General features: G+C 43.0%; 1 protein-coding gene, 2 long non-coding RNA genes and 1 other non-coding gene across 7 annotated transcripts; 2 read left to right on the plus strand and 2 right to left on the minus strand.

The window, feature by feature from the left end:
- Positions 1-20,028: 20,028 nt before the first annotated feature.
- Positions 20,029-962,980, plus strand: FHOD3 (formin homology 2 domain containing 3). Of its 4 annotated transcripts, XM_030204545.1 has the most exons (27): positions 20,029-20,527; positions 134,251-134,357; positions 187,378-187,442; positions 513,874-513,941; positions 536,817-536,922; positions 574,154-574,248; positions 646,754-646,865; positions 721,936-722,030; positions 735,728-735,871; positions 741,905-742,143; positions 751,057-751,146; positions 761,270-761,629; positions 795,580-795,714; positions 803,026-803,076; positions 806,325-806,527; positions 835,590-835,895; positions 837,693-838,582; positions 858,100-858,258; positions 881,310-881,492; positions 882,468-882,587; positions 888,575-888,736; positions 918,586-918,776; positions 925,616-925,808; positions 943,232-943,255; positions 950,409-950,604; positions 959,697-959,858; positions 962,346-962,980. In XM_030204545.1, the coding sequence occupies exons 1-27, from the start codon at positions 20,363-20,365 to the stop codon at positions 962,426-962,428; spliced, it is 4,704 nt and encodes a 1,567-aa protein (XP_030060405.1). In that variant the 5' UTR covers positions 20,029-20,362; the 3' UTR covers positions 962,429-962,980. The 4 variants fall into 4 exon arrangements, with proteins under 4 accessions (XP_030060405.1, XP_030060413.1, XP_030060423.1 ...); XM_030204553.1 differs by lacking the exon at positions 943,232-943,255; XM_030204563.1 differs by lacking the exon at positions 803,026-803,076.
- On the plus strand, positions 895,012-895,093 carry TRNAS-GCU. Its single transcript has one exon. It is a non-coding gene; the product is annotated as a tRNA-Ser (tRNA).
- Positions 920,156-932,126, minus strand: LOC115470941. Its single transcript, XR_003942261.1, has 3 exons — positions 932,017-932,126; positions 927,929-927,931; positions 920,156-920,167 (listed from the first exon to the last, which is right to left on the minus strand). It is a non-coding gene; the product is annotated as an uncharacterized LOC115470941 (long non-coding RNA).
- Positions 947,081-958,498, minus strand: LOC115470946. The gene is made up of 3 exons (XR_003942262.1): positions 958,417-958,498; positions 955,450-955,453; positions 947,081-947,091 (listed from the first exon to the last, which is right to left on the minus strand). It is a non-coding gene; the product is annotated as an uncharacterized LOC115470946 (long non-coding RNA).
- Positions 962,981-1,123,824: the final 160,844 nt, after the last annotated feature.

The following is a 1,123,824-nucleotide window of genomic DNA, read 5'->3' on the forward strand; positions in this document are numbered from 1 at the left end:
GATAGACTATGCCCTCCCCTCTCAGAATCAAAGGGAATTTAGTACCAAGCTTCTACCTTTGGTATGTAGTGACTGAATATATGGGCCCCAAATGTCCAAAAATAACTTCCTCCTTCTAGAGGAGCTTCTTACCCCCCCGGCGCTCAAAAAGCATCAGCTCATGAAATCTGTTTCTCCAGTGCCAGAAATCCGGGAGAGAACTACCCACCCATTGACTGAGAAGCAACCTTTTACCAATCAGACAGGCCTTACGAACCAGTTGCCTCCCTGATGCAGTTTGTAAGACGAAACTCTCATACTTATCAAGCAATATTCCCAGCGGGGAACGGACAACTTTAGAACCTAGCAAAAAGGATAAGTACTGCGTAACCGCAGTCCAAAACTGCTGTACCTTAGAACACTCCCTTAAACAGTGGAATAGAGATCCCGGCAACCTCCCACATTTTTCACACAAAGGGTTTTCCAGTCCTCCCATCTGAAAAAGCTGAGTCTTCGTGATATATGCTCTGTGAAGAACTCGGTATTGACACTCACGAAGGCCCACATTACCCATCACTCCCGGGATCCGAGAAGTCAATATATCAAGGTCCAAGGATAATCCTGGTCTAGCTAAGTCTCGAGCCCAACGCATTCTGATTAACTCTCTGTCCTTCATCATGGGTAACTTCCCCAACAATTTATACAATTTCGATACTGACAGCCGATCCGTTCCCCCTCCTTCCAGAAACTGTCTCATCCGGTGACAATGCCGAGACCTCATAGCCTCCGAGTCTAATGATCTGACATAATGCGCTATTTGATGATAGGCAAAAATGTTATTCATGTCATAGCCGATACCTAACGTTCCCAAACTTAACAGCTTCCCTTGCCCATTTAAAAGATGCTCTAGACGACTAAGGCCCAAGTGCCCCCAAACTCGAAATATCTTACTGTTCATCCCCGGTTTGAAACATAAATTGCCACAAATGGGTAACATATCCGACGTGTGGATCTGCAAGCCCCAAGTGCCCATCAGATCTCTCCAAAGGGTCCTCAAGGATGTCAACAGCAAGCTATTCCATAAATATTCCGGAATGTGGATTCTAGGTGCCTGCACTAGGAAGTAAAAATGACAAGGGGCAAAGAACTGGCCCTCTATTTTTCAGGGTGTATAATCTTCTCGATCAAAAAACCAGTCTCCAAAATGTCTCAAGAGACATGCTCTATTATAACGTTGCAAGTTTGGCAGTCCCAGTCCCCCTTCCTTCCAGTGGCCCATCAACAGAGGTAATGGTAATTTAGCCTTCTTCCCTCCCCAGCAGTAACGTCGAAGCTGACGATATAACACTTTAAAATCTTTTTGATATATTAAAATGGGCAACATCCTCAAACAATATAGCCATCTGGGGAATTCCACCATCCGAAACAATTGAATGCGCTCATAAAGTGTAAGGGGCAAATTCATCCAATTATTCAGCCTCGTTTCTGTAGCACTTAACAATCTGTCCACATTCAGGCGATATATATCTACCGGGTTCATGGACAACCAAACCCCCAGATAACAAAACGAACCATTCACCCACCTCAGCGGAAAGGTCTGTCCCCATACCTCTTTCTGCACCTCTGGAGAGGCCAGTGCCAAAGATTTCGTATAGTTAAGCTTGAACCCTGCATAATCGCCAAATTCTTGGAAGAGTTCTAACAGCGCCGAGAGTGACTGGAAAGGTTGCGTCAAGTATGACCAGCAAGTCATCCGCAAAGGCCGACATCAAAAATTGTGAGGCTCCGATCGGTACCCCTGTAATCTTCGGATGGGTTTGTATTGCTCTAACCAGGGGATCCAAGGCCAACACAAACAATAGAGGAGAGAGAGGACAACACTGTCTAAAGATGGTAAATGGGCATGAGCATACCCCATTGACCCAAACATATGCCAAAGGTTCTAAATATAATACTTGGATGGCATCTAAGAAAAACCCCTGTATACCATATTGTTGCAAAGTCTCAAACAAATAGGGCCACCTCACCATGTCAAAAGCTTTCTCTGCATCAAAACTAATTAACAGAGAAGCCAAACGCTTATAGTTCACCGTCTTCAGAGAGGCCAGTATAGCGCAGACGTTCCAAACCGCTGTCCTCCCCCTCACAAAACCCACCTGGGCCTCTTCTACCAGATCCGGGAGCACCCGAGCCAACCTGTTTGCCAGTATTTTAGCATATAATTTGGCGTCCACATTTAGAATGGAAATGGGTCTGTACGAGCTGGGATCTGCCATGTTCTTACCCTCCTTCGGGATGACTACAATCTGTGCCATCTTCATCGTATCCAGAATAGTCCGCTCCGTTATCATAAAATTAAACAAAGCTAATAGCAGTCTCTTAAGGTTTTCATAAAACTGCTTATAAAACTCCATACGATATCCATCTGGACCCGGCGTTTTATGAGAAGCACTTTGTTGCAATGCGAGCATTAGATCTCCCTCTACAATTGGGCTATTTAAGCTCTGTAACTGTCGATGGGACAACTTAGGTAACTCCACAGAGTCTAAAAACATATCTGCGCTCAACCCCTCATCTTCCGGCATAGCGTATAAGGTCTCATAGAGCTGGCCAAAACAGTCTGCTATCTGTTGATCCGTTCTCAGCAGCTGCCCGTTTGAATCTTTCAGCTGTAACACTCTAGAGGCTCCACCCTTACGTCGTACCATATTTGCCAATAATTTCCCTGCCTTGCTCCCATACCGGAAGAGTTTATATTTATAATAGAACTGGGACTTTACGGCTCTCTGATGCAACAGTTCGTTAAGTTCTTTCTGCATAGCCAACAACAGAGCCTTATTCTCGGCAGTCGCAGCTCGGCTGTACAACCTCCTATATTTGCAGACCTGTAACTCTAATCGCAATATCTCCTTGTCGCGAAGCTTCCTAGAGCGAGCGCAATAAGAGATAATATCCCCCCACAATACCGCTTTCTCTGTTTCCCAAAAAAGGATCGGCTGTTGTCTGTGAATATCATTATGAAATTCATAGTCCGCCATCCTCTCCATTAGAAATACCTGAAATTTCTGATCCCCCATTAAATCTAATGGATATCTCCAAAGGCGCGGGCTCCCCCCTTTTTGGGTCTCACCCATTTCAGCCATATCAAGGCATGGTCCGAAACTGCAAAAGGACCAATCTCTGCCTGAACCATCTGTGAAAAGAGGGGGCTCGAAACAAACAAGTAGTCTATGCGAGATTGAGACCCGTGGGCCCTGGAAAGATGAGTAAAATATCTATCTGATGGGTGTAAAACACGCCACACATCTACCAGGTCCAACGCGTCACAAAGCAGAGACAAGGCCCGAGCACCTCCTCCCGAACCTCCAGCACTAGAACCAGATCTGTCAAGTAGGGGGTCCACCACTAAATTGAAATCCCCGCCCATAATATTCCTCCCTTTAAACTTAGTCAAGTTAGAAATTAACCCCTGAAAGAATTTTGTATCAAACACATTTGGGGCATATACATTGCAGAGCACCAAATTCTGGCCCTCGATCTCCATCTGGGCCAAAATGGACCGACCCTCTGAGCTTATAATTGTGGAGGTAATCGTAACTTGCAGACCTTTTCTAAAGAGAATTAATACCCCAGCCTTCTTCCCCACTGCTGGGGCTTCTAACAAAGATCCTACCCAACCTGTCTTAAACTTCAGGTATTCCCTTGATGACAGATGCGTCTCCTGTAATAAGGCTATATCCACTTTTTGTCATTTTAGCGCCTGATTCACTTTTGTCCGCTTTATGGGGGACGAAAGTCCCCCAACATTCCAAGAGACAATTTTAAGTGATCCCATCGCACCAAAAATCTGATAATAACATGATAAAGGTTACACATTGAAACAAAATGAGAGGATCCCCCCCCAGCCCATGGGGCTCCCCTCCCCAATTCTCAATGACTCAGTCTCCGAAGACCGAACTCTTTCAGATACCTCCTCCCCTCTCCCATCCCCCCTCCCCCCTTCCCTACCCTAGAACCTCTCCACAGAGTTACCCCTCCCCCATCACCCCCTCTACTTATCTCTCGATTGATTATTACCTTGGAAAAACCCCACTACATCATATCACCAACCTCCCTTCTTAGTCCATTACACATTAGAAACAACTCCCCATGTATATTACCGAATCTTCTAAAATGAAATAGCATAGGGGATTCCCCTCCCTCAAATTCCAGAACTGACCCTCTCCTTCAGCAAATCAAATCAAAATTAAAACAGTGCCCCCCCCCCCCACTTAATTGAAGTCTCATACCCCAACCAAACAATCAACATCTTGAACAAGGCTTCCTCAAACTCTTTCTGGCCCCCTCCCGGTACGGACCATGCACGCCCACTCTCAACAAGTAAATTACCCAACTTAGTCCCAACATCATGGTGTGCGTGCTCCATTGTGGTTTCCAGGGGTTCTCATCCTCAATGTTTCTGTATGACCTCCTCAGGACTCCCTTTCACACTGGACCTTCAGCAGCCAAATCCCGCTTTACAAACTGCATTGCCTCTGCTGCTGAGGAAAACATAGTCGGCTTCTCATTATGCCAAATCTTCAAACAGGCCAGGTATAGCAAAGCAAATTGGATTTTTTTAGCAAATAGCTGCTGACACACTTCCCGAAACGCTCGCCGTTGTTGAGACACTCCAGCCGAAAAATCCTGGAAGCAGCGCACTGTATTGTTTTCATACTGTACAGTCCCAGCTTTCCAAAAAGCTCGAAAAATCTCCTGCTTGTGGGCAAAGTTGAGCACTTTGAAGATAACAATGCAAGGGCGTGGATCTTTCACGTTACCCGGGCCCAGCCGGTGCGCTCGCTCAACTCTTAAGGGACCCGCAAGCGATTTTAAATGTAGAATTTTTGGCAGCCAGTCTTCTAAAAACTCTCTCAACTCAGAGTCCTTGATCTTTTCGGACAAATCTATCATCCGGATGTTACTCCTGCGGGCCCTGTTCTCCAGGTCTTCCAACTTACTCTCCAGCTTTTCCACCTTGCCAGCCAGGTCTTTTTGTATAGTTCCCTGTTGCTGAACCTAGTCCTACACGTCTGAGAGCCGTTGCTTGTATTCGGAGAACTTGGAGTGAAGATTCTGCAGTTTAGCATCAATTCCTCCTAATTGTTCTGCGATTTGCTATAATTTTGCCTCCACCGACGTGCCCAGCATGGCAGAGAGCTCCGCTGCCACCTCCGCCGCCCACGCGGAGCTCACGGACTTCAGGCCTTCTCCTCTGTCCGCCATCTTAACCTCGGCTGTACGGGTCTTTGCGCTATCTTTCTTCGCCGTTTTAGCGGCCATCACGCTCCCTGTCAACTCCGCGATGCTTCCAGCAATGCCCTGAGTTGTCCGACTGCCGTTAGTTTTTATCCCGCTCTTCAAAGCAGCCAAGATAATGTTTAAATGAATGAGAATGGCGTGGGGGAGGCGGGAGCTCGGCACGACGACACCCGATCTCTAGCCGTGCATCACGTGACCCCCCCAAATGTCATAATCTTAAATTTTACATGCCACACAATTTGCAGCCAGATATACAACATTTCCTTTTCTTTTTCTTAAAATCTGTTTGCTGAAGTTTCCATTCAAACAAAGATTATAAAGCAACAAGTGTATAACAATGTAAAATAACAGAAACAATTATAAACCTGAGGATTTAGGAAATTGATCCAGAGACCAAAATATTCTGAGAATGAAGAAATTTAGACTTATATATGCATGTGTTTTTTCAGCAGCATCTATATAGACAAAATGAGTTCCACCAAAATATGCTATTCAATAAATACGTATTTTTCCAGCATTTGAAAATTTGTTATATAGCTATTGCAATAAGAGAATTAATTAATTTAGGTTTGCAAGCAATACCATTGAAACTAGAATGAAGGGAACATAGCAAGCTAACGTCTATGAACAAATCAATAGAGCATTGTGAATTTTATTGAATTATAGTCCATATTTCAGACCAGATGGAGTGGACATGTAAGTTCCAGGGGATTTGGAGCAGTGCCAGCAAGTAGATGTATCATGCAATTTAGCACGCCATATCTTCTGAAGCATCTATATTGCTCTGTATAGGAAGAAAAATAACGTTTGAGACAAGCTAGCAGCCAATTTGGTTGCAAAGAAATATTCTGCATTTCTGTGGTTATAATTAAGGTGGTTTACATATTATATACAAGTACTTTTTCTGTCCCTAATAGGCTCACAATCTAAATTTCTTTTGTATCTGGGACAATGGAGGGTTAAGTGACTTGCTCAGTGTCACAAGGATTCCTGGTTCTCAGCCCACTGCACTAACCATTAGGTTACTCCTTCCTCTGCTCCTTTTTTCTCCTAGGAGAAATATGATCAGTTGGCCTGCAAACTGACATGATTTTAGGAGCAGAATTCTGCACCTTCCATAAAGGTTTCAAAGAAGAGGCTGCAAGAGCTAAGTATATTGCATTGCAATAGTCTAAAAGTGCGAGTATCAATTATTGACTAATTGTCCTAAAATAATTTTGCAAATAAAATGTATCAGGCCACAGATGGAACAACAAGGTGGAGTCAGAATTCAGAGGAAGCAATGCTTATTCAAAGACCCAACTCGGCCTATGTTTCGCCAGATTCCTGCATCAGGGGTCTGTCAACGTAAAAAATACCCTGCATACAAAATTTAAAACATAAATAATATATACCCAAATTTAAACAAACACTACATTTTGACCTAAGAATGGTTTAAATATCCTCATAAGCTATAGCATATAGAAAGAATTGCATACTGTTTTAGCAAGTCAAATCTCCAAGTAAGTTACCTCACACTTCATTTGCAGCCAATGATTACTTCTTCCTATCCCAAGAGGAGAATCTAAATCCTATTTGTGTTAAAACCATCACTTTTGTTTTGTTTCTATTCAACCTTAAACGATTATCTTGCAAACAATTCTCAATGCACTCTATACACTTGACCATATAATCTAAAGTGGGATTGAGATCAGAGACCTGCACGGGAATGGGGTTTGCAGGAATCCCACGTGGTTCCTGCAGGGATGGAAGCAGTCTGTGGGGTTCCTGTTGGGATGTAAGCAGTTCCTGTGGGGACAGAAGCAGCTCATACGACGGTCTCATGGGGATGGAAGCAGTTCCTGCAGGGTTCCTGTGGAAGTATAAGCTGTACCTGTGTCAGCCCCTCACCTACCAAGTACCAAATTCTTGGAGTGCTGTCTCTTCCTCCTCCTCGCTTTAACAGCGCAGATGTGGAAAGTCTTCCATTAAGGAGGTGGTAGAGACACAAATGGTGATAGAATTCAGAAAGGTGTGAGATGAACATAGAGGATCTCTAATTAGAAAATGGAAGGTATAAAAAACCTAAACTTAAATGGCTGCATGTGTGTGAATGTGTCTAGTGAGAGTCTGTGTCTTGTATATGGCAGTCTGATTTAGGATGGGCTGGAAAGGGCTTAGACAGCAACTTCAGCGGCTGGAACATGAGGACAGTGCCGGACAGACTTTTACATTCTGTGTCCCACAAATGAGAAGACAAATTGGCTGGAGTGGGCTTTGACGACAACACCAGCAGTTGGAACATAAGGACAGGGCTCGGCGGACTTCTATGGTCTATGACTCAAAAACACCAAAGAAATACCATAAAAAAATATATAATATCACGGTCATTGTTGATATAATCATAAATTGATAATGAGTGTGACTATTGGGTAGACCGTTCAGGTCTTTATCTGCTATCACTTACTATGTTATTACTAATCTTCTCTGTTCCAGGGCTAATACCCAGATCTCAACTCTGACACAGGCACGAGCATCAGAGGTCACCTGACCTACTGATGTTTGCATCTTGCGACCTCTCAGCACACAGTGCCAGTGAATCAGAGACAAGTCTTACATGTGCGCACCAAAGTGTTCCAAGTTCCATCCTTCCTTCCCTACAGTGCTGCGGCTCGAACCCTGAGAGAGACCGAGAGAGCCAACCGGAATTTTTTTTAATGTACCATTAAATTCTTGTGGGAACGGGTGGGGATGGTTTAAATTGTTGCGGGGACAGGTTACATTCTTGCAAGAATGGGTGAGAATGGGTAAGATTCCAGTGGGGACGGTTAAGATTCCAGCAGGGACCGACGGGATGGGTTGGATTTCTATCCCCATTCAACTCTCTTATTGAGATCAGTATCCATCAGTCAGCATAGAATCAAAAATATACATGCAGCTCATGCAGTACAGTGCAAAGAGAATGAAGGTAGATGTTAAAACGAATGAGAGAGAGTGCAGAACTCTTCAGGATCCCTCTGATGAGAGAAAAACAGCCAGAAATGTCATCCCTTTTGCTACGTCCTGTTTAAATCACTTTGAATATTAACCAGTATTTGTTTTCCGGGTTATTATAATATACTAGTAAAAAAGGCCCGTTTCTGACACAAATGAAACGGGCGCTAGCAAGGTTTTCCTCGGAGTGTGTATGTTTGAGAGAGTGTATGTGAGAGTGACTGTGTGTGAGAGAGAGAGTGAATGTGTGTGAGTGTGTGTGTGTGTGTGAGAGAGAGAGTGAGTCTGGGTGCGAGTGTGTCTGTGAGAGAGAGTGTGTGTGTGTGACAATGAGAGTGTGTGCAAGTGCATATGTGAGACAGTGTGAGAGAGAGAGTGTGTTTCACACAGATACAGTGTGTGCAAGAGAAAGAGAGAGCGCGTGTGAGACACAGACTCTCTGTGAGACTGAGTGTATGAGACCAAGAGAGTGTGTGAGTGACCGTGTGACACATAGAGAGTGAATGTGATACAGTGTGAGACATAGAGTGTCTGAGAGACAGTGTGTGAGAGTGAGAGAAAGACATTGACTGTGAGAGAGAGAGAGTGTGTGTGTGACAGAGATACCTCCCACCCTCTCTGGTGTCAGGCCCCCCCCCCTTCCTCCCTCTCTCTGGTGTCTGAGCGTTACTGTGCAGGACGCTGAGCTCTGGCTGTGCTTCAAGGAACTGACCAATCCTATTTAATAGAATGCACCTCCAACATTCTGAAGCCGAGAAACCTTGTGTGGTTGGTCACTGCTGCTTGTGACGAACCCAGAAGTACGTGATGTCAATTCAGGAGATGGATACAGAGAGCAGGAATGCCTCAGCCATGCAGTCAGCTTCAGAATGTTGGAGGTGCATTTTATTATATAGGATGGGGACCAGAAAACAGCAGTTGTTTTTGTTTAGCCAGCAGGAGACTCTCTGGGTGCTGAACCCATGACTTATAGGAGTGGAGACGAGACCAGCAACAGATGACAAGGAAGCAGCACAGGAAAGATGGAAGCCAGTGAATAGTTATCCTGTAGTTAGGGGTGCACTTTTAACATGTTAATAATGTTATTAATATATTAACATTTTAATGTGCGTTAAAAATGTTAATTCGATTAACTGCATCATCTCTCTGTCTCTCTCCCCCACCCACAACCATCCAGCATTACTCCATCTCCCCTGTATAGAGCTTTGCCCCATATATCTCCCTTTTCTTTCCCTCTCCTACTGGCTCACTCACTTATGTGGGTTCCTGGTCCTGCACTGGGACCCCTGCTTGTCTGGGTCTTCAGTCGGTCATGATATCACCGGGAGCAAAAGGTAGGCACAGGGACATTCTGCTGTGTGTACTGCCACTGGCTCTGCCAGACCCAGAAACAGGAAGTTACTTGAAGCAGCAGGCCCAGCGTAGGAGCAGGAAACCATGTGAGTGAGACAACGAGAAGGGGAGAGGAAAGGGAGGCAGAAGGGGCAAAACTGGATACATGGGAAACAGGGCAATGCAGAATATGAGGGAGGGAAAGAGATGGGGCAATGCAGAATATGGGAGGTAGGGAGAGATACAGCAATGCAGAATATGGGGGGGAGAAGATATGGGTTAATGCAGGACATGGGAGGTGGAGAGAGAGAGGCAGTGCAGACTAAGTTGGGGGGGGGAGGGGAAATAGATAAGGCCATGCAGGATATGGGGGGACAAGGCAATACGATAGTTGGGGGTAGAGGAAAGAGAAAGAGAGATGGGGAAACGTGGGATGATGGTTTTGTTTCCGTGGTGGTGGTGGTGTTGGGGAGAGGGGGAGATATAGTGTAATGCTGGATGGTTAGGGGATGGGACAGATGGATGAGGCAATGCTGGGTAGAGGTGAGAGGGAAGAGATGGGGAGATACTGGACAGTTGGAGGAGAGAGACACACAGGGATAATGCTGGATAGTGAGAAGGAAGAGAGAGATATGGATGATGGAGAAAGAGGAGCAATGCAGGATGGTTGGGGAAGAGAAAGAGAGAAAGGGGCGATGCTAGATGGCAGGGGACGAGAGGGACAGATGTTAGAAATGGAGAATGGAAGAAAGAAAGAAGGGAGATGCTGGACATAAACAGAGAGGAAGAGAGAGGGGAAATGTACATGGATGGTGGAGAACAGAAGGGAAGAGATCCCACCCATGGATGAAGGGGAAGGGAAGAGACAAGGGAGGAGAAGGTGCCCATGGATTGAGGGGAAGGGAAGAGAGATGGGAAGAAATGCTGCCCATGGATGGAGAGGAAGGGAAGTGAGAAAGTTCTCTATGGAGAAACTTGCATAGTAGCATTTTCTTCATGCAATTTCTTCATGCACCCCTTAAACAATTTCATTGCCAGACACAACTCTTACTCTGTTGCTTGTCCTTTACCCGAGTCCAGAGGATTTGGGATCTTCATACTAATGTTGGTGCCACTTGACCCGTCTCCCAGTGCCTTGGGGTCTTCCTGATGCTGGGGATCTTCATTCCAATGTTGTTGCTGCTGTGACCCTCTCCTGTTGTTTTAGGGTCTTCATTCAACTGTGTGTGATGTTTTGCCCTTTTCAGAATGACTTAGTGCTTCTTTTGGTTTCATGAGGTATTCATGCCACTGTTGATGTCTTGTAGTGTTGTTAAGTTTTAAGCAAGTTTCATTGAATATCAGTGAAAAACCCTACTATTAATGAACCCTCCCCCACACTTGAATAAGGTGCAAGCTCTTTTACCCAGTAGTTGTGGCCAGTTATCTCAAACTTGCTCAAATTTGGTGAGGTGGTTCCGAGTCATTAACCTTGTACACTTAACCAGTGCAGGAAATAAACTAAATTACAGGATTTTTTCAAAAAGAGTCAGACACCAATGTTGTTTCTGAAAGAATGTATTTCTTTGAAGTGAAAACGTTTGAGTTGTAAAACATAACAGAATGTCAGTGGTGGATCTATATTTTCAATTAGTAAATTATTTTTCAAGTTGACTTTAGAAAAAACAACTTCTCAACGATATAAGCATTTAACCTGAAACACTTCGCCCTCTAACGGGCTTCTTCTTATTCCCCATTAAGAGTCTTATCTGCTGCCTTCCTGCAGAGCCAATCTGTCCAGGATTCTCTCCATGTCCCGGCCACATGGCTCAACCGCTGAGACTCCTCCTGATAACATTTAGCCATAATATAGCGTTCCTCTGCAGAAAGGGCCATCGATTTTTGTTTCTGCCCTGGTCTCATAAACAGTCTCAATGTTACCATATCTGCAGGAGCCCGTGTTCACTACCATCGTCATATTATGGATCCTTACTGCTCTTTAAACATCTCTCTCTCTGCTATAACAAAGATGGTGTGTCGCCAGAGGTGGCCCCTATTCCTGTGGCAGCTTTCCCAGGAATGTCTTTAACTCTTCCACTTTGGTCAGAGTAAATGTGCGATTTTCATGCGTGATCCGCACCCGCACCAGGTATTGAAAGGCAAATGTAATACCTTTTGCAAACAGCTGTGAACAGTATGGTGCTAGAAGTTTCCTCTGTTCTGTTACTCTAACTGAAAAGTCCTGAAAGAGCAGCAGTCGGGTGCCATTGTAGTCGATCACCTGTTGTCTTTTGAACAGTTCTAAGATCTTGGCCTTAACTGCATAGTTGAGGTATCTAGCTATGACCGGTCTCGCTTTTCTGGAATCCTCCCGTCTCACACTGATTCTGTGTACTCGCTCCACAATGACACGGCCCACCTCCGAAGGCAGCCCCAGATTTTTCAGTATCCAGTTCTCAGCCAGCTCTCGGAGTTCACTCTCCGGCACTGTTTCAGGGACCCCAATTATGCGTAGGTTATTTCACCGCCCCCTGTTGTCCTGATCTTCCACTTCCTCAGTCAAAGTTTGGACCTGGGCTTCCAGAGCTCCTATACGAGATTCTGCTGCAGTTAACAAGTCCTTGCGCCGAAATGCGCTCTCCTGCTTGCTGGATCCTCACCGCATGGCCTACCACAATTCTTTAATTTCCGCCACTCCTTCGTGGAGCTTTGCCAGCTTATCATCTAGAAGCTGGGACAGGTTCCTCATGGTGACATGTACTGTATCTTCCCGCATACCTAATGCCGCCGGGGAAGCTTGCGGCGAGGAGGCCGGCGACGCCATCTTTTTTGTAACCGTGTTCAGTTTGTCTCTTCCCTGGCGCGTCGATTTCACCGGCATTCCCCTTTTTCCTCCGCCCCGGCAGCCTTTTCCAGCCTCCAACAGAGTTCAGCTGTTTATCAGAATGTTAAGAGAAGGCCGGGGAGAGGAACCGAGCCAACAGACGTCCGCTCAGGCTATTACCATCACGTGACCCCTCCCCCCCTCGCCCTTTTTTTAAGAAAATGATTCTTAGTGATATTTTTATTTTGCAGGTCACCTCAGTATTCTCCTCTGGAAAACTGGACTTTAACACTTCAGGTAAGTAAAACTTAATTAAGCTTTCCAGACATCCCAAAGTCCCACTTTTCGCACATGCAGGTATTTACTTAGCTTTAATCTGTCTTGCCTTAGGCTTTGGTCTTTCTTGAAATGGTGGCGCCCTTTGCTTCTCATGAGTTCCAGCATTTTCTCTGCAACGTTGACCTACTACTCTTAAGTAAACATAACTCAAAAAAGAAAGTCTAACTTCCTGTCTTATCCAGTTACACTTTCTGTTTGGAACAGGGAATCACTTGGGCCTCTTGCTATGTAAAAAAAAAAAAAAAAAACTTTAAACAAAAGTTCTTAATTTAGGAACCTATCTTATCACTTGCTTCCCTAAGCTAGGAAGGGCACAGGTTTTCTTTTTGAATTCATACTCACCCATATGCCACTCCTTCTTTTACACCTTTCAATCAAACCCCAGAGTGAAAGGTGTTTTACACCCGTATGCTAATCCTTGTATTACACCTTTCATTCAAACCCCAGAGTCAAGATTACTGACTTTTCAAAATAGCTGTCAGGTTTTTTTTTTATAAAGCTTAAACCTTCTCTGTCACAAAGAGCTCATACACATGCATCTAACCTGTCAGAAGGGCTGACGATCTCTGAGAGGTTAGATGCATGTGTTTGATCTCTGTGTGATTATTAACCTCTATTTCCAGCTTAACAGCTCCCAAAAACACAAATTATAAAACAAAACCTTGGGCTACCTGACCCCTTACCTTGATCCCTGAGATCCCTCAACCTGGTGCCCACCGTTGATTCGAGTCCCAATAGACCCCCAGCAAATTCAGAGCCCCAAACAAAAAAAAAGAAAACATAAAACTATCTAGAACTCTAGCTGGGCAGCTCAAAAATCGAGCCCCCAGCTTGAGTTTGGGTCTAGTCGTGTTCCCAGGTGCCATCGTACATGAGTGAAAAAAACACGCATGCTCTGGGGATGCACCTAGGCCGAAGCCAGCCATTTTCCTGCACTGTTCCAGATCGAGAGGCTCATTCCTCAGCTGGGAAGCACATCAGATGGTCGTGCTTGACATGTCTTCCACTCCATAGACCCTGAAACATCTCTGGAGTGCACTGGCATTCGTCCACTGACCACCAATGCAGCTACTAGCTACCAGAGACTCCCAAACAGCCCGGAATGGATTGTGGGAGCCAAAACAGCCCGAAGACTCCAGAACATCCAGAAACACCCCCCAGGTAAATAAAAAAATAAATATATATATATATATTTTAACCTCTTAAGGAGGATTACAGTTATCCTAGCAAAAAGAACACATGTTGCCCTCATCATTACTGTTCCAACTAATTTTCTTAACCAAATCACTCATAAACTTGATTATACAATATTTAATCTACTCGGGTACAATGTGTGAACACCTCATACAGCATTGCATTTGAGGCAATGTCTTTTCTGAGTGCCCACTGTGAGTTACAGTCCTTCATCCAGCACATCCTGGAAAAATGGGAGCCAGTATCCTAACAAAAATCTCATGCCCCCAAGGTGTGCTGGACCAACAAACTGAGCATGTTTTTATTTTTACTTTTCTCTGGAGTGCTTCCCAGGCATGCAAGGAAAGGGACCTTCAAATCCATTCCAACAAACCTTCAAAACCTTTGGCCACATTATAATATGGGCAGCCCTAATTCAATTCTATGACATTTTCAATGGCATCCAAAACTCAGGTTCATAACAAGCACATTAACAACGGAATCAAGAAAGCTGTATTAAGCATCTCCTTAATTTGAAATGTGTGTGGACTCAGTGACAAACTCCAACCATAATTTGTTGAGAATTTGCAACAATCTCCAACAAAGCCCACCAGCTTAGCTCCTCTTATAAAAGACTACAAAGTACTCAACTTCTAATTTAAATTATGCAGCATTCACTTCAACACAAAATTTTCTAGCAAAAATGGAGAACAAATCCCCTTATTTTCACAAGATGTTCTTCGTACCCTTTCCTCCCTATTCACACACAGTCTCCTGGCACTTCTTTCCCATAAACATTCTAACCTCTAGCTATGTAAAAAAAAAATTGAAACAATTCCCTAAGCTAGGAAGGACACAGGTTTTCTTTTTGGATGTTTGCACACTTTATATTCATACTCACCCATATGCCGTTTTAGTAGGTTAACCCTTGTATTACACCTTTCACTCAGGCTATATGAACCCAATTTCAGTATAATAATATACATGTGAAACTCAATGTAAAAAAAACTGGATAGCACCCGTCTCACTGCTGGACTGCTGTCTCCATCTTAGTATTTTTGAATTTTTCAATAATTTAAAACTTGCAAAGGTATAAAGGATAGTAAAAAAAAGTTTTTGGTTTATATGATATATTGTGTGATTTATTTAGTGTTTTCTTCTTAGAAGGTAATGAAATTTAATTAAAACTCTATAAGAACACTCCTCCCTTGTTATCCTAATTAGAAAAAACAACTATAAATGAAGACTAAATTAGGTCTTGCTGTGCCTTCTAGAGGCTATATGTTATTGGTGTAGGCGATTTACAAACTCCCAAAGAATCGAAACACTCTGATGTCCCAACGTTCAAGCACACTAGTGCAGTGGAGAAAAACCAACATTTGCAACCATGTTTGGCTACTGTTAAGTCCCCAACTCAGACAGCCTAAAAATACTCGGCGTCATACTCGACCGCAACCTTACTCTCAAGAGCCAAGTAAACTCTGTAATAAAGAAAATGTTCTACTCAATGTGGAAACTCAAATGAGTAAAACCTTTCTTCCAAAGGGAAACGTTTCGAAACCTAATACAATAAATGGTCCTATGTCATGCAGATTATTGCAACGGAATCTATGCGGGATGCAAAGAACAACTCGCAAAAAAAAACTCCAGACCACCCAAAACACAGCAGCCAGGCTGATATATAGTAAAACCCGATTTGGAAGTGCCAAACCCCTCCGAGAAAAGCTGCATTGGCTTCCAATCAAAGAACGGATCATCTTCAAAATCTGCACTCTGGTCCACAAAATTATACATGGTGTAGTCAGGATACATGATAGACCTTATAGATGTACCAATAAGAAACAGAATCAGATTATCACGATCATACCTAAGCCTACATTACCCAAACTGTAAAGGACTTAAATACAAAACAACTTACTACTACTACTACTATTTAGCATTATTTGTAGCCTTACAAGGCGTACGCAGCGCTGCACAAACATAGAAGAAAGAGAGTCCCTGCTCAAAGAGCTTACAATCTAATAGTCAAAAATAAAGTAAGCAAATCAAATCTATTATGCATCCAGCTTCTCCAACATAAGTGCACAACTATGGAATGGACTCCTAAAAGCTGTGAAAACAATCCATGACCACCTGAACTTCAGAAAATCACTAAAAACCAGCCTCTTCAAAAAGGCCTACCCCAACGATCCAACATAAATCCCTCCACCTAGCAGCACAGCATGACCAATGATCGTGCTGGACAACATACAGTCTTCAGTCCTTTTCGACCCTTCACAACTACCTCACTCGATCACTATATAACCTCGTATTTGTATTGTATTTGTTATGAACCGACTTGGTGAACGCCTTTGACGGTACTATGTAAGCCACATTGAGTCTGCATATAGGTGGGAAAATGTGGGGTACAAATGTAACAAATAAATAAATATTTAAAGGATACTACACACTTTTTACAAGTGTTACAAGAAATGACAGAGATTTTTTTTCTCTGCAATGGACTTTGGTTAGTTGCATGTTCTCCATATACCAGTATACCCCAGAATGAGTAGTTGAATGTTATTCTGGAGGTGACTGAACAATGTCCTCATCCGCATATGGTTCCTTCGAAATTTCTAGTGGAACTCAGTAAAGTGGCTATGTGCTCCAATTTTTTTCATTTTTGATAGCAGATATTACCAGCAAGTATCAGGTATTGCCATGGGGGCAACGTTTGCCCCCACTGTGGCAAATTTGTTTATGTCTGCTTTTGAAGAAAGATGGGTATATACCTCAACATTTTTCTAATATATACAATGTTGGAAATGCTTCATAGATGATATTTTTTTTATTTGAACTGGTACTGAGGAAGCATTGCAACAGTTTGTAGAATATGTAGAATATCTAAATACTCGCCATTCCACCATACAGTTTGAAGCTATTGTCAACAAATATAAGATTGCTTTTTTGGATGTGATGGTTGAAAAGACAAACAAGGGTTTTGTCACTACAGTATATTCCAAATCTACTGATAGAAACTCTGTCTTGTGTTATTCCAGTATGCATCCTCCCCACATGAAAAACAACATTCCTTTTATTCAATTTTTGCGATACCGAAGGATTTGTTCCTCTGATACCGAATTTAAACAACGGAACATAGGATTAACTCATAAATTTATGCAATGGCGATATCCTAAACAGATTGTGAAAAAAGCAGCCCAAAGTGCATTTTTTTCAATCCGAGGGAATCATTATTGGAATATAAAGCAGTGCATCAACAAGATGACATTTTGTCATTTGTAATTAAATTTAATACCAATGAAATGAAAATTAGTCATGCTGTTAGAAGACACTATTGAAAGTACATCCGGCTTTTGGATAAGCGAACATCTTGTTCTCTTACCAAAGGGGGTGTAACCTTGGGGATTTGTTAAGCCCCAATGATGTTTGGACATCGAAGAAATTTGCTATGGGGAATGGACAACATACTAAATGTGGCCACTGCTCTGTATGTCATATTATGATTGTGGAGAAGTATTACATTTATGCTAAAACCAGTAAGAACTGCATATTGAAATCTTATACTACTTGTGAATCTATTGGGGTTGTATAACTTATTCAATGTCCATGTGCCTTGGTCTATATTGGACAGACTACTAGAGCCCTGAAAATTAGGCTGATGGAACATCATTCATGTTTAAAGACTCATAAGAGTGAAGCTCCAATGGTGACGAATTGTAATCAATTAATGCATCGTTTTGATGATTTGCGATGCATAGTTTTGTTAAAATTGGATCGATCACAGTGGCAGGGAGATTTTAAACTCTCTAAGACAGTTGGAACAGAAATGGATAATTTTTTTTCAACCCGATGGCTTGAATGTCTGGGTTGAAAGATGGGCCTTTTTTTGAGGCCGATCTTTTTGACGTCATTGCTGATTTATATAGTGGGGATTGGTTGTCCTTTGCCATCAGAGGCTGTGCCTTGAGCCTTTTAAATGCATTGCTTGGCGTCTTTTTGTCAGTTACCCACTGGTGGTTGTGACTCCAGTGGCTATGACATAGGATTACTTTTCCTAGCGCTACCTCTGACGTAGCTCTGGAGAAACAGGGATTCCCTGTTGGGTATATATGACTGCTGGTGGGCTTTCAATTTAAGATCACAAAGACTGAGTAATGAGAGATGAGTATCATTTCAATACTATGTTACGCCTAAACCAGAATATTGTTTTGATGTCTGACAAGTGTTTTTCCTGTGATTGGATCCCAGCCTCATAGACTCTCTTTTTTCACTTTATTTAAAGTTCCTGCACCATAGTCAGTGGAGGTTTTTTTCCTATGATGGTGAGCCGGGCCCACACCTTAGAACTGCAGTCAGCTGGGTGGTTCAACTGAGGTTTTTTTCCACTGCATTAGTGTGCTTGAACGTTGGGGTGCCAGAGTGTCTCGATTCTTTGGGAGTTTGTAAATTGTTTTTGATAGATTTTTTGAAGATATTTTTTAGCTTGAGTGTTTCTTTGTCATTGGTGAAGGCTGTGACAGAAAGTACAAGCTAACTCATTAGTCTGATTGCCCTTAATAACCTTTGCAAATATTCTACTTCCTCACACCTTAACACCTAATTTAGGTCAGTAGCAGTGCTACCTCTCCAGGAGCCAAAGAACAGAAAATAACTGTCTTTTAGAACAAAATTTGAACCTTGCTACAATCTTTTTTAATTTTCTTTGGCTGTTAAATTTCTACCTCTAGAAAAAGTTTTAGTTGAAAACTATGGGGAAAGGGTTGTACGCTATGGAAACTAGTTAATAATGCTTCCTTGTCTCTTTTTTTCCTCCTTAAGACTGAACTAGGCCCTGCTGTGCCTGCTAGAGGTTGTTAATGCTGTGGTACAAAGTTCAAGTTTTAAAAATAGGGGGGAAAGGATATGGATTTGTTTGTTTGTTTTATTCTACCTATCAATAACCTACAATTCCTCCTTTAAACTCCAATCTTTAAGTTTCTAAACCACAGAGCAAAATAATGTTCACTTACCAGAGAAATGTCCTCTTCTCTCAGAACTTCCCAGAAAGAAAGTTAAGTGGGAACTTTCCTCTCTATATAGTTTTGAATCTAAGGGGACTGCTTCAAACATTTATGCGTACTTTAAAAAATATGTCTAAATTTCCACAAAGTATATAGACTATGCATGAGCACTTATGCCAAGTAAAACTAGGTGTAAATGCTGACACCCAAATTAGGTGTAGACCGGGTGTATTCTACAACAATGCGCATAGATTTTAGAAATGCCCTTGACCCGCCCATTCCACACCCATGGGCATGCCCCCCTTAAATGCATCACATTACAGAATACGTTTAGACAGTTGTGTGCGTAAATTCTAATTAATGCCAATTAGTGTCAATAATTGCTTGTTAATTGGCAATTATCTGTGCTGATTAACTAGTTAGCTAAGTTGCGCACACAAATCCAGAATACGACCGAATTTGTATGCGCAACTTAAATTGCGCTATATAGAATCCGGGGGATAGTGCCTGGGCAGAGTTAGGGCACTGCATGAACAGTAATTTCTAATTATATATATAGCAGTGGAACATTGTTGCTATACCTATAGTGGGAATCCCAAGCTGGAATCACATGTGCAACATGCCCCCTAATGGTGCCATCTCGATGCCCGCTGTGCTGTGGCTACTGCAGAGGAGACAATAGACAGGGAACCATTTTGCATCACTGTCTCACTGTGACTGTGCTGTCCTGGTCATCATGTTCCATCTATGTTCAGCACTGCCACCTATTCATGTAGATTCACTAAATATATGCATTGAACAAAGTTGTCCAGTTAAGTTTGAAGCTCCACTCAAACACTGTCCTCTGTATGCATTGCCTTGATAACACATTTAAAATTGTCCTGCCATTTTATAAATGTCTAAAATGGGACATGTTATACCTTTCACTGGACTACTAGGTAATCCCGGCAGGTTTCATTAAGCCAGTTCCCTGCTAAAACAGAACTGACAAAAATCCTTAAAGAAAACAGAGAAGCAAAGCAAGATGTGGCCACTTGAGGGCACCCAGGAGACGTCAGTGCTGTGGTTGCTGTTTAGCTGCAGTGAGTGTGCTTTGTGCTTCTGTCTCTTTTCTGCCCCGTGAGAGCGGGTCCTCTCTCTCCTTCCTTCTGTCTGGTCTGAGTCTCCCTGGCACCTTGCATTCAAACAAGCTCTCGGATCACCCTGGGATATCGCACTTTTCCCTTTTGTTTCCCTTGTTTCGGATTTGGAAAATTTTGCTTGGAAAAGGAACAGAATCAGCTTTCACTAAACCAGAGGAGGAAACAGGCAGAAAGTTTGCAACCTGCTGCCCTATGGGGACGAATCATTCTGCCATCCTACGGATCTACTTAAGATACTTGGGCTTAGGTTTTTGATTTTTTTACTTCCTTTTTTTCAATTAAATTATTACTAATTATTATTTTTGCTGCATGGATACATCATGGCTACGCTGGTTTGCAGGGTCCAGTTTCTAGATGACACCGATCCTTTCAACAGTACTAACTTTCCAGAGCCTACCCGACCTCCGCTGTATACTTTCAGGGAGGACATCCCCCTCATCAATCAGATTGCGGGGGTGCACCGGTTGCTCAGAGCCCCTCACAAGGTAAGATGAAAGGGGGTGTGTATGGGGGGGGGGGGGGGGGAGGGGGATGGAATAAGATCCTTAATTTTAAAACTGCATGGTTATATATTTCTACTTTCCAGATTACCCAATCATACATAGATCTTTTGGAAAGTGCCCTTCTTCAGTGTCTTAACTGTTTGCTCTACACTCCACCCCCCTTTGTTATAATGCCCCAAAGTCAGAAGATGCATTGCTCCTCTCTTAAAATACTATAGTCTCACCAGCAGTGCATTCTTCTTTCCTGGTGCTCTTGAATTGTGACAGCACTCAAAGAGTAGGATTTGTCCTGCTGATAAAACTGCAGATTGCCTTTCCGGTTCTGAAACCCCTCCTCCCCCCCCCCCCCCCAAAATAAAAAAAACTTCTGAAAGTAAATAATGCATTGATTGAGACTGGAACATGAAGACAGGGCTTGCAAAAATTACAGTGCACGTGGCTTTTCTAGGAAACCAGCAATCTGTGGTGGAGTTTGCTGAAAGTTAAGTGGAGAGAGCTGCAGCGGCAGGAGAACCGCAATCTGTCTGCAGGGAGAGAGGCTCACAGGAGCTCTTCAACTCCTTCTTCTGCTGTCTGCTCGGCTCCTCTGGCTCCCTCAGCACTCAATGACACAGACAAAAAAAAGTAAAAGGGGATCTTTGGGTTACTGAGACAGAGATCTGCAAGCAACTTGCAGTATTTCTTTTCTGCTTTACAAGATTAGTTTCCCATAGTGTTGCCTGGCTGCAGGGCAGAATGACTAGAGCTAGTCTGGAAGGATTTCACTTGAAGGCTTTTTTTTTTTTTTTTTTGCTTAATTTGCAAAGAAAATAAAGGAATCAGAAAGCTTTCCATGGTGCAGCTTACAGTGCGAGGATTTTGTAGTTTAAAAGAATGTGACATGAGATGCAAGGATATCCCCACAGGATTGTGCTTTTGCATTCATTTAGAAACCGGCCTTTGGTGCCAGAAAATTAACATCGCAACTCTCCCCTACCCCTTCAAAACATTTAAGAAAGCAAGCTAAAAAAAAAACCCAAAAAAACAACCCAGAAAAAGACCCTCTGCTGCTTCTTGAGCCGCTTCTCAGACGGCTGAAAAGTTATCTTTTCATTGGCAAGTTCCTCAAAGTGCTGTCGGCTTGCCGGTTGACTAGTTTTGAATCTGTGAAATACAAAGTATCTCTTCTGTACCCAGCTTGCAGTTAACAGCGTGTCGTCAGCATGGTAAAGAGTCTAAAGAGCTTTGCGTCCTGTATTTCTGCAGCCACACTGCAAGCTGGAATCTCAGTGTGAGCCCTTAATAAGTAATCCATGGGTAGTTTAAAGCAGTGGAGTTTGTGTAGGCTGTGATACCTTTAATTGAAGCAGCCGAGGATCCTGTAGGACATGACCTTTCAAAGCCTCTTAAGATCCTTCCCACGGTCAGCTAGCTTCCCCCCTCCCAAATTGTTGGGTGGATACATCTGTCCTACAGTAAAGAAATGCTCGGGACCAGAGAAACTTATAGACTGCATTTTGAGAAACGATTCCAAAAAAACAGACTTCCTAAAATGCATTCAGTTCAGAGTTGAAAGCCAGGTTTTCTAAATTTTGATGGAAACTTGGGAAACACATTTGTTAGCTGGTCAGCTGGCTAGATAGGGAAGAAGCAGGCTGCAGTGCAGAGGGATTGAGGCTTAGGACTGAGCTGCCCTTGTGGATGTTTCTGAGTTAAACCACTGCAGTGGAGAGCTGTGGTAAAAATAGCATCAAGCCTGCTTTTCTTGGAATGAGGAATTGATGCTTTGCTTATCCATGTGAAGAGCTGCAGCAGCACCCCCCCCCCCCCCCCCCAAGCTCATCTGCCTTGCAAAGTTATATACATTTCCTTGCTCATAATATGCGGAATGAGTTCTCGATTATGTAGAAACTGATTTTCAGTTGATGCGTCTAGAAACAACACTAGGTGCAGTGTATTAAAGGTGGGCACTTGCTTGTTCTTGTCCCCTGGTTTGTTTGCAGTAGGACACAATATTTCATGCTCACTTCTTCTGGGGTAGGAAGGTCATTCCATTGTTAGAATAGGGAAATATTTCTCTATGTCGACCTTTATTTGCATCTGACATAATTGGGGCTCTGAGGCCAAACTGTACAAATATGTTCTACACCGCCCTTTAAGGAAAATCGAGTTACAAATTCAGCCCCTGCTGATTTGCCCTGGAGTGACACACTCATCTTCTGCCTTCACTTGCCTTATGCTTTCAAGTTGGCTGAATGTGAACCTTTGCAAGGCTGCATACTCTTAAAAAAAAACTCTAATGATGCCTCTGGGCCAATGAAAAAGTCCAAAGAAAACAGCTTCAGCTAAATTTGTACATTTGAAGTACATTTTCCAGCATAAAAAGATGCCAAAACCTAACTAGAATAGCGAGAGGCTTGTGCCCACAAGACAGCTTGGCAGCAGAATCCTGCTCACTGGCACACTGAGAAATCTCCCATTGGCCAGTTTCTCCTCAGCACTGGCATGTTTCAGCCTGACTGGTGGCTTTGGCTCAGCCTTCCTAACTAATAGGGCATTTATGATATAAGTTTCCATAATCTGTTTAGGAGTGTTTTCTAGACAGTGGTTTCATGCTGATAGTGTTATGCATTCATGGCTGTATAGGTCACATCCAGTGTACCTGTACAGTTCATCACTTTGAAGTTTCAGCAGTTATCCTACTCATCGGGATAGGTTTAGAGTGGTGCTTCAGGTTGCTAGGTTTTTTATTTTTTAAGGAATAGTGCTAGGAAATCAGTTTGCAGTATGTGCAGACAAGTTTAACTGAACAAGAGACTCAAGCATAGTAGGAGACAACTTTTCAAAATGATTGGTGGTGCTAAACCCAAAGGAAATTACCCCTCCATAGACACATTCAAAACGTTTCCTCAATATCGGGGGGGGGGGGGGAGGGGTGTTCAAGCACCCACAGTACTTACACAGCTGGCTACCAAGCACCGTTCTCATTAAAAAATAATAATAATTCCAAATATGACAGAATGTCAATGTGAATTCAGTTAAAAGGCATGCAAGAAAAAAGTTCTATCACCGCTAGTGTCTTCTTCCTGTATCTCATAAATCCTACACTCATTCAAATCAAATCAGTTCTTGTATACTGCTAATATCCCATTTCCAGGTTTCAGTGCAGTTTACATTCTACGTGAGACAAAAGCCGATAATGTTAGTGTGAGGTATGAGAACAATTAGAGACCACTGGTGTAATGCATGAGACCAACAACATTACAGAAAAAGATAATGGATGATACTAGGAGGTAGAAGTCAATGGATTGTTATGAAGCAGTCTTTGGGAAGAGAGAGGTTTTTAGCCTCTTCTTGAAGCTTATGTATACTTATGTTTGTCAGTAATCCATTTCTCCTTCCCACAAAGGTTACCACAAGGGTTCTGTTACTTCAGGTGCAGGGCAGAACTGTTTTGAAGGCTTGGCAGTGTGGTTGGTATGAAAGTGTTAGAGCACTTGTGGAGGTGGTGGTGGTAGAGGTGGAGGTGGAGGTGGGGGGAGTGGATAGCTGATGTCAAACAGTGATGAAACAGGAATGTGGAGTGATGGGTGAAATGTTTGAAAGATGTGCTTTGTCCCCGTTGATGCGGCTTGTACGTGCTTCACTGAGGGAGGAGGGAATTCTCAGTTTCATTCAAGCGGGCTGTTAAGTAAAATCCACGTCATCAAGTGGTGAACATTTCAACAACAGAAGTAATTCTGTTGTTGAAATGTTCACCACTTGATGACGTGGATGTTAGGAATTATCATCCAGTTGTGAATGTGCCCTTCTTCAGTAAAATCTGTGAGAAAATTGTGTTAAGACTGCTGGAAGATTTTTGAAGCATGCTGCGGTTATGCATCCTTGACAATCTGATCTCAACCTTTTCATAGTACCGAAATAGAGTTGGTTGAATAATAAAATTCTCTTTGGGTACAGGGGGAACAGGGGAAGGATTGTTGCTAGTGTTGCTTGATTTAACATCAGCATTTGACACTGTTGATCCTATTCTGCTGCTGGCCTGATTACAGGGCTTTGGAGGTGTAGTTTTGCAGTGGTTCAGGTCATTCTTGGCTGAAAGATGTTTTGCAGTACAGACAGAGAGGATGGAGTATCTGAAGAAAAACGTATTTTTTTTATTTTTGCAGGAGTGCCACAGATCAATTTTGCCCCCCCCCCCCCCACCCTCATCTGTTTAGTGTATATTCCTTCCTTCTTCTCTCTTCCCTTCCTAATCGCTACACATCACTAACTGTATCTTATATCCTGAAATGACAATGTTAACAAACCTATGTAAGCCACATTGAGCCTGCAAATAGGTGGGAATATGTGGGATACAAATGCAATAAATAATAATAATAATTTGCCCCATTGGCAACCGTTAAAGGGGTTTGGATTCATATAAACAGAGAAACAGAGAAAATGATGGCAGACAAAAGTTATCCCCCGGATTCTATATATTGTAGCTAGTGTTCCGTGCCGAAATCTAAGCCTATTCTTATAACAATGTGTGTAACTTAATTGGCTTAACAATCTAATCAGCATTGATAACAGCACTTAACAAGCAATAATGAGCACTAATTGGCAATAATTAGAATTTACACATATAACTCGGTAAGTAGATTCTGTAATGAACAGTGTCTAACTTCTAATGTATGCAGTTCAAAAGGGGCTTGGTCATGGGCGGGGAAATGGTCATTTTGTGGGTGTTCCCAAATTTACAAGCATAGTTATAGAATATGGCCCAGTGCGTGTAAATCTAGGTGCAGGGATTTACGCCAAGTTTTTGTTGGTGTAAATGGAGACACGTGGTTTTAGGTGCTGGGATATCAATGAAGTGTATTCTATATACTGCACCTAAATCTTATAGAATGCACGTAGACGAAAATGTTTTCCGCGCAGATTTTTCAAGCGCCATATATAGAATCTGGCCCTATATGGCTTATCCAGTCTGCCCATCTATATCATCCACTATCTCTTCCTCTCCCTTACAGATCCTATGTACTTGTCCCAAGCTTTCTTGAATTCAGATACAGTCTTCATCTCCCTCTCTACCGGGAGGCTGTTCCATACTTCCACCACCCTTTTCGTAAAGAAATGTTTCCTTAGATTACTCCTGAGTCTTTCCCCTTTCACCTTCATCCCACTCATTCTAGAGTTTCTTTTCAATTGAAAGAGACCTGCCTTCTAATAGTTGGGATCATGTTTCTCCATTCTTGACTGCATTGTTTGCCAGTGTCTAAGCAGACACAGTTTAAGTTCGTACGTTTATCTTTAATTAGTATCCCCCTCAATTATGCTACAGAGGTATTTAAATATTTCTATCATATCTCCCCTCTTCCACCTTTCTTCCAAAATATACATATTGAGATTTTTTAGTCTGTCCCCACTGGCTACTGCTCATTTTAGTAGCTGCCCTCTGAACTGACCACAGTATCCAAAATGAACAGAGGCACTATCAACTCCATTTTCTTGCTAGATATTCCACTCCCTAAAATCTGATTAGAGTGACTTTTCCCACTTGTTTAAATGCCATATCCAGTAATGTTTATGTTCAAAAGATGAAACTGGATGAGGTGAAAAGTGAATTGTTATAGGTTTTTTGGAAGAAGCATGATCTATTTATTGTACCCAGTAACAGCAGCAGGGGTTCCTTTATAGCTATTTTTTAAGACTTACATTTTTACTGATGTCAGATCTTTTTATAGTCTGCATTTGATCCGGTGCCTGTGTCCCTATTTGTCTCTGCAGGATCTTCAATCCATAACACATGCATTAGTATGGTGAAGTTGGATTACTGTAATGCCACATTATACTGCGCTTCACCACAGGTTCAGATACGCAGGTTGAAGATTATATAGAGTGTGGCAGCTCATATTTTCACAAATTCTAATAGTTGGGATCATATTTCTCCATTCTTGTCTATATTGCATTGTTTGCCAGTGTCTAAGCAGACACAGTTTAAGATCATATGTTTATCTTTAATCAGTATCCCCCTCATTCTGTAAAGGTTGCCAAAAATTGTGTGAGCAAATGTAGGGGCGTTCCTGATTTGCATGCGCAATTTAGTTGAGCAACAAGCCAATTAGTGCCAATAACTGATTTTTTAACAAGCAATTATTGGCACTCACTAGATTTAATTGGGACCAATGTGCTTAAAGTTCCTGCGCCTCAAATTTCCGCATGTTCCAAAAAAGAGGGTTTGGAAATGGAAGGTTTATGGGCATTTTGGGGTGGAACAAGGGTGTGTCTTCGAGTTACGCATGTAATTACAGAATAACGGTGCTCAGCATGTAAATTTAGGCGTGGGTATTTGCACCATGTTTTTGTTGGTACAAATGGCCACACCTAAATTTACGTGCGACTTTCCATTTAAGCGTTTATTCTATAAATGACGCTGAACTTTAGGCATGGCTTATAGAATACAGCTTAAGCGGGGGAGGGGTTCAGCGCTGATTTTTTAGGTGCCATTTATAGAATTTACCTCTATGCCTATGGTGTGTTTTATCTAGACTTTCTTTGTCCTCCTCCCTGCTCTTCTGACTTAGACCTTGCCCTCCATTTCTTTCCTCTTTCCTTCCTCCCCCTGTCTCCTTTTTCCCTATTCCCTATATTATTCTACTTTCTCTTTTTCCTTTATTTCATTTATGTCTCTGAACTCTGTAAGCACTATCGTGTGGTAGGTGGAGGTGGTATATCAAGCGTTAGTAATAAATAAAAAAATATATCACTATTAACATTTTTATATACTGCTTTACAAACAATAAAGCCTGTATAAAACAGTTTACATTAAATCCATAAATTTAAAAACGATACCTGTAGACAAAATTTAAAACAACGTTAAACACAATGGAAACCGAGTGCGTTCCCCCCCCCCCCCCCCAGGAAGTCTACCATCACTTTACCACTATATTAAACTGTAAATAGCCAAATTTTCAGCTGTTTCTTAAAGGGTCATTTTAGTAAGGCATGTAAGCATCTACGAGTTACCGCCCGACTACCGCATGGCTCTTGTGGTAATTTCATTTTTGGCGCACGTCCGATACACGCATCTAAAAAATATTTTTTATTTTCAGGTGCATGTAATAGACACGTGCCAAGTGGCATTTGGCATGTGAAGGTCATTACTGCCCGGTTACCACGTGAGTCTTTACCGCTAGGTCAATGGCTGGCGGTAAGGTCTCAGACCCAAAATGGACGTGCGGCAATTTTCATTTTGCCGCACGTCCATTTTCGGCAAAAATTTTAAAAAAGGCCTTTTTTTTAGGCGCACTAAAAAATGGATCGTTGCACGCCCAAAACCTGCGCCTACACTACCGCAAGCCATTTTTCAGCGCACCTTTGTAAAAGGACCCCTAAATTTCTTGACATTATTCTCCTATCTAATTTCCTTAGGTAGACCATTCCACCATACAGGCACTGTAACTTAAAGCATTCTTGAATTAAATCCCTTCATGGAATGTGACCTCTGTTGTTGGAGGATTATACTCTAGGGTACTTCTTACACTGCTCTCAGCTGTATTGTTTGAGATTACCTTATTTACAAGAACTAAGGTTGGAAGATACACAGAGAATGGCTTTTATATATCGGAGGTTATATTGTGAAATTATTTGCCAGTTGTTCTTTGGGAGGAATCCTTCTATACAGTGTTTAGAAGAGGTTTGAAGGCTTGGTTATTTTGTAATTGAAGGGAGGGTTGTTGGGTTAGGTTTGTTTTTTGTTTTGTTTTTAATTGTAGTGTATATGTTGTATACTGTCTTATTGTATTCTGTTTCGAGACTCCATTGTTAAAATGTAAGCAGATTATCAAGTTGAACAATAAACTATATAAAACTATAGCACTTAGTTAAAGAGAGAGGATTAGAAAATGCATAATTATTTTATATGATTCGTTCGTGATAGGAACTGTACTCTTTCTTTCCTTACTGTGCAATTCACCTTGTCTGCTTTTCTTGAATCTCTCATTCACATGTAACCAACCCAGTGGCGTACCTAGGGTAGTTGACAACCTGGGACTGGTCATTTTTTAACACCCCCCTCCAAAATCCAGTCCCCTTCTCCCATCTGAGCCTCCTCCCTCCCTGACCCAGTCCCCACCTGCCTACCAGCTCCGTCGACAGGCAACCCTCTTCTCCTGCCACCCGGCCGACACCCAGCCATTAAAAAAAATCTGTGAAGCGCCTCGCGTCTGTGCTGCTGTAAATGAAGCAAATCACCTCGTCGAGTTGGCCCTTCCCTCACTGTGTCCCGCCCTCGCAGAAATAGGAAGTTACATCAGAGGGTGGGACAGAGTAAGGGAGGGGCTGACGCAACGAGGCGATTTGCTTCATTAACAGCAGCGCAGACGTGAGGCGCTTCACAGATTTTTTTAAAAAGCTGGGTGCAGGCCGGGTGGCAGGAGAAGAGTCTGTCGTCGGAGCTGGTGGAAGGTAGGTGGAGACTGCGACGCCAGCGGATCACCCCCCCCCCCCACCTGCTGACACCCGGGGTGGACCGCCCCCACCGCCCCGCCCTTGGTGCGCCACTGAACCCACCCATTCTGATTCTCTATCAGAAGAAGTATCCAAAGTTTTAGTCTCACTCACACACACACACACACAAGGAGTGACTCGGGCTGCACATACTGCAGCAAGACATGTTTATCCAATCCTACCCTAGCTGAGATAATATTTAACCATCTCCCTGACCTCATGTGCAACTTTCTCTAAATCGGTCACCTACTTTTTAACTCTTCTTACTCTCTTACCTATCTATATATTCCATCTTTGCTTTACCCTTCACTATCAATTATAATGTTCTATTACATATTGTGTTGACATTGTAAGTAGTATACTGTCACGCCATACTTTGTACTGTTATTTGAATATTTTGACTGCTGTACTTGCCTATTGCTCTTGCTTGATCTATTCTTACTGTACTCCGCCTTGAGTGAATTCCTTCAAAAAGGCACTAAATAGATCCTAATAAATAAATAAATCATGAGCAACTAGCTGCAGCGCTTTCTCCTTTTCCATTTCATGTAGAACTATGCCCAGTTTGCTCAACTCAAACTAACAACCTAATCTGCCTCCTCCTACTATCTCAAGTGTCAAAAATTACCAAAGTTCCTCTTCTGTTTCTCTGTTCCTTCTTAGCTTATGGTACAGCCCATTCCCTCAGCCATCTTGATAGAAATATCCAGCTTCACTAGGCTCATAAATCTAGTCAAATAAATTGGAGGCCTGAATTTATAAAAGCAACTCTTAGGGTCCCTTTTGCAGAAGCGCGATGAGCCTATCACGGGCTTGTCATGCAGAAATTCGGTTCTACCGCCAGGTTCCCAGCTCCTGCCCTCACCACGCGCAATTTCCAGTATGACAAAATGGGAAGGGGGATTTGCACCTGGCTGTAATCACTGTCTGATTACCGCCGGAGCCCCTACCGGCAGTAAAGGCTCCTTCAGGAAATGGCCGCTCGCCAATGCTTTGGATTAGCACATGGCCATTTCCCTCCTTTTCAGGAAAAAAAACCCCTTGTACTGGTGACGGTAAAAGGCAGTGCCCCCTTTTACCGCCACTTGGTAAAAGGAGCCCTTAAGCTTTTAAATTATGATGAACTTTCAGCTGAAAACTGTTACTAAGGTGCGTCAAAAAATGGCCTGCACTGTTGTGGGCACGTGTATTGGACGCACACAGGTCCATTTTTCAGCACACCTGCAAAAAAGGCCTTTTTTTTTGGTCGAAAAATAAAAATTGGTGCGCATCCATTTTGGGCCTGAGACCTTACTGCCACATATTGTCTTAGCGGTAAGGACTCACGCGTTAACTGGGCAGTAATCATCAGCGCGCGTACACTGCTGATTACCTCCAGGTTAGCGCCACGTGGTAGAAAATAAAAAACATTTTTCTGCCATGCATATTGGATGCGCATAAAAATGGAATTATCACTCAGGGCACGCGGTAGCCACGTGGTAGTTCCAAACTGACACGTTGGACGCACGTAGTAAAAGGGCCCTAAGTTTGAATGAAAGTAGTGCACAAATTTTAGGAGCATAAATTTAGGAGCTCAGCTTTTATTGAATATCAGGCTGAATGCTGTTATTTGTATACCAAGAAATGTTATTCCCTCTACTTCCAACCCAAACAAAGTTATTAATGCATCTGGGCAGACACATTAGACCAGATGTTAGCAAGTCTCCGCCCGATATTCAAAGCAATTTAAGCAGACACTAAGCGGCCATTTTGGATTCAGAATTAGAAAAGTTACAGAGAAGGACGACAAAAATGATAAAGAGGATGGGACAACTTCCGTATAAGAAAAGGCTAAAGCAGCTAGGGCTTCTTCAGCTTGGAGAAAAGACGGCTGAGGGGAGTTATGATAGAAGTCTATAAAATAATGAGTGGAGTGGAACGGCTAGACATGATTCGCTTGTTTACTCTTTCCAAAAATACTGGGACTCGGGGGCACACAATGAATCTACAAAGTAGTAAATTTAAAACGAATCAGAGAAAATATTTCTTCACTCAACGTGTAATTAAACTCTGGAGTTCGTTGCCAGAGAATGTGGTAAAAACAGTTAGCTTAGCAAGGTTTAAAAAAAGGTTTGGATATCTTCCTAAAAGAAAAGTCCGTAAGCCATTATTAAAATGGACTTGAGAAACTCCACTGCTTATTTCTGGGATAAGCAGCATAAAATATATTGTACTGTTTTGGAATCTTGCCAGGTACTTGTGACCTGGATTGGCCACTGTTGGAAACATGATGCTGAGCTTGATGGATCTTCAGTCTGTCCCAGTATGGCAATACTTGTGTTTTTATGCCCCACAGGAGCGTTATGGAGAAGAAAAAAGCTGGGAGTTATTTGGGTGCTGGCAATATTCAATGTTGGCACCCACATAGATTACCAAGCATGGGAATTGCTAGTGTGGCTTTGTAAAAGAAGCCCTTAATATTTTTTTAATATTCCCTTCAATATTCAGCAGGCAATGGGCAGTGCTTTGACTGCCCGCTGCCTGCATTCAACCGGCATATTCAATGTCCAGTCATTTCAGGTGACCGGCATTGAATATCCTGGTTTTTCAATGCCAGCTAGCACATGACTGGTTAAGTCAGTATTCAGACTTAAACAGCCATGGCTTAGCAGGCAAAGATAACCTGCCAGGCTTAGCAGCCAAGCAAGGCAGCATAAAAAGCAGGTCTAAGTTCTGAATATCAAGATTTAACAGGGGCGAATTAATGTCGGCTGCTATTCCTGACCAGTTAACTTGCTTTCAATATCGGCCACGTTGTTTTTTCTACTTGTGTCTCCAATGTTCTTTGTAGTAAATTATTACTGTAATTAATTTCCTGGTACTGTCATCTTATCTCATCTGCTCTTTTTTATATTTTTATTATTTTTCTCTTTGCTATTTTTGTAAACTGAAACGGGGGGAAGGCCAACAGTCGCTTAAAAGCGCATGGTTTGGGATAAGGTATCTTTCAAAGATATCAGCAAAACAGGGAAGATAGGGCATCCCGATAGTGAGGTTGCATTATCTGGTGCGAGAGGTAATGGTGATGGGGCCGCTTGATAACAGTGATCATAATATGATCGGATTTGATATTAGCTTTGAAGTAAGTATACATAGGAAATCAAATACGTTAGCGTTTAACTTTAAAAAAGGAGACTATGATAAAACTAGTAAAAAAGGCCCGTTTCTTAACGCAATGAAACGGGCGCTAGCAATGTAATGAGTTCCTGCCATTAATGTTTCCACGGTTGTATTCTGAATATAATTGTTGTTTACATGTGTAAGATTTCTTTATATACAATATTTTTTGTGTAAACTGTGTTACAATGTGGTAAAAGTTTTCCTTGTTCAGGCCCTTCAATCAGTTTAACAACCACATCAGAAGAGCTCCTTACTTGTGAGAATTGTTTGTTAGAGATTCAATCCACTCCACTTCCCTCCTCCAAGTTCCGTTCTGTCTGATTGGTTCTTCGTTCCTGTGACATAACGTTTGTTTGCTTGGCAACTATGCAGCATTCCGTTTCCTCGACGTGAGGGCGGGGACAGTGAGAGCCAATGAAACGCTGAACTACAGACTTACGAACGCCACAGTGCCACAGAGTCAGTTTCAGAATGTTGGAGGTGCTTTTTATTATATAGGATGAGAAGAATGGTGGAAAAAACCTTAGAGGAACGGCCGCAAGGGTCAAACATTTACATCAGGCGTGGATGCTGTTCAAAAACACCATCCTGGAAGCCCTTGAAGATTCTTGAAGATCAGAGTTTTAAATTGAGCCCTGTATTGCACTGGCAGCCAGTGAATTTTTTTGCAGAACTGGTGTGATATAAACAGATCACCTACAACCTTCTGTCATTCTTGCTGCAGCATTCTGAATCAGTCAGAGCTGGTGCAAACCCTTTGTAGACAGATCAGTGTAGAGTGCATTACAGTAATTCAGCCTTGATGTTATGGCATGAACCACTGTGACATGAGAGACAGTGTAGTTGTCGCAGATGATAGAGACTGTTCCTAAAAGTTGCTTTGATTTCTCATAGCATACTAATCAGATATCACTTCATCCCTTTAGAGACGCAGGGGCACTTTTACAAAGGCGCACTGAAAAATGGCCTGTGGTAGCATAGATGTGTGTTTTGGGCACATGCAGAATCATTTTTCAGTGCACCTGTAAAAAATGCCTTTTTAAAATTTTTGCTAAAAATGGATGTGCGGCAAAATGAAAATTGCCGCGCGTCCATTTTGGGCCTGAGACCACCAGACATTGACCTAGCAGTAAGGTCTCACGTGGTAACCGGGCAGTAATGGTCAACGTATGTAAATTGCCAATTACTATCCGATTACCGCCCGTGCACCAGAAAATAAAAATATTTTCCGTGGCGCGTAGAGGACTCATTTCAAAAATGAAATTACCGCAAGGGCCACACGGTAGCTGGGCGGTAACTCAAAATAGACACGCATTTGGGCATGCGTAGGCACCTACGTGACTTAGTAAAAGGGTCCCGCAGGTTGCCATCCATATTACAGGAACCTTAACTAATATACTACAAGGAAAACTAGTGGGATGAGCGATGGCAATCCCCTGACATCACAAAGAGCTTTGTTTTCTTCATTTTGTTTTGTTTTTCACATGTATGATTCATAGATCCTTACAGTAGTAGGGCTGTGGGAACTCCCACAGCCTTAATGGTTTGTTTATTTTAATCCTTGAAACTGTGGGAACAGCTGATTTAGATCTTTGCTACATATGAATGTGATTGGTAACCATGCACAAAACAGCTCTATTAAAACAATCAGTGGGACCCCATTGCTCATCATCTGTTTGCTCTATCTCCTTACTTAATGAGAGGTTAGTAGCAGTGATCAGAACAAGGTCAAACGCCCTTGTGGTTGTACTGGAGAAACCATGTGACATTACCAAACCCATACTGTATTTATATACTTTCAATCAATGCAGCTGGCACTGCCTGATTGTAAGATGAACTACTGCCCAAAATATTCTGTAGTTGCATAGCACACAATAAGAAAGTAGGTAGTATATCATGGCAATCAAGTCAAAAAATCATAAATAGTAATCATATTTTTTAAAAATTCAGGGGTCCTTTTACTAAGGTGCACTGAAAAATGGCTTGCGGTAGTGTAGTTGTGGGTTTTGGGCGCGTGCCGATCCATTTTTTAGCGCGCCTATAAAAAAGACCTTTTTTGATGACAATGGACGTGCGGCAAAATCAAAATGGTCACGTGTCTATTTTAGGGTCTGAGACCTTACCGCCAGCCATTGACCTAGCGGTAAGGAATCTGGGCGGTGATAACCTACACGTGTCAAATGCCACTTGGCGTGCATCCGTTATGCATGACCGAAAATTAAAAAATATTTTTCAGACGCGCATATTGGACGCTCACCAAAAATGAAATTACTGCAAGAGCCACGCGGTAGTCGGGCAGTAACTCCAGTCTGGCGTGCATTTGGCGCGCGTAGACGCTTATGTGGCATAGTAAAAGGACCCCTCAATAAAAGAGCTTAGTAAAGAAATTGAATGATGCAGTCAAAATCAGTAAATGGAGATCCCTGGCATACATCAGTAGATTGCATAGACATATTACGTTGAAATAGCCTATATCCCATAAATTGTAAATATAATGCTATGATTAGGATCCATAAAATATCATCGTGTTAAGGAGCCCTTTTACAAAGGCACGTAAGGGCCTATGCAGGTGCAGCATGCATCAAATTGGTATTACCGCCCGGCTAGCACTTGTGCCTGGAGGTAATTCCGAGTTTGGCGAGCACCGAAAACCCGCAGTAGAAAATAATTTTCTATTTTCTACCGCGGGGGTATTCCCAGAATTAATCAGCAGTTGGCGCAAGCTGGACGGTTACCACGCGGGTAACGCTGGAGCCCTTAGTGCTAGGTCAATGGGTGGTGTTAAAGGTTCAGGCCGTAAATAGTCGCACGCTGGTTTTAATTTTACCGCACATCCATTTCCTAGCCAAAGCCCCCCTTTTTCTGCCAGACGCAGTGGAGAAATGGTCCAGCACGCATCCAATACACATGCCCACAGTACCGCAGGCCACTTTTTGGTGTGCCTTTGTAAAAGGGCCCCATAGGGTCGTATTATAGGGGGGGGGGGGGTCAATAGAACATGAACACAATTGAACCAAAAATTGATGTGTTGCAAAAGGAGGTGTGTGTAAAAATAAAGGAGCCAAGACATGATTGTGTTATACGTGGATTTGTTTTATTGCAGGTTGCGTTATATCGGGGTTCAACTGTAATGCGATAGATAACATATCAATTTTAAAATACAAAACATATAATTCCAAGGCAAATTACAATGTATAATTTGTGTTAATAAATAGAATTACTTAATCCTAAATTAAGCAGAGTTATGGTTATGGAGCATAATCTGAACTCACAGCACTACACAGCTTTGCTAGAGAATGTTTCTGGAAACAGCCACATTTTAATAAAACGCCTAAATATCTTGAGATCATTGAAAGGCAAGCCTCTCCATGCAGCTGATTATAATAAAATTTATTTATTTATTTCAATCTCTTCTATACCACTCAGTCCAACAGTTCTTGGCGGTTTACACTTTCACATACACAAAGTACAATTTACCAACATAAAAACATACTAAAAATTTTAAAACATTTTAACTAACTGCCATCATGATCTTTAGCCTTTCTCAACTCCGTAAGCTTGCACAAAAAAGTCAGTTTTTAGCTCTTGCGTAAACTGTTAAATTTCTTGTATTTGTTTCAGCTTTAATGGTAGGCTATTCCATAAAATGTATTGCTATTTGAATATTTTTACTGTTGTAATTGTCTGTTGCTCATGTTTGATTTATTCTTACTGTACACCAGCTTGAGTGAATTCCTTCAAGCTGGCGGTAAATAAATCCTAATAAATAAATGAATAAAATGGGGCCTGCAACATAGAATATGGTAGTTCTATACTCAGTCGTGAAAGTACATCCAAGTATACTTGCTGTGCAGATCTCAATGACCTTGAAGGCTGATAAACACTCATCTTTGTCGATAGTGCTTCTGACACTTGGCCTGTTAAAATCTTGAATATCAAAAAAAGTATTTTAAATTTAATATGTGAAGCAATGTGTAGATGGTGCCGGTGAGTTAAGATGCTGCAGCTGTGAGCTCCTCGCAGTGTGATAATATTTTACTTGTAGACTAGTTCCCTCAGATTTGTGATGGGGAAGAGAAAGGGGGGGGGGGAGACCAAGGGTGACCAGTTAGTGATACCGCAGCTTGTTGGACTCTCATGGTAGGCAGCTGAGCCGGGTGCATCCCTTGCTGCCAAAGTTGCCCAAGGAGAGACAACTCTGCTGGAGGTAACTTTAAGTCCGAAGCTGTGTGTCCCCTCCTCAACTGACTCTGTCAGTTGTGAAGTCCATGGAGCTGCCACTGGGAGAAAGTTCAGCTGTTCAGCCAGGCCCCAGCTCAGTGATACCAAGCTTGGTATTAATGCCTTCTGACCCTGGAAGCACTGGACTAGTTCAGCATGAGATAGGGGCTGGATTGCTGAGGAGTGATGCTGGAGAAGTAGCTGGGCCTAGACATCTTCTGGAGACCAGTCCGTTTTGGAACTGGCTAGGCACTCAGTAATAACCATGGATACAATTTGGATGGCCCTGGTTGCTTTTGAAAAAACTGTAAGTGGTAAAGTCATGAATATGGAGAGTACAGACTGGAAGATGAGATTAATACCCTAGAGGGAAATGCTCTGGAAAGATCTAATTAAAGGAATTAAACTCCAAAGTAACATCAATGCAAAAACTGAAACAATGATTAAATACTTCCCCCCGATATTCAGTGCAATTTAACCAGCCAGGAACGGCTCCTGGCTGGTTAAATAGCGTTTAGCCGGCTAACTGCTAATATTCAGCGGGAGATAGCTGGTTATCTCTGCAGAATATTCACAGTTAGTGCATAGCCAACTATCTGCAAATATTCAAGCGCTGGCCGGCTAAGTTTAGTGGGCAAATTGGACTGTATAAATAGCAGTCCTATCTTTGCCAATTATTAACTTAACTGGCCAGTGCTGAATATTCACAAAACTGGTTAAGTTACAGCCGGCCAGAAAACCCCCTAGATATTCAATGCCGGTCACCAGAAGTAAACTGGCTTTGAATATCCAGGGTCAACACCGACTGTGGGACTTATTTGGGCTGAATATCGGGCCCTTTATGTGTAATAATTAGAGATCTTGGAGAATAAAGTGAGAATTTGAATATGAGAGCTTGGAATTTCCGTAGGGAATTTTTCAAGAAGCTTCTTCATGAAATTTTGGAATGCCAGAAACGACTATTCATCTACCTACAATATAGGCAGAAGGGAGAAGAACCAGGAAGGTGCATGTGAAGGAATTTCACCTGATAGCCTAAATTTAATAACTTTCCTGGAGACATCTATAAAGGAGATTCAAGATTTAGCAACCTTGTTGGTAACTTTTGTGTTTCAGACTGATAGAGACTCAGTAATGAGGCTATGTTTCCGTTCTCAACAAATATATTTATGGGACATCGAGTATGGCTTTTTCCTGATGTCTCAGAACAGACTTGGGATAAGTGTAAGAAATTTCTTTCCTTTAGGCAAGAAGTTCAGTCTTTGGGTGGACAGTTCTTTTTGCATTTTCCTGAAAGTGTACATGGTTAAACTTAGAGGTATTAGATATTACTTCTGGGACCCTAAACAATTGAAACTGTTACTTGATTCAAAGAAAAATGATCAAGTACATTCAGCAAGTTAGTTAATTGCACTGATAGGGGTAACGCAGCATTGAGTGAATGTAACTCATCGGTTCCTTTTTCTTCTTTGAGGCTCACTTTCAAAAGAGAAAAACATCCAAAAAGTGGCATAAATCTGCATTTGGATGTTTTTCACACAAAAATGTCCAAATTGGTATTTTCAAAACCAATTTTTAGACCTTTTTCTATGAAGTCCATCAGAAGTGCGTTTAAATCACAAGCGGGCATGCCATGGGCATGTTAAAGACGGGATCTGGGCATTCCTAACACTTTTTTCTGCTATAATGGAACAAAACAAAATCATCCAGGACTAAAACTAAGACGTTTTGAGCTACACGTGTTTTTATAACGAATAAGGCACACAAAATTGACCTAAATGACCAGACGACCACTGGACAGAATCAGGGATGACCTCCTCTTGGTCCCCCAGTGGTCACTAACTCCCTCTCACCCCCCCCCAAAATGAGATTAAAAACATTGCTTACCAGCCTCTATGCCAACCTCAGATGTTATACTGAGGTCCATTAGAGCCTCATGCGGGTCCCTGGAGTAGTCTAGTGGTGGGTGCAGTTCAGTGTAAGTGGACCCAGGCCCGTATCTCCTCCTACCTGTTACACTTGTGGTGAAAACTGTGAGCCCTCCAAAACTCAGCAGAAACCCACTGTACCCACATATAGGTGCCCCCTTCACTCATAAAGGCTTTTGTAGTCATGTACAGTTGGGGGTAGTGGGTTTTGGGGGGCTCAGTAGACAAGATAAGGGAGCAACAGTAAATGGTAGCATTTATTTGAAGTCCATTGCAGTGTCCCTAGAGTGCCTCATTGCTCTCCTGGGATGTCTGTGTGGCCAGTCTACTAAGAGTGCTGGCTCCTCCTACATCCGAATGGCTTGATTTTGTGCATTTTTCACTTGAACATTTTTTTCCAAAAATGGAGAAAAAGATAAACACACAGAGCACAAAAACATCTAGCAAATAGCCATTTTAAAAAAAAGACATTTTTCTGTTTTGAAAATGACTGTATTCCCCTTTTGAATTTTGGACGTTTTAAGCAAAACGTCCAAAGTTAAACTTAGACGTTATATCCAAAACGCCCCTCTTTGTTACTCAGTAATGTTGGTTTAGGATCATCTCCTAGATACATCCTTGTGGGCTCTGTACCCGTCCCCACCCCCACCCCCAGGGCCGGTCTTAGCAAGTGCGGGGCCCTATGCAGACCAATTTGATGGGGCCCCACCCTAGCCCCGCCCCCTAGCTCCGCCCCCTCCCTAGCTCCAGGGCCGGCCACCCCTCCCTCCAAGCTCCCAGACCGCTCCCTCCGAGCTCCAAGGCCTCCAGCTCCAGGGCCTCCCTCCCTCCCAGCTCCAAGGCCCCCCTCCCTCCCTCCCAGTCATTTTTTAACATCCCCCTCCAAAATCCAGTACTAGGTATGCCGAGAATACAAAACAATCAGGACCTATAGAGCAATTCTACCATACCAGCCATTTCTACTAAATCACACAAAGAAAAGGAAAACATCTTAAAACACTACAGTGAGCACTAGAGCATCAATTCACCTATTGTAAAATGAAACCAGTCAGAATAGTACAGATCGTCGTCGATCCTGCACAGTCAATGCCAAGTGAAAGCCATGTCTTTTTCATAAACACAGATACACCCTAATCCACTATATAGTAAGTAGTAATATTAAAACTTTCTATTTAGACAAAAATTAAACTGAACCCCCAAGATGCCAGACTGCATACAATGCAACACCACAGAAACAGAAAATGTCCCCTAGTACTGTGCAAAATATAAAGACAGCAGATGTAAATTTGAAAAAAAAACAAACCTAACAAATACCAATCACCACTTTTTCAAATTAACAAATAGAAATAAAACAAATATAGAAAATAAAATAATACCATTTTATTGGACTAATAGATTTAGCTTTCAGAGGCCAAAACATCCTTCCTCAGGTCAATATAGTATAGTACTGTTACAGTATCCTATCCTGACCTGAGGAAGGGGGTTTTGTTCTCCGAAAGTTAGACAAAATGTATTAAAAATGTATTAAAATTAGTCCAATCAAAAGATTACCTTGTTTACATGTTCTATATTATAAACATTTATTAACACATCTACAATACTACTTTATCCTAAAGCAAAAAAATAAAAATATATATTTTATTTACAGTTTGTTGTCTCAGGTTTTTCCTTTCCTCATCTTCTTTTCACTGTCTTCCTTCCATCCAGCATCTGTCTTCGGTCTCTCTCTGCCATCCAGTGTCTGCCCTCTCTGCTGTCCCCTCCATCCAATGTCTGCCCTCTCTCCCTGCTCCTTCCATCCACACCTGCCCTCTATCTCTGCCCCTTCCATGATCCATCCACCATCTGCCCCTGTCTGCCCTCTCTCTCCCCCCCATCCATTCACTGTCTGCCCTTTCTATCCCTTCCATCCACTGTCAGCCCTCTCTCTCTCTGCCCCTTCAATCCACCATTTGCCCTCCCTCTGTCATCCATCCAGGGTTTGCCCTCCCTCTCGCTCCCCCATCCAGGATCTGCCCCTCTCTCCGCCCCTTTTTTTCAGCCCCCAGTTGCAGCCCCACTATCCCACCAGTCCCGAGCTTCAGCCCCCCAGCCACTTCTCCCTGTCCCCTTTTCAGCCCCCAGTCCCCAGTTTCAGCCTCCAGTCCCAGTACTAGCCCCCTTATCCCACCTACCCTCCTTTTCAGCCCCCAGTTCCAGCCCCCTTCATCCACATGCCTTGTATTAGGGCCCCCTTTTCAGAACCATTCTCCCACCTGACCCACGCATGCCCCATTTTCCCACCAGCCCCAGGCCCCATATGGCTCCTTCTCAGACCCCAGTGACAGTCCCCTTCTCCCATCCAAGAACCCCAGTCCCCTCCCCACCCGTCCCCTTCAACCATCCAAGAACCCCCTTCCCGCCCCTTCTCCCATCCGTGATCCCCTCCCCAACCCCAGTCCCCTTCAACCATCCAATAACCCCCTCCCCACCCCCTTCTCCCATCCGTGAATACCCCTCCCAAGTCAGTCCCCTTATCCCATTCAAGAACCCCAGTCCCCTCCCCACCTGTCCTCTTCTCCCATCCGAGAATCCCCTCCCCAACCCCAGTCCCCTTCAACCATCCCCCTCCCCACCCCCTCTCCACCTTCCCATTTGAGAACCCCCACCCTCCCACCCTTTTCCCATCTGAGAACCCCCACCCCCCACCCTTTCTCCCATCTGAGTCCCGCCCCCCTCCCCGACCCACCTACCAGCTGAGCTCCATTCTGCCGCCCACCACCCTCACTGCCTTTAAAAAAACAATTTGGAAGCGCCGGAGAGACAGTGACAGGCAGCGCCTCGCGTCTGCCCTGCTACTAAAATCTCTTCGATGTCGTTCGGGCCTTCCCCACATTGAGTCCCGCCCGCCCTCGCGGTAATTGGAAGTTACCTCAGAGGAGAGCGGGACTCAATGTGGGAAGGCCCAATGACGTCGAACAGATTTTAGTAGCAGGGCGGGCAGACGCGAGGCGCTGCCTGTCACTTTCGGCGCTTCCAAATTGCGTTTTTAAAGGCAGGAGAAAGGAGAGCAGCAACTCGGAGCACCCCCCCCCACCCGCTGGCATCGGGGGGGGGCGGACCGCCCCCTCCACGCCGCCGCCGTCGTCGTCGTGCATTGGATTCGTTGGGAGGGAGGACGGAAGGACGGACTGGAGCTCGGGCGGGCGGGGCGACCTGAGGCGCGCGCGGGGCCCCTCTGAGCGCGGGGCCCTATGCGGCCGCCTCGGTCGCCTCGCCTTAAGACCGGCCCTGCCCACCCCATCCTAGCAGGCTCTGTCTCTGTTCCCACCCTGTCCGTTGGTTCTGTCCTTATCTGCAGAAGCCTTGAACACTTATGATTTTATATTTCTATCTATATGTTCCATCTTTGCTTACACCCCATGCTGTCCATTAAAATGTTTTATTGTGTTTTGTGTTGACATTGTATTGTAGTATACTATGCCATACTTTGTATTGTTGTTTTGAATATTTTTACTGCTGTAATTGTCTGTTGCTTATGTTTTACTTATTCTTGCTGTACACCGCCTTGAGTGAATTCCTTCAAAAAGACGGTATATAAACCATAATAATAATAATATTTAAATCGTAAGTATAAAAAGGAACAACAACTGTATAAAAGGTATAAAAGTATAAAAGGAACAACAACTGTTGTTTCTAAATCTTTGGGTTTATCCCATGCATTTTTTAAATGATGTTACTGTTTTCATCTCCATCACCTCCCGCAGGAGGGCATTTCAGGTATCTACCACCCTCTTCTTGAAAAAGAACTTCCTGATATTATTCCTGATTTGGCCCCCTGCAACCTCAATTTGTTTCCTCTAGTTCTACTACCTTCCCATCTGTGGAAAAGGTTTCTTTGTAAAATAATACTTTTCAAATATCTGAACATCTGTATCATAGCACCCCTGTCTCTTCTGTCCTCCAGGGTATACATGTTCAGGTCCTCAAGTCTCTCCTCATACAACTTATGATGCAAACCCCATACCATTTTATTTGGACGGTGCTGTCGTTTCTACCTAAAGTGGATTCAGCTTTCCATGTCAATCAGACGGTTTATCTTCCGTCTTTTTGAAGAGAGGATTATGCGGGGGAGTTTGCGTTGCTACGTTTCCTGGATGTGCGGAGAGCCTTGTTTCGGTACCTGCAGATCTCGAATGAGTTTCGGTGCTCGAATCATCTCTTTGTGCTCTTGTCGAGATCCAAAAGAGGTGAGGCCGCTTCTAAGGCTTCCATTGCTCGCTGGATTAGGGAAACCATTGGAGCGGTGTATCTGCTACAAGGGCGGGTGTCTCCAGTGGCCTTGAAGGCGCATTCTACTTGGGCTCAGGTGGCTTCTTGGGCAGAGGCGTTGGCCTTATCTCTGGAAGAGATTTGTCGATTTGTCGAGCAGCTACTTGGGCGTCCCGTCATACTTTTGCGAAGCATTACAGGCTACATGTGTCTGCTCGGGAGGATGCGAGTTTTGGGGCGGGAGTGTTGGTGCGGGGAGTGTCAGCTTCCCACCCTACATAAGGAATGCTTTGGTACATCTCACCAGTTCCTGGATTCATCCACTGCAAGTGACAAGGAAGGTAAAATTATGTCTTACCTGATAATTTTCTTTCCTTTAACGCAGCAGATGAATTCAGGATCCCTCCCTAGTTCAGCCGACGGGTTTTTCATTTTCCACGCAGTGTGGCTATTTTTTTCCTTCCGGGTTCTATTTTGCAGAGTTCAGACAGATATGGGAACATGGAAGGGATTGCAATTTCTGGATCAAGTTGCAGTTATTTCAAAGTTTTGAGTTGGTTCTCTGTTTTTGATAGTGAGGATGGTTTCTTGTTGTTATTGGTTTCATATTTTTGGCTTTGGTAAATGCTTATGAATGACATACTAACTGAGGAAGGGGCTGGCCGTCTGGCATCACTGCCTTTAGTTTGTTTATCTCTATCTCCACCTGCTGGTAGGCGGACTTAACCCACCTGTTCCTGGATTCATCTGCTGTGTTAAAGGAAAGAAAATTATCAGGTAAGACATAATTTTACTACATCCAAGCTCTGGAGTATATTTCCCTCTGGCAAGAAGGTGCTCACCATTAGTCCAATGGATTCTGCCAGTCCTGCCACCTGCAGAGGCATGACTTGAGTTCACATATTTTAGCTGACTATTCTGCAAGTTTTAGTTATTTATTTAAAAAATGTTAAACCACTCTATCGTACAATTCTAGGCAGTTTACAGTAAAACATATATAATAAAACTCAGCATAAATGTCCAAAAAACAGACCCCCCCCCCCCCCCCCCCACACACATGTACATTTTATATATTTCTTATGATAATATAAGAAAACAAGCAATGCAGAGTTGTTCACATTGTGGCTACTACGCTGAAAAGTCACAGGCTTTGCTGGGGCCCATGGTGATAGATTTTTCCAGCTCTGCTTCTGATTAGGCTCAAAGCCCAAAAGAGCATAGGAAAGTACCAAGCTCCTGAAAAATCTTAATATTTTAGGTAAAGAATATGAGGGCTGATACTCAAAACCATTTAACTGGGTAGGAGATGCGCCTAACCTGTTAAATGGCGCTCAGCTGCCTAACTAAGGATATTCAGCGGTATCTTACCCAGATAGTGCCACTGGCTGTCCCCTCTTACTGTGAAAATGGAAAGCGGCTATTTTGTGATTGGGCTGGGGGCAGAGTTGGCACTTTTACGGTTGAGTGCATATATTCAGCCCTTAACTGGATAAGTAAACCAGACAAATCAGACTGCATAAAAAGCAGTCCTATCTTTGTCCGGTTTAACATAGCCAGTTAAGAGCTGAATATTGACACTTACCTGAAGAAGTGTCAGCCAGCATTGAATATCCAGGCATAAAGCCAGAGGTAGCAAAAAAAAATTGCTGACTGCCACCGGCTGAGTATTTACCCCAGTTATAAAATGACTACTCAATGTGCAGGTAAAACTATGTGAGTAGCACCATTTGTACATATTTTACCTGCTATAAGGAGGACATGCTCCTAGGAGTAAAGTTTGGTACTATGTGTATTGTTTTGCATTTGGAAAAAGAATACATAGATTTTTCCTCCAAAAACATGTCCGCTCAAGTTAGTAGATGTAAATGTGTGTGAGTATCCTTCCTGGGGCAATATTCCAAGTCAGTGTATACACATGTTATCAGGGTAATTCTATTTTATTGATTCATTTATTTATTTATTAGGATTTGTTTACCTTCTTTTTGAAAAATGTCACTCAAGGCGGTGTACAGCAAGAATAAATCAAACATGAGCAATAGACAGTTACAGCAGTAAAAATATTCAAATAACAATACAAAGTATGGCATAGTATACTACTTACAATGTCAACACAATACACAATAAAACATTTTAATAGCATAGGGTGCAAGCAAAGATGGAACACAGAGATAAGAGAGTAACATGAATTAGAAAATAAGGCATTAATTTAAAGAAAGTTGAACATGAGGTCAGAAAGGTGCTTGAGTATTATCTTAGCAAGGGTGGGTGTGGATAAACATGACCTGTTACAGAAGTGTTTCTCAATCCCGTCCTCGGGGTACCTAGCCAGTCAGGCTTTCAGGATATCCACAATGAGTATGTATGAGAAAGATTTGCATACTAAGGAGATAGTGCATGCAAATCTCTCTCATGCATATTCCTTGTGGATATCCTGAAAGCCTGACTGGCTGGGTGTGCGATGAGGACTGGGTTGAGAAACACTGTGCTACAGTAGGTGCAGCCGGTGTCACACCATGTGTGGGTTTGACTAGCAAGTTAGTTACTTCTTCCATTCTATAATGTGGGTGTCTGCATTTAGGCGTGTGCATAAATCATTAGAATACTGGCACACACACTTGTATGTTTATGCATATACCTGTGTAAATGCCAATATATATTCAGTTGCATGTAGTTTGTAGGTGGGCATACATATAGGGAGAGCTTTGTTGGAGCCTGAGCAGGGTGCAAATCTATGCATATAAGGTACACATGTGTTTCCTGAAACTAAGCATGAGTATTTACATGTGCTCTCTGGCTGGCATAGGTGCTTGCAGCATACATGTGGAAACCAGTTACATTAGTGTTCTATAAGGAAATGTAGGTATCTACTGTTCCTTTATAGAACTAGCACCTAAACATAGTTACACTGCTATACAATTTCTCCCATAGGGGCTGTTTTACTAATCTGCATAAGCGTCTAAGCACGCCCCACATGTGTCAAAATGGAGTTACCGCCCAACAACCACGTGGCTCTTGCAGTAATTTCATTTTTGACGCACGTCCGATACACGTGTCTGAAAAATATTTTTTTATTTTTGGGCGTGTGTAACAGACATGCGCAGGTCATTACCGCCTGGATTCTTTACTGCTAGGTCAATGGCTGGCGGTAAGGTCTCAGACCCAAAATGAACGCGCGGCAATTTTGATTTTGCCACACGTCCATTTTTGTCAAAAAAAAAAAGGCCTTATTTATGGGCACACTAAAAAAATGGGTCGGCGCATGCCCAAAACCCGTGCCTACACCACCACAAGCCATTTTTCAGTGCACCTTTGTAAAAGGACCCCTTACTGTCACTCTAAAAACTGGAAAGGTCCATGAAGTGAAAAGTGCACACCTGCTTTTCCCCAGCACGGGCAGTTATGAAAGGAGTATTAGTGGCAGAAACAGGTTTTGAATCCTGAATTCCCTTGTTCTCCACTTGTTGATCTAATCACCTCCCTCAAAATTCAGTGTCAGGATCATGAAGTGATGGAAGGGTGTTGGATCTCCTTCTCATAGCTTAGTTTAACTGGTTTGTTCCAGCCATTTTTATATTTAGTTCTGAATCCGGTATAATCAATAACTAGCAAATTCAGCGCATCACTCTACAAGGACAGAGTGCCCTGCTTTTCCTCCGCTGCTCACATTTTCAAAGTTTGGCATTTGCTTTTTCTAGGAAAACAACACCTGACCCTGGCCTATGAATGCATCTGCACAGTATAGTACTCATAGCTTTACCCGCACAGGGGGGTAGTTTTCAACCAGGTAGTTTAACCAGGTAAATTAACTGTTTGAAAATGACTTTCTCTGGAAAATGGATCTTCTTGTGGACTGCACAGTGGAGACAACAAACAGTCAATGGTACAGTAATGTACTTTAATAAATATCTTCAAGGAAACACATCAACTCAACATGCTTTTGTACCGGCACTTTAGAAGAGGTTTTTTAGCATCAGTAATCTATGTTGTGTTTTAAGCTGTGACACATGGGCAGATGCATTCCAACTAAAACTTAACGCAGAAAAAACACAATGTCTCGTACTCACCTCACAACATAACACAAAAAACTACAACAAAATAATCACACCATACTGCTCCCTTCCAGTCTCACAAAACCTGAAAATTCTGGGAGTCACCATTGATTGAAACCTCACTCTTGACACCCACGTGAAAAACACAACGAAAAAGATGTTCTACACCATGTGGAAACTTAAAAGAATAAAACCTTTCTTCCCGAGATACATCTTCCGTACCCTGGTACAGTCAATGGTAATAAGTCATCTGGACTACTGCAATGCATTGAATGCTGGGTGCAAAGAACAGACAATCAAAAAACTCCAAACTGCCCAGAACACGGCCGCCAGACTCATATTTGGCAAAACTAAATACGAAAGTGCAAAACCACTAAGAGAGAAACTTCACTGGCTCCCACTTAAGGAACGCATTGCGTTCAAGATCTGCACAATTGTACACAAAATCATTCATGCAGACGCCCCAGTCTACATGCTAAACCTCGTGGACCTACCTCCCCGAAACGCCACAAGATCATCCCGCAAATTTCTCAACCTACACTACCCCAGCTGCAAAGGGATTTGCGTTCCAAGACATGAGCAGAGACTTGCTGACCTGAACATGTATACCCTGGAGGAAAGGAGGAACAGGGGTGATATGATACAGACGTTCAAATACTTGAAAGGTATTAATCCGCAAAAAAATCTTTTCCGGAGATGGGAAGGCGGTAGAACGAGAGGACATGAAATGAGATTGAAGGGGGGCAGACTCAAAAAAGATGTCAGGAAGTATTTTTTCATGGAGAGGGTGGTGGATGCTTGGAATGCCCTCCCGCGGGAGGTGGTGGAGATGAAAACGCTAACGGAATTCAAACATGCGTGGGATGTGCATAAAGGAATCCTGTGCAGTAGGAATGGATCCTCAGAAACTTAGCCAAAATTGGGTGGCGGAGCAGGTGGGGGAAGAGAGGTTGGTAGTTGGGAGGCGAGGATAGTGGAGGGCAGACTTATACGGTCTGTGCCAGAGCCGGAGATGGGAGGCGGGACTGGTGGTTGGGAGGCGGGAAATACTGCTGGGCAGACTTGTACGGTCTGTGCCCTGAAAAAGGCAGGTACAAATCAAGGTAAGGTATACACATATGAGTTTATCTTGTTGGGCAGACTGGATGGACCGTGCAGGTCTTTTTCTGCCGTCATCTACTATGTTACTATGTTACAAGCAGATGCACGCCACTACCTTCTCTTACATAAGCACGCAGCTATGGAATGCATTGCCTACAGACTTGAAAGCAATCAACGAAATAACCATCTTTCGAAAATCTCTAAAAATATTCTTCTTCAACAAGGCCTACAATGAGAACATATAACCTCACTAAGTCACTGCACCAGTCCAATCAATTATGAAAACCCACCTTCTATAACTAACCAATCACTCTCTTCCTTCTTCCCCCTTCCCTTCCTTTACACACTACCAAATATATCTGTCTCCCTGATATGACAATGTTTACAAATCTATGTAAGCCACATTGAGCCTGCAAATAGGTGGGGGAATGTGGGATACAAATGTAATATAATAATAATAATAATCAAAATCAACTCAACATGCTTTTGTACCGGCACTTTAGAAGAGGTTTTTTAGCATCAGTAATCTTTGTTGTGTTTTAAGCTGTGACACATTTTGTTTGGATGCTTGCTTTATGCTCCTGGTGAACATACAGTTTACCAAAAACATTGTGTAAACCTATTGGAAAATACTTCCAGACTCTTGAGGAAGGCCTATGAGCCGAAACACAGCCCATGTCGAGTCGATGTGTTTCCTTTAAAGTACATTAGTGCACCATTGACTGTTTGTCGTCTCCACTGTGTTGTGTCTGCATTGCAAAGTGTGGAGTTCTGTTCTGTTTGTTTGTTTGTTTGTTTTTGGTCTCTTGTGTACTTACAATTGATACTACTTACATTCATCTCAGTTGACAATTTACTCTTTCTCTTCCAAACAATTTGACCAGGCTGGTACCTAGCCCTTCATACCATTTGATAAGGATAGGAAACATTGATATCCTAACTCTGCTGATGTGCTGTTGATACATTAAATACAGCATGTCAAAAATAATGCACTCATGCTAATCTTTGATGTAGTCCACTATGTAAGATAGATATAAGCCTCCCCCCATCTGGGGAAGTTGCAGATAAAGGATAGAAGCCCATCTCTATCCTGCCCCTTCCTCAGTCCCATGTCTAATGTGAGCTTCGCTGCCTCACACTTCATACCCAAAGCCAGTGCAAGAGAATTAGATGTCCTAGGCCAACGAATATGCATGAACTTGATTTGCATACAGTGCCTCTATTATATGCTAATTTCATTCATGCATATTCATTGTGGATATCCTGAAAACCTGACTGGCAAGGGGTACTTCAGGACCGTACTTGGGAAACATTGTCCTAGGCAAAACGTCATCTTTACCCCCCCCCCCTCCAAAAAAAATTTAATTTTCATGGCCCTAGCCTGTAAGTTGGCCTTTCCAAGATTTTCATAATTAAACTCTAGAATCAGGATCATCCTACAATTCTATAAAATCTTATTATTAGACATCATTTGAGTTTGTTTGACTGCCAGAACTTGTTTTGCTTTAATTGCAGCTGTTTTTGTTACTCCCCCCTCCCCAAAACTGTCATCGTAGGCAGTGCAGCTACCTAGTCTTTGTAGTTACCTAGAATGGCAGGCTGGCCCTGTTTGTACTGCCCATGTGACATCATCATTTTTAATAAATCCCATGGTAACATTCTTTAGGATAGAGACCTCTTCTAAGTGTATTAGGGATTTTGTTCACACCTGTATAGTAGCTCAAAGTGAGTTACAGGTACACTAGGTATTTCCCTGTCCATGAAGGGCCCACAGTCTAATTTTGTACTTGAGGTCATGGAGGTTTAAGTGACTTGCCCAAGGTTAGAAGGAGCAGCACTGCGATTTGAACTGGGCACTCCTGTATATCAAGCTGAGTGCTCCAACTAGTAAGCTACTCCATCATTCCTTATGGTCATTTACTGAAGCTGAGCCTCCACACGCCCTTACCGTCTGTTCTAGTGGTGTGGTTTACAGTAGGGGCGTAGCCATACCTCGCGGCGGGAGGGGGCCAGATCCCGGGGTGGGGGGGGGGGACATTTTGGTCTGCCATCCGTCTGCCGCCCTTTGCTGCTCCCCGTCACCTTGCTGCCACAATTTAATACCTTGGCTGGTGAGGGTCCCCAACCCCCACCAGCTGAAGCCTTCATCCAGCGCCGGTCTCAGCACCGCCACGTTGCCTGCCCTGCTCACTCTTCCCCCTCACGTCCTGCATGCTCCTTTTAGTGAAATTCAGCATGCTGAGTTTCGCTAAAAGGAGTGTGCTGGATGTGAGAGGAAGAGCATTAGGGCAGGCAACATGGCTGCGCCGAGACCGGCGCTGGATGAAGGCTTCAGCTGGCGGGGGTTGTGGACCCCTGCCAGCAAAACCAGGGGCCCAGAAGAAATTTGGGGAGGCCCAGGCCCCCATGGCCCCATGTAGCTACGCCACAGTGCCTAACCTGTTTCCAGCAGTCTCATAGCTGTGAGTGCAGGGGGTTCAGGAGCTCTGTAAACAGAATCAGAGCCAGTCCCTTCTCCTTTTAGGAGGCAAATCCAATGGGACATTGTCACTTAGGCTAAGTGGGGCTGGGACACATGAAAAAATATTTCTTTGAACCTGGTGCATGTTTGGTGGGAGAACAACCTCCCCTCCCCCTGTGGACTGCTTCTGCATTAGTGGAAGGGATTCACCCCTAGCCCCTCACATTCTTGCACCTCTTCCTAGCTGTGCATGTGAAGAAAATCCAGCCCTGCATTTGTGAGTCTGGTTACTCAGTCTCATGCTTTCACAAGTGCTCTCTTACAGGAAGTTGTCAGCCGTTCAGGTCAATGAAATTATATCATTTTCTTCCAATCGATGTAACGAAAAACAGCAACAAAACCTGCTGGGATTACTATAATAGAGGAAGGCATTTCCCAGACATTTGAATAATGCAGCAGTAAAACAAGCAATAAAGAGAAAATCGATCCAGGTGCAACAAAGAAAGTCTATCCTTTTAAGACAGCAGGATATGCGTGTTCTAACCAGGAAGGTGCAAAACTGAAATATAGCTGAATGACTGCACAGAAATTCCTTATCTTCTTTTTCCCAGTAGAGCCTGGCTACATACTGAGAGCCGGCCCTGCCACTAGGCAGACTAGGCATCTGTCTAGGGCAGTATAATAGGGGGAGGGGGTAGTAGCATAACTTCAGCATGGGAGTGAGCAGCATTTTAAATCTGCTCTTAGCACGGTGGCAGATCTTTCAGGACAGGCTCAAATGCTGCTGTGACCTGTCACCTCTGACAGGAAATCTTGTCAGTGAGGGTGCAATTTGGAAGCATTTGAGAGTATAGGCCTGCTACTACACTGAACATTTTTTTGCAAGGTTTTATTGTTAAACATATTATAGAAATACAACATCTCAGAATATATGTGCTACATCAGCATGTACCTTTTGCCATTCAGTCTCGTATGCACAGTTAAAATTTCTTATGAATATTTTATCTAATACACTCCCAATTAAACCCAAGTCCCCCCACCCATCCCCCTTTATGGTGGTGCTGGTCCCTGAGATTGCATCTGTTCATATGGCTGCCATATTCTGTTAAAGGATTCCATTCTACCTTTCTTCAGTTCTGTTAATTTAGACATTTGATGCAGATAGTCCACTTTCTGCAGGATCACCTGCATTCCTAGAAGAGTCTTTTGCTTCCATGCTCTGGCCAGGGCCAGTTTTGCTGCTGTGAAAAATTGTGTTGCCAGTCTGTGGTGTGCAGCCTTTATTACTGATGGTTTGCAGTGAAGCAAGCATTGTTCTATAGTGCATGGATAGTCCCTCTGCAATACATGGTTTATCTGCATAATGACTGCTTTCCAATATTCTTGCACTTTAGGACATTCCCACCATATATGCATGAATGTTCCTCTTGCTCCACATGCCCTCCAACAGCCCGCTGACACCCCTGCGAACATGCGTTGAAGCCTATCCGGTGTATAGTACCACCAGTAAAATATTTTGTACCCATTCTCTATCATTGCTTGCGCCAGGGAGGGTTTAAACAGGTACCTAAATCCTCTTGTCCAGGTCTCCCTTGTGTGTGTGCTGTGTAGTACTGTCTCCCATCTATTAATATAATATGCTTGTGGATCCGCTCTTTGCAACAGTGCCAAATATAGACGCCTCCCCATTTTTCAATGCTTCCTCTAATGCTGTTTCTGTCATGTTCAGCTCTTCCCACGCTCTTGTTCTGACATAGTGCTGCACACAACTATAGAACACCTGATCTCTGGCTGGTAACCCAAACTCTTCCTGCAGGCTCTCAAAACTAACCATCCCATCCTTGTCCTTCAACTGCCCCAATGTATATAAACCCACTCGTGCCCAATCCTGATAGACCTTCTCTGATGCCCCCAACCTAAACTCCGGAGCTCTACTTATAGCAGTCTGCAAAAAATATTCCCGTTCTGGGAACCATTTCCTCCTTATTTTATACCAGGTGGTCAGCGGGTGTTTCATGCCCCATGGGAGTCTACGTATTTCTGCTAATAATTCCTTCCCGGGAAGCCATAACACATCTCCCAAAGATCGTGTTGCCATCCAGGCTCTTTCCCAGTGCAACCATTTCTTAGTAGCGAGAGGGTTCCAATCTGCCAACACCCGCAACTGGGCTGCCTGATAGTAGAGGAAGAAATTTGGGACTCCCATACCACCCTTTCCATGTGGTTGATACATGGTTTCCCGCCTCACCCGTGGTGGTTTCTTCCTCCATATGTATGCAAATATCTTTCTGTGCAAGTGTGTGAAGAAGCTATGGGGTATTGATTGGTAATGCCATAAATAGGTACAGTAGTTTTGGGAGCAGCATCATTTTTACTGCACATATCTGTCCCATCCATGAGATATTCAACCCCTCCCATCGGTCCAATTCTGCCATTAATTCCAATATCTTTGGTGGAAAGTTACTCCTATATAGCTCCTCCAAGTTCCGCATTACTTCCTGACAATGCCCCATATCTATCCAGTACCTCCACTAGCTTCCTTATTGATTGCTCTGGTTGGGTTATAGTTAGTAAAGCATCATCAGCAAATAACATTAGCTTGTGCTCTCGCATCCCTCTCACTACCCCCCTTATTTCCAAGTTCGCCCTCACTGCATGTGCCAATGGTTCAATGGACAAGACAAACAATAAGGGCGAGACTGCGCAGCCCTGCCTGGTTCCCCTAAGGAGCTCTATTGTTTTAGTATAGGTCCAATTAATTTTCAGGGTTGCTAGGGGCGCTTGATATAATAATTGCAACCAATACAAATACTTTCCCCCCACCCCCACTTTATGTAGTGTGGCAAAGAGAAATTGCCACTCTACACGATCAAAGGCTTTCTCGGCGTCGATTGCTACTAATACTGCCTGCTTTTGCTCATCTTTCACTTGTTGTATCACATGAAGTAGGCATCTGATGTTATCAAATGCTTGTCTCCCCGTTATGAATCCTGCCTGATCTTCATGGATTAGTTTGGGCATAACCTTTTGCAACCGTCTCGCTAAGATTTTTGTAAATATTTTATAATCAACATTAAATAGTGAGATTGGCCTATATGACCCACACTGTTGTGAGTCCTTTCCTGGTTTTAATATTAAGGTTATTGCTGCGAGCCGCCAGGAACGCGGGAGCTCCTGGTCCTGCTCAAATGAGTTGAAAAGTCTTAACAGCAAAGGTGCCAATATTGAAGCGAACAGATTGTAAAATCTCGTGGGGTACCCATCTGGTCCCGGTGCATTGGCATGTCAGAGAGCCGAGATGGCCCACTTGATGTCATCTAGCGTTATGGGCTCTGACAACATCTCTCTTTCTCCCTGCGTTAAGGTCGGCATATCTGTCTCCTCAACATATGCCTCTATCTCCGATTGTGGGGTTGCCTGTTCTGACTCATATAGTTGGGAGTAGTATGCACAAATACCTCTTGTATTTGCTCTATTTCCCTTACAATATGCCCCGACTGGTTACTTATGCTACTGATATTTTTACAGTGAGCTTGTTTTTTGAGCTTATTGGCCAACAACCTACTTGCTTTATCCCCAAATTCAAAATATTCTTGCTTAGCCTGCTGCATCTGGCTTGCGATATCAGCTAGCTGTAAGTCATTAAGCTGTAGTCTACTTTTATGGAGTTGCTCTGAAGCTTGTTTATCCTTCGGGTTCGATTTATGTGCCTTTTCTATCTTTTTAATAGCATCTCTTAATTTTGCCTCTTGCTCTTCCCTTTCTTTACCCAGATGGACCCGCAGCGCTATTAAGTGGCCCCTCATTACCACCTTTAGTCCCTCCCATAAGCTTGCAGAGTGAATCCCCCCCCCCCCCCCCACATCATTAAACTCCAGGTACTCTCTTAGATGTTTCTCTATCATAGGGATATTTTTGGGCTCTTTCAGTAATGCCTCATCCAATCGCCAATATCGTGTGCCTCCTAGCTTCCTTTCTATCCCCACCTCCAATACCACTGGAGCATGATCTGACCAAGTTCGTGGCTCTATACAAACTCCTTGCAGGGAAGCCTCTAATGTCCCATCCCCCAGCCATAGGTCTATTCTTGAGTATGAGTCGTGCGTAGATGAGTAGTAAGTATAGTCTTTCTCTTGCGGATGAGTGACCCTCCAGAGATCTATCAACCCCCATCTTGCCATAAATTTTCCCATCTCTAATCTGTTCTTATTGGCATAAGCCACCTGTCCACTCGAATTATCCAGTGCTGGATTAACTGTGAGATTAAAGTCTCCTCCCAGTACCAGATTACCCTGCATATGTCTCTGGAGTAGGTGTTCTATTTCCCCAAAAAAGCCTCCTTGTCCCTCATTAGGAGCATATATCGTTATGAAAGTATACGTCTTGCCATATAAATTGGCTATTACCAAAAGATATCGCCCTCCCTTGTCAGCTACGCTTTTAATTATTTGCCATGGGTGAGCGTCTGAAAAGCCATTCAGCACCCCTCTCTTTTTTTGAGGGAGTGCATTCGTGGAATGTATAATTATTGGGTATCTCCTATGCATTATCAACTTTTCATAACATTTTTTCAGGTGGGTCTCCTGTACCATAATAACATCAGCTTTTAACCGTTCCATATCTTTAAACATTCGCTTGCGCTTCATTGGGGAGTTAAGGCCTTTAACATTCAATGTAATGCATCTAAACTTACTAAATCAAACATTAGTTCCCACTTCATCCCAGTCAGCCACCACTCGTTTACTACCCCCTTATCCCCATCCCTCTCCCCCCCTCCCTCTCCCTCCCACAAAAATTTAAGACATGTCCAATTACCAATTTGTAACATGTCTTTTGAAGGAGCGGAAGCAACTGCTCCTTTACTCTACCAGCCTTTCAATATGTCCAAGTCCACTATTCTTGTCCTTTCTGCCCAGCTTCCGCCTTGAATGCCATTAGAGTCAGATCGCTAGTAATCCTTGGCTCCTCATTTTCCTTGTTGGGGCTGCGCTGGCTTTCCTGATATTTGTCTCTTCAGACGTCCCCTGTCTTGCGAGACTGTTTGCCATTTTGGTTTGTTGCTATGTTCTTTGCCCGCCCGCTCCCGCGGTTGGCTCATCTCGTCCTCCGGCGTGTGATGCAAATATTCCTGGGCCTCTTCCACCGATGTTACTTGCCTTTGCTGGCCCTCTTGGTGAAATACAAGCGCAAAGGGGTATTGCCACTTATACATTATCCCTTCTTCCCGTAATTGGGTTGTCAGGGGGCTCAGTTCACTTCTCCTTTTTAGCGTGGCTACGGATAAATCTTGATATAACTCAATGGGGTAGTTTTTCCACGTGATTGGATTTGCCGCCCTGGCCTTTTTCATCACCATCTCTTTCAGTTTATAATCAGCGAAACAGGCCACAATATCCTTCGGTTGATTGGCCCTCCTCTGGCCCAGTGCCCGGTGTGCTCGCTCTATTCGTACGGTCGCCGGCTCATAGGGTTCTGCTGCTATTGAAAGTAACTCTGCCGCTATTCCCTGCACCACCGCTTCACAATCCAGGAATTCTGGTGTTTCTGGCACCCCGCGAATGTGAATGTTAGAGTGCCTGCTCCTATTCTCTAGGTCCTCAACTTTGTCCATCAAGTTCCTCATTTCTGTTTTGTGGTCTTGCGCTTGCTGCTCTATAGCTGTTAAAGCATCCACGTGTTCCTCCATGCTCATTTCAACCTCGGCCACGCTGTTGCCTAGTTCCGAAACTTCTCTCTTAAGCTCCACGCTCAGTTGCGCAAAATCATGGCGCATTTCCTCGATATCTGCCTTAATCTCTTGGAACCAGGTCATTAATTTAGCCCACATCTCCTGATTGTGCTCTGGGCCCTCACTCGCGAGTTCTGTGCTGCATTGCTCTGCTGTTTTCGAGCCCGAGCTGGCCCTACGGGTGCCATTTCCTCTTCTTGCATTACCACGGAGGCTCCCCGCTGCTGGTAGGAATACGCCGCTAGGCTGGGCACCTTCTTCTTTTCAGTGGGCATACCCCGCTCACGCGATCCCTCTATTCTTCTAGGTGGGGTTTTTAAGTCCCAAAATATCGTGGTTAGCTGTAGTTTATTGCTATATTACGGCTGGTATGCTGGAGCTCAGGTTTTACACCGCCATTCTCTAGCGTGACGTCACTTCCTCCCCACTGAACATTTTTTAGTTGCTACTGTACTGGAGATGGGGTAGAGGCGGTGGCAGGCCAGAATGGAAAAGGGAAGAATGCGGAGATACAGGAAACTTAGTGGTGGGGGGGGGGGGGTTGGGGGAAGAAGAGAGAGAGATAAGATGCTTGACAGATGTGGGGGAGGAGGAAGGAAGAGAAAGAGGGAAAGAGTGATGTGGGAGGGGGAATACTGGACTAAGAGGTGGGAGGTAATTTTACTCTGGTCTGAACCATGTATCACAAGATTTCAAAGGGCCAGTACTGACTCCCAGAATTTGTATATATACGTAGGGCTTGCCTGCCTGTTAGCTTTAATCCTAGTCACCTGCTCCCATGTAGCATTGCCCTGACGCAGGAATGATGGGGTAAGAATAGCCTGTGCTTGGGGCGCAGCACTTTCTAATTTATGTGCTGTGCAAGCCATCCTTTACTTACAGCTTTGACCAGTCAGTGGCATTGTATTATGCTACTGAGTGTGAATGAGTCAGCAAGTTAAAAGGAATAATCTTGTGGTTTAGGGAGATTTTTTAACCAGACCCTAACTGGGGGGGGGGGGGGGGGGGGATGATTTTATAACTGTCTGCACTGGTGAAAAGCATGTGTCAGTGGCTGCATTTCATTTCATGGATTTTTCTGTGTACCTTGTTCCAGGAAAGATAATCATACACATTTATACCCATTAGCTTTTGAAGGAAAGATTTATTGCATAGTTGCATCCTTCCTCCAAGGAGGATGTCCGTCTGCAGCATGTAAAAATATGTGCAACATCCAGCTATCATTGCTGCCATTAATGCACAGTTTTACTCATGGAAATGATTTCTAAATTACTCTCTTCATCTATTATATTTGGATTTTTCGGGAGCCTGGCAGCCTTCCCTTTCTCTTTTAGGTTTCAGATCTAATCAGAAGCAGGGCTGGAATCTGTCACCATGGACCTTCATTCACAGCTACCCAGGGAATGTATTCTACCTGTTTTATATCCTCTTTCTGCCCACCTAGCCCTACTATCCAAGTGCCGAGCCTTGGCCACATGCCATGAACAAGTGTTTCTTCAAGGACCCTGCAGACATGGGACTTTAATCCATCCACTAGGTGTCACTGTTATCTGATGGCTAGGACTCTGAGGGGTCCTTTACTAAACAGCAGTAAAAGTGGCCTGCAGTAGTGTGGATGCATGAAATTGGTGCATTCTGGGTCATTTTTTTTACCGCGGCTGGAAAAAGGGTTGTTTAAAATGGGGGGGGGGGGCAGTAAATGGTCGTGTGCTAAAATTGAAAGTCGCTTGTGGCTATTTACTGCCTGAGCCCTTACCGCCACCCATTGACCTAGCGGTAAGGGCTCACGAGCTACTCATGCGGTAATCAGGCAGCGCATGCCAATGTGGCCGTGCTGCCAATTACCGCCAGAAACACCCTCCGCGATAGAAGATAGAAAAATATTTTCTACCGCAAGAAACAGTGCACGGCAACTTCGAAACTACTGCAGGGTGCCCATACTACCCCTGTGGTAATGCCAATTTGGCACGCTACCTGCATGTTAGCCATACCACTGCTTAGTAAAAGGACCCTTGAATGCTTCCTTGGCCAGTCTATGGATTGAAATACCTAAAGCAGGAATTAAACCCAGGTTCTCTGCTTCGTAGTGAACAGAACTGCCACTGGGTCAACCTGGGTCTGAATTTTATCGACGAATTTGATGTGATATCAAGAGAATAAGCTATAATGTGGCTGAGAATGGAACCAAAGATGATCCTATAGGTTAGAAACCAGATGGATGGTGGGTAGATATTGAGCACCCCGAATATTGTGTCCAGGGAGGAGTAATTTGCATTGTGTTTGGTATTCCAATCGCTTTGAAATGTTGGCGCCTGCCAGACTTGTGCATTTTAGTATTATCTGCATGGAAAAGTAAAAGATAAGGAAATGCATTCATTAATGTAACAAAACAAATATTGCATACTAAATCAATTTCATGAAAACATTCCCTGTATGGTGCATGTGAATCTGTCACTAGCATTCCTATCGTTGATGATGTTGCATCAGTATCATGGTTTCAGTCATGAGGGACAGCTAGGATCTCTGGGACTCCCATAGAACTTGCCTGCCCTCACAACTGTAATAGCAATATGGCTGCACAACCCCCACTGATAGGAATGCAGGTGGCAGACTCCCACATATCCTAGAAGGAGCATTTAGTAACACACTAAAAAATCATATTGAAATGAATATGTGAAAAAAACATAAAAATGTCCAAGAATTAAGAAAAAAAGTCATAAAAGCACTCAAACACGAACCAAAAATATTTTATGTGTGCAACACTAACAAAAGGCATTTGCATAGCTGATAACAGAATTAGTTATACTGTTAATTCTCATTTAGCAATGCAAAATGCTTACAGAAGCTTGGAATTTTTGAGAAAAAGTGAATTCAGGATGACATAAGTGACATGGGACCCTGTTTACTAAGGTGTGCTAGCATTTTTAGCGTGTGCTAAAAATTAGCATGTTCTAAATGCTAAAGACATCCATATATTCCTATGGATGTCTGTAGCATGTAGCACATGCTAATCATTAGCACGTGCTAAAAATGCTAGAACACCTCTAGCACTGTTTAGTAAACAGGGCCCTTGGTATAGAGGAGTATAAGGACCATACACTTTGGGGGAACCAACAAAGCCCAATAGTTTTCAAATCAGGAGAGAGAGGTTGAGAAACATGGGTGTTAAATATAGGTGTAGACATCTGGTGAGGCAGTAGATTAAAATTGACATTGTAGAATCAGGTATCAGCTGACAAGAAATTTACAGTTGTTTGAACTCCTGAAAAGGATGATTAGTGGTAGGGAAAAGGTGGAAAGAATACTTGCACATAAAGGATTTAAGAGATTATCTGGAAGGTGGTGTACACTTTTCGTTGCCTTAGGAGCAGAAGTTTGTTGATAAAATTGAGAGAATTTCCAAGATGAAGATATACTAAACTAACTCACCAGATGTCCTGTAGTTACTGTGTATTTGTTAATATGGAAGCCATTTAACATTTGGTTGCATTTTCAAGCCTGCAGCAAAAGTCCAAAACACAGTATCTCTTGGTAAATGGGAGATATATTAAGCTAGAGCACAGTTTTGTATTAGTTTTGGTCAAGAATTACATCATGGGGATCTATTCAAAGAAATCTTTTTTTTTTCTCATATTTACATTATCAGCAGTTACTGTGTTTTGGCTTTTTAAGGCAGTGTAGGCTGTTGGCAGATCAGAAGAGGTTAACAAAGAACTTGCTTCTCTGGTCTGGGCCTGTATGATTTAATTAGCAGCATCTTTTTTTCCCCCCTATCTGATAAGGTGGACAAGAAACAGTTCTAGGAGGGTGTTTGATTTGTGTAAAGAGAAGTACATCCTCTTGTTTGAGGCTTGTTTTTCTTTAAGATTCTCCTGGGAGGTAAAGGACAAAAAGCCTTCAAAGATTTATTGGCTTAGAAAAGTAGAAACTTAGTCATGAGCAAGATTGCTAGCTATGTTCAGCACCATTGGAGCCTGTACTTTCTCAATCTTGTGTTCCTGGGTGAGCGTTAGTTGTAATTCATATAGAGCTGTTCAGGAGATAGGGAGCTTATCTGAAAGGTCATAGAGGCATTAAAGCTCATTACATTTGAGAAGACCTTGGCTAAACCTTGGTTTGATCTATCTTGGGGTAATGACATATACTAACCGGTATAAATAACTGGCTTTGACCAGTGGTTCATGACCCTGTCTTAGAGGCCCACCTAACCAGTTTTGTTTTTAGGCTATGTATGATGAGTATACATGAGACAAATGTTGATACACTGGAGACACACGAAAGGGGTAATTTTATTAACAAGTCATTTGATGGGCCTGTCCTATGCCTGATTTGTATCCAGTTCTCTCAGGCTTCAAAAACCTGTGGTGCTGGGATCCTGAGGTTGCTGTGCTGAATCCCATGGGGAATCAAGGTGCAGCAAAAAGCAATCTTTTACTGAACCTTGAATTCCTCCCTAGACTTTCCCTTGTAAAATGACTTTCCACATATAAATCTTATACATATTCATTGTTGACATCCTGAAAGCTGTTCATGTTGCTGTAAGGGAGTGGGTGGTATGTGGCATGGGCCGATGCTCAGAACCTAATGCTGGTGCTAGAGCCAATTAGTGGTGGATTAGCATCAGCATTAATCTGTGTAGGATGTTCAGAGGGATCTAGCACAGGAAACAACGTGTGCACCAAAGATTAGCACAAATAGTATGTAAATGTAGTCAAACGGACGTTGATGAGGTAATTTCCTATTCCATCCCCATGCTCAGAGAACAGCGCAGAAAACAAAGCTGCCCTTACTCCTGGAAACGTGTCACCAGCTCAGAGCTGGCTTTGGGGTGTTTGAAAAGAGGATTTCCCATGATTTTCTCCTTAAAATTTGCTGGATTTGATTGAATTTGGACGCAAAAGGAAGACCCCGCAAGCCTGTAAGTGTTTTGAGTGAGAAACACATGTATGTGAGTCCAAGCAAAGCCAAAAATGAAAGCGCATATTGGTGCCTGTTTTCTGTGTTTAAATATAAGCCTTCCAGTGCTAAAACATTTTGAAAAGCTTGCATTTAAAGGCACAGAGGAACGGTGCTAATGTATGCTTCACTTCTGGATTTGCTTGGGTATGTGCACAAGGGCCACGCTTACCGCAAAACTCTTGTGCACATGCACCAGGCATATTCCTTCCCCTTACTTTTGGTCTCACAGCTCACATATTATTTGCAATTAGTGTTGAGCATTGGGGATCTATTTTTCTGCTCTGTTCTTGCGCTATTCCTGGGCGCTGTTCGCTATAGCACTGGAGTTCTGAGCATCAGCTCATAAGACTGAGCCACCTTAGGCTAGGTGGAGTTACACAAGCTGAGTCAGAGGGGTTGGGTCAGGGCTGGTGTTAAGACATTCAGGGGCCCAGGGCAGAAACTGGGGAGAGGGCCCCAAAGCTGGTGTTCAGGCTATGCCTTCTTCAGCTTGAAGGAGGTTTGGGTGCCCCTTGTAGTATGGGGACTCAGAATAATTGCCCTGCTTATCACCCCCTAATGCTGGCCTTGGGCGAGGTTCATGCAGGGAGGGGGCTAAGTGCCCTAAAGCAGAACAGTTCAGGGAGACCCCGAGTGAAGAGGTTTCCAGGAAAGAGGCCCTAAGTCAAGGTCTCTGAAGGAGTGGCAACCAAAGTTACAGTACCTGTACCTGAGGCGAGGGCCAGGGAAGAAAAGTAGCCAGAGCTAAGTGTTTTCCTGGGGTGGGAAACAGTAAGCAGTCAAGTCAGCCTCCTGGAGTTAATGATATATGACATGAGACTGCTAAAATAGGAGAGAACCTTGCAGGATATTCCTAAAGTATATGAATTTGATGTGTGTCTAGAAGGGACCTGATGTGGCATTAGTTGCCAGAGTATTTGGGCCTGGCTAGGAGCCAGCCCCATGAAGAGTATTGACTGGATTCTATGTAAAAGGACTAGACCTGTGAAGTAACAGAGCTGACTACAGCCTTTTTGGTGTACATAAAATTTTACTTACAACCTGTACGTGAGTCTGCCACATTTATGTGAGGTCCTGCAGCCAACCGTGAGCCACTTTACCACAGTTGCCTTCAGAGGAGGGTTATGAACCTGTGTTGCTTTAGATCAGTGTTTTTCTGTTTTATAACCTTTCAAGCACAAAAAAAGACCTACATTGTCAAATATTTTGCATAGTACACCAACTTTTGTTAGCAGAACAGGCAGTGTGCAGATGGGAGACAACTCATATGGCCAAAAGAAAAGCTAAGGAAGTACTAAAGAGGCAGGAACGACTCACGGGAGGAGGGGAAGATACTGTGTGCAATGTGTGTACTGAGTGTTGTTCAAAGTACTAGGTCAAAGTATTTAAGTAAAATAAATGTATATTTTACTACTTAAGTAAAGGCAAAAGTACAATGAAGAGCACATTAAAAAATTTACTTAAGAGGTTACTGCCTAGTATAATACTTTTTGAGTAAAAAGTAAAAGCACTGTAACTAGAGTGAATGAAACTATTGTTAACATTTTTATCCCAACAGTTTTATTACCCTATGGTTCAATCTACTTTACTTGTAGTAAAACTATCACCCATGTGAGCACACTTGTAGGTCTTTATAGCCTAGTGGTTAGAGTACCAGTCGTGATATCCTGAGGTGGCTGGTTCAAATCTCACTGCTGCTCCTTGTGATGTTGGGCAAATCACTTAACTCTCTATTGCCTCAGGTACACATTTAGATGGTGAGCCTGCCAGGGACAGAGAGATGCTCAGCACACCTGAATGTAACTCGTCTTGAGCTGCTACCGAAAAAGGTGTGAGCAAAATTTACGTAAAGGTATTCAACAACTACACTATCAGGCAGTGAATTGTTCAGTCTGATAAAAAGTTCCTTCAAATCAGACCAGGCTGCAATATTACTGATACCTTTTAACTGGGTCTACAGGTATTGATCAAAGGAATCTCTGTCTGAAACACTTGACTTCCTTATAGCAAATAATGTTTTATGACCATTGTTGTCATTATCATCTGCATTAGTAGTAGTGCTATTTCATCACCAGCATCTTCATCTTTGTTATCATTGTTATGCTGTCCAATTACAGAGAAGGCTTTTACAAAGTTGAAATCATTGCCTGTTGTTGTCCTATTTTTCTTCTGATGGCACACTCTAAATATCCTTAAGAACTGATGCAAGAATGTCAAATGTATGCAAACTCTTCAGTCTTAAGGCCAGACAAGCAGACTATCAATCCAGTGGACTGTCATGCCAATGTAAAATTTTCCATGGGATGTCCGGCAGTCTGTTGTGATAGAGACATGTGTCTGTTCACCAAGAACTGCAACCAGCTTCATCTTAATCTCCGCTTTAAAGTGACCAAACTCATCACTGTTCTATTTGGCGGGAGACTAGTAACCAATTCAACAAGCGCAGGCAACTCTACTGTCCTCATAGGCTGTATTCCTGAACACCAAAACGTAAGATGAGATGATCCACTGTTTGTGTGATGAGGTTTGCAATTGGCAAAATCCTGTTCCAGGTTTTGCTGTTTCATTTGGTTTACTGAGGAAACATCATTTAGATTTCTCTGCCACTTTTACTTTTTACTTTTAACTGCAAGCATCAGAATTAACTAGGTAAAAGTAGTAAAAATTGGTAAAATTATTACTTTGATAAAAAGTACCAAATTTTTCATGTAATTCTTTACAAGTAAAAGTAATAAAACTTTTACTTAAGTACAATAACTAGTTGCTATACAACACTGCCACTGAATAAAGGGGGGCTATGCTATCCAGGCCCTGCTTGCTACCCATTAATTCCTACACTCTGGAGCTAGAAAGGAGAATGGTGTGTAAGACTACACATGTACCACTGATACTAATACTACTTATCATTTCTATGGTGCTACTAGACATATGCAGCACTGTACACAAAACACATAAAAGATAGTCCCTGCTTGACAGAGCTTACAATGTATTAAAGACAGACAAGCAGGACAAATAAGGGATTAGGGAGTGATTTATTGTGGAAATGATTAAGATAGACTTGGGTCCTGAAGAGGTCTGAAAGGAACTCCTGCACTGCCCCCCCAACCACTACTGCTGTCGCCACCCCCTGATAGCTGCTGCCTCCACTCCACCCTCCCCGATTGCTGCTGCCACCCGGCCTCGGCCTTCCCTCACTGTGTCCCACCCTCCACTGATATCATTCCTATTTCCACGAGGTGAGGTCCGAGGCGATCTGCTTCTTTCACCCAGACGCGAGGCGCTGCATGCTGATGCTGCCTGAGAGATTTTCTTTTTTAAATGCAGGGGCGGACCGCCCCCACCACCCCACCATTTCTCTGAGCAGGAGAGGGAGAGAGACCCTGGTGCCGGGCCCCTTTGGAGGCCCTGGCCTGGGGAATTTTGCCCCCCTGCCCCCCCCCTCTCGGGGGCCCTGATTTTTGGACATGCCTATTTTTTAGATGCCATTTACAGAATCTGGCCCATAAAATATGCATATGCCTGCCTACTCTATACACTAACATTTTTATAAGAACATAAGAATAGCCATACTGAGTCAGACCAATGGTCCATCCAGTCCAGTATCCTGTTGAAGCAGTGGCCAATCCAGTTCACAAGTACCTGACAGAAACCCAAATAGTAGCAGCATTCCATGAAACCAATCCCAGGGCAAGCAGTGGCTTCCCCCATGTCCAGCTCAATAGGAAACTATGGACTTTTCTTCCAGAAACTTGTCCAAACCTTTTTTAAACCCAGATATGCTAACCAGTATTTCCATGTAATCTCATTGAGTGTCCCCTGGTCTTTGTACTTTTTGAAAGAGTGAAATATCGATTCACTTTTACTCGTTCTATACCACTCAGGATTTTTTAGACCTCAATCATATCCCTCTTCATCCATCTCTTTTCAGAGCTGAAGAGCCCTAACCTCTTAAACCTTTCCTCATATGGAACAGTTCCATCTCCATTATCATTTTGGTTGCTCTTCTTTGAATCTTTCCTAATTCCGCTATACCTTTTTTGAGATATGGTGACCAGAATTGAATGCAATACTCAAGGTGAGTATGTACCATGGAGAGATTCAGAGGCATTATAATAGTTTTGGTCTTATTTTGCATCCCTTTCCTAATAATTCCTAGCATCCTATTTGCTTTTTTAGCTGCTGCCACACACTGGGCAGAAGATTTCAGCGTACTGTTTACAACACCCAGTGGCGATCCTAGCCGGCATGACATCCGGGGCGGATCGCCGATGCGCCCCCCCCCCCCCCGGTGAAATGACCCCCCGGGTGCACGCCGCTGGGGGGGGGGGGGTGCCGCGGCGCGTGCCTGTCAGCTGAGTTCGCTGAGTTTGCTAACTTTGCTGCAGCTCCCTCTGCCCCGGCCGGAACAGGAAGTAACCTGTTCCGGGGCAGAGGGAGCTGCAACGAAGTCAGCGAACTCAGCTGACAGGCGCGCGCCGCGGCACCCCCCCAGCAGCGTGCACCCGGGGCGGACCACCCCACCGCCCCCCCCCTTGGTACGCCACTGACAACACCACCTAGATCCTTTTCTTGAGTGCTACATAAATTTCAGCAGTTTCATTCTAGCTGTGTTTTCTACCTATGTGTCTCTGTGTTCTCTTATAAAATTACTCTCTATGTTTTATATATTGATATTGTATAACTGTAATATAATTCTATATCTTGCCAGCAGTCAGTACTGGATGAGCGATAGAAATTGAAGGTAATCAATAAATAGGACGCATAACAAGCAGGCAACCATTTTAAGTGCAAATATTTTTCTCCTTTGAACTCAGGTATAAATGTTGCAGAAGTCTTTGGTATGTAGCCCACAAGCTAATGACAACCTCTAGTGCCACCGTTAACTCCTGGTGGCCAATCTGTTCATTTTCCTTCTCTGTTGGGTAGAATCAGTGGTCCGCATGGTGGAAAAAGAAGAGACCTTCCATGTAGGTCAGTGATGGAGATGAGGCAGGAAGGTGGTGTGCCTGCTAGTGCAGGCAGGAGGCATATCAGCTGATGTAGGTCAATGATGGAAAAGTGGTGGAGTCGGTGGGATGGCACCAGCTGAAGAGAAGGAACTACAGGTCAGGGAAGGAAAGGGTGGGAGCAAGCAGAAAATATTGTATCCTGCAATTTCAGTGATGCCGTTGCCAAAGAAACATCATCAGTGTGCTCATGGGTCAGGGGAAGCTAACAGAGTAGGAGAGCTGCTGCCTAGCAGGGATCTAGCTCTGAGCAGGGGCGTAGCCAGACCTTACGGTGGGAGAGGTCCAGAGCCCGAGGTTGAGGGCACATTTTGAGTGCTGCCCCGCTGCCCCCCCCCCCACCGCCATGCCTCGCTTTGCCTCACCTCCCCCTGCCACCGCCTCGTGCCTCCTCACACCCCCTCGCCTTCTGGCACCCTCTCACCTCCTCGCACCCCTCACCTCGCAAATACCTTTGCTGGCGGGGGTCCCCAACCCCCGCCAGCCGAAGCCTTCTTCAGCGCCATCTCCGGCGCAGCCACGTTCCTGCCCTGCTCTCCTTGCTCCTCCATTCCTGTGCATGTGGTTGGGGACCCCTGCCAGCCAAACCAGGGGCCCGGACATAATTTGCGGGAGCCCAGGTCCCCATGGCCCCCCCGTAGCTGTGCCTCTGACTCTGAGTAGGAGAGGTTGCCCCTGTGGGTGGAGTTGAGAAGCTGCTGCTATAAGATGGGGCAGATATGAGAAGCTAGTGATGTAGGGAAGGTGGACAGAGGGAGTTTAGAGGAGGTTATTATGGCAGTGGGGTTTGAGAGGGAGTCAGGATAGGAATGGGAAGGGACATTAAGGGGTCCTTTTACTAAGGTGCACTGAAAAATGGCCTGCGCTAGTGTAGGCGTGCGTAGATCCATTTTTCAGCGCACCTGTAAAAAATGCCTTTTTTAAAAATGTTGCTGAAAATGGACATATAGCAAAATAAAAATTGGCATGCATCCATTTTGGGTCTGTGATCTTACCACCAGCCATTGACTTAGCAGTAAGGTCTCTCACGTTAACCATGCGCTAATCACCTACGTGCATCAAGTTGGAGTTACTGCCTGATTTTTGCTGCATGCCAGAAAATAAAAATTATTTTCAAGCGCGTGTAGTGGGCAAGCGTCATAAATGAAATTAATGCATGAGCCATGTGGTAGCTGGGCGGTAACTCCAAATTGATGCATCTTGGGCGCATGTAGGCGCCTATGCAGCTTAGTTAAAGGGCCCCTAAGAGAGAAGGAGATGGGGTGGTTTCGGAAGAGCTATTAGAGAGGGAGATAGGTTAGAGTATTGTGACAGCACAAACTAGGGGAGTAGAGAATAAGTGAAGAAGAAAGAGAAGTGAAGAGAGAGAGAGAGAAAGGTGGCATGAGGTTGGGGGTTGAGAGAGATTCTTGGGACCATGATATCATCGACATATGCCAGTCACATTCATTGCCCTGTATGGGAAGAATTTTATTGGCTCTCCTCTTGGCCGTGTGTATCCAAAGCAGTCCCTACTTACGTTAGCGAAGACCTCTGTAAAGTGGTACCAGAACCTTTACCTTTTCATCTTGGGAGACAGAAAAAGAAAAGAAAGAAATATGATATTCTTTAGTACTGAAACAGACATATCATGAATTAAGATAGACAGTAATTAGTGGGATTTAGTATTCTCAGTAAAATAATGTTGACTTCAGTGTCACAGTCACAGCTGCAGAACTCATTCAGCACATGCTGATTCTGGAATCCACTGTCACCGTACTGAGTGGTCAGGCACTCAGTTGTGTCATGCCTGCTGCCGAGATGAGCTATTGTGCTAAACCTAAGCTGAAATTGATGAATACATGCTATGAGGTGAAATTGGCCTAGCCCTGTTACTAGGGTTTGCTTTTCTGAGTGGAAACCACAGTAATTACTATTGGTAATAGCTGAGTTAAAAAAAATCCCATGAGTACCTTGCTTTGCGAATCAAGTAAATTCCTGTTTGCGCAAGGAATTCTATATTAAGCCTGGAAATGACGTTCCATTTTTATTAGGCTAAACACTGGTACTTTGTAATTTTCTTGAAGGTTTCATTGTATGCTTTATATTCATTAACAAAGTCCTTTGTTGGAACTGCAATAAACAAATTAGGACTTATTCTTCATCAAAAATAACTGATGCTTATTGGTAGCCACAAGGATTAGATATGGTCTGAATTAAAGGCATTGAAAAAGGATGTATTTGCCAGGGATGAAATGTGAGCACCTTCTACCCTGCCCCTCCCTCCTCCCAGTGATTTCTTCCTCTTACTTTCCTCCTCATTCTCATCCCAGTGCAGCTGTCTTATCCTCCTCTTCCACATTTCCTACTCCAGCCCAGTGTAGTCCTCAAGCTGCTCCTCTGTTTCTCTTACTTATTCTCTTCAGTCTACATCTGTGCAGTCCTTTCCTTTCTCTCCCATTCCCCACTCACTTCCACTCCTTCCCAACCCACCCTGGTGCAGCCCTATCATTTCTTCTTGACACAAATTTCTATACCACTTTCACTCTTCAATTCTACCCTCTCATACTCCTCCTCCCCCTTCTTCTTCTCCTCCCTCACTCCACTCCACACCTCACCCAAGCCCATACCTTCCCCCTCTGCCTAACCTCATCATTCTCATTGTCTTCTTCTCTCCTTCCTCCCTCGTCTCTTTCTTCTCCTCCCCCTATGAACAGGGACACATATGACTTTTGTGGGCCCTAGATGCTTTTGTCTTCATGGGCCCCTCCCTCAGTGGCATTTAATATATGACCAAGCTTTTGATTTGAATTGTATGTAGATTTTATTTGTACTTGATTTGTATTGTATTTATTGTGAATATTTTCAAGGCAAAAAGGAAAGGCATGAAAATAAATAACTTCATTTTTATTCTTTCTGATTGAAACAAAATATTCATAGGCCCTAGGCAATGTGTCTGCTGTGCCTAATGGATAAGTCTACCCTTCCTATAGGGTATGAGCAGCATGAAAGATAATGCTGCCGCCATTTCCTGGGCTTCTTAAAGGACCAAATGTAACAGGTCTGCCTGGTATCCTGTAGATACCACTCATCCTGATCCCATGGCTGTCTTACCACCTGTGAAAATTCATTCGTCCCAAGCGAATAGTTGAATGGATATTTATGCCTTGTCAACACTTGTGAGCAGTAAGACACACTATTGTTACCTTTTGGAAGGGAACCTCATCTGTTGCTCATTGATGTTTGCAGGTTGTGGAGATTACCTCAACTGAAAACTGTCATATGCCCTGATATTTATGATAGTTGAGTCTAAATACTGTGGAAGAACCATGAATGTAATGGCTGCTGAAGCAATATTTTTAGTTATTGCTTCTGTGTGGGGTGGAGGGTCACTTGGGTGAGTTTAGTGTATGTTTTGGTTCTTTTGGGTGTTATTGTTTGCTGTATGGGTTGCTTGGTCTTTGCCGTAATGCTTGTCTATCAAGTTAAATAAAAAGTTGAAAAAATAATAATTATGAGGCAATTGCTGAAGATCTGGGTTTTTAGTCAGGTGTTTTCTTTGGTTTATTTCTGGTTTTAGTGTCTCTTCCTTGAGAACTGTAGTTGTTCTACTGGGTGATTTTTTTTTTTTTGTGAAGATTTGGTACCTATTATGGTGATTGTGTTTTATGGATATGATTTTGTTTTGCTTTGTTTAATTTTATTTTAGAAATTACATATTTTCTCCTGATGCTGAGAATTTACAATCCACCCTGAGCTTGTAAGGGTTGTAACAGAATATAGATATGATTTTAAATTAAATTAAATTAAAAAAAAAACCCATGGTTTCAGGATCTTGCATATTTTACATCAGCAGCAGTGAGCTGCAAGTGTAATGTTCCAAACCTGAACAGTCTCATTAACCTTTTGATTTGAGGCCTGAAGTACTCATTTTGAAGTAAAAATAAGTTGATTCAGTAGCAATTAAACTAAAAAGAGTCATGAAGATTGCCTAGTTTCATCTTGATTTATGTTCCCTTCTCGAGCATATATTAAATACTTGGAAGGATATTGCCAAGATTAGTAATATGGGAAGGTTGATGCTATTCTGACTTCTAGTATAGGATTAAAGATATGCAAATTGAAGCACATAAAATAACACTAGAATGGCAAGATACTTCCTTTTGAAAACTCTTTGGCAGTATAACAACCTTGACAGCATCCCATTGAAGTCTTTAAAAGCAGGCTGTGATGTTGAGGAATAGCCTAATGGTTAGGGCAGTAACCCTGAGAAACTGGGTTCAATTCCCACTGCAGCTCCTTGTGACTCTGGGCAAATCATTTATCCCTCCATTGCCCCAGGTACAAATAAGTATCTGTATATACTATGTGCTTTGAATGTAGTTGCAAAAACCACAGAAAGGTGGTATATCAAGTCCCATTCCCTTTCCCCCTTTATTAGAGCCCCACACAAACATCATACTCATACATGTAAGGTATGAATATAGCATAATCATGGCCAGCCCAAGGGTATTGGACATACTAAGCAGACCTTCATCTGTATGCCACCTTCTCCAGGGCAGCTTAAAGCTATACCGCCCTCTTCTCTGTAGTTCAGCATCACCCCTTCCTCTCCCTGTTCCCTTTATGATGCCAGCAGCTGTTCCTTCCCCATCTATGACTAGCATTATTCCCCGCTCTACCTCCCCCCCCCCCCCCCCCCCCCCCGTGGCTAGCATGTTCCCTTCCCCTCTATATTCCCCACCCCCCCATGGCCAGCATCTGTTCTCTAGCTTCCTTTACTTGGGTCAACAACATTTCCCCTTCCCATTTAATTACTCCCCAGTTGGCCAACATGTCATCTCCTCTACCCTCACCCTGTATCCAGCATCCTTCCACTTTCCTCTGCACTTCCTGGCTGCCCTCCCTCCCCCCACCTTTGCCTGCACTGGCTCTGAGCTTAAAGAAGTGAGCACTGCATGGGCTCTGTAAGTATAGGCCTGCACTGGAGTGCCTCCATAGCCTCTCTCTCTCATAGGAAGTCAGCCTCGGAGGGGGGTGGTACAAAGTAGCACAACATTAATTCTTTTTTACGCTTGGGGCTGGCTTGGGAGTAGGTGAGGGAAGGGGTGTAGTGGCAGGCCTAATAGAGGGAAAGGGAACAGGAGTTGCTGGACATAGGGAGGGTGGGGTGGGTAGGGTAGGGAAGAGAAGGGAAATGCTAGACCTATGGATCGCCTTGTGTATACGTCAGCTCCATGACATGAATTTTCAAATTAGTCATAAATTTTCTTTCTTTTCTTTATAAAATCTTACACCCTGTACTATCTCCAAATCTAGGTGGCTTACAAAAAAACCCCCATACATAATCAAAACACAATAAAAGTACAAATTATAAAACATAACAAATATCATGTTACCAATTAAGATGACAACCAGTACAAATGAAGCAACATAACAATATCCATAGATGATCTTCAACCAGTTGGAAAGGATTTGAACAGTTCTGCAAAGAAAAAATGGGCAAAATTTGCACCATCCTTCTGTCCAGTTATACAACCTATGCACGAGTATCTACAGTATTCCCATTAGGTGTGTTAATACCCAATTAGACTAATATTCTGTAAAAGAAAGTATAAAAGCACCTATCCTCCTTTATAGAACTCTTATAGAAGGTGCTTTGTTATAGAATTGCACCTTAAGAATCTGATCATGTGTCACAACAACATGACACACAAAGGAACAAAAATGCACATTTGCCTGAGTTACTTGAGCAAAGGGATAAAACAAATTTTGGAGGAAAGGGAGCCCTGGGATTAATCAGTTAATTGTATTGATCACTCTCTAGAACTCCGGTTTTCTGTTTGAAATCCCTCATCCTCATAATGTTAAGCACAGCCATTGCTGCAACAGTTTCTACTCTTAAAAGCAACCAGTGGAGTTGTGAATCTGAATCAGTCCTCCCATGCAGCATTGCACACTGATTGAATTTACCAGAGAATGTGGTATTGGTGGTTAATTAATCTGGGTTTAAAAAAGGTTTGGACAAGTTCCTGGAGGAAAAGTCCATAGTCTGCTATTGAGATAGACATGTGGAAGCCACTGCTTATCATTGGGATCAGTAGCATTAATGTTGCTACTATTTGGGAATCTGTCAAGTACTTGTGATCTGAATTGGCCTCTGTTGGAAGCAGGATACTGAGGTAGATGGACCATTGGTCTGACTCAATATGGCTATTCTTATGATTAGGTAAAGCCACAACCAATTTTTTAAAACTTTGCAACTGAAGTTGAGCTACAGATCAAAACAAGATTGAAATAGAGTTTCTGCATGTCTATTTCAGATTGATCTTTATGAAAATGATCTGACTGGCAATAAGGGGCGTAGCCAGACTTCAGCGGGAGAGGGCTCCAGAACATGAGGTGAGGGGGCACATTTTAGCCCCCCCCCCCCCCGCCATTGCCAACCCCCCCCCAACGACGACCCCCCTCCCGCCGCCGCCTACCTTTGCTGGCGGGGGACCCCAACCCCCGCCAGCCGAGCCAAGATCCTCTTCTTCCCAATCCCATGCAAGGCTTCATTCTAGTCTGACGTCCTGCACGTTGTACGTGCAGCACGTCAGACTCACAGAAACAGAACAAAGTCTTTGTTCTGTTTCTGTGAGTCTGACATCCTGCATGTACAACGTGCAGGACGTCAGACTAGAACGAAGCCTTGCGTGGGATTGGGAAGAAGAGGACCTCGGCTCAGCTGGCAGGGGTTGGGGTCCCCCGCCAGCAAAGGTAGGTGGCGGCGGGAGGGGGGGTCGTCGGCAGGGGGGGTCCAGGGGCAAATCTACGGGGGCCCTGGCCCCCGTGGCCCCATACTGGCTATGCCCCTGCTGGCAATGGCTGTGCACCCGTGTTAAAATAATGGGATAAGATGCCATTTGTATTATTGTTTGAGAACTGCTCTCAATATTGTATGCGAGTGTGATTACAAAATAAAGATTCTTTCCTTGAAGGAAATACCCTAATGTCCTAGCTATTATCCTGAACTCAGCTCTGGAGAACAAATTATCCTTCAAAAACTAGTAATTTTTGATATTAAAGAAACTGACTGATGAACTGCAGTGATTTATATGTTTATTTTGTCTTTGCTGCATTTCTGAATGTGAACATGGGCTCTGGATACACAGGGATAGACATTTTTTGTACTAATGGTCAGTTAGTAGAAGGCCATAATTTTGGTTCTGGCGTGGAGCAATGCAAGCAGTAACCACTAATGTTATTGAATGAATGTGGGGATTTCATGATATATTCTATTTTTTTTTTTAATGAGGGAGCAGGAGGGGTTGGTGATTTTTCAATTTCTAATCTTCCTCATTTGTTATCTTTGGAAATATATTTGGCCCAACATTCAAAACTACACAGTGTATGGAAAAAAGTGAGCCCCCTAAACATTTTACAGTAACAACCAGGGGCGTAGCCAGACACCCAATTTTGGGTGGGCCTGGGCCCAAGATGGGTGGGCAGAAGAACGCCACCCCATCCCATCCCATATGTGATTTGGTCTCTCCTCTCGCCTGCATGCCATATGGTCTCTCAAATATCCCCCCTCTCCTGCACACCTTTTAAATTTCAGATTTTCACCAGCAGTGAGGCGCAACTAATACACACTACTCATGTAGGCCCCACATCCTTCCCACTGATGCAGCTTCCTGTTTCCACATAGGCGTGAATACGTCAGAGGGAAGGCTGTGGGGCCGGTGTAAGCAGTATGTATCAGTTGCTGCTTCCTGCAAGCAAAGATCTACTATTTATAAGGTATGCAGGAGGGACAGTTGTTGGGAGTTTTTAACTTGGGAATATTAGCTGGCCACATCATAGGTGTGCTGCTGCTGGTGGGCCTGAGCTCAAAGTGGGTGGGCCTGGGCCCATCCAAGTCCACCCTTGGCTATGCCACTGGTAACAACCACAAACATGCACTGAATTAATTAAAATTTTACGTGCACAAAGTGACATCTATTTCAAGCAATGTTGTACGGTTTCATAGAAATCCACATAATCATTACTGAGATGTCAAATTTTAAATAACACTACCCAAAAGTTAGAGTTTCTAACACAGTTACCCCCCAAAATCTATATAGTGTGATTTGAGTTTCACACGCAAATCTGAGCGTATTCGGAATTTGCAGGCTTGACTCAATTGTAACGAGCCAGTTGGATGTTAACAGGCAATAATTAGATTTACATGCACTACTCACTAGCATCTAATATAATAAAACGCACCCTCAACGTTCTGAGGACAACGTTCTGAAGTCACTCAGACTCCCAGAACGGTTCGTAAGTTCGTGGTGGTGAAGCCACTGAACGACTTGCTGCCCCGCCCTCGCGTCAAATGTCATGACGTTGAGGGCGGAAAACCAACAGAAAAATGAAAGAAGGGACCGCATCAAGGAAGGGGGAGGCGTGTTTCCCTACTCCTCCCCCTGCCAAGGAAACGCTGGCTACCAACCTAGAAAACCACCCAAAAGCTACATAGATAAAATGGAGCCCCGCCAACAGAATGACCGAGGTCCAACACCCCCTGCCCCCCTCGCGCAACGCCCCCCCCCCCCCAAAACAACCAACAAACCTCAACAGAAGAAAAGAAATCCCACAAAAAACAGGAGGTGCAACACCCCCCCCACCCAAGCCACCCACCGTCGCGTACCTTTGCTGGCGGGGGACACGAAACCCCGCCAGCATAAGTCCTGTCTTCAGACTCCGGCGTGATCTTCAGCATTACTAGCCTCTGCAGGCAGGGCTTCTGTGCGTCTGACGTCATGCACGTACAGGACGTCAGACGCACATAACCCCGCCCAGCAGAGGCTAGCAATGCTGAAGAACATGCTGAGTCAGCAGACAACACAGGACTTCTGCTGGCGGGATTTTGGGTCCCCTGCCAGCAAAACTACGCAACGGTGGGTGGGATGGCGGCGGCAGCGGGACTATCGTGGTGGGTGGGATGGCGGCGGCGGCGGCGGCGGCGGCGGCGGCGGCGGGGGGGGGGGGACCATCACGCGGAGGAGGCAGTGACGGCAAAAAACAAACCCCTGCAATCTAGCAGCGCTTCCTTCACTCATCTTCAAAGCACCGCTTCCAGAAACCCCTGCCCCCACACACACACTCACTCACTCATCTGGCAGCACTACCAGACCCCCCCCCCCCCACACCCCTCTTCATCCAAGTTGAACACCACAACACACCCCCCACAACCCTCCAACACACACACTCTCTCTCTAAAAATCTCATCTGCCAGCGCATCCTGAACCCCCCCCCCCCACACACACACACACATACACTCTGTCTCATATGGCAGCGCTTCCAGAAACCACGTACACACACACACATATACACACACACACACACTCACTCTCATCTGGCAGTGCTTCCTAAAACCCCTGCCACACCCACACACAGTCACTCACTAATCTGGCAGCTGTTGCTAAACCCCCCCCCCCCCCCCCCCCCACACACACACACACACACACTCACTCACTCTCATTTAGCCACACTTCCTGAACCACCCCACCACCACCACACACACACACTCACTCTCATCTGGCAGCGCTTCCTAAAACCCCTGCCACACCCACACACAGTCACTCACTAATCTGGCAGCTGTTCCTGAACCCCCCCCCCCCACACACACACACACACACTCACTCACTCACTCTCATTTAGCCACACTTCCTGAACCACCCCAGCACCACCACACACACACACTCTCTCTCTCATCTGGCAGCGCTACCTGAACCCCCTCCCCCCCCCCACACACACACAAACTCACTCTCATCTGCAAACGCTTGATAAACCACCCCCCCCCCACACTCATCTGGCAGCGCTTCCAGACCCCCCACACACCCCTCTTCTTCCAAACTGAACCACCCAACACACCCCCCACACCCCTCCAACATACACACTCTCACAAAATCTCATCTGCCAACGCTTCCTGAACCCCCCCTCCACGCACCCCACCCCCACACAATCACTCTGTCTCATCTGGCAGTGCTTCCTGAAACCCCTGCCACCCCCCCCCCCCCACACACACACACACAGTCACTCACTAATCTGGCAGCCGTACCTGAAACACCCCCCCCAACACACACACACACTTACTCACTCACTCTCATTTAGCCCTGCTTCCTGAACCCCCCCCCCCCCCTACACACACACTCAGGTACTCTCTCATCTGCCAGTGCTTCCTGAACACACGCCACAAACACTCACTATCATCTGGCAAAACTTGAAAAACCGGCCCCCCCCCACACACACACACACACTCACTCACTCATCTGGCAGCGCTTCCTGAACCACCCACACCCCTCTTTTTCCAAGCTGAACCCCCCCAACACCCCCCCAACACCCCCCCCCACACCCCCAAAACACACACACCCACACTCTCATCTGGCAGCGCTTCCAGAAACCCCATACACACACGCACTCACTCTATCTCTCATCTGGCAGCGCTACCTGAACCCCCCCCCCCCCACACACACACACTCACTCTCTCTCAACTGGCAGCGCTTCATGAAACCCCATACACACACACACACTCACTCTCTCTCTCATCTGGCAGCGCTTCCTGTACCCCCTGCCCCCCCCCCCCCACACACTCCCTCACTCTGTCATCTGCCATTGCTTCCTGCACCCCCCCCCCACACACACACACTCACTCTCTCACTTTCATCTGGCAGCACATCCTGAATCCCCCACACCCCTCTTCTTCCAAGCTGAACCCCTCCAACACATCCCCCCCACCCCACACACACACTCTCTCTCTCTCTTCCTCTCCTCCAGCACACCAATTGCTTAGGTGCAGTGCCAGCAATCTCAGACACCAGAGAAAGAGGGAGGCCTGACACCAAAGAGAGAGAGGGAGGGAGGTATCTCTGTCACACACACACACTCTCTCTCTCTCTCTCACACACTCTCTCTCTCTCTCTCACAGACAATGTGTTTCTGTCTCTCACTCTCATACACTCTATGTCTCACAGTGTATGACATTCACTCTCTATGTGTCACACAGTCACTTACATACTCGCTTGGTCTCATACACTCAGTCTCACAGACAATCTGTGCCTCACACACACTCTCATTCTCGCACACATTGTATCTGTGTGAAACACACTCTCTCTCTCTCTATCACACTGTGTCTCCCATACGTAATTGCACACACTCTCATTCTCACACACACACTCTCTCACAGACACACTCACACCCAGACTCACTCTCTCTCTCACACACACACACACACTCGCACTTTCACTCTCTCTATCACACACAGTCACTCTCACATACACTCTCCAAAACATACACACTATGAGGAAAACCTTGCTAGCGCCCGTTTCATATGTGTCAGAAACGGGCCTTTTTTACTAGTATTCTATAAAGTAGTCTGTGTAGATTGTACTGCGTGCGCATGGATCTTAGAAGGGGGTATCCTGTGTAGATTGTACTGCGTGCGCATGGATCTTAGAAGGGGGTATGGCCATGGGTGGGTCATAGACATTCCTAAAATTTGCACGCAGTGTTATAAAATATGTCTGTTCTGCGAGTAATTTAGGTGTTGGCATTTACACCAGGTTTTCATTGGTGTAAATGGCCGAGCCTAAATATAGTTGCAGAAAACAGGTGTTGGGTGTATTCTATAAACTATGTCTAGATTTATCTATTCCTCATAAATCAGGCTGTGATGTTGAACGTTATTAGAGTCCCACGCAAATATCTTATTCATGTAAAGTAGGAATATAGCAAAATCAGGGACAGCCCAATGGTATTGGATATACTAAGCAGACCTTCAGCTGTTTACCACCTCCTCCAGGGCAGCATAAGGCCATACCCCCCTCTTTGTAGTTCATCATGTCCCCTTCCTCTCCCAGTATCCTCCATGGTGCCAGCATCAGTTCCTTCCCCATCTATGGCTAGCATTATTCCCTTCCCCTATCTCCCTCCCTGCCCCCCCCCCCCCCCCCCAAGGCTAGCATGTTCCCTTCCTCTCTATACTCCCTACCCCCCATGGCCAGCATTCCCTTTCTAGCCTCCATATTCTAATTTATAGAATATGCTTAGGCATTTTTCTGCGCCAATTTTTTAGGTGCAATATATAGAATCTAGCCTTTAATGTTAACCTGAACAGTCCGAATGTTTAAATCTGATGTTCAAAGTGTCCCCCTTTCTCACGAATACATTTATGCAGTCAATCCCTCCACTGGTTCACTGCTCTGTCAATGATACTCTGATCAAAGAGGTGGCACTCTTTAATTAATTGTTCTTTCAGATGGTCGACATCACGGATCTGGCAATGGTAGACTCGCTTCTGCAAAATCCCCCAAATCTGGTAGTCCACTGGATTGAGATCCAGACTCTGAGCATTTTAATTAAAATTCGATCTTCTTTTCACAATGTTTTGTTTGTTTATTAATGCACAATGAAATCACGGATAGCATCGGCAAGTAAGTAAGTAATTAAGGGGGTCTTTTATAAAGGTGCGCTAGCGTTTTTAGCGTGTGCTAAAAATTAGCGCATGCTAACCGTGTAGACACCCATAATATTCCTATGGGCATCTACATGGTTAGCGCTGTAAAAATGCTAGCACACCTTTGTAAAAGGGGCCGTAAGTCATGTCAGAAACAGATTTGTGACAGCAGTTTGTAAAAATTAATCTTACGGGATGAGGGATTCCTATGTAATGTGGCGTCGGTGACACAAATAGATGTCACTTTGTGCATGTAACATTTTAATTAATTTGATACAGGTTCGAGGTTGTTATTGCAAAATGTTTAGGGGGCTCACTTTTTTCCAGACACTGTGTAGTTATCTGTATAGCACCCTCTGTTACCCAGATAACTAGCACTCACTAGGCCCAATCACCGATTCCAGCAGCAGTATTTGGATAATGCTACTAAAAATCCAAGCTTCCAAGTTTATTTAGCATTTTCTATCCCAGGAGAATAGTTCCGCAAATAAGGGATCTTTTTACTAAGGTGCGCTGAAAAACGGCCTGCGGTAGTGTAGGCGCATGTTTTGGACGTGTGCTTATCCATTTTTCAGCGCACCTGTAAAAATGTCTTTTTAAACATTTTGACCAAAAATGGACGTGCAGCAAAATGAAAATTGATGTGCGTCCATTTTGGGTATGAGACCTTACCATCACCCATTGACTTAGCGGTAAGGTCTCATGCATTAACCAGGTGGTAATGGTCTACATGCGTCAAATGCCTTTGACAGCCCGGTAGCGCCATGCACCAGAAAATATAAATTATTTTCTGGCATGCGTAGGGGATGCGCGTCAAAAATGAAATTACTGCCCGATCCACGCGGTAGCTGGGTGGGTAACTTGGAATTGGCGCATGTTGGGCGCACGTAGGCGCTTATGTGGCTTAGTAAAAGGGCCCCTTAGGGGAAAAGAGGGAAGGGAGAGGGAGGAAAAATTCTGAATAGGAAAGAAGGGCGGGAGACACATAAGAAAGGGAACTGTGTAACTAAGACTCACATCCAGTGCATCCAAAAACTAGGGTGAGCAGCATGGTTAGTGAAAAGCTTCAGCAAAAAGATATTAAATCTGTCTTAAAGTGCTCAAAAGAGCAGTGTAATCGTAGATGCTATGGTACTATCTGGGGATATGCTAACTGCTGTTACTACATCCTCTGGCAAAGAGTTCCAGAGCTTAACTATTCACTGAGTGAAAAAGTCGGCAGACTTTCCTGTCTGTTGTGCTCTTTCTGGCCTAACCTCTAATCTCCTTATAGTATCCTATAGTTCTTAGATTAACTAAGTATATACTTGGTTATACTTAATTCTGTTATATTAATTAGTTAGTTAATTATCCTATGCTACTATCAGCTATTTTTATTTTTATCAGCACGTAATTGCAAGGGGCATTAATAGGGGAGGGGCATCAGCATGTCTTAGGAGGGGCCAGCATTTACATGGGCTGCTTATGGAATGCTGTAATTTACATGTATAAATACCACGGTGCCGGTTTTCTCTCTCTTGCTCCTGTCAGGATACGATCACCCAGGTCCCATCAGGAACAGAGAGAGAGAGAGCGAGAGCCCCCGGCGCCGAGCCCCCCTTGTAGGCCTGGGCCTGGGGAATTTTGACCCCCTTGCTGGGGTGAGGGGTGGTTTCAGCCAAAAATGCACTAGCATTTTTGACCAAAACTGAAGCATAGCTGAATCCAGATTTCGATTCAGTTTTGGGGATAGTACTGAAACCAACATTCAGTTGGCCTCCACGTCTCCCTGAAGAATGTGTCAAACCAGACCGGAATCTATTTCCCACACAAGACCTTTTTTTTTTTTTTTCATTTTTCATCAAATAATTTCCTTAAGCATGTAGGGTACCACATATTTTTAAAAAATACCTTACAATGCTGATTTAACTTTCCCAGTGTGGAGCCCTTGGAATTTAACTGGTTCTGGAGAAAAACAAACTCTTTGCAGGCTGTAAAACTTGTTACCGGGCCAAGCTGTGACTTAACCAAAGATGTGCTTCCTATTAATGTCTTTATACCATTCTGTGACATCCAAGAAAAGGATTCATAGCCTACTAAAGATTACATAAGTACATAAGTACATAAGTAGTGCCATACTGGGAAAGACCAAAGGTCCATCTAGCCCAGCATCCTGTCACCGACAGTGGCCAATCCAGGTCAAGGGCACCTGGCACGCTCCCCAAACGTAAAAACATTCCAGACAAGTTATACCTAAAAATGCGGAATTTTTCCAAGTCCATTTAATAGCGGTCTATGGACTTGTCCTTTAGGAATCTATCTAACCCCTTTTTAAACTCCGTCAAGCTAACCGCCCGTACCACGTTCTCCGGCAACGAATTCCAGAGTCTAATTACACGTTGGGTGAAGAAAAATTTTCTCCGATTCGTTTTAAATTTACCACACTGTAGCTTCAACTCATGCCCTCTAGTCCTATTATTTTTGGATAGCGTGAACAGTCGCTTCACATCCACCCGATCCATTCCACTCATTATTTTATACACTTCTATCATATCTCCCCTCAGCCGTCTCTTCTCCAAGCTGAAAAGCCCTAGCCTTCTCAGCCTCTCTTCATAGGAAAGTCGTCCCATCCCCACTATCATTTTCGTCGCCCTTCGCTGTACCTTTTCCAATTCTACTATATCTTTTTTGAGATACGGAGACCAGTACTGAACACAATACTCCAGGTGCGGTCGCACCGCACACCTGGACTCCATACCCTTCCTAATAACACCCAACATTCTATTCGCTTTCCTAGCCGCAGCAGCACACTGAGCAGAAGGTTTCAGCGTATCATCGACGACGACACCCAGATCCCTTTCTTGATCCGTAACTCCTAACGCGGAACCTTGCAAGACGTAGCTATAATTCGGGTTCCTCTTACCCACATGCATCACTTTGCACTTGTCAACATTGAACTTCATCTGCCACTTGCACGCCCATTCTCCCAGTCTCGCAAGGTCCTCCTGAAATCGTTCACATTCCTCCTGCGACTTGACGACCCTGAATAATTTTGTGTCATCGGTGAATTTAATTACCTCACTAGTTATTCCCATCTCTAGGTCATTTATAAATACATTAAAAAGCAACGGACCCAGCACAGACCCCTGCGGGACCCCACTAACTACCCTCCTCCACTGAGAATACTGGCCACGCAATCCTACTCTCTGCTTCCTATCTTTCAACCAGTTCTTAATCCATAATAATACCCTACCTCCGATTCCATGACTCTGCAATTTCTTCAGGAGTCTTTCGTGCGGCACTTTGTCAAACGCCTTCTGAAAATCCAGATATACAATATCAACCGGCTCCCCATTGTCCACATGTTTGCTTACCCCCCTCAAAAAAATGCATTAGATTGGTGAGGCAAGACTTCCCTTCACTAAATCCGTGCTGACTTTGTCTCATCAGTCCATGTTTTTGTATATGCTCTGCAATTTTATTCTTAATAATAGCCTCCACCATCTTGCCCGGCACCGACGTCAGACTCACCGGTCTATAATTTCCCGGATCTCCTCTGGAACCCTTCTTAAAAATCGGAGTAACATTGGCTACCCTCCAGTCTTCCGGTACTACACTCGATTTTAGGGACAGATTGCATATTTCTAACAGTAGCTCCGCAAGTTCATTTTTTAGTTCTATTAATACTCTGGGATGAATACCATCAGGTCCCGGTGATTTACTACTCTTCAGCTTGCTGAACTGACCCATTACATCCTCCAAGGTTACAGAGAATTTGTTTAGTTTCTCCGACTCCCCCGCTTCAAATATTCTTTCCGGCACCGGTGTCCCCCCCAAATCCTCCTCGGTGAAGACCGAAGCAAAGAATTCATTTAATTTCTCCGCTACGGCTTTGTCCTCCTTGATCGCCCCTTTAACACCATTTTCGTCCAGCGACCCAACCGACTCTTTGGCCGGTTTCCTGCTTTTAATGTATCTAAAAAAAATTTTACTATGTATTTTTGCTTCCAACGCTAATTTCTTCTCAAAGTCCTTTTTTGCCCTCCTTATCTCCGCTTTGCATTTGGCTTGGCATTCCTTATGATCTATCCTGTTACTTTCAGTTGGTTCTCTTCTCCACTTTCTGAAGGATTGTTTTTTGGCTCTAATGATTTCCTTTATCTTACTGTTTAGCCACGCCGGCTGACGTTTAGTCTTTTTTCCCTTTTTTCTAATACGTGGAATATATTTGTCCTGAACCTCCAGGATGGTGTTTTTAAACAGCATCCATGCCTGATGCAAGTTTTTTACTCTGCGAGCTGCTCCTTTCAGTCTTTTTTTCACCATTTTTCTCATTTTGTCGTAATCACCTTTTCTATAGTTAAACGCTAGCGTACTTGATTTCCTAGTTTCACTTCCTTCAATGCCAATATCAAAACCGATCATATTATGATCACTGTTATCAAGCGGCCCTCGTATCGTTACCCCCTGCACTAGATCATGAGCACCACTAAGGACTAAGTCTAGTATTTTTCCTTCTCTTGTCGGCTCCTGAACTAGCTGTTCCATGAAGCTGTCCTTGATTTCATCAAGAAATCTTATGTCCCTTGCGTGTACAGATGTTACATTAACCCAGTCTATATGCGGGTAATTGAAATCCCCCATTATTATTGTGTTGCCCAGTTTGTTTGCGTCCCTGATTTCCTTTAACATTTCCGCATCTGTCTGTTCGTCCTGGCCAGGCGGACGGTAGTACACTCCTATCACTATCCTTTTCCCCTTTGCACATGGAATTTCAATCCACAGTGATTCCAAGGAGTGTTTTGTTTCCTGCAGAATTTTCAATCTATTTGATTCAAGGCTCTCGTTAATATACAATGCTACCCCTCCACCAATCCGATTCACCCTATCACTACGATATAATTTGTACCCCGGTATGACAGTGTCCCACTGGTTATCCTCCTTCCACCAGGTCTCAGAGATGCCTATTATATCTAATTTTTCATTTAGTGCAATATATTCCAACTCCCCCATCTTATTTCTTAGGCTCCTGGCATTCGCATATAGACATTTCAAACTATGTTTGTTGTTCCTAAGTACATCATGCTTAGTACTTGACAGTATTAATTGGCAATCTTTTGTCTGATTTTTATTGTTATTTAAAGATACCCGATCTACTACAATCTCTTTTGCAACCTCACTATCAGGATACTCTATCTTCCCTGTTATGGTGATATCTTTGAAAGATACCTTATCCCGAACCATGCTCTTTTGAGCGACTGTCGGCCTTCCCCCCATTTCTAGTTTAAAAGCTGCTCTATCTCCTTCTTAAACGCCGATGCCAGCAGTTAACTTCCTAACAAAAGTGTCTGAATTGTTTTCCATTCCAGTTGTGAACATGTTTACTAAAATGTAGTCGAACTTGAAATGGAATACATTTTGAGCTCATCCACGGGAAAGTGAAATGGGAATTGTATTGAGGAACAATGGAAACAAAATGAGTGATGCTATCCAGATGAACATCCTAATCTGGGATCCTTCATGTACATAGTTCAGTTGTGCTAATGAAATTTCTTTAATGACTGAACCGTATTGTTTTTGCAAATTGATACTTACCTTAACAAAGGGAACAAAGAATCATATTGTTCCCTGACATTCTCATGCTTTGATGTGATTCCAGTTAAGCCTGTATTGTGCCAACTAACTCGTAGACCTTAAAAGGAAAGGATACCCTTTCAGCAAAGTGAAGCTGTGTTGTACAGGTACTAACCTGCTGAGCTGATTCTTGTACGTACAGGAATATGGGTGAGCCTGGGGGTCTGCTAGGGTATTATTGATCACTTCTAATTGGAGATCTATAACAGAGTAAGGGGCGTAGATGTCAACATGAGCTACCATTAAGATGTGTTATTTTACTGTTAAGCTCTGTTATTAGTAACTAGGTCCCATTTTACACAATGGGACCTGTGCCGAAATAGCATGTTAGTGATAAAATAACACATCTTAATGGTAACCCACACTGATAACTCCCCCCCCTAAAAAAACTGCAGATAAACACAAGGGTGATCCGTTTAGTCTGCCCCATTGAGATTGAGCCATTTTAGGTAGATATGTGTACCAGTTCCCATTTGCACCTGGCACCAACTCCTCTTCCCCATGTCTTCTACTGGACATCTCAGTAACCCCCTCTCTCACAAGTGCCCTCCACTTCCATCCCATGCGTACCCAGAATCTACTACAGTGATGGCTTCTATCACACAGGACCTGTCATCACTAGCTCTGCCTCTGATAAGAACAGTACACAAACCTATTTCAAATCCCATTAAATTTTGCAATAAGAAAAACTCAAGACAAATGTGCTTCATGGTCACCGCTTCATCTCAGTTGGTGGGGACGGATCGAAACAATTAAAATGATTGTAACTCCACGGGTTATCTATTTTCTTGGGGCTCTGTTTACTATGCTGCACTAGAGGCATGTTAACATTTTTAGTGCACGCTAACCATTAGCGTGTGCTGTGTAGGCACCCACAATATTCCTATGGGTGACTACACAGTTAGCGTGCTTTAATTTTGTGCACACGTTAAAAATGCTAGCACACCTTAGTAAACAAGGCCCTTGGAATGTTACCTTTTCAAATTCCAAAAGTATTTTTTCAAACTCTTGATAAAATTATAACATCCTTTCGTTGGAGGAATAAACCCCCTAGAATTTCACTGGTGAAACTACAGTTACCGAAATGTTTGGGTGGTCTTAAATAATTATAAACATGCTTTTCTTTTAAAGAGTGCCGTAATTTGCTGTAACTCTGAAACTAGTTTATCTCCCATTTGGCCACACATAGTACATAGTATGAGTCACCCCTTCCCTCTAAATAAGCTAATTACTATATTTTCGATGGTTTTAGCTACTAAATGGCCTATTATTCTTGATACCATTCAGGCCCTTCTTTTCTTTGATTCTTTGACAGATATTTTCTGCTTTAAAGATATCTGTGACCATTGTACTATCCTTTCCTTTGAGAAAGTAGTCTTTGTATGGCCTCCGGTACTCAACACTTTAGCTATCTTCAATTAAAAGGTGCTATTACTAAATGTTTCCATAATAATATCTATATATATAAAAGGCAAGACCAACATTCTATGAAGCCTCCAGCCGGAAGTGTGAAGCGCCAGAGATATCCGGTTTCCCCATGAGTGAAGGAAAACAGCACAGCACGAAATCTCTCTCTCTGTAACAGTGAAGGACTCAGAGGGGGAGGGGAGAGAGATGCCCTCACTCTCTCTGTAACACAAACACAGAACAGCAGGAAACTTAACACTGAAGGACTGGACTCCAAGGGGGGAGGGGGAGGGAGAGAGGGCAGAGGGCAGGGACACACACTCCCACATGCACACTCTGAAGAAAACCTTGCTAGCCCCCGTTTCATTTGCATCAGAAACGGGGCTTTTTTACTAGTGTCTCATAATAACCCAGATATGTTAAACATAATTCACTCAATTTCGAAACCCAAAAGTATAGCCTCTTTAATCTGTAATGCATTATTTATTTATTATTATGTATTTATTATTAGGATTTATTTACCGTCTTTTTGAAGGAATTCACTCAAAGCGGTGTACAGTTATTGCCCTCTAAGGACGCTAGAGCCATGGCTTTACAGAACATGTAATCCATGGACACCAATTATACCTTATCTGAGAAATGTTGGAATTGGTTTTGGGTAAAAACTTGAAAACCGATTGCTTCTGCCCCTATTTTGCAATCCCTATAACTTCCGGCCCATAAGGCTCTATGGACTTCTGTTAAGCAGCATAAGGCCAATACAGACCTATCAAACAAATGTTGGTCATGCAGTAGTGATGTAGGAACATTAGAACATATATGTGTTATACCTGCCCAGATTTACAGCTATTTTGGACAGAAGTTTGGGATAGGATTTTTGAAATCATTCAAATTAAAATCCCTCTTGCATATGCAATTATAATTTTCCAGTCTGCATACTTATTTGACATGTTATCTGGCCATAACAGAAATTATTTGATATGATAGTTGCTATTTCTCTCACTACTATAATCCATTTTTCCACGTTTACTCACAGTTAACTGCAGATCAGAGGTTGTGCCCCACTGGCAAAGAGTCCCCTAGTACTAAGATTAGCAGTAGGTCAGAGCTGGCACAATGGTGTACAATGCCCTCTTTCAGCACCATTCAAGGTAAGAACTACGTTCTCTAACGTGGGTAACACAGGAAAGGGAACTAAAACTGGCTTACAAAAATGGCCACTACCGCATGGACTGCAACAGGAAACAAAACAGGGCACACTCTGACCCAGTTAGCAGGGGGGAAAAGCACCATGGGAGTAGAGCCCAGTACCCTACACCCACCACAATGCATTGCTAATGTGACTCTGCAGGGCACCTAACAGAAAAGGTGTCACACTCACCCGAGAGCCACATCGCAACCACGGAAAGGCTGTCAGAGGATACAACACATTCTGCTGTCATGGAGGTGGGTACGGCATTTGAGGCTGGCATACAGGCTGGCAAAAAAGGTTTTTTGTTTTATTTTTTTAGTATGGAAGGGGGTTGGTGACCACTGGGGGAGTATGGGGAGGTCATCCCCCATTCCCTCCAGTGGTCATCTGGTCAGTTGGGGCACCTTTTTGAGGCTTGGTCGTGAAAATAAAAGGACCAAGTAAAGCCGGCGAAATACTGCTTAACGCCGCTTTTTCTTTCATTATCGGCGAAAGCCGGCCATCTGGTAGCCACGTCCATGCCCGTCCATGTCCCGCCTTCGCTAATCTACCGACACACCCCCTTGAACTTTTGCCGGCGAAGCAACGGGAAAGCGGCGATGCTGTAAAAAATGCCGCTTTCGATTATACCGATTTTGCCGCTTTTAAGAAATTCCCAACCATCTCCCGATTTGTGTCGGAAGATGGCCGGCGATCACTTTCGATTATAAGCTGGATAGTAACATAGTAGATGACGGCAGAAAAAGACCTGCACGGTCTATCCAGTCTGCCCAACAAGATAAACTCATATGTGCTACTTTTTGTGTATACCTTACCTTGATTTGTATCTGTCATTTTCAGGGCACAGACCGTATAAGTCTGCCCAGCACTATCCCCACCTCCCAACCACCAGCCCGCCTCCCACCACTGGCTCTTGGTATCCATGGTTTGTTTATATATGACCATTTTCTGGAACATTTACATATCAGATGTTATAACCCCTGAGGCAGGCATCTTGTGCTGAAACGTGGATGTGTCGGGGTCATTCGGCTGGGACAATTGATTCAGTTTTTACATCTTTTGGTAGACATTGTGATTGCTGTTATCAAGAACCTGGGTGATCATCTGTTTCAATAAAGAGTGATTTATGCTTTACCTCTAGGCTAGTGGCGTAGCCAGACAGCCAATTTTGGATGGGCCTGAGCCCAAAGTGGGTGGGCACAATATTTTCTCTGCCCTGCTCTACCGCAAAATATAAATACATTAGCTAATAAGGATCCTCAAACTCTGTCAGCTGAAGACTTTCTCTGAAGGTGGCCAGAACTCCCTTTTACCAAACTTGACAGGCAGTAGCAACATCCGTAAGCCACTGATGCCAGCACCCTATGCGTGCTTAGCTGTCGGTGACTCAAGCATGCTGTCACTGACTGCAGAGCTTGGTAGAAGGAAGTTATGGCCGTCTTTGGAGGAAGTCCTCAGCTGGGGAGGCTTAGGATCCCTACCAGCTATACAGCAAGGGTCAGAACTGGTGTTAGACATGCTAGGGCCCCCTCCCTGATCCCCTCTCCTCCCTGCCTTCCCTCCAATTTCCCAACCTGCCATTACTGTCATACCAACAGACCCTCACCAAATACAGAACATGGGATCGCGTATCAGAAATAAAAATATTTAGACAAAAATTGAACTCGGAAACCCCCAAAAAGTTCAACTTAGCATGTACTTCAACACTGGAGAAATAAAAATAGAAATGCATTTCCTTTCTCCTGAACACGATACAAACACATTTGCTAACATTTCTCCCTCTCTCTTCCCTCACTCCCACTGTCCGGCATCTCTCCATCACCCTTCTGCTCCTGAATCCAACATCTCCTTTCTTCCCTCTCCACCTCCTGTGTTTTTCTCTCCCTCTCATTCACCCCCAGGTCCAATATATCTCCCTCTCTCCCACGTTCTACCATTTCTCCCTCTCTTGTGCCATGGGTCCAACACTTCTCTTCCCCCCTCCCCCCATGCAGCATTTTCTCTCTTCCTCCCTTCCACTGCCGTGCCATGTCCAACATTTCTGCCTCTCCCCCTCCCTTGTGCCCCATCCAACATCTCTTGCTTCCCCCTACAAAATCTCTTCCTGCCCTCCACCATCATGTCCAATTTTTCACCATCTATCTTCTCCTCACTACCCGCTGTCCAACATTTACCATCTCTCCCTCCCCACTACCCCCCTATGTCCAAGATTTCTCCCTCTCTTGTCCCTCTCCCCTCCCCATGCAAGATTTTTAACTTTCTTACCCCTCTCTACCCTATGTCCCACAATTCTCTCTCTCTCTTGCCCCTCTCCACCTCAAGCCCCCCCCCCCATGCAGCATCTATCTTAAGGAGACCTCCCCCAACTCTCCCTCTCTTCAATGGGGCACCACCCTTAAAAGGCTGAGCTCCGATCCTGCATCTACCTCCCTCTGTCCCACTGCAGCGCTTCCCAAACGCTGCCTACCTACCACCACCACGATCCTGCATGTACCTCCCGTTTCAGCAGCAGCGGTAGCGATTCATGCTGCTTCCTGCTTCGTTCTAACCCGGAAGCGTCTCCTCTGCTGAGCGCCCGCGTCCTGCCCCAGCAGAAACAGGAAGTTGTAATAATGGGGGTGGGACGCTGCAGAGGAGACGCTTCCGGGTTAGAACGAAGCAGCAGCAGCATGAATCGCTACCGCTGGTCCGCGCTGCTGCTGAAATGGGAGGATCGTTGCGGCACGTCTGGGAAGCGCTGCAGTGGGACAGAGGGAGGCAGATGCAGGATTGGGGGAGCTCAGCCTGCTCCCTCTGCTGCCGTTCAAACGAAGGTGCTCTGCTGGGTGGGCCTGAACCCAAACTGCAGGCCCACCCGTGGCTCGCCCCTGCTCTAGGCCCTTTTTTCTGTGGAAATCCACTAGTCCATCCCTTCTGAAGAATTAACTGTAGTAGAAATTCATACCATTGTCCTTACAATCCCTGCAGACCCTTATGGGGGCTAATTTTGTAACAGACGTTTAACTTGTGGGCAGATAACGTTTAACTTGTGGCCCACTGGAAAGCTCCTGCACAATCTGTTCTGTTTGCAATGTCTGCATGTTTTTTTAAACCATATATGTGCATAAGTCTTAACGTCATCCAAACTCCACCCTAGGGAATGCCTGCGCTTACACTGTTGCAAGCATACATCCTTGGCAGTTTCAGAAATAGCCAGTTTTTACATGTAAAACTGTTTTACCCACAGAAAATTACTTCTCAACGTGTCTTTGCAATGGTTTATAGAATAGTCAGGTTTCCCATTGCTCCCCATGTGATAATCATGTGCATGTTAGTTTTGATCAACATTAGCCAGACATAAGAATATTTTTCTCAGCCAAACAAGAGTGCTCTCTTAATCAGCAAATGGTTTCATAGGAGAGGAAAGCAGAGAGATCCGGCTTTTGCCAGTGAATGATTTAGAAGCCTAAGGTATGAGCATGGAAAAAAAGCACATGACAATTTGTCCTATAGCATTACAAAGAAACTTTGAACCCTACTAACACAACACATACATAATTGGGAGGGGGGGGGGAAGGTTTGCAACCATTAACCAACTCTATTTTCATTTGCATTGTTAAAATACAACAAACTCAGCGCTTGAATAACCATGGGTTATTTTCATGGACAGAAAGCCAGTTAACATCTAGTTTCACATATTTTGTATCAGTACTATACATGTTTCGTTTGTCAGGTGTCATGTACAATGTTGCCAAATTGCCCAGTTCTGGGAAGGAGATTTTAAGCCAGTCCTGGATTTCTGACAGCCCTGTCCTGAAGCATTATGGGGCTTGCAGTGCTGATTTCAAAGGGTAGGACCAGGACTATAGATTCCACACTGCTTTGGAATTTAAGTTCAAAGCCAGGACCTGGCCAAAAAGTGTCCCTCTTGGGGGTGGGTATCTTGGCAGCAATGAATGCAGAAAAAAAAAAAAGACCTGATGAACTAGACACTGGGATCATCTTGCACCATGAGAGGCATTCCCCAGCAACCCTCTCCAAGGCTACCAGAATGCTTTATACACTAATAATTACTATGGTTGTACCTCGTAAAACTAGAACAGTGAGAGAACCAAAAAGAAATTGACTCGCCTGCCCTCATTATTTTTTCTTTAGAATAGAAGGTTAATAGCTTTCCAGTTCATTTTTTGGCCTTTGTAGTGAGTGCACTTCAGCATCGCTAATCAAGGGGCATTTTGATTAAACCATTCTAAAACTGCACACTGACACAAATTATAATCACTATATGTTAACATGGGGTTCCTTAAACTGTGGTAGCTGGATAGAGCAGTTAGGTAAGCTCTCAGTAAAGTACTCATGTTAAAATGAAAAAGCTAAGGCACATTGAGGAAAACATTTTAAGTGCATCTCTTGAGGTGCAATTAAAATTCCTGGCATTTCTAGCAGCAAGACATTCAGCAACCATATTATAGCATGTGTAGCTGTGCTGTAATTTTACTCAGTTGATATTGAGTAAATCCAGTGCTATTACATTTTATATAGCACAGTCTCACATATTTTGAAATAGATTGACCTCATATAAGCATCTATTCACTCATAGCTTTCCTGCCTCCTCATAGGTCCTAAACTTTAATTCATCTTTTAATTCATTAAGGGGCCCTTTTATGAAGGGTCGCCCTGTGGCAACCCGGAACTACCAATGGCCCAACGACGCTGCCGGCGGTAGTTCCAGCTTGAGCGAATGCAATTTTCGGCTCACCAGAGACTATTGTTGGAATTTTTACCACAGCACTATCCCAGCAATAATCTGGCAGCGGTGCACACTACCCAGTTACCACCGGGTTACTATGGGAGCCCTTACCTCCATCTCAATGGGGCATGGTATGTGCTTCTGTCACATCCCTCGCTAACTCCGTCTGTGCTTACCCCGAGGCCGGTCCGCGGCCATGGCTGGCCTTGATCCCACCGCCGAGCGATGCGCCGGCTCCTCGCCCTGATGGCCAGCCATTCCGGTCTCGAGGCGATGCCGGCCAAGAGCGGGGGCCGGCCGCTGCCGAGATTGCAGCCGAAGACCGGCCTCCTATGACTTCTAGTTCTCCATCGCCGGCTATGGAAGTTGCGCTCGCTCCGGCAGGGAAGATGGCGCCGGGAACTTGGGGCCAGCGTCTCTTCCGCCTAGTGAACGCGGGAATCAAGATCCCGCCCTGGAGGACCCTGATTGGGTGGTTGGGACCAAGGCTCCACTGGAAGACCGGCCTTGAACCACTCCGGAGGGTTCCTCGAGGGAGCTCCCCCGAAGTCTCCGCCCCTGTCAGCTGAGGCTCGCTTACTGATTGCTAGTAGTATTTAAAGCGTCATCTCCGGCAGGCATATTGCTTCGGCTTCTGTTCAGTGAGGCTCCAGCTTAGTGGTGATTTCTGGACTACTTTGCGTGTCGCCTGTTTTGACCTTCTGCTTGTCCCTGGACTACTCTGCTCGCCGCCTGCCTTGACCTGTTGCCTGTCCCTGGACTACTCTGCTCGCTGCCTGCCTTGACCTGTTGCCTGTCCCTGGACTACTCTGCTCGCCGCCTGCCTTGACCTTTTGCCTGTCCCTGGACTACTCTGCTCCTTGCCTGCTCCTCTCCCCTGCTGGGGTTGGGAGGCTTGTCCCCTTGTGTCCAGTCAGTCCGGCCACCCCCGCGGTTCCTGCAGCTGGGGGCTCAACCTCTGGTGAACGGTGGTCGCCGCGGGTGAAGTCGGGGTGCTCGGCTGTCCTTTGGGGGAACATTGAGGCATACCTTACGCTCTCCTGTGGGACCCAAGGGCTCACATCTCATCAGTCAGGACAGCTTCCTTGCAAATCCAAGAAGACAGGAGGATCCTCCACGGAGAGTCAAAGCAAAACAGCAAAAGTAGAGGCTGACAAATGCGCAAACCAATAGGGAGATAATATAAAAAACAGTTTATTCAGAATATTCATATCAAGGACCCGACACGGTCTGTGTTTCGGCGCCAAAGCACCTGCCTCAGGGGTCACAAACAACTTTCTACAAAAAACACAGGACAAATTGAAAAAATGTTTAAAAACATAATATTAAGAGATATCATATAAAATATATCTGCCTTAATAAATATATAGCCAAACATGTATAGACATTCATAAATAGTATTACACATTTGTAAATATATAATGATAAATTATGTAAAAAAAATTTAATATATTATAATTATGTGAGCAGTTATTATGGACAGAGAAACACCAAACATTGAAAAGTGATAACTAAAATAATGACTAATAAATGAAAGACATGGGTCAGGCTGATGAAACATTGACATATCTACATATATATTTATCCTGATCTGATGGTAAAAAATACATTTATACAACTTGAACAAGTAAAATACTTCAAAACATCATGATCTGACACCATTTAAAACTACATTATATTTACATATTAATTATAAATATAATTCAATGAAATAATGTCAAACCTCTAAGAAGAAGCTGATTGGCTTGAATAATTCCTTTATGTATGCACGTGGTTATAAAAAGTTAATCCACTGTAAAAGGATAAAAACATTTTTAAGATACTACAAGGGGATAAAATTCCTGTTATTTCATAAAAATGTGAATCAGTTAAAATGGGCCATGATATATATATATATATATATAGAGAGAGAGAGAGAGAGAGAGAGAGAGAGAGAGAGAGAGAGATCATCATCTTTATACAAAACATAAGTGTAAAACATGTATTTATGTCTAATCAGGCAAATGCATAAGTAAACTAATGGAATGTGTCATGCACTACTACTGAAAAAGGTGTGAGCAAAATTTAAATAAATAAAATGTAGCAGTATTTTCCAGGCAGCAGGCACTGCTAGTGTTTCTGTTTCACTTCATATTTGGATTAAAGTCACACCTTTTTCAGTCGTAGTTCAAGGTGAGTTACATACAGGTACACTAAGAATTTTCCTGGCCCTGGAAGACTCACAATTTGTATCTGAGGCAATAGAGAGTTAAGTGACTTACCTAAGGTCACAAGGAGTAGTAGTGAAATTTGAACCAGACAGGTTCTCAGCCTACTGCTGTAATCATTAGGCTACTCCTCCACTCCAGTGGTTTCTTAACCATTAAAATTCAGGGCATGCAGCTGCATTAATACAGATTTACTTATTCAAACAGTCCACATTATTTTGAAATGAGCAAATTTGCCTGTTTAGTGCCTACTAATGAATTCATTAAAATAATAACATAGAAATCCACACGCTTTGTACATGTTTTCTGCATTGCCAGTAGCAAAAATTAGTTTACTCAAATAAATTGTTTTATGCACAGTAACAAGTTATTAAACATTACCACAGTTTAGCAAATGGGGGGGGGGGGGCTTTTATAAAGGCATGCTGAAAAACGGCCTGTGGTAGTGTAGACGCTTGTTTTGGGTGTGCGCAGAATCATTTTTCAGCAAACCTGAAAAAATTCCTTTTTAAAACTTTTTGCCGAAAATGGACATGCGGCAAAATGAAAATTGCTGTGCGTCCATTTTGGATCTGAGACCTTACCGCCAGCCATTGACTTAGCAGTAAAGTCTCACACGGTAACCAGGCAGTAATGGCCTACGCTCATCAAATGCCACTTGGCGCGTGCCCAATATGCGCATCTAAAAATAAAAATTATTTTTCAGCCATGAGTATCGGATGCACGCCAATAATGAAATTACCACAAGAGCCACGTGGTAGCTGGGCGGTAATTTCATTTTGGCGTGCTTTGGGCACGCATAGACGCTTACACGACTTAGTAAAAGGGCTCCAGGGCTTCCTATTTTCCTTTTACCATTCGACTGTGTTTTCCCATTCTTGAAAGAACTTCTGAAATGCTTCACAGCCTTTTGTGGCCTGTGTAGATCCCAGAAACAAAGCCAGCTGTGCTTGGGGTGATTTGATTTGTGGCTGTATTTTTCCTATGTCCGCAGCTGTATGCTCCCTCTTACCTCCAAGCATTGTCAATTGATCTGTGGGTATTCACATCTTAGAATTTTTTCACTACCCACTACATAGGCTGTGAGATCAAGATGAATTTAGCAGTATTTACTTTGGAGGAATGAGACCAGATGTTGACTCAAATGCAGTCCAGGAAGACCTGAAGTTAAAAAAAAAAAAATTGGCACAGTGAATTCATTCTAAATGTTGTCGAATGACAATAGGAAAAAAACAAAATAAAAGAAAGGAATTTTTAGCTGGTAAAGGGTGAATTCTGTATTTGGCACTGAAAAAAATCAGTGCTGAAAAAAAGCGCTTACGCCTGGGAATCACACCTAGCTTTAGGTGCGGCCATTTGCACCAACTGAAACATGGTGCAACCCCCCCCCCCCCTATTCTATAATAACACTCTCCCATTTCCGCAACCCTTTATTTACTCACATCTAAAATTTAGGCATGTAAATTCCAATTGAATCTAATTAGTGCCAGTAATTGCTTGTTAAAAAGCAATTGAGATAAGTGCGTTCCCAAATTTGCACACACAGTTTTTGGTGACATTTATAGACTTAGGGGGTAAATGAGCAGAGTGATTTACAGGAGGTGATGTCCAAATTACTTCATGCTTGTGTTTTGAAGGTACCTAAAAGATGACTGAGGCAGGCAGTGGCAAATCAACCCTGCTAATAGTCCGCCGAGAAACCATCATGCAAGTGGCGGCCCTCATAAGTCATTTGCAACTTGGCACTTGCATACAGGGGACACCTTTACCTCTTTAAAATACTGTACCCCAAGGTTTTGAAATGAATTCTGGATACTGAAGGACATGAATGTAAGAATAGGATGGCAGTGAGAACTAGTGACCAGTGTATCATTCCAATATTTAATGTCCATGTGCTATATGTAGTCCCAGATTCTGGATTGGATTTAAGATTTATTACATGTATTTTCCACATCCGAGCTCAAGGAGTGTTACATTTGAGCACTGTTATTTTCTTGCCCATGATGGTTTACAATCAAGGCAATAGAGGGTGAAATGACATGCCCAAATGCAGAAGGGGTATCAGTAGAACAGGCAAGATTTGAATCCTGACTTCAGCTAGATTCACAGGCTACTTGTTCAGTCACTAAGGGGTCCTTTTACAAAGGCGCGCTGAAAAATGGCTTGCGGTAGTGTAGGTGTGGGTTTTGGAAACGCGCAAATCCATTTTGTAACGCACCTTTAAAAAATGTCTTTTTAAAATTTTTGCAGAAAATGGACATGCGGCAAAATGAAAATTGCCGTGCGTCCATTTTGGGCCTGAGACCTTACCACTAGTCATTGACCTAGCGGTAAAGACTCATGTGGTAACCAGGTGGTAATGACCTTCATGCGTCAAATGCCACTTGGTGCACATCCGTTAAGTGAGCCCAAAAATAAAAAAATATGTTTCAGATGTGCATATCGGACACGGGCCAAAATTGAAATTACCGCAAGAGCCATGTGGTAGTCAGGCGGTAACTCCATTTTGGCTCACGTTGGGTGCACGTAGACGCTTCCATGTATTAGTAAAAGGGCCACTTTTCTCCTCTGTTCTGCCCATTGAGATGTGTGCTGTCAGTTCAGTAATGCACCCGAATAAGCTTGTCAGAAATTCTGGAACAGTTTAAAATCTCCCTCCTGGAAGTGGTTAAATTTGCAGCTCTGAAACTAAAATCTCAGGGGATATTTCAACATATTTTGGAAATAGTGTACATGCTGAGGCTGCTAAGGTAGCAGGGCATAACCAAAGGGCCCGTCTTGTTTCCACATTTATTTAGCATAGATGTATGAAGGAACAAGAAGAATTCAGCCCAGGGCAAGCCCAGATGTCGAATTAGGCAAAGCAGGCATACGAATAAGGACACCAAGCACTGGTTGTGGGCTGGGAACTGGTTGAAAGTCAGAAAACAAGGAATAGAGTTAAATGGCCAATTCTCTTAATGATGGAGTGCCACAAGGATCTGTACAGGGGTTGGTGATTTTTAGATTAATTTATAAGTGATCTGAAAATGGGAACGATGAGTATGGTGATCAAATTTGCAGATGACACAAACCTAATCAAAGCTGTGAAATTGTATGTGGACTGCGTGAAATTGGAAGAGGACCTTGGGAAGTTGGAAGATTGGGCATCCAAATGGCAGATGAAATTTAGGGGCATAATTATCAAGGTAGGCTGCCATTAAGATGTGTTATTTTACTAGTAAGTCATTCTGTATTAGCAGAGGTCCCATTTATGCAATGGGACCTGGTTAATAATAACTGGGGTTAACAGTAAAATAACATATCTTAATGGTAGCCCATGTTGATAAATTTCCCCTTAATGTGGATAACTACAAAGTGATACACATTGGAAAGAATATCCCAAATTATAGCTACATGATGCTAGGTTCCACATTAGGAGTCACAACTGAGGAAAAGAATCATCATGAATCCGTTGAAATCTTCTACTCAGTGTGTGATGGTGGCCAAAAAAAGCAAACAGAATGTTAGGAATTATTAGGAAAGGAATAGAGAATAAAACAAAGAATATCATAGTGCCTCTATATCGCTCCATGATGAGTCTGCACCTTTAGTATTGTGTGTACTTCTGGTCACCACATCTCAAACAAGATATAGTGGAACTGGAAAAGTTCAATCAAAATGATTAAGGTGATGGAACAATTCTCATATAAGGAAAGGCTAAAGAGGTTAGGGCTCTTCAGCTTCAGGAAGAGATAGCTGAGGGAAAATATGATAGAGATCTATAAAATCTTGAATGGAGAAGGACAGGTAAATGTTAATCTATTATTTAATTTTTCTAAAATTGCAAAGATTAGGGGATACTCCATGAAGTTACATAGTAGTGTGTTTAAAACAAATAGGGAAAAAACATGTTTTTCACTCAATGTTTAGTTAAGTTCTGGAACTTATTGCCAGAGTAAGTGGTAAAAGCTGCTAATACTGCTGGTTTTAAAAAAAGGTTTGGACACATTCCCGTTATTAAGGTAGAGGTGGGAAAGTCACTGCTTTTCCCTGAGATTAAGTAACACAGAATCTTTTTGGGAGTCTACCAGGTACTTGTGACTTGAACTGGCCACTGTTGGAAACAGATGGACCCTTAGTCTGACCAAGTAGGATAATTCTTACAGAATATATTATCTCCATCATAGGAGCCACCTTTTCAAAATTATTGGGGGTGCTAAGCCCAATGGAAATGACCCCTCCCTGGACACACATAAGGAATTTTCTCAATATTGGGGGTGCTCAAGCACCCACAGCACCCACAGTCGGCTCCAATGATTCTCCATTGACCATAATTGAGAATCTCACTAAAGGAGAGCTTTAATTTTTGTTGGTTGGACACATCTTGGTATGTTGAAAGTTTCGACTCCCTTGGAAGTTTGGGTGGGTCCCTCCCCCATGTCTAGGAGTACTACTACATTACATTATAAATATAATTCTTCTAGTATATAGAAATTAAACACAATTTAATTCTGCCTTGGCCTTGTTTAATCAAAGACCTGAATGCTACAGGTGTGACTTTGCTACCATAGGTTTTGCTGTGGAGTACAACCATGATACTGCCTCTGGGCCTTTGAGCTCATTTTCAAGGGAACTCCCGTTAGGATTTTCCTTGGAAAATTTAGGTGGTGCACTTAGTCCAGGTACTTGTGAATCTATGTACCTTGCCTCTGCACTGGAGCAGGTACAAACTATCCCTGGGATTTTATATACTGTGACTTAAATTGTGTGTGCAAATCCAGTCGTATTCTGGATTTGCTTGTACAACTTAATTAGTTAACAAGCCAATCAGTGCTGATAATTTCCAATTAACAAGCAATTATTGACATTAATTTGCATTAATTAGAATTTACATGCAGAACTAAGTGTATTTATAATGTAATTCATGTAAATTCTAAGTCGCGTAGTTGAAAGGGGGCGCAGCCATGAGCATTCAATGGGCAGGTCATGGATGTTTCTAAAATCTGTGCACATTGTTATAGAATACACGCAGTCTGCACCTAATTTAGGCATTGACATTTACACCAAGTTTAAATGCCCACGACTTAAATTAGTTGTATGGATGGGCGCTCGGTGTATTTTATAAACCGTGCAGAAATTTAGGCTTTTTCTATAAAATATAAGTAAGCATACTTTATTGAATATGCCTAGGTGTATTTCGTTTTGGTTCCGTTTTTTTTTAGGTGTCATATATAGAATCTAGTTCTATACGCTTAGAGGTACATGCATTGATTTGAAAATGCAACCAACTATGCATTCTTTCTTTTCTTTGACCTAAATCGCCTCCCCCCACTTTTTTTTTATGCAGATACACAGCATGCATACTTTTATCTGCATGGGGGAGGAGCATTTTTCCAACCACATTTTTATATTGATAAACATGTAGAGCCAGTGCAAGGTAGTGGGGGCCCTAGCCGAACCTTCAACTTCCCCTCCCCAATTAATTTTTGGGGCCCTAGCGCATTAAGGAGTCCTTTTACTAAGCCATGGTAAAAAGTGGCCTGTGGTAGTGTAGGCATGTGTATTGGGCGTTCCGGGCCAGTTTTTACCGCATCTGCAAAAAAGGGCTTTTTTTTTAATGGGACAGGAAAAAAGCTTGCGGTAAAACTGAACCCGGCGCATGTCCAAAATCGGCCTGTGCCCTTAACGCCACCCATTGGTAAGGGCTCATGCACTACACGCGTAGTGACCAGTTGGCGTGTGCCAACTTCCGATTACTGCCAGAAATTACACACGTGGGAGGAAATAAATAAATCACCCCGGCGTAATGAGCGCACGCCAAATCTAAAATTACCACCAGGAGGGTATGGTAGCCTCGCGGTACTCTCGTTTAGGTGCATGCTGCATGCATGTAGCGCCTAACATGCCTTTCTATAAGGGCCTCTAAATTGGGCACGTACATACATCACTATGCATTATATAGAATCTGGGGGACATTGTGGGGATAATATCAAACATTTTTTTACATGGGTATTAACATGTTTGTAAGCCAGCCCAATTTGCATGCACCTCTTTTAGCCATATTCTAAAAAGAGGTGCACATAAATTTGAACGCGTGTACCTAAAAGGGGCATGGCCATGGGAGGATTGTGGGCATGTCAAGGGCATTCCTCAAATCTATGTGTGTGGTTATAGAATTTGGGGGAACCCGCCTACATTTAGGTGCAGATATTTACACCAGGGTTTCAGTAGCTTAAGTGGCCGTGCTTAAATGTAGGTGTATTCCCTGGCCTATGCTCTATTCTGTAAGCCGCATCTAACGTTAGGCGTGGTTTATAGAATAGTGCTAATTGCTTTTTGGATGTGTCTATATTGTAGACGCCATTTACAGAATCTGGCCCTGAATGTGTACCGCTGCAGTACGTTCTCGAAGCTCATTGCCTTCTAGAAGCTAGTATGACAAGAAATTTCCATACAGGCAACCTTATTAGCTTCTTTTTTTCTGAGATGACGAAACAGAAAATCATGAAATCTTATTTTAGGAAATGAGACTCATTGTATTGTGGTCAGAAAATTCAAATATTTCCAGATGTAGCAAGGGTGACTCAGCCGAGGAGGAAATCTATTTGCTGTTTGAGGGCAAAGGTTTTGGCAATGGGAGCAATGTTTTACCCAAGATTTCCTCGTGACTATTTAATTACTTCTCAAAATATGGTCTGTACTTTTATGAAGCCGGCTCATCTTGTGGCGGAAAGTGCTTGCTTTTGTTACTTCTAGTATTGGTTGGGAAGGATGGGGTGATAAGAGACCCAAAGCTGTTCAGCAGGTACACGAGCTAGGAAGTTTACTTTGCTCTTTTCCTTTTTTTACGCATTAATGGTTTTCTTCCTTTCCATGTTGGGGCTTTATTTGGACTAGGCTAAGTTGTTGATTTTGACATTATTACTGGTAATGTTTCTTGTACCCTATGTTGGAATGTTTATATTTGTTAGGATTTAAGTTTGTTTTGAGTAATAAAATAATAGTAGTAAAGAAGAAAACAGTTTGAGTAGATACAAGTATATGAAAGAGGGACAGGGTGAGTTATGGCTCCTTCCTAGATTAGCTAGTAACAAGGAGAGATGGGTCTAATACTGGCACTACATTTTGTGTAATCATGTCCGCCTAGGAAGGGGAACAGAAAAAAGCAACACTGGGCCTTCAGGATAGAGATAAATGTTGTCCTTTAATATGAAAATGACCCGACACGGGCCATGTTTCGGCGCACAAACGCCTGCCTCAGGTGTCAGAATGGTTCTTTTAGGTATAAATATGTACAATTGGAGATAATCAAGCAATCAAGGTATATTACCCAGAGCCTGCTAAATGTCCGTGTAATCAAACCAGATTGCTTGATTATCTCCAATTGTACATATTTATACCTAAAAGAACCATTCTGACCCCTGAGACAGGCGTTTGTGCGCCGAAACACAGCCCGTGTCGGGTCATTTTCATATTAAAGGACGACATTTATCTCTATCCTGAAGGCCCAGTGTTGCTTTTTTCTGTTTATGCTTGTATGCTGTTTTACCCTCTCTCTTGTGACCGCCTAGGAAGGGGGAAAGGTCCTTGCCACTGTGCTGCACTGGGTTGTCCTTCTTCAGTATGCAGTCATTTACATGGTTGCTGTCTCCCAGTCAAACATTAGTTTGAGCTCTCTGCCTATAAACTCCTTAACACAGGCTAGCTAGGTATGGCTGTCTCCTCCCCCACCATGGTGGAGGTAGCCAGTAATCCTGATGTGATGTCCTGAGGCAGACCTTCTTCCTGTGGTCCAACAGTGCACATGAGGGTTTAATTCCCCCTCCCATGCAAAATCTGAACAGGCTGTCATGCAGAAGTTTTCCTAGGCAATTTCCTTGGCTACAGTTAGTGTGTAAGACTAATCCCCTCTCCAACACTGCAGCACACAAAAATAAAAGAACTCATGTTACTGTGACATACCGAGGCGTATCTTCAAAGCACTTAGATTTGCAAAGTTACATAGAGGCTCATTTTTAAAAGAGAAAATCTAAAAAGTAGCAGAGAGCAGCATTTGGATGCTTTTTCTCACAAAAAGTTCCAAATCGGTATTTTTGAAACGTATTTTTCAGATGTTTTCTATGCTTTGTCCACAGTGTGCCCAAATATCAAGGGGGCATGTTGGAGGCATGTTAAGGGGGGGGAGGGGATCTGGGCATTCCAATGCCCAATGGATGTTTTTGAGAGGGCATAGTGATGAAGCATCTCACTAACTACCTAAATAAATACTCAATTCTTCACAAATCTCAATCAGGATTCCGGACGAACCACAGTACTGAAACAGTACTAGTGACTTTAATGAATAAATTCAAACAAACAATAGCAATCGGCAACAATATACTTCTCTTACAATTTGACATGTCCAGTGCCTTCGACATGGTCGACCATGGAATATTACTACATATCCTAGAGTACTTTGGAGTTGGAGGGAATGTTCTTAACTGGTTCAGAGGATTCCTAACCACAAGATCTTACCGAGTAACAACCAACGCAGCCATATCAGACCCATGGACACCTGAATGTGGAGTTCCTCAAGGATCCCCCCTCTCACCGACCCTGTTCAATCTAATGATGACACCCTTGGCCAAACTACTAGCTAATCAAAACCTCAACCCTTACATTTATGCAGATGATGTCACGATCTACATTCCATTCAAACATGATCTAAAAGAGATCACCAATGATATCAACCAAAGCTTCCAAATCATGCACACCTGGGCAGATGCTTTTCAGCTAAAACTCAATGCAGAAAAAACACAATGCCTCATACTCACCTCACAACATAATACAAAGAGGTTTGCCACTATAACCACACCAAACCATTCCCTTCCCGTCTCAGACACTCTGAAAATTCTTGGAGTCACCATTGATCGAAATCTCACACTCGAAAACCATGTGAAGAACATAAGAAGATGTTCTACTCCATGTGGAAACTCAAAAGAGTAAACCTTTCTCCCCGAGATCCATTTTTCGCAACCTGATATAGTCAATGGTATTAAGTCACTTAGATTATTGCAACGTACTCTACGCTGGCTGCAAAGAACAACTTGTCAAGAAACTTCAAACAGCCCAGAATACCGCAGCCAGACTCATATTTGGAAAAACAAAATATGAAAGTGCAAAACCCCTAAGAAAGAAACTACACTGGCTCCCACTTAAAGAATGGATCGCATTCAAGATCTGCACGACTGTGCACAAAATCATATACGGAGATACCCCGACCTATACGCTAGACCTCGTTGACCTACCTTCCAGAAATGCTAAAAGATCTGCCCGCACTTTCTTAATCTGCACTACCCCAGCTGTAAAGGATTAAAATACAAACTAACGCATGCATCTAGCTTTTCTTACATGAGCACACAGCTGTGGGACGCTCTACCAACAGACTTGAAAATAATCAATGAAATAACTGACTTTCATAAATCCCTGAAAACCTATCTCTTCAACAAGGCCTATCACATAGTAACATAGTAGATGACGGCAGAAAAAGACCTGCATGGTCCATCCAGTCTGCCCAACAAGATAACTCATATTTGCTACTTTTTGTGTATACCCTACTTTGATTTGTACCTGTGCTCTTCAGGGCACAGACTGTATAAGTCTGCCCAGCACTATCCCCGCCTCCCAACCACCAGTCCCGCTTCTCACCACCGGCTCTGGCACAGACCGTATAAGTCTGCCCAGCACTATCCCCGCCTCCCAACCACCAGCCCCGCGAGAATCAATAGCCTAATTATAACATGCAAACACTTCACCCATACTCGGAAAGGCTTCTCTCTATATCTTCTGCTTAGTTCTTCTCTGTCAGCCTTAATCTTCTTGTAACACCAATTGTACCTTTTAACCTGGAATGGCAATGCCATAACAGGTCTCTGTAAGCCACATTGAGCCTGCAAATAGGTGGAAAAATGTGGGATACAAGCACAATAAAATAAATAAAATAATGGAACAAAGCAAACCATCTAGGGCTAAAACTAAGATTTTTGGAAATAGACCTGTTTTAAAAACGAATAAGGCACAAAAAGGTGCCCTAAATGAGCAGACCGCTGGAGGGAATCAGGGATGACCTCCCCTTACTCCACCAGTGGTCACTGACCCCCTCCCACCCCCCAAATGTATGATTAAAAGCATTAGTTATCAGCCTCTGAGTCAGACGCATGGAGTTGATTGCATGCACCCATGGCATGCCTGAGTTAGACGTTTTGCTTGACACGTCCTTTCTATGCACCCTCCGAATTCCCTCATCAATCCCATGAGGCCATAGGTTGCCCACGTCATTCCTGCACGCCTTCTGGTACGGCTCGCACCTGTGGGCGTGGCCCTCCTTGACATCAGACACCTTCAAGGTTTCTCTGTCTCAGCTACTACTCTGTTGATTAGTACTGATGTGTTCTTGTCTTTTGACTGCTGCCGGCCAAGACCTCTTCTGGAACCTGACCTTGCTTTCTGACTGCCGCCTTCCAAGACCTCTGTTTGTTCTGGATCTTGCCCTAGATTGCTGCCTGCCAGAACCTGACTCCACCTACGGCTAGAGTGGGCCTGCTTCCCCCACACCTCTGCTAACTAGACTGGCACATTCCTAGTGGTTTTTGCCTAGCTTTCCTTGAAGTCCTGCCGGCCGCTCGAACCCAGGGGCTCAACCCCTGGGGAACGGCAGACATCGTAGGCGAAGCACTGGGCTTTCTGACTGTCCATCCTAGAACTGGTCCCTTGTCTCTGGGCCTGGTACCTCTACTCTAGGATCCACACAGGGGCTCACCACTTGATACTGCCCATAGGACACCACTGTTAGATCGGGGCAGACCATGACACACTGGATTAGTGCGTGAGCCTTTACTGCCTACAAAATAGGTGGCAGTAAGAGCTCACACGTTAATTTTTAGTAATGACTGTATGCTAATGCCAATATTAGCACATGACCATTAATTTGGAAAATAGGAAATCAGCCATTTTCCAGCTGCGGTGAAATTAGCTTTAGCGCATAAGAAAAACCCACATAAGGTCACACTGTGGCCTTGTTCTACTGTAGCTTTGTAAAAACCTATGTGTTAAATTGTCTTCTTAAAGAGAATGTGTGAAATGAACTGATAAAAATATCTAAAAAGAGGGAAAAACACACAACCTGAAAAGGAACTAAATGTTTTTGTCCTCTGCGCATCTCTAGCTCTGAAGAATTTGCAATAACATGCGATGTTAGTTTTCATTCACTCATAAATGCACAGAATTTAATTTAGGTTCTTCTAGGAGGGTGCAGTGATCTATGATACAGGTTAAGAAATGATTCTAGGTTAACAAAAGCAGGCTGAGATAATGCAGGTTTTATGTCTTTGCATGTAGAAAAGAGTAGTCATGCATTTCTTAGAAAATCAAAACTATAGATTCATCCAAACACTGGAGTAAAAGTTGAACTGTCCCTCATGACCCGGAGGTTGTTAAATCTCTTTTTTTATGATTTGCAAACTGTGCAATAGGCATGCCAACAACTGTAAACAATAATATTTGACAGTAGTCACAGGGATTGTAGTTATAGTTTATTATGATTTGCTAGACTGCTCTAGCTGCCAAGGCAGAGCAGAGCAATGTAGAGGCTAAAAATACATAAAAAAAAGGAAAAAAGGAAAAGAACTCCATTAAAAAATAGGAAAGATATCAATTCACACAGATGAAAATGGAGAATCAGCACACAGAGATTGACAGAGACTAACAATGCTAAAAAAAGAAACTTCTCAAAATTCCTTACATGAGAGGAGAGACAGTGGTCATTTAAAGAGTGAAAGACCCTTGCAGGTGAGTAGGGGATAGTGTGATGAGAGAGGTAATCAGGGGCACCCAACCTGAGAGCTTTTAATGTTAACAAGGCAACTTTATAGGTGATCTGATACTCCATGAACAATGTGTAAATCCCTGCACGTAGATTTACGCTTACTAGGTCATATTCTATAACTACGTGCTAAAATTTTGGAACGCCAATGAAACACCCATTTCCATGCCTCTGGCCGCTCGTCTTTTGAACTGTGCGCGTTAGAATTTAGGCGCAGTTCATTACACAATATGCTTGGCGAGTTGTGCATATAAATTCTAATTATTACCAATTAGTGCTTATTATTGCTTGTTGTCAATTACGTTACGCATATTGTTATAGAATACGCCTGAATTTTGGCATGGAACACTGGGCACTATATAGAATCCGGGGAATAGTAACATAATAATGACGCAGATAAAGGCCAGCATGGTCCATCCAGTCTGCTCAACAAGGCAGCCAGGGTTGTGCTTGCTGCTTCTTTGCAACTTACCCACACTCTCCATTTGTCGCTAGGGTTGTAACTGTTGCTCTCTGCAGATTACACCCCTCCATGCCCTTTCTTTCTTTCTTTTTAAAATGTGAGTCATTTATATTTTGCTTTGAGTAATGTATTCTCTTCTTTTACCATATGGGGATTCTCTGCTTAAGACTCATAACTAAAGAGTTGTAAATCTCTTGGAGATGTTTGCCACCAGAATTGGTGAACCTGTAAAAGATTTGTTGAATTAGTGTTAAGGTCCTCTTTCAAAGCAAAAGCTGCTTTTAGGCAAACTCCACTGAAGATCCATCAATAATTTCCTTAGCAGCAAGTATGCTTTGGATTTCCTGTAACACACTGAATTTTCCTGAGGAAATCAGTGTTTTCCATTGAACTAGAACCAGGGTAATGTCTCGGAATTCAGCAGCATGCTTGCACATCTCTGGAGATAATTCCAGACTCGCAGGCCTTATCACGTGTTTCATGGTGCACTTTCATTGTGGTGAAATGCTTTATTACATTTCTAGAGTACTTCGCTTGAACAAAGTTCAACCCAAAGTGGTTTAGAGCAAAACTCTCACAAGGATGCAGTGGGTACATAATGCAATAGTACAATAAACACATCAAAGTATATATGTTAATTTGAATTATTTTGTGTTTCTACATTTAGTGCACTATTAATTTGATTATTATTTTTTTTAATTTAATGAATTAATTATTTTAGGGCCTCTTTTTTCAAGCTGTGCAGGCGATTCCTGCACAGCAATGCTGATGGAGCCCATTCAAAGTGAATGGGCTTTATTGGCATTTACCACACTGGGAGCTACTAGCACGGCTTGATAAAAAAAGGCCCTTAATCCTGATCAAAATTTTTAATCCTAAGAGAAAAATTACACTGGCTTCCATTGAAAGAACGTATTACGTTCAAAATCTGCACTTTGGTTCATAAAATCATCCACGGTGAGGCTCCAGTCTACATGTCAGATCTCATAGACTTACCAACCAGGAACACCAAAAGATCAGCACGTACATTCCTGAATCTCCATTACCCCAGCTGCAAAGGTCTAAAATATAAATCAACATATGTATCCAGCTTCTCCTACATAGGCACGCAACTGTGGAATGCACTACCAAATGCCACAAAAACAATACACAACATAACTAAATTACGAAAAATACTAAAAACCAACCTGTTCAAAAAGGCATACCACAATGATCCATCCTAAATACCACACAACAAAACCCATACCAGAATTGGAGAAAACCGAACTCTCTATACCTGACTGCTTAAATTACTCTGTCACTAATGAACTTTAATGCAATTACCACTTTATCTCTCACTACGAAAATGAATTCTCTATTCTTGATTGCTTAATCTACTCTGTCAGTTAGGAACTTTAATGCAATACCACTTTGTATTTCTCATTCCAGAATTGGCGATCGCCATTATGGAACAATGTAAGCCATATTGAGCCTGCAAATAGGTGGGAAAATGTGGGATACAAATGCAACAAAATAAACAAAAAAATCATAATGAATTCACATTAAAAAAAGAAACACATTTAAATGAAAGCATACAGTGATAATTAAAATTTGCTCTGGGGTTTTTCAGAATCGATGATTGAATGGCCGCCTCAGAGTCTCAAGAGCTGATATCTATTGTTTGACCCATAACACTTCTTGGAAAATGGCCTTATTTTTAGTGACAGATTGATTATATGATCTTAACTATCTAGACGGTTTGAAACAGTTATTCCTAGGTATCGAAAGTTGGAGGTCCATTTCAGGCCCACTTAGGCAATTTAAGTGATACTTCCTTAACCTCAACAATGGTCCTTTAATAGGCAACTTCTTCAAGACCCAGTGTTTATATAAAAGTTAATCTTGGGTTGGGAGAAATATGTTCATTTTAATTATACTGATGACATGCATTTGTTTACTTTTTGGGATGCTTGGAAGGCAGTCCTTCAAGACCACATATAACGTGGAGGGGCATAATCGAACATCGCCGGCCAAATAGATCGCCGGCGATCTATGTTGGCGGCGGCGCTACAGCTGGTCGGAACCGTATTATCGAAAAAGATGGCCGGCCATCTTTTTTTCCGATAATACAGTTTAGCCTGGCCAAATGCCGTGGAGTTCGCTGGGTTTGAGATGGCCGGGTTTGTTTTTCAGCGATAATGGAAAGTTATGTCAGCCATCTCAAACCCCGGCCAAATTCAAGGCATTTGGCCGTGGGAGGAGCCAGCATTTTTAGTGCACTGGCCCCCCTGACGTGCCAGGACACCAACCAGCCACCCTAGGGGTCACTGCGCTGGACTTCAGAAAAGCTCCCACGTGCATAGCTCCCTTACTTTGGGAGCTGAGCCCCCCAACCCCCCCCCCCCAAACCCACTACCCACAAATGTACTGCACCCACTAAAATTGTTCCAGGGACCTGCATACAGCCTCTAGGACTTATTGCTGCTGTATAACTTTGGCATACCAGTTCACACCTGAAGACTAATCTCTCTGAAAAAGTCCTTTCTTGAAATAGGCACGTTTACTCACAGTTAACTGCAGATCAGAGGTTGTGCCCCACTGGCAAAGAGTCCCCTGGTACTAAGATTAGCAGTAGTTCAGAGCTGGCACAATAGTGTACAATGCCCTCTTTCAGCACCATGCAAGGTAAGAACTACGTTCTCTAACGTGGGTAACACAGGAAAGGGAACTAAAACTGGCTTACAAAAATGGCCACTACCACATGGACTACAACAGGAAACAAAACAGGGCACACTCTGACCCAGTTAGCGGGGGGGGGGGGGGGGGGGGGGAAGCACCAGGGGAGTAGAGCCCAGTACCCTACACCCACCACAATGCATTGCTAATGTGACTCTGCAGGGCACCTAACAGAAAAGGTGTCACACTCACCCGAGAGCCACATCGCAACCAGGGAAAGGCTGTCGGAGGATACAACACGTTCTGCTGTCATGGAGGTGGGTATGGCATTTGAGGCTGGCATATAGGCTGGCAAAAAAGGTTTTTAGTTTTATTTTTTTAATATGGAAGGGGGTTGGTGACCACTGGGGGAGGTCATCCCTCATTCCCTCATCTGGTCAGTTGGGGCACCTTTTGAGGCTTGGTCATGAAAATAAAAGGACCAAGTAAAGCCGGAGAAATACTGCTTAACGCCGCTTTTTTTTTCCATTATCGGCGAAAGCCGGCCATCTGGTAGCCACGCCCATGCCCGCACATGTCCCGCCTTCGCTTATCTACCGATATGCCCCCTTGAACTTTCGCCGGCGAAGTGACGGAAAAGCGGCGATGCAGTCAAAAATGCCACTTTCAATTATACCGATTTTGCCGCTTTTAAAAAATCGCCGGCCATCTCCCGATTTGTGTCAGAAGATGGCCGGCGATCACTTTCGATTATAAGCTGGATAGTAACATAGTAGATGACGGCAGAAAAAGACCTGCACAGTTTATCCAGTCTGCCCAACAAGATAAACTCATATGTGCTACTTTTTGTGTATACCCTACTTTGATTTGTACCTGTCCTCTTCAGGGCACAGACCGTATAAGTCTGCCCAGCACTATCCCCGCCTCCCAACCACCATCCCCGCCTCACACCACCGGCTCTGGCACAGATCGTATAAGTCTGCCCAGCACTGTACCCACCTCCCAACCACCAGTCCCGCCTCCCACCACCGGCTCTGGCACAGACCGTATAAGTCTGCCCAGCATTATCCCCGCCTTCCACCACTGGCTCTGGCACAGACCGTATAAGTCTACCCAGCACTATCCCCGCCTCCCAACCACCAGTCTCGCCTCCCACCACCGGCTCTGGCACAGACTGTATAAGTCTGCTCAGCACTATCCCCGCCTCCCAACCACCAGCCCCGCCTCCCACCACCGGCTCTGCCACCCAATATCCAGACATTAAAAGAAAAACGAAGACACAAATGACCTTCATGCCTCACTAGCTAGCCTTGATTCTGACTATAAACGCACTAAAAATAAGGCCACTTTCCAAGAAGTGTTGTGGGTCAAACAATAGATATCAGCTCTTGAGACTCTCAGGTGGCCATTCAATCATCGATTCTGAAAAACCCCAGAGCAAATTTTAATTATCGCTGTGTGCTTTCATTTAAATATAACTTCTTTTTTAATGTGAATTCATTGTTATTTTTTTTGTTTATAAAATTGTAACACAATCTACTTAAGATAGGAGGATGAACTCTGTTCACTTACAGTATCTATTGGCAGAGATCCTAACAGGCACCCGTTTCGCAGAACCTGCATCCTCAGAGGAAAATGTCGCGCTGGCACTGGAGATTTTCAGAACCGATGATTGAATGGTTGCCTAAGAGTGATTAAACAAGCCACAGAATATGTCAGATATATCACTTGCAAGGTCTTTTATTTGTTTACTAATAAAAAAGGCCCGTTTCTGGAACGAATGAAACGGGCGCTAGCAAGGTTTTCCTGGGAGTGTGTATGTTTGAGAGAGAGAGCCAGAGTGAATGTGTGAGTGTGTGACAGAGTGAGACTGTCTGTGTGACAGTGTGTGTGTGAGAATGAGAGTGTGTGACAGGGCCCCCTCCCCTGTTCTTAATGCCCCTCACCCTGTTCCCTCCCCTCCTTTTCCTTCTCCTTCCTACACTTTGGGTTCCTTAAGGCTTTCAAAAGTCTATGTACCCCCGTGGCCCTAACGCCCAGTATCCGGATACCCCACTGCTTTCCTCCTCACCCCTCCCCCAAGATGTAATACTTTCACGTCCTTCATTGTTTTAAAAAAGTGTCCTATCTACCCTGTGTACAAATGCCCTGCATTCAGATTGTGTTCCTCTCGTAAATTTTCATTTCTTTCATTCATTCAGAACTAGCCCCCCCCCTCCCCCCCGAACACTTTTGGTTCCTTCAGTCTTTTAAAACTGTCCTATGTACCCTGTACACTCACACATTATTAAAATGAACTTGGGGAAACTCCACTGCTTATTTCTGAGATAAGCAGCATAAAATGTATTGTACTTTTTTGGGATCTTGCCAGATATTTGTGACCTGGATTGGCCACTGTTGGAAACAGGATGCTGGGCTTGATGGACCTTTGTTCTGTCCCAGTATGGCAATACTTATGTACTTATATGGGCTGCACATACTGCAGCAGGATATGTTTATCCACTCCTACCCTAGCTGGGATAATACTTAACTATCTCTCTGACCTCATGTGCACCTTTCTTTAAATTAGTCACGTTATTTTCTAACTCCTCTTACTCTCTTACCTATCTATATGTTCCATCTTTGCTTATATCCTACACTGTCAATTAAAATGTTCTATTACGTATTGTGTTGATTTTGTGAGTAGTATACTATGCCATACTTTGTATTGTTATTTGAATATTTTTACTGCTGTAATTGTCTATGGCTCATGTTTGATTTATTCTTACTGTACACTGCCGAGTGAATTCCTTTAAAAAGGTGGTAAATAAATCCTAATAAATAAATAATCAGCCACGCTGAACATTTTTTCAAAAGGTTGGTTGGGTCAATGTTAAAAAATTGAAAAGCATGTGCCCCAATATATATATATATATATATATATATATATATATATATATATATATATATATATATAATTTTTTCCTTTTTTCTCATCTGGATCATTTTTTGTTTTGTTTCGGCACCCACTACACTAACATAAAATAGTGAGCACTGACCTGAAATAGCATGCACTGGTTTGTGTTAGTGTGCGCTATTTAATGCAAGCTAAAGAAAATAGTGAGCATTAACATGAAACAAAAATAACCACAAATTAGATCTACGTTCCTGAATTCCAGCACTGTGACGGCAGGAAAATCTGGTTTCCAAGCGTTGCAAACCGACCAGGTTTCATGGTAATCAACTGGGGTTCATCAACCAATTCTGTAAGACATATTCACTAAATATTAGCTGGGAATGTCTTTAAAACTAGAACTTCATGTAGCTTCTCTAGGAATGACGTTTCCCAGCCTTGTGGAAAGATATTGCTAAAATCATATTTTTAGGAGCTTTTTCTGTTCTTATGGTTTGGTCTGTGTGTTGTCTATTGCATATATTATCTCACTAGTATAAGGCAGGGGTTCTCAAACCCAGTCCTCGGGACATAGTTAGCCAGTCAAGTTTTCAGGGTACCCACAATGAATTTGAGTGTGCTACCTCATTCTATGCAAATCTATCTCATGCATATTTATTGTGGAAATTCTGAAAACCTGACTTGCTAGGTATGTCCTGAGGACTGGATTAAAAATCTCTGGTTTTAAGGTTAGAGAAATACAAATTTGGGGAGAAAAAGAGAAAAAGAACAGTGTAAAACTTTGTCTCTTGTTTTAGTGGAGAGTACTGTACTTTGGCAGAGCACGGGGGTCTGGCTTTGTGCCGTTGTTAAACATTGAGGTAAACCTTACATGTTGTGACAGCCTCCCAGCTTAGTAAGCATGCTGTTATGCTACATAATTCATTTCACAGTCTGAGTGAGGTCTGATGGTAATGATTATTTTATTAAGCTATTTGTAAATAGAACATTCCAAGAGAGTTGGTTACTTTGGAAGGTAACAGATTGAGATTATTCTCAAGGCTTTACTGGCTAGGCCAGTGGTTCCCAAAACTGGTCTTGGAGGCACCCTAGCCAGTCAGGTTTTCAGGATATCCACAATAAAATATTCATGAGAGAAATTTGCATGCAGTGGAGGCGGTGCATGCAAATCTCTCTCATAGTAACATAGTAACATAGTAGATGATGGCAAAAAAAGACCTGCGCGGTCCATCCAGTCTGCCCAACAAGATAAACTCACATGTGCTACTTTTTGTGTATACCTTACCTTGATTTGTACCTGTCCTTTTCTGGGCACAGACCGTATAAGTCTGCCCAGCACTATCCCCGCCTCCCAACCACCAGCCCTGCCTCCCACCACCGGTTCTGGCACAGACCGTATAAGTCTGCCCAGCACTATCCCCGCCTCCAAACCATCAGCCCTGCCTCCCACCACCGGTTCTGGCACAGACCGTATAAGTTTGCCCAGCACCATCTCCGTCTCCCGCCACCGGCTTTGCCACCCAATCTCATCTAAGCTCCTTAGGATCATGAATATTCATTGTGGATATCCTAAAATCCTGACTAGCTGAGGTGCCTCCAGGACCAGGTTTGGGAACCACTGGGCTAGGCTAATAAGTGGCCAGATGAGGTAAACATGACCCAAAGGCTTTCATATTTCTGAAAATGGAAACCATTTTCCTTTTATCCTGTGAGTTCGGTAGCTCCCATTTAGCAGTGTATTTTCTTCCCTAGGTCCTCTTGTAACAGCATCATTTAAGCACGTAGCAGGAATTACAATTCAAATTCCCTATTAATACTGCACAAGAGCAGTATGAACAGTAACCTGTAATGCAGTGGTGTACCTAGCTTGCTTGCCACCCGGCCAGTCCCCTGCTCCGGAACAGGAAGTAATATCAGAGGAGCAGAGGACTGGCGGAGCTGAAAGTCGTGCGACTGCTCCATGCACCCCCTTACTGCCAGCACTGCCCTGCCTTGGTACGCTACTGCTGTAATGACCTGCTATTTGTGATTGGTTGAAACAGGTACAGTAGCATTGGAGAGATCACACTATATAAAACATATCTTTGGAAGATAAGGAATTGTAAAGTTTTAGGGGTCGATATTCAAAGTGATTTAACCAGCCAGAAACGGCTCCTGGCCGGTTAAATCACTTGTTTGAGGCTAAGTGCTCATTTTCAGCAGCATTTAACTGGCTGTTTTGGGGTTTTTTCAGGGGCAGTCAATACTTGACAGTTAAGTGTCGATTTCCAGCCCTTAACGAGCCAAAGTAGCTGCATAAATAGGATCACATAAAAGTCAGTCGTATTTTTATGTGGTTTGCCATAGCCGGTTAAGCATTGAATATCACAGTTAGGGGGTCTTTTACAAAGACGCGCTAGCAGTTTGGAGCATGCTAATGATTAGTGTGTGCTAAATGGTAGAGATGCCCATAGGAATATATGAGCGTCTCTAGCATTTAGTGCATGCTAAAAACACTAATGTGCCTTTGTAAAAGGACCCCTTAACTGGCTATGGTTTTGATGGCTCCGTAAACCTGGAAATTCAATGCCAGAGCCCAGACATGGCCTGGAATTGAATTTCTGGGCATAACGCCAGTGGCAGTCAGCAAAACGTTGAGTGCTGCTGGCTGAATATCGACCTGTGTTTTTTTTTCCTTTATAAAATCAGGGTCAATCTCTGAACCCACATACGGTCCAAGATGGGTACTGATCACATACGTGGTTTTCTTTAAAAATTCCCAAGACTTATATGGATAAATTGTGACCATATAAGTTGCTATGTGGCTAAAATATAACCATACAAAGAAGGCCAGGATTTGGAGTGGGTTCAAAACTTAAAAGGGTAGTAGTGATATTCAGCATTTATTTGTATAACTCTGAATGCAAAAATAACAGGAATAATTTTATATTTATATATGGTCATGCATGCATTTGCAGTGTGTACAGTTGAATAAATAGCCTGGCTGAAACTGTGCATAAAGTTGTACAGATAATTTATCTGTATAACTTTATGCATTCAGGGCCTTATTCTACAAAGGTTTTGCTCCTAAATTTACAGTCCTAAATTTATGAGCATAATTTTATGCTCCTAAATGTATGTACGAACATAGATTACGCTTGTAATTTAGGAGCATAAATTTAGGAGTGTAAATTTAGGAGCATAACCTTTGTAGAATAAGCCCTCAGTGACTGGCTGAATATTAACCTAATTGCTTATGTAATGGCTGTGTCTGTCTATATAAACATATTCACCTGAACTCTTCAAAGTACAGCAACAAAAGATTCAGGACTATACATTAATTTTGGCCTTTACAGCGACTTCAAAATTTTGATGCAGCCTAATAAAAGGGGCCCAAATTTTACAGAGTGCATCAGGCACACAGAGGACAGCAGTGGTACTGTAACCCTAAGGGGTTAAAATAATCTTAACTGGGCTCCTCCAGAGGAAAAAATAAGGGTTCTATAGTGACATCACTATGGGACAACAGCTGAGCAAGCTGAGACATGGTTGCCTTGGCAACGGCTTGCTGGTCAGTTAAGATTTGGGCAGAAGGAGCTGAAGCAGACGAGGGACAAGCTGTGTGCTGCAGTGTGTCTGTGACTGTCCAGCAACTGTGGTAGAGTTTGGGTCATTAGTGGACAGTGTGAAGAATTTGGAGAGAGGGAGAGGTGTTATGGTGAGAATGTGAATCCAGAACCCCAAGTGCCTGAGGTTATTCCCTCCTTGGGATTGAGAATTAGGAATTTTAGGTTCTGTGTGTCTGAGGGGTAGCAGGGAAATAAATGATAGGAGGGGTTGGAGGTGAATTAGTGGAGTATTAACTGTATAGGATCAAAATCCTGATTCAGGTGTAATTAAAGGACAAACCAGAGCTAAAGTGTCTGTGTATGAGAGAAGGATTGGGGAAAAGAATGTTTTGTGAGCAAGAGTGAAGGAGAGTGCTGCAACAGAAATAGTGTGAGTGCGCTTCAGGGCCGCTCCTGTTAGATCAGGGTAATTAAGTGAGGTTAGGATTGAAAGGAGAGAGTACTTTTATTTGAATTTCATTTTGATTAGCAAGAGGCCACAGTTTTGATTGAATAAATTTAATATCACACACAGAGAAGTACCACCAAGGAATAGGGAGAGAGGGTTTTGCCTCCTGATCATTTTATTAAGGAAAGGTGTAGGAAGAAGAAAAGAGTCCTGAAAAGCTGGTGTTTGAAGAAATTCTGGGCCCCCACGCAAGAAAGGCTTCTACATCATTGAAGAGACTGAGTTAAGAGTGTTCCACAGCTAAGTAACATTTGCACTACTATTAAAAAGAGAGAAAAAGAAAAATACATACCTGGTTGTTTAGCTAGGAAATACATTTTGGATGCCTGGAGAGGAGAGTCCTGCAAAACAAAATTGGTTGCCAAAGAATCAAATTCTTTATGCATTTACAATAAAAAAAACAATTACAGAATTCACAGAAAGTAAAGGTTCACAAGTTTGAAAGGTTGTTAAAGAAAAAAAAATATGTATTTGGTGCATAGTTCAGCTGGTAAAGTTACCCTGTGGAAAAAAAGAAACAAATGAAAATGGTCACATTTGTTAATCTCATATAGTTACAAACTGTCAATAGAAACCAACTGAATAGGGGGTAAGGAAACATACTTATTCACTGACAACTTAACAGCACTTGAATAACTGTTACAGTCGTGGGCATAGAAAACAAGCACTAACTGAAAAATGTGTATTACCATTAAATGTGCATTTCTATGAACTTTTAAATTGTTGGGCTTTTTTAATTGCTTTAAATAAAATAACAAAAGAAAACTTGAAAATAGTTCTCTCTCTAGTTTTTTTTTTTGTATCTTCTCTCCCCTACTGGGTAATGTGTTCGTGGTACTTGGTCTAGACTACTTCCATCCACTGAACCAGAGCACACTGATATATCAGCTCAACTCAGGTGTGGGGGGAGGGGCTTACAGTATGACCAGGCATAATATTTGGGAGGACCAGCAATTAACTTGGGGGAGAGGAGCAAACATATAATTTCCACTCCCACCACATTAAAATTACAATTACCCACCTGCTGAAGAAATCCTGAATTGCCCACTCCTGCTGCAAGAAAGAAGCTGGCAAACTATAGGAGTCAGCTGTTTGGGTGTCAGTGGGTGCTGAGCACCCCCAGAATTGAGCAAGCTCCTTAATTTTGTCCATGGAGGGGTAATTTGTATTGTGTTTGCTACCCCCAATCATCTTGAAATGTTGGCGCCTATGAGGCAATCAACGGCAGCTAGTTAAGCTGCTGTCAGCAACACCGCCAGGTGTGAGAGCGTTGCTTAATGCTGATCTCATGGGATTGGCACCAAGAAGTGCTCCACCAATACTGAGCATGTTTACAGCGCCAGCGATAGCAGTTTCAAATGCTGTCGCTACCTGTCAGCTTTTTCCTTGTAGTAGGCGTGGGCAGCTCCAGATTCCTTCAGCTGGTGGGGCTTGGGAATCCCTGGTAGCTCCACCAATGATGTGACCGGCTGCTGGTCGGGCCTGAGGAAAAAGTGAAGGGGCCCAGGCCCACCCTGGCCCACCCAAAAGAGGTGGGGATAAAATTATATTTTCAAACTTATGGATCTAGTTTCAAATTAAAAGACAAAGGAAAATGCATGCAGAAATAAAACAGAAACTCTTCAACCCCTACATCATTTGGGTTTTCTGTGTACTTTCACCTGAAAATGTCTAACTCAGAAAGTGTTTTATGTAAGCTATATCATATTAATTTTAGAATAGGTCTGTGACTGAATGGAAGGAGGAGGAGGAAAAGATAGAGCCGATGGGGATAATAGGGAGAGTAGCAAAGGGACAGAGCGGGATGGAGGGCTCAGGCAAATTCAGTCTCATCAGACTTTTAGGAACTGAGGGGCCTTTTTACTAAGCTGCTTTAGACGCTAATGCATGCCTAAAGCAGCTTAAAATGGCATACCACAAGACGTACTCGGGCATCCTGCAATAACTGCCAAATGTGTGTGTGCTAACCACATATTTTTTTTTCTTGAGAGAGCATGTCAGGGGGCGGAGAGTGGGTGTTCCTGCACTATTCAGTTAGGTGAGCGGCACTAAACCCAACGCAGGCTTACCACTTGGCAATCTGGAACTACTGCCAGCCCTCTGCGGGAACTGGCGGTAGTTCCACCCCCAGTGTGCGGCATTTCCGGCGCTAGCAAAAATATTTGAAAAATATTTTCACAGGGGGTTACCTGGCGGTAATCAGGCAGTGCCACGTGCTACCCGGTTACTGCTGGGTTAGCACAGGAGCCTTTACCGCCACCTCAGTGTGTGGTGGTAAGAACAATCTTTTGTGACTTTTTGCCTGCTGCGGTAAAAAGAGCCTCAGTACATGGCAAAAACGGCCCCTGTGCTAGTGCAGGGCCCTTTTTACCGCATCTTAGTAAAAGGGTCCCTTAGTGCATCTACATTAGCATGCACAGAGGGGCCCTTTTACAGAGTGGCGGTAAGCCCAATACTGGCTTACCACTCGCTCTTTTGGGACTACTGCGGGCCCAATACGACTGCAAGTGGTATTCCCACCCTGAGCATGCTCCATTTCTGGGGGAAAAAGAAAACCCGTAGAAATGGCTTGCGTGGTGGTAACCCGGTGGTAATTGGGCATCGCTGCATGCTGCCTGGTTACCGCTGGGTTAACGTGGGAGCCCTTATCGCTACTTCAATGGGTGGTGGTAAGGGTTCCCCATCAAATGGCCATGCGGTAAGAGTTCTCTTACTTCATGGCCACGTGTGCTGGGGGATTTTTTTCCCACTGCAGTAAAAAGGGCCCTGGCGCGCGGTAAAAATGGCCCTCATCACTAGCGCAGGGCCCTTTTCTCCACAGCTTGGTAAAAGGGCCCCTGATTAGTGCAGGAATACCGCCTGAACCCTTACTATAAAATGAGTAACGGTACGTGCTCACGCAGTAATATTTTTTAATGGCCACACACTAAGAGCAACATTAGTGTATGGCCACTAATTAAAAAAAATAGAAAATTGGCATTTTGGGGTAAATATTCTGCTGACCATCACCAGCGTTATTCCTTTATATTCAGTACCAGGCTATATCTGGGCTTCAGCATTGAATATCCGGTTTATGTAATGCTGGCTAACATGTGGAGGGGCATAATCGAACGGGGATGACCATCTCTAAGGGCACCCATCTCTAAGGACGTCCCGGGAAAGGGCATCCATCTTTCGTATCGATAATACGGTCGGGGACGCCCAAATCTCAACATTTAGGTCGACCTTAGAGATGGTGGACCTAAATGTTGAGATGGTTGTCCCCGGTTTTCGGTGATAATGGAAACCGAGGACACCCATCTCAAATCCAAGCCATTTGGTCGTGGGAGGAGGAGCCAGCATTCGTAGTGCGCTGGTCCCCCTCACCAACTGGGCACCCTAGGGGGCACTGCAGTGGACTTCACAAATTGCTCCCAGGTGCACAGCTCCCTTACCTTGTGTGCTGAGCCCCCCCCCAAACCCACTCCCCACAACTGTACACCACTACCATAGCCCTAAGGGGGTGAAGGGGGGCACCTACATGTGGGTACATTGGGTTTTGGGCGGGTTTTGAAGGGCTCACATTTACCAGCACAAGTGTAACAGGTAGGGCGGGGATGGGCCTGGGTCCGCCTGCCTGAAGTGCACTGCACCCACTAAAACTGCTCCAGGGACCTGCATACTGTTGTCATGGAGCTGGGTATGACATTTGAGGCTGGCAAAAAAAAATTTAAGTTTTTTTTTAAGGTTGGAGGGGTTGGTGACCACTGGGGGAGTAAGGGGAGGTCATCCCTGATTCCCTCCGGTGATCATCTGGTCATTTTGGGCACCTTTTGAGGCTTGGTCGTGAAAAAAAAATGGACCAAGTAAAGTCGACCAAATGCTTGTCAGGGATGCCCTTCTTTTTTCCATTATCGGCCGAGGACACCCATCTCTTAAGCACGCTCCAGTCCTGCCTTTGCTACGCCTCCGACACACCCCCGTGAACTTTGGTCATCCCCGCGACAGACTGCAGTTGAGGACGGCCAAAATCGGCTTTCGATTATGCCGATTTGGGCGACCCTGAGAGAAGGACTCCCATCTCCCGATTTGTGTCAGAAGATGGGCGCCCTTCTCTTTTGAAAATGCCCCTGATAGTTAAGTTGATATTCAGAACTTAACCAACTGTGTCTTATGCAGTCCCATTTATGTGATTACCCTGGCCGGTTAAGTGCCACTGAAAATTAATGGATAGCTTTGAACAAGTGATTTTACCAATCAGCGGCTGTTTCTGGCTGGTTAAATAATTTCGAATATCGACCAGACTACAACTGTGGTAAGGCCACTTTTTACCGCAGCTTAGTAAAAGGACCCCAAATACCCTTTTACTAAGGTGCGCTGAAAAATGGCCTGCAGTAATGTAGGTGCGTGTTTTGGCCATGCACAGAATCATTTTTCAGCGCACCTGTAAAAAATGCCTTTTTTGGGAGGGCTGAAAATGGACATGCAGCAAAATGAAAATTGGCATGTGTCAATTTTGTGTCTGAGACCTTACCGCCAGCCATTGACTTAGTGGTAAGGTCTCACACGTTAACCAGGCAGTAATAGTCAAGGCGCGTTCAAATGCCAATTACCGCCTGCGTGCCAGAAAATAAAATGTTTTCTGATGCACGTATTAGACGAGCGTCAAAAATGAAACTACTGCCCGGGCCACGCGGTAGCTGGGCGGTAACTCGGAACTGATGTGCGTTAGGCACACGTAAGCGCTTATGTGGCTTAGTAAAAGAGTCCCTTAGAGATGTTTTAAAATTATTAAAATATAATTTAGCTTAATATATTATATCTCTTCTGTATATTTGCTAAACCTTTTTTAGAATATATATAAAGAATATGTTTGTGAAACTAAGATTGTTTTTGTCTCTTTTCATGCCTTGTTCTCCCTTCTGAGATGTTAATTTTAACTCCAGAGCTGTACACCATAAACTTCCAAACATGGCAGGTCCTGAATGTGTTCAAAGTATTTCCTCTCATATTATTTTAATGGTTTCTGACTGTTTGATGTGGGAATGGGAGTGGCAGGATGAAATCTGGAGCTGACGATAATTTGAATGATTTGAGTGTGAACTAAATAGTGAGATAAGGTTGGGTTTATTAATTAACCAGTGACTTAAATTGCAGATATGCCTTCCTTTCAGCAAGATTTGGCCTCCTTAAAGATCAACATGTTTACCTTCCCATGCTGATACGGGGTGGGGAGGGGATAGACAGCTAGAAGCATTTAGGCCCTGGCTAATATTACTCTCATTTTATTTAGCTTTTGTTCCCACAGAGAGCACAGCCCATGAAAGGAAAGAAGGTTGATTAAAAAAATAAAAACAAAAAAACCAACAACATATTTTAGCTTCAGTAAGACCTGCTACTTCTTATCTCTAATCACTAGGAAGGATTCTAAAAAGGACACAGGCCTTTGAATTCTCTTCAGGTAACCTGTTGACAGCCAGTTCTTTTGCCCTATTGTTTTCTTTGTCCTGTGGCTCATTGTTCTTTTCTTTTCTGTGAGGCATTGGGCAGAATCTCAAAATTTTGATAAAACCACAAGGTTAATGTTGCTTGGCAACACTAGCTGTGTTTGTGAGGACTAATGGGGCATGGCATTTGGAGAACTGACCAACTGAGAGTTTTCACTGCCTTTGTACTTCTGTTAAAGAAATGAGAAGGGAAGGAGGCCTTTGGAGCTAAACAGTCCTGCAATGTGAGAATAGTTTCATTAAAATATCTAATGTGTAAGAGATCAAAGGTCCAAAATGGCTGATTTCCCAAAGTTAAGTGCCTATATTTTCCCCCATTTTCAGTTAACCATAGGATCTTAAGTTTTCTGTTGAAATTTCACCTATATTTATGAGCTTAAAAATGATTCCCATAAATTTAGGCCTGCCTTTCATTTGTCTAGATCAGTGAATCCCAAACCTTTCTTGAGGGAACCCCAGCCTGTCAGGTTTTCAGGATATCTGTAATAAGTATTCTTGAGCTAGATTTCCATGCACTGTTTATGTTTCATTCCAGAACAAAAGAAGGCTACACAAGGGTGGAGGTGCGCTAGTTCCCTACATACAAACAGTCAAAGCAAAAAAGGGGGGGAGTAGGGAGAGTAGGCTCTTCTCAAATACCGAAGGAGACTTGTAGATGGATAGGAGACTTTATTGCAAATCATCAAAAAGTGACTCGATACAGCTGCTGTGTTTCGGCGCCTATTAGTAGCATATAAACGTGAAAAGAATTTAAAGGATTTATTAGTTCCATCAGCATTACATATTGAATCAACAACACTAAGGAATTTACCAGTAGGACATTACCCGTGTGGTTCCTGCTCTGTCTGCAATGTGAATATTAAAACTACTGTTCTTCATATTCCGTCATCGAATAAAAAGATTAATCTTAAAGAATTCTCTAATTGTAAAGCTAGAAACGTTATCTATGCGGTAATTTGCTCGTGTGGTTTAGCCTATATAGGCAAAACTAAGAGACAATTCAATACCAGAATAATTGAGCATAAAAGTGCCATAAAAAGGAATGCACTTGAGAAACCACTGGTGGAACACTCAAAGACTTTAGGACATCGTTTTGAAGATTTACGGTTTTGCGTTGTATTTGTTTACAAGAAGAATTGGAGAGGTGGAGCAGTTGACACTTTCCTCCTAAGAAAGGAGCAACAATTTATTTTTGAGTTACAAACACTACTACATCCTAAAGGTCTGAACATGGAGACAGATCTATCAGTCTTTCTTTGAATAAATTATTCTTTTTATTTATATTCAATTTTTATTTTTGTCATCCCTTATTTTCAATTTTTATCAATCATGGGTACATATATATATGTTTTTTTATATTTTTAATTTTGTTCATGCATTCTATATATTGCCTTAACTAGGAGCACTTTTTCACTTAGGGTGATTATTTTTGCATTTTATTTCTTTGTTTTTGGTCGTTTGCATTTCATTAACAATCATTTCGTTTTTTTTTTTGCAAGTCTAGTGCTTTTTAATTATCCTAATACATATATATATAATCTTCCAATGTCAATACTACATAGTATCATTCAATATCCTCATTTACATTTTTTTTCTAATTCAGCATTGGTGTTTTTAAGATTTGTTTTTTGTCACATGAATATTTTTTGATATTTGTAGTCATTCTTTGCCAATAGCATACAGTCCTTTGGCTTTCATTCATTTTTTAATTAATTTTCCTTTTTTTTGCACTTTGACCCTGAAATCAAGGATAAAAAACATCACATGACACGCCTCAAAGTTTTTCCAGGTTTGACAGCAGTGCATCTGCTTGCGTTGTGTTAAGAGTCACAGTGAGTATAGCCTCTGTTTCAAGGTACTTTATTAGATATTTATATTTATAAGGTCCTTCGGATAGTGTCTTCATTATACTAGTGCTATTTCCCTCTCTGACAACAATTGCATGCAGCATTTAGTGGTGGTTTTTTCCCCCCTCCCCTTTCACTTTTGGCGCGTTTTTATAACTATTATTGAGATACATCAGCATTTTCCTGTGCTTTGGAGACCTGGATTTTCAGGCACTGCTCATCTCGGTTTCATTTTATGTTTATTTATAAAAAATATATATATACATATATATCACATATAAATGAATTGTATATAAAAAAAATTATATATAAAAAAAGTGATGGAAAACATTTCATATAAAATGTAAATATATCCAGTAAATAGCATAAACATGAGAACAGTAAAACATTTAAAATCAGACATGATATATTGCCTTTCTGTAAATACAGTCAAAGAAGTTTGCATATACTATTTTTACAGGTACCTTTTAGTCCCTAATAGGCTCACAATCTGAGGTTATTTGTACCTAGGACAATGGAGGGTTAAGGGGGTCTTTTACAAAAGTGTGCTAGCGTTTTTAGCGCACACTAGAGATTTCCATAGGAATATATGAGCATCTTTAGCATTTAGCACGGGCTAAAAACACAGCCCACTGTACTATCCATTAGGCCACTCCTCCACGCCAGTGCCTCCACTGAATGCAAATCTAATTCATGAATATTTATTACGAGTATCCTGAAAACCTGACTGGCAGGGGTTCCCTCAGGATAGGGTTGGGGACCACTGGCCTGGATTTAGGATCCTAATTTAGGTGTTTATAGGGTAATTCTCTAAAGAAGTGCCTATTTGGAGTCTATTCTATAAAGAAGTCAAATATAATTCCAAAACAGTTGAGAGAGCTTCAGATTTTGACTGAATTTAAGAAAGAAATTAAAACTTTACTATTTATTGAGGCCTATGATGTACCCTAGCTTGTTCAATATTGGAAGCACAATATGTCGATATATTTTGTTACTGGAGCATTGAGAATAATGTATATTAAAGATTGAATTATATCTGTTTTGCATTTATTTGTAATGTTGTAAAATGTGTATGTGTTGTATTATTGTGTCTGCAATTTTTTAATCCACCTAGAACTTTGGCGATAGTGCGGAGTATAAATTTGTTAATAAATTAAAATATTATACCAGCCATAGAGCTGGTGTAAATGCTAACTCAGACTGTGAGTGTACACGCATAGATTATAGTGGGGTTCATTTTCAAAGCAGAAAAATGCCCAAAAAGTGGCACAAAGCAGCAGATGGACTTTTTTCCCCCTAAAACATCAAAATCGCTACTTTTGAAACCAGTTTTTAGGATGTTTTTCTATGTAGCTTGTCTGCAGTACATCCAAATTACAAGGGGGATATGTTTGGGGCAGGATTTGGGTTGTTCCCAGGACTTGGACGTTTTCCTGCCATAATGGGCTAAAAGTTAGATGTTTTGGTCTAGACCTGTTTCAATCACGACTAAGTCACAAAAAGGTCCTCAATGACCAGATGACCACTGGAGGAAATAAGGCATGACCCCCCCTTACTCCCCCAGTGGTCACTGACTCCCTCCCTAAAGATGTGAAGGAAACAGTGCATACCAGCCTCTATGACAACTTCAGAGAGTGAGTTGAGAGGAAGTGACTTGATGTTTATCCTGTGGAATCTGTTAGGGACAGTAATCCAGGGATTTATAGTAAATCTCCAAGCTTCAGAGAAGGAAGACAGTAACACCTCCTGCAAGGCAGGAAAATTAAAATTTATCTTGAGCCAGATGATAGATTCTGCCAAAGCTTGGAGCGCTGTGATTGTCTTGCCAGTCCACTTAAATCTGTGACATCAGAGCTGGATAATAAGCTGCAGATGTTAGCATTTTTTTCAATGCAACTGGATTTCAAGATTCATACTTCCTTTATCAAATCGGGGTAAAATGATTTAGCTCATCTGGCACTGACTAGTAAAAAGTGGAATATTTCCAGAATGTCTGTGAAAAATGCATGAGGTTAATCTACTATAGAAGGGAAGAACTGCTGGGGTGACTTTAGGAAACATTCAGATCATAGCCAATTAATTTGTGATAAAGAAAATGGGTTCTGGGGGCTCAGTCTTCTTTTTCCTTGCCCTCCTAGCAGTTAATGAGATCTGATCTAGCCTCTCATGACGTGGGATATACTTTATGCTTATTGTACAATCTGGTTTAGAAGTGAGGGAATGAAGCTAGTTTAACACTGATTTTTAGCACTGGGCATCTAATGTAGGTATTTTAACTTAGGGACGCTCAAAGCAATCCTAACTTTAAGAACCTCAGTTTAAGGTGCTTCAACTTAGATGCCTGTAGTTAGAAAAATATTTTAACTGGGGCTCAGTTGTCTTTCAATACAGACTTCTTACAGTTTCAGGAGGTAAACATAGTAAAGGAAGACAGATAAAAATCTGTATGGTCCATCCAATCTGCCCAACATACCCCCAGGATCATACACCTCTCTACATCTACACCGCGACACCCCAGGGAAGGCACACTCCCTCCCACACCCGTCCCCAAATACAGAGTTGTAACTTCCATTCTGTGCAAATCACACTCCACACTGGCATCACAAACAGGGCAGCTGGCAATTCGCCACCATGCCAATTCCATGTTGTCATTTTGTTTACATAATACCACAACACCATGCCAGTAGTCCAAAAGGTGGTTTTATTATTATGATCGCAGTATAGTCATATATATTACCATGCATGTCATCCCCTCCCCCCATTGAGATGCACAGCACCTACAATCTTAGTATATGGTATGATATGTAATACCACAGAAATGTACAATCCCCAATAAATTATCTCTATATAAGGCAGTTCTTCAGAGGGTGAACTCAGTAAAGCCAGAGTATCACCCAGTTCTTCATTGATCCATTTTCTTTTTATAAATTTTTCAAAATCCTGTTACACTGTCATCCATTCTAACCCTTCATTCAGTCCCTTGGGTGTAACAAAATCCAAAGTATATATCCATCGCTGTTCTTTGTAGTTCAAATATCGATCTCAATTACTACTCTCCCACCCTCTTTTGTACCACATTCAAATACACCAGAAAATAAGCAAGAGCCTTCTCATCAAGCAGTGCTGATTCTATCCCCTTACAAAATCCTAGACTTATGTTCATTCATATGCAATTTCACAGGATGAGACGTCCTACCTAGATAATAGACGAGTGTGTGTGTGCATATATATATATATATATATATATATATATATATATATATATATATATTACAATAATACAATACAATATACATATTTCTATACCATAACATCACAATAATAAAATTATTTCAGTTCTATGCAGTTTACAAAAGAAGTCTGCCAGCCATTTCTGGGAATTAGCAACATAAGATATATACATATATATGAGATCACAAGGACATTGAATTAGATAAACCACATAAGTCTGTATCACAAGAGGTAACAAATTTTGAGGTATAACTAACTCTTGTTCTTGGATGGACCCAACTGTGTCCATTTAAAGAAAATGAGTACCACTGACAATGACCACAACTGGTATGTTGTCCCATAACTTTGTTAGCCTCACATACAGGGCAGGCGGCACCTTGGCACTCACCTTTCATCCCACACCACACACTCTAAGAATCAACATATACTACCTTATCCAAAGAGCGGAATTTATTATAGCCACAGCATTCTGCTACTTACATATTTAAAGACATTTACAGTATCGTGTATTTTCATTCGTACACATCCTTGAGTGAATTCTTTCAAAAAGGAAGTAAATAAATCCTAATAAATAAATACATGCAGTTTACAATATCAAATAAGTAAATACATGAATCGATTTAGCTAGAGTATTTTGGGGCAGGGTGCTTAGCCTCTTGAGTCACACAGCACCAACTTCTTCGCCTCAGCCCGCAGAGCACATTTCCTGCTCTGCCTGTGGCATATATTGTAGAAATGCCAATGTGCTACCATCACTTCCTTGATGAGGAGTTACTGTACGAGCACTTCCCCTTACTTAACCATTGACTCTTTCTTGATGCCTTTAGCCTTCCCATTCTGTCCAAGTCTGAAGTAGGCACCGCAAGCCTTTTGTGGTACTCTTGCACTGTCCCCGCCTTCTTACAAAAGGGGGACTGCCCCTGATTTTGTTATCATCCATGCCACTGTTAGCATGTGACAAAACACTTCACATTTGCTCCTTAATTTGGTCTACAACATACTGCTGCCCGCCTTCTTACAAAAGGGGGACTGCCCCTTTTGATATCATCCATGCCACTGTTAGCATGTGACAAAACACTTCACATTTGCTCCTTAATTTGGTCCACCGCCATAGACCACAAGAGCGACACCTTGCATGTCGCTGCAGCCATTACTCAACACATGCAACCATGCAGCCTGCCTATGGGCAGCCTTGTCTACTAATTTAAATAACTATGATTCGCTCCTGCATTACCCAGCATCACAAAAGAGCCATCCTTAACAGTGCTGGCTCACTCCCATAGTACTCAACCTCATCAAAGAGCCAACCTGCAGACTCCCTCCTGCAATATCTAACATCACCAAACAGCCATCATTAGGAACGTTTGAACATCCCCTACTAAGACTACGACCTGGGATATCCTAGGCTGAAAAATCCTAGGTGAAGTCAATATGTTGCAGAAAGAATGTTCAATGCCCATGCAATGTTCCAAGGTGAAGACAACCTGTGTAAAATTTCGTCACAAGAAAGAAAATGTATATCCTATATTTGTAATCCTGGCCCTGGATGGGAACAGCTATAAGTCATCCCATAGTTGTTTCACCTTTTTTTGACCCCTTAGTAATTTCTTTACTTGTTTGCCCCGGCATGGGCCATCACTCACAGTCTAGTGGGCGTGCAAGTGGAGTGGCTGAACATGGTTTGTAAAAGTAAAAGTGGGAAATGCTAATTCCATTAGGAAATTCCAGTGGGAGCTGCCAAGTTATGATATCAAAATTAAATGGTTGACATCCTTATTATCATCGATGAGTACACGCAGCTATCATCGCCGAGTCCTTTCTGTACACTTTGAAACCCTCCCCCCTCCAGAAAGTAAGATACCATGGCCAAACAATTAAACAGGAATGGCAGAAATGATCACCCTTGCAATGGACTATTTATGTGCATGTCGCCGCAGTATGTCTCACTTACGGTGCGTGCTGCCCCTACTGGGCTGTCTTAGGATGTGGATCACTGTCCATGGGAACAAATGAAGAGTAACAGATATCAACAAAGAGTAACCTAGTGTCGCGTTCTCGAGGCCCTTGGAATGCTGTCAGGTCTTCGAGGCAGCACTGGGGATCGTGAGCCCATGGGCCCCTGCCGAGGAGCGGCAGAGGCAGGCAAGACCATCTTGGAAATGGACGTCCGGAAGGACCGGACTGGAACTCGGGACTGGAAGTAGGCCACTGGAACCGGCAGAACAGGAACCGCTTCACCTGTGCTTAGCCACCTTTCCGCTGGAGTTGAGCTCCAGTGTGCGGGCGGCCGACAGGACTTGCTGGCCAAGGCCGGACTGGAGATCCAGAGGACCCACCGAGGATCAAGGAAACACGAGGAAACTGGACTAGGAACTAAACTCAGATGGAGTGCTGCTGCACAGCCACTAGCAAGAACCAGACGGCAGACCAAGGAGACAAGACATAGGAACAAAGACTAGGGCAACATGCCAGCAAGGCAGACTGGGGATCAGGGAATACCCAGCGGGTAAACCCACTAGCTAGGAAGCAGCAGGAAACAGGGACCACGCCCTGGCAATAAACACTAGCTACCAAACAAACAGAAAAAGTAAACACTGGGCCTTCAGGAATGAGAAAAATGCAATCCTTTATTAATGATGAATACCCGACACGGGCCGTGTTTCGGCGTACAAACGCCTGCATCAGGGGTCTAACATAAAAAATACATAAACATATATCATTAAAAAATTATATATAATATATAATACAATAATGCAGAACCAACATTAAAATCCAAAATGCAAATGCATGCCTACATAAACATACATATATATATTATAAAGAAATTTAAAACCAAAACATAATAATCATGGTTAAAAGCATATACATATAAAAAATGATAGAACATGATAACATATGATATAAAACATCATCATCATGACCTGAGAAATATTAACCAAATATCCATACATATATCTTCGTATATCTATCTCCCCATTTACATATACTTATTCACAAGCTTCAAAAAACATGCCCATACATACATATACATACACACCATAATGTTATATCTCAAACTCATGTGTACCGGTCTGTGAAGACCTTACCATCTGGGATACATATTGCAAAAATGAGTGCAAAAGGGGCTCATAAACTTATAGAGCACGCTTTCAAACACTCATATCATTTAAACAACTTTATTAATTACAGACTATGCATAAAAAAATATAATAAAACTTAAAAGTAATAATAATAAATGAATAAACATCAAACCTTACCAAAAAACTCTTCTAGGTCAGCTAGTTAGCTAGTAGATAAAGATGATTAACAGACAGGTTATGTTCCCTAATATGAAAAGAACAAAATTTTCAAAATTGATAAATAACATTAAAAACGTCCGTCCAAGAGCAATGTATTCCCATGCATCCACATACAATTAATAAGCAATCGGATAAAATAAACATCTGTTTTAAAGCACTTAAGTAATGCAGGAATCAATATCTTATGATGAACTAAAACCAAAACATAATAATCAAGGTCTGATGTCATACAGACAGCAATGAAAAGTCAACTCAATGTGGGACCTAGAGTGCTGAACAGAGGTAAGCCTTTCAACATGAAAGGCTTTGAATGTATACACTAAATTATACTGTCGTGTTATGTTCCTGGCCACTGCTATGCTGATGCAACCAAATGCATCTAAGTGCCCAATGAATACTCAACTGCCCCTGTGGGAAACACTATTGCATATCTCCTTATCCCAGTAGCAAACTTGAAAATAGGTATTTTCAATGGAACCAGCTGTCTTCTAAAATGGAACCAGTTTTCTTGAGGGGAATTCCAAAACCCATGGAGACAGGTAATATAACCCCTAAATCTGTGTGCATTTCTCAAAGTGTTGCACCGCTAATGAACTTGCTGTCCCAAAAGGAATGCTATATGCCATAAACTGGAGGTGTAATCCTTCCAAGTGTTCTGCAAGCCATCTGTTAAGACAATAGCTGTGCCGATATAACTCATGTTGTATCCCACAGCTTTAAAGGATGATCAAATGTAGTGCCAAGCTATATTTGAATCACATAGTAATATCATAGCAGGGAAAAGTTAACTGTGATACAACAGAAAAGAGGGGCACTAGACCATGTAATGCCTTGCATATAATAGTGCAGATTTTAAAATATATCCTAGATGTAAGAAGTGCTTACTGCGAACAAACTGCATTGTGTATGTCCTGTGTCTGTAGGCCCCTGTGTTCTTTGTGTATATAGACTGATCTACCACTGCTGTCAGCTGAGGTGAATGAGAACATACCTAAAGGTATTGGTTGAGTGCCTGTAGGACAGTCCTTCCCCATGTTTAAACTTGTACAGCGCTGCGTAACCCTGGCAGCGCTATAGAAATGCTAAGTAGTAGTAGTAGGACCTCTTAATTGTCCTGTATATAAGCAGATCGACAGCCTCATGTGGCCGATGTAAGAGAAAAAAAAGAAAGGGGATAGACATCTTTTCTGAGATAAATTTCTTAAACGCACATCGTGGAATTCTATTTCTAATAACCTTCTTTGTCCATAAATTGGGAGGCAGTGTCACCTATTAATTAGTAATATAAGAACAACCCCAGATTTCCTACTATGTCCCAGGGAAGACTCGAGACCGCAACCTATAGCTTTTAACTTCGCAACACAACAGCATGGTAATTGGGAGTATCATCAGGAGCCTATGATACTAAGATCTGTAACAGAGTGGACACCCCGGAGGGAGTGGAAAACATGAAAAAGGATCTGAAGAAGCTAGAAGAATGGTCTAAGGTTTGGCAATTAATATTCAATAGTCTTCACTACTGGGGTATAATTATCCCTTCAGGGTTTTTATTTATTACCCAAATATAAACTAACAAAACCCTTATACTATATTTCTACTGTGTGTCACATATAGTGCAACTTTCTAAATAGCACTACCTCTCCAAACACTACTCTTTTTATGTCTTTTTCTCTTGCATTCAAATAGTGCTCAGTGACTGGAAAAAACATTTCTAGACTGACTGCCAGTCTTACATTGTGTTTTCCTTTTAGTACATCATTGCACTCCACCTCCTGCCTATCCTGTGTGGTGTATTACTTCTAATGAGATGGTAATACTTTCTTTTATATGTTATTCACATATTCCCAGGTTCATAAAACCACTTATCTTAATACTTGACAGGTTGTTCCAACTCTCTAGAAATGATCCCAGTCACTTTAAATTGTGCAGTGAAATAAATCAAAAAATGGAGTTCGCTAAACCAGTTCCCAGTTGTCATCCACTGTTGGTGCCCTACATGCGAGCATGTTTCGCCATAGCGTCTTCAGGGGAACACCATTCTTCAGGCAGGAACAGCTTACACTCCTCTCCCTCAGACGGCCTGAACGCCGGTTCCTGTGTACTCTGTAACCTCAAATTTCATGTCATGTCCAGTAGTTTTCACAGGGAAGGAAGCACAGCTGAGTGCTCCAGTAGGGATATGCTAATGGGAAAATATAATGGCATGGTGCTTACCTGAGAGTAGGTAGGGTAAATGTGAATTGTAACAAGGAAGAACCCTATCAAGGAAGTGGAGGCTGAAGTACAATGGTTACAAATGGCTTTATCAGTTACTCATGGAGGAATTCTGGGCACAACATTTTAAAATTCTGCATACTATAATTATCAAAATAATACAGTATAACCACGGTCTCGGAGTAGTAATTAAACTCCCTCAAACTGAAACGTTCTTATTCTAAGATGCAAAATGTTAAAACAATTTTGGTACAGATTTCTCCAAGGAATACAGCACTAATGCACCATGGTTAGAACTTCTGGCTTTCAGCAAATTTTATTTTAGCAGTCCATTGAGTCCAAGAGGAACTGTGAGCTGCAGGCAGTGCTGATTTCTGATCACAACACAGTTGTGTTCACAGTTGTTGCTACAAATGTCAGCCATAGAAAACAACATCAGTACTACTTGCAATTCTTGTTGGGTTCTGCAGATTGCTGAATGAAAATGCCTGAAGTCCAGAAGCCCTCACAGTAAGGCTGTGGATCACCTCCCTCGACCCCTCCCATATACATACACACGTTGTATGGTCACTGTTGGCTTGATGGACCTTCGGTCTGTCCCCGTATGTCAACACATATGTTCTTAAGTCTCCTTTCTTCAACAGTGTCTCTCCCTTCAGATCATCTCCCAATCAACACCCTCTCCTATCTCTCTTCATATCCCTTCTACATTCTCTTAACTCCCCCACCCCCCATACATATTGTGTTATCTCCCTCTGTTCTTCATCACCCCACACCATATGCCCTCTTACCTGGTTTCCCCCAGATCCTCTCCTTTTCCACTTATCCTCTTACCCTCTGTTGTCCTCAGTTTTTTCCCTGTCCTCTCCCCCCACACACATACAGCTATTACCCCTTGTCTCCTCCAATTTATCTCCCCTTCCATACATGCGCTGCTTATCCACTGCTTCCTCTTCCATTTTTCATTAGCTCCCAGACCCCTCAGTGAGTACTTTCCCCAGCATCTATTCCTAAACTCCATCTCTGCTGGTACTATAATTGGATGATGTGGTGTCCTTGGTTCAAACTCAGCTGCTAATGCAGCCTTCTGCTAGAGGCCAACCAAATTTTGGTTGTGGCTCCGGTGCAGAAATTGGCCTGAAATCCGTATTCAGTCTTTTTTTTTTGGCTGATAATGCCTGTACATTTTTGGCAGAAACCAAAAGTTACACTCTACTCATTGCATGTGCTCCCCTTCCCCCCAAAACAGTAGCAGGCTCAGATCCCTCTGCCCCCCTGAAAAAAGGTAGTGCTATCACTTCCTCCCTCTCCCCCGGACAAAGTTACTGCTGAAACTGAAACTTGTCCCATCCCCAAACCATAGCAGCCTCCTCCATCTCCCTCCTCCTCCCTCCCCAAATAAAGGTAACTCTGCCACCTCCTCCCTTCTCCTCCACACAAAGGTAGCGCCACCCCTACCCCCTGAAGCTCCACTGCCGCCTCCCTCTCCTCTGAACAAAGGTAGCACCCCCCGGGCCTACTTTTGAGTCCCTGGTAGTCTAATGGCTAGTCAGGGCAGAAGCGATCCCTAGTTGCTCCTGCATCTGCCGTTTTCACTGTCAAAATGACTGTCACAAACCTCAGCAACAGTCTTGTGGCAGCCATTTTGAGATTGGAGCTGGCATGGGCAGGAGCAATCATTCCTGCCCTGACCAGCCACTAGACCTCCAGGGACTCACAGGTAGGCCCGGTGTAACAGGCCACATTAACCCCCTGCCCAGACTATACCCGGGGTTAAAGTGGCCTAGGCCAGAGTATACCGCGGGGTTAAACTGGTCTAGGCTAGAATATACCCAGGGTATACTCTGGCCTAGGCCACTTTAACCCCGGGTATAGTCTGGGCAGGGGGTATACTCTGGCCTGTTACACCGGGTGGGGGCTACCTTAGTTCTGGGGAGAGGGAAGAAGTGACAGTGGCAGCATATTACTGTTGTTCAGTGAGGAGGGAGGGGGTGAGGCGGTAGCTGTGACTGTGTTACCTTTGTTTGGAGTGGGAGGGAGGAGGCAGTGGTGCTACCTTTGTTTGGGAAGTGAGAAGGAAGAGGTTGCTGTGGTTTGGGGGTGTGATTGAAATCAATCTGCGGCCCAAATTTGCAACTCAGTTTCTGATGAAACTAAAACCAGTCGAACTCTACTTCCTGCACCACACGGCTTTTGCCATCAGTGTGATCCTTGAAATACTGCGCTGTTCTCAAAATCTGACAAGAACAGCACAGGACTTCCTTCACTGCTCTGATCACACACTGGAAGACCCATGCAGTACAGGAAGAGCACAGCACTAGCTGCGCATCCACATTAGGGTTTCACCTCTCTGCCTCGAGGTTAATTCTGCATGGGACAAGATAAATTCTGTGCCCCAGGGGAGCTGTGCACAAATTCTGCAATGTGCAGTTGTTCAGATTTCCCTCAGGAGTGATCAGTGGAATGGCATGGATAGGCTCAGTATGCAAAGTTACTGACATTCTTGGCTTTTGTCCTGTGGAAGAGTGCAGGTATAAGGGAAATGCCTACCGTACTTGAGTGTATCTTGCCTTGAGCTGCTATTGAAAAGGCATACATTTAAAAAAAAAATCAAAATTCAACATTCTGATAATGATCCATCATGTAGAACTGGGGCGTTTCTAGGAAGAGGTTCTTAGTGCTGGTCAGAACATATGGGATCCAAAATGTAGAGGGACATGATGATTAAGAAGGTCTTTTGTCCGTCTGTGTTAATTACCCAATATTTGTTCCGCAGCTTGATGACTGTACACTGCAGCTTTCCCACAATGGTACCTACCTGGATTTAGAGTCTACCTTACTGGAGCAGAAGGATGAGCTGGAAGGATTCCAGGAGGATTCCGGGTAAGAAATAAGAGAAGGATAGCAAAACTATATTAGTGTTTTACTGACTAAGACTAAGAAAGCATTTCTATAACTTGGCGCCTCAATGGATCATGCTTAGTGCCAATTCTATAGTGGTACTTAGGGAAGCCGCTTTGGTATGCTGAAATTTAGATGTACCCACTTACAGTTCAGTAGTTGCTTTGGTTAGAACACCTGAGTGTGCCATGCAACTCATTGTACCATAGTATTCTATAAGTTGTGTGCTTTGCTTGGTGACAAACCCTTGGCAATTGTACGCTAGAATTACCTTGTAGAATAGCACCTAATGCACACATGCACAGAACTGTAAACTATTGGTGCCTCTGATGTGTGAAAGTGGCGTGAAAGTCTAGGCACCATCAAAAAAGAGCGAGGAAACAAAAGATGAGGAAGCCAAAGCTTGAGTGATGGTGAAAATCCTACTTACTTCCAACGTGCTGTAGACGGAATCCTGTGCAGAAGGAAGGGATCCTCAGGAGCTTAGCCTAGAATGGGTGGCAGAGCTGGTGGTTGGGAAGCGGGGCTACTGCTGGGCAGACTTATACGGTCTGTGCCGGGGCTGGTGGTTGGGAGGCGGGACTAGTGCTGGGCAGACTTATACGGTCTGTGCTGGGGCTGGTGGTTGGGCGGCGGGGATAGTGCTGGGCAGACTTATACAGTCTGTGCCAGAGCCGGTGGTGGGAGGCGGGGATAGGGCTGGCCAGACTTATACGCTCTGTGCCCTGAAGAGGACAGTACAAATAAAAAAAGTAGCACATATGAATTTATCTTCTTGGGCAGACTGGATGGACCATGCAGGTCTTTTTCTGCCGTCATCTACTATGTGACTATGTGACTATGTGACGTACAATCCAAAGGAGTCGACATGGCTTTTGGAATTTTTTCTGTTTGCTGTGCTATACTGGATCGAGATCGTTGTATATGTGCTTTCTTGATGTTCTGAATACATATTGCGAGAATCAGCCGTTTGTTGGCATTAGGGCTCTTGACGAAGACATGCCTGCCGAAACACGGCCGTGTTGTGTCCTTTGATTGTACGCCTACAGCACGTTGGAAATAAATAGGATTTTCACCATCACTCAGCATTGGCTTCCTCATCTTTTGTTTCCTTGCTCTTTTTTGCTGGTGTTTACGTATTCGTGAGGATGGAGTTTCTCCTTCTTTTGCTTTTTTGTTTAAGTCTAGGCACCAGTTTATGGAACTGCCCTGTCAATTCCCACTCTTTGCTGGCTGCTTGCTTCTAGATACCAATTTCGACACTGGCCTTTCAAGTCTTAAATTACATTAGTCAGCAGAATGCTTAACTGTGGTGTGTCACTGTTTTATCACAGGACTAGATTTAGATATAGGCATGTGCCTGGGGCACCAAATTCTGAAAGAGCCCAAAATCTAGAACCCTGGATTTCCCACTCTCTGATATATGGGAGAATCCTTCCATACCAGTCTTCTACCTGTGAATGTCATTATCTTAAATCTTGTCTGTTTTTATTACTTTTATGTTCACCATGCCATTTTCACAGTCCAATGAAAAAGTACTTTACCATCACTCAGTGCAAACATAGATTTTAATACTATATAATATATACAAAAGAAGAAAGCACTCCAGATATAAACAATGGGACGATATTCAGCAGGATTTGCCTGTGTAGGAGTGGCACCTGTCTGGATAAGTCCTGCATACCAGGTCATGCTCAGATTTTCAGTAGCACTTACCCGGATAATATCGCTAAAAATCTGGTCGATCCGACTCAGTGCTGGGGGTGGTTTGAGGGGAGCTGAGAGTTACCACTTAGCAGCAATATTCACTCTGTTAATTGGGTAACTATCTGCATAAGGTTAGAATCAGTGTTTCCTCTAAGGCCGACCTGGTGTGTGCAAATTTTTTTCGTGTGAGAAACAAGTTTTAAAAACGAACAGTTTTTTGAGTGCCAGTATTAGCAATGTATTTCTGTATATAGCACACAAAAACCCCCAACATTTTTATGAGCAACCATGTAAAATCTGTGAGCAGCGCTCCTAAAATGTATGAGCAATCGCTCATGCGCTCCACTTAGAAGGAACATTGGTTAGGATAGCAAAAAGACTGTCCTAACTTTATCTGGGTAGTTATCTAGGTACCGGTCTGAATTTTACCGGTACCTGGATAAGTGCTGACTGCTGCTATATATCCATACATTCAGTGTCAGTATCCAGGAATGGCTCAGGTATATCTGGGTATAAAAAGTCCATGGTCCCCAGGATATAAAAAATCACTGACTGCTGTGGGATGAATACTAACCCAGATTGTTGCAAATAAGTGGACTAGCATAGCTTAGTCTCATACTAGATGATGGGAAAAGACAGCAAGACAGGATTCAGTGCTATATAATCATATTCAAAACTCACATGCTGACTTAGGATCTTTCACATTTACAAGTGCTCAGAGCTGCTTTTATCTAACAAACAGCAAGTCACCATATGGCTAGTCTATAACAAATGTAATAGATATGTCCGATTAATAATCATCTCGCCTCTAGAGCGCATGTGCACTTTCACCAACTCCCATATCTACCTCACTCCACCCCAAAAATAAAACAGGAAAGAAAATAGGCACTGTTTTTGGAGTGCTGGGTGAAAGCTGCAAATCAGGCTATTCAATATGGACCACGCTTCACTGGCGCTGTTTCAGGGGGACAAATTTACAATGCAGAAGCTTCTTCAACACAAATTCTTGATGTTGACTATGAGAGGCTCTGAGCATTAGCTTCACCTTGTAAATGTGACCCCCCCCCCCCTGCAATCAGCTTATGTTCATTTTTATTTACAAATTCATTACACCGTGTTTCAAGTCAGTTAATGAAAGTAGTGGTCAGTATCACTAGTATAAAAAGCAAAAATAAACAGTATAAGTAATCAAGAGAGAGAGAGAAACTAATTAGTAGCAGCTGTAGTTGTGGCCATCAATGCAGCTTACCACCGAGGGAATGATCGAAGGCTAGAGAAAAAAATATATGGACCCTATAATTCCTATAAATTTGTGTGCTAATGCTAGAGACACCCATAGGAATATGTGGGTGCCTGTAGCAGTGTGCCTACAGCGTGGCTTAGTAAACAGGGCCATAGATGTTCTGATTGACTCCAAATTATCTTTTTCTAATCAGATTTCTGCAGTTACTAAACAGGGTTTTTTTTGCTCTTCGAAGTATTTTACTGCACTTCATACACTATTTCATGCTTTTGTCTGTTCCCAGCTGGACTATTGCAATGTGGTCTATGCTGGCCTTCCACTCTCTGCTTTAAAACGTCTTCAAACTTTACAAAATACAGCTGCTCGGTTACCGTGTCATGTTGTTACTAAAATTACATTGGTTACCCATTCACTTAAGAATCCAATTTAAGGTCCTTATTCCTACTGATTTACCGGATTATCAAGTGCAAAGTGATGCATGTGAGAAAGAGGAACACATACTATAGCTATGTGATGTAAGGTTCCACATTAGGAGTCAGTGACCAGAAAAGGGATCTAGGTGTCATCGTTGATGATATGTTGAAACACTGCTCAGTGTGCGGCGGCAGCTAAGAAAGTAAATAGAATGTTAGGAAAGGAATGGAAAACAAAAATAGGACATTATAATGCCTTTGTATCCCTCCATGGTGCGACTGCACCTCAAATATTGTGCGCAGTTCTGGTCACCGCATCTCAAAAAAGATATAGTGGAATTAGAAAAGGTACAGAGAAGGGCAACAAAAATGATAAAGGAGATGGGACAACTTCCCTATGAGGAAAGGCTAAAGCATCTTTGGCTCTTCAGCTTAGAGAAAAATGGCAGAGGGGAGATATGATAGAGGTCTATAAAATAATGAGTGGAGTGGAATGGGTAGATGTGACCCGCTTGTTTACTCTTTCCAAAAATACTAGAACTAGGGGGTACGCAATAAAACTTTGGCAGGGGAGGGGTCAATCGGGAATGATTCTTCACTTTCTTCCCCAGATGATTCCTTCCTGGAAAATTCCTTCCATTCTCTTTTACAGTATTAGCAGTTGAGAAAATTAAGCAATGTAGCAAGGATTCTTAGTGTTAGGTGCTACAATCTATGGGGGTTTGAAAAAGGACCACATGGAGGGTCATAATCGAAAAGGGCGCCCAAGGGGCGCCCAAGTTTTCCTGAGGACATCCTCGCAGGATGTTCCGAAGAAGGGGCGGGGAAACCCGTATTATCGAAAGAAGATGGGCGTCCATCTTTTGTTTCGATAATACAGTCGGGGACATCCAAATTGCAAAATTTAGGTTGATCTTAGAGATGGTCGTCCCCGATTTTAAGAAACAACCAAATGCAAGCACTTTGGTCGTGGGAGGAGCCAGCATTCGTAGTGCACTGGTCCGCTTGACATGCCAAGACACCAACCGGGCACCCTAGGGGGTACTGCAGTGGACTTCAGAAATTGCTCCCAGGTGCATAGCTCTCTTACCTTGTGTGCTGAGCCCCCCCCCCAAAAACCCACTCCTCACAACTGTGCACCACTACCATAGCCCTTATGGGTGAAGCGGGGCACCTACATGTGGGTACAGTGGGTTTCTGGTGGGTTTTGAAGGGCTCACATTTACCACCACAAGTGTAACAGGTGGGGGGGATGGACCTGGATCCGCCTGCCTGAAGTGCACTGCACCCACTAAAACTGCTCCAGGGACCTGCATACTGCTGTCATGGAGCTGGGTATGATATTTGAGGCTGTCATAGAGGCTGTGAAAAAAATTATTTTAATTTTTTTGAGGGTGGGAGCAGATTAGTGACCACTGGGGGAGTAAGGGGAGGTCATCCCCGATTCCTTCCAGTAGTCATCTGGTCATTTAGGGCACATTTTTGTGGCTTGGTTGTAAGAAAAAAGGACCAGGTAAAGTCGTCCAAGTGTTCGTCAGGGACGCTCTTCTTTTTTCCATTATCGGTCGAGGACGCCCATGTGTTAGGCACGCCCCAGTCCCGCCTTCACTTCGCCTCCAACACGCCCCCATGAACTTTGGTCGCCCCTGCGACAGAAAGCAGTTGAGGACGCCCCAAATTGGCTTTCGATTATGCCGATTTTGCCCATCTTGTGATTTGTTTCGAAAGTTGGGTGCCCTTCTCTTTCGAAAATAAGCCTGCTAGTGCACTTGAGTTAGAGTGGGAAGTCTCTGAGAGTTCACTTTTGGGGGAATCACTATTTCCCTTGAGGGATCTGTTTCTTTAGTCTTCTTCCTCCAGAAGAAATTGGCGTGAAGACAAACTGACAGCTCTCACAGAGGGCAAAGACTGGCTTTAGGACACAAGCCAAAGAAATGTCTTTATTATTCTCCTAGATTGGGTACTCTCCTCTGGGGAGTTGAGCATGCTAAACCTTTATTTAGAACCTAAGTTTAACTCCTAGAGCTCAGCTCTGCCTTCCTCTCAAGCCTCATAGGGTAGCATCTCTTTACGTCTTGGGCCAGAGGTTGGTGTCCTTGGGTAATTTTAAAGAAAAGGGTATCCCTGTGCCTAATACTCTCCCTCTTTTGAGGGTAGTCTTTCATTTCTAATGGAATCAGACTTTCTGGCTTCTTATGGTAATGAAGTTGAATGATCTAAGCCAGGGCGGCGTGGTCAAGTCCTTTCTCAGTCATCTTGAGATATTTGAAGGTGCCTTCTCAATTTTGGATAGGTCTTTATAGATGTGTCCTAATAAGGTACAGTGGTCTTTATGAAAGTAATTTCAAGAGAAATCAAGCATATGATCAACTTGGACCACCCCAGCAAGAGTTGGCAAGTCCCAGAAGGCTCAATTAGAGCACAGGAGTTTTTGTAGGCGTGTTAGAATCCATCTTTCCAGATGATAATGCAAGGCAGTGCCTATACATACTTTGCACCCCTTACCTCACCATGGGTATGTAGGTCTGGAGTCCTGAGAGCTATCATTGCACCCTCCTGCCCAGTCTGGATAGAGCTTGGGCACGTCTCACTAGTCCGGACTGGTCTGGCATGGACAATAAGGAAAGTGAATTTTAAACTTACCTGTTTCCTTCCCTTGTGTTTTGCCAGACCAGTTCAGAGCCCACCCATGAAAGCCATGGCAATCAAGAATTCGCAGTCTGACAAATTCAGAAAGCTAACAATGAATATGTTGTAGTCTGAATGTAGCTGGCCTACTCATACCCCTGGTTATGGTATTATCTCATTCCTAGGTTAGTGATTATGGAGGAAAATTTTTGACTGCAGCAGACGTGACTTTGGTGGTGAGTTGGAAACTCAAAACATAAACAATGGCCATTGGTTGTCTTAGCTTTGATATGAGATACTGAAGAGCCGATGACAGCACCAGACCCTGTCAGCTCTGAGCATTTTTTTCCTCCGGCTCCATCTGCTGGCAGGGAGACATAACCTGCTTGTCTGGACTAGTCTGGCCAAGCTGAGGGAAATGACTTTGTAACAGGTAAACTTAAATTCCACTGTACTGTTGAAAATGCCCCTGAATGAGCATTAATAAATTAATCATGAATAAGTGAATGCAAATACATTTTATGTATGTTTATTGTGGATATTCTGAATACTAGATCAGTTTGCCGTCTCTAAGGACCAGAGCTTTGCACTCTGGTTTTAAGGTTTCCACTGAGGTAGAACCTGTTCCCCCATGTGTAGGCAACCATCAGCTTCTTCCATCAAGTTATTTCCCTCTTCACCATGTTTATTGACTTGGAGGTGGGGGGGGGGGGGGATTTTATATGATGCCTTTCTGTGGTTACAATCAAATCAGTTTACATATTATATACAGGTACTTATTCTTCATTGTACGAGAAAATAGAGGTACATAACTAAAGTGCATTGTGTACTACAGCAGATACTGAGTTAAATAGTAGATTATATACATGTATCCTGTAACAACAACAACAAAAGACAATAGATCTTCTTATATAAAAGATCCATTTGGAGGTATTATTTTTCAAATTATTTTTACTAGGTTAGGCTACAGTTCTATTGATTCAGCCTGCATGTTTATGATTAAAGCCTTCTGCATAAGTATTTGTAACATTTCTAACTTGCACTGAGCCTGAAGTAGAAGCAGGCATGGAAAACATTTTTGGTTCATTTGGAGATCATTTTCAGATGTTTTGGCTGATTTTTGGATATTTTTTGGTTCATTTCAGAAATTACTATGTATAAGATTGAATTAAGACACAGTTTTTAAAAAAGCACCCATCAATCAGCTTTATATAATTATAACATGTCCTAAATACAGATCTCTAGCATGAAGTGAGAGCCCTGGAAATAAGTAGATGCTCCTAGAAATAATTTGTACTTCTCTATCTCACCTTACCTGGATTCCAGACAAAAGGATGAATTTAACATGGCTTGACAGATGAGAAGAAAAGAAGGAAGGAAGGAAGGAAGGAAGGAAGGAAGGAAGGGGTTGTTCACAGGCTCTGACCACTAATAAACAGCCAGTATTCATTGGATAACTGGACACAAGACAGAGAGGTACATAGAGGAGACCTACAGGGATGTTGTAGAGAAGTCCCACCTCCAGTCTGGTAGCCCTTGTGCTACCTTGGAGGAGGGAGGTCTCCTAGAAGGAGAGCATCACCCTGGTGAAGTAGGAAGTACTCCTGTAGCCAGGACCTGCCCACCAGGGGATGTACTATCCTCTCACACCGAGGATATGTCTCCAAGTGCTGCCCGGGAGGGAAAGGTTAGGACAGCTGTTGTAGTTGGTGATTCGATCATTAGGCATATAGATAGCTGGGTGGCTGGTGGACGTGAGGATCGCCTGGTGACTTGCCTGCCTGGTGCGAAGGTGGCGTACCTCACGTGTCACCTAGATAGGATTCTAGATAGTGCTGGGGAGGAGTCCACTGTCTTGGTACATGTGGGTACTAATGACATAGGAAAATGTGGGAGAGAAGTTCTGGAAGCCAAATTTAGGCTCTTAGGTAGAAAGCTCAAATCCAGATCCTCTAGGGTAGCATTTTCTGAAATGCTACCTGTTCCACACGCAGGGCCCAAGAGACAGGCACAGCTCCGGAGTCTCAATGCGTGGATGAGACGATGATGCAGGGAGGAGGGTTTTAGATTTGTTAGGAACTGGGCAACATTCTGGGGGAAGGGGGAGCCTATTCCGAAAGGATGGGCTTCACCTTAACCAGGGTGGGACCAGGCTGCTGGCATCGGCATTTAAAAAGGAGATAGAGCAGCTTTTAAACTAAAAGCACATGGTTCGAGATAAGGTATAAGTACATAAGTACATAAGTACATAAGTAGTGCCATACTGGGAAAGACCAAAGGTCCATCTAGCCCAGCATCCTGTCACCGACAGTGGCCAATCCAGGTCAAGGGCACCTGGCACGCTCCCCAAACGTAAAAACATTCCAGACAAGTTATACCTAAAAATGCGGAATTTTTCCAAGTCCATTTAATAGCGGTCTATGGACTTGTCCTTTAGGAATCTATCTAACCCCTTTTTAAACTCCGTCAAGCTAACCGCCCGTACCACGTTCTCCGGCAACGAATTCCAGAGTCTAATTACACGTTGGGTGAAGAAAAATTTTCTCCGATTCGTTTTAAATTTACCACACTGTAGCTTCAACTCATGCCCTCTAGTCCTAGTATTTTTGGATAGCGTGAACAGTCGCTTCACATCCACCCGATCCATTCCACTCATTATTTTATACACTTCTATCATATCTCCCCTCAGCCGTCTCTTCTCCAAGCTGAAAAGCCCTAGCCTTCTCAGCCTCTCTTCATAGGAAAGTCGTCCCATCCCCACTATCATTTTCGTCGCCCTTCGCTGTACCTTTTCCAATTCTACTATATCTTTTTTGAGATACGGAGACCAGTACTGAACACAATATTCCAGGTGCGGTCGCACCATGGAGCGATACAATGGCATTATAACATCCGCGCACCTGGACTCCATACCCTTCCTAATAACACCCAACATTCTATTCGCTTTCCTAGCCGCAGCAGCACACTGAGCAGAAGGTTTCAGCGTATCATCGACGACGACACCCAGATCCCTTTCTTGATCCGTAACTCCTAACACGGAACCTTGCAAGACGTAGCTATAATTCGGGTTCCTCTTACCCACATGCATCACTTTGCACTTGTCAACATTGAACTTCATCTGCCACTTGCACGCCCATTCTCCCAGTCTCGCAAGGTCCTCCTGTAATCGTTCACATTCCTCCTGCGACTTGACGACCCTGAATAATTTGTGTCATCGGCGAATTTAATTACCTCACTAGTTATTCCCATCTCTAGGTCATTTATAAATACATTAAAAAGCAACGGACCCAGCACAGACCCCTGCGGGACCCCACTAACTACCCTCCTCCACTGAGAATACTGGCCACGCAATCCTACTCTCTGCTTCCTATCTTTCAACCAGTTCTTAATCCATAATAATACCCTACCTCCGATTCCATGACTCTGCAATTTCTTCAGGAGTCTTTCGTGCAAAGATACCTCACAAACAGGGAAGATAGGGTTTCTGGATAGTGAGGTTGCACAACAGACCGTGGTAGGCCAGGTGCCCTTAAATACAACTAAAGATCAGACAAAAGATGGCAAATCATTAGTGTCCAGTACTAAGCATCATGCAAATAGGAACAACAAACATACTTGAAATGTCTATATGTAAATGCTAGGAGTCTAAGAAATAAGATGGGAGAGTTGGAATACATTGCACTAAATGAAAAATTGGATATAATAGGCATTACTGAGACCTGGTGAAAGGAGGATAACCAGTGGGACACTGTCATACCGGGGTACAAAGTATATCATAGTGATAGGGTGGACCGGACTGGTGGAGGAGTAGCATTGTATATTAACGAGAGCCTTGACTCAAATAGATTACAAATTCAGTAGGACACAAATCACACCTTTGAATAATTGTAGGTTGAAATTCCATGTATAAAAGGGAAAAGGATGGTGATAGGAGTGTACTACCGTCCGCCTCGCCAAGATGAGCAGGTAGACGCAGAAATGATAAAAGAAATCAGAGACGCAAACAAAATAGGCAATGTGATAATAATGGGTGACTTCAATTATCCAAATATAGACTGGGTAAATGTAACATCGGGACACGCTAGAGAGGTACAATTCCTTGATGAAATCAAGGACAGCTTTATGGAGCAGCTGGAGCCGACGACAGAAGGAAAAATTCTAGACTTGGTCCTTAGTGGAGTGCATGATCTGGTGAGGGACGTTATGGTACTGGGGCCGCTTGATAACAGTGATCATAATATGATCAGTTTTGATATCGACCTTGAAATAACTATACTCAGGAAGTCAAATACGTTAGCGTTTAACTTTAAAAAAGGAGACTATGATAAAATGAGAAGAACGGTGGAAAAAAAAACTTAGGGGGACAATTGAGAGGGTAAAAACTGTACAACAGGCATGGACGCTGTTCAAAAATACCATCCTGGAGGCCCAGGCCAAACATATTCCACAAATTAGAAAAGAAAGACGGAACTCCAAAAGACAGCCGGCGTGGTTGAAAAGTGAGGTGAAGGAAGCTATTAGGGCTAAAAGAAATGCCTTCAGAAAATGGAAGAAGGAACAGTCTAAAAATAACAAGAAGCAGCATAAGGAGTGTCAAAGCAAATGCAAGGCGCAGATAAAGAAGGCCAAGAGGGATTACAAAAAAAAGATAGCATTAGAGGCAAAAAAGCATAGTAAAAATTTTTTCGGTATATCAAAAGCAGGAAGCCAGCAAAAGAATCGGTTGGGCTGCTGGATGACTGAGGGGTAAAAGGGGCGATCAAGGAAGACAAAGACGTAGCGGAGAGATTGAATGAATTCTTTGCTTCGGTCTTCACCGAGGAAGATTTGGGTGGGATACCGGTGTCAGAAATGATACTTCAAGCGGACGAGTCGGAGAAACTTACTGACTTCACGGTAAACCTGGAGGACGTAATGGGGCAGTTCAACAAATTGAAGAGTAGCAAATCTCCTGGACTGGATGGTATTCATCCTAGAGTACTGATAGAACTGAAAAATGAGCTTGCGGAGCTACTGCTAGTGATATGCAATTTATCCTTAAAATCGAGCATGGTACCGGAAGATTAGAGGGTGGCCAATGTAACGCCCATTTTTAAAAAAGGTTCCAGGGGAGATCCGGGAAATTATAGACCGGTGAGCCTGACGTCGGTGTCGGGGAAAATGGTAGAGGCTATTATTAAAAACAAAATTACAGAGCACATCCGAGGACATGGATTACTGAGACCGAGTCAGCACGGCTTTTGTGTGGGGAAATCTTGCCTGACCAATTTACTTCAATTCTTTGAAGGAGTAAACAAACATGTGGACAAAGGGGAGCCAGTTGATATTGTGTATCTGGATTTTCAAAAGGCGTTTGACAAGGTACCTCATAAAAGGCTACAGAGGAAATTGGAGGGTCATAGGATAGGAGGAAAAGTCTCATTGTGGATTAAAAACTGGTTGAAGGATAGGAAACAGAGAGTGGGGTTAAATGTGCAGTATTCACAATGGAGAAGGGTAGTTAGTGGGGTTCCTCAGGGGTCTGTGCTAGGACCGCTGCTTTTTAATATATTTATAAATGATTTAGAGATGGGAGTAACTAGCGAGGTAATCAGTGCTTTTTTTGTAGAAAAAAAGGTGCCGGTACTCATTGTGGGTGGAGTCACCACATATGACTCCACCCCTATTATAGCCACACCCACATTTGCCACACCCCTTATACCAGCCATAGCGCATATAAACAGACATCATTGAAAATATTATACTAGTATAGGAGAAAAAATAATGTGATTTTTTTTCATTATAAATAATTTCTGTAAGCTGTTACAGCTCCAGTATACCCAGTACAAAATAAGACAGCAGATGTAAATTCTCAAATTGGACATATTCCAGACACTAAAATGAAAATAAAATGATTTTTCCTACCTTTGTTGTCTGGTGACTTTGTTTTTCTGATCATGCTGGCTCAGTATCTGATTCTGTTGCTATCTGTCCTCTTAACTCAGTTTCCAGGGCTTCCTTTCCGTTTATTTCTTTACTTTCCTCCTTTCTTCTTCATTTCTTGCTCTACATCCGTAAGTAAAAGCTGGGTCCTCCGCAGACTTGACTGTCCAGTGGATCCAGCTTCTGCCTATTTTCTACATCCAAGTGCAGTTTTTCTCCTCTCTTCCTTTTCCCTCATCTCATCTCCTTCCTCACTCTTTCCTTGCCTCCATCCATGTCCAGCATTTCTTCTCTCTCCCTTCCCTCTCCTCCATCCACCCATGTCTAGCAGCCCTCCTCTCCCCTGCCCTCCATCTACCCATGTCCAACGACCCTCCTGTCCCCCCTGCCATCCACCCATGTCCAGCGACCCCCCCCGTCCCCCTGCCATCCACCCATGTCCAGCGACCCCCCGTCCCCCCTGCCATCCACCCATGTCCAGCGACCCCCCTGTCCCCCCTGCCATCCACCTATGTCCAGCAACCCTATCCCCCCTGCCATCCACCCATGTCCAGCGACCCCCTGCCATCCACCCATGTCCAGCAACCCTCCTGTCCCCCTGCCCTCCCCTGCCATCCACCCATGTCCAGCGACCCCCCACTGCCATCCACCCATGTCCAGCGACCCTCCTGTCCCCACTGCCCTCCCCTGCCATCCACCCATGTCCAGTGACCCCTCCTGCCATCCACCCATGTCCAGCAACCCTCCTGTCCCCCCTGCCCTCCCCTGCCATCCACCCATGTCCAGCAACCTCCCCTGCCCCCCTGCCATCCACCCATGTCCAGTGACCCTCCTGTCCCCCCTGCCCTCCCCTGCCATCCACCCATGTCCAGCAACCTCCCCTGTCCCCCCTGCCATCCACCCATGTCCAGTGACCCTCCTGTCCCCTCTGCCCTCCCCTGCCATCCACCCATGTCCAGCAACCTCCCCTGTCCCCCCTGCCATCCACCCATGTCCAGTGACCCTCCTGTTCCCCCTGCCCGCCACCCATGTCCAGCAACCCCCCTGCCCTCCACCCATATCCAGCGACTATCCTCGTTTCCCTGTTCCCCCTCCCTACAGCCACCCATACCCACCTGAGCCCCCCCTCCCCGACCCAGTCTGTCCCGCATCCACAATTTTCCCGGACCCCACTGCCCCTCCAGTTATCCCATCTCTTTCTGCCCCTTTCATCCACCCACCTTGCAGCATAATATCCCTCCCGTTCCACTTTGCTTGCTATGCGCTAATAAACAAGCATGGCAGAAGTGCAGGACCGTGGCTCTCTGCCTGCCACTACTGCTTCTTGTGTGAGGTTAACTTCCGGGTCAGCACAGGAAGCAGTAGTGGCAGGCAGAGAGCCATGGTCCTGCACTTCTGCCATGCTTGTTTATTAGCGCACAGCAAGCAAAGTGGAATGGGAGGGATATTATGCTACAAGGTGGGTGGATGAAAGGGGCAGAAAGAGATGGGATAACTGGAGGGGCAGTGGGGTCTGGGAAAGATTGCAGATGCGGGACAGAGGAAGTGCAGGACTCGCCGGGAGGGAGGGGTCGCCAGGAGGGGGGGGGGGGGCAAAAAAAGGTGCCGGTACGCCGTACCATCGCGTACCGGCACAAAAAAAGCACTGCAGGTAATTAAATTTGCTGATGACACAAAGTTATTCAAAGTCGTTAACTCGCGACAGGATTGTGAAAAATTACGGAAGGACCTTACGAGACTGGGAGACTGGGCGGCAAAATGGCAGATGACGTTTAATGTGAGCAAGTGCAAGGTGATGCATGTGGGAAAGAAGAACCCAAATTATAGCTACGTCATGCAGGGTTTCATGTTAGGAATTACGGACAAAGAAAGGGATCTGGGTGTCGTCGTTGCGGCTCGGAAAGCGAATAGAATGTTGGGTATTATTAGGAAAGGTATGGAAAACAGGTGTGAGGATGTTATAATGCCGTTATATCGCTCCATGGTGCGACCACACCTTGAGTATTGTGTTCAATTCTGGTCGCCGCATCTCAAGAAAGATATAATGGAATTGGAAAAGGTGCAACGAAGGGCGATTAAAATGATAGCGGGGATGGGACGACTTCCCTATGAAGAAAGACTAAGGAGGCTAGGGCTTTTCAGCTTGCAGAAGAGACGGCTAAGGGGAGACATGATAGAGGTATATAAAATAATGAGTGGAGTGGAACAGGTGGACGTGAAGCGTCTGTTCACGCTTTCCAAAAATACTAGGACTAGGGGGCATGCGATGAAACTACAGTGTAGTAAATTTAAAACAAATTGGAGAAAAGTTTTCTTCACCCAACGCGTAATTAAACTCTGGAATTCGTTGCCGGAGAACGTGGTGAAAGCGGTTAGCTTGGCAGAGTTTAAAAGGGGTTAGACGGTTTCCTAAAGGACAAGTCCATAAACCGCTACTAAATGGACTTGGGAAAAATTCACAATTCCGGGAATAACATGTATAGAATGTTTGTACGTTTGGGAAGCTTGCCAGTTGCCCTTGGCCTGGATTGGCCGCTGTCGTGGACAGGATGCTGGGCTTCATGGACCCTTGGTCTTTTCCCAGTGTGGCATTACTTATGTACTTATGTACTTAGATGGAAAGGGAAAGGCATAGATAGGCCAATAGGAGATTAAGGGATCTTTTTGTAAATAGTGGCTTTTCAGAGGCATGTTTCCATGAGCTAAGGTACTGCCCTCCAGAAAGATGGTTAGGGAACATATTAAAGAGCACAGCTAGAAGACCTGCAGGAGGGGCCTTTAACAATACTGGTGGAAGGGTATCAACTGAGGAGGCCACACATTCATGTAAATAACCTATTGTAAAATTCTGAACGGTGGAAAAGTACGTGGGTTGGCACGATGGTGCATACATTGCCAGTAGGTGTATACAGAGGCAAGTTTGCGAGGTGGAGTTTGCGAGGGCACATGTAGTTTATAAAATACACTAATTTAATACATGTACTTAAATATTCTAAGCACACTGTCTGAGAACACTTTCAGTGGAAAACCTCCAATAAAGTGATGTACAAAGGTTTTGGACACAATGGCATGTGGCATATGTTGCTGTTATGGCTCTGGAAGTGCCCTATATGCATTATCCAAGGAGCAGGTCTCTTCACATCTAGGGAAGATGATACAAGACAGTCTTTACATTTCTTACCCCTTCTACACACAGTTGTCATCTGTTGGTGGTTAAAACAATTATGACCTTGTAAAAATGTGTCAGGGCGATCTTTGAAATTGTTAAGCCATCTGAGAATATCTGAGGGTATAGACATATCTAAATGCACGATCCTTATCAGACTCCTTTAATAACTATTTATATAAAGGCCAAACCCTTTCAAACCCATGTGCTGTACATTTTTCAGGGTATCTCCTCTCTCAAATTCTACTTTTACATGTGAATGGATTGTCAAACTGAACATGTTGAAACAGTCTTCTAAGGAACTAATCGGTGGGAAGGTTGTTCTTTAACATACGTGAATGATGACTCTGATAATACAACAGTTTCTTCCTATACCGCATAGTAATAAGGAAAATATTAAGTTAAAATATCTCTAGAGTGCTCCTGTTCATCTGAAATTGTAAATTCACATCTTTAGTGTTTAACCAGTTAAAAAAAACAATCCTTACAAACTTCCAGTATTGCGTTGCCAAAGGATAAAAACATAATTTCTGTACCTCTTCCACTGTACTAGCTCTTTCTGGACAGGCGTTCCCCTGTCGGGCGTACAACTCAGCCATTTAGCACTCAGCTACATTTAGATAGTAATCTCAGTTACACAAATTACAGGCCTAAATTCTGGCTTATGACCTTAGTTTATATTATATATATTGTTACAGAACATGGCTTATGCCCTGTCTTGAAGACTTATCAGAGCACTGAGAAACAACACAGTGCATGCAGTAAAAAAACAAAATGTTTTGTTCTCTCATATAGGCTGTGCTTCCATGGTACTTCCTTGACACAGTAGTGTTTGAGATAAATTCCACATGACAATCTAAAATACTTATTTTTCAGTGTTAACCTACTACTGTCTAAGCCAGGTTTTCCATCTTTTTTCTATCGGGGGCCACATTTTATGCTTTGTAACATTTGGAGAGCCAAAACACATGTGCATTCTCTCTCTCTCTCATGTGTGCCCCACCTGCCTTCACCCATTCTCTCTCATATGTGCCCCCCCCCCCCCCGCCTTCACTCATTCTCTCTCTCTCTCATATGTGTCCCCTGCCATTACCAATTCTCTCTCTTTTAGAAAATGACACAGGGACAAAATTTGTCCCCGTCCCCGCCCCGTATCCTTGGGTTCTGTCTCTATCCCCACCCTGTCCCCACAGGCCCTGTTTCTGTCCCTGCCCTGTCCCCCCGCAGGTTCTGTCCCCATCCCTGCCCCATCCCCGTGGGCTCTGTTCTCATCTGCAGAAGCCTCGAATACTTACGATTTTATATTTAAATCTTTTTATTAAAGTATAAAAAGGAACAATATGCTGTGCAACTGTTGCATATAAATTACAAATAGAAAACAATAATAACAATGAGTAGCTATAATAACCCTCCTACCACCTCCTCTACCCTTCCAGCCCCGAGAATAGCTGACTTCTACTTCCCCAAGGAAACCTAATCCACCCTGTTAAAATGTCCAGGAGTACAAAATACAAACCGTTCTATATGCCCTAGAGGGAAAAACATGCCCTATGAATCACTGTTATGATTTTTTAATCTGTGGATGAATAAGAAGTCATCAACAATCTCAGGATTCAGTCTAGCTCTCCTGTCTTCCACAGTTCCTCCTGCAATATAAGATGTCTTCTTAGAAGATGTGCTGGTAGCAGGATGTCCAGGATCCCCCATGCAGATTTTCCTAGCTGTGGCCAGCATGTTTGCTTGTTTTTCAAAAAAATAACAATTTTGTCGCCTGCATCAATCAAACATGAATAACAGTCCAGTTCATTAACAGGCTTCAAAGTAGAAAGAGACATGGGGACAAAGTTTGTCCCTGTCCTCATGGGCTCTGTCCCCATCCCCGCCCTGTTCCTGTGGGATGTGTCTCCGACCGCACCCCATCCCTGTGGGATCTGTCCCTGCCTTGTCCCCGTGGGCTCTGTCCCTGTCCCCGCGGTTACCACAGGTCCCCATCCCCGTGTCATTCTCTACTCTCTTTCATATGTGTCCTCCTGCCTTCATTCATTATCTCTCTTTCAGATGTGCCCCCCTTGCCTTCACCCATTCTCTCTCTCTTATATGCTACCCCACACACACACACACCTACCACCTTCACCCATTTTTGGTTCATTTTTATATCAGTTCAGCATAAAGTAGCAGAGGAAGAAAAAGTAGAAAAACATAAAGAGTTCTCTTTTGTTTTAGTTGGACTTATCGAGTCTCACCTGGCTTCAACTGCAAAGTCCTCCTGCGAGGTCCATGCTTCCCTGCTGAGACTCCTCTATGAACTTGAGCCATGTGGTGACGGAAGTTTGGGTTGGGCGTGCGGTATTAAGTTTCACGAGACTTGAACACACAGGACCAACCTGAATGTCTGGCGCAGCGTGGCTCAAGCTCGCAGTTAGAATATTTGTGGCAGGGAAGCAAGAATCGCATTGGAGGAATCTGTGGTTCTACTGAGCTTCTGCAGGCCAGAAAAATTAAGTTGTCAGGCTGGGTTTTGGCCCGCGGTCTATGGGTTGGACAAGACTGGTCTAAGCCATGCCTCAAGCCTTTGAGGGCATTTCTATAACTGGGTGCCTTGAGGTAGGAGCACTGATGCCAAGTGCTGAGGGCCAATTCTATAATGGTATCCATGCACCAAGATGCCGTTACAGAATGCTAGTATAAGTTGGCATTGACATACCTAAAGCTAGGTGTGAACAATTACACCAGGTCAATAGCAAGTCTAAATGTTTGTGCCTAAGAGGGGCATAATCGAAAGGGACGCCCAAGTTTTGCTGAGCACAGCCTCGCAAAACATTCCAGTGGAGGGGCAGGGAAACCACGTATTATCGAAACAAGATGGACGTCCATTTTTCATTTCAATAATACGGTCGGGGATGCCAAAATCTTGACATTTAGGTCGTCCTTAGAGATGGTTGTCCCTAGACTTGGTCATTTCTGATTTTCAGCAATAATGGAAACCAAGGACGCCCATCTCAGAAATGACCAAATGCAAACCCTTTGGTCATGGGAGGAGCCAGCATTTGTAGCGCACTGGTCCCCCTCACATGCCAGGACACCAACCGGGCACCCTTGGGGGCACTGCAGTGGACTTCATAAATTGCTCCCAGGTACATAGCTCCCTTACCTTGTGTGCTGAGCCCCCCCCCCCAAATCCCCCTCCCAACCCACTACCAACAACTGTACACCACTACCATAGCCCTTACGGGTGAAGGGGGCACCTAGATGTGGGTACAGTGAGTTTCTGGTGGGTTTTGGAGGGCTCGCTGTTTCCTCCACTAACACAGCAGGTAGGAGGGGTATGGGCCTGGGTCCGCCTGGCTGAAGTGCACTGCACCCACTAAAACTGCTCAAGGGACCTGCATACTCCTGTGATGGACCTGAGTTTGACATTTGAGGCTGGCACAAAATATTTTTAAAGATGTTTATTGAGGGTGGGAGGGGGTTAGTGACCACTGGGGGAGTAAGGGGAGGTGCTCCCTGATTTGTCTCATTGCTCCATTACATCTTCCATGTTTACAGACATTTGTCTCAATTTCTCTGATTTGTCAGCATTGATACCATTTCTGGCACTGGTATCTCTCCCACATCTTCCTTGGTGAAGACTGAAGCAAAGAATTCATTTAAACTCTCCGCCTTTGGCCTTGTCTTACCTCATTGCCCCTTTTATCCCTCAGTCATCCAGCTGTCCAACTGATTCTTTTGCCGGCTTCTTGCTTCTAATATACCTAAAAAAGTTATTTTTCTGTGTATTTGCTTCCAATGCAATCTTCTTTGCAAAGTCTTTCTTTGCCTTTCTTATCAGCGCTTTGCATTTGACTTGCCATTCCTTATGCTGTTTCCTATTACTTTCAGTTGGATCCTTGTTCCATTTTGTGAAGGATTTTCTTTTGGCTCTAATAGCTTCCTTCACCTAATTTTTTAACCATGCTGGCTGACGTTTGCCTTTCCTTCCTCCTTTTCTAATACATGAAATATGTCTGGTCTGGGTTTCCAGGATGGCATTTTTGAATTGCATCCATGCCTGATGTGAATTTTTGACCTTTGCAGCTGCTCCTCGAAGTTATTATTTTTTTTAATGTTCTTCTCATTTTATTATAGTCTACTTTCTGAAAATTAAATGCTAAGTATTGGATTTCCTGTATGTACTTGCTCCAGATCTAATATCAAATCTGATTATATTATGCAACCCTAGCACCATTATCTCCTGCACCAGATGATGCGCTCCACTAAGGACTAGTGGACCCCCGCCAGCTGAAGCCTTCTTCAGTGCAGTCTCTGGTGCAGCCGCGTTGGCTGCCTGACCCCTGTTCATCGTGCACAAGAGGAGCAAGAAGAAAGAAGAGCAGGGGGCAGGCAGCCAACGTGGCTGCACTGGAGACCGCGCTGAAGAAGGCTTCGGCTGGCAGGGGTTGGGGACCCCCACCAGCAAAGGTATTTGTTTGTAAGGGAGTGGGGCGAGGCGGTGGGGGGAGCGAGGCAAGGCGAGGTGAGGCGGTGGGGGGGGGGCGAGGAGGCGAGGCGTGGCGGTGGGGGGGGGGGGTGGCACCCAAAATGTGCCCCCAACCTCGGGCTCTGGCCCCCTTCCACCGTGAGGTCTGGCTATGCCCCTGCACAATATCATCGGCCTCCAGTCCAAATCAAGGAAACTGCCAGACCCTGGCAAAGCTAGTGAATCTTGACAGGGATTGTAGAAGGATTAGTCATGCTGAAAGGCAATTGATTTTGCACTAGGCATAGAACACTGCTTGAGTTTTGCAGTAAGCATTCTAACCCTCTTTGTTTCTTTACAAAGCAGGAATGTATGGAATGAGAAAGAGACAGTAGGCCTGGGATATGGTAAACTGTTAAAAGCTTAAAGAGAATGGGACTTTGTAAAGTCTTCACAAAACCTTTGCAGAGCAAAGTAACTCCTGTGCTTCTTTTCCATTATTTTGTAAGAGGCCTGGCTTTTGTGAAATTATTTAAAAAAAAATCAGTTTTTTATTACATCTGTTAGATCTGGGATTAAATGAACAAATACAATATCAAGAAACTCCAGTCTAACCATTGCTTTATTAGCTTTACAATTAAAAATAAAATAGGATTAATCACTTGAATTATCTGTTTTTTTCCTTATGTTTTAGGTAAGCCTCCCTTCCCCTGCCTTTCTTTCATACAGAAGAATATTATCTCTCAGCAATTTTACTTTCCCAAAGATTTCTATCTTTAAAACTTAACGTTGGAAGTTGTTACACAACTTTCTTCCTAAATACAATAGGATTGATAGGGTTACCATAATTTAGGAGTACTCCCTAACAGGGTCAAAACAGCTAGCTACTTGTTTATTTGGGGAGGGGGAGGGAAGGGGGAAGAAGAAGTGGTTGGCCCTTTTAATTTCCTTATTGGCTTCATTCTCAGCTCTTACCTCATTGTTGCTAAAGGGTGCATATTTTCTATTTTTGACCTCTTTATGAAATAGCAGGTGTGTTCTTCGTAATTGCAGACAGGGCTGTGGAGTCGGTACACCAATTCTTTGACTCCGACTTCTCTATTTTTCTACTGTCCAACTCAACTCCTACTATCAGGCTTATTTTGGAAAGAGAAGGGCGCCCATCTTTCGACACAAATCGGAAGACGGGCGTCCTTCTCACAGGGTCGCCCAATTCAGCATAATCGAAAGCCGATTTTGGGCGTCCTCAACTGCTTTCCGTCGCGGGGACGACCAAAGTTCATGGGGGCGTGTCGGAGGCATAGTGAAGGCGGGACTGGGGCGTGCCTAACACATGGGCGTCCTCGACCGATAATGGAAAAAAGAAGAACGTCCCTGACAAACACTTGGACGACTTTACCTGGTCCTTTTTTTCTTATGACGAAGCCACAAAAATGTGCCCTAATTGACCAGATGACTACCGGAGGGAATAGGGGATGACCTCCCCTTACTCCCCCACTGGTCACTAACCCCCTCCCACCCTCAAAAGAATCTTTAAAAATATTTTTTCCAGCCTCTATGCCAGCCTCAAATGTTATACCCAGCTCCATGACAGCAGTATGCAGGTCCCTGGAGCAGTTTTAGTGGGTACTGCAGTGCACTTCAGGCAGGCGGACCCAGGCCCATCCCCTCTACCTGTTACATGGTGGTGGTAAATGTGAGCCCTCCAAAACCCACTACAAACCCACTGTACTCACATGTAGGTGCCCCCCTTCACCCATAAGGTCTATGGTAGTGGTGTACAGTTGTGGGGAGTGGGTTTTGGGAGGGCTCAGCACACAAGGTAAGGGAGCTATGCACCTGGGAGCAATTTCTGAAGTCCACTGCATTACCCTCTATGGTGCCCGGTTGGTGTCCTGGCATGTGAGGGGGACCAGTGCACTACGAATGCTGGCTGCTCCCATGACCAAAGGGCTTGAAGTTGGTCGTTTCTGAGATGGGCGTCCTCGGTTTCCATTATCGGTGAAAATCGGGGACGACCATCTCTAAGGATGACCATCTCTAAGGTTGACCTAAATTTCATGATTTGGGCGTCCCCAACTGTATTATCGAAATGAAAGATGGATGCGCATCTTGTTTCGATAATATGGGTTTCCCCGCCCCTTCGCTGGGACATCCTGCGAGGACGTCCTCAGGAAAACTTGGGCGCCCCTTTCGATTATGCCCCTCCACGTATAGTAAATCAGAGAGAAATTTGATTCATTACAGAAACATTGATTATTTCCTTATGTACAAAATTAGGACTAATAGGCCACAAAATATATTTATTTGAAATTTGAACAAAGAACCAGAATCTAAGAAATAAGTAAGTATAAAATGATAAATTTACCATACATATATTATTTATTTATTTATTTATTGCATTTGTATCCCACATTATCCCACCTCTTTGCAGGCTCAATGTGGCTTACAATTTATCATGGATACTGGAAATAGAAGTAAATATACAATTAGTTTACAGAGGGTTTTGTGTTACATGGTGGCGAGATACATGATAGTGTTAAAGCTAAAAGACATTATAAGACAGTTCTAGAAGTTTTCAAGATTATACAGTTACACATGTTGATCTTTGTGATATATCTTGTCGAAGAGATAAGTTTTCAATAGTTTGCGGAAGCTGGTCAATTCATAGACCGTTCTCAGGTTACGTGGCAGCGCATTCCAGAGCTGCGTGCTCGTATAGGAAAAGGTAGATGCATGCATTGATTTGTATTTCAGACCCTTACACTTGGGAGGATGAAGATTAAGGGGTGTGCGAGAAGATTTATTTGCGTTCCTGGGCAGTAGTTCTATCAGGTCTGACATGTAGGCAGGGGCGTTACCATGGATGATTTTATGGACTAGGGTGCAAAGTTTGAAAGTGATGTGTTCTTTCAGTGGGAGCCAGTGCAGTTTTTCTCGTAGGGGTTTCACGCTTTCGTATTTTGGTGTGCTGAATATTAGTCTGGCTGCCATATTCTGGGCTATCTGGAGTTTTTTAAGTATTTGCTCTTTGCAGCCAGCGTAGAGTGAATTACAATAGTCCAGATGACTGAGTACCAGTGATTGTACCAGATTGTGGAAGACCATTCTTGGGAAAAATGGTCTGACTCTTTTTAGTTTCCACATTGAATGAAACATCTTTTTAGTTATGTTGTTTGCATGGTTCTCAAGTGTTAGGTGTCGATCAATGGTGACTCCGAGAATTTTTAGGGTGTCCGAGACTGGTAGATTTAGTTTAGGTGTGTTGATGGTGGTAAATTTATTTTTGTTGTATTGCGAGGTGAGTACCAGGCATTGGGTTTTCTTAGCATTGAGTTTCAGCTGAAATGCATCTGCCCAGGAATTCATAATATGTAGGCTTTACTTGATTTCGATGAAGATTTCCATTAGATCTTATGTTATTGTAAGTTTTTTGTTTTTGTTTTTGTGAAGCTGGAGTTTGAGTTGGTATATTTTTACCAATGCCAACTCTACCCAAAATTGCTTCAGACTCTGACTCCACAGCCCTGATTACAGGTATAGCGTGCATACAACCCCAGCTGTAAAACCTCTCCCCTCCACCCCCCCAGGTCAATAATGATTGTATGTTGGGTGTCTGTGTAGAGAAGAAAGAGGATGGAGGTGCCTCCCTGGAGTCTGCTGCAGCAATATAGTGGCATGTATGTTTGGGGAAGGTATATCTTTACAGTGTCTTTTCCCTTTTCTCCACAGGCAGCTGTAACATCTTTCAGGGAATGAAAAGTAAACAAAAACAGTTATTAAAGATTTATTTCAACTATATTTTATTATTTACATTGCCATCACAAGTCCTGTTATTGACATAGGTAGTTACAAAGCTTTATCTGCAGGTAAAGGGCCTTATTCTATAAAGATTATGCTCCTAAAATTTATGCTCCTAATTTATGGGCATAGTTTGTGCTCCTAAATTAGGAGCATACTCTATGCTTCAAAATAGATTATGCTCACAATTTAAGAGCATAACTTTAGGAGCATAGATTTTAGGAGCGTAAATTTAGGAGCATAATCTTTATAGCATAAGGCCCAAAGTGTGTTCCACACTTTGAATAGCTGTTATAAAACTGGATGAACATACCGACAAGACCCTGCATTGTTCTATGTGGACTGTGCATAGGCATTGACTTAGGTGTAATTTAGGTAGAGCATAGCATGGCAGTGCTCTGAGGTATGCACCCACTTTGTAAAATATACCTGGGAGCCTATTTTCTGAAGGCCCATTTATGCTGCTTCCCCTAGTACTGCTTCACTCAGGATCTTGTAGGGTTATGATCCTCTTCCTTGCTTGTTTATATGTGGCTCTGGTCCCTCAGAGTAAGACAAATTAAAGCACTTTGTATAGATGAATCTCTATCAGGAATTCTTTCAGAATAAGCTGTGGAATAAATGCTACTGATCTTGCCAGCACTGTCCTAGCAGCTCTTCACAACACAACATCACTGTCTTTCAAACTCTGTTCCAGCAGCTCTGAAAGCAATCACTCCAAACCGAAATGCATCCGAAGCATTGATGCATGCTGCTCCTTCTGTCACCGCTCTCTGTAGCTTCATAGATCTACTATCCGTCAGAAACCTCTCACAGTAAAAGTGTTATTATTAGATAAAAGATCCGGGAGCTTTTTGGATGATTTAATAAAATACAAACAACAAGTGTTTAACTTTAAGTACCCTTCTTCTTTCTCAGTTGAAGCTTCAACCTCTTCTATCTCTGTTTGCTCATGCTGGGTCATGACCTCCACTTGCTGCAATTCTGTCTCCATCTCTTCTTTCTCCCCCAGCAGGGATTTCTCACTGCATGTTCTGTCAGATCACCAGCTCTTAGGGCCCCTTTTACCAAGCTGCGGCAAAAGGAGGCCGGTGCTGGCATCGGCGCGTGTTTTACATGTGCGCCAAGGCCCCCTTTTACCGCAGCTGGTAAAAGGGAAGTCTCATCTTCCTACAGGAAATGGCCAGGCGGCAAGTAAAGCACTTGCTGCGTGGTCATATCGGGGGGGGGGGGGGGAGCCCTTACCACCACCCATTGAGGTGGTGGTAAGGGCTCCCACCTTAACCTGGCGGTAACCAGGCACCACACGGCACTGCCTGATTACCGCCGGAAATGATGGTGCGCTAGGGGTGGGAAGTACTAGTAGGCTGCTGTGGTAGCCCGGTGGTACTTCCTGTACAGCGAGTGGTAAGCCCACATTGGGCTTACCGCCGCTTGGTAAAAGGAGCCCTTAATACCATCTAACTTACAAAGTAACAGACAGACTGCAGATAAAGACCAGCATGGTCCATATAGTTTGCCCAGCAAGATGGCTAGTTGTATTTGCAGCTCTGTGCGGAACAAATAGGTTACCTCCTCTATGTCTTTATTTAGAAATGTACCTGCTGCTCAGTGCACATTACACTCTTTTATGTCATTAGTTTTCCTTTGATCCTATTCTCTTGCTAGATAGGGATACTCTGTATTTATCCAACTTCTTTTTGAATTCTGTCACTGTTTTTGTTCCAACTACCTCCACCAGGAGGATGTTCCAGGCATCCAGCACCCTTTCTGTGAAAAAGTCTTTCCTGGTGTTGATTTTAAACATACCTCCTTGCAGCTTCATTTCATGTCCACTAGCTCTGTAACTTCCCCATCTCTGAAAAAGATTTGTTTCCTCATTAATATCTTTCAAGTATTTAAACATCGCTTTCAGTATCGTCACCCCTATCTCTTCTTTCCTCTGGATATTGTACTTATTCAGGTTTTCAAGTCTTTTCTCATATATCTTCTGGTGCAGACCTCATACCATTTGGGTCTTCTGATCCACTTCAAATCTTTTTATATCCTTTACAAACTACAGCCTCCAAAACTGAATGCAGTACTCAGAAGTGAGGTCTCACCGATAACTTGTATAGAGGCATTATCCTCTCCTCCCTTCTGCTGGTTATGCTTCTCTCTACGCAGTCTAGCATCCTTATGCCTTTGGCTATAGCCTTGTCATGAAAATATTCCTCTGATACATCAGCAGGGCCTTGAAGCATGTCTCCTCCCTCAAGAATCCTGAAAATTTCAGCCTATGAAAGAAAGGAGCTGTATTATCTATACTTGTGTAGCTGACAGTGGGCATCTGCTTCCCCATCCCACTGTCTATTCTGTGCTAGATGTATTCGTGTTGCGATGTGTGTAGATGTCAAAGCATCCTGTCAGAGCAGGAGTGGAGAAAGAATTTTTATGGTCGACAAGTGATGTGGTGTTTGTGAAAGAAAAGGTCATGAATGATATGTTGGTCCTACACAGAAGCAAGTCAAGGCTAGCCAAAGTGTACTACGAAAATAAGACAGTGTTTAGCATAGTTTTGGTTTTTTTGATATATGTCAGCAGTTTCAAAGCTCTCTGGTGCATGCTTTTCACGTTCACTGGTGAAAATGAATGATACGTACAACCATGATAACTAGAAGTATATTTCAATGTATAATTTCTTTTTTGATCATTGATTCCTGTGGAGTTAGGCAACATGAATGGTTCAAAAGTGGTTTTTGAAAAGGATGTATTATGAATTTGGGGTGTGTGCATGCATTCCTTTATTCATGCCTTTTCTTCAAGCTGCTCTGAGCATGTTGGCATGCTTATTGTGTTCCCTCTGCTCCTATTTCAGGTGTTGAGGTGACTAGCTTGCAGTGAAATGAGATAGATAATGTGTTATGATATACAGAATGCCGGCCACAAAAAGAGTTTTGCAAGATATGCGGGGCATGAAGTGACATTTGGCACACAAAGGGAGTGATTCTATAAACCATTTTCACTTGTAAAGCATGCCTTACACATAGACGAGAGTGCTTATAAAATAGCAGTGCCAAATATGCATGTGTACGTACACCAAGGAGCTTATGCATATTTACATGAGCACCTCCTGTAGGCCTTCTGAGGCAAAGCAGAGGTGGAGTTGTGATGTGTGTGCATCTTTTATAAAGTATCCACGTACATGCAGAGAGGTACACCTTCTTTGGAACAGATGTACGTTTGTACAAGAGCATTTGTGTGCCCCTGGGGGTAATTTTTGGAGTATAATTTAATTGGTTGATTGATATCTTGTATTTTATACCAGTATCACACCTTGTATTAATGTGGTTTACAATTATAAAAACATTCCCTACCTATACTCAGCTGGTGGCAGGCAACAGAGTTAGCTGCCGCCAGCAACACTGACCCCAGATATTCAATTCCGGGCCGTATCCGGTGACAGGCTTTGAATATCTGGTTTCATTTTTGTCCATGGTAACTTTGCCGATTAAGCCACTATTCAGCACTAACCTGTTAAGGAGTCCTTTTAAAAAGGCGTGTTAGCATTTTTAGCACGCATTAAAATAAGCATGCGCTAAACGCTAGAGACTCCCATATATTCGTATGGGCCTCTCTAGCATTTTGCATGCACTAAAAACGCTAATGCACCTTTGTAAAAGACCCCCTAAGTGCTTAACAGTTAAAGACTGGCCCCATACATAGCAGGCCTACCTTAACCACTAAACGTAGCTGGTTAGGGCCTTATTCTATAAAGGTTATGCTCCTAAATTTGCGTTCCTAAAACTTATGCTCCTAGGAGCACAATCTATGAATTATTCTCTTAAATTACGAGCATAATCTACTTTGGAGCATAAATTTTAGGAGTGTAAATTTATAGAATAAGGCCCTTAGTGCTGAATATTCGTGCTTTTACCATCTAAGTCGCGTGACATGTTCGGTTAGCAGCTAGCTGCTAATATTCAGTGGAGACAACCGGCTATCTTGTTCTGAATTAGATATCTTGGAGTATGGTTGGATACCACATTGTTTATGAAGAGTCACATTGGATATATGATCAAAATGGTTTGTTTGTTTTTTAAATTAAGAATACTGCATAAGTTACGGGATTTACTCTCTATTGAGAATTTTCAGGCAATTTTGCAAACTATTATCTTTCCTTACTTTGATTATTGCAATGTTTTATTGTTTGGGTTTCTGGGCTATATGCAATGAGCACTCCAGAGGCTCTGATTTATTTTATTTATTTATTAGTTACATTTGTATCCCACCTTTTCCCACTTATTAGTAGGCTCAAAGTGGCTTACATAGTTCCAGAGAGGTGGTTACAGACTCCGGTGTGAACAAATACAGTATAGGGGTACTATTATAGTGACAAGTACAGTAAAGAAGTATCGGTAAATAGGTTGGGGTGATTCAGACAAAATGTTAGGGTGTGATCATGCGTCGGGGTTGAAAACTGTCCGTTTCCTGATTAAAATGCCATATTTCATTATTCGATGTTTATGTCAGATACTGTGGGGTACGCCTTCTTGAACAGGTGAGTTTTGTAGGTTTTTTTTGAATTCTAGATGATTATTCATAGATTTCAGGCGTTTTGGTAGAGAATTCCAGAGCTGTGTGCATATGTAAGAGAAACTTGACGCGTATATTGATTTATACTTCAGGCTTTTACAACTTGGGAAGTGAAGAGTTAAGTACGTTCTGGCTGATTCAGTTGTGTTTCTAATTGGTAAGTCAATTAGTTCAGACATATAGCTCAGAGCTAGACCATGTATTATTCTGCGAACAAAGGTACAAATTTTGAAAGCGATACGTTCCTTGATTGGTAGTTTTTCCCGGAGGGTTTTTGCGCTTTCAACTTTAGATTTTCCATAGATAAACCTGGCTGCCGTATTCTGAGCAGTCTGTAGTTTCCTTAGGATTTGTTCCCTGCAACCCGCATATACTCCATTGTAGTAATCCATATGTGTTAATACCATTGTTTGAATCATGTTGCGAAAAGTGTCCCTCGGGAAGAATTGTTTTACCCGTTTGAGTTTCCACATTGTGTGGCTTGGTTCTTTAGCATTAGGTTGCAGTGGCGTTCCTTGGTTGGCTGACACCTGGAGAGGATCACTGCTGTGCACCCCCCCCCCCCGGGTGCAGGGCAACACGGCACCCCCCCTGGCGTTGGCGCCCCCCCACTGCACCCCCCCTGACACAGTCCCCACCTGCTTACCAGCTCCGTCCACCCGGCACTGTGCAGCGTGGCGCCTCGCATCTGCAGCGCTGCTGTAAGAAGAAAATCGCCTCGTCGTCGGCCCTTCCCGCACTGTGTCCTGCCCTCAAGGAAATAGGAAGTTACATCAGAGGATTGGACACAGTGAGGGAAGGGCCGACGACAAGGCGATTTTCTTCTTTTACAGCAGCGCTGTAGTTGCGAGGCGCCACGCTGCACAGTGCCGGGTGGACTGAGCTGGTAGGCAGGTGGGAACTGTGTCGGGGGGGGGGGTTGGACGGAGCTGGCAGGGACTCACCAGCGGAGGACCCCCCCACCCGTTGACACCCGGGGTGGACCGCCCCCACCACCCCGCCCGCCCTTGCTACGCCACTGTTAGGTTGCTGTCAATAATAATGCTGAGAATTTTCAGGTTATCTGAGATTGGAAAAGTGTGTTCCAGGGTATGTATGGCTGTGGGGTAGTTTGTAAAATGTTGAGATGAAAGAATAAGGCATTGTGTTTTTTCTTTATTGATTTTTAATTTGAATGTCATAGCCCAGGTATCCATTAGGCTTAGGCTGTTTTTTATTATATTAGTGATTTCTGAAAGGTTCGATTTGAAAGGTAAGTATATTGTGACATCATCCACATATAGAAAAGGGTTTAGGCCTTGATTGAAAAGAGACTTGGCTAAGGGGGTCATCATTAGGTTGAAAAGGATGGGTGAGAGAGGTGATCCCTGAGGTACTCCGCAGTCGGTTTCCCAGAGTGGAGAAATGTTGGAGTTTGACTTTACTTGATATGACCGTGTGGTTAGGAACTCCTTGATCCAATTGAGTATTTTCCCTCCGATTTCTATCCTGTCGAGTATACTTAGTAGTATATTGTGGTCTACCATATCGAATGCACTAGACATGTCGATATGAAGTAGGAGAATGTTTTTACCTAGTGCAATTTCTTGCTTGAATTTGGCAAGAAGAGATACCAGTACAGTTTCTGTACTATGAAGGGATCTGAAACCAGATTGTGATTCATGAAGTATTGAGAATTTGAGTTGTCAGTGGGATGGATGCCACAGGTCGATAGTTGGTGATATTATTTGATTTCTTCTTGGTGTCTTTTTGTAATGGTGTAAGTAAAATGTTGCTTTTGTCCTTGGGGAATAAGCCTTGTTGGAACATGTAGTTTAGATGGGATGTAAGATCTGCAATGAATCGGTCAGGTGGTGATTTCATTAAATACTTGGGACATGTGTCGAGTTGACAATGAGCAGATGAGAGTTTTCTGGTTAGCTGTGCCACTATTTCATCTGTAGTCTGGATGAAGTTTGTCCAAGACTGATCTGCTGTTTATTCTCCAGAATGTGGGTCTAGTTCATCATGGAAGGTATCAAGGTTGATGTTTTCATGAGACATTGTTTTGCGTATGTTGGAAATTTTTTCTTTAAAGTATTTGGCAAGTTCTTCTGCTGGTGGAATGTCGGTATTTGATATGGTAACTGGTTTGGTGTCTAGTAGTTTGTCCAGTAGTTTGTATAATTTCGTCATGTCCTTGAAGTCAGTTCTAACTTGTGCTTTATAGTAATTCCATTTGGATTTTTTAAATCTCATTTTTGTATTTTCTTTGTGATTCTTTCCATGTGTTTAGTGTTTGGGCGTTTCAATTTTTTCTCCACGCTCTTTCAAGTCATCTAAATATTGTTTTTAGTATTTTCAAATCATCGTTGAACCAAAGTGTTTTATTGGGCTTATATGAGATTTTTGTTCTTATAGGTGCAATTTCATTTAAAATGGAAATGCATCTCTTTTCCCATTCCCCGAGGAAGTATTCAGAATCAGCTAAAACTGACCAGTTGTTTCCATATATCGATTGCCAAAATGTTTTTGCATCTACGCTATATTGCAAGTTGTTTTTTCTTCTACTTGGTGATGTCCCTTCTTCAGCCAGTGTAAGGTTTGGTTTAGTTTGAAGGGATCAGACCATCGAATGTCCGACCATTTATGTTCTGTTATTATGAAGTTTCAGTCTGTTGTAAATTTATTTACAAGTATGTGGGTAGCGTTCGAGTGTGGCCATTTGAAGTCCCACAACTGGAAGAATTCCATGCATTCTTGTACACCGTTTGCGTTTGGGTCTTCTAGGTGGAGGTTAATATCTCCTAAGACTTGTACATTTGAATTAGATGTACAAGTAGTTGATATGAAGTCCATGAAGTTTGTCTGGGCATCGTTCCATTTACCTGGTGGTCTGTAGAATGTGACACAAGTCAGGTGGTCAGATAAGGTTTTATGTTGAATCCTGATTGAGTCAATTTCGAGTTGAGATGTCATTGACTTTCCAGTGGTCTCAGTGATGAAATGAGATCTGTAAATTAGGGTGATACCTCCTGCTCTTTTTCCCTCTGTGGTCCAATGTAGGATTTTGTATCCTGTTGGGCATATGGCCAAGATTATGGGATCATTTTGGTCATGAACCCATGTTTCGTTGATGAACAGTAAATCAATGGCTTCCTTTGTGATCCAGTCTGTTAGTGTTTCTGTTTTGTTTACTGCGGATCTGGCATTAATGTAACCTATTTTAATTATATGGTATGACTCTACTATATTTGGTATTGCGGTGATTTTTATTAGTTGTCATTTGTTTATTGGTTTAGATTTTTGAAATCCTTTTCCCCAGTTTGTACAGTTTGATCATAATCAGATAATTTTCTGTTGTAGGTTCTATTGTCGGTTTGATGGAAGTTGGTTGTTCTGGTTATTCGTGGTTCGTTGTGTAGTATGGGTATTATGTTATATTCGTTAAGAGGTGCGGCCATTATTGTTTGGATCAGAGTTATGGAGAAAATTCCTAAGAGTAATTTTACTGTGTTCATATTGGCTCCTGTAGTGGTGTATTGATTCAGCAGTTCTCTAAGGTCTGTGAGAGTGGTAGATTGCGGTCCAGTGGTGTCGCTACTCGGAGCTCCCAGTTTGATATAAGTTGAGGGGTGTGGTCCAGCAGATCCAAGACCGTGATCTGGTGGTTCCCAGTGTCTGGTTTATATAGGCTGCTTTCTCCTGTCTTGAGTGCTGGAAGATGCTCTCCCAATGTACAAAGGAGCAGACAGAGGACTTGGAGCAGGTGAAGAGCTCAGGAGGCAGCACACATTCAGATAATAATAAAGTTAGTGATGTCACCCACCAGTATCTGGTTTATAGAGGCCGCTTTCTTCCTGTTCTGAGTGTTGGAAACTGCTCTCCCAATGTACAAAGGAGCAGACAGAGGACTTGAAGCAGGTGAAGAGCTCAGAAGGCAGCACACATTCAAATAACAATACAGTTAGTGATTGCAAGGAGAGGGAATCTTTATTAGCTATGTCTGAACCTGAAGTTCCACAACAGAGAAATGTTCAGCAAGGAAACGCACTTTTAAGTCTAAATCCTGGAACTTAGGCACCGGCTGCTCAGTGAAAATACATAATTGGGTCACTGTCCTCCACAGTAGCTGCTCTGTTCTGGTCATCATTCTCTAAATATCCACCAAAGATATTTCTTCTGTAAGGGGGCTTCATGACTGCAACTTTCCATCTCAGATATTTAACAGCTTGAGGCATAGAGGGTGCGTTGTGACCTGAGGGCAGCACAGGAAATGTCCCAGTTACTTGTTCCAAGGCCCAGTTGCACAGGTTCTCAGGGAAGATAAAATTTGATAACCCAAAGGAAGAAGTAGGTGGTAGATGTGGGGGGGTTAGACCTGGAACTAAGAGATAATCCCTCAGGAGAGGAGAACATACCCCACAACTGTACTGCAGATTATCTGCTTAATTGAAGAAGGTGTTTATCCATTGGTCCTTGAGTGACCGGAGTGGAACAGCTTAGATACTTAATTCTATTTTTCATCTTAACCGTAGAAATTCACAGAAAAGAGCCATGGCTTTTACCCAGTAACAGCATCTCCCTCTGAAGGGGCATTCCCCTTAGGCACACCCCTTTGGGCGTATATCTGCAGCCACATTCTTGTGGCCACATGTCACAGAATGCTCTTCTTGTCAGGGAGGGTAGTCACTGCTCCAGCCCCAGCCCCTCACTAATACCAGGATGGCATAGCTCTCAGTCAGTTCTCACTGCTCCTCATACCGGAATTCACCAAGCAATTATTTCTCCTGTCCCCCATGCTGGTTAGCCTGAACAAAGATTATCAGGTAGATGCCATTGACAAAGATATGAAATTCAAGATTGTTACCCTCAAAAAGCTTTGTCATTGGAACCAAATAGAAGTTGAACAGCATGGGTAATAACAAAGATCTTTGCTGACCGTTTGGGTGCCATTTATTGAATCTGGCCCTTTACCATCGCTGTCTGCAGCAGATGCTGCTTGTTGAGCAATTTCTGAGGACTGCAATGGTCCCTCATCTAGACTAAAAAGTGGGGACTCAGGCCTCGGTGCTCAAAGGTTGCCATTAAATACGGCAGCCACAGTTGAACTTGCCAATTCGTAAACAGTGACCGATGTATAAAGGGAATCGCATGCAAATTAGATGCACAGAAATTTTGCGAGGGAAAGGGCCTAGTACACGTGCAAAACAGTTTCTCAGTATGTGTCCATGTTCTGTGCATGCCCAGAAATCGCCGCTGCATGCTCTGCCAGTAGTCTTAGATCCTGTCTTTGCCAAATCTGGGGGTTCACTTTCTGTCTGTCCGTAGACTGGGGGTGATTGGGAGGCAGAGGCTGAAAGAGAGAAAGGAACTGGCAGGGGGTCAGCTCTAGAGTTGCTTGGCTCTAATGGACCTTGATCTAGCAGTGCCTGTTCCCCCACCACCATATGTTCTTACGAGTACAAAAAGTCTTTTCCCTGCTGTTTTGAGCTGAAGTGCTCAATGCTAGGAGAGGATAGAAACCAATCATTGCTGCCTCCTGATCTGTGGGGCGCTCTCTCTGTTCACAGTCTTGGGCCTGGGATCAAAAGAAACCCCCTGGGGAAAGGGTAGGTAGAGAGATTGGTCACACAAGGACAGCTCTGACCTACTGGAAAAATTTGCACGTTGAAGGTAGGTGCTCCTTTCTGTGCATCACACGGAATGCTCATTTTAATACTGATGAGCTTGTTATAATATATTTGCATTGGATTATTGGTAGTTGCTACTGTGAACGGTTAAAGCCACGCAGAATCCCTTTGTGCATTAGATGCTAAATAATGTTTGCTTTAGACTAGCTACAGTCGGTCTAAAGCAGTCGTTACAAGCACAGTAAGCTTTGTGCATCTCCCCCTCAGACTCAGTAAACCTATTTTTAGGTGAAACAAAAATGCAGCTCACATTGTCATTATTAATTGCTCAGTTCTCATTATTGGCACAACATTCAGTCTGAGGCAGAAAATTACTATTGTTGGAATACTACAACACTGTTATAACCTTGCATGTCAACCTAGCAATCTTCTCCTCAAAAAAGTTTACAAATTGCTTACTAGTCAAAGAATAACTATGTAGATGAGCAAGTCTGACCAGTAAGCTTGTTTAGCAGTTGAAACAATTTTTGACAATTGTTGTCAGCAGCCGCTAGCCTATTGGTTAGATATTTTGCCTGTCAGTTTGCTGTTCATAATAAACTGCATGAGATCCTCACCACTGTTTATCATAATGGGTGAGGTTTTTTTTTTGCTATTTATGCTCTAAAGACTTGATTCTGTATATGGTGCCAGAAACAGCGTGGAAAAAACGTGCTTAGCGCTATTCTATAAACTGTGCCTAACATTTGGCTTGGTTTATAGAATATGCGTGGAGGGGCATTTTCGAAAGAGACGTCCATGTTTTGATTTGGACGTCCTTGCAAAACGTCCTGATCCAGGGGCAGGGAAACCCGTATTTTCGAAACAAATACCATCAGGAACATCCAAATCCTTAAATGTGGTTGTCCTTAGAGATGGACATCCTTAGACATGGTCGTTTCTGATTTTCAGTGATTTTCGAAACCAAGGACGTCCATCTCAGAAACGAACAAATGCAAGCCATTTGGTCGAAGGAGGAGCCAGCATTTGTAGTGCACCTAAATGTGGGTACAGTGGGTTTCTGGTGGGTTTTGGAGGGCTCGCTGTTTCCTCCACTATCATAGCAGGTAGGGGGGGTATGGGCCTGGGTCCGCCTGTCTGAAGTGCACTCACCCACTAAAAGTGCTCCAGGGACCTGCATACTGCTGTCAAGCACCTGAGTTGGACATCTGAGGCTGGCATAGAGGCTGGCACAAAATATTTTGAAATATGTTTTTTGAGGGTGGGAGGGGGTTAGTGACCACTGGGGGAGTAACGGTTCGGGCACCTTTTTGTGCCTTAGTCGTAAGAAAAACAGGTCCAGGTGAAAACGTCCAAGTGTTCGTCAGGGACGTCCTTGTTTTTTTCGATTATGGGTCAAGGACGTCCAAGTATTAGGCACACCCAAGTCCCACCTTCACTACGCCTCCGATACGCCTCCTTGAACTTTGGCCGTCCCTGCGACGGAGTACAGTTGGGGATGTCCAAAATCTGCTTTCAATTATGCCGATTTGGACATCCCTGGGAGAAGGACGTCCATCTTCCGGTTTATGTCGAAAGATGGGCATCCTTCTCTTTCGAAAATGAGCCCAATAGCATCCCAACTTGCAACTAAATTTAGGCGTGACCATTTACACCAATTAAAACCTGGTGTAAATGCATGTGCCTAACTTAGGTGTGGATCGGGAATATTCTAGTTTCTAGAAATGCCCACGACCCACCCATTCCCCTCCCATGGCTACGCCCCCTTTTGTGATCTGCACATTTGAATTTACATGCTTCACTTTACAGAGTACGCTTAGAAAGTTGCATGTGTAAATTCTAATTAGTGTCAGTTAGTGGCGATAATTGCTTGTGATTAGCAATTATCGACACCAATTGGCTTGTTAAACAAGTTGCACACGTAATTTGTCCGCATTTCCAAATTTGCACACACAACTTTAGTTGCCATATATAGAACCTGGGGCTAATTGTCTAAGTTGGCATCTATGTTGTCAATATGGACAACCAAAAAAAGTAATAACTAACTGGTCAATATTCAAAGTGTTTAAACTTGGCACAGAGATTCCTGTCAGGTTAAATTGCCCTGACTGTCCCAAACATAAATATCCACTAGCACTTAACATCAACTCCAGCAGTTAGGAAATAGGACTGGTGCCAAGACTGGTAGAGAGAGACAGAGATTAAGTATATCAGCATTTAATCATCAAGATAAGGATCCTGTGCAGAGTGCCAGATTCAACTCTGGCCACCTTTCTGGGGCAGTCTGGATGGACCATGCAGGTATTTATCTACCAACATTTACTACGTTAACCAGAGATTGCTGTTGAATATTAGCTCTGACCATTCTGACACTCTCCATTTGGTGCTGGGACAGACCTGGAAATTGCCTGGGCACTGCCATTATTCAACACCAGGGACTGCATAAAATGCAACCTTAACTATGTCCAGCTAGTTATCTGCGTACAGCACTAAATATCAGCTGGACCTGGATAACATCTGGCTACCCTCAGAGACCCAGATATCAATGTCAGCACCTGGATAAGGTCTACCACTGAGTATTTGAACCTATCAAATTCATGACCCAGTTCTTTGCTGACTGCTGGGGGCTGACCATTCACTTCTAAGTAAACTAAGGGGCTGACATTCAGCCTGTGACAGTTAGCATTTTTTGAAATGCTGACTACTGCAATGAAAATAAAACTGAATATTTACTGCTGGTATCAAGACACTGGCTGGTATTGAATATCTGGAAACGGCACTGACTGATGGTGCTGTCTGGTCAGTGGTGATATTCAGAGAGCTAATCAGATAAAGTCAGGGCAGCCTTTTAGCTGGTTAGGTTGCAGTGGAACCTTTATGTGATCCTGGTTTTATTTAGGGGGTCTTTTAGTAAGCTGCAGTAGCGTTTTTAGCTTGCGGTAGAATTCAGCTGGCGATAAACGCTGAGACGCCCATGGGCGTTTACCATTAGCTGATTTCTACTGTAGCTTACTAAAAGACCCCCTTAGGGCTAGATTCTATATATGGCACTTAAAAAATCTGCACGGAACTAAGTGTACACTATAAGATTTAGGCACAGTTTATAGAATATGCTTAGTTGATACCATAGCACCTAAATCTATGTGTGCCCATATATGGCAATGAAAACCTGGTGTACTTCCTTGTGTGTTGATTTAGGTACTACTACTACTACTACTTATCATTTCTATAGCGCTACTAGATGTATGCAGCGCTATACACTTGAACATGAAGAGACAGTCCCTGCTCAACAGAGCTTACAATCTAATTAGGACAGTCAAACAGGACAAATAAGAGATAAGGGAATTACTAAGGTGGGGATGATAAAATAAGGGTACTGAACAAGTGAGTAAGGGTTAAAAGCAGCATCAAAAGGTGGGCTTTTAGCCTAGATTTGAAGACGGCCAGAGATGGAGCTTGACGGACCGGCTCAGGAAGTTTATTCCAGGCATATGGTGCAGCAAGATAAAAGGAACAGAGTCTTGGGTTAGCGATGGAGGAGGAGGGTGCAGATAAGAGAGATTTATCCAGTGAAAGGAGTTCCCGGGGAGGAGTGTAGGGAGAGATGAGAGTGGAGAGGTACTGAGGAGCTGCAGAGTGAATGCACTTATAAGTCAATAAGAGGAGTTTGAACTGTATGCGGAAATGGATAGGGAGCCATTGAATTGACTTGAGGAGAGGGCTAATATGAGCATAGTGACACTGGCGGAATATAAATCGTGCGGCAGAATTTTGAACAGATTGAAGAGGAGAGAGATGGCTAAGTGGGAGACCTGTGAGAAGCAAGTTGCAATAGTCTAAGCGAGAGGTGATAAGAATGTAGATAAGGGTTCTGGCAGTGTGCTCAGAAAGGAAAGAGCAAATTTTGCTGATGTTGTAGAGAAAGAAACGACAGGTTTTAGCAGTCTGCTGAATATGTTCAGAGAAGGAGAGAATCGAAGATGACCCCAAGGTTACGACCTGATGAGACAGGGAGGATGAGAGTGTTATCCACAGAAATAGAGAATGAGGGAAGAGGAAAGGTTGGTTTAGGGGGAAAGATAAGAAGCTCAGTCTTCGTCATGTTTAGTTTCAGATGGTGGTGAGACATCCAGGCGGCAATGTCAGACAGGCAGGCTGACACTTTGGCCTGAATTCCTGCTGAGATTTCTGGTGTGGAGAGGTAGATCTGGGAGTCATCAGCGTAAAGGTGGGATGAGATTAGAGAACCAAGGGAAGAAGTGTAGATGGAGAAAAGAAGAGGTCCCAGGACAGATCCCTGAGGTACACCACTGACAGTGGGACAGAAGTGGAGGAGGATCCACCAGAGTATACACTAAAGGTACGATGGAAGAGATAAGAAGAAAATCAGGAAAGAACAGAGCCCAGAAATCCAAGTAAGGACAGAGGTTCAAGGAATAGGCTGTGATCAACAGTGTCAAAAGCAGCAGATAGATCGAGAAGGATGAGGATAGAATAGAGGCCTGTTTGGCAAGTAAAAGAGCAGACTGGAAGGAGGTCAGTAAGAATTTGAAATGTATGAAGTCAGCATGGGCACGGGATTTCAGCCAAAGGCATTCAGCAGAGCGGGCACAGGAACGTAGGTAGCGAATTCTAGAGGTCAGCCAAGGCTGGGGTTTGGTACACTTTACAAGATGGGGAATGGGAGGAGCAAGAGTATCCAGAGTAGAGGAGAGAATAGTATTATAGGAAGAGACAGCCTCATTGACAGATTTGGATAACGTGGAGGGGCATAATAGAAAGGGATGCCCAAGTTTTGTTGAGGACATCCTCGCAAAACGTCCCGATGGAGGGGCGGGGAAACCCGTATTATCAAAACAAGATGGACTTCCATCTTTCATTTCGATAATACGGTCAGGGATGCCCAAATCTTGAAATTAGAGATGGTCATCCCTAGACGTGGTCGTTTCTGATTTTCGGTGATAATGGAAACCAAGGATGTCCATCTCAGAAACGACCAAATGCAAGCCCTTTGGTCGTGGGAGGAGCCAGCACTTCTAGTGCACTGTTCCCCCTGACATGCCAGGACACCAACCGGGCACCCTAGGGGGCACTGCAGTGGACTTTATAAAATGCTCCCAGGAACATAGCTCCCTTACCTTGTGTGCTGAATCCCCCTAAAACCCACTTCCCCAACTGTACACCACTACCATAGCCCTTATGGGTGAAGGGGGGCACCTAGATGTGAATACAGTGAGTTTGTGGTGGGTTTTGGAGGGTTCGCTGTTTCCTCCACAAACGTAACAGGTAGGGGGATGGGCCTGGGTCTGCCTGCCTGAAGTGCACTACACCCACTAAAACTGCTCCATGGACCTACATACTGCTGTGATGGACCTGAGTATGACATCTGAGGCTGGCAAAATATATTTTTAAAGATATTTTTTGAAGATGGGAGGGGGTTAGTGACCATGGGGGAGTAAGAGGAGGTCATCCCCGATTCTCCCCGGTGGTCATCTGGTCATTTCAGCCACCTTTTTGTGCCTTGGTCGTAAGAAAAACATGACCAGGTAAAATTGTCCAAGTGCTTGTCGGGGACGCCCTTTTTTTCCATTATGGGTCGAGGACATCCATGTGTTAGGCACGCCCAAGTCCCGCCTTCGCTACGCCTCCAATATGCCCTCTTGAACTTTGGCCATCCCTGCGACGGAAAGCAGTTGGGGACGTCCAAAATCTGCTTTCGATTATACCGATTTGGATGACCCTGTGAGAAGGACGCCCATCTTCCGATTTGTGTTGAAAGATGGGCGTCCTTCTTTTTCGACAATGAGCCCAATAGTGGTAGAGAAGAGATTCTCGTCTGCCCTCCCCTCCCATCTATGTCCAGCAATTTCTCCTCTCTCCCCTGCCCTCCCCTCCTCTCCCCTCCATGTCCAGCGATTCTCCTTTGCCCCCTATCCTCCCCTCCATGTCCAGTAACTCGGCCCAGGCCTCCACCTGCCCCCCCTTTTAAGCCCCCATCGAGTTCCAGCACCCCAGCCCCACCTGCCCGCCCTTAGCTTCCCGACAGCCCACCCACGACGCGTTTAAATCTTTTATTTTTTTTTTTACGTGAGAGGACCAGTGCCGGCGTTAGTGAGAGGACCAGGCTCGTCTCTTCCTGCCTTCCCTTCATTCCCTCTCAGTGTCCCGCCTTCCTGTGACGTAGTTTCCTGTTTCCGCGAGTGCAGGACACTGAGAGGGAACGAAGGGAAGGCAGGAGGAGGCGAGCCCGGTCCTCTCACTAATGCCGGTTCTGCGACTTCATGTAAAAAATAAAAATAAAAGATTTTAACGCGTCGCGGGGGGGGGGGGGGGGAGGTGTCAGGAAGCTAAGGGTCGGCAGGTGGTGATGGGGCACTGGAACTCGACGGGGGCTTAAAAGGGGTGTTGCGGGTGGCAGGAACGGAAAGCAGGGCTGGGGAACTAAGGGCGGGTAGGTGAGCCTAGGAAAAAAAGGTGCTGGTACGCCGTACCGGTGCATACCAGCACAAAAAAAGCACTGGGGCTGTCTCCCATGAAGAGGAGACATGAAAAGAAGAGTTGGAGGAACATGCCAGTTTTAATTTTTTTTTTTTTTGTCTTTTGCTTATTTTCTGTCTCTTTTCTGTGGAGTTTAACAGATGAACTGTTTCCATTGTTAATTTTCACCCAGTAAATTAAATTTTAGTAGTGGCATGGACAGTGCTTTTTTTTTTTTTTTTTTTGGAGGTAAGTGTCTCCATTGGAAGTAAGGCCTTGTAGAGAGTTCTCTCCTCCACCCCAAAGGGTGCCACAGCACTACACACCTTTCTAGTTTTCTGCCCCTGGATCTGTCACCCCCACAATCTGCACCAGGGACCAGCTATGTGCAATAACTTGCATTGATTTTGCTGCCAGATTTGGAGCAGTGATCAGCAGGAGAGTCAGTAAGGTGCATTCCAAAAGCAAAGGTGAAATGCCATCACCCCAATACAGACACCAGGTTGACTTGTTTCAAGCCACAAGTCTCTTCCTGTTTGCAATGGAACAAACAAACTTAAAGGAGGGCTGCAGGACTTGTTCCCTTCCCTCAAGCACCCCACTGCATTGTCATTCACATTTTTCTCCTTTTAATTTTAAGTTAGCTACAATAGAAACAGTGAACACCAGTGGGAGAAGAAGCAGTATTATGTTAGAAACTTGAGATCCCTGGAGAGCTCAGGTCACAGTAGAGTGCATGGCACATGCAGTGGCTGGGCATTTCACCCTGTTTCAGGTAGGGTTTCCATAGCACTGAGATCTGCACATCAGATACCATTGAATGAAAACTTGTTTAGACACAGTGGTTTCATGAAAGTGGCTCCAGGCACAGCCTTCTCTGCAGATGCATCACACTTTCAGTGACTCAGGGTTTAAAATGAAAAGACTCAAACATTACGAAACATACATATGCAAATTCTTTGTCTTCAGTTTGATATCTTTACAGTATTTTGATCTTACCTGATTGAAGAAATAAAATTTGAATTTAAAATATAATAGAGACAGGATGGAGACCGTCTTAGAGGGGCATAATCAAAAGGGACGCTCAAGTTTTGCTGAGGACCTTCCTCGCAAAATGGCCCGATGGAGGGGCAGGGATACCCCGTATTATCGAAACAAGATGGACGTCCATCTTTCATTTCGATAATACGGTCGGGGATGCACAAATCCTGAAATTTAGGTCGTCCTTAGAAATGGTCATCCCTAGACTTGGTTGTTTATGATTTTCGGTGATTATAGAAACCAAGGACGCCCATCTCAGAAATGACCAAATGCAAGCCCTTTGGTCGTGGGAGGAGCCAGCATTCATAGTGCACTGGTCCCCCTCACATGCCAGGACACCAACCAGGCACCCTAGGGGGCACTGCAGTGGACTTCATAAATTGCTTCCAGGTACATAGTTCCCATACCTTGTGTGCTGAGCCCCCCCCCCCAAACCCACAACTGTTTACCACTACTATAGCCCTTACGGGTGAAGGGGGCACCTAGATGTGGGACAGTGGGTTTGTGGTGGGTTTTGGAGACCTCACATTTACCACCACAAGTGTAACAGGTAGGGGGCATGGGCCTGGGTTCGCCTGCCTGAAGTGCACTGCACCCACTAAAACTGCTCCAGGGACCTGCATACTGCTGTGATGGACCTGAGTATGACATTTTAGGCTGGCACAAAATATTTTTAAAGATTTTTTTTGAGGGTGGGAGGAGGTTAGTGACCACTGGGGGAGTAAGGGGAGGTCACCCCTGATTCTCTCCGGTGGTCATCTGGTCAGTTCGGGCACCTTTTTGTGCCCGAAAAACAGGACCAGGTAAAGTCGTCCAAGTGCTTGTCAGGGATGCCATTTTTTTTTCCATTATGTTTCGAGGACATCCATGTGTTAGGCATGCCCAAGTCCCGCCTTCGCTATGCTTCCAACACGCCCCCGTGAACTTTGGTCATCCCCGCGATGGAAAGCAGTTGGGGATGCCCAAAATCGGTTTTCGATTATACTGATTTGGGCGACCCTGTGAGAAGGACGCCCATCTTCCGATTTGTGTCGAAAGAAGAGTGTCCTCTTTTGAAAATGAGCCTGTTAGTCATCAAAAGACTCAAGTCCCCATTGTTGCATTTCAGGTATCACTATTTCATATTTAGGAGTAGTTTTATAAACTTTTGTGTAAAAGAGTCTGCCCAAGTAGATAGTAAGTTTCAAACCCAAGGAAATCTGCCACAGTTTTATTTAAAATGTATTGGACCCCACAGCTGCAATGAAGAGGATAACAATTCATGATCTCAGCTTATTCCCTCTTTCCCAGCAGGAACCAGATTCGGATGATATCACTAGAGTCCCTGCTGCTAACATCAAGCTGCTGCCTGCAGCACAGGCATCCTCATGGTCAAGGAAATTTTTGGAAGAGCTCAACTGTTTGGGCGTAAAACTGACAACCCAACCAAAAAAGAACTCCCACCTCAATGGGCAGTATATCTTGTCCTTATTCAGCTTTGATAGCTGCTCTTACAAAAATATGTTACTGTTCATATATGTTAATAGGTTGCATGATCTGAACTTGGAATTCTATTTCTAGTATCAAATATATCCTATATAATAATTCTCACCTCCAACGTTCTATTGGTCTTGCAGCCTGTGTTCGTGACTTCTTCGGAGTTGTTCTGCTAGGCTCCGTAACACAGGCTGACATCACTGTGAAAAAAGGCGCCCATTGGTCACGGTGACGATGGATGAGCTGATGTCACCATGAAAAAGGCGCCCATTGGTCACGGTGACGATGGACAAGCAAAGGAAGAAGATGAGCGCCGTCACAGTGCGATGGACGAGCAAGGGAAGAAGATGAGCGCCGTCAGCAGCAGCAAGTAGGGAGCAGTAGACGCGGATCACGGCGCCGCCGGGAATGGCAATGGGAAACAGCAGGGTGGGCGGCAGCAGCCAGGCCGTGGTGATCAGGAGCCGCACCCGCCGCCGGCTCATCAGGCACCCGTAGCACAGCAGGAAGAACACTCGGAGGGAGGGAGGGACCCTGAAACTTGGAGGGAGGGAGGGAGTGGGAGGGGTGACGACCCTGGAACTGGGAGGGAGGGGGGGAGGGAGGGATGGGATGACCCTGGGACTGGGAGGGGGGGCCCTGGCACACACTCTCATTCTCATACACACTCTCTCACAGATGCACTCGCACCCAGTCTCACTCTCTGTCACACACACACACTCGCACATTCACTCTCTCTCTCTCTCTCTCTCACACAGTCACTCTCACACACACTCTTTCAAACATACACACTCCGAGGAAACCTTGCTAGCACCCGTTTCATTTGTGTCAGAAACGGGCCTTTTTTACTAGTATGTTAATAATTGAATAAGATGTCCATTTTCATTTAACCAGACAAGCTTAATTTTTTCCACATCCATGAAAAGCAGTAGATTTTGCCTAGTGCTGCTAGAATATTGGTTGATTTTCTGTGTGTGTGCCTGTATATAAGTGTGTGTTTGTTTGTTTTTTAGCAAAATCAAAATGTAAAGCAGAGCTGATAGATTCTTCCTATATTGCATGAACATGATTAATCCCATGATAGTGATTTGAGGACATTGCATTTGCTTATAATGAGGTTAGCAGAAGAGTTTTGATCCAGCTTGAAGATTTTTGGAATTATAATGGCAAAAAATGGGCTTCTACAAAAATAACCATACTGGGTCAGACCAATGGCCAATCAAACCCAGTATCCTGCTTCCAGCAGTGGCCAATCCAGGTCACAAGTACCTGTCAGAAACCAAAATAGTAGCATCATTCCATGTTACCAAACCCATGGCAAGCAGTGACTCCCCCATGTCCATCTCAATAACAGACTAGGGCTCATTTTTGAAAGAGAAAAACATCTAAAATTGGCATAAAGCAGAATTGGATGTTTTTCTCACAAAAATGTCCAAATCAGTATTTTTGAAACCTATTTTTCAAATGTTTTTCTATGCTGTTGTTCTGCAGTGCATCCAAATCTTAACGGGGCATATTGGGGTGTGTTAAGGCCGGGATTTGGGCATTTTTCAGCTATAATGGTACAAAACAAAACCATCCAGGACTAAAAATAAGACATTTTGAGCTAGACCTGTTTTTATAACGAATAAGGCACAAAAAGGCCCTAAATGACAAGATGACCAATGGAGAGAATCAGGGGTGACCCCTCAATACACCCCCCAGTGGTCACTGACCCCCTCCCACCCACCAAAGATGTGAATAAAAATATGACTTACCAGCCTCTATGACAGTCTCAGATGTTAAACTCAGGTATATTAAAGCAGCATGCAGGTCCCTGGAGTAGTATACTGGTCAGTGCAGTACACTATGGAGTGGGGGACCCAGGTCCCTATCTCCGTCTACCTGTCACACTTGTGGTGGAAACTGTGACCTCTCCCAAAGTCACCAAAACCCTACTGTACCCATATATAGGTTCCCCCTTCACCCACAAGGGCTAATGTGTGTAGTTGAGGATAGTGGGTTTTGGAGGGCTCAGGGGACAAGATAAGGGAGCAAAGGTAAGATGCGTACCTAGGAGCATTTTTATGAAGTGCACAGAAATGCCCTCTAGGGTGCCCCAGTGCTCTCCTGGGATGTCTGGAGGACCAGTCTACTAAAAATGTTGGCTCCACCTACATCCCAATGGCATGAACTCTACGTTTTGCACTTTTTATTTTCAAAAATGGACCAAAATAAAATAAAAAGTCTAAAGCACAAAACTTTGTTCGAAACAATATTTTAAAAAAAGATGTTTTTCTTTTTTGAAAATGACCTTTTTTCCTATTCAGATTTTGGATGTTTTGTGCAAAATGTCCAAAGTCAGACTTGTACATCATATCGAAAATGCCCCTTAATGGACTTTTCCTCCAGGATCTTGTCCAAATCTTTTTAAAACCTAGATATGCTAACTACTGTTATCACATCCTCCAGCATCGTTCCGGAGCTTAACTATTCTTTGAGTGAAAAAATATTTCCTCCAATTTGTTTCAAAAGTATTTCCATATAATTTCATTGAGTGTCCCCTAGTCTTTGTGAATGAAAAACCAATTCACTTCTACTCATTCTACACTACTCAGGATTTTGTATACCTCAATCATATCTCCCCTCATCCGTCTCTTTTCCAAGCTAAAGTGCCCTAACCTCTTTAGCCTTTCCTCATAGAGGAGTTCCATCCCCTTTATCATTATGGTCGCACTTCTTTGAACCTTATCTAATTCTGCTATATCTTTTTTGAGATATGGCGACCAGAACTGAACGCAGTACTCCAGGTGAGGTCAAACCATGGAGTGATACAGAGGTATTATAGTATTATCGGTCTTATTCATCATCACTTTCCTAATAATTCCTAGCTTCCTGTTTGCTGTTGTTTTTTTTTACTGCCGCTACACACTGCTCTAGGGATGAAATATAAAATTAGCTTTTCATGCCTAGAGCAAACATAGTTTGACTTATTTATTCTGTAGAACTGGGGTGGGGTGGTTGAGAAAAGCTGCAATTTGTACATTTGCCTCGCAGTTTGTCCTCCAAATGCATCAATCTTACAAGGCATTAGTAATTGCTACCCAATTTAAACTAATCCTCTTCTAATTTAAACTAATCCTCTTCTTTGTCTGCTTTTAGTCTAATGGTTTCCTCCTTTTCCTTTTTTCTTCCAGTGTAATCAGAACCAGTATACTGATTCTTCATTCACATGTCCTCTGGGTATTTCACCCTTATTTAATATCCCAGTCGTTCCTCGTCTATCTTCATGCATCCAAATTTCCTTCTGGACTCACAATCGTCCCACAAGAGACTGTGCAACTCAGGCTTTAGAACTCAAAATTGGAAATTGTGTATGTAATTTTTAGGTGGGTGCCCACTAAAGCACTAGTGATCATCAAGCATTATGGTTTGGAATAAAAAATAAAGTGCAGTCCAGATATACCAAGCTCAAAGTCCTGAATTTCAAACGTGTCGACTTTGGTAAAATGGGGAAGTACCTGAAGGAGAATCTGGCAGACTGAGAGGAGATACGGGAACTAACAAAGTGTAGGCTAAACTTATGTTAGGAAAGTAAATAAAAGTAAGAGAGGTAAACAGGGTCCTGCAAGGAAGTGGCTAAAAGAGAAAGGCAAAAAGGCAGTGTCCACAAAGCTCAGAGGATCACAAAATATGTGGTAAAGTTGAAAGAGACTAAGAAAGAAATCAGGACAGCATGAGGCTCAAGACATAAAGAGAAGTGACAAGAAGGGTTTTTTTTCAGGTTTGTCAGGGAAAGGGGGACGGCCAGAGGTGGAATTTATAAGACCAAACGGTGCCAAGGAGAAACATATGGAGGGCAATATGAAAAAAGCAACAATGCTAAACAAATATTTCTCTCCAGTGTTCATGGAACAAGACTGGACAAGGGCTGCAGATGGCTAGTTGAAGTACATATGAGAATGGAGTAAAAAGACTGTTTATGAACAGTTTACTAATGTGGACAAAGCCATGGGACCAGATGAGAAACATCCAGGACAACAAAGGAGCACAGAGTCCTTTGAAGGATGTATTAGATTTTTAGAGACCAGAGAGGATTCATGAGATTGGAGAAGGGTAACTGTGGTCCTTTTATCACAAAAGCAGAAACAGAGAAGAGGTAAGAAACTACAGGCCAATCTGACTGCAGTGATGAAAAAAGTATTGGAGATGCTAATGAAGGAGAGAATAGAGAATTATCTTCAGTTCAATGGGTTTTAAAATCCTGGTCAACATGGTTGTACTAGGAGCAGATCGTGTTAAATTAATCCAATTGATTTCTCCATTAGGGTGATTAGAGATCTAGATTGAGGGCACATGTTGGATGTGGTCTACTTGGATATCATCAAAATGTTTGATACTGTTCTTTATAGGACACTTATGAATAACCTGAGCAGTCTGGGAGTAGTCCCCATGTGATAAACTGGATTATAAATTGTCCGGCCGATAATCAATAATGGTCAGTGATTTTTTAAGCACTGACCGTCATCCGCTAATTTAGTTCCAGATATTCCGTGCTAGACAGTGTGCTGGTACTGACACTGAATATCCAGGGCTAAAATGTCTCACAGTATCCACTGGAGCTTATGTGGTTTCCAGCCAATATTCAGCCAGGGCCCACATAAGACAGTTATGCGGGCCCTGCCTGAATACTGTCCAGCACCTGCAAAACTTTTTTTTGTACCCACAGTCCCCCTCTTGGCCCCCTGGAAAGCCCCCTCCTTCCCTCCATCTCCCCCAGCCCATGCCATGTAGAAGCCCCCTGCTCCCCCCCCCCAGAACGTCACCTTCTACCAATTACCGCTCCCCGGGCCTACCTTTGATCCCAGGTGGTCCAGTTAAGTGTTGGGAGCAGTAGAGTGTCCTGGCCTTTAAGTTGTGTGTCCGAAGTTAACTAGTAATTTTCAGTAGCACTTTACCAGATAGTGCCACTGAAAATGTCCGGTTAGCGTCCAAACTGAAATTGGCTATTTTGGGCGTGTTCTGGGGTGGAATCAGCACTTTGCCGGTTAAGTGCCAATATTCAGCACGTAACCATCCAGGGTAACTGCATAAACAGGACTGCATAAAAGTCAGTCCTATCTTTATGTGGTCCACCATAACTGGTTAAATGCTGAATATCATACTTAACTAGCTATGGTGTAGCCAGCTCCAGAAACCTGGAAATGTATTGCCAAAGCCCAGACATGGTCCAGCATTGAATTTCTGTGGATAATGCTGGCAGCGGTCAGCAAAATGCTGATCACTGCTGGCTGAATATCGACCCTTAGGAGTCAGCATTTACTTCTGCTCTGAGGCCTGTGTGTCAGCTAAAGACTTGTCTCAAGGAGTGTTGGGGAGCAATTGTTTTAAACCTCTCTGGCATTGAAAAGTACCTCAAAAATCCTAAAATTTGCATTGGAGCTTGGCTTCTTAATTGCCCCCCTTGGACATCCAACTTTGTAAAATCAGGTATTTATGCATATAACTAGCAGCACATTTAGAGCCCTGAATTAAGCTGCTCTGTTTTGACTTTTTTTCTTTGTAAAACAGCTGTTTGCATCATATATGCCAACAAATACTTATGTTTCCCACAGCCTTATAGATATTTTATAGAAGGGAAATGGGACTTGATATACCACCTTTCTGTGGTATTTTGCAACTACATTCAAAGCAGTTTACATATTTACAGGTACTTATTTTGTACCTGGGGCAATGGAGGGTTAAGTGACTTCCCCACAGTCACAAGGAGCTGTAGTGGGAATTGAACCCAGTTCCCCAGGATCAGAGTCTGCTGCACTAACCACTAGGCTACTCCTACACTAATCACTGTTCTAATTTTTTATAACTTTGTTTAGTTTAATATTTATTATTTATCATTTAACAGCAACCTAATACATACCATAATATACAAGGGTAGATTCATGAAAGTGCGCCAAAAGTTAGGTGGAAAAAAAATTGAGCTCTAAGCAGTAGTCTATAATGGCAAAGTTGTATTTGAGCGCTAAACTTTAAGCGTGAGCATTTATGCCATGTCAAAGGCTGGTGTAACTACTACTACTACCACTTATGATTTATGTAGTGGCACTAGACATACGCAACGCTGTACACTAAAACCCTTCCTCCCTATTCCCTAATGTGTCTATGACACATGAACCTTTTACAATATCACTCTGTATCTGTTATACTGGAACTGGCGATCGCCACCACGGTACTATGTAAGCCACATTGAGCCTGCAAATAGGTGGGAAAATGTGGGATACAAATGCAATAAATAAATAAATAAATAAATAAAATGGTGTAAATGCTCACGCCATCTCCAGTCCTGCGCTGCCCACATTCTCCACAATTTGCTAGAAGATCTGTTTATATCTTATTAGGCATTACCTGAATACCCTCTTAACGCTATGCGTTATATAAATGAGATGTGCTCACAGTAAATACGACTTTGGTAGCATGGAATATTGCTACTAATTGGGTTTCTGAAACTGAACCCCCTCCCCCCCCCCCAAAGGAGTAGCAAAACTGAGCAGAAGTGGTGAGAAACATACGGCTATATACACAAAAAAGCCCATCAAACCTTAATAAAGGGAAAACCAGATTGGATGAATCAGAGAGCAAATCAGATAAGCTAAATGATCTCCTATAGCACAAAGCTATTTCAGATCTGCAGCACTTCATACATATTAATCACTTGTCTCCTACACAGGATAAAACCTTTTGATTGTAATTTTATTTAATTTCATATTATCTAATTTTGAAGTATTTTAATGACAACACAATAAATCAGCGCTGAGGAAAAGATGAAGCAACCTGACACCCACTAGAAGGAGAGCATGGCGTTTGTTAGGTAAATGATGGATTAGCTCAGCAGTTCCCAAACTGGGTCCTAGAGGCACCCCAGCCAATCAGGTTTTCAGGATATTCACAACAAAATATTCATGAGAGAGATTTGTATGCAATGGAGGAAGTGCATGTAAATATCTCTTATGAATATTCATGGAGATCCTGAAAACTTGCTTGGCTGGGGTGCCTCCAGGATCAGGTTTGGGAATCAGTAGATTAGTTGATGAGCTCTTGAGTGTTGTTTTTGTCTTGGTTTGTTGATCTGTTGAATTTTTGATATTGGTCTTGGGAATTTGGTTTATCAATAAATAAATGAAAAAGAGCTGAAATGTGCTAAAAATCATGCCCTATGCAGTAAGGTTTTAACATAGCACCTTTATGAAAGTACCTGTAAGTGAAGGATTATCACATGCAAAAGAGCCTTTCTGAGTTCAGGGTAAATGGTATTGTATGCTGATCTCCACACACTCTTTACTGTGGGTCTGATAGAGTCAGAAAGTTTCAAAACCAGTTTTACATCATTGTTTTTCAATTTGTGCCTGTGCCTGGCCTGGCCAGATAAAAGCTGACCAGAGGAGCCTGTCAGAGGAGAGGAACAGAAATAGGTAGTATCATGAGCTATGTATTTTTCTGAAGGATGTTGTAGGTAGGGGACCAATTGAATGTGTGTATTACTGGGCATGGGAGAGGGAGCTGAATGGGGCCTTTCAGGAGGGATGTTTGATAACATTCATGAGGATTTTGCATGCCAACTTCACTAATGAACTTTGACTTTAACTTTAGAATGGCCTTCTTAAGATGGCTCCGTTCTGCATATCATTAGTTATGTCGATAGCATGTTAATAAGAACATAAGAATAGCCATACTGGGTCAGACCAATGGTCTATCTAGCCCAGCATCCTGCTTCCAACAGTGGCCAATCCAGGTCACAAGTACCTGGCCAAAACCCAAATAGTAGCAACAGTCCATGCTACCAATCCCGGGGGCATGCATTAAAAATCAGATTATCATATTTTAACCCAGATTAGTACATAAACCCCTCAGAGTCTCATCTGAAGGCTACGCTGACTAAGTAGGAGCTTCTAGTTCACTGAGGTCATCTGGGACAACTCAACTGTTACAACAAAACTTTCTCAGTCATAGATCCCACCTTAACGAATGCTCTCCCTCTGGAGAGTCGTTCCAAATCTGATTACATTTTCGAAGAAAGGTTAAAGCCCTAATCTCCACAGAAGCTTTAGAAAGCCTGATTCAGTTTCATTTTCACATTCTTTTCTATAACGCAGGATTCAAAGTGATTCAAGGAGTAGAAAAACTCGATTTGATACCGTTTTTTTCAACTGTATGTCATTCATGTCAGTATCAAATACTTTCATCCAGTAGTTTCTGCTGATGTATATTTTAAAGTACTTGTAACTCATTAAGTACTTTAATTGGTTCTAAATTTACTAAATAGACCAATTAAATAAGAACTTTATTTTTCTTTTCTTTAAATATCTTGGCTGTCATTACAAAGAGTGCAATTCATACCTTGCTGAGGCAGAATTAAAAAGCTTTCTGCACCTGGTTGACTGAAGTTTCTCTGATACGTGAAGCGAGAAACCCTTCATTCTCTGAGCATCAGTTTTTGGCAACAAACTTGTTTTAATAAACTGGATGGTTTAAGACTATGAGGGAATGGGGATTAATTAAATATTAGGAGGATAGGGGCATCCAGGTCTGGAAACATCTCTCACACAGGAACAGTGGAATCATTGTAGGATTGGCTAGTCTGACGACCATCCATCATATATGAGTAGTCACTGTGCTAGATCTCCTTTATGAGTTAATTTTTAAAATATGTTTTAAAGTACTATGATCCTCTCAGAATGTCCCATGTACTGTAGGTTCTATAACAGTTTCAGTGGCGTACCTAGGTTGGCTGCCACCCAGGGCGGGTTGCTGCTACGCCCCCTCGGCACATCACCCCCCTAGCGCACCCCCTCCTTGGCGCATCACTCATCTCCCCCGAAGTGCATCATCCTCACCACATGGGGGTGCATGAAGCAGTTGCACAGCAGTCAGCTCTGCTGCTCCCCTGCCACAGAACAGGAAGTAACATCAAAGGAGGCAGGGAACTCGCAGGGCCGACATCCGCCCGACTGCTCTGTGTACCCCCTTGCTGCATGAACCCGGGGTGGACTACCCCCACCGCCCCACTCTTGGTGCGGTACTGGACAGGTTTTTTTTAGATTGATGTGACTAGCAGTCTAGATTATTGTAACTCATTATATCTAGGTCTTACAAAAACTGGTCTTAAGAGACTTCAGTTGATTCAGAACACAGCTGTTTGTTTCGTAACAGATGGCAAGAAGTTTGATCATATAGCACCTGTTTTGAAAGGATTGCAGTGGCTACCAACTTCAGCCAGGATTACATTTAAGATGCTGTATTTGGTGTTTAAGGCATTTTATCTGGAAGCACCAGTGTATTTATGGGACAAATTATTCAAGCAACAGTATTTTTGACTGCTGTGTTCATCTCAGCGTTGTTTATTATAGCTTCCATCACTCCAAGTTGTGAAATTAACTTCCACAAGAAACATAACTTTTTGTTACATTGGTCCTCTCTTATGGAGCTACCTTGGGTTTCTTAGGATCCTCAAAATATGAATGTTCGAGAATGTCTTTGTCTTTGATGTATCATAGACATATTAAGTCAATTTCTGACTGTGATGATTGGAAACGCCCACACCTAAATTTAAGTGCAGAGCACCCATATTCTGTAATTACATGTGTAACTCAAAACCGTATCCCCGATCTGCCCCCGAAATAACAATGACCCACCCATTTCCATGCCCTTTTTTTCAGGCCGTGCGTAAATTTTAGACGTGGATCCCACACCTAAATGTACACGGGAAGACCCAATTGAATCTAGCTAGTGCCAATAATTGCTTGTTAAAATGACAATTATTGGCACTAAGTAGCTCATTATTCAATATTTCATACGCACATTGGACACGCATCTAAAGTTTTACACAGAAGTTTTGGCGGCTTTTATAGAATCAGGGGGATAACTTACTCAGGTAGCAGCTGAATATCGGCACAATATAGATAATCATTTGGCCTGCTCATGCTCCTCCTATTACTTGGCCTATAAATATACAGATAGTATCTGTATGTTTTAATAGGATGATTATACATTAGTCGGCTGCCAGCCTATTCATAATTGGCTTTGAATATCAGACCCTATAGGTTATAAAAGGGTGGTGAAATGGTTGAAACTTTGAGGTAAAAGACATCAAAATGAGATATAAGCGCAGTCCACAGGCTGGAAAATTATGTACTGCATCATAAGTTTATAGTCATGTGATCTCATCCTGTGGGTTTGCAAATTTCAATCGAGGAAGTAGAATGAAAGATTTGCATATATGAAGAGTGCACTGAAGTTCATTTTACATTATAGTTACATCATGAGAGACAGTAACTCATTCTGTATTAGGTTTATGCCTTTCACTCCTGGGGTGCTCTGTTATTCTTTCAAACTTTTTTTAATGAAAGCTGATGGAAAGGAAATGAGGCAGTGGGGGTTGGTTATGCACAGCCATTTTTCAAAGTGTAGGATTATGCATGAAAATCTCATATCTCTCTCTCTCTCTTTCAGAAGGGGCAAGAAGCATAGCATCGTCCTGAGGACTCAGCTCTCTGTGAGAGTCCATGCATGTATCGGTGAGTCTGTTTTTCATTATTTGAACTAGAGAAGAGTTCAATGAATGCAAAATACGCGTGAACCATTTTTTTCTTTGAGTATTTTGTTCAAATGTCCATTTTTAAATCTAAAAGAAAGAGTCTTGTGTAGCTTTTCACTTTTTCAGCAGCATGTATTTTTAAATTGTATTTTATGCAAAGGTATTGCATGTACTGTATAGTGGAATCAGCTCAATGCTTCTCTAATGTCTGAATTTTATTGTGTGTGTCAAGTTGGGGGCTGTGAAACTTCTTGCTGAAGATTTAATTGTGTTATTTTATGACATGTGATATTCAAACATCTGAGTCTTGTGGATCTAACCCACTCACATGACCAGCATGCCGTGTCAAAATTTTTGAAGTACTGTGGTGAGGTTATTGGTGTCATGAAAGGCAGCTGTAATCACTACTAAAATCTGGTAGCACTGTTCTGATGTAGTATATCTTCAGGCATTACAGAGGAGATGGGAATTGGGATGCTCATTTGGGATTCCATGGTTCCATAAATTTCATTCAATAATACTCAGGATTTCCTCTTTCTCTTTCCTAGCTATTGCAGTGCCAATTCTACAATGGCTTCTGAGTATGCCTATTCCATTATAGAATACTGGCACACTGAAATTTAGGTGTACCAACCAAGGAGGTTTGATGGACAGGAGATGACGTGACATCACAAGGCTGAAGCCTGTCCACCAAAGGAGGTTTTAATTTTCCCCAATGCAGGCTCCGCCATCTTCGTACACTCAAAGCAATGTAATTGATAGGGTGACAAGGTCCACCTATTTGTTTCAGGCCAGATAATGGGCCAAGAATGCTCCTGCCATCTCCTGTTAATCAAACCTCCTTGGTGCCAACTTATACAATGTTGATTGCTGGTGTAAGTTGGTATGCTTAAGAATAACATACAATGATATTATTCCATAACTTGTGTGTATCACATGGCGATACTCCTATGACATATTCGTTCTCCACCTATGTTTCTGCCGTCTTGCAGTTGCAAGGTAAGCAACTTATGTGTGCCAGTTACAGAACAGGTACCAAATGATAGGCGCTACTGCCATGCCAATTTTCAGCACAAAAAAAGCACTTTAACGAATGCAAGGCACCAAAATGGAGCAATAGTGGCAGATCCATATGAAAACACACTTATGCAGTCATTTATAGAATAGCGCCTAAGTGTTTCCGTGCAGATCTGCAAAGGGGGCATGGCCATAGGAGGGGCATGGGTGGGCCAGAGGCACTGTTCCCTCTAAGCTGTTCAGGAGTCCACCAGCTGCATTGTTGCCAGTAGGAGGTTGTGCTTCAATATTGTGTTTTCAGTCACTAGAGACAAGCAGGTTACCTGGAATCCAGCAGAGCTTGCCTGCCCCTCACTCAGAGTCCCTTTTACTAAGCCACAGTAGGCTCTACGCATGTGCAGTGCTCACCCAAATGAGACTACTGCTAGGCCAGCATGCCCTCCTGGCGGTAATTTTAGATTTGGTGTGCGCCCATAATGCGTGAACAAATTATTTAGTTATTTCTTCCTAGATGCGCCAGTTCCGGTGGTAATTGGCACTTGGCCTATGCTGACCAGTCACTGTGCATGTAGCACGTGACCCTTTACCACTAGATCAATGGGCGTGATTAAGGGCTCAGGCCGGTTTTGGGCGTGCGCTGGTTTCATTTTTACCACAGGCCCTTTTCCCGTCCCATTAAAAAAAGCCATTTTTTATAGATGCGGTAAAAACTGGCCCAGCACGTGCCCAATTCACGTGCCTACATTACTGCAGGCCACTTTTTACTGCAGCTTAGTAAAAGGACCCCTGAAGAAAATGTGCGTAGTGTTATAGAATTCGGGGGATTTACAACCATTTCAGTTGGTGTAACTCCACATGTCCAAAGCTGAGTGTGAATCCTGGTGCTACACAGTATTTTATAAAAGTTGCCAATCCTGGAATGCCTGTTAGAGAATACCATTTATGGAATTTCACCCTGAATTGATTGTTGAGTAATGATTAGTACTCCTCCCCTGGAGTTGTGAGCACTACCTTCACAACATCCTCAGGCTTGTAAGGAGCAGAAGCTGTACTTGAACATTAAAGGAAGCTTTCCAATGTGTCACTATACAATGCTGCAGCTATGAGTCAGGGTGGCCCTGTGCTTTGCTTTTAGCATGTGTATAGTTTCCTCGGGTCCATTCATCCTTTTCATAAGTTGGCAGTCCCTTTAAGTAATTTTGATATGCACTGCACATATTCTAAAATAATAATACTGTGAATATCTCAAAATGAAAAGGATGAGGCTTGTGTTGCATCGTGGGCATATCTCTCTAGACAAATATTCTGTTTCCTTGTTTGTGACGAATCATGCTATCTTCTTGCTTTCAGATAATATACGTCATTTAATAGCAGGAATTCCCAGTTTTCTGTTTTTTAGGAGTGGATTCCATTTTATTTGACCAACTTTGTCACTCCTATTTATAATACTCATTGCTGTATGATAAATGCCTTATGATATACAAAAAAGTCTGGGAACATTACACCAAATATATCCTTAGGTGCTTTTTAGATTAGTAAGTGAGATTCTAACGGATTTCTGTTTCCATAAGAATGCAGATAATATTTTGTCAATCTGTTTATCTAAAATGAATTGTGAAGCAATAAAGGGATCATGCTTAGTATCTAATTAATTTTGGGGTAAATCATCATTTTAATTGTTTCCATTCTTCCCCACCATGATAAATGAAGGGGATGTCATGTAGAACTCAAGGATTTTAAGGAGATTATAGGCTCCTTTTACTAAGCGGGCTTACTTCTCACAATACAGGAAGTAACGCCGGGCTACCACAGCAGCCTGACGGTACTTCCCACCCCTAGTGCGCTGTCATTTGCTGCTCTAAAATATTAATTTTTGTAGCGCCAAAGTATACCCGGCGGTAATCAGGCAGTACTGCGTTAACGCGGGAGCCCTTACCACCACCTCAATGGGTGGTGGTAATGGCTCCTCCGAAATGGCCGTGCGGCAAGTGCTGCATGGCCATTTCCTGCAGGAAGGCAAGACTTCCCTTTTACCAGCTGCGGTAAAAGGGGGCCTCAGTGCACGTGTATAACATGCGCCGATGCCAGAGCCAGCCCCCTTTTGCCGCAGTTGGTAAACAGGGCCCTATATGTTTTCCATTGTGTTTAAGTGTAGCTGATATATCAGGATATAAATCTATACCCAAATATTGCATTTTAATGGGGGACTAAACCATATTGACGTATTAAGTCTGGATGAGCATAGATATTTAAGGGCAGGACCTCAGATTTTGATTGATTTATTTTGTATCCAGAGAATTGTGAAAAACTGTGGGTAAGAGAGAAGAGTGTAGATAAAAAGACAGTCGGGGTTAGACATGTATATTAGAATATCGTCTGCAAATGCAGATATTTTATAATCAATATGTTTGTATTTTATCTCTGTAATCTGTGTATGGCATTATATTGCTAAGATAAGTGGTTCAAGGGCTATATTAGAAATGTAAGGAGAAAGAGGACAGCCTTGACGAGTACCTCTTTCCAGAGAGAAAGAATTAGATAGGTGATTATTTGCCAAAATCCAGGCCATGGGATTAGTGTAAGAGTTTGACTTTATCAATATATAAAGGGCAAAAACCAAACCAATGCATAACATGAAAGAGGTAGGCCAATTCCACCCTGTCAAAGACTTTCTTGGCATCTAGATAAATCACAATGACAGGATCAGAGTATCATTTCGCTATGTCAGTCAGATGAAAAAGAGTCTTACCTGGCTTAAAGTCAACCTGACTGGGGGATTGTTATTTTACTGATTACTTTTTTCATTCTATTTACCAAGATTTTAGTGAACATTTTATAATCCATATTTCATAGCAAAATGGGCTGATAATTTTGCACTAACTGAGGATCTTTATTGGGTTTGGGAACAACCGTAATTACTGCATCTGAGAATTGTGTTTGTACATATTTTGAAAAATTGGGCTGTTTTACCAAGCTATGGCAAAAGGGGACCAGCGCTGGCATCGGTGTGTGTTTTACATGAGTGCCGAGGCCCCCTTTTACCGCAGCTGGTAAAAGGGAAGTCTTGCTTTCCTACAGGAAATGGCCAGGCAGCAAGTAAAGCACTAGCCGTGCAGCCGTTTTGGGGTGGAACACTTATCGCCACCCATTGAGTCGGCGGTAAGGGCTCCTGCATTAACCCAGCGGTAACCGGCACTGCCCGATTACTGCCGGGTACAGTCCGGCGTTACAAATATAAAAACAATTTTGTAGTGCTGGAAATGATGGCACGCTAGGGGTGGGAACTACCGCCGGGGTGCTTAGGTTGCCCGGTGGTACTTCTTGTATAGCGAGCGGTAAGCCCACATTGGGCTTACCGCCGCTTAGTAAAAGGAGCCCTTAGTGAATTATAAAAAGTTTTTAAATAGGGAATCAAAGTTTGTTTGAATATCTTAAAGAATTCTGCTGTTAAACAATCTGGGCCGGGCACTTTGCCTGAATGGAGCTCTTTGAGTGCTGTAAAGATATCTTCATCAGTAATCATATTGGTTAAGATCTTGTTATCTAATTCTGTTAATTGGGATCTTTGAAGAGAAGATAAAAACTGATTAGTTAGGTCTTGAGACTCATTAACCTCTTATTGATATAATTTACTGTAAAATTGGTGAAATATCTGTGAAATTCCTTTCAGGGAAATGGTGGAATATTGGTACAATCTTTCATTGCAGGAATATGTATTTTTGACTTTTTCTGTTTAAGGTAATTTGCAAGCATTTTACAGCTTTTGATTTTTTCTAAAAAATAAAAAAAGTTCTTGCTGAGCTTGCTCACTAGCAAGTTTATTATAAGAGTATTGAAACTGATATAGAGTTTGTAGATGAGATTTTTTGTTTGTTTGGATGTATAATTGTTCAGCATCTTTAATCAGAGTTTCCAAAATTGCTAAAGATGCCTTTATTTATAGTGAAAAGCTGAGATTGATATCAATTTGCCTCGTAGTGAGGCTTTAAAGGCTTCTCATATGACTGTTGGGTCACTTTCAGGCAGGGAATTAAATTGAAATAATTCAGACATTAAGTTATTGATTCTAGATTTGATTTCTTCATTTAGAATTTGTAAATTAACTCTCCACAAGGAAGATTTATGAGGAGTTTCAAAAGGGCTACTAATTTTTAGCGTAATAAGAGCGTGATTTGAGATAATTGGATTTATATGAGTTTCTAAAACTTTGGATAAGACAGAGGAGGAAACCAAGAAAAAACTATTATGGAAAAATTTGAGTGTGGGGAAGAGTAATAAGTGCATTCTGTTGCATCAGGATGTAATTGTCTCCATGGATCCTTTAAGTGGAATTGTGGCATTAGGAATTTTAATGTAATATGTGCTCTAGTTCTAGAATATTTAGAAGTTGAGGGGCTCTTTTACAAAGGTGCACCCAAAAGTGGCATGCGGTAGTGTGGGCGCATGTATTGGACACACGGTGGACCTTTTCTTCACTGCGTCTGGAAAAAAAGGTGTTTTGGGGGGGGGGGGGCAGGAAATGGACGTGTGGCAAAATGAAAACCAGTGAGTGTCTATTTATTGCCTGAGCCCTTAATGCCACCCATTGTCTTAGCGTGGATTGTGGATTGTGGACTGCACCGCGTAGCTTATTGCTCCTCATTTTGAGAGGTTCAGATGCTTAATCTATACACGTCAATTTGTTAACCCCTGAGAAAGGCTTTGTAGCCGAAACATGGACCATGTAGGGTCCCAATAAACTCTGATTTTGGTGCTCTTACCACCATGGTTTCAGTACTTTGGACTTGGTTCTCTTCCACCCTTGTGTACTTTGCTTCTTTTGGCTTGTTTGTGGAAGACGTGGACCTCCTTTTCTTTGTGCTCCACTATTTTTTCTACAACTGTAGCATTCAGATCTTTATGAAGTAGTATTGAAACACCATTTTTCCTACCGGAAGAGGGTATATCTACAGAGAAAGAAATCCAATGAAGTCCTGACAAATACTGTGATAAATATGGCATGTGAATTTCCTGTAAGTAAATTATGGAGGGTTTTTAATCTTTTAAGATAGGTAAAGACTTTCTTTCTTTTTACTGGATGACACAGTCCATTAACATTCCAGGAGATTACGTTTAGAACTGTGTTATTATTAATTTGTTGTGCCATGAGTTGTTAGCATAAGCAATAATTATTGGAGATGAAAAAGGACATATCAATAAGTAAAATTTGTGTACAATATCTATTCCAGGAGATATATCAAGCTGTCTCAGAAGGAAAAAATGGAAGGAAAAAAACAACGGCAAAAATAGAGTGAACTAACCTTGGATATTCAGTGCTGGGGTACTTTCGGCTCGCAACACTGAATGTCTGGGTATGTCCACCAACCTGGAAGTTAACCTATAATTTTATTCTCGTTATCTTTCATGGCAAAATCATGGGAGTTGGCTTGTATGATTGTTTTTCCTTTTATTGTATTCAATACCTTTGGAACATTATAGGAAAGAAGTGGGGAAAGCATGCAGAACATGGCTCATGGAATTCTTTCCAACTTCTCTGCATGTATGTCCTGAGTCTGTATTTTTATTTTTTATTGGTAGCATTTGTATCCCACATTTTCCCACCAATTTGCAGGCTCAATGTGGCTTACATTTGCCATAATGGCGGTTGCGTGCTTGTATACATCTCTGTTTTTATCTGTTTTTAGGTCGGTCATTGAAGAAGAGGTCTATAGTATTGTTCGCTCACTGACTCTGACGAAGTCTTTGGTAGTTCCTTGTTGTACAGTTGTTATGAGGGGTTTGGCTTCACAGTAGCTCCAGTGTTAACTTTGATTGTTAACAAGTCATTGAATTTGGGTAGTGTACCAGAAAAATGCAAGGTTTCAATGGTGAACCCACTTAAAAAAAAACAGTTCTTTGGAAGGTACAGGCCGATTTCAGTTGTGCCTTTTGTATTGAAAGTAGTGGAGAAGGTGGTTTTACATCAATTGGTTGAGTTTGTTGATGAAGTTGGGTGTTTGGATAACTATCAATATGAATTTAGAACAGGACATGGTGTTGAAACTCTGCTGCTGTCATCAGTAGATGTGATGAGACAGGGGATGGATAAAGGCTTGACTTTCTGTCTTGTTTCACTAGACGTTTCATCAGCATTTAATACTGTGGACATTTTCTTGTTAGAAAAATTGAAAGGAGTTGGGATAGGTGGGGTGGTGTTGAGTTGGTTTGCATTATTTTTAAAAGGGCATTGTATGCAGGTTCTGAACGGTGGGAAGTCTTCTCAAGTAATTACAATATTAAGACCTGTACCGCAGGGGTCAGCTCTTTCCACTTTGCTATTTAATATTTACATGGCATCTCTAGGTAAGGTGTTTGGTGACTTGCAGGTAGAGCATAGGATTTATGCAGATGATGCAAGGGGGGTTGAATTGGTTAAGTGAAAAATTGAAGATGCGTATGACAGCTGTAGGAGAATGGATGTGAACCAATAGGTTAGCCTTAAATTAAATAAGTCTGAACTGATGCTTTTTGGAAAGGATGAAGATTTCCTCCAGTGTCAAACTATGAAGGTGGGAGAGATTGAATTACCTGTGAGAGATAAACTGCGTGTGTTGGTTGTGATTCTGGATCCTCAGCTGTCTATGCAGGATCAAATTTTGAATATGGTAAAATCTGCATTTTTTCAGCTTTGGTTGTTGACAAGGTTGAAACCTGTGTTATCTAGATGTGATTTCAGGTCAGTGGTCCAGAGTCTGGTGATTTCTCGGATAGATTACTGCAATGCACTGTATTTGGGAATTGCTAAATCTAGGATTCAGTCATTGCAGACTATCCGGAATGCAGCAGCCAGGTACTGGCTGGGGTGCCATGGTTTGAACATGTCACCAGTACTTTGTTTGCTGCACTGATTACCAATTGCATCTCACGTGCAATATAAGATTGTATGGTTAAATCCCCATGTGTTGTACTTACCATCAATCCTGTGGTATTTTAAACAAGGTGATTACTGTGTATCGCCCGAAAAGGGTTTTGTGCTCAGAAAATTCTGTGTTACTTGCAAACAATAAAATGAGTACTGTGAAATATGCTGCAAATTGGGCAGCAGCATTTTCAATCGCTGGACCACAGTTCTGGAACGATTTGCCTGAATTCTTAAGGCTTTGGAGAAGTATGGAACAGTTCGGCAATGGTCTGAAAACATATTTGTATGTGAAAGCTTGGGGATTGGCACCTCTGTTATGAACTAAGTGTGAGTAGTTTTCTGTCTGTTTGTGGATTTTATTATGAACATTTTTATGTACTCTGCTTAGCTATAGGTGGAATAGAAATTATTAAATAAATAAAAACATGTTTTCTGAGTTGTGTGTGTATGTGAGTTTCTTTGTGGGCTGCGTTGTGTGTGTATGAATTTTCTTTGTGGGCTGTATGTCTGTATATGTTCGTACAGTGGTGGAAATAAGTATTTGATCCCTTGCTGATTTTGTAAGTTTGCCCACTGACAAAGACATGAGCAGCCCATAATTGAAGGGTAGGTTATTGGTAACAGTGAGAGATAGCACATCACAAATTAAATCCGGAAAATCACATTGTGGAAAGTATATGAATTTATTTGCATTCTGCAGAGGGAAATAAGTATTTGATCCCCCACCAACCAGTAAGAGATCTGGCCCCTACAGACCAGGTAGATGCTCCAAATCAACTCGTTACCTGCATGACAGACAGCTGTCGGCAATGGTCACCTGTATGAAAGACACCTGTCCACAGACTCAGTGAATCAGTCAGACTCTAACCTCTACAACTGGCCAAGAGCAAGGAGCTGTCTAAGGATGTCAGGGACAAGATCATACACCTGCACAAGGCTGGAATGGGCTACAAAACCATCAGTAAGACGCTGGGCGAGAAGGAGACAACTGTTGGTGCCATAGTAAGAAAATGGAAGAAGTACAAAATGACTGTCAATCGACAAAGATCTGGGGCTCCATGCAAAATCTCACCTCGTGGGGTATCCTTGATCATGAGGAAGGTTAGAAATCAGCCTACAACTACAAGGGGGGAACTTGTCAATGATCTCAAGGCAGCTGGGACCACTGTCACCACGAAAACCATTGGTAACACATTACGACATAACGGATTGCAATCCTGCAGTGCCCGCAAGGTCCCCCTGCTCCGGAAGGCACATGTGACGGCCCGTCTGAAGTTTGCCAGTGAACACCTGGATGATGCCGAGAGTGATTGGGAGAAGGTGCTGTGGTCAGATGAGACAAAAATTGAGCTCTTTGGCATGAACTCAACTCGCCGTGTTTGGAGGAAGAGAAATGCTGCCTATGACCCAAAGAACACCGTCCCCACTGTCAAGCATGGAGGTGGAAATGTTATGTTTTGGGGGTGTTTCTCTGCTAAGGGCACAGGACTACTTCACCGCATCAATGGGAGAATGGATGGGGCCATGTACCGTACAATTCTGAGTGACAACCTCCTTCCCTCCGCCAGGGCCTTAAAAATGGGTCGTGGCTGGGTCTTCCAGCACGACAATGACCCAAAACATACAGCCAAGGCAACAAAGGAGTGGCTCAGGAAGAAGCACATTAGGGTCATGGAGTGGCCTAGCCAGTCACCAGACCTTAATCCCATTGAAAACTTATGGAGGGAGCTGAAGATGCGAGTTGCCAAGCGACAGCCCAGAACTCTTAATGATTTAGAGATGATCTGCAAAGAGGAGTGGACCAAAATTCCTCCTGACATGTGTGCAAACCTCATCATCAACTACAGAAGACGTCTGACCGCTGTGCTTGCCAACAAGGGTTTTGCCACCAAGTATTAGGTCTTGTTTGCCAGAGGGATTAAATACTTATTTCCCTCTGCAGAATGCAAATAAATTCATATACTTTCCACAATGTGATTTTCCGGATTTAATTTGTGATGTGCTATCTCTCACTGTTACCAATAACCTACCCTTCAATTATGGGCTGCTCATGTCTTTGTCAGTGGGCAAACTTACAAAATCAGCAAGGGATCAAATACTTATTTCCCCCACTGTATGTGTGTTTGTGTCAGTCCATGTATGTGTGTATATACATGCTTGCATGTGTACATCTGTGTGTGAATGGACATGTTAGTATGTATGGGTGCATTTTTAGATCTGCGTTGGTTCTTTATGTGTCAGGGATCAGGAGAGATGAGATGGGAGGAGATGTGTTCCTGTGAATTAGTGCTTGTATGGTGCAGCTGTTAGAGCTGCTTTTCTCATTTGGGGAATAGTTTCATTTCCCTTCCATCTCCTACCACATGCAGAAACTTAATTTCTACAGTGCTGGACTTACCACCTCCCCTTCTGTGACTAGAGCTGGCTTCCAGTGCTCCGGCCTCACAATATTCCCAGTTTCTTAAAAAAAAAAAAAAATTAAACAGTGTTTAGTCAGGTGGGTTATTGCTTAAGAAACAGGAAATATCTGACCAGCTAGTCCTTATTACTGCTTGAAAGTTTGCAAATTGTTAAATTTATGATACAGACAGTTGTATATAATATTTTTTATGAGTTAATGAGCCTTCCCTGACTTTTTATTCAACACTGTAACTAATCAGCATTTGCAATTCCCATCCCAGCATTCTATTAGATTTATCATAGCCTTAATGGAGGATTAAATTGTTCAGACAATGTGATTTATAGGCCCAGAAGGAGGGGCTCACAAAAGAACTGTACTTTGAGGAGTATTTTCCAGATTTCTGCTCAGAGTAAGAAATACCTAATAGAAAACACTCAAAAACTTGAAAGAAAGAACATGTGGAGAACATTAGCAGTTCAGCAAAACATGCAACCAGTTTGGATTTAATTTAGGGGGAAAAAATAGTGCCTTGAGAATTTGTCAGGAGTGCTGCGATTTGAAATTCATGGGTCGATTATAGAAGGACAGAACAGTGGACGAAGCAAGTCGAAAATATTTCAGGAAAGTGCCATTTTAGCATATTTTAAAAGAGAATGCTTTTTATTGACCTCCAGGCCACGGCCTCTCTGGACCCTTCTGCATTGTTGGAATCATGGCCTACTGTGCTTTCCCCTTGATACGTGTTGGCATAAAAACACAGGAAACGATGGCAGTAAGAACCATCAGATTTACCCTGTTTCACTGCTTCAACGATACCCATGGGTCTTGTGAGTTCTCCAGCTTAAGCCCTTGCTTTCATGCCAAGATCTCTGATTCTTTGTTTCATTTTTCACTATTGAACTTGGTTATTCTGTTGGCCTTTGAGGTACATTTTGATCTTATTGGTTGTTTTTTTCTTCATAGGTATATTGCTGTATATGTTGAAGACAGTTTTTTTAACAGCGAGAATAGAAAGAATTGCTAATGCACCTCATTTTTCACTACGTGTAATAGTATCTTAAGATAAAGGTATCAAGTGATGACGGACAGGCTATTACACTCCCATGTCGAACAAAGATAATATTTATAATAGTTCTTAAATGTAAACTGAGGTGTCAAACAAGGGCACATTAAAAAGCATGAATTCCTTATTGTCATTTTATTTTAAATGGTGTAATCTGAGTATCAGTTAGATAATACATCTCACACACATCTTGGGCACTTGAGGGGAACCTTTTCCAGATGGGGCTGGAGATATATGTTCACTTCTCTCAGTCCCCAGACAAGCATGACACAGTGTCTGCAGAAATGCTACTGGAATAAAAATTAAATAGCATTCTAAACGTTGCATAAACATACTGTGAACCAGAGGTGCTCTTACAGAAATACATGGTTTCCGTCTTTACTCAGACAAGATCAATCAACATCACTAACTTCTATGAGTCTTTCTTGAAGAATTGGTGCGCTTTAATAGTGCTGATAGGTCTTCCTGTTTGAATGAGGGATTGCCTCTTTTGTAAATCTAACCTGCTTCTGTCTCAGATTACTCACAGCAGTTCCTTGCAGTCTGTCACTTGGCTACTTTCTGGCATTCATCACAATCACAGTGCATTGCTATTTATATTAGACTGCCTAAAACGTAGATGATTTAGAGAAATCTCTGGCAATTATCTGAGAGGACCAATTAAGTTTATCATCCTTGCGGTGTTCCTAGATTTCCACTGCAGCTGCTAAGTAATGGGAAAGTTACGAAGCAAAGTAGCGGGGGTCCCATTTATGAACAGCTGCTTGTTCCATTTGGAAGGGTTTATTGCATTGTGATTGTTATTGTTTGAAAGATGGAGGCCTTTCTTGCATGCCTAGTTCTAGCACGGCAATAAGCCACCTAAGCAGAGAAAACTTAAAATATGGAGAGGGATGGGGGAGACTCCAAGGTTCAAGATTGTGTCCAAGAAGTGAAATGCTATGCGAAACTTGAAATGACCCTTCTGTGCTTATCTTTGCTGTTTATTTGGGGAAAAGAAAAGAGGAGTTTTCAAGTTTGAACCATTTTGTGATGTAGACAGCTGACACTAGAGCTACAACTATTTATTTCTATAGAAATATAGAAAATGACAGCAGATAAAGACCAGATGGCCCTTCTCCATCCATACCAACGACTAATATCTATTATCCCTTCCTCTTAGATATCCACTGTTCTTGTCCCATGCTTTCTTGAATTCAGATGCACTCCTCATCTCCACCATTTCCACTGGGAGGTCATTCCACAAATCCACCACCCTTTCCCTAAAAATGTATTTTTTAGATCACTCCTGAGTCTAATCCCCTTTCAACTTCATCTTATGCCCTCATTCCAGAGCTTCTTTTCAATTGAAAGGTACTTTCCTCTTGTGCATCTACGTCACAGAAGTATTCAAATGTCTGTATCTCATCTTCCTTCTTCTGCCTTTCCTCCAAAATATACATATTGAGATCTTTAAGTCTGTCCACATATACTTTATGAGGAAAATCAATGACCACTTTAGTTGCCACTCTCTGGACCAACCGTATTATACAGAATATTCTAAATAAGGTCTCACCAGAGACTTATACAAAGGTACTAACATCTAACTAGATGTATGCATTGCTGTGTACAAACACATACGAGACAGTCCCTGTTTGACAGAGCTTACAATCTATTCAAGACATAAATAGGGCCAATCAGAGATTAGGGAGTTTCACATAGTCTAGGAATGATTAATATAATATGGGTACTAAATAGGTGAATAAGAGGTTAAGACTTAAAAGTAGCCTTTAAAAGGGTGGGCTTTTAGCCTGGATTTGAATAGAGCCAGAGATGGCGCATGACGTACTGACTCAAAAAGTCTATTCCAGATGTAGGACATAGCAAAGTGGAAGGAACGGTGTCTGGAGTTATAAGTGGAGGGGATGGGTACAGATAAGAGAGACCTACCTGATGAATGCAGTTCCTGGGGAGGGGTGTAGGGGGAGAAAAGAGGAGAGATATTGAGGAGCTGAAGAATAAATGCACTTGTAAACTAGTAAGAGGAGTTTGAACTGTTATGTGGAAACAGGGAGCCAATGAAGTAACTTGAGAAGAGGGTTATGTGAGTGTAGCAACAGGGAAACATAAGATACATTGTGATGCAGAATTTTGAATAGATTTAAAGGGGAGAGAGATAGATCAGTGGGAGACCTGAGAGGTGAAGGCTGCAGTAATCTAAGCGGGAGGTGATGAAAGTGTGGATAAGGGTTTTGGTAGTATACTGCTACAAATAGTACTGCCGCAAGTTATTTTACAAAATTTCAGCGGCGTTCCTAGGGTGGCTGACACCCAGGGTGGATCACCGATGCGCCCCCCCCTGGGTGCAGTGACCCCCCACCCCCAGGCAAAAGGATACCCCCCGGGTGCATTTTTACCTGCTGGGGGGGGGGGGGGGGGGGTGCCGCGCGCCTGTCAGCTTCGCTCGTTCCCTGTTCTCTCTGCCCCGGAACAGGAAATAACCTGTTCCGGGGCAGAGGGAGCAGAGAACGAGCGGAGCCAACAGGCATGCGGCACCCCCCCCCAGAGGTGTGCACCCGGGGCGGACCGCCCCCACCGCCCCCCCCCCCTTGGTTCGCTACTTCAAAATTTGATTTTTGCCATTTTTTTGTCTTCCATTGTACTATTTGGATTTCTATTTTAAATGTCATATTGATGTAAACACATGGGGTAAATTCTATAAATAGCGCCTAAAAATTAGCACCAAAAATTGTTATTTGAATTTCAACGCTGTTAAGTATGTATATTTTTGATCCTGTTTCACGGTAGTCCTGTTAGGTTTTGATTTGATGTTTTCAAATTTACCTCATTCATTGTATTTATGTTTATACTCGGTCATTTTACTATTGTTACAATGTTAACAAAATTGTAAATTTTATGTTAAACTTTACCTGCTGTACAGCGCCTTGAGTAAATCTCTTCATAAAGGCAGTTAATAAATCCCAATAGAATTCTATAAGAAGTACGTGTCCTGTATAGAATCATGCTTGGGGCTAAACTCTGTCTAACTGTAGGTGCCTGCAATTAGGCCTCCTAAGCAGCTTAAATGCCAGCACCTAACTTAGGTGCACTTTGGCCTGATTCTATATCAATACGCATAAATTTTGGAAACGCCCCTATCCATGCCTCCAAATAGTTACACGTGTTAGGGTTTAGGCGAACTCTGTTTATGCGTGTAGAATCTAATTATTGCCAATTAGTGCTGATCATTGGTTATCACCCAATGATCAGCGCTGATGGGCTCATTATTCAATTAACTTTTTTTTTGTTACATTTGTACCCCGTGCTTTCCCACTCATAGCAGGTTCAATGCGGCTTACATGTTATATACAGGTACTTATTTGTACCTGTGCATAAATTGTGCGTGTGCCCAATTTAATGCATGTAACTCATAGCGCTATATATAGAATCTGGGTCTTAGCCTGTAGGGACCTTTGGGAGTGAAGGAGTAGGCTAATGGTTAGATCAGTAGGTGAAGAACCAGAGGAGTATAGTTCAAATCCCACTGTGGCTCCTCATGACCTTGGAAAAGTCACTTAACTCTCCATTGCCTCAGGTACAAACTTAGGAGCCCTTTTACTAAGCTGTGTAAGCGTCTACCCGCGCCCAATGTGTGCCAAAATGGAGTTACCGCCCGGCTACCGTGTGGATCTTGCGGTAATTTCATTTTTGGCGCACGTCCAATACTTGCATCTGAAAAATAATTTTTATTTTTGACCACGAGTATTGGACGTGCACCAAATAGGTCATTATCGCTCGGTTACCACGTGAGACTTTACCTCTAGGTCAATGGCTGACGGTAAGGTGTCAGATCCAAAATGGACACTCGGCAATTTTGGTTTGCCACACGTCCATTTTCAGCAAAACTTTTTAAAAAGCGCAGGGTACAAATGTAAAAAAAAAAAGGCCTTTTTTACAGACACGCTGAAAAATGGATCGATGCACACCCAAAACCCACACTTACACTACCACAAGCCATTTCTCAGCGCGCCTTTGTAAAAGGACCCCTTAGGGAACTAAAGGGGTCACGGCTAATATAAGGGTGTGGTTTATAAACATTCCTGGTTGCACAAATGTTCAGTGGACCATGCGATGTGAAGTTTATCACAACGCAACAGAAACACAAAAATCATATGCAAATTTTATGGGCAGTTAAATTGTGCAATAAAACCTAAACTGGGGGGAGGAACGTACCTGGCACATGCACAGAAAGGTTTTGCAGTAAGTGTGGCTCCTGTTTGCATGCCCAGATAAAAACGGAAGTGTCAGCACACACTGGCACCTGGCGCACACGTTGTTTACTATGGGCCTCTTTTACATAGCCGCACGGCCAATTCCTGCACGGCAAATGAGAGGAAGCCCATAGGAATTGAATGGGCTTCCTCTCATTTGCCGCACCGAGAATCGCCGTATCCGCGTTTAAAATTTACAATTTGCGGCCATCTTTACTGTACATGTTAACACTTGTGCTTGAGCATTCAGTGCACAATAACGTGTGCGCACACCTGAGGGGCAGCTAACACATAGAGGGGCATAATCGAACGGGGCACCCAAGTTTTCCTGAGGGCGTCCTCGCAGGACGTCCCCACGAAGGGGCAGGGAAACCCATATTATCGAAACAAGATGGCCGTCCATCTTTCGTTTCGATAATACAGTCGGGGACGCCCAAATCTCAACATTTAGGTCAACCTTAGAGATGGTCGACCTTAGAGATGGTCGCCCCTGGTTTTTGGCGATAATGAAAACCGAGGACGCCCATCTCAAAAATGACCAAATCCAACTCATTTGGTCATGGGAGGAGCCAGCATTCATAGTGCACTGGTCCCCCTGACATGCCAGGACACCAACCGGGCACCCTAGGGGGCACTGCAGTGGACTAACTGATGCACTTACTGAACGGAAAAAGCCCTTCCCTTACCAATCCCTTAGCAATTCGGAAAGGAACGGGCATACATGAAGCTCATTTGCACACAATTTCCTACCTAAGGAGGGGAAGCCAGTGCAGAGCAGCCAACCATTATGCTGGCTGCTCTGTGCATACCAAAGACGGCTTCATACACGCAGACAAGCTGAATGTATAATAGCCGTCTACAACCTTAAATAAATTGCCATCTACATACAACCTTAGAAAAATACAAGTCCAGGTGAAAACGTCCAGTCCAAGTGCTCGTCAGGGATGCCTTTTTTTTTTTTTTAGAGTATGGGTGAAGGACGCCCTTTGCTATGCCGCCATTATGGATGGATGTCCAAAATGTGGATGTTTCTGTGAGAAGGATGTCCATGCCTTTGCTATGCCTCCGGGACCCTTTGTTTATTTGTACTTTGGATCACAAGTAGCAGCAAGTGGGATTTGAACCAGCCATCTCTGGATTGTAAAACCAGTGGTCTAACCACTAGGCCACTCCTCCACTCTGGTTTAGGATGTCCAAATTGTTTGAAAGAAGGATGTCCACGCTTTCGCTATGCCTCTGCTGACTCACACATACCTCCCCCCTCCCCCCAGGGACCTGCATACTGCTGCGATGGACCTGAGTATGACATTTCAGGCTAGCAAAAAAAGTTTTTAAAGTTGTTTTTTTGGGGGAGTGGGAGGTGGTTAGTGACCACTGGGGGAATCAGGGGAGGTCATCTCTGAGTCCCTCCGGTGGTCATCTGGTCAGTTCGGGCACCTTTTTGAGGCTTGGTCGTAAGAAAAAATGGACCAAGTAAAGTCACCCAAGTGCTCGTCAAGGACACCCTTTTTTCCATTATCGCTCGAGGATGCCCATCTATTAGGCACGCCCCAGTCCCGCCTTCGCTACGCCTCCGACATGCCCCCGGGAACTTTGGTCATCCCCGCGATGGAAAGCAGTTGGGGATGCCCAAAATTGGCTTTCGATTATGCCGATTTGGGCGACTCTGAGAGAAGGACGCCCACCTCCTGATTTGTGTCGAAAGATGGGCATCCTTCTCTTTCGAAAATAAGCCTGAGAGGGGCAACTTATGCAGAGGCGCATCTACAGAAAGGCAGAAAATCCACAGCGTATACTAGAACGTGACTTACTGTGTGCAGCTTATATGTGTGAAAATACGGTATGTACATATAATCTACTTTCTGATGAGGACTAGTAACAGCTGGAACTCACCAGTGGTAGACAGAAGAATCAACATACCCCACAAAGGCTCCCTCCATACAGTACAGAAACAGTACATCAGCATTAGGGTAGGAATTATCTAACAATTAGCATTGTGGGAACTTAAAGGAAAAACTATCAATTAATAATTTGACACCAGTACTCAATACTGTAGTGCTTTCAAAATTAGTACTGGTTTATTTTGTGCTTTTCGTTATGTGGAAGAGTGTAGGCTTTCCCTATAATTTACAGCTTATTTTATACAGCTGCAATTTTTTTTTCAATGGTGACTTTTGTTCTTTGGTGCATATCGGGTTTCCAGGGACTAACTCATGTAGCCAATGCAAATGATTTTCCAAAATACAGCCTGCATTCTCGTTTTGACTAGCCTAAAGTGGTATGGAAACTAAAACTGATATTACAGGACATTAGGAGGTCATTTTAAAAGCTATTTCTGCTCATAATGCAGCGTTTTATGTCTGGCAATTTTCTAAGATTATCTGCCATTATTTCTGAATTACATGCATATAGGGCCAGATTCTATATATGGTGCTTAAAAAATCCACGCGGAAAACATTTCCGACTAAGTGTATTCTACATGTGGTTAGGCAAGTTGATATCACAGCGCCTATAACTACACATCTCTTTTTACACAACAAAAATGTGGCATAAATCCCGGTGCATAGATTTAGGCGCAGAGGGCCATAATCTATAACTACGTGCATAAATTTTGTAATGCTCACGAAACGCCCATTACCACCCCCCTTTTTGCCTGCACGCGTTAGAAGTTAGGTGCACCGCATTAGAGAATACGCATAGCGTGTTGTGCGCATAAATTCTAATTGCTGCCGATTAGTGCTCATTATTGCTTGTTAAATGCTGTTAAATATGCTGATTAGCTTGCTAAACCAATTAAGTTACGTGCGCTGTTATACAATACTCTTGGATTTCAGCACGGATCTCTAGGCACGCTATATAGAATCCGGCAGGTAACCTGTATGTGCATGATTTTATATGCCTAGCATAGAGGCTTTCGAGGTGCAGAATCTAGGCAGAGTTTGGATTTACACATTTCCATTTTTGATTTTATAAAGCATGAACATATTATTTCAGTGGGGTAATTTTCAAAGGCAAATTATGCACATATTTTCTCTTTCAAAACTGGCACAATTTGAGGGTAATTCTGTAGCAGGGCACCTACAAAAGGCATAGGTTATGGTGCTGATTTCAGGTCTGTAAAGTAAAATAGTGTTTGTATGCGCGTAAATTTTGGCACGGGATCCGTTCCTAAATTTTACACTTGGCCCAAAAAAGGTCATGGACGTTTTGGGGCAGAGGGTAGGCGTGGTTTTCAGTTATGCACATAATTGGGGTACCACGTGTAAATTTAGGCACAGTCATTTACATCATGTTTTCATTGGTGCAAATGTTGGTGCTTAAATTTATGAGTGACCCCAGTGCCTAAGTGCTATTCTATAAACCACGCTTAACTATAAGCGTGGCTTATAGAATAGCATTTTTTTTCGGCGCCAATTTTTTTGGCGACAAATGTAGAATTCCCCCTTTAGGTACAAGCACTGAAGGGGCTTTTACTAAGCCATGGTAGAGTTCTTAGCTTGAGGTAGAAATAAGCGGGGGGTAAACGCCGAGATGCCCATAGGAATACAATGGGCATCTCGGCGTTTACCACCAGGAAAACACCAGAAATACAATGGGTGTCTCTAGCATTAGCGTACGCTAAAAGTTTGTGTGCCTACAGCGCGTGGCTTAGTAAACAGGGCCCTTAGTGAGATATATTATGTATATATATATTTTTTTATTTATAATTTCATATTTTACAAAGATACTTATAATCTTTGAGGAAAACACCAAATACCTAGTAAATATTTTTAACATACAATATGAATGAAAAAGCTTAAAGGGAAAAAAAAAAACTTCTAAACTAGGTATACCAGGATATTAGTCCACATAATAGAGGATCCTAGCTCTTATACATATCCAAAGGAAGTTGGTTAGGTAATTAGTTCATAAGAAATGTAATAGTAGGTCTGCCCCTTTATTCTAATGTCCTTCTAAAACGTTTGGCTTTTCCCCTTTATCACCCTGAAGATCCAAAAAACCCCGCAATTGAAGAGAATCGTAGAATACATATTTCTTATCTTTAAACAATAATATACATTTACAAGGAAATCGTAACTGAAAACGGGCATTAATATGTATTGCTTCTTGTTTCATCTCTAGAAATTTCTTTCTCCTTTGCTGGGTCCATTTTGAAATATCAGGAAAAATCAAAATTTTTCACCCAAAAATTCCATTTGAGTCTGTTGAAAATGTAACCTCAGTACAGCTTCCTTATCTTGTAGAAAAACAAACAAAACAAGTAATGTTGCTCTTGTTATTTCTTCATTAGATTGCTCTAAAAAAGATGAAATATTTATAGCTTCTACCGAAGTTTCTAGTTGAATTTGATCTTCTCGCTTCTTTTGTTTATCCTGAGCAATAGGTAAATAATATAATTTTTGAAGAGGTGGGAGAGATTGTTCAGTATATTTAAGATTTTCTTTTAAAAATCTATGAAACATTTCTCTCTGTGATATAAATTTTGTATAAGAAAAATGTAAGTCTGAGATTCAAATTCCTCATTTTATTCTCAATATTTTCAATTTTACGATGTATAAGTAGTCTATCTCCTGAGAATTGAGCTTGATTTTCTTGAATTTTATTTAAATCTATTTTCAGTTTAGTTTGTTTAGTCAATATAGACTCCATAGATTCCTTAACGTCTCTTACTTGCTTGGAATTATTTAGAGAAACAGATACAAAAGAAGAGCAGACCTTATGCAAGGTTTCCAGGGCTGTCCAAATCGCTTCCAGTGATATTTCTGCCGGTCTTACCAATGGCTTAATTGTCGAGACACATAATGTAACTTCTTCTTGCATATAATCCGCTGAGGAAGCCGCCATCTTTGCCTCGTCGTTCGCTGTACTAGAAGACCGCTGGCTTCCTTCCACTAAAATCCCCACAGTCGCTCCCTCAATCGAGGCTTGCCTCACCTTCGAGGTTTCACCAGCTAACTTCCTCGGTACCAATGCCTCGTCTGGCTGCGAAAGTGGAGGAGTAGAAGGTCCTGTCGGGCTAAGCAACAAGGCTCTCTAGTTCGGAGCTCTTCCTCGCTCCAGAAGCAGAAGCGCCCGATACTGGGGTTGAAACCAAGAATGCTGATATCGGTGTCTGCCGAGATACTGGGGCATCTAGCTTAGGGAGGGGAGGTCCCCTAGGCTTCCCCTTCCTCTTCGGCATGCTCTTCCCAATAAGCAGCAAATAATTCTGAAGAAAATTATACCTAAAAACAAGAGCGTCCTCACAGCCTTCCTATTACACCACCATCTTGGATCCCATTCATATTATGTATATTTTTATTGTAAGCCTCTTAGGACCCTGTTTACTATGCTATGCTAGCGTTTTTAGCATGCACTAATTTTAGCGCACACTAGAGTTGCCCATATGTTCCTATCGGTGACGTGTTTAGTGTGTGCTAATCATTAGTGTGCGCTAAAAAATGCTAATGCACACTTAGCACTGCTTAATAAACAGTGTGTTATTTTACTGTAAACATGGGTTATTAGTAAATAGGTCTCATTGCATAAAATGAGACTCTGTGCTAAAATAGCACAACTTGTGGCAAAACTCTGAACCGTAGTCCTCAATGATAATTAAGTCCATCAATGGCATTATAACTATGGAGAAAACTACAAATAGGTAAAATTCTGTAATTTTCTATATTGTGAATCCTAGAAATATCTCCTTTTATCATCTTCCTTGTTTTTCAGTTAGTATGTACTATTTCCCAGTGTGCTGAAAAGCTGTCACTACCACTCAAGTTCTGCTTTCACATTTCAAGGAAGCTACTCTGAAGTTTGTTAAGCATAAATACAATCAATGAGGTAAACCTGGAGAAAGGCACATTGACTCCTAATAAGATTAACATGATACAGTAACAAACATTTATTTACAGGCATTTGATATTCTGCCATTCATACTGTAATATAGGTAAACATTTAACCACACTCTAAAACAACTTTAGAACAGAAATATGACAAATGTCATTAGCCTACAAATGATACCATCATAGTCACCATGGAAGAACATTCATATAACATAGATATGATGCGTTGTCAGCACAATATAAATTCTCACTCTCAGATATAAAATTCTTTATTCAGGCATCCGAATGCTATGATGAACGATTTTCATCTAGTTCTTCCCTATCCTGTACAAGACATTCAGGGGCCCTTTTACTAAGCCGCGTAGGCGCCTATGCATGGCCAACACACACCAAATTGGAGTTACCGCCTGGTTACCGTGTGGCCCTTGCAGTAATTTCAATTTTGGCGCGCGTCCGCTACGTGCATCTGAAAAATATTTTTTATTTTCTGGCGTGCTTAGACCATTACCGCCTGGTTACTGCATGAGACCTTACCGCTAGGTCAATGGCTTGTGGTAAGGTCTCAAACCCAAAATGGACGTATGGCAATTTTCATTTTGCCATACCTCCATATTCGGCAAGAAAAGGCATTTTTTTCTAGGTGCACTAAAAAATAATTTTAAGCGCGCCCAAAATACGCAGCTACACTACCGCAGGCAATTTTTCAGTGCACCTTAGTAAAAGGACACCTCAGCCTTTTTCCCTTGCATCATTCTTAAGGAATACCCTTCCTCAACAACTTCGAGGAGAGCTTTCCTACACAAAATGTGAGGCTTTCTCAGAGTCTTAAGACTGCTGGGAGACTAGTGTGGCAGTTCTCTAACTTCGCTGTACTTTAACTGGATCTTGACTTTTGAACTTTTATCTTATTCTCCCCTATATGAGGAATTGGAGTTCTTTTCCTTTTCTATATAAATATTTAATTTTATTGTAAACAGCTTTGATGCTTGGCATTACAGTATATCAAATTAAAAAAAAAAACCACAAATGGATCAACCTTAATAAGCTACTCCTGCCAGAATTCTGTGTGACTGTGCAGTGCAGAATTTGCCAGTCGTGCAGAATTTGCTTTTTTCATACAGAATCTTTACTGCGGTCCCCATTGCCACAGTGCAGTGTGGTACAGTACCGCAGGAATGGGGACCGCGGTCAAGGTCGGCTGGCTGCCCCTTCCCATGAGCCTGGTGGTCTAGTGGCCTCTTTGGGGGCAGGAAGGAGCCCCATTGCTGCCGCTCTTGCCGATATCCTGCTTCTTCAAAATGGCAGCCAAGACGTCTAGCGGCAATCTCGTGAGACTGCCGCAGGAAATCTGGGAGATCATTTTGAAGAAGTGCGGTGGTCCTGGCAAGAACAGAGGCAGCGGGCGGGAAAGAGTGGGACTCTTTCCTGCCCTAAGAGGTACTCCCTTTGCGTGCCTCTGCAGCTCCTCCTGCACTGGACTTGTGAGTACCAGGGTGGGGGGCTAGAGAAAGCTGATCAGTATCTGTGTACAGGGAGGGAGGTGGGGAGAGAGGACTGGAAAAAATAAATACGGCTGGTATTTGTACAGGGAGGGGGGCTGGAAAAAATAAATACTGATGGTATCTGTATAGTGGGGTGAGGGCTGGACAAAATAAATATGGATGCTATCTGTATAGGTAGGGGGAGCTGTAAGATATATGAAGTGTGGGTGCAGGGAGAAGGGAGCCGGGAGCAAAGGTGGATGGCTGTGGGTGCAAAAATATTGTTTTAAGAAGCTTGCAGAATTTCACATTTTTTGGCACAGAATTTCAAACTTTGTTGTGCAGAATTTCAAATCTTTTGGCACACAATTCTGGCAGGACTAATAAGCATGCCATAGAACATTCAAATAACATGATGCTAACGCTGTTTGTACAGTACAATGAAACATCTTTAATAGTTAGCTGAGGGGGCAAATGCTTTTAAGATATGCTAGTATCCCAGGCTAAGCCTGTCCTAACTTGCACACAGCATTAATCAAGGCCCATATGTTTCTTATTCTAAGTCAAACGATAAAATATCTCTGCCCACTTGCTCTGCCCATTGATATTTTTACATCCATAATAAATAGACTTCCATTGAGTTAATATTACAGTCTACCATCATTGTAATGCAACTCCAATCCAGCTCAAAGGATGTGGCTTATGTGAAACTTAAGAAGCCTTTTTTTTTCTAACACAGCTGATTGGAAGCTTACCCAACAGGTTTTTGTTTTCTTTTTTTATTTTTCATTTCATTTAATTACTGTCACCGTATAATCAGCAATGATTAGTACGTTTCCTTAAATGTGTGCCAGATGTTAAACTCGTTGTACATCTGAAAAAGCAGACATGCATTTGTCTCTCACCCTTTTCTGAATTCTAGCCAGGGTAATAATAGGTTATATAATAATTTTGTGGGGATGATGGTGTAACTGAATAATTATAATATAAACCTAGCAGACCCCCTTATTTGTTTTATTTCCTTTGCATTGTGTGTCTTTGAGGAAATGATTTGTCTTTGTGACACCTTCCGCCTTTGTGCTTGAATCACTTTTCCTTCAGTTATGAAGGACCTAGAATTTTTCATCTGCTTTTAGTCCCCCTTTACACCATGCTGATTGCACACCTTGTGGGCTCTTGAGTAAAGCTTTCCCTTTTCCCATTGTCTCTGCTTGAGAGATATTCCAGTTGTGCTGGATTTTTCGTTCTTTCCTATTTCTTTTATGTTGTGGTTTGTAACTAGCTATAAATGAAGTTGACTTTTGACGGGTACTGCAGGATGGAAGTAATTATGACAACATAGATACTTAATATGATCACTACAGTCAAAATGAGCTCCAGACAAAACCCTAATTAAAGCTAACATTGGCAATCAGCAAAATGCTGCTCCAGGGACCAGGTCCAAAGCAGTTCAAAACTTCAGATACAAAGTAGTAGGCACAAGCAGGATGCTGACATTTGTTTTTTTATTTAGCTCATGCCAATATACTACATATTCCCCTCTTTCTGAAGGGCTTTAGTGTAATTTATACCTGAGATAATGGAAGGATAATTGACTTCCCCAAAGTCACAAGGAGCAGCTGTAGGATTTTTAAAGTAGTGATGAATCTTATGCCTTCTGTAATTTCAGCAACTTTTCATTTGCATAAATCAACTAGATTTTTAAGTTCAGCTTCATTGAATGTATTAGATGCACCCTCTTTTCAGGTTATCTGTTTAGAGGAATACAGCTGTTCAATTTTTTTATGTCACCGGGCCTAGCTTGTGGAAGTTTGCCTTTACCACTGAGGTCAATTACAAACCTAAAAGCAATTTTAAAAGGCTATAAAACTGATTTGTATCAAAGTGTGTTTCAGCAAAGGTTAATTGAAATGCCTATGATATTGAGGAATTCAAGAGGTACAGTATTGTTCGCAGTTATTGTATTTTATTTGGGGGTGACGTGTGTGGTTGTATAGTGTTATGTGTATGATTTTGTATGTATAATTGTAAACCGCTTAGAAAGTAGATTATGGGGCTAATTTTCAAAGCACTTTGACTTACAAAGTTCCATAGGCTGTTATGGAACTTTGTGAGTCTAAGTGCTTTAAAAATACGCCTCCAGGTGGTCTATAATTTTAATAAATACATAAATAGGATTTGAACCTTGGCTTCCCTGGTTTGTAGCCTCCTTCTCTAACCATTAGGCTACTCCTCCATGCAGGTTTTCTTGACAAGATTGAATTAAAAGACCAGGCTGGCAGAAAGATTGGAACAGTGTGCATTGGACTCATGTTTTCTCAGAGGGGTGTGCTAACAAGTGGATCCCACATGCTTGTATACATTTAGAACCCGATGGAAACAAATTTGTATTGCCATGCTTCAGTACTCCAGTTACAGTAGCTTTGTGGCTTATAAAAGTGTGAGTGCCTAAGTTCATTATAGAATAGGCTCCTACCACACACATGTTGTCGTTTGTATAGTTCAGGAAGTTTGTTATGTGGGTGTACTTCTGCATACTGAATTATCTATGAAGTCTCATGTTAAGAATATTATTCAGTTTTCTTCACATTGAAATTGGTATGATGCTTGAAAGATTATTTGAGTTCTTATGACCTTAGAACAGTTGTACATAGCCTTGTTACCAAGGGCATGGCTAAAACTTGATTTTTAGTGGGTTCTAGTTGTGAACTAGAGGGGCCAAGAATTTCCTCTCAGTCCCCTCCCCCCCAAATCATACCTTTGCTGGTTGGATTGCTCAAGCCCTACCAGCCAAAGACATTCTCTGTTGGAGCCTGGGGATGTGCTGTCTGAGGAGCGAGGAATAAAGCAGGTTGCTCCAGCCTGACGCTAGCACTTCCGCACATGCTCAGTTCAATTGCATGAACTGAGCATGTGCGGAAGTGCCAGCATCAGTGGCAGTGTTGCCAGGTGGGCGGTTTTCTGTGACCCGCCGCAGGAAATTTTTGCCCGTGGCGGGTTGCGTTTTTTTGGGCTTGTTTTGTGTCTTTTGGGTGGTTTTTTGAGCGTTTTTCGGCCGCGGGGGCGGGGTTAGTGACGTTTTGGGCGGGGCCAATGATGGGGAGGCGGGGCCAGTGACAGGGGAGGCGGGGCCGAGGATGGCGGGGGCAGGGTTGATGACAGCGGGGGTGGGGTGATGACGCGGGGTGGGGGTGTCAGGGGCGGGGTTTGAGTTTGGGCGGGTTTTGGGCTGGATTTGGGCTCGTTTGGGTGAGAAAAAAATTTTCCACCTGGCAACCCTGATCAGTGGCTGGACTGTGTCAGAGCAGCCTCAGTCTTCCTGCTGCTCAGACAGCATCCCACCAGCCACTTATTCATTGCCTCAATTTTGGAGGCCACATGAGCCCAAAGTGGGGGGCCTAGGGCCCTGATGCCCCCCTGGGGCTAAGCCACTACTTTCTACCCTGCATTTTGATTACTTTAATGTGATTTTGTTGGGGTCACCTAAGTGAATTTTGAAATCATTGCAAGTGGCACAAAATACTGCTGCAAGAGTTAATGAGGGCCTTTTTCCAATTCAAACATATTTCTCCTGTTTTGATAAACTCCACCAGCTTCCTATTGAAATTAGGATTCTCTATAACATTTTGCTGTTAATTTTTAAAACAATGAACGGCAATGCTCCAGTAGCTCTGGCAGTAATTCTACCTATGTACCAGCATTCCCATCTTTTGAGATCTGCCGCAAAAGGCTTTCGCACAGTGAGATTAGAAGAGCACAGATCTTCAATTTTTTTTATATTGCAGGCCCTAAATTGTGGAACTCTGCCACTATATATAAGAAGTATCAAGAGTCTTTTGGTTTTCAAAAAACGTTTACATATATATTTGTTTTAGTATGCCTTTGGCCCTCTATTGGATTCTTGAGTCTAGCAGTCAATATGTATTTTTTATGAAGATATTATATTGTCGGGTTTCTGTTTTGTATGCATTTATTTTGTTTCTTGTATTTTCTTGTTTTATATTTTATCATGTTTACTTTGTAACATGCCTAGAACTGTAGATAGCACAGGATATAAAGTTTTTATATAAATAACCGGAGACACCCAGATATATAATTGCTCTCTTTGTATCTTTGGGAAAAAATACACAGTGAACTCTAGTGTGATATGCACATTGTGCAGCTGCATCCCTTAAGGAAGGCCATTTTAAAAAATGTATTTATTTGTTTATATGCACAGACTTGCGTCTAGCCCATTGGTGTTCAGGTCTTTTCTTCTCATTGACTTGAAAGTTTCTATTCACAGGGAAGCTCTCTGTGGAACTTCCCTTGGAAGATCCGATGCTGAGATTGTGGATACAGAGGTACATTCAGTAGAATATGTACATGGGAATTGCAAAGTGAAGTTGCACCCCATAGATCTCCCGCTACTGCTGGTCTCATCTCTTCCACCCACAGCAAAAAAATGCAAGTGTTATCCTTAGCACACATACTTTTGGCTGCTTGGGACAATATTCAACCTGGGACATTTATTTAGTTACCTGGGCAAATTCCTTGCAAAATGGCTCTAAATGCTTCTAATAAATCCTTCTGGGCAAGTTAGTCAAAAATTCCATGTTAGGGTAAGGGTGAGTGTCATTCCCAATGGAGCAATTTAAGAAAAGCCTCAGGCATTTCCTGCTTATAAAGTGCTATAGTCAGAGATGGTGGATGAGTAATTGCTGCTGAAAGAAATGACATGATATTAGTTTTCTGAGCCTTTGAAGTGTTTGCCGTTGAACTATTGACTGGTTTATCTGTCCATTTGTAGTACAGACTAGTGGTTTTCAAACCTATCCTATTGCTCCTACAGTATGGATTTTCCAAAGTCCACACTAACAATGCACGAGATAAATTTACATACAGTACAATGGAGTCTAATGTATGTAAATTTATTTCATGCATAGTTAATTTACAAATTTTTTTCTTGAGCTTGATATACTGCTCAAGAGAAGCCTGTCTGAACTGTTTACAATATAAATTCAATAATTATTAACAGAACCAGAAGATACTCCATAACAATAAGGTATGGGAGAAGAAGAAATCTTAGAGGGATAGGTCATGTAGAGGAGAGAAAAGAAGAGGGAGAATGGACACTAGTAAGGGGCTACTGTCAGACCAGCAGGCAATGAGGTGCTGTAAGAATCAAAGGCCTTGGTAAACAGATAAGCTTTAAGTTGGGCCTTAAAGGCAGGCAAAGAAGTTTCTAGTCGAAAAGCTAGAAGGGCATCATTCCAAAGCAGTGGGCCCGTCGCACTAAATATGTGCTTGTGTATGGAGGAACGGTGGAGTTGTCGAAGTGAAGGGACCTGAAACAAGTGTTTCTGAGAAGAACAAAGTGCCAGAGAGGGATGATAGGGAATTAGATATTGAGACAGATAAGGAAGGTGGCCTGAATGATAGATCTTGTGTACTAGAAGAAGCAGTTTGTATGGAATTTGGAAAGTGGCAGGTAACCAGTATTCCTCATGGAGGAGAGTGATGACATGGTCATAGCGCATTGCTGGATACCTTTCTTTGGAATTCCCTGGAGGAGAGCATTACAATAACCAAGCTCAGAAAGCACAAAGGACTGAAGGAGAACATGGAATGCTGAAATAGTGAATAGGTAACGAACAGAATAAAGCATCCTTAATTTGAAGAAGCAGTGATGGATAATTTTGGAGATATGAGGCCAAAAAGTCAGGCCCTCATCTAACATGACTCCCAGGACCCTGACTGAAGGTACCATTGAAAGAGGATTGCCTTCTATAGTGATGGGCTGATCAGAAGGTGAGAATCAGTTTGCGAGAGTACAAGACCTGTGCATTTCTAGTTAAGCATTAGTTTGTGGGTAGAGAGCCAGAAAGCTATCTGATCCAGTATAGTATTAAGGGACTGAATAGAGGGGGTATCCATTGGATTAACATGAGTAAGAAGCTGGATATCATTGGCATAGGTGAAGACATCCAAGTCCAGGAAGTCTATAAAAATCAATAACGGAGAAAGAAAAACATTGAATGTTTTGAAAATGTAGCATATAGCATACGGTATGCAGGAGAGCATAATACACTATTTAGAAAAGTTAGGGTATCAAGATTAAATAAATAAACAGTGAATTGTATATATTTGGTCAAACCCTCAGTATAGATATATAATTATAGAGATCTATATACATGCAAAGTATAAGTGTAATTCTATATTTATAATCTGCTTTTTCATTTTTATATTAATGATAACATAATGCTCAACTTTATTTCTTGATTTCTAACTTAATTGTGGATGTGCATTTTGCCATAGTATACTGTGCAAACAATAAAACCCTTATTCATTCATGAACAGAACAATGACAATGCATTCATAGATTGTTTAAATATAATATTTCTGCTATTGTACCCTGGAGAAATTTTGACCGAACGTTCGATTTAATTTGTCTGTTGAAGAATTTCTGTAGTGAAGTAAACAATGTGTTCAGCATTAATTAGATGGGCATCATGCATAAGTTTTCTGAAAGACCATCAAAGTGATCGGACACCAACGAGAAACCGGCTTCTTCCGGTGAAAAATAGAAGACAGCTGGAAGCGATTGTGGAGGAAATCCTAATGCTTTTCAGATCCATTGAAGAACAGCTTGGGCACTGATTTGCAACAGAGAGACTGCAGTGAATTCTTGCAAAGAGTAGGGGTGATTTTATGAAGCCATTTTCATGCATATGTTGTGACACAAGTGCGTAAAAGGCTGTTTATAAAATATCAACTGATGTAAATGTACATGTCTTGTCTTTATGATGTGTACTTTGCCAGTCTGTGCGAAGTGTAGGCAGATTTCCCAAGTACTCACGCTGATTATAAAATACTGTAATCAATACACAGAACTTTACACATGAACATTTACACCTGCTTTTGAGCAGATGCAAATATCCATGTTGGCATTGAACGAGTGATTTCTGCCTGTTATAAAGGTGCCTAAGGGGCTCATTTTCGAAAGAGAAAAACATCCAAAAAGTGTCATAAAGCACCATTTGGACAGATGTGTTATCAAAATGTCCAAATTGGCATTTTCAAAACCTGTTTTGCAGACATCTACCTATGCATTTTGTCTGCAGTGCGTCCAGATCACAAGGGTGTGTGTTGAGGGTATTTCAAAGGCTGGATAAGGGTATGCCTAACACTTGGATGTTTTACAGCCATAATGGAACAAAACCAAAATGTCTAGGGTGAAAACATCAACGCTTTGGTCTAGACCTGTTTTTCTAATGAATAAGATATAACAAGGTGCCCTAAATGACCACTGGAGGGATTCAAGGATGACCCCCACTTATTGCCCCAGTGGTCGATTACACCTCCCACCCCCCCCCCAAAAAAAATGTGAGTAAAAATAGTATTCACCAGCCTCAGACAACTAGGTCCATTAGGGGGGAAAGGGAAATGTGACTTGATATACTGCCTTTCTGAGGTTTTTGCAACTACATTCAAAGCGGTTTACATATATTCAGGTACTTATTTTTTGTACCAGGGGCAATGGAGGGTTAAGTGATTTGCTCAGAGTCACAAGGAGGTGAGGTGGAAATTGAGCGCAGTTCCTCAGGATCAAAGTCCACTGCACTAACCACTAGGCTACTCCTCCACTCCACATTAGAGTAGCATGCAGGTCCCTGGAGTAGTGAAGTGGTGGATATATTTCACTGTAAATAGGTGGACCCCGGTCCATACCTGTTACACTTGTGGTGGAAACTGAGAGCCCTCCAAAACTCACCAGTAACCCACTGTACCTACATATAGGTGCCCCCTTCACCCATTAGGGCTATTGTACTGGTGTACAGTTGGAGGTAGTGGGATTTGGGGGGGGGGGGGGGGTTGGACAGCTCAGCAGACAAGACAATGGAGCAATGGTGATATGTGTACCTGGGAGCATTTATATGAAGTCCACAGCAGTGTCCCCTGGGGTGCCCCATTGCTCTCCTAGGATGTCTGAGGGACCAGTCTGCTAAAAATGCTGGCCCTTCCTACATCCCAATGGCTTGATTTTGCACGTTTTTAACTTGTGCATTTTTTTTTTCGAAAATGGCCCCTAAAAATATAAACGCATAAAGCACAAACCTTGTTCGAAATGGTATTTTTGAAAAAAAAATACACTTTTATTCTTTTTTTTCAAAAATGGGTACACTACCTAGTCGGATCTGGTGTTTAGCACAAAACATCCAAAGTCCAACTTAGACGTAGTATTGAAAATGCCCATCTGTGTATCTTTATAAAATAGTACTTAAGGAGGCCTCTTAACTTTCCTCTCCCTCCCATGCCAGCACGCTGTACAGAGGGATACTTAATGTAGAATCAGAAATACTCTAGAATAACGTGAAATTGAACGGTATTGCAGAACTGACCTTCTGACTCTTCTAGCCGTGAAAGATGTCACAAAGAACATTGGGGTGGGGGGAGGGAGGATTCTATAAATGGTGCTAAAAGTTAGGTAGTATCTACTGTGAAACACATTCATGTGGCCAGATCTCTATCAAGGACGTTGTTTAAAAATGGGTGGAAAAAGCCTCAATGAGCTAATTCACCACTACTCAGTGCTCTCTCTAGTTTTATCATAGGCATAAAAAACCTCCTATACAACATAGTCCAAGTATTTAATAGAGGACTTTGTGTTTACTGTATCTTCCAAATAACTATCAGTTGGTTATAAATTTGTCTGTTAGCCTTGATAGAGATCTGTGTCACATGAATGTGTTTCACACTAGATACTTCATAGTAGTTTGTGAGTGGAGATGTTGTTTGCTGATTTGGTAAGTGTGATTGGTACTCCACGGGTCTTTTCTTTTTATTGTAGATAAAAGTTAGGCTCCAAGAAACTGGGCGCTAAGCTAGCACTCTGTAATGGCCAATTACTACTACTACTACTACTCATCATTTCTATAGCGCTACTAGACGTACGCAATGCTGTACACCTAAACATGAAGAGACAGTCCCTGCTCGACAGAGCTTACAATCTTTCAGTTGTAGAATGCTAGCGTAAGTCTGCAGTTATGCGTCAGATTTAGGCGCAATTGCTGATGCCATGTCTATGGCCTGGTGCTTAAAAGCAGTACTTGAGCATGTAAATGCAACTATTCTGTAAAGTGTGCACTGAAATAACTGTAACGCCCATGCCCCTCTCATATTAGTGCCCCCTTTGCAGTTGTGTGCTATAGAACGTAGGCGCTCACTATACAGAATAGGGGCGTAAGTTAGTTACCCACGAAACTGCTAATTAATGTCAATTAGTGCTTATCATCAATTATTGGGATTTTTCTCCAATTAAGTGCCAATTTAGCGCCAATTAGCTAATTATATTATGTGCATAACTGACCTATTCTATAATGGGTTGAACAATTGAGCGCCTAACTTTAGGCTCCATTTATAGAATCTGGGGGTGTATGTCTTACTACTGTAGGGCTTTAGTTTGCAGCTTAATAATTCTGCTCTCCATTTTCCAGAGTTTTCCAGTTGTGTGTAATATTGCAAGTTGATTTAGTTCAATTGTATAATATTTTGGAGAAATAAAAGGCATAATTTGGTCAGTTGCCAGGGGGCTTAGGCTGGGGTGATATTGCGTTTGGTAGCATTGCATTAATCGAGTGTCCAGTCTGACGTGTGCTTCCTATTCTGTAATCCATGAGGAACCTGAGGATATAAATACACTTCAAAAGTATGTAGGCCTGAGTACAAATGGATGATTTGGTTCATAGTTCTGAATTCATGGATTCTGTTTTTCATAGCCCTTTTAATTGACATAAAATTAAATTTTCTGCTGCTCCGGTTTGCGGCAAAATGGGTTTCATAGATGCTCTTTGCTAACCAAAAAGGTTTGCTGTATGTTTATAGAAACTGTGGAAAGAATGTGTTTTAGATAAAACATACATTTAGGAAACTGATATTGTTCTATGGAAGTGTTCCACATTAAAGCCTTCATAATCATTACATCCTGGCTCGTAAAAAAGTAATTGTCTTCCATTAAGTCTTCACTTGATATGTCACTAAAATGTAAAACTGTTGTGGTTAGGACTTTTTAGGGAATAAATCATGTTGTGTTAAGCTGAATAAATGATTGTTTGTTGCATGCATTACTCAGTATTGAAAATATGTTTAAATGTAGCTGTCTGGTTTCTTGTAATGTATTTGTGAGGTTCTGTGTATGTGCTTTTAATGTGCCGCTGAATTTAGAGTCCCAGTGATGTTGCAAAAGAGAGGAAGTTTGATGGTTTCAAGAGGTGCTACTAGGCAAACTGCTAAAACTCTCAGGACATATAGATCTTAAGGCCCATAAAATCTGACTAGCTTCCTCCCTGTTGCAGTATGCACTTGGTTTTTGGCTTTCCCTTCATTGCTGTACAGCAAGAGCCCTCTCTGTTAATCCCATGCTTTCATAAGTTTTATTGGTTTATTTTTTGCCTCTGTCATCTCCACTAACAGGCCACAGGGCCACTGAGAGACAGAGCTGGACCCAGGGCAAGGCCACCACAGCCTCTGCTCCTGCTCCCCCCCCCCCTCACTTGGGCTGCCCCTGCCCCTCCTTCCACGTGGGATGCTGCTCCCCTTACCTTCCTGCATCTGATTCTTCCTTGGTCTGTCACTTTCCTGCTCCTTTGTGCGGGGACTTGGTTTATTGCATTAACGCAATCACCCAGGTCCCGACACACAGAAGCAGATTTGAGACAGACTGAGGGAGTAGAACCTTGCCTGCCTCTAGAAACCATCTAGAAGATGCGGCAGCAAGAGGGTCAGCACTGGCAGTGGGCAGAAAAGACTGGTGATCTTTCCTGCCCCGAAGACTCCACTAGACCACCAGGGTGGCTTCAGGTATATGCCGGACTCGGGAGGGCACCCTGTGGTTCAGGGGAGCGGGGAGGAGGTCTGGAATAGGTGGGTGGGTGGGTGGGTGGGTGGGAGGGAGGGGAGGGAAGGATACTGTAAAAAAAAAAATCAAGGTAATATCTGTGTCATTTGGAGGGGATGGTTAAAGAGACGGGGAGGAGAGGGTACTGTAAAAAAAAATCAAGTTTCTAAGAATGCTGCTGTACAGAGGTCCATGTCCCCCCATTCAAATTTTGACATTTCAGTTTTGAAAAGTCTGAATTTGTAGTTAATTTTAAGATAATGATTCTTATCTTGAGCTTTCCAACACATAAAGATGCTTTTCTGACAGGTTCTTTCGATTTTGATCATTTTTTTGTTTATGAAAAAGTTGATAAACCAACAGGGGAAACCTGTTACTTTATTTAAGCAGCAGTTCATGAAAGGTAACGAATTTACAGGTAGTTAATGGCAGGAAATATCTGGAGGGGCTGAAGGTCCAGGGTCAAGCCAAGTGCCTTTAACCAGACAGAACATTAAAGGGGTACTTTATCATGCTTTTTCTGCAAGCATGGCACATTTTAACCACAGAAAAGAACAATTATATAATTTTATTTTTTTATTTAGGGAACTGGGTAGTGTCTTTGTGATGTCTATTCTATAAAGGACAGTAGGGGAAGATTATATCAGTGATGCCGAAAATTAAGCCCTGATGAAATTCAGCGCTCAATGCTGATCTATAAAGGGTGGTCCGGGATGAGCACTGTTTATATAATAGCATTGAGAGCCAAATTCCACGCTCAACTTTGGGCACAATGACTTATGCCAGCTGAAACCTGGTATAAATCCTGGTGCACAAGGTGGGTGTGGATCTGCGCTATTCTGTAACACTGTGCGCATCTTTTGTGAATGACTCAAACCCACCCGTGCCCCTCCCATGGCCACACCCCTTTTGAGTTGCAAGCGATCCAATTTAGTCTCCCATTTTTACAGCCCAAATCATAACTAGTGCCAATTAAGTACTTGTTGTTTCCATTAATTAAATAATTGGAACCCATTCACTAATTATTTTGGGTGCCGATCTGGGATCCGCCCAATTTTGGACGCCCATATTTGGGTGACTTTTATAGAATCTGGGGGCAGGTGTCTACTTTCCTTTGTACAATATTAGTATAATGGATGAAACGTGTCTATTATTTAGGCCTGAACATTTACTCCAGCCATAATACCTAAATGCAAGTGTATTCTATAAAGAACTGCACCTAAATTGCAAAGTGTGTAGTTCAAAATAAATGCATGTAGCTTATACCCTAGAACGCATATTGGGGGCCTATGCTTACATTTTTGCTATTATCTGCAAAATTACTTTAGTTAGAATTTTGAAACTCAAGGTATTACTCAAGTATGTCATTGTTGATAATATCCAGTTGTTCATATAATTTTTTTTCATAGGCATTATGGTGTAACAATGCTTGTTTGGTGAAAACTACATCTGTACGAATTGGGGGCCTTTTAGGCCCCCGCTGTTTTTATCATGTTCTCAGAAGTGTTTGTGTCTCAAGTTACTTTATTTGTACTCAGTAATGCTGGTGGAGGGGCCAGGGTGTGGATAATAACATGTGAGGATGTCATGTGATTTTTGGAGGGAGTGATAAGGCCATGACATCACCTCAGGTCCTCTGAACACTGAGGACAGTATACACTGTGAGCTAATTGCTGAAGGACCTGTGATAAGATAAGCTGTTGAGAGGAAATCTGTTTCATTTTCTAACATCTAGTCAGCAATGGCACATTCTTCCTCCAAGTGTCTGACTGACCAAGAGATTGAAGCGATTATGTTTCAAAGCGATGATGAAAGTGAACTATCTTTGTCTGATGAAGAATATCTGCCACCAGCTAATCAAACATCCTCATCCAGTGATTCTTCTGATGATGAAGAAGTGAATCTAGTGGATCCTCAAGAAGTGATAAGTAGAACATCCAAAACGAATGTTTTTTGGGACAGTAATCCTACATTAGTCGGACGTACTCCAATATACAATATTGTGAGACAGGCTCAAGGAGCTGTGGGAAGTCCCAGTTACTTTACCCCTAAAGATGTATTCTGTACTTATTTTTCTGACAATATTGCAGAAGAGGTCCTATTATGTTCAAACCTAGAAGGAAGACGTATCGCTTCAGCAAAAAATAAGTCCTGGAAAAATATCTCAAAAGAGGAACTTTATGCATATATTGGACTTTTCCTGCTGGCAGGGAGTCAAAAATCGTATGATGTCCCAATACGAGAATTATTTCTGGACCCACTTTCTGATCCACACTATAAGGTGACAATGTCAGTGGGCAGATATGAGGAAATTAGAAGGATCATTCGCTTTGATGATAAGCGAATTCGTGCAGCGAGGTTTGAAACAGACAAATTAGCCCCTATCAGTTATATCTGGAACATATTTATCAAAAATTGCACAAAACTTTACAATCCTAGTACTAATGTTACTGTAGATGAGCAACTTGTACCATTCAGAGGACGCTGCAAATTCATACAATACATGCCCAGCAAGCCAGCCAAGTACGGTATAAAAATCTTCTGGATGTGTGATTCTGCAAATTATTATGGCATAAATGGCGTAATCTACTGTGGCAAAGAGGTTGGTGCACCAGTACAGAAGGATCTGGGGTCTGAAATAGTCAAAACTCTTGCTGTTCCAATATTCAATTCAGGTAGAAACATCACCATGGACAATTATTTCACCAATGTTGAACTAGGCAATTTTCTGCTTGCAAAAGCTATTACACTTGTTGGTACTATAAAGCAAAACAGACGAGACATTCCAGCAGCACTCAAACACAATCGTCAGCGAGCACTTTATGAGAGTGTCTTTGGATTCAATAACAAAGCGACTTTGGTATCTTACAAGGCAAAGAAGGAGAAATCTGTAATTTTACTCAGTACCATGCATCACGATTGCAGTGTTGACAGCAATAACCAAAAATTGAAACCAGAAATCATCCTGCATTACAATGCAACAAAAGGAGGTGTAGATAAAATGGATGAGATGGTGGGAGAATATTCGTGTAAGAGGCAAACAAAATGATGGCCTGTAGTACTATTTTCAAATATGCTTGATGTAGCAGCCCTAAATTCATTCATTATTTATACAGAAACTCATCCTGAATTTCATGCACAGAGGAAGGACAGGAGACGCTTATTCTTGAAGGACCTTTGTCATGAACTTGTAATACCTCACATGATAGAGCGAAGCGACTTGAAATGCTTGCCAAAGAAAACTAAAGAAGCAATGAAACGGTGTGGCGTACAGTTTCAGATTACTCCAGAGCCAGGAGAAAGAAAACGAAAGCGTTGTTTCATGTGTCCAAGAAACATAGAGAGGAAAACTGAGCGATATTGTTCCACTTGTAAGGAAACTGTTTGCAAAGAACACTCTTCTGAAAAAATAACATGTCAGAATTGTTTGGAAGACTAATATAATAGAAAAGAAAGTTAGAATAAAAAAGTAGCTGCAGCTAGTTTGCTATAGATTTCTATGCATTTTTGTGTGTTTTCATGTCTTTGCGTGAAATTTGGGAAAAAAAGATTTTTTGGTGTTTTCTGTGAAAAATTATAATTAAAATGTTGTCCACTATTCATATTTTATTGAGCAATTTTGAAATAAACTTGTGAAAGTTATTTAAGTGTGTTTTTCTACATTATGTGCATGGGGGCCTAAAAGGCCCCCATGACGTTAATATGTATATTTTTAACGTCATGCGTTCTAGGGTTAAAAGGGGCGTGTTTATGGGCATTTCGTGGACATTCCAAAATTTCTGCATGTAATTACAGAATACGGGTCAGGGCGCCTAAATCTACGTGCATGGATTTACACCAGATTTTTATTGGCATAAATGCACGTAGATTTAGGTGCTATGTTACCAACTAGCATATTCTATATACTGTGCCTAAATCTAACTATATAAATGAGAAGTGACCGACTCACCCACAAATGTGCAGTAGAGAGCAGCTGTTCTGCGCATGCGTGGCACGTCACAGGTTTCTCTCGACGTCAGCTGATCCTATGCTCCTCCAAAGTTCTGTGGCTGCCTAGGTTCGTAACAGGCCCCGCCCTCGCATCAAAACGTCCCGTTAGCATGACGTACGCGGAGTTGAGCTGGGAGATGCAGGGAGAGCGCTGCGAAGTTGAAGCTCAAACCTCTCTCTTACACACACACACACACACACACACACACTCTCTCACACAAACTCACTCTCTCTCTCTGACACACACACTCTCTCTCTCAGACAACCCCCCCCCCCCACACACACACACACACAGCATATTAGCAGCAAAGCTGAGAGTCGGAGCATCGCTCAGCCCCATACAGAGGAAACCGACAAACCTCTCATTCACACACACACACTCTCTCTCAACCAAACACTCCCCCCCCCCACACACACACAGCATATTAGCAGCAAAGCAGAGGTGTCGGAACATTGCTCAGCCCCATACAGAGGACACCCGCAAACCACTCTTTCACACACACACACACACACACACACACACACTTTCTCTGTCTCTCACATACACAATCTCTCTCTGTGACACACACACATACAATCTCTCTCTCAGCCAAAGCCCCTGCCCCACCCCCAAAGCATATTAGCAGCAAAGAGGATATGGATAGAAGGAGGGGAGGGGAGGTCAGGGGATAGAAGAGGGTTGCTGGACATGGATGGATGGAGGGGAGAGCAGGGAGAGAGGAGAATTGTTGAATATGGATGGAGGGGAGGGAAGGGAAGACAGGAAGGAGATGCACATGGATGGAGGGGAGACAGAAGAAATTCTGGACATGGATGAAGGGGAGGGAACACAGAGGAAGGAGATGCACATGGATGGATGGGAAGGGAGAGAGAAGAAATGCTGGACATCCAACTCTCATTTTTCTTCGGCTGTTCCACTACATTGTTAAAATCAAAAATCTCGCCCGTTTTAACAGGCTTAACGGCTAGTTTTATAGAATACACTTAGTTCCATGTGGATTTTTTAGGCACCATATATAGAATTTGGCCTTATGTGCCTAACTGTGCATTCCACCCATGCTCCACTCATATGAACACCCACCTGCAAGATACACGTCATCGCATCACAGACATGTTTTTACAGAATAGCACTGAGTTGGAAAATAGCCATTTACACGTGTCATTGTCCACATGTGCATGTAAATGACTAGAATGCCAGCATTTACATGCATTTTTCCAGTCTAAGTTTAGGCAGTTTGTTATAGAATTGCCCTCCTTGTGAGATAATTCTCAAAAGGTCGCCTCAAGTTGGGTGCTGGGAAGTTGTGCACTAAGTGCAGATTCTATAACAGCAAATTACATGCACAATTGCTGCAGTGGAATACTAGCATAGGTCCACATTTATGCCTCTAACACACCAGCCAAATGATTAGTGTAAATTCTTGCTCCTAACTGTAGACAGTTAGGCGCATAAATGCAAAACTCTGTAACCCCCACACATAACTGCTAGGCACACCCCTGATGGACAGAAAGCCAGTTCTCTCAGAGGAGGAGGGTGAATAGTGGAGTGCCACAGAGATCTGTACTGGGACCGGAACTATTTATCATATTTATTAATGATCTGAAAATGGATCGAGTGTGGTGATTAAATTTGCAGATGATAAAAAAACAACTATTCAAAGTTGTTAAAATGCATGCAGATTATGAAAAATTGTAGGAAGACCTTAGGAAGTTGGAAGATTTGACATCCAAATGGCAGATGAAATTTAATGTGGACAAATGCAAAGTGATGCACATTGAGAAGAATAATCCAAATTACATATTTGATGCTAGGTTCCACCCAAGATCTAGGTGTCATTGTGGACAGTATGTTGAAATCTTCTGCCCAGTGTGTGGCGGTAGCTGAACATGCAAACAGAATGCTAGGAATTATTAGGAAAGGGATAGAAAATAAGACAAAGAATATTAAAATGCCTCTGTATCGCTCCATGGTGTGACCTTACCTTGAGTATTGTGTGCAATTCTGGTTGGTGTATCTTAAAAAGGATATAGCAGAATTAGAAAAGGTTCAATCAAAGGACAACCAAAATGATTAAGGGAATGGAACTCCTCTCATAAGAGGAAAGACTAAAGAGCTTAGGACCCTTCAGTTTCAAAAAGAGATGGCTGAGGGGGGATATGATAGAGGTCTACAAAATACTTAGTGGTGTAGAACAGGTAAACGTAAATTGAATTTTTATTCTTTCAAAAAAGTACAAAGACTAGGGGACACTGAAGGAAGTTACAAGGTACAATTTTTAAAATGAACAGGAGGAAATACTTTTTCACTTAATGAATAGTTAGGCTCTGGAACTTATTGTAAGAGGATTTGGTATCAGTGGTTAGTGTATTTAGGTTTCAAAAGGTTTGGACACGTTCCTGGAGGAAATGTCCATAGTCTGTTATTGAGGTAGACATGGGGAAGCCATTGCTTGCCCTGGGATTGGTAGCATAGAATGTTGCTGCTATTTGGGTTTCTGTCAGGTACTTGTGGCTTGGATTGGCCACTGCTGGAAACAGGATACTGGGCTAGATGGACCATTGGTCTGACCCAGTATGGCTATTCTTATATTTTTACGACTCACCCATGCCTCTCCCAGTTCTATGCCCCCTTGCAGTTGTCTGCTCTGGATTTTGTATGTGCAGGTTATAGAACACTGACTGGGCTAGCTATGCACATAAATGCTAATTAATGCAAATTAGCATCAATGAACATCAATTGTTGCAAAGAATTGGTTGTTAGTGCCAGTTAGCATCTCGTAGCTAATTAATTTTTGCTTGTAACTGACCCTATTCTATAAATTGCATGTGCAACTTTGTGCACCAGTTACAAAATAGATTGGGCACGCAACTTTATAGAATTAGGGGACATGTACGCAGTTGAGATTTTTGCTTTCTAAGAGGCTGTTACTTGTAGGGCTTTTTAGGTTCTTTCAATCATTTCTTTTGGAGCAAGTGGTTGATCTTTGCATTCTGGATAAAGCAATCAAAGAACTTGTTTCTTGCTAGTTCAAAATATGCAGATCACCCACTATGTTCCAGCCAACAAGGTAAAGCAGCATGAATATTCTTGTAAGCATATTTGTGATAAATTAAACTCAGTTTGAAATCTGATGCTCTGCTCAGAGAAGCGTTAATCGATTTGTGCTCCTTGCAGGGCTTACGGTTTTTGTTTTAGTGGATCTCGACAGCGCTGCAGCTTGTGGTTCCAAGAACATCTCCACCAGGGAACTGAATGATTGGAAGGATTTCCTCAAGCATTCTAGGCAGTAATTTTCCTATTTTATTTGATTGAGCATTGTCTCAGAGCACATCTAAAATATTGCATTTCCCAGGCTCAGAAGAGTTCAGTTACAGCTCTGGTCCTGCCCATGTGGTTCATTTGTCTTCTTAGTTTCCAAACGCTAATGAAATATATCCTCACTTGGGAGGAGTAGAAAGAGTGAAGTAATTTGGACAAACCTTGCTCTCTGGTGCTCTCTTATTTTTTTTATTCACTGTTTTATCAAACTTTTATATTTGTAGAAAGTTGGTTTAACGTATTTTCTTTGTGTCAGATTCCAAGTTTGTCTGAAGCCTTTGCCTGTTTGCATATGTTTGTGATGCAAAATACAATAAAAAAATGTATTATTTCCTCTCTTGTCTTTGTTTTTCTTTTCTTATTTCTGTTGTTATCACAGAATTAAAATTTATGCACACTACTTGCTAAATGTATTCTATATGAGACTGGGAGACTGGGCATCTAAATGGCAGATGACGTTTAATGCGAGCAAGTGCAAAGTGATGAATGTGGAAAAGAGGAACCCGAATTATAGCTATGTCATGCAAGGTTCCACGTTAGGAGTCACCGATCAAGAAAGGGATCTCGGCGTTGTTGTTGATGATACGTTGAAACTCTCTGCTCAGTGTTCTGCAGCAACTAAGAAAGCAAATAGAATGTTAGAAAATTATTTTATACCGTGGTATTTGACACACTCCAAACTCAGAATTACTTCCGGGCGCATGCACTAGGCTGGTGATAGTGCCGATTTGGTGCACACTACCTGTGCATTAGACCTCCTGCACCTTAGTGAAAGGGCCTGTAAATCAGCTATGGGTAACTGCATAAAGATAGGACTAACTTTTATGTGATCCTATTTATGTGGTGACCTTGGCCGGTTAAGTGATGAGTACTGACACTTAAGCAGGCCAAGTGTCAACTGTGCCCCTGGAATGCCCATTAATTAACCAGTTTTGCTTTAGTTGCTAACTTGTCATTTTCAGTGGCAGTAACTGAAAATGACTGATTATCCCTGAACAACTGATAATACTGGCCAGGAGCCATTCTGGCCAATTAAATTGCTTTGAATATTGACCCAGAAGTGACTTCAATATAATAACATCAGTTCTATTTATTATAGTCAGGCAACTTGTAATATTGAACAAGGACTTGCATTATTAAACCATTTCTAATTCATCTTGCAGTGTATTCTGTTCAAGCTTGTCCTTTAAAAAAAAAAAATCTTTATTTATATACCCCCCCCCCCCCATATTTAGCTGGAGTTGGGCTGCATGGCGATTGCCTGATGCCAGTTTCCTTTTTGACCACAGCAACTTAACCCGTTAAGCCGATATTGAGTGCTAACCGGCTATGTGCATAGCAGTTAAAGTTAGACCTGCTATTTATGCACTTAATCACAATAGGTAAATAACCTCACAGCCAAAAGTGAATTTGAAATACATTTTTGAAAACTACACACAAAATGTTCCTTATTTTAAGTTTTTTAAGTGTATTTTTTTTATCAATATAAAATACAAAAATGTGAGGAAAAGACCTCATCAAACTGAAACTGTAGGCGTTGAGAAATCAATGTTCTTTACAGCTATCTGTTGAAAAAGTAATTATTGGTCAGAAAAACCTCCCAAAAATAAATGTTCAAGAAAATGTCATTATGTTTATTGCAAATATCTTTTAGAATGGCACTCAAAAGAGCACTTATCTTAATGTAGATTCAAGATGTCATTATGCAGCTCTGCTATCCTTTCCCATAGAGCTGCGTGATCACAGGCACAGGAGCAAGACAGTGTCGGTCCCAACAGGGACCTGTTTCGCCAAGTGCTTTATCAAGAGACCTCACTGTGCTGGTACACTCATAATTCCTGCTAATCTTGGTGTAAGTTTATTTTCCTATTGTGATTAAGTGAATTAGATCCTTTCATTCAAACAGTCATTGCTGACATTATTTATGGATCATTAAACATGTTTGATCTTGGAAGACAGGATCCTGCTATTTATTCAGCCTATTTTAACCGCTAAACATAGCTGGTGTGGCACTGAATATCTGTGCCTAACTGGAGAGAAAAACGCCTATATTGCGACCCAAATCGGGAGACGGGCGTTTTTCTCCTGTGGGCGCCCAAATCGGTATAATCAAAAGCCGATTTTGGGCGTTTCCAACTGCAATCCGTCACGGAAACGGGTAAAGTTGACGGGGGCATGTCAGAGGCATGGTGAAGGCGGAACTGGGGCGTGGTTATCGGCCGAGGAGAGATGGGCGTCTTTAGCTGATAATCGGGAAAAAAAAGGCGTTTTTACCGCGATTTTGGGTCACTGTTTTTGGACCCTTTTTTTTCACTAACAAGTCCCAAAAAAGTGCCCCAACTGCCCAGATGACCACTGGAGGGAATCGGGGATGACCTCCCCGGACTCCCCCAGTGGTCACTAACCCGCTCCCACCAAAAAAAGAAACACTTTAAAAACTTTTTTTCCAGCCTCTATGCCAGCCTCAAATGCCGTACCCACCTCCATGACAGCAGAATGTGTTCTATCCTCTGACAGCCTTTCCCTGGTTCTGATGTGGCTCTCGGGTGAGTGTGACACCTTTTCTGTTAAGGGCACTGCAGAGTCACATCAGCAATGCATTGTGGTGGGTGTAGGGTATTGGGCTCCGTGATTCCAGTAGCTTGTGGCAAATGCTCACGATGTTGGTAGTTGGTAGGCTCTACTCCCATGGTGCTTTTCCCCCTGCTTACTGGGTCAGAGTGTGCCCTGTTTTGTTTCCGGTAGTCCATGAGGTAGTGGCCATTTTTGTAAGCCAGTTTTAGATCCCTTTCACTTGTTAGCCATGTTACAGAACTTAGTTCTTACCTTGAATATGGCTGAAAGAGGGCATTGTACAGCATTCTGCCAGCTCTGACCTACTGCTCATCTCAGTACCAGGGAGACTCGTTGCCAGTGGGGCACAACCTCTGATCTGCAGTTAACTGTGAGTAAGCGTGCTTATTCTAATAAAGGACGTTTTCGGAGAGATTAGTCTTCAGGTGTCAACTGGTGTGCCAATGTTATATAGCAGCAACAAGTCCTAGAGGGCTGCGTGTATGCAGGTCCCTGGAGCACTTTTAGTGGGTACCGCAGTGCACTTCAGCCAGGTGGATCCAGGCCCACCCCCCCCCCACCTGTAATATTTGTGCTGGTAAATGGGAGGTCTCCAAAACCCACTGTACCCACATGTAGGTGCTCCCTTCACCCCTAAGAGCTATGGTAGTGTTGTACATTTGTGGGTAGTGGGTTTGGGGGGAGGGGGTTGGGTGCTCAGCACCCGTGGTAAGGGAGCTATGCATGTGGGCGCTTTTTCTGAAATTCACCGCACTGACCTCTAGGGTGCACAGTTGGTGTCCTGGCATATCAGGGGGGCCAGTGTACTACGAATCCTGGCCCCCCCCCCCCCCAATGACCAAATGGCTCGGATTAGGACGTTTTTGAGCTGGGCGTTTTTAGTTTCCATTATCGCTAAAAAAACAAATGCCCAGCTGAAAAATGTCCATTTTTTCGAAAATACGGTCTGTCCCGCCTCTTCATGTACCCGTTTTCAGACATAGACGCCCATGGAGATAGGCATTCGCGTTCAATTATGCCCCTCTAGTAGCACAATATAACTGGTTAGCGGCTAGCTGCTAACTGAAGGGGCCCTTTTACTAGGTGCACCGAACAATGGGCTGCACTAGTGTAGGCACGTGTTTTGGGCATGCGCAGAATCATTTTTCAGCATAGCTGTAAAAAATACCTTTTTGAAAAATGTTTGCTGAAAATGAACTTGCAGCAAAATGAAAATTGTTGATGACACAAAGTTATTCAAAGTCGTTAAATCGCGGGAGGATTGTGAAAAATTACAAGCGGACCTTACGAGACTGGGAGACTGGGCGTCTAACTGGCAGATGACGTTTAATGTGAGCAAGTGTAAAGTGATGCATGTGGGAAAGAGGAACCCGAATTATAGCTATGTCATGCAAGGTTCCACGTTAGGAGTCGCGGACCAAGAAAGGGATCTAGGTGTCGTCGTTGATGATACGTTGAAACCTTCTGCTCAGTGTGCTGCTGCAGCTAAGAAAACAAATAGAATGTTAGGTATTATTAGGAAAGGAATGGAAAACAAAAATGAGGATGTTATAATGCCTTTGTGTCGCTCCATGGTGCGACCGCACCTCGAATATTGTGTTCAATTCTGGTCGCCGCATCTCAAAAAAGATATAGTGGAATTAGAAAAGGTGCAGAGAAGGGCAACACAAATGATAAAGGGGATGGGACGACTTCCCTATGAGGAAAAGCTAAAGCTGCTAGGGCTCTTTAGCTTGGAGAAAAGGCGGCTGAGGGGAGATATGATAGAGGTCTATAAAATAATGAGTGGAGTTGAACAGGTAGATGTGAAGCATCTGTTCACCAAAAATACTAGGACTAGAGGACATTTGATGAAGCTACAATGTAGTAAATTTAAAACGAATCGGAGAAAAGTTTTCTTCATTCAACATGTAATTAATCTCTGGAATTCGTTGCCAGAGAATGTGGTAAAGGCGGCTAGCTTAGCGGAGTTTTAAAAAGGTTTGGACAGCTTTCTAAACGAAAAGTCCATAGACCGTTATTAAATGGATTTGGGGAAAATCCACTATTTCTGGGATAAGCAGTATAAAATGTTTTGTACATTTTTGGGATCGTGCCAGGTATTTGTGACCTGGATTGGCCACTGTTGGAAACAGGATGCTGGGCTTGGTGGACCCTTGGTCTTTCCCAGTATGGCAATACTTATGTCCATTTTGGGTCTGAGACCTTACCGCTAGCCATTGACCTAGCAGTAAGGTCTCATGTGGTATCCAGGCAGTAATGGTCTACACACGTAAAATGCCGATTACTGCCCGCGTGCCAGAAAATAAAAATATTTTCCGGAGCGCATAAAATATGAAATTACCGCACGGGCCACACGGTTGGTGGGTGGTAACTCGGAATTGCTACACGCTGGGCGTGCATAGGCGCTTATGTGGCTTAGTAAAAGGACCCAATATTCAGCAGAGATAACCAGTTACCACCCACTGAATATCCAGGAAAACCAGATTTGAGTAGCTACCACAGATTCAATAAACTTAGGCATCCAAGGTTTACTTCCTACAGGGTGAAAGTTGGAAGGAACTGTCAAGTTGGCCCCTTCTGACTTTGGGATAGGTGTTAAGCTTATTTCTCCTAGATCAGAAAAGAACCTTCCTTCCCTAAAAAGAAGGTTAACAAATATAGACAACCAACCAACAATCTCCTTAGGAATACTTTTAACAAATAAGAAGGGAATTGATCAAGCAACAAGATGTATTACTGTGGGAATTCAGTTTAGCTAAATACCTCATTCTCCTGAAGGGTTTGAAATGTAGACCAGATTTGATCTACCGGTATCTCACTAAGAGAATCTTCTCCGGTTATATCTATAGTATCAAACCAAACTGGATCTTAACCTGTCAAAGATAATCTGATTTTCTCCAAATTATCCAGAAAATACTTTGCTAAAATCTTAGCTAATAGATGTTGTGATTCAGGAATGGCAGTAATTGCTGTTGTATTAGTGAGGTTATTAAATATTTTTAAAAGCATCTTCAAGCTGAGTTTTTTTTTCTCCGATCAGCTTTTTATAATGTTAACCTCTTAGTCTCAATTACTGCTGACTGATAAGCCATAATCTTTTCTTCTGCAAATCTTGAGACTTTTTTCAAGCCCATTCCAATTTCTGACAAGTTCATCTCAACTCTGTTAAATGATCTGAATACCAAGCTGGCTTGATTTCTCTTAAGTTTGATTTTACCCTTTCTTCTGGAAATGGATGCATGGATTACATTACTGGTTCTCCAGAGTAATCTTTGCATAGTAGAGCAGCAGCGGCTGATTCTAATACGAGTAATGTGATTTGTTCAGCAAAGGACTTTGTAATCTTTGGATTGAAGTTTCCTTTTTAATCAGCATTGGCTTTATAGGTTGCTGAACCCTGAGGCAGGCTTACATGCCACATGGCCATGTCGGGTCCTCCAATGTGTTGTTCACAACAAAGGTCCCTGAACATTGAATATCCTGCTTGTATTCACCTAATTCTTTTGTTTGGTGTCTACTCATTCGTGAGGATTCTGTCTTCTTCCTCCTCCTTCTTTTTCTAATGGATGAGACTTTCCTATTCCACTCCTGAAGCATTGCTCCCAATGTCATAGCCCTATAATCTAGATTATCCTGAACGTATCTCCAAAGTTGGTCCTCCTCAATCTTCCTTCGGGGACATCGATTCTGAACTTTCTGAGGTCTTACCATTCAAATAGATGGAAAATAAAGTTTAAAGTTAGTAATATAATGGCCTGATCAGGGAACCTGTGATCAAACAATATCTGATCTCATACAAAATTCTCTATGCTTTGATAATGCAGCAGCTTTATCTAAAGTATGGCCCTTTTTATGTGTAGGACTGTTAATCTCAAACTGATATTGTAAAGACTCTAAAAGTTCTAAAAAAAAAAACCCCAAGATGTATCTCAACGTGAAATTAAACTCTGGAATTCGTTGCTAGAGAATGTGGTAAAGGCGGTTAGCTTAGCAGAGTTTTAAAAAGGTTTGGACGGCTTCCTAAAGGAAAAGTCCATAGACTGTTATTAAATGGACTTGGGGGAAATCCACTATTTCTGGGATAAGCAGTATAAAATATTTTGTATATTTTTGGGATCGTGCCGGGTATTTGTGACCTGGATTGGCCACTGTTGGAAACAGGATGCTGGGCTCGATGGGCCTTTGGTCTTTCCCAGTATGGCAATACTTTTGTACTTATGTACTTATGTATCATGATCCAGTTATTCCTCAAGATGTAAATTCATATGCCCAGCAACAGTATATGTGAAAATAGTGTAGAATATTGTGTAATCAAATCAGAAATCTGATATGGCAAGCTACAAAACTAATTCTACATAGTCTTTAATGGTGTCATACAATTGATTCTATCTCCTTCAAGAGAAGTTTGTTAAGTAAACATTTCCTTGCTGTGCTGTTTGCCCAGCAGAAGGAGCCTCATCCCAAGCAGCAGGTTTCCCAGTGTGAGATACAAACAAGCATTACTGGATTAAACATAATTTAAATCATTCAGCACCCTTTAATTCACTCTCTTAATTACTGTATCAAATAACCGATTAAAAAAAGGTTGCCAAAATTTGACATCCAGGTCGTGATACTTCTAAGCAGTTTGATTCAACTGTCTTTAGATTTGGTAGTGAGTAATTCCAGTGGATTTACAGTAATATGATTTCAACAATAATTAAATATTTTATAGGGTAATTTTCAGTAGGATGTCTAGTTGCAAAATAGCCACACACTTTTCATGTGCACCCTGTGTACCTAATTTGCAAAACAAATCTTCACTGATAACTTCTCTTTGAAAATTTGTTGGGAGGAAATAAGTGCACACAATGGAGATGCCTCCAAAATGCCCAACTTTTGACTATTTAGGAGGTAATTCTAAAAAGTGGGTGCTAACATTTAAGTGCTGAATACATGTATAAATGTTTAGAATAATGGCATATTCATGTGAATAAGTGCATGCATGTAAATGTCAGAAATTCACCTATGCATTATTCTGTGAAAAAATGAAATATATTACATACCCCCAAATTCTATATATGGCGCCTTTTTGTGTGCCAAATTGCATGCACAACTTAATTGATTAACAAGCCAATCAGCACCGATAATTGGTACTTAACAACCAATTAGCGGCACTAACTGGTTTTAATTAGAATTTATGCACCCAACTTTCTAAATGTATTCTATAGCATGGTGCATGTAAATTTTAATGCGGAGTTGAAAAGGGGGTGTGATTATGGGCATGGAATGGTTGGGTTGTGGGCATTTCAACACACTATCCAGCTTATTTTCGAAAGAGATCGCTGGCCATCTTCTGACACAAATCGGGAGATGGCTGGCCATCTCCTGAAGCCGGCGAAATCGGTATAATGGAAAGCCGATTTTGGCCGGCTGCAACTGCTTTCCATCGCAGAGCCGGCCAAAGTTCCCGGGGGCATGTTGGAAGGGTAGCGAAGGCGGGGCAGGGGCACGCCAGGGCGTGCTTAAGAGATGGGCGCCCTCGGCCGATAGTGGAAAAAAGAAGGGCGTCCCTGGCGAGAATTTGGTCCACTTTATTTGGTCCCTTTTTTTTTAGGTCCAAGTCCCAAAAAAGTGCCCGAACTAACCATATGACCAACGGAGGGATCGGGGATCACCTCCCCTGACTCCCCCAGTGATCACTATCCCCCTCCCACCCTCAAAAAAACAACTTTAAAAACTTTTTTGCCAGCCTCTATGTCAGCCTCAAATGTCATATTCAGGTCCATCGCAGCAGTATACAGGTCCCTGGAGCAGTTTTAGTGGGTGCAGTGGACTTCAGGCAGGCAGACCCAGGCCTATCCCCCCCTGCCTGTTACACTTGTGGTGGAAAATGGGAGCCCTTCAAAACCCACCTGAAACCCACTGTACCCACATGTAGGTGCCCCCCTTCACCCCTTAGGGCTATGGTAGTGGTGTATAGTTGTGGGGAGGAGGTTTTGGGGGGCTCAGCACCCAAGGTAAGGGAGCTATGCACCTGGGACCAATTTGTGAAGTCCACTGTAGTGCCCCCTAGGGTGCCCGGTTGGTGTCCTGGCATGTGAGGGGGACCAGTGCACTACAAATGCTGGCCTCTCCCACGACCAAATGCCTTGGATTTGGCCGGGTTTGAGATCGCCGGGCTCGGTTTCCATTATGGGCGAAAACCGAGGCCGGCCATCTCTGACATTTGGGCGGCCTCAACCGTATTATCGAAATGAAAGGTGGCCGGCCATCTCGTTTCGAAAATACTGTCAGCCCCGCCTCTTCGTGGCGCCATCCTCGGAGATGGGCACCCTTAGAGATGGGCATCCCAGATCGAAAATGCCCCTCTGTGGGGCCCTTTTACTAAGCCACGTGTCTACGCATGCCCAACACGCACCAAAATGGAGTTACCACCTGGCTACCATGTGGCTCTTGCAGTAATTTCAATTTTGGCACTCATCCGATATGCATGTCCGAAAAATAATTTTTATTTTCGGACGTGCATATCGGTCGCGCGCCAACTGTCATTTGAAGCTCGTAGGTGATTACCACACGGTTACTGAGTTTGATTTTACCACTCGGTCAATGGCTGGCGGTAAGGTCTCAGAGGCAAAATGGACGCATGCCAATTTTGAGTTTGCTGCACGTCCATTTTCAGCAAAAATTAAAAAAGGCCTTTTTTTTTACAGGTGTGCTGAAAAATGGACCTGTTCACCCAAAACCTGCGCCTACACTACTGCAGGCTGTTTTTCAGTGCACCTTAGTAAAAGGACCCCTGTGTGCACTATTATAGAATACACCCGATCTGTGCCTAACTTAGGCACAGGTATTTAGGCCTGGTTTTAGTTGGCCTAAATAGGTGCACCTACATTTTAGGCACAAGAATGGCACTTTAGTCATACTTTACAGAATCACGCTAACCACGTGGTTTTACGGCACCATTTTTAAGACGCCATATATAGAATTTTCCGCATAGTGCATATTTTACAAGTAGGTATATACATGGGTGCAGCAGGGGTGAACAGAATTCACACTTATGCACATAACCCCAGATTCTATATAAGGTGCCAAAAGTTAAGCACTCAGTTGCATGCCTTGCAATAAAATAGCATCAGATACATGCGCAACATAATTAGTTTCATTGGCGATAAATACCAATAATTGGTGTTAAGCACTAATTGGCACTAAATAGTTGCACATGTAACTGGCTTATGCCCCTATTCTATACACAGCTCACCTAACTTGTCTTGCATAAATGCAAAGGGGGTGTTAACATGGGAGGAGTATTGGTGTGTCGGGGCATTCTGACTGTTCTTGCATGCACGTTATAGAATGGTTGCATTTACGTACCCAACTGCTGATTTCAGGTGCCACCATACACCAACCATAGACGTGGTGTAAGTAGTTGCATATCAAGATGTCCTTTTACTAAGGTGTGCTAACAGATTTAGCATGTGCTAAATGATAACACACCCATTATATTCCTATGGGCGTCTTATCATTTAGCGTGCGCTGATCATTAGCGTGCCTTACTAAAAGGACCTCAAAGTTTGGTGCGTAACTATAGACTTACACTAGTATTCTATAGGTGATTTGGCGCCCGACTCTAACATTATAAAATATTAGCTTAGCACCCAGTTTTTTGGCATCATTTATAGAATTCTCCCCATTACTTAACATAGTAACATAGTAGATGACGGCAGAAAAAGACCTGCACGGTCCATCCAGTCTGCCCACAAGATAACTCATATTTGCTGCTTTTTGTGTATACCCTACTTTGATTTGTACCTGTGCTCTTCAGGGCACAGACCGTATACGTCTGCTCAGCACTATCCCCGCCTCCCAACCACCAGCCCCTCCTCCCAACCACCGGCTCTGGCACAGACCGTATAAGTCTGTCCAGCACTATCCCCGCCTCCCAACCACCAGTCCCGCTTCCCACCATCGGCTCTGGCACAGACCATATAAGTCTGCCCAGCACTATCCCTGCCTCCCAACCACCCAACAGTTTCCCCTGCCTGAGCATTTAAATCAGCTCATGCATTCCAACCTACAATAAGGATAACTAACAGAGGAGGAAAAGACTTCAGATGCTCAGTTTTTCAAAAATTATTTGCAAAGTGTATGCAACATGGTTTATAAAAATAAAAAACATTCCTTCCTTTTGTTGACTTGTAAATGTGTGGTAGTGAAGTACTGCTGCATAATTTCAGTGAGTAACAATTAATGTTTTAACAAAAAGGATACATGGATATAAAAAGAACCTTTTTCAAAAGTTTGAGATTATATTGCAATTCAACAAAAGGTAGGAGGTTTTTTTTATTGGGGGGGGGGGGGGGGTTCTGACTAATGATGTTGCATAAACTGAGCATCTGAAGTCTTTTCCTCCTCTGTTAGTTATCCTTATTGTGGGTTGGAATGTCTTCCAACATCTATATATATAAAAGGCAACCCCAACGTTCTGAAGCCTCCACGGAAGTTGAGGCGCCCGAGATATCCGGTGTGCCCTGGAGTGTCTGCACCGCCCTCGCGTCAAAACGTCATGACGTCGAGGGCGGAGCTATTGACACTCGAGGGCCGAAACGGCCCACAGCGAACAAGGCAAGTAGCTTCGAGGGACGGAGGGAGGGGGCCCCTTGCTAGCGCCCGTTTCATTCCGCTCAGAAACGGGCATTTTTTTCCTAGTGAAATAATAAAGTAGACTAAGAGGCTTGTTGTCAAAGTGCTTAGACTCACGAAGTTACATAAGTTTGTAAGTCTAAGGGGGTCTTTTACTAAAGCTTAGCTTGAGTTATCTACAGCAGGGTCCATTTTATTCCTATGGGACCTGCTGCGGATAACACAAACTAAGCTTTAGTAAAAGACCCCCTAAGTGCTTTGAAAATAAGCCCCTATCTGTTAGATAGAGTGGTATTTTCCAAAGATTTAATCTTCATAGCCATTTGATTGATATAGTCGTATCTAAGTTTTACATGTGTATCTGTTAGACACCCAGTTTCTTTATTGAATAGACTCCTTATCAGGTGCCCTGTTATAGAATTGCCCTCTTATGCGCTGATTACACACATTCATGATTATAACAGTGGTACATAAAGGTGTGTGTTCATATGCGCGGAAATGTCAAATATGCACATAGGGGTCCTTTTACCAAGCTGCAGTAAAAAGGGCCCTGCGGTAATGGTAGGGGATGTTTTTGCCGCATGCCAGGACTCATTTTACCGCAGCAGGTAAAAGACCATAAAAAAGACATGGCCACGTGGTAAGATTATTCTTACCACGTGGCCATGTGGGGAGGGGAAGTCAGCCCTTACTGCCACCCATTGAAGTGGCGGTAAGGGCTTCCGCAGTAACCCATTGCTGCCGTGTTAGTACTGCTCTAGAAAATATGGAATTCTTTTTCATAGCACCGGAAATGGTGCATGCTCAAAGCGGAAGTACTGCCTCTGGCCACAGTAGTTTGTAGCAACCCTTAGTAAAAGGGCCCCATAATTATGTATCTTTAATAGTCTGTAGTTTGCAGTGGCCCCCTCCAAACCTGTAGCACCCTGTTAAATGGCTGGCAGGGATGCTGAAGCCCCAAAGAAATTCAGTGCCCAAGCCACTCCTCGCCTCCTTGTGCTGCTGCTGTAATTGGATTTTGGATTTTGTTCACACCTTTTTCAGTAGTGTGGAAGTTTGCATTGTGCCTCCAGCTGCTGATGCCAGGACTTCTCGTGCATGCTCGGTATGCACAAGAACTGAGCATGCTCGGGGAGTCCTTGGCCGCTGGAGGTATGTTGCTTACTTCCACATTACAGCAGCAGCAGCACAAGGAGGAGGGGGGCGGCTCAGGCACTGAATTTCTTTGACTGGCAGGGCTTCAGCATTCCCACTAGCAAAGGTATTTTTAATACATGGGGGAGAGGAAAGAGGGAATGCATTGCCCCCGCAGTCTACCCTGGGCCCCTCCCCCCCCCCCAAAAAAAATTGGAGGGCTGGCCATGCCCCTGGGGCATACACATGGGTGAGTTGCACAATTGTGTGTAGTTTATAGAACACTATTAATTGCATGCATACCTCCCACAACTAGGCATGAGCAGTACTTGTGCCTAAGCATATACTCGTCTATATACCTAGTTTTGCCAATATTATATAAAGGAAAGTAGACACCTTTATATAGGTGAGAACAGAATAAGCTCCTACCATACACCTCCTCACTGACTTAAACAGACACAATTTACCACGCCTTCCACTGCAGTTCAACAATATGAGCTGCTTAGCCCTCGCTGCCAACCACCACTTGTGCCACAGAAGTGGCTTTGAATGTAAAGGGCTGAGTTACAAGGTAATTCCAGGTCACCAGAGACAGGTGGGACCAGTTCAGTCTTTTTCAGCTTTTGTCTCATTGAATTTTAGGATTAGTCTCACTGAGAACAATATGATAGGAGCTAAAAAAAAAAAAAAAAGGCAATTTCCAAATAGCTGAACATTCTGGTAAAATGAACACAGGGTGCTATTCACTCGTCAGCAGACTCAAGTTTTTTCCCCTGCTATAAGTGTCCCTCGCTCGGAGGGTTTTACATGCCAAAAATCTTTTGAGTAATCCAATTGAGTCAGTCCGTTTTAGGTTTCCTGTTATGGAGAGCGTCCAACATAACTGTAATGAAGGCTGGATATTTAGTCTGAATTATGTCTCTGGTGCAGAGTGACCACATAGGGAAAATAATATCCTGATAAAATTGATTTTGCTTCACTGAATTTGTAGAAAGGAGAAAGTCAAGTAGAGTGTTTTGTTTTTACTAAGATAAAGGAATTTTTATTTTAGAGATGGTGGATACAGTCAGTACCTTAAGGTATGCATAATGCACCATAGTCATACGATTTTAAATGGCAAGGGAGTATTGGGGCACATTATCAGTGGGTTAAAACCAGTCACAGAAAGGCTTTCTTCTGGTTCAGAATGTTCCCTTGGTCTTGGCCCATGGAGCCTTCTCCAGCCCCCGTCATTCCTCTGCAAATCCCTTCTGCAAGCCCCATAATCAGTTGTTCCTGCAAACCTCTGAGCTAGTTTTTTTTTAAGTGACTGTGAACTCTTAAGTCATGCTGCTGCCAAAAATGTAAGATCAACTGATAGGAACAGATGTTTGTGGGGCCAGGAGGAAGATGCACAGTAAAAATGGACATTTTACCTCACCTTAGTGTATCACAGAAGTCATTAACCTGCAGTATCTCAATGACTTCCATGGTACATGAATAATGCAACTTGCAATCAACCTCACAAGGTGTATTATTCTTTCTCCACAAGGCATCAGGCCACTAATACACTGCCCAGTTCTGCAGAGTGCATTTTTAAAGGGGCCAGTGGTATACACTAGAAGTGTGTACCAGTCCCATATGTGCAGATCTATTTCTGATTCTCATGCTTTACTGGCTGTATGTTTGAGAACTTTAAACTCATGGTTATCTGCTAATAGGTTTCTTCTAAACCTCTCCAAGACTCGATTATTATTCCTTTCATGTTCAGTAGACCTCGATGTTCCTAATTCATTCTCATTTGATGGAACTGATATACCTATCCTGAGAGAGTTGCGCTATTTGGGTGTAATTTTAGATTCCACTTTGTCCATGAAGCCACATTTGAAAATGTCTGTTCGAAGAGTATTTTATATAAAGTTAAGCTGCTCATTACCGTGGATACCTGAGTCCTTGTAATTTCAGAACTCTTGTTCAAGCTTTTATTATGATTTGATTAATGTAACAAAATTTTCTTGGTGTGCTTCCAAAATCGCTGTGTGCTCTCCAGGTTGCACAAAATGCTACAGCATGGTTGATAAGTAATATATCGCATTTTATGCACGTTTCTCCTGTTCTGTTTCAGCTTCACTGGTTGCCTATTCAGTGTAGAATTCATTTTAAGTTTGTTACATGGGCCATGTCTAGGCTCTGACATTGAATTTCCAGGTTTGTGGAGCTAGTGAAAACATAACTGGTTAAGTGCGATATTTATTTTATTTGTATTTGTTACATTTATATCCCACATTTTCCCACCTATTTGTAGGCTCAATGTGGCTTACATAGTACCGGAGAGGCGTTTGCAGACTCCGGTATGAACAAATACATTGTAATGTTGTGGTAAGATAAAAGTTAATGTGGCATAACCACATTAGGGCATCATCTAACGGAAGATTTGTGTTATGTCCATTACGTTCTTTAGTTTTGTTGTGTTGCAGAGATCAGGCATTTATGTTGGATCGGTAGGGTACGCCTTTTTAAACAGGTTAGTTTTTAATATTTTCCGGAAGTTTAGGTGGTTGTTCGTAGCTTTCAAGGCTTTTGGTAATGCGTTCCACAGTTGTGTGCTTATGTAGGAAAAACTGGACGCGTAAGTTGATTTGTATTTGAGTCCTTTGCAGCTTGGGTAGTGCAGATTTAGGTATTCAACATTTAACTGGCTATGGCGAACTGTATAATGCTAGGAATAATTTTATGCAGTCCTATGTATACAATTACCTTGGCCGGTTAAGTGCTGAATACCGGCATTTAACCGACCAAGTACTGACTGTACCCCTGGAATGCCCCCAAAACAGCCGGTTTCGAGTTGGGCGCTAACCGGACATTTTCAGCGGCACTAACTGGTTAAGTGCGGCCGAATATGACCAGTTAGCTTCAAAGAAGTGAATTAACTAGCCAAGAGCCCTTTATGGCTTGTTAAATCGCATTGAATTTGGATATCCACCTCTTTGTCTTCCCCTCTCTATTGAACCAATTGCTAATGTATTCAAAGTCTTTGTTTACCCTTTTGGGTCAACATGCGCCAGCCACCACCCCAGTGGACACAGGCTTTCATTGCATTCTGCTGTTTTTAGTTGCTGTCTCTGTTTTGATGTTTTAGTGTTATCTCTTTTCTTATTTTGCTTAAAAATGTAATCTGCATAAACTGTGCACAAGCAGAGAAACAGAGGATTGTTAAATACGTAACTCTTGAAAGCCAGTGACAAATGTATTAAATTAGCCCAACAAACCAGAAAGATATCACCTACAACTTGTTTGTTGTCTATTTTATCAATTTTTAAATCAAATTTATAATAATGCGGACTCGACAAGCTATTTCTGTGCTGCTGTTAGAATGTTTTGGCTTTTAATTTGATGTAAGCTTCTGTAGTGCTGAGTAAGCAGTTGGCATACAGGTCTCATGGCCCCTACTGCTTGTCCACACATGAGCAACAGGTTTAGACAAAAGAGCTTGATAGCTTAATGCCTCTACAAAGAAGGGAGCACTCCTGAGTTGTCTGTTTGCTTTCACACTTTAGCTTTTGTTAATTCTAACCACTGGCCTAATGGCAACATCACCAGATGGTTTAAAACATATGTCCTGCAAAGGATAAATTGGAATTTGAAAAGTTTGTAAGACTAATCTTGGCAGAAGTCAAACCAGACATAGCATGATAATTGTCAGGCATAAATCTCGAACATCTGCTTGGAATAACTGAGAGTGAGGTTTGCTGAGCACTTGTCAAGAAACTTTCATTCAAATAAATGTATACAGTATTTGCCTACCCTATACCCAAAGGGTTGCAACAGCTGCAACCGTGTACAGATGCAGTCTTGATGGTCACTTTGTGTGATGGTAGGTTAGGCTTTGCTTTGTGCTAATAATATGCTGGTCGATATTCAAAATGATTTAACTAGCCAGAAACGACGGCTGACCATGTTAAATCACCTGTTCGGGGTTATCCGCTAATTTTCAGTGGCACTTAACTGGTTATTGCTGCTGAAAATTAGTAATGATGCCTATCTCAAAACTGGGTGCATTCCAGGGGCGGAGTCGGCACTTGGTCGATTAAGTGCTAACATTCAGCACTTAACCGGCCAGGGTAATCATATAAATAGGGCTGCATAAAATACAGTCCTATCTTTATACAACAGCACATGGCCAATCAAGTTCTGAATATTGATTAAACCAGCTATGTGTTAGCCGGCGCTGCATAAACCAGATATTCAGTGCCGAAGCCTGCACATGGCCTGGCATTAAATATCTGGGAATAACACTGACGACGATCAGCAAAATGCTCACCACCGCAGACTGAATATTCACCCTGTAGTACTTACAGCATAGGGGCATAGTTATCAATGTAAGCTAACGTTAAGACATGTTATTTTTCTGTTAACCTCAGTTATTAGTAACTAGATCTCATTGCGTAAAACAGGACCTGTACAAAAATAACATGTTGATAACTTAGCCCCTTAGTGTGAAGAGTTCCAGTCTCTGTTAACCAGAGCTGATATTGTGATGTCATAATGTCTCATTCCACCAACGCCTAAGAGCCAACTTCATAGGTGATGTCACAATGGCTCGATTGTCCTATACTTGTTCACTTTTATTACATACATAACAGAATTTCCATTTCTAGATACATTTTTCTCTTTAATTTAGGGGAGGGGAGTTATCAACGAGGATTACTGTTAAAATGTGTTATTTTACTGTTAACCCCAGTTATTAATAACTAGGTCTTATTGCATAAAATGGGACCCATGCTAAAATAGCATGAGCTAGTGGTAAAATAACTGGTCTTAATGGCAGCCCGCATTGATATCTTTTTCCAATACTGTTTTTCTGAAAAGTGTTTTACAGCTGGGAAGAGAAGTTTTGAAAAATGACCATAGTAAATGTTGCTTTACTTGGATAAAGTTGCTATTTCAAGATTTCCCACCCTCAGTGCAGGTGAAACTAGATTGTTCTTACCAGTATACTTAAGCAGCAATTCTCTAAGTGGGTGTCTCATTGTATGTACCCTGATACTGCATGCCTATTCTATAACGAATGGTGATTCTTCCATTTAGGCATCTGCAGTTATACCAGCTATAGACCTGGAGAGGCATAATCGAAAGGGATGCCCAAGTTTTGCTGAGGACGCCCTTGCAAAACGTCCTGATCGAGGGGCGGGGAAACCCATATTATCGAAACAAGATGGACGTCCATCTTTCGTTTCAATAATACGGTCGGGGACGCCCAAATCTTGACATTTAGGTCGTCCCTAGAGATTGTCGTCCTTAGACTTGGCCGTTTCTGATTTTCAGCGATAATGGAAACTAAGGACCTCCATCTCAGAAATGACCAAATGCAAGCCCTTTGGTCATGGGAGGAGCCAGCATTCGTAGTGCACTGGTCCCCCTCACATGCCAGAACACCAACCGGGCACCCTAGGGGGCACTGCAGTGGACTTCATAAATTGCTCCCAGGTACATAGCTCCCTTACCTTGTGTGCTGAGCCCCCCAAACCCACTACCCACTACTGTACACCACTACCATAGCCCTTACGGGTGAAGGGGGCACATAGATGTGGGTACACTGGGTTTGTGGTGGGTTTTGGAGGCTGACATTTACCACCACAAGTGTAACAGGTAGGGGGGGATGGGCCTGGATCCACCTGCCTGAAGTGCACTGCACCCACTAAAACTGCTCCAGGGACCTGCATACTGCTGTGATGGACCTGAGTATGACATTTCAGACTGGCATAGAGGCTGGCACAAAATATTTTAAAGATTTTTTTTGAGGGTGGGAGGGGTTTAGGGTCCACTGGGGGAATAAGGGGAGGTCATCCCCGATTCTCTCCGGTGGTCATCTGGTCAGTTTGGGCACCTTTTTGTGCCTTGGTCGTAAGAAAAACAGGACCAGGTAAAGTTGTCCAAGTGCTTGTCAGGGACATCCTTTTTTTTTACATTATGGGTTGAGGACGTCCATGTGTTAGGCACGCCCAAGTCCCGCCTTCGCTACGCCTCCGACACGCCCCCGTGAACTTTGGCTGTCCCTGCGACAGAAAGCAGTTGGGAACGTCCAAAATCGATTTGGGTGACCCTTTGAGAAGGACTCCCATCTTCCGATTTGTGTCGAAAGATGGGCGTCCTTCTCTTTCGAAAATGAGCCTGCTGGGTTAACTGCAGATGCCTAAATGCGCAAAAACACATGTAACAGTGTTCTGTAAGTTATGTTATTATTATTATTTATTGAATTTGTATCCCACATTCCCCCACCTATTTGCAGGCTCAATGTGGCTTACATAGATTTGTTGACCTTGTCATAACAAGATATCAGATACAATTAGTAATGTGTAGCGATCAGGTAGGGAGGAGGGAAGAAGTAAGGGATTGATTAGGATAGTTGTATAAGGTGAGCTTTCGTGATTGAGTGGGTTGGTGAGGCGACTTAGTGAGATTATAGGTGTTAATTATAGGCCTTGTTGAAGAAGAATGTTTTCAGAGATTTTCGAAAGATAGTTGTTTCGTTGATTGCTTTCAAGTCTGCGGGTAATGCATTCCATAACTGCATGCTCATGTACAAGAAGGTAGTGGCATGTATCAGTTTGTACTTCAGTCCTTTGCAGCTGGGGTAGTGCAGGTTGAGAAATTTGCGAGATGATCTTGTGGCGTTTCTGGGAGGTAGGTCCACAAAGTTTAGCATGTAGATTGGGGCGTCTGCATGAATGATTTTATGTACAATCGTGCAGATCTTGAACGCAATGCGTTCCTTAATTGGGAGCCAGTGAAGTTTCTTTCTTAGTGGTTTTGCACTTTCATATTTAGTTTTTCCAAATATGAGTCTGGTGGCCGTATTCTGGGCAGTTTGGAGTTTTTTGATTGTCTGTTCTTTGCACCCGGCGTACAGTGCATTGCAGTAGTCCAGATGACTTATTACCATTGACTGTACCAGGGTACGGAAGATGTATCTCGGGAAGAAAGGTTTTACTCTTTTAAGTTTCCACATGGTGTAGAACATCTTTTTGGTCGTGTTTTTCACGTGGTTGTCGAGAGTGAGGTTTCGATCAATGGTGACTCCAAGAATTTTCAAGTTTTGTGAGATCGGAAGGGAACAGTATGGTGTGCTTATGGTGTTGAAGTTTTTTGTGTTATGTTGTGAGGTGAGTACCAGGCATTGTGTTTTTTCTGCGTTAAGTGTTTGTTATCTGGAAGTCTTGCACATGTTCCTCCTATGCTTTACCCACGTGTATATCCTCCCTTGTATTTGCATGCTCTAGCACTTACGTGCCCTTATTGAATTGTAGCTAGGCAGGGCCAGTGAGAAAGGGGGCGGGGGGGGGGGGCAAGCTTCCATGAACCTGGCCTCCAAGAAGGGCCCAGCGCTAGTCCTGGAGATTTATTTTTGCAAAAATCAAGGACCGCCACGTAACTTTTACAACAGCAGTTCTTCGGCAGTGAGCACGAGCAGGCAGCAACTGATGCACACTGCTTATGCCAGCCACGCAGCCTCCCCTGTGATGCAATTTCCTGCTTCCGCATAAGCAGGAACATGCCAGAGGGAAGGCTGTGGGGCCGGCGGGAGCAGTGTGTATCAGTTGCTGGCTGCTCATGCTCGCTGTCGGTGAAGAACTATTTTATAAGGTATTGGGGGGGGGGGGGGTCTTGATTTTTACAAAAATATGGAGGTGGGGGAGTAGCAGCGGGCCTCTTGTTTGCCCCAGGCCCCGCTTTGTGTCTCGGCGGCCCTGCACATAGAGTGCTAATGTGCATAAGTGCTATTTGTTTACTCATAGGCCTGCACAAAGGGGTGTGTAATACAGGCACCTACATAGGCGCCTGGTATAAGAGGCTTGGGGGGGCTAAGCCTTCCCAGCCACGTGCAGGAGGAGGGGAAAGAGAAGGCCGGGTTGCAGGTCTCTAGCGAACCTGGCCCGTGACATCATCGGATCCCCCAGCGTGTCCCGGGAAGGGGGCAGGGCCGGCCCGCAGTGCCACTCCTAGGCACGGGAGATCTCGCACGAGCCCCTCCCCTTTCCTCCGCCAGTTAGTCGCTCTCTCCCAAGCACGCGGAGCAGCCCCAGGGAGCTCCCAGGAAAGGAAAGGATCGGCTACATGCAGTGGGACTGGAAGACGCTCGTTCTGCCTCAAATACCCTCCCACCACATCCTTAATTCAGCCCGAAGGGAAAGAGCCTGAACACCAGCAAAAGACAGAGGGCCGACTCACAGGAGGAAGCCTGAACCGCTGGGGAAGGATTGAAGATTGGTAAGTGTTCTCAGCTGTAAATAAGAACTGTGCTCCAGGTTTTATAACTCAAAATAAAAAAGAAATATTTTGTTTCATGCAGATCTCTTTAGTTTTAACATAACTAAATGAGTTATAACCCCCCTAATACAGTGCCAAAATTGAAATTTTAAAACTCATCTCTATCTGGTCATTAATAAAAGGAGCTCATTGTGAATACCATCCACCCTAAAAGGATGTTTTGTGGCTGTACATGAGAATTGTGATATGATCCCTTGTTTCATATTGTTGACGGTCTGTGATGTTGTCCGTATGGGTGGTATATTGGTGTATTAGGGTCTACCCAGTGTAGCATTTATGGTACAGTAAGGTTCTGAGTGTGTTTTTGCACAAGTTTGTGCATAGTGTTTTGCGGTTCAGGGATTGTTGACCTTATTGAGGTGACAAACATCAACATTTTAATTCAATTTTAGTTTGTCATAACATCAGACATGGTTTGGTTTTAGAATATTTTGGATGATCTGGTGTTCAATTGTTCCATAGATGTGTATGTGTATGTGGTTTAGTGTTGGTAACTGCTTGCAATAATTGAGTTTAAGATATGATATTTATTTTTATTTTTGTTACATTTGTACCCCGCGCTTTCAGTATACATTGGTTAGTATATGCTTTGAGCAACCACTTTATTTTTGACATATGATACATATCTAATATCTACATTTAATAAAAGTATTAATTGTGACTATTTTATTTGTACTTATTTTTTTCTGGGCAATGGAGGGTTTAAGTGATTTGCCCAGAGTCACAAGGTGCTGTAGTGGGAATTGAACCCTGTTCCCCAGGATCAAAGTCCTTTGCACTAACCACTAGGCTACTCCTCCAGAGGAAACAGGGGGTATTTCTGGAAAGAAGTCAAGAAAGTAGCTGCAGTAGTGTCCCCAGCTTGGTTGCCACCTGGAGTGCAGCACCCCTTCCTCCAGGCGTGTCACCCCCCTCCCTCCAAGCAGTACTGTCCACTCTGATGGTCCCCTGCCCCTCTGAAGTCAACTTCATGTTCCAGGGCAGGGGACCATTAGAGTGGACAGCAATTGCGACTGCTCAGTTCACATCCTTACTGCCTAAACCCAGGGCCAACCACACCCACTGCCCTGCCCTTGGTACCCCACAGGGTAGTTGCAGCTGCCTTGGAGAAGGGGTAAATCTCTGTGAGAATATTTGTGCGCCACTAAGGATAGTTCTGAGACCCTGTTTTATTGAAGGCTTAAAATAGGTACTTTTTAGACATTTTTAAAGGCCCCCTCTGTTCTTAAAGCACCCCATAGGGCGGAATTCAGTAAATGGCGCCCAAAGTTAGGCACCGGGATGATCCATGCTAAATTATCATTCAATAAAGGGTGCTCTGCGCAGAGACCCTTTATAGAATACTAGCTTAGCACAGATTTTGTGCCTAACTTTGGACGCCGCCATTCACATTTGCCAATTTGCTGGTGCTCACTTTATGGACACCGTGCCTAACATCTAGTAATACCAATAGATCCGCCCATGCTCTTCCCATGGCCACGCCCCTTTAGAGTTGCCCTCATTTTATAGACTAGTGCCTAATGTGCATGCAACTCCAAATTGTTGCAAATTAACAGCAGCTATTGTTAACATCTCCTTAGCTTATTAGTTTGCACACAAATCTGCGATCAACATCCAAATTTCCACAACCATCTTTGGGTGACCTATGTAGAATCTGGAGGCTAATGTACAACGGCTGCTCCACAGTCACAGATGGTTCTTTCTGTGAATATTAGAAGGCACAAAGGCTGAGTCATTCCTGCTGGGATTTTGCAGTGTTACCTTTGGGTTTACCAGGGTGTCCTAAACAAATGTGCTAGACAGCTGTATCATCCTCTCCTCTTACACAGTTAAATTCCTTTCAAGTGTCAGGAATCACAAGTGGCCCTTTGGGTCTCCAGTGTTCCTCTTTTACAACCCACAGAACGTTTTTCTGTGAAGTACACAGTGAAACAGAATTATTGCTTTAAATATTATGATTAAAAAGGATGCACCATTAGTAAGTTCCCTGCTAGTGTACTTAATGGAATGACAGAGGGGGAAGGCCACTGCCTTTCTAGTTTTACAGCCTACAAAGGAGGGGGAATGTCCTTCCGGAAGTTAGTTGCAAAATGTTCTTAGCTGGCATTCCCTTTCTGGACTTCATAGTTGTTGTTTTTTTTTCTCCGTGCAATGCTGCTGCAGTTAATAGAAAAGGTAGATTTTACACCAAAAGAGTCTTTTGTTAGTTTTTTCTTTTCATGTTTCAGACTGCAATCAACAAACAGACATTGTTGGAATGCGTATGGGGGAAGGAAGGAAGACATGATTGATAGGGTCACTAATGTCGATGTGCAGATGCACAATTAACTTCTATGTATAATTTATGTTGGTTGGATGCAGTGAAAGATATCACAGCTACAACGTATTTTATTCTTCCCGGGACTAACATTTGTGTCAATAAACAATTTTAAAACGTTATAATGTGTAGAAATCAATTTTATGCATGCTATTTTTGTAGGTTAATATGCATTAAATTGAATTTGCATGCACTAACCTTTTAAAGGTGCATTAACTAATTGCATCCATGCTAATGAATGCACTTCCCTATATGGAGCATTTTTTATCTGTTAACTGGTTTTCTAAATGTTACTTGTTAGGGGGTTTTTGAGGTCTGTGTGTTGGGCATCTGTTCTTCCTCTTCCAACCACTGTTTCTCTAAGCAGAGCGGGGTCCTCCAATTGCATTGTTATCAGTAGGGAGTTGTGCTTCAATATTGTGTTTTCAGTCTCTAGGGATAGGTAGGGTCCCTGGAGTCCTGCAGAACTTGCCTGTCCCTAGGGCTGCCGAGAGGGGGGGGGGGGTGAGGGGAAAATTCCCCCGGGCCTAGCCTGCAAGGGGGGCCTGGTGTCGAAGGGAGCTCTCTCTCTTTCCTGCTCCTGACAGGACCCGGGTGATTGCATCCCAACAGGAGCAGGAGAGAGAAAACTCCGGCTCCAGGCCCCCTTTGGAGGCTGGGAAGGAGCAGACACAGGACTTCGGGCCAGGACCGAACATGTGCGACGTGAGAAACAAAGAAGCCAAAGGGGCAGGGCAGGCAATGCGGCAGAGTAAAGAACAGTGCTGGAGGAAGACTTCTTCTGCTGGTGGGGCCTGGGGATCCCCTCCACCCAAGGTATTTGAAGTTGCAGAGGGGTAGGGGGTGGTGGCAGCAATCCTTGAGGGTGGCAACTGCGGTGATCCTGGGGGGGGGGGGGGGGGGGAGTGGCAACCCTGCCCCAGACCCGGCAGTGCTGCCTGGCCCTCACTATTGAAAATGTGATAGTGAAATAGCACCCCCCACTGGCAGGACTGTAGGTGGAGGACTCCCACTCAGTTTAGAGGGAACAGTGCTTCCAACTCAGGGATGCCAGTGCCTGAGACATACACTAAGGATAAAATTTGGGAAGGTGACAATAAAACATGCATTGTTTCTGGAGAAGGTGAGATGGAGGGTATGTTTTCTCCATAAAAGGATGAAGCCGTTGTCTTTTTCATGAAAAAAAATGATGCTTATTCACTAACAGGGAAAGTTGTGCCAGTGCCTCGTGCTCATAAAATAGAAAATGAAGCCAGACATGCAAGGAGCAACATGTCCTGTGCTATTTATACCAAATTTAATCAACGGTCCCTGTCTTTTGAGATATACACTAGTAAGGTAGCTTAGACTCTCAGAACATTCTTTCAATTGTTTTATTGTTCTTTGCAGAAAAATGGCAAAGGTGATTATGATCATTATATGTTTTATCATTGCAGTCATAAAAAAGTTTGGGATCGATATTCAGCTGGAAGTGTTCAGTGGTTTGCTGGCTTCCACCAGCGTTATGCTCAAAAATTCAATGTCAGGTCATGTCCAGGCAGAGCATCTTTTCTAGCAAAAAAGGTGCTGGTACTCAAATGCTAGGCCACCCTTCAAGGGTGGGGTGATCACTGAGGGATCCACCCCACAATAGCCAGGCCCCCTGCAACCAGTCACAGAATCCATGACAAGGCAGAATTGGTGTGCAGAGCCTGGGCTCTTTCATTAAAACTTGGGGTCCTTGGGTCAATTTTAGCAGACAATGGAAAAGGTGCCGGTACTCAGTACCCCCAAGTACCCCCACAAAAAAAGCCCTGTGTCCAGGCTTCGGCATTGAATTTCTGGGTTTGCGGAGCCGGCTAAAGCATAGTTGGTTAAGTGTGATATTCAGCTCTTAACTGACTATGGGGCACCACATAAAGATAGGACTGACTTTTAAGCGGTCCTATTTATGTAGTTACATTGGCCAGTCAAGTGCTGACTCCTCCTTCAGAACGCCCCCAAAATAGCTGGTTTGAAATAGGCACTAACTGGATATTTTCAGCAGCACTAACCAGTTAAGTGCAGCTCAAAATGACTGGTTAGCCCCGAACAAGCAATTTAACTGGTTAGGAGCCATTTGAGGCCAGTTAAATTGCTTTATATATCGACCTTTTTATATTCCACAGGATCTACTAAAGGTATTCAAGTGTACAGCGCCGCGTACGTCTAGTAGCGCTTTAGAAATGATAAGTAGTAGTAGTAGTATTAGCAGCTTCCTGCACTATAAAGGTAGCTTGTTGTTCTTGCCCCTCATGGTACTGAAGGAGAGGTACTGTACAAATTATAGGTGACACAGAGCCTGTCTTACTACATAAGTATTGCCACACTGGGACAGACAAAAGGTCCATCAAGCCCAGCATCCTATTTCCAACAGTGGCCAATCCAGGTCACAAATGCCTGGCAAGATCCCGAAAAAGTTCAATACATTTTATGTTGCTTATCCCAGAAATAAGCAGTGGATTTTCCCCAAGTCAATTTAATAATGGTCTATGGACTTTTCCTTTAGGAAGTCGTCCAAACCATTTTAAACCCCGCTAAGCTAACTGCCTTTACCACATTCTCTGGCAAAGAATTCCAGAGTTTAATTACTCGTTGAGTGAAGAAACATTTTCTCCGATTCTTCTTAATAGCCCAATAATGTGTAAAGAATAGCAGATAAATTGGGATACCGTTCCCTGTAATCTGCCTAGACAATTCATATACTTTAGGTAGATGCATGAAAATCCCTTATCCAACCCAAAACTAACTTCCTCATCCTCCAGTTCTTTTACCTGTCCTCTACATCAAATCTGAGTTATGCCCACATTCTGTCAGAGTGATGGCTTACACCTCATCTACTAGTAGGCCGTTCCAGGTCCTCCTAAGAACATAAGAGCATAAGCATTGGCATACTGGGACAGTCCAAAGGTTCATCAAGCCCAGTATCCTGTTTCAAACAGTGGCCAATCCAGGTTACAAGTACCTAGCAAGTTTCCAAAACAGCACAGTACAATTTTTTTAATTTGGATTTTGCTCACACCTTTTTCAGTAGTACATTACATTACATTACTGTACATTTGTCCTTTAGATTGTAAGCTCCTTTGAGCAGGGACTGTCCTTCTATGTTAAATTGTACAGCGCTGCGTAACCCTAGTAGCGCTTTAGAAATGTCAAGTAGTAGTAGTAGTAGTAGTTACATTCAGGTACACTGGCTATTTCATGCTGCTTATCCTAGCAGAAGGAGTAGTGAATGTGGCAGGGCTGTTCCACAAAATACCAGAGGCCGAGAGTTGTAATGAACACAATCTTTATTCTTCAAAACCTCACACAGTACTGTGTTTCGGCATAAAGCCTACATCAGGGGTCTAAAAATAAGACATGTATAAAAAACCAAATATGCATATAAAACATAAACGGATTAAAATTATAAAATACATGAGTACATGTAAAAAATAAAATATAGTCATTGAATAATGTAATAAAATAAAATAAATCAGATGGACAAAATTAAGCCTGTAATTATATTTATTTATTTGGATTTATTTACCGTCTTTTTGAAGGAATTCACTCAAGGCGGTGAATATGTTTCATGTGAGAATACATAAAAGGTAATGGATAAAGATAACATAAACAGCTTGATCTTAAAAGGAGAGAGTTAATACAATGTAATAAAAATACTTATTAATCAAGTGTTAAGAGTACCAATAACAATAAAGATAAAAAATCTAAAACATAGATATATGTGTGGAACGGAACATTCTTAAACATTAATATAAAAAAAAGGAGAATGATTAAGAACAATATGAAGAAAGTACAATTGAAAAATAAAAATAAAAGTAAAATGGAAATGCAATATAGAGCACAATTATTGGTGACTTTTATATTACGTGATGGGCCCCTTGGGCCAAAGCCTGTTCCACCTAATCTCCCCCAGTACAAGTATGAAGAAGTCACTTGTCTCAGTGCTCAACATAAATTTGATTGCAGTGTCCCATAACAAAATACATTCTTCTCATGAACTGCTAAGTTAGCTCTGCAGTATCCTACCCGAGGCTTCCAACAATTTGCCCCGAAGAGGTCACTAGACCACCAGGGAAGTAGATAGTAAATAAGGGAAGGGGAGGCTAGGATAGGCCCGCCGCCTGCTCGCCCGTTTGTCCAGAAATCCGGACAAACGGGTGGACTGGCAAAACCCATCCGGACCCCCGAACATGTCCTTAAAAAGAGGACATGTCCGGGTAAATCCGAACATATGGTAACCCTACATTTGGATTACTGTTTCTGGGCTGTCCTGAGCCCTCTGTACCTCCCTGTCCTCTGCAAGAAGCCTCCCTCTCTGGGAAAGGGGAGGGCAAGGTAAGGACTTCTTTTTCTATATTTACACTAATATAAATACAGAGCTTGGTTAGTCACAGAATCCCTAAAAAGGTTCAATGTGAGTTACAGAAAAAGAAACCCATGCAATAATGAAGGATAATATAATTACAATAAAACGTAAGATCTTTGAGACATGCCATACTACAAAACATGTATATCACTGGTACACAAGAAAATGTTAATTTCTTCCCATGAAAAATAAATATTATAATCCACCACCAGCACTTGCTGCATGTGGCACTGAGGACACTCCTTGTGGCCTAAGATCTCACAATCATCAACTATGACTCTCCCAATTGTAAAGGTGGTGCGATACCAATCAACACCAGCACTATAACAAAAAGGTTAAATCTCAATTCTTGGGCTTCATTTGGGCTGTGGACTCAGCTTGTTTGATCACTAAGGAGGTCTTTTACTAAGCCGTGGTAGCGTTTTTAGCTCGCAATGGAAAGCAGCTGGTGTCAAACACCAAGATGCCCTTTAAATTCCTATGGGTGTCTCGGCGTTTACCACCAGCTGATTTCTACTGTGAGCTAAAAATGCTACATCACCTTAGTAAAATATCCCTAAGACCTCCTTATGCTTCTCTGCAAGCAACTTCCAGGGCATTCTGGGAATCATGCACAGGAACATTTCTCTCAAGCTCACAGGCAATACAGCACTTGCCTCACAACACATATAGAAGCTCCACAGTTTTACTCTACAATGGCACCAACATTTTACAGGCTTCTCTTTAGCAGGTAAATTTTGTTGCAACCATCTTGAGTTTCCAGAACTTCTCAGATGTCCTACAGTTTTCTTAAAAATGCCCCATTCTCTTTTGTGCTACACTGAATAGGTATAAAAAAAACCTCCCATGTCATGCAATAACACTTCCTCGGGTCCCTGTCTTGCCCCTCCCACTTTTCCTATAACAGAACCATGGGGGGTGGGGGGGGGGGGGGGAAACCATGGATAGAATGTGCATCTCCAAGTGTTCACAGAAGGATGGAGGAGGAGACCTCCCCTCATCCACACTTTCATGTTTATAACCTGAGTCATGTAGTACTATTCACTGCACAGGTAACTTAGGAAGAGAGCTATGTTCCACATCGTCCATAGACTTTGGTATAATATCTGCTATTACAAAGCAAGTTTGTTCCAACATACTGAAGAACAAGATATGCAGGTACTTATCTGAAACAGGGCTTTATGTAGTATAGAGAGCTTCTCACCTTGTAGCAGCATAAAACAGAGAATAAGTTGTATGTATTCCCCTCCCTCCCTCCCCTCCCAGTTCCAGTCCCCATCCTTCCCAGTTCCAGGCGTCCCCCCCCTTCATTGAAAATTGGGAGGGGGGAGGGGGGACCCTGGAACTTGAAGGGAGTCCCTTCAAGTTCCAGGGTCCCCCCTCCCCCCTCCGAATTTTAAAGGTCATCGTCGACGATCTAGTTATCTTACCTCACTACCTCAGGTTATGGCAGCGGCTAAGGGCAGCAAGGCAAGGCAGGGGCACACAGACAGACCAGTCACCAGACCGTCCAGAGTTCCAGACGCTGCAGCCTCGTCGTTGACTCGGTTATTATGGCGGCGGCTGCAGTCGGAGAAGGCGGGAGGCTGCAGTAGCAGCGTGCAGGATCATCAGATCAGCTGATGCTGATCAGTAGGCAGGCGTTGGCTGTAGCCTGCCTGCGTGGGCCCAGGTGGCACCGCTGCGCTTGCATGATGAGAGGAGTCAAGTCGGAGTCGGACTCGGAGGACAGGTCATAATGTGATGACCTGACCGATGGCGACGGCCCGGAAACCCGGACAAATCAAGGAATTGCTGAAATCCGCAAGGACTCCCGACGGCGCCCTCAAAAAGAGGACATGTCCGGGGAAATCTAGACGAATGGTAACCCTACCTTTGCCACACCCATGGCCTGCTCAGACCATGCCCCCACCATGCTCCGTTCAAATCTTTCCGTGGTGTGTATCTCCATGTGTAAACAGCAGCTTTCTAATGTCAGTATTTACACATTTGTGTAATCTACTCATGTAAATGATGTTATTTACACATGGAGGCTCTTCCAAAACAGAAGACATAGTTCCATAGGAGTGGGTTTTTATGAGGTCTAACTGGCTAAGGTTGAGAGTTAGTCAGTTAAACTTCTTGTGTTAAAAATGCTCTCTCAATTACATTTTCACAAAGAGCCGAGCAAGTGCGTTTTTTCTAATGAGGTACTCAAATGCCAGGCCACCCTTCAGGGGTGGGGTGATCACTGAGGGACACACTCCACAATAGCCAGGCCTCTTGTAACCATTCACAGAATCTATGACAAGGCAGAATTGGTGGGTAGAGCCTGAGCTCTTTCATTAAAACTTGGGGACCATGGGTCAATTTTAGCAGACAATGGAAAAGGTGTCGGTACTCAGTACCCCCAAGCACCCCCTCAAAAAAAGCTCTGATGTCAGCTTTTCTGGTGACTATTTAAAAAAGTAGATCAGAGATGAGCCTGGTGGACCAGCACTGCCCAGCAGAGAGCCTGCAAATAAGTGGGAAAATGTGGGATACAAATGTAACAAACAAACAAACAAATAAATAAATAAATAAATAAACCAACCAGAACCTAGCCCTGTGCGACACCCCTTTGTGCCCCTACCCTGTCCACTGTGCTGTGGCTGAGAAGAAAATAAATGGGGAGCAGTTTTGGTGCCCTCACCTTTCTTGCACAGTGCTCTATACAGTTCCTGATGCATTTCTGGTTCCTCTGCTACGTCAGAAGGAGGCGGGGCCTGGGCCAGGGAAGAAGAGACGTCATGGAGACTCTACAACCAACACAATAGATCTTCCTGCCCGTGCAGCGCTTCAGAAAGAGGTGAGAGGCGCTGCTCGGGTCGTTAATAGGGAGGGGGGTCTCGGTGGAGGGGGGGAGCGGCGTAGTCGACCTCAGGGGGGGGCAGCGGGGGCGGGGCACGGGGGCGAAAGAATGACGGGAGGCGGAGTTAGCTCTGCAGAACACAGGAACAGGAAGGGAAGGGAGGGGGACCGGGGCAGCTAGCATTTTGCTTTTTCGGGGGGGGGGGGGGGGGGGGAGCGGCGGAAAGTGGGGAGCAGCGGGGGGGGGGGGGGGGGACAAGGCCATCCATACAGGACGCTCCTGATGAGCGCCCTTGCCCCCTCCCGATCCTTTGTTTTTTGGATTTTGCTGACCGGGTAGCCACGTGTATGTGTTGTGGCTTTTTTGTTTGTTTGTTTTTACGTTTTGCAGCATGCGCAGAGCAGCCAGCAAACGCTTGGCTGCTCTGCGCATGATTTAGGGGCCGATTACCGATGTGTATTGTGATTCTTTGATACATTGTACGTTTGAATACCGATCTGAGCATGTGTGACTTTTTTTTTTGGTGCATTCTTCGTTTTTTAAAAATCGTTAGGGACTTTAACGATTTTGATTTTTTTACGTTTGGTTGCTGCATCTGCCTCTAACTTAGGAGAGCATGTCCCAATTCCCCAGGCAAGTACATTTCATTTTTGTCACTCAGAGGGTTGTTGCTACAGTGGTTTGGCTGCAGAAGACTGAGGGAGAATGTAAGAAAGCAGCAAGGGTGTTGTCGGCTGCGAATGAAAGCTCCTTGCATTACAGGATGAGGAGTGGCAGGGTGCAATGATATATATTGTAATTTAAAGAAAGAAAAGAAAACATATTTATTTCATTGACTGCTAACAGCAGATTAACATTTCACAGTCAGTAGGCCATGGCTCTGTTCTGACTTGTCAATGAGTTGAGTATTTTGCAGGCTGTTGAGAAAAAATAATTGGCCTTGAAACCGGAAAGACTGACTCCTGAACAAAGTAATGATGAACTTAAAGATTTTTGGAAGAATGTCTAAATGTGATCCTTGTGTGATAACTTCCCTAAAATTTGATGTTTCTCCTCACTCGCCCCCCCTCCCCATCGACATTTGTCTCACCTACCAAAAATAAAGCTCCTGTAAATCCCATATTATATGACTGATCTCCCCCAGAAACAAAATATGCAAGACAATTGTTACCCTTATTTGTGCCCACCATCGCATTTTCTCTCTCCCTTACTTGGAAGATCTGTTAAGTGATCTTCCCAAACCTTTAAGGACAGTTGAACATTTCAGCTCTGAAAGAGGATTAGAGAGACATTTTCTTTGAGCAGAATTCCCTTGGTGGATCAGTGAGGCAGGGGCTTTTCTTTTTCACCCTTGAGGTGTTGATTGAAGGATCTTTGAGGCCATTGACATGCAAAACAAGGGCTCAAGGTCTCAAAACCTTAGTGTGAAAGGTCTTGCTACTAGTGTCCCTGGAGGTTGTGGGAAAACAGCATTCACTTCAATAGATGGGTGCCACTCTTTTGGTTGAGGTGGGAATGAATGCTTCTCCAGTGTAATAAACATGAACTATTCCATGAAAGTGTGATAATGTGTGAGTTGGGTAAGAGGCCTTTATAAAAGTACAGTTAGACCAAGGGGAAATGAAACAAAACTCTTTTATTAAACCACTAGTAAAAAAGGCCCGTTTCTGACACAAATGAAACGGGCGCTAGCAAGGTTTTCCTTGGAGTGTGTATGTTTGGGAGAGTGTATGTGAGAGTGAGTGTTTGAGAGTCAGAGTGAAAGTGTGAGTGTGTGAGAGAGAGAGTGAGTCTGGGTGTGAGTGTGTTTGTGAGAGAGTGTGTGTGACAATGAGAGTGTGTGCAAGTGTGTATGTGAGACACAGTGTGAGAGAGAGTGTGTGTGTGTGGGCAAGAGACAGAGTGTGTGTGAGACACAGATTCTCTGTGAGAGTGAGTGTATGACACCAAGCGAGTGTGTGAGTGACTGTGTGGCACATAGAGAGTGAATGTGATACTGTGTGAGACAGAGTGTGTGAGAGTGAGAGTCAGAAAGACATTGTATATGAGAGAGACAGTGTGAGCCGTGCCCTCCCAATCCATGGCCATCTGTCCCCTGCCCCCTCCATTCATCCCTATCCAGTATTTCCCCTCTCTGCCTGAGGCCTGCCCTGCAATCCATATCCATCCATGCCCATCTGTCCCCGCCATTCATCCCTATGCAGGCAGCAATTCCCCTCTCCCTGAGTCCTGCCCTTCCAATCCATGCCCATCCATGCTCCTCTGTCACCTGGCCCCTCCATTTTTCCCTATCCAGCATTTCCCCTCTCTGCCTGAGGCCTGCTCTGCAATCCATATCCATCCATGCCCATCTGTCCCCTCCATTCATCCCTATCCAGCAATTCCCCTCTCCCTGAGTCCTGCCCTTCCAATCCATGCCCATCCATGCTCCTCTGTCACCTGGCCCCTCCATTTTTCCCTATCCAGCATTTTCCCTCTCTGCCTGAGGCCTCCTCTGCAATCCATATCCATCCATGCCCATCTGTCCCCTCCATTCATCCCTATCCAGCAATTCCCCTCTCCCTGAGTCCTGCCCTTCCAATCCATGCCCATCCATGCTGCTCTGTCACCTGGCCCCTCCATTTTTCCCTATCCAGCATTTCCCCTCTCTGCCTGAGGCCTGCTCTGCAATCCATATCCATCCATGCCCATCTGTCCCCTCCATTCATCCCTATCCAGCAATTCCCCTCTCCCTGAGTCCTGCCCTTCCAATCCATGCCCATCTATGCTCATCTGTCACCTGGCCCCTCCATTTTTCCCTATCCAGCAATTTCCCTCTCTCCCTGAGTCCTGCCCTCCCAATCCATGCCCATCCATGCTCCTCTGTCCCCTGCCCCCTCCATTCATCCATTTCCAGTTATTCCCCTCTCTCCCTGTGCCCTGCCCTCCTAATCCATACCCATCCATGCTCCTCTGTCCCCTGCCGCCTCCATTCATCCTTTTCCAGCAAGTCCTCTCTCGCCCTTCCATGACCCCCCCCCTCGCATCCATGCTACTCTCTCTCCCATGTCCCAGCCTGGCCCGCCCTCTTCTCCCCCCCCCTTCGCATCCATGCCCCCCCACCCCTTCGCATCCATGCATCCCTTTTTTTTTTTTTTTTATTCTTTTTAACTTTACCTCCGTGGCGGTTCGTGCAGCGAAGCGTCAGGGAAGGAGGCGGCGCTCCCGACGTCTAGCTTTCCCTTCGCTGTGTTCCGCCTTGTTTTGAAGGCGGAACACAGCGAAGGGAAGGCTAGACGTCGGGAGCGCCGCCTCCTTCCCTGACGCTTCGCTTCCGGATTTGTTTGTTTAGAGCCGAGGGCGGGGCAGAGACGGCTGGATGGCTTCACACCACGAACACCACGAACGCCACGAACTCCACGAACTCCACGAACCCTACAGCCAGGGACTCAGGGAGTGACGTCAGATGGCTTCAGAACGTTGTCCTCATTAGAACGTTCACGGTGCGTTTTATTATATTAGATTACTACAGCCTGTTATTCCACAGGTACAGTGAACAATAAGTATAGGCTGTTTTACTCCACAGTCAACTGTGCAGGCTTTGCTGGCTTTACCCCACGGTCTATACACATACACACCTTTCCATGCCAGGTTTTCCCACTCAGGTCTGCCTCCCACCACACCTCAACAGTATCCTTATATAGCGTAAAAGTCAGCTTAGTCTACCTTACAAGCCGTGGGTGGCTTCTCTCCTCCCAGGGCCTCCATGGTGGAAACCTCTGTATTGGGGCCTCCCTGAACTGTTCTGGCTCAGGGAATTTAACGCCCTCCTGGCCTAAGTCCCGCCCCTTTGACTCAGACAGCCTCAGCCTCCAGCGCCACCAATTGGAAGGTGGCTGAACCATATCAACAGTGAGGGAGTACTCTTCCCTATACTATCTACTCCCTCACAGAAAGCTAGTGCTCAAGAATGAGAAGTATACAGATCACTCTCTGAATATACGATATAGCTATAGATATATTTTCAGCAGAAAATGTGAGAGTTGTAATTGTTAGTAGTGTAATAAATCAGACTAAATTTTATCCACTTGCAGTGTCTCTGTCATTTGAATCTGCTACCATCTGTGTATTCCTAAATTGCACACCAATCAAAAGTCTTACTGTAGTAATGCTTTTAAGAAATATTTGTACTATGTTAAAAAGCATCCTTTCATGCACCTAAAAAAAAAACCTCAGAGGCAGTTATTTGGAAAAGTTTGTGAATCAAAACAGAATCCTGAAATTGAAGGTTTCAGTAAACAGCCATAGCAAACAATCTGGAGAGCAGTGCTAAATGTTCTGTGCCCCACTTTCCCCTATCTGGATTGGCTCTCTGTCTTAGGCTGCAGCACAGTGCACTAAAGTGCAGGATGTTTGAATTCCAGTATCCTGTCCGACTGATACAGCTAAAACTGAGGTACACGGGGGCAGTTCTATATGTGGGTGTCTACTTTTAGGTGTCTTGATGCTTAGTCTATAACAACATTTGGGCACCCAGATTCCGTTTGCACCTAAAAATTAAGTGCTCACAGTTACACCAACCATAGAACTGGTGTAATTCTGGGTGCTTAAAAATGGCAAGGGCATGCATAACTTTAAATATTCTGTAAGTTACCAGTGTAAATGGGAGGCATGCCTATGTCCTGCCTCTGTGAACCCCCCTTGCAGTTGCAAACTATGCCATGTATGTGCACCCTTATAGAATGCAGGCAATCAGTTATAGAATTTCCCTTTTTATCTTGGCTAAGGAGGGCTGTAGCTAAGATTGAATGGGCCCCGGGCAGAAAAATTGAGATGGGCTTTCCCTATCACTCCCAAGATAGTGGAGACTGGTGGGGGAAGGAAGGATGCATATTTCCCAAAGTTGACATATTACAATTAATAAAGACAGAAAAAAAACCCCTTTTTTTTCTACCTTTGTTGTTTGAGCATTTCTTTGGTCCTAGTGTCTCTCATCTGCTTTTCAATTTTTTTCTTCTGTCCTTTTGACATTTCTTCTCTATGTCCACCAACCATCTTTCTTATGTGTCTCTGTCCTGTCCAGTGTCTCCACTCTGTGTCCCTATCTCTATGCTCCCTCCAAAGCCAGCATTTTTTTTGTGTGTGTCTCTGTCCCTCTTCATGGCCAACTTCTCTCTTCCTTTCCTCTTGCGCCTCCACGACTCCTCCACCTTGACTTCTCTGTCCCTCCCTCTGTTGGGGCAGCATCTCACCCCCCAGTCCAGTCTGTTTCTGTCTCTCTCTTCCCTTCACTCCCTCCAGTCCAGCATTTGTACCTCTCTGTTCCCCCTCCCATTATGCTCCAGGTCTCTCTCTCTCCTTCCCTCAGCTCTCCAAATCCCAGGTCTAGCATCTCTCTCTTCCCCTTCTTCTTTGCTCCAGGTCTGTCTTGCTCGTTATTCTCTCTGTTCTGCCCCACAGAGCTGGGATCATCATCCCCCGTCCCTTACCCATGGCCTGGGACAAGCATCTGTCTACCCGCCCCCTGCCGTTCCTCCAAACACTGCAGCAAGTCATGGCAAGGCAGTGTTGAAAGCTGCTCTCTGTCCAGCAGAGCCTTTCCTCTGCTGAATACTGCCATCTGGAAGTTGCTCCAGAGAGGTGGGTCGTGGCAAAGACCCCACCAGACAGAGAACAGTTTTCAGTGATGTTTGGAACACCTGGGTGCAGTGGGAAAGAAATTCTGCAGATTGATACAATCATTGATACTGAGACAATTAGATTACTGCAACACTATCTGTGCCGGTTGTAAGGAGCAAATACTTAAAAAACTTCAAACTGCACAAAACATGGCTGCCAGACTCATATTTGGCAAAATGAAATATGAAAATGCCAGAACCTTAAGAGAAAAACGACATTGGCTTCCATTAAGAGAATGCATTGAATTCAAGATATGCACCCTGGTTCATAAGATCATACACGGTGAAGCCCCGGGGTATATGTCAGACCTCATAGACCTACCAACCAGGAACTCCACTAATTCATCACGTACGTTCCTGAATCTTCACTATCCCAACTGTAAAGGACTAAAATATAAATTAACATATGCATCTAGTTTCTCCTATATAAGTACGCAAATCTGGAATGAATTACCAAAATTCATCAAAACTACTTACGACATAATAAATTTCCGTAAACTATTGAAAACCAATTTATTCAAGAAAGCATACCACAATAATTCATCCTAAATGTTAATTAACAAAATGTACACTGGATATGCACAAAACGTAATTCTTTATTTCCTAATTGTTTATATCAATTTTGTCATGTTTTGAAGTTTAATATTCCTGATTGTTCAAGCTAATTTTTACTATGAATGAAGTTTAGTTCAATACCTTTCATATCTCATTATAAAATGAACTGTTCTTACCTGAATACCTAGTCCATTCTGCCTCCTCTACCTTAATTATGTATTTCTCTCTTCCGGAACTGGTAATCACCATTACGGAACTATGTAAGCCACATTGAGCCTGCAAATAGGTGGGAAAATGTGGGATACAAATGCTACAAACAAACAAATAAATAAATAAATAAATAAAGGGGGGAAAAGGAGAGGAAGGGGGTGCATCATATCTATATTATTTGAATTTTCTAATGTGTGCTTATTAGGTGTTTCATTGGTAGTATGCTGACATTGTTTTGGAGAGGAAAACGGTAACGGAATTCAAACATGTGTGGGATAAACATAAAGGAATCCTGTTCAGAAGAAATGGATCCTCAGGAGCAGTGGCGTTCCTAGCCTCGATGACACCCGGGGCGGATCGACGATGCGCCCCCCCCCCCCCGGGTGCACACCGCTGTATGGGGGGGGGAGGGGTGCCGCGGCGTGCACCTGTCGGCTCCGAGTTCCCTACGCTAACTTCGCTGGTTCGCTGCAGCTCCCTCTGCCCCTTCTGTCTCAGCTCTGCCTCTGGTCCCGCCCTCATTTCTTGTTTCTGGAAGGGCGGGACCAGAGGCAGAGCTGAGACAGAAGGGAAGGCAGGCTGAAGCGCCGTGCTTGCTCGCCTTTTACTGCTGCCGGTGGACCCCGAAGTAAAAATTGTTAAATTTAGGCTGGCAAGCAGGAAGGCGAGGGGCAGGCGGAGTACTGGGAGAAGAGGCCGGGAATGCAGATCGGGCTGCCACTTGGAGGGGAGAGAGAGAGAGGGAGGGAGGCGTGGGGGTCTGGAACTCGGAGAATAGAGAGGGGGGCATGGAACTTGGAGGAGAGGGAGGGAGGGAGGGAGGCCTGTAACTTGGAGGAGAGGGGAACCTGGAACTCAGAGGAGAGGGAGGGAGGCCTGGGATGAGAGGGGGGAGGGAGGGGGCCAAGCTGGAACTCGGAGGATAGCCTTGCTAGCGCCCGTTTCATTTGTGTGAGAAACGGGCCTGTTTTACTAGTTGTGTAATGTTTCTGTTTCTCTGTAAATGCCTTCTAATGTGAAGCTGTTCTTTTATGTAATCCGCCTTGCATCCTAATGGTTAAAGGTAGAATATAAGCACTACAGAACAATACAATGCTGACATTTATCATATTTCTGTTATGTGGTTGTTCTGCAGTGCTGTTAAATGTGTACATTTTTGATAATGTTTCATGTTAGTCTTATTATTAGGTTTCAATTTGCCGTTTCCAAATTTACCTCATTTATTGTATTTATTTTTATATTTGGTTGATATACTATCGTTATGCTGTTAACAAAATTGTACGTTTTATGTTAAACTGTACTTGCTGTACACTGCCTTGTGAATCTCTTCATAAAGGCGGTTAATAAATCTCAGTTAAAAAAAACCCCAAAAACATTCCAGTTGGCTGCTACCATTGGGTGGCCCTAGACGTTTTGCCGGGCCCGCTCAGGTAGCTCCACCCCTGCTTCTGGTAATGTGACCATATCTGTCGCCCAAAGAAGCCGAGCTAAAGGTGAATCCCTAAGAATTCCTTCCTGTCCAGCAGAAACAAGGGTCACTGGGATATACAGAACAGGGAAAATGGGGACAAAAAGGCCTATGCTTGATCAGCCCTAACATTTATGATAAATTCTCCTTTGGGCATACTATATTTACATCTAACTTCACATTTTAAAGTACAGAATAACTGTATATGTGGAGGAGTAGCCTAGTAGAGTTTGATCCTGGGGAACTGGGTTCAATTCCCACTGCAGCTCCTTGTGACTCTGGGCAAGTCACTTAATTTTCCATTGCCTCAGTTACAAATAAGTACCTGTATATCAATATATATAAATGGCGAGTGTCGTACTCACTCGCAAATGCGCAGTAGAGACCCTCTCTGCCCCGCCCCCGCGTCAATACGTGATGACAAGGCGCGAACAGAGAGGGTCTCTACTGCGCAATTGCGAGGGACACCGTCGTCGCTAATGCTCCCCCCACCCGGAGTCGCCGCCGCCACCCACCTTCCACCCGGTCGGGCCCTCGCTCCGCTATTGAAACAGCGAGGGCACGCAGCACACAGCTCTGCTGAGCTGCCATCGGCCTTCCTTCTTCTTCTCTGCCTGTGTCCCGCCCTCGACGACGTTACGTCACACGAGGGCGGGACACAGGCAGAGAAGAAGGAAGGCCACGGCAGTTCAGCAGTAGAGCTGTGTGCTGCGTGCCCTCGCTGTTTCAATAGCGGAGCGAGGGCCCGACCGGGTGGAAGGTGGGTGGCGACGGCTCCGGGGGGGGGGACGAACTCGGAGGGGGAGCGGCAGCGGCGAACTCGGCGGCGGGGTGGGGGGCCTTTCAACCCCCCCCCTCATATACTAGCCTGTTTTTACGGGCTGAACGGCTAGTACTGTATAAACCACTCTGAATGTAATTGCAAAAACCACAGAAAGGCATTATATCAAGTCCCAATCCCTTTCCCTTCCACTTGTAGACAGCAGGAAAAATCTCTAGATTGCCAGTAATTCACTGCTCAAACATTGAAGGAAGTAAATTAATCCTGAGTTTCACATGTCAATCACCCATTCTGCAGGTGTTTAGTAGTGTGTCCTGTACATTTTTTTGGTCTCCATCAAACTTATGTTAAATCCATATAAAAGAACAGTTCATACATAAAGCCAGTTCTGTCGATTGTAAACTGCATTTTTCACAGAGGCATGAAGTAAAATTTCAGCCCTGGATTAACTAAAATTGTATCGCAAAATATGCAATTTAGGGGTTTACTGGAGTTCAATAGGCCAATTATGCGTCGTTTGATATTATGTCACTTTAGTGACACCAGGGTTTGGAATCTCTGTTTTTGGCTATCCTTACATTAGATCGTAAATGCATTCTTTGATTGCTTAATAAAAATAAATACATAAATAAAAAAAAGTGTTGTTTTACTCCTAACTCATGCTGGTCCCATTTTATGCAGTGAGACCTAGTTGCTAGTAACTGGGGTTAAGAGTAAAATAACCTGTCTCAATGCCAGCTCAAAATAATAATACCCCCCCCCCCAACCCTATTTTTAATTACCCTGTGAGGGTGAGCTGTATAACCAATGCACTTGTAATCTTTAGCAAAAATGACATCCATAAGTGCTTGTAATTTCTCCCATTAAGCCATAATTTCTATAGCAGAGGCTTTTTCCCAGTGACTCGAGTCCATCAAAGGAAATGTTTCCAGCCTTGCTTGTGTCCTTCCTGGCTTGTGTTTAGGCTGAGAGAGCTTTGGCCTTTGCACATATTATAGCAGGAGTTTCCCCCCCCCCCCCCCCCCCCCCCCCCCCACAACAGAAGTACCCGCCATGCTTCCCCAGTCTAAACTTCCTATAGTGTATCTTTAATGCAGGCTTTTTGAAGTCACTCCACCCTTGTGTCTCTGGTTTGGACTTTTGAAGTTCAGCAGTTGGTGAGCTGTTCTACCATAAATACAAACTCTGCTTCAAGATTTTAGTTCTAGCTCATCTGTGCAAAGTGCTTTGCAGATATCAGAATGTCTTACTGCAGGCTACTTGGAGCTTTAAAATCACATGTTAATACTTATTGCAGAGTTCTGCTCAGAAGAGAAGATGTTTGGTTCTTTGTATCTCACTCCCCCCTGTCCTCCTCACAAGTCAGTAATGTGTAAATTTTGTGGGGTGTGTTTTCTCAGCCTTCTCTACTTCCAACAGCAGTAAAAGAGGGTAAATGGATGGTTTCCCACTGAGACTTTCACAGGGCTGATTCTGAGATTACTCTCCCCTTGTCCTTCTCTGCAATCCATTGCTGTTAAGCTATAAAAAGTTGGTAACGCTGAATAAGCCTAGTCTATGGTGGTTATTTTAGAAGCCCCTATTCATGATTTGAATGTGCAAATATCGGGATATCCACTTCTGTGCTGAATAAAAGCAGAAAAGCCGATTTCAGAAAGATGGGATTTGGATGTGTAAATCTGAAATAGGTGCCTATGGTCTGGGTGTGTTTTAGGTGGGGCCAAAAAGTACAAAAGAGAAATGCATGTCCATGGTCTCCAAGATCAATGTCAGGATTTACACCAGCTCCCGAGAATGCCTAGAATTTATAAAGGTGTTTGTTTTAGGCATCTTGCACAGGAGGGATTAGGAGAGGCCTAGCCCTTTAATCACCCAGTTCCCCCTCCCCCACTCCAAAAATTGATAATGCCGAATGATTGTGGGGTCTGTAACTCATGGGGTAACTCCTTTTGTATGAGGAAAGGCTAAAGAGGTTAGGGGCCTTCAGCTTGGAAAAGCGACGGATGAGGGGAGATATGATTGAGGTCTACAAAATCCTGAGTGGTGTAGAATGAGTAGAAGGAAATTGATGTTTTACTTGTTCCAAAAGTACAAAGACTGGGGGACACTCAAGGAAATTACATGGAAATACTTTAAAAAAAAAAAAAGAAGGAAATACTTTTTCACTCAACGAATAGTTAAGCTCTGGAACTCTTTGCCGGAGGATGTGGTAACAGCAGTTAGCGTATCTGGGTTTAAAAAAGGTTTCAAAGCACATAAACTTACAAAGTTACATAGGTTACTATGGAATTTTGTAAGTCAAAGTGCTTTGAAAATGTGCCTCCATGTAACTTTGAAAATCTATATGCTTTGAAAATGAGCTCCTGTGTAACTTAAGTCTATGTGCTTTGAAAAGGAGCATACTACTCTCTCTTTTTTTTTAAGTAAACACACCATAATCTACATTAGCTGTCAAGGAGTTGCAGATTTCACACATGCCAAATGGATCTTGGTAGGGGAAATCAGTATACTAACATTTAATACCAAATCCTCAGCAAGTGCTAAATTTGCCAGGGCCCAAGAAGCATGGTAACACCTGTTGTGGAGTGGGACAGAGTTTTTTCACAAACTTTCTCAGCGATCCCACAGCTTATCAGTCTGTCATAAATCTGCGTGTCTTCATATTCAGTGTAAATTTTGAGGAAGTACTATTTTAGTGGTATGATTCCGCTTGTACAGGTGATAAAGGCAGTTTTTAACTATGGGACCCCACCCCACAGCAACACTGACTTGAACATAATAGTAACATTTGAAAATAGGGCCCAATATTCAAGTAGCACTCCCTCCTCCTTCCAGCACTGCCTCCAAAATTACAGTACCCTGCCCTGCCCAGTGCATACTGGGATGCGCTGGGTGGGACTTCCCCAACATATAAGCTGTCAAATAAATTTTTAAAAAATCATTTATTCTCCACCTTTTAAGGCATGGCCTATCCAACTGGAACAACTTTAGGCTTTTTACAGATGTACCACACATAGGCAGTCATAAGCATTTTCTGTTGTTTTTAATGTAGAAATATCTTTATTGTCATCGTAAGCAAAAATAAAGGCATATAGCACAGCACTGAAATCCACAATACAGCATTGTAAATAGCAAAGTAAGCTCTGGAGCACTGATGAAAACATTTTGAATATAACCAGTGCTTTTTTTGTGCCGGTACGCGACGGTACGGCGTACCGGCACCTTTTTCTCCTCCTCCCCTCCCCTCCCATTACTTCCAGCGATTCTCCGCCTCTCTCCTGCCCTCCCATCGACGTGCAGCGATTTTTCCGTCCCTCACCTCTCTCATATCCAGCGATTCTTCGTCCCCCAGCGTCCTCCTTCACTGCCTGCCAGCCAGTCGGACTCAGAAGCGAACGGTGCAGGCAGCGATTGGCTGGCAGCCTCGTAGCTTCCCTCTGCAAGTCCCGCCTACAACTTCCTGTTTACGCATAGGCGGGACTTGCAGAGGGAAGCTTCAACGCTGCCAGCCAATCGCTGCCTGCACTGTTCGCTTCTGAGTCCGACGCTGGCTGGCAGGCAGTGAAGGAGGACGGCTGGGGGATGAAGAATCGCTGGATATGAGAGAGGTGAGGGCAGGGGAGGGACAGAAAAATCGCTGCACGTCGATGGGAGGGCAGGGGAGAGGCGGAGAATCGCTGGAAATAATGGGAGGGAAGGGCAGGGGAGAGAGAATTGCTGGAAATCAATGGGAGGGAAGGGCAGGGGAGAGAGAATTGCTGGACATGGGATGGGAGGGAAGGGCAGGGGAGAGAGAATTGCTGGAAATCAATGGGATGGGAGGGAAGGGCAGGGGAGAGAGAATTGCTGGACATGGGAAGGGAGGGAAGGGCAGGGGAGAGAGAATTGCTGGACATGGGATGGGAAGGAAGGGCTGGGGAGAGAGAATTGCTGGATATGGGAAGGGCAGGGGAGAGAGAATTGCTGGACATGGGATGGGCTGGGAGGGAAGGGCAAAGGAGAGAGAATTGCTGGACATGGGAAGGGCAGGGGAGAGAGAATTGCTGGACATGGGAGGGAAGGGCAAGAGAGAGAGAATTGCTGGACGAGGGAAGGGCAGGGGAGAGAGAATTGCTGGAAATCAATGGGATGGGAGGGAAGGGCAGGGGAGAGAGAATTGCTGGACATGGGAAGGGAGGGAAGGGCAGGGGAGAGAGAATTGCTGGACATGGGATGGGAAGGAAGGGCTGGGGAGAGAGAATTGCTGGATATGGGAAGGGCAGGGGAGAGAGAATTGCTGGACATGGGATGGGCTGGGAGGGAAGGGCAAAGGAGAGAGAATTGCTGGACATGGGAAGGGCAGGGGAGAGAGAATTGCTGGACATGGGAGGGAAGGGCAAGAGAGAGAGAATTGCTGGACATGGGAGGGAAGGGCAAGGGAGAGAGAATTGCTGGACATTGATGGGAGGGCAGGGATGAGATAATTGCTGGACATGGAGGGGAGGGCAGGGAAGATAGAATTGTTGGACATGGAGGGGAGAGAGGAGAATCGCTGGACGGGGAGGGGAGGACAGGAAAGAGAATTGCTGGACATGGAGGGGAGAGAGGAGAATCACTGGACAGGGAGGGGAGGACAGGGAAGAGAGAATTGCTGGACATGGATGAGAGGGGAGAGAGGAGAAATGCTAGAAATGGATGGAGAGGAGAGCAGGAGATAGAGGAGAATTGCTGGACATGGATGGATGGAGGAGTTGGCTAGGAGAGAGGAGAAATGCTGACTTGGATGGAGGAGAGGGGAGAGAGAATTATTGCTTTATATGGATACAGAGGAGGGAAGAGAGATGAGAAATGCTGGACATGGATGGAGGGGAAGAGAGAGGAGAAGTGCTGGACATGAATGGAGGGGAGGAAAGAAAAAAGAAGATGCGCATGGATGGAGATGAGGGAAAGGGAAGAGGAGAAAAACTGCACATGGATGGAGAAAATAGGCAAAAGCTGGATCCATGTTATACCTCCTCCAGTCAATTCCATGGAGGAGGACCCAGCTTTTACTTATGGATGCAGGGCAACAAAAGAAGAAGAAAGGAGGAAAGTAAAGAAATAAATGGAAAGGAAGCCCTGGAAACGGAGTTAAGAGAACAGATAGAGAGCAGCAGAATCAGAGACTGGGACCAATATGGATAGAAAAACAAAGTCACCAGACAACAAAGGTAGAAAAAAATCATTTTATTTTCATTTTAGTGTTTGGAATTTGTCTTATTTTGCACTGGGTATACTGGAGCTGTAACAGCTTACAGAAATTATTTATAATGAAAAAAAATCACATTATTTTTTTCTCCTATACTAGTATAATATTTTCAATGATGTCTGTTTATATGCGCCATGGCTGGTATAAGGGGTGTGGCTAATGTGGGTGTGGCTATAATAGGGGCGGTGTCATGTGTGGTGACCCCGCCCACAATGAGTACCGGCACCTTTTTTTCTACAAAAAAAGCACTGAATATAGCCCTCACCCCCTTCACAGACCCCTCGAAAACTCCCCAAACCCCCAACTCCCTTTACATTCCCTCCCATTCCCCTCCTAACAGAAAGAATACAAAACAATATAAACCTCAAAAGTTTGCTATTCTTTTCAATAGCTTTAGCTGTTGTTTTGGACAAACCAATATGGCGGCAAGCTCTGCCCACTGGCTTCAGCTCAGATAATGGGCCAGATAGGCTCATTTCATGTTCTATCATTAAACCTCCTTGAGTCCCTGCTCACTGCCAGTGAAGAACAAAAAAAAGTACTGGAGGGGACAGTGCAGTTACGAGACCCCTCTCTCCCATCGCTGGGGTGGGAGAGGATGCCAGGTGCCATCTTCCTTCTGCCCTGGGCACCATCATCCCTTACTATGCTACTGGTAGCAAGTCAGCACTCTGAAACTCGAAAATTGAGATCTGCACATGGAAGTAGAAAATGAAAACTCACAAACAACATGAAAGCTCAGTTTTGTAAAAAAAAAAAATAGGTACACAAAAAGAAAGCACACAAAAATAGGTTGCTTATCCACTTCCTTCAAATGCAATACAGTCCACGCACCAAACGCATCAGCTTGTACATTTAAACAGCCAGGAACACATCGACATCACGAAGATCAAATTCAGAAAGGCTTTTACAGCTTTCCATAAAATAAGAAACTAAAGTGAAGGAAGTAGGAATAGCCAATGAAAACAACATTTTATGTAAAAGAATATTAAAATGCCACAGAGTGCATGTTCTCTGTCTTGTCCTACATTGAAAAGAGCTGTAGCTGGAAGCATTACAGCAGTAATTGCTTTCAGCATAGCACAGTTTAATTAACAGGAAAACAACAAAAATACACTCAGAGGAGTCTCCTGTCTGCTTAAACCCTGATCCGCAAGCCAAGAAGGGATATTCAGGGACATTTAACCAGGCCCTGCTGCTGAATATCCCCTCTGACTGTGGCAACACTGTCATAGCAGTTCATGGATGGAGTCAGGGCGAACCTAGAAGATATGCAGGCGCCAGTGATATTGGCAAACCTAACCAGACAGGACTGCACAAAAAGCCGTCCTGTCTTTGCCCGTTAGGTATGCGGGCACCATCACCGAATATTGGCCAGTGGCCGTATATCTTCTGGGTAGGGTTACCAAATGGCTCCAGAAAAAGGACACATTGATCCATTGAAAGCATTGGAAGTAAAACCCAGACTGGCTCAATCTGTCCTCCTTTTTCTGGAGCCATATAATAGTCCTATATTCTGGGTCCGCTCAGGATTGAATATTAAGGGCCAGTGCCTAGACATGGCCCAGCATTTTATATCTGGTTCTAATTCAGTCAGAGGCTGGTTGTCAGTGGTTTAACACCACTGACCACTGCAGGCTGAATATTGCCTTGTTAAACTCAGCATAGCTTGGGCTTTCCCATCTCTTCTATATGCCCAGGCCTTGTAATTCCTTCATATGGTGAACATGGTTCCATGTTTAGGAGTTCTCTTATTTTTAGAGGGAAATAACACGATGACTGGTTTAATCTGAAAGGTTAAGGCAAGTGCTGAAACTGGTAGAAAGGCTTTTGCTGGGAATCTGTGGAATACAAGACGCTCGACTTTTACAAAGAAAAACAGCCAGCTTTCCTCACGTCATCTCAGGCTCGGTGACTCCACTGAAACGTTGCATCCTCTTGATGAATGTGAGGAGATAGACCAATTCCAGCCTTTCTTAAACAGAATTTGAACGTGTGATTCGGGCCCTGATATGCCCAAGAGGCCTTATTTAATGAACCTGAAGAGTGACTGTTGAGGTTAGAAGCATGACCGTTCTCACAGGACAGAGCAGAAATCCTTTCCATTAACATAAGTAGAGGAATAAAGTGCAACTCGATCCAGCTTTTGGCAAGAAAGGTGTTTTCCAATTCCTCCCGGTATTATATTTCCAACAATGGCTTCCTTTTTTGGCAGCACGCTGTCTTCAGATTTTTGAAAAGGCAGACATGTCAGATTCTTTGTCAGAAATAAAATAGGAGAAAGATTTTTTTTTTATTTTCTTGCATGTACACTGCAAACTCCCTGTAGCATAATGATACTCCCTAGTAGCCTAAAACTGAAGTAAATGATTTAACGAAAAGAGTTTAAGTGTAATGGATCCTATAGATGTAAGGATTTAAAGAGTACTTGCTCAGTAAAATTGCCAAAGTGGAAAGGTTCATGCACACATGAGAGTGCCCAGGACAAAAAAAAAATTCAAATAAAAGTAACCCATATAAATTAAATTTGAAAATTAGGTTGTCATACATTATGGGCCACATCCTATATACAGCACCCAAAATATTGGTGCCAAAAAAACATTTTTAGCAGTATTTTATAAATCTTGCCTAAAGTTAGGCACAGTTTTAGAATATGTTTAGTGGCCGTCTTGTGACAGAAATTTAGATGCAGCCATTTATGCCAACTAAAACCTGGTGTAAATGCCCACGTCTTATGTAGGCGCAGATTGGGTATACTCTGTAACAGTGTGCATAATTTTCAGGAGCACCCATGACTAGGATTACTATATGTCCGGTTTTACCCAGACATGTCCTCTTTCTGATGACACTGTGGGATGTTCAGTAGGGTTTTTCCAGTCTGCCCATTTGTCCGGGTTTGCGGACAAAAGGGCAGGATGGAATCTCCCACCCAGACGTCCCACAGTGTCATCAAAAGAGGACAAGTAAGTCTCCCACTTGCTACCGGTGCCACTTCAAAATGGCTGCCAAGACTTTAAGCAGTGGCCTTGCAAGACTTCCAGAAGTCTTGCAAAGTCATTGCTTGAAGTGTTGGCAGCCATTTTGAAGCAACGCCGGCAGCAAGTGGGCAGTGGCATCACTGGACAGGATAATGTAGGGTCCTTTCCTGCCCCGAAGAGGCCACTTGACCACCAGGGCATGATAAGATAGGGGAGAGGAGGGGATGTATGTGGGTAGAGGGTAGGGGGTGAGGGAGCTGTAAAAAAAAGGTGGGTAGAGGGAGGCTGGAAAAAGATTTGGAAGGAGGAAAATATATAGAAGGGGATGGCTTTCTTTTGGAGGAGTCAAATCAAGGTGATTGTGTGGCATAGGGATGGGGAGGAGGTGTGACAGAGGGTGTGGGCTGAGGGAGGAGCAGTGGCGTACCAAGGGGGGGGCGGTGGGGACGGTCCGCCCCGGATGCACGCCGCTGGGGGGGGGGGGGTGCCGCAGCGCGCGCCTGTCAGCTGAGTTTGTTGACTTCGCTAACTTCGCTGCAGCTCCCTCTGCCCCGGAACAGGTTACTTCCTGTTCTGGCCGGGGCAGAGGGAGCTGCAGCGAAGTCAGCGAACTGAGCTGACAGGCGCGCGCCGCAGCACCCCCTCCCCCAGCGGCGTGCACCCGGGGGGGGGGGCGCGCTGCACCTGGGGGGGGGGCGCATCGGCGATCCGCCCCTGGTGTCCTGCCGGCTAGGATCGTCACTGGGGAGAAGTGGGGAGAGGCATGGTGGGGAGGGGGCATGACTATTGGTGTCCTCTTTTTTTTATCAGGGCAAATATGGTAATCCTAACCCATGACCCGCCTATATCCCTCCCATGGCTGCGACCCCTTTTGTGATCCACACATTAGAATTTACATGCACCACTTTACAGAATATGCTTAGAAAGTTGTGTGGGTAAATTCTAATTAGTGCTGATAATTACATGTTATTGGCCAATTATTGGTGCTGATTAGCAATTAAGTTGCACATGTAAATCGGCTACACGTGCAGATTTGCATATGCAACTTTAGTCGCTGTTTATAGAATCTGGGAGTACATGTGCATGTATGCCTTTAGGAAAAAAGCAAACCAGGGATGGCAGTTTAGATTTGTAAGTGGCATGCTGTCTATACACTTGGCTTTTGATTAGGAAAATTATGTGGTTATAGCAGTGGGTGAAAGCCTCGGAAGCCATCATTCAAACCCTGATTCTACCTCTGATGTTCCTGGTGACATTGAGCAGGTCATGTCACGCTCCATTGCCTCAGGTATAAAATTTAGTTATAAGCCATCTGGAAGCATGGACTGTCCTACTATACCCAAGGAAATATGAATAACTAAGGGACTCTTTTACTAAGGGGCACATACTAAATATGTATCCTGTTCTATACTTATGGGCCATATGGCATTTAGTGCATACTTATCTCTTCAACCAGACCTTTAATGGAAGAAGTAATTAACTTGCTAGTCACACACAGAGAAGGAGTGACACCGGCTGCACATACTGTAACAGAACATGTTTATCCACTCCTACCCGAGCTAATATTCAAGCACCTTTCTGACCTCATGTGCAACTTTCTTTAAATGAGTGCTTTATTTTCTATCTCCTCTTACTCTATCTTACTTATCTCAATGTTCCATCTTTGCTTAGACCCTATGCTGTCTATTAAAATGTTTTACTGCATGTTGTATTGGCATTGTAAGAAGTATACTATGCCATACCATTTTTCAAATATTCTAACTGCTGTAATTGTCTATTGCTTATGTTTGACTTATTCTTGCTGTACACTGCCTTGAATGAACTACTTCAAAAAGTTACCAAATAAATCATAATAAATAAATAAATAAATATCCATTGGCAAGCTTTAGTAAAAGAGCCCTAAATCCAGTACACACCCTAGAATACATTATGAAAATACATGCCTAGTGTTAACTCCCGGATTCTATATATGGTGCCCAGATTTGCGTGCTCAAGATGCTCATGCAAATTAATTGAGTAACAAGCCTTTTACTGTCAATAATTGAGTTTTAACAACCAATTGCTGATGTTAATTGGCACTCATTAAAATTTGCACGCACATCTGGCTGTGTGCTATTCTATAAGGCATGGCGCCTAACCCTACTAGCGTTTAACTCAAAAGGGGGAGTGGACCATGGGCGTGTAAGGGGTGTTCCGAAAAGTTGCATGCATAATTATAGAATATGGCCCCAGTGCACAACTTGGGTGCCCGCATTTACACAAAGTTTCAGCAGGCCTAAGTCTTGTGCCTAAAGTTAGGCTAGGGAATCAGCGCTAAGTGCAGTTCTATAAAGAGTGCACAACCATTATAGAATCGTGCTTAGCTCCAGTTTTTAATGGCACCAAATTTTGAGCCAAAGCAGAACAGGAGGACGTGGCCTGTTTCGTCCACAACACTGGAAGCTCAGCAGTGTTGCTACAGGAGTGGCCTAGTGGTTAGAGCACTGGTCTTGCAATCCTGAGGTGGCTGGTTCAAATCCCATTGCTGCTTCTTGTGAAATTGGGTAAGTCACTTAACCCTCCATTGCCTCAGGTACACACTTAGAGTTTGAGCCCTTCTGGGACGGAGAAATATCCTGTGTACCTGAATGGAACTCACCTTGAGCTACTACTGAAAAAGGTGTGAGCAAAATCCAAATAAATAATACAGATACAAGCATTCCTTGTATCTTCAACTATTATTGTTGACTGAAGACTTTCAGGAGAAGATATATTGTACTTCAACTCCCTTCGATAGATCCCTGATGCAGGCGTTTGCCAAAATACAAGCCGTGACAGGTCCTTCAATAAAGTTTACTTCCTCCCATGATTGACTTTGCTTTGTTGTTCCATCTGCAGCCCTCTTCATTGTTCTGTTGCCAAATTTTAAGTGCCATTTACTGAATGCCGCCCTAAGTGACTGAAAATCTGCTGACCTGTGTACAGCTGACTAGTGCAAGATGACCAGAGGACTAATTTGCACAACATTTTCATCAGAAACACAGAATGAAAGGAAGCCTTTCGTAAACCAGGCCAAATGTCTATGAAACTGTCCCCTTAGATTACAAAACCTTAAGCAAATCATGGTAATATGGGCAAACTAGGCCTCAACTTCTGGGAAGTTGAAAATAACAGCTGCAGTGAAAGTCAAACAATAGATTCTGACAGCCAGACCATCTCAAGAAACCATCACCATGTACTGTTTTCCTGCAGAGAGGGTAGATAACTCAAATAGTTTACAGTTAATTTTTGATGTACCTCTATTTGGAATACTGTCACAGTGGTTTACAATAAAATTTAAGTAGAGAGGTGTGGTAGCCGTGTTAGTCCACTCTTAAAGGTTACCAATAGAAATCAAACAAAATAAAACATGGAAAAGAAAATAAGATGATACCTTTTTTATTGGACATAACAATACATTTCTTGATTATTTTGATTATTTTCGATCTGACGAAGAAGGGCAACCTTCGAAAGCTAATCAAGAAATGTATTAAGTTATGTCCAATAAAAAAGGTATCATCTTATTTTCTTTTCCATGTTTTATTTTGTTTGATTTCTATTGATAACCAATAAAATTTAAGAAGGAAGGAAGAGAAATGCAATGTTGTCTAAAGTTCAGGGAAAGAGAAGATTGGGTCCTGTGTCCATTGATCTGGATAAATAGCTATGAACCCAGAAAATATCTTTTAGAAATTGTCCTCATATAAGGCCATTATAGAAGTGACAAGCACAAGCAGCGTTTTAGGCCCTTATAAAATTCACCAGTGTACATGCAGAAAAGTAAATGCTCAGAAAACCCATCACCTCCTTTACTTCAGTACTTGCACAGGTGTGCCCAGGGGCATGGAATGGGTGGAGCGGGGTTGGGATCAGCACATATCTATGCATTTTATATAATAAATGCATTTGTGCCACCTCATACAAACACATAGATTCACAAAGGATCTCTCTCCTGTTTTTTTTTTTAATCTCACCCAAGCCCAACCTATCATCTGATTATGGTAGTAGCAGCTCTCTGCTGAGGGCTGTGCATCAGGGCTTCTTCCAGAATTTAGCAATCATAGGTCTCAGATCCAGCCACTAGGGGTCACCCTTAAGCAATGTCCAAGAGGGCCCCTCTAACCTCTTACCACATACTGTGAATACTGACTCTGTAGCCCCACACAGAGCTGGGGACTTACCACATTGCAGTGCCCAGCACTTGCTGACTGAGCCACTGGGCTGTCCATTTGCTTTCTAAGCAGTACACAGAAGCACAGTAATACAGAAGACCAAAGCCAAAAGCAGAGGTATTATCACACATTAATGATGGAGTAGGTTGAGGTTATATTAAAAGGTACTTAAAAAATAATAATTTGCGTTTTATAAATTTTCCCTTGCAACCTTTGATTTCTCCGAGGGAAATGTTAAGAAATTACTTTAAAGACGTTTTGGAAATTGGAGAAGATCAGTTCCCTCCTATCTCCCAGGTTTTTTATATCCTGGGTAAAAGAGATGAACAGCATTTAAATAATCAGGCAATAGATGTCTCTGCACTGATAGAAAGTTCAGACAGTGAACAATTAACTGCTTCAACTTTACTTGCCACGGTAGCATTGACCTCAGACAAGTCATGGATATTAAAGAAATTTTTCCAAAAAAAAGAGAAAACCTTTAGAGGTTTACAAACTCGGATATTTCCTGACTTGTCGAGGGACACGCAGAAGCGTAGACAAAAGTTCTTGCAGTTGAAACAGGAGACGCTCCAGTTAGGAGCAACGTTTTATTTAAAATACCCATGTAAATGTTTGGTAACTTATCAGAATGTTAAATATGTGTATTTTGACCCTTCCCAACTGGGTTCCTTCTTAACATCAAAGAGAGCTGTATAAGTGTATATATACCAAGCCTGTAATGCTGAAGTCTTGTTTTTGGTTAAAGTATATTTGAAACATTTGATTTCTTTTCCTTATATCTCCAGTTATTGAAAAATTGGACTCTGTATTGTGGACTTTAAAGCATCTAAAAAAGAGAATATTATTCTTTTATTTTTGAGGAACTTCTGGGTAAATTAGTTTCTTTAGTTGCTTTTTTCCTGTCAAGTAAATTTACTTGTGATTTTGATTGAAATATTAATAAAGAAATAAAATTAAAAAAAAAGGTACCTGATGGGGCCATATTTCAGGATAAAATGCATCAGAATCTAAAACAAACATAAAGCATACAAATAACTCATATATAAGGAACACAAATATAACATAACATTTAAAATAAACTTTCAAAATTAATAACAAAACATATTGATAAAACCATGGATACTTGTTAAATTACTGATTTTGTTTTGTTATGTGTGATGTATTATATATGGTAATGAAATTTGGGCACCCAGATGCCATTATAGAATAGGCTCTCGTCGAATGGCATCAGTGCCCACTTACAGAATTCTTTCCTTACTGTTTTATTACTGGTTTCCAGTTTTCTCCTTTGATTCCCCTCTCCAGCTGTCAATTTTCCTACTAAGACAAGGAGTTGTTGCAAAGTCCTTTATGAGAATTTGAGTCTTCAAAAGGACTTCCTTTGCCAAGCAGTAACATACATAGCCCATTGGCTTTTCACAATAATGTTCTGCTCAATGTTTTTAGCTGTGGAAGATAACATATTTGCCCGTAGAGTGTGCACTTCACTGGTTACACTCTGTGAAGCTAGCCAAGCTTCAGAGTGCTTATCTATGTAACAATTAACTCAGGGAACAGGCCGTTATTTTTTTAAGGCTAACTTCAGCCGCTGACAGTTGGGCCTGGAATATAACTCCATGGCCCATGTGTTTTTGTCATGTCATCACTTTCTAAAGATAATACCAGCCCTTTAGAGCCATGCCTAGCATACCTGAGCCTGCCAGCAGACTGCTAAAATTAAACACAGAATGGAGCTGAGCGCTTTGGGACTCACATCAAAAGTCAGGCCAGTAAACAGCACACATTTTAGTGTTTCAGTACAACGGAGAAACTGCAAGTGGAACATAACACTGCTATGGACCATTCTTGAGAAGAGCAATGAGAATCGATACATTATGCAGAACAGTGGCGGTGGGAGGGGAGGAGGTACCTTCCAGTGGTGGTGGTGGTAGTGGGGGGGGGGGGGGAGCGGCGTTGGCGGGCAGGCAGGGGGGAAAGAAGTGGCGGCAGAAGGGTGACAGCGGGGAGGTGGGCCTCCCCCACCTTGGGCTCCTGCCCCCCCCCCCCCCCTCCTGTTGAGGTGTGGCTATGCCCCTGATGCAGAACTGCAGGGAAAAGGATTCCATAATACCTGTACTTATTTTTCACATTATCCACCAAATTGTAGATATGGCACTCAAAATTGCGCACACAAATTTGGGTGTGTGCCCAATTTGCACACATAATTTAATTGAATATCAAGCCACTTAGCACCAATAATTGGGTGCTAACAATTGATTATTGGCGCAATTTGACAACAATTTGAATTTATTCATGCATCTTTCTAGTCTGTATTCTATAAGATGCACATGTACATTTTTAAGTGTGGATCCACAAAGGGGGTGTGGCCATGGGAGGGGCATGGGCGGGTCAGAGACATTCCTAGGTTTTGCGTACAGTGTTATAGAACACAGCAGATTTGCACCTAACTTAAGCACCAGGATTTTATAGCAGGTTTCAGTGGTGTAAATCCTCATGCTCAAAGTTGGGTGCAGATCCCAGCACTAAGCATTATTATATAAACAGCGCCCAACTCGGAGCGCTGTTTATAGAATAGCACTCATTTTTTCAGCACCCAAATTTGGGTGCCATTTACTAAATTTAGCCCTATCTGTATGTCACATCTGTATAATGTCATGCTGCTTCGTCCTCCCTAAACAAAAAGAGATAAAATTGCTCATCTGTGCTTTAGTGCAGTGTTTCCTAAGGCCGCTCCTGGAGTACCCCTTGCCAGTCAGGTTTTCAGGGTATCCACAATGAATATGCATGAACTTGATTTGCATACACTGTCTTCATTATAAGCAGATCTCTTTCATGCATATTCATTGTGGATATCCTGATAACCTGACTGGCAAGGGGTACTCCAGGACCGGACTAGGGAAACACTGCTTTAACACATGTTGTTACCATTAACATGCGTTATCTTACCTCTACTCCCATTTTATGCAAGGAGACCTAGATGCTGATAACACATGGTAACAGCGTGAGCGTACGGTAAAGCAGTAGTGCACCCCAGTAACTAGCTGTTCATCTTTCTTCTGAAAAGATCATTTTGCCTGAAGGGAAAAAATCCTAAATATTTGAACAGATAGCAGGAGGGCTGGTGTGCTCCCATGTAGTAAGTCAAGGTTCAGTTCCTACTCTGACATCTGTCTTTCAGCTGGCCAGAAATAACAAGTCTGTGTATAAAGCTCATAAATCCTGAGGGGTCTGAGAGATGGTGGTGGGGGGAGGGGGATTCTTGGCTTCCTTGTTTAGTGCCAAACAAGAGGCATAAAACTGGCAACAGAAAAGGAAAGGGAAAGATGTGAAAAACGCATGTCTCTAGCCCCAATTGGTCAGATAATCCGATCACCTCAGAAATTGGTCAGAGAGGAGAAAACTAGTGGGTTGATATTTAAACTCCTCCATCTGTGGGTGAAGTTATACCTGAGTATTCAATGCAGGCCTCTATATTGGCGCTGAATATCTGGGTATAATGGGCAGAACCACAATTATCAGAAACACTGTGATATTCAGTGCTATGTGGGAGTCCCAGTAAACACACTCCCCCTGATATACAGCGCTGGCAGGCAGCGCTGTTAATGTCCACCGCCGGCGTTAAATCTGGATATTCAATGAAGGGCCACTGGCATTGAATATTCAGGGTTTTTTTAAAGCCAGCTAGTGCATACCTGGTTAACTCAATATTTGGAGCTAATCGGCTGTTAGTGCATAATGATAGGACAGCTATTTATGTGGTCTTATTTATGTGCTAACACTGGCCAGTTAGTTCTTAATAATAATAATAATAATAGTAATAAAACTTTATTTCTAATGTGCTGTATCTGGGACAGTATAAGTGGGGTACAAAAATACAAACATAGTGGTTAGACAACCAGAGGTGGCTGGTTCAAATCTCGCTGCTGCTCCTTGTGATCTTGGGCAAGTCACTTAACCCACCATTGCCTCAGATATAAAATTAGATTGTGAGCCTTCCAGGGACAGAGAAATGCCCAGTGTATCTGAATGTAACTCACCTTGAGCTACTACTGAAAAAGGTGTGATCAAAATCAAAAAATCCGAATAAATAAATAATAAAATAATCTGATAGAATGATAAATAACAAAAGCAATATTACAAAATCATTCATTATGACACATAATACAAATTAAGATAAAAGCTACAATGACAGCAGGGCTCTACATCTTATATAACTGAAAAAAATCAATCACTGCTATTCATCTAAAGACCCATATGCTTGAATAAACATATGGGTTTTTAATTCACTCTTAAACTGGGCAATATTTTGCACAGAACAAAGTTCTAAGTGCAAAGCATGCCATAATTTGGGGTCCTTAACATAAAATATGGAAGACCTGCAGTCTTCTAAATAAACCTACTGAAAAGATGAAACTCCATTCCCAAAATGCCCCAGAACGCCCCTGACATAGCTGCCTTGCACTTCAGCGCTAACTGGTCAATTTCAGTAAAGAGACCTGGTTAAGTGCTGCTGAAAATGACTGGATAGCCGCTGATAAGCGAGTTAGCCAGTTGGTGGCTATTTCTGGCCAGTTAACTTGCTTTGAATATCAGCTGGACTGACCTCTTCACTGAAGAGCAGCACTATTACCTGGAAAGCTGGATAGCACAGCTTTTTCATCGTCTTTCACTTTCTGGATGGATATCTGTATAATGGCACCGAATATGTCTGGTCTTCACCCCCAGCTCACGCTAGTGCTATCTGGATAACACTGGAGCAGGCTGCAGACACTTTCAGTGTCTCTGAAAATCCGAGTATGGTCCCAGTCAGTGGTCCTTGTCTGGATAGCGGCACCTGCTACTTGGATAAGTGCTGGTGAATATTAGCCAATAGGTTTTTTTTTCCTTTTTACAGAGCAAATGGCCTCTGGGCTACCTCAATACTCAAAAATAGGCTAACAACTAGTGGGAAAAAATCAATAGTCATAACATCCGTCTTGTCCCACTCAAAATTTAACTGAGCCCCGAAAACCTCAGCGGTCATCGGTTCTCAAGAGGTTCAAATGCTAATTTATAGTAAATTTATGTATTAGTTTCTAAACCTCTAAAATTTCCCCATAGATAATATCTTCTTCAAATAAATCTTGTATTGGAACAGACTTTAATTATAAACATTATGACGAGGTGGGTGCAGTAAATCCTTACATTGAAAACTATCTATATGTAAGGTGCACCGCTGAGGTTTTTGGGGCTCGGTGAAATTTTGAGTGGGAGAAGATGGATGTTAAGACTCTGGGCTACCTCAACATGAAACTGGGTGTTAATTTAACAATACAGTAAGGGGGGTCTTTTACTAAGGCATGCTGTCGTTTTTAGTTTGTGCTAATATTTAGGATGTCTCTAACATTTAGCATGCCCTAAATATTAGTGCGCCTTAGTAAAAGAGGCCCTAGGTTTTGTGAAAGACCTGAATTATGAGTAGTTCTACCACAAGTAATTACTGATGCCAATTTCTTCAGGCTTGTAGAACAACAGGAAAAAAATGTGACCTTCTCTGGGAAGAGGTGGCTAAAGTAGCGGATCCAAAATATTGAGAATGGCTGATTTTTCATGTCATGGGTCCATAAACTGTCTGAAAATGTTTGAACGTCTGTAACTTAAATTTTTCAATAAAAGGATGGGGTTTGCGCTGTTGTATTACAAAGTGTTTGCTCTAACAAAATTCATTAAAACCTCATTTTTTGTTTCCGGTGACTTTAGTCACCTTTTCCCGGAATGGTCACAAATAATGGCACAGGCAACAGGACACAGGTCAAGAAAGAAAAGAAAGCCTAGAAGGCCCATATCATTGACGGCTCTCTCTCTTTTTCCTATTTGTCACAGTATCACAGATCCTAATTGATTTCCAGCTTTACCCTCCCTTGGCCCACCATCAAAGTCCAATGTGCCTGTTCCAAATTCTCTGGAACGTTATTATTGTTTTTGCTTCCACGACTTTCATTGGCAGACTCTACTTGCCTTTTGCTTGTACGGTGCTTTAGGGCAGTAGCATGTGTGTGCTGGGAAACTGTGCTCTAAGAATTTTGAATTATTACAGATGCTCCATGGCACATCTGTACCTTCCACCTCCACAGATATACAGGGGTCTATTTATAAACCAGGTGTTAGATTTCATGTGTGTAGTGAATACACAGATTGTCGCATGTCCAATTCACTAAATAGGTTAACATTCAGAATTTGCAATGTACATTAATGTTACTGAGAGGTAATGCTAATGAACATTCAGATGATCCCAAAGAGTCTGACCTGTATTAATAGACTCATTTGCTATTAGCACCAGATTTGCTATCTATTCTTAATACAAAAATGGCTTGATCTGGGCTACATAAGGCTAGAAAATTAATTTCACCACAGGAGTTGTAGCTGTTTATTTGTATGAGGTTCACATTATCACACACTACCTAATCAATCCAGCAGACCACAAACCCCTGGCAGACAACTTCGCTAAGGCATCCAAACCAACCTCTCACCCCAGAAAAAAATGTCTTATCTCCAGGGAGACAAAGTGATGAAGAGTCCAGAAATACTACAAAGATATATGGTACTATTTTTAACATGAGGAAAATACATCAAAGCACCCAAACACTTACTATGATTCTGGCAAAAAGACGCCAAAATCATAGTAAGCGTTTGGGTGTTTTGAGGTATTTTCCTCATGTGAAAAATAGTACTATATATCTTGGTTTTATTACTGGACTCTTCATTACCTTGTTTGCTTGATTTTTAGAGCCTCAGTTTGTTTTTCTCTATTTTCTGTTATCTCCAGGCAGGCCACAATACCTCTCCCCCCCCCCCCCCACCCCCCCACCCCCCATCAGGTCAGAGCAAACTCCCTTTCAGAGCAAGAACCTCCTGGCATAAAACCAGTGCCCACTGAGGTAGAAGACTTCTACTGTTACCCCTCAGATTCCCCTCCAGAAGCACCCCATCTCCTATTAGAGTCCTTCAAGAAGCCTTTGGGTTGTGCAATCACCCTATATCAGTCCAGGTATCATTTCCAATGGGGCCTTTATATTTTTGGTTGCAGGAAGGAGCCAGTCTCCTTTATGCTAATTAAGGAATCAACTTCGAAATGGTGCCTGTAGTAGTTTGACCTGAACGTCAAAGCGCAGGGTTCCATGTTCTTTCAGGTTTCATTTAGAGTGTCAGAATTGAAATTGATGCCGGGACTGGCAGGAGGGTGACTAGCTCCCTCAGGCCACTGAAGATCTGAAGGACTTCCAGAAATGGTATCTGGGAGTTTAATGGATCTCACGGACCTCCTGGAGACCTTTTGTGGAGGACTTCTAAAGAGGGGGTAGGGCCATGGAGTCTCTCTCTGTCAGATAGGAACTTGGTCCTCTGGGATGTTCTCTGCTGAGGGATGTGTTGTGGTATGCCGGGCTGGGGGGTGGGGTCTTCTCTGCCTGGGGTGAGTGTTGGTTTGTTTTTTCAGAATGGATGGATGGAAATTTCCCTGCTCTAACTGAACCTTCTACTTTGGGACAGTTAATGCAGAGAAACTCAAGCTGCCAAAAAACATCTTTATCATAGAATGAGATGCAGAATGCAGCACCGTTGCCATGGCCGCATTAAAGGTAACACAGCTGTCAGTGAAACCAGGCATTACAACCTGTTCCAGTGCATGTGTCAAACAATAAAGTGTGCCTTAATAATTGGACCTCGCAGCGTATGTGCTGTCTACATCTCACGGATACAAACTCTGGTGACCAAAAGCAACAATTAGACACTTTCTGATATTTGTGGATTGAAAATGCTTCAAGAAAAACATTCAATAATGGCTTGGACTAAAATAGATATGTTTTTATCTGCTAGGCAAGTGTTATTAAAACAAATTGCATATCACTCTGGCATGGAAAACTGAATACCTCCATAAACATTGCAGTTAAAATTAATTACACTTTCATAACAATGGGTCACGATCCAATAAATGAAAGAAAAAGAAAAACAAAACACGATGGTTAAAAAAAAAAAGGTAGAAAAATATTAACATTTAAGGAAAGCAGGTTCCACAGGAAGAATGAGAAGCAGAATGTCATTGCAGTGAACAAACATGAAGCCAGGGAACACAGTGATGGCTTTAAAAGGTCATAAAAAAGGTGTTTTGCAAAACATTCAGGATAAGTCTAATGTAATCTAATCTGGAAGTTTATAGACTGCACATCCCCAGTGGGTTCTGAGTGGTTCACAAAAGATTAACTAGACAAAAACTGGTAATTTAAAATTGTTAAAAAATAATTTAAAAAAAATCATCATTAAACAAACCACGTGAAAAATGCACAAAATCAAGCCATTGGAAAGTAGGAGGAGCCAGCATTCTTAGTAGACTGGCCACACAAACATCCTAGCAGAGCAATGGGACACCCTAGGGGGCGCTGCAGTGGACATCACATAAAAGCTTGCAGGTACACATCTCACCATTACCCCCCAAAACCCACCAAAAACCTACTGTACCCAACTATACACCACTACAATAGCTCTTATGGCTGCAAGTGTCAGCTATGTGTGGGTATAGTAGGTTTTTGGTGGATTTTAGATAGCTCTCATTTTCCACCACAAGTGTAACAGTTAGAGTGGATTATGGGCCTAGGTCCCCTTCTCCACAGTGCACTGCACCAACCACTAGGCTACTACAGAGACCTGCTTTCTACTCTAATAGGACTAGCTATAACATCTGAAGCTGTCATAGAGGCTGGTATATGCTGTTTCTTTCACATCTCTAGGGGGAGGGAGGTGGTCAATGACCACTGGGAGAGTAAGGGGGTGTCATTCCTTTATTCCTCGTGTGCTCATCTGGTCATTTAAGGTACTTTTTTGTGGCTTAGTCATTATTAAAACAGGTCTAGCTCAAAATGTCTTAGTTTTAGTCTTGGGCATTTTGGTTTTGTTCCATTAGGGCAGAAAAACACCCTAATCCCGCCTGGACGAAATGCATAGATAAACATCTGCAAAATAGGTTTTGAACGTTTTGGCAAGCAAAATGTCTAAATGCTGCTTTATGCCACTTTTTTTTTTAGATATTTTTCTCTTTTGAAAATGAACCCCTAAATAAGACAGGAGAAAGAGGAATGCTCTGAGAAACACCACTAGGCAGCTGCCAGGTGTGGGAACGTTCACCATTTTTCAACACATATTATTTCCTAACAATGAAACAGTTAGTAAACTACTCTAGCACTACGCCTGCTACCCAAGCTCATGCAATTTAACTCTTAGAAGAAAATGGTCCACTATATCAAAGGCAGCTGAGATGTCAAATTGCAGTAATACCATTTGCCCACCAAGACTCAATACCTTTTTTTTAACCTCCTTAATCAGAATAATTAAAAGAGACTCAGTGCTATGCAATCTTCTAAATTGTGTGGGATGGTAACTTTCGAATCGATCTAAATAAAAAGATAGTTGTTTGTAAACAACAGATTTATCAAATTTCATAAGAAAATAAATACTTGCTACTAGTCTAAAATTAGCTGTTGTGAAATCCAAACCTTCAGACTTAGAAATGGGTGTCAACGTGATCTCTGCCATGGAAGGAGAAAACCTGCCATGTCTCAAAATACTGTTTATAAATCAGGTGATCCAAACAGCAATCTCAGAAGGAAGATTACTCATCAAAAAAGCAAGACAGCTATCCAGTACACCAGCGGCATAGCCATGGGGGGGGGGGGGGGGGGGGGGGGGGGGCTTGGGGGGACTGGGCCTCCTCAAAATTGAGGCACTGTCTGCCGGTTTTTATATACGTTGAAAATTTTGATACATAATGGTCTGAAAGCTTGGGACAAGTACATAGGTCTCTAAGGGAGAGGAAAGATTAGTAGATGGCATGGACAGGCTGACTGGATAGGCCATATGATCTGTATCTGCTTTCACTTTTATATGTTTTTGTATCCTATTACATCTAAAGAATGTCTTTTTCATGTGCAAGAAAAGTACATATTGGAATAGGCTGTAATGAATCCAGAAGAGATGTTAAACTATTTACATTTGGGTCAGAGGTATTCTCCAAAAGTAAATTTATATTGCCTACAATAAGCAGGTGAGAAAATTGGGTGGATGCTTGCAAAATAACTTCAAATATATTAAATTGTACCTTCTTCCATTCTCCTGGAGGTCTATATAGAAGTAATAGAGGGAAGGGGAATGATATACTGCCTTTCTGTTCAAAGTGGTTTACATATTATATACAGGTACTTATTAGTACTTGGAACAGTGGAGGGTTAGGTGACTTGCCCAGAGTCACAAGGAGCTGTAGTGGGAATTGAACCCACTTCTGCAAGACCAGTGTCTGCTGCACTAACCACTAGGCTACTCCTCCACTCCACCTATGAGACCTTGATGAGAGCTATCGTATAGATGCCCTTTTACTAAAGGTTAGTATGCACCAATTGCTAAGAAGCCCCTAAGTATAAAATGGAGTTTTTAGCATTTAGCGTGTGCTAAGCTTTAGTAAAAGGGCCCCATAATTGGTAAGTCATAATTTCTAAGCCTGGGATAATTATTTCAGTTGTACAAAGGGGTAAAAAAAAACTCTTCTAAGCTATAGGAAATCCACCACCTTTTTTGCCCAGGCTTGGGCTGTGCAAAATATTGTAACCAGGAGGATAAAGTTCTGACAGGTAAGGACTACCCCAATCGTATAACCAGGTTTAAACAATAAACACAAAACCCACCACTGCATCCCCTATCAATTCTTTCAGCAAAAAGCCTATGTATCATACTGATCTTGCATTAAAGTAAAAACATGGAACAGAAGTAGGCAAGAGAGAGCAGCAGAGGTTACAAAGGAACAGACTTTAGGAAAGAAACATGTAGGAGTTCACCTCTGCAGGAGTTCAGGCCTTCAGATAGGCCCTTTGTTTTCCCTGTCCTCTTTTTACCCATTTTGTAGTGTTGAGGGTTGTGTAATCTTCACTCAACCCTGTTGCTTGAAACATTGTATTGTTTTGTATTTACAGACTTCTATTTTGCTTTTAACTGACGCTGCAAGGCGTCACATTAGAAGGAAATTATAATTACATATTACAAAGCTTATACAAAAAAATCTCTAAAGTAAAAATACAAAAATTCCAGTTAAATTTTAAAAAATCACAATCTCTGTCTAGAAAACCGATAAGTTTTTTCTAAATAAAATATACGGAGTAATTGAGGAATTTGAACTGGAATGCTATTCCAGAACTTAATAATGTAAAAAACCAAAGGTCTGCTCCGTGATGAATTCACAGATATTCTTCTTCATAGATGGGAGTTATCAATGTGGGCTTCTGTTAAGATGGGTTATTTTACCACAAATTGTGCTGTTTTAGTAACGGTCTCGTTGCATAAAAACAGGTCCCTGTACTAAAATAGCACAACTTATGATAAAAGTAGCCCACTTTAATAACTTCCCCTCTTAAAATTGTTAATGCCCTCTATTACTGTATACTTTCTAAGTAAATCTGCATATTTATTCCCACGAGCAACACTTTGAGGTCGTTATTGAAATGATCCCTCCCGGAGGCAGATTGCTTTCAGCAGTTAAGGACCCCTCACGTACTGGAGATGACAGGACTATAGCAAACTATAGTTGCTCTCTGTGCAACCCACTCACTGGTGCTCTCTTGTCCTACCTGCTTCACTACCATCAATGAGAGGATGCAGTGGGCTGGGAGCAATATTTCTTGCCTTCCATGTCTGTGTCCTATTTAGCGGCACTGCTCACACAGCCTTTGGTACAGCATTGGGAGACCATCTTGCTTACAGGCAGGAATGACAAGTCCCTAGTATGTAAGCTCTACAGAGAGAGACCTGAAAGGAGATCCTCAGGGCCCCTTTTACCAAGCTGTGGCAAGAAGGGACCTGCGCTGATGTTGGTGTGTGTACATGTGCTGAAGCCTCTTTTACCGCAGTGGGTAAAAGGGAAGTCTCTCTTTTCTGCAGGAAATGGCCATACAGCAAGTAAAGCACTTGCTGCGCAGCCATTTCGTGGGGGAAGCCCTTACCACCACCCATTGAGGTGGTGGTAGGGGCTTCTGCGCTAACCCGGAGACAATTGGACAGCACATGGCACTGCTTGATTACAAGGGCGGCCTCCAAGACTTCAAAAGAAGTCTCGCGAGACCGCCATTGGAAGTCTTGTCGGTCATTTTCAACAGCGATCCGGCTTCGGGGGAGCGTCAGCAGCGCCAGCGCCAGCAGCGGGTAGGCAGGAACGTGGATCTTTCCTGCCTGCCCGAAGATTTCGTTAAACACAACCTGGGTGGCTGGAGGGGGGGCAGGGGGAGAGCAGGGTCGCTGGGCATGGGTGGCTGCAGGGGGGGGGCAGGGGGGTCGGTGGACATGGGTGGCTGCAGGGGGGCAGGGGAAGATCAGGGACGCTGGGCATTGGTGGCTGCGGGGGGCAGGGGGAGAGGAGGGTCACTGCTGGACATATGTGGCTGCAAGGGGGCAGGGGGAGAGGAGGGTCGCAGGACATGGGTGGCTGGAGGAGGCAGGGGAGAGGAGGGTCGTTGGACATGGGTGGCTGCAGGGGAGGCATGGGAGGGTCGCTGTACATGGGTGGCTGCAGGGGGGTGTGGGGGGTCCTAAGACCAGAAAGGTGGGGGTGGAAGGGGGGCCTCAGACCATAAAGAGAGGGGGAGGGGGTGCACACTCACTGTCACTCACTCTCTGTCTATCACATACACTGTCTCTGACACACTCTCTATCGCACTCTACATCTCTCTCACACACTCTCTCTCAAACATACACTCCGAGGAAAACCTTGCTAGTGCCCGTTTCATTTCTGACAGAAACGGGCCTTTTTTACTAGTAACATATAATACATATAACCGTTAACGTTAATCCTTGCATATATGCAAGGATTAACGTTAACGGTTATATGTAAGCCACATTGAGACTGGGAAAATGTGGGATACAAATGTAACAAATAATAATAATAATAATGCTTTACAAAAATGTTTAAAGCTAAATCACCTTTGAAAAAAATTATTTCAGCTGTATAGTAAATGTCATGGTACCTGCAATACACTCAAATGATAAAGAAAAAGTTATGGCATAGTATTCTATAAAATAAAGGATATTCAAAATGATTTCACTGGGCAGGAGAAACTCCTACCTGCTTAAATGGCCTTGCTTGGCTCTACCACCGATATGCTGTGACACTTAACTGAATATCAGCTGTGACTGCTGAGGCACTCCAGTTACTGCAGAGGAAGTCAGAGCCATGGCAAGGCAAAGACTTACCTGGTTAGTGGCACTTTTTGGTCTACTAACTGGGTAAGTGCCCCGATAAAGGGTCTCCTTTTACCAAGCTGCGGTAAAAGGACCCCTGCGGTAGCATCAGCTTGCAGGTTTGCCATGTGCGGAGGCCCCCTTTTACTGCAGCAGGTAAAAAGAGTTTTAAAAAACCCAAAATGGCCATGCAGTAAGTTAAGCACTTGCGTGGCCATTTTCTGGGGGAGCCCTTACCGCCCCCTATTTATTACTGCCAGGTAAGCCCACAGTGCTATATATATATATATCTATATATATATCTATCTATCTATCTATATATATCTATATAGATAGATAGATATATAGATAGATAGATATAAATATAGATATATAGATATATATAGATATATATATATATATATTTTTTTTTTTTAATTAGGATTTATTTACCACCTTTTTGAAGGAATTCACACAAGGCGGTGTACAGAAAGAATAGATCAAACATGAGCAATAGGCAATTACAGCAGTAAAAATATTCAAATAACAAAACAAAGTATGGCATGGTATACTACTTGCAATGTCAACACAATACGTAATAGAACATTATAATTGATAGTGAAGGGTATATACATTTTCCAAGCCCCCAGAAATGGAGCACAGCACACCAGAACTACCGCTGAACTCCTGTGGTAGCCCGGTGGTAGGGCCAATTTGCTGCATGCCATCACTGCGGTAGCCCGTCCATGGCTTTGTAAAAGGGCCCCAAAGTTAGAACAGCAAAAGACTCTGCTAATTTTATCTACTTAGTTAAATGGGCACTAGTCTTATTTGTTTTTTTCATTTTTATTATGCAATTGTAAATACTAACAAAGCAAACCGATGAATTTGCTCGTACAAAAAGTGGAATGTGCAAATATAAATTTAAAAAAAAAATGGGAGAAACATCTGAATACATTAGTGGCATGGTGATAATTATTGTTTATCCTTAAGTCCACAATGCTGGAAGTGTGGTCAAATACAATGAAGAAAAGAAAAAGAATAAACATTCTAATCCTGAAGAAAAAGAAAAGCAGTTTGAGTACAGATAATCTCCAAGAATTTTACAGTACACACATTATATTGAGCTGACAGATGGAGCTACTTGTTCAGCCCCAATTTTTCTATTACCAACCAGGAACAATGTCAATTGTCTAGGATGGGGAAAAAAACATATTTAACAGAAACCTTATTTTATCATCCTCACTTTAATATTCCCTTATCTCTTGTTTGTCCTGTTTGTCTGGCCTAATGTTCAAGTGTACAGCGCTGCGTACGTCTAGTAGCGCTATAGAAATGATAAGTAGTAGTAGTAGTTGTGAATGGTATTTAATAATAATACACTTACACAGAAACTTTAAGAAAAACAAAGCACCTAATTGAGTAACACCAGGTCTTAATAAAAGAAATTCCTTCTTACGTCTCTGTGTATCCCTAGAAACATCTGGGTATAACCTAATTTTATTATTCAAAAACAACACATCTCTATATTGAAAGAAAATGCTGAGGACCAAATCCTTATCCATTTCCAAAGCAAAAGTCACAATAAGTGTTGTAGTTCACTGGTCTTAATATCGTGGCACTTGGATAACTGTCAGTGGCCACTTTGACTTGGATATTCAATATATGTGCATTCCATTCAGTGTCTCCCCTCTTTCTCTCTCCCTTCCATCGTGTCTCCCCCTTTCTCCCTTCTATCCATCATCTCCCCTCTCTACTTCCTCCCCCTTCTATCCATTGTCATTTTCCTCCCCTCCCCTCTATCTCTGTTGCTGCTTCTCCAGACCAGCAGCAGCGGCAACAACAAAACAACGTAAAGTAGTCACAGGGCCCCAGTCTTCATGTGTGCACTGTTGGCTCTGCCGGACCTCTGCTCTGGAGCAGGAAGTTGACTGAAGGGGTAGGATCAACAGAGCAACAGCGTGCACATGGAGACTGTGGCCCCATGGAGCGGTCAAGCCTTAATCCCTCCAATGGTCACTCAGAACATCTTTTGTAACTTAGACCTGATTGAAACAGGTCTAGATAAAAACATACTTCTTTTGTGCCCTGGACGTTCCTTCCTGTTCCATAATCACTGAAAGGCATCCCTAATTCAGAGCACAAGACACAGTAGGGTAGCCAACTAGACCCAGATTTGCTCGACAGGGTTGATCCAGTCCTGGGCTTACTCCGTTGCAATAAGGGACTTGTGGTTCTGATTTCCCCATTGGACTCAAGACTACAAGTCACTGCATGCATTGGGATAAGCCCAGGACTGGACCAACCCTGTTGTACAAATCTGGATCTAGTTGGCAACCCTAGGACACAATAGAGGGCAATTCTATAAAGGGCAGTAAAAGGAGCCCAAAATCTGGGCGCTAAAATAGTATTCTATAAGGGCACCCTGGGTGGCCAGATTCTGTTGTAGATCAGAGTCTAATTTGGCATTTAGGTGCCTAACTTTAGGCTCCAACATATAGGCACCAAAATTTAGGCATCAACACTTACATGATCTAACAGGTAGGTGTAAATGTTGGCACCTAGGTGTGCAACTTACAGTATTTTGTAAGCTTTGCACCTAAGTGTGTGACCCATCCATGCCCCGCCCCCTTTGCATTTGTGAGTTTATAGGTTAGCACTTAAGTGCCTAACTGCCATTTACCCCTATTTGGGCACCTAACTTTTGTTTGTGTGCCTAAGGTTAGGTGCCTGATTCGCTCTTAACTTGTGGTGCACTATACAAAATTAGGGGGAGTATGTGTTAAGGCAAACTGATTCCTATTGATGTTGAGCTTCCGGTTCTCTTTTGTGTTGTGATTCCCATGTGGTCTGTAAATAGATGAACAATGCCCTGTAAAGGCCCTGGTAAGTGGATATTGATGACTAGCAGTGGATATGTTGCTAATTGCAGAAAGTTACAAATGTGTAATTAACAAATATGGGGATTCTGTGAAATTTTTTTTAAGTTCTGCATGAAGATTGTGAAAATCCTGCACGCAATATTTCTAAAATTTTCAGCCTTTGCGTAGGATTTCCCCATCACAATGGCTAGTTCTACTTCACCCGGGCCGGATACCTCCCAGCTTTCTCTCTCCTCTTGCTTGAAACTCCTCAGCACTCCCTTTATCTTAGCTTGCACCCCTTCGCATGCTTGATTCTCCCTACTCCCATTTCAGGTTCAGCCCCCCCCCCCCCAGCTTTCTCTGTCCTATCTCCAGAGTGGACAGGCTCCATCTTGCTTTCTCCCTCTGCCTTTTCAGCTTTCTTTCCCTTTCTTTGCAGTTCCGTGCATTGCAGCAAGACCCACAGCTTTCTTTCCCTCCCTCAGCTTTTTTTCCCTCTCGATTCCCCAGTAGTTCTCTCTCTCTAATCCTCAACAAACCCCTCGCTCTTTCTGCCCACACCCCTATAAAGATTCTCAGTTCACAACTTCACTCTTCTTCCTGCAGCGCTAATTTTATTCCTTGTCTTCCCGCCAAGCAAGCACACACAGAGGGAAAACTGTGGGTATGTGCTGCGGTGTGTGTGTGTGGCAAGAACAGAATTTTGCATATGGAGAGAATATTACATAAATGCTTCATTGCACGGTTGCGTAAAATTCTCCCAGGAGCAGTAATTGCATGAGAACCTTAGTAGGAATCTCTATCGCTCTTTGCATACTTTTCTTATACATATTAATTTAGCAATACAGTTCTACTATAATGGTCAATACATCTGGTTTTTTCAAGACCATGCATATCTTAGGATTTTTATTTGCTTATTGCTTCTATTGATAGAGGCCTCATTTATTTTCAGTCCTATTGCCAAATCCAGCCATTACTAGTTATGCATCCTTTATCAACCATCTTGAACAAATTGCACTATGATGACAGATTAACAATATTTATGTGCATTCCTGCATGTCGAATGGCACAACCTAACACAGGATCTCCAAGGGTCTCCAGCAGTAAAGATTGATGCTAATTTTCCCTAGAATCTAAGTGCAACACAAGTTATTTATTTTTATTTATTTATTTTTCTTAAACCTTTATTCTGCACATTCCAAAAGTTCTAGGTGGATCACAGATTATACATACATAGTATATATTTCACAAAATACCATATATAAAATACAAGACACCTCATAACATATATAAAAATATCTCATAAGAGATTAATGGATAAAATTACTATCAGTGCAATACAAAACAAATACACCTGCTTCTTACTTAGTGTAAATGAGGAAAAAATAAAATAAATACATACATAAATACATAAATAAATACCGCTAGGCAGAGTGACTTCTGTGGTTTGGAGAAAGGACTAGGAAATTGTGTCTTTAAGAGGAGATAGAGTTTATTTGTGCAATGTTTGAAGTTGTGGCATGTGCAGTGTTTAGAACTTTCAAGTGCATGAGCCTGGTAGAATGAGTGATATCATCAGAAAAGTTCAGTTGTATGAGTCAGTTAAAAACCTGAAAAGAGACAGAGGCAAGTGTTGCTGCAATCTGAGTTTTAGGTTAAATTAAGAGAAAAAAGGGTTCTAGGTCTCTAATTTCAGGATTTTTAGTAGTCTGGGAGACACGGGTATTGTTCTAGTGAGGAAGTGGAAAGGAAACTTCTGCTTGTACGGAGTGAGAAAAACTTTGTGAACTAGAAATTTATTTCAGTTCTAGTCAGAGCTCTGAAAAGAGTTTGAAGAGTTTGGGATTTCAGAGAAACAATATTCTCCTGAAGGATATGACAGGGGATTATTAAAGAAAGTCATTAATTTCGTGATTTCATTTTTAAAAGAAGCTGGTGTTTTGAGAGGCTGGTTTTAGAGAAAAGAGAGCCTTTTAAAGACCTGATTCAGGGAAGAGTCACTTTAGGGAAAACTGTGTTTTCTTTTTTAAAAAGTGATTTCTGATAACTTTCCTGAGTTTCTTGAGAGAAAGGGAAAAGTAGAGCTGAAAAACAGTTTAGAATGCCCAGTGCTGCATTGAAGCTGAAATGACCTAAAGCTTGAGGCAGAAGTGCCCATATGTGGAAATTGATCCTCCCATATGCTCCTCCCATTTGTGAAGAGTGGGGAGGATTGAAGATCCAGATACACTTCTGGTCACATAGGTGCCTTTCAATGGCAGGATTATCCTGTCTGTTTGATGTAATGTCCAGCTCTGTACAAGCACCCATAATGTTGGTTCCACAATCAGAACAAATCTGCTTAACTGGACCCCAGATGGATAAGAATCTTCATAAAGCTTTACTGAAACTGGAAGTGTCCATTGACTTGATGACTTCAATGTGGACTGCTCGGATGCTCATACATGTGAAAATTACAGCCCAACATTTACTGTTGGACACTCCACTTCTTGTGCGTTGTGTCACAATTGATAAGGGTCCAAAGACATCTAGACCCACTGAATGGTGGTTCGGTACTCAGCCGGTCTGCTGGTAAATCTGCCATTGTTTGATCTTGATGTTTTTCCCCTAGTTTATGACATTTGACACACTGGTGTAATACAGAGGTAATGCTACGTTTTGCTCCCACAATCCATAATCCTGCAGCTCTGATCTAACATGAGAAATAACATTTTTATTACCTGTAATTTACTTTGGGGTCTTTATAATAAAAGAGTGTTAAGCTCTTAGGGCTGGATTCTGTATAAGATGCGGTGAGTAGGACGCATTAAATTGTGTACGCAGCCAATTTACATGTACTACTCAGTTGAGTAACGAGCCAATTAGTCATAATGATTGGCCAATAACAACCAATTATCATCACTAATTGGCAATAATTGGAATTGATGTGCACTTCTTTTTAGGAGTATTCTTAAGAGGCGTGCATAAATTCCAACGGTTGTAGCTGAAGAGGGGGCAAGGCCATGGGAGGAATGTAGGTGTGTTGGGGGCATCAACCAAATTTACGTGCGTTGTTATACAATTCAGAGAGCACGTGTACATTTAGACACCCGTATTTACATTAGGTTTTCGGTGGCTTAAATGTCAGTGCCTAAATGTATGCTTTTTCCACCGACCTATGCGCTATTTTATAAACTGTGTCTTACTATAGACATGGTTTACAGAATAGCGCTATGAGCATTATTCCAATGCACCTATATTTTAGATGCCATTATCAATTTCTTAGACATATTTTTGGAGAGGGTTGCCATGGGTGTAGAGTGGGCGTTATGATTAGTGCATACTGTCTAAATAATGCAGAATTAATGCAGGAGCTCTTAGCGCTCATATTAATTCTTTGCACGTACTGTACACTAATTGGAACATTAGTGCATGACCTGCAATTAAAATAGAAAAAGCCCTAAAAATGCCACATTCAATCTGGGCTTAACACATGGGAAAGTCCTTCATTAACCTGTGATATTTATTTATGTATTTAATCTAAAAACAATTAGGGTCTCTTTTACTGAATCATACTAGCGATTCCTGTGCGGCAATGCCGATGAAGCCCATTGCCGCACTGTCAATCACTAGCATGGTTTGGTAAAAGAGACCCTTATACCCCATACCACTGTGAACTACAGAATTTACTGCAGCTTAGTAAAATTGCCACTTTGTGTTTAAATTGCAGCAGGGTGGACCCTTTAAAATTTGAACCCATGGCATATTATCCTTTACTGCAAACATATGAGTTCTTGGCTAGGTAGAGAGAGAAATTGACAACTACTACTACTAATCATTTCTATAGCGCTACTACTAGATGTATGCAGCACTGTATGCATTGTATGCAGGCACTTTCTCTGTCCCTAGAGGACTCACAATCTAAGTTTTTGTACCTGGGGCAATGGAGGGTTAAATGACTTGCCTAGGGTTACTAGGAGCTGCTGTGGGAATCAAGCCCAGGATGCCAGGATTAAAGCCTGCTACACTAACCATTAGGCCACTCCTCCCCTCTGCTCCACAGGACAGGTAGGCCCACAAATGATTTGTTAATTGTATTTTTGGTCTAGTAATTTTCTTCTCTTCTTTTGAGCTTCCAGTTCATCCGAAATCCACCTCTGTTCAGCAATGGTGCTGTGAGCCTTCATTCAACTACCCCGGGTATCTCCTCTGGCCCCAATATTCAGAAGCAATTTTCCAGATGATGACAATTGTCATCTGTATAATTGCCCTAGCCTGCAGTATCCATTGATTTTCAGTGGCACTGTAAAAATAATACCACTGAAAATCATTACAGATGGCCCTGGCAGCATCCAGATAGTGCCGGGCAGAACATGAATGGAGTGTGCATGTGTCATTCAGTTCTCTGGAGAGTGGCAATATTCAGTCCCAAAAAAGCTGTCCAAAAATTATGTGGATACTTACCTGAATAATGGACTGAATATCACAGATATCTGTAAACCTCTAGATTCTATACAGCGGTGTCTAGAGATCGGTGCCAAAATCGGCGCAGATTCTGTAACAATGTGTATAATTTAACAAGCTAATGAGTGTTTATATCAGCACTTAACAAGCAAGTATGAGCACTAATTAGCACTGATTAGAATTTAGGTATACAACTCACTAAGGGGCATGTTTACTAAGGTGCGTTAGTGTTTTTAACACACCTGTAAATTTAAGGCATATTAAACGCTAACGTACCTATACATTTCTGGGGGCACATTAGCATTTAACGCGTGTACACTATTTACGTGTCTTAAAAATGCTAACGCGCCCATTGCACCGCTTAGTAAACCTAGCCCTAAGTGTATTCTGTAGCGATGTGCACCAAACCTCTAACATGCGCAGGCAAAAAGGGGCATGGTTATGAGTGGGGAAATAGACATTTTGTTGGCGTTCTGAAATTTACGCACCTAGTTATAGAATATGGCCCAGTGTTCCTAAATTTACACGCTGGGATTTATGCCACATTTTCGTTGGTGTGAATGGGTGCACGTAGATTTAGGTGCTGAAATATCAACTAAGCATATTCTATAATCGGCACCTAAATCTAGGAACCGATTATAGAATATGATTAGTCAGCACTGATTTCAGTGCCTATTTCTTAGGTGCCATAAATAGAATCTCCCCCATAGTTGTGGCTCTCACCGCTCAGCTTGCATATTATGTGCTGCCCATTATCCTCGGAGTGACGCTGAATATACAAGCATAACTTAAGCGCTGCTGCTGGTGTTTTAAACAAACACCTACTGCGATGTTTAAATATCGGCTGCCTGAGTTTATCTCATTTCCTAGCCCAGCTGATTCTTGGCTAGGAGCCCAGATGTGTGTAGCATGTATCCAGTTTGCATGAAGTAAAGGCTGGGGGGCCTCCTCTCATCAGGGGCCAAAATCTTGTTAAGCCCAGTCAACTGCGTTCTTCTGCCTGTCCTACAATGGAAAAGAAAAGTCTGTAACTTTTAGAGCACAGCAGTAGAAACTAAATAGAGTTGCAGATAAGCACAATCACCTTTTCGGTACACTGAACCAATAATATGGAGTCTGAAATATGTTACAAACCTTCAGATCAAGCAATAAATACCCTGTAGAGCGGTGTCTGTTAGCCTGAAAGAACTCGGTTATTGATTATTGACGTGCCAAGATCCTGTGTTATATGGAAGCAAACAAAGCTGGCTGAAATTTGCATTCTGTTGAGATCACTTCTTAAAAGAAGTTTTTTGGGAAACAAGTGAGTCAGCTGGCTAAATCCTCCAGTCTAGAAACTGTACTTCACAAAGCTCCTAACCCCTTGTAAAAAAGACACCCCCAGGGGACATGCTTAGGGTAAAGTATGCATTTTTAAAATATGCATACACAAGTTTGCCCATTCCTCTGCCTGCATGAAAAGCAGGACATTTTACACTTATGAGTGTTAAGAAAATTTTGAAAGAGAAACTAAAATCACTGCTGATTACGTGGGTACAAAAATACCTGCATACCTCACATCTAGCTGGCTTACCAGGTATTGCTCCATTAGTCTTAATTTCTTGCACTACAGTTGGTATCCTTTCTTATTAACATCCCCTGGGAAATTTATTCTACTTATCCTAGTTTAATTCCCGTTCTCATTATTCCATTGTGTGTTATGCATGGCTCCGAGGTTTCCATCCCCATCAACATGCTTCAACAAATAAGCCAAATTATGCTTTATTAGTCCAGCAGCTGTGTATACATGAGTCAGATTGACAGGTTGGTGAGTTTCAGTCTTTCATCACTCTAGCATTTGTTGTTGTTGCTTTTTTTTTCTTGAATGTTAACATCAAAACACAGATGTCATTATGGTATTCAGAAATCAAAGTGTCCCTGAATTTAATTAAGCTATTTTAAGACATAACATAGGTTATATTACCTAGAGTTATAAATATGCATCAGTGCCACATGTACCAAAGATCATGGGCTGTGCTTTCTAGATTATTTCTTGAACATTCTAGACTCTGTGAGATACGAATTAGACTGTCTATAATCACTTCTAGGGAAGAGGACATTCCATAAATATGTGGACATCGCATAGTGGTGGATTTATGAATGCTTTCAGTGCACACTGTACAAAAATTACTTACTACACATAAAGAAATCCTGTGGCTCAAAGGATTTGACATTTACTTCTGTAGTTGCCTTTTCTTAGCATTTGCATATTCAGTTAATATTTAAATCTAAAAAAGGTAATATTTTTTTTCAGTTAGTAAGAGTTGTTTTCACTTTAACAGGCCATGCATGTGAATGTACTTGCCTTGCATTTCTTCCCAGATACAATCTTAAACATTCAGTTTCCAGAAAGTAAATCTTTATATAACTGAACAATATGAGGCCTATATTCAGCCAGTTTTGCTGACTGCCACTGGTGTTATACCTGGCGAACCGCATACATATAGGACTGACTTTTATGTGATCCTATTTTTGTGGTTAACCTGGCTGGTTAAGTTCTGAATATCGGCACTTAACCAGTCAAGGGCTGACTCCGCCCCCGGAGTGCCCCCAAAATAGCCGGATTTGAGTTGGCCGCTAACCAGACATTTACAGCAGCACTAACTTGTGATTTAACTGGCCAGAAGCTGTTTCTGCCTGGTTAAATTGCTTTGAATATCGACCCCTACATTTTTTTATTTCTGTACTTTTTATTAACTTTTCCAAAGAGCAATAACATTTCCAATCAATAAGGCATATAATTTTGTCAGGTGCATTCCAGTGCATGTACCTGAAACATATAATAGTACTTATAGAAGCTGCAGTCAAGTTAAAAAAAAACAGACAACCCTTACACAAATAAAATAATCCATGCACCCCTTCCCCCAGTACCCAGAACTGACCTTGTCCACCCTATTCTAGAGCTGCCAAGCTACCCATTCCAGGAGGGAGACTTTTTGTCCGGTCCTGGTTTTAAACTTATATCCCAAAACAGTGTGGGACTTGAAGTCCAGGATTCTATCCATTGAAATCAGTGCTGCAGGTCCCATAATGCACCAGGATGCGGTTGGCAGAAATCCAGGACTGGCCAAAATGTTTTCCTCCTACAATGGGTAACTTGACAGCTCTGCTATTCCCCCTCCTTCATACCATACAATATTTTTTTAATGGAAATTTTTATAGTAGACCAGGGTTCTTAAACTCCAGTTCTCAAGTACAGCAAATTAGTCAGGTTTTCAGGATATCCTTAATGAATACTGTGATTCATGGAGTAATGTATGTCACTTGTTATAAAGCAATCTGGCCCCAGAGGGAGCTTAAAAAAAGTATAGGACAGCTCAGAAAGGAAGTGAGTTCATGGTAATTCTGGGAGCAGTAGTCCTTGGGATTCCTGAACTGACAAGAAGTGGGTGTCGTTAATTAAAGCTTAGCTCGAGTTATCTGCAGCAGGGCCCATAGCAGTGGCGTAGCCAGACTGCCAATTTTGGATGGGCCTGAACCCAAAGTGGGTGGGCACAAAATTTTCTCTCTACCCCCCTCCCCCAGCAAAATTTAGTCACGCTAATCAGATGCATTTGTCACACAGGGTAAAGTGCTGCTTTTCAGTGCATCAGATTTCAGAAAATTTATTTAATAGCCTAACACCCTTTTCAATGAGCTTTCAGAGGCCAAAACCTCCTGCCTCAGGTCAGCATAATGCTGTTACGGTATCCTCGCCTGACCTAAGGAAGGAAGTATTGGTCTCTGAAACTTCATTAACACAGGTACCATATTACTTTATCCTAAATTAAAAATAAAATTATTTTCTTTACCTTTCTTGTATGGCCATTTACTTTTTCTCATTGTGTCGCTCCCAGTCTCTAGATTCTGCTTTCCTTCGTTTTCGCTTAACTCTTCTGCCACGGTTTCCTGGCCATTTCTCATTTTTCTCTCCTTTTTCTTTGCTTTCTTCAATATTTTTCTGCCTCTCTCTCTCTGTCCTGATTTAATTCATTCTTACTATCCATTCTTTAATTTCCTTCATCTACTTATGGCTTTTCATCTTTTTCTCACCCTTGTTCTCCCCATGCCCCTTCCTCTTATTCTCCAGTCTTTCACTACTCTCCTTTTCCATCCAGCAGCTCTCTTCTTTCTCTCCCCATCCTTCCAGTCTCCCCTCTCTCTCCCCATCCTTCCAGTAGTCTCCCCTCTTTCTTTCTGCATCCTTCCGTCCAGTGTCACCTCTTTCTCCCTACCCTTTCATCCAGCGTCTTCCCTCTTTCTCTCCCCATCCTTCCATCCATCTATCCTCTCTCCTGATCCTTCCATCTAATGTCTCTCTCCCTCTTTCTAACCAGTGTCTCTGTATCACTCTACCCTTTTCTGTTCAGTGTCCCTTCTCTCTCCACATCCTTCCAGTCTCTCTCCTTTCTCTCTGCATCCTTCCAGTCTCTCCCCTTTCTCTCCCCATCCTTCCATCCAGAGTCTCTCTCCCCATCCATCTGTTTTCCCTCTTTCTCTCCCCATCCTTCCATCTGTTTTCTATCTTTTCTCCCCATCCTTCCATGTTTTCCCTCTTTCTCCCCATCCTTCCATGTTTTCCCTCATTCTCTGCCATCCTTCCATCTGTTTTCCCTCTTTTCTCCCCATCCTTCCATGTTTTCCCTCTTTCTCCCCATCCTTCCATGTTTTCCCTCATTCTCTGCCATCCTTCCATCTGTTTTCCCTCTTTCTCCCCATCCTTCCATGTTTTCCCTCATTCTCCCCATCCTTCCATGTTTCCCTCTTTCTCCCCATCCTTCCATGTTTTCCCTCATTCTCTGCCATCCTTTCATCTGTTTTCCCTCTTTTCTCCCCATCATTCCATGTTTTCCCTCTGTCTCCCCATCCTTCCATCTGTTTTCCCTCTTTTTCTCCCCATCCTTCCATGTTTTCCCTCTTTTCTTCGACGAGGCTCGCCCTGCATGCCAGCGCCAGCTCCCATTGCCGGCCACTGCTGCTTTTCCTGTTGAGCAGCAGGGCCGGCGCTACAAAAAGAAGAAGCGCTAACGGCGCTAAGGACCGTAGGACGAGAAATGTTTAAAAAAAAAAAAAAAGCGCGGCACCGGCAAGCACTGTCTCGGCAGCCTTGAGGCATTGGCTGCTGAGGCATTGGCTGCTGGCTCGCAGGCTCCTCCCGCAGATGTCAAGTTCAGAACCTGGGGGGGGGGGGAAACATGCCTCACAGCTGAACCATGTCCAGAGGAGGGTTGCTGGACATGGGTGGCTGGAGGGGGGGCAGGGGAGAGAGGAGGGTCGCTGGACATGGGTGGGGGCAGGGGAGAGAAGAGGGTCACTGGACATGGGTGGCAGGAGGGAGGGAGGGGAGAGAGGAAGTTCGCTGGACATGGGTGGCTGCAGTGGGCGCAGGGGGAGAGGAGGGTCGCTGGACATGGGTGGCTGCAGGGGGAGAGGAGGGTCGCTGGACATGGGTGGCTGCAGGGGAGCCGAAGAAAACCTTGTTAGCGCCGGTTCATTTGTGTCAGAAACGGGCCTTTTTTACTAGTATAATAATAATAATGAGATATTTAAGTACATAAGTTCATAAGTATTGCCATACTGGGAAAGACCAAAGGTCCATCGAGCCCAGCATCCTGTTTCCAACAGTGGCTAATCCAGGTCACAAATACCCGGCAAGATCCCAAAAATGTACAAAACATTCTATACTGCTTATCCCAGAAATAGTGGATTTTCCCCAAGTCCATTTAATAACGGTCTATGGACTTTTCCTTTAGGAAGCCGTCCAATCCTTTTTTAAACTCTGCTAAGCTAACCGCCATTACCACATTCTCTGGCAACGAATTCCAGAGTTTAATTACACGTTGAGTGAAAAAATATTTTCTCCGATTCGTTTTAAATTTACTACATAGTAGCTTCATCGCAAGCCCCCTAGTCCTAGTATTTTTGGAAAGCGTGAACAGACACTTCACATCTATCCGTTCAACTCCACTAACAAGGAAGGTGGTAGGTGGGGGTCAGGCTGGTGGAATTTTTATGTAATCAAAACAAAGTATGGAGTGGTTGTGGCCAGAGAAATTGGATCTGGTTGATTTAAAAATCGATTATAAATGCAAGGGGGAGTTTCATTGCATAAAATGGAGCCCTGTGCTAAAATAACCCATTTTCTCCCTAAGGGAATAATTCTATAAAGTGGGCCCCAACATTTAGGCACCAAGTACTTATAAAAATGACCAGAATATTGGTGTATATGTGCGTAATGTAAGTATCCACATGTGTGTGTAAATGCCAAAATTCCAGCTTCTCATTATTCTATTAAATGCCACCTAAATTCAATGGCATGTAATTTTAGGATAGACATATACATGGCAGAGTCTTGGTAGGGTGTAGATGGGGCACCCCAGTTACACATGGAAATTATTGAATAACATACATGTGTGTGTCATCAATTTAGGTGCAGTAGCTCTATGGCTGACATAAGTGCTTGTGCCTAAATGATATATGCATATGTAACCTATTATGTGAGTATTCTATAAAGGAAAGTGGGCACCTCTTTTTCTTTATGGAATGAATGCCACATAAATGCCCCCTTGAGGCTAGATTCTATATATGGCACCAAAAAAATTGGCGCCGAAAAAAACGCTAGTCTATAAGCCGCTCTTAAAGTTAGATGTGGTTTATAGAATAGCATTTATGTCCGGGGATTGTGCCGAACTTTAGGCACAGCCATTTGCACCAACTGAAATGTGGTGCAAATGTATGAGCCAACATTAGGCGTGTATCCCTATTATTCTATAACAATGCCCCGTTATGCTCATGATCCTCCCATTTCCATGCTCCCTTTTTCAGATAGAGGGCAAATTTTAGGCGTGGATTCTGCGCCTAAAATTACATGCATAAATGCCAATTAAATTTAATTAGTGTCAATAATTGCTTGTTAAAAAGCCAATTATTAGCACTAATTAACATGTTATTCAATTAAATTGTGCGCATAATTTTTGGCAACTTTTATAAAATTAGGGAGTAAGGGGCTGGTATGCAGACTGCAGGAAGGAGACTGGCTAACTCCCACGGTGGGCAGTCAGCCTGGATATTCAATGATGGCCGTTTCTGGTGACCAGTATTGAATATCCAGTTTATTTTTGGCCAGTTTATACTTAACCAGCCATGTTTAAACTGGCCAAAGATTTTCCAGCTATTTACACAGCCCGGTTTGGCCGCTTACAATAGCCGGCTATGCCCAGAATATTCCAGGATAGCTGGCTATATCGTATGGTGTAGCCTGATCTCCTAGCCGCTAACTGGGAATATTCAGTGGGGGATAGCTTACTATCCTCATTTTAGTTCAGAAGCAGTCTTGACAGCTCTTTTAAGTGAAATCTACTCCCACTTAGATAACATTATATCGTTCTTGCAGTTTCTTTAGATCTATCAGCTGCTTTTGATTTAATTAACCACTCTCTATTATTAGCTCAACTCTCTTTGCTCTGCATATCCGGTTCAGTTGACGCTCGGTTTTCTTTATTTCTCATGAGCCACTCATATAGAGTTCTCACTGCTTTTTCTATGTCAGTTCCTTGTCCATTATCTTGTGGTGCTCCTCAGGGATCAATTCTATCCCCTCTTCTTTTCAACCTATTTCTGAGCCATCTTGCTGCCCTTATTCAGACCTTTGGCATTTCCTGTCATTTCTATGCAGATGATATTTTGTTGATCTTTCCCACAAATCCTTATTCACCAGATATTCATCTTCTACAAGATTGTCTATCATCAGTTTCTCGCTGGCTTGTCTCACATCAGCTGGTGCTGAATACTCAAAAAACGGTAGCTTGCTGGGGCTGCCCAGTACCAGACCTTCCACTAAATGTATTTGAGACTATGATCCTGCCTTCTGAATCTTTCTGTTACTTGGGTGTTATCTTAGATTCTCAACTTTCCTATTCACAACAAATCTCAGCTGTATGTAAATCTGGCTTTACTATTTTAAGACAATTATGCTCCATTAGATGGTATTTTGACCACGATTCTCTTCACTCACTTATTGTTTCCCTACTTACTTCTAGAATGGATTACTGCAATATCATTTATCTAGGCTGCCCTTGTTCATGTTTAAGAAAGTTACAAACTTTTCAGAGCACTGCCATACATTTCCTATGTCATGCCTGCTAATATGATCACATCTCTCTATTACTTCATAAACACCACTGGCTCCCAGTAGAGCAGCGACTTACAAGACACTGTTACTCGCCTTTAAGGCCGTTCGGTTTGGCTTTCCTGACTACTTGTCATCACTCACCATTCCCTGTTCTTCATCCTGCCCACTTCGGTCTCTTAATGATCACCTTTTGGTTGTCCCAGGCCTGAAACAAGCCAGCTTAGAATACACTAGGCCTGAGCCTTCTTTTTCGCTGTGCCTTCCCTTTGGAATTCAATGCCTCTGTTACTTCGTGCTGAACAGTCCTTGAAACAACTTAAGATCTTAAAATCATGGCTTTTTCACTCAGGCTTTCAAAGACAGCTGAAGTATGTTTGGCTGCTGGATTGAACTTTTGCACCCTTTTCCCCGTGCATTTACCATTTTATCCTTCCCTAAGCCCCCTCCCTTCCTCCCTTATAAAGTCTGCTGTTTGTGTGCCTGGATTTTCTTTTCTTTCAACCATTGTAGTTCTTTTCAGTACTCTTGAATCATTGTAATTTGTTTTTACATTATACACCACCTTGGTCTGCCAGTTAACAAAGGCAGTATAGCAAATGTAATAAATAAAATGCTAAATATCACCAGATAGCCGGATATGTGCCATTTAACTGGCCAGGTGCCGTTCCTGGCCAGTTAAATGTTTTTGAGTCTCAGGGGCTAAGTGTCTAAATACAGGGCACACTGTTATAGAATTGATGTCCACCTGGTTAAGTTTAGCTGGAGGACCCAACCACATGAATTTTAGCTAATCCCTTTTTGACAGGCTATATTTAGGCAAATATATATCTGAAAACCTAGCTGGTTAGGTGCAGCTGAATATTTTGCTAAAGATAACGTGCTAAAATTGGCCAGTTACCTTACCCGCTCAACAGATTTCTAAATATGGACCTCTGCTACAAAGTCAGTTTGGCCAACTCAAGAAAATATCTTTTAATGAGAGTGTTCCAAGTTTTCAGAGAAGCTGAAACGTTGTATTCAAATGGATATAAGCCACGACTGCTTGTTTATGCTTCGCTATGAAGTCCAAATCAATAGCTCATTACAGTACAACTAAGCTATTTTTTTCTTGTACTCTATTTATTTCCTCTTGGCAGTCTTTGCTACCCAGACAATGTGCCTGAATGGCTCAGGGGTGGAAGGGCACCTCCTTTAAAGCTCATCCTAAGTTATTCTTATACCAAGGGGGCCTCCACAGCACCGGGAGCCATATTTTCTCTCATTTTAGGCCTGAGCACACCAACTGCTCTGTGTTCACAGGCCCAGCTAGCCTTCAGAGACAGGAGATCCAAACATGGATCTCACACACTTCACACACAGAGATACAGCCTGAACCCTGGAGCCAGCTCAAATGTATTATTAACTACAAAAAGCTAGTCTCCAAGGTAATTTGTTTCATGTTTCCTGAAGATGTTTTGGATTCCACTTGATCTTAAATAGATTGACCTCCTGAGTTCTCACTATATTGATGACATTAAATTGCAGCTCTCATGAATTTATCCTCAACCATCTGATATTGATCATTCTACACAGCCTTAATATTTGTATGACAATCTTTCTTTAAAAATAAAACAAAGAAGCACATTTTACTAGATTGTAAACTCTTTGTGGACAGAATGGCTACTGTACCTGAGTAACTCTCTTTGAGCTAAAATGGAAAAAAAAGTAAATGGCGGAGGAATCTTTTTTACAGACTGCAACTCATGCAGAGGTCTAGTACTTCATACAGATGTCACTAGGATGTGTACACTGGCCATTGCCAGTTTGCAACCTATGTAGAGGCATTTTTGATAGGTCGTCCAAATGGTGACTAAAACATTTACCGCAAAATGTTTAAAAACATAAGTCTATAATGGAAGAAATAAATAAATGTGTTCCGATATTCAAAAATATACAAAAAAAAAGTTTATAAAGAAGACACACTACAAACGTCATAGATGTTTTGAGATAAATGTCTCCGCCAATTGGAAATACACTATGCAAAACGTGCAATGATGTTCTGGTCCCTACATTGAGCAAACATCCGTAACAATGGCAGCATGCTCCCTTCATATGTAAAAAGTATATACCTCCTGCACATGGTGAAATGATCCTCAGCATGGCCAGTCATGTCTCTTCGCATGGAGCCTAATTTTACTGTGCTAGATATAGAGCTTGTAGTTTCCTGTGCCTGAGGCACAGGAGAGAAATTTTCAATCATCATATCCACTAGAATATGTTGCAGCAAAACACAAATCTGTGAAATGACATGGAAAGGAAGGGGGGGGGGGAAGGGATGTTGAATAGCACCCTCCTGTACTACAGGTTCTCAGAGAGGTGGGGGAAGGGGAGAAGAAGGCACACCAGACTACAGGCAGAAAGGCTGGTTATCAGAGAACATGTCCTAACAATTCAGTATGGAGTAGTGGTTAGCCCCTTCGTCTGAAAGCACTCAGGTCAGCAGTGCAAGTCCTGCTGTGTCTGTTACCTTTTGGGGGCTTCCCTCCACCCCTGTCTTTCTCTTTCATCCGTCACCAGCTACTGACTATTCCTGTTTTCAAGGCATCTGTGGCCCTCTCACTGTGCCCTCCAGACCACTCCTACGATCCTTTCTGCTCAGTGGCATTCCTAGGGGGGGGGGGGGGGGGGGGTGGTCCCACGCCGCTGGGGGGTGCCGCATGCGCCTGTCCTTTGTTCGTTCCATGCTCCCTCTGCCCCGGAACAGGTTACTTCCTGTTCCGGGGCAGAGGGAGCATGGAACGAATGAAGGACAGGCGCCCGCGGCAGCCCCCCCCAGCGGCGTGCACACGGGGGGGTTCTTTCATGGGGGGGGTGTCGTTTCACCGGCGGGGTCGCACTGCATCCGGGGGCGGGGGCGCTGCACCCGGGGGGCGGGGTGCATCGGCGATCCGCCCCGGGTGTCAGCCACCCTAGGAACGCCACTGTTTCTGCTTTACCCACCTGGTTTTGTGACTGCCTGGCATCCGGTTTCTGAAGTCCATATTGCAACATACCCCTTGTCTCTTGCACTGTGGGATGTGGAGGCATACATCGTGTAGTGGCATGACAATGGCAGTCATCACCTGTGGAATACAAGTGCACATGGAGTGATGACTCTGTAGAGGCTGAGGAGCAAGCGGAGGAGCCACAGCTGGCCACCAAACTCCTGGCACAAAATGTGCAGCTGACTGACTACTGGCACCAGAAGCTAAAGCTGCTGCATGAGGGGGTGCAGGTTCAACAGCAGAGGCTCCAAGCTAAAGAGTACTACCTGCAGGTGCTGTATACCATGCAGCAGGAGAGTAGGGATGCTAGACACAATATGTGGCTGCAGCTTTTGAGAATCCATCAAGATTGCCATGATTACACTCAGTCTTTTTCCAGTACACAGCTCACTGATCAGGTGCCTGACCCTCCCAGTTGAACCAGGGAGGCCACCATTTCTGCAGCACTCCCCCCCCCCCCCCCACACACCACCCAACCGAGCTTCACAGCATCGCCTCAGCTGTAGAGAAGCAACTGCCATCCAAGAGGCCAGGTCCCTCAGGGTCATCACACACTGCTTTATTAGGTGCTGGGCTCAGCAGCGTCTCAGTCTCAAATCCAGCCGGATGGCCAGATTATCAAGAGGCAGCTGCAGCAACTGCATCTACTAGCAGCTCTGAGGGCAGTGGCCGCCCCATAGGGGAGGACTGACACTGTGTTTGCTCCTGTAAGGCCTGAACCATCCCCAGCAGCTGGAGGGAAGGATGGGAGAGGGACAGGGAGGGGAGGATGAGATAGGGCTGTAAGTCAAATAATTGCCATGTTGTGGTGGAATACCCTGGGGGAGGGTGTGTGTGTGTGTGTATTTGTGGGTGTTGGGGGGACAGGGTGGGAGTGTGTGCTGGGGGAGGGATGGTGTGTATGCTGGGGGAGGTGTGAGGAGGGTGTGTGTGTTGGAGAGAAGGGTGTGTGTTAGGGAGAGGGAGTGGGTGTGTGTGTGCTGGGGGAGAAGGGAGGAGTAGAGGAGGAGAGGGGAGGGTGGTGGTGGACAGAAAAAGCTATGGTGAGCACAAATAAATATTGCACTTGCCTTTACTGAAAATTAGTTTGTATGAGTCTTTGTCTGGCATGAAATCCCCAGCTGGAGTGGTCCCTGGTCAGTCCTGTGGGCAGAGAAGTAGGGGGTCATGCTCTTCTTGTTCGGGCTGCTGCTGCTGCTGCTGTTGCTGTGTGTCCTCTGGAAGAGGCTGTCTTCATTGCAGTGTGAAGTTGTACAGCATACAGCAGGCCATGAATATCTTGGTGACCTTGAATCTGTTTTTGAACTGGCCAAAGATGTGCTCAATGATGGTGTGGGTGTTCTTATTGCTCTTATAAGGATGTTATCAGTGGGGTACCGCAGGGATCAGCCCTAGGGCTGGCTCTTTTTAACATCTTTATGAGTGATATTGCAGAAAGACTGTCTGGTAAAGTTTGTCTCTTTGCAGATGATGCCAAACTCTGTGTGGATGACATGAGGAAAGATATAGCGAAGCTTGAGGAATGGTCCAATATTTGGGAACTAAGATTTAATACTAAAAAATACAGGGTCATGCACTTGGGTCACAAGAATCCGAGGGAATGGTACAAAATAGGGGGTGAAGTGCTTCTGTGTACAAAGGAAGAAAGGGACTTGGGGGTGATTGTGTCTGATGACCTTAAAGTGGCCAAACGAGTAGAAAAAGCGACGGTCAAAGCCAGAAGGATGCTTGGGTGTATAAGGAGAGAGATGACCAGCAGGAAGAAGGAGGTGATGGTGCCCTTGTTTAAGTCTCTGGTGAGGCCCCATTTAAAATACTGTGTGCAGTCCTAGAGACTGCACCTATGGAAAGATGTAAACAGGATGGAGTCAGTCCAGAGGGCAGCTACAAAATTGGTAAGCGGTCTCTGTCGTAAAATATATAGGGACAGGCTTAGGAACCTCAACATGTATTATTTGGAAGAGAGGAGGAAAAGAGGAGCTATGATAGAAACATTTAAATATCTCAGGGCATTAATGTACGGGAATAGATCCTTTTTCAAATGAAGGAAAACTCTGGAATGAGGGGCCGTACAATGAAGTTAAGAGGAAATAGGCTTAGGAAGAATCTAAGAAAGTATTCATTTACAGAAAGGGTGGTGGAAGCATGCAATGGCCTCCCAGTGGAGGTTGTGGAGACAAGGACTGTGTCAGAGTTTAAGAAAGCATGGGACAAGCATGTGGGATCCCTTAGGAAAAGGAGGAGTTAAGGGTTACGGAGGATGGGCAGACTAGGTGTTTCTTTTTATATTCCTCCTCTGCCTCATTTTGGGGGTGGACGATGGGAGTCATTAGCCATGTTAATTGGGGGTAGCCTATCACCTGTGGGGGGAGCAGGAATCACAGACATGGGTGTATATTTGTATGTGGGCCTTGTGGAGTGCAGGTCATGGGTGTGAATTCTGGGGGCATCTTGAGGAAGGGAGGGTGTTGATATAAATTGGGGACGTGGGTATGGGGGTTAGGAATCCCAGTAAGGCTTACCTAGGAGTCAGCCACTGCTGATCTCCTCTCAGTCAAACCTGTGGTCGATTCCAGAATGCTGCAGGATATATGTATCATGGGTGGACCCCGGGTACCGAGCACACACGTCTACAATCTCCCCTCAGGCATCACACACTATGTTCATGGAGTGATATGATTTTCTATTCCTATAGGTGTCCTCGTGTACCTGGGGGGGGGGGGGGGGTCCTGAGTACGATATGTGCGCAGTTGGTGATGCCTATGATTTAGGAGAAGCAGTCTATGGTATAGAACTGAGCCGTGTTGTTCTGGAGGCGCCTTGGTGGTAGTGAAGAAGGTGATACACTTAGAGGTGTATGTGAGTAAGGCATTGAGGAACTGGGCAAGACAGTTGGAGATGTCAGGCTATGTGAGGCTTGCATTGATTGCTAGCACTGACTGAAATGTGATGGTGACAAGAAAGGTGAGGGAGGCAGTGACCTTAAGGTGGACTGGCACTGGATTATTCCTGCATGTTGTGGCTTGAAGGAAGCTTTATAGCTGCTGACAGAGTGCTGTATGGCAGCCCTATCAAAGCAGTACCTAGTAAGGCATTGCTGATCAGTGCTGACCCATGAAGTGGGTCTTGGGCCTAAATACTCTGAGATAGGGGTATCTTCTTTGGGCCTCCCCTCCAAACTCTCATTCACTTCCAGCAAAGTTTCAGCCACAATAGCATTCAACGCATCCATGATTTTTTTTTTAGGTCAAATATATTTATTATTTTTGAAAAACAGTGTACATGTCAGCAATGATATGATTGATATGCAGGTGTCCCACCACCACAGGTGGAACCTACTAAACCCATTAACACCACTAGACCCAGCACCCAGGACTCGGCACACACTGTCCCAGCACCAGCACACAGTCCTCACACAAACAGCAGTAACACAAGACACAGTGACAAACTGGGAGTGAACAAACAGAGGAACAATGAGAGACAGAAGACAAGCAGGTAGGGAGTTTGAATGAGAGGTGTGGGGGTTTGGGGACAGTGAAGGTTTGGTGAGGAAAGGGAGCAGGATATAGGGCAAGTGATGGGTGTAGCTAGAGGGCTAGCAGGTGTGGGCAAAGACTTGAGGAGGTGAGATACAGAGGAGGCAAGGCAGGAATGTGAGGGTCAAAAGGTTCAGACTGAGGCAAACAACAAAGGTAAGAGACCACTCAGCAACTCTCCACTCTTTTTCCCAAACCAAAAATTCCACATCTCTACTCTCCAACTCAGCAAATTAAAAAATGGGTTCAGTTTGGTCTTGAGATAGTTGTTTTTAAAGCAAGTCTAAATCATGACATTTTTTTTCCAGCACAAGGAAATTGTCTTGTTATCCGTTATCGCAAAAAAAGTACATCATCTAACAGCGCCCATCTCATGTCCACAATGGCCTCCTTAAATGCCCACTCTTAAAACATTTTTGTTTCGGTGAATATTGGGCTTAAACCTTTTTTTAAATTATTATATGGTTTAAACCTTTTCGTATGAGAATCATATCCATCTGCCCCTTTTATTTATTTATGCTTTCCTGTTTCCCATTATTATCGAAAAGCAAGCTTCAGTTCAAAGTAGCTTATAATTTACAGTTAGGCAAAATTACAGTCATGTATTAATGTTACACTATGGTATGGAACATTGGTAGCTCGTATAGGGGGTCTTTTACTAAAGCTTAGCTCAAGTTATCTACATCAGGGCCCATTGGAATAAAATGGGCCCTGCTGCAGATAACTCAAGCTAAGCTTTAGTAAATGACCCCCATAGTTAACTATAGAATTTATTGAAAAAGTAGGTCTTCAATTCTTTTCTGAACTGAAGATAATTAGTTAATGATTCTTGTGCCCTTGGGTATTGAGTTCCACCATTTGGAGCCCAGATAACTAAATCCATCTGTATAGATGGTTTTGTAAGTTAAGTTTCTGCAGTTGGGTAGGTGAAGAAGTAGGTAGCCTCTGGTTTCTGGGCTTGCATTTCCTGGGGATAGTTTAATCAGATCTAGCATATATTCAGGAGACATTCCAAACAGTATTTTGAAAATGAGGATGTTAGTTTTGAAGAATAGTCTTGCTATTTTTTAGCACATTTTTTTCTTTTCATTATGAGCCCTTTAATGTTCTTATTCTCTCCTTTTCCAGCTTCTTTCTGTGTTTTGTTGTTATTTTTCTCTTCTTTTTTTCTCATTCACTGATTCATATGCTGACCATTACAAAGGGACTGGTGGCACCTTGTGAGCTCATGCCTCAATAAACTGGTTGCTCTATAAAGTGCCACCGACCCCTTTGTTGTTTTCTCAGCTGTCCCTCTAGGAGTTTTCATTGTCATACAATTGTCCAGTAATTGCCATACTATTGACTGCTAAGGTCACAGCTGTGCTAATGTGAGGTCACTGATACCACTACTTATTTCTATAGGGCTGCTAGATCTACACAGGGCTATACACAAAGGAGGTTACTGCTCAACTCAAGCCTTAGATAACACGTTAAGAAAAGGAATTCTTTAAATGCTCTACTTCTTTTCTGTAGTCGTTTTGATTACTTTTACATCAAAAAAGTGCAAATACCTTCTTTATTCCTGCAGAGACCCAAGAGAGCAGTGGTTCCATAAAGGTAGTGATGATTAATGAAGCTTCCGATCAGACATCATTGCTGTTCCCGTTGTCTTGGCAAACAGTTTGCTCCCAAGAGAAGGAAAGTTGCTTCTAGGAGGACTTGGTAACATCATTAAATTTTCATCAGAGCTACTGCATTGGATGAAATGGATAGCAGGCATCCTTAGCAATGAAAAGAATAGACTGCAGGCAAAGCATCAGGTAGAACACAATGACGAACCCTTTGGAAGGAGGCAGGCAGGCTGTAGTAAGAGGGAAGAAAGAGAGAAAGAGAGAGAGAGAGAGAGAGAGAGAGAGAGAGAGAGAGAAAGGTACACCAGAGAGGGAGCATGAACTGACATGAAGAATGGAAAGCAAATGAAATAGCAAAAACTCTTCCCATGTGCTCAAAGATTAGAAAACGGTTTTATTTATAAGAAAGTAACTGAATTGGCTTCCTATCGAAGCTTGAGTTTCATTTATATATTAGGCTATTTGATTTATAAAATAATGCATGGTTTGGCCCCTTTGTACATAAGTTCATTGATTTTAATTACTTCAATTGCCTGCTCTACTTGGGCAAAGGAGTGACTGATTTTGTACTTTTCTGTTAAAGAACTTCAATATAAATCTTTTCGTACTCTATCTTTTTCTTTTCGACCTGCACAGTTCTGAAATGAATTGCCATCATACTGAGAACCCTATCTGATTACACTCTTCAAATAAATAACATAACATAACATACAAAGACTTACATACTTCCATTACCCAATAAATTAGTTCATTGAGGTTTACAAGAACTAAAAAAAACTAGTACAGCACTAGTAATAATAAAAATCAAAATTTCAGTATATGAAGTGTTTAACAAAAAATACTTATGAAAAAGAAAAGGTTTGAATTTACCATGAAACTTCATATAATTCATTTCTCGCCATACATCTAACAGAAGAGAATTTCATTCCAATGCTGCTTGATAGGGAATAGTCAGAGAATGCGGTTTTGATTTTAGCCCAGGAAATGGTGGGAAAGATCAGCATTTATTATTTGCAGTCAGGTCCACAGAGAGACAAAGCCAGGGTGCGGCAAACAGTCTTAAGGGGCCCGTCACCCCCCATTGCCACTGGACCCATCAGTCAAAAGTAAAGTCATTGGCTGGCAGGCAGTAGCGATTGAGAGAGACTGCTCTGCCAGCCACTGGTCCTTCTTCCTACTGCGTCTCATTTCCAGGCAGAAGAAGAACTCATGGCCGGCAGAGCAGTCTCTCTCAATCACTACTGCCTGCTAGCCAATGACTTTGAGGCAAATAAATGATCGGGGGAGGGGGTTGGAAAGGAGGGAAACGCGCTTGATCTGACTGAGCAAGGCAATCAGGCTGCCTGCAGCATCACTGAAAAAAGCAGCTTTTCCATGGCTGGCACTAGGACCTCCATGGAGGCCGGGCCTGGGGAATCATGCCCCTTGTCCTCCACCCCCTCTCAGAGGCCCTGTTTGCAGCCCCAAAGATGAAGTAGTTGGAGCATATAACCAACTGCTAGGCCATGAGCAATTCTAAAAATAAATATTAATAGTTTAAATTGTAAACTAGTTCTTATAGGAACCCAGTGTAATTTACTCAAAGAGGAGTGACACCATTTTATATATATACTAGTAAAAAAGGCCCGTTTCTGGAACGAATGAAACGGGCGCTAGCAAGGTTTTCCTGGGAGTGTGTATGTTTGAGAGAGAGAGCCAGAGCGAATGTGCGGGTGTGTGACAGAGTGAGACTGTCTGTGTGACAGTGTGTGTGTGTGAGAATGAGAGTGTGTGACAGGGCCCCCTCCCCTGTTCCTAATGCCCCGCACCCCGTTCCCTCCCCTCCTTTTCCTCCTCCTTCCCACACTTTGGGTTCCTTAAGGCTTTCAAAAGTCTATGTATCCCTGTGGCTCTAACGCCCAGTATCCGGATACCCCACCGCTTTCCTCCTCACCCCTCCCCCAAGATGTAATACTTTCACGTACTTCATTTTTTAAAAAAAAGTGTCCTATCTACCCTGTGTACAAATGCCCGGCATTCAGATTGTGTTCCTCTCATAAATTTTCATTTCTTTCATTCATTCAGAACTTGCTCCCCCCCCCCCCCAAACACTTTTGGTTCCTTCAGTCTTTTAAAACTCTCCTAAGTACCCTGTGTGCTAATGGCCAGCATTCAGATTGTTCCCAAATGTTCATGTCTTTCAGTGGTTCAGAACTTCCCCCCTCCCCCCATTTAACACTTTCGGTTCCTTCAGTCTTTTAAAATTCTCCTATCAACCCTGTGTCCTAATGGCCAGCACTCAGATTGTTTTGCTTTGCCAAATTGCCTGTCACTGATGTCACTGAGGTCAGAGCATGCCTGCCTGGCAGACCACTTCCGGCAGGCACGGTCCCAAGCACATCCTGTTGGAGGTGAGAATTATTATATAGGATATATATATATATATATATATACTATCAACAATACTTTTCTTCCCATCCCTGTCGGATATGTAAATACCTGGTCAGTTGTTAACAAACGAGACAATCAAACATTGGTTTATACAAGATAACCTGGGCTTAGTTTTCATTATGGAAACATGGCTAAAATCCAAGGATGATCCAATCCATAGGTGGTCGGTGGCCCAACTGTTTGGGGAGGCTAAAGGGGATGGGGTTAGGGGTGGGGCCAGGGTACAGCTTAAATCCATAATTGTCTGATAACACACAGAAAAATAAAAATAAAAGTCACAATTAATACCTTTTATTAAATTTAGATATTAGATATGTATCATATGTCAAAGAATAAAGTGGTTGCTCAAAGCATATACTAACCACAATCGCTCAACTGCAAAACACTATGCACAACTTTGTGCAAAAACACACTCAGAACCTTACTGTACCATAAATATTACACTGGGCAGAACCTAATACACCAATATACCACCCATACGGAAAATGCAGACCGTCAACAATATGAAACAAGGGATCATAATATCATAATTCTCATGTAGAGCCACAAAACACCCTAATTTATGTTTAATGTGGGATAAAATGCCATAAATAATTAAATAAATATAAACTTTTAATGTTGAGCACCTGATTCTCAAAGTGGACATATTCCAAACACTATAATGAAAATAAAATGATCTTTTCTACCTTTGTTGTCTGGTGACTTTGTTTTTCTGATCATGCTGGCCCAGTATCCGATTCTGCTGCTATCGGTCCTCTTAACTCCGTTTCCAGGGCTTCCTTTCTATTTATTTCTTTACTTTCCGCCTTCCTTCTTCATTTCTTGCCTTACATCTGTAAGTAAAAGCTGGGTCCTCTGCAGACTTGACTGTCCAGTGGATCCAGCTTCTGCCTATTTTCTCCATCGATATGCAGGTTTTCTCCCTTTTCCCTCATCTCATCTCCTTCCTCTCTCTTCTCTCCCCTCCATCCATGTCCAGCATTTGTTCTCTCTCCCTTCCTCTCCATCCATGTGCATCTTCTTCCTCTGTCTTCCCTCCCCTCTATGCATGTCCAGAATTTCTCCCCTTCATCCATGTGCATCTCCTTCCTGTCTTCCCTTCCCTCCCCTTCCTTCCATCTATGTCCAACAATTCTCCTCTCTCCCTGCCCTCCCCTCCCCTCCATCCATGTCCAGCAACCCTCCTCTCTCCCCTGCCCTCCATCCATCCATGTCCAGCAACCCTCTTCTCTCCCCTGCCCTCCATCTACCCATGTCCAGCAAACCTCCTCTCTCCCCTGCCCTCCCCTCCATCCACCCATGTCCAGCAACCCTCCTGTTCCCTCCAGCCACCCACCCATGTCCAGCAACTCTACTCTCCCCTCCATCCACCTATGTCCAGCAAATCTCCTCTCCCCTGCCCTCTATCCTCCCCTGTTCAGCAACCCTCCTCTCCCCTGCCCTCCATTCTGTCCCCTTTCCCCCTCCATCCATACCCAGCACGATTCTCCTCTCCCCTGCCTCCATCCATCTGGGCGAGCGGCGTCCTGGGTCTCCCCTTCCCTCCCCTTACTTCCTATCTGCCCCACGCCGCCCTTTAAATCTTTAATTTACCTCGTCCCAGCGACGGCCGCGTCATTTCAGCCCGCCCTGCCCGTCTCTAGTCTTCTCTCCCTTCATGACGTGGTTCATTCCGCAGAGTCCCGCCTTCTGACATCATTTCCTCGAGGGCGGGACTCTGAGGGAACAAACTCACTCCCTTATAATCCATAATCCCAATAACTTCCCAACTCACTCTAGCTTCACCATCAGCCAAGTAATCTACCCACTGAAAACATCTCTGAAAATTCTCAGAATCGTTATAGATCAATAATTAACAGGAGAAGACCAAGTTAACACTGTGATATCTTAGATCTTCAGATCATTAAGTTAAAAAGAATTAGATCCTTTTTCCCATTCAATTCCTTCTGAACAATTGTGCAAGCATTGATTTTATCACAACTGGATTACTGCAATGCATATTACCTAGGGAATAAAGAATCTTTAGTAAAAAAAAATGCAAATTACATTAAAAATAGCCACGTGACGTGTTCAGAGCTAAAACATTTGACAGAGCTTCTCTTTTACTTTCCAAACTACACTGGCTTCCAATCAAAGCTAGAATAATCTACAAAATCTGCACATACATTTACAAAATAATACATGGTTTGGCACTTGTTGGATTTAGTTGATTTACCAGCTTATATTACACAAAGATTTCTCTCACATAGGCACTAAATGGTAGAATGATTTTTCAGTTGAAATTAAAACAAATTTTAACTATTTAATATTCTGAAAATTTCTGTAAACTTTCCTGAAATAAGCATGTTTTCCATCAAATTCTAGTATTTCAGTAAAAGCCTATGAACTCTAGCTAAGTTGCTTTAACAGATGGATTTTTACATCAGTATTTGCATCTGTTTTTACTTAACTGTTGTAAACTACATAGAGTTGAATAATTGGTATTTGGATTGTGGGACATAAGAACCAAAATAAATAAAATAAATTCTATAGCTGAACTTTGTCATAGATTTTTCTAGGTATTTCCTAGTTGTGTCTTTTGTAATTTACCTACAAATGTTGAGGCTTAGTTGGAATATAAGCAGTTGTATTTGTAAATATTTAAATTAAGAATTTAAATATAACAGGTTTTAGAGGTAGTTTTGTAAATGATTTTGCATATAGATGCCAGTTTACATGTGTAAAAGGCCTTCTATAAAATTAGATTGCACACAAAGTACATGCACTGCAATTAGGTGTGTTCTGGGGGAGGCGTTTGGGTAGAGAACAGGTAGAGTCCAGATTTACGGGAATATTCTGTAAAATATAGGCATATGTGCCTACCTTATGTGCAAACATTTACTCCTGCTTCCAAGCAGGCCTAAATGTCCTTGCTTCAATCTAGGTGGAGATTTCTGCGGGATCTGTGCTAGTATTGTAGTATCCACATGTTTTATTTACACATTCAAAGATGAGGAAGACTTCCCCTGGCTGAAATCATGCTGACTCTGTCCCATTAAACTATGTTTGTCTATGTATTTGGAACAACAAAGTGTATGCCTTTATAGAATCCCGGGGATAGTCATGGATTTGACATACTGCCTTTCTGTGGCACAACCAATATTATATGCAGGTATGTTCTCTGTCCCTAGTGGGTCACAATCTAAGTATTGTACATGGGGCAATGAAAGATTAAATGACCTGCCCAGGGTTACAAGGAACTGCAGTGGGAATAGAACCCAATTCTCCAGGTTCTCAGATCACTGCTCTAACTGGGGCCAGAATAGTCCAGTAGACTGTAGGGTGTTTAAGCCGCACTTGTACTTATTTTCTTTGATAGTCTTAAAGCAAATGGATGTCACTCGCACTCCAAAGAAACTCTCCATGCCAGAGATTATTTTTTTTTAGTAACAAAATGCAATTACTTTAGTGGAACACTGCAACAGGCAGATATCCAAATTTCATTCTTTTCTTGTAAGAAAACAGTTCTCTTGATATTAAACAATTCACTTTGCTGAAAGAGGTTCTTTTGGCAATCCAGTTCCAACTCCTAATTTAGTAGTCTGTATAAATCCTAGGGTATTTACATCCCTCTAATACCCATCCTTTCTGGTAGAACAATCCAAGGCTGTGGCTTCCTGGGGCAAGCTGTCCTGCTGGGCTTTTATCCAGCCACCGGACCCATTCATGATCAGATTTTCCTGTCCCTACTCCTCCAGAGGTGTTCTAACATGATCTACCCACCCAGAGCTCTCCTCACAGTTACTGCTTTTATTAACAGCAGCTATCTCTTTGATCAGCCTTAGGTTATTGGGTCCGATCAGGATAGCCCCTCTCCTCACAGGTCCTGGCAGGGGTGAAGGCAACCAAGGACCATGTGGTGTTCACTAATTACTTTATAACCTATCAACCCCCCTCCCAACTATGACACCTGTCACTTACTGTCTGTTAATCTTCCTTCTGGGCTTGGCTCTTCACCCTCACACTCATCTTGTTCTCCCTCCTCCCAGTGAATCTGGAAATTTCTACACTAGTCTGGTTATCCACTGGGGCAATGTCCAAACTCAATTTACCAGGGGATTACAAATGAATAATAAGGAAAGCTCTGTCCAACAGGCAGCAATGTGGACGAGAGCAGGTGCTCTTGAAAGGAGGAAAGAGTCAGATCAGAAGGTCCTCATCATTGTTCTTGCATGCAAAACCTTCCAGTATAGGCAGTGCTCATCATTTCAGTTTTTTGTCACAGCTGAGAAAAAATCTCTTTCCCTTCTTTTGAGCAGAGGTTCAGGGAAACATAGGACCCAACTTTTTATAATGACTGGGGGTGCTAAACCCAGTGAAAATGATCCCTCCCTGGACACAGTCAATGACTTTACTCAATACTGGGGGTACTCAAGCACCCAGAGAGCTGGTTCCTGTGCAGTGGAACATCCTCGCACCTGCGTTTCATGCTTCAGCACACTTGTGCCATCTGGCCTCATCATTACCTCACTACTTGAGTGAATTTTTGTTCCTTTGATACTTTTCCAGGCCTTTCACTTAGTCTTTGTATTGTTTTTTTCCTACGTAGCTCCAGTTACTGTGGTTTGAATGTGTAAAGGCAAGTGGGAAAAAATCCGTCCTCATCAAATATTATATTTTCAATCATACAAAGCTGTGTTACTTTCTACTTCCGAACTGGATTGTCTCGGATTCTCTAGATGGTTTATGGTCTCTGCCTCCTGCTGAGAGCAAGAAATATAACAGAAATGCCTTGTTAATACAATTTTCCAGCAGTTAAGTTGGAATACTGATGCAGGGTTGGTGTGATGCCTGAGTACTTAACAACCTGAGGAGGCTGTCAGATGTAAAACATATATGAACTCCTCCACAAATTGTGTTTATTTTAGCAGCATAAGGCAAGTCATTATACCAACCTGAAATCTCCTCTACTGGAAACATTATACTGACTAACGTTTTGGTGGGGATGGGTAGCGGGTGGGGGAATCAGTGGATAAAATGCCTAGTCCTTGAAAAGCAAACAGTGGAGTGAACTGGAGAATAATACAAGATCAGGTTAAACAAATAAAACTCTCCTCAGGCAAGGCAGAGTGCCAAGAATAACTAATTTCTCCTTAGGGTTATCTAAAGGAGATAGACAGAAGTATAACCCACCTGCTAGCTTCAAGGTGAAACCCCACACTATGAGCAGCCTGCGTGCATGAGATTCATCAAACAATCACAAGCTCAATACAAAATACAGTAATACTGGAATATGAGGGTTTTGCTCTCTTATAACACAATTCACCTAGTGCTTAACTCTCAGATAAAGGGAATTTACAAACCAGAAATAGCTTACTTGATCAGTCTAAGTCATTAATCCACTCTTATCTGAGGTTTCAATCCCCCATATGTTAAGGATAGGAGACCTTTTATTCATGTATTGATTTCTAAACTGCATTTCAAGGCCAAACCCCCCCTACAAAGCAATGTACAGAAATATAATAAAATCAATCAATAGCATATAGTAAGTAATAGTTACTATAGTACTTGTCCTGTGGGGGCAGGGCATGATGGTGTGAGCTCATGTGGGCTATACAGCATAGAGTAACAGCTAATTCAAACAGCAAAGTTAAAAAAAAAAAAACAAGTAATGTGAGATCCCTTAGGACAAGGAAGAGTTAGTGGTTATGGAGGATGGGCAGACGGGATGGGCCATTTGGCCTTTATCTGCCATCATGTTTGTATGTTAAGTAAGCTCTCAGATATCCCTTGATCTGAGATTCGGAGATCCCAAAGCAAACCACAATCATATAATCAAGAATAAATCACCTAAACACAAACTACATAAAACAGATGAAAATACAGTGAACAGCAGCAGCCAGCTATTGAAGAGCTCCATCATGCTAAGCCCCATGCCACCTAGATGCAGACATGTTTATTTATTCTCTGGAGCCAGGAGTTCAGTGCCTCATACTCATACACCTCTCTTGAAGCTTACAGTATTGAAAATGGGATCCACAACGGACAAGATAACTTCCTACCCAATATACTGGTAACTGTCGATGGGGTGGCTACGGGGGGGGGGGGGGGCTCCAAATTGGATCTGGGACCCCTGGTTTGGCTGGTGGGGGTTCACGCATGCTCAGTTTCACTAAAACTGAGCATGCACGCAACATGAGAGGAAGCATGGCAGGCAATGCGCAGAAAACAGCTCTGGAGAAAGGTTTCAGCTGGAGGGGGTTGTCAGGCAAAGTATGTAAGGTTGCAGTGGGGCGGGAGTTGCAGCAGGGAGACGGGCCATACTGTGCCCCTCCCACTTTGGGCTCTGGACCCTCCCAAACATTGAGGTATGGCTATGCACCTGGTAACTGTATGTGCCTATAGGGACCCGTTTACTAAGCTGAATTATGCAGCTAATGCAGGGTTTAGTACAGACCAGTGCTACTGTCTCCTGCACTATAAAGGCAGCCAGTGCAGTAAAAATCCCATGTTAGCTGTGTGACATGAGAGTAGGCATGACCTGGGCATGACATGGGCTGGAGGAGGTGTGGCTGGCTGTGACGGTTAGCACTTGGGTTTAAATTGCTGATAGCACAGCTGAACTTACTGCCAGTTCAAAAGGAGCCAGCTAAGAACTTATGTGGTCCTGTTGTGTACTCCTTGGCTTCCTGATTGCACTCCCAACAAGCCAGAACACCCCCATACCCAAACCCTGACACGAGACCCAGTTTCCCCCAGTCAAGCTCTCTGACCCCCTAACTCAAAAGTCTTTGCCCCAGTCCATATATGGAAAGATGAACCCTAGCAGTGGTGCTGCAAGCAGTGGCCTACCTAACTTTCTTGCCACCTGGGGCAGGTTGCTGCTGTGCCCCCGACGAGGCCCCCCAAGGCACGTCACACCTGCCACCCTTACTCCTAGCAAGAGGGTGCACTGCAGAGGCAAAAGGGTGCACTGCAGAGCAGTCGTGCAGCTGGCTAGTCTCCTGCCCCGGAACAGGAAGTAACATTAGAGGGAGCAGTGGAGCCAACAGCTGCACAACTTCTCCATGCACCCCCTTTTTGCCTACACCTGGGGCAAACCACCCCCATCGCCCTGCCCTTCGTATGCTACTGGCTTCAAGACTAGGAGGTAGGCGCCATTTTGGAGGAAGTACTGATCTGGGCAGTAGTGCAGAGGGACCGCAGCTACACTAATGGATCTGCAGATCCCCAGTCATGTCCTGGGAGTCAGGGGATGGAGGAAAGGTCAGGCACAGGTGCAAGGTGTTTGTGGCAGGGGGCAGGGCTTATGTGATGGTGGACAGGGTTTTCCCTGAGGGTAGGGACTTTTGAAATGTAGGATTGGAGGTTGAATGGTTTGGGGGCAGTGATCTTTCTTGTCTGAGGGGTTCCAAAATAGGAGGGGGGAATCAGTAGGTGGGCAATATGTTAGGGGTGGGGTGCGTCACTTCAGCTTTTTATTTATTTATGGTCTGGGCCTACACCACATTACATGAGGTGCCATATAATGTGGATGCTCCTGTACTGTCTGGCTCTGCATTTAACGTGATGCTTCTGTAGTAACCTTCTGCCCTTTGTGCATAGCAAATGATGGCCACGTGCATTTACTACACAGCCTTTACACTTATTGCATGTTCATTTTTACATTAAACATGTAGTAAGTGCAAAATTTACTGCACTCTAGTAAGAGGGCCCCATAGCCTGTAAACATGTAAACATGTAATTTATGCTTCCTCGTACGTTTTCCTTGAGAATATGGAAGTTATTGCTGTTATTGCAAATAACAGCAGTGTTTTCTGAACAGTGCTGACGTTGATAGGAAATGGACAAGAGTTCTGAATGGGGATTGGCTCCTCATTACTTCTTTTTTTGGCTGTTTGAAGAGGTGCTCTCAAGCGTGGGATTTAGGGGAGGTGGGGAGGGAGTAGTACTTATATGTATACGTGTGAACATTAAAATGTATGAACACATTTTAACCCAAAATGCTCCAAACAGCACTTGTAAGTGCAAGCATATATGTTTCTCTGTGGTAATTTTCAGAGCAGAAGTAGACACGTGCTTTCCCTTTGAAAATCTGGCCAAGTCCACGGGGGGGGGGGGGGGGGGGGGGGGGGGAGGCATGTATACATTTCTAAACCTACACCCCAAATTGATTAAAATAAAATAAAAAGCATGTACAAAAGCTCATAAAATGAGTAAGATAAAATTACAGCTCTCTCCCTCGATTCAGCTATATATTATATATATATATATATATATATATATAATCATCCTATATAATATATAATAATTCTCACCTCCAGTGTTCTGAGGCTGCCTGGAACCGTGGCTTCTGGCCAGAGGTGCTCTACTTAATGGAGTGGAGTAGATAAAAGTGACATGAAAGAAGTGCCACTGATTGGCTGCACCTCCGAGTCCAGCCCGACGCCCAGCAACAAACCGCCACCCAGCTAGCAGAAAACAGCGACCCAGGGAAACCGCGACCCAGGCAGCAGCAAACAGCGACCCAGGCAGGGGGAGGAGTAGGGAAACATGCTCCGCATGTTTCCCTACTCCTTCCCCTGCCTAGGAATCGCTGCACACTGCCTGCGAACCTCCTGAACCACCCGCGCACACTAACCGCCCTCAATCGGAGAGGACGAAGAGGGAGGGCAGCGACATGGCGAGCGAGCGTCGAATCTGCAGGAGGTGGATGAGGGCTCAGGATGGGGGTCGGGGTCCACTGGCGACTCGCAAGACGGAGGAGGGAAAGAGGAGCGGCTCCTACTACAGCGCAGCCATCATCCCCATTCACTCAAAACAAAGGTTGCAAACCTATGAGATGCTGCTGCAAGTTCAATAGACAGGAGTGGAAGTCAGCAAAGCAAGTCTACGGTAAGCAACGAAGCCCATTGGTTAATCTCTGTTTCCACTCCCCTACGCAGCCGTCATTGCTATACACTGAAAAACAAGCAAAAACTTGCAGCTGCTTGACATTGTCGTTTTTAAAATGTTGTTCCATCTGAAACAAGTTTAAAGCTCTTTCAACTGGATAGACAGTGCCTTAAAACTTGGAGGACAAAAGGAGGGGGGAGACAAACATACCCTGCAACTCGGAGGGAGGGAGGAAGGAGGGAGGGGGACCCTGCAACTGAGGGGGGGAGGGGGGACCCTGCAACTGCGGAGGGGAGAAAGGGGAAGGGGGGGAACCCCCTGCAACTGCGAGACAGACCCGGGGGGGGACGACGACCCTGCAACTGGAAGGGAGGGGGGACCCTGGCACATACTCTCATTCTCACACACACACACGCACACAGTCTCACTCTCTCTGCGTCATACACAGACACACTCGCACATTCACTCGCTCTCACACAGTCACTCTCACACACACTCTCTCTCAAACATACACACTCCGAGGAAAACCTTGCTAGCGCCCATTTCCTTTAGAACAGAAACTGACCTTTTTTACTAGTATAATAATATTGAGTTGCCCATCAAATGTGATACTTAAAATGTTAAGAATGACCAGCAGAGATCAGGATGTCTCCATTTTGCTAGATGTGTACAGTATACAGTATTAACCAAAATAATATAGTCTGAACAGTGAGAGTTATATTAGGGCAAGAGGTGTTTAAGGTTTTTTATTTTTCTCTTTTGCTAGGATTGTTGGGGGGGGGGGGGGTGGCTATCAGAGTCCAAGCCTCTCACAGTGCATGTTTTCATAAAATAGGATTTTTTTTAGGGAGGGGGTGATGGGATGATGTTAGTAAAAAAAATGGGGAGGGGGGAGCTTAGGCCTATAGAGGGGCTAGCATTTCATTATTGAGGGAGGGGATCCAGGAGATGGGTTTGAGAAGGGGAAAGGGATAAAGGAGTGGTGTAGTTTTATTGGGGAGAAAATATTGAACTGCTGATGTTGTTGCTACTTGTATTGTACAGCTTTTGATGTTCAATAAAATTGTTTAAACACCAACCAAAATAGAGCTGAAGCTCTCTCAAGATTTCTTAGCTCTTCAGTGCCTTGCAGTTATTTGCAAAGTTATTTGCTGCCAGAATCTGTTAATGTCAAGAGGTATTTCAAAACGGATGGTAGTTTGAAGGGGAAAAGGTCAGCCTTTCAGAGGAGTGCTACCATCGTGGACAATGATTAGCTATTTCAAGAAACTGGATCTATGCCCTGAGCCAAAACAAGAGATACATTTCCCTGAAAAAAAAAAAGAAAAGCTTTTTTCCTTCTGCACAGAAGTCTGATCTAGATGTTATTCTCAGTTTAGTTATGGCTATAGTTTATCTTTAATTCATATGCTCATCACTGGATATCTAAAAAAACAAACAAATGGGGGAAATATGCCAAAATCATATGAGCAGACCTAAGTTACAATGCAGGTTGTAAATTTGAAACGTATACCCCCAGATTCTATACAGTGCGAGTAGAGTTGTGCATGGAAATGTACACATATTCTGATTTGTGCATGCAACTCAATTGGTTAACAAGCCAATGGGTCCGTTGGGTGGGGAACCCCATTTCCAAAGCTGCAGCGAGCTAAGTGATGCTTTTACTGTTCTCTAAGTTGTGTGACTCAAAGTGGATATAGCATAGATCTTTAAAAATTCATAAAAAGATATATGTCCACATGAAGGGAGGAGGTGGGGCTAAGATCAATGATTAATTTACGGTGATATTCTAATATGAGCATTGTCAGCAATTGTGCTGGAATTCCACCTGTCTGAGGTCTCTTCCCTCCTTCCACATATTGTTCCACATCCCACACTCTGTGAGATTAGACCCCGCTACCCATCACTACACAACTCCCAAATTCTAAATATGTTGCATGGCCAAATTAAGTGCACAACTTAATTGATAAGCCAATCATCACTGATAATTGGTACGTAACAACCAATTAGCAGCACCAATTGGCTTTAATTAGAATTAATATGCACAACTTTCTAGGCTTATTCTATAACACAGTGCATGTAAATTCTAATGTGCACAGTCATGAAGAGGGCATGGCCATGGGCAGGTTGTTGGTGTTTTAAAAAACTATGCGCACTAATATAGAATACACCCGATCTGTGCCTAACTTAGGTGCAGGTATTTAAGCCTGGTTTTAGGTGGGTTAAATGGGTGTGCCTAAATTTTAGTTTCAAGAACAGCACATGAGCATAGTCTATAAACTATGCCTAACTTTAGGCATAGTTTATTCATGCTAACCGTGTGGGTTACAGCACCATATATAGAATTCCCCCCTAAGTGTATTCTATAACGTAGTCAGTGTAAATTCTACTGTGTGGATCCCAAAAAGGGGCATGGCTATGGGAGGAGCATGTGTGGGTTGTGGGCATTCCTAAAATTTACACACAGTGTTATAGAATAACCTGTTCTGCGTCTAAAGTTAGGCGTGGACATTTACACTAGCTTTTCATTGGTGCAGTTTACTGCGCCTAAATTCTAATTGTGTGGGCGGGCTTAGACATATTCTGTAAACCAGACCTAACTTTAGGCACAGCTTATAAAATACACCTAAGCGTGTATTTGTTTAGTGCCAATTTTTAGGGCTCATAAAAAGAATTAGGCCCATAAGGGGTAATTCAGTACAGATCACCTAAATTTAGATGCTGGGATGCACGCTAAGTGCAAATTCTGTATCAGCAATTACACTCATAATTGCCATCACAGAATGAGGGGGGCCTTTTAGTAAGGTGCGCTAACAGATTTAGTATGCACTAGCGATTAGCACGTGCTAAATGATAAGATACCCACAGGAATATAATAGGCATCTTATCATTTAGCACACGCTAAATCCATTAGCACACCTTAGTAAAAGGACTCCTGTCAGCATTTACATGCCGACGTTTAGGTGCTGCTGCTTACACCATGCCAATAGCTGTTGTAAATGTCCACGCCTAAATATTACAGTTGTGTACATAACTGTTGCACATATGTGTTGGACATACCCCTGAACCATCCATGTCCCTCTCATGTCTACACCCACTTGCTATAGAATTTGTGTGCTAAGATTATAGATTACTGAATAAGTGCAGTTAGGCAAATAACTGCAAATTGGTGCCAATTTGCATCAACTAACTCTAATTATCAGCAATAATTGTTAGTGCCAATTTGAAATCCTGACAGTGTTTTGTGCAGATCTCTTATTCATGTCTCGGAGTCGAGGGTGATTCTCAGCACGGTCCCATCATTGTTATCTGTAGTGGTATTCATATTTTCATTTCCATTAATCAAAAGTTGTTTCCTCTATTCTTCAGGAGGAAAATCATCCTGGGAATTTTCATCTGCTTCTTTATATCGCAGTCACTGTGGGCCTTTCTGGTACCTTCAGGCTACCAACGGATGTCTAGGCATGGTTTCCCTTCTTGATACTGGTGGGCCACAATCAGGGGATTTCAGCCTCATATGCAGCCATAACTCACTGGAGTTGGGCTCCTATTGCTTGGGCATATGTCTTCCAGGTGCATCTCCTCTTCATTTTCTTTTATGAAGATCCCCCACCTGGTCCTTGTGACACACGTTTACTAGACCTTATCCAGTTGATGGTTTCAGCTAGGTCTTAAGGCATCCTTCGGGGCACCAGTTCTTTCTGTGGCTGTGTCTGATTCTCATCCTACTTACGGACTGCTTTGCTACATCCCACAAGTGTCTGGATTTGTCTGCTGATGATGACAAGAAAGGAAAAATGATGTCTTATCTGATAATTTTCTTTCCTTTAGTCACAGCAGACGAACTCAGAGTCCAACCCTTTCACGAGGTTGTCACTATCACTTTAGTCTGTTTCTCTGCTTTCTTGCAGTGGGTTCCTGTGTATAGCTAGCTGACAGGTTTATGCCTTTTTTTCTGTGAGGAGGGAGAAATGTTTGTCTTATTGTTCCTTCTGCTTTCTTAAGAGAAATACTGACTGACCAAGGAGCATACTGTCCTATGTGGCAGAGTTCAATTTGGTACTCTGTATCTCCACCTGCTGGTAGATGGTCATAATCCACAAGTCTCTGGATTTGACTAAAGGAAAGAAAATGATCAGTTATGACATAATTTTTCCTTAGCCTTGGTAAATGCCTTTTGGAAATTGTCCTTACTGTGCATATTATCATATATGTATACAAATAATGGTTTAATAGTTTAAAATATAATGTCTAGTTCTGGGCCCTCTTACTAAAATGTGGTAAGTTCTTACACTTATCATGTGTTACTTGCATAAACCAGTACACAGTGTGTGTAAAGCCTGTGTGGTAAATGCAGGGGCATGTCCAGCATCTGTTCTGCATTCATCACAGAGGACAGAAACTTATTGCATGGACACTGCATCACATATAGGGTCAGACAGGACAGGTGCACCTACACTATCAGGCACTACATGTATCCTGGGTGCTGGACCACTCTTAAATAAAATTAAATAAATAACTGCCACGATGGCTCCCCCTCCCTCCATGAACACATCTTCCCCCCCCCCCCCAGAGATATCTCTTCTCCTTCCAATCTCCTCTGACTCATCTCTCCCTTTCTGATCCTCCCCTAAAAGTGCCATAATAACCTACCCCATCTGCTCAGTCTCCCTATCCACAAAATCTTCTCCCTAAAACAAGCCCTCACTATTCAAAACCTGCCCCTTCCCCCCAACCCATCCCCGGGACCTACCTGGAGGTCTTCAGTGGTGTTCAGTGTAATCCACGTGAAAGCAGTACCCCTCTGCTCTCACATAGGACTGCTCTAGGATCCAAAATGGCCACCATGACTCTTGGTGAAAAGTAGGTAGAGACAATCTGAATTTTGCTTCTTATCAATGTAGCTTGCTAGAATGAGGTTATAGCATGGGTTACTAGGCCCTGAGGTAGTCCTAGTTTAAGCCCACTTCATGTGAATTTCTCTCGTTTTTCTTAATGAAATGAGAACTAATTGTTGTTGCAGGTTGTTGCTAAGTCTATAATGTTGCAATATATGTAAGCAAGATTTTACTAAATATGTTTTGGTTTCGTGATCATATCTGTTTTCTGCTATATAGCTTTGTGTGCGTCCCTTCAAGTCTATAGGTTAGGCAAATGCAAATAAATAATGAATTCCCCTTGTGCACTGGGACAGAACTCACACAGGCTCAGACCAGCCACCCAGAGCCATCTGGTAACTGGAGCATATGCTGTAGTAATCTATTCATAGTGTCTGCTAATCTTGTAAATGGAGTTTTACTAGGTGGCATCTGTGGTACTGTACTCAATGACAAGCAGAGTCGCTTATGGTCTTAATCCTTTTCCAACTGCCGGTGAATACAGAACTTGGCACAGAGAAGCATTCCTAATTTTAGGGTTCACCTTTTAGAAATCTTACAGTGTAATATATAAAGCTTCAGCTGCTGCTAAGCCATATTTTGAAACTAATTAAAATGATAATGCTCAGGCCATATGGTGAATGTTTGCAAGTGCGCTGACATTTTTTTCTAATGTTACTGTATCTATTTTTCATTTGTCTCATACTTGTTTTAGCAGTAGCTTAAAGCCAGTTACAGTCACATGCTTCTTGGTCCCTAGAGGGTTTACAACCTAAGGGGCTCTTTTACTAAACCGCATTAGCACTAATGTGTTCTTAATATGGGGAAAAGACTTACTGTAAAATGCATTAAAGAATTTTGCAGTAGGTTGCCTGTCAGCATGCGCTAACTCATATGTTAGCTATTTTTAAAAAGCATTTTTTGCTGAGGGCGTGTCATGGGTGGAGAATGGTCGTGGAAGTGTTAATCAGCTAGTGCCCTTGCATTAGCGCATGCTATCTAGTTAATGCAAGTTAACACTGGAGCACTTAGAGCTTCCTACATAGGAGACAGTACATAAGAATAGTCATACTGGGTCAGACCAATGGTCCATCTAGCTCAGTATGCTTCTTCCAACAGTGGCCAAAAGAAACCCAATTAGTAGCAACATTCCATGCTACTAATCCCAGGGCAATCAGTGGCTTCCCCCATGTCTGTCTCAATAGCAGACTGTGCACTTTTCCTCCAGGAACTTGTCCAGACCTTTTTTAAACCCAGATACACTAACTGCTGTTACCACATCCTCCGGCAATGAGTTCCAGAGCTTAACTATTCATTGAGTGAAAAAAATATTTCCTCCTATTTGTTTTAAAAGTATTTTCATGTAACTTTATTGAGTGTCCCCTAGTCTTTGTACTTTTTGAAAGAGTAAAAAATCAATTCACTTTTACCCATTCTACACCACTCAGGATTTTATAGACCTCAATCAAATCTCCCCTCAGCTGTCTCTTTTCCAAGCTGAGGAGCCCTAACCTCTTGAGCCTGTCTTCATATGAGAGGAGTTCCATCCCCTATATCATTTTGGTTGCTCATCTTTGAACCTTTTTTGATTCTGCTGTATTTTTTTTGAGATACGGTGACCAGAATTGAACGCAATCCTCAAGGTGAGGTTGTACCATGAAGGTCTTTTATTAACTTTTTTCAGGTAATGCTCACTAATGTGAACATTAATGCACGACCTGGAAAAAAAAAAGAAGAAAAATGCCTACAATATTGCAACATTAGAAATGGGCTTAATGCACAAGAACATCCCACACTAAAGGATGCTACTACTACTACTATTTAGCATTTCTATAGCGCTACAAGGCGTATGCAGCGCTGCACAAACATAGAAGAAAGACAGTCCCTGCTCAAAGAGCTTACAATCTAATAGACAAAAAATAAATAAAGTAAGCAAATCAAATCAATTAATGTGAACGGGAAGGAAGAGAGGAGGGTAGGTGGAGGCGAGTGGTTACAAGTGGTTATGAGTCAAAAGCAATGTTAAAGAGGTGGGCTTTCAGTCTAGATTTAAATGTGGCCAAGGATGGGGCAAGACGTAGGGGCTCAGGAAGTTTATTCCAGGCATAGGGTGCAGCGAGACAGAAGGCGCGAAGTCTGGAGTTGGCAGTAGTGGAGAAGGGAACAGATAAGAAGGATTTATCCATGGAGCGGAGTGCACGGGAAGGGGTGTAGGGAAGGACGAGTGTGGAGAGATACTGGGGAGCAGCAGAGTGAGTACATTTATAGGTTAGTAGAAGAAGTTTGAACAGGATGCGAAAACGGATAGGGAGCCAGTGAAGGGTCTTGAGGAGAGGGGTAGTATGAGTAAAGCGACCCTGGCGGAAGACGAGAAGGGCAGCAGAGTTTTGAACCGACTGGAGAGGGGAGAGGTGACTAAGTGGGAGGCCAGGAAGAAGCAGATTGCAGTAGTCTAAACGAGAGGTGACAAGGGTGTGGATGAGGGTTTTGGTAGAGTGCTCGGAAAGAAAGGGGCGGATTTTACGGATGTTGTAAAGAAAGAAACGACATATTCTAACTCAGCTTAGTATTCTAACTCAGCCCATATTCTAACTCAGCTTAGTAAAACGGCTCCTAGGTTTGTAACTGAGATAATGGAGGGCTAAGGGGGTCTTTTACTAAAGCTTAGCTCAAGTTATCTGCAGCAGGACTCATGTTAATCCTATGGGTCCTGCTGCAGATAACTAGAGCTAAGCTTTAGTGAAAAAAAAAGCAGGTACTTTCTCTGTCCCTAGAGGGTGCACAATTTTGATTTTTGTACCGGAGGCAATGGAAACATAGAAACAGAGAAACTTCAGCAACAGGCTGGCTAAAGTACTAAAGATGGCTTTAAACTAAAATTGATGGGGAAGGGTATAAAAGGCCACGAAGCCATAATTAACCCCAAGGAAGGTAGGACATCTAATGCCTCTATAGAAGAGAATAAAAAGAGTAAATCTGGAGAGCCTTGTATACCAATGCCCGTAGTATAGGAAACAAACTTCTAGATCTTGAGGCTACAATGATGGAAGCGGACTTGGATTTAGTGGCGGTCACGGAGACGTGGTTCACGTAGAACCATGACGGGATGTTGCTATACCTGCCTATAAACTATTCAGGAAGGACAGAGTAGGAAAAAAGGGTGGAAGTGTGGCATTATATGCTAAGATTGATATCCAAGTGACAGAACTGCAGGACATGTGGGGTATGGAAGAAGCGCTGTGGGTTAAACTGGAAAGAGGGAAAGGAAAATGTATCTATATCGGAGTGATATACAGACCACCATCACAGTCGGAGGAAATGGACAGGGACTTAATTGAAGACATCCTCAAGATAGCTAGGAAAGGGGAAGTACTACTGATAGGTGACTTCAATATGCCGGATGTTGATTGGGGTGCCCCAGTTGCAGCGTTGTCTAGAAGCAAAGAGATCTTAGATTCCCTATAGGAAGAATTGTTCCAGCAGTGGGTAACGGAACCGACGCGGGATGGAGCTGTTCTGGACCTGATGCTTACGAATGGAGAGTACGTTTCTGACGTTAAGGTGGCAGACCATTTGGCATCTAGTTATCATCGTATGATATGGTTCAATATTAAAACAGAAGAGAGGGCTCATTCGAGATTGAAGGTCCTGGATTTCAAAGGAATTAACTTTGCCGAGATGGGGGAATTTCTCAAGGAACAGTTAGCGGGATGGGAACAGCTAAAGGATGTAGAACAGCAATGGACAAGACTGAAAGGAGCTATATTAAAGGCAACTAACCTTTATGTTAGAAAATTACATAAAAGTAAGAGGAAAAGGCCTCTCTGGTACTCAAATGTAGTAGCTGAAAAGATAAGGGTAAGGAGGCTAGCCTTTGCACGTTATAAGATGACTCTGAAAGATGAAGACAGGAGAGAATACCTAAATAAATGAAGAGAAGCTGGAAAAGCTATCAGGAAAGCGAAGCAGCAAATGGAGGAAAAGATAGCTAATATGGTAAAATTGGGGGATAAGACCTTTTTCAGATATGTAAGTGACAAGAGGAAGTGCCATAATAGCATTGTGAGGCTCAAAGCCGAGGAAGAGAAATATGTGGAAGATGATAAGGATAAAGCTGGACTGTTTAATAATTATTTTAGCTCTTTGTTCACGAGTGAAAGACCGGGGGTAGGGCTGCAGAAAACAAAGGCTAAAGGGGATGGATGTATGGTAGACCAAGACCCATTTACGGAGGACTGTGTTCATGAGGAGCTTGCCAAACTAAAAGTAGACAGAGCGATGGGGCCTGATGGGATACACTCGAGGGTGCTTAAGGAACTCGGAGAAGTTCTGCCGGCTTCACTGACGGACCTCTTCAATGCTTCCTTCGAAACTGGAGTGGTCCCGGTGGACTGGAGAAGGGCGGATGTGGTTCCTTTGCACAAGAGTGGAAGTAAGGAGTAGGTTGGGAATTACAGACCTGTCAGCCTGACCTCGGTGGTGAGTAAGCTAATGGAAACGCTTCTAAAAAGGAGGATTGTGACATTTCTTGAACTAGATGGAATGCGGGACCCGAGGCAGCATGGCTTCACTAGTGGCAGGTCGTGTCAGACGCATCTGACTGTCTTCTTCGACTGGGTGACCAAACAGTTGGATGTGGGAGGGGCGCTTGATGTGGTATACTTGGATTTCAGCAAAGCCTTTGACACGGTTCCGCACAGGCGACTGATAAATAAATTGAGTGCCCTCGGTGCGGGACCTAGAGTAACTGATTGGGTAAAAAATTGGTTGAATGGTAGGAGACAGAGGGTGGTGGTAAAATGGAGCTTGCTCTGAGGAAAAGGAGGTAGTCAGTGGAGTACCGCAGGGATCGGTCCTAGGGCCGGCTCTTTTTAACATCTTTGTGAGCGATATTGCGGAAGGTTTGTCTCTTTGTGGATGATACTAAACTCTGCAACAGGGTGGACACCCTGGAGGTGTGAATGACATGAGGAAGGACCTAGCAAAGCTAGAGGAATGGTCCGATATTTGGCAACTAAGGTTTAATCCCAAAAAATGCAAGGTCATCCACTTGGGTCGCAAAAATCCGAGGGAACGGTACAGTATAGGGGGTGAAGTGCTTCAGTGTACGAAGGAAGAGCGGGACTTGGGGGTGATTGTGTATGATGACCTTAAAGCTTCCAAACAGATAGAAAAAGTGACGGTCAAAGCCAGAAGGATGCTTGGGTGCATAAAGAGAGGCATGACCAGCAGGAAAAAGGAGGTGATAGTGTCGTTGTATAAGTCTCTAGTGAGGCCCCATTTGGAGTACTGCGTGCAGTTCTGGAGACCGCACCCACGGAAAGATATAAACAGGATGGAGTTGGTCCAGAGGGCGGCTATGAAATTAGTAAGCGGTCTTGAATGCAAAAATTATAGGGACAGGCTTATGAACCTCAACATGTATACGCTGGAAGAGAGGAGCGAGAGAGGAGACATGATAGAAACGTTTAAATATCTCAAGGGCATTTATGTATAGGAAGAGAGCCTTTTTCAAATGAAGGAGAGCTCTGGAATGAGGGGGCATATGACAAAGTTAAGAGGGAATAGGCTTAGGAGTAACCTAAGGAAGTATTATTTCACAGAAAGGGAGGTGGAGAAGTGGAATGGCCTCCCGGTGGAGGTGGTGGAGTCGAGGACTATTCCAGAATTTAAAAAGGCATGGGATAAGCATGTGGGATCGCTTAGGAACAGGAAGAATTAGGGATTACAGAGGATGGGCAGACTGGATGGGTCATATGGTCTTTATCTGCCGTCATGTTTCTATGTTTCAATAATTGGTTGTTAGCACACAATTATTGGTAGTTAAGGTATCATTACTCAATTAACTTGAGCACGTTTCTTGGGTCTTGCAAATCTGGGCACCATATATAGAATCTGGGGAACTGTAATGTGGAGAAGTAGCTTAGTGGCTGGAGAAGCAGGTTGTGAACCAGTGAAGCCAGGATTCAAACCTTGCTTCTTGCACTGACACTCTTTGTGAGCTTGGGCAAGTCACTCTCTGTTGCCTTGTGTACAGCTAGGACTGAGAGCAGGGAAATAACTCATGTACCTGAATGTAGCTCACTTTGTTCTCAGATTTGGAAAAAAGGTGAGTAATAAGTCTAAACTATTTTCTTACATAATTGGCATGTCACATATTACAAAAAAGGCATGACATATCATCAGTATTAGTTCTCAAGATACCGAAGCTACTGCTTATCTTCTTCAGATAAATTGAATATGCAATATTTAGCAGCAGAACGTGTTGGCCACACTTAAAAGTTCAGACGGTTACAATGTTCCTGATCTAAAAGCCACCAGGTCACCTAGAAACAGCAAGAGTTCAAATTCCGGGCCTCCATGCAAACATGCCTTATGATGCTGGGGAAACCAAAATCCCCTGCTGACCAAGAGCTGGAAGGAAGCCCGCCTTTGAAGCCAAAACCATCCAAGAGTGTATGTGATTTGGGGTCACTTCTCCAGTGTGCAGCCATCTTCCTGTGACTCAAGAATGTCACCTCTGTATTTTGCCAAAACTCTGCTGTCCCTGAGGGACAGAAGGTCTAAATAAGAACGTCCTGCCTCTACAAAGCCGTGAAATCCTCTATTTTGTAGTACAATTGCAGATATTTTCTATGGTAGTACTTTCTTGTTCTAATGGAAGCTGCAGTGACAAATGCAATGAGCTAACCACCGGGTTCTGTATAGTTCGCTTAGAGTTAGGTGTGCAGTTTTGGGCATGAATCACAGATCTGCACATGAACTAATCAACTTATTAGGTGATAATAAATGATTGGCATTAACAAACACTTAATCGGCAGTAATTAGGAGTTAGGGGTGACTCTGGCCTATGCTGTATTCTATGACATGCATGCCCAGATGTCATAGCATGCAACCCCAAAGGGAGCATGGCCATGGGTCAGGGGCATTCTCAGAAATTACGCACAATGTTATAGAAATACCTGCATTTGTGTGCCTAACTGCTATCCTTTGGGCACAAGCGTTTACACCAACCTATGACAGACATAAGTGCTTGCACTCAAAGTTAGGCATGAAATGTGTGCTAAGCTAGCATTCTGTATCGGTTGTTCCCTGCAGAGCATCCTTTACGGAATACTAGCTTAGGAAGCATCATCCCAGCGGTTAACTTTGGGCACCATTTATTGAATTTCCTTCTAAATGTTTATTGCACTAACATTTCACATTTGTATTTAATTATTTAAAAGCCAGTTGTAGCCTGCTTATCCAAAGTTCTCAGTGGGTACCAATACAATGTCCATCATATTCAAGTACACAAACAAGAACACTACATGTGGACGGCAATTGTATAACTAGGAGCCTACCGATAGGTACCTTTTCTATAAAAGAAAGTGGGCACCTACTTTCCTTTATAGAAAGCATAACGGGCAATATGCACATGCATTATTTAGGTTTGACCACTTCTGCCATCCACAGAGCTGGTGTAATTGTGGGCACCTAAATTTTATTTATTTTATTTATTTCTCACACTTGATATACCGCAAATAGATCCGAAACAGGTGACTAACAGGCTCATTTTCGAAAGAGAAGGACGCCCATCTTTCAACACAAATCAGAAGATGGGCGTCCTTCTCACAGGGTCGGCCAAATCGGTATAATCGAAAGTCGATTTTGGGCATTCCCAACTGCTTTCTGTCGCAGGGACGACCAAAGTTCACGGGGGCATGTCAGAGGCATAGTGAAGGTGGGACTTGGGCGTGCCTAACACATGGATGTCTTCGACCCATAATGGAAAAAAAGGGCTTCCCTGATGAGCACTTGGACGACTTTACCTGTTCCTGTTCCTATGTCAGGAATTGTGACTCTAAGATGTGTCACAATGAAAAATGGCTGATGAGAAAACTGTGAGTAGGTTTCTCCTCCTGATGCAGCTCTGCAAAGCAAGGGGGCCTTTGTTGAAGTTATGGACTTTGAGCAAGCTGCCTGGGTGTCAATGCTATGAAGCTAGAATGACCCTTTGCGTATGGATCTGTATAAAAATTGAAGCAGCTTCTGGCAATGTTTTTTTCAGATAAGTGATACTTTATTTGGCAGAGCTCCAACCCTAGAAACGTTTTCTTCTTCAGTTTGAGAAAAATTGAGTAAATTTGGTATTACTCCTTGAGTTAATAAATGGTAGCAGTTTTTTCTGTAGTGGGGGCCAAGATAACTAAAGGCGATATCACAAGAGATGGTGAGATGTAAAGCTCCAAGAGGGGATGCACAACAAATTGTCAGAGGAGGACCGTAGGAGATGGGAAGGAGCGTAGGGAATCAATAGCTTATTTAAATAGGCAGGAACAGAGGGAAGGCGACCTTGGAAGACCAGCATAAGCAGTTTATAATGACTTCGGGAGGAAATAGGAAGCCAGTGTTCGAGATGGAAGAATGAGGTAACATAATCAAAATGGTGGGCTTGATGAATTAGGTTGACAGATCAGACTTCCTATTCTCTCTTTAAGAAGCTACTTAAGACCCACCTATACGAAGACTAACCCCATCTCACTTAGATCTTTCAGCCTCTGTAATTCTGCTTTCAAATAGAGAGTACATCTTTTGTAAACCACTGTGAATCCAACCATGGAACATGGTCAGTATATAAGAACTGGATAGAATAGATGTGGATTGGATTAATTGGAGATGTTTCAATGAATAGAGGGGAAGGCCAGCATAAAGAGATTTACCATAGGCAATGCATGAAATAACCAGGGAAAGGATCAGGGAACGGAGAGACTGAGGGGACAGAAAGGAACAAATGAATCGAGCGGATACGATGAAGGGCAAAGAAGGTGAAATGGACAACAGATATGCCAAAGATATACAAATATTTATAGTATTCTATATGGTACATGGTATCAGTCTTGTTTATGCTTACCCATACTCTGTCCATATGTATGCCCACTTGTAAATTATGCACTATGCAAGATACATGCATTTTTACAGAACTGAGCTTTAATCAGGAATTTGGATTGCATGCCTATGTGTGAATACATATGCACACGTTAATGTTAACAACCATTCTATAGAATTGCTCATAGGACTAGATTCTATAAATGGTGCCTAAAAAATTGGTGCTAAAAATAACGCTTAGGGTTATTCTATAAACTTCACAAAGTTAGCACGGTGTATAAAATAGCGCTTAGCGCCGTGAGCATCAACTACATTTAGGCATGGTCACTTATAACCAATAAATCCCCACAGGTAAATTAGGCACGGATCCCCTCAATTTTGTAACAACACATATATTTTAGAAACACCCCAAACTTGCCCATACTCCTCTCATGACCATGCTCCCTTTTCGTATCCACGCACTAGAATTTACATGCCCCTCTTTTTAGAATATGCCTACAAAGATGTGTGTGTAAATTCTAATTATTGCCAATTAGTGCTGATAATTGCTTTTTATTGGCCAATTATTGGTGCTGATTGGCTCACTATTCAATTAAGTTGCATGTGCAAATTGGACACACATCAAAACTTGTGCATGCAACTCAAAGCACCATATATAGAATCCAGGGGATAATGCATCAATCCAAATTCTTACATTTTCATAAAAATAACATTAAGAATTATTTTAACATTGTCAGTTCTGTTGAGGAAAATACAAACATACATATCAGCCAAATCATTGTCACATTTAATTTCATACTTCAAACATGTTCCAAGCATGTTACACATGCTACACACTTCTAACGTGTGGAGACAAAAAGGGGCGTGGTTATGGGCAGGGAAATGGGCATTTCATGGGTGTTCTAAAATTTAGGTACCTATTTATAGAATATGGCCCAGTGCGCCTAAATCTATGCGCTGAGATTTACACCAGGTTTTCATTGGCATAAATGGATGCGTGCAGATATCAACGCTGAAATATCAACTAAGTATATTCTATAATCGGTGTCTAAATCTAGGTGCCAATTATAGAATATGCTTAGTTGGCACTGATTTCAGCGCCAATTTTTTAGGTGCCATATATAGAATCTCCTCCTTAGTGTGTAGCGCGAACATTTTGGCATGTTGCTAAGATGTGCGTGCAAATTAATTGGTTAACGAGCTCGTAACCATCAATTTTTTTGATTGTTGATGTTAATTGGTACTCATTAAAATGTGTGCACACATCTGTCTCTGTGCTTTTCTAGAAGACAGGGCATCTAACCCCCATAAAACGTACCCCAAAAGGGGGTGTGATCATGGGAGGGGCATGGGTGGTTCAGGGACATTCCAAAAAGTTACATGCAAAGTTATACAATACTACCTTAGCGCACCTAACTCAATCACTAACATTTACACCAGGTTTCAGCAGGCGTAAGTCTGGTGCCTAAAGTTAGATGTGAAAATTGTTGCTATGCACTATTCTATAAAGTGTGCGCACTGTTTTTTTTTTTCGGCACCCGTTTTTCAGTGTTGGATTTAGAATGCCCCCTAGAAGTGACTTGTGTGTTTAAGTTATAGAAAAGTACATTCTACATGTATCAATGCTTGTCTTCTATAATTAACATGTGCAATCGCTGCCTAACTTTAAGCACCAAATTATAAAATGAGGGGGTAGGTGACTGTGGAGCACTGGAAGAGGTAGTAAAGGGTTGTAGCTCTCTCAGTAAGAAAAGCAGATTATGTTAACTATTCATGTTGAGAGTAGGGTTGCTATCTCAGCTGATTGGAAAGAGTTTCAGAAGTGACTCTTTCTCCACAGTGTTCAGGAAGACATTTATCTCTAGTCCTGGGATATAGAAATCTGTCCGGAGGCTAAAGACACCAACCAGATATTTGCTGAATTTGTCAGGAGAAGGGAGAGGATTCCATAGGTTCTGGCCATGCTTTTAAGGCAGGAATAGACTTAGTGGAAGCCAAGGGATGTCCACATCTTTTTTTACAGCTTACTCAGGTGGCATGAGATGTTGTATTTTATGACTTGTCTCTTTTTTGTGCTTTTACACTGTTTAAACTTTACCAAGGTTTTCTTATACTACTGAGACCTAAACTTTTCAAGAGAAATCCTTGGTTGGTAGCACTAGAGTGCAGCCCCTTACTGACTAAAGGAAGTAGTGTCCTTAGAAAGGAGGTCTTCTGTAAACAGTGTGCCCTGTAAATATATTAGCCATGCTACTGGAAAGCAGGAGGAACAAATGATACAAATGGCAAAACCAAGCTATATAAATGATACAAAACCAATTGAAATGACATATGAACATGAATTGTTTTCCTCAGGCATACCCTAGTGAGTATTTGCCACAAGTATCAGGTCTCAAGCTTAGGTCATTAACTAAGCTTGAAGCCGTCACCATTAGTTCTACTATTTATAGTCAAATGTGAGCTCATTGAGCCCCTTGTGTGTATGCTAGGCTTATTTACAATCTTGCCATTCTGTTCTGAGAGAAGGGGAACCTGGTGCCCGTCATGGATGTGAATTTGTGTGCCTAAAGCAGCAACAATGGCCTAAAGCAGGATACACTAACGTTAGCATGTAGCCATGAAACAAATAGAAAAGGTCATTTTTGACGGCGATGCTAAAAATGGGCTTAGTGTGTGGAAAGGGCCCGCGTCATGACACAGTAAACCCATTTCTCAGAAAGAGACCCTCAGTTTGCTAACCAGCTCATTTTCGAAAGAGAAGGCTGGCCATCTTCCGACACAAATCGGGAGATGGCCGGCCATCTCTCAAGTCCGGTGAAATCAGCATAATCGAAAGCCGATTTTGGCCGGCCTCAACTGCAGTCCATCGCGGAGCTGGCCAAACTTCAAGGGGGCGTGTCGGAGGTGGGACGGGGGCATTGTTTAACACATGGTCGCCCTCAGCCAATAATGGAAAAAAGAAAGCCGGCCCTAACGAGCATTTGGCTGACTTTACTTGGTCCATGTATTTTCAGGACCAAGCTTCAAAAAAGTGTCCAAACTGACCAGATGACCACCGGAGGGAATTGGGGATGACCTCCCCGTACTCCCCCAGTGGTCACCAACCCCCTCCCACCCTAAAAAAAAATTAAATTTTTTTTGCCAGCCTCTATGCCAGCCTCAAATGTCATACCCAGCTCTATGACAGCAGTATGCAGGTCCCTGGAGCAGTTTTAGTGGGTGCAGTGCACTTCAGCCAGGCGGACCCAGGTCCATCCCCCCCTACCTGTTACACTTGTGGTGGTAAGTGTTGAGCCCTCCAAACCCCCCCAAAACCCACTGTACCCACATGTAGGTGCCCCCCTTCACCCCTAAAGTCTATAGTAGTGGTGTAGAGCTGTGGGGAGTGGGTTTTGGGGGAGATTTGGGGGGCTCAGCACCCCAGGTAAGGGAGTTATATACCTGGGAGCAATTTTTGAAGTCCACTGCAGTGCCCCCTAGGGTGCCCGGTTGGTGTCCTGGCATGTCAGGGGAACAAGTGCACTACAAATGCTGGCCCCTCCCATGACCAAATGCCTTGGATTTCACCAGGTTTGAGATGGCCGGCCTCGGTTTCCATTATTGGTGAAAACCAATGTCGGCCATCTCAAACCCGGCCATCTCTGACATTTGGCCGGCCCCAACCGTATTATTGAAATGAAAGATGGCCAGCCTTCTTTTTCAATAATACGGTTCAGGACCACTGTTTGCGGCGCCTGCCATATAGATGGCTGCCTATGTAGATGGCTGGCGCCGTTCGATTATGCCCCTCTAAGGTACCTTAAAAGAAAAAGTGCATGCAACATCAGTTTAGTATGTTTTCACCTACGAACTAATGTGCATACAGCCAGTCTCCATGCATTAAAAAGTTTTAATGCTGAGTAAAATAAAGATGTTATTAACACAAATGTGTGAAATGATCCAAAAAAAAAATCAACAAAAATTGTGGAGAAAAAGTCAAATTGTCTGAAACCAAACCACAAAAGTTTTCCTTGTGCACATCCCTAGTGCCCTTAGCTCATCATATTTCTTCCAATTTTTTTCTTTTTTTTTGTATCATGAAGCAAATTTATCATCCTTGAGGTTTGGAAAATCATTCCTACTCAGCTCAAGTGTAAATGCTGCAATTGATCTTTTCCATCCATCCAGAATGTGAATTGTAGTGCTTGAACACATATGGTGCTGAGATGCCTATTCAGCAGATGCACTCGTTTATTTAGCTTTAGTGTGAGGGTTTGTAATGTAATGTAATCTACCCTGTGATAGATTTCCTTTTTTTATTTTAATGAAGGTCTTTTTTCTATTTCTACCACCTGACTGTTCTTCAGCTTGTTGCTGAAGTTCTTTTGAATGATTTCCCAAGTCTTGGAGCAATTCAAGTGAGACAGATGGGTTTTTGGTAGAATTTTTGTAGAACTATTCGTGCATAGTTAGGGCAGCAAAACAGCAGGCCTACCTTATATATAGGAATGATGACACAGTTACTGCTTGACTTTATATTCAGTAGCACTAAATATATTTATTTATTGGGATTTATTAACCGCCTTTATGAAGAGATTCACCCAAGGCGGTGTACAGCAGGTACAGTTTAACATTAAACTTACAATTTTGTTAACAGCATAACAATAGTAAAATAACCATGAATAAACTAAATACAATAAATGAGGTAAACTTGAAAACAGTAAAATGCAACCTAATAATAGAACTACCATGAAACAGTATCAAAAATATACACATTTAACAGCTTTGGAATTCAAACTTCAGACCGCCCAAAACATAGCAGCCAGGCTTATATTTGGAAAAACGCGTTTTGACAGTGCCAAATCACTCCGAGAAAAATTGCATTGGCTATCAAAGAAAGTATCACTTTCAAAACCTGCACGACTGTTCATAAAATTATTTATGGTGAGGCACCGGGATACATGACAGACCTTATCGACCTGCCAACCAGAAACACCACAAAATCTGCACGATCATACCTAAACCTCCACTACCCAAGCAGCCAAGGACTCAAATACAAATCCACCTATGCATCCAGCTTTTCCTACCTAAGCGTACAACTATGGAATGCACTGCCAAAAGCAGTAAAAACTACGCTCGACCACTTAAATTTCCGGAAAGCACTAAAGACAGACCTGTTCAGAAGAGCATACCCCACCGACCCAACATAAAAATACCTGGACACTTGCGACACAATATAACCAAAGACCGTAGCAGACATTACCTGACTCTTCTTCCCCCTTTGCCTCTCTAAGTTCCCCCAAATTGTACCTACCATACATGTATCTCATTCTACCACAATATCACTTTGTATTCATTCATACCATGTATTTTATTCAGACCGGAATCGGCTAACGCTGTTAACAGTAATATGTAAGCCACATTGAGCCTGCAAAAAGGTAGGAAAATGTGGGATGATAAATGTAACAAATAATAAATAATTATAAAATACCAGAGATATAATATACAATATACATTTTTAGGGTGATTTTATAAAAGATTTTCAGTGTTTTACCCATGGACAAGGCCTTTAATAAAACTGTGTGGTTGTGTACATGCATATAAATACCCTTAGCAACAAGATGGCGTGTATTTACTCATGTTGTATGTAGGTATTTCTGGGGACACAGTTGTGAGGTGCATGCATATGTTATTAAATACGTAAGTATACAATCTTAAAATACATACACATTTACACCAACTTTGGAGCAGGTATAAACGTGTGAATCGGCATTTGCACATAAGACTAGATTCTATATAATCACGTCTAAAAATTCAGCACTGAAATGAATTTTGCCTAAGTGCATTCTAAAAAGTATGTCTTAATTTAGGCATACTTTATAGAATAAGCCTAAATTTGTGCGCGGTTTATAGAATATGTTGAGCACTGGTCTGTGTGACTAAATTTTGTCATGGACAGTTACACCAAGTAAAATCTGATGTAAATGCCAATACTTAAATTACATGCAGACTGGAAGTATTCTATAACCATGTGCATAGATATTAGACATGACCATGACCCACTCGTTCTATGCCTATGGCCATACCCCTTTTCAACTATGTGACTTAGAATTTACTTGCAGCACATTATAGAATATGCTTAGTTCTGTGCATAAATTCTAATTAATGCCAATTAGTGTCAATAATTGCTTGTTAACCAATTAGGTTATGTGCATTGTTATGAAATATGCTTTAATTTCTGCATAGAAATCTCAGCGCAATATATAGAATCTGGGGGCTACTGGGCTAGATTCTATATATCACACCTAAATAATTGGTGCCAAAAGAAAATATGCCTAGGTGTATTGTATAAACTGTGCCTAAATTTCAGGCAGGGTTTATAGAATATTCCTAAATCTAGGCACAGTTTACAGAATATGCCCAACACCTGCTTTCTGTGACTATATTTATTCACAGTCATTTATGCCAATGAAAACCTGATGTAAAAGCCGACGCCTAAATTACGCATGGAATGGGCATATTCTATAGCACTGCACATAGAGGCCCTTTTACTAAGCCATGGCAAAAAGTGGCCTGTGGCAGTGCAAACTCATCTTTTGGACATGCGCTGGGCCAGTTTTTACCGTGTCCTGGGAAAGGGGCCTTTTTTATGGGGCTGGAAAATGGACATGTGGCAAAATAAAAACCAGCACGCATCCATTTTCGGCCTGAGACCTTACCGCCACCCAATGACTTAGCAGTAAGATCTCATGTGCTACCCGGCTGGTAGACATGCAGCGCATGGCCACTGCTGTTTACCTCCGGGTAAGCACCACATGGTAGAAAATAGAAAATATTTTCTACCGCATGTTTTCAGCGTGCGCCAAGTTCAGAAATACTGCCTGGGGCATGTGGTAGCTGGGCGGTAATGCCAATTTGTTGCATACTGGGCAGGCATAGGCCCTTATGCACCTTTGTAAAAAGGCCCCATAATTTCTAGAAATGCCCCAACCTGTCCATGCCTGTCCCTTGGCCATGCCCCCTTTCTAGATCTGTGTCTTAGAATTTATGCGCATCACTTTCTAGAATACGCTTAGACGTTTGTGTGCTGAAATTCTAATTAGTGCCAATTAGTGTCAATAATTGATTGTTAAGTTCAATTGTAATTATAATTGATTGTTAAGCTAATTGAGTTGCGCTCACAATTCCAAAATAAGACCCAATTTTCACATGCAACTCAAGTCACATTCTATAGAATCTGGGGGAATGGGGCTGGTTCTGGGTGCCTGTGTTATAAAGGCACACAGACTCCAATGTGTATTCTATAAATTGCTTGGAAATTTAGTCTTATTTAGGTGTTAAACATTCAGATCGAAAATGCCCCTCTCTGTACGCTGAGCTGTGTTTCTTCTGTTAACTTGTTTTAATGCACATTAAAATACATATAATGTGATTTAAGTGTGTGAAATATTATAAGCCTCTTTATTCTCAATAGGGCCAATTTACTAACTATGGGGGGCAATTCTATAACATACGTGCCTATTACATAAATGTTTAGAATAATGGTATATACACACACATTTATTCATTTATTCTAAAAACTGCATGGAAATTTTGGCCTATTCTATAAAGTACATCTAAATTTAGGTGTACTTTAAGGAATACTCCTAGGCATATTCTGTTCCGTGTGGATTTTTCAGGCGCTATGTATAGAATCTAACCCATAATATGTACAGTGCTGACTACATCTAGTAGTGCTATAGAAATGATTAGTAGTAGCAATATTCAGTTCCAAACCTGCATAGTTAGGACTGCTTCTTTTGTGGTTCAACAAGCCTGGGTAGTTGTGTGGGACTGACACTGAATACTGCCGCTGTCTGCATTAACTCCTAGCTCCGCTTTTACCCTACTCCCTACCACCCTGGCACTAACCAGGGAGTGCTGCAGCAATCAGAGTGGATATTTAGTGGCACTGTCTGGATAAGTGCGATTCTTAAATCACTTTGAATATTGAGCCCTAAGCATACTACACAGGTTTATCAGGTGCTGCTATGTTTTATTCTGAGATATTCAAATCTAAATCTTGTAAGTGAACCAGCCACTGAACAGATGGGTACAGAAATCAGCAAGTACACATTCAGAGTTTGCTGAGGGGAGATATTATTGAAGTCTACAAAATCCTGAGTGGTGTAGAACAAGTAGAAGTAAATTGATTTTTTACTCGTTCCAAAAGTACAAAGACTAGGGGACACTCGAGGAAGTTATATGGACATACTTTTAAAACAAGTAGGAGGAAATATTTTTTCACTCAGTGAATAGTTAAGCTCTGGAACTTGTTGCCGGAGGATGTGGTAACAGCAGTTAGCATATCTGGGTTTATAAAAGGTTTGGACAAGTTCCTGTAGGAAATATCTGTAGTCTGTTATTGAGACAGATATGGGGAAGCTACTGCTTGCCCTGGGATCGGTAGCATGGAATGTTGCTACTAATTGGGTTTCTGCCAGGTACTTGTGACCTGGATTGGCCATTGTTTGATACTGGGCTAGATGGATCATTGATCTGACCCAGTATGGTTATTCTTATGTTTTTATGACTGCTAAGTGCATAACTGCACAGAGATTCCACTGCATGCTATCTTAGTTTACCTTTGTAACGGGGTACAAAGGGATTCACATTTAGTTAAATAGCTTGGTGGGCAACTCCTGCGGGCCATCACAGGAAATTTCAGATGGCCATGCTGTCTGACTAGCTCTAACCCATTAAAATTGTGGTTTGGATGAGAAGCTCCTCCATGAAACATACCTTTAATTGAACTGGTCATTTTCCATGCTAAATGGACTTCCCACTAGTCCCTGTAAAAGAATTGCATTACAGTGGCTCCTCTTTTTAATACATGAATAAACAGCCTTAGAGGCTTATTTTCAAAGCACTTAGCCTCCCAAAGTTCCATAGAAACATATGGAACTTAGCCTCCCAAAGTGCTTTGAAAATATGCCTCTTAGGGAATTTGTTGTGATGGAACTTGACTGCTTTAACAAATGTGACCCGCTGAGCGAAAAGGTACCAAAAGTGGGGTTACAAATAACAGAGATAAAGGTTATAAAAGTATGGAGGGGCAAATTTCATTTCGGAAAGTTTTGTGCACCATAGGGTCATAGAATGGGACTATGCAATTTGTTTCATAACTTTGATGTTTTTCATGTTTTACAGCTTAAAAACTGCAGGTACCTAAATTGAAGTGTGTGAGGTTAATTACTATTTTATTGATAAACGTTTCTCATGTTTTAAAGATGTAGCTAGTCCATACCTCAGGCTGGAATTTTGCAAGATTATGTAGTTGATATCCTTCTATTATTATAAATAAAGTCCCATACCCCACTTTTGATACCTTTTCGCTCAGCAGGTCTCAAATATATTTCAGGGGGCCATGTAAACAGGCGTGGCAAAAGAACGCCCTTCAAAAGAATTAGATTTGGGTATCCGCATGAGCAGCAATGTTCCCTCTAAGCTGAGTGGGCGTCCTCCACTTACAGTCCTGCCAGCGGGTGTTGTTGTTTCACTATTACATTTTTAATAGTGAGGGCAGAGGCGCAGCTAAGTTTTAAGGTCAGGGGGAGCAGACTTTTGTAAAATAGGCGCCAGCAACGATCACACAACTGAACTAGCAGAAGTCAAATTGGAAGCCACAGGAAACAGTATGAGCATGTGTCTACTCCCTGGTAGTGGAGAAAGGCATTGCACAATAGAAAAATTGATATTATTTTTGTTATGGTTAATTAGCTGATAGTCATCTAAGAATGCTGCTCGGTAACACATTATGAATTGCCCAAACATTTTTCACTGAATTATTCCTGAACTATGAAGCAAAGTATTTGCAGTCGATTACCATTCACACTCTAACTTAGAGCATCCTCATCCCACGTTGGCTCTTTAGCACTTAGCTGCAATTCATATTCTGTCAACCAGGCTTTTCTTAACTTTCTTCACATGATCTCCAGTTCATCTGCCACTTCTTCTCTCCCTTCCTGCCTTCTTCACTTTCTCTCCTATATCCACCTCTGAATTGATCTTTTCCTTTCAACTTTCTTTCATTTAGTTTTCTGCCTCTTAGACTTCATTCATTTTTACTACTCAGTCTTCAATCTTCCTTTTTATTTTTAACCACATCTGCCTACAGTTTTCATCTCCCTTACTCCAGCCCTCCCATTCTTCATCCTATTATTTCATAGTTTTTTTTTTTTTGCTAACTATCCCCTCTCTTCCATCACCGTCTCTTTCCTCCCTTCTGTACAGTACCCTTTTTCTATTTTCACTCCTCTGACCAGTATATTCTCTTTCGTTTTCTCTTACCCCCTCCATCCAGGATGTCCTCTTCCCCTCACCTCCATCCAGCATCTCTTCCTGACACCCTACTCCCCCCTTGTATGCAGCATTCCTCCTTGCCCTTCTCTCCTTTCCATGTCAGCATCTCCCCTATATCCCTACTCCTCCCATGTGCAGCATACCCCTTCTTGGTCCTCATCCCTGTGCAATGTCCAGTACCCCCCTCTGTTTTTTATTCCCCCTTGTCCAGTATCTCCCCATCTTTCTACTTACCTCATGTCTAGCATCCTCCAATATTCCCTCCCTCTTCCAAGCCAGCAATTGCCCTCACTCAACCCCTTTAGAAGCCTATCCCCTTCCATCCAGCTGGATGGAGTGTTAGGGTGAGATGCTGGAGGGGGGGGTGGTGGTGAGAGAAAACGAGAGAATATACTGGGCAGAGGAGTGAAAATAGAAAGAGGGTGCTGTACAGTAGGAAGGAAAGAGAAGGTGCTGGAATAGGGGGGAGAGTTAGCAAAAAAAAAAAAACCCTATGAAATAATAGGATGTCCCTCTCTCCCCCTTCCATCCAGTGTCTGCCCCTAACCCTCTTCCACCTAGTGTGTGCCTCCTCTACTTTTTCCATCCAGCGTGCACTCTTTCCCCTTCCATCCAATGTCTGCCCTCTTTCTCCCTTCTCTCTCCCTATTTTCCAGAGTCTGTCCCTTCTCTCCCACCTTCCTTTCACCATCTGTCCCCTTTCTAACCCATCTCACTGACTCTTCCTTCCAGCACCTGCACCTTCTCTCTAACCATTCCTTCTAGTATTTGTCCCCTCTATCCCTCCTTCTATCCAGCACCTGTCCCTTCCTACTCTCCATTCTTCCATTCAGTAACTGTCTCTTCCAGATCTCCCTCCTCCCCCTTCTTTCTGACCCTTTCTTTCAGGATCCCATCCAGCCCCTCTCTTCCTCCTTCCAACCAGCACGTGTCCCTTCCCTCTCTCACTTTGACCCTCCCATCCAGCTCCTGTCCCTTCTGCCGTCTTTCCCTTTCCTTCCAGCATCTGACCTCTTTCCCTTCCCCTCCCTTCGACACCCCACTGCTGCTAATACTCCATCTTTGACTACTCCAGCCCAGAGCAGCAGCGGCAAAACAAAGTAGAGCAATCACGGAGCCACACTGTGCATATTCGTGGCTGCTAGTCCCTGCCCCTCTGACATAATTTCCTGTTCCGGGGAAAGGAGTGGAACTGGCAGCTGCGAGTCTATGTAGCATGGATCCGCGACAATAGCTGTATTTTGTTTTGCTGCCGTTACCACTGCACTGAAGCAGCAGTGGTGGAAGGGAAGAGAGGCGGGTTCGTGGCCATGTAGTGTATAGGGGTCGTTTCCCCTAAAATCCATTTGGGGAAGCGACCACTCCCCTTGCACCCTACCTAGTTACGCCACTGAGTGAGGGACAGGCAAGCTCTGCAGGACTCCAAGGAACCTCCCTGTCCCTAGAGACTGAAAACACAATATTGAAGCAGCACCCTCTACTGACAGAAATGCAGTTGGAGGACACCCACTTAGCTTAGAGGAAACAGTGATGTGCTTGTAATGTTTGAGCCCAAATGACTTGATGTTGTCAATTTAGAGAAACAGTCCAAAGTGAAAATGATCCAACATAGAAATTTATTTATTGGATTTTATTAACCGCCTTTATAAAAGAGATTCAACCAAGGCTGTGTACAGCAGGTAGAATTTATCATAAAACATACAATTTGTTAACAGCATAACAATAGCAAAATGAGCAAATACAAGCATAAATACAACCAATAAGGTAAATTTGGAGACAGGTAAGTTGCCTAGAAATAGGAGTAACATGATACAGCATCAGAATTACTTGTATAAACATTTAACAGCATTTTAGGAAAGGCCTGAAACAATTCTTCATATTCCCCTCAGTTTAACCAGGCCACACCATGTCACACACACAGTAACACAGTAAGTGATGGCAGATAAAGACCTGAATGATCCATCCAGTCTGCCCAACAGTCATATTCAATATTAATTCAAGATTTAAATCAATATATGTGTTATTTGTGAGCGACACTGCCAAAGGTTTAGAAGATAAAGTCTGTCTTTTTACAGATGATACCAAGGTTTGTAAGAGTAGACACTCCAGAGGGAATGGAAAACATGAACAAGGATCTGCATTAGTTAGAAGAATGGTCTAATGTTTGGCAATTTAAATTCAATGCAAAGAAGTGAAGTATGAAACTCAGTTCTAATTTTTACAACTCTTTGTATCGTCGCTATTCTGTAATTTTATCTTTGGGCTTATGATCTTCTTTTGATATTGTAACTTTTAATTGTATGACTTTTAATCTTGTAAAGCATCTTGAATGCATTTACCTAAGAAGAGGGTATATACAATTTATTTATAAAAAGAAGAAATATAAAAGAAATATGATGTCAACAAAATACAAATGATATCATAATATGCAGCATGGATGAACATTAACATAACATAGATATGATACTCACAATGTCAGCACAATACAAATGGGACACCAAAAAATGAACTTTCTTGGGTTGCAAGTAGACACAGGAAACAAGGACAGGAACATTCTGCTTATCGAAACATTATTGAGTAGCCTCAAGGGTGCCTGTGGTATGGGAAATACTAATTATTCATGTTTTATGACTACAAGATGTGATTCTTTCTGTTATCCATTCCATAATTTTTCTAAATCTTTCATCAGACACTATCTAGCTTCTCAAAGCATGTTTAAATTGTAAATGCCAAAGGATGACTCAGTAAACTGATAATGTCAAACAGTTGTTCCCAAGAACTAAGACTCCATTTCCGACGCATCCCTGTTTTGAGGCAATGAACTTTTCCTGATTTAGAGAAAGAGGTTGTGAGATTTTGACTCTTTGATCTAGGAAAAGAGATATGATCAAAAGCTGCTTGTGTTAACAGGCTGCAGAAACCGAGAAAATGGACCCTTGTCTTCAAAAGCTCATAACTCAATAAATCAGTTTGTCTGTAAGGTGCCATTGTCCTCTTTGTTCTTTTACATTCTACTGGAACTCCCATTGACTAGCGCTGGCCCATCAGCTGCCACAACTAAAATTGGGAAATATCAGAATAGGATGACAAAAATGCCATAGAAGAACCTTTACAATCTAGGTATCCGTATGGACAGGGACAATGGAACACTTTCACTTGGGGGTGGGGTGGGGAGGAGGAAAAAACCATTCTCTGCCCCTGCCCTTCATGCTCTCTAGTAGCTATGTTTTATGGGCTAAAACTTTTGACTAGGCCATGGCTCCACTGATCCACCCCATTCTGACGCCTATAGAGATATCAATATTTCTATCCGTGTCTGTATCTAGCTATGTCTATCTATATTTTCACCCAAGTTGGAGCTGAGATCCAGCACTATAAACTCTTATTCATATCTACCTGTGGGTTTTACCCCTTGATCACATAACTGAGTTCCCTTGGCGTCACAGTGACAGTCCATGGCCAGAGACCATATACAAGGTGTACTTCTCCTAACTGCACATGGTAAGCACCGCTCTGCCACTGAACTACCCTAGAACTTAAGAGTAGCCATACTGGGTCAGACCATTGGTCCATCTCATCCAGTGTGCTGTTTACAACAGTGGCCAATCCAGGTTGCAAGTACCTGGTAGAAACCCAAATTGTAGCAACATTCCATACTACTGAACCCAAGGCATTCAGTGGCTTCCCCCATGCCTATCTTAACAGCAGACTATAGACTTTTCCTCCAAACCTTTTTTAAACCCAGATATGATTACCATTGTAACCACATCCTCTGGTAACAAGTTCCAGAGTTTAACTGTTCGTTGAGTGAAAAATATTTCCTCCTATTCATTTTAAAAGTATTACCAGGTAACTTCATTGAGTGTCCTCTAGTCTTTGTAATTTTTGAAAGAGTAAGAAATCGATTCACTTTTACTTGTTCTACACTACTCAGGACTCTGTAGACCCCCTCAGTTGTCTCTTTTCCAAGCTGAAGGGTCCTAACCTCTTTAGCTTTTCCTCATAAGAGAGGAGCTCCATCCCATTCATCATTTCGGTTGCTCTTTTAAAATATTTTCTAATTCTGCTATATTATTTTTTGAGATGCAATGAACAGGATTGCACACAATACTCAAGGTAAGGTTGCACCATGGAGCGATACAGAGGCATTATAATATTCTTCATCTTATTTTCCATCCCTTTTCTAATAATTCCTAGCATCTTGTTTGCTTTTTTGGCCACTGCCATACACTGGGCAGGAGATTTCAGTGTATTATCTATGATGACATCTAGATCTTGTTCTTCAGTGCTGACTCCTAAGGTGGACCCTTGCATCAAGTAACTGTGGTTTGGATCATTCTTCCCAGTGTGCATCACTTTGCATTTGTCCACATTAAATTTCATCTGATATTTGGATACCCAGTCTTCCAATTTCCTAAGGTCTTCCTGAAATTTTTCACAGTCCACATGTGTGTTAACAACTTTGAATAGTTTTGTGTTATCTGCAAATATAATCACCTCACTACAGATCATTTATAAATATGCTAAATAGCACCAGTCCCAGTACAGATCCCTGCGGCAGTACACTATTCACCCTCCTCCACTGAGAAAAATGGCCGTTTAACCCTACCCTCTGTTTTCTATTCATTAACCAGTTCCTAATATACAAGAGAACATTTCCTCCTATTTCATGAGTTTTTAATGTTCTCAGGAGTTTTCCATGAAGGACTTTGTCAAAAGCTTTCTTAAAATCTAGATACAGTACAGCAACTGGCTCTCCTTTATCCACATGTTAACTGTTGAATTATCAGATCAAAAAACACATCACATCACATTAGTCAAGGTTCTAGAGGTAGAAGTAGACCAATAAGAATGCATTTTTGGAAGTAATTTACTTTCTATATCTGATAATTGTTTATGCTTGTTAGTTAATAATAATAAAAGAAAACATTTACAACTGTAGGAAGTGAGATTGTACAGTCAACCTTAATGAAGTCATAATTCTACAGAAAGATCCAGTGAAGGTGGCCTGTTTTGTTGTTTTATTCTTTGAGAATTTTAGGGTGTGTATACTACAATGAAAAGCTTCACAGTTTGTATAGCAAAAAAAAAAAGTAGGATTATATAGGCATTTTTGTGGAAAACCATAATAATCATATACACAGTACCTTATTGTTCTAGTCTTATTGTGAAGGTAAAGTCCTTATATAAAGACAGTTATCCTTCCCCATCCATATCAATCCATTTAATTCAGTAGAATTCAGTGGCAGCACCCTCTAACATCCCTTGTCCCCACCTTCAGTTTTAGCTATCATTATAGCTATAAAAAGATCATAAAACCTGTGCTACATTACTAGCTTAAGTTGTTTTCATACCTAACTTTAGGCACAAGCATTTTCACCTGTCAAAGGCTGATGTAAATCCTTTTGCCTAGCTAATGTCAGTTACACATGGAGCTGGAAGTATCACTCTGTACCTAACTCCTGGGAACACCCATGCTCCTCCCCTAGCCACACCCTCTTTGGAGTTGAGCATAAGTTGAAATAGACACACAGTTTATAGAACAGGAGCACTGAGCAGCTCTGTGTGTCATCAGTAATTATTACCAGTTAGCTCTTGTTAAGAATAATTATTGTTCCTTAGCGTCCCTACGGACGAATAATTATTGATTGTTATCACCGATTCTGTCAATTACTTTACACGTGTATCTGCGATCTGAGATTATGGGGCACATTATCAAAACAGAAGAACACCCAAAAGTGGCACATGGAATTTTTTTTTGCCAAAATGTCCAAATTGCTATTTTCAAAACCCATTTGTGAGAATATTTCTATGCAGTTCGTCTGCAGTACATCCAAATCACAAGGGAGTGTGCCAGGAGTGTGCTAGGGGCAGGATGTGGGCATTCCCAAAACATGGACGTATTTCTGCCATAATGGAACAATCTAATACCTCTATAGCAAACTATATGTATCTACACAGTCTCTTAGTTAAGAGGTAAAAAGACTTCAGATCCCGGGTGCCATTCCTTTCTTTTGAACAACACCGCTCCGCTTCACAGCCGGTTCTTACAAATACCAGTGCGGTAACAGGCGGGAATCCTCATTAGTCAAACCTTCCTCTATTAGTTGCTGCTATGCAGTCAATATATATTCTAATATGCAATTTTTAGCACTTATCTTTTCCACAGGCGTTTTTCTGGTAGGTTCGCTCTACAGCGAGCTCCTGTTTTGCTTCCGCTTCGTTAGGAGCCAAACCTCTATCGATGTTGCCCTGAAAACAAACAATTTTTCTTTATTGTTTAGCTGTGTATCTCAGTCTCATATATGCACTTCTTTTATGATTTTAGCTGTACCTCTTATGGCGTTATGCCTAATGTATCTTCTTGCTTCTCTAATGGTTTAAAAATGGCGCCTGTCAGCTGATTTTAACACGTTAGACGTTCAACTTGAGCAACAAGTTGAGCGTCTGACGTTTGTTTCCAGGGCAACATCGATAGAGGTTCGGCTCCTAATGAAGCGGAAGCGAAACAGGAGCTCGCAGTAGAGCGAACCTACCAGAAAAATGCCCGTGGAAAAGATAAGTGCTAAAAATTGCATATTAAAATATATATTGACTGCATAGCAGCAACTAATAGAGGAAGTTTTGACTAATGAGGATTCCCGTCTGTTACCGCACTGGTATTTGTAAGAACCAGCTGTGAAGCGGAGCGGTGTTGTTCAAAAGAGAGGGAATGGCACCGGGGATCTGAAGTCTTTTAACCTCTTAACTAAGAGACTGTGTAGATACATATAGTTTGCTATAGAGGTATTAGATTGTTGAACTTACAGAGCAAAAAGTAGAGGGTTTAAATTAATAACTTTACATAATGGAACAAAGCAAAAGCATCCAGGGCTAAAAGTTAGACGTTTGGTGTAAACCTGTTTCAATTATGATTAAGCCACAAAAAGGTGCCCTAAATGACCAAATGACCACTGGAGGGATTAAGGCATGACTCCCCCCCCCTTACTCCCCCAGTGGTCAGTGACCCCCTCCCACCCCCACTCCCAAAAGTTGTGAAAGAAACAGTACATACCAGCCTCTATGACAGCTTCAGATGTTATGACTATTCTTATTAGAGTAGCAAGCTTGTCCCTGGAGTAGCCTAGTGGTCGATGCAGTGCACTATAGAGAAGGGGACCCACACCCATATCCTACTCTCTTACCAGGGGCATAGCCAGACCTGACAATTTGAGGGGGGCCCTTAGTTAACATAGGGGGCACTAGGCATATAGGCATGAGTAATTCTTGGTATACTCCCGAATAATGCCTTAGAGTGCACTTGATAACGGATTTCTAAGTAAACACTCTGTCCTGCATCAACATAAACCACATACACACTCAGGAAAGCCTTAGAAATACTGACATTTTAAAATGAAGTTGCATTATCCCATAAGGCCCGCCAGTAGCTACATCACTGACTGTTACACTTGTGATGAAAAGTATGAGCCCTCCAAAAGTCACCAAAAACCTACTGTACCCACAGATAGGTGACCCCTGCAGCCATAAGGGCCAGTGATGATCCTAGGTCGGCTGCCACCCGTGGGGGATCGCCGCTGCGCACACCCCCCCACCAGGTACAGAGGCGTCTGTCCCCGCAGGGTGAAGCACGACACCTCCCCCTGCGCACCAACCTCCCCCCCCCGGGTGCATTCTTCGCTGCTGGGAGCAGCTGTGCGGCTTTCGGCTCCGCTGGCTCGCTGCTCCCTTTGCCCCGGAACAGGAAGTAACCTGTTCTGGGGCAGAGGGAACAGGGATCCAGCAGATCCGACAGACACCACCCCGCCCTCGGTACACCACTGATAAGGGCTATTGAAGTGGTGTACAGTTTGGTACAGTAGGTTTTTGATGGGTTTTGGAGGGCTTACCATACAAGGGGATAACAGTGAGATGTGTACCTGGGACCCTTTATGTGAAGTCTACTGCAGTGTCCTCTAGGGTTCCCCTCTACTCTGCTGGGATGTCTCTGTGGCTAGTCTACAAAGACAACTGTTTCCTCATACGTTCCAATGGCTTCTTTTTGCGTGTTTTTCCCTTGCATGTTTTTTTTTAAAGTGGTCCAAAAAGATAGACGCACTGAGCACAACAGCGTCTAGCAAATAGCCATTTTTGAAACAAAAAGATAGCCATTTTTGAACCGGAAAAATGTCCAAAATTGGATTTAGGCTTCATATCAAAAATACCCCTCCATGTATATCCCAATGCAAAACTCAACAATGGGCAAAAACAGTTCAACCTCCATAGAAAGTCCAGTTTTCTTAACTTTCAACTGTTTATTTCAAATAAGCCAACAAAGAACTTAATGTATTTAATTGAAGCGAAGAGTGTTGCAGTGATTCTGGTTCAATACAAACATGAAGAGTCTTTTGTGTCTTGATGTTGATAACTGACTGACTGACAGATTGGTGAACAGATGATGCAAAGGGGAGATGAAAGGCTTTGAGGGAGAGGAGCAACCGATTAACCCAAAGGATTATCGTCTCTGGAGATGACCAACGGAGTCAAGGTTTGTACTAGAGAATAACATGGGGATAAAATTTGGCCCCATCCCCGCCCCGTCCCTGTGGGTTCTGTCTCTGTCCCCACTCCATCCCTGCAGGTTCTGTTTCCATTCCCACCCCGTCCCCGCAGGCCCTGTCTCTGTCCCTGCCCCATCCCCACAGGTTCTGCCCCATCTCCATGGTCTCTGTCCTCATCCACAGAAGCCTCGAACAATTATGATTTTATATTTAAATCTTTGTATTAAAGTATAAAAAGGAACAATATGCTGTGCAACTATTATGTATAAATTACAAAAAGAAAACAATAATAACAGCAAGCAGCTACAATAGTCCTCCTCACCACCACCCTCTACCCTTCCAACCCCAACAATAGCTGATTTCTACTACCCCAAGGAATTCTAATCCACCCTGTTAAAATGTCCATAGGTACAAAATACAACCTGTTCTGTATGCCCTAGAAGGGAGAAATATGCCCTATGAAGCATTGTTATGATTTTTTAAATCTGTGGATGAAGAAGAAGAAGTCATCAACAATCTCAGGATTCAGTCTAGCTCTCCTGTCTTCCACAGTCCTTCCTGTGGCCAGCATGTTTGCTTGTTTTTCCAAAAAATCAAAATATTGCTGTCTGCATCACTCAAACGTAAATAACAGTCCAGTTAATTAACAGACAGACTTCAAAGTAGAAAATGACACAAGGACAAGGTTTGTCCCCATCCTCGTGGGCTCTGTCCCCATCCCTGCCCCGTCCCCGTGGGATCTGTCCCTGCAAGCTCTGTCCCCGTCCCCATCCCCGCAGTTACTGCTGATCCCCATCCCCTTGTCATTCTCTAGTTTGTACCTTGAGTTGAGGCATGAAAGGTAATAGATCACATGTAACATTGAATCTATAGAACAAATATTACATGCATCTAGTAGAAAGTGCTGTTTTCTTTAACTTACAGGATATCAGCACATTGCAAACAGAATGTAAGCATGCTCATACAAGCAGCTTACGAGAGAAGCTACACTGGGTTACACTCAAGGAACGCATTACTTTTAAATTATGCACATTAATCCACAAAATCATTCATGGCGAAGCTCCAGCCTACATGTCTGAGTTAATAGACCTACCACCCAGAAACGCCAAAAGATCATCCCGAACCTTCCTCAACCTCCACTTCCCTAATTGCAAGGGCGTAAAATACAAGACGCTACACGCGTCAACCTTTTCTCACGTGGGCACGCAGTTCTGGAATGCACTGCCGCGCAACCTGAGAACGATCCACAAGCAAACCTCCTTCCGCAAACAATTGAAGACCCATCTTTTTGAAAAAATCTACGGAAAGAAGCAAAACACATAAAGCTCACACTCACTGTTCACTAATGCATCAATACATCCACTTCTGAACTCTCATCCCCCGTAGTCTCACCTCACTCATACCCTTACTCACAGAAATATGTATACCATACATAATGCCCTTTTAACCTCCCGCTGTCTCCTTCCAATGTTTCAAGGTTTGGTTCCAGTGTTTATATTCCTTAACAACACTTTGATTGTCTTGTATAACTCTTCACAATGTAATCCATAACCAAGTTGTAACAAATTGTATTTCCATCATTCATATCATATTGTAAGCCACACTGAGCCCGCAAAGAGGTGGGAAAATGTGGGATACAAATGCAATAAATAAATAAATAAATACCACACCCCGCCTGGTAGATATCACTATTATTAAGGCTTATAAATAAATCAAATACAGTATGGGCAAGATTCTATATATGACACTTAAAAATCAGTGCTGAAAAAAATACGCCTAGGCACGGTTTATAGAATACACCTAGCGGCCATGCCTGCGCCTAACTCTACGTGTAAGCTTGGTATAAATACTGGTGCCTAAGGGCCCTGTTTACTAAGCCATGCTAGAGGCGTGTTCGTGCTTTTAGCGCACGCTAACCATTAGTGCGCACACACTGTGTAGGCGCCTACACAGTTAGCGCACCCTAATTTTGTGCACACGCTAAAAACGCTAGCGCACCTTAGTAAACAGGGTCCTAAGTTAGGTGCGGAGCAGGTGTATTCTATAACCGTGCACATAGATTTTTGGAGTGCCCATAGTCTGCCCATCCCATGCCCTCTTTTTGGCAGCGGGCATTAGAACTTGTGTGCACCACTTTACAAAATATGCTTAGTATCCATAATTGCTTGTTAAGTGGCAATTATTGGCACTGATTGGCTTGTTAAGTAATTAAATTTTGCATGCAAATCCAGACTAGGACCAGATTTGCATGTGCAATTTTGGTTGCGTTATATAGAATTTGGGGGTAAATACAGCAAAGTCTATTCTGAAGAATCAGTCTTTTAGTTGTCCATAGGATGTGAAGTAAAACATAAACAATAGGCAACATTGGACAATTTAAAAGATAAAATGTCTCTTAAGGGGTCTTTTACTAAAGATTAGCTCGAGTTATCTGCAGCAGGGCCCATTTTATTCCTATGGGCCCTGCTGCAGATAACTCGAGCTAATCTTTAGTAAAAGACCCCCTTAGTTCTTAGTCTTCTGGTATGGACAACAAGTCTCTACTGTTAATGCATCTTTCTGTAGTATGAGAATGGGTCTGATGAAGGAATTTATTGTCTCTTGTGGAAGTCCTGTGGTCCAGTACAAACATGAAGAGCCTTTTTTGGCTGGAATTGATCAGTTGATGAATTGACTGACTGAGTGTTAAAAGAATAATGCAAATTCCAGATGTAGAGTGTCAGCGAAGGGCTGTGAAATGGCCTGCTATCTGAGCCAAGATAGATATTGTTTTTCTTTCCTTAGAGAGAGGAGCAACAGATTACCCATAAGGACCTTGGTCTCTGGAGATGTCCAATACAAACAAGATGTAAACATTCCCCCTCAAGCTTGAGGGCAAGACAAGTATATCCAGGGTCCAGATACAAGCAGGCTAGCCAGACTACCACCAAAGAATGGAGAATAGAGGGATGAACTGCATACTGCCCTACCCCCCCCCCCCCCCCCACCACACACACATACCCACATGCTCCCCAAGCAATGTAGCATGCACCAATGCCATGGGGCATTTCAATGGGAAGAGGGATGTTGCTTACATCAGCTATTGCCCAAGGAACCTTGTTTCTTTATGTTTGATAGAGGTCATCTTTTCTAATTTAGATTATAGGTTGATCAGCCAGATAGGCATTTTCATTTTCCTAAAGAAGAAAAGAGCCTAAAGACATATAAAGGGTTAATGATATCAACATAGTAAAATAATAAATTACATCAGGTAAAGACTAGCATGGTCCATCCAACCTGCTCAGAAAGGTGGCCAAGGTTGAACTTGCCGCTCCAAGAAGATTAGCTTCCCCTCTTTGTTGTTAGGATTGTACTTGCCCCTGCATGAGGATTACCCTCTCTATGCTCTGTTTTGTGTTGTGGTGTGTGTGAGTTATATTTTCCTTATATGGAAATCTATGTGGATCCTCTGTGTATATCCTATGCCTTTATGAGTTCTGTCGCTATTTTCATTCCCACCAGTTCCTGCAGAAGACCATTTCAGGCATCCACCACCATCTCCATGAAAACATATTTCCTGATGTTTCTTTTCAGTTTTCCCCCTTTGCAGCTTCATTTCATGTCCTCTAGTTCTATAGGGCCTGGTATTCAGCTATTGACGATTAGCATTTTGCTGACTGCTGCCGGCATTAAACACAGAAATTCAATGCTGGGCCATGTCTGGGCTCTAGAATTCAAAATCCAGGTATAGGGAGCTGGATAAAAGATAGTTAAGTGTGTTATTCATCATTTAACTGGCTCTAAAGAACCACCCAAATATAGGATTGCATATTAGGCAGTCCTATTTATGCAGTTATCATAACTGATTAAGTGTCAACTCTGTCTCCAGAGCTTGAGCACTAGCCCCACCGCCCCCCCCCCCTTGGTACGCCACTGGTTGCCATGGATCTTGCATCCTACTGGATTGTAGAAAGTTCACAGTCCATTCCTTTAGCTCTGTCTCCATTATCTTTCTGCCACTGAGGTTAGACTTACCAGCCTGTTGTTTCCAACCTCTTCTCTGTTCCCTCTTTTGTGAAGAGGGACCACTAAACCTGTAGAATATCTCCTGTTTCTAAGGATCAATTGAACACATGATTTAGAGGATCTGCCAATAACTTTCTCAGCTCTCTCAGTATACTGGGATGTATCTCATTGGGTCCCATGGCTTTATCCACTCGGTTTTGCTGTTCATAAACATCTTCATTGAACAGTTTGGTATCTACAGAATCCCTGTATGTGACAATTATCTGTGCATATTCTTGTATTAGCATGAGCGAGGGCGAGCCTGGAGCCTTGAAGGCACAGAGAGGTTTAAAAGTGAAATTAACCAATTTGAGAACAGAAAAATGGGTGACCTGATCTTCTCACAGGTCAGGAGGAAATAAACACACCAAAAAGTAGTTCTTTTGTTCAAAAACTTCTCTGCCATGGCCAGCTCCTGCAGGGCCACAGCGTGCACTGATCTATCTTTCACAAGGCAGCACAAATGGCCAGGCTTGGCCCTCAGTTTAAAAGTAAAAATTTTAGCAAGGTTCCAAGCTAAACTTGGCCTACCTGAGTAGAGCATCTACAGCTTACACTTATTTAATCCTTATTGTACTTTGCTTTAAAGTTTGATATAAGCCACATTGAACCTGAACTTGTTTGGGTTAATATTGGGGTATAAATGCTATAAATAAATAAGTAAATGATACTACTTATCATTTCTATAGCGCTACTAGACATACACAGCGCTGTACACTAAACACGTATGAGACAGTCCCTGGCATGGTTGTATTCTCCTCAACCCTTTTTGAAAAAAGGGACCACAAAAATCTAGCATAAGCACTAATATTAGAAGTGGGCCTGCAAGGAGACAGAGGACAATGGGGAGAAAGAACATGAGCAGACATCACAAACATCAATCTTTTACTTAGCATACAAAATATTACAGCTTCTTTAAATCAAACAATGTTCTGTGTCTAACATTTAACTGAAAATCTCATTACTGCCCTATATATAGTGTGCACAGGCACATTATATATTGCATTAAATACCTGAAGTGTAGAAAATTAGATTTATTGAAAGTCTCTGAAGAAATGACTAGTGTATTCCAAGCCTCACTTCCTCTAGATCTGTAGAAATAGGCTGAATACATCAAACAGGACAAAGTGGACTGAGAGGAAATGAACTGTGCAGTTGTAAATCCCTTTCAGAGTTACAAAGGGACAGGATTCTTGGACTCTAGTAAATGGTATTTGAAGAACTATTTTATTACATTTCACAGGTAGAAGCCAATACAGGTCCAGCTGACTTTCTAACAGTGCTCTTAATGAAACATGAAAGCAAACTATTGTCAGAGTAGGATCAGTAAAACTGCATGAACAATATAAAATGAATCTATCAAAATGCATGAGACTGGTGCTAGGAGCTGACCCTGAAGAATTTACGTGCTGGAAGAGCCTAAATTAGCTGATAAAATTAGTTTTGGGCTTTTTTGCAAAACAAGCTGCATAAAAGTTTTGAACTAGTGGTTTAAATGTTGAAAAAATAAATTATAACAGAAGGCAATTGAGGACAAATCTGAGAATATCATAATGCCTCTGTATAATGTGATCACATACTGAATATTGTGCATTCTTCTGGTCCTTCCTTCCTTTCCCCCATCTCAAGGAAGCTAGTGGAAAGGTACAGAGAAAGGCAACAGATATGGTAAGTAGATGAATGGCTCCCCTAAGAAGAAAGGCTGAAGAGATTAGAGCGCTTTAGCATGGAAAAGAGACAACTGAGAGGGGATATGATAGAGGTCTATAAAATCCAGTGGCATAGCCACGGGGACCTTGGGGGCCTGGACCTGCCCAGTTTTGGGTTCGTGTCCCTAAGGTCTGCTGATTTGGCTGCCTGTCCTGCTTTCCCCCTCCCCCGTGCACATGCTGAGTTTCAGAGAATCTGGCCCTATGTGTATAAATATTTAGAACAGAAGCACTCATACACATATGTGTACCCATGGCTGTGTAAGTGTTAGCAGGGTGCCTAAGCATTATTCCGCAAATACTCACTGAACTTATATACAGTAGCACATATTTGCAAGGGGGGGGGGGGCATACATCCCATTTTCATGTGTAAGTTACAGAATAAGTATAATTGTTGTACACCGCCGTGAGTGAATTCCTTCAAAAAGGCGGTAAATAAATCCAAATAATAAATATACTACTTAGACTCAGTGGCGTAGCCAAGGGTGGGCCCAGGCCCACCCAGTAGCAGCTCACTTATGAAGTGTCTGGCAGAGATCCCCAAGCCCCACCAGCTGAAAATTCCCAACAACTGTCCTTCCTGCATACCAGCCTTCCCTCTAATGTATTCCTGCCTATGTAGAAACAGGAAGTTGCATCAGAGGGAAGGCTGTGGGGCCAACATAAGCAGTGTATATTAGTTGCTGCTCGCTGCCAGTGAAAATCTGCTATTTAAAAGGTATGGAAGGAGGGAGATGTTTGAGAGACCATATGGCATGCAGGCGAGAGAGGGAAAGACCAAATCACTTGTGGGACAGGGCGGAGTTCTGCCCACCCATCTTGGGCCCAGGCCCACCCAAAATTGGGTGTCTGGCTACGCCCCTGCTTAGACTGTGTTCGAAAGAGGTGCTACCAGCTGAATATCTTGCCCATATTATATAACTGCATGTAAATTGTGACTACGCTTTCATTCCCCCAGACTCCGTCTCTGAACATGCCCATACGCGGGTCATGTAAATATACACACCTTCTTGGCATTGCACATACTTTTCCACATGTAACACCTGGTATAATTTTATAAGAGGCTTTTTATGTGAAAGGTTATTGTCCTCTTGTAACTGGAATGTCTTTTATGGCTCAAAAACCTGCAATAGAACTGTGCTGTAAAAAATAATACAATTTGCATATGCCTTAAGTTTAGATTTTATTTTTCCTGCATTCTAAATAATGAGAGAAAGGACTGAATGGATCTCCATTAATGTTTCCATTTAGTGTTGCTCTGAATAAGGAACTGGAATCAGTGTGCCTGCAGGAACATGATGGGGTATTCCAGATGTTTCTGGCAGGCCTTTTGGAATAACACAGTGGATAAAATAATATTCTACTGTAACTAAAACACTGGTGACTCACTCATTTGACATGTAAGGGTAGGTTGTTTGATATTACAGCATGTTACTATAGCAAAAAGTAAGGTGTCTTTGAATGGAAGAATATTTTTGTATCTGATATTTGTTGAATGTAGTGAAAGTATATTGTGTGGTATCGTGAATGCTGTCCTGAGAGAAACTAAAAGGGATAGAATGGAAGAGAGACTGGAAAACAGGTCTCCTGATATTCAGCACTATTTAATTGGTTGGAAACAGCTGCTGGTTGGCTACATATTTATTTTATTTATATTTTCCTCACACATTTTGCAGTAGTAGCTCAAGTGAGTTACATTCAGGTACTCTGTCCCAGGAGGGCTCACAATCTAAGTTTGTACCTGAGGCAATGGAGGGTTAAGTGACTTGCCCAAGATCACAAGGAGCAGCACTGAGATTTGATCCAGCCACCTCTGGATTGTAAGACTGGTGCTCTACCCACTAGGCTATTCCTCCACATAGCACTTAACTGGCTATCCATGAATATCCAGCAGGAGATAGCTGGTTATCTCCAGCTGAATATTCCCAGTCAGCACTTAGGGCTTGATTGTATAGATGGCGCCTGAAAAATCAGCGCTGAATAAATTTTCACCTAAGTGTATTCTATAAGCTGCGTTTAAATTTAGGCACAGTACATAGAATATGCTTAGTTGCCATCCCAGCACCTAGAAGTACGTGCATCCATTTATACCAAGGAAAACATGGCATAAATGCTGGCAAGTAGATTTAAGCACAGAGGGGCATATTGTATAACTGCGCATAAATTTTGGAACACCCATGAAACATCCATACCCCATGCCTTTTTTTTGCTCCGTGCATTAGAATTTAAGTGCTGTGGTTACAGAATACACTTAAGGCCCTGCTTACTAAGCTGCTTTATAGGTGTGTTAGCGTTTTTAACATGAGTTAACCATGTACGTGCGTTAATCGTGGACGAGCCTACAATATCCCTGTAGGAACCTACACGGTTAGTGTGCACGCTAATTGTAGATGTATTAAAAACGCTAACACGCCTTAGTAAACAGAGCCCTTAGGGCCCTGTTTACTAAGCCATGTTATAGGTACATTAGCATTTTTAACGCACATTAACCATGTTCGCACCTTCAATATTCCTATAGGTGTGTACATGATTAGTGTGCATGCTAGTTGTGGGCGCGTTAGAAATGCTAACGTGTCTTAGTAAACAGGGCCCTTAGGGGTCCTTGTACTAAGGTGTGATGAAAAATGGGCTGTGCTAGTGTAGGCACATGTTTTGGGTGCACGCAGATCCATTTTTTAGAGTGCCTGTAAAAAAGGCCTTTTAAAAAGTTTTGCCAAAAATGGACGTGCGGCAAAATAAAAATTGGCGCACGTCCATTTTGGGTCTGAGACCTTGCCACCAGCTATTCACTTAACAGTAAGGTCTCACGTGTTAACTGTGCGGTAATCGTCTATGCGCGTAAAATGATGATTACAGCCCGGTTTCTGCTGAGCGCCAGAAAAGAAAAATTATTTTCCAGCGCACGTAGCAGACACATGTCAAAAATGAAATTGCTGCAAGGGCCACATGGTAGCTGGGCGGTAACTCCAAATTGATGCGTGTTGAGCGTGCGTAGGCACCTACGCGGCTTAGTAAAAGGGCCCCTTTAGTGAGATATGCGCTTAAATTCTAATTATTCAAAATTAGTGCTCATAATTGCTTGTTAAGTGTTGTTATCAACACTGATTTGCACGTTAAGCCAATTAAGTTAAGTGCATTTTTATAGAATATGATTGAATTTTGGCTCTGAACGCTAGGTGTGCTATATAGAATCTGGAGGTTAGCGGCTAACCGGTTATATCACATGATATAACCAGCTATCTGCTAATATTCAGCACGTTGTCGGCTAAGGAGGTCTTTTACTAAGGTGCACTAGCATTTTGAGCTCATGCTAAAAAATCAGCTGGCGCTAAACGCTGAGATGCCAATGGGCTAGAACACCTTAGTAAAACATCCTCTAAGTGTGGCGGCCAAATCGGGCTGCCAAAATAGCAGGCCTATCTTTGGTGGTTTAAACCTAACTGGCCAGCGCTGAATACTAACTTGGTCGGTTAAGTTTAAACTGGTTATATAAGGCGTCACTAAATTTTAGGCGGGTAGAATACATGTAAATTGCAGTATTCTAATCATTTACATGCACAACTGATCTCTTATAGTGGAAAAGTACGTGTCATGTTTTTGATGGTGTATACTGTGATGGTGGACATGGCCATGGGCGAAGTTTGGGTGAAGAATGGGTGGTATGTGCAAATCCTTAGATAAATTCTAGGATACTATAGTTTACATGCTCTATTATTAGCATCTAGGTAATGTGCATTTACATCTGCTATAAGTGCCTACTTTTCTTTGTTGAATAGACTTGAAATAGGCATCTGTTTATCCTTTTATCCTAATCTAATCTCAGGCTTTTATTAACCACTTTTGCCCTTAACCCATCCAAAGCGGTTTACCAATACGATCATTTGGAATTTATAAGAAACCAAGGAATTAGCAAAGGAACAATAGTCACTTTAACAATCCTCTTGATTCAGATAATTTTGAAAAAGAGGTTTTAAAAAAAAATGTTTCTGAAATAATTAACAAGAAAGTTGTTTAACAAACAATGGCGGACTATTCCAAACCAGTCTACCCCTAGAGTCTTGATATTAAAAAATTGGCCATCAGAACCTCTAGTGGTAGTTTTTGGTACTACCACTAGAGCTTGAAGCAGCTATTTTTTATCCAGAGTCGCCAAAGATAGAAACAAGTGGGGTTCGCTCCTGACTGATGACTACTAGACCACCAGGGATATCAAGGTAGGCCCAGGGAGTTGCTGTGATATGGGAAAGGGGCTTGGAGGGCATCCTTTCCAGGTTGGGGATTGGAGGGTCGACTCATAGTGGTGCTGGGGGGAGATCATTTTAGGAATGGAATTAAGAGGGGATCAGGACATATTGGGGGGGGGGGGGATCAGGTCATGTTGGAAATGGAGTCAGAAGGGGGATCAGGATTTGTTGGGAGGGGGATAAAATAGCTTCTTATATAGCTCCTGGCTGAAATTCAGCTGGGACCTATGTTAAAAAAATGCCCTGGTGGTTGAGTGGCCCCCTGGTCCCTCCCTGCCCCAAGTCTCCCTTATATGGTAGATAGGTGGGGCAGGGTGTTACTATTTAAATACAATGGTGCCCAGAGGCAGGAGTAAGTGGGCATCATTCCTGCCTTGTATAAGATATGGAGGTGTGGGTGGTTTCCACTAGACCATCAGGGTATTTGCGACTGGGGTAGGGGTAGGGGACCAGGGGGAGGGGGACTCAACCACCAGGGCATTTTTTTTTAATGTTTGGGGATAAAAGTGGGTATCACTGGACACCAGGGATATGTTTGGGGGTGGAAGAGGTGTCTGGTTGGGGGGTAAGGAGCTAATGCATGCTGTGTGTTTTTTCTTTTAATATCAACTTTCCTGTCATTGCTTGAGCCAATCATCGCTCAGGTACTGACAGGAAAGTTATCAGTTAACACAGAGCAGCATATTATTGCCACAATTTTAATGCAACATTAATTTGCAAGCTCATTATTTTGAACAAGCTGCAGCAGGCAGTAGAGTGAGGACTCTCTGTGTACTTATGTCAGAGGAGAATCCATTTGTTCTCAGCAGTTTACTGGGGGGTTGTACCTTCTTAAGATTAGATTACAGTGCTCTCTAGCTATGTAAACCAGTTTGTCTTCAGCAGCAATTAACAATAAAGTGATAATTATGCAAACAGTACTTTCTGAGCTAGTTCCTCTGAAGTGACTTGCTTCCAGGGAGCCCGGTGGTTAACCAGTCTAGCAGAATTGCTTATTCTTTCTTAGCAGAGGAATATTTGTATTATCTTGTGCTTTAAGAACTGTTTTGAAATATACTCCTCATTGTTTTCCTGAACGCTCTTTGTAAATTGGCTAGGATTCTGATACTGTTCCCTCTAAACTGAGGGGGAGTCCTCTAACTGGATTGCTGTCAGTGGGGAGTGCCAGTGGGAGACACTTCAATATTGTGAGGCAGATGGTCAAAACTCCAGCACTGTACTGAACAGCACCAGAGAAACAGTGCAGGAACAGCGTGCCAGCACAACTCCCTAATGCTCAATGCTAATGAGATGCAAATATACGCGTGCTCATAGCATTGAGCATTAGGGAGCTCGGCAGGAGGATAGTGTCTAGTGCATGTTTGTCGTTAAGCACAGATCTTAAGCGCAATGCCAGCATGCCAGAGAGGTAGGAGGGAAGGACTGGAGGAGGAAGAAATGTCAGCACAAGAGTTTTGAATTCAAATGGAATTCAAACATGCATAGGATAAACACAAAGGAATCCTGTTTAGAAGGAATGGATCCACGGAATCTTAGCAGAGATTGAGTGGCAATGCCAGTAATTGGGAAGCGAAACCAGTGCTGGGCAGACTTCTGTGATCTGTGCTCTGATCATGACTGAATAGATATGGATGGAGTGGAGTGTAAATTTTAAGGGGCTTTGACGTTAACTTCCAAAATTTTAGGACAAGAACAGTGCTGGGCAGACTTCTATGGTCTGTACCCTGAGAATGGCAAGGACAAATCAAACTCGGGAATACATATAAAGTATCGCATACCATGCAAAATGAATTTATCTTGTTGGGCAGACTGGATGGACTGTACAGGTCTTTATCTGTCGTCATTTACTATGTTACTATGAGCTGTTTTACCTCTACTGTGCTCTCCGGATTGGCCTCTAAAGCCCCTCGCTCTCAATAGCAACGGGCTTGAAATCTTTTGAGTCACCTCTTCTATGGCTGCTCTGTGACATCCAGCTCTTAATCCAGAACTATGAACAACAGTGGAGGAGTGGCCTAGTGGTTAGAGCACCAGTCTTGCAATCCAGAAGTGGCCGGTTCAAATTCCACTGCTGCTCCTTGTGATCTTGGGCAAGTCACTTAACTCTCCATTGCCTCAGGTACAAACTTAGATTGTGAGGCCTCCTTGAATGTAACTTACCTTAAGCTACTACTGAAGAAGGTGTGAGCAAAATCTAAATAAATAAACAGGAGTCCTTCTGAATCCTGGAGCACAAAAAGGCAGTAGACATATATCATTGCAATATAAAAGAGAAGCAAGGGCAGGAGGAGGAAAAGAGCCTGGTAGGAGAAGGACCAGCAGCAGCAAGGAATGGGTTAATATTTGATTGCACCACCAAGCTTTTAGGCAGTGGGTCTGCATTTGAAAGGGTTTGGGCACAGGCTGCGGCTCGGCAGAAGCACCCTAATGCCTGCTCCGAGCTGGCATTATTTTTGCTGTGGTAAGCAGCTTGGGTTTGTGTGCTGTTCTTCTGAGTATTAGGAGTGAATGGAAAATTAATTGATTTGACTAGATTGGCATGCCTTTTGTGCTGTCCTTTGGTGCACTCGTTGTTCCCTGTGCTACAGTCTTCTGACCATTCAGTGCTAACAAATGCAGATGTTAGTCCGGCGCTAATGGCCTCTAGTGCCTTCATTTGCTCCTGAGCATCAGGGCCTTCATTTTCAATCGCTAGGGACAAGCATGTTCCCTAAAGTCTTGCAGAGCTTGCCCGTCCCTCACTATTGAAAATATGATAGTGAAACAGCCCCACCCCCACTGGCAGGACTGTAGGTGGAGGGCTCCCGCTCAGCTTAGAGGGAACAGTGATTCTGATCCCTTCAGTTCTACAGTCCGTTCTCCCTGGGGAGCTTTTATCCAAATATAGGAAACCCTCACTCTATCTCATATCTATGATCATAGGGCTCCAGTCCTTAGCAATGAAGGTAAAAAACCCATGGGTCAACATTCAGCTGGTGGTGGTCAGCGGTTTTTTTTTAAACGCAGACCATTGACGGCTAAATTAGATCTGGATATTTGCTACTGGTGCATGTCTGGGCACTGACATAGAATATCCAGGTCTCACCCGGAAGTTATGGAGGAACAGTTGATATTCTGCCTGGGCAAAGTTAGGACTGCCTTTTCTGTGGTCCAAGTTGTGGCACTGGAACTGAATTTCACTGGTGCCATCATAACTTCCGGGACCACCCCATCTCTGCCTCTGGACTGCCCTGGCACTAGTCACAAAGGTTAATGGCACCCATTCCCATTTCTATTCCCGTTCAGGAAAGCTACAAACTAGTAGAAACACATCTTTTTGCTATTCATTGTTTTTTTCAGTTTAGGTTGAGTTCAAAGGGATTGCATTTCACCAGCTCATCATAAAAGCTATAAATCATTAAATGTAAACCACCTGTGCTCAGAGGAACCATGTCTAAGGAAAACACCTTCTTTTCTCTCAGCATCTAAAAAATTCTTGTACACATTTATTTATTTATTAAAGCCTGTTTACAATTAAAAAAAAGTTGGAAGAACAAAAAACCAGGAAACACAAGAACTACAATCTTAAAATGAAAACAAGACACGGAAAGGGAGTTCCAGGAACAGCATTAGCTCAGTCAATCATTAAACCAATAAGTAGTTCCATTTTCAGGGCTTTCTTTTGCAAATTTTGTCAAAAAAGCTTCTTGTCATTGAATAATGAGTTCCAAAGCTTTGTGTCTTCCAACCTGATCCTCCTTGACAAAGGTGGAAATAATAGCTTCTCCAGTGAAGATCTAAGAGGCCTTGCTGGACAGTAAGGTACAATTACAGATGCCAAGTAGTATGGTATCCCATTGCAATCCTCGGTGTTTCATCTGAATCCTACTTGCACTAAGGAGCCAGTGCTCTGTACCAATAATAGTGTTACAGCATGTTCAAGCTTTCTCACATAATCTAACAGTTTAACTGAGGTGTTTTGCAATAACTCCAACTGTCTTAACTGAAAAGATCAACCTATGAAAACAGAATTAGTGAAATCCAGCTGATTCAACAAAATGTCATGGATTAATGCATGAATTGCAGCTGGGAGCCAGATAAGTCCGCACTAATCTTATATGTCCCAGATTGCACATTCTTTTCTGTATAGCGTCTGAAACATAAAGCCCAAACATAAGTTGAGAATCAAGTTCTGATGGTGGTAAGGAAGTTCTCCTAGTCTCGCTTGATCTCAGTGCTGCATGCGACTTGGTTGATCAAACCATTCTACTGCATTGCTTAGAATGTCTGGGTATCTGCAGAACAGTGCTGAAATGGTTTCAATCCTATCTTGATAGGAGATCCATCTATGTTTGTTAGTGTTCTACATTCTCTGAAACCTATAGAGGGGCATTTTCGAAAGAAACGTCCAAGTTGCGATTTGGACGTCTTTGCAAAACGTCGAAATCCAGGGGCAGGGAAACCCGTATTTTTGAAAAAAGATGGACGTCCATCTTTCGTTTCGAAAATACCATCAGAGACGTCCAAATCCTTAAATTTGGTCGTCCTTGGATCTGAACATTTCTGACTTTTGGCGATTTTCGAAACCAAAGACGTCCATGTCAAAAACGTCCAAATGCAAGCCATTTGGACGTGAGAGGAGCCAGCATTTGTAGTGCACTGGTCCCCCTGACATGCCAGGACACCAACTGGGCACCCTAGAGGGCACTGCAGTGGACTTCATAAATTGCTCCCAGGAACATAGCTCCCTTACCTTGTGTGCTGAGCCCCCCAAACCCCACTACCCACAACTGTACACCACTACCATAGCCCTTACGTGTGAAAGGGGCACCCAGATGTGGGTACACTGGGTTTGTGGTGGGTTTTGGAGGGCTTGCTGTTTCCTTTACAAGTGTAAGAGGTATGGGGGGTATGGGCCTGGGTCTGCCTGTCTGAAGTGCACTGCAGTACCCACTAAAACTGCTCCTGGGACCTTCATGCGCTGTCATGGACCCGAGTATGACATCTGAGTCTGGCACGAAATATTTTTAAAGATGTTTTTTGAGTGTGAGAGGGGGTTAGTGACCACTGGGGGAGTAATGGGAGGTCATCCCCGATTCTCTCCGGTGGTCATCTGGTCATTTTGGGCACCTTTTTGTGCCTTATTCGTAATAAAAACATGTCCGGGTGAAAACGTCCAAGTGTTCATCAGGGACGTCCTTTTTTTTTCGATTATGGGTCAAAACCATCCAAGTGTTAGGCACGCCCAAGTCCTGCCTTCACTACGCCTCTGACACGCCCCCATGAACTTTGGATGTCCTTGCGACGGACTGCAGTTGGAGAGGTCTAAAATAGGGTTTCGATTTGTGTGTTAGTGCATGTTAAAGCAATAGCACTTTTTAAGAAAAAGTAGCCTTTGGAACCATAAAGAAAATTTTTCACTGAGCTATATTGGCATGCAAAATGCCAAAGGATTGTGTCTGTAAATCCATCAATATTGAGTACAATAAATAAGCAGCATATACAAATCCTACTAGCAGGCTCCTGCTTCTAGAACATCTCCGGAATTTCTGCCACAATTCAGAATGCACCCTGTTCCCATTCTCAATTGTTTGAGTTTTTTTCACTTGCGTTTTTTCTCATAGAGCAGCAATCTATCTGGTTAGAGCAGACGCTCTCACTCCCACTCTGCTTTCATTCCTCCCGCTCCCCTTTATTAAAATGGACAGGTCTGCTCCTGCCTTCTGCTCTCTCGCAGGATGCTCTGTTTTCTATCAAATGCATATGCATTTTGGTCAGAGACTCTGGGACTGCACTTTGTATCTGCACTAGTTTTCATAGTACAAGCATCAGACTTTTCAACAGCTGGCACGTGCGACCTCCCAGCATAGCGAGTTTTAAAGTATTCCACTTATTTGATTCTTGATTCTTTTGCATTGAGTTTTTAAGCAGTTAATAACATGGGGGACATCATAAATGATGGCAGATAAAAGAACAAATTGGTCCATCCCGTCTATTGACCTGAGATCCTTTTGCTTTTAGATGAACATCCACAATACACCAACTTCCCCCCCCCCCCATCCATATCAGTCCCAGAATCTAAGCAATATGGAGTAAATATTCAGCTGGCGGCGGTGAGAGATTTGCCGACCGCCACCGGCCTTATTCCTGGATATTCAATGGCAAACCATGTCTGGATTTTGGCACTGAATATGCGTAGCCAGTTAAATCAATATTCAGCACTTAGGGGTCCTTTAACTAAGCCGTGGTAAAAAGTGGTCTGTGATAGTGTAGGCGCATGTATTGGGCGTGCACCAGGCCAGGTTTTACCGTATCTATAAAAAATGTTTGTTTTTTGTTGGGACGGGAAAAGGGCCTTTGGTAAAAATGAAACCAGTGTGCACCCAAAACCGGCCTGAGCCCTTAACGCCACCAGTTGAGCTAGCTGTAAAGGCTCATGCGCTACATGCATGGTGACCGGTCAGCATGCTGATTACCGCCAGAAAGGATGCATGTAGGAGGAAATAAATAATTCATCCAGGTGTTATGGGCATGCGCCAAATCTGAAATTACCACAAGGAAGGCGTGCTGGCCTGGTGGTAGTCTCATTTTGGCATGCACTGCACGCGCGTCGAGCCTACCATGGCTTAGTAAAATGGCCTCTTAAGCAGGTATGGATTACCACATAAAGAAAGGACTGATTTTTATGTGATCCTATTTATACGGTTACCCTGGCCAGTTACATGCTGAATATTACTTATTTTTTGTTTGTTCCTTTGTTTGTTAGCTTTGAATAATGAGGGTAATTATGTTTTTAAATATACAATTGTTTTAAAATTATATTCTGCATTATTAGGCATGATGACCTTACCAAGGACCCCTTTTACAAAGGCGCACTAGTGTTTTTAGCATGTGCTAAAACTATGCATGCACTAAATGCTAGAGACGCCCATATATTCCTATAGGTGTCTCTAGCATTTAATGCGTGCTAAAAACATTAGCACACCTTTGTAAAAGGAGCCTTTGGTAAGGTCATCATCCTCCTTATTTTTGAAGGAGAAGGGCGGCCATCTTCTGACACAAATCGGGAGATGGCCGGCCTTCTCCTAAAGCCGGCCAAATCGGTATAACCGAAAGCCGATTTTGGCCGGCTTTAACTGCTTTCCGTTGCAGGGCCAGCCAAAGTTCAAGAGTACGTGTCGGCAGTGTACCGAAGGTGGGACGGGGGCGTGGTTAAGAGAAGGCCGGCCTCGGCCGATAATGGAAAAAAGAAGGCCAGCCCTGACGAGCATTTGGCCGGCTTTACTTGGTCTCTTTTTGTTCACGACCAAGCCTTGAAAAGGTGCCCAAACTGACCAGCTGACCACCGGAGGGAATCAGGAATCATCTCCCCTTACTCCCCCAGTGGTCACCAACCCCCTCCCACCCCCCCCCCAAAAAAAAATTAAAAAACATTTTTTTGCCAGCCTCAAATGTCATACCTAGCTCCATCACAGCACTATGCAGGTCCCTGGAGCAGTATTTAGTGGGTGCAGTGCACTTCAGGCAGGCGGACCCAGGCTCATCCCCCCCCTACCTGTTACACTTCTGGTGGTAAATGGAAGCCCTCCAAGGCCCACCTGAAACCCAATGTACCCACATCTAGGTGCCCCCCTTCACCCCTTAGGGCTATGGTAGTGTTGTACAGTTGTGGGGGGGGGGGGTTGGGGGGCTTAGCACCCAAAGTAGGGGAGCTATGCACCTGGGATCATTTTGTGAAGTCCACTGCAGTGCCCCCTAGGGTGCCCGGTTGGTGTCCTGGCATGTGAGGGGGACCAGTGCACTACAAATGCTGGCTCCTCCCACATCCAAATGGCTTGCATTTGGACGTTTTTGACATGGACGTCTTTGGTTTTGAAAATCGCCAAAAGTCAGAAACGTCCTTACCTAGGGACGTCCAAATTTAAGGATTTGGACGTCTCTGATGGTATTTTTTCGAAATGAAAGATGGACGTCCATCTTTTTTTGAAAATACAGGTTTCCCCGCCCCTTGATTTCGCCGTTTTGCAAGGACGTCCAAATCTCAACTTGGATGTTTCTTTCGAAAATGCCCCTCCAAATGTCCCATTTTATGCTGTGGGACCTATTTACTAATAATGCACATTAATGGTGGTAGCACACTTTAGTAAATCTAAGTCTTAGGTTGCACTAATAGGAAGTCTTCTCTGACAGACCTGCTTCAAAATGCCTTCTCATGTCTTTTGATCAGCGAACTGTATAGCAGTTCGAGCCCTAATCTGTAAAACCTGACTTCCCTAATGTTCTGAGATAACTAATATGCAGTGGTGTGTACATCACAAACATACTGAAAGATCTGACAGTACAGGTCTAGGCTCTATCTCAGGCCTTTCCTTATTAAGCAGGGGCACACTTAGTACCAGGGTAAGTTTTTTATCTTCTTCATTATTAAGATGGACTTGGGAAAATCTAGTAATTATTCATGGGATAAGCAGCAGCAGCAGCATAAAATCTGTTTTACTCTTTGGGATCTTGCCAGGTCCTTGTGATCTGGATGGGCCACTGTTGGAAACAGGATGATGGACCTTCGGTCTGTCCCAGTATGTCAGTGCTTATGTTCTTACTTGACTATTTCTTTAGCCCCAATATGAGTTCTTCAGTAGGGGAAGGGGAGGATTAACTAGCAGGGCCTAGATGTACAGTTTTGAACTCCTATCTTTTATTAAATAAAGTCTGAGTCCCAAGTGATGTTCCAGCTCTTCATAATGATATCTTCTGGAGCAGAACTTATAAGGTGAACTGTATCTTGTGTAACGATCTGTGAACTGTTTAAAATGATCCGCAAACCCAGTGTAATTCCATGGGAAATTAGTGCACAAACCTTTTTTTTGAGAAATTAGGTTGTTGGCAAATGGCACAGCAGATTCACAAAAGTCCAACGATTCTTTCTTTCTTTCCCTTCCCCTCTAAATTCTCTAGTGTTTTGCTTGAGGTCAGTCATAAACAGTCTAATAGCTTTTCCTGAAAACTTCCTGAAAATCTGGGGTGTATTTACTGTATTGTAAGATTGCCAACCATTTGAAGCAGCTGTAGATGACTAGATAATTAAATTTAACAAAATTTAGTTCCTCTCTTAAAGAATGAAAATACAATGCTTCTAGTTTAGACAGAATGCCATAGCTATAATGTACAAAGGCTTTACACACACACACACACACACACACACACACACACACACACACACACACACACACACACACACACATGAATGCAGACTTAGCCATAAACATACACATACACAAATACATACACACAGATAAACAGAAGCACACTTATGCACAGATACACATACAAATACATATTCACATACTAGAGAGGCTAGAATTATTCCTTGATTCATGCTGAGCATACTTTCTTCACCATAAACCCTCTGCTGCCACACTACCCTTTACTAGGCTGGTTTTTAAATTAATTAATTAATTAAGTAAAAATAAATAAGTAAATATGAATTTCATCTTCTTTGATAGAATTCTACTGTGAAACCTAGTGACTAAACCATGTGGAGGGGCATTTTTGAAAGGGACGTCCTCGTTTTCATTTGGACGTCCTCGCAAAATGTCCCGATCTAGAGGCGGGGAAACCCGTATTTTTTATCTTTCGTTTTGATAATACTGTCAGGGACATCCAAATCCTGAAATTTGGTCGTCCTTAGAGATGGTCATCCCTAGACATGGTCGTTTCTGATTTTCAGCAATTTTCGAAACCAAGGACGTCCATCTCAGAAACGACCTTTATGCAAGCCATTTGGTCGTGAGAGGAGCCAGCATTTGTAGTGCACTGGTTCCCCTGAAATGCCATGACACCAGTTGGGCACCCTAGGGGGCACTGCAGTGGACTTCACAAATTGCTCCCAGGTACATAGCTCCCTTATGTTGTGTGCTGAGCCCCCCAAACCCCACCTAAATCCCACTACCCACAACTGTACACCACTACCATAGCCCTTACTGGTGAAGGGGGGCACCTAGATGTGGGTACACTGAATTTCTGGTGGGTTTTGGAGGGCTCGCTGTTTCCTCCACAAATGTAACAGGTAGGGGAGTATGGGCCTGGATCCGCCTGCCTAAAGTGCACTGCACCCACTAAACCTGCTCCAGGGACCTGCAAACTGCTGTGATAGATCTGAGTATAACATCTGAGGCTGGCATAGAGGCTGGCAATCAATATTTTGAAATATATTTTTTGAGGGTGGGAGGGAGTTAGTGACCACTGGGGGAGTAAGGGGAGGTCATCCCCGATTCTCTCCGGTGATCATCTGGTCATTTCAGGCACCTTGTTGTGCCTTAGTCGTAAGAAAAACACAACCAGGTAAAGTCATCCAAGTGTTCGTCAGGGACGTCCTTGTTTCTTTCGATTAAGGGTCAAGGACGTCCAAGTGTTAGGCACGCCCAAGTCCCACCTTTACTACGCCTCTGATATGCCCTCTTGAACCTTTGCCGTCCCTGCGACGGAAAGCAGTTGGGGACGTCCACAATTGGCTTTCGATTGTACCGATTTGGACGACCCTGTGAGAAAGACACCCATCTTCTGATTTATGTCGAAAGATGGGCATTCTTCTCTTTCTAAAATGAGCCCAATAGCTTTCTTTTCTTTAACTTTTTATTTATAGATATTTTGAAAGTATTATGGTCAATAGAACACCAAAGGAACAATATAGGCAGGAGAGAGAAACAATCCTTAAGTACCAAGAATTGCAGGCAGAGAGCAAGAAAATATGGCAGAAAGAAATAGAAATACTTCCTGTCATTTTCATGTACACCATGATAGATGCCTATACATGTTACATTGTATGAACTCCAGACGGGAGCTCTCTGGCACAGAGCAAGAACCATGGTGAGCATTAGCAGTGAATTTGAAAGACTACATACCAAGGCTTAGCACTGAGATTCCATACTGTCATAATATGCACAAAACTAAACCATTTTGGAGACACTGCCCCCCCCCCTCCAAGTTGCAACCATCAATATGATCAAACAGAAGATTTTAAAGTCACAATATAGAGAAAAATAAATTACAGGCTGCAAAATCTACCTGAAATATTAATCCACAAAGAAGGGGGGAGAGTACCTAGAAAATAACAGATAATAACAGAAAAAGCCAAATAACAGAAAAGCCTGATGCCTAATCTAGCATGTAGGTTTCTTAACAGTTACTGTATATAGAGACAACCTATTGCTTGAACCATATAGTTTGCTACTGGTTGCTATGTACGGTGTCTCTAAGGGCCAAACTCCATGAAAAGGCACCTTAAAAACTGACACAGAAAAATCACGTGGTTAGCATGGTTCTATAAACTACGCCTAAAGTTAGGCATAGTTTATAGAATATGTGCATGCGTCATTTTTGTGACTAAAATTTAGGCACATCCATTTAAGCCACCTGAAACTAAGCACAAATTCCTGCACCTAAGTTAGGCGCAGATTGGGTATATTCCGTAATAGTGCGTATAGTTTTTTGAAATGCCCACAACTCACCCATTTCAGACCCATGACCACGCCCCCTTTTCAGCTGTGTGAATTAGAATTTATGTGCATTGTGTTATAGAATATGCCTAGAAAGTTGTGTGTATAGTTGCTAATTAAAGCCAATTAGTGCCACCAATTGGTTGTGAAGAACCAATTATTGGTGCTGAGTGGTGAAGAATGAGAATCAATTTTTTACTCGTTCCAAAAGTACAAAGACTAGGAAACACTCAAGGAAGTTACATGGAAATACTTTTAAAACAAATAGGAGGAAATATGTTTTCGCTCAATGAATAGTTAAGCTCTGGAACTCTTTGCCGGAGGATGTGGTAACAGCGGTTAGCGTAACTGGGTTTGAAAAAGGTTTGGACAAATTCTTGGAGGAAAAGTCCATAGTCTGCTATTGAGACAGACATGGGAAGCAACTGCTTGCCCTGGGATTTGTAGATTGGAGTGTTGCCACAATTTGGGTTTCTGTCAGGTACTTTTGAAAAACAGGCTACTGGGCTAGATGGACCATTGGTCTGACCCAGTATGGCTACTCATCTGTTCTTATGTAATCAATTAAGTTGTGCTTGCAATTTGGCTATACAGCCAAATTAGCTTGCACAATTTAAGGCACCATATACAGAATTTGGGGGTAAGAGCGTAATTCTATAAAGGGGTGCCTGCGTCTATGTGGTGTCTATTCTATAAAGGATAGTAGGTGTCTACTTTCTTTATAGAATACTTTCGAGTCAAGGCAAATACACACAAATAGGTGTGACCACTTACAGTAGCTGTTGCAAATGCTCATGCCTATATAGTTTTAAAAAAATGTGCTTAAATGATAGTGTTCTATCATTTATTGTGTCCATGCTTTGCTCAGATTCTATCCATGTTTACATCTACCTTCCAGCTATACACCATTACATTTGTATGCCAAGTCATAGGATAGCACGTTGCTGAAATATTGATATTTACCCACATATATGCCATATTCTAATATTTATGTATTTCTGCACCTAAATGTTAGCAATCTCCTTACAGAATTACCCCCTTGCAGGGCAGTTACATAACAGGATGTCTGGTAGGAGCCTATCCTGTGAAGGAACTTGGGCATCATAGCTTACCCTGGGGTTAAGCAGCATGGAATCTTGCTACTTTTTGGGACTTTGCCAGATACTTGTGACCTGAACTGACGGAAACAGGATTCTGGGCTAGATGAACCCTTGGTCTGACCCAATAGGGCAACTCTTATGTACTTATGTCACATTTTCCTTTCTAGAATACTAAAACAACCATTTAGATATATATGTAAAAGTTAGACACAGGCACTTAAGCCAGCCATAGACCTAGTGTAAGTGTTCAGGTCTAAACGCCAGAGATATGTACATAAATTACAGCATTAAATGCGTAAGTGGGAGCGTCCTTCTCTGCCCATGTGTACGCCCACCTAAAATTGTTATGTGCTGTTAAAAATGCTAATTACCTTGTCCTGCCAGTTAAGATGCGCATGTATCTCCGCGCAGAATCTAGGCACCATATATAGAATCCGGGAGTTAGCGAGTTGTGCGCGTAAATCGTAATTATTGCCAATTAGTGCTCATTATTGTTTAAGTGCTATCAATGCTAATTAGCTTGTTAAACTAATTGTTATGTGCATTGTTATAGAATCTCTAGGCGTGCTATATAGAATCCAGGGGAAAGTGATTATTCTAAACATAAATATGCAATAGGGCATAACTTTTAGTGCCTGTTTTATAGACTTGGTCCCTTAGTGATTGAACCATGTAGTTTGCTGATGGTTGCTGAGTTTATAGCCCATGAGGGGTGGAGAAGCCTGGTAAAATACTGTTCAGCTGCTCTTCCCAGAGTGACTGAATGCAAGGGGTGTGTGTAAGCAGTCTGGCAGTGAACACATCAAAGAGCAAGACCCACCAGCTTGAGAAACTCTGCTCTTGGAGAGTTGATGGCTTTGTGATGTTCACCAGTCGATGTTACTGTTTGGATTTCTTTACTTGCTTTGCACAAATGGAAAAAAGATCTGACAGGGAGCCTGACAGCTTAACAAGGTCAAGCAGTGATATAAGGCAGGAAGGTAGGAATTCAAATTCCCAGTTGGTTAAGCTGCATCTGTCTGGAGACTCTAGAATCATGGAAGACACAGAAACGGAAGCCCTTGTTCATGTGAGTGAAATTCCCCAGAAATGGTTCTGTTCCTGTAGCTCTGAGCTGGTGCAGCTGTCTTCAATTTTTAACGCTCCAAGTCCAATTTATTAAAAAAATGTAGCAGTTCCTGTACTACACCATGACTAAACCCATGTCCTGCACTCTGTTTTTTTTTAATATACATGCTTAGCTCCCTCCTCTAATGTTATAGGTAGAGATTACTAAATGAAGTATCTTTGCGTTCTGCAATACTATCCGAGTCATCTTGTCTTTTCCAGTTCAGCACTGAGAAATCTGTGATTGCCCAGAAATCAAGAAGGGTTTTACTACTGATTTTCCAAGGCTTATGGTTGTGCCATATAATGGCCAGTTCAGGGTGGTAGTGGGGGGGGGGGGGGGGGGGGGGGGGGGGGAGGGGGAGTATGCTATACATTCCATCATATTTAGCTGCTCTAGTCTCTGCCATCCTATTATGTGGCTGAGGTGGTTGGAAAACAAAGAGACAATAATAATAATAATAATAATAATAATAATGACAGGAAATACCCAGTGTATCTAAATGTAACTCACCTTGAGCTACTACTGAAAAAGGTGTGAGCAAAATCTAAATAAATAAATAATAATAATATGTATTCTTGTATTCTGCATATTCCAAAAGAATTAGTTCAATGCGGATAACACAAGTAAGATAACCGGTACAATGATTTGAGGATTTTATTTTGTGTAACATGTTCTGGGAATTTATTTTAAACTTTTAATTTCATTGAATTTTAGTTAAATATCACAGCACATGGACACTAAGGGCCAGATTCAATAAATGACTCCTAAATATCATTGCTGAAAAAAAAATCAGTGCCCAGCGCTATTCTATAAAGGGAGCTCTGGGATGAGCATTGTTTATAGAATAGCATTGGTCACTGAATTCCACACCCAACTTTGCTCAGGAGGACTTACACCAACTGAAACTAGGTGTAAATCCTGGGGTGCAAGTTGGGCGTGCATTCATGGTATACTATAGTATTGTGCACAATTTTCCAGAACATTCCTGTCCTGCCCATGAGAATGCCCCCTTTGCAGCTGTGCACAGATACATATAGGCGCTATCCTATTACTGGGTGTGTATGTGTATTTCTGCATCAATCTGATGTTTCAGCCCTATTTCAACGCCTTGCATCCGTTAGAATGTGTTTCCATGCCAAACGTTGGGTGCTGAATCCTCAGCAACTGCCCAACAAACTAACATGAACTTACTACATCCCATCCCTCATCCCTCCCACCTCTCTCTAGCTTCTTTTTATGCAGTCAGAGATAAAAACATAGAAAATGATGGCAGATAAAGACCATATGGCCCATCACAGAGTTCCAAGGAAAATATTGCATTATACCGTCTTTACCTAGACCTTGCAATAGAGGAGTCCATTTACTTACTAGAGCAAAAATCAGCTCCATTTCCATAACAAAAACCACTTCCACCTACCCCTTCTCCAAAGCAAGAGGCTCAGGGCTCCTCCAGTAGATGAGTAAAACTCTCCTAGCTATAAGCAAAAGCTCTTTAACTAGCTGCCTTCCTTCATCCCTCTCCATATCTGGGGGCAGTAGTGAGAATAATCAGCTCTTAAATTTCAAGGGTGTATGACACTGTGTTATTCTACCAGTCTCTCGTTCCACCTGTACTTCCTTGTATTACTGGGCATGGCCTTAGGGAAAGGGAGTGGAGGAGTGGCCTAGTGGTTAGTGTGGTGGACTTTGGTCCTGGAGAACTGGGTTTAATTCCCACTGCAGGCACAGGCAGCTCCTTGTGACTCTGGGCAAGTCACTTGATCCTCCATTGCCCCAGGTACAAATAAGTACCTGTATATAATATGTAAGTCACATTAAACCTGCTATGAGTGGGAAAGCACAGGGTACAAATGTAACAAAAAAAATAAAGGGAAATGGGACTTGATATACTGCCTTTCTGAGGTTTTTGCAACTACATTCAAAGCGGTTTACATATATTCAGGTACTTATTTTGTACCGAGGCAATGGAGGGTTAAGTAACTTGCCCAGAGTAACAAGGGATATATGACCCCTTCTGTTCACATTCTCTTCAATATAGGTCACTCTCAATTTGCCCCATCACACTTAATCAAGTGGATATTAATTTTTTTCCTCATGATAATTTTATATTGCTGTCCAACCATATTGGTTGATAGTGAGTTCCTTTATAGCCCCCTGAGCAACCACTTTCATGTTTCATCCACTAACTCCTCCTCCAACTCCGTGAACCAAGCTTCTCCTCATCACTGGCACACTATTAAAACGCTGTTGCATAGCTTTATAAATCCAGCCACTTACTTTTCCCAGCCTCCTTGCGGAAAAGAATAGCCATATCCTTTAAGAACCATGCTTTGCCCATTCTCATTGTGCAATATATGCCTGTTATCTGAAAAAAGGCTTAACATGAGCAAAATGGGCCCTCCAAAAATAACTGCCAAAAGTATCAAAGGGACAAATCCTGCACTACTCCAAGACCCTAGCAAATCATAACTGCAACAGCTATGGCCAACCTAAATTAGATTACTGATGAACAATACAGTGCTCAGTTGTGCATATTAACCATCACGCCGCATGGTTAGGTTTAATATGGTAATCACTCAAACATCACTGCACTGTGTCCCTACCTACCTCTAAGATTAAATAGACTTATTTATATATAGCACATATGTACCAATCAGTACTGATTGGTACATATATGCTATATATAAATAAGTCTATTTAATCTTGGAGGTAGGTAGGGACACAGTGCAGTGATGTTTGAGTGATTACCATATTAAACCTAATCATGCGGCGTGATGGTTAATATGCACAACTGAGCACTGTATTGTTCACCAGTATACTGATTATGTATGTGAGTTTGTAGCAATTGAAGAGCATTTGAAAATTTTTTTTTTTTTAATGAAACAAGGGTTTCTATATGAAAGCAAATTGACTGATTGATTTCTGAAACCAGGACAGAACTAGTTACCCTAGATAACGTATATTGACAACCTAAATTAGAGACAACATGAGTTGCACTCCTTCCCATTATCCTTACCAAATGCTCATAAGCTATCTGCATCCATACCCCTCCCTTAGGTCTCCCTTTGGGCCAAGAAATCTCCCCTTTTGCCTACCTAATTCCTTCCATTCCAGTTTCAGACACTGCTATTTTCCAAATGGAACTGTCATTGGCCAAAATTGCTAAAAAGAGCACCAGGTAGAAGTGATAGAAATTAGGGAGACTGAGTCCACCCCTTCCCTCTCTTCTTTGCAACATCCTCAGGTTGATGCTTGGTTTCTGAAACACAGAAACTAAGAAAAATGTAGGCAGATAAAGACCATCAGACTTATTTTCAAAAGAGAAGGGCGCCCATCTTTCGACACAAATCGCACGATGGGCGTCCTTCTCCCAGGGTCGCCCAAATTGGCATAATCGAAAGCCGATTTTGGGCGTCCTTAATTGATTTCCATCGCAGAGACGACCAAAGTTCACGGGGGTGTGTCAGAGGCCTAGCGAAGGCGGGACTGGGGCGTGCCTAACACATGGGCGTCCTTGACCGATAATGGAAAAAAGAAGGGCGTCCCTCACGAACACTTGGACGACTTTACCTGGTCCTTTTTTTCTTACACCCAAGCCACAAAAATGTGACCTAAATGACCAGATGACCACCGGAGAGAATCGGGGATGATCTCCTCTTACTTCCCTAGTGGTCACTAACCCCCTCCCACCCTCAAATAAAATTAAAATATATTTTTTCCAGCCTCTATGCCAGCCTCAAATATCATACCCAGCTCCATGACAGCAGTATGCAGGTCCCTGGAGCAGTTTTAGTGGGTGCAGTGCACTTCAGGCAGGTGGACCCAGGCCCACCCCCCCTACCTGTTACACTTGTGGTGGTAAATGTGAGCCCTTCAAAACCCAGCACAAACCCACTGTACCCACATGTAGGTACCCCCCTTCACCCATAAAGGCTATGGTAGTGGTGTATAGTTGTGGGGGGTGGGTTTTGGTGGGCACGGCACCCAAGGTAAGGGAGCTATGCACCTGGGAGCAATTTCTGAAGTCCACTGCAGTGCCCCCTGGGGTGCCCGGTTGGTGTCTTGGCATGTCAGGGGGACCAGTGCAATATGAATGCTGGCTCCTCCCATGACCAAAGGGCTTGGATTTGGTCGTTTCTGAGATGGGAGTCCTCGGTTTCCATTATCGCCGAAAATCGGGGACGACCATCTCTAAGGTTGACCTAAATTTTGCGATTTGGGCCTCCCCGACCGTATTATCAAAACGAAAGATGGACGCCCATCTTGTTTCGATAATATGGGATTCCCCGCCCCTTTGCCGGGACATCCTGCGAGGACGTTCTCAGGAAAACTTGGGTGCCCCTTTTGATTATACCCCACCATATGGCCTATCCAGTCTACCCATCCATGCCACCTACTCTTCCCTATCACTCCCTTAGAGATCCTATGTACTTGTCCCAAGCTCTCTTGAATTCAGACACTATTTTTTGTCTCCACCACGTCTTCTGGAAGACTGTTCCATGAATTCACCACCCTTTCCATGAAGAAGTATTTCCACAGGTTACTTCTGAGTCTATCCCCTTTCACCTTCATCTTATACCCCCTCATTCCAGAACTTCCTTTCACTTGAATGAGACTCTCCTCCTATTTTTTGCCAGCCTCTATGACAACCTCAAATGTCCCTATTCAAGGCAAAGAAATCAAACTGCTTTGCGTCTCTTAAAAGCTAACCCCCCCCCCCCCCCCCCCCCCACCCAGGTATAGATGGGTTCATTGTGGAATTTCTTAAAATCTTTGCAGAATCAACTTATTCCCTGGCTCATGGAGACTTTTTAGTACTTTTTAGAACAGGGTAAAATGAAAGGCACTATGACTGAATCTCTCACCATAGTGCTTCCCAAACCTGGTAGAGATCCTCTTGAGGTCTCAAATTATCGGCCTATATCACTTATCATTATTGACTCTAAAATTTATGCCTGTGTACTTGCAGCCAGAGTATCTGAAATAATTGGCTCTATAGTGTCTCCTTATCAATCTGGGTTCATCCCTACACACCATAATATGAGACTCTACCTGAAACTACTGCATCTGAGCAAATCCATTTCCCACCCCGTCTTCTCCATCGCGTTAGATGCTGAGAAGACATTCGATCAAGTAGAATGGGCATATATGTTCTCAGTTTTGCATTGGTTTGGGTTTTGGCCTAATTTTATTTCTATGGTAAAATTGTTATACTCTACCCTGTTGGCTAGACTTTATATTAATAATTTGATATCAACCCCCAGAAACTCTTCCATGGTACTAGACAGGGGTTTCCCCTCTCCCCTCTCCTCTTTGACCTCGCCCTAGACCCTCTGCTGTGTGCCATTAGACAATCCCCCCAATATATCAGGTGTTTCCTTTAGTGGTATAGAATATAATGTCTCTGAATACGTGGATGATATTCTTTTGTAGCTCACCAAATCGTCCTCTTCCATCCCTGCATTGCTTTCCCTCATTGATATATATGGTACTTTTCGGGGTATGAGGCCAATTGGACCAAATCTGAAATAATGCCTATGAACATTCATGCTACCAAGAATTTATTTAATCATGTCCTCTTTGTTTGGAAATCTACCGGTTTTAAGTATCTAGGTATTGTACAGGGCATGCTTCAGGCTAATGAGAAGAGCACACTCCAGAAAGTGTCAGACCTGTGTGCCCAGTGGTCCTCACTGCATTTAAGCTGCTGGGGATGGTGGGATATGATCAAAATGTCCATTGCACTGATTGTTATGTATGGTATGTTATGTTCATGATTCCAATGTATTTTCCAATGCCTTTTCCATTTCTTTGAATAAAACGTTTTCTTCTTTCTTATGGAGAAGTAAACTTCCTCACATAGCTTTATGTACCCTGCAGTTATGTAAGAAGAATAGAGGGGTTAACTTTCCCCACATTTACAATTACCATATTGTTTCATCCACCGGCAAAGTTCTTCTTGGATACTCTGTGATTCCATGCTTCAGTTGCCTGCGTGGCTACACTTGGAAAGAGACTTAATAACCTCTATATGACTACCGCTTATGCTGGGAGTGAAACTGTCTCTTCCCTTTACAACCAACTTATAACGTTGACTTCTGTGTCTGCTCTGCTGTTGCTGGTCATTTCTGAAGCAGATTTCAGAGACCAGTCCATTATGGTGGAATCCTTTCTTCAAGGTAGGAGCACATTCTATTGTCTGGCAGGAATGGATGGATAGAGGTATATGGATTGCTGGCCAGGTTATGGACAAGGGCAAGTTACTATCCTTTGTTGAACTAAGATGGAAATTTAATTTACCCTCTTCTCAAAGCTTTAAGTGGATACAATTATCATCCATTATCAAAGACAGCAAAATTATTCTCGGTTCACTTTTACCCTCATCGGACACAGTTGACTTTTGCTTGCAGCTTGAACATCAGGCTTCTTCAGCATCTTCCTTTACAAACAAATCCAGCATGTGGCTTCTACCAGAGGCACCTCTATTTGAAGATCCCTATGGGAATGTGAGCTGGGCATTTCTATTTCACCAAATGCTTGGACATCCACCTGGTCTTCTGTCATCAGATGCTCCGCTTCAGCTTTCATCACACAGTCTTTGTTTTTTTTGTGCTCCATAGGGTGATCTGGACCCCTGTTCGTATGTTCAAGATGAACCTTGTATCTTCGGCTCTGTATTGGTCTTGTCATGCATCATATGGCACCTTAGACTAACTTCTTTTTTTACTGTCCCTTTTAGTTACCAATTTTGGCTTTTTCATTGGGCTAAGATTCAACAAGTACTGCATATATCTGAACCACTCAATTAAGCACATACCTTTCTTTGGTCTGATGCTTCTAGTCAATTGCAAGCCCTAGAGGATAAACACCTCTATTGTATTATGATAGCTATGGATATACAGGATATATTACGCAACTGGAAATCCTTGCATGGCTTCAATGTTGTGGTGGTCCTTTTTGTGACTAATTTGTAAGTATGAGATCACCGTAGTGGAGAAATCTGGTTCTCTGCAGAAATTTAAGAATACTTGGGTTCCAATTTTGGATTTTCTTAACACCTGAGTTAGCCATACTGGTACACTTGATCACTGTACTGTACTGCATTATGAATGTTCTTTAACATCTTGTATATGCATCTCTGTCTCAACATGTATGATGTTGCTGCTCATGTTAATTCTATTGGAAGCTCTTCCCCCGGACAACTTCATCCTGCTATTTTGTATGTTCATACTGCCTATTTTATATTTCTTTACATTTATATTTTATAACTTTCTAATAAAAAGTTTTGAAATAAAAAAAAAAGGAAATATTAGCATTTTTACTAAATTTTAGATCCTAATCCATAAAAACATTTAGGGGGACTTTTACTAAAGATTAGCTTGAGTTATCTGCAGCAGTTCCCATAGGAATAAAATGGGAACTGCTACAAATAACTCAAGCTAACCTTTAGTAAAAGACCCCCTTAAAAACCAAACAAGCTATCTTAAAGCAAATCCATGATTCTATTACAAGCCAATGTAGTGCATTCACTAACATTTACCTTATAGCCTGACGGTCTGCCATACTCCTCTAGAACCTCCAGAAATGCCGGTAAAGACTCCTCCTACTCCACCAAATATATACATTGACCACATGGGGCTAGATTCAGTAAATGGTACCTAAAAAACATCGGTGCCGAAAAAAACCCCTGCTTAAGCGGTATTCTATAAGCTGCACCTAAAGTTTGGTGTGGCTTATATAATAACGCTTAAGCATTATGGTCACGCATATATGGTCAGCACTGGTCCCAATCTAGAGGTGGCTGGTTCAAATCCCACTGCTGCTCCTTGTGAGCTTGGGCAAGTCACTTAACCCTCCATTGCCTCAGGTACAAACTTAGATTGTGAGCCCTCCTGGGACACAGAAATATCCAGTGTACCTGAATGTAACTCACCTTGAGCTACTACTGAAAAAGGTGTGAGCAAAATCTAAATAAATAAATACATTTAGACACCACCATTTGCACCATCAAAAATGTGGTGCTAATGCTCGCACCTAAATTTGTGCATGGAGCACCTCTATTCTGTAATTATGAATGTAACTGAAAACCCCACCCCTGTTCTGCCCCCAAACGCCCATGACCATCATTTTTGGTGACCTTTATAGAATCTGGGGGGGGGGGGGGGGGGGGGGGGTAGAGTGCAATTTTATACTCAATGTCCCCCTTTCCCTATATAGAAGTTTGTCCTGTGTGTGTATGTGAATCCAGTTCGTGTATACTTAGATACTAACTGAAACCTAATTACTACTAGACAGGAAAATAGCACCGGTAAACTGTCATAGTATGTATATTGGAAGTTCAAAAAACAGAAGAAAGTCAGAGAGCAGAGTTTGTTTTCCTTGCTGCACCTTGAACGCCAGGAAATGGAAACATTTTCAGGTACAATTATAAATTCCCTGTCTCTACATGTATATATATGAGTGTATGTGTGTGTGATTCATGGGGCAAGTGCTGACTCAAGTCTAGATAGAGTCAAAAATGTATGCTTTTTTCTTTTAAATGAGGAATTTTGTTTGCTGATACGTTAAGCATAGCTTAAAATGTGAAGTGCCCTAGGAATTAAGACTTCCAATTTGTGTAAAGGGGCGGTATATGGAAAGTGAACAGATTGATACCGAAGTAATCTTTTTTCAAATATGTGGTGCTGGGTTTCAGCTGCTTTGATCAGAAGGACACTTTGTTGGATCACAAATGTGTTGGTGATGCCAGAGTTCTCCTGTAGTTTGTTACATGGAATGTGTCTGCTCATATGACTCATGAGGCAGGACATTGCCATATGTGAGCTGGCTCCTACGTGAAAAGACAGTCATCTCAAATCTAGTCAGAGGTATTTTGGGTTTCCAGTAAAGGATCAAGATGACTGTCTAATAACTCATGTCTAACTTTCATGTCATTAGCAAAGTTTTGCACTGCAAAATTAAGATAGGAGAGAGGCAATTTATAACCTCACTCCCATCTACCACGGCAAGTGCCCAGGTGATAGGGGTCTGCTTGGTAGCTGAGGGTTGGAAGAGAATTCTCTGAAACATAACCCTCTGGGCCATCTCTTTTATTGCTTTTCCTTTTTTACTTCTTAAACCACAGGTGATTTTTATTCTTTTTCTAGATTAGTAATCTGGCAAATTGGGTTGCTCTGGTGACTCTATGCAGTTCTGTAAATTGCTATGCGGAGGGCAGGGTTTGATTCCTGGGTCAGGCCATTCATTCCCCAGGCCTGTAAGGAGGCTAGGGATGCTGCTTTGCTTATATCCCTTGGGGGTTCCAAGTCCCCATTATTGCTTAATAGCAGAACCTAACAATTGAACATAAGGTATGTGATTGCTGAGGATTGCTACTGTTGTGACTGGGTGTATGGAGGTGTGTGTGTGTGCGTGTGTGTGTGTGTGTGTGGGGGGGGGGGGGGTGATATAAAATCCCAAAGGAGTAGGGGAATTGGTATGAGAAAAAGTAATTACTTTACAAGTACCAGAGAGTAAATTTAAGCTTATGTTTTGAGTCTAAAAATGGCTCTCAGTACACTTCTTGAGTTTAAACAATATATTCCTCTTCCCCCACCACCACACAATGAAAGTAAGAGGAAGAAAGGCTACTATGGTTATGTTATGTTATCACTCGCCAATTCCCTTGATTGAGATTTGAGGCAAGATACAATGAAAGAAAAAGTACTGATACAATCATCAGGAATTACAACAAATATAAATTAACAATAACATCAGATCCTACAGAAGTTAATAAACAGATACGTTTTCAAACCTTTACAAAATGAATGATAGCTTTTCACTGAAAGTAATTCCACAGGAAGATTATTCCATAGAATGAGAGAATAAAGCTTTCAGTCTCTCAATTTTAGTTGACTGAAAAGCTAAAAGCAAATAATTACAGCTCCTAGATGTTATATTAAAATTTAGCATTTTCACCAATTGATGACAAGCTTCTGGGCAAGTACCTTTTAAAATCTTCAAAACCAGACATAGCACCTTAAAATAAATGTGAGGCTGAAGCGGCAACGGATGCAATTCGTTTATCAAAGGAGTAACATTATCCATTCTGCCTGCTGAGTGTTGAATCAATTGAAGGTTAGAAATCAACTTAGACGTTATGCCTAACTACAAAGAATTACCATAATATAACAAAGGTAAAATCGCTAGTTGCACAATCATTCTAAAATGATCCCATAAAACATACGAGTGCAACAAGCTCTCTTATAACATACTCCGTAGTTTCTGCTTGAACTTTGTAGGGGTTTTCCTTTCCTGTTGTGTCTTATAAAATTAACCCTGCCCCCTCCCACAGAACACAAGTGCAGTGACAAGAAAATGTACTTTTACGTGACTCATTTAGGCATGTGTAAGGGCAGATTTTGGGCAGAGCACAAGTGAAGTTGCAATTTATGCATGTACGTTATTGCACTTTGGGGATCGCCTAAAGGTAGGTGCTAGCATGATGCGTGCTAAGCACAAATTCTATATTGCCAATTGCACACACAATTGCCATAATGGAATAAGTCCAGAATTATGCATCAGTTTTATGCACAAGCACCTACACTTGTTCAATGGCTGGTATAAATGCTTGTGCATAACTGCTAGCATTCTATAACCTGTGTGGACAAGTGCTGAGCCAGGTCCTTGCCCCCTTTGCACTTGCCCTCTTTGGATTTTGCACATACAGATTATATAATACTGACTTAGGGCAGTTATACAACTGCAAGTTAATGCCAATTATAGCCAATAATTGGCTGTTAATGCCAATTAGCTCATTAAACAGTCAAGTTATGTGCGTAACTGACAGGTGCATACTAAGTGTGAAGTTGTGCGCACATGTTTATAGACTTAGGAGATTTAGATACAAACACGCGCACCTGCTTCCAAGCAAACATAAATGTTCATGGCTTCATTGTAGTTGCAGTTTTGGCTGCTGCATTTGGACATTTTATGACGATACATAGGTGCCTATTCGTTTTTATAAAATAAGGCCAAAATAGTCTTGTACTTGCCCTTTCAACCAAGGCGAGCTGTTTATTTGAGACCCTTATACAGACTCAGTTTTATTGCATTCCTGATGCTACTATTCAGGTTTTCTGAAAATTGAGTACATGAAACCACAGCTGTGATGATCCTTATCAGAATACCAGAGGCACGTCTCTCACTGGTAAAGAGTGAAGTAGGAACACAGCATGGTCAGCCAACCAGTGAAGTCTAAAAAGGAGCATTAGGGCACATTAGAATGCACTCACCTTTTATCCTAATAGGTAGACTTAGAGTACTTTCAGGCCTGATTGAAAAATACTAAGCTATCAAGTCAAGAAAAGAAAGGAAACCAAGAAATAAGACCAAAAGGGGATGCAAGTAACCTAACCAGGAAGGTGGTATTTTGAGAAGCTGGCCGGCAGTGCTTTTTCAAAACTGGTAAATTGTTCTTCTGTCATGGTACACTAAGGGGCTCATTTTCAAAGCACATAGACTTATAAAGTTATATAGGTTACTATAACTTTCTAAGTCTGTGTGGTTTGAAAATGAGCACTTAAATGTTTTTCTTGCACCCACAATTGAGCACAAAGCGAATGTTTGAATTTGTCTATGACAAATGGCATCCACCCATGTAGCTACTGTTGCTAGCCTGGACTGGAAATGCTGCATCTTGCTCTCTGCCGAGTGGGCATCATCACCTCCATGTGGAACACCTGGCCCAGAAATATGATATCCAGGTATCCTCCCTCCCTGTGGTTGCAGTCTCTGCCACCACTTGCCTCAGAGCACAAGGCAACCTCTGTTCTTCTCCTCATGTTGACTGATCATCAGGTGGAGAGGGTGCATTTTAAAATGGGTACTGGCAGGGGAGGGGGTTGAAAGGAAGAAAAGAGAGAGGATGTAAGCCTGTAGGGTTGTAAGCTAGGTGGGAGGTAAGAGAGATGAGCTGAGCCTGGGATGTTATGAGAGACTGAGTGTGGGAGGTATAAGAGAGATTGGATAATGACCTCATGCAGTGGCATCACTATGTGGACAGGTGGGAGTTCAAGTTCCTCCCTCAGAAATAGCTTGTAAGATAGATAGGGATATGAGAGTAGGGAAAGAACAGCATCTTACTGATGAGACTAGGTCTTGGCAATTGGGAGAGGTGTGGATTTAGTGGGGACTCAGAAATTGGGGGACAATAGGGATTCTGTGGTTACCCGGGGATGTGTATGGTTGTTATAGATGAGCCGGGGTTTGTGTCAGTTTGGAGAATGGTTGGATGAGGTGGGCAGATAGGGCTAGGCGTATTCTCTAAAGCACTCCTATATTTTATAGAATAGGCTTAGATGTCTGCACAGTATATAGAATATGCCAAGTGCCTCTCCACACGACCAAATTTAGTTACAGCCATTTATGCTATGTTTTACTTGGCATAAATCCCAACACCTAAATTAGGCTGATAGCAGGTGCATTCTATAACAAAGCACACAGAGTTTAGAAATGCCCACTCCCCACCCATGGTCATGCCACCTTTTCAATTATGTGACGTGGAGGGGCATTTTCGATATGACGTCTAAGTCCCGAATAGGAAAGAAGGCCATTTTCAAAAAACAAAAACGTCTATCTTTTGTTTTCGAAAATACTGTTTAGAAGAACCTTTTGTGATTTGGACGTTTTGTTTTTTGGTCCATTTTCGAAAAAAAAAAAAAAAAAAAAAAGTCCAAGTGCAAAACGCACAAAATCAAGCCATTGGGATGTAGGATGAGCCAGGATTTTTAGTACCCTGGTCCCCCTGACATCCCAGGAAAGCAATAGGGCACTCTAGGGGGCACTGCAGTGGATTTCATAAAATGCTCCCAGGTATACATCTACCCATTGCTCCCTCACCTTGTCTGCTGAGACCCCAAAACCCACTCAAAACCCACTACCCCCAACTGTGCACCACTACCATATCCCTTACGAGTGCAGGGGGCATCTATATGTGGGTACAGTGGGTTTCTAGTGAGTTTTGGAGGGCTCACAGTTTCCTTCACAAGTGTAACAGATAGGGGGAGGTAGAAGCCTGGGTTTACCTGTCTGCAGTGCACTGCACCCACCACTAGACTACTCCAGAGACCTGCATGCTGTTCTAATAGATCTGAGTATAACATCTGAGGCTGGCACAGAGGCTGGCAAGTAATGTTTTTCATCACATTTTTGGGGGGTGGGAGGGGGTTAGTGACCACCGGGGGAATAAGGGAGGTCATTCCTGATTCCCTCCAGTGGTCATCTAGTTATTTAGGGCACCTTTTTGTGCCTTATAAAAACAGGTCTCAAGTAATCTCAAGTAATCATCTATACATCTTAGTTGCTTAGGTAGAGAATTCCAAAATTTGGTACTCTGATATGTGAAAGCTGCAATGAGAATTGATTTGTAAGGTAAGCGTTTGCAATTTGGATAATGGAGCATGAGGTATTCTCTAGAGTTTATTGCTGCTTTACGTGGAGGCAAATCAAATAGATGTAAGAAGGAAATAAATCATTGAGAATTTGGTATAAAGTCACACATATTTTACAGGTGATTCTGGTGCTAATGGGAAGCCAATGAAGTTTTAATAAAAGAAAGAAAGCCTTCACAAAGCAATGAACATTACATACAAGTCGAGCTGCAGTGTTTTGTGCCGTTTGTAATTTTTTAAGGAGAGAAATCTTAATTTATGCATATATGGCATTATATTAATCCAGTTTGGAGAATACCAAAGATTGGGTAATGCTATGAATTATGGAGTTTTGGAAGAAAGGATGCAACCTTTTTAATTTCCACAATGTATGGAAGATGCCCAAGACCACCTTAGAAACCTGAGACTTGAATGATAAGTGTTGATCAATGGTGATACCCAGGATTTTCATTAAATGATTCAATGAGTATGTTGTGTTGTCAATAGTGAAGTTTTTTTTAAAGAAATGGGTTAAAGGGATTGGTAAGTATGAGGAATTTAGTCTTTTCCCTATTAAGTTTGAGCTTGAATTTGGATGCCCAAGATTCCATGAAATCTAAACTGATTTTAATCTCATGTTTAATTTCTAATAGTTCCTTATTGAAAGGAATATAAATTGTGACATCATCATCATAGATGAAAGAATTAATCCATGAGCCTCCAGTAAGTAACCCAATGGTACCATCATGATATTGAATAATATGGAACATCACATCTTGAGTCCCAGGGTGAGGAGTTATGACCAGATTGTTTTACTTGGTGGGATCTTGATATTAAGAAGCCGTGGAACCATTTTAAGACTGTTCCACTAATCCCAAAGTGGTCTAATAGATATATTAATATATTATGGTCGACCATATTGAACAGACTGTGTAAAATTAAAATTTTTCTTCCCATGCTCAGTTCTTTTCTGAAATTTGCAATAAGGATAGTGAATACTGTCTCAGTGCTGAAGGATGGTTAGAATCTCAATTGTGAGCTGAGAAGGATGGACAAGGCCTTTAGGTAAACCATGAGCTGATAACTACTAAACCTTCCATTACTTTTACTAATAAAGGAATGGAGGCTACAAGTCTGTAATTAGATACTTCACTTCTACTAATCATAGGATTCTTTGGGATAGGAGTTAGACTTATTTTTCCATCGTCTATCATGAATGTTCCATTCGATAACATAGGTGGGGATCTAACTTAAGAAGATAACTGGGACATGTGTCTAAAACACATTGTGATATTGCGAACTTGGATAGATAATATTTTACCTGATCTAGGGTAGGAGGGGAAAAATTAGACCATAATCTATCTGCTGGGTGGTATTCAACTACATTGACAGGTGGAAAAATATATTTGTTAATATTGGCAGTGGAGCATTTCATTTCTAGTCTAATTTTATTTATTTTGTCCTCAAAGTAAATTTCTAGTTGTTCCACGGAGGGAGTAGATTCATTGGTTAAGGTTAGGGACCACGTATTAAGTAGGTTACTGACCAAATCATATAGCTTTCTGGTATTTAGGGTGATGGATATTCTGTCTTTTCTGTGCTGCTTTTTCATAGGTAGGGTTGTTTCTGGTTGAGTCCAGGCAATTATTACCATTCTGGTATGGCATGGTTGTTACATATGTTATGAGTGTCTTTTTATTGTATTTTTTGGAGGGTTTTGTGTTACTGAGCAGTTAACCTAAATTGAATATGTGTTTTAAGTGGAAACATCCTAATTTAGTTCTTAGTGGACTCCAAAAGAAGTCAAAACATCTTGACATTGACAGTAATATGGGCATGATTTTGCCTACTATTCAATACCATATCATACAACTGTGTGCAGCAGATCCTCAGTGATGAAGCAAATGAAGATTAAAACCTTATTTGAAAAAATTAAGGGGCCCTTTCACTGTGCAGTGCTAAAAAGTGACCAGTGCTATCCCCTGCATGAGTCTTTGCCACGCGCTGAAGCCACATTTAGCTTGGCAGTAAAATTACCCCATTTTCCATTATTCCCATTAATGGGCACGTGCTAATTTTCTCATTTAATTTCAATAAGAGCTTGGTAAAAAAATACATTTTATTGAGAATATTTCATCTTTGTTGTCTTTTTTAATAACAATATTATCTATATCTGTATAGATACATATCTATCTATCTATCTATCTATCTATCTATCTATCTATCTATCTATCTATCTATCTACTTACATATAGTTTAGTTCGGTTGTGGATGGAATGTGAAGATGCAACCCACGTTAAGATCAATGTCATGGATGGAAGAAAAGTTTGAGAATCAGTGCCGTAAAGAGGAAATATCTTGAGGTGCAGAACAATATTCAGTAAATTCTTTAGGAACTGCAAATGCTTCCATGGCAGAAGCTAAGGAACAATGTTTTGTTATTTAAACAAAAAGAGAACAGTGAAAAGGAGACAACAAATAGACACTCCTGTTCTTTCTGTCACTTGCTTTGAAAAGTGATGTTGATTCAGTGATTTTGCCCTGGTTCCTGTAGTAGTATGGCAGTAATGATGAAAATCGAAGATGTTTTCTGGAAGGTGTAATCCCTGTTTCTTAGCATAAATTTCCACTTACCATCTTGTAACATACTTTGTGCAGGCAGCAGAGTGAACCGTAGCCTAAAAGGTTTCAGAAAGATTTTTCAGTCTGGAAGACCGAGCCCGCCCTTTCTCTCCTGTCCTGCAACGGCTTTGAAACGGAATTTGGCACACTATTGACTGTATATAGCTGGGGCGGAGGGTTTTGCTCAAAAAATACAAATTTCTGTGCACAATGTTTTAATATTCTGCAAATTTCAATACTCTGTCAAATTAACATAATTTAATTAGTGTCCCTCAGCAAGAATTAAAATGAAATAGACACAATATATATATTATTCAAAGATGGAGAATTTGTAAATATTTTGTGGAGAATTCCTTCATGAGTAGTGTAAATAATATTGCACAGGGCTTGGACCCTCCCAGGCCTGACTCCTAACCCCGTCCCCAGCTCACTTCCAAATTCCTCCAACTTGCTTCTCACAGCCCCATAGTTCACTCTATTTTTCAGCTTCCCCCTCCCCAGCTTCACTCTCCACAGCATACTCTCTTTGCTGAGCTTTCTTCTCTACACTTAGCATCCCTACCCCAAGCTACTGCTACTACTACTATTAAACATTTCTATAGCCCTACTAGACTTATGCAGCGCTGTACAAATCAACATGAAAAGACAGTCCCTGCTCAACAGAGCTTACAATCTAAATTGGACAGACGAACAGACAGCTAGGGGTGGGGAAATTGCAGTGGTAGGGGTGATAAGTGAGGGTGTTGAGTAGGAGAGTCATGGTTAGGAGTCGAAAGCAGTAGCAAAGAGGTGGGCTTTAAGCCTAGACTTGAAGACAGCCAGAGACTGAGCCTGACGTACTGGCTCAGGGAGTCTATTCCAGGCATAGGGAGTTGCGAGATAGAAGGAACGGAGCCGGGAGTTAGCAGTGGGGGAGAAGCCCAGGCTGAATCACCAAACTCAGTCTGTTCCCTTCCCCTCTCCAGCCTGCTCTCCCCTGCCTGCTTCCCAGGCTTAAACCCCTCCTCACCCAGAGCTTTTTTTGAGGGGGTACTTAGGGGTACTGAGTACCGGCACCTTTTCCATTGTCTGCTAAAATTGACCCATGGACCCCAAGTTTTAAAGAAAGAGCTCAGGCTCTACACACCAATTCTGCCCTGTCATAGATTCTGTGACTGGTTACAAGAGGCCTGGCTATTGTGGGGTGGGTCCCTCAGTGATCACCCCACCCCTGAAGGGTGGCCTGGAATTTGAGTACTGGCACCTCTTTTGCTAGAAAAAAATGTCCTCACCTCACCCTCCTTCCTCCTTGGCAAACTCTAATCCTTTCCCCAACCTTTTGCTTACTCCACTAGCTTTCCAACTTTTGCCCCTTCCTCCAACTCATTTTCCTCTTTGCCCCCAGGCTTGTCACCCAAGTTTCAAGTTTGATTTTATTTGATATACTGCCTTCCAGATGAACCAGAAAGTTGGTTTACATTACAAGTAATAAATAATAACAGAAAAAGATGAAGGAGCAGAATGAAAGTTACATGTCACAAAGTATGAAGAAGGAGATAGAAAGTTGCACTCCTGTTGTGCCGGCAAACCCAACACATCAGCAACTGCTCCCCTGCAATACCTGCCAGCTGAACAGGGCAGGGCTATGTCTCAAACGTTTTGTGAACAACATAGGTCTTAAGGGTTGTTTTTAACTGCTGATGGGAAGATGCTGTAGGTAGGTAGGATGGGAGGGAGTTCCACAACTTAGGGCTAGCAACACTAAACACCCCATTTTATTCCTATGGGCCCTGCTGTAGATAACTTGAGCTAAGCTTTAGTAAAAGACCCCCTGAATCCTTGATGGTGTCTCGGAAAATTTGACGGAAAGAGGGGACCACTAGAATATTCTGTTGTAAGAAGAAAAGTGCTTGTGATTTGGAATATGTACTCAGATAACGAGAAAGGAAATGCGATAAATTTTGTCGACCAGTGTCAGAATTTTATAAATGATGAGCTCTATGGGAAGCAAGAGCAAAAAACAGTGGAGAGATGGAGCCACTTGTCGAACCGAAGAGACTTTATTGCATCCAGCATCTGCAGCACCTACTTTCTGGCTTAGTGACTGAGATTTCTGAACCAGTGTTCTCTAATCAGTAACACATCCATCGTGAGATTGTTTACCTCAAGCTCTATGGGAATCCAGTGCTTCACTTTTAAAAGCAGAGTAACTTGGTCGAATTTTTGGCTACCAGTGATTATCTTTACCCCATTTTCACTCCAATCAACTCTTTCTCTTAGATTCTGAAATTCCCATGCTGAGTGCCAAGTCTCAGTGCCTTGCGGTATCCCCTCAGCCTGGAGTATATGGATGCTGTGTCATCAGAATTCAGCTGTAACCACAGTGCATTGTTTACTTCCCCTTCCCACTTATGGGTCTAGCACCCATAAAACACTTCTTGTAAAAGCTGCCTTTTGCTTGTAGGCATCATTTGCATGTTTGTTTATGTCTTGCTCCCTTGTGTTGTTGATATTTTAACCCATAATGCATGCTGGAGTGGAGATAATGGCCTCAGGGGAGGCCGAGGTTTACCACAAACTCTGAAAGACCCTTCAGCACTTGTGAGGTCACTTTTGAAGAGGTCTGCCATGGTTTATTTTTGGGGGGGGGATCATCGTACAAGCTGTGGAGTTTGTTGACCATAAAGACAGTCGCAGCTCAGAAGTAAATTATGCAGCAACGTTTCTGAAACTCAGCTGCAACTATGTGTCTGATTCACAGAGATTTACATACCAAATTATGTACATTTGCTTTTCACTTTATACTGAGTGTAGTCATTTTCTGATATCTCTTGTGTGCCTCAATATTATTTTTTCTTTATATTGTTGAAAAGGAATCTTACTAATCTGCACTGGGTTTAGGCACAGTGCTGGCTCAAGGGGCTGTTGTACCCCGAGGCAACTGTTGCTCTGGTGCCTCCTCCTCCCTGTCTGGGGGGCCTCCCTGCCCTGGCACACCTGTTTGTATTGTTGCTGCCTCTGCCCTCTGACCCTCCTCCCCCCCCCCCCACACTGGCTTTGGCTCTACCTATACTTTTACAGCAGCAGCATGTCACTTTGCTCTCACTGCTGTGCTGTCCTCCACGCTCAGTGGCCTGCACTGCCTCAAATGTCTATAGGAAAACAGGAAGCAGTGGCGTACCTAGGGTAGTTGACACCCGTGGCCGGTCATTTTTTAACACCCCCCCCCCCCAAATCCAGTACTAGGCATGCCGAGAATACAAAACACTCAGGACCTATAGAGCAATTCTACCATACCATAAGCAGTCATTTCTACGAGTCACACAAGGAAAAGGAAAGCATCTTAAACACTACAGTGAGCACTAGAACATCAATTCACCTATTGTAAAATGAAACCAGACAGAATAGTACAGATCGTAGATCCTGCACAGTCAATGCCAACTGAAAGCCATGTCTTTTTCACAAACACAAATACACCCTAATCCACTATAGAATAAGTAATCATAAACTTTCTATTTAGACAAAAATTAAACTGAACCCCCAATGCCAGACTCTGCTTACAATGCAACACCACAGAAACAGAAATTGTCCCCTAGTATTGTGCAAAATATAAAGACAGCAGATGTAAATTTGAAAAAAACTAACAAGTACCAATCACCACTTTACAAATTAACAAATAGAAATAAAACAAATATAGAAAGTAAAATAATACCATTTTATTGGACTAATACATTTAGCTTTCAGAGGCCAAAACCTCCGTCCTCGGGTCAGTACAGTATAGTGCTGTTACAGTATCCTATCCTGACCTGAGGAAGGGGGTTTTGTTCTCCGAAAGTTAGTCAAAATGTATTAAAATTAGTCCAATAAAAAGATTACCTTATTTACATGTTCTATTATAAACATTAACACATCTACAATACTTTATCCTAAAGCAAAAAAAATAAAAAAATATATTTTATTTACAGTTTGTTGTCTCTGGTTTCTGCATTCCTCATCTTCTTTTCACCGTCTTCCTTCCATCCAGCATCTGTCTTCACTCTCTCTCTCTGCCATCCAGTGTCAGCCCTCTCTGCCGTCCCTTCCATCCACTGCCTGCCCTTTCTCTCTGCCCCTTCAATCCACCATTTGCCCTCCCTCTTCCATCCATCCAGGGTCTGCCCTCCCTCTCGCTCCCCCTTCCATCTAGGATCTGTCCCCTCTCTCTCTCTGCCCCTTTTTCAGCCCCCAGTTCCAGCCCCCTTCTCCCCTCTGAACACCCCCACCCCAGTCCCCTTCTCCCCTCCCCTTCTCCTGTCTGAGACCCCCACCACAGTCCCCTTCTCCCCTCCCCTGTCTGAGACCCCCACCCCAGTCCCCTTCTCTCCTCTGAACTCCCCCACCCCAGTCCCCTTCTCCCCTCTGAGATCCCCACCCCAGTCCCCTTCTCCCCTCCCCTTTTCCCCTCTGAACACCCCCACCCCAGTCCCCTTCTCCCCTGTCTGAGATCCACACCCCAGTCCCCTTCTCCTCTCCCCCTCCCCTGTCTGAGATCCCCACCCCAGTCCCCTTCTCCCCTCTGAACACCCCCACCCCAGTCCCCTTCTCCCCTCTGAGATCCCCACCCCAGTCCCCTTCTCCCCTCCCCTTTTCCCCTCTGAACACCCCCACCCCAGTCCCCTTCTCCCCTGTCTGAGATCCCCACCCCAGTCCCCTTCTCCCCTCCCCTTTTCCCCTCTGAACACCCCCACCCCAGTCCCCTCCTCCCCTCCCCTTCTCCCCTCCCCTGTCTGAGACCCCCACCCCAGTCCCCTTCTCCCCTCTGAACACCCCCACCCGAGTCCCTTTCGCTCCTCTCCTTCCCCACCGGCGAAGCAGCGTCGCAGTCAGCGCCTCGTGCCCTGCTTGTAAAAAAAAAAAATCAAATCTCCTTCCTTCTCCTCGTCTTGACGTCGACTCAGGCCTTCCAATCAAATTGAATGGAAGGCCCGAGTCGACGTCAAGACGAGGAGGAGAAGGAAGGAGATTTGATTTTTTTTTTTTTTTTTTACAAGCAGGGCACGAGGCGCTGCCTGCGACGCTGCTTCGCCGGTTTTTTTTAATGTGCGGCGCCGCGGGAATGGCCACGGGAGGCGGCGGGAGCGGAGCACCCCCCACCCACTGGCACCCGGGGCGGACCGCCCCCACCGCCCCCCCCTTGGTACGCCACTGACAGGAAGTACCTATTCTTACTTTTAAACTTAAGGTGGTGCCAGTGACCATGCAGAGAAGAGGGTACAGCAATGGGAGCAAAACATGCTCTCGCTGCTGTGAAGGCTGCGCTGGTAAAGTAGGCTTTTTGGTGCCTTTGAGCTTTGGCACTCTAAGTCAGTGCCTCACCTAACTCATGCCTTGAGCCAGCCCTGTTTAGGGAGGGGAGGGATAAAGAATAGGTCTAAGGTGGGGTATCTGGAGGAAGGAGGAAAGAGAAAGAAAAGGGACATCTGAGGATGAAGAAAACACATCATAGTTTGGCACTTTGAGGAGGTTAGTTCCAGCTGCATTCTCCTTCTCTGCTCCCTGCATCTGGACTATCACAGCCTGAACTGTGTGGGACAACATAGTGCCCTGCGCAGCGAGGAGGAGGAGGGAGGAGGAGAAAGCCTCAGCTACAGCGGCTCTTCTTCTCCTAATCTGTCTAGGGACCACAGTATTTACAATTAGTAATTCAGGTAATGCTATTTAACACATTTACATTATTGTAACATCCTATTGTTTGGTCTTCCAGACAAAGCAATCAAATAGGATCAATCTATACAAAAAGTGACAGCAAAATTAATTTTAGGTGGTACAGCAGAGGAAAATGCTACCCCATAATCAAACTATACTGGCTTCTGATAAAAGCTGCAAAATCTTAGGTGTCCTTTTACGAAGCTGCGGTAAGCACTAAAGTATGCTTACCACAGGTTAAAATGGACTACTGCAGGGTGCGCTCAGGTATCCCACAGTAATTTTGGGATCAACACATGCTACCGATACCGACAGTGTTCACAATGGTGGTTCTACTTGATGCGCTAGTAACATTCATGTTGGACTTGCCATCATTGCAGGAAACAGTTATGTTATAGATGAACTTTTCAACTAGTTACCGTTCGATCAAGCGCATACAGTAATTATTAAAACAAGTTTTCATTATTTTTTATTTTTTTTTATTTTTGTAGTTCATTAATATATCCCATTCTTTCATTCTGAACATAGAAGGTTTTTGGACCTTTATAAAAGTGTGCACATTATATGTGGTTTGGTCCAGTTGGGATTCTGCCTGTCGATCCTCATTTTGTTAGAATGATTAATACTTTTAGCGATCATTTAAGGACTTACACACACTTACGTATGTTTGCTCTATTTCAGGAAAAGTTTATTTGAAGTACAACAACGTAACCTTCTAAATGATAATGATTTAAAAATTAAGTCGGGGTAAACACTTTCCATAGCGTCTTTTCTACCAAACCTGTCCACACAATTTTGTCCCTTAAGATTTAGACATTTCAGTACATCAGCATACAGATGTTTCAAGTTACATTGTTAATCCAGTCAGTAGTTTGAATATCATTACTCTGTTGTTTATGTTTGCAAGACACCTACGTACAAGCATGCGCAGAAGTGATTCTGGCATTTTGGCCATTTAAATAACCGACTTACCAGGGACGCCTCTTGATACTTCACTCAGACCGCTCTGGCTGTCCACAAAGATTTCTTTTTTGACCTTGGCAAGTCCTACCTCCCCTTTTTTTAGAATCTGTTTTAGAATCTTTTTAAAAATGATGTGACACGTATTCTCTGACTCATATTCCATAGGTTTATATGCATTTCCTACCGTCAGGAAAGAATCCTTAGACAATGAGAATTATAATATCCCAGATAGGCTGGGCATTACTTTTGATCATTTGTCCAATTTTCCATAGTATTTTGTATGTTCTTAATCTTTTCTCTCATGAGGTTCCAGCATTAGCCTTTTTAAAGTTTTGACACACACACATATATAATATCATTAGCGGTTAAATTATCTGGACCTTGTGAAATAACCATATATTTGTTTAACATAATGGTAAGCAATATTTTTTAACCAAGTATGTGTTTCGAAAACAGACTAAGCAATGCTCCAAAGGTTCATTGTCAGCCTCTTGTCATTTGAGAGAACCATTTGAGTGAAGAAGGGTTTTGGCAATCCGTTCGCACATACAGTTGTTGCTTTCTTTAACATTTCCCTTGTCTTTCTTTGTTACATTAGACAATTTGTGCATATGTTTTATGCATTTTTCTTTTTTAAGCTTCTTCCTTTTCATCATTTGTTAATCATCCAGTTGAGTTTGCTTGAATTGCTTAAGAGAGTGTTTTCTGTTGCTTTTGTCTTCATTTTCGAGAGCGACTGTATCTTTGCACCCCTAAAGCGGGTGTTGGTACGCCGAAACATGGCCCATGTTGGGTCTTTATGAATAAAGGACTCTTGAAGGCCCTGTTGTGCTTTTTTCTTTTGCTGTTTGTGTACTGTTGAACCCTCTCTTTTGTTACCTGAAATTAGCTCATGGCCATTATTACAAAAATAGACAAATCTGCCTTTTACTGGCAGGGCTAAAAGTGGCCTCAGCATGCTGAAAAACCCATGTTGGGGCTATCACAGGCCACTTTTTAGCACTGCTTGGTAAAAGGACTCCAGTGGAGGGGCATAATCGAACGCGAACGCCCATCTCCATGGGTGTCTATGTCCGAAAACGGGTACGTGAAGGGGCGGGACAGACCATATTTTCAAAAAAAATGGGCGCCCATCTTTTTTTTCGATAATACGGTTTGTGCTGGGGAAATGCATCAGATGTGTGTGGATTTGAGCTGGGCGGTTTCGTTTTTCAGCGATAATGGAAACTAACAACTGCTCCAGGGACCTGCATACTGCTGTGATGGAGCTGGGTATGGCATTTGAGGCTGGCATACAGGCTGGAAAAAAAAGTTGTTAAAGTTTTTTTTTTTTTTTGGTGGGAGGGGGTTAGTGACCACTGGGGGCGTCTGGGGTGGTGATCCCTGATTCCCTTCGATGGTCATCTGATCATTTAGGGCACTTTTTTGGGACTTGTTCGTAAAAAAAAAAGGTCCAAAAAAGTGACCCAAATTCACGGTAAAAACGCCTTTCTTTTTTCGATTATCAGCTGAGGGCACCCATCTCTCCTCGGCCGATAAACACGCCCCAGTCCCGCCTTCACCACACCTCCGACATGCCCCCGTCAACTTTGTTCGTTCCCGCGACAGAATGCAGTTGAAGACGCCCAAAATCGGTTTTCAATTATACCGATTTGGGCACCTTTGCGAGATGGGCGCCCATCTCCCGATTTGGGTCGAAATACGGGCGCCCATCACTTTCGAAAATAAGGTCGATAGTGTCCTAATCAGGACTATGTGGTATCCACATCACATAACAGGTGGTTGCATCTTCAGTGCCAAAACTCAATCCATAACTCGACATGGATGCTGCACCAGCATTTAATGACAGCATTAAATGCTTGTGGAGCCCCATACTCATGTTGGAGAATTTTAGTTGCAGGTCCCCTGAAGAAGCATCAGTGAAACATTGACCCATGTCGGGTTATGGATTGAGTTTTGGCACTGAAGATGCAACCACTTGTTATGCGATAGGGATGCCATATGGTTCTGATTTAGACACTATCACCTCGATATTCATCCAGCGGCAGGCAGTGCAGTTAGCTGCCACTGGGAGCGCTAACCCTCAGGTATTCAATGCCGGGCCACATCTGGCAACCGGCATTGAATATCTGCTTCAGTTTTGTCTATGTCAACTTATTTGGTTGAGCTGATATTCAGCATTAACTGGTTAAAGATAGGCCTGCTATTTATGCAGCCTATCCTAACTGCTTAAACCTAGCCAGTGAGTGCTGAATATTTGCATTTAACCCGCTAAATTGCATGACATAGCCAATTAGCAGCTAGCCACTAAGTGGTAATATTCAGCAGAGATAACAAGCTTTCTTGCACTGAATATTACCAGTTAGCTGGTTAAGTGCTATTTAACTGGACAGGAGCCATTCCTGGCTGGTTAAATAGCGCTGAATATTGGGCCCAAAGATTTTGCAGTGGCAACATACTCCTGTTTAAGATAAGTGCAACTTCAAATGCGATATTGCAATATTCCTCAGTGATTTCTTATTACAGTGTGCAGAAAGGCGGCTACCCTTCTGTATTGTTACACTGTGGGCACAATTCTTTTCTGAGCACATCTATCACGTTATTTATATATAATCTGAATAGAATTTATGTATATTTACTTTGAACCATTTTGCTTTTGTGTTTTTTTTTGTGACATTGTGCTAATGATATCCTTTATTGCATATTGTTATCTGCCTTGAGGTTTTGGTTAAGTGGAATATAAATGCCCATATTAAAATGAATTAATGTCAGTAAAGTTGAGGGGGAACTAAGATGGCTGCCTGACCGGTTTGGTGGGAAGACGCTCTGATCGATTTGAGCTACAAAACTTGATTCCTTAAAATGCCACACTCAAAAAGAAAGAGAACGCTGAGATCGGTTCCTCTACCTACCTCAGCGTCTTCACCGCTCCAGCCGACCTTGGAGCGATTCTACCCCGGCGTCTCCAGGAATTTGCAGGGAGAGGATCCCATAGCGGGGATTCCGGGAGAAGCGGCGTCCCCGCTGGGAGAAGAGACCTCCCTGTCTCCACCATCTTTCTCAATTGCACCTCCGTGCCCAGCGACAAGAGCGGCCCTGGAGGGAAACCCCACTGACTCCGGAAGTGTGTCGGTAGGGGTGGCCAGAGAGGACCCAGGCACGCAACGGGCGGCGCTGAGAGCTGAGGGAGCTGGAACTCCTTCAGCAAAGAAAACGGAGGTGACTCTGGAAACGGTATGGGGGATGTTAATCCGGATTGATTCTACACTTCAGAAGACCTCAGGTGATGTAGGAAATCTTGATATAAAATTGGAAGGTTTAAAACTAACTGTAGAATCTGTGAAAGCAGATTTCTTACATCAAGTAGCAACTCTTCAAAAAGAAATGGACTCAATTAAAGATTTTAAAGATGTAGTCGTCAAAGATAACACAGATATAAGAAGGAGAGTGGAGCAGATTGAAAACTATAATAGACGCCTTAATCTCCGCTTTCTAAGTTTTCCTATTTTAACTGGGGTAACTCCGATGGACACACTGCGAAGATATTTGAATGAAATATTAAAAATTCCTCTTGAGGCCGTCCCCCCGGTTAACAAGCTTTACTTTATTCCTAGTTCCAGAGGAGAATTAAAAGGTGCAGGAAAAAAAGACATTCCTGATTTACAGAATATATCTGATGTATTGGAACAATCTACCGACACAATAATAGACAGAGCTACACTGATTGTATCACTGGTTTTTGAGCAAGACTATAATACCATCTTAAGATTATACTTTCGAAATACTAAAGCCCAATTTTGTGGCTCTAAGGTCTGGATATATCCAGACGTAACTAAACAAACTCAGCAAAGGAGGAAAGCATTTCTTGCTCTGAAACAAAAGACAATTGATATTGGGGGTTCTTTCTTTTTGGCGTACCCATGTAAGTGTATAGTTAAGCTGGGTCAAACAAAATATACCTATTTTTTGCCGGAACATCTAAAATCGTTTCTGGAAATGAAACAACTGAGATAATGTATAAATAGACTTGGAGTATAGGCAGCCTTGTTTGTTTGTTTTCTTTATTCCTTATAACTTCTCTTTATATTCTTTTCCCCCTCTCAAGACAACGGGGTCTAAGAAAGGCTAAATTATTATATCTGTATATTGAATTTCTTTTTTTTTTTTCTTCTCTTAACAAATGCTTCAAATAATTGATTGCACTGTAATAATTATGCAGATATGGTTATGTTCATGTAAAAATTTCTTGCCTGTATTTCTGACACAAGGGTATCCTTGTTAATTTCATTTAAAATAATAAAGATATAATAAATAAAATGAATTAATGTCAAACCTAGATCAAGGTTGGGTGGGGAGGGATAGATATATGTGGGCTGGTATCAATTTTGCTTTGATCTGCCCCCCCCCCCAATGGTTCCCCATATTCCATAGTTGTACAAGGAATGAGGATTTCAGTGTTAGTCAAACTTTGAAGCCTTGCCACAACCATGGAATCATAGGAGACCAGGAGACTGGGAGATCTGGAAATTAGAGGTTTGTGTTTCTGTGCTGCCTGGTGTTTATTACTGCTAATCCTTATGCCAGGGAGGAAGATAATAAAGCACACAATGTGATCTATTGTTCTCCTGGCATTTGTAAAGTATATTGAACTATTTAGGCAGTTAGCGCTCTGTTTGTGTGGCTAATTTCACATGTTTTCTTTGTTTTGCTGTTCACAGCAAGCATTTAAAATGTTACTTAAAGACCTGATGGTAGCTACACTCTAGTAAATATCAGCGTGCCTGTCTCTATTCATGTTTTATTTGGTCTTATTTCTAGGTCTTCTTAATTTTTGTCTTACTATATCCTTGTGTTGTGTGCATTGCATGGTGCACCTCAGCACTCCAGCTTATGCCAGCCATTAACCTACCTTAAGTGCTTCACTTTTGGCACACCGATGTGGCTTTGTCCTAATATTCTGTAACAGCTTAGGTGTGCCCTTAAGCCATTAAGGAATTGGCATTAAGTGTGCCCCACTATGGTACCTAAAATGAGATGCCAATTTTCACTTTAATGTACATATTTAACAAAATTGTATTCCAATGGCTTGTTAAGCAACCAGCTTATAAAGTTAAGAACACTATTTAAAAGAAATTAAACAAGATACAAATATTAGATGGCTCATATAGTTCTTATAATTGTTTTCAATATCTAATAAACATTTGCTGCTGCTGAAAGATTAACGCATGAATATAGTTTTCACTGTAGGTATGCCACTGATCTGCTTCAGAATTTATGGTTTTGATAAGATTCTGTAAGTGGCCTCAGAAAATCTACATGAAATTTAAGTGTTGCCTTACCCTTCCCTTTCACTACCCCATTACTTACTTTAACATTTTGTTCATTCTTTGTCATCAGCAGCAAACAAATCCAGAAACTTGTGGGTTATGACCATCTACCAGCAGATGGAGATAGAGAGCACCAAACTGAACTCTCATAAAAGACTGTATACTCCTTAGTCAGTCAATATTCTCCATCTCCAGCAGGCAGTTACTCCTGCTTCTGTGGCTCCTGTTCCAGATTCTGTGGTTCAGTTGAGCTTGGGGGTGTCTAGGCTGGTAGAGGTGCCTGACTCTGGGTACACCTGGTGGTGCCAGATCCCTCCCCTCCCCCTTTTTGCTGCTTCCTTCCTCCTCTTCTTCACAGAACTTTCAAAAAATAAATAATAATAATGCTGTAAGAGAACTGAATTTTGCTTATGTGGCATTCTGGTGGAGAGGGGGGTGTCTCTGCATTTCTGCAGTTGTCTAGATTTGGCCACTTGATTGGAGTCAGAAGGCTCTGTGGGTACCAGTAGGACTGGTAAAATTGTGAGTATGAACTTTCTTTCTTCCTTTCTGTCAGGTGTGTGCTGTTCATATTAGTGCAGCTATGGAGGTACCCTATTTCTTTTTTGAACAGCCTGTGTGGGGGTTTGCCTGTGACAGTACCATTGGGCCAGCATGGGGGCAATTTTGGTATGCTTTTTCACAGTACCTTTCTTCAGTCAGCGGCAGCCATTTTAGTCATGGGCTGTAATAATGGTTGTTATGCTTAATTTTGCTGTCTTTGCAGCTTTTGGGGAGTCATGGTATGGACAGCGCTGGTTCCCATGATTGGCGGTGGCTGCCTTAGTGGTTTTGGGTCTCAGCTCCTTCTCGCATGACAAAATTCCTGCAAAGGAAAAGCTTTGGCCTTGCTGCTTCCAGGTAACTCTCTACTTTGCGGCTGCCCTAACAGCCTTCTCGTTGGCAGCATTGACCAGGCTAGTCCTCCCGGCTGCGTTTTCCGGCTGCAGCTCACTTCTCTTTCAGAGGCATTGACTATGCTGGTATGGGCTGTCATTTTTTCCTGGGGGAGTGTATTTCTTTTGTGCGTTAAGCTACAGGACGACGTCTCCTCACGGTTGCCTGGCCTGCTCTTTCACTACTGCATAGGCAGCCTTTGACTTGTGCCTTCGCTTGCAGGGGCATTTGCTGCCCTCTGCTGTGTTTACTCCAGGTACCGGGTTGCTGTGTTCCTTGTTTTTGGCAGCTTCAGCTCTCTGCCACTTGGACATTTTTTCTCCTTTCTGAGCCATGGACAGCTGGCAGCCCATGTCTGCATGAGCATCTAATGGTGCACTACTGCAGTGGCTGCCTTCAGGGCATGTTGGTCATCCCTGCATTGCATCTCTGAGATAGCAATACCATGCAGTATCAGGAGCCTTAGACCCCTGGTTGTGAGGGGTGCTGTTTCACTATCACATTTTCAATGTGTGAGGGACAGGCAAGCTCTGCAGGACTTAAGGGAACCTGTCTGTCCCTACAAATTGAAAGCCCAATATTGAAGCACCACCCTCCACTGGCATCAATGCAGTTGGAGGACTCCTATTCAACTGCTCAGCTTAGAGGGAACAGTGGTCTGAGGTATCCTTCAGGGTGTCAGTTCTTTCCATGGCTGTGTCTAGTTCCCACCCTACTTATTGACTGCTTTGCTACATCCCACAAGTCTCTGGATTTGTCTGCTGCTGATGACAGGGAAGGGAAAATTATGTTTCACCTAATAATTTTCTTTCTGTCACAGCAGATGAATCCAGAGTCCCACCCTTTCACAAGGTTGACACTATCAGTTCAGTCTGTTTCTCTGCTTCGGTTTCTTGCTATGCTTGCCTGTGCATAGTTCTACAAGTTAGCAGGTTTATGCCTCATTTCTGTGAGGAGGGAGAAATGTTTGCCTAATTATTCCTTCTGCAAGGAGCATACTGTCCTATGTGGTGGAGTTCAGTTTGGTACTCTCTATCTCCACCTGCTGGTAGGTGGTCATAACCCACAAGCCTCTGGATTTGCCTGCTGTGGCTAAAGGAAAGAAAATTATCAAGTGGAACAGAATTTTCCTTTTTGTCTTTTCGATGTAGGAGCAGTATAGATTTTACAAAAACTTCAATTCTTTGTAGGCTGTGATGTCATCTGGGCTGTGACATAAACAGCTTTCTGCCCACAAACACATGATGCTGAGCAATGTTAACTTGATAATCAAACATATAAATGGCAAGTGACCGACTCACCTGCAAATGCACAGTCGAGACTTCCCTCTCTGTCCCACCCTCGTGTCAAGACTTGATGACGTCAGAGGGCAGAACAGAGAGGGAAACGGAGTTGGAGTCACTGTCGGATGCTGCTGCCTGGAAACGAACATCGCACGCACCAACCTCCACCCTCCCCCCATCCCCGTATCGGCAAGGAGGGGGGAGGGAGCGGCGGCAAGGAGGGTAGCTGGAAATCTCGCTTGTTTTAACGGGCTTAACGGCTAGTGCATAGTATAAAATAAAGCTGTCTTTGCGGTTCTGTCATGTTAAGATTTGGTTGTAGGTGAATTTGTAGTAATTCAATCTGTGCATCAATTTTAGGTTTCTGATTAGAGGTTTTAACCAATAAATGCCCAACACTCTCAGTGCAAAATAAAATAAAATAATGAAAATAAGTTGTTTACTGGATAAACACTGGAAAAACACCTTACTTATCTTTTAAGCCTTAACTCAGTTTGGTGTCTTTTCTGCATTGACAGCTCCAAAGTGATACAAATGAACACAGTTTATTTCAGTGGCGTAGCCAGATCCAGTATTTTGGATGGGCCCACAGCTAACTTAGATGGGCTCTTCCATGACACAGCACTCCACAGCTCTCTCCTCCCTGGAGATATAAATAAAAAAAAATTATATTTTTCACCTACCTCACATCAACATCTCTCCTCCTCTACTGCGTCCCGGCATCTGACTACCCGTCGCTGAACCCCGTCCCTCCCTGGTGTACCTTATTGGCGTCCCCAGCGCCTGCAGTGATTCAATTATTGTAGCCTGTGCTGACTCTGTAGACTTCCATCGGCCGGGTCCCACCAGACAGGAAATGATGAAAGCGAGGGTGGAAGCCTGCAGGGCCAGCGCAGGCAGCAATAATTGAATCACTGCAGGTGCTGGGGATACCTTTAAGGTACACCAGGGAGGGATGGATTTCAGCAACGGGTGGTCAGATGCTGGGATACCACGGAGGAGGAGAGATGTTGATGTGGGGTGCTGCCGCTGGGTGGGCCTGAGCCCACCCAGGCCCACCCGTAGCTATGCCACTGTTTTATTTCACTGGATAAGGTTCCTATCTGTAGGACCTATGGTGCAAAAACATTGATAAACACGTTTTTTTTTTTTACCCTCAAAGAACACCTAATTAGCTGGAAAATAAATACCTGAATGTATAATTTATAAACACCTAATCATAGAAGCCTTAATTATATTATTTATGTAGTGATTCTTCCCTGAAGAGAAATTTGTCCAATGAGGAATCAGTTCTTTCCGTGGCTGTGTCTGGTTCCCACCTTACTTACGGTCTGACAAAAAAAAAGAGCCTTGTTATGTCATAGAAAATCAACCATTTTTCCCTTTTTGTCTTACAGTATTAAGATGTGGAAAAAAACATGAAAGCAGTAACACGACTTCTTGTGACACAGTGAGAATTAAAGGGCTAGTAATGGTATAATACACTATATAAGGATTTATAATCTGCTTTTAAACCAAAAGGTGCAAAGTGGAGTACAGACTGAAATGCTTCCCAACAGGAAGGAATTAACATAAGATTGTCACTATCAACAATGAAGTTGTTAAATCATTACAGTCATCTATTAAAAAGATATTCCAAATTCTACTTGCTTGAAATCCAAACGATCATTCCCAGCATACCTTGGAAACCATTCCCTTTACTGAGGGAAAATCAAGTAGTAAATTTGTTTTACTTCTTAGATGATTTCTATGACTCAAAAACTGAAGGGCTCCTCCCAACACTTCTGTGCTCTGACCATGAAAGCATTTAAACACTAACCCCCCCTTTTACAAAACCATGCGCCAATGGCTGTGTTGGCATTACTACACTGGCAGCTGCTAGAGTGGCTTTGTAAAAGGGGGGGGGGGGGTTTAAACATGCAATTTTAAAATAAATCCTGGAATCAATCCTAAGCCAATGTAACACATTCAACAAGATTGTGGCGTCATACAATTTGCACTTACTAAAAATTAACCTTGCTGAAGTGTTAAGCAATAATTGAAGCTGCTTCCTTTATTGTATACTAATAGAACAATATAAAGAATTACAATAATCCAATAAAGGTAATAATATTGCTTGAGCCACTATCCTAAAACTAGAGGGGCTTAAGGATGACTGTACTGCTCTCAATCTTCTGAGATTAAGAAAAAACTTTTAAACCAATATATTCAGATGATCTTCAAAGGATAGTCTTGAGTCTAATATAATTCCTAGTACCTTAGGGGTCCTTTTACTAAGGTGCGCTGAAAATTGCTTGCGGTAGTGTAGTTGCGGGTTTTGGGCGTGCGCCAATCCATTTTTCAGCGCTCCTGTAAAAAAGCCCCTTTTAAATTTTTGCCGAAAATGGATGTGCGGCAAAATCAAAATTGCTGTGTGTCCATTTTGGATCTGAGACCTTACCGCCAGCCATTGACCTAGTGGTAAAGCCTCACATGGTAACTGGACGGTAATGACCTACATGCGCAAAATGCCACTTGGCGTGTGTAGCTGACTTGTGCCAGAAAATAAAAAATATTTTTTGGGCATGTGTAGCGGACGCACACCAAAAATGAAATTACCACAAGGGCCACATGGTAGCCGTGTGAAAGCTCCATTTTGGCGCATGTAGATGCTTACGCGGCTTAGTAAAAGGGCTCCTTAGATTTAGCTTCAAATTTCAAGGAAATTCCAGAGTTTAGAATAATAGATTTTTCAGAAACCCGTTGCTGGTTGCCAAACCATAATAGTGTAGTTTTTTTTTTTAACATTCGGCTTAAGTAAGTTAAATCTAGCCCAGTTTTCAACTATTGAAATATAACTCTTAACAGCAGAGATTTTTTCGTCTATAGAATCACATTCTGGACACACTACCAATATGTCATCCGCATATGAAAGGGAGTAAATATTTTTATTTTTCAAACAGTCACCTAAAGGGCTCATATATACCTTAAAAAGCTGGGGAGACACTGGAGAACCCTGAGATACTCCGCAGCTGACCACAAGCTCGCTGATTTAACTTAATTTGCACTCTCAACTTTATACCCTGTATTGTACAGGCTAACAACAAAATAAACTGAGAAAAACATTGTTTCAGGAGCAGACGTGTAGTGAGAACACTGTCTCTGCTTTTCCATTGGGTTGGTGTTTTTGACTGTTGGTGGTGCTGTTGGATAAACTGAAAGGGAAAGCTCATATTTACCCTTCAGGTACCGGTCAAACCCCTTGTCTAATTCATATGATTCTGTCAACAGTCAGCGCTCTTCCACAGTCACCAATTCAGAGGGGTCTGTGGGAAAGTCCACAGACCAAAATGTCAATTAGGCGTTGAGCCCAGAGTAGAAGAAGATGCCCTTGTGATCTGGAAACAGTGCAAACCTACCAGTGGATTGGGCATTAGTTGCGAAGGTGAAATTGGAGTTACTTCACAATGTGGAGGGCCACCAAAGTGCTGTCAACCTTTAGCTAGAGGAAATGCCCGAGGTGGTGAAGAGTGTTTCTGGACTGCAGCTTCAGGAGAAAATGCTTACTTTTTGCAAGTGAGTTCTGTTTTAAGGGTAATGGGGAGACCAGCAACTGTCAATATGGATACCTTGTGGGACCTCTCTTAAAGCTGTTTTTCAAGGTTTGAATGAGAATTTTGGCAAGCTCATTGCTAGGGTGGACTCACTTAGAGAACAGCTAGTTCAACTGAAGAGCAATTGGGAGATGTTAAGAATTTGGAAGTGACTTTAATAAAGGATAGAGATGAGTTGGTCTGTAAGATGGAGCATGTAGAAAATCAAGTGGTGTAACAAATTGAGATTTGTAAATTTCCCTAAGTTCCCCTCTCCCCTTATATCGTTAATGGAAATGGTTTGGAAATATTTTCAGTAGATATTAATAGTATTATCAGAAGCTGTGCCACTTTGTGAACAGTATCTGGCTGTGGGGAGTAAACCAGGTAGGTGTACACCAGTTCATCAAGAGAAAGTTATTTCAGATCCTTTGGATATCACTGATTTTCTCGAGAACTCTTTGAATGTTATTGCAGAAAGGACTATTCTCCTTGTGATGTTTGCTTTGGAATCTGACTGCAATTTAATTTCTCGCCTATATGTTTGACAGCTTCGTGAGCAGTTTTTGGGCAGTGTTGTATGTATATTTCCTGATTTTCGCAAGTGACACAAAGCTGACAGAAGGACTTTCTAGTGCTTTGACTGAGAGTCCTGACACTTGGCATCATATATATTCCTCTGAGCTTAAACAACTATTGGAATTTTTGGTGGCCCAAGAGGTTGCCCTTTACCCATTTGGGACACGCAAAAACATTATTGAGGTTTTGGTGGTGTACTTTGTCATTCTTTCGTTTTTTTTTTCCTTCTAGATAGTAGTTATTATTGTGGTCTATCTAGCTTGGAATTTTCCTGTTCAATGTATTTTTCTTTTCTTTGAGATTTCTGATTTCCTGTATTCAAATAATGTTTATTTGATGTAATATTTGAGTAATTATAAATATAAAGTTAAAACAAAAAAAGAAATAAATCTTCCAGAAAGGCTTATACTAGCTATGCGTAGGATATGTGTCAGTAGGGCTTGGAGGAAGTGACTGATAATGACGCCTTGGTTAGAGGGTTTTCAGAACAGCTTTCACACTGTGAGTATCCCTTCTGTCATGACTACATCTACTGACTTCTGGCTTAAAAATGCAAGTGTGTTTCCATTTGCTATAAGCACTGTTACTTAGCTCTTTTGGGGGGCCCTTTTATGAAGCAGCAGTAAGCCCAATGAGGGCTTATTGCTTGCTAAAAGGGAAGTAGTGCCGGGCTACCACAGCAGCCTGGCAGTAGTTCTCTCCTCCAGCACACGCTATTTCCGGCGCTACAAAATTATTTCAATTTTGTATCGCTGGTGTGTATCTGGCAGTAATCGGGCAGTGCCGCACGCTACCTGGTTACTGCCAGGTTAGCATGGGAGCCCTTACCGTCACCTCAATGGGTGGCGGTAAGTGCTGCTCCCCCCAAAATGGCCACTCAGCAAGTGCTTCACTTGCTGCACAGCCAATTCTTGAAAAAAAACAAAGACCTGCCTTTTACCTGCTGCAGTAAAAGGAGGCCTTGGCGCACATCAAAAACATGTGCCGCTACAAACATAGGCCCCCATTTGCTGCTGCTTTGTAAAAGGACCCCTTGGTTAACAACAAGACGGTATTCATACTAGATAAGTAATAGTCATGGAAATAATCCTGGTGTGTGCAAAGTGCAGTTTAAAAGGGCTAAGGGCCCCTTTTACAAAGCTGTGGCAAAAGGGGGCTGGCGCTGGCATCAGCGTGTGTTTTACATATGCAAGAGACCCCCTTTTACTGCAGCCGGTAAAGGAAATGGCTGTGCAACAAGTAAAGCACTTGCCGCGTGGCCATTTCAGGGTGGAGTTCTTACCTCCACCCACTGAGCTGGCAGTAAGGGCTCCCGCGTTAATCCAGTGGTAACCGGGCGCACGCGGCACTGCCCGATTACTGCTAGGTACACTCCGGTGCTACAAAAATACATTTTTGTAGCGCCGAAAATGATGGGGTGTGAGATGTGGGAAGTACCACCAGGCTGCTGCAGTAGCCCGGTGGTACTTCCTGTATAGCGAGCGGTAAGCCCGCCTTGGGGTTACCGCCACTTAATAAAAAGAGCCCTTACTGAGGGACACGCTGAGGTGTCCTTTGGTAAGTTCAAAATTTGCATGTGGAAGCTATATGCTAAAAATAATTTTCTGGGAGGGGGCGTGTCTGGGAAAGAGAGTGGGCATTTCTGTGTTTATTCAGTTAGTGTATCTACATTTGTCTGGTAACTGATTAGCGCAGAATTGGCACGTGAGTCCTACTGCCAACAAAATAGGTGGCGGTAAGGGTTCACATGCTGGTAATGGTAACATTAGCGCATGACCATTAGTTCGGAAAATGGAAAATTGGCCATTTTCTGGCTGCAGTAAAAACAGCCATAGCATGCAGGGAAAACCCACGCAAGGACATGCTAAGGCCACTTTCTACTGCAGCTTTGTAAAAGGAGCCCTAACTATGATCTTACAGGGGAAGTGGGCTCTATCCCCTCGATATTCAAAAGCATTTAATCGGCCAGGATCAGCACACGACCGGTTAAATACCCCATAACCGGCTATCCAGCAATATTCAGTGGGGAACAGTTGGCTATCTCCCACTGAATATCACCGGTTAGCAGATCGATTGACATTACTGGCTATCTGCCGATTTTCAGCCCCACTTTAGTGGCAATATTTAGCCACATGAATATATGGTGTATCTTTGACCGGTTACAAGATAACCGGCTAAAGGTGAATATCAACATAGCAGGTTATATTCTAACGGGCCAAAAATAAACCAGATATTCAATGTTGGTCACTGGAAATGGCCTGGCATTGAATATCCGGGTTTAGTGGTGACAATGGGAGTTTGTTGGGCTAACTCCTGCAGTCTGAATATCGGCCCCTATATTTCTTGATATTTTGTTTATTCAGCCCTACCTATAAACTGCTTTTCTATAGCATGCCCAAAGTGGAAACATATGATTTGAAACATAATTCAGCATTCATTCATCAGGATCCACAGAAGCTTAGTGGAGATTGGGTGGTAGAGTTGGTGGTGGGTGGCGGGGCTAGTGGTTGGGAGGCGGGGTTAGTGCTGGGCAGACTTCTACGGTCTGTACCCTGAAAATGGCAGATAATGGCAGATACAAATCAAAGTCAGGTATACACATAAAGCAGAACATATGAGTTTATCTTGTTGGGCAGACTGGAAGGACCGTATAGGTCTTTCTCTGCCATCATCTACTATGTTACTATGTATGTAACACAAAATAATGCACAATCTATTGAGACATGCAGGGCACTTTTGCTGTTCACACTTGAGTGTATTTAATAGTGCCACTGTTTGCTTTTTCCTGTGTATCACCTCCTGGAAAATGACAGGAGGAGAGGTGGTAGGTTAGGGAACAGGTCTTCTCCTCTCTATTCTTGCAGTTTCATTCCTCTCCTGATCTCTGCAGTCAGCTGCCTGGGAGGGGAGGGGCTTGATGAAGCAGGAAGCAAAAGGCTATTCTCTGCAGGGTACCAGCTAATGGAGTTGGGGCATCAGCCCTTTAGGCTGTGACCAGGGACAGCAACAAAACCTGCTAATTGTCCATACTATTTACTCTTCTGTAACTTATAATTGTGATTAGTGTTATTAGCCCTATTTTATATGTACAGTACAGTGTCAATTATCTGACACAGTTATTTATTTAAAAGATTTGTATCCCACACATCTACAATCCTGAGTGGGGAACAATCCACATTCATAACAGTAATACACATTTCACAAAACACACAACATAACCATATTATCTTCTTTAACAGCAAAATCTCACAGTAAACAGGTCAATCTAAAACTTGCTTTTAAGGAGTAATGTCAAAAGCTCATTGAAACAAGACAGTGTTTAAAGCCTTTTTAAATTCATCCATATCTCTTAAACCTTGAAACTTGGTAGGTAAAGAATTCCACAGTCTTGGTCCTTTGATATAGAAAATCAAGTTCCTATACTTATCCAACAAGACAGTCTTAAAAGAAGGAACATGAAACATGTTAGAGGATGCTGTCCTCAAAGATCGAGAAGGCTGATGTAAATGCAAACTTGCTGAAATCACTGTAGAGACCTGTTGTCAGATAAGTGAAAACTTGGATAATATGGAAAACAATGGTAACCCCTTAAAAATGCATGGAAAATATGCTTTATGCATAATGAATAGGCATAAGGTATCTATATTTAAAACACAGTATTGTTTATTAACACTAACCAGCAGCGTGTAAAGCCGGAAAACAGGAAAAGATCCTGTGCACTTCTTAATGGCAATGCGATGACATCACCGGGGGAGGGGGGTCTGTCAGATATTCTGGATTGTCAGATTAGCGAAGGTCGGATAATTGAGATTATACTGTACTGTATATGTATTAAATAGGACAGAATGAGACTAGAACTGACTTAAGCCTCAATTTCCTGCTCAAAGATAGATAATCATCCATTAGTTGCAGATTTTTTTGGCAGTATATTCTGTATTCAGGGGCCTACATGAACAAAAGCCCTAGCTGACTGTAAATTGATGACTATAGCTGAGGGAAGGTTGAGCAGCTTTGCATCAGAAGACCTCAGGCTTCTGTGGTGCTTAGACGAAATGTACTTCTCTGTGAGCAGTACTGAACTCAGTTGTGCAGAGCCCTGAAGATAATAAACTGCCCTTTAAACTGAAACTGTTCTCAATATGGAGGTTGCATATGTAATACAATGCAGGTGAAATAGGGTCAAAGGTTATTGTCCTTGGGGCTATTTGTTAGTCTATAAGGTGTCACCCAGCCTTTGCACCTTTCTTGTGAGGCTAAAATATCTTTAAAAGGTTGAGATCTAGTTATAGCAGTATATGTGCTACAGAATAGTTGTACATTAACACTGGAGGCATCCATGAAACATCTCCCCTCCAACCCACACCAATCATACACACCCTTCTCGCAATAATAACATCTAACATGTAAATATATTTGAAGCTATATGTGTAGGCGGCAGAGATGTGCAAACATCTTTAAAACAAGAACATTGAAGAATGTTGGAAAGATTATCAGATTGGCTTGTCAAACTCTTGTGGAGCAGATGTTAAAAAAAACACAAAAAAATTGGCCTGTACTTCTACCTTTCATTTCTAGCTCAGTCTGATCCAGTACTGGGATTAGGACACCATGAACTTCAGTTTATAACTATCTATAGAAGTGTCTCCTATTTTAATAGACCTTTCCCCCATTTTTCCTAGTCTGATCACTGTATTTACAGCCCTGCTGTTTAGAGCAATGTACTGGAGCTCCTTTTGGAACCCTGTATCATGTGCTCGAAATATGGCCGTTAAGGCAATCAAACATAAAAACGGCGAGTGACCGTACTCACTCGCAAATGCGCAGTAGAGACTTCCCTCTCTGTCCCGCCCCCGCCTCAATACGTGATGGGGGGGGGGTGGGGGGGGTGGGACAGAGAGGGAAACTGCGCCGCCGAGGTTGCTACCGCTCCCCCCCCCACTCGGAATCGCCGCCGCCACCCCTCCACCCGGCCCGGGCCCTCTCTTCCCTTCTGAACTTACAGATCCATTCGCCGAACGCAGCAACGCACATCAGCTGAGCTGCAGTGAGCCCTTCCTTCTTTGCCTGTGGCCCCGCCCTCCTGTGACGTAACGTCAGCGAGGGCGGGACACACACAGGCAGAGAAGGAAGGGGCAGCTCAGCTGATGTGCGTTGCTGCGTTCGGCGAATGGATCTGTAAGTTCAGAAGTGAAGAGAGGGCCCGGACCAGGTGGAGGGGTGGCGGCGGCGGCGATAACTTCGAGGGGGGGGAGCGGTGGCGACTTTGCGGGGGGGAGGGGAGCGGTGGTGACTGCGGGGGGAGGAAAACCTCTATACCAGCCCGTTTTTACGGGCTCAATGGCTAGTAATTCTATAAGGAGCCACCTAGTTGTAGGTGACAAGAATGTTCATAAATTGCAGTATTCTTGTCATTTAGGCACATAAGTCGGTACTTATATGTGACACTGGCCTTTTAAAAGAATAGCAACTAGTAGAAAAGTACACACCATTCTTTTAGGGGTCCTTTTAAAAAGGTGCACTAGCATTTTTAGTCGGTGCGTTAAATACGCATGCACTAAATGCTAGAGACACTCATATTCCTATGTGTGTCTCTAGTATTTAGCGCATGCTAAAAACGCTAGTGCTCCTTTGTAAAAGACCCCCTGAATGCGTGTACTTTTGACACCGAGCATGCGCATTGCCAGAGTTTTGAATTGAGCGTAGATGGAGCACACAGATGTGCAGGTAAATTATAGAATACTATAATTTACATGTATTTTCGCATACATGTAAGAGTGGGCATTAATACCAGCTATAAAACTGATGTAGATGGTTGTGCCTAGATGTACGCATATTCTCTACCACTTGCGCCAGAATTCTGCCACTTGGGCCAATTCCCATGCCTCAATTTTAAGCGCCAGACTTAGTCTTCTGAAATCAAGTATAAATGTTGGCACCCAAGTTGGGCATGCTGAGCCAGTATTCTATAATTATGTGTAACTTTTTGGAATGCCCCTGACATGCTCATAGCCACACCCCTTTATGAGATAAGTGCTATGGGAGTGAAGCGCACAGCCTTATAGAATAGAACACAGCCAGATGTGCGTGCAAATTCTAATGGGTGCTAATTAACCTCAATAATTGTTTTTTTAGCGTCCATTTATTGAAGATTAACAGCTCATTAGCCAATTAATTTATGTTTGCATCTCGGGAGTGCGCCAGATTTGGGTGTGCAAACCTGGGCATCATATACGGAATCCGGAGGAATGAGTATAGAAATCCAAGGGATAAGTACACAATAACTGGTGAGAGATTAATATCCACGAAGCGGGGAAGAGCTGTCAAGATAGGGAAACAATGAGATGAGGCTGTGTCCAAAGTCAAAAGAGATGCTAGATTGCATAAAGAAGGGATATGTCTGGTAGAAAATCAGGTGTGACTATGCTGTTTTACAGATCATATGGAAAACTCATCTGGAGTATTATTTCCAGTTCTGAGCATAGTAACTCCTGAAAGATATAGATAGAATTGAGGTGGTACAGAGAAGGACTATCAAAATGTGTGGGATATGCATTAGATGGTATGAAAGATTTGCTTCTTCTGAATCAAAACCTGTCTTGAGAGAGAAAGAATGTTCTAGAACAGGGGTTTTCAACTTCGATCCTCAAAGGCCACATCCCAATCGGATTTTCAGATTTCCCCAATGAATATGCATGTTGAGATCTGTTAGCATGCACTGCCTCTATTTTATGCAAATAGATCTCATGCATATTCATTGGGGAAATCCTAAACACCCCACTGGGCGAGGTCTGAGGTTGGACATCCCCGTTATAGAACAAGGATGTATGCTTTGAAGTACTGAGGTAGGCAAACTGAGGAGAAATATCAGGAAATATGTGACCATCTTTAGAGGAAAACATGACTAAAGTTGCAACACTTTAGCCATGTTTTCCCAGAGACAGTCACATATATTTTCACAGAACAGGTGGTGGAGGTGTAGAATGAACTGCCAGGATGAGTGGTGGTGGCTAAAACATGAGTAGAATGTAAGAGCATCTTTAATTGCAAAAAGTGGAGAAAGTAGTGCACAAGATGACAAAACATGTTTGAATGTTCACAGCTCTGTTCTTGGCTGGTTCAGTGGTGGGGTTTGGAGTTGCCAGAACGTATGACGTTACTATGAAATGTTAGATTTACACAGGCATCCACATGGTTGGGTTATCTCACAGGCAGGGATGCAGCAGGGCTTGTTTGGCAGGCTGTACAGCTCTAGAGGACATGCAGGTGCTCATAGCCAAGACTATCTGCAAGGCTACACAAGGCACCCTGGAGGCTTACTAGTAATGATAGCTATTTGCTTCATACCATGGTGATAGAACCAAATAGCAGCTGGATCTGTCTAGCATGCTACAAGTTTGTTAATTAACCAAAAGTTCTAGCAGAAAGACATGCACTCATATTTGGTGTATTTGGTAGGCTATTCAGGGAACCTAGGAAACTAGCTGATTGTGCAGCAGTCGTCATACGAGTATTGTTGGTTGTTTGGATTATTATAAATTTTTGTGGTTAAGTATGGGAAAGGTGGAAATTGGAGGAATCTAAGTGAGGATCTTGAATACTCTTCAGTCCAAGATGGTGGAATACAAAAGAGGAAGACAAAAAAACATGGTTCTATATAGGGAGAAATGTAGATGTCAAATTCCGTGGCTGGCAGCTGGACTGCAGTGTGGACTGAAGAAAAGGGCAGACTGGATGGGCCAGAGTTTTTTTCTGCCAGTATTTACTATATGTCACTGAGTTACTACAGCAAACTGCAGGTTCAAATCCAGACATTCCTAGTGGGAACACAGTGAATGTGGAAGATTCAGTTACTATTACATTATAAGAAGAGACATAGGCAAAATGGCATTTAGCCAGACACCACTCACTGATTTACCGTACTATGCAAAATATCTCCAGAAAAGAACAGTATGTCTTCAGAGATCTACAAAATAACTTAGCCATAGATGAAAACAAAAATAGTTCAGTTGGGCCGAAAAAAAAATCTTCCCTTTCATTGTAGCAGGAAAAAAATGGGCAAGTATATCCTGGAAGCTTTGGTGACCCACAAAGACCACATGGCCACCAAACTGGCCCATCTCTGGGTAATGTGAGTAACATGTCGCCTGATATTCAGCACTATTTAACTGGTCAGAGATGGCTGCTGACCAGTTAAATAGCATTTTTGCATTTAACTGTGAATATTCAGCAGGAGATAACCAGTTATCTCCCATTGACTATTCGCGGTTAGCAGCTACCACTAAACAGGCTATATCATGCGATTTATCTGATTAGGCTTGGATATTCAGTGCCAGACCGGATAAGATTAATGGGTAAACTGGAACGCATAAATAGCAGTTCTATCTTTAACCGCTATCACTTAACCAGGCAGCAGCTGAATATTGGCTTAACCAGTTATGTGTTTGCTGGCCAAAAAAACCCCTGGATATTCAGTGCCAGTTGCTGGAAATGGCCTGGCATTGAGTATCCAGGTTTAACACCAGCAGTGGGCAAAGTGTTGTCCACCGCCGGCTGTTACCACTACCCAGAGACCGGCCAGTTTTTAGACTGTACTCATTACGACCCAGGAGGCAGAACACCATCTAGGTATATTCTGCCTTTTGGACTGAAATCACTGAACATTCTGTTATCCCAAAATAGATATTAAAAAGCTTCCATATGTATTTGGGCATGTGCGGTATTTTGTGAATCCAAAAATAAAAGCAAATACAGCCCAAGAAGAGGTGTAAATATTAAAAAAAAAAAAAAAAAATATATATATATATATATATATCTGTATGTAGTATCTTTTTATATGTTCCTATTGTAACTGAAAGCAAAGATTAAAAAAAAAAAAAAAGTTAGTGCAGATGTTCACGGTCCCCCCTATTCTTCCCCACCACTCTAACTCCCTTCTCTCAGCTCAAAGTCTGTCACCAGGGGACAATTAACTCAAAGTACTGGATTTTTTTTTCATTCCAGCCCATCACCTTACCTTGCCTTGTCCCACAAATTGGCCATAAGAATCCCCATGGGTGCTGCAGGCCCAGCCTGCATAAAAATAAATAAATAAATAAATAAATAAATAAATAAATAGTGTGGGACCTCGGAGTCTCTTCAGGGCTCAAGGGCCTGCCATGCAAAGGAGGGAGTTAGAATGTGGCAAGGACTTGAGTACTGCAGCGGCTCAGAGGCTCCGCACATTATATTTGTATTTCTTCTAGTGGCAGTGTGGCAGGTGCATCCTGAGAGGCCTTTTTTCTTCTCTCTTCTTTGGCTTGCAGACCCCATGTAATGCTCTCATGGACCCTGGGTTAGGAACCACTCAATTAGTGGTATAGGCATGTGGTAATTTGATGTGCTATCACCACACTACCTAAGTAGTGTGTGTGCCCAAAGAATATTTAAACTCAGGAAAGAGAATGAGGAAGGAGAGAAATGCATGGTTAAGACAAGGAACCTGATGTAGCCTTTGTATGTCTCTACCCACTATATCACCCTTATGTGTGTGAGAGGGCGTCATGTCTGTGGTCGTGACCCCTCTGACTCACCTTATTTCCGGCGGTCAGCTTCTGAGCTGGCTTCTGTCTGTTCTTTCTGAGTTAGTTCTGTCTCTGTGTGCTGGCTGCATTGGATTGTCTGTGTGCTGTTTCCCGTTCCAGACTTCAGCCCAGTCCAGTCTGGATCTTGCGGCCTGCCAGACTTGCTTGGCTTGTTTGAGCCTCCACAGCACCCATAGCTGCCTGGTGATTGCTGCAGCTGAATCTCAGCTGCTGCTGCTGGGCTTATTAGCCATTTGGAAACTTTCTGCCTTGCCTTTTCATCGCCTAAGGCCCTGGTATGTTGGGGTGCTGGTGCACTTCTGCCTAGTCCAGTTTATAGTCTGTAATTCTTGCCTGATTCTAGTTTAGTCTTTGTGTAGCTTCTTGTTCTGTATTGCTTGTTTCCCAGTCTTGTTTCTTGTTTGTATGTCTTTGTCTAGTTCTTGGTTGCCTGTGTTTCTTATTCAGTGGCTGCCTGGCAGCTTTCAGTTCTGTCTCTTGCCTATCTGTGTTTGTTCTCTGTTTCAGCGGCTGATTGCAGCTTTCAGTTCTGTCCCTTGTCTGTCTGAGAATCCTAGTCTAGTATTCTGCCTAGCCTCCCTGTGTGTTCTAGTCCCTGTGTGTATCCTGCTGGGGTCCAGTTCCGGTCCTGCTGGCCACCTGCACCCAGGGGCTCAACTCCTGGGGAAGGGCGGCTAAGTGCAGGTGAAGTCTAGCCATCCCTGTCAGAGTTCTGTCTTAGTCCTGTGTGGGGTGGTTTTGCCTGCCACTGCCGCTCCTCGGCAGTGGTCCAAGGGCTCACAATCCTAGTTCCTGCTTTTGGAAAAACCTTACAGAATACAAAGGCCATGAGCTCGGCAAGATCACCCTACCTGCTGGGCCTCCAGCCTAGAACTTCTGCTCTTGTTTCCCTGGTGAAGTTCAGTTATGGCTTTATTATTGTTCCTGATCTTCTCATGACACTGGAGGAATATTGTAGAAAACTTTTGTCTGATCCGCTCTTGAAGAAGCGGCCTGAAGCTTCAGCGGAGAGGAAGTGTATCTGGCAGCTTGGGCTCGTGGAGAACCCATTTTCTGCCATTGATCCTAGGACCCCGCTCTGGGAATATCGCCATCTACTTGCCTCCGACCCTTCTCTGAGGGATACTCTGGAAGCTGCCATCAAAAGAAAGCGTAACGCGAATCCCGAGGTCCAGGCGTACCATCAGTCCATCCTGAGGGACGCTCTCAGCCGAATTGCTCCGGAGTCCAAGACGAGTTCCAGCTCTGGCCAAGCTGCTGAGTCCATGCTGAGTTCCAGTTCCAGTCAGGCCCTGAGTCCTGTTCAAGTGGCGCTCCCACTCAAGCCTCAGAGTCCAGTCCATGGGACGCTTCTAGCCAAGCCTCCAATCCCAGTTCAAGTGGCGCTTCCACTCAAGCCTCGGAGTCCAGTCCGAGGGACGCTTCTAACTGAGCCTCCGATTCCAGTCTGGGTGGCGCTTCGAACCAAGCCTCCAATCCCAGTTCAAGTGGCGCTTCCACTCAAGCCTCGGAGTCCAGTCTGAGTGACGCTTCTAACCGAGCCTCCGATTCCAGTTCGGGTGGCGCTTCGAGCTGAGCCTCCAATCCCAGGTCAAGTGGTACTCCCACTCAAGCCTTGGAGTGCAGTCCAAATCACACTTCGAACCGAGCCTCCGACTCCAGTCCGAGTGACGCTTCCAGTCAAACCTCTGAGTTCGAGTGGCGCTTCTAACTGAGCCTTTGATTCCTGTTCAAGTGGCGCTTCTAGCCAAGCCTTTGCCGAGTTCCAGTGCCAGCCAAGATGATGCTGAATCCACTCTGAGTTTGAAGTCCAGCCAAGATGATGCCGAGTCCAAGTCAAGTTTCAGTTCCAGCCAAGTTGCTCAGTCCCAGTCGAGTTCAAGTTCCAGTCCAGCTAACCATGGTCCAGTTTTGAAGCTCCTCCGTAGGTTTCACCATTGTTACCCATGGAAACCTGAAAGCTCCCGTGGGGACACGGGATCCTTGAGGGGGAGGTACTGTCACATCTGTGGTCGTGACCCCTCTCAGACTCACCTTATTTCCGGCGGTCAGCTTCTGAGCTGGCTTCTGTCTGTTCTTTCTGAGTTAGTTCTGTCTCTATCTCTGTGTGCTGGCTGCATTGGATTGTCTGTGTGCTGTTTCCTGTTCCAGACTTCAGCCCAGTCCAGTCCAGATCTTGCGGCCTGCCAGACTTGCTTGGCTTGTTTGAGCCTCCACAGCACCCATAGCTGCCTGGTGATTGCTGCAGTGAATCTCAGCTGCTGCTGGGTTTATTAGCCATTTGGAAACTCTCTGCCTTGCCTTTGCATCGCCTAAGGCCCTGGTATGCTGGGGTGCTGGTGCACTTCTGCCTAGTCCAGTTTATAGTCTGTAATTCTTGCCTGATTCTAGTTTAGTCTTTGTGTAGCTTCTTGTTCTGTATTGCTTGTTTCCCAGTCTTGTTTCTTGTTTGTATGTCTTTGTCTAGTTCTTGGTTGCCTGTGTTTCTTATTCAGTGGCTGCCTGGCAGCTTTCAGTTCTGTCTCTTGTCTATTTGTGTTTGTTCTCTGTTTCAGCGGCTGCTTGCAGCTTTCAGTTCTGTCCCTTGTCTGTCTGAGAATCCTAGTCTAGTATTATGCCTAGCCTCCCTGTGTGTTCTAGTCCCTGTGTGTATCCTGCTGGGGTCCAGTTCCGGCCATGTCCGGCAAGTCCTGCCGGCCACCTGCACCCAGGGGCTCAACTCCTGGGGAAGGGCGGCTAAGTACAGGTGAAGTCTAGCCGTCCCTGTCAGAGTTCTGTCTTAGTCCTGTGTGGGGTGGTCCAAGGGCTCACGATCCTAGTTCTTGCTTTTGGAAAACCTGACAGAAGGAGGGGAAAGCAGAAAGTACAGGGAGAAAGAAAAAGGTGAAAAGTCTGAACAGACCAATCCAGTTTTCCCCAGGTTCTGTGTTAGTTGTCCAAATTTGTACATAGATCCCAGATCTGTGCATAAACTAATTAGTCAATTAAGCACTAAGAATCACTTATTGGAGTTAACAAGCACTTAAGTGGCAGTAATTAGGAGTTGTGTGGATTTGTCCTATGCCATATTCTGTAACATGTGTTCTTAATTTCATAGTGCAGAACTCAAAAGGGGGCGTGGCCACAGGAGGAGCATGGGCGGGTCAGGGATGCTCCCAGAAATAGTATGTTATGGAATACCTGCATTTGTGCGCCTAACTGTCATTTGACACCAGCTTTTGGTGGGCGTGAGTGCTCGTGCGCAAATTTAGGCACAAGAAGCATGCTAAGCTAGTGTTTTATAAAGGGTGATCTGTGTAGAGCAACCTTTATAGAATGCTAGCTTAGCTTGGATCGTAGTGGCGCCTAACTTTGGGTGTCATTTACTGAATCTGGCTCTTTATGTTTTCCAGATTCAGACCAGTGAAGAAATAGAGCAGACCAGCATGGTGGAGTTTAACAGAATTTATTCACCACAATGGATAGAACTCATAAAACACTCTCTACGTATCCGACTTGCCCATGTTTCACCCTCATACGGGCTGCATCTGGAGCTGAGTGCAAACCAGCAGGTAGGGTTCAGGATTTTCACCTGTCTGGTAGAAACGTCGTTAACAGTTACAGAAGAACAGGCTACTTTCCTTGACTCAGCCTATTACAAAGGCTGCCTAATGCAGCCTTGTATGTGGGTAAAACACAGCCTTGTTGGCCATGTAGAGAGTGTGTTATGTGTTCTATTCATTGTGGTGAATAAATTCTGTTAAATTCCACTACAGTTGGCAGGCGTGGAGTGGAGTGGAGGAGTAGCCTACTGGTTAGTGGAGTGGACTTTGATCCTGGGGAACTGGGTTCAATTCCCACTGCAGCTCCCTCTGACCTTGGCCAAGTCTCAGGTACCAAAACTTAGATTGTGAACCCCTCTAGGGACAGAGCCAGTACCTACGTATAATGTGTACAGCTCTGCATACATCTAGTAGCACTGTAGAAATGATTAGTAGAAGGGTCTTGCAGATTGCTTGCCTGCTTGTTTTTGTGATGTTTTCCAGATTCATACAGGCCTTCTGCAATATATGGGTGGGCAGTGGGTGCCACATACACACTCTAATGTTTAGACCTGCCTCAGTTTGCAGGGCAGTGAACTGCATACCTGTGTTTCATGATTGCAAAGAATTAACAATATCAAACAGAACCATTAAAATGACAGGCAAAAGATAAAAGGCTTAGTCTTTCACCAGTGAGCTCTCATGTACTCACAGTTCAGCTCCATAAAATGTATCTCATCAACACAAAGAACCAGGACGTTAACATAATACAGATGTTATTTATGAGGGTTTTTAAAAAAATTAATCAAATTTTCACAGTATAAAACAAAATGGAAAAAGTACAGGAGGGAGGAATGTGACGTGTACATATGGTAAACAGACTACAAGGTAAAGGCTGTCCAGAAGCTATATGAGATCAAAGAAACCTACAGCGAGACAGAATGGAACAGCATCTAGAATCATTGTATAGAACCAAATGATGGCATTTTCTGGCTTCAACCATTAGTCCATTTACGGGACATGTTTTGTGGTGTTTGTCGAGTATATATCACGCCTACTCTTGATTGGAACTATGCAGTCCTTTATACTATAAAAGCAACTTGGTTTGCACAAGAGTCCTGAAAATGTTTCATCAAACTGGATCTCGTAAATTACAGGAGTTCAAGCCCCAAGGCAGCAAGCCAGTTGCTAATCCCACTAGATGGATACATTTTTAATCGTGGAATGTTGTTCTCAGATGTTGGTTTATTGGTTGAAAGGAATGCTTTTGAGAAATTCTACGTGCTCGCCTATCTCTACAGTATGCACATTAACATATAGAGTGGACGATGGCATTAAACATAGCTTTTTTTTTTCCTAAAAGCTGAACATTGCTTGCCAGTTTCTGCACATTTTAAATAGAATAGTAAATAGAGGACTGCACACTGCTTCACCTAGCTATTTAACCGATCTCTTAATCTTCTGTACTGTTCACTTCCTTTGTTCTTCGCAATCAGTTTTGCTTACTCTTCCTTCACATTCCTACATAGCTTGAAACACTACCAAAGATTCAACCCTTAACAAAGGGTAATTTTTATGGAATTCCCAACCTACAGGCTTATGCTTGGACCCCTCTTATCAAAAGTTTAAAGAAGCAGTGCAAACCTGGCTTTTTAATCAAGTTTTTAACTGATTTTCTTTTATTTGCTTCAGATACTTCTGTTTTTCTCTCCATTGTATTTTGTTCTTTAGCTTGTTTGACTTTCTCTCCCTTGTTTTCCTTGCCCCCCTTTTACCTTGTGTTTTCCTTTCCACACCCCCCACCCACCTTTTTCACTTCTTTTTCCGTTATGATTTTATTGTATTGTAAACCATCTCAATGTGCTTGTAAGATGGGCGGTGTATCAAAATTTTGTAAATAAATAGGAATAAATAAAAGAGGCCCTTTTACTCAGGTGTGGTAAAGGCTTGTAGTTACTGTGTGTTAAATGCAAAAATTAATGTCTGGTAAGTACAAAGCCTGTGCACTTTTTGGAGCATTGCCAGCATATTCCCATATAGTTACCACACAGAAAAATACTTATCCACATGGTAAATGGAGCTGCAGATAGTGTGATGCACTTACTGCCTCCCTTCTCATTCCAAATATTCCCGTTCATTTCATGTGTTCCTCTTATGTCTCTAATCTCCAGTGGTCCTGTTGTGTCCTTCTACAGCTCACTTCATAGCTCAAAACACTTGAGTGGCCACAAATCCAAACTGACCTGCCTCATCCTGCTCAAGCTTACCTTCCTGCTTTTAGGTAATACTCCTTTCATCATTAACCTAATTGCTCTTTGGGAAGTACTAGTTACCAACAAAAAATATTATATACCAGTTGCATTGGAAGAAGCGGGGTTTTTTGTCGGTCAATACCTTTTATTGATGTAATGTAACAAACATCTAAAGATGGTGTGGAACACAAGTTCATGGGATTCTCTATTGTAGAAGTACTTTCATCTTGCTCATGAATTCTAGGTTAGTTCTACAGTATTAGGTTTTATGGAAAAATGGAAGAATTTCATGTACAATGTTTTTAGATTTATATTTTATGATGGTGCAATGTAAGAAACTATAATCTACAAGGAATGAACTTTTCTTCAGAGCCAATATCTATGTTGTTTGGATATTTCTAATGCATGCCTATTAAAGTGTGTCATTTGTTTCGTGTTAACATTGAGGGGCATTTTCAAAAAGCCCATCCTGCTTATAATGTCAAAAAAAGAAGAAGTCCATCTCATAGCCATAATCAAACAAGAAAAACATCTAGATTTCCTGTTTGATTATGGCTGTGAGACGGACATTTTTGCACTGAAAATATCCAAATACTTATTTTCCAAAGTGTCTAACTTTTAAATGACAAAAACCAGGGAAAGGATAGTCTGTCATCATTTTTCTAAATACAGCCACACAGATATCCCTGCAGAACAGAGGAGTAGCTTAGTCTGGTTAGTGTAGTAGAATATGAACCAAAAGACACAGGTTCAAACCCCAATAGAACTCTTTTTTTTATATGTAAATGTGATCCCTCCAGGACCTGAAAAATACCTTCTATACCTGAATCTATACCACTTCAAAAGCCTCAAGGCTTGCCGGTGTCTTATTTATTTTAGTACAGTAGGTATTTTTATGTTTCTGGAAAGCTCAAAATTATAATACATAAATGTTCAGGTCCTTTCATTCACAATCCACTGTGCTAACCTCAAGGCTACTCCTCTTAACCTGTTAACTGTTTTGTTCAGAATGGCCATAACACCTGCAGCTGTCATAGAGCCTGGTCTTCCTTTCCAATTTCACTTTCAGGGAGAGGGAGGGGACAGCAACCACTGGGGGATTAAGGAGGGGTCATGACTTAATCCTTCCAGTGGTCAGCTTCTCAAATAAGAGCAACATTTTGTATCTTGGACGTGACAGAAACAGGCCTAGATGGAAATGTCTTTCTTTTTAGACATGAACGTTTCTTCCAATTCAAAAATCCCTTTTGGAAGTCCTACTTTTGGGCTCTCCCTAGTCCCGCCCACACCCACAACATGCCTATTTGCTATTTGAATGAAATCCAGTGTGAAACATCCAAATTCTGACCTTCCAAAATTAGGATTCGGACGGTTTTAGTAGATGGATGTTGTTTAGGCATTTTAAGAAGTCCATCTGCATTGACAATGAGCACCATTGTGTTTATCATATCTATGTTGTATAAATATTTTAATATGTTCCTATTAAGAGGTTTAATTTGTATTGTGCTGACATCATATCATATCTGTGTTATATGATTGTTCTTCTATGCTGATGACATTTAACACATTTCTGTTATATGATTATTCTACTTTGCAGTTTTGATGTGTATGTGTCTGACTCTTTACCATTTTATGCTTATTTCTAAGATTAAATTTGCCTGCCTCCAAGTTCATCTTATTGATAAGCTTGTATGTAGTCATTTTACTATTGTTTTGCTGTTAACAAAATTGTATAAGTTTTAAGTCACGCTTTACTGTAAATTGGGTGAATTTTTTTTATAAAGACAGTTAATAAATTCCAATAAATAAAGAACTATTTATTACATTATTTATCTGTTTATTTGTACTTGCTGGTCAGTTTGTTTAGTTGTATTATACATTTTATTTGTATAGCTTGATATCATACAGTATATTTAATTTTGTATAAACTAATATCAGTCACTATAAACTAATCAAATTAGACTTTTACGCATCCTGTCAAGAGAGAATTTACAGTGGTGGGGGATGGTCCACTAAAAAGGGGGGAGAGATCTCCAAGGAAAAGCTGAGAAGCTCAAAGGGTTGGTACTTAAAAGTATTTTTGCATGGTTTTGGATTACAGCAAAACATACTTTGACAAAATGCAAAAAATGTATGGAATGAAAACAGATTAATGGTTTTTCACATCTGACACATGCTTTATATTGTTGAAAAGAGCATGTTTCTCCTTTATCTGTAGTGAAAAAACCATATCCTGTAGAGGTAATAATTTTTTTTTCATTTACTTGAAGTTGGGTACACAGGGTAATGACATGCTTATACAATGGGTACCATCTATTAAAAGAAATAAAATAGATTTCCCCATGAGGGTGGAATATGTAAATAAATAAATAGTGACTTTATAAGAATAAATAGAAAATTGGAAAGCAAAATATCAACACTGTACTTAATATTTAAATAATGTTACTTAAATTGTATATGAGAGGTGATCTTGCTGGACTAAAGATAATTTCTTTAAACACAATAGAAATCAAACAAAATAAAACATGGAAAAGAAAATAAGATGATATCTTTTTTATTGGACATAACTTAATACATTTCTTGATTAGCTTTCGTGGACTAACACGGCTACCACACTCCTCTACTGTAAACACAATGAAAGCGGAGATCACGTGATGCAGTGAGAGGAGGCAGACGTGAGTTTTGCCTCTGCTCGAGGATCCCATCCTTTATCCTTTGAAATCGCTGCAGAAAGACCCTAATTAGCCCGCCCTTTTGCTTGGAAAGAGCACTGGTGGAGCATATGGACAGATATCTAACGCCAAAAAGCTGAAAGGCTGCTAAAACAACGAAAAAAGGGTCGGATCGCAACAAGTCTGCTGATGACAAAATGGTGGACCTGGTGCAGGCCCCGCAGCTCTCCTGTACCGAGGCGGCGATATCAGAACTCACTAACGCGGTGGTACTCGCTTTAGAGCCGCGACTGGAACGCTTGTCGGAGCAGCTGACTGGGATTTCGCAAATTACAACTGACCTGGCCCGTAGGACGGGTGAGCTCGAGTGCCGTGTGTCCGATCTTGAAGACGGTGTTCAGGAGAGCAGCGTGGAGTTCACGAGACTCCGGGAGCTGGTGGCGGCGCAGCAAAACAAGTTAGAAGATCTAGAAAACCGGGCTCGTAGGGACAATCTTCGCTTTTTAGGCATCCCGGAATCTGTGCCGGAGAAGTCTTTGCGTAGAGTCCTGGAGCGGTGGCTGACCCCGATGATAGTGACCGCGGAAGAGACGGACCCGGTGAGACTAGAGCGCGTGCATCGCCTGGGGAATACTCGTGCTGCTGATCGTCGGCCCAGAACAGTTATTGCGAAGTTCCTTAACTCGGCCCAGAAAGATGCTTTATTACAATACTTTCGTCAACACAAAGAGGAAGGTTGCTACGAGGGAGCGGCAGTTCGGGTATACCAGGACTACTCGGAGGCCCTGGCGGCGAAACGCCGCCAGGGTTCAGAGGTCTGTGCCCGCTTGATAGAGAGGCGCTATAAATTCCAGGTTCGCTATCCAGTAGTGCTGAGAATTTGTGACAACGGTCAGTGACGCTCCTATGAGACACCGGGGAGCGCGATGGCTTGGCTTAACGGATGCCCCTGAGCAGCAAGAGGCAGGAGAGTGAGCAGGACAGTGATTGGCATCTGAAGTCGGTGGAAACCGGCCCCTGGTAACTGTTGGTAATGGGACCAAACAAGTATCTGGACAATATTGAGAGTGAGCCTGTCAGAGAGCCCCTAGTAACATAGGCTTCGCTGGGTATGAATGGGTTGGGGATTGGGAAAGAAGGACGAATGTGTGAGAGACTGGGAAGTGTAAGGACAAGAGTAGAAGTACGGTTTGTGAATGAAATGGGGTTTTTAGACTGCGAGGGGAGTGGAAGGAGCCACAGTTAAGGAGTTTTTGCCACGTGTGTGTGTATGATAGCAGGGAAATGATGGGGGTTGGGTGGTACACATGAGGTGTGTGTGTGGTATGGAGAACAGAGGATGGGGCTTCTGATTTAAGGGTATGGCAATTGGGGAGAATTCATCATGAGTGAGGATGGGATTCCTCTTGGTATCATTGCGTGATCACGGACAGGCTTCTCTGTGGAAGCATGGAGAAGAATGGTTGTGAGAGTTGGAGAGAAGGGGGAGGGAGGTGGGAGGGGGATTGGGAGGGGGGGTGGGACCTGGGGGTTTCCATGGTGTCTGACATGGGTTGGAGTGTGGTATTACGTGCTGCTGAAAGGAAGGGAAACACTTTAACAGAATGCTGTGGGGTTGGGGGCTCTGGGGTGAAGGCTGGGCGCCCAGGGGTCCTTAGTCCTTTGAGTGTGTGGATTTTTGTTCGGGCAAGGTTGAGAGATCCTGGCTAAGTTACCAGTACCTAGATTGATATCCTGGAACGTGTGTGGCATAACTTCGCCTATTAAACGTACAAAAATCTTAGCCACTCTTCAGCGTCACAATGTCTCCTTAGCCTGCTTACAAGAAACTAAGCTATCAGATATAGAACATTTAAAGTTAAAACAACGTTGGGTGGGGGGACTGCTATTTTGCGTCTGCAAGGGGCAAGAAGGGGGGAGTGGCGGTGTTGGTGCACAAGAATTTGCACTGTTGCACCCAGGTGGTAGCACGTGATGTAAATGGACGTTATATTCTATTGCGGATGAATGTTATGGGTCAGGAATTTTACCTTTTGAATGTTTATAGACCTAATGTATATGACCATGCGTTCTTCCAACACCTGGTACAATTAGGGATCCAGCACGCATCGGCTCCCTGGGTTGTGGCGGGAGATTTCAACCAGGTGCTGGACACACACCAGGATCGTTCAAATCCGACCCAGGGTAAGGCATTGGGAGGAGGAAAGGGCTTACCATACCTATGTCAGGCTCTAGATTTGGTAGACCCCTGGCGGTTGTGCAACCCTAGTGCGCATGACTACACGCATCTGTCTCGCGCACATGGCACGTGGTCCAGATTGGACTATATTCTAGTGTCAGCCCCCCTGTTTTCGCAGGTGGTGCGTTCGGAGATTGGCACTTTAGAGGTTTCGGATCACACACTAATTTGGGTGGACGTGGATCTGGGTGAAGCGAGACCGCGACAGAGGTTATGGAAGTTCCCGTCCTACTTAGTGGAAGATGAAAATTTCAAGGAATATTTGCAGAAGCGGTGGTCCTTATTTGCGGAGGCGAATGCAGATCATACTTCGGACGCACGACTTTATTGGGAAACCGCCAAGGCTGTCCTGCGTGGGGACATCATATCCTACATGTGTGCGCGTTCCCGGCGGCTCTCGCAGGGACTCATTCGCTTGGAGCGGATATATCAGGAGGCCAAGAAAGTGCACTTGGCAGCCCCATCGGCGCACAATCGGGAACGGATGTTATCAACTCTAGCTGCCTTAAATGCACTGATTCACGAATGAACTAAAAAACACCTTTTCTACCGCTCTTTCAGATTCCATCGGTTTGGGAACAAGCCGGGAAGGTTAATGGCGAGGCTCGTTAAAACCTGGGGGGGTAACCGTTTTATCTCATCTTTAGTAGCGCCAGACGGTCAGCGAGTAACCCAAGCCTCGAAGATAGCGCACTTATTCTATGATTACTATGCGGCTTTGTATGCGACGCCAGGAGAGCAGGAGGGTCCTTCAATTAGGGAATATTTAGAGAACTCAGGTCTTCCTCGTCTTTCCACCTCTGTCATTGCTCAGCTAAATGCCCCTTTGAGGGGGACAGAGGTCCAGCGGGTGGTCAAGACACTGAAAAAGGGTACGGCACCGGGACCGGACGGTTATGCGTCTGAGTTTTATCAAAGCATGCTTCCACAGATTGCGGCCCCACTGTTGGAGTTCTTCGAAGCTTCCCTGTTTCAGGGGTCCTTCCCCAGCTATTCGAATGACGCGGTGATTACTTTGATACCCAAGCCGGGTAAGCCTTTAGACCTTCCGGGCTCCTATAGGCCGATTTCTTTAATAAACGTAGATCTGAAGATATTGGCCAGAGTGCTAGCGGATCGTCTAGCACCACATATACCATCGCTGATAGGAGAGGGGCAGGTGGGTTTTGTCCGGGGCCGCCACTCTACCCTAAATGTGAGGAAGATATGTGTTGCCATTGCCTGGAGTCAGGTGATTGACGAGTCGTTGCTTTTGGTGAGCCTGGACGTGGAGAAGGCATTCGACAGGGTGCGTTGGGAGTATCTGTTCTCGGTATTAGATTTTGTCAGGATACAGGGTTGGTTCCGACAGGCTGTTGAGACGCTTTATGAACAGCCTCACGCGTCTTTAGTGGTGAATGGAGTGCGTACACCCTCCTTTACTGTGTCTTGTGGTACACGGCAGGGATGTCCCCTATCCCCTTTATTGTTCTTGTTATATTTGGAGCCATTATTGCGCTCTATCCAAGGAAATACGGATATCTCTGGCGTTGCGTTTTCGTCATCCTCAATGAAAACCTTAGCTTTTGCTGATGATATCTTAGTGACCCTGATGAGACCACAGCAGTCGATACCTGCTCTTTTGGGAGAAATAGACGAGTTTAGCTACTATTCAGGTTTTACCCTTAATTTACAAAAATCGGTAGCGTTTCCAATTCAGGAACATATAAGAGAGCAGTGGGAGGGGGAGTTTCCCTTGTCCTGGACCTCGGGCCCATTGAAATACCTGGGGTTGTGGATCTCGGCGGATCTGACTAAGCTCTACGAACTGAATGTGGAACCCCTGCGGGAGTGCACGAGGGCTGCTTTGCAGGTGTGGCAGTCCTTGCCATTGTCCGGTTTGGGTAGAGTGGCATTATTTAATATGATATTGGTGCCCAAGTGGACCTATACTCTGCAAATGTTGCCGATACTGCTTAGTCGGAAGGATGAGAGGTTGGTGACTCGTTGGGTCACACGTTGCATTTGGCAAGGGAAACGGTCGCGGATGGCGGCGGCGCAGCTCTATAGACCGAAGAATCAGGGGGGCTGGGGATTATTGAACGTTAAGTTGTTATCGGTAGCAGGGAACATGAGGCACATCTCCGATTGGTTTAGAGGAACGAGCTACTTTACTTGCGCAGAGGAAGAACAGTTATTGTTGGCACCGATACATTTTAGCACTTGGTTACATATAAAGTCATGTGGGCGTCGGGTACCTAGTGCCTATGCAGTGTTATTCTTGCCATTCAGACGAGTGTGGAAATGGGTGTGCCGTCTCTTTGGGCTTCAGTCGAGATATTCTCCTTTGTTACCGTTGCAGGGTAACCCGGATTTTTCCCCGGGTTCGACCTCGGCCCAATTTGTGGCCTGGGCAGCTCGAGGGGCTCATTATTTACATCAGCTTTACGTGGAGGAGGGACAGGAGAAGACATTGGGAGATTGGCGGGTGGAATTCGGGACCGTGACGGGGGATTTTTTCGCTTGGCATCAATTACAACACTATATCCGGTCAATTCCGCAGGCTTCCTTGACCTTTGAGACGTGGGAGAAGTTGCTCGCTCTGTTTGCCCTGGATGCGCAATCGGCAGTCCCCCTAAAGTACTTTCACTCATGTCTGAGGGAGCAGCTGGGGGAGGTAGACTATGAGAAACTGGCAACCCAGTGGAATAATGAGCTATCTTTGAATCTGAAGGGCGAACACTTAAAAACTTATGTGTTAAATATTTCTAAAGTGACGGAGAACGTGACGCTGAGAGAAACTCTTTATAAGTTTGTAATGAGAATGTATTTTTCTCCACATAGGGCGATGAGGGCAGCCATGAGAGCCGATGATACCTGTGCCAAGTGTGCTCGCTCCCCGGCGGGTCTTGGACACATGTTCTGGCAGTGCCCGAGGGTTCTAGAGTTTTGGAAACGGGTGGCTGGGCATGTGTCGGCCCTCTGGGGGGTGACCTGGAGCCCCTATGCATCTCTTTTATTTGACCAGTTCAAACTATCAGCTCCAGGGGTAGTGGGACTTAGGCCCTTTTTGAAACGGGCGGTTCTTATGGGTAAGAAAGTAATCCTTCACCAATGGATAACGGCAGAAGCCCCCACTTACCAGCAATGGAGGTCTAGAATGATTTCCTTATGTGCATTAGAACGTAGGGGGGTGGGAGACCTGGCCTCACTCAAAGGGGATGCTTATTGTCGGAGATGGTCGCCTTTCTGGGATTCACTAACCCCGGTAGCGCATAGTAGAATTCTTAATTGTTGACAGTACACCATGGAAACTCAGGGGGGGAAGTGAGGGGGGGTTGGGAGGTAGGGTGGGGAAGAGGCTTTAGACCATTTGAGGACAATGTCTGTTGATGTCCTGATGGGAATTTTTGGTTAGTTGGGGAATGACTTGTGTTGATTTGAGACATGGAGTGCCGTTGGGGAACTAATAGAGTTTTAGATGCATTGGGAACTTTAGAGTTAGGTTTATTCACTATAGTTATATGGATGTGCTTAATGGTGTGGGGGGAGGGGGAGGGGGAAAATGTTATGATGGTTTAAACGTGTTGAATTTGATACCTGTTAATGGCCAAAGACGCTGGTGTCTTGTATGGTACTTGGTTATTATTTGCATATATCAGTAACAAACATGACTGACATAGACAGCACGTAGAAGAAGCTAAAACTGTAAATGTTTGCATGATAGATCTATTAGTATGAGTTTTTTACATAAAATAATAATACTGTTTTGAGATGGAGTCTCATCACATAATTTCTCCATTAAAACGTTGAAACCATAGAATAGAAGTGAAGGAGGGAGGAAGATGGGAAGCGGGGAGAAAATGTAAAATACATTGTGACTTCAGTTGTATGATGATACTCTGTATGTATTTTTACTGCGAGTAATGTACATGTTATTTTATGCCATAGCAAATAATAAAAAAGATTTAAATATAAACACAATGAAAGCTCAACTGCCCGAGAGAGGCATACACCTGCCACACCCCCTATAATGACTACTATCAATGGTTTCCAAAAGAAGCCAGAAAAAAAGTGCAATAGAAAACAATAGAAAACAACTCCCTATCAGAGAAAAGACTATTGCTCCCCCCCAAAAAGGATAACTCTTGCTGTGTTTGTCCTTCCTTGGATCACTGTTTGGTTGTCTGTTCTGCTTCTGCTTCACTCCTTTCAGGACCAGAATCGCATTATCCAGTGGTGTAGTGCTGTGGCTTCATCTGGAGCAACTTCAACTATAAACTCATGCTGCCGAAGGGGCATGTTTAGGGGGCTTGTTCTGACCCTTTGTGGGCTTTATATTTTATGTTTCTTGATTTTTATATGAGCTTTTTTTTAACTTAGCTGATCCTGTCTTATTCTTTAGTGTTATGTTATTTCGATAGTAGTAGAATTTGATGGTATCTTTCTTTTTTTATTTTCTTATTTGATGGTCTTAATTATTTTATATTATGTAGTAGATTTTAGCTTTTTTGTTTTGTATGTTAACCACAGGAGTGGGTAATGGTAATATCTGGACTTATTCTCCTCAGTCAATTTCAATTATCTCGTTCACCAAATGTAAGTTTAAAGTTAAACTTTTTACCAGTGCCATTAACTGATGTTTATTAGATTGTTTGTTCGCAAATAGTTAATCAAACAGAGGTGATGTATGGCAACAGACCATCTCGTAGACATTCTAGGTTCTACAATGTTGATATAAGAAAGGGTATCTCTGTTTTGAGATCTGTTCTCCTAGAGTGTTGTTTTTCCTTCCAATAGCACTACTCCCATTCCATATTTTTATTTTAATGCACGAACAGTGTGTAATAAGGCACTCTTGCAGAAATATTTAATTAGTGATGCTGATGTTGATTTTACTTTCGTAAGTGAAACTTTGTTTCTGATATTAACAGTCCTTTCTTAGCAGATGATTATCCTCTTGGTTGCAAGGTTTTGCATAGTCCCAGACATCATTAAAAAAGGGGTTGTGTTTTGCCATAATTTACGAGTTTCTTCTATATGACATTGGTGAATACACTGATTATTCAAGGTTTAGAATTAATGCATTGTCAGCTACAAGATTTTTCTTTGCTGTGGCCCTCTGGGGCTAATTTTCAAAGCTCTTAGACACACAAAATACCATAGTAGCATTTGCAGAAGATACGGCTAACACAGGAGTTTTTCTACCTACATTGCGGCTGTCTTTTCTGACAGGCACGCTTGGTTACAAAGATTTTTTCTATCAAATTTCGGAGGCATTGGATATATACACCATTTACAAAATTCACAATCAAACTCTGACCCCTGAGGCAGGCGTTTTTTAACGCCGAAACATGGCCCGTGTCGGGTCATTCATCAATAAAATACTCCTGTTGTCTCATTCTTGAAGGCCCAGTGTTGCTTTTTTTTGTTTGTATACTTTCTATGTATGCTGTTCACCCTCTCTGTTTGATGGGCACCTTTTTGTACCTTATTCATTGTAAAAATAGGTCTAGACCAAAATGTTGGTTTTAGCCCTAGACACTTTGGTTTTGTTCCATTATGGCTGAAAAACGTCCAAAACTTAGGAACACCCACATCCTGCTCTTAACATGCCCCTGACACTCTCCTTTTGAGATCTGGATGCACTGTAGAAGAACAGCATAGAAAAACATCTGAAAAATAGGTTTTGAAAATACTGATTTGGACATGTTTGTGAGAAAAATGTCCAACTTCTGCTTTATGCCACTTTTTAGATGGTTTTCTCTTTCAAAATTGAGCCCCATTGTGTGTTTCCTTAAGGGAATGGCATGTGTTCATTCACTCGTACATCCTGTAGTTCCATCTTGGAATCTAATTTGGTTTTGCAAGCATTGATAACTCCACCATTTGGTCTTTTCAAGAAGATATCTTTAAAGGATCTAACATTGAAGTCAGTATTTTGGTAGCAATTTCCTTGGCCAAAACCAGTTTCAGATCTACATTGGACAAAAAATGTCAAAATTACAAGCTTTATCCTTGCTGGGATCCCGTCTTGCATTTTACAGAAGTGGGCATTTCAATTCGTAGGTTCCCTCTTTTCTTTCTAAGGTAGTTTAGGTTTTTCATGTAAATCAGGTAGTCATATTGCCTTTTTTCAAAGGGAAGATTTTTGGGGGGGGAGGGGTTGTACAAGCTCCAATGAAATGATTGCTTTGGCCTGTATTCTTTAGGATTGAGAAGGTCCCCAGGTTCTAAAGGCTCATTCAACCATTGGAATAGTGACTTCTTGGGCCGAATCATAGTCAATCTTCCCAGATGAAATTTGTAGGACTGCTACCTGATCTTCCTTGTATTCCAGATTAGATATCCAAGCGAGAGAACCCAGCTGATTTTGGAGCTAGGGTTTTAGTGGCAGGAGTGTCTTCTTCCTACCTAGTGTAAGCATTGCTTTGCTACATACCATACATTTTAGACTGATCTGGTTAGAACAAAAAGGAAGGAAAATGTGATCTTACCTATTAATTTTCTTTCCTCGAGTCCAACCAGAACAGTCCTGTGGCCAGAGAAAGATCCTTTGTTTTGGTGTTTCTATTTATTATTGCTAACAAATTCAAACATTGAGAAGGAGATTGAGGCTCTTTGAGGTTTGCCAAAGAATCCAATTGATTATCTGAAACAATGAATTGTCTTCTCCAAATTTTAGTCTGAGGATATTTATTGGGATGGTCCACTTCTGTTTTGTTACAGGAATACTGGTTGTTATAGGAATACTGGCAATTTGTGCCTCTTATAGGGAAGAGCTCACAGCTTATAGGTCTCTCCATCTGCTGGCTGACGAGCATAACTCATACATTCTGCACTGGTCTGGTTGAACTCAAGGAAGGAGATTAGCAGATGAGACTAAACTTTTCATTTTCCTTCATATTCCCCTCTATGAACATTAGACCTGTATTTATTTACATTTTGTTATACTGTCATATATATAAAAAGAGCTCAAGAAGGTTTACATTAAGAAATAAACATAATACAGTGGGTAATGTTGTCTGTATCTGTTTTAGTCCCATCCTAAATGAAGGAATCCCTCAAGTTATGTAATACAGCATATTGCTTCCCTTGATAAAGCAAAAATTAGTTACAGTACACTGACTCTCTGTAATCAAGAGATCAGCTTTCAGCTCTCAGAGATACTGCTCCTCTGTTCACAATAGGGGCCCTGTTTACTAAGCCGCATTAGTGTTTTACCTGCCTACACTTAGCACACGTTCTAACCATGTAGGCACCTATAGGGATATTGTAGTCACGTACATGGTAATTTGCGTACATGGTTAACGCACGTTAAAAACATTAATGCGTCTATAATGCTGCTTAGTAAGCAGGGCTCTAAGTAACGAGTACTTAACATCCCACTATCACCCGGGGGCTCTGACTGCAGGAGTATTCCAATAGCATTCTTGGCCTTGTGTACCAGAATCTTGAGACAGGAGCTGATCCCAGGTCTCTGATATATGATGGCAGCATTCAGTGCATCCACAAATATATCCCGCAAAGAACAGCTTAAGTCATCATCATGTGTTTATTAACTTACACCTAAAAAATGATTAGTAATAAATACCATATCTATAAGCAAATATTTCCCCCTTAAAGCAGTATTCAAGTAAAAGGAACGAGGGCCTTGTCAAAATATAGCAAACAGCACTATCTTTTTTTCCTTTTACCAGTTTCTTTCAATAGCCTTTGGCTACCAGAAGGATTAAATGCCATCTCTTTCTGAGAAGTGTGTGTGTGGCTTTTATTGTGATGCTGAAAGCCCTAAGGTTAGCAGGGTGAGCCTAAAGTTCAGGTCAGAGTTCTCATTAAACGTCTGCGCCTTAGAAATTTTTGATTTTACATTGACCCAGTGTAGCAGCCCATCACCAAATGTGCACTAATGAAAGTGTTTACTTAGCCCAGCAGGAAGGGAAATGTAGTTTACAGATGCAGTCCAGGGCCAGTGAATGCTCTCAAAGTTTAAAGATGACACTTCAAAGAGGAAATGCATTTCTCTCAAGCTCTCTAAGTGCTAAACACTTGTTTTTTTTGGAAGTGGGGGGAAAGGGACCTGGCATTTTCTTCCTGCTTCGGTGGCCTTCCAGCAGCACTGGAACTAATCATGGACTACTGTACCATCAGTTTTAATGTATAACTGCCAGGGGATTTTCACCATTTTCAATCTAGCACTCTCCTAGCCAAGCTAGTTTGGCTGCTGTTCTTGCCCTAGTTTTTAACCTTATGCTCTTCCAACCATCCCTGTCATCTAGCCCGGGCTCTCTTCAGAGGCCACTGTATGGACACGCTAAGACTGGCCCCAAGGTTTCACTGTTGAGTGATGTTTGTTTCCCCCCCCCCCTCCCAATCCCTAGCTTCTGTAAATGCTGCCTGCACAGCTTCCCCTGTTCCCTTCTGAAGTTGAACTCACGTCTGCTGTAAGGCAGTACAGAGCAGTGGCATAGCCATGGGTGGGGAGTGGGAACTGGGCACTCCCCTTTTGGCTCAGGCCTCCTCCTCAATTGGAGTACCCTTTGACTGGGTGGTAGGGATGCCCTATCCCTGCCAGGTGATGAGATCCTTTGCCGGAACTGCCCCAGTGCTGCCTCAGTAGGGAAGAAGTCAGCTGTCTCCCTTCCTGCTGCTGATATCAACACTCCTCGCACATGCTCAGTTTGTTCATGAACTGAGCATGTGTGAGGAGTGCTGATGTCGGCAGCAGGCATTTAAAAAAAAAAAAAAAAAGACTGACCACCACTTGCTGAATATTGACCAGTTGGAGTTTAGGTTCAGTCGTGGAGGATTGGCTTTCAGCAGGGCCGTCAAAAGACTGAGCCAGGTCTGGGGCAGGGCCACCGCTGCCGGGCCCCCCAGGACCGCTGCTGCCCCCCTGGACCATTGCGTAGCCAGACCACAAAAATTGGAGGGGGCGGAGCACATTTTGCCCCCTCCCTGCCCCTCACCGCAACTCCATATACCTTGGCTGGCAGGGGTCCCCAAGCCCTGTCAGAAGAAGCCTTCCTCCAGTGCTGTTCTCCACCGCATTGTCTGCCCTGTGGCTGCTTTTCCCCTCATGCCGCACATGCACGACTTGAGGGGAAAAGCAGCCACAGGGCAGGCAATGCAGTGGAGAATAGATCTAGAGGAAGGCTTCTGCTGGCAGGGCTTGGGGACCCCCGCAGGCCAAGACAGAGGCCCCAAAGCCCTGTGTCTGCTCCTCCGCAGCCTCTAAGGGGGGCCCAGTGCTGGAGTTTTCTCTCCTGCTCCTTTCGGGATGCAATCACCCGGGTCCTTTCAGGAGCAGGAGAGAGACAGACCCTGGCGGTACTGGCTTACGGAAGAGTTTCATGTGTTTCTGTCTTACACTTTCACACTGTCTCTCTCGCTCTCTCTCTCTCCTCCTTCCTGTCAGTGTGCAAACATTTTAGTAAAGTATTTCCAACTGTCAGTGTGTTCATCTCTTCTGTCATCATTTACTTTCATCTAGCCTGAATGTATGAATTTTAATCTCGCCTTCTCCAGAGCAGAAGACTAGAGTATATTTTTTAAGCTTCTAAGGTTTAGTCAAAGTGCTTAAATGTAGGAGTAGCCTAGTGGTTAGTGAAGTGGACTTTGATCCTGGGGAACTGAGTTCAATTCCCACTACAGCTCCTTGTGATACTGGGCAAGCCACTTAACCCTCCATTGCCCCTGTTACAAAATAAGTACCTGAATATATGTAAACTGCTTTGAATGTAGTTGCAAAAACCTCAAAAAAGCGGTATATCAAGTTCCCTTTCACTTTCCCTTTAGGTGACCTGTTATAGAATGAGGAGGATTGTGATTGGTGCAGTAGTGTGATGCTCATTGTTACCTTACCTAGCACATGAGTTCTGTCATAGACGGTTGTTTGTAGGGCCTGCTTAACAGATAGTATCTGAGGACCTGAAGGCGACGAAACAGTGCGACAAGGCGGTGGCTGTAGCTAGAAGATTGCTAGGCTGTATAGAGAGAGGAGTGACCAGCAGAAGAAAGGAGGTTTTAATGCCCCTGTATAAGACGTTGGTGAGGCCCCACCTGGAGTATTGTGTTCAGTTTTGGAGGCCGTATCTTGCGAAGGATGTTAAAAAAATGGAAGCGGTGCAAAGAAAAGCTACGAGGATGGTATGGGATTTACGTTCCAAGACGTATGAAGAGAGGCTTGCTGACCTGAACATGTACACCCTGGAGGAAAGGAGGAACAGGGGTGATATGATACAGACGTTCAAATATTTGAAAGGTATTAATCCGCAAACGAATCTTTTCCGGAGATGGGAAGGCGGTAGAACGAGAGGACATGAAATGAGATTGAAGGGGGGCAGACTCAGGAAAGATGTCAGGAAGTATTTTTTCACAGAGAGGGTGGTAGACGCTTGGAATGCCCTCCCGCGGGAGGTGGTGGAGATGAAAACGGTAACGGAGTTCAAACATGCGTGGGATATGCATAGAGGAATCCTGTGCAGAAGGAATGGATCCTGAGAAGCTTAGCTGAAATTGGGTGGTGGAGCAGGTGGGGGGAAGAGGGGGTGGTGGTTGGGAGGCGAGGATAGGGGAGGGCAGACTTATACGGTCTGTACCAGAGCCGGTGATGGGAGGCGGGACTGGTGGTTGGGAGGCGGGAAATACTGCTGGGCAGACTTATATGGTCTGTGCCCTGAAAAGGACAGGTACAAATTCAAGGTAAGGTATACACATATGAGTTTGTCTTGGGCACACTGGATGGACCATGCAGGTCTTTTTCTGCCGTCATCTACTATGTTACTATTCAAGACAGACATGTTGGAAAAATAAGGGATTCAGGAGTTGCATTTATTATAGGAATGATTAAATCAACCTGGGTACTGAACAATTGACTAAGGGTTTAAGAGTTAAAAGCAGCCTCAAAAAAATGTAGGTTTTAACCTGAATTTGAATAGGGCCAGAAACACAGAGCCAACTCAGGGAACCAACTCAAGGAAGTCTATTCCAGGCAGTGGCATAGCCAGGGATGGGTGGGCACAGGCTCACTCACTTTGAAAGGCCCACCCAGCAGCAACACAGCTGTGATGTGGCAGGCGCTGGCATCCCTAAGCCTCACCAGCTGAAGATTCCCAACATCTCTCCCTCCCCTCCTCCCCACTTGATTGGGGGGGGGGGTCTCTCAAATCTACTTCTTCAACCCCTTTGTGCCTTTTAAATCCTTCAGTTCTTTGCTGGGAGTGAGCAGGGGCTCATACCAGCAGATCGCGAAGGCACTAAGCCTTCCTTCTGATACAAATTCCTTGTGCTTTCTCTGTCACCAGTTCCCGAAATTTATGTTTCTGGGGGCTTTGCTTAGCGATTTTTCAACAGAAACTTTTGAAACAAAAGGAGGAGGAGTATTACAAATATGAAAATGGTCCACACTGCATGAAACAGGTAGCTTAAGCTGCAACAGCTCTCATCATTTTTCTTTAAAACTGTGTCAGGTAAAGTGCATTCAGCATTCCTTGCTATCCAGTTTTGATAACAGGTCCCAGTTTCAGAAAGGGAAGAGGTTTGGTCTTCATAAGAAATCAGGCAAACAGTTCAGGTACGCTGGCTTAGTCTGTGAACTTGGAGCCATTTCTTGTTTGTGTGGCTGGGATTAGGATGGGAACTTTCTGAAGCCACATGGAAGAAAAAGATAGGGCATGTCAGAGGTGGTTTAACCTTTGCTAATCTCATTCTTCTTAAGGCAACTGCTCCACTAGTAACAGATTTCCATGCAATTACACTCCGCTTTTAAATTCCAGAGTCACATCACTATAACTAGTTCTGTGAGAGCATTCTTCGACAGTGAGGTTTCTTGGGCTATGTAGGCCAAAATGCTCAAAACATACCATGTTTATTTATACTGCTGTGATGATGAAAATTCTTTTGACAGAAATTTAACAAGGTGTCCATCCAGAGCTAGTTTATGGAGTAGGAACAAGACATGCAGAGTACTTTGTTGGGTTCTGTTGTGTTGTACATGGCACACTTTTTAATGTACGCTGTACAAAGCCCAGTTTTGCATGGGTCATCTAATTAGAGAGACGTTCAAGTTGGGACATTCAAAGTTTGCAGGGGATTTTAGAAAAACTCACTGAACACAGAGCTTTTTGTAAAATATCTATAAAGCCTTAGGAAAAACACATGTGGTTGCTGGTATGTATAGTGGGAACACATCAGGCAATATTGTAAAGGTTGGAATCTTTGCCTTTGGAAGTCTTAAAGTAAATGTATTGTAATATGATAAGGACTTTAACTTTCTGCTCCATTTGTTGTTACATATGACTTTTAACTGTTTTATTGCTTACATTTTTTTTTAAACAGGAAGATTTAGCCTTCAGCTTTGGTCAAGCTTTTGAAGTAATCATTCACAATCCAACTCCAAATCTCCCCAGTTTATCTGGGTGGCAGGGTGTTAACTCTTGTACAGTAGAGTTAGGTGCCATGCCTTATAGACTAGCACACAGTCAGATAGGCATACAAATGTTAATGAGTGCCAATTAACTTCAATAACTGGTTGTTAGCACCCAATTATTGATAGTTGATGGCATGTTACTCAATTAATGGTTTACCATTATATTTTTCACCCTCTCTTATCCCTTATTCCCCTCTCAGAACTTTACATTCCTCTCAATCTCATTTCCTACATGTCCCTTCTGTCAGACAGATTCAACAAGCTCAAAAATCTGTAGTGTGGTAGGCCCGAAACTTTGGAATGCTCTCGCATTATTGACAGATCACTCTGATTTTCGCTTGGCGTTAAAAACATTTTTATTTAGAGATGTTTTTCCATCCTGATCTGCATTATTATTTCCTCTCACCATTCCCCTCCTTAATACAGTTGCAGTGAACCCTGTATAGACCTCATAATTCAAACTCTTCTTTCATTTAACTATTATTTCTTCTTGTCTTTTTTTAAATGAAATGGAGTTCCTACTGTCTATTCTACTACCTTCTCTTTTCTGAATGTTGACTCATGTGTTATTGTTTTATAATATTGTAACTTGCAATTATTGTACTTCTTGTATTTTATCTTTATATTATATTATAAACCGCCCTGAAGGTCCCCCACCCTGGAGCGGTATATCAAATTTTTAATAAACTTGGAAACTTAGGGCCCCATTTACTAAGGCGTGCTAGAATTTATAGCATGTGCTAAAAATTAGTGCACACTAATGCTAGAGTCACCCATATATTCCTATGGGTGACTCTAGTTTTAGCGTGTGTTAAAAACGTTAGCGTGCCTACAGCACGGCTTAGTAAACAGGGCCCTTAATTTGCACATGCATCTTGGGCACGCATGTCTGGGCACCATATATAGAATCCAGGAGATAGTTTGTATTCCTCTTGAATAGTCACACTCTTTCACAAGAGTGCTCACTGTGATTGACATATGAAAAAAGAACATTTATTTTTTCCTGTCATTTTTGATTGACATTGATGTGCAATAGCATGGGGATTGTCATTGACATTCCCCATGTCATTTTAAATGAATGTATATCCCTACTGTTCTGAGCTCATAGTTTGGATTGTATACTGACACTTTATTCCAAACAGCTGAGTGACCATCCAAAACCAAGCTGAATCCATCTCTCAATGTATGAAGCATGCCAGGATCATGAAACCCAAATGCATCAGCTTGTTTTCTCAGTGGTTTTCAGCTTGTGGTTGCTTTTCTGAGTCCGGTATCTGTTCTCACAAAGACTGGAGAGGCTTGCTCATGCATTCTGTTCTAAGTAGGGTGAGTTACAGTATTTCTAATTGTAGCAAAGTCACAGACCCACCTGCTGTTGCCTTTTATTAAAGTTGTTCATGTTGTGGTGTCCTGTGACAGTCCAGGAGACTGGGATAGCAAACTGGAAATATGAAAATGGCCACTGACAGAAAGTGGGATTTTCCATCTTTGATATTATTGTTCCAAACAGCTGATAGAACAAAAATAACATGATCTCAGGACAGACTAGGTGGAAATGCAATGGGTGAACATCATCTTGAAATCTATCATCTATCTTTCTATCTATATTCAGAGATAATATAGTATAATATAATTTAACATAGTACGCATAATATAATGATGTTATATATATTTCCTTTTCTTTTTATTAAGAGAGATTAATTTAGTTTAACATACCGTGCAATACTATGACACAACCTTTGTTTACATAGCTGTAGTTTTTAGTAAACAAAATGCTGGTCGTTAAGTGGATGTAGCTGGTGTACATGTGAATAGCAGCCTTTTTAGAAATACAAATATACTTTTTCCCTGAAGTGCTGATTAGTAAGGTTTGCCTCTTTGTGGATGATACCAAAATCTGCAATAGGGTACACTCCCCTGATGGTGTGGATAACCTCAGGAAGGACTTATTGAAGCTAGAGGAATGGTCTGGAATTTAGCAGCTTAGATTTAATGCTAATAAATGCAGGGTCATGCATTTTGGGCTGCAAAACCCCGAGGGTAACGGTACAATTTAGGGGTTGAAAAACTTTTGTGCATGAAAGAGGAGCAGGACTTGGGTGTGATCGTATGTGATGATCTTAAGGTGGCCAAACAGGTAGAAAAGGCGATGGCAAAAGCTAGAAGGATGCTTGGATGCATAGAGAGAGGAATGGCCAGTAGAAAAAAGGAGGTGATGATGCCTCTGTATAAAAGACTCTGGTGAGACGTCATTTAGAATATTGTGTACAATTATGGAGACTGTACCTTGAAATATATGTAAACAGGATGGAATTGGTCCAGAGGGTGGCTACTAAAATGCAATGTTGTATAGTAGCTATTAAGTATAACTAGTTACTGTACTGTAAAGGTTTTGTTACAGTACTTTTACTTGTAAAGAAGTACAGGATAGCATTTGTTACTTTTACTGAAGTAATAATTTTGCCAATTTTTACTACTTTTACTCTGTTACATCTGATGTTTACAGTTAAAAGTAAAAACTGAAAGTGGAAGTGAGATGTAAATGATAATTACTCAGTAAACCAAATGGAACAGCAAATCTGGGAACAGGATTTTGTTATTGCAAACCTTGGCATATGAACAGTGGATCATTTCATCTTAAATTTTGCTGTTCAGTGAATATAGCCTATAAAAATAGTGGAGTTGCCTGTGATTGTTGAACTGGTTACTAGTCTCCAGCCAAACAGAACGGTGAGGATTTGTGATACTTTGAAGCGGAGATGAAGCAGAAGCTGGTTGCAATTCTTAGTGAAGAGACACATGTCTCTATCACAACAGACTGCTGGTCACCCCACCGAAAATTTTACATTGGGGGGACTGGATCCATTAGATTGATAGTCTTTAGAGAGAAAGTCCGCTTGTTTGGTCTTAAGACTGAAGGGTTCCCATACATTTGATATTCTTGCATCAGTTCTCGAAGATATTCAAACAGAGTTTGCCATCAGATGAAAAATTCTCAGAACATCAACGGGCAATGATTCCAACATTGTGAAAGCCTTTTTTGTAATTGGACAGCATGACAATGATAACAGAGATAAAGGTGAAGATGCAAGTGATGTATTATTAGCACTGCTTCTAATGCAGAAGATAAAGTATTCTATATGGAATTATAAAGTATTCTATATGGAAGTCAAGTGTTTCAGAGATTCCCTTGGTCAGAATCTGGAGACTCAGTCAGAAGCCATCAGTAATATTGCAGCCTGGCCTGATATGGAGGAACTTTTTATCAGGCTGAACAATCCATGTCCTGGCAGTGCAGTTGTCGAACACCTTTTTAGCTGTGCTGGATTAATGACTCACAGGCACATTCGCATGATTGACAGTCATTTTCAAAAATGTAGTTTTACTAAAAGTAAAGTGTATTGAATTCTAGAACAATAAAGTTGTTGGGATAAAACATTAACAATAATTGTAGTTGCAGTACTTTTACTTTGTATTTAAAAAGTATTATATTAGTCAATAACTTTTTTACTGTCACAAGTACATTTTTTAATGTGTTCTTCACTGTAGTTTTACTTTTACTTACGTATTAAAATATACATGTATTTTTTACTTTTATTTAAGTGTTTTGACTGAGTACTTTGAACAGCACTGCTAAAATGGCCAATGGTCTTTGTCATAAAGTGTATAGGGACAGACTTAAAGATATCAATATGTATACTTTGGAAGAAAGACGGGAGAGGGGAGATTATTATTATTATTAATTACATTTGTACCCCGCGCTTTCCCACACATAGCAGGTTCAATGTGGCTTACATAGTAAAAAGAATTGCAAAGTCTTGAAGGAGAATGTTATAGAGATATGTAAATACCTATGCAATATAAATGCACAGGAAGCAAGTCACTTTCAATTGAAAGGAAGCTCTGGAATGAGGGGGCATGGAATGAAGGTGAAAGGAGACAGACTCAGAAGTAACCTAAGGGAAGGGAACTGGGACTTGATGTATTGCCTTTCTGTGGTTTTTGAAACTACATTCAAAGCAGTTTACATGGTATATACAGGTACTCATTTCTATCTGGGGCAATAGAGAATTAAGTGACTTATCCAGACCCAGGATCAAAGTCTGATGCACTAACCACTAGACTACTCCTCCACTAAGGTAATACTTCATGGAAAGGGTGGTGAATTCATGGAACAGTCTTCCAGTGGAGGTGGTGGAGACAAAAACAGTATCTGAATTCAAGAAAGCTTGGGACAAGTACATGGGATCTCTAAGAGAGAGAAAGGGATAGTAGATGACATGGATGGGCAGACTGGTTGAGCCGTGTGGGCTTTTCGGCCTTGAGTTTTCTCTGTTTCTGTGTTTCCAAAGTTGCTGCTTGATTGTGTATGAAGGGGCAGCAGGTACATGTGCATATTTAAACCTGCTCTTCAGCTTGCCTAACACATGTGCATCTGCTGGGCTTTCCACATGGACTGGTACTTTGCATCCTGTGCATTATTTTAGAAATGACTCTATCACACTTAACCACATAAGAGGGAACCAGCCGTACATTCATTGCCTTTGCCCAGACATGGTCGAGCATTGACTATCAGGAAATAGCGCCAACACTGGCAATGAAATCTTTCACCACTGCCGCCACCTCTGCAGTTTTTATGGGGCTCACAATTGATTCAGAAAACAAGGCAGTCGGTCCACCAAATCCAATACGGAAGATAAAACGATGAGGCAGACCTTGTAAAAAAAGAATGTCTTTATTAGTAGATTAAAATCTCCCAGATATTCAACATAAAATGCCCAACATGGCCATGTTTCACCAGTATAAAAATGGCTGCGTCAGAGGCAGTGAGTCACCAGATGCTATAAAACCTTTTTTAAAACCCAGGCTTTTGTGGCTGTTAAAACATAGAAAGCTAGATTCTGGGAACAGTCTCTCAAAAACGCTTTTTGCTTTCACTGTAACCACAGTGTTTTTTTGATAGTTTACGCCAAGCCCCCTCCCTGCCCATCTTCAAATCTCTGCTTAAAGCCCACCTCTTCAATGTCGCCTTCGGCACCTAACCTCTATACCTCTGCCCAGGAAACCTAGACTGCCCAACTTGACATTTCGTTCCTTAGATTGTAAGCTCCTTTGAGCAGGGACCGTCCTTCTTTGTTTATTTTGTACAGCGCTGCGTAACCCTAGTAGCGCTCTAGAAATGTTAAGTAGTAGTAGTAGTAGTTTTATTTCAGCTGGTGATCCACTGCCCCTGACGCAGCCATTTTCATACTGGTGAAACATGGTCATGTCGAGAATTTTATGTTGAAGAATAAAAAAGGTGGGAATACAAGCCAGGCTATCCAAAGAATGGAACCAAATTTGGTTAAAATAATCAGTGTTTAATAATTTTCAAACAAATGATAATAAAACAATCACACATTAAAAGTTGAACATCTGGGAGCTTATAATCTACTAATAAAGACATTCTTTTTTACAAGGTCTGCCTCATTGTTTTATCACAATTGATTCAGACACATTTTAGCAGCCACAGCTACACAGCAGTGCTACAGCATTGTTTTGTGATAGAAAGAAACAAGCATGAAGTATGAGTGACTGGCAGTGAGATCATAGTGACATGTATAATTGTTTTTCCTTCTAAAACTGTAAGTGTGAGGCACCGCTTTGTTGCTAATAGTCTGAGAATGAGGTTATTTCTGGAGTGAGAAGGTTCCAGATGCATACATGCCATCCTTTCTTCTCTACTGATTAAAATAGAAAATGGCATATTGTGTATACCATCTAGGGACTATTTTTAAGGGCCATGGGTTTAGCCAAAACATTCAAGTGTTGGTGCATGTTCGTATGCAGAATATCTAAAGTTTACAGTTGAATATTATAACATAGTGTCTGAGTGCTAATCCATTTTGTTTGGGAAAACTGGTTACTTCTTTGAAAGTATTCAGGATAGAATAGGAAACACTGAGTCCAAGTCCAATCATCATGTGCAGATGAATGCAAAAAACCCCCAAACTTTCCATGCAGCTACTTACAAGAAATCACTCAATGACAGTGCAGATTATGCACATGTTATACAAGACTTTTTTTTAATGAATGGAACATTCTAGACTGCTTAACTTTCAGACCCTTTTCACTGTTGCCTTTGTCGTTGCCAACCCATTGGCATTTATAAAACTTCTCTTTGTAGCGGATTATTTCCACTTGTGATTTAAACATCTTCCCTTTCATACTGTACCTTTTATGAAATTTTCAAATGTTCTCAAATATTCTACTCTGTTGTACCAGCTTATTTTTCACAGAGAGGGACCCAAAGTAGAATGACAATGTTAAAACATTTTAAACATTTGTATTTTATTTATTTATTTTTGGATATTGTTCTGTTTGATGTGAGGAGATAGCTGAGGAATTACAGTTAAAACTACACTGACTTTGTAGTTCCTTCACTGAAAACGTACTGATTTCCCTGCTTATTCCATAGACAGCATAGCTGGTGTCACATATTTTTAAAAACTGATTGACGGCAGGCGTTGTTTGGCACTTTATACCCTCATGGGGAAATAAGAGCCTGAGGCAAATCTACTAGGGTCTTATGAACAGGATTTCTGGTAGTCTAAGTCATTGTTGCTGTTATAGACCTTCCACTGGAAATTCTAAAATGAATTAAACCTTAACATAGGATTAGTTTAGTTTAAAACTGTCATGATGAACACTGTGTTTGATTATTCAGATATTTCCCATTTAGACAAAGAGCTACTGAAATAAATAGAATGTTCTTGATTCCAAAGCTAGCAAGCATTCTGTTCTGTTTCTACAAGGTTTACAGTAATGTATATAATAGAAATGAATCAGAAAACATTGCAAAAATGTACACATTTCAAGGTCTTCTTTTATGATACCCAAAGCATTGTCATATACTGTGGGATTCTATTCAGCACAACTTAAGTTTTTATTTTTATTTATTTATTTTATTTGTAGCATTTGTATCCCACATTTTCCCACTATTTGCAGGCTCAATGTGGTTTACATTATGCCGTGATGGCGATCACCATTTCCGGAATTTCAAATGGTAATACATTTAGTTGTATACATACATGGTACAGAGGAATTCATTATGGCATTGCATAGAGGTTTCTAAGTGATAAAATGAGTTGTAGCATAAGTTAGGTCGTCGACTATAGAGATGTCATCTTCAATTTAGGAAATAGATTGGTAGTGCGTATTGTGTAGCTTTCTTTAATAGCAGTGAGGTTAAACAGTCAAGTGACAAGAGTTTGGTTTTGTCTAGTTCGTGTAAAGTCTATTTTTTTTGTATATAAGATGGAACATTATGGTAAGCCTTCTTGAACAGGTTCGTTTTCAGTAGTCTACGGAAGATTGTTAGGTCATGTACTGATTTTATGCACAAATCCAGTTGAAATCTGGATTTGCGTGTGCAACTCAATTAGTTTAACAAGCCAATCAGCAAAGATAGTTGCCACTTAACGAGCAGTTATTGACACTAATTGGCATTAATTAGAATTTACAAGCAGAACTATCTAAGTATATTCTATAATGTGATGCGCATAAATTCTAAGTTGCATAGGTGAAAAGGGGGCGTGGAATAGGCAGGTCAGGGGCGTTTCTAAAATCTATGTGCGTGGTTATAGAATACAACCAGTCTGTACATAATTTAGGAGTTGGCATTTATACCAAGTTTGACTAAATTTAGTCACGCAGATGGGTGCTTGGTGTATTCTATAAACCGCATGGAAATTTAGGCTTATTCTATCAAGGATGCCTAAATGTAGTCATAGGCGTATTTCGTTTTGGTGCCAATTTTTTAGACATCATATATAGAATCTAGCCCACAGAGGCTTTTGCAATAATATGTTTTGAACTCAGATTTGTATGAGGTGACCAGATTTGAAAATTGACGTTTAGCTCCATGCGTGCAAGACAATGATAGTTTTGTATAAACGGCTCACTGAATGTGAAACCATTTATGAAACGCATATACTACTGCAAAAATATATGCAAGTTTGATGACATGTGCATGAGAAGAAGCTATTTTGCAAAAATGCACGTTCTTAAAAAGAGTAGCATCTCTTGAGGGCTTTGCGTATGTAAATAGTGGCCCTTAGGCATATAAGCAGTGATTTTGCAATTTGTAATGTATGAGTGCTAATTGAGGAAAGCACACACAGGGAAGGAGACAAGGAAGATGATGGCAAAAAACGTCTAATGGACTCAAAGAGTTCACATCAAAAGTTTATTGCGCAATAAATACTGGACTCGACACAAATTGTGTTTCGGCCACAAAAGCCTTCTTCAGGAGTCCCTGCAATTTGTGTCTATAGTGATCTCTGAAAACACTACAGCTTCTGTGTACTGTATATCAATGTGGAGGAAGATATCTCTGTCTAACTCATCTAAATACGTCACCAAACTCTGGCAAACTTAGGTAAAAGACGTCAAATTAATTGAGGGAGCCAGGCTCTAGAACTCAAGGTTTTTGTTTCTGTTTGGGTTCAAGGTTTTTTGTTGTTGTTGTTGGTGGGTTTTTTTTGTGGGGTTTTTTTTTTCATTTTGAGAGGGTTTTGAATGTCAGAGATATAAGCCCATTTCCCCTGACCCATCACCCTTCGAAACCCAAAATCCAAACTAGTATTTACCCAAGGGTTATATGCACAACAGGTGTAAATGCCAACAGATAATTTAAGTGTATATGGCCGTTGCAAAGCATAGAATTCACATATACTTTCCATTGAAACCACACCCAGAACATGCACCTTTAAATAAGCAGGTGTCATAGCATACACATGTAAGTAGCTTTTGTTCTAATATTGCCGCTTGACATTATGATTAAAAATTTAGGTCTATCCAGTCAAATTGTATGTCTCAATGAATCCCTAAGTCAGTAATTCCCATACCTGTCCTGGGAGATCCCCAGCCAGTCAGGTACTCAAGATATCCACAATGAATTTGCATGAGATAGATTTGCACATGAAGGAGACAGTACATGCAAATCAATCCCATGAATATCCATTGTGGATATCCTGAAAATCTATCTGGCTGGGGATCCCCCAGGACAGGTTTGGGAATCAGTGCCCTAAGTGAATAGAAGCTGAGACACCTCTTCATGATACAAAGCTAAACTTGACAACTTTCTGCAAACTTGAATGAATTCTGATCAATATCCTGTATAATAAAACGCACCTCCAATGTTCTGAAGCTAACTGCGTGGACATAAGCCTTGAGGCATTCGTGCTTCTGTATCCATCTCCTGAAATGATGTCTCCCACTTCCGGGTGCGTCAGCAGCGACAATGCCCAATCACAACATAGCAGCGCGAGCCAACTCTGTCGCATACCTGTGCTGACGGGGGACCCCAACCCCCGACAGCCGAAGTCCTCTTCTCGGCTGCCGCGGTGTTGCTTGCTGAATGATCTGATCAAGTTTCTGTGTGTGCGTCTGTCATCAGACGTACGCAGAGAAACTTGATCAGACCATTCAGCAAGAAATGCTGGCGCAGATGAGAAGAGGACTTCGGCTGTCGGGGGTTGGAGTCCCCCGTCAGCACAGGTATGCTACGGCGGCGGGGGAGGGTTTTCGGCGGAAAGGGGGGGTCGAGGGTCGTGGCAGGGGGGTCCAGGGGTCAGAAACACGGAGGTGGGGGGTGTTGAAATCAGAGGGGGGAGTCTGTAACTTTGTGGGAGGGGCATGAGGGGGCCTTGAACTGGAAGGGAGGGGGCGTGGGTCTCGGAGGGGACAGAGCGATAAAGCGAGGGAGGGTGGGGGATTATCTTGCTAGCGCTCGTTTCATTGCCTACCGAAACGGGCCTTTTTTACTAGTAAAATAAGAAAACAGTGAATGTGGTAGGTGAAAAAGTGTGGACAACTTTTCAGTCAGCATTTTGTAGCACCTCATTTGGCAGAAGTAATAGATTTCAAATATTTCCAGTAGTCAGCTGAGTCTTTCTATTCTTGCTTTTGGAATTTGGGTATCCTTGAATGCACTGCATGTTGAAGATCTTCCCTTAGATGCTATATAATAATTCTGACCTTCAACGTTCTGTGCCTGGGACCGTAGCTCCCTAGGCTGGAGGTGGTCTGCTAGGCAGACAGGCACTGACGTCACTGACATCATGACAGCTGATTCCAAGGCAAGGGGAGGAGTAGGGTCTGACGTCAGACGCACGCAGAGGAACTTCCAGAGAAGATGAGGAAGGAACGCAAAGGGCACAACAACACTTCGGCTGACGGGGGTTTGGGTCCCCTGTCAGCACAGGTAGTACACAACGGCGGCGGGGGCGGTTTTCGGCGGTCCGGGGGGGCGACAGGTTCGCCGAAGGTGGGGCGAGGGGGCTGTAGCGCGGGGGGGGGGGGGGGAGGAATTGCCTGCCTAGGGCCCGTTTCCTTGCCTTCAGAAACGGGCCTTTTTTAACTAGTTTTCTATAATTTTCAAGTCCGAGGACTGTGAAGGTCATTCGGAAACCTTTCTTTCCTGTTAAGTACTTCATGGTTGATTTTGAAGTATGTTTCAGATTGTTGCCTTGCTGAAACATCCTTCAGTGACAGGGAGGGAAGTAGGTTCTGGTGTATGTTGATATTTAGTTGAATCCATTCTTCCTTCCATCTGCCCTATATTTTCGGGGCCACTGGCTGCCACACAACCCCAGAGGATATTAGATCCACCCTATTGCTAAATAGTTGACAGGGTGGTCCTTTCTTTAAATGTTTCACCCTTTTCTCCAAATGTGTTTTGTGTGGTTATACCCAACCTTTGCCCAGGTGAATGCCCCCCTTCCCCTACAAAGTATGTGCTGTTGAATGCTAGTGTATACTTACAGAATACCAGAAATGGTTGTACGTGTGTAAATGACTATGAATAATGGCATTTGTAGGTTTTCTTGCTGCCTAAATCTATATTTCTCTTTATAAAATAACACCCTTATTGCTGGCTGCATTAGGTTTTTTTTGTTTTTGAAATTTCCTACTGGCAAATACATAACGGTGGCTATTTTATAAGCTCTGTTCTTGTTTTGGAAGTCTGAAAACTAACATTTAGACATCCATATTGCTTGGACATCCAAATTCTGATTTTATAAAGCCAGGATATGGACATCTAAAACTGCAGTATGTCCTTAAGGCAAGGCGGTGTTGTCTGGGCGTGTTTTGGGTAGGACTAGGGAAAGCCCATAATATGGATGTCCAACTCCGATCACAGAAAGGAAAGGGATGTCCATGATGGACATACTTATTTAGACCTGGTACTTGTCACATCCAGGATATAGAAAGGTGCTCTGATTGAGCAGTTCTCCACTGAATTAAGATAAAGTCATGGTAGGTATTTTTCTGTCCCTGAAGTGCTCACAATTTAAAAAAAAATTACAAACAGCTGTAGTGGAACCAGCAGCAACCTGTGGCTTTCTGCTGTGGTTTTCAGCTAGCTGCTTCAAGGTCCTCTGCTACCACAAAGACATCCAGTCCATGTCCCTTGTTTTGCCCCATTCATAATTTGGATATTTCAGTTTGTAACATGGATGTTCATGCTGGATGCCCATCTCATGTATTATAGAACAGGCTATAGTATCCAGTGACCTGTTGACTGGGGTGTCCACACTCTGAGTTGCACGTCCTTTCTAAAATACCCCTCAAATTCTGTTCATGTAAGTCAGCATATGGCCTAAATGTATCCATTTTAAGACAAGAGGATCCAGGGACATTCCAGAGCCAGGTGTAGATATTATGCTGATAGCAGCAACAGTCAACCATATCCTGAATAATTTTGGGATAGATTTTGCCAAGTGTGCTAGTGTATTAGTGTGTACAATCTCACATTAACATGTACTGGTTATACAATGGCATCTATGTATTTATTAATAATGCACATTAACAGTATTGGTGCACATTAACGCCGTAATGCTTACACCTTAAATCTAGAGCGTTATCCATTTAAACGCACCACATAAATAGCAGTCCTAATTTTCAACAGATTTATTCATCTCAAGTTAGGATGCAGAGTTACGGTTAGACTCTAACTGGCTAGCTGAAAATCTGCTTAACAATATCAGGATAACTTTATCTGGATATCTTTAAGGAGTAGGCTTACCCGCTTTGGAGGGCATGCCGATTGAATACAGAATTAAATTCAAGATTCTTACTTTGACATACAAAGTTCTACCTACTAATACTTCATATTATCTTGCATCTCTGACCATTCCTTATTTGCTCTCTCGCACTGTTCAATTTCTAAATGATAATAGGCTGGTCCTACCGCATCCATCTAAAGCGAGATGGCAATCAATGAGATCCAGTGCCTTTTATTTTCTTTCACCCGCAGTTTGGAATTCCCTTCTTCAATATCTTCACCTACAAGTTTGTATTCTTTATTTTGCACTTCATTGAAGACTTATTTCTTTCACTTGGCATTTGGCATGTGTTTTTAAATGGGTTTCTTCTGCAGCAGGAGAGTGGGCCTTGTGGGATAATTTGAGGTTCTGATGACTGTTTTTACTTCTCTTTCGGGCATGTGGTTGGTTGGCTGACCTTTCCTATCATTATATGGAGTTCTTTTCACTACACTTTTTACATACTTTTTATATTTGAAAAGCACTACGATTTGTTTGCAAGGGAAGCGCGGTGTAGTAAACTAATAAACGATAAATGATAAGTAAGTGCTAAGAAAAGGAAGAGAGGGAATCTGAAGCGAAGTGTCCAATGCACAGCAGAAAAAAAGAATGATGTTTCTCAAAAATTGGTGTATATATGTTGGATTTATCATTTTTGACCTGGTTGAGTAAAACCATTGAATTGTGCTATCCCATTGACCTGATAGGTGCTTATACGTAGGCACATAGTTATAGAATTACCCCCTTTGATCCTATAGCAAAACTCTTCTGAAAACAAGGCTGGAAAAGTCATCTCCTGAAAGTGGAATTAGGGAAGTAGGGGAACTCCTTTTGTTTAATCACATAGCATGGGGCCGGGAGATTAAAGTTAAAGTAGACAGAACACAGAACAAAATATAAGAAAGCACTGTAAATCCTGGAAAAAGAAGAAGAAAACAACCCCATTTCCACCTTCCATGCCTCATTTAATTTAACTGCATTTACTTAGAAAATGTGTTTCCTTTATCCTTTATTCCCTAAACATTAATTCTTGTTTCCTTTTGGTGCTTGCCAGCATCTATCTTTAAACAGATGTGCCAAAAATAAGGAAAAGACCTGAGCTCTCTATGAAGTCCTGTTCCCTTTTACTGTTTGTTTTGCCTTGTTAATATTCTGTGGTATGTTCTCCCTCCTGCTCTATTTCTGCACTCTTTTCCAATTACCTTAGCCTTCTGACCTTGATTCCACATCTGCATCCCCACACTCTAGCTAGAATGAGGTTTTTGAGACTACTCCACTTTGTGAGACTTTGCAAGAGTTGGCAATCGCATACTCTTGGAAAGCACAGTGTACTCTATTAAGGGAGACCCTTTTGTTTTATGATGAAAGAATTACAGAGCTAAAAAGAAGATTCTGTTCCACCATTAGTAGCAAATAGGACAAAAATTTTCCTTGAGCACCTTAACTATATTCATAACTAGAGATGGGCAGCTAGAAATTTTGCGTTTCATGTTGTTTCCCATGGTCTTTTGTGGGAATGTTCATTTTATTCATTTTTGTTCGGACGTTGTTTTGTCGCAGGAGCAAAATTGTTGAGTGTGAGCTCTTTTGAAAGAGTGCATACTATCCCTCTAATTCTATAAAAGTTGCCAAAAACTGTGTGTGCAAATTTGGGTGGATGCCCAATTTGTGGGGGCAATTTAATTGAAGAATGAGCTAATTAGCTCCAATAATTGACTTTTTAACAAGCAATTATTGGTACTAATTAGATTTAATTGGCATTTACATGTGTAAATTTAGGTACGGGATCCATGCCAAAATTTTATGCACGTCCTGAAAAAGGAGACATGGAAATGGGAGGTGTTAGGCGTTTCGGGGTAGATCATGGGTGTGGTTTTTGGTTACATGGTTAAATTTAGGCAAGGGTATTTGCACATTTTTGTTGGTGTTAGTGGACGCACCTAAATTTAAACGCAAACGTACTTAAGCACTGTTCTATAAACCACGCCAAACTTTAGGCGCGGCTTATAGAATAGCACTCAGCATTTTGTTTTGGTGCCAGTTTTTTGGGTGCCATTTATAGAATCTACTCCTATGTACTCATGCTCGGAGGTTCGCACATGCATGATAGTTCCCAAGAATCTACACTATTATCCACAAATGATAAAATATGAATTTTCATGTTTTTTTCTGCTTGTTTCTGTTGGATAATGACATGCAATGACATGGAATATAGTATGTCGTTGACATTTCCTATATCACTGCAAATGAATGCCCATCCCTAATAAAACCTGATTTATCAGGGGTTACGCATAGAATTGGAGGAAAGCCTTTTTGCTTTAAACCCATGGAGGTTTTACTACTGCATTGAGCTTTTGTACAAGATAAAATGCTAACACAGAGTATTTATATGATTAGCTATTGCCATTGATTTGTCTACAATGTGAACAATTTGCTTTAATTAACGGAAAACTTTGATTTTCCACTAACAGTTCAGCAGTTTTTGTAATAAGGGGTTGTAGTTGCTCAACACGTTTCCTTTTATTGGCTTACATTTGTATGAAAAAAAGTTGCTTTCTTTTTCCTTGATATCTCTGTAATGGGTGTCCAGTTTTTTCAACACTGAGCCACACATGATTAGAAATTGATGTGTGTAAGCCACATGAATATTATAGACTGGTATAGCATAATGCATACTCATCAAAACATGAAAATCTCTCTGAAATTATAAATGCATAGCTCCCCCCCAATTAGTGCTTGCTTATTAGTTAAAAAAAAAAATTCCTGATTTACTAGGTACAACATTTGACTTGCCAAAAATTTCAAGTGGCTCATATCCCAAGGTCAGGCAGCCCCACACATTAGATACCTCCGCTCTATGGTGACGATATTCAGCTGGCGGGAGACAGCCCGCATAAGTGACGCACTCGGCGCTGATCCAGATATTCAATGCCGGGCTGTTTCCGGTGACCGGCTTTGATTATTCGGTTTACTTTTAGTTGGTTTAAAGTTAATTGACTACGTTGATATTTGAAGATAGTCGATATTTAAACTGATTAAAGATATACCAGCTATTTAAGAGGCCTGATATGGCCACTTACAATAGCTGGATGTGGATTGAATATTCGAGGATTGCCAGCTATGTTGCCTGATATAGCCAGTTATCTCGAAATATTCAGTGGAGATAACCAGATTGCTGGTTAAGTGCCATTTAACTGGCCAGGTGCCATTCCTGTCCAGTTAAATGGTTTTGAATATGAGGGGGGGGGGGGGTCCCCTAGGGTTTGTGGGCAATAGATATTTCCCAGCCCCAGTGAATTTGCAATCTAGTTTTGTATCTGAGGCATTGAACAGTTAAGAGACTTGCCCAATGTTCATCAGTGAGATTTGAACTCTTGCATCTTAAGGGCTTAGATTTATTTCCAATGGCTCATTTCTGAGAACAAGAGGAATGCAGTCATTTCTGCCCTGACACTTATGCAACCACACAACCCCAGGCCAGTAAGACTGGCATAGACAACTTTTTGTTCCTTCTAATCCTGTCCCCCAAAATATATTTTTGAGATATGAGCTCAAAGATAGTGAGGGTTACTTTTAGCCTGGTTTTCTTAGCAAGCTGGAGCTGTAGTACTGTGTGATGCTGTGAATGATATGGCTTCTACTTTTGCACTGAGAATTTTGGGAGCAGGAATTTCAACCTTCTCACCTCTTTCCACTGCCAATGTTCTTTGCTGGGCCAAGGTCTGTGGATTATATTTTTGGTATAAGAGAGACTTTGTCTTCTTTTGGACAGCTGCGATATGAAACCCACCCACAGTCTGTACTCCTTCTTTGACTGCAGGGGTACAGAAAGAAATTATTACCTAAGTGTCTTTCATTTGGGAGCTGCCTATTAGGAGACCTTGTGAACATAAAAGTCGCAGGCTGTCTTTCATCTTCTGGGACTGCACTGCTCACTGTTTCCAGGGCTTCTGCCTCAGGTCATGAACAGCTATAGCAGTTTGTATCCAATTGCCAGGAACCCTTGATACAGATAGAAAGAGCAAATAAGATAAAAATGTTATTGTGCATAGTTCTCTTTCTGATTGTCTCTGATCCATTTGCAGCCATCTTTTCTTAGTATGATTGAAAGGCAAAGCAGCTGCTGAATTAAAGCACACACAACAACCCAAAACATGTGGAAATTCCAGTATTGAGGATTTTACACTTTTTTATGCCTAATAATGACAGCTTTATAAATGAGAGGCCACATTTGCATGCCCCTTGCACCAATACAATTACAAAATACTAGCACTTATACTGAAGTGTACACTTATCTGCAAAAGTGCCAGCAGAGCACCTAACTACTATTACCTCGGATTCTATAAAGGGAGCCCAAATTTGTGTGCGATCGGGAGTTGTGCGTGCAATTAAATTAGTTACTGAGCCATTAACAACCAGTAATTGAGTGCTAAAATCAATTATTGGCGTTAATTGACACTAATTTGAAGTTGTGTGTGCAACTGCCTATGCACGATTCTATAAAGAACCGTGCCTACATCTTCTCGCATGCAGCTGAAAAAGGGGTGTGACCACGGGAGAGGCATGGGTGGGTCAGGGGCGTTCTCAACAGTTCAACCATTTCCACACCTACGTTGGTTGCCAGAATTACACCAAGTTCCAGCTGGCATAAATCTGGTGTCCAAAGGTAGGCACAGGAATTGGCGCTAAGTGGTATTCAATGTAGGGTATGCACACTTTATTGAAAAGCGTGTAGCACCGATTTTTTTTCCTGTGTTTAACTGTGGTCGCTATTTACTGAAGCTGGCTCATAGAGGGTAAATGCAAGGGGATACCCATGGGCGGAGCAAGGGGCAGGGCCTGGACAGAGCTCCTACTTATATACATGACATACAGAATACTGTCAGTTCTGTACGCTCTTGCCATATTTACAGTGATGGTGCATTGCACAAGTAATTCTAGAATGGAATCTGGGCTTCCAGATGCCATTCTAGAATAGGGCGTTCTCGAGGTGTGAAGTGCCTAAGTGAAAGTGCCCTGTTGTGGAATTGCCCCCTTGGAGGGTAGCTCTATAACAGTGTGCTTGTATACAGGTTGAGGCAAAAAAAAGAAACCACCTAGAATTTTTTGCCATTTTCTCAGCAACCGCTTTGAATTTCAATGTGAAGTTTTAAATACTTATTTAGTCATCATACTTAGGTATGACTATTAAACATATCTTAAGCTATGTTGATATTACTGACATTTTTGCATTACTACCTAACGGTTTTTGTGCTTTAAAATGTTCACGCTAAAACACAGCAAAATAACGTATTTCAAATGATACAATTAACAATGTGAAGAAACCACCAGGAGGGTGGAGGTGCACTGGTTCCTACGTAAAAAGATGCAGAAGCAAGAAGTAGGAAGGGTAGGCTCTTCTGAAAAACTGGAGGAGACGTCTGTTGAGAATCAATTATTTTATTGCAAGAAAAAGGGAACGACTCGACTCAACACAGCTGTGTTTCGGCGCTACAACCCGCCTTCCTCAGGAGTCTTATGGTGTATATAGTTGATGGTTTGTTTACAAAAAAGCTTTCACAAAAGGTATAAATGTAATCTGCTGTTAGAGCAGGGAAGTGCACTGCAGGTCCTTCTTCATTGCAGCGATTTCTACACTGCGGTGCACTTTTTTCTGTGGCATGGCTGATGAGGGTAGACGGTTGAGAAACACAGTCCTGCAGTACAGTCTATATACAGGTAAATATCCGAAAGATGGTTGGATCAGGAAACTGGGCAGCCTAAGTGAGCCTTGTTTTTTTTTTTTTTTTAACCTGTTGTCATATCTTTTCTTTCATTTTGTATATTTGAAATGAGAATATTCAGAAGCAGTAACAAGGTACGTCATTGTTGTATGGACATACTCCCACTTTCCATCTTCCTCACACATGCAAGACTGTCTTTGGCATAACCATTTCTGAAAAGTAATACTGAGTGAATTTGAATAAATTAATAGCTCAGCCCTGGAGCAGATGCTGATTCAGTACCATACCGTGGAGGGGGAGGGAGAGGGCCGGGTGAAGAATCTGGAGAAGAAAACAGCTGCAACATAAAGGTTTTCTGTCAGGTGTCCAAGACGTGTCCCTAGGCTGAGTGAGGGCTTGCACTTCAAGCACATCTGTAATGAGAAGTCTCTCCACCAATCAGATGGAACTGTGCATCTCAATTAGGCCCAAGAAATTAAAACTGTGGAATGCCACTGACAGGCTCAAAAGGCAAACCTTCTTAATGCTGCATTTAATTAAAATGCAGTTCTTTTCTTTTACATTTATAGACTGCTTTCATTCATGTGTTGGAGCACATGAGTTTAACCTCATGTACTCCAACATCTAGATCTTCCCACGCCCACATTTTTTCGATGTACCATTAACTTGTTCTAGTTATATGACCTACAGTGTGGTGGAATGTCCAAGGGGAAACTGCCTTACATTCCTGTACGTATTCCAAGTTATTAAAACAGAAAGCGGTCATGGTATCTTGGTCACTGAAAAAAAAATTCACCTGACACATAGGAGGAGGGAACAGAGAATGGTTCTGCCAAAACTCCCTCCATGTAACCTGCATGGGCACGCTGAATTTCGATTGGATTGGTGGTTGCAGACTTTCTGCTTTTATCGTATCTCTTTGGTTATCTCTTGGTACCTGGGTACTGTTACTCTGATAGCTGCTAATAGAACCACACTTTTACTAATGTTACCGCAAATTAAATTCAATAAAGGTGAATTTTATTATAATTCTAATAATTCTACTGCACAGTCATTAGAGGGGCAGCTGACCATACTATACCCTAATAACTTTCCCAGAAGTACAATAAAGATGTGGTTTTAGGGATCATTTCGCTGTGTTGAATAATCTACAGTTCAGGGCACTTCTGATCTTTAAACAATTGCTTTAAGTGGCAGAAATAAAAGCCTTTTAAAGATCAGTTTAGACTTGTGTTCTGCTTTTGTGGACTGCCTTGCACGTCTTGCACACTACTGTTTGCTCTTCTGGACTTCCTTGAATAATCTACAGTACACTTTAGGTCACCCCTACTCACTGATGACATAATTCAGTGCTCATATAGCAGCAAAAAGAGGGTCCAAAGTACAGAACAAAGTCCAAGATATAGCAAAAAGCACCAGGAGCCTTCAGAAACCGGACACAATTCCTTTAATAACAAAAATGATTTTCCAATGTGGACCCAACACGGGCCGTGTTTCAGCACACAACGCCTGCTTCAGGGGGTCAAACATGATCTAATCTAAAATGAATACGGAATGCAGCAACCAAACTTCTTCCCATTCACTCTGTGAAGTACTAGTTTTATGCATAGAAAGCAAAAAAGTCCCTTCGTTTTACAAGGGAACGCCCCTGACCCACACATGACCACACCCCCTTTTCCCTTGCAGGCTAAAAAAATTTACATGTGCATCTCTATAGAATAGTGACATGCACAAATTTAGGGTCTCTTTTATCAAGCCACGTGGCAATGCTGATGGAGCCCATTCAAAGTGAATGGGCTTTGTGGGCATTATTGCATCAGGAGCTGCTAGCATGGCTTGATAAGAGGCCCTTAGATTGTTCCAATTAATGCCAAAAGTTGATTGTTAGTGCCCAATTATTGTCACTTGTTGGCTTGTTATCCAGTTAAATTGCACGTGCAAATTTGAGCGCCATTTATAGCAGAGGCGTAGCCAGACCTAAGATTCTGGGTGGGCCACTGGGGAAACTGGATGGGCATATGTAATTGCCACATCCCATCTCCCCCAACTCAAACCTTTTAAATATCTGAGCTGGCGGGGATCCCCAAGTCCCCACCAGCTGGAAACCTCCTTGAATGTGACCAAGACTTTCTTCAACACAGTTTCACAGTTGGCAGCAGCTCTTCATAGGCGCCCAACACTGGCACCCAGGTCATTCTCAGTTTTCCTTCGCATGCGTGAAAACCAAGCATGCACTGAGTGCCAGTGTTGAGCAACAAAAGAGAACTGTCACCAGCTATGAAGCACACCAGCATTAAATATAAAACCTTTTGTTTTTTAATGTCCTGGGCACTACAGAGCCGACCCCCACCCTCGAAACCTGCCTACATTAAATATAAAGTGGTTTTTCTTTTAATGTTAACCTGGGCACCTGAGACCATCCCCACCCAATAACCCACCAACATTTAAAAAATATATACAACCTTTTTAAAATATTAACCTGGGCACTAAGCCCACCCCTACCCGGAAACCCACCAACATTAAAATTTATTGTTGGTGAGTTTATGGAAGGGGGTGGGCTGTGTGGTGCCTAAGGGGGGAAAAGGTATATTTAATGATTAAATATACCTTTTTTCTCCCCTAGGCAGTGAAGAGCCCACTCCCACCCAGAAGCCCACCACCAGCATTACATTCACTGTACATGTAAAATCATTTATTTTACCTGGGCAGCTGGGCGTGAGTTTCTCTAATTTGTGTGCAGGTGGTGGCAGATGCAGACTCAGAGAGCACTGCAGCCTGTGCTCCGTGTGCTGGCTTCTGTGCTTGCCTTGATGGGGCTGTGGGCCTTGGGATACTGCTGAGGCCTGGCTGGTTGGGGGGCTTAACTGAAGGCTGATCCAGCAAGGGCCCAGTAACGTCTTCTCTAGCCCTGCTTACAGTGCACAGTGAAGGAAACCCGGCAGCCGAGCCACAGCAGTGGATGCAGATTTTTCTTGCGTGCCACAGGAGCACGGGGGGAGGGGAGTAAGGCAAGGCAGGAGCCCTGAAATAGTGAGACTGACGGGACTCAGCAGTGAGAGCAGCAATGCACAGCACTGTTGCAGAAGCTGCGCAGTTCTAGAGCACTCAACTTCCCGAAATTGGCTAAAAACAATGAAGCAGGTTACTGCATTACCGCAGGTAAGAGGATGAGACTGTCTGGAGAGCTGCTGATTTTCTTGATGGCTACCTAACTGCACGTGGTTGAGCCTGAGGCTGCTGCAGCAAAACTGAAAGGCTGTGCATTCCCACTGCAACCTAACCGGCACCTAGAAGACTGGCACCAATTGGAAGAGCATGGCAAAGTGGGTGGGCCTGAGACGAGATTGGGTGGGCCTGGCTACGCCATAGAATTTTGCAGATAAGTGTATACTTAAATTACAAAAGTTTGAGCAGGGCATCCAAGAAGTTTCAAGTTTATTATTTTCTTGTGATATCTCCCATCGAGTAGCTTCTGAGTGGTTTACGTGGAGGGGTATAATTGAATGAGGTGCCCAAGTTTTCCTGAGGGCGTCTTCACAGGACGTCCCCGCGAAGGGGCGGGGAAACCCGTATTATCGAAACAAGATGGGCGTCCATCTTTTGTTTCGATAATACGGTCGGGGACGCCCAAATCTCCACATTTAGATCGACCTTGGAGATGGTCGTCCTTAGACTTGGTTGTTTCTGATTTTCGGCGATAATGGAACCCGAGGACGCCCATCTCAGAAACGACCAAATGCAAGCCCTTTGGTTGTGGGAGGAGCCAGCATTCGTAGTGCACTGGTTCCTCTGACATGCCAGGACACCAACCGGGCACCCTAGGGGGCACTGCAGTGGACTTCAGAAAAAGCTCCCAGGTGCATAGCTCCCTTACCTTGTGTGCTGAGGCCCCCAAAACCCACTCCCCACAACTGTACACCAGTACCTTAGCTCTTGGGGATGAAGGGGGGCACCTACATGTGGGTACAGTGAGTTTCTGCTGTGTTTTGGAGGGCTCACATTTACCATCACAAGTTTAACAGGTAGGGGGGATGGGCCTGGGTCCGCCTGCCTGAAGTGCACTGCAGTACCCACTAAAACTGCTCCAGGGACCTGCATACTGCTGTCATGGAGCTGGGTATGATATTTGAGGCTGGCATAGAGGCTGGAAAAATATTTTAACATTTTTTTTAGGGTGGGAGGGGGTTAGTGACCACTGGGGGAGTAGGGGGAGGTCATCCCCTATTCCCTCCGGTGGTCATCTGGTCATTTAGGGCACAATTTTGTGGCTTGGTCGTAAAAAAAAAAAAGGAGTAAAGTCAGCCAAGTGTTCGTCAGGGACGCCCTTCTTTTTTCCATTATCGGCCGAGGACACCCACTTTAGGCACAGGCAGCTCCTTGTGACTCTGGGCAAGTCACTTAACCCTCCATTGCCCCAGGTACAAATAAGTACCTGTATACAATATGTAAGCCGCATTGAGCCTGCCAGGAGTGGGAAAGCGCGGGGTACAAATGTAACAAAAATAAAAAAAAATAAATGTGTTAGGCATGCCCCAGTCCCGCCTTCGACGCGCCCCCAGGAACTTTGGTCATCCCCGCGATGGAAAGCAGTTGAGGGCGCCCAAAATCGGCTTCCGATTATGCCGATTTGGGAGACCCTGGGAGAATGACGCCCATCTCCCAATTTGTGTTGAAAGATGGGCGCCCTTCTCTTTTGAAAAGGAGCCCAAAAGTCTCTCGATATATGATAAAATAAAACGATAAGTATTCGTGAGTGTAACATAACAAGAAATATGAACGCCATTATTCATAGGAAAGTAAAAGCAAAAAGAAAATTCAAAGAAGTTAAAAAATGAATGAATTAAGGGTCTTGTTTACTAAAGGGCAGTAGGGTTACCATCGCACTGCTGTGCAGCAAATCGGGTCTATCTCCGAGCTACTGCGGGAGCCTGGCGGTAGTCCTGGCCTCTGCTGCGCACCAACTCCAGCACTAGAAAATGCATTTTTTTCCAGCCCTGAGGCTTACCAGACAGTAATCGGGCAGTTCTGCACAATGCCTGGCTACTGCCGGATGAACTCAAGAGCCCTTACCGCCTCCTCAATGGGTGGCGGTAAGGGCTGACCTGGGAAATGGCCACGCGGCAAGTGGTTCACTTACCGCAGGGCCATTTCCCTTTAAAACAAAAAAAGCCTTTTATCCGCTGTAGTAAAAGGAGGGCCTTGGCACGTGGTGAATCCACACACCGACGCTACTGCAGGTCCCCTTTTACTGCAGCTTGGTAAAAGGGGCCCTGAGTGCTAAACTGCTGGGGTTTCCTAGGCCAACCCTAGGTCTAAGGCCCACAAAATAACTATCAAATATTCTACAATCAAATTTGGAATGCACCCTTAACTAGGAATGCTTCTAGTGCAGACTGAAATTTTTTTTAAGCTTGATTCAGATCTTAATTGAATAGGAAGAGCATTCCAAAATGTAGGGGCAACCACGCTGAAAGTCTTATTGCATATGTGGTTATATTTTATCTGTCTACACATGGGTATCACAAGCAGCTGTTGTTGACTAGATCTTAACATTCTGCTTGGGGAGTAAGGTATCAAATATTGCAGTAGAAAGAGCAGGAAACTAGTGTACTGTACTTTAAATACTAGTAATAAAAATTTCATTTTGTAAGGGCGCTTGTGACAGTGTGTAAATGCAAGGAGAGAAGGAGTAGCCTAGTGGTTAGTGCAATGACCTGAGAGTCAAGGGAATTGAGTTCAATTCCCACTGCAGCTTCTTGTAACTTATAGAATGCTGTAGGTTATGTGCATATCTATGGCAATTATCTGTGCCACTGGCACCAGCTCTATGGTTGGCATAAGTACTTGTGCTGTATATGCCAATAGCGTAGTCACGAGGGGGCCTGAACCCCCTCACCTTTGGCTCAAGCCCGCTCTGTTGTAATGGCTGGCAGGGATATCATATCACGCCAGTTGAAGCAGTCTCCTTGCCAAGTCTCACCTGTGCTGTCTGAGCAGCACTTAAGTCAGCAGGCACGTTTCAGTCATCGATACTGGTACTCTTGCGCATGCTTAGTTCAACGACTGCACCTGAAGCACGTCACCGATTTGAGTGCTTCTATGGCAGCACATGCAGAGATTCGCACAGGAGACCTCTTTGGTTGGCAGCACTTGGCATCCCTCCCAGCAAAGGTATGCTTTAATGCAGCAGCGATGGTGAGGTGGCGGGAGGGAGAGAATACCTAGCCCCTTCAGTCCACCTTTGGACCCCTCTCCCAAAATGGTTTTCTGGCTATGTCCCTGGAATATGCCCTGTAAACTGGTCAAACCAAAAAGAGTTTGTATCAGTGGCATAGCCACAGGTGGGCCTGGGTGGGCCAGAGCCCACCCACTTAGGGCTCAGGCCCACCCAACAGTAGCATATGTTTAGCGGTAGCTGCTGGGGATCCCAAGCTCTGCCAGCTGAAGACTTCCCCCTAATGGTAGCGAAAACGCTACTCTCCACGATACTGGCACCTGTTAATGCTCAGTTTTCAGCACATGCCTGCTGTAGACTGCCAAGGTGGAAAGAAGGTTTTCCTGCTAGATGGAATATTTTTTTGGTGGTAGTTTGAGGGAAGGGAGAACACTTGGTGCCCACCCACTTCTTGCCTAGGCCCATCCAAAATCTGTTGTCTGGCTACGCCCCTGGTTTGTATCAGGTCTAATTAATTCAGAATGCTCTAGCATGACTGATAGAAGGCTGCAATTGGCGTGACCACATCACATCCTTCCTGCAAAAGCTACACTGGCTACCAGTACCTTACAGGACTAAATTTAAAACTCTTGTGTTTGATTTTCATGGCCCTTAGATAGAATAGGCCAGAGTACTCTCAAAGATCATCACTATCTGTACCCTTCATCAAAGGAAAATGTACAATCTGATACTCACCAGTGAGCCTTCTCGGGAGTAGCCCCCTTGCTCTGGAATTTACTCCCAGAGGGGCTACGTAGAACTCAAGACTACCTCTACTTCAAGAAGCAGGTAAAAGCCTGGCTCTTCTTCCAAGCCTTTAATACATCATCTAAGTGCGTAATCCTGCTCTCTATAAGATAAACTGAATTATATATCCCAAGAGTTCTTGTAAGCACCCACAGTTACAATTGTACTTGTCCACTCCAACTATCGGCATAAAACGCCCTCTTGCGAAACTTACCATTCAGTCTACCACAGGGGCGTATCTGAGGTTCGGCGGTAGGGGGGGCAGGGGCTAGAGTGAGGGGGCACATTATAGCCCCCCCTACCGCCGTCAGCCCCCCCCCACCGCCATCAACCCCCCCCCACCGCCGTTAACACTCCCTCCCTCCCCCGCCTACCGCCGTCACCTACCCCAAGGTCCGCTTCCTCCGGCTTTTTAAAATATTGCTTCAGCTGGCGGGGGACCCCAACCCCCCGCCAGCCCAGCCGCGATCTTTAACTTTTTCATCCTCGTCGTGCAGCGCGCTGTGAAAGCTGCATGCATCTTTAGATCCAGTTGGATGGAGTCTGACGTCGCAGCACGTTGTAACATCAACGTGCTGCGACGTCAGACAGACTCTATCCAACTGGATCTAAAGATGCATGCAGCTTTCACAGCGCGCTGCACGACGAGGATGAAAAAGTTAAAGATCGCGGCTGGGCTGGCGGGGGGTTGGGGTCCCCCGCCAGCTAAAGCAATATTTTAAAAAGCCGGAGGAAGCAGACCTCGGGGTAGGTGACGGCGGTAGGCGAGGGAGGGAGGGTTAACGGCGGTAGGGGGGTCCGGGGCAAAATCTGCGGGGGCCCAGGCCCCCGTGGCCCCACGCAGATACGCCCCTGGTCTACCATGTTCCAGTTCTCTTGTGCTCACTTCCACATTCAGTTTTTTCAAATTTTTAAGCTTCATGAATATTATACAAAAATTATCAAGCTAAATTTGCTAATCCTTAAGTTGTGGTCTGCTCTTTGTATTGTCTTCAAGCCAGGTCCTCCTGACGTTGACCAGCATTTTGTAGGAGTGGAGGAGTGGCCTAGTGGTTAGGGTGGTGGACTTTGGCCGTGCGGGACTGAGTTCAATTCCCACTTCAGGCACAGGCAGCTCCTTCTGACTGAGCAATAGTCACTTAACCCTCCATTGCCCCATGTAAACCACATTGAGCCTGCCATCAGTGGGAAAGCTCAGGGTACAAATGTAACCAAAAAAAACACTGCCTTAGGGACTTAGACCCACATCCCTTGAGGCAGAGGGACTTAGACCCACATCCTTTGAGGCAGCTCTGTGACATCAACTTTAACATGGAAGATTTTTATGCACTTAGATGATGGAGTGAAACATATGCATTTTGTTTTTGATATTTTGGGACCCCCATTCCTCATGTTTCGTTTGGTGAAATAAAACATAGTCCAGCACTACCAGAGCCCCATCTCAAAGTACATTTCCAGCTCCAGAGTTGGTTCTATAATCTTTATTTCACTGCAAAGGCACCAAGGCCTTCACATATTATTAGGTATGTAGAACTAGCTGTCTTAGCATGGAAGGAAAGCAGTAGCCTATCTGACTAGCATATTCCACCTATTACAGCTGCGGTCAGATTACAGAATTACGACCTCTTACCAAAGCACATGCAAATGTTTAGCATTACGGAAAGGATTTTACTGACTGGCATTAAAGTGGAAACCATTTGTAGTGAATGCAGTTATTCCACCTTTCCTAGCTAGAATATGTGTTAAGAGAAGCAAAATGGTCTGTGAGAGGCCCAGGAGACAAGCAATCAATTTTGAAGCTGCCACACACAAAAAAGGGGGATTTAGAATGCTGGTTTGTGGGTCACAGTGCAGCCTGGTTTCTATCAGAATCTTTGCACAGTTGGTGGATTTTCTGTTACGTGTCCTCTGTGATTTCAAATAGAAATGCAGTTCTCTTTTCTTATTGCAAGAGGTTTGCAGTATTCTGGCTGTATACACAGACTAATTACCATCCATAACTGTGGCTATATACAGGATAATTCTGTAAAGTAGGAACTAACATTTTAGTTAGTAAGGGCTCTGTTTACTAAGGTGCGTTAGTGTTTTTTAGCGTGCCTACACTTAGTGCACGTGCTAACCATGTAGGCACCTATAGAGATATTGTAGGCACATACATGGTTAACATGCGTACATGGTTTATGCGCGTTAAAAACATTGACACGCTTATAACTCTTCTTAGTAAACAGGGCCCTTAGCTATTAGGATTTATTTACCGCCTTTTGAAGGAATTCACTCAAGGCGGTGTACAGTAAGAATAAATCAAACATAAGCAACAGACAATTATAGCAGTAAAAATATTCAAATAACAATACAAAGTATGGCGTGATAGAATACTACTTACAATGTCAACACCAGTTATACATGTCAGCATTTAGAATACTACATATAAGTGGCGGATATGCATCTGTGCATTATTGTATAAAAACAAACATGTCTGCAATTGTGTGTATTTCACAGGTGACTGTGCACACAGGTAGACTCTGGGTGGAGAGCAGGCAGAACACAGTATAAGCTAGCACCCTTATTTTCAAGATACTATTTGGAATGGCACCTGAATATGTGCTAAACATGACTAAGCTTTCCCCAAGAAATGCAAGCCCAGAACCCAGAGGCTGCTTACTTCTTCATCTACCCAACTGCAGAAACATAAACTACAAGACCATCTACACAGCAGAATTCAGTTACGTGAAAGGAACGCCAAAGTTTTCCTGGGGACATCCTCGCAGGATGCGGGGAAACCCCTATTATTGAAACAAGATGGGCATCCATTTTTGTTTCGATAATATGGTTGGGGATGCCCAAATCCTGAAATTTAGGTCGACCTTAGATATGGTTGTCCTTAGACTTGGTCGTTTCTGATTTTCAGCAATAATGGAAACCGAGGACGCCCATCTCAGAAACGACCAAATCCAAGCCATTTGGTCATGGGAGGAGTCAGCATTCGTAGTGCACTGGTCCCCCTAACATGCCAGGACATCAGCCGGGCACCCTAGGGAGCACTGCAGTGGACTTCACAAATTGCTCCCAAGTGCATAGCTCCCTTACGTTGTGTGCTGAGCCCCACAAACTCCCCTAAAACCCACTACCCAGAACTGTACATCAGTACCATAGCCTTATGGGTGAAGGGGGGCACTTAGATGTGGGTACAGTGGGTTTTGGGGGTGGTTTGGAGGGCTCCCATTTACCACCACAAGTGTAACAGGTAGGGGGGGATGGGCCTGGGTCCGCCTGCCTGAAGTGCACTGCACCCACTAAAACTGCTCCAGGGACCTGCATACTGCTGCGAGGGACCTGAGTATGACATTTTAGGCTGGCATAGAGGCTGGCACAAAATATTTTTAAAGTTGTTTTTTGAGGGTGGGAGGGAGTTAGTGACCATTGGGGGAGTAAGGGGAGGTTGGTCATCCCCGATTCCCTCCGGTGGTCATCTGGTCAGTTCGGGCACCTTTTTGAGGCTTGGTCGTAAGAAAAAAGGGACCAAGTAAAAGCCAAGTGCTCGTCAGGTACGCCCTTCTTTTTTCCATTATGGGTCGAGGACGCCCATGTGTTAGGCACGCTCAAGTCCCGCCTCCGACACACACCAGGAACTTTGGTTGTCCCCGCGACGGAAAGCAGTTGGGGATGCCGATTATGTCAATTTGGGCGACCCTGAGAGAAGGATACCTATCTCCCGATTTGTGTCGAACGATGGGCCTGCTAGGCTCCAAGTGGTGGAACTCATTACTGAAAACCACAAGAAACATCACAAACTATCTTCACTTCAAAAGAGAACTGAAAATCTACCTTTTCCAAAAATGTTATAAATAACTATGAAAGACAACGAAACCCTCTCCTTGTCTTAACTGTAAAACACCATTGTAATGTCACCAAATTATAAATTGTAAACCACTTTGAACCAAAACTTGTTTTTGGGTAACAGTGGGATACAAGAATGCACAAACAAATAAATAAATAAATAAATAAATACGTAAGTAAGTTATGCTCATATCACTGGAACTTTGATGCACACACTTATGCTGATGTTAAGTGCTGGTATCTAAATGCATATGTGTGTATATACCCTTTGAACCCCTAATATAGGCACACTATTACCAAATTACTCCTTTCCGTGGAAAGCATTCATAAGTGTCCTGGCCTGTCGTGAGCCCAAGCTAGCATTTGCCTTTCAGAAGGGTGATAGAGGAAATTCATTGTTTCTATAAAGTACTCTCATTTCTGCCACTTTGAGCCTGCAATCAGTGGGAAAATGTGGGACATAAATGTAATAATAAATAAATAAAGGTATGGCTCCTCTTTTTGCCTCTGACCTTGGATATGCCAGGTTTAGAAATGATTTACTGTGCTACCCAGAGAGCAGGAAGGTAAATATTTATGCTATCAATTTCATGGTTTTCCTGTCTTAGTGGCTGACCCTGCAGATGTGTTTTCAGGGAAAGAGGTCATTAATGAGAGTGGTTAGATCACAGGACTATCAAACCACAGATTTTCTCAGTGTTACTTAGGGGCACGGGTACCCATCCATTTTCTGTTGAGGGGCTATGAATGGCACAGGAGAGAATCATTCCAGAAAGGATGTGCGGAGAACTAGAAGTGGCCTGTGAGCCAAGCAAAACAGCTCTATGGATTTGTTTAGTGTCTGTTTCCATGTGAGAGTAACTGTGTTGATAACTTGACATTACCAGCCTTGTCTGTCAACTACTGAGTTTCCTGCACTGAAAAAGTGGACAGTTGTCCTCAACAGCCCATGCCTCAGTCAACTGCTTGGACTCTAAGGAGGTAATTCTCTTTAGAGTCGCCTAGTTTTAAGATAGCAGAAAAGCAGGTAAATAACGGTATTTGAGTCATTTACATGCATAAGTGGCCTCATATTTGTAAATGACCTCTTTTAGAAAACTAACTAGTGGAAAAGTGTGCACTGTGTTTTGATGGTGAATACTGGGCATGCGGGCTTGTGCACAGGCAATGTTTGGGTAGAATGTAGACGGAGAACACAATCGCATGCATACATAGAGGAAGCTATCATATATGCGCATACATGCTAACATCTAGATCAGTGGTTCCCAAACCTGTCCTGGGGGACCTCAGCCAGTCAGGTTTTCAGGATATCCACATTGAATATTCATGAGTCAGATTGCCATACACTGCCTCTATTGCATGCAAATGTAACTCGGGAATATTCATTGTGAAAATCCTGAAAACCTGACTAGCAGGGGTTCCTCCAGGACAGGTTTGGGAACCACTGATCTGGAAGTATTTACACCAGTCATAATGCTGGTATGAGTGATCGTGCCTTAATGTAATTGCATTGTCAGCCATTTGCATCTGATAAAGAGTAGGCCCCTATTTTTTTAAATAGAATAGGCTTATAATAGGCACCCTGTTGTAGAATTATCGTCTAAGATGCCATCCGTGTCTTTTTTGAATATAAATGCTCTAATGTTTTGTAATTAACCTTTTACTCAGGTGTGGTACTGTAGAATTAACAGCCCACTTTTTGAGTCACACGTTCAAGTATGTCCACAATCATCACATTCATGTGGATCACATAACAATGCCCTGGTCAGAATCCACTTGTTGCCCCTGCATATCCTCAAGTTTCCCTGCAAATGTGTGGTTAGGTTTCCTGATTCAAGTTATTTATTTATTTATTGCACTTGTATCCCACATTTTCCCACCTATTTGCAGGCTCAATGTGGCTTACAGAGTTTTGTTATGACGTGGTCATTCCAGGATATCAGATACAATTAGTAATATACAGAGATTAAGAAAGGGAAGAGAGAAGGAAGGTGTTGGGCAGGATAGTATAGATGGTGGATTTTAATAACTGGGTGGGTTGGTGAGGTAGTTTTGTAAGGCTATGAGGCATATTTTCAAAGCACTTAGCCTTCCAAAGTTCCATAGAAACCTATATATTTTCTTTGATCCAATTCAGTTAGAGCAATTACTTTTGGCAAAAAGAAGTCAAGCGATTCTTAGGGCTCCTTTTACAAAGCCACGGTAGTGATTAGCGGGTGCACCAAATGTGACAAAAGCCCATTGAATTCCTATGGTGGTTGTTGCATTCGGCATGTGGTAATCACTACCATGGCTTTGTAAACGAAGCCCTTTGAGGAGGTTAATGGTCAAGAATTATTAGGTACTGTAATATTGGATTTATTTCTGATGTTCTTGTGTTATATTTCCTTTTTTGTTCCTCTTTTTTTCTCCCCATTGATGTGGACTTGTATTTTTCCTGTATATAATAAATGATGTGACAATAATAATAATAAAGAACACGACAACAAAAACAAAAATTATGAGGGGAAACATACAAACAAACCCAGAAAAAGAAAGAGGAGAACAAGATCTAATCTAGTCTAATCTAAAGTATTTATATACCACAGAATCCAAACAGGTCCTTACCGGTTTACAATATTAGAAACAACAGCTATAATAAAATAAACATATAACAAAAAGATCTAATACAATTCAATAACAATTGCATTAAGAAAAATATTTTTCAAAAAAATAAGTCCAATCTTTTTCTAAAGGAAATATATGAAGACTCTGGAACCTTCCTTTGGTGATTAGGTTAAAGCAGCAGTTCCCAAACTGTGTGCCGTGGCACCCTGGTGTGCCATAACAAACTCTTAGGGGTGCCATGGCAAATCCTGACCTCCCTCCCACCACCCACAATCCAGCATCGCTCCCTACTTTCCCCTCCCACAGGTCCGGAATCTGCCGCTTCCTCTTTTTTCCCCCACCGCCACTGCAGTGCTTGCAGCGTACATTTTCGGGCCATCCACGATTCACACAGGCACTGCGGGGACTTCCCTCTGCCGTGTCCGGCCCTCGAAATAGGAAGTTGCATCAGAGAGGGCTGGACGCAGCGGAGAGAACTCCCCGCAGTGCCGGTGTGAATCGTGAACAGCCTGAAAATGTATGTAAGCTGCAAGCACTGCAGCAGTGGCGGGGGAAAAAGGAAGTGGCAGCGATCCTAGACCTGTGGGAAGGAAGGTAGTGAGCGATGCTGGAATTGGAGAATGGAGATGTGTGCTGGACTTACGGGAAGAGGGGATCTACATGGAAGAGAGATGTGTGCTGGACTTATGGGAGGAGGGGGTCTGCAGGGAAGGGAGATGTGTGCTGGTCTTATGGGAGGAAGGGGTCTGCAGGGAATGGAGAGGTGTGCTGAACGTTTAGGGAGGAGAGGTGTGCTGGAGTGAGAGGAGGGGGCTGCAGAGAAAGGGAGACATATGTGGTGGGGGGGGGGGTGCACTGAAAAATTGCTTGGACACTAAGGGTGCCATGAATCGAAAAACTTTGGGAACCACTGGGTTAAAGTAAAACTGAAGAAATAGGAACTGATGGGGATAAAGTGAGGTCAAAAAAGGAGACCAGGACTCCTGGCGCAGGCATTTATACCAAAATACAGCTGTGTCGAGTCTGGTTTCCCCAGTTGTGAGTTATGCTGGATAGCTGTACCTTCTTTATGGTTGACATTTTTACATTTGTTGGACTTTCTAGTCTCCTTTTTTTGACCTCACTACATCCCAATTGGAATGTACAAATAAAAACATACATATACACACAAGTGCACCCACAGACATTATTAGAGGGAACATACAAACGTGCACGCGTACGCACACAAACACACATAGCATTTTTCCCTTGGCAAAGTAGCCTAAGAAATATGAGCGAGTTGGATGAAGAGAGACAAAGCCTATAGCAAAGCATGAGTTTGATTCTATGCCTATCTCTCTAAATTCTTAAGAGTGAGTCTGTTAGGTTTGTTTTTGTTTATTTCAACTTTCTGTACCGCCCTACCTAACTTGTTATCTTTTCAAATTGCATAAGCAATAAACTTCACTGTAGATTCTTAATCGCAAACATCATGAGCAAACACAAGTGCATTTTGGTAGTGCCAATGAACATCCCCTGTCTACAACCTTTAGGATGAATGCCTAAAAAACCCAGAGTGCTTTTAAAGCATGTGCTATGCTTCAGGCTGACCCCGACTTTCTGCACAGAAACAGATACATAGCCTGGACGACAGATGGTGCCCCTCAGTCATTTAGGATGGGAAAATCCAACCTGGAGGGGAAAATGGGCCATAGATCAGGAGCAATTTTGAACTTTACAAGCTCTTGTTATTGCGTGTCTGTTGTTCAGCACTGAGCACTGCTGCATCATTTTATTGAGTAAAACAAGTATGGGAATTTTATTTGTTTTTCACATTACTAAACCATGTTTATATTGTGAGGTCTGGGGTCTTCAATTACAGGATGATTCTGAACTTTCCCATAAGGACACACTGACTAAAAAGCAGAACCAGCAGCCCAGGGCTTCTGTCTTATAACATTTGTAATATCTCCACCTAAATATTTTACTGTGTTTCTTTCTTATTTTATGATCAGCTAATTTGCAGACCCTTTCTATGAAATTCTATCTTGCTTTATGCTTCATTTTCAATTTCCCTTCTTAATAAAACGAAATGTGCTAGAGAAAAGATGTTAGGAGTAGCCAGTTCTCCAAAAGCGTTTTTTTCAGGAGTTTCTCAGGGGTACTGAGTACCGGCATCTTTTCTATTGCCCACTAACACTGACCTATGGTCCCTAAGCTTTAATGAAAGAGCCCTGGCCTTGCACATCAATTCTGCCTTTCCATAGATTCTTCTGTAAATACCAGTTTAACTCACATTCCTAGGAGGTTGCTTTGTATTCGGACCTCCTTCTACCTTCCACTGATTTGCTTTGGACATAACTGGTTCTCAGAAAAGAGGAACAGGTGAGATATGATACTTGAAAGGTATTAATATGCAAACAAACCTTTTCCACAGAAAGATAATTGGTAGAACTAGAGGACATGAATTGAGGTTGCAGGGTGGTAGATTTAGGAGTAACTTCAGAAATAGTTTTGTACAGAGAAGGTAGTAGATACCTGGAATGCTCTCCTAATGGAGATGATGGAATCCAAAACAGTGACAGAATCTAAAAATGCAGGGGATAAACACAGATGATCCCTATATAGAAGGAGGAGGGAATCAAAGCAACACTTAAATTACCTTCAGACTTTAAACAAGGCATAGAGGGGTGTAACCTGCACAGAGAAATAGGTAGAACTCTGGCTGCCTTGTTAGGCAGACTGGATGGACCATACAGGTCTTTATCTGCCATCATTTACTATGTTGCTAGGGAGCTCATTTTCAAAGCAGTTAGATTTCTCAAAATAGCCAAAAACATTTAAATCACGATTTTGGAAAAGGCAGAATTTGGACTTTCCATTGAGTTCATCCAGACAGCAAGGAGACATGTTGTGGGTGTGTTATGGATGGGGCTGGGGTGCGCCCAAAATTAGGATGTCTTTCAGTCATAAAGGAACAGGAAGACATGTCCAAGTACAAAAAGAAGTATGATTTTATCTAGACCTGTTTCAATTACGTCCAAGTTTTAAAAAGATGCTCTCAATGACCAGCTGACCACTAGATGGATTAAGGCTTCACCGTTCCTTAATCCCCCAGTGGATGCTGTCCCTCTCCCACCTTCCTAAGAACTGAAACTGAAAGGGGATACCAAGCTCTATGGCAGCTTCAAGTATTATAGGCATAAACTACAGAGCAGCAAGCAGGAGTAGCCTAGTGAAATATGCAGTGGACTGTGAACAAGGGGATCCAGGTGGAAATTGTGAGCCCTCCAAAACCACCAAATTACCTACTGTACCTAAATATAGGAGACACCTGCAGGGTAGAAGGTGATTGTAATGATGTAGGTTTTATTCTGTTCCTGGAGAGCTCACAATATAAAATAAAGGAGTTATGGTGGAAATTGTACCTAGGTGCTACTGTTTAAAGTCCAATGCACTAACCACTAGGCTGCCCCTCTGATCTGCAGGGACCTCTGTGTGGCTATTTCTCTCAAAATGATGCCAGACAGACATTCTTGTGCCTGTTTTTTTTTTTTTTTGCGTTTAGAAGTTGGGCGTACAAGTTTGGAAAATGGCTCTTCCTTTTAGATGTCTTCTGTGCAAATACGTCTATCTTAGAGCCATTTTCAAAAGGGTAACCCAGATGTTTTTCTTGTTCAAAAATGGCTCTAAGATGGCCTTTTTTTTTTTAATGTTATGAGCTAATTATACATCCCAATTCTGACCTGTACTTTTTTTTCAAAAATGCCCCTCCACATTACTATATTGGACTGATTTTATACAGTAATATATGTGGAATATGTTTATAGTGGAGTCCACTATAAACAAACATTATCACATAGTCTTCTTGGTAGTCTTTGTGCTTTAGTAGGTGTGAAAACATATCAGGACCCTTTTACGTATTCTTTAAAAATGAAGAAGTTTCTCTTAGGACGTCTGTGTGTGATTACCTACATGAGATTCCTGCATTTTCCATTACAAATTATCTCTATGTGTTGCCCTTTTGCTAGCTGATAAAATTATAAACTGTTCCTTGCAGAAATGTTGTAATGAAGTAGCTCCAGGTTCACTTCATATATCAAAATATTATGATGTACAGGATGGTCTGGTAATCCACCCTCAGTCTAGAGTACTAGATGGATTCTCTTTATCTTAGGGGGATTAAGGGAGCAGTCACTTCTCCCCTTCATACCTCAGGAACACCATGTCCTATTGCTATTCACACATTCATTTTCAATTAGCCTGACAAAAAAAGAGCACTGTTTTAGGAAGTAAGTCAAAATTCCAAAATTAAGCCACAGTTTTTCAGTCCTTGCCTAATATAACCACCCACAGGGTAAACCTGAAAGGCATTTGTGCACATGAGAGTTTCATGTGCTGAAATGATCTTTTCTAAAATTGCCTGGCATCTATATGCTCAAACTTAAGGTGCAATTCTATAACGCTCATTTCATGCAGATATGCTTAAAGAAGGGAATTCAATAAATGAGGCCAAAAAAATCAGCACTAATTGCTATTCTGCAAAGGGTACACGCCTTATATAGAATAGTGTTAGCGCAGATCCCACGCCTAACTTTTGGGTGCTGGTTTAAGCCTGCTGAAACTTGGTGTAAATGTCGACACCTGAGTTAGGCGTGGTTAAGCAGTATTCTGTAATTCCACGCACAACTTTACAAAGTGCCCCTGATACGCCCATGGCCCCACCCCCTTTTGAGATACATGCCATGTCATGGGAGTTAGGTGTCATGCCTTTTAGCGCACATCTAAATGCATGTGCCAATTTGAAATGAGTGCCAATTGACATCAATAATTGGTTGTTAGCACCCAATTGTTGAGGGTTCAGAGGTTATTGTCCAATGTATGTGCACACCATATATAGAATCCAGGGGGAAAAGTACAACTTATGCACACTTGTGTCCTAAGGGCTAGGTTATATATATAGCGCCTGGAAAAAATGTGCGGAAAACATTTCCACCTAAGCGTATTCTAAAAAATCTCCACCCGGTTTATAGAATACTCTGATGGCCATCCACACGACTATATTTAGTCACAAGGAATTATGCCAAGTAAAACCTGATGTAAACACTGGTGCCTAAACGAAGCGCGAGCAGGTATATTCTATAATTGTGCGTGAAACTTTTTGGAACACCCACGACCTGTCCATTCCACACTTATTTATGCACCAGCAGTTTCGTCAGCTCTCCGGTTGGTGGAACTGCATGTAAATGTTAGGCAAGCCAATGGTGGCTTTTGCCTGTATTGTATAATAGCATCTTGGCGCACAGACACCATTATAGAATAGGCGCTTGCACATGACATTAGAGGGCCTAAAAGGAGGCACCCAGTTAGAGAATACCAACATTAATGCGCATAAGGCCTATATCCCCCCAGATTCTATAAATGGTGACAAAGTTGAGCATGCATATTTGGCCACACAGCCAAACAGCACTGATAATTGGCCACTAACAAGCAATTGTCAGCACTAATTGGCACAAATTAGAATTTGCATACACAACTTTCTAAGCGTAATCTGTAAAGAGGTGCGCGTAAATTCTAATGCACAGATCACAAAAGGGGGTGTGGCTATGCGAGGACCTGACTTGGCCACTGTTTGGAAAACAGGAGCTGGTCTGACCCAGTATGGCTACTCTTATGTTCTTATGTAAATTTAGGAGCATAAAATTAGGAGCTGAGCTCTTTTTAATATCGGGCCTGTAATCTGACAAATGTCCTCACAAGAATGAAATTGCTAGCAGAGCTCTTTTTGTCACCCTCTAATGGATTGAGGAGGAAACCCCTGCAAGCTGGGATGATGTATGGTCTCCAAACCAGAAATCATACACAAGAAAATTTTCATTTACTTTGGACTCAAGACTACTGATGTAACCCAAAAACTTCTCAGTTAGAATCATGAACACAGCCTTAAATTATAGAAATCCTGCATCTGCACTCCTTTTTGCTGAAGTAATAAACACCAATTTTTTTAAAAAAATGACAAAGATGAGAAGAATAATTTTGTTCATATGCCGAGTCTCATAAGCCAACCCTTTATGCTGACTAAGCACATTTATAATAGCTTCACTTTCCTTTTGGTATATTATTTAATTGCAGCATCAGTTATCAATGACAAACCATTTCTGTCTTGATGGCATAATGCCCAAAACCTAATGATTAGTTGGCAAAAGATTTCTGGGCATCTTGCCACGGGGTGCTTTTCTGCAAATAGGCTGCTGGAAAAATTTAAAAAAAAAACGTGTTTGTTCCAGCATGGCATCACCTTAATTTCAGTGAGGCAGAAGTGATATAGCATGCCTCTTTTCTTCAGAGAATATTTGGGAATGAAATAATTGTTCTCACATTTTTGGCAGTCTGATAAGAGATTGTAATTACTTAGTTCTTTTAGGGGCCTTTTTCCTAAGCAGCAGTAAAAAGGGGCCCTGCACTAGTGGTGGTGGCTGTTTTTGCCACGCGCTGAGGCCTTTTTTACTGCAGCAGGTAAAAAGGCCAAAAAAAGACATGGCTTTGCAGTGATTGCTCTTACCACATGGCCATGCGGGGGGGGGGGGGGGGGGGGGGGGGGAGGGGGGGGAAGCACTTACCGCCACTCATTCAGGTGGCGATAAGGGCTTCCATGCTAACCCAATGGTAACTGGGTAGCACGTGGCGCTGCCTGATTACCACAGAGTAACCCTCTGTGGAAATATTTTTTGAGTATTTCTGCTAGCACCTGAAATGCCGCATGCTAGGGGTTGAACTACTGCTGGCCCCCACATTGGGCAGGCGGTAGATCCAGATTGGCGCACCGCAAGCCCACAGTGGGCTTACCGTCACTTAGTAAAAGGGCCCCTTACTAAGCTGCGTTAAAGGGCGGCCTTAGCGTTCAGCGTGCCCTTGTGTGGGGTGGGGATTTTCCTGCACATTAAGGCCATTTTTACTGCAGCTGTAAAATTCCAATTTTCTATTTATTTATTTAGATTTTGCTCACACCTTTTTCAGTAGTAGCTCAAGGTGAGTTATATTCAGGTACACTGGATATTTCTCTGTTCCAAGAGGGCTCACAATCTAAGTTTGTACCTGAGGCGGTGGAGGGTTAAGTGACTTGTGAAGATCACAAGGAGCAGCAGTGGGATTTGAAGCGGTCACCTCTGGATTGCAAGACCGGTGCTCTAACCACTAGGCCACTCCTGGTACAATTGTTGCCATTAGTGTGCAATTACTACATGAGCACTTACTGCCACCCATTTTGTAGATGATAAGAACTCACACGGTAATCATATGCTAACCAGTTAGTGGTAATGTAATTGCACTAACTGATTAGCACAGGAACACCCACATGATAATTGTTAAAAATGGCTGCAAGTTAATGACATTAGTGCATGACCATAAATATAGAAAATTGTCCATTTTACAGCTGTGGTAAAAATGGCCTTGATGTAAGTTGATAGACCCACATAAAGGCACATTATCCCTCTAATAGCTTTTGAAGGGTGTTTTTGATATGATGTCTAAATCGGATTTTGGATGTTTGGGAAAATGTCCGGAAATTCAGTAGCGAACATGGCCATTTTCAAACCAGATTAATGTCCAACTTTTTTTGTTTTGAAAATGGCCAGTTGCTAGATGTTTTTGTGAGTAGCTTAGTGGTTTGTGCAGCAGACTTTGATCCTGGGGAACTGGGTTTGATTCCCACTGCAGCTCCTTATGACTCTGGACCATAGGAGCCAACGTTTTAAAATTATTGGGGGTGCTAAGCCCAATGAAAATAACCCCTCCCTGGACACATACAAGGAATTTGCTCAATAATGGGGGTGCTCAAGCACCCACAGCGTCGGCTCCAATCTCTGGACAAATCACTTAACCCTCCATTGCCCCAGGTACAAATAAGTAGCTATATATACTATGTAAATTGCTTTGAATGTAGTTGCAAAAATCACAGAAAGGCAGTATATCAAGTCCATTTCCCCTTCCCTTCCCCTCAATGCGTCTATCTTTTAAGACCATTTTCTACAAAAAAAAAAAAAGTCCAAGGGGAAAAACACACAAAAGCAAGCCATTGGGATATACGAGGGGTCAGCATTCTTAGTAAACCGGCCACATATAGATATCCTAGCAGAGTAGTGGGGCACCTTAGAGGGTACTGCAATGAAATTCACATAAAAGGTCCCAGATACACATCTCACCATTACCACCCTCATATTGTATGAGGAACCCTCCCAAACTCACCAAAAACCTACTGTACCCAACTGTACACCACTACAATAGCCCTCATGCCTGCAGGTGTCACCTGTATATGTTTTGAAGGGCTCACACGTTCCACCACAATTGTACCAGTTAGAGTGGGATATAGGCCTGGTTCCCCTTCTCTATAGTCCACTGCACTGACAATTAGGTTACTCCTGGGACCTGCTTGCTGCTCTAATAGGAATGGCCATTATATCTGAAGCTGTCATAGAGCCTGGTATGTACTGTCACTGTCACATCTTATGGGGCTAAGAGGAGGTCAGTAACCACTGGGGGAGTAAGGGGGGGGGTTATGCCTTAATCCCTCCAGTGGCCATTTGGTTATTTAGGGTACATTTTGGTCACTTAGTCGTAATTGAAATAGGTCTACCTAAAAATGTCTGAATTTTGACATTTTCATTTTTTTCCGTTATTGGAGAAAAACCTCTATCTTTTGGTGCCACCTATGTCCTGCTCATGTCCCACCCAAAATGTGCCTCCAACATGCCCTTTGAAATTTGGACAAACTATGGATCAAAATGTCTAAAATCAGGGTGTTGAAATTTGCAACTTTGACATTTTTGAGAGCAAAACGTCCTTCTACCACCTTATTATGTTTTTTGGATGCTTTTTTGTTTTGAAAATGAGCCCCTTTTTGTTTCATGTACTATTCATGCCACATTTTCAGGACATGTTAGGATGGACATAAGGATTCTAACAGAATAGTTTTTTTCAGATCCACTTATATGTACAGACTGGGGATTCATTGATGTAGGTCTTGGACATTAGGTCAGTGATCTCTAGACATACGTTCCTTTTGCTACTGGATGTAATGACAGCTCTTACAGAGATATTATATTAGCTTAGGTTTCTTGATTTTGAGACTCTTGAATGAGGGAACGTGAGAGTTAGATGTGAATGCCGGACACTGTAAATGGCCTAGCATTGAATATCTGGGTTGAATGTCAGCAGTAGCCAAGTTTTGCCTGCCTCCAACTGAATATTGGGCAGAATGAATATTCATGAGAGAGATTTGCATGCAGTGGAGGCAGTGGATGCAAATTTCTCTCATGAATATTCATTGTGACGATTCTGAAAACCTGACTGGTTAGGGAGCACCAAGCTATTTGAGCATGTAAATACAAAATGGTTATTGGGCACACTACTGTCACTTATGCACCTGAATGGCAGTATTTCTTCTGGCCTTTACAAGGCATTAACTTTGGCCTGTATATCCAGAGGCTTAAACCTGGGGTTGCTTGTAACCAAGAATTGACTCTCTCCTCAATTCCATTCTTTATTTAATACAATTGATGACAATATAAACAACTAAATCACTTATAGTTACGTAGAGATGGATTTGGATTCTGTACATACAGACATAGTCCTGTGATCAGCCTCTCTTCAGAAGGGAGAACTGTTAGTGACTTGTGCTTGAAATAATGAAACACAACACTAAAAGTACCACAGCACAGTACAGGTAAACCGAACAGCAGCCACACGGGTAAAATTTCACTATGAATTGATACCCTGAGAGGAGAAAACAAGCAGTAGTTTATTGCCTCAGCATGGAGAGATTCAGGTCTCTCAACAGGCTGGATCTGTAACTTAGGCACAGCTTCCATCCCTCATTCTTCTCAAGACAACAATTAGAGGAAAGGGGAATTCTGCTCCTCCCAGCATGCCCTGAGGCAAGCAGCAACTACAATGCTCCAAAAGACATTGAGAGCAAAACACAGGTGTTCATAAGGGTTAATCACAGTGGACCATAGAAATACAGTGATCTGATTCATATACATAACTTAATAGATATGCAAACATATAATCTGTCAATGTAGTAACAGCAGTTAGCGTATCTGGGTTTAAAAAAATGTTTGAACAAGTTCCTGGAGGAAAAGTCCATAGTCTGCTATTGAGACAGACATAGGAAAGTAGGGTTTCTGTCAGGTACTTTTGACCTGGCTTGGCTACTGTTGGAAACAGGATACTGGAATAGATGGACCATTGATCTGACCCAGTATGGCTACTCTTATGTTCTTATGTACACCCTCAAAGATACAGAAGAGCAAAAAACTTCACAAATAAAAATACCACAAAGAGAACAGCGAAGGTGACTCAATAAAACGATGATGCTGTATGTAGTCTAGAAGATTTATTAGTCAACAACAACGATTCTATGGTCAACACAACGACTCGACACTGCCGTGTTTCGACCCATCGGCCTGCCTCAGAAGTCTTCCTGTGTTGTATAGATGACTGTGTGGATGACGCTTGTTATATATATTCCTCACTTATTCTCTAAAGCAATACTCAACCCTGATGCTACTTTTTGTACTTTGCATCATCCACACATTCATCTGTCCAACACAGGAAGATTCCTGAGGCAGGCCGATGGGCCGAAACACGGCTGTGTCACATCGTTGTGTTGACCATAGAATTGTTGTTGTTGACCAATAAATCTTCTAGATTACATACAGCATCATCATTTTATTGAGTCACCATCACTGTTTTCCTTATGTACACACAGGCAGCACAAGCTGCCCCATGCAATGAGGGCAGAACAGGTGCTTAATTGTAGGCAATCTGTTAATGAGGGGACTATGGCATTAACATTGTTATGCATTAGTACATGTTATTTACTACTAGTAAAAAAGGCCCGTTTCTGACACAAATGAAACGGGTGCTAGCAAGGTTTTCCTCGGAGTGTGTATGTTTGAAAGAGAGTGTATGTGAGAGTGACTGTGTGTGAGAGAGAGAGTGAATGTGCAAGTGTGTGTGTGTGTGTGTGTGAGAGAGAGTGAGTCTGGGTGCGAGTGTGTCTGTGTGACAGAGAGAGTGTGTGTGAGAATGAAAGTGTGTACAAGTGCGTATGTGAGACACAGTGTGAGAGAGAGAGAGTGTGTTTCACACAGATACAGTGTGTGTGAGACACAGACTCTCTGTGAGACTGAGTGTATGAGACCAAGAGAGTGTGTGAGTGACTGTGTGACACATAGAGAGTGGATGTGATACAGTGTGAGACAGTGTGTGAGAGACAGTGTGAGAGAGTGAGAGAGAGAAAGACATTGACTGTGTGTGAGAGAAAGATACCTCCCCCCCTCTCTGGTGTCAGCCCCCCCCCCCCCCCCTCTCTCTCTCTGGTGTCTGAGCGTTACTGTGCAGGACTCTGAGCTCTGGTTTGCCCATGGCTTATTTGTGTTCTGTGTATTCTAGAAATCTAATGAATGAGTTTAAAAATTGGGAGTGGTTTCAGTGATATCTTATAGGAACAGAAGTTAGCTACAATGTAGGTTATTTAGTTATGGGACAGATGGCTTTAAGAACTGGGATTACGTTAGCAATGTTTAAAATATTTAGCTGTTTGTCTTGACCTGAGAAATAAACCTTGACCTGTGGCATGCTTTCCTTTCCTAGGAAAAAGTATGTATAGCAAAGCCAGCTTTCTTTCCAAGACATAGTTAAAACATATTCTGTTTTCCTGTTACTTTTTAGGACACGGGGAGAGAGATTTAACTATCTGCAAAGCTGTTTATATTAAAAATTGTTATAAATAGTGCACGTTCTTTGGATGTTTTACTCGCCTGTGGATTAATTTTTCTGATATGTCAAGAATCATGAGGACTGACTGTAGGGCCCAATTATGAATTGCTTGACATTTTGTAGCAACGTGAACTTCTCAAGAAATGACATTTACAGTAAACCTATCACTGTGTTTCTTTTGTGTGTGTTACCATTTCTCTCTTATCTTTGTGGACCTGCATTGTCTTGTATAAACAGAGCATTGCTTGGTGCATTTTTATGGGGTGTACTTTTTATTGGCTTCCCAGGTGGCGCTGACGCAGCCTCTCTGTTCTGACTCATGAAAATAAAGCCTCATTTCTCCCAAGCAAATCTCATAGCCTTGAACCTCAACAATAGAAAAACTCCAGCCCCATCAGTGCAATGAGACAGTGATTTCAGAGCCTGGCTTTACGTTATTGGAACCTGAGAGCGATTGGAAGAAAAGATCTCTAGAGTGTTTCTGCTTTAATCTAAAATATACCTGCTAACTCTCTGGCCTTAAAACGTGATCACTGTGTTTAATGTTTAATAAATATTTGATATACTGCCTAATCTAAAAGTGTAGGTGGTTTACACTAAAAAAAGCAATCTCAAAATAATAGGTACTAGTAGGACATAAGAAGTCATACAAAAACACACACACAATAGAAAGCCTGCAAGGAAAACTAAACACAGCTATGCAGGCTATCGATTTAAACTAATCATCTGAGTCACTGCACCCCAATGCTTGGATAAAAAAAGTGTGTTTCAAGTTGTGGTTTGAATTTCTTATAGGACACCTTCCCCCAGATAGAGGGAGGGAGGTCATTCCATAATTTTGGAGCTAGAAAATAAAAAGCACAATGGCTTGTGGACTGTTAATTGGCTATTTTGGGGGAAGATAAGACCAAATGGTGGGAATTAACAGAGCGAAGAGCTCTAACAGGGATGTAGGAAATAGTTTGGATGGCAACAATAATGGGGAACCAGTTGTTCGTCAAACAGAGGACTTTAAATTGGGCATAGAATGGAAGAGAAAGCCAATGAAGGCGTTTAAATAGTGGTGAAATGTGGTCAGATCTCTTGGCATGAGATCAATAAACTAAAATTTTTTAATAAAGTGATATATATTTATTGGATTAACCATATATTTCCTGACTGTCTTTCAGAAGCTAACACTCCCTTCCACACATGAATGAGATGTTTGTGTGCCTCATGCAGTTAGTTTGGATATGTCGTTCTAATATATAATTGAAATCTGAAATGTGGTCACTTGTACTTAAATATTCAATATTCAACTAAAGAAACATATATTCAAGACATCACTATAGAAAATTTATATATATATAACCATCAGAAGGTAGGCTTAGATTGTCCTTGTATATTTATGTATCATAACATAAATAGGCTGCCATAACTATTTTCCTCATTGGTCCAATTTTACTATCTTTGTTTTCTTTTGTGAATTTTTCAATGTCCTACAATCAAAATTACTTCAGTGTCTAACTTCAAAAATGTCTTCAATATATCCAACAATTTGACATATATTCATGTAGCCACTCTTGGGTTCCATGATGCTACAGTCAGTTGATACATTTCATATGCTTTGGGATTTGTGTTGGATAAGTGAAAACAAGTGATTTCACTGCTGTCTAATAACAGGTTTGGTTACCATTAATGTCAATGCACGGACCATAGAAACATGATGGCAGGTAAAAGCCATATGGCTTATTCAGTCAGTCTATCCATACCATCTACTATCTCTTCCTCTCCCTAAACCACTTTTTTCTCCCATGGTTTCTTGAGTTCCGATGCGGTCTTCATCTCCACAACCTTACTGATGAAGCCTCTGTAAGAAACATATAATGTATCTACTTTTAGAGTCATTTTTCTTTTCCTACTATTTACCTTGCTTATGCTTGTAATAGCAATTGGATTAGATGTTACATGTGAGCCTTGCAGAAATGATAAGGTCATAACAGCAGGCATGTGTGGGATGTATAATGGGACAAGGTACAGAATCAAGGACCTTCTCACATCCAATGGACAGAGCCACTTGTTGGCTTGAGTTGGCCTTTAGGCTCATGCAGTTTTCTTTATCAATTGTACAATCTTTCTGGACAATTTGGATTGAAGGATACAGAGAATTTCAGGTTGGAAGCACCTCCCTTTTGATTTTATTGTGGTAGTCTTTTAATATACCCATCAAAAAGAAGAAAGAAATTAAATTGCAAACTCAAAGGAGAAAACAGTGCCAAAAAAATCATTTTATATTAAGTTTCTGCTTTGGTTAATTAGCTGCTATTGTACAATTACTTTTTTGCCCTCTTTTTACCAATGTGTTTAAGATACACAGTATTGATCTCTTGGGGCTTTATTTCAGAGGCATTTATTCCGATAATGACAGCTGTTATCTGGTTAATTTTAATTATTATTATTATTCAAATTGTCATTTTGGCATATAAAGCAATTCATATGGGTCTTCCTGATTATTTGGCAGTACTGACTATTCTCTATACTGGCGCGTTGTCTGCGCTTGCTCAACGACCATAAACGTATTTTACATAATCCAAGAGAAGCCTTTTATGAATCAACAAGAGAAAGTTTTTTTTTATATGTTGGCTCCATTTTTGTGGAACAATCTTCCCCTGTGCTTAAGAACAGAGTATTCTATAAAAATGTTAAAGTAGCATTGAAAACGCATTTTTTTTCATTTGTCTAATGTGGGCCTGCTTTGGTTGACAGAGGAAGCCTGAAGGAAATGTAGCAGTTTTATAGTTTTTATTATAACTTCTCTATGGTATGATTGCTTGCTTTACCATATATTTATTGGCATTCATTTCAATTACTTACAAGTTTTCATAATAATATTATTTGTAAATTGCTTTGATTTGTTTGTTAAAAATGGTGATTCATCAAATTTAAATAAACATAACCACATTTTCCATTCAAGTAGTCGGTTCAATGTGGCTTACCAGTTACTTCAGTTAGACATCATATAGCAGTTTATAGTTAGATCTGTCCTTGATTCATGTTCTGCTAGCACTCAGGTATCATAGTGTAGTGGTTGGTGTTCTGTTTGATTCATCGGAGAAGAATTTTCTGAAGAAATGGGCGTTCAGGATTTTTCAGAATGTTAAGTAGTTGTGCATACATTTGAGAGCTTTCAGTAATGCGTTCCATGTCTTGGGGCTAATGTATGCGAAGTTGATTGAGTATGAAGATTTGTATATCAGGTCTTGACATTTGGAAAAGTGAAGGATGGGATAGATTCTTGTTCCTCTGATTGCATTGTGTGCAGCAAGTTCTATTAAGTTTGTCATGTATACCGGTGCAAGTCCAAAGATTATTCTATAAAGGAGCATATCTTGAAGGATAGCTGTGCTTTGATTGGTAACCAGTGTAGATTTTGGAGTAGTGGTCTGGTGCTTTCAAATTGATTTTTTCCGTAGATAAATCTTGCTGCTGTGTTTTGTGCTGCTTGTGGTCTTTTTAGTGATTGTTCCTTGCATCCGGCGTAGATTCCATTGCAGTAGTCAGCATGGGTGAGGACCATGGATTGAACTAATGTACAGAATACATCTCTTGGGAAGTAGTTTTTAATGCATTTTTGTTTCATAAGTACATATGTATTGCCATACTGGGACAGAGCGAAGGTCCATCAAGCCCAGTATCCTGTTTCCAACAGTGGACAATCCAAGTTACAAGTGCCTGGCAGGATCCCAAAACGGTACATTTTATTCTGCTTATCCTAGAAATAAGCAGTGGATTTACCCCAAGTTCATCTTAATAATGGCTTATAGACTTTTCTTTTAGGAAGCCATCCAAACCTTTTTTAAACCCCACTTAACTAACTGTTTGTACTACATTCTTTGACAACGAATTTCAGAGTTTAATTACATATTGAGTGAAGAAATATTTTATCTGATTCATTTTAAATTTACTACTTTGTAGCTTCATTGCGTGCCCCCTAGTCCTAGTATTTTTGGAAAGAGTAAACAAGCGATTCATGTCTACCTGTTCCATTCCACTCACTGTTTTATAGACATCTATCATATCTCCCCTCAGCCTTCTTTTCTCCAAGCTGAAGAGCCCTAGCCACTTTAGTCTTTCCTCATAGGAAAGTTGTCCCATCCCCTTTATCATTTTCGTCGCCCTTCTCTGTTCCTTTTCTAATTCCACTATATCTTTTTGAGATGCAGTGACCAGAATTGCACACAATATTCGAGGTGCGGTCGCACCATGCAGCAATACAAAGGCATTATAACGTCCTCATTTTTGTTTTCCATTCCTTTCCTAATAATACCTAACATTCTACTTGCTTTCTTAGCCACAGCCACACACTGAGCAGAGGCTCGCAACATATCATCAACAATGACACCTAGATCCCTTTCCTGGTCGGTGACTCTTAGTATGGAACATTGCATTATGTAGCCTTAGTTCAGGTTCCTCTTTCTCACATGCATCACTTAGTTACATTAAACGTCATCTGCCATTTGGATGCCCAGTCTCATAAGGTCCTCTTGCAATTTTTCCACAGTTCTCTTGCAATTTAACAACTTTGAATAACTTTGTGTCGTGAGCAAATTTAATTACCTCACTAGTTACTGCCATCTATAGATCATTTATAAATAAGTTAAAAAGCAGTGGTTCCCACACAGATCCCTGGGGAACCCCACTATCTACCCTTCTCCATTGAGAATACTGACCATTTAACCCTACTCTCTGTTTTCTATCTTTTAACCAGCTTTTAATCCACAATAGAACACAACTTCCTAGCCTATGACTCTCCAATTTCCTCTGGAGTCCTTTGAAAATCCAGATACACAATATCGACCTGCTCACATTTATCCTCATGTTTGTTCACCCCTTCAAAAAAATTAATAGATTAGTGAGGCAAGATTTCCTTTCACTAAATCCATGTGGACTTTGTCTCATTAATCCATGCTTTTGAATATGCTCTGTTATTTTATTCTTTAAAATAATCTCTACCAAGATGTGGGTACAGTGGGTTTGTGGTGGGTTTTGGAGGGCTCTCTGTTTCCTCCACAAACATAACAGGTAGGGGGGTATGGGCCTGGGTCCGCCTGTCTGAAGTGCACTGCACCCACTATAACTGCTCCAGAGACTTGCATGCGCTGTCATGGACCTGAGTATGACATCTGAGGCTGGCAGAAAATATTTTTAAAGATGTTTTTTGAGAGTGGGAGGGGGGGGAGGGGTTAGTGACCACTGGGGGAGTAACGGGAGGTCATCCCTGATTCCCTCTGGTGGTCATCTGGTCATTTCAGGCACCTTTTTGTGCCTTATTCATTAAAAAAACACGTCCGGGTGAAAACGTCCAAGTTTTACTTTAAGACGTCCCTGCTTTTTTCAATTATGGCTCAAAGACGTCTAAGTGTTAGGTACGCCCATGTCCCGCCTTCACCACACCTCTGGCACACCCCCTTGAAATTTGGACATCTTTTCGATGGACTGCAGTTGGAGACGTCCAAAATCAGGTTTCGATTATACCGATTTGGACGTCTCTGGGAGATGGATGTTCATGTTCCGATTTATGTCGAAAGATGGACATCCATCTCTTTTGAAAATGAGCCTGTAAGTATCACATGGCTCATGGATATAAAAATAGGATATGCAACATTTAGCACATCCGTTAGTGCAAGCTAAGCTCTAGTAAAATGGCCCCTTAGTTTGTACCTGAGGGCTGTGGAGGTTTAAATGACTTGCCCAAGATCACAGGGAGCAACTGCAGAATTTGAACTGGGATTCTCTTGTCAGCCCAGTACTCTAACCGCTAGGCTACTCCATAAATTTCTTATTTCTTACTACTTCAAGTAGATGTGCTTCCATACAAGGGAGTTGTTGTACTTGCTGTATTGTTTTCTTCCTCTCAGATCCCCTGATTTTTATTTCTTTTCTTTAATAGAAGGAAGTAATTCCAGTACTAGTGCTTGATTAGTTTAACAGGCAAAGCACAATGAGGTACAGTGATGTCTGAATCATTTATGTCTCCTGGAATACATGCATGATTAACATCTTTATTCATCCTGAGTAAACTATTTAGTCTGGAAAGATAATTTTGAATAAACACAAATACCAGAAACACTCAGAAATAGCCAGATCTCAGACTTGCAGGTTCTTCTTTTTTTGTTCCTGTCATTTAAGAGTTAGTAACATGAACATCAATGGGATTTTTAGTGACTCAATTGATAAGTATTATTCTGTTAAACGGTAGCCCCTGTGGGCTCTCAGAATATCTAAAAGATGTCTGACTCATACTGAGAAAAAATTTACAGAGGCTCAAGTCAAGCTGACATGACAAATAAATGCTAAATGAGCCCCTGGGGTTCAAGGTAGCGACCTCTTAATCCTCTGCTCTCTTTATAACCCTTTTCAGACTTTTTTTGAATGTTAAATAAAACACGCCAATCCCATTTTAAGTAAATGAACAGCAGGCCCAAAGTGCTTGCCATGTGATGGATGGACCCTGCAGTGCATTCCTGTATCAACAGATGGGGGGTGGGGATTTGCCCCAACTGAATAAATGCTTCCCATTCTTGCCAATAGGCTAGGCTTGGGGGTCAAAGATTTTAAATCTGAGGAAAAGATTGACTTTTTATTACTTTTCCTATCCTGGGTGTTTGGTGTGCGAGAGCTGTTTTTTTTTCCCAGTGGAAGAGGCAAAAGTGTTGAAAATTTGGGAACAGGTGACCTACGTTCCTTGTTTTTGCTTGCAAGTTACAAACCTATCATGTAATCCCTCCTCATCTTTTCTAAAGTTGGAAGACTGGACATCCAAATGGCAGATAAAATTTAACTTGGACAAGTACAAAGTGATGTTACTATTATTGGGAAGAATAATCCAAATCATAGTTATTTGATGTTAGGTTCTACCCTAGGAGTCAGCACCCAAGAAAAAGATTGAGGTGTCATCGTGGACAATACGCTGACATTTTCTGCACAGTGTGTGGCAGCATCCAAGAAAGCAAGCAGAATGCTAGTAATTATTAGGAAAGGGGTAGAAAATAAGACAAAGAATATTATAATGCCTCTGTATCGCTCCATGGTATGACCACACCTTGAGTATTGTATGCAATTCTAGTCATCGTATCTGTAAAAAAAGATATAGCAGAATTAGAAAAGGTTAAAAGAAGGGTCCAAAATGATAAAAGGGATGGAACTTCTCCCATATGAGGAATGACTAAAGAGGTTATGGCTCTTCAGTTTGGAAAACAGATGGCTGATGGAGGATATGATTGAAGTCTACAAAATACTGAGTGGTGTAGAACAGGTAAAAGTGAATTGATTTTTTACTTTTTCAAAAAGTACAAAGACTAGGGGACACTCAATGAAGTTACATAGAAATATTTTTAAAACAAATAGGAGGAAATATTTATTTTTCACTGAATGAATAGTTAAGCTCTGGAACTCATTGCCAGAGGATGTGGTAATGGCAGTTAGCATATCTGGGTTTAAAAAAAGGTTTGGACAAGTTCCTGGAGGAAAAGTCCATAGTCTGCTATTAAGATAGATATGGGGAAGCCACTGCAAAATGGGTCTATATTGGATTTTTCACTTTTCATTTTGCAAATTAAAGGAACTGTGTCCCGTTTCTGAAGGCTCTTGGTGCTTTTTGTTGCATTTCAGACTTTGTTTTGTACTTTGAACCCTCTCTGTACTGTTTCACTGAATTATACCACAATATTCAGTGCTGGGCTATGTATGGGCATGACCAGCGAAGTGTGTGCCACCTTGACTTATGTTGACCCAACTGATATTCTGCCAGGACCTGTATAATGGCTAGTGCCAGTCTGATCCCTCCTGATCCCCTTCTCAGCCATCTCCCACAATCTCCAAACCCACCCTGTAGATCTGACCCCCCCCCCATTGGATCTGACCCACCAATCTTGCTAGGGATGCTGCCATTTTGACAGCCAGAACCAACAGGTTAGGAGTGGAAAGGGAACCACTCCAGCCCTGTTCCACTAGGGACCAGGGATCTTCCCCAGGTAAGTTCTGGGGCTGAGGGAGAGGTCCGGCAGGGGTGTGTGTGTGTGTGTGTGTTGGGACGGGTGGTTTTTGCATTGTGGGTGAGCCTTACTGTATTTCAGCATGGATCAGGGGGTCAGATCTTCGGGGAGAGGGCCAGGGGCGTAGCCAGACCTCAACGGGAGGGGGGCCAGAGTCCAAAGTGGAGGGGGCACATTTTGGCTTTCATGCCGCCACCCCTGCCACCTCTTCTGCTCTCCGCTGCCACTGCATGAAGATACCTTGGTGCCTCCCCGCCGCTGCTCCCCGCTACCGCTGCTCCCCCGCTACCTCCCTGTTGCCACTGAACAAAGGTACCTTGGCTGGAGGTGGTCCCTAACCTCTGCCAGCTGAAGCGTTTGTCCCACACTGGTCTTGAATTGCCTGTCCTGTTCTCAGTCATGCCATGTACGCTCGTTTTAATGAAACTGAGCATGCATGAAGTGTCACACATGTTCAGTTTCACTAAAATGAGTGTGCATGGCGTGACTGAGACAAGCAGGGTAGGCAATGCAGACTGAGAAGAGTAGGGTAGGCAATGCACGGGGGCCTGGGCCCCAGAGCCAATTTGGGGGGGCAGGTACCCCATGGCCCCCCCATAGCTATGCTACTGAGGGAGACATTTGGGGGTCAAAAGGGGGTAGCTGACAAAGGGATTGGTAGGATGGAATGTTACTACTATTTTGTTTTCTGCCAGGTACTTGTGACCTGGCTAGGCCACTGTTGGAAACAGGATACTGGTCTGACCCAGTTTGGCTATGCTTATATTCTTACGGATTGGAAGGGGTCATTCAGACACAGGAAGAGGGACCATAGGGCAATCATAATGGGGCAAATGCTGATGTCTGTGGAGGGATCAGGAGAAGGGGCCAGGAGACACTGGATTGGCTGTTGGCAGTTATGCAGATGCCAGCCAATATTCAATTTCAGCACCTGCATAGCTAAGCAGGCATAATTAGGACTGCTTCTTGTGAGGTCTTATATGCTCACCTAGCTATGCGGAACTGGCACTGAATATTGCTGGCACCTACATAACTTCCAGCTCCTCCCCAACTGCCCCCGTAATGCCCCTGTGTTTCCTAGTTTTAAAATGTACGATTAGTGGCAGTATTCAGCAGTACTGGCCAGTGAAGTGCTGCTGCCAGCCCTGAGTGATTTAACTGGGCAGGAGCTGCCCACTGCCTTTCTAAAATGATAGTCAAATTCTAGGCATGGTCACTTCAATATATACTTATGGGAATAGACATACTTTGTAAAATGTGACTGTTAATCTTGTTTCAGTTGCCTGCTAGAATGGCAAATAATTAGAGGATTACACAGTAACACAGTAAATGATGGCAGTTAAAGATCTGCTCAAAGTGGCCAGAGCTGCACCTGCCACTCTGTGCAGGTTATAGCCATTCATTCTTAAACACTGGTTGGCAATTTACCATCATGCCAACCACATATAGCCAGTTAAATATGATGATACTTGGGACAATATATGTTATAATCAAAGTATTGCTAATAGTATTTAACTTGCTATTTAAGATGTTTTCCACTCCCCCTTGAGTTGTACAGCACCTAACTCGCAGGATATAATAAAGAGATATACAATAAAGAAGTTGCCTAATTTTCATCTGTCTTTTGCTGTTTGTGGGACCCAGACTGTAGAGGTCTGTCCTTCATTGCCCTTTGTTCCCTAGTTCTCCAGTTCTGACTCATAGGACCAATCTGAGATGGAGGCAAGGGTGGACCTCCTCTCACTGCTGTTTTCATATTGACATTGCTGCTCCATTGTTGATCTCTCATAGGTATAGGTATCCTCACTGGGGATCTACTTTCAGATTTTTACTGCAGGGTCTGGACTCCTTGATCTTCACCATGGGTTACCGCTGCTGTTCCACAGGCCTTCTCCATCTGTGACAGTTAAGAACGTGAGAGATTTAGAGCCAGATTGTTCTTTATGCTGCCACAGATGGACAGAGCATGCATAGGCCTTTTTTTTGGCATTCGGGGACCATTGGCATTGAAACAATCTTGGTCAATCTCCAAAAATTTAGGACCTCTGGTAACCTTAGTACATGATACATTCCTTCCACCCATGTATGCGCACACACTCTTGCCATTCAAGCTATAGGACAATAAGGATATAATTCAGTAAGGAGCCACTTAAGTTTTAGGTGTTAGGAAGGCACGTAAATGATGGTATTGTAGTCATTTATGCATATAAGTGGCCCTATGTGCATAACTGCCACTTATGCATGTAGACTAGGCTTATAATAGGCACTGTAATTAGTATCTATATTGGACACCCAGTTATAGATCTATCCTTGTTAGCAACTACATGGAGATGTACCCAAAATACTGGTGCACACTCAAAAGATGCAGCAAAGAGCACCAAAAACGATATGGTGAAAGGGCGTTCACATTGTGAAGGCACCAAGCTACAGTGAGAATGAAGACAACAAGAGGGTAATTTTATAAAGCATTTTCCACATGTAACATATGTTTTACACATAGGTACCTATCATGCTTATTTTCGAATGAGAAGGGCGTCCATCTTTCGACACAAATCTGGAGATGGGCGCCCTTCTCGCAAGGCCGCCCAAATCGGCATAATCGAAAGCCGATTTTTTTGACACCCTCGACGGCTTTCCATCGCGGGGACGACCAAAGTTCACGTGGGCATGTCGGCAGGGTAGCGAAGGTGATACTGGGACGTGATTAGGAGATGGGCGTCCTCAGCCAATAATGGAAAAAAGAAGGGCATCCCTGACGAGCATTTGGCCAACTTTACTTGGTCCCTTTTTTTTCAAGACCAAGCTGCGAAAAGGTGTCCGAACTGACTAGATGACCACCGGAGGGAATCAGGGATGACCTCCCCTTACTCCCCCAGTGGTCACCAACCCCCTCCCACCCAAAAAAAAACAACACATTTTTTTACAGCCTCTATGCCAGCCTCAAATGTCATACCCAGCTCTATCACAGCAGTATGCAGGTCCCTGGAGCAGTTTTTAGTGGATGCAGTGCACTTCACAGGCAGTCCCAATCCCATCCACCCCTACCTGTTACACTTAGGGTGGTAATTGTTGAGCTCTCCAAACCCCCACCCCAAAACCCACTGTACCCACATGTAGGTGCCCCCCTTCATCCCTAAGGGCTATGGTAGTGGTGTAGAGTTGTGGGAGTGGGTTTTGGGGGGATTTGGGGGGCTCAGCACCCAAGGTAAGGGAGCTATGCACCTGGGAGCAATTTTTGAAGTCCACTGCAGTGCCCCCTAGAGTGCCCGGTTGGTGTCCTGGCATGTGAGGGGGACCAGTGCACTACAAATGCTGTCTCCTCCTATGACCAAATGGCTTGGATTTGGTCATTTTTGAGATGGGCGTCCTCGGTTTCCATTATTGGCGAAAACTGAGGTTGCCCATCTCTAAGGTCGGCGATCTCAACATTTAGGTCGACCTAAATGTTGAGATTAGGGCGTCCCCGACCGTATTATCGAAACGAAAGATGGACGCCCATCTTGTTTTGATAATATGGGATGCCCCGCCCCTTCGCCGGGACATCCTTAGAGATGGGCGCCCTTAAAGATGGGCGGCCAGTTCGATTATGCTCCTCTTTGTCTAAATATTCAGTTAACATTATATATTTAGCATCATTTGATTTCATGTCTTCCCAGAATAACTTCAGGTGAGAACTTTGACCAGATATGTCCCACTGAGTATCAGCCCCATGTATTTTTACATGGGTCTTCCTCAGCTTTTGTGAACCAGTCACCTAATGCATGTGTTGCTTTTCTGTTAGGTTTTCACTGCCCTACATGTAGTAATGTTTAGTGTCCTTTACAATTTCAAATGTGAACAAATCCAAGACGAGAAAATGTTCTGTTAGGGACTGAATATCCTGTCCCGTCTGTTGTTGTTGGATGATAGGAGAATGGAACCCTATTTCAGAACTCTTTTATCTGTTGCACCAGATGACCTTCCTTGTGAAGTAGGGCAGACATCATTTGCAGTCACTCAGCACTCAGAGTGGAGGAAGTTAGAGTTACCACCATACTATTGTTTTTAAATCATATTTTCTCTAATTGCTTTTCATCACATTATTATTCTGTTTCAAATGCCATTCACTTAAGAATACAAGAAAAGCCATGCTGAGCCAGACCGAGGCCTACTGAGCCCAACATCCTGTCTCCAAGAGAGGCCAGTCCAGGTCGCAAATACCTGGCAGATTCTGAAAAGTAACTTGTGCTTGGAATGTGCAGAGTGAACTAATTTGCTGGAGCCGGTGTTTAACTGGAGATGGTGGCCATCCTGACTGACCTGTGTCTCCTTACTGACTTAGACTTAGGTCCACATGTGCAATTGGACATGTTGGACAGCTAGCGTTCTCCAGCGTAGTCAATCAGCTGCAACAGTTTCCATCTGTTCCCAGGTTACTGAGGATCTTTGAGTATTAAACACCAGCCGCCCGATATTCTGTGCTCCTGGCCAATTAAATAGAACATAACTGGCTATCCGCGAGTATTCAGTAGAAGATAGCAAGTTATCTTCCGCTGAATATTCCCAGTCAGCATTTACCCAGGCGTATTCTATAAAAATGCACATAATGTAAAATTGGCTTAACAAGCTAATCAGTGTTGATAACAGCAATTAACAAGTAATAATGATCACTAATTGGCAATAATTAGAATTTACATGCACATCTTGCTAAGCATATTCTGTAATGCAGTGCGCCCAACTTCTAATGCGCCCAAGCAAAAAGGAGCATGGTTATGGTCAGGGAAATAGGTGTTTTGTGGACGTTCTGAAATGTACACATGCAGTTATTAATTATGGCCCTCTGCGCCTAAATCTACATGCTGAATTTATGCCACGTTTTCATTGGTGTAAATGGAGTCATATATAGTTTTAGACGCTGGGATATCAACTAAGCATATTTTATATACCGTGCCTAAATCTAGTCACTACATATAGAATACGCTTAGTCGGAAATGTTTTCCCCGCAGATTTTTTAGGTGCCATATAACCAGCTAGAGGCTAAGGGGGAGATTCTATATATCACGCAATATAACCTGGCTATTCACTAATCAGTGCATCGCCAGCTAAGTTTGGCAGCCAAATCAGGTGACAGAAATAGCAGGCCTATCTTTGCCGGTTTAAACTTAACCAGCCAGCGCTGAACACTGGCCTGGCCGGTTAAGTTTAAACTAGCCATAAATAGACTGGATATTCAATGCCAGTTACCAGAAATATCCCAGCATTGACTTCGGGAGTTAGCCGGGTGGCCTCCCATGGTCTGAATATCAGCCCTCAGGTCTTTTGTGGGTTTCTTCTCTTGTTCTTCTCATAATTAAGGTGTGGGCATTTGCACCACATTTTCGTTGGTGCAAATGGCTGTGCCTAAATTTAACCGTGACTCTCCGCTTTTACGTGTATTTTATAAACCGTGCTGAACTTTAGGAGCAGCTTATAGAATACCATTTATATGGATATTTTTGGTGCCGATTTTTTAGGCGCCATATATAGAATCTAGCTTTATTAAGTGTCAGCTAATTCACATGTATTTTGTCAGCATCTTTCTATGTTTTTTACAAAGGGATCAGTTACGCCTTCTGTAAAATAATGGAGGAATTGTGAATATTCAGATCTGTGTAAAATGGGTCTTCGGAGCACATGATTTTAGATTACAGTATTGGGCTAATCCTTCATGCACAGTGCTTAATATATTTAATGGCAATTGCATCTGTTAGCAATATTTGTTGTCCTGTACTATACAATATGACTTCACTGTGCTAAAGATTTGTTGTTTTCATGTCACAAAAGTGCCAACACGTGGCTTTTGTTAAAATGTTGATATTTTCACTAAAAATTGCCAGGGTTGTAAGAGACAGTGCCTTTCTCAGCTAGAACAAAGCTGCACTTCCCAGTTTTTTTAGAATTGTTTATATTGGCACTGGTAGTATGTGTAATGTTTTTTTGAAAAAATAATGCAATATAACAGATGGCAGATGCAGATATTTAAGTCATCCTTTAGAGTTTTGTACTGCACCATGAGATTAGTAACAATCTTTATTTTTAATATTACTCTTACATTTTTTCCAGCCAAGCATTTTTATTTATTATGGAAAAGCACTGGAATATACAGGCTGAAGTGGTTGTTTAAAGGAGATTGAGTTTGTAATGCGAATAAGATCTTTCCCACTGGAGCTTTGCTGTGAATTCCATTCATTATAAATTCATCATCGTTTATCGCTACAACGTGTAATTCATATAAGACATTTTAAGCATGGTACAAACATGAGCAATTAAAGCATCCAGCTGTATAGCCCAAAATTATGTATACCATTGAAAAGATTTAGAAGTACTTTTAAGTCTTAGTTGGCCACTGCAATGTCAACGACACCGTTAGCACATTAGAGTAGGTACTGCATGTTATTCAAGTCTTCTGCTTGGCAGCACAATGGGCTGGATTCTATATATGGCACCTGGAAAATCCATGTGAAAAACATTTCTGCTTGTGCATTCTATAACATTTCCATGTTTATAAAACACGCTTATCGGCCGCCCACGTGACTATATTTAGTTGCAAGCAATTATGCCAAGTAAAACCTGGTGTAAATACTAGCAGCTGAATTAGGCACAGAGCAAGTATATTCTATAAGCGTGCATGTAAACATTCAGAATGCCCATGATCCGTCCATGGCCAAGCCACTTTTTTGACAACGTGCATTAGAATTTACAAGGGCCTCGTTATAGAATGCATTTAGTGAGTTGTGCATGTAAGTTCTAATTAATGCCAATTAGTGCTGATAATTGCTTAACATCCAATTAACAGCACTGATTGGCTTGTTAACCAATTAGGTTCTGCGCATTGTCATGGAATAAGCTTAGATTTCCACACAGAAATCTAGGCGCAATATATAGAATCTGGGGAAATGTGCTTACTACTAGACCACCAAACTAACTTAATATAGTCACTCATTTGGTAGACCCAACTCATTTGCTGGTAACACTCTTATCACCTCTTGCTTAGACTACTGCAACTTGCTTCTCACAGGTCTCCCACTAAGTCATCTCTCTCCCCTTCAATCTGTTCAAAATTCTGCTGCATGACTTATATTCCACCAGTGTTGCTATGCTCATATTAGCCCTCTCCTCAAGTCACTTCATTGGCTCCCTATACGTTTTTGCATACAGTTCAAACTCCTCTTATTGACTTACAAGTGCCCTCACTCTGAAGCTCCTTGCTACTTCTCTCCCTACACTCCTCCCCGGGAACTCCATTCATTGGGTAAATCTCTCTTATCTGTACCCTTCTCCACCACTTCTAACTCCAGAGTCCGTTCCTTTTATCTTGCTACACCAAACACCTGGAATAGACTTCCTGAGTCAGTACGTCAAGCTCCATCTCTGGCCTTCTTCAAATCTAGGCTAAAAGCCCACCTTTTTGAGGCTTCTTTTAACTCCTAACTCCTATTCACTTGTTCTGTGCTCATGTCTGTTTTAATCATTCCCACCTTAAGTAATTCTCTTATCCCTTATTTGTCCCATTTGTCTATCCTGATTAGATTGTAAACTCTGCCGAGCAGGGACTGTCTCTTACATGTTCAAATATAGAGTGCTACATACGTCTAGTAGCGCAATAGAAATGATAAGTAGAAGTACTAGTAACCTCAAGATTCTATATGTCACCCAAATTTGGGTGTGGATCCCAGATCTGCGTGCAAACTAATACGTTAATTAGCCATTAACAATCAATAATTGGTGGTAATTGGCAATCATTTGGGTTTTTGCACAGATCTACAACCAGGGGCATAACCAGTGGTGTGCTGGAGCAGGCTCTCACAGGCTCGCAAGAGCCGGTTGTTAAGTTTTTAAGAATTTTGGGAGCCAGTTGTTAAAGTAGGGCCCTCCATGGCTACTTTAACAACTGGCTCCGAAAATGTGGGCTTGGGCCCCCTGCTGAATTATCTTTTACTTTGCTGGTGGGGATGCTGAGCCCTGCCAGCCAAGTAAATAGACTGCTTCTGTTCCCCGCTCCTTGTTTCCAGCTCTGGGCAGCAGGCTGGGACTTCTCGAGCATGTGAGAGAAGTTCCAGCATGCTGCTCAGAGCAAGACGTTGGGAATGGTGGCAGCCCATTTATTGGCTGCCAGCAAAGGTATGCCTAGCGTGCCCGCACGAAGGGAGGGAGGAGAGAGAGGCAAGTGTTGCTCCCCCCCCCCCTCGGCCACCCCTGGCGCTTTCAACTGCAGAGCTGGCTACGTCCGGAGAAAGAGCCTGTTGTTAAAAATTACCAGCACACCCCTGGGCATAACCAGACCTTGTGGTGGGAGGGGGCCACAGCCCGAGGTGGGGGGCACATTTTAGTCTGCCTCTTTGCTGTCCCTGCCGCCTCACCCCCCCCCACACCGCCTTGCCGTTCCCCCTCACTTCCTTGTCGCTCCTCCTCACCTCCTAGCAGCTTCCCCTCACCGCCTCGTCGCTCCCCCCCCCCGCAAAAGCAAATATCTTTGTTGGTGAGGGTCCTGAACTCCCGCCAGCCGAAGCCTTCTTCAGCGCTGGTTTCATGTAAAGGAGTGTGCACAGGAGGACGTCAGCAAGAAGAAAGAGCAGGGCAGCGAACGCAGCTGCGTCGAGACCAGTGCTGAAGAAGGCTTCGGCTGGTGGGGGTTGGGGATCCCCACCAGCAAAACCGGGGACCCAGATGAAATTTTTAGGGGCCCAGGCTCCCGTGGCCCCACCTAGCTACACCCCTGTCTACAACTCAAAAGGCGGTGTGGCCATGGGTATGGGCGGGTCATGGAAGTTCCCAGAAATTAGGCGTGATATCATTGAATAGGGTCATTTAAATACCCAACTTCCATTAGTTGTACACCAGAATTTATATAAGGTTTTGGCAGACATAAGGGTCGCACCCAAAGTTAGGTGTGAGATCCGCGCTAGGTGCTTAGTGCTCAGCGCAGATGGCCCTTCTTCCCTTCCCGATGCCTAACTTTGGGTGCCATTTATTGAGTTCCCCACTTACTTCACAAGTAGGTATACCCATAAAAAAAGAATAATCTCTTCATTACAGAACTGGACCATCTAATAAAGTATTGTGAGTTTATAGAAACTCACATGTCCTTTGCCCGCACCTTGCTTGTATCCCTCACTTAGAAGGTAATTTTATAACTTGTGAAAGCCAAGTAAGCACCCATGTAGAGTCTGTTTTATAAATGTGCAGAGGTGGCTATGGGGTCATTTTCAACAGAGAAAAACATCCAAAAAGTGGCATAAATCTGCATTTGGACGTTTTTCTCACAATAACGTCCAAATTGGTATTTTCAAAACCAATTTTTAGATGTTTTTCTATGAAGTCCATCAGATGTGCATTCAAGTCAGAAGGGGGCATGTCAGGGGTGTGTTAAGGGTGGGATCTGGGCGTTCCTAACCCTTGGATGTTTTTCAGCCATAATGGAACAAAACAAAACCGTCCAGGATTAAAACTAAAATGTTTTAAGCTAGACCTGTTTTTATAACGAATAAGGCACAAAAAGGTGCCCTAAATGACCAGATGACCACTGGAGGGAATAAGGGATGACCTCTCTTTACTCCCCCAGTGGTCACTAACCTCCTCCCACCCCCCCACCCAACCCCCAAAATGTGATTTAAAACATTACTTATCAGTCTCTGTGCCAGCCTCAGATGCTATACTCAGGTCCCTGGAGTAGTCTAGTGGTGGGTGCAGTGCACTGCAGACAGATGGACCCAAGCTCATATCTCCCCCTACCTGTTATGTTTGTGGAGGAAACTGTGATCCCTCCAAAACTCACCAGAAACCTATTGTACCCACATATAGGTGCCCCCTTCACCCGTAAGGGCTATGGTAGTGGTATACAGTTGGGGGTAGTAGGTTTTTGGGGGCTTTGCAGACAAGATAAGGGAGCAATGGTGAGAAGTGTACCTGGGAACATGTTATAAAGTCCACTGCAGTGCCCCCTAGGGAGCCCTATTGCTTTCCTGGGATGTCTGGGGGGATCAGTCTACTAAAGATGCTGGCTCTTCCTAAATCCCAATGGCTTGATTTTGTGCATTTTGCATTTGGACATTTTTTTTTTTTTTAAATGGACCAAAAAACAAAACGTCTAAATCACAAAACCTTGTTCAAAACAGTATTTTTGAAAATAAAAGACAGACATTTTTCTTTTTTTGAAAATGACCTTCTTTCCTATTCAGATTTTGGACATTTTTTGCAAAATGTTCAATGTTGGACTTAGACGCTATATCGAAAATGCCCCTCCATGTAACTTTGTCCAAGTGCTTTGAATATACGCCTCATATATGTGTCTTTACAAAGATTCACAAACCATATATGGGCACTCATTTTATAAACAATACATGCAAATTGTGAGTTTACCCAAACAGCGCCCCTGAACATGCCTACATGACAGTCATGTAAGGTTATGTGCTTTTTTTGCACTTCAGATACCTATACATGCATAACCTCTGGGGAAATTCTATAAAAACCCTTTTACACATTAAAAATCCTTTATGAAATTACCTCATTAGTGTTTGATTTCAGGTTTTACATTTATTTGATATACTGCCTCTTTACAATTAATATGATATTTGCAGAGTCCAAAGCATGAATAAGGTTACAGGAGCAACATTAATAAAAGACCTAGATATGGATTTACAGCAAAAACTTAAGAGAGTGACAGGGGATATACTTATATAAATAACATCTAAGACAGGACAACATAGTCAAAGTGGTTTATGTGTTATTTTATGCAAGAACTTTGTCTCTAGTGGGTTCATAATCTATGTCTATGTATCTAGGACAACAGAAGGTTAAGTGACTTGCCCAGGGTCAAAGGGGGCTGCCCTGGGAATTAAACCCAATTCCCCAGGTTCTCAGCCCGCTATTAGGCTAATGTTCCCCTCTTTCCAGATGGGGAGTACAAAATTCAATTATGTAGGAGCAATCAGATTGCTGCTCCTGAGGCAGCTAATCAGTCTGGTGTCTACTGACTAACACACATTTTAGGCACTCTTACTGAACACCTTGTGTCGTACTATGCACACTAACCAATTAGCACGTGAGCCCTTCCCGTCTACATAATGGGTGTATGGGTGTATTTATGCTCATGTAGTAAATATTAATGGCAATATTAATGAATGGCTATTAATACAAAAAAATACAGAAAGGCCATTTTTACGGCTACAGTAACAATGGCCTTAGCATGGAGGAAGAGTGTCTAAAATTAATGCAAAACCCTAGTGGTTCATAAAGTTATTTAGAAGCCACTAATTGATGCTGAATTATATACTGTATGATTCTTTCTGCAGGTAAACTTGAAATGTGGAGATTTATCTTAACACTTGTATTTATCAAATGTCCAGCCACAGGCAGCCATTTTTATTTTGGGTTGCTTGTCTTTCAGAGGAAGGGGGAAGCACTTTATCCACTATGGAAGGGAATATTGATTTATGTTGAGTTGCATGGATTCAGATACTGTATGTAAGAAACTGTGTTGGTGTAAGGGTTGATAAAATTTTAGTGTTGATGTTCTTGTGTAACAGTTTTTTTTTTCTGATTTCAGAAAAACTGTACAACTCCAATGGTCGGGAGCTGAGGCGGGCCCTCTTCTCCCTGAAACAAATATTTCAGGTACGTTGGTCAATCAGGTAATGAGTTGATATTATAAAGTCAGGAAATAAATGTGTGCTGTTTCCAGACATTCATCCCATATTCAAGCTAATGGGGGGGAGGGGAGTTTGCCACTAACCATCTTCTTTCTGCACATATCCAAAGGAAACCTGAAGTGCCAGCACAAATTGGCACCTATTGAAGCCACACACACATACTGAAGCCCCACACCTTCGATTCTCTTTCCTGTTTTATCTACACAGGTCTCCAAGGTGCTACCTTGCTTCCTCCCCTCACTCCGTTGTCATCCTATGTGCTATATAGTTGCCTACCAGTGATGAATTGTCAGGGTTTTGACCTTTCATTGCCTTTGTGCACAAGGTTTTTACCCAAATTCATTGTGCATTATATGTGATATGTTCTATTTTAAATGTAAATATCTTTGCTCAATTTGCTGTTCAAGTTTTCCGCATATATAGTTTGAGTACATTTAGTTTGACGAAGTGTTGGGTGATGAAAACACTGTTTTTCTGCACCTAAATATAAGCCTTAGTGAGGCTTATATTTAGGCGCAAAAGAACAGGTGTAGATGTGTACTGGCCTGATCCCACCATTTGTTGCAAGTTTTCCGTGCATATAATTTGAATACATTTAGCTTGAATATGTGATGAAGTGTTATATGATGATGATTAATTTGCTCCTGAGGAGTGCCAAAGGTCACCTCTAGGACAGGGCACTAAGCTTATGGAAGTTGGAGTCTCACTCTATGCTACCATCATAGGTTCTTTCTGTCCCCTTCTTTCTCTTCCTCCATACACTAAAGCATTACTAATATTATTCCAACCCTGCCCATACACTTTGATAAAAATGGCTTTGCTTGCAAGCTGTTTGAGGAGATAGCTGTCTCTAACCTGTTACTCACAGTTTTGTCTTTCACTCATTACATTATTTGTATAATCAGTTACTAACAATTTTTAAAAAGGGTGGGCAGCATACCAGAATTAGTAAATCTGATGTTTTGGGTGCTATCAGCCTCTTTCTAAAACCTAAGGCAAGTAAAATCCAGATGAGGAAATGCATACCATAGTCACCGGGATATGGAGCATGACCCGATTTCTTCTAAACGGTCCGTGGAAGTTTCATCAACAAAACAAAAAAGAAAAACCTCCGCAGATCCCACCAAGGCCAGCACAAAGCAAAACTGGCAAAAAACAAAGGAGAAAGAACAGGTCTAAATAGCAGGAAGCTTCATGTCATCTCTGATATGGCGCCATGTTTCACCATGAAATACAGTCCAATGTAAGAATGTATGCTACAGCGTTATCATAATGCACATTATATATTGCAGGCTCCCCTTGTGTAAAAAAGGGCCTGTCATTGGCATGCGATAACACCGTAGCTCATGTCACTGGTCACAGACCACTTTGTTAAATATTTATAAAGCTGGCTTGCCAATGTTCTGAAGAAGAGGTCACCACAGACCCCCCCCCCCTCAAGAGTGGAGGAACAGCCCAATGGATAGTGCAGTTGCCTAAGTACCTCGATAACTGATTTTGATTCCCACTGCAGCTCCTTGTGACTCTGGATAAGCCACTTAACCCTCCATTATCAAAGGTACTAAATAAATGCTTGTATGTAATATATAAACCACTTTGATAGAAAGGCAGTATATCAAATCCTGTCTCTTTTCCCTAACATTTTTGAGAAAGCCAGACTTGATTTTCAGAACTAGTTATGTGTTTTTTTCCAGCATGTGGTGAATGCCTAACTCACTTAACAATGTGTCTTTGAAAGCTATGTAGATAATATTGGGTCAGTTAACTTGCTAAATGGCCAGGTATTATCCATATAATAATGGGATGGCTATTGGGAGAAGAACTGGCAATTATTTGTTTAGCAGCACGATTCAGCCATATGGAGGATAATTTTATAACCAGATGCCTAGTTTAAGGTGGCCAAAAGGTGTCTATTTCAAGCCTGTTTCATAAAGAAAAATAGGCACCTACATTTTCTTCAGTTTTAGGCCTGTATATCTCAGGTTTGTACAATCAGAACTTAGACATTTCTGCAAGATAAATGTTTACATGCCAGTTTCTGCATGTCTAAATGTGAACGCTGCTTTGGAAATAAGCACTGTAACCAATAATGAATGTGGAAAAGCAATAAGAAACACCTGTGATTTTTAGTGGAGGTCTTCTCATGACCATGGGTGCCTGCCTCTGCTGAGTAAAAGATACTGTTACTTACCTTCAGTAGTAACCCTAGATCAGGGGTCTCAAACTCCAATCCTTCAGGGCCACCAACCAGTCAGGTTTTCAGGTATCCCTATTGAATATGCAAAAGAGAGGTTTGAGACCCTCACTCTAGATCAGGAGTTCTCAACCCAGTCCTTGAAACACACATAACCAGTCAGGTTTCCAAGATATCCATAATGAATATGCATGATCTATCTCGTGCATATTCACTGAGGGTATTCTGAAAACTTGACTGGCTAGGTGTGTCCCCAGGACTGGGTTGAGAACCCCTGATCTAGATTATTAGATGGTTACATGATTAGAAGACATTAAAGTGGGAGGCAAAATATCAGAGATAGCCAAAAAATATTTCTAAATAGATAAGAAAGCCTCATCAGACCTTTACAATGTAATAAGCCAAGAATCCTAGTCAAAATCGACCATAGACCCTATAGTAAATACATATCACTCATAGGCGTAGTTTGACTGTTTCATTTGGGGGGGCAAAGGATGGGGCGGAGCATATTAGCATATTCATTTGCATATATACATATGCAAATGAATATGCTAATATGGAGGAAGGAAGGAAGGGAAAAAAAGCTGGCTTTTTTTGGGAATAACCATAATGAATATGTATGAGATATCAAGCCAGCTCTTTCTCCCTTCCTTCCTTCTTTCCTTCTTCCACTCCAGTAGTATTTCCCCACCCCTTTTCCCATACCATGCCAGTGTTGACCTTAGAAATGCATAAGCTCTATATGTAGATCCTTCAAGAGGTAGTGTGTCATGATTTAGGCTCTACACCCTTTCTGATGTTTTGGTGCCACCTCAGTAAAGCCAACACACAATCTCTCCACTGCAACACACTATACACAAACTTGTGCAAAAACACACTCATAACCTTACTAAACCATAACAGCACTAATTCCAAGGACAGGACGAGCTGCAACCTTATGCGTGAAAAGGCAGAACTGTAATTACACCAGGCTCTAAAACACCAGTACACTACCTCGTGAAAAACACATGACACAACAGACATGATACAAGGAACTAGAAAGCAAAAAATATGAAGGCAAAATACTGAACTGGAAAGTTAACTTGATGTCAGACTCAGCATGCAGCAATACCAGAAAAATTGAAACTTACATGCAAAATTTCACAGAAAGCTGACATATTCCAATTAATAAATTCTGAATAAAATACTTTTTTCTACCTTTGTTGTCTGATCATTTAGTTTTTCTATTCACTTTGGTCCCAGTGTCTTCTGTTTTATGCAGTGTCTTCTTTCCATTTGATATTCCATTTAATAGATTCAAAATAAAATACTTTTTGTACCTTTGTTGTCTGGACATTTTACTGTTCAATCATGCTGGTTCCAGTTTCCTCTTTTCCTGTCTTTCTGCTAATTCTCCTTCAACTGCTTGCTGTCCATTTGTCTTTTCTCTTCTCTCCTGTCTTATTCCATTCCTTCACTACACCTACCTTTGACACATTATTTCTTTTTTAGCTGTTTCCTCTGTTTTTTTTTTCTTTGCTGCCTCTCTGTTCACTTAAATTTCACCCTCGTCCTCATCCTTCTCCTTTTTAGTTTTCAGCTATCAAATTCCATTTCCTTCTCTCACCCACTAGCTGCCCCATTCCTCTTCTCAGTCCTTCCTCCAACCTTCCATTTCCTTTCATCTTTAATCAACTCTCCATTACCACATTTCTGCCCCCCCCCCCATCACTATCATCCTCTCATTTGTTTCCTTCCCACCTCCCCTTTGGCCTCTCCCAAATAGTTCCACCATTTGCAGCATCTTCCTCCCTCCAACCTTCTAGCCCAGCACGCCTGCTCCCTTTCTCCCCTTGTAGCCTAATATCTCCCTGTCCCTTCCACACACACATCCACACCCCAGTATCTTCCAGCCCCCCCCCCCCTGTGGTCCAGCATTTCTTCCTCTCTCTCTCCCCTCCCTCCAATTGTCCAGCATTTCTCCCTCACTCCCTTCTGTCCCTGGATCCACAATCTCCCTCTTTTTCTCTTTCCCCTCTAATGTATATCTATCCCTCCCTCTCATCCATCCCCATGTACAACCTCTCTTCCCTCCTTCTTCTCTCCCACTGCCCACATCACTCTCAGTATCTCCCTTCCTTGCACCCTGGGCCCAACATCTATCTCTTTCGTTCTCTTCCTTCCCCTTTTAGCATCTCTCCCATCCCCATACAGCATCTCTCTCTGTCTCCCTCCCTCCCACTTCCATGTTCCAACATTTCCCCTTTTCTCTTGCTGTCCCTTCCTCCTCCTCCACATCCAGTATTATTTCTCCCTCTCTCTCCCCCATGCATCTCCCCCCACCAACATTCCCCACCTCTCTCGCTCACCTCTACCTAGCATTACCCCATCACCTCAACAGTGCTCCTGTGACTGTCTCTCCCTGCCACCAGCCAGCATGCTGCCTCGCTCTTCCTCGCCGCGCTGCCTCAGTCCCTGACTCCCTGCAGCATTTTTGTCCATCGCCGTCAGCGCTGCCATTCATTCTCACAGGCAGCCTCGTTCCCGCTCCCCTTTGCCGCTTCCACTCCTCCGACCGGCTCTCTCTGATGCACTTCCTGTTTAACAGGAAGTGCATCAGAGAGAGCCGGAGGACGCGGCAAAGGGGAGCGGGAACGAGGCTGCCTGTGAGAATGAATGGCAGTGCTGACGGCGACGGACAAAAATGCTGCAGGGAGTCAGAGACCGAGGCAGCGCCGGCGGGGAAGACACAATTAAGCCCCGCCAGTTCACCGGTGCGACTCGTTTGGGGGGGCAATGCCCCCCCTCGCCCCCCCACAATCTACGCCCATGGTATCACTGCAACTTGTCGAGTAAACTTTTTATTGTTGAATCCATTTCTTTGACTAGTTAATGAGCTACTACCTCTGAAATCAGTGGAGAGTTTGGATATAAATTGTATATAAATCTGAAATCATATCAGCTGCAGTTTATTTAGAGAAAGAGTCATAAACGGGAAGGCTAAGGACAAATATGAGAACATTTTTTTCTCAGAGTGAGACTTTACTAAACTAAGGAATTTCAATTATTACTCGTGCTGCATACATCTCAGTGAGTTTTTCCATGCAGGTGTTAGAAATGCATTCCAAAAATGTTAAGGCCAGAGGGTGATAGAAGCTAGACAATGCAGAGTTCAGGAACATTACGAAACATATAATTACCCTTCCACGTTGGTGAAAGACTTTTAAAATCATATTCGGGTCAATGTTCAGTTGCTGCGGTTAGTGGTTTTCTTCAATTATCCATATTCTCAGCACTGTTATACAGATAACCAGCAGATTAACAGCTGGCTGTTGGTGGTTAAATGGATAGCGATGTTCAGTCCTTTGTATCGCTCCATGGTGCAACAGCACCTCAAATATTGTGTTCAATTCTGGTCTCCGCATCTCAGAAAAGATATAGTGGAATTAGAAAAGGTGCAGAAAAGGGCGACAACAATGATAAAGGGGATGGGACGACTTCCCTATGAGGAAAAGCTAAAGTGGCTAGGGCTCTTCAGCTTGGAGAAAAGGCGACTGAGGAGAGATATGATAGAGGTCTATAAAATAATGAGTGGAGTTGAACAGATAGACGTGAAGCATCTGTTTACGCTTTTCAAAAATATTAGGACTAGGGGGCATGTGATGAAGCTATAGTAAATTTAAAACGAATCGGAGAAAATTTTTCTTTACTCAACGTGTAATTAAACTCTGGAATTCGTTGCCAGAGAATGTGATAAAGGAGGTTAGCAGAGTTTTAAAAAGGTTTGGACGGCTTCCTAAAGGAAAAGTTCATAGACCATTATTAAATTGGACTTGGGGAAAATCCACTATTTCTGGGATTATACAAATTACTGGACAAACTACTAGACACCAAACCAGTTACCATATCAAATACCGACATTCCATCATCAGAAGAACTTGCCAAATACTTTAAAGAAACAAATTTCCAACATACGCAAAACCATGTCTCATGAAAACATCTACCTTGTGTGAGGAGCAAAGAAACTACAAAGCCCAGAATGCAGTGCAGCAGCAGAGGAATCAAGAAATAAGAAACTACAAACCCCAGAAAGCAGTGCAGAGTCAGAGAAATCAGGAGCTAAGAAACTACAAAGCCCAGAAGGCAGTGCAGCAGCAGAGGAATCAGGAGAAGGGAGAGGCTGGCATGCAAGAAAGGGAGGAAAGGGGGGGGGGTGATTGGGAAATGGAATCAGATGTGGAAGAGGAGGAGCCCCAGGATCAAGAGGAAGGGGAGGAGAGAATGGAGCTGGAGGAGGTAGAAGAAGAGGAGAGAGAGGAGGAAATGGAGGTGATGGCGGAGGGCTCCTAAAATAACCTATTGATTGATAAAAAGTGAGTGAACGAGGACTTGAGGAGATGACCGTGGGTGGATGTTAGGAAGTTTTGTGCTGACAAATGAGGGAGGTGGGTCATTAGGTCTAAGGCTGAGAACGTGACTTGGACCTTGGTTGCTAATTGAACTGAACTGTGTGAGGACCTTTGCTAAAGTAAACTGCAGTGAAAATCCTAATTGAATTGAACTGAACTGTGTTGAAAGCGGGATTTCTTAAAGCAGAGTGAGAAGCCTGGGTGAACTTGATAGAGAATAAAATGAATTAAGAAGACAATGGAGTATTGTGATGAATTTCCTGTTTTCTGAGATACGGTTTGCAGAACTGGAAACCTCAGAGGGACTGAGGTGTGTTGTTGGGAAAGAAAGAAGCATGAAGGTGGGAGAGCTGTGCAATTACAGAGACCAGTCCTGACAATTGATACCTTCCTTGAAGAACTAGACCCACACTCTGTAGAATATCCAGCAGAATGGTCTTGGTCAAACCAGGGGCGTAGCCAGACCTGTCATTTTGGATGGGCCCAGAATTTGGATGGGTGGGCCTTCCAAAATTCCTCCACCCGTCTTTGCTCTGCATCTATCTCCCTCTCCTCCGCCCAAAGAACCAGCATTTGCTGCCCCTCCCCCCTTCCTGGCGCAGCAACTCTCCCCTCTCTGAAACAACCCCCATACCTCAGTACAGCAGCAGCAGCAATATACATTCACTGCCTGTGCCAGACCCGCTGACTTTTGTTCCCAGCGACTTCTGCTCACACCAGCTCCATCGACGGACATCTCCTGCCACCTAGTCTTAAAAAACAAAACGAAACAGTGAAGCGTCTCTGCCTCGCGTCTCCTCCGCTCTGCAAAGCAAGCAAATCGCCTCGTCGGCCCTTCCCTCACTGTGTCCAGCCCTCTGATGTAACTTCCTATTTCCACGAGGGCGGGACAGTGAGGGAAGGGCCGACGAGGTGATTTGCTTGCTTTGCAGAGCAGAGGAGACGCGAGGCGGAGGTGCTTCATTGTTTAGTTTTGTTTTTTTAAGACTGGGTGGAAGTAGATGTCCGTCGATAGAGCTGGTGAGCAGAAGAGCAGAAGTCGCTGGGAACAAAGGCAGACTGAACATTGGAGCAGAGGCGGGTATGCACACCCCATGGATGTTGGCTGGGCGGGCCTGGAGGGAAAGTGGCTGGGCCTGGGCTCATCCAGGCCCGCCCGTGGCTATGCCCCTGGGTCAAACTTCATCCAGACTACAGACGAAATAGTTGCACAGGTAACCAGAAAACGCTCATCTGCTCATTGTCAACTCGACGCATGTCCCAACTATTTAATGAAATCACCACCTGACCGATTCATTGCCGATCTTATATCCCATCTAAACTACATGTTCCAACAAGGCTTATTCCCCAAGGACAAAAGCAACATTTTACTTACACCATTACCAAAAGACACCAAGAAGAAATCAAATTATATCACCAACTATTGTCCTGTGGCATCCATCCCACTGACAACCAAATTGATGGAAAGTATGTATCGTAGCCAAACAACTCACGGTGTATATCGACAAATTCTCAATACTTCATGAATCACAATCCGGCTTCAGGCCCCTCCATAGCACAGAAACTGTACTGGTATCTCTCCCTGCCAAATTCAAGCAAGAAATTGCATTAGGTAAAAACATTCTCCTACTTCAGTTCGACATGTCTAGCACATTCGATATGGTAGACCACAATATACTACTAAGTATACTCAACAGGATAGGAATCGGAAGGAATATACTCAAATGGATCAAGGGGTTCCTAACCACAGGGTCATATCAAGTAAAGTCAAATTCCAACATCTCTCCAGCCTGGGAAACCGATTGCGGAGTACCTCAGGGATCACCTCTCTCACCCATCCTTTTCAACCTAATGATGACCCCCTTAGCCAAGTCTCTTTTCAATCAAGGCCTTAACCCTTTTCTCTATGTGGACGATGTCACAATATACATACCTTTCAAATCGAACCTTTCAGAAATCACCAATATAATAAAAAACAGCCTAAGCCTAATGGATACCTGGGCTATGACATTCAAACTAAAACTCAATAAAGAAAAAGCACACTGCCTTATTCTTTCATCTCAACATTTTACAAACTACCCCACAGCTATACATACCCCGGAACACACTCTTCCAATCTCAGATAATCTGAAAATCCTCGGCATTATTATTGACAGCAACCTAACGCTAAAGAACCAAGCCACCACCATTACAAAGAAAATGTTCCACACAAAGTGGAAACTCAAACGGGTAAAATAATTCTTCCCGAGGAAAACGTTTCGCAACATGATTCAAACAATGGTATTAACACATGTCGATTACTGCAATGGAATACATGCGGGTTGCAGGGAACAAATCCTAAGGAAATTACAGACTGCTCAGAATACGGCAGCCAGGCTGATCAATGGAAAATCTAAATTTGAAAGCTCAAAACCCCTCTTGGAAAAACTACACTGGCTACCAATCAAGGAACATATCGCTTTCAAGATTTGTACCTTTGTTCACAGAATAATACATGGTCTAGCTCCCAGCTATATGTCTGAACTAATCAACTTACCAGTTAGAAACACAATTGATATCAGTCAGAACATACTTAACTCTTCACTTCCCAAGTTGTAAAAGCCTGAAGTATAAATCAACATATGCATCGTTTCTCTTACATATGCACACAACTCTGGAATTTTCTACCAAAACGCCTGAAATCTACGAATAATCATCTAGAATTCCGAAAAAAAACCTAAAAGCTCACCTGTTCAAGAAGGCATACCCCACAGTATCTGACATAAACACCGAATAATGAAATATGGCATTTTAATCATGAAACGGACAGTTTTCTACCCCGACGCATGATCACACCCTAACATTTTGTCTGAATCACCCCAACCTATTTACCGATACTTCTTTACTGTACTTGTCACTGTAATAGTACCCCTATACTGTATTTGTTCACACCAGAGTCTATAACCACCTCTCTGGTCCTATGTAAGCCACTTTGAGCCTACTAATAAGTGGGGAAAGGTGGGATACAAATGTAACAAATAAAATAAATAAATAAATAAGTAGCATAAAATGTTTTGTACTTTTTTGGGATCTTGCCAGGTATTTGTGACCTGGATTGGCCACTTTTGGAAACAGGATGCTGGGCTTCATGGACCTTTGGTCTATCCCAGTATGGTAATACTTATGTACTTACGTCCTTTCAGCTGTCCTAAAATCAAGCATATAGCCATATGGATTAATGGCTGAATATTACTGCTATCTGTATAGCTAGGCATTACCACCCATGACCTGACCAAACTCTGTCCCGGCACTATTCAAAGCAGTTAGAGTTCAGGGGTTGGAGATTGTAGAGAAGGGAGCTATGAGGAAGGTCTGTTTGGTGGGGGAAAGAGCTATTGCAATGGACAAGCAATAGGGTAGGGGGCAATGTTTTGCATAGTTTGATGCAGGTGGAAAAGATGGCAGGGATGGGGAATCTGGGGCAGCAACAGGTTGTCATTCATCTCATCATGTCTGCTTCTGCACCTTCCATTCTACTGGGACTAGCGGACCGCTTGCCCATTTATTTTCTTGGGCTGCCTATATTTTGAGGTTGTCCCCAAGGGCTGTTAGTGATGATCTGAAATTTCCACAGGGCTTGTGGAGGAGAAGGAGGAAGCTGAATGGGGGTGGGGGGGGGGAAGATAACATGATGGGGATATGGGGGAATGGTGGAAAGGGTTCTTGGCAAGGTGGCTGTGCAGAGGTGCTATTCATGCCCCTGTCTTTTTTCCTATGATAATTGTCAAGGTGGGTAGAAGTCTTTGGGGGAGGGGAGGAGGAGGAGGAGTGGGAAGGGAGGGGGAATTAGGACTGAGGGTGAGAATATAAAAATGTGGGTGTTGCAAGGTTGAAATACTCACTGTGGGGATGAAGCGAAAATTTGAAACCTAGAAGTTTCTTCTGTTTTTATTGTTAAATGTTTCTTTCAGTGCAGGAAAATAATTCCCATAAAAAGGTATCCACTCAAGAAAGCAGATGCATGGCTTGGCACATCAATTTCCTTTAGCTATAGCAGTGATACTTACCTAGTGTGTCCCCAAGAAATGGAAAGTGTCACAAAAAATTTGGTATAGACAGCAAGCTTGTGCTTTCCTTAATAACCATCTGTGTCTGCAACCTGGGGAGAGCAGAGATCCTGAGAGTCAGGTTCTTGAATTCCTCATAACTGGGCCTTTATTTCTGCTTCCTGACTATCCTCAATAATAATGGCTGCCACCAGCACCACTGGAAATGTTGCAGGTCTGCTGTTCATAGATTCTGTTTGCTTCATAATTTCTGAGTCATATATTGGCAGGGCTTTGTGTTGCTTCACAGTATTTAACTGATTTTGTGATACTGTCACTGGGTTGACACCAGAATTTGATTATATATTTGTTTTGTGTGAAAAGCAAGAAATCTGGGACTGATGTGTTGTATACAGTTGTTTGATATGGGATTGAATGGTAGGCAAATTCACAGTAAACTTACTGTCAACAATTAAATATTTAGGACTCAGGGGCGTAGCCAGACACCCAATTTTGGGTGGGCCTGGGCCCAAGATGGGTGGGCAGAAGAACTCTGCCCTATCCCACAAGTGCTTTGGTCTCTCCCTCTCTCGCCTTTATACCATATGGTCTCTCAGACTTCCCCCTAACCTTTTAAATAACAGACTTTCACCGGTAGCGAGCAGCAATTAATACACACTGCTCATGCTGGCCCCACAGCCTTCCCTCTGATGCAACTTCCTGTTTCCGCATAGGTGGGAATACAACAGAGGGAAGGCTGTGGGGCCGGTGTGAGCAGTATGTATCAGTTGCTGCTTGCTGCAGGCGAAGATCTGCTATTTACAAGGTATGCAGGAGGGACAGTTGGGAGTTTTCGGCTGGTGGGGCTTAGGGATCCCTGCCAGCCACATCATAGGTGTGCTGCTACTGGGTGGGCCTAAGCCCAAAGTGGGTGGGCCTGGGCCCACCCGGGCCCACCCTTGGCTACGCCACTGATTTAGGTGGGTTTTTTTGTTGTTAAACTATGAATATTAGTGTTCAGTTTGTCACCCACATGAATATTGTCTATCAAGTGTGTCACAAAAGAAAAAGGTTGAGGACCAGTGAACTATATTGAAGGAGTATACTTATACTTTTCCTTTAATTATCACAGTAAATATCATGGATAACTTAACCCCTACATTCAGTGCCACTATCCATACAGGCAGGGGCACTGAAAATCTGGATGGTGCAGTCACTGGTACTGTCACATGGAGGGCAATTCTATAAATGGACACCTGTATTTAGGTGCCAAGGAGGCGTCTATTTGAAACCTATTCTATGAAGGAAAGAGGGGCCTACTTCCCTTTAAAGAAAACTAATGTAGTAGCGCTAATAAACGTGTATAATTTAGGAATGAACACTCACAGCAGCCACAGAACTGATATAAATGCTTGCTCCTAGTTAGCTCAAAAAACACATATGCAAATTATAGCAGTCTATAATGTATGCATGCAGCTGTGTGCCCCGCCCAGGTGTACGCTGACCATCACACTGTGCCGTCACATTTAAGTGCCATGTGACAGAAGAGTGCATATCCAGAATATTGGCATCTGCATTCATATATGCCAGTATTCTGGTCATTTATACGTGTTCTTGGCACCTGAATGTTGGCCCCTCTGTATAGAGCAGGGGGGTCTCAACCAAGTCCTTGCACACACCCAGCCAGTCAGGTTTTCCGGATATCCACAATGAATATGCATGAGATTGATTTGCATACATTGGAGGAAATGGATGAAGATCTCTCTCATACATGTTCATCGTAGATGTCCTGAAAACCTGACTAGCTGGGTGTGTCCCATGGACTGGGTTGAGATGTTTATTGAGATTTTAATTATTTATTTATTTTAGTGCATTTCTATCCCACATTTTCCCACAAGTTGCAACACAAATGAAGGCGATAAACAATACAAACGATAACAAATAAAAGCAGAAGGGAACTCCATCAAAATATAAGACAGAAATCAACATTCATTCAACACTACCATCCAAAAGGTTCTTATGTTCTCATGTTATAGCAAGCAATAATTGGACGCTAACAACCAATTATTGACATTAATTGGCACCAACTAGGAGTTGTGCACGCTACTTGATCACTATTCTATAACATTGGGTGCCCAAATCCCGTCATACACAACCCAAAAGTGGGTGTGGCCATGGGAGGGACATGGGCAAATCAGGGGCACTCTGAAAATTTGGGCACAGTGTTATAGAATACTGGGGATGTGCAACCAAATTGCACCTAGGATTTACTACTGGTTTCAGCAGGCATACGTCCTGAGGCCCAAAGTTGGACCCAAGAATCGGTGTTGCATGATATTTGGGCAGTCTTTTATAGGAAGGCACTGAGTGACAATGTTTGAGTGCCATTTTACTGAATCTGGCCCTTCATGCAAGACAAGCAGAGAATGTTTTTGTTATAGAATTTTTTTCTACTTTCCACAAGCAGCTTCAAAGAGATTGCATACCCCTCCCATCAGGTATCATGGAGATGTTCCTTCATGCTAGATTTCCCATCATCCCTGACAAAATGATAAAGTCATAGCCATTTCCCACTTTTCTGTAATGTTCACAGTTTTAATGTCTCACTAGCTAATGTGATAAATCAGAAAAGAAACCCAAAAGTCTCTGTTTAGAAAAGGCTAATCTATCCCAAACGATGAACTTGCTTCCATATGGGAATAGTTGAAGGGACAGAGACAGCTGGAAAACATGATTTGTTCAAGAGAAGAAATCTCAGCTAATCCTTCTGGTGACCAAAATGGTTTATTTATTAACAATGACTTCCCCTCCGACGGCAGATTTAGAGAAAGGAAGTAGAAATTAAAGAGCAAAGTCAATCCGTGTTGAAAGAAGTGAGCAAACTCCTACAGTGGCTACAAGCATTTTCAAGGACCACACAGACATCTGCGTAGTAGATGTGCGTTGAATCTACAGAAGACATTTATCCTCTTCTTTCACTACTTAAAAAAGCATTTCTGTTCCGTGTTTAAAAATAGGGTACCATATGTTAGATCTGGGATCATTTTGGGCCAACCAGAAGGTATTACCATGCATCAGGGGCGTAGCCACGGGTGGGCCTGGGTGGGCCCAGGCCCACCCACTTTCTCTCCAGGCCCGCCCATCCATGATCCTACATCTTCTCCACCTTCGTGCCAAGTCTCCCGCATCCCGCTTTGGCGGGTCATCTCCCGGTCTCCCGCTGAACTCCACTGCTGCAACTGCTGCCGCCGCTTCTCTCCTGAGCAGCAGCAGGAACAAAAACAGGCGCTTCGCCGACCCACCACTTCAATTCAGCCGGCATAAGAAGAAAAACAAGCGCGGGGCCGCCCACAGCAGCCTTCAGTCATGCGCTGTCGGCTCTGCCTGTCCTCTGCTCCCGGAACGGGAAATTGACGTCAGCGGGGGCAGAGGATGGGAGAGCCGAAAGCGCATGAGTGAAGGCTGCTGCGGCGGCCCCGCGCTTGATTTTCTTCTTGTGTTGACGATGCTGCTCCTGCTTCAGAGGGCCAGAGTGAGAGAGGAAACGTGGCTGGTAGGGGAAGGGTGTCTGAGAGAGCAGAGGGGAGAGAAAAAAAGAAGAGGACGCTGGAGAGTACAGAGAGAGATAGTGAGAGATTGGGAGAGAGGGGACATGGAAAACAGCAGGGGAGAGCCAGAGAGAGAGAAATGGGGAGAGAACATGGAAAAGAGCAGGGGAGAGAAAGAGGGCAGAGCCATGTGGGAGATGGGGAGAGAAGGGACATGGAAAAGAGCAGGGGAGAGCCAGAGAAAAAGGGGACATGGAAAAGAGCAGGGGAGAGCCAGAGAGAGATGGGGAGAGAAAGAGGGGACATGGAAAAGAGCAGGGGAGAGACAGGCTGCTGGGGAGAAGGAAGGGGAACAAGGGGGATACCCTGACTGGTCAGATGGAGAGACAAAGAGGAGAAATGCTGGATGAAAGGAGGGTGAAAGAGGAAAAATGCTAGAAGGAGGGGCAGAAAGAGTGAATATGCTAGATGGAAGAGGGGTACACAGAGAGAGAGATGAGTAGAAAGATGGGGAAGAGAAGGAGGGGACATGGAAAATGGCAGGAGAAAGAGAGAGAAGCTGCTGGAGAGAAACTGGGGGAGACCTTAGCTGGTCAAATGGAGAAATGCTGGATGAAAGGAGGGAGAAAGAGGGAAAATGCTGGAAGAAGGGAGCAGAAAGAGGGAAGACGCTGGATGGAAGGGTAGGAAGAGAAAGAGGAAAGCCACTGGTAGGATGGGGGGGAGAGAGAGGACATGCTGAATGGAAAAGGGTAGAGAGATAACTGTCTAGAAGGAAGGGGAGATAGAGGGAGACGATGGATGGATGGATTGGTAATAGGTGGAAGGATGGAGAGAAAGAGGGATGACACTGGATGGAAGGGTAGGAGAGAAAGAGGGAAGGTGCTGGATGGAAGGTTAGGGAGAGAAAGAGGAGACGCTGGATTCAGAGAGAGGGAGAGACACTGAAAGGCTAGGGAGAGAAAGGGGGGAGAGGATAGAGTTAATGAAAGACTGGAGAATAAGAGGAAGGGGCATGGGGAGAACAAAAGTGAGGAAAAGATGAAAAGGGATAGGTAGATGAAATAAAAAGAGGGAAATTAAAGAATGGATAGTAAGAATTCATTAAATCTGGACAGAGAGTGAGACAGAAAAATAAATTGAAGAAAACAAAGAAAAAGGAGAGAAAAATTACAAATGAACAGGAAACCCTGGCAAGAGAGTTAAGAGAAAACAAAGGAATGCAGAATCTTGACTGGGACCAACACAATTAGAAAAAGTAAATGGCTAGACAACAAAGGTACAGAAAATAATTTTATTTTTAATTTAGGATAAAGTAATATGGTGTTAATAAAGTTTCAGAGACCAATACTTCCTTCCTTAGGTCAGGAGAGGATACCGTAACAGCATTATACTGACCTGAGGCAGGAGGTTTTGGCCTCTGAAAACTCACTGAAAAGGATTAGGCTATTAAATAAATTGTCTGAAATCTGATGCACTGAAAAGCAGCACTTTATCCTGTGTGACAAATGCATCTGAGTGTGACTAAATTTTGCTGGGGGGGGGGGGGGGGGGGGTAGAGAGAAAATTTTGTGCCCACCCACTTTGGGTTCAGGCCCACCCAAAATTGGCAGTCTGGCTACGCCACTGCCATGCATCTGCCAAATTAATGATCTACTTGACACACAAACTTGTGTTCTGGTACAGAACGGAAGATCTTTATCAAAGTTTGAAGGAATGAGTCTACGTCAAAAGGTTCAAGCTCCATAGCTCCCTCATTTGCTTTATGCATCACTGTATCAATCTTGGTAATGAATAAACCAAATGTAATTAGATGTATTATCAGATTTCCATATCTTCCCTTAAGATATGAAGCATGGAAATTGTATTGCCATGCAGCTTTTACCTTTATTTTGAATGTGTTCAGACCTTAAGGCTTCATAAATTTTAATTTTCTATTTATTTTTCTGTTTAGCTCAGGGAGGAGGTAATTTTCAGTTGCCTGGCTAAGCCTAAAGTCCATGGTTACTTTTGTGCTTGTGCACCCTCAAGCTAATTTTCAAAGGGAAAATGGAAGTGTAATTTTCTTGGGAAAATTGGTGCTGTGATATCTGCAGATACAAATGTTCTTGTGGAGGTGGGAGGCAGAAAGAGAATGATATTTTTTTAGCTAGAAAAAGAGAGAATGGATGTTAACTGGTCAGTACAGGAAAGGGGAAGATAATATTGAAACAGTCTCTGAGCTTATGGATGATTGAGGAAGGAAGACAAATAGATGTTATATCCTCAATCATGAGGCTCAACCTGAAGTTTATGAGACAGTTTTTGTTACTTTTTGAAAAACTTGTAAACCACACATTATTCATAAAAAAACTCACTAAAACCAACCTCATAATTTGCATGTCTATTTGGGTCTCCCAGTTACACTAGGAATGAAGGTGAGCAGGCCCATTTTGATCTTCATTCCTGGTGTAAACTGTCAGACCCGAATAGGCATGCAAAGCCAGTTTACAACTAGTCAAGTCCCTCTTTGCACTATTTTTGTATGGTAGAACCCAGTGAACCCTCTGTTGGCTACAATAGACTCTAGGGTTACAGAACACATTGTATTTTTTGGGTCCCAAGGGTGTTGGAGGTGGGGGGAGTCTCCTTTCGAAGGCCGTACACCACTATTCACTTAGTGTGCAATTTTCTCAAGCTGTCCATTCCTTGGTGAGGGGGGTGGTTAAGAAATGAGTCCACAACATGCAGTGATGTATAACTACAACTTAATTGATTAACTTAGTACAGTACCTTTTTGGAAGACACTAGCAGGCTTATTTTCGAAAGAGAAGGGCGCCCATCTTTCGACACAAATCGCAAGATGGGCATCCTTCTCACAGGGTCGCCCAAATCGGCATAATCAAAAGCTGATTTTGGGTGTCCTCAACTGCTTTCCGTCGTAGGGATGACCAAAGTTCACGGGGGCGTGTCAGAAGTGTAGCGAAGGCGGGACTGGGGCGTGCCTAACACATGGGCATCCTCGACCGATAATGGAAAAAAGAAGGGTGTCCCTAACGAGCACTTGGGCGACTTTACTTGGTCCATTTTTTGTTACGACCAAGCCTCAAAAAGGTGCCTGAACTGACCAGATGACCACTGGAAGGAATCGGGGATGATCTTCCCTTACTCCTCCAGTGGTCACCAACCCTCTCCCACCCTAAAAAGAAACTTTTTAAATATTTTTTGCTAGCCACTATGCCAGCCTCAAATATCATACCCAGCTCCATGACAGCAGTATGCAGGTCCCTGGAGCAGTTTTAGTGGGTGCAGTGCACTTCAGGCAGGCGGACCCAGGCCCATTCCCCCCACCTGTTACACTTGTGGTGGTAAAAGTGAGCCCTTCAAAACCTACCACAAACCCACTGTACCCACATGTAGGTGCCTCCCTTCATCCATTAGGGCTATGGTAGTGTTGTGCAGTTATAGGTAGTGGGTTTGGTTTTTTTGGGGGGGGGGGGGCTCAGCACCAAAGGTAAGGGAGCTGTGCACCTGGGAGCAATTTGTGAAGTCCACTGCAGTGCCCCCTAGAGTGCCCAGTTGGTGTCCTGGCATCTCAGGGGGACCAGTGCACTATAAATGCTGGCTCCTCCCACGACCATATGGCTTGGATTTGGTCGTTTCTGAGATGGGCGTCCTCGGTTTCCATTATGGCCGAAAATCGGGGACGAACATCTCTAAGGACGACCATCTCTAAGGTCGACCTAAATTTCACGATTTGGGCATCCCCGACCGTATTATCGAAAGGAAAGATGGACGCCCATTTTGTTTCGATAATACGGGTTTCCCCGCCCCTTCGCCGGGACGTCCTGCGAGGACGTCCTCAGGAAAACATGGACGCCCCTTTCGATTATGCCCCTCCATGAGACCTATTTGTAGTTTCTTCAGTGGTAGTGTAAATACACATCCCCATTTCACCACTGTAGCCCCATTTCCCATTCACTCTGAACACACCTTCTCTTTAGTTTCTTCATAGGACACTCCTATTCAGTAACTTGGAGAACACCCCTCTTCCCAGCCCACAGCTTCATTAGCTCTATATTGGTTCCACCCTTTAAACTGGCTCCAGTCCCATGCTGGGATTCTTTCTTCCTAGGAAAAGCCTCCAGTTTCTCCAGTTCCCCTGGCTCCTTGGTCCAAGCTAACTCCAATGATTCCCCCTTCATGTAGGAGTTCTTCCACTCTGGTCATTGTTCGGGGTAGTCCTTGCTTTCTTTATCCCTTTACCTCTCTGATTCTAAAGGGTACCACCCTACCAGGATCTGTAGCTCTCTTGCCTGTTTAGAACTCACTCTGCTTTTTGGAAGGCAGAATATCTCCTTTCCTGGAGAAGCCCTGCTTTTACTGTTGCCATGACATCTGGTTGATTGGGACTACGTACTGGAGGTCTGGACATTCCACTGCCTCTAAATCAGGAAATATATCAGTAGGACACCTTTATCTGTAAGGGCTGCAAGTGACACCCAAGTCATACTGATACATTTCCTGATTTAGAGGCAGTGGAATGTTGGAGGGGGCCAAACAAGTTAATCTCTAGCCCTGCACCCAAGCTCTCCAGCTGCTGATACTGGATTGGGCAAATTATTGGTGAGACCATGGCCCTTTTGGCCACCCTATTCTGCTGCCACTGTCCTGATTTACAGTTTCACAACACCAACCACATCATACATTAAGGGTTTTGACTTATGCAGGGGTGGGAGTGCCATTGCAGCCATCCCGGGAGGCGGAAGCTGTAACTAGATGGTATTCAACTCCTCTCTACTCTGACTTGGAATGTTCCTGAGGGCAGGGACTCCCTTTAGGAGAAAGGAAGGCAGTGACTTGATGGAGACAAGATCAGCTGAAAATGACAAGTAAGAATCAATGCAGGAAAGAGCCAGCAATTTGGATACCCTCCAGGTCAAACAGATGCCTACTAAAAAGACCGTTTTCAATGTAAATCCTCCAGCAAAGTAATGCTTCAAAGGTTGAAAAGGCAGTTTGGAAAGTGACTGCAGAACCAAATTGAGATCCCAAGGGGGCACAAGCCCTTTGCAAGAGTGTGTGTGTATGTGCTGCTAAAAATCAGTTCTTACGCATGCATTTTGTAACATTCATGCTTAAGTGTCAGCCCCACCCCCTCTATGTTCATTCTCTAGCCCTGGGAATGCCTACATGAATATCACATAAAACTAGGCATAATTTGTTTCCTAATGCCTACTTTTATTAGTGAAATGTCTGTGTCCGTACCATCAGCAATCAGTAGATCATGTAAACTTGGTTTAGTGGTATGGAACAATCTTGTTGGAAAGAAAAATTTCTGAATTTTAACAAAAGTTGCTTGTGAATTATAAAATACAATTTTTGAAATCTTTTAACCACAACATTGGCACTCTCATAAAATTATCCCCAGAATGGAAACGAAAGATACAGAAAAATCGAAGCCTTACATTTTACTTATTTTAAGAAAGCCTAATTGTAGATTTTTTTTTTCCAAAGGCTTGTAAGTAATCACTACAGCATATGCAATCAAGCCCACTTGGGCAATACCACCACCATTGCAAGAAAGATTTTTTCAGTTCCTTTGGAAGACTGAACTTTTTCTTCAGCCAATACTCTGTGTCCCAAATCAGCAACACATTTGACATATACAAGTATCAGCAGTCCGTCGGAGGAAGCAGTGCGTTTTCGTCGTAGCCATTTTTGGAAGAGAAACCAGCTCAGCTGCGGTCTGTTTTATTAACAAGAGGGAAATTTATGAGGCAGGAAATTTTGAGCCATTTGGATAAACTGGAAAATAATTGCTAATAGAGTCCCGCTGAAGCAGATGAAAGTCTTAGCCTGCTTAAAACATTTTTAACACCAGATGCATATACGAGGTATATTCCCTTCTGAAAGCTTTGGAAATTAGATGTGAAACCAGGCAGGGAAAGTATACCTTCCATCCAGTTTTTGCAGTAGAGTTACTAAGTAGCACTTGCAAACAGAAGGGAATGTGAAGGTTTAGCAGAATTTGCCTCTACCACTAGAGTTGTGCTATTTTTGTACCATTTACAAATCCTTGAATTGGAAAAAAAAACTCTGATGGTAGCATCTGAATATTGACCGCAGGTTTTTTTTTTTTTAGTGCCTGTCACAGCATTTAAATATGGTTCATATATTCAGCACCATTATTTGAATAGTGAGTGGCGCTGTATGTACATGGACAGCAATGACCATCACTCACTCTATGGGTAGCGATGATATTCAGCCTTCTTGCTATCCTAAATTTATTGGCATACTTATATTGATAGCAGCTGAGTATTGTGCACTATCGATTTTTTACTCATTCCAAAAGTACAAAGACTAGGGGACACTCAACAAATAGTTAAGCTCTGGTACTCTTTGCCAGAGGATGTGGTAACAGTGGTTAGTGTATCTGGATTTAAAAAAGGTTTGGATAAATTCCTTGAGGAAAAGTCCATAATCTGCTATTGAGACAGACATGGGAAAGCTACCACTTGCCCTGGGATTGATAGCATGAAATGTTGTTACTATTTGGGTTTCTGCCAGGTACTTGTGACCTGGTTTGGCCACTGCTGGAAACAGGATACTGGGCTAGAGGACCATTGGTCTGACCCAGTATGGCTATTCTTATGTTCTTATGTTCTAACACAAGGGAAGGCACATCAAAGTAGGCAACCTTGTTGTGAAGGCCCTGATGGAATTTAGGAACTGTCCTAAATACCCCCAAGGTCGGAAGTGGGGCTTAGCGGGTGTCCCGGAACTTCAGTGCGCTGCCCCTATAAGGGCAGATCTTCGCTGTGCCCTAGAAACCAGCCACCCAGGCGCTGCATCACGTCTGACGAATGCCACTGGACTCTGGAGGCAGATGCACAGGTGGACCGACAAGCCTGACCACCAGTTACGGCCCCCGAACACTGCGGGACCCTCCAGGAGGGAAAAAGGTGCATCAGGTAGGAGTTACGGCAGCGCTATGACAGTTACTTATATACTGTTAGTCATGAGCATTTATGCCAGCCATTGAGCCGGCAAGTGGTTGTGCATAAAGTTAGGTGCATAACTGAGGATTTATACTAGACTTCTACAACAAAAAAGTATATTGTTTCTCAGCTTTTCTAAAGCAGAGTGTGAATCGTGAGACAATTTTTCTCGTACTTTTTGTTGATGTTTCAATCACCTGAGATTTGGCATTCTCCTTTGAAGGGTTGCTATAATTGAACTTGTTCACATTTAGAAGACCCCTGAAGCAGGTGGGTTGGCCGAAACACAGACCATGTCAGGTCTTAGCAATAAACTTCTGATTTGACACCCTTATCTTGGCGGCCCTTTGTACTTTTGTGTTTGGTGAGAATTCTACAACAGTGATTAGAGGATTTATCAGCTTTAAGAGCCTTGAGACCCTCTAATACCTGCCTTTTTGGAAGTTCCTTCTTTTAAGGTGGTCAGGCTTGAGTATCCTGCCTCTATTTTTAAAGTGATAGGTCCCAAGTTGTGGAATGAGCTGCCACTGAACTTACCTACATTGCAGAATGTCAATCAGTTCAAGAAAGAATTAAAAACATTTTTATTTTGACAGATCTTTCATAATTAAGCTGGTTCATTATTATGTTTAACTGGTTTGTCTTGTATGTTATGATGTTGTATTATGATTGTTCTATTGTACACCGCTGAGTAATTTTGGATCATGCAGTTTATTTAATGTTTTAAATAAATAAACATGTGCAATTGCCAATATAGAACTCGCACTTAGGGCCCCTTTTACAAGGCATGCTAGCGTTTCAGCATATGCTAAAAATAAGCGTGTACTAAACACTAGAGACTCCCATATATTCCTATGGGCGTCTCTAGCATTTAGCGCCTCCTTAGTGTGGATCATCCCAGCACCTAACCTTGGGCCCCAAACATTGCATGGTATATTTAGGCAAGCCCTTCCCCCCCCCCCCCCCCCCCCCCCGGATTCTATATTTATTTATTTATTCATAGTAGCATTGTTTGGTTCAATGTGGCTTACAATGTTAGATCGTGGAGGTAGAGAAATACAAATTAAGAGACTAGCTGGGGGAGTAGAGGAAGAAGAGACAGATTGTAGATGGGGGAGTAGTGGATGAAGAGAGAGATTGGTAAGGGAGAGGGGGTGGGTATTTGTTGTGAGGTGAGGTAGAGGGTGATTTGTTCTCATGTCAGGGAAGATTAATTCATCAGGTTCAGGTGCTTGGTTTCCTGTGTTTTATAGTTTATTTATAGAAAAATATATGTTTGTTCAGGCTTGATAAACATCTTTTTACATGACAAATAACAGCAATGTATAAATTGTGTGCACATTTTAATTATCTTAACAAGCTAATTGGCACTCAGTGCATGGCATTAAGTTATGGAACTGTTAAAGTGACTTGCCCAAGATCTACAAAGGGTGTTAGTCAGATTTCAACCTGTTTTCTCTGGTTCTCAGCCCACTGCTCTAACCATTAGGCTACTCCTCTGCGCCATTGTAGGTTGACATGTCAAATATCGGGCAGGAGATAGAAATTCATGAGGGCAATATCACTTTCCAGGTCATTCTTTTTGGTGGTGTTGATTTGTACTGCTACTGTAGCTTTTGATTTATGTTGTAATATATCTGGTTTCCTTGCCTTTGAGAATGATTATTCTCTCTCTTTTTTTGAACTCCCTATCTCTGTTTGGCAGGATGACAAGGATTTGGTCCACGAGTTTGTTGTTGCTGAGGGCTTGACTTGCCTGATTAAAGTGGGAGCTGAGGCCGACCAAAACTACCAGAACTACATTCTGAGAGGTAGGTCATCTCAAGGGTTTTTCCTACTGTGCCAGGAATGAACTGTCATCCCATTTTTCTGAGCGCTCTATTTGACTTTTTTTTACTTCAAGTTTTAAAATCAGCATACAGGATTATAACAGTGAAACATGTTTATATCTCTCATGTCACAACAGAATATTCACTTTTAAGAAATAGCAGTAAATCATTTTTTTCTGAAAGATGTCAATACATCAGAAGAGATAGTAAATTTGTATTATATATATAAGGTTCAAAGAAGGGTGACCAAAGAATTAAGGGGATAGAACTGCTTTCATGTGAGGAAAGACTTAAGAGGGTAGGACTCTTCGGCTTGGAAAAGAGGCGGCTAAGAAAGGATATGATAGAGGTCTAGAAAATCCTGAGTGGAGCGGAACAGGTAAACATAAATTACTCTTTCAAAAAATACAAAGACTAGGGGACACACCATGAAGTTACATGGTAATATTTTAAAAATGAATAGAAGAAAATATTTTTTCACTCAACGAATAGTTAAGCTCTGGAACTCATCACCAGCTAGTGTATCTGGGTTTAAAAATGTTTTGGACAAGTTCCTGGAGGAAAAGTCCATAGTCTGTTATTGAGATAGATATAAAGGAAGCCACTACTTATCCCTGAGATTAGCAGCATGGAATGTTGCTACTATTTGGGATTCTTCCAGGTACTTGTAAGTGATCTGTATTGACCACTGTTGGAAGCAGGATACTGGGCTAGATGGACCATCAGTCTCATCCAGTATGACTATTCTTATATTCTGAACATTCTACCCCATCTGCAAACTGCAATAGTAATATTTACTGTACACTCTTCTGCATGTTGTATCTTTTGTCTCCTGTTTTTCCTCTTCATTTCTCCCTTTATTAGATATTCAGTTCATTTGGGTGCTTTAAAAATGTTAGCACATATACATAAAATGCACAGGGATGAGGGGATTTTGGAAGTAGGAAATACCTTCCCCAGTAGTTCAAGGTGAGTTACATTCAGATACATGTTCCCAGAAGGCTTTTAATCTAAGGTATTGAAATTCCGTGAGTGTTAACCGGGCAAGAGTGTCTCCTATCTGGTTAACTCCTGCTGATCAGTCCCAGCATAATATTCAGCAGCATTTAATCTGATATTACGTCTGATTGCCACAGCCAATATTCAACACCGGTATCCAGATCTGAGCAAGTATTACCACAGAGTATCTGCGGTACACAAATAACTTCTAGCAGTCATCCAGAACCTGTATAAACCTGTATGGCCAGTGCCAGTAGCCGGATGTGACCTGGCACTGAATATTCAGGTCTAAAGCAGCCCACAGTGAGCAGCTGTCATGGTCTTGTTAATGCGTAAGGTGGTGGGCCCCTATGCCATCCTACTACGGGAACAGAGGTGGTCCAGCTTTCAGGAAGCTTCACTTATACCAGTCACAGTTCCCCAAGGGTTGAGCTCCTGGGTTCGGATAAAATGAGAAGGACAACCAGGAGACGGTCAGGCTCAGAGGGGTGAGCAGCCAAAGGAAAAAGGGGCAACTGACCTGGAAGAACAGGCGGCAGAAAGCAGATGGTCAAAGTTCGGTCCAGGACTTGGCAGGCAGCAGGAGAGAACGTTCAGAGCTCCTGTCCGAGTCTTGGTAGGCAACAGGCAGAGAATATTCAGGATCCAATCCAGGTCAATGTCAGGTAAACAGGCCAGGGAGAAAGCAAGACCGTCGCAGCTCTCACGAGGAAGGAGAAATGTAGCTGAAGCCCTGAGAAACCAGAAAGCCTCACAGAAAAAGGAGCACTGGCATCTGATGTCAGTGCTCCACCCAGCTGACATTCCTGGATTCCTAAGCATTCTTCTGCCGGTTCCGGCTCCGCCTTTGCTGCCCACTACCCCCAGCTGTCTCGGAGCCCAGAAGTAAAATTTGTAGGATGCGGAAAGATGCGCCACAGTCCCCTGAGGTTTGGAAGCCCACGCCCCAGCGTGAGGCATGGAAACCTGTGTCCTGATGTGAGGCATGGAGGCTTGTGGTCTGGTGTGAGGTGAGGAGGCCTGCACTCTGGTGAGTGACCATGACAGCAGCATTTTAAAAGCCATTGACCACTGCAACTGAATATTGACCCCTAAGTTCGTACTTGAAGTAGTGGAGCATTAACCCCCAGATTGTATAAATGGCGCACGTACAGAAACCGAAGCATGTTCTATAACAATGCGCATAACTTAGTTAACTAGCTAATCAGCATTGTTATTTGGATGTTAACAAGCAATTATCAGCACTAATTGGCATTGATTGAGATTTACACGCACAACTCGATAAATGTATTATATAACGTGGTGCGCCTAAATTTAAAGTCACATGTCCATTGGCGGGGCTTGGGTATTTTAAAAATCTATGCACATTATTATAGAATACAACCGATTTGCACGTAATTTAGGCCTCAGGATTTACTCCAAGTAAAACATGGCCTAAATGGACGCTACCAAATTTAGTCGCATGGCGAGCCACTCCACATATTGTATACACCATGCGGAAAGTTAAGTCTAGTCTAAAGACATACTTTAGAAAATACATCTAGGCGTAATTCTTTTCCACGCAGATTTTTTTCAGGTGCCATATATAGAATCTAGCCCTAAGTGACTTGTCCAAGATCACAAGTCATCAGAGCTCCCTGGTTCTCAGTCTTATTTTACTTGGAAAAAAGGCCTTCTATAAATTTATGTAACTTCATATTGCATAAATTATACATGTTAAAATATCACATGTACTTTTACATAAAATGCATGTAGGCATTCCTGGGTGGTGTGGAGATGGAGTTACAGTTACAGTGTATGCACATATTTTATTAAATACGCAGATACATATGCACAAATTTACACCTTTTTCAGAGTGGGTGTCAAATTCTGTATGTGGATTTGCACAATATTGGGGCTGGGGCTGGATACCAATTTTATAAAGACACATGGCATGACATTTTAGATAGGGCATCCAAACTGGAATTTAGACATCCAAATTGGGACATCTGAAAGTCTGCTTGTATCTTAGAACAGGATCTGCCAATTCTGTTCTAGAATACATGGTGAAGTAGCATTCATGTGCCAGTGACGTGCAGAGTGAACATCCCTTAAAAAATAGGGGGGGGGGGGGGGTCTGAAATATCCTGTGAGTATAAACATCTCTGTGTCAGTACATGAACATCTATGGTATGAAATGGCAACATAAATGTTCGTGCTGGAAACATATTCATCTATTTCTCCCAACGCTGTCACAGAGCCCAGAATTTACAAGTACCATGAATATTTGTTTACTTATAGTTATTACTTGAAGTGATTATAGCTGTTAATTATTTATCTTGATCTTTATTATAGTCAGAAGATGCATTATTTGGAGGGGTCAGTGATTGATTTACTGGTTCCGAAGAAAAAAAAAATAAAGAGATGGAAAATCACTACTTTAATGAGGATCTTGGCCAGAGATTTTTCTTCCCTAAAATTTCTAAGGACCTTCAAGCAGCTCTTTCAAGTTATTCTTGTTAAAAAAAATTTGCCTTGAGACATACAATAGCACATTAAAGGTGTTGCTCTTAGAAATCCTGTTTACTCTTTGTTCCTACTTGCTTGTATGCCAAGATATTCTGCAGCATGAAAAGGAGCAGGTTGGTCTTACTGGTTCTAGATTTGACCTCTGTTATTGTTTCCATCAGTTGCAACCATGCTACCATTGAAAGGGAACTCACTTCTTCTATGGATTTACTCTTTGCATGACAGAGTTGTTCTTTCTCTTCTGATCCTACTACTACTACTTATCATTTCTGTAGCACTACTAGACATACGCAGCGCTGATCCATTTTAGTCAACTTTGCTTGCCAGCATTCATTTTCAGTTCAAGTTTTTGAGCTATCTCAATCAATCTTTCTTCTCTTGAATGTCCTTTTGATCTCTTTCAAGCTAATGGCACCAGTGCAGTTCAGCTATTTCAATAGTAGGTAGGGTCTATTGACTTCCTCTTCTCTTGTCAAGCTGTGATTTCTTCTTAAACCATTCCACAGGTTAAACACCCGCTTGCGGATTGAGTTACAAATAAAATCTCTCCCTCTCTCTCTCCCTCTCTCTCTCTCTCTCTCTCTCTCTCACACACACACACACACACATATTTATTTTAATTTTTAAACACCTATGTTAATCTATTAATCTTTATGACTAGAGTAAATATGCATAAACTAGCTGGTTTTCTGTCTTAACCTAAAACTCTGTGCTGATATGATGCATATTTCATGTTCACTTAAAATAGCCCCTTTTTTTTATCTGTCCGCAAAGCAGCTGTAGATGTTCTTGGAACTGGAGAACAGCTGACCAAGGCTTGAAACAATAGCTGTACAATTCAAAACATCCTGGGAATAAATGCAAACTCAAACTCCTCTGTAACTTGAAAGGGCAGGGCAGGCACAGAGGAATTTTAGAAACTGATTACAACCAGATCTGCATAATGGACTTTGTTCAACTTAGATCGAGACTCAGAACAATTTATGGCCAAAAGATATCTAGCAAGTTTGACAAAGAAAAATGAATTGCAGGAAAATCCAGTAGAAACTCTTTTTGACCACTTGTGAAACCTGTTGATCAAAAGCAAGCCTAGAGGAAAAGATAACACCCAAGTACCGGAAGGAAGACATTGGAGAAATATTAATATTGAACAGATTGAGTGGGATGGACAGGGGAGATAGTAAATCAGAAATCCAAAAGGCTGTTGTTTTGGAAGGATTTAAAACCCTTTTATGCTGCAGTAACCAATCTGTGAGAGCATGAAGACAACCTTGAAGAGGGTGAGATCTGGAGCCAAAGGAGATACTGGGGAAATTAAGAGAATGTCATCTGCATATATGAAGAATTTGATATTATGTTTTTATGTTTTTGGATGAGAAGTGCCAGGTGACTCAATAAAATGTTAAATAATAAGAGAGAGAGGATATACCCTTGGGTAACACCATAAGATAGTGGATGAAGTAGAAGGGGTAGATATAGTGAAGGTTCTTTCCGAAAGAAATGAAGAAAACCATTGAAGAAGTTTACCCAAAATTCCCAAAGACTGGAGACGTGCCAGGAATAATAAGTGGTCCACTAGGACAAAGGCAGTAGAAAGAACAATGTGACTGACATCATGAGAGGAATGGAGCTTGCTGTTTAGTGCTGTAAGCATGGTTTCGGTACTATGAATTGCTCAAAACCAGGTTTGGTGTGGATGCAAAACATAGTGATAATCTGAGAATTCAAGCAACTGTTCAAAAAATACTTTCTCAATGATCTTGGATAGAATGGGAACGTTAAAAATGGGGCGGTAATGATTTGGAACCGAGGGATCAGCTGTAGAATTTTTCAAGATGGGTTTATCCACTGCTCTCTTCCAAGGAGAGGGCACAGATCCAGTAGATAGACTTAGGTTGACAAGCTATAATATTAAAGGGAGAAGACCGTGTCTGGAAATTTTAATCCAAGAAGATGGGAAAAGATCTGAAAGAGAAGTAGTCTTGTGCATAGAAGAGATGATGATAGAAAATTGAGTCATTGAGGGGATAGTAAAGATGACCATAAGGTACATAAAACTGGATTAACATCAGTCAATGAGTTCACAGTAGAAACTGGGGTCCCTACTGAAAGATGAGAAAGAGAAAAAGAGGCCTGAAGTGATGCAACCTTATCAGAGAAAAAAAGAGGCTAGTAAGTTAGCGACAGAAAGAGAAGAGGTAACTTGGGATCCATTATTAATGAGACTAGAAAAAAAACTGAAAATAGAGAGTTCTAGGGGTTTATTGAATTCATAAGTAATTTGGAAACATAAGAGTTTTTAGCCAGCTTAACCTGGGCCAAATAAAAGTGGGAAGCTGCTCTATAAATTCTCAAATAATCAGGAAAATGCAGTTTGTGCCAGTTACATTCAGTCCTACAGGTTTGACATTATAAAAGAGACAATTGGTTGCGATAACAGAGATTATGTGGGCGTTGTCAAATATGTGATATAGACTGAGAGGAAATCATAAAAAGTGTAGAGAGCACTGAGTTCCAGCGGCCATACCATATCAGGTAAAAACATAAAAGAGATGAAAAAGTAGACTGATCTCGAAAACAAAAATGGGGGGAGGGGGGGTGCTGGGATTCAGCATTAGGAGCAGAGATTTTAGAGACCTGAGATACCTTACATGTTAACTGTGCACTGAGAAGAACATGGTCGGTTCAAGAAAAAGCTGTAGTGGACAAATGAGAAATAGCAAGAAAAGAGAGTTCTTGTATGAGAATCAGACCTAAAATATGTTCCGCTTGATGCGTAGGGAAATCCACCAGTAGGACAAGATTAGCATCTCCCAAAAAAGAAAGAAAGCCCATTGACTATGGGTGAGCCAGGGAGTCAACATGGGTGTTGAAATCACCTACGATTACGAGATCATTATAACGTGCAGAAGCATCTGCCAAAGTTCGAAGCAAAGCATTCCAAGCTTGTTGAGAATGTGAAGGGGGAAAGTAACAGCTTAGGATAGTAAGTAGGATAGTAAAAGGGTGCTGTAACACAGAGACCCAGAATTTCTGGGTATGTAAACTCATCAGAGGAAATTTCAGTGACCGAATCAAGAGCAGGGAGGCAGATGGCCAAGACACCACCCCATTTTGATCAGCAGGCAAAGTAAAAAGCTGTAAAACTAGGAGGAATACATTGAAATAGGTAAGTCTCCTCACCGTCCTTAAGCTAGGTTTCTGTGAGACAGAAGATATCAATTAGGTTTACGGAACAAAGATCAGAAATTTGATAGCTCGATAATTTAATAAACTAGCTGAAGAACCAAGGAAGTGGAAAAAGGAGTAGAAGTGCATCCAGGTAGTGAAGCCCAAGGAGGTTGAAGAAAGCAGGAGATGTGATGACATCAAAAAGTTGAAGCCAATTTGGTTAGTCACTGTTTCTCATTCCCCTTGTGCAGTCATCACCTAGTACACACAAAAGAAAGCAAGCACACCTTTTAACAGATGCATTCTCATTGTCATTCTTTATTGTTGGTAGCATTTTTATTTAATCTCAATTATATTTTCAAACATGCTGCCTTGTGCAGCATATGGATGTACACAGAGGAAGTATTGGTTTCAATGGTTTTTTTTTTTTGTTACATTTGTACCCCGCGCTTTCCCACTCATGGCAGGCTCAATGCAGCTTACATGGGGCAATGGAGGGTTAAGTGACTTGCCCAGAATCACAAGGAGCTGCCTGTGCCTGAAGTGGGAATCGAATTCAGTTCCCCAGGACCAAAGTCCACCACCCTAACCACTCCTCTACTAATTTGTTCTACATTTTAAATCATTGTGTCATTTGGATGGACTGGTTATAGGGACTCTCTGTATTCATGCAGAGATGCTTTCACCTAGTAAAGGGACACAAAAACAGACATCATGTTATGAGAATCAGGCACTTAACAATCATGCTTACTATTTATAAGTACAATTTAAAAAAACATCAATTAGGTTGAAACTGGGAGTATTTAATATCTTTTTTTTCCTGTGCCTATATCAAAAGAAAAAGATGGAATGTGGGAACTTGCTCCTTTTTGTTTTATGGAATGCAATGGTATATTATAAAAATGTACTTGACTTTTTTTTTAATTACCACTATTTCACAGTTATGCATTGAATAATGAGGTAGGGGCTTCCTTCATGCAGAAGTTCTGTCCAGAGGCAGTCTAAATGTGCCAACATTGTCCATTTCAGCACAGTATTAGCAGCCAAATTCATACAAAGTTAATTATGTTCAATGGAAAATAAATCTGTTGGCTCATGCTGCTTGCTATGTGAATATTCCATCACTGTTTCATTATTGCTACCAAGTATTACTTATTAAGTAAGGGCATTTGCTGTAAACTTTGTTTTAATTCGTTTATCCAGTTCTTGCATGCACATAGTTTTGCTTTTTAAACCCAAAGGTGAATCCTAAGGGTGGTTGAACAATTAGGTATAAACCATGTTTGTTTATTTGTTTGTTTTTACTTTACATGTTTTGGAATGCTTTGGGTTCTGCTGATCTGTACATCTGCTGTCTGGAACTTTGGAAGATGGAAATCAGAAAATAAAAATTAATTTTGGATGTACTCTGTAGAAGTTGTTGTTTACTTTTGCAATATGTGCATGGATGCCTGTTCTGGTGTATACATTTGATAATATTTGAATAACAGTGTATACTTATGGCTATGATTTCTGAACATGTGGCATCATTAAAGGACAGACTTTTAAATGCCCAGCTGGGTATATATGGTAATCTTATCTTTGTTAAATGTTTCAGACATATCCATGTACTTGCTCCCATGATATAACTGAATTCTATTATTCTGTCTCTCTGTATTTTCAAATGTAAGCCACATTGAACCCAAATTTGCTTGGGATAATGTGAGGCAAAATGTAAAAAATCCTTTATCCTCCACCTTTTAAGACACTGCCTATCCAGCTGGATGGTGATGGCACAATGAAAGAAGTTTGGTCCAATGAAGACTAACTCAAAATAACCTGTTCCTTAGCTGGACCCTAGTATTACCGTATTGAAAATGCGACCATACCATGCCTCTGTGGTTATGTTCCACTAATAAGTTAAATGATTAACTGGCTATCTTGAAAGGATTATATAACCTTTGGATGCATGACTAGGGACACAAACATACACTTATTTATTCAATATCACAATTCCTCATGTACAGCCAGAAAACAGCCTTTTAGGGTGGATAGTGTTCACAATAGGCTCCATTTATTATTGAACAGATAGAAGAGATAAGAGTTTTCAGTTTTGGCACAGTATAAGTCATCACAATAACAAAATATAAGAAAACCAATGGATTGCATTAGGGGCTTATACCTTGTCAAAGGCTTTGCTGAAATCCAAGTATACCACATCAAGCGCCACTCCCACATCCAACTGTTTGATCACCCAGTCGAAGAAGACAGTCAGATTCGTCTGACACGACCTGCTACTAGTGAAGCCATGCTGTCTGGGGTCCCGCATTTCATGTAGTTCAAGAAATATCACAATCCACCTGTTTAGAAGCGTTTTCATTAGCTTACTCACCACCGAGGTCAGACTGACAGGTCTGTAATTCCCTACCTTCTCCTTACTTCCACTCTTGTGCAAAGGAACCACATCCGCCCTTCTCCAGTCCACCGGGACCACTCCACACCGGGATAGATCCCCTTCTATATAATACATGCCTGCATGGATGTCCCAGCAGACCCTTTTCTAAAATACTTGCTTAAGAGTAGACATCCTGGCTTGGACATCTATAAGCATGCTTGTACGTCCCTTCTAAAATGCCGCTCCTTGTATGCCAAGACTGTATGTTCCTTGAGCCAAAGGAGAAATGCGCCTCATAGAGATATGCACATAAAACTACTATCACATGCCTCCAGGTCTACTTAATAGCTTCAGTAGATCCAAATATACAAAGAGCACTGAAGTATAAAAGTAAGTGTCCAGAATCTATCTCCATCATTAAACTTACACAAGCATTCCAACATGTAGATGGAATAAGTGAGAATCCAATAGTATACGCAGGAAAGGAAACTGCTGATTATGTGCAACAAAGGAAGAATTTTTAAAAAAGAATTAGTTTAGCAGTGGGAAATACAAAGCATTATTTCAGGAACCTATATCAATCAAACCCAGACCCATGAAAGTTTGCTGATAGATGAACTGAGGATGAGAGATAGTTACTGTTGGGCTATTTTACCAGCTATAATGTGGATTATGAACACCAGAAGCTCGGTATAGTATCTACATCGTAATGAGCTGCTTTACATTTATTTGAATGTTTTTCATTCCATTACTGTGTAACGAGGGTGACTTAATTATTGGTGCATTAGGGTACAACAGCCAGTGTTAGAGCCCTTTAACACATGTTAACAGGCAAATAAGGTGGGTTAGTGCCCTAAGGGGCCCTTTTACAAAGACGTGCTAGCCCCTTCCCTGATCTTTTATATTCTACTCTTCCCCCAAGGCTTCTTCCTTCTGCGGCCCCCCCTATGGGTTAATTGCAGATGCCTTCCGTCTTGCCCTGCTCCCTCTCCTGGCGCTTTCTGCACTCCCTACCTTCTGCATTTCCCTGTGGCTCTTTCCTGACTGGTGACCCCCATAGTCCTGTTTTGAATGCCATCTCCTCTGCTCTGCTTCCCCTCACCCATGCAGTCAGGAAGATGTCATGTCCTTTTCTTGCAGTGGATCCTTACTCAACTCTACATCCATCCTCACCTCATAGTCCCTTCCCAAGTTCCTTCTTCCCTGTCCGTATCCCCCTGAAGGGCTCGTACCAAGTGTATTCCATCCTGCCCTACTTTTCTCTATATACATTGCTGCACCTCCTGCCTTTCTCCCCTCCATCACTACAGCTGTAGTACTCAGTGCAACTTTGACTTCCAAGTCTGAAGAGCAGCTAGAGCACATACAGTAGTCCCAGAAATGCTTATTGGGGTAAACACCACATTTGCCCCTTCCAGTCATATCATGCAACAGCACAGTTCTCCTCCTCTTCTTTATGTGACTTCGTGCTCTTGGTGACCATAGTCAGCCATGCTTTTCCCAGTTTTTCTTCATCCTATTCAGGCTCATAGTAATAGTGATCATCCCAACCTCCCCTCCATGACGATTTGAACTCCTCGTGGCACCCATCAACTGTACTGTTCCTTGTCTCCTGTCAAAGGCCTCAAATTCCCTGTGACAGTAATAAGCTACTTTCTCCTCTTTATTTCACATATTTGAGCTCTTTGAACTGCAGTCTTCCTTGTCTGGTGTGGGTAGCATGGGATTATGTAGAAGAGCTCATCAGAAGTAAGGTCAGCTTATTCTTTTTCTTAGTAGCTGCATTTCAGCTGTCTCCCTTAGAGGATTCTCTGTGTAGTTTCAGGGACCCTTAAGGGGCTGATAAATCCCAAGTTGGGAGCCATTGATATAGATAATAATGGTTTGATAATATCTTTTATTTTGATTTATTGATGCTGTAGCCTGCTTTGGGCAAGGCGTTCGTCTAGGAAGACAATATATTAAAATCCTATAACTATATAAATAATAACTACTACATACAAAAACTCATCATTTGTTTCTTTCTCTGTGGCCTGGGAATCGAATGTTTTCACTCATATCGCCTTCTTTTCTCTTCCTGATTCACTCCTTGCCATGGTTAGTGCAGTGAGTTGAGATCATGGAGAACTGGGTTTGATTCTCACTGCAGCTCCTTGTGATCCTGGACAAATCACTTAACCCTCCATTGCCCCAGGTACAAATAACCTTAGATAGTGGGCCTCTTAGGGACAGACAAATACCTGCAAAAAACAGTACATGCAAATTGCTTTGACTATATCAATAGAAAGGTAGTATATCAATTGTGGAATAAAACATCAATATAAAACAATACAATGCCTTACAATAAAAGTTCTTATATTCCACTACTTTCCAAAAGTAAGAAGACTAGCCATTTCTAAGAGTTATTCAAATAAAAATTGATAACCATAAAAATAATTCACTTTCTATAGTTTCTAATACCAAAATCATCAGTTAACTGTGAAGCTAGTTAAGAAATTTTTGAAATAAAAATGTCTTCAGTTTCCTTCAAAACTGTAATGGGCTTCTGATCTTACCTCAAAAGGAAGAGAATTCCAACAGATTGTAGCTCAATATGAAAACATGGAAGTGAATAATTTTTTTAATGTTACTCCTTTTGCAGATGGGAAATATAAAATAAAAAATATGATTACGTGGAGACCTACCAGATAAAGAAATAACTATCTTCTCCAAGAGCTACCACATAGCTTTATCTCAATTGAATGAGGGAACTCTGCCAAGGAGTATGTACTAATTCCCTTGAAATCCTAAAGATCCAACACTTGTCAAAAATAACTGTTTTATTAAAAGACTGCTTTCTTCAAGAGATACAAGAGGCTATATTTCTGTGCAGTTGCTTTGGGAAAGGAGGGAACAAGTACTTCAGGCTAGCTAATTCTTATGCCATCCAAGCTGAAATCCCTTTCTTAAAGTGTTCGTAGGCTTATTCAACAGCAGCAGCAGCATTCATTTTCTTTGGGTCAAAGCTTTCTCTTTGCAAAATAGCTTGGAATTGTTTTTAACAATTAACACTGAGGCCTGCTCATTAGTTTCAAAAGAACTTTCCTCATTCTGTGCTAAAGCTGTTCAAAACAGTGGATGGGTCTATAGATCAAGGGCACCAAATGAATGTTGACTACGTAGAACCAAATGATTCAATTACACTTCCTGTAGCTAAGAAACAAATCTAACAATTGTGTATAGAAGGACATACAAAGGAGAGAGAAAGAGGATGTGATATGGCTGAGTTGGCAGCCCAGCCCATACAGTTCTCATTGCCTGTAATGCACCCTTGGCATTCCACACTGACCCAATTTAATAACGTATTTCCAAGCTGTCTTCACATATTTGTAATTCTTTTTGTAACATGAGGCCGGAAGGAAAGGCATATTCCTTCATTTTAGGGGAAATTTTTCATCTGTTCTTGATTGCAGTGTCCTCCTAGCAACATGCTTGAGCAACCAAGCAAGTGTAGCCATGGGAATGCCAAGGGAATGCATCCGGTGGCATCTTAGTCGCCCAGTATGCTCCTCAGTCAGGAGGTCCCCAGTTCTTTTTCTTTTCATTCTCTGCAAAGCATAACCAGGGAAAATATCTAGTTACTTCAGAGACCTTCAGATTTCTTTGCTCTGTTTTCTTTCTTTTATTGAACCAAGGATGTCTTTTCAGCTTTGTCAACTGTATTTACAAAGCGCCTCTATTTTCATATATGAGCAACACATATTCACGCAAGTGGCAGAGTTGCATGGATCTCTGTCATGTGTGCACTAAGGGGTCCTTTTACTAAGGCGCACCGAAAAATGACCTGCAGTAGTGTAAGCACGTGTTTTGGGCGTGCGCAGCATTATTTTTTAGTGCACCTACAAGAAATGCCTATTTTTTGCCGAAAATGGATGTGCGGTAAAATGAAAATTGCCGGACATCCATTTTGGGTCTGAGACCTTACCGCAAGCCATTGACCTTGCGGTAAGGTCTCATGCGTTAACCAGGCGGTAATGATCTATAGATGTCAAATTCCACTTGACGCATGTAGCAGCCATGCGTCAGAACTGAAATTACCACAAGGGCCACGTGGTAACTGGGTGGTAACTCCAATTTGGCACGCGTTGGGATTGTTGAACTGTATTTGTGACTGTATGGATTTATATTATGGATCTAACTCATAGGAACTGAACTGTTTATTGTCAATTGAGAATTATGCACCATGTTATCTTGGTTACATCTTTTAAGTTTGGAATAACAAGCTGAGGTGGATGGTGGATTGGTGTGGTAGCTCTATTTTGACCCTGTGGGCCTAGCCAGTACCCTACATTACCCATGTGTTCCTCTACACAGTAGCCTGAGAGCACAGAGGGTTACAAGTAAATTTGAATGCTTTCAAATATTGATAGAGAAAATGTTTACTCTGCCTAAAGTCTTTCTGTGGGAAGCTGGATGGCTTCCAGATTCATTCTTTGTCTCGAGAGAGAAAAATCTTGCTTTATCACATCAAGTGAAGGATTTGAATAATGTTTCAGCCATGCCAGCCGTGTTAATAGCTAGATAGAAAGCAGTATGACTTTCATTTAATGTTGGCACGAGTGTGACTGTTTTAAAGAACATAAATTAGAGGCCTTTCCTGTATCATGATAAACAGCTATATTTGAAATTAGGCTGTCCATGAAAAAAATAAAGTTAAGCGTTATCTTGGAGTAGAAAAGATTTAGGTTAGATCGGCTTTATTACTGTGCCAAGAGTCTGAAAAGGAGAAAACATGTTTTCCACCCATGTGGATTTAGCCAAATGGTTAAACTTCTGAGTTTGTAAGAAATGCTGGACTCTGTTGTTATTGTTTAACATGGCCACATCTTAAACATGGTTTCCAAATACGATACCAAAACAATCAGGGCTAAACTTGAGAGGTCAATGAACTGTAAACCATTAGGGATGCTTTCCAAGCCTGGTTTTATTGGTGTGACCATTAAATATTCTGATATTTGTAATAATACATGCATTTTTTGTTAATAGAAAGCTTTAAGACCAGAATGAGAGATGAGAGCTAAAAGGTAGGCACTGTCAGGGTTGTTAAAACAGAAATTAAACAATATCTTAACGAAAAGGACACATTTCATTTATTTCTTATGTACTGCATTATCAATAAACAAAACTGTCCAATGCAGGGAACAAAATCGGCCAGTACAATAAAACCAGTGTATGAAAATAAAACCCTCATACAATTAGGTCTCATACTTAACCCCCTATCCCACCCACACACAAAGGCCAAACCTAAATCCCCAAACTCTCAGCTACATCTCTCAAACCCCGACCCCATAGCCCTCTGTCATTCTGAAACCATACTGTCACCTTCTAACTATTGTTAAGTCTTGTCCTAAGAAACTTGATGTCCAACTTTTCTGCTTTGGGGTTTAAACATGATTTAAATTTAGCTTTCTTGCTGTTGCTGCTTTGATTGGAGGATGGAGGACTAGCCACAGCACCCACAAAGGTGGCTCCTATGCCTGAAATCAGCACTGAAAGGTGCTGTTTTTGCAAATGACATCGCATGGCACTGTTTGAAAGATGGTTTACTATCTTCCCTGTACCAATAGCCTTCTATCAATGAAGATATTCTTTAAAATTCTGATCCTCCATAACACATGGAATCTCCACAGCTCTGCCTTTTTTGTTTTTCTATTGTGGATCCCTTCTCTGTGTGCTTTGGTGCTTCAGCAGCAGCTGCTAGGCTGGGATTGAAGAAGAGCAGAAAGGCCAGTAGCATCTCTCGCACTCCCAACTACATGCTTTCACGGACAAAAATTTACCTCCCTGTTTACTACACCGCGCTAGCGGCTACTGTGAGCTAATGTCAACACAGCCCATTCTCTTTGGGGCTCTTTAATGGACTTCACTTAAAAGGTCCCAGGTACGCATCTCACCATTACCCCCTTATATTGTATGGTGAGCCCTCCAAAACCTGCCAAAAACCTACTGTACTCAACTGTACACCACTTCAATAGCCCTTATGCCTACACGTGTCACTTATATGTGTGTACAGTAGGTTTTTGGTGGGTTTTGGAGGGGTCACACTTTCAACCACAAGTGTAACAGTTAAAGCGGGTTATGGGCTTGGGTCCCCTTCTCTATAGTACACTGCACCAATCACTAGTCTATTAATAGGACTGACCATAACATCTGAAGCTGTCACAGAGCCTGGTATGCAATGTTTCTTTTACATCCTTGGGGGGGTGGGCAGGGGGCGTTCCGACCCTAGCTGACACCCGGGGCGGATCGCCGATGCACCCCCCCCCGGGTGCAGCGCAACCCCTCCCCCCCCCGGCGAAATGACACCTCTTCCCCCCCTCGGCGAAATGACACCCCCCGGGGTGCATGCCGCTGGGGGGGGTGCCGCGGTGCGCGCCTGTTGCCCTGTCTCCGAGTTCGCAATTCGCATGTGTTCACTGCTCCCTCTGAGTCTGCCCCGGAACAGGAAGTAACCTGTTCTGGGGCAGACTCAGAGGGAGCAGTGAACACATGCGAATTGCGAACTCGGACTGAGACAGGGCAACAGGCACTCGCCGAGGCACCCCCCCAGCAGCGTGCACCCGGGGCGGACCACCGCCCCCCCTTGGTACGCCACTGAGGGTGGGATAGAGCCAGTGACCACTGGGAGAGTAAGGGGGGGTCATGCCCTAATCCCTCCAGTGGTCATTTGAGGCACCTTTTTGTGACTTAGGGCCCGATACACAAAGCTTACTGTGCTGTTAACGTTTGCTTTAGACTTGTTGTCTGAATATTCAAATATGATACCCCTAAATCATTTGGTTCTTGAAAGACCTGATGTAGACACTGGTTCAAACAAAAGAGGGAGCACTGTGATCTTCAGCTGCTACCTTGATGTTCAGCCCCTAAGTCTGGACATGCTCCTGTGAGTGTGCCTGTTCCTGGCCATAACAACAGTGAAGAGGTAGGCAGGTGGATGCTTTTTCTAGCTTTTCAGGCAACTATTCAATCTTGAAAGAGGCATCCTGTCTTGAACTTCCCTTCATTTCAAATGTCTCAGAATGGGTAGGGTTGGATCTGATTTCGAACTTTCTGTAAAAAAACAAACTCCTTGTGCCCCCAAAATTCAGTTTTCTTAAGGGCCACAGTATTGAGACATCTTGAGTGATACGAATCAGATTTGTGTAATGATGGATGAAGGAAAACATGCTCCTCTTGTTTTGTTATACGTCAGTTTGGCTCTTGATCACATCGATCATTTACTTTTACTCTGTAGACGTGGGGATATTAGCATCATTAATATTGCTCTAAACTGATTTCACTCATATCTCATATCATTTCCCAATGTGTAAGATATCTACCTATCTACTCCCATACTGTACAGTAGGGGTGTCAAACTGGAATCCTGGGGATTTCATGCATATTCATTAGGGGTGTCATCAAAACCAGACTGGCTTGCATCTTGTCAGAACTGCAGTTTGATACCCCCAATGTATAGTATGCAGCTACCAGGGCCACTGGTACCCCTGCAGCATAAAACACGATATCATCAGGGGTAAAGTCAAAAGTGAGTTACACTAGAGCATTTAGTGACCTGAGGCACATTTGTATATGTAATTCATTTACATTCTATTATTTAATCACATTTTTAAGTTTTTGAAGAGAGGAAGCCTTCTCTCCCTCTCCCCCTTCCCTCATCACTTTTTCACCTGTTCCACAGTCTCCATTTCTTTCCCATTTCCCCAAAGTCTTTTTCTTTCTTCTCTTGCACACTACCTCCTTTAGGGCCTTTCTTATCAAACCACACTGGTGGTCCCCGGTGCGTTAATGCCGACAAAGACAGTTCACTTCGAATGGGCTTCGTCAGTATTGACATGCAGGACCTGCTAGCGCAGCTTGATAGAAGAGGCCCCTATTTAGCCCTGCTGCCCATCTCTCTCTCCATGCCTCCAAACCACTGTCTGTCCTCCTACTTCCTCATTCCTCTTTCTCCTTTGCTCCATTCCCTCTCTCTGGGGTCCTTTTACTAAAGTGTGCAGAAAAAAGGCCTGCGGTAGTGTAGCGCACCTGTAAAAAATGCCTTTTTAATTTTTTTTGTCGAAAATGGACGTGCAGCAAAATAAAAATTACCGCGCGCGGCCATTTTGGGTCTGAGACCTTACCGCCAGCCATTGACCTAGCAGTAATGTCTCACACGGTAAATGGGCTGTAATGAACTATGCACATCAAATGCCACTTGACACACGTAGCTGATGCGCACCAGAAAATAAAAAAATATTTTTCAGATGCGCGTAGTGGACGACGCCAAAAATGATATTACTGCAAGGGCCATGCGGTATAGCTGGGCAGTAACTCAGAATTGGCATGCGTTGGGCACGTGTAGGCGCTTATGCGGCTTAGTAAAAGGGCCCCTCTGTTCCTTTTATCCTACCCTCACTTCTACCTCTGTCTCTCTCTTCTGTCACCCATTGCCAAATAACCAATACATTTTTAGAATATCAACATTTCACCTTGGAATATTGTCACATAACACAGAAAATGGTGGCAGGCAAAAACTAGTATGGTTCATCCAGTTTGCCCAGTAAGGTGGCTGGAGTTGTACAGGATAGTTTAAGTGGTCTGAGCTGCTATTTTGTAGTTCTAAGAACTATTTCTCATCAGCATCATCTTATGGAGAGTTTCTAAGTTAAATTGGTCTGTTGATAATACAGGGGGTTAACAAGATATGAATAAATTAAATATTTGTGCCAAATTAATTCGGAAAGGGACTCATTTTTTTGTTCTAGCTGCTTCGTAAATCAGTTTTGATTATTTCTTTGCCTTAAATCTGTTTTATATTTCTTTGTGCACAAGCCTTGGATATGTTAAGCAGAGGCAGAGCCGCATACCCGCTCTGAAGCATATTAATGGCCTAAAGAAATGTTTGGGAAATGTTTTCTCGAGATACATTATCTACACTTTCAAAACATATATTGTTACCACTGCACTGTGTGTTTATTGCCGTCCAAGTATTTATGAGTTTGATGGATCAGTTTCTTTTAGATGTTTTAGAGAATAACCCTCTAGGCCACAAGCGATAATTTACATAACCCAATTTAATGGCAATTTTCCAGTCTTGAGGGGAAAATTCACTTCTGATGAGGAGATTAATGGTGTGAGTTAAGGGGTTACCTGTTAAGTCAGTTGTAGTTTGAGACATTTTATGTCTTACTAATCCACGCCAAATTGCTGAGCAGGACTAAGTATCTTTAGATTTGGAACAAACTGTACAGAAATGGTGTATTTTCTGTCTGCTCTCAGAGCAGTTGGAAAGAACTCTGTAGACAACAGTTCCCAGTCATCCCATTAGGAGAGATGGAAGTTTGGCACAGGTTGATTGAAAAAGACTATCAGAACATTGCCAAGCACTTGGAATTGTTTTTGAATGGAGATTTTAGCTCAGCCATGGCCCCTTTTCTCTTCCCTTTCAATTGTCTAGATAATGAATGCTTTGAATGAAAAACAGTAGATGATTGAACTTTCAACATCTTTATTCCTGAGGTTTTATTCTGACACTGTACATTAGCCAAGGACTTTTAAAGGGAATCAACATCCATTTTATTCCACATGATTCTTTTCTCTCTCTCTCTCTCTCTCTCTATATATATATATATATTTATCAATCGATAGATAGATCACACCTTTTTCAGTAACATGGTAAGTAACAGCTCAAGGTGAGTTGCATTCAGGTATACTGGGTATTTGGATTGTGATGGCACAACTGGCTTATTTAGCTATTTGAACATTTTAAGCGGCATTTTAGAAAGGATGTAGATATTGAAACTGAGATGTCCAGGCCGGGATTAGAAACAGGATCTGCCAACATGGAACTTGTTTTAAAATACATGATTCTTGATTCTGGAGACGCAGTCTCCAATTTTGGTGTATCTTTTTCTCTTTTCTCGCTCCGCTTTACTTTATGATTTTGTAGTTCCTTTCTCGTTTACATTTTTGTAATTGTTCACCGCTCTGATGTGTTTGGAAGGGTGGTATATAAAATCTCATTAAACTACAAATCTCATTAAACTAAACTGAAATGGACATTTTTGCATCGGTTAAGTCTAAATTAGCAACAGGACCAAAATAGGCACATAAACATTTCTGTTATGAAATACCAACTTAAATGTTTATGTGCCAGAACATATATATTGATGGCAGCCATTTTAGAAACATAATTGTTCAATATTCTGCTGGTGAGGGTGAGCATTTTTAAAAATGTTTACTGTGCTTGGCTAAGTTTGACTCGCATATTCAGTAGCAGGCACAGGCATTGAATATTTGGGCCTGACCAGACAGGAAGCAGCTGCCAGGACATACGAGAGATTGATATTTAGCTGGGAGTGGAGGAGTGGCCTAGTGGTTAGGGTGGTGGACTTTGGTCCTGAGGAACGGAGTTCAATTCCCGGCACAGGCAGCTCCTTGTGACCCTGGGCAAGTCACTTAACCCTCCATCGCCTGCCGCATTGAGGCTGCCATGAGTGGGAAAGCATGGGGTAAAAAAAAAAAAATAAAGTGTCTTATGCAAGTGCCTGGCTGAATATTGGACAGGACCCACATATGGATATCTAACCAGGTCCTGACCCCAGATTCTGATTCCTCTCCCTTCTACCTCCCCTGGAACAGAATTTGACCCCTTCCTTCCACCCCCCTGCTCCCACCCCACTGAAACAGCAACTGACCCCCTTCCCTGCTATCTTTTGGAACAGCATCTGGCTCCCCAAGGTTCCCCTACCCCATGTATTTTTGTTTTTTGTTACATTTGTACCCCGCGCTTTCCCACTCATGGCAGGCTCAATGCGGCTTACATATTGTATATAGGTACTTATTTGTACCTGGGGCAATGGAGGGTTAAGTGACTTGCCCAGAGTCACAAGGATGTACCCATGTAGACCCTGCTTCCTCAGGCTTATCTTTCACGTTGTGTACTTGCACCTGCTGATCATTGCCCTCCTTAAAAATGGTTGCCATGTCTTCTAGCAGCACTTTAGTGGTATGACAGCCATTTTGAAGGGAGACTGTTATGGGCAGGAGCAATGGGCACCACTCCTGCCCTTTCTCCACTAGATCCAGTGACTTTCCTAGCTTCTTCACCAACTTTGGTGGGTCACCACTGAGCCCCCCTGGCATGTCACCCCCCCCCCCCCCCGAAGCACATCACCTGACCTTCCTTCCCAGCAAGGGGGTGTGTGGAGCAGACACACAGCTGTTACCTCTGCTGGTCCCCTGCTCCAGAACAGGAAATAACTATATAGAGGGCAGAGGACTGGCAGAGCTGACAGCCACACGCCTGCTCTGTTCACTCCCTTGCTGCCTGAATCCGGGGTGGACTGCCCCCAACGCTCCGCCATTGGTATGCTACTGGCTAGACCACCAAGGATTGGAAAGGTAGGCACAGAGAGTTGCCTACAGGGGATAATGGAACCTTGGGGGTGTCAGGTGCTGTTATGAGGGGATGTAGGAAAGCTCAGAACCTCTTCCATGGTGGTGGGAAGGGATGGCAGTGCTCTGATTGGCTGGAAGGGATAATCACAGCACTTCAGGCCAATACCCAGAAGTTATGTGGATGGGGCCAATATTCAGTGCCAGCACCTACATAACTGACTGGGCTAAGTCAGGACTGCTATTTATTTGGTTAGGTATGCAAATACCAGCACTGACTATTAGCGGCATCCGCATAACCCCCTGCTCCTCCCTGACTCTGCATCTGGAACAGTCCTTTCTTGTTCAGACTTGATGTGGCTGGTTAGTGATGATATTCAGCTTGAGTGCAGTTTATGTGGTCAGGAGCTTCTCTTGAACACTTAAATCGCTTTGTATAATCTGGCCTATAAATGTTTATTTTTCCTGAAGTTGTCACAGAGCCTGGTATGGACAGTTTGTTTTTTTTTGAAGGTTGGGTGGGAGGGAATAATTAAGAGGACAATGTCTCCTAATACCTCCAGTGGAGCACTGCTCAATAGGAGCACTATTTTGAAACCTAGATGTTCTGGATGGCAGGTTTAAATCCCAACGGTGATCTTTATAGATATAGATGTGCATTCCCCTTCTGAAATGGGGAATACTTATTTCCATTTTAGGCTAGCCTTTCTCATCCAAGACATGCCCAGACCACGCCACCTTGTCATATGTATGTTTATCCTGGCAATATATAATCAGGATTTAGATATTTATGCAGTATAATTGTCTAGGGGAATATCAACATGGGCTTCCGTTAAGGATATTTTACTGTTAAACTAGATTATTAGTAACTAGGTCTCATTATATAAAATGGAACCTCTGCTAAAATAGCAGAAGTTAGAGGTAAAATAACCCATATTAATGGTAGTCCACATTGATAATTCCCATCCCCAAAAGCTGGTTCATATATCTGAAACCCAATTAGGGCTTCTGAAATAAACACCTTTATATAACATGTATATCACCATATCTCAAAATGGTTATCATAGGGATCTGTCCCTACGATAACCATTCTTTTCCCTGCATTGCTAGAGATGTGGTATTATTTTCTTTGCATAAAGTTATTTTGGAATATTCAATGCTTTGTTTAAAGGTACACGCTTGAAAACACTGGCAGACAAAGATTCTACAGGGTTTTGTGAAAGGTGTTCTGTCATAGGGTCTAGTCTGATAACCATGCAGCAAAGCATAATATCCTGTTCAATTCCTGTTCCTTCGACTAAAGCTGTTGCAGAGCAAGCATTCCCAGTCACTGTTGAAGGAGGGAGATCCAGTGAGCACAGCCATGAAACCTACTGGTTGACGTAGGAACATAATTGTTCTGGGCTGCAGAAAGATCTATGGTCTGAGCCAGAGGATTTCTTCCACAGTGGCTGGTCTGGAATGGAAAGTATCCCAGAGAGCTATGAATGGCTTGGAATTCCTTCAACATTATGGCAAGGAAGAGTGGGAAGGATTCAAATGGTCTGAAATCCAACATACCAGGAAGAGGCTTGTAGGCTATAGCAATCAAATAAGTAAAACAAAATAGCCATCATATCTTTAGTACAGAGAACTATAGATGGGTGGGGGGATATTTTGAAAACAGAGTGTGGGCATGTGTAATGTTTCGAAGTTGAAGGAGGAGCCTTATCATTGTGGCAGCCTGATGAAGCCAAGGGACCAGATTACTGACTGAATTATCAGTGCAGAAGGGCAGGTTATGTTTAAAAGAATGTCTCTACATGCACACATCTTCACATGCACCCACATATCCATCCACCACATCCACATATACATTTTCACTCACACAACCCTGCACATGTAACACCCCTTTCACATACATATGCACTTGCATGCATCTAAGACAAAATCCCCTCACATAAACCAGGAGAACAGCTTTGCTAAGCAGCAGCCTTCAGTGACTAGACAATTGCCAGCCCAATATTCAGCCTCTGGCGGTCTGCTGTTCTATAAACGCTGACCGCCTCAGTCTGAATTCTGCCTGGATAATCAGTGCAGGCCGCTTGAACTGAAAATCCTTGGTGAATAAGAGGCCTGTGGATATGCTGGGCCGTTTGAGGAGACTTGCATTGGGAGACATTATAGAAAACGAAATTCACCATCAAAATCTGTTCCGTATTGTAATAAATACCAATCAAGTCCCTAATGATGAAAACGTAAAACTTAGTACAGAAAAAGAAATTCCACAGTATGGTTTTACCATAAAATGATTATATTTCATCCAGTTTATATATTCTTTGCAGTACAATGAAACAGTTCCGATTCTGTGAACTGCACAACTCTAATTCTGTGTGGCCTACAAGTCAGCCAATAAGTATTAAGAGGCACAAAAAGGTATATATTTCTATTTTTTAATATATACTCTTTATAAAATAAACACAGGTATAATTTTCAGAAAACATATTTTTGATAAGAATACTAACAGAAATGGATTGACAATTATTATTATTATAACATTTCTATCCCATTGGGCTCTCGGGCAATAAGGGTCATGGGCCACTAACCACCTATCAACATTGATTAAACTAGATGGAAACTAGGGGAGAGTGAGCCCCCTACTGTTATGGGCCCTTGGGCACTGCCCTGTTGTCCTAATGATTAGTCCACCCCTGAATATTAGCCATAAAATCATCCAGAAGGGAAACACTGCCCATGCTCTTGATCCTCCGTTTTATTTGCATGCTCCTCAGCACCTAATGGGAACAAATGTAATATTAGTGGTGCATCTGACTGTATACAACAGACCAAAATGTAGACTGTACTACACAGTCAGGAAACTTAACTGTCAGCTGAGCTTTAAGTGCAAGGCAAAGTGACCAGTCAGTCAGCAGCTGGTAGTATGAAGTTTACACGTAATTTTATAAATGCTGACCACCACGCACTGATCTATGCCCAGATATTCAGTGCCAGTCCCTCTCCAGGAACAGGCACTGAGTATGTGGGAATCACTGCCTGCTGAATATTATCTGGGTACCAATGATATTCAGTGTCAATACCCGGATAGTTATCTAGGCAACTTAAGACCAGTGGCATATTTTAGGGTAGGTGAGTTTTGGCATACGCATCCCATATCAGACCAGACCCCCCCTCCCCTTCACTTGAGCAGCAGGAGCAGTGGCATTCATAGGCTGCCTGTGGCCTTCTCTGGGACTTCCTCTCTGAATCATCCCGGAGTAGACCGCAGGCAGCCTATGAGCGCTGCTGCCCAGGCGAAGACTAAGCTGAGAGGATTTTAAGGTGAAGTTGAAGGTGAGGGTGGGGATGGTGCAGAGGTAGCACTGGGGAGGCACAGGTGGGCGGGGGGGGGGGGGAGATGGACCCCTTGTAAAAGGTTTCTGACTGTACTACTGCTTAGGACTGCTATTTATGGGGTTCCACTTACCTGGATGGTTATCTGCACACCAGTACCCATATAATTGCAGGGACCATCCCAACTCTGCCCCCGGACTGCCCTGACACTATCCAGATTGTGCTGTAGAGGTCTGCCCAGAAAAATTGCAGTATTATCCGGGTAAGTGTTGCTGAATATCTGGATTTGGGCCAGGCAGCATAATTTAACCAGTCAGGAGCCTTTCCTGCCTGGTTAAATCATTTTCAATATCAGGCCCCATGTTTTTAATGGGAGTTGCAAAAGGAAACATGAGGAGAAAAAAAATTCAAGATAATATACTGGTTGGTTATCCTCAGTTCTACTATCTCAATGATTGATCTGAGATTCAGGAAAGAAACTGTAATTGATATACTCGAATTTGCTGTTCAGTGCACAGAAATTTAATTATAGCTATTTTCCCCTTGGATTATGACTTCCTTCTTTCTTGTAATTACGGTCTGGCAAAAGAACTTGAGTTAAACCTGAGATAAAAGATAAACATATAAAAAGGCTTTTTATTACCATACAGTTTGGAGTGCCCCACTCCACATTCCAAATCAAAGGGTTTATATTTTTCTGCTGCAACTTCAGGCAGCGTGCTTGTTGGGACAAATTTATAAAAGAATTTGTTCTTAACTGATATAAGGGCAAAATTAAGACAGGCATCAAATTGAGCAAATACTTTTATCTTAATTAGTATTATCTTGTATTCTCTAGTTTTGAGAAAGTCCAGTTTCAGTGTTAAATAAGTTCGTACTAGGGATGTGCATTCATTTTTGTATGTGCTGTTCTCATAACACATTTCCATTTATCATTAAACAACCAGTTAAACCAAGCCAACATTTCAAAAGAAGACTTTTTTTCTTAATTTCCAACTGTTTATTGCAAACAAATGAAACAGATAACTACCTGCAGATGTTTGAAAATAAGAGTTCTGCCCAGGCAGAATGAGTCTTTGAAGGTGGATCTTTTATCGTTTATAGTTTGTTGCATATTGTGATACTGTGAGAAAGGGTTGAGGGTGGGCCTTCAAAAGACACAGCTGGACAAGGTTGCAAAATTTAAGGTAAGCACTTTATTAATCCAAAACTGAGGTCTGTTACTTCATAGGGTCAGGAAAAAAAAGGTGAAAGTCTCTTAGGTTCAAATGAAAAAGTCAACCCTGGTCTGGCTCCAGCCAGACCTCAACAGCAAGATTTCAGAAATTATCCAAATGAAAGTCTGGCTTACCTCAGCCAGGTCCTATCAGCTATACATAAGAAGTGAAAGCATATGTTGGGGATCCACTTCTTCCTTCCCTGGGCCTCCTTAACCCCACTCTGGTCCTGCCTTTTATAGTTCCTGATGTTAACTCCACCCCTCCCATCTCACTTCCTCCATAGGTGGGGCTAAAGGTTTTAAGGTGGCTCACAATACCCGAGGAATCCTTCTTAACGGTGAGGGGTAGTGTTTTGTATACCTTATCACACTTATACTGCTACATATTGCAAGCAAATCAAAGCGGGTTATAAAGTCTAATTAAAACATTAAAAGGGAAAGAACTCCTAATCTTGATAGGAATGAGTGAACCATACACATGACAAAAAGTAAAAAGCGCTTTACGCCCAATTTCAGGAACCAGTCAGATATATTACTCATCAAAAGCTAGTTGAAAAAGATGAGTCTTGAGTGATCAACTGGCTGACAGACTGAAGGAGTGGATGTGAAGTGACAGGAGAGATGGATTCTGCATTATTGCAAAGGTGGAAGTTAAACTGTAAAGGAAAAGGGATGTCTGACTGCTGACTGGATAGATGCAGGGCTAAATGCTGGAAGGATGTTGGGTATCTGTGAAGAGGATATTGGCCTCTTTGTGTTGAAAAAAGGAGGAGGAGAGGGACAGAGAGCTGAGAACAACTTGCTCTTGAGCCCAAAATTGAGAATTCTGCCTCTGTAGAGAGAGAGGTGCATAGAATACCCATAAGACTAGGGAGCTGAATAAATTTCCCATAGGGACAGAGCATGTGGTTGGGGGGATGAAGCAAGACTAACAGGTTTCTCAGTGACTGGTGGAAATGAGTCACATGTTAGGGGTAACCTTTGAAAAACAGAGATTACCAGAAAGTTGATGCTAGCTTGAATTATGTGATACAACTACAATAGGACCCTCATTTTAGAAACTTATATATGTATAAATTCTAGCACTTAAAACTGCATGAAGTATACATGTATAAAAGCCAATTTTGGAAAGCCAGATATTCACACTTGTATGTCCTATCTATCTTTATCTTGAAAAGGGGTATGGATTGGCAGTCTATGGATGGGGTGAGGGAGGGACTGAAATTTAGATGTGCATTCTCTATAGCAGAAGGGGAATGCGGGTGTATGGCCTGATACCTCAACATTGTGATTTACACCTACTCTCTCTCTCTCATGAATATGTTGTAGGAAGGTGATCCTTTGGACAGGAGATAGTTGCATTTACTTCTTGCCCAAGTGAGCACCTTGGGACATGTTTGTGGCCCAGCTGCCCCCATCAGAAGCCCCCAGCATCAACCCCTCCCCATCAGAACCCACTGGCATCATCTCCCCACCACTACCACCCTCCCATGATCAATTTCGCCCTCCTCCAGCATCAGCTTATCTCCATGATCAGAACCCCCAATCCAATCCAAAACCAAGTCCACACCATTGAACAGCCCCCCAGGACCACCTCCCCATCCAGTCCATCTTTTCTCTTGAATTTTCTCTCTGATGGCAGGTCTCCTCCAGCTGTGCTGAACCTTCCTCTCACCCCTGAGCATTCCCAGACCACCCCCTACTCACCCCAGAGTACACAAGCCCAAGTCAGAACAAGCCCTGGACATTGGATTCTGATCCTGAAATAGACACCTAGACCACTTTTTTCTGGGGATGGGTTAGAGGGAGGATCGGAATGGGCCAATATTCAAATGGAATCCTGGTTAACCTCATCATTTAAAGTTAGGACAGCCTTTTTTTGCTGTAAAACTAGTCAGTTAGCAGACTGAATATCACTACTAACCGACTGGGTCACCGCTCCACCTTAGCTCCGCCCTTGAGTGTTTATAACCTCTCCAGTTATGGAAAGGCTGTTGAGAGGGGATATTCCATGGCACTGTCCGGTTAAGCATTTCTTCTACCAGCGAAAGGGCAGATGTCCTGTTGCTCTTTATGATTTGAACAAGATAATTGTAAAAACCATTTTTGTTCTTGGAGCATGTATTCTCCTAGGCCAAAGGCAATGTGGTTTGATGTACAATGAGTTTGACTTTGACGTAGAAAATAATATAAAATGCTAACTGAAAGCACAACACCATAGTTTAACCTTTGCTGATTAATTGTAGCTTCCATTCACTGTCTAGAATTGGCAGCTTAGTAGCTTTCATTTTCAGGCAATATAATTAGCAGAAAAAGACCACATCTTTGATAGTAGTCCTTGGGGAATTCTTGAAATGGAGGTTATTGTTAAGACATGATTAAGCAGAATAGAATAATGAACATGAACCTGAAATCCCAGTCTATCTTGTGCCAGGAATATCAGGCATATAAATTTCCTTTCAGAATTTCGTGTGTGTGTGTGTGTGTGTGTGTGGTGTGTGTGTGTGTGTGTGTGTGTGTGTGTGTGTGTGTGTGTGTGTGTGTGTGTTTTTAATAGATGACAGAATCTATGGCTGATCTATGTCCTTGTATAACACAGTATATAGAATGCAGCTTTCATGGGCTTTATTTAAAGAGGCCTAAAACTAGAAATATAACATTTCTTCAGAGATAAAATGTCAAAACTGTTTCAAGACAGCCAGGCACATTTGTTCCTTTATTGTAATGATGTTTATAAGCTTATGGCCTTGCCTGGTACATAGTTTTTCTTTTTTCTTTTAATGGCAGATTATAGTATATTGACAAGATATTCACTACATTGTATGGAAGCATGAGTATGCAACATTTAGTTCATGGACATTTTATTTAACACAATGAGAAATCAGTGTGCCAGAGAATATAAAATGGTTAGCCTTCTGTTTAGTTTGCTAGATTTGTCCTTGTGAAAACAATGTCATTAAATAGCAACAACAAAAAAATAAACCTCACAAGCCGACGATCAGAAGGAAACACGGGTGCCATACTAGTGCTCGCATTTGCTAGCACCCCATGATCAGAGCCCCCAATCATGTGAAACAATGATCTAGTGGGTTCTGACCACAAGTAACATGCAAATGCATGTTAAACAGGTATTTTATTATTCCTCCACAATGATCAGCAGACAGCGCGCCAAATATTGGCATGCTGCCAACAGCAAACCCTATGGCAGCTCAGAGGTGGTATTAAAGTTTGCAGAATATTGGGGAGGAATGATGAGCCCTATCCAGCATTCATTTGCATACTAGCAGGCCCACCATCCCCCCAGTGGACCCCCCCCCCACAGGAGCCCCAAGACCCCTCAACAGGAACCCCACCCCTACTCCAAGCCAGCAACATGGGGAGGTTGGGGGGGGGGGTCGGAGGGACTGGAGGTCCACTGGACCTCCAACCCCATATCATTGGCTTGGGGTTGGGGTGCGGGGGGCACTAGGCCACCAGGACCTTGAATTGCAGGGGGGGGGGGTGTCCCATAGACCTCCAAACTATCTGCCATTAAATGTCTGCAACAGATACAAAATGTTGACATTAGAATCCTTCATAACACCCACAAGCTATGACCATGTCTCTTTCTCTTTTATAGTCCAACAATGGCTTCCCATTCTTTTACAAGCTTAGATTTCAACTTTTGGTCTTAACTCAAGGTGCTCTTAATGATTCCTCTTTATTTACTGGTTCTTTATTGACCCAGTAGGAATCCTTGCTCCCAGTCAGACTGTGTTTTGGTCTTGTCCTCTATCTACACCATCCATCATGAAGAGGCATGTCACTTTGCTTTCTCCTATCTAGCTTTTCCTCGTGAAATCCTCTTCCATGTTATCTTAGACGAAAACCGTTTCCTGGGAATTGAAAATTGGACTCAACTAACTTTTTTTTTTGAGCAAGCTTTCTCCTTGCTGGGTTAGCTCTGGATTGGTTCTAACTGTTACCTCTTCCCTCTTGTTTGTCCCTTACCTCTGCACTGTGGAAGTAATTCAATAACTATGTGCTAATAAGTAGGTGCCCAGAGGGTGCCTGATAGGACCCTGTTCTATAAAGGAACCTAGGCACCTATGTTTCTTTATAGAATAGTAGCTAAATAGCAAAAATACGCAACTGCGATATGGGTATAACTGTTTATGCCAGCCATAGAGCTGGTAGAAGTGCTCATGTCTAAATTTATTTATTTATTTATTTATTGTTCGCTTATATCCCACATTTTCCCACTCATGCAGGCACCCCATTTCAGACATATGGCATGTGCTATAGTATTTTATAAGTTACATGTATAAATGTAAGTTCCACCCAGACTCTGCCTATATTTATGCCTACCTGTAAAATATGTACTATATAAGATATCCATTTATTTAAAGAATAGCACACAGGCAGAAGTTTGGTATTGATGTGCATACATGCACATAGGTGTGTGTATATGCATTATTCTAACGATTTATGAGAGCAATGAACGTATAAATGTTTGTGGATATTTTATAGAATTACCTCTCACATGACTTCCTTATTTTGTCTATTTTCTAGTTCTTCCCCCTTCCTATCTATTTTGTAACATAGGCTTTGGCCTTTAGAGTGGAGGAGTAGCTTAGTGGTTAGTGCAGTGGCCTGAGATCCTGGGGAACTGGGTTGAATTTGCACTGCAGCTCCTGATGACTCTGGATAAGTCACTTAACCTTCCATTGCCCCAGGTACAAAATAAGTACCTGAATATAATATGTAAACTGCTTTGATTGTAATCACAAAAAGGTGGTATATTAAATCCCATCCCCTTTCCCCCTTATATTGTTCATCACCTTGTTGCTGTTTGAAAGGTGATACAGAAAGTACTGATAAACTAAACCCTTACTTATGAAGAGTGAAGAAGAGTCAAATCGCCCCCATGTTATTAGATTTCCATCTTTAGTATTTACAGACCAAGCAGATCCTTGCAACCTGAAAATGCTATGTATTTGACAATTTCAGCAATTAGAAAAGATTACTTTGAAGAGATGAGCCAATGTACTTTTTGTGTTGCAGGTCAGAGACTGAAATCAGCTCCTGGTTCAGCTCTGGATTGTGGTTCCCAAACCTGGTCCTGGAAGCACTCCAGACAGTCAGGTTTTCAGGATACCCACGATGAATATTCATGAGAGAGATTTGCATACACTGCCTCCACTGCATACAAATCTCTCATGAATATTCATTGTGGGTATCCTGAAATCCTGACTGGTTGGGGTGTCTCCAGGACAAGGTTTGAAACCACTGGACTAAACCCTAGCAGTCCACACGTCAGCTGGGTGTTATCCTTTGCATATCTGGCTATGGCTATGGAGGACATTTTAGAACATAGGTTCTCAACCAAGTCCTTGGGATACTCAAGCCAGTCAGGTTTTCAGGATACTTGCAATGAATATTCATAAGATAAATTTGCATGCACTGCCTCCTTGGTATGCAAATCAACCTCTTGCATATTCATTGTGGGTATCCTGAAAACCTGACTGGCTAGGAGTGTCCCAAGAACTGACTTGAGAACGCCTGTTTTAGAAGCATTAGTTGTGGAAAAAAGTGGCATTTACAAGTGTAGATCCCTGGTACACAAACGTGGCAATTCTATAAATAGGTGCGTAGATGTAGGCTCCCCCAATGAAATGTGGGAAGCACTTATTCAATAATGCCTTCAGGGCACTCAGATTCTTTTATAGAATACTAGCATCAACCTGCGTTGTTGTTGTACCTACATGTAGGCGAATCCATTTACACCAGGTCTATGGCAGGCATGCAGCAAGCAACGTGCACAACTTATATTATTCTGTCAGTGGTGTGCATAAGTTACAGGCATGCTCATGCCCACCCATGCTCCGCCCACATGTATGCTCCTTGCAGTTATGTGGTAAGCCTGTTCCGCACAGTCTTATAGAATAACGCTTAGGGGGCTTTGCATGCATAAATAGCACTTTCCCCTGCATTTATTGTGCAAATGGAATGTAAATGCAGGCACATATTTATGGAATTGCCCTTCAAGATTTCAAGCAAGTGGTATGGGCATGGTTTGGACGGGCCAATAATGTATTTATTTATTTATTTGTGACATCCCACATTATCCCAAACAAGTCTGAGTTCAATGTGGCTTACAATAAACAGTATAGGATACATAAAAAGGAATAATAAAGTAATTTGTTGTAAGAATCCAATTTTACAATACAGTATCTTATACTGGGATAGCTATGGATGTTTAACATTTAGAGAATCTATTATGAACGAGAAATTGTACGTGAAGCAAAGAGAAAGTTAATGGTAAATAGAGTAATAACCAATTCAAGCAATAATTAGTTGTTTGAGATATTGTTCTTCTTTGTAAGGATTTGTTTGAATAGGTTTGAGGATTTTGCGGAATCTAGTATATTCCTGTATATTTCTTATTTTGGGTGGTAAGGAGTTCCACCATTTGGTTCCTAGGTAAGTGAAGTCTGCAGCGTGGACAGTTTTGTAGATCACTTTTTGCAATTTGGGAGATATGGTCTGAGATAGTTTCTTGCCTAATATTTAATGTTTCTTTGAGGTAAGTTTATTAATGGTACCATATAGTCTGTATACATGTATTCCTCCATTTTACAATGGGATTATACATCTATTAAAACAAGGTTTACCGCTGGGGTTTGCACCAGGTTAGTGGCACCCACAGATTTTTAAAAATTGTTTATTTCAGCCAGGGCTTTATAGGAGGAACTAAGGGAGTGATTCTTTGCAATACTCCAATTTTTATTTTTTCCTCCAAAGCTGAGCAATGTATCAAATTTTAATAAATGTGTCTTAAATGGACAGTACTTATATTTAAAGTTTTGTATAATTGTCCCTGTACATTTTAGAATTGCCGGTATTTAGACATAGAAATTGCAAAATTGCCATTTTTTACATATATGTGTGGATGCCTTCTGCCTTTAAATACCCTCTCACTATGTTGCTGAGTCCTTGTGATTCTTACCTCATCCCAGCTCTGTCCTCCCTTTTTCTTAAAATAAGGTAATGCAGCAGTGAATTGCCTTGTAACTTTCCCCTCTTGTTTTCCTTTGTTGTTGTTGTTTTGTTTTTGTATTACTTCCTTACTTTATGATTTTGTAAACCACTTAGATATTTTTTAACTTTGCAATATATCAAATAAAGTTGATGATGGTGATGTTAGTTCTATGCGGAAGCTGCCAAGTTGATGACACTTTTTGTGCATGTGTAGACTTGCAAAATGGCTGTTCCCCTGGCACATGCTGGCACATCCACAGGTAGCCCTGCATGTCCTTATAAGTACTTTAGAAAAGGCTCTAATTTGACAGAGCTTTTTGTTAAATAGAGGGGGAACTGAGCACATCTTGACCTACAGGTCTCATTTGCGATCTCGATGCGTTATGTAAAATGGACCTTTGCACAGTGTAGTTCTGTATTTCAGCAATCAACAGTACATCTGCTTGTTTACAGTGGAACAAAACCATGTCTAAATTATCCAGTTTTGGGTGACACGGCGCTGCCAAATCACATTTTAATATGGAACAGTCATTTTCCCTTTTACCTTACACATTCAACATGGAATATAAGTATACTTGTACAGGCAGTGTAGTCATATGAATAGCTCATAGTACCAAAATTGGCACGAGATAAACGATGATAATAATAAATAAAATAGTGGAACTCTTTCCTCTTTTCTGTGTTAATTGGAAGCATACTTGGCTCTTGGGGAGAATGAAAATAAATTCTTTTCTCACTTGGCCATTGTCTCTGAGAGATGCAGAGGCAGGAAAGCTTGAATCGTGCCTAAGAAAACCATTGAGTTCTGACCCAGTGACCTGCAGCCACTGATAATCTGACAATTGACAGATACCATCATTGTGAACTGGAGACCTATGTGAACAGGGTGGCTCCACTTTCTTTTTAAATAAGCTCCCAGCCCTTCACCCCCCCCCCCCCCCCAGTGTACATTTTTTGTTATAAAACCTTTTGTTGTGTGTTGTGTAGAAGCCACTTGACTGATGAGTGTGCTTTTGGGCACTACCCTTCTGTGTCTCTATGACATTCCACAAGAGAGGAGTAGTTAGTGCAGTGGGCTGAGAACTAGTGGTTTCCTGTGACCCTGGCCAAGTCACCTAACTCTCTATTGCCCCAATTACAAAACTTAGATTGTAGCCCACTAGGGACAGAGGAGGCATCTCTATATAATATGCAATCCACTTTGTTTGTACCACAGAAATACTGTATGTCAAATGCATGACCTTACACACTGACATTCCACAAGGACATCATGCAACATTTATGCTTATGAGAACAGAAACGTGGGAAGAGAAAACATCGTGCAAGGAAAGCCAGGATAGGCATTTTCTGTGCATCTCCTTAGACTTGTAGTTTATTTTGTCTGGCCTGTTAATGTGCTGTAATCTGCCCTTATCTACAGTGCTATATTGAAAGTAGTGGAGCTGTATTATTGCCAAATTATCACCCAGTCATTGAGTTCTAAATAAGTCTGGCTTTCTAGATAACTAGTGTGTATATCTACATTAAGAAAGTTTATATTAAATCCAGTTGTGCAAATTGTGTTCCTTACTTGTAAGTTAGTTAGTGGGTAGGGGGGAAGGCATAAAGCAGTTGTTGAAAATAATTTGTTGTTTCCCTTTTTTTCTGTCTTTTCCTGTTTCACTTCACATTGCCTTTTTTTCTTTTCTTTAATTTGTACTTCCTTCTCTTTTACAAATCTAGGAGGCCCTTAGGAGCAAGTTTACTAACATGCAGTAAGATTTTGCACTTATCTTATCTCTGATCCTTCTGGCCACTCCCCCCCCCCCAATCAGCACCTAGGCAGCAACTGCCATCACAATCTAGTCCCTTTCCCAATATCACCACACCCTAGGATTAGCCTGCACCAAGGCAAGCCTCCCCCCCCCCATGAGCAAAGGCCCCCCACTACCATACTTCGACCCTCTTTCTACCTCCCCCCTCGGCCTCCTCTGGGCCTCACCCAGGGATTTGCTTGGTAATCTAGTATTGAAGAGCGAGATTGGTACCCCTCTGCTCCTGCTTTGCTAGCTTCTGGGGTTCAAACTGATTCTTAGAGGGAGTAATGCAGTATAGGTGTCTAAAGTGAGATGCTGCGATTCTGCACACTAAATGCAAAATCTATATCAGCAATTATGCGTTAAAGAATAGAAGCATAAGTCAGTATTTACATGCCAACATGTAGACGCTGCCACTTACACTGTCAGGCTCATTTTCAAAAGAGATGGACGTCCATCTTTAAACATAAATCGAAACATGGACGTCCAACTCCCAGAGACGTCCAAATCGGTATAATTGAAACCCGATTTTGAACGTCTCTAACTGATGTCCGTCGCAAGGACGTCCAAATTTCAAGGGGGCGTGTCGGAGGCATAGTGAAGACGGGCGTGCCTAACACTTGGACATCGTTGACCCATAATCGAAAAAAGCAGGGACATCCATGACGAACACTTGGATGAAGTCTGGCGATCTCAACATTTAGGTCGACCATCTCTAAGGTTGACCTAAATGTTGAGATTTGGCCGGCCCCGACCGTATTATCGAAATGAAAGATGGCTGCCCATCTTGTTCGATAATACGGTTGGCTCTGCCCCTTCCTGGGGCCGTCCCCGGAGATTGCCGCCCTTAGAGATGTGCACCCCCGTTCGATTATGCCCCTCCACGTGCGCCCAACACACATCAATTTGGAGTTACTGCTTGGCTACCGCGTAGCCCATGTGGTAATTTCATTTTTGATGTGCGTCCACTACACGTGCCAGTAAATATATTTTATGTAACTCAACTTGACACGTGTAGGCGATTACCGCATGGTTAATGTGAGAGACCTTACCGCTCAGTCAATGGCTGGCAGTAAGGTCTCAGACCCAAAATGGACGCGTGCCCATTTAAATTTTGCCGCATATCCATTTTAGGCAAAATTTTTAAAAAGGACTTTTTTACAGGTGCACTGAAAAATGGATATGCGTTCATCCCCAACACGTGCCTACACTACCGCACACCATTTGTGCACCTTAGTAAAAGGACCCTTGAGTGAGGTGATTGAGTTTGCAGACGACACAAAACTATTCAAAGTTGTTAAAACGCATGTGGGTTATGAAATATTGCAGAAAGACCTTAGGAAGTTAGAAGATTGGGCATCCAAATGGCAGATGAGATTTAATATGGACAAGAGCAAAGTGATGTACATTGGGCAGAATGATCCAAATCATAGTTATTTGATGCTAGATTTCACCCTAGGAGTCAGCACCCAAGAAAAAGATGTAGGTGTCATGGACTATATGCTGAAATCTTCTGCTCAGTGTGTGGCAGTGGCCAAAAAAGCAAACAATGCCAGGAATTATTAGGAAAGGGATAGAAAATAAGACAAAGAATATTACAATGCCTCTGTATTGCTCCATGGTGTGACCATACCTTGAGTATTGTGTGCAATTCTGGTCATCATATCTTTAAAAGATATAGCAGGGGTTGGGAGGGGGGGGGGGGACAACAGTGCTTCCATGTGGGTCTGTGTGTACAGGATCCATGCAGTGTTGATACTTCTTTGATCTTCTGACTGGCCTGTGAGGAGGTAGGGGGTGGCTATGACAGGCCCAGCAGCGAAAAGGGAAAGGGGGAAATATTTGATGCTTGGTGTGGTGTAGGGAACAGGAGATAAGAAGCTGGCCAACTGTGTGTGTGGGGGGGGGGGGGGGGGTATTAATTAGAGATGGAACAGAGAGATGCTGACCACTTGCAGGGTGGGAGGAGGGTAGGTACCCTTCTTGGGCTGGCCCTGGTTACTGTTAGGTGTACTGGTTCTATGATTTTCCTGTGTGTATTGTCGTAGGTCTTCCCTGGTTGTTTTCAACTAATGTGTTTCTTTGTAAGTGATCTTAGGGTCACAGATTTTTTTTTTTTAGCGTATCACACATTTTTAATTACTTGTAATCCTTCTTAGTATGTGATAGTATTTTGTAAACTGTTCATTTCAGTTCCAACTTATAATCTATTGAGAGCAGAGCACAGCAGAGAATGGATTTGAGGTTGGCAACCAGCAAATGTGTGCAATGGGAAGTCTGCCTTTGAATGCTGGCCCTGTTAGATATAGTTAGTATTCATTGGAAACAGGTCAGGAAATTGCAGTCTACAGTCACAATCTTAAATCTTAAATATGGGTGTTTATTAACAGAAGGAATTTATTGTATTGCAATTGTTGATTGATGTAATAATATATCAAAAAATGGACCTGGGTGGAGGAGAGAGGAAAATGACAATGGGGCTCATTTTCATGAAAAGTTTCCTCTATGTAACTTTGTAAGTCTAAGTGCTTTGAAAATACACCTCCACGTTACACCAAATTATATCAGGCGATTCAGTGCTTTTCCCTTGATTTTCTCAGAACTTAATATGATTTACAGTGCAAGCCATTTTAAATCCTAGGTGACAGTAAATAACAAGGTTATGGCTAGATTTGTAGCTAACCTATGATACTAATTAAGTACCACAGTTCATAGTAAAGCAGATTTCTTATAAGTAGTCAATGTAGCAATATGTAAACACTGCTAAACTTGTACCAGTGTGAATAAACTGGCCACACTGCCAATTTTAAATTTCACACAAAAGTTGAAGGAAAAGAAAACATGTACAGGGTCAATGTATAACCATGGCATGTAGTGGAAATAGATGACCCCATCTAAGTTGATTGCAATCTCTTACCACTGGGTTTGTACTCCTCTCTTCTCTTTGTTCCCCTTCTTTTCCTTTACTTTTCTCTTTCTCATTGCTATACCTCCCATCTCTTGCTTTACCACTTTATGAGGCTTGAATGGGTTCCTCGTTCCTGTCCAGTTTTGTAGTTCCTTTCCTTTTTATGTCTTTGTGTAAATTTTTAGTTTGTAAATCGCTCTGATCTGCAAGTTAGCAAAGGCGGTATATCAACTGTGAATAAACATAAACTTATGTAAATACTCAGAAGAAATAAAAATCAAACCAAATACATTTATTATATTAAACATGGGACATAGACTGGGGTTCAATTAACAGTAATCTGCATACAAATAGTCTAAGGAATTGTAGTTTGCTTTTATAACCTATTGGGAATATTTTATTGAAGACATCTTGAATTTACGATGTTGCCTATTTCCATCTGATTGTTAAGATTTGCTTTATGTCTTCCCTAGCTTTGGGACAGATAATGCTGTATGTGGATGGGATGAATGGCGTCATCAATCATAATGAAACCATACAATGGCTGTACACACTCATTGGGTCTAAGGTAAGTCTAGACTCTCTGCTTTTCCTCATATGGTTTGCATTATTCTTGGCTCCATTTGTTTTTCCTTCATCTTCCAGTACTGTATAAGATGGTCTACTGTTGATTTGAATGATTTCATATTGTTCTTTTACTGTTAATCTTTTTATTGTCTTTTATATTGTTTGAACTGTGCTGAACGATATTTTATCAAGAAAATGGTATATAAAAGTTAATAAATAAATAAATAGATGTTATACGCAGTGGAGGATGATTTTTCAATCCCCTTACGGAGCTTGCAGTCCTTCTGCTACCTTAGAACGCAAGGATTTATTTTCAGAAATAAGTTCCCTGTGGAGTTTTCCTTTGAAACTTTCTTACGCAGTGAAGATCATGGATTCATAAATACACAGAGAATTTGCTGCTGCAAACTTTCCACCGGGAAGAAGATGGTGGGGGGGGGGGGGGGGAGGCTTAAATTCCCTGTGAGTACTTCACTGAGATCGGAATAGCTCCAGCCTGCCACCCCCCCCCCCCCCCCGCCACAAGAATATTTGAATATAGCTTTCTTAGATTTGATTTGCTGGAACTTGAGTGTCATAGGAACAGGATCTCATACTGAGGAGTACTAGAAAAAAACAGTGCTATATTTTAACCATCATGGAAAGCTCATGAAAGGCTCAGGTTAATAAATTATTAGGCAGAGGTGAGCATGAAGGGATTTAGGTTATTCCTGTTGTAAAGGTAGGAGGAGCTATATGGGAGTCATTTGAAATGCCATTGGCTAGGATGATCCTTTGGATGTTCAAGTTTCTGTTTCATGTTCATCCAGTCTACCCATCAAGGTGGCCAGAGTTGAATCTGGCACTCTGCACAGGTTCCAGTTCTTCATGTTTAAATACTGGCATACTTTATCTCCATCTCTATCTGCCAATTTTGGGGCACCGACTGTATAAGTCTGATCGGCATTTGTCCTGCGTCCCGACTACTGGAGTTACTATCAAAGCTTACTCCTGCCTCAATCCTGATCTGTTTTTTCTGTTTACAGGACCCAGACCATAGAAGTCTGTCTGTCCTATTAATTTTCATCCCACACCTTGATTTTCCTCATTAGTGTTGTTCCACTCCATCAAGGGAGGCAAAGCACCACAGATCTCCTCTGATGGGTTTCTAAATCTGAGATCTACGCTATAACTCTTGAGTCCCTTCTCTTGTTCCCCTTCTCAAACTTTGGTTTGTTATGTAATTGATACAATCCAGAATGTTAAGCAAGGCCCAGCTGCAAATGCAAGATGTTATAATATGGCTGAGGTATTCCAAACATGACAATCAATACCAGGCCAAATGTGCAGCTGTATTTGCATGAGATATACGTGCATATCCGTTTTAGGAAATACAGTCCTCTACTGATTACCATGCCCTCCCAGAGGGGCAATATTTTCCCACTAATAGCCTTATTGTGTTCCCAATTTTTCTATAGGCAGACAGTAATAAATAAGTCCTACTACCTACCTAATAAAAAGGTCCTTCTACAAGACTAAACTAGGACCGGATAATAAAGATCTTAAGAAACTATTTCAACTCGTAAATAAGTTACTAGACACCACCCCTGTCATTACATCCAACACAGACATCCCATCCGCAGACAAACTGGCTACCTACTTCAAGGACAAAATAACAAAATTATGCAGCACTCTTCCTCATCACAACACCGACATCGAAAAGTTCTTTGACGACCTAGACCTTATCCCGGGCGGATACCCAGCTGACCGTATCTGGTCTACATTCAATCTACTCACCACTGAATCAGTTACACAAGCGACTCATAGATTCGCCAATACCCACTGCAAACTGGACTTATGTCCCAGTCATCTACTTAAATCCGCCTCCAGCTGATTCATAGAAGACCTCACATCCCACCTAAATTTCACGCTACAACAAGGTTTCTTCCCCGAGGAATATGGTAACATCCTACTTACCCCAATACCAAAAGACATTAAGAAAAAAACAAACGACCTCACCAACTACCGCCCAGTTGCGTCCATCCCTCTAGTAGTAAAATTGATGGAGAGCTTGGTGACCAAACTGCTTACGGAATACCTGGACAAGTACTCAATACTACACGACTCACAATCAGGATTCCGCTCCCACCATAGTACCGAAACTGTCCTAGTCACTCTCCTGGCCAAATTCAAACAGGAAATAGCCATAGGTAAAAGCATACTTCTCCTTCAATTCGGCATGTCGAGCGCATTCAACATGGTAAACCATAATATACTACTAAGACTCCTTGGCCACTTCGGGATTGTTGGTAACATACTCAATTGGATCAAGGACTTTCTCACCACCTGAACATACCAAATAAAATCAAATTCAAACATATCACCACTGTGGAAAGAAGCCTGTGGAGTACCTCAAGGATCACCATTATCACCAATGCTCTTCAACATCATGATGATCCCACTGGCAAAATCCTTATCCAGTTGAGGCCTTAACCCATTCATCTATGTAGATGATGTTACAATCTACATTCCCTTCAGACATGCCTTGACTGAAATAACCAATGAAATCAATGATGGCATGAACATCATGGACTCTTGGGCAAGCTCATTCCAACTGAAACTGAACACTGAAAAAACACGCTGCCTTATCCTCTCAACATAACAACTACAAACCCGCAACCATAAACACACCAGGACACACACTCCCTATTTCAAACAGCGTAAAAATACTCGGAGTCACAATCGATCGCAACCTCACTCTCGAGAGCCAAGTAAAAACTGTAATAAAGAAAATGTTCTACTCAATGTGGAAACTCAAACGAATAAAACCTTTCTTACCAAGGGATACCTTTCATAAACTAATACAATCAATGGTCCTAAGCCATACAGATTACTGCAACGGAATCTATGCAGGATGTAAAGAACAACTCACAAAAAAACTCCAGACCGCCCAAAACACAGCAGCCAGACTGATATATGTTAAAACATGATTCGAAAGTGCTAAAACCCCTTCAAGAAAAGCTGCACTGGCTCCCAGTCAAAGAACGGATCATCTTCAAAATCTGCACTTTGGTCCACAAAATCATCTACGGCGTAGTACCAGGATACATGACAGACCTCATAGATCTACCAACTAGAAGCAGACTTGGATCAGCACGATCATACCTAAACCTACATTACCCAAACTGTAAAGGGCTAAAATACAAAACAACTTATGCATCTAGCTTCTCCTACATAAGTGCACAACTATGGAATGGACTCCCATTGTCCATCATGTGTGTCCCGACAAAAGGTTGAGAACCATTGCTCTAGACAGCACCACTAAAAATCACTACTGAATAATCTAGAACTATCCAGAAAACACCACTGAAAATCACTATTGAACATCCTAGTGCTATCTGGCTTGCACTACTGAGAATAACTACAATGTCTTGATTAGCATCACTGAAAATCATTACTGAGCATCCTAACACTATCTTGATAGTGCAGGGGTAGTGCAGGGGTGGTCCTGACAGTTATTCAATTAGTGGCAATATTCAGGGGCCCTTTTACTGAGCCACATAGGTGCCTACGCATGCCAGTTTGGAACCACTGCCCGGCTACCGCGTGACCTGGGTGGTAATTTCATTTCATACGCGCATCCAGTACACGCGCCAGAGATTTTTCGGTGCACAACACTAACCAGATGGCAATCGGCAGTGTACGCACTGACAATTACCACCCGGTTAACGTGTCAGACCTTACTGCTAAGTCAATTGGTGGCGGTAACGTCTCAGGCCCCAAATGGACGTGCGGCAATTTTTCTTTTGCCACACGTCCATTTTCGGCCAAAAAAATAGGCCTTTTTTGCAGGTGTATTGAAAAATGGACCTGTGCGCAGACAATACATGTGTACACCAGCACAGGCCATTTTCAACGCACTTTAGTAAAAGGACCCCTTATATTTTAGTAAAAATTTCCCTTAAGTGTATCCGGATAGTAGTTTGTATATCACTGCTACCTGGATGACAGCAGCTCAGAATGCTGTATCCATGTAACAGCGCTGCCCACAACCTACCGAGTGCTAATGAATGTCCATAATTTTATTTAAATACCAGCCAACATGCTGACCATGGTGTTTAAATTTTGACCTGATTGTTTCTTCTTCTTCAGTGCTTCTCCAGGCCTTTTAACCCAGTGCTTTAGTAGACGAACCTGGTAGTTTGTGAAATTAATGAGGCTGTTGTCTGTGGTGGCAGATAATGAAGGTAATATTTATAGGATGAGGTCTTTGGGCAAGTTGTAAAGCCCTGACCTTGGGGCAGAAAGATAGTTCTTTAAGACCGAGATGAGCCTTTTCTCCATTGCTGGTCAGATATTTATGGAGCTCACATCGGAAAGAGCTAGTTTATTTAGAATGTTCACAGCTATATAAACTATTATAATTACCTCCCCCTATTTCCAACCTATATTAAGATAACACTATCTATTTCTTGCTGCCCTAAACTGCAAATGATGATAGCTGATATGAAAACCTATGGACTGATACTATCAGGACAAACATATAGGGTTTTTTTTTGTTTGTTTTTTTTACTAAAGCTTAGGTTGAGTTATCTGCAACAGGGCCCATAGGAATGAAATGGACCCTGCTGAAGATAACTTGTGCTAAGCTTTAGTAAAAGACCCCCATAGAGAAGTCAGCTGCTCTCACAGGATCATTTTTACAGTGAGGGAAACCACTACAGGTATCTGCACCCTGCAAGTGTGCTGATAAAACCTTAAGCCAGACTAATAAGCCAGATCATGAAATGGAATGTATTTGCTTTTAGATAACCAGTCTATAGAGCTTTTGTGATAAGGAACAATAAAAGGAGAAACAATTAGTAACAGAAGCAAAATAAACATCTGAGGAGAATAAAACTGGCTGCCAGATTGTAAGCGTGTTACTACACTGCTACCCTGCAGGGCCAGTCCCTTCTGAAGCTACAGAAAGTAACAGAAAGAGGAGCCGATGCAGAAAAACGGGCACTGGAGATCGGTGCAGGGTTTCCTAACACGTACATTTTATTCCCGACACAGTAAACAAATAACATGTAAATAAGCTGTGTCAAAAAATATGCACTGTTGGGAGAACATGTGGACCTGGGTCTGTGTTAGAAGTAGCTGTATCCCCTGATATTCAAAACCATTTAACCAGCCAGGAACAGCACCTGGCTAGAACTGGTTTAAAAACCACGTTGCTGGCTTGTTAAGTTTAGTGCATCTGGCCCTTAGAATTTAGGTGCACCACGCTATAGAATATGCTTAGCAAGCTGTGCATGTAAGTCTCAAGTAATGCCAATTAATGGTGATAATTGTTTGTTAACATTCAATTAATGGCGCTGATCAGCTAGTTAAATTATGCGCATTGTTATAGATTTCATGTCATTACTCAATGGCATTTAAGTAGGCAGAGCTGTTCAATATTGCTACTAACTGGCCCATCTAAAATCTGAGAAGGAGAAAGGTATTATGGGGGCAGGGTCAGTGTGGAGCCAGCACTTATCTGGACACCGGCAATATGCAGTTCCAGTGTCCAGATAGCTAAATGGGCAGACAGAAGCACATAAAAAGAAGTCCAATCTTTTCATTACATTAGTCTTGTATTCCGCAGCATCCGTAAAGAAACAAAACCCAGCATATTTAGCTGGAAGTATACATCAATATATATAACACATTAAACTGCAAGTTAACCCACAATTTTTTTTAAAATAACACCGCTTTAACACTCCAGTTTACTAAGCAGTGCTAGTGACTGTCCATGCAGTGCTAGTCACTGTCGACACGGCCCATTGGACAGACACTAGCGCTGCTTCATAAACAGACCCCTAAGTTGCTTGTGAAACAACAAATAGATATTGTGTGAACAGTTACCGAGAGAGAATTCCATAATGAAGCAGCCTGGTAAGGAATCGAGGCAGAAAGCTGTCTAAAATACTAGACCAGCATAATTGATGGAAACTGTAAAGAAACTTGCCCTTTCAACAGCTGTCTACCCAATAAAGGGAAAAATCCTACCAAATAATAAGGTTCATTCCCTTGCAAAGGCCGAAAGGCTAATGTACGTAATTTAAAATGTGATTGTGCAATAACTTTTAACCAATGCAACTTATGAAAATAAGGTGTAACAGGTTCATCCCTTCTCAAGGAAAATAAGACCTAATTGCCAAATTTTGTACTGTTTGTAACCTTTTCATTATTGATTTTGTACAGCCTACGTACACGATGTTGCAATAATCCATCTTTGAAAGCAACACTATTAATCGAAAAACAGGCGGTTCAAAAAACTGTCATACAGATTTTAACTTTTTCAGCAACAAAAAAGAATGCTTCAACACCTTAGTCACCTGATTAATCATAGTCAATTGACTATCCACCTCTACTCCTAAAACTCGAGTTGAGAAGTCAAATTTAAACTGCATGTTTCCAACAGTAAAATTTTCCTTTCCCCAAACATATTTAGGAGAACCCAGCCATATAAATTTAGGGCCTTGTTTACTAAGCTGCACTGTAGGCGTGCTAGTGTTTTTAGCACACGCTAAAAATTAGCACTTGTTAACACTAGAGACACCCATAGGAATATATGGCTGTCTCTAGCTTTAGCGCACGCTAAAAATGCTAGTGTGCCTTAGTAAACAGAGCCCTTAGTTTTTTCCTGGTTATGTTTTAATCGAAAAGCTGTTGCCCAGCGTTCGATGGCACCAAAACATTCCTGAATTCTATTTAAAATATCCTTATATTCTATAGGAGCTGGCAATAAAATAGTAATATAAATATAAAAAATACTTTTAATTGTTCAAGCACTGCCCCTAAGAGCCATAATAAAACATGAAATAACTAGTAAAAAAAGGCCTGTTTCGGTATGAAATGAAACGGGTGCTAGCAAGGTTATCCTTCTCTCCCTCCCTCGCTCCCTCGCTCTCTCCCTCTGTTCCCTCCAAGTCCCACGGCCCCCTTTCTTCCCTTCCGATTTCCAGGCCCTCCCTCCTTCTCTCTCTCTCCCTTTCTCTCCTTCCCTCTCCCTCCCTCTCTCTCCTTCCCTCTGTCCCTCCCCCGAGTTTCAGTCCCCCCTCCTCTCTGTCTCACAGACACGTCCTTGCGATGCCTCCCCCCTCCCCTCCCCTCCCCCGACACTGGGCCCGCCCATCCCCCTACATGCACATTGCCCCCCCTCCAAAATTGGCAACCCCCCTCTGCTACCCCCTCCCCCCTCTTACCGGGGTCCGGGCGGCAGCAGTGAAGAGCCTCGCGAGTCTGCTGCCTTCCCTTCTCTTTGCTCTCAGCTCTGACTCTGGTCCCACCCTCATTTCCTGTTTCCGCAAGGGTGAGGGGAGGGGAGGGTAGCAGAGGGGAGGGGGGTGATTTTGGAGGGGGGGGGCGACGTGCACGTAGTTTCAGTACTATAGGTTTTATGAAACTCTGATTGTAAATGATAGATAGCCACTTATCCTTAGATAACCACACTAAGATCATCACGAAAAAAATGTTCAATATGATGTGGATTCTGAAGCGAGTGAAATCTTATCTTCCCTTGAACACCTTCCAGAACCTGGTTCAATCCACAGTCATTACCCATGTCGATTACTGCAACAGTGTTTTCCTAGGTTGTAAAACCCAAGTCCTGAAAAGTCTTCAGACTGCCCAGAACACAGCAGCCAGACTTATCTTTGGCAAGCCAAGATTTGAAAGCGCATCACCTCTTCGAGAGAAACTTCACTGGCTCCCCATCAAAGAGAGAATATACTTCAAGGTCCATACAATGATCCATAAGATCATATCAGGAGAATCCCCTAACTATATGAACAACATGATAGACCTTCCTAACAGAAACAGATCAATGTCATCATGAACATATCTCAATTTACACCTTCCCAACTGCAAAGGTATCAAATACAAAACCTACTATGCATCAAGTTTCTCCTTTTTGGGTAGTGAACTTTGGAATGCTCTACCAAGACCCATCCGAGCAATTAACAACTATTTACCATTCAGGAAAATGTTAAAGTCCCATTTTTTCAAGCAAGCTTACCCTAATGGACCAACTTAATTCCAACAGCCCACCTACAATACTCCTGCTCTGACGATGACACTGACTCTGACACTAATTATACCTCTCACCTCATTTCAAATCCCCTTGTTCTAAATCTCCATCCTTTTTTACCATATCCCTCCCAATCTCCTTCCATTTTACCTTTTCTATCCTATCCTTGTCTACCTTCCCTATTCATATATTCTTGGGCATTGTTGCCACTGTGCTTTTCACAGTTTATAATATTCTTATTTCATGACCTTTGTAATGCTTTTTACTATGTAAGCCGCATTGAGCCTGCTGTATGTGGGAAAGCGCGGGGTACAAATGTAATAATAATAATAATAAATACTGTAATAGGTTGAATTTAATCAAATAATCCTCTAACTGCACCTTAACCCATCCTTCCATAACCTTAGTAAACAACGGAATTGACGCTAGTGACCTAAAATTCATTATTTCCTGTAAACTTCCCTTCTGGTCTTTTGATATAGGGGTGAACACAATTGAATATCACCCCCTGCTTCTGGAAACTGCCATTTGGCTAAACAATAGTTTATCCAGTCTGATAGCAAAACAAAACCTCTAGGGGAAGCAATTTTCATCAGGCTGGACGTGCAAGTACCCAGACAAGTAGACTTAGCATAACATTTCAACATATGTTTAGCTATTTTGACATCTATACAACTGAAGGTACTCCAGATTCTATCCCCTGCATTCTCTGTATCTTGATTCAGATCAGGGATGTCTGAGAAAATGAGTTGTGATCTTAATAATAACACTTATCCCTAATCACCTGAGCTAGTATTGGAGGAGGGTAAAAAAAGAATTCTCTAATCTAATCACTGGATCTACATCCAATATATCATGTACAATCCTAAAGATTTGTTTAGGATCTACTCTATCCTTACCAATACATTTTAAATAGTACTCCTTCCTTTTGGAAGAGATAGCAAACTTATATTTCTGAATAGCCTGTCTCCAAATCTTCTTATTCTCATCTGTTTAAATTTTCCTCTAACTTCGCTCCAGTTTTCTAGCAGCCCATTTTAGCAACCTCAGATCGTCATCAAACCACTTAGTTGATTACCCTTTTCTAAATGTTCTCGTTTTCAAGGGTGCAGTCTTATCTAGCAAGACTTTGCTCAAAGTACTCCATCCATGAATTAAATTATCCTTCTCTAATTCTCCTGAAAGGATCAGTCCATCCATTCTAACCAAACCTTTTACTGATCTTTCTTTCCCCTGGTATAACATATACAGTTAGAAAGATTACCTCTTGTTTTCCCAACTTTCCTCCATCTAACGGTGAACTACACGAATTAAACTGAAAATTACAATCCTGAGAATTAAAAAAAAGCTAAAACAAAATCAAACAAATGCCCCTCCTCATGAGATTTAGTCATTTCTGATAATTCAAAACCATACCAATCTAAAATATTTTAAAAATCTTCAGTTTTTGAATCATTAATTACATTCAAATGTAAATTTGTATCTCCTAACATTAAAACTAAATCACAATTCACCACATTTGTAGCTATCCGGGCATGGTTTAGGCAGAACTAAAATCTACATGTGTATTCTCCATTTTACAAAGAGAATATATGATGTATATGGGTGAAAATATCCATGCCGGAAATTACTCCAGCTCAAAGAGAAACCATACATTTGGAAAATGCGCTCGCTATGGCTAGGGCTTTACGCAAGGGACTGAGAGGGTCATTCTCCTTAATCACACACAGTTTATTCCTCTTCCTAATGGAAGAAGTAACTAACTTGTTAGTCTCACTCTCACACACACACAAAGAGTGACTCGGGCTGCACATACTGCAGCAGGACATGTTTATCCACTCCTAACCTAGCTGAAATTATATCTAACTATCTCTTTGACCTCAAGTGCAGCTTCCTTTATTCTAACTTTTCTTACTCTCTTACCTATCTATATGTTACATCTTTGCTTTACCCTTCACTATCAATTAAAATGTTCTATTACATATTGTGTTGACATTGTACGTAGTACACCATGCCATACTTTGTATTGTTTTTGAATATTTTTACTGTTGTAATTGCCTATTGCTCCTGTTTGATCTATTCTTACTGTGCACTGCCTTGAGTGAATTCCTTCAAATAGGTGGTAAATAAATCCTAATAATAATAATAAATAAAATGAAACTAAGTTAAAATTGTGACCTCACTACTTGGGGGCAATTATCAATGTGGGCTACTGTTAAGACAGGTTATTTTACTGTTAACTGGATTATTAATAGCTAAAATAAGACCTGCGATGAAATAACACGTTAATGGTAAAATAATGTCTTAATGGTAGCCCATGTTGATAACTCTGCCCCTTAATTGTGGTATTTTACACATATAGGTTTATAAAATGTGGCAGCTATACATGGACCTTTGTGGAAGTCATGAAATCACCACTTCCAGTAGTAAATTCTGACACCTTCATTTGGAAGCTGCCAGGACCATGCCTGGAAGCCTGTTGGAAGCCTGTTGGTGAGTGGAAGAGAGAGAAGGTCATTTCTGATCTGCAGACCAGTGTGCAGAAGTTGTATGGATGCCAGCCAATGTTCAGTACTAGCACCCGCAGAGTTAATCAGGCAAAGTTAGGACTGCTATTTACATGGTCCTATGTGCCTGGTTAGCTATGCAGGCAACGGTAGTGAATAGAGCTGGCACCTGCATAATTCCTGACTCCTCTCCAACTTCGCCCTCTGAAATGTCCCTCTCCTATCTACTTTCATAATGACTGGTTACTGATGATCTTCAATGCTACTGCCCAGTTAATGCCACTGAATTTGGTAACTGGCCTGCTGAGCTTAATTTAAACAGGCAGGAACCTCTCCTGTCTGCTTAAATTACTTTGAATATCAAGCCAATAACTTTTAAGTTCCAAAATTAAGATTAATTTTCAGCTGAAAACTTGGGCTCCTAAGTTTGACTGAAAATAGGGCACAAATTTAGGAGCTCGGATTTTTTTGAATATTTGGCCCAAAGTGTTTTTAAATAATAATGCTCCACTTTAACCCGTTTTTGCTCAGTGTTTCAAATTGGTTTAGAAATCTAGGATAAAAATGAAAATTTGAGCAAAAGCATATTGAAGAGGATGTGGGATAGGGTTACCAGTACTGGCATAGCTAGGACTGAATAGACCCCAGTCTTAAAAAAAACAACCCCGTTCCAGACCTATATAGAAAACCTGTTATAAAATAGAAATTGAAATGTAAGCTATCAGAGATGTATATTTCCCAAAGTTGACATACTGCAATTAATAAATTCACAAAAAATTCATTTTTCTATCTTTGCTGTCATTGCTTTGGTTTCAGGGTCTTTTCTGATTTTTTGTTTTTTCTTAACTCTCTTTTCAGGGTCTCTGTCCTTTTGACATTTCTTTGTTATATCCACCATCCATCTTTCCTCTGCATCCTTTATCCATCCTACCCAGCATCACCCCACTGTGCCCCCATCTATATGCTCCCTCCATGCCCAGCATATCTTCTCTGTGTGTCTTTCTCTCTCCCACTCCTCTCCTATGTCTCTTTTCTCTTCCTTTCCTCCTTCACCCCCTACCCAGGGACCAGCATTTCTTCAACTGTGAGGCCATCTCTTCCTCTTGCACCCTTTAATCCCCCTCCTTGTTGTCTGACATCTCTGTCTGTATCTATCTATCTATCTATCTATCTATCTATCTATCTATCTATCTATCTATACACACACATTGGTCCAGTGTCAATCTCCCCTCTTTCCCAACAACGCTTTGGTTTGAGTATCTCTCCTGTCTCTCTCCTCTCCACCCCCATATAGGTCCAGTTTCTCTCTCTGCTCCTCCCCCTGCATAGGTCCAGCATCTCTGTCTCCCCCCTCCCCACCCAAAACCACAGCGCAGGTTTGGCATCTCTGTCTGCCCCCTCCTGGCACAGGTTTGACATCTTCTCTAGTCTGACATCTGTTACCTTACTGTTCCCTGCAGTCGGCAGAGGCAGTGCTATAGACAGGCCACCTGCAGCCGGCCATCCCGCCTCCTGTGATGTCACTTCTTCTGGGCAGATGCGGCAGAGGAAAGGCCCTGACAGGGCTGCAGCACTGCCTCTGCAGGCTGCAGGGAAAATCAGGAAAGCAGAAGAAGATATCAGACCTGTGTGGGGGAGGAAGAGAGTGATACCGGGCCCCAGGAGGGGGAGTCAGGTTGAGGAAGGCAGGGGTGAGGTCAGAGAACAGAGAAAGGCAGGCAGCCCCTACCATTGAGCGGCCCTGGGCATTTTTCCATGATCATTCAATGATAGCTACCAGATAGCTCCTGCCCATGATGGTTCCAATTGCAAAGTGGGTTCTGGGACTTCCTGTGGCAGTCTCAGCAGTCATTGTGACAGAGCTCATTCCTGCCCCTGAAGAGGCCACTGGACCACCAGGGCTTCCTAAAATAGGCCTGGGGAGGGCCTACGAGTGGTCAGGTGGGATGGGGGCAAAGTGATCGTGGTGGTGGTGAGGGGGGGGGGGGTAATAGAATTTCAGTTTCAGCCGAAATGCACAAGAATTTCAGCTGAAACCCAAGCTCAGATTTTGGTCCACTTTCAGTGCCGATTCTGAAACCAAACCCCAAATTTAGTCAGTCTCTACCCAGGCTTGTCTTCAGGTTTAAATGATGCTCCCTATAACAATCTCAGCTCTTATAGGTAGGCAAACCAATTTGATTATGAGTTTTGGGTATTATGAAGAGGAGCTTGAGCTTTGGGATCTAGATTATTTTAGTTATCTTCAGTATTAAACACTGTGTCCAGCTCCTCTGAGGCTAGACAGAAATGCTGTGTTTGGATCTACATGGTTTGGATCCTTACACGTGGACAAGGTTCACTTTTACCTGTACCTTGCTGTGTGCTGTGGGAGCCGATCCGCATGGAGTAAAGCTAGCAGCTAGATGGCAGCATGAGATAGCAGAATGAGTCTCAGATTTCCAACTCAGGACTTCTAAAATGATTCCCATCCGTTTATTCTACAACTTACACTTTTACGAAGGCTATATTACACGAAAGGAAGTACACAGTACAGTTGTGTCAGATGTGCTTAGCAGGCTAATCATGTTTACTACAGCAAGACATTCAGTCAGAGTTCACTGGTTAGATTTAATGTGCTCTCTAGAATGTCCTATGACCTCTCCTTGCTTTTCCTTCTCATATCTCTGTCTTCCATGCTATCCTTATTTGCTCGATTCTATATAGGTTGACAAAAGTTGGGTAGATGTGCACACAAATTAATTAGTTAAAAAGGTGTTAACAATCAGTAATTGGAGTTAATTGACAACAATTTGCATTGTGTGCACATCTGCCCTAGTTGATATATATGTTTCTTAAATTTTCTTCTTTTAAGTGCTATACAGTGGGGGAAATAAGTATTTGATCCCTTGCTGATTTTGTAAGTTTGCCCACTGACAAAGACATGAGCAGCCCATAATTGAAGGGTAGGTTATTGGTAACAGTGAGAGATAGCACATCACAAATTAAATCCGGAAAATCACATTGTGGAAAGTATATGAATTTATTTGCATTCTGCAGAGGGAAATAAGTATTTGATCCCTCTGGCAAACAAGACCTAATACTTGGTGGCAAAACCCTTGTTGGCAAGCACAGCGGTCAGACGTCTTCTGTAGTTGATGATGAGGTTTGCACACATGTCAGGAGGAATTTTGGTCCACTCCTCTTTGCAGATCATCTCTAAATCATTAAGAGTTCTGGGCTGTCGCTTGGCAACTCGCAGCTTCAGCTCCCTCCATAAGTTTTCAATGGGATTAAGGTCTGGTGACTGGCTAGGCCACTCCATGACCCTAATGTGCTTCTTCCTGAGCCACTCCTTTGTTGCCTTGGCTTATGTTTTGGGTCATTGTCGTGCTGGAAGACCCAGCCACGACCCATTTTTAAGGCCCTGGCGGAGGGAAGGAGGTTGTCACTCAGAATTGTACGGTACATGGCCCCATCCATTCTCCCATTGATGCGGTGAAGTAGTCCTGTGCCCTTAGCAGAGAAACACCCCCAAAACATAACATTTCCGCCTCCATGCTTGACAGTGGGGACGGTGTTCTTTGGGTCATAGGCAGCATTTCTCTTCCTCCAAACACGGCGAGTTGAGTTCATGCCAAAGAGCTCAATTTTTGTCTCATCTGACCACAGCACCTTCTCCCAATCACTCTCGGCATCATCCAGGTGTTCACTGGCAAACTTCAGACGGGCCGTCACATGTGCCTTCTGGAGCAGGGGGACCTTGCGGGCACTGCAGGATTGCAATCCGTTATGTCGTAATGTGTTACCAATGGTTTTCGTGGTGACAGTGGTCCCAGCTGCCTTGAGATCATTGACAAGTTCCCCCCTTGTAGTTGTAGGCTGATTTCTAACCTTCCTCATGATCAAGGATACCCCACGAGGTGAGATTTTGCGTGGAGCCCCAGATCTTTGTCGATTGACAGTCATTTGTACTTCTTCCATTTTCTTACTATGGCACCAACAGTTGTCTCCTTCTCGCCCAGCGTCTTACTGATGGTTTTGTAGCCCATTCCAGCCTTGTGCAGGTGTATGGTCTTGTCCCTGACATCCTTAGACAGCTCCTTGCTCTTGGCCATTTTGTAGAGGTTAGAGTCTGACTGATTCACTGAGTCTGTGGACAGGTGTCTTTCATACAGGTGACCATTGCCGACAGCTGTCTGTCATGCAGGTAACGAGTTGATTTGGAGCATCTACCTGGTCTGTAGGGGCCAGATCTCTTACTGGTTGGTGGGGGATCAAATACTTATTTCCCTCTGCAGAATGCAAATAAATTCATATACTTTCCACAATGTGATTTTCCGGATTTAATTTGTGATGTGCTATCTCTCACTGTTACCAATAACCTACCCTTCAATTATGGGCTGCTCATGTCTTTGTCAGTGGGCAAACTTACAAAATCAGCAAGGGATCAAATACTTATTTCCCCCACTGTACATCCATAAAGGACTAGATTCTATATATGGTGCCTGGAAAATGTGTACAGAAAAAAATTACGCCTAGGCGTATTCTCCAAAGTACTCCTAAATTTTATAGAATAGACTTAAATTTCCGTGTGGTATATAAAATACGCTGAGCAACTTTCCATGCGAACAAATTTGGTTGCATCCATTTAGGCCACGTTTTACTTGGTGTAAATCTCGACGCCTAAATTAGGTGCAGATCAGGTGTATTCTATAACAATGTGCATAGAAATGCCCGTGCCCCACCCATGGCCACGCCCCTTTTCAACTACGAGACTTAGAATTTAGGCGCACCGTGTTATAGAATACACGTAACGAGTTGTGTGTGCAAATCTCAATTAATGCCAAATAGTACTAATTTCTTGTTAACATCCAATTAGGGCTGATTAGCTAGTTAACCAATTAAGTTATATGCTTTGTTATACAATACGCTTCGATTTCTGCGCAGATTTTCAGGTGCCATATATAGAATCCAAGGGGAAAGCACCAATAAATGGAATTACAAAGAAAATGCTAAGAAAGTTATACAATTTGAAATCCAGCTAGCCCACATCACAGGAAACTGATGTTACATATAATCAAGAAATGGGTAAGGAAATATAATTAGGATAAACCTAATCATAGGCAGTCGGTGGCCCAACTGTTTGGGGAGGCTAAAGGGGGCGGGATTAGGGGTGGAGCCAGGGGTGGAGCTTACATCCATAATTGTCTGACAACACAGAAAAAAAATAAGTAAAAATAAAATAGTTACAGTTAATACCTTTTATTAAATTTAGATATTAGATATGTATCATATGTCAAAGAATAAAGTGGTTGTTCAAAGCATATACTAACCACAATCGCAACCTTTTTTTTTTTTACATCCACTACTCTAGGCTATTACGATAGTGTACAGCGTGAATTGGATGATATTTTAGATAAAATGAAGAAAATGTAGTGTAATGTAGGCATTAATTAGTAAAAAGAAACCAAAAAAGGCAACAGTCTACTTGCTATATAAAAATCTATTATAAGAAGTAGACCGATACACATACATAAAAACAAAGAAATTATTTATTCAAACGTTGGGTACTGTTTTTATCTTGGTTTGAATAAATAATTTCTTTGTTTTTATATATATGTATTGGCATTGATTAGTAATACCGCACTCTTGCTACTCATTATAATTCTAAATGACATAAGAGGAGAACTTGTTTATCTAAAACTCTATAAACTTATACAAAAGGTAATTTGTTTTGTAACAGGTTCTTGTTGTGTCTTGCAAGGCGCAACTGTTAAAGACGCTTGCTCACTTTGCATATATAAATATTTAAATTTAATACTTAAAGCCATAAATCAAAACATTGTATACTGCCAGTATCTGAAAATTTGTTACTATAATATTTCAAAAGCTACCACTGAACAAAGATTAATTTATTTTCTACACAGTAAAACTTGTAGGCGAACCCTTTCACATGCAGCGTGATTCACTAAAACTGGTTTGTGAAGTACTGGGAGCAGAGAATGGAAATTCACCTCATCAGCTTTCCAGAAAGCATTTTCTTCTTGTTTGAATCTTTTTAACTGATTCCTAAATTGTGGAACAATAAAATCCTGCCAGAAAACATTTTCTTTTAAATACACATTTAAATAAAATTTAAAAAATGTTTTCTGGCAGGATTTTATTGTTCCACAATTTAGGAATCAGTTAAAAAGATTCAAACAAGAAGAAAATGCTTTCTGGAAAGCTGATGAGGTGAATTTCCATTCTCTGCTCCCAGTACTTCACAAACCAGTTTTAGTGAATCGCGCTGCATGTGAAAGGGTTCGCCTACAAGTTTTACTTTGTAGAAAATAAATTAACAAAATAAAGGAAAGGAACGCCATAACAAAATAGGTTTCCTTACCCTTTGCCCCCTCTCCTCCTTCCACACACCAAGCAGGCAATTTGAGTCTCTCCCCTGTCTCTCTCTCTGCTTGTATTTCCTCTTCCCCTTCACTCTACCGGAACTTCAGTGGCTGCTGCAGGCAGGTCAGACACGTCTTCTGACTCTGCTGCTCTCAGTCGCTGGGAGAGGAAATGACGTTCGGGAGAGGCTGGCCTGGCAAAGTCAGCAGATGCGTGAATGCAGGATGCGAGTTTGATCCCGCGGCTCTCTTTTACTAGTACTTGTCGACGTCGTACTTCTAATCCGGCAGCAGTGGCAGTCAGAGAGTTAGCAATGGGAGGAAGGTAGAAGTCGTCATGGTTCGGGCTGGGGAGGCTTAGCCTCCCCAAGCCTCTTATACCAGGCGCCTATGAACCTAATAATATATAAACAGTGTTAATTCTCTCTACTGCAAAAACTTCAAAAAGTTATTTCTCATGACTCATTACAAATAACTCTAACTGAGATGGGTCCCAGGAATATAGTCCTTATTCTCATAAGTAAGCAAACACTTACATGAAAATTTAAGAAAAAATGTACCACCCAAGGTCAAAACTTACTAAAAAAACTTTCCATCTAAGTTGAGTGACCTTGGCAACATCTGGAAATATCATAATTTTAGCCTCACAAAAACTCTCATTTTTCTTTTTAAAACAAAGTTTCATTATTAAAGATTTATCTCCTCATTTGTAAAGGTAATTAAAAGGGCTGATTATGTTTGTATTACAACCTGACTAACCTCAAGAAAAGGCAGCTAGATCAAATTCAGATGCCACTAATTGACCTACCCCTAGTTGCTATTCTATCACATCCACGCTTAAGTTTTCTAGTGTGCAACTCAAAAGGGGCGTGGACATAGGAGGGGTATGGGCAGATCAGGGGGTGTTCCTAGAAGTTAGGTGCAATGTTATAGAATACTGTGATTTGCACGCCCAGTTGCCAAAAATTAGGTGCCAGCTTTTACAAACCTTTTCCAGAAACAGTAAGAAGGTGGTAGAACTAGAAGACATGAATTGAGGTTGTGGGGGGCTGACTCAGGAATAATGTCGGGAAGTACTTTTTCACGGAGAGGGTGGTAGATACCTGGAATGCCCTCCTGCAGGAGGTAAAAACAGTAACAGAATTCAAAAATGCATGGGATAAACACAAATGAATCCTGTATGGAAGGACTGGAATCAGTAGCGCACCGAGGGTGTGTCGGTGGGGGCGGTTCGCCCGGGGTGCATTCTTCTTACCTGCTGGGTGCTAGGAGCAGCCGCGTGACTGTCAGCTCCGCTGGTTCCCTGCTCCCTCTGCTGTTACTTCCTGTTCCTGGGCAGAGGGAGCAGGGAACCAGCAAAGTCAACAGCCATGCAGCTGCTCCCAACACCCCAGCAGGTAAGAAGAATGCACCCGGGGGGGCTGGAGGTGATGTGCCGGGGGGATGGTGATGCACCCAGGGGGGTCGTGCTGCACCCGTGGAGGGGGATGCTGTACCCAGGGGGGGTGCGCAGCAGCAATCTGTCCCGGGTGACAGCCAACCAAGAAATGCCACTGCGTGGAACCAAAAAAGCTTAGCGGTGATTAGATGGCAGCACCATTAATTGGGAACCAAAGCCAGTGCTGGGCAGGCCCTGATCATGGCTGGACAGATTCAACTTCAGTAAATGGAGAACAAGGCAAGGCCAGTGTCAGACAGAATTTTACAGTCTGTCCCCTGATCGTGGCTAGACAGATTTGGATGGACTGGAGTGGGGCTTCAATGACAACTTCAGAAGTCGGAGAACAAGACCAGTGTCGGGCACACTTCTATGGTGTATGCTCTGAAAATGGCAAGGACAAATCAAGATCAGGTATACATACGTAATATCATATCATCCAAAATCAGAGCGCACAAACTTCCACAAGAAGTCCAAGAGTACAAAGAGGGTAGAAGAAGAATGTTCCAGGATAAATCAGGCAGGAAAGAAGTCCTAGCTTAAAAAAAAACTTTATCCTTCAACAGTACATCAACCTTATGCTATGAGTTTATCTCGGGCAGACTGAATTACTGTACAGATCTTTATCTGCCGTCATCTACTATGTTACTATCAGGCTCATTTTCAAAAGAGATGGATGTCCATCTTTCGACATAAATTGGCACTTGGACGTCCATCTCCCAGAGACGTCCAAATCGTATAATTGAAACCCGATTTTGGACGTCTCTAGCGGAAGTCCATCGCAAGGACATCCAAATCTGAGGGGGGCGTATCAGAGGCGTGGTGAAAGTGGGACTTCGGTGTTCCTAAGACTTGGACGTCTCTGCTTTTCTCCATTATGGCTTAAAGACGTCCAAGACTAAAACTTGGACGTTTTCACCTGGACCTGTTTTTATTACAAATAACGCAAAAAAAAAAAAAAAGGAGTGAGAACAATCCAAGGAGGATAATAAAGAAGTCTTTTTATTGAAAATACTAAAAAATGACCCGACACGGCTGTGGTTCGGCCCTGAGGCCTGCCTCAGGGGTCTTGATCAATCTCTGGTGTTGCAGTATAATATTCTACACCGGAGAAAATAAACACACAAGTCTTGTAAATCAAATGCTTTGTGTGTCTCCTCTCTTGTTAAATTGCCGAGTAAAAAATGATGTGCTGTGAGCTGATAAGGATGATGCACGTCATTTGTTACTCGGCAATTTAACAAGAAAGGAGACAAACGAAGCATTTGATTTACAAGACTTGTGTGTTTATTTTCTCCGGTGTAGAATATTACACTGCAACACTAGAGATTGATCAAGACCCCTGAGGCAGGCCTTAGGGCCGAAACATGGCTGTGTCAGGTCATTTTTTAGTATTTTCAATAAAAAGACTTCTTTGTTAACCTCCTTGGATTGTCCTTACTCCTGTTTCTTTGTGACTCAAGGTTCCGTGAGGTCCTTTTTTCCTCCTTTTCGGTTGTTTTATTTTATTACGAATAAGGCACAAAAAAGTGCCCGAAATGACCAGATGACCACTGGAGGGAATCAGAGATGACCTCCCATTACTCCCCCAGTGGTCACTAACCCTCGCCCACCCTCAAAAAACGTCATTAAAAATATTACGTGCCAACCTCTATGCCAGCCTCAGATATCATACTCAGGTTCATGACAGTGCATGCAGGTCCCTGGAGCAGTTTTAGTGGGTGCAGTGCACTTCAGACAGGTGGACCCAGGCCCATATCCCCCCTACCTGTTACATGCTTTGCCTAGACAAATGTTTTATGGGCCTCAGGTTACGTGACATAGGCTTATTTTCGAAAAAGAAGGGTGCCCATCTTTCGACACAAATCGGGAGATGGCCATCCTTCTCCCAGGGTCACCCAAATCGGCATAATCGAAAGCCAATTTGGGCCTCCCCAACTGCTTTCCGTCGCAGGGATGACCAAAGTTCACGGGGCGTGTCGGAAGCATAGCGAAGGCGGGACTGGGGCGTGCTTAACACATGGGCATCCTCGGCCAATAATGGAAAAAAGAAGGGTGTCCCTGACGAGCACTTGGCTGACTTTACTTGGTCTATTTTTTCTTGTGACCAAGCCTCAAAAAGGTGTCCAAACTGACCAGATGACCACCGGATGGAATCGGGAATGACCTCCCCTTACTTCCCCAGTGGTCACTAACCTCCTCCCACCCTCCAAAAAAAAAACTTTAAAAATATTTTTGCCAGCCTCTATGCCAGCCTCAAATGCCATACCCAGCTCCCTGACAGCAGTATGCAGGTCCCTGGAGCAGTTTTAGTGGGTGCAGTGCACTTCAGGCAGGCGGACCCAGGCCCATCCCCACTACCTGTTACACTTGTGGTGGTAAATATGAGCCCTTCAAAACCCACCACAAACCCACTGTACCCACATGTAGGTGCCCTCCTTCACCTGTAAGGGCTATGGTAGTGTTGTGGGGGCTCAGCATCCAAGGTAAGGGAGCTATGCACCTGGGAGCAATTTGTGAAGTCCACTGCAGTGCCCTCTAGAGTGCCCGGTTGGTGTCTTGGCATGTCAGGTGGACCAGTGCACTACGAAGGGCTTGCATTTGGTCATTTCTGAGATGGGCGTCCTCGGTTTCCATTATCGCCGAAAACCGGGGACGACCATCTCTAAGGACGACCATAACTAAGGTCTACCTAAATGTTGAGATTTGGGCGTCCCCGACTGTATTATCGAAACGAAAGATGGACACCCATCTTGTTTCGATAATACGGGTTTCCCCGTCCCTTCGCCGCGAAGTCCTGCGAGGACGTCCTCAGGAAAACTTGGGCACCCCGTTCAATTATGCCCCTCCACATTTCCCTAATATTAGATAAGCTTCATGCGCTCCCAGTTACGGCCAGAATATCCATTAAATTGCTGTCCTTGATTTTAAGGCTTTTTCTGAATAAGGTCATAACTATTTAGGAAAGAGGTTAAAACCATATGTTCTCACTCCTTTCTTAAGATCTGTGCAGCATCTACTGTTGTCTCTTCTATTGGTACAAGAGATAAGGCTGGTTGATACTAAGGAATGTGCTTTTCATTAGCTGGCCATATCCTCTGGAATTCTGTTCCTAGGGAAACCAGGCTTACAAAAGATTATTTTCATTGTAGGAAATGTTCTAAGACATAATATCTTCTTCATCTGCATTCAGTTAGTTCCATTGATTTTATTATATTGTCTTGGAATTTTTCAGTGAGTTTCTGTTCTGCTTGTATTACTTATTAATTTTTATTCTTTTTTAAAATTGTTTATGGCAAAACAGTAAAACATGTATGACAAAACATTGAATGTTGTCATCATATACATTATAAGGCTACATTTTCTGGTTTGCATTTTTATTCTATAGTTTTGACTATTGTATGCATTTTTTTGTATTATTATATCTATATATTTTGCAGTTCAATAGAAGGGCAGGGCAATTCTATAATTTAGGTGCTCACACTTATATACACTTTCCCCCTAATTCTGTAAAAGGCAGCAAAAAGTGCGCTCACAAATTTGGGTATGTGCCCAATTTGCACATGCAATTCAAATAACAAGCTAATTAGTGCCAATAATTGGTATAACAAGCAATTATTGGCACTAATTAAAGTTGCCCGATTACTGCCGGGTTACCACCATGCAAACCATTTTTTTTAGTTTTCTTTTTCCCCTGGAAATGAGACGCGCTTGAAGCGGGACTACTGCTGGCGGCCACATTAGGCCAGCAACAGTCCTGGAAGAGTGAGCGGTAAGCGCGCATTGGGTTTACCGCCGATCTAAAAAAGGCCCCCCTAATATTTACATGTGTAATAAATTCTAATATGGCACCTAAGTGCTATTCTGCAGATACTCGCTTGACTTACAGAGTGGGTATTTACAAGGGGGTGTACACAAAGGTGCAGCATGGTGAAACATAGGCAGGACTACCACTCAGGTGCATAACTTACAGAATACTTACACCATCTCTATGGCTGGGGTTAAGTGCAGGTACCTAAATTTTAGGTGCATTGATAGTTGGTTACAATAGCATTTTATAATGAATTCTAGGTGCCTGAGTTCCTTTATATAATAGGCTCCTACCACAAGCCCTCTGGGCTCACGGGAGCCAGCTCTGTGGGTACTTTGAGTGCTTGAGCACCTCCAATATCGAACAAACCTTTGTCTTTAGTACCCCCCTCCAATAATTTTGAAAAGTTGGCTTCTATGCCTCCAGGCATCTAATTAGAGGCACCCAGATATAGAATCACTAGTCCTTAAACTTTTTGTTGTTTTCGATAACAGACAAGGTTAAATTTATAACCAGTGATGGTACAGCATACAAAACAGTAGATGTTAATAATGTTACTCTATGTTTGCGTTTATGTTTATTTGGAACTTGATATACCGCTTTGCACAACCAATCAAAGCGGTGCACAATAAAAATGGAGGAAAGGAATGCCAATTTCAATAGGACAGAGGAAATAAAAACAAAATAAAGCAGCAGCAAAGGGGAATATATGAAGAACGGGCAGGAAATACGGAGACAACTGATTGCCAGCAAAGACTTGTCACCTAAAAATCCTAGCAAAAATTAGGCACTTAAGAAAATGCCTGGGCAAAGAGATGGTATTTTAGAGTATAAATAAGCTTGAACCGGTTTCCAAATTTGGTCAATAGTAAAGAGCTGATTAGTCTTTGCTGCTGCTTTCAACAAAGTCAGGCATACAGTATGTCACAAAACATTCTATTAAGGCTATCAGTATTCCACTTTGCAAGAATCATTTGCCACGCCAAAGCCATTATTACATTAAATAACTTAACATTACCCTCATGTAAAATTCTTTATAAAATAAGAGAGCAGAGAAATTCAAATTGAATAGTTAGATCTAATGAGAGGTTACAAAGTACCTTAATATCTGACCACACCTCTTCCCCAAAGGTATTAACTCAAGGACCTGCAAAGAGCATATGGGTCAGATCCCCTATCTGATTACATCCTTGCCAACACAAATGAGTATCCCACAATCCTGCTGTATGGGGCCCTATTACAAAGTGGCCTGCGGTAGTATGGGTGCGTGCACTGGATGCACACTGGACCATTTCTCCACCGCGTCCAGAAAAAAGGGTTTTTTTGGGTGGGGGGCCGGGAAATGGATGTGCGGCACAATTAAAACCAGCGCTCATTTATTTATGGCCTGAACCCTTATTACCACCCATCGACTTAGCGGTAAAGGCTGACACGTTACTCGCGTGGTAACCGTCCAGCACGCACCAACTGCCGATTACCGCCAGGAACGCCCCCGCGGTAGAAAATAATTTTCTACCACGTGTTTTGAGCACACGCCAAACTCAGAATTACCAACAGACACACATGCTAGCCAGGTGGTAATGCCGATTGGACACGCGCTGGACGTGCGTAGGCCCTTTACACGCCTTTGTAAAAGGGCCCCTATATAAGCAAACTGGAGTTCACATCCCAGTTATATAGAATTGCCCTCTGCCTGTGGACCAGTCCTTACATCTGTCTCTAAATCTTAATGCATTCCTCCATTTCCTAGATTCGTAGTTGTTTCTGCTGAAGATTCATTTCAGAACTGTAAGCAATCCTAAATCTAGTTTACAACATTTAAGAATTCTGTTTTCCAGAGCTGTATATAAGGAAGAATGTAAAATTAAATTGCCTGTTGGTTTTAGGTGGCAACAGACCTAGAACTGATAATTTATTATCTTCTGTCTATCTGTGTGTGTGTGTGTGTTTGACTCCTTGCGTTTGCCAAGGAGTGCTCAATGTGGGTGTTGTTGCTGTGACAACCACTAGGTGGTGCTGTGACTGCTGCTAGGGAAAATAGACTATTCAATCTCAGCTATTATGAGGCCAACAGAGACACAAACAGGACTGCAACTTTTCAAAAAATATGGGTGTTCAGCAGGAGCTGCCTGCTTCTGGGCCCAAAGGCAAACGTTCTCATATCACCATCAGCCCATGCTGAAGATAAGGCTTCCACCTACACAGAATGACGAAACACCCATATTTTCTGAAAAGTTGCAGTCTTATTTCTGTTGGTATGGGGATGCATGAAGGTTCTGGGCAGCACTGTTTCAGAGAAATACTGAATTACATTTCCCGTATATTGTGGAAGATTTATAAAATATATGATGCTATAAACATGGACAATTTTCATTTTCTGTTTAAAAAAATGTGGCATGCACATGAAAATTGGGCAAGTGATTGCATCTGTACTGTGTGGTTCGGACTAGATGATGAGCCTTTTCCCACAGAATGTCCGATAGCCTTCTATTATAAATTTACAACTTCTGATGCTCTTTATTGCACAACTTTGTTTTGGTCTGATATAACCAGTAATAGGCTTACCGTGACAGAACTAGTCCCTGTTTGGGGATTTATAGAGTAATAGAAACAAAATAACCCAGTTATTTCTAAGAATCCTTCATGTATATTTTATAATTATATATATATAATCAAACAAAACATTGATTTTTTTTTGGAGGGGGTATGTCAAGGGGAGAGAGTGGGCAATCCTGTGCTAATCAGCACAGCACAGTCCACAAAAGCAGAACACGAGTCAAAGGGAGTGGGACGGTGGAAAAGAAAAGCTCCGGAGGCCGGTCACAGATTACCTTAAAGACGTTTGAAGACTGAGCTGGGGGTTTTTTTTTGCTGCTTTTGGTTTGGACTAATCTACTATTAAGTGTTTGTGCTCTTTGGGACTCTAATAGTTGTTAACCCCTGACACATCCTCTAGAGAGGCAAAATGTGGCCCTGTCTGGTTGTATTTTAAAGTGGCAAAAATAAAAGCCTTTTAACTTTTGAAGACGTGTGCTCTGCCTTTGTGGACTGCTTTGCTCTTTCTATGGAACTATGGTTTCCTCTTCTGGATTTCCTACTTAGCACAGCTCCATTACCACACGCTAAATGGTTAGCACAAATATAGCATATGAGCTTTTTCCGCCTACAAAATGGGTGGCAGTAAGGGAGTCTTTTACTAAGGCACGCTGGTGTTTTTAGCATGCGCTAACAACAGGCACGCGCTAAACGCTAAAGATGCCAATGTATTCCTATGGGTGTCTTTAGCGTTTAGCATGTACCTATTTTTAACGCATGCTAAAAACACCAGCGCGCCTTAGTAAAAGACCCCCTTAGTGTACACAGGGTAATTTTTCAAATTGGCTGTGCGCTAATGGCAACATAGCCATTAATGCAACAAATAAAAAAAAAACATTTTTAAGGCTGCGGTAAAAATGACCTAAGTGTGTGGGAAAGACCCTTTTTACTGCAGCCTATAAAAGGGCCCTTATGTGTCTTTATAAAATAACAACACAAATCTTGCAAACACTGTGCTTAGATTGAAGGTGTGGACATTAACTCCTGGATTCTATAAATAGCACACAAATTTACATGTGCAAAATTGCACATTATCCTGAGATGAGTGCACAACTAAATTTGCTAATGAGCCAATAAGTGCCAATAATTGGGTGCTCAGAATCAATTATTGGCATTAATTGGCAATAATTTGGATTTGCGTATGCATCTTGCTAAGCTCTATTCTATAAAGATCTATGTGCAAATTTTATAGCACGTAACTCAAAGGGGGTGTGGCTATAGGAAGGTCATTAGCAGGTCAAAGGTGTTCATGCAGTATTAGTGAATACTGGAGATCCGGGCCTAAATTATATCCCAGGATTTATACCAGGTTTCAGCTGGTGTACATTCTTGTGCTGGAAATTGCCTCTAAGCACTATTCTATAAGTGACGCCCGAATAGAGCTCTGTGTGAAATTCTTTTGGGGCCATTTTTTTTAGTACTATTTACTGCATGCGTCTGGTAGCGCTATACAAATGCTAATAATAATAATAATAGTCCTAAGCCTTCTTGAGAGCGGATGCAAATGTCCGCACATGCAATCCCAAGTATTTTATGAAATACATACATAAATCATGAGTCAACCCACATTACCCCCATACTCTGCGTCTGAGTAGGACTACTGTACTGACCTGCACCACACTACTTTTAGGCTTGATCTAATTTTATGAGCCTATTTGCATATTTAAATCAGCATTTTACACAAGAAAATGATTTATAAAATTACCTCCACAAGGGGTCATTTTAAAGGTGTACGCATGTGTTCATATTTTTCCCTGTGTGGGCTCTGGAGAATTTCCATTCACATTCACTTTGGAAATTACCCCCTGGAGCTTATGTGTGCACAACTACACCTGTTTTTTTGTTTGCACAAATATTTTGCATGCGACTGAATTTCCAGAAGTCAGTGTATGAATGCAAACCCCTTTGCAACCCTGCCCGCAGGAAGGCCTCCACTCATTTGGGTAAAATTACACGTATGCAGGCTGTGCACACAAACCTTTATATGCATCTCGGGAATGAGACTGCATACTGCATAAAAACCTATTTTGGGGAGGAAGAGAGGAGTGGAGCAGAACATCTGACTTAATTGTGCCCCATAAGTTCCTGAGGTCAGTTCCCGGTCCTATTGACATCATCAGTGCGAGATCGGCATCAGAGTGAAAAGCCTGCAGCACTCCCGGCCCTTTGTGAACCCCAGTGGAGCCGTGGAGGATCCAGATGCTCTGTGGGAGGATACTCCTGTTCTTCCTTCTAACTGAGGTTTGTGAAGGTTTATTTCTTTGACATCAGGAAGTCCAAGGCTAAGCCCAAGAACTTAGGAGTGGGTGTGACTTCTACTCCAGGTCCAATAGAGAGACATTTACTACCACTAAGTAAAAACAATGCCTCTTCTCCTATTGTTGGTTATGAGTTGGGTGTTTCATTGAGTTCTGCAGACAGAGTATCGCCTCAGTCACCCATTCCTTTTCATCTACATCCTATTCAGGTTTTATCCCAAGAACATTTTTCTCCTGAAGGAAGGGACGACTTTGCAGCAGTCGATGCCACAGTCCTCATGTTTTTCCTTGAAAGCAGTTACTTTCCTGTTGAAGCTCCAGTTGAACAAGTTCAGGCTTCACAGATCTCTTTGTTTGATGTGTGGAAAGTGATTAAAAAGACCGAAGCAATGTTAAGAGGTCCAGTTCAACAATTCTGTGAATTTTCTCTACAAGTGATCTCAAAAGTGGATGATTTGGACTTTAAAGTTCAGCAAATTGATATTGCTTGTAAGACATTTGAATCTCAAATTGGAGTAATGCATCAAGTAGGAACATCTGGAATTTAAGATAGCCTCTATTTGAATAGACAGAGAGAATGGAAAATTTGTATTTATACCTTGTGCTTTCCCACTCATGGCAGGCTCAATGTGGCTTACATGGGGCAATGGAGGGTTAAGTGACTTGCCCAGAGTCACAAGGAGCTGCCTGTGCCTGAAGTGTGAATTGAACTCAGTTCCTCAGGACCAAAGTCCACCACCCTAACCACTAGGCCACTCCCTATCAGTTTGGAGACTGATACATTTTCTATTATGTTCTTTTTTGTCTGCAGCGATATTGTTGAAGTATTTCAAGGAAGTATTGGTTTTGTCTAATGCAGATACAATGGTTGTTACTAAGTATTATTATTTACTAAGAAAATTCTGAAGGAAGGTGAAGATGAGTTGGCTTCAGATGTTTTAGCAGTTAGAGCTAATGAGATGGAAAATTTGACTGCCTTTTTAGAAACTTCTCAGGACAATATATCAAATAGATCCACTTTCCTGCTTTCCTTCTCTTGGGTTAGATAAAGTTAGTGTTTTTAAGAGACACTTTGGGAAGAACTTTTTTTGTGGGGGGAAAATACAAATTTTTCTGGATGTTTCTCGGATTACTCTGTTTAGTCATAAGCAATTTCTTCAGTTGAAGCCAGGTGCTACTTTTGTTTCTTAAAATTCCCCTCTAAATGTTTAATTACTTTATTAGATGTTAAATATGTCTTCTTTGAACCCAATTAGTTGGAAAGATTTGATATTAGATAGGGATGTTAAGGGGCCATTTTACTAAGCTGCGTAAATGTCGTGCCCAACGTACGCCAAAATGGAGTTACCGTCCATCTACCGAATGGCTCTTGCAGTAGTTTCATTTTTGGCACGCATCTGATACACGCGTCTGAAAAATAATATTTGACACGCGTAGGTCATTACCGCCCGGTTACCACGTAAGACTTTACTGCTAGGTCAATAGCTGGTGGTAAGGTCTCGGTCCCAAAATGGACACGCGCCAATTTTGATTTTGCCTTATGTCCATTTTTGGCAAAAATTTTAAATAGGCCTTTTTTACAGGAGCACTGAAAATTGGATCAGCGTATGCCCAAAACCCGTGCCTACACTACCGCAAGCCATTTTTCAGCGCACCTAATAAAAGGACACCTAAGTAAGTTATCATGTGTGATATATTTAATATCAGCTCACTTGTTGTCCATGTTGCTATGAGGCGTATCTGCGTGGGGCCACAGGGGCCTGGGCCCCCGCAGATTTCGCCCTGGCCCCCCTCCCCGCCGTCAACCCTCCCCCGCTGCTTACTTTTGCTGGCGCCGAGGTCCGACCCGCAATCTCCGTTTTTCGTCTTCCTCCGTGGCCATGCTTCCAGGAAGTAATGCTGCAGTGCTGATTCGTTGAATCCAGTTCGGCATCTGACGTCAGACGTCGAACTGGATTCAACGAATCAGCACTGCAGCGTTACTTCCTGGAAGCATGGCCACGGAGGAAGACGAAAAACGGAGATTGCGGGTCGGACCTCGGCGCCAGCAAAAGTAAGCAGCGGGGGAGGGTTGACGGCGGGGAGGGGGTGGAGAGAGGCGGCGGCGGGGGGGGAGGGAGGCAAAAATGTGCCCCCCCTCTCTGGCTGTGGCCCCCCCTACCGCCGGATTCCAGATACGCCCCTGGCTATGACTAGTAGTTAGTCTTGAATGTTGTTTTTGATGTTTTTCTTTTTTTGTACTATTCTCTCAGATCCCGTGATGTGGACTAGATTGTTTTATTTTGATGTGCTTGATTGTATAAATAAAAAAAATTATAAAAAGAAAACCTACTTCTGCACATAAAACCCTGGATTCTATATAATGCCCAGATTTGTGCATGCATCTGAGATGCGCATACAAATTAATTGAATATTGAGCTGTGAACCATCAATAATTGGGTACTAACAACCAATTATTGAGGTTAATTGGCACCCATTAGAAATAGTGCAAGGTCATCTGGCTGAGTGCTATTCTATAAGGCAGGGCACCTAACTCTCATAGCCCATATCTCAAAAGAGGGCGTGGCCATGGGAGGCGCATGGCTGTGTCGGGACATTCCGTAAATTTGCATGCACAGTTATAGAATACTGAGTCAGTGCTCCCAACTTGGATGCCAGCATTTACACCATGTTTCAGGAGGCATAAATCTGATGCCTAAGGTTTGGGCACAGGAATCAGCACTAAGTGTGGCTCTGTAAAGGCATGCACCCTGTATAAAATTACACATAGTGCGATTTATGGAATCTGGCTCAAAGCACTGTGCTATGTGCCACAGCACCTTTTGAAAATTACCGTGCATGGTTTCTTTTTGTTTATTAATACCTTACAGAAATTCTGTAACGAAACTTTCTTCTCTCGCATTTGCCCCAGAACTTGGAATTTGTGCTTCAAGGTGGCAGTCAGTGTCCTAAGATCTGTAGCACAATATCCTTTTTTCTTTTTCTCCTAGTGCTGAATTCTACTCATGACTGTGTATTTTCCCCATTTGATGATTCTAGCTGTTGTAATTTCTCCCAGGAGACCTGAAATCTGTTTCTGGCACCGCTTCACTGGAAAGTACTGCATTTTCAAAGAGAGATTGGGTAACCAACAAGTGGAATTCTGGGCCTAGGTTGATTAATAAAGATCTATATCTTACATATTGTTCTAATTTGCATGGTTGTTATTTTTTTTCCCCTTTCCTTCCGCATCTCTGCACTGTATGGATAATTCCAATTTCAGGTACTACAGTACTAGTGCGGGTATACAGTGCTGTGTATGATAATTCACTTGTTTTTAATGTTCCCGGCCCCCAAAAGTTTATTTTAAAGATTCAGAAATGGGGGAATTAGTACTGAGAAGGGGATTGATTGGGATCTTCTGGTTAAAGTTTAGTTTCTGACCACCACAACACATTTCCCTGTAAACCCCAAATCAGAGTGCCATCTAATCCAGGCATAATTGCGATTACTTCATGCAGTGTGTGTCATCTCAGCAGGACACCAATGCGGCACAAGTTTAAAACATTGACATGTAGCCAATAGTTACCTGGAATTTTCTCAAAGGAGCTAGAAAGCAATAGTATTCACTACAGAATTACTATTTTTAAAAAATTTATAAACATTTAACCTATACATGCAAGAAAGGCTCGTGTAACAAAAATGATAGCAAAGATCATAATTCGAATGTAACAAAGAAAATATCTTACAAATTTGTATTAAGTTATTTTCCATATCCTTTAGTGTCCAATGTTCCCATCAATTCCCCATATGGCTTATTACGAGAACATTGAACACAAAAGGGTTAATCCACTATGAAAAAGATGTAAGGCACAATTCAAAGGAAAGATAATATACAGTACAATGTGGTGCTCATTTTCAAAGCACATAGACTAATAAAGTTACATGGAAGGGTTTAAATCCAACTTGGACGTTTTGCTCAAAATGTCCAAACTCAAGTGGTGATTTTCGAAACAGAAAATTGTACATCTTTCCAAAAATACTAGGACTAGGGGGCATGTGATGAAACTACAGTGTAGTAAATTTAAAACAAATCGGAGAAAATATTTCTTCACCCAACGCATAATTAAACTCTGGAATTCGTTGCCAGAGAATGTGGTGAAGGCGTTTAGCTTAGCAGAGTTTAAAAAGGGGTTAGACGATTTCCTAAAGGACAAGTCCATAAACCACTACTAAATGGACTTGGGAAAAATCCACAATTCCAGGAATAACATGTATAGAATGTTTGTACGTTTGGGAAGCTTGCCAGGTGCCCTTGGCCTAGATTGGCCGCTGTCGTGGACAGGATGCAGGGCTCGATGGACCTTTGGTCTTCCCAGTGTGGCATTACTTATGTACTTATGAACTTATGGCCATTTGCTAGATGTTGCTGTTCTCAGTGCATCTATCATTTTGGACCATTTTGGGGAAAAAAAAAGTCCAAGTGAAAAATGCACAAAATCAATCCATTGGGATGTAGGAGGAGCCAATGTTCCTAGTAGACTGGCCATAAAAACATCCCAGCAGGGCAATGGGACACCCTAGGAGGCACTGCAGTGGACTTTACATAAAAGGTCCCAGGTTCACATCGCACCGTTACCCCCTTATATTATATGGTGAGCCCTAAAAAAACTCACCAAAAACCTACTGTACCCAACTGTACACCACTACAATAGCCTTTATGGCTACAGGTGTCACCTATTTGTGGATACAATAGGTTTTTGATGAGTTTTGAAGGGATCACATTTTCCAGTACAACAGAGTGGAATATGGGCCTGGGTCTCCTTCTCTTTAGTGCTCTGCACCGACCAATAGGCTACTCCAGGGACCTGCTTGCTGCTTTAATATCTGAAGGTGTCATAGAGGCTGGTATGTACTGTTTCTTTCATATCTTTGGGGGATGGGAGGGGACCGATGGGGGAATAAGAGGGGGGGTCATGCCTTAATTCTTCCAGTGGTCATTTAGGACATTTAGGTCATTTAGGACATCTTTTTGTTACTTAGTTGTGATAAAATCAGGTCTAGACCAAAATGTCTAAACTGTAGCCCTATACATTTTTTTTTGTTCCATCATGGCAGAAAAACATCCAGGTTTTAGGAACACCCGAACCCCGCCCCCAACATGCCTCCTTGTGATTTGAACGCACTGCAGACAAACTGAAAAATGGATTTCGAAAATAGCAATTTGGACATTTTGGCAAGCAAAACGTCCACGCTTTGGCTGCTTTTGAACATTTTTCTGTTTCAGAAATAGCTTGTAAGTCTATGCTCCCTGAAAATTAGCCTCATATATATCATTCTAAGGTAACTGAGAGGTACTACCTAGGCATAGCTATCATGGTTTGTAAGTAAGGGGTGCTAGCGGTGTGGATAGTGGTAATCCAACAGGCCTAGAATTCCAAAAAAGCGAGTAATAAACATACTTAACTGAGTTTGACTTTAGAACATATTTTCATGGTAAAATCAGTCCAAGTTAACACCCTCCCCCCCCCCCCCCCCCCAATTGAACCACTCATGGTTGTTGCTGTGTTTTTTTAGTGACTCTCGTAACATCTGGGTAAATTCTAATCTTACAATTATGAAATGACACAATAATAAGAGTAGCAGGTATCACCTCTATGTCCTCCTCCTCTATAATTTGTATAAGGTTTAAAGAGTCCAGAGTTACTAGTTTTAAAAATTCTTTCCTGTGTTTTCTACTCATTGATGACTCTCTTACTCATACAGTCCTGACCTGAGGAAGGAGGTTCTGGCCTAGTCAAAAAATGTACTAAGTCCAATAATAACATAGTAGATGACAGCAGATAAAACCCGAACAGTCCATCCAGTCTACCCAACAAGATGAATTCATAGCATATGTTATGATGTGATTCTACGTATGCATACCTGATCTTGATTTGTCTTAGTCTATTTTAAGGTTGTAAAAATAACAAAAAACGGAAAATAAGGTGATACCTTTTTATTGTGCCCTGAAAATGGCAAACACAGCCACCACAGTATTTTATGGAAAATCTCAAGCATCATGAGTACGTACAATGAAGGCCTAGGGTAGAGCAGTTTGTCTGCAGCAATTTTAGCTGTTTCTACGCAAATTGACCCAGAAATCAGTTTAGAGGGGCAGTACTGACAATGAGTGATACATTACTCAACTGCTTAACTTGTATTCAGCTGAACTCTTTTGGACTGTTGGATCTCTAGCCACAATGTGAGGATTTGCTATTGTGACTATATTTAACTGCCACAGTCAGCATTTTTTTTACACTGGCTGTAGTGGTTCAATAAAACAAAATTCAGCACCATTGTCTGAATAGTGTGGGGCACTGAATATAAATGTACAGTATTCACCTGTAAGATTTCTAGCTAGGTATAACACTGAAAGCAAATCAGCGGGTGCCCCTTTTGAAAGTAACTATTGAGATGGATTCAGCTGGTCTGTAGTTGTCCCGCAACAACAAAGTATGCCTTGTTTGCTTCTAGGACATCAAGCCTGCTTCATGATACATTTTTCCTAAAATTGGCCCTGAGTTCCAGCAGCTTGTGTTTTTGGAAAGGAGTAAGAATCAGATATCGTGTACCCAGTTTTACAAAACTATTGATCCTTGTGGGGAGGGGGGAGGGGAGAATATGCTTGCTTGCTCCCTGTATCGGGAACTGAAAATCTGAAACCGGATTCTGTTCTCCTTCCAACTGATTCCTGAGTAATTGCTCTCTCGTTGCACTTTCTGAACTCCAGTCTTATTGGTCAAAGGAAGAGGAGCCAAAGAACCTCATATGCACCTCTATAGCATGAGCTTACCTGTAGTGCTGCAGCTCTGCCTCAACAAAGAGAATGCAGAGATGGGTGGTTTCATTGGCTGGAGGACCATCTGACTAGTCTGTAATGAAGTTACTGCCCCCTCCCCCCGATTTGTCCTGAATTTACATGCTTATCCCCAGCTGGTCACTACCTAAATTGAACTGACCCCATTTGGGTCCTTGGCTACTACAAACATTTGTGGCAGCACAGGGAGGCACTGTTGGTGTCTAGTAGTTTCTTGTGTGCACTGTCATAGCAGTGCATAGCTAGGAGTGATTTATTGTTGGGACACAAGGTGCACCCTAGGCAGTGGAAGTGTTGACATCGCTTACAGTTTTCCTCTCGTTGGCCTGTCTCTCTACTGCTGAATAGGTGGGCCTGTCTCCAAGGTAGGGTGACCATAGTCCTCTCAGATCCACCTCTAGCTAGGCCCCTGTGACACCATTGGATGAGGAAGAGAAGCAGCAGCAGGATAAGGATAATGTCACCCTGAAAGAATCAGAAAGGGACCTGGACAGGCCCTACCCTCAGCATTTAATGATGGGGGAAACAAGGTATGACGGCAGCAAGAATATATCAGCAGTGTCAGAAGTGGTAAGTAGGAAAACCCAATTCTGCTGGCAGCAGGAGTAGAGGTAATCCCTTCCCGGCAGAGCAGGAGTAGCATGAAGAGCTAAGCCCCCTACCTTCAGGGCTGAAGCAGCAAGATTTGGCCAGTCAGCAGCAGCAGAAAGCTTCCTCTTTCCCTCAAGGTGGATCGATGCTGCAAGAATGGTAGACTGGCATGAGGGAAGGAGCAGCAATACCTGGTCCCTAGTGGTGGGAGCAGGACGGCTGGAAAGAACAAGATTTTGGCTGCAGGAAGACTCAGTTCTCCCACCCACATGGCAAAAGCAGGAACAGGGCCCCAAATCCTGTCATTAACAGAGGAATACTGGCCTGGAGATCATTGGGAACCAGACAAGCCAGGGTTCAAATTTTGCTAACACTATTTGTGACCTTGGGCAAGTCACTTAATCTTCCATTGTCTCAGGTAAAAAATTTAGCTTGTACACCTTCAGGGGACAGAGAAATATCTAGTATACCTGAATGTAACTCACCTTAAACTACTGAGAAAGGCGTGAGCTAAATCCACAGCACTTGCCTCTTAGTAACTAAGCTGGCCAGAGTTCTTATTTTAATTGTATGTTTCTCTTTCTTAGTACAATTATACAGCTAACCTCACTCAAACAAATATAGCCACTCTCCCTTTTCTCCTTTCCCATCCCCACTTAGGACTGACATAAAACCTGTAGGAAATAGATTTAACAATGCCAACAAATTATTTTCTATGAGCTGCAGTTTTAAGTCCTGTGGTTTGAAAATCCTTTTATTCTACGACTGCAAAATTCCATAGTGAGCAGAGAGCACAATCTCTTTGATAAACATTAAACAGTCCTCCTCTCTTTCTACCTCCCTTTCCCCACTGCCCCTTCCATCATATACACCCTTCCCTTTTATGATTTTGTATCATGTGCTGAGGAACTTAACAGCTTCTAAAATCAAATGGACAAGAGGGCATGGGGAGGAAAGTCAGAGGGAAGCAGCATATGTAGCTGTTAGTAGTGGCTAGTAGACATATGATTTATGAAGGAAGTGCAAGTTTTAATTGACCAGTTAAAGAAGTGCAAGAACCAAAACAAGTTAAGAACCCATGCTCTAAATCAAGCTAGTCAGACAGAGGTCCAGGGAGTCCCTGACAGAGTGTTCTGTTTACCTGACAGCCTCCTGTAATGTTTCCATCAGGAAAACCTCAGGTGTTTTATCCCAACTCCAGTAGCCAGCAACCCTAGCACAGGATTTAAAGCCCTCTCAGCTCAACTCACTGGGACCAGGGTTCTGCATCTGCCACATAGTGCATTGTGTCATTTCTCTAATGTCCCACCTGTCTTTTCTTCAAGGCCAGAGAAATCACTTCTATTTCTTCCAGCACCATGACCACTCGCAACCTCTGTTCTTTCCTGTTGCTCTGGCTCCATCGTCAATCACAGCCTGAGGGGCAATATCACTAGGCTTGCATTACTGCTGGCATACTTGGTAGGGTATCGCTCCTCTGACAAAAGATTAAATCCTTCAGGGGAGAGAATAGGACTCTCCTTACCCATCTGATCTCCTAGCAAGGAGATGTAAGAGGCCCGCACAGCCTATATCCACATGAGAAAGATATCTATCTGGCTATAAGCCTGTTAGGATGCCACCACCTACCTAAGGGTGTAGGATGAGTATCAAACAACTGTTCATTACTTACCTTAGAGTGTGAGCCAAGTATCCAGTAACTATTTGCTACCTACCTGAGAATATAGACTGAGTATCCTCCACAGTGTGTTTACTATCAATAATCTAACCAAAAGATTAGTCAATGGCAAGTCTTATCAAATAGTCTAGCCATACCCGATAACAACCTCCTAGAAGAAAAAGATCACTCTAAAATCTCTAGGCCTCCCCTGCTGTCAGCTCCAAATCAGAGCCCCACTCTTTACTCAGGGTGAGTCCAAGACCCTCAACGTTCCACCCACCTCTGGGTTCAGTGTTGTCTGGTGTGCACCAATACTCCCACCCTGGTCCTTATAGGGCTACCAGGGACCTGTTCCACTCCTCTTGGGTCTTGTGGACAAGCAAAAACTGTGAATGCAAATTATATGCAAATTAGAATGTAATTCAGTTTCTGAATGATTTATCACTCTCAACACTCAGAGAATTATACAAACAACTTCTGAACAGGTTAGTCCTCCCCTGCCACCTCCCATGTAGACTTCCCTCTTTAGCTACAGTCATTCAAGCAGGGTTCCAGATGTTTACCTTAACTGTGTTAGTGGGGACTAAACTCAAGTTATCCTTCTGTATGGCCTAATACTGCTATCCTCTTGGGGTTGGGGTTTTTTTTTTTTTTTTTTGGGGGGGGGGGGGGTCTTATCTTGTGGCAGGATGCACATCACATCACATCACATCTGTGATCCAGCTCTCTCTGCCCCAGGTCTAGAAAAGGATATCCAATAACATAGAACCAAACAGCTATTTATGCATCATGACCCATCAGATGACCTATTGGGTCTGTCTACAGTTCCTGGGTAGTTTTCTTGAGCTTTAAATGTGTGTATAATAAATAACCTGGTATGCCATTTCCCATATGCTATTTAACAAATGTAAAGAAACAGTGTGTTTTAAGCCTGTAAAATATATTGGATATTTTCCTTCATTAATTATATCCTGAACTGTATTTCTCCTATTTGGCCAGCACGTGATGTTTCTTTGCTGTAAAGCTGCTACAGAGAAATTATTGTGCTTTTCTTTAGTTTTAGCACACAAACAGGAAACAAGAAACACTATATTTTTGAAATTTTCTTGTTCTGGGCTCTGATTGGCCCAGGAGCTCATTTTCATTTGGAGAATACTGGCTTTGCTTCAGTCTTAGACAGGAAGAAGAGAGAGAAAGTTACATTTGACAACTTGTGAGCAGATATATGTCCTGGTCTTCCCAAGGACTTTTCAGAAAGTAAACACATGTTTAGTTAGTGTTATAATTGATCTATATTACAGTTACCAGTTATTGTTTGCTGATTGCACTTTTTTATGTTACTCTGTTCAATTTTGGAGACAATAAACAATTTAGTTTATTGCCTCTTTGTCTGGACTTATAAAGAATCCTTGTAGTTTATGTGTTGGGTCTGTGAGTGCTTTCTGGGAACTGTGGGACCACTGGGAGTGTGGCCTCAGTAACCTAGAAATCACTGGGGATAATTTGAGAGCGGGAGACTCACCCAGAGGCAGTTGGAACCCAGTCGGTGAGAGGAGGGTGCTAGTGTAGAACACAAGCAGCAGGTGCAGGTGGACCTGAGCTGTTCTGTGGATAGACTCTCTAAGTGGCCACGGGGTAACCCCAGACAGGTGGCTAAGCATTTTGTGACAGCAAGTACTTAATAAGGCCAAGATGGTGACTTTTTTCTCATGCCTGCTAGGATCTGATAGAGAAGATGGTGTAATCTGAAGTAGTCATGCATAACCACCATTTTACTTTGTCAAAAATGTTTGCTGGCTACTTGTGAGCAGGAAAACTGAAATTCCTCAGGTTCTGCTCTAAGTTGCGAAGGCAGGAACCAGCTGAAAGCAAACTCCCCAATGACCCTGGTGATGAAATGTATTTGGATTCAGTAGTTAAAGTTCAGCTTTCTCGAGTATATGGAATATATTAGTGTATGTGAGTCATTTCTATTTTTTTTTTCATCCATGTGGTAGACATTATCTCTGCAGAAAGGTAGAGTTTTCTGATCTCATTTATAGAGCCAACATGAACACGGTGTATTTTTAAATTTTATAAATAATCTCTTGCTTGCTGTGGCAAGGAGGCATGTATTTGTATGTGGTCAGTGTGTTGGTGTGTATGGGGAAGGAGTATGGGAGAAGAATCACAAAGTGTGTGAATAGTCATAAAATATGCACCTATGTGTGGCCTTCAGCTTTTTTCATTTACACCAGTTGTTGAGCTGCTGTAAATTTTCATGTCCAGATTTTAGCTAGTATTTTATGGATAAGTAGGCCTTTATGAGTCTTTATTAAACAGGCTTCAAATAGGTGCCTGCTTGGCCTCCCAACTAGGCAACCTGTTATAAACTTCTACTCCTCAACAGTAAATCTCTGGAATGTCTACTATAAAGACACAATATAATTTCATAAGCTCTGCAAAAGGGCTGGATCTAATATGGCTTTCCTAAGTCAGTCAGTTGCAGCAATATGACCAGTGAGCTCTCACCTTTACAAAAATATTAAGTTTAATCAACAGTGTCCAGACCAGCACACTTAAATCACTTGGAGTTGAATGACCGACACTATTCAGTGGCACTTAATCAGGAAGTGCTACTGAATATTGGCACAAAATGGTCTTTTTTGAACCGGGATGCACAGGGACTTATGCAGGTGCTGGCACTGAACATTGGCCATCACCTGCATAGCTTCTGGGTACCAGCCTGAAATGTGCCGATCCCATTTTCCCCTTCCTCCCCCCATGAGAACAGTTGGCAACCCTCTTCCAATCCCTCCCCTCTCTCCCCCCTCCCCCCTCCCTCAGTAGTACCACATGTATTCTGCTAGAGGTTGTAGCAGTCATTTTGCAGAGGCAGCTGCGACGGGCAGGAGCAAGTGGGCATCACTCTTGCAAAGCCACCTCTAGACCATCAGAGATCAGGTACAGATAGGCCCAAAAGGATCCTGCAGAGGGGGGGGGGGGGGTTGTGGTTATTCATGGGGAGTGAGATCGGAAGAGGTTTGACAGTTGTTCTGGGGAGGGGGCATTGGGAAGGAGGGAGGGGTTTTGGAATCTTGGCACTGGCTAGATACTGTTATGCATGTCCTAGCCCAGGGGTAGGCAACTCCGGTCTTCGAGAGCCGCAGGCAGGTCAGGTTTTCAGGATATCCACAATGAATATGCAGGAGATAGATTTGCATACCATGGAGGCAGTGCTTGCAAATCTATCTCCTGCATATTCATTGTGGATATCCTGAAAACCTGACCTGCCTGCGGCTCTCGAGGACCGGAGTTGCCTACTCCTGTCCTAGCCGATATTCAGCTGAGGCCCGTTTAAGTTTCTTATGTGTGCCCCTGCCCTTATATTGGCTAGGCTCTGCATAAGACCTGGAGGCTAGCAAAGGCTGAATTATCCCCGGATATAAAATGCTGGGGCCTGGACATGTCCCGGCATTGAATATCCAGGGATAATTCTCTCTGCGATGGTCAGCGTTTAAAAAACCACTGACCGCCACAGGCTGATTATCGGACGGTAAACCTTCAGACTACACAGGATATTTTTCAGCACTGGGGCACTCCTCAAACCAACTGCTTGCTAGCATCGAGAATGCAGGGTTGCTCCTCTATTGTTCAGTGCACTGATCTCTAGACCACTCTTAGTGAGGGGGGCACTGACCATAAATTGGATGTGGCCCTTCCCCTGTGCTTATCCATCCATCCCTCTATTAACATAAACCTTGCACAATTTTCAAAGGCGCAGCATAATGATTCTCGTGACACTGTACTGGTCTTTTCAGAACTGGTTTCCTATTCTCAAAAGATTCTCAGTTATTCATCTATGCACGCCCAAAAACTTTCCAGCCTTGATAATGATGAACAGGAGGCTCCGTTCTGCGTCCCAATCTCCAGTCACCAGCTTTGATGGCATGAAAACTGAGCAGCACTTAGTTGCCTCCTTGTGACTTCCTACTTCAATTCAGGACATTTTGGTGGCAGCCAGAAAACCTTCCATGAGGAATTTAGTGTCTTTCAAATACCACATTGCAATATCTATATTATCTTTATCACCTAGGACTACAAATGTTCTCTATGAGAGTACATCGCAATGCACTCTCCCAGTCATGCCTCACAGACAGAACTTCGGCTTCTCACTGTCCCATTGTGTCCAGATGCATGGAGGGCCTTTTCCTGTCAAACTACTGATACAGAAACCTCTTGTTCCATTTGTTAAAAATATTAATAGGTGGAAACAGTACAATGAGGCTCATTTTTGAAAGAGAAAAACATCTAAAAAGTGGCATAAAGCAGCATTTGGATGTTTTTCTCACAAAAACATCCAAAATTAGTATTTTTGAAACCTATTTTTAGATGTTTTTCTAAGAAGTCCATCAGAAGTGCGTTCAAATCACAAGGAGGCATGTCAAGGGCATTTCAAAGGTGGGATTAGGACATGCCTAACACTTGGAGGTTTTACAGCCATAATGGAACAAAACAAAAACGTCCATGACCTAAAACTAAGATGTTTTGAGCTAAAGGACCAGATGACCACTGGAGCGAATCAGGGGGTGACACCCCACCCCCAAAGATGTGAATACAAATATGACTTACCAGCCTCTATGACAGCCTCAGATATTAAAGTCAGGTCTATTAGAGCAGCATGCAGGTCCCTGGAGTAGTGTAGTAGTCAATGCAGTGCACTATGGAGTGGGGGACTCAGGTCCCTATATCCCTCTACTTTATCACACTTGTGGTGGAAACTGTGACCCCTCCCAAAGTCACCAAAACTCTACTTTACCACATATAGGTGTCCCTTTCACCCATAAGTGCTACTGTAGTGGTGTACAGTGGGGGGGGGGGGGGGCAGGGAGTAGTGTGTTTGAATGGATTTTGGAGGGTTCAGGGAACAAGATAAGATAGCAAAGGTGAGATGTATACCTGGGTGCATTTTTATGAAGAGCACTGAAGTGCCCTCTAGGTGCCCCATTGCTCTCCTGGGATTTGTTCAAAACAGTACTTCCAAAAAAAAAAAAAGATATTTTTCTTTTTCAAAAATTGCCTTCCTTCTTATTTGGATTTTGGACATTTTGTGCAAAACGTCCAAAGTCGGACTTAGATATATCGAAAATGTCCCTCTACATCTCATATAAACAGAACATCAAACCCATGACATCATAGTATATTCCAAAGGCATGCAGATCCCTGTCTGTATAGTTCAAACACTAAGATTAGTTACAGAAACAACTCAAACCCTTAGAGCACAGATCCTTGATCTTGAGAAAAAGATGTCTCCATCATCCCATATTGTTTAGTATTTTGATAATCCTCTAACTCTCACAGGCACTCTTTCATCCAGCACCTTCATCAGACTAACAAACACTACACTCATACTCTCCTGCAGACACAACCAAAACATCCATACCATAATAGCACAATGCCCTTCTCCCCCCTACCCCCCAACCCCCACCCGCCACCCAACTGAGGCCAGTGTATCATTGTGGAATAGAGGGATCAGGCAATCCATATTTGCTCAGGAAGGAATGCCAGAGCACAACATTAATTTATTTTCAACATGGTGGGACTAACGGTATGTAAGGATTTCAAAGTGGGCAAAATTCCAGTGGTACTAAGCCATGTAGACTACTGCAATGGAATTTATGCGGGATGCAAAGAACAAACCTTAAAGAAACTTCAGACCGCTCAAAACATGGCAGCAAGGCTCATTTTCAGAAAAACGCGATTTGAAAGTTCAAAACCCCTCTGCGAAAAAGACTGGCTCCCAATCAAAGAACGCATTGCTTTCAAAATCTGCACAGTGGTTCACAAAATTATCTACGATGAAGCACCAGGATACATGACAGACTTGATCGACCTATCAACCAGAAACACATCCGAATCAACACGAATGTACCTAAATCTGCACTACCCAAGCTGCAAAGGACTCAAATACAAATCAACTTACGCATCCAGTTTTTCCTACATCAGCACACAACTATGGAACGCACTACCAAAAGCCTTGAAAACTACGTATGACCACTTACACTTCAGGAAATCACTAAAAACTCACCTGTTTAAAAAGGCATACCCTACCGATCCAACATAAATGCCTGAGCTCTGCTACACAACAGTACTAAAGTTCATAATGGATATTACACAACTCTTCCATTGTAAGCTTCCTTTATGTGGTCCTACTACATAACCTTATCCTACCACAACATCACTTTGTATTTGTTTACCCCGGAGTCTGCAAACACCTCTCCGGTACCATGTAAGCCACATTGAGCCTACAAATAGGTGCGAAAATGTGGGATACAAATGTAACAAATAAATAAATAAAATAAATAACATCTTGGCTAACTGTTGTTGCCTAGGTTGCGATTCCTCAGAGATCCAGTATATTAAAATCAACTTCTTGACTAAGAGTAAATCATTATAAATAAATCTACAATGTGATGGCACCAAACCCTGTGCACTCAAAGTCTCCTGAACCCCCAGCAATAAGGTCCCATAATTCCAATCAGGCTTACAATGTATAATGTCCTGTATTAGGGGGATGGTCTCACGCCAGATAGTGAGTCTTGAACATTCCAAAAAGGAATGAACATACAAACTCGGTAGTTGTTTGCATTTAAGGCAAATATCATGGCCCCATGGGTCCTATATATCATTCTTTTAGCTCTCATGAAGCCAGCATACGATCCCATAGAATCTTCACCTCTCAAGGATCTGCCTTACATTTGGTTCACCATAAGCATAGTCATTGTGGGGTGGGTCCGTCAGTGATCACCCCCACCCTGAAGGGTGGCCTAGCATTTGAGTACCGGCACCTTTTTTGCTAGAAAAAACACACTGAAAAAAACACAAGTAACCTTCATAGTCTTTCCGTAAAGCTTTTGTGAAGCTGGGGATATTAAATAATGAAAAAAATCAGTGTTTGGATTTCCTAGATCTAGATGAGGATTATACTTTTCATGGGGGTTCCCCCCATATTTAAATAATATAGTACGGTAGTCTTATAAGTCAGATTTAATGTGCTTTTTTTCTTTGCCAGATTCAGTGACAGATGTGGCTTTTTCCTCCCTGATCTTCCCGTTTTGCCGCCTTCTCACCTTTCTTCCATATTCTCTCCTCTCCTTAGCACTTAATTCCTTTCTTTCTTTTCTTTTTTTATTTCTTTCCTCTACTTTCCTTCTTCATATCTCCTTTGTCCTGCTGTCTTCCTTTTCCTTGGTAGTAATTTCTAACATTTGTGTAGGATTAGAAGGCAGCCTGAGGGGAAACATAAAATATTTCTTTCATGTGTATACATATGGGTAAAATTTGTAAGTTAATAAGTTAAGATTCATTAGTATGATGAGTAGCAGCTCTCTTACCTGAAAAAAAGAAAATAACAGGCAATTCATCTAGAATGAGCTAAGACTTGAAAATGTGGTAGATTTAAGAAATGTGGGCACCCTATGCAACAGAAAAAATTGGATACAATGGGCCTGATATTCAGCATGAGTTAACCGGTTGGGAATGGCCACTGACCGATTAACTCGCTTCTCAACAGATAACCAGTCATTTTCAATGGCATTTAACCAGTTATTACCACTGAAAATGCCCAGTTAGCGCTGAAAATAAAGCTGGCGATGTTGTGTACGTGACTAGTTAAGTCTTGACATTTGGAAATTAACTGGTCAGGTTTAGCGGCCAAATAAGGCTGCATAAAAATCAGGCCTATACTTGTGTGCTAAAAGCCATGGCCAGTTAAGTCTGAATATTGACTTATTGAGTCATATGCTAGCTGGTGTTGAAAAACCCCAATATTCAATGCCAGTTGCCAGAAACAGCCCAGCACTGAATATCTGGGTTGAGCGCCAGCAGCAGTCAGCCAAAGCGCTGCCCACCACCGGCTGAATATCGAGGAGGAATGTGTTTGATTGTCTAGTTCAAGTTCAAGCAGTACTGCAGTTAAGACAGTGAGCAGAAGGCCCCTTTCCTGTCACTTGGCCTGGGAATGTGATCTTCACCTTTCCTCAAAGGTCAAATTTCAGGCTGCTAAAGATCTCCAGTACATCTTTGCTTAACCAAATTTCAGTGAAACATGACCATCTGGATGTGTTCAAAACTTTTGAAATCCTTTGATGCCTGGAGAATGGGGATTTCCTTGCACTCATCAGATGACATCCCGCGGAATTCTGTGCAGCCAAGGCACACCAAGAATTTTATTGGTACTCAGACCATAAGAGAATGGTTTAATGAAAACTTAGAAACATCCTTCCTTGGGCTCATCTGAAACCCACAGAGTGCAGTAACAAGGATTTGTTGATGTTTAGTGGCTTCCATCTGAACAAGATCTCCATGCACTTCATAGTCTTGTCACTTCTGGCATGTACATGTGGTTGTCTTGGCATACTACATGATAACTTAGAAGAGGAGAGAAGGTAAAAAAAAGATCAGTGAAGGCTGTATTTAATGTTGTGATGCACTTAAGCAAGATTAGAGAGCGTGGGTGGTGTGGGAGGGTCCCCAGATATTGGAAAGTAGGGGTGCTAGAATGCCATGACAGTAGCCCTTTGAAGTGGTGCTGGTGTACAATCCTAAAGCAAGTGGGAGCAAGCTCATCTTTGCTTTGGGCATGGAACACTTTAAAAATATGCACCCTATAGAGTTGTCCATGTTGGCTGTTCCTAAATCTGGTCCAGTCAACGCTATACAAATATATTGCATGATGCACCAAGGCAATCCCCCCGATATTCGGCCCTATTTAACCAGCCAGAATGGGTGCTGACCGGTTAAATAGCATTTAGCCAGCTATTCGCCAATATTCAGTGGGGGATAACTGGCTATACCCCACTGAATATCCACGGTTAGTGTCTAAGAAATAACCGGTTATATTGCCCAATATAACTGGCTATCCATATATTTGGCCGCAGGAAAACGTGGGATATCTTTGTCCAGTTTAAAGGTAACTGGGTAAGTCTGAATATCAGCCTAGCCGGTTATCTTTAAGCCGGCTAAAAATAAACTGAATATTCAATGCCAGTCACTGGAAACGGCCAAGCATTGAATATCCGGGCTCAGTGCCAACTGCAAGAGTTAGCCAGTCTAACTCCTGCAGTCTGAATATCGGCCCCATTGTGTCTATAGCAGAATATCCACTTCTACGCTTTCTAAAGGGGTAATTCTCTATAGGATGCCGAAAATTAGGTGCCAGAATGATGTGCGCTATTGGCAATTGTAGGTGTGCTACTGCTGTTACAGAATACTAGTGTAAGTCCGCAGTTATGAGCTTAACTTTAGGCATGACCACTTGCACTTGCTCAATGGCTGGTGTAAATGCTCATGCCTAACCATAGGCAGTTAGACGAGTAAATCCTAGAATTCTATTATATGTGTGTGTGTCAGAAGCATAGCCAGGTTTTGCTGTCAGGGCGAGCAGACCTTTTCTGTGATAGACGTTGGTGCAAGGCTGAAGCTGCAATCTACTTAGGTGCCATTTCATTCAAAATGCATTTGGGAGAGTGACTGGTTCACCCCCTAGCTATGCCTCTGGTGTGCATAAGTGCTACAAAACAACTCAGGGAACAGATTTCCAGTATGGGAAAATCCAATAAATATACGCTTGGAAACAGATCATTCAATAAGCATATACTGACATGTAACAGGAGGAAAAACCTCAAGAAGCACCTTCTCCCACAAAACACACGGGTAGAAGGGCTAAGGCTTCTTCATCATTGGAAAAAACCTCCTGAAAATTTCCTTCATGTGTCCATCGGCATTCTGAACGGAAAAATACTGGGCCGGAAGTTCTGAAGCAGTAGTGGCGAAACGGAGGCTACCATTAACCACGGTCTCAGTCACGGAGGAGCCTCAGAGAGGTTTTGCAGTTGAGCTAAGTCAAGCTAAGTACCTTCTCTGTATTTTTCAACGTCTAAAGAGTTTAGCAGTGTAGTAAATTTCAAGTGTTTTTGATGTTTGAAGCTAACATTTTCAGGAGGTTTTTTCCAGTGATGAAGAAGCCCTAGCCCTTCTACCCGTGTGTTTTGTGGAAGAAGGTGCTTCTTGAGGTTTTTCCTCCTGTTACATCTCAGTATATGCTTATTGAATGATCTGTTTCCAAGTGCATAAGTGCTAGGCATGCTCCTTACCCGCCCATGTCCCTCCCAGATCTTTGCCCCCTTGCAGTTGCATGCTATGGATTTTGTGCACACACTTTGTAGAATCCTGACTAAGGGCTAATGTAACTGCTAATTAGTACCAATTAATCCCAATTATAGGCAATAGCAGCTAGTTAATTAATCTAGTTATATGCATAACTTCCAATGTTCTATAACTTGCGTGCATAACTTTATGCCCTAGTCACAAAGTTGTGTGTGCAGATTTATAGAATCAGTGCCCTGCCCCGCGCAGTGCATCCTGGGATAAATGGGGAGGGGGGCAGTATGCTATATAAGGGGAATTCTCTCTCAAATGGTAGACTGGTTCTGCTCGGTACATTGTGCCATCATTTTGTAGATGACAGTGCTGGAGACAGGAGAAAATGGACATCACTCCTGCCAAATTCAAGTCTACGAGGTCTGAGGAACTTGGAAAAAGAGGTCAGGGGCTAATTTCTTTTTCAGTTGGGTTAGGTGGGAGGTCCCCAAGACCACCAGAGACTTTTGTGTGTTGATGTTGGGGGGTTGGTGGGCCCACTAGACCATCAGGTACTTTTATGTTTTAATTTTGCGGTATGGGAAGGTTAGGAACCGATTGGATTGGCTTAGGTTAAGGAGAGGGAGGGAGGCTGCTATACTGCCAAGTATAGGAGCCAGTGTAGAAAGCTGTGTAGGGGCACTAGCAGACTTTTTTTTTTTTCATGTCACCCTTCCTGTCAGGGTGTGGGATATTGCAATGAGCTGTGGATTACTGACACATTTTTAATGCGGCAGTAATTTGCATTCTGATTATATATAGCATGCCTGCTGAATGTTTTCACTTTAATTTTGTGGTAGACCTGGCATGCTGAGCCAGCTCTACCACAAGCCTTTCCGTATCAGCCACAGTATGCACTAATGCCATTAACCTGTGTTATTTGCCGCATACATGTTAAGTGAACAGTTACTGGGTGCTGTTATTAATGACTCTCTATGAGAGATGCCCATTAGTTTTGTTCTTTTTGGTCACAGGATGAATCTCTCTAGTTTTGATTGATTTTATACTTTGGGCTTAATAATTCAATTTTAACTTGTTTAGCTTTCCAGTTTCTGAAGATTGGCTTTTTAAACTCCTTGTTGCATAGGTACCTTTCTTTTGAGTTTTGTGACAATGAAGTAGTTGTATTGTTATTCCCCAGTTACAGTTTAGGAAAACAAAAATATTCTGTTATTATCAAGATCAAGGCCAGACATAATCTCTAGACTACGATCCTTGGTGGTTTCAGAAGATGAAGCATAGCACATATATTATCAACATTTTGCTTGTGTGTATGACAAGTTAGTGGCCTGCTTGTTCCATTTTGTTTCTGTGGGACAAATTGTTAGCAAATAGGGCCTTTAGCAAGGTGCCTAGTGGTTAGAAGTAGAGGAGTAGCCCTGTGGTTAGTACAGCAGGCTAATAGTCGGGGAAGCTGGAGTTTAAATCCTGCTTCTCTTAATATTCCTCCTGACTTTGGGCAACCTAGTTCACCTGCTGTTGCCTCAGGTACAAACATAGGCTTCTATTTAACAAGCTGAATTATTCATTGAAACTTAATACCACCTCAACAATTGTAGGGCTGTAAACCTTCTCCCAGGAGCATCAGTTTGCTAATACATGACCTGAGGCTCCTGGGGAACAGGCAGGGTTAAAGCATTTCTCTCCATCTCCTGATTCTTTTCAAAAAAATGTGCAGGTCCCCATCCCCACACATTATCATCAATCTTTGGTGAATGCCTGTAGATTGGTGGTGCTTGACTTTGGAAAGTTGGGATTTGAGGTCACATGGTGAAGAGATTTTTCAAGTAGTTGGACCCTATGAATGGAATCTTTTACTGCTGGCATTATGACAGCCACAAACTATTACTTTTTTAAGAAGATGCTAAATCGTTACCAATTGCAACAAGTTTGCGCAATGTCTTGAGCTCTTTCTAGTTGGCTTTGATGCACTCTTGTGGTCTTTAGTTTTTGATCTGATTTGTTTCTTTTTATGGTTTAATTTGTATGTATGGAATATTTGTTTTTTTGTTTTAGTATTTAAGTGATTTGTACCCATAAAGTGGGGCTATAAATAATAAACCTAAACTAACTGCTAATTTTCAGTGGCACTTTACCAGTTAGTCTCACTGAAAATAACTGGTTAGTGCTGAACTGAAAACCGACTATTTTGTGGCATTCTGGGAGTGGAGTTGACACTTGGCTGGTTAAATGCAAATATTCAGCATTTAACTGGCCAGGTTAACCACATAAATAGGACCACATAAAAGTCAGTCCTATCTTCATGTGGTAACCCATAGCCAATTAAGTGCTGAATATTGTACTTAACTGGCTGTGTGCTAGCCGGATCAGTGCTGGTGCAAGTTGCATAGGCAGAAATTTTTAACAGGGGGTATGTCCCCCGGTACCTTAAAATCACCTCGCTACATTCCAGTCTTTGCCTGGTCAGCAGCACCGGGGCTTTTTCTGTGAACTGTCCCACCCTTCACAAAACAGGAAGTTGCATCAGAAGGGGTGGGACGATTCACAAAGGAAGTCCTGGTGCAGGCTGCAGGCAGCCATGAGTGTCGCTGCCACTGCCCGGGTGAAGACTGTAAGGAGTTGATTTTAAGGCAAGGGTGGGCAGTATGACAGAAGGTACATACACATCTGGAGTAAATACACCTCTGTCTGGTGCCCAGACATGGCCCAGTATTGAATTTCCAGATTTAATGCCAGAGGCGGTCAGCAAAATGCTAATCGCCACCAGCTGAATATTGGGCTCTTCATGTGCCTAATTTACGAGACAAAGTTGAAAATCAGGGCTAAGCATCTAACTACTTTTCCCCAATCTAAATCCGTCCCTGTTGCCACCCACTTTTTATGCTCCTTAATTTAAGGGTTTAGTGAAAATTTCTTCCAATAATATTTGGTTGTCTTGGTGTTAAGCCTGCATTAGAGTGTAATAATAAGGAATCAAAAGAATCCAGTAGTCAGCAGATGAGTAGTTTGTTCTTAAGTTTGGAAGCCACAGTTCTCTTTGACTTCACATTTCTGTTGTGACTGGTCAAATGACCTCATTTGTATGAAGATAAATTACTGTAATTTAATTTTGTTTGTTATATGTATAATGTACAGATTTATGCTTGTTTATTATATTGATATTTGGCAGATTCAACTATTCTTTAGTCAGTGATTGATTCTTGGTTTAAATTATTTTCAGTTCCAAGACCATAATCAAGAATTGGAATCATTCGTACTAACATAGAATACTTCTATCCTTGAAAAAGAACAGAGCTATGTAGGGAAGTAGTTTTTAAGGTGAAGTAAAAGCCAAGCTTTTACAGCACTTTAATTTACTAGGGGAGTTAGTAACCCGCAGCTTAGTCACTCTCACAGTATATAAATAATGCTGTTTGTGATCAACCTTGCAAACAGCGCTATTTACAATGGCCAACCCTTTTATGAAATGCCTGGATGAATTAGGCCATGTTTTTGCAGCCCAATGTTCCTGGGCAAAGTGAACATGGAATCCCCACCAACTCCCCTCCCAATCACCATCCCCTCTCCATACACAGTCCCCCTTCCGAAGGCCTTCTGATATCAGATCCCTTATCTCAAAGAACTTCCCCTAATTCAAGACTCTGTTCACGAAGAGCTCCCCCAATCAAGCCTCCCTGCCCAGAATGCGCCCCCCACCCTATAGCAGCCTGAACCCTATTAGTTGTACTGCAAGACTACTACTAGGTGTTGTTAACACCATTTTGAATGAAGTGGCCTAGTGGTTAGGGTGGTGGACTCTGGTCCTGGGGAAATGAGGAACTGAGTTTGATTCCCACTTCAGGCACAGGCAGCTCCTTGTGACTCTGGGCAAGTCACGTAACCCTCCATTGCCCCATGTAAGCCGCATTGAGCCTTCCATGAGTGGGAAAGCGCGGGGTACAAATGTAACAAAAAAAAAAAAAAATGAGTGGGGATAGATCCTGCCTGACCTCACTTGGCACAAGAGATTACAGCAGGTACGCCAGGGAGGGTATATGAGAAAGTTGCTGTTTAGTGAAGGTGGCCTTTTGGGCAAGAGGAAATTGAATTGGAGGGATCTCTGGGAGCAGGTTTCTTATGGGGGGTCTTTGGGAGGGGAAATCATATACAAGGGGCCTTTGGGAGGAGAGTGATTGAGGGCTTCTAATTTTTGCTTTGGACTCTCCCCTTTAAGAAGCAGTCCAAGAGTATCAGGCTGTGACTTTGCGGTCTGATGCTCCTAAGAGAACTGGTATTTTTCCAAGAATAATGTGGCTTGTGGTGTTCACTGCAAGCTGCATTATTCAATTGACACAGTAATGAAATGTTTTGCATGCATTTGCATGTTTTGCATTTCATTACTGTGTATACCACAGTTATGTAACATCGATGTACATTATGTTAATATAACATATGTTATTGCTCTTTAACACACATTAAGGGACATCTAACATGCACTACTACTACTACTACTACTATTAAACATTTCTATAGTGCTACTAGACTTACGCAGTGCTGTACAAAGGGCCATAATACCTGTTAATAACTACCCCCACTCCCCTCCGTTAGTGGCTATAAAATAAATTGTTGTCTGCTGAGTACTAGGCTTTAACACATAACTGCCATGGAGGTGTGTTTGCAGATGTAGGGCAGGCTACCATTCTGTCTTCTCAACATCATGATTAAACTGGCCTATGAAAAATGCTAGTGATCCTCAGGAAGAACCCCTACTAATAAATATACAAAGTTTTATTTTCTGCTCTCCCTTAATTTATGTACACCCTGTCAAGTATTGTTCCAAACCTTTATTCCTATGGAAGGTTACTAATTATCGCCCCCTAATTCTCTGACTTAGAAATAGGATGCATCTTTAAATCACCCCAGAGTTTCTTTAGTTTAATGTGCCAGTAAACCTGAATGAGCTTAGCAGTTAATCAAACATTTTTTATGTTGATTTCTTTAACGATTGGGTCCTGCTGAAAGTAAAATCTCCACAAATCCTAGCACATAATCCAACATCCTCAGTATCATATATTGAATAGCCCTTCATTAAAGTGTGTCTTAAAGTTCCATAGGCACCCCATTAATATCCTTAATGCCTGAACAGTTCCTTCTAATGTATAACAAACGACCAGGAGAAATATTCCTACCGCTGTATAGGCTTTCATGTGTGATCTGTACAAAAGAAAGGGCTCTGTTTCTTGGAGAGGGCAGAGATATTCATTACGGCTTTCATAAAGCACATAGCACAGAATCTCCATTGCTTTCTACAATTGATGTTATGTGTCAAGGCCTGGATCAAAGCTACAGTTATTTCCTAGTAATTGTGGACATTTCTGCAGCATTCAATATAGTAAATCATTCCATCTTGCAACATCAATTAGATCCTTAGGACTTCCAAGAGCTGTATGGAACTGGTTCCAGTCTTTCCTGGAGGGGAGAAACCAGAGTTGAGGCTTAATGAAAATGTTTCTTGCCCAAGGGAACTCGTGACTGATGTGCCTCAAGGATCATCACTTTTGGTTCTATTATTCAATCTCTATATCTTGTTCCTTTATGCTGGAAGTTCATGACCTTGAATGTACACTATAGAGTCTACGCTGATGATACGCACATATTTTTGGGGGTTGATACATCAATTGATATAGCAATAAGTTGTCTTCAATATACTGGAGTAGCGAGAGGGCTGAAACAGAACAAGTTAGTTTGGAATGTTGCTAAAACAGAGGTGCTATTGGTAGAACAAGCTTTTGAACAAACTGTATAATGTGGATTTATGTGGACAGGAGATTATAATTGTACAGCAACTCCATCCGGGCTGATAAGTGTAGCTCAGTTGTATAAAGCTTAATCATCAGTGGCTTTGATTACTGTAATTCACTGTTCCTTGGTTTACCAACTGCTAGTCTAAGGTCATTGCAGATTATTCAAAATTCTGTGGCTTGCCTTGTAACTGGCTGTCCATGATTTCAACATGACTCCAGTTCTTAATCTCAATTGGTGAAAGAGTTAATTTCAAAATTCTTTTTCTGATACATAAAGCCTTAAAAAGGGAATTGGCATATTACCTCTCAAATATGCTCAAAATCTACACATCCAATCAAGTACTCAGATCTGAGGGAGCATTTCAGCTGATTATTCCTATAGTAAAGAAAATACATTTTGAAGAAACTTGTAAGTGCACTTTTTTCTATCATGCGACCAAATGCATTCAACCAATTCTCTTTACAAATTAGATTAATATCAGATACTGCAGCCTATAACAAACTGTTAAAGAGCTTTCTCATTACCAAAGCATTTGAAAATCTTTCATAATCATTCAGTGTGCTGGTACTCAGTGTGTAGCTACAAGGGTCCACAAGGGCCTGGGCCCCCCAAACTGTATCTGTGCCCCTGGTTTGACTGGTGGGGGTCACCAGCCCCTGCCAGCTGAAGCGTATTTTTCAGTGCTGGTCTCCTGCACTGCCGCATTTCCTGCCCTGCTCTCTCTTCCCCTCACATCCGGTATGCTCATTTTAGTGAAACTGAGTATGTGCGCATGCTCAATTTCATTAAAACAAGCATGCTGGACATGATGTGAGGGGAAGAGAGAGCAGGGCAGGAAATGCGGCAATGCCGGAGACTGGAAAACGCGCTTCAGCTGGTGGGGATTGGGGACCCCCGCCATCCAAAGCATGCAAGGTATGTGGGGGGTGGCAGGGCGGCAGTGGGTGGGGGTGGCAAGGCGATGGTGGAGGGGGTGGAGTGGAGGCATACTAAAATATGCGCCCTCACTTTGGGCTCCGGCTCCCTCCCACCTCGAGGTCTGGCTACGCCCCTGCTGGTACTTAGTAACTGCCCCTCCTATATTCAAAGTGATATAAACGGGCTGGTTAAATTGCTTCTGGCCACTTAACAGCCAATATTTGTGGCATTTAATTGGGCAGTGCTTCCGATTATTGTCTCTGACTGCCCATTAAAAAATGATCAGGTCAGGGGCAGTACAAGGGGCGACATTGGGGAGGAGCTGGCAGTTATGCGAGTACCAGCAGTATTCAGTGCTGGCACCCGTGTAGCTAAGCGGGTGAATTTAGGACAGCTTTCGGCCCACTTAGCTATGAGTATGCTGGCACTGAATATTGGCTGGCACCTGCATAACCTTTTTTTATCCCCTTGTGAGCCCCCTCCTTCCCCCTGATACAGCCCCCTCCTTCACTTCCCTGCAAACCCAGCTTGCAACAGTCACAACCCCCCTACCCCCGGAACATCCCCCCCCTTTCTACACTACTACACTGTGATAGTGTGGTGGTTTGCTGTTGTTGCTGCTGATGTTAACTGGTTAATGCACCTTGATTGATAATTAGAGCCCAAAGTTTCATATATGGTTCGATCCTTTCATCAATAAGTATATTAATGTCCAGAAACTGAATAGATCTTTGATTATGCTGTATTGTAAATGGTGATTGTTGTTGAAGGTGTTTGTGAAGGATAATACCTTATCCTTATTCCTGTTTCAGGTGGCCAGAACATTACCAGTAAACCAATATCACATCGAGTGGCCTAGCGGTTAGGGTGGTGGACTTTGGTCCTGGGGAAATGAGTTTGATTCCCACTTCAGGCACAGGCAGCTCCTTATGACTCTGGGCAAGTCACTTAACCCTCCATTGCCCCAGGTACAAATAAGTACCTGTATACAATATGTAAGCTGCATTGAGCCTGCCATGAGTAGGAAAGTGTGGGGTACAAATGTAACAAAAAAATTATTGAAGTACACATTTATAAATAAAGCAAAATGATAACGTTGCTCCCACTTGGATGCACAGTGGGGACCTTCAAAGAACATTATCGTTTGTATTGTCAATTCACACTCAGCTGAAATATATATGGGAGCATGTATATACATAACATTATATAAATCAATATAGTTTGGGGAACTCACAAATATGAAGATGTGTCACCCCCAGCCGGTTTTCTCAATTTAGTTTGAGTTTTTTCGGCTGGTGTTTTTCTCCGTATCTCCCTACCAGAACCAGTGATAGTATTCTACTCCTCATTTGAATGGTGAATCAAGCTCTATGAGCAATTGATTTCCAGGAGGTGATTTGAGGTTCTTTTGATAATCATTTGTGATTTTAGAGTCAAGGGGGTGACACATCTTCATATTTGTGAGTTCCCCAAACTATATTGATTTATAGAATTTACATTACATAGGTTTGGGTGTTTCCCCAATAGTGATTTAGAGTATATTATACATAACATTATACATATGTACATACACATGGTGCTATGTGTGTTATATATATAGAGAGAGGTATACACAACACAACAAATATTCCAACAGATGCACATACACATGTATTTTGTGTGTGTGTGCGTTTACTTGTGTATATATCTGAGTGGGAGGTGAGGGTAACACGTGATGTTTAAATTTGCTATTGTATTTTATAATTTGCAGCTTGCAATTTTGTGTTCTGCTTGTATTGTATTATGCATTTGTTGTAAGCTGTCTTTGTACTGTCCTTTTTGGATTGGAAGGGTAGAGTATATGTCAAAAATAGAAATGGGAAATTAAGGGCTCTGTTTACTAAGCAGCATTATAGGCGCGTTAACATTTTTAACCATTTTAACCATGTATGCACGTTAACCATGTACGTGCCTACAGTATCCCTATAGGTGCCTACATAGTTAGCATGCTCGCTAAGTGTAGGTGCGCTAAAAACACTAGCACACCTTAGTAAACAGGGCCCTAAGACCTATATACTGTAGGGTAAAATTAGTTGCTGTTACTGTTAACTCTAAATATAATTTTCTGTTTAAAATTAAAAAAAAAAATCAAGGTTGTGTTTCAAAAGAAATTCTTTTCCTTTGATCAGACTGTGAATTGATGATCAGCCGAGTGATTCATATGGAACAGATGGGCATCTGCCTTCTATGCACTGTCATGGAGACATGTGATATGGGGAATGGAAGCAAATAAAAGTGCAGTATATACCCATTCCCAGAAAGCAAAACAGACAAAATTCTTGCTAGATAGGACTTTAGATAGGGTATCCTGATAGTGAGGTTGCAAAAGAGACCGTAGTAGATCAGGTGTCCTTAAATAAAAATAAAAATCAGACAAAATATTGCAAATTAATACTATCAAGTACTAAGCATCATGTAAATAGGAACAACAAACATACTTTGAAATGGCTATATGCGAATGCCAGGAACCTAAGAAATAAGATGGGAGAGTTAGAATATATTGCACTAAATGAAAAATTAGATATAATAGGCATCTCTGAGACCTGGTGGAAGGAGGATAACCAGTGGGACACTGTCATACCGGGGTACAAATTATATCGTAGTGATAGGGTGGATCAAATTGGTGGAGGGGTAGCATTGTATATTAACGAGAGCCTTGAATCAGATAGATTGAAAATTCTGCAGGAAACAAACACGTTTTGGAATCACTGTGGATTGAAATTCCATGTGTAAAGGGGAAAAGGATAGTGATAGGAGTGTACTACCGTCTGCTTGGCCAGGATGAACAGACAGATGCAGAAATGTTAAAGGAAATTAAGGACGCAAACAAACTGGGCAACACAATAATAATGGGTGATTTCAATTACCCCGATATTGACTGGGTCAGTGGCATAGCTACATAGGGCTATGGGAGCCTGGGCCCCCCCAAATTTCCTGTGGGCCCCTGGTTTTGCTGGTGGGGGTCCCCAACCCCTGCCGGTCTCCGGCATCACCGCGTTGCCTGCCCTGCTCTGTCTTCCCCTCACATCTGGCATGCTCTTTTTAATGAAACTGAGCATGCAGGACGTGAGAGAAAGAAAGAGCAGGGCAGGCACTGGACAACGCTTCAGCTGGTGGGAGTGCGGAACCCCTGCCAGCCAAGGTATTTGCTGTGGCAGTGGGTGGGGAGTGACAGGGCGGCAGGCCAAAATGTGCCCCCCCCCACCTCTTGCTCTGGCCCACTCCCACTGCAAAGTCTGGCTACACCCCTGGACGGGGTAAATGTAACATCGGGGCACACTAGGGAGGTAAAATTCCTTGATGAAATCAAGGCCAGCTTTATGGAGCAGCTGGTACAGGAGCCGACGAGAGAAGGAAAAATTCTAGACCTAGTCCTTAGTGGAGCACATGATCTGGTGCGGGAGGTAATGGTGCTGGGGCCGTTTAATAACACTGATCATAATATGATCGGATTTGATATTAGCTTTGAAGTAAGTATACATAGGAAATCAAATACGTTAGCGTTTAACTTTAAAAAAGGAGACTATGATAAAATAAGGAGAACGGTGAAACAAAAACTTAGAGGACTGACTGCGAGGGTCAAAAATTTACATCAGGCGTGGATGCTGTTCAAAAACACCATCCTGGAAGCCCAGGCCAAATATATTCCGCATATTAAAAAAGGAGGACAGAAGACCAAACGACAGCCGGCGTGGTTAAAAAGTGAGGTGAAGGAAGCTATTAGAGCTAAAAGAAAATCCTTCAGAAAATGGAAGAAGGAACCGACTGAAAATAATAAGAAACGGCATAAGGAATATCAAGTCAAATGCAAAGCGCTGATAATGAAGGCTAAGAGAGACTTCGAAAAAAAGATTGCGTTGGAGGCAAAAACACATAGTAAAATTTTTTTTAAGGTATATTAAAAGCAGGAAGTCGGCAAAAGAATCAGTTGGACCGCTAGATGACCGAGGAGTAAAAGGGGCGATCAGGGAAGACAAAGCCGTAGCGGAGAGATTAAATGAATTGTTTGCTTCGGTTTTCACCAAGGAAGATTTGGGTGGGATACCGGGGCCAGAAATGGTGTTCAAAGCTGACGAGTCGGAGAAAATTAATAAATTCTCTGTAAACCTTGAGGATGTAATGGAGCAGTTCTACAAACTGAAGAGTAGCAAATCTCCTGGACCAGATGGTATTCATCCCAGAGTACTGATAGAACTGAAAAATGAGCTTGCGTGGTACCAGAAGATTGGAGGGTGGCCAATGTAACACCGATTTTTTAAAAAGGTTCCAGAGGAGATCTGGGAAATTATAGACTGGAGAGTCTGACGTCGGTGCCGGGCAAAATGATAGAGACTATTTTAAAGAACAAAATTACAGAGCATATTCAAAAGCATGGATTAATGAGACTCGTCAACATGGATTTAGTGAAGGGAAATCTTGCCTCAGCAATCTACTACATTTATTTGAAGGGGTGAACAAACATGTGGATAAAGGTGAGCCAGTTGATATTGTGTATCTGGATTTTCAGAAGGCGTTTGACAAAGTATCTCATGAAAGACTCCAGAGGAAATTGGATAGTCATGGGATAGGAGGTAGTGTTCTATTGTGGATTAAAAACTGGTTAAAAGATAGAAAACAGAGACTAAGGTTAAATGGTCAGTATTCTCAATGGAAAAGGGTAGTTAGTGGGGTTCCCCAGAGCTCTGTGCTGGGACCGCTGCTTTTTAACATATTTATAAATGACCTAGAGATGGGAGTAACTAGTGAGGTAATTAAATTTGCTGATGACACAAAGTTATTCGAAGTCATTAAATCGCGGGAGGATTGTGAAAAATTACAAGAGGACCTTATGAAACTGGGAGACTGAGCGTCTAAATGGCAGATGACGTTTAATGTGTGCAAGTGCAAAGTGATGCATGTGGGAAAGAGGAGCCCAAATTATAGCTACGTGATGCAAGGGTCCACGTTAGGAGTCACGGACCAAGAAAGGAATCTAGGTGTCGTAGTTGATGATACGTTGAAACCTTCTGCTCAGTGTGCTGCTGCAGCTAAGAAAGCAAATAGAATATTAGGTATTATTAGTAAAGGAATGGAAAACAAAAATGAGGATGTTATAATGCCTTTGTATCATAGTAAACATAGTAGATGATGGCAGAAAAAGACCTGCATGGTCCATCCAGTCTGCCCAAGAAGATAAATTCATATGTGCTACTTTTTTATTTGTACTGTCCTCTTCAGTGCACAGACCGTATAAGTCTGGCCAGCCCTATCCCCGCCTCCCAACCACCAGCTCTGGCACAGACCCTATAAGTCTGCCCAGCACTATCCCCGCCTCCCAACTACCAGTCCCGCCTCCCACCACCAGCTCTGGCACAGACCGTATAAGTCTGCCTCCCACCACCGGCTCTGATACAGACCGTATAAGTCTGCCCAGCACTATCCCCGCCGCCCAACCACCAGCCCCGGCACAGACTGTATAAGTCTGCCCAGCACTAGTCCCGCCTCCCAACCACCAGCCCTAGCACAGACTGTATAAGTCTGCCCAGCACTAGCCCCGCTCCATGGTGCGACCGCACCTCGAATATTGTGTTCAATTCTGGTCGCCGCATCTCAAAAAAGATATAGTGGAATTAGAAAAGGTGCAGAGAAGGGCGACGAAAATGATAAAGGGGATGGGACGACTTCCCTATGAGGAAAGGCTAAAGCAGCTAGGGCTCTTCAGCTTGGAGAAAAGGCGGCTGAGGGGAGATATGATAGAGGTCTATACAATAATGAGTGGAGTTGAATGGGTAGATGTGAAGCGTCTGTTTACGCTTTCCAAAAATACTAGGACTAGGGGGCATGCGATGAAGCTACAATGTAGTAAATTTAAAATGAATCAGAGAAAATGTTTCTTCACTCAACGTGTAATTAAACTCTGGAATTCGTTGCCAGAGAATGTAGTAAAGGCGGTTAGCTTAGCAGAGTTTTAAAAAGGTTTGGACGGCTTCCTAAAGGAAAAGTCCATAGACCATTATTAAATGGACTTGGGGAAAATCCACTGCTTATTTCTGGGACAAGCAATATGAAATGTTTTGTACTTTTTGGGGATCTTGCCAGGGATTTGTGACCTGGATTGGCCACTGTTGGAAACAGGATGCTGGGCTTGATGGACCTTTGGTCTTTCCCAGTATGGCAATACTTATGTACTTATAAGACATCCCTGGGTGTGTTGGGTTTTTTTTTTTTTAATATTTGAAAGACAAAATTTCTTTCTATATGGTACTTCGTTACTGTTTTTCTATATTTCTTTTCTATTGTTTTAATTCTTAGTTGATAGTTGATGTTCACTCCTCTGATGCTATTGTTGAAGGGCAGTATTTCAAGTGTTGAATAATCATAAACATAAACTTCTGCAGGCCTGTGCAGAAAATCCTAGAACATTGCTGTATTTACAAAACTTGTGTTACAATTTAAGGAGAAGACTGGTGCAGATATGATCAGTTAAGGGGGTCAGTTATAGGCTAGAGGATGTGTTGGGAGCCAGATAAGGGTTATTTTGTTGGAATGGGTACCTCTGTGAGGTAGATTTATTAAATAGCGCTCAAAAATCAGCACTGAAAAAATTGGCATATCCTCAGTATTCTATAACACTGTGTGCAAATATTAGGAATGACCCTGACCCGCCCACATACCTCCTGTTGCCACGCCCCCTTTTGGGTTGAGCACTATGGGATTTTGTATGGGTGAAAATTCAAATTGGTGCCACTTAGCACCCAATCGTTAGCACTAATTAGCTCAATACCCAATTTAGTTGGGTGCACATCTTGAATTGGCACCTAGTTTTGGGCACCATATATAGAATCTGGGGTAAATATTGAACTGAAGGTGATGTTGTATCCTGCTTTCTTGTGTTTTTCCTGTCTGTATTTTTGTGTGTGCTAAAAGTTAGAGGTAAAAAAATTAACTAGTTCCTACAAAGCTGTCATGCCATTAGCCTATACTCCTCATATTTGTCGGGAAAAAAACATGAATTCATTGCTCCCTAGCACTCTATTGCATATGAATTGCTGTACTGATCATTGAATAGATGCAAGATACACAGACTGGGACCTTTCAGTGTTTATGGTGCCCTACAAAGCTGGCAAGTTAGTGTAAACAGAAGACCATTTTGCTTTCCATCAAGAGAATGCATGGAACAGCATTTACCACAGATTTTTCTGATAGGGCCCATGGATGTCAGTCATCTGAGAACAGCAAAAGATTACTCTAGGTACAGTTCTATATCTCATAAAGATTAACTAAAAAATGAGAACCTGCTATAGCTTCCTGAACTACTGAATCGTGAAATGTATTTGAGCAGTGATTGCAGAACGCTTACGGTATAATAAGATGACATTGGAATGAGAAAATGAAGGCCTTCTGTTAACATGTGGTTTGTGATATTAGGCAGGCTGTTTACAATGTTTGACAGTAATAGAGAGATCCATCAACAGAGGGGAACGTTCCCCCTGCCAGTCTTTCACACCCAACACATAAAAAGTCTTGCTAAGACTCGTGTCACAAGAGTATCTAAAGTAAGATCACAGAAGAAACTCAGGGCTTCATGCCCTACCAAATTGATGAAGGAACCATATGATTCTGATAGAATGGAAAAGTTCATGTTTTTAAAATCTTATGCTATTCTTTGGGCTTTGGATATTTTGTTATAACCAGAAATGCCGCAGAAAACATGCCCAATAGGGAAATTGTTTTCCAGTTATAACCAATATACACTGAAGACTGTTGTACCTCGTCGCTCCTGAATGATGTCATTAGAGCAGGACTCACCTCTCTCTTTTGCATTAGTGCGGAGAAATAGCTGTAGGTGTGCCAAACAAGGACGAGGCAGCTTCCATCCCACAGCACGGAGTAGGAGTTAGCAGGACTGTTATTGCAAGGTTTCAAATGTATCACTCAGACAGACCAACCCTGAAACAGAACTCAGCAATGGAGTCACTGAGTGGGAAGATGCTGAGTATTGCAATATGATGTTCGCATAACACAGGTTTGTTGTATATAGTATTCTACTTACTTAGAGCTATGTTTACTAAGTGGCGTTATGGGCGCATTAGCATTTTTAACGCGCGTAAATGGTCTACATGCGTTAAATGCTAATGCACCCATAGAAATGTATAGGCGTGTTAGTGTTTAATGAGCATTAAATTTACAGGCACGTTAAAAACGCTAACGCACCATAGTAAACATACCCCTTACTGTTTTGCTGTGTGTATGTTATTTAGGTTTTCTGGGAGAGTTTCCTACAGGAAAGCCTCCTGTGCCTGAGCTATTTGGGGATAAACAGTCATGTGACCGCCTCAAAGTTTTCTGGGAGAGTTGCCTGTGGGAAAAACTCCTATACCTGGGCTGATATTTGGGGATAAATAGTCACGTGACTGCCTCGACGTAAGAGGATTTCCTGTCTTGCCATGATTTATTCTTTGCTGGTAGAGGTGTCTGAGCCGTGGGAGCATGCCAGGTCTGTGGCTTCTTCTTTGTTGGGGCTTAGAGGTAAGATGGTTTGGGGTTTAATTTTGTGGGCTCTTTTAACTTGCGATCTGGTGGGGTCTGACATTACTGGTGAGAGTATTCCGGTGCTGTGGGGCCGTAGATCTGAAATTCAGAGGGGTTATAATTTGGCTAGGCTGCGGTAGTTGTATTCCCTTAGGTAATAATGTTGCTTGCCCTGGGATTATTTCTGCGGCATTGTTAAACTGCTTTTTATTTAGAGGCAAGCAAGCTTTGTTTGTGTAATTGATGGAAGAATATTGCCTTAAACTATGTTTTCTTACGGACACATGGTTATGGGAAGAGCAAGAGGTTGATCTTGTTGATCTATGTAACTCTGATTCAGGTTAGAAGGTAAGGGAGAAGGATTTGGAGTGGTTTGTCCTAAAGACTTTGGTTATGTGAAGATCCTGAGTCTGCTATTGGTGTACCCTGAGGTTTTATTGCTTTGTGTGCACTGGCCAATAGGATTTTAAATGGCGTTATTCTATTGTCCTCCATCACTGTCTCAGAAAGACTGGGACCTTGTATATCAAACTGTTGGAAATTGGTGATTCAGTACCCTAATTTGTTATTGTTGGGAGATTTTAATCTTCATGTGGATGATGTAGGAGTAGGACATAGGAGTAATTCTGGATATGCAATTACAATTTGAGCAGCAGGTTTTGTGGGTGACCCACTATCAGGCTTATTTTCGAAAGAGAAGGACACCCATCTTTCGACACAAATCAGGAGATGGGCATCCTTCTCCCAGGGTCGCCCAAATCGGCATCATCAAAAGCCAATTTTGGACATCCCCAACTGCTTTCCGTCGCGGGGACGACCAAAGTTCCCAGGGGCATGTTGAAGGCGTAGCGAAGGCAGGTCTTGAGCGTGCCTAACACATGGGCGTCCTCGACCCATAATCTAAAAAAAAGGGTGTCCCTGTCGAGCACTTGGACGACTTTACTTTATTCCTTTTTTTCTTATGACCAAGCCACGAAAATGTGCCCGAACTGACCAGATGACCACCGGAGAGAATTGTGAATGACTTCCCCTTACTCCCCCAGTGGTCACTAACCCCCTCCCACCCTCCCCAAATTTTTTTTAAATATTTTTGCCAGCTTCTATGCCAGCCTCAAATATCATACCCAGCTCTATGACAGCAGTATATATAAGTACATAAGTAATGCCACACTGGGAAAAGACCAGGGGTCCATCGAGCCCAGCATCCTGTCCACGACAGCGGCCAATCCAGGCCAAGGGCACCTGGCAAGCTTTCCAAATGTACAAACATTATATACATGTTATTCCTGGAATTGTGGATTTTTCCCAAGTCCATTTAGTAGTGGTTTATGGACTTGTCCTTTAGGAAACCATCTAACCCCTTTTTAAACTCTGCTAAGCTAACCACCTTCACCACGTTCTCTGGCAACGAATTCCAGAATGCAGGTCCCTGGAGCAGTTTTAGTGGGTGCAGTGCACTTCAAGCAGGCGGACACAGGCCCATACCCCCCTACCTGTTACACTTGTGGTGGTAAATGTGAGCCCTCCAAAACCCACCACAAACCCACTGTACCCACATCTAGGTGCCCCCCTTCACTTGTAAGTGCTATAGTGGTGTACAGTGGTGGGTAGTGGGTTTTGGGGGGCTCAGCACACAAGGTAAGGGAGCTATGTACCTGGGAGCAATTTCTGAAGTCCACTGCAGTGCCCCCTAGGGTGCCCGGTTGGTGTCCTGGCATGTGAGGGGGACCAGTGCACTATGAATGCTGACTCCTCCCAGGACCAAAGGGCTTGCATTTGGTCATTTCTGAGATGGGCGTCCTTAGTTTTCATTATCACCGAAAATCAGAAACGACCAAGTCTAAGGACGACCATCTCTAGGGACGACCTAAATGTCAAGATTTGGGCATCCCCGACTGTATTATCGAAACGAAAGATGGACATCCATCTTGTTTCGATACTATGGATTTCCCCGTCCCTTCACCGGGACGTCCTGTGAGGACGTCCTCAGGAAAACTTGGGCGCCCCTTTTGATTATGCCCCTCCACGTGTTTTGTGTTTTACGTAGACTGTGGCAGGTGTGCTCATGTTTTGATGAAGCTACTTTATATCTATTTTTGCATTACCTAATTATTTCTAAGCTGGGTTATGGTAATATGCTTTATTTGGGCATTGCCCGCTACCTTTTAAAAAGGTTATGTACCTTATAAAATGCTGGTATTAGGTTGTTGGGAGGAATAGGACCGAGAGATCATGTGACACCTTTGTATGTCAGATACCATTGGCTTCCAATGGAGTTAAGGCCCCTGTATAAACTTTTGTTATTAACCCCATAAAGTGCTTTATGAGGGTTCATCAGCTTATTTGGCTCCTTTCATTCAGTTCTATCACCCATGATGAACATTATGCTCTACCAATTCTGCCTTGTTGGCTCTTCCTAGCACTCAGCAGGCATATCTCTCTGCTACACAAGAGTGCCAACTCTTGGTGTGCTCCGTATATTTGGAACCAATTACCTGTTTCTTTACAGATGGAGACCTCTTTGCTTCAATTTAAATCAAAATTAAAATTGCATTGTTCAGGTGGGTCTGGGTGGCTGACCCCAAGGATATCTCAGAAGACGGTGTGTGTGTTTTGGATGATGGATTGTGTGGTTTTGCAGTTGTGGGTTTGTATGTTCTGTGTGTCTGGTGTGAGTGAGTCTTTTCTTAATTGATTGGCGTTCCTTTCTTTGTATTTTATTTTGTAAACCACTCTGGCCTATTTTGAAGAGTGGTACATCAAATGATGTTAGCTATTAAACATTGGATTGATACTAAGAAGGTTAATTTTGGGAGCTGTGCAATCATGACACCTGTTGTGACGAAGGCATTACACCAAAACATGTCTATGCTGGGTACTTCAATAAACTTTGCTTCCATGGCCACTATGCTGTTTTTGTTTGTTCTCCATGTTGTGGTAGTGATACCCTCCATTCTGTCCAGCGATACTTCATAAGGAGACATGGAAGACTTGCATATCAAATTAAGGTGGATGTTTACTAAAGTGCAGTAAACGTCATGGGTGTGACCAGCATCTGCTCTGAATGTATTGCACAGGGCAGACACTTACCATATGGACCCACCCAATTCAATCAACAACCCCCATCAGAATCCCCCTAACCTGATTAGCACCCCTTCATACCCTCCAACCTAATCTAAACGCCCTATTAGAAGCCCCTCCCCCTACTCAATCAGCACCTCCCATCAGAAATATCCCAACCTGATAAGCACCTGGAGAGTGCACTCTCACCTGATGGCAACCCCCCCTTGCAAACTATACTACTGCCCTTCCCTCACCTTACCAACCCCCTTTCATTTACCAGGGTAGCCCTGGTAGGTTGGGAATCATAGCCAACATTTTGAACCAGTGTTAAAGGGGCAGGAGCAAAGGGATATATGTGTACTACCCCATCCGCTAGACTACCAGGGCTACCCTGGTAAGTACTGGGAGTGGAGGGAGGGTAGAAGGGTTGTTATCAGGTGGCAGTACTCTCTTCAGGAGAGGGTGCTGATCAGATTAGCGGGCTTCTGGTGGAGAAGTGCTGATTGCATTGGGGGGAGCTTCTGATGGGGGTTTAGGGTTATGGGATTATGATTAGGGTTGTTTATGTGCTAGGGGTTAGATCGGAGCTACAAAGGAAAGATTTTTTTCCTTATTGACAAGGACCTCATTACTTGGCTGTTGGCAGCCCTGATAGCATGTAGTGTTGTCCGTCTGGTAGTTGTGAATGCTGGCCACACGCTATCACCACCTATAACCTGCATTCCCTCTGCATGCCACCCTAAACAGTTAGTGCAGGAATTTTATCACACTGGCTAGTTTTAGTGCACAGTAGCCAATAGTGCAGGCCTGCACTAATAGTCAATGCACAGATAATCCCGTGCTACATACATACATGAGTGGAGGAGTGGCCTAGTGGTTAGCGCACCAGTCTTGCAATCCAGAGGTGGCTGGTTCAAATCCCACTGCTGTTCCTTGTGATCTTGGGCAAGTCATTTACCCCCCATTTCCTCAGGTACAAACTTAGATTGTGAGATCTCCTGGGACAGAGAAATAACTAGTGTACCTGAATGTAACTCATCTTGAGCTACTACTGAAAAAGGTGTGAGCAAAATATAAAAAATAAATAAATCATAAAATACTGCACCTTAGTAAACAGACCTCCTAAGTATAAGAATCAAAGGGGAAGAAGATATGGTGTGAAATGCTGTAGCTGGGGAGACAATGGCAAATTTTGGACACACTTGGGGCAGATATGGAGGACAGTGGTGAAAAGGAAGTGTAGACCTCAGGTGGAAAGGGAGCTGATGTTGGTTTGCAGATGGAAATTTTTATAGTAACATAGTACATAGTAACATAGTAGATGATGGCAGAAAAAGACCTGCACGGTCCATCCAGTCTGCCCAACAAGATAAACTCATATGTGCTACTTTTTGTGTATACCTTACCTTGATTTGTACCTGTCCTTTTCAGGGCACAGACCGTATAAGTCTGCCCAGCACTATCCCCGCCTCCCAACCACTATCCCCGCCTCCCACCACCGGTTCTGGCACAGACCGTATAAGTCTGCTCAGCACTATCCCCGCCTCCCAACCACCAGTCCAGCCTACCACCACCGGCTCTGGCACAGACCGTATAAGTCTGCCCAGCACTATCCCCGCCTCCCGCCACCGGCTCTGCCACCCAATCTCGGCTAAGCTCCTTAGGATCCATTCCTTCTGAAAAGGATTCCTTTATGTTTATCCCAAACATGTTTGAATTCCGTTAGTTTTCATTTCCACCACCTCCCGCGGGAGGGCATTCCATGCATCCACTACTCTCTCCGTGAAAAAATACTTCCTGACATTTTTCTTGAGTCTGCCCCCCTTCAATCTCATTTCATGTCCTCTCGTTCTACCGCCTTCGCATCTCCGGAAAAGGTTCGTTTGCGGATTAATACCTTTCAAATATTTGAACGTCTGTATCATATCACCCCTGTTTCTCTTTTCCTCCAGAGTATACATGTTCATGTCAGCAAGTCTCTCCTCATACGTCTTGTAACACAAATCCCATACCATTCTCGTAGCTTTTCTTTGCACTGCTTCAATTCTTTTTACATTCTTAGCAAGATACGGCCTCCAAAACTGAACACAATACTCTAGGTGGGGCCTCACCAACGATTTATACATGGGCATCAACACCCCCTTTCTTCTGCTTGTCACACCTCTCTCTATAAAGCCTAACAACCTTCTAGCTACGGCCACCGCCTTGTCACACTGTTTCGTTGCCTTCAAATCCTCAGATACTATCACCCCAAGATCCCTCTCCCCGTCCGTACCTATCAGACTCTCCCCGCCTAACACATACGTCTCCTGTGGATTCTATTCCCTAAGTGCATCACTTTGCATTTCTTTGCATTGCATTTCAATTGCCAAACCTTAGACCATTCTTCTAGCTTCCGTAGGTCCTTTTTCATGTTTTCCACTCCCTCCGGGGTGTCCACTCTGTTACAGATCTTAATATCATCCGCAAATAGGCAAACTTTACCTTCTAACCCTTCGGCAATGTCACTCACAAATATATTGAACAGAATATGCTGTTCTATCTTCCATCATGTACTATGTTGCCATGTATTATTCACATTTTATAGATAGCTTTGCATTTTCTGGAAATGTGGGCAAGACTCAGATTTAATTAATAGGTCAAGAGTATACAGAGCAGGTGACAATAATCCTAAATCAAAGTATTAAAGAAATATATGAAATTAAAAAATGCCTTGAAAAGAGGGTTTAAGGGCAATTGTATACTAGGCACCCACAGTTACGTGCCATTTGGGTACATAAGCGTACAGAATATTGTCACTTTAGTATGCTTACGTGTGCTATTCTGTAAGGGCACACTTAGGTGGCATATTCCATAAATGCAAGGGAGCATTCACATGGGTGAAGCATGGCAGATGCATGGGCAGTGCTGCAACTTACACGTGCAGCTTACAGAATACAGGAAGTTACATGCATCCTTGCTGCATTTGGGCACCCACACTTACAGCACTATGGCTGGTGTAAATGCAGCTGCCTAAATATAAGGCATACCCATACTGGGTTATGCTAGTATTCTTATAATGGATTCTTGGCATCTAGGTGCCATTATAGAATAGGCTATGACTGCACAGCATCGGGGCACCTGTAGGAGTAACACCAGTAATTCGCTACCTATGTCATAGGATAGAGGTGTATAAGAAATAAATGTTGTTAGCACTCTGGATATATTAATATCACACCTTCAAATGAGCTGTTGTAAGTTCTAACTCCTAATAAGATATCTGTGCACAACAGATAATAAGAAGAATAAGAACCACTCACAAATAGAAAGTGTAAACAAAACAGGATAGAAATAACTAGAATATAAAAGTCAAACAGTGACAAATACTTGCACTTGCGATTTCGTAGCGTCATGGAAAACCCTCATTCGTCACTGATCCATTTTATGCAAATTAATCCATTTAAATGCATGAATTGTCTCCTAATGGCATTAATTGTCTCTTGGTATGACACTGAGGTCCATGAGAAGATAAATTATACTTTCTTTCTAAGTTTATTTAAAAAATTTTTTAAATGGAATAATTTCCATAAAATGGATCAGTGACGAATGAGAGTTTTCCCTGACACTAAGAAACTGCAAGTGCTGAGCAGTTGATTATTCTGATGGATCCAACAAAAATTTATATTTATATAATTTAAGATTGAAGGAGGAAATATTTGTCCCTGTTTGATTGCTATGGCCTTTTTCTACTATTGAAGAAAATCCTTTGCTATTGTGTTGAGTTATTCTAGAATATAAAACTAACATGCAAGCATTTAGAAGGAAACCAAATAAGAAATAGAATATCAAAGAATGGAAAAAGGACCCAAATAAAGAAAATAAGAAGCAACATTAGCACCGGCAAGTCAGATTCAAAGCATTAATAAAGAAGACTAAAAGAGAATATGAAGAGAAACTTGCCGCAGAGTCTAAAACTCACAGTAACAACTTTTTCAGATACATCAGAAGCAGAAAGCCTGTGAGGGAATCCATGGGACCGTTAGATCACGAAGGAGCAAAAGGGGTGCTCAGGGAGGACAAGGCCATAGTGGAGAAACTGAATTAATTCTTTGTTCTTACTGATGTAAGAGATCTGTCTATACCAAAAATGGTTTTCAAGGGTGATGATGCGGAGGAACTGAAAGAAATCTTGGTGAATTTGGAAGATGTACTGAGCTAAATTGACAAATTAAAGAGTAGTTAATCACCTGGACCGGATGGCATACATCCAAGGGTCCTCAAAGAACTCGAGCATGAAATTACTGATCTATTGTTAGTAATATGTGACCTGTTATTAAAATCGTCCATTCTACCTGAAGATTGGAGGGTGGCCAATGTGACGCCGATTTTTAAAAAGGGTTCTAGGGCTGATCCGGAAATTATAGACCGGTAAGCCTGACGTCGGTGCTGGGCACAAAATAGTGAAAACTATTATAAAGAATAAAATTACAGAACATATAAACAAACATGGTTTAATGGAACAGAGTCAGCATGGGTTCAGCCAAGGGACTCTTGCCTCACCAATTTGTTTCATTTTTTGAAGGCGTGAATAAACGTGGATAAAGGTGATCTGGTTGATGTAGTATATCTAGATTTTCAGAAAGCTTTTGATAAAGTTCTTCATGAGAGACTTCTGAGAAAATTAAGAATCATGGGATAGGAGGCAAAGTTCTGGTATGGATTACGAATTGGAATTGGTTATTTGACAGAAAACAGAGGGTAGGGTTAAATGATCATTTCTCTCAATGAAGCAGGGTGAACAGTGGAGTGCCACAGGGATATGTATTGGGGCTGGTGCTATTTAACATATTTATAAATGAATTTTGGGGGCGTGTGAAGATGGCGGTCTAAGCTTTTGGATGCCTGTGTGATAGTTACTGAACTTTTCTCTTGTTTTACTAAAAATCTACGATTGAAATAATGCCCCATACGAAAAGAAAAGGCATAGTGAAGAGCTTACCATTGATGGCTCTAACTACTACGCCGTCTCAGCCTACTATTGACATACACCACAAGCACGCCACGGGAGACCGGAGCGAGGATTCCCGCAGTGGGAGTCGACGGAGGAGCGTTGACCCCACAGGGAACGGAAACAACTCTTTTCTCCCCGAAGATTAACCCACCACCATGTCCTGCCACTTTGAGGGGAAGGTTGACTGATCTTGAGAAGCCGGAAAGCAGCAAATCAGAATCATTAGATGACGGCGACCACCCTAAGATGGTGACGGAGAAGGTCAACTGTGAACAAAAAGTTCCCGTGGTGGTAACACTAGAAACTATTTGGAACGCTATTCAAACATTATCAAATACTGTTGCACAGGCGGCTCAAGAAACTTCATCTATTTTAACTAAACTAGATACCTTAACAGAGGCCCTGGACAAACTGAAACAAGATTCCTTGGAACAACAAGAGCAAGTTCAACAGGAAATAGTGACTTTGAAATCCACTACAGACACTTTGATTAAAGACAAGGTAATGATTCATCGGAAAATGGAACAATTTGAAAACCATAATAGACGTTTGAATTTACATTTATTGAATTTTCCAATGGTTCCAGAAATAAGTGCAATGGAATTACTTAAGAAATATTTGACGGACATTTTGCATTACTCACCCGACCTTATTCCTCCTATAAACAAAATATATTATTTACCTGTGCCTCAGAAATTGGGAGAGTATAAAAAAGGATTACAAGCTCAGATACCAATGCAATCTCAGGATCCAGGGCTTCAAGATCTCACTGCTTTCTTGGAACAATCAAGTACAGAGGTAACAAATTGTCGGACGTTATTGATTTATTTGGTCTTCCAACAAGACTTAAACACCATTTTGAAATTATATTTTAAAAATTCCTTAAAACTATTCTATGGAGACAAAATTTGGATATATCCCATCGTAGCAAAATCTATGCAAGATCGAAGAAGAGCTTTTATGGCTTTAAGAGAAGAGACAAAATCTTTGGGAGCGAGTTTTTTACTCGCATACCCATGTAAATGCTTAGTACGATACCTAGATAACAAATATTCCTTCTTTGAACCCAAGCAACTAAAATCTTTTATTGATATAAAAAAGTTGACTGAATAGAATCTAGATCATGAGAAAAACTGGAATTGTTTAGTTAACAGATTGAAATAACCGTGGTAGGCCAAGCCATTTGCCATTTATAATTTTACTTTAAAATGTTTATCCTCCTTATATATGTTCAATCCCCATGTTAAAAAAAACCCCAAAACATATTTATAAATGATATGGAAATCGGAACGAATGAGGTGATTAAATTTGCAGATGATACAAAACTATGGGAAAATCCAATGCTTATTTCTGAGACAAGCAGCATGAAATGTATTGAACTTTTTTGGGATCTTGCCAGGTATTTGTGACCTGGATTGGTCACTGTTGGAAACAGAATGCTGGACTTGATGGACCTTTGGTCTGTCCCAGTGTGGCAATACTTATGTAGTTATGTAAGGTTGTTAAAACACATGCGGACTGTGTGGCAGAGTGTAGGAGTGGCCTAGTGGTTAGGCAGCTCCTTGTGACTCTGAGCAAGTCACTTAACCCTCCATTGTCCCATGTAAGCCACATTGAGCCTGCCATGAGTGGGAAAGCATGGGGTACAAATGTAACAAAATAACAAAAAAAAAATATTGCTAGGAGACATTAGGAAATTGGAAGACTGGGCATCCAAATGGCAGATGAAAGTCATTTTGCCGTATGTCCATTTTTGGCCCCCCAAAAAGGATCTGCACATGTCCGAAAACTAGCACAGGTCATTTTTCAGTGCACCTTAGTAAAAGGACCCCTTAACCCTCCATTGCCCCAGGTATTAAAAAAAAACACTGCTAGCCAACTAGGGAAAGAGAAAGTACAGGGATGCCAAGTTACTCAGTTCCAGGCTGGAAATTTTGGACCAGTTCTGGATTTCTAGCCACCCCATTCTGGTGCATTATGGAACTTACAACACTGATTTCAATGGCCAGGATCAGGCACTACAAATCCCTCAATGCTTATGAATGTAAGTTCCAAACCAGGGCTGGCCCCAAATCTCCAGCCTGGAACTGGGTAACTTGGCATTTCTGAAAGAACCTGTTCTTTTGAACTGCTGCAGTGACAGTTTTCATCCTTAACTCTGCTCACACTTGGAGCCATTTTATCAAGGCACTGTTTGTAACACCTTCCAGCTTTAAGTACTGTGTATTTGACCCCTGAAGCAGGTGGACATTTCTGCTGAAACACAGTCCCATGTCAGGTCTCTTCTGGTGCCTTAATAAGAACATTTTTGACAACATTCCCCATGTGGACCTCAGTGGGTTGTCCTCTACTCCTCTGGTATCTTTTTTCTTATAATAAATGTAAACCACTTTGATTGTACCACAGAAAGGCTGTGTATCTAATCCTTAAAATGTATTCTACACTTTTTCTCAATTTTTATCTATGAGAAAATACTTGGTACCCTCGCCCCTTAATCTGCTACTTCAATGAGTAGACACAAACGATAGTTACTATAATGTTAGATGGCTATTGTGTAGAATTAGATGCAGAATCTTTTCTGCAGAGATTAATTGAAAAATATAGTATTGCAATACATGATTAATTGACAACTACTGTAGCTGTTCTTTCTTTCCTTGAAATCATGCTGAGCCTTGTCTGGGTTTTGCATGCTTGGACAGGTAGCATGCAATTTCCCTATGAAAAACAGGATTACAGGTCTGTGTGCACAGTGGGGTATAACTGGACCTAGATTAGCAGGTCCTGTAAAATTAGTACCAGTTGATAAACCAAAATTATAGTAATTTGGCACTTCAGTAAAGCATAATTGATGTTCAGTAATTTCCTGGAATTAAACATGCTCTGTCCTCCTTAATAATGCAGGTTGGAAGTGTACTGGATATGCTTAAAAACTCTTTCACCTTTTTCTTTATCTCCAGTTTCGATTAGTGGTGAAGACAGCCCTGAAGCTGCTTTTGGTGTTTGTGGAGTATACAGAATCCAATTCACCTCTTTTAATCCAGGCAGTCACTAGAGTGGATAATAAAAGGGGTGAGTTTTTCTTATGCGTCATGTCTATTTTATTGGTTAAATCTTTTTCCCATAAGAGAATATATATTTTTTAATATAACAGCATTCAGTTTTGCAGAACTGTCAAACATCTATATTTCAACACAACTGAATTTACCTGCCACCCAATGTCCCTGTTTTTTTTGGGTCCCCAGTGACATTTTCCAAATGTTTTTCCCAGCTGAAGCTGCTTTTTCCACTACCAAGGAGACAAGAAACCATCTCCTTTCCGTCTCAGAAAAATTATAATTTCTCCTGTTGCTCCTGTATTGGGTGGGTGGGTGGGTGGGGGGGAGGAGGAGGCAGATGGTGAAACCTTCATCTATGATTTGGAGGTTCTGCAGTTGCTGTCACTACTAGGGTAGGGAGGGGGGGGGGGTGCTGCCATTGATGAGCTTTGTAGCCATTACTTCTGTTCTGGAGGGAAGGGGAAAAAGAGGGGTATGGGGAACAAAGAAGCCAAGAGCATGGGGAGAAGGGGTAAAATGAATGGAGGAGAAGAGAGGAGTAGAACAGATGAAAGTTAGGAGGGAAAGAAAGCAGGAGAAAGGGAAAGATGGCAAATATTGTAGAGGCAGGGCTTAATTTGTGCCAGAATGGAGTGGAACGGCATTCTGACACTTCCGGTGACTCTACCCCATGTTCTTCCGGCTTGCTGACTTCCTCGCAGTCCAGCTTCTCTCACCCTCTGGTCCCTTCCCCAGCTGGCAATCTGTCATCTACCCTGGCCTCTCCAACTCCTCCCCCCCCCCCATGAATGTACCTTTAAAAAGTTATTTTATATTTGTAGTGGCCGCCAGCAGTGAGCAGCAATTTATATTTAATACTCAAACCCTCCCCACAGTCTTCACTCTGTTGCAATGTCCTGTTTCTGCATAGGCGGGAAATGGTCAGTTTAAAGGCTGTGGGGAGGACACAAGCATCATGTATGAATTGCTGTTTGCTGCTGGTGGATCCTACAAGCATAACACAACTTTTAAAAGGTATACCAGGGGGAAGGGGTGCTTGAGAGGCCAGGGCAGATGACAAATTGCTGGCTGGGGAGGGGGCAGAAATCAGATATGCAGGATCATTGGGGGGAGGAAAAAGTACACATGCTGGACGATTGGGAGAGGAGAAATGTTGCACCATTGGGGTGAGGAGGAGGAGAGAGAAATGCTTGACCATTGGAAAGGGAAGAGAGAAGGAGAAATGCTGTACCATTAGGGATGGAAGGGAAGGGAGAAGGAGAAATGCTGAACTATTAGGGAATGAAGAAAGAAGGAGGAGGAATGCTTGACCATTAGGGAGGGAAGGAAAGGGAGAGGGGGAGGGAATGGAGGAGACATGACCACTGGGGAGGAAAGGGAGGAGAAAAATACTGGACCATTAGGGAGGTAAGGTACAAGGAGGAATGCAGGACCATTAGGGGGGGGGAGGGAAGGAAGAAGAAGAAGAAGAAGGAATGCTTGACCATTAGGGAGGGAAGGAAAGGGAGAAGGAGAATTGCTGGACCACTGGGGAGGGAAGGGAAGAGAAATGATAGATCACTGGGGAAGAAAAGGGAGGAGGAGAATTGCTGGACCATTAGGGAGTAAAGGAGAAGGAGAAATAGTGGATCATTGGAGAGGGGAGCGAGAAGAAGGAATGCTGGACCATTGGGAAGGGGGGAAGAAGAAATGCTGGAACATTAGGGACAGAAGAGAAAAGGAGGAATATTTGACCATTGGAGAGGGAAGGGAGAAAGAGAAATGCTGAGCCACTGGAGAGGGAAGGGGCAAGGAGGAATGATTGACCAGTCGGGAGGGAAGGAAAGGGAGAATGAGAATTGCTGGGCCATTAGTGAGTAAAAGAAAAGGAGAAGGAAAAAAACTGGATCATTGGAGAGGGGAGAGAGAAGGAGAAATGATGGGACATTGGGGAAGGGAGGGTGAAGAAGAAATGCTGGACCATTGGAGAGGGAAGGGAGAAGGGGGGATTCTGACTGGAGGTTGATAAAGAGGGTGAAAGAGCTAAAAGAGAAAGATCTATATTTCAGAGACAGATGTGAATGAATAGAAGATAGGAGGAGCGAGGAGAAAGGATGAATGGATAACAGCCACTGGAGAGAGTTAGCAGAAGGCAAACTGGAAAGCAGAAGAGAGAAACTGACTGGGATCAACATGATTGGAAATAAAATGGCCAAACAGTAAAAATAGAAATACAATGTTTGAATTCTTCATTTATGAACTGCAGTATGTTAGTTTTGGGAAATGTACATTGTGAATGTCTTTGCATTGTGTTCAGTACAATAGGAATTAGATTTGCTTTTCTCTCTCCAGTGTTGTGTAAATGCCAATTTTGACTTCTTGGAGTTATCAGTTCAATTTATATGTTTGTATTTCTATTTCTAATTTGTGATCTATATTTGGTGAGGGTCTATCTGTGCATAGGTGCCAACGATTCAAAATGATTATGGGTGGTAGACACAATACAATGATATAGCTTCTTCAGTATTAGGGGGGCTCAGCACCCACTGGATCTATAGAGCTAGCTCCTATGTGACTATTTTGCTTGTGACCAGGATACAATATTCTGTTTCCATATAGGGGCCTGGGGCCCTTTTACTAAGGCGCATAGGCGCCTACATGTGTCCAAGGTGCGCCAAATTGGCAGTACCACTCGGCTACCACATGCCCCGGCCAGTAATTCCATTTTTAATGTGTGACCAAAATACACGGTAGAAAATATTTTCTATTTTCTACCATGTGGCACTTACCCAACAGTAATCATCAGCTTACACGTGCTGGCCGCTTACCGCTAAGTTGATGGGTGGTGGTAAGGTCTCAGCCTGAAAATGGACGCGCGCTGGTTTTAATTTTGCCACATGTCCATTTACCGGCACAAAACAAAATGCCTTTTTTCAAGGCACACAGCAAATGGAGCTTCTCAAGTCCAAAACACATGCCTACACCAGCGCAAGTCACTTTTAGGTGTGCCTTAGTAAAAGGGCTCCATAGTTTGTGTAAAGATCTATAGCAGCCTCGCTTGTTCTGTATTTGGCAATCTGTATTTTGTGTGTGACTGAAGTGCAGTAATCTGTTTGCATGTAATTTGTGTAGAGATCTATAGAAGTCCCACTTGTTCTGTTTGCCCAGTAGAAGGTATATTAGTGTTCTATGGCCCAGTGTAATATTTGTAATACTGCATATTCATAGGTAGGGTTCTTGCTGTTTGAATCTTAGGAATTAGTGCTACTGTTGTATGACAGGTTTGCTGCATATATGTTAAAATGTCTTTTTTTCAAATTTTGTGTTTCATAGCATGCCTGGTAGTGGAAAGATTTTTGTTGTGATTGCTCAGCTGACATGAGAATCAGAATAATTTTTGTATGATGACTTCCAAGGAGAAATGTTCTACCAACTGTTGGGGGAAGGTTGGACTATTGTGGAGGCAAAACATGTTTATATTTCACTCTTAATAACTCCTATACTGTGTCAGACCAAAGCTCCTTGAAATATTAAAGCTATGTTTGTAATATTAACCAAGGGGTCCTTTTACAAAGCCACAGTAGGTGTGCCAAATGCGACAAAGCTCATTCAAGTCCTATAGGCTTTGTCATAATGTCAAAGAAGCCCTATATTTCTTATTGTTTTCATTTTTCATGTCTGTAGATATCTTACAACAAACAAAACAGCGAAGATGACTTAAAAAACATCAAATAGAAAAAAAATTAAAAAATAAAACCATGAAATAATAATAATAATCATAAAAAAAAAATAATAATCTTCAAATATGTGTATATAAAAAAATATATAAAAAGGCGACACTTTGGTTGTGAAAATTAAAAAAATAAACTTTATTGATCAATGGATAGCAGGGAGAAAAGGACTCGACACAGCTGTGTTTCGGCCGTACAGGCCTGCGTCAGGAGTCTATACAAATCAAAACACATAAACAATATGAAATAAATAAAACATATAAATGTGTAGAGAGACATTATAAATATCCAAAACTTTCTATTACAAGAGATGTTATCAAATAAACAAAACCAAATCTAGTGAGCAAACATTGACCTAAAAAACCTATTACATATCATATCGAAAGCAGTCATACTCCTGAAAAAGTGCATGATATAAGAAAGGTGTATGAAAAACATATAACAAGTAACATACTATTGACTGTACACAAGATTATATATATATATATATATATATATATACCTAATAGTTATTAAGTCCGCTGAGCAACAATCAATACACATTAAACCAATTAAGAACTAACAAAGGTAAAATAAATGTACAATAGCAGCACCTAATATTAAATAGAGAATTAACTGGTTTTGATTGAATTTTATATGAGCAGTATATAATATTGCATATTAAAGAAAAGACTATGAAAAACTGAAAAACTAACAACTGATATTGTGTATATCATAACATATAAACTAAATGTGATAAAAAGAAAAAATATATATAAAAAAAACATGATTTACCTTCTCACTGTATGCTGATATCTTACACATTGTTTGCCCTGGGTTATGCATTTACTTTAAATGTTTACATGTTTGTAGGGGAAAGGGACTTATATACTGCCTTTCTGAGGTTTTTCCAAAGTGGTTTACATACTATATACAGGTACTTATTTGTACCTGGAACAATGGAGGGTTAAGTGATTTGCCCAGAGTCATAAGGGGCTGCAGTGGGAATTGAACCCAGTTCCCCAAGATCAGCGTGTGCTGCACTAACCACTAGGCTACTCCTCCACTCCCTAGAGGTAGAGCGGTTGCCTTTATAAATGACAGAACATTTTTTAATAATACTGTGCAGTATTCCTCCATCCCCACCCAGCTACTCCTTCATGCAACCAGACTGCCAACATTTTCTGGGGAGAACAATCTGGTACCAAGTGTGTAAATGTTGAGAAAACTGATGAATCCAAAATTTTGTTCATAATGTGGCAAAATTGTATTACTGTTGGTGATATTCTTTAAACATTTTTAAATTAAATATATGGCACTAGAATTTTGTGTTTTCATGAGCCAAACTATGTGATATTACTAACTTCAGGAACAAGAGAAAGTTGCTAGAAATTGTAACCTTTGGACTAATAATTGTTCTAGGATGCCTCTTGTATCTCCTTGAGAGATGCTTAAGAAGCATTTGTCTGAAGTTTTGAAGGATCCAGAGGGATCATTTCCTCCCATTTCAGGAATTTATTATCTGCTAGTTAAGAAGAGATCTGGGAAGTCTCAACGAGATACTATAAAGCAATGGATACTTTGGATGTTACATCTTTATTAGAAAAACCCCACCTGAATTCAGTTGTTCCTGCAACATTATTCTTGACCTTGGCACTGAGCTGACACAGAGATTGGTTATATTTATTTTTTAAATATTGTGACATTCCCCTTATGAACTACATAGTTCAGAGATTTCCTGCTATAACTAGGCAACTCAGAAGAGAAGGAAGCAATTTCTGTTGATAAGGTCTGGAGTATTTCAATGGGGTGCTTTGTTTTTTCTCAAATATCCATATAAATCTGCTAAATATGTTTTCTTGGAACCTTCTAGTGACATTTCTTAACAGCAAGAGAACCTTGGAAGCTCTAGATTTGGATCCCCTTTCAGATCATTTATATCCACTGATTTTTATCATTTGATGATGGCAGTAGGTACAGCTAAATGGGCCACATCAGTTCAGGGGTCCCAAAGAAGTGAGTCCCCCAAAGTATTGCCCAGTGTGTTTCTATAGGAGAAGGAGTTCCATCTCCTGTAGGAAATTAAGAGTGAAATGAAGTAGTCTGAGAGCAGGGCAAGGCAGTTTGAAATGTGGAATTCACTATTCTTCCAAATGCCCAAACTGCACACTCCCTGGAAACTTTTACCCTCTCACAACTGTTCCACCCCCCCCCCAAACTGCCCCTACAGCCAAATAACTACTCCACAAATTGTACCTTCTCCAAAAGCTGCCCCTTGCAACTGCCGCACCACTCTGAAAACTGTCTCCAGCATACTGCCAACACACCAAAAAATGACTTCTGAAACTGCCACACCAACCTAAATTGTCCCACTCCCAAAACTACCACTTGAAAACTTCCCCACTCTAGAAACCTATTTCAACTGCTCTACCCCCTGTAATTGCCCCCCCCCAAATACCCCACAACTACACACCACGCAAACTGCCCCAGTGCCAAAAAATAACCCTCTATAAGCTAACCCACACACAACTACCCTACCTGCAACTGACACAACAACCCACAGATGGGCCCCAACCCCCAAAACTACCTACTACCCCAAAAATTGTCCCAGCCCTGAATCTAGTCCCTCACAATTACCCCTACATGGTTCAGACTTCCTCTCCTCTTCTTACTGCTTCACAAGTGCTCCCCCAACTCCACCTACTTGCCCCTCAGACACAGCACATGCCCAGCACGCACACACACAAACACATTCAGTCCTCTCAGATGCACACACAGGGAATGTTAATATTCCCCTTTCAGTTTATTTCATTTTCTTTGATGTTACTTATACTGTAAAGCTACTTCAAGAATCATACAGTTTTCATATTGGTTGCTATATGGGGACAATTCTACAAGATGGCACCTCCATTTTAGTGCCTTGGTTATATGGGGTGCCCAAGCATCCTTATACAATACTAGTGTAAACCTGGTATCGGCACATCTTCATTTAGCACCCCCCATGTACACCTGCGGTAGAACTGGCATAAATGCAGACACCTACCCCTGATATTCAGCCAGCATCGAGCTGCGCGGTAACTGCCCAATGCCGGCTCTAAAACCAGATATTCAAGGTTGGCTCGTGTCCAGTGACCGGCATTGAATATCCAGTTTCACGTTTGGCCATGGCAACTTAACTGGTGAAGCCAGTATTCAGCACTAACCGATTAAGTGCTTAGTGATTAAAGATAGGCCTGCTATTTATGTGACCTATTTTAACTGCTAAATGCAGCTAATTTGGTGCTGAAAATCTGCACCTAATCAGCTATGTCGCGAGATATAGAGGGGCATTTTCGAAAGAAACGTCTAAGTTCAAATTTGGATGTCTTTGTAAAACATCCAAATTCGGAAGTGGGGAAAAGGTCATTTTCGAAAAAAGATGGACGTCCATCTTTGTGTTCGAAAATACCATGGATGTCCTTGGATTTGGACGTCTTTGATTTTCAGCCATTTTCGAATGCAAAGACGTCCAAGTCTAAAACGTCCAAAGACAAGCCATTTGGACGTGGGAGGAGCCAGCATTTTTAGTAGACTGGTCCTCCTGACATGCCAGGTCAGCAATCGGGCACCCTAGGGGGCACTGCAGTGGACTTCATAAAATGATCCCCTTACCTTGTGTGTTGAGCCCCCCCAAACCCCATTACATCAACTGTACACCACTACCATAGCCCTTATGGGTGAAGGGGGCACCTATATGTGGGTACAGAGGGTTTCTGGTGGGTTTTGGAGGGCTCGCTGTTTCCTACACAAATGTAACAGGTGGGGGGGGGGGGGGGGTATGGGCCTGGGTCCACCTGTCTGAAGTACACTGCGCCTACTACTAAACTACTCCAGGGACCTGCATGCGCTGTCATGGACCTGAGTATGACATCTGAGGCTGGCATAGAGGCTGACAAGTAATATTTTTAATCATGTTTTTTGAAGGTGGGAGGGGGTTAGTGACCACTGGGGGAGTAACGAGAGGTCATCCCCGATTCCCTCCAGTGGTCATCTGGTCATTTCAGGCACCTTATTCAATAAAAAAACAGGTCTGGGTGAAAACATCCAAGTTTTAGTCCTGAACATCTTTGCTTTTTTCCATTATGGCTCAAAGAAGTCCAAGTCTTTGGAACGCCCAAGTTCCGCTTCGACCATGCCTCCGATATGCCCCCTTGAGATTTGGACGTCCTTGCAACAGACGTCGGAGAAAGACGTCCAAAATAGGGTTTCGATTATACCAATTTGGACGTCTCTGTGAGATGGACGTCCAAGTGCCGATTTATGTCACTTTTTGGACGTCCATCTCTTTCGAAAATGAGCCTGATAGTCATAACCACGAATATTCAGTAGAGATAACTAGCTATCTCCTGCTGAATATCTGTGGTTAGGCATTACCATGCTAAAATGTTTTTTTAGCCTGCCAGAAGCTATTCCTGTCCGGTTAAATAGTTTTGAATATTGGCCAGCCTAATTAAGCAAGCGTATGGGCAACTTGCAGCATTCTGTAAATTGCCTGCTTAAATGTTAGTTCTGCCTGTGGCTTGCACATTTGAACACCACTTACAAATAAGCACTATGCCATTTGACTGCAAATTTTTTAAATACCAATTAGACACTCTATTGACATTTTTGCGTATAACTGTACCGTTTAGGTGCAAAACTATCAGTATTCTGTACATTTAGGTGTACAGTTGTTGTGTAAATGTAAGAAGCTTGTTATAAAATTGCCTTTTAGGTATATTGCCAAGTAACATCTGTTGCCATGGGTAGAGCCAGATTAAGGCATTGGCAAATTTTGTACATTCTTTGTGTCCAGATGTTTGGAGGGGGGGGGGGGGGCTGTGAGATATGCTTAAGACTCAGGAGGTTAGCATTGCCAAAGGTCTGGCTTTTTTCAGAAGTCAGCAGAATTATATATCAATGCCCAGAAGGAAGAACGATGGATAATATGTCTGGACATTTTTTGGAGTTTAAGACCTTAATCTGCAGTTCCCAATCCCACCTTCCCTCCAGCTCTGTGTGAGTGAGTCCTGTCCTGCCTGTGTCCATTGCAATAACAGCTGAGACTGTAGGTAGGATCCAGGCATGAGGAAGGCAGTGGGGGCTGAGGACTGGAAGGCAGTTCTAGTCACAGGAAGGGAGGAGGAGACCTGGAAAAAGTTTCTTGAGCTGTAGAAATGAAGTATCTGCATGTGGTAGGGTGTGGAAAATTGATTAATGTCCCTTCCCCCAATAAAAATACCCTAGTACATTTCTGTTGGAGAAACAATTCTAATAGCTACAGTACACATAAACTGATTCCAGAGCCAGCCGAAAGATATCTAACACTCAAGACAAACCTTCAGTCATCCCCTCACCCCACCCACCACTTCAAACGAAGGGGTGGTTCAAGGCCCCTTCTTGCCATGTCCAGCATCTCCCCTTCCCTTCCCTACTTCCACTTCCCAAAATGCCAAACATCTCTTTTTTCTCCTCCTCCCCCAATCCCGAGGTGTTTAGTATCTCCCTTCTCCCTCTTCCCCCCAGGTTCTATTCCCTCCTCCCCCTACAAGGTGTTCAGTAGCTTCCCCTTCCTATCTCCTGCTGGTTGGCACTGTTGAGGCAGTCAGCATTTGTAAAAAAAAGATTCACTACTGCTGATATAGGGCCTCGAGCATCTGGGCATGTTCAAGGCCTGCTGGGTCCTGCTCCCTTCAAAACAGGAAGTTCAGAAAGGGAAGGCTCAGCAGGCCTTGAACATACACTGATGATCATGGCACCATGCTGGCAGCAATGAATATTTGTAGAGTTACTGACTTCCTCTCACCCCTCCCCACCACCAAATTGTGCCACCTTAGATGAATGCATGGTCTGCCTTATAGTTGGGCTGGCCCTGACTGATTCACTGTAACATCGTGATTAAGAAATTGTACATTCTCTCATCTCTCCTGATCACAGACACATATACCAATACACAAGGATACATACACTAATAAACATGTGCCTCCCCTCATACAAATGAGCACACGTGGAGGGGCATAATCGAACGTGAACGCCCATCTCCATGTTCGTCTATGTCCGAAAACGGGTATGTGAAGAGGCGGGACAGACTGTATTATCGAAAAAGATGGGCGTCCATCTTTCGTTTAGAAAATACGGTTTGGACGGACCAAATGCCATGGATTTGGTCCCTTCTGAGATGGGCGTTTTTTATTTTTTAGCGATAATGGAATCTAAAAACGCCCAGCTCAGAAACGTCCCAATCCAAGCCATTTGGTCATGGGAGGGACAAATGTACAATACTACCATAGCTCTTAGGGGGAAAGGGGGCAACTACATGTGGGTACAGTGGATTTTAGAGGCCTCCCATTTACCACCACAAGTGTTACGGGTGTGGGGGGGGGATGGGCCTGGGTCTGCCTGCCTGAAGTGCACTGCAGTACCCACTAAAAGTGCTCCAGGGACAGGGCTTGTTGCTGGTGTATAACCTTGGCACAGCAGTTGACACCTGAAAACTAATCTCGCTGAAAATGTCCTTTATTTGAATAAGCACCTTTACTCACAGTTAATTGCAGATCAGAGGTTGTGCCCCACTGGCAACGAGTCTCGCTGGTACTGGGATTAGCAGTAGGTCCGAGCTGGCAGAATGGTGTACAATGCCCTCTTTCAGCAACATTCAAGGTAAGAACTAAGTGCTGTAACGTGGCTAACACATGAAAGGGATCTAAAAGTGTCTTACACAAATGGCCACTACCTCATGGACTACCGGAAACAAAACAGGGCACACTCTGACCCAGTAAGCAGAGGGAAGAGCACCATGGGAGTAGAGCCTACCAACTACCAACATCGTGAGCATTTAACACAAGCTAGTGGAATCACGGAGCCCAATACCCTACACCCAGCACAATGCATTGCTGATGTGACTCTGCAGTGCCCTTAACAGAAAAGGTGTCACACTCACCCGAGACCCACATCAGAACCAAGGAAAGGCTATCAGAGGATAGAACACGTTCTGCTGTCATGGAGGTGGGTACGGCATTTGAGGCTGGCATACAGGCTGGGAAAAAAAGTTTGTAAAGTGGGTTTGTTTTGGTGGGAGGGGGTTAGTGACCACTGGGGGAGTCAGGGGAGGTCATCCCCGATTCCCTCCGGTGGTCATCTGGTCAGTTGGGGCACTTTTTTGGGACTTGGACCTAAAAAAAAAGGGGTCCAAATAAAGCGGACCAAATTCTCATCAAAAACGCCCTTCTTGTTTCGATTATCAGCTAAAGACGCCCATCTCTCCTTGGGCGATAACCACGCCCCAGTCCCGCCTTTGCCACGCCTCCGACACCCCCCCCCCCCGTGATCTTTGTTCGTCTCCGTGACGGACTACAGTTGAGGACGCCAAAAACTGGGTTTCGATTATACTGATTTGGGTGCCCACGGGAAACGGATGCCCATCTTCTGATTTGGGTCGAAATATGGGCGTCTTTCTCTTTTGAAAATAAGCTGGATAGACATCCAAGCATGCACACTAGAGAATGACTTAGGGACAGAGCCCACAGGGATGAGACAAGCTTTATCCCCTTGTCATTCTCTAAAAGCTTGAAACTAGCCATAAACAGGCTGTTCCAACTAGATGGAACAGCATCTATAAAATGCTACTATCAATATGTAAAAACTTAACACATCTTAGACAACTGACAACTGCAGAAGCTGCTTGTGATTTAAATGAAGTACTGTTAAATGACATCATTTGTGTCTTGTCTGTCTTTGATGTGGCAACAAGAGTCTTGTCTATTGATCAGACTCCTACCATCTGCAATGTCCTTCCATCACGTACCCAGTTGCTCAAGAGTTACTGTTACTGCAAGAGTTTCATCCATTTTTGCTGGCATCAAGGAGCATTTCCAACATTTAATTGACACTTATTTTCCTGTTCATCCACTGCACAGTGTTGGGTCTCTTCTATACCCTTGTCTGAAAGACATTCTAGTTGTTTTCTCAGATGATGTAAAATCACATGCAACCAAATCTTTGAGAAGACCAAAACAGATTGAAATGGAAGGTTTGAGTCCATCAACATCAACAACTTAGGATCCTCCACAATCCACATTCCCAGAAAGTGTCACATCTGTGGAAGAGTCCTCTTCCAAAAGAATGAAAACGAATGTTAGCAGTGGAGCGACTTTTATGGAGCAATGCCTCCTTTGAAGGCTGTTGTTAATGAACTGGACAGATATTTATGTTCGAGTGACGCAAACAATGATGTTTTGATTTTTTGGAAAAACAAGCAAAAGTGCTGGCCAAAACTGGCAAAACATGCACAAGGGATCTTGTATATTCCTGCTACCAGCATGTCTTCTGAGAAGACATTTTCTATTGTGGGAAGGACTGTGGAAGACAGGAGAGCTAGACTGAATCCTGAGATTATTGATGACTTATTATTCATCCACAGATTAAAAAATTATAATAGTGCTTCATAGGGCATATTTCTCCCCTACTAGGGCATACAGAGTGGGTTGTATTTTGTACCCCTGGACATTTTAACAGGGTGGATTAGGGTTCCTTGGGGTAGTAGAAGACAGCTATTATTGGGGTTGGAAGGGTAGTGGTGGTGGTTGTGGGGGTTTATAATAGTTCATTGTTATTAATGTTTTCTATTTGTTATTTACAAAAAACAGCTCCACAGAATATTGTTCCTTTTTATACATTAATATAAAAATTTAAATATAAAATCATAAGTGGTCGAGGCTTGTGCAGATGAGAACAGAGTCCACGGGGACAGGGTGGGGAGGGGGGTCAGAACCTGGGGGGATGGGGTGGGGATAGGGCAGGGATGGGGACAGAGCCTGCAGGGGCAGAGCAGGGGACTGGGACAGAGCCTGCAGGGACAGGTAAAGAGCCTGCGGATATAGGGTGGTGACTGGGACAAGAACGGGGCAGGGATGAGGGAAAACATTGTTCCCATGTCATTCTCTATTGTACACACACATAAACATGTACACACATCAACCCTCACCAACATACACACACGTGCATTTGCGTGAAGAGGGGTTATTTCCTTTTTAGATTACATACCAACTGCATATTACAGTACAGTATGTACTGCTTGATGTTTATATTGTAAATTCATAAAGTAAAAAAAATACTAATAGATTTTGCCAAAAATTAAAATGTGTGTAAATGAAACAATTCTCCTATAATCTTGGAAAGGCCAATAAAATCTGTTTTACATATTTGCAAGCTGCAGCAAGCAATATATGCTGATCTGTTCTGGATTTTGCTAGAGTTTCACAATTTAAGAAAATTCAAGAGTAGATTTGGGATTTGTGGATTACACTTGAAATCAATCCCAAAGGAGTTTATTTTTAATTTCTTGTGCATACCTCCCAGTAGAGAGATTCCCACTTGGCAAGATATTTTCAAAGGGAAACTCCCCACATTGTTTGAAAATGAGCTTTCATCCACATAGACAAAAAGTACCACAAGCCTGCATTCTGCTGGGGTGGGGGGGGGGGGGGGAATTGCCATCTAAAATCATATAGACTTAATACGTTGCATGAAGCTAAATGTCACATATCGACACTGTCTAATGCAAAGTGAAGCACATTGGGAAGAATAGTCCGAATCATAGTTACCTGGTGCTAGGATCCACCTTAGAGATCAGCACCCAAGAAAAAGATTTAGGTGTCATTGTATACAAGATGTTGAAATCTTCTGCCCAGTGTGTGGTGGCGGCTAAAAACGCAAACAGGATGCTAGGAATTATTAAGAAAGGGATGCAAAATAAGACCGAGAATACTATAATCCCTCTGTATCGCTCCATGGTGTGACCTCACCTTGAGTATCACATTCAATTCCTGGTTGCTGTATCTCAAAAAAGATATAGCGGAATTAGAAAAGGTTCAAAGAAGAGTGACCAAAACAATAAAGGGGTTGGAACTTCTCCCATATGAGGAAAGGCTAAAGAGGTTAGGGCTCGTCAGCTTGGAAAAGAGATGGCTGACGGGGAATATGATTGAGGGCTACAAAATCCTGAGTGGTGTAGAATGGGTAAAACTGAATCAATTTTTATCTCTTTCAAAAAGTACATAGACTAGGGGGCACTCAAGGAAGTTACATGGAAATACTTTTAAAAGAAATAGGAGGAAATATTTTTTCACTCAATGAATAGTTAAGCTCTGGAATTCTTTGCCGGAGGATGTGGTAACAGCGGTTAGCGTATCTGGATTTAAAAAAGGTTTGGACATGTTCCTGGAGGAAAGGTTCATAGTCTGCTATTGAGACAGACATAGGAAAGTCACTGCTTGCACTGGGATTGGTAGCATGGAATGGTGCTACTATTTGGATTTCTGCTAGGTACTTCTGACCTGGCTTGGCCACTGTTGGAAACAGGATACTGGGCTAGATGGTCCATTGATCTGACTCAGTATGGCTATTCTTATGTTCTTATGTTCAATTGTGGGTTTGTTTATCACAAAATAGCACCAAATAAGTGGATATGTCACCTATCAAACTTATTAACATATCTGCAGAAACACCTGACATGACCTCAGTGGCGTTCCTAGGGGGGCAGCGCCCCCCTGATACAGCGCGGACCCCCCCCCCCGGCAAAAGGACACCCCCGTGAAGGAACCCCCCCCCCACGCCGGGTGCATGCCGCCGGGGGGGGGGGGGGGGTGCCGCGCGCGCCTGCCCTCCGTTGTTCCATGCTTCTTCTCTGCCCCGGAACAGGAAGTAACCTGTTCCGGGGCAGAGAAGAAGCATGGAACAATGGAGAGCAGGCATGCGCGGCACCCCCCCCCCCCCCCGGCGGCGTGCACCCGGGGCGGACCGCCCCCACTGCCCCCCCTAGGAACGCCACTGCATGACCTGGACATGGAGAACATTTTCTCTCGTTTGGCAACAACTCTTCCTTTCTGCTTAAATTACATTTACAGTGAATAGGAAGCTATGGATAGATAGGAACTATAGATACAAGCATGTGCATCCTATTAGACTTCTAAATTAATACATCATTTGTCCTTATATTTGCAATGAGATTGAGCCCATTTAGGCATCAAGATATGCCGAGGCCAGAATGAGTGGTTTTCACTGAGTGAGCGGATTCTCAGTTTCATGTAGCAACGTACAGGGACTCCTCAGGCATGCCGCATTAATAATCACACACCAAGAGGTTCCCAGCATATTTCTTCAGCTTCACATGCCAGCCAAAGGTCACCTTGAATTTGCATTATGATCTATAAGCTATATGGAAATTCACCGTAATAAAAAGCAGCAGTCCATGTGGAAATATGCAATGAATGTTACTCTGTCAGAGGGAAAATACGAAGAGCATTACCTCAGGAGAAACTTTTCAATTTACACCGCAGTCACAAGGGAAGGAGAGATTCCTTCGCTCATGTGTGAGACTTATTTTTCATCTTGTTTCGGAGGCTTGACTTCAGGCAGAAAAGTTGCAGAAGACAGTACTGGAGTAGTGAAATATATCAGGCTTCCAGGACAGGCCCTTTTCATTTGAAACGTTTCTTTGCCATTTTAAGATTGCAAACTACTGTTTGTGGTTTGTGGCTTCATAACAGAGGCAGATGAAAAAGGTCCTCACCGTAGTCTTTGTAATGATGGATGCCAACAGGCTACTGGTTTCTAATCCAAGAATATGATAGATGGAGGAAAAATGATCACTTTGGGCATTTATTTTTATCCAGGCGAATGCACTGAAAGGGGTTTTTGTTTTAAAGGCCTGCACTGCCTTGAAAAAGAGACAATACTGTAAGGGTCAAAATAATGCAAGTTTTTGTCTTAAGTTAGATCCCATAAGCTTTAACATGTTGTACATGTGTGACACCCACGGTAGTATCTCTTCAATAATTACAAGCGTTCTGATTTATTTTTGCAGTCAGCTATAGTATGTCCTTGATCTCTGTGAACTTACTGATTCTCACCATGTTCAGCAGCCATTCAAATGATAAAAAATGCTGTAAAAACACAAAGGAAAGAAGGGAAACTGTTCCCATGTGTTCTGTAAGAGAGCCAGAAACCTGCATGCCTAGATGGTACAGGAAACCAGCTTAACTTATGGATAAGGTGGCACAGAACTCAATATTTTGAGGCCAACGTTCAAAGGCCCTGATATTCAAAGGCATTTATGCTGGCCCTCTCCATGAATTTTCAGTGGTACTACACTGTACAGGTGAAGGGAATTCTATGATCTAGACACCTATATTTGCACGTCCCTTGCATATGTGAGGGTCTAGAGTATTTGTACGTATGTACATAAGAGTACACTTTCCCGCAGGACACCTAGTCACTATTCTGCAAACACCCACTGAACTTACATAGGATGTATTTGCAAGGGGGCAGAGCATGGGGCGACACATGGATGGAGCTCACAGTTACACTCACAGCTTACTGTAAGTTACCCGTGTCCCTGTCGCATTTAAATGCCTGCAGTCATGCCACCTCTATGACGGCTGCAACTGTGGTGCATAAATATTAGTTTTTTGTTGTTTTTTTTTAGTTACATTTGTACCCCGCACTTTCCCACTCATGGCAGGCTCAATGTGGCTTACATGGGGCAATGGAGGGTTAAGTGACTTGCCCAGAGTCACAAAGAGCTGCCTGTGCCTGAAGTGGGAATTGAACTCAGTTCCTTAGTTTCCCAGGACCAAAGTCCACCACCCTAACCACTAGGCCACTCCTCCACTCCTAGTTGCATTTTTACTGGGTTACGTTACTATTCTGTACTGGAATCTGAGCACCCAGGTTCCGTTATGAAAAGGGTGAGGCACCCAGTTGTAGAACTGCTCCCATAGTGCCCCTGAAAATTCATTACAGATCGTCCCAGGATTATGTGGGTAGTGTCAGGGCAGAATGGGAGTGTTCAGGAAGATTCACATAGATAGTAGCAATATTCAATCCACTATCCAGCAAGAAAGCTGTCCTAAATTTATCTGATTGAATATTGCTGTTATCTGTACACCTATATTAAGTGCTGCCTGCTATCGGATAGCATGTACCCCCCTCCTAGCCAGTTAAATGGCACTTAATCAGCTATCAGGCAGTAGTCAGTTTGAGACAGCCAGTTATCTCCCACTGACTATTGTCGGTTAGCGCTTAGCAGATAACTGGTTATATCACACAATATAATTGGCTATCTGCTAATATTCAGCACTTCACTGGCTAAGTTTGGTGGCCAAATTAGGCCACTGAAATAGCAGAAATATCTTTGGCCAGTTTAAACTTAACCTGCCAGCACTGAATATCGGCCTGGTCAGGTAAATTTAAACTGGCCAAAAAACACCCGGATATTCAATGCCAGTCACCATAAACAGTCCTGACCTGAACATCCAGGTTGACTGCCAACTGTGAGAGTTAGCTGGGCTCCGTCCTAAGGTCTGAATATCGGACCTGTACAATTTAAGCGCCACAGCCAGGATTTAATGAATTGCCACAATGGTTTGAGGCTCTGAAAGGGCAATTCTGTAACCGGGTGCCTGCAATAACCTGTTATTTGTGCATGTAAGTATACAGAATACCAGCACTTTCGCGGGTGGTTGCACACTTATAAGTGGCATCACAGCACCTAAGCACAGTTCTGTAAGGGCACATGTAAGTGGCATAGCGCATACATACAAGGGGGATGATCACATGGGAATAGAATGGGTGGGGCATGGGCAAGGCTGCACCTCCATGCAAAAACACCAGACTCCCAGATTAGCCTCTTAAATCAAGGCAAATGAATGGCAGGCCTAAGTTTAGGAGCATAGCTTTTTGGCTTCTTAATATAGGCAAATTTTAACTGAAAATTCATACTCCTAAGTGTGGCTGAAAATATAGGCCAAAGTTAAGAACCTGTGGTGGGGCATAATTGAACGGGGCGCCCAAGTTTTCCTGAGGGCGTCCTCGCAGAACGTCCCCGCGAAGGGGCAGGGAAACCCTTATTATCGAAACAAGATGGGCGTCCATCTTTCGTTTCGATAATAAGGTCGGGGACGCCCAAATCTCAACATTTAGATCGACCTTAGAGATGGTCGTCCCCAGTTTTCGGCGATAATGGAAACTGAGGACGCCCATCTCAAAAATGACCAAATCCAAGTCATTTGGTTGTGGGAGGAGCCAGCATTCATAGTGAACTGGTCCCCCTGACATGCCAGGACACCAACCGGGCACCCTAGGGGGCACTGCAGTGGACTAACTGATGCACTAACTGAATGGAAAAAGGCATGCAGTGGTCACTAACCACTTCCCACCCCCAAAAAAAACAACTTTAAAAACTTTTGTCTTTTTTTGTTAGAGTATGGGTGAAGGACCTCCTTTGCTATGCCTCCGTCCCTGCAACGGCAGTTGAGGACGTCCTTCGTTATCTATTTATTTAGATTTTGCTCACAGCTTTTTCAGTAGTAGCTCAAGGTGAGTTACATTCAGGTACACTGGATATTTCTATGCCTCCGTCCCTGCAACGGCAGTTGTGGATGTCCTTCAATATGCCTCCGTCCCTGTGAGGGTGTCCAAAATGTAAGTGTTTCTTTGAGAAGGATATCTAGGCCTGTTATTCCTCTGACACCCCCTTTATTTATTTAGACTTTGGATCAAAAGTAGCAACAGTGGGATTTAAACCAGCCACCTCTGGATTGCAAGACCAGTGCTCTAACCACCACTCCTCCATTCCACTCCACTCCCTTGAAATTTGGCCATCCCTGTGGGGGGGGGGGGGGGCAGTTGAGGACGTCCAAAATGTTTGAAAGAAGGACATCCACGCCTTCATTATGCCTCCGCTGAAACATACCTCCCTCCCCCAGGGACCTGCATACTGCCCCCCCACACACACAGGGATGGCCAAATTTCAAGGAAATGGAGTGGCCTAGTGGTTAGAGCACTGCTGCTACTTGTGATCCAAAATCCAAATAAATAAAGGGGGTGTCAGAGGCACAATAGGCAAGGATGTCCTTCTCGCAGAAACATCCAGGCATGGACATCCTTCTCACAAACATCCACATTCTGGACAATATCAAAGGATGTCCTCAACTGCCGTTGCTATCCAGTATACCTGAATGTAACTCACCTTGAGCTGCTACTGAAAAAGGTGTGAGCAAAGTCTAAATAAATAAATAGTGACCCAACAAGGCATAACAAAGGAGGTCCTTCACCCAAACTCAAAAAAAAAAAAGACAACAGTTTTTAAAGTTGTTTTTTTCAGGGTGGGAGGTGGTTAGTGACCACTGGGGGAGTCAGGGGAGGTCATCCCCGATTCCCTCCGGTGGTCATCTGGTCATTTAGGGCACATTTATGTGGCTAGGTTGTAAAAAAAAAAAAAGGACCAAGTAAAGTCGGCCAAGTGTTCGTCAGGGACACTTTTCTTTTTTCCATTATTGCTTGAGGATGCCCCTCTGTTAGGCACGCCCCAGTCCCGCCTTCGCTATGCCTCTGACACGCCCCCAGGAACTTTGGTCATCACCGCGACAGGAAGCAGTTGGGGACGCCCAAAATTGGCTTTCGATTATGCAGATTTGGGCGACCCTGAGAGATGGACGCCCATCTCCCGATTTGTGTCGAAAGATGGGCGCCCTTCTCTTTCGAAAATAAGCCTGATATCCATCTCATTTTCGAAAGTGAACGCTGGCCATCTTCCGACACAAATCGGGAAATGGCCGGCGATCTCCTGAACCCGGCGAAATCGGTATAATCAAAAGCCGATTTTCGCCGGGTTCAGGAGATCACCGGCCATTTCCCGCGGGGGCGTGATCATGAGATGACCGGCTTCGCCCGATAATGGAAAAAAAAAGCCAGGCTTGACGAGCATTTCGCCAGCGTTACTTGGTCCATTTTTTTCACGACCAAGCTTCAAAAAGGAGCCCCAAATGACCATGGGAGGGAATTGGGGATGACCTCCCCTTACTCCCCCAGTGGTCACCAACCCCCACCCACCCAAAAAAAAACTAAAACAAAAACATTTTTTTGCCAGCCTCAAATGTCATACCCAGCGCCCTGATAGCAGTATGCAAGTCCCTGGAGCAGTGTTTAGTGGGTGCAGTGCACTTCAGACAGGTGGACCCAGGCCCATCCCCCCCTACCTGTTACACTTGTGCTGGTAAATGTTGAGCCCTCCAAAAAAACCTCAAACCCAGTGTACCCACATGTAGGTGCCCCCTTTCACCCCTTAGGGCTATGGTAATGGTGTAGAGTTGTGGGGAGTGGGTTTTGGGGGAGATTTGGGAGGCTAAACAACCAATTGAATGGAGCTATGCACCTGGGAGCTGTTTTTAATTTTTTTTTTTTTATTTCTTTTTTAATTTTTAGAAGTGCCCCCTAGGGTGCCCGGTTGGTGTCCTGGCATGTGAGGGGGGACAGTGCACTACAAATGCTGGCTCCTCCCACGACCAAATGCCTTGTATTTCACCGGGTTTGAGATTGGCGGCTTTTTTTTTTCCATTATGGCTGAAAACCGATACCGGCCATCTCAAACCCGGTGAACTCTAACATTTGGCTTGGCCCAACCGTATTAGCGAAGAAAAGGATGGCCGGCCATCTTTTTCTAAAATACAGTTGGCTCCACCCGCTTGCGGCGCCAGCCCCGGAGATGGCCGCCCATAGAGATGGCCGGCGCCGTTCCATTATGCCCCTCCACATCACATGATATAGCCAGTTAATGGCTAGCCACTAACCACAGATATTTAGCGGGAGATAACCAGTTATCTCCTGCTGAATATCATCGGTTTGGCTCTGATATGCTATTTAACCAGTTAGAGGCCATGTCTGGCCAGTTAAATAGCTTTGAACATCAGGGAGACTTATGTCTATGGGAAAATTTTTAGTTCATTTAGCCCAAGGGATCTTAACTTCTTTGGAGTCTTGCACCCCTTCAACTGATCAATGAAACCCTTGCATCCACTTCCTAAACTACGTGTCTGCAAATGACTACTGACGGCTACATATGTCGCTGTTAGATACTAGTGCACATAGTACCAATAATTGCCTTCACTTGTCAATAAAGTTTCAATAAATTGCCTCAAATTTCAAGACCCTTCTGCACACCCCGTTTGACCTCTCCCCCAAGCTCCACTAGCAAAGAACCCCTGATTTAGTCCTTGGTGTCTGTGAGATCATAATTACGGCAAAGGTAGAGCTCTGAAAGGATGTACGGTTTGCTGAAAGTCCTTTTGGCTGAGTGTGACTTCCAGTCTCTGAAGCCGCAGCTCTGGAAAGTTCCTAAGCTGCATAAAATGAAACCATGATGCTTTTTTGCAGACCTCTATATTTTGCAGAATAAAAGCTTTTTTGAAATCTTACTCTATAACTTTCTGATCTTATCTGATTTGTTAACTGAATTAGAGATGACTTCTTTGCTTCTTCCCCTCAGTTGCTGCTATAATGCATGGTTCTCTCCCCTGATGCATTTTTAGAGAATCAGGAAGGTGGGAGGTTGAGGCAATTATATTGTTATGTTCAATTATCAATATCTCTGAGATAGGAAGAGCTCAAGGTCTGAATGATCACTGAGCGGAGGGGGGGGGGGGCGAGCCCAGAGGTTTGCCCGAGGTACATAATACCCTTTCACTGACCCACTTAAGGCGTAAACTTTTAGGAATCTATTTCCGCAAAATAGAGAGAATCATGCATTGCCGCAGCAACTGAGAGAAGAGAAGCAAAGAAATTAGTTCTAATTCAGTTAAGAAATCAGAAAGTCATAAAACAGATATGCATAAAAGCTTTTATTCTGCAAAATTTAGAAGTCTGCAGAAAAGCATTGTGGTTTCATTTTATGCAGCTCAGGAACTTTCCAGCACTGAGGCCCAGGGACTGGAAGTCACACACAGCCAAAACATACACACACACTCACACACAAAATGAGGGTAAGTCTCCAAAGGCATGTAGCAGAGCAAATGAGCTAACTGAAAATTACTAATAAGTATAGTAAATACTGACACAATACCAGTTCAAGAATAATATGTGCTACTGTGCAATGTCTTCATTTTTCACAGAAGAAAAGACCTCAGAACAATTAATACCCAAACCAGCTGAAAGTTATAACTTTTTTAAGGCATAAAAGTATAACTATAAGCCAAGAAACTGCTCATTCATAAATATGACATACAATTTAAAGTCTATCAATTATTCCCTGTATACTCAATCAATTCAGTCTCATTCACTTCCACTTTCATCCTGTAAAAGGTCCCTACTTAGCCCTTTGCTGCTTCAGGGGTAATGTTGATCTTGTTGTCTTCAACCCAAGCAACACCTCTGTCCCTGGCTGCCACTTACTGGATAATTTGTTGATGCAATGTCACCCCAGTGATCTCCTATTTTTTCCTATTATTTGTGCTGAGCCTAGGGTAGCACTCAACACTCCCCTCTGTGCTTTGGTGTGACCCTTGCTCAGCAATCAGCCCTCCCTGAGACTGGAGCTCAGCCTCTCTTAAACCAGCTTGCAGAATGAGAAGGAAAGAAAGACCCCTTTTGTGAGCTCATACAGATACATTCCTTTTTGGGTTGTTATTGGGGTACCTGACACTTAGCATACATTCTAACAGGAATAGGTTTCTGGTAATACCAGCCTTAGTGAGTGAAGTGTCAGAAGCAAATGTATTCCCTTTTACCCTTAGATCCAAGCTCACTATGCCCTAAATAATAGAAAGAACTTGCTCCACAACCAAGTATTACAAAAATAGAGTGTCCATTTATTTAGAATAGTAGCAAAGATAATGTGCAAAGAAGGCAAGAATAAAGACACAGGAAGTCTTATCACAGAAACAGCTCTGATAAAACATACCTAAATCCCTAACTAGACTCCTAAATACAAGAGTCACACTGAGCCCACAGCAGTTATACAAAATTGCACGCATACAACCTGATGCAGACTTCTAGCGTGTTCTCAGATGTTCAATCAAATTCAGCATAGTACTACTATTACTACTATTTAACATTTCTAAAGCACTACCAAGGTTACGCAGCGCTGTACAATCTAACAAAGAATCTAACAAAGAAGGAGCATAGTCTGCTCCTTGGATGGAATGTCAACACAGCAGTCCCTTGCCAAAGAAAAGAGCCCCTTTTTATTGGCCTTGGGGGTGATGCACATATAACTTTGCTTACCCCAAATATTGTGGCTTCAAGGAACAACTGATTGTCACACTGGCACCACATTGAAGAAGTCACCTTGACAAGAAGTTGGGGTTTCATGAACAATGTTCAATTTGCCAGCCACAGCGCCTCTCCAGCTGCAAGGGTAATTCCAAGAGTTCTTGGCTTTTCTGGCCACGCCATTGATGCTGATAGCAACCTTGTTATCCTAGCACATTGGGACCCTTGCCAGCAGTTTTTGTCTGTATACGAGGTCGCAGCTTCAGCAAACAATAGGCTTTGCATTGAAAGACGGAATAAGCTTGAGTTTGCATTTTTGAAGTCAGCTTATTAATGCTGGATAGTGCCATGTATTATAATCCCATTTATCTTTGTTATATAGGAACACATATAGTGCTTTGTAGTGCTTGCTTTGCTTTTATACTTTCCCTTCAAAAATACTGCTCTATATAACCTCTAGAACCCATCTAGCTCCTCCCCTGATTCTTCCTTGCAGGGAATGCAGCTAGAAAATTCCTAGCCACTTGTTTATCTGTGCTGATGCCAGGGCCTGTAGCACCCATAAATAGTCAGCACAACAAAAGTATTCCCTATGGCTAGGTTGGTTAGGGACACCTGAGTCACACAAAAATTACGCCAATGCTACTTTTATTACAATGGAAGGCAGGGAAACTGTACCCTTGTGTTCTTCATTGCCTTTATATCCCATAGGACAGCCACAAACCTGATAATTTTTATTACTGTTAAGCATTTTTATAGTACTGCAAGGCAGGCACAACACTGTACAGTTACAGAGAAGAGACAGTCCATGCTCTACAGAGCTTATGGTCTAGACAAAACAGACACAACACACAAAGGCATTTGGGGAGAATGAGTACAAATTTTAAAGTCTCAGAGGTTTGTACTGTATATATTCACGTATAAGTTAAAACATTTTAGTTTTGAAAATGGCTTCAATAAAACAGGATTGTCTTATTCATAGGTCAGTTTTCATGGGTAGGCATCTCTACTACTTCTCCCCTCCTCCTCCTGGCTGTTCGGCATGTTCCCTCTTTCTCAACCCTCCTCCCCACCTGCAATCCAGCATCCCCCTCAATCCCCTTATCCCCCGTTCTATTTAAAATGTCTTTCTTTCTGTCTTTAGAGGTCACCAGCAGCAATATTATACACTGCCTGCAGCCTGATCTAGAGCCTTTCCCCTGATGTGTCCTACCTGCATAGAAAGAGAAAGTTACATCAGAAGGGTAGGACGCATCAGAGGAAATGCTCCAGGTCAGGCTGCAGGCAGCATATATGTATCACCGCTGCTACCATCGACAACCTCGAAAGAGAGAGAGAATGATAATTTAAGGTACACTGGCGGGGGGGGGGGGGGGGGGCGGGAGAGAGGTTGAGCGAGAAAAGAAATATGTCATACTTAGGATAGGGGGAGGAAGAGAGGTTCTGGACCAGGAAAGGGAGGGAGGGCTGGAGAAGCCTTTATACATGGGTTACCATTGGCCATTTTTAGTCCCCAAACTGTCCTCGACTTATATGTGAGATAGACTTAAACATGAGTATATACGGTAGTTTAATTGAAGACTGGATCCATTTTATTTCTTTAGCAGGCACTCTAAGAAGTAATGAACAGTCCTGCCAAAAAACGCAGTCAGCGCATATGCGCAAACCTGCTATTGATAAAATAAATAAGTAAATAAATAAATAACAGTTGAGACTTTTACAGATCCCTACATAGAAACTACATATTAACAGAATACCTCACCTTGGTCTCTGCGGATTATAGAAAGGTCCTTGCCAAATGCAGGATAAGGCAGTACATGTTAGAAGCAGAAATATGCAGACAAATGTCAAACTCTTCTTTACTCAGCTGTACACATCATCCTCACCCCTCCTTTTCTGTTCACTGCAGACAGACAGGAATGGGGAAACAACAGCGGGGAGGGAGTGGATTAGGGAGGAGTGGCCTAGTGGTTAGGGTGGTGGAGTTTGGTCCTGAGGAACTGAGTTCAATTCCCGGCACAGGCAGCTCCTTGTGACTCTGGGCAAGTCACTTAACCCTCCATTGCCCCATGTAAGCCGCATTGAGCCTGCCATGAGTGGGAAAGCGTGGGGTACAAATGTAAAAAAAACAAAACAGAGGAGTCCTTCTAGCCACCCAGTGAAACTAACATTAGGGGAAAAGGAAGGGAAATGGAACTTCATATACCACCTTTCTGTGGTATTTTGCAACTACATTCAAAGCAGTTTACATATATATGCCTAGGGAAATGGAGGGTTAAGTGACTTGCCCACAGTCACAAGGAGCTGCAGTGGGAATCAAACCCAGTTCCCCAGGATCAAAGTCCACTGCACTAACCACTAGGCTACTCCTCCACAGTTGATAGCATCACTTAATGAAATATTTTATATGGCAGGGTAGTGTGGATTGTATACACAATTGAATAATTTCAACCCTGCACCTCCATTTCTGTAACTCATACTCCATATTTCCCAACCATGGAGCAAGGATTTTTCCTTTCACAACTCACTATATGAAAAACAATAAGAACAGAAGAATAGCCGTACTGGGTCAGACCCAGGCTCCATCTAGCCCAGTATCCTGCTTCCAACAGCAGCCAATCTAAGTCACAAGTACCTGACAGAAACCCAAATAAGTTGTGGTGTCACTTCCTACTGCCAGACCTTTTGTGAAATAACCAAAACTTTGCAGAAAGACACTTTTGTGGCAATTCTATAAATGAGCATCACCTATGAGTTGCTCTGATGCCACATGGTGAAAGTCTATTCTATAACGGCATTTGGGCGCCCAGATTCCATTATAGAATACTAATGTAATCCGGCACTGGTGCGTGCAGTTCAACCAACCATAGACCTAGGGTTGCCAACTAGATCCAGATTCACCCGCCATGTTTTTCTTAGGAAATCCAATGGGGCAATCAGAACCACAAGTCCCTGCATACAACGGGATAGTCCCAGGACTGGATCAACCATGTCAGGCAAATCTGGATCTAGTTGGCAACCCTACATAGACCTGATGTAACTGTGGGCACCTAAATGTGGCAAAGGCACACCTAATATACAGTATTGTGTAACTTATGCATGTAACTGGGAGCCTCATCCATGTCCCATCCACATGTACACCCTCTTGAAGTTGTGCATGACTTTATAGAATAGTGCTTAGGGTGCAGTGCACATAAGTGCTATTTTTCTCTGCGCAGAGGAACACGTACCCATGAGTGTCTAGTTATAGATTGTCCTTTTAGGAGGCAATTCTATAAAATGGGCGCTAATAGGTATTTATGCATTACATGCATAGTGGTTTAGAATACTAGCATGTACACATATATGTGTGCATATATGAATCTATATGCCAGACCCCCTCCTAAGTTCTGTGCTGTAAGAACATGTATACTTTGCAGATGGATATGGTAACAGCAGTTGGCGTATCTGGGTTTAAAAGAGGTTTGGACAGGTTTCTGGAGGAAAAGTCCATATTCTGCTATTGAGACAGGCAAGGGGAAACCACTGATTGCCCTGGGATTGGTAGCATGGAATGTTGCTACTAATCAGGTTTCTGCCAGGTACTTGTGACCTGGATTGGACACTGTTAGAAGCAGGATACTGGGCTAGATGGACCATTGGGCTGACCTACTATGGCTATTCTTATAGGTATCCATGTGGGTGGATTCTGGGTGGGGTGTAGGTGAGACTCATACTTAAGCACATACCTTATAGAATACTATTTTACAGGTGTATCATTGACATTTAGGAACCTGCAATTACTCCAGCTTTATAGCTGGTTTAAGTGGCCACATCTTAATACCCCCACACTTGTATTACTTCTTAATCATTTATTGTTTATTGAGGCTTGATATACTGCCAAATAAGTACAGGTCAAGGTGGGGTACAATACTCAAAAATACATAAAACAGAAAACAACTGCAAAATATGACAGGTCAGCACATCAAAACACCCACACAACAGAAGAGGAACAACACTTCAAAAGATAGTTGACAAGACATCACCATCACCATCATCTCAGGCTTCCTACTGCTTTAATATTAGTCAGCCAACCCCAATGCCTTTGAAAACAGGAAGGTCTTCAGGAGCACCCTAAGGGACTCATTTTCAAAACAAAAAAGGGTTAAAAAAAACATCATAAGGTGGAAGAAGGATATTTTTCTCTCAAAAATGTCCAAGTTGCGATTTTTTACATACCCATTTTAGACGTTTTGCTCCACAGTTCACCCTGCTCTGCCTTATCTCCAGCTCCAACCCCTGCCTTGACTCCAACCCAGCCATGGTGTTCCTTTCCCCAGTCATCCTTGGTGTTGCTGTCCCCAGTTTAGCCCAACATTCTTATCTTCAGCCTTGTCTCTGCATTCCTGTTTCTTGCCCAGGTCCCTGTTCTGCCTGGTCTGTCCCAAAGTGCTCTTTTGAGAACCACTTCAGGTACTTGTTCTGCCAGGTCCCTTTTCAGGGCTATCCACTAGACTACTCTAGAGTGACTCATCTGCCATCTGTTAGGGTCCTCCTGACCTTCAGGTTCGGAATCGGGCGATGGCCCAAGGGTTCACCATCCTGACCTGTGACAGATTGTGAAGGCCATGAACTCAACTGAGTCACCGGACTTGCATATGCTTCAACAGCTGGCTCTCCAACTCCAGCAGCTGTCTGGTGCAGTTCAGGATTTGACCCTGCACATGGACCACCTCCAGGGCCCTGTAAGACCCCAGCCCATTGTTCCTTCACCCCCAGGGTCCAGCGGGTTCAGTAGTGCCCCTAGCAGCTCCAAACCCTACATCAGAGCTGGAGTAGGACAACAGTATGGTTGCTGTGTTCTGGCAGGGACTGGCACCCCAGATTAAAGAAGAGCTGGCTGGGCAAGACCTTACTACTACTACTACTTAACATTTCTAGAGCGCTACTAGGGTTACGCAGCGCTGTACAAATTAAACAAAGAAGGACAGTCCCTGCTCAAAGGAGCTTACAATCTAAAGAACAAAATGTCAAGTTGGGGCAGTCTAGATTTCCTGGTAGAGGTGTAGTGGTTAGGTGCCGAAGGCGACATTGAAGAGGTGGGCTTTAAGCAGTGATTTGAAGATGGGCAGGGAGGGGGCCTGGCGTATGAGCTCGGGGAGTTTGTTCCATGTGGGGGTGAGGCGAGGCAGAAAGGGCGGAGCCTGGAGTTGGTGGTGGTGGAGAAGGGTACTGAAAGGAGGGATTTGTCTTGAGAGCAGAGGTTACGGGTAGGAATGTAAGGGGAGATGAGGGTTGAGAGGTAAGGAGGGGCTGCAGATCGAGTACATTTGTAGGTTAGTAGCAGAAGCTTGAATTGAATGCGGTACCTGATCGGAAGCCAATGAAGTGACTTGAGGAGAGGGGTGATATGAGTGTATCGGTTCAGGCGGAAGATAAGACGTGCAGCAGAGTTCTGAACGGACTGAAGGGGGGATAAGTGGCTAAGTGGGAGACCAGTGAGGAGTAGGTTGCAGTAGTCAAGGCGAGACGTAACGAGAGAGTGGATGAGAGTTTGGGTGGTGTGCTCAGAGAGGAAAGGGCGGATTTTGCTAATGTTATAGAGGAAGAAGCGACAGGTCTTGGCTATCTGCTGGATATGTGCAGAGAAGGAGAGGGAGGAGTCGAAGATGACACCGAGGTTGCGGGCAGATGAGACGGGAACAATGAGGGTGTTATCAACAGAGATAGAGAGTGGAGGTAGAGGAGAAGTGGGTTTGGGTGGGAAGACAAGAAGTTCGGTCTTGGCCATGTTCAGTTTCAGGTGGCGGTTGGACATCCAGGCAGCAATGTCGGATAAGCAGGCCGATACTTTGACCTGGGTTTCCGCAGTGATGTCAGGTGTGGAGAGATAAAGCTGGGTGTCGTCAGCATAAAGATGATAGTGGAAGCCATGAGACGAGCTCAGGGAGCCCAGGGAAGAGGTGTAGATAGAGAAAAGAAGGGGTCCAAGGACAGAACCCTGAGGGACTCCAACAGAGAGCGGGATAGGGGTGGAGGAAGAACCATGAGAGTGTACTCTGTACGATGGGAGAGATAAGAGGAGAACCAGGAGAGGACAGAGCCCTGGAACCCAAAAGAGGACAGTGGGTCAAGAAGTAAGTTGTGATTGACAGTGTCAAAGCGGCAGATAGGTCGAGGAGAAAGAGGATGGAGTAATGACCTTTGGATTTGGTGAGGAACAGGTCATTACAGACTTTGGATAATGCCGTTTATGTCGAGTGTAGTGGGCGACAGCCAGATTGAAGCGGATCGAGGATGGCATGAGAGGCGAGAAAATCAATGCAACGACTGTGAACGGCGCGTTCAAGTATTTTGGAGAGGAAGGGTAGGAGGGAGATGGGGCGGTAGTTGAAGGGACAGGTAGGGTCAAGTGAAGGTTTTTTGAGGAGAGGTGTGTCTACAGCATGCTTGAAGGTGTCAGGGACAGTTGCGGTGGAAAGAGAGAGGTTGAGGATATGACAGATGGGGGGGTTGATAGTAGGAGAGATGGTGATAAGTAAGTTGGTGGGGATGGGGTCTGAGGAACAGGTGGTGCATTTCGAGGAGGAGAGAAGATGGGCGGTTTCCTCTTCGGTGATATCAGGAAAAGAGGAGAAGGAGGCCTGGGTTGGTTGGTTGAGGGAGTGGGTGATAGGATGAAGAGGAGGAGAAGGTTTAGTGGTGAATTCGAGGTTGATCTTCTGGACCTTGTCGCGGAAGTAGTCAGCCAGTGATTGAGGAGAGAGTGAGGGGTGGGGGGGTGGGAGCGGAGGGCACTTTGAGGAGGGAGTTGAGGGTGGCGAAGAGACAACGAAGGGTTAGAGCTGAGGGAATTAGTCAATTGGGTGTAGTGGTCCTGTTTCGCAAGGAATAGGGAGGACTGGAAGGAGGATAGCATGAATTTGTAGTGAATGAAGTCAGTATGGGTGCGAGATTTCCTCCATAGGCGTTCAGCCGATCAGGAGCAGGAGCGAAGGTAACGGGTGCAAGGGTTTAGCCAGGGCTGGGGATTAGTGCGCCTTATGGGAAGGGAAACGGACGGTGCAAGGGTGTCTAGGGCAGAGGAGAGAGTGACATTGTAATTGGAAACAGCCTTGTCGACAGACTCGGAGGACGTGATGGACGGGAGGAGATCAGAGATACTAGCGGATAAGGTTGGGGGGGTCAACAGCCTGGAGATTCCTGGAGGTAATGGTTAGTGTTGGGCGGGACTGAGGGGGAGGGTGATGAAGTGTGAATGTGATCAGGTGAGGGTCAGAAATGGGAAGAGCAGAGACACAGAGATTGGAGGGCGAGCAGGTAGAAGAGAGGACGAGATCAAGACAGTGACCAGATTTGTGAGTAGGGGTGGTGGAGCTCAGTTGGAGGTTGAAGGAGGAGGTTAGGGTGAGGAATTGAGAAGCGTATGAGTCGGATGGGTTATCAGTGTGTATGTTGAAGTCACCAAGAATGAGGGATGGGGATGAGGGCTCAAGAAAAACGGAGAGCCAGGCATCAAAGTCAGTAAGGAAGGAAGGGAGGGACTTATCAGGGGGGCGGTAGATGACTGCAACTCAGAGTGGCAGCGGGTAGAATAGACGGATGGAATGGACTTCAAAGGATGAGAAGCAGTGAGACTGTGGTAGGAGGAGGGGTTGAAAACTGCAGGAGGGCGAAAGTAGTAGGCCAACGCCGCCACCGCGGCTAGCTGGGCGGGGCGAATGGGAGAAAAGGTAGCCTCCGTGGCAAAGGGCTGCGACTGAGGCAGAGTCATCGGGGGTGAGCCAGGTTTCAGTTAGGGCGAGCAGATGGAGGGAATGGGAGATGAAGAGATCATGGGTGAAGGTAAGTTTGTTGCAGATTGAGTGGGCATTCCACAGGGCACACGAGAAGGGGAGGGAGGAAGGGGGGAGGAGGGGAATGGAGATGAGATTGGAGATATCGTGGGAATGTTTGCATAGATGAGACGAGGACGAGGACATGTGTGGTGGACCTGGGTTGGGATTGATGTCTCCCGCGGATAGCAGGAGAAGGAGCAAGAGAGAGCGGAGAAGGGTGGGGGAGGTAGGGCGACGAAGGCGGGATGCGCTGAGGAGGAATGGGGAAGGGTTCATGGCAGGAAGGAGGTGTTGGAGGTTGAGAGCTAGGAAGGAGGAGGAGGACAGTAGGGATGGTGAGGTGGTCGGGGATAGGGGTAGGTAGGGTATTGCAGTAGTGAGCAGGACGGGGGGGGGGGGGATATGGTTAGTGAGTTCGTGTGGTAGACAGCGGAGGGAGGGGGAAGAGATTGGGGAGGGATAGGGCGAGGAATAGAATGTGAATGGGGGCCATAGGTAATGAGAGAGGTAGGGAGTGAGTGAGCAGGCAAGTTGGACAAGCTGAAACAAGCTGGATCAGGCGGGCTGGGACAAGTTGGATCAAACGGGCTGGAACAGCTGGAGCAGGCAGGGAGAAGCTGATCAGGCGGGCTGGAACAAGCTGGTGCAGATGGACTGGAACGAGCAGGAGAAGCTGGATCAGGTGGGCTGGGGCAAGCTGGTGCAGATGGACTGGAAGCTGGATCAGGCGGGCTGGAGCAAGCTGGTGCAGATGGACTGGAACGAGCAAGGGGAAGCTGGAGAAGCTGGATCAGGCTGACTGGAGCAAGCAGGATTAGGCGGGCTGGAACAGCAGGAGCAGATGGCTGGAGAAGCTGGATCAGGCTGACTGGAGCAAGCTGGATTAGGCGGGCTGGAACAGCAGGAGCAGATGGCTGGAACAAGCAGGAAGAAGCTGGATCCGACGGAGGCTGGAGCAGATGGACTGGAACGAGCAGGGAGAAGCTGGATCAGGCGGGCTGGAGCAAGCTGGATTAGGCGAGCTGGAACAGCTGGAGAAGCTGGAACGAGCAGGGAGAAGCTGGATCAGGCAGACTGGAGCAAGCTGGATTAGGCGGGCTGGAACAGCTGGAGCAGGTGGCTGGAACAAGCAGGAAGAAGCTGGATCCGACGGACTGGAACAGGCTGGTGCAGATGGACTGGAACGAGCAGGGAGAAGCTGGATCAGAAGGAGTGGAACAAGCTGGACGAGCTGGATCAGGCGGGCTGGACCAAGCTGGAGCAGATGGCTGTAATAAGCAGGGAGGCTGGAGCAGGCAACTGGAACAAGCAGGAAGAAGCTGGATCGTGCGGACTGGATGGAACAGTAGGGAGAAACTGGGTCAGGTGTCCTGGAGCAAGCTGAGCAGATGGACCGGATCCAGCAGATGGGCTGGAATAGGTAGATGGATCAGAGCAGGCAGGGAAAAACTGGGTCAGCAGAGTGGAGCGAGCTGGAGCAGGCAGATGGAGCAGATGGATCAGAGCAGGCAGGCAGGGAAGAGCTGGGCCTGCAGACTGGGACAGGGTGGGGCCGATGGACTCTGTCTCCCACGGTCTCTGTCCCTGCCCCGGTCGGCCCGACGCACAGGACGCTGGATCGGCGGGCTGGAACGGGCTGGGGCTGGTGGACTCTCCCTGTCGGCGCCCCGAAGCCACTGCAGATGCTGGATCGGCGGGTTGGAACGGGCCAGGGCTGGTGGACTCTCCTGTCGGCTCTGCGAAGCCACTGTAGGCGTCTCGGTCCTGTGGTCCGCAACTACAATTCGCGCCCAGGCCGTTCCGGCCGGGGAGTGCGGCGGCAGTGCACAGGACCACAGTCGACCAGTGCAGCAAACTACGGCCCGCCCGACCCCTCTGCACAGGGAGCCCGAGCACTCCGGGCTCCCCCGGACTGCACGGGCCGAGGCACAGAGACCGCGGGAGCCCTGAGCAGCCAGGCGACAGTGGGGGCAGGCCGCAGCCAAGTGGCAGGCAGGCGACAGGCAGCCACAGTCGACCCGGACCGTCCACCCGCACCGGAGACCAACGACGCCGTCGCAGATCACTTCCGATGGCTCCAATTATAGCCTGCACAGGAGACAAGCATCAGAGAGAAGCAGCCTTATTTATCTATGTACTTGTGTGGACATCTGATTTTGTGAACGGGCTCAGCAGAGGCAGTACTTTCACAAAAGGGTCTTCCTAGCACCCAGTTTCCAACATGCCCTCCACACGCCTACTAAGACTTCTGCATCTGCTGATTCTGGAGAACCAATGCAGATAGATCAATCTTCCCTTTCAGACCAAGAAAAACAGAGACACCAGTCTCAGGGTCTGTGTCTGTATTGTGGGGAGAAAGGCCACTATGCTCTCAGTTGCCCCCCCCCCCCCAAACAGGAAACTATCGGGCCTAGTCCTGATCGGGGAAACAGAGCTATGCCTCCATGTATGGATTCCCCACATTCAACTCCTGGTCCCCGCTACCCTAGAACTGGACCAGGCATCACCCACCACCGAGGCCTTCATTGATTCCAGAGCTGGAGGGAACTTCATCAATGAAGTGCTTGTCTGACACTACAATATTCCACTCGGGAACTCCCCAAGCCTATACCGGTCTCCTCAGTATATGGGAACATACAGGGGCATATCAAAGCCAGAATGGTGCCTCTACACCTGAGAATCAGAGTTCTTCACAGAGAAGTCATTTCCTTTTACATCCTTCAGATGGCGGTTAATCCTCATATCCTAGGACACCCCTAGCTTCAAAAACATAATATAGGAATTGACTGGGACAAGGGGGAGCTCTCTGTTTGGAGCGCATCCTGCCAACAAGGGAAAAGCCTGCAAAAGGGTGGGAAAATGTGGGATACAAATGTAACAAATAATAATAATAATAACATCATTGCCTTGACTCTGTGCTACCTTCAGCCATGACTATTGCCACCAGTGGAACGGAGACTCTGGCCAGGTTACACCAGCCTACAGGGCATATGCTAATATCTTCTCTCAAGAAACAAGCCGAGACTCTTCCTCCTCAGGGGGAGGGTTTACCCACTATCCATCTCTGAAGCTTTGTTGGCCTACATTGCAGACAACCTTCAGATGGGTTTCAGCCTTCCCTCCACTTCTCCTGCTGGGGCAGGTTTCTTCTTTATGGGGAAAAAGAATGGCTCCCTGTGCCCTTCTATTGACTACCATGGAGTGAACATCATCATGGTCAAGAACAAGTACCTGCTTCCCCTGATCACTGAGTTGTCCGACCACTTACAAGGGGCATGTATCTTTACCAAGCTGGACCTCCGAGGTGCCTGCAACCTAATTTGTATCCACAAGGGTGACAAATGGAAGACCATGTTCAACACCAGGGATGGCCACTATAAATATCTTGTGATGCCGTTTGGTCTCTCTAACTCTCCAGCAATCTTCCAAAACTTTGTAAATGATATTTTCTGTGACCTGCTTCAAAAGTGTGTCCTGGTGTGGTTATGACAGAATGCATGCCCCTCTCATTTAAGGATTTAGGTAACTGTTGTCCAACGTATATGAACTTATCCAAAACCCACAGTTAAAAAACGTTCCTAAATACATAACAGATGCATAAGTGCTTGTTAGGATGAGTCCATTATGGGCTCAAACCTGTCATCGAACCTTCTCAGAATCACATTTTTCCATCTACTCATATGGGATGCACCTGTGGCTTCTTGGCAGTGTGCTTAGTTGCAGTATGTTCAAATAAGTTTCACATTGTGTTCCCTCATGAAATTTCACAGTTTTCTCCCCTTAAGCTATTTTTTTTCTTTCAATACCATTTATTTCTTAGGTTGATTAGCATCTACTGATGCACTGCTCTAGACTAGTGTCCAGGAAAAAAATCTCACAACCTCCCCTGTGTCCCGTGGCATCCAGTGTGTGAGAACTGTGTGCGCTTCTTTACATGGCTTGAATGCTGATGGTAGACAGATAAATGAATAGTTGTGCAGTACATTTATCACCGTTCATGTTGCAGGCTAGGAATTTAATGAACCTGAGTTACAGCTGGCTGTAGGGAATTATTGTGCCTCATCTCAGTCATTGAAGCTGTAGCCTAAACTGTTAGAAGTTACCAGGAATTTTTGTCGTAGGTGTTAGAGACGTGCACAGGTCAACAGTGTTTTTAGTTCATTTGGCTTTATTCCCTGAGCTTTAGGCTTTTATTGGTTTGTTTCACACATTTATCTTAACAACAGGAATGATATTCAGCCAATGGTGATCAGCATTTTGCTGACCACCGCCAGCATTAAACCTAGAAATTCAGTGCTGGGTCATGTTACTACTACTACTAACATTTCTAAAGCGCTACTAGGGTTACGCAGCGCTGTACAATTTAAACATAGAAGGACAGTCCTTGCTCAAAGAGCTTACAATCTAAAAGACAAGAGAACAATCTAAAGACAAGTGTACAATCTAGAGGACAAGTGAACAGTTAATCTAATAGGGTGGATAGATTGGGGCATTCTATATTTCTCAAGCGGTTAGGCGCCGAAGGCAGCATTGAAGAGGTGAGTTTTAAGCAGAGATTTGAAGATGGGTAGGGAGGGGGCATGGCGTATGGGTAAAGGAAGATTGTTCCAGGCATAGGGTGAGGAAAGGCAGAATGAGCGGAGCCTGGAGTTGGCAGTGGTGGAGAAGGGTACAGAGAGAAGGGCTTTGTCCTGTGAGCGGAGGTTACGGGCGGGAACATAGGGGGAGATGAGGGTGGAGAGGTAGTGAGGAGCCGCAGACTGAGTGCATTTGTAGGTAAGGAGGAGGAGCTTGAATTGTATGTTCGGGTACCGTCATTGAATTTTCTGGGTTTCCAGAGCCAGCTAACACATAGCCAGTTAAGTGCAATATTCAGCACTTAGGGGCCCTTTTACTAAGGCATGTAGGAGCCTACGCGCATCCAACGTGTGTCAATTTGGAACTGTTGCCCAGCTACCGGGCAGTAATTCCATTTGTTATGCATGTCTGATACGTGCAGCAGAAAATATTTTTTATTTTCTACCACGTAGCACTAACCGTGCTGTAATCGGCAGTGTACACGCACTGATGATTACCGCCTGGTTAACGCTTGAGACCTTATCGCTAAGTCAGTGGGTGGCGGTAAAGTCTCAGGCCCAAAATGAACACACGCCAATTTTTATTTTTGCCACACGGCCATTTTCAGCCAAAAAAAGACCTTTTTTTGCAGGCGTGTTGAAAAATGGACCTGCGTGTGTTCAATACAACAGCACCGGCCATTTTTTGGTGCACCTTAGTAAAAGGACCCCTTAACTGGCTATGAGTTACTGCATAAAAGATAGGACTGGCTTTTATGTGGTCCTATGTATGTTGTTAACCTGGTCGGTTAAGTACTGGATATCAGCACTTAATCGACTAACTGCTGACTCCGCCCCAGAACTCCCCCCAAAATAGCGAGATTTCAGTTTGGCACTAACCAGTTAAGTGCCACTGAAAACTAGCGGTTAGCCCCGAAAAGGCGATTTAACCAGCCAGGAGCCATTCCTGGCTGGTTAAATCTCTTTGAATATTGACCCAATGTTTTTAACACACAGAACGTTTTAGCATGTGCAAATCAATTGTACACATATTAATATGTAGGTTAACATGCATTAGGTCAATTTTGTTTGGATTAACACTTTTAAGGTATGCTAATGAAAGGAATGTGTGCTAATGAACACATATCCCTAGTAGGTGTAAATATGGATCTAACATCCTAGAGATGTAGTTTCATGTTATTATCCCAGAGGAGGAAGAAGAATTACAGAGGGTTATGCTGTCTACAGTTATAGACTGAGGGTATTATTGACTCTTAAGGTTATCGTCTTGAGGGTATAGTAGTTTCCCACTTTATCGTGCAACATTTAGTCTGTATATATTTATAAAGCATGGATTTGCTTAAAAGAAGAATCTGATTCCTGGGGCTGTTTATAATTAGAAAAAGAAAACCTGATCAAGCTTACTTGGGACCTACAACTTAGATTTGTAAGGACATAGAGTTCTAAGGACTATGGTACTGAAACATCTAATATTTTATAAAGTGGGGCTACTACAGGGCTCTCTTCATGTCATAGTGGTATTTACTAGACTTGTGAAATATATGTAATATTCCTCAAGCCAGACCTAAAACATTGCATTTCATAACTTGGTTGATTAAGAGGGGCATTTTCGATATGATGTCTAAATTCCAATTTGGACTTTTTGCAGAATATGTCCAAAAATCCAGTAGCGAACATGACCATTTTTGATCCTGAAAAATTTCTTTTTTTTTTCTGAAAATGGCCATTTGCTAGATGTTTTGTGCTCAGTGCGTCTATCTTTATTGGACCGTTTTTTAAATTATATAAGCAGCCATGAATCCCAGCAGGGTGGAGGGATTGCCTTCATCTATACATCCCACCTACATCTGTTGCATGTTGCCACTAGTTGTCACCAGCACATAGAATCCCTATCCTTATGTGTCAGCTCTCACCCCCCTCTGGACCTCTGCATATTCTGTCAACCCCCACCAGTAACTGTTGCGTCATAGAAGACCTTATACGCAACTCTCTTAGAGCACTGTATTAATGCCACATGCCCGATTATCTTTGTGGATCTCAATCTTCATCTTGACGATCCATCTTCCCCAGCAACTCATGACTTTCTCCATTTCCTTGATGAACTTGATCTCGTACAATAAATTTGAGGACCAACTCAAATTTGTGGCCACACATTAGATGCTAATGCATCACCAGGTATCCCCCTACTACCCCTCAAGTTTTCCTGCTTGCTTGGACCGATCACTCACTCATCACTTTTCCCTATAATGCCCAACCCTCCCGCTATCAACTGCAGCAGGCAGAACGCCAATGGCGTTGCTATCGCATTTTGGTCTCTTTAGAAGCCTACTGAATAATTGCTACATCCTATAAATCAGCTCTGCTGACTGCTAAAAATTAACTTTCTACCCTACGCGCATTCTTGCCGTACCTAATACAGCCACTCTTTATCGCATACTGTCTACTCTGACCTCTACCCTGGTCTCCATACAGCACAATTCTCCTGTTCCCTATCTCAGGCCCTGGCATCCTACTTCGAAGATAAAATCATGAATTTGCAGCAGACATTGGTCCATACTATTCCATCAACCACTGCACCATCCACTTGGCACGAGGACCCACAGTTAGATTCCTTCACTACCTTTACTCTCCCATCTAAATCAGTCCTGTTGAAGACACTTCAAACTTTGAAATCAACTATAACAACACTGGACCCTATTCCCTCCAAACTGGTTAAGTCCTATGCCAGCACTTTGATCCCATTCATGCTCTCAATGGTCACTTCCTCCCTGTCACGTCCCTGAAACTTGGAAAATGGCACCTGTACTCCAAAATTGAAAGATCTGCTGAAATCCGCTGATCATTGCGACAATTATTGGCTGATAGCGACTCTTCCATTTAGTGCCAAACTTGTTGAATCTGTAGTGTGTGAACAATGTTAGACTTTTTCCAATTCCCATTATGCTCCTTACTCTCTGCCCTCAGATGTGCCACAAGGCTCTATTTTATCTCCCCTGCTATTCAACATTTTTCTTGCCCCATTTCTTTCTCTTTTGGACTTCTTGGACTTTGGATTGTTCATATACGTGGATGACATTTAGGTCCTCATCTGATTGTTACTCAATTGAGTAGCACACATAAATTGGCCATGTGCACAGTTTAACACGTTCTACTTGCCGTGCCTTATATAAAATCCATCCCTTTGTGAAAAAAAAGTACAAATGCCACTTTGTGTTGCTGTGGAGGAATAGCCTAGTGGTTAGTGCAGTGAACTTTGGTCCTGGAAACTGAGTTGAATTCCCACTGCAGCTCCTTGTGACTCTGGGCAAGTCACCTAACCTTCCATTGCCCATGGTACAAAATAAGTACCTGAATATATGTAAACCCAGTGGTGTGCTGGAGCAGGCTCTCACAGGCTCGCAAGAGCCGGTTGTTAAGTTTTTAAGAATTTTGGGAGCCAGTTGTTAAAGTAGGGTCCTCCATGGCTACTTTAACAACTGGCTTCCAAAATGTGGGCTTGGGCCCCCTGCTGAATTCTCTTTTACTTTGCTGGTGGGGATGCTGAGCCGTGCCAGCCAAGTAAATAGACTGCTGCTATTCCCCGCTCTTTGTTTCCAGTTCTGAGCAGCAGGCTGGGACTTCTCCAGCATGTGTGAGAAGTTTCAGCATGCTGCTCAGAGCAAAACGTTGGGAGTGGTGGCAGTCCATTTATTGGCTGCCAGCAAAGGTATGCCTAGTGTGCCCGCACGAAGGGAGGGAGGAGAGAGAGGCAAGTGTTGCTCCCCCCCCCCCCCCCCCCCCCCCCCCGGCCACCCTTGGCCCTTCCAACTGCAGAGCTGGCTACATCCGGAGAAAGAGCCTGTTGTTAAAAATTTACCAGCACACCACTGTGTAAACCACTTTGAATGTAGTTGCAAAAACCTCAGAAAGGCGGTATATCAAGTCCCATTTCCCTTTCCCCTTTTTGGATGTTTTTCTGTTTCAAAAATGAGTCCCGAAGTAGATCAGGTGTGTCTTTATAATATTTATCTTTGCCATGATAGAGGTGCAGGGTATAAGGCTCCTTATGGTAAATATCTCTGCATACTTAATTTTTTGGTCTAGGGACAAAGGCTCTGACTGCCAGTAATGCCAGATGTCAGTTTATTTGTTATATATGGGATGTAGCCATATGTATTATTTCTCACTCTGTTATAGACTAAGCAATCAGTTTGGGCTTCAGAAGTTTAAAGTTTCATAAACATATATGGGGTAATTTTCAAAGGTACATATATTTATCAATGGCTGATTTAATTATTTATTTATTTATTGCATTTGTATCCCACATTATCCCACCTCTTTGCAGGCTCAATGTGGCTTACAATTCATCATGGATGCTGGAGGTAGAAGAGAATATACAACTGGTTTTACAGAGAGTTTTGAGTTACATGGTGGTGAAATACATGATAGTTTTAAAGCAAAAGACATTAAAGAACATTTCTGGATATATTAAAGATAGTGCAGTTACACATGTTGATCTTTGTGATATATTTTGTCAAAGAGATAAGTTTTCAATTGTTTGCGGAAGTTGGTCAATTCATAGACCGTTTTCAGGTTGCATGGCAACGCGTTCCAGAGCTGTGTGCTTGTATAGGAAAAGGTTGATGCGTGCATTAATTTGTATTTCAAGCCTTTACACTTGGGAGGATGAAGATTGAGGAATGTGTGAGAAGATTTTTTTGCGTTTCTGGGTGGTAGTTCTACTAGGTCTGACATATATGCTGGGGCGTCACCATGGATGATTTTATGGACTAGGGTACAAAGTTTGAACGTGATGCGTTCTGTGAGTGGGAGCCAGTGTAGGTTTTCATGTAGGGGTTTTGCGCTTTCGTATTTTGATTTGCCGAATATTAATCTAAACATATAAATCAATGATCTGTGGATTTTCAGCTGCTGTGCAGATAGTGATGAGCTGATAAGCCTTCGATTGGCTGAATATCAAACGAAATTGAACCTAGAACCTTGAAAATCCATTTAACTGGTCTGTCGCTATATATAATGGAGTGATAACACTAGAATATCCCTTGTTAATCACAGTGGGGGTCTTTTACTAAAGCTTCGTTCAAGTTATCTGCAGCAGGGCCTATAACAATAAAATGCAGCTTAATATTTTGAAAACATGTCTGATCAATATTACAGCATCTAACAGGAAAGAGGCCAGGTTATTATCATCGACTCAGGAAAGTGAAGCACAAAGTGGTGTGCTGTAGTCAGCAAAGGTACACGTTGTGAACTGGGAGAGTAAGACTGAGCTCATGAATCACAGAGAAACCCTTCCTCCATCTGGTGAACCTCATTTAGTTGTCCAGCCACAATAATGGAAGACAAATAGTTTCAATATTTATGGCTATTCCAAAGCTAGGGATGTGCATAATATAATTCAAAGTCAAACTCAAGCCTGCAGGATTCCAGATACTGATTTTCCTGAGGTCCTTTGGAAAAATATATTGGATTATTTCCCTGCACATCTGGGTAAAAACATGAAGCAGAGACAGCCACAAAAATCTGACGTGGATTCAGCAACCCAAGAACAATTCCAGTGAATTACATTAAAAGGGGCATTTTTGATATGATGTCTAAATCCGATTTGTTGATCAGTAAAGAATATAATCTTACGCTTGAAACAATCTATACAGTACAAGAAACACTGAGGAGGTCAGGACTGACCCTAACACAACTATGCTTTTCTGAGACACTCAACTAATATGCAAAATAAATTTAAATTAGCTCCTTTCTAATAAAAAATCACCTCACAAAACTTAACAATATCAAGCCAGCATTACAATCCTATATAATAATTCTCACCACCAACGTTCTAATGTGGGACTGCCTGTGTCCGTGGCTCCTGGAGTTGCTCAGCTAGGCTCCGTAGCCAGGATGTCACTAACAGCTGACTCCCAGGCAGGGGGAGGAGTAGGGAAACACACGTGTTTCCCTACTCCTCCCCCTACCTGGGAATCAGCTGTCAGTGCGCCGATCCCTGCCACTTTGGAGCAAGTGGCAGGGAGCGGCGCATCAAAAAACTACAAGCGCGGCACCACAGAACCAACCCCCCCTCAGCGCATCACCCAATCCCCCCTGGCACATCAAACACCCCCTCCCCCCCAAGCACATCAAACACCCCCCTCCCCCCACCCAAAGCACATCAACCCCCCCCCCCCTCCCGGTGCATCAAACCCCATCGCCACCCACAGATGCCAGTAGTAACGCTGTCCGGCCGCTGCTGCTTCTCCTGTTGAGCAGCAGCGACCGCTACAAAAAGAAAAGAAGCGATAAATGTTTTAAAACTCAGCCCAAATCATTTCAAAATTCCCGAGTCTTACAACGCAGTCTCTGCAGCCGCTCCTCCTCTCGCCCCCACGTCACTGCCCTTGGAGTAAGACCCCGGAGGAGCGCAGTGATGTGACAGGTGAGAAGAGGAGCGGCTGCAGAGACTGCGTTGTAAGACTCGGGCATTTGCGAATGATTTAGGCTGGGTTTAAAAACATTTATCGCTTCTTTTCTTTTTGTAGCGGCCGCTGCTGCTCAACAGGGGAAGCAGCAGCGGCCAGACACCGTTACCACTGGTAGCTGCGGGTGGCAAGGGGGTTTGATGCGCCGGGGGGGAAGGGAAGAGTCGCTGGACATGGGTAGCTGGGGGGAGGGGGAGAGGGGAGGGGAGGGTCGCTGGGCATGGGTAGCTGCAGGGGGGGCAGGGGGAGAGGAGGGTCGCTGGACGGATGGCTGGAGGCAGGGCAGGGGAGAGGGAGGGGGAGAGGGAGGTGGGGAGGGGGGTCCTGAGACCAGAGAGGTGGGGGTGAGGAGGGGGGCCCTGCGAGAGGGGGTGGGGGCTCTCACTCACTCACTCACTGTCTCTCACATACACTCTCTCTGACACACTCCCTGCCTATCACACTCTATCTCTCTGTCACACACACACAGACACTCTGTCTCTCACACACTCTCTCTCACACAAACACACACACACGCTGTCTCTGTCTCTCTCTCATTCTCTCTATGACACACACACTCCATCTCTCACACACACTCTCTCTCTCAAACATACACACTCTGAGGAAAACCTTGCTAGCGCCCGTTTCATTTGTGTCAGAAACGGGCCTTTTTTACTAGTAGCAAAATAAAAGTGAAAAGGTACAGGTAACTCTTAGCTTCTAATCTTTGACAAACCCAATGTTTTTTCCTTATATTTCTAATTTTCCTATTGTAGTATTGTCGCCGGTGTTTTAGTTATATCATTAGTGGTGACTGTCATATACAATCACCACTAGAGACGTTTGACAGTTATTTCCCTAGTTATAAGGGAAAAGCAGCACACAGCAGCATGTCTCTTGTTGGCTGCCATGTCCTAAATTTCTGGCATAGACCAATTCAACTCAGCACTGTTTTCAAAAGATACCATATATTTTCATTAATATGTAAGGCGATGAGACATGACATGACCCCTTAACATGTGCACAACACATGATTAACAACAAAATTTTAAAAAAATAATAGGTTAATAATTCAGTTCTGTTTCCGAGTGATTCCACATGTTGTCTACATCCGGTAGCAAACCCAAGACGCACAGAAGCCATGCAGTAGGCTCTGGCCTACTTGCCAGTTAGGTTGCTCAAATATGACTAGCATCCCCTTAATTTCCAAGAAACAGGCAAGTATGGGATTCTCTTTAGAAAAGGCCAGCACGCTATTTTCCAAAGGCTGGTACAGATTTCCTCTTCCATCCCCTTTCAGCCAGAATTGCTTTTGTCACTCTGTTTTCAGTCAGATCACATCTGTCTCACATGCAGCCATGCCGAGATATACTCTGTTGTGATGATGGAGCCCCGCATCCTTTGCACAGAAGATCAAAGACTGTTGATATGGAGCTGTGTTGATGTGGAACTGTGTTGATATGGAACTGTGTAGATTTTCACTGACAAGATATGCAGTTTAATGAGCTAGGCCAGGACAGTGCTCAGAGTTTTGGTTTTGGCAGGCAGAAGAGCAGAGTCCTAGTAGTTATATTTATCCTAGAGAAAACTGGACTCTGTGCAGGTTTCAGCACCTTATATTGGTCTAATGCAAGCATCACCCAGAGGCATAGGTGTGGTTTACTTTTTTTCAGGGGGGGGGGGGGAGGTAAAGAACTCATATTGCAGTGGGAGAAGGGGACCAATTCAGCATTAGCACCTGTAGCATTTGGGAGATGGAGTGGCATTGCCCTCCTTGGCCACCCCAAACTATGCTTCCCTTTCCTCTGTTCAGAGGTTGTGATGTCCATTGACTCTGATACAAGCCTAGACTGCCATTTCTTAAATCGTAGCAAGGTTTTTCTGTTAACACATGTTACCTGCATATGTTAGCCAGTGACCATCTCACGAATTGCAGAGGGCATGTTCAGCACTTGAGAAAAGGCGACCATGCCACTTGGAATCACTGGGGGCAGTACGTTGAAATTTTCAGCCCTGTGTGTCAGGGCTGCTAAGAAAACAAAAAGAATGTTAGGGGCTATCCCATAAGGAATGGAGATTAAAACTGAGAATATCATGATGCCTCTGTTTTATCCTTAATGCAATCACACATTGAGTACAGTTCCAATCACCTCATTTTTTTTTTTTGTTACATTTGTACCCCATGCTTTCCCACTCATGGCAGGCTCAATGCAGCTTACATGGGGGAATAGAGGGTTAAGTGACTTGCCCAGAGTCACAAGGAGCTGCCTGTGCCAGGAATTGAACTCCGTTCCTCAGGACCAAAGTCCACCACCCTAACCACTAGGCCACTCCTCCACTCCCAAATGATACAGTAGAACTAAATGATAAAGGGGATGGAACATTTCTCCTAAACAGGATAGAGCTCTTCAGCTTGGAGAAAAGATGACTGAGCGGGGATACAATAGAAGTTTGTAGAATCATGAGTGGGGAAGAATAAACAAATAGGGAATGGTTGTTTAACCTTTCAAATAGCACAAGAACATGAATTCCTTTCATGAAACTAATGACCAGCAGGCAGAAAACAAAATCATAGTATTTTGTTTTATCACACAGCGCATAAGCTGTGGAGCCTGTTGCTGAACGATCAAGGCATCTAACATAACAAGATTCAAAAGAGATTCAGATAAGTTTCTGGATGAAAAGTCCATAAACATTATTAGCCAGGCAGACTTGGGAAAGCCATTGCTCAGCTCTGAGAATGAGCTACAAACAGGGTGTTTTACAGTGTAAGGGGACTGTCCACTGTTGGAGGCAGGAAGTTTTACAAATCTATATATCGACTGTCCATTGTTCCTTTTTCAGTTGTCTTTTCTCCAAGCTGCAGAGCCTAACCTGTTTAGCCTATATCATTTTTGGGATGGGATGAGCAGAACAGCATACATCATTCAAGGTGTAATATATAATCATACAGGATGCAGGATGCTATTATGAAGTGGTAGTTTACAGTTCCACATTATCTGCTGGTTCGGAAGTTAACAAGCGTTGACACCCACGTTAACTGCAAGATTTACTCTCCACCTTCTCCTGACCTCCTTACATAAAATCCAACATTAGGCGTTTGACATGACAATTAAGGACACGTTAAGGCCTGATATTCAGCTGGCGGCAGGCAGGTCGTTTGCGGTCCACTGATGGCGTTAAACACAGATATTCAATGCTGTGCTGTATCTAGTGAGCAGCATTGAATATCTAATCCAGATTTATTTTGGCCACTAAAAAGTTAACCATCCATGCCGATATTCAGCGCTAACCGATTAACTTTTTAGTGGTCAAAGATAGGCCTGCTAATTAAATGGCCTATTTTGACTGCTCAGCATAGCCGGCTTGGTGCTGTATATCCACGCCTAACTGTTTTTTGGGCTCTGTTTCGAAAGAGACATAAGTCAGCATTTGGACATTTATCTCACAGAAACAGCCAAATCAGTATTATTGAAACCTCTTTTTGGACGTCTTTCTCTGAAGTCCATCAGAAGGATGTCCAAATCTCAAGGGGGCATGCCAGGGGCGTGTTCAAGGCAGGACTTGGGCGTTCCTAAGACTTGGACGTCTTTCGGCCATAATGGAACAAAGCAAAAACGTCCATGACTAAAACTTAGTTTTGAGCTAGACCTGTTTTTATTATGAATAAGGCACAAAAAGGTGCCCCAAATGATCAGATGACCACTGGAGGGAATCAGGGTTGACCTCCCCTTACTCCCCCAGTGGTCACTAACCCCCTCCCACCATAAAATTTACTTTTCAGCCTCTGTGCCACCCTCAGATGTTATACTCAGGTCCATCAGAATAGCATGCAGGTCCCTGGAGTAGTCTAGTACATAAGTACATAAGTAATGCCATACTGGGAAAAGACCAAGGGTCCATCGAGCCCAGCATCCTGTCCACGACAGCGGTCAATCCAGGCCAAGGGCACCTGGCAAGCTTCCCAAACGTACAAACATTCTATACATGTTATTCCTGGAATTGTGGATTTTTCCCAAGTCCATTTAGTAGTGGTTTATGGACTTGTCCTTTAGGAAATCGTCTAACCCCTTTTTAAACTCTGCTAAGCTAAACGCCTTCACCACATTCTCTGGCAACGAATTCCAGAGTTTAATTATACGTTGGGTGAAGAAAAATTTTCTCCGATTTGTTTTAAATTTACTACACTGTAGTTTCATCGCATGCCCCCTAGTCCTAGTATTTTTGGAAAGCGTGAACAGATGCTTCACATCCACCTGTTCCACTCCACTCATTATTTTATATACCTCTATCATGTCTCCCCTCAGCAGTCTCTTCTCCAAGCTGAATAGCCCTAGCCTCCTTAATCTTTCTTCATAGGGAAGTCGTCCCATCCCCGCTATCATTTTAGTCGCCCTTCGCTGCACCTTTTCCAATTTTACTATATCTTTCTTGAGATGCGGCGACCAGAATTGAACACAATACTCAAGGTGCGGTCGCACCATGGAGCGATACAACGGCATTATAACATCCTCACACCTGTTTTCCATACCTTTCCTAATAATACCCAACATTCTATTCGCTTTCCTAGCCGCAGCAGCACACTGAGCAGAAGGTTTCAGCGTATTATCGATGACGACACCCAGATCCCTTTCTTGGTCCGTAACTCCTAACGTGGAACCTTGCATGACTTAGCTATAATTCGGGTTCTTTTTTTCCCACATGCATCACCTTGCATTTGCTCACATTAAACGTCATCTGCCATTTAGCCGCCCAGTCTCGTAAGGTCCTTTTGTAATTTTTCACAATCCTGTTGCGATTTAACAACTTTGAATAACTTTGTGTCATCAGCAAATTTAATTACCTCGCTAGTTACTCCCATCTCTAAATCATTTATAAATATATTAAAAAACAGCGGTCCTAGCACAGACCCCTGAGGAACTCCACTAACTACCCTTCTCCATTGTGAATACTGCCCATTTAACCCCACTCTCTGCTTCCTGTCCTTCAACCAGTTTTTAATCCACAGTAGGACATTTCCTCCTATCCCATGACCCTCCAATTTCCTCTGTAGCCTTTCATGAGGTACCTTGTCAAACGCCTTTTGAAAATCCAGATACACAATATCAATCTGTTCCCCTTTGTCCACATGTTTGTTTACTCCTTCAAAGAATTGAAGTAAATTGGTCAGGCAAGATTTCCCCACACAAAAGCCGTGCTGACTCGGTCTCAGTAATCCATGTCCTCGGATGTGCTCTGTAATTTTGTTTTTAATAATAGCCTCTACCATTTTCCCCAGCACTGACGTCAGACTCACCGGTCTATAATTTCCCGGATCTCCCCTGGAGCCTTTTTAAAAAATCGGCGTTACATTAGCTACCCTTCAATCTTCCAGTACCACGCTCGATTTTAAGGATAAGTTGCATATCACTAGCAGTAGCTCCGCAAGCTCATTTTTCAGTTCTATCAGTACTCTAGGATGAATATCATCCGGTCCAGGAGATTTCCTACTCTTCAGTTTGCTGAACTGCCCCATTACGTCCTCCAGGTTTACCGTGAAGTCAGTAAGTTTCTCCGACTCGTCCGCTTGAAATACCATTTCCGACACCGGTATCCCACCCAAATCTTCCTTGGTGAAGACCGAAGCAAAAAATTCATTCAGTCTCTCCGCTACATCTTTGTCTTCCTTGATCACCCCTTTTACCCCTGCAGACAGTTGGACCCAGCCCTCTACCTCTCCCTACCTGTTACAATTGTGGAGGAAACTGTGAGTCCTCCAAAACTCACCAGAAACCCACATTTAGGTGCCCCCTTCACCTGTAAGGACTATGGTAGTGGTGTACAGTTGGGGGTAGTGGCTTTTGGGTGGGTTTTGTGGGGCTCAGCAGACAAAGTAAGGGAGCAATGGTCAGATGTGTACCTGGGAGCTTTTTATGAAGTCCACTGCAGTGCGCCCTAGTCTACTAAAAATGCTGGCTCCTCCTTCATCCCAATGGCTTGATTTTGGATGTTTTACACTTGGACGTTTTTTTGTTTTCCGAAAATGGCTGAAAAACAAAGTCGTCCAAATCACAAAACATCCAAATCACAGGATGTCCATAGTATTTTCGAACGCAAAAGATGGATGTTCACCTTTTTCAAAAATGACCTTCTTTCCTGTTCAGAATTTGGACATCTTTGTAAAACGTCCAAATTCTGATTTAGACGTTTCTTTCGAAAATGCCCCTCTATGTCACTCAGTAATTAGCGGCTAGGCACTAACTGGGATATTCTACTACTACTACTATAAATCACTTCTATAGCGCTACCAGTCATACGCAGCGCTTTACATTTGAACATGAAGAAGACAGTCCCTACTCAAAAGAGCTTACAATCTAAATCAGGACAGACAGGACCAAAAAGGAGAAGGGAAGGACAGACAGAAGGACACATAAGGATAAGATAAACGTTACAAGACAGGAGTCGAAAGCAGCATCAAACAGGTAGGCCTGTAGCCCGGATTTGAAGGCAGCCAGGGATGGAGCTAGACGTAATGGCTCAGGAAGCTTATTCCAGGCATAAGGTGCGGCGAGATAGAAGGAGCGGAGTCTGGAGTTAGCGATGGAGTAGAAGGGTGCAATTAGGAAAGATTTGCCTAGTGAATGGAGTTCTAGGGAAGGAGTGTAGGGAGAGATGAGGGTGGAGAGGTAGTGAGGGGCTGCAGAGTGAATGCACTTATAGGTCAACAAGAGGAGCTTGAATTGTATACGGAAACGGATAGGGAGCCAGTGAAGTGATTTCAGGAGAGGGCTGATATGGGCATAACGACTTTGGCGAAATATTAGTCGTGCGGCAGAGTTTTGAACAGATGGAAGAGGAGAGAGATGGCTGAGTGGAAGACCTGAGAGAAGCAAGTTGCAGTAGTCTAAGCGAGAGGTGATGAGAGTTTGGATGAGGGTTCTGATAGCGTGTTCAGGAAGGAAAGGGCGAATTCTGGCGATGTTATAAAGGAAGAAACGACAGGTTTTAGCAATCTGTTGAATATGGGCAGAGAAGGAGAGGGAGGAGTCGACGATTACCCCAAGGTTGCGAGCAGACGAGACAGGAAGAATGAGCGTGTTGTCGACAGAAATAGAGAATGGGGGAAGGGGAGAGGTTGGTTTAGGAGGGAAGATAAGGAGTTCAGTTTTGGACATATTGAGTTTCAGGTGGCGGTGAAACATCCAGGTAGCAATGTCAGAGAGGCAGGCAGATACCTTGGACTGGATTTCTGCCGAGATTGCTGGTGTGGAGAGGTAGATCTGGGAGTGGCCTAATGGTTAGGGTGGTGGACTTTGGTCCTGGGAAACTGAGGAACTGAGTTCGATTCCTTGCACAGGCAGCTCCTTGTGACTCTGGGCAAGTCACTTAACCCTCCATTGCCTGCCGCATTGAGCCTGCCATGAGTGGGAAAGTGCAGGGTACAAATGTAACAAAAATAAATCTCCCACTGAATATCCATGGTTAGGCACTTAAATGCTATTTAACCAGCCAGGAGATATTCCTGGTTAAATAGTTTTGAAAATCAGGGGGGGGAGGGGTTAACTGTTGTAGACTGCAAGCCTTCTGTGAACAAGGAATTGCCTATCCTAGCTGAATGTAACTCTTTTTGAGCTACAGTGACAAGGCAGTAGCTAAATAAAAGGAAAGAGAGATGAGTAGAGGAGAGAGAGGGGTTGACAACATACAGCAACTGAATGTCAGGCTATCCAATGTTGTTAACACTTTGAAGACTGAAATGAACAAAGCAGCAGTATGAGCTCTTTTAATATCTTATGTAATCACTAGTTTGTGTCATTATTCATTTGAGATGAACCCTGGTAGCAGAGTCATGTGAGGGGGACATTCCACCCACAGCTGTCTGGTTCTTTGTCAGGGGCTCTCCCTTGCCCACCCTGGGCTGCCTAGGGTACCCGCTGACCTGACAACAGATCTACCATCCTCTTCCAGACAAGAGAGGCAGCAACCCCTCCTTTCCTCCCCACCCACCCCTCCCTGCCTGCATAGCTAACTATTGTGACTGGACTGTTCTTAGAAACTTGTCCAAACCTTGTTTAAATCCAAGGTATGCCTGGTGAAGTACTAGAATGTTCCCCTTTTCCCTCTTTCATAACAGACAAGCTCCAATTCCTGCACACTTCAGTGTGGGGAGGGAAAAAAAAGGAAAAGCTTAAAAATCTCTTTTGTTTGATGTCATAAAAAAGCCCTGTTTTTCATTTATTGTATTTTCTGCCCCTGGGGATATTCTGAATTCACAGATTGTTGTTGTGGTCTGTGAGCTGCATTTCTGCGGTACATATGGCTTGAGAAAATAGCGCCACCCATGGAGTGACTGCCTTACTGTTCAAGTATTCTTCTAACCACCGCTCCCCATATTACTGAATAGAAAGAATCAGTAGAGGATAGTTATCAGTTTGCATGCTAACTTTCTGATGAATATTGATAGGGTGTGTTATAACTGTGCATTTCAGCTCTCTGCCGCTGTGTCTGCAAAATCCAGTAGTATAGCCAGATTCAAAGAGCCATAATAACAACTATTTCCCTCCAAAACAGGCATTTTTAGGGAGGTTTGTGCATGTTGTATCACATTGGGCTCCTTTTACAAAGTCATGCCAGCAATTAGCGGTGCGCCAAATGCAACGAAGTCCATTCAGTTCCTGTGGGATTTGTCGTATTCAGCGTGTGGTAATCACTACTGCGGCTTTGTAAAAGGAACCCATTCTTGCCAATATTGAGCGCTATTTAACTGGCCAGGAATAGCTCCTGGATGGTTAAATAGCACTTAACCGGCTATCTGTAAATATTCAGCGGGAGATAACCAGTTATCTCCCACTGAATATTCACGATCAGCCCATAGCAGCTAACCGGTTATATCATGCGATAAGTGGCTATCTGTGAATATTCAGCACTTCGCCGGACAAATTGGGCTGCCGAAATAGCAGGCCTATCTTTGGCCACTATAAACTTAACTAGCCAATGTTGAGTATTAACTTTGCCAGTTAAATTTATGACGGTCAAACCCCTAAACCCCCCCCCCCCCCCCCCCCAGATATTCAATCCTCAGCGGTGACCACAGGGTATAGCCGGCCTGCCTCCCACGGGCTGAATATGAGCCCCATTGTGTTTAACGTGAAACAAAAGGGAAAACTTGAAGTTTTATTTTTTTTCCACTGTTGTTCATAGTGTGCACTATAAACAAAACTGCTCTGAAATGAAAAAAAAAATTAATAAAACAAATTTTTTTTAAAAACCCACAAACAACACAGGAAACTAAAAGAAACCAATTTTATTTTGTGTGCACAACCTCCCCTAGACATATTCACACCTCCTTTAGTATACATGGGGGGTCCTGCTGGTGGAGAATGGGTAGTGTGGGTGGAAGGATTGTCATCTCTGCCTTATTTTATAAAGTACCTGCAAGTACACCAGCTTGTACTGGCACATACCAACACAAAGTTAATCTTGGAGCAGGTGTACCTGTGCAAAGAGGTTTAGGGAAGATGGCTTTAGAAAGACAAGTGGCGAGGCATTAAAAAAAAACAAACATCCAAGTCAGAATTGGAACATTTTGCTCATTGCATCCAAAAAAACCCATCCATCTTAGGGCCATTTTCAAAAAGGAAAAACAGCTGGGTTTCCCTTTCAAAAGTGGCTCTAAGATGGATCTGCAGCCATTTTCCAAAGTGACACGTCTAACTTATAAAAGCCAAAAAAACAGGCACTAGACCGTCTGTCTGGCATCTCTTTGAGAGAAAAGGCCACACAGACGTCCCTGCAGATCATAGTGATCAGTACAGTGGACTTTAAACAATGGCACCCAGGTACAATTCCCACCAAAGCTCCTTTATTTTGTATTGTGAGCCCTCTAGGAGCAGAATAAAACCTACTGTACACCATTACAATCGCCTTCCACCTTGCAGGTGTCTCCAGTATTTAGGTATAGTAGCAAGCTTATTTTCGAAAGAGAAGGGCGCCCATCTTTCGACACAAATTGGGAGATGGGCGTCCTTCTCCCAGGGTCGCCCAAATCGGCATAATTGAAAGCTGATTTTGGGTGTCCTCAACTGCTTTCTGTTGCGGGGACGACCAAAGTTCACGGGGGGGGGTGTCGGAAGAGTAGCAAAGGCAGGATTGGGGCGTGCCTAGGCTTCCTCGACCCATAATGGAAAAAAGAAGGGCGTCCCTGACGAGCACTTGGGCGACTTTACTTGGTCCAATTTTTGTTACGACCAAGCCTCAAAAAGGTGCCTGAAATGACCAGATGACCACCGGAGGGAATTGGGAATAACTTCCTCTTACTCCCCCAGTGGTCACCAACCCCCTCCCACCCTAAAAAAAGCTTTTAAATATTTTTTGCCAGCCACTATGCCAGCCTCAAATATCATATCCAGCTCCATGACAGCAGTATGCAGGACCCTGGAGCAGTTTTAGTGGGTGCAGTGCACTTCAGGCAGGCGGATCCAGGCCCATTCCCCCCTACCTGTTACACTTGTGGTGGTAAATGTGAGCCTTTCAAAACCCACCACAAACCCACTGTGCCCACATGTAGGTGCCCCCCTTCACCCCTTAGGGCTATGGTAGTGGTGTACAGTTGTGGGGAGTGGGTTTTGGGGGGGGGGGGGTTGGAGTGCTCAGCACACAAGGTAAGGGAGCTATGCACCTGGAGCAATTTGTGAAGTCCACTGCAGTGCCCCCTAGGGTGCCCGGTTGGTGTCCTGGCATGTCAGGGGGACCAGTGCACTACGAATGCTGGCTCCTCCCACAACCAAATGGCTTGGATTTGGTCATTTCTGAGATGGGCGTCCTCGGTTTCCATTATTGCCGAAAATTTGGGGCGACCATCTCCAAGGTCGACCTAAATTTCGCGATTTGGGTGTTCCTGACCGTATTATCAAAACAAAAGATGGACGCCCATCTTGTTTCGATAATACGGGTTTCCCAACCCCTTCGCCGGGACGTCCTGCTAGGACGTCCTCTTGGGCATCCCTTTCGATTATGCCCCTTTAGGTGTTTTGGTGGTTTTGGAGAACTCACAATTTTTACCACACTAGATAGAGTGGGATTTGGACCTGGATCCCCTTGTTCATAGACCACTGCATTGACCACTAGGCTACCACTGTTGCTGCTCTGTTGGTTATGCCCATAATACTTGATTCTGTCATAGCGCCTGGTATCCCCTTTCAGTTTCACTTCTTAAGGGGGTGGGAGGGGGACAGCATCAACTGGAGGATTATAGAAGGGCCAAGCCTTAATCCCCAGTGATCAGCTGGTAAGTCAGAACACCATTTTGTAACTTAGACCTGATTGAAACAGGTCTAGATAAAAACGTACTTCTTTTGAGCCCTGGATGTTGCTTCCTGTTCCGTTATCACTGAAATATATCCTAATTTTGGGCCCACCATAGTCCCACCTAGAACACACTTCCAACACGCTCTCATGCTATTTGGATGAACTCAGTGAAAAATGGCTCAATTCTCCTTTTTTGGAAATTGCAATTTCAACATTTTCGGCAGATGGATATTTTTAGCCATTTTGAGAGATCTATCTGCTTTGAAAATTAGCTCCATAGGCATATAGATTGCCTTTATAAAATAAGTGCAACATATTCTCCTTTGTGTCTTTCCTGCTTAGGGTCCCATTTATAAAATTACCTTCTTAATAAACATTTCATTAAAAGGAAACCCTTCCTATCAAACACATTGGAGTATTTAAGGGATTCATCGTATATCAACTAGAAGTTCTAGAATACTACAATTTGTATTATTTATGGTTTATTAGAATTTGCTATATTGCCATGACTAACTGGCAGCTCTCTGCGATTTACAAAAGGAAAGGAACTGCAAAATTTACAGGAAAGTGGACAGATGCAGAGAAATGAGAATGGTAGGGGGATAGAAGGAGGTAGGGCAACAGCGGTACACCATAACAATTAAATCTAAGGTGAACGCTTTATTGAAGGTCCAGGTCTATTTGTCTTGATTTTAAAATTTCAAATGAGGTTTCAGCACAGTGTCTAGTGGGAGTGAGTTCCATTGGGAAGGAGTGGCAAAGAAAAAAGTGCGATGATGAGTAGATTCTAACTGGGCAAATATGGGACCAGGTAAGACTAGACGATGATCGTTTATCGAGCAGAGATGACAAGCTGGTCAGTAAAGAATAATGAGGGAGAAGAGATAATTGGATAGGCCAAGCCTATGGGACTTAAATGTGAGGACTAATAATTTAAAGTGTATGCGTTGATGGATCGGTAACCAGTGATACCTTTGCAGCAATCTAGGTACCTAAATGATTTGAGTGGAACCAAAGAACTGAAACGGAATGGATGAGGTATGAAGACTGCCTATAAACCAACAAGTTACCATTTTGTCTCTGTTGAGGACGAGTTTATGTCAGAGAGCCAATCAGAAATAAGTTGGAGGCAGTTCTGAAATGGTGCAAGGGAGAGGTTAAAGGGATTAGTAGGATTGAGCAAGAGAATGTCATCTGCATAAAAGTGGAATGAAATATCCATGGATTATATTAGGGTTGCTAGGGAACTAAGAAATATGTTGAATAGAAGGGGAGAGAGGACAGAGCCTTGTGGGATGCCACAGGGTAGTGACCGGGGTGGATGCCCTAGGTGAGTTTGTGACCACAGAGTAAGCACAGTTTGAAAAAAATAAAGTAAACCATGATAGGAGAGAACCTACAATACCAAGAGAACTCAGATGGACTAGCAAGAGGGAATGATCAATAAGATCAAAAGCGGCCGAAAGATCAAGAGAAACAGCAAGAACCATGTTGTGTTTATCCCAGTGAGTGTGAATTTCATTGAGCACTGCAGCTAAAATAGTTTCCGTACTAAAGTGAGATCTGAAGCCAGACTGCCTAGGGTAGAGAGCAAGTGATATCAAGTTAGCAGGCATATAGTTGTTCTTGTGTCCATTATCTAGATATTCATGCAGCTCACTCAAGAAGCTAGCCATTACTGTCTCAGTACCATGCCCAAGGAGAAACGTGGACTGCTGGGGGGGGGGGGGGGGGGGCACAGAACATTAATTCCATATGTTATAGCATTAGCAAAAAAATAGCCTATAGCTGTTTGGAAGGGAAGGATCAAGACCTAGTCTCTCCAAAATGGGACGAACCACTACCCATTTCCACCCAGAAGAGAACTTACCTAGAGAAAGACTATGATTGATAATAGCCAAAGCAACAGGAAGAGCATCCAGCCTTGGGAGGCTAAGCCAAGCAGATGGAACAAGATCAAGAGAACAAGTAGCGGAAGGTGAGCTAAAGGCCTTGATTAAAGGAAAAAAAGTTAGCTAGGATCAAAGAAGGACCACATACATGAGGGAGGAGAAGAAAGGGACATGCAATAGGGGCAGTAATAGAACAAGCTGGAGAAGATCAGACTGGCTGAGAAAAGCCCAGAGCCTCGTGTAAGTCAGCAACTATAAAATCCAAGTGACAAAGTGGATGGAACAGGGTCCCTAGGAATTGTAGCCTCCTAATTGGTTCAAGGACCTATAAATCAGAGATCAGGCCTGGGGTGGGTGGGAGGAAATTAAAGTCTAAACTGAGGTTTCCTGTGACTATTAGCTATGCTCTATACTGATATTATGGTAACTTTAACATAGTCCCTTTAAATGCTAGCCGATGGAACTGTAACAGAGACTTTATATGCTAAAAAAATTTTCTTAAATTCCTTTGCTAAGTGAGCAGAGTAACTTAAAATAAAGTCCCTGAGGTTACCTATTTATCCGATGCTGCTCATCCATGTAGCACAAATGATACTGCTAGGTACTCCTCCGAATGTATCAAGGTTCTCGTCAGTTGTCCCTGTTGAGGGTAAAGGCCAAGACACAGATGCTCGCATTCAGGAGATGAATATGTAGCTGTGCAGTTGGTGTCGTCAAGAGCATTTTGGCTTCCTAGATCATGGTATGCTTTTCCAATGTCCATCTATCAAAGAAGGGAAGTAGTGTCTTCAGTAGCAGACTGGATAACCTACTGAAAAGTACATCTTTATGGCAAGAGGGAGTATTGTCTGGTTGTGTTTTGAGCAGGACTATGAAGAGGCCAAAACTTGGATATCCAACAGATTTCAGAAGAGGAAGGGACATCTAGGTCCAAAAAAATAAATAATAAATGTGGAAGTTTAGACCTAATACCCAGTAAATCCAAGTTACCGAAAGATGCTGCGATTGAGCAGCACTCCACTGGAGGTATTAAGGGAAAAGTCACCCACTTAATCTCACAGTAATTGCTGCCCCTCCCATTTGAAACTGGCAAGGGATACTGGACTCTGTCACAGCTTCAGAAACTATAAACATTCATGGTATTATAACTTTATTTTGTTGAAGAAAGGCTTAAATTAATCTATAAATCCTTTCTGTTTGCATTAGCAGCTTATCCATTTTGGGAGAGAAACAGAAAGTTGGTTTTAAAGATCCTCATTGAACTTCCGCAATCTATGAAAACCTTTAACGAGTCCTTCCAGATTACTTTCTTGTAAATTGAGCATGAACTTATGCAAAAATCATGACTGTGAACTTTTTTTTAAAATCTATAAAGGGACCCTTTTACAAAGTGTGTTAAGCAGTTCATGCACAAATTAGCACGTGCCATTACCTCACAAACTCAGTAACTATTACCACAGTGGCATGACAGCGCATGCTAATTCACATGTTAGCTGCATGTTATGTTAAGGGGCGGGAATGTGGCAGGTTATAAGCAGAAAATAGTCATGGACTGTGCACTGCAGTTAACACATGCACTTACCTGCTCATTGTGCTTTCTGGAGTGGGGGAGTAGCCTTGTGGTTAAAGCAGCAGTCTCTGAACTAGGAAGACCAGTGTTTAAATCTCACCAACGCCCCTTGTGATCTTGGGCAAGTTACGTAACCTCTCTTACTGTACTTGAATGTAACTCACCTTAACTACCATTTGAAAGTTTTTTTTGTCTTTCAAGCATAGCCCAGCACTTCTGAGAGAGGCATGCTGTTGTTTCTTCTATTTACCTGTGGCTTCACAATTAATTTCTCATTTTGGTTGCTGCACACCATCAGAACTATGGACTCCTGATGATGCAGGCCTCATCACTGAAACACGGCCCATGTTGAGCTCTTGGAATTTCTTGTATTGTGTATTGAATAAAGGATTTTCAAGTGGCACCAGGTTTCCTTTCTTTTGCTCACTGCTGCTATGTTTGGCTGAACTCACTTTGAACTACCATTGGAAAGGCATGCGCTAAATACCAAAGAAATAACTGTGTGTGGTTAATGCAGGTGCATCTTCCTTCTCCCCAAGCAGAGGCATTAAGGACTAGATTCAGTAAATGGCACACAAAATAATCCGCACACAGTGTTATTCTATAAACCAGTTTCCCAAGTCGTTCCTGAAGTACCTCTTGGTAGTCAGGTTCTCAGGATATCCGCAATGAATGTGCATGAATGAGATTTGCATACAATGGAGACAGTAAACGCAAATCAATCTCACACATATTCATTGCGGATACCCTGAAAACCCGACTGGCAAGGGGTACTTCAGGACCGACTGGGGAAACACTGGTTTATAGAATAACATTGTGTGTGGATTTTTTTCTGTGTCATTTACCGTCTTGGGAAACACCGCTATAAATGGTGCTCCGAGTTGGGTGCCGTTTATAAAATAGTGCTTAAAGCTGATTTCTGTACCAAACTTCGGGCATGAGGATTTACAGCAACTGATACCTGGTGTAAATTTTGGTGCGTAATTTAGGTACAGATCCCTGGTATTCAGTAATACTACATGCATTTTTAGCGAATGCCCCTAACCCACCCATACCCGTCCCATGGCTGTGCCTCCTTTTGAGTTGCGCTATAAGATTTGCGTGTGGATTTTTATAGCATAGCACTTAGCAAGATGCGCATGCAAATCCAAATTGTTGCCAATTAACACTAATAAAATTGTTAGCGCCCAATTATTTGTGCTGATTGGCTCATTATTGAATTTAGTTGCATGTGCATCTCAGGATGGCACCCAATTTTGCATGTGTAAATTTACACACCATTTATAGAATCCAGGGTTAAATACATCCACAAAACAGCAAATAGTCTTTACATTTCCATGCAGTAACTAAGGAGGGCATGCTGGGCACACAGCCTTTACTCTTCCCACATTAACTTTTGCTGTTAAAGAGCAGTGAATGCAAAAGCACATTTCAATTTTAAAAAATATACCCTAAAACTCATCAATCTATAAAGAAACAGAAAAGGAAATTCCTGGGGTAGTGAAAAAGAACCTTTAAAAAGATAATGTCCCAATCAAAGAAGATTGCCAACAGAATGTTTGTTATGTTTTCCTTTGCTCAGTCACAAGGTCTAGACAGCCTAATTAATTAGTCGTGTTATTAGAAATTCATTCTCCTACAAATTGCATTGCTGTAGGTCAGATCCCAATACAGTTTTCTCTCTTTCTCTTTTATGTATTCTTTTTTTTCCCCCTTTTGAAACCACAGAAAGGCATTTTTTGCAGTGAAAATATCTTTCCTCCTGATCATATATCTTCTTTGAGCAATGTGAATTCATTCCACATGTCTTTTGGAACAAGTGCTCTCTGCACAAAATTTTCTGTTTATATAGAAAAGTCCATGTAGAGCGGGCCAAGAGAATTTTGGGAAGGTTTCATGGCAGTACATTAGATTTAATTAATACTAAGACCCAGAAAAGAAAAAAATATAAAGCATTTGAACACATTTTCACTTAGTAAACACATACACACTCATACAGTACATACATAATGGCCCTTATTTAGGAAACCCTATTCATGATTTAGATGTGTAAATGCCTGTATTTAAATGTGTATATTACATACATGTGTGAAACCAGATTTTAGAATTATTTACGCATGTATGTCATGTAGATTTACAGGGGGGTGTGGTTAGGGCAGAGTTTGGGCAGTACTAAAATCTATGGGGTTGATATTCAAAGCGATTTCAATGGCCAGAAATTACTCCTGGCCTTTTAGATCACATGTCCGGTGCTAACCGGGCAGATTCAGCAGTACTGAACCAAATAGTGCTGCAGAATATGTCCAGTTAGCACCTAAGCCAAAACCGGCTATTTCGTGGGCGGTCTGGGGGTGAAGTCAGCACTTACGTGGCTAAGTGCCAAAATTCAGTGCTTAACCGCATAACTAGGGTCACATGAAGCAAAGTCCTCTTTATGCGGTTCACCTTATGTGGTTTAAGTGATGAATACTGCACTTAACTGCATCAGCTTTAACCAGTTACGTATTCCTAGATATTCAATTCTGTTGCCTGGACATGGCCCGACATTAAGTATCTGGAAATAGAGCCGCCACTGACCAGAAAAGCGCTGACCAGCACTGGAAATACATATATATGCCCCAATATATCAATATCGGGATATATAGTTGCTGTGTTGTATGTGTAGATTTGTAAAAAGTGCTCATTTGGGCCACCTGATAAAGGAAAGGATTAAGAGCGTTCTCCCCCTTATTCCCTTGTACTTATTTTCTCCTCCAATTTGAAAATAAGTAAGGATTGAGGCTTCTTTAAATTAGTAGCATGTAACTTTGCAACATGGCAGGCACACACATGCAAGGGAGTAGTCTAATGGTTAGAGCAATTGGCTGAAACCTATGGAAACCTGGTTCAAATTCCACTGTGGCACCTTGCGATTTCAGGCAAGCACCTTAAAGCTCCATTGCCTCAGGTACAAACTTAGATTATAAGCCCTCTGGAGACAGGAAAATACCTACTCTATCTGAGTGTAACAAAAAAAATGGAGCTTCAATAGAAGAGTTTCTTAAGTGAACAAAAAGTAGTATTTCTCCAGGATGGAGCTAAGCTCAAGGAGATGCACCTGCTCTCAAACCTCAAGAATACAAATGGAAAATATAGCTCTCAAAATATATTTTCAATAATGCTCTGACTGGAAAGTCAGAGGTACTCCTAGGTGACAGATCCCTTTCCAAGCACAGTACCGAATTCCAGGTTACAGAGCAGGAATACACCTAGGTATCAGATCCTTCAAGCACCCTTTTCTTCTCTTTTCCCCAGTCGATAGTTAAACAGTTAGCTCACTCCTGATACACCAGCTTTTCTGTTGCAAAGTACTTTCCTGTCCACAGACAGTCTTGTATTTTAAGCGTAGCTGGCTTGTGGAGACCGTGTCTTGTAGTTAGTGGCTGGATGGATCACATAGGATGCCACAGCCGGGCTGAGGTGGGTTCTGGAGGACAGTTTTCAGCCTACAGAATTTAGCTAAGTAACATCTTAGTTACTTTGGCCAATTCCTTTCCCAAATTGTTTTCTGTGCCTCCTCTCTATCTGTTTTCTGAGACACAAAAGAAAAGCAGATTGGTATGCTGCTTTTACCATTAGAAGAGCAATACAACACTAATTCTTCCATTCCATTCTTATATCCCACAGTTATCCAAAAACATGTTTCAGTTCAATCTGGCTTACAGTTAAACAGTTGATACATTACATAATTGTTATGTGGTTACATTTTTCAGTTAGTCAGTACAGAACATTTATGTCCAGTTTGGTCAGTCAGCGAATTTTTTGAAGAGATATGTTTTTAATTTTTTCTGGAATTGTAGGTAGTTGTTGATGCTTTTGGGATTGAGTTCCACCATTTGGATCCCAGATAGCTGAATCCGGCCGTGTATATGGATTTGTAGGTCAGGTTTCTACAGTTGGATAGGTGGAGTAGTAAGTAGCTTCTGGATTCTGGGCTTACATTTCTTGGTGATAGTTCTATCAGTTCTAACATGTATTCTGGGGAAATTCCAAATAATGTTTTGAAAATGATGGTACTGTGTTTAAAATCAGTCTAGGTTTGATTGGGATCCAGTGTAGCGATTTGAGAAATGGAGTTACTCTTTTGTATTTTGACTATTTATATATCATCCTGGCTGCCATGTTTTGTACTGTCTGTAGTGATATTAGTAGGTTTTCTTTGCATCCTACATATGCTGCATTGCAGTAGTCTATTTGGGACAGTATCAAGGATTGTACTACTAGCCAAAATGATTGTTTGGGGAAGTATTGTCTGATCCTTCTCAATTTTCATAGAGTTTTGGAACATTTTGATGTGACCGCTGAGACTTGATTGTCTAGAGTGAGTTAATTGTCTAGTATGATTCCTAGTATTTTTATTTGTGATTCGATTGGGTACATTTTTTGGTCTATTGTGACTTTTGTGTAAGTTGTAGGGTTATGCGAGCTGGATAGGACCAGGAATTTGGTTTTGTCTGTGTTTAGTTTGAGTTTGAAGGTGGTTGCCCAGTTTTCCATGAAGTCTAGACCTTCTTTGATCTTGTCTGCTATCTCTGTGATATTGTTGTTGAATGGTACGTATATGGTGACATCATCAGCACATATAAATGGGTTGAATCCTGTTTTTTCTAATTTCTTGCCAAGTGGGGCCATCATAGTGTAAAATAGTTTCCTTGTCACTTGCAGCAGATGAGTCCAGGAACTAGTGGGTTAAGTCCGCCTACCAGCAGGTGGAGATAGAGATAAACAAGTTAAAGGCAGTGATGCCAGATGGCCAACTCCTTCCTCAGTTAGTATGTCTCTATCTCAGCAGGTGGTGGACGGCTTTTTCTCCAGCTCCTGGGCCCAAGGCCTCTGAGGGTGCTCCTGGGCTGGTGGCCAGTTTGAGCTGGGGGTGGCAGACTGGTGGTGTCCCCTTTGGCAGCATATGCAGTTGCTGGGTCCCTGCTGCCCCTCAAATTCCCTCTGAACAGGCTTTTGCTGTTCCTTTCCTTCCCTGTTTGTTCTGCCTCCTCACTTAAAAAAAAAAAAAAGAGAACCATAGAATTTATTTAAAAGAGAAACAGAGAAGCACAGAGAAGTGTGTTTTTGCTGAGAGCAGGTTTGTTGTACTGCTGTCCGAGTCCTGTTTTCTGTTGCCTGCTTGTCTGAGCCTGCCTCGAAGTGGAGTCGGAGAGTTTTTTTCTTCGGCTCAGCTGTCAGTTCCCATGCTTTCCTGGTCTGGGGTAAGTCCTGCTGGGTTCCTGTTCGGGGACGGGCGATGGCAGTAAAATGCTGTTCTCGATGCGGGAAACGGCGTTCGGCGGCGGGCCTTTGCAGCACGGGGTGCACTGATTTGGCAGCACTCGACGGAGCAGTGCCCCCCCCCCCCCCACGAGACTGTGCTTTCCCGCCCAGAGTCTGGCGATTCTCGTGCCATTTTGCAATCGGTCGCGGAGCCAGCTCCAGTAGCAGTTTTGGGCAAAGCTTCTTCTCCGCTGGTAGGGGAGACGGGAGGGGGGGGGGCATCAGGCACTGTGGGTGGTGGTGCAGGTGCCATGGCTGCGACCTCGTCCGTTGTGGGGAAGGGGTTTTCGCCAGAGTTTATTTTGCTACTCCATCAGGCATTTTTGTTGAAGAGGGCCTTGCCCCCCACCCTCACGCAGCTGCGACAGCTTCGGCCTTTGATTCTCTCAGGGGATCTGGGGGTAACCAAGAGATTTTGGGTTTTTCATAAGTACGTAAGTACATAAGTAATGCCACACTGGGAAAAGACCAAGGGTCCATCGAGCCCAGCATCCTGTCCACGACAGCGGCCAATCCAGGCCAAGGGCACCTGGCAAGCTTCCCAAATGTACATTCTATACATGTTATTCCCGGAATTGTGGATTTTTCCCAAGTCCATTTAGTAGCGGTTTATGGACTTGTCCTTTAGGAAACCATCTAACCCCCTTTTAAACTCTGCCAAGCTAACCGCCTTCACCATGTTCTCCTCCCTTAAAAAGCCTAGGCTTTCTTTGGGGGTCTGAGGAGGGGTCCTGCATACGGTCGCCTGCAGCTTCCTCCGTGGTGGCTCTCTCGGAGTAGACAGGGGTAGAGGACGTGGAGGATGGTGTCCTCACTGACCAACCGGAGGACTCTTCCGCCGTGAGGATTTTCCATAAGGAGGAATTGTCCTCCTTTATCTCTCAGGTGCTGGAAGCTCTGAATATAGAGGACCCTGAGGTTGCGGCTTCTCAGGCGGTCAAACCCAATATGGCTAGTACCAGACGACCTTCTAAGGCCTTTCCAGTACATGAAGCTATTGAAGAGTTGATTTTGGCCCAGTGGGCGGATCCGGATGGGGGTCTGAAAATACCCAGGGCTATGGCCAGGCTGTATCGGTTTCAGCGGACCGTTTAGAGCAGTTTGCTCTACCTTTGGTGGATGCCCTGGTGACGGCGGTCTCTAAGAAGACTACTCTTCCAGTGGAAGGTGGTGTGGCACTTAAGGATATACAAGACAGATGGCTACAGGCCTCTTTAAAACGTGCCTTTGAGGTGGTCGCTTTGACACTTCAAGCTTCTGTTTGTAGTTCTTATGCGGCTAGAGCTTGTCTCAGTTGGCTACATTCTGTCATGGATTCGATTTCGGAGTCTGATATGCCGGGAACTCCTCAGATGTCGCTTATGGATATTGGGCTGGCGTACTTGGCGTATGCCTTGTATGATTTGGTCTGTGCTTCGGCCAAACTCATGGCCTTGACTGTTTCCTCTCGGCGTCTTCTGTAGCTCCGTCATTGGGCCGCAGATATGGCCTCTAAACAACTGCTCATTAAATTGCCTTTCTGAGGGAAATTGCTTTTTGGGGAAGACCTAGAAAAGATTGTTAAAGATTTGGGGGATTCCAAATCTCAGTGTCTTCCGGAGGATAGGCCCAAGTCTACTTCTAGGCAGGGAGCCTCGAGGTCACGTTTCAAAGAGACGCGACGGTATTGCCCGGGGTGGTCCAACGCAGCCTTTCAGTGTCCTCGTTTTGGGCAGTGTTCTTCCTTTCACAATGAGAAGTGTATGGCTGGACCCCCCTCTCATCAGGGGGCTCCTTCTCGGGCTTCCCAATGATGGGGCGCAGGTCCACTCGGGAGGAGAGCAGATCGGTGGTCGGCTTTCTCTGTTTCTTCAGAATTACTTTGGACCAGTCGGTCCTCGCTGTTGTGCGAGAAGGTTACAAGCTAGAATTCTTCTCTCCCGTCACAGACTTTTTTCTGGAGTCCTGCTGTGTATCGCAGACCAAGAGGACAGCGGTTCTGCAGTGTTTGCGAGACCTGCTAAGGATAGGGGCTATCGTCACTTCCGCATGGAGACATTAAGGGCAGTTATTGCTGCTGTTCAACCAGGCGAGTTTTTGACGGCTCTCGATTTGAGGGAAGCCTACCTGCACATTCCCATTTGGCAGCCCCATCAGAGATTTCTCAGCTTTGCGGTGCTGGGTCAGCACTTCCAGTTTCGGGCCCTTCCTTTCGGAATGGCCACTGCCCCATGCACTTTTTCCACAGTCATGGTGGTGGTGGCAACGTTCCTGCGGAAGGAGGGGATTTGAGTGAATCCATATCTCGACGACTGGCTGATTCGGGCGACGACAGCAGAGGAGAGTTGAGTGGTCACCGACTGAGTGATTGCGGTGTTGCAATCCTTAGGTTGGGTGGTCAATATGGACAAGAGTCATCTGGTTCCTACTCACAGTCTGGAGTATCTTGGAGTACAATTCGATACGAAGCAGGGGAAGGTTTTTCTCCCCGAGGGGCGAAGGATCAAATTGCTTTCTCAGGTACGGACCTTATTGAGTCATCGCGCTTCCCGAGTGTGGGACTATGTTCAGCTCCTCGGTTCCATGACGGCGACCTTGGAGGTCATTCCATGGGCAAGGGCTCACATGCGGCCTCTTCAGAATTTCCTTTTGAGCAGATGGTCGCCGACGTTGCTGGATTATCAATGACACCTTCCTTGATCGAGCCGGGCCAGGGACAGTCTCATCTGGAGTTGCGAGCAGTCGTGAATGCGCTGCGGACAACACCATGACGGTGGCCTACATAAATCGGTGGGGGGGCACTCACAGTCTTCTCTTGGCAGTGGAAGAGTCTCGTCTTCTAGTATGGGCGGAAGCGCATGTTCAGAGTCTGTCGGCAGCGCACATTGCGGGCCAAGACAATGTTCAAGTGAATTTTCTCAGCCGGACTCTTTTGGACGCAGCGGAATGGACGCTGTTGGACTTGGCTTTTTGGCTGATCTGTCAACGTTGGGGAAGACCAGTAATGGATCTCATGGCCATGGCTTGCAATGCCAAAGTTCCCCAGTTCTTCAGCCGCAAACGACAGCCAGGATTCGCAGGATTGGACGCTCTTCTCCAGCCATGGCCGGAACAACAGCTACTGTATGTTTTTCCTCCATGGCCTCTGATAGGGAGAGTTCTTTGCCGCATAGGGTGGCATCGGGGGCCGATCGTTCTAATGGCCCCAGACTGGCCCCGACGGCTGTGGTATGCGGATCTCGTTCGAGCACTCTCAGAGCCACCATTGCGACTTCTGGTGACTCCCGATCTGCTGCATCAAGGGCCAGTTCAGATGGAAAATCCCTCCCACTTTGATCTTACAGCCTGGCTACTGAGAGGTGGCAGCTGAGGAAGAAGGGATTTTCAGGACCAGTCATTGCCACTCTTTTGGGGGCACAGAAGTAGTCTACTTCAGCAGCGTACGCGCGAGTGTGGAAAGCTTTCTCGGTGTGGTGTGCTTTGCATGCTGAATCGCCTTTTCGAGCGGACATTCCGATTATTCTGGAGTTCCTTCAGGATGGTCTTCAAAAAGGATTGGCATATAATTCCCTTTGAGTGCAGGTGGCCGCGCTAGCTTGTTTTAAGGGCAAACTGGACGGTTCCTCTTTAGCAGCTCACTCTGATGTGGTCCATTTCCTACGCGGGGCTCTTCGGCTTTGGCCTCCTCTGCGGCAGCCATGCCCGGCGTGGCATTTGAATGTGGTACTGCGAGCCCTCCAGTCCCCACCGTTTGAGCCGTTGAATAAGGTTTCTGAGAAGGATCTAACACTTAAGACAGTGTTTTTGGTGGCCATTGCTTCGGCTAGGAGGATTTCTGAGATTCAGGCTTTATCTTCCAGAGATCCTTTTTTTGCAGTTTTCTGAAGCAGGGGTGTCAATCGGACGGTGCCGTTGTTTCTACCTAAAGTGGTTTCGGCTTTCCATGTCAATCAGACAGTTTATCGTCCGTCTTTTTGAAGAGAAGGTTATCCAGGGAAGTTTGCCTTGCTACGTTTCCTGGACATGCGGAGAGCCTTGTTTCGGTACTTGCAGATCTCTAACGAGTTTTGACGCTCGGATCATCTCTTTATGCTCTTGTCGGGATCGAAAAGAGGTGAGGCGGCTTCTAAGGCTTCCATTGCTCGCTGGATTAGTGAAGCCATTGGAGCGGCGTATCTGCTACAAGGGTGGGCGTCTCTAGTGGCCCTGAAGGCACATTCTACTCGGGCACAGGCGGCTTCTTGGGCGGAGGCGTCGGCCTTATCTCTGGAAGAGATTTATTGGGCGCATCCCGTCATGCTTTTGCGAAGCATTACAGGCTAGACGTGTCTGCTTGGGAGGATGCGAGTTTTGGGGTGGGAGTATTGGAGCGGGAAGCGTCGGCTTCCCAGCCTACTTAAGGAATGCTTTGGTACATCCCACTAGTTCCTGGATTCATCTGCTGCAAGTGACAAGGAAGGTAATATGATGTCTTACCTGATAATTTTCTTTCCTTTAACGCAGCAGATGAATCCAGGATCCCTCCCTAGTTCAGCCAACATTTTTTTTATTTTCCGTGCAGTGTGGCTGTTTTTCCTTCCGGGTTCTCTTTTACAGAGTTCAGACAGATATGGGAATATGGAAAGGATTCCGTTTTCTGGATCAAGTTGCAGTTATTTCGAAGTTCTTATTTGGTTCTCTGTTTTTCATAGTGAGGATGGTTTCTGGTTGTTATTGGTTTCATATTTTTGGCCTTGGCAAATGCTTACGAATGACATACTAATTGAGGAAGGAGCTGGCCGTCTGGCATCACTGCCTTTAGTTTGTTTATCTCTATCTCCACCTGCTGGTAGGCGGACTTAACCCACTAGTTCCTGGATTCATCTGCTGCATTAAAGGAAAGAAAATTATCAGGTAAGACATAATTTTACCATTGGTGATATTGGTGATCCTTGTGGTACGCCACATTCAGGTATCCAAGAGGATGATAGTTGATTGGAAATCTTCACTAGGTATTCTCTGTTTCTTAAGAAGCCGTTAAACTATGCTGCCACAGCCCCACTGATTCCCATGTTGTCTAGAAGGGTAATTAGTATTGTGTGATCTACTAAGTCGAAAGCACTCGACATATCAAATTGTAGTAGTAGGATTTTCTGGCCTTGGCAAATCATGTTTCTGAATTATGTTATCAATGTGGTTATGACTGTTTCAGTGCTATGTTCAGGTCTGAATCCCGATTGGGATTTATGAAGGAGTGACTGTTGTGTCAGGTACTCCATTAATTGTTAAGCTACTAGGCCCTCCATCATTTTTGTAAGTAACGGTATTGAAGACACTGGTCTGTAGTTTGTGATTTCACTGATCGTATTAGTGGTGTCTTTGGGAATTGGAGTGAGTACGATATTTCCTTTGTCTTGGAGGAAATATTCATTCGATAGCACGTATTCTATGTGTTCTGTGAAGCATTCAGTGAACCAATCTGGTGGGTTTTTCATGAAGTAGCTGGGGCAGCTGTCCTGTAGACAGTTTGCATGTTCATATTTTATTAATATTGTTTTGACTGATTTGGTTGTTGATAGCTTAAAAATACTCGGCGTCACACTCGATCGCAACCTTACATTCGAGAACCAAGTAAATACCGTAATAAAGAAAATGTTCTATGCAATGTGGAAACTCAAACGAATAAAACCTTTCTTCCCGAGGGAAACTTTTCGAAACCTAATACAATCAATGGTCCTAAACCATGCAGATTACTGTAACGGAATCTACGCGGGATGTAAAGTACAACTCACAAAAAAACTCCAGAACGCCCAAAATACAGCTTGATATATGGTAAAACACGATTCGAAAGTGCTAAACCCCCATGAGAAAAGTTGCATTGGCTTCCAATCAAAGAACGGATCATCTTCAAAATCTGCACTTTGGTACACAAAATTATCTACGGCGTAGTACCAGGATACATGACAGACCTATTAGATTTACCAACCAGAAACAGAATCAGATCATCACGATCATACCTAAACCTACATTATCTAAATTGTAAAGGACTAAGATACAAAACAATTTACTCATCCAGCTTCTCCTACATAAGTGCACAACTATGGAACGGACTCCCAAATGCTGTGAGAACAATCTGTGACCACTTAAACTTTAGGAAATCACTCAAACCTCACCTCTTCAAAAAGGCCTTTCCCACCGATCCAACATAAATCCCAGCACCCAGCAACATAGCATAACTAATGATCGTACTGGACAATTTATAATCTTCACTTTCTTCAACCCCATGATACCTGATCCACACCTACCTCATCTGACCACAATATAACTTTGTATGTGTTATCAATCGAATTGGCAAATGCCTCTACGGTACTATGTAAGCCACATTGAGCCTGCAAATAAGTGGGAAAATGTGGGGTACAAATGTAACAAATAAATAAAAGAATTAATAAATATTTCAAAGGAGGACCAGATTCTGTCTGCTTTGATTTGATTGTTATCGGTTTTGCATTCAGTTAGGCATTCTGTGAGGGATGATTGTATTGTAGCAAAATTCAATTGTATTTTTGTTATTTTTTTCTCAAAGTAGTTTGCGAGTTCGTCTGCCGATGGTAATATTTTGTTTGCTGCTAGTAGCTCTTTGATGTTTAGTAATCGGTTCATAAGTTCGTATTTTTTTTCATATTGATCTGTTCTGGGTTTGCATACTTGCTGTAGTATTCTGCTTTTTGATCTTTTTATATCGTGTTTGAATGTTCTTATAGCTTTTCTCCATGTGTTTTTGTTCTCGTCAGATTTGTTTTTGAACCATATCCTTTCAAGTTTTCTGCATATTTTTTCATCTCTAATAATTTATCATTGAACCGTGGGCGGGGTTGTTCTTTGCATCTTGTTTTTGTTTTAAGTGAAGCTGTTTTGTTTAGTTTGTTTTTGCTTAGTTCATCCCATTTACTCATGAGGTGTATGTTTTTGGATGATATGTCTGTTTGTTCGTTCTGCATTGTTAACCAGAAGTCTTGGTTGTCTACCTTTTCTCTGGTTGTAAAAGTGTGTGATGATTTTGTATTTTTGTTCTTGTTATTTTCTTTCCATTGTAGCATGTACGTGAGTTTGCTATGGTCTGACCATTCAACTTCTTCCCATTTATGATTTTTTAGTATGAGGTTGTTGTCTTGTGAGAGTCTGTGGGCCAATATGTCTAATAAGTGACCTTTAGGGTGAGATGAATTAGTTTGCAGTGTTGTGAGGTTCTATTGGTTCAGGAAGGTTATTAGATTTCTGGTGTTAGGTTTGTGATGTTTTTCGAGGTGTGGGTTGATATCTCCTAAGAGGAGGCTATCCGAGTGGTTATTGCAGATCTGAAGTCCATAAAGTCTTCTTGTACATTAAGCCAGCTTCCTGGTGGGTGATAGAGCAATACACATCATAACTTGCCTGTTAGTATTGTGTTTGTGATTTTGCATGCCAAAATTTCGATTGTTGGTGATTTGTGTTCTGTAACAGGTTCTACTTTGAAGAGGGATTTGTATATTAAGGCAACCTCTCCTCCTTTCTTTTTGAGTGTGTTGATGTGTATTATTTTATATCCTGGTGGGCACAGGTCAAGTATTATCAGGTCCTCTTTAAGGTGCAGCCATGTTTCTGTTATGAATAGTAGACCTAGCTGTTCATTTTCAATCCAGTCTCTAATTATGACTGTCTTGTTCACTGCCGTCCTTGCATTTATATAGCCTACAGGGATCGGAACGTACTTATCGATTTATAATATGTTCACACCACCTACAAAAGAATGTCTTTGTTCTTCAATCTCACTCTTTGGTATGGTTCACCCTTGTCAACTCTCCAGTGAACAGCGGTGCTAGCAGGAGGGCTCTTGAAACCTTTCTGCCAGTGAAAGTGTGGACCCTTGGGGGTGATGAACATGAGGGGACTTTGAGGGAAACTCTCTCTCTCTCTGGCAGTCAGGTGAAGGAGGAAAGATTGAGGGTGCTATCATGGAGTGGTGACTGGGTGGAAGGGGGTTCTTTTCTTTAACAGGAACTAGGGAGATCAAGGTTTTTTTTCTTTTGATCAAGTGAACAGGTGGAGGGATTGTTGTGGGAGGGCATCATGAGGGGGTTGTTTCTTTGGAAATCATGGAGGGAGGAAGGGAAGAGAGGATCACTGGCTGCAGTTGCAAGCATAATTGGTTATCGCTATGTTCCCCCTTTGGGACCTACTACATTTAGCAGTCTAGTGGAACTAGGAAGAGGAATTTAGCAGTTCATCTGTAGTTGGTTTTAAAAGGAACTAGTCTAGTTGCCAAATTCATGAAATCGGACAATTAGACCCTAGAAAAAGGACTGCATGGGGTCAGTTCAGACCCGATTACCTGTGCATATCTTTCATCAGGGTCTAAATAAGGACTCTACAGGATGATATCTATGTGCTAGAAAATGTCCTTAGTCACTGATAAATTAAAGCTGCAATGATATTGGTTGAGTAATCTAGTGTACGGTATGAAGTTGTGTCTGTGTTGTACAGGTCAGCTAACAATGCTTGAGTCCATTATTTATTGGATATAAGGATCTATGTTGTGATAATTCATTCACAAGAGTCTAAAACTATTATAAACCACTTTGACCTTGTTTGAAGTAACAGCGGTATATCAAGTCTGAATAAACATAAGCATAAAACAGCCTGTGGTTTTTGCCACTTGAGTTCTGGAACCATTTTGTGACTTATGGTCTGCGAGAGAGAAAGAAACCTTTAATTGACAGCTATTATGTAACTAGTCAATCAGTGGAAGTACATGCATTTTGCCAGCCATATCATAACAAAACCATCTTTCACTTTCTGTTTATTTTATGTAGTTGAAAGAGTTCAACCATTCCATCAATGTGATCTGTGAAATATGTCCAAATGAAGTAGTTTACAAACATTCCAATTTGTAAAAATCATATCCAAAGCACATTTAAACTAACATCAGAACTATAGGGGCCATCTGTAGGAGTCCTCAGTCCATGCACATATTGTGAAAAAAAGATACGAAAAGAGTTATACCAATCAGCTTAATGTTTGCTGTCATGCGTTCAGTTAGCGAGTGCTCAGATAACTGCATGGAGGATAAATGTTACTTACCAAGCACAGGCCAAAGCTTTATGTGATAGGATGACCCTTTATTTGCATACATAGACATGTTCTACTGATTTAGGACTCCTGTAACATATACAATAAGGCCTTTCTGCATAACTGACTTTTGTTAGGATGCCCTGAGGGCCTTACCATATACACATGTCCTTTAATTCTATAAACTTGGATGCCAAATGTTACTCTTAGCATATAAAGTTGCAGGTGCAAGATGTAGAGTATTATCAGTTGTGTGCATAACTGGCATTAACAACTGATTATTGGCAATAATTGGTGCTAATTGGCACTAATTAGCAATGACGCATGTAATTGAAATTAGTCGGTATACTAGAAATTGTGTGTGCAAAATGTATTGTGCACAGCTGCAAGCCATGGGCAGGTGAAGAGAGCACCTGGCAGTTCCAGGTGTGGGTTCTAGAATTCTAGCATTTACGTAACTGCCTATAGTTAGGCATCAGCATTTACACCAAGACACTGAACTAGAGCAAGGGTGTCTGACCTCGGTCCTTGAGGGCTGTAATCCAGTTGGGTTTTCAGGATTTCCCCAATGCGCTGTTACTGTCACCTCTTGATTATTGTAATTTGATTTATGTAGGCCGCATGAAGGGGTCATTGAAGAAGCTCCAAATTATACAAAATACAGGAATAAGATTAAGTTTTGGTTTATCTAAATTTGACACAGTTTCTTCCTTTTATATTAAGCTTAATTGGCTGCCCATTGAGGCAAGAGTTTTATTCAAGTTAGCTTGTTTTCTTTTTAAAATACTGCAAGAACAGATTTCCTGGTTATTTGTTAGCTCATTTTTGTTTTGCGATTGCTTTTAGAGTTAGGAGATGTGACGCTGAACACTTTCTTACTTTTCCTTCAGTTAAGTGTAAGAGGAGAATGGCACTTTTTGATAAATCTATGGCCGAGCAAGCAGCTCGACTATGGAAAGATATTGCTGATATTTTTTTTCTCTTTCACAGTCTTACCTTTGCTGAGGAAGAAGATAAAAACTTTCCTTTGTTATAGCTAGATCATGTTAATTGACTTGATTATTATAATTCCCAGAGGTTTGCTCTGGTTTCTTCTTTTTGTTGATGTTTTTAACCTGCTTAGAACTGAAAGGAGGTAGCGAGATGTAAGCCCAGATGTATTAATGTAATGAGATCTATGTCCATGGACTGCCTCCATGCATATCTCATGCATATTCATTGTGGAAATCCTGAATACCCAACTGGGTAAGGGCTGAGATTGAACTCTCCTGATCGCACCTAAAGTTAGGCACATAAATGTTGACTTACACTAGTATTCTATAATGGCAACTGTACATGCAACTGCCATTATAGAATGTGCGCATAACACACAGCATTCTGGCACTTAACTGTAGGCAACCTTTTGAGAATTACCCCCTTGGAGGGCAATTTTAGAATAGGTCACCTATGTGTGAAGGCCACTTAGGTGCCTATTTGTAGCCTAAGCAATAGACATACAAAGGTGTCGTTATGTCTTTATAAAGTACTATCACAGATCCTTCAGAAATAGCAGTTAGATTGAAGTTGCATAAATTTACACCTGTTGAGGAGCAGGTATAAATGTGAGCATGTAAAGCAGGCACGTCCATGCATATTTTATAAAATATGTGTGTAAATCACAGCTTCACCCAACCTTCTGTCTTGAACATGCCTACCTGAAAGTTGCGTACAAGTACTAATTGCATTGTGCATACTTTTAAGTATGAGGTAACTTTAGAAGAGGTTTTCTATACTGGCATGTTAAAGTGCACATAGACTATGTAAAACAGATTCCATGAGAAAAATCACTAGTATTACCACATAAGTCAATCAAGCCAGTTTATTGAAACCTGCCAAGGCCACGCTTTACCGTCAGGCTGCATCAGGGGTACTGGTTAGGTTGCAGATTCCTGGTAAAATAATACAGTTCAGTAGTGGTTTGAAGCAGTGGTTTCACTTTCATATGACACAACTTGAGGGTGAAACATAGCCACATTGAGTTTTAATGGGTAAAATGTAGTGGATTTGATGCACCACCTTTCTGTGGTACATCCAAAGCAGTTTATATTTTTATTATATGCAAGTACTTTCTCTATCCCTGGAGGATTCACAATCTTAAGGGTCGTTTTACCAAGGTGCACTAATGGATTCCGTGTGTACTACCAAATTAAAGAAGCCCATAGGTATAAAATGAACTTCCATCATTTAGTGCATGTTAAATCTGTTAGTGCACCTTATTAAAGAATCCCTTAGCTTTGTACTAATCAGAGTCACAAGGAGCTGCAGACGCAATTGAGGGTAGAAGTGAATTGATTTTTCACTGACTCAAAAAATACGAAGACCAAGGGGACACGATGAAATTATATGGAAATACTTTTAAAACAAATAGGAGGAAATATTTTTTCAGTCAAAGAATAGATAAGCTGTGGAACTTGCTGCTGGAGAATGTGGTAACAGCAGTTAGTGTATCTGGGTTTAAAAAAACATTTGGACAAGTTCCTGGAGGAAAAGTCCGTAGTCTGTTATTGAGATGGACATGGGGAAGCCACTGCTTGCCACAGGATTAGTAGCATGGAATGTTGCTACTGATTGGGTTTCTGCCAGGTACTTGTAACCTGGATTGGCCACTGTTGGAAACAAGATACTGGGCTAGATGGACCATTGGTCTGACCCAGTATGACTATTCTTATATTCTTATGAACCCAGTTCCACAGGTTCTCAGCCCACTGCACTAACCATTAGGCTGCTCCTCCATGCCTTCTTCAACTTATGTGGTAATGCTAGTGATGTTTGTATACTGGCATGTATATGTGAACATTCTTTTACAAAATTACCTCCTAAGAGTCTAATATTATTTCAAGCTGCCTAGACTGGGAGATCAAGCGGGTGCCTATTTTGGACTTATTTTGTAGAGAGATGTGAGATGCCTTTGTGTCATTATAAAATCAGCCCTGAAAGGCTGCAGAAATCATGGTTGAAATGGAACTGTGGACATTTATGTTTGCTCGGAAGCAGGGTAAATATTCATGCATAAACTATGTGTGAACAACTGAATTTTATAAAGGAAAGGGGATGAGATTTGATATTCTGCATTTCTGTGGTTACAATCAAAGCAGTTTACATATTACATACAGGTACTTATTTTGTACCTGGGGCAATGGAGGGTTAACTAACTTACCTAGAGTCACAAGGAGCTAAAGTAGGGATTCAACCTTGTACTCCTGATTCCCTGGCTGCTCTTCTACTCCTTGTTCAGCTTATGTGGTAATACTAATGACTCTCAGTTCTCTGCCCAAAATCCACCCCAAGTTACGTAAAACTACAGTCATTCTTGTCACACTATACACTATTATAAGCAGCATTTTACTCACATGCACTGGCATAACACACAAAAACATTAGGAGTAGCCTAATGGTTAGTGCAGGGGCCTGAGAGCCTAGGGAGCTGGGTTTGATTCCCACTGCAGCTCCTTGTAACTCTGGGCAAGTTACTTAACCCTCCATTGCCCCAGGCACAAAATAAACACCTGTATATAATATGTAAACTGTTTTGATTGTAACCACAGAAAGGTGGTGTATCAAATCCCCCCGCCCCTCCTTTTAAAAAATAAAATTACCCCCTACATTGTATTCTCTAGGCCCCTTTGTATTAGTCCTAACATTTTTCTCCAGTGAAAAGGATATTGCATTTATATCTAAATTATGAAACAGTAGAGTCCCAATTATCCGACATAAACAGGACTGATAGGTGGATGGATAACTGAAAATGTTGGATAATACGAAAATGTCGGTTGAAGGATTTTATGCACTGCCTTGTTGGGATGCATTAGAGCACCACCACCACATTCTTTGTGCCCCTCCCTCCCTCCCCCTTTCCAAACAGTAGCAGCCCCAGTTCCCTGACCAACCCCCACCCATTGCTCTCCCCCCCAGCTTACCTTGGTGGTCTAATAGTGTAGTTAGGGCAGGAGCAGTCCCCATTCACTCTGGTCCATGCTGACTCTGCTTTCAACTGGCTGTCGAAGCTGGCATAAGCAGCAGAGACTGAGTATCGTTTCTGCCCAAACTAGACCACCAGGAATTCTAAGATAGCCGGGGGGGGGGGGGGGGGCTATTGATAGTCAGATGGGTGGGAAAGGAAGAACATGGAGAACTCTGGAAGGGGGTGTAATCCTGAGGAAGAGAGGGAGAAGAGGAGCCTGGATTAGTAGCCATCAGATAAACTGAAATGTCAGATAACCAAAGGTCGAATAATTGGAACTCTACTGTAGCTTAAACTAACTCTCACTTTTTCATGGCAATTGTGTCATTTGGTGTCAAGGTCAAGTGTAACCACTATATCTTCTTTCTTCCTTAGGAGTCAAGCCATGGTCTAATGTCATGGAGATTCTGGAAGAAAAGGATGGGGTAGACACAGAGCTGCTCGTTTATGCAATGACACTAGTGAACAAGGTCTGTATACATCAAGGAGCCAGCCATATTAATGCAATAGTGATTCTTTTCTCTCGGTGTATACATATTTAACCAAAGGAGACAACTCAAGGATCAATAGATATGGCAATGAAGTGACTTGAGGAGAGGGCTAATATGAGCGTAGTGACACTGGTAGAATATAAGTCATATAGCAGAATTCTGAACAGATTGAAGGGGAGAGAGATGGCTTAGTAGAAGACCTGTGAGAAGCAGGTTGCAGTAGTCCAAACGAGAGGTGATAAGAGTGTGGATGAGGGTTTTGGTATTGTGTTCAGAAAGGAAGGGACAGATTTTAGCAATGTTATAGAGAAAGAAACGACAGGTTTTAGCAATCTGTTGGATATGTGCAGAGAGAGAGAGAGAGAGAGGAGTCAAAGATGACCCCAAGGTTACTGGCTAATGAGACAGAGAGGATGAGAGTGTTATCCACAGAGATAGAGTTTGGAGGGAAGAGGAGAGATGGGTTTAGGGAAAAAGATAAGAAACTCAGTTTTGGCCATGTTTAGTTTCAGATGGTGGTGAGACATCCAGGCAACAATGTCAGACAGGTAGGCTGAGACTTGGGACTAGATTCCTGCTGGAATTTCTGGTGTGAAGAGGTAGATGATGTGGAGACCTGGGGTGGTAGATGAGAATTATGTGATATTTTGTTATTTGGATTTTTTAATGAGTTATTTTGCTTTATATGCATGTATGTTTTTTCTATTTTTCTTGTATGATTGAAGTATAAATGGTAAAGGTAGTTAGGTCTTTCCTATTTAAAATTGACATTCTCTTCTATTTTTCTGGTTTTATTGTTATTTTATCTGTAAAATACTTTAATTTGCTTGCAATAAAAGTGGTATAGCAAATTTTTAATAAACAATAAATGATCTGGGAGCCATCAGCATAAATGTGATACTGAAAAACATGTGAGGAGATCAGAGCACCAAGGGAAGAAGTATAGATTCAAATCCTTGCTCAAAGCCCACCTCTTCAATGTTGCTTTCGGCACCTAACCATTGTACCTCTATCCAGGAAATCTAGACTGCCTCAATCTTGATTGACTGCACTTTTGTCCTTTAGATTGTAAGCTTCTTTGAGCAGGGATTGTCCTTCTTTGTTAATTGTACAGCACTGCTCAACCCTGGTAGCGCTTTAGAAATGTTAAATAGTAGTAGTAATAGTAGATGGAGAAAAGAAGAGGTCCAAGACAGAGCCCTGAGATACACTAAATGATAATGGAATAGTAGTGGAAGAGGATCCACCAGAGCATACACTAAAAGTATGATGGGAGAGATAAGAAGAAAACCAAGAAAAACAGAGCCCTGAAAGCCAAGTGAGGAAAGCATATCAAGGAGTAGGTGGTGATCAACAGTGTCAAAAGCAACAGATAGACCAAGAAGGATGAGAATAGAATAGAGACCTTTAGATCTGGCCAGAAACAGGTCATTGGAGGGTCTGGCAGACTTCTATGATCTGTGTCCTGAGAATGGCAAGGACAAATCAAACTCGGGTATACATATAAAGTATCACATATCATGTTGTTATGATTCTGCTAAACAGGCAGGGTAATGGCTGGAACCTGCTCTGCTAATGGCTGGAACTTGCTTCTCACTGGCCTGTCGGGGATTGAGCTGATGTCTGTAGCTGCAGACGTCAGAAGCCAAGTTCTACTTAACCTTACCTTTCCCTACAAACTTTGCTTTAGCATTTGATTGCTGTCATCTGAAGCCTGCTTACTCTCTCTCTCTGGTTGTGCTAGGGCACTTTGTGTATACATTGGAGTTTTGCTTACTCTCCTTGTAGCTTGTTGATTCTGTGTGTGTGTGTGTGCGGGTATTCCCAGCATGAGCTTGATTGCCTCACTTCACTGCACCTGCGTTTGTTCCCTGCTTCTCTGGTGTTGTACTGTCTGTGATAAGCTTGTTCCTTGTATCATTCTTGTTTGTTTGATTAAGTTCCCTTTTTGTGCTAAGCTTAGGCTTTGCTCCCTGTGGTTCTGCCCCTGTTGGCAGCCTCTCTGTCCTTGTATTTGCTTTTGTTGGTTTGTTTAAGTTTCCCTTTGCTTGCTTCATCTTTGTCTGCCATGTAGCCCTGCTTCCTGCAGTATGGTGTTTCAGGAGCAGCCTTTTCCCTTAGCCTGTTTTTTCCCCTTTTGTTTGCTGACTCTGTCTCCTGATTCTGATGAGCAGTGCTCCTTATCTGATCTGTGTATGATAAGGCAACTTTCTCTGTTTGCTTGCTATTCCCTTTACCCTTGAGTGCTGTGTGGCACAGCCTTGTGTATCCCTATAAGCAGTTCCCTTTATCCTTGTGTATTGTGGGGTCAACCTTGTGCATTCTTGTGTGTGGATTCCATTTTCCCTTGTGCGCTGTGTGGCACAGCCTTGTGTATTCTTAGGTGGCTTCTCCTTCCTTTGTGTGCTGTATGGTAGAGCCTAGAGTGTTCCCATGAGTGGCTTCCTGTCACGCTTTCACAGCAGGAAACTGGGTTAGTGAGCCCTTGGGCCACTGCCGAGGAGCGGCAGTGGCAGGCAAAACCACCCCACACCAGAAGCAAGGCAGAACAGACGTACCGGCAAATCCAGGCTAGGTCTCTAGGCAGTCAGCCAGCAAGCAGAAGACAGGTCCAGGCAAAGGTTCAAAAGGCAGGAGGCAGGCAAAGCAAAGTCCAGGTCCAGGCAAAGGTTCAAAAGGCAGGCGGCAGGCAAAGGGTCAAAAGGCAGGCGGCAAGCAAAGCAAAGTCCAGGATCAGGCAAGGTTCAAAAGGCAGGAAACCAGCAAAAACAGAATCAGGTCCAGACAAAGTCTCTCAGGCAAAAGTGCACAAGCACCCACATACCAGGGCCTAAGACGCAATGCAAAGGCAAAGCCAGAGAGTTTCAAAATGGGTAATAAGCCCAGACACGTAAGACTCAGCTGCAGCAATCACCAGGAAGCTATGGTGGCTGTGCAGGCTCAATCCAAGCAAGCAAACCTGGCAGCCTGGAAGAACCGGACCGGACTCAGCTAAAATCTGGAACGGGTCATGGTCCATAGCATCCACCTGTTCTGGCCACCAGAGGGTGAGGAAAGCACAGACGTAACACTTCCTTTATCCTTGACTGGCCTGTGGCACAGCCTTGTGTATTCCTATAGTAGCTTCTGTCTGTCGCTCTTTTCCTTGTATCTCTAGTTAGCGCTGTGTGCGTTGCTTGTGCTCCAGTCCCTTTTGGGACCCCTCATTGTTCTTTCTCCCTCCCCAGTGTATGACTCGGTTCTTGTTCGGCTGTAAGGCCCGCACGCTTGGACTCTGTACGAGTGGGTTACCAATAGAGCATTCAGGCGGACCTCACAGCCTATCTCCCATTTTCCGGTGGTGCTAGTTGTTTGTTCTGTGTGTGCGGGGCTTAGTGGCTGGGGTTGTGGGGTTGTGCGTAATGCCTGTTTGGTCTGCCCTAGGCCTTGGCCAAGATCCTTTGCTAGGCCTTGTCCTGGGCTCAAGGACTCACGATCAGATTAACACATATAAAATGAGTTTATCTTTGTTGGGCGGAATGGAGGGACCGTGCAGGTCTTTATCTGCCATCATTTACTATGTTACTATATTGTAATACAGTGCCCCAAAGTGATTTTACAAAACACATATAGACAGGCAGTACAATGACTGAGATAAGGGTGTCTAAATGTGTTCTGTAAAATCACTTTGGGGCACTGTATTATTTCTGAGCACTATATACACTTTTTTCTATATGATTAGTTGAAATCCTGGATTGGAGATTTAAGTTCACCATCCAGTGCTAATACAGAGGGGCATTTTCGAAAGAAACGTCTAAGTTGAAATTTGGACATCTTTGTAGAACGTCCAAATTCGGAGGCAGGGAACAGGTCATTTTCGAAAAAAGATGGACGGCCATCTTTGTGTTCGAAAATACCTTGGACGTCCTTGGATTTGGGCGTCTTTGATTTTCAGCCGTTTTCAAAACCAAAGACATCCAAGTCTAAAACGTCCAAATTCAAACCATTTGGTCATGAGAGGAGCCAGCATTTGTAGTGCACTGGTCCCCCTGACATGCCAGGACAGCAATCGGGCAACCTAGGGGGCACTGCAGTGGATTTCACAAATTGATCCCAGGTGCATAGCTCCCTTATCTTGGGTGCTGAGCCCCCCAAAACCCACTACCCCCAACTGTACACCACTACCATAGCCCTTACGGGTGAAGGGGGCACCTATATTTGGGTACAGAGGGTTTCTGGTGGGTTTTGGAGGGCTCGCTGTTTCCTCCACAAATGTAACAGGTAGGGGGGTGTGGGCCTGGGTCCACCTGTCTGAAGTGCACTGCACCTACTACTAAGCTACTCCAGGGACCTCCATGCACTGTCATGGACCTGAGTATGACATCTGAGGCTGGCATAGAGGCTAGCAAGTAATATTTTTAATCATGTTTTTTGAGGGGGGGGGAGGTTAGTGACCACTGGGGAAGTAAGGGGAGGTCATCTGGTCATTTTGGGCACCTTTTGGTGCCTTCTTCATAATAAAAACAGGTCTGGGTGAAAACGTCCAAGTTTTAGTCCTGGACATCTTTGCTTTTTTCCATTATGGCTCAAAGATATCCAAGTCTTAGGAACGCCCAAGTCCCGCCTTGACCATGCCTCGGATACGCCCCCTTGAGATTTGGACGTCCTTGGGACATACTTCTGAAAAAGACGTCCAAAATCGGGTTTCGATTATACTGATTTGGACTTCTCTGTGAGATGGACGTCCAAGTGCCGATTTATGTCACTTTTTGGATGCCCATCTCTTTCGAAAATGAGCCTGATAGAGACTTAGCTGTACAATTGTTCAAGCCACTTGGAGCGCCACTATGCTACAATTTTCCAGGTCCAATATTTCCACTGGGATCATCTAGGCTGAGCCCTTTAGGGGACTCTATGGATCCAGTTATAATGCTTTGGACATTCTGTACAACAGATGGCTCAGTCTTAGAATCTGGCCTTGTCAGCACACTTGAAAAGATCATGCTAAAGTAATTAAGGTTCCAGACCTGACTTCTTCCACAGAGTCTGTGGTGTATTAAAGCGTCCAGTTTGGAAAATTAGTTCTAAGGATGTCACTCAGTGGTTACTCCTCCCTCTGACCTGATATCTAGTCTGCTGCTGACCACCACCAGTAGGTTTCCTTGGGGAAGGAGAGCACTTACAGAATCAGGGTGATGGGGTCAAGATAAAAGTGTTCACTTCCTGTGTGGACAGTGTCTAGGTATCTGCAGGGGACTCTAATGCAAATATGTCCTTCAAATAATTCTGAAACAGGTAGTCAGTAACGCAATGTCTCCTCGTTTGCAAGGATACCACACCGCAATGGGTGGCCACAAAGGCCTTTAACTCATTTGAGGCTTCAAAAATGTGGGTCTTTTTTGGGTGGATTAGACACACTCATGCTGGAAATTGCAAAGTGAATCTCAGCCCTTTAAAATATATGTCAGTACAGTATTAGGTCAGAGCTCGGCAGGAATCCATTATCTGTGCAGAAAAAATACTGGAAGACCAAAATCTTAGAGCTCCAAAACATCAAGTCTCTGCTTTCTGTACCAAGCAAGAATTCATTCTTTGTCTGCATAATTTAAGTGGCATGAGAACTTTTGGTCTCTAATGTCCTTTGTGTTGCACCCCAGTTTGGTGAGCTCTCTCCACTTTCAGTCCTAGATTTCCTGCAGAGAAGCCCAAGGCCTACAGTAGCCATGTCTCCAGCACTGTGCATAACTCCTGATCCATATTGTCTCAGGCAGCCCGATGAAGTTTTCACCTTCCATGATTCTCCTGGACCTCCGTTATTTCCCAAAGTTGTTTATTTTGGGCCTCAAGTGCTCACACGCATGTTTCAGTTCTCTCCATGTGATCTTCTTGGTGTGAAATCTGTTCCTCTGTTGGCTGGATCCTGCTCATATGTCCCACAGACCTTCTTTAATTTCCACTATTGAGGCTTGTATTTTGGTCAACCTGTCTTCAGCTACTGCAGTGAGATTTCTAGTGACTTCTTGAACTGCTGCTTCATGTTTGTTAATATAGGGTGTGGCATCCTCAAAGTCATCTTGTCTTCCTATTGTAGACTTTAATCTCACACTATTCTCGATGGTTTACCTGACATGACTTTTAGCATTAACTACTCTGCCCTGTCTAACCTGTTTCCCCAGTTCGCATGGGTCCCCTGGATGCAATTTTGCACTTCTTATGACTTTCAGTTTCCTATGTGAGTAGAATTACCGGAGGTCCATCGCAGATCTGCAAACCTGGGCGTCCATTCATCGATCATCACATGACCTCTTCCACACATTTGTTTTGATTTAAAATTTTTTTAACCGACATTAGAACTTTTTAAAAATGCACTAATTTTTGTTGTTGTTACATTTGTACCCTGTGCTTTCCCACTCATGGCAGGCTCAATGCGGCTTACATGGGGCAATGGAGGGTTAAGTGACTTGCCCAGAGTCACAAAGAGCTGCCTGTGCCTGAAGTGGGAATTGAACTCAGTTCCTCAGGACCAAAGCCCACCACCCTAACCACTAGGCTACTCCTCCACTTAGCAAATATTAATTTGTAGGTTAACATGCATTACATTTTTTAGTTTCAACACTTTTTATTGACGACAAGTCAAAATAAACATTTGCATAAAGATGAGAACCATACAAGAATAACATCTGTCATCAAATTTTTAGCCATTTAAGCACCCCTTCCCCCCCACCCCCACCCCTTACTATTTAACATATACCAGTTCCTGGAAGAGAAAATAGTGCTACTCATCTACACACAATCCTCAACCAGAAACATGTTCAAAACCAAGCCCCAAGGAACACACCCCACATAAAAGACATCCAATTTCCAGCAAGCTATGATCAATTCCCTCTCTCCTCCTCCCTGCCCTCCGCCCCATCCCAAATCCCAAGACGAAACTACAGTGCGTCTCACTGGCAGCTAATGTAAAAGCGTCCCTTATACACCAACTAAAAAAAAAAAGGGGGGGACGCACAACCCAGTGCAAGCAGTAAGTTAGCACCTACTATAATTGAAACTAGACTCCTCAATAAATCCCTCCCCTCCCCTTAACCCTATAAATCCTATATAAAGGTACAGTACCTTCTATATCATTCCCATAATGAGAAGACACACAAGCTCCAATTCCCAGGGATCAAAGAGAATTAACTACCCTAACTTCTGCCCCGAGTATGCAAAGATTGTATATATGGCCCCCAAATGTCAAGAAATTGCTTCCGTCGCTTAGGAGATCCTCGTACCCCCCGACGCTCAAAAAGCATAAACTCATGTAATTTATTCCTCCAGTGCCAGAAGTGCAGGGAGAGTCGCTAAACCATTGACTCAAAATGAGCCTCTTACCAATCAAGCAAGCCTTATGAATCAGTTGCTTAGCCGGCCCGCTCTGCAATGCAAAAATCTCATATTAGTCTAATAGAATTCCAGCAGGAGAGCTCAAAACTCTGGAACCTAGCAGCAGTGGTGTGCTGGTAAATGTTTAACAACAGGCTCTCTCCCCGGTCCCCCTCTGCCCCCCCCCGTCCCCCTCTATACCCCCGTCCCCCTCTGTGCCCCCCCCCAAATTGCAGAGCTGACTATAGCCGGGGAGAGAGCCTGGGGGGGGGGGGGGGTGGCAATGCATTATCCAGGAAAAAAAATTAAATGATCCCAGGTTCCAATCTAATTCATGTCTAATGTGGGATAAAATGTCATAAATAAGTAAATAAATATAAACTTTTAATGTTGAGCACCTGATTCTCCAAGTGAACATATTCCAAACACTATAATGAAAATAAAATGATTTTTTTTCTACCTTTGTTGTCTGGTGACTGTTTTTCTGATCATGCTGGCCCAGTATCCGATTCTGCTGCTATCTGTCCTCTTAACTCCGTTTCCAGGGCTTCCTTACCATTTATTTCTTTCCATTTCTCCTTTCTTCTTCATTTCGGGTCCTCAGCTTCTGCCTATTTTCTTCATCCATGTGCAGTTTTTCTCCTCTCTTCCTTTTCCCTCATCTCATCTCCTTCCTCACTCTTCTCCCCCTCCATCCATGTCCAGCATTTCTCTCTCCCCTCCTCTCCCCTGCCCTCCATCCACCCATGTCCAGTGACCCTCCTGTCCCCTGCCCTGCATGCACCTATACCCAGCGATCCTCCTGTCCCCTGCCCTGCATGCACCCATGTCCAGCAGTGACCCTCCTCTCCCCTGCCCTCCATCCACCCATGTCCAGTGACCCTCCTGTCCCCTGCCCTGCCCTGCGTGCACCTATACCCAGCGATCCTCCTGTCCCCTGCCCTGCATGCACCCATGTCCAGCAGTGATCCTTCTCTCCCCTGTCCTCCATCCACCCATGCCCAGCAGTGACCCTCCTCTCCCTTGCCCTCCATCCACCCATGCCCAGCAGTGACCCTCCTCTCCCCTGCCCTCCATCCACCCACGCCCAGCAGTGAGCCTTCTTTCCCCTGTCCTCCATCCATCCATGCCCAGCAGTGATCCTCCTCTCCCCTGCCCTCCATCCACCCATGCCCAGCAGTGACCCTCCTCTCCCCTGCCCTCCATCCACCCATGTCCAGCAGTGACCCTAATCTCCTCTGTCCTCATCCACCCATGCCCAGCAGTGACCCTCCTCTCCCCTGCCCTCCATCCACCAATGCCCAGCAGTGACCCTTCTTTCCCCTGCCCTCCATCCACCCATGCCAAGCAGTGACCCTCCTCTCCCCTGCCCTCCATCCACCAATGCCCAGGGACTCCCTTCTCTCCCCTGCCACCCCTCCCGCGTTGTTCATCGGCGACTTCTCCTCCCTCCCTCCGGATCCATCTCTCACCGACCTGACTCTTCTAATTCTTCGGCGGGGCAGGCAGTCTTGCCTGCCCGCTACCAGCGCTGACTCTCCCCTGCCGGTTCGCGCTTCAAAATGGCCACTGAGACTTCAGTAGAAGTCTCGCGAGGCCGCCTCTGGAAGTCTCGGCAGCCATTTTTAAAGCGCAAACCGGCAGGGGAGAGTCAGCGCTGGTAGCGGGCAGGCAAGACTGCCTGCCCCGCCGAAGAATTAGAAGTCAGGTGAGGGACCGGATCGGGCGGGCGGGAGGGAGGAGAGCCGGCTCGCAGTGGGAAACAGCCGGCTCGCAAGTCGCTACAAAATGTAACAACCGGCTCTTGCGAGCCGGTGCGAGACGGCTCCAGCACACCACTGCCTAGCAGAAACATCAGGTAGCGAAGGATAGCAGCCCCAAAATTCTGCACCCTAAAACAATCCCATAAACAGTGAGAAAAAGAACCTGGCGCCCACCCCCTTCATCTTGAAAATCTGAGCTTTCTTAAGATACGCTCTATGAAGAATACGGTATTGACATTCCCACAGCCAGCATTGCCAGTCAACCAAGGAATCCTAGAAGTCAAGACATTAAAATCTAAGGAGAGGTTGGGTCTCGACAAATCCCGGGCCCAACACTGCCTAATCAACTTCCGGTCCTTACAAAGTGTCAACGTTCCTAGGGCCTTATAGAGACCCGAGACCAAGAGTCGATCCCCCCGCACCGATTGAAAAAACTGTCTCACTTGGTGACTATGTCAAGAACGCAAGGCGGCAGCTCCTAAAGAACTGACATAATGTGCCAGTTGATTATAAGCGAAGATGTTATTAATTTCATACCCAATGCCCAAGGCCCCCAGGTTCAACAACGAACCCTGTAAATTCAAAGCATGCTCCAACCAAGTTATGAACCACAACAAAAAAAAAGGAGGTAAAAACCCTCATGGAACCGTGAGATGTAGAACCAAAAAAAGTGAGGAGGACGAATGAGGATACCAAAAATTGTATTTATTCATATAAATTGACCCGACACGGCCGTGTTTCGGCCCAAAGGCCTGCCTCAGGGGTCTTTAACAACCTGGAGTAGTATGATGTGAAAAGTGCACGGTGAAAATATAATATAGCAGAACTCTCTTGGGTCTCCTCTCCTCAGAAAAAATTTTTTTACGTGATGGCCAGGAATAAGCCTGATATACTCCTCTCCTAAAAAGCGTGTGCAATTGCCAATACAATTTTTGGTGTCCTCATTCGTCCTCCTCACTTTTTTTGGTTCCCAACCAAGTTATGCCCATCTGTGCCCAACGTCGGAACGTGATATTATCATTCTCAGGTTTAAACAGCAAATTTCCACAAATTGGCAACAAACCAGATGTACGTAAGTCCAATCCCCAAACCCTCACCATGTCTCTCCAAAGTACATGTAAGGAAGACAACAGTAGGCTATTTTGCAAGTGGACCGGGATAACAGGACCTGGCGCTTGCACCAAAAAATAAAAATGACAAGGGGCAAAGTATTGACGCTCCAGCTGCCGAGGCGTATAGTCTTCCTTGTCAAAAAAACCAGTCACCTAGATGACGTAGAAGACATGCCCGATTATACCGCCTTAGATCCAGCAGACCCAATCCCCCTTCCCCCAAGAACTCATTAATGAAGACAATGGGAGCTTAGCCTTCTTCCCTCCCCAACAATAACGCCTAAGCAGACTATGAAGTAATTTAAGATCTCGCTTACGAATATAAAAAGGCATTAGCTGTAACAAGTATAGCCATTTAGGGAACTCCACCATATGCAACAACTGAATTCGCCCATATAGCATAAGAGACAAGGAAAATATGCCTCAAGGACACCCATGCTTGCAGTCGCGCATCTGTAGTCCATAGTAATCGTGTAACATTTAGATGATATAAGTCCAGCAAATTCATGGACAAATAAAGAAAAGAACCCTTTGCCCATCGAAGAGGAAAACTCGACCCCCACTCCTGTCGCAGGGCATCCATAGAGGCCAACGCCAGGGATTTAGCGTAGTTAAGCTTAAAGCCAGCAAAATCCCCAAACTCTTGGAAGAGCTCCAACAAAGCAGGCAATGATCTAAAGGGGTCTGTAAGATGCGGTCATCTGCAAAAGCCGACAGAAGAAACCTCGAAGAACCTACCGGCACTCCCGTAATGTTGGGATGAAGAGCTATCTCTCTAACCAGGGGACCAATGATAACACAAACAAAAGAGGAGACAATGGGCACCCCTGCCTCGAACCCCTAAAAATCCGAAACCGGTGCAAACGTACCCCATTTACCTATACATACGCCTGGGGTTCTAAATACAGAACGCGAACTGCATCCAAAAAGAACCCCTCGAAACCATAATGCCACAAAGCAGCAAACAGATATGGCCATCTCACCCGATCAAACGCTTTTTCTGCGTCAAAACTAACCAAAAGGAAAGACAAACGTTTCCGAGCCACCACTTCCAAAGATGCCAAAATAGAACGAACATTCTTAACTGCTGTCCGTTCTTTCACAAACCCCACTTGGGCCACATCAACCAGATCAGGAAGTACCATAGCCACCCTATTTGCTAAAACCTTTGCGTATAATTTGACTTCAACATTAAGGAAAGATATAGGCCTATAGGATCCCGGGTCCTCTAAATTCTTCCCCTTTTTAGGTATCACAACTATCTGGGCTAACGTGAAGGTTTCTGCGATAGTCTGACCTGTCACCATCGAATTGAACAAAGCCAATAACGGCACTTTGACTCATTCAGAAAACTGTTTATAAAATTCTATGCGATATCCGTCCAGACCCGACATTTTATGAGAGGTGCTCTGCAGCAGACCTAACATAAGGTCTCCTTCCGTAAATGGCTTATTCAAAAAGCTCAACTGTCAGAGAGAAAGCCTAGGCAACACCAAATTATCCAAATACAAGTCACTATCTAACCTATCCTTGTCTGGAGTTGCATATAAAGTCTCATAGAACTGGCCAAATCGATGCGCTATCTCTCTATCCAAACATAACATCTTACCATCTAAGGCATTCACCTGAAGAATCCGAGAGAATCCCCCCCCCCCCTTTCCGAACCATATGGGCCATCAACTGCCCAGCCTTATTACCATAACAAAACAATTGATACTTAACCGCCATTTGATGTAACAATTCATTCAACTCCTTTTGAGCCACCAACAAAGCCTCTCATTGCGTATCAGAGGGAGAATTCCCATACTTAATTCTATGTCTCCTAACCAATTTCTCCAGATGAAGGATTTCTTTATCCCTAAGCTTCCGGGCTCTCGCTCGATAAGAGATAATATCTCCCCGCAACACAGCTTTCACCATTTCCCAAAAAAGAGCAGGCTGTTGCTTGTGAATACCATTATGAAACTCATAGTCATCCCACCGTTCAGACATGTAAGCCTGGAACCCCTGATCTCCTACCAGTTCTAGGGGGTACCTCCAGATGATCTCCCTTTCTATCTGGGGGACAATCAAGCAGTAACCAAATCAGGGCATGGTCCGACATCGCATAAGGGCCAATTTCCGCCTGAGAGATCTGAGAGAAAAGGGGACCCGAGACAAAAAGATAATCTATATGGGATTGAGAAACATGAGCTCTAGAGAGATGAGTAAAGTCTCTTTCCGAGTGCAAAACATGCCACACATCTACCAAATCTAAAGCATTGGAGAGCAGCGATAGGGCACCATGACCTCCTCCAGAGCTCCCTGCACCAGGGCCCGACCTATCTATCGAAGGGTTGAACACCAAATTGAAATCTTCCCCAAGGATTATATTCCCACCAATGTAACGGGTCAACTTAGCAATCAACCCCCGAAAGAAGTCTTTGTCAAAAACATTTGGGGCATATACATTGCAGAGCACTAGGGGGTGACCCGCTACTTCCACCGAGGTTAAAATATACCTACCCTCAGGGCCTACCACCATAGACTTAATCAGGATCTGTAACCCTTTCCGGAAGAGAATCATCACTCCCACTTTCCGACCAACTGCAGGGGCTTCTACCAAAGACCCAACCCACCCTCTTTTAAATTTAGCATGTTCCCCTGAAGATAAATGAGCTTCCTGTATAAAAGCAATATCTGCTTTATGTCTCTGCAAAGCCTACAACACCTTGGTTCTTTTTATAGGGGAGGAAGCCCCCCCACCTACATTCCAAGAAATTATCTTACTTGATCCCAGAGACCCAAAAAGCACACACTGTCAGAACAAAACATTTCTGCTCAAAAAGCGAAGAGGAATGCCCCCCTGCCCCCGGGAACATGCATTACATTTTTTAAGTAGCAATAAGGAACCAAATGGGTACTAATGAAACCACATCCCATCTACACTCTGGAAAGACCATTAGAGCTTCCTGGATTAGCATTTTTGTATATTCTGTTAGTGAAACAGGAGAGAACATAGCTGAAACATTTGTTCTGTCCCATTACTACAGTAAATGAGGAGAGGAACCATGAGCAGTCCCTTTTGCCACTGAGTGGAGGAGAAGCCTAATAGTTAGTGCAGTGGCCTGAGAACCAGGGGACCTGTGTTTGATTCCCACTGCAGCTCCATGTGACCCTAGGCAAGTCACTCAACTCTCTATTGCTCCAGGTACAAAATGAGTACATGTAAACCCTTTGATTGTAACCACAGAGAGGCAGTATGTCAAATTCCCCCTCCCCCTTTATTTTGCCAATTCATATGTGATAAAGATGCATGATACCTTTTCAGCAAGAGTTATTTTCCCAGCCATACTCGTTTTATCATGTCTTTTTCCATCTTCGAAAGAGGAAATCATTAATTGTTTTTTTTTTGTATTGCTGTGTTTTGTTGGTGTTGTTTGCAAATGCCTGTGAACATTTGCTCTTTGACTCTCAGACACTGGCAGGGCTTCCAGATCAAGATTCCTTCTATGATGTGCTGGACTGTCTGGAAGAGCTCGGCATTGAAGCTATTTCACAGAGACACTTGAACAAGAAAGGAACCGACTTGGACTTGGTTGAGCAATTTAACATTTATGAGGTAACGTAACATGACCTGTTTTATGCATCTTACAGCTTGCGTACACATCAAAGTGATCACTCCTTCCTCCCCCCAAAAAAACCCCAGAAACCCGGGTGGAGCTGAGCTATCTATTTTATTTTAAAGAAGAAAACATCTGGCTTCTGTGGAAGTATTATACACAGTATGAGTGCATGACCAGTGTGCTGGGGTATTAATGCATTTTATGCATCTTATAGTAGTATCTCAGGGATCTGCTAAACATTTGTTACGCTCTGCAGAGAAAGTTTATTTATACCTAGAACTAAAGGAGTTCTCGGTGTTATAATATTTTCCTATACATAAAAGCTTTCAGACTACAAAAAAATTATTGGCTCAGTATTCCAGCTCTGCAGTCAGCATTTCATTTAAATACCAGCTGTGGCATGTGAAATTGTACTTGGATATTGGCCCTGAATATCCGGGTGTAACAGGCATAGCTGCAGTTGTCCAGATAATAGCATAGGACCCAGTGTTCAAAATGATTTAAACAGCCAAAAGACGCTCTTGGCTGTTTAAATCGCCTGTCTAGGGCTAACTGGATATATTTACCATTAACTTTCTCTTTGCTTCATGTACAATTTCTCACTCATAATAGATTTTATAGATGTTAAACATCCATAGCTATCCCAGTATGTTTATGATACTGTACTGTAAAATTGGATTCTTACATCAAATTACTTTCTTATGCATTACTATTTGTTATGTAGCCTATACTGTTTATTGTAAGCAACATTGAACTCAAACTTGTTTGGGATAATGTGGGATACAAATGTCACAAATAAATAAATAAATAAATAAATTTTCGGCAGCACTTAACCAGATAGTGCTGCTGAAAATGGCCGGTTAGTACTCAAGTCAAAACCAGCTATTTTGGGGGTGTTCTAAGGTGGAGTCAGCACTTAGCTGGTTAAGATCACCTCATAAACAGTACTGCATAAAGCAGGGGCATAGCCAGACCTTGATGGGAGGGGGACCAGAGCCCAAAGTGGGGGGGGGGGCACATTTTGGCCCGCTTCCCTGCCGTTGCCCCCCTCCGCCACTTCCGCCCACCCCACCCAGGGCTGGTGGAAGTTCCCAGCTCCTGCCAGCTGAAGCGTTTGTCCCATTCTGGTCTCACTGCTTTGCCTACCCTGCTCTTCTCAGTCACACTGTGCATGCTCGTTTTAATGAAACTGAGCATGTCGCATATGCTCGCTTTCACTAAAATGAGTGTGCACATCGCAACTGAGAAGAGCAGGGTAGGCAAAGCAGTGAGACCAGCATGGGACAAACGCTTCAGCTGGCGGGAGTTGGGGACCCCCACTAGCCAAACCTGGGGCCACAGAGCCAATCTTGGGGGGGCCCCCATGGCCCCCCATAGCTACACCACTGACATAAAGCACAGTCCTATCTCTACATGGTTCTTCACAGCTGAATATCACACTTAACCAGCTATGTTTTACCCAGCTCCCTATACTCAAAAATTCAGTGCCGGAGTCCAGACATGGCCTGGCATTGACTTATCAGAGTTTAACGCCGGCGGCGGTCAGCAAAGCACTGATTGCAACCAGCTGAATACTGGGCCTAATATTCATAGTTCCAACTCTGTCCTCAATGTGTTTCTTCCTTAAGAAGTTAGTAAAGGAAAGCCTGTGTGATGAGCCATGTTCCGAAAAAATAAAAAAGTGGGGTTAGCTAAGATGGGGTAAGGAGTTGAGTCAAACAGCATATTCTTCACCATTTTGATTCTGCTTGCAGGAGAAGTAATCTACAATGACTCTGCTTCTGGTCTGACTCCCCCTCATGTTGCTGTCCCAGTATCTGGTAGTGGAACAGAAGGGATCTGGGGAGAGGTGGGGATTAATATTGGTTTCTGTGAGGTATCTTACTGCAGTGTTGTGAAGACTGCAGCAGGAAAGCACATCTATAGCTATGTTTTCTGGGGAAAATTATAAGGCCCTACCTGAGTGATCAGTCTCCTTAAGTGACATTTTAACTCCATGGTGGAAAGTTTATCAGTGTGGGCTGCCACTAAGACGTGTTATTTTACTGTTAACCCCAGTTAAGAGTAACTAGGTTTCATTGCATAAAATGGGACCTGTGCTAAAATAGCACAAGTTAGTGGTAAAACATGTCTTAATAGTAGCCCAAGTTAATAACTTCCACTAAATGTTATCTCTGTTAAGGAGCAAAGAAAAACCACACGGAGTGTGGAGGTGCACTTGATCCCCACAGGACAAAAGGGAGAAAACAGAAAAGGAGTGGGGAAAATAGGCTCTATTCAAACAATGGGGGAGACGCATGGATTAGTTAAAACAATGATATTTATTATGAATAGGTGACTCAACACAGCCGTGTTTCGGTGCCGTAGCACCTTCCTCAGGAGTCTTCCGGAAGTGTTTCAGTCTTTAAGGTGGTTGGCACACTGGGAAAAAAACACTAAGGAATACAGAATCCTTTCTTCCAAAGGAGTATTCAATGGTTAGATGGATAACACTCAGGAAGATAATAGCATAAAGGAATGCACAGTTCCTCCTTAAGAGCGAGCAAGTGGCGATGCAAAAATCTCGAGAATATTTGCACATCCAATTCATAATAAATATCATTGTTTTAACTAATCCATACGTCTCCCCCATTGTTTGAATAGAGCCTATTTCCCCACCCCTTTTCTGTTTTATCTCTGTTAAGGAGGTCATGTTAAATTCAGCTGTGTGACAAGGCTGGATATGGGGAGAACTGATGTCCAATTTAATTTCTTCATATAGGACCCTAATAGCCCATATAGATGACCTCTTCCTCCTGAAGGCTCAGTACGGTGATCCTGGGCTGGGTAATATATGGTTGTGGCTACCTCTTTGATGTCTTCTGCTGAAAATGTCTTCCATCTGGCCTGTGGCCTCTGTAGCCTCTGTCTCTATCCCTCTCAGCTCTCCCTCTCTCTTTCTCCCCTTTCGTTCTCCTCTCTGGACCCTTCCACCTGTGTCTGCCCTGTGCGATTCTCCACTTCTGACACAGCTCCTCCTGCAGTAACAGTTACATCTCCTGCATCCTGACCTGAAGGTTCTAACCTTCAAAAACTAGTCAAAAATCTATTAATGCAACTTTTTTTTATTGGACTATCATGTAAATATTTCTATTAATAAAGTGGAATAACAAGGCAACCCCACTTCTGTCTCTTGCATCTTCAAACCTACAATCATGCTGACAGCTGAGGCTTTTATATAGTATACATTGTGAAAGTTAATAGCAGATCCACGAAAGATGTTAAATTCTGTTAGCCGAACGTATGTTAAATAATGATTGGAGCAGATCACAACATGGGGTGAATTCGATAAATGGCACTAAAAAATCGGCATGACTAAAAAAAAAAAAGCTTAAGCGTTGTTCTATAAACAGCACTTAAAGTTAGGAACCATTTATAGGATAACACTTAGCACCAGGAATCCTGACTTCTTGCAGGCATGACCTTATACACCAGCAGAACCATGGTGTAAATCCCTGCACCTAAATTAGGCATGGATCACCATTATTCTATAACAATGTGCATATATTGTGGGAATACCCCTGATCTGCCCATGACCCTTTTTGAAGTTGCCCATAATAGTTACACGTAGATCCAGGAACATAAATTTATATGCGTAAATTTTAATTGATGCCAGTTAATACCGATAATTGTTAATTGGCGCTAATTGGCTCATTAATTTGCACATGCAAATTGGGAGCACATCCAATTTGCATGCACAATTTTTAGTGATTTATATAGAATTCAGGAGCATGTGTCTGCTAGAGCTTTATTTGCATCTGATGTTCCTTCATTTACACGGGTATATATATGACTTTTAGCATATGCAAATATATTTTGGGATCTAATTAATGTGCGCGTTACAGCCTTATCACATAGCACAGCCTAAGCATGCATTCGAAGCCTTGGTCTATAGATCCTTTAGTCCCACCCTAATTCTAGAAAAGAAAATACAGTTTGGTATTAGCAAACACAATAAAATATTCGCCTAATAATCCCAGAAAAGTGATCAATAAAAATATATCAGTTTCTGATGTTTCCCTTATGATGAGATTTTTTATGCTCTTTGACATTTTTAGGAGTGGTCATTAGAATATCGAACTACAACTGTGGCAACTTTATCATTGCAAATGCTCATCCCTTTTATCCAAGAATTATCATTTTTCTTGATGAAAAGAAAATGCATTCTCTTCTTTTTTTCTGGTTGGTAGTGTTTTCAGTTGCCATATTTGTACACTACAGTTGGTTCTTCATGTAAAACTGCATAGGTCACTTCCTCTTCCCTTTTCTTACTTTAACTTAAGAAATCACCTTCCTTCTCGCCAGTGAAGGCTCTGGCTCATCCTCTACTTCTGAGCCCACTTGGATCCTGCAGTTACTATACTCACTGCTACTTGTGCTAGAGGGCTGCGAAAGGAGCATTTCAAGTTGAAGTATATATATTTTAAAAAGTGAAACATCAACCACATACATCCAGAACTGAACAGAAGGCGCAGTTGCCCGGTGCAAAACATTGTTCAGCAAGTATCCCTCAAAGCAGTTTTAAATAAATAGGTTTTAAGGGTCACCTTGAATTTAGGAAATGAAAGTTCAAGGCGAAACAATGTGGATAATGAATTCCAAAGAGTTGGTGTTATTCAGTAGAAGGCTGATCATCTTGTGGAGTCCAATCTAGCAGAAGACGATGAAGGAATATGTAATCTCCTGTCATTAAGTGATCTGAGAAGCCTGGGGGAGGGGTGCATATCGAGCTCAGCAAGGAACTTTGCCCAATTAGGCCTTGCCTTTCTCCTAGCCATCACAGCACATCTTTAGTAGACGTATATAGAAAGCAATTTGTAAGCCACTGTACATGTGTTCTGAATCTTAGTTGTCACTGCTGTATAGTGGCTGGCTCTGCGGTAATAAAAAAAATATTTATTTGAATGCAAAACCCCATAAATTGTCAAAACATTATTAATATCATTCTGAATTGTTCGCAGATGTAGAGCCTCATCTTCAAGCACCTGCCAAGTGGGTAAATTATCTGGATATTTATTTATTTGTTACATTTGTATCCCACATTTTCCCACCTTTTTGCAGGCTCAATGTGGCTTACATATAACCGTTAACGGCGTTAGCCGATTCCGGTCTGAACAAATACATGGTATGAATGAATACAAAGTGATATTGTGGTAGAATGAGGTACATGTATGGTAGGTACAGTTGGGGGGAACTTAGAGAGGGAAAGGGGGAAGAAGAGTCAGGTAATGTCCACTGCGGTCTTTGGTTACATTTTGTCGCAGTGACCAGGCATTTTTATGTTGGGTCGGTGGGGTATGCTCTTCTGAACAGGTCTATCTTTAGTGCTTTCCGAAAATTTAGGTTTTGAATCTAAGGAGAGAGAGCTCTCCACAATTATCCAAAGGAAGGTTGTTCCACAAAGCCAGGGTCAAAAAGTAAAAGGCACTGTGATGAGTTTCTTAATATTTTGCAGCTTTTGGGCCTGGCAGTGCCATATGCTGGTCATTAATGGAGCAAAGTAAACATATGGGAGAATAAGGGATATCTTTCTAATCTTACATTAATATTTACATATAATATTTAGCAGAATACATCCAAATAAGTGTGGAACTGAATGCATCTGGCTAGCTTTTGGTCTGCTCTTTGGCCAACCAGACTTAACTGAGTACCTTTGGCTGGTCAGCACACTCACCTTCTGAAGTTAATTAGATGCATTTTATTCAGGCAACAATTTGCCATACATAGATGAACCAATGAGTGGGATGGCAAGATTTTAAACTCAGGATAGGTTTGCCCAGCTAAACCCCTCTCCACCTAGCTACTGGACAAACTTTCAAAATCAATCTCTTAGGTGACCTAAGAAGACTATTTTGTTGAACCTCTAATCTTTTTGCAAAAAAGGATTATATGAAGTTGCATAGTTATCAGAGAAATGACAAAGGTATCTGCATTCCAAAGTTCCAATAGAATGAAATGTCTGGTAAAAGGCTTTTTTTTCTCTCTTGCAGATGACTCTGAGACATGAGGATGGAGATGAGAATGTCGAACCCCCTCCCAATGGGAGGAAAGAGAGAAGAAGAGCAAGTCTTGGTTCCCATGAACGGCGGGGCCTGGAGCGCAGAAGGAGTCGAAGGCACTCTGTCCAGAACGTGAAAAGCTCTTTATCAGCCCCTGCTAGCCCCTGCAGCCAGTTGAGCTCTGGCTTCCCATCAGTCAATGGACATCGCATTGAAGATCTTAGTGAAAAGTAAGTGCTTAGTTAAAATATCACCAGTATATTCACATGGAACCCTCCAGGAACATTACTGAATATGAGTATCAAGATATGTTATAGTTTTCAGTGGTGTCTTTACTTTTTGAAGGTAACCGTACTAACAGTTGATGATCTGAGTATGATACAGTGACAACTTAATGTCTTTCAGGAGATGATCAGTAGAAGGACATGCACAAAGCATTCTGACCCAGAAAAACAAAGTTGCATAGCATGTTCTTGTATTTTTTATTTTAGTTATTAAAATGTATTATTCCTATGTTGAGATCAAACAAATTACAGGCCAGCTAGTGTATTTTTAGCCTGTGTGCTGTTGAGCACGTCTGCGTTTCATCAACCATCAGAAGAAAACTTGCTCTTAACCAGAGAGTTAGATCTATGGCAAAAGACTTACAGTATGTTAGTATTATAGCTGCTTTAAAAGGATGTGGAGAGAATGCTCTGGAAAACTTAGAGACATGATCTTCACTGCACTGTTTTTTTATCTCCTGCTACGCCTGGCCCCTGTGAGTAAAACAGGAGCAGACTGTTTGGAGGGTTGCAGGATTTCTGTTGGACGTATTGGACTGTGAATCCCTGACAATAAAAAAGGAGTGGTGATTTTTACCTTTTTGGAGTTTGATTCCTTTGAGCCCTGCCCTGTGAACTGCAGTGAGCCAGGAGGCTGAGCGGCCAGGGTGGAGGCAAGATCCCGAAGACCCTCGGGCGGAGGGAAGGATCTTTCACAGCACGTAGGCTCTTATATGCCTTTGTTAAAGGGCTCCTAACTGCCTAAAATATTTTTCTTTATATATAGGTTTCTAACTTTAAGTTTAGGTGTCTTAAACTGAGGTTCCTAAAGTTAGGTTTGCTATGGGCTAATCAGCGCAAATAATTGACCGTGAACAAACAATTATCGGCACTAATTAGAATTTACCCGCGCAACTTTCTAAGCATATTCTGTAAAGTGGTGCGTGTAAATTCTAATGTGTGAATCACAAAAGGGGGTGTGACCATGGGAGGGGCATAGGCAGGGCATGGGTGTTCCTAAAAATTATGCACACTGTTGTAGAATATGTCCGATCCACACCTAAATTAGGTGTGAGCATTTAAATCAGGTTTTAGTTGGCGAGAATGGCTACTCCTAAATTTTAGTCATGCAGACAGCTGCTACGCGTGTTCTATAAACCAGGGGCATAGCCAGACTTTGGCAGGAGGGGGGTCCAGAGCCAAGGTGAGGGGGCACATTTTAGCCCCCCCCCCGGTGCCACCGACCCCCCTGCCCCCCCGCCGCCACCACCAACTTTAACGACCCCTGCTGATGACCTTCTCGACCCCCCTCTTGCCGACGACCCTCTTGACCCCCCTCCCACCGCCAACCCTCCCCCACCGCCGCCGTCACCATGGGCTACCTTTCCTGGCGGGGGACCCCAATCCCCGCCAGCCGAGGTCCTCTTCTTCCCACGAAAGCTTTGTTCTGTTTCTGATGTCCTGCACATACGTCAGAAACAGAACTAAGCCTTCACAGGAAGAAGAGGACCTCGGCTGGCGGGGATTGGGGTCCCCCGTCAGCAAAGGTAGCCCACGGCGACAGCGGCAGGTGAGGGTTGGTGGCGGGGGTCGAGAGGGTTGTTGGCAGGGGGTGCAGGGTCAAATTTACGGGGGCCCAGGCCCCCATGGCCCCACTTAGCTACGCCACTGCTATAAACCATGCCTAATTTTAGGCGAGGTGTATAGAATAGCACTAAGCGCATGTTTTTTTCGGCGCTGACTTTTTCAGCACCATATATAGAGTCTGGCCCTAAGGGCTTATAAATTTTGAAAATAACTTACAAAGATCTCTTCCACTTACCCTGTTCTAGCAATGTATTTCTAAATTCCAAGGGTCATTGTTAAATTCTGGCTGAAAGTAGGGCGAAAACAAGTGTAAATACTGTCAGTTTCCTTTCACAATTCTAAAGTGCTGCAGACTTGTTCAGCCGAAACAGTCTTTTAAATAAAGGCAATTTTACTCATACATCTTTTCTATGTGTGTTTTTATCTCCACCTATTTGATCATGCATTTTTGACAGTCTGTTCAAGGTCCATGATCTGTGGCTTTGAAATATACAGGCTTTCCCAGTTGTGTGTAGAAAGATCTGCAAATACTGCCAAATGAATTTCTTCTGGAGATTGTAAACAAAGGGAAAATTTCTTGAAACTAGAGTTCTGAATTGATAGTTTAACTATAAAGCTTTCAAGATCTGTTCTGAACTGTGAGAGTTTCTGTCTCTGTGAGGAGGCTGCAAATTGGTTTGTCTTTTAGCTCATAATCATTAAACTCTTTACTTAAATACGGTATTTATCTTGGCCATTTCTCCTACCCATGTTATTAAACAAAGTAAATTACAAGGAAAATTGCTGGACATATTTTCACATGCTGGAGCTGGAGGCAAAATCCCATTCCCATAGCAGGACATGTTGCTAGGGTACTTGGGCAGCCAAAGATTGATGAGATAGGACAGACTAGATTCCTGTACCCAGGAGCTGGTCCTGCAGAAGCAAGAGTCATGCTGTCAGGCACTCTGGTGCATTTCTATGACACTTCTGATATTTCCTGGCATTGTTGTACTACACAGGTCCCGGGGATATTCTTTAGTACAGTTCAGAATCTGATAGCACATTAATAGGAATCAGGAAAGCCACGGACATATTTTATAACATTTAGGTCTAGCAGAAGCTAATGGGTTTTAGGGTTTTGTTTTGTTTTTTCATTTTGCCCTGTAAAGTACAGCTAAACCTAAGTATAGTGAGACAGCAAATTGAGCAGCTGCCTGCTTACTTGTGAGAGCTGTGTGACATTGCCTTTCTCCCTTGTCACTGGCTTTCCTGTGCTGTTCAGTTTATCAAGTTAAAAGGAAACTATACTATTTATCGGCTGCCAGATAGGGAAAATATCAATCGTGGATCCTGCAGGAGAGAGAATCTCGGCAAGTCATACAACATTAACACATAACAACATAAGAATAGCCATACTAGGTCAGACCGATGGTCCATCTAGCCCAGTATCCTGTTTCCAACAGTAGCCAATCCAGGTCACAACTACCTGGCAGAATCCTAAATAGTAGCAAGATTCATGCTACTGACTCCCCAGGGCAACAAGTGGCTTCCCCCATATCTATCTCAATAGCAGACTATCCTGCTTATAATCGAACGAGAAAAACGCCCATGTTCCGACCTAAATCGGGAGATGGACGTTTATCTCATAAAAACGAATAACGCGGTATAATCGAAAGCTGAACTTGGACGTTTTCAACTGCACTCCATCGCAGAAGCGTACAAAGTTGACGGGGGCATGTCGGAGGCGTGGTGAAGGCGGGACTGGGGTATGGTTATCACCCGAACAGAGATGGGCGCCTTTCGCCGATAATGGAAAAAATGTATGCGTTTGTAGCTAGAATTTAGGGCACTTTTCCTGGACCCTGTTTTTTCACGAATAAGGCCCCAAAAAGTGCCCTAAATGACCAGATTACCCCCAGAGGGAATCGGGGATGACCTCCCCTGACTCCCCCAGTGGTCACTAACCCCCTCCCACCACAAAAAAAATGATGTTTCACAACTTTTTATTTTCACCCTCAAATGTCATACCCACCTCCCTGGCAGCAGTATGCAGGTCCCTGGAGCAGTTGTTAGGGGGTGCAGTGGACTTCAGGCAGGTGGACCCAGGCCCTCCCTACCTGTTACAATTGTGCTGCTTAATGCTTAGTCATCCAACCCCCCCAAACCCACTGTACCCACATGTAGGTGCCCCCCTTCACCCTTTAGGGCTATAGTAATGGTGTAGACTTGTGGGCAGTGGGTTTTGAGGGGGATTTGGGGGGCTCAACACACAAGGGAAGGGTGCTATGCAACTGGGAGCTCTTTTACCTTTTTTTTTGTTTTTGTAAAAGTGCCCCCTAGGGTGCCCGGTTGGTGTCCTGGCATGTGAGGGGGACCAGTGCACTACGACTCCTGGCCCCTCCCATGAACAAATGCCTTGGATTTATTCGTTTTTGAGCTGGGCGCTTTCATTTTCCATTATCGCTGAAAAACAAAAACGCCCAGCTCACAAATTGTCGAATAAAACATGGACGTCTATTTTTTCCGAAAATACGGTTCGGTCTGCCCCTTCACGGACCCGTTCTTGGAGATAAACGCCCATGGAGATAGACGTTTTTGTTCAATTATGCCCCTCTATGTACTTTTCCTCCAGGAACTTGTCCAAACCCTTTTTAAACCAAGATATGCTAATCATTGTTACCACATCCTCTGGTATGGCAACGAATTCCAAAGCTTAACTGTTCATTGAGTGAAAATATATTTCCTCCTATTAGTTTTAAAAGTATTACTGTGTAACTTCATGGAGTGTCCCTAATTTTTGTACTTTTTAAAGGGTAAAAAATCAATTCACTTTTATCCATTCTACACTAGTCAGGATTTTGTAGATCTCTATCATATCTCCCCTCAGCTGTCTCTTTCCCAAGCTTAAGAGTCCTAACCTCTTTAACCTTTCCTCATATGGGAGAAGTTCATCCCCTTTATCATTTTGGTCACCCTTCTTTGAACCTTTTCTAATTCTGCTGTATCTGTTTTGAGATATGGTGACCAGAATTGCGTATAGTACTCAAGGTGAGGTTGCACCATGGAGTGATACAGAGGCATTATAATATTCTTCCTCTTATTTTCCATCCCTTTCCTAATAATTCCTAGCATCATGTTTGCTTTTTTGGTCACCACTGCACACTGGGCATGATGACACCTCAATCTTTTTCTTGGGTGCTGACTTTTAAGGTGGCACCTACTGTAGCATCAAGTAACTATGATTTGGATTATTCTTCCATAAAGTGTTACATTACTGATTTTGTCCATATTAAATTTCATCTGCCATTTGGATACCCAGTCTTCCAATTTCCTAAGATTTTCCTGCAATTTTTCACAGTCCACAAGTGTTTTCACATTATTGAATAGTTTTTTGTCATCTCTAAATTTAATCACCTCACTTGTCATTCCAATTTCCAGATCATTTACAAATATGTTAAATAACACCGGTCCCAGTACAGATCCCTGTGGCACTCCACTATTCACCCTTCTCCACTGAAAAAAATGACCATTTAACCCTAATTTCTGTTTTCTAACCATTAACCAGTTCCTACTCCAGAACAGAACATTGCCTCCCATCCCATGGCAGTTAGCGTGTAAAATAGTACAGGCAAAAACACGTAGTAAAGTTTTTTTAAGGTATATTAAAAGCAAAAAGCCGGCAAAAGAATCAGTTGGACTGTTAGATGACCAGGGGTAAAAGGGGCAATCAGGGAAGATGAAGCCATAGTGGAGAGATTAAATGAATTCTGTGGTCATGGGAGGGGCATGGGCAGGTTGTGGGCGGTCTGAAAATTTATGCACACTGTTACAGAATATGCCCAATCTGCGTCTAAATAAGATGTGGGCATTTACACAAGATTATATTTGGCGTAATGCCTGCACCTAAATTTTGGTTATGGGACAGCCACTACTCATATTTTCTAAACCACGCCTAATGTTATGTGAGGTATATAGAATAGCACTAAGTGCATTATTTTTCCAGCTCCTGTTTTGTAGGTTCCATCCTCATGATTCTATATATTGCGCTTTAATTTCTGCATGGAAATAAAAGCGGATTCTATAACAATGCATGTAACTTAATTGTTTAACTAGCTAATCGGCGCCATTAATTGGATGTTAACAAGCAATTAAGATTTACTTGCACAAATCGCTAAGCGCATTCTGTAACATGGTGCACCTAAATTCTAACAGGCAGATGATCAAAAACTCCGCGCGGTTCCAAACAGCGCTCTAAAATAGCATTGGAACAGCGCGGGGCGCTATTAGACCTATGATCAGAGCAAATTTAAGCAGCGCAATTATCTCTGATCATGGGGTAGAAGTGCAGGAGAATTGTGCCTGAGCATGCGCTCAGCACAATCCTCCCGCACTTGTTTGACAGGTCTGGGCTGGAGACCAATGAAAAGAGAAGGACGCCCATCTTTAAATTGCAAGGGGGTGTCGGAGGTATAGCACTGGGGCAGTTGAGGATGTCCAAAATTTGGACGTTTCTGTGACGGGACAGTAGAGGACATCCAAATTTTGGCCGTTTCTGCAGTGGGCAGTTAAGAATGTCCAAAATTGGATGTTTCTATGAGAAAGACATCTTTCTCATAGAAACATCCAATTTTGGACATCCTTAACTGCCCTCACTGGCAGGTTTGCTGTAGGGGGGAATGGAGGCCTGCCAGCATGCAAATGCATGCTGGACAGGGCTCACCATTCCTCCCCAATGATCTGCAAACCCTAACACCAGCTCGGAGCTGGCGTAGGGTTTTTGCGGCCAACGACCCAATCTTTGGTGCTGGTCACTGATCAGTGGGGATGAATGCGTTAAGCGCTGATTAGCATGCATGTGCATGCTACTTGCGCTAAGAGCCCTCGGGCATGTTGTTTCACGCGCTCGAGGGCTCTGATCATGGGGTGGTAGCAAACACCAGTGCTTGTATGGCGCTAACAGCCTGTAGCACCGGCGTTTGCTTTTGATCATCTGCCTGTAAGTCTCATAGTTGAAATGGGAGCATGACAATGGGCGGGTTGTGGGTTTTTCTAAAATGTATGCACGTTGTTATAGAATACACCCACTCTGCACCTAATTTAGGCATTGGGATTTATGCCAAGTAAAACATGGCGTAAACGACCATTACTAGATTTGGTCACGTGGAGAGACTCAGCATAATTCTATATATCATGTGGGTATTTAAGCCTATTCTATAAAATTTAAGCATACTATAGAGAATACGTATTTTTTTCCACGCAGAATTTTCAGGCTTCATATGTAGAATCTAGTCCCTTATGTAGAATCTAGCCTATTTTGTCTCTGTGTGTATAGATGTTTTATACACTTAGGGAGAGGATATTGATTAAGTACTGTTTGTTTATTTTTTAAATTTAAACTACTGCAATACTAGAATAACACATTCAGTCAATTTACAACATAAAATAGAATTCAAAATTAACTTTATCTTTGTTCCCACAGGACTATTGAATAGCATTGCTCCCTTCTGCTGACAATATGCAAGCTTTTGATTGGTATAAACATGCAGGCTGTGAAAATTGGATGTTTATGGTACTCCGCAGTTTCATAGAGGGTCAGAGTTGAGCTCCCTTGAGTTCTTGTGATCTATTTTCCAAGTTTTGATGTGGTGTCATTTCTCTACTGGTTATGCTGCTGTTGGTAATTGAGTCTGGCTATGTAGCTCAGATCTCTATTTCTTCTGCAGTAAATCAGGCAATTCTTTAACCTTAAGAACCAGGAGAGGATATCAATGAATTAGGCACGGATACTGGGTAACAGCAGGTTGCACAGGGGTGAAAATAGTCAGTGGAAAGGAGCGCTATATCATACTTAGCACATGGATTCATTGTCTGACCCATTCTCAATGCATACTTTTCTAGAGCAGTCTAGAAGTGCCTTCAGGTTTCACCTACTGTATTTAAAAAAACTGTGTTTCATTGGTCCTCAGCAATGTGACAGATTATAATGTTCGATATCTGTTTATTTTTATTTTCAAATGAAGATAACATATTTAAAGCTGTGGTTGACTTGCCCTCTTAGGTACCTTGATGGATTCAGTATCTGCCAAATCATGCTCCTCAGCCTTCATTTGTTGGCTGCCACTAAAAAGTCACACACAGAGGATGTATATGTAGTGGCAGCTCCTGAGCATGAGTCCCTTTGAATATTGTTCTGTGTGTATGTTCTGGATAGCTGAATGCTCTCTACTGCCAATGTGCAATATTCCCCTAATTCGGTGCTTCTCAACCTAGTCCTCAGGGCATACCCATCCAGTTGATTTTTCAGGATATCCAGAAAGACTATGCATGAGACAGATTTGCATGTATTGCTCCTTTATGTCATGCATATTCATTGTGGATATTCTGAAAACCTGACTGGATGGGTGTGCCCTGAGGACTGGATTGAGAAGCATTGCCCTATTTATGCATGTAACTTACAGAGTAATATAAATTATATGCTGAAGAGATGCATTTACTCCCTAGTTCTATAAAAGTCGCAGTCATGTAAATTTTGGCACATGTCCAATTTGCGTGCGCAATTTAATTATATAACAAGCCAATTAGTGCAAATAATTGGCTTTTTAACAAGCAATTACTGGCACTAATTATAATTAATCGGCATTTGCACACATAGATTTAGGCGCAGATAATTTTACACGTGGCCCAAAAAGGGGGTGCAAAAATGGGAGAATCATGGGGCATTTGGGGGTTGGATCGGGGGCGTGGTTTTCAATTCCATGCATAATTATAGAATATGGGGGCTATGTGCATTAGATTAGGTGTGAGCATTTACACCACGTTTTTGTTTGGCGCAAGTGGCGGTGCCTAAATTTACACATGACTCCTGCACTTAAGCATTATTCTATAAACTCTGCCCAACTTTAAATGCGACTTATAGACTAGCGCTTTTTTAGGTGCCGTGTACAGAATCTAACCCGTAAGTGTTAACATAGAGCTGGCGTAAGGTGGTGCGCTAAGATGTAGCTGTATATATGCCGATTTAGGCTGAAATTCTAGAAGAGAAATGTCCCATGTAATTGCTGTTACATGACCTGCTTACTTTTGCCGCCTAACTTTGGCACTCAGTTCTAGAATTGCTTTAGTGCTCCAGTTGCTTTTCAATGCTGTGACTCCAGATTTATTCTAGATAAACTGATCTTCTCTGCAATGATATAATCCCCTCTGTCCCTTTCCCACTTGGACTCTTTTGCATTCGATGGACTCATCTCAATTTCTCTTCCACACTGTCTGTTTCTGTCCCACTGCTTGCATCTTTCCCTGGTTTGAACTCAGAGAGGAACAACTTGAAGATGAGGAGGAACAACCTCGCACAGAGCCCAATGCGGAGGAGGAGGAAGAGGCTACTAGGGAGGTCAAAGACAGGTATCTAGTGTCTCCCTCCCCAGCCTCACCTCCGGAATCTGTTTTCATCTGTTTCACTCATTCACTTGGAAAACCTCTAGACTAATATCCTAACACCCTATATCAAAACCCCCATTCCCCATCCCAAATCTCTATCACCAAATTAATAGTGCAACTGACTTAGAAATATTCACATTGTCGGTCACCCTTGGAGCACCAGTTCAGCAGACTCAGCCATTGACCATTGCACGATTGAATCACGTTTGTTTTCATACTTTTGCCTTCACTTGGAATGTCTAAGCTAAATAAAATGTTGCTGTTGCACAAAGGCACATGGAAAGCGCTTGAGTCAAATGTAGCCTGACCTATATCTGGCAAACATTCCTTCGCACTTGTGTTTGGTCTCTGTTCCATGGAAGAAGTCAATTAGACAGTTTATATTATGGGGTAAAAAAGAGCAGAGTTCCCTTTGATTCTGTTCACAGTGTTAACAGTTCCTGCACATTTTGTTCACAACGTTAAAATTTGCAACTCAGCAATTCCTGTACATTTTGTTCACAATATTAAGATTCGCAACTCAACAATTTCTGTGTATTTTGTCGCCCAGGCACCATTGTTCATGGAGCCACGCTCTGAGTTGCTTCTCGCTAGAATGTAGCATTATTACCTAATGAAATATTATTGGAGTCTTTTTATGTGCCTCTAATTTTGAGCAGAACATTTGGTAGAGAATATTTCATGATTTAATTTCCATGTGGCACCCATGTGCATCCAGTGGGCACTCTGAGATGCATTCCAGTTGGTATAATATTTCTGCATATGCTTCCTAAAGGGATAAACTTGTATCATGTGGCTATTGCCCAGAAAACTTTATCAAAAGGATAAGTTGGTACTTAATTGCCAAGCTCTTTCATATTATTTATCAATATACTCAGTTAATTTTGTGTGAAATAGAAAAAATTCACAGTACAGATGGTAGGTATTAATGCAAACATTTTTTTACACAAATTAAGAAAATCCACTAAGATAGGAAAAAAGAAATTATTTATTTCTAGCCTTTGCCATTACTATACTTTGTACAACATTGCTAGGGGTGAATTATGCACACAGCTCTCACTGTGTTGGAAGGAAGGGACATAAATGGCTACTTACACACATCAATGACCTCTTATAGAATATCGGGTACCAGAAAAGTACGCTTCATGATTTGATAGGGGATCATTTTCTAAGGAGCCACCTAGTAGAAGGTGGCAAGAATGTATGTAAATGGGTAGGTAACCTGTTACAGAATACTGACTAGTGGAAGCGTACACACCAGGGCCTACTTTGCCGGAGTTAATGTGCATGGGTGGTGCATGGGAGAAACTAGGCTTAAAATAAGTGCTAAAAGCAGTGCCTATAGGGAGTAATATGTTATAGAATTGAGGACACCCAGTTTAAGTGCTGGTTTTGGGGCCTATTTTAAGCCAGTTGTGTGAAGAAATATAGACACCTACCTTTCTGTACAGAACACTAGCACATGCCAAAAATGCATGTAAAGGTGCAATCACTTAAACCAGGCTAGGGTTGGTGAAAATGCTCATACCTAGATGTTAGCACATATGTGCATAAATTATAGCATCCTGTGTGCATAAATGATAGTATCCTTTGTGCTTCTGTGTGCATAAATGTAGCATTGTGTTTGCTTCTATGTGCTTCTATTTGCATAAATGACATTCTATGTGCATAAATGATAGCATTATGTGTGCTTCTGTGTGCATAAATGATAGTATTCCCCTGCAGATTCTATATATGGTGACTAAAATTATGTGTGAAATTATGGCCACACAGCCAAATTGCGCATGTAACTTAATTGCTTAACAAGCCAATCGGCACCAATAATTGGCCACTTCAAGCAATTATCAGCACCAATTGGTACTAATTAGAATTTACGCGTACAACTTGCTAAGTGTATTCTGTAAAGCAGTGTGCGTAAATTCTACAGCACGGGTTTCAAAAGTGGACATGGTCATGGGAGGGGCATGGGCTGGTCGAGGGCATTTTGAAAATGAACATGCAGTGTTATAGAATACACCCAATCCGTGTCTATGTTAGGTACAGGTATTTACACCAGGTTTTAGTTGGTGTAAATAGTCACACTTAAATTTTAGTCACAAGGATGGGCGCTAGATGTATTCTATAAACCGTGCCCAACTTTAGGCAACGTTTTTAGAATAGTGCTAAGTGCAGTTTTTTAGATGCCATATAAAGAATTCCCTCCGCTGTGTGCTTCTGTGTGCACAAATGAATATTTCCAACCCTGATCCTGTGCTAATTATGTTTAAGTACTTCCGTGGTACAATAGTAGTAATTTAAAAAAATAGGAGGAAAAGACCTCAGAAATCTAGGTACTCTGTGCCAAAGCACAGACAGTTTAGTACTCAGTGGGCAACCTGCTTAATCATAGGTCAAAAACCTCCATATTGCTTATAGCTTTCTTTAAGCTTGCATTTTATATTTTTTTAGTTTTCAAAATATTTAATTTTCAAATATGCATTTAAAACATCAAAATATTCAAAAACCACTTAACTTCAGGCATTTAACGTTCAGGCATTTAATCTTGTTCCAGCACTACTGCACCACGGAAGTACTTGAACATAATTAGCACAGGATCAGTGTTGTAAATATTCATTTACAGCTGTGCAACAGTTTATGTATGAAGTGATCTATGTGCATAAATGACAGCATTCTCCTGCGGATTTTGTATATAGCGACTAGAGTTACTTGTGCAATTTTGGCCAAAAGGCCAAATTGCACATGTAACTAAATTGCTTAACAAGGCAATATCACTGATAATTGGCCACTAACAACCAATTATCTGCACTAATTGGCACTAATTACAATTTATGCACAGTACTTCCTAAGTGTACTCTTTAAAGTGGTGTGCGTAAATTCTACTGCATGGGTCTAAAAAGGGGGTGTGCTCATGAGAGGAGCATGGGCGGGTCATGAGCATTCCAAAAATTAACATGTAGTGTTATAGAATACACTTGATCTGCACTTAAGTTAGGCACAGGTATTTACACCAGGTTTTATTTGGTGTAAATGGATGCACCTACATTTAAGTTGTGGTGACAGGCACTAGGCGCTTTCTATAAACTGCACCTAACTTTAGGCAAAGTTTATGGAATAGCACTATCCCCTGAATTCTATATAGCATGCCTCGAGATTCTATAACAATGCACATAACTTAACAAGCATAACAAGCTAATGAGTGTTGATAACAGCATTTAATAAGCAATAATGAGCACTAATTGGCACTGTTTAGAATTTAGGCACACAAGTCGCTAAGCATATTCTGTAATGATGTGCGCTGAACTTCAAACCACGCATGCAAAAAGGGGCTTTGTTATGGGCGGGGAAATGGGTGTTTTGTAGGTGTTCCGAAATTTATGCATCTAGTTATAGAATATGGCCCAGTCCACCTAAATCTATGCACCGGGATGTATGCCAAATTTTCATTGGTGTAAATTGATGCATGTAGATTTAGGTGCTGAAATATTAACTAAGCACAGAATATGCTTAGTCAGCACTGATTTCAGCGCTGATTTTTTATGCTCCATATATAGAATCTCCCCCTATCTGCATGGTTTTTTTGGCATCATATATAGAATTTGGTCCTCTGTGTGCTTCTTTGTGTATAAATGATAGTATCCTATGTGTGTAACTGTGTGCGCCATCTGTGCTCTACCCAAAGTCTGCCCATGCGCACACCCACTACCAAAATATGAACCATCAAAAGATGGTGTACCAATTCTATGTGGCACCTATTGTGTAAAGGAAATTAAGAGGAAAACATAGGAGTGGCCTAGTGGTTGGAGCACCCATATTGACATCCAGAGGTGGCCAGTTCAAATCCCACTGCTGCTTCTTGTAATCTTGGGCAAGTCACTTAACCTTCCATTGTGTCAAGTACAAACTTATCTACTTCTGAAAAAGGTGTGAGCAAAATCCAGATATTTAAACAAAATAAGAATACTAACAAAATATGTGCCTACAATTTAGGTACAAGCACTTATGCAGCAACAGAGCTGGTATATATGCTCATATTGGCGTAGATATGTGCATAACTTATTCTATATATGGTGAAAAGTTACATGCACAAATTTGGCCACATGGCCAAATCACGCATGCAACTTAATTGAGTAATGAGCCAATTGGCCCTGATAATTGGCTATGAACAAGCAATTATCAGCACTAATTGGCACCAATTAAAATTTATGCGCACTTCTCGCTAAGCGTAGTCTATAAATTGGTGCATATAAATTCTACCACGTGGATCTCAAAACAGGGTGTGATCATGGGAGGAGATGGGCGGGTCATTGGCATTCCTAAAATTAACGTACAGTGTTATAGAATACACCTGATCTGTGCCTAAGTTTGGCACGGGTATTTACACCAGGTTTTAGTCTATGTTTTAACTGCAGGGACAGGCACTAGGCATATTCTATAACCCAAGCCTAACTTTAGGTGACGTTTATAAAATACTCCTAAGCACATTTTTGTTCAGCGCCAGTGTTTTAGGCTCTATAACTAGAATTTGGTCCTATGTGTGTAAGGAAGAGTCCCACCCACACTTCAGTCAGTCTCTGCCCATGTGTGCGTCCAGCTGTGAAATGCGTGCTGTTTAAGATATGCAAGTATTTACAGAATAGTGCTTAGTCAGACTTTATGCGCATAAGTGCACACACATGCACATATATGCCAGTATTCTAGTCATTTCTGTGCATATTTACATGCAAATTTTAGCACCTTATTTATAGAGTTGCCTTCTAAGAGACAATTCTATAGGTGAGTGTCTTATTTAAGTACCCTGTTGCTATGCAATGAGAGCCTATTCTATAGCGGTATGTGGGCACCGAGAGGGGGGCAAAATTCTCTGGGCCCGGCCTCCAAGGGGGCTTCTTCCTGCTTGCTTCTGGGTCTGTCCTCTCCTACTCCTGTGTGCTACCCAGGACCCGGATGATTACAATAACACATTAACATGATATCGTATTAATGCAATTATCTGGGTCCCAACTCCCAGCACATAGGAGCACTGGAGCAGGAGAGGGACAGCAAGGGAGCAGTGCAGCAGTGACTCAGAGATGGAAAGGTGCGGGGGTGGACGGTGGCCCGGAGGGGAGTGCACGCGGTGGTCCAGTCCTGTCCCTGGCCAAGCTGTATCTCTCGGTGGCCATGTTCCTGTGTATAGTCTCTGTTGCACGCACACTTCTGTCTCATTAACATTAACAATATAGCTTGTATTCCAGTAATACCTCGCAGTTCTAAGCAGATCACAGATTAGAAGAGGCTGGATATTTCCAGGAAATACAAAATAAGAAAATAATACTGATACCTTCTATCTATCAGATTATAACACAGATTTCCTAAATAAGAAAGTTTTAATGTAATTTTCCAAATTGAAAATAAGTAGATGTATACATTAAGAGATTCTCTAGTTCTTTATTGAGACATGCCACCTAAAGTGAAAGCAGGTTGTCTAAAAGACTTGGTCTTATATTTCTTTAAAAGAGGAAAATTAAATATAGCATTTGATCTAGTGATCCTTAATTTTTGAGAAAAAAACAAAATGGGTTGTGAGATATGGTGGGGCTAGCCCGTGAAGCACTCTGTAAACAAGACAGAAGAATGTAAATGTTACCCTTGCGGAAACTGGAAGATCTTGACTCTTAATAAAGCACTGGGAGATACTATCATAATTTTTCAAAGAATAAATTAAGCGGAGAGTAGTATTCTGAATAGACTGAAGTCATTTCAAAAGTTGTAGAAGATCCCAAGTAAATGATGTTACAGTAATCCAGCATACTCAGGATCAATGATTGCACTACCAATTGGAAATGGTGCTGGTCGAAGTACTTACGTACCCGCTAAAGATTATGCATCACAAAAAAAGCTCTTTGAGTGAGCACATTTCCATGAGATTCGTGAAAGCCTGGAATCCAATAAAACTCCTAGAGCTCTTATGGATGGAGAAAAATGATAGAGGGTCTGGTTAATCCTGACACTTTTTTCCTCTTCCAAAGTTGAATAACTAATCAATAGAAATTTGTTTTTTTTTCTTTTCTACATTTATTTAGATTTTGCTCACACCTTTTTCAGTAGTAGCTCAAGGTGAATTACATTCAGGTACACTGGATATTTCTCTGTCCCAGGAAGGCTCACAATCTAAGTTTGCACCTGGGGCAATGAAGGGTTAAGTGACTTGCCCAAGATCACAAGGAGCAACAGCGGGATTTGAAGTGGCCACCACTGGATTGCAAGACCAGTGCTTTAACCACTAGGCCACTCCTACACTTTTTGGTTTGTGCATTTTCATCCAGAACTCTAAATTGTCAATGATGTTATGTAATAACACTAACCCCCCTGTTTACAAAGCTGTGCGGCAATGCTGACACAGCAAGTGAATGGGCTATGTCGGCATGACCACACCGGCAGCCGCTAGCGAGGCTTTATAAACAGGGGGCTAAATGAGTTGTCACCATGGACGTGATGGGAACCATAATTGTCCCTCGGGGACATATAGAATAAGCACTGGCATATTTATCATGTTCTAGGAATAGAGCCATAAAGGGAGTGAGGAGGAACAAAGAGATACTACTTAGGGGTCTTTCCCTAAGCCACATGTACGTGCCTACGTGCGCCCAATGTGTGCCAAATTGGAGTTAATGCTCGGTTACCATGTGGCCCTTGCGATAATTTCAATTTTGGTGTGAGTCTGCTACACTCATCTGAAAAATAGTTTTTATTTTCTGGCACACGGCAGCTACGCGCATCAAGTGGAATTTGATGCACATAAGACCATTGCCTCCCAGTTACAGTATCAGACCTTCCCGCTAGGTCAATGCTTGCAGTAAGGTCTCAAACCCTAAATGGACATGTGTCAATTTTCATTTTGCAAAAAATTTTAAAACTCATTTTTTTGTAGGTGTGCTAAAAAATAATTCTGCACATACCCAAAACACGTGTCTCCAAATATGCACATTATTCAATAATAATATTTCACATTGAGAATACAACTGTATGAATGGAAGCCAATAATTCATATTTGTCATAATTATTAACAAACTGAGTAACTTTGAAAGTAAGCGTTATTTTGGGGGGTGGAGGCGAGGACTCAACATATCTGCTCTAAATAAAATTCTAATAAGAGTGAATACATCACCTCAAGGGTCCGTTTACTGCAGCATTTCTTCATTTTATGATATTTTAAAGCAAGATTGCTATTGCTGCATCAGCTTTTTATAGATTTTAATGGAAAAAATATAATAACCACTGAGCTTAAAGCTTTCCAGTGAAAATGGAAAGGATGCATATAATCGACAGTTTACAGCTGTGTTTACTTTCTCTAACCCCTCAGAGATTCATTTTGGGGATGGCTACTCAAATGGCCATAGGTTTACGGTATAAATCAGTAAGACCATAGTGTTTCTCCAGTCAGACTACTAAACTGATATTCTAATTACCACTATATTTGTTAAAAATATTTATATAGCACCCAATCAATCAATTCTAAGCAGCTGAAATAAAAACATAAAAAATAATAAAGTAAATTACGTGAAACAATAGAAAATACAGTCAATTGCATACAATACACCGCATCAACACACAAGTAAAAAAACTAAATGTTTGATTGAAAATATGGCTTTTAACATCTTTCTTAAACCTCAAGTAATCATTTTCTATGTGAAGGCTCACAGATAAAGAGTAGAGGCCATGCAAGAAAACGCCTCTGAGTATGTCTGCACCTAATGCAAGGTTTTTTCCAAGAGAATCAGACTATAACTAATCTAACAGACATGCTACTTAATGCACCATTGTGCCTATCTACAACCTTTAAATGCTGGGGGTGGGGGGGGGAGAGTTGGTAAATAAAATGTGCAGGAATTGCTAAAGCTGTCAGTTGTTTATGCTGCTTCAACCACGATGACAGCGTATTGGGCTTGAAATTCTTCCAGAATTTGTTGAGGTATTGGTTTAATGGTTAACAGAATAAAGTCATATGTTTTGCTTCTTCCAGGGGAAATTTGAGACGTTGAAGGCACAGCGACAAAAAATAATAGTATTTCACAGAAATATCTTCATTAGGGCTGGGCAAACTATTCTAATAAAATGTAGATTTACTAGAAAATCACAGTGTTTAGAATACCTAGATAAACTATAGCTTACCGCTTCAAGTCATTGTCTGTGATTGCACAGAATAATGCTGTGTGCTACTTAAAACTATACAAGCACAGTGTTACCAAACAAATATTACATGCCTCTATAACTTGAACTCTAGGCACTGTCCCCTGGCTCTATAACTGGGCACCTTCATTTATGCACCTCTCTCACATGTAAATGTGCAGATTACTAGCATTTAAGCACATAGTTATCAACATGGGCTAACGTTAAGATGTGTTACTTTACTGTTAACCCCAGCAACAGTAACTAGGGGCCCCTTTTACCAAGCTGTGACAAAAGGGAGCCGGCGTGCTGAGGCCCCCTTTTATCGCAGCTGGTAAAAGGGAAGTCCCACTTTCCTACAGGAAATGGCCATACGGCAAGTAAAGCACTTGCCGTGCAGCCATTTCGAGGGCAGCCCTTACCACTATCCATTGAGGTGGTGGTAAGGGCTCCCGCGTTAACCCAGCGTTAACCGAGCAGCATGCGGCACTGTCTGATTACCACCGGGTAAACTCTGGCGCTACAAAAATAAATACATTTTTGTAGCACCGGAAATTATGGCGCACTAGGGGTGGGAAGTACCGCCGGGCTGCTGTGGTAGCCTAGTGGTACTTCCTGTGTAGTGAGCAGTAAGCCTGCGTTGGGCTTACCACCACTTAGTAAAAGGATCTCTAGGTCTCATTGTATAAAATGGGACCAATGCTAAAATAACATGGTAGCTCACATTGATAACTTGCCCCCTTAGTAAGAAGAGCTTCAGCCTCTGGTAACCAGAGCTGATATTGTGATGTCATAATGCCTCATTCCACCAATGCCTAGGAGCCAAACTCATTGGTGATGTCACAATGGCTTGATTGTCCTGTACTTGTTATCTTTTATTATATATAGCTGTGATTTTGATTTCTAGAGACATTTCTTTTTTCTTCAATTAAGGGGCTGGGAGTTATCAGTATGAGCTTCTGTCAAGATGTGTTATTTTACTGTTAACCCCAGTTATTAGTAACTGGGTCTCACAGCATAAAATGGGACCTATGCTAAAATAGCACGTTAGTGATAAAATGGCATGTATTAACAGTAGCTCACTTTGATAATAGTACTCCTTATGTGGGAAGTATACACTTACGCAGCGAAGTGCTAGCAGAGCCCCTAAGCGCTATTCTGTAAGGGTGCATGTAAGAACCATAGCGTGTAAATGCAAGGGGACATTTACATGGGTGGTTATAGAATAGGCTCTCACCGTGCGGCCTCAGGGCACTTAGAAGGAGGTGCCCAGTTATAAAGGAGCCTCCTAAATTTTAAATTTTGAACTACTGAAAAATATATTTCAAATTCTTAATTTTTTAGTTCCCAAAACATTGATGAATATAAAGAAGTATTCTATCAAATTGTGATGACATATTGTGATATCCCATTTTTCCAGGTACCCTGACAAATAGTACCATGCACTATTATTCCACTGGACCCCTATTTTCAACAGGGAGCAAAAAGTAGATGGTCAAGTTATACACACATATTTTCAGCTATATATGCAATTTAACAATTCAGAAATAAGTGTGCAGCTGTCCAAAATTTCTACACAGTTCAGGCCCATCGCTCAAGCATTTCTTTTGCTCTCTTTTAAAACTGGAGTCCATTATTTTGTAGAATCAAGTATCGTTCATGTTCTTAATGAGGCTAGGAATATTAATCAAGTCAAGTATAGCTGTCAAGCTGAATTTACCTTTTTGGTAATATAGGTATAATGATAATGTCTTTTCAGAATCAAGCCCCCCCCCCCCCCCTTAAAAATTTGAGAATTCCTCAGTTTGCCCAGTGCTAAAGTGAATTCTTTTCAAAAGTTGCAAGTTGATGGAGAAATACCTACTTTACTAAATATTTTGCTAACTTTGATATTTTGGTTTTACTATCCTATTCCACTTTGTTCTACTTTTCTTTACAGTAAGGTCCTTTATGCCCCAGAAATACACCATGTGGAAAATAAAACCATTTCACAGGGATTTGAAACCTCAGGTGCTTTAAATGTACTTTCTCGAGAAAAACAGCCTATAGTAAAGAGTCCATCAATCATCTCATCTTCAGTGCCTGACTCATCTTTGTCACATCATCATACTACTGATTCATCATCCTCTTCCTCATCACCAGTACATCCACCTCCTTCATCTGATTTGGGCTCAGTTGCTCTTAACTCCTCTCAGTTGCCTTATATTCCTCATAGCCCTTTCCACCTCTTCTCCTATGACTTTGATGACTTGTCTGCAGCCGTGAAAGAAAAAGAAGCAGAGACTGTGAGAGAAAGCAGGTAGACTGGAAAAACTATTAATTTATAAAACTATTGCCATTTACCAATCTCATGCTTTATCGAGTTACCTGTACTACCTCTTACATCTATATTTAAGGAGCCCTTTTATTAAAAAGTGTTGGAATCTGGGCTTAACACATGGTAATATGGGATTTTATTGCGCAAAGCCCAGATTTAACTTGGCAGTTTTTGGGAATATATTTAATATATTTTACTGCAGATCATGCGTTAATGTTGTCATTAGTGCACAGTAACTGCATAGAGTTAATGCGGGAGTACTTACCCCTGGATTCTATAAAGGTTGCCCAAATTTGGGGGTGGATCCCAGTTTGGGGCCCAAAATAATTAGGGCTCCTTTTACTAAGCCGCGTGAGGTGCCTACGTACATCGAACATGCGCCAAATTGGAGTTACCACCTGGTTACCGCATGGCCCTTGCAGTAATTTCAATTTTGGTGCTTGTCCGCTACACACGTCTGAAAAATATTTGTTATTTTCGGGCACGCGTAACGGATGCATACCAAGTGTCATTTGATGCGTGTAGGTCATTACCGCCCAGATTCTTTACCGCTAGGTCTATGGCTGGTGGTAAAGTCTCAGACCCAAAATGGGCGTGCGGCAATTTTCATTTTGCCACACATCCATTTTCAGAAAAAAAAGAGGCCTTTTTTACAGATGTTGTAAAAAATGGATCGGCGTGCAACCAAAACCCGTGCCTACACTACTGCAAGCCATTTTTTTGCATGCCTCTGTAAAAGGACCTCTTAGTTAATTGGGCTCCAATGATTTAATTATTGGAGCTAATAAGCACTTAATTGGCACTAATTATGATTTGGGTGCCAATCTGGCTATGCATTATTCTGTAACAATGGGTGCCTAAATTGGATCACGTATAAGTCAAAAGGGGGCATGGCCATGGGAGGGCGATAGATGGGTCAGGGGCAGTTACAAAAGATACGCACAGTGTTACAGAATAACGCGGATCCGCATCCAGTTTGCTCGCCAGGATTTATACCAGGTTTCAGCTGGCATAAGTCCTTGTGCCCATAGTTGAGTGCCAAATTTGGCACGCAACACTTTTCTATAGAGTGCTCATCCTGAAGCGCCTTTTAGAAAATAGCATTGAGCATTGAGTTTTATTGGTGCTGAATTTTTGGTGCTGTTTATAGAATCTGGCCCTTACTGTCTCCTATCTAGGAGGTACTAAATGCTCCCACATTAATTCTGCGTTAGCCAGTTAGTGTGCATTAAGTTATAACATACCAGTGGCATAGCTATGTGAGGCCACAGGAGCCTGGGCCCCCCAAAAATTTCCTGTAGGCCTCTGGTTTTGCTGCAGGGGTCCCTTACCCCCGCCATCTAAAGCGTTTTCCAGCGCCGGTCTCCGATGCTGCCACATTGCCTACGCTGCTCTGTCTTCCCCTTACATCTGGTACACTCCTTTTAGTGAAACTGAGTGTGCTCAATTTCACTAAAAGGAGCATGCAGGACATAAGGGGAAGGCAGAGCAGGGCAGACAACGCGGTGGCACCGGAGACCAGCGCTGGACAACGCTTCAGCTGGTGGGGGTTGGGGACCCCCATCAGCTAAGGTATTTACTGCGGCAGTGGGTGGGGAGTGGCAGGGCGGCAGGGGGGCGATGAGGCGACAGGGGGTGCGGTGACGAGGTGACAGACCAAAATGAGCCTTCCACTTCGGGCTCTGGCCCCCTCCCACCATGAGGTCTGGGTACGCCCCTGTAACATACTAACTAGTTAATGTGTACACGCCCGCTCTCAACTCATGACGCCCCCTTCCAAAAATATTTTTTTTAAATCAGTAGCGTTCAGGTTAGCACATGAAAACAGGCAAAATATCACAAAATGCTTTAACACATTTCTGCTTTATCTTGTGTTTTCATTCTAAATGTGTTATATGAATATGTACGTGTGTCTTATTTGCAGCAACAATGTTGGCAAAGGTAAGGTCCAGACTGATTATAATAAACTGACTATATTTGTTGGTTTTTCTCATTACATCTAGAGGGTTTGCATCAAACAGTAGGCAATACAATGTCTGCATGTTTAACCTAGCATTAATAAGGGAGAATGTATCATATAATGTAGAAATGATTTAACATCATAAGCAGGAATATTTTTCTCATTGTCCAATAACCTGTGACCCCTTCTGACTGAGAGCTGAAACATCTGTACTGTCCTAGTAGTTGAAGATGTTCCTGTGATAAATGTTTTTTTTTCTTTTCCTTGAGGGTAGGAGAGGAGGGAAGCTACAAATATTAGGTCTCTTATCAAAATGCACTAGCGGCTCCAGGTGCAGTAATGCCGACAAAGCCCATTCACTTTGAATGGACTCCGTCAGCCTTGCCACATGGCTTGATAAGAGGCCCATTGTCTCTACCATGTAGTTGTTTATTGTAAGTGTGCTGATGCATATCTTATATTCCCTATTTTCAAAATGTTTTTGCTGTAGTCATCTTCTAACACTATAATCAAAATTCAGAGAGAAAACTTATTTCTTGCAATGTGGACTGCCTGATTCTATTCAAAGTAGGAAATGCATAATTTTCTTTTTTTTTTTAATTTCTATTTTTTCTGGCCCATTCATTTGAACCTAGTGATTTGTAGTCCACAATTCTCTTGGATAGATGCAGTTAGAACCTGACATTGCTAGCTTGGTACGAACCTAAAGTAGGTTATAGTTGAAAAACTTTTCTTCTTAATGTGAACTGACTGGATAAATATAGTTCTTGAACACTGGCTGCACATATTTTAGATTAATTTTGGAAAATAACATGCAACCACTTCTGAGGTGAATGCTTTGACAACATGTTTCTGGCGCTTCAACTACATGAGAATGTCTCATGGAATGAGCAGTAAAGGAAAAGACTGAGCAAAAATGTTTAGGAAGTAGAACCTGAGTGACCTCTCCATACTCCTACAGAGAGACAGAAATACATTTAAACTTAGATCCCAAATAGTCTCCTGAGTCCTGACTTAAACTGCAGTGATATAACCACCAGATCATTGATCCCCAACATTTTTTCATTTCACAGAACACATACTAGGTTCACTTTTCCCTTTCCCTACATTGACATCATCACCTTCCCTACTACTAACAGTACTTATTATTTCTGTAGCACTACTAGATGTATGCAGCAGTGTACACTTGAACATGAAGAGATAGTCCCTGCTTGACAGAGCTTACAATCTGATCAGGACAAACAGGACAAATAAGGGATAAGAGAAATACTTAAGGTGGGAATGATAAAACAGACATGGGTACCGAACAAGTGAATAGGGGTTAGGAATTAAAAGCAGCCTCAAAAAGGTGGGCTTTTAGCCTAGATTTGAAGATGGCCAGAGATGGAGCTTGATGTGCTAACTCAGGAAGTCTATTCCAGGCGTATGGTGCAGCAAGATAAAAGGAACAGAGTCTGGAGTTGGCAGAGGAGAAGGGTACAGATAAGAGAGATTTACCCAATGAACAGAGTTCCCGGGGAGGAGTGTAGGGAGAGAAGTAGCGAGGAGCTTCAGAGTGAGGGCACTTGTAAGTCAATAAGAGGAGTTTGAACTGTATGCGGAAACGTATAGGGAGCCAATGAAGTGACTTGAGGAGAGGGCTAATATGAGCATAGCAACACTGGTGGAGAGGTTTGAGGAGCTGCAGACTAAATGCACTTGTAAGTCAATAAGAGGAGTTTGAACTGTATGTGGAAAATAGGTAGGGAGCCAGTGAAGTGACTTAAGGAGAGGGCTAATATGAGCATAGCAACACTGGTGGAATATAAATCATGCAGCAGAATTTTGAACAGATTGAAAGGGGGAAAGAGATGGCTTAGTGGAAGACCTGTGAGAAGCAAGTTGCAATAGTCTAAGTGAGAGGTGATAACAGTGTGGGTGAGAGTTTTGGTAGTGTGCTCAGCAGTGGTATAACTATGGGGGGCCTTGGGGGCCCAGCCCCCCCCCCATTCCAGCCTCAGGCCCCCTAACTCTGATGGCTAGTCAAGTGCCTGTGTTTTAGGCACTACTGGTTGCCCTCCTGATCCCTGCACCACTGTCCTTCACCGCTCCTTGCACCGCTGTCCCGCTGCCTGCACCGTTGTCCTTCAATTTTCAGGGCCACTGGTAGTGTCAGTGAGGTAAACACACTGCCTTTGGTGACCTGGAAGCTTTTCCTCTGCTACAATTTCCTGTCCCACCTAGGCGGGACTCTGCAACAGAGGAAGAGCTTCTGGGGTATCTGAAGATATTGTGTTTACCTCACTGATGCTGCCGGTGGCCCAGAAAATTGAAGAAAGGCAGAGGTGCATGGAGCAAGAACAGGAGAAGACAGAAAGCTGAAGCCAATTAGGTTGGTCTCCCTTTCCCTCTCCTCCATCCTCATTCACCAAAAACAAAGCAAACAAACCTATGAACTGCTCTATCCACATTGTCGTCCTTTATTGTTGGTAACATTTTATTTGATCTCACTTATATTTTCAAAAGTGCCAGATTTGCAGCATGCAGATGTACACAGGGGAAGTATTGAGTAATTAGTTCTAAATTGTAAATCATTGTATCATTTGGAGGGGCTGGTTATATGGACCGCTTGTATTTGGGCAGAGATGTTTTCACCTAGTAAAGGGCCACCAAAACAGACATCATGTTATGAGAATCAGGTGCTTAACAATCAGACATACTATTTATAAGTACAATTTTAAAAAATCAGGTTGAGACCTGGGAGCATTTAACATCTTTTTTTCCTGTGCCTACATCAAAACAAAAAGATGGCATGTGGGAATTTGCTTCTTTTGTTTTGTGGATTGCAGTGCTATATTATAAAAATGCACTTGTCTTTTTTATTACTACTGTTTCACAGTGAGGTATTGAATAATGAGGTAAGGGCTTCCTTCATGCAGAAGTTCTGTCCAGAGTCAGTCTGAATGTGGCAATATTGTCCAGTTCAGCACACTGTTAGCCACTAAGTTCATACAAAGTTAATTATGTGCAGTGGAAAATAAATCTGTTGTTTCAGGCTGTTTGCTATGTGAATATTCCATCACTGTTTCATTATTGCTACCAAGTATTACATATTATGGGCATTTGTTTTAAACTTTTTAATTCATTTATCCAGTCTTGTCATGCATGTGATTTTGCTTTTTAAACCCAAAGGTGAATCCTAAGGGTGGCTGGACAATTAGGTATAAACTGTGTTGTTTTGGACTGCTTTGTGTCCTACCAATCTGTACGTCTGCTGTCTAGAATTTTGAAAGATGGAAATGAGAAAATAAAAATTAAGCTTTGGATGTACTCTGTAGAAGTTGTTGTTTACTTTTGCAGTGTGTGTATAGATGCCTGTTCTGGTCTGTGCATGTTTACACATATGGATATGATTCCTAAACATGCAGCATCATTAAAGGACAGACTTTTAAATGTCCAGTTGGGTATATATGCTTTGTTAAATGTTTCAGACATATCCATCTATTTGCTCCCATGATGTAACTCAAATGTAAGCCACATTGAACCCAAGTTTGCTTGGGATAATGTGGGATATAGATGTAAAAAAATAAAATCCTTAATCCTCCACCTTTGAAGTCACTGCCTATTCAGCTGGATGGTGATGGCACAAGGAAAGCAAGTTTGGTCCAGTGAAGACTAACTCAAAATGGCCAGCTTCAGTTTCCATTATCAGCAAAAACTGATGCCGGCCATCTCAAACCCGGCCATCTCTGACATTTGGCCGGCCCCAACCGTATTATCGAAACAAAAGATGGCCGGCCATCTTTTTCGATAATACGGTTGGGGACAGTGCTTTACCGCGTCAGCCATATAGATGGCCGGCCATCTATTTGGCCGGTGCCGTTTAACTATGCCCCTCAAAGTAATTTGGCAGACAGTCCTTTATTTGTCTGCTCCTTTGTAAGGAAAAGAGGGTGGAAGGAACACTGTTAGGAACTCCAGGGACTTGAACTGGTTCATGTTAGCTTCAGAAAGGAGAGAAAACAGTAGAACCAGAGGAAGGGACAAGAAAACTTATTTTATTAATACAGCTTAATAAGATATTTTATATTTCTTATAAAGTAAAATTGAGGGATATTTGCCACTGCAGTAAATGTTTTCCAGTATACTGTGATGCATTTTGAGAGGTTGACCTGACTCAAGTCTATTATAAGTTTAAGTTATAGGATAATGCAACTTCATTTAAAAATGTCAGTGCTTCCAAGGTTTCCATAAGTGTGCATGTTGTTTATGTTGATGCAGTACAGACCTTTTACTTAGAAATCTGTAATCAAGTGCAATCTAAGGCACTATTTAGGAGTATACCAATCACTACTCACACCTATAGGCCTAGTGCCCCCCCATGTTAACTCTGGGCTCCCCCCCCCAAAAAAATAAAATGTCAGACCTGGCTACGCCCCTGGTGTTCAGAAAGGAAGGGACAAATTTTGGTGATATTATAGAGAAAGAAATGATAGGTTTTGGCAGTCTGTTGGATATGTGCAGAGAAAGAGAGAGAGAGGAGTCAAAGATGACTCCAAGGTTACGAGTTGATGAGAGAGGAAAGATGAGAGTGTTATCAAAGAGACAGAGAAGGGGGAAAGATAAGAAGCTCAGTCTTGGTCATGTTTAGTTTCAGGTGGCGGTGAGACATCCAGGCTGCAATGTCAGACAGGCAAGCTAATATTTGGGCTTGGATTCATGCTGAAATTTCTGGTGTAGAGAGGTTGATCTGGGAGTCATCAGCATAAAGATGGGATGAGATCAGGACACCAAAGGAAGAAGTATAGACCATGGTTAAGATCAGGACACCAAGGGGAAGAAGTATAGATGGAGGTCCAAAGACAGAGCCCTGAGGTACCCCAACTGATAGTGGGATAGAAGTGGAGGAGGATTCACCAGAGTATACACTAAAAGTGCGATGAGAGAGATAAGAAGAAAACCAGGAAAGAACAGAGCCCTGAAATCCAAGTGAGGACAGCATATCATTGAGTAGGCAGTGATCAACAGTGTCAACAACAGCAGATAGATTGAGAAGGATGAACATAGAATAGAGACCTTTGGATCTGGCCAGGAACAGGTCATCGAAGACTTTAGCAAGGGCTGTTTCAGTTGAATGTAGAGGGCGAAAAGTGGATCAAGAATAGCGAGATGAAAGAAAATCAAGACAACTTTATGGCATTATCACCTTCCTTTCCCTCCCTTGCTTGCCTCCCCCCTCCCCCCCCCCCCAACAGCATCACAACTTTCCTTTCCCTACTTTCCCAACCCCTGGTATCATCACTTCCCCTTCCTTCACACTCCTTGAAATCACTTTCATACCTTTTCTCTCCCCTTCACACACTCTGGTTTCATCAGTTTCCTTCCTGGAGTGGCCTTCCCTTCCTCTCCCCTATTGGTATTGCCTCCACAAATGAATTAGGCGAGCAGCACTTCTTATCTGCTGCCTTGTCCTGTTCTGACTTCCCTGTGAAATTAGAGCAAAGTGAGATTCCATCATCTTATTTATTTATTTAGATTTTGCTCACATCTTTTTCACTAGTAACTCAAAGTGAGTTACATTCAAGTACACTGGATATTTCTCTGTCCCAGGAGGGCTCACAATCTTGCAAGACCTGCTAACACTGTGCTCTTACCACTAAAAAGGAAACTAAGTAGAGGAGGAGGAGAAGACGGTAGCAGATAAGATATACTGCTTCCTGCCTCCCTTTCATCTTCAGCTATTTCTTGACTAGGAACTCCAGGCCCCCTTTTATGTTTACCCTGATTCCCTCTTGCATATTTATTTCTGTCAAAAATTTTAATTATAAACCGCTTTGAGGGGCTATTTTACAAAGTGGCGGTAAGCCCAGTGTGGGCTTACCACTCTCTAAAATGGAAGAACCGCCGGGCTACCACAGCAGCCCAGCGGTAGCTTCCATTCCCAGCGCATGCCATTTCTGGCAGTGTGTACCTGGCAGTAATCGGGCAGTGCCATGCTCTGCCTGGTTACTGCCAGGTTAGCGCGGGAGCCCTTACCCTTACCAATGGGTGGCAGTAAGTGCTCCCCCCGAAATGGGCACACAAAAATGCTTCACTTCCTGCAAGGCCATTTCTTTAAAAAAAGAAAGACCTGCCTTTTACCACTGCGGTAAAAGGGGGCCTCGGCGCATGTCAAAAACGTGCGCCGATGCCAGAGTAGGCCCCCTTTTGCCGCAGCTTTGTGAAAGGACCTCTGATATTTTTATGATAACAGCGGTATATCAAATAAAGATAACTTGATAACCTTATTGTGCAAGGGTTGGGAGAAGAAGGAAGGCAGGATTTTGCTGCCACCATCAGTGTCTTTGAGCCATCCCTGTCTTCTCTGTGTGTGGAAAAAAATTTACAGTACACCTGCAATTTAAGTGCCATGATACAACGGTTGGGAACCTCTATACTAAACTATGTGGTCTCTTCTGAGCTGGAAAGAAACCAAACAGTCAAAGGAATTAAATAACATCTACAGAAATGTTTTAGCCAACGTAGGCTTTTTTTTTAAATGCATCCTATTACAAATTGTCTAGCAAGATGTACCAGCTGTTAAACACTCTTGGAATTTTTAAGGACTGTTCATTCCAAATCTTTATATGATTATATGAAAATAGTTATACACATTCCTCTCTGGTTGGCTATACTGTAGACCTTCCAAACAAGGCAGTTGTGATTGGCACTCTGTGGCTCACCAGATGTCAGTGTCACACAAGCCAATATTATCACTTTGGGTCTTCACAGGGGGAGGTGATTCTAGGTTTCAATACCAAGTGAATAAAGGCAGTCTAAAGGTCTGAGAGTTGGACATCAGTCCTCATGTGTTCTTGCTGATGTTCTTAATAGAAAGAAATGAGAAAGAGAATAATTTCTAAACAAAATGCAGACTATGTTCTATGAAATTAGTAATTTGTTGGTCATGCCTCCTGACGTATTACTGTTTGAGCTTTTACTTAGGAAACAAGTAGGCAAGCAGTCTGCTAACTCATAAAAGCAGACACGATGAATAGGAGACGAGAATTTATTAGTGGGTCGAATTAAAATAACGCCTGACATGGCCGTGTTTTGCCCTGCATGGGCTGCATCACCATTAAGTATTACATAGCCTCCAGACACCAGGGGGTTCTCTACTTAGCAGGAAACATGGCCGTGTCAGGTGTTATTGTAATTTGATCCACTAATAAATTCTTATTTCCTCTTCATTGTGTCTGCTTCTATGGGTTCTCTCCTTTTGGAGCTTTTACTTGTGCACCAAAACATTGAAAACATTTTGCCAGAAGGTCACTCAAGGATTCAGACACTGGTGTCAGACTGAAACTTTGCATCTGGTGTCAGCCGCAAGATGATTATAGGTGCAGTTGCTTGAAGTTAAAATTAAAATAGTTTATGCCAAGAGTTACCAATCTACAAAGAGATGTAGCTAGCATCATTAATAGTTGGTGTTTAGCAGTGGGAACAGATTCTCAGCAGCAGTTGTCCAATCCTTATACAAAAGACATTTTATCTTTCTTGTAGTATTTTTCTGGAGCATAGAAGGTAATTTTCAAAGGGTTAATCACCATTTACATGCTATTTTCTACATGTATACCTGCAGCATCCTCAGATTTAAATGGGGGGGTGGTGTTCTAGACATGATTTGGATAGTCCTTAGAAGTATTCAGGAACAGGGTGGGGGAAGCTTAGTAAGTTAGGTGAAATAGAATGAATAATGCAAGTTCTAAAAACAGTCTCTTCATAAATACATCATCAGCCTAATATTTAAAACTTGTACTGGATAGGCAGAAGATGCCAACCGCGTGCTTTTTTTCCAGAACACAGCATGTTTAACTTTAGGTTGTAAAAATCATTGTATGGCCAAAGTGAACTGTTTTAAATTGGGGTGGAAGGAGAGAAAGAGAATATCTACTGGGTCCTGACCACAAAGCCAGATTGACTGAAAACTGATGTAGGATCATTTGAATCAGTAATAGAGAACTGTTTGGCCAAGAGTTCTTGGCACCCTACTGATATCAGAATTGTGCTGTAGATATAAAAGACCTACAGGCCCAAGTTTGCATCCACTAAGGGCCTGGCCCCACCAGTGGCGTAGCCAAGGGTAAGCCCGGGTGGGCCCAGGCCTATCCACTTTGGGTTCAGGCCCACCCAATAGCAGCACATCTCTAATGTGGCTGGCAGGGTTTCCCAAACCCCACTAGCCGAAAACTCCCAACTGTCCCTCCTGCATACCTTTTAAATAGCAGATCTTTGCCTGCTACAAGCAGCGACTGATACATACTGTTCGCACCGGCCCTGTAGCCTTCCCTCTGATGTATTCCTGCTTATGCAGAAACAGGAAACTGCATCAGAAGGAAGGCTGTGGGGACTACATGAGCACTGTGTATTAGTTGCTGCTCGTTGCCAATGAAAATCTGCTATTTAAAAGGTATTCGGGGGAGGGGGATGTTTGAGAGACCATATGGCATGCAGGCAAGAGAGAGAGAGACCAAATTACTTGTGGGACAAGGCGGAGTTCTTCTGCCCACCCATCTTGGGCCCAGGCCCACCCAAAATTGGGTGTCTGGCTACACCCCTGGGCCCCACTAGGACTAGGGGGCATGCGATGAAGCTACAATGTAGTAAATTTAAAACAAATCATAGACAATGTTTCTTCACTCAATGTGTAATTAAACTCTGGAATTCGTTGCCAGAGAATGTGGTAAAGGCGGTTGGCTTAGCGGAGTTTAAAAAAGGTTTGGATGGCTTCCTAAAGGAAAAGTCCATAGACCATTATTAAATGGACTTGGGGAAAATCCACTATTTCTGTGATAAGCAGTATAGATTGTTTTGTACCTTTTTGGGATCTTGCCAGGTATTTCTGACCTGGATTGGCCACTGTTGGAAACAGGATGCTGGGCTTGATGGACCTTTGGTCTGTCCCAGTACTTATGAAGGAGGTTGGAAGTCTCATTTTTTGAGCTATTATTGATTTGTTTGAGGAATTTCACCATTGACCACTCAGGAGTATTTATTACAGAAGACTATTTAACAAGTCCTTTTAAATTTTGATCTGGTAAGGAAAGAGAAAGGCTAAAATACAATGATCAAAGTCAGTACATGAGTCTCTCTGGTTGAGGGCCAATTGTGGAGTACAGTCCTGAGGGTCCACACCTGAACTCCCACTCACCACCTCTCCCTCCTGCTAGGAATGGAAGCAGGACTTCTTGGGAATTAGTACCACCATATAGAAGTCTCCAGAAACATTAATTAATGCTTCCTTGGGTGACATCAAAGGGACATAGGACTCTGAGTTCCACTCTATGATAAGCTGTGTATCTATAATGACGTGTTTGTGTGTAGTTTTATACTTGGTTTTTGGATTATGTATATAACTTTATGCCCTGCCTTGGATAAAGGCAGGTTATAAATAATAAACTATGGAGGGTCACATGATGGGGTGAGAGGAGCAGGATGTGCATCTTCTCCTCTGCGGGGTTCCCACTCTCCCCCAATGCACTAAAAGAAGATTTTAAGCAATGACTACGTTTCCTAAATCTGCCTAGCATTGCTTAACACTCCCACGGTACATGGACAACTACTTCACCCACACTGACTCCGCAATGACCGGGAAATCAAACAAGAGAGATCAGGAGAAGACATGCGGTGCTGGAGATAACAAAATGGTGCCAACAGTGAGTGCAAGTACAGCGATATTCACACCAGCACAGCTGACTCAGCGGAAACAGTAGAGCAGGCATTAGAGTTGCGTTTAGACCACTTATCAACACAGCTGACCAGTGTGGAGTCTCTTCTCACTGACACGATCCGGTGCACTGGCAAATTGGAGCAGCTGGTGTCGGTGCTCGAGGATGAGGGAGTTACAGTATCGGCAGACTTACATGCACTAAAAAAGCAGATCAGTGATCAAGCGGCAAAGTTAGACGAATTGGAGAACCGCTCTAAAAGGCATAACCTCCGCATCATAGGTAACCCAGAATCAGTATCGGAACATCTGTTACCTGCCCTCTTGAAGCGACGCCCACCAGCCTGCCCATTTGTCCAGAAATCCGGACAAACGTGCAGATTGGCAAAACCCTCAAAAAGAGGACATGTCCGGGTATATCTGGACATATGGTAACCCAAGGCTTAATGGACTGTCCCAGTGTGGCAATACTTACGTACTTATGAAATGCAGTTCCAAATAAAGCTTATTTATCTTATTAGCAGGGTGTTATCCCTTCAATTTTAAGCAATTCCATGGGTTGTTTTTTTTCTTTTTTCAATTATTTCATAAGGCCTCCATTATAATTGATTCCGCTTTTTTTTATTTTAGTTACATTTGTACCCCTTGCTTTCCCACTCATGGCAGGCTCAATGCGGCTTACGTGGGGCAATGGAGGGTTAAGTGACTTGCCCAGAGTCACAAGGAGCTGCCTGTGCCTGAAGTGGGAATCAAACTCAGTTCCCCAGGACCAAAGTCCACCACCCTAACCACTAGGCCACTCCTCTATGTGTTCTTCCATAGTTTTCAGTTTCAATTTGTAGATTCCTCTATTTAGTGAATTTTTTAATGTTCTTTCCCTTCCACTCAACTTTCTCTTGGTATAGATACCTCTATGAGCCATACAAACCTTTTTTTCTATTATTGTTATAGCTGGTGTATTATTTTCCAAATTATAGTTTGTCTGAATTTTAAAGTCCCACATAATCTTAACTTTCTTATTTTCTATGACTTTTTCCTTGATTGTGTATTCCCAATAATGTTTACACACTTGAAAGCCATATTGTTTGTTTATAATTGATAAGGGCTAGGCCCTTTATCTCCCTCTTTTCCTCTGATAGACTAAACATAACAATTGCCTTCAGATGTCTTAGCATTGACATAAAATTTGGAGGAACTGAAGGAAGCATCAGCTAATTTTTCTCTGGCTCCTTTTGTGGGCAGATAGAATCTGACTTTGCCAAATTCAAACGTGATGCAGTCATAACATCTTTCTGGCCACTAATTCAGGAATGAGAGGCTTCTATATACCATGGATACGACTACTTTCAGAGGGTTTGTTCAAAGAACAGTCTGATCCCCTCTTGGCACCTAGAGTATGGAAAAGTATGGATTGTTCCTCACGTACAGCGGGTATTCCTGCCTAGGAGAAGGGCAGGCAAGTTACGCTTGTAAATCCAGGGATTATTCCTGGATGTTCCTGAGAGCCTGGAATTTCTAGCTGTTAGGGTCCTGGCAGCACCTCTGACATTGTTGCTCTGAACATGGATTCTTGGGGGCTTTGCTTATGGGCTCTGATGGCCAGATGCAGGACCAACGAGAGACAGAGCCGGGCCTGGGGTAGGGCTGCCGCATCTGCTACCTCTTCCTCCACTCACGAGGTAGCCGTCTCCTCCCCACTCTGCGTCCCCACTCAGGATGCAGCTGCCGACGCCACTACCCTCGCTTACTCAGGCTGCCATCACCTCCCCCCCATGCCCCTTACATTCCTGCGTCAGTGTGTCTGCTCCTACCCAGCCTCCAAGGGGGAGGGCCTGGCGCCAGGGTCTGTCTCTCTCCTGATCCTGTGTGCCGGGACCAGGTTATCACATTAACTCAATCACCCGGGTCCCAACATGAGCAAGAGAGAGACAGACTCCGGCGCTGGGCCCCCCTGGGAGGCCAGGCTTAGGGAATTCCCCCCCCCCCCCCCCCCTTGGCAGCCCTGGCCAATTGTTCCTCTTGTTCACAGGAGTACAATACCTAACTGTCCTTCCAAAAGCCATCAGAATGTCTGTCATGGGAGCACAATCCTGTTCACCCTTTCAACTGCATGGGCGTAGAACCCCCTCCCCCCCCCCCCCCCCACACACACACCCCAAACCTGCCACTGTTGCTGAGAATGAGGTTAATCTGATGATCATCTTGAGGGTGATTCCAGGGATGGTTTTGGAGCTCCAACTGGGCTTTGGAGTCAGCTATTGCAAGTCTGTCACCACTACTAGGACCAGGTGGCTCTAAGCATCTAGTTCAATCTGGGGTCTTGGGAGGCCAGGTCCATTTTTATGGTGGTAGGAGTCTCTCGTTTGTTTGATTTGCAACAGTCTTGAACTGTTCTTATGATGAAGCCAATAAAAACAACAACATAAATAACCACAAGCAGGAATACTGAGTGAGGTGAACAAATTTGTTGATGACATAAAGGGGCTCATTTTTGAAACAGCAAAACATCCAAAAAGCGGGAGATGGACTTTTTTTTTGTTTTTTTGACAAAACATCCAAATCACTATTTTCAAAACCCATTTTTAAGACATTTTTCTATGCAGTTCGTATGCAGTGCATCATGATCACAAGGGGGCAAGTCAGGGCAGGATTTGGGTGTTCCCAAAACTTTGACTTTTTTTGCCATAAGGGAACAAAGCAAAAATGTCCAGAGCTAAAAGTCAGACGTTTTGGTGTGGATCTGTTTCAGTCATGACTAAATCACAAAAGGGTGCCATAAATGACCAAATGACCACTGGAGTGATTAGGGCATGACCCCCTTACTTCCCCAGTGGTTACTGACCCTCCTCTCACCCCCTAAAGATGTGAAAGAAACAGTATATACCAGCTTCTATGACAGCTTCAGATGTTATGGCCAGGCCTATTAGAGCAGCAAGCAGGTCCCTGGAGTAGCCTAGTGGTCAATGCAATTCACTGTAGAGAAGGAAACCTGGCCCATATCCGACTCTAGCTGTTCTTGTGGTAGAAAGTGTGAGCACTCCAAAACCCACCAAAAACCTACTGTACCCACATTTATTTATTTTATTTGTACCTGATAAGTGGAGTTTGATATACAAATGTAATTAGTTTAAAGGTGTCCCTTTAAAATAAGGGAGAAAACTCAAACCTTTGCAGGATTTATCTAACAAATGGAACCTCAAACCTCCAAACAAGGGACCATACCAAAGTACTCACCACACCTTGTATACACAGGAGTAGGTTACTATCATAGGTTCCTGCTAAGAAGGAAGAAGAGAAAAAAAGCCCAAGCGCAAAAACTCATTATAAATGAGAAAATCGCGTGGGATGAAAAACTCTCCTTCCCTCTTATAAAAATATACTAAAGGAACACCAAAAACCAAAACAACCCAAACTGACCCCAGCCCAGAACCAGACTGCCTATAAGGAGACCCCTCGAGAGAAGAGAGCCCAAAGTAACCAACTAGAGAATTATAACAGTAAGGGTAAACCTACATCTACCCACTCTTGCTTAGTAAACTTGGTAACCCCCTTCACCCCTTCGCCAAGCATCCAAATAAAATGTTTTTTACTGAGCTTAATCCCAGCACAGAAGCTTCCAAAGAAATCTGTGTTCTTGTTTCATTGAGAATGCTGGCAATCAACAATCCCCCAAGGACTCCGGAGCCTTACAAAAAATTATTAATCCGACGAAAAAACGCCGACCCTCCAACAAGAGCGCCTTGTTTCGCCACCCTCGTGGCTGCTTCAGGAAGGGCGCATTGAATCCATATGCTACTCAGAATAAAAACGACGCTGGAAACCAAGTCTTTGTCGTGTGTATGCCAAAGATGGTATAGGAGCAGGCACTCCGGTTCCGATTAGATTTCTTAAATTTTGCTACAACGTCCTGACGTCATGACGTAATGACGTCCTATCATGTCCAATCTTCATGAAAAAGCGAAGGAAACCACACCTCCAGCCTTGTAGTTAATAGTAAGCATTCCACTCAATGTTTTTATTTAACCCTGAAGGTGCAACTGTTCTAAGTAAAAAAAATCCAGTAACCTTCAGGGTTAAATAAAAACATTGAGTGGAATGCTTACTATTAACTACAAGTACTGCTGATATTCAGCGCCGGTACCTGGATAATTCCATGGCTGTCCTAAGCTACCAGAAAGCTGTCAAGGTACCAGCGCTGAATATTGGATGCTACCCAAATAGCTTCTGGTGGCCGTGATTATTCAATGCCAGTATCCAGGTATACCCCAGCGCTAACCCACAATGGTCAGTATCTTCAAAAAATAAAAAATAAAGCTGACCACCGTGAGTTTAATATTACCTCACAACGTACAAAGAGGATGATAACAAGACCCTTCACTGGCTCCCTATCCGTTTTCGCATCCTGTTCAAACTTCTTCTACTAACCTATAAATATACTCACTCTGCTGCTCCCCAGTATCTCTCCACACTCGTCCTTCCCTACACCCCTTCCCGTGCACTCCACTCCATGGATAAATCCTTCTTATCTGTTCCCTTCTCCACTACTGCCAACTGCAGACTTCGCGCCTTCTGTCTCGCTGCACCCTACGCCTGGAATAAACTTCCTGAGCCCCTACGTCTTGCCCCATCCTTGGCCACCTTTAAATCTAGACTGAAAGCCCACCTCTTTAACATTGCTTTTGACTCGTAACCACTTGTAACCACTCGCCTCCACCTACCCTCCTCTCTTCCTTCCCGTTCACATTAATTGATTTGATTTGCTTACTTTATTTATTTTTTTGTCTATTAGATTGTAAGCTCTTTGAGCAGGGACTGTCTTTCTTCTATGTTTGTGCAGCGCTGCGTACGCCTTCTAGTGCTATAGAAATGCTAAATAGTAGTAGTAGTAACAAGGACAGTTTCTTGGTTCTGGTTCATATTGTCTTTGCTCAGGTCACATTTTTACCTGGTTGCAGGATATTTTGCTGTTGTAACTGTTGTTTTTCCTTTCCCCCCCCCCCCCCCCCCCCCCAGGACTTTTTTTTTTTTTAGAGTTTTTCCAGCTCATCTGTTTGTGGGAAGTCTTTGATTTTCTCTGTCAGCTTTGGGAAATGTACATTTCTGAGATATTTGTAGTATGCTCAGTGGAAACGCATTTTTGTTTCTGTTCCTCTGGCATTGCTTTGCATACCGAGTCTGGCTTCTTGGGCTTTCTAGTTTTTGTCTGCATTTTCTATTTCTAGTCTGCGGTCACATATTCTGTGTTTGGCGGGTGTTTGTCTGTGCTTTGCATGTGTAACTGAGATGAGATATTCTGATAGTTCACGGATGGGCAACCTCGGTCCTCGAATGCCACAACCCAGTTGGGTTTTCAGGATTTCCCCAATGATTATGCATGAGATCTATTTGCATACAGTGGAAGCAATGCATGAAAATAGATTTCATGCATATTCCTTCAGGAAATCCTGACTGGGTTGCAGCCCTTGAGGACGGAGGTTGCCCACCCCTGTGCTAGTTTCTCTGTAGGGATGTATAGCAGTCTAACTTGTTCTATCACAAGCCATAACTTTCTTTCCAATTGCTTAAATATAATATTTGTTTTAGCCAGGAAAGTAAAATGTTAATTAGCTTTTTGGAAGGTAAGGAAATTGACTCCAGCAAAAAGATGTACATCTGCATGTTATTATTAGATTGTTGATATATCACCTGTCTGTGATACAATTACATATGCATGGGTACAGGTACATTCTCTATCCCTAGTGGGCTCACAATCTAAATTTTGTACCTGGGGAAATGGAGAGTTAAGTGACATAGCCAGGGTCACAAAGAGCTACAGTGGGAATTAAACCCACTTCCTCCAGGTCTCAGCCCATTGTACTAATCATTCAGCTATTCCTCCACTTTCTAATTAACTGGTCGGAAGGTTCCACTTCAGTAGCAGGTGCCAACTTTTCAAAATGATGGGGGATGCCAAACACAATACAAATGACCCCTCTCTGGACAGAGAGCTGGCTTCAATATATGCCCGTACCCAAGCATATGTTTTGTAGGGGATGGTGATATAAGTTGTGACCAAGGGCAGGATTGGCCTTAGGAGTGTGTGATGAATGTGGCCATGCAGGACATTGATGTTTAAAAGGAATGCCATCCTAGGACTGAAGGGGTACATGATGCACATCTATGGGATTTGCATTGCTGATGCTAAACAGCTTTATTGATGTGCAGACTGACTTATACCAGCTCATTTTCGAAAGAGAAGGGCGCCCATCTTTCGACACAAATCGGGAGATGGGGGTCCTTCTCTCAGGGGCGCCCAAATCGGCATAATCGACAGCTGATTTTGGGCGTCCCCAACTGCTTTTCGTCGCCGGGACAGCCAAAGTTCCCGGGGGCGTGTCAGAAGGGTAGCGAAAGCGGGACAGGGGCGTGCCGGGGCGTGCTTAAGAGATGGGCACCCTCGGCCGATAATGGAAAAAAGAAGGGCGTCCCTGGCGAGAATTTGGTCCACTTTACGTGGTCCCTTTTTTTTTCAGGTCCAAGTCCCCAAAAAGTGCCTGAACTGACCAGATGACCACCGTAGGGAATCGGGGATCACCTCCCCTGACTCCCCCAGTGGTCACTAACCTCCTCCCACCCTCAAAAAAACAACTTTAAAAACTTTTTTTGCCAGCCTCAAATGTCGTACTCAGGTCTATCGCAGCAGTATATACTGTAGGTCCCTGGAGCAGTTTTAGTGGGTGCAGTAGACTTCAGGCAGGCGGAACCAGGCCCATCCCCCCCTACATGTTACACTTGTGGTGGAAAATGTGAGCCCTTCAAAACCCACCTGAAACCCACTGTACCCACATGTAGGTGCCCCCCTTTACCCCTTAGGGCTATGGTAGTGGTGTATAGTTGTGGGGAGTGGGGTTTGGGGGGTTCAGCACCCAAGGTAAGGGAGCTATGCACCTGGGACCAATTTGCGAAGTTCACTGTAGTGCCCCCTAGGGTGCCCGGTTGGTACCCTGGCATGTGAGGTGGGCCAGTGCACTACGAATCCTGCCCCTCCAATGACCAGATGCCTTGGATTTGTTCATTTTTGAGATGGGCGCCATCGGTTTCCATTATTGGCGAAAACCGAGGGTGTCCATCTCTACTACTACTATTTAGCATTTACTACTACTATTTAGCATTTCTATAGCGCTACAAGGCGTACCCAGCGCTGCACAAACATAGAAGAAAGACAGTCCCTGCTCTAAATCCGGTGATCTCAGCATTTAGGTAGACCATCTCTAATGTTGACCTAAATGTTGAGATTTGGGTGCCGCCAACTGTATTATCAAAACGAAAGATGGATGCCAATCTCGTTCGATAATACAGTCGGCCCTGCCCCTTCACGTCACCGTCCTCAGAGATGGGCGCCCTTAGAGATGGGCGTCCCCGGTCGAAAATGCCCCTCCCAGTGTTACAAAATACAGACCATTGGACCTATCATTCTGTGACTGTGGAATCAGTTACTTCTAGATGCAGAGGTGATGACTGATCTTTTATTATTCAGAAAGCTGATGAAGCCTGTGTTATTTCTTAAAGCTTTTAAGAGAGTATAGCTGGTAGAGGGATGCCTTTGATATGTCTGTTTTTTGTTAATTCCTGACTAAGTGGGCCTTTTACAAAGGTATACTAGTGTTTTTAGTGCGCGCTAAATATAAGCGTGTGCTAAACGCTAGAGACACCCATATATTCTTATGGACGTCTCTAGCGTTTAGTACATGCTAATCATTAGTGTGCACTAAAAATGCTACCGTGTCTTTGTAAAAGACCCCCTAGAACGAGTAATTGATAGTTAACTTCTTTGGGGAACAGTACAGTACAATTTACAATGACCAATGGTCACGGCTTTCTAGAGACTTGGTGAATTCCTAGTTCTAGATAAGAACATAAGTGTTGGGACAGACCGAAGGTCCATCAAGCCCAACATCCTGTTTCCATCAGTGGACTATTGAGGTCACAAGTACCTGGCAAGATCCCAAAAGAGTACAATACATTTTATGCTGCTTATCCTAGAAATAAGCAGTGGAGTTTCCCAAGTCCATCTTAATAATTGCTTATGGACTTTTCTTTTAGGAAGATATTCAAACCTTTTTTAAACTCCACTAAGCTAACTGCGTTTACTAAATTCTCTGGCAACGAATTCCAGAGTTTAATTACACGTTGACTGAAGAAACATTTTCTCCAATTTGTTTTAAATTTACTACTTTCTAGCTTCATTGCATGCGCCCTAGTCCTAGTATTTTTGGAAAGAGTAAACAAGCAATTCACGTCTACCCGTTCCACTCCACTCATTATTTTATAGACCTCTATCATATCTCCCCTCAGCTGTCTTTTCTCCATGCTGAAGAGCCATAGCTACTTCAGCCTTTCCTCATAGGGAACTCATCCCATCTCCTTTATTATTTTTGTCGCCCTTCTCTGTACCTTTTCCAATTCCACTATATCTTTTTTGAGATGCGGTGACCAAAATTGCACACAGTATTCAAGGTGCAGTCACACCATGGAGCAGTACAAAGGTATTATAACATCCTCATTTTGTTTTCCATTCCTTTCCTAATAATACCTAACATTCTATTTGCTTTTTTATCTGCTGCTGCTGCACACTGAGCAGAGGGACTTCTATTGTGGTTCCTTGCATCACGTAGCTATAGTTCAGGTTCCTCTTTCCAAATGCATCACTTTCTTACATTAAATGTCATCTGCCATTTGGATACCCAGTCTACTAGTCTTGTAAGGTCCTCTTGTAATTTTTCACATTCCTCTTGCGATTTAACAACTTTGAATAACTTTGTGTTGTCAGCAAATTTAATTACCTCACTAGTTACTCCCATCTCTAGATCATTTATAAATATGTTAAAAATCAGTGGTCCCAGCACAGACCACTGGTGAACCTTACTATCTACCCTTTTCCATTGTGACCACTGACCATTTAATCCTACTCTCTGTTCTCTATCTTTTAACCAGTTTTTAATCCACAAATAGAACACTACCTCCTATCCCATGACTCTCCAATTTCCTCTGGAGTCTTTCATGAGGTACTTTGTCAAACGCCTTCTGAAAATCCAGATACACAATATCAACCGGCTCACCTTTATCCACATGTTTGTTCACCCCTTCAAAGAAATGTAGTAGATGTGGCGAGGCAAGATTTCCCTTCACTAAATCCATGTTGCCTTTGTCTCATTAATCCATGCTCTGTAATTTTGTTCTTTATAACAGTATCTACCATTTTGCTCGGCACTGACATCAGGTTCACTGGTCTATAATTTCCCGGATCAACTCTGCAACCCTTTTTAAGAATTGGCATTACATTGGCCACCTCCAATCTTCTGGTACCATGCTTGATTTTAAAGATAAATTATGTATTACTAACAATAGTTCTGCAAGTTCATTTTTGAATACTACCAATACTTTGGGATTTCAGAAAGCTGCTTCTTACACATGGAGATGCACACCATGGTTTTAGGGGTGAGTGTGGTGTGGTTTGGGCGGGACTACTCTACATGTGTGTTCCCCATTTTACAAAGGGAATATGTTCCCATGGCATCCTTTTTTCTTTATGAGGTTTCTTTACAACAGCACATGGGCTGATGATGCTGGAGCAGTTCTTGCTTCCCTTGAGCCCGTGTGAGCTGGTATGCCTTTATCCTTGCAAGTCTTGTCCCCTTACCCCCCCCCCCCCCCCTTCCCTTGTGTTGCTTATCCACAAATACCTGCTTTTTTAAACTTCTGGTTTCACTATGATGTTTGGCCTGCATGGAATCTGCTGGACCTGCACAGCTCAAACATTATTGTTAAACTGGCAGAGAAGGAAAGAAGCATTCTCAAGAAAGACTGCTGCTGTACTCCTCCTGTCAAAGAGAGGGGGATATTAGGGAGAGCATGAGCAAGGGAGCTGCAGAGATGAGAAATATGGGGCCTGGAGAGTAAGTGTGAGCAATGAGGATAGGACTTGAGAGTGTGAGCAAAGGCATGAGGGTATGCCAGAGAAAGCAAGGGAGGTTGTCGAATGGTGAGAAAATGAGCAAGGGGGTCTGGAAGGTAAGAATGAGCAAAGGGGCTGTGAAATGAAAGAATGAGGGAGGGGAGGCTGTAGGAGTAAACCTGGATAAGGAGGCCTGGAGGGTGGCTAAGGGGGAGCTGAGGGGGTGAATGAGCAATGAGGATTGGGGGTAAGAGAATAAGCAAAGGAGAGATTGATGTTGTGAAAGAGTGAGAAAGAGGCCTGAGAGGTTGGGACAGTCCTGGTTTAAATTTGGTCAAATGCACTCATGATGATCTTTTACCTATTGAAAGTTTGTTAGTAATGTCCAGTGCAATTTCTGATATTTATGTGTTACTTGTTTATTGTCCACCTGATATTGTGCTGAAAAAGTGCATGATCTATTGGAATTTAATTCTGATCTTTCCTTAAGTTATGACAACTTATTAGTGTTGTTAGGTGATTTTAACATGCCAGCTGGAAAGGGACACAATGGTCTTTACGGACTGTTTATGGAACCTATTAAAAAATTTGGCTTTCATCAAGTGGTAGATTCATCTAGACATGTGCAAGGAAATACTTTAGATCTAAGTTTTGTATCCCAACCCCTGTAGATGTTCTTCTGGTATTCTGATGAGATCATTATTTCATTAATAGTGTTTTTTTGAATTGGACCAAAGTTGTCAACAAGAGTCTTTAAAGAAAAAAGAGGTGAAAACTTGGCGAAAAAGGCATTTAATGGATACTGATCTCAACATGGTAGAAGTTCCACTATTACCTTCCCTTTTTGAATTTGAGCTAGAAGAGGGTGTGGATAAGTGGTTTGAATTTTTAACTAAAGCTGCACATGAGATATTAGAGTCTTGTGAAATCTCTGATTCTTCCCTATTCAAAAATAAATGGTATCGTCATGGTTTCTTTTTGATGGTACCATTTGAGGCAATTAGAATGTAAATGGAGAAAAAAATCTCACTGATGAGCTGAAAAAGGGATATGGAGTGCAAAGTAAATTTTATTATTTAGAAATTGTTAAGAACAAAAAGGAATGTAATAATATACTGTCTGAGATGGAAAGCAATCCCCGACAACTTTTTAAGATTCTAGATGATTTGACACCGCCCACACATTCTGACCCTGTTGATGTGTCTTTAACCTGTAATGGGTTTGCTGATTATTTTGAAATCAAAGTGGATAGCTTCTTCATTTGAGTAATCAGATATAGAAAGTACAGATCTCAGTTCAAGAAGTTTATTTATGCATTCGGTTGTATCTGTGGAGCAGTGTCACTGTCACAGCATTTGAAGTTGTTAAGTTTGTTCAAGGTGTCAGTTCCTTGTCTACTGCACTTGATAACATTCCAATCTCTTTTTTGAGCAATGTAGCAACTCTTGCATTTTTGTTTGTTGATTTGTTTAATCAGTCCCTTCAAAATGGAAACATTCTTAGTCAGCTCAAAGAGGCAATGATTACTCCAGTTCTGAAAAAGCATAATTGTAAGGATGGGAGTTATTCCAGTTTTCGACCAATATCCAATCTGTCACTGTTGTCAAAGATTCTTGAGAAGGTGGTGTTAAAACAACTTTCTGATTTCTTAGATAGGAATCAGGTATTGAATGAGCACCAATCAGACCATAGGCGCCATCACAGCACTGAATCTTTGTTGCTTTCTATTGTTGATGATATGCTAATCAAGGCTGATCAAAGCTTTGATGCTCTTTGGGTGCATCTCAAGTTGAGTGTTGTCTTTGACACTGTCTCCCATATTAAATTGTTGAATTAGTTGCCCCTAAGTGTGAAAGTTCACCATTGCAAATGGAAAACTTATGAAAACATTCATAGTGGTTAGGGTGGTAAAATAAATAAAATAAATGGGGGGTTTGCATGGTAAAACTTGTGAAAACCCTAAGGTAGTATGCAAAGTTCCATTTTCATAAGTTTCCACATTTTATTGAGATTCAGATTTGATAAATGAGTGAATACATAAGTGGGATGCAAAAGAAAGTTGAGTGAACTGAGGCCTAAATGAAGCTGCTGTTAATTTTTGTCTAAACTCTTCTATGCTACAAGTAGACTATCTACTGTAAATTTTGTTGAAGAGAGAATTTTGGATAGGCTACATTCTCAGGTGTCTGACAGAACACTATAGACTCAACTAGGAGTAGCCTAATGGTTAGCGCAGTGGCCTGATAAAATACATACCTGTATAGAATATGTAAACTGCTTTGATTGTAACCACAGAAAGGCAGTATTTCAAATCCCATCCCCTTTAAGATTATTGCCAATGAATGGACCAGGAGTTCAGAAGCAGACATGTGTTCTCTGTGTACTTGCATGTTGTGTTGGAAGTTGCAATACCAGTACAGCTGTAGAAGACATCTTGTTTACTTATCTTTTTTTCATTTTCACGGTTATTTGATTGTATTCCAGATGTGTACAGCCTGTTCCATTTGCCTGTGATGTTCACTGTGCTCCAGCCTACCCTACTATAAGTATTCCAGGCTTTCTAATGCAAGAAAGTCACCTGTAGCTGTAGGGGAACTGCTGAAGAGGCCTGTGTACTAAGAAATAAGCATTTTCCTCTTAAAATGACACAGTAGATAGCTCAATATCAACAAATAGTGGACCAGTGGTTCACCATGCAAATAAATAACTAAACATAAACTGGTCCACTATTTGTTGATATTGTTCTGACATGATTAGACTGCAACAAGAGCCTTTAGACTGTATAAGTATTAAGTAACAGTAGATAGCTCAACATTAGTTAAAACAAAAGCAGTACAGAACTTCAGAAGATAAGGAGCCTCTAGAAGGTTCGTGAATGTTTAAGAATTCAAGATGTTGACACTAGTAAGCTGCCTTCCATAGCCCTCAGTGAGTTTTCTGGAACACTTCCATCTTTAAGTGTTCCTAAAATTATAGAGGTATTGTCCTGTACCCAGTAACTTTATTGTATTTGCTTTAATAATATTGAGGGCAATATTCAGTGAGGCCAATTTTGCACAGATCTATTGGATACCTTTCTGCATATAATCAACCAGTTTATCCATAGAAGTTGAACTGCTGTCTTATGCAGAAAAGTTATCTATTTGTGTAGTCCACTTATATAGATAATTTTTCTAGATAGTGGCTGACTATCACAGCTATCCAGAAAAACTGCTATCTAAAATACAGTAAATGTAGGACTCATTCCCAGAATATCCCTGGCTCTTCCTAATATTGAATGGATAAATTATGGATGGACAACTCAATGACCATCCTTATTTTATCTATATAAAGTTAAAGAGGGCCAGAGGCATTCCAGAGCCAGCTCTACATTTTTCTGGAGAGCAACAATATTTAATCGTTATGCAGAGAAATGTATCCATATACTGTAAGTGGCTGCATAAGTAGATAATTTATCAAAGTTTAGGATAATACAATCAGCGATTCAGATTATATGGATAAATTAGCTGACAGTCTGTGAAAAGATACTTAAATAGTTTTTCCTGGTACCTTTAAGCAAATTCCAAAGTTGTCCATTCAGAATGTATCTGTTTAGCACTCCATAAAATGTGAAAAAAAAGAGCTTATACAGTCACCGGTCTATTGTGACCACATCAGTGCTTTTGAATATTGCCCCTAATTATATTTTGCAGGCTGATTTGGCAGTTTGTCACTATATCCTAGCTACAGTAATGTTATCAGGGGCCATGAGGCAGGTTGAATGGATCAACTGGTCCTTATTGGTTGACTTTGTTATATTATTCTAAGCTTGAGATTCACAAGAAGCTGAGGTCCTTAATTTAGGCACCTAGGTTAGGTACCCGTTTTCAGCAAATAAAGCGGAGAGGCCATGGTCACCAAGAGACTGAGCCGGGCCCCCCCCAGGACCACCGTGTAGCCAGACTTAAAAAATGGGGGAGGGGGGGGTACTGAGTCCAAAGTGTTGGGAGCACATTTTGCCCCACCTCTCTGCCCTCTGCTGCAACTCCACATACCTTGGCTGGCAGGGGTGCCCAAACCCTGCCATCAGAAGCCTTCTTCCAGCGCTGTTCTCTGCCTCATTGTCTGCCCTGATGCTGCTGTTCCCCTCATGTCACTCATGCTCATGCACAACATGAGGGGAAAAGCAGCCATGGGGCAGGCAATGCGGCAGAGAACAGCACAGGAGAAAGGCTTCTGATGGCGGGGCTTGGGAACACCAACCAGCCAAACCAGAGGCCCCAAAGCCCTGTGTCTGCTCCTCCCCAGCCTCTAAGGGGGGCCTGGCACTGGAGTTTTCTCTCTCCTGTTCCTGTTGAAATGTGATCACCCAGGTCCCATCAGGAGCAGGAGAGAGACAGACCCCTGCACCAGGCCCCCCCCCCCCCCTTGGAGGCTGGGCCTGGGGGAATCTTGCCCCCCTGCCCCCATCTTGGTGGCCCTGGGAGGGGTATTTTTGATTTGATGTCTAGATTCAATTTTGGACCTTCTGCGAAAAACATCCAAAAATCCAATAGCACACATGACCATTTTCAAACCAGAAAAAGTTCAACTTTTTGTTTTGAAAAGGGCCTTTTGCTAGACATTTTTGTGCTCAGTGCGTCTATCTTTTAGGGCCATTTATGAAAAAAAAAGTCCAGTGGGGAAAAAAAGCACAAAAACAAGCTATTGGGATGTATGGGGGGGGGGGGGGGGGGGGGCAATGGACTTCACATAACTCTTATATTGTATGGTGAGCCATCCAAAACACACCAGAAATCTACTGTACCCAACTGTACACCACTACAATAGCCCTTATGCCTGCAGGTGTCACCTATATGTATGCACAGTAGGTTTTTGGTGGGTTTTGGAGGGCTCACATGTTCCATAAATGTACCAGTTAGAGTGGGATATAGGCCTGGGTCTCCTCTACAGTTCACAACACTGATCACAAGGCTACTCCTGGGGCCTGCTTGCTGTTCTAATAAGAATGGCCATCATATATGAAGCTGTCATAGAGCCTGGTATGTACTGTCACTGTCACATCTTAGGGGGCTGGGAAGGGTAAGGGGGTGTTATGTCATAATCCCTCCAGTGGTCATTCAGGGCACCTTTTGGTCACTAGCAGGCTCATTTTTGAAAGAGAAGGACGCCCATCTTTCGACACAAATCGGAAGACGGGCGTCCTTCTCACAGAGTTGCCCAAATCGGCATAATCGAAAGCCGATTTTGGGTGTCCCCAACTGCTTTCCGTCGCGAGGGCGACCAAAGTTCCCGGGGCGGGTCGGAGACGTAGCAAAGGCGGGACTTGGGCGTGCCTAACACATGGGTGTCCTCGACCCATAATGGGAAAAAAAAGGGCTTCCCTGACGAGCATTTGGACGACTTTACCTGGTCCTGTTTTTCTTACGACCAAGGCACAAAAAGGTGCCCGAACTGACCAGATGATCACTGGAGAGAATCAGGGATCACCTCCCCTTACTCCCCCAGTGGTCACTAACACCCTCCCACCCTCAAAAAAAACTTTAAACATATGTCGTGCCAGCCTCAAATGCCATACTCAGGTCCATTGCAGCAGTATGCAGGTACCTGGAGCAGTTTTAGTGGGTGCAGTGCACTTCAGGCAGGCGGACCCAGGCCCATCCCCCCTACCTGTTACACTTGGAGTGGTAAATGGGAGCCCTCCAAAACCCACCAAAACCCCACTGTACCCACATCTAGGTGACCCCCTTCACCCGTAAGGGCTATGGTAGTGGTGTACAGTTGTGGATAGTGGGTTTTGGGGGGGGGGGGGCTCAGCACAAAAGGTAAGGGAGCTATGTTCCTGGGAGCAATTTCTGAAGTCTACTGCAGTGTCCCCTAGGGTGCCCGGTTGGTGTCTTGGCATGTGAGGGGGACCAGTGCACTACGAATGCTGGCTCCTCCCACGACCAAAGGGCTTGCATTTGGTCGTTTCTGAGATGGGGTTCCTTAGTTTCAATTATCGCTGAAAATCAGAAATGACCAAGTCTAGGGATGACCATCTCTAGGGACAACCTAAATGTCAAGATTTAGGCGTCCCCGACCGTATTATTGAAACGAAAGATGGACGCCCATCTTTTGAAAATACGCCCCTCCACCAGGATGTTTTGCAAGGATGCCCTCAGCAAAACTTGGGCGTCCCTTTCGATTATGCCCCTCCATGTCATGACTGAGACAGGTCTAGCCAAAAATGTCTTAATTGTGGCCCTAGATGTTTTCATTTTCTTCAATTATTGCAGAAAAACGCCCATCTTTTGGTGCTGCCCACGTCCCGCCCAAAACACACCGTAACACGCCTCCTTGAAATTTAGACGAACTGTAGATCAAATTGTCTAAAATCAGTGTGTCAAAAATCGCAACTTGGACGTTTTTGAGAGAAAAACGTCCTTCTGCCACCTTATGACATTTTTTGGACTTTTTTTGTTTTGAAAATGAGCCCCTTAGGCACCTAAATTTAGGCCTGGAATTGAAGCGGTAGAGAGAGTACTAGTGTACGGTGACTTTTTGTAACAACATAGATCGCTTCTTTGTACTTCCTCCTCTTGTAGTTTGAATTCTCTGTATCTTACATTTGAAAGCTGTACCATTAAATTCAAACACTTGGAAGATGGGGGATAGGTGATTTCCAAACTTTTTTTTTATCTGTAGGTAAAATACCTGTTTAACCCAAAAACATTCTTCTGAAAATTGCCCCCACAATATGTTTTATCTTTAAAGATATGATTTCATGAAGACAGGTTGTTCTTGGGAGCAGAAGACATTTACCATATAAACTGTGCTGCCTCATATGTTTCAGTCTTTTGCAAAGTCCTCCTACTCTGTTCAGCATATAGATGCAGCTCAGGTTGTAACTCCTGCCAAATGTTACATCTCACTTGTATCAGTCTTTAGAGGTCTTCCCTCAGGGGTTTTCATACCTACTGTACCTGAGTGGATATTGCTTCAATAATTTTTGGGCTCATGTAAAGTCCTTAATACAACTCTGGCTGTTGCACACAGATCACTTCTACCTTCCAAATTTGCTCCATTTTAATCCTGATGTGGAACTGGTTTGGCATTCCTGACTCCAGATGCACCAGTGGCGTATCCATTCAAGATGCGTATGTTGAACATGCACCCCCTGTCAGATAGTTTATCTGCATTGTCCCTCCTGCCCTCCACCGCAGAGGGCAGGAGGGAGAATGCAGATTAACTGCCTTGACTTTCCTTCCCGGCCCTGCAAAGCTCTGCAACTCTCCCAGCCTGCCTGCCCCCTCAGTTCGTGCATTCACATCACCTCTACTCCAGTCTTCTCCCTGGTAGTGGCAACGACACTCATAATCTGCCTGTGCTTGCACCAGGACTTTCTCTCTGAACCGTCCCGCCTCTTCTGACTCAACTTCCTGTTTTGTGAAGGACAGGACAGTTCAGAGAAAACGTTCCGTCGCAGGCAGCCTATGACTGTCGCTGCCCAGGCAGACTAGAACAAAGGTGGGGAGGGGGGAGGCACACCCCCTGTGAAAAATTCCCGGGTACATTGCTGGATGCATCTTGTCAGCTTCTCCAGATAATTTTCTAGGACATGGCTAATTTATTAAATACCTGCATTGCTGTCCATCCTGTTCCAGGTTATCTACCTGCCGTGATTGTTTGACTTTCCAGTGGTGAACACCATTTCCATTATGGTGCTACATTCATTGCGTGGCATCGGTATGCCCATGCCATCATCCTGGGTCATAACAACCATTTTGTGAGCAGAACTGTGTATAATTTAATATACAGTGTTCTAATTAGCATGAATGTTTTCTAGTACATACAGCACAAGCCTTTTCACTCCTACCAATGCTTAAGCTAAAAGCTTCTCTGTGGGAAGGCTGTTTTTTGTTTTACTTTATTAGTAAGAAAAAAAACTATTGCCATAAAGTCTTAGCTTAGAGTTGTTCACAGTGCGAGCAGATATTGAAAGGTTTTTAGAAATAATTTTAACCGAGATCCAATGATGTTGCTACCACAATGCTTACATGATACAAGGATTTGCACCTGCATATAGAGGGGCCCCTTTACTAAGCTGTGGGAAAAAGGGCCCTATGCTGGCGGTGGGGGCCGTTTCTACCGCAGCGGGTAAAAAGATCCCAGGCACACGTGGCCTTGTGGTAAGAGAAATTTTGCAGAATGGCCATGTGATGGGAAGCCCTAACCGCCACCCACTGAGGTGGTGATAAGGACTACCGTGCTAACCTGGCAGTAACAGGGCATTGCGCGGCAATGCCCGATTACCGCCGGGTTATCACTGTGCAAGCCATTTGAAGGGGTCTTCTTTTTCCCCCAGAAATGGCACGCACTCGGGGCAGGAGTACTGCCGGCGGCCATGTTGAGCCAACGGTAGTCCCGAAAGAGCGAGCAGTAAGCCTGCTTCGGGCTTACTGCCGCTCTGTAAAAGGGCTTCATAATGATTAGTCTTGTGGGATGTGACACTTAGAAAAACAATAGCTCTGGGTATTGTATTATATCAGAGCTTCCAAGCTATCTAGTAACAAGAGGAAGATTTTAGGCTAGGCCCGGATTTCAGCTAACCTCATCCTGATGCGTTATAGGACCTGCAGCAGGGCCGTGCCAATGCAGTAAGCCAGGTAAGCAATGCAGGGGGGCGCCTGCCTTCAAGGGGCGCTGCTGCCCTGCGGTCCCTGCCTTCCACTCACTTGCAAAATCTTTTAGCTAAAGTTGCGATCGCCCCTGCCCTCCTTTTCATGGCAAACCAGAAGTGAAAGCAACAGCAGTATTCACTGAGGCAGGCAGGCTCTTCAAGTTATTTTAAAGAATGCAACCAAATTGCTATATATGCTGTGGTTTGGGGCGAATTCCACACTCAGGGTGAGCTTCAGAGCTTGAACTGCATTCAAATTAAAGACAACCTGAAATTTTAAAAGTGCTAAAAATAAGTTTTTAAAGTATTTGTATTAAATCTAATTGCAGAATTCAGGTGCTGGGAGTCTGTACTTGGTTGTCATATGCTCAGAGTTGTTTAAATCGTATGCAAATTGGTCCGTTTTTGGGAGGTTCTCATTTGCATATTTATGAATAAAAAATGATGGAAGTGTTTACAGCCTTAATGTTAGGGCATGGCTCTGATCAAAACTGTGAAGTTTGGTCCAAAAATGAAGGGTTTATCTAGTGTTTTTCACTAAAAATTCCCATTACAGTGTCTGTATGTTAATCTGCATTCAAATAGAGCTCTCTGATTGGATGATCAGCTTTTGTTAGAAATCTGCCGGAAGGGAACAGAGTGAGACAGCAACTGACTGTCGGTTTGGCCAAGAGAGACATGCAGCAGTGAGTTCCTGTGTGTGTTGACTGAAATTATAAAAGACTGCCAGATTATGTGGTAAATGAGAAAATATGAATGAAAAGAGGTTGGTGGAGATTGAAGTTTGAGATTTCTCTAGTGAAAAAGGATCTGAATATTTCAGGATTACTTGAAGTTTATGAAGAATAGAAAAGGGTGAATTTCAGTTTAAGAGTGTTTAAATCCTATAAACTATATAAAGGCTAGGTAGATTTAAGTGACTGTAAGCAAGGAAACCTTAATATTTAATCTGAAATAAATATTTGATCTGAGATAGTTGATCAGAGACAAATGTTTGATCTGAATTATATCCTTTGGTGCAAAGGAGATTAGAAAAAGAATCTTTGGAAACTAAGAGGACTTTGCTCACATTTTGAATTAGCATTCCTATTTTGAGTTGGAAATCTTTGAAGTGTTATGAAAATACATTTTGCTTTAATGAAATTGCTAAACTTTAGAGTCAGAGACTTATCAATGAGGGATACATACAGTGCTATTTTTTTCCTGAGGTCCAGCTTACTTGCCTGCTCCCTTCTGTTCCTGCTCTGCTAGACGGAGGGGGTGGGGGCGCCAACTGATAGTCTGCAGGGGGGCACCAGAGACCCTAGGCACGGCCCTGACCTGCAGCATTGATTTCAGTGGGTACATTCAGGGACTACAAATCCCCTACTGCTCTGGGATGTTTATAACCCGAACTGACCAAAAATTGCCCTCCTGGAACTGGGTAATTTGGCAGCTCTGTTATGTTACACTTCTGCACTACCTTCCTTGGACACAGTCACACCCAAAACAATTTACAAGACACAAACATAGTATAATAGCAATACACCATAAAACACAAATCAACAACCATACAATATGAAAATAATGTGTTAAAAATATCATAATAGCATGTAATTTTCACTAATCAGAAATTTAAAAAAAAGACAGCTATTGATCCCAGAAGGGTTCTCCTTTCGATCATACACAAATGCATACACTGAGATAATTTTAAGGATATGCTTCTTTCTTTACTACCAGCAGTGAATTAACTGACTGGTCAGCATTTGTGAGGGAAATGAAGGAGACATTCAGTCTTTAACAGCTAGAGCTGCCAAGTCTAGGAGCAGATATTTTTAACTTTTTTTTTTTTTGCTTTATTTTTTAAGTAGGAAGGGAAATATTTAATTTATTACAGCTAATCCTTTTGGAAAGAAAGTTATTATCAATGTCCCTGAGTCAAATTATGATGGAGAATGCAAAGCATTTTCCACAAGAACTCTAAGCCAAAGGGTTTTTCTTTAAATTATTTTTGTTTTAAGACAGTCAGGATTTAAATTTTATTTGTAAAATGTCACACAAATAAAATCAGACAGTGCTACTACAATATATAAGCAGCTCAATTGGAAATGGTCTCTCCTTTGGCTACCTGAGAATTCTCCCATTTTCATAGTAGCCAGCTCTGTAGGTGCTTGAGTACCCCCAATACTGAACCATCTCCTTGATTGTGTCCAGGGAGAGATCATTTCCATTGGGTTTAGCATCCCCAATAATTTTGAAAAGTTGGCTCCTATGCCCATTTTCATGCCTCTTCCCCCCTGAGAAATTCTCTGCTATGCACTGGAAACAGCTACTTCTCTTGGGGAAGAGACTGCATTTCACTGCTTTCCTTCCTGCTGTCAGGCTCAGGTGGAAACGCTAATTGTCTTTCCCTAGCTTCCATCAGAGATACGCTTCCTCACGCTCTCCACTTAGGAAAGAATATATTGGGCCAATATTCGGCCGGCAGCGGGCAACATTTTTTTTTAAACATTGACCATCGCCAGCTGAATTAGCCCTGGATATCCAATATCAGGGGCTAATTGCATTGGTGCTGGCCGCTGGAGCGCATGCAGAGTCCCAGCTAATATTCAGCGAGTACAAATGTCCATGCTAGATTAGTAATGTGTGCATATAGCTAAGCATATTTTATAACTCATGTGCATATCCTATGAGCAAAGGCTGAAATGGCTTGGTCTCTTCAGCTTGGAGAAAAGATGGCTCAGGGGAGATATGATAGAGCTATATAAAATACTGAGTGGAGTGAAATGCGTAGACGTGAATCGCTTGTTTACTCTTTCTAAAAATAGGAATGGGGGCACGCAATGAAGCTACAAAGTAGTAAATTTAAAATGAATCAGAGAAAATATTTCTTCACTCTTTGTGTCATTAAACTCGTGGTAATGTGGTAAAAGCAGTTAGCTTAGCTAGGTTTAAAAAAAGGTTTGTATAGCTTCCTAAAAGATAAGTCCATAAGCCATTTTTAAAATGGACTTGGGGAAAATCCACTGCTTATTTCTAGGATAAGCAGCATAAAATGTATTGTACTGTTTTGGTATCTAGCCAGGTACTTGTGACCTGGATTTGACACTGTTGGAAACAGGATACTGGGCTTGTTGGACCTTCAGTCTGTCCCAGTATGGCAACACTTATGTACTTATGTAAACTCCATCTGTGCTCCACACAAACTCTGCCCCTGTGTGTGCCTAATAGCAAAGTGTGCACCATCACATCATGCCACATACTTTGACACCGGTTGGTATTTTATAAGACACCATTTAGATGTATATTGGTACAAGAATGACTTCATAAAATTACCTCCATAATGTGCAAATAAGCAGAGACTTCTTTCATCCCATCCTTTTGCATCCTGAACCTGAGGTATTACAGCAAAAACATATGTGTTTGATGGTGCTCTGATGAAATGTTCCACAATTAGAAGAGGATTTAATATACTCTTCCTCTAGTCAATAAGCTGTTTGGAAGACCTTCAACAACATCTATGGAGAAGTATGCAAGAACAGCTCTCTCTGTGGGAGCTTCACAGTCCTTTAAATAAGAATCAGGATGTCTTTGTGCATTGTGACTCCCACATGATTCACCAATTGTTCTTGACAATCAGAAATTGACATTTCATCTAGTGATTGATAACAAGACTTGTCACTGTAATGCGTAAAACTGGTCCTGAGAAAAGTGATCTTCTTTGGCCCTGCAGGCCGGTCCTGGGTGGTCTCCTTACGTCTTCATACCGGCAACATCAAGAGTCCTTGGCAGCAGAAAGAGAGAGGCGACGTCAGGAGAGGGAAGAGAGGCTACAAAGGATAGAGCGTGAAGAAAGAAACAAGTTCAAGTAAGTGGCCGACAGATAGTTGGTTGTCATGAAATTTGTACTTTGAATTACATACCCAGTGTAATACCTGAGCATAGTTATACATATGTACACGGTGTCGGGGGAAAAATGGGACCCCTTAAGTAGTTTCAAAATTCTTTGTAATTGTTTAAACATTTAGTATGACCTTTTTTTTTCGTTTACAGTTGCATTCCTGAAGTAGGCTGTGAAAACTGTAAGGTTGTTTTATAGCTATTCTGCATGCTGTTTTAGATTCTTTAATGTGTCATTTTTCAGCTTGTATTTTATATTTCTTATCTTTTCATTACTTTTTGTATTCTTTAATTTTTTTAGGGCTGTATTTTGACTAAAACTTGTAATCATGATTAATCATGCAATTAACGGTTTTAAGGCGTGCTAGTGTTTTTTGCTCGTGCTAAAAATCAGCTAAAAATCAGTGGAAGTTTAAGGGGTCCTTTTACAAAGGCACACTAGCATTTTTAGTATGTGCTAGTGATTAGCACGCACTAAATGCTAGAGACGCCCATAGAAATATATATAGGCGTCTCTAATATTTAGCACATGATTATTTTTACCGTGCACTAAAAACGCTAGCATACCTTAGCAAAAGGACCCCTAAGTAACTTGCCCAGTGTCACAAGGAGCTGCAGTGGGAACAAAACTAAGGGGGCCTTTTACTAAGGTGTGCTAGAGTTTTTAGCTGACGGTAAAAATTAGGAGACACCCATAGGAATATAATGGGCATCTCAGCATTTAGTGCCAGCTGATTTTTAGCACGCGCTAAAAACACTAGCACGCCTTAACACCGTTAATTGCATGATTAATCGCTAAAAAATAGCTGGTGCTAAATGCTGAGATGCCATAGGAATATAATAGTCATCTTAGCATTTAGTGCCAGCTGATTTTTAGCATGAACATAGCACACCTTAGGAAAAGAACCTCTAAATAAATAACATACCTTTAATCGCGTGATTAAGCACAATTAACATTTTAATCGAAATGCAGCTCTATTTTTTTTTTTTAGTTAGTTCATAATTTTTGTTCAAAGTGTTCTTCTTCAGCCTTGACATATTCATGAAGTCTTCAACGCCACTGAGCTGTTGTCTCAGTGAATTCCAGGATTTCATTAATTAAGAGCTCAACTGTTTTGCGAGCTCAATGCACTGGAGCTCCATCTTGTTGAAAAATAAAGTACTGGGAAATGTCTCAAATTTCAAGCAGAAATTTCTGCTGCTGTAGGACTTTTTTGAGTCATTTAGAAAAATGTTGGGGGTCCCGTTTTTTATGGACACCCGGACATCATGTGTATATATGTGTATGCATGCAATGATATATTTCAAATGTATGAAAAAATATTTCAGTTTGTATAATATTGCTGATATGAAACATAGTGCTAAGACTAGGGGAATTAACAGCTAGCAGATTTAAAACAAATAAGGAAAGTATTTTTTCATTAACTGTAGAATTTATTGCCTAAGGATGTGACCAAGGCATCAGTCATAGCTGGAGTTAAAAGTAGTCTGAACAAGTTCCTGGAGGAAATGTCCATAAACAATTACTAAACAGGAAAACCACAGAGGCTTGGTAGAAATTCCAGAAGAGAAAGAACAGTATTACCATGGCTTAAAAGGATCACTGAAAGATGCAGTCCTTAATTAAAAACCCAACGTGGCCATATTTCACTCTGAGGCTGCGTCAAGGACACAATAATACAGCAAATCCCAATGTCAAACACAAAGCTATTTCCGTAACAGAATAAAATGCGATATCAAACTGCTCTCATAATATCTCTCTACAGCATTACAGTACGAGTCAGACATTATGAAAGCAATTTGATACTCCTGTTTTATTCTATTACTGAAATAACCTTGTGTTTGACACTAAGATTTGCTGTATCATTGTATCCCTAACACAGCCTGAGAACAAAATGTGGCCAAGTCGGGTTTTTAATACAAGTTTGCACCTTTCAAGAACCCTTTTTGTCTGTTTTCATAAACTAGCCAGGTAGACTTAGAGAAAGCCACTGCTTATCCCTAGGGTGAGCAATAACAAATGGACATAGCATGTGGGATCTGTGAGGCATTTGCGAGTGACACAGTCAGCAACAGGAGGCTGGGCTCAGTGGAGCTGTGGTCTGAGCCAGCAAGGCACATTCTTAGGTTCTAACTAGAGGTCTGCACGGGAATGGGATTTGCGGGGAGTCCGCGGGAATCCTCTCTGGGTCAGCAGGAGTGCCGCAAGGACAGAAATAAACATGCAGAATTCCCGTGGGGATGGAGGATGTTCTGGCGGGATTCCCGTGGGGATGCGCGCACATACCTTTGTTTGAGAGCCCACTGCTTTTCTGCCGATCTGTGCCCCTATTGCATCAATCATGCTGCTGGTTCGCCAATCGCCACTTCTTCTTTTAATGGGCAGAGACACCAAGCTCTCCTCCAGTGGGAAAAGAAGGACGCCCTCAACTGCCCCGTCGCACCAGGGACGGCCAAATTTCAAGGGGGGGAGTCGGGCAGAGCAAAGGCGTGGTTGTGCTCCAAGAAACGCCCATTTTGGGCGTCCATAACTGCTCCATCGCAGGGACAGCCAAATTTCAAGGGGGGTGTCGGGCAGAGCAAAGGCGTGGATGTGCTCTGAAAAACTTCAATTTTGGCCGTCATTAACTGCTCCATCGCGCCAGGGATGGCCAGATTTCAATGGGGGTGTCGGGCAGAGCAAAGGCATGGATGTGCTCCAAGAAACGTTGATTTTGGGCGTCCTTAACTGCTCCATCGCAGGGACGGCCAAATTTCAAGGGGGGTGTCGGGCAGAGCAAAGGCGTGGATGTGCTCCGAGAAACGTCAGTTTTGGGTGTCCTTAACTGCTCCATTGCGCCAGGGACGGCCAGATTTCAAGGGAGTGTTGGAGGCATAGTGAAGGTGGGACTTGAGCACCTAACACTTAGACGTCCTTCATCCATAATCTAAAAAAAAAAAAAAGGACGTCCCTGACGAGTACTTGCACGTTTTCACTCGGGTCTCTCTCTGTCTCAACTCAAGTTCAACACGTGCAGGAGATTTGCTCAAGTTGTATGTAGTGAGTCTTTAAAATTCAGAAATACATACTTCCTTTTTTTATGGGTACGGGCAGGGATGGAGGAGATCACTCACGGGGATGGGTGGGGATGGAGGAGATTACTCACGGGGACGGGTGGGGATGGGTTAGATTCTGGCGGGAATGAGCGGGGACGGGTTTGATTCCGGCGGGGGCGGGCGGGGATGGGTCGCATTGCTGTCCCCGTGCAACTCTCTAGTTCTAACACGGAAAGCCACAGGTGTATTACAGAAAGTCAAGATAAAATCTCCTCTGCAGGATGTTATAAGAAATATCAGAATTACTCTGCATTATTTCCCCCAGCCTTTATTGTAGCACTTGAAAAACCCTGGAAACTATGTGTAGCTTTTAAAATGTAGGGCCCTCTTTAGTATGTATTTTTCCTAGATCTACAAATCGGGAGCAATTATTTAGTCATTAAGCCTTTTAAATAGTTACTTGCTTTCACATCATGTATTTCAGCAGTTATGCTTGTTGGGCTATGCACATGTACAGGATTATTTAACAGTTACACAGAGGGAGGGTAGTTTAATAACAGGCTGTCTGACTTGTATGGCAAATATGTACATAAGTTAAAAAAGGTGAAGTATGCATTTGCTTTCTCTTTTTTAAAATGACTCCATAGAAAGACCAAACCACTCAATCTATGGATTATGGCTGAACACTGTACTAATTCAATATCCACAGAGGGAACAGGGCCAACTACACAACAATTTAAAATACATACCCTGCTCAACTTGCTGACATACATGTGACCACTACGTAAAAACAAATCTACTGGGGAGGAGAGAGGGGGCAGAGGATAGAGGTGAGGAGGAGAGGGGGGAAGACGATGAAGAAAGGGAGGAGAGAGAGGGGAAATACTGGATAGAACTGAGGAGCAGAGAAGGGCAGACGATGGAAGTGGGGAGGAGATAGAGGAGAAATGCTGGATAGAAGTAGGGAGGAGAGAGGGGCAAGCTATAGGTAGACACAGTCAAAAGAGGAAAATAAAATATTGGATAGTAAGAAAGAATTAAATATGGACAAAAGCAGAAAATAAATTGAAGAAAGCTAAAAGGAAAAGGAGGAGAGAAAATGACAAACGAACAGGAAGTCCTGGCAATAGAGTTAAGAGAAGACAAGGAAAGTAGAAATCAGAGACTGGGACCACCAACACAATTGAAAAAAGTACATGACCAGACAATAAAGGTAGAAAAAAAGAATTTTATTTGCAGTTTAAGGTAAAGTAGTGTGCTAGTTGTGTTAACTTTTTGTTTTATTTGTAGTTGTTAATTTGTAATTTAGTGAATGGAATATGGTATTTTTTTGAAATTTACAACTGCTATCTTTATAGCACTACAAGGGGAAAATATTTTTGTTTTTCTGGTGTTGTCCTGCATGCTAGAGTCTGGGGGGTTTCAGCTGAATTTATGTCTACCTATTTTATTAGTTTATGGTCACTCTTAGGGGTTCTTTTGTTGGACCTATGGGACTGCTGTACTATTTTTAATGATGCCTTTTTATATGCTCCATGGCTGGAAAAATGGGTTTGGTTACTGTGGGGGTGGGGCCATACATAGTGACTCTGCCCTTAAGGCTGGCCATGTATGAGTACCAGTACCTTTTCTCATACAAAAAAAAGCACTGCCAAACCCCCATGTTTATATACAAAAGACTAGGCTCAGGCAGGAAATACAGGAAATCCTCCAGCATGGTGATATCATCAAAAGAGGGTGTTCCACTCAATCTGAGAATTTAACCCCAGAGGTTCCTTGTAAATCCCAAACTGCTCACGCTGCCTGAGTTTCCTTCTCAAATCACCACATTTCAGACTAGGAACAATTCTGGAGTGAAGGAGTAGCCTAATGGTTAGTGCAGGGGCCTGAAAATCTGGGGAATTGGGTTCAATTCCCACTGCAGTTCCTTATGATTCTCAGCAAGTCAATTTACTCACCATTTTCCCAGGTACAAAATAAGTACCTGTGTATAATGTGTAAACCACTTCAATTGTAATTACAGAAAGCAGAATATCAAATCCCATCCCCTTTCCTTTCTATCAATAATGCAATTTCAGGAGTAGACAAATTAACAGAAGATACAATAATCACAGCAAATTGCTGTGTTTCTGGGACCGTGTGTGAGGTCTTGATGTCCATCCTCCGCAGATGCCCCTACTTTTTGGCTTTTTTTCTCCACCTGTATTACATTTTGTGCCGTGATAGTTTCTGCTGTAGTCCTTGTTGTTCAGACTTTGTCTTGGAGGGGAAGTTTAGCTTTGAGGCTTTACTCCTTGTCTTTTTCTTTTTCTCTCATTTGAGCTGTTTTTTTGCACTAGATTTGGTTTTGTGTAGTGGTCACATGTATGTCATCCGGTTGAGCAGGTATTTTGAATCATTGAGGGCTCCTTTTATAGAGCCGTGGTACTGGTTTCTGGTGCGGTAAATGCAATGAAGCCTATTCAATTCCTATGGACTTCATCGCATTTACCGAGACAGAATCATTACTATGGCATTGTAAAAGGAGCCCTAAATATTGTACTATCCATATGGTTAGGTGGAATCAGGGCCGGTCCTAGGGTCTCTGGCGCCCCCCTGCAGACTGAGTTGGCACGCCCCCCCTCCCCCGCATCTCCTTTCTCTCTTCTCCCACCCTGCCCCTGTCCAGCGATTCTCTTTCGCCCACATCCCCATCCCATTTATGGCCACCTGCCCGCCCTCTTGTTCCCCAACAACCCCCCTTTTTCTTCTTCCCACCCTGCGTGATTTATCTCTTTTTTAATATACCTCCGTCCCAGCGGCCGCGTCATTTCAAAGCCCTGCCCTTCTCTAGCCTTCCCTCCCTTCATGAGTTCGTTCCCTCAGAGTCCCGCCCTCGAGGAAATGATGTCAGAAGGCGGGACTCTACGGAACAAACTCACAAAGGGAGGAAAGGCTAGAGATGGGGCAGGGCTTTCAAATGACACGGCTGCTGGGACGGAGGTACATTAAAGATTTAAAGCCCCAAGGGCGGTGCGGTATGGTGACACAGCACTGCAGTGGCGCCCTTGAAGGCAGGCGCCCCCCTGTGGTGCTTACCGGGTTTGACCAGCCCTGGGTGGAATGCCCTTGTTACACCCTGATACTTTACAGTGTTGGGGCAGGCACAGAATATTTTTAGCACCACTATACGTAAACCCTGGAATTCTGTAAAGGTTGCCCAATGTTAGGTGCTCAGGTTTGCTCATGGTTATCAGATATGTGTGTGTAAATTAATTGGCTGAATTAGTACTATCAGTAATTGGCAGCCATTAGTAGTTACTAAAAATGTCGAAATTAAAGAGATTATATTTTTAGATTAGCCATTAGTAGTTAGACATGTGTCTGACCCATGCCCCTATTCTATAACCAGCACACCCAATTTGTATCGCGTACAACTCCAAAGAAGGTGTGGCCAAGGGAGGGGCATGGGTAGGTCAGGGGTGTGCCCAGAATTTAGATGCAGTGTTATAGAATACTTGCATTCCCATGCCTAACTGATACTAGTTAGGCGTGAAAATACTGACTTCTAGTTTTCTATAATGGCAGTTCAAAGTGGTGTTAATTGGTGCTTAGCATGCATCATCCTGGGCGACCTTTACTGAATTCCCCCCATAGTGCCGCTGAGAAGTAACAGATAGGAGACTTGCTTGTATAGCGGTGTGCTATTTGGATAAATCCTTTTGACTACTGACCTGAAAAATTGCTGTTCCAACTTAAACCACTTAGCTAGATGTGTAGCGGCCACAGCAAGTACTATCCACATCTATTTATTTATTTATTAGGATTTATTTACCGTCTTTTTGAAGGAGTTCACTCAAGGCGGTGTAGAGTAAGAATAGATCAAACATGAGCAATAGGCAATTACAGCAGTAAAAATACTCAAAAACAATACAAAGTATGGCATGGTATACTAGCAATGTCAACACAATACGTAATAGAACATTATAATTCGTAGTGAAGAGTAAAGCACAGTTGTAACATATAGATGGGTAAGAAAGTAGGAAGAATTAGATCGTAAGGTGACTGATTTGAAGAAAGTTGCACATGGAGGAGTGGATAAACATGTCCCGCTGCAGTATGTTCCGCACCTCTGGCGCTTTAAACAGACACTCCCTATGGTGTTTAAATATTGACCTGCCATTGCTTTGCTATTTCTGCCCTGCTCCTTCTCACCTGCCTTGCCTTACTTACTCTTTCCTCTTTTCTCCTGCCTCACTGACAGCCGGGATTATTTTGACAAAAGAGAAGAACAAAAGCATGCACGAGAAGAGAGGTTTGTATCTATTCTTTCCTGCTTTGGATTCTGTTCTGCTTTTTACAACTTCTTTCTCAGCTTTCACAAAATGGGATTGTGTACATGTACCAGGTTGCAGGTAGCATAGTAAGTACTGATTTCACTGTTGTCTGCTCTCTACCACGCACACCTTTCAAACTAATTATCAATAGAAGCAGTCTACTAGCAAATTTGAGTACAGAGCACCTGGGTTTCATTCCCCACATATTTCTTCCACTCTTCACGTCAACTGGGGCTATGGATGATAGAGCAGCAATACTCAACACACCTGGGAGGCAGGAAGCGAGTTGATTGTCATGCAGTTTTAAAGTAAACCGTAGAGGCAATTCATGTAGAGGATGAATATCACCGCTAGAAAGATTTTCAGTGGGCAGATCTACGACATCCTGAATCATTTGGTGTAGACCCTTTGTAGTCAGACCAGTATAGAGTGCATTACAGTAATCCAGGTATGCATGTATATGTCATTATTCTAAAGACATACACATGCAGTTGGGGTGAATTTTATAAATCGTGGCCAAAAAATCAGCACAGAAAAAAGAACACTTATCCTATAAGCAGCACCTCAAGTAAGGCATGTTTATAGAGTAGCGCTTAAGCACAGGGGTCACACAGAAATTTAGGTACGTTTGTTTGCACCAGTGAAAACATGGTGCAAATGCCTCCAGCTAAATTCACACCCGTAACCCCCTTATTCTATAATTGCGAGTGTAACTGGAATCCACACCCGTGACCCTCCCATTTGTGCACCACATGTGCTGGGATGCATGTAAAATGTAGGTGCGGATCACGTGTACATGTTCATTGAGTTTAATTAGCGCCACTAGATGTGTGCTAAAAAGCCAATTATTGGTAATAATTGGCTGATGATTCAATTAAATTGCACACACAATTTTTGGCAACGTTATAGTATTGGAGGGTTGGTGTCTAACTGTTCACGTGTACTTTATAGAATTGCCCTGTCAGTGTCTTAGAATTCCCTTTGTTGTTTATTGTTTGTTCTTGTATTGTACTATATTATGTTGCAGAGGTCACTTTGTAACTTGCTCAGAGTGTCCTCAGACAGCTAGGTGTGTGCCAAATATGATCAAATAAATGTATAAATAAATAGAAGCCTTTTGACTGTTACCTTATAAATTAGTCAGAAGCACAAAAGCAGTGCAGCCTATGTGAGGCTCAGTTGAAGCAACTAATAAAGGGACCCTTTTGCAAAGGCACATAAGAGCCTACGCATGTCCAGCGCACGCCAAATTGGCATTATTACCCGGCTACCACATGCCCTGGGTGGCAGTTCCAAATTTGGTGTGCGCCAAAAACATGCGATAAAAAATATTTTCTGCCGCGGGGCACCTACCTGGCGGTAAATGGCAGTTGGTGCATGCAGCATGTTTACTACCCGGGTTGCAAATGAGACCTTACCGCTAATTCAATGGGTAAGGTCTCGGGCCAAAAATGCACGCGTGCTGGTTTTCATTTTGCCGCTCATCCATTTTCCGGCCTATTAAAATAATCCCTTTTTTTCAGACACGTACAATAAGGGTCCGGCGTGTGCCAAAAACACACACCCACACTGCCTTTGTAAAAGGGCCCCAAAGAAAGCCGAGGTGCTAAGAACAGAGGGCAACAGAATGTGAACAGGACCACATTGGAAGAGATAATCCATCCAGATACTGGGACAAGCTGCAGAGAGCTTTCTTATTGCAGCCAGCTGTGTTTACCTAGTGTTGCTATATAGTAAATATGAATTTCCTTTTCTGAGTGCTAAGTATGTCTGGTAAGTTTGTTTGGCACAGTGGATTCCCCCTGATTCTTAATGGAGTGTAGTTAGAATAGCCTGCCATTACTCATAACATAACCAAAGTTGACGGTGCAGTGGAAGAGCCTCTCATTCTTTGAGCATGCCCCCCCATTCCCCCACCCCACAGGCATATACATAAAAAGGAATAACTCTATAAGCTTGACTTCCATAAACAGTTCCTATTTTAATACCATACACGCGTATGCAGCGTGTTTTATTATCGTCTAAAGATGGTAGGGGGTTCCTTTGTCTGCAGTTCCGACGATTGCCCATACAGCTGGAGAAATACAACCCTCAGTAGGAAAATAGCCCGATGTGTGGATCTTGGGCACTCTCCCTGTAACATTAACTTTCCTGCTCTTTATTCTTGACAAGTTTAAGTTTTGGCATAGGAGGTGCAAATGATTTGGTGGAAGGGGGAGAGGGCAACTGTCAAAGAGTGTTTATGAAGGTGGGTTATTGGAGGATGGCCACCATGTCTGCTGGGGGGTGTTACCGAGACAGTCATATAACTAACCTTCTTCGCAATGGGTGAATCAGAGGTGATTGCAGCTGGATTGTTGGATTTGCTCCCGCGCAAAATCACAGTGGATAAAATTAGCAGACATCTGGAAGAGGCATATATTTCAAAGCTATTTTGGTCCAAATCTATAAAGCACAGTAAGAAAAATATGATTGGTAGCTGGTCTTAATAAACAGTTAGTGAACTCTGCCTGCCCGAAATGCAAAACAGATGTATCTTTGTTCTTTTAAAAGTGACTTTGATGAATAAACTATACGTGACGTCAGGTCCAAGCTATTGGATGTCTCTGTCAGGCTTAGAAATTTTTTAGAATTAAAAAAAAATATGTTTCCATTGTAGAGAGAGAGAGAGAGAGAGAGAGAGAGAACAAAGTAAATTCCAGTGCACTGCTCAGGATTGGCAAACAATCAGTTTTCGAGACTTTGATACAATGGTCATGCAGGGCAAATAATTACTAGCAACGTTGCTTTTCTGCTTTTTTTCCCCTTTGGGAGATGTATTTCTGTTTGCTGTACTGACTCATGCACTTCGTTTTCTCTCTCTCTTCTGCTCCTGTGAGCGGGGTGATTGCCCTTTTTCTCTCTAGATCAATGTCTGGAAAAGAAATAAAACCAAATTATGCAGACTGCCATGGGATTTCCGACTGCCTGCTGAGGCTGCTGTTCCTTGGTAGATTTTGATCTGAGCCACCTTTCCTGGGCTCTAAATGTAAAGCTGCACTAGGGACCTGAATGCGTGTGTGTTTATTTATTTATTATTTTCCTCCTTTTTTGAGGGGCAAAGGACCCAGCAGCAGTAGCAGTGTGCATCTTGCTACAGGAAGTTCAGCTGGTTCCATGCAGGTGTTTCAGCCATAAGCTCCTTTTTTGCCTGACTAAAACCCATTGGAATTTCCCCTGCTTTCAGATACAAGTACTTGGAGAAGTTGGCAGCGGAGGAGTATGAGAAGGAGTCCAGAAGCCGGGGCGTGTGTCGAGGCAGGACTGAGCTCTCACAGAGCCTGAGTGCTGAAGCATCACCGGCCTCCCCCACTTCCAAGTGCATCAGCCCCAGTTCAGTAGAGTCTCAGGGGGACCTCACGTCTTCTCTCACACCCCAGCCTTCTGATGGTGAGTAGCATGGGGAGAGGGGGCTGAAGGAATTAGGGCTGGTTAAGTGAGCATTTGTCTCTTTGGAAGAGGTGTTTAAATAGTCTGTGGTATGCCATGATCTGGTCTAACATCTGTTGCAGCCATTGAACAGGTGCTCTGGAGGGGGAGAAAAAGTTGCTTTTAAAGGGCAGAGGGATGCATGCTTAAAAACTGAAATCTGTCTGGCTGCTCATTTTTTTGAGGCAGAAAGTAAACAGAATGAGCAGAGGATGGTCACTGATGCAGGGGAGCATTAGCATGTGCTTTTAAGCAGGTGGGCATGGCTGATACTTTCAAAGGAGCCGCATTGTCTTTTGAGATTCTTTTTCCATTTGGATCCTTCCTCCAAAATCTCAAGTACTTTTTAAGTTTATCGGTCTACAGGCAAGCATGCAGGAACATCTAGGGTTTAACCTCTTGTGCAGATTTCCCCCAGATTGGTGAGCATAGAATTTAAGAGAAAAAGGCCAATTTTTTTGTTGTTATGAAAATTAGTTTTCATTATAAGAGGCAGGTGTTATGCCTACTTCCCCGAATAATTCTGTCAGTGTATCTAAATCATAATCAACAGCATCCCATTCTTGAAACCTCCCCCCCCCCCTGCACTAAGAAGCCTTTCTTATGTGAATGATAATGCTGCTTGTCTCATGAACAAATGCAATTCTGTAATTATTCACATAAGTGATCGATCCGAAATGCTGGCAGTGAGGTTAAGCACCTTAAACCCACTTAGCCGCATAGCTCGTTATAATGATGATGCTTAATGTGATGCTTCTGGATGAGAATGGGGATCTTTTAGAACTGAACCTCAACTGGAGCTCAACACTGACTTTCCACATCTTCTGTTTCTTGCAAGAGTGAATTGGTTGAACTGGTTGGAATCATTAAAAATACCCAAGTGAAGACAATAACCATTATTTTAGGGAGAAGGACATTTTAAATTGTCAGCGTCTTTTCTATATTATCAAGAAAAGAAAGAAGCTGCAACGGTATTTTGAGCCTACTAGCTACCCAAAACCACTATGATAATGTGATCTGGTATGTCTTGCAGTAAAATCATAAATGAAAACCATGAAACAGTGATGAAAAAACAAGATTTACAGAAGTGACACCATGATTTTTTTTTTGTTCAGGCTTTATTTTATGTATTTCACACCTTTTTCGGGAGTAGCTCAAGGAGGGCTCACAATCTAAGGGGCCCTTTTACCAAACAGCAGTAAAAAAAAGTGGCCTTCATACGCCCTTAAACGGGTCTTTCCTGCTCGCTAAGGCCATTTTTACAACAGGGTTAAAAGGGCTGAATTTCCTATTTTTTTGTTGTAATGGCCACATGGTAATGGTCATCAAAACAGATTATCGCCACCCATAATGTAGGCGGCTCACGCGCTATGCCTGTGCTAATTGGTTAGTGCGCAGCATAGCTGATTAGCGCAGAACATGCCCACTCTCTGCCCCCAGACATATCCCCCATGCCAAAAAATGTTTTACTTTTTAGCTTGTGGGTAGCACACACATACCCTGAAATTACTGCAGGATCTCTCAGCGCGCCCCGCATTAGCGCTTACCGCATCATTGTAAAAGGGCCCCTAAGTGATTATCTGAGGCAATGGAGGGTTAAGTGACTTGCCCAAGATCATGAGGAGCAGCAGTGGGATTTGAATTAGGCACCCCTGGATGTCAAGGCCCGTACTCTAACCATTAGGAGCCAGATTCCATATAGGGCACCTAGTGGAGGAGCAGCCTAGTGGCTAGTGCAGCAGACTCTGATCCTGGGGAACTGGGCTTGATTCCCACTGCAGCTCCTTGTGACTCTGGGCAAGTCACTTACCCTTCATTGCCCCTGGTACAAAATAAGTACCTGTATATAATATGTAAACCACTTTGAATATAGTTGGAAAAAACACAAAAAGGCAGTATATAAGTCCCCTTCCCTTCCCTTTCCCAAAAAATCCACACAGTAGACAGTTCTGGCTAAGCATATTCTATAACTGGCACCTAGATTTAGGCACAGTATATAGAATAGGCTTAGTTGATATCCCAGCGCCTAAAACTATGCACATCCATTTACACCAACGAAAATGTAGTGTAGCTCCCTAAACATAGATTTACGCACTGGGCCATATTCTATAACTATGCGCCTAAATTTTGGAATGCCCATTTCCTCACCCATAACCATGCCCCTTTTGACCTGCGCATTAGAATTTAGGTGCAGTTCATTACAAAATACGCTTAGTAAGTTGAGTGCATAAATGTTAATTATTGCCAATTAGTGATCATTATTGCTTGTTAGGTGCTGTTAGCAATGCTGATTAGCTTGTTAAGCCAATTAAGTTATGGACGCTGCTATGGAATACACTTAGATTTCAGCGTGGAATGCTAGGCATGCTATATAGAATCCTGAAGTAGGCTACTCCTCTACTTGGAAAATGATCAGAAGTGTGCATGCACCTAACAGCACTGCTGGCAGACCATGTCACTATCCCTTCCCCCAACTCCACCCAACACAGTTATTTGCCATACTCCAAATTAGCGAAGAAGGCAGATGTGTGCTTTGCATAAATTTATGGGGTGCAGTCCTGCAGGGAACGGGATTACATTCTTTCAGCCACGACTTTTTCCAGCTCCGTACAGTCAGACTCATCTGTTTTTCTGTTAAAACCACATGGACATTATTTCCATTTAGGAATCCAAACCTTTTTCCACCTAATTTTCTGCTGTGTCCGAGTACTGAATCCCCTGACATTGTCATCCCTCCCTGCGCTCTCCAATATCTGTTCTGTCAAAGCCATGTGATTTTCAGAAGATGCTTGATACAGACTGCAGGTTACTGATGCTGCCTTAGCTTCCTCAAGTTTGACATATTTTAACTTAGCTAATTTTCTCAGTCATTTACTTTGAGGATATTTCATTTGGGTTTTCTGCTGATGTCAATGGTTTCCACATTCTTGAAATAGGAAGAAAAAGAAATGAATTTGGCTTTCTACCATACCTTTCCAGAGATGCGGAGGAGTGGCCTAATAGTGTAGCAGATTGCGGACCTGGGGAAATGGGTTCAATTCCCTCTGCAGCTCCATGTGATCCTGGGCAAGTCACTTAAGGGGTCTTTTACTTAGGCACGCTGGCGTTTTTAGTGTGCATTAAAAAGAGGTGCGTGCTAAATGCTAAAGATGCCCATAGGAATACATTTAGATTCTTCCTATTACCCAGCTCCACTTATATCTTTAAACAGTACTTATACAATCTTTAAGGGACATAAAGACTAGGATCTATCAGATTCTCATGTCACCACCATTTTGGCTTTAATTGTGAGCCATGCACTGTCTTATGGTGGGCATGTATTCGTCATTCGATCCGTATTTTTAAATTTTGTTTGAAACTTTTTTTTCAAAACTTTCAATCAACTTAACTTAGTCCAATATTCAAACTTGCAAAATTGTACTTAGCTTAAAATGTGCTCTTTTCTTCACATTTTCTATAGTCTCATTCATAATGAACATTCATCTCGGAGACATATAATCCGATATGAATTCATGTTTCGCACCTAGTGCTGTATCAAGGTTCCGTCTCCTCAATCGAGGCTAGAAACATGCCCGTCGCTCTCTCATAGGAATACATTGGCATTTAGCGCACGCCTATTTTTAATGCGTGCTAAAAACGCCAGTGTGCCTACGTAATTGTACTACTTAGATTGTGAGCCCATTTGGAACAGTGCCAGTACCTTTAAGAAACTGTAAATCACTTAGGTCTAGGCGATATCTAATTAAATAAACCATCTGAAAAAGATTTTTTAAACTATGCTTCAAGGCTATAAATCTGGATAGATTTAAGCATGGCATTGCTTTACAAAGAAATCCCTAGCATAAAATGACATTTGCTTTTCTATGGAGACTTTGGAAGGATACAGACAGAGTGGATGGAATATGGGTGAATTCTCTGGGTTGAAAATTGTTCTGACACACAGGAGCTGATAGCATGTGTGTAGGTTTCAGAGCACAGGAACTTGTAGGTGCAGGAAAAAGGATTGGGTTGGGGGAGGTGGGGAGGCAGTATGCAGGAAGTTGTGCTCAGATTTCTCCTTTCTAGTGGGGCCACCTGGCTTTTCTCTTCTTCCCCCTCATGAAAGCAGTGATCAGGATCAGTGTACTGGCACTGAAGCTCTAAGGATGAGAGAAAGGGCTCAAAAAATGTAAAAGTGAGATATACTTTAAGGTGGTGATTTAATAAAGTGGGCATGCATATTTATGCATTGATTTACGCATGTAAATCATTAGAATAATGGCACATAGATGCATATGTGTGCACGTACACCTGTAAAGCCAAAATTGCACCTAAGCATGATTCTGTAAAGCATGGGCAGGCCTCACGCTCATACACGTAACTTATAGAATATTACAGGTTGCATGTGCATCTCTGGCAATTAGGTGCAAGTACTTAGCCGAGCACTTGTGCCACATTTGTGAAGTACAGACATCTGCAACAGTCATATGTAAATTTAGTCAAATAAAAAAAATCCCTTATAAAACTAAGCAAAATCTCCAGTGACTCTTCCTCAACGTTATGTTGGTCATGTACTTCAGAACCAGGCACTTTGTCTCACTTACTGTTCCATTAAGCTATTTTCCGCCTTTATTGGACATACATATGGGAAAGATTTAACGCCACTATCCCATTGGACAAGGCTGTTCCCATCTCCATAGTGATACTCAGATCATCGTCACCGGAAATTGTCATCCCTGAAAAATACGGCAAGTTTATAGTACAATCCTTATTGCTGTCAAAAATAGATTACTGTAATATGGTATATGTGGGATGCACTAATATTCTAATGAAAAGGCTGCAGATGATTCAGAATTTAGCCATGAGTGTTTTTTTTATTTAAGATTGGATGAATCTATCACTCCTTATTATTATTACAAATTACATTGGCTGCCAGTTACAGCGAGATATTGTTTTTAGCTGTGTACTATGGTTTCTCTCTTTGCAAGGAAATATTCCTTCTTATTGGGTAAGATTGTTCTCTGTGTTGAGATGACAGCAGCTGCAGGGACAAATTTCTCTGTTATTTCCCTCTGTTAAATCAGTCAAATATTTAAAACAGCACTTTGCTTCACTCTCATATCTTGCTGTGACAATTTGGAATACTCTGGGGATCATTTTCAAAGCTCTTAGACTCACAAAGTTCCATAGGTTAATATGCAACTTTGTAAATCTATGTGCTTTGAAAATACGCCTCCACATCTATCTGGATGTGTTCGCACTCATTTTCAATCATTTCATAAACAACTTAAAACTGTCTTGTTTAAGAAATATGTGAACTGATTTTCTTTTTAGAGTTTGCTTTTTAATATGTAAATTCCCAGATGTCTGTTCTAATGCTTCTTCGTATTTTATGTGATCCGTGTAGAATTATGAAGGTTATTGTGGAATATAAGCCCATAATGTAGTGTAATATAATGTAATATTTTGATGGCTTTAGCCACTTATTTGATAGTGCTACACTGGAGAGACCAAGGACATTGGAGAAAGAACAGGAAACTGCATGATGTCACAAAGCTAATCTGGTCCACCCAAGGAGGTTTTCATTCTCCCCAATACAGCTGCCGCCATCTTGGTACACCCAAAACAATGTAATTGATAGGGTAACAAGCTCCGCCCACTGGCTTCATTCCAGATAATGGGCAAAGCACGCTCCTGCCGTGGCCTGTTCTTTTTCCAACCTCCTTGGGAGAAATAGTACAGAATTAAGCTTTTATGACTGGTGGTCCCTACTCTGTACAATCCAAAAATATGAAGCTGTCACCGCATTACACCTCCTTCATTTCTCTTGAACCAAAAAATACATTGGCCCCTCTAGAAAAATATCGCAACAACTCACAATGTCTTTAATAATTAATGCCACTCATTTTTATCTTATAATTTAATCCTTTATTTAATTGTGCAGTTTGTACATTCAGTATCATAATTGGCCTGAATGTTCAGCGATAAAGCTAATTTTGTCTGTTAAAGTATTATCTGCAACAATGTTCTGCATTTTCTCTAATTGTTATTGTATCTTCCACACTTAAAATTCAATGAATAAAAGTTTTTAAAGAATGCTCACATGCCTTTGTTAGAGGAACACTGCTCTTAGGTCCAGCTTCACTTTGGAAGAATGAACAAATTTTCATTACATGGGTTCCAAGACCAGTCCATGCTCTGAACTAGTAATCTGCTCTCAGCTCAGTATACTGTACATCACACTCGTTATTCTTTTCTCAGTGTATGGAGTCAGTCTCCTAACAACTCTGACATTTAGAATGGATTGAAAGATGCATAGGGGCAGGAAGAGGGTGCAAGTGATCGAGAATCTTCTTTGTTGAGAATGTGCCAGATACATCAGTAAGGGACTAGACCATTGTCTCGTCCTCCTTTCCCCCTCATTGTTCACTTCTAGGTTATATGTTTTGCCTGGCTAAGTCCAAGTAACAATGTTGAGAGTTGTGATGGTGAGTTAGAAGTTGTGGCTGAGAAAAGAGATGAGCCTTCTCATTCATAAACCAATCACACCAACTTGCACCCGCCACCTGAATCTCCTGAGTCTTTTTTCTATTTTCTCATTGGTGGATTTTGTCCTTAGCATTTTTTGCAAGGAGCTTTTACATCAGCTGAGAAAACTAGTGCACGTGGGAAAGACTAATGCACTTTTGTGACAGCAAGTATTGTCTGCCAGAGTTGCCCAACTTCAGGAGGGAGATCTTAGGCCAGTCTTTGATTTCTGACAACCCTATTCTGATGCACTATGGTACAGATTTCAATGGGTAGAATCAGTAGATGCAGTGACCACACTGCTTTATGATGAAGGTTCAAAACTAGGATTGGCCAAAAAGTCTCCCTCCTGGGGCTGGACAACCCAGCTGCTCCATTCACTAGTGCATCATTTTTATTGGGTTGCTCCTGATGCAAAAGGCTTCATGCAGTTTTCCTGCAAGTTCTTGTTTTGCGACCACCCCCTTCAAAGGTGAAAGTAGCTCTGCAGATTAAGACAGTGGTTCTCAACCCAGTCAGGGCACAACCAGCCAGTCAGGTTTTCAGGATATCCAAATCAATAAGCATGAGACAGATTTGCATGCATTGCCTCCTTTGTATGTAAATCTATCTCATGCATATTCATGATAGATATCCTGAAACCCCAGCTGGCTGGTTGTGCCTCAGGGTCTAGGTTGAGAACTACTGGATTAAGAAGTAATTTGTAAGCCCAAAGTGAAAGAACGTATAGAGACCCAGGGCGATTGGATTTACCACATGTAAGCCCTGTTTGAGAGTTGTTTTAAATACATCTCATGCTTATAAGTGTCTTTGGTTAGTTCTCATATTTGTGGATTAAGCGATGAATAGGGATGCTTTCTACATCTGTTTGACATATTGCTCTGATAAAGGGTGGGGAGAACTGATCTTGTGAAGACACAGCCTAGACAAGGGCTTCCTAAACCATCCTGACACCCTCACAGCCAGTCAGGCTTTTAGGATATCTGCAGTGAATGTGTGTGAGGTATATATCGGCATTTATCAGAAGACCCGGTGTATGCAAATTAATCCCATGTACTCATCATACCTGTCCTGAAAATTCCACTGCCTGTGGTGTCACCAGAATGGGTGTGGGAAGCCCTGAACTAGTTAGCTAAGTTTACAGGCATCAGGGAGAACAGTTGTCAAAGCCATTTCCCTGGAGGAATTGATGAGGTTTAAAATTGCTCTCCTCTGCTTGGCAAAAGTGTGCATGGGATTTCACACTGTGTAAGCTTTTGCCTGATTAAAAAGAGGGATTAGAAAGGGTGTGTTTAGGTTGTGGGAGTAAAACTACACACATACTGGATTATTTGCAAAGTTCATATGCTATTTAACTGGCTCTCAGTCGCCCACATGAACAGCAGGTGCAAAGCACACAAGCAACTCTTAGTCAGGAGACAGGAAACAGATTTGGGCCTTAAGAACTAAAAATTACAGTTTCTGTGAAGTGGAGGGTATTAATGGAGCAGGTATGGCGACTCCTCTTCCTTACATGTCAGATATCTTGCTTTAAGGTTACTCAAATATTTTTGTTATTATCTTCAGAATAGCTGTTCTTCCAACTGTTGCTAGTCTGGATTTTTCCAGTGTTCTTCCTCTAGAGCAGCGGTTCTCAACCCAGTCCTCTGGACACACTTAGCCAGTCATGTTTTTTGTGATATCTGCAATGAATATGCATGAGATAAATTTGGAACTACCTCCATTCTATGCAGATCTATCTCATGCATATTCATTTAGGGTATCCTGAAAATCTGACTGACTAGCATGCTTATTTTCGAAGGAGAAGGCCGGCCATCTTCCGACACAAATCGGGAGATGGCCGGCCATCTCCTGAACCCAGCCAAATCGGTATAATCGAAAGCCGATTTGGGCTGGCTTCCACTGCATTCCATCGCAGCGCCGGCCAAAGTTAAAGGGGGTGTTTCGGCAGGGTATGGAAGGCGGGACGGGGGCGTGGTTACGAGATGGCCGGCTTCGACCAATAATGGAAAATGGAAGGCCGGCTCTGACGAGCACTTGGCCGGCTTCACTTGGTCCATTTATTTTTAGGACCAAGTCTCAAAAAAGTGCCCCAATTGACCAGATGACTACCGGAGGGAATAGGGGATCACATCCCCTTACTCCCTCAGTGGTCACCAACCCTCTCCCACCCAAAAAAAGAAATGTTTTAAACATTTTTTGCCAGCCTCTATGCCAGCCTCAAATGTCATACCCAGCTCCATGACAGCAGTATGCAGTTTTTAGTGGGTGCAGTGCACTTCAGGCAGGCGGACCCAGGCCCATACCCCCCCTACCTGTTACACTTGTGGTGATAAATGTGAGCCCTCCAAATCCCACCACAAACCCACTGTACTCACATGTAGGTGCGCCCCTTTACCCTTTAAGGCAGGGGCGTATCTAGACCTGACATTTTGAGGGGGCCAGAGTTAAAATGGGGGGGGGGGGGCACTAAGCATACAGGTTGAGTAGTGCTTGGTATACTGCTAAATAATGCTTTACAGTGTTCTTGATGATGGATTACTAAGTACACAGTCAGTCCTGCATCAATATAAACCACATACACATTTATAGAATCCTTGGAAACACTGACATTTCTAAACAAAGTTGCATTATCCCATTATAGTAGACTTCAGTCTGGTCAACTTCTAAACACACATCATAGTGTCCTGCAAAATAATTACTGCAGTGGCATATCCTTCAAGACCTGCATCACCCTTACTCTCTATACCCCACCGTCTGTCTCATAGCTCCCCCTGTCCTTCCCTACTCCACCATCCCCACAGTCCAACCTCAATTCTGCTATACTAACCCCACAACACCAGCCAATCCAGCATCACCTCCTGTCCCCAAAATTTTTTTTTTGTTTTTGTTTTGTTTTTACCTGGAGTCTGGATTCTCTGGACTAGAGTAGACAGCAGGCAGGCAGTCACAGTGGTGGAGCCTGACTATCAAATTGCCTGAGGCTGCACCGCAAGGGAGAGGCTTCAACAGCTAGGCAGGGCAGGCAGGGCCAGGCACTATCAAATTGCCTGCACCAGCTGAGCACCGCAAGGGAAAGGCTTCCTTCAGTGCTGCTGCTGCTGCTGCAGACACAGATAGGCAGCGGATGGTGGCTTCCTGGTGGTGCCTGGTGGGGCCTGGTGGGCTCGTCTTCAGTGCTTGTCATGCTCCACTCCTCCTCCTTGTCCTCCTCACTCGTCTATATGAGATCCGATTTTGGCGCGAACTGCAAAGGCGCGACGCGAGGCGGGTGAGTAGGGCAGCAGTGAGGCACGAGGTGTGCGTGCGTCTCTGTCTGATCGTGCTGCTGTGGGGGCAGGGCTCTTCGCGCCGCGGAATCGCCGGATCGCTCGAGGTAAACGCTCTTGCTGTGACGTTCTGAGTCACATGAGGGCAGGAGCTGGTGTGTGGGGACCACAAGGGTAGCTGCTAGCATTGCTGAAGCTGCCTAGAACACGCAAGACGTCGTTTAAAGCAGCAGCAGCAGCAGCAGCAGATTGAATTTTTTCAATCAGGCAGAGTAGAGGGGGCCTGAGAGAGGAATGCTGGGGCCTGGGCCCCCGAGGCCCCACGCAGATACGCCCCTGCTTTAAGGGCTGTGGTAGTGATGCACAGTTGTGGGTAGTGGGTTTTGGGGGGCTCAGCACCCAAGATAAGGGAGCTATGCACCTGGGATCAATTTGTGAAGTCCACTGCAGTGACCCCTAGGGTGCCCAGTTGGTGTCCTGGCATGTGAGGGGGACCACTGCACTATAAATGCTGGCTCCTCCCACGACCAAATGGCTTGGATTTGGCCAGGTTTGAGATGGCCGCCATTAGTTTCCATTATCGGCGGGAAACCAATGGCCTCAATCTCTAACGCCGGCGATCTCTAACGCTGGCCCAAATGTTGAGATTTGACCGGCCCCAACCGTATTATCGAAACGAAAGATGGCCGGCCATCTTGTTTCGTTAATACGGTCGGGTATGCCGCTTTCCGGGGCCGGCTTTACAGATGGCCGCCCATATAGATGGCCAGCCCTGTTCGATTATGCCCCTCTAGGTGTGTCCCGGGGATTGGGTTGAGAACCCATGCTCCAGAGGCAGAAACTGTTTGGGGCAAACTGGGTCCTCGGTAAAGGTGAACTTGCCTAAGCTGGTATGTGGCATAGTCTGTTAGTTTTCTGCTGTTTCTCATTGGTAGGCACCTCTGCCTGCCAGAAATATTCTTACTAAGAAACAGCTTCCTGTCTTCCACAACTAGTAACTGTAGACCAAGTTACCCATTTTTAGGCGATCTGTTATAAAATTCTAACACGATGCAATATCTTCACCAATAAATCCTTGCTCCCACAAAGGGCAATTCTATAAGCTGGTGTTTAATGTAACATAGGCTACTGTATAACTAGCAATTCCGTGCATCATTGGCACCAATACTTGGCATTTACATGCATGCTGGACACTATACTATCAAGTACACACCAGATTTGCTTAATGAATACCTGCAAGGGGAGCATACACTTGGGCAGAGCAAGGGCAGGACATGTACATAACTTGCATGGTGCACTTATGGGCAGATGATCAAAAGCCCCACGCTGTTCCAAACAGTGCTCTAAAAATAGCATTGGAACAGCACGGGGCTTTACCGCCCCTATGATCAGAGATAAATGCATGCAAATTTAAGCACGCTATTCTTTCTGATCATAGGGTAACAGTGCGCTCAGGCACAGTTCTCCTGCACTTGTTTAACAGTTCTGGGCTGTCAAAAGCCCAGACCTGTCAAACACAGGACTGGAGGTCCATGGGACCACCAGACCCCAATTACCCATACCCCGAGCCAAGCGAAATGGGGGCTGGAGGTCCAGAGGACCTCCGTTCCCCCTGACCCCCCCCCCCCCCCCGACACAAGTTCTGGGGGGGTGGAGATCTGGGGGGTCTCCAGCCCCCCAACCCCCCCAGCATCCCCTCAGATATCTGTGATGGCTCAGTGGGTCACAGGTCAATCCCACCATCTTGTGGTCTAGCGGCTCTTCCTCACCCCCCTACCTTCAGTTGGAGGAGGGAGGTAGCTTCCCTTCTCTTCCATCAGCGCAGCCTGAAAATGGTGGCACCCAGCCATGCCCAGTGCATCCTGGGATGTGCTGGGTGGGGCTTCACACCATATAAAGTGTGGTCGGGTTGGGTTTTCTGCGGGGGGGGGGGGGCTGCTGCTACATTAGTGGGAATGGGGGCCTGCTAGCATGTAAATGCATGCTGGACAGGGCTCACCATTCCTCCCCAATGGTCTGCAAACCCTAACGCCAGCTCCGAGCTGGCGTAGGGTTTGCAGCGGCCAGCGAGCCAGTCTTTGGCGCGTTAGTTGCTGATCATTGGGGATGAATAGATTTAGCATGCATTTGCATGCTAGTTGCATTCAGAGCCTGTGAGCAGGTTGTTTCATGCACTCAGGGGCTCTGATCATGGGGCGGTAGCAAACGCAGGTGCTAATATGGTGCTAACAGCCTCTATTGCCTGCATTTGCTTCTGATCATTGGCCCATTAGGCACTCCAGTTTACACCTGCATTGGCTTGTTGTTAAGTGGAAGTGCCTAAATGTTGGCACTCTAGTGCAGCTTTGCACTGGTATTCTATATCGCCTTAGCATACCAAGGAGGTTTAATAAGACAGGAGACAGCATGTCACCCGTGCAGTCGCCATATTGGTGTACCCTAAACAAACCCCTCGAAAAACTCCCCAACCCCCCCAACTCCCCTCCTAACAGAATGCAAAACCAAGGCAGTTTAATAAAACAATATAAACTTTGCAATTGTTTTCAATAGCGTCTGCAAATGTTTGGGTTACTCAATATGGTGACAAGCTCCACCTACTGGCTTCAGCACTCATTGAGCCTGCAAATAGGTGGGAAAATGTGGGCTACAAATGGTGCAAATAAATAAATAAATAATGGGTCAGATAGGCTCATGCTATCTCCTGTCGTATTAAACCTCCTTGAGGCACACCTAACTGGAATTGGCACTAAACATGCCTTATTGTGATGCCTAAACTGAAGTGGCAAGTTACAGAATTGTCCCATTAATGTTTTAATTGAGACCTGTCAAGAATGCAGGGACTGCTTCAGATAGAAAGGGAAATGGGACTTGATATACTGCCTTTCTGAGGTTTTTACAATTACATTCAAAGCAGTTTACATATATTCAGGTACTTATTTTGTACCAGGGGCAATGAAGAGTTATGTGACTTGTCCAGAATCACAAGGAACTGCAGTGGGAATTGAACTCAGTTCCCCAGGATCAAAATCCACTACACTAACCACTAGGCTACTCCTCCACCTTCATTGTCATGTGCTCATTTCAGATTTTACTGGGAGATGGAATGTTTCTCCGGAAAAATGATGGGTGCTTTTCCAAGTCCTTTCTTGTGCAGTCATAAATCCCTGCATTCTGACATTCACACAGGGTTGTCTAATCTGGGAAAAGAACTAGGGAAAGCTGTTCAGGTCAGTGACTGGGTCTGTAGAGGAAGGTGGGAGAGGGAGTCCACCATCAACAATTTATGCTATATGCCAACCAATTAAGAGCTAAATTCACTCCATATGCCAACCAATTGGAAGCTAAATTAGTGCCATGTGGCAAGCAGTTGGAAGCTGCCTTCACTTTTGATGTGGCTGTTCTAAAGTAAATATGCGTGCAAAAACATGTGCTTTTTGTCAGCCAAACACATGACACTGTTGTTTTCATCGCATGCCATTTTACCTCACTCTTAAACCCAGTGAACTGTAATTCTGATGTAGAAAGGTTTTGTAGTGGGGCAGAGCAGTCAAAATAGGGCAGTTTTCAAAGGGTTTAGGTGCCTGACAGGTAGGCCACTTAAAAAAAAATGGCTTTCTTGAAAGTTTACTAGGCCCCTTAAAAGTGGACAGCGATAAGAGCAGAATTAGGATGTGGGAAAATAGATACCCCCGATATTCAGCCCTATTTAACTGGCCTGGCTGGTTAAATAGCACTTAAATGGCTATTTACAAATATTCACTTGGAGATACCCGGTTATCGCCTGCTGAATATTCCTGGTCAGCGCTTAGTGGCTAACTGGTTATATCGTGCAATATAACCAGCTATCTGCTAATATTCAAAGCATCGCCAACTAAGTTTGGTGGCCATATCAGGCCGCCGGAATAGTAGGCTTATCTTTGGCCAGTTTAAACTTAACTGGCCAGCACTGAATATTAGCTTGGCCGGTTAAGTTTAAACAGGCCAAAAATAAACTGAATATTCAATATCCAGTCTCACTGTCGACCGCGGGAGTTAGCCAGGTTGCCTCCCGTGATCTGAATATTGGCCCCATAGAGACGTAACAGAGATTTTCTGTACTAGGACCTTAACATAGGGAACTTTTACTAAAGCGTAGCACTTGCTAAATGCTGCACATCCTATTTTAAATTTATGGGCCATGTGGCACACTAATGTCCATGTCATGTGCTATTTTAGTAAAAGGGTCCCATAGGATCCTAAATCCAGGGAAATAGTTAAGCTGTGGAGCTCTTTGCCAGAGGATGTAGTAACAGTGGTTAGCGTATCTGGGTTTAAAAAAGATTTGGACAAATTCCTGTAGGAAAAGTCCATAGTCCGCTATTGGCATAGACATGGGGAAGCCATTGCTTGTCCCGGGATTGGTAGAATGAAATGTTGCTGCTATTTCAGGTTCTGCCAGGTACTTGTGACCTGTACTGGTCACTGTTGGAAACAGGATACTGGGCTAGATGGATCATTAGCCTGACTCAGTATGACTATTCTTATGTTCTTATGAAATGAATAGTAGGCCTGAATTTAGACACCTAAATTTAGGTGAATTTCCAACTGAAAACATAGGAACCCATCTATGTGATGTGGTGAATGCTTATTTATTTATTTGTTACATTTGTATCCCATATTTTCCCACCTATTTGCAGGCTCAATGTGGCTTACATAGTACCGGAGATGCGTTGGCAGACTCCGGTGTAAACAAATACAGAATGATGTTGAGATAAGGTAAAGTTCATGTGGTACAGCCACAGAAGGGAATCGTACAATAGAAGAATTGTGTTATGTCCATTCTGTATTTTAGTTTTGTTGTGTTGCAGAGATCAGGCATTTATGTTGGGTTGGTAGGGTATGCCTTTTTAAACAGATAAGTTTTTAGTGTTCTCCGGAAGATGTAAAAATACTGTAGTCACAATGTCAGGAAAGGAGGATTCTAATGACAGGTCCTATCCTGTGATTTCACAGCTCAGGAACCTGAAGAACAGCGGATGAGAAATGACTAGGGCTGTTCACCAATTAAAATTTTTAATAGCATGATCAACCGCGATTAAAAATTGTAATTGTATGGTTAATCGCATAATGCGCCCCTGTCACATTTTCACATGTATAGTGCAAAATATAGACTGCAAGATGTCAATTCTCAACACTGACTTATTGTACTTCAGTTACTAAACTGAAAATAAAATCATTTTTCTTATCTTTGTTGTTCGGTGATTTTATTTTTCTAATCATCTTATTCCCTGTCTCTGGTTCTGTTCCTCTGTCTGTGCTCTGAACTCTATTTTCAGGGCCTCCTCTCTCCTCACTATTTCTTTTCAAATCCTCCACTTCCCCAGAACATCTTTCACATTCAACTTTCTGCCATTGTTCTTCCTCCCTATAGGAGAGAGCAGCATGATGCGATTAATCGAGTTAAAATTAATATAACACTTACATAGTTCCCTCTGCCCGTTCTCTCTTTTCCAGTGTACCAGAGAGAAGCTGGCAGAGGTGGTGGCGGTGGCAGCAGCAGCAAAATATATTAGCTAACCACCCCTGCCAGCCAGAGGGGATAATGCAGGGAACGGGAGAAAAGAGAGATGAGGGGTGTTCTGGGAAATTACAGACCGGTAAGCTTGACTTCAGTGCTGAGCAAAATAGTGGAAACACAAAGACAAATATGGTTTACTGGAACAGAGTTTGCATGGGTTCAGTCAAGGGAAATCTTTTTTTTTTAATTATTTATTTTAATTTTCCAATATATCACCACTTAAAGTGAATATGCAATCGGCATTATTTAACATTAGGAAACAAAAATGATAAGTATATATCTTTACAGCCCATTTGTCCACAAGTTAAAGAAATCTGATTCCAAGATTAAGGAAATTAAAAAAAAAAAAAAGAAAAAAATACAAAAATTAATAATCAATAGATGTTTCCTCTGGTTCAGACCCCAGCCTGCTAATTAGGGAAGATTTACTATATTCACATCAACTCTTGCATCAATAAACTCTTTCAACTGTTTTGGATCTACAAACTGAAAATGTTTACCCTCAAGCATCACATTACAAAAACAAGGAAATCGCAAAACAAAATTTGCTCCCAATGCCACCACCCTGGGGCGAAGTTCCAAAAAGGCCCTTTGTCTCATCTGTGTAGGCCGTGAGAGATCTGGAAAGATACGGACCTTTGAGCCCAAGAACAGATTTTCTAAGTGTCTCAATGAAAGCCATAGTACGGCATTCCTATCAGGTTCCAATGCAAAAGTGACAAGCAGAGTTAACCTCTGAGTAACTATTTCTAATGAGCTTTCTAGGAATGAGGTAAGATTCATTCCCTCCCCTATTATGGGGGGGGGGGGGGGGTTCCTACCACCACTCCAGTACTCCCGATGTAATAAGCCCGTGTAATGGGAGGGAGTGAGTCCTTGTCCATTCCCAGGATGTCCACCAAATATTTTTTAACCATCTCCAAAGGAGAGATTAACGGCGATTTGGGAAAATTAAGAACCCTAAGGTTAAGTCTTTTAGTCTGATTTTCCAGGTATTCAAGTCGTTTATGTAGGAAATTATTGTCTTTAACCAAAGCTGTTTCTATAGATCCCATTTCTTGAATTTTGATATCCACATGTTCTAATTTCTGGGTTTGCTGTGCAGTCACTTGTGCTTGAAGCAGGGCAGCCTCAGAAAGAACTTCAATATCAGAAGAATTCTGCTTTAAAGTAGTTTGCATAGAGGTTTGGATATTGTAAACCATGTCCCATAGTGACTCCAGCGTCACAATTGCTGGTCTAATCACTCCACTAGCCACAGGAGGAAATTGAGATAGACTATCAGCACGAGCTAACTTGGAAACAATAGCTTGAAGCAATACCTTTGAAGCCTGTTGTAGTAATGTTTCCCGAAGTTGAGAATCTATCTCCGTTGCTGCAGTCACACCCTCAGACAGGACCAGCTGAGCCACTTCGGCGTCTGTCTCTGTTTGAACAGCCAGCAACTCTCTTCCAGGCTGGAGAGGTGCAATTCGCTCCACAGGGCTCAAAGAAGCCCCGTTTCCACTCTCAATCGACTCCAAAGGGCCGAGAGCTGCAGAGGGGGTCGAAGTTCCCTGAGGACCCGGTTGCTGCCTGGGAAATTGTAGGGTTGTTTGTTTCATTGAGGTCACAGGAACCGAGGGATATTCCTTTACCTTCCCCCTCCGCTTCCCCATCCTTGATGAGGCTACAGAGGCACCGAGAGAAACTCACAAACACAGCAGCCTCCAGGAGCAAACATAGGTGCGTCTATTCACAGCGCCATCTTGGAATCCAGTCAAGGGAAATCTTGTCTCACCAATTTGCTTAATTTCTTTGAAGGCGTGAATAAACATGTGAATAAAGGTGAACTGGTTAACATAGAGGGGCATTTTCGAACGGGGACGCCCATCGCTAAGGGCGCTCATCTCCGAGGACGGCGCAGCGAAGGGGCAGGGCCAACCGTATTTTCGAATGAGATGGGCTTCCATCTTTCATTTCGAAAATACAGTTGGGGGCGCCGGAATCTCAATCTAAATGCTGAGTTTGCCGGATTTAGAGATGGGCACCCTCGGTTTTCCCCCATAATGGAAACCAAAGGTGCCCATCTCAAAAACGAACCAATCCAAGGCATTTGGTCGTGGGAGGGGTCAGGTTTCGTAGTGCACTGGACCCCCTCACATGCCAGGGCAGCAACTGGGCACCCTAGGGGGCACTACAGTGGACTTGACAAATTGGTCCCAGGTGCATAGCTCCCTTACCTTGGGTGATGAGCCCCCCAAAAAACCCCAAAACCCACTCCCCACAACTATACACCACTACCATAACCCTAAGGGGTGAAGGGGGCAACCACATGTGGGTACAGTGGGTTTCTGGTGGGTTTTGAAGGGCTCCCATTTTCCACCAAAAGTGTAACAGGTAGGGGGGGTGGGCCTGGGTCCGCATGCCTGAGGTATACTGCACCCACTAAACCTGCTCCAGGGACTTGCATACTGCTTTCATGGACCGGAGTATGACATTTGAGGCTGGCATAGAGGCTGGCAAAAAAAGGTAAAACATTTTTTAGGGTGGGAGGGGGTTAGTGACCACTGGGGGAGTAAGGGGAGGTCATCCCCGATTCCTTCCAGTGGTCATCTGGGCAGTTCGGGCACTTTTTTGTGACTTGGACCTTAAAAAAAGGAACCAAAAAAAGCGGACCAAATTCTCACCAGGGATGCCCATTTTTTTCCATTATCGGCCGCAGCCGGCCATCTCTTAACCACGCCCCGGCACGCCCCTGTCCTGCCTTCGCTACCCTTCTGACATCCCCCGGGAACTTCGGCCATCCCGGGGATGGAAAGCAGTTGGGAATGCACAAAAATGGCTTTCGATTATGCCGATTCTGGTGCCCCTGAGAGAAGGGCGCCCATCTCCTGATTTGTGTCGAAAGATGGGCGCCCTTCTCTTTCGAAAATGAGCTGGATAGTGTATCTAGATTGTCAAAAGCTTTCTGAAAAAGTTCCTCATGAGAGACTGAGAAAATTAAAAAGACATGGGATAGAAGGCAATCAGGCTTATTTTCAAAAGAGAAGGGCGGCCATATTCTGACCCAAATCGGGAGATGGCCACCCTTCTCCTTTGGGCACCCAAATTGGTATAATCGAAAGCCGATTTTGGGCGCCCCCAACTGCAGTCCGTTGCAGAGATGAACAAAGTTCCCGGGGGCATGTCAGAAGGGTAGCGAAGGCGGGACAAGGGCGTGCTTAAGAGACGGGCGCCCTCGACCGATAATCGAAAAAAGAAGGGCGGCCATAGCGAAAATTTGGTCTGCTTTTTTTGGACCCTTTTTTTTCACGAACAAGTCCTAAAAAAGTGCCCGAACTGCCCAGATGACCACCGGAGGGAATCGGGGATGACCTCCCCTGACTCCCCCAGTGGTCACCAACCCCCTCCCACCCAAAAAAAAAATTTTTTTAAACTTTTTTTGCCAGCCTCAAATGTCATACCCAGCTCCATCACAGCAGTATGTAGGTCCCTGGAGCAGTTTTTAGTGGGTGCAGTGCACTTCAGGCGGGTGGACCCAGGCCCAAACCCCCCCCCCCCCACCTGTTACACTTGTGGTGGTAAATGGGACCCAGGCCCAACCCCCCCAAAACCCACTGTACCCACATCTAGGTGCCCCCCTTCACCCATAAGTGCTATGGTAATGGTGTAGAGTTGTGGGAGTGGGTTTTGGGGAGGATCTGGGGGGGCTCAGCACCCAAGGTAAGGGAGCTATGCACCTGGGAGGTATTTTAATGTTTTGTTTTTATTTTTAAAAGTGCCCCCTAGGGTGCCCGGTTGGTGTCCTGGCATGTCAGGGGGACCAGTGCACTACAAATCCTGGCCCCTCCCACGACCAAATGCTTTGGATGTGTTCATTTTTGAGATAGCCGCCCGGCCATCTCAAATCCGCCCAAATCCTAGGCATTTGGCCGGCCCCGCCCCTTCTCGTAGCTGTTCCCGGAGATGGACGCCCTTAGAGATGGGCGGCCCCTTTTGATTATGCCCCTCAATGTCCTTATGTGGATTAGGAATTAGTTATTGGACGGAAAACAGAGGGTTAGGGTTAAATGGCCATTTTTCTCGATGGAGGAGGGTGAATAGTGGAGTGCCACAGTGATCTGTACTGGGATCAGTACTATTTAACATATTTATAAATGATCTGGAAATCAGAATGATAAGTGGGGTGATTAAATTTGCATATGACACAAAACTATTCAAAGTTGTCAAAACACATGTGGACTGTGAAAAACTGCAGGAAGACCTTAGGAAACTGGAAGACTGGGCATCCAAATAGCAGATGGAATTTAATGTGGACAAATGCAAAGTGATGCACATTGGGAAGAATAATTCGAAATATAGTTACATGATGCTAGGGTCCATCTTAGAAGCCAGCACTCAAATAAAAGATCTAGGTGTCACTGTAGACAATACATTGAAATTTTCTCCTAGTGTGCGGTGGTGGTGGCCAAACAAAAAACTAACAGGATTTTAGGAATTATTAGAAAATGATGCAAAATAAGACCAAGAATATTATAATGCCTCTGTATCGCTCCATGGTGCGACCTCACCTTGAGTATTGCATTCAATTCTGGTCGCTGTATCTCAAAAAAAGATACAGCGGAATTAGACAAGGTTCAAAGAAAAGCGACCAAAATGATAAATGAGATGGAATTTCTCCCATATGAGGAAAGGCTAAACAGATTTGGGCTCCTCAGCTTGGAAAAGAGACTGCTGAGGGGGATATGATTGAGGTCTATAAAATCAGAGTGGTGTGGAACGGGTAAAAGTGAATAGATTTTTCATAGAACTTTAGGTACACGGGTTTTTATTAGAGTTCCTTCCCATATAGACCTCAGACTTTATTGATGTGGTTCAGCCTTCTGGGGTTGCGGGTTTCTATTTACAATACCTAGTGAGGGTAAAAACCTAAATTTGTCACTGGTGGGATTAAGTAGGAGATCATCCAGGGCAGGGGAGTGGAAGTGAGATCCGTGAAGTGGTTGGGTGGTCTGAGTGAGTCTAGAGTTAGCCCTGTCCATGATCCCAATGTTTCATGAGCTGTAATATGTGGATCACAAAATTAGATGTCCACACCTTTATTAAACCCAGATATGCTAATCATTATTTCATGAAGTGTGTGTGGCACTGGCTGTCTACATCTTATTTCTTCCCAGGAAAATCTCAGTAAGCTGTATGTAACGCTGGAAATATGTTTGTACTCACTGCCATTGTTCCAGTGAGGAATTTCAACATAACACATCTCACTCATGTGACGTGAGATTCATTTCTGTGTTGGCTCTAAATGTCTGTGAACTTCCCATCTAGTTACTGTGATGCTTCACCATAACATTCCAGATTTACAAGTCACTACAGATTTATAATAGTAGGTTTCTCTTTTAGACTCAGACGAGCTTCATGGCAGAGAAATAGTTTTCCTGCACTAATGGGAAATTTTTGCTCACAGGCCAATTTTCAAAAGGTCTAGGCACCTGTTTTGAAGAGTTAGGTGCCAAAATTTTTAATTTCAAAATGTGCCACTCTGACCACCTCAAATTTTCAAAAACATTTTTTGGTTCAGCACCTTAATTAGCTCTTCCTGGACCCCAGTCTTATAAGTTCAGCAGTTCCACCAATGCTTCCCTGACTTTTTTCCAATCTGACCTCATTGTGGCAGCTAAAATTCTTGTGACCCCATTTAGGAACCAAATCAAACTATCACTCAGGCAACATAAATAAACATATAAATACATAATTCTGTGTTTTATAAAAAATTATTTGAGTGAGGGCACAGTGTACACATGCTTGGGTATGTGTGTATTGTTTGGGTGGGTGTGGGTCTGTGTGTAATAGGATATGTGATTGTGGGTGTGTATGTGCACATGAGTGTGGGTGTGCAGGGGCTGAGTGTGGGTGTTTGGGTGTATGGGTACGGAGGGCTGAGTGACTGGGTACACTGGATATGTGTGGGTGTGGGTACAAGGGCTGAGTCACGCCCCCAAACTCATCGCCACACTCACCTTCCCATCCATGCTCTGGTTTCCCTCTTGCATTTCCATCACAGGCTCATGCTTCCATCAATCACACCCCTTCTGAGATTCATTTCCTGCTCCACACTGGCCCCTTACAACTATGTTACCCCACTCTAGTCTTGCCCCCAAGGATAATAACCTCACCAAAGTTTTCCTGTCCCTCTACACCCCATACCACCCAGGCTAATATCTCCCTCATGCCCCCCCCCCTCATTCATACCTCTCCCCCAAGCTCTCCACACTGGCCTCTTCAAACTCTTGCCCCATTTCAATCTTATCCCCAGCATAAGCACACCACCCACAGTATTCCTCCTTGCCCACTTCAAACCCCCTCCCCTACCAGTTCCTTTTCAGTACCATCAGTGGAGCTAGTAGGAAGAAGGGAAGGAGCAGAATGGAGATGCCTCAGTGGTGCAGTAATGGGAAGGAGGCCAATGTTCAAAGCCATGGGAAGCAGAGAAGACTTAGGGGAGATAGTGGCATCAGGCAAGACCATGATGGATAGGCAGAGAAGGCCCCATCGAATGATGGTGGGGAGGTGGAGAAGGGCCAGGAATGGCAGCAGTAGTAGTGGCTTCAGCTATAATAGAAGACTTGGAGGCATATACAACAGTGGCAGAAGGCAGTATAAATGTAAATAAAAATAAGTAAAATATGACTTAACACATTTTAAAATGAAGCGGGAGGCATACCTTCAGATGAGCAACAAAGCCAGGCAGCAAGCGTCATGTTCTTCACACATTATACAGATGGCTATTTTGAAAGCACAGGCCTGCTGCTTTGCTTTGTAGCTATACATTGCCGCAAGTGTATCTTTTTTACTTTTTAAACTCTGCAGATGGCCACGATCCCAAATGAGGATTTTGTGACCCCATTTAGGGTTGCAACCCACAGTTTGGGAACTGTTGACCTAGATGCACTAGACTGAAAGAGATCCGTCCTCTGTCATCTTGGTAACATTTTCATCTAGGAGACACAAAAATAGCAAAGGTGGTCTAAGAAGGAGGAGCCCAATGATGCAAGTATAATATTTTATTGGAGAAGGACCTGACTTGGCCAAGTTTCGACAATAGCCTTCATTAGGGGTCATCAGATTCTTCAATAGCAAACACAATGAACACAAGATTGGTGGCGTAGCTACAGGGGGCCTAGGCCCCCGCATTCCTGTCTCAGGCTCCCCCAGTAACGGTGGACAGCCAGGTGCCTGCATGTCCGTGCACTGCACCCCTGCCCCCAACTGTCCACGGATGCTCCCGATGCAAGTGTCTTCCCTTCTCTCTTCCCACGGTCCTTCCACTTCACTTCCGCAGTGGCACCACAGTGATTGAAACAGGACAGACAGCAGAGCTGCCTCAGAGCCTCGGCCATCCCTAGAGCATACCTCGCCCTCCTTTGTGACTCCGTTTCCGCCCGCCGTCGCAGAAACAGGAAGTTACTGGAGAGTAGGGCGGGGTATGTTCAAGGAAGGCTGAGACACCGAGGCAGCTCTGCTGTCTGTCCTGCTTCAATCTATGTGTTGCTGCTGTGGAAATGAAGTGGAAGGACCTCGGGGAGAGAGAAGAGGAGACGCTTGCATCGGACATCCGTGGACAGTCGGGGGAAGGGGTGCAGTGACGGCAAGGTAGGAAAACTGCAGGGAGGGAGGGAGAGGGAAGGGTGCTGGATCCAGTAACTGCTGGGAGAGAGAGGGAAGGGTGCTGGATCCAGTAACTGGGCATTTAAAAGTCTGTCCTTTGATGATTCTTCATGTTCAGAAATCATAGCCATATGTATAGACAGTTATTCAAACATCACATACACACACCAGAACAGTCATCCATACACATACGTTGCAAAAGTAAACAACAACTTCTACAGAGTACATCCAAAACTTAATTTTTATTTTCTCATTTCCATCTTCCAAAATTCTAGACAGCAGATGTACAGATCAGGGTACATGGTCAAAATAGCCCTGACAAAAAAGCTCCAAACAAAAAAAGCTCCCGGCATAATAGTCTCTGACATAACATCCACTGTCAAAACGGCCTGCCCACAATATAACCCTTGACAAATTAGCCCCCCCCCCCCCCCCCCGGCAAAAGGGTCCAATCAGGCTGCCCAAAATATGGCACTGCATTTCTCTCCTAATAATCTTACCTTGCCAAACACGATAAGGTTGGTAAGACTATGAAAATGATGGCAATATTGTTTTTTTTTTAATTAGCATGTTGATGGAAGAATAGTTTCTTTAAATAGCAGAACAGATTTATTTATTACATTTGTATCCCACATTTTCACACCTCTTTGCAGGCTCAATGTGGCTTACATCTTACCGTAGGGCGATTGCCTAGACCGGTATGGAAAGAAATACAATTTGATGTTAGGGTCGGGTAAAGTTAGTTTATTCAGGTGCCTAGGAATCGAAGATAGGAAGTAATATATAGTGTCCATTACAGTTTATGGTTTGCTGTGTTGCAGATTGGATGCATCTAGGTTAGGTCGGTGGGGAATGCTTTTCTGAATAGGTAGGTCTTTAATGATCTCCTGAAGTTTAGATGGTCGTAGATTGATTTCACAGTCTTTGGCAGTGTATTCCACAATTGTGTGCCTATGTAGGAGAAGTTGGATGCATAGGTTAATTTGTATGTGAGACCTTTACAGCTCAGGTAGTGGAGATTTAGGTAGGTATGTGATGCTCTAGTTCTGTTTCTGGTTGGGAGGTCAATCAGGTCAACCATATATCCTGGGACTTCACCATAGATAATCTTGTGGATCAAGGTGCAGATTTTGAAGGTGATATGTTCCTTGATTGGGAGCCAGTGCAGGGGTTTGGCACTTTCGAAACGTGATTTACCGAATATTTTATTTATTTATTTTTGTTACATTTGTACCCCGCGCTTTCCCACTCATGGCAGGCTCAATGCGGCTTACATGGGGCAATGGAGGGTTAAGTGACTTGCCCAGAGTCACAAGGAGCTGCCTGTGCCTGAAGTGGGAATCGAACTCAGTTCCTCAGTTCCCCAGGACCAAAGTCTACCACCCTAACCACTAGGCCACTCCTCCACTCCACTGGCTGCCATGTTTTGGGCTTTCTGGAGTTTCTTTATGAATTGTTCTTTACATCCCGCATATATTCCATTGCAGTAATCTGCGTGGCTCATCATTGATTGTATCAGGTTGCGGAAAATTTCCCTCGGGAAGAAAGGTTTTATACATTTAAGCTTCCACGTTGAATGAAACATTTTCTTTATAGTGGAGTTTACTTGGCTCTCAAGTGTGAGATTGCGATCCATTGTAACGCCTAGTATTTTGAGGCTGTCTGAGATAGGGTGGGTGTGATCTTGGGTGTTTAAGGTTGTCGGTTTATAATTATTATGTTGGGATGAGAGGATGAGGCAGTGTGTTTTTTTCAGTGTTTAATTTCAATTGGAATGAGTTTGTCCATGAGTCCATGATGTCCAAACCGTACTTGATTTCATTGGTGATTTCTGTTAGATCGTGTTTGAAAGGCATGTAGATTGTGACGTCATCTGCATATTTGAATGGGTGAAGGTTTTGGTTGGATAGGGATTTGGCCAAGAGGGTCATCATTATATTGAATAGTATTGGTGAGAGTGGAGATCCTTGAGGTACTCTGCAGTTACCAGTTTGTAGCTATAGAATTTTGTTTATTTATATATGCTTTATGCAATTGAATGCTACTACTACTACTACTATTTAGCATTTCTATAGCGCTACAAGGCATACGCAGTGCTGTACAAACATAGAAGAAAGACAGTCCCTGCTCAAAGAGCTTACAATCTAATAGACAAAAAATAAATAAAGTAAGCAAATCAAATCAATTAATGTGAACGGGAAGGAAGAGAGGAGGGTAGGTGGAGGCGAGTGGTTACAAGTGGTTACGAGACAAAAGCAATGTTAAAGAGGTGGGTTTTCAGTCTAGATTTAAAGGTGGCCAAGGATGGGGCAAGACGTAGGGGCTCAGGAAGTTTATTCCAGGCGTAGGGTGCAGCGAGACAGAAGGCGTGAAGTCTGGAGTTGGCAGTAGTGGAGAAGGGAACAGATAAGTAGGATTTATCCATGGAGCGGAGTGCACGGGAAGGGGTGTAGGGAAGGACGAGTGTGGAGAGATACTGGGGAGCAGCAGAGTGAATACATTTATAGGTTAGTAGAAGAAGTTTGAACAGGATGCGAAAACGGATAGGGAGCCAGTGAAGGGTCTTGAGGAGAGGGGTAGTATGAGTAAAGCGACCCTGGCGGAAGATGAGACGGGCAGCAGAGTTTTGAACCGACTGGAGAGGGGAGAGGTGACTAAGTGGGAGGCCAGCAAGAAGCAGATTGCAGTAGTCTAAACGAGAGGTGACAAGGGTGTGGATGAGGGTTTTGGTAGAGTGCTCGGAAAGAAAGGGGCGGATTTTACGGATGTTGTAAAGATAGAAACGACAGGTCTTGGCGGTCTGCTGGATATGAGCAGAGAAGGAGAGAGAAGAGTCAAAGATGACCCCAAGGTTTCGAGCTGAGGAGACAGGGAGAATGAGAGAGCCATCAACAGAAATAGAAAACGGGGGGAGCGGGGAGGTGGGTTTGGGGGGGAAAATGAGGTAAAAGAGTGAATGGATGCATGTAATGGACTTTGAAGGAAGAAAAGCAGTGAGACTGAGGTGGAAGAAAAGGTTGAAATCTACAAGAGAGTGAGAGCAGTAGCCAGACACCACCTCTGCAGCCAACCTGGCAAGGTGTATGAGAGGAAAGGTAACCTCCATGACAGGGGTGTGCTGGTAAATTTTTAACTATGGGCTCTCTCTCTGGGCATAGCCGGCCCTGAAATTTGGGGGTGGGGTGTGGGAATACATGCCTCTCTCTCTTGTCCCTTGTGCGGGCACACTAGGCATACCTTTGCCTAGCCCCACCAGACAATAAACGGACTGCCACTATTCTCCGCTGCCCGTTTCTGGCTCTGAGCAACATGATGGAACCCTCTTGCACTTGCATGAAAAGTCTCAGCCTGACGATCAGAGTCAGAAACAAGGAGCAGGGAGCAGCAGCAGTCCATCTACTTGGCTGGTGGGGCCAGCATCACTGCCAGCAATGCTGGTAGGAGTCTTTATCAGTGAAGATTTCAGTTGTAGTTTATTATATTTTTTGTGATGTGTTATTTTTTCTTAGGGGGCTGTTTTATTAAGCGGGCTGTTTTGTGTAGGGGTTATTTTGTCAAGGGTTGTTTTGTGGGAGGGGCCATTTTGTCAAGGGCTATTTTGTTAGGGTGTGAAATGTCAAGGGTTATTTTATTAAAAGGCTGTTTTGTCAGGGCTCTTTTGTCACGGCTATTTTGTCAGGGTTAATATGACTGGGTGCCACAGATCAGTAGGACCCAAAGCACTCCAAAACAAATAGAGTCAGAACAACACAGTTCATACCTAATTGTTCAACCACCTTTAAGGTTTGTCTTTTGGTTTAAAAAGCAATATAAGATCTGGATAAATGAATTAAAACAATCAAAAGTTTAAAGCAAATGCCCATAATATGTAATACTTGGCAGAAATAACAAAACAGTGATGGAATATTCACATAGCAAGTAGCCTGAGCCAAAATATTTATTTTCCACTGAACATAATTAACTTTGTATGAACTTGACAGCTAATAGTGTGCTGAACTGGGCAATGTTGGCACATTTAGACTGTCTCTGGGCAGCATTTCTGCATGTAGGAAGCCCTTCCCTTATTATTTAATACCTCTCTGTGAAATAGTAATAATAAAAAAGTGCATTTTTATAATATACCACTGCATTCCATAAAACAAAAGGAGCAAGCTCCTATCATCATCTTTTTCTTTGGATGTACATGCAGGGGAAAAAATGTCAAATGCTCCCAGGTTTCAACCTAATTAATGTTTTTAAAATAAATTGTACCTATAAATAGTAAATCTGATTATTGAGCACTTGATTGTAATAACATGATGTCAGTTTTGGTGGCTCTTTACTAGGTGAAAACATCTCTGCATGAATACAGGGAGTCCCTATAACCAGTCCCTCCAAATAACACTAATTACTACTATAGAGATCCGAGGATATGGCTGACTGGTTAAAAGACTGATTCTTTATTGAAGCCTGATTTAAGGTGATATAGACTGGATCTGGGGTATCCGGATTTTATCTATTTCCCTATATGCATGTTTTATTGATATTAGTGCTAAGGGGTGTGGGATAATATTGATCGGCTCTGTTGTGTTCCCGCATCCTTCCCCTGATTCACTTGCACTCAGATTGATGGACCTGGTAGGTCAAGAGGTGCTTTATTTTTGTAACAGGTGTAAATGTTTGGAATATTAACATATAGATGATGAGTATGTGTCCACTTACCTACGTATATGCTAGTATGTTGTCTAATTGCTATTCAGTAAATACCCACCTAATGAACATGGCGCGTCTTTGCAGAATATTTAAACACTGTGGCTGGAGACACTGGTCCCACAAACTTTTAACATTTCTGGGGTATCCAGATAATTTATTTGTGGGTTTTATTTTGGGGTAGAAAGTAAGCTTGCATTTTGCTTCCTATAGTAGAGAATGCATTTTTATTTCTCCTGTGCTGTATTGCTTATAGAGAATGTGATTTTTCTAATTTTTGGTCCTTTATTCTGTAATTAGTGAGGGTTTGTCTGTGTTCTGTGATTGACTGAAGTAAGATATTTAAAAATGTTTGTTTCCAAAGTTTCCATAAGTGTGAATGTTTACTTAGAAATCCATCATAAAGTTCATGCTAAGGCATTATTTAGGAGTATACTAAGCAATACTCACACCTATATGCCTAGTACCCCCCCATGTTAACTCTGGGCCCCCCCCCCCCAAATGTCAAGTCTGGCTACACCCCTGCACACGATGAGACACAATCATCTGCAAGTGCAATGATGATTAATAGAATAGATTCATTCTGCTCCATATTTAAAACCATTTAACCAGCCAGGAACAGTTCCTGTTCAGTTAAATGGCACTTAACTGTCTATCCAGTGATATTCAGTGGGAGATCTTCAGTTATTTCCTGCTGAATATTGCCAGGGCTTAGCAGATAACTGGTTATATCACGCGATATAACCAGCTATCCCCTAATATTCAGCACATTGCCAGCTAAGATTGGTGACCAAGATTGGCCGCTGAAATAGCAGGCCTATGTTTAGCTGGTTTCAAGTTAACTGGCAAGTGCTGAATATCAGCTTGGCTGGTTAAGTTGAAACCAGCCAAAAAACACCCGGTTTTTAAATGACGGTCACTGGAAACAGCCCGACATTGAATATCCATGCTCAGCGCCAACCATCTTCCATTCAACCTTGCACACGCAAGTGACAAACTATCATAACCACATAGCCTCCCCCCCCCCCCCCCCCCCTTTGAAGAAGTGACAATCTCCAACAATCTGTTAAAAACAAAACCCAGCACAGACTGTGCAGGAATGATATATATATCATTTCAGAGTGATTATAAAAACAGTCCATTATGATAGCTTAAGAAGATGTTAGAAAAAAAAAAGAAGTTTTAATTGGCTGAAATTCAAAAATGCATTTCTTTTATAATTTTTAATTATAAAACACTCAAGATATTACCGGCTAGCAAAATTGTTCAGTACAACTGGGCCATGAAAACCCTTGTTTTGAGAAAATATATTGTTTGATAAAACTTACACGTTAATTATTTTCTCCCCTAGTAAGTGCCAGCGAACCCGAACAGGAGCTAGAAACTGAAACAGAACCAGAACCAGAAAAGGAACCAGAGCAGGAGCAAGAGGAAGGGACACAAGAATTGGAAGCAGCACCCGAGACGGGACCCAAGAACGAAGTGGAGACGGGACTAGAGAGAGAGCCAGAGGAAAGTGGACTACTGAGCGAGAAAGAGAGACAGAATGAGGAAGTGAACGAAAAGGACAACTGTTCTGCGTCCAGCATATCCTCCGCAAGCAGCACTTTAGAGAGGGAAGAGCGAGAAGACAAGATAACCAGCGACAATGAAACTGGTAATGTTGGTGCTTAAGTTTCAACACCTCCATTCTATCTTATACTGTTTTGTGAATGTTGGCCTCCACAGCATATGTGACCAGAGTGAATGAGAAAATATCTCGATAGATATCACCAGTCCTGTTAATTCTTGTGTTGCAAACAAGCCCCCTGATATTCAGCCGGCACTGGGCAATACTTTGACTGCCCGCTGCTGGTGTTAAACCTGGATATTCTATGCCGAGCCGTTTCAGTGCAGACCGGTTAAGCTGCTAGCAGTTAAAGATAGGACTGTTATTTTATGCAGTCTCATTTAAGCACTTAACTTATCCAGTCAAGTGCTGAATATCGGTGCATAACTGGATAAGTCACACAACATAGCCAGTTACTCGGTAGGTGATGACCGTGAATATTCAGCAGAGATAACGGTTATCTCCTGCTGAATATTTACGGCTACTCACAAAAACGCTATTTAACCGGTCAGCGGCCATTTCTGAATAGTTAAATGGCGATGAATTATGGGGTGGGGGGGGGGGGGGGGGGGGGAAGATGTTTGGACCAGCCTGGGAGATGCTGAGTTCTTGCCCTGGGAATTTAGTAAAAGTTCATCATTTTTATACACTTTGCAATCTTGCAGGATAGAGTCCTCCATCACTGACTGAGCATAAAGAGGCCAATATTACAACCCAGTGGTGAGTGTAATAGATATTTCAAGATGAGTGTCACAAAGTACCACCCCCCCCCCCCCCCCCCCATGGAGGGGAATCTTCTAGGTGCATATTAAGCGCAGTGTCAAAGTGACGTCAAACACATAGTATGAACCAGTTAGATTCCATTTCATTTGGGACGGTTTTGACATTGTTAAGAACATGACTGCTGTTGGAAATTTAAGAGAATTGAAAGTGAATTCTGATGTGTTTCTATGTGATACTGCTTACTAATGAAACAGTCTCCTGCATATGACCAGGTAAGACTGCTGAGTCCAGATATTGAATGAACAAGTACTGTCATCTTCCAAGATGAACGAAACGGAACTGCCATGATCACACTTTGGAGTATACCAAAATAACTGAGAAATTGGACAGGGAATATTTCAAGAGAGTATAATTGTCACCTAACATCCTGCCTCCTAGGTACTATGCATAGCTTGCCAGAAAGACCCAGCTACATGAGTGCCTATGTTTCACTGAAGACGACTAGATTTTACAATGACCATACAACAAGATCCCCTATTAAATCTAGCACCCAGACCCTCTCTCCCACACTCCATACCTACCCACCAAATTTAGTAAAACCACCAAAATTCAGCCTCCTAGGCCCCCTTGGCCTTGTTGGACATTGCCCAGCCACCACCAACCTGTCAGATGTTTGTTTCAGTACTACAAGCAACCCACCCTTTAACCCCTCAAGAGCAAAAGGAAAGAGAAAGGTGATGAGAAAAAAGCAATACTGCATAATGAGTTGGCTACAGCTCCCTAGAATCAACCAGGGGGTTGTCTGGCAGGCTGGATATTCAAGCAACAGCCGCACTGGATTGGAATGATTGAATTTAACTTGCAGCTGGGTCTGTTCTGCATGTGGCAAATACAGTAAAAACTGTGAAATAATTTCTCTTACAGAAGTTCCAGGAAATGAAGACATTAATCAAAGATGTTCTGTTGGTGTGCATGTTTTTTGTCCTACTTCTGCCTTCTTACATTTGATCCCGTTCAACTATACATAAAAAAAATAAAAATATTGTCCCCTGTTTGTATTTACATCAATATATTTATTGTTGAATAAAGTTGTGAATTTGATTGTCTTTGAACTTCTCACAGGTTCATGGGCGCAGACCAGCCAGGCTGTTGGGGTGAATGAACAGTGTAGCAACATCCTTAACAACAAGCGGTTCATGCTGGACATGTTGTATGCCCATAACAAGAAGCCCGAAGATGAAGAGGAGAAAGACCTGGCGGAGAAGGAGGAAAAGAAGGAGACGGAGGAAGCAGAAGAATCCATTGCCAGCTTAGCTAGTAGGATTTCCACCTTGCAAGCTAGCAAGCAGTCTAGTGGTGAGAATGTTAAGAAGATGGACATTGGACATCTGGACAACCAAGGCAGCGTGAAAGCTTTTGCTGAAAAGTTCAACAATGGCGAACTTTGCAAAGGAACAGCCATGCCTGAGAGTGAGCACTGTGAAAAAGTTCTGGATAAAACAGCAGTGCAGCCAAAAACGGAATCTGACTACATTTGGGATCAGCTCATGGCTGCTCCGAGAGAACTTAAAATTAAGGACATGGATTTCACGGACCTGGGAGAGGATGATGACATAGATGTTTTGGACATAGATATGGGTCCTCGAGACTTTCCAGCTCCCCCTCCTCCACCACCACTCTCCTTTTTGGGATTGCCTCCCCCTCCCCCTGCTCCTGTACTAGGTTGCCCACCTCCACCTCCCGCTCCTTGCAGTTTATTTCCTCCTCCACCTCTCTTCAACAGTCCTCAGGGTATGGGGTCCTCCCAAATTTCTAGGGGCGATCCAGCATTTGCGAAAAAGAAGAAGACCATCCGTCTTTTTTGGAATGAAGTGAGGCCGTTTGAGTGGCACTGCAGGAACAACAAGAGCTGCAAAGAATTCCTGTGGGCCAAACTGGAACCTATTAAGGTGGACACATCCAGACTCGAACACCTTTTTGAGTCTAAATCTAAGGAGCTGCCTGTCACAAAGGTATTACTGACATTTGGTTCTCCTAAATCTTCTCATTGTTCAAATACAGGGGTCAATATTCAAAGTGGTTTAAGTGGGCAAAGGAGGGTCCCGACCACTTAAATTGATCACAGTGGGCCAGCTACTGATATTCTGCAGCACTTAACTGGGCAATGTCACTGATTATCAGCAGCACTAACTGGCCATCTTAAATCTGGCCAGGAGAGGGGCATTATGGGGGTGGAGTCAGGGAGAAGCCAGCAGTTATAAGGGTACCAGCAGTATTCAGTGCTGGTACCAACATAGCTAAAGGGACAGATAGGACTGCACAAAAGGCAGTCCTAACTGTGCCTGCTTAGTTATGCGAGTGCCGGCACTGAATTTCGGGTGGCACCCACAAAGTTTCAAGATACCAGCCTGTAGTCCTCCAGTTCTTAGTGATTTCCCCTGCATCCTGATTCCCCCCCACCACCACCACCATGATCTGACCTCCCCTCCTGATCTCTCCAACTGGATCCCCCATCTAACATGATCCAAGCCCTCCCAATCCCCTGAAACAGAGAAGCACCCCCCACACCAATCCAACCCCCCTCCTGAGCCCCAACCCCAAGTACTGATGCCCCTAGGCCTACATGACCATCTCTGGTGGTACAGTGAGTAAAGCGGGCAGCAGCAATTCTAACTCCTGCCATTTGCGGCTCTGGTGGGAAAATAGGAGCCATGAAATCTAGTGGCAATCTTCTGCTTTTATCACTAGGGGCTGACCATACCACAAAACTAGAGCTAGAGGTCGCAGACAGTATTTTCCCGCCGGGGCCATAAATGGCAGGTTCGGGTGAGGTTCGCTCTTGCCTGTCTTACCCACTGGACCACCAAGAATGATCAGGTGGGGGGTGCTACTGGGATGTGGGGGGCATCTCTGGTTGGGGGCTGGTCTGATTGGTTTGGGGTGTGTATCTCTATTTGGGGGGGGATCAGGATGGGAGTATCAGATTGTGTTGGGATGGGGTGGAGGGACCTGATAACCCCTTTTGCAAGTCTCAGCTGAATATCAGAAAAGTTGGCAGCCAGGACATGCCTATCTGGCCCCAAATATTCAATATATTTCAAACTTATCATCCGTGTTCAAATCTACCTTAACTGCTAAAATCTATTAATGTATTATTTTTAAATATTATGGTGCTCAGTGTAAATAAGGGCATACCACATGAGGGACAATCACCTTTTGCTGCACTATCAGGCTTATTTTTGAAAGAGAAGGACGCCCATCTTTCGTCACCAATCGGCATAATCAAAAGCTGATTTTGGGCATCCCCAACTGCTTCCCGTCACGGGGACGACCAAAGTTCCCGGGGGCGTGTCAGAGGCATAGCGAAGGCAGGACTGGGGCGTGCCTAACAGATGGGCATCCTCGAGAGATAATGGAAAAAAAAGGGTGTCCCTGACGAGCACTTGGCCAACTTTACTTGGTCCATTTTTTCTTATGACCAAGCCTCAAAAAGGTGCATGAACTGACCAGATGACCACCGGAGGGAATCAGGGGTGACCTCCCCTGACTCCCATAGATAGAGGGGAGAAATATAATCCAGGGTTAGGTTCCCAGGCTCCATCACTTCTAATACGGGGGGGAAACGTTTCTTCTGAAATAGCTCAGTTGTAATTGAAATGGAGGACTGTTACAAAAAGTATTCATTATTGCAGGAAACTGAATACTTTATAGACACCTGTATTCTAAAACTGATAATTACCCAATTGTTTAATGGCTGATAATATAATGTGCGAACCCTAGAGTTTAGACTTGCTACTAACAATGCTATTGAATGAATGTTTATGAGATAAAATTTCTTCTCTTGACAACCTTTGGGCCCTTTAAGCCACAGAGGCACGCACGCGTGTCCTATGCACGTCAATTTGGAGTTACCACCCAGCTACCGCATGGCCCAGGCGGTAATTTCATTTTTTACACGCATCCACTATGTGCGCTGGAAAATAATTTTTATTTTCCTGCACACAGTGGAAACCGGGTGATAATAATCATCATACTATGAGCGTAGACAATTACCGCACGGTTACTGCGTGAACTCTTACTGCTAAGTCAATGGGTGGCAGTAAGGTCACAGACCCAAAATGGACACACGCCAATTTTTATTTTGCCGCATGTCCATTTTTGGCAAAACTTTTAAAAAAGCCTTTTTATAGGTGTGCTAAAAAATGGATCTGCGCGGGCCTAAAACACACGCCTACCCTAGCGCAGCCCATTTTCAGCGCACCTTAGTAAAAGGACCCCTTTGTTTACATGTCCATAGATGAAGTTCTAGGATACAGTATAGGAAATATTCGTCCTTTTCCCGCCCCCCCCCCCCAATCTGATTTCCCCCTCGTTTACTAAGTCACATGGCAGTGCCAACACAGCCCGTTCAAAGTGAATAGGCTGTGTCGGCATTAGCGCAAGCCAGCTGCCAGCGTGGCTTAGTAAACACAGGGGGAGTGGGGTTGGTCGTTTATTCATACTGTTGGACTTTAAGGTCTTGCAGGTCAATATTCAAATCAGGGCCGGTCTTAGCAAGTGCGGGGCCCTATGCAGACCAATTTGATGGGGCCCACCCTAGCCCTGCCCCCATCCTAACTCCGCCCCCACCTAGTTCCACCCCACCCCCACCCTAGCTCCAGGACCAGCCACCCCTCCCTCCGAGCTCCCGGGCCGCTTCCTCCGAGCTCCAAGACCCCCAGCTCCAGGGCTTCCCCCCCTAGGGCTCCCAGCTCCAAGGCCCCCCTCCCTTCCTCCCGGTCATTTTTTAACACCCCCCTCCAAAATCCAGTACTAGGTATACCGAGAATACAAAACACTCAGGACCTATAGAGCAATTCTACCATACCATAAGCAGTCATTTCTATGAATCACACAAAGAAAAGGAAAACATCTTAAAACACTACAGTGAGCACTAGAACATCAATTCACCTATTGTAAAATGAAACCAGACAGAATAGTACAGATCGTCGATCCTGCACAGTCAGGGCCGGTCTTAGCAAGTGCGGGGCCCTGTGCAGACCAATTTGGTGGGGCCCCATCCTAGCTCCGCCCCACCCTAGCTCCACCCCATTGATAAGATTATTCCATTTTTAGAAATTTTTTTATTTATGAAATTTCAAATAAAGACAAGTGAAGCTAAACTTGTACAAAAAAACTGATTGAAATAATAAGCATAATGCTATCATGAAACCTCCCCTCCCCAGAAGTGGAGTGGCCGAGCCGCGGGATCATCATGAATGATGCGGACGGTCATCCGAGGCGAGCGGAGGTCGGAGCGGAGGCAGAGCGGGGCCCCCTTAGGCGCGGGGCCCTATTCGGCCGCCTTGGTCGCCTCTGCCTAAGACCGGCCCTGATTCAAATGATGCAGTTGTATTTTTAAAACAATGCTCAAAGTGTTTAAATATATTCCATATATTCAGCGCTGCTATGCGGACACTGAGCAACACTGAATATATAGAGAGAACAGCGACAGCCATTGGCCCTGTGGAGAGTGGCAATATAGAGCTGCTACCCATATTGCTATGTGGTTTAAATTAAGGCGACCATTTTTGCTGGCCTAAATGAAACCGCGTATCTATGTAGATAGTAGCTGATTATCGCTGACTATCTGTAGAGTTAGGTAGAATGCCCATGCTCAACCCTCACACTGTCCTCGCACTGTCCTGTTCAAGTTTGGCACATCCCAGGAAAATACCACCAAATAGGCAGAAAATTTGGAAGACAAGCTTCACTTTCTAAGAATGTTGCTCTTGTGACCTCATGTACAGGGACTTTTTCTGAGAATGTTCTAGAGACACTGCCTAGTTTTGCCTTCTCGTCTGGTTAACAGAGCAGGAACCTTGTTTGTTAGTGTTACTGTGGGTGAGCTATGCTGTGGTTTGGTGATTGTTATTGCCCCTCTTTCTGGTGGTCTTGTCGTCCATGATGGTCATTACTTGAGCTGCCTGCTGGATCTCAAGATTGCAATTTCTTCTTTCCTTCGGGCAAAAACAAAATGTTTCTGATCATTTTCTACTACTGTAAGTAGCAATTCAATGGGATTTTTTTTCCACACTTGTGGGATGGCTGTTGAATGAATACCTTCTCTCAAGCCCCTTCATTTGTTAGTCCTAAATTATCTGGCCAGAGGCATTCTGAGTGTAATAAATGGCTGGAAAAGACCGAGGAGGTGGTCAAGGCTCTGTGAGCAAATTGCTTTTCTAATTGAACTGGAAAGTTATTGCCTTTGCGTCATGTTTCCCAGTTCCCCTGGGCTTGCTTTGCCTATGCAAGTGCCAACAATTTGAAACCAAAGCAAACTGTGTATATATTTTCCAGAAATTGGGGAGAGATGTCATCTTCAAATTTTTACAGATCAGCTGCAATTCAGTCCCCTTCCCCCATTTCCATTTGTTCCAATTTAATTTCTTTTCCCTTTTCTCCTACACACTTGCATGCCATCACACCATCAAAGATACTGCTTATCGGCTGCAGTGGTGAAACATCTGGCCTTGAGGTGAAAGGGTAGAGGAGGGATGCCATTAAACACTGGCATTATGACAGCCTTACAATGACTCAGATTTCGTCTCCAAAAAGGCCAACATCTCCAGTTTCTAATGCCAATAGGATCTACAGTTCACAAGGTCAAAGGCAAACTCAGGTCCCATATATGGCAACAGGATGGTCTTTTAACAAATCATTCTCTTGGAAAAAGAATCCTCTATGAACAAGTTATAAGACTAACTTTTACGTTATTTACATGGGGAACATTTTAGACCAATATACTATTTAGATTTTTTTACTTCTTCTCCGCATGTAATTATTTTTTTATGTGATTTTCATGCTATGGTGTAGGGTTACTTTTCGCTCAGTACATTCAGATGATAAAAATGTAAACAGGTTTACAGCCCGCTAATAACCCATTACATATTTATACAGTGCTTGGCAGTCTTTCAGCCTTTGCAAATGAGTGGATGCCTCAGAAAACGTATGCTGATTCCTGGCGTGTGTGCAGGTGCAGATCATGACACAAACTCATGGAAAACGAGAGAACGAGGGAAATGAATAGCAAGGCAGTTTCGTTTCTTTTATTGATTTTCTCTTGGCCCCATCTTCCTGCACGTGCTTTTGTTTTCTTTTTTTATTTCATGCAGCTGCAGTCACTTTTACCCTGTTTCTCTAATCCTTGACTGTGATTCCCTCAAACACATCTATAAAGTCACTTCCTGATGCTAGCTTGCAAGGATCTTGTTCCTTAGACAGAATACACTGCAAAAAATGAAAGAAAAGCAACAATTCGAATGAACAGCACTGTGCTTAAGATGGGTTGCAGGTAAGCCAGGGGTTGCATTTATGAGTTAGAGCTGAGCTGCACAGGAGAAACAGTATTGTTACTGTGCCTTTCTGGGCTTCCTTCCTTCAGAAATGAGTGGGACGGGGCATTTTTGTGTACTGGTCACCTAGTCTAGTGGTTATTTTTTCCAGGTGTAAAGAGGGACCAAAATTAATGCTACTACTACTACTATTTAGCATTTTTATAGTGCTACAAAACGTACACAGCGCTGCACAAACGTGGTTTCTTCTGTTAGTCATTTAGTATGAGGGCAGCAGGCATTTCCCTCCAACCCTCAATAATTTAGATGTATAGAGAGAAGAAAAGAAACTGGTAAGGTGTTTCATCTATTTTCTTTAATATACAAGGAGGGAGGAACAAACATACCCCAACTGGTCTGGAAGCTGTTACTGTGCAGCCCTGCTGATCAATGTAGAGGCCCCGCATACCTTCTCGAGGCTATAGGATGGGTTAAGGGATTGTTCCTGAAGGCTGCAGTATTAGAAGTGATGGAGCCTGGGAACCTAACCCTGGATTATATTTCTCCCCTCTATCTATGGGAAGAATCTGCTGAAAACTGGGAGCTTGATTGTTTTCAGCCTAAATAATAATCAGACTGCCCTCCCTTCTGGAATGCTGTTTTGTGAGGGGATTTTTTTGCAATTATATCACTAATGCATCTAAATTCCTGATGGATTTGGTCGATGCTAGAAGACAAATGATATTTCTGTCACTAATTCCCTGACATTATATTCGTCCGTTATTGTTTTCAAATTCCCACCCCAATCTGACATTAGTGTATCGAGGAAGGATTTAGAAAATCAGGGCATAGTCTCTTTGGAAAATAGTGTTACCAAATATGCTCCTGAGATTTGTTCTGGGGATGTGCATTCATTAGTGTGCCTTAAAAATATAGTGCAGGCTAAGTTGAGGTCTACAAAATCCTAAGTGGTGTAGAACGGGTAAAAGTGAATCAATTTTTCACTGTTTCAAAAAGTACAAAGACCAGGAGACACTCAATGAAATTACATAGAAATACTTTTAAAACAAATAGTAGGAAATATTTCTTTCACTCAAAGAATAGTTAAGATCTGGAACTCATTGCTGGAGGTTCTGGTAATGGCGGTTGGCATATCTGGGTTTAAGATAAGGTTTGGACAAGTTCCTGGAGGAAAAGTCCATAGTGTGTTATTGAGATAAACACGGGGAAGCTACTGATTTCCTCGGGATTGGTAGCATAGAATGTTGCTACTAATTGGGTTTCTGTCAGGTACTTGTGACCCGGCTTGGCCACGGTTGGAAACAGGATACTGGGCTAGATGAACATTGGTCTGACTCAGTATGGCTATTCTTATGTTCTTAAATTGATTTAATATGCATTAATCTACTAATTAAAGCAGATTAAACATTTTTATGAACATGAATGTATGAAATGAATCAACAAAAAGCCAGAAAATTGGGAGAAAGTCCAAAAGAGGGCTAAAAATGAAACAAAACTTTTTCCCGTGCATATCTCTAATTTGTATGATTTGTTTTTGAACATCTGGGCAACGTGTGTGTAGCTCTGTACTTTGTGTGATTCCTTTGCTCTGGGTAAGAATCAGGTAACCCAGGCCTTGTTGTTCAAACTGCTAGGGTATCCTACAACAGGAAGTAAAAGACTTAAGTATTGCCACACTGGGACAGACCAAAGGTCCATCAAGCCCAGCATCCTGTTTCCAACAGTCCAGGTCACAAATACCTGGCAAGATCCCAAAAAAGTTCAATACATTTTATGCTGCTTATCCCAGAAATATGCAGTGGATTTTCCCCAAGTCAATTTAATAATGGTTTATGGACTTTTCCTTTAGGAAGCCATCCAGACCTTTTTTAAACCCCACTAAGCTATCCGCCTTTACCACATTCTCTGGCAACGAATTCCACAATGTCACATGTTCCTTATGAACTGACATCAGCTGACCATTTTCTCTGCAATATTAGCTCTATTTTTTGTACTTATGTCTTTACAGTTTCAAGCTAAACAATTCATGTAGATATAAATCATGAAATCTTTCAAAATGCAAACTTATAGATCCCATTTTTTAAAAAGGACATAGTGATGGGATTTGAGACATCCAGGTTGAGGTATGGAAAATTCCTGCTGTATTTTACAAGGGCTTTACCAAGTGCAGAGCCTCTTGTGAAATACATGTATGAATGTGCAGGAACACACTGACCCAGCATAATTCCTACTCCAGCTCCTGCTCCCACTAGAGATACCAGGGAACCTGGTAAAAACCAGGAATGGGATCAAGGGGATCCTGTGGGGCAGGGAGGGGAAGGAACTGGAGATGGTTAACACCTTCATTTAGGTGCCACATATGCACATAAATCATTAAAATAATGTATTTGCTTATAAATACCAATATACCGCCTAAGTGCTATTCTATAATGACCCACATATCTCTGATAGCATGTAGTTTGCAGGTGGGCAGAGCATGGGTGGGTGCATAGAACACTCAGGGGGTCTTTTACTAAAGCTTAGCTCGAGTTATCTGCAGCAGAGCCCATTTTATTCCTATGGGCCCTGCTGCAGATAACTCAAGCTAAGCTTTGGTAAAAGACCCCCGGTGTTATGTGCGTACGTCTGGAGCATAGGCGCACACATTTTACACAAGCTCTATGGCTCACGCCTAAACACATATGTGCATATATACCTGGTTACACTAGTATTCTATAAAGGAAAATAGGCACCTACTTTCCTGTATAGGATATGCGCCAATCAGGCACCCTCTGGGCACTTATATATATAAGCACACAGTTATAGAATGACCCCCACAGCAATCACCTTCCTAAATCTCCCCTCATCAAAAATTCCCCCTCCATAACTGCATCAAAATCTCCCCGTTGGATTCCCCCTCATGGTTTAAAATGTTTTTAGAATGAATGATCTGGTATATATGGATACATTCTCTTTTATTGAAGATATTGTTGTTACTTTCTGAGACCTGAATTAGTCTGTAAACTGCTTAGACCTGCTTGATCGGACAAGGCAATGTAGAAAATTTTAATGAACTATGAACCATCTTCAGTGCTCCCCCACACAGGACCCCCACTCCTTGATCCCATCCTTGGTCTGATTGGGGTCCCTGGTGTCTAGTGGGAGCAGGAGTGATCCCCAGTTGCTCCTGCTTGTCCTAGTCCCAAATTCATAATGTTGCCCAAGACCTCTAGAGGTAATCTCGCAGTGCTACTACTGGGGGTTAGACTGCCAAATAAGTTTAAGCTAGCATGGCCAACCCAATCCAACTGGCTCAAGGAGCAGTAGCAAGGTGTGGAAATTGAAGCTGTGTCTCCTACGTGGCAGTTCACAGTTCAGATTCTGTATTAAGTATGCTATGGACATTATTTTAGAAGAATCTCTATAGGTAGATTGTCCAGCCTTCTTAACAGCGGTTCTGGAGGTTCTAGAAAGTTGCCATTTACACATTGGGATCCACATAACATTAAATGACAAAAGGTATGGTTAGGGAGTAGAGAGGGAAAGGCTTGGGTAGGCCCAGAGGCGTAACCAGACCTTAAATTTTGGATGGACCACTGGGCGAACTGGGTGGGCACATGTACTGTAGTCTCTACATCCCCACCCCCCCAGGTGCCAAGTCACAATTTTACAGTAAATACCTGTGCTGGTGAGGATCCTCCAGTGGCAAGAACAGCTCTCTTTCCTTCTTGCTTCAACTGGCAACACTGTCCATGCGCTGCCACTGCTCCGCCCCTTTGCGCATGCTTGGTTTTCACGCATGCATAAAAACTGAGTGTGTGTGGCAAGGGGAGGCCAGCACAATGGCAGCATGTACACAGAGCCATTGGCTGGAGCAAGTAGGAAAGGAAGCTGTTCTTGCCGTCTACTACTACTACTACTATTTAGCATTTCTATAGCGCTACAAAGCATACGCAGCACTGCACAAACATAGAAGAAAGACAGTCCCTGCTCAAAGAGCTTACAATCTAAGGGCCCTTGCAGCTGGTGAGGGTTGGGGATCCCCACCAGCCGATAACAAGTGTGCAAGAATTTTGGGTGGGCCTGAGCCCAAAGTGGGTGGACCTAGTCCCACCTGGGCTCGCCCCTAGCTACGCCACTGGGTAGGCCTACAATATTGACCTATTTTCCCCATTTTAGATGGCGGCATTTACACCTACTTTGAGGCATGCATCAAGAATCTCTATTCCCACCATCAAGAATCTCCCCTCACACCAAAGACCCGCAACCATTACAACAACTTTGCTCCCCTCCCCCTAATCTCATTCCCAGCTTTACTGGGGTCTCTGGTGTCTACTGAGATGTCAACTCTTCCTGTTCGATATCCACTCTCTCAGTATTGAGCAAGTAACAAAACTTTCAGGCATTTCTTTAGAAAATCCTGACTAAATCTCAGCCCCTTGGCAAGTTAATTCAGACATCTTGGAGTGAAATAAGAAAATGTGTTTTTAGCTGCATCAACATATCTTGATTTGGGAATCACTAAAAGATGATCTTGTGCAGTGCGGAGTGATTTTCCTAGCGAAAACTACTCTAGCTTCTTGTGCAAATAACTTGGAGAAGGCAGCCTTAAAGACTTAAGTCTAGGCTGTTGCAACACGGTAAGCCTGGTGCACTTGGCAAGAGGTCACTGATAACGTGTGTGGGGGCAACAAAATCTGCCATGATTACTGCTCTAGTGCCGCTTGAATTGGTCTTGTCCACACATACAAATTGACTCTTCAGTTTTAAGTCACACGGTGAAGGGAAGAACTCTGGTACAAGTTTTCCTATACAATGCAGCAGATGGCGTAGGATGGTGGTGGTTACTGCGGCAGCTCCAGGAGGCGGGGGGGGGGAGTAGTGGCAGTGATGGCTCCAGAGGGGGCTTCAATTTCAGTTTGCAAGGAGCTTTGTAAGAGATTCAGGGGTCCTTTTACAAAGGCATGCTGAAAAATGGCTTGCGGTAGTGTAGGCGCGGGTTTTGGGCGTGCGTCGATCCATCTTTCAGCGCGCGCGCCTGTGAAAAAGACCTTTTTAAAATTTTTGCCAGATATGGACATTCAGCAAAATGAAAATTGCCACGCGTCCATTTTGGGTCTGAGACCTTACCGCCAGCCATTGACCTAGCAGTAAAGACTCACGCGGTAACCGTGCGGTAATGACCTACGCACCAAATGCCACTTGGCGCGTGTCCGTTACGTGCACCCAAAAATAAAAAATATTTTTCAAACGCACACCAAAAATAAAATTACCGCAAGAGCCACTCGGTAGTCAGAGAGTAACTTCATTTTGGTGTGTGTTGTGCACGTGTAGAGCCGGCTTACGCAGCGTAGTAAAGGATCCGTCAGTCTGTTACTGAATTCTGACTGTACTAAATATAATCTCTCCGAGAAATTCCCTGGAATCAGAACATGAACCACTGTTAATAATAATCTCAGTTTAAATATGGGTGCAAATTCCGAATAATTCTTAATTGCCCAAAACAGTCTCACACCAGATTTCCAATCTGTGTCTGCATATTAAAAGCCAAATCCTTAATTAATCTAACTGTCTTTACCTCAGGCTGTTCTAGTAACAACTGGCCCTTAAATCTTAACTCAGGATGGGGTAAATTCATATGATGTGAATGGATCCATTAATCCTCTGTCTTCTGTGGCTTCAACAGCATCCTATTCTTTCCCATCAAAATAAAATCCTCTTTTAAACGTTTCTAACTAAAGCAGCTCCCTCTGTCTTCAGTGGATGCATGAATACTAACCTTATAATTTCTAATAATCACTTACAGTGTGTATTACAGTAAAATGTTTAACTTGAAAGCGTTAAAGTCAAGAAGAGTCAAAGATTTTTTTGGATCTAAACACTTCTAGAGATGAAGCACAATACAGCAAATCAGGAAGGCTGTCCCAGGCATGTGGTCAGGTTAATTAATTTATAGTAATATCCTTAGCAAATGAAATGAAAGGAATAATGAAGTTATGAAAGCTAGAAGGAAATGGAAGATGTTAATACCTGAAAACTATAGGCAAAGTCTCTCCAACATGCAATTGGGGAATTCAGCTTTTTGTGCCGTATATACAAGTAAGCAGTGAGAACTGGAGGCCACATAGTACAGTGTTCATCAAACTTTCTGTGGTCGCAGCAGTGGCATAGCCAAGGGTGGGCTTGGGTGGGCCTTTGAGCTCAGGCCCACCAGTAGCAGCACACCTATGATGTGGCCGGCAGAGATTCCCAAGCTGAAAACTCCCAACAACTGTCCCTCCTGCATACCTTATAAATAGCAGATCTTCACCTGCAGGAAGCAGCGACTGATACATACTGCTTACACCAGCCCCACAGCCTTCCCTCTGACGTATTCCCGCCTATGCAGAAACAGGAAGCTGCATCAGTGGGAAGGATGTGGGGCCTACATGAGTAGTGTGTATTAGTTGATCCTCACTGAGAATCTGAAATTTAAAAGGTGTGCAGGAGAGGAGGGATATTTGAGAGACCATATGGCATGCAGGTGAGAGGAGAGACCAAATCACCTATGGGATGGGGTGGGGTTCTTCTGCCCACCCATCTTGGGCCCAGGCCCACCCAAAATTGGGTGTCTGGCTACGCCCCTGGGTCGCAGCCCCATTATCTTGGCTACAGAAAATACCTGACCCCTGTAGGTGCAGACCAATGATGTTTCCACACACAACAAGCCTAGGTTACGACCCCAAATGCAGGTTTTGTGACCCCATTTGGATTTGCAACCCACAGTTTGGGATGTCCTTGCATAGGAGAATTTGAAAAAAAAGCCACTTTAATTCAAAAAAGTTGATTTTTTTTAATGCATCGTTCCAGCTGCTCTACTCTCTGCTTTTAATTTAAATGGGCAATGAGAGCTCCATAGAGAAAAAATAAAGCTGCTGTTAGTATCATAATATAGTATAGTATGTGATACATTATGGTTTTAGGTCAAGGGTAGCTTGATTCTATAAACTGATAATTACGGTGTACCTATTAAACCATAGGGTTATCCTCAAACACTGTTTTGGCAATAATTTATTACTTCCCATAGCAGACAATGACCTAGTTCTGATCTCATGAGTGACTGTAAAACATACAGTAAGTTAATGTAAGGCAGATGTAAGTCTAGAAGAGAAGTTAAACAAATGATTTGTGTGACACCTGTTGGTGGGAATAGAACTAAGTCATAGGTTTTTCTTAGCAAATTGACTTTAGGGTGTAGTAAGCCATGTGTTGAATTGGAGAAGACATATCTAACCACCAATGCAATCCTATCAGTTCATCCTCTTCATAAAATTAAAGTTGTTTCAAATGCATCTTTCTTTTTAACATGAGAAATAGAATTGCTCTCTGGCTTCACATTCCAATCCTTCACGGCCAAAACTTTCAGATGTCGTTAAGTAGGAAAGAGAAAATGGTCATTTTAGAAGGGTTGTGTGATATTTGCATGTGTAATGACATATACATATAGATTCCAAATTTACGATGCCCCAGTTTATGTGTGTAGATGGTACAAGACAACTGCCCCCTTCAACCATGAATGGACCCCAAATGGCACCCTCCACCTTAAAAAAAAAAAAAAAATATATATATATATATATACAGGTGATCTCTTGCTTTTTATAAACCTTTTGTTGTTGTTGTTGTTGTTGTTGTTGTTGTTACCAGTACATATGCTGGCAAATTTATGTTTCCTAGATTCATTGTCCTCATTCAGCACAGCCTTTGTGAAACACTCAGGGGTACTTTTACTAAGAACATAAGAGTAGCCATACTGGGTCAGACCAATGGTCCATCTAGCCCAGTATCCTGTTTTCCAAACAGTGACCAAGCCAGGTCACAAGTACCTGGCAGAAACCCAATTAGCAGCAACATTCCATGCTACCAATCCCGGGGCAAGCAGTTGCATCCCATGTCTGCCTCAATAGCAGACTATGGACTTTTCCTCCAGGAATTTGTCCAAACCTTTTTTAAACCCAGATACGCTAACCGCTGTTACCACCCCCTCCTGCAAAGAGTTCCAGAGTTTAACTATTCGTTGAGTGAAAAAAGATTTCCTCTTATTTGTTTTAAAATTATTTCCCTGTAACTTCCTTGAGTGTCCCCTAGTCTTTGTACTTTTGGAACAAGTAAAAAATCTATTTACTTCTACTCATTCTACATCACTCAGGATTTTGTAGACCTCAATCATATCTCCTCTCATCCATCTCTTTTCCAAGCTGAAGAGCCCTAACTTCTTTAACCTTTCCTCATACAAGAGGAGTTCCATCCCCTTTATCATTTTAGTTGCTCTTCTTTGAACCTTTTCTAATTCTGCTATATCTTTTTTGAGATACGGCGACCAGAACGGAACACAATACTCAAGGTGCGGCTGCACCATGGAGCGATACAAAGGCATTTTAGTATTTTCGGTCTTATTTACCATCCCTTTCCTAATAATTCCTCGCATCCTGTTTGCTTTATTGGTCGCCGCTGCACACTGAGCAGAAGATTTCCTTGTATTATCTACAGCGACACCCAAATCTTTTTCTTGAGAACTGACACCCAAGGTGGAGCCTAGCATCAGGTAATTATGATTCAGATTATTCTTTCCAGTGTGTATCACCTTGCATTTGTCCACATTAAATTTAGTTTGCCATTTGGAAGCATAGTCTTCCAATTTCCTAAGGTCTTCCTGCAATATTTCACTGTCTGCAAGTGTTTTGTATCATCTGCAAATTTGATCACCTCAATTGTCGTTCCGATTTCCATATAATTTATAAATATGTTAAATAGTACCAGTCCTAGTACAGATCCCTGCGGCACTCCACAGTTTGCTCTCCTCCATTAAGAGAAATGACCATTTAACACTACCCTCTGTTGTCTGTTCAATAACCAATTCCTAATCCACACCAGAACCTTGCCACCTATCCTATGATTCTTTATTTTTCTCAGGAGTCTCTCATGAGGAACTTTATCAAAAGCTTTCTGAAAATCTAGATACACTACATCAACCGGCTCACCTTTTCCACATGTTTATTCACGCCTTCAAAAAAATTAAGGTAAAAAGTGGCCATAGCGTACCCTCACATAGGTCTTTCCACACACTAAGGCCATTTTTACCACAGCTGGAAAATGGCCAGTTTTCCTATTTTTTAAATTAATAGCTGTGTGTTAATTTTGCCATTAATGCATGAACACTTACTGCGTAGAAATGTAGATGCACTAACTGATTAGCACAGAAAAACCCACTCTCTGCCCCCAGATACGCCCCTTCCCCAGAAAATTTGTGTGTGCAGATTCAAAATTTACCACAAAACACCTGAGCATCTCCCGTGGTAAGCCATTTTAACCCGCAGTAGGCACGTTCTAGAGCTTATCACACCTTAATAAAAGGACCTCTCAGGGAACTGGGAAAATCCTGACCTGGATATCCTAATTTCTACCTAGACATCCTGTGAAAAATGGGCCTTGCATACTGAGAACAGTGGTCAGAGTAGATATATTTTACCGTTACTATAAAATTCCACTAGTAAAGATTCAGCAATATTTGCAAAAATGTAGCAAAAGCTATCAACCATGATCCTCCTGAATCACCATCTCCAACATATCGGGAAAGTTTTCAAAGCCTTAGGGGTCTGTATGAACAGTAAAGCACACAGAGTAAATTATTTGAATTAAGAAAAGAGGACCGATGAAAAAGTGGCATGTGAAACATGATGGTAATAGTTTGATAACCACATGCGGCGTGGCTGAGGCCCGTGAAAACTTTCTGTAATATTAAGGGCCTTGTTTACTAAGATACACTAGCATTTTAAGCGAATGCATAAAATTAGCGCGTGCATATATTAGCACTGCTTAGTAAACAAAGCCCTAAATGTGTTTCCATATGTAGAGTGGCGAAAGAAGTATTTTGTTAATGGGCAGTTTATTTTCCCCATAATGTCCAGTGTGTTTAAGTCCCACAGTAGTTGATCAAATGGAGATGAGAAGGACCAGTTGCAGACATGGACTTCTGAATACAATTATGAATTTGTACACTCTAGCGATATAGACAAATTATTGGAACATTGAAGATTGTTCTTTTCCCAGTAGACAAATTCAACTTTAAGATATCCTTCCCTCCCCTACTGAGTTATTCAACTCTGGCACTCATCATATATGATAGGAATATGGTATAAAATAAAATCTCCTTGATATTCAGTGCTATTTAACTGGTCAAAATGGCTGCTAACCAGTTAAACAACACTTAACCGGCTATCCGCTGACATTCAGCAGGGGATAACTGGTTATCCCCCACTGAATATTCCCGGTTAGCGGCTAGCGGCTAGCCGATTATATCGACCGATATAACCAGCTATCCGCCAATTTTTAAACCAGGTTTTTTGGCCATATTTGACTTAGCCAGTTACCTTTAAACCAGGGGCATAGCTATGTGGGGGCATGGGCCCCCACAGATTTAGTCCTGGCCCCCTCCACTTTCAACCCCCCCCCCCCCCCCCGTGCCGTCGCCGCAAGGTACCTTTGCTGGCGTTAGGGCGGCGACAGGGGGAGGCGGGCTAAAATGTGCCCCCCCATTTTGGGCTCTGGACCCCCCTCCCGCCAAGGTCTGGCTACACCCCTGCTTTAAACTGGCCAAAAATAAACCGGATATTCATTGCCGGTCACTGGAAACAGCCCATCATTGAATATCCAGGCTTAGAACTGACCATGAGAGTTAGCCAGTGTAACTCCTATGGTCTGAATATCAGCCCCCAATATGTATACTTGATCCTGATCTGTCTTTGCCATTTTCAGGATGCATACTGTAGAAGTCTGCCCTGCACTAGCCTGACTTCCCAGCTATTGGAGTTGTTGTCAAATCTCACTCCAGCCCATCCTGATCTGTCTTGCCATATATGGGACAGGGACCATATGAGTCTGCTCTGCACTACTCTTAGTTCCCCACTGCTGGAGTTGCCATCAAAGCACTACTCTTACCCGTCATAACACATCAACAGCCATGAGATAATTTACTGTGTTCTTTTTATGTATCCCATGCATTTTTGAATTCTGACACTGTTTTAGGGGTCACTAAGATCCCTCTGTGGCGGCTGCCCCTAGGCTACGGAGGCACACTCTTGCAAATGGTGTTCAACACCTAGCTTCATGTTTTGCACCAATCTCTTCCTGGAGCCCACTCAGAAGGGTGTTGTCCTCGCCACCTCCCTCTCAAGCTATGCCATTAGGACAGGGCTCTGGCGTACTGGTGCAGGGGTCTCGCTATGTCACTGCTTTCCACACCCAGGGTTTTAGCCTCAATGAGCCCAGTAGAAGCAGAGAAAGACTAGTTGTGCGGCCCAGTATTGCTTCCTGGTCGTTTGTCTAACATCAAGTGTAGTGTAGGGTTTAGACTGCATTTTGTCTAATTTTTTCTTGATATGGCTTCATTGGATCTGTTAAGATCACAATAGATTGCTTGATATGGATTTAGATTAGTGTAGTATAGGGTTCAGGCTGCATTTTGTCTAATTTTTCCTTGATATTCAATTCAATTCTTGTATACCGCTAATATCATTTTTTTCAGGGTTCAGTGCAGTTTACATTCTAGGTGAGACAAAAACAGATAGTGTTAGTGTGAGGTATGAGAAACATTAAAGACCATTGGTGTAACACATGAGACTAAAAACATTAAAGGAATGGATAATGGATGATACTAGGAAGTAGAAGTCATGATGGATTATTATGAAGCAGTCTTTGGGAAGAGAAAAGTTTTTAGCCTCTTCCTGAAGTTGTGGTAGCTGTGTTCTTGATAGGATCTGTTAAGTTCCCCAAAAATTGCTTGATATGGATTTAGATTAGTGTAGTGTTCAGGCTACATTCTGTCTAATGTTTTCTTAACATGGCTTGATTGGATCTGTTAAGATCGGAATAGATTACTTGATATGGATTTAGGTTAGTGTAGTTATTAATTAAAAAAAAATCTGTTCTTATCAGTTTAATATCTGATACAGCCTCTGTGTGAGGGGATCAGGAGCTTGGTTCATCCACTCTGGGCATTGATCCAACATTGCAGTGCCTCTGGGAATGGTGCTGCTTCCTCCAAGGAGATAAGATGGATACAAGACAGAGTCAGCTTTCTTTGAACATGTGTGTAAGGGGTTTTCTGTCTCTGAAGTGCTCTCGAGCATTATTATCTCAGGTGTTTATATAGAGGTGGGCTCCCAGCCCCCACCCCAAATTCTTTTTCTCTGTCCAGATGAGTGCAGTCTTTTGTCTTTTGATGTGTTTTCCATGATAAACGATAAATAGGATTATTCTCTCTGCCGTCACTGAAACGTTTTTTTTTTTCTGGTTCACCTGGTGAGCTGGGATTTGGATCTGTGACCCTCAGTTCTTGCAAATTGAGTCTTGTTTCTCCATAATGAACATAGTTTGAAGAAGAAGGAGAAGCAGAAGAAAAGAAAGAAATAAAGAAAGGCAGGGTGAAATATAGGGAAAATTTTGACTAATTCGGCTTTTTCCACTCCCTTTCCAGGGTCATTCAAGTCTTGCACTTCATGCCCTGGCCACTAACAGCACTATGCAGCACCTGCCCCTGGGCTACAGAGGTTTGCTTTTAACACGTTAAGAGTTATCCTGACACATAAACCATTATTAAAGTGGACTTAGGGAAATTGGAATCTCTTGGCACTGTGCTACTTCATGCCTCTAGTTCTGTTTCGTTAGCATTTGCATTTCATTCTTGTTGCCAAATGTATTTTTCTGTATTGAGAGTTTCAATAAACCACTTTTACAAATTAAAACAAAAAAAAGTGGACTTGGGGAAAATCCACTGCTTATTCCTATGATAAACAGTATGAAATCAATTTTATTCTTTTGGGATCCTGCCAGGTACTTGTGACCTGAATTGGTCACTGTTAGAAACAGGATATTGGGCTAGAGGGATCTTCAGTCTGTCAAGTATGGCAATTTTTATGTGCTTATATGCAGGGCTTTTTTGAGGGGGTACTTGGGTGTACTGAGTACCGGCACCTTTTCCATTGTCTGCTAAAATTGAGCCATGGACCCCAAGTTTTAATGAAAGAGCTCAGGCTCTACACACCAATTCTGCCTTGTCAGATTCTGTGACTGGTTGCAAGGGACCTGGCTATTGTGGGGTGGGTCCCTCAGCGATTAACCCGCCCCTGAAGGGTGGCCTAGCATTTGAGTACCAGCACCTTTTGTACTAGAAAAAAATACACTGCTTATATGTGTTGCCACAGTTAACACCACCTGAACAGATACAGCTAACTGCTCAGGTTGGCTGTAGTGCAATCAGCGTGTAGTAATGACATTTCCTCATTTTCTCTGTGTTCAGAGAATGAGAAACTGCAGGGAATACCCCCAACAGTTTAGTGCAGATGTTTTCAGTTCAGGTGCGTATTAAACAGGACTTCTGGTGTTTTCTTCTATACGTGACTGAGTCAGAAGTCATACTGTAGACACCACTGTGTCTGTCTTGCACTAGGTGCAATCAATAAGGTGGGTCGCTTGCTGGTTTTTCTGCTTTTCTTGGTAATCAGAGCTGGTGCAAGGGTGTTAGGCAATCTAGGCAGAGGCGTAGCTAGGTGGATCATCAGGGGAGTGACCACTCCCTCAAATGGACTTACCATGGCACTAGCCCCTATTTTTCACGCGATCTATAGTGTTTATAATATGCGCCAACACCATCAGCAGTCCACTCTCCACTCCCCCCGTGCCCTCAACCTGGCTACACTTCTGACTGTGGGTGAATCTTTAGATTTGCCCCCTTCTCAATGAACTTATAGACCCCCCAGAACCCCCCCCCCATAATATTTTGATAATAAAACTTACAAGAGTAAATGGATTATTTGAAAATGACCCATTCTTCTTGCAGACAAAAATATGTGCTGATGGTTCTTTGAGATATCTGGCTGTCAGGATCCCTCCCCCCAGCAAATACTGCTCTAGGCAACCACCTAGTCTGCCTGACGGTGGGACTGGCCCTGCTTGGTACCACCTACAGTACCAGCAGTAAAGGAACGTCAGTGCCTACAAAGCAACATCTGAACCCTTTCTACTTGTTAATGGTCAACAATAAAATGTATGTGTCGATTAATACGCAGTGTCACACAGTTGTCTGTATTTGTTTACATATACATTAAAAAAAACCTTCTTGCTTCATGATAGTATATGATCGCTGATGAAAGAATTGCTTTTATTTTATTTTATGCATAAAGAAAACTGCTGCAGATGGAAAGAGGCAAGAAATTATCGTGCTGGATTCCAAACGAAGCAATGCAATTAACATTGGCTTGACGGTGTTACCGCCACCAAGGACTATCAAGACTGCCATTTTGAATTTTGACGAATATGCCTTAAATAAAGAAGGGATAGAGGTAAGGAATGATAACATTGTACATAATCATATTTGGTTGTAACAGCTGCTTTGTAAAATGATGTGAACTGTTTTGGTTTTTGCAAGTTGTCTTGGTAACAAAGAAAAAAAGAACATTTTTCTGGTGGCTTTCTGCCAACAGCTGGTTTTCTGGACGGCTGTGCTTGGATTCAGTGGTATGTAGTGACTTAATAGTGACTTAAGTCATTTTTGGGCACAGTTTTATAAAAAGGCATCTACAATTAGACACCCAGGAGGCACACAGTAGGGACCTAACCTATAAAGCAGGGGTCCTCAAATCCAGTCCACAACCCAGCCTGGTTTTCAGGATTTCCACAATGAATATGTTTGAGATCTGTTTGCCGTCAATGGAGACAGTGAGTGCAAACAGATCCCCCACGTATTCAATGTGAAAATCCTGAAAGCAAGGTTGGGTTCTGGACCTCGAGGACTAGATTTGAGGACCCCTGCACCTACTTTCCTTTGTAGCATGCATAACCGGATATTATCTTATACTAGGGATAGTGCATGTGTAAGGGTCCACCTCTAAAAAATGCGGCAGGGATGTGCATAACTTCCAGTATTCTGTAAGTTAAGCATGTAATTGAGAGCCATGCTTATGTCCAATCCATGCTCCATACCTGTGTATGCCCCCAATGAGTGGAGGAGTAGCCTAGTGGTTAGTGCAGCGGAGGGAACTGCAGCTCTTTGTGACTGTGGGCAAGTCACTTAACCCTCCGTTGCCCCAGGTACAAAATAAGTGCCTGTATATATGTAAACCGCTTTGAATGTAGTTGCAAAATGCCACAGAAAGGTGGTATATCAAGTCCCATTTCCCTTTCCCTGGAGTGGAGGAGTAGCCTAGTGGTTAGTGCAGTGGACTTTGATCCTGGTAGAACTGAGTTTGATTCCCACTGCAGCTCCTTGTGACTCTGGGAAAGTCACTTAACCCTCCATTGCCCCTGGTACAAAATAAGTACCTGAATATATATAAACCACTTTGAATGTATTTGCAAAAACCTCAGAAAGGCAGTATATCATTTCCCTTTCCCCATTGCAAATTAAGAGGTCCTTTTACTAAGGTGCGCTGAAAAATGGCTTGTGGTAGTGTAGGTGTGGGGTTTAGGTGCGCCGATCCATTTTTTAGCACATCTGTAAAAAAGGCCTTTTTAAAACTTTTTGCCAAAAATGGACGTACGGCAAAATCAAAATTGCTTCGCGTCCATTTTGGGTCTGTGACCTTACCACTAGCCATTGACCTAGCAGTAAAGTCTCACACAGTAACCAGAAGGTAATGACCTACACGCACCAAATGCCACCTGGCACGCGCCCAATAAGCGCGCCTAAAAATAAAAATGATTTTTCAGCCGCGCGTATCAGACACGTGCCAAAAATGAAATTACCACACGAGCCACGTGGTAACCGGGCAGTAACTCCATTTTGGCACATGTTGGGCACGCGTAGAAGCTTACACGGCTTAGTAAAAGGGCCCCTAAGAAGGTATTTGCAAAACAAATGCCATGCTAGCAGTTACAGATACAGGTGCACACAGATGCACATACATGCATTCTCAACATTTATGCATGTGATATACCTAGAAAAAGCAAAGTTCTTTCTCTGCAGTGACACCAGAATCCTAAAATGAATGACTGCAGCAGGAACTGAATCACAAGTCAGCTTGCCCAGAATTTCAGAATCTTCTAATCCACTGGCTTCCCCAAACCTGCCTTAAAGCTGAGCAAGTATCCCAAGATTCATTTGGACCACTATTTTGGCAAAATTCAGCAAGGAATGGTATCGGAACTCAAGGAATGGGGGAGGCAGGAGGGGATCAAAACTAGGTGGGTGGATTGGAGGGGACTCAGGAACTCTTGGCAGGGGACAGGACGGGTGTTTGGGCCTGCTGGGGGTCAGGAGGAGGAGACATTAGTTTGGGGTGGTGCACGACTGTGGCTTTTTGGTTTATCAGGGCTCTGGTTGGAGTGTGCAATACATGTATAGCTGATGCTGGAAACACTCTTCATTTACTGCGCAGGTATTTTACTTACCCTGTATTATATTTTGCAGTTAACACAGGGTAAATGCAAACAGTTACTGATCCTTCCAGAAAGGACCCTCTGGATGTCCTAGCTAGCTGGTCTAACTCCCACGTCTATCTTTTTGGACTTGAACATCCCTTCACCTTTGGCAATGAGGATTAAATGTCTTTTTTTTTAAAGCTCACCCAGCTCCTATGCAAAACATGCTCAGATCACACCTCCTTGCCGGATGCACGTTCTTCAGTTTTAGACATTCCTATCCTGGCTTTGTAAAATCAGGATTTGGACGTCCATGCAACATGGACATCTAAGTGCCAGTTTTTGAACATGTAAAACACGAATAGTGCTTTTAAAATAAGCACCAGAATCATTTATGTGGCTCCTGTTCATTTTAGGTAACAAAGCATTAAGCGGTCCTTTTACTAAACCACAGTAAAATCTGCAGTTACCACAACTTAACGAAAGATTTTCCCACACCGTGGTTACAAATTTTAATCGTGGCATCTAGTAGGGTTGTTCCTGCTATATTGTATTGCAGATCATGCATTAACATTCAGATTCTGTTCCTGGTTAATGCAGAATTATTAGGAAAGGGATAGTAAATAAGACCAAGAATATTATAATGCCTCTGTATCGCTCCATGGTGGAAACTCACCTTGAGTATTGAGTTCAGTTCTGGTCATTGTATCTCAAAAAAGATACAGCGGAATTAGAAAAGGTTCAAAGAAGAGCAACCAAAATGATAACGGGGATGGAACATAGGAGGAAAGGCTAAAGAGGATAGGGCTCTTCATCTTGGAAAAGTGATGGATGAGGGGAAATATGATTGAGGTCTATGAAATCCTGAGTGGTCTAGAACGAGTAGAAGTAATTGATTTTTCACTTTTTCCAAAAAGTACAAAGACCAGGGAACACTCAATGAAATTACATGGAAATACTTTTAAAACAAATAGGAAGAAATATTTTTTCACACAAAGGATGATTAAGCTCTGGAATTCACTGCCAGATGATGTGGTAATGGCGGTTAGCGTATCTGGGTTCAAAAAAGGTTTGGACAAGTTCCTGGAGGAAAAGTCCATAATCTGTTATTGAGATGGACATGGAGAAAGCCATTGCTTGCCTTGGGTTTGGTAGCATGGAATGTTGCTACTATTTGAGTTTCTGCCAGGTACTTGTGACCTGGATTGGCCACTGTTGGAAGCAGAATACGGGGTTAGATGGACCATTGGTCTGACCCAGTATGGCTATTTTTATGTTCTTTGTACTGCCTCCTATTTAGGAGGTGCTGTACATTAGACAGCATACGGTAACTGACAAATGCCTTCCATGCCCAGTCTTCACCCATTCCATGCCATCTGACACAAAAAGTACTTAACACCCGGTTTGCCACATTCTGTGAAAATACTGCAAAACCCCTTAACATAATTCTGTGCTAGCAGTTAACACCGTGTAAACTGGGTGTTAAGGACTAGATTCTATAAATGGCACTTAACGTTAGGCACAGTTTATAGAATTGTGCTTAGCGGTAGGAACTGTGACTACTTTTAGGCATGACAGTTTTCACCAATAGAACCCTGGTCTAAATCACTGTGCCTAAATTAGGGCAGGAACCATCCTAATTCTATAACTGTGTGTGTAAATTGAAGGAATGCCCCTGACCCTCCCATGGCCATAGCACCCATGCGTAAAATCCCGCGTCTAAGATTACACACGTAAATTTAAATTAATTCCTATTTGCACCAATAATTGCTTGTAGAGATCCCAATTCTCAGCATTAATTGTCTCATTCAATTAAATTGCATGTGCAAATGGAGCACACACCCAGATTTAAGTGCATGATTTATAGCGTCTTGTATAGAATTTGGGGATAAGTGCTTAACATGCTTTAGTAAAAGGGCCCTTAAATCAATTATGTATTTAGAATGAGTTTCTTCAGTGATTATGTTTTCATTAGCCATCAGAAAGACCCTTGGTAAGTGAGAGAGAGATGACAGGTGGTTATTATTTGAAAATAGATGGGGGGGAGGCTGTTAGAAACTGTGGGTGGGGTGGTATATTATTTTAAAGACAGTGACCTAGCTTGGAGCCCATGAACCTTGCTTAGCTGCAGCCAGGAGCTCAAAATTTGGAGCTCTTCACTAACCTGCAGTACCTCAGTGAATACCACTGGAAAACAATGCAGCCGTATGCTGTTTTACTGCAAGTTAGTAAGTAGGAGCCATAGACTGAAAGCTCTCTTCGGGACAGGGTTTGCTGTACCCAAATTATAACTTATCTTCAGTACAAGCATGAAAAGCAAGTAATTAAATTCAAAGTCCAAGTATGCCTGCATTTTCAATTTGAAAACGGAAGCTATTTGTCACGTCTGTGGTCGTGACCCCTCTCAGACTCACCTTATTTCCGGCGGTCAGCTTCTGAGCTGGCTTCTGTCTGTTCTTCCTGAGTTAGTTCTGTCTCTGTCTCTGTGTGCTGGCTGTTTCCAGCATGGCTCTGATTACTCCACTATACTGCACCTGTGTGTGTTGAGCCTCTCTGTGCTTCAGTATGCTTTCTGCCTGTGTTTTGGTTTGTGTTCCTCTTGCCCTCTGGTGGCCAGCCCTGGTGGCTGCATTGGATTGCCTGTGTGCTGTTTCCCGTTCCAGACTTCAGCCCAGTCCAGTCCGGATCTTCCAGCGTGCCAGACTTGCTTGGCTTGTTTGAGCCTGCACAGCACCCGTAGCTGCCTTGTGATTGCTGCAGCTGAATCTCAGCTGCTGCTGGGCTTATTAGCCATTTTGAAACTCTCTGCTTTGCCTTTGCATTGCCTAAGGCCAGTGGCGTAGGAAGGGGGGGCGGGAGGGGCGGTCCGCCCCGGGTGCACGCGCTCGGGGGGTGCTGGCCCCGCTGGTTCCCTGCTCTCTCTGCCCCGGAACAGGTTACTTCCTGTTCCGGGGCAGAGAGAGCAGGGAACCAGCAGGGCCGACGCAGCTCCGAGTGACGTGCACTCGGGGCGGATCGGCCCTCCCGCAGGTAAGAATGCGGTCCGGGGGGGTTTGTGCTCTGGGGGGTGCACTGCAGAGGGGGGGGGGGTCGCGCCGTGCTGCACCTGGGGGGGGGGGGGGTGCGCAGCGGCGACCCGCCCCGGGTGCCATTAGCCCTCGCTACGGCACTGCCTAAGGCCCTGGTATGTTGGGGGGGGGCTGGTGCACTTCTGCCTAGTCCAGTTGATAGTCTGTAACTCTTGCCTGATTCTAGTTTAGTCTTTGTGTAGCTTTGTGTTCTGTATTGCTTGTTTCCCAGTCTTGTTTCTTGTTTGTATGCCTTTGTCTAGTTCTAGGTTGTCTGTGTTTCTTGTTCAGTGGCTGCCTGGCAGCTTTCAGTTCTGTCTCTTGTCTATCTGTGGTTGTTCCCTGTTTCATTGCCTGCTTGAAGCTTTCAGTTCTGTCCCTTGTCTGTCTGAGAGTCCTAGTCTAGTATTCTGCCTAGCCTCCCTGTGATTCTAGTCCCTGTGTGTATCCTGCTTGTATCCAGTTCCGGCCTTGTCTGGCAAGTCCTGCCGGCCACCTGCACCCAGGGGCTCAACTCCTGGGGAAGGGTGGCCAGGTGCAGGTGAAGTCTAGCCATCCCTGTCAGAGTTCTGTCTTATCCCTGTGTGGGGTGGTTTTGCCTGCCACTGCCGCTCCTCGGCAGTGTCACAAGGGCTCACGAACCTAGTTCCTGCTTTTGGAAAACATGACACTCTTAGGGGCAAAAAAATACATGCAGTCTCTGAAAATTTTCCCAATTAATGTCAGAGCTTTAAAAGCACAAGCAGTGGTTGTGGAGAGAAGTTGACCTCTCTAGAGACTATTTTGCAGTGGCAAAGGCATCAGGAAAAATACAAAACGACATGGTTACGCAATTTCCAAACTCAAGGCAGAACTTCTTATTGTGAAATTTTCCCGGCAGAAAAATGACTGAAGCTAAATAGTTCTCTGTTTACCCTCCCCTCCCACGAATCAGAGTTCTGGCACTTTCAGGTTCCAGAATTCTTAGAGATTTTTTGTTTTGTTTTGTATTTTATTTTAGTTCTAGTAGTAGTTTTTTTTTCCCTACACGTTCCAAGAGCACAGGTATTAATAGTCATGATCTCATCTACTAGTTAACGAATCTGCCAAGAGCAACAGCCTCTGTAGCTATAGAAAGACTATCCTGTTGTCCTATAGAGTTGAATGTTCACTGCCAAGCCAAAGTATGGGTTCTGTTCCTGGGAAACAGAAAGAATGGGTTGCAGGTAAATATAGATACGATCTCAGGATGTAAAAGTCATGCTTATTAGGCATTGGGAAAGAGTAAGTCTGCCCTAATGTATGTGGAATATTCCTTTCCCTTGGAGTTTTCTGTCATCTGTCCCTTGCTTTCTAGGTTGGTGTATTCTCATGTTTATTGTCAGTGGGATTTTTAATTAAAAATACTAGGCATATGGGAACGCATATGTCTTCTGCATGAAACAAATGGTTTATATTTAGGTAAAGTGAAAAGCAAAAATAAAAGCATTCTATTTCTTTCTCAGGAAGGCTTAATTCAAAAAATTGCTGTATACTGCCTGAAGTGAATTCCTTCAAAACAGCAGTAAATAAAGCCTAAAAAATAAATAAAAGTGAGGAGAGAGTTTTTCTGCACTACAGCAAAAAAAAAAACCCCAAAACCAAAACACTGGATCACTCAATCGAGTTGAGAACAATTCTTGTGTCACACCATGTACATAAATACATAAGTATTGTCATACTGGGTCAGACCAAAGGTCCATCAAGCCCAGCATCCTGTTTCAACAGTGGCCAATTCAGGTCACAAATACCTGGCAAGATCCCCAAAAAACACAAAAACATTTTATACTGCTTATCCCAGAAATAGTGGATTTTCCCCAAGTCCAATTTAATAATGGTCTTTGGACTTTTCCTTTAGGAAGCTGTCCAAACCTTTTTTAAACTCTGCTAAGCTAACCACCTTTACCACATTCTCTGGCAATGAATTCTAGAGTTTAATTACACGTTGAGTGAAGAAAAGGTTTCTCCGATTTGTTTTAAGCGTACTACTTTGTAGCTTCATCACATGCCCCCTAGTCCTAGTATTTTTGGAAAGCGTAAACAGATGCTTCACGTCTACCTGTTCAACTCCACTCATTATTTTATAGACCTCTATCATATCTCCCCTCAGCCGTCTCTTCTCCAAGCTGAAGAGCCCTAGACGCTTCAGCCTTTCCTCATGAGGAAGTCGTCCCATCCCCTTTATCATTTTCGTCAACCTTCTCTGCACCTTTTCTAATTCCACTATATCTTTTTTGAGATGTGGCGTCCAGAATTGAACACAATATTTGAGGTGCGGTCGCACCATGGAGTGATACAAAGGCATTATAACGTTCTCATTTTTGTTTTCCATTCCTTTCCTAATAATACCATGGGGGAAAAATCTTTTATAAGATGATGGTATAGGCAAGGGAGGTAGATAGCTGGTAGTAGACAGTGGGTACATAAGTACATAAGTAATGCCATACTGGGAAAAGACCAAAGGCCCATCAAGCCCAGCATCCTGTCCCCGACAGCGGCCAATCCAGGTCAAGGGCACCTGGCAGCTTCCCAAATGTACAAACATTCTATACATGTTATTCACAAAATTGTGGATTTTTCCCAAGTCCATTTAGTAGCGGTCTATGGACTTGTCCTTTAGGAAACCGTCCAAACCCTTTTTAAACTCTGCCAAGCTAACCACCTTCACCACATTCTCCGGCAACGAATTCCAGAGTTTAATTACGCGTTGGGTGAAGAAAAAGTTTCTCCGATTTGTTTTAAATGTACTACACTGTAGTTTCATCGCATAGAAAAAAAAAACATCTTGATCTGTCTTCACCTCTTCTTTTTCATCAGCTGCCTTCCTCTGCAGCAAGCCAATGCTATCGGTATGAGACTGACTGTGCGGCATTCAGGTTCAGACCTTTGATGGTGGCTCACTGTGGAGGAAGGCTGTAATCGTGGACAGTAGAAGCAGGTCAGGTGGCCAATAAGTGTTCACAGATAATAACCTTTACATTTGACAGCAGTGCCAAATTTTTGACACTGACAGCCCACAAGCCATGGTTTATCCACCCCTGGTGTACAATATACCATAATACAGTAGAGAGGGGAAACTGGGCAGACTGAGCTGTGTCAAGGCATTTAACTCACTGGCACACCAATGCTCAGAACCAAACGCAAGTTCTAGAGGCGATTAATGCTGAACTATTGCCCGCATTAGTGAGCGCAGAATGCTCAAAGGCTGTAGCGCAGGGTACAATAAGCACACGAAAGATTAGCGCAAATAGCATGCTAATGCAGTCAAGCGGATGTTAATGAGGTTATTTTGTATTCTCTCCCAATGCTCAGTGCACAAAACAAAAGAAAAAAAAAATAAGGGAAAGGGAAATGGGACTTGATATACTGCTTTTCTGAGGTTTTTGCAACTACATTCAAAGCGGTTTACTTATATTCAGGTACTTATTTTGTACCAGGGGCAATGGAGGGTTAAGTGACTTTCCCAGAGTCACAAGGAGCTGCAGAGGGAATTGAACTCAGTTCACCAGGATCAAAGTCCACTGCACTAACCAGTAGGCTACTCCTCGTGTTTGAAGGAAGGATTTTTCATTATTCTTTCTTTAAAATCAGTCATTTTTTATATAATTTGGAAGCAGAACAAAGCCCATGCAAGCCCTTAAGCGCTGGTAGTGAGAGACCAATGTGTATGTGAGTCAGCTCTTTGAGCAGGGACTGTCTTTCTTCTATGTGTCTCCTGCTAAGAAACAGGATGTTTATATGAAGTATTGTTTAAGATGGATAAAAATCTTCGAGATACTTTGTCTCTTGATAGCAAGTTTACTTATGAAACATTTGAAAAGTTTAAGGAAAGTGACATGAAGATGGACTCTATACAGAAGGAATTAGAGAAATTTGGATCACAGGTTGTGTCTTGTCAGGCAGCAGTTGCTATAGCTGCTAAAGATAGTCTTATACTCCATATACAGATGGAAAATTTGGTTTGAGCACTTGTAAAAATTTCCTGTTACTCATTACTTGTCCCCGTTGGAACTCTTTAAAATGTATATGAAAGAAGTAGTGCAAATGGCTTTTGATATTGCTGGTATAAAATCTATATATTATTTGCCTAGAGCTACAAGATTAGTTAATCAGCAGGGTGAATTTGACGATCTAAATTATCCAGATAGTTTGGATTTTACAAAATTTCTAGAATCATCAAATAAGGCTATTGAGAAGTGTGCTGCCTTATTAGTGTCTTTTCTTTCTATTGACAAAAAGTTGGAAATCTTAAAAGCATACTTTAAAAAAATCTCCTCTTTTAAGGACAAAAGGTTCTAGTCTTTCTTGATGTATCTAGGCCAACGCAGTTCAGACATAAAGATTTCCTCTAGCTTAAGGCCAAGGTCTTGACTGCTGGTGGCAATTTCTTTTTGAAATTTCCTTGTAAATGCCTAGTTACATATGAAAGTAAGTCGTATATATTTTTGGATCCTTCTCATCTAGAAATTTTCCTAGCCTCTAAAGTGGTTGTATCTGAGAAATAATTTCATTGCTATTGTATTGGTTATTTAGGGTATATATTTTGTTTTTAGGTCTGCATTGGATGTGGCTCATTTTCTTATTTGATTCCTTAGGAAGGACTTCAGCTGGGTCTTGGGATGTGGGCTTTTTGCAGTATTGATGTGGGTTCTTGTTTTCTATTGTAAATTTTGTTTATTGCTTATGCACTTCCTATTTTGTTATGGATATAAATTCAATAAAGGCAAGTACAAAAAAAAGGAATTGGGAAATTAGTGTGTGGCCATAACAGGCAGATATGGAAAATCCATAATTTTACCACCACAGTAAAAATTGGCCTGGACGCATAGTAATCCCACACACCCACACTACGGCTGTTTGCTTTTTACTGCAGCTTAGTAAAAGGACCCATAAGTATGAATTCTATAATGGCAATTCAAAGTGGAACTGTTGTTATAAAATGCTAGAGCAAGTCTACAGTTTTACACCTAATGTCAGATGCGAGCACTTACACCATGTCAAAGGCTAGGGTAAGTGCTTGCGCATAACTATTGGAGTGGAGGAGTGGCCTAGTGGTTAAGGTGGTGGACTTTGATCCTGGGGGACTGAGGAACTGAGTTTGATTCCCACTTCAGGCACAGGCAGCTCCTTGTGACTCTGGGCAAGTCACTTAACCCTCCATTGCCCCATGTAAGCTGCATTGAGCCTACCATGAGTGGGAAAGCACGGGGTACAAATGTAACAAAAAAAAATTTAGGCACATAACTCCTTGTATTCTATAACTTGCATGTGTAACTGCTAGGCATACTCCTGACTTGCCCATGAACCTCCCACGTCCACACCCCCTAGAAGTTGTGCATGGTAGAAATTCTGTATGCAACTTCTAGAATTGAGAATAAGGGCTGTTCCACGTGCAACTGCTAATTGGTGCCAATTAAGACCAATTTATGTCAATAATTGGCTGTTAACTTCAATTAAAATCCAATTATTAGATTAGATTAATGTAAAGGGTTTTAAAAAGTTTTTTTTTTAATGAGGAAGTGCTTACTTGAGCCCTAGAAAGGATCCTGGTTGGTCCCGGGTTGGTCCAGGACATCTCTGAGCAATCAAGGGCATTTATGGAGTCTTCTGGTGCTGTTAGATCGTCTCGGGGCTGGCCTGGTCTTGCCGCATTGTATTGAGACCCATCTGGGGTCTGTGATGATTTCAGGGGTGTGCAGCCGTTCTCGTTCATCTTTGGGCTGCTTTTGGCCCAATTCCAAGTGGCAATGGCCAATTCCAAAGCCAGTAAAACGCGGCAGGTGCAAGTGAAAGTACCGCTGAGGATGAGCTCCAGAGGAGACTGGCTGGCAGAAAAATGCCCGGCTTGAGGCCTGGTTGGAGTCAGGAGTGTTCTGAGCATGTGCAAATTTTTGCACATGCTCATAACAGTTCCAAAGCCCGCAGTAAGCCTCGAGTGAAGCTGGTTCCTCTATTTTCAGGCTTCCTACGCAGGCTACCGGGGGCAATTGCACCTAAGCATCAGCAGCATTGGGAGTCCATCCAGACCCGAACAAGATGCAGGGTGCATCCCTGGATGAAGGTAGGAGGTCTCCTGACCTTGACTAATTTATTTAATTATTTGCCCATTTTTGGTGGCTTATAGCTGGAGACTCAGAAGTTGAAAATTCTTAGGAAATATTTGAAGTGGCTATTTTTCATGGTAAGGGTGCAGACGGTCTAGCGCCACCAAAAATGCAAATTTTTTGAATTCTGTCAGTGATGTCTGTAAGCGCACCCTTTCTGTGAGTTTGGGAAAGTTCTGTTGAATTTTGGGTTTAATTTTTATTTAAAATGTGTAAAGCGGCAATGCAGTGTGGTTTTTAAATTTTAAAACATGGTCCGTATTGTGCTTGACATGGCTTGGGTGTCTGGAATATTTTAATGGAAATTCTGTGTAATATGTACTGTGGTTTTTTTTTTTATGTGTTTTCCCCTTTGAAATCAATGGGAAACACAGTTTTAAAAATGGAGATCTTTCTAAGTTACCATGAGGCAAGGAAAAGTAAACATTCCATGTGCCACTGCCTGATTGGCTCAAAAGGATCAGGTGGCCCAGCCGAGTCCCCGTCGCCTGCTGTAACAGTTGCCAGTGGAGCTCAGTAACCCGAAGAGGGCGGATGCGTGTTTGTTTCTCTGCTGTTTGTGGACAGGAAAAGCAGCTTAAAAGTGCCGAAAGTGATTTCTTGAAAAAGTCTGAGTGACAGAAAATAGGTAGTAGCGGGGAAACTGTAATTTGTCTTTTTTTTTACTGCTGTGTTACAGCTGGATTAAGCCTGCTGTTCTAAAGAGACAGCTTAAAGCTGGGAGCAGATTAGCAAATTTTGTGTGAGTGTTTGGGAAAAGTTCCTGTCTGAGTAAAAGATTCTCACGAAAGGCCTGACTGAGGAGTTGAGTAAGCAGGGATAGGATAGTGAGAAGTCTGATGACTGATTGCTACACTGAATGCGTGGGCTTTGTTGTTAGCAGCCAATGGCTCCTATAGCATAGGGACTACAGTGTATGAATAGGAACCTATAGGGAAATGAATTAATTTTTGTTTGCATTTAGAAAGAGTGCCCACAGTGTTTCAAACCCAGTATATACACCTACTTTGGGAAGAGGAGGAAAAGGGTTTTGCTTCCATTTTATTTATTTAGAGCACAGGTGTTCTGGTCTCTGAGGATGGCGGTAATCTTCCCTTTGCTGGAGTAGCACGGGCCCCCACGCAAGCAAGGCCAAAGCCTAGCTAAGAAAGCACACAGATAAGTGACCTTTAGTCAGCACACACGCCAGAGGGAACCTCACTAAAGGGATGTGATAGAGCTAGGGTGGAGTAAAATATCATAAGAGTAGCCATACTGGGTCAGACCAATGGTCCATCTAGTCCAGTATCCTGTTTCCAACAGTAGCCAAACCAGGTCACAAGTACTTGGCAGAAACCCAAATCATGATAACATTCCATGCTACAAATCCCAGGACAAACACTTTCTTCCCCATGTCTGTCTCAATAGCAGACTATAGACAAAATTTTCCTCCAGGAACTTGTTCAAACCTTTTTTAAACCCAGATATGCTAACCACTGATACCACAGCCTCCAACAAAGAGTTCCAGAGCTTAATAATTTGTTGAGTGAAACAATATTTCCTCTTATTTGTTTTAAAATTATTTCCATGTAACTTCCTTGAGTGTCCCCTAGTCTTTGTACTTTTATAATGAGTACAAAATCAATTTACTTCTACTCGTTCTACACCACTTAGGATTTTGTAGACCTCAATCATATCTCCTCTCATCTTATTTACCTGGGCATGGAGAGTCATTGATCCTAGTCCATCTTGGTCCAGAAGATCCTGAAAAATACAACAAACCACAAAAGAATCAATTCCTAGGAAAAGAAATGAAAATACTTTAAGAAATTGAAGAGTTTAGAGGGTTAAAGTAGAGAGAGTACTTATCTGATGCATAACTTGTGTTGAGTGTCTGTAAATGGTGAAACTTGGTCAGGCATAGAGTCTCTGAAGAATTCCAGAAGTAATTCTAGACAAATGTTGAAAAAAAAAGGTTGAGCAACACTGTTAATTCAGAAAATCTTTATTGGTTTCTATGCAATTAATACTCAAAACACTTTAAACCATTGTTTAATCACACAGCTGTACCTTTTAAATCGTATTGCTTTTGATGTTTTTCAACAGATATTTTAAACAATTGCCTTTTTGAAGTTCATGTGCAATAAAACTTTTAAATGGCTGAGAAACTGGTTTCAATGTAGTGCAATTATACTGCTTTTATACTATAAAAGGTTCTGGTACTTATTCAACATCACAGAAGCTCAAAAACCTGCTTCCTACTTCTTTTTGTGAGTGTCCTAAGTAGCTGGTTAAAGTGGGAAATTCTAACACCATCAAACAGAAAAAGGAACAAAGTCCTCCCGTAAAACAGTACAAAAGAAAAAAAGAAGGAATGGAAGGAGCCAGACCCACAGTGCAGGATGATGCAAAATGGCTCAATTTATTAAAAACAATGCAAAAAACAGTCTTCTAGGAACAATATCCAAAATGAGTGTACATAACATGTAGTGTACAGAAAAGTTCTTCAAGATGAAGAAAACCCCACACAACACTATGGATATATCACTAGAAAGCTGAAAACCATGAGAAAAAGTCACTGACCATAAACAGCATCTCACTGATAGCACAAAAAACCCACTCTAGTCATGTCTTTCTCATTTTCTTAGTCTGAGAGAGCCATGGGAAAACCAGTGACAGTAAGCCACACAAAACCAACACAAATATAAACATCCTTGGCTCCTGCAACACAGAATCAGTAGGTAGTGGGGTTCCTCAGGGGTCTACGCAGGAATTGCTGCCTTTTAACATATTAATAAATGGTCATCACATGATGTGCTGACCAGTATGGCTGCATTTTGCAGGAGCTCCTGAGCTCTCTGGCAATCCACCCAAAATGATCAAAATTCTGCAGACTTAATGCTTACCCAAACCAAACCATCATGGATACTTTCTTCTATGGACAAATATATTTGCAAGTCCCCCATAGAGATGACAGCAAAAGCAGGGATGGGCCCAAGATGGCAGAAAGTTTGGAGGAAACAGGGTCACTCAGCCTTACACTAGTGCAAAAAATTACAGAGGCAGTTTTACAAACGCTAAAGAGTCAATTTTATGGCTTCCATGAACAAGTAACCTTTCTTTCTAAGAGAGCGGCCTAACAACTTATGAGGAATGGTTTGGTGCGGTTGAAGACAGCTCAGGCACAATGCAGGTGGAGTTAACAGCACTAAAGTCCTCATTGACCAAGCTCAAAGATTTAGAAAATCGTTTGAGGAGGAACACGCTTTTTGGGCTTTCTGGAAGCGGTGAAGGAGGTGGAGTTGGTGGACTTCCTGAAACCTGGATTACTACGGAGTTTGTGCAAGACTCTGCACAGCTAGCACTTTGTATCAAACAAGCTCACTGGCAAGGCTGCATGGTGGATGGGGAGATGCGACCACACACAATCATTGTCACAGCTGTGGTCGTGACTCCACTTTCAGTCTCACCTTGTCTTCCAGTGGCAGCTTCAGAGGTGGCTCCAGTCTGTTCTTTTCCTTTGCTTTGTTGCCCCTGCTGCCACTTCCTATGTGTTCCAAGCCTCATTCTGGTGTTGTGTGTTTCAAGCCTCTCTTCTGCATTGTTTCCACTTCCTGAATGCTCCAAGCCTCACTGTGGTGTTCAGTGTGTTTCCTGTCTCTGTCCTATAGTCAGTGGTGTGCTGGTAAATTTTTAACAACAGGCTCTCTCCCCGGTCCACCTCTGCACCCCCCCCCCCCCCCCCCCGTCTACCTCTGGGCCCCCCCCCCCCCCCCACCACCACCACCAAAATTGCAGAGCTGGCTATATACCCAGGGAGAGAGCCGGGTGGAGGGGTCATGCATTACTCTCTCTGGGAAATTGTTTTTATTTTTAAATGCTTCCAGGTTCCAATCTAATTCAAATTTAATGTGGGATAAAATGCCATAAATAAGTAAATAAATAGAAACTCTGAACATTGAGAACCTGATTCCTTTAACATGATGTCTGTTTTAGAAGCCCATTACCAGGAGAAAAAAAAATCTCTGCAGGATTAAATGTCATAAATAACTGAATAAATAAATAAATAGATAGGTAGAAACTCTGAATGCTGAGCACCTGATCCTTATAATGACATCTGTTTTAATGGCCCTTTACCAGGAGAAAAAAGATCTCTGCACAAATATAATACATGCTAGGGTGTCCCTATAACCAGCCCCTCTAAATGACACACTGATTATGATTTATAACAAATTACTACTCTATCTATGAAAAGTTATTCCATTACTATACTTCCTCTGACCTCTGTGTACATCTGTATGCTGCCAAAGCTGGCATGTTTGAAAATATGAGAGATTGAATTAAAATGCTACCAACTATAAAGAATGACAACCTAGATGCAGCAGCTCATAAGTTTGCTTAATTTTGTTTTCAGTTTAATGGCGCAGGAAGGGGAAACAGACTAACTTAAATAGCTTCAACTTTTTTTTTTTACTTCATGCTGTCATCATTCAAACCCAGCATCATCTTCCTCCTGCTGCTCCTCTGCCTACCTCTCTCTCAGCTTCCATTCCCTCTGGCCATTGTTCAAACATTACTTGTTCCAGCAGCTATAACACGAGACCCTGCCTGATCCACCCCCAGCCTGTCTCTGCCGAGTGAATGTACAGCCCCGCTGATGCAACTTGCTGTGGGTGGGATCTAGCAGTGAAAAGGCTCCGGGTTGGTCAGGCAGTGGTGAGGGGGGGATGATGATCCTAAGGGACGACATGACCAGGTATGCTGGGAGCCTATGGGAGGGTGGGGGCTTGGGGAGGAGCATGGTTGCCAGATGTGTGGTTTTCCCGCCCAATTGGGCGGTTTTCCGCAACCCGCCGCAGGAAACTTTTGCCTGCGGCGGGTTGCGGTTTTTTGGGCTTGTTTTTTTTTTTCTGTGCGGCTTTTGGGCGGTTTTTCGGCCAGCGGGGGGTGGGGCTAATGGCGACAGAGGCGGGGTTTGGTGACGTATTGGGCGGGGCGATGATGGTGGGGGCGGGGCTGATGCCAGCGGGGGCGGGGTGATGACAGAAGGGGTGGGGCTGATGACGGCGGGGGTGGGGGTGATGACGGAAGGGACAGGGGTGATGACGTTGGGGATGGGGTGTGTGCGGTTTTTGGGCGGATTTTGGGTTGTTTTGGGTGGGAATTTTTTTTTTTAATATGGCAACACTGGGGAGGAGGGAGAGAGGAGGAGGAAAAAAAAAACAGATGCTTGTGTGCTTGCTGCCTGACTCCAACAACCGGCTCGCAAAAATCATTAAAATTTATCAAGGGGCTCGTGCGAGCCGGCTCATTTTTTTTTTCTCATCAGTGAAGGCCTTTATAAGGAAGTTGAGGACATTCATTTAGGGCCTTTACGTGCAGTACTCGCCAAGCAGATTCTGTAATGAACAGTGTCTGAATTCAAAAATGTGCAGTTCAAAAGGGGCATAGCTATGGGTATTTCATGAGGATTCCAAAATTTACACATGTTGTTATAGAATATGGCCCAGTGTGCCTAAATCAATGCACAGGGATTTATGCCACATTTTCGTTGGTGTAAATGGATGTGCGTAGTTTTAAGCGCTGGGATATCAGCTAAGCGCATTCCTAAATCTAGGTGTCACTTATAGAATACGCTTAGGCGAAGATGTTTACCGTGTGGATTTTTAGGCACTATATATAGAATCTGGTCCTAAGCAACAAACACAACTTATAGACTGTTGCCAGTTGTGTGCATTGAGCTGTCCTAACTAGGCATGCCTAACTACTGGGCACCAATATAGCTTTGTGCTAATACTCTATAAGAGCTTAGGCATGCCCTTAAGCCACTGTAGAATTGGCACTAAGCACCACTTTGTAGTGCCCAAATAAGGAGCCAATTTATAGAATTGCCCTCATAGGACTAGATTCTATAAATGATATCTAAAAAAATTGGTGCAAAAAAAAATAGCAATTACTACTATTCTATAAACCATGCTTACAGTAAGGCACAATTTATTTAACAGAGCTTAGCACTGGGAACCGTGACTGTCTTCACACCACTAGAAACCTGGTGTAAATACCCAGGTGTAAATTAGGTGCAAACCCCACTAATTCTGTAACAATGTCCATAAATTTTAGGAGTGCACATGTCCCTTCCCATGGCCACACCCCTTTTTAGATCCGCACATTAGAATTTACACACATCTCTTCATAGAATGTGCCTAAAAAGATGCACATATAAATTTGTCCAATTTTTCTTAGAACAAGTTGTTAAGCTTGTAAAATTGAAATTTATAAATAAATAAAAAAAATAAATAAATAAAAAAAATAAATTTGAATTATTGCCAATTAGTAACAATAATTGCTTTTTATTACCCAATTATCGGTGCTGATTAGCTTGTTAATTAAGTTGCATGTGCAAATTAGACACGTGGACAAATTTGCGTGCCTGACCCATAGCACCATATGTCGAATACAGGGGATAGTGTCCTATCATAAACAGTTCAGCAGTACAGATAAAGGCAGTTCTGTAATGGGGCACTCATATTTGCATGTCACTTCGGCATATAAGTCTACAAAATAATGGCAGTATTCTGTAAAAATGCAAGTAAGTGGCACAGTACTTAAATGCAAGGGGGCATTCACATGAGCAGAACATGGGAGGACAAAGAGGTGCTGCAACATACACATGCCACGTCCAGAACACTGTAAGTGTAAATTATATGCACCCATGCCACATTTCAACACTCACAATCACACCAGGTCTGTGGGTGGTATAACTGTGGCTGCCTAAATGTAAGGTGTGCTGATATTGGGTTATATTAAGTAATTCATAAGAATATAAGCATTGTCCTGGGACAGTCCAAAGGTCCAGTATCCTGTTTCCAACAGCGGCCAATCCAGGTCATAAGTTCCTGGCAGGATCCCAGAACAGTAAAGCAGATTTTATGCTCTTATCCTAGAAATAAGCCGTGGATTTTCCCGAGTCCATCTTAATAATGGCTTGTGGGCTTTTCTATATTGGAATCTGGGTGTCCAAGTGCTATTGTAGAATAGGATCTCACCGCAAAACATTGGGCTGCCTAAAAGAGGACACCCACTTACAGCATTGCCTCCAGTGTGGCCGATTAGTGCTGCTCTCTGTATAACTACAAAAAATAGTTAATCCCTATACATGAGATGTATACAGAGATCCAGAAAGGAATCACACACTCTTAAACAAACCAATAAGAAGTTTTAAATAAGAAAAGAGAAACACGAGGAGAATTCAGTATAGGATGTTACCACAGCTGAGCTTTATTTTTCAGTGAGTCTAGCTGTAACAACGGCTCACTATCTAGCTCTATACATCATCAAGACTCCTCATTGTATGACCCTTTCAAAAAATATGCACTGACCATTTTCTTACCCTGGCTGGTGTTGTAAACAAACATTGACTATATTTCTTTCAGGTAAGACAGAAATGTAATTTCTTTTTTCCTCCGCCAAGCCCTAACACAGCCTCGTCTGAATGAATGAACAGACTTCGGTAGAAAATGGAGATGTGCCAGTGAAACCCAAATATAATTTTATGGAAGAAAAACAAGTAATTCAGGAATGATAGAAACATTAGTTTACAAATGATATGACCCGAGAATACCCTTTCACATTTTGTGCTTTTCAATTTATATACAGGCCTACTTATGTATATATTCATCTCTTTTGAAAGTCAGCAGAGCTTCGCTTCTTTATCCTGTGTGTATACCTGTACTGCACACAGTCGTTATCAGTAGGGTCATGTTACAGAAAAAAAAATTCTGATTTTCCTTTTTATCAATCCTTGTATAAATATCCTCCTCTGGCATCTCAAAAAACACAGAGCGAGGCCTCCCGCAATTGCTAAATGTAGAACCTCTGAGACATACCAGGGTTAGAAATGTCACTGACCTCAGCTGAGATTTCAAACTGCTTCTAGCAGGAGTCAGGCCCTCTGAGAACAGTGTTTTAATAAGAATGGAATCTGTCAAAAGCCATTTTTTTCACATCAGTCATGTCTGCAGAATGTGTTGATGCTAAAGTGATCCACAGGTCAGCCATTTTGATTCATTGTGACCCTCTGTGTTGCACATTTAATAGCGTTAGATCATTATTTAAAGAAAGAGGAAATTAGTTGGTAGTTCTTGTATTTTCACCTTTCCAGTATTTTCATTTGACTAAAAACAAACCAAAAGCATTTAAAGAAAACGTTACTAATTACAAAGGAAGACGTGATTAAATTTGGCTTCTCTTATCTTTCTTTGCAAAAACCTCCTCTGTATCTGATTCACAAAAGATTTTTCCCTTGTGTCTGTGAAGGAAAAAAGCTTTAGTGAATTGAACCCATAAGTACGTATTGCTAAGATCAGCTAGGCTTGACTTCTGATTAGATCTGGCATCTCATGAAGATTCTGGAACATTTGAGGTCCTCTTTACTAAAGTGTGGTAAGTTTTAAGCATGTATACCACACCTTAAATGCAAAACTTAAGGTACAGTAAGTGCAAAGCCTGTGCAGTAAATGCAGAGGATGTGGCAAGCATCTGCCTGTATTTACTACATAGGTTAGACCCTTATTGCAATATAAATGTTTAGGCAGATAGTGCAGGTGTATATACATTATCTGCTGATGCATGTACCATGGCCCCATAGGAAATATAGTCACCCCTCCCCCTTGCAGCACCCCATCCTCCAATGCATAAGATAATGACTCCTCCCCCACCCCGATGCACAAGACAACAATACCTCTCAATCTAGCACTTTCCCAATGTACAGGACAATGACCTGCCCCCCACCTCTCCCTCCTCGAAGACCCCCTACAAGGGGGTTTCCTAGTGCCTAGGATATAAGGGCAGGAGTAAACCCCAGTAGCTCCTGTCCTCTCTGATGCTAGGTTCCAATGAACGGCTAAGACCCTTCTGATAGTCACATGGGACTACTACCAGAGGTCAATGTGCCAAGTAAGGAGGATTGCAGTAGAAGACAGGAGTGTGTGGGGATTGCTCCTGCCCTTACATCCTAGACATCAGAGATCCCCTTAGTAAGTGTGGTGGGTACAGGAGGATAGGAGAGAGAGGAGGTTATCATCATCTTGTGTATCAGGAGGTGGTGGAGCGATGGGGTTTGTCATCTTGTGCATTGGAGAGGATGGGGAAAGGGTGCTGTAAAGGGGATCAGATGACTAGGAGACTAATCTATAAAGAAAAGTAGGTGCCTGCTTATCTTAATAAAATACTAGCATAACAAGTCAAATACATGCCTATATTTTAAGCACAACCACATACACCAGCCATCCAGCTGGTGTAAATAATTTGTACAGTGCTGCGTAACCCTAGTAGCGCTCTAGAAATGTTAAGTAGTAGTAGTAGTGTAAATGGTTGTGCCCAGATTCTAGAGATATGTGCATAACGTATGCATTCTATATGTTATGCATATAAATGTGAACCTCACCCATGTTCTGCCTAGACTCTGCCCATATGAACACCACCTGCAAACTACACGCTATTGAAGATATGTTCATAGTTGCAGAATAGTGTGTATCTGGATTAATGGCCTGCATATATGTTTATATGCCAGTATTCTGGTCATATATGTGCATATTTGGTGCCCTCTTTATAGAATTACGCCCCACAAAGTCTCATTTGTTCTCAATTTTCCTCCTTTTTTCAATGGGGGAGGGGGAGTTATCAATTTGTGCTTCAGCTAAGACATGTTATTTTATATTAACTTGTGCTGTTTTAGCATAGGTCCCATTTTACGTACTGAGACCTAGTTGCTAATAATGGTAAAATAGCCCATCTTAATGGTAGCCCACGTTCATAACGTCCTCCCTGAGTCAGCTTTCAGCTGGAGTTGGGTGAAGACCTGAAGTTGCTTGCTTATGCAGAGAGCTGATTTTGGGAAATCTTATAGGGAGCACTTTTGAAACCCCATGCCAGGACACTCATTGCAGCTAGAACCAGTTGCACCCAGGATCACATAAAGCACCTGCTTCTTAGCAGGGGCAAATCTCTGGCTGAGAATGGTACTCGATATACCGCTTTTCTACAGTTTTTGCAACCACATCCAAAGCAATCTATCTGGGGCAACGGAGGGTTAAGTGACTTTACCCAGAGTCACAAGGAGCTGCAGCGGGAATCGATCCCAGTTCCCCAAGACCAAAGTCCGCTGCACTAACCGCTAGGCTACTCCTCGCTCCATCAGTCAGCTCCATCGTGCCTCTACACCCATAATTTGCCTCATAGGGGAAGAAGGCGCTTTCAGCCCCCATTTTACCGTGGCAATTGATTATTAACCTGAATAAAATCACTGTAAATATTCCTTTCAGGGTTCAATAACATGGTTTGTCTATTATACGTGTCTTACCCTTGTAGAATAGAAAGGTATCTCGTATAAGGAAGAGTAATATTTTCTCTTAGGGGTAGTTTCTCCAAATGGGTTAGTTTTGCGTACACCATGACAGTAATCAACCTCACTCCTAAGCCAGGCTATGTGGCGTATTTATTTATTTATTTGGATTTTGTTCACACCTTTCTCAGTAGTAGCTCAAGGTGAATTACATTCATGTAGACTGGGTATTTCCCTGTACCTGGAGTGCTCACAATCTAATTTTGAGGCAATGGAGGGTTGAGAGGGTCTTTTGCTAAGGTGCGCTCACATTTTTAGCGCATGTCAAAATTTTGGGCGTGCTAAAAACGTGAGCGCGCCTTGGTAAAAGACACCCTAAGTGACTTGCCCAAGATCACAGGGAACAGCAGCAGGATTTGAACTGACCACCTCTGGCTAGCAAGACAGGTGTTCTAAAATTTACTGCTAACACTTTCCATAGTATTTGCATTGTGCCAATGAGAGCTTCCCTCTGGAGTTTGTACGATGTAACATGTATAGGCAACTTATCCAGGTGCGCTTGGAAGCTCATTTTGATCGAACCTGTGGCACGATGGGGAATATTTCTGTATCTGTCTGCCACATTTTCTTGGTCTCAGACTGCATTTCTTGGTACTTGAGGATCCTCCCTAATATTGTATGGGGATAAGTTGCTAAAGTTTATTTTTTACAGGTAAACCTTGTTTTACCCATGGAATAGAGCTTTTATAAAATTAGCTCAGGGCTACCCGCATCTATAGTTTAGTATAGTGGGACCAACACTTTGGAACACACGCCTATACTTTTACGTACGGAGCCCTCTCTCTCCTCATTTAAGGGTTTTACGTTAAAAAACACCTATTTTAGTCGGCATTCATCAACTGAATTTGTTTTTCTTCTCTTTTCTAACTGTTGGACTTCTGTAGCCTTAGGATCCTGTGAGATGCAGTAGGTTTGTTTTCATTGTTATACTGTATTTGGTTTACCTGTCCATGTTCTTTCCTGTCTATATTGTATTTTCTTTACACATTGTATTTAGATGTAGATATTTAAAAAGTATGTAAATCGCTTTGACGGCACTGCCCTAGGCGATTAATCAAATAAATGCAACCTTGAACCTTAAAGTAGGCACGGAGAATGCTTATGTCTGTTTTTACACAACCTGAGTGAGTGTAAGCATGTTTGGGGGAGAAGTTTGAGTAGAGTACGGGGGGGGGGGGGAGTCATGAAGTATGTGAAGTGCGTACTTCACACATTTAAAATTGCACTTCCCCATGAGCAGGCTGTATGGTTGTTGCAGGTTTTCTGATACTATTTTATAAAGATTCAAAGACGCTTACATTTCTTTATCAAATAGTCCCAAAATAGGTGGTTACAAGGACTTCCTACCTAGGCGACCTGCTATGAAATTGCCCTCCACTCGCCAGATCCAGACAACATAATTTAAAAAAAACCCATTAGCTTAGATACATGGGTTAATGGTCTATTCTTTTATATCATTACAGAAAATTCTGATGATGATTCCCACTGAAGAGGAGAAACAGAAGATCCAGGAAGCTCAACTTGCCAACCCCGACACACCTCTAGGCAGCGCAGAGCAGTTTCTCCTCATTCTCTCCTCCATCAGCGAGCTCTCTGCTAGACTCCAGCTCTGGGCTTTCAAAATGGACTACGAGCAAATAGAAAAGGTAAACTCTATCTTGAGACAGATGGAATCTGCTGATTGGAAAGCATCAGTCGAAACTAAAAACCAGTGCCAGGAAAAGGTGTGCCCTGTGACGCCACATCATTAATGAGATAGAAATAGCATTAATTTGCCCGGGTATGATAGGTTTTTATTCTGTTCTTTTCTGCCAACATGTCTAATGCAGATTACTTTCCAGCTCTCAAAGAAAATTCTGTTTTCCAAAGCCAGTGTCAGGCTGCTAAATGGCGTTTAATGGATAATTATTTAGGGGCTCTTTTACTAAGCTAAGTTAGAAACTAACACACACCTAACACAGCATTAACAGTCCCACAGGATGTGCTAAAGCATTCTGCCTTAGTTTTGCTGTTTGCATGCACTGCACACACGATATGTATTTTTAAAGATATTTTTGGGGTAAGGGGTGTGGCATAGGTGGGAAATGGCTGGAGAGTGGGCATGGAAGCGGTAACTAGTTAGCATGTGCACATGTGTCTCATTAAGAGGTTGTAGTTACTTAAATACCGAGTACATCGTACGATATATGAACACTTCATTGAAATGTCATTGGTTGAACATTATGGTAGAATGAAAGAAGTATGAAAGAGAATGAATGAGGTATCGATGAGGGCATGTATATCCAGAAAATATCACTGTTGTAAGATTAGAATAGTGAATAAAAATTGTTTAAATCACTAAAAGCGTTGCAGTAAATTAAAGGAAATGCAAATTCATTAGGGATATCCTAAAAGCCAGACTGACTGGGTGTGTCCTGAGGACTGGGTTGAGAACCCTTGGCTTAGGCACTATATTTTTAAAAAAAAAAAACGGTAATTAGATAAAATGATCAGTTCAAAATGGTTACTTCAAGATCTAAACTGAAGCACCTTATCCAGCTCATGTAGTGAAACTCTGCATTGGTTTGCTACTCTGTTCAGTATCACATGGAGTTTTTCAGATGTTTTTTTATTCATTGCAGGAAGTTGCAGAGCCCCTTTTGGACTTGAAGGAAGGAATGGACCAGCTGGAGAACAATAAAACACTGGGCTATATCCTATCTACTTTATTAGCCATTGGAAATTTTCTTAATGGAACTAACGTAAGTTAGTGACTCAAGCATTTTATTACTGTGCAAAACACACAGTCGCTTTAGTAGTGCTTCCAGGTATTTTGCATTTTAATGTGCAGTACCTAATTCAGAATGGTAGGTAAAATGATAGCCTGATTTCACTTCTTCTGTTTGTATTATTCTGTTTCATAGCTGATGGGTTTAGAAGATGTTTAGTCCATTTTGGGAACAGTTTTCAAAGCTGTGTATGCACATAAACAATGATTTATGAATTAATTTTATAAAAGTTGTTGCACAAGTAAAGCCTGCTTTGCACATAGAAAAAGGCTTTATTTTTGTAGAATTGTGCAGCTACAGATGTGTATGTAAGTGCATCTGCTGAAAATATTTTCAGATTCATATGCACAACACACATAGGCATCAGGCAACAAAAGGTTTTGTTTAGTTTCCTGTGTCATGTTGTTGTTTTCCATTTTGTTTTCAAATTTTTTCTAATTAATTAAGATGTGCTTGTGATCACTCTCCAAACCAAAATTAACACTACTTGCCATGAACCATCCCAATCACTCCCCCATCACAAAAGCAACCCCTCTGATCAGGACCTGGTCCCCCAATGACATCCTGCACCCTTCTTGATCACACTCCCAACCCTCCCATGACGACTCACACCCCTCCTGGTCAATATCCAAACACACCAGCATTAACATCCTTTGATTGCTCCCAAGGATGAGATCCATCCCCTTCTCCCACCCAGCATCACCCTCGTTTCCTATGCCCCCAACACTAAAGAGGCAGTATGTCCACCTCCCACCCTATGATTCCCCCCCCCCTGCCTGGTACTTACTGAGGGTACCGTTGGTGGTATAATAGTGGGGCAGGAATGATTCCCCTTAGCACCCACCCCTGTTCCCACCCAGATTTCAAATTGCTGCTCTGGCTCCTAGCACTAGTACCATGAGACTTCCACTAGGGGTTAGAGTCACAATTTTGAACCTGGGCTTCAATTAGGCTGGGAGTAACATGGGATTGTTCAAGCCCCAACACTTTATCAGCAGTGATACTTCTGGTAAGTGCTGGAGGGAGGATTGGGGAGGCCTAGGGGGCATCAACTGCCTTCTTCATGAGGGGAGGTGGGGAGCTGAACCCTGGGGTGTGAGGGGAGAGGTGATGTTGAAACTTATCATTGGAGGTGGAAGGTGATATATTTCCTAGTGTTGTTTCTAGGGAGCTCTGAGGGGAACAGGTTGAGTCAGGTGATGCACTTGGAGGTTAGGTTGTGATCAGGGGATTTGCAGATTAAGTTTGATCGGGGGTGGGGGTGGGGGTGGTTTGCACTGCGCCATAATGTGCACTGTAATCAACACTGGAAAAACACTAAATTTTGGGGAGGGGGATCCTGTTGTTTCAGGTTAAAAATGACGTGAAACAAGATAGGAAATGTTTACATTTCCCATGTCATTTCAATCAAATTCACATCCCAAAAAGGCATTCCTGGGGATGTCGTTTGGGTAGAAGAAGAGTGGAGTTGTGATGTATATGTATATTTCATAAAATGTGCTGGTAAATAAATAGGGGACCATTCTATAACTGGCTTCATATTCAGAAGTTTCAGACACTAGATACTGTAATGGAGCTGCTGAATATACGTTTAAGCGGCAACCATCTGGCTGCCTCTCTATATAAGTTGGATTTGTTTTTTGGTGATTTAAGTTAGGTATAGAATTTATATACACAGCAACTAAATGTCACTGCTCTACATGTAACTTTACTGCCCAACCCTAGCTTGCCCCAAACCCAGCTTCCGAGTCTATACATACAACCCATGAGAGCACAGTCAAGGTATAAAATTATGTGTAGAATGGGACAAATGTTTTAAAAAAAAGCAAAAAAACAAAACAGACTTATGGAGTTGACATTGGTGCTGACTTCTTAACAGGGCTGGCCCAAGGACACAGTAGGCAAATACCGTCCACTCCCTCCATAGTCAACTATAAAATTAGAGTCCTAATTATTATAATTGACTTGTACCACAATTGTTTGATAAAATGTATGTATCTAACTCAATATATATATATTTTAAAATTTTAACAGAGAATTCAGGGACGATGGCTTTTCTTATATAAAAAAATGATTTGGGAACCAATATTCTTCAGAAATCTTCATCAGTCTATTTTAATTTTATATACAAAATCTTCAATAGCTTTAGCTATGGATTATTAGAAAATATTGTAAAAATAGAACTTTGTTATGCTCAGGAGAACTCTTTGTCAACATAGCTATGTTTTGCTTGCCTGGTCTCCTAAAAATTCTTGAAAAACATTTACTTAAAAAGTCAAGGAGTTGCATAATATCAAGCAATTGTTTAAATCAGGGATTCCCAAACTTTTTCTGTTCGCATTGCGGCACACACCCCCAGCTACATGGGTCTCCGTGGCAACCCCCTGGCCATATGGGTCTCCGTGGCACCCCCTCCACCTGTCACATAGGTCTCCGCACCCTCCCCAGTCACGTGGGTCTCCGTACCCCCCCATATGGGTCTTCCTTTCCCTGCAGCCCCCTCCTCTCACACCAGCACACCTCTGCCTTCCTTACATCCAGCATTGCACGATACCTTCCTTCCTGTAGGCCCAGGATTGCTGCTGCTTCCTTCTCCTCCCCCCGCTGCCACTGCAGTGCTTGCAGCTTACATTTTCGGGCCATCTGCAATTCACACAGGCAATCCGAGGCCTTCCCAGTCTGCCGCATCCGGCCCTCTCTGATGCAACTTCCTGTTGCAAGGGCCGGACGTGGCAGAGGGAAGTCCCTGCAGTGTCTGTGTGAATCATGGATAGCCCGAAAAAGTAAGCTGCAAGCACTGCAGTGGTGGCAGGGGAAGAAGCAGAAAGCGTCAGATGCCAGACCTGCAGGAGGGGAAAGTAGGGAGCAATGTGCCGCAGCACCCCTGAGAGTACGCTGTGGCGCACCAGGGTGCCGCAGCGCACAATTTGGAAACCACTGGTTTAAATCAAAAACAAATCTTCAGAGCAATTATCAAGGAATTTCCAAGCACAGCCGCATCCTTTTATTATTTATTTATTTATTCATTTTACAAAATATATCAAGATATACAACCTTGAAGAGGAAAGTAAATATTTCAGGATATCTGTACTTACAAAAACATAAAAAATAAAAACAAAAAGTAATAATAATATGAAATATATTACTCAAGTCCACCAGCAAGAGAATCCAAGATATAATACATGGAGGTGACTAGAGGAAAATAATTTAACAAAGTCAAATAATACCTAGAACTAACAGAGAAAGAAAACTTCTTATTTCACTCCTATTGTATTCTTAGAGGCTAAGAAGGATGTTAATTGTAAGGGTTCTGTAAATACATACTTCATCAAATTATATCGAATCACACATTTACATGGAAACCGCAAATAAAATACGGCTCCCAATTGAAGAACTGCTGATTTTAATAAAAGAAATTGTTTTCTTCTCTTTTGAGTTTCCTTTGAAACATCTGGGAACAAATTAATTTTAAGTCCAAGAAATAATTTGTCTTTATTTCTAAAGAACAATCTAAATAGCCAAGCTTTATCTGATGATAGTGCTAGGGTAGCAATCAAAGTCGCTGGCCTAGCTTGGTCAGTTTCAGAAGTCTCTAATAAAATAGAAACATCCAATGGGGCATTTTGTTCTTGCTGAAGATCTTTTTGTGGCACATAGTATGCTTGATTGAAAGGTGGTAAAGTTTCTTGAGGAATTTGTAACACTTCCAGTAGATATCTTTTGAGCATATCTAAAGGTTTCACCATTTTGACCATGGGGAAATTTATAAATCTGATATTATTATACCTCATAAAGTTATCATAAAGTTCCATCTTCCTCCTCAGATTTACAACATCTTTCACCATAGTCTGCTGTACTTTCTCAGTCTCTAGAAGCGTTTTATTCATCTTTTCTTCATTATCTTTTATACCTTTAATATCAGATTCATTTTTAACTATCTTCTGTTCTAAAAGAACCACTTTCTCAGATAAAACTTTAGATTGACCAGCAAAGGTCGTAACGGCCTGTGCCATCAAATCCCATAAGGCATCTAACGTTACCTCAGAAGGTTTCTCCGGAATTTTGAGGGAAAATGGCAGAAGTGGATCTTGAGAACCCTTGAATTCTTCTCCTCCTCGTCCCACAGCCTGGGTCCCTGCAATGGTCATCTCGGGAGTTGTAAACTGACCCTCTGGCTCTTCCTCGCGCTGTTCAGGAGCTTCTTTCATTGGGGTTACCCTTCCGCTCAAAGGCGGAGGCCCCGTTGATCCTCCTGAGGGAGAGCTGGTAAACCGCGGTTGTGGGGGCGGAGTCCTCTGGTCGGGGCTCAGCGAGACATTTGGCCCGGAGTTCGCCGATACCTCCAAAACGCCAGCGATACTCTCAGGACCGCTCCCGATCTGAATATTCTGTCCCGAGGGTCTGAAATATTGGTCCATCGGGCCAAGAGGTAAGGGGGGAAGCGGCAGCGAAGCTCGAGCTGCCGTTTTCCCCCGTCTTTTCGGCATTATTTTTTCTTTACTAGGAGAACAGCTCCTCGGTGTTCATAGGTACGGCAGCCATCTTGGATCTCAGCCGCATCCTTTTAAAGCAGGTAAGGCTCAATCACCTGAGCAAAGTCAACCAATAAAAGGCCACTGGTTATATAATTGACATCCGTTCAAGCTCTAAATTTAATCCTCAAGGGCTTACTGTAGTGAGACCAAAGGTCCATTGTTGTTCTTTTTAACTCAGCAAGGATTCAGCCCCACACAGCCGAGCATCAGCCCTTTCCCTTTAAAGCCACTCCCCTGCCCCAGTTGGCCAGCTTCTCTTTTCCTCCCCCCACCCTGTGTCCAGCATCAGCCTGTACTTCCCTTGTCACTACCGGGTCTGCTGCTGCCCCAACCTCCTCTCTGATTAAAGAAGCATCGGCGCTGCATGGTCTCTGTAACCATAGACCTGTGCTGAAGTGCTGCTTTTTCTTGCTTCCCTCTGGTAGGACGTCTGCCTCGGATGTGCATAAAGTGGGATAAAATGGCACTTCAGCGCAGGAGCATTGCAAACCGGAAAACGCGGGTCTGTGCATCATGCCCCAAGATTGCTCCCACTCACCCACTTGCATCACGCCGGCAAGGGAAGCCAATAGACAGGGAGCAAGTTTGGCACCCCGGCTTTTCTTGCACCTTGTGCATCTTTACTATGGCCCTGCTTCAGCATAGGTCTATGCTTACAAAATTTGCATAGCACTCTGGGAGGGCAGCAACAGCAGGCCTGGCAGCGAGAAGGAACGTCGGAAGGCTTTTGCATGTGCCAGAGCCACGATGCCACTTCCCCCCTGAAATTCTGCCGCCCTAGACATCCACCTAGTCTACCAAGTGGATAGGACTGTCCTGCTCTTTAAGTCTTTTCAAATATCAATCCCCATGTAATATATTCATTGAGGAAACCAGGAGTTTTTGTGTAACAAACCAAACATGCTTGATGTGGGCGGCTTTTCCTCCACATGAAAAAACAAAACAAACTTTTATTTAGGGCTCCTTTTACAAAGTCACTCTAGTGATTCCCACATGGCAAATGTGATGAAGCCCATAGGAACTGAATGGGCTTCATCACATTTGTCAAGCCAGAATCACTAGCATATCTTTGTAAAAGGAGCCGTTTGTTAATTTGTCCTAGCATTCTTTAGTCCTGTTTCTCTAAGTGGGTCAATTAGTAACAGCACATACTAAGACCTAAAATGAGCCCTGTAGTAAATAAGGCATGTTAACTGATAGTAAGCGACTCCCTAGATGACTGAATTTTCAGTAGAATGACCAGCTCATTTCTCATCGTCTTCTTAGCATGGTCTTTATAGCTAAAAGAGGTATCCACGTTTGACTCAGAGGTAAGGATTGTGCTTCAGTAATGTGAATGGAAAGAAATGGTCCTTACTTGGTTTTGTTAATGCTTGTTGTGTTGTAGGTATATGCATGTACATATATTTATTTTTTATTAACTAGGCCAAAGCTTTTGAGTTGAGCTACCTCGAGAAGGTTCCAGAAGTAAAGGACACAGTGCATAAGCAGTCCCTCCTGCACCACGTGTGCACCATGGTGGCGGAAAAATTCCCAGAGAGCACAGACCTCTATTCGGAAATTGGGGCCATCACCAGGTCAGCCAAGGTATGTTTTCTGAGTAAAATCAAAAAATGTTCCCTCTGTTTACTGTAAATGCAAGATATATATTGGGTGCTTCATCCTAGAGCAAAGAGTAATTGAGAAATAAGTCCTTAGTTTTGTTTATTGTTTTTAAATGTTTAATTCTCATAATGCTTGCTGCTATTTGGAATTTCTTTCAAAACAAGGCTGTATACTGACTGTACTGCAACCTCTCTAGTTTTGTCTATAGTTTTCCTGTCTGACAAATTTGAAGATCAATTATCACTAAAATGCTTATGAGACAAACGTCTAATTGTTTCATGCTAGGTAGGGATGTGCACTGGGCAAAAATGTTCGGTCTGTTTTCGGTTCCTTGGCTTTTGTCCCTGATTGTTGTGTGTGGTTTTTTTTTTTGTTCCTTTCACATATTTGTTTTAATAAAAATGTTTCAAAGTGCCTTAAAAATGTAGCCGTGCCAGTCTTCATAATGTGTGTTAATTGATAGGTCAACACACATTAAATTGATTTAGCATGCATTACAGGAGTCTAGTGTATTAAAGTTTTTGCACTTAATATGCCATAACAGCAAAATTCGGCATGCATTAGGTGCAAAGGTTGTGGTCTAATGGTTGGGGTCATGCCCAGCATGTCCTCTGGAATTAACACATAAACATTTGCATTAGTGCGTAGAACCTAGATGCAATTAACATGATTGCAGTTAGCATCTCCTGTTGAAGAGACGCTAAATGAAGCCGCTCTAACTGTACAAGGGACAGTTAGTACACAGTACAGGCTTACCGCACGGCAATCTGGAACTACCACCGGCTGACCATGGGTGCCGGCATTTCTGGCACTAGCGGAAATATTTTAAAAAATATAAAGTGCTGGCCAATTACTGCCAGATTAGCTCAAAAACCCTTCCTGCCATTTAAATGGGTGCCCATAAGTTATCTGCCCCCCCACATGGCCATGCAGTAAGTGCAATCTTACTGTATGGTCATTTCTTTTTTCAGCCTTTTTACTCACTGCTATTAAAAGGGCTTCAGCGCACAGCAAAAATGGCCGCTGCCACTAGCCCAGGGACCCCTTTTACCAGAACTTAGTAAAAGGGCCCCTTAACACGTGAAATAGCACACAAACTGCAGACCCACCACAGTAAGTGCGATAGCAGTTAATGGGTACTAATTTGGATGTTAAGCCCCACATTCTATAAAGGGCACTAAATATGAGGTATGAAGGGGTCATTTACATACAGTAGGTAACTAAGGGGTCCTTTTACCAAGCTGCAGGAAAAAGGGCTCTGCGTTTTTCCCATTTTACCACAGCAGGTAAAAAGCCCCCAGACAAACATGACTATGCGGTAAAAGAACTCTTACTCTGTTGCCGTATGGCGGGGAGCTCTTTCCACCACCCATTCAAGTGGCGATAAGGGCTCCCATGGTAACCCGGCAGTAACTGATTACTGCCGGGTTACTGCCGCGCAAGCCATTTCCAGGGTTTTCTTTTTCTCTCAGAAATGGCACATGCTCAGGGCAGAGCTTCTGCCAGTGGCCACATTGGGCCGGTGGTAGTCCCGATTTAGATTTCGGTAAGCCTGCATTGGGCTTACCAACGCTTTGTAAAAAAAAACCTAAATTAGCTAATTGATGCTAAATTGGTATTAAGTATCAAGCAGTATCAACAAGCACTAGTTGGCACAGATTTGTAGTTACACGTGTAAAGAATTTACGCTCCTATTCTATAAACTTAGGGCTTGATAGCCATGATTTAACAGGCCAGAAACGGCTCCTGGCCTGTTAAATCGCCTGTTCAGGACTAACTGCTAATTTTCAACAGCACCTAACCGGATAATGTCACTGAAAATAACTGGTTCGTGCCAAACTGAAAACCAGTTATTGTGGGAGCTTTCCCGGGGCAGAGTCGGCACTTGGCTGTTTAAGTGCAGCTATATCTTGTTACCTTGATTGAGCGCGCTCTCGTGCTTACTCTTATTCTGTAGTTCCTCTTTGGAACAAATTGCCTCTTTCTTGTAGATTTCTTGATGATTTACTGGAGTTTAGGAAAGCTATTAAAACTGTACTGTTTACTTGAATTATATCTCATACACAGGGTAATTTCATGGCTAAGAAACTATTATTATTTATATGTTATGTGTTTTACTTAGGCTAGATATCTAAATAAATAAATAAATATTCAGCACTTAACCATTTAAGCTAACCATATAAATAGGACTGCATAAAAGTCAGTCCTATCTTTATGTGTATATATATATATTTTTTTATTTATTTATTTATAGTATAGATATAGAGAGATAGATACATATATACACACACATATAATTTTTATATCAGAAAATCTTGAAGCTTAAAAATATTTCTTAGAAATGAAAAACAAAAATATGTTCAAAGTTTAAACAAGAAAAAATAATATTATAAGAAATATACCGACAATAAAATTACTAATGAAATAAAGAAAACAAGAAATTTTTTATAACTGCTGCAAGGAAATAAAATAAAGGAACCTGTAATTAAATGCCAGTTATTACATTTTTTAAGTGAGATCTTAAGAGTAGGAGTTTTCCGTGCCTCAAGAACATTCTCAAATTGGTCAGGTTCCAGAAAAACAAGTCTGTGAGTAAAACTTTACAAGACATTTGTATGGAATCTGCAGGAAAAACAACCCTCCGAGGGCTACAAGTTGTGGTTTAACACCAAAAAACGCTTTCTGCCTAAGCTGAGTGGCTCTGCAGAGGTCAGGAAATATAATCACCTTCTGACTCAGAAAAATTAAATCTTTATAATAAAAATACAGTCTTGGGATCCAGTTTTTACCTGGTTCCAAGGCAAAAGAAACAATTAGAGTGGCTTTAGATAGTACAGGGTAAGCAGATCAGAGAAAAACAGCAACACAGAAAAACGTGGAGCAATAATAATGTAGAGGACGACAAGTGAAATAACGAGGCAGAGCCAGGATATGGAGGAAGCAACTTTATTCAAGGACCCGCCACTGCCCATATTTTGGCAAATACCTGCATTAGGGATCAGGGTGTTGTTAAGACAATGTAAGTCTTCTGGTACAAGTTCCACAGTCACAATGGTAAAAAGTCAATACACTGCAAAGCTAACAAACTTGCTTCAGTGATATATTAGATTAGTCCAGGGGTTCTCAACTCAGTCCTGAATCTTCAAGTTGACCTATAGCATCTGAAACCATCTCTAATGTAATTGTGTCAGGTCTCTTCTTACCCCTTATTCAGCTGTCAACTCCAGATCCAAACTGAGGACTTAAGCCTAGTCCTTCATGATTTTCCAACTCACTCGCTCACCCCTTCAATGGCACCAAGCTCAGCCAGCTCCTTGGTAGGATACGGCTTGCTGTAGCTCCAGCTAAGAGTCGTTGTCTGGCAGCTACTTTGGCATCTGACATTGGCCCTTGCCTCAGTAGTGCATCTCCACTTATGGGTCAGGGTGGAATCTCACGTACTTTGGAACTTAGTCGTATCTAAGACGCAGGACATGGGGACTTCCTCCCCAAGCATCGCTCCTGATTCCAAGACTCTGCCAACAAGCAAAGCTGGAAATTACTGTTGCACCAGCAAAGGGGTCTAACCCAATTCAAAATGAAAAATACGGGGATTTCCCTTTTGCTACACCACAGTCTTTTCCACTTTTCCATACTCTTTTCCACTTAGTTTTAAAAACTTTGTACCACAGCATTAACAGATAGAATCTAGCAGGCACTGCAGGATCTCACGCATCACCTAGATAGGATTTTAGATAGTGCTGGGGATGAGCCAGCTGTCTTGGTATATGTGGGTACCAATGACATAGGAAAATGTGGGAGAGAGATTCTGGAAGCCAAATTTAGGCTCTTAGGTAGAAAGCTCAAATCCAGATCCTCTAGGGTAGCATTTTCTGAAATGCTACCCATTCCATGCGCAGGGCCCAAGAGACAGGCAGAGCTCCGGAGTCTCAATGAGTGCATGAGACGATGGTGCAGGAAGGAGGGTTTTAGATTTGTTAGGAACTACATTCTGGGGAAGGAGGAGCCTATTCCGAAAAGATGGGCTCTACCTTAACCAGGGTGGGACCAGGCTGCTGGCATCGGCGTTTAAAAAGGAGATAGAGCAGTTTTAAAACTAGAAACAGGGGGGAAGGCCGACAGGCTCTCAAAAGGACATGGTTCAGGATAAGGTATCTTTCAAAGATATCACCAAAACAGGGAAGATAGGGTATTCTGATAGTGAGGTTGCAAAAGAGACCGTAGTAGATCAGGTGTCCTTAAATAAAAATAAAAATCAGACAAAAGATTGCAAATTAATACTATCAAGTAATAAGCATCTTGTAAATAGTAACAACAAACATACTTTGAAAAGTCTATATGTGAATGCCAGAAGCCTAAGAAATAAGATGGGAGAGTTAGAATATATTGCACTAAATGAAAAATTAGATATAATAGGCATCTCTGAGACCTGGTGGAAGGAGGATAACCAGTGGGACACTGTCATACTGGGGTACAAATTATATCATAGTGATAGGGTGGATCGAAATGGTGGAGGGGTAGCATTGTATATTAACGAGAGCCTTGAATCAAATAGATTGAAAATTCTGCAGGAAACAAAACACTTCTTGGAATCACTGTGGATTGAAATTCCATGTGTAAAGGGGAAAAGGATAGTGATAGGAGTGTACTACTGTCCGCCTCGCCAGGATGAACAGACGGATGCAGAAATGTTAAAGGAAATTAGGGACGGTAACAAACTGGGCAACACAATAATGGGTGATTTCAATTACCCCAATATTGACTGGGTAAATGTAACATCGGGGCACGCTAGGGAGGTAAAATTCCTTGATGAAATCAAGGACAGTTTTATGGAGCAGCTGGTATAGGAGCCGACGAGAGAAGGAAAAATGGTTATGGTGCTGGGGCCGCTTGATAACAGTGATCATAATATGATCAGATTTGATATTAGCTTTGAAGTAAGTATACATAGGAAATCAAATACGTTAGCGTTTAACTTTAAAAAAAAAGACTATGATAAAATGAGAAGAATGGTGTGAAAAAAAACTTAGAGGAGTGACTGCGAGGGTCAAAAATTTACATCAGGCGTGAATGCTGTTCAAAAACACCATTCTGGAAGCCCAGGTAAAATATATTCTGCATATTAAAAAAGGAGGACAGAAGACCAAACGACAGCCGGCGTGGATAAAAAGTGAGGTGAAGGAAGCTATTAGAGCTAAAAGAAAATTCTTCAGAAAATAGAAGAAGGAGTCGACTGAAAATAATAAGGAACAGCATAAGGAATGTCAAGTCAAATGCAAAGTGCTGATAGGAAGACTAAGAGGGACTTCGAAAAAAAAGATTGCGTTGAAGGCAAAAACACATAGTAAAATTTTTTTAGGTATATTAAAAGCAGGAAGCCGGCAAAAGAATCGGTTGCACCGCTAGATGACCGAGGAGTAAAAGGGGCGATCAGGGAAGACAAAGCCGTAGTGGAGAGATTAAATGAATTCTTTGCTTCAGTCTTCACCAAGGAAGATTTGGGTGGGATACTGGTGCCGGAAATGTTATTCGAAGCTGACGAGTCAGAGAAACATAATTAATTCTCTGTAAACCTGGAGGATTTGGGAGAGATACCAGTGCCAGAAATAGTATTCAAAGCTGACGAGTTGGAGAAACTGAATGAAATCTCTATAAACCTAGAGGTTGTAATTGGGCAATTTGACAAATTGAAGAGTAGCAAATCTCCTGGGCCGGATGGTATTCATCCCAGAGTACTGATAGAACTGAAAATTGAGCTTGCAGAGCTATTGTTAGTAATATGTAATTTATCCTTAAAATCGAGTGTGGTACCGGAAGATTGGAGGGTAGCCAATGTAATGCCGATTTTTATTAAAGGTTCCAGAGGAGATCCGGGAAATTATAGACCGGTGAGTCTGACGTCAATGCCGGGCAAAATGGTAGAGACTATTATTAAGAACAAAATTACAGAGCATATTTAAAAGCATGGATTAATGAGACTTGGAGGAGCATAATCGAACATTGCCGGCGAAATAGAACGCCGGCAATCTATTTTGGCGGTGGCGCTACATCTGGCCAGAACCGTATTATTGAAAAAGATGGCAGGTCAGGGGCATGCCAAACAATTAGTTATAGAATACTGTTAGTTATGCTCATAACTATCAGTATTGGGCACGAACATTTACATCAGCCGCTGACATAGTGTAAGTGCTCACACCTAGAGTTAGGCACCAAAATGCGGATTTACACTAGTATTCTAGAACAGCAACTACATCCAGGACAAGGTGGCTGAGTGGTTAAGGCAATGGACTGCTAATCCATTGTGCTCTGCATGCATGGGTTCAAATCCCATCTTTGTTGGCAAGCATATGGTTTTTCCTAGGCCTTCTTTCCCCATCACCATCATCACCTCACTCTGCCCTTTCTACCTTGCCATGCTATGAACAAGACACAGCTGCTGTCTGTCTGCTGTCTTAGCCTTTGCTGTCAATTGATGACACAAAGTTATTCAAAGTCGTTAAATCACGACAGGATTGTGAAAAATTACAAGAGGACCTTACGAGACTGGGAGACTGGGCGGCTAAATGGCAGATGATGTTTAATGTGAGCAAGTGCAAGGTGATGCATGTGGGAAAAAAGAACCCGAATTATAGCTACGTCATGCAAGGTTCCACGTTAGGAGTTACGGACCAAGAAAGGGATCTGGGTGTCGTCGTCGATAACACACTGAAACCTTCTGCTCAGTGTGCTGCTGCGGCTAAGAAAGCGAATAGAATGTTGGGTATTATTAGGAAAGGTATGGAAAACAGGTGTGAGGATGTTATAATGCCGTTGTATCGCTCCATGGTGCGACCGCACCTTGAGTGTTGTGTTCAATTCTGGTCGCCGCATCTCAAGAAAGATATAGTAGAATTGGAAAAGGTGCAGCAAAGGGCGACTAAAATGATAGCGGGGATGGGACGACTTCCCTATGAAGAAAGACTAAGGAGGCTAGGGCTATACAGCTTGGAGAAGAGACGGCTGAGGGGAGACATGATAGAGGTATATAAAATAATGAGTGGAGTGGAACAGGTGGATGTGAAGCGTCTGTTCATGCTTTCCAAAAATACTAGGACTAGGGGGCATGCGATGAAACTACAGTGTAGTAAATTTAAAACAAATCGGAGAAAATTTTTCTTCACCCAACGTGTAATTAAACTCTGGAATTCGTTGCCGGAGAAAGTGGTGAAGGCGGTTAGCTTAGCAGAGTTTAAAAAGGGGTTGGACGGTTTCCTAAAGGACAAGTCCATAAACCGCTACTAAACGGACTTGGAAAAATCCAAAATTCCAGGAATAACATGTATAGAATGTTTGTACATTTGGGAAGCTTGCCAGGTGCCCTTGGCCTGGATTGGCCGCTGTCGTGGACAGTATGCTGGGCTCGATGGACCCTTGGTCTTTTCCCAGTATGGCATTACTTATGTACTTATATTCCAGTATAGAATTGGTGCTTAGCGGCCAAATTTTGGTGTCTTAGTGCCCTTTACTGAATTGAGCCCAAACCCACGAATTCTTTAAATGGCGACTAAAGTTGCGTGCGCAAGTCAGCATGCATAGCCAATTTACACACACTTGCCTACATCAGGGGTCAAAAGAGTTTGCAGTTTTCCCCGACAGCGTTTTCAGCGTCCACTGGACTGAGCGTTTATTTTGATATTAGATGCCTTATCCTTTTAGCGGCAGATCTTCAATTGCTTCATAAAGAATTCTGCTAACTCTTTTGACCCCTGATATAGGTGAGTAATCACCAAAACACGGTTCCCTTAATAAAGAATCTTCCATTGTTCTGCTCCCGAAGGTCTTTTGTTGCTTTTTGTTTTGTTCCCAAGGAAGACTTTGCCTTATATTTATTTGGGCTAAAGTAGCACTGCCAGAGTGATACAGTATAACATTACATAGCAAGAGTAAAGACACCATTTTCACAATGTTCAGGGGCATAGCCAGACCTCACGGTGGGAGGGGGCCAGAGCCCGAGGTTGGGGGCACATTTTGAGTGCCACCACGCCTCGCCTCACCTCGCCTCCTAGGAGCGTCAGAGTGCACAGGAGGAGGAAGAAGAAAGAAGAGCAGGGCAGCAAACGCGGCTGTGCCGGAGACCGGCGCTGAAGAAGGCTTCGTCTGGCGGGGGTTGGGGACCCCTGCCAGCCAAACCAGGGGCCAAGACAAAATTTGCGGGGCCCCAGGCCCCCATGGCCCCCATAGCTACGCCCCTGACACTGTCTATGGTTAATACTCATGAAATACATTTAGCCTCAGAGTTTGGCTAGTAGCGCTATAGAAATGACTAGTAGTAGTAGTAGAATCATTAGCAGTCTGAAGGCTTGGAGTTGAAAAGCACTGCTACTGAGTATGAACCTCTCTGAAGGTTAAAGCCAATATTCTAGTATCGAATTGCCAGATCAGTTGAAAGCAAACAGCAGAAGCAGCATACTGGGAATGTCTTACCACGAGGCAATCTTCCATCAAATTGTCATTATAGATAAGCTGTGCATCTGTGAATTTTAAATAATTAAAAAGCCCTTCTCATTCATGCTATAATGCATATGCTAATAATAATGATTACATCTGTTTCCAGATAAAATTGAAACCATTTTAATGCTTTTATTAATAAGAGTCATCACGGATTCCTGGCAGCTTCCAATCCTGCCACTCTCTAAATCTCAGAAACAAAACAAAGTAAAGCAAAAGAAAGGAAAACAAAGTGATGGCTTATTTTGTTGAACTAACTTGATCCATATTTTGACAAGCATTCAAAGGCAGGACCATATTCTTCAGGTTGGTTATAAGCCAAAGATGACCATATCAAAATATATAAAAGCACCATTTTAGATAAATCGTGGAAGTGGGAATATAGACATTTTTGCCAGAACATCCAGACCCTGTGACATATTTTACAAATGCAGAACTGTATGTAGAAGCCTATTGTAAAATCAACATATTTCCATCCTTGATCAAAATGTCTAAAAGCCTTCAAAAACTTACAGGAGATCAATGGTGGTATCCAAGATTGACAGCATGAGAAACGTTAAGAGTCAATTTCACAAAGGATGTCTATCAGGCTTATTTTCGAAAGAGAAGGGTGCCCATCTTCCAACACAAATCAGGAGATGAGCGTCCTTCTCTCAGAGTCGCCCAAATCGGCATAATCGAAAGCTGATTTTGGGCATCCTCAACTGCTTACCATCGCGGGGAAGACCAAAGTTCATGGGGGCATGTTGGAAGCATAGCGAAGGCAGGACTGGGGTGTGCCTAACACATGGGCATCCTTGACTGATAATGGAAAAAAGAAGGGCGTCCCTGACAAGCACTTGGCCGACTTGGTCCATTTTTTTCTTGTGACCAAGCCTCAAAAAGGTGCCCGAACTAACCAGATGACCACCGGAGGGAATCGGGGATGACCTCCCCTTACTCCCCCAGTGGTCAGCAACCCCCTCCCACCCTAAAAAAAAAACTTAATTTTTTTTTTTGCCAGCCTCTATGCCAGCCTCAAATGTCATACCCAGCTCCATGACAGCAATATGCAGGTCCCGGTAGCAGTTTTAGTGGATGCAGTGCACTTCAGGCAGGTGGACCCAGGCCCATCCCCCCCACCACCTGCTACACTTGTGGTGGTAAATGTGAGCCCTGCAAAACCTACCCGAAACCCACTGTACCCACATGTAGGTGCCCCCCTTCACCCCTTAGGGCTATCGTAGTGGTGTACAGTTGTGGGTAGTGGGTTTTGGGGGGGCTCAGCACCGAAGGTAAGGGAGCTATGTACCTGGGAGGAATTTGTGAAGTCCAGTGCAGTGCCCCCTAGGGTGCCCGGTTGGTGTCCTGGCATATGAGCGGGACCAGTGCACTATAAATTCTGGCTCCTCCCACGACCAAAGGGCTTGGATTTGGTCGATTTTGAGATGGGCGTCCTCGGTTTCCATTATGGCCGAAAACCAGGGACGATCATCTCAACATTTAGGTCGACCAGCTCTAAGGTTGGGTGTTCCCAACCGTATTATTGAAACGAAAGATGGACACCCATCTTGTTTCAATAATACGGGTTTCTCTTCCCCTTCGTGGGGCTGTCCTGCGAGGGCACACTCATGAAACCTTGGGTACCCTGTTCAATTATGCCCCTCCACAACACTCAAAAGAGCCTACATAGGCCCACTTCAGCATAGTCTGTCCCTATAGGACATATAAATTGCATCTATGAGGTCCCCCTGGCAAGGAAGCTGTCCGTTCAGTGCCTGCAGGGAAAAATGTCTAGTGTGGCTTCAAGTGGCAGCACAAACCCCTGAAATTCTATAAAAAGTGCTAAAAATTATGCATGCAAATTTGGGTGCATGCCCAATTTATGTGAGTAATTTAATTGAATAAAAAGCTACTTAGCACCAAAAATTGGCTCGTTAACAAGCAATTATTGGCACTAATTAGAATTAATTAAAATGTATGTGCGTAAGTTTAGGTGCAAGTCAAAATAGGTGGTGTGGAAATGGGAGGGTCATGGGGCAGTCATAGGCGGATCAGGGGTGTTCCTTTAAGTTACGCACAAGCATTTGCACAAATGGTCACGCCTAAAATTAGTACAAATGATTTGCAATATGATAGGAAACCCAAATCCTTAAGTCCTTTCTGGTGAGTGTCAAAATATTTCATCATTCTAACATCAAAGGTCTTATATTCCTGAATTGTTTCGAAGTTACCTATTAATATTTTGATCTCTAAATCAGAAGTGAAGCTATGGTCTTTCAGGCTTTTTTGCAAAGCAGTGTTCACCTGGAGTGATAGCTAAGGGTAACCATGGCCTTCATCTGACTCCCTTGCGTTGTGCATCATTAGCACATGCCTGTAGTTTGCAGGCTAAACCTGGCAGCTGCCTTCCACTTGTCAGCTGCTTCTTTCATGTTTTTCCAAAGACCTATTCTTCTTCCTCAAGCCACTCCCTGATTTATAGAATGTTTGTACGTTTGGGAAGCATGCCAGGTGCCCTTGGCCTGGATTGGCCGCTGTCGTGGACAGGATGCTGGGCTCGATGGACCCTTGGTCTTTTCCCAGTGTGGCATTACTTATGTACTTATGATCAAATTTGTAGTTCTGGCTCCCATCTCCTTAGAGATTTTTCACTTAATAGCCTCTTGACTATAGTGAAATCACTTCCACTTTCACTTCCCTCTGTTAAGACACCCTCTGCTTTATTGGTGTTACCTAACTGCACCTTATTTCAGGTCTTCGCACACATGTGTAGAACATTGTTTCCATCACATATTCAGGTATACAGTATCTCTGGATAAAGCTTGCATTGGTTCAATAAAAGGTGTCCCCAGCTGGCAAAGAATCCAGTTTTCTCCAAGATGGATAAAGTTAGTGGTATTCTGGTCAAAAGAAAATCTTCTAACATTTCAGGCTGGCATAGGGACCCCACAGCCAATCAATTTTGGGGGGATATGCATAATGAATATACATGAGAAAACTGCATACAATGGAAATCCAGAATGTGCAGGTTTATCTCATGCATAACCATTGTGGATATCCTGAAAACTTGACTAGCTGCAGGATCAGCAGCACTGTCTTATGTGTTCATCCTGTATTGAAATGTTTCTCTGACATCACAGTTATCGTTGTTATGCTTGTGAAAATTGCCATGGGGTTCTCAATATCTGCATAATATATATGAAGTCATCCATTGTCGGGTTTATGTCTCAGTGCAGGGGCCTCTTATATCATGATGAGACACCGTTTCAAGTCTAGCTCAAAGAGAAGGATGTTGTTTACTGAACCATCACTTCCAGAGGCACTTAATATTCATCCATCTTTCTACCAAATCCATTAATGATTAACTTCTGAGATCTCACAGAATCAGCGCCTAAGATTATGATATAGCTGTTCACCGACAGTCGAAGCAAGTCATCAGCACTGACCAGTAATTCATTGGCTCAGTCTCAAAATAACTAGTAAAGTGTTTTTCACAGTGAAAACTGGAAATACTGTCACAGATTGTTTTCCCATCCCTTATCCTTTCACTGGACTATGCCTGTGTATCTGCTGTGAAATCATAGTGTTGCTGACGCCCCCTAAAATAGGACCAAAAATTGTGCAGTTAGTGAGTGCAAAATCAAATGTAAAAATCTCATTCAGGATACAGGACCAAGGACAATTCCCATAACTCAATCGTGCCAGCTGTGTGCCCATGAGCACCTTTACAGTATCAGCTACAGTGGATGGTCACTCCAAAGAATGTGCTATACGATCAGTAATACTTTATAACATTGTGTTACAAATGTTATCATGAACTTCATTGTCATGGCCTTGAACTGTACTGTTTTGATTCTCTCCTGCCTCAGGACATTTTGGTGTTTCTGGGCAAAATGGATCACAAGCAATCATCTTAATGTTTTCCAGGTTTGTTGCTCTCCCCCCCCCCCCCCCCTTTTTTTTTCTCTGGCATTATGGCATTGTAGCATTAGAAACTGAGGACCCAATATTCAAAATGATTTAAACCACCTGCCCAGGGCTAATCAGGCATTTTCAGCAGCACTTAACCAGTTAGTGCTGCTGAGAATGCCCTGTTAAGTGCCGAATATCACACTTGACCAGCTACGTTTTTTCACCATTTCCGTATACCTGGAAATTCAATGCTGGAGCCCTGATATGGCCGGCATTGAATTTCCAGGTACAGTGCCATCGGCAGTCAACAAAACACTTATCACCACTAGCTGAATATCGGGCCCTGAGCTGCTACCTAAAAATGCTATTTTATCCACAGAAATCAGGGGTGCTAACATGGGTACTTTTGCCCATGGATTGAAAACACAATCCCAGGGGCAGAGATCAGAAAAACACTTCTGTTTACTTGGAAACGCACATGCTGCTTTGCCCGGAACTGTTTCTTGCAGAGAAAGCAGGTCTCAATCTTTACAAGTAATGTTTTGTGCGGTAGATGTACAACAACCTGGAATAATCTGATTTCATTATTGCTGCAAACTCCACAGGCTAAAACTACCCGCAGTGATTTTTGCCTTTGGTGAATCTCTTCATAAAGGTGGTTAATAAATCCCAATAAATACATTTTTTGAATTTTACTGTAGTGCACCTAGATACACATCCATGCACAATACTTTTGTTTCTTTCTGTGCCTTAAAGCATGTTTCTCTATCAACTTGTAGTTTCTTTTCTTCAGACATCTAGTTTAACAGCAGCATGTCTGTGGCAACTTTTGGCCTTTCTACTAGATAATTCTGGAAGACATTTTGCCTTGCTGTCATTTTATGTCTCACATGCTTCATGATGGCCTTTGCTATCTGCTAAAATGACACATGCCTTATCAACAAAGCAGTCAAACAGCTGTGAATGAAAAAAAAAAACCTAAACTAGGGGTCATGAAGTGAAAATATCTTGTTGAGGGAATCAGTGTATATGTAGCATTCATTCAGCATGTCGTACAGCAAGAGATGTTTAAGACTTCCATCTGTTTCCTCTGTAATCTGCTCTTCAAGACATCGTGTGGAGTGGAGTGGGGGGAGGGGGATGTGAGGGCTCTCTTTTATAGTTCAGCCAAGGTGCCTTCATGTCATAGTGAGGCTCCCCAGAGACCCCAGTGCTGCTAAACTAAAATACAAGGAAAGAGACTAGCTGGAGCTTTATTGTTCTTGGGTCAAACCACTCCACACCAGGGATTAGAATAGAGCTGTCAGTTATCCAGAGGAGATCTGAAAGTGATTAAGAGGCACATTAGCTCAGTTCTTGCATGGTTTATACTCACTCCGTGGTCCTCCTGCGTTCTTTCTCTGTTTCTGAAAGTGTGTGATCAAAGCATTGTATTGTACTTTGGACCAGGGGAATAACTCATTTTGTTCTATTGGCTTGTCACTTGTTCTCTGATCTGGCAAGTGGTTGATATGCTAATTAGTAACCTCCACAAACTACGTACTGTATTTTGGAACTACAATTTGACATTTATGGCAGAAAGTAATTTTAAAAAATTGGATGCAAATGTTTGTAAATATTTCCATTGGCACCATGGTGACATGCTTTGTGCAATCACTGAGAGTTGTGGTGTATTAGGGGATGTGGATAACATGACATATATATACACCCCACTCTGAGCCAATCTTACTTATCACATCCACATTTCTAGGGGTGAACAGTGCTCCAGTGTACATGCATGGATAGCAGATGGCACATTTCTTTTAGCTTACGTACAATATTGGTCATGTGTGTTGCCCTAACTCCTACTTTGAATCTAAATAATATGTCCATAATGTACCTGTAATTAGGAGAAGTGTTTTCACATATAGTAATTCAGCCCATGCCGAGCTGAGGTCAAGAATCTTGACCCTGGCTGCAGACTGTGGTGACCTCTGTTAGCATGAGTTTTCTACTGCTGATATCTGAAGAGTCAATAGGCAGAATCACAGCTTTCTCTAACTCATAGATCATGTCATTGATCCTAGTGAGTAACAGCTGCACCACAGAGCAGGCATCCTTTGGAGTGGATGGAAAGTAAAGCTCAAAAAGTACTGCATCTCAAAAGGGCCACAGTTCCAATCATGAAATGTATTTTTTACAGGGCTTTTTTTTGAAGGGGTACATGGGGGTACTGAGTACCAGCAACTTTTCCATTGTCTGCTAAAATTGACCCATGGTCCCCAGGTTTTAATGAAAGAGCTTAGGCTCTACACAATAATTCTTCCTTGTCATAGATTCTGTGACTGGTTGTAGAGGGCCTGGCAATTGTGGGGTGGGTCCCTCAGTGTCCACCCCACCCCTGAAGGGTGGACTGGCATTTGAGTACCAGTACCTTTTTTGCTAGGAAAAAAGCACTGATTTCTTAACATATTAACCTTGTGGCATTCCTACACATTTCTCATTTTTTTAAAATAACCCCACAAATTCCTTCTGTTCCCCGGTCCTTCCAGATCTTAGGACCATAAAAAGAGCCATTCTGAGTCACATCAAGGTCTATCAAGCCCAGCATCCTGTCACCGAGAGTGGCTAGTCCAGGTCTCAAATACCTGGCAGAAAGTAGACCCAATTTCTAATATTTCATTTCAAGAGATAAACAATGGGTTTCCCAAATCTACGTGATTAATAATGTTTATGGACTTTTCCTTTAGGGACTCATCCAAACCTTTTGTGTACCCTGCTGTGTTGGTCATCTTGACCACATTCTCCAGTAACAGACTGTATAAAGCTTTTTACTGTACAGTTTGTGAATTTATTTCAGATGACCTCTAAACTTATTTTGTGAAAGCTAGCACTCCAAGTTGCCTTCGTGTGCTATGCGTTGTTGGTTTCTGAATTAGTGACCTGCATGTTCATCAACTCATTAACTCAGAATTTAGTAAGTTTCCACATGCAGTGGACTACATGTGACAGTTTACTAACTCTAATGAGAACATTTTACATCCATCAAAAACAGAAGATTGTGAAACACAAGCAATTTTACCTATTTTGTACTTTTTTGTCTGTTTCAGTGCATGTAAACTGTCATCAGCAAGTAGTTTAGTACATTGGCCTATATGTCTGTATTAAGTAACAAATGGCCTCTCTAGAGAGCAAGTGAGCACCCATGCTGCCTCTTCTAGAGCCCTCCTTCAAAGAATTCTGCTCCAAGGCTACTGATACTTTATCTAGGCCTGCTGTGAAGACTTCTCCCTTACCCACCCGCTTGGAGACCTTTATAAATATACACATTTATTTATAGCACTTGATATACTGTAATTTCTAATGGGCTCACAATCTATTCTAAGTTATATATTGTACCAACCTGGGGCAATGGAGGGCTAAGTGATGCCCAGGATCACACAGAGCTGCAGAGGGAATTGAATCTGGGTCCCCAGGATCTCAGCCCGCTGCTGGCCATCAGGCAGCAGCGGGAATCAAACTGGGATCCCCAGGTCCGCAACCCGCAGCCCCAATCATTAGGCCACTCCTCCACTCATGCATGCATCATACATAGATACACACATTTTGTTTTTCAGTGTCGTGTCTGCTTGGGTTTCAACAGCACTCTGAGTTGCATCAATTCATGGTAGGAGGAGCTTTCAAAATCTTTAAACACTAATACTGCCTCAAGAATTAAATGCAAATCAAAATAGGGTAATTGTAATCTTCCTCACTTCCTTCCTAGTTGTGATTGTCCCCCTCATTCTATAACAGGGTGTTTAACTTAAAGTGCCATTTGCATGTTTAAATTTATAAGATCTTACCATTTACACAGGTTAATGTACACTTCCATGTGTAAATGGTAAAGGAGTGCTCAGCGGTATTCTCTAATGTACACGTGGAAATGTACGTCTTAGTGTGTACATGCAAGACAATTTTCACTTTGGAGAAGCACGGTATGACATAAGCACGGCTGCCATTTACATGCATAACTTATACGTACTTAACTGCTGCATTTAGGAGTGCCCGTTTATGCTCCCGTGGACCTGGCATAACTGGATGCACCTAAACGTAAGTGCGTTGACACTGACTTATACTAGTATTCTAGAAGAACAATTTCACGCCTAACACTTCTTGTAGAATGGGTTCACTGCCTGTGTTAGTTGGGTACCTAAATTGTGGCACTCAGTTACAGAATTGACCCCGTATGTCTAAAAAGGGTGAATTCTATATATGGCACTAAAAATTCAGCACCAAAAAAGCACTATTCTATAAGCTGAGCGTAAAGTTAGACGCGGTTTATAGAATAGCACTTAGGCATCGCCATTTGCACCAATGAAAACATGGTGTAAATAACCATGCCTACATTTACACATGATGCCCCAGTTATGCATGTAACTCAAAATTACGCCTATGCTCTGCTTTGAAATGTCCATAACCCTCCCATTTCCGTGCCCCCTTTTTTAGACTATGTGTAAAATTTAGGTACAGATCCCATGCCTGAATGTATGTGTATAAATACCTATTAAATCTAATTAGTGCCAATAATTTCTTGTTCACTTAAATTGCGTGTGCAAATTGGGCACCTATGCAATTTTTTGGCGACCTTTATAAAATTAGGGGGAATTGTGTATTGGGTGTGCTCTTCTCTCGTATAAGGCCTATTGCAAAAAAGATGTTCTCTATTTGTGTTTGTGGAGAAAATGATTAATATATCTGGCCCATAAGAAAGCATAAGACTAGTAAAATGTGTAATAATTGAAGTAGATAGAAACAAGCTGCCCAAAATTCAGTGGCAGTTAACCAGCAGCACCGCAGGTCTGCTGTGAGAGGTTGTGGAAGCCATTTTCTTAAGGCAGCTGCTAGAGGTAGGAATAAGTGGGGTTCAGTCCTGCACCCATCACCCCCTATAGATCACCAGGGACTTTAAATAGGCTCAGGAGAGGCCTAGACTGAGTGGGGAAAGGCTGAGAGAGGCAGGTCTTCACTCTTTGTGGGGTTAGGGAGGGGGATTGGACAGTTGTGCCTTTGGGGGAGGGGTGAGAGGGAGGGGGATCAGGGCAGCACAGGGCACCTGCATCTCATATGCAGGTCCTAGTTGATATTCAGCTGGAACCCACATAAGTAAGTGTCTTATGCCAGTCCTGGCTGAACATCAGCTGGGACTTGCATAAACTCCAGAGACCAGCTCTGAGCTGTGACTTCCCTAGAGCTCTTTGCCTCAGACATCTGAGGCTTATTTAGCCAACAACAGTCAGCATTTTAAAAAATGATGACCGCCACTGGCTGAATATCGGCCGGAAAGTATGTATATACTGTCTTTACCTATATTATTCAGGTTAGCAGCCTGTTCATGGGTGTGGAAAAATGTATTTCCCCTCTCTAATAATGATGGAGACATGGACTTTTTGGTTTTTCTTTGTTTTGTTTTTCAGGAAACCCAAGCTAACAGAGTAATTCCTAGCAAATTATATTCAAATAAATAACCATCACGATAAGGGGAACTTCCACTGTAATACTGTTGTTGTTTAAGATTGCGGTACCCATCCCCCAGAGCTAAGCTAGTCATTCAGGTTTACATCGACCCTTATTTCTTGATGAACACACAGTTTGTAAACTCAAACAGGTTCTAATAAAATTGTTCATTAAGGGAGAATTCTATATATAACGCTGGAAGTTAGGTGTGGAAAAGATTTGCGCTGAGCCCCTATTCTATAAAGAGCTCCTGATCTGGTCTTTGAATGACCGCGGGAAGGAACTTGAATGGAGACAGACCTTGAGACAGCCTTTGGGCGAAACATGAATTTGTGTCAGTGTGATGGGTCTCCTGCTGTGTATAATTGACACTTCAAAATTAAAGAAATAAGAAAAAAGGGAAAAACTCATAAAAAAGATAAATGTTATGCTGATAAAGTGTGGATATATACTGCTGGATCAAAGATGATCACGTGGAGGGGCATAATCGAAAGGGGTGCCCAAGTTTTACTGAGGACGTCCTCACAGGACGTCCCGGCGAAGGGGCGGGGGAACCTGTATTATCGAAACAAGATGAGCGTCCATCTTTCGTTTCGATAATACGGTTGGGGACGCACAAATCTCAACATTTAGATTGACATTAGTAAAGGTCGTCCTTAGAGATGGTCGTCCCTGATTTTCGGCAATAATGGAAACCGAGGACATCCATCTCAAAAACGACCAAATGCAAGCCATTTGGTCGTGGGAAGAGCCAACATTCATAGTGCACTGGTCTCCCTGAATTGCCAAGACACCAACCGGGCACCCTAGCAGGCACTGCAGTGGACTTCAGAAATTGCTCCCAGGTGCATAGCTCCCTTACCTTCAGTGGTGAGCACCCCCCCCCCAAACCCACTACCCACAACTGTACAACACTACCATAGCCCTAAGGGGTGAAGGGGGGCACCTACATGTGGGTACAGTGGATTTTGTAGGGCTCATATTTACCACCACAAGTGTAACAGGTAGGGGGGGGATGGGCCTGGGTCTGCCTGCCTGAAGTGCACTGCACCACTAAAACTGCTCCAGGGACCTGCATACTGCTGTCATGGAGCTGGGTTTGACATCTGAGGCTGGCATAGAGGCTGGCAAAAAGATGTTTAAAACATTTCTTTTTTTTGGGTGGGAGGGGGTTGGTGACCACTGGGGGAGTAAGGGGATGTGATCCCCTATTCCCTCCGGTAGTCATCTGGTCAGTTCGGGCACCTTTTAGAGGCTTGGTCGTAACAAAAAATGGACCAAATAAAGTCGCTCAAGTGCTTGTCAGGGACGCTCTTCTTTTTTCCATTGTCGGTCGAGGACGCTCATGTGTTAGGCACGCTCCAGTCCCGTCTTCGCTATGCTTCCGACATGCCCCCGTGAACTTTGGTCTTCCCTGCAATGGAAAGCAGTTGAGGACGCCCAAAATCGGCTTTCAATTATGCCGATTTGGACGACCCTGGGAGAAGGACCCCTATCTCCCGATTTGTGTCGAAAGATGGGCACACTTCTCTTTCGAAAATAAGCCTGATATTCTCCCTATTATCAAGTGGCTAAGTTGCTGCCTGAGGTTTGAATTATATGATTCTGACAGATCCAATAATACTTTATTATAACCTTTGAATTGCTCTTTTGAATATTGAATATTGTGGAGTAAGATTTTGATGTTCTAGCTACTTTATAGAATATTGGCATAGTGTGCAGGTCACGCCTAACTTTGGGCGCTGGACTTACGCCTACAGGTATATGTTCGGTACCCAAAGTGAGGCACGGATCAGCACTATTCCACAACATGGTGCTTTACTTTTGGGAATGCCCATGACCCACCTATGCCCCTCCCAGGGCCACGTCCCCTTTTAGGTTGTTCATGGGAAAAATTAGGTGCCAAGTTATGGAATAGCGCACTAGGGAGATCCGTGCCCGACTTCAGTTAAGCCCCACTTTGCACTAATTAAGTGGCCAATTGATGCCCATTTCCTCTTTAAGTTGCACACAAATCTTGGATTCATGTGCAAATTCCTGCGCCCATTATAGAATCCGGGACTTCATGAACTATAGATGTGCAGCTTGGTCAACGTTTGGGAATATCTATATATCTATATATATAAAAGGCAAGACCAACGTTCTATGAAGCCTCCAGCCGGAAGTGTGAAGCGCCAGAGATATCCGGTTTCCCCATGAGTGAAGGAAAACAGCACAGCACGAAATCCCTCTCTCTGTTAACAGTGAAGGACTCAGAGGGGGAGGGGAGAGAGATGCCCTCACTCTCTCTGTAACACAAACACAGAACAGCAGGAAACTTAACACTGAAGGACTGGACTCCAAGGGGGGAGGGGGAGGGAGAGAGGGCAGAGGGCAGGGACACACACTCCCACATGCACACACTGAAGAAAACCTTGCTAGCCCCTGTTTCATTTGCATCAGAAACGGGGCTTTTTTACTAGTATATATATATTCTTTGTTTGTTTGTTTTTTTAAACCAAAGTTTGGTTTCCATTTCTAATATAGCTGTTCCAATTTGTATTGCTATTAATTTTGAAAACCGAAAATCATTGAGCAATAATGACCAGCAGAAGAAGTCATTTCAGTGTTGGAGTTAGTAGAAGGAATTAGTATATTTGTACACATCCGGCTATCATAATTTTGAGAGAAGTGTATTTGGAAGGTCATTTATTTAATTTGGAAGATGATAAAATGGGGCATGATGTTTCTTTTCGGTATGTTTCTCCCAGCTAGGCTGTCACTGTTCTCAAGAAAAGGTCTGTCGATGTGGTAGTTGAAAATAATCACAGAGCCACCAGGTAGAATTCATTCACACTGTTCTTCACTAGCATTGTTATTTTTTATCCAGACACCCTTTCCTCTTGAAGTTGCCTGTTTATGGGCCTGCTGTATTCTTTTATGAGCTCTTTCTCCTCTGTTCACATCTCAGAGTTTTTAAAAATCTTTTGCATTTTTGCAACTCCATCCAAAAGACTGAATTTATGCTATCATATGGCCAGAAGTTGAGTGCAAGGAAAATATTCACAGCAGAAAATCAACAAGTTGTCAATGTTTAAGAAGCATCTGGTGCCTTATCTGTGTTCCTTAGACACTGGAATGCATTGCTAGACTAAAAACCACAGCAGTGCGTGACTAAACAAAATACAACCGCAATATTTGAGTTGCTTCTATCATGTGGTTATATAATATTTTCACTTCCCTTCTGATGTATTATGAATTACAAGATACCATAATTGTGGAAACCTCTTCAGATATTTGGGTTAGTCAGGAACAAGGGCATTGACTCGATTCAAAGATACTGCACATTCATCTTAGAACTCACATTTTTATGTATAGGGCTTTCTTGTTCAGATCTGTACCATAATTTTGAGCTGTGACTTCCCTAGAGCTTTTTGCCTGAGACATAAAGTGAACATACCATTCCTGTGATTCAATTTTTTTTCTTTTCTGTTGTGGTTGGAGTGATAACATCACATAACAGTTTTATCGTAGTGTTAAGTACCAAGTTCCGTTAAAGATTCCACAGAACAAGAAAGCAAAAATTAAAGTTTAAAGGAAATACTTCTTAGGAACATGGAAAATAACAGCAAATATAGACCATATGCCTCTCTAGTCTACCTATCCATACCGACTACTAATCTCTTCCATCTTTTCCTCTCCCTTAGAGATCCTCTGTGTTTGTCCATAGAGTCTTTATCTCTACCACCTCTAATGGGAGGTTGTTCCATGCATTCACCATCCTTTCCATAAAGAAGTATTTCCTTAGACTGCTCCTATCTGCTTTCACCAAGAGCTTCCTTTCCATTGAAAGAGGCCTGCCTCTTCTGCACTTAATCAACATCTTCAGAGGACAGTGGTATATAGAGCTCGTCTTCACCCCCCAAAAAATATATATATAATAATCCCAATGCATAAAATAATTCCAAAACGTATTCTAATAATCTGCTAAACTTCAAAATTCTCATAAATTCCACCAAACTTCTTCTTATAACACTGCTAATTATAGAGACAGCATAGTGTATTTCCCTGATGCAGCAGCAAAGGAGCCACAAAACGCTGAAAGCATCGGAAGTTTGATTAATATGGAAGAGGCCAGGATCCATTTCTGAATAGTTAAATCGCTTTGAATATCGACCCCCCCCCCCCCCCCATTAATGTCATATTGATGCCCAGATGCCATTATTGAAATGGCACTCACTGTGCTGCATTGGGATGCCTAAAAGAAGGTGCCACCAGAATGCAGATCTACATTTTCAAGTCCCATGTAAAATTTCCCCCACAGCGCTAAATTCCAGTAGCAGATGCTAACCACAATAGAATAAATTGCACAAAAGAGAATGGAGTGATCATGGTTTAAAAGCACTTATCTAACAAACACGGAAGGCCAGATATTCTGGGCAGCAGGCCTTGCTCATTTTTGTGGCTGCACGGATTATAACAAAACTTGGTAACACGACAGGGATAGGAGCCAAGTCTTCTAAAAGTTAAAGGAAGGTGAATAGTTTTGAAATGGCCTTCTAGCAGAAGTGGAGGAGGCCAGTGCTGTAACAGTTTTTGGACATGCTTGGGTCAAATGCAGAGGTCAGTGGTGGGAATAGTTGGGAAATTAGTTAAGGCCAGTGTTTGAGGGATGACTGTTTGTAGAAGCTGATGTTTTGTTTAGGGGAAGTTATATTCTCATCACCCAAAGTGGTACCCCACCCCCGATATTCAAAACCATTTAACTGGCCAGGAATGGCACTTGGACGGTTAAATGTCGCTTAATCGGCTATCCGGTGATATTCAGAATAGCCAGCTATGCCCTATTGACAGTGCTGTTCCTTGGTCGGCTGCAACCCAGGGCGAATCACCGCTACACGCCCCCCCCCCCCCCGGGTGCATTGCTCTTACCTCCTGGGGTGCTGGGAGCAGTCATGTGGTTGTCGGCTCTGCAGATTCCCTGCGCCCTCTGCCCCGGAACAAGAAGTAACATCAGAGGGAGCAGGGATGCAGCAGAGCCAATAGCTGTGCGGCTGCTCCCTGCACCCCCCTGCAGCGTTCTCCTGGAGCGGACTGCCCCCACCGCCCCACCCTCAGTATGCCATTGCTTGCTGAATATTCCCAGTTAGCGGCTAGGAGATAACCAGTTATATCATGTGATGTAGCCGGATATCCTTGAATATTCAGCACAGAACCAGTTATTCTAAGCAGCCACATTGGACCGCATAAATAGCTAAAATATATTTTGCTGGTTTAAACTGGTATCTCCAAATATTAACATAGCCAGTTAAGTTTGAACCAGCCAAAAATAAACCAGATATTCAATGCCAGTCACCGGAAATGGCCCGGCATTGAACATCAGGGCTGACCACCAACTGTGGGAGTTAGCCGGGCTCCCTCCCATGGTCTGAATATCATCCTCATAGAATATAATGGAAACTCAGCAAACTGGATGGATCAATTGGACTTTATCTTCCATTATTCATTCTGTTATTATGAATGCATGTTCTTTGTTTTATTTTGTTTATATTCTGCATTTAAGGGCTTTTTAGCTCTGTTTAAAAGTTTGACAAATTATGACAATGAGGAATGGATTCCGACTCCCCTTGTATAAACACAAGAACTGAAACACATGCCCATGCAAACTGTGCATGGGTCTCCAACAATAATATTTAATGGACAGCTCTGTGGAGGTTGATAAAATGAACCATTTGGATGAAAGTCTTTCTGATGGGCTTGATGTACACCCTGCCATTTTGGCTCTAGATATTCAGAATATGCCAAAGCGCAATAGCCATAAAAGGGGATATTTTGGAGCTATTTACAGTGGCAAAAAAGAAGATATTTGGAGGTTTTAAGCTGCCTATAATAAATATACATGAGATCGATATGCATATATTGTTACACTGACGACACACAAATTTCTGGAGCACTTCTCAGCATCATCAACATCAGTTTCTACCTTCAATGACTGTCTGCATCAGGTCTTTCTGGGGCTTAAGCAAAACCTTCTCTTCTTAAACTAAGCTAAATGAAAAACCATTCATTATCCCAATCCCTACACTCCTACCCCAAGATCTTAGGAATCATTCTTGACTTGAAGTTACCTTTTAAGATTCAAGTTGACGTGATTCTGCGCACTGCTTTTTTTGTCTTGCACTGAATTTGGTCAGCCTGCTCCCTTCTTTCACTCACTCTCATTCACACTCTTATTCTTTCATTAGTCATCCCATACCTCAATTACTGTAACCTACTATATGCAGGTCTCTTCTTCTATTCACTCAAATGCCTCCAACTTGTACAGTCCACAGCTGTTGCATCACAGAGCATGTTGTTTCAGTTGTGTCACCCCTCTACTGAAATCAGAACACTGGCTGCCTTTCAGTGCACACATAAAATTCAAGATGCTGTTGCTTGTTTTCCATGGATATCTTCCTTCATCTCCAGACTAGCTTCAGAAACTCCTCATTCTCTACAATCCGGCTCAATTTCTCCAGCATCACAACTACAACTTCTTCTCCCGCTACCATCTGTTCTATGTCTTGACATCACCAGAGAAACCACTTTCTGATATCTTAGTCCCAAACTATGGAACTCCCTTCCCAACACTACTAGGATGCTCACCTTCTGCCATGAATTCAAAACTCCACATCAAGACCTGGCTGTACCATGCACTTTCTAACTTTTTCTTTTCTTTTTTTTTCTCTTGACTTCTCTCTTTTTCAGTCCTCACTTTTCCTGTCTTGCTTGCTTCATTTTTGTTGTTGTTGTTATAGTTAACAGCCATATCTTTTTCTTCACTACAGTATATCAAGCAGCTAGCAAAGCTTGAGGAAAGGTCGGAATTTGGAAGCTAAGATGTAATGCTAAAAAATGCAAAGTCATGCATTTGGGCTACAAAAACCGAAGGGAATGGTACAGTTTAGAGGGTGAAGAACCTTTGTGCACAAAAGAGGACTTGGGTGTGATTGTATGTGATGATCTTAATGTGGCCAAACAGGTAGAAAAAGTGACGGCAAGAGCTAGAAAGATGCTTGGGTGCATAAGGAGAAGAATAGCCAGTAGGAAAAAGGAGGTGATGATGCCCCTGTATAAAACTCTAGTAAGACTTCATTTAGAATATTGTGTACAATTCTGGAGACCGCACCTTCAAAAAGATATGAATAGGATGGAGTCAGGCCAGAGGGCAGCTACTAAACTGGTCAGTGGTCTTCATCATAATGGAATTCTGGGCCTCGAATTCAGGCTAAAATTAAATCGGGGGAAAAGACTACATTTTTGGTAATAACCAATTTGTTTGACCATGATCCCTGCAGCAATTTTAGCATTGACTATGTTTCTTATCCTTTGGAGTCCACTCTAAACGTTTTAGGGGTTGTTGTTGATCAGCACTTAACCTTTGAATCTCAAGTGTCCTTGGTGGTTACTAAATCTTTTAAATTGCTTTGGAAGCTGAAGCACATTAGGCCCTTTTTTCAATTGATATTTTCAGATTACTTGTCCAATCTGTTGTTTTGACCCAATTTGATTATTGTAATTCCATCTATGCAGGGTGTAAAGAATGTATCTTAAGAAAACTGCCCAAAATACTGTGGCTAGACTTGTCTTGCATGTACTACGTGTGCTGATACATTTGCTTGGCTTCCCATTAGGGCCAGGATTGTATTCAAACTCTGCTCTCATATTTCAGATTTTGTATGGTGTTGCCCCTGACTATATATTGCCCCTTATTACTTTGCCTTCTCGCATTTAATCTTTGGTGCAAGAGACTACCTGCATCTTCATTTTCCTACCTGTAAAAAAGTAGTTTATAAATCTATATATTCAGCTACTTTTTCATACCAAGGTACTAGATGGTGGAATTCCTTGCCAAAAAATATAAGATCCTAACTTGATTATTTGTTTTTTTTTATAAGTTTTTGAAATCTTTTCTTTTCAAAACATTTCTGTCAGTTGATCCTGGTGCCTAATCTCCCCCTTCTAGTCTCCCCATTATGCTTTTCTATTGAATTCTTTATATATTTGCAATTATTTCCTTATTGATATGTGTGGGTTTATGTATTTTGTTTCATATTTTGTAACGATTTCTTTTTAGCTTGTTAGCCGCATTGAACTCAAAATTGTATGGGAAAATGTGGAGTATAAATATCATAAAGAAATAAAGTGTATGGGGACAGACGTAAAGATCTGAATGTGTATACTTTGGAAGAAAGGCGGGAGAGGGGAGATATGATAGAAACTTTAAAATACCTCTGCGGCATAAATGCACAGGAGGCAAGTCTCTTTCAATTGAAAGGAAGCTCTGGAATGAGGGGGCATAGGATGAAGGTGAAAGGGAACAGACTCAGAAGTAACTTGAGGAAATACTTCTTCATAGAAAGAATGGTGAATTCATGGAACGGCCTCCTGGTGGAGGTGGTAGAGACAAAAATTGTATCTGAATTTAAGAAAGCTTGGGACAAATACATAGGATCTCTAAGGGAGTATATGGAATGGATGGGCAGACCAAATAGATCAGATGATCTTTATCTGCCTTCATTTCTCAGCTGGCATTTTCTTTTCTGTTTGCCCCATTTTACTACTTCTGTTTCCTTGTTGTTTCCCCTAGAACAAGTTCACTTCCAAATATGTCTCACTCTTCTACAGAACACTAAACTGTCAAATTAATCTTTAGACTGTAGACACACTTCACTAATGCATTTCAAAGCTAGGAGGAGCTCGAAGAGAAGCTAAAAGAACAAAGAGGAGGAAAAGACCTCAAACCGTCCAAGTGCTAGGGCTTACTCCACGCCAGGGCAGTTTGAGGTATTTTCCTCTGTTCTTTTAGCTTCTCTTCGAGCTTCTACTAGCTTTGAAATGCATTAGTGAAGTGTGTCTATCCCTTAGAACAAGTGCCTGTGTTTGCGAGAATATTTATATTCAAAAATCTTTTATTGCAAAAAATAACAAGTCCGACAAACAATAAACACACAGTAACAATCCAGAAATATCTGTAAATGCCCACACCCCCTTCCTTCCCTTCTTCCCTATCTCACACATATATAAATGAGGCTGAGTAGCACCTGAAATGAGGACAACATGTCGCTAACTCAATGATGGTGACACTCCTTCTCCACGGTGGTCAGTGAGGCTCAGGCATGGAAAGAAGTCAGCCTAAAAACTATTCTTAATTAGATTTTATTCAGCATCCCTGAGATGTACAGGATTTTTTAATTGTCCTTTTCAAATACAGGGTGGGATATTAATAATTTTGTTTTTGAAATAGGGAACATATATTTTGGCCATGAACCTTTTCTAAATCCTTAAGAGGAGTGAATTGGGCACTGCAAGTTTTAAGCTTCTTCAAAGCTTACCAGTAAATGAAGATCAATAGTATTTCAGCACAGAAATAATATAAATGTTATTATTTACTATTACTAGCATTCGGTGCAATTTCTGCCTGTTTTTCACCTTTTCAGATGTTACTGTTCTAATGATGGTATCTGATGCTCAGAAAACCACTTTTTCTCTTAGGCATTTAATTGGTGAACAGTAATCAGTACAAAACTGACAGAGATCCGTGTTCAGTAAAAAAAAAAAAAATGTAGAGCTGTGATGTATCTCTCTGGTTTTGCTGATGCTGTGGAACAGTAAATCCCCAGCATGTGAAAAATGATCTTTAACTGTACATTTTTAGATATATAATGGAAACAAACCAAATGAGATGCCCTGTGATGACAACATTATACTTACTAACATTTTTCTTTTTTGTGGTTTTTATCTATTGCCAACGGAAGCTGCCATTTTTTATTGATCAAAGCATGTGGTTGCTGCTTGACGTGGATTACCCAACAGCATACATACATAAAAATAAATCACCTGGGTTGGAGCAAAAAGTATCATGGTCATTGCTGAATTCAGGCTTTTGTCTTTGTTATCGCACAAGTCAACAATGCCCGTAACTTTGGGGCTGGACATTTTGTTGTGGCCCAATTCATTTTACTTCACATGCATGCTTCCAGTTCAGCCAAATCCACTTCCTTGGAGAATGTACTACTACTACTACTATTTAGCATTTCTATAGCGCTACAAGGCATACGCAGCGCTGCACAAACATAGAAGTAAGACAGTCCCTTACAATCTAATAGACAAAAAATAAATAAAGTAAGCAAATCAAATCAATTAATGTGAACGGGAAGGAAGAGAGGAGGGTAGGTGGAGGCGAGTGGTTACAAGTGGTTACGAGTCAAAAGCAATGTTAAAGAGGTGGGCTTTCAGTCTAGATTTAAAGGTGGCCAAGGATGGGGCAAGACGTAGGGGCTCAGGAAGTTTATTCCAGGCGTAGGGTGCAGCGAGACAGAAGGCGCGAAGTCTGGAGTTGGCAGTAGTGGAGAAGGGAACAGATAAGAAGGATTTATCCATGGAGCAGAGTGCACGGGAAGGGGTGTAGGGAAGGACGAGTGTGGAGAGATACTGGGGAGCAGCAGAGTGAATACATTTATAGGTTAGTAGAAGAAGTTTGAACAGGATGCGAAAACGGATAGGGAGCCAGTGAAGGGTCTTGAGGAGAGGGGTAGTATGAGTAAAGCGACCATTAGAATGGCATGAATTGATTTCTCTGATTTGACCTTGTGCACTGCAGAAATTCCCTTTGAGTGGGTAGTGCAGGCCGGTATGCATAGCTTAAATCATAAACTTGTATGGTGGGTGCAGAACAGGAGAACAAGCTGATCCGTTACTGTGTTTTGACACTAGCGAAGTTCTAATTGCAATTAGTTTGAGAGTGCTGATTTTCAGCAGTGCAGTAAGGGCCTCTTTTATGAAGCCTCTGTAGCAGTCCCCGGTGCAGCAAAGCCGACAAAGCCCCTTCAATTTGAATGGGCTTTGTCTGCATTATCGCGCGGGAACCGCTATGCAGCTTGATAAAAGAAGCCCTAATACTTTTGTGACAGATTTGACCTGTACATGCACTTACTTCTTCCTCCCTACTCTCCCTTCCATATTCTAGTTCTGCTCTTTTTCTCTCTTTCTTCATTGATATGAACATAACATAAGAATTGTCATATTGGGTCAGATCAATGGTCCATCTAGCCCACTATCCTGTCTCCAACAGTGGCCAATCCAGGTCACAAGTACATGGCAGAAACCCAAATAGTAGCAACATTCCATGCTACCAATCCCCGGGCAAGTAGTGGCTTCCCCCATGTCCATCTCAACAGCAGACTATGGACCTTTCCTCCAGGAACTTGTCCAAATCTTTTTTTAAACTCAGATGTGCTAACCACTGTTACCATATCCTCTGGCAATGAGTTCCAGAGCTTAACTATTTGTTGAGTGAAAAAATATTTCCGCCTATTTGTTTTAAAAGTATTTCCATGTAACTTCATTGAGTGTCACCTAGTCTTTGTAAACCACTTTGATTCACGCTTTAAAGGCGGTATATTAAATGCCAAATAAACTAACCTAAACTTTCTTAGTCCTGACATTTGAGGCAGCAGCTTTTGGTGAGGGGCTAAGCATCAGGCTCCTTCCAGGACCCTGCAATCGTAGGCCTCAGATCAAGCCACTAGGGAGAGATAATTTAATATACTCTTTTGTGTATAAAAATGTTATGATGCTTTTTTGCGCATAAAATAGGTGCCCAGGATTATACCACTAATAAAGTACATAGGTGTTCCTAGAGCATATGAGTATATTATGTTATAAAATATGCTTAAATACACCATTTGCTCCTGCCTGAGAACAAGTGTAAATGTGCTTACTATTTGATGGGGTAATTTATCAAGGTATATATATGTACATATGTTGCCTTTTGTAAAATAAGTACAACTTATGTACTTCATAGCCTATCCAGTGATAAATTTACCCTCTAGGTGTGGCTGTTAATTGGTCCCCTCCTCTATAGCACCCATAGCCCTACCTGACCTGGGAAATGGAAGACCTGAGCTGGGCTAATTTCAAAGTGTTTTAAAGTCTAACAGTTTCATCTCTTCTAGGTTGACTTTGATCAGCTTCAGGACAACTTGGGTCAAATGGAGAAAAGGTGCAAAGCTTCATGGGATCACCTGAAGGCAATAGCCAAGCATGAAATGAAGCAAGCTTTGAAGCAAAGAATGTCAGAGTTCCTTAAAGACTGTGCAGAAAGAATAATCATTCTAAAAATTGTTCACAGAAGAATAATCAACAGGTACAAACTTCTTGCTGTTGAGTCAAGGACCCTACTACAACATCTGGGGGATGCTACATAGGCAGGGCTAATAGTTTCTTGGTGATTTCCTGTGCTGGATTGTTGTTGCTTCTGCTTTGTTGTAAGGAGGAAGGAATGCCTCTTTCTATCACTCCAAAGTGTCAAGGATAATAATACAGAAGTTGTTTGGCTAAATGCATTGAACTGAGCTAATCCTGAGACAGCTGGCACTGACACAAATTCAGTGGGTTCTTTTTGCACTGTGAAACCATGCAAATAGTTTTGTAGCCATTTTGCCCTCAGAAAAAGCACCCTTAGGGGTCTTCCCCAGCTTTTTTGTGGTAGTAATTTTGAAAATCTAAAAAAACATGTGTTATTGCTTCCCCAGATCTAATCTTGACCATAAGAATGTGGGGAAAATATGAAAAAGAATGCACGTTGACCCACACTGCACCTTCTTTAACTTGCATATGGGGCAGAGGAGGGAGAAAAGGGCTGTTTTTAAAAAGCGCATTTGCCCAGGGAAAACTGGTTTTGATTGTTGCCTTCCTAGACAAGTGGGTCCGAAAATATTTATGAGAAGCCTTTGGCTGAACTTTATAGTATTTAAAAGTACATGGAAACTTCTGGGGACCTGCAGACAGACAATAAAATCATTCACTGGTGTATGACTTGATTGCAGTTTCCCAGTGCACTCTGCAGTTTGGGTCTAGAATACAGTAAGACATCCTCTAGTGTTATTTGATGAAAGATTATAGGATTTTGAATGTGCACAATTGGGCCAATATTAAAAAAAAATGTAAATTGATCATAAGTGTTTTACTTTTAAACTTTGCTGCCAGTGACCTAAATCAGAGCTGCCAAGTTACCCATTCCAGGAGGAAGACTTTTTAGCCGGTCCTGAATTTCTGCCAATCTCATCTGGGTGCATTATGGGACCTGCAGCACTGATTTCACTGGTTAGAATCATGGAGTATAAATACTACACTGCTTTGGGATGTAAGTTTAAAACTAGGACTGGCCAGAAAGTCTCCCTCCTGGAATGGGTAACTTGACAGCTCTGATATTGACTCTATAAAAGCAGTGAAAGCTAAGCAGAAGATCAATAAACAGTGAGTTCATTTTAAAGAATAGCGCACAGAGGGAACAGGTTTGAATATCCTGTATTTGCAGTATAAATTGCAGTGGAATTTAAAAGATAGGCCACCCACATGCTTTCTCCTTTCCTAATGTGCAGCCATAAAGAATGCGCGCTGAAAGTAGTTACTTGCAGTGCGGGTAGCTGAGGCGTTGTAAAATATCATGCGTTATTTTGAAAACTCTGACTATCCTCTTCCATCTAAACAAACCTCCGGGAATCCTTCTTATCAATCTGACTTAATGTACATGTGCTTTGGAAAGCCATGCACACTTTCAGGCAGGCAAAGGAGGCCAATTTTCAGCCAAACCGAATTACTCATAAAATGGTTTTGAAAATTGTCCTCCCCTGGCCGCATCTGGATTCATAGTGTTGCTTTCAGTGGCTTTGATTATAACCACAGAAAGCTGGTATATCAAATCCCATTCCCTTAAACAGGCTGGGCCTTCTGAAGACCTTTTATTCAGCCAATCAAAGGCAGAGGCAGAGTTTTTATCCAGTATTTTTTTTTTGTTACATTTGTACCCTGCACTTTCCCACTCATGGCAGGCTCAATGCGGCTTACATGGGACAATGGAGGGTTAAGTGATTTGCCCAGAGTCACAAGGAGCTGCCTGTATCTGAAGTGGGAATTGAACTCAGTTCCTCAGGACCACAGTCCACCACCCTAACCACTAGGCCACTCCTCCACTCTGCTAAATTAGGCTACATTTTTCTTCTAAGAGCACCACTGGAGCTAAATAAAATGATCAGAAGAGTGGATTTCAGAGGTACAGGATGTTTTTCACCAGTGTGGCTGTTTCGCGTTCCTTGTTTGGCTAGTTGCCATGTTTTCAATCAGAATGGATTCCAGTAGTATAGAATTCACCTTTTAATTTAAAAGCCTGTATGTGTGTGTGCCAGAGTGGTACATGGATTTGATAAATCCGGCTTCTAGCTTATGGTACTGTTACAATTCATATTACTGTCTTAGAAGGCTGCAGTACAGTCAGGCCTCAATAAACAAATGAGATTTATTTTGGCAGATGAATAAGGATACATCTTAATCACTTCATTTAATAGTGTGTGAGACCTCCTTGCAGCTCTGTGAACAGAGGGTAATTCTAGAAAGGGGAGCTTACAACTTGCCCACTCGGAGCCTATTCTGTACAGAAATGTAGGCATCAAATTCTCTTTACAGAATGCCAGCATAACATGTCAAGAACACGCCTATATTTTAGGCCTAATCCTTTACACTAGCTGTAGAACTGGTGTAAATGATCACACTTCGATTAATAAAGCATAGTATTGTGGCTCGAAAAGCATATAAATATGAGAAAAGTCCAAAAAACTGATTTCTTTGAATAAATCCCCATGATGTAATTCTTGACCAAAACTAATACAGTGCTGTATTCTGGCTTAACGTATTTCCTATTTATCGAGAGATACTTGCTACAGGCTTGAAAATGCATCCAAATGTTAAATGGCTTCCATATTAAAGAAATGACACCTGGAGGGGCATAATTGAAAGGGCGTCCAAGTTTTCCTGAGGACGTCCTTGTAGGACGTCCCGACGAAGGAGCGGGGAAACCCGTATTATCGAAACAAGATGGGCGTCCATCTTTCGTTTCGATAATAACGGTCGGGGACGCCCAAATCACAAAATTTAGGTTGACCTTAGAGATGGTCGTCCTTAGAGATGCTCATCCCCCATTTTCGGTGATAATGGAAACCGAGGACGCTCATCTCAGAAACAACCAAATGCAAGCCATTTGGTCGTAGGAGGAGCCAGCAATCGTAGTGCACTGGTCTGCCTGACATGCCAAGACACCAACTGGGCACCCTAGGGGGTAGTACAGTGGACTTCACAAATTGCTCCCAGGTGCATAGCTCCCTTACCTTCAGTGCTGAGCCCCCCCCCCCAAAACCCACTCCCCACAACTGTACACCACTACCATAGCCCTTATGGGTGAAGGGGGGCACCTACATGTGGGTACAGTGGGTTTCTGGTGGGTTTTGAAGGGCTCACATTTACCACCACAAGTGTAACAGGTAGGGGGGGATGGGCCTGGGTCCATCTGCCTGAAGGGCACTACACCCACTAAAACTGCTCCAGGGACCTGCATACTGCTGTCATGGAGCTGGGTATGATATTTGAGACTGGCATAGAGGCTGGAAAAAATTTTTTTTTTTTTATTGTTTTGATGGTGGGATTGGGGGAGTAAGGGGAGGTCATCCCTGATTCCCTCCGGTGGTCATCTGGTTATTTAGGGCACCTTTTTGTGGCTTGGTCATAAGAAAAAATGGGCCAGGTAAAGTCGTCCAAGTGTTCGTCAGGGACGCCCTTCTTTTTTCCATTATGGGTCGAGGACGCCCATGTGTTAGGCATGCCACAGTCCCGCCTTCGCTATGCTTCCGACATGCCCCCGTGAACTTTGGTCATCCCCGCAACAGAAAGCAGTTGAAGACGCCCAAAGTTGGCTTTCGATTATGCTGATTTGGGCGACCCTGTCAAAAGGACGCCCATCTTGCGATTTGTGTCGAAAGATGAACGCCCTTCTCTTTCGAAAATAAGCCTGCTGGTGAGTTAGTTTAGTTTTGACAAAATATGAGGTACTGTATTGTGGCTTTTTAGGGCAGTATTCTATTCCTGCTAGTGGTTACAGTTTAGGTGTACCGTACTTAGACTTGGTTCTCTGCCTTATTCTTCAAAAGTGGCTTTTCTTATAAAATGGTTGATATATGTATATATCAATGTATAATATATTTATTTATTTATATTTGTTAGTCCCCAAATTGAAGCATAAAGGGACCCTTTTACTAAGGGTTTTAAGCCACAAGGCAGTCTTAACATGTGAAAAACAGATGTTTTGCCTGTTAGCGCATGTAAACTTGTGTGTTAGCTGTTTTTTTTAAGTATTTTTGGGAGGGGGTGGAGAATGGGTGTGGAAGTGTTGACCAGCTAGCGTGTTTGCATTAGCATGTACTAACTGGCTAACACTGAGTTAACACAGGAGCATTTCACACCTCCAAAATAGGAGACGGTAAGTGCTCCCGCATTAATGTTTTACAGGTAACATATGCTAATGCGAACATTAGTGCATGACCTGAAAAATGCCTTAAATTGGGCCACATTGAATCTGGACTTAGAGCATGGGAAAGTCTCATGTTAAGACACGCTAAGCCCAGATTCCAACACCCTTTAGTAAAAGAGCCCCAAAATGATGTACTGCATATAAATAAAATTGTAATATTAGAATGATACCCATATGGCAAAAATATTGCAAAATCAACACGACACATAATAAAATGTGATAAACGAAATACAATAATACATTTAGAACTGTAGACAACCGCAGAAATTCAAAACCAAAAAAATCAGCAGAAAAGGTTGGATTAAATTCAGAAGTAAACTTTAAATGATCTTCTTCCAATAAAGAGTTATAACAGAAGGAACAGAACAAGAGAGCTGACATAGGACAAAGGAATGCTGGTCTTTCAAGTTTCAAGTTATATTAGGGGTTTACTATCCCTAATATACGTCTGGGCAGGTTACATACTAAAAGTTACATCAAAATAGTTTAGCATATATATGTTGACAATATAGGGGATGAGAGGGAAGGAGGGTAGAGCTATAATATCTGTATAGGAAAGGGAAGAGGGGGAAAAGAAAAGGAAGGGGGAGTGTATAAAACTGTGCAGTCAGCTAGGCTTATTCTGCACGATCGCTGAATAGAGGGGGCTGGAGATAGGTGGGCATGAGAGAGGTCTAGAGAGCACTGTTGCATTACCGCTTGCTTACATCCATCAGCATGTTCTATTTATCACAGTCCCGTTTTCTGCAGTGAGACTTATAATAACGTGCTTTGAAGGCATTACTGCATGCTAAAACAACAGCATACCTTAGCTCTTTGGTCTTGACTCCTAGTCATTGAGAGATGCCAATGGGTCAGGTTTTCAGGATATCCCTAATGAATATGCATGAAAGAGATTTGCATGCCTATTACCTCCATTATATATACATCTCTCAGGATAGCCTGAAGCTTGACCCTTTGGTAACACTTGAGGGCTAGGAGTGAAGACCAAGGCCTTAGCTAGTTATGTTATATCCGGGTAGGTTTGGGCTAATTTTCAGCACTGAAAATAACGCAAAAGTTAGGTGGTTAAAAATATAGCTGGCTAAATTGGGGGCTACTTGCTCTACTAAATGTGCCACAACTTACCTAAGAAAGAACAGCAGCTAGAATGATATACTGAGATTTTTGCCTTAGCTTGTGCTCATGTAGAAATATTAATATAGTAAACTGATATATGCAGACTCTGCAACATTGTGTTGCTGCTGGTGGAGGAAGTTTGATAGTCTTCCATCATGGTGTCCAGACTTCTAATGAGTGGAGGAGTAGCCTAGTGGTTGGTGCAGCAGCCTAAGACCCAGAGGAACTGGGTTTGATTCCCACTGCAGCTCCTTGAGACCCTGGACAAGTCACTTAACCTTCTATTGCCCCAGGAACAAAATAAGAACCTGTATCTAATATATAAACTGCTTTGATTGTAGCCACAGAAAGGTAGTATATCAAATCCCATCCCCTTTCCACTAACAGGCTGGGTCTTCTGAAGACTTTTTATTCAGCAAAATCTAAAGCAGACTTTTTATCCAACATGAAACTGTGTAACTGCTAAATAAGGCTACATTTAGTGTGACTGTCACGTTCCTTGTTTGGATAGTTGCCCTGTTTTCAATCAGAATGGATTCCAGTGGTATAAAATTCACCTTTCTATTTAAAAGCACCCCCACCACACACCTCAATAGAACTAAAACTAATTGGAAGTAAGGTATGTAGAGAGTAATTCTACTAAGAGCACTGGTATTAGCGCCTATTTTATGCCTATTCTATAATGAAAAATTAGCACTTACTTTTCTTTATACTAATGCAAGTGGCAAAAAAAACCCAAGCTTACATTTAAGGTGCAAGCCCTTTAGCTAGTGCAAATGCTCATGTCCAGTTGTGTGCTGGAACACACCTAATTTATATTATTGTATAATTAATGCATGTACTTATACATCCCACCTATACGCACAACCAGTGCCAAATCATGGTGCATACTTTTCCGCTAGTTGGTATTCTATAAGAAGTCATTTACATGCATTAGTAGCCACTTACATACATAAAGCTAGAGTACTGCTATTTATGTGCCTTCTTACAACTTAAGCTTAGGTGGCTCCTTTATAGCAGTACTCTTCACCAATTTTTAAGTTGAGGGGCACTTTGGTTTCTAATGAGCTGAAGGACCGCCACCAAATATCTTCTCATTCGGAGCTGTGTCACTGTTGATCAGTGTGTGTCAGTCCACCAGCCCGCCCTCAAACATTTAATTTGGAGTGTCCTCCTCAAGGAGGTGGGCATTTCCAAACACATTCTCTTCATCTGTCGAGAAATACTTTGTCCTTCAAGCATGTGGCTCTCCCCCCTCCCCCCACCCCCGGTCCACTTCCCCCTTTCTATCCTGAGCTTGGGTAGAGAAGCAGAGAGTAGCAGAAGAAAAAGCATAAAGACAATGAGGGTTACCAAAGAGGTCTCCAGTGGTCGCTGTTGGTGCCCGGGCCTTGCAATAAAGAAACGGCCTTATAGAATCACCCTCTAAATCTAGCAGACAAACACACACAGAGTTACCATATATACTCTGAAAGAAAAGGCTAAATATTCTTTCTTTCTTATTCCAGGTTCCACTCCTTCTTGTTATTTATGGGCCATCCTCCTTATACGATCCGGGAAGTCAATATCAACAAGTTCTGTAAAATTATCAGCGAGTTTGCTCTGGAGTACCGTACCACCAGAGAACGGGTGCTGCAGCAGAAACAGAAACGGGCTAACCACCGTGAGAGGAACAAGACCAGGGGCAAAATGATCACAGACGTAAGTGGCTGTTGAAAAACCTTCCTAAAGTGGAGCTGCTGGGGCATTGAGGGTAGAAGAGGAAATAGTGAGACGTATAAATGTGGAACATTTAGATGCTAGACCTATGTTCGATAATCCTGATACAAGCAATTCTTAAGCTATTCTTAACTCAAGTTCTCAAAGGCCAATAAAAGGTTTTTCTTTCTAGATACTCATCATTAATATTCATTACACACATTGGCATCCGTTTGTTCTGAGAGCCCAGTTAATTTGCATATACTGTATATCGTTAATTCTTAATCTGAAGACCTCAGGTAAAATGTGTGGTGAGCATTCAGCAAGCTAATGAAACCTCCCTGTGAATAGTGAGATTCAGGCCTGGCATAGTATGAATGGTAGCCGGTTAGGACTGACGAGCCAGGTAGAGCCATGGGACTCAGTTTGCTCAGTGACTGCCTCATCCTTCTAGACAGTTCTATTGCCAGTTTTGTCTTGCTTATATTGTGGAAATTCAGAATTCATTTAAACTGTTGTGCTGAGAATTAGAGCTATTCAAATTATACGTGTCTGTATACTGGTGAGCAACAAGTACACATATTAAAAGCAATTTAAGGGCACAGATCAAGATACAAAGAGAGATACTCTGTCTGAACTGCCACAGGTATAACCAGAACTAAAATAAGTTATTGAAGCAGAATTTTGTTTTATGGTACTAATGCAATTTTAATCCATCCATATAAAGTTTGTGAACTGACAGGACTTCATAAAGAGTTTCCAGCTGTCCTAGAAATCAAGTTTGGAGTCTCAATTAGACACGAGTGGTTTGTCAGTCATGAATCCACCTCTGTTCTGCCTTTGGTACAGTAAGGCAGCAAGTCAGTTGCATTTCATGTTCAAAGAACCGAAGCTAATCAGGTTAAGGAAAAAATAATGTCACTGACCCGGATTAGAGATTGTATTTAAGTCTGATTGCAGCTTCTGTATAATGAGGTTCCTAATTCTTGTGAAATTCAGAATGACTGTGCACATCAGCAGCCCAGAAAAAGGGAGCCAGCATAACTTCCAAAGGTTGTAAATCAGGAAAGACTTTGTCAGAGATAAGATTATAACCTCCTGTCAGTCCTAGCAGTGTAGAACTGGAAAGCAGTGCTAACTACTGAGTAGAGGGGTATACAAATGGAAAAGAGGCAATGAGCAAAGATAATTGAGGGGGTCTTTTACTAAGCCATGGTAGCGTTTTTAGCTCACAGTTGACATCAGTTGGTGGTAAACGCCGAGACGCACATGGGTAGGGTTACCATATGGCTCCAGAAAAAGGAGGACGGATTGAGCCAGCCGGGTTTTACTTCCATGGGTGTCTCGGCTTTTATCGCCAGCTGATTTCTACTGCGAGCTAAAAACGCTACTGCAGCTTAGTAAAAAAAAAAAACCACCTGAGTGAGCAAAATAAATAAATCAGAATATTCCTGATTAAAAACAACAAACCTAGGACTGCAGCTAAAAAATATGGGCCCAATATTCAGAAAATGCTAAGCTCCTGTATTTAGCCTCCTACATTTGTGCCCTATTTTCAGCCAATCTTAGATGCATAACTTTTCAGCTGAAAATTTCTCTTAATTTAGGAGTTTAAAACCAACTATAAATTTAAACCTGCCATTCGTTTTCCTAGATTTATGAGGCAGGCACTGAAAATCAGATCTAAGCTCCTAACTTCTTTCCCCGCTCTAAATCCACTCTTGTTTCCACACACTTTTTATGCTCCTAAATTGAAGAGTTTAGGGCCCGATATTCAGCCGGCAGTGATCACTGTTTTGCTGTCCGCCGCTGGTGTTAAATCCAGAAATTCAATGCCAGGCCACGTCCAGGCTTCGGCATTGAATTTCTGGATTTCTGGAGCTGGCTACCCAATAGCCGGTTAAGGGCCCCTTTTAGAAAGGTGCAGCAATGTAGCTCCACTGCCCCCCCCCCCCCCCCCACCACCATGCTCCTTTTCCAGTGCATCAGAATTATCTTTTTTTCTAGCAGTGGGGGCATGCTCAGCTGTATTCCCACTAGGCTACCACAGGAGCTCTTACCATCTCCTAAATAGGAGGCGGTAAGGGCTCCCCCAGGAAATGGCCGTGCGGCAAATGTTTCACTTACTGCACAACCAATTTGCATTCCCGGCCCAGAAATTTCTTTTACAGGGTGATGGTAAAAGGGGGCCTTAGCGTGCGGCAAACCCAATGCTGATGTCACCACAGGGCTCCTTTTATTTCCGGTTAGTTATTTTCAGTGTCACTAACTGGTTAAGGGCTCCTTTTACTAAGCGGCGATAAGCCCAGCATGGGCTTACCGCTCGCTGTACAGGAAGTATCGCCAGGCTACTTATTTATTTTTGTAGTGCCAGAGTGTACCTGGTGGCAATGCCACACGCTGCCCGGTTACCACCGGATTAACGCAGGAGCCCTTACCGTCATCTCAGTGGGTGGTGGTAAGGGCTCCTCCCCCAAAATGGCCGCACGGCAAGTGCTTTACTTGCTGCCTGCAGGAAGGCGAGACTTCCCTTTTACCAGCTGTGGTAAAATACGCACTGATGCCAGCGCCGGCCCCCTTTTGCTGCAGCTTGGTAAAAGGGGCTCTAAGTGCTGCTGAAAATTAGCAGTTAGCCCTAAACAAGTGATTTAACTGGCTAGGAGCCATTTCTGGCTGGTTAAATCATTTTTGAATGTCAACTCCTTAGTGACATTTTGAATAAAAATTTATGCACTGAGCCCTATTACATTTTCAAAGAGGCCGATTTAAGAGCATAACTCTCAAAATAAGGAGCATAAATCCTTTGAATATTGGATCTTTTATTTCTATATAGTGTAGGTAAAAGTGACTCTGGCTTAGTGCACTCTAAATAATAGCAAAGATATATCCAACATTCTGATTTGTTAGTGAGCATTTGTGTGCAAGTGCATTTAAAAAAAAAACTCCATGACTGCAAGGACAATACTTCACGAAGTGCTAATTTTTCAAGGCAGGTGATGAAATGTTACAGGCTTTGCAGAGTCGATGCTTGCATCATTTTATCTATACCAGCTTGTGCAGCTCTTACAGGGTAATCCTATTAATAATAGGAAAACCCACAATCGCATGCTGCTAAATTTTCCAGCAGTCCGTTCAATAAGATCTAAGAAACTAGTTAGTTCTTCTCTTTACCACCAAACAGCTTCATTAAGGAATTCTCTACTGTTACAGGTGCATATGCTTAGGAATTATCAAGTATTTCGTAGAATTCTTTAAATTTTTGTTTTATGAATATTTGGGATAATTAGGCTTTTATGATTTGTACTTACAATTTAGATCATTTTGGTTTTTATTTGTAATATCATCTTTTCCTGAGGTTTAAGTCTCAGTGCTTTTGATTTGTGATCCTTAATGAACTAAATATTGGTATTTGTGGACAATAAGCCTTGTATAACGTAACAGTAGCCCCCACACTCTGGAATGTACTCCCTGAAAGGCTTCGCTTAACACAAGACTATCTCTACTTCAGGAAGCAGGTGAAAGCTTGGCTCTTCAACCAGGCCTTTAACGGGAGAAGTAAATGGCACTGGCTGCACATATTACATACAGCAGGACATGTTTATCCACTCCTATCCTAGCCAAGATAATGTTCAAGCACCTTTCTGACCTCATTTACAACTCTCTTTAACTAGTCCCTTATTTTCTTACTCCTGTTACTCTATCTTATCTAACTCTATGTTCCATCTTTGCTTACACCCTATGCTGTCTATTAAAATATTTTATTGTGTTTTGTGTTGGCATTGTAATGTAGCATACTATGCCATACTTTTTTTTTATTTTTTTTTTGTTACATGTGTACCCCGCGCTTTCCCACTCATGACAGGCTCAATGCGGCTTACATGGGGCAATGGAGGGTTAAGTGACTTGCACAAGGAGCTGTCTGTGCCTGAAGTGGGAATCGAACTGAGTTCCTCAGTTCCCCAGGACCAAAGTCCACCACCCTAACCACTATTGCTGTAATTGTCTATTGCTTGTGTTTTGACTTATTCTTGCTGTACACCACCTTGAGTGAGTTCTTTCAGAAAGGCGCTAAATAAATCCTAATAAATAACATAGCATTCTCGTCACAGCCTGTTTTCCCTAGCAGGAATCCTCTTTCCCTGCTTCTTGCAGAAGCCAGGTGAATTGTGACAGCAACCCTTCCCTTCACCATCAGCTGAAGTGGCTGTGAGAAGCAGAATGCATTACCAGGGTTTGGGTCTCAAGTGCTTCCTGTTCAGTCAGTCACGGCAGTTGTGTGCCCCCTAGTGGATATAGTGGATACATAACAGAGGAGCAGGAAACTTGTGCACATTGCTTTGGAGCTGGCGAGCTTATCGTGTCTGCTTAAATGACTGATTTGCCCCCAACACAGTTCTGTAATTGGGAACCAAAAGCATACAGAGAGATGGCATTCACTTAGAAGTTAAAAAATAGTTATATATGTTATGCTATGAGGAAAATAGATGTTTACATTAAAAAATAAAAATAAAGGGCCCCATTCTTCAAAAAAAAAAAAAAAATGAGCTCCTAAATTTGTGCTCTGAGGGGCCCTTTTACAAAGGTGCACTGAAAAATGGCCTGCGGTAATGTGAACGCATGTATGGGGCACGCGCAGAATCATTTTTCAGTGCACCTGTAAAAAAGGCCTTTTTTTAAATTTTTGCCCAAAATGGATGTGGGACAAAATGAAAATTGCTGCACGTCCATTTTGGGTCTGAGTTCTTACTACCAGCCATTGACCTAGCGGTAAAGACTCACACGGTAACTAGGTGGTAATGACCTACGCGCGTCAAATGCCACTTGTCGAACTCCCAATATGTGCGGTCAGAAAAGAAAAGTTAATTTTCAGATGTGTGTATCAGATGCATGCAAAAATGAAATTACCGCAAGAGCCACATGGTAGCTGGGCGGTAACTCCATTTTGGCACACATTGGGTGCACGTAGATGCTTACGCGGCTTAGTAAAAGGGTCCCTTAATTTTAGTTCATAAATTTGTGCCCTATTTTCAGCCAAATTTAGCAGCATAAATTTTCAACTCAAAATTCATCTTTAGGAGCTAAAAAGTTGTACTTATAAATTTGTGACTCTTTTTACAAAGCTGTACAACCAATTAGCGGTGCACTAAATGGGAAGAAGCACATTCTATTCCCATGGGCTTCTTCGCATTCATTGTGTCATTAATAGTAGTGCAGCTTTGTAAAAAGAGCCCTTAGGCTCTTAGGCTATAGTATGTGCAAACAGTGTTAGTCCTTGTGCGTGATATTAAGACTGGTGCCCAGTTAACTTAGCAGATAAAGTTAGGACAGGCTTTCAGCTGTCCTAACTTTAATCTGCTCAGTTACGGTTTCTTTTACAAAGGTGCACTAACAGATTTAGCACACAGTAACGATTAGTCTGCACTAAATGATAAGACGTCCATAGGAATATGTGTTTCTTATTATTTAGTGCACGCTAATCATTAAAGCGTGCTAAATCCTTTAGTGCACCTTAGAAAAACAACCCCTTAACTGGGTAGTGGACTGAATATAGCCATTAACTGGTTAGTGCTGGCTCTGCCCATGATGCGCCCCTACATCATTCCTCATCTATCCGGTTTATGCTTTGGTGGTCAGAGAGCAGGGCCGCCGAGAGCCGGGGCCGGGCCCGGGACAAGACCGCCCCTGGGCCCCCCCCCCCACCCGAGGTCGCGTCAGGCCCTGCCCCCCCCACCCGAAGTCACCGGGCCCCCCCTCCACCCGAGGTCGCGTCGCGCCCCTCCCCACCCAAAGTCGCCGGGCCCCCCTCCACCCGCTGCCGGGCCCTCCGAACTAACCTGAAGCGCCTTCACGTTCGCATCGCAGCAAGCAGCAGCAGGGCAGACCTCTCCTTCCTTCCGTGCCCCGCCCTCGCGGACGTTACATCAGGCGAGGGCGGGACACGGAAGGAAGGAGTGGCCTGCCCTGCTGCTGCTGCTTGCTGCGATGCGAACGTGAAGGCACTTCAGGTTAGTTCCAGGAGCTACGGAGGGCGGGCGGCACCGGGCACCCCCCCCCCCCCCCCCCACCCGGAGGCCCGGGCCCGGGGACTTTTTTCCCCCCGTCCCCCCCTCTTGACAGCCCTGACAGAGAAGATATTCAGTGGCACTCTTCCATGGATTCTATATAAGGTATGGCGAGTAGCGTGTGGCACTCGCCCAATTTGCACACATACCATAATTGAGTAGCAAGCCAATTAGTAATGATAATTGGCTGATGACAACCAATTTTAATCAGTAATTGGCAATAATTGGCATTTATGCTCACTTCTTTTTAGGCATATTCTAGAAAGAGACGTGTAAATTCTAATGTGAATAGCTGAAAAGGGAGCGTGGCCATGCGAAGAGTGCAAGCATGTCAGGAGCCTTACTCAAATATACATGCATGGTTATAGAATTCGGGGGAACATGCCTACATTTAGGGGCCCTTTTATTAAGTTGCGTAGGCATTTATACACGCCCAACGCGTGCCAAAATGGAGTTACCGCCCAGCTACCGCATGGCCCTTGTGGTAATTTCATTTTTGGCACGTGCCCACTATGCACGTCCAAAACATTTTATTTTCTGATGTGCATAGTGGGTGCACGTCAAGTGGCTTTCTACGCGTGTAGGTCATTACCGCCCAGTTAACACGTGAGACCTTACCGCTAAGTCAACGGCTGGTGGTAAGGTCTCAGACCCAAAATGGACGCGTGCCAATTTTGATTTTGCCACAAGTCCATTTTTGGCCTTTTATAACAGGCGGGGATAGTGTTGGGCAGACTTACACGGTCTGTGCCAGAGCCGGTGGTGGGAGGCGGGGCTGGTGGTTGGGAGGCGGGGATAGTGCTGGGCAGACTTATACGGTCTGTGCCAGAGCCGGTGGTGGGAGGCGGGACTGGTGGTTGGGAGGCGGGGACAGTGCTGGGCAGACTTATACGGTCTATGCCCTGAAGAGGGCAGGCACAAATCAAAGTAGGGTATACACAAAAAGTAGCACATATGAGTTTATCTTGTTGGGCAGACTGGATGGACCGTGCAGGTCTTTTTCTGCCGTCATCTACTATGTTACTATGTAAAATGTCGGCTAAGACTTGCTGCAGTAGTCTCACAGGTCTCGGCAGTCTCGTGAGAGTTCCACAGGGAGTCTCGGCTGCCATTTTTAAAATACAGCAGTGTTGGGCAGGGGGAATAGTGGCAGCACAATGGGCAGGAAAGAACATGTTCACCCCTACAGAGGCCACCAGATCACCAGCGGCACGCCTTTAAAGGTAGGATTGGGGAGGACTGTAGTGTGCCACAGGCATCCAGGCAGATCCACTAGGCTCCCTAGAGCCTCTGGGCCCTCAGGCACTGCCCGGTTGCCTGAATGGTAAGTCTGCCCCTGCAATGTAACTGCCGTTAGATAGGTGAATTATACTCATTACATGAGCAACCTACAATCACTGTAGCCACTGTGCCACTTGTAAAGCCCTCAAAGTATATTCTGAGAACCGTACTAACAATTCATTACAGTAGTCAATAAGAGGGGTTATCCAGCTTTGAACCACAGTTTGGAAATTCGAGACTTATGCTTTGGAAATTGTATTTATTTATTTTAACATTTCTATTCTGCCTACAACTAAGCAGATCACACCATAACATAAGTAATAAAATCACAAACAAAGAAAGACAACTCTTCTTACATAAATCAACACAAAAATATCAGCCTCTTGCTTTCGCAAACCTGTCTTCAAATTTTTACAAAACTGTTCCATGCCGCTACACAGTCTTAGATAGCCAGGTAAATCATTCCAGTTCTGTGGGCGAGCGACTGAAAATGCTGCACCTTTAGAGAAGTTCCATGATTGAGAATCTTATCCACCCTTAGAGGTGCTGCTTTGATTAGGGGCACCTCATTTGGGTGAGTAAATAACTCTGAGAACATCTCTATAAACAAAAATTTATTTTTTTAGATGAATTATTTGCATGGAGAGATTCTGGGTCAATTCCTTCACTTATAGATCTCCTAATAAATTTGGCTCTGGTTAAATAACTTTTTTGAATTATTTCCAGAGATTTTTGGGGGGGAAATACTACTTTTGCACTCCGGGTACTAGCATATCTCAGTGCTCAATTTGTCATTTGCAAGTAGCATCAAATTTTCTACCCGCAAAGCCCTCAACGGGTGATGCACATGAATTATCTCTTTAAAATACTGTGGAGCACATTCTGAATACAACACTTGATTAATCAAACATGCAGTCTTATACTGTACTCGAGATTGAGTAGGTAACCAATGCAGTGATCAAAGTACCGGTGACACATGTTCAAACTGAGAAGTTCCAGCCACTGCAGCATTTTGAATCATCTGCAGTGCTTGTATTCTAGATTTATTAATACCCAGATACAAAACATTGCATAAATCAATCCAAGAAATCACCAAGCACTGTACACAGACCTGAAATCACACTTTGATAACATGGTTTTTTTTTTAACCTTGTCAATAGATGAAGCTGAAAGAATGCAGCTCTTACTACATTTAAATCTAGAAAGCTCCACACAGAGACCTTTTACTCATGACTAGAGTTGCAAAATTACCCCTATGCTGTATGTTGCTCCTTATTATTACAATCGCGAGGCGTTTCCAGTAGCAGAGGTGACACAAAACTTCCTTTCTTCCTGCCTTCCCCTTTGGCTCTGCAACACTGACAAGCAGATGATCAAAAGCCCAGTGCTGTTCCAAACAGCGCGCTGGAACAGCGCGGGGCTTTACCGCACCGATGATGAGAGATAATTGCATGCAAATTTAAGCACGCAATTATCTCTGATCATGGGGTAGAAGTGCAGGAGAATTGTGCCTGAGCATGTGCTCAGCACAATGCTCCCGCGCTTGTTTGACAGGTCTGGGCTGTCAAAAGGCCAAACCTGTCAAACACAGGGGCTGGAGGTCCATGGGACCACCAGGTCCCAACTACCCCTGCCACGAGCAACGGGGACTGAAGGTCCGGCGGACCTCCAATCCCACCGACGATCCCCCCCCCCCAAGGTTCAGGGAGGGCTGGAGATCCGGTGGGTCTCTAGCCCCCCTAACTCCCCCAGCAAAGGGTCCCTGGTGGCCTAGTGGGCGAGCAACCACCCCCCCCCCCCAGTGATTCCCCTCCCCCAGGTTCAGGAAGGGCTGGAGATCCAGTGGGTCTCTATCCCCCCCTAGTCCCCCAGCAAGGGGTCCCTGGTGGTCGTCCCCCTTACCCCCCTACCTTGTGTGTTGGAGGAGGGAGGGTAGCCTGTATAGCCCTGCCCAGCGCATCCCAGGATATACTGGGCAGAGCTGAGCACCGTAATTTTGCGGCGTCGCAGGAAGAGGAGGGAGGCAGGCTATTTGGAACACTCTGGTGCACACATGTAAGACTTGTCTCTGATTCACTGGCACTCTATGCTGAGAGGTTGCCACATGCTTGCACCAGTAGGTCAGGTGACATCTGATGCTCATGCCTGTGTCAGAGCTGAGGTCTGCACATCAGTCCGAGAGCAAAGAGGATTTATAGTAACATAGTAAGTGACGGCAAATAAAGACCTGAACTGTCCATCCAGTCTGCCCAATAGTCACACTCATTATCAATTCATGATTAAATCAATGTGATATTATATACTTGATTATGGTCTTTCTTTCGTGTTTCTGGAACATACTCCATAGAAGTCTATCTGGCCCTATCCTTGTGTACCAACTGCTGGAGTTGCCGTCAAAGCCACTCCAGTCTATTTGTCTTCTCATTTGTGGGCCACAGACCGTAAAAGTCTGTCCAGCACTGTCCTCATGTTCCAGCCACTGAAGTTGCTGTCTAAGCCCTTTCCAGCCCATCCTAAACCAGATTGCCATATATGAGACACAGACAATACAAGTCAGCCTGGTATCAGCCCTAGTTCATCACAGCCAGAATCGCAATCTAAGCATCACGCGACAAATCCACACACATGAAGCCATTTAAGTTTAGGTTTTTTGTAATTTTTTTCTAATTAGAGATCCTCTATGTTCATCCCATGCCTTTTTGAATTCCATCTTCATTTGTGTCTCTACCACCTCATTAATGGAAGACTTTCCGCATTTGTGCTGTTAAATCAAGGAGGAGGAGACAGCACTCAAAGAACTTGGTACTCGGTAGATGAGAGGCTGTTGCAGGTGTAGCATACACTTCCACGGGAACCCCGCAGGAATTGTTTCCATCCCCACAGGAATCCTGCAGGAACTGATTCTGTCCCCGTGGGTTCCGCGGGATTCCCGCAAACCCCGTTCCCATGCAGGTCTCTAGTGCACAGGTACCGGCAGCGTTGGCGCCTCTAGCTGGGAGTCCCCCGAGGTTAAGTTTGGGAACCACTGGACTATTCATAGGCACCATAAATATCATTATGTAATGCTTCCTTTATTTCCAAAGTGTACAACATAATATTTTTCATGATTTTTAACCCAGGTATGCTATCTGAAAATTTTACTTTGGGGGGGGGGAATAAATCTCATTCTTTCAGATGGTGCACTCTGGGCACCTCAGCCATTCTCTTCCTGTTAGCCACATGTACTGAAAGTACAGAGTTGTGAGGTTGGCTTGTTAAAATACATGTCGCCTAAAAATGAAAGTGTTGTATATTTGCTCAATGCAAAACAGAGAAAACGAGAAGTTTATTGTGCTTATTTTAAATTACCAATAATATATCAGGGTAGATATTTAGTCAGCAGCCACAGTTATCTCCAAACATTCAATGCCGGGTGCTCGCCCTTTACAGAATAGCGTATAGCACTGATATATTCCAACACCTAATTTTGAGTGGCATTTATAGAATCCAGCATACAATGGAGAGGGTCAAAATATACAACAGAGCAATCCAGTAAAAAGCACAATGGGCTCTCAAGAAAAGGTACAAGTGTGCTTTATTAAAGACCTGACACGGGCCATGTTTCCGTGTAAAACAATGCCTGCCTCAGGGGTCAATTCAACAGGACAGCACAACTAATCTGAGAGAATAAACAATCTGCTCGAACCAACCTCAAGCGTTTTTGATAACTAGGTATTCAAACAGTAACATAGTAACATAGTAAATGACAGCAGGTCCATCCAGTCTGCCCAACAAGATAAACTCATATGTGCTACTTTTTGTGTATCCCTTACCTTGATTTGTACCTGTCCTTTTCAGGGCACAGACCGTGTAAGTCTGTCCAGCACTGTCCCCGCCTCCCACCACCGGCTCTGCCACCCAATCTCGGCTAAGCTCCTTAGGATCCATTCCTTCTGAACAGGATTCCTTTATGTTTATCCCATGCGTGTTTGAATTCTGTTACCATTTTCATTTCCACCACCTCCCGGGGGAGGGCATTCCAAGCATCCACTACTCTCTCCGTGAAAAAATACTTCCTGACATTTTTCTTGAGTCTGCTCCCCTTCAGTCTCATTTCATGTCCTCTCGTTCTACTGCCTTCGCACCTCCGGAAAAGGTTCGTTTGCAGATTAATACTTTTCTAATATTTGAACGTCTGTATCATATCACCCCTGTTTCTCCTTTCTTCCAGAGTATACATGTTCAGGTCATCAAGTTTCTCCTCATACGTCTTGTAACGCAAATCCCTTACCATTCTCGTAGCGTTTCTTTGTACCGCTTCAATTCTTTTTACATCCTTCGCAAGGTACGGCCTCCAAAACTCAACACAATACTCTAGATGGGGCCTCACCAATGACTTATACAGGGGCATCAACACCCCCTTTCTTCTGCTGGTCACACCTCTCTCTAGACAGCCTAACAACCTTCTAGCTACGGCCATCGCCTTGTCACACTGTTTTGTCACCTTCAGATCCTCAGATACTATCACCCCAAGATCCCTCTCCCCGTCCGTACCTATCAGATTATCCCCACCTAACACATACGTCTCCCGAGGATTTCTATTCCCTAAGTGCATCACTTTGCATTTCTTCGCATTGAATTTTAATTGCCAGAATCAATGAAAAGCTTCATTGATTAACCAGGTTTTTAAAGCTACTTTAAAATTCTTAAAAGAAAATTCAGAATGCATAAAGAGAGGGAGAGAATTCCAATAGTGAAAAAGCACAGTGTCTTGTGAACTCGAGCTGTGCTACTTTGGGACTGGGAAGAACAAGGTGGTGATCATTCAAAGAAAGAAGAGATTTAGCAGGAGCATAAGGTATTGTTAAAGTAAGAGTGAGGAGTTTATATTGCAAACAAAGCTGTTACTGTATTTCACCTGTGCATGCCAAAATAGTCACTGAAATACTGTGGGAAAAAAAATAAAAAACAAGATGAAGAGGAAGGGGTGAACCTTTCCAGTTACTTTCACTAAGCCCTTCCATCTTACAGACTTAGATTTATCATAGACTTAAATAAGTTCCATACTAAAAAAAAAAAAAAAAAGCACTGAGATTGATTCAAGAGTTCAGGTTGTCTCAAAAGTAGGCCTGCACACAAGAGCAGAAAAATGTGTTTCCAAAGGCTTGGCGATATTACAAGATATCCTGTAAAAAAAAATGGCTTACAGGCATTTGTCCGAAAATACACAGCTGTACATACTTATTATACATGCTCGCTCTCCCTCTTCTACTGGAAGTTTTTCATGTGGTTGCCTTCCGGTTATTCCTCCTTTAATCTGACTCCAAGTGTACTTTCACACCAAATATGGTCTTGTTTCCTTGGTGGGGTTTTAAAAAACCTTTTTGGCCTGATTCTTGCTTTCGTCTTTGTGTCATAATCATTTTCTTACAGTCACACAATGGGAAATCCCCATTAGTACATTAAGCTTTATGTCAGAATATTACAACACAAAAGGAATTTTTAACAGGGCAAGACAAAAAAGCATAACTGTAATACTGAGTCAGATGGGAGGTCCATCAAGCCCAGTATCCTGTTTTCAATACTGATCTATCCATGGCAGGATCCCAAAAAGTAGTGAGAGTCTATGCTGCTTATGCCTAGGGATAAGTAGTAGCTTTCTTCAAGTCTGCTTTGCTAATAGCAGTTTATGGACTTTTCTTCCAGGAACTTGTCCAATCCTTTTTTCTAAATCCACCTACACCAACTGCTTGTACCACATCCATTGGCAACGAGTTCCAAGTGTGCATTGAGAGAACAAATATTTCTGCAATTAATTTACAGTGCACTACTTAGTAATTTAATGGAGTGTCACTAGCTGTTGTACTTTTTAAAAGGGAAACAATCACTTCACATTTACACATTACACTCTACTGTATGGTGCAAATACATTTACCAAGGATAACCTTAATCAAACAGTGAATTGCAATATAAACACTCCTGGTTAGCTTAGCAGAGTTTAAAAAGGGGTTAGACGGTTTCCTAAAGGACAAGTCCATAAACCACTACTAAATGGACTTGGGAAAAATCCACAATTCCAGGAATAACATGTATAGAATGTTTGTACGTTTGGGAAGCTCGCTAGGTGCCCTTGGCCTGGATTGGCCGCTGTCGTGGACAGGATGCTGGGCTCGATGGACCGTTGGTCTTTTCCCAGTGTGGCATTACTTATGTACTTATGCACTTTAAAAAAAAAGGAGGAAAAGACCTTACACCACTGCGGCAAACTTCACAAGGATAAGGATTGCTGAATCAGCTAATCTACATGCACACGGTTAAAAATGTTAATCATAGGTCAAAAACCTCCATTTTAACTAGTCCTAAATGTGTAATCAAAAATGAAAAAGTGTAATCAAAATAAGAACAAAAAAAATTAATGTTTAATCTTCAACACATTAGTGTCATGCAAATTAAAGTCACAATAAGTGAGCACATATCTTAAAGTGGTTGTATCTCAAAAGATGGTCGCTCAGTCTTAACAGGAAGACCCGAAACAGTTTGGGGTACAGTGCGGTCCCCAGAAGAAGCTGGGAGCGAAACTGGTCTGTCGGGAACCACACTGTTTCGGGTCTTCCTGTCAAGACTGAGCGACCATCATAGAGTTAGCCTAGAGCACATTAGGTTTCTGTTAAACTGAGCTTTAAAAATGTTATGACAGATGTTGAACCAGTGATCTCAGTGGGATGGGATGATGGGGGTGGGAGGACCATGATCCTTATTGCCCAGGGGCCCAGATCACTGTCAGTCTGTCCCTGTGTGGGACTCTCCGTAACTGGGTCAGAGGGTTCTGATTGGATGGGACACTTAATTCAATGTCTGGGGGACCACCTGAGGAAAAAATGTCTCTCCCTGGAGTGATTACTTACAGAAGGTTTTGCTCCTGAACCTTCTGAACAGAAGTTGGTTGATGTTTGGAGGATAGTCATGTGACACAGTATAATTTCTTAAGGGATTGGTGGATAAGGTGTCTTTTTCCATGGAAAGGATGGCGACATTGGGAGAGCATGAAACTAGGCTATCACAAGTGTAATAGATGACTATTGGGTAGTCTCAGGCCACTTTACAGCAGAATATTGGACCAGCTCAGATTAAGGATAGTCTACTTTATATGGTCATGTGGAATTCTTGGAAAATTAAATAAAATCCAGGAATCTTAATTTTCCAGGCTATCTCTCTGCTGGGCTTGATAAAGAAATATTTTCTGAGATTTTGGAATTTCCTGACATTGGGGGTTGTTTACTAAAGCTTATCTTGAGTTATCTGCAGCAGGGCCCACTGAGTCTATAGGTGTCTCAAACTTGTATTATTTGCCTGGTGGTAGGATTCTTGAATCTCCTGTTCCCTCGGGTGTCTGTGCTTTTCTTGAATCCTCATCTGATAATATTCCTAACTGAGCTATCCTTAAGGTAATTTTTACCTCGAGTTGGTAAGGAGAAAGTATTAAAGGCTTTTTACAGAAAAAGACTTCCCTTTTAAGGGGCAGATTGTATATTTTTCCTGATGTTTTAAAGTTTTTTTTTTTGTGCCCCTACAATTAGAGACTTTTTTGAATTAGAATTATAAAGAAACTCTGCTATTTACTTTCATTATTTATTTATATTTTTGGAGGGGGGAGGGAATAGATTGATTTGTTGAATGTTTTCTGTTAGGATGACAATTTTGTTTAATTTTACTTTGCTTTCTTTTCTTTCTAATATATCATCTGTACTCTTCATGATGTGGGATAGATGGAGTTGAAATTTGCCAGATTGGTGGATTTTATTTTTGTGCTAATCTGTTGCTTATTTTCTTTGGTGGGGGTCAATATTCAAAGTGATTTAAGTGAACAGGAGAGGCTTCTGCCTGCTTAAATTGCATTCAGCTGCCTGGCCGTCAGTATTGTACGGCACATAACTGGACAGTTCCCCTGAATATTGGTGTAACCACATACACTACAGCTGGAAACTAGAGGAGTGTTTTAGGGGTGGAGTTGGGGAGGAGCTGGAGTTCAATGGAAGCAAAACCCGGACTGGATCAATGTGTCCTCCTTTTTCTGGACAAACAGAAAAAGTAAACACTGGGCCTTCAGGAATGAGAAAAATGCAATCCTTTATTAATGATGAATACCCGACACGGGCCGTGTTTCGGCGTACAAACGCCTGCATCAGGGGTCAAAAAGCTCTTCTAGGTCAGCTAGTTAGCTAGTAGATAAAGATGATTAACAAACAGCTTATATTCCCGCCGTCAAGTCGGCCAGCCGGTCCCTCATCCCCGAAGCCTCCTCGCACACTCCACGCTACCACCGCTCCTAGCCCCCCGGCTGCCTGCGCCTCATGAACCAGCAGCAGCAACAACCTGGTCCCCGACGCTCTAATTCAAGAGGCTCTTGAATTAGAGCGTCGGGGACCAGGTTGTTGCTGCTGCTGGTTCATGAGGCGCGGGCGGCCGGGGGGCTAGGAGCGGTGGCAGCGTGGAGTGTGCGAGGAGGCTTCGGGGATGAGGGACCGGCTGGCCGACTTGACGGCGGGAATATAAGCTGTTTGTTAATCATCTTTATCTACTAGCTAACTAGCTGACCTAGAAGAGCTTTTTGACCCCTGATGCAGGCGTTTGTACGCCGAAACACGGCCCGTGTCGGGTATTCATCATTAATAAAGGATTGCATTTTTCTCATTCCTGAAGGCCCAGTGTTTACTTTTTCTGTTTGTTTGGTTGCTTTTGTATGCTGCTTTCCCTCTGTTTTGTGACTGTATACTCCTTTTTCTGGAGCCATATGGTAACCCTAAGCTGGGAGGTATGCAGGTACTGGCAATATCCAATACCAATTTATGTTTATTAAAATTCGCTCAAGCTGACTAGCAGAACTGAGCGGTTTACAAATAAAAATACAAGTAAAAGAAAGAAAAGAACTACAACTATTTGATAGGAGCGTGCACAATCAGGGGCAGGCAGAGGGGAGGGCAAAGCTAGATAACATTTAAAGGGATAATGGCATCCATTTTGTGACCGGAGCCACCAGGGGCAGGAGCAATTGGGCTCACTCCTGCCTCTGACTACCTTGCATGATCTCCAGGGATCGTATGGTAGGCACAGAGGATGGGTGGTTGGGGAGGGGATCAGGAGGAGGCACCATTGGTGATTGAGTGGGAGGGAACACTGTTGTTATTTGGGGAGGGGCCAGAAGGGAGCATTGTTGGTGATCGGGGTTCTGGGAGGTGGCACTGTTTGTAATCAGGGGGAGTCCAGGAGGGGGCACTGGTGTTGATTGGTGGGTTCCTTTGAGATCCCCTTATGCGGGTCCCAACGGAATATCAGCTGGGACCTGCATAACTCCTGGCAGCCAGCACATGTCCACTGAGACCTGGACATTCAATGCCGGAGCCTGGATATGGTTTAGCATTCAATATCCAGGTCTAATCTAGGTGGTGGCAATCAGCACCTTTAAAAAAAATCATTGACTGCTGGCTGAATATCGGGGGAGCTATTGTTTATTTTATGTTTTACACATTGAAAATCTTAACAAGGGGGGAACAAAACAATGTTTTTTCAGACTTACACTTCTTAGAACCACAGCAAAGGTGAAGAGCTCACAGAGGGATGATACAGGTCTGCACTCAAACATCTCCATATTAGGACCTGCTAGCAACTGGAAACAAGGTGTGAATAAAATGGGGGGTTTGGAGGATTTAGATTTTGCTCTCACCTTTTCCATAGTAGCTCAAGGCAAGTTACATTCAGATACAATAGGAATTTTCCTGTCCCCAGAGGGCTTGCAGTGAATCCACAGTGGTTTAGCTGCTTGGGGAACCTGTTGAGTAATGTGAGTGTCCTGGAGAAGGAGTAGATGGAGGATCCAGGCAGATCCAGTTATGCTTCTGTAGGTGATAGCAAAGTGATTAACCTGTAATTAATACAATCACATCCCAATAGCCTCTCTAGAGGATGCTTCTTTCTGTTTATTCCATCGCTACCAATAAAACTCCATTCCTTTACATTCTGTCCTGTTTTTCTCTAACTCCTGGACATCATTCTTTCTCCCTCTTTCTCTGTTTCTGTCCTGTCTCTGTTTTCATCTTGCTCTGGTAGACCGATGATGAAGATGATTTTGAGGTATGGTACCCAAAAGCTCTTGGACACCATTTTAATCTGTGTGCTGTGAGGTTTAACCCAACTACAGGCGCAAACAGTAAAGAGTGCTTGCATGCATTAACTTGGCTGTCTCTCAATATGTGATGCCTTTAGCTTATATACGCACAAATACTTGATGCCTTCATGTAACCTGTTTTTGTAAACAAGAATGATCTCATGTTGCATGCCACATTGTACTCGAGCATGCACTCACAGTATGCTTTAAGTAACTAACTCCAATATGCTAATGACAGGTTTGCCTGAGCTCCTGGCACATGTGGTATCTGCGGTACACACTTGATGTGATCTCTTTATGAAAGTGGATTGACTTTGAACATAAGAAGTGCAATGCTGAGTCAGGTCAATGGTCCATTGAGCCCAGCATCCTGTCTGACAGTGTGGACAGTCGAGGTCACTAGGATGCATCCTACAGACCTCGGTGGTAATCGAGCAGTGCTGTTCGCTGCCCGGTTACCACTGGGTGAGCATGGGAGCCCTTACCCACCACCTCAATGAGTGGCATCAAGTGCTTCCCTCTGAAATGGCCGCATGGCAAGTGCAAACTTATCACATGGCCATTTCGTTGTTGGCCATTTTTACCCGCTGCGGTAAAAGGGACCCTAGCGCGTGGCAGAAACAGCCACCACCGCTATTGCAGGGCCCCTTTTACCGCAGCTTAGTAGAAGGGCCCGTTAGGGAGAACTCCCTTCCCCTTTGCCACTCTCAGAAGAGTTTGTGAACACCATGTCCGTATTAAGGAGTCAATATTCAGTCGGCAGTGCTCAGCGTTTTGTTAACTGCTGCCAGTGTTATTCCTGGATACTCAGTGTTGGGCTATGTCTAGGCTTCAGCATTGAAGATCTGGTTTCGCAGAGCCGGCTAATGCGTAGCTGGTTAAGTTCAATATTCTGCACTTATCCGGCTATGGGACTGACATTTTTGTGGTTCAATTTATGCGATTAACCTGGCCGGTTATGTGCTGAATATCGGCACTTAACAGGCCAAGTGCTGACTCCGCCCCCAGAACACTCCCAAAATAGCTGGTTTTCATTTAGGTGGTAACCGCTAATTTTCAATGGCAATACCCGGTTAAGTGGTGCTGAAAATTTGCAGATAGTCTCCAAACAGGCGATTTTAACCGGACAGGAGTCATTTCTGGCAGGTTAAATTGCTTTGAATATTGACTCCTTAAATTTTTAATGAACTAGAACTTCAGAAAGGCGCCTTAACCTTTTTCAAGCCCAGCTATGTCCTTGGGCAACAAATTCTACAGCCTGATTGTGTTTCTGGAAAAATACTTTCTTAAATCTGTTTTAAATCTGGTTTCATGGAGAGTTCCCTGGTCCAAATGTGATTTAGAAGGGTAAATAACCATTTCCTATTTTGCAGTTTCAGTACAGTTATCGTATCTTTTCCTCAAAACGAAGAGCCCTAACCTATTTAGCCTTTCTTCATAAAAGAGCTGATCCATCTCTTTATAATCCTTCTTTGGACCTTCTCTAGTGCCTCTTCCCCCAATATTCAGCCAGTGGCAGGCAGCCCTGTTAATGTCCACCGCCAGCGTTGAACAAATTATGGGCCAAATCTGGTCGTCGGCATTGAAAATCCACTTTTTTAAATCCAGTTAGCGCATGCCTGGTTAATTTGATATTTAGAGCTAACCTGCTATTTATGCAACACTGTCCAGTTAGCTCTGAATATCAGGAGCTAACTGGACTCCATCCTTGAAACACCCCCGGAATGCCCCTCACATAGCTGGCTTTCACTTTAGTGCTAAACAGTCATTTTCAGCGAATATACCTGATTAAGTGCCACTGAAAATGACTGGATAGCCACCAATAAGCAAGTTTGTCAGTGGCCCTCCTGGCCAGTTAACTCGCTTTGAATATTGGCCGGCCTATATTTTTTGGGGATGGGGTAACTAGGAATGTACATACCACTCATAGATATGGAGGAGTAGCCTAATGGTTAGTGCAGTGGGCTTTGATCCTGGCAACCTGGGTTTGATTCCCAATGCAGCTCCTTGTGACCTTGGGCAAGTCACTTAACCCTCCATTGCCCTAGGTACAACAAACTTAGATTGTGAGCCCCCTTGGGACAGAAAACATACCTATATATAATGTGTACAGTGCTGCATACATCTAGTAGTGCTATAGAAATGATTAGTAGTGGTAGTCATAGATGTGGTCTCATCATGCTTTCACTTTGGATTTTAATTACCTTTCCAACAATGAAAGTGAGTATTTCCCTGCCCCTGAAGGCTTGCACTGGAGACTAAGATGAATTGCACAGGGTGCTTCTGTGAGGAAAGATGGATTTGAGCTCTGGTTTCCTTGTTGATTAGCCCACTGCTCAAACAACTAGGCTACACCTCCTCATGTTTGCCGTTACACCATTGTGTTGTCTTCAGTAGCTAAAACACTGTACTGAGAGATGGTCTTGCCTTCAAATGTTTTCCATTCTTTTAATAAGCTCTTAGCATACGGGCCAAAAATCATTGAACACCATTAAATATAAAGATGGCTCAAATCTAATAGAGAGAGAGAGTGGCAATAACTTTCAGTCAGCATCTGTTGGACTGTAAAAACACTCAAGTAAATGTGAAGAACATACCATTTGCAAAATTATATAGACACAGGAGGCCCTAAAGACAAATACACACCAGTAAATAAATCCATGAAATCTTGTACTTTTTAGGAGTCACTTGTTCTGAATATAATGCTTCCTTGATAATTTGGGGTTATGTGAGTACGCTTACCACAATACACTGTGCCTGCTCTGCGTGGCTTGTTTTATAGATGATGGAAGAGATGATACTTCCTGTTCTATAATTGGTATGGCTGAAAGAAGAGCAGAGGTCCACCGAGTTCAGCCTGCTTGTAATTTCCTACGGGATTATCATTATTATCATCTTCTGTGTACCACATCCAAGATGCATGCAGCCACTGTAGAGAGAGGCACAGAGGGCCATTTTGAAAGCCATTCCCCAGTGCTTTTTCTCACCGGAATAACCTTTTAAAACTGCCCACTCTGTAGATAAAAATATGCACTTAGTTCCAATCTGTGCATTCATGGACTTGCAGTAGTGGAAGGTATTCCTGGGGTCGAGGTGGGATGGTGTTTGGAACTCTGAGCATTCAAACATATACTCATATTTTTAGCCTGAAAATAATGTCCACGCAAATTAGTAGGTACAAATACGTGCCGGTATGGTTCCTGGAATCATTTTTAAAGTGAATGTATGTGCATGGTTTTACTTTGAAAGTCCACAGAAAGTCTGATCAAGAAAGGCAGGGCTGGTGCCAATGTTGGAGCCGAGGTCACAAATTTGGAAGGGTGCCCCCAAGCCTGCCGCCAGGCTGCGCCTTCTTCAGCTTTGGGAAGGCTTGGGGCCCCCGTGGCATGATAGACTGTTGGTACTTCACTAATGCTGGCCCTGAAGACAGGATACAGCGGAAAACAAATTGGAGTCTACAAGTTAAATAGCAAAAGAGCACTAGCTATAGTGCCTGCATTTCCATGCTCCTTACACACAAATGAAGAGAATACTAGCACTTCCATGCATGTACATTTACCCAGCAAAATGACAGCAGAGCACCAAAGCAGTATTCTACAACGGTGCATTGAAGTGGTGTAGTGGGGAAATGCATATACATGGGTGGGGCTCCCACTTATTCTTGTAACTTACAGAATACTAGGAGTCACCATTGTCCTTGCCACATATACATACCCGCAGGAATGTAAATGGTTTACACTAGTATTCTATATTTGAACCTGGGCACCCAGTGCCCTCGTAGAATATGCTTTCACTGAATGTCCTTGGGGTGCCTAAATGGAGACACCCAGTTGTAGACTTACCCTCCCAAGTCCAGAACTGGGAAGGTTTGCAGTGCGTGGTTAAACTGAGCATTGTTAATCAGGAAGAGGTAAAAAAACAAATAATAATAAGATCAATATTTAGCCACATGGAGCACGGTTTCAAATCATACTTATATTCAGCGTTGCCATCTGTGCCATGGTGAATATCCATGTATAAGTTGAAATGTCCAAATTACTTATTTCAAATTATCACTACTATTTGTGTGACCTGCTTGGCCATCAATTTTATATATGTAACTGCTAAATATTAATGGAAAGAACACTGGAAATGAAATAGACACACTTAGGGCACTGTTTACTAAGGCATGCTAGTGTTTTTAGCATGCGCTAACACTAGAGACACCCATATATTCCTATGGGTGTCTCTAGCATTAGCATGAGCTAATTTTTAACGTGCACTAAAAACGCTAGCAAGCCTTTAGCATGGCTTAGTAAACAGGGCCCTTAGGTCCCTAGTCATTCTGGAACCAACTGTGTTAGTGAGAATAAATCAGTAAGTGGAAATAATGAATGACTGTTTTTTGTTTCCCATAAACAAACAAAGGCTGCAAAGTCAATCAGCAACAGTTACCCAATCGCTGATGTCAGAAATTCTGAGGCTTTGCTGTTGCTGATTTATTTTTTCTTACTAACAGAGTTGGTTCCAGATCTATTGGATTCCTGATGCAGGCAGACCTGCTGAAACACGGCCCATGTCGAGTCCTCGTGTACTGAATAACTAGGAACCTGAGTGTGTCTAATAAAATAAAAAACATCATTTCAGTGCACCAGGTTATCCTGTTTGCTTCATTTCAGCGGTGCTCAATGTCGGTCCTCGAGGGCTGCAACCCAGTTGGGTTTTCAGGATGCCCACAATGAATATGCATGAGATCTGTGTGCATACAATGGAGGCAGTGTATGAAAATGGATCTCATGCATATTCATTGGGGACATCCTGAAAACCCTACTGGGTTGCGGCCCTCAAGGACCAACACTGAGCACCCCTCCTTTATTTGGTCATCTCCACTGTGTTCTTTCCATCATGATCTTTTGGGGAGATTGGTTCTTCTTCTTCTCGTTTTGTAACAGCTAAATATCACCACATAGGCATATCTTAGATGTCTAAAGTGGTCCTGCCCTCCAGTGCTCCCAGGAATTTAAAAAAACAAAAAACTTTGCTGCTGGTGCCGCTGCTAACCCCATAAGTTCTTTTAAAGATTGATCTCTATGTAACTGTATCTGCAGTTTTGAAATATTAAATTGGTTTGAGGATTACATAACTATGACTCAGCCCTTAAATTTGTTCTCACTTTATCTCTATGATTAATTCTCTTGAGAAACAATACAAGTTGACTCCTCATCCCTTCCAGTATGCAGTTGTTAATATATGATTTTATAATGTCTATCTTTATGACAATAGTAGACCAATTCTATAGCAGGGTGCCTGGTAAGAACCTATTCTGTAAAGGAACGCAGCTGCGTACTTTCCTCTCTGGAATACTTGCCTAACTGGATATATCTGCTTTGAACATTGAGGCACAAGTATTTATGCCTGCCATGGAGCTGGTGTAAATGTTAGTAACTAAATACCAGACATACACAAGTGCCTGACATTCAAACAGTTTAATTGGGCAGGAGCCTCTCCTGCCTGGTTAAATTGCCTCTGGCTGCCTTACTGATGATATACAGTTGCAATTGTGTCACTGATTATCACCACAAATCTCCCCTGCACTGTCTGGCAGGGTCGGTCCATGGGCAGAGTCTGGGAGAAGCCAATACTTAAGTACTTATCAGTGATATTCACATCACTAGCCAGTGATATTCACAAAATGTACTCACTCTGCTGCTCCCCAGTATCTCTCCACATTCGTCCTTCCCTACACCCCTTCCCGTGCACTCCGCTCCATGGATAAATCCTTCTTATCTGTTCCCTTCTCCACTACTGCCAACTCCAGACTTCGCGCCTTCTGTCTCGCTGCACCCTACGCCTGGAATAAACTTCCTGAGCCCCTAAGTCTTGCCCCATCCTTGGCCACCTTTAAATCTAGACTGAAAGCCCATCTCTTTAACATTGCTTTTGACTTGTAACCACTTGTAACCACTCGCCTCCACCTACCCTCCTCTCTTCCTTCCCGTTCACATTAATTGATTTGATTTGCTTACTTTATTTATTTTTTGTCTATTAGATTGTAAGCTCTTTGAGCTGGGACTGTCTTTCTTCTATGTTTGTGCAGCACTGCGTATGCCTTGTACCGCTATAGAAATGCTAAATAGTAGTAGTAGTAGTAGTAGTAATTAAGTACGTGGCTAAAATTAGGGCAGTAAAAAGGCTGTCTTAAGTTTAGCTGTAGCGCTAACCAGGCACCTGACTGAATATCGGCTGGTGTCCAGTTACCTCCTAAAAGTAGCCGAAAGATTTCATGGGGCCCCCTTGCTCCTCTGGATTGCAATCCCCCTCCCTCCCTCTCCGAAGCAAGTAGGTAGTGCGCAGACCTCTACACACACACACCCCTCCCCCCTCCGTAGGCCCCCCTGGCCTATCTTTTAAAGGTGGTCTAGCAAGGTCCAACGGGCAGGAGCAATGCCCACTCACTCATGCCCTTCATGGCTCCTGTTCCAATATGGCCACCACGATGCGTAGTAGTAGGCTGCTAGTGGTCGCAGTGGCCATATTGGAACAGGAGCTGGAAAAGGCAGGAGCAAGTGGGCATCACTCCTGCATGATGGATCCTGCTAGACAAGCAGGGCCTTAACATGTAGGTCAGGAGGCCTATAGAGGGAGTGAGGGGGGCTTGGTCACTGCCTACTTGCTTTGGAGAGGGACGGGATCCCAATTGGGGGGAGCAGGGAGGTCAGAGGTAAGCAGCAAATCTATATTCATATATGAGTGTCTTGACCAATATTCAGCCGGAGCCTGCATAAGTGTCTTCTGCAGGTCCTGCCCGAATATCATCCAGGAGCCACATAAGCCCTGGTGGCTTCCTTATTCTGAATTAACCCCTGATATTCAATGCTGGTGTCCAGAGATGGCCCGACATTGAATATACGGGGCGAATTCTGTCCAAAGCAGTCAGTGTGTTGACCACCAAGGACTGAATATTGACTGGGTAAATTATAGTATTCTATATTTTATGCACATTTGAGACCCCCCCCCCCCATGCTCCATCTATAACTTGGTGGTTAACCCTTAGTTGCATATTTGTTTTCAGCTAATTGATTATTTTCATGAGATATTGAGTAATGCGTTTAATTCCCCTTATGACATTTACTTTTTCAGAGTGGGAAGTTCTCCAGCAATTCCTCCAACCCTCCCCCTCAGACCCAGACCCAGCTTCCCCTTCATCACCAAGGTCTACAGTATGCTGAGGATGCTGCAGAGCACGAGAACATGAAAGCCGTGCTGAAGACGACGTCCATCAGTGGAGAAACTAGCACAGTATTAGGTGTCCGCACTCGAAGCAGAGCTAGTAGAGGTACCTAAAAGATCATTTCCATTTTGCAAATCTCCTTCCTTTTCAGCTTTCTGTGATTGCTCCAAAGGTTCTTACTAGATGCAGCTTCACAAACATTCATATGTTTCCTCTGGCAAATTCATATATATTTTGAGTTCAATTTACGGAAGTGCACTACTGCATTAGCATACACTAATGAATATTACCAGACATTATTTTTTATAACTATACTGTTTGATATTCAAAACAATTTAACCAGCCAGTGGCACTTAAGTGGTTATCACTGCTGAAAATTAATGGTTAGTGCCTAGGTGGAAGTCTGCTATTTTAGAGGTGTTCCGGGGGCAGAGTCAGCTCTTGACTAGTTAAGTGCCAATATTCATAAGAACATAAGTACATAAGTATTGCCATACTGGGACAGACCGAAGGTCCTTCGAGCCCAGCATCCTGTTTCCAACAGTGGCCAATCCAGAACACAAGTACCTGGCAAGATCCAAAAACAGTACAATACATTTTATACTGCTTATCCAAGAAATAAGCAGTGGATTTTCCCCAAGTCATTTTTAATAATGGCTTATGGACTTACTACTACTACTACTTAACATTTCTAGAGCGCTACTAAGGTTATGCAGCGCTGTACAAATTAACAAAAAAGGACAGTCCCTGCTCAATTGGAGCTTACAATCTAAAGGTCGAAATGTCAAGTTGGGGCAGTCTAGGTTTCCTGAATAGAGGTAAAGTGGTTAGGTGCTGAAGGCGACATTGAAGAGGTGGGCTTTGAGCAAGGATTTGAAGATGGGCAGGGAGGGGGCCTGGCTTATGGGCTCAGGGAGTTTATTCCAAGCATGGGGTGAGGCGAGGCAGAAAGGGCGGAGCCTGTAGTTGGCGGTGGTGGAGAAGGGTACTGAAAGGAGTGATTTGTCTTGAGAGCGGAGGTTACGGGTAGGAACGTAAGGGGAGATGAGGGTAGAGAGGTAGGGGGGCTGCAGATTGGGTGCATTTGTAGGTGAGCAGGAGAAGCTTGAACTGTATGCGGTACCTAACTGGAAGCCAGTGAAGTGACTTGAGGAGAGGGGTGATATGAGTATATCGGTCCAGGCGGAAGATAAGACGTGCAGCAGAGTTCTGAACAGACTGAAGAGGGATAGATGGCTAAGTGGGAAGCCAGTGAGGAGTAGGTTGCAGTAATCAAGGCGAGAGGTAATGAGAGAGTGGATGAGAGTTCGGGTGGTATGCTCAGAGAGGAAAGGGCGAATTTTGCTGATGTTATAGAGGAAGAAGCGACAGGTCTTGGCTATCTGCTGGATGTGCGCAGAGAAGGAGAGGGAGGAGTCAAAGATGACACCGAGGTTGCGGGCAGATGAGACGGGAAGGATGAGGGTGTTGTCAACTGAGATAGAGAGTGGCGGGAGAGGAGAAGTGGGTTTGGGTGGGACAAGAAGCTCGGTCTTGGCCATGTTCAGTTTCAGGTGGCGGTTGGACATCCAGGCAGCAATGTCGGATAAGCAGGCCGATACTTTGGCCTGGGTTTCTGCAGTGATGTCAGGTGTGGAGAGATAAAGCTGGGTGTCGTCAGCATAAAGATGATATTGGAAACCATGGGATGAGATAAGGGAGCCCAGGGAAGAGGTGTAGATTGAGAAAAGAAGGGGTCCAAGGACAGATCCCTCAGGAACTCCAACAGAGAGCGGGATGGGGGTGGAGGAAGAACCATGAGAATGTACTCTGAAGGTACGGTGGGAGAGATAAGAGGAGAACCAGGAGAGGACAGAGCCCTGGAACCCAAATGAGGACAGTGTGGCAAGAAGTAAATTGTGATTGACAGTGTCAAAGGCGGCGGATAGGTCGAGGAGGATGAGGATGGAATAGTGGCCTTTGGATTTGGCAAGGAAGAGATCATTGCAGACTTTAGATAGTGCCGTTTCTGTGGAGTGTAAGGGGCGAAAGCCGGATTGAAGCAGATCGAGGATGGCATGAGAGGAGAGAAAATCAAGGCAACGGCTGTGAACGGTGCGTTCAAGTAACTTGGAGAGGAAAGGTAGGAGGGAAATGGGGCGGTAGTTGGAGGGACAGGTAGGGTCAAGTGATGGTTTTTTGAGGAGTGGTGTGACAACAGCATGCTTGAAGGTGTCAGGGACAGTTGCAGTGGAGAGAGAGAGGTTGAGGATATGAAAGATGGGGGGGGGGGGTGACAGTAGGAGAGATGGTGTTAAGTAAGTTGGTGGGGATGGGGTCAGAGGAACAGGTGGTGCATTTCAAGGAGGAAAGAAGATGGGCGGTTTCCTCTTCGGTGATAACGGGAAACGAGGAGAAGGAGGCCTGGGATGGTTGGTTAAGGGAGTGGGTTATAGGATGAAGAGGAGGAGATGGTTTGGTGGTGAATTCGAGGTTGATTTTCTGCACCTTGTCGCGGAAATAGTCGGCCAGTGATTGAGGGGAGAGTGGGGCACTTTGAGGAGAGAGTTAAGGGTGGCGAAGAGACGACGAGGGTTAGAGCTGAGGGAATTAGTCAATTGAGTGTAGTAGTCCTGTTTGGTGAGGAATAGGGAGGACTGGAAGGAGGATAGCATGAATTTGTAATGAATGAAATCAGTATGGGTGCGAGATTTTCTCCAGAGGCGTTCAGCCGATCGGGCACAGGAGCGAAGGTAACGGATGCAAGGGGTCAGCCAGGGCTGGGGATTAGTGCGCCTTGTGGGACGGGAGATGGATGGAGCAAGGGAGTCCAGAGCAGAGGAGAGAGTGGCATTGTAAGTGGAGACAGCCTTGTCGACAGACTCAGATGACATGATGGAAGGGAGGAGATTGGAGATACTGGAGGATAAGGTGGGAGGGTCGACAGCCTGGAGATTCCTGGAAGTAGTGGGCGGGACTGAGGGGGAGGGTGATGAAGTGTGAAGGTGATCAGGTGATGGTCGGAGAGGGGAAGGGCTGAAGTGCAGAAATTGGAAGGTGAGCAGGTAGAGGAGAGGACGAGGTCAAGGCAGTGGCCAGATTGGTGAGTAGGGGTGGTGGAGCTCAGTTGGAGGTTGAAGGAGGAGGTTAAAGTGAGGAACTGGGAAGTGTATGAGTCGGATGGGTTATCAGTGTGTATGTTAAAGTCTCCAAGAATGAGGGATGGGGATGAGGGCTCGAGAAAAATGGTGAGCCAGGCATCGAAGTCAGTGAGAAAGGAATAGAGGGACTTATCAGGGGAGTGGTAAATGACTGCAACTCTGAGTGGCCGCGGGTAGAATAGACAGATGGAGTGAACTTCAAATGATGAGAAACAGTGAGACTGCGGTAGGGGGAGAGGTTGAAAACTGCAGGAGGGCGAAAGTAGCGGCCAGCTGGGTGGGGCGAGTGAGAGAAAAGATAACCTCCATGACTAAGGGCCGCGACTGAGGCAGAGTCGTCAGGGGTGAGCCAGGTTTCAGTTAGGGCGAGCAGTTGAAGGGAGCAGGAGATGAAGAGATCATGGGTGAAGGAAAGTTTGTTGCAGACCGAGCGAGCGTTCCACAGGGCACACGAGAAGAGGAGGGAGGAGGGGGGAGGAGGGGGATAGAGATGAGGTTGGAGACATCGTGGAAACGTTTGCATGGATGAAACGAGGACAGATGTGGGGGACCAGGGTTGGGATTGATGTCTCCCGCGGATAGCAGGAGGAGGAGCAGGAGAGAGCGGAGGAGGGTGGGGGAGGTAGGGCGATGAAGGCGACGAAGACGGGATGCGCTTAGGAGGAATGGGGAAGGGTTCATGGCAGGAAGCAGGTGTTGAAGGTTAAGAGCTAGGAAGGGGGAGGAGGACAGTAGAGATGGTGAGGTGGTGTGGGGCGGGGGAGGGTGGGGTATTGCAGTAGTGAGCAGGACGGGAGAGGACATGGATGGGCAGTAAGTTCATGCGGTATATAGCGGTGGGGGGAGGGGGAAAAGATTGGGAAGGGACAGGGCAAGGAAGAGAATGTGTATGGGGGCCATAAGTAGTGACTGAGGTAGGTAGTTGTAGGTAGTCTAGGAGGCAGGCTGGTTGTTGATGATGGACAGATAAGCAGACAAGTTGACGGGCTGGCAAGCAGGCAGGGTTGGTTGGCTAGTAGTCAGGCAGGCAGGAACAGGTGAGTGCGGTGGAGAGCTCAGCAGCGGGACTGGAGCAAGCTGGAATAATTTAGAGGTAGGTTGATTGGCTAGCAGGCGGGCAGGCAGGCAGGAACGGGTGAGTTTGGTGGACAGCATAGCGGCAGATTGGAACAAGCTGGAATAATTGGAGCAGAAGAGAGTAGGTCGGCAGGGTTGGTGCAGCTGGAAGAAGCTGGGGCAGACGGGCTGGAACGAGCTGGAGTGAGCTGAATCAGGCGAACTGGAACGAGCTGGATCAGGCAGACTGGAACAAGCTGGAGCAGGCGGACTGGAACAAGCTGGAGCAGGCAGACTGGAACAAGCTGGAGCAGACAGACTGAAACAGGCTGGAGCAGGCAGACTGAAACAGGCTGGAGCAGATGGACTGGAACTAGCAGGGGCCAATGGAGTGGAACAAGCAGGGGAAAGCTGGAACAGGCGGACTGGAACAAGCTGGGGCCGATGGAGTGGAACAAGCAGCGAGAGCTGGATCAGGCGGACTGGAACAAGCTGGAAGAAGCTGGATCAGGCGGACTGGGACAAGCTGGAACAAGTTGGACACGCTGGAACATGCTGGGACAAGCTGGATTAGGCGGGTTGGGAAATGCTGGAACAAGCTAGATACGCTGGAACACGCTGGGACACGCCGGAACAAGCTGGGCTGGAGCAAGCTGGGCCGGAACAAGCTGGATCCTTCCATCCAGATGTCCAGCCTGAGCTTCATCCAAAACTCCGTGTTCAGCCTTTTAAAGTACACTCAGCTAATTAACACCCAGCTGCTCTGAAAACATTCACTGGGGTTTACGTTAAAATACAAAAAACTACGGTTTCACGGCTCACCATGCCGGCAGGCCGTCCTCGCATGGATCCACAGCTGGGGCTACGCTCGAGCGGGTCTCCCATGCTGGAGGGCTGTGGCCGGGCAGGCTCCCTCAGGAGGTTCGCGGACGTGCGGCGCTCCTTCCTCCTCAGGATGATCTATCTCCTCGCGTCTCTCCCTTCCCGGTGCAGTGATTCTCCGAGGACTCCGAGGACACTCTACACAATCCAACCCGGATCCGGGGGGCAGACCTCGCGGCGGTCACCCGCTTAGGCCGTCAGTCAGCATGTCGGGTCTTTCTCCGTGCTGGAACTCAGCTAGTTCTACTCGGACCGCCGATGTTCCACCGGTCGGTTACTGCTGCAGTTTCAGCTCCGGATTCAGCTCGGCCGGGGTTGATCGGTCTGATTCAGGCAGGTGCAGACAGGCCCAGGTGGTCCTTGCCTGCCAGGGAACCAGCAAACAGGTTGTCTTCTTTTAGGAAGCTATCCAAACCTTTTTGAAACCCCGCTAAGCTAATTGCTTTTACTACATTCTCTGGCAAAGAATTCCAGAGTTTAAATACATGTTGTGAAGAAATATTTTCTCCGATTCATTTTAAATTTACTACTTTGTAGCTTCATTGCGTGCCTCCTAGTCTTAGTATTTTTGGAAAGAGTAAACAAGCGATTCACGTCTACCTGTTCCACTCCACTCATCTATAAAACGTGAATATTATTTTATAGACCTCTATCATATCTCCCCTCAGCCGACTTTTCTCCAAGCTGAAGAACTCTAACCGCTTTAGCCTTTCCTCATAGGGAAGTCGTCCCATTCCCTTTATCATTTTTGTTGCCCTTCGCTGTACCTTTTCTAATTCCACTTTATCTGTTTTGAGATGCGGTGACCAGAATTGCACACAATATTCAAGGTGCGGTCACACCATGGAGCAATAGAAAGACATTATAACATGCTCACTTTTGTTTTCCATTCCTTTCCTAATAATACCTAACATTCTATTTGCTTCCTTAGCCGCCGCAGCACTCTGAGCTGAGGGTTTCAACGTATCATCAACCATGACACCTAGATCCCTTTCCTGTTCTGTGAATCCTAATGTTGAACCTTACATTATGTAGCTATAGTTTGGGTTCCTCTTTCCCACATGCATCACTTTGCACTTGCTCACATTAAACATCATCTGCCATTAGGATGCCCAGTCTCCCATTCTCATAAGGTCCTCTTGTAATTTTTCACAGTCCTCTTGCGATTTGAATAACTTTGTGTCATCAGCAAATTTAATTACCTCACTAGTTACTCCCATCTCTAGATCATTTATAAATCAGTGGTCCCAGCACAGACCCCTGGGGAACCCCACTATCTACCCTTCTCCATTGAGAATACTGACCATTTAGCCCTACTCTCTGTTTTCTTTCTTTTAACCAGTTTTTAATCCACAATAAAACACTACCTCCTATCCCATGACTCTCCAGTTTCCTCTGGAGTCTTTCATGAGGTATTTTGTCAAATGCCTTTTGAAAATCCAGATACACTTAACCGGCCAGGGTAACCCCATAAATGGGGCTGCATAAAATACAGACCTATCTTTATTCAGCAACCCCTGGCCACTTAAGTTCTGAATATCAATTTAAGCGGCCATGTGTTAGCTGGCACCACAAAACCAAATATTCAGTGCCTGAACATGGTCTGGCTTTGATTATTTATTTATTCATGACTTCACATACCTCTTTAACTGACTGACAAACAGAACAAAGCAGTTTACAAGTAAAAAAGAAAAGAACTACTATGACCAAATAGGAAAGTAATACATGCATACAAAATCATCATATAGTTAAAAATAAAAAAAAATTCAGTAAAACTGGCAGTCATACACACTCTCTTCCAGGTCCCAGTGCCCAAAAGAGCCGCCTCACCCATTGGGATATGCCTGTTGGAACAACCATGCCTTCAGAAGTGCCTTCAATTTCTTTAAATTAGTTTCACTAAGAATGGATATTGGCTTAGAGTTCCACGAATATGGTACTGCGAAGAAAAAAGCACTTTCTAATTGAGATAAATGAGGCCCTGGTAAAACCATGTGATGGTCTTTAATAGAACATAATACCTGTGGTGAGGAATATGAAATATGGAATGGTCAGCAGGGAAAGATATAAAAGGTATACCCTGACGGAAAGATTTAAAAGCCAGAAATAGAGTTTTAAATTGAACACGGTAACAAACCGGCAACCAGTGATGATCTTTCAAGGCATATAAGACATCATCGAATTTCTGTAGATGACAGAGGAGGCAGATGACTGTATTTTGTAATGTCTATAATCTTTTGAATAGCGAGTTGGAAATACCTAAATAAATAACATTACAATCATCCAGACGTGTTATGAAGAGAAAAAAATTAGAGTGGAAAGTATCATGATCAAAAAAGGGACAAACTGATCTCAGGGAATAACGCCAGCGGCGGTCAGCAAAACACTCACCACCACCGGCTGAATATATACTCCATAGTCGTTATTATCGTTTTGTTATTCCATATACAGCAAACATTGTGGTTATAATACTACAGCCCATCCATCACCAGCTGACCACTCTATCACTATAGTATCTTAAGCAAATGAAATATCAAAGGCATTTACCAGTAACAGCAGTAACTTATTGTTTTATTATTATAACTATTCCCTCCCCCTCTCTCCCTTCCCCCCTCCCTTATAGCATTAAAAATAGTGTCATCGGCTCCAGTGCTTTTAGCAATAAGGATGGTAGAACCAATAGCGTCAACATAATGTTTTTAAAAACTCATAATGAAAGAGTACTAGGCATTTAAACTAGATGGCGGGGGTGGCATATGGAGTCAGGTCACTTCCAAGTGATCACCCCCAGCTAAAGCTAAAGACAAGATGTGACCCTAGAAAAGAAAGCAGTGAAAACAATAATCTTAGTAAATCACTTCTTATCAACACAGCAGAAAGTGAGACTAAACAAAAAACTAAACAGAAGACAAAAATGCCACTGAAATATAAATGGAAAGCGATGACCACAAATGCTCGCAGTCTAAGCAACAAAGTTCATGACCTGCAAGCCCTGATGTTAGAGGCAGACTTAGACATTGTTGCAATCACGGAGACATGGCTCAATGATTCCCACAAATGGGATGCAAACATACCAGGCTATAATCTATTTAGGAATCATAGAGAATGGTCATAAAGGTAGAGAAGTAGCTCTGTATGTAAGAAATTATATCACTGCAACTGAAATGACAGGGGCCTGGAGAAAGCGATATGGATCACCTTAAAAAGAGATGATGGAACCTCTGTCCACATGGGTGTTGTCTACAGACCTCCGACACAATCGGAGAAACTAGATAAAGATCTGGTCACAGATATCCATAAGTTGAGGAAAAGAGAGGTGCTGTTGCTGGGAGATTTCAATCTGCCAGATGTGGATTGGAAAGTTCCATCTGTGGAATCGGAAAGAAGTAGAGAGATTGTGGATGCTTTTCAAAGTGCTCTGCTCAGACAAATGGTGACGGAACCCATGAGGGTGTGAGCGACGCTGGATCTGGTGCTCACAAATGGGGATAGTGTATCAAATGTCCGAGCGGGTGCCCACCTGGGCAGCAGTGACCATCAAACAGTTTGGTTTGATGTAACAGCTGAAGTTGGGGGCAGCCACTCAAAACTCAAAAGTCCTGGATTTCAAGCATGCTCACTTTAATAAAATGGGGAAATACCCGAGGAAGGAGCTGATGGGCTGGGGTACCACAATATCACTTTGTATTCATTCATACTATGTATTTGTTCAAACCATAATCGACTAACACCATTAATGGTTATATGTAAGCCACATTGAGCCTGCAAACGATGGGAAAATGTGGGATACAAATGTAACAAATAATAATAAAAAAATAATAATAAATAATAATAATTATATTTCTTTGGGCATCTTAGCTTTTAGCACACATTAATTTTCAGCATGCGCCTTTGTAAAAGATCCCTTAAATGCAGTACTTTCAGTACACCATAAGTTGGATTCACAGAAAGAAATGAGATGCATTAATCTTTCGCTGCTGCAATTGATACAAAATGTTTTAACAAATAACCTGGGATGTCTGTATTGACTCTACTGATTCTTGACATGTCTGCAGTGATGCAACCACAGCAGAGCATGCCACCCTTTCACTGAGATACTGCCGTTTGCAATTCTTTCAGGTCGCATTGGTTCCTGGAATGCTGGCAATGATGAGTCACCCAATGCCACAGATGATGCAGCTGATGAGATCATGGATCGTATTGTGAAGTCTGCCACTCAAGTGCCAAGTCAAAGAGCGGTGCCTAGAGAGAGGAAGAGGTCACGAGCAAACAGGAAGTCATGTGAGTGTCTGTGATACCACAGTAAAGCTAAAGTTGTATAGATTAGTTGTATAAATTATTTTAAAAAGGCTAGATAGTGGTATGTGTAAAAATGAATTGCAAGATGTATATTCTCAATGGTGGATTTAAAATACCACGGGGCTCATTTTCAAAGCACATAGATTTACAAAGTTACAAATATGTCCACAGTTTGTATATTTAAAAGTTATCAATAGAAATCAAACAAAATAAAACATGGAAAAGAAAATAAGATGATACCTTTTTTATTGGACATAACTTAATACATTTCTTGATTAGCTTTCGAAGGTTGCCCTTCTTCGTCAGATTGGAAATAAGCAAATGTGTTAGTTGATAGTATATATATATAAGTGAAGCTTCAAAGCATTTCAATGACAGTCTAGCAAGGTGGGGGTTGGTAGGAGGTATGTATGGGTACATCAAAGCTTTTCATTTCATTGATAGTCTAACAGGATGGGTGTGGGTAGTTGAGAGGAGAGTGATAAACAGAGAAATACAACTTTATGGTTTATAATGGGCATGTGGAATGTTGCTGTACAGATGCTTAAGACAAGATTCAATTTACATAGACATAACATGAAGAAAGTTGGTGCCAGTCAGATTCCCACCCCTGTGGGCCAACACTTTACAGGACCAGGACACTGCACCAGTGATTTCACAGTAAGAATCCTGAAAGGTAACTTTAAAACAATACAGGAACGTAAGATCTTTGAAGTCAGAATGATTGAATATTTTGACACCCAACAGACAGGACTTAACAAGCATCTGGGTTTTCTAGCCCATTATAAACCATAAAGTTGTATTTCTCTGTTTATCACTCTCCTCTCAACTATCCACACCCATCCTGTTAAGACTATCAATGAAATGAAATGCTTTGATGTACCCATACTTACCTCCTACCCACCCCTCTCTGAGGAGAGGCTGAGATATTATACCAAAGTCATGATCAATGTTTCTTCTAAGCTTTGCAGGAGTCTTCTAGCTGTATTCCTGACAGTTGCTTCCATATCATGTTTTCAATTGCTTGGGACAGGCAGGTGCTTGTCCCTCATTATTAAATGTAATAGTGAAACAGCACCTCCCACTGTCATGAATCTAATTGGAAGACTCCTGCACAGCTTAAAGGGAACATTGGACATAACCATAGCTGCAGCAATTCTGAAAGACAGAATTAAGAGGGGAAGTTACTATCATGCGTTAAGGGCATAACATACTGCTTGGCCATCTAAAATGGGCCTTCATACCTCTTAAGTTAGGTGCCTGAAGTTTTCCCCTTTATTGAGTCAAACACAGGAGCCTATGGGGGTAATATGCCTCCTGTGGCATTCATCATTTTTTTTAAACACTGATGGCTGCGGGTAGAATTAGCCCCAGATAGTTAATGTCCTGTCCAGGTACTGGCACTGAATATCCAAGACTAATGATGGTTCTCCTGCATGCTAGAGTTTATGCAGGTCCCAATCAACATTCAGCCAGGATCCACATAAGACAGGTTTTTTTTTATGACCAAACCCTCTGATCCCACCCACCTGAAACACCCCCCCCCCCCCCTTTCAGATTCTCCCTCCCTCTCTGGAACAGATCAGAACCCCCCTCCCAGTACCTTGGGCCTACCCAGGATCCCTGGTGGTCCAGTGTGGAAGGTAGGTGCAGGAGCGAACCCCACTTGCTCCTGCCCGTAGTGGCTGCTGTAACAAAATGGTTGCCACAATCTCTTGTGGCAGCTCACGATACTACCAAGAAAGGAAGCAAAAGAATCAGAAATAGGAAGCCGATGTTTTGAGCCATCTAGACAGTACTGCTGCTTTACAAATATGCTCAAACTGTTCTGTGTAGAATAGGGGTTCTCAGTCCACTCCTCAGGACACACCAAGCCAGTTAGGTTCTCAGGAAACCCATCATGAATATGCATAAGATAGACTTGCATACAGTGGATATATTGCATGCAAATTTTTCTCGAGCATATTCACTGAGGGTATCCTGAAAACATGACTGGCTTGGTGTGTCTCGAGGACTGGGTTGGGAACCAGTGGTGAACACTGTAACAAAGATAGAGCCAGAAATGATAACTGAGGGGTCCTTTTACAAAGGCACGCTAGGGGATTTAGGGCGCACTAATCATTAGCACACGCTAAACACTAGTGACGCATATATGGGCAACTGTAACGTTTAGCGTGTGCTTATTTTTCGCATGCGCTAAAACACTAGCGCTGTAAAAGAACCCCTGAAAGCACATCCAGGTATCTCTTGTCCCAGTAAAAAGTGGTAAGTACTAAATAAGATGTGCCCATGCCTTTTTGTATATATGACATCCCAAACTTGGCTACCATTATTTAAAATTTTTGCTCTGAGAGAAAGGAAGGAAGCTTTACCTGTAATTATTCAGTGGATATGATGATTTTCTTAAATTAATGGTCCTGTTTCCTGTGTGTGTGTGTACGTGTGTTGTTTTTTTTCCATTACGCACAGTACGAAGAACGTTGAAAACTGGGCTAACGCCAGAAGAAGCCAGAGCATTGGGTCTGATTAGCACGTCCGAGATGCAAGTGTGAGATCCACAGCTGCAGCTAAGAACAGCAGAGCCCTCAACAAAAATGCACGGACAACCTGCTTACAAATAGAAGTGTTCGGCCGGCTCTCTCTGCTCCCTGACACCCCAACCCATCTTAGTTTTAGTTTTACCGGAACCGGAAAAGCAAGCTTGAAAAAGCCTAACAAGAGAGCCGAAGAAGGACATAGCTACTAACAGTTCCAAGAAGCAAGAGGGTGTGAGATTTTCTAGATGAAAATGTGTAGCTTCCTTTTCTCATGGTGAACTGATGTGGACGGGAGGAAACTGTTTTTGAGTTGTCGTGTGTCATGTGAGCTGTGTTTACGTCAGCTTGCCTTGGGATCTGTTTTATTTTTGTAGCCATATGGGGAAAAAAATGGACATTTTTGTCAGTGCATGAAAAAGCCCTTAAAGAAGCCAAGTGCGGCCTGGAGCATTCTTTTAGGATCTTGAACAGATGAGTTAATAGGAAAGCCGCAGTACTTCATTAGATGCATTCAATTAAGCAACTTGACATCACAGACAGCATGCAAAATTATACCCTCTCCGACCTGTAAAAACTGACCAAAAAGGGATGCACAGTTAAATCTTTTAACTGTGCATCCCTTTGTTCCTGTTTTTGGAATTAAAAAGCACCAAATGAGTGCAACAGTTATTCCACGCTGAATGCTATGATAACGTTGTGCTGTATGAATGTAGGTCCCTCTAATTTTGTCATGGGTTAACAGATGCGGATTAGTGAATTGGCCCTTACATATAATGCAGCTGTGACAGTTACTTGCAGGCATTAACCACGGTAAAGGAACTGCATCGCACTTTAACTTAGTGGGGTTATTATGCTTTAGTGATTAGCTCTGATGTTGGTTTGGCCTTAATTGAAGTATTTTTTTTTTTTTTATTTAATGGCTCTTAGAACCAATACATACATAAAGCGGCATCTGGTGTCTTTTTTTTACAATTTGCTCTTTTGCTTATGTAATATGGCACAGAAATGTACAGAACTAGACTCATACACTGTCTTGTGATCCTTGGCAGGACATCCTCAAGTTTAAAAGCTATCTCACTTTTTATAATTTAGTTGTAGCACTAAAATAGTTACCACACTATAAGTAACCAGTAAACTTTCCAAAGAATATTCAGGAAGTTCAAAATTTAGGAAGAGTACAACATTAATTCTATTTCTAAAAAGGCTTTTCCTCATTCTATGTTTTTTGACCAAAAAAACTTTTAAAATAGGATTCAAGTGAACTGTTGTGTACACATTCTTCCAGTGTGATAAAGTGTTTGAAGAACTTTTTAAATGAAAGTAAAGCATTAAGGGCTAAAGTCTATTAATTGCGCCTTAAAAATCGGTGCTGGAAAACCACGCGGTTAGCGTGATTCTATAAACTATGCCTAAAGTTAGCATAGTTTATAGACTAGGTTCATGTACCATTCATGCAACTAAAATTTACATGCACCCATTTAGGCCACCTAAAACCAGGCCTAAATACCTGCACCCAAGTTAGGTGCAGATCGGGTGTATTGTAAAATAGTGTGCATAGTTTTTTTTTGAAACGTCCACGACCCACTAATTCCATGCCCATAGCCACACCCCCTTTTCAACTTTATGTATTAGAATATACGCACACTGCATTGTAGAATACGCCTAGAAAGTTTGTGCGTGTACATTCTAATTAAAGCTAATTACTGCTGCTTATTAAGTTGTGCACGCAATTTGGCCATGTGGCCAAATCAGCACACACAACTTAAGGCACCATATATAGAATTTGGGGGTTAACAGGTCGGTTATGATTATATTTTACACATACTGGTTATAGCTATAGACTTTTAAATATTCTAGTCCTCCATTAATAAGCACTAGTTTAATATTGTACTAGCCGTTAAGCCCGTTAAAACGGGCAAGTATTGGTATGCTCTATTTTGATGTATAACTCCCTCCCTCCCTCCCCTCGGCTCCCCGCCCTTCCTCCTTCCCTCCCTCCCAGCTCCAAGGCCCGATTCCCTCCCAGCTCCATGGGCCCCCCCTCCGTCCCTCCCAGCCAGCTGCAAGGCCCCCCTCTGTACATCCCTCCCAGCTCCAAGGCCCCCCTACTTCTGACCTCCTATGTCCAGCATCCTCCCTCCTTCCCTGCCAGCTTCAAGGCCCCCAGTCTTTCCCTCCCTCCCTAGCTCCAAGGCCCCATTCCCTCCCCTCCCAGCTCCAAGGCCCTCCGTCCCTCCCCTCCCTCGCAGCTCCAAGGCCCCCTCCTCCTTCTGAGCATTTATCCTGCCTTCCCCTCCCCCCCCGAGGTCGCTGTTGTCGCCGCTACCGCTCCCCCCCCCCGAGGCGCCACCGGCCCCTCCCTCCCAGCTCCAAGGCCCGATTCCCTCCCAGCGCCAAGGCCCCCCGTCCGAGCCAGCTCCAAGGCCCCCCTCCATCCCTCCCCTCCCTCGCAGCTCCAAGGCCCCCCTCCTCCTTCTGAGCATTTCTCCTGCCTTCCCCTCCCCCCCCCGAGGTCGCTGTTGTCGCCGCTACCGCTCCCCCCCCCCCCCCCGAGGTTGCCACCGGCCCCTCCCTCCCAGCTCCAAGGCCCGATTCCCTCCCAGCTCCAAGGGCCCCCCCTCCATCCCTCCCAGCCAGCTGCAAGGCCCCCCTCTGTACATCCCTCCCAGCTCCAAGGCCCCCCTACTTCTGACCTCCCATGTCCAGCATCCTCCCTCCTTCTCTGCCAGCTTCAAGGCCCCCAGTCTCTCCCTCCCTCCTAGCTCCAAGGCCCCATTCCCTCCCCTCCCAGCTCCAAGGCCCCCCCCCCGTCCAAGCCAGCTCCAAGGCCCCCTCCGTCCCTCCCTTCCCCTCCCTCGCAGCTCCAAGGCCCCCCCTCCTCCTTCTGAGCATTTCTCCTGCCTTCCCCTCCCCCCCCCCGAGGTCGCTGTTGTCGCCGCTACCGCTCCCCCCCCCCCGAGGTCGCCACTGGCCCCTCCCTCCCAGCTCCAAGGCCCGATTCCCTCCCAGCTCCAAGGGCACCCCCCTCCATCCCTCCCAGCCAGCTGCAAGGCCCCCCTCCTCCTTCTGAGCATTTCTCCTGCCTTCCCCTCCCCCCCGAGGTCGCTGCTATCGCCCCTCCCCCCCCCGAGGTCGCCGCTACCGTCCCCCCCCCCCCCCCCCGAGATCGCCACCGGCCCCCTCCACCCGGGCCCTCTGTTCTACATTTAACTTACAGCGCCGAAACCGCAGGCAGATCAGCTCCGTCGGCCTTCCTTCTCTGCCTGTGTCCCGCCCTCGTGTGACGTAACGTCAGCGAGGGCGGGGCACACAGGCTGGGAAGGAAGGCCGACGGGAGCTGATCTGCCTGCGGTTTCGGCGCTGTAAGTTAAATGTAGAAGAGAGGGCCTGGCCTGGTGGAGGGGGTTGGCTGCGACCTTGGGGGGGGGGACGGCAGCGGCGACCTGCAGGGGGGGAGCGGCAGCGGCAGCGGCGACCTCCGGGGGGGGGGGGGGGGAGCGGTACCATTAGCGGCAGCGTCGACGTCCGTGTGGCAGTGACTGCACTCCTCCTCAGCGCAGAGTTTCCCTCTCTGTTCCGTCATCATGTCTTGACGTGGGGGCGGGACAGAGAGGGAAGTCTCTACTGCGCATTTGCAGGTGAGTCGGTCACTTGCCATTTATAGGTTTGATATACAGTGACTTATAAAGGGATCCTTTTACTAAGCAGCAATAATCACTAATGCGTGTTTCCCGCATGCCAAAATGCACTACCGCAGAGCGCTCAGGCATCCTGTGGTAATGTTGCCATCTGCACACACTTCCCTGGTGTGTTTAGGGTGTGTTTGGAGGGTGGAGAGTAGGCATGCCCAGCGCTAATCAGTTCGCATAGCTACATTGTCGTATGCCAACTGAGTAGCACATGAGCCCTTTCCACCTACTAAATAGGTGTCGGTAAGGGCTCACTCGTTAATGGCCACATGCTAGTTCAGAAATTAGTGTCTAGCAATTAATAGGAAAAATTGAAATGCGGCTATGTCACAGCTGTGCTAAAAGTGGCCTCAGTGTGTGGGGAAACCCACGTGCTAGTCATAGCGCAGGCCACCTTTTAGCGCAGCTTAGAAAAAGGGCCCCAAAGTTTGGCAATTTAATAATGAAAGTATTTTAAGTGGAGATTTTATATATTGCACTATTGAAAGTGGAATGTTTCTGGAGAGTTTGAGGTGAAACATTGAGGTGGCATCATAAGGAAGTCGAGATATCTTTTTGATACAAAAGGGTATCCGTTGGCAAGGGAAATACAGTAGGGTGTGAATCTGTTAAGAAGAAATCTTGTTTATCCCAGCTAAACTAGAGAAGGATGATGGTATGTTTGCAAAGCTAAGGTACCTTTGAAAGTGTTACACTGTGAGTAGAGGTTTTCAGAGGATGGGAAGGAAGGTGAGCATTGGTGTAGTTTGCTTACCTGATTTGGGGTAGAGGTTAAGGAAGCCGTATTGGCAGAGGGGTATGGGGAATCCAATTCACCTTTGGCACCTGTAGCATTTGGGGGGATGCTGTCTTCCATCCCCCTCCCAAACTACACAAGAAGAATGAGATGCATCCAAAATTTAATGGTACCATTTTGTTCTGAGAAGCAGGTGTCAGTTCACAAGTTTGAAAATGCTTCTGGCGCTGCCACAGGGAGAAATTGGAAAGTGGATGGCAGAAGAGGAATGAATCCTCACCACTTTGGCAAACTGAGGGAGAAGGAGATGGATGCTGGGTAAAGAAACTGGAAGACCATTGCTCAGTAAAGAGGCTTAAGGTTGGATGAGGGAAATAAACAAATATTGCAATTACAAAAACAACCTAGGGGAAGAATGTGTATTCCTGCTCATTGGATAATATTTGCACTACATAGCAGAGGCTTGATTTGTGTGGCCTTTGTTCATAGGATATCTCAGGATATCACTCTAACTCACTCTCCTTTTTGTTGTATTTGTTGGTTCTTTGTAACATAAGGAAATTACATGAGCTGTGTTTCATGAGCAGAGCCCTAACATAGCAAATCAATCTTATACAGAACAGGCATATGAGGTAACTAGGTGTTTGGAGAAGTCCATTGGACAGTGGAGGTTTTATTGGAGCAAACAGGTTGAGCAGCTTCAGCTATCACAAAATGTTTACATCATGTTTTGCTTCAAATGTGAGATACGGTGGTATGGGAAGGATCATTTCCAAAGCTATTTCTGTGCATAAAGCAGTGCATTTCCTGCAGGTGGGCTGTTATAAAATTTTCACCCTACATTTAGAAGGTAACTCTATAACGAATCATCTGTACATCAATGCCTACTTTCTTTTATAGCAGCATTCTTCACTCATTTTTAAGTTGGGGCCGCTTTAGATTCTAAAGAGCTGAAGGAAAGCCTTCAATATGTTCTCATGTAGGGCCGTGACACTGCTGACCAGCATGTGTCAATGACATTTATCCCCCCCCCTCCCCCGCCCACCTTCGGACTTTTCATTGGGTGTAACTTCAAGGAGGACAGATTTCCACATGCACTCTTTGTCTATTAAGAAATATCTAGTCCTTCAAGCATATGACTCTTTCCCTATCCACTTCTCCCTTTCTGTTGTGAATTTAGTTGGAGAAACAGGTAGTAGCAGGAAAAAAAAACCCAGAAAGCTGATGGGGCTGCCCCAAACATCTCCAGCGGCTGACATTGGCCCCCAGGCCTTGAATTGAACAGCACTGCTTTATAGGGTACTAGTGTAATTGTATGCTGTTAGGCCCAAAAACTTACACCAGCCACAAAGCCTGCTGTAAGTGCTCACACTTCAATGCCAGAGATATACACATAGTTTATAAAATTAAGTTATGCATCTAAGTGTGAGTCCCACCCACACTCCACACAGACTTTGCATATATGTACAACTGCCCACTGTACCCTCTAAGCTGAGCAGAAGTCTTCCATGTACAGTCCTGCCAGTAGGGGGTGCTATTTTACTATCACATTTTCAATAGTGAGGAACAGCCAAGTTCTGCAGACTCCAGGGAATCTTCCTGTCCCTAGAGATTGAAAACACAGTATTGAAGCACCACCCCCTACTGGTAACAGTGCAGTTGGAGGACCCCCATTCATCTTAGAGAGAACAGTGCACCTGCCTGTAAAATGCATGTGATTTAAGATGTGCACATAGCTATAGAATAGCATTTAGGTGCATATTTGGCATTTATGTGCATACATATATGCATATAACTGACACATAAATGTTAGATCCCACTTTATAGAACGACTCCCATAGTGACATCTTGTGTGCACTTCCACCTGTTGCAGAGAAAGGTGTTTTCCAGGGAATGGGGAAGAAATATCTGCACAAGTTAGGTGGTGTAAGTTTATGTAGGTACGTCTCCTGGGATGAGTTTCAAAACGAAAGTCCATACTTGCTTTCGCTTTCAAAATTCTGTAAAGTTCACCAGTGTGGACAGTAAAGTTGTCAAATGGTCTCCTAAAAGAACAGTTCTTCAGTATTCCCAGAAATAAATGGTTTAAATAGGTAATCTCATTAATTACAGATGGATTTTTGAATGCCAGATGCCATGGTAGCTGATAATTTCTTTGGCTGTTTCTTAACTCGGGTAAAGTATCATTTCAGGGAGGCAGTAGAGGAACAGAAAAAGATGCACTATAAATACTGGATTGGTGGACCTCACCGCCTGCATTCCTTAAATAGTGAAAAACAAGCCAGTCTTTTGGGGAACAAGTATAATTCACAGGGCATGAATACAGAGTATTAATTCTGAAGTATATATTCCCTTTTCTGAATTACAAAGTAGTTTGCCGTTGCTTTATCTCAGATAAAGCTTGAAGATATATTGACTTTCCAGCAGTTGGTATCCTGGGCCACATCATTTGTCACAACGCATTCTTGAATTTTAAAAAATGGTGTAAGCACACCTCTTGCCCCACCCATAATGCACACAGTCAGCACTGTTCCTTTAAAGAAGGGATCACGTTTTCACAGTTTTCTGGTTAGTGTAACTTTTAAATTTGAATTTGGGCAGCTTCCTATACATTTTGAGGAAATTTGTTCATAGGAATAAGTAAATGAAATTCATAAGAATTCACCATAGATGTGTATTTATCAAATAAATCACATTCATAAGACACAAAAACATTGCGAGATGAACAGGGAACTATACAGCATTTGTAAATATTCATAATTATTCTTTTAATAACCCAACAGACAAGTTTAAAATGAAGGAAAGCTATAAAACAAGCTCTTTAGTCAGGATTGCTGTGTTATAGAATCTGTTTGCAGAATTTGTGTTGCCAACATTTGTGTAATTGGCTTTAGAATAGAAGCTAGTTGCCAATATATATTTGCAGACATACAGCACAATTAACCTGTTCTATTTTGCTTCTTGTAAAAGGAACGTGCTAAGGCCTAATCACTAAAACCACAGTAAGGAGCTATTTACTAAAATTCAGTAACCGCATGTTGGCTACAGAACCTCCAAATTAATGCTTGGGTTGTTCCCAGCATTGTGGGAGGACTGCCACACAGTTAATGCAGAGTAAAAGTTGTTATCACGCATTAACTACGTGGCAGATCACATGCAATGTAGTTAGCTAAACCTGTTAAGGTGGTATTAACTGCTGTGCATTTTGTGCTCTGTTAAAATGTGATAATGACTTACATGTTAACAGTAAAATGCAGTCTCTGCCAATTCCGTGCCCCATAATTCCATTTTCTGTATTAGTTATCTAATGCAGGAATCAGGACCTATTTTCAAATGTTTTTAGCCACATGCCCAGTATAGGAGCAATTCTTTGGAAGGCAGAGTTAATGGGGCTTTTCATCAGACTGTTTCTGGGGTAGCGTTTCCCAGGTTGTAGGGTGGGTAACATGGAAACTTATTTTGTTGGTGGGAGGGATGAGTGGTGTGGAAGGTACTTTAAGCTATACTGTCAGTAAGTTTATGTCTGAAAATGTGTGAATGTACTAAAACGAGGCCATGTTAAATCTAAAAATGGAGTTATGTCTGTCCAAGCATTCCCTCATCCTCACCCACCAAAGACAGGATTTAACACTGTAACAGTTGAAGTCTTATAATACAATATAGTTTTATTACTTCAGTGGGTGAGAAAGTATTGCCACTGTAGGTCCTGGGTTATCAAAAGTCTGTTCCTTGTTGGAACTACGAAAATTGGCTTAAGATTGAAAAACTGGGTCTATTCTGCACTGACAAGAAAACATGAATATGTGGGCAATTAATTATGTACTAAATAAGGGAAATGTATTCTTCTATTTTTGAATGTAAAAGAAAATTGAATTTATTTTCTACATTGAAAATAGTATTAAAGCACAAATTCAGCAAATAATAATTTGATCCAGTTTTGCTTTTATAAATGTCTGCACTTTTACTAAAACACTATCATAAAATTGCCTACAGTAGGGTCACATTTTTGTAAGCAATTTTTTTAAAAGCCATATGGTAAACCTATTTCAGTATGTTATCTGTAGTAAACCATACAAAGGTGTAATTTCTCATCATGGCACCAGGAACAGAGCCTGACTAAAGACTCAGCTCTCCATGGGCAATGTGGTTAAGGATGTAATTCCCTGTCCATGGTGCTGAACATGTATTCCCCCCCCCCCCCCCCCAAATGGTAGCGTTAATTTGCAAAATGTTAAAGGAGCAATGCAATCGCTGCTACAAGTGGCAGGCACAAGGATCCGTAGATGTGGTAGTACATTGGAACTCATGTACTTCTTTATGTTGTATCTCCATGTATGTGATGAGTGCCCACAACAGCTCAGAACCCAAGTGAAGTCATTTGCTCTTTCAAGCATCTGGCTGCAATGGTATTTTCAAAACTGCCAAGACCCATGCAAGAAAGAAAAGGTTTCTCTGCTGGTGAAACTGCCAGGTACTCTGAAGCATCCAGTAGAACTAACAAGGTATTATATGTATTTTTTACATTAGATAATGCAATACAGCTGAAACAACCATCTGGAAATGAATTCTACACTATTCAATATGTGGTTTCATTTGGAATCAGTATAACGTGTATATGAATTCATATTTCCAGTGCCAATATAAGAGAGGCCTCTGACCAACATTTTTGTAGTACATATTTCATATAGGAGTAATGTAAGTTGCATTTTATATATTTTTTTACAGTGTACAAATCTTTAAAATCTAACTAGATTGTGTATATTTTTAATTCTGTTGCTACTTTCCAGAGAGCAGCCAAGGTGTCACAGTAACTTACCAATATACTGATACCAGTTTAGTTGATTCATGCTGATTTGAGATCTGGAGTCTTCTTTCCGAAAATAATTATGTCACATAAATGTCACATTTGTAGCACTGGTTGCATTTCTCCTTTGTTTTTGTTCTGTTTAGGGGGAAGGTTATGACCATCTTTAGAAATGTTGCCTTTTTCTTGTGGTCTGGGAATCTGTAAAAAATAAAATGTAAAGTGGGAAAGGACGTATTTCTCAAAAGAAGGGCAAATACTGTACAATTGTGTAAATGTCACTTCTCATATGTTGTGTGTGTAGCATAGTGTAAAATAGCCTTCACGGCAGTGTTATTCTGTGAATTGTAATTTAAAGAGAAGCCATGCATGGTTAAAGCTATTATCTACAGATAATTTGTGTTGTTTGTGATATGTTTTTTCTTATATTTAGCTAAGAGTTTTTTGATATTGTTTAGATTTCATGTCCATGACATTGGGTTTCTCTCAGTTTTACTCCATAATGAATTGCTTGGTGTTAACAAACTTACTACAGTCAAACACGCCTACACTTTGTATCCAGACTGAGGGCACCTTGTCACCATGTTGAATATGATTCAGAGAAGTTTTCTTCTGTAATGTTCTTACCTTTCTCCACTTCCCATCCTCATTTCTTCATCTCTGGTTCTTTCCCGTCCCATGTTTCCTTGCACAATGTCTAAATATATTTATCCTCTTTCTGTGCCATGCAGTTCAACATGGGAAACTGACTGCACTGTTCAAAATCTCTGTTGGCAATTATGGAGCTCACCTCTGCAGTACTATGTAAACACATCTCGCAATAAAGCCTTATAAAGCACTATCTGAGTCATTTGTGTCCTCCTTTGAGTCCTGTAATTCTATCTGATTTCCTTCCGATAACCTCCATATTTTCCCAGCTACAGACATAATTTTTCACTCATCAAATAGTTACATTCTAGAGCTCATTGCCAGAGGATGTAGTTACAGAGGTTAGAATATCTGGGTTTAAAAAAAGATTTGAACACGCCAAAAAGGAAGCAACAATCTCCACAAAAAGAACAAGGACAACAAATAGTGAACATGACCAATTATCAAAATGACAAAAGATGGTGTGCACACCAAAGTCCTTGAAAAGATCTTTATTTCAATCAATGATAATCAGATTCTACGAGGGACTCGAGAGAGATCGTGTTTTTGTTTTACTGCCTGTGTCAGGAGTTCAAACAAGTCTGTAGAACCCATAATCAGAAACTAATGTTCCTATGCCAAAAGGAAAACTAGAACAATCGAGGTATAAAATCAAAAAAGTACTAATTCAGATCACGATTAGTACAATTTTTGATTTTATGCCTCTATCTTTTGTCATTTTAACATATTGGTTAACTCCATGCTTGTTATCCCTATCCTTTACAAAAGGTTTGCATAAGTTCCTGGAGGAAAAGTCCATAGTCAGCTAGTGAGATAGACATGGGGGAAGCCACTGCTTGCTGTGGGATTGGTAGCATGGAATCTTGCTACTATTTGGGATTCTGCCAGGATCATGGGACCTGGACTGACTACTATTGGAAGCAGGATACTGAGCTAGATGGACCATCAGTCTGACCCAATATGGCTATTCTTATGTTCTTATGCCCTATGAAATGAGGTGCTCCCTTCTTTTTAGCACTTCCTTCACTGTCAGGGCAACCACCATTAAGAAATAAGTTGGTTCATCTCCCAATGGCAGTAATGCTCAGCCCTGTGACCCAGCAAATCACTTAGCAATTCTTAGTCACAAGAGAACATGGTTTGATCTTATTTTTACGTTTAAAAATGTAAATGCGTCATTTTACTAAGTGCAAGTTTAAAGTTCTATTATGTAAAAAATGCACACTGAGGACTCTAAAGAATCACATTTGACCTGAGCTACAGATTGAGTGTGAGAGGTTTAAGGGTTGAACAGCAGCACTTCCAACCTGAACAGGAGGAGTCTTAAGTGAGCATTAACTTAGAAACTTTGAATGTTTTATGATTGGACAGGACTGGGATTACATATTCTGCAACCATCCTTATTGGTATATTAGTATAATAATATAAAATATTTGATAAACCACATTTCTAATACAAGCCAGAGTGGTTTACAATCCAAAATAATCAGCAAAATCAGAAAAGAGTGCCAATCATAATAGGTTGCCAAATAATGAAAAGCTGTCCTTTTATTTGTTAGTCTGAGACTTATAGAAAAACTGTAAACAAACAAAAATAAATGTAATTCTCATGGATAACAATAAATAGTACAGGACCGAACTAGTAGAGATGATGTTAATATTCTGAGGAAAGGCTTTGGACTAATTTGTCAAGAGATCATTGTTACACAGTATGGTAAAAAATCTGTGCTAACTTTCAGTGCTGACATTTTAACTACCACACCAAAAGAAGTTTACCTCTGGTGTAACTGGATAATAATATTCACTGCATGGTAAACGGTCATTAACATTTTATTGCCATTTTAACCTTCTTTATATTAACAATCACATATAAAGCTGCTCTAATTTGGAACAGTCTGCCTCTTGATGTAAGAATCCAATCTGGTTGTCATTCTGCCATCTAATGAAAATTTATTTATTCCAGATGGGGCTTTTTTAACTTATAATGGAACCAAATATTGATTCTTTATAAGTAAATAGCATCCTGGGAATAACCAGTCAGCTTCTTTTGTTATCCGGTTTGAACTTGTAAACTAATAGTAGAATACAAATACCGTCTAGACAGTGCCAGCGTAGTGCGTGGGTGGAGCAAAGATGGAACAACAACTTATCTGGAGAGCGATGATATTCAGACTGCTATCCAAATAATGTTATCACAGCAGAAAAGCTGCCCTAATGTTATCCAGGGAACTCCCTGAACGCTGCCACTTTCTCCGGATATTCAGCACCACTCGCAATATGGACAGGGACCCGGAATATTGGGATTATCTTTAAACACTGATCATAGTGTTTAAATATTGACCGAAAGATTTTTCTGCGGTATGATGAGTGATTTTCATATGGCACCTTGCAACCCGCATTTGTGATCAGGAGGGAAGCTGCAAGAACTGAGATGAAGGAGGCAGACAGTTCTAAGCAGCAGGTATGTAACATCTGCTGGAGAAAACAGTGACATACTCCTTGCTAAATATTTTCTTAAATTGTTTCAAATGAAAAGGGGGTCATATGGGTCTATTCAAGGTCCATGAACACTTAAAACAGCTGTACAACATTGCAGCTGCCCTGGGGTAAGAGAACACCGGAAAGATGTGCTTGGCTTGAAATGTGATCATGCTTTTATGGAATACTCATTGAAAGCAAATATATAAAACAAGTCTAAATACAGGCTAGACACTTTACTGATGTATATGCAGTGATAAATTGGAAAGCCTGGGTTCCAGATGTGTATTGAGACTAAACTGACACTTTAAAAATATGGTCTTTCTCCAGGTTCTTCTAGGACACTCTTGTACCTGTTGTCATTTTTCCAACAGTACCATGAAAAAAAAAATAACTTGGAGGGCAGTTGCATAAAGGGGCACCTAGCTGGACCCTATTCTGTAAAGGAAAGTAAGCACTTACTTTACTTTCTAGAATATGAGTAGCAGTGCAGATATGTGCATATAATTTAGTCACAACCCCACACACCAGCCATAGCACTGCTGTAAATGATTACATCTAGATTGCTAAAAAATGCACCTAAATTATAATATTCTACAATTCACCTGGTTGATATTCAGCCTATGACAGACAGCAATTTTTAAAATGCTGACCGTCAGAGGCAGAATTTGCCCCAGATATTCAGTGCTGGGCCATGTCCAGGGCCATTGAGAGATAGAGCAAGACCCAAGGCAGGGCCATCACCCCACCCACCCCCACTTGTGCTGCTGCTGCCCCCACTCCCTGAGTCCCCCCCCCCCCCCATTCAGGCAGCCACCACCCCCTGCCCCCTTACTTTCCTGCATCTGCTCCTCCCTCGGTCTGCCAGTCTCCTGCTCCTGTGTGCCAGGACCCATGTTATTGCACAGTCATCTGGGTCCCGATACACAAGAGCAGGAGAGAGACAGACCCTGGTGATGGGCCCCCCCCCCCCCTTGGAGGCTGGGCCCTTGGAATTTTGCTCCCCCTCGGGAGTTTAAACTAACAACCAGTCAATTTCTTTGCTAAGACCACTTGGAGACACTGCCAATTAAAAGTAAACTGCTGTTCTTTTCTCAGGAGTATCACTGGGGCATTACCCCCCCTCCATTTCAAACTAATCTTAAGTAGTACTACAATCAATCGCAAATCTTGTTCAACATGGTGATATTGATCCCAGTGACTGACTAAGGGGGCTTCTTGTTTATGGATATGCAAATTGCTTAGATTCTAAGCAATTTGTGATTCTACTATATACCACTTTACACAAAGGCAAAATATACCATAAACAACCTGGATAGTGTTACAGTCAGAATATGCTTTCAACTGAAACTGACCTCCTGTGGCTGGGTTAACAGCTTTTTGTGTAACCCATGCGTGTTTACAGTATACACAGTTCCCACAAATAGTATGTCCCCTTTTGAGTTTTATAGTTTTTTTTTTTGTTTTCAGTCTGCAGAAGCTGAGAAAAGTAAAGCCTGCTTCTCTCTCCTCAAGCTCTCCTCTAAAGCCCAAAACAAAACGTTTGTCAAGATTTATGTGTAACTCAAAGCAGGTGGAAATGCTGATGGGGCCCTCAAATTTATGATCGTAAATTTTGGAATGCAATTCATTTTGTCTAGAATTAGTGCCTAAGGGGCCTATTTACCAAAAGACATTAAAATAAGTTATTTCATATTCATAATCACTGTTACTAAACAGGAATTTTTGAGATTAATAGAGGCTGTTTAATGGCAAGCATGTTTTGCTAAATAAGCTCTGATTGCTCAAAATACAATGTTATTTTTGTAAATTGTCATGAGAATCTGTAAACCATGTGGTCCACAAATCTAAGGCATACCAAGTGACAACCAACGCGGATATATCACCCCCATGGATACCTGAATGTGGAGTTCCCCAAGGATCCCCCCTCTCACCTACCCTATTTAACCTAATGATGATACCTTTAGCCAAACTCCTAGCCAATCAAAACCTCAACCCCTACATATATGCAGACGATGTCACGATTTACATCCCGTTCAAACATGACTTAAACGAAATCACCAACGAGATCAACCAAAGCCTCCAAATCATGCACTCCTGGGTGGATGCAATTCAGCTAAAACTTAATGCAGAAAAAACACAATGTCTTGTACTCACCTCATAACATAACACAAACAACTTCTCCACCATATCCACACCATACTGCTCTCTTCCTGTCTCACAAAACTTGAAAATTCTTGGAGTTACCATTGATCGAAACCTCACGCTCGATGCCCACATGAAGAACACGATGAAAAAGATGTTCCACTCCATGTGGAAACTCAAAAGAGTAAAACCTTACTTCCCGAGATACATCTTCCGTACCCTGGTACAGTCAATGGTAATAAGTCATCTGGATTACTGCAAAGCACTGTACGCTGGCTGCAAAGAACAGACTATCAAAAAACTCCAAACAGCCCAGAATACTGCCGCAAGACTCATATTTGGAAAAACTAAATATGAAAGTGCAAAACTCCTAAGAGAGAAACTTCACTGGCTCCCACTTAAGGAATGCATTGCGTTCAAGATCTGCACGATTGTACACAAAATCATTCACGCAGATGCCCCAATCTACATGCTAAAGCTAGTGGACCTACCTCCCAGAAACGCCATAAGATCATCCCGCAAATTTCTCAATCTGCACTTCCCCAGCTGTAAAGGACTAAAATACAAATTGATTCATGCCACTACCTTCTCTTACATAAGCACGCAGTTGTGGAATGCATTACCTACAGCCCTGAAAACTATTGACGAAATAACTAACTTTCGCAAATCTCTGAAGACATATCTCTTCAACAAGGCCTACAAAGAGAACCTACAGCCTTACTAAACTACCACGCCAAACCACCCAGTTACGAAAGGTCACCTTCTATACTCACCCGCCTAACACTCTCCTTTTTCTCTTCCCATACTTAATCTCTGTGCATTACTAATTGTATTTGATACCCTGGAATGACAATGTCATAACAAAACTCTGTAAGCCACATTGAGCCTGCAAATAGGTGGGAAAATGTGGATACAAATGCAATAAATAAAATAAAGCAGGGATATTACAGCCCTCTAATTTTGACAGTGCCCGGGGGAGGGGGGTGCAACACATTCCTATCCCCCCTCTCCTACACACATGTATGCATGCTAACCATACCTTTGCTGATTGGGATGCTGAAGCCCCACCAGCCAAATAAATACAGTGCCTCCACTCCCCTCCTTCCTTCCTGCAGATGTTGCTTCTCGTGCATGTGTGAAGTCCTGGCATCGGTGGCTGAAGGTATGCTGCCGATGTCTGCAGGAAGGAAGTAGCCGAGAAGGAGGGGGACGGGACTTGATACACAGTCTTTGTGTGGTTATAATCAAAGCAGTTTACATACTATATACAGTTACTTATTTTCCCAGGTTATCAGGCTGCTAAACTAACCATTAGGCTACTCTTCCACTCAGTCCAAAATCTGAATAGGAAGGTCATTTTCAAAAAAGAAAAAAATGTCAATCTTTTGTTTTTGAAAATACAAGGTTTTGTGACTTGGACATTTTTTGTTTGAAAATGGACCAAAAAACAAAATATCCAAGTGGAAAACACACAAAATCAAGCCATTGTGATGTAGGAGGAGCCAGCATTTTTAGTAGACTGGTCCCCCTGACATCCCAGGAAAGCAATAGGGCACCCTAGGAGGCACTGCAGTGGACTTCATAAAATGCACCCAGGTACACATCTCACCATTGCTCCCTTATCTTGTCTGCTGAGCCCCCCAAAACCCACTACCCCCAATTGTACACCACTACCATAGCCCTTACGGGTGAAGGAGGCACCTACAGTGGTGGAAATAAGTATTTGATCCCTTGCTGAATTTGTAAGTTTGCCCACTGACAAAGACATGAGCAGCCCATAATTGAAGGGTAGGTTATTGGTAACAGTGAGAGATAGCACATCACAAATTAAATCCGGAAAATCACATTGTGGAAAGTATATGAATTTATTTGCATTCTGCAGAGGGAAATAAGTATTTGATCCCCCACCAACCAGTAAGAGATCTGGCCCCTACAGACCAGGTAGATGCTCCAAATCAACTCGTTACCTGCATGACAGACAGCTGTCGGCAATGGTCACCTGTATGAAAGACACCTGTCCACAGACTCAGTGAATCAGTCAGACTCTAACCTCTACAAAATGGCCAAGAGCAAGGAGCTGTCTAAGGATGTCAGGGACAAGATCATACACCTGCACAAGGCTGGAATGGGCTACAAAACCATCAGTAAGACGCTGGGCGAGAAGGAGACAACTGTTGGTGCCATAGTAAGAAAATGGAAGAAGTACAAAACGACTGTCAATCGACAAAGATCTGGGGCTCCACGCAAAATCTCACCTCGTGGGGTATCCTTGATCATGAGGAAGGTTAGAAATCAGCCTACAACTACAAGGGGGGAACTTGTCAATGATCTCAAGGCAGCTGGGACCACTGTCACCACGAAAACCATTGGTAACACATTACGACATAACGGATTGCAATCCTGCAGTGCCCGCAAGGTCCCCCTGCTCCGGAAGGCACATGTGACGGCCCGTCTGAAGTTTGCCAGTGAACACCTGGATGATGCCGAGAGTGATTGGGAGAAGGTGCTGTGGTCAGATGAGACAAAAATTGAGCTCTTTGGCATGAACTCAACTCACCGTGTTTGGAGGAAGAGAAATGCTGCCTATGACCCAAAGAACACCGTCCCCACTGTCAAGCATGGAGGTGGAAATGTTATGTTTTGGGGGTGTTTCTCTGCTAAGGGCACAGGACTACTTCACCGCATCAATGGGAGAATGGATGGGGCCATGTACCGTACAATTCTGAGTGACAACCTCCTTCCCTCCGCCAGGGCCTTAAAAATGGGTCGTGGCTGGGTCTTCCAGCACGACAATGACCCAAAACATACAGCCAAGGCAACAAAGGAGTGGCTCAGGAAGAAGCACATTAGGGTCATGGAGTGGCCTAGCCAGTCACCAGACCTTAATCCCATTGAAAACTTATGGAGGGAGCTGAAGCTGCGAGTTGCCAAGCGACAGCCCAGAACTCTTAATGATTTAGAGTTGATCTGCAAAGAGGAGTGGACCAAAATTCCTCCTGACATGTGTGCAAACCTCATCATCAACTACAGAAGACGTCTGACCGCTGTGCTTGCCAACAAGGGTTTTGCCACCAAGTATTAGGTCTTGTTTGCCAGAGGGATTAAATACTTATTTCCCTCTGCAGAATGCAAATAAATTCATATACTTTCCACAATGTGATTTTCCGGATTTAATTTGTGATGTGCTATCTCTCACTGTTACCAATAACCTACCCTTCAATTATGGGCTGCTCATGTCTTTGTCAGTGGGCAAACTTACAAAATCAGCAAGGGATCAAATACTTATTTCCACCACTGTATACGTTGGTGAGTTTTGGAGGGCTCACAGTTTCCTCCACAAGTTTAACAGGTAGGGAGATTTATGGGCCTGGGTCCACCTGTCTGCAGTGCACTGCACCCACCACTAGACTATTCCAGGGACCTGAGTACTGTTAATGGACCTTAGTATAACATCTGAGGCTGGCATAGAGGCTGGCAAGTAATGTTTGGGGGGGTGGGAGTTAGTGACCACTGGGGGAGTAAGGGGAAGTAACCCCTGATTCCCTCCTGTGGTCATCTGGTCATTTAGGGCACCTTTTTGTGCCTTATTCGTTATAAAAACAGGTCTAGCTCAAAACATCTTAGTGTTAGTCTTCGATGGTTTTGTTTTGTTCCATTACGGCTGAAAAACGTCTAAGTGTTAGGAACACCCAAATTCCACCCTTAACACGCCCCTAACATGCCCCCTTTTGATTTGAACACACTTCTGATGAAAATGAGCCCAATAAGCACCTAAGAGGGGCATAATCGAACGGAAACACCTATCTCCATGGGCGTTTATCTCCGAGAACGGGTCCGTGAAGGGGCGGACCGAACCGTATTTTCGAAAAACATGGACGTTTATCTTTTTTTGAGCTGGGCGTTTTTGTTTTTCAGCGATAATGGAAACTGAAAGCGCCCAGCTCAAAAACGAATAACTCCAAGACATTTATTCGTGGGAGATGCCAGGATTCGTACTGCACTGGTCCCCCTCACATGCCAGGACACCAACCGGGCACCCTAGGAGGCACTTTTAAAAAAAAAAAAAAAGGTAAAACAGCTCCCAGGTGCATAGCACCCTTCTCTTGGGTGTTGAGCCCCCCAAATCCCCCTCAAAACCCACTGCCCACAAGTCTACACCATTACTATAGCCCTAAGGGGTGAAGGGGGGCACCTACATGTGGGTACAGTGGGTTTGGGGGCGGTTTGGAGGGCTCCCATTTACCAGCACAAGTGTAACAGGTGGGGGGGGGATGGGCCTGGGTCCACCTGCCTGAAGTCCACTGCACCCCCTAATAACTGCTCCAGTGACCTGCATACTGCTGCCAGGGAGGTGGGTATGACATTTGAGGGTGAAAATAAAAAGTTGTGAAACGGCATATTTTGTGGTGGGAGGGGGTTTGTGACCACTGGGGGAGTCAGGGGAGGTCATCCCGATTCCCTCCAGTGGTCATCTGGTCATTTAGGTCACTTTTTGGGGCCTTATTCGTGGAAAAACAGGGTCCAGGAAAAGTGCTCTAAATTCTCGCTAAAAACGCATATTTTTTTCCATTATCGGCAAAAGGCGCCCATCTCTGATCGGCCGATAACCACGCCCCAGTTCCGCCTTCACCACGCCCCCATCAACTTTGTCCGCACCCGCGACAGAGTGCAGTTGAAAACGTCCAAATTCGGCTTTCGATTATACCGCTTTATTCGTTTTTGTGAGATAAACGTCTATCTCCCGATTTGGGTCACAATATAGGTGTTTTTCTCTTTCGATTATAAGCAGGTAAGGGTCCCAAAATAGATGCCTACTTTGACTTTTAACCTAGGTGACCTGTTATAAAATTAGGCTCTTTATTGGGGGGGGGGGGGGGCAGGAAGGATTCTGTTTAAAATATGAACAGTTCATATAGAGACATGTTCAGAATGCCATACCGTAAATCCCTCCCATACCCCCCCCCCCCCCCAACACACACACACCCACTCACCAGCCATCCATTCCAGCTCTGCTTTTCTTTTATAAATTGTTTTTGGTGCAGAGGCTGGATTTCTTGTGACTTTATTCCATTAAAGTGATTCCTATATCTTGATGACTTAACCAAAAGTCTCAGCATCTCTTTTTTTATCTGTCTTGATTAAATTGTAAGTTCAGAGATGCACCAACCGCCTATTATATGTGTGTAAAAACAGTTGGATATACCAACTAGTGCTGTATAAATGGCACTAAGAGTAATAATCTTGAACATGGGTTTAGACATATATTGGGTCAGATTTGTACCCTTACCTTGGAACTGTCCACCCCACAAACTAAGGTGTGAGAGCTCTTACCTTAAATTCAAAACTGGAGACCTGCTTTTTTTGCTCTCACTTTTGGTGAGGACTGTACTAGGCTGCGCATTTGGTTTGCTATTCTCTAAACATGTTACAAAATATTACAGGCAAAAAATTCAACAGGAATTACAGAGAATTAAAAGTCTTTAATTACCCACCCACAGCACAGCATCAGATATCAGTTGTAAAGTTATAACAGACTTACAAAATCTAACATCAGTATCTCTGGTAATTATAAGTAATTAGACTAATTACTTAAAGAAGAGAAAAAGAAGGATGAAAGGTTTGTTCCTCATACAAAGGTCACAGAACAGAGAGAAAGAAGAGAAAGAAAGGAAGGAAGAAAGAAAGAATCTGAGCTATAGAGAATTAGTTTCTATTCGGGGGGGGGGGGGGTGAGAGTACCCCCCCCCCCCCTCCTGGAAATAGACTGTGACAAGGATATGAAACTCTCCTGCCATCCGGACTATTTCAGAGTTTCTTTGTCTGCAGCGCGGTTTTTTTAGGCTGTGGTGAGCATCCACCTCTCCTCTACCCTGGACCAATCATAGGTGTTGCATATGTGCTGGAGATTTGTAATTGGGCTGGAAGCTTGCAATTGGTGTCCTTGCCATACCTCTTCTCAGTAAATTACTTTTGTAACAAGATGTACCAGGTATCTGAGTTGCCTTAGCAACATGAGGCCCCATCAAGGCATGTGACCAGCCAGAAATTCTTTCATGTGGCTGATAGGAAAAGAGAGATGGGGGATGGGAAATAGTGCAGCATACCTGAAGTAGAACTTTATAGCTTATAGCTAAAAATTATAGGACAGGACTAAAGATCTATCTTGTGGGTGCTGTAAGATTGCTCTCTTTCCTGAATGTTTAAGTTTTGATTGCAATAGTGTACCAGATATGGGGGTAGGAAGGGTGCAAGATGGGCCCTGGCCTCTAGTGGGAGGCGCTCACAGAGCACCCAGACAGACATTGAAAGTAAGTGCGGGGGGGGGGGGGGGGGCTTTGAACCATTCACATGCTTGAGGCCCTGCTGTGTCCCTAACCCTCAGAAATAAGAATCTTGTGTTGGAGAGGCACAGCAGGTGATGTGTATGTGTGTGTGTGGGAGGTAAAAATGTAAACATTGCCCAGCCCCCAGGTACAGGAGAATCATGGTAAGCTACGGTTCTACTGTCTTCAGCTATTCTTGCCCTTCCTCCATTAGGGTCTTGCTTTGTGTCTCCTGACTTCTAGTGTCTTTATTACAAAGCTTGCCAATGTCAGTGTTTTTGCAAATGATGTGCCCACTCCATCTGTAAACTCTTATGATGCATGTAATGAATGGCAGTGTACCAAATGAATAAATATAAAAATAAATAAATAGATTTAATGTCAGTCAAAAATATAACACCAAGAATGTTATGTAAACTGCACTGAACCCTGGAAAAGGGGATATCAGCGGTATACAAAAAGTGATTTGATAAGAAGCTACAAATCAGTTTTTTAATTTATATTATGCAATTTGAATATTATATTCAAAGGGTTCAATATTCAAAGTGATTTAACTGGCCAGAAACAGCTCCTGGCCGATAACATCATTTGTTCGGGGCAAATTGGTCATTTCAGTAGCACTTACCTGGTTAGTGCTGGTGAAAATGACCGGTTAGCACTTAAAGCAAAACCAGCTATTTTGGAGGTGTTTCAGGGGCGCAGTCAACACTTGCCCGGTTAAGTGCCAATGTTCAACACTTAAGTGGACAAGGTAACCACATAAATAGGGCCGTATAAAAGTCAGTCCTAACTTCATGTGCTTCGCCATAGCGCTGCGTACGTCTTGTAGCGCTATATAAATGATAAGTAGTAAGAGTAGTAGTAGTTAAGGGCTCCTTTTACTAAGTTGTGGTTAGCCCAATGCGGGCTTTCCACTCACTATATAGGAAGGTACTGCCAGGCTACCATAGCAGCACAGAGGTACTTCCCACCATCATTTCCAACACTACAAACTTTTATCGCCGGGTTAGCGAGGGAGCCCTTACTGCCATCTCAATAGGAGGGGGTAAGCCCCCCCCCCCCCCGGAAATGGCCACACAAGTGCTTTACTTGCCACACTGCCATTTCCTGCAGGAAAGCAAGACTTCCCTTTTACCAGTTGCTGTAAAAGGGGGCCTCAGAGCACGTGAAAAACATGCAACAATGCCAGTGCAGGCCCTCTTTTGCTGCAGCTTGGTAAAAGGGGCCCTAAATGCTGAATATTGCACTTAACCGTCTAGGATTTTGTCGGCTCCGTAAACCTGGAATTTCAATGCCGGAGCCCATACGTGATCCAGCATTGATTTTCTGGGCATAACGCCAATGGCGATCAGCAAGACACTGATCACTGCCGGCTGAATATTGATCCCAAAAATGTTACCAGAAAGAAAAATTAAATTTGAAATAACATAATCAAAACCACCTAGCCCCCATCACAGACAGGGTGTAAACCAACAAAACTCTCACTCTCCATACATTGAGAAAATAAGTCATGTCACACTGGTGCACACCATGATAACATAAAGGTTTGATTACAGTAAAGCCAGGGCTTTTTTTGAGGGGGTACTTGGGGGTACTGAGTACCGGCACCTTTTCCATTGTCTGCTAAAATTGACCCATGGACCCCAAGTTTAAATGAAAGAGCTCAGGCTCTACACACCAATTCTGCCTTGTCATAGATTCAGTGACTGGTTTCAGGGGGCCTGGCTATTGTGGGGTGGGTCCCTCAGTTATCACCCCAACCGTGAAGAGTAGCCTGACATTTGAGTGCCGGCACCTTTTTTGCTAGAAAAAACACTCTGAGTAAAGCACTGTACATTTATCTGACTGTAAAGGGTTTGAAGCAAGACTGATAGATGGTTGTCAATGGCATATTCACATCACATTATTTCTGTAAAAAATTTCACTGCTGCCAGTACAATAGAGGGCTAAATTTATAATTCTATGTCTTCTCTTCAAGGCCTTTAAAGACAATTTCCCCGATATTGGCTCAAGGCTGTTAAATAAATGCCTAACTATGGATATTCAGCGGGAATAACTGTTTATCTCCCTCTGAATATCCCGGTTAGTGGTTAGCTGCTAACTGGCTACATCGCACAACATAGCCAGTTAGGCGCAGACGTTCAGCACCTAACCGGCTATATTGAGTGGTCAAAATAGGCTGCTTAAATAGCAGGTCTATCTTTGACCATTAAAAAGTTAACCGGTTAGCGCTGAATGTCGGCATAGCCAGTTCACTTTTTAGCGACCAAAAAACACACGGATCTTCAACGCTGGACCCTGGAAAAGGCCCAGCATTGAATATCTGGGCTCAGCACCGATCGCAGCACTTATGTAGGCTGCCTCACGCATAAGCACTTGGAGAACAGGATCTCCCTCTACACACCTCCAAGGTCACTAAGGTCGTCCCAAGGATCATCTCTAACCACACCCTCTCCAAAGGAAATCACGTGGTATGACACTCACCAACAAGCCTTCTCTGGCGTAGCCCCCACGCCCTGGAACGCACTCCCAAAAAGGCTTCACTATCTCTACTTCAGGAAGCAGGTGAAAGCTTGGCTCATCTCCACAGCCTTTAATGGAAGAAGCAGCTATCTAGCTAGCCTCAGAAACACAGACTAATACCGGCTGCACATACTTTGGCACGACTTGTTTATTCACTCCTACCCTAGCTGAAATCATTTTCCTGAACCTTTTCTGATTTTGAGTGCAATTGTCTTTAAGTTAGTCACTGCTATTGCTATTTAACTCTATCTTATCTGTTTATATGTTCCACCTCTTCTCACACCCAATGCTGTTTATTAAGATGTTTTATTGCGTATTGCATTGACATTATAAGTAGTATACTATCCACCTTATAATTGAAAGGGAAAAACGCCTAGATTTCGACCCAAATCGGTAGATAGACGTTTATCTCACAAAAACGAATAAATCGATATAATGGAAAGCCGATTTTGGACGTTTTCAACTGCACTCCATCGCGGAAGCGTACAAAGTTGACGGGGGCGTGTTGGAGGCATGGCGAAGGTGGAACTGGGGCGTGGTTATCGGCCGAGGAGAGATGGGCGCCTTTCGCCGATAATGGAAAAAAAGTATGCGTTTGTAGCTAGAATTTAGGGCACTTTTCCTGGACCCTGTTTTTTCATGAATAAGGCCCCAAAAAGGCCCTAAATGACCAGATTACCACCAGAGGGAATCGGGGATGACCTCCCCTGACTCCCCCAGTGGTCACTAACCCCCTCCCACCACAAAACATGATGTTTCACAACTTTTTATTTTCACCATCAAATGTCATACCCACCTCCCTGGCAGCAGTATGCAGGTCCCTGGAGCAGTTGTTAGGGGGTGCAGTGGACTTCAGGCAGGTGGACCCAGGCCCATCCCCCCCCTACCTGTTACAATTGTGCTGCTTAATGCTTAGTCGTCCAACCCCCCAAACCCACTGTACCTACATGTAGGTGCCCCCCTTCACCCCTTAGGGCTATAGTAATGGTGTAGATTTGTGGGCATTGGGTTTTGAGGGGGATTTGGGGGGCTCAACACCCAAGGGAAGGGTGCTATGCACCTGGGAGCTCTTTTACCTTTTTTTTTTTTTTTGTAAAAGTGACCCCTAGGGTGCCCGGTTGGTGTCCTGGCATGTGAGGGGGACCAGTGCACTACGAATCCTGGCCCCTCCCACGAACAAATGCCTTGGATTTATTCGTTTTTGAGCTGGGCGCTTTCATTTTCCATTATCGCTGAAAAACAAAAACGCCCAGCTCACAAATTGTCAAATAAAACATGGACGTCTATTTTTTTCGAAAATACGGTTCGGTCCGCCCCTTCACGGACCCGTTCTCGTAGGTAAACGCCCATGGAGATAGACGTTTTCCTTCAATTATGCCCCTCTATGCCATACTGTGTGCTATTATTTGAATATTTTTTTCTGCTGTAATTGTCTATTGCCTACATCTGAATTATTCTTGCTGTACACTGCCTTGTGTGAATTTATTCAAAAGGTAATAAATGAATCCTAATAAAATAAATAATCAGTGACACCTAACCGAAATAAATAGCTCACGTTAGCAAAATATATATGACTTTTTATCAGTATACATACCCAAACTAAAAAGGTCACAACAAACATGCAAATTGACAACATACGTACATAAATACATTCTGACTGATATTCAGCCCATAGCGGCCAGCTTCTCATATTCAGTGTCGAGCCATGCGCAGGGCTATTGGGGATATTCAATAGCATTTACCCGGACAGTGCCACTAAATATCCCCTCCTAACTAAGTTTTTCTGAAACTGGCATAGCAGAAACTTAGAACATAAGAGCATAAGTGTTGCCATACTGGGATAGACCGAAGGTCCATCAAGTCCAGTATCCTGTTTCTAACAGGGGCCAATCCAGGTCACAAGTACCTGGCAAGATCCCCAAACGGTACAATACATTTTATGCTATTTATCTTAGAAATAAACAGTGGTTTTTCCCAAGTCCATCTTAATAATGGCTTATGGACCTTTCTTTTACGAAATTATCCAAACCATTTTTTTAAAACCTGCTAAGCTAACTGCTTTTAAGTAAGCTTACTATCGGGCTTATTTTCTAAAGAGAAGAGCGCCCATCTTTTGACACAAATCGCAAGATGGGCGTCCTTCTCTCAGGGTCGCCCAAATCAGCATAATCGAAAGCCGATTTTGGGCGTCCTCAACTGCTTTCCGTTGCAGGGACAACCAAAGTTCCCAGGGGCATGTCAGAGGCATAGTGCGGGACTGGGGCATGCCTAACACATGGGCGTCCTCGACCAATAATGGAAAAAAGAAGGACGTCTCTGACAAATACTTGGACGACTTTACCTGGTCTTTTTTTTCTTACGATCAAGCCACAAAAATGTGCCCTAAATGGCCAGATGACCACCGGAGGGAATCAAGGATGACCTCCCCTTACTCCCCCAGTGGTTACTAACCCCCTCCCACCCTCAAAAAAATTAAAAAAATATTTTTCCAGCCTCTATGCCAGCCTCAAATATCATACCCAGCTCCATCACAGCAGTGTGCAGGTCCCTGGAGCAGTTTTAGTGGGTGCAGTGGACTTCAGGCAGGAGGACCCAGGCCCATCCCCCCCTACCTGTTACACTTGTGGTGGTAAATGTGATCCCTTCAAAACCCACCACAAACCCACTGTACCCACATGTAGGTGCCCCCCTTCACACATAAGAGCTATAGTAGTGGTGTACAGTTGTGGGAAGTGGGTTTTGGGGGGGGGGGTTGGGGGGCTCAGCACACAAGGTAAGGGAGCTATGCACCTGGGAGCAATTTGTGAAGTCCACTGCAGTGCCCCCTAGGGTGCCCGGCTGGTGTCTTGGCATGTCAGGGGGACCAGTGCACTATGAATGCTGGCTGCTCCCACGACCAAAGGGCTTGGATTTGGCATCCTCAGTTTCCATTATCGCTGAAAATCAGGGACGACCATCTCTAAGGATGATCATCTGTAAGGTCAACCTAAATTTCATAATTTGGGCATCCCTGACCGTATTATTGAAACGAAAGATGGACGTCCATCTTGTTTCGATAATACGGGTTTCCCTGCCCCTTCGCCGGGACATCCTGCGAGGACGTCCTCAGGAAAACTTGAGCGCCCCTTTCGATTATGCCCCTCAGTGTGTCCCTAATTTAATTACATGTTGAGTAAATTTACTACTTAAAAGCTTCATTGTGTGCCCCCTAGACCTAGTATTTTCATTCCACTAACCAGCTAAGTAACTGCATAAAGTTAGGACAGAAAAACACCTATTCTAACTTTATACAGCGAGTTAACTAGGCCCTGGTCGGAATATCAGTCGGTGCCTGGTTAACTTCTGGATAAGCGGTCATGCCCAGATATTCAATGTCGGGAGCTAAATATGCCCCGACATTGAATCTCTCGGTTATGTCAGTCCATGGCTGGAAGTGTCTTATAAGCTGCTCATCCCTGCAGGCTGAATACTGACCCACTAGTTATGTAAGGATGAAGACTAGGCCCTATACACGTTAAACTGCTTTTGACTCATGGTATTAGCCAGATCATACTGAATCTTATTATTCATTTTAGGGAAGTTTTGCTACAGAGTCACATTTATTAACAGTACTAATTTGGTTATCCCCAAAAGGGAATAGATGACTTTTGATCCATTTTGTCAGCACTGTCTCTTGTCAGTTCTTTTTATGTAAAATGCTGGTTTCAAAGTATACTTAAAAGATCTGAATGGATTATCAAGCTGCAGCAATTTAGTCCAGTTTTGTTCTTCATGAGAACATCAAGGAATTCTTTCTATACTTATGTCACAGAGGTGTACTTCTGTCTTACTTTGCATTCTACCTCCCCAATTCCAGACACAAATATACCAGTTGGTTCAGCAGAACGCAGAAAAAGTAAGCTTACAATGTGTCCCTAAGCAAATTCTCTCTTGACTCACTAACCACTAGAAAAATGCATTCCTCTCAAGAGCACTTTGTCAAATGTTGAACTTTCCCTAAAGCTTAATAATGGAGAGAGTAATGCTCTACGTAAAATAAATTCAGCCTTCAATTAACAGTTCAGACCAGTAATGACTAATAATATTTTTTGAAGGAGACTGTGTGGGTTTGAGAACTTTATGAAGGGGCATCAGGCTGCATTAGTCTCTGATATTCCCCTTGGAAGCAGTCATTAATCAGAGAGGCTTATATCATGACATAAAGGTTAATATCCTGACAATAGGAATGCTATGAAATAATAGTAGCAACAGTACACAAGACACCTTCTAGAAACTGCACAGTTACAGCCGGAGGCAAGTTGAAAAGTGCACACTTGCTGTATAGAGTGACATAATGGTATGCTTCTCCTTCCTCCATTTGCAGACTTGGGTATGCCTCAGTGGAGAACTTGATTGAAAGAGACATAGGGGCTTATTTTCAAAATAGAAAAACATTCAAGTAGTGGCACAAACCAGCATTTGTACATTTCTCTTGCCAAAACATTCAAATCGCTATTTTCGAAACCCACTTTCTAAACATTTTGGTATGCAGTTCGTTGGCTGTGCATTCAAATTACAAGGGGGCATGTCAGGGGACTGTTGGGGCAGGGTTAAGGCGTCCACTAAGACATTTTACCGCCATAATGGGACATAACAAAAACACCCAGGGAAACAATTGAGACGTTTTGGTCTAGACCTGTTTTTATAACAAGGCACAAAAAGGTGCTCTAAATGACCAGCAGGCTAATTTTCAAAGCACTTAGCCTCCCAAAGTTCCATAGAAACCTATGGAACTTAGCCTCCCAAAGTGCTTTGAAAATATGCCTCCCGACCACTGGAGGAATTCAGGTATGACCCCCACCCTTTCTCCTCCAGTGGTAACTAACCCCTCCCTAGAGAAGGGGAGACAGGTCCGTATCCCACTCTAACTAGTACACTTGTGGTGGAAAGTGTGAGCCCTTCAAAACTCACCAAAACTTATGGTACCCACAAATAGGTGACACTTGCAGTCACAAGGGTGACTGTAGTGGTGTACAATTGGGTACACTAGGATTCTGGTGGGGTTTGGAGGGCTCATCATACAATATAAGGGGATAACTGAGAAATGTGTACCTGGGACCTTTTAAGTGAAGTCCAGTGCAACGCCCCTAGGATGCCTCACTGCTGTACTGGGATGTCTGTGTGACCAGTCTACTAAGAATATTGGCTCCCCCTACATCCCAATGGCTTGATTTTGTACATTTTTCACTTCTATGATTTTTTTTCAAAAATGGTCAAAAAAGATAGATGCACTGAGTATGGCAATGTCTAGGAAATGGCCATTTTCAAAATGAAAAGATAAACATTTTGCTGTTTTGAAAATCACTATAGTAGCCACTTGGATTTTAAACATTTTGAGCAAAATATTCAGTCAGATTTAAACATCATATTGAAAATGCACCTCAGTAAATTGCATCTTTAAATGGTGGGGGGGGGGGGGGTGTTTGATTGGGTATAGGGGCCTATATAGGGTTTGTGTGTAAGTGCTTTGGTGTGTATATTTGTCTGTGTGGAAAGTGTACATCTAAAGGTGTATCTGTGGCATTGTTTATGGTAATTTATTAATAAATGTGCTATACCACTTTCTTGACACTTTCCAGCAAGGCAGGTTTATAATTCCCTAAAACAGACTAGAGTAAAGAAGGAGAAGAAAGATCAATTTAGCAGCTGAGCGACCTGAGGGCCCACCAGCTCAAGACAGCCCAATACTTAGTAAAGAAGGTTTTACTGTTTGTTTTGAACTTGTTAGTGGGTGACTCCAGCCTAAGACCCAAGCAAGGGAGTTCGAGTGCAGTGGGGCTAAATAAAGAAAAGCATATTGATGGGTTGATCCAAAATGGATTCTCATATGAGAGGGGAGGACAAATAAATTGGCCTAGGAACAGTACATTGCTCTATGAGGAGAATAATGTTGCAAGAGATCAGATAATGCAGAGAGATTAATTGGAGTGGCTGCGGTAAGAACTTGATGTGTTAGCAGTAGGATCTTAAACTTTTCTTTTCAAGCAATGGGAAGCCACTTGTGATGGATTAAGTGAGGAGCTACATGATCTGAATGCTGGGCACAGTTTTGCACCACTTGGAGATGCTTAAGGGTGAGAATGATGACAGCTGAGATATGATGGTCTAAGGTAAGATGAAAGTAGGTCTAGGCTAAGCTAAGAAGTAAGTGTATCAAAGAGTAATAACTTAGGCACAAAAAGAGAAAGGGGTGGAGAGGAGCCCAATCTAGAGAACCATATGGCTTCATATTTAGCCAAGTTCAACTTGAGCTTATGGTCTGTTAACCAATGTGTCACAGAATCAAGACAGACATTCAAAAAAGATAAGACTAATTCTATGTCATAGTAACATAGTAACATAGTAGATGACGGCAGAAAAAGACCTGCACGGTCCATCCAGTCTGCCCAACAAGATAACTCATATTTGCTGCTTTTTGTGTATACCCTACTTTGATTTGTACCTATGCTCTTCAGGGCACAGACCGTATAAGTCTGCCACGCACTATCCCCGCCTCCCAACCACCAGCCCCACCTCCCACCCACCGGCTCTGGCACAGGTACAGACCATATAAGTCTGCCCAGCACTATCCTCACCTCCCCAGCCCTGCCTCCCAACCCCGGCTCTGGCACAGACCGTACAAGTCTGTCCAGCACTATCCCCGCCTCCCAACCACCAGTCCCGCTTCCCACCACCGGCTCTGGCACAGACCGTATAAGTCTGCCCAGCCCTATCCCCGCCTCCCAACCTCCAGCCCCGCCTCCCGATCTTGACTAAGCTCCTGAGGATCCATTCCTTCGGCACAGGATTCCTTTATGCTTATCCCACGCATGTTTGAATTCCGTTACCGTTTTCATTTCCACCACCTCCCGCGGGAGGGCATTCCAAGCATCCACTACTCTCTCCGTGAAAAAATACTTCCTGACATTTTTCTTGAGTCTGCCCCCCTTCAATCTCATTTCATGTCCTCTCGTTCTACCACCTTCCCATCTCCGGAAAAGATTCGTTTGCGGATTAATACCTTTCAAATATTTGAACGTCTGTATCATATCACCACTGTTTCTCCTTTCCTCCAGAGTATACATGTTTAGTTCAGCAAGTCTCTCCTCATACGTCTTGTAATGCAAATCCCATATCATTCTCGTAGCTTTTCTTTGCACCGCTTCAATTCTTTTTATATCCTTAACAAGATACGGCCTCCAAAACTGAACACAATACTCCAGGTGGGGTCTCACCAACGACTTATACAGGGGCATCAACACCCCCTTTCTTCTGCTGGTCACATCTCTCTTTATACAGCCTAACAACCTTCTAGCTATGGCCACCGCCTTGTCACACTGTTTCGTCGCCTTCAAATCCTCAGATACTATCACCCCAAGATCCCTCTCTCCGCCCGTACCTATCAGACTCTCCCCACCTAACACATACGTCTCCCGTGGATTTCTACTTCCTAAGTGCATCACTTTGCATTTCTTTGCATTGAATTTTAATTGCCAAACCTTAGACCATTCTTCTAGCTTCCGTATGTCCTTTTTCATGTTTTCCACTCCCTCCGGGGTGTCCACTCTGTTACAGATCTTAGTATCATCCGCAAATAGGCAAACTTTACCTTCTAACCCTTTGGCAATGTCACTCACAAATATATTGTCCTCAAAGTATATCTCTATGGGTACAATTCTAAACTTGGTACCTCCATTTAGGTACCCTGATGCCATGTGGTAGGAACCTATTGTATAATGGAACCTAGGAGTATAACTTCTGTTATAAACTACTAACATAATGTAAGGGGTTTTGCCTCATCAGTATTTTAAGTGTGTATCACAAAGCTTCACCTGACCAAAGTCAAAGGCCTGTGCTATCAAATGGGTCCTCTGTGTCAAAGGCTGTATCCATTGAATTGCATCAGACAAGGACAGAGAGTGACTCAGCTAACTTCAGCCTAGAAAAATCAAGAAATTCTTGGGGGAAAGAGTATTGTTTATACTGTTCCAGACTCCTTGGAGACTTGCACTTTATTCTGGTCTATCTGAAGCTGACATGGAAAGCATCACTGTGATTGGGTGAATACTATCAACAAATTGTCCTCAGCCAGTCACCCTCCACTGTGCTATAATGACTTGAAGGGCATGACATAACAAAACAGTATATATAGCCATGCAGGGACCCAGCCAATCAGTGTCACCTCGAGGTGCCATTTCCTGCAACCAGATCTTCTCTTCCTGTCACCAATGCTCATCCCATCACCACTATAGGAGAAGACTGCACTGTCATCTTCAGATCATATGTTCAGATCATTTATATCCAGTTATAGGTAGCCGTTATTTTCAAGAACTGAAGTTTGTGTTGTACCATGTAAACTAGGCTTGTCTCTGCTTATCTGAATTAGACTTTAGCGTAGGAATTCTAGAGCCTGTATCTATATCTTCATTATTGCTTGTTTTTATTGCTCTATTAAATAAACCATTAAACTATGGAATTCTGATGGTCCATATTCTTTGGCAGTAACTAAGGGAGTTTGAGTCTTCAGACCAGTGATTATGGAGTCCTCTAGGCTTAGTGCCATTATATGCACACTTTTCTATACGTGTTTGTGTCTCATCTGTATTTTCCCCACAGTAACCTGGTATTGGCACACCTACAATGTAGGCGCTCATGCCAGCCATATACCTGGTGTCAGTGTGGGCACCTAAATGCAGCAGGCATGCGTGTAACTTACAGTATTAAGTTATGTGCGTAAATGGGAGAATGACCTATGCCCCACCCATGCACCATCCCTACTACTACTACTACTACTATTTAGCATTTCTATAGTGCTACAAGGCGTATGCAGCGCTGTATGCTCCCTTGAAAATATGTGCTCAGTAAAGCTGGTATTTGTAAAATAGCACTTAGATACTCTGGAAGCACTTAGAATGGTATGAGCACACATAAGAGGGTAAATACTAGTATTCTAAGGGCCCAATATTCAGTGCTATTTAACCGGCCAGAAATGGCTCCTGGATGGTTAAAAAAAGCGCTTAGCTAGCTAACCGCTAATATTCAGCATGAGATAGCTGATTATCTCTACTGAATATTAGCGCCAGTGGCTTAGCTAGGTGGGATACCAGGGGAGCGGCCACTCCCCCAAATGGAGTTCTGCCGGCGCCTATTTTCTCTCATCGTGTTGCACTGAAAATGTGCGCTGGCGGAAGTCCGCTCTTGCTCCCCCCATGCCATCAACCTGGCTCAACCTGGCTCCACTTCTCATTAGCGCTTATCCCCGGATTCTATATTGTGTGCCTAGAGATCCACAATGAACTCCAAGCGTATTCTGTAACAACACACATAACTTAATTGGCTTAACAAGCCAATCAGCATTGATAACAGCACTTAACAAGCATTAATGAGCACTAAATGGCAATAATTAGAACTTACACACATAGGTCGCTAAGCGTATTCTGTAATACAGTGCACCTAACTTCTAACGTGAGTAGTCAAAAAGGGGCATGGTTATGGGCGGGGAAATGGGTGTTTCATGGGTGTTCCGAAATTTACATGCGTAATTATAGAATATGGCCCGGTGCACCTAAATCTACGCACTGGGATTTACATCATGTTTTCGTTGGTGTAAATGGATGCACATAGTGGGATATCAATTAAGCTTATTCTATATACCACGCCTAAATCTAGGCGCCACTTATAGAACACGCTTAGGCAAAAATGTTTTCCATGTGGATTTTTAGGTGCCATATATAGAATCCCCCCCCCCCCCCCTTTAATGGCTAGCCACTAACCGGCTATGTCGTGCGACTTGGCCAGTTAAGCATGAATATTCAGCACTAACCGGCTAAGTTTAGCGGTTAAGATAGGCTGCATAAATAGCAGGCCTATCTTTAACCATTAAGCACTTAATTGGTTAGTGATGAATATTGGCTGAACTGGTTAAGTTGCCGTGGAAAAACTGAAACCAGATATTCAGTACCGGTCACTGTATACGGCCCGGCATTAAAAATCCGGGATCAGCACTAGTGGTGGCAGCTAACTGCGCTGCCTGCCATCAGTTGACTATCGGGGGATAAATATTAATGCACATAGTTCTAGATTCTATATATTACACCTAAAAAAATCAGTGCCAAAATGAAATTCACCTAAGTGTATTCTATAAAATATGCCTTAATTTAGGCGTACTTCATAAAACATGCCTAAATTTCCATGTGGTCTATAAAATACACTGAGCGCTGATCAGCATGACTAAATTTAGTCATGGGCAGTTATGCCAAGTAAAACATGGTGTAAATCCCGATGCCTAAATTATGCACGGAGCAGGTGTATTCCATTACAGTGTGCACAGATTTTAGAAAAGCCCATGACCTGCCCATTCCACACCCATGGCCACATCCACTTTTCAAGTATGCAACTTAGAATTTACACACAGCATGTTACAGAATATGCTTACACAGTTCTGCGCGTAAATTCTCATTAATACCAATTAGTGCTGATAATTGGTTGTTAACATGCAATGATCAACGCTTATTAGCTTGTTAACCAATTAGCTTATACACATTGTTATGGAATACGCCTTGATTTCTACTCGGAAATCTCGTTGCGATACATAGAATCCTGGGGATAATGCATGATGCCTAAGGTTATAGAATTGCCCTGAAAAACCACAACACAGTAACTCACATTTTTGTCAAAACTAAGCTAACTTGCCAGATGTCCTGTAGTTACTGTATATTTATTAATATGGAAGCCATTTAACATTTGGATGCATTTTCAATCCTGCAGCAAGTATCTCTCGATAAACAGGAGATATGTTAAGCCAGAACAGGGTACTGTATTAGTTTTGGTCAAGAATTACATCATGGGGATTTATTCAAAGAAATCTTTTTTTTTTTTTTTGGGGGGGGGGGGGACAACTAAAGCCAATGCTGTGGACCATTGTCATTAATGGGGACATAAAAATGTTGAAAAGAACAAGTGTCACAATTAAGTCTCCAAGGGACCTCATTGTGAAGGGGTCGGGAAGTAGAAGATGAGAATAGAGTAACTGTGAAGGTACATCCTGACAAGAAGGAAATGAACCAGCTGAGGGCTGTACTACAGAAGCCAAAAGAGAAAAGGTGTAAGATATGCTAAGAATGATCAACCAGGTCAAATGCTGCACTTAGGTTCAACATAAGGTTAACACCTCCAAGATTAAACTGAGAATGGCATGACTTGGCTGAGTTGCCCTAGCCTTCCCTGGGAGATGAGTTGGTTGTCTATAAAGTTGGTCAGCTGAAGAAATACAGCCTTTTCGACAACTTTTGAAATAAAGGGTGAATTGGGCAGAAGTTAGAAATAGTAGAACCATCCAGGCTGAGTTTCTTCAGATGCAAATAATTTACCTGTGTCATTCCGTGTTCCTTCCCCTCCTGTCACATTCTATTTCTGTGCCATCTCTGTGTTGCATTGTATCCTTTTGACTTAATGTAAGCCACATTGTGCCTGCTTATGTGGGAAAATGTGGGGTAAAAATGCACCAAATAAATAAATAAATGAATAAATTGCAGATTTCCGGGATGAAGGAACCAAGCTGACAGGGAGACAGGAATTAATCGTGGCTTTTTATGGTGGGGAGTAAGCCAATATTGAAAAAGAGTTCTGAGGTGATCCGGAAAACTACAGACAAGTAAGTTTGATGTCCAAGTTGGGCAAAATGGTGGAAGCTATTATAAAAAACAAAATTTACTGATAAATATAGATATGGTTTAACGGAACAGAGTCAATATGGAGCCTCACCATTCTGCTACTTTTGAAGGTGTCAATAAATATGTGGATAATGGAGAGGCAGTTTGATGTGGTGTGTCTATATTTTCAAAATCTAGACACTCCTAAAGAAATTAAAAATTAATGGGAAAGGATGCATTGTCCTGTTGTGGACAGAACAGAGAGTAAGGTAAAATGGCCAGTTCTCTCAATGGAGGAAGGTGAATAGTGCAGTATCAAAGGGATCTGTCCTGAGATCAGTACTTTTTAATATGTTTATAAACAATCTGGAAATGGAAACAAGTGAGGTGATCAAATTTGAAGATGGCGTAATTATTTAAGGTTGTTAAATTGCATGCTAGTTGTGAGAAATTTCAGGAGGACCTTGAGAGACTAGGAGACTGGACATCCAAATGGCAGATGAAATGCAAAGTGATGCACATAGAGAAGAATAGCCCAAATTATAGCTACATGATGCTAGGTTCCACAATAGGAGCCACCCACCCAGGAAAAGGATCTAGGTGTTATTATGGACAAAACATTGAAACGTTCTGCTCAGTATGTGGCAATAGTCAAAAAAAGCAAATAGAATGTTAGGAATTATTAGAAAAATTAGAGATGAGTAATACATATCATAAATAAATATCATAATACTTCTATATCATTTCATGGTGCGTGCAATTCTGGTTGCCACATCTCAAAACAAGCAGCACTACATGGCAGCAGATACACATGTAAGGAAGCCATTTTGCAAATCTACATGTTTCTCCCATAACACAGAGCCTTTTCAAACCACCACCCTCCAATTAGAGCCCTCTGCTGGCATGAGATCCCCCCTGATACAAAAACAACCCCCCCCCCCCACACACACACAGAACAGGTACCCTTCCAGAAAAGACCCCTATGATCTAATTCTTCCCTTGGAAAAAAAATAATCTTGAAGCCCCCCACCCACCAAAGGCAACTCCCTTCCAGCAGTCCCAAACCCTAACCCTACTCCCCTCCCCCGGCAGCCCCAGAACCTTACCCCAGGGTCTTCCAAAAGGAAATCCTGATGATCTAAGGGCAGGGACCAGGACTAGTTCCCCCTCCACTCCTGCACCATCCAGCTCCCAAAATGAAAATGGTGCCCATGACCTCTAGGGATAGTCTCGCGTTGTGAATAAACATATGGATAAAAGTAAACTGGTTGATGTGATGGGGCATAATCGAATGGCGCTGGCCATCTATATGGCCGACGCCGTAAAGAGCTGTCCCTGACCGTATTATTGAAAAAGATGGCCGCCCATCTTTTGTTTCGATAATATGGTTGGGGCCGGTCAAATGTCAGAGATGGCCGGGTTTGAGATGGCCGGCATCGGTTTTCGCTGATAATGGAAACTGAAGCCGGCCATCTCAAACCCAGCCACATCCAAGGCATTTGGTCATGGGAGGGGCCAGCATTCATAGTGCACTGACCCCCTTCACATGCCAGGACACCAACTGGGCACCCTAGGGGGCACTGCAGTCGACTTCATTAATTGCTCCCAGGTACATAGCTCCCTTCCCTTGGGTGCTGAGCCCCCCAAAACCCACTCCCCAAAACTGTACATTACTACCATAGCCCTTATGGGTGAAGGGGGGCACCTACATGTGGGTAAAGTGGGTTTCGGGTAGGTTTTGGAGGGCTCCTATTTACCACCACAATTGTAACAGGTTGGGAGAGGGATGGGCTTGGGTCTGCCTCCCTGAAGTGCACTGCAGTACCCCGTAAAACTGCTCCAGGGACCTGCATACTGCTGTAAGGGAGCTGGGTATGACATTTGAGGCTGGCATAGAGGCTGACAAAAAAGTTTTAATTTTTTTTTAGGGTGGGAGGGGGTTGGTGACCACTGGGGGAATACGGGGAGGTGATCCCAGATTCCCTCCAGTGGTCATCTGGTGAGTTAGGGCACCTTTTTGAGGCTTGGTCCTAAAAATAAATGGACCAAGTAAAGTCGGCCAAATGCTCGTCAGACCCGGCCTTCTTTTTTCCATTATTGGCTGAAGCCGGCCATCTCGTAAGCACGCTCAGGTTTCAAGTTTAACAGTATTTGATACATAAGAACATAAGAGTAGCCATACTCTTATGGCTACTCTTAGGTCAGAGTAGCCTAGGTCAGACCACTGGTCCATCTAGCCCAGTATCCTGTTTTCCAAACAGTGGCCAAGCCAGGTCACAAGTACCTGGCAGAAACCCAAATTGTGGCAACACTCCATACTACAAATCCCAGGGCAAGCAGTTGCTTCTCATGTCTGTCTCAATAGCAGACGATGGACTTTTCCTCCAGGAATTTGTCCAAACTTTTTTAAACCTAGAAACACTAACCGCTGTTACCACATTCTCTGACAAAGAATTCCAGAGAACTATTGGTTGAGTGAAAAAATATTTCCTCCTATTTGTTTTAAAAATATTTCCAAGAAACGTCCTCAAGTGTCCCCTAGTCTTTGTACTTTTGGAAAGAGAAAAAAAATCAGTTTACTTCTACTCGTTCTATACCACTGAGGATTTTGTAGACTTCAATCATATCTCCCCTCACCTAACCTCTTTAGCCTTTCCTTATACGAGAGGAGTTCCATCCCCTTTATCATTTCAGTCGCTCTTCTTTGAACCTTTTCTAATTCCGCTATATCTTTTTTGAGATATGGTGACCAGAACTGAACTCGGTACTCAAGGCTTTCTGAGCTGTTCACATTTCATTATAATAGCATGAAATTCAGAAAAGAAAAAGAGATTACAATCTTTGTTACAAAGACGATAGTAAGGAGAAACAGCAGTTTCTATGTAATCAGTCCGGCAGTGCCCCAATCACAGTCCTCTCCCTACAGGCAGCAAAGTGGGAGGTCTAATTAGCATAGGAGGAATTAAGAGCTAAATGCATCACAGAACAAAAATGTCTTCAACCCAGTTTTTTAAACTTCTGAAATAAGCTTTCTAAGCAGAGATATAAGGAGAGCATTCCATAAGGTTGGGCCCATAACACCAAATATTATGTCCCTAGTTTTGGATATGTCTGCATGAAGGAACTATGAGGCAGTTGGGTTGTAAGTGAGTATACGGTATTAATAAACATGAGAGAAACAATGGTAGCCCAGAATAGTGAGTTTTAAGTATGAGCATTTTAAAGGTTATTCTGTATGATATTGGTAGCCAGTGTTCCCCATGAAGTAAAGGGGTCGCATGGACAAATTGCCTGGATCCTGGCATGAGTTTAACTGCCAAGTAGTAGTCCCAGGGATCCGTGGTAAGACTGCAACTTTTTAACATATAGTAGAGTCTCGCTTATCTGACATTCCTTCTAAACAGGATTCCTTTGTGCTGGGCGCCGCCATTTTGGGCTATGACTGACTGGAAGAGGAGGGAGACAGGCAGGCTGCGTCCCTCCTCCAACACAAGGTAGGGGGGCCGGGACGGGGCCAGGGGGGTGTCACGACACCACGGACCACCAGGGAATTTAAAGACAACGCTGGGGGGAGGATTTGGGGTGGGCTGGAGGTCCACCAGACCACCAGCCCCTCCCCCCCGTCGATGGAAGAACGATTTCTGGGGGTTTCGGGGGCTGGAGACCCACCGATCCTCCAGCCCCCACCCCCGTCGCTGGGTGGGAGGGTGGGAGAGTGTTTGGCCGGCGGTGGCGGCCACGACGTTTTCTGGAGGTTTGGGAGGGGGGCCTCATTGTTCGGGCCTCGGGCCAGGCTGTTTGACAGGTTTGGGCTTTTGACAGCCCAGACCTGTCAAAGAAGTGCGGGAGGATTGTGCTGAGCGCATGCTCGGGCGCAATTCTCCCGCACTTCAACATGATAATCAAAGATAATAGCACTGCTTAGATTTGCATGCATTATCTTTGATCATCGATGCAGAAAAGCCCTGCGCTGTCCCGGCGCTATTTTTAGGGCGCTGTTTGGAACAGCGCAGGGCTTTTGATCATCTGGGCCTTAGTGGGGAGGCTATTGCTGCCACCAGGTCCTTCCCCCTATTACCAAAAGCCCTTCTACTTTTCCACAAGCTTCAAGAGGCTTCTCTCCTATCCTCTTAATTCTCCCCCTCTCTCGAAACGTCTAGTGCCAGAACATGTGAACTCCTGATAGTTGCAGGACACATCAAGTTCACAGAAAAGGCCACAGAAGAACTGGCTCCATGCTGCCTATGTGCTAAATGATAGGAATGATAGGAACCTAGAGAAAATTGCTGCTGCTAAATGCAAGCAGACTTTTCCTATTGGCTAGAAGAACTACATAAGCCAGCAATGGCAACATTAATATTAATACACAGTATGGAGAATTCAAAGAGAATAAATTACTAGAATTCTCATGTTACACATTAATGAATTAGAATTCGGCAGATCATCAATGAAAATTAAGGAATACAACTGAAGAAGGGCTTTCATAGTTGTGACGTATAATGGCCATTTTTAAATGCTGACCATTTCAGGCTAAATTAGCCTCAGATATTTAATGCTGGGCTATGTCCTGGCATTGGCATTGAATATCCTGCTCTCACTGGATATCTGATAACCACTGAAACTTATGTGGGTCCCAGCCGAATATTAACTGGAACCTGCATGAAAGGATCAGTCATTTTCTTCCCCCTCCCCCAATTCTGATTCCTCCTTTATAAACCATCCCCCTTAAACAGACCCCCCCCCCCCAGTTCCTCCTCACCCACTCACCCATAGTCTCCCCTCCCCAGGATCTAATTTACACTCCCTGATGATCTAGTGGTGAAGGCCAGCAGGAGAAACCTCACTTGTTTCTGCCTTTAGTGGATCCAACTGTAAACTGGCCACTGCAAGCTCTAGCTGTAGAACTATGAGACTGCCGGTAGAGCTTGTGATGGCCATTTTACAGATGAATCAATACAGTTCAATAAGGGGACAAAATATGTTAGTGATAAATGGTAGTGTAAAAGTGGCATTGTCAGACTCAAAAGCAAAGGGGAAGAATATGTAGAAACTGATGAGGATAAAGCAAAATTGCTGAACAAATATTTATGTTCTGTGTTCACAGATGAAGGGCCAGGAACAGGACTGCCGAAAACAAATAGAAATGTACATGAAGAAGACGAACACAAATGGACATGAAGAAGCTCAATAAATTAAGAGTAGATAAAGCAATGGAGCCGGAAGAGATATATTCAAGGATATTGAAGGAACTTAGGGAAGTTCTGGCAGTTCTGATGTCTAAACGTAAGTCAAGAGTGGCCCTGGAGGACTGGAGTAGGGCAGATGTGGTCCATTTCTGCAAAAGCAGAAGTAATGAGCCCAAGTGAGCTAAATGAGATGGAACAAGAAGACAAGAGACAAGAGAGGTCATGAATGAAAGGTAAAAGAAACTAGAGATTAGAGGGAAAGGCAAAGAGGAGGTAGAAGATGGGGGAGGAGAAAAGAGGAGAAGAAAGGGGCCTTGGAAGTAGAGATAGACATAGGGAGATGGAAGTTTGATTAGGGTAGAACTGAAATATTGAAGGTGAGATAGTGAAAGGGGCGAGAAAGAGAAAGCAGGTATAGTGGCAAGAGATTATAGGTTGGTGATAAAAAGACAAAGGAATGTGACAGACTAGGGAAACAGAGGGAAAGAGACACATTTTTACAGATATCACTTTCATTACTGACTTAGCAATTTGACAGCTATAGGCTAACTAGCTCAGGTGCAGCAGAACATGTTTTGGTTGGAGGGGGTCAAACAAACCAATCTCCAGTTCTGCCCCCAAGCTCTCTAGTTTCTGATGCTGTGCTGGGCAAAATATTGGTGGGGACATGGTCCCTGTGGGACACCCCATTCTGCTGACTATGGACTAGCAAAGCCAAGTTGAGAGAGAAATGAGTTGAAGGAGTCAAAGAGGAAATAGTATGCGAGAAAAGAAAGACTATAAAGGTGGGTAGGGCAGCAAAAGAGAGACAGACTAAGATGGAGAAAAGCAAATGGTACTAAAGAAGATGAAAAGACAGGAAAATGAGAAAATTTGGAAAAGAGAAGGAATACGGAAACAGAGACAGAATGGAGATAGAGAATATCAAGACAATAAGGGAAAATAGAAAGAAGATAAAGAAAGCCAGAAGCAAAAAAAAAAAAGGTTGTTTTATTTTTGGTTGTAACCAGGCGTTTTCTCTAGGCTAATTTAATGCACTTAGTCTGTGTTTTGACTTCAAGAGCCAAGTCAGATTCTTGAGCTTGTCTCGCCTCAGACTTTCTGGCTTGCCCAGCTCTACAATAAGCTACATATTCAGCCGGCTGGGCTCAAAGAAAAACTAGAATCCAGGTTGTGTCTCAAAAACTCAGACATCACCGCAAGTAAAACTGCCATTTATACCATTCTTGCAACATCAGACTGCTGCAAATCAGTCTTTTAAAAATAGAAAACAACCAGGGTTTTGTCCAGAAAGATTTGCTTTCTTTGTCTATATTTATTGCTAAAGAGATGTTACCATCATATTAGAAATCTGAAGGCTTTTCTTTATTTTTATCATAATTAGAAGAGAGGTAATTTGTTTTTATTTTGTTTTATTTTTTAACAACCTCATAAGCTAGTCTTTTAGCTTCAAATATGTTAACATTTCTCACAAAATCACCTCCTTGTACAGTATTTCATCTTCAATTACATAAGTCATAAATAAATTTGTGAAATCCATCACAGTCAGAAAGCATGGCCAAAAGGCCTTTTTTTTTTCTCCCCAATCTGTACATGGTGCTGTTTCTGCCAAGTTGTAGTTTGAGGTTTGGCTTGGATAGGCCACAAGACAATTTTGCTTGCAGCACTAACCACCCAAGATGGTTGAACTTGTGCCTACAGAAAACACAACAAAAAACACAAAACATCTAAATATTAAGGAAAACGGCAGAGATCATGTTTCCTATGCTGCTTTCTTATGTAGCTTTTTCTCCAAAGCGCAGTAAAGTTACATATGCAAAGCAATTTTAGGGAGAGAGCTTGGGAGAGTCTTTGTAAAGAAAGCAAGCGCCGTTCTTTTGTACAGACCTCTAAGGTTCTGCTTTGCTTAGATGGATGAGACCTCTAGTGGCTCTACGAAAGTATTGCATTTTGACCTTTTTGTGACACAATTTCTAAAACCTGGGCAGAGTAAAGTAACAATGGAATGAGACTCCACCACCTATTACTTAATCCGGATAAATCTCAAGTAGTTCTTTTTCTCATCAAAACTTATGCATTATCTAGCCCAATCCTTCTAACTTCTACGGCCATCATGTTGACTGGTAAAATTAAGATTCTGGAAGTCATTCTTGATAACACTTTCACTTTCAAACCTCAGGTATCCTCGATGATTCGGCAGACCTTTTTCCAACTCAGATATATTTGACCCAACAAAGCATTTCTGTTTCCAACTGCCATAAACATTCTGGTCCATTCTTTCATTATAGCACAGTTGGATTACTGTAATTCCCTTTATGCAGGACTTCCACAATGTGAGCTATATCGTTTACAACTTATTCAGAACACAGCAAATTAAACTCATCACAGGCCACATAAAACTTGACCATGTCACATCACTTCTGAAGGACACCCACTGGCTGCTTTTTTGGGTATATAAGATTAATACTTCCCAGGAGCCTTCTTTCCTCTCTGCATACCTCTTGCCTTTTATCCCACCACGCCCTTTATGATCCTCCCAGTGCAATCTGCTGGTTGTCCCCTCACTCCAGGATATATCCTATGCTTCGGTGTGCTGCCTTCTCTTCTCAGTGCAAGCCCCCACTTGTGGAATTCTCTAACCAAGACCTTGGAAACATCACCCTCACTAGCCCAGTTCAAGATTGGCTTAAAAATCTATTTTTGTTCAAAAGCTTTTGGATGTTAGCCAGATGATTTACTGGATCACTCATACTCTACCCTTCTTAATGTGCTGCCCTCTCTTCCTCTCTCTTTCCTATCAGATATTGTAGTTCTTCCACAGCTCCTTTTGTATTCACCCTGTCCCATATTGTACCTACCTGTAGTTGTTGCATACCCTTATTTCTCCAATTGTAGATTGTAAGCCGCTCAGACACTCGTTTGATGGGTGGGATAGAAAGTCCTCAATAAACTTAAAACTTGAACTTGCACATATACCCCAGCACAAATGCAGTTTTCTGTCTTTGGTTACAACAGCCTTTGTACTACAAGGCAGAAGTAACGGTCTCCAGCTAGCCCAACCTTTGAACCTGTAATAGGAGTGGATTACAGTGCTACTGCCTCCTACTGGAGAACAGTGCAATGAAGAACATGAAAGTGTTTAATGGAATATTATCGGTTACCACTCTGAATCTATTGGGTTTTTTTTACTTACGCTCCCCTGTAAGTGGATCTAAGCTCTAGCTCCTGAACAATACTGACAAGAAATGAAAAAGGTCAATAATTATAAAAATAAAGGTTTAGTCATTTAGCGCAAGTAGCAGCCAAAGATAAAAACAGTGTAGTTAGAATGTGAGACTCATGCACTGAACAAACTAGGATGCACAGAAAAATGCAATAAACCTCTTTGAATGTCACGTCTGTGGCCGTGACCACCCTCAGACATACCTTATTTCTGGGGGTCAGCTTCTAAGCTGGCTTCTACCTATCCTTTCTGGAGTAGTTTTCCTTCTGTGTGCTGGCTGCTTCCAGCATGGCTCTAATTACTCCACTCTGCTGCACCTGGGGGTGCTGCCTGAGTTAGCTCTACCTCTGTCTCCAGCCTGGCTCTGTTTGCTCCTCCTTGCTGCACCTAGGTATTCTAAGTCTCTCTATGTTCTGTGTGTGCTCTGCCTGCTCCTTGGCTTGTGCTCCTCTCACCTGCTGGTGGCCAGAGCCAGTGGCTGCCATAGTTGGTCTTGCTGTTCCTACCCATTCCAGACTTTAGCCTAGTCCGGTCTGGTTCTTCCAGGCTACCGGACTTGTCTCTCTTGTTTGTGCCTAGACAGCCTCCGTAGTTGCTTACTGATGGCTGCAGCTGCTCCTCAGATGTTGAAGGGCTTTATTAATCACTTAGAGACTGCAGCCTGAACCCGATACTTGCTGCCTGCTGCCTGACCCGACTACTGCCTGAACCCGGATATTCTCTGCCTGTGGCCAGACCTGACTATTGCCGGAACCCGGACATTCCCTGCCTGTCTGCCTTGCTTTCACCTAGGTGCCTGGGGGCACTTCTGTATCCTGATTCCTGTTGTTCCTGCTTGCTAGTTCCAGTTCCGGTTTTCCTGTAAGCCCTGCCGGCTGCCCGAACCTGAGGGCTCAACCCTCAGGGAACGGTGGCTAAGCGTAGGTGAAGCCTAGGTCCAGTGTGTTCCTGTCCAGCGGGTTCCGGTCCCGTGTGTTCCAGTCCAGTGGGCTCCACTCCAGTGTGTACCAGTCCAGTGGGTTCCAGTCCAGTGTGCACCCATCCGGTGCGTTTCAGTCCTGTGTATTCCAGTGCAGAACTCCAGTCCGGGATTCCAGTCTAGCCTTGCCTCATCTCTGCTTTGAAGGTGACCTTGCCTGCCACTGCCGCTCCACAGTAGTGGTCCAAGGGCTCACAAACCCAGTGCTTCCAGGGAAGAAGCCTGACATTGAACTATTACATGAACACTTACTTTCAGACTAAACACACTTTTTTCCCTACAGGCCTTAAATTGTGCCTCCTAAATTACCCACTAGCAATAACAGAGCTGCATACAACGTGTCAGTGAGGCTACAGATCTGGAGGAGTCAGGCTAGCAGAGGAACTCTGAATTGGTGCCGCAGTGCAGAGTTGGGTAGAGAAGAACAGGAGAATATACCAGATGATATAGCACTGGAACCCTTCTCAGCTCAAATCTATCCAGGGGATTAGATAGCTTGGTGATCTCCACAGATGTTTCCTTTATACCCCTCAGACAGAGGCCTTATCTCTGGAGACAAAGTAAATACTTCACACTGTTCCAAACATCCTGACTTGGGCCACTCCAACAATATCCATTTTATGTCACCTATGTGGAAGATCTGAGAACCCTGGTTCTGAAAGTCTTATTACCTCACTTATTTGAGGAACTCAAAGGGCTCTGGCTGTATAGTGGCTGAATGTTATTTTTCCCTTAGTACATGTTCTGGGCAAGAAAATACTGATGCAGTACTAGTCAGGTGGCATATTAGCTGAGTGGGCCTGAAGCAGTGCTTGCTAAGAAGCAAATTCAGGCTAAAGTTCACTCTGCTTTAAGGTACAGCCTGTAAAATTTAATTATTTATTTGTTGCATTTGTATCCCACATTTTCCCACCTATTTGCAGGCTCAATGTGGCTTACAATGTTCCGTTATGGCATAAATTGAATAATTAGAATAAATTGCAGGAGGTGGTTAAGCTCTGTATTGCAGCTATATAGGCAGGGGTCTAACCCCTAAAAACCAGTATATCAGGTATTGATCGGGGCAGATTAAGACACAATGCTTACTTGTATAAGAAAACTTAAGAAATGGCTTAACAGAAGAAAGCCTATGAATACCAAGAAAGGAAACAAGGTCACTGTTCCTAGAAAGAGAAGAAGAGGACACAGCAAATGACCCTTGGAGCCAGGACCACGAAGGTCAGGTTCTACATGAATGTGGTTCCTGCCTCAAATCTGAGTCCAGACTTTACATAGAGCTGGCTTGACTACTAGGCAAGATTAGGTGGTTGCCTAGGGCAGCAGCTTCTGAGACACAGCAAAGGATTTTAAAGTATAAAGTCCAATTATGCATTTTTTTTTCAGGACTGGTGTGTGTGTGTGGGGGGGGGGGGGGGGAGTGATATTACATAAAAACACAGAAAATTATGGCAGATAAAGATCATGTGGCCAATTAAGTCTGTCCATCCATACCAACTAGTCCTCTTTACTTTCACTACCCCCTCCTTCACAACTTTGTCTTCTTGACATTTCATTGGACTCTACTTTTTGCTACTTGGGCCCTTCCCTTTGGAACTCCTTACCCCCTTATCTGCTCAAATAGCTCCTTTTCCAAATTTAAGACAGATATAAAAACTTAGAATCTCTTTTCACTGATAGAGATGCAGCACCTTCTTGTTCTTTTCTGTCTCCTTTCTGCCTCCATTTCTGTCCTCCTTTCTCTCTCTCTCTCTCTCTCTCTCTCTCTTTTTTTGTCTGCTTCTCTCTGCTCCTCTTTTCTGTTCTCTGACTAGCATGCCATGCATTTAGAGTGGTAAGCCACCTTGATGTTCCTTTCTTCAAAGGACAGTATGGTAAATTTGAGTAAATAAACTATTAAGCTCTACAATCCTTTCTTCTCCCTTAGGAATCCTCTGTGCTTGTCCCATATTTTCTTCAATTCATATACAGCTGTTTCCACTACCTCTGCTGGGAGGCCATTCCATGCATCCACCATCTTTTCCAAATATTTCCTTACAGTTCTCCTGGATCTCCCCCTTTTATTTTGATCCTATGTGCTCCTATTCCACAACTTCCTTCAATTCAAAGAGGCCCACCTCTTGTGCACTTCTGTCATGAAGGTATTGAAATGTCTCTATCATATCTCCCCTCTCCCATTCCTCTTTCAAGTATTCATATTGAGATATTTAAATCTGTCTCCATATGCTTTATGACGAAGACTACTAATCTTTTTAGTAGCCACCATCTGGACCAACTCCATCCTGTTTATATCTTTTTGAAGGTGCAGTTCCAGAATTGGACACAGTACTGTAAATGAGGTTTCACCAGATACTTATACAGAGGTATCTCCTGCTGTCCATTCCTTTCCCCATACACTCAAGCATCCTTCTGGCTTTTGCCATCGCCTCTTCTGCCTGGTTAAGTACCTTAAGATCATCAAATATGATCACCCACAGGTTTCATCTTTTATGCACAGAAGTACTTTTCCTCTCTCTTGTATCTCTGTAGCTCAGACGCATGATCATGCTAAATCTTAACTGCTGAACTCTAGACCATTCTTCAAGGTTCACTAGGTCCCTCCTTAAGTTACCACATATTTCAGAGTGTCTACCCTATTGCAGGTTTTAGTATCATCCACAAAGAAGCAAACCTTACCTGACAGCCCTTCCACAAAATCACTTACAAAAATGTTAAAAAGAACTGGACCATAGACTGATCCCTGTGGAACACTTCTGGTAACACTCATACTTATAGTGAATATCATTTACCACTACACTTTGTCACCTCCCACTCATTGGTAGCCCTACCATTAGGCCAACTGAGGCGGGGCCTCAGGTGGCACTCTCCATGGAGCAGCATCCCCCCCTTCCCCCCTCAACCCTCTTCCCTGCGTTTACCTTCTTTTTTCCTTTTCCAAAAGGCAGCAGTAGCAGCAATTCCCATATGCCAGAATGTGGCTGGGCGGGGGCGGGGCAGCATCTCATCCCTGCCTCAGGCGGCAGATTGCCTTGGGCCACCCCTGCTCCCACTCAACCTGTTTCTAAAGCAGTGAGTCATTTTACCAAGAGTGCTTAGTTTACTAGTAAGTCACCTGTGGGGAACTGTGTCAAAGGCTTTGCTGCAATCAAAGAACATCAGATCTCCATAGATCCAACTCTCTGATCACTCAAAGAAATTAATCAGATTCGTCTGACAAGACCTATCTCTAGTAAGACCATGCAAATTGGATCCTGCAATCTACTGAATTCCAGAAATGCACTAGTCTCTGATTTATCAGCATTTCATTTCTATTAATTTATTCCCAACCTCCTCCTTACTTCAGCTTTTGTGGAAAGGATCCACATCTGCACTGCTCCAGTCCTCCAGCACCATTCCTGTCTCTTTAAGAACTATTGAAAAGGTCAGACAGTGGAGCTGCCAGAACTTCCCTAAGTTCCTTCAATATCCCTTCTGGCCCCATTCCTTTGTCTACTTCTAGTTTAAGTAGCTCCTCATTCATGTGTAGTCTCTAAAAATCATTTACGGTCTATCTCATGACTATTTCTATTTGTTTTCTGTGGCTCTTCATCTGTTAACGCAGAACAAAAATATTTGTTAAGGAATTCTGCTTTATCCTCATCAGTTTCTACATACTCCTCCCCGTCACCTTTTAGACTGACAGTGCCACTGTTGCATATAACATATGCTGTCCTTTATTTTACTGCATTGGCTATTTTCTCATCCATTTGTCTCTGTGGCTTCCTCCCTATCTTACCAGCTTCTCTTAGCTTTTCTAGATATTTTCACCTGTCTTCAGGGCTGCCGAGAGACTAGGCCAGGCCCGGGGCAAGGCCGGCCCACCTCCGCCCTGCCTCCACCACCCCGCCGCTGCCACCCCCCGTTGCTCCCCCCGCCGCTGCAGTCCGCGGTCTCACGCCTGCCTCCACGGCTCCGGGCCTCCTTCATTCAAAGCAGCAGTCGCAGATCGCGTCTCTTCTGGCCTTCCCTCCCTATGTCCCGCCCTCGTCTGATATAACTTCCTGTTTCCACAAGGGCGGGACACAGGGAGGGAAGGCCAGAAGAGACGCGATCTGCGACTGCTGCTTTGAATGAAGGGGGCCCGGAGCAGTGGAGGCAGGCAGGTGAGACCGGGGCCAGCGCCAGCGGCCTAACCCAGGCGCCGGGCCCCCTTTGGAGGCCCGGGCCTGGGGAATTTTGCCCCCCCTGCCCCCCCCTCTTGGCGGCCCTGCCTGTCTTCCTCTTTCTGACATCTTTTTCCTTACCTTTTCAACTACATCTTTCAAGAAGCATAGAGACTTCACTTCCTTTTACTTTTATTTACTTTCCTAACAAAAGGTTCATTGACCTTAAAATATTTTCTTTCAGTTTTGCCCTCTGCTTTTCTACTTCCCTCAGATGTTTCTGTCTAGCTAATGACTTCATGAGGTATTCCCCTATCATGAGAAAGTTAGTTTTCCTGAAGTCTAAAACTTTCACTTTTGAATGAACCCTCTCAACACATGTCCTAATATTGACCCACACCATCCAGTGATAATTAGATGCCAGATGATCACCCACTATAACATCAGAAACCCCCTCCCCATTCATAAGCACTAGGTCCTGTATGACATCTTCCCACGTGGGTCCCATTACCAACTGCTGGAACAGTTTTCCCTGTAGAGAATCTAGGATCTCCCTATTTCTAGATGATACCATACCAGGGATGCCCCAATCAACATCCAGCATATTGATTTAACTAAACAATTTGTTGAAAAAAATTAATTGCTAAATTGTGCTGGATACTTATCTGAAGCTGTTTCTGTTACAGAGACATTTTGCATCTTGAAGTTGAGGCACTGTAATCGAAAACATATGCTTGTTATTAGCATTTGTTTATCATTGTAACATCTGATCATTTATATTTATTAATAAAAGTTTTCCTTTAATGTTAAATTCCCTGGTTTGGTGCAGGTCATTATGGGAAACCCAAAGAAACTGTGGCATATGTAACATCATTTTTTTCCAAACTGTAATACCAAACTTCACCATCAGGGGGTTTACATTTATTTTCAGATTTATTGGCCACGTCTCACATGGAGGCTACAAAGCAGTTTATAGTAAACTGCTTTGGAAAAAAGGCACCCTCTTCTTATTCAAAAGTTATACATTTATCTACTTTCTTTCTCCATCCCTTTATACCAAATTTATTTTGAATGTTACTAGATAATAAAATACACTTGGAACAAGTTTTTCTGGCCTCCATGCTTTTCCTGTCCCCAGAGCAGATCCAACCCATAAAGCAATAAAGCAAGATTTATGCTTGGTTTTTTTTTTTTTTGCATGTGAACTCCATCCTGCCCCTTTCTCTCCCTCCTTTCTTCCCTCAGTTTAGAGATTACAGCCAGCAAACCGTGGGAAGTCCAGTCTCATTCCCAGTGGACCTTCCCTCACTATTCCTCCCTACTGAGCTGTCTTTGGACTGTTGAATCTGCCAATAGTTATCTGTTCAATTCCCTCCAATCTCCATGATTGCAGATTACTCCTGTTTATATCTGTCATAGAAGAAACAACATTACTATTGGGGAAGAGAGGCTCCTTATTCTTGGAGATATAGGATTCCAGGTGTGTATTTTTCTCCCTGCTCTAGGTCTGCAGGACTGGGGGGGGGGGGGGGGGGGGGAGGAGTGAGGGCACTGGTGCTCACTTTTGTCAGTAATACAGGATCAGGAGTGTGTATGTTGGTGCATCCTGTTTGGGCTGCAGGATCAGGTGTGGGAGAAGGTACAGCTGAGAGAGACAAGGGAGGGAGAAAGTAAGAGAGGGGAGTGAATAGAGACAGAAGGAGAAAAAGGGAACAAAAGGGAGAAAAAATGGATTTGAGAGGATGCAAAAGATAGGAGTAAGATAGGAGGGACAGGGGAGAAGAGTGAAAAGAGTGGAAGGGAAAAGGGAGACGAAAATGTATGGGAGGGGGGAATGTGAGTTGGATGCAGTACATCACACACACATATCCCACCCCTCAGCCAACCGCCTCCCACTCCCCCAGCGGCAGATGCTGGATAAAGGGGAAACCCTGCCTCCCTTCTTCTCCCAAGCATAATTTATCCTGTAAAAGCAGTACTGGGGCTATTCATGGGGTGCAGTCCACCATTAGTCAGTCAGCCCTGTTATTCAATATTGACTGACCAATGCTGACTTCCATAGCGTCCCACAGATCAATCCAGAGACTTGTAGATTATGTCCCTGTACCAGCAGATGGAGCTAGAGAGAGAACTTCAGAGATAGTTATATTTGGTCATGTGCAGCCAGCTTCTTTTCAGTATTCTCTCTATCTAGCAGGTAGAGGGTTATAACAGTGCAGCTCTGGATTGATCCAACTCCTAGCCTGCCCATGGGTCCCAGTTGAGCCTGGATCAAGGTTGAGGTCCCAGAGATTGGGTTTCTTGTTGGTTGATATACTACCATCTACCTGGCCAGGATGAACAGACAGATGAAGAAATGTTAAAGGAAATTAGGGACAACGCAATAATGATGAGTGATTTCAATTACCCCAATATTGACTGGGTAAATGTAACGCCGTGGCTTGTTAGTGAGGTATGATTCCTTGACGAAATCAAGGACTGCTTTATGGAGCAGCTGGTAAAGGAGCCAACAAGAGAAGGAAAAATTCTAGAGTTTTTAGTGGAGTGCATGATCTGGTGTGGGAGGTAATGGTGCTGGGTACGCTTGATAACAGTGAGCATTAATGACCAGATTTGATATTAGCTTTGGAGTAAGTATACACAGGAAAAAAAACTTAGAGGAGCAGCTGCGATGGTCAAAAATTTACATCAGGCATGGATGCTGTTCAAAAATACCATCCCAGAAGACCAGGCCAAATATATTCTGTGCATTAAAAAAGGAGGGAGGAAGACCAAACAGACAGACTGAAAATAATAAGAAACAGTATAAGGAATGTCAAGTCAAATGCAAAGCGCTGATAAGGAAGGCAAAGAGGGACTTTGAAAAAAAGATTGTGTTGTAGGCAAAAACACATAGTAAAAAAATTTTTAGGTATAGACTGCTAGATGAACGAGGGGTAAAAGGGACAAAGCTATAGCGGAGAGATTAAATGAATTCTTTGCTTTGGTCCTCACCGAGGAAGATTTAGGAGAAATACCGGTGCCAGAAATGGTATTCAAAGCTGACAATTCGGAGAAACTGAATGGATGATGAAGCAGGTGAAAGCTTGGCTCTTCAACCAGGCCTTTAATGGAAGAATTAACTAACTTGTTAGACTCTCTCACACACACAAGGAGTGACTCGGGCTGCACATACTGCAGCAGGACTTGTTTATCCACTCCTACGCTAACTGAGATAATATTTAACCATCTCTCTGACCTCACATGCAACTTTCTTAAAATCAAACACCTTACTTTCTAACTCTTCCTACTTTCTTACCTACTTATATGTTACTTCTTTGCTTTACCCTTCACTATCAATTATAATGCTCTATCATGTATTGTGTTGACATTGTAAGTAGTATACCATGCCATACGTTGTATTGTTTTTGAATATTTTTACTGTTGTAATTGCCTATTGCTCATTTTTGATCTATTCTTACTGTAGACTGCCTTGAGTGAATTCCTTCAAAAGGGTGGTAAATAAATCCTAATAAATAAATAAATAAATAAATAAATAAATAAATGGGCATTTTAACAAATTGAAGAGTAGCAAATCTCCTGGACCAGATGGTATCCATCCCAGAGTACTGATAGAATTGAAAAATGAACTTGCAGAATTATTGGTAGTAATATGAAATTTATCTTTAAAATCGAGCGTGGTACCAGAAGATTGGAGGGTGGCCAATGTAACGCCGATTTTTAAAAAAGGTTCCAGAGGAGATCCGGGAAATTATAGACCGGTGAGCCTAATGTCGGTGCCAGGCAAAATGGTAGAGACTATTATAAAGAGCAAAATTACAGAGCATATTCAAAAGCGTGGATTAATGAGACAAAGCCAACATGGATTTAGTGAAAGGAAATCGTGCCTCATCAATCTATTACATTTCTTTGAAGGGGTGAACAAACATCTGGATAAAGGTAAGCCAGTTGATATTGTGTATCTGGATTTTCAAAAAGTGTTTGACAAAGTACCTCATGAAAGACTCCAGAGGAAATTGGAGAGCCATGGGATAGGAGGTAGTGTCCTATTGTGGATTAAAAACTAGTTAAAAGATGGAAAAGAGAGAGTAGGGTTAAATGGTCAGTATTCTCAATGGAGAAGGGTAGTTAGTGGGATTCCCCAGGGTGTTCTGGGACCGCTGCTTTTTTTTTAATGTCCAAGAATTGTATTGGTTTTAGAAAAAGATAAACAATTCATCAAGCAATAACATCAAGTAATAACATCAACTGTTGAGTGAAGAAAACGTTTCTCTGATTCGTTTTAAATTTACTACTTTGTAGCCTTCCCCCTGCTTATATGCTACTTCCTGACCCTTCCAGTCTTTCTCTTAGAGTTCTTGTAACTGCAGGATATAAAAGAAATGGTCTCTAGTGACATTCAAAGCAAAGAAGATTACTTGTAATGAGCTTCAAGGTGAAAAAAGTAAGACTTGCATACTGCTGACTCTCAAACACCAACTATAATGAAATACCTAGGAACTTTCAGACTACAGTATTTTCCAAAAGGGGGGAAGGGAGGGGAATGCCAATTTTTGGTGTCTGCTGGGATGTTAAGACCTAAGATGCGGTAAAGTCACTCCTTAGTAAGACCTAAGATGAGTAAAAATAATGCAAAGGTGAGAGATAAAGAGAATAATTAACAGAGTAATGAGAAAAAGGCATCCAGAATAGCATGAACTAGTCACTCTACTGTCACATCTATCCTGAAGTGAAGAAGAGTTTGGCAGAAGGCTAGCTGTCTGGGTTTGCAGAAAAGAAGATACGAGAAGGTGGAATATAGTAGTTTCTTGTTCTTTGACTTTTTTATGCCCGTGTCTTGTCTTTGTGCTTTAGGCATGCAGGCAGATGGCATGACCTCTCTGCTATTAGACAGCCTCAGTATTTAAACTGCTTATATGCTACTTAAAAATCCTTTCAGTCTATCTCTGTCCTTAGAGTTGTTGTAACTGCAGGATATGACAAATGGTCTCTAGTGATATTAAAAGCAGAGACATAGCTAGGGGCGCAAGGGAAGCAGTTGCTTGCCAAAGGACTTTCGCCAGCGCCTATTTTTACGCGATCCGTTGCATTTAAAGCACGTGCCATCAGCAGTTCGCTCTCCACCTCCCCTACGCCTTCAACTTGGCTATGCTTCTGATTAAAAGCAGAGAAGATTACTTGCAATGAGCTTCAAGGTGAAAAAAAACAAAGCTTCCATATTGTTGACTATCAAACACCAGCTGTAAATAGGGAAAAGGAAAACCTTTCAGACTGCAGTATTTAACAAGGGGTAGGGGAATGTAAATTTGGTGTCTGCTGGGATGTGAAGAGCTAAGATGCAGTAAAAACACTCTGTAATATGACCTAAGATGAGTAAAACTACTGCGAAGATGAGAGATAGATAGAATGATTAAAGGAGATTAATATGAAAAAAAGGCATCCAGGCACTCTTCTGTCACATCAATCTTGAAGTGAAGAGTTTCACAGAAGGCTCTCTGTGTGGGCTTGTAGAAAAGAAGATATGTGAAAGTGGAATACAGTAGTTTCTTTTTGTCTGACTTCTTTTCTGTCTGTGTCTTGCCTTTGTGCTTGAGGCCTGGGGAAGGCATGCAGACTGATGGTATGGTCTCTCTGCTAAAAGACAGCCCCAGTAGTTAACCTGCTTATATGCTACAGCCTGATCCTTCTGCTGTTTCCCTGTGATTACAGCTGCTGTAACTGCAGTATTTTGCAAGAGGGGAGGGGGAGTGGAATGTAAAATTTTGGTGTCTGCTTGGATGTTAAGACCTAAGATGAGAAAAACCACTGCAAAGGTGAGAGACAGAGAGGATGATTATAAGACAGTAATGTGAAAAAAACACCTTAGGTTGGGGGTCAAAGCACATGGGTTGAAGGTTAGGGGGTCAGGGGTAAAAGGCCATAGATCAAAGGTTCAGTTGGTCAGTGGTGAAAGGTCAGGGATCAAATGTCAGGAGTCAAAGGCTAGAGGTCAGGTGTCAAAGTCTGAAGGTCAAATGTTGGGGGGGGGTCAAATGTCAGGGTCAGTGTCTAAGATCGTGTGAAAGTTTGGGGGCTGCCAGTCAAAAGTTGAGGTCAAAAATAGAGCTCAAAGGTTGGTGTGAAAGATAAAGGTCGGGGTTTAGGATAAGGATCAAAGGTTCAGGATCATAGATTTGGGTCAGAGGTCAAAGATTGGTGGCAAATAGCAAGAGTCAAAGTTCAGGGGTCAGGTCAAAGGTCGGTGTTAGGGGTGGAGGGTCAAAGGCCAGGGTCAAAAAGTGGGTGTCAGGGTCAGTAGCCTGACAAGTACTATATATAGAATCCGGGGGTAATGGATTGTTTTTGTCAGTATTTCCAAATAAATATCCCATTTTGGAAACTGCTTTCATTGTTGTGCATCCATAGATCAGGAGGGGAAGGTTTGCTATGGTGATTGCTGTGGCACGATATTGATTTGCGTTATACATGTCCATACTAGAGATCAGAGGATGTGGTGAATGGTGTGATAACAGTGGCGCAATGGACAGGGTTTATATAGACTATGTTGTGTTGGTATACATTATACATTCTGATGTTGCCAGGGGCATATTACATGGATGCTACCATTACACATTCCAGCCCCAACCATTACCTTGAGGCACTACCCAGTAAGTCTGCTAATGGAGAGAGGTATCAAGTAATCCATAGGTCAAAGAGTCACAGACAACAGCATATACAGAGCACTACTTGTACCAGAGAGGGAAAAAATGTCTGCTTCCATTTCACCGTCCTTCATCACTGCTTCCTTTGATGAGGCATGGTTGAAAATTAATCCATAGGGTCAGTGTGACCACACTGGAGCGGGCTCACCTACAGTGTGTGCTTGGGTTGCCTTATGGCCATAGAGCTTTCTTCATAAGATATGCAAAGGAATAGGGGCTGTCTCCCAGTGGGAGTGTATGTGGACAAGGCAGAGGGATTAGGAAACCATGTAGCAGCAATAAAAGACAGAAGACAACTGAGCTGCAAAACAAAAAAAGTATTTAATTTTGTCTAATAGAAATTGTTTTGGAGAGAGGGGGATGGGAAACTGAGAGAGGAAACCCATCCCATGGAGAGCAGGAGGGCAAGTGGCAGGAGATGTCAGGGCTAAGGGGCACCATGAAAAGGCCATATGGAGCATTACAGCTCATTTAAGGGCAAATGTCATGCACAAGTATCTTAAGCATTCACCCTTGAATAAGTTACATCCTCTCTGTCTTTAGCATCAGCTGTTGGCCCTCCTATTGTACTGTAGTAGCTAATATCCCAGTGGCACCGGGGATGACATCCACAGGAGTAGTTAATGGCAGCATCTGAATGTCAAGGACAACCTGTGTATGTGTCACCATCACCACCACCTGCCTATCATCCGCCAGTTCCAGGGGTTGCATGTAGGGACAGGTAGGGAAGGGAAGTTGTGAAGAAGAGGTAAAGGAAGAGATGGGGAAGACAATAAGGGTGTTTTGGGAGGTGTGGGTAGAGGGAGGCATTGAAGGGGCCTAAGATGGCTCCTCGCAGTTGTCTGGTGCCTGGGTACTAGGGTAAGGCCTACATCCGTATCACCAGGAGATACTGGAGGAGGATATTAAAAAATAACTTCTATCAGATGTCTAATAATAGAGAACACAGCATAGAAATTGATGCCATCATTGACTATCCTTAATTAAGTCATCCTACCAGTGGTGTCCACCTAGCAGATGGGACATGTGCAAGAGAGGAACACAAACATAAGGGTTTGCTGAGTTGTGAGCACTCTGAACAGCTTTTTCCAGGTTGTTCAAGGTACTTGGACATAGGTGAAATAGAAGAGGGCTTTGGCATTCTGGAGATGGGATAGCTGGAAGTGGAAGACCTAGAGCAATGGAGTTAGATGCTGTGAGACATGACAGTGGGAGCTCTGTAAATGGGTGCTAGAGATAAGATTCCTGAGATGTTTGCTTGGTAGAGGAGCTGATTCATGGAGAGCAAGGTCAAAGCGGTGAGGTGGGGTAAGCCGCAGGGGCTATGAACCCATCTATATTTTGGCCAAAACAGAATCTGCAGCAAGAGAACTTCAGGGCAGGGAAGGAGATTGGTTTGTTTAGCCCCTCCAAATGAAAAGATGATACCCTACCCCTGCAGTGATGGTAGAGAAACTATTGTGAATATCCTACAGGGAGTTTAGAGATTTTCAATGAGGCAGTTGGAACCTGTCGTTACTTGTGGAACGTATATACATTAGGGGCAGTTCTATAAGTAGGAACCTCTTCTTAGGCATGCCAATAAAATGCAGGAGGTATCTATTCTATAATGGCATCTGGGCATTCAGATTCCTTTCCAGAATAGTGGTGTAACTGTGGGTGAGTAAATGTTGTGTGTAACTTATAGGATTCTGTAAGTTATGCATGTAAGTGGGAGCTCCACCCAGGCTTCACCCATGCTCCTCCCACATGTGTGCCCCTTGTAGTTACGTGCTATAGCACTTTTGCGCAAACCTATTCAAAATAGCAGGCGTGTATTTGTTGAATTGCCCTTATTATCCTATCAGTTAGCATACGAGGGAAGTGAGCTCTCATTCGGTCAGCTTAGTGCCAGATGAGCAGTTAGCTGCTGAAGCAAAGCCTGGGCCTGCTATAATTATATGCATTGATGTGGCTATTCAAAAGGGTTTTTTTTTTAATTTACCCGCCCTGGGTTTTGATAGGTAGGAAAGTACGTATGTCATCAATATTGCTGGTTCCTTGGCTGGTTCCTGTGAAATGACACTGAAGATTTGAGAGAGAGTGTTGTTGAGTGGTCTGGTTTACAGAGAAGTGAGAGCAGCAGTGTAGACTGAGCTCCCTTAATTTTCGATCTAAAGAGATCTCCATAAAAGTTTATTTTTGTAATTTCAGATCAACCAACATTTTGCTTTTGCTAGAAGGCTCATCCCCCAAAGAAGATATAAGTTTCTCATCTATTTAAACTGGAGCTTTATTTTAAATAGTTTTGGGGTCCTTTTATTAAACTGTGCTAAGAAATGGACTTAGCATGCCTTTACTGGGCCTTTCCCGTGCACTAAGTCCATTTCTAGAATGGCCATTAAAAAGGGATTTTTTTTCAATTTGTTTCATTAATGGCCATGTGGTAATATTAGCATTAGCATGTGGCCATTTAAAAAAAATGACTGCTTCCCATTTATGTGGCGTTAAAAGCTGCCATGTTATGAACGCGCTAACCAGTTAATACAGGGTTAATATTCATATGGAACTGATTAGTGCATCCACGGCCATTTGTGCTACATTAGGCGCATGTTAGCACCTAACGCAGCTTAGTGACAGGGCCCCTTTGTTAGCTATTCAAGGGCTGGAAACAAATACTGACAAGAGAATAGATTTCACTGATTGCAAAATGCAAGAATTTTCTGGTCTGACAATGCATGCAAAAACAAATGAAATAGCTGCAAGAAGACATGGTCAAAATTAAAACCTATAAGTCTATTATTCACTCTTTCTTCAATGAAAAATGTCACTGTGCTTCAGTAGAGTGGAGGAGTAGCCTAGTGGTTAGTGCAGTGGACTTTGATCCCAGGGAAATGAATTCAATTCCCACTGCAGCTCCTTGTGACTCTGGGCAAGTCACTTAACCCTCCATTGCCCCTGGTACAAAATAAGTACCTGAATATATGTAAACTGCTTTGAATGTAGTTGCAAAAACCTCAGAAAGGCTGTATATCAAGTCCCATTTCCCTTCCCTAGGTACAGTTTTTTCTAAATAAAATTCTCCCTCCCCTTCCTCTTTAACTTTCACACCCCCATTATAATTCTTATTATAATTCACTTATAATATCTGGAAGTACCACCTTTGATTTATTCCATTTTGACCTGAGGAAGGGAGTGTTAACTCCCAAAAGCTAACTGAGTAATATATTAAGTGAATCTAAGAAAAAGTTATCATATCATTATATGTTCAATTGTAAAGCGCTGCGTACGACTGGTAGCGCTATAGAAGTGATTTATAGTAGTATAATAGTATATGTTATATAATTTTCTTGTTTGCTAACCTTTGTTTTGGTGCATTCAAATAGACTAATATAGCAACTGCAGTGCTTTGCTAACAAAAATCCTGGATATACATTCTCTAGACATAGATAAAGCCTGTCATCTCTCAAAGATAATTTTGCAAACTAATCAAAATAACCACAGGATAATTCAGATCAGGCACTTTCTTAATATTTTTATACACTGAGTTTGACAAAGATGTTATTATGTCTCTGGTTTAAAATAAAGTCTTTTTAAAGCATGAAGAATTTAGAGTTCACATTATTCCAGACTTGGCAAGAACAACTCAGGCAAGTCACAAGAAATTTATTTCATTTTGAAAGGAATATCAAAGCCTGCATTTTGAGATCACAATTTTATTTCTAGCCAAGCCGCGGGTGGTTGCTGAAGATGCCACGTTTTACTTTGCTGACTAGGATGATGATAGAATGATTCTTTAGACCAAGATACCCAAGATGAACATTTAGAGGACTCTGACATAGACTTGTGATTTTGACCTTCACCATCTTTCTCTTGACTGCAGTCTTCTATTAATCTGGCACTTCAGTAACTAATGGGCTCTTTTATAAAGCTGCAGTAAGCAGTAAAACGTGCTTACTGCAGCAAAAAAAGACTTACTGTGGGGTGCAATCAGGTGTCCCGTGGTAGTTTTCACATATGTGCATGCTACCCACACGCTAAAAAATAAAATTTATTTTTTAGTGCTGGGGGTGGAGAGTGGGCGTGTTCTGCACTAATCAGTTAGCACAGTTACATTGCTGCATGCTAACTAGTTAGCGCGTGCGCCCTTACCACCTACATAATGGGTGATGGAAGAAGCTCACGTGCTATTGACCACACACCCATGGTAAAATTAGCATTTGGGCATTAATGGGGAAAATAGAAAAATTAGCCATTTTACCCCGGCAGTAAAAATGGCATTTGAATGCAGGAATGACCTGCGTAAAGACATGAGAACATAAGAATAGCCATACTGGGTCAGACCAATGGTCCATCTAGCCCAGTATCCTGCTTCCAACAATGGCCAAGTACCTGGCAGAATCCCAAAGTATAGCACCATTCCATGCTACCAATCCCAGGGCAAGCAGTAGCTTCCCTATGTCCATCTTAATATCAGACTATGGACTTTTCCTCCAGGAACTTGTCCAAACCTTTTTTTAAAGCCAGATATGCTAACTGTTATTACCACATCCTCTGGCAGTGAGTTCCAGAGCGTAACCATTCTTTGAGTGAAAAAAATATTTCCTCCTATTTGTTTTAAAAGTATTTCCATGTAACTTCATTGAGTGTCCCCTGGTCTTTGTAATTTTTGAAAGACTGAAAAATTGATTCACTTCTACTCGTTCTACACCACTCAGAATTTTATAGACCTCAATCATATCTGCCACATAAATCATATCTCCTCTCAGCCATCTCTTTTCCAAGCTGAAGAGCCCCAACCTCTTTAGTCTTTCCTCATACGAGACAAATGTATAGGCTTTGTATTCACTAGTAGGGTGACTATAAAATACATTAACCTTTTTATCTGGAGTCATTAACAGCTCATGGTTTCCTTTGTTATATTTATGTGTAATTATTTATCAGTGCAATCCATCATGTATTAATTATTGATATTTAATCCGTTACCTATATCTACAAGGACGTTTGATTTAATGCCAGACTTTTAGAACTGGGAAACTAAAATGATCAATGCCATGTTATGTAAAAGACTTTATGACGAGACAGAGCTCAGGAGTGTTGTTCTGTAATGGTAGAACAGACTAGTCATGCAGCCACTGCAGTGTTTTTAATATAGTAATTGACTGTGGCATTCTTAAGGTGAGTGCTGATGTCAATCAAAGTAAGAGTGTCAAACATATTTCTAATTTTCCTAATTTTTTTTCTTCATAAGAAAGGACTTCTTAATTAGAAAGTTCACATGGACTCTAGCATTAGTGACTCAGATAAAATATCTCCTAAGATTTTTAAATTATTCTCAAATGAGAAATGCTGACCACTTAGTTTTCACAAGCTATAATTTCATACATTGTTAGATTGGCCTATAAGTAGAAACTTAGCTTTATCCCTATTAAGTTTTAAAGAATAGGTATTAATCCAATTTTCCAGCAGTGACAAGTAGTCTTTCACTCTGGCTGCAGTTAATCCTGGAGTCTGAGCAACTGGAAGCAGAAATCATTATGTTGTCGGCATAACTGTACACATTAAAACCAGCTGAGTCTATTATATGGCCTAGTAATGACATCAAAATATTGAATACGTTTGGTGATAGAGGGGAACCTTACAGAACTCCACAACTGACCTTCCGTGGCTCAGATAAATTCCTCTTAAATTTCACATTGTAGGACCTTGAAGTGAGAAAACCCTTAAACCAAGACTGTACATTACCACCTGTGCCAAAAATATCTAAGATATTCAAAATCATTTGATGTTCCACAACATCGAATGCACTTGGGGGGTCCTTTTACTAAGCTGTGATAAAAGGGGGCCTGCACTAGTGTCAGCACGTGTTTTTGATGTGTGCTGAGGCCGCCTTTTACCACAGCTGGTAAAAGGCTGTCCATTTTTGGGGAAAAGAAATGGCCACTTACCGCATGGCCATTTTAGTAGGGAGCCCTTACTGCCACCCATTGAGATGGCGGTAAGGGCTCTCATACTAACTCAACGGTAACTGGGCAGCACATGGCGCTGTCCGATTACTGCCAGTTAAGTTCCGGCGCTACAAAAATAGGACATATTTTTGTAGCAACGGAAATGGCGTTTGCTAAGGGTGGGAACTTCCGCTGGGCTCCTGCGGTAGCCCAGCGGTCGTTCCAGATTGGCAGTGGGCTTACCGATGCTTAGTAAAAGGGCCCCTTGATAAATCAAATTGTAAAATTATGACCCTTTGGCCTTTACCTAGAAGCATTCTTCCCTCTGCTATGAATGCAGCGAGAACTGTTATGTGCTGGAAAACTGTAAGTTACAAACATAAATGGAAGACCTACCCATGTACCACCCATGCTCCACCCATGTGTATGCCCCTGTGCAGTTACTCGCTAATGAACTTACATGCTATCTTACAGAACAGTGTGTAGTGCAACTGCATATGTGAGTGCCACTTTCCTGTGCTCTTACACATGCAAAGCACATATAACTATACATGTGCAGTTATAGAATTGCCCTTGAAGCAAAGGGTTGGGTGGGATACATCCAAAAGTACTGAAGTAAGTTCTGGAGGATTTACTGTCCTGCCTTCTATAGAGCTGGGAGTGGGTTTGGAGAATTAGGGAATGGTGGATGTGGTCCCTTTCCACAAAAGCAGAGGTAAGGAGGAGGTTGGGTACCACAGGATGGTTAGTCTGACCTCTGTGGTGAATACATTAATGGAAATCCTAAAACAGACAATAGTGTGGTTTCTGGTGTCCCATGGATTAAAGGACCCAAGGCACCATGGTTTTAATAGAAGAAAGTCTTTCTAGGCAAATCAAATTTCTTTGTCTGGGTGACCAGAGACTTACATCAAGATATACTGCTAGATATGCTGTACTTAGATTTCAGCAAAGACTTTGACATGGTTCCACATAAGTGACTTGAGCACCCTCGACATGGGCAATGAACTTGTTCCAAACTGGTTGAGTGAAAGGTGACAAAGGATATTGTTAAATGGATCTCAATCTGAGGAAAAGGGCATTACCAGTGGTATTCCACATGGATCAGTCCTTGGTCCTGTTCTTTTTAACATTTTTGTAAGCAATATTGCAGAAGAGCTGCCAGGTAAGGTGTTTTTTTTTTTAAATGGATAACAAAATCTGTAATAGATGTGGTTAACATGATGAAGGATCTAGCACAACTTGAAAAATGGTATAGAATCTGGCAGCTAAGACTTAATGCTAAAAATGTGGGGTTATACATTAGGGCTGCAAAAACCCAAGGAACAGTACAGCATAAGATAGTGAAATGCTTCTGTGCAAGAAAGAAGAGTAGAATTGCGGATATTGAAATCTGATGATTTTAAGCTGGCCAAACAGGTAGAAAACATGATGTCCAAGGTTAGTTGCTTAACACGAGGAATGGCCAACAGGAAAAAGGAGGTGATGAAGCCCCCATATAAAATTCTGGTGAGACCTCATTTAAAATATTGTGTACAATTCTAGAGACTGCAGCTTCAAAAAGATATAAACAGGATGGAGTCAGTCCAGAGAATGGCTACTAAAATGGTCCATGGTCTTCATCAAGAAGTGATATCTCAAAATCCACAACCTCTGCGGAACAAATGCACAGGAAGGCCTCTTTTAATTGAAAAGAAACTCTGGATCATGAGAGCATGGAATGAAGGTAAAAGGAGATAGACTTAGGAGTAATCTCAGGAAATGTTTCTATAAACAAAGCATGGTAGATGCATGGAAATGTCTCCTGTTGGAGGTAAATAAGTACATAAGTATTGCCATATTGGGATACACCGAAGGTCTATCAAGCCCAGCATCCTCTTTCCAACAGTGACCACTCTAGGTCATAAGTACCTGGCAAGATCCCAAAACAGTACAATACATTTTATGTTGCTTATTCTAGAAATAAGCAGTGGAATTTTCCCAAGTCCGTTTTAATAATGGTCTATGGGCTTTTCCTTTAGGAAGCTATTCAAACCACTTTTAAACCTCGGTAAGCTAACCGCTTTTACTAAGTTCTCTGACAACGAATTCCAGAGTTTAACTACACATTTAGTGAAAAAATATTTTCTCTGATTCGTTTTAAATTTACTACTTTGTAGCTTCACTGAATGCCCCCTAGTCCTAGTAACATAGTAGATGAAGGCAGAAAAAGACCTGCATGGTCCATCCAGTCTGCCCACAAGATAAATTCATATGTGTATACCTTACCTTGATTTGTACCTGTCTTTTTCAGGGCACAGACCGTATAAGTCTGCCCTCCACTATCCTCGCCTCCCAACCACCAACCCCTCTTCCCCCCCACTTGCTCCGCCACCCAATTTCAGCTAAGCTTCTGAGGATCCATTCCTTCTGCACAGGATTCCTTTATGTATATCCCACGCATGTTTGAATTCTGTTACCGTATTTTTGGAAAGAGTAAACAAGCAATTCACGTCTACCCGTTACACTCCACTCATTATTTTATAGACCTCTATCATATCTCCCCTCAGCCGTCTTTTCCCCAAGCTGAAGAGCCCTAGCTGTTTTAGTCTTTCCTCATAGGGAAGTCGTCCCCTTTATCATCTTTGTCACCCTTCTCTGTATGTTTTCTAATTCCACTATATCTTTTTTGAGATGCGGTGACCAGAATTGAATACATCCTCATTTTTGTTTTCCATTCCTTTCCTAATACTACCTAACATTCTATTTGCTTTCTTAGCTGCCATAGCACACTGAGCAGAGGGTTTCAATATATCATCAACGATGACGCCCAGATCCCTTTCCTGGTTGGTGACTGCTACTGTGGAACCTTGCATTACATAATTTGGGTTCTTTTTTCCCACATGCATCACTTTGCACTTGCTCACATTAAATGCCATCTGCCATTTAGATGGCTAGTCTCTCAGTCTTGTAAGGTCCTCTTGTAATTTTTCACAATCCTCTTGGAATTTAACAACTTTAATTTAACAAATTTAATTACCTCACTAGTTACTCCCATCTCTAGATCATTTATAAATATGTTTAAAAAACAGCGCCCCCAGCACAGACCCTTGGAGAACCCCACTATCTACCCTTCTCCATTGCAAACACTGACCATTTAAACCTACTCTCTGTTTTCTTTTAACCAGTTTTTTAATAAGAATTTAAATTTACAAGCAATAAAATAACTGCCAGAAATACAGAGAAAGGAATACACAAGAATTATTTCAATCAGGTAATTCTATACTCTTTCTTAGACCACAAAATAGGGAGAGTGAAACAAGACAAGGAGATCAATTAAACAAAAGTAAACGTGGCATTAACCTGATTATCCCCAGTTATTATTTATCTGAATCATTATTCCACATTGATCGTCTGGTTGGCTTCTTCAAACCCAAAACGGTGTATATTCAATTTATTTCATTCGAAACATACTTATTGTCCAATATTAATAGAAATAATACACATAATTTCATTTTTTCTCTTTTAAAACCAGAAATTATTTAACAATGCGAATACTTGAGTCTCTAATCCAATTCCCACTGATTAAAGTAATCCCAGTTTCACAGGCTTCACTCCTTTTGAATTAATATTACTAAGTAATAATTTATATTACTAAGAGGAATCATTACAAAGGAAAATAACAAAATTTTCAGGAAATATTTCTGAGGAAATCTTTAGGAGTCATACCCAGAACTCTGGGAAAACAACAATCTCAATATTAATCATCTGTAATAATATTCATTTTGTTCAAATTTCTGGTCTATTATGATTTTCAAAATCTTAACCATTTCCTACTCCTGTAGAATTTCATTTGCTGTATCAATTTTTCTTTCTCAAAGGGTTTGATTAGGTCACTAATAAAATTATATCTAAAGCAAATTTATTTACTATCACTGTTAGGTCCTGGAGCGTCTTCCAGATGATATTCAATGTAACCTCCATGGGAGCCAAAAACTCCAAGCTGATAGCTCTTATGGGTTTAGGAGTGGCACCGCCGATTCAGGTTCACCTGTAAACGACTTCCATATCAGCATGGACTCCTAACTCACTCCTCCACTCCTCTGGACATGGTGGTTAAATGATTCGAGAGCGATGAAGTTGTTTCCAGGACCAAGAGCGTTGATGCTCCTTCGCCGGCGCTAATCAAAGGACTCACGAACCCAGTCATCTGTGGGCAGCTCGTCGCGCAGCGGTCCCACACTTGCTGCCCAGGGGACAAAACTCTGGCCATCGGCGGCTAATCCCCGATTGTTCCCTTCTTCTTAGTTAAGGTAACTGCAGTTGCAGAGAGGAAATGTCAAGTAAACAAAGACAAAACTTCAGAGGACAGCTGGGCCGTTGAGCGTACGAGCTGCAGGTTGCCATCTTTCCATTCTCCTTAGTATGGGACACTCTTTGTCTGGTTTCTCCTTAGAGGTCTTTCTGATATGGGTAACCCTTCAGCATAGCCCTCTGAGTCACTGAAACACAGAAGCCCCTCCACCACTGCAAGGTGGTGTCCCTCGGAGAGGATTTAACCAGTTTTTAATCCACAATAGGACACTACCTCCTATCCCATGACTTTCCAATTTCCTCTAGAGTCTTTCATGAGGTACTTTGTCAAACGCCTTTTGAAAATCCAAATACACAATATCGACCGGCTCACTTTTATCCACATGTTTGTTCACCCCTTCAAAGAAATGTAATAGATTGGTGAGGCAAGATTTCCCTTCACTAAATACATGTTGTCTTTGTTAATCTATGCTTTTGAATATGCTCTGTAATTTTGTTCTTTATAATAGTCTCTACCCATTTTGCCCGGCACCAATGTCAGGCTCACTGGTCTATAATTTCCCGGATCACCTCTGGAACCTTTTTAAAAAATTGGCTTTACATTGGCCACCCTCCAATCTTCCGGTACCATTCTTGATTTTAAAGATAAATTACATATTACTAACAATAGTACTTGGGGATGAATACCATCCGGTCCAGGAGATTTACTACTTTTCAATTTGTCAAATTGTGCCATTACATCCTCCAGGTTTATAGAGACTACATTCAGTTTCTCTGATTCATCAGCTTTGAATATCATTTCTGGCACTGGTATGTCTCTCAAATCTTCCTTGGTGAAGACCGAAGCAAAGAATTCATTTAATCTCTCCACTATGGCTTTGCCCTTCCTGATTGCCTCATTTACTCTTCAGTCATCTAGCAGTCCAATCAATTCTTTTGCCGACTTCTTGCTTTTAATATTCCTAAAAAAAAAAACATTTTACTATATGTTTTTGCCTCCAACAAGAACTTTTTTTCAAAGTCTCTTTTTGCCTTCCTTATCAGCACTTTGCATTTGACTTGCCATTCCTTATGCTGTTTCTTTTTATTTTCCGTTGATTCCTTCTTCCGTTTTCTGAAGAATTTTATTTTAGCTCTAATAGCTTCCTTCACCTAACTTTTTAACCATGCTAGCTGTCATTTGGTCTTCCTTCCTCCTTTTTTAATACCTGGAATATATTTGCCTGGGCTTCCAGGATGGTATTTTTGAACAGCATCCATTCCTGATGTAAGTTTTTGAACTTCGCAGCTTCTCATTTTATCACAGTCTCCTTTTTGAAAGTTAAATGCTAACCTATTGGATTTCCTGTGTGTACTTACTCCAAAGTCGATAGCAAGTCTGATCATATTATGATCACTGTTATCAAGAGGCCTCAGCACCAATACCTACTGCACCAGATCATGCGCTCCACTAAGGACTAGGTCTAGAATGTTTCCTTCTATTGTTGGATCCTTTACCAGTTGCTCCATAAATCAGTCCTTGATTTTGTCAAGGAATTTTACCTCCCTAGCATGTCCTGATGTTACATTTACCCAGTCAATATCAGGGTAATTGAGATCATCCATTATTATTGTGTTGCCCAGTTTGTTAGCCTCACTCATTTCTGATAACATTTCTATATCCGTCTGTTCATCTTGGCCAGGTGGACGGTAGTACACACCTATCACTATCCTTTTCCCCTTTACACATGAATTTCAATCCATAGGGTTTCCAAGATGTGTTTTGTTCCTGCAGAATTTTCAAATCTATTTGATTCAAGGCCCTCCTTAACAAAGCTACCCTTCCACCAATTCGATCCACCCTATCACTACAATATAATTTGTACCCTGGTATGACAGTGCTTCACTGGTTATCCTCCTTCCACCAGGTCTCAGAGATGCCTATAATATCTAATTTTTCATTTAGTGCAATATATTCTAACTCTCCCATCTTATTTCTTAGGCTTCTGGCATTCGCATATAGACATTTCAAACTATGTTTGTTGTGCCTATTTACATCTTGCTCAGTAGTTGACAGTATTTATTTGCAATATTTTGTCTGATTTTTATTTAAGGACACTTGCAGGCTCATTTTCAAAGCACTTAGCCTCCCAAAGTTCCATAGAAACCTATGGAACTTAGCCTCCCAAAGTGCTTTGAAAATATGCCTCTTGATCTACTACGTTGTTCTGAACAATGTGTTTTTGAATGACTATCGGCCTTCCCCCAGGTTCTAGTTTAAAAGCTGTTCTATCTCCTTTTTAAATGCCAATGCCAGCAGCCTGGTCCCACCCTGGTTAAGGTGGTGGAAACAAAGGCTATATCTGAATTTAGAAAACATTGAACATATATAGTGGATCTTTAAGGGAGAGGAAGGGGTAGTTTGAAACCCCCACCCTGCCCAACGCCCAGAAAAGATATTGCCAGTGCACCTAGTTGAATGCCTTGGTTGCATCCAACCTAGTGAGCAGGGCAGGGACACCGTTATTTTGACAATACGACATAGCCAACAGCAGACACCTTGTATTAAATATAGATTGCCTCTCTGAAACAAACCCCACTTGCACTGGGCCCACAAGGTCAGGTAAGACCTTTGCCGGTCGAGAGGTGAGGACTCTCGATAACAACTTGAGATCCACATTTAACAGAGATATAGGGCGGTAAGATTCAGCTTCTGTCCGTGGCTTTCCTGGCTTCAGGATGAAAGAAATAAGGGCCATGTTCTCATGCTGTGGAAAGGTTCTATCTTCCACTACCGCATTATGATAATCCAACAGCAGACCCAAAATCTGCAAATGCAGGATCTTATAAAATTCCCTCGAGAAGCCACCCGCCCTTGGGGCTGAATAAGGTTTCAGTTTTTCGAGCTCCTGCTGCAGGTCTTTTGCTTGTAACAGGGCCCCTAAAAACTATCTGTGTGGATCAGAAAAATTTGGCAACTCGGCATGATCCAGGAATTCATGTATGACCTGATTAGCTACCATCGGGCGAGCTTTGTTTAAGGCCCGAAAGTGTTCCACTAGTGTGGCTTCTCTCATGTTCAGTCTATTAGTTATATTCCCATCCTGTAGTGCCCCAAATGTCCGCATTCCTCCCCAAAATTTAACAATACGAGCCAACATCTTACCCAGCTTATTGCTATATGCATGAAAGCGATATTTTTGGTATATCAGACTTCTCTGAGTCTGCTCATGTATTAGGGAGTAGCTATTTCCGTAGTTAAGTGTGCCTCAGCTCTAGGAGACGGTGCCTATAAATAAACCCGCATCTCTTGCTGAAACTTCTTTTCTAAGTGTTGTATACTCAACACCACTTTTTTACGCCTGGCAGCCACATAATCAATTATATCTCCTCTAAGCACCACTTTGGCTGTGCTCCAAAATAGCTGCGGATGATGTGATCGGCAACCTCCACCCTACCACCTCTTGCCCTCCCTCCCCCCACCTGTCTAACCAGTTATGCCCCCACTCATCCCCTTTCATCTGACCTCTACTCTTACAAGGCAGATTACTGATCACACTTTTGCAAGGGAGCCGCCACACTCCGCCCAACTTTTTACAAGATCAACAAAGTACTGTAGCTAAATAAGCATTGCAATAAACAAACATAAGCAGTATTAAGGGGCCGATGATCAGAAGCAAATGCTGGTGCTAGAGGCCGTTAGCGCCATACTAGTGCCTGCATTTGCTACCGCCCCATAATCAGAGCCCCTGAGCGCATGAAACAACGCGCTCGTGGGCTCTGAACATAACGATCATGCAAATGCATGCAAAAAAGGGCTAAACATATTCATCCCCAATGATCAGCGACCAGCACATCACAGATTGGCTCGCTGGCCGCGGCAAACCCTACGTCAACTCGGAGCTGGCATTAGGGTTTGCAGACCATTGGGGAGGAATGGTGAGCCCTGTCTAGCATGCATTTGGTTGCTAGCAGGCCCCTATTCCCCCCAATGCAGCAGCCCCTGCAGGAACCCTGAGCAGACCTGACTGACACCCCCCCCCCCCAGCAATAGGGGGCTGGAGGTCTGGCGGAGCTCCAGTCCCCATGACCTCCCTCTGACACAGGCTCAGGGTCTCCAGCCCCCCTAACTCCCCCCCAACATCCCTCAGATGTCCCTGGTGGCCCAGTGGGCCGTGAATGAATTCCCCCCTCACCTTGTGGTCTAGTGGCCCTTCCCCACCCGTACCTTAAGTTGAAGGGAGTTTCTCCATTGTATGGCCTAAAGCCCCCACCCAGTGCATCCCAGAATACACTGGGCAGAGCTGGACACCTCCATTTTGCAGGGCTGCGCCGGTGGAAGAGGAGGGAGGCCACTTCCCTCCTCCAACTTAAAGTTGGGGGTGGGGGTATTGACTGCGTCCCACTGGGCCACCAGGGATGTCTCAGAAATTCTGGGTCTAGTTATGGGGGCTGGATACCTCCCCGGATCTCCAGCCCCCCCTGAACTTGTATCAGGGGGGTCGGGGAGACCGGACGTCCACCGGACCTCCAGCCCCGTCGCTGGGGGGAGGTCATCGGTTGCCCACTGTGACACCAGGGACTTCTGAAGGATGTTGGGGGGGGGGGGGGGGTAGGGGAGGCTGGAGACCCACCAGATCTCCAGCCTCCCCTGAACCTGTGCCGGTGGGGGTCGGGGGGACCGGAGGTCCCGGACCTCCTGCCTCCTTTCGCCTGGCTCGGGGTAGGGGTAGTTGGGGTCTGGTGATTCTATGGACCTCCAGTCTCTCTGTTTGACAGGTCTACTTCTACCCCATGATCAGAGAGAATTTGGATGCAATTATCTCTGATCATAAGTCCAGTAACGCCCCGCGCTGTTCCAGCGCTATTTTTAGAGTGCTGTTTGGAACAGCGGGGGGCTTTTGATCATCTGCCTGTAAGTGTATATAAACTCATAACTAACACCTGTACGTTCAGTTTATCTGGGAAATTTGGGTGCTGGAAGTGCCTTCAGATAGTGCGCCTCTGCAGGCTTATCAAACTTGTGCCATTGCCCATTCATTTGAATTTTCAAAACCACTGGGTAGACCAATGTAAAGTGGAGGCCTTTTGTGTGGCACTGAGCACATACCGGTGAGAACTTCCTGTGCCGCTCCTAGAGCACCGCTGAGTAATCTTGAAAGATCAGTATAGGAGCATCTTCATATCTGAGAGAATCCCTTTTCTATCTAATGCCTCTCAGTATCTCCATCTTGTGAATATAGTTATGTATTTCTATTATTACCACCCTAGGCTTCTGTTGATCCTGTTGATAATGTCTCAGCCGTTGTACGTGCTCAAGGCAAAGTGGGCCTCTACTGTCGGAGAGTGCAAATTCTTTGTTTAGCCAGAGTTCCAACACAGCATTCAAATTCCGCTCTGGGACGGATTCTGGCAGTCCTATAATGAGTAGATTACTACGTCAAGATCTGTTCTCTATATCTTCGAGCTGCTCACCCTGCTCCTGCACCCTGTGCTGTAGAGCAGTTAGAGTGTTCGCTGAACCTCCCGCCATATCTTCTAGAGTGGATACTCTTTGCTCCAACTCTGATGTCCGGCGGTTCATATCAGCCAACAAAAACTCGAGGTGGGACAGTTGTGTGGTTAGTTGGGCAAAGTACGTCTCCATCGCTGTTCCTATTGCCCCTGTTAACTGGGCCAGCTGTTGCTCTGAAAATGCCGAGGAACCTTGTTGCTCCACTGACGCCATCTATTTTTCCGTGCCCCACTGCTTCATGGCTTCTTTTTATGGTTTTTGCCCAAGTCATCTCACTCCCTACTTTATGGAAATATTTGTACATAGATCAGCCACAGTCAGATAGAAGGAGAAGAAGCGGCTAACTGGTAGCAAAACCGGTGGTTTTAGGCATTAGGGCATGAGTCCCCAAAGAGAGACAGGAACATGTCTATCTCCCTCTATTCATCATGTGATCCTGAAAACATACTTTAAAAAAGAAAGATACCAAGGTGGCATTAGGTGCAGATGCTGTGGTTTGAGCTCTGTTTATGTAATGACTCTACAGAAGGTAATATGGCCCTTATGAAAGATAATGATCTATTACACCAAAAATGGAATTTCTTGAAAATCAATTGAGAAAGAACAATTTAGGAATGCTGAATTTTCCAAAGTCACCTTTGATATCAGCTACTAATATGGTCAAGAAATATTTTATGGGACTACCATCTCATGCTTTACTCCCTTAGGGGGTCTTTTACTAAGGCGCGCTAGCGTTTTTAGCGTGCACTAAAAATAGGTGCACGCTAAATGCTAGAGATGCCCATAGGAATATATTGGCATCTCTAGCATTTAGTGCAAGTCTAGCGCGCCTTAGTAAAAGACCCCCTTAGTTAGAGCATTATATGTGTCTGTCCCTGGGAAGACCATTGGAGGATGGAGATGAGGTGTCTTCTTTGGATATAACTGGTTTTCTAGAATCATCCCTGGAAGTGATTACACAAAGTGGTCACCTGTGCATTGGAGCATGATTGCATTTATATTTATATTTGAATGAATCCTTTTTAGGGTCTAAGGTACATATATTTCCTGATCTGTCTCATGTAATACTGAAGAAATGCCAAGACTTTTTGGCCTTTAAGCCTAGGCTCTTGGCTCTCAGAACAAGTTTCATGCTGAAATTTCCTTGTATTTGTTCTATCTTGTTTGCGGGTACATTAAGTACATAAGTACATAAGTACATAAGTAGTGCCATACTGGGAAAGACCAAAGGTCCATCTAGCCCAGCATCCTGTCACCGACAGTGGCCAATCCAGGTCAAGGGCACCTGGCACGCTCCCCAAACGTAAAAACATTCCAGACAAGTTATACCTAAAAATGCGGAATTTTTCCAAGTCCATTTAATAGCGGTCTATGGACTTGTCCTTTAGGAATCTATCTAACCCCTTTTTAAACTCCGTCAAGCTAACCGCCCGTACCACGTTCTCCGGTAATGAATTCCAGAGTCTAATTACACGTTGGGTGAAGAAAAATTTTCTCCGATTCGTTTTAAATTTACCACACTGTAGCTTCAACTCATGCCCTCTAGTCCTAGTATTTTTGGATAGCGTGAACAGTCGCTTCACATCCACCCGATCCATTCCACTCATTATTTTATACACTTCTATCATATCTCCCCTCAGCCGTCTCTTCTCCAAGCTGAAAAGCCCTAGCCTTCTCAGCCTCTCTTCATAGGAAAGTCGTCCCATCCCCACTATCATTTTCGTCGCCCTTCGCTGTACCTTTTCCAATTCTACTATATCTTTTTTGAGATACGGAGACCAGTACTGAACACAATACTCCAGGTGCGGTCGCACCATGGAGCGATACAACGGCATTATAACATCCGCACACCTGGACTCCATACCCTTCCTAATAACACCCAACATTCTATTCGCTTTCCTAGCCGCAGCAGCACACTGAGCAGAAGGTTTCAGCGTATCATCGACGACGACACCCAGATCCCTTTCTTGATCCGTAACTCCTAACGCGGAACCTTGCAAGACGTAGCTATAATTCGGGTTCCTCTTACCCACATGCATCACTTTGCACTTGTCAACATTGAACTTCATCTGCCACTTGCACGCCCATTCTCCCAGTCTCGCAAGGTCCTCCTGTAATCGTTCACATTCCTCCTGCGACTTGACGACCCTGAATAATTTTGTGTCATCGGCGAATTTAATTACCTCACTAGTTATTCCCATCTCTAGGTCATTTATAAATACATTAAAAAGCAACGGACCCAGCACAGACCCCTGCGGGACCCCACTAACTACCCTCCTCCACTGAGAATACTGGCCACGCAATCCTACTCTCTGCTTCCTATCTTTCAACCAGTTCTTAATCCATAATAATACCCTACCTCCGATTCCATGACTCTGCAATTTCTTCAGGAGTCTTTCGTGCGGCACTTTGTCAAACGCCTTCTGAAAATCCAGATATACAATATCAACCGGCTCCCCATTGTCCACATGTTTGCTTACCCCCTCAAAAAAATGCATTAGATTGGTGAGGCAAGACTTCCCTTCACTAAATCCGTGCTGACTTTGTCTCATCAGTCCATGTTTTTGTATATGCTCTGCAATTTTATTCTTAATAATAGCCTCCACCATCTTGCCCGGCACCGACGTCAGACTCACCGGTCTATAATTTCCCGGATCTCCTCTGGAACCTTTCTTAAAAATCGGAGTAACATTGGCTACCCTCCAGTCTTCCGGTATTACACTCGATTTTAGGGACAGATTGCATATTTCTAACAGTAGCTCCGCAAGTTCATTTTTTAGTTCTATTAATACTCTGGGATGAATACCATCAGGTCCCGGTGATTTACTACTCTTCAGCTTGCTGAACTGACCCATTACATCCTCCAAGGTTACAGAGAATTTGTTTAGTTTCTCCGACTCCCCCGCTTCAAATATTCTTTCCGGCACCGGTGTCCCCCCCAAATCCTCCTCGGTGAAGACCGAAGCAAAGAATTCATTTAATTTCTCCGCTACGGCTTTGTCCTCCTTGATCGCCCCTTTAACACCATTTTCGTCCAGCGGCCCAACCGACTCTTTGGCCGGTTTCCTGCTTTTAATGTATCTAAAAAAGTTTTTACTATGTATTTTTGCTTCCAATGCTAATTTCTTCTCAAAGTCCTTTTTTGCCCTCCTTATCTCCGCTTTGCATTTGGCTTGGCATTCCTTATGATCTATCCTGTTACTTTCAGTTGGTTCTCTTCTCCACTTTCTGAAGGATTGTTTTTTGGCTCTAATGATTTCCTTTATCTTACTGTTTAGCCACGCCGGCTGACGTTTAGTCTTTTTTCCCTTTTTTCTAATACGTGGAATATATTTGTCCTGAACCTCCAGGATGGTGTTTTTAAACAGCATCCACGCCTGATGCAAGTTTTTTACTCTGCGAGCTGCTCCTTTCAGTCTTTTTTTCACCATTTTTCTCATTTTGTCGTAATCACCTTTTCTATAGTTAAACGCTAGCGTACTTGATTTCCTAGTTTCACTTCCTTCAATGCCAATATCAAAACCGATCATATTATGATCACTGTTATCAAGCGGCCCTCGTATCGTTACCCCCTGCACTAGATCATGAGCACCACTAAGGACTAAGTCTAGTATTTTTCCTTCTCTTGTCGGCTCCTGAACTAGCTGTTCCATGAAGCTGTCCTTGATTTCATCAAGAAATCTTATGTCCCTTACGTGTACAGATGTTACATTAACCCAGTCTATATGCGGGTAATTGAAATCCCCCATTATTATTGTGTTGCCCAGTTTGTTTGCGTCCCTGATTTCCTTTAACATTTCCGCATCCGTCTGTTCGTCCTGGCCAGGCGGACGGTAGTACACTCCTATCACTATCCTTTTCCCCTTTGCACATGGAATTTCAATCCACAGTGATTCCAAGGAGTGTTTTGCTTCCTGCAGAATTTTCAATCTATTTGATTCAAGGCTCTCATTAATATACAATGCTACCCCTCCACCAATCCGATTCACCCTATCACTACGATATAATTTGTACCCCGGTATGACAGTGTCCCACTGGTTATCCTCCTTCCACCAGGTCTCAGAGATGCCTATTATATCTAATTTTTCATTTAGTGCAATATATTCTAACTCCCCCATCTTATTTCTTAGGCTTGTTTATGACCCTAATCAGTTTCATCTTTTTCTATCTACTAGAGTGGTTATTGTGCCCCAGGGATTAATAACCTATATCAGTGTTTCCCAAGTCAGTCCTGGACAGGGGCGTATCTGAGGTTCGGCAGTAGGGGGGGCAGGGGCTAGAGTGAGGGGGCAATATTTTAAAAAGCTGAAGGAAGCGGACCTCGGGGTAGGTGACGGCGGTAGGCGAGGGAGGGAGGGTTAACGGCAGTAGGGGGGTCCAGGGCAAAATCTGCAGGGGCCCAGGCCCCTGTGGCCCCACGCAGATACGCCCCTGGTCCTGGAATACCCTCTTACCAGTCAGGTTTTCAGGATATCCACAATGAATATGCATGAAATTGATTTGCATATACTGCCTCCATTATGGGCTAGATTCAATATATGGCACCTGAAAAATTCATGTGGGAAAAAAATATGCTTAGGTGTATTCTCCAAAGTATGCCTAAATTTTATAGAATAGGCTTAAATTTCTGTGCAGTATATAGAACACTAGTAAAGAAGGCCCATTTCTGAGACCAATGAAACGGGCGCTAGCAAGGTTGTCATCATAATGTGTATGTTTGAGAGTGTGTGTGTGACAGTGACTGTGTGAGAGAGAGAGACAGAGTGAATGTGCGAGTGTGTGACATAGAGTGAGGCAGTCTGTGTGAGAGTGTGTGGCAGGGCCCCCCTCCGTCTCCCGCCCTCCTTCCACCTCCCCCCTGTCTTCCCTCCCCTCCTCCTCCCTCTCCCAGCTTCAGGGTCGTGGGCCCCCCTCCCTCAGCCTTTCTGGCTTGTGGCCCGCCCTCCCTTCATCTTTTGTCATGTTCAAGCTGGCTCCCTCCCTCCCTCTGCCACGTTCAAGCCGGCTCCCTGCCTCCCTCTGCCACGTTCAAGCTGCCTGCCTCCCTCCCTCCATTGTGCACGCTGCCTGCCTCCGTCCCTACCTTTCACGTTCAGGCTTGCTCGCAGCCTCCCTCATTCTCAGGTTCAGGCTGGCTTGCTTCTTCACTTTCTCCGTAGTGTCAGTGCTCCGTTGTGACGTGGGGGCGGGCCGATGTTAGTCCTCCCTGTTCTGCAGGTCTTTCGCGTTGGCATTGTGTTTGACGTGACGTTTTTGTGGGCGATGCGATTTGTTGAGTGTATTTGCTCCACCCTCAACATCATCACATTTGACACAAGGGCGGGGCAACCACTCATGGGCAAATTGTGGTTTCACCACCATGCAGTTAGAACGTTGGGACTTGTGGAGGCTTCAGTAGAACGTTGAAGGTGCATTTTATATAGAGAGATGCTGAGCATCTCTCCACATGACCAAATTTGGTTGCAGCCACTTACACCATGTTTTACTTGGCATAAATCCCGACACCTAAATTAGGTGCAGAGCAGGTGCATTCTATAACAATGCACATAGATTTTAGAAATGCCCATGCCTCGCTCATGGCCACGCCTCCTTTTCAATTATGCGACTTAGAATTTACACACACCACGTTACTGAATACACCTAGTGTGCACGTAAAAATTAATGCCAATTAATGCTTATAATTGCTTGCTAACATTCAATTGACAGAGCTGATTAATTAGTTAACCAATTAAGTTATGCGCATTGTTATAGAATACGCTTCGATTTCCGCATGGAAATTAAGGCGCAATGTATAGAATCCTTTGGTATATTAGGGGGGGGGACTCCTGCACCAACTTGGGAAACTCTGACCTATATTAATTGTTGGTAAAGCAGGCTGTTCAGTAACATTGCTGTAGTCATGCTTATTATATTACTAGTAAAAAACCCCGTTTCTGACACAAATGAAACAGGCGCTAGCAAGGTTTTCCTCGGAGTGTATGTTTGAGAGAGTGTGTATGTGAGAGAGAGTGTGTGAGAGAAATGAACTTGTGTGTCAGAGAGAGAATGAGAGAGAGAGATAGAGTGTGTGTGTGTTTGTGTGAGAGACAGAGTGTGTGTGAGACAGAGAGATAGAGACTGTGTGTGTGTGACAGAGAGATAGAGTGTGATAGACAGAGAGTGTGTCAGAGAGAGTGTATGTGAGGGACAGAGAGTGAGTGAGTGAGTGCCCCCCCTTTATGGTCTGAGGACCCCCTTCCACCCCCACCTCTCTGGTCTCTGGACCCCTCCCCCCTATCAGGTCCATGGACCCCCTCCCCTCCCCTGCCCCCCTCCCATGCCCAGCGACCCTCCTCTCCCCCTTTTTACAGATGGACCACGCATAGAGACAGTCCGTTATTCATAATAACTTTTTGCTATTGTTTTGGGTGAAGGAGAATGGCTGCAACACCGGCAAGCTCCACCTACTGGCTTCAACCCTTACAATGGGCTAGATAGGCTCACCCAAGAAGGGTTAAGAAACCTGAGCTCACTTGTCCCCTGCTGTTCTCAATCTAACCCTCCTTATTGCTTAACCCCGAGTTGCAGCCCATGTCCAGTGCAAACAGTGGCGGGGCTCGCAGACAACTTGATGTTGGTGCTGGGAAAAGGCTTCGGAGCAGCGCACGTGGCAACAAAAAATCCTGTCTTCGTGATTCGGCCTCTTTTCTCGGCACAGTACAGGCTGGTGTTGAAGGAAGAAAGCAGTGGGAGCACGGTTGTTTTTATAATAGTATCTGCGGCTGGCTGGCTGTTTTTTTCTTTACATTTCTCTTTTTCTGTTCCTCCTCCCCGCCGACTCTCTGGGTTTTGACATTTTCCTGTGCATTCATTGGTTGCCTGTCATAATGGGTCCAGTGACGTCAGCGAGATCTAAGGAGCCTAGCAGACCAACTCCAAAAGGAGCCACGGTCTGAGGCAGCAAGATTAGAACGTTGGAGGTGAGAATTATTATACAGGATGTGGACGATTTTTTTGTTTGCTTATTTCCTATGGATAATAGATTTGCCCTTTGTATTTGTTTTTAATATTCTGTACTCACTTGTGATATAGGGAAATATTTTGAAAATTCATTAAACATTTTTTAAAAATAAAAAAAGAAAGATACACTATTTTGTGGCCAGAAGTTGCAGGTCTTCTCTGGTGTGGCTCATGCCACTCAATATTAGAGGAAGAATTTTACCTCATGAAGATTAGAAGTACTTGATTTCAGAGGAGGGCGGTGCCTTCATATTGAAATTACTCAGTGTCTTTATAGAACTTATTTGCATCACATTAGAAAGCAAAAAGTAGTTTCAGTGGGAACAGAAGAATCAAAATGGCACCCGGTCAAAAGAAACCAGACAAAAAAAGTTCTCGACATAAAAGTCCCTGACAAAATAGACTCCTGACAAAAGGGCCTGATGAAATAGATTTATTTTTGAATGGTACGAATTTGAAAGGTACAAAGAAGTGGAGGAGCCATAAATTACTGAGAAAGTCCACGGCTTGTCACTTGAAAGTCCTGGCACCTGCCTACAGCTTGACTTCACTATCCACACTTGGTATCTAGTGAGAATCATAAATCTGTTTTGTTGTGGGGTTTTTTTGTCATGGTCTCTTTTAGTTTTAGTCTGTTTTGTTGGGGTTTTTTGTCGGGTTTTTTTTGTATGGTCTATTATGTTGGGGTGCCAATGAAAATCATTGGAAACAATAAGTTGACTTCCTTAATGTGCCATGAAGATTTATTGTCATGTTCTACCAGGAAATAATTAGATTTCATTTCTTCCATAGATCAGCTGGAATATATTTACTAGTTTTCTATTGACTACACATGTTTTTGCCAGCACATGTGCTGGGAATTTCAATTTTACCGGAACTCATGTGCCAAAAACTAATGATTTCATTCAGGACATTTGCTGACAAATACATGTGTAAGTGCAAGATTTTGCAAACCTTTGAGTACAAGAAGAGCCAGTTAAGGAGCCATGTTCTACACTTCAAATTTTGGCTTTTTTAAGGTGTTTTTTAGTTGCCTCCTTGATCAATCCTTAGAACTCCAGCTCTAAATTCATACAGCCTTAACTCTGTTGTCCTTGCCTTCCCTATCGTATGATGGAGTTCTTTTTTTCTTTTATGTATTTCTTCATTTCTGTTTCTTCTCTTTTATAATTTGATTTTATTGTAAACTGCATATTTTATTTATTTAGATTTTGCTCACACCTTTTTCAGTAGTAGCTCAAGGTGAGTTACATTCAGGTACTCTGGATATTTTTCTGTCCCAGGAGGGCTCACAATCTAAGCTTGTACCTGAGGCAATGGTTAAGTGACTTGCCCAAGATCACAAAGAGCAGCAGTGGGATTTGAACTGGCCACCTCTGAATTGCAAGACCGGTGCTCTAACCACTAGGCCACTAGCCAGCTCATTTTCAAAAGTGATCGCCGGCCATTTTCTGACATAAATCGGGAGATGGCAGGCGATCTCGGAAAAGCGGCCAAATCGGTATAATCGAAAGCCGCTTTTTTGGCAACATTGCCGCTTTCCCGTTGCGTCGCCAGCCAAAGTTCAAAGGGGCGTGTCGGCGGCGAAGCAAAGGCGGGACATGGGTGGGCATGGGCATGGCTACCAGATGGCTGGCTTTCGGCGATAAGCAGTATATCGCCGGGTTTACTTGGCCCTTTTATTTTCATGACCAAGCCTCAAAAAGGTGCACCAAATGATCAGATGACCACTAGAGGGAATGGGGGATGACCTCCCCATACTCCCCCAGTGGTCACCAACCCCCTCCCATACCAAAAAAATAAAACTAAAAACCTTTTTTGCCAGCCTGTATGCCAGCCTCAAATGCCGTACCCACCTCCATGACAGCAGAATGTGTTGTATCCTCCGACAGCCTTTCCCTGGTTGCGATGTGGCTCTCGGGTGAGTGTGACACCTTTTCTGTTAGGTGCCCTGCAGAGTCACATTAGCAATGCATTGTGGTGGGTGTAGGGTACTGGGCTCTACTCCCATGGTGCTTTTCCCCCCTGCTAACTGGGTCAAAGTGTGCCCTGTTTTGTTTCCGGTAGTCCATGAGGTAGTGGCCATTTTTGTAAGCCAGTTTTAGATCCCTTTCATGTGTTACCCATGTTAGAGAACGTTATTACCTTGAATGTGGCTGAAAGAGGGCATTGTACACCATTCTGGCAGCTCTGACCTACTGCTAATCTCAGTGCCAGGGAGACTCTTTGCCAGTGGGGCACAACCTCTGATCTGCAGTTAACTGTGAGTAAACGTGCTTATTCCAATATAAGAGATTAGTCTTCAGGTGTCAACTGGTGTGCCAAAGTTATACAGCAGCAACAAGTCCTAGAGGCCTGCGTGTATGCAGGTCCCTGGAGCACTTTTAGTGGGTACCTCAGTGCACTTAAGGCAGGCGGACCTAGGCCCATCCCCCTCTACCTGTAACACTTGTGCTGGTAATGGAAGCCCTCCAAAACCCACTGTACCCACATGTAGTTGCCCCCTTCACCCCTAAGAGCTTTGGTAGTGTTGTACATTTGTGGGTAGTGGGTTTTGAGGGGGGGTTGGGGGGCTCAGCACCCAAAGTAAGGGAGCTATGCATGTGGGAGGTTTTTCTGAAGTCCACCGCAGTGACCCCTTGGGTGCCCAGCTGGTGTCCTGGCATGTCAAGGGGACCAATGCGCTACAAATGCTGGCTCCTCCCATGACCAAATGCCTTGGATTTCGCTGGGATGGAGATGGCCGGCATTTTTTTTCCATTATCGCTGAAAAACAAACCCGGCCATCTCAAACCCGGCGAACTTCAAAGCATTTGGCCAGGCTAAACCGTATTATTGAAAAAAAAAGATGGCCGGCCATCTTTTTCGATAATACGGTTCTGGCCAGCTGTAGCACCGCCACCAACATAAATCACTGGCGATCTATTTGGCCGGCGACGTTTGATTATGCCCCTCCACACCACTCGTCCACTCCATATAAATTGTGCTCTTAGGCGGTACATCAATAGTTGGATCCACTCAAACCAACACTTCACTCACTGGTTCCTGTCTCCTGGGTACTTCTCATTGTATTATTGATACTAGGACAGCACTCAGGGCCCCTTTTACTAAGCTGCATAGGCGCCTACACACTCCCAACGCATGCCAACATGAACTTACCACCCGACTACCGCAAGGCTCTTGCGGTAATTTCATTTTTGGCATGCATCTGCTAAGTGCGTCTGAAAAATAATTTTTATTTTTGGATGCACGTAGCGGACGTGCACCAAGTGGCATCTGATGTGCATAGGTCCTTACCGCCCAAATTATTTACCGCTAGGTCTATGGCTGGCGGTAAGGTCAGAGACCCAAAATGGACACGCGGCAATTTTGATTTTGCTGCACGTCCATTTTCGGCAAAAGAAAAAAAAAGAGGCCTTTGAAAAATGATTCTGCGCGCGCCCAAAACCTGCGCCTACACTACTGCAAGCCACTTTTCAGCCTACCTTTGTAAAAAGACCCCTCAGTCCCTTATCTCTTTCCTTATTCCGTGGTATAGACTTTATCCTGTACCTCATCCACACTAACACTGGAGCTTGCTCTGGCAGTTATCAGCTGGGCAGAAAAGGAAAGCAAAAGTCCAACTTCGCTCTTGGGTGAGCCTCTTTTCTCTTTAGGTATCTGTCATCTTCCTTTAGAACAGGGGTTCTCAACCCAGTCCTCCTGACACACCAAACCCATCAGGCTTTCAGGATAGTCACAATGACTATGCATGAGATAAATTTGCATGCACTGCCTCCATTTTATGCAAATCTATCTCATGCATATTCATTGTGGATATCATGAAAACCAGAGTGGCTTAGAGTGTCCCGAGGACTGGGTTGAAAACCTTTGTTTTAGAGGTATTCCTCTCTTTTTTCTTTTCCCTGAGACCTCGGTAATATTTCAGGGCCCAATCCTGAAAAAAACTATTTTCTTTTAAAGAATTAGCGCCCTCTAGGCACATTACATTACATCTAGATCTTTTCTAGCCTGCATATACCTATACACAAAAACTAGAGCATCCTCTAGAACTTACAATTAAAACAGAACCAAACTACATTCCTACAGCAGTTACAAACTTCACAGATAAAAATGTCTTCAACTATTCCTGAACTGAAGATGGTTTCTAACTTCTCCAAGTGACGTAGACGATACTATGTCTAAGTAGGACTTTGGACATTTTGCATTAAGTGTCCAAAATCCGAAAAGAAAATATTGCCATTTTTGTAACTGCAAAATGGCCGCATGCAAGATGTGTTTGTGCTCACTGCATTTATCTCTTTGGTCCATTTTTGGAAAAAAAAACGTTGAAGTGAAAGACGTACAAAATCAAGCCACCAGGATGTACAAGGAACCAGCATTTTTAATAGACTGGCTACACAGACATCCCAGGAGAGCAATGGTGCTCCCTATGGGGCACTGCCATGGACTTCATATAAAAGCTTCCAGGTACACATGTCACTGTTACACTTTTATATTGTCCGATGAGCCCTCCAAAACCCATCTAAAACCCACCACCCCCAACTGTACACCACTACAATAGCCCTCATGTGTGAAGGGGTAACCTATATTTGGGTACAGTAGGTTTATGGCAAGTGTGGGAGGGCTCACAGTTTCCACCTCTCTACAGTGCACTGCACTGACCGCTACACTACTCCAGAGACCTGCTTGCTGCTTTAATAGAATTGGCTATAAGATCTGGAACTATCATAGAGGCTGGTATGTACCTTTTTTTCACATCTTGGGAGCAGGTCAGTGACTACTGGGGAATGAAGAAGGGAGCGTCCCTGATTCCATCTGGTGGTTATCTGGTCATAGGGCACCTTTTTTGTGTCTTATTTCTTCTAAAAATAGGTCTAGACCAAAACGAAGTTGTAGCCCTAGACGTTTTTGTTTTGTTCCATTATGGCTGTAAAACATCAAAGTGTAAGGAATGCCCACATCTAACCCCCAACATTCCCCTTTGTGATTTAGATGCACTACAGATGAATTGCAAAGATAAACGTCTGCAAAATAGGTTTCAAAAGTACCAATTTAGATCTTTCAAGAAGAAATTCATCCAAATGTTTAATTATAACACTTTTTGGATGTTTTTCCCTTTTGAAAATGAGCCCCCAAGGCAATGTATTCCATAACAGAGCAGTCTGATAAGACAGAGATGAATTAAGCTGTTTCATAGACTTCAAATGTCTAGCAGATGAAAATTTTAGTAAAAATTGATTCCTGAGACCATGCGATATATTGCCATTTAAACACTGAAAATGTCTGCATATATTCTAGTAAATTATTATACAATGCCTTATGAACAAACACACAATCTAGCTTCAATAGAGAGCCAGTGCAATTCCAAAAAAAGCGATGTCACTGAATCATATTTGGATACAGAGTAGATAAACCTAATGGCTGCGTTCACAATCAAAGCTCTTTTGAGCAGGGACTGTCTCTTTGTATCAGGTGTTGGTGTTCAGCACTGCGTGCATCTGGTAGCGCTATACAAATGCTAATAATAATAATAATTGCAACCTATGTTTCAAAAAGTTTGAACAGCCAATGTAAACCGAGTTACAATAATCTAGCTGTGACAGCACCAAAGACTGAACAAAAAGTCTAAACTTTGTTCAAAATATTTTCACACAATATGCAATTTGATAAGCAGCAAAAAAAGAATTTCTTAGAGCCTTATTCACTTGAGATATCATCAATTGACTATCTACCTCAATTCCCAATATTTGTGACGACTCCTCAAGCTTAAGTTTGACATTTCCTAGATCGAGAAAAGGGTTGTTCCATGGTATAGTTGAATCTTCTACCCATATATAGAGGTGCACTGTTATAAAATTATCCACTTACCCCTCGATTCTATAAAGGTTACCAAAATTTGCATGTCAAATTTAGGACGTAATCCTGAGATGCACACATTACTACTACTACTTATCATTTCTATAGCGCTACTAGACGTACACAGCGCTGTACACTTGAACATGAAAAGACAGACCCTGCTCGACAGAGCTTACAATCTAATTAGGACAGGCAAAGAGGACAAATAAGAGATAAGGGAATTACTAAGGTGGGGGTGATAAAATAAGGGTACTGAACAAGTCAGTAAGGGTTAGGAGTTAAAAGCAGCATCAAAAAGGTGGGCTTTTAGCCTAGATTTGAAGACGGCCAGAGATGGAGCTTGACATACTTGCTCAGGAAGTCTATTTCAGGCATATGGTGCAGCAAGATAAAAGGAGCGAAGTCTGGAGTGGAGGAGAAGGGTGCAGATAAGAGAGATTTACCCAGTGAACGGAGTTCCCAGGAAGGAGTGTAGGGAGAGATGAGAGTGGAGAGGTACTGAGGAGCTGCAAATTGAATGCACCTATAGGTCAATAAGAGGAGTTTGAACTGTATATGGAAACAGATAGGGAGCCAGTGAAGTGACTTGAGGAGAGGGCTAATATGAGCATAGTGACACTGGCGGAATATAAGTCGTGCAGCAGAATTTTGAACAGATTGAAGAGGAGAGAGATGGCTTAAATGGGAGACCTGTGAGAAGCAAGTTGCAATAGTCTAAGCGAGAGGTGATTAGAGTGTGAATAAGGGTTCTGGTAGTGTGCTCAGAAAGGAAAGGGTGAATTTTGGTGATATTATAGAGAAAGAAATGACAGGTTTTAGCAGTCTGCTGAATATGTGCAGAGAAGGAGAGAGAGGAGTCAAAGATGTCCCCAAGGTTACGAGCTGATGAGACAGGGAGGATGAGATACTACTACACATAAAGTAATTACTTAACAAACCAATTAACACCAATTATTGGCATTAATTGGCAATTATTTGGATTGCATGTGCTTCTGCCTGCATACTGTTCAACAGAGTTGGACATCAAAACTGTCTCTATACAATATGTAGGAGGGGCATGGGAGGGTCAGGAGCATTCCCATAATTTAGCTATGAAGTTATAGAATTCCAGGGTCGTCCTAACTGTGGATATAATTAACAAACAGTGCTGCAAAGAATTCAAAGATGGCTGACAGTAATAGTTATTTAACAGACTATTTAATCCCAATTTAGCTAAGTTAAGAACAGCTTTATAAACCACACACAGGCATTTAAAAAGTATTCTACATATGAAAGGTAACCAACATCGTTTATTGCTTATCATTTATTGAATTTGCTATACCGCTTAGTTGTGAACAAATCAAAGCGGTTTACAATTGAGTGCAATAAAAACAACGGGTAAAATAGAAAAGAACGCTAGAGTATGACATAATTCTTTCAAAACTGGTGAAATATGTTCTCTATGTTTAACACCACAGATCATACCTACAGCAACATTTTTGTGCTAATTATAATAATCTGGTAGATACATCAAACAATTCCAAGTAGAGCATTTTATAACAGTCAAAATATGGTATGATTAACAATTATGCTACCGTATAGAAATCCTCTAGCTTGAGAAAAATTTGGAAATGCTGGAATAGCACTGAATATAACTTTCTGAAATTGATTGATCTTCTGTAAAATGACTGAAGAGTATTCTTGGTGCTGTGTTAAATGATTCTGAATGTAGTCTATAGGAGATTACTACTTTCCAGGAATTAGCCAGGTCAGTGCAATGGGTTGGTGGTAGCAGGGTTAATACCTGGGAGTACAATACTAAGTTCAGTAAGACAGTAGGGGGCCCTTTTACTAAGCCACGTCAGTTTTTACATGCGCCCAACACGGGTCAAAATGGAGTTACTGCATGGCTACTGCCTGGTCCTTGAGGTAATTTCATTTTTGGCACGCATCTGCTATGCGCACCCGAAAAATATTTTTTATTTTCTGGCACGCATCAGCTACGCACGCCAAGTGGCATTTGGCGTGCATAGGTCATTACCGCCCAATTACCACGTATGATTTTACCACTAGGTCAATGGCTGGAGGTAAGGTCTCAGACCCAAAATGGACATGCGGCAATTTTGATTTTGCCACACATTCATTTTGGGCAAAAATTTTAAAAAGGGCTTTTTTACAGGCGTGCTGAAAATGGATTTTTCAGTGCACCTTAGTAAAAGGACCCCTAGGTTGGTAAAATGTTTTCATCTGTGGCCCCTCCCATGTTTTGGGGCCATGAAGAGAACTATGAAGAGAACATGGTGAAAGCAGTTAGGACTAGAGCCTCAAGGGTACATGTGCACTGGAAAGAAATATACAGAATGAGAGGGGATCACTCAATACAATTTTTAAAGTAAAGAGAGATCTACATTCCGTCTGCATTTAATTCTGATTCATGGCAACCATGGAGGTTGCAAGGGAACATAGCTCATAGGAATAACATTGGCATTCACAAGCTTTATTCGCTACTTCACAGACAAACCCAAATCCAATGACACACACGAGGCAATTATATTTCTCAAATTAGCAAGATACTGTCCGCAGCTTTATTTGCTAAACATCAACTTTACAAACTTAACTTTTTCAAACATATTATCGTAGACTTTTTTCACCACCCATGCATCTCGTCAGTAATATTCTAGCTTTATCATTTAAACTTCTCCCGTTATAACTTCCTCACCCCATGATCTGTGGTACCACATGGTCGTGCTCCATCTTGTGGCGGCGACGCACACAAGTCCAACATCGCTAGGCCTAACTTAGGCCCTATGATTTGAACTTCTGCCCAAATTTACAGAAATAAACTTAATACCCCTCAGCCAAGCTGCGACCCCCCACAACCTCCCTGATTCCAAAACACCCAAAAAACAATTTTCACCAGGGTGGACTGGATGGGCAAAATTCACACACACAAATACCCTCTCTCTCCTCACACAAATTTTCCTTCCCACCCAGTGTCCCTCATTCTCTTCCGCTAACGCTGCTTCCAAAACATTTTCTTTCCCCCAATTGCTTCCCTTTCTTAAGCTTCCTAACTTTCCCAATCCTTAATGCATTTACATTACATTACATTTCAATATCACTCCTAGAAAAACACCAAATTTTCTAACACATCACTTTACAAATTAACCCCTTTTCTACCCTATTATAGTGGCTCTCTGCTGCTAAGCCAATGTTATACGCTCCACTTTAGTGTGTAGGGTTTTTGAATTAGGAAAGGCTTGAAGAACAGCTTTGGCCAAGCTAGGACTGTCTGAACAGAGAATGAAATTGGCATAAAAGAGATGGAGTTGAGAACATGGGTAATTTGGAATTCATCTAAACTTCCTTAGGGAAGCAAGCATGGGATGTGAATATAGATTGCAGATAATGTTTAAACTATTTGCTGAATCCATCTGGTAGGCTGAAAGTACAGTGCCAACGTGTTCTCTGACAGGCTACTCAGTGAATCAAGATTTTAACTATCAAGAATTATACCAAGGCTGTCTTAGCAAATGCTTGGGTACTTATGATGCTGGGTCTCTCGGGCAAGTTATGCAACGGACTTAGATAGGAGGCCAAATTTTTAGACAACAGCTTTAAGGTTTCACAATGGGAAAGGAGAGATGTGAACTGAATAGAGGATTTTGCGTGCTTGATGGAGCTCTAAGATGGAGAGAGTGATTGCTTGCAAGAAGTCACATTGTTTGTTTATTCTTTCCAAAAATACTAGGGCTAGGGGTCATGCAAAGAAGCTACAAAGTAATTAAACTCGTTGCCAGAGAATATGGTAAAGGCAATTAGCTTAGCGGGGTTTAAAAAAGGTTTGGCCGGTTTATAAGCTAAATCTATATTGTCATCCATGTATTCATGTAACACCAATTGTTTGTCTACTCCGGAATGGCGAATGCTATGACGGAATATTGTAAGCCACATTGAGCCTGCAAATAGGTGGGAAAATGTGGGATACAAATAAAACAAATAATAATAAATAATAAATAAAGGAAAAGTCCATAGGCCATTATTAAAATGGACTTGGGGAAAATCCACTGCTTATTTCTGGGATAAGCAGCATAAAATATATTGAGCTTTTTTGGGATCTTGCCAGGTTTTTCTGACCGGGATTGGCCACTGTTGGAAACAGGATGCTAGGCTTGATGGATTCTGTCCCAGTGTGGCAATACTTATGTACTTATAAATCCTTAAAATTGTGAACAGAGATAACTGCTCACCAATGCCATAAAGTGTGCAAGGCCTTGAGCAGTGTTAGCATCGCTTTAGCGCACAATTTTGTGGGCACATAGATGCATAAAGGATTTTGTGCAGGAGCTAACCTCGAGCAAAGGCTTGTATTAGATACCGGTGCACAGCATATTTAAAAGCATGGTAATGAGGCTATTAGCTTTCAGTGCAAATGCAGTGCAGTGTGCAGAAGACTGAAAGGCAGAGCACAACACTCAGGCTTTAATGCCGTCTGAGAGAGGTAGAAGGGGTAGCATGTGCGAGTTTCAATTCCTATTTCTTCTTTTTGCTGTCAGCATACAGGACCTACAGCTCTTTTCTGACATCCAAGAAGAACAGGGGTTTAAAAAAGACAGAACTGAGGGGGTAAGTTGGAAGAGCTGTATTGTTCAGAGCACACAGCTGAGCAGACAGAGCTGTGCGCAGGTCTGAGAATAAGAAAATGTATCAGCACACACCTGTACATGTGCATAAATAAATATGCAACACTTTTATGTACAGAACAGCATTCTAGCACATGCATAGAATTCACTGCTCCCTGTAAGCTCTGCGGCAGTCCTCTACCTACAGTCCTGCCAGGGGACAGGCAACCTCTGCAGGACTCCATGGATCCTGAATGTCCTTAGTGATTGAAAACAAATATTGAACCCCCCCACCCCCCCACCCCCACACTGCCAGGACTGTAGCCACACAGCTAGAGGGAACAGTGGCACAGATGTGTGTCAATAGATTTTCTGCTCAGACCTGCACATAGCTCTAGTTACCCTTGACACAGAACTATGTGTGCATGTGTCTACTGTGCTTGCCCAGGCTGTACGCCTATCTGAATGCAGTTTGGTTGCTGAATCGGTGATGTTATGCTTGTGTTAGGAAGCTGTGTGATAAGTTGTCAGTGCATGGCTCTAACACAAGCTTACTGTCTCTGGATGGGTCAGTGATCTTTTTCTGCCATCGTCTAATATATCGCTATGTAGGTTACAATGGGGACCTTTTACTAAGCTGCGGTACAAAGTGGCCTGCGGTAGTTTAGGCGTGTGTTTTGGATGTGCGCTGTGTACGTTTTTACCGCGTCTGCAAAAAAAGGCTTTTTTAATGGGACTGGAAAAGGGCATGCGGTAAAACTGATACTGGCATGCGCCTAAAACCGGCCTGAGCACTTAATGCCACCCATTGATCTAGCAGTAAGGGCTAATGTGCTTCACACACGGTGACCGGTCGGCACACGCCAACTGCCTATTACCACTGGAAATGATGCACACGGGATGAAATAAATAAATAAATAAATAAATAAATAAATCATCCAGGCGCTATGGACACATAGCAAATCTGAAATTACTGCCAGGGGGACATGGTAGCCTGACGGTAGTCTCATTTTGGCACGCACTGCATGCGCATAGAGCCTAACGCGCCTTTTTTAAAAGGGCCCCTAATTTAGAAAATTAGATACTGACTGATAAAGGCTGATTGAGCCACCCCATCTCCTGGCTTTTCTTATCTATACCGCTCTGCCTAAAGATATATCCCAGTTCTACAACACACCAGTGAAGAAGATCAAGTGTTGACTGAATGGCTCATCTTTAACTATTAACTCAAGATGCTCGGTGCATAAAGAAAACTGATTTGTAAGGTAATGATAAGAAAATAAAACTGTGGGGCCTCTAGGGTGACAAATCCTAAAATATTTAGAAAAAGTAGCTTCTAGATTTTGAGCAAAGCTAATTGAAAATGCCCTGCAAACAAGCTGGGGTAGTATGATTTTTACATATATGTAACTAGAAATATAGAGACCTCACTGGTGGTTTTGCAAGATGGAATTTCCTAATAACTCAACCGCTTCTTTCAAGAAAGTGAGAACTAGTTGTATTTTAACCCATGATTTAGGCAGCTCAGTCCAACAAGGGCAGTTCTAAAAAAAAACTTGAAAAAGGAATCACAGAACAAAATTCCTGACCACTGTAGTTTATCTAATCACAGATTCTAAATCTAGCGGAACTAAGTGGTATTAACGTTTGTTAATCAATGGCTTGGACGATTCAGCTCATCTGGTTAAACAGTTGAAAACAGACAGCATGTTAATCTACATAGAATGGTGGTTTGTGTAAAATCGTTTCCAGAAGTAAAATAAAATGTCAAACAGCAAAATGCCATCAAGCCAACCTCCTGTACCAATTTGCTGCGTACAAAATGACATTTGACTCAGTCTTTGGTTCCAAAGCTTTTATGTTATACTGCATTACAGTAAGAAGCACTACATTCATTGACCTGCAATTCTTTCAAAATTGTTCATCTGGAGAAAATTAGATGCATTTATATTATCTGTATTTGCCGTGTTTGATGTTATAGAATAGGCAGCAGAGAGCCATCATTACAGCATCCTGTCTGGCACTAGCTGCTGTCATTTCGAAAATGGGTCTTCCAATTTGAGATTTCCTTTCTTTATGGTGGATTTAAAACCTAACATAAAGCAAAACAATCCCATCAGTTTCTTGCTGATTCAAATTCATGGTTGGGCATGCCAAGGCCTATTGCTGAGAGAAGAGACGGGACATGGTAAGGATGGAGGAAGCCCTTTATTTTGATGTGTGTTTTTAAAGCTGAAAAGTTAAAAGGAACGGGATCTGTAAAAATAAATTGAAGCAGACAAACTTCTAGTCTACCAGATGCTGAACATGTGTGAATATGAGGCATAAGCAAAAACTGATTGAATTACTGCTGCCGGCATTCTGGTGGTCTGTTGCCAGCATGGCTTGCAACATACTAAGTTCAGTTGTTTGTGCATTTTATTTTTAGATGATTGAAGCCCTAGTGTTTTAATTGTGCATAGAGAAGTGGACATGTATTCATAGATGTGTGACATGCATGTAGCGCTTCCTCTGGATAATGCCTCTGGCTTCAATCTTCTGTCACAAGGAATGTATTGTACCATCCCTTTTGAGGCCATAATGGGGACCACAGAAATAAAAATTTAACAAATAAAAACAAAATAATGCAAGGCAATACCTTACTACTGGATTCACTTTACAGTTTCTAGTCTGGCTCTCAGGAGCTAATCAGAAGTCTAATTTCCATAGGTACTTTTCAAGGGTTACCATGAGATTGTTTGGCTTTGTTCATACATTTTGAGGATGATGAACAAGGTGGTACGAATTTGTCTTTGAACTAAGACAATTTTCCCAGGTCTATATTTCATTAGAATCAACAGAAGCAATTTGACAAAAGTGATCATTTTCTTATTAGGTCTTCTAGTGTTTTCTTTAACATTCAAGCATATCGAAAGACCAAACAAAAGCCTGTCAAAAGAATAACATTTAAAGTAGCTCCAGTGAGACACGTGGAGGGGAATTTTTGAAAGAATGTTCAAGTTAGAATTAGAACATTCTGCTCATAACATCCAAAACAATGTCCATCTTACAGCCATTTCCAAACAAGAAAAACATTGGGGTTTCCCGTTCGAAAATACGCGAGAACATCTAAAATGAACAGCCATTTCCAAAATAAAATGTCCAAATTATGAATGCCAAAAAAACAGGGACAAGGATGTCTGTCTGACAGCATTTGTACAAAAATGGCCACACAGACCTCCCTGCAGAGCAGAGGGACAGCCTAGTGGTCATTACAGTGGTTTTTAAAACAGGGCACCCAGGTTCATATTCCACTGCAACTATGTTATTTTAAATGGTGAGCTCTCCAAAGATAGGGAAATATCTACTATACCTGAATGTGCATCACTTCAATGGCCTTCAGGCTTATAGGTGTCTTCAATATTTAGGTACGGTAGGTCTCTGTTTCTGGAGGGCTCACAATTTAAAGGTTAAAATTTTTTTTTAAAAGAGTTGAAGTAGGATTTGAATGTGGGTCCCCTGGTTTACAGTCCACTGCATTAACCATTAGGCTACTCTTCAGACCTGCTTGCTGCTGTATTCAAAATGCCTACAATAACTGCTGTTGTTAGGGAGGTTAATTTCCCTTTCTGGTGTCACTTTCAGGGGTGAAGGAGGAGGACAATAACCACTGAGGGATTAAGGAGGAGTCATGCCTTAATCCCTCCAGTAGTCAGCTACTCAGGACGTACTTCATTTTTGAGTTTTCTTCTCATTTGATTATCACTGTTGGACATCCTAAATTTGGGCCCTCCCCAGTCCCATCCTAAACGTGCCCACATGCTATTGGCCTCTAGTGCCCACATTTGCTTTTGATCATCTACCTGTGAGTGAAGGTACCAAATGTGGTGTTACAAATAACAGAGATAAAGGCTATAAAGTTTGGAGGGGTAAATTTGGGTAGGTTTCATTTTTGTTTACTATAGAGACAGTAGAAAGGGACTATGCAGTTACCAGATCTTTGGCTTACAACACTGGTAACTGCCATTGTTTTTGCAGCCACATGGATAACTCTTTTGAAAGTTCTCTTATGTTCTTGTTATTGAGAAGATTTCCACAGGTTGACGTCTACGTTTTTACCTTATGACTGTCCCTGATGCAGGCAATAGACGAAACACGTGTCATGTTGGGTTTTAAATAAACATTGCCTCCTTTTGACTTCTGACTCCGCTGTGTGCTTTCATGATACACTTCTTTTCCCATACCATGTGTAGAAGACATTTTTCTGAGTCTCAGCTTTGCAAGAGTCAAATCCTAAGCTACAAAATTGGCATATGAGGTAGTTACTTGTGAAACCATCATTCTATTATTAACAAATGATGAAGAGTGCATTACAAAAGATTTTATATAATTGATTTAAGTGCATCAGAACTGGAAAATCATATTTCCATCATGGTTAGCATTCCTAAACCCAAGTAATGCATTTAACATATTCCACAGTACAGTCCTCATTTAACTTCTCAAGTGAATTTGAAATGTGTTTACATTGGAGTTTGAGATACTTTCAAACTACTTTATTCCTGTGCTTTTCAATTCTGCTGAAAAGACATTTTTTTCCATAAAATGTTATTGAATTTTACAAATCATATAATAACAAACATTAAATATGAACAGGAACATTGGCAGGCTTTGGAAAAAATGTTGTTAGAAAGATCATTCAGGCAGGGTCTTCTGGAGGACCAAAAATAATCGAAGAATGTTCAAAGAAGTACAACAGCAATTATAAGGACAATGGGGCAATGGGAGAACTCAGAACACAATAAGGCCACTGTGGAAAACATGCATTAATAGAAGCTGTATGATAGAACTGCATAGTATTGCTAAGATTTATGAGGCACCGTAAAATAAATGAACTTCTATATAAGAGGCACTGATTCCCCCACTGGAAGAGGAATGACAGTCCACATTGGGGCCCTTTTACTAAGTCATGTAAGTGTCTATGCAGGCCCAACGTGCCCCAAAATGGAGTTACCACCCCACTACCGCGTTGCACTTGCGGTAGTTTCATTTTTGGCGTGCGTCCGATATGCGCATCCAAAAAAATTGTTTTTTTTATTTTCAAACGCACCTATTGGGCATGCTCCAAGTGGTATTTGATGTGCGTAGGTCATTACCGCCTGGTTACCACATGAGACTTTACCACTAGGTCAATGGCTGGCCGTAAGGTCTGAGACCCAAAATGGACGCACGGCAATTTTCATTTTGCCGCACGTCCATTTTTGGCAAAAATTTATAAAAGGCATTTTTTACAGGTGCACTGAAAAATGATTCTGCGCACAACCAAAACACGTGTCTACACTACCGCAGGCCATTTTTCAGCACACCTTTGTAAAAGTCCCCATAATATTTTGGCCATTTCCTGTGAGACTGCAGCCCTTTGCCTTTTTCAATATATATGATTACTGGTTTAATCGTTTCCTTGACTCCTTATAAATGTATTGGATTCCTAATACTTGGGTCCTTTTACTAAGGCGCGCTGAAAAATGGCCTGCGGTAGTATAGACGCGTATTTTGGGCACATGCAGAATTAAATACCTTTTTTATTTTTGCCAAAAATGGACGTGCAGCAAAATGAAAATTGCTGTGTGTCCATTTTGGGTCTGAGACCTTAACGCCAGCTGTTGACCTAGTGGTAAAGTCTCACGCGGTAACCAGGCGGTAATGACCTACACGTGTCAAATGCCACTTGGCACGCGTCCCATACGCGCATCTGAAAATAATTATTTTTTGGATGCATGTATCGGATGCGCAGCAAAATGAAATTACCACAAGAGCCACAAGGTAGCCAGGCGGTAACTCCATTTTGACGCACGTTGGGTGCATGTAGACACGCGGCTTAGTACAAGGGCCCCATATGAGATTTGAAATATGATAGGAAGTGAAGTATATTGCAGTGTGGCTTAGAGACTTTTCCTTTCCATTTGATTATATCCATTGCTTTTCCTATCCAGTTTTTCTGTACAAGTACGATTTGAAACATTACTCGATTCTTATTTTCAAATGCTTCTAAATAAAAAGATTTTTAAAAAGAATTTCTATTTAAGAAGAAACTTAATAAAGACAGCTTAAAATTCAAAGTTCAAAAGATTTACCTTTCTAAAACTATCCCTTTAAAATCACTACCCCTGTCCATTTAACTGGATTACAAAGAGCCCAGGTCAAGGTGTACCTGGGATGGACTTTGCAAATTTAGCTGGATTGTGCAATATTCAATGCAGTCTTTCTAAATATGTGTGAACAATGCTGCTCAATTTTGACTGACCTACATTGTCTTCCAATGTCAACAAGAATTTCCTTTAAATTATTATGCTTGGTTTGCACAGTGCTTATTATAGGAGCTGATCATCACCTGTCTCTGATCAGTTCTTGTTGCTACTGCCTAATTTGGCTAAGGTTCAGCTGTCAGCAACCAGGACTAGTGTCTTTCGTTATATGAGTTCAGAAGGAATGGATCCTCAGAAGCTTAGCAGAGATTGGGTGGCAGCACCGGTGGTTGGGAGGCGGGGCTAGTGCTGGGTAGACTTCTACGGTATGTGCCAGTGGTGTAGCCACAGGTGGGCTTGGGTGGGCTGGGGCCCACCCACTTAGGGCTCAGGCCCACCCAACAGTAGCACATGTTTAGCGGTAGCTGGTGGGGATCCCAATCTCTGCCAGCTGATGGTAACGAAAACGCTACTCTCCAGGATAATGGCACCTGCAAATTCTCAGTTTATAGCACATGCTTGCTAAAGACTGCCAAGGTGGAAAGAAGTGTTATCCCACCAGCTGAGATATTTTTTTTTGGTGGTGGGGGAGAACACTTGGTGCCCACCCACTTCTTGCCTAGGCTCACCCAAAATCTGTTGTCTGGCTACGCCCCTGGTCTGTGCCCTGAAAATGGCCGATACAAATCAACGTTAGGTATACATATAAAGTAGCACATATGAGTTTATCTTGTTGGGCAGACTGGATGGACCGTACAGGTCTTTCTCTGCTGTCATCTACTATGCGTCTTTGTTTGTGGAACAGCTTACAGCAAGAACCTAGAGGTGGTATCAGGTGAGTTCCCACCCGGACAGTTCCCACCTACCAATTCCCCCCGAAACAATTCCCCCTTAAAGGAGACAATTCCCACTAAGGACTCCCCCCCCCCCCCCCCCCCCGGTCATTTCCCACCCTCCCTAGCCTTTCTTTTTTCTACCGACCATAGCTTCTTTTTTGTATCGGGTCCCATAAGTCCCGGCTGTGCTTTTGTTTTTTTAATGGCGTCTACAACAAGGAGGTTAGAACAGCATACAGATGTACACAGAGGACGTATAATAACAAAATTCATAGGTAGAGTAGTAATTTGTTATAAATCGTAATCAGTGTGTAACTTTGAAGGGCTGAATTAGGTTGAAACCTAGTTTGGGGGGTGTGGGGGCATGAACTGCATGTCTAGAAGGGGAAAGTGATGTGTAAAAGATAATGTTGTGTGTGTGTGTGGGGGGGGGGGGGGGGGAATGAGGTGCTACTGGCCCCCCAAACGATCTGGAAGAGAAAAGGGAGGGAGATTACTTGCCTTGTGTGTTCTGTATTTTTGGGGTTATGGGTGGGAATTTTCCACCCTGGTGTGGCGGGAATTGGTTCAATAAGAATTGTCCTAGGTGGGAATTGTCCAGATGGGAATTGCTGGGTGGGAACTGTCCAGGTGGGAACTGACCTAGAACCCTAGAGGCATTACCAACTATCTTTCTTTTAGAAAAACATTGAAAACATAGCTGTCCAATCAAAATTATAATTTGAAACAAAATTAGTTTTATGAGGGGGGCTGAGTATATTGGGGACAATTCTATAATTAGGTGCCATAAGCTAGCACTGTTCCCTCTAAGCTGAGTGGGAGTCCTCCACCTACCGTCCTGCCAGTGGGTGGTGCTGTTTCAGTATCACATTTTCAACAGTGAGGGACAGGGAAACTCTGCAGGACTCCAGGGAGCATGCCTGTCCTTCACAATATCGAAGCACCACCCCCTGCTGGCAGCAATGTAGTTAGAGGGAACAGTGCAAGCTAGATGCAGTACACTGAGTGCTAATTCTATAATGGCATCTGGGCACCCAGATTCTGTTCTAGAATCTAGTGTACATTGGCATCTATGTGCCTACATTTAGGCACACCCACTTGCACCATGTCTATGGCAGGTGTGAATACATGCACCTAAATGCAGCATTTTAGCACACATCTTACAGTATTCTGTAAGTAACACGCCAATGACCCGCCTGTGCACCTCTCCCTATGAATGCTCCTGTGCATCTATGTACTAAGCAAGTTGTGTGCTAAAATTATAGAACATTGCTTAGCACCCAACTAGCACCTACATACCTAACTGTAACATTCAGTGGCCAGATTATAAAATATGAAAATATTCAGCATGTTTTACTATTGTACAGGCTACTATCATCTGTGTTTATGTTGTGAATATTTTTGCATGTTATAATCTTCTGTTCCTTTAAGAAGAGGACCCCGAGGAAGGCTTTTTGCCAAAACACGGCCAGTGTTGGGTCCACGTGACTGTTTATCCACTGAGCTCTTACATATTGTTTGGAATAAAACGTTTTATTTGCATCATCCTAGATCATATAATTGTGGTCATTCCCACCCGTTTTCCTTTTACTGAAAAGTGAAGTCTTTAACACACCACTTAAATGGGACTGCATGGTAAGTGCAATAAATTCAAATTAAGTCCTAATACCCTAATTTAGGGCTGCATAACAAAACTATGAGGCAAGAAACTATCTCAGACTACACCTCCCAAATTGCAAAAAAGTGATCTACAAAACTGTCCACTCTGTAGACTTCACTTACCTAGGAACCAAATGGTGGAACTCCTTACCACCCAAAATAAGAAATATACAGGAATATACTAGATTCCGCAAAATCCTCAAATCATTCCTATTCTAACAAAGCTTCACAAAGAAAGACCATATCTCAAACAATGAATTATTACCTGAATTGGTTATTACTCTATTTACCATTAATTTTTTCTTTGTTTCATGTACAATTTCTCATTCATAATAGATTTTCTAAATGTTAAACATCCATAGCTATCCCAGTATATTTATGATATTGTATTGTAAAATTGGATTCTCACAACAAATTACTTTCTTATGCATTATTCTTAGTTATGTATCCAATACTGTTTATTGTAAGCCACATTGAACTCAAACTTGTTTGGGATAATGTGGGATATAAATGTCACAAATAAATAGCCCTGAAAAACATTAGGCTGGGTTCAGGGAAATTCATAGTCAGGAGTAATACAGATCATTCAATAACAACCCAGTGCTTATAAATCATTTCAATCACACGTATAAGGAGTAGGCAGAGCCGGTGGTTGGGAGGCAGGGCTGGTGGTTGGGAGGTGAGGATAGTGCTGGGCAGACTTATACGGTCTGTGCCAGAGCCGGTGGTTGGGAGGAGGGGCAGGTGGTTGGGAGGCGGGGATAGTGCTGGGCAGACTTATACGGTCTGTGCCCTGAAGAGCACAGGTACAAATCAAAGTAGGGTATACACAAAAAGCAGCAAATATGAGTTATCTTGTTGGGCAGACTGGATGGACCGTGCAGGTCTTTTTCTGCCGTCATCTACTATGTTACTATGTAATTAAATAGAAGCCTCAACAGCAACTCATTTCATACAGGAACACGACCTGTGACTTGCCTGCATTGTCATCGGCTTCCATATAATTATGGCTCTTAATTTCACAATTTGCTTGTATGAAGGCAGTTGTTTGAGCTTAAAAAAGGATATGTTTTAAAGTTTATATGAAACAGCGTAAAAACAAAGTTTGCAAAATTAAGAGCTATAACATATGGAAGCCGATGACAATGCAGACGAGTTACGGGTCGTGTTCCTGTATGAAACGAGTTGCTGCTGAGGCTTCTATGTAATTGGATTTGCCTAATCTTTATAAGTCTGATTGAAGTGATTTATAAATGCTGGGTTGTTATTGAATGAATTTATTATATGGCATCCAAATATTAATTTCCTCCAAGGAGCTCGATAATCAACTTAAAGCTTCTCTTCCTTTGTCACCTCATGCACAATGAGGATAATTTTATAAACCTTTCTCTGCCTGTAAAGCTACAAAAAAGAGCTTTTATATAAATTATGCAACCGCATAGAAATAACCAATAATCCATGGTCTCTAAAGCTGCCAACAAATCTAAGGCAACTAGGAGAGAATTTACCCCGATCCAGATTTATATGGACAAAAGATAAGAAATAGAAATAAAACAAAGAACAGAAAAGAAAAGAAGATGATATCTTTTTTATTGGAAATTGTGACTGTCATGACTTGGAAGTCTCTTTTCTAACCTAGTCCACTAATAGCTACCTACAATTTCCAACTCAGACAAGTCAGATAGAAAATCAACCAGTCACATTTGACCTAGACATCCTATACAACATGATGCTTCACGATTATATTGTTATATTCTAACACATACGTTTTGATATGTAACTGCAAAAGAAGCATTTTGGATTTGCATTTAATTTTATTATAACTCAATCCACAGTTGTCACGCATACCACTAAATAAAACCATTCCAAACCTCTAGAGAAGCCCTTTAACATGAGCCGTGAGCTTCTCTGTTTCCTTAATTTGCCTGCACATCTGGATCCAAAGAAAAAGTCGCCATGGGCTTCTCAGCCTACCAGTTCCAGCTAATCTACCAGCTCAGAGCAAGGTCCGCTCATTTGTTCATTGATCGCCTTTCAAACAGCAAATGCTCTTTGCCCAATAGCTTTATCAGTACTAACACCTCAACAATGTCTTTTTTACAGCTTCACACTACAAACCACAGAGGTGGGACCACAAGATAATTGCTTAAAATATGCTATCAGTATTGCATTAAGATGGTTTGTTTTGTTTGGTAAACAGCAGAAGAGTAGAGGATGGCACATGACTTACAGGCTGGGAGTTATAGAGAAAACTACTTTGTTATAGCGCCAACAGTAAAGACCCGACACAGGTCCGTGTTTCGGCGGGCAAGTCGTTTGCTTCAGGGGTCACGTACAAACACTCTGTGATGGTTGTAATGTGTTATACTTAGTGCAATACTCTGGTTATCAAACAAAACAATCTGTCTGATGGTGGAAGAAGCCGTTGTAATTCAAAACAAACAAACAAACGTTGCCATCATCGGGCACTAAGATTCTGGGTTGGACAAAATGTTGGTAAGGCCACCCAACCCATTCCATTGCCTTTGTAGGTGATGTCATAAGAGGGTATAAAAGCTCTAGTGTAGAAGGGAAAATTGTCTTTTGTCTCCTCTTTTGCCAAGCACTCTAGAGGGAGCATGGAGCTCTTGAGAAGCAGGGTCCTGGATTTTGGTCTAATCCCTAGGCATTGCATATCCAAGTCTGTTTTAATCATTCCCACAGTAAATGATTCCCTTATCCCTTACTAGTAAAAAAGGCCCGTTTCTGGAACGAATGAAACGGACGCTAGCAAGGTTTTCCTGGAGTGTGTATGTTTGAGAGAGGGAGCCAGAGTGAATGTGCGGGTGTGTGACAGAGTGAGACTGTGTGACAGTGTGTGTGTGAGAATGAGAGTGTGTGACAGGGCCCCCTCCCCTGTTCCTAATGCCCCTCACCCCGTTCCCTCCCCTCCTTTTCCTCCTCCTTCCCACACTTTGGGTTCCTTAAGGCTTTCAAAAGTCTATGTACCCCCGTGGCCCTAATGCCCAGTATCCGGATACCCCACCGCTTTCCTCCTCACCCCTCCCCCAAGATGTAATACTTTCACGTCCTTCATTTTTTAAAAAAAGTGTCCTATCTACCCTGTGTACAAATGCCCGGCATTCAGATTATGTTCCTCTCGTAAATTTTCATTTCTTTCATTCATTCAGAACTTGCCCCCCCCCCCCCCCTGAACACTTTTGGTTCCTTCAGTCTTTTAAAACTGTCCTATGTACCCTGTGTGCTAATGGGCAGCATTGAGATTGTTTTCCTGTTCCAAATTTGCATGTCTTTCAGTCATTCACAACTCCCCCCCCCCCCCCCACCTTCTCCAGTTTAACACTTTCGTTTCCTTCAGTCTTTTAAAACTGTCCTATCTACCCTGTGTCCTAATGGCCAGCATTCAGATTGTTTTCCTTTCCCAAATGTTCATGTCTTTCAGTCGTTCAGAACTCCCCTCCCTCCCCCCATTTAACACTTTCGGTTCCTTCAATCTTTTAAAACTCTCCTATCAACCCTGTGTCCTAATGGCCAGCACTCAGATTGTTTTGCTTTGCCAAATTGTCTGTCACTGAGGTCAGTGCGTGCCTGCCTAGCAGACCACTTCCGGCTGGCACGGTCCCAAGCACATCCTGTTGGAGGTGAGAATTATTATATAGGATTTGTCCAGTTTGTCTGTCTTGATTAGATTGTAAGTTCTGTCAAGCAGGGACTGTCTCTTACATGTTTAGTGTACAGTGTTGCGTACGTCTAATAGCGCTATAGAAATGATAAGTAGTAGTAGTAGTAGTAGTAGTCTAATGTCACCAGCAATGGCCAATGCTTAAAACACTGCTGAATGCTGCCAGCTGAACAGCACAACAAAAAATTTTTTTTCGTGTGCTACTGGGCAAAAACCATTTGTCCCAAATTGAGTGGGAAAAAGTCAAGATGGGAATGTAAGAAATGCATTTTCAATGACATTCGGCAGCCAAGTTGTTCATATGCTTTAAGCATGTTGTCTACTAGTTCAGCATAGTTTTCAGCTTGTCTGTTCCCAAGGAAGTTCTGCACTACTAGCACAAATGCATCCCAAGCTGAAAGTTCCAGAGGAGTTTTGTTCTGAATGTGTCATCATGCATTTGTTTGTTGATTTCGGGGCCAATAAAAATTCTGGCCTTTATTTTAGCCTCAGTTTTCAGTGTGCTAAACATCTCCTTCAAATACTGGAAACCATTTCCATCACAATCAAGTGCAATTATAAAATTTTTTATTAAACCAAGTTTAATGTGAAGTGGTGGAAGATAAACATGAAGTGGATCGACCAGTGATTTGTGTTGTACATTGTACCGACCAACTGTGTGCTCGACTCTGAGAGGCCACTGACTCATTTTGAAATTATTTTTGTCATCACGACTGTTCCATAGGCACAAGAAACACATATGCTTTGTGTACCCTAACAGTAGGCCAAGCAGCAGTGCTACCACTTTCAGGTCAGAACAAATATTCCATTTATGTTTTTATTTATTTATTTATTTATTGCATTTGTATCCCACATTTTCCCACCTTTTTGCGGGTTCAGTGTGGCTTACAATATGAGTTGAATGTTGGAAATACAATTTATTACAGATAGTTAGGGATTATATTATGCAGGGTTAAGCGAAACAATTGAGGTGTCGTTAAGGGATGTGATAATGGAACATAGGCATTGCAACTTTGGAAGGAAACAATGGGAGCTTAGGGGCGATAAAAAGACATGTTCAGAGTATTTGATCATTTTCAAAATTAACTCCATAGAAGTATGGGTCTCTTTCATGCGAACCCCATGAGCCAATGGAACAGATAGTTTTTCGTTACCATTGTGCAACAAGACAGCTCACCTTAGTAATTCCCTTATCCCTTATTTGCCCTGTTTGTCTGTCCTGATTAGATTGTAGATCTGTCAAGCAGGGACTGTATCTTCATGTTCAAGTGTACAGTGCTGTGTAGTGTACAGCGCAGTGTATGTCTTGTAGCGCTATAGAAATGATAAGTAGTAATTAGTGGCATTTAGACATGTAGATTTCACACACATGTAAATGGCAAGTCACTAGTGATCCGAACATGTGCTAATGAATGCACATGCCTAATGGAAAACTCGGGGACATTATTTCGGATATTTAGTATAAATTGCTTTGTGTCAATTGTCTTTTAACTTTAAATTTGGCGGCTATTACACATGTAGATTTTTAAAATGAGGCAACTGCATCTGAAAGTGGTGCCCTTCTCATCTGGAAGTTGCAAAATTGCCACTTCCATGTGGAAGCTGCCAGGATCCTGCTGTTCATTTTATGCATCGGCAGAACATTTCCTAAAATACAGCTGGAGCTGAGTATGTCCTGGTCTAGGTGCCTCACTGATCTCCATGTTCTATCTAAAATTGGGATCTTTATATACTTTCATACTTTGTTATAGATTATATGAGCTCTGTGTTGGATAGGTGCCTAATGAATGTAATAAGTAAATAGTCATACTGCTTCTTGCTTCACGTTAATTACAGATTTCAAACACTGTGTAAATATAGTGCATAAAACCTCTTCTTTTAAACATCTGCATGCAATGGCTTCATTGTATACAAATCTCCCTCATGCATTATATTCATTGTGGCACTGGTGGTGAAGTCAAAAGCTAAGGGATTTTGGCACCCTCTATCTCTGGTGCCCTGAGCCAGTGTCTCACCTGGTCCAGTGGATAAGCCAGCCTGGATGAAAGGATCCTTTTTCTAAGCTGTGATTAAAAATAGGCCTCAGTGAGCCCTTATGTGAGTGTTTCCAGTATGCTAAGGTCATCGTGGCCATAAAAACCCTGATTTTCTATTTTTTCCATTAATGACCATGCACTAATGTTGCCATTAGCACGCAGCCATTTTTTAAAATTACCATAAGAGTGCTTACTGACACTTAAGGGCTCCTGCGTTATCTGTGTGCTAACTAGTTAGCGTGAACTAATGTAGATGCACTAACTGGTTAGCGCAAGAATGCCCATTCCCCTACCCTGAAACACCCCCTCAAAAATTCAAAAAATTATTTAGTGCGTCATGTGCACATTCAAAAAGTACCATGTGATACTGCAGCGCTTCCCATGATAGTCCATTTACTGCTATATTTTAGGCATGCATTAGTGCCTAATGCAGCTTAGTAAAAGGGTCTAGAAGTAAACTAGAGAGAAAGAGTACTTCAGCCCATGTCTTTAAATAGAATCCAACTACTTCATCCTGCCCACTGTGCTATTTTAACTCCAAAATATTACCCACTTTTCTTTATCCTTTGCAGGTTGTGATATCTTATTGGATCACATTTTCCTTTGGATTGCTCTAGTGTTGTTATCATGCTGATCTATATTCTATATCTCCACCACTCTGAGCATCGTTCATGCTTTCATTTGAATATGAACAAATGTATTTTGCGTTCACTTTAGAGGATGCCACACCCTCTTACCTTGTTTCTCAGGTATAAAAGATCACCTTCACAGCCCATGAAGGGTATTATTAAATCCCTCTTTGGTTTTTATCTTTCAAAGGCCACACAATGAGCAATAGAGAGAAACTGATTGGGGTCTTCCAGTTTACCAGCATTATAGAACTTTAAGGCGCCCTTTTACTAAAGGGTTGCTGCATGGCAACCCGGAACTACCACGAGCCCAAAGCGGCCGCCAGCGGTAGTTCTGCTTCAAGCACGCACTATTTCTGGCACTACAGAAAATATTCTATAATTTCTAGTGTGGCGCTAACCCAGCGCTAATTGGGCAGCGCCATGTGCTGTCCAGTTATCGCAGGGTTGCCACAGGAGGCCTTACCAGTAAGTGGTCCCCCCCCACACTCATGGACACGTGGTAATAATAATCTTACCACATGGCCATGTCTTTTAGGGGTTTGTTACCCTACTGTGGTAAAAGGGGCACTGGTGCACGGCAAAAACGGCCCATGCCGCTACCGCAGGGCCCTTTTTACCGCTGCTTGGTAAAAGGACCCCTGAGTGAACTACTGGGGCACTACTTGAGTTTTACTAGTGAAAATCAAACAAATTAGAAATTGACCTAATATGCTTAGACCACATTAATGTATTAGTGGGAAAAGTTTAGCAAGGGACTCCCTTACGTACATACAGCAAGGCAAGAGGCAAAGTTAGTAGTAGAATATTTGTTTAATTTAAAAACAAATAAGGTTTTGATGGATGATGCTTCCTGGATAGCTCACATGTATGGACATTCAAACCCATGGCTAAATATACATGCCCTTGGGAAAAAATCCTATTCAAATAAAAACCTGCTGAGAAATAGGCAGCCCATGTGTTTAAGAAAAACATTTTTGAAAATATAGTTGGAAACATGATGAATTAGAGTAAAACATTGAATGAACAATGTTTTTTGGTGGTTTATACATATCTTTCCTTCTTTTGTCATGGACTTGATTCATTCATTTGTTTTCTCACCAAGGTAGATGTGGAAACACTACCTATGCTATTGAAGAATTTGTGACAATTAACCAATACACAGTTGCCGCCATAAAATTCCACAGTGTATTAACTGCAAATTTTCCATTCGTACACTACCTGAACGACGGCATAGTAGATGCTGCATAAGTTATCGACAGCTATTCCTGGAACTGGAGTGGATCAGGCGACCCTCAGGGGGAGGAATGCTGGCTTTGGCCTAACCCCTGGTAAGCCTTTTCCTCAGCTGAGAGGTGCCCAGCTCTACCACCGGCTGCCTTTCAGGTGCTGTGGAGGACTTGCAGCTCATCTGCATATCCTTACACCCTTCTCCGGGGTGACACCCAGGTCCACTCCGATCCACTCAGGGCCTCCGCTCTAGGTGCCCAGCGCTCCCACCAGGTGCTGTGGAGGACTTGCAGCACTTCTGCATTTCCTCATAGCTGTATTCGGGGTGACTCCAGGTCTACCCCGATCTTCCCAGGGCCCTCGCTCCAAGTGCACAGAGTTTCCAGGTGCTTTTTGGCTAGGATCAGGCAACCCTCAGGTAAGCCTTTTCCTCAGCTGAGATGTGCCCAGCTCTACCACCGGCTGCCTTTCAGGTGCTGTGGAGAACTTGCAGCTCATCTGCATATCCTTACAGCCTTCTCCGGGGTGACACCCAGGTCCACTCTGATCCACTCAGGGCCTCCGCTCTAGGTGCCGCGCGCCGGGGCATTTTTCTCTTTACATCTAATCTTCTTCCCAGTTTCTAAAGTACTTCAGTCATTTTTGGCCCCTATTCACATTCTCTTCCTAGCCCTGTCCCTTCCTAATCTTTTCCCTCACCCCCTACCTCTCTCCGCTACAGGAACTCACTGCCCATCCATTGACTTCATCACCTCACCTTCTTTCCTACCCTCTTCCTCCCTCTTGGCTTTTAATCTTCGTCTCTTTCTTCCCTCCATTTTGCCTTCCCCATTCCACCTAAATACCTCTCGCCTTCGACGCCTTCGTGGCCACACCTCTCCTACTCTCCTCCACTCTCTTTTACTCCTTCTCTTACTCTCAGCCGGTGACATCAATCCCAATCCTGGCCCTCCTCACCAACTATTATCCCAACTCTACAGATCTCACCGCGACCACTCTAACCTCATCTCTATTCCTCTACTCCCCTCCTCTTCTCTGCCCTTCTCTTGCGCCCTATGGAATGCCCGCTCTATCTGTAACAAACTCCCCTATATCCAGGACCTCTTTATCTCGCGTCACCTCCATCTGCTCGCCATGACAGAAACCTGACTCTGCTTCAGTCGCAGCCCTCTGTCATGGCGGTTATCTTTTTTCACATACTCCTCGCCCTGCTGGTCGCGGGGGCGGTGTTGGACTACTTCTCTCTCCCTCCTCCAGATTTCAACCCCTTCTTCCACCTCAATCTCACTGTTTTTCCTCCTTTGAAGTCCACTCTATCCGCCTTTTCTCTCCTCTGCCTCTTCGAATAGCGGTCATTTATCGTCCCCCTGATAAGTCCCTTTCATCCTTTCTCAGTGACTTTGATGCCTGGCTTGCCTTCTTCCATGATCCTTCCTCCCCCTCTCTCATCCTTGGTGACTTTAATATTCCTGCTAATGATCCTTCCAACTCTTATATTTCCAAGTTACTCGCGTTAACATCCTCCTTTAATCTCCAACTATGCTCCACCTCCCCCACTTATCAAAATGGTCACTGTCTTGATCTCATCTTCTCCTCCAACTGTTCACCCTCTAGTTTCCTTGCCTCTGATCTTCCCCTCTCTGATCACCATCTTATAACTTTCACACTTAAATCTCCTCCCTCCCAGTCCCGTCCTATGTTATCTAATTTATCTAGGAATCTTCACGATATTGACCCTTCATTTCTATCCTCCAATGTTTCAAACCTCCTCTCTACTGTGGCACCATCCACGTCTGTCAACGAGGCTGTTTCTTCTTACAACAATACTCTATCCTCTGCCTTAGACACTCTTGCACCTTTGATGATCCGCCCTATATGGTGTACAAAACCCCAACCTTGGCTGACTTCTAATATCCGCTACCTACATTCCTGTACCCGCTCCGCTGAACGCCTCTGGCGGAAATCTCGGGCCCTTGCTGATTTCTTACACTTTAAGTTCATGCTGACCTCCTTCCAAACTGCTCTTTTACGCGCCAAACAGGATTATTATATCCAACTGACCAACTCTCTTGGCTCTAACCCTCGACTTCTCTTCACCACATTGAACTCTCTCCTCAAGGTGCCCCCTCCCCCAACTCCCCTTTCATTATCTCCTCAGACCCTTGCTGAATTCTTTCACGACAAGGTTCAAAAGATAAACCTTGAATTCTCTACCTCGCCAACTCTCCCTCCACTAGTCCATTCCCCTCTCTCTCCTTCCCCTCATTCCTTTTCCTCCTTTCCTGAAGTTACTATAGAGGAAACTACACTTCTCCTTTCTTCCTCTAAATGTACCACCTGTTCCTCTGATCCCATTCCCACCCACCTTCTTAATGCCATCTCACCTGCTCTTATTCCTTTTATCTGTCACATTCTCAACCTCTCACTTTCCACTGCAACTGTCCCTGCTGCCTTTAAACATGCTGTGGTCACACCTCTACTTAAGAAGCCTTCACTCGACCCTACTTGTCCCTCTAATTACAGACCCATCTCCCTCCTCCCTTTTCTCTCCAAATTACTTGAGCGTGCTGTTCACCACCGCTGCCTTGATTTTCTCTCCTCACATGCTATTCTTGACCCACTACAATCTGGTTTTCGCTCTCTCCACTCAACCGAAACTGTGCTTACTAAAGTCTCCAATGATCTATTACTGGCTAAATCCAGAGGTCTCTATTCCATCCTCATTCTTCTTGATCTTTCCGCTGCTTTTGACACTGTCGATTACAGCATACTCCTTGATACCCTGTCCTCACTTGGATTCCAGGGCTCTGTCCTTTCCTGGTTCTCTTCCTACCTCTCCCTCTGCACCTTCAGTGTTCACTCTGGTGGATCCTCTTCTACTTCTATCCCTCTGCCTGTCGGCATACCTCAGAATTCTGTTCTTGGTCCCCTCCTCTTTTCTATCTACACTTCTTCCCGTGGTTCATTAATCTCATCCCATGGCTTCTCCTACCATCTCTATGCAGATGACTCACAAATCTACCTTTCTACCCCTGATATCTCACCTTGCATCCAAACCAAAGTTTCAGCATGCTTGTCTGACATTGCTGTCTGGATGTCTCAACGCCACCTGAAATTAAACATGACCAAAACCGAGCTTCTCATTTTTCCCCCCAAACCCACCTCCCCACTCCCCCCGTTTTCTATTTCTGTTGATGGCTCTCTCATTCTCCCTGTCTCCTCAGCTCGAAACCTTGGGGTCATCTTTGACTCTTCTCTTTCCTTCTCTGCTCATATCCAGCAGATCGCCAAGACCTGTCGTTTTTTTCTTTACAACATCCGTAAAATCCACCCCTTTCTTTCCGAGCACTCTACCAAAACCCTTATCCACACCCTTGTCACCTCTCGTTTAGACTACTGCAATCTGCTTCTTGCTGGCCTCCCACTTAGTCACCTCTCCCCTCTCCAATCGGTTCAAAACTCTGCTGCCCGTCTCGTCTTCCGCCAGGGTCGCTTTACTCATACTACCCCTCTCCTCAAGTCGCTTCACTGGCTCCCTCTCCGTTTTCGCATCCTGTTCAAACTTCTTCTACTAACCTATAAATGTACTCACTCTGCTGCTCCACAGTATCTCTCCACACTCGTCCTTCCCTACACCCCTTCCCGTGCACTCCGCTCCATGGATAAGCAAACATGTGGACAATGGGGAGCCGGTTGATATTGTATATCTGGATTTTCAGAAGGCGTTTGACAAAGTGCCGCACGAAAGACTCCTGAAGAAATTGCAGAGTCATGGAATCGGAGGTAGGGTATTATTATGGATTAAGAACTGGTTGAAAGATAGGAAGCAGAGAGTAGGATTGTGTGGCCAGTATTCTCAGTGGAGGAGGGTAGTTAGTGGGGTCCCGCAGGGGTCTGTGCTGGGTCCGTTGCTTTTTAATGTATTTATAAATGACCTAGAGATGGGAATAACTAGTGAGGTAATTAAATTCGCCGATGACACAAAATTATTCAGGGTCGTCAAGTCGCAGGAGGAATGTGAACGATTACAGGAGGACCTTGCGATACTGGGAGAATGGGCGTGCAAGTGGCAGATGAAGTTCAATGTTGACAAGTGCAAAGTGATGCATGTGGGTAAGAGGAACCCGAATTATAGCTACGTCTTGCAAGGTTCCACGTTAGGAGTTACGGATCAAGAAAGGGATCTGGGTGTCGTCGTCGATGATACGCTGAAACCTTCTGCTCAGTGTGCTGCTGCGGCTAGGAAAGCGAATAGAATGTTGGGTGTTATTAGGAAGGGTATGGAGTCCAGGTGTGCGGATGTTATAATGCCGTTGTATCGCTCCATGGTGCGACCGCACCTGGAGTATTGTGTTCAGTACTGGTCTCCGTATCTCAAAAAAGATATAGTAGAATTGGAAAAGGTACAGCGAAGGGCGACGAAAATGATAGTGGGGGTGGGACGACTTTCCTATGAAGAGAGGCTGAGAAGGCTAGGGCTTTTCAGCTTGGAGAAGAGACGGCTGAGGGGAGATATGATAGAAGTGTATAAAATAATGAGTGGAATGGATCGGGTGGATGTGAAGCGACTGTTCACGCTATCCAAAAATACTAGGACTAGAGGGCATGAGTTGAAGCTACAGTGTGGTAAATTTAAAACGAATCGGAGGAAATTTTTCTTCACCTAACGTGTAATTAGACTCTGGAATTCGTTGCCGGAGAACGTGGTACGGGCGGTTAGCTTGACGGAGTTTAAAAAGGGGTTAGATAGATTCCTAAAGGACAAGTCTATAGACCGCTATTAAATGGACTTGGAAAAATTCCGCATTTTTAGGTATAACTTGTCTGGAATGTTTTTACGTTTGGGGAGCGTGCCAGGTGCCCTTGACCTGGATTGGCCACTGTCGGTGACAGGATGCTGGGCTAGATGGACCTTTGGTCTTTCCCAGTATGGCACTACTTATGTACTTATGTACTTATCTGTTCCCTTCTCCACTACTGCCAACTCCAGACTTCGCGCCTTCTGTCTCGCTGCACCCTACGCCTAGAATAAACTTCCTGAGCCCCTACGTCTTGCCCCATCCTTGGCCACCTTTAAATCTAGACTGAAAGCCCACCTCTTTAACATTGCTTTTGACTCGTAACCACTCACCTCCACCTACCCTCCTCTCTTCTTCCTGTACACATTAATTGATTTGATTTGCTTACTTTATTTTTTGTCTATTAGATTGTAAGCTCTTTGAGCAGGGACTGTCTTTCTTCTATGTTTGTGTAGCGCTGCGTATGCCTTGTAGCGCTATAGAAATGCTAAATAGTAGTAGTAGTAGTAGAAGAGCTAAAGTTTATCTATTCAGTTTATCCACTTTCTTCAATTGACCGAATATTAATCTTGTTTTCCTCTAATCAATGAAAAACTAGAGGTACATGATGACAGATTTTACAGTTTAGGCCTACAAGCTTGACACGAGCAGACCAATTGAATTTATAGTGATATTTGTGTTGTTTATTTCTGAGACTACCTTTAATAATAATTTAGTAAAAGGATCATAAGTACATAAGTATTGCCATACTGGGACAGATCAAAGATCCACCAAGCCCAGCATCCTGTTTCCAACAGTGGCCAATCCAGGTCACAAATACCTGCAAGATCCCAAAAAAGTACAGTACATTTTATGCTGCTTATCCCAGAAATAAGCAGTGGATTTTCCCCAAGTCCATTTTAATAATGGCCTATGGACATTTCCTTTAGGAAGCCATCCAGACCTTTTTTAAACCCCTTCAAAGCTAACTGCCTTTATCACATTCTCTGGCAATGAATTCTGGAGTTTAATTACACATTGAGTGTTTGAAAAATTTTCTCTAATTTGTTATAAATTTACTACTTTGTAGCTTCATTGCATGCCCCCTAGTACTAGTGTTTTTGGAAAGAGTAAACAAACGATTCATGTCTACCCATTCCACTCCACTCATTATTTTATAGACCTCTATCATATCTCCCCTCAGCCGTCTTTTCTCCAAGCTGAAGAGTCTTAGCTGCTTCAGCCTTTCCTCATAGGGAATTCATCCCATCCCCTTTATCATTTTTGTCGCCCTTCTCTGTACCTTTTCTAATTTTGCTGCATCTTTTTTGAGATGCAGTGACCAGAATTGAACACAATATTCAAGGTGCGGTCGCACCATGGAGCGATACAAAGGCATTATAACATCCTCATTTTTGTTTTCCATTCCTTTCCTAGTAATACCTAACATTCTATTTGCTTTCTTAGCCACTGCAGCACACTGAGCAGAGGGTTTCAACATATCAACGTCGACGCCTAGATCTGTTTCTTGGTCGGTGACTCTTAACGCGGAACCTTGCATTATGTAGGTATAATTCGGGTTCCTCTTTCCCACATGTATTACTTTGCACTTGCTCACATTAAACGTCATCTGCCATTTGTGATGCTGTTCATAAAATCCATTTGTGATGCTGTTCATTCAGAGGAATGTTCCACTCAAACAGAGAACAGATTTCATTAAGCAACCACATGGAACAACTGCATAAACAGGAATGATACTATACAATGTGCTTCTGGTTACAGTCTGTCCAAAAACTTAACACAAGGCTAATATTTGCAGCGAGGAGAAAATATTTTCTAACTTGACTTTGTGTTGTTGACCACTTACTATAAAAGGCATGCGCACTACAGCTGTTGCTTTCAGTTTGCCTCTATAAACACAATATTTCCAGAAAATACATAGACCTATTATTTACTTAAAATGTCAGGAAATTGAATGTCTTATGGTATTCTGTTTCATGAAGTGGGTTGTATGGCATGAATTAGATGCAGGCGGGTGTTCTAGTAACATGGCTGTCCACTGTGGACGGCGGATAAAGGAATATGTAAACCCAGTTTAATTATGGTAACTATAGGATATAGTCTCATATTTGAGACTGTACATAGTTTCAAATATGAGACTGTCCTATGTTTACCATATATGTACATATTTGAAACATATTTGTAACATGTAACTGAATTTCCTAGTTTTTAGATGCTTCACAAAAGGCAATATTGCCCCTCAATTTATTCCAATGACTTATACAATCTTTTTTGTTCTTTCTACAGGGGCAGCTCATGGCAATCTGCTGCCTGAGGTGAGGGATGAGCTGCTGCCTCCTCTCCCCCAGCATCCAAAATGGGGTAGGGGCAGGGCTGCCCCACTATTAGGCAAGACTAGCAAGCTGCCTAGGGCAGCAGTTTCTTAGGGGGGGGGGGCAAATAGGAGCCGCAGTTAAAGCAAAAGAATAGATCTTAAAAGCCAGACAAACTCAAGGACCATCAGCACATACTTTAACCTGCTTTTCTGCAAAAATATAAAGACGCTGAAACACCAAGCAGCTAAAAGAAAAAGCAAGAACCAAAGCATAGTTCATAACATTACAATAAAAATCATTTTTAATGGGGCTGATATTCAAAGACATTTATCTGATTGGCACTTATCTAGTTAGCAGCACTTGCTAATGAGAAGGATATTCAGAGGCACTAAAGGGTAAATTCAATAAGTAAAGAGTATGCATTTTTTTATAGGATAATGGTTAGGGCATACACTGCACCTAACTTTAGGTGCTGGCAATTGCCCCCACCTTGATGATCTGGCTGTATAAAATAGCCACCAAGGCCTCTAGCAGTACTACTACTACTTATCATTTCTATAGCGCTACTAGACGTACGCAGCGCTGTACACTTGAACATGAAGAGCCAGTCCCTGCTCGACAGAGCTTACAATCTAATTAGGACAGACAAACAGGACAAACAAGAGATAAGGGAATATTAAAGTGAGGATGATAAAATAAGGGTTCTGAACAAGTGAATAAGGGTTAGGAGTTAAATTCAGCATCAAAAAGGAGGGCATTTAGCCAGTGGCGTTCCTAGCGCCGACGACACCCGGGGCGGATCGCCGATGCGCCCGCCCTGGGGAAATGACACCCCCCCCCGGGTGCACGCCGCTAAGGGGGGTGCCGTGGCGCGCGCCTGTTGGCTGCGAGTTCGAATCGCTACGCTAAATTCTCTCGTTCGATGCAGCTCCCTCCCTCTGCCCCGGAACAGGAAGTACCCTGTTCCGGGGCAGAGGGAGGGAGCTGCAGCGAACGAGAGAATTTAGCGTAGCGATTCGAACTTGCAGCCGACAGGCGCACGCCGCGGCACCCCCCAGCGGCGTGCACCCGGGGCAGACCGCCCCCACCGCCCCCCCTTGGTACGCCACTGCTTTTAGCTTAGATTTGAAGACGGCCAGAGATGGAGCTTGACGTACCAGCTCAGGAAGTGTATTCCAGGCATATGGTACAGCAAGAAACAGTATTACCATTTACATTTATAACTCTTGAGCAGAGAATTGTGATTGCCATGTTAGTTCACTTGGATATGTGGAAATATGAATCAACAACCAAACTGTAGATAATAAACTAACCCCCCCCCCCCCATTTACAAAGCTGCATAACAATGCAGATGCCGACACAGCCCAGTCAATGGTTATAGTACATAAGTACATAAGTACATAAGTAGTGCCATACTGGGAAAGACCAAAGGTCCATCTAGCCCAGCATCCTGTCACCGACAGTGGCCAATCCAGGTCAAGGGCACCTGGCACGCTCCCTAAACGTAAAAACATTCCAGACAAGTTATACCTAAAAATGCGGAATTTTTCTAAGTCCATTTAATAGCGGTCTATGGACTTGTCCTTTAGGAATCTATCTAACCCCTTTTTAAACTCCGTCAAGCTAACTGCCCGTACCACGTTCTCCGGCAACGAATTCCAGAGTCTAATTACACGTTGGGTGAAGAAAAATTTTCTCCGATTCGTTTTAAATTTACCACACTGTAGCTTCAACTCATGCCCTCTAGTCCTAGTATTTTTGGATAGTGTGAACAGTCGCTTCACATCCACCCGATCCATTCCACTCATTATTTTATACACTTCTATCATATCTCCCCTCAGCCGTCTCTTCTCCAAGCTGAAAAGCCCTAGCCTTCTCAGCCTCTCTTCATAGGAAAGTCGTCCCATCCCCACTATCATTTTCGTCGCCCTTCGCTGTACCTTTTCCAATTCTACTATATCTTTTTGAGATACGGAGACCAGTATTGAACACAATACTCCAGGTGCGGCCGCACCATGGAGCGATACAACGGCATTATAACATCCGCACACCTGGACTCCATACCCTTCCTAATAACACCCAACATTCTATTCGCTTTCCTAGCCGCAGCAGCACACTGAGCAGAAGGTTTCAGCGTATCATCGACGACGACACCCAGATCCCTTTCTTGATCCGTAACTCCTAACGTGGAACCTTGCAAGACGTAGCTATAATTCGGGTTCCTCTTACCCACATGCATCACTTTGCACTTGTCAACATTGAACTTCATCTGCCACTTGCACGCCCATTCTCCCAGTCTCGCAAGGTCCTCCTGTAATCGTTCACATTCCTCCTGCGAGTTGACGACCCTGAATAATTTTGTGTCATCGGCGAATTTAATTACCTCACTAGTTATTCCCATCTCTAGGTCATTTATAAATACATTAAAAAGCAACGGACCCAGCACAGACCCCTGCGGGACCCCACTAACTACCCTCCTCCACTGAGAATACTGGCCACGCAATCCTACTCTCTGCTTCCTATCTTTCAACCAGTTCTTAATCCATAATAGTACCCTACCTCCGATTCCATGACTCTGCAATTTCTTCAGGAGTCTTTCGTGCGGCACTTTGTCAAACGCCTTCTGAAAATCCAGATATACAATATCAACCGGCTCCCCATTGTCCACATGTTTGCTTACCCCCTCAAAAAAATGCATTAGATTGGTGAGGCAAGACTTCCCTTCACTAAATCCGTGCTGACTTTGTCTCATCAGTCCATGTTTTTGTATATGCTCTGCAATTTTATTCTTAATAATAGCCTCCACCATCTTGCCCGGCACCGACGTCAGACTCACCGGTCTATAATTTCCCGGATCTCCTCTGGAACCCTTCTTAAAAATCGGAGTAACATTGGCTACCCTCCAGTCTTCCGGTATTACACTCGATTTTAGGGACAGATTGCATATTTCTAACAGTAGCTCCGCAAGTTCATTTTTAGTTCTATTAATACTCTGGGATGAATACCATCAGGTCCCGGTGATTTACTACTCTTCAGCTTGCTGAACTGACCCATTACATCCTCCAAGGTTACAGAGAATTTGTTTAGTTTCTCCGACTCCCCCGCTTCAAATATTCTTTCCGGCACCGGTGTCCCCCCCAAATCCTCCTCGGTGAAGACCGAAGCAAAGAATTCATTTAATTTCTCCGCTACGGCTTTGTCCTCCTTGATCGCCCCTTTAACACCATTTTCGTCCAGCGGCCCAACCGACTCTTTGGCCGGTTTCCTGCTTTTAATGTATCTAAAAAAATTTTTACTATGTATTTTTGCTTCCAACGCTAATTTCTTCTCAAAGTCCTTTTTTGCCCTCCTTATCTCCGCTTTGCATTTGGCTTGGCATTCCTTATGATCTATCCTGTTACTTTCAGTTGGTTCTCTTCTCCACTTTCTGAAGGATTGTTTTTTGGCTCTAATGATTTCCTTTATCTTACTGTTTAGCCACGCTACCCGGGGTTCAAAAAAAAAACTTTCAAAGAATTGCAACCAAAATGATAAAGGGATAGAACTCCTCTTGTATGAGGAAAGGCTAACGAGGTTAGGGCTCTTCAGCTTGGAAAAGATATGGATGAGGGGAGATATGATTGAGGGCAGACTTATACGGTCTGTGCCAGAGCCGGTGGTGGGAGGCAGGGATAGTGCTGGGCAGACTTATACGGTCTGTGCCAGAGCTGGTGGTTGGGAGGTGGGGTTGGTGGTTGGGAGGTGGGGATAGGGCTGGCCAGACTTATACGGTCTGTGCACTGAAGAGGACAGTACAAATAAAAAAGTAGCACATATGAATTTATCTTCTTGGGCAGACTGGATGGACCGTGCAGGTCTTTTTCTGCCGTCATCTACTATGTTTACTATGATTGAGGTCCACAAAATCCTGAGTGGTGTAGAACGAGAAGCAGTAAATCAAAAAATTTTTTTTACTTGTTCCAAAAGTACAAAGATTAGGGGACACTTGAGGAAGTTACATGGAAATACTATTAAAACAAATAGGAGGAAATATTTTTTCACTCAACATATAGTTAAGCTCTGGAACTCTTTGCCAGAGGATGTAGTAAAAGCGGTTAGCATATCTGGATTTAAAATAGGTTTGGACAAATTCCTGGAGGAAAAGTCCATAGTCTGTTACTGAGACAGACATGGGAAGCAACTGCTTACCCTGGGATTTGTAATATAGAGTTTCCACAATTTGGGTTTCTGCCAGGTACTTGTGACCTGGCTTGGCCACTGTTTGGAAAACAAGATACTGGGCTAGATGAACCATTGGTCTGACCCAGTACGGCTACTCTTACGTTCTTATATCTTTTTTGAGATACGGCGACTAGAACTGAACACAATACTCAAGATGCAGTCGCACCATGGAGCGATACAGAGGCATTATAGAATTTTTGGTGTCATTCACCCTACATTTCCTAATAATTCTTAGCATCCTGCTTGCTTTTTTGACTACTGCCACACATAGAGGAATATTTCAGCATATTATCTACAATAACATATAGATCTTTTTCTTGAATGCTGACCCCCACGGTGGACCCTATTTGTCCACGTTAAAATTTATCTGCTATTTGGATGCCCAGTCTGCACATGTTTTAACATCCTTGAATAGTTTTGTGTCATTTGAAAATTTAATCACCTCACTCGTCGTTCCGATTTCCATATCATTTATGAATATGTTAAACAGCACCGGTCCCAGTACCGATCCCTGCAACAGTCCAATGTTCACGCTCCTCTATTGAGAAAAATGACTATTTAACCCTACCCTCTCTTTTCTGCCCAATAACCAATTCCTAATCTGCACCAGAACCTTGCCTCCTATCCCATGACTCTTTAACTTTCTCAGGAGTCTCTCATGGGGAACTTTATCAAAAGCTTTCTGAATATCGAGGTACACTAAATCAACCAGCTTACCTTTATCAACATGTTTATTCACTCCTTCAAAGAAATGAAGCAAATTTGTGAGTCAACTTGGCTGTTGATTCTTATTTAAACAATTTTACCAGGGAATCTTACTTGCCAGGTGCCTTATGAAATCTTACATGGTATAAGTTGATACAGCTTTTCTTAACTACACAACACATGAATGTTAAAATAACAATATATGAAAATTTATTTGAAAAGGAAATAATTTACTGATTTATGAGTTTCACTAAAAAACTAGAAAGAAGTGCACCTTGATTTACTACTAATAATCACTTCTATACTGCTATACACATTATATGCATGTAATTTCTCTGTCCCTTGAGGACTCACAATCTATGTTGTCTTTTTTGTACCTGGGACAATGGAGGATTAGGTGACTTGCCTGAGATCACAAGGAGCTGCAGTGGGAATTGAATGCAGGTTGCCAGAATCAAAGCCTGCTGCACAAGCCACTAGGCCACTCCTCCTCTCATCAAATGAACATCACATCTATGTTACTTATTTTGGACTCTAATTTCAAAGCTTTATTCTTCACAATCTACCAGCCTTCACCAAATTATTCAAAGTAATACCAAAAAAACTCTCTTCCATTAGATAGTGAAGAAATGTGAAAGCAAGAGACCAGCAGTCTTTTCCAGGAAAATCTTTTTTTTCATGACCTGCACTTCTGTATCCATTTCAGAACACAGGTTGCATCAATTGACTACATACAATTATTTTCAGTCCATTTAAAGATTATTTACTGAAGTCACCTTGAATTTTGTGTAGTTTTTCACAGTAACATTTATAACTATAGATTAAATTTAGAGCTCTAGTGCCACAGAGTGGCAGCACAGCAAAACTGACATTATCATAGATAAAAGGACAAAGTTACTGTGCATTTGAGTCCATTCGGTAGATATGTCTGATTTAAATATCTTCTCATTATTTTATGCAGATGATACATTTCTTCTTTGCCTGCATCAAAATACTTTAGATGATACTATCTTAATGTGAAGCACTATAATTAATGTAGTAGAAAACTGGGCAAAAACTAAGCTTCTTAAGTTAAGCAAAAAACTAAGGGGCCCTTTTTACAAAGCTGCGGTAAAAAGTGGCCTGTGATAGCGTGGGCATGTGATATTGTTGTGCACCGAGGCTACTGTTTACTGCAAAAAAAAACAAACTATAAAGCAGTAAAGCTGTGTCTATGTTTGAACAGGGGAAAAGTCTCAAATACTGCTGCCTCCTGTTTGATTCTTGGGATGGCATATAGAGAAAGTCATCATTGACTGAAAAATCCTGAATAGGTAATGATATTATCCTTCTAGTGCAATTTGTTTTTTGTTTTTCTGTTTATTTTTACTTGTATATCATAAATTCAAAAGTAGCTGGGTCAAATATTACACTAGAACCAGTCACTTATCTTGTCTGTTTATGATGGACTCCAGCTTGCGCGTTGATTCCAACATTCCCGTTTCGTTGTCTTCATCAGGGAATCACACCGCAAGTCTTTGACAATCAATGTGTATCACTGGAGAACTTGTATGCACAGTGATAAACACTGATTGTCACCTATTTAGGAGGCGGTAAGGGCTCACATGCTAACCCAGTGGTAATCAGACAGCACGCAGCAATGGCCGATTACTGCCGAGCATGCTTACTCCCCATCCCCTGCACATAATACTACAAATACTATTCTGTTTACTATGATGTATTATTTTGATGCATTTTGAATATTACTATCAGTAACAGAGGTAATGGGGAAGGGGAGGCAGCTGGTGTTGCTGCACCAGAGCTACACAATGGGAGGGTCCTTCCCTGCTGGGTTCAAAAGTAATCCACTGTCGATTTACTGCTGACATAGGTGCCATCCTCCCCACCTCAAGGATTTTAAATTGCCCTGCCATGCAGTGGCGTACCTAGGATATTTGACACCTGAGGCCGATCATTTTTTAGCACCCCCTCTCCAAAATCCAGTACTATGCATACTGAGAATACAAAACACAATAAATGTCACTCAGGACCTACAAAGCAATTCTACCATATCATAAGCAGTAACTTCTACGAGTCACACAAGGGTGTACCTAGGAAAAGCCAGCATCTTAAACATTGCAGTAAGCACTAGAACATCAATACACCTATTGTAAAACTAAACCAGCCAGAATAATACAGATCATTCATCCTGCACAGTCAATGCCAACAGAAAACCATGTCTTTTAAACAGACACAGATACACCGTAATCCACTTTAGAATAAGTAACCACAAACTAATTTTAATCATTGTAAACCGCTGAGATCTGCCATGACCTGTTAGTTAGCATTAGCACTATAGCAAATTTTAAATAAACTACAAAGTAGAAATAGAAATATTTAGACAAAAATTAAACTGAACCCCAAGAAGCCAGACTCTGCATACAATGCAACACCACAGAAACAGAAACAGTGATAGTGATGCATGTCCCCTAGTACTGTGCAAAATATAAAGATAGCAGATGTAAATTTGAAAAAACTAGCAAATACCAATCACCACTTTACAAATTAACAAATAGAAATAAAACAAATAAGGAAAATAAGATACCATTTTATTAGAGTAATACATTTAGCTTTCAGAGGCCAAAACCTTCTTCCTCAGGTCAATAAAGTATACTGTTGTTACAGTATCCTATCCTGACCTGAGGAAGGGAGTTTTGGTCTCTGAAACTTAGTCAAAATGTATTAAAATTAGTCCAATAACCCCCCCCCCCCCTCGCCAAATGTACACCACAATGGCCCTTATGGATAAAGGGGTCACCTATATGTAGGTATAGTAGGTTTTTGGTCAGTATTGGAGGGCTCACATTTTCCACCACAGGTGTGACACGTAGAGTAAGATATGGGCCTAGGTCCCCTTCTCTACAGTGCACTGCACCAACCACTACACTACTCCAGGGACCTGCTTGCTGCTCTAATAGAACTGCCTATAATATCTGAAGCCATCATAGAGGCTGCTAAGTGCTATTTTTATTCACATCTTTAGGGGGTGGGAGGGGAATCAGTGACCATTGAGGGTAAGCTGGTCATTTAGGGCACCTTTTTGCACCTTATTCATTCTAAAATCAGGTCTAGTCCAAAATGTTGAAGTTTTAGCCCTAGACATTTTAGTTTTGTTCTATTATGGCTGTACAACGTCCAAGTGTTAGGAACACCCTAAGCCTGCCCTCATCACACTCCCGAAATACCCCCCAACATACTCCCTTGTAATTTGGATGCACTGCAGATGAATTGCATAGATAAACATTTGCAAAATAGGTTTTGAAAATACCCCAACTGTTGCTTTATGACACTTTTTGGACATTTTTCTCTTTCAAAAATGAGCCTCTCTGAGAGTAATGAGTTTGAACATGCAATTTCTTTTTGTGTATTAAATTTAAATCGCTAACTTTTATTTTTTTTTTTAATTTTATAAGAATTCTCACAAAAACATCCAAATTGGTATTTTCAAATCCAATTTTTAGACATTTTTCTATGAAGTCTGTCAGAAGTGCGTTCAAATCACAAGGGGGCGTGTCAGGGGTGTGTTAAGGGTGGGATTTCAGTGTTCCTAACATGTAGACGTTTTTCAGCCATAACGGAACAAAATAAAACATTAAGGACTAAAACCATTATGTTTTGGTCTAGACCTGTTTTTATAACAAATAAGGCACAAAAGGGTGCCCTAAATGACCAGATGATCACTGGAGGGAATCAGAGGTGACTTTTCCTTACTCCCTCAGTAGTCATTAACTCCCTCCCACCCCCAAAAAAGGGGTTTAAAAGCATTACTTGCCAGCCTCTATGCCGACCTCAGATGTTATACTCGGGTCCATTAGAACAGCATGCAGGTCCCTGGAATAGTCTAGTGGTGGGTGCAGTGCACTGCAGACAGCTGGACCCGGGCCCATAACTCTCCCTACCTGTTACACTTGTGGAGGAAACTGTGAGCCCTCTAAAACTCACCAGAAACCCACTGTACCCACATATAGGTGCCCCTTCACCCGTAAGGGCTATGGTAGTGGTGTACAGTTGGGGGTAGTGGTTTTTTTGTGGGTTTTAGGGGGCTCAGCAGACAAGATAAGGGAGCAATGGTGAGATGTGTACCTGGGTGCATTTTATGAAGTCCACTGCAGTGCCCCCTAGGGTGCCCTACTGCGTTCCTGGGATGTCGGGGGGACCAGTGTACTAAAAATGCTGGCTCCTCCTACATCCCAATGGCTTGATTTTATGTGTTTTGCACTTGGACGTTTTTTGTTTGAAAATGGACCAAAAAATAAAACATCCAAATCACAAAAACTTCTATTTTCGAAAAGGATAGACGTTTTTATTTTTTTTAAATGACCTTTTTTCCTAGTCAGATTTTGGATGTTTTTTTGCAAAAACAGTCAGTCTTAGACGTCATATTGAAAATGCCCCTCCAAGTGGAAGAGCTTCTGAACTTTGGAACTGTCTACCATCTGACTTGAGAAATATTTCACATTATCCGCTGGATTCTATATAATGTGCCTAGCATTCTATGCTGAAATCTAAGCATATTCTATAACAACATGCATAACTTCTTAACAAGCCAATCAGTGCTGTTAACAGCACTTAACAAGCAATAATGAGTACTAATTGGCAATAATTAGAATTTACACACCCAAATCTCTAAGCATATTCTGTAATACACTGCACCTACATTTTAATGTGCGCAGGAAAAAAGGGGCATGGTTATAGGCGGAGAAATGGGTGCATGTAAATCTATGTGCAGGGATTTATGCCACATTTTGGTATAAGTGGATGTGCCTACTTTTAGGCGCTTTGATAATGACTAAGCGTATTCTATATACCGTGCCTAAATCTAAGTGCCGCTTTTAGAATACACTTAGGCAGAAATGTTGCCATTCGGATTTTTTAGGTGCCTAATATAGAATCTAGCCCTATATGTGTTTTAGGAATGCTGTACAAACATGGCTGTTTCAGTGATATTTATAGATGTATCATTTTACTGATGATGTAATAACTTAGCCATACTGTGTTGTAACCCACTGAACTTGATGGCTAAGTGCGATATAAATGCTGAAATTAAATTAAATTATAGCACTAAATTAACAGGTAGATATAATAGGCATCTCAGAGACCTGGTGGAAGGAGGACAATCAATAGGACATTGTTGGGCTCATTTTCAAAAGAGAAGGACGCCCATCTTTTGACACAAATCGGAAGACGGATGTCCATCTCACAGGGTCGTCCAAATCGGTATAATTGAAAGCCGATTTTGGACGTCCCCAACTGCTTTCCATCGCAGGGATGGCCAAAGTTCAAGGGGGCGTATCGGAGGCATAGCGAAGCGGAGGCACTTGGGCGTGCCTAACACTAGGACATCCTCGACCTATAATCGAAAGAAGCAAGGACGTCCCTGACGAACACTTGGACAACTTTACCTGGTTGTGTTTTTCTTACGACCAAGGCACAAAAAGATGCCCGAAATGACCAGATGACCACCAGAGAGAATTGGGGATGACCTCCCCTTACTCCCCCAGTGGTCACTAACCCCATCCAACCCTCAAAAACCATGTTTAAAAATATTGATTGCCAGTCTTAGATGTCATACTCAAGTCCGTCACAGCAGTATGCAGGTCCCTGAAGACGTTTTAGTGGGTGCAGTACACTTCAGGCAGGCGGACCCAGCCCCATCCCCCCCTACCTGTTACGTTTATAGAGGAAACAGCGAGCCCTCCAAAACCCATCAGAAACCCACTGTACCCACATCTAGGTGCCCCCCTTTATCCGTAAGGGCTATGGTAGTGGTGTACAGTTGTGAGTGAGTTTTTTTTTGGGGGGGGGGGGGGGTTAGGGGGCTCAGCACACAAGGTAAGGGAGCTATGTACCTGGGAGCAATTTATGAAGTCCACTGCAGTGCTCCCTAGGGTGCCCGGTTGGTGTCCTAGCATGTCAGGGGGACCAGTGCACTACAAATGCTGGCTCCTCCCATGACCAAATAGCTTGAATTTGGTCGTTTCTGAGATGGACATCCTTGGTTTCGATTATCGTTGAAAATCAGAAACGACCAAGTCTAGGGACGATCAAATCTAGAGACGACCAAATTTAAGGATTTGGACATCCCTAACCATATTATTGAAACAAAAGATGGACGTTCATCTTGTTTCGAAAATAAGGGTTTCCCCGCCCCTGGATCGGACGTTCTGCGAGGACGTCCAAATCGAAACGAGGACGTCCTTTTCTGCCCCTCTGTGTTAACAACAGGGTACAAATTATATTGCAATGATAGAGTGAGTCAAATTGGAGGGGGGGTGCACTATATGTTAAAGAGGTGTCACGGCCATGGCCATACCTCTACGTCCACACTCCTTCCTGTGGTCAGGCTCCACGGCTTCTCCGAACTGCCTCCTCCCTGCACTGATGCCTCTGCTGCCTGTTTCCCTGTTTTCCAAGCCTCATTCAAGAGATTATCCAAGCCTCATGCTGATGTTCCAACATCCTAGCCTCATTCTAGAACCTATCTAAGCCTCAGTCTGATGTCCCAGTAGTTTAGCCTCTCCCTGGTTCCCTGTTGTGTTCTTCAGCACATTCCAAGCCTCATTCCAGGCACCAGAGGTTGTGAAATCATTAGTGAGGGCCTTTATAAGGAACCATGGGACTTTCATGCTTTGCCTTCACAACAAGGTTTCCTGCCTAGTTGTGCGTGCCTGGTATTATGTATCTCCTGTTTGGATTTGACCAGCCCTGCTTATCTTCAGCTTCAGCTCCAGTCCTGCTTGTCTTCAACTCTACTTTCAGGCCTGCCTGCCTCCAGCTCCAGCTTTGCCTGTCTCCAGCCTCAAATCTCCTTGTCTACAGCTCCACCCTTTATTACCTGGTTTCTACCTTAGTGCTCTGTCCCACCCGGGTGGTTCGCCTGCTGCTAGCCGGTATCTGGCAGCGGCCCGAGGGCTCACCTTCCCTGAGATAGTGACAAGAGGGAATTGAGTCAAACAAAATAAACACTCTACATGAAACAGATAGCAGAGTGGAATTCTAATAGAAATTCCATGTGTGACGAGAAGGAGTATTGCTAGGACAGAACAAACAGACAATTGAAAAAATGTTTACACAAATTAGGAAAGCTGGCAAATTGGACAACAGTATAAGAATGGGTTATTTCAATTACTAAAATTCACAAATCACTCCACCCACTTTCAATGTGTGACAGGCACTAAGCTGCAACCACATCAACAATTATAAGTGGAGAAAAAAGACCTCAAGTCAAAAGGGAGTCTTTCACATAGCCACAGGCTATCTTCACTGTAAACTTACATTAATCATAGGTTTAAAAAAAAAAACCCTCCACTAAAAATAGCAAAATTACAAACAAATGATTAGCAGCTGTTCCCCATGAAGGAGTGGAACGCCGGATACTACTCGAATACTATGAGTACTACCCGAATACTACTGAACAACAGAACAACCTCATGTTTTGTGCCTACTGATGGACTTATACTTATGCACTCTACCTCTGCTTTTGGCTGTTTAGCCATACCTTATTACTGCACTGGACATTTGTGCCTTATCCAGTTTTACTGTTTACTAACGAAAGAAGTTTGCTGTTTACTAATGTAAGGACAGAATGCAGGATTATTAGACTTATAGCTTGTAACAGTAGTTTGCAAGGCCTATACAAGACCAGCTTGCATGTAGCAACGCGACCTTGGAGGGTGCTGACACCCCCTGCATTCCTGAGCCGAACCTTATCTCCTGTGCTAGAAAGGAGCATTGTGTGTGTGTGAAGAATAAGCTGCTAAGTTTCGTTTTTCTTGCCAGTATCATTTCTCTGTTATGACGTGTGTACGTACTGGGACTACAATTTTGTACTGTAAGAACTACAATTGTTTACTGCGCATGCCAAATGTGATGTGTAAGGGGCCTAGTGCGCAGGCCCAGTAGGGAAGTATAATTGTAAGTGTCAGGTGATTCGCGACACACAGTGTCCCGAGACTACTCGGTACTGTTCACTTGCTAGCAATAAAGTTGCCTTGTTTGGAACCAAAATTTGCCTTTCGTCTCCTGATTTCCCACCTGTTTCATTGGCGACCCAGATGGGACAGAAGTAGAAAGGGGAATCGGATTATATTCTTCCCCTCCCCCACTGCAGTCGGATCGGGTCATCGATTCCCACCCGAGGAGGTGGTGAGTGGCCACCGCTGATTTCAGCGTCCATCTCCCGGAGGAGGGCCGATCAACTCTGCCTGACTGTAGAGGGGGCTGTGTGGTTCCGACAAGGCACCTTTTCTATTTCAGGGAGAAGCGCACGACGGCGCGGCCTGCGACCCCGGCGGACAGGCGAGTATACTCTACGTAGTGACCGGCCCAGTAAGGACCGAAGAAGAGGCGTGATCACCCTCTTTTAGCCAGTGACTAATACGGACTATTGGTATACGACTAGGTCCCGAAACTCACTAGGCTTCGACGACGAAACCGAGCGGCGAATGGGAGGGTTTCTTGTGGCGTATGAAAGTGTGTGACTGGGCTTGCAGTTCCAGGCCGGGCGACCGCGTCCTGGTCAGGCCGAGTGTTGACCCTTTTGTGTCTGGTGGAACGAGACCCCTTACTCCTCCACCGCCCCTTTCCCTCTTTGTCCGTCACCTGTCCTTTGGCACTCAGGTTAGGATGGGCGGGGGTGGGTCTTCACCGTTAGATTTAATGACGGAACACTTTAGCGAAGTGTTCGACCTAGATAAATGTAGCAGGGCCGGGATGATACAGAGATGTCAATTTATGTGGCCAGGGCTAGGAATTGCCGAATGGCCCCCAGAAGGGTCATTCGAGTATGAGAAAGTGGCGGCGGTCATGAATATTGTTATAGTTGAGGGAAACCCAGGCTGTCCCGAGGACATTCCATACATAGAAGCGTGGTTGGATGTAGTCCGGGACCCGCCGGCTTGGGCCCAACGGAAGGTAGAAAAGGCCGCCCTCATGTTGGTAAAGCAGAGAAAGGGCCGGAAAACTAAGCTCAGAACCCTGCCGACCCATGCCTTCGCTCTCCAAAGCTCGGCAACCGCTGCCGTTCAGAAGGCCGCAGGGACCGCCCCCATACGGCCCACCGCCCCTAGCGCTGAAGCCACTGAGACCACGCCCCCTGCTACCATTGGTAAGGTAGGAGCCACGCCCAGTACGACCAACACACTTCCTAGAATGAAACCCCCAAAGAAAACCCTAGGGAAAGTTCAGGGGTTGCCCGAAAAGAAGCTCCCGAAGGCCCCGATACTTGCTACGGCGGAAGCATACGAAGACGACATCGCGCCACCGCCGTATGCCCCGATATACCCCGACATCGCTAGCCTGGAGGAGGGCCCGGATAACGCTGAGGCTTCCGGGTCAGAGTCGGATGCCGGAGAGACGTCCCGTCCGGAATCACCTGAGTCACCTGGCCCCGCAACCATACGGAAGAGTAAACGAGTTGTGAAGAACATTACTCGGTTCCCCCAATCGAGTCCACGCAGTGCCCTTCCTTCGAGCAGGAAAGAGGGAGCCACTAACTTATTCCCAGTTCGACAATCTACCACCTATACCCCTAACCCGGCGGAAGGGGGGGGCCAGCCCATTGAATCGACAGTTTATAGCCACGTTCCCTTCTCAAGTGCCGACTTGTATAACTGGAAACTGCATGGGCCGTCCTACGACCAGAAACCCGAGCAGTTGGTGGAGCTGGTGGAAGGCATTATATACAGTTATAATCCGACTTGGGGAGACCTTAGGCAGTTGAGCGCCCACATCCTGACCACCGAAGAACGCCGCCTTTTGCAACAAAATATGGAGCAAGCTGTCCGGGATGCGAACCCTACCCATGCCAACTTGCAGAACCTAATAGAGACGGAGGCGCCCATGGCTGCCCCTGTGTGGGACTATCGAACCGCTGAAGGCCAAACCTCTATCCGCCGATACCAGCAGGCGTACCTGGCCGCCTTAAAGAAGGGGAAGCAGAAGGTCACCAATATGGGGAAAATTCACAGTGTAGTCCAACAAAAGGACGAGAGTCCAGGGGACTTTCTTGAACGACTTATGGAAGCATTCAGAAGGCACAGCCCAATAAACCCCGAAGACCCCAGGAACCTCCCAACCGTGGTTATGAGTTTTGTTAGCCAGTCAGCACCGGATCTACGAAGGAAGCTACAGAGGACGGAGGGGTTCGAAGGGATGAGCCTCAGCCAACTGAAAGCTATAGCTGATCGCGTGTTCGGATATCGCGATCAGGAAGAGAAGACGGAAGCCCGAAAGGAATCAACCAGGCGGATGCGGGAGAAAGCAGATGTGTTGGCCACGGTGCTGGAGGAACGGATGAGGTCTAGACCAAAGGGGAGAGGCAGGAGAACAAGAGGGACGCGGTCCCCCATAGGACGTAACCAGTGTGCGAATTGTAGAAAAGAAGGGCACTGGTGGGCTGACTGCCCAGAGGAGATACGGGACCACCCGAGAGAAGAAGAACCATGGGACCGGCCCAGAGAGGAGGAGACGGACAACCGTGCAGGGGCCCCCAGACAAGGCCGGAGCCGGGGTCGAAGAGATAGGGGACGGGATGACCGGAGGGAATGGCAGATGGCTATGGAGGCTACCCGAGACAGTACCGCATGAAGAGACCGGGAGGGCAGAGTCCCCACTGACCCTCTGGTGGAAATTCGAGTGGGGACAGAGTCTATGAAGGCCTTACTAGACACAGGGGCCCAACGTTCTGTTATCACCACTGCTATAGCCCCAGCCACGAAAGAGACTATACCAATTGTGGGAGCCTCCGGGAAATCCCTTGCAGCCCCCCTCCTCAAGGAGCGCCAAGTCCAGATCGGAGGGACGATGGTGTCTCATCAGTTCATACACATTCCTGGATGCCCCGTCCCCTTGATTGGTCGAGACCTACTTTGTAAGCTCCAGGCCACCTTGAAGTTCAAGACCACGGGTGAAGTGGAAGCTCGTTTTGAAGATCGGCCAGTAACACTTATCTGTCCAGTGAGAGAAGAGTGGAGACTACATGCTCCCCCGACTGTAAGGCCTGGCGACTGCCGTTACGACCAGAAATCCCCTTTTGCCCAGCAGAGGCGAGCCATAATGGATGAAGTGCCCGATGTATGGGCAGAAGTAAACCCCGGAGGACTGGCCGTTAACGCTATCCCCATTTGGATTGAGCTCAAACCAAATGCTCAAGTTGTCAACCAAGGACAATACCATATCCCCTATGCAGCCCAGCATAGTATGCACACACATCTACAGAAACTCCTTCAACAGGGAGTCCTTAAACCAATCAGATCCGCATGGAACACCCCATTGTTGCCCGTTAAGAAGCCAGGAACATCCGAGTACAGACCCGTCCAGGACCTGAGGAAAGTCAACAACCAGGTAGCCGACATAGTTGCCCTCGTACCAAACCCATACTCCATCCTAGCCCAAGTGCCATCCCAGACCAAGTGGTACAGTGTCATTGATTTGAAGGACGCCTTCTTCTCCATCCCCCTTGCTGCCGACAGCCAGAAGTTGTTTGCCTTCACGTGGGAAGACTTACAGACTGGTAATAAGCAGCAGTTTACCTGGACACGACTCCCCCAGGGATTCAAGAACTCCCCCACCCTCTTCGGCGACCAACTCGCTCAGGACCTGAAGACGTATCAGGACGAGTATGGGCCGGTCGTCCAATACGTGGATGACCTGTTGGTGGCCCGTGAAACGTACACGGACTGTGCAGAAGCTACCCTTTACCTCTTGAAAACCCTGGAAGCCCAGGGGTACCGGGCCAGTCGCAAGAAGGCCCAGATATGCGAGATCGAAGTCGAATACCTGGGTTTCCGCCTCCGAGAAGGAACCCGGAGGCTCGGTACCCCCCGAACCCAAGCTATCCGCAACCAACCCACTCCTGCAAATAAGAAGGAATTGCGAGCACTCCTTGGAGCCGCTGGATATTGCCGGATATGGATCATCAACTTCGCTGTTCTGACCCATGATCTGTACGCCAAGCTAAAAGGACCTGAACTCGAGGGCCAAAACCTCCAGTGGGAGAAACCCGAACTGAAAGCCCTTCAGGACCTCAAGGAAGCCCTTGTGGCCCCACCGGCGCTCGGACTGCCAGATGTGACTAAGCCGTTCCACTTGTTCGTCGACGAAAAGAAGGGACTGGCACTTGGAGTCCTTACCCAACTGGTCGGCACCTGGCAACGCCCTGTAGCATACCTCTCCAAGAGCATGGACAACGTGGCACGAGGATGGCCGGGCTGCCTCCGAAGCATTGCGGCGGCCTGTCTGCTGATACACGAGGCCAATAAGCTCACCTTCGGCCAGACCCTCTTTGTGACCACACCCCACACCATCCGCGGCCTACTCGAGAGCCACGGACCTAGATGGATGACCAACTCCCGATTGGTTAAATACCAAGCCCTCCTGTGCGAAAATCCGGAGGTGCGGATCCTGGACACAACTAACCTTAATCCCGCCACCCTCCTTCCGGCCCCTGAACCACCACTCCACGACTGTGAAGAGGTAATGGCCACTGTGCATTCGAGCAGACCTGACCTGAAGGACCAACCCTGGCAAGGGGGCATCACCCTTTTTACCGATGGAAGCAGCCAGGTGATAGAGGGAATTCGAAGAGCTGGCTATGCTGTCGTGTCTGAAGACCATGTGATCGAGGCTATGGCCCTGCCGCCCGGAACATCAGCCCAGAAGGCAGAGCTAATTGCCCTCACAAAAGCCCTCTTGTGGGCTGAAGGGAAAGTTGTTAACATCTACACCGACTCCAAATACGCCTTCCTCACCCTTCAGGTGCACGGAGCCTTGTACAAGGAAAGGGGATTTCTGACTGCTGAGGGGAAAGGACTTGCAAATGCCACTGAGATCTGCCAATTACTCGAGTCAGTATGGAAACCGAAGAAGGTGGCTGTGATGCACTGCAGGGCCCACACAGGCCGGACGGATCCCATTGCCCGCGGTAACCAACGGGCGGATGATGCTGCAAAAAGGGCAAGTCAGCTCCCTCTCTCTACTCATTCTTCTGACCCTGTACTCGTTGTTCACCTCCCTGCAGAGATCCCCATCTACACCCCCCAGGAAACCGAATGGGCCCGACAAGAGGGCCTAGAATCACGCAACGGTTGGTGGATACTACAGGATGGGCGCATATGGATACCCGAAGCCTTGGCCTGGACGGTGGCCAAGGAGGCTCATGACCGCACCCACCTGGGCAGGGACGCTCTGGGGCGCCTACTCGAGAAGACCTACTACATCAACAAACTGTCCCTGTGGACCAAGAATGCTTCCAGCCGATGCGCAACTTGTGCCCGGAACAACCCTCGAACGGGGCCCGGTCCTATGCCAGGACATGTCCTCCGAGGCACAAGCCCCTTCCAAGTCTGCCAGATTGACTTCACACACATGCCCCCGGCCCGGGGCTATAAAGCTATCCTCGTCGTCGTATGTACCTACACCGGATGGATTGAAGCCCAGCCTACCAGAACGGAGATGGCTAAAGAAGTCACCTCCCTACTACTTCATCAAATCTTACCCAGATATGGTCTCCCCAAGCAAATAAATTCTGACAACGGGCCCGCCTTCGCCAGCGAAGTAACACAACAGCTCAGTACCAGACTGGGCCTCGATTGGAAGTTGCATTGTGCCTGGAGACCCCAAAGCAGTGGAGTAGTGGAGAGGGCTAACCGATCCCTGAAGAACCAGCTAGCCAAGCTGTGCCAAGAAACAAAAGCTAAATGGCCCGATCTGCTTCCACTGGCCTTGCTGCATCTTAGGTGTACCCCCAAGGCTACCGGCCTTACTCCTTACGAGATGATGTATGCTAGGCCACCACCACTACCTTCTTTTCCCGACTCCTTGCAGATACAGGGTGAGAGTTCCCTAGTGAAACAGATGAAAGCATTACATGAGGTAGTGCAAGACATCCAGCAATACACTGAAAGAGTAGCTCCCTTGGTTCTCACCAGTCCCACCCATCGGTTCAGGGTAGGAGATGAGGTATGGGTAAAAGAGTGGGATGACTCCGATTGTCTGAAACCCAAATGGAAAGGACCCTCCCTTGTTCTCCTAACGACCCCAACCGCTGTTAAAATTGCAGGAAACCCAGTGTGGATACATTGGACCCGACTGAAACCTGCTGCTCCCACTAGCAGCACCCCGAAGCGTTGGACTGCGCATCAACATCCTGACGCTCCCTTACGGCTGACTCTCAGAAAGACGTGAACCACCAGATTCATGCCTGCCCAGCAACAGGAACTCAGCTTCTGGACCCACTGCGTTTTTGGCTCCCTGTTTATCGCAGCCTTCATCGTGGGCCTCATTATCTTCTTGCTGCAAAAGCTCGGATACCTCCCACCAAATCTATAATGCTGAGCATCTTCCTTCTCCTGTGCGCAGTCCCGAGCTATCCTACCACCCTGAGCAAGAATTGCACTGAATGTTTGCGCCTGGTGCGCCATTGCATAGAGGGAGGATATCACCTGGTTACCACCCTCATCCACCAGACGCAACCCCCAGAAGGCGATTGCAAGCTTCTACCGACGTGTGCCCTCATTACCCCGAATGGCCTCCAACAGTTCCACAGATGCCTCCAAGGCAATCTCACTATCTGCCATAGCCCTACCAAGCCAAGATACTACAATGTCACCCTCAGCGTAGGACTCCCTGCGTATGTGGCCGGGCCTCCGGGAGTCGAGGGAGATGGCATTCTGTATTACATAAACTCCACTCGCATCCTCGTCGGTGGCATCCAAACTGTAGCAACCCTAACCTTCGACGTCTGTGTCGCCATGGACAAACACCCGTGGTCCCGCAAATGTGGCAGCCAGAGTTGGCGTAAGGCATATGTGAACGACCACAAGTATGTCTGCCCCTTCAGTCCAGATATGAGATGCTGCTCCCCGTGGGTTTGGCTCCCATGTGCCGGTGACACTCGAGCCTCGGGCTGGGACCGAGTATGTGCTTATACGGGTGGAGGATATGCCGGATGCACCGGCCTGGGCGAGTTTCGTCGAGGTTCTGGGAACTATGTGTCCCTAGACTGGCCCATTCGAGGACACGATATGCCATGGAGAGGGACGTGGGGCCTTGGCATTGACGGAGGAGGAATGGATCCGTTGACATATATTACCATATATCAGAGCCTCGAAACAAAGCCTCCTACGCACTACCAGACTACTGTCGTCGGCTACCAAGAGGTGTTCGATGAAATCGCTCGTGCTGAGCAGACCGAGACTAAATTCCCCATTTCCCCAGAAGCCCGGAATATGTTCCTCAACTTGGCCGAAAACATTGCCCTCTCCCTGGGAATTGCCAACTGTTTTGTCTGTGGAGGCACCGACATGGGTGAACAATGGCCCTGGGAAGCGAGAGAGATCCGACAGCAAACATGGGATGCACTCAACACCACTAACATTACCTTTCCCCAACGGCCGAAGCCGTACGAATGGGCCCTAAGAACAAATATCATAGGCACCCTCTGCGCTAGTCGAGCGCCATCGAAGCGGTACTCTGTACCAGTGGGAGATTCTGCTTGCACGGGGGTCCTTCAGTATAATGGAAGCCGGACGACCTGGTGGCAAACGGATAACCGGCCCGCCCCGGAGCCTATCTGGACAGAACCCACCTTGAACACGACATGGACATACGGAGGAAACGCCTCCCTCAAGTGGGTAGCCCCGGGGGGCTACTACTATATCTGTGGGCGCAGGGCCTACGAACAGCTCCCGGCCCGCTGGTACGGTACCTGTCTCTTGGGTACTGTCCGACCTAGCTTTTTCCTTCTGCCCCTGCGAGTCGGCGAAACTTTGGGTATCCCCCTATACGTGGAAAAGGGGCCAGATAACCCTGCCAGACGAAAACGGTCTTTTCTAAACACCAAGCCCAAAGTCCAAATTGGAGACTGGAAAGACAACGAGTGGCCGCCAGAACGCATCATTCATTACTATGGACCGGCCACATGGGCTGAAGATGGCACATATGGGTACCGAACCCCTATCTATATGCTGAATCGCATTATTCGCCTACAGGCCGTGCTCGAAATCCTTACTAACGATTCGGCCTTTGCCCTTAATATCCTAGCCCGACAAAACACTAAGCTCATTACCGCGGTTTACCAAAATCGCTTGGCTCTTGACTACCTCCTAGCCCAGGAGGGCGGGGTGTGTGGCAAATTTAACCTCAGTAATTGCTGCTTACAGATTGATGACCAGAGCCATGTCATCAAAGAGATAACTGACCGGATGGTCAAATTAGCCCACGTCCCCGTCCCGACCTGGAACAGCGCGTGGGACTGGACTTCCTCCCTAACCAGCTGGTTGCCAACCTCCGGGAGCCTGCAAGGCCTCCTCGTCATGGGTGGCCTGTTCCTGTTGTCCTGTTTACTAATTCCTTTATCTCTTCCCTTTGTTTTCAGGTGTCTCCGCTCCACCATGGAGAGCATCGCCGATCGCCGGGCTGCTGCCCAACTTATGGCTCTCCAGATGTACTCCCCCATTCCTCAGTCTGATGAAGCTTACGATGACGCACCTTGTGGCTAATGTGCACTTTGAACCCCCTGAGTCACTTAATGGGCCATTACCCTTGTGCCAGCAAAAGACCGGCTACAAAGGGGGGGGGATTCCTCTAGGGACCCTCCGTCTCAACCCCGGCGAAGCAACCGACGGCTGCGCAAGGGCTTAGGGCTCGCTTGATGCCTCCTTCGCTAACTATTCTTGTCCTTTCTTTCCCTTTCAGGGTCCATGGAGGTGATACTCTCCACCAGAATGGATGTTCAAGTATCAAAAGGGGGGAATGAAGGAGTGGAACGCCGGATACTACTCGAATACTATGAGTACTACCCGAATACTACTGAACAACAGAACAACCTCATGTTTTGTGCCTACTGATGGACTTATACTTATGCACTCTACCTCTGCTTTTGGCTGTTTAGCCATACCTTATTACTGCACTGGACATTTGTGCCTTATCCAGTTTTACTGTTTACTAACGAAAGAAGTTTGCTGTTTACTAATGTAAGGACAGAATGCAGGATTATTAGACTTATAGCTTGTAACAGTAGTTTGCAAGGCCTATACAAGACCAGCTTGCATGTAGCAACGCGACCTTGGAGGGTGCTGACACCCCCTGCATTCCTGAGCCGAACCTTATCTCCTGTGCTAGAAAGGAGCATTGTGTGTGTGTGAAGAATAAGCTGCTAAGTTTCGTTTTTCTTGCCAGTATCATTTCGCTGTTATGACGTGTGTACGTACTGGGACTACAATTTTGTACTGTAAGAACTACAATTGTTTACTGCGCATGCCAAATGTGATGTGTAAGGGGCCTAGTGCGCAGGCCCAGTAGGGAAGTATAATTGTAAGTGTCAGGTGATTCGCGACACACAGTGTCCCGAGACTACTCGGTACTGTTCACTTGCTAGCAATAAAGTTGCCTTGTTTGGAACCAAAATTTGCCTTTCGTCTCCTGATTTCCCACCTGTTTCACCCAGACACATGTTGGGCAAATAATAACATTACTCAGTCTATGTTCAATCTACTCATGCAGTAAGTTCATAACAGCCATCAAACACAGGATTATATCACATCAACTATCAGTATACTGTTCTAGCATTGCAGTATCCCAAATCTTGTTCTGCTGATTGAATCGTAACAGCAGTACCCTGTTTCTCCAAAAGGCATCTTCAGGGGATAATTCAGACTGGAATTCCACTCACATGGCAATCAAAATGGCTGCTGGGGAAAAAGAATGCCGACATTTAAAATCTCAGCATCATGACGTTCACACTTTTATGTCTTACATCCAGGCAATCACGAAAAGGATTTCCATTCAATAGCAAAATTAAGACCTCTGGGGGCCACCGTTTGTAAGAGGAATATCCACTGCTGCTCCATTTGTTGCAAACAGCAGCGAATATTATCCCGACAGTCACTCACTGTTAATTACTCCAGGACCGCACAGCGGAAAGAGGAAAAATCATGTTTCGATTCTATACAGTGAGCCACCAGTGGTTACAAATTTTTCAAGCAGACACACAGTGTCTATGTTCAATGAGCTGAGTCTTTCATTGTCTAGACATTTGCCCCACATAGTAAAGGCCATAGGAGTATACTAATAAATAAATAAATTATATTACAGAATACACACGATGTCACAGATTAAAAAAAAAAAATCTTGCCAATCCAAACATCTTGTTGCAGTAACTTTCACTATAATCCCTTCTGGCAGATCTACTTGCTCAGCACAATAGGCCTTTTGACCTGAGCAATTTTATTTTCATTATCATGCCATCTTTCCCCCTCTTTCTTTTCCCTCTTTTCCCCTCCCCTTTCCCTTCTCCTTCCTTGCCCTTTCTCCTACTTCCCTCCCCCCCCCCCCGTTTTCCCCACTTTTTTATTCCTTTTTTTTACTTCTTCCTTTCTCTTTTCCTTTTTTAGTCATTCTGCCCAGTTTTAATACATTCCTAATAGCAGTGTGTGAACCATATACCATTTTTTTTTTGTTTATTTGTTTCCCTGATTTTAGTTAAATACCTGCTTGTGAATTACAGTCACTTTTTACTGGTACATTTTGCTCATCTTCAAAGATTTTGGTGGCACATTTAAGGTATGTCTTCATATTAAGCAGTTTGCTGATTCAGTTTTGTTAATATGGTCATGAGACATTTGAGCCCCCTTCGGGGGCCTTTTACCAAGCTGTAGCTCCAGCATGTGGATTTACTGTGCACCAAGGCCCCTTTTACCGCAGTGGATAAAAGACAAAAAAAAAGGAAATGGCTGTGAAATAAGTGCGTACTTGCCACATGGCCATTTCCAGGGGGATCCCTTACCGCCACCTATGTTATTTAATTGTTTTTTCTCTCTGTTATTAGTTATTAGGCTATTTATGGTTTATTATACGCTTTTTACTCAATTGTTTGTTTGTTTATTGATTGATATATTTATAAGTGCATTATGTACTGTTTGTAGCACAGGTTGCCAAAACATGACTGTGTCGAGTCCCTTGAGTCTTCCTTTTTGTGCCATAGTCATTGATCGATAGACAGAATATTAAGAAAAAAAAGTTTGGACATTTGTATTGGACTGGTTCTTGTTTTTTATTGCCCTGCTGTTTCTCTTTTGTTGATTGTTACATGAGGCCACATCCTTCTTCTACGCACTGCTTAATTTTATTTATGTAAGATTCTATTTTTATTGATATTTGTTATCTATGTATTTGTTTTTAAGTAATTCGTACGTCTGAATTGACAGCTTTACCCCGATGCAGCCTTTGAAAAGGTGCATGTTTGTAATAAATTACACACTTCTACACTTGCTGGTCTGCTTCATGTTGTTTTGCTGTTCTAATTGTTTGCAGATCGCCGCCTCTGTGCATCTGAGACTAGCAAGGTCAGTCACAGAAAAGTGGTTAAGTGCCACTGAATATCAGTGGACAGCCGTACACATGCCTGTCCTGCCCGGTTAAATTGCTTTCAATACTGACCCCTAAATTTTTAAATTTTAAAGACTGGAAAATAATGCTAGGCGCTAAGCACAACTACCCCCTCAGTCACTTGTTTCAAGCCTTGGCTGTAATGAGGAATTTATACGTCTTGCAGGAGGTACAATATCAATGGGGAAAGTTTTGAAACTATGCACGTGTTCCCCACTGCAAAATGTGAAATATATATACAATTTTTTGGCCAACCCAAAACAAACATGACCCCCTTTAAATCAGTGCATTCTGGGCCATCTCTACATATTCATAGCAGTATTCTGAAATCATAATCTACATATGTGTGCAATCTAGTCTTGTAAATGTCACTATTTTCACATGGATATGCCATGCAAAATTTCTAAAATAACCTCCTAGTGTTAAGGGAACAGGTGAAATTTGACAGTTTCACAATTGCCTTAACCACATCCTTCTAATCAGCTTGAGAGAATTGCTTCTATTTATTCTCCACCTCAGTAATATCTTGGGAACAAATCTGAATCTCCATCAAGGGTCCTAGCACATCTGTCATGTTAGAAACATCCACAGAACGCATCGTTAAAGTAGATCAGATGTTTATCATCAGCCAAATCTTGTGCACTAGGTACAGAGCCTTTATTTTCTTAGCAGACAAGATCTCACAATGGTAATTTATTTATTTGTTGCATTTGTATCCCACATTTTCCCACCTATTTGCAGGCTCAATGTGGCTTACAATTTTTCCGTCATGACTTATGTCATTTCAGAATACATATACAGTTAGTAATATATATAAAACATGAATGCTAAATGAACAGTCGGGTACAAAAGGGAAAATATACAAATTTGATAACATTATGCCATAAGCCAGCTTGTCATCATGAGAGGATGGCTTCCCCCATTTGTAGTCAGTATGCAGCAATAACTTCTTTGGGCCCAATATGCAGCTGGTGGTGATCAGTGTTTTGCTGACTGCTGCCAGTATTATCCCCTGAAATTCAGTGCCAAGCCATGTCCGGGCTCTGGCATTGAATTTCTGGTATATGGAGTCAGCGAAAACCTAGGGGCCCTTTTACTAAGCCGCGGTAGGCTCTACACCTTTTGGGCACAAGCTTGTTTCATTTTTACCGCAGGCCCTTTTCCTGTCCCATTAAAAAAAGCCCTTTTTTGTAGATGCGGTAAAAACTGACCTGGCATGCGCCCAACACATGCGCCTACACTACCGCAAGTCACTTTTTACTTTAGCTTAGTAAAAGGGCCTCATAGTTGGTTAAGTGCAATATTCTGCACTCAACTGATTATGAAGAACTGCATAAAGATAGGACTGCCTTTTATTGGCATTTAACTGGCTAAGTGCCAACTCTATCTCCTATCTCCGGAATACCCCCAAAATAGCCAGTTTTGGCTTGAGCACTAACCAGGCATTTTCAGCGGCACTATCCAGTTAAGTGCCAATGAAAATACCCAGTTAGCCCCCGAAAGGCGATTTTAATGGCCAGCAGCCTCTCCTGGCCATTTAAATCATTTTGAGTATTGGGCCCTTTGTATTTACTAAAGCGAAGGAAAATCGTGGTACATAATGAAATCTTTTTTCTAAATATATATTTAGGACTAGATTAAGTAAATTAGTGCTGAAAACCAGTGCCATATAAAATCCATAAGGAGTGCTGTTCTATAAATGGCGCTCCGAGTTGCACGCTGTTTATAGAATAGTGCTTAGAGCTGATTTCCATAACAAAACTTTGGGTGCAAGGATTTACACCAACTGAAACCTGGTGTAAATCCTGGAGCGTAAGTTAGGTATGGATTAGAGAATGACAAGGGGTAAAATTTGGCCCCATCCCCATGGGTTCTGTCTCCATCCCCACCCTGTCCCCATAGGCGTCGTCTCCATCCCCATCCCATCCCTGCAGGTTCTGTCCCCCGTCCCTGCCCCATGCAAATTTTGATAGCTGTGACTAGCATGTTTGCTTGTTTTAAAAAAAAAAGTTTTCATCTGCATCAATCAAACATAAATAACAATCCAGTTCATTAACAGGCTTCAAAGTAGAAAGTGATAACGAGGACAAAGTTTGTCCCGGTCCTCACAGGCTCTGTCCCCATCCCCGCGGTTACTGCGGGTCCCCATCCCCATGTCACTCTTTAGCATAGATCCCATGTATTTAGTACTATTGTGCACATCTTTACTGAACGGCCCTGATGTGCCCATGGGCCTCCCATGGCCACGCCTCCTTTTCAGTTGCGCTTTAATATTGGCATGCAGATCTATATAGAATAGCAGATAGCATGATGCACATACAAATCCAGATTGTTGCCAATTAACACCAAAATTTAACTGTTAGTCCCAAATTATTAGTGCTAATTGGCTTGTTAGCCAATTTAGTTGCACATACATCTCAGGATAGCGTGCAATTTTGCACACCATTTATGGAATCTGGGGGTTAATGGGACAACTTCATCTAAAACCTTGCCAGTGTCTCATAGCAAGTATTAACTAACATGTCCGGATCAGCAGGCAGTTCCATATTATCTATACAAAAAAAAAAAGCCTGCAAAATGATTAAGCTCAAACATCTACTAAATAATAACTGACTGGAAGAGAATGTCTCTGGTCACAAACAGCCAATGGTTATCAAACAATCTACCAATGGAACAAGTAAAATTGATATTGAAGTGGTTACTTTATCAAATACAAAAAAATCCTTAAAGTGCTTAAGTGTTAAGATTATCTGTGTAAACCTACCAACATCCACAGCAGTTAAAAATCTTCAGTTATTGATGGAGGAGAAAGCAAATCATCCTGCATTTTAAGTCACCCACTACTATACAGATCTACAGATATTGACACCAACCATTCTAGAAATTGTAGAAATTGTAATAACGTACTGTCAGGATGTCCTGGTGGATGATACACTATATAAATGATCCATGATCTTCTGCTTAACAACAATATTTTAATACCCAAGCTAGAGGGGGTTATTACCTGATGAGATAACCACTTTTATATATCATTAGTAATCATCCACCTTTTCCTGTGTACTAAGATTGCTGTTCAACTGTATGGCCTGAGGTGCATTTCTGCAAGCCTATAACGGACAAGGTTTGGAGATTGACAAAGAAGTTGGCTGGCATGAACATTGAAACCATTTATCCAAGTGGCACTGAAACGTAGAGTTCTTGCTCTGGTTGCTTCTTTTTTCCTTAAGTTTCTATGTAAATATACTCTTACTTTTCAGGTTAAAGATTTTCTGCCCAATATTTAAAATAAAATGGCCTCTAAAACAGCACTTAGGCGGCTATCAAGCAATATTCTGCCAGTTAGTGGCTTAAATATAGCTGGTTATATTGCGCAATGCAATTGGCTATCTCCTGATTTTTAAAAGGGGACCGGCCAAGTTTGGCAGCCATAGTTGGCCACCACAATAGGTAGAATAACTTTGGCCGGTTAAAGTCAGATTGGCCAAAGTTAAACTGGATATTCAATGCCGGTGACTGGAAACGGCACAGTATTGAAGATACGGGTTTAGCAGGGACCAAGGAAGACAGCCCAGCTATCTTCCACAGTCTGTATAACGGACGGTTTGTGTTTTGGGATTCTTTGCAATTAGAGCAATTTCTTTAGGGTCATGAGAAATAAGTTACTTAGGCTATAGTCAGTGCATTTAGGGTCTCTTATCAAGCTGCACTAGAGGCTCCCAGTGCGGTAATGCCGACAAAGCCCATTCACTTTGAATGTGCTTTGTTGGCCTTGCCGAGTAGAACCCGCTAACAAGGCTTGATAAAAGAGGACTTAATGATGAGGTACAGAATTTGACTTAGGTTACCCTAATCCCTTTTTCTTTCCTTTCCTTTTTCTGATAGTTTACCGTATAGAAGATAAAATATCTCCCTTGACGTGGGCTTGTGGTTTTCTTGTGTTATATTTTGAATCCAATCCTGTAGATTTTTGTCTTGTCGACATTGTACTTGAAATTATATATAAATCTCATTGTTTGATTCTTGCCATGGGTTTTTGTGGAGGAGGCACATACAGGAATGGTGGACAGTTGAGTGAGAGTTGCCATTGCTTCTTGGGGCAGAATGATTTTTCTTCCTTCCGCAAAAAAAGCAATAATTCAGCCTGTGGTGAAAAAACCTGTGTTTGGAAATGGTTTTCTCCTTTCTTGAAGGGTCAACTACTGCACAACAGGTATTGTGGGATTGACTTTTATCTCACATGAGACAGTTGCAATTGGGGTCCCACAAGGGTTTGTTCTTTCCTCAGTTTTATTTAACATTTTTCCCCAGGCCTTGCATGAAGTCCTTGATTCTGTTGGCATGCCAATCAAGTTGGGTGCAACAGATTACACCCATTTTACTCACACACCTCCATCAATTAGACAATAGGGCATTCCACAACTGAAAGCAACACTACTTACTGAATATCCATGTTGTGTCCAATGTGAAATGAAGATCCTCAATGTAGTGGCAAAATTTCCAGGGAGCTGCCATGATCCCTACATTTTATCAAACTCAGCATTAAGATGCAGTTTTGTTCAGAGAAAATCTGGAGAAGGATGGCTCCTTGGTAAGTCTCACCCAGCACTATTGTATCTTGAAACAGCATGGGTAAGCATATGCTGCAGTAAAGCATTTGTTCCTATGGAAGGAATGCTATGGGTGGTAGGTGGAAAAGGGGGAGGGCGGTTAGCAAAGGCATCAAGGTTGATTGTAAGTTGCTCAAGAATTGGCCTGTAAAAGGGGTGGGTGAGCGGCTTCTCACATGGTAAACACATATAAACTAAAAATATAATATTTCATGGGTTCCTGTAAAGGCCCTCACTAATGATGTCACATCTTCTGTTAATTTAAAAATAGTATTGTACCAATCTGCCATGGTAACTGCATAAGTGCAGCAGTGGCGTTGCCAGAGGTGGGCCTAGGTGGGCCGGGGCCCACCCTCTTAGGGCTCAGGCCCACCAAACAGTAACACACGTTTAGTGGTAGCTGGTGGAGATTCCAAGCTCCACCAGTTGAAGAGTTCCCCCTGATGGTAAAGAAAATGCTACTTTTCATGATACTGGCACCTGCACATGCTCAGTTTTCAGTGCATGCCTGCTTCAGACTGCCTTGGTGGAAAGAAGTGTTTTCCCACCATCTGAGATATTTTTTTGGTGGTGGGGGGGGGGGGGGGGGGGGAGGGGGGAGAACACTTGGTGCCCACCCACGTCTTGCCTAGGCCCACCAAAATCTATTGTCTGGCTACGCCCCTGAAGTGCAGTAAGACAGCATTTATTTATTCCCCACACAACATGGCTGCTATGAGTGCACAAAACAAAGGCGCACACATTTGGCCTTCTCCTCCCGGTTACTGTGTGAATCTTGCAGGCATTATATTTACATAAAACTAATTTTCAGTATGCTGCAGCTTTAAGCTAGCAATAGGGGAAAGGGAATGGGACTTGATATACTGCCTTTCTGTGGTTTTTGCAACTACATTCAAAGTACTTATTTTGTACCTGGCACAATGGAAGGTTAAGTTTCTTACCCAGAGTCACAAGGAGCTACAATGGAAATTAAATCCAGTTCCCCAGGATCAAAGTCTGCTGCACTAACCACTAGGCTACTCCTCTATAGAGCTCCTATGCTCAGCAATCCACACATGGCTCTTCTGCATGGTTTTCTGCATTGACCTCTGAACATTGCTGGTGCCCACATAACTTCTGGGACTGCCTCAACTTCACCCCCAGACAGCCTTGGCACGCTAGGGAGGTAAACTTCCTTGATGAAATCAAGGACTGCTTTATGGAGCAGCTGGTATAGGAGCCGACGAGAAGGAAAAATTCTAGACCTAGTCCTTAGTGGAGCATATGATCTGGTGCAGGAGGTAATGGTGATGGGGCCGCTTGATAACAGTGATCATAATATGATCAGATTTGATATTAGCTATGGAGTAACTATACACAGGAAATCCAATACGTTATCGTTTAACTTTCAAAAAGGAGACTATGATAAAATGAGAAAAACAGTGAAAAAAAAAACTTAGAGTAGCAGCTGCGAGGGTCAAAAATTTACATCAGGTGTGGATGCTGTTCAAAAATACCTTCCTGGAAGCCCAGGACAATATATTCCGCGTATTAAAAAGGAGGGAGGAAGACCCAACGACAGCTGGCTTGGTTAAAAAGTGAGGCGAAGGAAGGTATTAGAGCTAAAAGAAAATCCTTCAGAAAATGGAAGAAGGAACCGACTGAAAATAATAAGAAACAGCATACAGAATGTCAAGTCAAATGCAAAGTGCTAAGGAAGGCAAAGAGGGACTTTGAAAAAAAGATTGTGTTGGAGGCAAAAACACACAGTAAAAATTTTTTTAGGTATATTAAAAGCAAGAAGCCAGCAAAAGAATCTGTTAAACCGCTAGATGACTGAGGGGTAAAAGGGGCAATCAGGAAGGACAAAGCCATAGCGGAGAGATTAAATGAATTTTTTGATTCGGTCTTCACCGAGGAAGATTTAGGAGAGATACTAGTGCCAGAAATGGTATTCAAAGCTGACGAGTTGGAGAAACTGAATGAAATTTCTATAAACCTAGAGGATGTAATTGGGCAATTTGACAAATTGAAGAGTAGCAAATCTTCTGGACTGGATGGTATTCATCCCAGAGTAATGATAGAATTGAAAAATGAACTTGAAGAACTATCCTATATAATAAAACGCACCTCCAACATTCTGAAGCTGACTGCATGGCTGAGGCATTCCTGCTCTCTGTATCCATGTCCTGAATTGACATCACGTACTTCCGGGTTCGTCACAAGCAGCAGTGACCAACCACATGAGGTTTCTCGGCTTCAGAATGTTGGAGGTGCATTCTATTAAATAGGATTGGTCAGTTCCTTGAAGCACAGCCAGAGCTCAGCATCCTGCACAGTAACGCTCAGACACCAGAGAGAGAGAGGGGGGGGGGCCTGACACCAGAGAGGGGGAGGGAGGGGGGGCCTGACACCAGAGAGGGGGGGGGAGGTATCTCTGTCACATACACACTCTCTCTCTCATAGTCAATGTCTTTCTCTCTCTCACACACTGTCTCTCACACACTCTATGACTCACACTGTATCACATTCACTCTCTATATGTCACACAGTCACTCACACACTCTCTTGGTCTCATACACTCAGTCTCACAGAGAGTCTGTGTCTCACACACACTCTCTCTCTCTCGCACACACTGTATCTGTGTGAAACACACTCAGAGCTGCCAAGTTACCTATTCCAGTAGGCAGGGCCGTGCCGATGCGGTAAGCGGGGTAAGCGCCGCAGGGGGGCGCCCACCTCTGGAGGGCGCCGCCGCGGTGCTTACTCTCGCCCCGCGAGGCCTTTAAATCTTTTTACCTGGTCGCAGCAGCGTCAGTGAAAGCGCTGCCGACGTCTCCCTTCCCTTGCACTCATTGGTTCTCTCAGTGTCCCGCCTTCTTCTGACGTCAGAAGAAGGCGGACACTGAGGGAACCAAGAGCACGAAGGGAAGGTAAACGTCGGCAGCGCTCCGCTTTCACTGATGCTCATAGGCGCCCCGTATAAGAGGCTTGGGGAGGCTAAGCCTCCCCAGCCCAGCTGTGACCTTTCCCGCCCATGCTGCATTGCCTCCCCCCCCAAATGTAGCCACTTTCCCTCCAGGCCCGAGGCCCGCTCATCCAGACCTGCCAAGTCCGGAGTCTCCCGCACTCCCGAGTCTGGGCCGGCAAAGTGGGAAGAAAGTCTCCTCTTCAGCGCGAGTCGCGCGATAAAACAAAAAAAAGAAGCAAGAGCGGGGCCGTGGCAGCCTTCAAGCATGGGCTGTCTGCGCTGCAGCCGCTCCTCTCTCTGCCCCTGGAGGAGCAGGAAGGAAGTTGACATCGATTTCCTGCTCTGCTCCGGGGACAGAGAGGAGCAGCTGCAGTGCCGATAGCCCATGCTGAAAGCTGCTACGGTTCAGCCCCGCGCTTGTTCCAGCAGCCAACTGTTGCTCCTGGGGGCTCCAAAGCGGTTGAAGCTGCGTGTGGTGTCGGTCCTCCCAGCTGATTCCTGCACTTTGGGTGCGTGTAACGCGTGCTACCTTTTTTTTTTTTTTGTCTGGACTCGGGGCGCTGCTGCTGCTGAAGAGGAGAAGCAGCAGCAGTGGCCAACAAATTAATACCGGGTAGAAGGGGGAGCGAGAGGCACTAGGCAGGTATAATGGAGAGAGTGGGAAGATGGGGAGAGAAGGAGGGGACATGGAGAAGGGCTGGAGTCCTGGAGAAAGGGAGAAGCTGCTTAAAATGAGGAGAAAAGGGAGGGAGGGGGGGTGAAAGAGGGAAGACACTAGAAGGGAGAGAGAAACTAACAGGAGGAGAAACATTGAAGGATGGGGAGAGAGAGGGGGGCATGATGAATGGAAAAGGGTAGAGAGAGAGACACTGGATGGAAAAGGGGATAGAGAGAGAGAGAGACACTGGATGGAAGGATTGGGAGAGAGGGGGGTAGATGTTGGATGGCAGGATCGGGAGAGGGGGTAGACGAATGGAAGGACATGGAGAGAAAGAGGGAACAGGAAGACAGAAGGATGGGGAGATAAAGAGGGAAAACGGATGGAAGGATGAGGAGAGGGGGGATAGACGGGACGGGAGAGAAGAGAAATCACTGGACTGGACATGTAGGGAGGGCAGGGGAGAGAGGAGAATTGCTAGATATGGAAGGATGGAGGGGTCAGGGGAGAGAGGAGATTTGCTAGATGGATGGATGGAAGAACCGGGGAGAAAGGAGATTTGCTAGATATGGATGGAGGACAGGGGAGGGAGGAGAGTTGCTGGACACGGATGGATGGATGAATGGAGGGGAGGGGAGTGAGGAGAAATGCTGAATATGGATGGAGGGGAAACTGCTGAATTTAAGGACTGGATTGAAACGCTTTGAGGGCAGATGCTGCAACTGGAGGAAGGATAGGGACAGGGTGCCACAGATGGTAGACAGAACGCATAAGGACACAGGAGGATGGTGGACATGGTGAGTGAAAGAATATCAAATGGAAAGAAGACACCATAAAACAGACGACACTGGGACCAAAGCGAATAGAAAAACTAAATGCTCAGAAAACAAAGGTAGAAAAAAGTATTTTATTCAGAATGTATTAATTGGAATATGTCAGCTTTTGGAAATGTGCATCTGTGATATTTTGCACGTAAGTTTCAATTTCTCTAGTATTGCTGCATGCCAAGTCTGACTTCTTGAGGTAATTTTCCAATTCATAATTTTGCCTTCATATCTTTTGATTTCTAGTTCCTTTTGTCATATCTGTTGTCATGTTTTTTCATGTGTGATCAAGGTGCAGTATTCTGCTAACGTGTACTATTTGCAGCCCTTTTGGTTTTGGTTTTTTCACTAGGTAGTGTATTGGTGTTTTAGAGCCTGGTGTAATTACAGTGCTGCTTTTCCATGCATAAGACTGTAGCTCGTCCTGTCCTTGGAATTAGTGCTGTTATGATTTGGTAAGTTTCTGAGTGTGTTTTTGCACAAGTTTGTGTATAGTGTTTTGCAGTGGAAAGATTGTGTGTTGGCCGTACTAAGGTGACATCAACACTTTAAATTCATTTTAGTTTGTCATAACATCAGACATAGTTTTATAATATTTTGGAGGATCTGATGTTGAATTGTTAAAGGTATTAATTGTGACTATTTTACTTTTATTTATTTTTCCTGTGTGTTGTCGGACAATTATGGATGTAAGCCCCGCCCCCTGGTACCACCCATAACCCCGCCCCCTTTAGCCTCCCCAAACAGTTGGGCCACCGACCGCCTATGCTGACGCTGCTGCGACCTCTTCGTTGCCGTCGCGTCGTCCCACCCCCCACTTCACGCGATTTGCGAACCGCGCTGCCGCTTAGCACTGCTTAAAAAAAATTTACACGTCAGCAGGAACAGGCTGCTTCAGCTAATCCCAGGAGCCTTCCTTCAGCCCTCAGGGGCGGAACACGCTGAAGGAAGGCCCCTGGGATTGGCTGAAGCAGCCTGTTCCTGCTGACGTGTAATTTTTTTTTTTAAGCAGTGCTAAGAAGCGGTTTGCGAATCGCGTGAAGGGAGAAGACAATTTGCTGGAAATGGAAGGGAGGGGAGAAAGAGGAGGATTGCTGGCTATGGATGGAGGAGGGAAGGGCAGAGAGGGACAAGGATGGACATGGGGGCCCAGGGAGAGGACAATTTGCTGGAAATGGAGGGGAGGGGAGAGAGAGGAGGATTGCTGGCTATGGATGGAGGAGGGAAGGGCAGAGAGGGACAAGGATGGACATGGGGGCCCAGGAAGAGGACAATTTGCTGGAAATGGAGGGGAGAGAGGAGGATTGCTGGCTATGGATGGAGGAGGGAAGGGCAGAGAGGGACAAGAATGGACATGGATGGGAGGGCAGGACCCAGGGAGAGAGGAGAAATGGATATAGAGCAAGAAATGAAGAAGAAAGGAGAAAAGTAAAGAAATAAATGGAAAGGAAGCCCTGGAAATGGAGTTAAGAGGACAGATAGCAGCAGACTCAGATACTGGCCAGCATGATCGGAAAAAGAAAGTCACTAGACAACAAAGGTAGAAAAAAATCATTTTATTTTCATTTTAGCGTTTGGAATATGTCTACTTTGAGAATTTACATCTGCTATCTTATTTTGCAATGTATAGCAATTTGTTTCTAAGAATATTGCTGACAATTCCTGTCAGTGTAGCAAGTGGTGAGCGATCATTTTCACCGGGGGGGGGGGGGGGGGGGCGCCAACTGATAGTCTGCAGGGGGGCGCCAGAGACCCTAGGCACGGCCCTGCCAGGAGGGAGACTTTTTGACCAGTCCTGATTTTAAACTTACATCCCAAAGCAGTGTAGTAATTGTAGTCCATGATTCTAGCCATTGAAATCAGTGCTGCAGGATCCATAATGCACCACCAGGATGAAGTTGACAGAAATCCAGGACCAGCCAAAATGTCTCCCTCCTGGAATGGGTAACTTGGCAGCTCTGAACACTCTCTCTCTCTGTGTCTCACATATGCACTTGCACACACTCTCATTCTCACACACACACTCTCTCTCTCACACACACACTCGCACCCAGACTTGTTCTCTCTCTCTCTCTCTCTCAGACACACACACTCGCATATTCACTCTCTCTCTCTCACAAACCAGTCACTCTCTCTCTCACACACAGTCACTCTCACATACACTCTCTCAAACATACACACTCCGAGGAAAACCTTGCTAGCGCCCGTTTCATTTGTGTCAGAAACGGGCCTTTTTTACTAGTTGTTAATAATATGTAACTTATCTTTAAAATCAAGCGTGTACCGGAAAATTGGAGGGTAGCCCATATAACAACAATATTTTAAAAAGGTTCCAGAGGGGACCCGGGAAATTATAGACTGGTGAGTCTGACGTTGGTGCTGGGCAAAATGGTAGAGACTATTATAAAGAACAAAATTACAGAGCATATTCAAAATCATGGATTAATGCGACAAAGCCAACATGGATTTAGTGAAGGGAAATCTTGCCTCACCAATCTATTACATTTCTTTGAAGGGGTGAACAAACAAGTGGATAAAGGCATGCCGGTTGATATTGTGTATCTGGATTTTCAAAAGGCGTTTGACAAAGTACCTCATGAAAGACTCTGGAAGAAATTGGAGAGACAGGGGATAGGAGGTAGTGTCCTATTGTGGATTAAAAACTGCTTAAAGGATAGAAAACAGAAAGTAGGGTTGAATGCTCAGTATTCACAATGGAGAAGGGTAGATAGTGGGGTTCCCCAGGGGTCTGTGCTGGGACTGCTGCTTTTTAACATATTTATAAATGATCTAGAGATGGGAGTAACTAGTGAGGTAATTAAATTTGCTGATGACATAAAGTTATTCAAAGTTTTTAAATCGCGAGAGGATTGTGAAAAATTACAAGAGGACCTTACGAGACTGGGAAACTGGCCAGCCAAATAGCAGATGACGATTAATGTGAGCAAGTACAAAGTGATGCATGTGGGAAAGAGGAACCTGAATTATAGCTACGTAATGCAAGGTTCCACATTAAGATTCACTGACCAAGAAACGGATCTAGGCGCCATCGTTGATATGTTGAAACCCTCTGCTCAGTGTGCTCCAGTGGCTAAGAAAGCAAATAGAATGTTAGGTATTAATAGGAAAGGAATGGAAAACAAAAATGAGGACATTATAATGCCTTTGTATCGCTCCATGGTGCAACCGCACCTCGAATATTGTGTTCAATTCTGGTCATTGCATCTCAAAAAAGATGCAGCGGAATTAGAAAAGGTACAGAGAAGGGTGAGAAAAATTATAAAGGGGATGGAACAACTTCCCTATGAGGAAAGGCTGAAGCGGCTTAGACCCTTCAGCTTGAAGAAAAGATGGTTGAGGGAAGATATGATAAGAGGTCTATAAAATAATGAGTGGAGTGGAATGGGTAGACGTGAATCATGTGTTTACTCTTTCCAAAAATACTAGGACTAGGGGGCATGCGATGAAGCTAGAAAGTAGTAAATTTAAAACGAATCAAAAAAAAAATTTTCTTCACTCAATGTGTAATTTAACTCTGGAATTTGTTGCCAGAGAATGTGGTAAAGGCAGTTAGCTTAGCGGGGTTTAAAAAAGGTCTGGATGGTTTCCTAAAGTTTTCCATAGACCATTATTAAATTGACTTGGGGGAAAATCCACTGCTTATTTCTGGGATAAGCAGCATAAAATGTAATGAACTTTTTTGGGATCCTGCCAGGTATTTGTGACCTGGATTGGCCACTGTTGGAAACAGGATGCTGGGCTTGATGAACCTTTGGTCTGTCCCAATGTGGCATTACTTATGTACTTCCTAGACAGTGTCATGGCAGTCAGAACTGATATTATGCAACACTGCTCGGTTACGTGCTGCTGGTTCAACGTGGTTTAAGCAGGCAGGAGCCTCTCCTACTTGCTTAAACTACACTAAATATCTACCCCTATTTTAATTAGTTTCACTTTAGAGTGTATGTCATTGATTAATGCTGTAATGAAAAAGCAAAGGAGTTTTGTGGAGAATCTAACATGCAGAAAAAGTATTGAATGCTCTGAGCAATTTGGTCTCACAATTGGGAAATAAATCAGCTCACTTGGCAGCAGAAACTTGATTTTAAATATTCTCAGAAACCATAGAACAGATTGCATCAATGATTTATTTCATTATATTGGTTTGTAAAGGATTAAAAATCATGAGAGAGCATGCAAGCTTGAGAGAGAATGGAGAAAGACATTAGATTATGAAGAGAAATTAATATATGTGAGTCATCAAAGTATAAAATGACAATCAATACAGTGAACAAAATCCACATTTCCTCTAAACTAGCAGACAGAAAATCTCCCAAACTAATTATCCAGCCTGGTAAATAACTTATTAAAGCAGACTGAAAGAATGTTAAAAGAAAATTCTATTTTCAGCTGTGATGACTGTAAACTTCTTTACTGAAAAGGTGGAACGCAGTAATAATAGTCTGGACTGTGGGTCATTAACATACTGGTACTTGAGCAGCAGAGTTTAGACATATTCATATGGGAAAATATTGATATAATTTCTGCTGCAAGAATTTAAAAAAAGATATTACAGAGCAGGCTTTAAATCTGACTTGGTGTCTGGATCCTTCCCCTCCACAAGGCTAACACATTCCATATGGCTATTAAGACAGCTGTGATTCACCTTTTTCTGAGAATCTTCCTTAGAAAGTTCAAATATTGGTAATAATTATAGACTAGGGTTGCCATCTGGTTCCAGATTTGCTCGGTAGTGGTGATGCAGTCCTGGGATTACTTTATTGCATGTAGAGTTTTTCTCATGGAATGCAATTGGGAAATCAGGGAGTGGGACTAGATCAACCCTGTCAACCCTGGAGCCAGTTGGCAACCCTGTTATTGGCCCATTTCAAATCTACCACCTCTGTGTAAACTAACTGAAAGTTCTGTGGCCAGAAAATTAAAATCTTTCTTTTTCAGGGATAAGGTGTTACTCAACTTTGTCTGTGGGGCTATAGACAGTCCGTCCAGAACTCTGCTGCCCGTCTTATCTTCCGCCTCGACCGATATACCCATATCACCCCTCTCCTCAAGTCACTTCACTGGCTTCCGATCAGGTACCGCATACAGTTCAAGCTTCTCCTACTAACCTACAAATGCACTCGATCTGCAGCCCCTCCTTATCTCTCTACCCACATCTCCCCCTACATCCCTACCCGTAACCTCCGCTCCCAAGACAAATCCCTCCTTTCAGTACCCTTCTCCACCACTGCCAACTCCAGGCTCCGCCCTTTCTGCCTCACCTCACCCCATGCTTGGAACAAACTTCCTGAGCCCATACGCCAGGCCCCCTCCCTGCCCATCTTCAAGTCCTTGCTCAAAGCCCACCTCTTCAATGTCGCTTTCGGCACCTAACCACTACACCTCTACTCAGGAAATTTAGACTGCCCCAACTTGACATTTCATCCTTTAGATTGTAAGCTCCTTTGAGCAGGGACCGTCCTTCTTTGTTAATTTGTACAGCGCTGCGTAACCCTAGTAGCGCTCTAGAAATGTTAAGTAGTAGTAGTAGTAGTAGACAAGCATATAATATGGAGACTGACTCCGCAATCTTGAGAAGACAATTATAGGGATACAATCTATTCAGGTATACTTTTAATTTCGTAGACCATGGAGTACTGACTGTGCTGAGCATCTTTTGGAGATGGGAGTGAAGTTTTGTGCTAAACTGGTTTAGGTCATTGTTAAGTGGGAGAACTCATGGGCAGTTATAGGAAAAGATTATTTTAAAGTTCATCAATTATGATATGGATTCCCCAGGGTCTGTATTATCTTCCATCCTTTTCATAGGTGGTTGATGACTCAGCTGTTTCAAGCAGTGGTGTAGCTACAGGGGGCCACGGGGGCCTGGACCTCCTTAAACTGGCCCCTGGTTTGGCTGGCGGGAGTCCCCAACCCCTGCCTGCTAAGGTGTATGTCCCGTGCTGGTTTTACATTGCTGGCGCCCTGTCCTGTTTTTCGGTGCCGTGCATTCGTGACCTGCGTTGAAAGCAGGACAGGGTGCCAGCAATGTAAGACCAGCACGGGACAAACGCTTTAGCTGGTGAGGGTTGTGGACCCCCACCAGCCAAGGTACCTTCCAGTGGGGGCAGGGGGGAGCGGTGGCAGGAGGGCAGAGGTGGTACCTTCCAGTGGTGGCGGCGGTGGCAGGGGGAGCAGCAGAAGCGGTGGGGGGCAGAGGTGGCGGGAGGGCGCCAGCAGGGAGGCGGGCCAAAACGTGCCCCGCCTCCTTGGGCTCTGGCCCCCTCCTGTTGAGGTCTGGCTACGCCCCTGGTTTCAGAAGGTGAAAGTGGGGCAGGGCTAGGGTGAAGCTGAGGGGCAACACATATATCAGCAGTAAAGGAACTGTAGGGGCACTTTTGAACACAGAAGGGATGACCCTCTCTCCCTTCACTGTGTCTCTGGTGCACATGCACCAACTACTTCCCCTTAGTACCTCTGTTACAGATGGAATTATGCTTGCTGCATACACTCCATGGAATTATGTGCCAAAAAATGTAAATAATGCATACCATGTAATACAACATATAAAACAGAACAGTATTTACAGCATTCTGAAAAATACATGTTAGTAGTTTAATTCTTGGCTTCCAGTCAACCCTAGTTCCCCAGCCCTGTATCTTCCTCCAGGTCATGTGGACAATGATGTTCAGCAGCACTGTAGCAGAAATCCTTTGGTGACCAAAAAATGATTTGCCTGTCGCTTTTTTTTTTTTTTTTGGTAGGTTGCCTAAATGACCACCAGCCTTTTGATCTGCTGTGCTTTAGTTTATTGTTGACTATCAAACATGTTTGGAATATGTAATATCTGTAATAGCTGTACCTAATGGTTAGATCAGCAGTTTCATTCAAAATCCATTTGGGGGAGTGGCCTCTCTTTCCTTAAGTGCCCCCCTCCCCAGCTACGCCTCTGTACTTAACTTCACTTTACCTTTTACTAAGCTATGGGGAAAAGGGCCCTGCGGTAGCAGTGGGGGGTGTTTTTCCCATGCACCAGGGCCCGTTTTACCACAGTGGGTAAAACTCCAAAAAAATGGCCATGCGGTAAGATAACCCTTGCTGCGTGGCCATGCGGCGGGGAGCACTTACTGCTACCCATTGAGGTGGTGGTAAGGGCTCCCGCTGTAACCAGGCAGAACACAATGCCTGATTACCACCAGGTTAGTGCCACGCTACAGAAAAAAAATGTTCCAGAGTGCTGCAAATTTTGTGCACTCCAGCCAGAACTACCATCGGTAGCCATGTTGGCCAGCAGTAGTTCAAGATTAGTGAGTGGTAAGCCTGAGTTGGGCTTACCGCCGCTTTGTAAAAGACCTCCTTAGACTGTAAGCCCTGCAAGAACAGGAAAATACCAACAGTACAGAATAACCAACCACAAGCTAAGAATAGAGGGGTCCTTTTACTAAGCTGCGCTAAAACGTGGCCAGCGGTAGTTTTAGCGTGTGAGCTTCTCACGTGGTCTGGCCACTTTTTAGCACAGCTCTAAAATGGCTGAATTGCTATTTCTGCCATTAATGGCCACATGCTAATTTCTAAATTAGTGCAATAATCTGGTAGTGTGCAACAATGTGCCTACACTGCCCGATTACCACCAGTCATGCCTACTTCCCACCCCCTGCTCAATAAAAGAAAAATTATTTTCTAGTGTGGGAAACAGTGTGTGGTAAATGCAGAACTACCGCAGGGCACGTCCAGTGGTAGTACTGTTTTGCCATGTGCTACCTGCACAGTAACCCTACTGCGCCTTCATAAAAGGGACTCAGAATATGTACACAAAATTGAACTGATCCTGCCAGAAGCCAGATGTTGTATACAGGCGCAACACCAGAGAAAGGAACAGTGATGCATGTCCCCCTGTACTGTGAAAAATGTATACAGATCTAAATTTCAAAAACTGACATATTAGAAACCAAAACCTTCCCGAAAAATGTATTATCACCTTATTTTCTATTTTTCGTTTTATTTTTATTTATTAACCTTTACAGTGGACTAACACGGCTACTGCACTACTGTATCTTAAATTAAAAATAACATTATTTTTTCTACCTTTGCTGTCTGGCCATTTTAATTTTTCTAATCATGCTGCTTCTGGTTTCTGCTTTTCTCTGTCTTTCCTTAACTCTCTTGCCTCCTGTCTTCTACACTTCATCCACCTCTGACATTGATCTTTTCTTTTCAGCTTTCTTCATTTATTTTTCTGCCTCTGTCCATATTTCATTCATTCTTACTATCAAGTCTTCAATTTCCCTCTTTTTACTGCGTGTACCTACAGCTTTCCATCTTTTTCACTCACCCTAGACCTCCCACTCATCTTCCTATTATTCCCCAGTCTTTCACTAACTCTATCCTCTCTCTTCCCCTTTCCATTCAGCATCTCTTTTCTTCCCTTCTTATCCACCCTCAGCATCTTCTGTTCCCCTCCCCACCACCCCACCCCTGTTACTCTGGCCACTGCTGTTTCCCATAACCTTCAACAGCAATGAAATGAAAAAAGGCACAGGGCTTGGCCTATATGTACTCTATTGCTGTCTCTACCGATCCTACTCCCTCCAAAAGAGAAAGTCGACATTGAGGGGCAACATCGCTTATAGTGGCCACAATCCCAAATGTGTTTTCCGAGTTTTTTAAATTGCTGCTACTACTGCAAGTTCAAAACAGCAGCCACAGTGGTGGAGATGGCAGCAGGAGGCAGACGGGGAAGGTGATGGCTGGGGTTGGGGAGGCTTACACCAGGCGCATATAATCCTTTTCAATATTTACTTAAGATCACTGAGGGGCCCTTTTACTAAGCTGCGGTAAAAAGGGCCCTGCATTAACGGCAGGGGCCATTTTTGCTGCACGCTGAGGCCCTTTTTACCACAGTGGATAAGGCTGAAAAAAGAAATGGCATGAGGTAACATTTCACTTACCGCGTGGCCATGTGGGGGAGGAGCACTTACTACTACCCATTGAAGTGGTGGTAAGGGCTCCCACGCTAACCAGGCGGTAACCGGGTAGCACGTGGCACTGCCCAATTACTTCCGGGTTCGTGCCTGCAGAAATATTTTTCAAATATTTCTGTTAGTGCTGGAAATGCCACGCGCTGGGGGTGGAACTACATACCTCTTGTTCTTGGCCTTCCCACTCATTCACCCTTCCTCACCTCTCCATAATACCTTCATCTTTCACCTCTTTGTTATATCTCCTCCTCACTTCTTTTCTGTGCAACATCTTCTCCCTCCTTCTTTCTCTCACCAGTTCTGGCCCTTCCCATTCATCTCCCCTTCTCACCCTTTTCTCAGCTCATCTTCCTCTCATTTCTCTCCTTTTTCCTTTCCTCACCCTCCCTCTCCTGTCTTTACCCAATTCTAATCGGATAACACCAAGACAACCTCTTCATTCGAGAGAAGGAACCATAATACATCATTTTAACAGTGAAATGAAATTGCTCAACCAAGATTAACTCCTGAAAAAGAAATATCTTTTTAAAGCTTTCTACAAAAGATAGTAAGACGGTAACATTCAGATGTGAAACGGGAGATTATTCCAAATTCTTACACCATAAAAGGGAAACAAAGATTCCAAATGTGTTGTGTACTTAACACCCTTCATTGGCTAACAATTTGTGCAAGGCTCATATTTTGGCACAGAAAAACATGCATGCACCGGCGTTCTGGCCGTCTGAGGGAGAGGAGTGTAAGCTGTTCCTGCCTGAAGAATGGTGTTCCCCTGAAGACGCTACGGCGAAACATGCTCGCATGTAGGGCACCAACAGTGGATGACAACTGGGAACTGGTTTAGTGAACTCCATTTTTTTGATTTATATCACTGCACAATTTAAAGTGACTGGGAACATTTCTAGAGAGTTGGAACAACCTGTCAAGTATTAAGATAAGTGGTTTTATGAACCTGGGAATATGTGAATAACATATAAAAGAAAGTATTACCATCTCATTAGAAGTAAGACACCACATAGGATAGGCAGGAGGTGGAGTGCAATGATGTACTAAAGGAAGACATAATGTAAGACTGCCAGTCAGTCTAGAAATGTTTTTCCAGTCACTGAGCACTATTTGAATGCAAGAAAAAAAGACATAAAAAGAGAAGTGGTTGGAGAGGTAGTGCTATTTAGAAAGATACACTATATATGATATACAGTAGAAAGGGTCATTAGTTTACATTTGGTAATAAATAAAAACCCTGAAGGGATAATCATACCCCAGAAGTGAAGACTACAGAAAAACAAATGCCAATGTGTGCTGACACTTTTGTTTTTGGTTGAGATGTGCATATCAGAAACCACGCTGACCATGAAACCTTGTACGCATGTGTCTGGCATACTCCCCCCACATTTGCTGCAGGTCTGTCGTGCATAATATTTGCATGCAGTTTGCTTCTTGTATGCCGTGGTATTACCCTTGCAGTAGAAGCCACATGCTCAGACATCCGTGCTTGGCTGTACTGTGAGTCTTTCTACATCTCCCTCTATGGAATCTCTTTAGGAGACAACAGACCTAATTTGGCAGAGTCATAAACAGCACTTCTGCTTGTCCTTCTTTCCTCTTTGAGTGAACTCAAAGCAAGGGCAGATTTGAAATCTTTACAGCTTCTGATTAGCCAAATTTATGTATTTATTTTTATTTATTTATTAGGATTTATTTACCACCTTTTTGATGGTATTCACTCTAGGTGGTGTACAGTAAGAATAAATCAAACATGAGCACATAATTTATACCCTGGTAACACAGTGTCCCATTGATTGCCCTCCTTCCACCAGGTTTTTGAGATGCCTATTATATCTGCCTCTTCATTTAGTGCTATATACTTTAACTCTTCTATCTTAATTTTTAGGCTTCAAGCATTTGTATACAGACACTTCAAAGTGTGGTTTTTATCCTTGCATCTACAAGCTGCTTAGAAGTTGACAGGGATAATTTGCAACCTTTGCTCTGTTGTACCCTTAAACACTCCTGGCTTTCTTTTCCCTTTGTTGAAAAACTTCGCTATTGAGATTCCCTAAATGTCCTGTTATAATAGTATCCTTCAAGGATACCTCACTCTGTACCATGCACTCCTGTCAGATACCCCCACACCCCATTCTAATTTAAATGCTGTTCTGTCTCCTTTTCAAATGTTAGTGCCAGCAGCCTGATTCCATCCTGTTTAAGGTAGAGTCCATCCTTTCAGGATAGCCTCCCCTTACCCAGAATGTTGCCCAGTTCCTAACAAATCTATATCCCTCCTCCTTGCATCATTGTCTCATCCATGCAATGAGACTTCAGAGCTCTGTCTACCTCTTGAGTCCTATGCATGGAACAGGGAGCACTTCTGAAAATGCTACTGTGGAGTTTCTGGATTTTAGCTTCCTAATCAATAGCCTACATTTGGCTTCCAGCATCTCCCTCCCACATTTTCCTGTGTCCTTGGTACCCACATGTACCAAGACAGCCAGCTTCTTCTCACCACTGTCTAAAATCTTATCTAGTTGACGTGTGAGGTCCGCCACCTTCGCAGAAGGCAGGCACGTAACCAAACGATCCTCGCATTCACCAACCACTGAGCTATCTACATACCTAATGACTGAACGTCCTAATAATACGGCCATCCTAACCCTTCCTTCCTGGGCATCTTCTGTGCAAAAGGATATTGCATCTCCTGGGGGACAGAATCACGTCCTGCCTTTCCAAGTGATACTCTCCCTTAAGGTGACCTTTCTTCTCCATGACAGCACAGAGGTTGCTAGACAGGAGGTAGGATTTCTCTACAAAGTCCCTGTAGGCCTCCTCTATAAACCTCTCTGTCTGCCTCAGCTCTTCCAAGTCTGCTACTCTAGCCACCAGGGATTGGACCCATTCTCTGAGTTCTAGGAGCTCTTTGCACCAAGTACACACATATGACCTGTCACGAACTAGGAGATAATCAAACATGTGACACTTGGTGAAAAAGACTGGATAGACCCATTTTGCTTATGGACTGCTGTCTGCATCTTATTATTGATAATTTCTTAATTGTGCTGCAAATGAAGTAGGAATTTGTAGACTGAAGTCCCCTACAATTGTTAGTTATATTCTAGGCTATGCTAATATTTAAGGTTTTTATATTATTTTATTATTTGTATTGTTATTTTTAGGTTCCCCTCTATAGACCTACGTAGACTACTTCTAAGAGCTAATTACTGGCTGATAGAGATGTCCTAATTAACTTTCTAGCCCTCTAATTGGTTCAAGGACCCATAAATCAGAGATAAGGCCACCTTTCCTCTGGTTGAGCCCTCCAGTGCTGATGGCTGCCAGGTCTTTACTTCCAGAATCCATAACCCAAGGAGAGAACTAGAAAGCAGAAGAATCTCAATGGAGACACAAGAGCCAGGGTACTCACTGACAAAGACTAAGGCTGAAGTCCAGTAGGGGATGGACCAGGACAAAGAAGCACTCAACAATAAACAGGATCCATCAAGAAGTTGGCAGACAAACCACAAGATGACAACAAGTAGTAAAATCCAAGCTCTGGCAAGAAAACCAGTGACTAGGTTTATACAGGAGTCCAGACATGAGCACGATGGCCTCTGGCAAGAAACAGCAACCATGGTGTGAACCAACATCACCAACCTGCCTAGTGAGACACACTGACACCAACTGGTGGGAAGTCAGATGTTCACCCTGAAAAACTGTCCCAGGAGCCAAGTCCCATGCAGGCTGGGGTCAGAACCTCACACACTGGAATTGTTTTATACTATTAAGTGATGAGATAAAACATTTTTTTAGCTACCTTAGTGAAAAGTGGCATTATGAAGTAGGGGAATCGGTTGGGCTACTGGATGAGCGAGGGGTAAAAGGGGCGATCAAGGAAGATAAAGACGTAGCGGAGAGATTGAATGAATTCTTTGCTTCGGTCTTCACCGAGGAACATTTGGGTGGGATACCGGTGTCGGAAACGGTATTTCAAGCGGACGAGTCGGAGAAACTTACTGACTTCACGGTAAACTTGGAGGACGTAATGGGGCAGTTCAGCAAACTGAAGAGTAGCAAATCTCCTGGACTGGATGGTATTCATCCTAGAGTACTGATAGAACTGAAAAATGAGCTTGTGGAGCTACTGCTAGTGATATGCAATTTATCCTTAAAATCGAGCGTGGTACCAGAAGATTGGAGGGTGGCCAATATAACGCCCATTTTTAAAAAAAGGTTCCAGGGGAGATCCGGGAAATTATAGACCAGTGAGTCTGACGTCGGTGCCGGGGATAAGCACGGCCTCTCTCGGTGAAAGGACAATGCCTTTCACTTAGATCCAAATCAAGTTACTGTATTACTGTTGTCCTAAAATCACTTCTATCTGATGTATTCCAGCTTTAGGAAATATTGTTGTACATAACTTCAAACAAATGTAACCAATATAAATATTAATAAAAATGCAAATAAACTCCAAGTTACTCAAGCAAATAGTACTTGTTAATTGATGTGTGTCACTACTCAGAGAAGGTGAGCTCTTGGGCCGCAGCTGGGTTCTGGCTGCCAAGCGAGTTACCCAGGCTAGGTTCAGCACTAGGCAAGGCAGGCTTGGATTGGAGCTGGAGACAAGGCAGGAAAGGCTGGAGACGGGGCAGGCAAGGCTTGATCTGGAGACGAGGCAGGCAAGGTTCAAAGGAAATGACAAACAAGCAAGGCACGCGACATCATTGTGAAAGCAGCACTTGAGAGAGTGCAGCTGCCTTAAATTGTTCCCAGTCTATAAGGTCATCCCTGGGCATCCAGGCGGGTTTCCCACCGCTGCCCCTAGAAAGCTGGAGTTGCAGGGTGCAGTCACTCCAAAGCAGGGCCAATACCTCGGTGAGGACCGCAGGACCTGCTCCCAGCACCACCGGAAGTGGGAGGTGAGCCACACAATGACTGCCATGACAATGCATGGAGTACATATGAATAGGAGAACAAAGGGGCATGCCCCTTTGTTGGAGTGTCATTTATTGATAATGTCACTGTTAGTGTGGAGCTCACCGCCGTGCAGCAAACGTATTATTAAGCCCATTCTTAAATAGTACTACTTCATTTCCTTAATATATATGGCTTAGACTGTACAATACCAGCCCTATAAGATAGGAACATTGTATGTACATTATTAATGATATGGCAAACTGAGTAAATGTAGAAGAAAAATTTAGACCCTATTGTATCACCAATCTCATTGCTCTGCCAACTCCTCCAGATCATAAGAACTGCTATTCTGGGTCAGACTAAAGTCCAGCAACCCAAGAGATCTGGATTAGAAATAGGATACAAGTGTCTGGCAGAATTTCAAAGTGCAAATAGATTGCATGTTGCTTATACCCATAGATAAACAATGGTTTTCCTCTAGTCTACCTGGCTAATAATGGATTATGGACTTTTCCTAAAGGCACTTGTAGAAACCTTTTTAAAACTCAGCTATATAACTGTTTTTGCTGTATCTTCTGGCAACAAATTCTAGAGCTTATGTGTTATTTGGGAAAAAATATCTCGTTTTGTACTACAGTACTTATTAACTTAATGGAATGTTCCCTTGTCTTTGTACTTTTTGAAAGAGTAAACAACTGATTTGCATTTAGTACATAAGTGTTGCTATACTGGGACAGACCGAAGGTCCATCAAGCCCAGTATCCTGTTTCCAACAGTGGCCAATCCAGGTCACAAGTACCTGGCAAGATCACAAAACAGTACAATATAAAATCCTGCTCCACTCTATCTATGACTCTCTAGACCTATATATCTCCCTTCAGCCATCTCTTCTCCAACTGAAGAGTCCTAACCTATTTAGCATTTCCTCATAGGGATGCTGTTCCATCTCTTTTTGTGCACCCCCTATAGCTGTGTTTTTCTTCCTGGAATCTGCTACCACTGTCATCCTATTATTTGCACACCCTTTGCACATGGAAGAACTTATAGAGGTGACCCATGTAGGGCTTAGATTGTTTTCTTCAGAGAGACATTTCTCTGAACTAAATGGTCCCACGCCTTTCCGTCTCAGTCTTCTGTGTTGCCCAACTGATTGTGTGAAGTTATTAGCCCTCATTGCTCACTGTTAGCTAGTGAAAAGCAATCTTTGGCTTTAAGAAGTTATCTCCCTGATTCTATAAAGGTTGTTAAAAATTGCCCGTACAAATTTAGCCACACTGAGCCCGCAAATAGGTGGGAAAATGTGGGATACAAATGCAATAAATAAATAAATAAATTCCTGATTTCTGTGTGCAATTTAATTGAACAAGCCCACTAGTGCCAATACTTGGCATTTTAACCAGTAATTAATGGCACTAATTGGATTTAATTGGAACCAATGCACATAAAGTTAGGTGTGGGATCCACGTCTAAAATTTGTGGGCAGCCCAAAAAAGGGGGAATGGAAATGGCAGGGTCAAGTGTGTTTTGTGGTGGAATGGGGCGTGGTTTTGAGTTACATGCATAGTTACAGAATAATGGTACTCTGTTTTCATTGGTGTAAATGACTGCACCTAAATTTACATGCAACTCTCCCCTTAAGCGAGTATTCTAAGAATTTTTGGCGCAGCTTATAGAATACCGTTTAAGTGGGCATAATTTGGTGCCATATATAGAATCTAGCCCTATCTGACCAAATGTTTCTGAATCTTATCTCATGTTGCCTTCACTCTATATCTTTCAGAGGTGCCAAAGAAAATAAAGTAACTTATGTAGCTATTTTTTTTGTTCATTTTCAAAGCAGTATTTTCCACTTTTATTTTTCTAGAGTTACACTCTGAAAAAAATTCACTTTGGGGCAGTCCACCCATGGCATCTCTGGTATTGGTTTTTTGATAAAACTGGAGCCTATACTGTGATACATTTTTTTATGGATTAAGAGCGTCCAAAGATTCCCTTAGAACACCTGTGGTATCAACTTTGTAAACTGATTATAGGATGCAAGACAGAACCATTTTAAACAATGTATACATTTTTTTGTTTGAAATGTAAAATTTAAAACATATTTTCCAAGCAGCCAACTGTCTGGAAGAAAAATTGTAATGGGCACTCGGTGATTTTCCTTCAGTTACAATGGACAGCCGTCCGTACGGAATAATTATTCTATTATTCAGCTGCGAGAATTCAGTCCTTGGCCGAAGAACGAGGATATATCACCACCAGAACCTATAGCCCCTGAACATACAGAAAAGAACTAAGTACGAAGTACCCTTTATA

The sequence above is a fragment of the Microcaecilia unicolor genome, chromosome 1 (genome assembly GCF_901765095.1).
Source record: "Microcaecilia unicolor chromosome 1, aMicUni1.1, whole genome shotgun sequence".
Taxonomy (NCBI): Eukaryota; Metazoa; Chordata; class Amphibia; order Gymnophiona; family Siphonopidae; genus Microcaecilia; species Microcaecilia unicolor.

What these genes read in the sequence shown, in the direction of transcription:
- FHOD3 (XM_030204545.1), top strand. Translation starts at nt 20,363, where the DNA reads ATGGCTACGCTGGTTTGCAGGGTCCAGTTTCTAGATGACACCGATCCT. An exon ending in ACACACTCATTGGGTCTAAG is followed by an intron (nt 574,249 to 646,753) that starts GTAAGTCTAGAC and finishes CTTTATCTCCAG; the next exon opens with TTTCGATTAGTGGTGAAGAC. An exon ending in GAAGAAAGAAACAAGTTCAA is followed by an intron (nt 795,715 to 803,025) that starts GTAAGTGGCCGA and finishes CCTCACTGACAG; the next exon opens with CCGGGATTATTTTGACAAAA.